Raw genomic sequence first — 1,144,939 nt, forward strand, 5'->3', positions numbered from 1 at the left:
AGAAAGGCCTCTTGAAAGTACTTTCCTTTGGTCAGCTTCTAAGTTGTCACCTGGATAACTAGGAATAACTGAAATTTTACTTTAGAGACTCATGCTGGTTAAATATGATAACTTTTAGGAGTCCTTACTAAAGGGGTAATATATTAGCAGTTATTCATATCTTAAGTTACAACTTCAGTTACAGTGAAAATGTTGACTGAGATTAAAGCTGCTCAGATAATGAATCCCTTTAAAGAGCTTCTTGTTTTGGCTGAATTAACAAAGCAGTTTCTAAACAACTCATGTCAGTCATGTAACTGATGTGATAATAATTTCCATGTAATTGATTGATAATTTGACTAGCTTAATCACCCTTCCCCCACCCCCTTTTGTTACAGTTACTCTTCACCTGAATGACTTAAGAAGAAAAAGTGGGCAAAATAACTGGCACACATTAATGTAACTACATATTCACAAAATATAATGTGGGAAGAAGCAAGAAGGAATAAGAATAGTAAGTGATAGAAGAATAAGAAGATCATATACTGTGGATTTCCTCAGTCACCTGACTGCTAAAAAAATATCTAGTGATTGGCTAGGCGCAGTGACTCATACCTGTAATCCCGGCACTTTGGGAGGCCAAGGCGGGCGGATCATGAGGTCAGGAGATGGAGACCATCCTGGCCAACACGGTGAAACCCCGTCTCTACTAAAAATACAAAAAATTAGCTGGGCGTGGTGGCGGGCGCCTGTAGTCCCAGCTACTCGGGAGGCTGAGGCAGGAGAATGGCATGAACCCGGGAGGCGGAGCTTGCAGTGAGCCAAGATCACACCATTGTACTCCAGCCTGGGCGACAGAGTGAGAGTGCATGCCAAAAAAAAAAAAAAAAAAAGAAAATCTAGTGATTTTCAGGAAACTATAGAATAAGACATTCATTGCTTAGTTTCCACCATAATTACCAATAGTCATTCATTTGTATGTTCAACAAGTACTTACTATGTGCAATTACTGTCTTAGGAGGTGGGAATATATTTATTCATTCAATAAATATTTGTTGAGTACCTATCATGTGTTAGCTACTGTTCTAGGAGAGGGGATATAGTAGTAAACAAATAGCCCATAAAATAAATATAGACTATGTCAGGTGAGGGAAGGAGAAAGAAGAGACATAAAAGACCACAAAAGAACAGACAGTGATGAGGAAGTTGGATAGGTTTAAAGAAGACTTGTCTAGTAAGGTGATATTTGAGCAGACTGCTGAAAGAAAGGAAGCAGGAAGCCATGCAGGAATCTGGGGATAGAATGATCTAAACATAAGAAACAGCAAGTATAAAAGTCCAGAGGCAAAATACCGTTGCTGAGAAAAAGCAAAGAGGTATATATCCTTGCATTACAGTGAAGGGGAGAGAGTGCTAGAAAATCTAATAGGTACGAGGAGGTGGAGGTGGACTAGATTACATATGCCCTTGAAGGTAATACTAAGACCTCTGAATTCTCTTCCTCTTGAAACTGGGTTGAGCTTAGTAACTTGTTTGACTAATCAACTGCATTAGTCAGATGGCATGCTGGGACTCCTGATGCTAGATCAAAAGAAACTTTGCAGATTATGCTTGCTCTGGAGAAGGTGAGCTGCCAAGTAAGACATCTGGATACTGTGAGACTACCATGTTGGATAGGCCACAAGTGGGTACTCTGGTCAAAAGTCCCAGCTGAGTAAGATATGGAGAGCTAGGCCTATAAGTGTACAAACTGTGTGATTGCATAGGGCTGTGCTAGTGCCTTCCTGAAAATCTTTAAAGAATTATCACAGGAGCAGGCTAGTTGTTGCAAGAGTGGATTGTTATAAGGCAAGCCCAGCTCCTGGAGCTCCTCTCTTAGGCACACCCTCACTTGCCCTTTTGCTCTCCCACCATGGAATAGCACAGCATGATGGTCCTCACAAGATGCTGGTGCCATGCTCTTGGACTTCCTAGTCTCCAGAACTGTAAGAAATACATTTCTTTTGTTTATAAGTTATTCACTCTATGGTATTCTGTGATGGCAACAGAAGATGGACAAAGATAGTCCCATAGACCTGTCTATTCACTAAAGTACCCTTAAATGTTCTTGTGGGGAACAGAAGAATCACCCAGCTGAACCAAATTTGTGACTTATAATAAAATAGTTGTTGTTTTAAGTCACTACTCTTTGAACAATTTTTTGTGCAGCAGAAGGTAAAAAGATCAGACATCTTATCAGTTGTTTCTGTGATATCCAAGTGGAAATATCCAGTAGATACTTTTCTGGGTTAAAAATAAATACTTGAGAACCATCAGCATATACATGATATGGAGGCCATGGGACTGAATAATGTGACCTGGGGAGTGAGTGTAAATTGAGGAGAGGCCAGAAGATTGAGTCTTACTTTTTGCCCTCCCAGGTTGTAAGGACCTAACAAAGGAAATTGAGAGTAGCTTTGAGGTTATAGGAAAACCAAGAGATAATAAAATCTAAGCGGCCAAGGAAAGTAACGTTTTATGGAGGATGCAGTGATTAATGCTGTCAAATGCTACTGATCAAAAGAAGATGAGGACTGAGAATTGTCTACTGGATTTGGCAATATGGGGTCATTACTGAAAGTGATAAGGGACATTTCATAGAATAATGGCCATGGGAGAAAAGGAGAGCAGGAAATAGATCTAGGAAGCACAGAAAACCTTTCAATGAATTTTGCAGTAAAGGGAAGCAACAACCAAAGAGAAATATAGATAAGGTCAGGAGTTCTTGTTTTGTTGCTCAATGGGAATAAGAATGATGCAGTAGAGTAGAAAAATGGATTATTCAGGAGCCAATTGGCAACAGAGACACAAAGAACTAAGCAAAGTAATTTTGGATTGTGATAAATGCCGTGAAGAAACTACATAGGATGCAGGACCTAGAGAAATGTTGGGATTGTATTTTGGATAAAGTGGTGAAAGAAGACCTTTCTGGGATGTTTGAGTTAAGACCTAAAGATTTTCTTCAATCACCCAGGGAGAAGGATGAAGGGAGAAGAGAGAGAGAGAAGGAATAGAAAGATAGAAAGTTCAGGTGACCCAGCTGAGCTTGGCTGGGCATTTGAGGTATGGGGAAGGGGGGCCAGTGCTGTTAAAGAAAAGTGAGCATGGCTGGGCGTGGTGGTCTATGCCTGTAATCCCAGCATTTTGGGAGGCCAAGGCAGGTGGATCACGAGGTCAAGAGATCGAGACCATCCTGGTCAACATGGTGAAACCCCGTCTCTACTAAAAATACAAAAAATTAGCTAGGCATGGTGGCACACACCTGTAGTCCCAGCTACTTGGGAGGCTGAGGCAGAAGGATCGCTTGAACCCAGGAGGCAGGGGTTGCAGTGAGCCAAGATCACACCACTGCACTCCAGCCTGGAGACAGAGCAAGACTCTGTCTAAAAAAAAAAAAAAAGAAGAAGAAGAAGAAAAAGAAAAGTGAGCAGAGATAACTGAGCTGAAGAGTAGACAGGTTCCAGATCTTGTCATTGTTTGTCAATCACAATAAGTTTAGATTTTATTGTAAGTGCAAAAGGAAGTCTCTGGAGGATTGTAAATAGGAGAATAGTTTAATATGATCGTTAATAATATGATTAACAGCAATTTTATCATCTTGCGTTTTGAAGTGCTTTATGATTTATAAGCGCTGAATCTCATAAACAGAGACTCAGAGTTTGAATAATTTGCCTAAGGTGTGAGCACAGATCTGGACACCCAGCTCAGTGGTAAGTGCAGAGAATGGACTCAAACCCAGTTCCGTCACTTGGCAATGCCAGTGATTTTTTTCCACCACTCCAGTCTGCTATTCTCATTGCTTGTTTACACTCTCCGCACACTGGAGTTCATAGTGATCACTCTGTGCCTCAACAGAAACTCTCTACTGCTGTCCCTTATGTCTTGTCTTTGATTCTTAAACACATCAGAATCAGTCCACACCTTCCACATTTTATGCCTCCTGCCACCCACCAAAAAGGTCAAGTGACCTTCTTCCTGCTCTCCTGCTTCTCCATCCCTTCTCACACTGAGCTCTATAGTTATTGTTGTCTGTTGCTCTTCATTTTATGAAATTATAATGACTTCTTAGAGGTCAAAGACTTTATCTTAATACTTCCTTCAATTAATCTTACTATGCACAGAATAGGCAATAATATATGCCTCAGATAAATGAAGCAGTGTGTTTCAAGGGCCAAAGCTTGTTTTCATTTAGAACTATAGAATTTCTCACCTACGTATTCTGAGCAAGGTCAATGAAACAATCACAGAGGATGTTATTTCAAAATGTCTGATGCAAGTAGCCCTGGAACTATTGGATGGCATTGTGTGTCATAGGATCAATGTTCTATAAGACACAGGACATTTATGTTTACTGAAAAGATAAGCTTTTCAAATTTGATAGATTGAGAAAGCAGAAATGTTTCTACTATCTACAATTGAAAATACTGATTTTTTTTTGGTATTTTAAAAATTGATATATCACCATACTTATTTGGTGGTACATGTGATACTGTGATGCAAGTATACAATGTGTAATGATCAAATCAGGGTAACTGGGATGTCCATCATCTTGAAAATACTAATTTACAATAAGAAACTTGCTTTTATTAGCAAATGAAAATGATCTGGTATTTCAAGCAGAAGAGATTAAGAATTATGCCAGCTATGTAAGAGTAGGTTACTAGAGAGCAATATATTTTATTAAAATCAATGAGATTTGTGACTGGAACATATCGATTGTATTATAAAAGCCTGTAATATAGCTCTTCGCTTGCGACTATTTAATCTTCATGTTACACTTTTCAGGCATTTTGATCTTTAGTTTTTGGCATAAGTCAATGAGCAAAAGGATCCTCTTAAATCTTTGCAACACAGGAAGGATTCCCAAACTAGAGACTGTATTTTAGTCGACACAGAATTTACCTTACAACTGGAGTCAGGGAGATAGTGACTGAAAATGTTCCATTGGCTCCAGTTGTCCCAACTCATGAAAAAACCCCAAAGAGGAGAACTGCTAAGTCCAGGTCTCTACCATCTTCACCATCTCCACATGGTGAAGGACATGGACGTGGATCAAGCTAAATAAAATTTCTATAATATTTCATTTATTTCCAATCAGCTGCTGCCACATAGAAACAACAGTATGGTGGCCAAATTTATTGCGGAAAAGTTTAAATTATTGAAGTTTCGGTATAAGATAGGAACATCTATATTAAATCATTATTTATATGCAAAGATTATTAAAAATTTATTTTAACGTGGAACATAAAATTAGTGCAGCACAAGATTCATCTGCAGTGTAATTATTTCACTTTGTGTGGGAATGAAGTTATTCCTTTTGAGTTTAAGTCATCAAGAGGCAAAAGGAAAAAAACCTCACCCTAAAACTGAACTTGCTTTACTTGTTAAGATAGAAGCATAATAGAGCTACAACCTTAGCTACATACAGATTACAAAACTAAGGAACTACTTTTACAGTAAGTCAAATTATGAGATAATATTTTATACCATGAAATCCTAGTAATATAAAAAAATCTGTCAAGAAATCTACAAATGATTCAACAGCAAGTTGAGACTTGGAAACGAAAAGAATTGCATAGTATTCACCTGTATCAGCTTAGCTATAATTATGTAGATAAAACTATAGGTAATTTTTTTTCATTCAGTATTCATTTATTCAATTCAATTCAATAGATAATAATGGAGAACCTGCCACATATGAAGCACTGTGTTAGGCACCACTGGAGAAGCACAGATAAGTAAGATATGGTCTCTGTTCTGAAGTTTATTGTCTGGTGGGGGAGGTGGACAAAAACTAGATGTAATACAGGTCTGGCTGTGACCAGAGCTACATGATATAATAGCACAAAAGAAAGTGTCATTGATTCTACCCAGAGGAGTCAGGAAGGCTGACTTCTATAGTAGAACTTCTATAGGCAGAGAGGAAATAAAGGCTTTCCAAGTAGAGGGGTAATATAATGGAACGTGTTTAATTGTGGCTGGAACATAGAGCCCTGATAGGGAGTGACTAGAGACAAATCTACATGGGGGAAGGGGTTGGAGGTGGAAGATACTGGACCTGGTGGAAGATAGGGATATATATTCAAACTAGGGTATTGACAGTCGGAATGGGAATGAAACAGGGGCTTTGGGCCATTTGTGATTCTGCCTTGATTGGGCTCTCTGTGCCTGAAATGATCTCTGGGAGATTTTCTGCTTATTTTTTAAAAATCAGCTCCAATAGGCTCTTACAGAGGAAGCCTTCCTCCATCTTGTCAGGCAGCAAATGTCCCTCTACCCTTGGGGGTCCCATAGCATTTGGATCACATCATTCATAGAATTCTTATAGGCTACAGCCCATATGAGCAGCGGGCTTGGAGGAAGGCTTCATTTTGGATCCATTGTTTGCAAGGTGGTTTTTGGTGGAGGTGGCCAGCAGGCAGCTATAATCTCATCTGTAGCTCAGAAAAAAATAAAGTTTAAGGTACAGATTTGGGAAGAATTTGCATAGAAATGGTCATAGAATTGAATAAAATTTAGGAAAGAAACTCTATTTAGTATATATTGAGTTTCAGATGTCTGTAAGGTATGCATACTTGGCCGAGCACGGTGGCTCACACCTGTAATCCCAGCACTTTGGGAGGCCAAGGTGGGTGGCTCACCTGAGGTCAGGAGTTTGAGACCAGCCTGACTAACATGGAGAAACCCCATCTCTACTAAAAGTACAAAATTAGCCAGGCATGGTGGCACATGACTGTAATCCCAGCTACTCAGGAGGCTGAGGCAGAAGAATTGCTTGAACCTGGGAGGCAGAGGTTGCGGTGAGCCAAGATTGTGCCATTGCACTCCAGCCTGGGCAACAAGAGCGAAACTCTGTCTCAAAAAAAAAAAAAAAAAAAAAAAAGATGTGCATACTTTATTTTTTTAAATTCAGAACTGGCTGTGGACTTATGTCTTTGGTGAATTTATGATCTAGAAATGTGTGACCAAAAATAAAGTATGCTGTTTCGTGGTAAGCTCAACATTTTTATTGGAGAAATTTAAAACATGATAATATAAATTATTATTAATATAAAGCAAAGAAAACATTCTCTAAAAAATTGTAGTTGTCAGTATTTTAATACAAAAATGGAATGCCTAACTGGGCATATACTACTTAAGAGACTATCGGTTATAATTATCAGCAGAAGGATGCTGCTTATGTGAAAATCAACAGTTAGCTTCCAAATGTAAGTCAGTTCTTGACTGAATAGTGTTATAAAAATAAATCCAAATGTGTATTGAAAACAGTCATTGGTCCTCCACCCAATGCCAAATCATTAAGTCATCCCAGAAAAAAAGGGCAGATCTGTAAAATGATGATCTGGAAGATGTAGTTGGTGAGCCTATAGGAAAAAGTTGTGAAGTTGCAGACCTTACATGAAGTTGCAATCACAAGAGAAAATACACAATTATTTTGTCGCCAACAATATTGGGGATGTTATTAGGAAATGATTTTTTTCTAAAGGAAAAAGAAGGTAGTTATAGCTTTGCTTTTTTGTCATCTGTTATTCCAAGTGTTGATAGAGTTGGAGTTAGGATGACTTTTTCCATGTTGCATTCCATATATTAGGAGAGAAGAGGAATGTGTTGGGGTAAAGGAATATGTAAGGTAGATCCTACAGGTGGGGAAGGGAGGATGAGAAGGAGTGAAAAAAGGGACTTGGGAATGAAGAACTCTTGGGAATAGGATTAGGACGTAGGAGGGAAGTGCTCATGGAGGGAAGATACTGAAGGAATAATCAGAAGGCTATCTAGGAAAGAAACTGAGCAAGAGTCATTGACAGGGAACCAAAAGCAGGGGCAAGGTAGGGAACAACGTCGAAAGTTCCTGGTAGACAGGGTCAATATGTATTTATGGAATGCATTAATTGCTTGGAATGATGATAAAGATTGCCAAAAAAGGCACAGAGACAGAAACTTTGAATATGACATGGTTAGAGATCTCTAGGTTGTTTTTAAAAGCAATGGCACAGGATGAAGATGGGAGGGAGTCAAAGAACAAAGAGAGAACCTGGGGTGAGCAAGAGAAGAAAGCGATTCATTGGAAATAGAGTGACGAAGTTGACTAGTGGGTGTGTCTGGCTTTCTTTTGTTTCAGAATGGAGAAGATCAGGGAAAGTCTGAATGAAGGCCAGCAGGCAGTATCAGCCGAACCAAGAAGGGCCATAAAGCTGCAGACCAGGAAATCTGCCCTCTGAGAGCACAGAATTTAGAATGGACAGCAAATGTAGTAAAAGTAGGTGAGCATAGTATGGCTCAGCAATGACTCTCAAATTTTTCCACTGTGCACACATGATCGAGAATGTTCAAATGTTCTATGTTATCACGGGAGTATATATTTTCTGGCAAATTAACTGTAATTACATCTCATTCTCACCCACTCACAAAAAGCCTATAAAGGTGCAAATGAGAAAGAGTGGCATTGAATCCTCTCTCATTTATACAAATCACTGGCATGCATGCGCCCCCAAACAAGAGAAAGGGAAGCTCCAAAGCTATGGATTAAGAGGATAATAAATCAGGAAAGCAGACAGAGAGGATTTTGTGTCTGAGCCATTTCAGGTTAAAAGGAAAGGGCGCTGTGGAACCTGTGGCCCATAAGACTGTACGATGAAGAAGCTGTCAAATAAATGTGTCTTGAGAAGTAGAAAAATATGTGAAAGAGAAAAACCTGAAGTGAGGGGCAAAAACTAAAGAGGACTAAGAAGATGGAGAGGATACGAACAAAAAACCAGTCAGTGTCACAGGGAAGAAATGGTGGGGAGACTGAGAGTTTGGGAAGGAGTTCTGGGAGCAGAGATGGGGCAGTTTGGGTCTGCAGTGTTTCGCTGCTGGCCAGAGAGCAGGCATTGCCCCAAGATCGAGAGGCCAGGCAGGGTGGTGAGGCCAATGAGCAGGGCGGCTCATAAAAGCAGACTTCTTGTTGTGGAGACAAGAGACTGGTGGGTCAGATAGACCAGTTTTTTCCCCTTTGTCCCCTTTCTTTGACTTTTGAAAGCTTCATGGGCAATGCGTATTTTGAAGTCTTTAAGTACCACTCAATCATAGGGGATTTTCCACAAGGACTTACCAAAGTGCAGATTACACTGTAAAAATGCTTTTCAGTCAATAAAAGTCCGTTTTTACTAGGCAAATTTCTTTATGATGTTTAACTTTGGTTCAGGTCCTGATTCCGAGAAGTGAAATTTGGTGCAGTGAGGGGGAAAAACAACGTGGAAAGAAGAAAACCCTGCAATAGCCATTCAAAACCCCACAATCAGACCTTGTTTATGTGATATGGACTCTGAGCTTTCTCTTAGAAAATGCATGTGATTAAGAAAATACTTTGAGAACTTAATAATGGTTCCCTGAAACCTGTGATCCACCTCTTATCTTTCTAACTCTTGGAAATGCAGCTAATAAGAATGTATGTTTTTACGTTCATTCTGATTCATAAGAATCAGTAATACACTGATTCTTAGCAACAAAGTAGTTCTTTAATTAGTACAAAACTCAATAATTCATTGCCTATTGTTGTGCATGGCACATAACATTCGGTGACTTGTATTGGCATATTCGTTTACATGTGTCACTGCTGTACCTGTAATTTAGTTTAATGCCAGATCAATGTGCCAAGTGTGTGTGTGTGTGTGTGTGCACGCGTGTGTGTGTGTGTATGTGTGTGTAAAACTCTTCCCAACAGTAGTTTCATGGGAATTCTCAGTAGTAACTAAAACAGTGTCCATTTTAAGAAATCACAATCAAAGTGCCTGTTTTTTGCAGGTATCCATAATATTCTTTACCCACACTAGAGCACTGAGTGGCTCATCAACGGTTTTCCTCGTAGGAAATTATTTAATATTATCTTTTAAGAAGCGAAACGCTTGGCTGAAGGAGCAATTCATTGTCCATAATTCATTGTCCATAATTTTGCCAAGAAAGGTGTTGAATTTTGAGTTAGTTAAATCAAAATAAAAGCACAGGGCATGAAATCAGCTTGTGAGACCCAGTCAGATGGTTAATTCAGAGGAAAGACCAGATGCAGATGATCTGATTGAACTTTTCCAGTTTGAATTTTTCTCATTTCTCAGGTTGAGACATATAGTTTCCTGATCCAGGGTATCATTTCTTGGCAGAGAAACTTGAGTTTTTCCCACGTGACCTACTTGCCCAAAAGGAAGATGTCCAAAAAACAGTGCATGCCAGGTCCTTTCTGTATCAATATCAGTCTCCATCAAAATCATCTTGTCTCTACAGGTGTTCCAGCTAGAAGATTTGGATGAAAAGCGATTCCAAAAAAATGAGGCAATCTCATCCCGAAACTATTTAAAACTACTCTCCTCTCTCTTGATAAACCATCAGTAGGAAGTGTGTCGTTTATTCCCTCACTCCACACTGGATTCATATGGGCTGATAGCAGCAGGATTAAAAAATTTTTTCATCATGAGTTAAATCCCTAAGATTTAGAGTATTTTGTTTGTCTGAATGTCTAAGCGGTACAAACCTTAGCAATCCATATTAAAATGGAGAATTCCTTCTTTTGGTATTCACAAGCATAACATACATAATCCTTTATCTCTGGCAAAGCTATTCACTTTTCGGCCTTTGGCTGTTCGATGTATACAGTATCTATAGTTATTGCATGCAAGAGTTCTCAACTGACTTGCAAACTCTTTGATCAAACCAGCTAAACTTGATTTTCCAGATTATTCAAGAGACAAGGCACACAACTATCAGCTTTACAAGTCCTGGCAAGCAATCAAGACCCCATGCTCCCCACTCCCTTTATCAGAATCAAAGGTAAACAGCGAGCGAGTTCTCATTTAAATATTTAGCATCAGGATCTTGCCTAGACTTTCAGGGTTGTAGGAGCAGAAGAAAAACAACAGTTGCAGTGAGAAAAAGGTTTCTTTGGCATGGATGCCAAACTAAATAATGACACCCAAAGCAAAAACATGCTTCATTGAAACTTGACTTTAGTCGATTCAGCCTACTTAAAACAAAGCTTGTTTTGTCATTTCAAAAGTGAACATTGTACTTTGCTCTGGCAGCCATTTATACGTTTTTGAATGATTCGCTTATACATAAATCCCTGGACTCCAGGCCTTTCAGCACCTCAAACCCATGAGTGATTTGAAAACACAACTGAAAATTTCTGTATACAGCGCCTGCCCTTTTCTTCCTCTTAACCTTTTAAACCATCCATTCTGAGTGACAATGTTTTGACATACATTGTCATGGCGCATTTCTCCCCGCTCCCGCTTTTATTCCTTTGGAAGTATTTACAAGAGATCAAGGACTGTATTTCCTTTTCCTGAGGAGCATGGTTCTTCATCACCCCCTCATGTATTTCTTTCTCCGTGGATGCCACCGTTCTATCGACTTCACTAAGGCAGAATTATTGGAAGATGTCATTTGTGACCACCTTTGTAATTTGTGCAATCTGTAGTAGGAAGGCAACCAACGAAAATCAGATTCCATTTTTTTTTTAAACTAAAGTAGCAATGTCAAAGCCTTTATTCAAACACTGATAAGTCTGCTTGGTTAGTGAGCAGCTGATGGGACTAGCAGAGTATAAATGGTACTAGTTTGAGAATGTGTGGTGGTTTGGAAGGAGTTGAGGAAGCAGAGGAACATTTTCTTAGCCCCTCTTTTCTTTGGAGGAGTTCAAAACTAGCACTGCTGGCATACTCTTTGGTGAAAGTGCCCTTCCATAGGCAGGAGTTCTTGGTACATCCTGAATTAGGTCTCAGCACATTTTCCAGTTGACTTCTTTTTTTTCTTCTTCTTCTAAAATTGGAGGTGGATGACCCTATCATTTTGGCTAAATTTCTAAATGTGCCATTGCCTTCTGCATCTCAGAAGTTTTCACAGATGTTAACAGAATACTCTCCTTACCTCGCTATGGCATCATCTGTTAGCTCTTGTTTGGCACTGCAGTGCAAATTAATTGGGGGTTGCCTCTTGCATTACAACCATACAGGTGTGACTGACAAGCATGGTGAAGTCAGAAGTGACACTTTCTACTAGGGTAGATCCCCCTAGGGGACTGTAGAAATGGAGTCAAATTCTCTACAAGCTGCTCCAATGCCCCAGTGTAGATATAAATTGATCTCTTAAAGTCAATTCTGGGATAGGGTAAGTCCACCAACCATTATGGGACTTCCTTGAAAAGTCATTATTGCTAAGACCTACCTTTTAGAATAGATAAATATATTTAAAGATAGAAAATTCTTGTGGCTCTCAGCAGCTGTTGACCCTGTTGCTTACTTTATCTATATATATGTGTGTGTGTAAAACTGCACTCTTCTTTTTTTTTATCCCACCCCTCTGACAACTTCTTCCTAGTCTCCTTTGCTCTTTCCACTTGTTCTAGAAGTGCCAGCCAGATAACATTATTTACTAGTAGAGTTTCAATTGCCGGCTCTATGGTAATGATTCTTTAATCTTGAGGCAACATTGTTCTTTAGGATTTTAGAGTCCTTTATTCAACTAATAACTAGGTATCTGCACTCAGATGTCCCCCAGATACCTCAAACTCAACCTGTCTAACACTGTCATTGGGTACACAACTGCTTCTGTTCTGTGGCCTGTGACCTGCATCTCCACGAATAGCACCATATTTACCACGTTTGTTTAAGCCATAAACCCAAGAGCCCTTCTGATTATTTCTCTTTACTGACCTCATACATCTAATCAAACCAGGTCCTACTGACTCTGTGTGTCTAAAATTTCTTAGATCTGCCCATTTCACTCCATCCCCTTTGGCACTTGCAGTGCATAGCTCTGTACCACCTCCTGCCTGGGTTACTATTTGGGCTTCTTGTTCTTGGCCTTGGAGATAGACCTTTCTGGACTATAAGCCAAACCTGCCCTTTTCTTTAAAGCCATCAATAGCTCCCCCTTTCTCTTCAGATAAAATCTAAGCCTCTTTACATAGCCTGTATAATCTTATACTTTTTATACCTCTCCCACCCTATCTCTTTACTCTTCACTTCTTGAATGCTAGCCTTCAGATACTGACTTTCAGTTCTTTCAAATGCTCTTTAACTTCTGTATCTTCCCTCATGCTGTTTGTAGCCTTTTGCCTGGTTCTATTTGCTCTTCCTTATACCGGGATGATGCCACTCAACTTTTAAGTCTCCTTTAGACATGGCTATTTTTAGGAATCCTTCTTCAACGTCCCAACTCTGGGTTATAGTGCCTCCTATTGCCCCTCTACACTCCTGCACATAACACTTACCTGTGGATTTGATTGTCTCTTTTAAGAGTTTCTATTTTTCACTCTCCCATAAGTTCTGTAAGGCCAGTGACTTGGCAAATGTCCAGTATGTAATAGGCAGTTAATAAATAGTGGCCAGGTGCAGTGGCTTATGCCTGTAATCCCAGCACTTTGGGAGGACGAGGCGGGTGGATCACAAAGTCAAGAGATTGAGACCATCCTGGCCAACATGGTGAAAACCCGTCTCTACTAAAAATGCAAAAATTAGCTGGGCGTGGTGGCACGCACCTGTAGTCCCAGCTACTCAGGAGACTGAGGCAGGAGAATCGCTTGAACCCGGGAGGCAGAGGTTGCAGCGAGCTGAGATCATGCCACTGCACTCCAGCCTGGCAACAGCCTGGCAACAGAGCAAGACTCAGTCTCAATAAATACATACATAAATAAATAAAATAAAAATAAATACAAAATAAATAGTTTGTGGAAAAAAAGAACAAATGAATGCATCAAAACAGAGTTTGTCAATACTAGCAGGCCCTCCTTGCTTGATGAGGCAGATAATGTGCCTCCTTCATTTTATATTCCCAAATCTGTTGCTGTTAGAATCATATTTAATTGAGTAGGGAGAGAAGGTCAAGGCAACATGAGGGTTTGCAGGGTCCTTAGGTATTATATTCATTTTATAGATGAAATAGGTAAGGCCCGGGGAGATTAAATCACTCATTATCATCCCATAGGATTACTCCTGTGACTCCCAGCCCAGCATCCTCTTTCCTCAGCCTTTTAAATTTCTGCCACCTTGATATGTATGAAATAGCAGCTCGCCTTGGGGTTTCTTTGTTTTAATTTGAATTACCCTGATTACTTCTGAGTTGAATATATTTCATACACACACACACACACACACACACACACACACACACATATATATATTTAGATGGAGTCTTGCTCTGTCACCCAGGCTAGAGTGCAGTGGTGCGATCTCAGCTCACTGCAACTTCCGCCTCCCAGGTTCAAGCAATTCTCCCGCCTCAGCCTCCGCAGTAGCTGGGATTACAGGTGCATGCTACCACACCAGCTAATTTTTGTATTTTTAATAGAGATGGGGTTTCACCATCTTGGCCAGGCTGGTCCCAAACTCCTGACCTCAGGTGATCCGCCTTGGCCTTGGCCTCCCAAAGTGCTGGGATTACAGGCGTAAGCCACTGTGGCTGGCCCCATATTCCTAATATTTAACAGCAAACTGGGGTTTCTCTTTTTTTTGGTTGCCTGTTTATATCCTTTGTCCATTTTTTATTGGATCATTTATTTTTCTTACACATTTTAAGGCATTGTTTATATATATTCTGTATACTAATTCTTTGTTGTTTACATGACTTGCAAATATCTAGCAAATGTGCAGATTTTATAACCTGTGATCCAGCATTCTATGCTTAGGCATATACCCTGGAGAAAAACTCTCTCACACATGCCCAAGGAGCTATTTAGGAGGGTGTTTCCTGTGGTGCTATTTGTAAAAGCACAAAAAGTGAACTAGCCTAAATGTACATTCAGTGAGTCAATGACTCATCAAATTATGGTATATTCACATAATGGAAATAAGAGGTTAAATGAATAAACTGGCTCTACGTGTTATTAACAGAGATGATGCCAGAAAATATTATATTGGCCAAAAATGCAAATAAAAAATCAATACATACGGTATTGGATATATACAAGTTTTAAACGTCCCACAAAATAATTCTAAATAATATTTATGGGTAAATACATATAAGGCAAAAGCAAAAACCACACAGTGCAGAATAGTGTTTGCTTCTAGGGAAGAAGATGGAGTAAAGGTAGAATATTCAACTGGATCTGCAGCACTTCTTTAAAAGAGATTAGTGAAAAACACCAAAATATTCAAAATATTAGCATGTGTTAAAAGAGTTGTGGGTAAATGCATGCCTGTTATATTAGTCTCTGTAGTGTCTGTGTGTGTTTGAAATATTTTCTAATTAAAGGGAAAAAAGGCAAAGAAGGTATGCCAGAACTTTCTTCCAGGCAGACATGGCAGAATATGCACATCTTTGAGGCCTGGGAGAACATGATCCATCTGAGAAATTATAGAAGGAGTGAAGGGTTCCAGTGATGGAGGAAGGTTCTGGTGAAGTAGGTGGTCGGAGAAAGGCAGATCATGAAATACCCTGCTAGCTGACCCAGGGTTGGGAACAGTTGTCAGACTATGAACATTATAATTCCTGGAAGGAGAAATACATCAGTGGAAATAACAAGCTTCCATTAAACCTTTAAATTTATTCATGTTAACCAATTACAGGAGCTTTAAATAACTCAAAATGTTTGTAGTCTGATGCCTTCTCTTAGTCATAAGGAAAATGAGGCCCAGAAAAATGAAAACATAAGGAAAAGGGAGAGCATTTTGCATAAGAACATTGAGATACAACTAACCCAGTGATTCTGTATATTTACATTGGCTGACCTGTTCACTGATATGACAGCTAACAATACTGTAGATATAGTAGGTTTTTGAGACAATGGTACAGAGGATAGATACATTTTGATTAGGAGGTACGGACATTGTTTTGACTAATAGGACATAACAATGCAGACTTCTGGGCATCAAACAGGTAACACAAAGTGGGCTATTCCTGTTATATGGAGATAATGCAGAGGCTCCTAGGGAGAGATTGGAGTTAAACTGCTGCCACCTCACAGTTGTGCCAGGATGGGCTGATCAATATCTTGCTGGGATCTCCCAGGCTTTTATGGCTCCTATAAAGACTGTCTTATTAGGTAGCCCAAGGCCAAGAGATAACTGTAAGGATCTTCTATGAAGGTTTACAACAGTGATCTAAGGTCACCACCACTAAGGTAGGTCCCTGTGAGTTTTTTCAAGGACTTTCTTCTGGTTGTGGGCAAGATGTGAGGCCTAGAAAGCCCCAGGGCATCTGCCTGAGGATCACTGTCAGGTCTCACTTTGGTAAAGATAAAGGAGGCGGCAGAATGCAGTGTGAACCACCCTGTCCAAATTAGCCATCTATCAGCTCTCCCATCATAGCTGATCTCACATTTCCCCAGTTAGAAATACTGATTTATGAGGCTGGGCATGGTGGCTCACACCTATAATCCCAATGCTTTGGGAGGCTGGGATGGAAGGATCCATTGAGCCCAGGAGTTCAAGATCACCCTGAGCAACATAGGGAAACCTTGTTTCTACAAAAAATAAGTTAGCTGGGCATTGTCGCATGCACCTGTAGTCTCAGCTATGCAAGAGGCTGAGGTGGGAGGTTAGCTTGAACACAGGAGGTCAAGGTTCCAGTGAACCTTGATCATGCCACTGCACTCCAGCCTGGGCAATAGAGTGAGACTCTGTCTCAAAAAAAAAAAAAAAAACCAAAATACTGATTTATGGACACCAGAGGGGCTTGATGCCTCCTTTGACATGAACAAATGGGGTTGTTCAGAGAAGAGGTTCTTCTGAAGATATCACTAGAAGCTTTTATTCCACAGGCATATCAATACTACAATGAATTTATTAGATTAGCTAATTGCATCTTTAAAAAGAATAGGGAGCTTTTTCCTCAAGAGGTGAGATGGAAGACTGGCAGGTTTCAGCATGTTGATGATAGGCTAGACTAAATAAAAACATCAGAGCCTTAAACATCTCTTGGCTAACTCCCACTCAGACATTTTCAGGTTAGTTTCCTCTATCTTACAGGTCCTCATAAGTGTGACACTTATGAACATTTTAATAAAAACTCATTTGTGTGATTTGTGTTTAATGTTTGTCTTTCTAGATAGCCTGCAAACTTCACGAGTAGAGGGACCGCATCTTTTATTGTTTACGACAGAGTGTCCAATCTTTTGTCTTCCTGGGCCACACTGGAAGAAGAATTGTCTTGGGCCACACATAAAATACACCAACACTAACCATAGCTGATGAGTTAAAAAAATTGCAAAAAAAAATCTCATAATGTTTTAAGAAAGTTTAGGAATTTGTGTTGGGCCACATTCAAAGCTGTCCTGGGCCACATGTGGCACACGGTCTGTGGGTCGGACAAGTTTGGACAATATCCCAGAGCCTAGCCTGGTGTCTAGTTTATAGTAGGGGCTCAGCATATACATGTTGAATATATATGTGAGTAAATGAGTGAATAAACATAAGAAAATAAGTGAATTAAAAATGAGCAAATCAATGGATGGTACTGGTAGAGCAGCAAGAATACTAATGAGAAGGGTAGCCCACATAGGCCACCATGAGTGAGGTCCTGCCCTTCAAGCAATCAACATGAGATAGGGCCAGGAGTAGCAAATGTTTTAGGGTCAGTAAGGAAAAGTTCCCAAGCAATGGGGGAATCCAGAAGCTGTTTCTGGGAATAAAGAACATAAGTTATCCCTGGAGGTGTTCCAAAGTTAAATTTGACCTGTTTGTTAATTTTCCCTGGGTTGACCACATCAGAATACACTGAACGATTACTGCAATGTCATCCCACAACCTCAAAAGACAGTATGTAGAGAAGGGCCATGACAGCATCTCTTTAAATATGTATTTAGTCATTATAGAGTTTGTAAGTTCTGGACTCTGATAATCCTCAAACTCTTCACACAATTGTTTGTTGTAACTGACGTCATCTTTTATGCTTAATTGAACTACTTGTTCTTAAGATGACTCAGGACACAAAGACATCGGATACATATGAAATATTGCCATACCATAACCATTTGATTCTTGATGACTTACCTTAAAGAATAGTGTATTACTTCCACTTTCCCATGACATTTAAATCTTGGCTTATGAGATTCCTAGGAAAGGAAGTACAAAAAGATCCAGAACAAATCAGAAATCAGTTGTCTGTGTGATCTAGCGGCCCCTCCCATTACCTTTAAGCTATACGTAGATGGGCCAAAAATGTAGAAGTCTTACAGGATATAAAATATTTTATCTTTTGTTCTGGGCTAATAAATAGAGATATCAATTTCATGGTGATCGTCACTGATCTTTACTTTAAAAACTGATAATTCATTTTTTGGTTCAAGGTAGACTAATAACTCTGCGATATCATTGCTCTTTTTGAGCATGTCGCTCATACACATAGGCTCAAGGAAGATTCATAATTAGGCTGGAATTTTATATACTGCTTCTGCAATAAGGGGATATCATTAGTATTTTCAAAAATATAATCTCTTTAGCTTTTGTTCAAATATGATTCAAATTTTAAAAAGTAAGACTTTATTTTTAAGAGCAGTTTTAGGTTTCTGGGAAAATTAAGCAGAAAGAGAGTTTCCAGTACTTCCTCTATCCCCAACACCACACTTTCCCCATTATTAAAATTTTGTTTTAGGGTGGTACATTTTTACAGCTGATGAACCAATATTGATATCTTATTAAAGTTCATAGTTGACACTAGTTTTCTCTCTGTGTTGTCTAATTTTATGGGTTTTGACAGTTATATAATGCCATATATCCACCATTATACATAATAAAAACTGTCCTAAAATTTATTATGCTCCACCTATTTATCTCTCCCTCCTCTCAACCTCTCAATGATTTAATTTATAAAAAATTATAGACATGTGCAAACTACCATGGAGGTCTCTACGTGGGATTCAAGTCATGTTCCTTTAGTTATTATCATGTTTCTGGCATTATTCTATTTTGCTGTAAAATTAGCCAGGGCTTCCACTGGACCACCAGGAGATTTGTCAACTTTATGTTAAAAACATTTTGCTTCTTGCCAACCTAAAAGACCTGCCTTAGAGAGAGAAATAAGGTGTTAGGGACTTGGTACCCATGGCCCAGGAAGAGTTCTGGGGCAACATAAGAGCAAGTCCCATAAAAGGCTCCCAGCATTTCTCCTTCTGCAAATGTGGTGCTGAAACCAAAGTTGACTATATTTAAGTTATGTTCTTCATGCAGTAGGATGTTCTGCGGCTTCAGGTCCCAGTTCACGATTTTCTTTCTGTAGCTGTACTGGAGGGTGGACGGTGTCTGCTTAAACATGGCCCGGGCCTTCTTGTCATCTTTGATGTGGCTGTGATGGTGTATTTGGTGGAAAAGCACTCCTTCGAGGGCATATTCCATCACTAAATAGGGTGTCCACCTGCCAATCACCTGGTTGAGTTTAATGATGTTCAGGTGATTCGGGACCTTCGTGATTTCTACCTCTTTCTGTAGAGAGAGGCTAGGGAAGCCACTCATTTTATAGATGATTTTTGTAACCACCTGTGTCCCCGTCAGTATGTGCCCTGTTAGCTTCACCCTGACGAACACGCCCCTGCCAATGGTCTTGAGGAGCATGTACTTTTTGATCTCCTCCCTAGGTGAGTTGGAGGCCAAGCTCTGCTACATGGTGCCTCCTAACTACAAATCCTACCTATGCAAGCTATGCTAACTAATGAACAATGCCAACTGTACTAACTAGGCTAACACTACTAATAGACTCCACCAATTGTATTAACTTTGCTAATACTACTAAGTATTATTAGTATGCTAATAATAACTATGCTAACAATACAAACCAACAATACTAACTATACTAACTGCACTAGAAATCCTAACTAAAAAAGTTAAAAGGGAAAAAAGAAAAAAGTGAGAAAAATTGCAAAGAAAATAGAGGAAATGGGAAAAAGAAAAAATAATAAAGTGAGAAAATAAAAATAAACATGAGAAAAACAAAAATAAAGAAAAGAAAATGAAAGAAGAGAAAGGAAACAGAAAAGAAAAAATAAATTGAAAAATGAAGAAAAAAGGAGGAAAAAAAGAAAAAATGTAGAGAAAAGAGGAAAAGATAAGAAAAAAAAAAAAAACAGCAACAACAAGGAGAAAACAAGCTAGATACAATCAGAGTCCACAGGTCACCAAAAACAGCTTCCTGGTCTACGCGAACCAAAAACCTAGGCCCAGTTGGGGCCTTATATAGATGTGTGTAATTCCATCACAGTGACTGTTTTTTTAAAATTTAATTTGATTTAATTTTTTTGAGATGGAGTCTCATTCTGTCACCAGGCTGGAGTGCAGTGGTGCGATCTTGGCTCACAACAACCTCCGCCTCCCGGGTTCAAGCGATTCTCCAGCCTCAGCCTCCCAAGTAGCTGGGACTACAGGCGCCCGCCGCCAAACTGGGATAATTTTTTGCATTTTTAGTAGAGACGGGGTTTCACCGTGTTAGCCAGGATGGTCTTGATCTCCTGACCTCGTGATCCACCTGCCTTGGGCTTCCAAAGTGCTGGGATTACAGGCGTGAGCCACCTTGCGTGGCCCACAGTGGCTCTTTGTGATGTCAGGGTAAAACATGGACTAATCATGACTGGATATATTTCACTATGGTTTTTTCACTTTTGGCCCCAAGAACATTTTCTTTTTTTAATAAAAAGTGCTTTTTGTCTAGGTGGGTCATAGAGGTTGATGGTTTCTTAGCTACTTAAACCTGTACAATGCCTCAATGGCATTTTCGTTTGTAGTTTGAAAATCTGCAATGAATTTTGGCTTTCAAAGACCTCCTAAAGTCTACATTGAAAATATTCCATTCCTTTTTTAAAAAAACTCTGAATGATTCGTCTCAGTTATGGTGGGGATGGGGGGATATTTTTCTTCTCTTGTAGGGTTTTTCCTTTCTCATATGGTTGAGATCATGTCACAGATGCAGAAGGAAACAGACAGACCCTACCCTTATGGAGCTTATCCTCATACGGTGATGAGCATCAGGTGAAGTGGGGACCAGAGAATAGTCTTCTGGGCCACAGGTTGGTGCTGGGTGAGGTGGAAGGAGGTGCTTCCTGGAAGCCAGAGTGCTGAGCCCCGCAGTACGAATAGGAGTCACCTAAGTGAGCACAGGACCACTTAGGAGAGTAGCCTCTGTGAAGGCCTGGAGATGACAGAGTGTGGCACGCTGGAGGGATGATGCTAGTCTAAAGGTGGGACTGGGGCTGGGTTGGGAGAGCTCAAGTCCCAGGACAGAATCAGAGCCTGTGTTCTGAGAGCAGAGGGCTCTATGGAATAGTTTAATGTAAAGGGGACACAGTCAGGTCTGTGTCTCAGGAAGGGACATCTGGTAGCTCGTGGAGGGTAAGGTGGATGGGGCTGGCAGCGAACAGGCTGACAAGTGAGTACTTGGCAACCACCACAGTGGGATCCTCTGCAGTGGGAGAGGAGCCCAGCCTGGGCAGGGAGTCAAGGGGCAGAGCTGTAGGACCCCTCAGAGTGAACTCCTGCTCTCTGCACCCCAGCTGTGTCACCAGAGGGAGGGGACCTCCTATGGAGCCCCACATTTCCTGAAGGTTGGGTGGGAATGATGCCTTGTTCAACAGACCTAAGCACCGCCATTTTACATGCAGAGAGACTGTAGGGCCCTTGACACCATGGTTATCCTAGGCCATGAGAGGAAGTGAGAGCTTTGTGTGAAATATTTTAATTCTTCCTTTGTTTACTGGAATTCTTACTTTGTTTAAAGACTCCATAGTTTTACTCATTGACTCACTTTCATTAAACAAATAATTTTTTTGAATCTTTTGAAAATTTCAATAACTTTTGGGGTACAAGTGGTTTTTGGGTACATGGCTGAATTGTATTGTTGTGAAGTCTGAGATTTTTAGTGCATTCATTCCTCAAGTAATGTGCACTGAACTCAATATGTAGATTTTTACTCCTCACCTGCCTCCCACCCTCCTCTCTTCTGACTGAGTCTCTAAAGCTCATTATACCACTCTGTATGTGTTTGCATACCAATAGCTTAGCTCTCACTTATAAGTGAGAACACGCAGTGGTTTTCCATTCCTGAGTTACCTCACTTGGAATGATGGCCTCCATCCTTCCTCTTTTTTTATTGGAGACAACAGTCAACTGTGGCTCATTTGAGAGTAAAATTATCTCTTGTTCCCAAGTCATCAAAATAATCACATGCTCCCATAACTAACACCATCTTAGGCATCATCAACATCATCAACAATCTTTACTAAACACCTAGATGTGCATGATACTGTTAGGTTTGACCTATCAGAAGGAACAATTTCCGGATCCCTGAAACTTGCCCAGAGCTTTCTTTAACACTCAGAGAGTAAGCTTGAAATAGAAAAATCGTTCACTTGGCTTTGTCAAGCAATCAGGCTTAGATCCCTGGAGTAGATACTCTTTTCCATGACGTTGCTGCCATGTGTTGTAGGAGTAAAGCAAATACAAAAGATGGTAGAGGAGGCATCTCTCTACTGTTGACCAAAGGACCAGGAATTTCCCAGCTCTGCAGTAACTGAACTCTCTAAAGAAGAGCATGACTAATTCGTATGAATACTACCTTCTTTAGCTTTCATAGAAGCCTCTAAAGCATGACACTTAATTGTTTTTCTTATTAGTTCAAAAATAAAACATGTTGAAGATATTACCATGGCTACTCCTTTAATTAATAAAAAGGCTGTGTTGAGTTTAAAAACAACTAACTCTTTTCATATCCAAGTTACTTTTAGTAGCTATTATAAATTATTACCTTCCTTTACATCAGAAGTTTCTTATGACTAAAGGCCGAGCCAGCCCCCATGATGCTCTTTAACAATGACTCTTATGTTTCTTTTGGTAAACTCATAATGTTAATTACACTGTGCAACAGATGGAGCGCCTTCCATCAAGGACCTCAATGCACCTTAGAAACATCATGAGTCATCAAAGCCCTTCTGTAATGGAGGTAAATATCCATGGCCACAATTTTATAGTTAAAGAAGCACGAAGAAGGTAAGTGTCTTTGTTTTTTAAAGCCTAATACATTTCGGTAAAACAATTTATCATTTAAGAAGGCAGAGAAACTCGAAGAATATTTACTGAACAAAGAAATGAATGAAATGGTTCATCAGCAAGATTTGGTTCCCTCGCAATAAATACCTGAACGATATTAATTATTTTGATGAGTGATGGGTAAATAGATCAGAAGCTATCTACTGCCAGCTAATCAGTCTTTATAATGATTGGTGTAGAAAATGGCTACTTGACTACCATAGTGATAGAGCAAATCTAGATAATAAAAATGGCCACTTTTGTAACATGATACAGAAACACTGAAATTTTGAGCTAAAAGATTCTAAAGGTTGTCCAGTTAAGCACTTTAACATTTTAGATGAGAAAATTGAGATCCAGAAATGTTAATAGGTGGCCTGCATGAAATCATTTAGCTTTTGAAACCTTAATTTAATTTAATACTTCTTCCTGTTTCAGAAAGTATTTACTTGGCTCGGTCTCTCAGCTGGTTAGTGGCATTGATAACTAGAATCCAGGCTCCTGACCTTAAGTAATCCATCTTCCCGCCAAATTTCATTTAAAAAAAAACTTTTACAAATGATTGTCTTCCTACACCCTAAGTATCATAAAAAAACATATAAAGTGAAATTTGTTAGGAGGTTACTTTTGTTACACTTTTCTTTAATTGATGGGGAATCTGATATTCAGGAAATTGAAGGGAATCACTCAGGGTCCCATGGCTGGTTACCAGCATAAAGAGGCCTAGAATCCCTACTTCCCCTCTTTTCCACTACAGAATCTGGAACTTTCATCTGTTAATCAAGATACCAATAACCAAAACCACCTATATAATTTCATTCTGATTTTTCTGCAATCTTTGTTTACTAAAAACAAATGAGAAATAAACAAGGTAATATTAGGGATTTTGAAAATGAAAAAAAAAAAAGAAAATAGAGTCCAGGACATATCATTAGATCAGTAATAATTGAAATTCCCGTCATTTATTTGATATATTTCAAACACGTGAATCCAGATAATGATTATAATTTATTCTAGGAACATTGAAGCATTATAAGATACCAAAGTGCTTACTGACTTTTCAGAGATTAAACTATTTCCATGAAGGTTTCAAGGCTGTACATTTTTTTTATTTATGATGAAAACTGGCAACCACAGGCAAAATGTATAGTAATCCTCACTGAGCAAGAACATCTAAATAAAATAGCACATTGATTCTTTTTTTTTTTTTTTTTTTTTTTTTTTTAGCGAGGGACAGGATCTCACTATGTTGCCCAGGCTGGTCTTGAACTCTTATGCTTATGCAATCCTCCCACCTTGCTCTCCCAAATTGTTGGGATTACAGGTGTGAGCCACTGCGCCCAGCCTACACATTGATTCTGAATCATCATTGATGACTAAGCGTTTCTAGCATTTTTATATATTTTGAGTTTGCATCATCCCATTCTGCAATCACAATTCTTTAATTAAATGGAGATCACCCAATGACACAGAAGAATGCTTGAATTAGTTTTCAAGATAGTTTTTCTTCTAATTTTTACATAGCCTTTCCTCCTGTGGAAGTTAGCATGCAAATATACACTTTGGACCATCTAGTCTCTTTTTTTTTTTTAATTCTAAAGTGAAAGAGCCATGTCATACAAATGTTACAATAGGATAACACTTTGCACTTATATGGCATTTTTATATGGCATTTTTAATTGAAGTTGGTAAGGACTATGGGCAATTCTTTGGAGAGCCCTGTGAACGAGTGAAACAGACTCCTCCTATTTCCGAGATGGAGAAGGTGAGGAGGACTAGGGGTGGAGGTGAGGAGGAGAATTGTTAAAGACTTTCCTTGAACGCAGTTCTCAAGTTGTCAGGTGCTCCTTGTATGTCTTCAGCTTCAATGGCAGACACAGTAGACCTAGGGAGGAAGTATTGGACTGTGATTCTGAAAATATCAACTCTAGACATATTTCCTATTGCTAATATTTATTCTGCTGCCTTTACATCTCGTTTCCTTGACACACGTAATCTTACCGTATGAAAATGGTTCCCTGTTACTATATGTATTGGAAATCATTCGTAGAGCTTTGCATTACTCTGTTTATCTCTCTGTGTGTACTAGGGTCTTTGAAAGGTTGTACTGTGGAATTTGTACTGTGAGTTGAATATTAATAAGATAAGGAGAAGAAATAAGTTTTCCCCTTCCTTTATAACCCCACACTGGCCCTGTGAGCAGGAAAACCAGCTCACATGGGTAGGCCTAGACATCCCAGCTCTGCCCTCCGTATCCCGTTAATACCTCATGACAAATGGAGGGGCTGCTTTATGATAGTTTTGGATTTTCTAAGTAAAACATTCAAGAAGTCAGCATCCTCTGCTTTAGTTGAGTGCTTTATTTATTAGGGGAACTATGAAATTTTAGCCTGTTGCTCTCCTTTTTACATTTTTTGTTTTTTAAGTATAGTTAAGGATTAGCAAAGACTTTTACCACAAGGAACAAAGCATTTCAAACTCCTTAAAGAGATAACACTAATATTCTACTTTATTTCTGTATTTGTACATACAAAAACTAATTTTTGTAGATATTTTTCCTCTTGCAGGCTCTTATCTTCCTCTCCTTGTCTAGGCCCTTAACCTCAGTGTAAAAGAGGCAAATGATCTATAGAAAAATATTTCAGGTGTATATATAAATGAAGCTTAGAATGAGAAAGTTAAGATGGGAAAGTTGAGACTAAAGTTTCTTTTTATTTTTTCCTATAGCTGATTGATAGGTAAACTCAGAGGCCGTTTTTTAATCAGTGGTTATTGTACTTTACATTCTTACATCTATTACACCATCTGAGAATACCAAGTGTTTAATGGCAATTGGAATGGAATCTTCATAACATCTTTTCAAATTAAATAGATGGCTTGCATTGTTAGTCTCATTCGTTAGAGAAAGAAAGGATATTAATTGTGAATTACGTGAACCAAAGAACATTGGTAGCCTAACTAGTAACTGAAAGTCTAAGTTCAAGTTCTTGCTCTAAAAATTTGAATTCAGGTCAGTTCAACAAACTGGAAGGAGTCTCTACCATGCCATGCACAAGGCTGTAGTATAAGTCGGAAGGGAGAGTAAGGGTTAAATTAAGGTTAGTTTTCAGGCCACTGACTCCAGATTTTAAAATTATGACTGAAATTATATACTTTTCTGTATATTGTGTTCTGTAGTTGGAAAAAAAGTATAGAGAGTGATGAGGTGCCCAATAAATGCTCAGATATGAGAATGGAGTCAATAATCGGTAACTAAGTTATTTCAAAGTAAGATGAGAGTCAAATTTATTTCTAAGCAATGGGAATTTTGATATTTATTTACCAAAGCTTCTGAAAATTATTACAACTTCTAAAAGCCATTCTATCAATGATATTAACTGAATCTTTATCATATGCAAAGCATTGTCCCAGGTGCTATGGGGATCCAGAAATAAGAATCCAAAGGGCAGCATTGAGCACTAGAAGCTAACATGGAATAAGTGCTTGCACAGAGTCATGACCTCTGGTTTACTAATTACGAAGCCTTAGCTCATTTTTCTGCATTACTCCCTCAATTGCTTTGGTTTATATAGCTTCCCACTTTCAGTAGACTTTATATTATAGAATGTTCCCATTTACTATTTTATTGTATCTCTTTAGCATTCTTGAGATTGAAGCAATGCATTTTTTATGATCTCCATTACATAGACCCAACTGAAGTTAGTAAGAAGTTAAATGAATTTTTCAAGGTCAAGCAAAGAGCAAGGGTGAGACCTCTGTCTCCTGTCTACCCCGCTCATTTTCTTTTCACTAAACTGCCTTGCCTGAAGGACTATTTGAGCTTCCTAGTAAAAAGTTGAAAGGCACTTCATAATTTTTTCTTCAGTAAGCTTTCTCTTATTAAGATATTTTATTACACTATCATTACAATGAAAATAAGGAAATAAAAATACATCTCATCCCACTCACCCAATTTATTTTCCTCAATGATCTATGCTGATATAAAGTTTTAGAAATGAGATCATATCACATTAATTGCTGCATCCAATAAATGTTGAGTGATTATTGTACTAACTGTAGGAATGACTATAAAAGAATCTCACCCCTTTCTTAAGGTATATATCGTCTGCCTTCGCTCATTTATTTATCACATTTCTTGTCTTCTGAATTAGATTTTAGTTGTTGGGGGATAGAATCCATATCTGACCTACTTTTGTTTTAAATCTCCTCAGCACTTTGCACCACAAACTGAATGGAGAACAGAGAACCGTGCTCAATAAACGTTTGCTTAATGAATAAGTGATTACTTCTGCTGAGGAAAACAAAACATGAACACGTTGGTGACAGTGGATTAATTCTCTGCTTGCCTTCTCTCCCTCTTCCTTTTGTTTGAGATCCCTGAAGGCTCTTGCTGGGTGTTTTCTCTCTCCAGTAGCATAGCTGGTCCTTGAAAGCCTAACTTTAAGTCCTGGTCTCACATTCCTAGTGTCTCTCTTGTGGCTTCCTGGTTCCACACAAGTACTCCAAAAATGTTTGTAGAATGGAGGCAGCAAGGAAGGAGGGCGGGGAGAAAGAGTAGCTAATGATATGCTTAACAATTCTTGCATGCTCTCTAAGGGCTGGGAACTGCTTTAAATGCCTTATTGGATCAAGTCTTTCACTCCCTTCAACAATCCTACTAAGTAGATCCAATCAGTAGCCCCAATTAAAACCAAACCACAGAGAGAGTAAGTAATTTGTCCAAGCTCACATAGCTAAGTGGTAAAGGCAGAATTCAGACCCAGTGTTTTGGTTTTTTGTTTGTTTGTTTTTGTTGTTGGTTTGTTTTGTCACTGAGTTAATTTGTGTCTTGATATAGCCACCTGGATTTTCAGTACAGCACAGGATAAAAAAGGGAAGGAAGGAAACAACAGTCACTAACAAAGCATCGGTAACAACCAACATATTATAGTGGAAGAAGCCTAGAAAGGGCCGAAAATCCTATGTCCCAATAAGAATGTTTTCGTATTCAGTTAACTTCATCTAATGTCTCTGGACTTACTATTCTAATCTGCTAAATGGGTATAGTTATCCTAGACCTGCCTTGCTCAGAGTTTTAAATTTATGCAAACACAATTTGAAATTAAGTGTATAATGTGCTATGACTATGTAAGCTAAGCATTTTAACAGCTGTTATATACATGTCACAGCATATTTTACCTGTTACTCTCAACAAATCTTCATATAACAAATATTAACTTTATTCAACTGAATAGAGGCACAAAATGAGCATTATTAGACTTCATAGATTCTGCGCAAATGCAGCTTGATAAAAATAGTTTTAATATTATCAAAGGCTTTTTATATAAAGTTTTATGATGGCGCTGAATGGAGTCTCAGTTGAATATTAGACATAGCGAGCATTACCCGATGAACTCACGATACAAGGGTGGAGGAAATGGTTGTCGTTGGTGGTATTGGGGTAAATATATAATGAGAGAAAAGAGCTCCACCTGCTGATCAGCAGTGCCACTTCCTACTACACCCTTGGAAGTCAGCCTCATACACAGTGGATCATAGCCTGTTCACTTTGGAAAATAACGTTAGGAACATAATTACCATCACCACATACACGCAAATGCACAAAGCCTACCACTTACTGAGTACTTATTTTTTCCCAGGCGATGGAAAGTGATTTCTATTAATCCTGATACCCCGCCTTCCCCGCCCCCGCCCAGGGGTAGTGATAGAGCAGAGCCTGAATCCAGGCCACTCGGCTCAAAGCCTGAATCTTCCATTTTCTAGGTGTGGCCTTGGGCAATAAATTTCCCTGGGCCTTCATTTCTCCATCTGTAAACAGAGTTTATAATAACTTCTACCTCATCGGGTTGTTACAACGATTCAATGAATCAATGTTTGTGAAGAATTTACAAAAATTGGCCGGGGGCGGTGGCTCACGCCTGTTATCCCAGCACTTTGGGAGGCCGAGGTGGGAGGATCACGAGGTCAGGAGATCGAGACCATCCTGGCTAACATGGTGAAACCTCGTCTCTACTAAAAATACGAAAAATTTGCCGGGCGTTGTGGCGGGCGCCTGTAGTCCCAGCTACTCGGGAGGCTGAGGCAGGAGAATGGCGTGAACCCGGGAGGTGGAGCTTGCAGTGAGCCGAGATCGCAACACTGCACTCCAGCCTGGGCGACAGAGCGAGACTCCGTCTCGAAAAAACAACAACAACAAAGAATTTACAAAAATTCTTAGTGTATGATAACCATTTGTGAGATAGATTTTTAAAAAGGAAAACAAGCTGTAATTTACACAACTTTATTAGAGAACTCTTAAAGAGATAAACTCAGGAGTTGAACACAGACTGTCTTACCGCAGTGCCTATGCTCTTAAGCACCAGGCTATGTAGCTTCTCAATATGTGACTATGATGAAATAAAACCTAAAGGAACTAAGGACATGTCGTTGAGTTAGTTACAGGAATGATGATTTGCTATTTGAATTACATCAAGTTTAGCTCTTTCCGTTATTTTATTTCTTATGTTGGATTCCTAATCATTGCCTTCCCAACCCGTTAGCTTCAGCCAATTGTTGCTACAGGAATTTTCACAAAACATAGCCATAATGATCCCACATGATGGCAATCATGAAACACTTCTCTTTTTATTTTTCTTGTCATTTTGATGGCCTTTCCTAAGCACCTCCTTGCCACTGCTTGCAAATTTCTCATTTTAAGGTTCTGTCTCAACTGGATTGTTAAAATCACAATCCAAATCCTGATATAAAGGCATGTAGTAGTAGTGATAATCGGTTCACTACGTTGAGGCTGCTTATGGGAATGTTCGTGGTCCAGAAAAATCATAAAGAAACGACTTCATGTTTAACACAGTGTCGAATTGGCTCCAACTGCTGAGGCAATGACTTTAGACTCGTTGGAGAAATTTTGAATTTGGGTTGAAGGGTGGGACATCCTGCTTTGAGTTGACTGATGATTCCTATTTGAGAAAAGCAGAGAGTCTAAAGGTAAGAGGAAATATTGGAGGAAAGTTCTGAGCATCAGTAACCCCAAACTGAAGTTGAAGAAGGGACAAAGCCATAGAGGGCCATCCACATACAGCTTCTTTTCCCACCTAATGCCAACATATTACAAGATGTAGTCACAATTTAATGATATGGGAAGTGGAATAAAATATTTATTTGGAGAAACGATTGGAAACTTATTACACCATTTTAAGTATAATTGGATCTGTCTGAATTTTACATGGCCTTTAAAAAATTTGTTAAGCACCCAAAAAGAAACAAAGATAATTAAAATGTTGGGAAATAGAATAGATGAAGAAAAGTTAAAGGGCTGTGGGAAATGTAATTTGAAAAGAAAGCAATTAGGGAAAACTTCAGTGTTTTCAAGTCTATGGAATGTTATTTATTAAAGAACCAAGTATTCTTGGTTCTCTATTTCCATAGAGATCAGAAATAGAAATGGGCTTAAGTTGCCGCAAGAAAGCTTATGTTTACACACAAGAAAAAACTTCTTGATTAAACTCTAGAACTTACTAGGGAGGGAAATTGTGGGTCTTTGCTCCAGGAAATCTTTAAGAATTGAAGAGGTAAGCCCTGGGTAATCTCATGTGGTGTTGGGTTAAAGCAGAAGGCTTAACTGGAATTTCTTTAGGTCTCATCCAGTACTTAAATGCCATGATTGCATAAATAAGAATTTGTCCACAAAGCAGGAAGGAAGCAGACAGAACAACCAGGCATGGCTCATTTAGCAATGCAGTTGCTATTTCTGAGGGACGATTTCTGGAAATCTCTGTTCTGAAGTAGAGTTATAATGTCATAGCCAAAACCTTGTGAACAACTTAGAAGGTCCTGGTCAGACATTCACTTTTTTTTTTAGCCTTACTGATAGAGTCAACTTAAGTAACAAAGGACGTAGTTATAATTTTCCTTTTGTGTAGGAATTTATGACCATTTTGAGAGTGCCTGTGTATCTACAAAATAATTCATGTTAGAATAAATAGAATATTTTAGATGAATTTGTCTGACATGGCTACAATCTAGGCAGTTGCTTTTTGGTAGTTTTCTGATGGTTGTTCTCAAATGGGAATTAAAAGCTGATGTCAGTGTATGAGGGTGATAGCAAGGTATCCCCCAGAATTTTGAAAATAAGCTGCTCTTTTTTAAAACATTAACTTTCCATGAAGTTAGAATTGCAAAATTCTTACACAATGGATATGATTAGCCATCTATATATGGTGAATGGAGAATTTGGGAAATACTATCATTTCAACTTAGGTAAATGGAGGAATATGAGAAAGAAAGACTGGAATATGAGAAAGAAAGACAATATGATTGTAACTTTGTACTCAGTTTGTGGAAACTCAAACATTTGTTTCCTTTCCTGACTTGGAGGAAACATCTCTGATAACAAGGCTCATCAACTACGGAGGCCTAGAAAATGTTGAGAGTCACAGAAGCCAAATCTCAGGGGAGACTTGGCAAGACCCTCCTCTACTGGCTGAGGATCTCATGCTGTTTAAGGTCAGCTCAGTCCTCCATTCTGATTCCCTCCATGCTCCTCACCATGCAACCTTCAGATGATTTGCCTTTCCACCTGGCTGGATGGTGGGATAAAGTGTACTGATCTTCCAACCTTCCTGACAGTTGAATTTCTTTATATTTTTTATTTCAACCACTTGTACCCCAAATTTTTTATTTGGGGTACAAGTGGTTTTTGGTTATATGGACGAAATATATGGATGAATTCTGAGATTTTAGTGCACCCATCACCTGAGTAGTGTACATTGTATCTAATGTGTAGTTTTTCATGCCTGGCCCCTTCCCCACTCTCCCACTTCTGAGTCTCTAAAGTCCATTATATCGCTCTGTATGCCTTTGCGTACTCATAGCTTAGCTCCCATTTATAAGTGAGAACATACGGTTTTTGGTTTTCCACTCTTGTGTTACTTCACTTAGAATAATGGCCTCTAGCTCCATCCAAGATGCTGCAAAAGACATTATTGCATTCCTTTTAATGAACGAGTAGTATTCCACAGTGTGTGTGTATATATATATTTCTTATATATACATACAAGAAATAATATATACAAGAAATAAATACATACATATACATATATATTTCTTGTGTGTGTGTGTGTGTATATATATATATATATATATACAAGAAAATGTGAGATATATATATATCATTGACTCATTAGTCAATGGGCACGTAAGTTGGTTCCACATCTTTGCAATTGTGAATTACGCTGTTATAAGCATATGTGTGCAAGTGTCTTTTTCATATGATGACATCTTTTTCATATAATGACATATAATGACATCTTTTCCTTTGGGTAGATACCCAGTAGTGGGATTGCTGGATCGAATTGTAGATTTACCTTTAGCTCTTCAAGGAATCTTCATAACTGACAGTTGAATTTCTCATAGCAAATGATTATAGATCAGTTGCTATGAGCTGAGTTCACGTAAATCTACTCATAAGAGATGACTTGCCCATTGGCAGGCTTGTAAGAGGGGTCTGAATCTATAGGTTTCATATCATAGTATTTTTTTTTACAATGAACGCAAACAAGGATTGTCTAAGCAGTCTCTCTCTCTTTCTCTCTGTCTCATTGCTTGCCCTCCTCAAGCTGAAACAAAAATATTATTTTAAAATATTTTCCATTCAAGTAATGATTCTTCTCCAGCTCACACAGATGAGATCTCCCTCCTTACCCCTAGAAGGTGGAGATGATGAGTTTGGGTTACGCCTTCATAGAAGGAGGCACTGAGAGGCTCTCAAGCTGTGCAGCAAGAATAGTTCTCATGTGAGAACAGTGGTGGGGTTGATGACTCACAGGAGCACCGGCCACATTTAATAGACACTTTGTACCTCAATCATTTTGAAATGTTAAGAACTCCAATATTCATTTTGACACGTATCAGTAGTTTCCTGCATTGCTTTCCAGTGCGTCAATAGTAAGGCTTTGTCTAGATGACTGGTAACAATACGGTTCCATATATCATAAAACTGTGTAGATAAATGTGTATTGGTTTTAGATAGTCATGGATTTCCCAACTCTTACACCAGCACTGTAGTGAATCTCACTACCACACTACCTCTGGTTGTGACCTTATCAGGTTTCATAAGCTGAACAGGCTTTGGCTGGGACAATTTGCGAGTGGCAACAACCCAAAGAAAACCAGGTGCTACAGGAAGTGGAATGGGTGATTCAGTCAGGTTCATTCTTTCTTATGATTCAGGCTGACCCACTAACTAATCATTGTGAGTGGGCACTCTGCTTTCAGGGATGCTTGTGAATAAGACGTATAGTAAAGGTCTTAATCACTTTTGCTGACTGAAAAGCTTTCACAGAGATTGTTTTTCAGAATTTCAAAATGGAGAAATCAATTCTATTGTGGTAATAAAAGTTATTGGTAATCCCATTGTGGATATGGTATATGCTCTATTTCCTATCTTTACTCAATATTGCAATGTGCAATATGTTATTAAGTACCCAAGGCATTTTGATTCATAACTATGTTTGCATTTGGCAATGAATGTATTTATTCTTTTTTTGAGTTTATTAAGTCTTTGAACTTTAAAGTAATATATAAGTAAAGTTACTTGTTCACTTCATTTATTTATGTTCTCTCTCCAGGATTTAATAAGAACTAACAAATAGAAGCAATAAGTTAATAAATGAGAATACTGCGGCAAGAAGAAAATACAACTAAGAAATTAAGGCAAACATAAATGTTAAGGTTAGCATATATTATAGCTCAAATATAAAAGACTGTTATAACAAAACCATCTTGCCTAATTCAGAGGAGAAAGTGTCATAATTAAGCTCTCACTGTTTGCCATGAGACAGATCTGATTGGCCTCTCAACTCTGCCATTTACTAACCGTGTCACCTTAGGGACATGTGAAATGACGATAGGAGTTATATCTACTCTCAAGAGTTATTAGTGAGTATTAAAGGAGATTGCTCTGTGAAATGTATAGTGTGATGCCTGGTACCTAGTAAGGTTTATCAAATGGCAATTATTTATATTATGATAATGATTATTGCATTAATTTCCATAAATTTGTGATTGAAGAGTTCCCAGTTGCCTTTGGGGAAAAAAAAAAGCTTTAATGCGACCTAGTTGCCTTTTAAAATATATATGTGTCCTTCTGAAGATCAGAGGGGGCATAACTTCAGCAGGTCTTGGAGCATATGACATTTTTCATGTCCATTGTCTTCCTAAGCCACAGAGCAAAATCCCTCAGTGATGGCTCGATCTGCTTCAGGGTCCTGCTATAGTTCAAACCTCCCTTGACTTCATCACTTCCAGCTTTTCAAGGGTGATATGTATGCCTCCTAAAGGTTTGGATGGCCAATGCAGGAATCAGTTAACAATGTATTTGTTCATTTTATGAGCCATGTGAGTATGTAGGGAAATTTTCTTGTTCAGCTTCACTCAGAGGTGAGTAGGAGATACACTTGTCTTGGCTGCTCCTCACTGCTGATGGCCTGGAGAAAATGGAATGTTCCCAGGGCTTTGACAAAGACCTTGTACAACCTGCAGCGTTCTTCACCTAATCCCTCAGTATAGTCTTCCTTAGGAGGAGCTACTCCTGATTCACTGCCACAGGCACAGCCACCTACAATGCTTACTTAGAGTGAAACTTTGATCCTACGATGCAAGAATCATCTTAATGACGCTGCAGCTGCCCTAGGCAGGATGGCTGCTCACTATATATCTATATATTTGGGAAAATAAAGATCTGCCAAGGAAGGTACATCCAAGGAGGCCAGGGGCTGGCTGTAGGGAAGGAAGAAGGGGCTTCACTGTCCTTTGTTTTTTGTTTTGTTTTCTTTTTTGAGATGGAGTCTTGCTGTATCACCCAGGCTGGAGTGCAGTGCCATGTTCTCAGCTCACTGCAACCTCTGCCTCCCAGGTTCAAGCAATTCTCCTGCCTCAGCCTCTCAAGTAGCTGGAACTACAGATACGCACGACCATGCTGGGCTAATTTATGTATTTTTAGTAGAGACGGGGTTTCACCATGTTGGCCAGGATGGTCTAGAAATACTGGATTAAAGTGATCCACCCACTTCGGCCTCTCAAAGTGCTGGGATTACAGGCATGAGCCACCGCACCTGGCTTTCACTGTCCTTTCTAAAAATGTTTCATTACATTAAGAAAAAAATGAATTATAAGTAGTATTTATTTATTGAGAACATCTACTATAAGAAAGCAATTATTCTTCAAAAGGATCTTTTTAAGGTACCCCATATTTTTCCTTCTAACATTTCTTCTTAAAATAATTTAAGTAAATTCAAAACTAGTAGAACTTTCCATCTGAAAATAGGTCAGATGTATTTGGGGTAAGAAACTTAGTTCACATTTCTGAAATGTGCTCATCAAGTGGTCCTTTACATTTCCCCAGCATCTTTTATGAACCTTTGCCCCGGATAGATATTCAATTAGGTAGAGTAGCTGAATTGCTCAAATAACATTTCTGAACTGGATTTGTTTGTCCTAGTAAAGTCTTACCTGAGTAAATTCGGATCTTACATTTCAAACTTTTCTATAGTTTCTGAACTTGTTCTCTTCTCAAATTACTGACTATGATTACTTTTGGTGGGCTCTGGAGTCAGGCTAAGTTCAAATCCTGGCTCAAACACTGACTAGTTGTATAACATTACGCAGGTCATCCCATCTTTTTAATCCAAAATTTTCTCACCTGTAAACTGAGTATTAATATTAAATAATAAGGTTGTGAAGAGTAACACATGTCAATTGCTTAATGCACTGCTTAGCATATAATTCATGTTAGCTACTACTGTTATTACAGTCATTATTTCAACACTAAATGAAAACTTCAGAAGTGATCAATTCAAAGGAGAGCAAGGTATAATTTACAAAAGAAAAAAAGTCAAGAGGCACATACATTTATGAAGAAATGCTTAAATTAACTAAAAGTGAGATAATGCAAATTAACCATTAATAGGTATTTTACTTATAGAACTGGAAAAACTTTTGAAAATGATCATCTTCTATTTTGGCAAAAGTATATGTAGTTAAACAGGTGGGTACTCTGAGACCTAGGAGTGAACTCTAGATTGGTATAGGCTTTTGGTAATGCAATTCAATATGTATCGTGTTTTAAAAGACTTCACACTCTTCGACCTTGTAACTGGATGAGTCCTTTAAGGAGACAGTGAGACTGTCAAAGATTTTTATTAAACCATAATATATTAATAATAATAAACAGAAACTAATGTATAAAAGTAGATGAATGTTAAGATATAGCAAGGGATATTATAAAGTTTTAAAATAATGTTCTCAAAGAACATTTAAGATTAGGAAAAAATACTTCTAACATATTACAAAACTGAATAAAGTATAGTGTATGATCCTCCTTTGTTATTTACATACGTATATAACAAATGCCTATCACTGATATCTTTTAGACATCTCCACATGGATAGCCAATAATCATCTCAAACTTTACGTGTCTACTTTCAGATTTTTAAATTTCTAGCCATAAATTGTTAAATCTGTTTCTCCTCTAGTCTTCCCCATCTTGATAAAGGGAAACTTCATCCTTCCAATTGCTCAAGTCAAACATCTGGGGGTCTGTTTTGATTTCTTTCTTTCCCTCACACCCACATTCAATCCATTCACCTCTCCTTTCAAAGTGTCCAGAATCTGATCCCTTTCCACGGTCTCCAACTTCTTCTCTGGCTCCCGCCTCTATCACCTCCTGCCTAGGTGACTGCAGGGATCTCTTAACTGGGGTCTTTGCACCAGCCCTTCCTCCCTCCATTCCCTTTTCTCAGCACAACAGCCAGAGACAGATTGAGCCTTTAACATGCATCAAGTCATGTCACTTCTCTGTTCGGAAGCCTCCAAAGGCAAAGCCAGTTCTGTGTATTGGCCTGCAAAAGCCTTCCTGATTGACATTCTGCTCTCTCTCTGAACTCATTGCCCACCACTTTTCTCAAACTTTCGGTTTCGCCAGGCCCAGTGGCTCACACCTATAATCCCAGCACTTTGGGAGGCTAGTCGGACAGAACACCTGAGGCCAGGAGTTTGAGGCCAGCCTGGCCAACATGGTGAAACCCCATCTCTACTAAAAGTAACAAATTAGCCAGGTGTGGTGGTGCACGCCTGTAATCCCAGCTACTTGGGAGGTTGAGGCAGGAGAATCACTTGAACCCAGGAGGCAGAGGTTGCAGTGAGCCCAGATGACGACACTGCACTCCAGCCTGGGCGACAGAGCAAGATTCTGTCTCAAAAATAAATAAATAAATACAAATAAAATAAAATAAAAAAACAACAACCAAGAAAACTCGGGTTCAGCCCCACTAGCCCCTTGTGTCGCTAATTCTCACCGAACACCTTCTTGTTCTTTTCATCTACACTTACCTCCGCCTGGAATGCTCCACATGGCTGGTGCTGTCACCTCCTGGAAGTCTTTGCATAAGAGCCATCTCCTTGCGTGCATACCCATTTTTAAAGACATTCCAGTCTCACCCCAGTATTTCCTCTCTCCCTTAGAAATCTCCCCCCAACCTTCTTTTTAAATAGCCCTTAGGAGCAAATGACTTGTTTTCCTTTTTCATCCTTTCTCTCTCCAGTAGAATGTAAGCCCTTTGAGCTGGGGACTTTTTCTTGTTGCTCACTGTTGGATCTCCATTACTTAGAACAGTGCCTGGCTTATGTGTTGAATGAAAAAATACATATTTGTTGAATAAATAAACAAATGGGTAAGCACATGATATATGTCTAGATAAATTTAATGCTTTTTATTTTCTTGTTTAAACTCTTCTGTACTTAAATTTTCTAAATTGACATTATTTTTCCATCTTTATTATCAGAAAAAAACCCACAATCAATGTTATTCTTTTTTATTCTTAACTTGGTAATTACTGGTATTTATGGGCTAACTGAATGTATGAATCTTCCAGCCTTTTTGTATTTTGGATAGTTCACTATGAGGGACAAATCGTCTTGATAAAGGATGAAGTTCTTTGCTTTTCTGTAACTCTCATTTCCTCTTTTTCATAACATTATTGAAAATATCATATTTTCTGCATTTTCTCACTCTGAATCAGTATTAGGCTGGTGGGCTAGCTCCTTGCCCATTCTTTCAACATATTATTACTACTACTATTGCCACTACTTCAATTATTTGCTATTAGTGGCCTTTTTCTATCTTCTCTCTCCATTTCTTCCCAGTACATCAAATCCTGTTCTGAGGTCAGTGCATCTATGTACATTGGAAGAGCATTAATATCTATAGGGCAGCCCAGGTTCTGGGAACCTGGCCACATCATCTTACGTATACTGTATCTATTCATCCTCAGAATAGACCTCCTTAGCAGCTATTATTACTCCATATGACAATGGGGAAACTGACGCTGGGAGCTTGAGGAACTTGTCAGAAGGCACACAGCTAGGAAGTGGCAGAGAGCAAGTGTCTGACTCCCAAGTCCACGCTCTTTCTACTTTTCATAATGGTTGCATCCCAGCTCTAAAATTTGTTTATTTCTTCTTTTATATACTCCGTCTTTTCAGAAAGGATTTGAGAGAGATGACACATTTGTTATTGTTCCTAAGCTCTGGCTTCTGCCTCCATACTGCTTAAGCCCAGGAGATTGAGGAGGATGGCGTGGGCTGGAGGTGGACTGTGGGAGAAAGCTCTTCCTGTCACCAGAACCCTTGCTTGTCACCAAGTGGCCCACTTGCAACAGACTCCAGGATGTCCCAGCCAGGGGATTGTTGGAGTTGTTTGTGATCGGGTGATCCCAGGCTTAGCTTGGTGAGTGTAGTTTGTTTGGTAACTACTATAATAGTAGGCGGTCTTTGATCTAGAGCTTTCATTAGTCCTTTCGTGATTCTTTTCTTTGGCAAATTATTTTTTCTTTTGAACTCTTTTGAAAAATGTCATATATATCCTTATTCAATCTATTTTTGTGGTGAAAAACTCCATGACTTTTTAAGAAGAGAAGAGGATGTTAACTAACATCTGCAGAATGGCACTTTAAATGCTATTTTTTAATATTCACAAATGCTAGTGAGATAGATCTCATTATCCTTTTTTGATAAAATAGATGAAGGAATCTTGGCAGAAGAAAATTATGTAATTTACCTAACAGGGGCTTTAAGATTTATTTTTTTTCTACCTATGAACTCATTCTACTATTACATATGCAAATATTGAGATAGATTGGACTGCAATTCTGACACTCATGGCCTTTAAGCAAAAATAACTCATAGTATAGTTTTAGAATTTGAGGCTGCGGAGGAAAATGGCAATATTTCAGCCAAGTAGAGAAAGGCAGCCCAGCTTCCTGGGCTTTAGGGGGGTGCTCTGAGCATTGGTATGTTATTGATACATCTATCTGTGACTTATTTTTTGTAATTTGAAACCTGTTTGTAGAGGAATATCAAGACATTGGTATTCCTCACCAATATTAACATTACCAAGTCACCTTACTGTATAAACATCTGTCTAAAATGTTTAAATATTGATTTGTCGAGGGGCAACATGGGGGTTAACAAAGGGCTTTGTTAGTTCCTTTTCTGATTTTGACTGATAAAATTGTATTGCTAAATTTCCACTGAGATTGTCCGTTATCCACGCTATCTCACTTACCTAGAAGGTGATTTTCCAAAAGTTGCTTGTACTTAGGAAGAATCAAGTCAGTCTCTGATGGTATTTAAGGGGCTGCAGAAGTAAACTAGTTCCTCCAGTGTCGGGAAACTGTGAGTCATCTCAACTCTCACGCTTTCTGACTCTGAATGAAGAAGGGCAATGTTCACATAGAAACCGTATAATTTGTCACGTTAAGAACAGACTGATCTTGTTCTAATGCTCTTGCAGAGCTCCAGATCTCCTTACATAAGGAGAAATTTTCAGAAATTAATAAAATGAAGTTCAGCCTTAAGGAATGTGACTAATACATCTGAGATAAATGACTCAAACACTAGAAGAGGGAGATACTCGCAGTTTTAGCACTAAACAATTTTAAGTTACTTGAGATTTTTTTAAATCATCAGAACTCATTCTTTTCATATTTGAAACATGAGAAAATGTCTTCACTTTGTAGATTTAAAAGAAATTCATTGGATAGAAATAGACCAAAAATTTAATCCTTAGAAGATAATATTTTAGTAGTATTATCTCATAAAGAGTAAATACTTGATGCAATTATTTGCATATTGACCTCAATGCATGATTTTAAACCCATGATAATTTCCCAAGATAATTTTCTAATGTCCACATTTCCCTGAGTGCTTAGTGCCACTCCCAGACATATCTGTGTGTCATTAGGTCTGCAGGCCTGTAGGGACAAGTGTGTGCACAAGTGCATGCATAGGTAATAGGAGCCCTTCAGGGTTGTCAGATGTGCTGAACATTGGAAACGGGAAATGTTCTGTTTGATGACCTTTGCCAAATTGCAAAGTGCAAACTGGCAAAGTGAGTTTCATCACTCAGAATTTCAGTTTTGGAGATGGCAGAGATACATAATTATCTAGTTAAATCCTTCATCAAACCAAGAAATAAAATAAGGTGTCCGGGCTGTGACTCATGCCTGTAATCCCACCAGTTTGGGAGACCAAGGCAGGCAGATCACCTGAGGTCAGGAGTTTGAGACCAGCCTGACCAACATGGTGAAACCCTGTCTCTACTAAAAATACAAAAATTAGCTGGGTGTGGTGGCCTGTGCCTGTAGTTGGGAGCTACTTGGGAGGCTGAGACAGGAGAATTGCTTGAACCCGGGAGGTGGAGGTTGCAGTGAGCCGAGATCGCGCCACTGCACTCCGGCCTGGGTGAAATGACAGAGCAAGACTCTGTCTCAAAAAAAAAAAAAAAAAAAAGAAGTGAAATTGAAATGAGGGTTTTCTTATGGAATACATCTATCTTTTCATAATTACACACTCAAGACATTTCTATCCCTCCATAGTGTGTTCATTACTCATTGCTCAGTACATGATTTCTAACTAAATATTTGTAAATGACTGAATAGATGAATGAATGAATGAATGGGTGAGTAAATGATAGAATGAGTCTCAGAGAGATCGTGCAAGCACGTGCCAGGAAAAGAAACCCAGGTGTTTCTTATTTTTCTGTTTTCTAGTCCCTGTGAGTTCTCTTTAGGTGAGCTAATAAACTCATTATCTTTTAATCCTTAAACCCTGTTTCTGGACACACCACCTATTCTTAGCTGAACTAGGCCCCTTTCTTCCCCTATTTTCACCTCTTCCCCAAAGCTTTGCTGGGTAACTGGAAAAAAGGTGATTTCTTCCTCAACCACTCTTTGTCTGAACATGCAGCAATGCATGAGTCACTCTTCATTCCTAAGACACAATAGAGCTTTCCATGGCTTGTATTTGCTATAAATATTTACTGCCCTGATCTCTGATTTACTTAATATCAACACAATTGTCTGGGTAGCCTTAGACCTTTGGCATATATACTGGTCTTACTATTTGTCTGAGATCCCAAACTACATTACGGTTCTAAATTTGGTAAATATGGAATCCATTCCAATTGAAGTTACTGGCAAAATTGAAAACACTATGTCATTTTTTTTCTGGAATAATAGGTATTGTTCTAGAGAATGTCTCTCTGTCTGTCTACTTAAACTCAAATCCATCTAAAAATCTTATGGGATAGTAGATGTTATTCACATTTTTTGTACCAGATGAGGAAGCTGAGACTTCAAGAAATGAAATGACTTTTAGAAAGTACTAAAGCCAGTATTTAAATTGAGATTGGTCTGTCTCTTCAGGCCAGTTTGTGCCCACCACATTACACACTCCCCTCTTCCCATCCCATAATCATGGAGGGCATTTAAAGGCATCAGAACCATTAGGTACAGACTACCGTGTCTAACAGGGCAGAAAATTTCTGGTCCATTACGCCTTCCAGCCTTTAGGTTCTGAGAAGGCATAGTGAACATGAGAAGACAATGATAGAGAAAGCTGTTCTTTGGCTATGTCTATCAGACCAGTTTATGGTGTCACCAAACGAAGAATAAAGGGAAATGACTTCTTCATATTTCTCAGAATCAAGGTTTATTAATTTCCCCTTCACAGCTATGAAGATGCTTTTTTTTTTTTTCTTAATTCAGCCCAGAATATCAGGTTGAGGTGGAAAGTTCAGGGCCATTGGTCAGTTGTATCTTAAAGGCATCCACCTATTTTTTTGACACCTCCATTCTTTTTCCAGTGGAAGCAAAAGACATGTAACTCCTGCAGGTAAAACTGTGACCAACACCATAAATTGGTTTATTTATTCATCAACAAGCATTTATTAAACTATACTATGAGGAAAACATGAAATATTAGAATAAAAGGTAGACAGTGATAATTAGTTTAAAGGACATGCAGAGATGGAGGTTTAGAAGAGACAGGAATTACAGTTGGGGAAGAGAACATGAAAGGCTTCCTGGAGAGCATGGTGTTTGCACTGGATCTTGGTAGTTTGGGAAAGGAAAGCAATGTAAGAGGAAGTTAGTATGAATGGAAGGAGTGGGGACCAGGTTACAGAAAGGAAATAGCAAGTGAGCTAGTTTGAATGGAAAACTTTTGAAGAAAAGAAGTGGAGAATAAGGCAAGAGAGGGTTAAGCTCCTCTGGAAGATAGGGACCACATGTCTGACAAGATTGCTTTATGAGGGCTCAGTATATTCTTGGGGGTAAGCTCAATCTCACAAACCACAAGAGTAGATCAATATGCCAGAAAAATACATGCAGGACTTGGTGGTAATGGTAGTGGTAGTGGTGACAGTGGTGAAGGTGGTGGTGATATGACAGAAGTGATGCAGTGTGATGATCTGGTGACAGGGATGACATAAGGGGAAGAGGATACTCAGCAGGAAAAGCAGGTTATTTGAAAGGAAATGGAAAACTCGCTTTTTTTTTTTTTTGAGACAGAGTTTTGCTCTTGTTGCCCATGCTGGAGTGCAATGGTGCAATCTCAGCTCACTGCAATCTCTGCCTCCCAGGTTCGAGTAATTCTCCTGCCTCAGCCTCCCAAGTAGCTGGGATTACAGGCATGTGCCACCACGCCTGGCTAATTTTGTATTTTTAGTAGAGAGGGGTTTCTCCATGTTGGTCAGGCTGGTCTCAAACTCTGACCTCAGGTGATCTGCCCACCTCAGCCTCCCAAAGTGCTGTGATTACAGGTGTGAGCCACCACACCTGGTCAGAAAACTCACTTTTTAAAAAATAACATTACATCATTGCTGAAAATCTATCCTAAGTCTACATAAGGAAGGCAGCATCAACTATGGTATTAGGTATAAGGAGGGAAACCATGAAATTGCTAATTCAGTAGATTTCATAGTTAGCTAAGCTAATTAAAAAAGGCATTCTATTTAATTATTTAAATGATTAAATTAAATCACTCAATTTAATGAGGGTGATTAGGTCTTTTTCAAACAAAAGAAAACCCAGTTAAAAATAACTGAAATTGGTAACAAGAAAATAACCTAACATATATAATTAACCTGTAGAACTTAGCATCATAGGATTGAATTTATTAATTCATTAATAATTAATAATAATTAATAATTATTTATTAATTTATTAATGATAGTATTTATTAAAGTAGAACTGTAGTATTATAAAAATACTTGACACTTACATGAATAATCAATGTTATTAGTATCTAATATCCCCAGAGATAAATATCATTATCATTTGTTAATTTCACTTAAGTGCTGAAATATACATTCTATGGCTTGCCCAATGAATATGAGACTTTTATATTTTACAGTCTTGAGTTAATTAGGAGTCACATAAATTCTGTAGTACAACATCATTGAAATAAATGGAATCAACATGACAACTAATCAGTGTTTTTGCTGCCAAGATGAGTGTTCTTTTTTCAAAAATCCTCATTAATATTATATTAAGCAGGATTTCAGTGATCTTATGATAGCTTCCATTACTTCCCTAGGGAAACTGTTCTGTAAAATAATACTTGTTACTGTCTAACAACTTTTTTCTTTCTTTCTTTTTTTTTTTTTGAGATGGAGTCTTGCTCTGTCACCCAAGCTGGAGTGCAGTGGCGGGATCTCAGCTCACAGCAACCTCTGCCTCCTGGGCTTAAGCAATTCTCCGGCCTCAGCCTCCCAAGTACTGGGATTACAGGCACGTGACACCGTGCCCAGCTAATTTTTGTATTTTTAGTAGAGACAGGGTTTCACCATGTTGCCCAGGCTGGACTTGAACTCCTGACCTCAGGTGATCCACTTGCCTCGGCCTCTCAAAGTGCTGGGATTACAGGCGTGAGTCACCGTGCCCTGCCCCAACTTTTCGTTGCTTGTAGTCTTCTTCTTTCTCTCTCTATGCATCAACCATATCTCACTACCAGATACACATTTTCAGAAAATGCAAAATTCTCATCCAAGTCTTAGATACATTTCCTCCTCCTAATAGTTGTGTCCCATGTTTTGGAGTCCATTTCTCCTGCACCTTCTTATGTTTATGTATTAGTTTGACAAGTATTTTTGGAACAGCTACTTACCACACTGGCAGGTAGTTTGAAATGGCAGAGAGGACAATGGCTTTGGAATCTGATAAATTAAGGTTTGAACCCTGGCTATGGTATGTAACAGCTAGTGACCTTGAGCAAGTTGTTTCACCACCTTGAGCCTCAGCCATTATCTGTAAAAGGGATAGAAGGATGAAAATGCTTCCCTAGCAGGATCTTTATGAGGATGTGAGAGAATGTCTGTCTAGTATCTGGAACATGGCGGGCACTCACTCTGTGGCAAGTGCACTGGGCTACTTTAGTTTTGCACTACTGTGTCGTAGGAAAGAACACAGAGCAAAATGTCTTTTAGCTCTTCCCCATTTTTGATGATTCTTCTTGTTTTCTATCTGTTTTACTTCTGGAATCTCATTTCATGCCTAACTAAACTCCAACTTTCCTTGGTTCCTCCCACCACTCCTGCCTATTTTCCAGAATGTTGTGTACTTGCATTGACCAACTAGGCTACATGGAGGACCATCAGTGAGTCTTCGGTGAGTTCAACATGATGCAGACTGTATTTTCTTGTCTTTTTCCCTCCAGGCTTAAAGGATATCATGACAGGAAAACAAAAACCTTATTTTATGCAATACTTTTGCTTATCTGATTTATAGTAAAGGAACTGTTTCATAAGAAGGGGCTTGCTTATAAGGGTACTAAAAGGCGTGAATAGTATTTCTGGAATAGTAGAGACAATTTTTATCTGTTTGCTTTGTTGCTGACCACAAAATAGATAAAATATTATGAAACTACAACATTACATAAAATTTACCTGCTTGTTTTTCTCATTGCTAGCTTATATTTTTAGTACTTGGCTGTTGCTTTAGCCTTGGAAATATGTCAAATAGGTACTGTACCCAGATTTGAAAATGGAAGAAAAGGAGAGAATCTCCTTCTCCAGAACAGAGGAGGAGAGGGAGGAGAAGAGGGAGGGAGAGAGAGAAAGTGAAAGAAAGAGAGAGAGGACTCAGGTCATCAGGGAGCTAAGAATCAGCGAATCCACACATTTTACTGAGAAGTCAGAGTTTGCAAAGCACAGGGCGTGGCACAGGAACTGAAATGAGCTTGATATCCAATGCCTGGTGTAGGACATTTACTCAATACGTATCTGGTGACTGGCTAACAGCAGCTACTTGTTCTCTTCCGGGCCTCTGTATAGAAGAGACCCTTTCCTCCTGTTCCCTTTATTCTAAACTTATAGGGCAAGAACATCTACCTTGTTGGAACTATTGGGAAGAAAGCTTCTCATTCTTTCACACATCCCTTTCTCCTGACTCCACCCATTTGCCCTTAAAGTAACAGGAACAATTTGCTGAGATAAGGCAGAGATAATGCACATCTTAGCATGTCCAGTTTATATATTCTGGGCTCTCTCTTTTTCAGCCAAGCCTACCTGGAGGGTTGGGCATATACTTGTCCCCTCTTGTTCCTCCCATGTAAGGCACATCTTGGTCAGGGCCCAGCACCTACTACCTAAAGACAGGTTGGGGCCCATCTGAGCCTTGGGCCTTGATGGGCTCACTCCTGGCTGCAAACTTGGCCATGCTGCTTACAGATTCTCCATACAAGGCATTCTAGGTCTAGACTGGAAAAAAACTTGAAGGAAGCCCCTTTTTGATGAAGAGCCAAATCTTATTTTTCAGTCCAGGTTTACAACTAAAGTATAAGATATTTGGGTTTCTATTCGGCTTTTGAAGTTTTTGTTCAATAGGTGTTACTCTTAGAGGGGGTTGGGGAATGAAGTGTAGGTAATGCCCTCTTTGCAAAATATATACCTTCAGAACTCTCGATCCCATAGTGAATTCACTAGGAAAGCTTGAAATCCAGGCACAAGAGCTAGCTTGCATAAAAACAACAACAACAGCAACAACAAAAGCACTTGGAGAGATCAAGGTTCAGCAGAGGTAGGTGGTCTGGGTGCTTATTAAAACACACTGTTGGACTCTTAAATGTAAAATTTCAATTTTATGAGGTTGTTTATTGAACACGATTATATACATGCATGACATTCAAAGTACGCTGTAGTTATACGAGGCTTGTTGAGATATATGGCAGCTCAGTGCTCCTCTACTCTGCTCTTTCTCTCCAATGGAAGCCACTTTTCAACTCATATAACTGGTTCTTTTGTTTTTTTGCCTCCAAATGACCAAAGAACATACTTACTTCGCTACTTCCTGGCTTTGAAGTTGTAGATATCGCTTATTTCTTTAGCCCTTATTTATTGACTTCCCATTTCTGAGAATGAGGATTTAGGTCTCTTTCACACCCCATCTTCCAGCATACAACCTCCCCACACCCCACTCTCCAAATATAATGTTGGTAAATTCAATCTTCAGGATTTTATCACTGTGATAGTGAAAACATGATTGGTAGCTGAGTTCTACAGTATAATGTAATTGATGTAATTGTTTCTTTTCTGTATTACTTTTTTGTATGTGTGGAGTCAATAATTGTCATTAGCTCAACGCCAAACTTATGCCTTCAGGACATCAATTATCCTATCAGTTTCTCTTTTTGAGGATGTCTTTCCTGGAGGTGGTTGACCTCTCCAGTATGAAGGAAGCCCCCTCATTTCTGGTGTTCCACTGTCATTATAATCCTCATCCCTCTTCACTATAAGCCCAGTGATTCTTTTTGCTGCTCTCATGTCGGATCTCCTCCTTCCTGGACATGGCGCCGTCCTTGTTCTTCACATGAGGCACATCCTCCGTGAGATTCCCGCTTAGAACACTCAGTCTGGAGGAAGCTCAATTGCTCAGAATCTCAAGAAGGAAAAAGACTGATTTTTAAAATATGCTTTGGTTTTGATGTCTGAACAGGAGTAGAAAGAGACCAAAAGCTAACGGCACTCCAACCAGGCTGGAGTAAGAAAAGGATTTCTTTAGAAAAAAAGCTGTTGTCTTGGAGATTAGGCCAGGCTAAACCTACCACCCATGTAAGCCTAAAGGAGGTACACTGCTTTTAAAGAAGCTTCATTGTCTGTCACTACATCAGAGAGTTTGACTGGTATCCAAGGAAATCTCATACAGGAGGGGAGGTAAGTTCTCAGATGATAAACGGAAATGATTTCCCCTGAGAGGATCTTATCCAGAGAACTATTCAGAGCCACTCTTTTGTTATTATTTTTTATTTGCATAAAAATAGGTGTAGTTTTGATACATGAATATAGTGCATAGTGATGAAGTCTGGGCTTTTAGTACAACCATTACCTGAATAGTGTACATTGTACCTGTTAAGTAATTTCCCATCCCTCACCCCCTCCCTCTCTCCCACCTTTCCAAATCTTCAGTGTCTATTATTCCACACTCTATGTCCATGTGTACACTTTATTTAGCTCCCACTCATAAGTGAGAACATTCAGTATTTGACATTTTGTTTCTGAGTTGTTTCACTTAGGATAATGGGCCTCCAGTTCCATCCATGTTGCCGCAACAGACATAATTTCATTCCTTTTATGGCTGAGTCATAGTCCATCATATACGTATACCACATTTTCTTATCAAATCACCTGTTAATAGACACTTAGGTTGATTCCACATCTTTGCTATTGTGAAGAGTACAGAGCCACTTTTTCAAAGCTTTGTTTGGAGTAATCACCCCTTCAACACTGGGATGCTTATACCAAGTGGTTACATTTGAGGGAAGACTGGGATGATCAGGGGAGAACACACTAAGTATTATTAACACAGGAAAGCTTATAGGTGACAATTATTTTAGCTGACTAAACGAGTATGTCATATATGCAGAGAAAGCAAGTATGTTGTATACCCATGCCCAGGAAATTCATTGAGTTACAGAACTCTCAGAAAGAACATAGGGCAGATGAGACACAGCTATGGGGAAGCAGGGAGGACAGCAATATTTTGTTGAAACTATCTCCTGGAATTTCTCACTTTTCCCATAAAGGTGGAACCATTAAACAAACACTAAGAGCACTGGAGAGAACCCTGCACTTTTCCTTCCATGGTCACTCATGACTCCTTCCTAAGGGAGGGATGACTTGTCCTTGTAAGAATGCATAGGCAGCATGTCTCCAAACCCTTCGAGTTGTCTTACTAAATAAGTGCAGCTTTTTATATGTTAGTCGTACCTTAATAAATTGTTTTTTTAAACAAAAGAGTTTGCATATACAGCTCAGCTACTTCTGGAAGACCTGTTTTCTAGACAAGCCTCCCCAGAAGGCAAATGTGTCCTCCCCTAACACTTGCCCCTGACTTGATAAGGCTTCCTGGGGCAGGGTCTTGGGTCTGGAGACCTGTCTCCCTCTTTCCTTTTTTTTTTTTTTTTTGTAAGAGACAGGGTCTCACTGTTGTGCAGGCTGGCCTTAAACTCCTGGGCTCAAGCAATCCTCCTGTCCCAGCCTCCTGAGTAGGTGGGATTACAGGTACATATCACTGCACCTGGCTGTCCTCTTTCTTGAGTCTTGACATAAGAGAGGCTCACCAGGATTTGCTGGGCTGCAGACTGAGCAACTGTCTGATTTACAGACTCTCTCCTTAGCCAAGTCCCAAGGTCTAGATTGGGAGAAAGTTGAAGCTTTGTTTTTATTGCAGACCTAAATCATATTCTTCAACCCTACTTTGGAGAGAAGAAAGCTTACATTTTAATCACTATCTGACTTTTTTGTCCATTACTCAAAGGGTTCAAAATCTGTGGGCACAAGAGGTGAGTAAGACTCCCACATCATGGAACATAGTCTAGCAGAGTTTAAGGCATTAATGTTGTGGTGGAAGAAATGGAAAATAGAAACAAAAATCACTTTTATAATATGGGTAGGAAATTCTTAAGTAAGAATGAAGAAAAATGGCTCAATTTCTTTCTATTCAACTTTGTTGAATTTATTGGGGTTGCGGTAGATTTAAATCCAGTTTTTCTTTTCCTTTATAATTTTTGGAAACCTGGAGACATTCCTACCCAGTAGTAATGTCATGAGTTACATTTTTTACTAAGAATTTTAGAATTTTTAGATAAAACAAGCTGGAAGCTATTTGTTGAGCAACAATATTTTCAAGACAGTGTTAGACCCTGTAAGGAAATAAATATGTATGTAATAAAGACATTACAATTTTTTCCATTTTGGAGTAGGGAACAGTGTCTCACTGTGGTTGCCCAGGCTGACCTTGAACTCCTGGGGTCAAACTATCTTCTTGCCTCCGCATCCAAAAGTGCTGGGATTACAGAGATGAGCTTCTGTATCCCACAAGACATTGCATTTTTATCTACATGGTGAGCCTATTATTTGTTGAAAATTAGACATATTCCTATAATACAAGGAAGATATTATTTCAAAAGAGGTACATGGAGAATTGAACAGACCTAACTAAAATAATAATAGATACCATTTATCGAATACTTACTGTGTGCTAGGCATTGTGTTATGCAGTGAATGAATTCACTCACTTAGTCCTCATAATCATCTGATGAGCTAGGTACTAGGGCTGTTAGTATTTTAAAGATGAGCAAAATAAGGCCAAGAGAGTTCAAATAAGTCAACCATGTTCATATAGCTGCTAAGTGGCAGAATCAAGAGGGAACCAGGCAGCTTAGCCCCAGAGCTACCACAGTTATGAAGGAGCTGACAACCAAAAGCCTTTATTTTCCCCAGAGATGAGTCTCTAGTTATAGAGCTCCCCTCCAAGTTAATATAAGAGTTACCTTTTTTTGAGATGAAGCCTTGCTCTGTCACCAGCTGGAGTGTAGTGACATGATCTCAACTCACTGCAACTTCTGCCTCCCAGGTCCAAGCAATTCTCCTGCCTCAGCCTCCCAAGTAGCTAGGACTACAGGTGCATGCCAACATGCCCAGATAATTTTTGTATTTTTAGTAGAGACAGGGTTTCACCATGTTGGCCAGGATGGTCTTGATCGCTTGACTTCATGATCCACCTGCCTCAGCCTTCCAAAGTGCTGGGATTACAGGTGTGAGCCACTGCACCTGGCCAAGAATTACCTTTTATGAGTTGAGATTTTCCAAGCAATTTTACACTACTATATCTGGGTTATTCTTACTAAAAATAGCTATTTATGGCCGGGCACAGTGGCTCATGCCTGTAATCCCAGCTACTCTGGAGGCTATGGCAGGAGAATCACTTGAGCCTGGGAGATGGAGGTTGTAGTGAGCTGAGATCGTGCCACTGCACTCCAGCCTGGCAGACAGAGCAAGACTCTGTCAAAAAAAAAAAAAGGTATTTATGAAATCTTTATCTGAATTTAGAGAGTTTAGCCTGCCATCATGATTAAAAACTCAGAATAGCATTGCAAATAAACACACATGAAATATATGCATGTGTGTATATATGTATTATATTATATGTTATATGTATAGTTATACATATAATATATTACATAATACATATAATGTGTATGCACATCTTCACCTTTGAAAATCCCAAATAACTGAATTAATTATACCATATATTTTCTTCTTATTGCTGCTGTAACAAATTACCACAAACATAGTGGCTTAAAAAAACATCAATTTCTCTTACAGTTCTGAAGGTCACATTTTGAAATGGCTTTCATTGGGCTGAAATGAAGGTGTAGGCATGGCTGCATGACTTTCTGAAGGCCCTGTGGGAGAATCCATTTTCACGCCTTTCCCAGCTTCTAGAAGCTGCTTGCATTCTTTGGCTTTGGGCCCCTTCCATCTTCGAAGCCAGCAATTGCTGTCAAATCTTTTTCCTCATGCTGTCTCCCTGGATCTGACTCTTTTGCTTCTCTGTCTCCCATTTAAAGCCCACTCAAATAATCCAGGATAATCTCAATATTTTAAAGTCAGCTGATAAGCAACCTGAACTCCACCTGAACTAACCATGTACTATTGCATATTTCTGGGGATTAGAACATGAACATTATTCTACCACCACAAACAGGAACTTTTCCTGCCCCTGAAATGTACTCATTTTTGGAAAAAGCATGATGGTCTTTAACTTTACACAATGAAATGACCAATTTTACCATTTAGGACAGAAAGTCAAGGATAACTATATTGGTCCATTCTTGCAATGCTATAAAGAAATACCTGAGACTGGGTAATAAAGAAAAGAGGTTTAATTGGTTCACAAAAGAGGTTTAAGAGTTCTGCAAGCTGTATAGGAAGCATTGAGACAACCAGTTGGGGGGCGACTCTGGAGAAACTCCAACCAGCCTGCCCGCTGAGGTAGAGCCTCAGGAAGTTCACTCTCTGCACGGAGGAGGAGCCTGGCCTCTCCTCTTCCTATGGAGAACCTGGGATTCAAATGGCAGGCGGGAAGCACTCTAACAGGGGACCCTGGCCTTGCAGAAGAAACCTGTTTCCCCCTTTGTTTCCTTTTACCCAATAAAACCCTGCTTTACTCACCCTTTAAACTGTCTGTGAGCCTAAATTTCTGTGGCATGGGATGGACAAGAACCCTGTCCTTGACTGAACTAAGGAAAAGTCCTGCAACATTTTTGGCGCCCAACGTGGGGCTCAAGAAGCTGTGAGTGAAATGGGCATTCAAAACCTCTCACTGTTGCTCCTAAGCATTTTCATCCTTGGACTTCTGAGGGTGGGGGATACATGCCCCCAAACCCCATCACTCCTGGGAGTTAGGGGAAACGTCCTTTCCTTCCTTTTTTTGATAAGGACAGGCAAGTAGGGGCTCCTTGCCACCCCTCCCCTCCAAGCGAGGGGTGGAACACATGGCCCAAGGGTCCTGTACAGTCAGCTGGCTGGTTCCCAGCCACAAGCTGCCGCAGCCTTCTCCTTCCTTGGCCAAGGGGTTCAGCTTTATTGGACAGTAACTAAACTTTTCTCCTGATGGAGGAACCACTTGCCTAAGAATAAGAGGTTCTTCCCCAGGCATTTTTAAACTGTTCTTTTTTCTTTTCCCTTCTCTACCCCATCAGCAGTTAATCTTTAAAGTTTTTTTCCCCTTTAAAAGATGTTCGATATCTGCCTGTTCTCCTAGCCCTGTCTCTTAAAGAACCCCACCTGGGGACTGGGTTTTCTTTTGCCTGTGTGTGTTTGTACTGTATGTGATGTCTGTAAAAAGAGTTCTAATTAATTTGGACTAAAGAAAGACAAGCACTTGGATCTAATGTTTTTTAAAGGGAAGTTAAAAGTGGTGGAACCTTTCAGTTCACATGACTTTAATCTTTAAGAAATAAAAATAGCCTTAAAGACTATTGGTAAAATCCAGGTCAGATGCAAGGTTTGCTAACTGTCTTGAGGTTACAAACTGTCCTTTGGGTTTTGAGAACTATTTAACTTGCCAGCTTCACAGTTGGTAAGGCCTGGGGACATATGAAATTGGAACCATGACCTTAACTAAGAACGCAAAGCTTGGCTGCAGTTAGCACAAAATTAAAGCAACTTACCAAGTTTTACTTAAAGTTAAAAATTGCTAGGAGTTAATTGAAACTACTAGAAATAGATTTACACAGAAGATGTGTAACAACAGTAAAATGTGATGTTTTTAGTAAAAGGTTATAAGAAGGCATGGAAATGTAAACTTTTGTTTAGGGTCAAAGGATTGTTTTAAATTAGATAGGAAAAAGCTGAAGGTTCAAAGAAGTAATAGAAGCATTGTTGAAATAATCTTGCAGAAGAGGTTCTCTGTGTGAACATATTGACTAAATTAAAAAAGGATATTATATGGTTTTTCTGTAAATTGAGCATTGAAATAAAAGCATAACAAAGTTTTCCTAGGGTGCTAATATGATCTTTGGCAAAATTTGTAAAGGGTTATAAAAGCTTTATGCTTCTTTAAGATTTTTGAGTCATCATTTTGGCAAAATAAATAATTTATGGCAACCTGGAATTCTACTTCATAACTTTAAGTGTTTTAAACCTTGAACATTTAATGGCCTTCCCCAAATCAAATTTCAGTTTCAAAATTGTCTTTCCTGACACCTGGCTCTTCGGATAGTCCAGAGGGCCCCTGGAATGTCCAGAAAAGAGAGGTAAACAGGATTATTTGACTTGTTTAGGTACATGGAATTGCCCAAATGATGTTCAATCTTCTTTAGGTTATATCTTGGTAAACAATGCTAATATATGTTCCAAAGTTGTATGAGATTTCTAAAATTCAAATGTCTGAGTATATACTACCTATTATAATTAAGGTTGTTATGTTATTGTGAACTACAGAGATAACCCAACTTCTTTGTCAGTCATGTTTCTTAATTGTAACTACCCTGGACATTTTGCTATTCACACACAATTATTTTGTTTTAATCTTTTTCAAAGGTGGTTTATAATGAGCTATGGAAGTTTAACAGGTGCTTTCAAATACAGGCTTCTGATAACTTTAGAGATTGTACATCGGAATAAAGGAAAATGTACAGGACTCATGAAGAGCTGAAATGCTCTTGAATATCAAGCAAAACCAGAGTTTACTAAATGGACTGAATTCAGAAAGTTGAAGGAACTTTTTGACTTTCGCTTGGAATATTGATGATTCTTGTTTTGTTTTTCAGAGTCAAGGAAACTTATTTCAACTATTTATGGTCTTTAATAATTAACTAAGATATGGCCGGGCACGGTGGCTCATGCCTGTAATCCCAGCACTTTGGGAGGCTGAGGCGGGAGGATCATGAGGTCAGGAGATTGATACCATCCTGGCTAACATAGTGAAACCCCGTCTCTACTAAAAAATACAAAAAATTAGCCGGGCGTGGTGGCAGGTGCCTGTAGTTCCAGCTACTCAGGAGGCTGAGGCAGGAGAATGGTGTGAACCTGGGAGGTGGAGCTTGCAGTGAGCCAAGATTGAGCCACTGCATTCCAGCCTGGGCAACAGAGCAAGACTCCATCTCAAAAAAAAAAAAAAAATTAAGATTTGGAGCATGTTTGTTTCCCTCTGCCTGATTCCTCTAGAATTTGGAAACTATCTGTGAGTATTCTAACCTGTGGCAATATAGTTGTCTGCATCAGTGCAATAAGATTCCATTTTTCTTTGCAACAGGACACAATTAGATAAAATGGTTATTTTACCAAGGCTTTGACTGGAAGAGTATGCTTCCCTTTAAGGAGTCAAGCTAAACTTACAGAGCTGATAAAAGCCCCATGGGAGACTGGCCTCATACCTTTGTCTATACAGTCCCTGTACAGGGTTCCTGACCTGTGGTCAGCAAAGAATGTCACTTTTGGCAGGGCGTGGTGGCTCACACCTGTAATCCCAGCACTTTGGGAGGCTGAGGTGGGTGGATCAGGAGGTCAGGAAATCAAGACCATCCTGGCCAACATGGTGAAACCCCATCTCCACTAGAAAAACAAAAATTAGCTGGGCATGGTGGTGCGTGCCTGTAGTCCCAGCTACTTGGGAGGCTGAGGCAGGAGAATCACTTGAACCCAGGAGGTGGAGGTTGCAGCCACTGAACTCCAGCTTGGAGATGGAGTGAGACTCCATCTCAAAAAAAAAAAAAAAATGTCATCACTTTCTAACAGGTTAGGAGCTCCAGGTTTATCTTGGGACCTTAAGAGGAGAGGATCACCCAACTCATAGGTTTTTAAGGATGCAAACCCATGTCTGGGTTTGGCTTTAAAGGGTCTTATCTGAGATTCCTTGTGGAACAAACTTCCATCAAAGCCAGTCCAAAAGGCCTTCGTAGAAATAACCATTCTTGCTGCACTTTATGCAAATAATCAGGCCAAATATAAAACTACAGTCTATTTTGCAAACAACTCAGTGCTATCATAATTTGTTGTTGTTGTTGTTGTTGTTGTTAACAAAAATGAGGACTGGAAAGAGAAAAAGTATGTTCCAAAACTTATCATACATTGGTCATTAAATTCTAAACTCATTAGTTTTTAAGTTTTTGCCTGCATTTTAGACTAATCCTACTTGTTCCTGTGAACCCACTAGAAATTTCTGGCTACAGCTCAGAAAGAACAAAAGGGATGGGTAATGTAGACATCTGAATCGCTATTCTAGTTCTGACCAATTATCCTGCAAATCCTGCCAAGTGATGGGGAAAAAATAGGATGCCCACCACTTGGAGGTTTCCTTTTGGGAAAGTAAAACCAAGAGAATTAACCAAAGCCAAGCACCATGCACCCAAATCTTAGCAAGCATAACTACAGACACCAGTTATCTGGTTGTGTCACAAGACATCCTTTTGTCTTTCTTGTTGAAGGAGGACCCAGTTCCATAGTTTCACCATAGCATTTGGCTTATAATAAGGAGTCCATGCAACACCCCCCAAACACATTTTTGCCCCAGACTCAATTCCAAGCTTTGGGTCAAAGCCCTAGGAAGGAAAACTGGATCTGAGGGATCCAGAAGCAGGTAATAATGAAAGTTAAAAGGTACAGCGCAGGTGAGCATGGCTGATTCCTGCTAAATTAGCCAAGCCCAAGCTTCCTATTTCATGGATAAAGGCCTTGTTAGTACCCATGGCATAAATGAGGTCCAGGGAACTCCAAGGCTACTGACAGTAGGTGGGAAAGAGACATAGGGGAGAGTGGATAATTCCTACTCTCTAGCCCCCGCTGCTTCATGGGTGCGAGCCGCTTTGATGTCCATGGTGGCACCTGCCAAGGTCACCGGAACTCAGAAATACGAGGATGGAAGAGGGAAAGAGGACACTCTTCCCTCTCTCCCTCAAGTACCCTGGGTATCTGCTAGGAAGAGAAGAGAAGCAGGGATGCCTGCTCCCCTCTTTCTAGATGGCTAGCCATTCACCTTCAGTCTGTACCCTTTTCAAATGCATCCTAAACCCCTGGGACTCCTTTGAAAAAAACACCTTCTTTTTTTCCGTTCTTCTTCTCTATCCTGTCTTCACTCATAGTAATTGTGTCTCTCTAGTATGGAACACTCCCCACAAATGCATCCTCCAAACTGGAAAGAGTTAATTTCTCAAATCTTAAACTGGTTGGCTTAGGACTGGGCTCAGGGGAAGGGAACCCAGAAGCCTGACATGCCGGCAAAAGAGTGAAGTTTTTTTTTAACCAGTTGGGCTCCTGGCCTCCCTCTCCCTGGGCAAACTGGTAAAAGGCCTCAGAATTTTTGAGCTGTCCTTATTCCTCTCCTTGTTTCGTTTTGATACATGTTTTCTAACAACTTAGTTTGTTCTTGCCTTTAGGCCATCACACTCGTCATGCAACCGGAGCCTTTGACGATGGCCCCTTTTGCTGGGAACCCTTAGATAGGACTGTGAGGGAGCTCTGACTGCTGTTTCCCCCAAATGGCGCCCCCTGTCAGCAGGAAGCTGTTAAGATGGGTCTTTGTCCTTATCTTCAATCTAACAACGGTTAGAAGTACTTCTTTATAGCTGGGAATGAGACAACCAGGTGGGATTTGGACCCTGGAGAAACTCCAACCAGCCTGCCCACTGAAGTGGAGCCTCAGGTAGTCGGTACCCTTTGCAGCGGGGAGAAGCTTGGCCCCTCCTCTTCCTGTGTGGAAGCTGGGATTCAAATGGCAGGAGGTAAGTGCTCTAACAGGGGACTCTGGCCTTGCAGAGGATCCCTATTTCCCCTTTTTTCTCCCTCTTTCACCCAATACAGCCATGCTTTACCCACCCTTTAAACCATCTGCAAGCCTAAATTTTTGTGGCTGTGGGACAGACAGGAACTCTGTCTTTAGCTGAACTAAGGAAAAGTCCTGCAACAGCATGATGCTGGTGTGTCCAGAATTGGTTCCTGCCGGTGGGATCGTGGTCTCACTGACTTCAAGAACGAAGCCGCAGACCTTGGCGGTGAGTGTTATAGCTCTTAAAGATGGCACGGACCCAAAGAGTGAGTGGTAGCAAGGTTTATTGTGAAGTGCGAAAGGACAAAACTTCCACGGCATGGAAGGGGACCCGAGCAGGTTGCTGCTGCTGGCTGGGGTGGCCAATTTTTATTCCCTTATTGTCCCCTTCCATGTTCCATTTCTGTCCTATCACAGTGCCCTTTTTTCAATCCTCCCCGCAATTGGCTACTTTCATAATCCTGCTTATTGGTGCATTTTACAGAGTCCTGATTGGTGTGTTTTACAATCCTCGTGTAAGACAGGAAAGTTCCCCAAATCCCCACGCAACCCAAGAAGTCCAGCTGGCCTCACCTCTCACTGACATCTTCTCGGGAGCCCTCAAGAAACTTTCAATCATGGTGGAAGGCAAAGGGGAAGCCAGCACGTCTTCCACGGCCAGAGCCGGAGCAAGAGAGAGACAGAGGAGATGCCCCACACTATTTAAATGAACAGATCTCATGAGAACCCACTCACTATCACAAGAACATCAGCAAGGGGGAAATCTGCCCCATGAGCCAATCACCTCCCACCAGGCCCCACTTCCAATATTGAGGATTACAATTCAACATGTGATTTGGGCAGGGACACACATTCAAGCCATATCAACTAATCCAAACTGGAGGGGCAAACAAGCAGCTGGGGCCCTGCACTGATCCTCAGTTGCCCAACTTCTTTGGGCTTTGATAAAAACAGATGCATTTCTGACATCATATTTTTTTTTTAATTAAGATTTTCTACAGAGACAGGGTCTCATGATATTGTTTAGGCTGGTCTCTAGCTCCTGGCCTCAAGCAATTCTTCCGCGTTGGCCTCCCAAAGTGCTGGGATTACAAACGTGAGCCACTGTGCCTGGCCTGTCATCATAATTTAAATGGAGAAAACATTATTTTAAATCACTTGGTCCTGAAAAATCTTAATGGTTTGGTTGATTATATACAAATATATGCTTGTGCATTCTTTGTGCTATTTCTAGTAGTTTTGCTTTCAGGTTTATTTCATACAGCTGTTAGTGTCATTTTTCCAGTACTAAAAAATATCCTAACAGCAGTAATACACCACACAATTAAAATGACCACACACACACACACAGACATGCACAGGCACATATCTCTCTATTGTTAATGGTCTAGCAGTCAGATTCAAAATGGAGAAATTTGTTGTAAAGATATTAACACACAATGGTCTTTATAGATCATTGCTTCCAAAGATGCACTAAAAGTTGAAATTGCGTTCATTTTCTGGGAAAATTAATATGTAACATTCTGAAAGTCTGCATCTTTCATTGGTCCTTCTAATAGGCTCACGGTTTCATTTCCTTTGTTTTGCTCAAGTCAGTAATGCAAATGTTAAGCTCCCTCTATTAGTGCCCCTTAAAAGTAAGTTGATACTTTGGAGCTCTTAAGTGGACCTAAATGGTTTTTCAGGCATTATCATTTCTGTTTTCCACTAGCCAGGAAGACCCTAAGGGTGGGGAGACATGGCTTCTTTGTAACCCTCACAATGCCCGTACAGTCCATTATGGGCTTAGTAGGATTTTTGTTATTAACTTGGGAATGCAGTAGTTGTCTGTAGAAGTGAACAGGAAATAAACATTGTCTACATGCGGAAATGATGCAAATTTTAAACTCTTATAGTACACTTTTCAAGCCAATTTTAAGTTGAGACTCAGAGCATAGAAAAGTAAGCATTCTATAATATATCTCTGAGCAGGGCCATTTTACTTAAAATTAGTGAAGTTGTCTCCTTGACCTGTTGAAGACTCAATGAAAATAAATTAGAGCTGAGCTTTAAACCATTCATTCCTTCCCACTCCCCATGTTTCTAATTGTTTTGGGTCCTGATTTAGAGAAAGCCAATAAAATATTATGGCTTTCTAAGCTATCAATTAATGGACAATTTAGAAAATGCTTATGGGTTGTCTTCCATCTCCAAACTTGGTGGAGCAAATTGAAATGGATGACTTATTTCTAGGGGATCAAGCATGTTAAATCAATGAGCATGTTTGCTTGAATCTCATCTCCTAATGAGCTGAAACAGATAGAACATTTCTCATGCATCCAGATGGAATTATTTTGGAAAGTAAACTAATGCACATGCCCACACAAAATTCCTCTGCTATCTCTAGCCAGATTCTGTTAGCTGTTCACCAAGATGATTTACCAACAATATGAGGTTGGGCTGCTTCTTTATATTATTGGCTCCATAGGAATTCTTCCAGAAGACAATATTTTTTCTATTTTGTTTTGTTCAATTTAATAATATCATGTACAATATTTTCTAGATGCTGTGAGTTTGTATGTGTATCTTGAATGTGGGGGAGGTTTAGGTTTTATGACAGTAGGTGGAATTCACTTATTAAGGTTATTTGACTTAGAATTGATTATTTATGCCAATACTTGCTAATATTTAAAGTTATTTCACTGTTCATTGCCCTTGCTATGTAAAACTCTCTTGAAAGTCACTAAGAAAAAGCATAAACAACTCAAAATAAAAAAGTAAATTGGAATAACTTTTGGAGGTCAGTTTTCCAATGTGTATCAAAAGCCCTAAAAAATATACTTCCCGTGCAGCCAGCAGCAATTATACGTCTAAGATTACATACTAAAAAATTAATTAATAATGGCCATGTATCATATCTTACAAGAAATTTCATTGCAATCCAATTTAATAAAAACAAACAAACAAAATGCATGATAGCCTGTGTCCAACAATAGGGAACTGGTTCGTGTTAGCCTGGGTCTTCCAAAAAACAAAAACTGAGATAAGATTAATAATGCAACAGGGCAAACACCCAAGAGGGGAGACGGAGAGAGATAGCCGTCAAACTACCATGCAGTTCTCACCGTGGTGAAAGAGAGAGGGGAGGAAGGAAGTTTGGGTGGAAGAGTCTTAGACAGCAGCGCAGTTTTAACAAAGTTTTGGCAATGTCGATGAAGAGTCCTCCAGCCAAAGGCACCTATCAAAGGGGTCCTGTGTCTCGGGAATACCCACTAGAAATGTGGCTTTTGCACAGGTTCAGAGGTGGATTCCAAGAGTAGCAGCTGAAGCCATCAGTCAATAATGTTTCATGCAGTAGGAGATTTGAGAGGAGCATTTTTATGGCCACCACACATTAAATAAGTTATAACATGACCACACAAGGATGTAACCACTAAAGTCAAGTAGATGAATAATTGTTGACAAGGAAAAATGTTTTTATCTTTATTAATAATGAAAATGTTAATGTACTTAAAATTTAATTAACTTTATACTTTTTACCATATCCACAGAGTAATCACAAATCATTTTTATACCTTTTATAATTTGGGAGAAGAAGGCAATACAGATTAAAAAAAAAAACACTAACAGAATTGTCGCTGGAAATACAATTCATTTACTTCACATTCACTCTCGTTTTTGCTTTTTTATCCTGGGATGCCTAAGTTATAATTACAAGAAAGAGAAAGAAACTTATAAAATTCAATATTGAACATGAGTCAGTCATCCATGAATATGAGATTAGGGAAACTATTCTAGTTATAGCACAGGGCTCTAACTGGGGCTATTGCTTTAAAATGTTCTAAAAATAAATTTGATTTTATTTCCTGGAAAATAATGGTAGAGATGTGATGAATAAATGCTGAGTAGAAAAACAGACCTTTTGATTATTTAGACTTTCTATTGCTCCATACGGAAGATGAGGAGAATAATAGGGTGCAATGAGTAATACCAGTAATGAGTAATACCAGTTTACACTATGGTGAGTCTGGGGCCTTATCTCTCCAAACAAGGCCACATAAGATAGGAGATCAGCCCCTCAAGGGTTAAGAGAATAAGAGGAGAATAGAAAAACCCTCCCACTGAAGTAGGATTTTATATATTCTTGCTCTGTTCCATGTTGCCACACATTCACCTGTGAAGCACATCATTCAATGATGATTAATAATTGCTGTGATGATGACCTTTGTGTACATGCCAATTTGCAATTAGCTCCTTCAGACTGAAAAATGGAATTTCAGAGCTGGAAGAAACCTTGGAGTGTACTATTCCCATGATGCTCCTGTGGTCAAATAAATTTAGATATTGCTTCATAGTATAACCCCTCTCCCCAATTTATAATGATAATTAGTATATTAAAAGACATGAGCAATCCACTGGCGAAACTCCATTTAAGTTTGTTTCATACAGCATTTCTGAAACAAAAAAAAGTGAAACTCTTTTTGCACATAATACCTGTTAACCCAGTGTACTCATGAAATGCACTGTGGGAAACGAGAATGTTATCCTATCTTTTTGTTTTCATCTAAAAACTCTGAGGGGTTAAGTTACTTAAGGTCACACAGATGGGTACTGGAAAACTGAATAATAAGACTAAGGTACCTAGCTCACTAATGATATTGACTATACCTCTATCTTGCTATTATTAAAGTTGGTATGGCTATTTCACCATCTTCTTTAGATAAAGGTACCTGAACTTAGTAGACCTTTGGAAATTTAACTAAAACTATTCAAAACAGCTACTTCAGAAAGTATCCAAATTATTTGGAAGTATACCAAAAGGACAAGTGGAAAATAAGATTTGTTATCTCTTTCATCCTCCTCGGCTACTGTTTTCTGGATGTGTTTTAGATTATTGGGCTGAAGAACAAGCTTCCTTGAGGAACTGCTTCTGAGTAGCGATTTATTAATTGCTTCTGAAATGATTTTGAGTTATGTTTCTTTTATTGGATTCCATAGTGGAATGCGACAGAGTATGTTGCTTTTTCTTTGATGCCTTCAGAGTTGTTATGGAGGCATTCCTTCGGCCAAGTGGAAAGCAGATTTAAAAGCAAGCATGGAAATGTGTGCTTTGGGGTGATTGTGGATTCTTCATCTCCTGAGGGGGATGAGCAGCTGTACCCTCAGGTTGCCCCTTCTCCTGCCTTGAAGGCTGAACTAATTTCCCAGAAGACTAGAAATAGATTGATGTAAGGGTGTGCAGCCTGGGGGTCAAACCATAGGCTAACTGGCTCTTCCAGTTGTTGATGTTTTTGTTAAAGTTTCCAGTGATCTTGATGCCTCATGTTGAGTAAGAGATCCAAGAATGTAGCCAGGTCGCTGGACTGAAACCAACTATACAAATTCTGAAGCTCTGTTGGGCTCAAACCAAGAAACACAGGTGGTCTTACCGAGCCACTTCAATCTTAGCCCAGCCTTAGAATAGCAGCAAGTACCTGGGTGTGTTTATTATTCTCCAACAAATATTTTTCCATTTATTTCATTTTTAAAACAACCAAAGACAAAGCTTATTCAGCTGTAAAAATGAATTTATGTCTTGATTCAGTTGACTTTTCTTTTGTATTTTTCTCAGTTAAAGGGAAAAGGGAAAGTGGTAGGGAGCAGCAATAATTTATGCAAGGGCATCAGTTAGAGAGTCCTTCAGTGTAACCTGACATTTTTTAGGGGTAAGGATCTCCTGACTTGCTCAATTATTTCTGGACTTTTCTACAAAGACCCTCTGAATGTTTGTTTCCACAGAGATCTTGACAAACACTAGAGACCCATCAGCCAGAGTGAATTCCCTCAGTGAAATCACTATTCTCTGCCAAGAATCAAAGGTCATCCCAGTGGAGTGCCGTCTTCGTGTTCAGCCGCTACGGAGTGTCTGGAACAGAGTGAGAACAAAAATTATCCTCATTTGGTGCCCCCTGACTCTTTTGGGAAGAATCCCAACAAAACTGCCACTGGGAATTCAGAAAGCACATTTGGAGACTGGGAAAGGGCCAGGCTAAACAGAAGAGAATGGCAATTTAGAGTCAATAAGATAAAGGAAATAAATGACTCAAAGAAGAGTTTTAAGCCAATATTTACACCCATATTGCCATATTTACAGCTTAAACACTATGCACTGAACATGCAGGAAGTAAGTTTTTATGGGTCTCTTAATGAATGTTAAGTCAATAGTATCCCAAACAATGGGCCCCAGTGAACTTTCTTATGAAGGCCATACAGTGACTTATTCAAATGGAGTCAGAGTCAGGTTCAGCTCGGCAATGTACAGTTTTAGAAAAAAAGCAGTTTTCCATCAGGTGCAGTGGCTCACGCCTGTAATCCCAGCACTTTGGGAGGCTGAGGCGGGTGGATCACTTGAAGTCGGGAGTTCGAGACCAGCCTGGCCAACATGATAAAATCCTGTCTCTACTAAAATACAAAAAAAAAAAAAAAAAAGAGAGAAAAAAAAAATTAGCCAGGCGTGGTGGCAGGTGCCTGTAATCCCAGCTACTTGGGAGGCTGAGGCAGGGGAATTGCTTGAACCTGGGAGGCAGAGGTTGCAGTGAGCCAAGATCACGCCACTGCACTCCAGCCTGGGTGACAGAGCAAGACTCCCTCTCAGGAAAAAAAAAAAAAAAAAAAAAAAGCAGTTTTCAAAGTAGGCATTTCTAATATGATAGATGGCCTCTTAAATGTGTCTATTATTTAAAGGAAGCATGACATAGAATTAGAAGTCTGCTATATTATCTGACTCTTAACTATCTGTACAGCAGATTTTATTGTAACAGACCCAATGGTTAAAGATGCTACCATCACGACTATCATAAGGGAACAATTATGCAGACAAAGCTAATTAAAGGGCTAACTAGCAAATTAATATGTGCAATTGTGAGTCCATGACAGCCAGGCAACTGAACAGTAAAATGGATTTTATCAATTGGTTGGTGCCATGGAGTCAGCAACTGCCTTTTTAAAACCAGTTTTTTCTTTTCCTTCTTTTTATGGGGGAGGTAAGAGGATCTTAAAGACATCAGACCCATATAGGCTGATTGGCAGGTCCAGATGAATGATCAATAAGGCAGAAACACTCTGATATGTAAAACACAAGCCCAGGGGAAATACCACAGAGCTCTTTGATCTTAACGAGATGCTCAGACAACTTTTTGGAAACTTTTATTAATTTTTTGGGGGTGCCCCATTGTTCAGAGTCCTCTGGTTGCATTTACAAGTGTAATAGAAAATGACAGCCCTGTTATCCTTTCTTAAAATGTCAAAGACCACATAAAACAAACCTCATTCACAGACATCCTCCACTTTTAAACATCATGCCAGGTAACCAGCATGACAGAGCAGACCTCATATTTTGAGAGTATTCATTTTTTGGAAATTCTGACTTTGTAAAAAAAAAAAAACAATCATTCTGATTAAAAAAAAAGACAGATAGTATTCTAATTGATGGCTCATTTACAAATTAATAGACAATTATTGCATCAACTGACAGTCCAATAGAGCAGACATCCAGTTTTCTTTTTTTTTATTATAATACTTTAAGTTTTAGGGTACATGTGCACAATGTGCAGGTTGGTTACATATATATACATGTGCCATGTTGGTGTGCTGCACCCATTAACTCGTCATTTAACATTAGGTATATCTCCTAATGCTATCCCTCCCTCCTCCCTCCACCCCACAACAGGCCCCAGTGTGTGATGTTCCCCTTCCTGTGTCCATGTGTTCTCATTGTTCAATTCCCACCTATGAGTGAGAATATGTGGTGTTTGGTTTTTTGTCCTTGCGATAGTTTGCTGAGAATGGTGGTTTCCAGCTTCATCCATGTCCCCACAAAGGACATGAACTCATCATTTTTTATGGCTGCATAGTATTCCACGGTGTACATGTGCCACATTTTCTTAATCCAGTCTATCATTGTTGGACATTTGGGTTGGTTCCAAGTCTTTGCTATTGTGAATAGTGCCACAATAAACATATGTGTGCATGTGTCCTTATAGCAGCATGATTTATAATCCTTTGGGTATATACCCAGTAATGGGATGGCTGGGTCAAATGGTATTTCTAGTTCTAGATCCCTGAGGAATCGCCACACTGACTTCCACAGTGGTTGAACTAGTTTACAGTCCCACCAACAGTGTAAAAGTGTTCCTATTTCTCCACATCCTCTCCAGCACCTGTTGTTTCCTGACTTTTTAATGATTGCCATTCTAACTGGTGTGAGATGGTATCTCGTTGTGGTTTTGATTTGCATTTCTCTGATGGCCAGTGATGATGAGCATTTTTTCATGTGTTTTTTGGTGGCATAAATGTCTTCTTTTGAGAAGTATCTGTTCATATCATTTGCCCACTTTTTGATGGGGTTGTTTGTTTTTTCTTGTAAATTTGTTTGAGTTCATTGTAGATTCTGGATATTAGCCCTTTGTCAGATGAGTAGATTGCAAAAATTTTCTCCCATTCTGTAGGTTGCCTGTTCACTCTGATGGTAGTTTCTTTTGCTGTGCAGAAGTTCTTTAGTTTAATTAGATCCCATTTGTCAATTTTGGCTTTTGTTGCCATTGCTTTTGGTGTTTTAGACATGAAGTCCTTGCCCATGCCTATGTCCTGAATGGTATTGCTTAGGTTTTCTTCTAGGGTTTTTATGGTTTTAGGTCTAACATTTAAATCTTTAATCCATCTTGGATTAATTTTAGTATAAGGTGTGAGGAAGGGATCCAGTTTCAGCTTTCTACATATGGCTAGCCAGTTTTCCCAGCACCATTTATTAAAAGGGAATCCTTTCCCCATTTCTTGTTTTTGTTAGGTTCGTCAAAGATCAGATAGTTGTAGATCTGTGGTATTATTTCTGAGGGCTCTGTTCTGTTCCATTGGTCTCTATCTCTGTTTTGGTAGCAGTACCATGCTGTTTTGGTAGCAGTACCATGCTGTTTTGGTTACTGTAGCCTTGTAGTATAGTTTGAAGTCAGGTAGTGTGATGTCTCCAGCTTTGTTCTTTTGGCTTAGGATTGACTTGGCAATGCGGGCTCTTTTTTGGTTCCATATGAACTTTAAAGTAGTTTTTTCCAATTCTGTGAAGAAAGTCATTGGTAGCTTGATGGGGATGGCATTGAATCTATAAATTACCTTGGGCAGTATGGCCATTTTCGCGATATTGATTCTTCCTACCCATGAGCATGGAATGTTCTTCCATTTGTTTGTATCCTCTTTTATTTCCTTGAGCAGTGGTTTGTAGTTCTCCTTGAAGAGGTCCTTCACATCCCTTGTAAGTTGGATTCCTAGGTATTTTATTCTCTTTGAAGCAATTGTGAATGGGAGTTCACTCATGATTTGGTTCTCTGTTTGTCTGTTATTGGTGTATAAGAATGCTTGTGATTTTTGCACATTGATTTTGTATCCTGAGACTTTGCTGAAGTTGCTTATCAGCTTAAGATTTTGAGCTGAGACAATGGGGTTTTCTAGATATACAATCATGTCATCTGCAAACAGGGACAATTTGACTTCCTCTTTTCCTAATTGAATACCCTTTCTTTCTTTCTCCTGCCTGCTTGCCCTGGCCAGAACTTCCAACACTATGTTGAATAGGAGTGGTGAGAGAGGGCATCCCTGTCTTGTGCCAGTTTTCAAAGGGAATGCTTCCAGTTTTTGCCCATTCAGTATGATATTGGCTGTGGGTTTGTCATAAATAGCTGTTATTATTTTGAGATACCTCCCATCAATACCTAATTTATTGAGAGTTTTTAGCATGAAGGGTTGTTGAATTTTGTCAAAGGGATTTTCTGCATCTATTGAGATAATCATGTGGTTTTTGTCATTGGTTCTGTTTATATGCTGGATTACATTTATTGATTTGTGTATGTTGAACCAGCCTTGCATCCCAGGGATGAAGCCCACTTGATCATGGTGGATAAGCTTTTTGACGTGCTGCTGGATTCGGTTTGCCAGTATTTTATTGAGGATTTTTGCACTGATGTTCATGAGGGATATTGGTCTAAAATTCTCTTTTTTTGTTGTGTTTCTGCCTGGCTTTGGTATCAGGATGATGCTGGCCTCATAAAATGAGTTAGGGAGGATTCCCTCTTTTTCTATTGATTGGAATAGTTTCAGAAGGAATGGTACAGCAACTCCTTGTACCTCTGGTAGAATTCGGCTGTGAATCCATCTGGTCCTAGGCTTTTTTTGGTTGGTAAGCTATTGATTATTGCCTGAATTTCAGAGCTTGTTTTTGGTCTATTCAGAGATTCAACTTCTTCCTGGTTTAGTCTTGGGAGAGTGTATGTGTCGAGGAATTTATGCATTTCTTGTAGATTTTCTAGTTTATTTGCATAGAGGTGTTTATAGTATTCTCTGATGGTAGTTTGTATTTCTGTGGGATCGATGGTGATATCCCCTTTATCATTTTTTATTGTGTCTATTTGATTCTTCTCTCTTTTCTTTATTAGTCTTGGTAGCAGTCTATCAATTTTGTTGATCTTTTCAGAAAACCAGCTCCTGGATTCATTAATTTTTTGAAGGGTTTTTTGTGTCTCTATTTCCTTCAGTTCTGCTCTGATTTTAGTTATTTCTTGCCTTCTGCTAGCTTTTGAATGTGTTTGCTCTTGCTTCTCTAGTTCTTTAATTGTGATGTTAGGGTGTCAATTTTAGATGTTTCCTGCTTTCTTTTGTGGGCATTTTGTGCTATAAATTTCCCTCTATACACAGCTTTGAATGTGTCCCAGAGATTCTGTTATGTTGTGTCTTTGTTCTCGTTGGTTTCAAAGAACATCTTTATTTCTGTCTTTATTTTGTTATGTACCCAGTGGTCATTCAGGAGCAGGTTGTTCAGTTTCCATGTAGTTGAGCGGTTTTGAGTGAGTTTCTTAATCCTGAGTTCTAGTTTGATTGCACTGTAGTCTAAGAGACAGTTTGTTATCATTTCTGTTCTTTTACATTTGCTGAGGAGAGCTTTACTTCCAACTATGTGGTCAATTGTGGAATAGGTGTGGTGTGGTGCTAAAAAGAATGTATATTCAGTTGATTTGGGGTGGAGAGTTCTGTAGATGTCTACTAGGTCTGCTTGGTGCAGAGCTGAGTTCAATTCCTGGATATCCTTGTTAACTTTCTGTCTCGTTTATCTGTTTAATGTTGACAGTGGGGTGTTAAAATCTGCCATTATTATTGTGTGGGAGTCTAAGTCTCTTTGTAGGTCTCTAAGGACTTGCTTTATGAATCTGGGTGCTCCTGTATTGGGTGCATATATATTTAGGATAGTTAGCTCTTCTTGTTGCATTGATCCCTTTACCATTATGTAATGGCCTTCTTTGTCTCTTTTGATCTTTGTTGGTTTAAAGTCTGTTTTATCAGAGACTAGGATTGCAACCCCTGCCTTTTTTTGTTTTCCATTTGCTTGGTAGATCTTCCTCCATCCCTTTATTTTGAGCCTATGTGTGTCTTTGCATGTGAGATGGGTTTCCTGAATACAGCACACTGATGGGTCTTGACCCTTTATCCAATTTGCCAGGCAGACATCCAATTTTCTATCTGTAAAGACACAAAACTCATTATCACACAATTTAGATAGAAATATAAGTAAAGAGAAAACTTTTTTTTTTATAGCCACTAGCACTTTCTTAAAAGGAAAATCACATAATTATTCAGACAGATGTTACTGTAAAGTTGTAGAGGTCAAACCATTGGAGATAAACTTGGGTTCCAATTCTGGCTATTGGGGCTATGCAGGCCACAGATGTAGAAATTAACTTCTTTGAACCTCAATGTACTCTAGCAAAATGGGATAGTACTGGTCTCCCAAGGTTGTGGTAACAATGAAATACTTGTACATGCAAACTTAGATAGCACCTTGCCTGGCCACTTACATGAACTATATCTGAATAACTGATCTCAGCTCACTGCAATCTCCACCTCCGGGGTTCAAGTGATTCTCCTGCCTCGGCCTCCTGAGTAGCTGCATCTTAGAGATTTCTATTGCTAGAAACCTGTGGTGGATTTCCAAACATGCCCACTCATCAGAGGACACAAGTGAAAAAAAGTGATTAATAATAAATATCATAATACAATTATGAAACTAGTTTTGACCTCACAGGCTCCCTGAAAGAGTCTCAGCATCCCTGTCTCAGGGTTCCCCAGACCACCTTTTGAAAATTACTGGACTAGGGAAAGCATTTGAATCTGTTGTCCAAGGAGAAGCCCTGACAGAAGTAATATGATGAAAAAAGGAAGAGGAAGTTGAGTCCTCCTTCATTGAGTATTTTCCCCAAAATCTTCAGACAAAATGTGTCATGGTATGCAGATGCCAAATAAGACATGGTTGCTCAGGAAAGACAAAATAAAATGCATGTTGATGATTCCCAGGAAAATCAGACAAGTTGGCAGGCAAGAATAGGTATTTTTCGCCTTTAGGCTCTAGCTCCTTATTATTATTATTATCTTACTTTATATTCCAGGATACATGTGCAGAACATGCAGGTTTGTTACATAGGTATACAAGTGGCATGGTGGTTCGCTGCACCTATTGACCCATCCTCTAAGTTTCCTTTCCTTGCCCCCCACTCCCCAACAGGCCCAGGTGTGTGTTTTTCCCCTCCCTGTGTCCATGTGTTCTTATTGTTCAACTCCCACTTATGAGTGAGTATATGCAGTGTTTGGTTTTCTGTTCCTGTGTTAGTTTGCTGAGGATGATGGTGTCCAGCTTCATCCATGTCCCTGCAAAGGACATGATCTCATTCCTTTTTATGGCTGCATAGTATTCCATGGTGTATATGTGCCACATTTTCTTTATCCAGTATATAATTGATGGGCATTTGGGTTGGTTCCACGACATTGCAATTGTAAATAGTGCTGCAATAAACATACGTGTGCATGTGTCTTCATAGTAGAATAATTTATATCCCATTGGGTATATACTCAGTTATGGGATTGCTGGGTCAAATGGTATTTCTGGTTCCAGATCCTTGAGGAATTACCATACTGTCTTCCACAATGGTTGAGCTAATTTATATCCCCACCAACAGTGTAAAAGCATTCCTATTTCTCCACAGCCTTGCCAGCATCTATTGCTTCTTGACTTTTTAATAATTGCCATTCTGACTGTCATGAGATGGTATCTCATTATGGCTTTGATTTGCATTTCTCTAATGATCAGTGATGTTGAGCTTCTTTTTCACATTTTTTGGCCACATAAATGTCTTCTTTTGAGAAGTGTCTGTTCATATCTTTTGCCCACTTTTTGATGGAGTTGTTTTTTTTCTTGTAAATTTGTTTAAGTTCCTTGTAAATTCTGGATATTAGACCTTTGTCAAATGGGTAGATTGCAAAAATTTTCTCCCATTCTATAGGTTGCCTGTTCACTCTGATGATAGTTTCTTTTGCTGTGCAGAAGCTCTTTAGTTTAATGAGATCCCGTTTGTCAATTTTGGCTTTTGTTGCAATTGCTTTTGGTGTTTTCCTCATGAAGTCTTTGTAGCTCCTTTTTTTTTTTTTTTTTTTTTCTTCTCTTTTTTGAGATGGAGTCTCACTCACTCTGTTGCCCAGGCTGGAGTGCAGTGGTGCGATCTCGGCTCACTGCAAGCTCCACTTCCTGGGTTCATGCCATTCTCCTGCCTCAGCCTCCTGAGTAGCTGGGACTACAGGTGCCTGCCACCAAGCCCAGCTAATTTTTTGTATTTTTTGTAGAGACGGGGTTTCACCATGTTATCCAGGATGGTCTCAATCTCCTGACCTTGTGATCTGCCTGCCTTAGCCTCCCATAGTGCTGGGATTACAGGCGTGAGCCACCACCCCTGGTCTGAGCCCCTTATTTTTTTATTTAAATTTTTATTTTTAGCTTTTTATAACACCTTTCAAAAATCAATGCTCTTTGCAAATTCACTCCTGTTAAAATGACTAATTGAATGATATACTTGTGATCCTAGCTGACCTGATTTAGGGAAAGCTATTTACTCCCCACACTGTAGGTGAAAGAAGTTGAATGAGAGGTGAGCTCTGACATGGAGATGATGAGCTGACCAGGGTGATCTGTAAAGGGCTTGTGTGAGCTGTGCTGAGAATGGAGGCTGGAGCCAGGGGTGGGGGCCTCTGAGGGACAAAGGGGATGCAAGAAGAGTGCACGCCAGGGAAAGAAGCCCGGATTAGCACAGCAGCATGTAAAAGAAGCAGGAGTCTCTTCTATATGTGTAATAGACCAGAAATGATTAGAGGGGCTTATCCTGGGAAAGCAGAAGTGTCCATCACAAGGATAAAGTTAAACATGGATCCAACATTGTGTTGTAGGTGCACAGATCCTCTGTTCTCCGTTAAGGGCTGCAAATTATTTATTCAAATGTGTTTATTCCAAATTAAGCAAACATGTTGCTATGGTGGAGATACTATGACAATTTGAAACTCCAAAAATGTAAGGAAAAGTCTTAATTCTTTATTTGAATCCTTATTTCAATCATCCTTATTTCACTCCTGAGAACGTCTTTATTTCAATTATGAGAATTTAGGAAAAAATGACTTTTAGAAATCTCAACTATTTTAACAGGTCACAGAATGAAAATCAATGGAAAAATTCTGGCTTGGCATATGCAGAAGATTGAAACTGGACCCCTTTCTTACATCATATACAAAAATTAACTGAAGATAGCCAGGTGTGGTGGCTCACACTTGTTAATCCCAGCACTCTGGGAGGCCAAGGCAGGTGGATTGCTTGAGTCCAGGAGTTTGAGACCAGTCTGGGCAACATAGTGAAACCTTGTCTCTACTAAAAATACAAAAATTAGCCAGGCATGGTGGTGTGCACCTATAGTCCCATCTCTTTGGGAGACTGAGGTAGGAGAATCACCTGATCCTGGGAGGTTGAGCCTGCAATGAGCTGAGATTGTGCCACTGCACTCCAGCCTGTGAAACCAGAGTAAGACTGTCTCAAAATAAAAAAAATTAACTGAAGATGGATTGAAGACTCAAATGTAAAATTCAAAACTATAAAAACTCTGGAAGACAACCTAGGCAACACCATTCTGGACATATGTATTAGTCCGTTTTTGTGCTGCTGATAAAGACATACACAAGACTGGGAAGAAGAAGAGGTTTAATTGGACTTACAGTTCCACATGGCTGGGGAGGCGAATCATGGCGGGAGATGAAAGGCACTTCTTACATAGCGGCAGCAAGAGAAAATGATGAAGAAGCAAAAGCGAAAACCCCTGATAAACTCATCAGATTTTGTGAGACTTATTCACTGTCACGAGAGTAGCATAGGAAAGACCAACCCGCATGTTTCCATTATCTCCCCCTGGGTCCCTCCTACAACACGTGGGAATTCTGGGAGATATAATTCAAGTTGAGATTTGAGTGGGGACACAGCCAAACCACATCAACATAGGCACAGGCACAGATTTCATGAGGAAAATGTCAAAAGCAATTGCAGCAAAAGCAAAAATTGACACATGAGATCTAATTAAACTAAAGAGCTTCTGCCTAGCAAAGGAAACTATCAACAGGGTGAATAGACGGCCTACAGCATGAAAGAAATTTTTTGCAAACTATACATCTGACAAAGATCTAATATCCAAAACCTATACGAATTCAAACAAATGCATAAGCAAAAAACAAACAACCCCATTAAAAAGTGGGCAAAGGACATGAAAACTTTTCAAAAGAAGACATACACTTGGTCAATAAGCATATGAAAAAATATTCAACATCACTCATCATTAGAGGAATGCAAATCAAAACTACAATGAGATACCATCTCACACCAGTCAGAATTGCTATGATTAAAACGTCAAAAAATAATAGATGCTGAAGAGATTGTGAAGAAAAGGAACACATACTCTGCTGGTGGGAATGTAACTTAGTTCAGCCATAGTGGAAAGAAGTTTGGCAATTTCTCAAAGAACTTAAAACAGAATTACCATTTAACCCAGCAACACCATTATTGGCTATATACCCAAAGGATATAAATCAATCTACCCTAAAGACACATGCATGTGGATGTTCATCACAACACTATTCACAATAGCAAAGACATGGAATCAACCTGAATGCCCATCAATGTAGACTGGATAAAGAAAATGTGGTACATATATACCATGGAATACTATGCAGCTATAAAAGGAATGAGATCATGTCTTTTGAGGACCATGAATGGAGCTGAAGGCCATTCTCCTTAGCCAACTAACACAGGAACAGAAAGCCAAATACAGCATATTCTTACTCATATGTAGTAACTAAATGATCAGAACACATGGACACATAGAGGGGAACAACACATACTGGGGCCTATTGGAGGGTGGAGGATGGGAGCAGGGAGAGGATCAGGAAAAATAACTAATGGGTACTAAGCTAAATACCTGTGTGATGAAATAATTTGTACAACAAACCCCCATGACACAAGCTTACCCATGCAACAAACCTGCACATATACCTTTGAACTTAAAATGAAAGTTAAAACAAATCTGGCTTGGTATATAATTCACAGCCTCATAAATTACATTCAACATTATAGTTTCTTAATTTTTAAGCACAATTTATACTCAATATGTTAAATCCAAATAGTGTTTCTTAAAAAAGGAAAACTATTACTATCATATTATCATTCTAAGAAGAATGTAAATGAGTAACCAATAAAAATAAAGTATATGAAGATATATAATGAATTTTCATGTAAGACTATAGCCATAATATTGCTTGATCTTCTACTCTTCTACTAAATTGCAAAGTTAGTTTTCAATACAAAGTATTGAAGTGTTATTAAAATCTTGTACTTTTTGTTTGGATTTTTTTCCTCTTACATACAGATAATAGTTTTCCCACTCTTATTTTTATTTAAACAACAGAAGATTCCAAAAATATGTTTTGTCAATATAAGTTCTACAAGATGCTTGTAGATATTCCTCAAAAAGATTTCATTGTTAAAGAATTTTGGAAAACCATGAGCACAACAAAGAAGTTTCTTTATGATGATACTTTCACAAGCCTTTCATATGACACTGTTCATCAAGAAATTCCGAGAAGGTGATACAGAAGGAATTCCTTCCGAGATGACTTAGCTTGAAAAACTTAATGTCATAGGGGCTCGACCAACAGCTCTTAGAACTAATATTCTGGACGAAAGCACTGGAAAGAAATGCTTCTTTGAACTAATGAGCAAAATGTCTGGATTTGTACATAATATTTTTGCAAAGCTATTAGGTTCAAATTTCTGGAGGAGGCTCCTTTAGGATTAAGGAAAATCAAGATGAACATAGATAAGGCAGATTTGTCACCTTCATATTTTATTGCTTATCAAAATGAAACTCAACAAGGCTTAAGTTAGAATAACTGAAGTAGGAGTATGTCATAGGAGAAATTACATTCCTTCTGCTCTTCCATGCCCAGGGTGAAAAAGAATTGCTAAGAGGGAGCTTCTGCTTCTGTAAAAGAGAACGCTCTTGTTATGGTGTGTATGTGTAACTCTTATCCTATATATATGGATAAGTAATGTTTTGTTCGTGATTGCCTACACCATTTTCTCGTTTGGTTTTGCTCAGGCTAATGCATGTGCAGTAGGGTTTTTTTAATTTTTAAAATTATAAAAATATTTATTTAAGATTGACCTATAATAATTGTACGTATTTATGGGGAATAGCATGATGTTCTGATATATGTATATGTTGTGTAATAAGCAAATCAGGATAATTGCCATATCCATCACTTTAAATATTTATCATTTCTTCGTGATGAGAACATTTTAAAACCTCTCTTCTAGCTATTTTAAAATACATAACAACATTACTGTTAATTCTAGTCATCATCCTACTATGCAATAGAACAGCAAAACTTATATCTGACCTGAGTTTTGCACCCAGTCTTTCTCTATCTGGCTTTTCCACTTCCCTCCCCATCCTTTAGTAACCATTACTTTACTCTTACTTCTATAAGAACACTTTTTTAGATTCCACATATGAGTGAGATCATGTGGTATTTGTCTTTCTCTGCCTGGCTTATTTCACTTGGCATAATATGGCTCCAGATTCATCTATGTTGCCATAGAAGACAGGATTCCATTCTTTTTATGGCTAAATAGTATTCCATTGTGTATATGTGCCATGTTTTCATTATCCATGCTGTGCAGTGTTGACTGTCAACACTGTCAGTTTTTTGCACAAAGTGAGGGGTGGGGAGGAGTTGTGCAGTTAATGGAATGGGGGAGATGGCTTGTCCTCCACCTTCTCCAGAATTAGGGCTTCATTAATTTGTTTAAAAGATTTCAAATCTCCAGGATTGAGGCATATCTACAGTAAAATGTAAATACAGAAACACTTTTCAAGGAGAAATATTCAGGATTCATTGATTGTTTTTCTTTTCCATCAGTATGCTACCATTTTCCTTTATTGACACAGATACTCAAGAATTGGCTATACTGTCATCCCTTAGTGCCTGTAGGGAATTTGTTCCCGGGCACTCCCCACCCCACCATAGATACCAAAATCTTTGGATGCTCAAGTCACATATATAAAATGGAGTGCAGTATTTGCATATAAGCTATGCACATCCTCCCATATACTTTAAATCATCTCTAGATTACTTATGATACTTGATTACTTACGATTACTTATAATACAATGTAGATGCTAAGTAAATAGTTGTTATACTGTATGTTTTCATTTGCATTGTTTTTATTATTGTTATTTTTCTTTTTTTTTTTTTCTGAATATTCTTAATCCACAGCAAACTGAATCCATAGATGTGGAACGCATGGATACAGAGGGCCAAGTGCACTTTGTTTATTCAAATATTAAATGGGAAATCTATTAAAAATCAATCTTTCCTAAATTAAACAGTTCTTAATTTTTTTTTTTTTTTTTGAGACGGAGTTTCGCTCTTGTTGCCCAGGCTGGAGTGCAGTGGCGTGCAACTTTGTCTCACTGCAACCTCCGCCTCCCAGGTTCAAGCGATTCTCCTGCCTCAGCCTTCCTGAGTAGCTGGGATTACAGGCACGTGCCACCACTCCTGGCTATTTTCATGTTTTTAGTAGAGACGGGGTTTCTCCATGTTGGTCAGGCTGGTCTTGAACTCCCAACCTCAGAAGATCCACCTGCCTTGGACTCCCAAAGTGCTGGGATTACAGGTGTGAGCCACCGCGCCTGGCCCCTAATTTTTTTTAAGTGCCTCCCAATGCAAAAACACATTGCCACCCATAAACTTATTTCGGAAAAAAAAAGATTAAACCTAAATAAAATCAAGCCTCAGAAAATTAGAGACCAGGAAAAAAGAAAGCTGGAATTACCTTAGAGGGATTACATCACCAAAATCCAGTCTACAGGAAACTTCATAGGCCAAATCACTGGATTTCTTCAAATTGCAAAAAGCAAAAAAGGGGGAGGGGGGAAGCTGTAATTTGAGAGCCCTCAAAGACATTTATTTTTAAATATTTTAAATAAATACTGAACTATTGTGTATAAAGATGTACATTTAGGGCATAAACCATGAAGAAAAGGGAGGAAGTGATGACTGTCAACGTCTGGACTGTTTTTGCTTTTAGGGAGGAGGTAAGGGCTGTCATTGGCACAGCACACAGAGGCAGTACTACCAAAGCGTTTGGCAAATAGGCTTAGCTAGAAAGGAACATGTATTAAACATAAAAAGCACTACAGGGAGTTTATAATTTCATTGTCATTGTATCTCCTGGTAGTTTCTGAACTATCACACAACCCCAGGTTCTCTGGGGTCTTTTATGCCTACTCTAGAAGGGCATAAATCCCTTATCACACTTCAACAGCTGTCTGTACACATTTGGCCAAAAGTATCAGAGAACACCAACTCCTCAAAAAGTAGGAGTGTGGGAGAGAGAGGAAGGTTTAAGTCTAAACCTAATTTCCCGATTCAGACAGTTGCCCGCGCTAAAGGCCTCCTATTTTCTTTCAACAGAGATAGCATTTGGTTTTCCATATTTATATCCTATATACTTGTGTGTACAATGCAAGCTTTGTTATGCTGTATCTGGCCAGTGTTTTCATCCCTTTACAACAGGCAGTAACTATAGCTGTGCATAATGTACCTGACAGTGAAGGTGGCTGGCTATTGAAGTCTCTTGTTGGGCAAAGTTTGTGCTGGCACAGCCATGGTATTTTTCTTTCTTCCTGTCCCTCCAAACTTTCTTGGTTTAATGACAGTCTTATGTTTCATTTGTTTTCTCTGATCCAACGTGTTTATGTGAGGGCAGTTCTAGGGTACATAAAAGTCAGTTTCAGGGTGGTAATTATTGACCATGGTTTTACACAGCACCTCATGTGGTAAGAAGATAAATGCATAATCACCCAGTAATAAGAAAAACTCTGACTGAAGGACCAAAGGACGTTGTCATTTTACTCCACCCTCTGTGAGTCAGCGAAATGGATTGAATTATAAACCAGAAACCAGCTCTTCAATTTGATGAGACTCATCCTATAGAGGAAAGTGTCACTACATGTTGGCAGTTTGTAAAATGTGATGATCTGCCCTAATCCATTGGAACTGACATGTCCTTAATAATAGCAACATTCTTTGTAAATTAAATAGCTATTATTTTTTCAAACCTGTCAGGATGTGCTTATGCAGTTGACGCACACGTGATCATAGGCATGTTCGCTGTGTCTAAAAGTCAGAAAAATAGAATCCATTTTGGAATGTGTAAAATTAAGCCAGTATCTTGGTCTCTCAAGGCATGAACCAAAACTGAGCTAAAAACCCTGGATTGATTTTCTACGTATAAATAAACTGAGTCTGGATGGTGGCATATGTCCCAAGGTCATTGTGCAACGGTAATTGATGATTAATTAATCATGTGGTAAACATTCGTTGAGCACCTATTCTGTCCTAGGCACAGTGCTAGGCAAGGAAGCAGCAAAGAAATGACAAGAATCATTCTTATCTGTTTCCATTTCTCCACTGCTTGTTTAACCCTTTCTAGTCAGCAACCTGGTACTCTTTTCTCTCCTGTGAGGAGAGAGACCTTCTGTGTTCCCTGTGCCTTCAAGGCTGCCCTTGCAAAGGACACTTCTTCCACAGAGAAACGAGTGACATATGGTTTATGTTGGTGGCTTAGCTAAAAGGGAACATATTTTCAGCATAGTGCTGCCACCCTTTTTAAAAAATTTCTTGTAACCTCGACGAACCTCAGGAGAAATTCTCTAGAATTTTGTTACAGTACATGAAAAATTCTTTTGCAAAGTTATTTCATGACTTGAAGATTATAACAGGTAAGGATTGCAACATGAAGTCATGCAAGACAGGCTTAAAATAATTTGAAATTTTCTGATGTGTCTTACAAATAAACCACTGTGAGAGTCATCTTAAAGTCAGGCTTTATCTTGGACACATCAGCTTATAACCTGGGTAATGATGTGTCTGAAGCAGACAGGATATGGCAAACTGGGAAGCCAAAGGTTTAATCAGGGGGCTTACTATCAGCAGATCTCACTTAATGGACTGTTATCAAGGTGTTGCTGAAGATTGCAAATATTAAGCCCGAAACACCCGATGGTTGCTGTTTTGTTTATAATATTTGAATGAGAACAGCAAATGAAGAGTATAAGTCAGAACTATTGTACATGTAGGCTGTGCCTCGCACAAGGGCACCCAGTGGAGAAGGTAGCAGGCTGGGGCTAAAATCCCGTGTGCACCATGCTCACTGGGCCATACACCCTGAGGTGAGGCTACACTGGCCCAGAGGGGTGCCTTTTGTGTGTTTGTATAAAGGTGCTATATGGGTAGCTGTGGCACTAGCACTATTGTCTTCCCAAGACAGATTTTTGGAAACTGCTGACGTGGCTAAGATAGGGGAAGGGCTGTCTTACTGCTAGTGGAAGAACTAACTCCAGCTAGGATATATGTTCTTTCCCAGAACAAGCTGGGCACTCTCCAATTATTCCAAGTTACCAGGCATTTCTGGGGGCGGAAGAGCATTGTTGCTCCACCCACCTCCTTTTCCTGGAGAATTGTCAAGATCTAGGATTTCCCCAGAGCTAGAATAATTACTGAGCAGAGTCCAGCCCTGCTGAGAAATTGCAGAGTAAATTTCCCCTGAAGGCCATGTCTCCTGCATCCTGCCACCTGCATCTGGGTTGTAGTTTAAAAGTCTTGTCCAAGAGGATTTCTAAAATATAAATGCCCAGACTGACAGCTGCTCTCTGCACAGTGTGAACACATTAGCTTATAAGAAATCCTAGGTTTCCAGTGTTTACCATCACACACCACTTCCATGGAATTAAGTTGGGTCTCATTAATGTGTGGAATGCTCCATATCTTAATGAAATCCTCTTTTGCATGTGTGCGTGATATAAGAGTGTAACAGCTCAGAAATTACCACAATGCTCCACTCTACATTTCGTAGCCCAAACACACACACACACACACACACACACACACACCCCAACCACTATTAGGAACAGTAACATTAAGTGGAGGAAGCTATCAAGATATAAATAAGGAGGGCCAGGCACGGTGGCTCACGCCTGTAATCCCAGCACTTTGGGAGGTCAAGGTGGGTGGATCATGAGGTCAAGAGATCGAGACCATTCTGGCCAACATGGTGGAACCCTGTCTCTACTAAAAATACAAAAATTAGCTGTGTGTGGTGGTGCACGCCTGTAGTCCCAGCTACTCAGGAGGCTTAGGCAGGACAATCACTTGAACCTGGGAGGTGGAGTTCCCAGTGGTTGCAGTGAGCTGAAATCACGCCACTGCACTCCAGCCTGGCAGCAGAGCAAGACTCCATCTAAAAAAAAAAAAAAAAAAAAAAAAAGATATAGATAAAGAAACATACAGTGCAGACTTCTTTTTTTTTTTTGGAGAGAAAAAGCCCAAGCAAATGGGTTTTAAAATTCTACTTCTATCACAGCACTCCATTTAAAAGCTGAAGGCATCAAGAGTTGACATTGCTCATGGCACATCAAGGGAAAATTCAGAAAAGGAAGTATCTATTCGCTCATTACCCAAATGTAAATTATATGTGCTCTTGAAGTATGCCCTTTATTTAATTTTAATGCATTTTAAATTTTAATATGAATTACTCTACATGAATCACCCTTTTTGTTTTCAATGCCATTAGCACACAAAAATTGAGGAAGGGATTCTATTTTCTGGTAATTCAAACTATTTTATGAGGTGTAGCACATGATGTTGTGTCTTCCATAGAGAAGGAACTCAGTGTTTGTTGAAAGCAATTTCAATGTGATATGTTAGCTATGATCTAATGTGAGTAGGTAATGACTTCCCATATTCTTTTTTTTTTTTTGCAGCTAAAAAGGATTCTTCTATTCCCATTCATATTTTAAAAAGTCTTTGGTTTGTAATAAAACCAAGACATAGTTTTTTAAAGAGTATCTTGGCATCACTCTCAGACCTATGCAATCAAAGAGATTCAAAGGCAATATTGTGAAAATGACCATATTGCCAAAAGCAATCTACAGATTCAACGCAATTCCCATCAAAATATCATCACAATTCTTCACAGAACTAGAAAAAACAATCCTAAAATTCATATGTAATCAAAAAAGAGCCCTCATAGCCAAAGCAAAACTAAGCAAAAAGAACAAATCTGGAGGCATCACATTACCCGACCTCAAACTATACGACAAGGCTGTAGTTACCAAACAGTGTGGTACTGGTATAAAAAATATGCACATAGACCAATGGAATAGAACAGAGAACCCCTAAATAAAGCCAAATACTTACAGTCAACTGACCTTCGGCAAAGCAAGCAAAAACATAAAGTGGAGAAAAGACATTTATTCAACAAATGCTGCTGAGATAATTGGCAAGCCACATGTCAAAGAATGAAACTGGTTCCTCATCTCTCACCTTATACAAAAATCAACTCAAGATGGATCAAACACTTAAATTTAAGGCCTGAAACCGTAGCAATTCTAGAAGATAACATCAGAAAAATTCTTCTAGATATTGGCTTAGGCAAAAAGTCTATGACCAAGAACCCAAAAGCAAATACAACAAAACAGATACATAGATGGTACCTAGTTAAACTTAAAAGCTTTTGCACAGCAAAAGGAATAATCAGCAGAGTTCACAGATAACCCACAGAGTGGGAGAAAATATTTGCAAACTCTGCACCTGACAAAAGATTAATATCCAGAATCTACAAGGAGCTCAAACAAATTAGCAAGAAAAAAACAAATACTCCCATCAAAAGTGGGCTAAGGACATGAATAGACAGTTCTCAAAAGAAGATATACAAATGGCCAGCAAACATGTGAAAAAAATGCTAAAAATCACTAGGTATCAGGGAAATACAAATTAAAACCACAATGAGCTACCACCTCCAAGAATGACCATAATTTAAACATTAAAAAATAATAGATGTTGGCATGGTTGTGGTGAAAAGGGGACACTTTTACACTGCTGGTGGGAATGTAAACTAGTACAACCACTATGGAAAACAGTATAAAGATTCCTTAAAGAACTGAAAGTAGAACTACCATTTGATCCAGCAATCCCACTACTGGGTATCTACCCAGAGGAAAATAAGTCATTATATGAAAAAGACACTTGCACACACATGTTTATAGCAGCACAATTAGCAATTGCAAAAATCTGGTACCAGCCTAAATGCCTATCAACCAACAAGTGGATAAAGAGAACATGGTATATATAGACCATGGAATGCACTCAGACATAAAAAAAGAATGAAATAATGGCATTCACAGCGACATGGATGGAGTTGAAGACCATTATTCTAAGTGAAGTAACTCAGGAATGGGAAACCAAACATTATATGTCCTCACTTGTAAGTGAGAGCTAAGCTATGAGGATGCAAAGGCATAAGAATGATATAATGAACTGTGGAGACTCAGTGGGAAGGGTGGGAGGGGGCAAGGGATAAAACACTACATATTGAGTACAGTGTACACTGCTTGGGTAATAAGTGCACCAAAATCTCAGAAATCACCACTAAAACACTTATCCATGTAACCAAAAACCACCTGTTCCCAAAAAACTATTGAATTAAAAATAAAAAATTTTAAAAAAGTTAATTATTTTCCTTTTTTTTTTTTTTTTTAGACAGAGTCTTGCTCTGTCCCCCAGGCTAGAGTGCAATGGTGCCATAGCTCACTGTAACGTCTGCCTCCCAGGTTCAAGTGATTCTCCTGCCTCAGCCTCCTGAGTAGCTGGGATTACAGGCACATGCCACCACACCTGGCTAATTTTTTGTATTTTTAGTAGAGACAGGGTTTCACCATGTTGATCAGGCTGGTCTCGAACTCCTGACCTCATGATTTGCCCACTTCGGCCTCCCAAAGTGCTGAGATTACAGGCATGAGCCAATGTACCGGCTCTAAATCATTTTCTTATCCTGTAAAGGCACTCTATAAGGTCGGACTTTTTTTCATTTGAATAAATTCAGTGATTTGAAAAACCTGTCTTTTGAAAAACCTGATGTGTGAACGCGTTAAGTTAGTGGCCTAGAGATAGTAGGAAACAAACATTATATTTTTTAAAAACTAGCCAGGCACTGGCGGCTCATGCTTATAATCCCAGGACATCGGGAGGCTGAGGTGGTAGGATGCCTTGAGGCCAGGAGTTTGAGACCAGCCCTGAAAACATAGCAAGATTCCATCTCTACAAAAAAATTAAAAAATTAGCTAGGCATTGGTGGCATGTGCCTGTAGTCCCAGCTGTTTGGGAGACTGAGATGGGAAGATTGCTTGAGCTCAGGAATTTGAGGTTGCAGTGAGCTATGAATGTACTGCTACACTTAAGCCTAGGTGATGGAGTGAGACTCTATATCAATGAATAAATAAATACATATTTTTTAAAAACCAGACAGACACAAATATTTGGGTCATGATTTGATGTACTTTTGACTTTGAGAAGGAGAAACAACAAACATACACCTAACTCTGATGCAAGTTGGAATGTAATAAACATCAGACAAGAAGTTCCAAAATTGAAACAGAAAGTCAGAAAGCAAGGCTGGGGCTAGAGGGAAGATATTATGGAGAAGACTGAAGAAGATGGCATGAACAAAGGCAGAGTGGTGGGATGGCTTATAGTCATTGAAATAGATACAGCATGCTTGATGGTTTATAGATATTGGGAGAGGTACAGTGTGGCTGATGGCTTATAGTCATTGGGATAGGTACAGTGTGGTCTCCTTTGATTAGAGGAGAAGACACATGAAGGGAGAAGTTTGATGATCAAGCTTCAGGATCGGCCGGAACTAGGATGTAAAAGGCCTTGAATACCAGTATGGGCAGTGGCATCATATAAAATGTTAAATTACCAGTTATTGGGGTGAGGGAGAAGGGGAGCTGGATTTGCAGAGTTCACTGATTTTCTTTCCTTTCTTTTTTTTATTTTTTTATTTTTTTGAGATGGAGTTTCACTCTTGTTGCCCAGGCTAGAGTGCAGTGGTGTGATCTCAGCTCACTGCAACCTCTGCCTCCTGGGTTCAAGCGATTCTCCTGCCTCAGCCTCCCAAGTAGCTGGGATTACAGGCACCCACCACCACGCCAGACTAATTTTTTGTATTTTTAGTAGAGACAGGGTTTCACCATGTTGGGCAGGCTGGTCTTGAACTCCTGACCTCTGGTGATCCACCCGCCTCAGCCTCCCAATGTGTTGGGATTACAGGTGTGAACCACCACACCCAGCTGAGTTCACCGATTTTCTACTCCCACGTGAGCCCACTGAACGTGAAATTGGGAAGAGATGCTAACAAGCTGCACTTGGGGGCTGATACGAGTCAGCTCCAGCACACCAGCACACAGGTGTGGAAGCTATGAGAAGGATGAGATTACAGAGGGAGAGGACAGTACAAATAAAACAAACAAACAACAGACAATAAGACCAAGTCAAAGCCTGTGGATTGCCAGTATTTAAGGATAGTGAAGGCAACGTGGAGTCAGACAAGGGTAGAGGAGCTAGAAATTAGGAAAGCAGATCAGTATAAGCAAGTGTCATGGAAGCTAAAGGAGAGATAACACCAAGATTGAAAACATATTGCTCGATTTGGAAGATAAAAGAAAGTTGGGGATTTTAGAAGAACAGCTTTGGGAAAATGGTAGGGATAGATGTTAGGACATAAAGGATTAAGAATTGGGTCAGTGGTCTATGAGTTTACATTTATTAACAACCACCATTGGGCCATATTCAAACAATTTCACTATCTAAAGGAAAAACTGTACAGGGAATTTAAATAAATATACAAATTAGTCCAGAAGAAAGTGAAATTAAAAATTCCACAGCAAAGATTTTTGGCACACACTCTCTACGACTTAGCTGGTTTGGGATGCTGCAGTGTCTTTCACATTCTCTTCCATTTCTTGACTTTGTCCATTCAACGAAAGCTTCCTCAAAACTTATCTGTGAGCCATTAGGTGGGACATGTGATGCCCATTTTTGGTGTAATCTCACATTGAAAATAATTTTAAAATTATAAAATCCAGGAAGTTCATCTAACTCTCATAAGACCCTCATATTTAACCACCCACCCCTCTCTTGCTACCATTCTGAGACTTTCGCAGCTGCTCTTCTCTCTAAAAGCAAGAGTGCAAGAAGTTCGCTTTCAAGAGTTCTCCAAGTACTTTGGGCCACAGATAATCCATATACATCCAGCTTCTTTTTAAGCCCTTTGTCTAGAAACCATGAAGTTGATTGACAAACTAAGATACTTTGGAAAGCAGAATAGTGTGTATTAGTCATTACCCTGGGACCAGATTCTCTCCCTTTGAGAAGGCTGACCAGATCACATACAGAACAGCCAGTTACACTTGAATTTCAGATAAAGAATGGATGACATTTTGGCATAGATATGGCCCATGCAGTATTGGGATATGATTATAAATATTCCCATGGAGTATTTGATACCTATCCTGAAACTGGGTGTCCTGTATGTTTGTTTGCTCAATCTGTCAACCCTGCCCATTTACATGAGCAACACGCTGTCTATACACAGGGCAAAACACTGTTCTGACTCAAAACTTGCTACATAATTTGCGGGGTCCAGTGCAAAATTAAAATGTGGGATTTTCTTGTTCAAAAATTATTACAAATTTGAAGATGATGACAGCAGAGCGATAAATCAAGAATGGGGCCTTTCTAGGTTGGGGGCACAGGTCACAAGCCCATAAGGCTGGCCCTTTTCTTACCATTGATATGCTATATTTTACTGAAGTAAAAATTTAAAATATCTCATTTTCCATGTATTAAATAAATAGGTAGAAACCAGCATGCTTTAGACTTAAGATTTCACTGAAACATTTTGAGTGCTAACCTCATTTGGAGTGGAGTTTTTTTTGTTTTTTTGAGACAGAGTCTCACTCTGTTGCCAAGCTGGAGTGCAGTGGCATGATCTCCGCTCACTGCAACCTCTGCCTCCCGGGTTCAAGCGATTCTCCTGCCTCAGCCTCCCAAGTAGCTGGGATTATAGGTGCCCACCACCAGGCCCAGCTAATTTTTGTATTTTCAGTAGAGACGGGGTTTCACCATGTTGGCCAGGAAGGTCTTGATCTCTTGACCTTGTGTTCCACCTGCCTTGGCCTCCGAAAGTGCTGGGATTACAGGTGTGAGCCACCGTGTCCGGCCTTAGAGTGGATCTTGGTTATAGGATACACAAGGTTAGGGATCACATCTGACTTACCCACTGCCTTGTATAGTGCCCGACACATTAAATCATTTAATAAATATGTTAAATGACTGTATTTCTGATATGAATATAGTATAACACATATAGTATCTATTTACCCTAAAGTGGCATTTAAAATTAAATGAAGGACATGCTTTAAGGGCAATTATAACTTTCATTTGAGTACTAAGAGATCAGATGGCAAAATTGCACCTTAATATTCTGTATACTACATGATATGCAAGTCTATATGCTATGTAACATGTGTAAATATATTGTGTAATGTTATGTGTGCTCCTGGCTTCTCCAGTTGATGAATGTATTCTTTTTTTTTTTTTTAGATGAAATCTCACTCTGTCACTCAGGCTGGAGTGTAATGGCATGATCTCAGCTCACTGCAACCTCTGCCTCCCGGGTTCCAGCAATACTCCTGCCTCGGCCTCCTGAGTAGCTGGGATTATAGGCGCGCACCACCATGCCCAGCTAATTTTTGTATTTTTAGTAGAGACGGGGTTTCACCATGTTGGCCAGGCTGGTCTTGAACTCCTGACTTCATGATCTGCCCACCTCAGCCTCCCAAAGTGCTGGGATTACAGGCGTAAGCCACTGTGCCAGGCCAATATATTCTCTTTCTACTACATCTTGATGCTCTGAGCCTGCCTACTAGTCATAGATAGGTCCTGACTTCCTGCAGCTTCTCCTCACTCAATATCTCTGAGAAGCCTTAGAAGTGCTTATTCAGGAATCGAGTTTCCCCTAGGCCACCCTGTTGGTGTAAGTCAAGTCTACTTGCCCTAGGAGTCCCAGAAGGGAAGCTTATGATGGAAGCTCCGGTGCCAGAGTCCATGTGTGGCCATCACTCCACCACCATCCTGTGGTCACACTGCTGTTTCTGACTATGGTGTCACTGCTGCCATTCTCCTCTGGCCCAAAGATTCTCACATTGTCTGTGACCAGGTCTTTCACAGCAGGCTCCCACACCACAGTTGTTTGGGTCCGAGTGGCACAAACTCATTGACATCTAGCAGAGCACTCAGGGGCTCCAGGGATGAGGGGTATTGGGTCAAAGATGACCACACACAGGGCTGGGACCCTCTGACATTAAGTATGAGAGTCAGGCAATGCTCTCTGTTTACTCCCAGTGTTCCATGTTTCCCTCCCTGGAAGGCAAGGGGCATTGTTTCACACACATCAGTCTAAACCTGAACCCTATGGCAGTTCAAGACCTTTCCCAGGGGATCTTGGGCCCCAGGCAAATCAAAGATACATTGGGCTTCTGCTTCTGTGGCCCTGAGTAACCTGTGGTGGTTAGTTACTGAGGCTTAGTTGCCCAGTTCACATGAGGGACATCTAGATGTGGCGGTGTCCTTTTTTCTAATGCTGCAGGGACAGTGAAAGGAGTTCTCAGCTGGTGTTGTAGCTAAGATGAGCTAATATCTGCATTAAATATGTAACTTCCAGAAGCTTCTTTTTTTGGTACCATGCTAACTTGCCCTTGTTTATATTACATAAATTTCCTTAATTTTTTTTTTTTACTAAATAACTTTTTCATTTTCAAATATTTTCACATGAAAATAATGACCTCAGGTGAAACTAGGTGGGCATGATCTCTTGTTCTGCAATCCAGCCAAATCAGGGAGTTACTCAGGCATGAACTCAAGTACTGGCATTTTGTCTTCTGAAATATGATTTATAAACCCTTCAAACACTATAAACCCATTGTAATGAATTGTTTCTTATATATACAATGCATTGAAAAATTTATCATTAACATTCCATGGAGTCAACACCATCTCAAGATGGCACCCAAATCACCCTTTTCTGGTATAAATACACCGTATGTTAAGTTTTATATTGCACAGTTTTAGGTTTTCTTGAGTCTATATATTAATACTATATACAGTTTTCTTTTTTCTAAATATGGACTAAATGGAATGACAGCAATAATAAGTAACTGACTGCTCACCCACAATGTCAATGGTAAAGAGTGATTTTCATGGTGCACTAGGGTGTATATTTTCTGGTGAGAAAGTTGTATCTAAGAAATGACCTAGAGCTTAGTTGCTTATTTCCAAACTGGATATACCTCAGCAGATGATACACAAGATGACATAGTGGGTCACTTTTCAAGACTGCATCATGAATTTCAAATCTACCACATGAGTTTAAGACCATACATTTATCTTAGTGAGATGCTTCATGTCATTTTGTAAAAGAAAAAAAGGGCTTTGGCATTCTCAAGCTTAAGGCAGCAGAAGATGGTGGAAATAATACTGGTTTGGAAGTTGAGTATTCTTGAGAACTAATCCCCAGCAACTACTAACTGTGTGAACTCACTGATCTCCCTGAATCTCTGTTTACTGTTGTGTAAAGTCAAATGTTATTAGGATCAAAGGAGCTAATGCAGAACCCATGGCTCTGGGAACAAGAACATGTGCTAATGTCTGAATAATCAACTTTTCTTCAAACGTACTTAAAAGTGTTTTCTTCCTATAAGTGTTACTCCACCCTTCCTTATTGGCTGCTAATTATTTCTTCCTAGCCAAGCCGTAAACTTTTGGGGCCAGCTCAAGAATACACGTGGAGGCCCATATACCATATGTCTAGATGTTTACAAGCTATAAATCAGACTAATACGCTGCTAAATTAAATATATACTGTCTTCTAATTTGACAAATCTACATTTGCAATGGCCTGGAAGGCCTGTACGAATTTGGCATTCTCAGACACTTTGCATGATGTGGTGGGTGGGGAGAGCTGGCTGCAGCCTCTGGCCCTTGGTCTGTCAGTTTTCTTCTCCAATTCCCAGCTCCCACCCACGCCATGAAGATCCGCAGGCATTTCTGTGAGGATACCCCGGTTCACTCTTCCTTGCTTCTTCCACATGTCCCATAAACAGCTACCTCTTGACCATGGATTGAGCCTACCAAGATGAAAACCAGAGAATGGGCACAGCCTCCCCTCAGGAGAACAGAGTAGGGAAAAGGCCACACACGCGCTGGGTGCAGATAGGGCCACGGAGACAGAAAATTACAGGATCCCAGATACCCAGAGTATGGTCTGGATGTGAGGCTGGGGTGGGCCAGGCTCCTAGTGGATGTGTTCTTCTGGTTCTATGGACTTTTCATTCTATGGGAAAAGGAAAAGTTAGAGAAAGGCCAAGGTCAGTTCCTTCAAAGCACAGAGCTCAGGGCTGGGATTGTCTTTTCCAGATTGAAAGGCAGTGCTTTCCAGATCTTATCTAAACACATACACATCATATTTCTCAAAAATCAACTCCAAAGATGTTACTAGCCTTTAATATGGTAATACATATTGGGAATGTCCAAGACTTTTGACTGTGGGCCTGAACGTTTGTGTGTGTGTGTGCATGTATGCTTGTGTGTTGAACACCTCCAAAGGACAAGGTATAACAAAAGCTATTCTAATCCCTAACATCAAGTAATATTTATTCTTCTTCCTCCAGCTGCCTCTTAAATGCAGGGGAATTCTATCATCACCTGCTTTTATTATCTTGTTCTATATTCTCGCTGGATGATTTCATCTATATCCAGGCTTTAATCATTATCCATACTCCAGTGATTCCAAACTCTCCACCTCTCACCTCTTTCCTGAGCTTTATACTTACTACTGGACACCTTCACCTGGATACACAAACGGCCCAGGAAACTACATGTTGAAAACTCAACTCGTGCTCTCCCTCCAGTCTGTCCTATCCCAATCTGCTCCTCCAATGCTTCCTTTCTCTCAGCCAGTGCTCCATCACCTAACCCTCCTTCACAAATTGCCCTGGCCATAACCCTAGAGTCATTTTTGATTATTTTCTTGACCGCATCTCCTCTCCGATTTATGCCCCAATTTTGTGGATTCTAGCTTCTTAGTATTCCTCCAGGCTCTCAGCTCTATTGTTTTTTTCAGGGGTCTTATCATTTTTTGCCTAGATTCCCACAGCTTTCCCTTTCCCCAATCTTTCTTTTACATTCCAATGAGAGTATTCATTTATAAATGCTAGGTAGTTATAAAAGATTGAGGAAGCTTTCTATGTACTGACAGGGAAAAATCTCCAAGATCTATTATTAAGTAGAGAAAAAAGCAAGGTGTAGAACTTGTAATAGAGTATGTTATGTTTTATGTAAGAAAAAAGGGAAATGAGAAATATATTTATATTTTTGCATTTTTAAGCAACTAATGAAAGTGACTATCTGTTCATTAGGGGCATTTGAGATGGATGTTTTGGGGCAGGAATGAATATGAGATAATTTATCATATGCCTTTTTGATTGTTTTGATTTTTGAAAATGTGAGTACTAAATTCAAAAACTGAAATTTCAAAAATTATTCAAAAATTTAAAACATATATAAAAACTACTATATATTAATCATTATTACAAAATTATTACACATTATAGTATATAATATATAACCATAAAACACTTAAGAGTGAAGATACATATCTAGTCATGCCATCGCTTTGCTTAAAATGTTTCTGGAGTCCACTATTACCTTCAGTACCAAGTGAACACTATTTAGAATGACAGAAATCTTTCCAGGATATGGCCTTTCTCCACTTCTGCAGCCACATCTCCCCACATGCTAATATATTTCATGTTATTAGAATCAAAGGAGCCTATAGCCATATTGAATGATATGATTATTCACATCAGATATTACGGTCTGAAACGCCCAAGTGTTTCCACTATTTGGAATTCTCATTTTGCCCAACTCAGTCTGCCTGTTCACACCAACTCAGTCTTTAAGACTTGGTTCGAATCTTCTTTCCTCTAAGTTGAATTAAGCAATTCTCTTCTTTACTACTTTATCACTCTGTAGCTTTCTTTCTAATTGCACTCACCTCTCTGTACCGTAATTATTGACTTACATAACTTGATCTAGGCTGTGCATTCATTAAAGATGAAAACTGTCATATATTTCTCTCTGTGTCTGCAGTATACAACGTATAGTCTGCATACGACTGGATAAATGAATCTATAGACAGAAAAATATATGAAAGAATAAATGAGTGAGTGAGTGAGTGAATGAATGGGGAAGAATATTTACAATGCATTCATCTCCCTTACAGGTGCCTGCCATGGCCCAGATCAAGCACATGAGAGAGTGTTATTGTTTTGCACCTGGTTGTTCAGTGCACCTGACTCACAGAGTCTTGATTTTGCTGCAGCTTCTCCACCTAATCTATGTTGTTGCCAATTCCTCATATCTAAATCAGAATTATCCTTTGAAAGTGAGTTCCAAATGTTTTCTTCCCTGACCTGAATAGTTTAGCTTTATATTTTCATTCCACTTCAGCTTTCTGAGAAAGGGTCAATTTCTCAAATGATCTTTCCAAATATTATCTGGAGCAATTTCTGTTGAGAGAGATTACAAAACTCCAACCTTTGTGTTAAGGTTCAGCCTTGGAATGAGAAGACAGAAGAAAGAAAAAAAATACAGTGCGGGTTTTCTTCATAAATAAAGCTCATGTGTAATGATCAAACACAGTACCTCATTCTCTACCTAAAGCTGCCAAAAAGAAGAGGAGGGCAAATCATCATTTTGGGAATTGAGAGTTAAATTACTCCATGGTTCACAGAACAAGTATCCATCTAAAATTGAGAATTATTTTTTAAGTTTTAAGAATGTATGTTTAAAACTTACTTTTGGAACAAACTTTTTTGGAAAGACATGATCTCTCCAAATAATACCAAAAGACTAATTTTGATTCACAAAATCTAAAGTAAAAGAGATCAATAACTAATCGTTTAGGCCAGGTTATAAGTATCCTAGATTCACAAGGAATAGGCAGGTTAATTTGGAACTTCAAGCAGAATCCAGCCCTCTCATTTGCTTCACAGACAGCAGATCCCTGATGTGGGGCTGCCCAGAGGACCCTGTGAAGATGGTTGCTGCTCTGGTCTTGGGGTGGAAAGAGCCCAAAACGCTGGGCCACTGGCTTCTTTCTCCAAGGATCTGGTTTTATTGGATGAAATTTTCTATGTTGATGCTTTTTCCCTTAAGTGGCCTCTGGGCCCTTCGATATCACAAGTTCATAAAGATTTTAATATTAAAAGGAATTCTGCTCATGGACTGCACTGAGAAAAATTATCCTCTTGGACCCAACTATTTGAACTCAACTGCTGATTTTTAGCATTTTAGGTGAAGTCTCATGCTTTGTCGATTATTGTTCTGTTGAGAAGTAAAGACATTTGAATAGACCATATTTCCAGTACTGTTTAAAACTGAATTAGAGAAGGCGCACTCTGAAAGATGTGCTAGTTTTAGGATTTCCAACTTGTGGCTAAAGCACCCGAAAATTAAATAACTTGCCCAAGGCCAGTAAGTGTTATAACCTTAGAGTTTTGGACTGAGATTTCTGCACTTATTAATGTTGCATCACACACACACACACACACACAAACACACACACACGCACACACTCTATTGTACACAGTAGGGATGTAGTTTGTTACCTATTATAAGTTGAGCAAAAAATGCTAACTATGTTTTTAAATATCATAGTCCTCAGGAATGTGAAACCCATAGAGCGTTTAAGCTTCTATTTTTCTAAAGACTAAAGGATGATTTTAATAAAGATGTCGGTACCCATGAAAGGTATCAGATAAACAGATAAATAGATGCTCCATTTATTCCATTTATGCACAGAATAGCTACTCAGTTCCTGTTAGCACATGCCTTTCTGGTAAAGTCAGGGCACTTGAAGCATTTCAGTACTCTGTTGGGAGGATAATTTGTGTTTCAATAAAGGATCTTCCTTTGGGGGGATTTGAACTAAGAAATTAATTCATTTTCAGTAGGATTACTAAGTAGATCTTCCTGGAGCACAGAAGTTGTAAAGACAGTTATGACAATACCTTACGTATGATAACCCTGCTTGTTGCATAACCTTCATGCTTTGCCAACATGGCCTCACCCCTCTCATCTTACATCCTTGGACAGGCACTGGGGTATATCTGTCTGTGTGATTTTTTTTGTGTATACCTTCTTCTGTACTTCAATAAAGTTGGTCTAAGTATTAAACATGGATTTCAATCAGTGATTTATTGATAATTCATCCAGTAGTCCATTGTAAACCTCATCTGTAATACTATTTTGGGCCTTCTCTTGAGTGGATCCCATAAGAAAACATTTGTTAGCTTTTAACTCTCCAGCAACTTCTGTCAGGTTTGGGCTCCCTGTCCTTGGCTGTGAGGTTGCTGCTGCAGGCCAGGATAGCATGGATCAGAAGAGGTGTAAATCTGACAGCCAGAAGTCAAGAGAAAAGGGAAATATACAACCATAATAGGTTTGTTTTGAGGAAAAACAGGAATAGTCATAATGAGTCCCCAAAAGGACATTTACTTAGAAGCAGATTTGAAACCTGGCATGTAGGGCGAGTTCTAGAGTTAAATATAACTCCATCGCATGATCCAAATATGGATTTGTGAGTCAGTTTTGAGAATTACATGAAAAGCTTTTCATAAAACACGTATTAAAATATAGAATTATTAGTGTTCTCTATGCATTCCATTGAATTATTTAGTTCACATACTGTGGTTCTGCAGCATTCTCGTACATAAATACAAAACAAACATCCATCTACGCACATTAAAAAGGCATTATTGGTGCTTTATCATAGAAATTTTCTAGTCCTGTTAATATCCAAAACCTTTCTTTTCAACCTTGTGATTATGGGATGATCTTCCATTTAAACTAAAATTGCATCTATGAGGTTCAAGCTATTCTTAAAAATATAATACTGTTTGCATAATGTGAGAAGCCTTGATTTAGGGCTGAGGACGAAAAACAAGCGGATAATTTCTTGTAGCAAAAAAATCAAGCAATGTAGCAATCGAAGGTAACCTTTTCTCAGTGGTTATCACCACGAGCATTGGTCAGCCCAAGTCCCCAACATTCTAAAATGAGGAGAAAGGTTGCCAGTTCTCCTAAATGGGAACCTTGCAGAGAAGAGAGTTGGACTAGGAGTTGTGAAAACCAACCAGCTTTTTGGTGAGCAGCCAATAGCCTTCTTGTTGGAAATGCCCAAGTCTTTCCCAAACCATTTGGCTCACCTCCTGACGTAATTGCTTCTGTAAAAGAAATATTTAAATGGGCTGGAGTGATGGTAATGGATGGATTTCAATTACCAGGGCACATACTGGATTACTTTAAGTGGCACAAATTGGCCGTGAGGCAAACTCACGAATCAGGCTCAGCATAGCTTTCCAGTGCAGTATGTCTTTCTGAAGGTAACACTATGTGCTCTTAGGTAATGTAAAACAAAGGTTAGGAGTCAGGATGTAATTGGAGCAGTTATTCTATTGGGAAACATACATTATAATTTCAAATGTGGAGTAACGCCAAAATGGTTGAGCATGCTGAAATAATGATCAAGGGGCTCTAGGTAAGTTTGAAATGATGTAAATAATTTTAAAAATTCATGGAAATATATATTGAGAAATAGTCGGAGAAACCAATTAAAAGCGGTTGGAAAGTTTTAGAGCAAAATATAATATCTTGCATATCCAGCCAATAAAAAGAATTAGAAAGTTTGCATTTAAATACTTAAGCAAAATAGAATAGAGCTTAGCACTAAATGTAGTGATACATGTTTTACCGAATAGCTCTCACATCATTGGCTGTGTGTAAGCAAAGCCTCCTTATTTGAGTGCTAAGGGATTTAGCTGGATCTGTTTCCAGTCACAAGGCTAGCTGGCGCTGTGTAGGTTATACGACACACTTCTCTTTCCTGGGTCTTTGCACACTGTCCTCTCCTTTGCATCTTGCCTCTTTGCTTTCTTCTTGCACAGATACTCTCCTATTGCATCTCCTAAACTCACCAGTCCTCCTCCTTCTCCTCCTCCTCCTTTCTAAAACCCTACCTCTGTCCCAAGACTGGCTTCCTCTATGAAAACACTGCTTTCATTTGGCTTACCAGCCAAGGCCTCCCCGACCGGACTGGCATCTTCCAGACTTCCTTATTTCCTTTTTCAAGTTGCCTTATATTCTACCTACTAAGCTCTTTTGCCACTTGGTCAAGTCAGCCAGGTAACACATACATATTTTATATATGATTTTTTTTTAAAGTGTGAGTCAAGATGACTGTAACCACCTATACCAGGAAAATAACAATAATTAAAATAAAATATGATAATGGTACAAAAGTAGGCATATGTGTTGATAGTAAAAGAGTCCAGAAAGGGAACCTAATGAATTTTGAACTATAGTATAGCTAAAATTTACAGATCACTTACTGTGTGCCTAACACTAAACTTGTTCCTTCCATCCTCTCTGTGACCTGAAGGGAGCATCATTAGAGATGAAGGTGCTGAAAGTTGAAGTAATTTTCCCAAGCTAGCTTCATCATCTAGAGTTGGAACTAATATTAGATCCAAGCCACTGGGCTCTAGAGCTACATCTTAACCTTTGCACTCTACTGCATCTGAAAAATGAAGCTTAATAAAACAGTTGGGAAAGTCATTATTGACTAATAAGCATTTTAGGTATAATTAGCTTTTTGGTGTTTTATACCCTAAACCTAAATGAACTAGGAAAAGTGTTACATACTTTTTAAGCCATGGAAAACCCCTGGAAACTACAATATAGAATTCATTTCAACTCTGTTAGGAATGATAATTTTCTAACTATTGAACAATAGAAAATGCCATTATCCTCAGCAAACTAACCCGGGAACAGAAAACCAAATACAGCCTGTTCTCACTTATATGTAGTAGCTAAATGATAAGAACACATGGACACATAGAGAGGAACAACACACACTGGGGCCTATGGGAGGGTGGAGGATGGGAGGAGGGAGAGGATCAGGAAAAATAACTAATGGGTACTGGGCTTAATACCTGGGTGATGAAATAATCTGTACAACAAACCCCCATGACACAAGCTTACCCATGCAACAAACCTGCACGTGTATCCCTGAACTCTAAATAAAAGTGAAAACAAAGAAAAAAATGTTACAAAGTCACACATTTGTCTATAATTTATCCTTTATACTATTGACTTTTAAACTTTATTACTATTAAATACAATAAAACACAACTTTAAAAAGCCAACAGAACAGGAAAATATTTGTGATAAATGTGATTAATGAATTTATACTTCTACTATATAAAATGCTGGAATATTTATAAAAATACAAAGGTCTCGATCAGCCAAACTGTCAAAGAAGATTCACACAAGGGAAAAAACAAATAACAATAAATAAATTTGTATTGGTCAAGCCACATTCAGAGTATTAAAATTATTTGAACTAATTTTATTATAAAAGCAATATAGAACAGTTAAATATGCTACAAAAAACCAATTACAATGAAGAGACTTGAAAATTTTTCAGAGGAGGAATGAGTGGTGAGGTTACTGAGCAAAGTGGAGCTGGGCCTGGGGGTCTTGGAGAGAAGCAAGCAATGATGCTGAATGATGTGTCCAGGTGACCATGTCTGGCTCATGGGGCTGCCTGACCTGGAGCTTGGAAGAAGGCTCGGAAACTAGAATGAGGCTTATGGCAATGGACCTCAAACTTTGAGGTGTATCAAAATCGTCTGGGAGGTGCATCAAAATGACCTGAGAGCTTGTTAACACCTGGATTGCTAGGCCCCACTCCCACAGTTTCTTATTCAGTCAGTTCGCAGCAGGGGCGATTGCCCATATTTCTAAGAGGTTCTCCAATGATGCCAATGTCGCCAGTCTGGGGCTCGCACTTTGAAAACGGCTGGCTTATAGAATCACCTGCAGACATAACAACCAAAGAGTAATGAAATCAACAGTGGAGCAAAGGAAGGGTGGAGGGAGAGATGAGGCAGGGATAAGGAAAGAGGAAAGGATTGAGAGACAGACAGGCAGAGAGAAATAGTAGGTACATAAGGAGCCTGCAAAAAAAAAAAAAAAAGGTGGTGGGGGGTATTTCTTCACAGCAGAGAATATCTAGCTAGGGAAGCTGAGAGGTGCTAGAGACAATTCCAAGATAGGGCCGAGTGCTATTCCTCAAAATTTGTCATCGCCATTACCACACCCTGGCCCTGTCTTGTTCTCTTCCCTCCACTGGCAATCATTCTGAATGACTAGAAATCTGCTACAGCTTCTCCCTCCTCCACCTTCTCCTCTAACTAGTCCACATTCCTTATTTCCTGCCTTCACCTCTTCATTGCAATTACTCTTTGAAGTCACGAAATCTGCAGATCTGCTGTCAGCTCTGTATCCTTGACACAACAGCAGTGTTTGATAGTTCTGTCCACTTTCTTCTTCCTTAATTTTCATGACACACACTAACCTGGTTATGTTTCTGAATAGTGAGCACTGAACTGCATCTTTAGTTTTCTCTTTGTTTGCAAAAGGCAAAGTAGACTTTACTGTATCAAGTAGAGTGAATGATCCTCATTACCAACGGGAGAAAAGGTCCATTTCTGTATCATAGGTGCAAAAAGGAATATGTTTGGAATTCAGGGTATTCTCCGAGGCAATAATTAGCACTTTTTATCACTCAGGGGTAAAAGTTAATAGAAGAGAACAGCCACCCAGCAGAGGCAGGAGCACCAATAGCTCAGACTCTTCAGGAAAGAAGGGAAAGATCATCCTACCAAGTAAAGAACCAAAGAACCAAGAGGCACTGAAGTGCTGGCCGATGACAATGGGAGCCTGAACTGGGTCACAAAAGAGGCAACTGAATGGCTTCATGACCGGTTGCACAAACAAGGACTAGAGTTGCTATGCACAGGTTCTTCTGTGCTTTATGTACATATTTGCATATATTAGTTTATTTCCACCACTATGCCACACCCACTGTATTATATAAGATATGTTTTGTGGAACTATTAAGTTTTGTCTTTGAGTTACAAGAAGTCAAAGGCAAGTGTGACTAGACCCAAGACAAGTGAATATCTCCCAGAAGTGGAGAATGTGACTGGTGAGATTCTTTTTTTTCAGACAGAGTTTCGCTCTTGTTGCCCAGGCTGGAGTGCAATGGCATGATCTCGGCTCACTGCAAACTCCATCTCCTTGGTTCAAGCAATTCTCCTGCCTCAGCCTCCCAAGTACTTGGGATTACAGGTGCCCACCACCACGCCCAGCTAATTTTTTGTATTTTTAGTAGAGATGGGGTTTCACCATATTGGCCAGGCTGGGCTCGAACTCCTGACCTCATATGATCCACCCACCTTGGCCTCACAAAGTACTGGGATTACAGGCATGAGCCACCAGGCTCAGCCCTCTTTTTCTTCCTTTATTGGAACAAATTTTAGTTTCTTCTCAAAGAGAAGTAGATCCCTATGTATAATACCTATCTGAATTGCCCATTTGTTTTTGTCCATTCTAAGCCTCATCAAAACTTGTAATGATTTTCCTTCTTTAGCTGTTTATTATTCTTTATTTGCCTATCCCACCAATAGGGAAGCTTCAGAAATAGTGCCTGTGTCCAATGTACATATTCACATTTAGCACAGTGCCTGACACACAGTAGGTAATTAATACGGTGGATTGAATGAATAAATTGACACTAGTAGGAATGGTGGGCAAGAAGCTAGTTCAGAAGGGTTTCGGATCCCTCAGTTCTCTACACAGCAGCCTCTTAAATATGATTGGAAAATCAAATGCTTCCAAGTCACAATATGTTGCAGTTTGGAGTAAAGCTTTTAGAATAAATTCTTCTAAGATTCTCCAGAATCTATTTGTGTTGTACCAGAGGACATAGTATATTCTGCCCCATTTGATCAATGAAGATAGTAACATTCTGTATTTGTCATTTAATACATATTTATTGGGTATCTGTGGTTTGCTATGCACTGGGCACACTGCAGTGAGCAGGCTTGACAAAGCCTTTGTGCTTATGAAGCCAACATTCTAGTGGGGAGGACGCAGGCAAAATATTGATCAACAAAGAAATAAATGGGATAATTACAGCTAGTGAAATGTGCTCTTAAAAAATTAAAACAAACTGCTATAGTGGACAGTGCCCAAAGGGGACACTTCTTTGTGTTAGGGAAATCAGGAAGGTTTCTCTGAGGAGGTGATTTTTGAGCTGAGATCTGAATAATACAAAGAAACAAATCAGGTGAAAACAAGCCTTCCAGCAACAAGGAGGTCACTGTGGCCAGTGAAGGGGACATGGAAAGTGATGGGGACAGAAAGATATACAGAACCATGTCACATGGGGCCTTGGAGGCTGATATAGTCTGGATGTTTTGCCTTCTCCAAATCTCACGTTGAAATTTGATCTCCAGTATTGTAGTTGGCGCCTAATGGGAGGTGTTCGGGTCATGGTGGCGGATCCCTCATGAATGGCTTGGTGCTGTTCTTTCAGTAATGAGTTCTAACTCTATGTGTTCATGTAAGAGCTGGTTGTTTAAAAGAGCCTCATACCCCTTCCCTTTCTCTCTTGCTCCCTCTCTTGCCATGTGCCATACTGGCTCCCCTTCACCGTCCACCATGACTGGAAGCTCCCTGAGACCTCAGCAGATGCAGATTCCAGCACCACACTTCCTGTACAACCTGCAGAACTGTGAGCCAAAATAAAACTCTTTTTTTTATAAATTACCCAATCTCAGGTATTCCTTTTTAGCAATGCAAATGAACTAACACAGAGGCCATGGTAACATGTTTGGAATTTAGTCTTAATATGATTTTTAAAAATCTACTGGAGAATTTTAAACAGTAAGTGATATGGTCTATTTTACATTTTAGAATAATTGTTCCAAAAAGATGTTAAAGATGGTTGATTGCTCACATGTTTTTTTTTCCTCTTGTTCCAAAGACTTTGCTGAAATAATAGCAAAGGAATAAAAAAAGGCATAAACCTTTAAAAACAATGAGGAGAGGTGAGGAGACAGTAGGAGCTAAAACAGTAACATATATTTTTTGGAAAACGGAAATAGATGGACAGAGGAATGAAGAGTGAGCCAATTCTTACTGTCCAAGACTTGAAGGCACAAGGTATCATGCAGAGCAGGGTGGGTAAGCTTCTGAAAACAGGGATTGGATGAAAATTTGTACATGAAACTGTTAGTCTCCAGATGCCTGTGCCCATCAGGCATTGAGAAGATGTCCTCTATGTCAAGAAAAGGAGCATGTACTCTATGGAGCATTTGGCTTTAAGTGGCTAAGGAACCAGGGCACATGGCTGAATGAAGGGTGGGTGTGTGCAGCTTGGGGATGAAAACAGAAGATTAATCAAGAGCCTTCACATGGATTAGGGGAATTCTGAGACCCCCTTTACCTGCCTGTTGTGTGAATGTTGGCCCATACTCCACAGGAAAGAGACTTGGGGAAATTCTGCTTAGATGAAACTGAAAAGTCCCAGAGAGCACATTTTAACATAATTCCCAGACTGCATGGCCTACAGTGAAGCCACCACTTGGCCAGTCTTGACTGTGGACTAGATCTGGTTTCCAAGCACCATTCAATGTAAACAAGGAGATAAGAATCATCAGACATTTGAGAGAAACATCCAATATAAGAAAGAGAGCTCAAAGCAAATAGAAAAAATAATTCTAAGGGAAACAGAAATAAATCAAAGAACAGCATAACAATTTTTAAAAATTGTTAATATCATTAGAAAGATAGGATATTGCATACCTAATACAAGATCAGGGAACTGTAAGAAAGGAACCAACATAGAAAGAAAGTATTGATGAAATAAGAAATACAAGAAAGGTGATAGAAAATAATGTTGAAGAAATCTTTCAAAAAGTTGAACAAAAACAAAATGATCAAAAAAAAGAAGAAAAGACAAGACTTGGTGGACCAGAGTGTTTAACATTTAACTCAGAGTATTACAGAGAACTAAGAAAAGAGAGAAAAAGATAGTATGAAAAAAATTATACAAGACCATTTCCCCCTGTTACAGGATGTGAATCTTTAGATTGAATAGTTTTACAGCATTTCCAGGAGAATGAATACAAAAGACCCACTGCAAGACACATCATAATGAAATATAAGAGCATCACGAGAGGCTTTTAGAAACTTTCAGATAGGAAAAGACAGGTTACAAAGGAATAAGATTTAACATACCATTCAACTTGCCAATGCTAATGTCACTGAGAGAAGGAAATGAGGAATGCTTACAAAGTACCAAGGAAAATATTTTCAGCCTAGGATTTTATGCCCAGCCAAATTATCATCAAGTTTGAGGGTAAATTAAAATTATTTTCAGACATTTGAGTCATCACATGAGGTCCCAAAAACTTACGTCCACAAACGAAACACAAAAATATGTACAAAAAGGAAACTACTTAGCTCTAGAGTGAAAAACTAAGAATTTAAATGAACAAAATAAGTCACTGATAAATTATTTAGTAATAAAATAGTAACATTATTCTGAAATACATAGAGAAGGGGGGAAGGGTGGTATAAGAGAGCTAAGTCTTCACCAACCATAAAAGGCAGCCAGTGAATAATACTGAAAATTCGTAAATCAAGAAATAGTAGATTATTCATATTATTTAGCAAGGTGTAAATAAACACCAGAAGAAACATGAAAATAAAGGGTAGGGAGTTGTTTCTCAATACTTCACATAATGTACATTCATGTATCATAGTTTTTCAATACATTATATATTTTCAAATTTTGCATACATATTACTTTCACCAAAAAGAAACAAAATTTAAGACAAAAGTTTCTTGTGGCAGGGTGGACACTAGATTGCAGGGATACAAGAATAGAAATAGGTGGTGATTTTTGCGGTTCAGCTGAGAGATGGCAGTGGCTTGGATCAAGTGGTAGTGGTAGAGAGAGAAAGAAGTGGACAGATTCACAGCATGGTATGGAGTTGACATAATTTACTGAAGTATTGGCTGTGAGTATGAGGGAAAGAGAATCTTCAAGAGTGACATATAGGAAATTAGATATGAACATAAATATGCCCAAATAAAATCTTAGTTGGGAAATTATCAATCAAGATTTCTATTTTGTATATGTTAAGTTTGACATTCCTGTCAAAGAGGGGTGTCAGGGAAGCAGTTTGATGGTGTTGTGGGTTGAACTGTACCCCTCTTGCCTGTCCCAAAAGATGTTGCAGACCTAATCTCCTGAAATAGGGTCTTTGCAGTTGATGAAGTTAAGACACGGTTTTTAGGGTGGTCCCTAATATATGAATGTGTCCTCGTACAAAGGTAACATTTGGGCAGAGATAGACACACAAAGAAGGAATTGGAAGTGAAGACACAGGGAAAACGCCATCTACAAGCCACGGAACGCCCGAAGCTATGAGAAGACAGCAGAGAGGAATGGGCTAGATTCTGCCTCACAGCCCTCAGAAGGAACCAACCTTGCCAACACCTTAATTTCAGACTCCTGGCCTCCAGAATTGTGAAACAATAAATTTTACGTCGTTTAAGCTACTTGGTTTGTGGTACTTTGCCATGGCAGCCCCATGAAACCAGTACAGGATAGAGATACAGGTGGAGATGTCAGAAGAGGAAACAGTGGAGATACACGTTTTGGAATCCCGTGAATGTAAGTTGCATTTAGAGCCATGTGACTGGAGGAAATCACCTCGGTAGTGAGAAAAGAGGAAGAAGGGGATAAGGTTCAGGAATCAGAACGGAGACTAGAAAAATCCATATTTAGAGACTAAGTAGAGGGTGCAAACTCATCAAAGGAGAATGGGAGAATGATGGCCAGAGGGGTGGAAAGAAACCAGGAGAGTATAGCATCGTGGTGATCAACAAAGTAAAGCTTTTTTTTTTTTTCTTTTTAAAAGAAGGAGTGGATAGCTGCCAAGATGATAAGCAAGATGAAGTCAAGAGAGATGGCTGCTTTTGGAAACGTGAGACTCCTTATTAACTTGAGAACCCCATATTCTTCTGTTCCAAGGGGGCTCAAGATAGAATCGCAGGGGAAGGAAGTGAGGACCATCATATATGGAAAGCTCGTAAGATTATTTATTCTGAAGGAGATAAGAAAACCAAGTGAGAGCTAGAAGAAGATATGAGTCCAAGAGGCAGTTTTAAAAGATGGAGGACACTGATGTTGGATGTGTTACCAAAACACCAGGAGTTTGGTCTAGGTCTTGCTGCTCACTGCACGGAAAACCAGTCACTGAGACGACCAAGGAAGAAGGTTTTAATCGGGTGCTGCCGCCAAAGAAATGGGAATTCAGTCTCAAGTCCATCTCCCTGACTGACTAAAACTATAGCAGGCAAGAAATATAGCAATGTGTAAGAAAACAGGAGCTAGGAAGGGGCAAGGAGGCATCTGGTGCCCTGACCTGGTGAGTTTCAGTTCTTTAATACTTTTTTTGAGAGGCCTGAAGGTCCTTTCCTGAGAAAGAAGTCAGATAAAACAAATGCAGTCCTAAGTGAGCTAAAATCCTCAGTAAAAGAAGGTAAGTGATCAGGGGAGGTTAGTAATAACATCAAAAAGAAAAGGTGGGTGTGTGGTCTGGTGTCATGAAAGTCAGAAGGGTGAGGGCTTTTGAAGGAAGAAGGAAAATAAATGACTTAAAACCAGCACTCTGGTCCAATTTCAGGCTGTTGGGTACCGAGATGAATGAGGACAAACAGCCTCCTGCTTAGAAGGCTGCAGAGATCACTGTGACCTGTGCACAGAACCCCTCAGTTGTACTGGCCCCTCCCAGGGTGGCTGTGGGCCTTCTACATTTCTCATTTTTACTGCCATTGCCCCAGGTATTTTGTAGTTTATTTATTTTCTTTTCATTAAGGGTGCTCTCCAAATTGTATGTTTCAGGACTCCAAAAACCCTGGATTCACCCTTGCTTGAAGGGATGGGTGGGGTGGGAGTGCTGATAGTTTCAGTAACTTACACTTACAGTCACAAGAGCTTTCAGAGAAAAGGTTGACAAGTAGGGAATTTGCCAATTGTGCATAGTGAGATTTAGAGTCTACTAAAAAGACAGAATCAACTTCCCAGGGGACATATATTCTGCAGAAAAAAAATTGGAACCCAGATCTTTGAGACTCCCCTTTGGAAGTTCCATTTTGAAGCAAGGCATGCCACCCAGTCTGTCACTTGCTCTTGAGAATGGCACTTCCCTGGCCCACTGGTTGAATGGCTTGATTCAAAAAGATAAAAATAAAAATAAACCATTGATAGTTTCATGTCTCGGTGTATGCAAAGATTTTTTTTTACATAGGGCAAAGTGCTAATTTAAAGGGGAACAATAATAAATTGATCTACATTAAAATTAATAACTGCTCATCAAAAGGCACCATTTAGGAGAGTAAAAAAGCATGCTACAGACTGGGAGAAGATACTTCTTGCAATATTATGCTGACAAAGGACTTGTATGAAGAACAGAAAAAACTGCAATCAAAATATGATTTTTGTTGAGTTTCATTCCAGTCCTTGCCTGATACATATGTTTTCATTTTATTACTGTGTTTCTGCTTTGTTTCACAGAAATAGGATCACTCTGTACATGTTGGTTTGTACCCTTTCTCTCCTCCACCTCTGTTTAGTTGTGTATTACAAATAATTGAATCTTAGCACTGTAAGACACAGATGATATCCTTTAGTCTAAACATTTCTTGCAGGGTCCTGGAGCAGCAAAGTGACTTGTCCAGGCTTGTGTAATTGAATGATAACGGGGGAGCACTGTGTCCTGGCCCTCATCCACTCTCTTCATCCAGGGAGAGAAAGTCTTATAGAGGGCCCCGAGTTCATCCTTTGCTCTCCCTCTGGGCTGTACCCAGTTGGGTGCCTACCTTTAGAAAAAAATATTTGTGAAGGTAGGTTTCATGATTTCCTTTACTAGCTCATTTTTTGGGGGTGTCCAGATTCCTGCAGGGATGAAATTTTGATGAATTATTGTATTCCTGTGTCCCCAGGATAAAAAGGAAAAACTCTTCAGGAGCAAGAAGGAAAAGAAACATTCACTGGGAAGAAAGGCTCAGGTTGCAAACTTCTCTTGCTTATTTATTGAGGTTAAAAGTTAAACTGGATTAGGACAATCATATTTTTCTGACACATTGAATTGCTTCTTAAGAAAACATATTTAGCTTTTTTTTTTTCATGAATCATTTCAGTCGAAGAGCCAGGAGTTATGTTCTTATGCTGGGTAGAAACACTGAAGGCCCCTTTGTGAAGGACTTAGCTAGCTACATGTATTTATTTGGCTCATTTTGTTTTTCTCCCTGGGTTAAATTTTGACTTAAATATTTGTATGTGGAGCAGGAGGTAAGGCAGTCAGGCTCATTTTTGTGATTTTCCACAGATAAAATTAGCACTAAATTTATGGGCATAGTGGCATTGTTCTGCAAGCTGTGGCCTGGAAGGTTTTCTTGTGGTTGTCACCATTTCCTTCTCTCCCAGTTTCCTCCAACTATGCTTTCTCTGGGTTCCCAAGAACTGGCTCACTTTGTGCTGGTGAGTGAGATGAAAGAGGGCTGAAAAGCAAACTAAGAGGTGCCCGCCTTGGTGCCCGCCTTCAGAATAGCAACATCATGATACTAAGAAATCTCCCCCTCAACTAGACTGCCATTCTGCAAAGCCTCTTTATGCCATGACATATGTGAACCTTCATTCCAAGTGATCTTTCTGTCTGCAGAGGTCCACACAGCCACTGGATGTAGGGATTTCCCACTGACTTTGTCAATGTCTTGAAGTTTCAAGTACAGAGCATTTTCCATTTAGATTTTCATTAGAATGTAAACAAGGCTGGTTTTTGAACCGTGGATTAAATTTCACATCCACCTATCGAAAATGGCCAGACATTACTTACCATGACATCTTCTCCTTTGTAACGGGAAAATGAAGGGGGGCAGGAAAATTCCTTTATTGTTTTCATCCTGATTATAATAATTTAGAAAATTAGACAAATATAAAGGAGAAAGTAAAAATTTTTGTAATCTCACCACTGAAAAATAATGTTGACATAATTTTGGTTTGTATTCTTTTAAAAAATGGGATCCTACTATAAATATTCTTTCTGTGACTAGCTTTTTCAGTTACATATATAGGCCTTTTTGTATGTCAATAAAAATAAATTTGCATTCTTACCAAATGAAGAACATTCCATATATAAATGTACCATTTGTATTTAATTAACTCAGTGTTGATTGACAGTTGGACTCTTCCCAATTTTCACCAAGTGGTCAATCCCTGTGGTGAAAATCTTTATCATATCCTGTGCTCTTTTCCAATCCATTGCTAAGAAGTAATTCTTAGAAGGGGAATTTCCATGTCAAATGATTTGTACACCACTAAGGCTTTTAATACATGTTACTGTATTTCTTTATAGGAAATTTTTACTGACTTAGACTGTCACCAACAAATGCACAAAAGTGACTTGTTGCCATCACCTTCATCAGTTGTAGGCATGACCACTCTAAAAACCCTTTCTTAGTCTACTGGGTGAAAGTGCTGTATCCCATTATTATATGTTAATTTGAATTTATTTGTCAGTGAGATAGAATATCTTATTTTCTATTTGACTGTGTTGTGATGTAAATTCTCTTTTCAAGTCTTTGCCATTTTTTCTATGGGAGACGATTTTAAAAATTGATTTGTGAGAACTCATGTATTAATTGTAGTAATCTTTTGTCTATCAAGTATTTTACATATTCTGTTTCTAATTTTGTGTGTAGTATAGTGGGTTTTGCTCTACAGAAAATTTCATTCTCATGTAGTTAAATCTAAAATGTTTTTCATAATGATTTCTGTCTTTGGGTGCCATGCTCACAAATTCTTCTAAACTAGTTTTTTAAAGTAAATACACAAATAGGCACAAGCCTTCTTGTGCATATGAGTAGATTAGTAATAGAAGGGTCTTCAGATTACTAGAAGGCCTCAGGCTGAATATTTTTTAAATATAGAATTTACAGAAGTTTTTACTCATGGAAATTTACTGATGGTAAGTCTATGAAAGACAAAAAAATCTGTGATTCACAATTATGGATTTGTAACTGTGATTATAATTATAATTTTTAATTTGTGACTATAATTTCTTAGGAATTATCAGATTTAAAATAATCTTTGCTCTGGCATTTGGCATTGAAAGCCATCTATTCTATCAGTCTTTATTCCATGCCAAGATATCCATTTTGTTTTTCCTGTGAGTAATAAGTTCAATAGGAGTAAGGCCGAGTAAATAAATAATACTGAGAAGCACAATGCTTACAGTTCTATTTAAAGTGGTATAGTGTCATCATAACAAAAATCAGTACATTTATACTTCATAAACTAATGATGTTTAAATTATCTTAAGTATTATTTTCATAACTTACTTGGGTTACAAAAAGTAATAGATTTGAATTTCCTCACAAGCTTCAATTAATCCAGAAATCTCAGTTTTTAACCAACAGAAGGCATAATCACAGTTTCTCTGTTTCTTGAAAATATTATAAATGTTGTAGCTAATTGAGGAAAAGAAGGGAGAATAGAGGAGAGGAGAGACATAATAAAACAGACAGGAAGAACAGTATAGACATTGGTATTTTCCGTATGGCCTCATTCTTTAATTCTGTGCAATGAACTCATCTCCAGGGTACAGGACATCAGAATTCAAAATGTTCAAAAGGAGCTAGGTGTTAAAATCTGACAGCAATTCTGAAAAAAATTGCATAATATTTAGATTTAAAAAAATCATTTTCGGCTGGGCGCGGTGACTCAAGCCTGTAATCTCAGCACTTTGCGAGGCCGAGGCGGGCGGATCACCTGAGGTCAGGAGTTCGAGACCAGCCTGGCAAACATGGTGAAACCCCGTCTCTACTAAAAATACAAAAATTAGCCGGGTGCAGTGGCAGGTGCCTGTAATCCCAGCTACTCAGAAGGCTGAGGTAGGAGAATCATTTGAACCCGGCAGGCGGAGGTTGCAGTGAGCCGAGATTGCACCATTGCAGTCCAGCCTGGGCAACAGAGTGAGAGTCCATCTCAAAAAAAAAAAAAAAAAAAAATCATTTTCTAGTCAATCAAAATAAGATCTTTTATCTTCCTTATCAGATTTGGAAGGAGCTTCCAAACCATTGAGGGCACAGCATAAGCACACTTGATGTCAGAGTTATCCATCCTGCCCTGGCCATCCATGACTGCCCACCAGTGACCCTGCCCATCACTGACTGCCTGCCAGTGACCCTGCCCAGCAGTGACTGCCCAGCAGATACTGCCCACCAGTGACCCTGCCCACCAGTGGCCCAGCACAGGTTTCCATTTGCTTTGGTCATCTTTCGGTCTTGCAAATCTTTCTTCCTTTCTCTCTTTTGCTATATTATGATCCATTAATAAAATGCCACTAGAAAATTTCCTGTGAAAACATTTCATAGTTTAGGTGCCAATCTGTGTAATTTATTCAGATTGCAGATAAAATATTCAGTATCTTCTGTTGCATTGCATATAACCTGGGTTCCAAGTCAAAGACATATTAAAATTGTGATTATAATTTGTAATTTGTGATTATAATTTCTTAGGAATTATTAGATTTAAAATAATCTTTGCTCTAGGAAAAATTAAGTGTAAAATGCTATATGTAGGATGAATGTATTTATTATCCAAACCAGGAGATCTTTGAAAGTGAAGGGATGGAAAGGACTATCAATAAGTAAGCCAGAATAACAGAAATAAACTGGAAGTGTCCCAGGCAAGCTAGGGCGTAGGATCCCCTTGTTTGGAAAGAGATTTTAAAATACCATGTGTGGATATTGTCATCATTGAATACAAACTGCTTTTGAGATTTTCTGTTTAAATGGATCCCTTTTAAAGGCTCTGATATCTTAAGGAAGGAGGAGATAATAGATGCTATATGCAACTCTATTATCTGGACATCTTTCTTTGAATTGTAGGCTTCCTAAGATGTAATTTGTTTTACTTTTTTTTCAAAAAGGTAAGGAATAAACAGCTTAAAAAACGGCAGATTTATAGAAAGATACCACCACTGTAAAGGCTTTTAAAGCCTGTGTTTATGCTTTCTTTAATTGTGTGTTTGCTTATTTTTGATGATTGTGAAATATTTGTAAGTATTTGGTTATTGACTCACTGGATTAGAATGTAGTTTGTATATGGTAAATACAAAAAGCAGTTATAACTATGGGGCACTATTAATAAGCAGAAATAATAATAGTTATTCCACATATATTATCTTTAATCTTTATAAAAACCTTGTAATGGACCATTAGCCCCATTGTATAGAGAAGAAAATGAGGTCCCCTAGCTTGATGAAGGCCACAAAGTTAAGACTAAACAGGCCGACTGTCTGAATCTAAAACCCACGATCTTCACTACACGTTGTCTTTTTCTTAAGAAATATCTTGAGATTGTCCTTGTCTAATGTCCATCTTCATCTCCAATTTTTTCTGGGATGATTAAAGACCCATAATTACAGTATAATATTATTCCTAGCTTTAGCTTCTACAACTGATGGTTGTATGCCAGAGACAGGAGTGACGTTATTTACTCAATCGCAGTAGTTTTGGAGGTTATAATGGACTAAAATGAATAATTTTTTCATAAACACACTGCATCTCTGCTCATTCCATTTCCCATAATGGCAACTGACTTGGTAGCCAGTGTCAACCACTTCTTACATATTCTGGTCTACTGTATCCCACAGCCACAGCATCTTCCCGAGCCCTATTTAGATAACAAGTAGTAACAGGCCCCTGATTACTGTGGAAATTGTTCATAGGAACACAGGTCTAACGAGTGGTAATGACACATGGGTGAACATAAACATCATGCCATTGATTTTACGTAACAACCATAACCTCACTCACGAAACCTGCTTCGGTGTGTTTGTATCCAGGAGGCAAGCCAAATCAGTCTCCTAGAGGACCTGAGATCCAGGAATATTGGGAACAGTGGTGCTGAAAAATCCTAGCAACTGTTATCTGTATTCCCATAAAGACGGATCTATAATCCACCTGCTACTACATTCTAGAGCCACTCTGAAGTAAAAGGGTATGTTCTTGGCTTTAAGGCATTTGCAATCTACCTGAACGCAAAATTGACCTTTTTCAAGTTGCTTTCTTTCCACATCCCATGAAATTTAGCATGCTGGATTGAAGCATTTCTTAGAATGGGTTCCAGTTGTATTTCTCTTTCTAACTTGATCTTGTCGTCTGCCTATCACATCAAACATATCAACATTCTCCTGATCCTAAAAAACAAAACAACAAAAATTATAATAAAAATTTCATATTCCTTTAACAATGCCTCCACTCAAATTCTTGCCTTGTATCCAGCTTTCTATTTTTATTTTTACAGACAGAGTCGTGCTCTAACCTTGAATGCCTGGGCTCAAGTGATCCTCCCACCTTAGCCTCCGGAGTAGTTGGAACTATAGGCATGAGCCACCACACATGGCCTTTAGCTTTTTATTGATGTTGTCATACATTTTTTATACTTCTTCTTTTATTTAAAAATAGTTTTAAGGAATTTTTATTTTATTTTTGAACAACCCCAGCCTTTTAGAAATTGTGCAAGTATGGTATAGAGTACTTTTTCTTCCAGAACTACTTGAGAGTAAATTACCAACATTACCCTTAAATATTTATTATTTGGGAAAGAGCCCTCAATGATGTTTCATCTTCATCTTTCCCAGAGCAAGAAACCACACTGCTGTATTCATAGCTCTGCATTTGGAACTGCCGAGCCCTAGGTGTGTATATCTTAACTTTACTAGGCAATGCCCAAGTGTTCTCCAAAGTGACTCTCAGACTTTCTGAAATAGTCTTGTGACCTCCACTTTTCTCATCAACAAATCTCTCTTAAACTCCAAATAGTGGGCTCTGTTCCTGCCCCTCTACAGGAAGGGTCCCTGTGAAAATCATATCAGACCCCTTACTGTCCACAATAAAATATTCTTATTGTCTATCATCATCCTCTTTTTTTTTGAAACTCTGTTCTTATAATTAGTTTCATTCACTTGTGTTCAATTAATGAACACAAATGTTATTGGTTGAACACCTGTTATGATTCGAGCATTGTATATTCAGTGGTGAATAAAACAGAGAAACTCTTGGCTTTTTGGAACTAACATCAAACTGAATTAATTTACCTAAACCACAGATCAGATCATGTTATCAAATACTTTTAATACCTTCTCCTAACTTCATGTTATCAAATACTTTTAATACCTTCTTCTAACTTAAGAAAAAACCTTTATAATCCTTCATTCTGCATCCTCCTAAAATGATAATATCCTACCAGCCTTGCCCTCTGTTACCATCATACCTGACATCAATGAATTCCAAACAGTGGGCCAAGACCTCTGCCTGGGAGAACCAAGTTAGTATGCCAATGGAGCCATGAATCAATGTATATTTCAGTAGTAGACTGAATAAGTAATATGCCTTGTACATCTAATCTTGATATTGTTCAAATTTATATAGATGTTGTTGTAAATTTATTCCAAAGTGAATTCAGAGTAACTTGGAAGTCATACATTGATTTCTATGAAATGCTGCTAAAAGTACGATATCATTTCGGGGGTGGGGTGGAATGCAAACCCTTTTGATATTTACAAGTGGACGTAAGTTATAAAGTCTTAATTCTAACAAATCTGGACTTCCTCCTTCTTTCTTTCTTTCTTTCTCTTTTTTTTTTTTTAACAGTGTTGCTCTGTCACCCAAGCTGGAGTGCAGTGGTGCCATCTCGGCTCACCGCAAACTCTGCCTCACGGGTTCAAGCAATTCTCCTGCCTCAGCCTCCCGGGTGGCTGGGATTACAAGCGCCTGCCACCACACCCAGCTAATTTTTGTATTTTTAGTAGAGACGGGGTTTCACCATGTTGGCCAAGCTGGTCTCTAATTCCTGACCTGAAGTGATCCCCCTGCCTTGGCCTCCCAAAGTGCTGGGATTACAGGCGTGAGCCACTGCACCTGGCCCAAATATGGACATTTTTTCCCCCTCACTACTCTGCCTCTAAGACTCTGTTAAAGCTGATTGTCCTGTGGTGTTAGCTTCACCTGCAAGAATCCTGTCCAAGGTTCAGTTTTGATTTCAGAAAGCTCCTCCTCCAAAGTGTCCGTTCATGTTGTAATCTATTCCTGTGCTATCCTTTCCCATGGTTGTCCCAGTCCTATGTATAAAAGACTGTGTTTTCCTTGTCTTTCTATCCCCTGAAACTCCTAGCACAGTGCTGCCACATATGAGCAGAAAAATTATTGTAAAATTGACATAAAGAGTGTCCATGAATAATAATCATCAAGTATATAACATAATTACAGTCACCTACATTAGAGCCAATCGAAGTTAAGTAATGTATTTCAAGTAATGTTTATTTTATTGGAAAAAATAATGCATAAGTTCATTATTAGGCTACTTTAGGTCTTTTAGAACTCTAGAATTCCCTCTGCTTTTAAATTATTTTTAGCCCTTACACCTAATGCAAAAGAAGGTAAATTATGTCATGCTTATTTCAGAGGCAAAATAAATTTCCCCTTCCAGATGATTAATATAATAATACTCTTCCCTCAAACAATGTTGCCTGATTAATGTATTTCTATGAAGGATTAATCTGTGAAAGTTGAGGCAGGAGCTCAGACTTGACACTGTTCCGTAACAGAAATCTTATTGTTACTTACCGTACAACTTTGATGGATCTTTAAGTTATTATCAGGGACAAAGACCCTATCGTGTTCATCTCTGTATTCTCTACTCCTAGAGAAGCCATACAGCTTTGCAGAGAATCTGTGTTTAAAGCATCTATTAGGTGAATACACATATGATTCGGCTAGAGGAAAAGCTCTTCCTGACCTGGATGTTGGGCCTAGTTAAGTAAAACAGACCCCTGTGAGATAATGACTTAGAATCTAGGCCTAATAGGTAAGACAGGACTTCATTTCTATTTATCTAAGAGAGAAGCATTTGGCTTTTTTCTATCTTGTTAAAAGTATCTGATAAATCTTTTCTCTATTCACAGAGAATTGTAACAAATTTCTATCAAACAAAGATATATGCCTTCTTTGTGTAACCAGCATTCATTCAAATTATCCAGCACTTTCAGATCTGTTACATTTAGGAAGGTGTTCATCTGAGAATGGGAAACTGCAAAGCGATCCTTGGAAAGTGCTATGGTCTGAATGCCTACCACCCAAAATTCATATGTTGAAACCTATTCACCAATGTGATGGCATTAGGAGGTGGGTAGAGCCTCATGAATGGGATGAGTACCCTGCTAAGGGGCGGAAAGCACTGGAGTTCTCCCTTTTCCACCTTGTGAGAACACAGTGAGAGGGCACCATCTATGAACTGGGAAACGGTGGCTCTCCAGACCCAAATCTGCTAGAGATTTGTCTTGGACTTCTCAGTTTTTAGAACTGTGAGACATACATTTCTGTTGTTTATAAACTACTCAGTCCATGGTATTTTGTTATAGCAACCCAAACGGACTAAGACAGAGACCTTCCAGAATTTCTGAATATTATTTTGGTCCATATATATCGATCAAGGCAAACCAGTAAAGGGAAGTTCAGAAATTGATTTTTTTCTTGCTCTTTATGATTCATATGTTAGAAGACAGTTTCTTATCAGTTAACATTCAGCAGATCACTTCTCTGTCAATTTAGAGAATAGTAATTGTGACTTTAACTGGCAAATCATCTCAAAATTGTAAGTCATACTTCTTCAGAAAGAACAAGTTCTTCTTGTCGCAGTGCTAATAGCGTACTGAAGCAACATCATGAGGCCCAAATAAAAGACACTTTTTATGGCAGGGTGTAGAAAGGCAAGGGCTGATGTTCCTGACGCAACTGTGATCCTGATTCAAAGCAGCTTGGTGGACACATGGAAACTAGCCCCCCTCCCACAGCAGAGCTAGGAGCAGGATTTAGGAAACCTAGAAGAGAGAAATGGGACTACTGTCAGAATGATGGCCGTACAAATTTGGAAACGAACACCTCATGGCAGTAGGATTAGGAAATATTCCTTAAGGTCAATTGATTCTATCATCAGACAAGCTATTTTTAAAAGTGTTTTTTAAAACTTCCATATAGTCTTACTGGGGCGCGGTGCTTTTCTTCCTTCCTTTATCTTGGCAGAACATCCCTATAATAGATTTCCCACAAGGAAATGCCAAATTCTAACATCAAACAGTTATACTCGGAGCAAATAAAATTATTCCACATTCTCCTTTGCAGACCAATCATTGTTACTATTACCCGTTATATTTGTAAGAATGTACCCAATTTCTTGATATACTCCTAGGCATTTGAACACACACACACACATATATTTTGAGACATGGTCTCATTTTGTTGCCCAGGCTGAGTGCAGTGGCATGATCATGGCTCATTGTAGCCTCTGCCTCCCAGGCTCAGGTGATCCTCCCACCTCAACCCCCCAAGTAGCTGAAACTACAGGCATATGCCACCACACCTAACCATGTTTCTTATATTTTGTAGAGACAGGGTCACTCTGTGTTGCCCAGGCTTGTCTTGAACTCTTTGAGCTGAAACAGTCCTCCCTCCTCAGTCTCCCAAAGTGCTGAAATTACAGGCATGAGCCATCGCACCCGGCCTAAACATATATTTTGAAAGATCTTCACTTAGTAAAAATCCAACCAAAGCAGTGAGTAAAGCTTGACAGTAAATGAGACAACAAATTACACACACTTCGAAGGTCACTAGGCCTTAACAGAAATGAGAACTTTTCAAGACAGAGCTCTCTTCCTGCAGCTCCTAAATCTAAGTGTGGGCTGGGAGGGGCAGGAGAGGCAGGAGGCCGCAAGGTGTCCCTGTCCTGGAGTAGAGAGGGTCCATTTTAGGGTTAATTACAATGGCTGAGAAGATGCCCTGAGAGGAAGGTGATCTTTTGAGTCATCAGAATTTAAAGTCCAGCTTAACACTTGCTCTTATACTGAGAAACAAACATGGAGCATGGGCCGTCCTCAGCCACAGGTGTGAGCTGTCAGCATCCTGAACTGGTCATTATCCATCTACCAGATCTTCAGATCTCTCTGAAATTGTTACCTATTACTGAACTCTAATTCTAGGAGGTTGCTTGATTTTTCTTTATTAGTTGGGGGGTGGGGGGGAAAGCAAGGATGACCTATTCTTTAGTTTCACCCTAAAATGCACCTCACACTGAATAATCCAGAGAGTTAAATGGCATTTGCTGTCTTCAGTTTTCTAGTTTTTGTTCACAGCACGATTAACAAAGTAGAACATTCAGACTTGCATGTGATATCAATTCAGCAATATCAATGCTTTCCAGCACCTTTGGAAGGACAAAAATACTGACTACAAAGATGCTGCTTTCTCTCTTCTCATCCTTTTTTAAAAAAAATACACTCAGAATGTCCATGGCATTTATTACTATTACTGCTATTTTGTGAGAAATGAACCATACTCACTAAAGATTCAATGATGTGCTGAAGTGGTAAGATAATTCTCTAGATTTTATCCTACGTCACCAAAGCCCCAAAACTCCAAAGCATGATAGTGACAATATTAGTGGTTTCAAAGAATTGGCAAGTTTTAACAGATTGGTGTAAGAATCATGGGTATTTTAATGACAAATCATCATTCATTTAAAAGTAAATATCATCTACTAAGCTGTATCAGAACAAGACATTAGCTCTTTATTTGATTGTTTAGGCAAAATCACATTAAACTTAAGTAATCCCTCCCAGGGGTTGTGCTGAAACACCTGTTTTCTTAAGCAGCATGTCCTCCGTGAGAAATAAATTCAAAGTAAATAAATAGGACGCGAGGTCATTTTATAATTTCTGCCAAGGTAAAACCAAAAAATACCTCCAAAGTTAAGCCAAATGAAAACAGAAATATGTGACAGGTTTGTCAACTGATAACCCTATGTTGTTAATTCAGGTTATCTCTATTTATCTAAAGTTGTTTGATTTAGTCTCATCTTATAAAATGTATGTAACTGAGTTGATGCCAAAACTACTTCATAATGTACTCGACTTTCTTTTAATCTTGCTAGGAATTCAGACAGAAAATATACTTTAAACATATCAATATTATGTTTATTTTTAGCTTATTCATTTATAGAATGTCAGAGCAAATTAATATGGACCCAGAAAAGGCTAAATTTTAAGATGAGCATTTTTTATGACCTAATATAACATTTTACTTCCAAAACAGTACCCCATGCATGTGCCTTGAGTATCTTAATGTGTTTAGACTGTATTTCTTAACTATGTTTGAACAAAGATTTGATGAACTCCCCTACATATGTCGATACTCAATTCACAGCAAAGCCATTTTAGAATTCTTCTCTATCCTCCTATTTCCTTTTGCCCTAATCTTTAAGCCACAGCAGTTGTCATACCAAATACATATTATTACTTGCAGATTCTCTAACTCCTCTCCAGAATGTCATATCTGGATGTCTATACCTTTGTGTATGTCCCTGTATTAGTCTGTTCTCACCCTGCTAATAAAGACATACCCAAGACTGGGTAATTTATAAAGGAAAGAGGTTTAATTGACTCACAGCTCATCATGGCTAGGGAGGCCTCAGGAAACTTATAGTCATGGAGGAAGGGTATGCAAACACATCCTTCTTCACATGATGGCAGGAAGGAAAAGTGGCAAGCAAAAGGGGAAAAGCCCCTTATAAAACCATCAGATCTCATGAGAACTCACTTACTATCATGAGAACAGCATGGAGGTAACCGCCCCCGTGATTCATTCACCGGTCTCTCCCATGACACATGGGGATTATGGCAACTACAATTCAAGATGAGATTTGGGTGGGGACACAGCAAAATATCAGTCAGTCCCCTAATGCCTTTCAGTGGACACATGAATAAACAAATTAATACCTTCATTAATATAGGGGCCTCATTATATAAGGGCCTAGAATTGAATCATTTAAAAATCACATGAATAGCAATCATTTTAAAATCACATGAATTTTAAATCATTTGATTTTAAATTGAATCATTTTAAAATCACATGAATAGCAAAACAAATATAAAATTTTTGTAACATCTACTAAAATTTGGTGACTATTAAATAGAGATATGCATTTTCATAGACAAGAAGCTTCCTTGCTGCTTACAACCCTTTCAAAAAGCCAAAAAAAGAAAGCAAAATAATAACAGAAATTTTATGGGGTCATCAGATTGATTGATTTGGCTTAAAATGTAAAAAACACACACACACAACAAAACTAGCCAGAACAAGAAAAATACTTTTGTCCTAACAATTTCAAATGCTTGATATCGTTCACGTTCTGAAATGCACATCTTTGGTGATGGCTCGTTTTTGGTTTTTTTTTTTTTTTCGGTAGAGAAAATGTGTTGCTGTAACAAAACCATAAAAAGCTGTGTGAGATGGAATCTGGAGTATCTAAAGGTATTTAAAATAAATATTTCCGTCCTTATTTCCACCCCTGAGTTTAGGAATTTTGAAAACAGATATCTTCTATCAAAGAGAGTAGCAGATTTTTTTTTCTTCTTTAACTTGGCAGGGACATTTGCGTTTTCTATACTCTCAATTCCCTAATAGGGAAGGAGTTTGTTTTGTTTTTTTCTCTTTTTCCTGATTTAGAGCTGTACCCTGAGGGATAGAGATAGTATGGTGCACTGGTTAAGTTTGGTCATGGGTTTTATAGTCCGGCAGTTCTAAGTTCAAATCCCACATCACATAATAATAAAAGCTAATTTCTGTGGAGAGCTTATGAGGTGTCCAGCTTTGGTATAATGTTTTTTGCATGAATTATTTCAATATCATTTGATTTTTCACAACTTAATAGATATTATTATGTGTATTTTTAGACAAGAAAACTGATATTTAAAGTATTAAGAAAATTTATCGAAGACATTCAGCTAGTAAGTGGAAAGATGAGATTTGAATGCAGGTCTGTTTAATTCCAGAACCATGTTTTACCCACTAAACTCTAACCACCTACTAATTGTGACCTTGGACATGCTCCTGCATGTCTCTACATCTTGTTATATTATTGTAGGGATGAATTAATATTTGTAAAACATTTAGGACACAGTGCCTGATATAAAGTAAGCTTCAATAAATCATAACCTCAAAATGGTTGTGTTTGCCTTGTCTGTTAGACAATTAGAAAAAATTGTATTTTATATGTATCCACATATTTATATTTCATATATCCTTCATTCCATCCTGTAATTCTAAATTTCCATTTGGTGTTATTTCTCTTTAGCCTGAAATGCTCATTCCTTTACCCTTTCTTATAGGATGGATTTGCTCACAACAGATTATGTCCACTTTTGCTTATCTGAGATTTCTTTATTTTCTCTTCACTTTTGAAGGTTATCTTTACTGAATATAGAATCTAAGTTCACAGGTTTCTTTTTTTTTTAATTTTAGCAGTTTGCTGATGCCATTCCATTACTTTCCATCCTCCTTTTTTCTGATAACAGGTCAAATGTATTATTGTTCCTCTACATGTAATGTTGTCTCTGGCTGTTTTTAAAACTATATTATTTGGCTGGATACAGTGGCTCATACCTGTAATCCCAGCACTTTGGGAGGCCAAGGAAGGAGGATCACTACAGCCCAAGAGTTTGAAGATTATCTTGGGAAGCACAGGGAGACGCCATGTCTACAAAAAATAAAAAATTAGCTGGGTGTGATCGCATATGCCTATAGTCCCGGCTGCTTGAAAGGGGGAGGTAGGAAGCTCACTTGAGCTCAGGAGGTGGAGGCTGCAGTGAGCTATGATCGTGCCACCGCACTCCAGCCTGGGTGACTGAGTGAGACCCTATCTCAAAAAAAAAAAAAAGACTATCTTTGGTTTTCAGTAAATGTGTCTAGTTGTGTAATTTATCCTATTTAGGATTTGCTATGCTTTTTGGATCTATGTGTTGATATTATTCCTCAAATTTGGCAAAATTTTGTCCAATATTCCCTCATATTTTTTTCTCTTATCTCTCTTTTCTCTCCTGAGACTTTAAGTATATGTGTGTTTGACCACTTGATACTTTCGCTTAATTTATTAAAGTTCTGTTCAATTTTTCTCAATCGTTTTGCTTTCTGTGCTTCAGTTTTAATAATTCCTACTGACCTGTCTTCACCTTTACTGATCCTCTACTTTGCACTGTCCAACCTGCTACTGATCTTAACAATGCTTTTGAAACTTCAAATACTGTATTTTTAAATTCTAGGTTTATCATCTGTTTCTCTTTTGGAGTTTCCATCTGTCTCCTGAAATTGCCTGTCTCTTCATTCATTTTTCCTGAAGATCCTTAACGTATTTATTACAGTCATTTTAAAGCCTGTGGCTACCAATTTCACCTGAGAGATCTGTATGTCTGTTTCTATGGTTGACCTTTTTCTTGGCTATAGGTCACATTTTTATATTTTGTTTTGTTTTGTTTTTTGGGGTTTTTGCATGATTAATGATTTTTTTGTTTGTTTTGGAGACAGAGTCTCACTTTGTCATCCAGGCTAGAGTGCAGTGGCATGATCTCAGCTCACTGCAACCTCCGCCTTTCCGGTTCAAGCGATTCTTCTGCCTCAGTCTCCCTAGTAGCTGGGATTACAGGTGTGCATCACCACGCCCAGCTAATTTTTTGTATTTTTAGTAGAGACAGGGTTTCACCATATTGACCAGGCTGGTCTCGAACTCCTGACCTCAAGTGCTCTGCCCGCATCAGCCTCCCAAAGTGCTGGGATTACAGGCGTGAGCCATTGTGCCCAGCCCATGTTTAATGAATTTTTTTAAAGAAATTTACACTGGGCATTGTGCATGATGATAAATTACACGGATTCTGTGTTCCACAGTTTCCTCAGAAGGGTAAGGAGGCTTTATTTTTAGCAGGCAGTTAAATCACTAGTGGATTACCTTGATCCTTTCACTGTTTGGTTTTAGTTTGGGGCTTTGTTCAGGTGAGTCTATTTCAGTTTCAATCTTTGTTTTGGGATGTGATTCTTATTCCTAAGGTGTTGCCATTCTGAGTTTCAATGGAAAGTCCAAGATGTTCACCAAGCCCTGTTAACTTAGTAAGACTTCAATGCCAAATTCTGTTAACCCAGACTAGGCAGATGTTGAAAGCTCTGCCCAGCTCCTTCAGCCTTTGAGCATTTGATTCCCACTTAAGACATTCTTTTCAATTGTGCATTTCAGAATATAGCTAAAAATATGAAGGGTCATTATGTGCAGATTTGAGGATCTGCTCCCTTTGGTGACTGCTTCATTTATAGAATTTCTTCCCTCAATTTTCAGGTACTCTGGCAGCCATGAACTCTGACTTCTGAGCTCCTCAGCGCAGAAGGATTTCTATTCTCTGACAGAGCTCTAGACCCCATATGCTGCATGGACTGGAGATTCCCCTAAAAAGAAATGCCAGGACAAATATATATGTATTACTCACCTTGATTCAGTTATTTCAAGGATCATATCACCTTCATTTTCTGCCTGCTTGTGGTTGCTCTTTGGTAACTCAAGCAGTTGCGTTTTATATTTTGTACAGAGTTGACCATTGTTAATGGCAGGAAATTTTTCTAGCATATGCTATTTGCTATAACCCAAAGCCAGGAACATGAGTTTTTAATAAGTTATGTTATAAATGTTAACTATCTTTTTATCAATGAGACACTACGAATGTTAAATTTTTGGCATAGGACCACATCTGGCATAGAAAGTGCTTTCAAATTATAAGCCCATCATCAGAGGAATGAGTTAGAGTTTATCAGAAGGACAACTAAAGAAGAGACAACCACAGAAGAGAACATTGCAGTCCACACAAAGCCCTACAGCAGACTGAACTCATGATAACCTGCTGTCACTGGCACAGCATCCACGGCAGCTATCTGTGAAGTCCTTATAGCCAGCTGTTGCCTCTGAAAAAGTCATTGTAAAGTTCATGAACTCAGAGCAAAGACTTCTAGTCTCTATTTGGGGTAGCTAACAGACTAAGGCTCAGACAGATACAGAAATCAAAGAAATAGATAATGTTAGATAGATAATGTGAGTCTCGACCTGCTGTGGCTAACAGACTAATACCTCAGCAGATAGAGAAATCAAAGAAAAATATGAGACTTATGACATGTCAAAATGATTTTCTACATTGGAATAAACAAGTCTCATTGGCTACAGATCATGTTCATAAGCTTCTACTTCAGAAGTATGTAGAAAATTGTGTTGCATAATGTGCCCATGTAAAATGTGTGGTACAGAACCTACTCATGGCATCCTGTCTAGTGTTTTAGACACTGGATGCTTTTATTTTTATTTCATTTTATTTTATTTTATTTCATTTTATTTTATTGAGAAGGAATCTCACTCTGTTGCCCAGGCTGGAGTGCAATGGCTCGATCTCAGCTCACTACAACCTCTGCCTCCTGGGTTCAAGCAATTATCCTGTTTCAGCCTCCTGGTATCTAGGATTGCAGGAGCACACGACCATGCCCAGCTAATTTTTCTGTTTTTAGTAGAGACGGGGTTTCACCATATTGGTCAGGCTGGTCTGAAACTCCTGACCTCAGGTGATCCACCCACCTCGGCCTCCCAAAGTGCTGGGATTACAGGCCTGAACCACTGCGCCTGGCCTCTGGTAGCTTTTAAATACAATTATGGGCCGGGTGCAGTGGCTCACATCTGTAATCCCAGCACTTTGGGAGACCAAGGTGAGCAGATCACTTGAGCCCAGGAGCTCGAAACCAGCCTGGGCAACATGGTGAAACCCCATTTCCACAAAAAATTAAAAAATTAGCCAGGTGTGGTGGCATGTGTCTGAGGTCCCAGCTACTTGGGGGGCTGAGGTGGGAGGAATGTTTGAGCCTGGGAGCTGAAGGCTGCAGTGAGCCTAGATCACACTACTGCTCTCCAGCCTGGGTGACAAAGTGAGACTGTGTCTCAAAAAAATAAACAAATTATAAATAAATAAATAAATAAATAAAACTATGAAAATACATACAAAAGCACAGCTGGAAAAAAGTCAACAAATATTTATTGTTTAAATATTTGAAAGAAATATGAAATACTCAAGAAATATTTGAAATATCATGAAAGAACCTCTGTAGAGTACCTAAATATTGGCTTTGTTTCAAAAATGATAAATGCAATGGAAACTCTGTGAAGAATCCTGGACAGATAAACATTCTAAACATTCACAGCAAATTAAACTAGAACTTGAAAAGTGAAGGTAGAAACTATAGAAAAGGTGGATAGCATCCAAATACGGGACAAACATAACCAAAAAAATCTAGGAAATAAAACATATGATGGAGATGAGAGCAGGTCAGTTTAATTACAGTGGTGAATACATGGTAGAATATGAGATTGAGTTAATAGGATTGGGTAAGGTAAGCATAGAGCAAGTCAAATGCTATGGGGGAGGAGTTTGATGCTGCCAACATGACATTTTCCAAGTCTAGAAAATAGTAAATGGAAAATGGTACACTTTAAGAAATATCTTTAGGCCGGGTGCGGTGGCTCACGCCTGTAATCCCAGCACTTTGGGAGGCCGAGGCAGGCGGATCACGAGGTCAGGAGATCGAGACCATCCTGGCTAACACGGTGAAACCCCGTCTCTACTAAAAATACAAAAAATTAGCCGGGCGTGGTAGTGGGCGCCTGTAGTCCCAGCTACTCGGGAGGCTGAGGCAGGAGAATGGCGTGAACACGGGAGGTGGAGCTTGCAGTGAGCCGAGATTGCGCCACTGCACTCCAGCCTGGGCGACAAAGCAAGACTCCGTCTCAAAAAAAAAAAAAAAAAAAAAAGAAATATCTTTAATGGGAAGGCATATTTGCTATTATGATATCACACGTTGAATTTTACTTGGTATTGCTTCTGAAATTTTTTTAATAAAAAAGAGAAAACACAAGACACACTCAAGCAGCAGAGGAAAATGTCCGAGACAGATTTTGCACTCAATGGAAGTTCAGTTACTGTGATAATTATGGAGATAATTATTATAATGAAATATGAAGGGAAAGCCCTTTTGCACAGCCCGGCTTCATGCATTCACCCCTTTAGAAGCATATTTCTACTCTAGTATAGTCAGATAGTTTTAAAAGCAATTTTATGCCATACATGCTGAAGTTGACATAAAAGAGACATTTATTTTGTGCTCTGAATCATACAAATTCTCCTTTCATTCATTCAGGTATTCAGTCAACCATTTATTATTAATTGACCATCTACAATGTGCCAGACATCATTTTAGACACTGGGGCTACCATGGCAAACAATTTGATGATTTTCTTCCTCCACGGAGCCTACTTTTTGGGCTTGATCCTCACCTACTCTCTCTGCTTCTTTGGGGTCACAGCCTTCCTGCCCGCTCTCCTTCCTTCAGATTGATGTACAGTCTACCCTATTTTAGTTTGAAATCTCAGTTTCCCTGTCTTCTCTCTCCTTTCCTTCTTAGTTTCATGTGATCTTGGAGAACTTGTAGTGTAAAATCTAACTCTGAGAATTGCTTCTTTTATATCCTAGCCTGCATACAGAACAATCCCAAGTCAGCCTCAGCCTCCTAAATGGGACCCAAGCCCAAGACCTTGGTAGGTGTTTGGGAGCATAGCTGGAAATTAACCTATTTCACTTTGAACAAACTAGTGAAGATGTTGCTGAATAGACTCAGTTTCAAGATGTAGTAAGGGTTTTTTATTGGCATGCGTGATATAAAGCCTCACATACTTTTCCTCAGTCTATTAATCAAGTGTCTCCTCTTTTGTGTTCTCTCTTTTGTTGAAATAAAGCAACAACCATAGCTCCATCATGTAATTTTTTTATTTTGTTACCCTTTCACAGGAGGACACATAATGTTAAATCCTAATGTTCTCTGTCACAAGAAGAATTAAATTATATCTTGAGGCTGAGTTATTTTTTATGTGGTATGAATGACACTAACTCAATATAGATCCGAAAGCAGTAGAACCCGTCATAAGTGCTTTGGTCTCCTAGTATTGGGGTACATCAGTGACCTATATGCATGGAGTGGAGAGAAGCTATGAGTCAGTTGAGGCCAGTGCTGAAAGCAAAGCCAGTGACCCAGAGCTTATAAACCCTGTGCATTGATATTAATAGCTTGATTTCTAGAAATCAGTTTTATCTGAGGCTGGCTGTACTAATAGCCATAGCTCTAAACATCTTAGTACCTGTCCTATGGCCTTCCAGGCATATTTATAAAATGAATTCATGTGGTGTTCATTGACAGGTATTTAGCCTATTTAGCAGATTTTATATTACTAGTAGCGAAGAAGTTCTCATGGCAAAAAGACACCTGCATATAACTATGCCAATTTGGTCCAGAAAATCTTAATAAGGTCTATAAAAATATTCTCAGTAATAGTGGACATGCCAACAAAAAGATTTATGAGAATGAGCAATTACACTTTACTTTCATTCTCTCTTTTTTTTTTTTTTCCAAAAAATGGATGGCTTCTACTATAAATCAAGAACAAATTCCAGAATAAGATGTCTATGAGTGGAACAATTAACACAATGGCTCTTTAATTTCTTTATTCTTTTTTTTTTTTTTCTTGAGACAGGGTCTTGCTCTGTCACCCAGGCTGGAGTGCAGTGGCACGATCTTGGCTCACTGCAATCTCAACCTCCCAGGCTCCAGCAATCCTTCCCACCTCAGCCTCCAAGGAGTTGGGACTACAGGCATATACACCATGCCAGGCTAATTTTTGTATTTTTTTTTTAGAGATGGGGTTTTTCCATGTTGCCCAGTGATATGGTTTGGCTGTGTTCGCACCCAAATCTCACCTTGCATTGTAATAATCTCCACGTTTCAAGGTCAGGACCAAGCGGAGATGATTGAATCATGGAGGCGGTGTCTTCCATGCTGTTCTTGTGATAGTGAGTGAGTTCTCACGAGATCTGATGGTTTTATAAGGGGCTTCCCCCTTCATTTGGCACCCATTCTCTCTCCTGCTGCCCCGTGAAGAGGTGCCTTCTGCCATGACTGTAAGTTTCCTGAGTCCTCCCCAGTCATGTGGAACTGTGACTCAATTAAACCTCTTTTCTTTATAAATTACTCAGTCTCAGGTGTTTCTTCATGGCAGCGTGAGAACAGAATAATACAACCAGGATGGTTGATTTAAGTCCAATTGGTGAAGTGGTAAATTTATTATTCAGAAAAGACAGTAGAAGATGACTGAAGAGCCCCCACTATGAAAAGTTACCACAACTTTCAACCCCTTATTTTCCAATTCCAGAGCCCAAGCTACCTCAACTGTGCCTTACTGCCATGACTGAGGCCACAAGACGTGGCATCCTCAAACTGGGGACTATATTTCCAGGCTTCTGAAGAACTCACTAGAACAATCTAATTCATAAAATATTCCATAGCTGTGATAAGTGTGAATCCGGTGGAATTACAATGAGAATTTAGATATATAAGTATAGTAGACATACTGGGTTATCTGAGGTGTCCTTCTTTGGGATTCCCTTATCCCCACCACTAGTCACAGAAGCAGGTTCCTAACAGTCATCTTTAGACATTGTGACAATGCCCAATAGGCTCCAGTCTTATCTGTCCAGGGTTAATCAGCTAAGCTGAGCAGCGTCCCTTTCTTGGCAATTTTGAGGGTGGCCCAAGAAAGTTCAACTTCGGTCTGTGCTGGTGAAAGAAAATATAAACACTGAGGCCATATTTTCTGCCACATAGATCAGGGGGCTGAGGAAATAGCCTGGAAAGATGGAGAGGAGAAAGAAAGAGAAATACATGGAAAAGGAGAAGCAGAGGAATGGTAGAGAGTAGGGGGGGTTGGAGGAGGTTTCCCCTGATGCCTGTTTCTGGTGAATGACTACTCTGTTAGACTGATGCTCGTATGTGTTTTTCTAATTCCCTCAGTCCCCTTAGGGTGTCACGGGTTTCCTAGTATCCATATAATAAATCCTCTTTTTTAAACTTCAACTCTCTCAAGTTGACTTACATTATTTGAGCCCCAAATTCTACCTAATACAAAAACAAAAATTAATCCTAAAACATAATTTCTAAGACATTTAAAGCAGACGTTCATTAGCTGTGTCCATTTTTCCTATTCATATCCTGCCCATGCATGGGGATTTCATGTCCTGGACTTGTTAATGCAAGGATTTCATGTCCTGGACTTGCATTAACAAGTCCTGGCTTCTGCCCTTTGTGTCTAACCATCAAAATCCAGGTCAAAACGCAGGTATTCCAGGAAACCATCACATCTTCACCCAGCCCATTATGGTTTCTTTTTAATTCTCTTCCTAGCATTTTTCCACAGCCCTGAGAACACACTACATTATTCTTCACGTGTTTAAACATTGCCTTGCAATCATTCTTAAAATGCTTTGTTTGCTTATGTTTTTTTCTCCAAAGAGATGATGAATTATTTGACAAAAGGGATAAAATATTTTATTTAAAAAAAGAGTCAGGAAATATTTTACTGATTTACTTTAAATAGCCCCTGTACTAAGAATTGCATACCACAGGTGCCCCATAAATATGTTAATGGCCTCTAGCACATTGTGAATTTGTCATCAAAATCCCAATTTTCTGATACTCGAAGTGAACATTTGAAAAATGCTGACTTAAAGAAAATAAGATAGTGATGACATCTGGAAAGGGCAAAATGTTTACCATCCAAAGTTTACCTATGATGCATTACTTCGCTCATAGTTTTCCATTTTTCAAAGAGAAGCAGTGTCAGAGTTCTAATGCAAATTCTTTTATGTATAATGTATCTGGGTGACTAACCCCAGAGGTCCTTCCTTCTAAATGAGGCCAAGCAAAGGGCAGTTCTCCTGTAAGTCCAATGCCTTGGGTTAGATTTCCCAGGTCTAACTCGTCAATAGATGCAGGAGATGATAAACATTTTAGAAAGAGCACATGCTTGCAGGGAAAACACCAAACTATCAAGAAAATGACACATTAAAACCTTTGAAAAAGTGTTTGTAAAAAGTGCAGGGGGAAAATTTTTAGATTCTAATTTAAAATCTATAATGTGTCATTTTAAAAAATTCATCCTCTTCTAATGAGACTGTTTTTTAATGGTAGAGGTACCCCAAAACATTTTTAAATTCATTGGCAATTGGAGAATAATGCAAACTATATGTACAAGAAATTTTAATATTTTCAGAGGGCCAGAAGGAAGCTATTGTACAAAGCTGAAATACATAGAAATTTTCTTTAATGAGTCTCAAATTTTATACTGTCACATGCCCTGAAGCTGCTGGGATGGGAACATTTTTGTAAATCTAAAATAAATAACCGGAGTAGATTTGTTACTCACAGAAAAACACAGCATGTTTACATGAATACCTCTTCTACTTGATTCCTTTGACCTGAGAACTTGAGTAAAACTCTGAAAAAGCTGCCAAGTTCCAAAACTGGGAACAGGCCCAGCCAGGCATGATTTTTATTCTCTTCCTCTAGCTGGACACAGTATCTCAAGTAGACAGGGTTAAAAAATACACAATTCAATCTGTTTATTATTTTACTTTAAGTTCTGGGATACATGTGCAGAACGTGGAGGTTCATGACATAGGTATACATGTGCCATGGTGGTTTGCTGCACTTACCAACCTATCATCCAGGTTTGAAGCCCCGCTTGCCTTAGGTATTTGTCCTAATGCTCTCTCTCCCCTTGCCTCCCACCCCCCGACAGGCCCCGGTGTGTGATGCACCCCTCCCTGTGTCCATGTGTTCTCATGTTCAACTCCCACTTATGAGTAAGAACATGTGTACACAATTCAATTTTTACCAATCAATGTTTGTGCTACTTTTGAGACTGCATATATACAAAGGATAACAAATAATTTTGTTTTAGTCATTGGCTAGATGTGAAAAGATTTTCACAACAGTTTTCTTGTTTTGTTTTCCTATTTCCCTATCTCTGCCCTCTCAAATCTAGTACTCCTTGGATTTTTATCCTGTGGTGCTCTTTGCCCCAACGTATTTTGTTCTCAGATCAGCTTCTGCTTAAACCTGCAGACCAGCAGTCTTCCCCCAGCCATGGCCCTGATAGATGACATCTCTGGTTATCTCCCAGGTCAAAGGACCTTTGGGTGATTTGTCAAGTTGGGAAAAGCCAGTAGGAAGCAGGAAAGAGTATCACCAGAGAAAGGGCAGAAGGAAAACCAGCAGAGAAGCCGTGCTCTTGGGGCGTTTATCTCTCAGGGTAATAGCCATACCTACCCATTTACTGTGGCCGCCGTGAGACCCTCCAGGCTTTTCTTCTCTTTTTTGGAGTCTGACCCAAGTACTGGTCATTTTATCCACTGATGTTTCATTGGCTCCTTCTTCCAGTCTTATCTCAAGGCATTTGGTTTCGGGACCACAGAAATTAGACATGGTTGCTGTCTGGCTCAGAGGGTATGTGACCATTTTTTTAAAATCTCAATTCATTACTCTTCTCAAATTCTAGACCTCTTGGCTAACTGGATATTCATCAGAAAGCTTGCTTGGTTCTTGCTAGACTGACCATAAACTGGGATTTCTCCAGTCAGAGTTTCATATAAGTAGCCATCAAACTTTAGGCAAAACCACTCTACTAGAGTCTACCCACTCTTAGCCAACTTGTGGAAAAATCTCTCAGAGACATTGATGGCCTTTCAAGAATAAAGCCCTAAAATAGTCATTACTCAACTCTCCTCTCCCTTTCTTTCTGACTTTCCTTATTTTAACCTGTCTTATCAGAAAGTTGTGAGAAATTACACATTTCTTGTAACATTCCTTTGGCTTAGGGTCACAGAAAGATACAGCAGTGAGCATATAAACATTAGAACTTAAAATAACCAAAAAAAGCAATTATAATTTTAGCTAAACATCTATTTTCCTTTTTTATTTCTCCTTAGAGTGACCCACATCACAGCATTATCTTATTTGAAGTATTTTTTTCCTCATTGGTTTTATGGTTTCTACATTAGGTGAATGACCTGCTATTTTTTTGTGTGTGTTAAAAAATGAAAATTTTATCTAAAAATTTACTCTTTTAATACATTTTTGACCTTATCATGCCTTTAAGTATTTTTTTCCCACATGGCTCATTATACTTTTTGTAACAGGAAGAAATAACTTTCAGATGTAGGGAGCTCTTGGAATGAAAGTTTGAGTCTCTTAGAAATTCAAATAATCTTGACTTTTGGATGCATACAAAACATAGGGACTTGCAAATGTTTGTGACTGCTAATAGACATGCGCCCTTTCATCTAAAGGATTTTACAGTATTTAAAAAAAGCTGGTGAGAATGCAAAATGGTACAGCCACTTTGGAAGAAAGTTTGGCAGTTTTTCAGAAAAACTAAGCACACTCAAATCATCTGGCAATTTTGCTTTTTAATATTTACCCAAATGAATTGAAAACTTATGTCCCCACAAAAACCTGCACACAAATATTGATAGCAAGTTTATTCATTATTGCCAAAATGTGGAAGCAGCTAAGATGTCCTTCAATAGGTGAATGAATAAAAAAATCTGTGGTACCTCCAGACAATGAAATATTATTCCTGAAACGAGAAATAAGAATCAAAATAAATGATCTATCAAGCCACAAAAAGACATGGAGGAAAAAAATACATAGTGCTAAGTGAAAGAAGGCCAGTCTAAAAGCCTACATACTATGTGATTCCACCTATAGGATATTGTGGAAAAGGCAAAATTATAGAGACGTAGATAAGCAGCTGCCAAGAATTCTGGGAGAAGAAAGGCAGGATAAATAGGTGGAGCACAGGGGAGTTTCAGCGCAGTGAAACCATTCTGATTGACACTGTAATGGTGGATGTATGTCATATGTTAGTTGAAACACATAGAATTTACACTCAAAAGAGTGAACCTTAATGTAAACTACAGATTTAGTAAGAATGACATATCAACATTGGCTCATCAATGCAACAAATGTACCACACTTATGCGAAAATATTAATACTAGTGTTGCAGGGCAAACCACCAAATTGGGGCTCAGCCCAGGAGACCAAGTGCATTTTTGGCTTCATGTAGGAAAAAATTCAAGAGCGAGCAGATGGAGTGCAGTGAAAGCAAGCTTATTAGGAAAGTAAAGGAATTAAAGGGTGGCTACCCATAGGCAGAGTAGCCCTAAGAGCTGCTGGTTTGGTATTTTTATGGTTATTCTTTGATCATATGCTAAACAAGGAGTAGATTATTCACAAGTTTTCTGGGAAAGGAGTGGGGTATTTCCATTGCCGAGGATTCCTTTCCTTTTTAGACCACAGAGGGTAACTTCTGGGAGTTGCTGTGGCATTTGTAAACTGTCATGGTTCTGGTGGGAGTTTCTTTTAGCATTTTTATATATTATAATTAGCATATGACAGCAGCAAGGGTAACCAGAGGTTGCTTCTGTCGCCATCTTGGTTTTGGCAGGTTTTGTTTGGCTTCTGTGTAGCGTTCTGGTTTATCAGTGAGATCTTGTGACATGTGTCTTGGGAAACTGGTCTTGCAATCTCCTATCTCATCAGGAGAAACTGTTGGGGGTGATGATGGGTGGAAGGCAGGGGGTATGTGGGATCTCTTCATACTTTCTGCTCTATTTTTCTGTAAACCCTAAACTGCTCTTTAAAAAAGTCTATTAATTTAAAGCAAAAATGAACTTGCTTCTTCTTAATTATTACAGAGTAAGAAAGTCTCAAGGGCTTTCAAAGCCACTTTTGGTAACTTCATGGCCCTTTAGTAGGCTGGCGGGCAGAATGAACATGTAGCACTAGGTGCATTTCCTGTGCCAGCCTCTATGCCAGGTACTTTCCATGCATGATCTCAGTGGAGCCCTGGAAGGTGGGCATTATACGAAGTATTGAGGCTTAGAAAGATTAAATCATTTGTCCAAGGCCACAGTGCCTGGAAATGGTGAACCAAGTCTCAAATCAGGTCTTTCTGGTTGAAGGAAGAAAGGAGGCAGGCCCCCTTTCACTCTTGAGACTGGGGCAGGGTGCAATGAAGTGGTAAAGAGAGGCTTTTCACTACCCTTCAAGGAGCCCACTCTAGTTGTTACAGGAAAGGGGTCCTAATCCAGACCCTAAGAGAGGGTTCTTGGATACCATGCAAAAAAGAATTCAGGGTGAGTCCATAATTGAAAGCAAGTTTATCAGGAGAGTAAAAGAATACAAGAATGCCTACTCCATAGACAGAGCAGCCTTGAGGGCTGCTGGTTGCCCATCTTTATGGTTATTTCTTGATGATATGCTAAACAAGGGGTGGATTATTCATGCCTCCCCTTTTTAGACTATGTAGGGTAACTTCCTGACGTTGCCATAGCATTTGTAAACTGTCATGGCACTGGTGCGAGCGTAGCAGTGAGGACGACCAGAGGTCACTCCCGTGGCCATCTTGGTTTTGGTGGGTTTTGGCTGGCTTCTTTATTGCAACCTGTTTTATCAGCAAGGCCTTTATGACCTGTATCCTGTGCCAACCTCCTATGATGTCCTGTGACTTAGAATGCCTTAACCGTCTGGGAATACAGCCCAGTAGGTTTCAGCCTCATTTTACCCAGCCCCATTCAAGATGGAGTTGCTCTGGTTCACATGCCTCTGACATAGTTAGAACTCTGTGGGCTCCACAAACCATGCCAAAGCAAAGCCCATGACTACCCTGTGTCCATCCCAAGATTTTCCTGCTGTGGGGGGCACAGCAGGGAGTCTCTCCCTGAGGCGGCCAGGAGTTCCTCAGTCAGAGGGAAAATACAACAGGAGAAGAATGGCTGTGCAGACGGCCTGCATAGATGATCTGGTACTAATATATCATTCAGAAAACACTTGCAATGTCCTTTATGATCCTCTCAGGATATTTTTATTACAATTATGGGCAACAGCCCATGAAAGATACGCCATAGTTCTCAATTTACCCAAGCAACTACCATACTCTTTTCTTTACTTCTGCTCTTACATTTAAAAAAAAAGTTTCAGGGCTTACATATTACCTTTGCTAATTTTGAAAGAGAAGGAAAACCTGCAGAATCAAAAGCTCAAATAGCTCACTTTAAAAGCACTTGAGAACAAGAGAAAGTTTTATGTGATTACATTAATAGCAGTGACAAATGCATGTAAAACACTTAACTGTGGTCTGTGATGCAAAGAAAACCCATTTAGGTGTCATTCATCTTTTTCACATTAGTACAATGAGTACTCTCTGCTTTCTCTTCTCAGACAACACTTGAATTAGAATGCTGCATTTTCCAGAAGCAAGCCTTCTAACTTTTCTTTCTAGCACACCCTTCTATAGAAATGATTTAACCTCTAAAGCCCAAAAATATAAAACAAGATTTTTTTTTTTTCATCTAATTCCATCTTCCTAAAATTTTTTTTTTGGAAACACTTTGTCTTTGAAGGGACATAATTTCTATTTACTGATTGGCTAGCTCTCATATTTTTCTCCTAAAGAAAATAAAGTATGCAAAAGACCAGGCATGGTGACTTACACTTGTAATCCCAGCACTTTGGGAGGCTGAGGTGGGAGGATTGCTTAAGCCCAGGAGTTTGAGACCAGCCTGGGCAACATAGTGAGACCCCCTCTCTACAAAAAAGTTGGGAGATGTGTGATGTGTGATGGCATGTGCCTGTAGTCCCAGCTACTTGGAAGGCTAAGATGAGAAGATCATTTGAGTCCAGGAGCTCAAGGCTGCAGAGATCCGTGATTGCAGCCACACATTCCACCACATTCCAGCCTGGGCAATAGAGTGAGACCTTCTCTTAAAAGAAAAGAAAAGAAAAGAAAGCAAAAAGCACAATAAACTATACCTGCTGGTAAGGTATTTCCTAACTCAGAATCATGAAGAATAGAAAAGAAACAGGGAGATGATAAAGAAGAAAACAGTGATGAGGTGTGGAGAGAAGGTGGAAGGGAGGGGGAAAGAGATGGGGAGGAGACAAGTGAGGAGGAAATGGAGGCATTAGAAGTGGCTGCTCTGAACATGCATCCACCTAGCTTCCCACAGCCGTGGATGCTGCACAGCATGAAAACTTCAAGAAACTTTCACAACTGTTCCCCTCCTCTCCTCCTAACTGCCATCTTCTCCCCACTCCCCAGTCAAGTTTTACACGTGAGAGAAACTGTATGATGTGGTGGAAAGAAAAGTTTTATGGAGAGTCAGATGACCCGCCTCTAACTAACCGTGACCTTGCCAGGTCATTTGGCTCCTCCAATCTTCTATTTCCACACTAGAAATAGCGGGGAGTTGGGCCTGAAGATCCCATAGTCCCTTTCATCTCTGACTTACCTGAAAACTCAGACCTGGAGAAGTTACTTGTGCAAAGCCACATAGCTAGTTAGGGGCAGGGCCAGGCTAGATCTAGGGCCTCCTGGGGAATCATAAGGTTTTTATAGCTTCCTTTAGGTGGAGTGGATTGTGCAGAAATTTATTCCATGGACTAATACAGGCAACCGTCTTATTGAACCACCCTGTGTTCCCCCAAACCTCTTTACAATTTTGGTTTTTGTTTTTACATTTTTCCTGGAAGGTGAAGTCAGCCTGTACAAGAAACCCAGCAGTAGTGGCTGTCTCCTGTTCACTGTGAAAGTGAAAGCTTGGAGAAGAGCAGCCTGTTTACTAATGAGAGCAGTGAGGTCGTACCTCACTAGAGAGGAAAGAGGATGTCAGGCAGGTAAGGGCTTCAGAGGGTCTGGGTGGAGAATCAGTGCCAGTCTCCTCACTCCAACCTCATCCCTTCTCCCGCAGATGCACACAGGGACTGGGTGGACAGGAGGTCCAGTGTTGGCAGTCCCTCCTGTCTGCCCTTCAAATAAACATTTAAAGACTCCCAAAGGGATTTCTTGCAAACTTGAGTTTCTGATGTGGAAGGAAATGTTTCCAGATATTTTTTAAAAATCACAACAAGCTCCAGCATCACACAAAGGAAAAGAAAATACTTAGGTTTAAAGCTTTGAAGTAATATTAAATAAGAGACAGAATTTTGGTTATGCCAGATATGAATGCCAGCACTATAGGAAAGAACCTCATAAAACATATCAAGCCCAGGAAAAAATAAAACAAGCAAAAATAGACTATCATTTGAACTATAGCAGGCCCATAAATTCAGCTCCAAAATTACAGCCAACACACATACCATATTGTACAACTGAGCCCGCAAAAGGGGAAATTAACAATAAACCAAAAAGTTTTTTAAAATAACATGTTGAAGTAAAGAAAAAATGCAAAGCTACAAAAGTCATAATAAGTAACTTTCTGGGGGAAAAAAAACACCAATGAAGTATCTGATTTTCCTTTTTAAAGATTCTGGATTTCAGAGAGCATCTGAGATAGTGGATGAGTCAATATGGGTGGGTAGGTTCAGCGTGTTTGACAAATAAGTTTTGCTCCTCACCAGGACATTTGGATGATACATAAATAGAAACCTTCTTTTCATCTTGAGAAGCATAAGGAAGTGCTTTCTCAGAGTGAATATTTTCCTCAAATCACTTGGAAAATAGAAAGAACATTTATTTCCATGTTTCTCGTATCTAGCAAACTCTATTGACCTGAGGTTGAACTTGAAAACATTGTTCTAGTACAGCCTCTCTGTCAATTCCCAACTTGTCTTTCTTACCATCTCTCCATGCTCTTAGAAACACCATCTCCTGCAGTACCTCTCACTTTATTTATTTATTTGAGGCAGAGTTTCACAATTGTTGCCCAGGCTGGAGTGCAATGGTGCGATCTCAGCTCACTGCAACCTCCGCCTCCCGGGTTCAAATGATTCTCTTGCCTCAGCCTCCCAAGTAGCTGAGATTACGGGCATGCGCCACCACCCCTGGCTGATTTTATATTTTTAGTAGAGATGTAGTTTCACCATGTTGGTCAGGCTGGTCTCGAACTCCTGACTTCAGGTGATCCACCCGCCTTGGCCTCCCAAAGTGCTGGGATTACAGGTGTGAGCCACCGCGCCCGGGCCCTCCCATAAAGAATGCTTTTTTTTGTTTGCTGGAAGGTTGAGTAGAATCCCCTCCAGTGCTAATGCCAGTGTGTGAAGTTGAGCACAGGCCACCAGCATCTGCCCCAGCCTTCCAGCAAACCTCCCTGTCTGCAGGGGCTTTCGTGCAGGCCGATAGGCTATGGTGCCGCATGCTGGGACAACAAACTGAAGGTCATCGTTGGCATACCCTTGTGAAATCAAGGTGTTCTTTTTACTTGCTTGCACCTCTATCTCACACCTGCCAGGACCTGGGGAAAACAGAGAATCTTTCCTGCAACTTGCGCGAGAACCAGGCCCCACTCCAGCATTCACTGTGCCAGGCTGCTGTGTTTCTGGAAGGCTGAGCTACATTCACATCCATTTCCATCCTCTCTAGAAAGCAGCAGCAGGGCAGCTCCCAGGCTGGGCTGCTATGCTGCCGCCTCCTGTTGCCAAGGCCCGAAGTTTGTGGCGTAAGAGGTGGGTTATGTTTTCGGAAGGTGATACTCTGCTCCCCTTTTGCTGCCTGCTTCTTACCTGTAGTGTTCGAAATTTAAAATTCAAATTTGCCGTTCACATCCGGTGTTATTAGACTTGTTTATTTCAATAGGGAGTGGGAGAGATGACTATACATAGGCCCTACAGAGTGAAAGGAATCGTCTGAAGGAAACAGATCAGGTGCTTGTGTTTTCGGTTTATTCGTTCCTTGGCTGCAGTTCTCTTTGAGTTTCTCTTATTTAGTCTCTGACCCACAGTCGGAGCTAGAATACAGATCGCTATCCTTAGAAGGAAACTGAATAATTAAAGGTCATCCAATATACCGTCATTCTTTTATATAACCTCCAAGGGAAAGCCACTTAGGGCTAACAATGCCGTATGGTTCAGTTTTGTAAAAGTAGAATTATCATCGTAATCCTAGAATGTCATGCTTTCTACTCAGCATAGGCCTGATGCTCATTCTTAAATAGTTGCCGTTAAGTTCATTTGCCAGGGTATGTACTAGGGTGAACATTCTGAGGCATTCTCTTCCTTCAAAGAGCTGATGTTTAAAAATCCCAACTGTTTGTACTTATCTTAATTGCCAGATATTTAATTGCCAAATATGTATTTAATTGCTATATATGTATTTCCCCTTATAAAACATTCTGCCTTCAAAAAACTCAGATTTCTCTCTGTGTTTTCTTTTAGATCAAATCTCAAATATAAGAAGCAATAGCATTTCATTGTTACTCACTTATCAAATGTAATTCCATGAATATGGTATGGAACATAGGAATTCACAGGATTCTGTGTGGCAGTCCTTTCTTGCCTGCCTGTGGAAATACTGGGAAAAGGCAGAGATATGCAAATGCATATTTCTCCTATTGGGGAATGTCTGGTTGAATCGAGTGGTAGCATTTCTCCACTTTTGGGCAGGGAGCATGGGCTAAACAAGGGGAAAGCTGGGAATTTAAGCTGCCCTAACAAATATAGATACATTCACTCTGGCTTGGGCTATCCGAAGTAGAAATGCTTGATTTTAGATTATCTAATGCTTTGTGTCTAAAGAGTTTCCCAACATTTTTCACATGATGTCACTCAGAAAATAAAAATATTTATACCACAAACTGGGGTCAACTTAATAGCATTTGGAAGATAGTTGAGGATCTTCTGTGCTGCAAGTGGACTTGCTGAAGAGCTTGGCCCATCTCTGGTCTCACCTGGCTGCCCAAGGATGGGAAACATCCTTATCTTGTGGTGCACCAGTTGGAATCCAAACCCCAGTTTAGTAGCCCTGGAAAGTGGGATTGCAAAGCAGACAGGATTTGTCTTTTCTCCCCCATCTTGATCAATTTCATTCAATGCATAAGTATTTAATAAAACTCTAAAGCATGCTGTCACTGGGCTCTTAATTGTCCTACATGAAATCATCAGAGCTCTTCAAGATATGAAACACAAATCTGCCAGTTTCATATCTGAGACTGTTATTATTATTTTAAAAAACCTGAAAGAAAAAATGGATGATTCTTTACGTTTACCTTCAATTACTTTACCTGTATTCTGGCTATCTGCATATCTTGTCCAATCTTGCCACCCTCTAGAAATCACTCCTTTCTTGGCCCCAGTTGAAACTTTTATTCTCTATCAATTAAAAATAGTTCAGGTTAGGAGGTGTTTAACTCCATCGATTTAAAAGAGTTTGTGATCATAAGTCAATCTTTAATTATTTGAACACACAGTAACATAGCAGGCATTTTTGATTTCCTCACAAAATCTCTGGGACTTTCTCTCCTTAATTATGTCATTTTTCAAGGAGGAGATATAGGGAAGCCATTTTTTTCTACGCCAAAGAATCCCATGAGCTACCCTCATCTTCCTTCTTGGAATCCTTCCCTTTCTTCCCAAGTTCAGAGAGAAAAGAGCCACCAATTTGGAAGAGTGCATACTAGCAAAGGTAGCTGAATTTTGTAAACTTAAATCTGAATTCGATGAGAAGTGCTTCTTTTATCTTGTACTCAATTGTCTTGAGAGATTTACTTTTGGTCTGTAAACATCAAGCTCAGGCATGGTGGCTCATGCCTGTAATCCCAGAACTTTGGGAAGCTGGGGCAGGAGGAAGTCCTGAAGCCAGGAGTTCAAGACCAGCCTGGGCAACATAGTGAGATCCCGTCTCTACAATTAAAAAAAAAAAAAAAAGTAATAAAAACATTAAATTGCCTGAAACTTCAGCTCCATGTTCCAGAAGAGAAACAATGATCATAATATTCATGAAGACAAAACCAGTTTACCTCCTGCTTCAGCTTGATTGATTTCAGCTTGATGCTTCATTGCCCACTGATATCATAGTAGCCTAGAAGCAGTGTGGTGAGGGGAGCTGTACCACCTAACAGAAAAACCAGACTTAGAATCTGGAAGAAGAGTTTGAATCCCGATTTGGCCGCTTCCTAGATGGGTGATTTTGTTTTGATTACTGAAGCTCTTGACTTATCTCTGCTTCTTCATTTGTAAAATAGGCACTTTTTTGGTGTGAATGTTTATAGCAACTTCATTCTTAAAACCAGCAACAACCCAAATGTCCTTCCATTGATAAAAAGAGAAGCTTGAGTACATCCATACAAAGGACTACTACTCAGCAACAAACATGAAAGAACTACTGATATAATAACATAGATGGATCTCAGTTGCATTATATGAAAGAAGCCAGACTCAAAACCTACATAATCTGCTGATTCCACTCAAACGATATCCTGGGATAAGCAAAAGCGTAGGGTATCGAGAACATACCAGTGAGTCCCATGGATTGGAAGCATGGGGAGGGTTTGATACCAAAGGGACAATATGATGGAATGTTTTGGGGTGATGGAATATTTATACATTCTGATTGTGATGGTTACACAACTGTGTGCAATTATAAAAGACCATAAAGCTACATGACAAAAGAAGTGAATTTTACTGTACGAAAATTTAAAAATATATTTGAAAGCAATAAATCAAGTGGATTTTAAAATCATCTGTGTGTTGCTTCTTTTAAGGAAACTTTGTGTCAATTAGAATGTACAGTCATCCCTTGGTATCCATGGGGAGTTGGTTTCAGGACCCTCCATGAATACTAAAATCCACAAATGCTCAAGTTTCTTAAATAGTATTTGGTATATATGATAGTATATATGCTAAAATACTATACTATTTAGTGTACTATATATATTTCATGTATATATATATATATATAAAATGTTATAGTATTTGCACATAACCTAAACATATCACCCTATATATTTTACATCATCTCTAGATTACTTGTAACACCTAATATAATGCTTACACATCATTTCATTCATGTAACTTCACACAGTACTTGGCATGTGACAAATTCAAGTTTTGCTTCTTGGAACTTTGTGGGACTTTTTAAAAATCCCACTGCTTGATATGTATTCAAAGGAATGGAAATTGGTATGCTGAAGAGATAGTTGCACTCCCATGTTTATTGCAGTACTATTCACAATAGAATAGTTTATATGGAATCAATTTACATGTCCTACAGCAGGTGAATGGATAAATAAAATGTGTCACATATATGCAATGGAATACTATTCAGCCATAAAAAATAAAAAAATGTCTATTGAGGCAATGTAGGTGAGCTTGGAGGGCACACGTTAAGTGGAATAAGTGAGGCACAGAAAGATAAGTACCACATGGTCTCACTTATATGTGGGGGCTAAAAAATTTGAGCTCATAGAAGGAGAGAGTAAAATTAAGGTTATTAGAAGCTGGGAAGAATAGGGGCATGGAGAGAATGGGGAAAAGTTGGTTAGCTGATACAAAATTACAGCTAGATAGGAGGAATAAGCCTTAGTGTTCTATAGCACTATAGGGTGACTATAGTTAATAATATATTGAATATTTTCAAATAGCTAGAAGAGACAATTTCAAATATTTTTAACACAAAGAAATGATAAACTTATGAGGCAATAGATATGCTAATTACTCTGATTTGATCATCACACATTGTATACGTGTTTTGAAATATTATTCTGTACCTCTAAATTAAATGAGCTAAATTAACCCTAGCTCAAAGAGGTTGACATGCAAATGAAATGAGATATGAAAGAGTCTGAGCACACAGAATTCCATCTATAAGTGGTAGTCTGAAATTAAATGGATGATGCTATACTGTAGTTTATCTAAAGTATCTCTTAAGCCACCACTCTGCTATAGGGTTTTCGATTTTAATTAAGTGAATCAAGGGTAACTATTACTTTCCACCTCAGCCTTAGGGGTAGAAAAAGGATAAAGTAGGACTCACTTCTACATTTAGTCTTGCCCCAAATTTGTAATATCAAGCCAAGCTTCACTGGGGAGCCAGGAACTCAACCCCTACAGGGCTAATTCCACCACGCTGGAGACCTGCTGTCTCAGAAGCAAAGCCTGGGTCAAGATGGATCTTGAGGATGTCTTTGTTCCTCTGTATCAGGACCCAATCTCCATACCTGCTGCACATTAGAATTTCATATGAAACTTGAAAAATACTGATAGCAAGGCTGTAGCCCCAGAGATTTTGATTTAATGGTCTAGGTAAGGGCCTTGACAATAGCAATTTTTTTAACTGCCTCCAGTGATCTCAGTGTACAGCCAGAGCTGAAAACTACTGCTCTAGACATTGCAGATCTAGGTGACCTGGAGATGTTACAGGTCAAGGTTGTAGTTGGAGGCATCTGATGGCCTGATACTGAAGAACCCTCCCTTTCTCAGATGCTTCAAGCATTGAGTCAACAGCAAGAGAAAAGGGATTGGAATGATAATCTCACTTCCAAAAAGAAGAAAATAAGCAAAGTAAGCTTCACCCAGAGCAAATCCTGGGCAATGCTAAAGAGCCCTTTTCTTGCCTGCCTGTGGGTTCCAATTTTCCAAGTAGCACTTGAATAACAGAACACTGCAGATTTTTTACAACGTAATTCCAGAAGCCTCATTTAAGCTGATATTATTATGGACTTTTAAATCTCCTGCCTGCATTTAGTTCCTCGGTTTCTAAATTAAGAAGTACTTAGAATGTAATGAGTTACTTAGATTGCTTGTTCTCTAATGGTGGTTACGGAGCTGTGCTCTTAAACCACTGCACGCAGAGGATATTTTGATCAAGTCACAGCCAAGTGTCTTAAAAAGCCAGAGTCAGAAACAGCAATGTGAAAGCATTCAAATGATGGGAATAGAACAAAGATTTCTTAATTTCCAGTTCTCTTTATCAATTGAATCACATAATACAACTCAGACAGGGCTACTTCTCTCTTTGAAATAGTGATATGTACATCTTTTTCCCCTTTCTCTTACAGATGAAGATCTCTGACCAGTTGTAAAGACCATATTCCTTTTCTGCCTCACCCAATTGCTTAACAAAATCCAATTTCTTTTTTTTTTTTTTTTTGAGATGGAGTCCCGCTCTGTCACCAGGCTGGAGTGCAGTGGCGCAATCTCAGCTCACTGCAAACTCCGACTCCCTGATTAAAGCGATTCTCCTGCCTCAGCCTCCTGAGTAGCTGGGATTACAGGCACGCTCCACTATGCCCAGCTTGTTTTTGTATTTTTAGTAGAGTCGGGGTTTCACCATGTTGTCCAGGATGGTCTCTATCTCCTGACCTCATGATCCCCCTGCCTTGGCCTCCCAAAGTGCTGGGATTACAGGCGTGAGCCACTGTGCCCAGCCAAATCCAATTTCTACTTTCTTGTCTGTTCGCACCTCCAAATAAACTGAGGATCCTTTTGCTAGATGTCATGAGAATGGTCCCCACATTCCTTTCTAATGAGCAGAGCCTCAAACTGAGTAAATGGTAATGTTAAGCATCTTAACAGAGCAGAAGCAATATCTACCCTGCCATTGTTAAATAATTAGTAGCTACATTAAGAATTATATAAAAACTAAAATTTTATGGAAAAATAATTATTTCTGACTTAGACATCTGCACAAGCAGGGGATTCGTTTAATCACCTGATCCCAAATCAAAGTCAAAGGACTTCACTGTCCTCATACTACTTCCCCACCAAAAGATGTTAATATTTGTCATCAGGGAGAAAACTGATAACTCATTGATATGGTTTGGCTCTGTGTTCCCACCCAAATCTCATCTGAAATTGTAATCCCCACATGTCAAGGCAGGGAGGTGATTGGATCATGGGGGAAGCTTCCCCCATGCTGTTCTTATGACAATGAGTGGGTTCTCACAAAGTCTGATGGTTTTATAAGTGTTTGACAGTTCCTCCTTCACACACTCTCTTTCCTGCCACCTTGCGAAGAAGGTGCCTGCTTCCCCTTCCGCCATGACTGTAAGTCTCCTGAGGCCTCCCCAGCCATGCAGAACTGTGAGTCAATTAAACCTCTTTCCTTTATAAATTACCCAGTCTTGGGTATTTCTTTATAGCAGTGTGAAAACAGACTAATACACCCATGGTGGTCCGATATAAGCAGGATGAATTTGATTACCTTCAATTAATTTGGACAGGAAAGCATAAGGATAGTCGTGAAAATAACCTCCTACTAAATCAGAATCTGTTTCTAATCCTACTGACAGGAGGGCTAAAGAAAAAATAAATTTTTAGCATCTAGCTTGCAGATGAAGCCTGTCGTAGGAGCCGCAGGTGATAGTCCCATAGAGGAGACTGCTTCAGAAAGTGAGCTCCCAAGATTAACGACTGGTTCACTTTGCATAGTGGATTCCTTCATTCCACGAATATTTATTGAGTGCTAGGCACTTCTTAGACACAGAACAATGAGTTTATTGGAGGTGTAATATCTCGTTAGGCAAGTATGGTGACTCTGGTAAGCAGATCAGCCAGATCTGCTTGGCCTTAGTGTATCCTGAATTTAAAATGACCTCTGTCTGCATCCTTGGTCCTATGGCAATCTTAAAATTTATTTGAAAATTTATTGGAAAAATGATCCATTTATTACAAGTCTTTTAATTTTCTATCTGTAGTTACCAGTTACTTCAGGAATATTGTTTCTTCCTTTGATAGTAACTCTCTTCTTAATTATATTTGCTACAGGCTTGTCAATATGTGTAGTGCCTATCAGTATAAAAACTAGCTGTTTATACAGATTATTGTTATGTATCGTAAAGCATCTATTATTCAGCGAAAAAGCAAGGTGTACAACAATATGTATATTGTATTATTATTTGGGTAAACAGTATATTTATGGGAACGTGGGTGAATTGAGGGACTAAAGAAGGAAGTTCACTTTTATTCCCACTTTCTTTGCCATTAACATTCTTTGTCACGATTAACTTTAGTAATAATTTTAAAATACCTGTTTTTTAATTAATTAGAGTGACTCAAGACCAATATCCACACAGGACTCAGCACACTGAGGGCCTGTTTTTACTTTTATTTACTTACTTACTTATTTTATTTTATTATTATTTTTTGGAGACAGTCTCACTCTGTCGCCCAGTTTGGAGTGCAGTGGTGTGATCTCGGCTGACTGCAACCTCCGCCTCGTGGGTTCAAGCGATTCTCCTGCCTCAGCCTCCCGAGTAGCTGGGATTACAGGCATGCGTCACCACATCCGGCTAATTTTTGTATTTTTTAGTAGAGACGGGGTTTCACCATATTGGCCAGGCTGGTCTCAAACTCCTGACCTCGCGATCTACCTGCCTTGGCCTCCCACAGTGCTGGGATTATAGGGGTGAGCCACCACGCCTGGCCTTATTTTATTTATTTATTATTATTTTTTTTTCTGAGATGGACTCTTGCTCTGTCACCCAGGCTGGAGTGCAGTGGTGCGATCTCGTCTCACAACAACCTCTGCCTCCTGGGTTCAAGCGATTCCCCTGCCTCAGCCTCCCAAGTAGCTGGGACTACAGGCATGCGCCGCCACTCCCGGCTAATTTTTTGTATTTTAGTAAAGACGAGGCTTCACCATGTTGGAGGGCCTGTTTTTAAAGCGCAGCGGTCTCAACCCTGCAGGCTTAGGCTTCAGTTCTACTGAACTTGATTGTGCTTTTGATAACTGGCAGTGTGTCATCAGGGTGGATTGCCAGAACACTTAGGGGAAGTCACTTGATCAACTTGTCCTTGGCACAATGGCCATTCTGAAAATAGACATACTGAAGTGAAATGAGTTATACTAAAAACTTTTTCCAAACGTTCGGTTAACTGGAGTGTTGTATGTTGTGTTTGAAAAACATTTTTTTAAATGTGGAATTGTTTTACCTTAAAGTGATAACTCCTGCCTGAATGAAAGTATTTAGTGTTGAGTCATGTATATGATCAGTGAAAAAGCAAGGAGTGCCCTTCTGGACTGAAATCCCTTTTCCCCTTCCATTTGGGGATTTCTATGTGCTCAGGGCGTAGGCCAAAGCAAGATAGATTCCTGTGTCTGGAAGAGAAAAGATGACCAGGGAACATGGAGACAAATTTGCTCACAAAAATATACCCCCCACGCAAAACTAGAAAAAACATTTTGTGGCAAATGTGACACAGATAGCATTATCCTTGTTCATTATACGATAAGCTTTTGCAGACTCACTCAGCACACACAAAGATAAATAGGCAAGGTCTATAAACCAACAATTCTCAAATGAGGAAATATGGTTCATTCATTCACTAATTTAATGCAATTTTTATTAAGTCCTTGATACAGGAGTATAGCACATTTGTCACGAGTTTCCTAACTGAGACTAATCAATGTTGGAAACCAGGAGGAGAGAGAGAAACCTACCTACCACACATTAGGAGCCTCCACCATGACTCCTAGTCTTGTGACTCCAAAGAGCATTATTTGATAGAAGACAAATGGATTTACTAGGAGCACTGGCAATACTTTCCCACCACACAGGAATAGCATGTGTTATGCTTGCTTGGTGTGTAGCCTTCAGACACAGCTAGACTCACTGTAACTACCAACAATATGCAACACCAAGTTATGCCTGGTACTATAGTTGAACCTCTGGGCCTCACTTCTGGTGTGCACCATTTCCATGAGCCTCACATTCCTGTTTATCCCCTTCTTACCTTCTGCCAGCTGGATACTATTCAGTAATTTAGGACCCAGAGTTTTATAATTTAGGACATAATTCAGGACTGGACCTGGCAAGTTATTGGATAGGGGCTAGGGGTGGGAAAAGGGGAATAGTGAATGACTCCTAGGTTTTCGGTGTGAGCACCTGGGGGATTGTAGTGCCCATAACAAAAACAGGAAAACTAGAGGAGAAACAGTATGAGAAGGAGGGTTCAGTTCTGAACATGTTGAGTTTGAGTTATCTGTGAGATACCAAAGAAGGGATGTCCAGAGGGTTTGGTTTCTACTCATCTGGTGTTTTTAGATGCAATCGACATAAAGATGGGAATCAAGCCATTCATGGGTGTGGATGAGACTGTTTAAGACTTGTTTGTAGTATGAGATGATTTAGTGGGCCCAGGCGAGAGTCCCGCGTAACCCCAATTTTTTAGGAATGGGTCAAGGAGGAAGAGCTAATAAAATGGCTACAAAGGCAGAAGGAAAACTGGGACAGTGCCTTTGTATGAAGCTGATCCCTCTCCCTGGAGTAACCTCCCTCTCTCCTTTGCACGGTGAAATACAGCTAATCCTTCAGCGTATCTCAAATGTCTCTTTGGTGCAGCAAACATTTTTGATTCACTCTCTACTTCCCCAAGAGCCATAAAAACCCCATTGCTCTCTTTTCTCTGCTTCTATAGGACTTCAAAAAAGGCAAAAATGAAATTGTGAATGTGACTGCTGAAGACATCTCCCACCCCCACCCCTATAATTTTCTGAGCTGATATATAGCAAGGACATGGCAGGTGATTCTAATTTATTTCCGTTTCCTAGCACCAAGAAGCACATACAAAACGGCCAGTAAGTGTTGAGTTAATATTGCTTGCCTAACTTTGAAAACTTTGTTCCTCATTCTGACAAAGATTTAGGCCTAGTAGGACACATTATTCAGAAAAGGCTTTAAAATGGAATCATTTCTTGTACAACATTGCAAGTTAATTAGTTTATTATTCATGCCACACCTACTTCCAAAAAGAATTTGAGATAGCTTGCAATGAGTCACAAGAATAATTACATCTTTAAAAACATAATGAAAGCATCATGCCATGGAAAAAGGTGATAACATTATCTGATAAGGGAAGCCAAAGAAAGTTGCTGCAATTGAGATTACAATACAGTCTTATACTTCTCTGCTAAGAAGTTGATATGTTCTTTTTGAATAGCTCATGTACTTTTGAGGGACTTTGTGTAGGTGGAGAACAATGCATAGGCATATTACCTAGACTAGCTAAAATTCTGCTGGGCTTAATTACAATCCTCAAACTCTTTATTTGCCATGTTGTGTATAATTTACTTAAAAGTGGCCTGTGAATTAAAACAACAAAAAACCAATTCTCTCACTTGCAAGACAAACTAAACAGATCTTCTTCTCTGCAGAATGAGGATTCTTTTTTAAGGTAAAAATATTTCAAGCTATCTTATAATTGTACTTTTAGAATATGTTGCTTGAGAACATATGACCAAAAAAAACCTACTATAAATTTAGTAACCCTTAAATGTTTTCTATTTATTAAAACGTAAAACTAACTGAATATGTTTTTAGGAGATGGCACAGGTATTTGCATAAGATTACTAGTTTAGTACAGAGACATTGCTTGGTAAACACATGGATTTGAAATGTTTTTTGTATTGGCTCCAAGAATCTTCTGACCAGAGAATGAGAGCACCCGGTCTGGGGTAGTGCTTTTCAAAGTTATTATTGTAATTAGTTGGTTTGTTTAGTTGTAATTGGCTGTGTACCTTTTTGTTCAAAGAACTCATGCTCTGACGATCGACAAATCACAGCTCTGATAAGGTTGGAACTGGAGTCTACATGAATGGGTGTCCAGAAAAGACCTTATTTAAAAACTTATTATCATCCAACCAAAATTATACTAAAGAGAAAATATCATTAAAAATCATCAGTTTTCCTGCACGATGATGAGTAGCTTGGCAATTAATGTTAGCTTCAGCATACTCATTTGAAGATCCATGACTTTAAAATATGCACTGTCTTTATTTTTATGTCTCCAAAATTGCAAATTTCCTCTAAGAAGTTTCCCAAAGTCCTAGAAGATTCTTTAGATTATAGCTTAGTCAAATATGCAGACTTTGAGGGGAAAATGATAGTCTGTAATTGCTTTATCAAATCAGATGGAGTTCAGATTTTTCAGACTCCTACCAAAAGAAAGAGAACTTTGAGGTGAATTCGTTCTTTAAGTGTTTGAATTCCACCGGTTACTACTGCATCACAAAGCTTACACTGTAATTTTACTCTACGATAGAATTTCCATCTTCTTAATGTTTCTGGAATTCAAAAAGATAATTTTGATTAATAATTTATTTAAATAACCTTCATTTCATAATATTCATAAAATGAATATAAAATATCTCTCTTTTCTTAATTTTTATTTTTAGTTCTGGGGTACATGTGCAGGATGTGCAGGTTTGTTACATAGGTAGATAGGTGTGCCATGGTGGTTTGCTGCACCTACCAACCCATCACCTACATATTAAGCCCAGCATGCATTAGCTATTTTTCTTAATGCTCTCCTTCCCACAACCCCACTGCCCTGACAGGCCCCATTGTGTGTTGTTCTCCTCCCTGTGTCTATGTGTTCTCTTTGCTCAGCTCCTGCTTATATGTGAGAAGATGCAGTGTTTGGTTTTCTGTTAGTTTGCTGAGGATAATGGCTTCCAGCGTCATCCATGTCCCTTCAAAGGATGTGATCTCATTCCTTTTTATGGCTGCATAGTACTCCATGGTGTATATGTACCACATTTTCTTTATCCAGTCTATCGTCAATGGGCATTTGGGTTGATTCCATGTCTTTGCTATTGTGAATAATGCTGCAATGAACATATGTGTGCATGTGTCTTTGTAATAGAATGATTTGAATTCCTTTGGGTATATATCCCAGTGAATTCTGTCTCATTATAGTGATAAATAATATTCACCTGTAGACTGATAAACTGATTGGGAAAAAAGCCATCTTTATCCATTTCAATAGATGTATTTTCAACAAAATTTATGCTTCATATTAAAAAAAGAATATCTCTCAGTGTGTCTTAAACGTATACATGTACATACCCCCATATCACAGTTAAAATCACCTACGTGAAAGAACGAGATTACCCTCCCTTCGCAAGCCAGCATTTCTGAATCAGCACTCGGTATCATTGTGGGATATCTCCCATCTCATGGATTATCTGTTCTGTGATTTGACATAGATCCTGGGCCCTGGGAATTTGCTACTGACTCAAACTCCTTGAGGGCAAAGACAGCTTCCTGCTAATCCTGTTATGTCTGGCAGCATATAGCACAGTCCAAGTTTGCAGAATTTAATTCAATTAACTGTAGATCCCTATGTACGTATGAAAGAGGGTGGGTGACTTCTTGTTGTCCCCTCCACCCTTCTAAACCTATCCCGCCCATCTCCCCTCCACCCACCCAACTCTACTCTCAGTCACCATGAACTCAGATTAGTTCCCAGCATGCTTCTCCCTGAACTTGCCTTTAGCATTTTACAAATGCTTTTCCCTTTGATTGGAATGTCCTTCCTTACCTTTCACCTAGCTAGGTCATACTCATTTTTCAGGTCTATGCTTTTTTGCCTTTTCTTTGGGGATGCTTCATAACTCCCTACATTTGGATTAAATACCCTTCAAAATGTGCTCCCGTAGCAATGGTGGCATAGCTTTCATCAAACACTATTGCAACTGAATTATCCCCACTAAATTGTAAATTTGAGGTGGCAGGCAGTGTGTTGTTTTATTCACCTGTATATCCTCAGGATCTTGGTACACTGAGTGAGACTTAGTAAATGCTTAATAAATACTTGCATAGGTAAAGAAATGAATAAATACATGCAATAGCCAGGAACCCTATCTCAGGAATCCTTTCTCCCAGCAACTCCTCAGCAATTACGACTTCATTGACACAGAGGCACTGTTTCAGGTAAAGCCCTGTTACTATGTTTATAAGACAAACAGCTGAAGTTGCTCATGAAGCTGGAAGTGCCACAGAATCAAGTTTTGCATCTGTGTTCACATTACACTAGCCTGTGTAGACAAGGATGGCACTTAAGCTTCTTGCCTTCAGCTGAAGTAAGCCAACCTGGCTTTTCTCCTTTAGTTTCTACTTTGTCAACTGCTATCACTTTGGATAAGGGAATGTGATCTCTTTATTTTCATTCATCCAGCAAGTATTGATTAAGGGTCTCCTGTAAAAAAAAAAAAAAATCTGTGGACTTGCCACTTAGCCACTCAGCCACTCAAGAACCAGGATTCTGCTGAAGCATGCCAACATCTCAGCAATTATGAACCAACAAATGCCAGGCAGAGAATGGGTAAAGGGAAAACCCTTACAAACCATTCTGAGAGTGCTCTTCAAGTTATAAATATGTATTGGCAAAACCCTTTGATCGAATCTCAACATGTGCCTTTCCTCATGGTAAGAAATCATCTTCGCCGTCTCTTAAAAAACAGATGAAGGCACACTTAGAGCCATCTGGAAGAAGATGCTGGTTGATTAGGGTTCAATCTCTCTCCTTAGAGAATAGCTTACACAAAATTACACTGAATAGAGTTTCAGAATCAAGCTGCTTTTCCCTTTTCCTTTTACAACATGTACTTTACCAAATGCATAGTGATCTCTCTGAAGACATTTTTCTCTTTTATTTCCTAGTCCCTTTCTGACAGAAATTCTTTTCTTTGCAGAGAAATAAGGCTTTTCTTTCATTGCCTCTATTCCCTTGATGACATGAAATATTCAATCACAACCAATTTACAGATAATGTGCTAGTTTCTTGTGTGTGTTTGTCAGTTTCATCACCTGTGCCAGATTGTCAAATGCATGCCCTAGATAACGTCGCTACCTTAGTCAACAAGTCTGATCGTGCTTCTAAATGGAAATGTTCTGGAAATTTTCCTCTCGGCTCCTTTTTTTTTCATTCCCCTGCCTGTAACCTACTGGATGACTCTGAAGTGGATTTTCTTTGCCTGGCCAGTGCCTCCTGCTCTGTAGTCACTTTAGTTACAGAGTTAACTCTGTTGTTAGCTATTCATTCAATAAGTTTGTGAACAAGTTGTCAAATTAACTTCCCAAGTCACTATAGGTCATCAGCCAGGAAATGCAGAAGGGATGAAACAAATCTTCCATCTGCAGGGCAGAAAAGAATGTGGAGGGTCTTCAACTCAGTGGCTTGCTTCTGATTTTCACAGTGGCAGGCCAATGAGCCAAAGCTCTTAAGATGGCCCCTGCCTTCCCCTATAAAGGCAAGAAAAAGTCCAAATCATATGAAATGCTGCAAAGAGTCTAGCCATCCAGTTTTGCAGTGCTGTTTGGGTAAAACAGCTTAATAAAATTTTACTTGGTTGGAATAATTTTGGTTTTGGTGAGAGGAGAGATTGGTAAAGAGAAAGAATTTAATCCTGGTTTTGTTGATCTCATCAATATTAGTGACCTAAATTACCTTGCTAATAATAAAGTGAAAGATAAGAGGCACGGTAGCTGCAGATGAAAGATTTCTAATCTCCAGATCTCTACCCATACATGTACACAGCCAGACTCTCATTTTTTCTCTTAGTCAACAGCAGGAGCTATGTGGGTGTGCTTGTTGCCTCTCCCCTGATAGATTGACAACCACAACAAAACAGTTGGTATGTCCCTAGATTGTGGCATGAAGGTGGCTTGTAATTTCTATGATCAACTAATGATCAGTCAATGAGAAACAGATGCAGCTGTGACCAGAGTTAGAGGCAAAAGTTCTGGGTTCTGGGATCTCCATGAAGGGCTGACTTCATAAGCATGCAACCATGGGCAGTTGCACAGGGCATGCGATTAAAAGGCCCCTGTGCTTGGTTTGATCCTCTGCTACTGCCCTCTTGATATTTTTAATAATTTTTGAACAAGTGGCCTCACATTTTCATTTTGTGCTGGGTCTAGAAAATTATGTATTCAATCCTGTCTCCAAGATGTATTGTTGAGCATTAAAAAACAGTGCAGAAAAATGTGTATAGGATGTGTAAAAAAATAGAGTTCTATGCTTGAGTTACCACCCCCCCGGCACACACACACTCCACACACACACCTATGGATGCATGGAAAGGCAATTTTGTGTAGTAGTTAAGAATAGACTCTGGGCTGGGCACCATGGCTCATGCCATCCCAACACTTTGGGAGGACGAGGTGGGAGGATCGCTTGAGCCCAGAAGTTCAGGACTAGCTTGGGCAATATAGCAAGACCCCATCTATTAAAAAATTAAAAATTAGCTGGGCATGGTGGTGTGTGCCTGTAGTCCTAGGTGCTCGGGGATTGCTTGAGCTCAGGAGCTTCAGGCTGCAGTGAGCTGTGATTGAGCAACTTGTACTCCAGTCTGGGCAACAGAGTAAGACCCTATGTCTAAAAAAAAAATTAGAGTCTGCAGCTGGATTGCCTGGGTTTGAAACTTACCTTAGGAAAATTACTATACCTTTTGATGCCTCGGTGTCCTCATCTGAAAAATGGGATGAAAATAATACCTATAAAAAACTTAAACAATAAAAAAAAAGTACCTCTTTCATAGGGTTGCTGTGAATTACCTACCATGTTATTATTAATTTTGGTTTTGTTAGTGTTATTTAATTAGATTATCTCTGGAAGGCTATATGACAAACTAGTAAAAGTGGTTCTCTGGAGAAAGGGGCTAGGCTAGAGAACAGGAGTATAATAAACAAAAGTTGATTTTTATAAGATGCAAATTCACACGATTTTAAGGACCCCCTTTTAAAAAATACAAATTATATATAAAAATAAGGCAAACATTTATTTAGAAAGAAAACATTTTAGTGCTGACAAATACTACCAAATAGCCCAGAAAAAATGAAATATTATTATTTATTAATGCACTAACTAACCTCTAGAACTCCTTCCCCTCACATTTTTGCGGCATAATCTTTGATTGCCCATCATGTGACATTAATTTTATAATATCCTTTTCTATTGTGAGAATAGAAAGTTAATGCAGTTTTTTGGCCAAGTGCAGTGGCTCACGCCTGTAATCCCAGCATTTTGGGGAGCTGAGGCTGGCAGATCACTTAGTCAGGAGTTCGAGACCAGCCTGGCCAACATGGTGAAACTGTGTCTCTACTAAAAATACAAAAATTAGCTGGGTATGGTGGTGGGCACCTGTAATCCCCAGCTACTCAGGAGGCAGAGACAGGAGAATTGCTTGAACCTGGGAGGCAGAGGTTGCAGTGAGCCGAGATTGTGCCATTGCACTCCAGCCTCAGCAACAGAGTGAGACTCCACCTTAAAAATAAAAGAGAGAAAGAAAGAAAGACAACTGAGTTTTTCTCTGTCCATATACAGAGCTCTGTATATTTGGGTATTCAGTATTCAGTATTATTGAGGTATAATCAACATATTATAAAATTATCAAAGGGCATAGTTTGGTGATTGTCAGTAAGTTTACGTAGTTGTGCAACAAGCTTCAAAGCATTTCTATCAACCCAGAAAATTTGCTCACGACCATTGGTACCTGTTTTGTTAAATTTATTCTTAAGTGTCTTACTATTTTTTATGTTATTTGGAATGAAATCATTTTCTTAAGTTGTTTTCTATTGTTTGCTAATATTTAGACATATGACTCATTTTTTGTTTATCAATCTTGTATTCTGTAACCTCGCTGAACTTGCTTATTAGTTCTATCAGCTTTTTGCTCTGTTTTTTGTGTATTTCTTATGATTTTCTACATTTGGGATCATGTTGCCTGCTAATAAAGACAGCTTTACTTTCTCCTTTCCAATTTGCATGCCTTTAATTTTTTATTTCTGCCTTGTTACCTTGGCTAGAGGCTCCTATACTGTGTTATGTAGAAGTTGTGCGAGTGGACATCCTTACTTGTTCTTTATCTTAAGAGGAAAGCAGTCAGTATTTCAGCATTGGGTATGATGTTAGCGCTGGTATTTGTTTGTTTGTTTGTTTATAAAATATTCAGAACAGGTGGAGGAAGTTCCCTTCTATTCCTTGTTTGTTCAGCGTTTGTATTGTGAATGGGTATTTGTCTTGTCAAATGCTTTGGCTGAATCTACTGAGACGATCATGTAGATTTTTCCTCTGTTCTACTAACATGATGTATTACATGGATTCATTTTCAGGTGGTATACCAACTTTGTCTTCTTTGGTAAAGCTGGATTTCTGCTAGCTGGATTTTAAGCTGGTAGAATTACTGCCATGGTTTATGGCATTTTTATATGTATTACTTTTTTATATGTTGCTGGATTTGGTTTGCTAATATTTTGTTAAAGATTTTTCTATCTATATTCACGAGGAACACCATTCTGTAGTTTTTGTTTCATGACGTCTTTGGATAACGCTAACCTCATAGAATGAGTTGGGAAGTGTTCCCACGTCCTCTATTTTCTGAGTAAATTTGAATAGGAACGTTATTATTTCTTCCTTAAATATTTGAGAAAATTCACCATTCTGGGTGATTTTGTTGTAGGGGTTCTTAGGTTAAGCACAGAGGATTAAGCACAGAGGGGCTGGCTCTTGGGGGCTGGAAGCTACAAGCCTACCTGGTATTTTTTTTTTCTGTGTGTTTGTACCCCACCTCAAAAAGAGAGAGAATGAAAGAAAAATTTGTTTACTGCGCCTCCACCCCACACTTGCTGATGTCTCTAGAACTTTGACATATATTATTTGTATTTTACTGTGAGCGAATTTTAGATGTTGTCTTATAGGGGCAGGTGTTGATAGGAAGAAAGTATGAGCACACTAGGCCACTGCAACTGAGATGTTACCAGGAAAGAAGGGGCATAGGACTGCGAGGACAAATTACAATTTCTTCATTTTACTCATAAACAGTCACGTCAGGCGGAGTCAGAAAGCAACCTGCTACCTTTTGTGAAACTATGGGCAACTCGTGGCAGTAGTTTAGCCAGCTTAAAATCCAGCTAGTGGATCAGCAAGATCTGAAGTTTGGGACCAATTATTAAGACTGAACCTAAAAAACAGGTTGAAAGCCACCATTGGATAAGGACTCTTTTCAGATTTCACCAGGTCAGGAATATTAATATTTTCTGTCAAATCTGTCCACAGATATTACTATGAACAGAAATCGCTGAGGTCTACTGACCTTTGAGATGTAAATAAAATGCAACTTGACCATAATCCAGGTGAATTTAGTACGTGTGGAGCCTCCGAACTTTCCTGTCTTTCTTTCTAGAGCAAGGGTAAACAAAGATTTTCTGTAAAGGGCCAGATAGCAAATATTTTCAGCTTTGCAGGCCATACAGTCTCTGTCACAACCACTCCATTCTGCCATTGCAATGCAAAGCAGCTAGAGGAAACATATAACGAGATGAGTGTGTTTGTATTCTAGTAACGCTTTCTTTCTAGAAGTAGATGGTGGGCCAGATTTGGCCCCTGGGTATAGTTTTCAGACACCTGTTTCAGAAGATGAAGATGGTTCACTACTACCTGCTGTCTTAGTCCGTTCGGGCTGCTATAACAAAATACCACATACTGGGTATTTCTTTCAACAATAAATTTCTATAGGCAATATAAATTTATTTCTCACAGTTCTGGAGGCTGGGAAGCCCAATATCAAGGCACCTTTAGAATCAATGTCTGGTGAGGGCCTGTTTCTTGGTTCATAGATGGTATCTTCTTGCTGCATTCTTACCTAGAGGAAGGGATGAGGCAACCCTCTGGGACCTTTTTTTTTTTGTGACAGAGTCTTGCTCTGTTGCCCAGGCTAGAGTACAGTGGTGCGATCTCGGCTCACTGCAAACTCTGCCTCCTGGGTTCAAGTGATTCTTCTGCCTCGGCCTCCCGGGTGTCTGGGATTACAGGTGTGCACCACCACGCCTGGCTAATTTTTGTATTTTTAATAGAGATGGGGTTTCACAATATTGGCCAGGCTGGTCTCGAACTCCTGACCTCATGATCCACCTGCCTTGGCCTCCCAAAGTGCTGGGATTACAGACATGAGACACCCCACCTGGCCAGGACCTCTTTTGTAAGAGCACTAATCCCACTCAGTGAGAGCTCTGCTCTCATGATCTAATCACCTCCCAATGGCCCCATCACCTAATATCATCACACTGGTGATTAGATTTCAACATATGAAATTTGGGGGAATTCAAGCATTCAGACCATAGCACCTGCATGTCTCTGGTTCTTAGCCCTTTCTTCTGCTGAATTATTTCAGTTTATTGGACATTTTATCATCCCATGAATCTCTCTCTGTTCCATGGGTTTTAAGGCTAAAAATGGAGCCCAGGCAGCCTGCTTGGAAGTTTATTTACACTGAGATCCACTCAGGCACCTATGCCTAACCATGAGATGTATCCCTTTTTGGTAACTTGCTTGGCATACTCCAAACTGTTATATAATTCTCAGCTGACTCACCCTTTGCAGTGTGGAAAACAGGTTGTACCACCTTGTGCTAAAGAAGCAGGAATGAAACTGATGTCTTCTCAGCAAATTCTTGGAGTAAGGGGTAGACAGATTGGGTTCCATATATTACTCTATAAACTAACAGTTGTCAAGCTAGTACTTCAGATTAGGCCGGTCTGCTATCAAGTTGTCTTCTTTAACTGAAAAAGTATGGGTTACTCTAACACTTGGAATGCAAAAAATGTCACATTTCCCCATTTTGCTAAATTATATTAAATATAGATTGAGCTTTTTATTTTTCAAGATTGATGAGAACTTCAAACTTAGTGATTTTCAGAACCCTCATTATCTACCTTGGGCTAAGGACCTCAAGATTTGGGGGTACAGGATGATGGAGGACAACAGCATCATTCCTCAATCTCTGTTTACTTGTGGCTGCCACAGCCCATGTTTCAATGGCTTGTTCACAGATGGACCACTCTCTGGCAGTTCCAATTTTTCCAGCCACACGTGACTTGGAGACCCTCATCAGAGCTTCCTAGGTCACAGGACACAGTTCTTAGTCCTCTCAGCAATAAGGGGCTGCATTTTAATGGCGCTGACCTATGTCACTTGTGCACCCTAAGCCTCTTTTTCTCCTCAGTTGAAGAGTCAAACCAATTTACCAGTAACGTAGTTGTTCTCTTACCAAATATTAAATCAGCAAGCCTCCAAAGCCTTTCTTTTTCAGGTGATCCAGTTTATTTTTATTTCTTTATTTTTAATTTATTTTTAGAGACGGGGTCTTTCTCTGTCACCCAGGCTGGAGTGCAGTGGCAAGATCATAACTCGCTGTAACCTCCAACTCCTGGGCTCAAGCAATCCTCCCACCTTAGCCTCCTGAGTAGCTAGGACTATAGGTGTTCACCACCATGCCCAGCTGAGTTTTAAATATTTTGTAGAGGCAGGGTCTTACTATGTTGCCCAGAATGGTCTCAAACTCCTGGCCTCAAACCATGCTCCTGCCTCAGCCTCCCAAAGTGTTCACAGCACTGCACCTGGCCTCAGGCAATCCAGTCTAATATTCTTGTTGGGCCCAGAATTTTAAAGGCAGAAATTGTTTGTCTCACATAGTGATTTGTTTTGTTTTAATTAAACTTCAATACCTTTAGACTGGACACGTAATCTCCAGCTGACAATCTCCACCACTCTCTATTATCTTACTCCAACTAGTTTTCTTTCTTTATTGCCCTTACTCTCTGGTCTTGGAAGGGAGGTGGAAGAATTACTTGAGTTTCTTCCTTAAGAGTTTATAGTAAGAAATGATACAATTTGATTTCTCTATGGAGTATTTTACTACATAAATTTTTGAACAAGCCACTGTGTTATAGAGTCTATTTATTCTAGCCCACTTGTTCTCAAGGTGTGGCCCATGAATAAGAAGTCTCAGTATCTCTTGGGAACTTGTTAGACATGCCAGCCCCCACCTCAAATCTACTGAAATAAAACCCTGGGTGTGGGCTCCGCAATCTGCACTTCAAGGAGCCCTCTAGGAGATTCAGATGCATGTGCAAGTTGAAGATCTCCTGTTCTAGAATGTCATATGCTTTGGGTACAATAATCCATAGAGAAAGATCTGTCATTTAGAACTATTGGTAACTCCTCAGGTAAGTCCTTAGTTCTCTGTTTTTTTCCTTCCATACTCTCTTGGAGTGCATATTCTCTCAAAATTTTAATTGATGCCCTCTTGTGGCTATGAGAATTCCCACGTATATCACTATATCCCAGATCTATTATTTTCTTTCTGTCTTTTTTTTTTTTTAAATCATTGTTTCATTCCAGGAAAACTCAAATTTAATATTCTGACATTATTGGAAACTACATTTGTCATTTGTCCCCCATAGCAGTTTATCTTCCCTCTTTTCCTCTTTATCATCAGTGGGGAAAGGTAAGCTGAATGAGTCACTTATCTCAGGTGAAAAACTTAAGTGGGCAATAAAAAATGTCAATAATCAAGACAAATAATATTTTAACAAAACTTTTTTAAAGTTAAGATTAATGCAAGAAAATCCGCGATGAGCAAAACTAATTTTTTTTTTTAAATAGAACTAGTAACCTTGCTATGCTAGGTCATATTGGAGCTTAAGGCAAAAGGAAAAAAATCAGTAGTATTGATCCTGTCTTTATTTAAAACTTTGATATTTTTTATCATGAATATTTTTGCATATATTTTATCTTAAAAATATTGCATTAAAATACTATCTATCCTGATTATTGTGTTATTTGGTGCTGACTTAAGTTTTATGCCCAAGACAAGTCCTCACCAAATCACTGAAGGTTAGATCACCAGTTTTTCCTGTGCCTTGCATGCAAACACAGCTCTTTCAGGAAGGTGCCCCTTACTCTTCTCTGTACAAGAAATCTCTGCTGATTACAGATGGAGCCAGCAGGCAGGAAAGAAAGTTGATTGCATTCAATGATTTGAGAGACACTCAAAGATCACCTGACCCATTAAACTAATTTCCCTCTCCATTAGGTTATAATGGCAAAGTTGATAGTTTGGTTCAAGAAGAAACAAAACACATATTGGTTTCAAAGGGAATACAAGGGAAAATCTTGGGTGTCATAGGTCTCTCTTATATTTGTTCATAAAGTGATTGAGCTCCTGGAGAATAAGTTCCCAAGGAAGAGGAATGTTGAAATATTAATAGAAGGTAGGAGTTCAGGAGAAGACAGGGACCACCGCTTGCCCAGAGCTGATGCTTATCTGCACATCGTCTGTTTAGCAACTGCACACTTAGTGTATACTAAACAATCTTAGACTTGCTCACAGGCTGCTTTGTAATTAGTCTCTGGATGAATCACGTGGGTACATTTATCTTCTCCAATTAGACAGTGATTTTAATTTCAGAAATCATGTGTCCTCTCTTTTTTTGGATCCTATTCTTTGAAGAGGATTTTATTAAGGAGCCATTCCAGAAACTTTGTCTAAGTTACATCTGACTTCATTCATTCAGTCTTTTGTTTATTCTGTTCACACACAATGCACTTGAGACCAAATAGAATGGAGTAGATATTGAATTAAGTAACTAAGCATTAAAAAGAATTAAAAGCCCAGTTGCCTTCAGTGTTTATTAATTGCTGAGAGCTACATGGAGACAATTTCTACTCTCCAGGAGCTTCTAAAGCAGCAAGTGGATGCCTCCAATACAGATATACATGAATAGCATATATAAAATAACTCAAAACTTTAAACCTACGTGTCAAAGCAAATTGACAGTTAAATCACATTCTTAAGGCATAGCAATATTTATTTCATATATTTCCAAACCTAATGTTGCATGCCCCTACAGCCAAGCTCATGGGTCTTTGAAGATGCAAACAGTCTGAGTACAAATTCACTTTTCATGCAAAAATTCCAAAACACAGCCCGCAAATGTGCCCTTCATAAATCACCAAATAGTTTCTTCAGTTGTAATACTATATGAATTAAAATTGTCAAGACTGTTTTCCTTTTATAGCAGTTGATTCAGTATCTTTTAAAGTCCTCAAAGCTGTCAGATTTCTACAGCTTGAACTTCAATAAATAAACTTAGGCTTTTCTTTGTATTTAGAGGTTTACAAGAGACTTTCAAGCTCTGACATGTTTAGAAAGTTACCTTAGTAGGTTGAGATTTTATTACTATGATAACTTAACAAGACGGAGGTCTTAAGAGTAATTTCCTCTGTGACTTTCAGAAGAATTTACCATTTATGACTTGAGAGCACTGTCTTACATAAAAACTTATATTTTGGGAGATTATCTTTCAACAGAACATTTATCTCTCTCTATTTTTTATATTCTAGAATGCACTTACAAGTGTATTGGACAGAGAGAGTATCTTTTGGAACATTTTTGCACTGGTGAAAAGTTGTTCCACTTTTGTAGGCCTTCGTGCCATGAAGTCAGTGAATATGCCAATCCATGCTGCCTGGTTTAGCAACAGGTGAGGAGGAAACTCCAACTCCGTGAAGACTTGTTTGTATTGAGCTGATGAATGGCCGTGTGAGACGCCAACAATTGAGGGAAGAAAGTAATTCCCATGTCAACAGGAGTCCCAGGGACTTACCAAAAAAGTCACCTCTATAAACATCTTCCAGAGGATAATGCCCATTTCCTAAGTTCACCGGGGCTTGGGGACTCACCACTCTGTGGTATAGAGACCTCACTGCAGTTGACCTCCAAACCTGTGGGGCACAGAAGAAGAGACAGGTGTAGGAAGAACAGGATATCTGTTTTTATGTCTCTCCTGGCTACAGAAGACTCAGCAAAAGTGTACCTGGATGTCCAACACAAGGGAGGGCTCATAATGGTATTATGCCTCCACCTTTTGTTACTGTGAAGGCCATGACCAGATGGGAGGAAGGTACCTTCTGATGACATTACTGTCCTAGAGAAGATTTGAGTAGGTAACAGGAAGATGCCATGGTCTTCAGAATCGTTTTGTACCATAGTATATATAACAAATCATGAAGCAAGTTAGAGTGGTATGAAGTTAACAGGAACTTTTTATTTTGAAAGTTTTAAAATGATCACCAAGAAGTATCACAGTAGAAATGGGAGAGAAAAATTAATATATGTATATTAATTTTATAATCTACTATTTAATGTAATAATCTGTATGTTTGTGGGTGTTTTGCTTTGTTCTCAGCTATTTCTCTGACTGTTGTCCTTTTGGGGTTTATCTGCTCCCACAATACCTGCTGAGGATGAGTCAATCCTCTTTCAGTTGGATATAATTTGTAGCCACATTATCCTGTCTAATAGGAGCAAAAAGCAACCAGAAAGATTTCCTGAGGAATTGCTGGCACATGCAAATGGGAAACTGCTCATTTTAATTTTGGTTGTCATGACGTTTCTTCAATTACCTCATTGACCTGAATCATCACACTTCTTTACACTGTTTTCAGCCTTATTGTCTGGAAAATACAGACTTGTTTTCTTATTTGGATAGCCTAAGGAAAAACCATGAGCAAGTCTGGGTGTTATGGTTCTCCCAAGTGTTACATACATGCAGAAAATGTCACTTGAAGTTTTAACCTAAAAGAGTATAACTGAATGCTAGTCAAACATTCACTGGGTTTATTTCTTTGCCAAAGAGTCAATCCTGGCTGATATCTTCATTTTGTAAATTGAGAAAGATATACCTATAAATGACAAATGTGGAGGGTACCAAGCACATAAGGCTAAGAGAAATAAAATATAAATATATTCATGTGAAACCTTCTGGAAGGCATGGAGACAAACACAGGTATGTTCTATAAAGTAATCTGTCCTCATTTCTTCAGGTAGAGGCTTAAAAATGCTATTCATCATCTTCACTATAGCTGAGATAATTTGATTAATAATAGCTATAATTATGTATCAAAACATAAAGAAGAAAAAGAATAGTCAAATATTTGCCATCACTATACAGTAATTTGTCCTTAGGAAGACATTCAGTATATATTCTAGCTCTTTTTTTGATAAATAGAAAAGATTTTGGTAGACATTAGACTAATACATGAACCAATTACTGACACATAAATATATGATAAACAAATTAAAAATATAAAACTTGTTCTCGCAGGAAGAGACGAGGCATGGTTTTTAGTAATGAAGAAAGAAATAATTAGTCCTGATTGATATCTACAAGCTCAATTCATTTCATAAAAATTAGCCTGTGGGGTGGTACTAATAGGAAAATAAATGAAATCAATAATTACAGTAATAATTATTTGCTTACATTAAAATGCATATGAAAAAATATTTAAATTTCTTTTCTCATCAGCTGGTCTCCAGCATGCATGGGTAATGAATGGCGTTTACCAAACTTGTTGCTGGTGAAAATGTGGACAAATACAAGCAGAACCTTGATTCCTTTTCACTATGTCCAACCTATAAAAAAATTCAAGGCTGGTCTTTCCCAGAAGTGATGAGGGTACATTGTGTGTTTGAGATCAGATGGTCAGGTGTGCAGACTTTGTGAATAGGCCTATTCTGCTAACATTTACCAAGGATCACAAGTTCCTGTAGCTAGCTAGAAGATCTAGGAGCTAGTCTATTGTTTGAACAAACTGAAGCTTTCTTTGGAAAATCTTGGCAATGGAAAGTGCATTTGCGTATTTATGCATGACAACTGTCACACATTTTTCTCTCTGAAGGAAATAAGTCTTTAATTTCCTATTGAACTTGTTCAATTGACAGATTTTTTTTTTTTTTTTTTTTTTTTTTTTTGGCAGCAGCTTCATGTATAAAACATGAGGCAGAAACAGACTACCAGTACTATGTGGAAATCTTCTGAAAGGAAGATCTTTTTGGTTAGAGTCATTTACACTGGAAACAAAAAAATGATCTTACTGAAAGCGGTGCTATATGAAGTGGATGGCTAAAATAATTTTCAAGTTTCCTCTCTTTATAGAGTCCAGATAATGTGGTAGTAAGTTGAAACTGGCACGTGCTGATAATTTTAGAAATAGGTTTGCAACCCAATTTTGACAACAGTTTTTTCATAGCATTTCCTTGAGTGATGTTTTCCAAATATTGGAGGATACCAGATAACTCGTCATAGAGATATACAACCTACTTTATCTTGTTTGCATGACTTTTAGTAGCTTATATGTAGCTCCCAGGATATATAATTCCCTACCCTGTGTTGTTACTTCAACAATACCTTAAAGCATATCCTTGTTCATATGGCAATGCCATCTGAGGAAGGCACCTAGCTTATCAGAGCATTCTATCCTCAGTATGGAATCTGGAGAGCTATGAACCCCTTTTATTTTTACAAATTTCTCTCCATTTGAAATTACTGGCCACAGCCTGGTTTCTAGATTCCAAAATTACTCTCTTAAAGCTTTGAGACTGAGTCAAATCAGAAAGCCCACAGTAACATAGCAGGTGCTCTTAGCCTAATACATTTGCCAGAAATTCTGAATGCCACTTACTTCCCTTGCTCCTCATTCCCATAGTTGTTTTGAGCCTAGCCTGAAATCACATTTTGAGAGTGATCTGAAGATCTTCAAATAAACCTATATCTTCCAAACAGACCTAAGTTTTCTGAACAGGTCTTGGCTAACAACAGTACAAGAACTCTCTGGAAGCAAAACAAAACAAACAAAATAAACGCAATACTTTGCCAGCTAATTAGCTTTCTGATTGCCAATAGGGAATTATTCATTTCCATGCATTCGTTTTCTCTAACACACTACGCTAGTCTGGTGTTAGTTCAGTCATAGCATAGCAAAAGATATATGTGTGTTCTTAGCTTATCTGTGTATATATTTTCTTTCTGCCTGAGTCAATCAAGCATTTATTTTTAGTACCTTCTATTGCTAAGAACTCTGTAAGGTGCTATGGGTTACATAAAGAAGCAGAAGAGTCCATTCTTAGTTTCAGGTTTACAGTTCAGTTGGAAAGAACAAATTAATGGAAGCCAAAAAAGCAATGTATTGTTAAATTATCAAGTACGGAGCTTAGCATGATAGAAGTTCACAGAATAATCAAAAGATAAGATAGAGTTGAGTTGGGGAACATTCAATGAATAAAGTAATGCCAGAGCTGTTTATTGAAGGATGGTTTTTTTGTTTTGTTTTGTTTTTTTGTGTTTTTTGTTTTTTGTTTTTTTTAGATGGAGTCTTACTCTGTTGCCCAGGCTGGAGTGCAGCAGCGCAATCTCGGCTCACTGCAAACTCTGCCTCCCGCGTTCAAGCGATTCTTCTGCCTCAGCCTCCTGAGTAGCTGGGACTACAGGTGCATGCCACTATGCCTGGCTAATTTTTCTATTTTTAGTAGAGATGGGGTTTCACTATATTGGCCAGGCTGGTCTCGATCTCCTGACCTCAGGATCAGCCTGCCTTGGCCTCCCAAAGTGCTGGCAGTGCTGGGATTACAGGCATGAGCCACCATGCCCAGCCAAAGGATGGTCTTGATAGAGAGGCATATTTATAAATATGAAAGACAAGTCATATTTTCCCCCAGACATAATTGTCTGTCTTAACCATGTAATTTCCTTCCAATGCAACACATTATTCCAGATATAAAATGGTCACTTGAAAGAGAATCAGTCTTTTCCTCAGTTTTTCTGGAATATAAGTGCAGTTCTTTTTCTTTAAGGCTAGAGACTTGGTATATTAAATGTACTAAACTTTCTTTTTAATGTTAAGTAGAGTGAGATTTTGAGGATGTAATCTTAACTAAACAGTAACCAATACCAAGTAACTTATTGCACCAAGCTTTAAATACTGTGATGAAAAAACTATATTTCTTATTAATTATGCCAAAATAAACTGCCTTTAAAAGTATATTAAGCTTCCCAGGAATCTAAAGATGCAGGAAGATAGTTACAATATGGTTCAAATTTAGTTTGCCCCACAGGGTCCATCATGTAGGCACACTATGCCTCCGTGTTAATGTATTCTAAGTTTGGTAAAGCCATGGCCACCTTCCTATGGCCAGAAACCAATCTTTTGCAGAGGAATGGTCCCCAGACAAGCCCAAATACCTGGCTTCCCAAAGCTTTTTCATGACTATACAGTCCCATAAAATGTTGCTAAGGATATTATAGTGTCACAGAGTTTTAGAGTTTGGAGGAGCCATAGAGATCATTGTTCAACTCTCAAAATTACAGTGAAGAAAGCACAGCTGCGTAGAAGTGCCATCTGTTTTCACTTTGCTGTAGACTGATTATACTGGACTCTCTTCTGGACCTCCTTCTCAACTGTAGACATCCTAACACGTGGACTGCTTCTGAATCCTTCCACGGTATGGCAGGACTCCTGGAATCTTGGGAGCCTTTTTTGTGCCATGAAGACACTGAATAGAATGTACACCACAGGGTTTCCAGATGGTCAACGAGCAAGGGAGCTGTTTAAGCAAATGCATGAATGAAGGTGGCCATGGTTGGTGTGAGGCCAGGGGAAGACCCTGCTTTAGTCTCATTCTATGTGAAATTCAGTCCTTTGATGAAAATTTTAAAATCTTACTGAATATAGATGTGTGGAAAACTATTATTTAAGAGTTGCAAGCCGGGTTCTACCTCTAGCTCAAATTTATGTAGCAAACTGAGAGAAATCCCGTAATATGCATTTTTTTGTTATGTAAAAGGTAAGGCAGAAGTTTAACCATAGTTCTTAAGTGGAAACTTAAATATAGTGAGATAAATTAGATTCAAATGTTTTAAACTAAGAAGTAAAATTCTCTGTTTGTTCATGTAAATGTAGGTATGTTTAGCAGTTGCTACCTAGGGGCCAATGTTTCCTTTCTCTGCATGGAATTAGACTCTTCTGGCATGTTTATTATTCAGCAGCCTTGAAGAGTGATTTTTTGTTTGAGGTTCTCTTCCCCATCCCCGGGAAAGTTGGAGCCATTTCAGTGAGAACTTGATGTTTACCTTATCCTGGAAAAGAAAAAAAAATATTGTGGTATGCAACCTATACAGAAAGATTGCTGTCTATTTAAGGCTAAATAAGGCAGATTTGGGAAAGTATATTAAAGTTTTTAGTGCCATCTATGGGTGAGGCCATAGGACCAGACCACATCTCTGAAGATGGAAGTTGTGGTTTCCTCTGAAAGTAGAGTAATCCACTGCCCATCACCCTGGGAAGAGGTGAATCTTGGGACTGCAAGTAAAAATTTGGGATTGTGGGGTTTTGATGGTTAGGTTTGGGGGAGAGTGTGGGGAGTCTTTTCTCCTCTCTCTGAAGCCTCATGGAAACCAAATAAAGCAGATGTGCTAGAGGGCACACCTGTTGAAGAGCGGTTGCCATCCTCTTCCAGATACCAGGCTGGGAGAAAGACAGAGAAGTATCATTTAGGGACTCTGAAGAATGTTGTCCTGAACCTGGGGCTGGGAGGACTCTCCAGAGTAACTTGAGAGGACATCCACTGTAGCTTCTAATGTATTCTGCATGTGGATAGTCCCTTTTGTTTTCTACTAACTTTCAGCAAAGCCTGAATGGAACTTACCACTTGGTCTCTTCTTTGCTTGAGGGAAAGAACAGTGTTCCCTCTTAGAGCCCACGGGGCTGGTGGCATTGGTGTTCATCAGGAGAGGATAGCTGTGTCTGGTCCAGAAGACACGTGACAGGGGTTCTCAGTATAAAGGCAGCGAAGTGCAGTGTGATGAGCAAATGCATGAGCAAGACTGAACAAATGTGTGAGCACCATTATTTCCTCCCAGAAAATAGCTCAAAGATGCTTGGAAGTTCCCTAATTCATGGAAAACCAGTAGATGGGACTTGAGCTATTATTGTGGGAGCTTTACAAGGAAATATAACCTTATTTTATATTCATATATAGCTGATGCTTGAACATTTAATTATATGCATTTGTGTAATAGGTACCAGAGACTGTTCCCTTCTGTTTTACTGAACATAGTAAATCATCATATAACAGATCATTTTCCAGAATCTCTTGAAGTTTTTTTACATTAAATAAGGATAGGGTGACTACTGGGCAGTCTTTACCAAGGGCAAGAGTATAATGGGAATCTTTTGTGACCTGACCAAAGCTAGCTCCTCACCATACCTCTTAATCAGCATAGCTGGTCACCAGAGAGGAGTCTGATAAACTCTGGACTTTCTGACTAAAGTCTGAAATTATGGACTTTTGTTCACCTCTTCAGATGGCCTGGCACAGGTAGACCAAAGTGGGCAAAAAGGATATCAATAGCTTCAAAAAGAAACATAGAAAAAAGAATGGGCTATGTGGGGGTGGTGGCCCTTGGTCTATGACAGAGGAAGGCTGTTTTGGAAAACAAAAATGTGGCTGAGATTGAAAATTGCCTTAGGATCCAGCTATCCTGGTATATTGTTGTGGTTCGGGAACAAAGCTGAGCATTTGAACATGGGACACTCTTTGGTTTAGGTATGAGGGTGTCCTTGCAGGATGCACATGCTTTCGTGGCATGGTGCAAAGCTAGTTTTAACAATGATTTCCAGTGAGTGCAAAAAACAGAGCTATAATAAAGGATTAAACTCATTTCCCTAGGGGATTGAGTAAGCCTTGAGATTCTTAAACTGAAATTAAACTGTAACAAGGGTCTGTATGTGTGTGGGAGAGGAATGCTTTCCAGGGCAGGTTTCAAAAGTGAGATACTAGACTTCCCACTAATATGTCATGTGGGTGCTCACTGGAAATATAAAGGAATATGACTGCTCTGTACTCTTGCATTAATGAATCAGTATGTGCCTATTGCGTTTGTAAAATTATAGAGAAATTACAACGTTACATTGTTTAGGGTAATCCCAAATCATAATACATACTGTGATTTTTTTTCTTTATGTTTATTAATTTAAATGAGAGGTCCAGGGAACATATCCTAAAAACCACAAAGAAGATTTGGTCTCTTCTGGGAGGTCTATGACAGTAAGTCACAGCACACAAATTTTCTTGCATAGCTGACTGCAGGCTAATTCTGAAATATCCCTTTTAAGTGATGTCAGTGGAAGTCTGAAAGCATATAATATAAACGCTGGGTTGTCTATCAACCTGTGGCTTCTCATTATATATGTGATTCACTATGTTAACTTGGTGCATTATATAACTTCGCAGTTTACAAAGCACTTTCACATATGTTATTTGTGCCTCACAATAACACCGATCAGTATGTAGAGCTATGATTATTAACCACATTTAATACTTGAGGACACTGGGCCCAAAGGTAATAAATTATATAACTATAAATAAGTACAAGAGGGTTTAAATTTAAAGAATAGATACTAATTGAAAAAAGGAAAGGAGTAACTTTGCAGTGATCAAAGTTAACAGCACCAATAAGGACACATATCAAAATCATGTACCTCCTGATCTTATGCTCTAAGAAGACTACAACATCACTTCTATATGATTCTTGCCAGAAATACATAACCTGAATCATAAGAAAACATTAAACAAACCCAAATTGTGAGGCATTCTATCAAATAATTGGCCAGTACTGTCTAGGTCCATTTTGTGCTGCTATAACAGAATACTTGAGATTGGGTAATTTATAATGAACAGAAATTTATTTCTCATGATTCTGGAGGCTGCGAAGTCCAAGATTGAAGGGACAGCATCTGGTGAGGGCCTTCTTGCTACATTACCCTGTGGCAGAAGGCAGAAGGGAAAGAGAGCTCCTCAGTGAGAGAGCAAGAGGGGGCCAAATTTGCTTTTATAATTGATCCACTCCCAGAATAAAAACACTAATCCATTCATGAGGGCAGAGTCCTTGTGATCTAATCACCTCTTATTAGTCTCCCACCTCCCAACACTGTTGCATTAGGGATTAAGTTTCCACACAGGAACTTTGGAGGACACATTCAAATCATAGCAAGTACTATTAAAAAATGTCAAAGCCATAAGAAACAAAGAAAGAATGAAGAACAGTTGCCGATTGTAGAAGACAAGGAACCATGATCACTAAATGCAGTTTGGGAATTTGGATCCTGGACCTGAAAAAGAACATTAGTGGCACAACTGGTTAAATTTGAATAAGAATTATAAATTAGTTACTAATATTATTCTCAAGGTTAATTTCATGATTTTGTTAATTGTGCTATGGCTATGTAAGATGTTAAAACTTGAGAAAGTTATGAGAAGGGTATACAGGAATTCTCTGTACTGTTTATACAACTTTTTTGTAAGTCTGAAATTATTTCAAAACAAAAGTTAAAATAAATAATAAATAAACAGGCTTTCTAGTATAGCCAGGCCAATTTTTATCTCCAATGACAATGTACATAAGCTTCAAAACTCAATGTTAATCAAAATAAATAGTCCATTAATCTAAAAACTGGACTCATGAATGTCCCTATGGGGCTCTTCTATGTTTTACCATGGAATACTATGGAATTCTGGGGAGGAATAGAACACAGTGGTAAAAACTTTAGGCCTGGGATTTGGATAGATCAGTTTTAAATACCAGTCCTGCCGTTTTGTACCTATGTGAACCTCAATTTCTCTATGTGAAAAATTGGAATGCATAGCAATATCATAAGATTGTTGAGAGATTAAAGGTGTCAATGTATGCCAAGGCCTGAACACAATGCTAGGTACAGGTCCCAGCTTTTGAACTATAATTGAATTTAAATAAAAGGGTGAGAAGAGAGCACCATGGGCCAGTTACCACTTTTTGTCAGAATGGCTACTTGGTTTGATATTTCACCAGCTTAAATGGGCACGTTTACTAAAAAGCTGCTTATGCATGCTTACTACTGATAATACAGAAGGGAAACAATGTCATTTACACACATTTTCCAGGGATATTTTGAAAATAACTGAATTGCAGCTAAAAACTTGCCATGGAAAAGATCTCAGCTGTCACCACTGCTGCATCTGGAGTCACTTGGGTGCTGTCACCAGGAGAAAGTGGAAAAAAGGATCTCTGCTCAAAGCTTCAGTGCCCATGACAGAGAGCTAGGAAGAAACCATGATTGCTCCCAGAGTACAGCAAAGCCTGCTTTGAGTGGGTGGACAAGGCTTTATAAAACTTGGAAAGGCTCTTCAAAGAACAATTAAAAACAATCTCCTGTAGTGGGAGGTGAATCTGGCTGGGAAGCTCCTGCTTTCTTTCCCCAGGGTAGAATTCCCAGGCTTCTGGATCCTGGTGGAGTGCCCTTGGCAGTGGACAGCAAAGCATGTTCTCTTTTCACTTTCCTGGGGTTCAGAGTGGTGGTTTTGAGTACACGGAGTGAAGAACATCTGGCTCTCCTGAAGCTGAAAGAGATCTGAAGTCAGCAGGTGGGGGTTGGAGGTTTATGAAAATAGTAGGGTGAAGTTCATTTTGTGGACAACTCTTGGCCCCGGGTGTTATTTATTTCAAATTTTATACTGCTGAGCTCCTGTGGGCTTATTACAGATCAATTCATAAACAAGCACACACTAAGTTGTGTCCTGGGGATAAATGATGAGTTTATGTGACTTTGGGGTTGCGTGTTAGAGGTAAGAGGGGAGCCACAGCTGAGGACTCAGTGTAATAAACTGGAATTCCAGGCTACACCCCTATGTGGGCAAAAGACTTGAAGAAGAAATGTCCATGAACTATGCACAAGTTTTAAGGCACTGAACTCATATCTTTCACATTTCTAAAAGGAATTACTGTGAATTAAAGGCAAAAACGCATCCCATGGAGCAGCCAGTTCTCTTTATGAGTACATGAATAGGTGTGATAAATATTTTTGGAGAACTGATCTGATCTATAAAATCACTTTAATATGTATTTAATATTTCTAGTAATAACAATCCAAAATCATTTATGCAATCATCTCACAAATACCTATGTGTCAGAATGACATATAAGCCAAGATTTTAAATAATTTATGCTAAATATATTTTGATGATTTTATAGTTTTTCCTTCATAAGAAAGATTCTTATGATGTAATGAGCATCAAGAGACATCTCCCTTTCCCAACTCAAAACAGATCCCTTTATGGTAGTACTCTGTGCACATAGACTGTTAATCTTTGTGCATTTGAAGTGGTGGAAACTCAGTAAATGAAAGGATGAGTAATCATGACGGTTATGTGTGGCAGCCCTGTCTGAGCAGAGCAGTAACAAGGGAGGCTTCACAGTTCCAAATTACACATGAAACAAAAGGATGTTCATTTCTCACGATGAAGTCAATTTCCATGAGATCCTGGGAAGAAAAGTCCTCATCCAAGAGAAAGAATCTTAGCAATTCCAAGAGATCATTTAGCCTAGAAGTCCAGAGTCTTTTTGCAACACAAAATGTCACAGGTAGGCAAAGATATAATTGAAAGAGAAGAATGAGGGGTAAATGAAGGAACAATTTTATCAGAGAGGGAGAGACTCATACAGAAGAAAACAGAGATTAAAATTGAGAGAATTCCCACAGAAGGACACAGAGATCCCCCCACCTCAGCCTTTCTCTGAATGTGACTCAGTAGTGTTCATGGCATAAGCCGTCCTCCTTGCTTCATGCCACCCTCATCCTCAACACAGGTTCCTGCACAGGCAGAATGGCTGGAAGCTCTGGATAGAGCACAATTCCAAGATGTCCCTATCCTAAAGTCAGGGGAAGACCACTCTGTGAAACAGACTCTAGAAGAACAGCAATTGGATGCCTTTGTTGTTTGTAAAGTAACCCATGGGCAATGGATTATAACTGAGTTGCTGATGGGATCATCCTGTTTCTCAGTCCAGCCAATAGAACTCTTCATTGTATTGTGATCTACTCACTATAGGATAGTTGTGATTTTGGTAACTAATAAAAACAGTAATTGGATAGTTCAGAATGTGTTTGTGTAATTGGCTAGCATTTATTAAGCCTAGTCCATGTGAAAAGGGGCACTGTATCTGAAAAAAACACAGTATTTCAATCATTACAAGGGCGAATTTGGTACTTAGGACAAAGACTCTCTCACTCTCTCTCTCTCTCTCTGTCTATCTCTCCATCCATCCATCCATCCATCCATCCATCCATCCATCCATGCATGCATCATCTTCACATCCTATATATTAATTGTGTTCAATTTCCTCTTGCCACTACAAATTTTGGGCTCCAACATAAACTCAGTGATGCCTGGTAATCTTTTTCTTCCCCTTTCTTGTTCATCACAAATTATTATTCTCACCACCTGTGCTCTTATGCCAATCATCCTTTCTGTTTAAGAACACTTCTGGGTAGACATAGTGGCTCATGCCTGTAATCCCAGCACTTCGGAAGGCTGAGATGGGAGGGTAGCTTAAGACTAGGAATTTAAGACCAGCCCATGCAACATAGTGAGACCTCATCTCTCAAAAAAAAAAAAAAAAAAAATTAGCAGGACATGGTTGGTTCCATGCACCTCTGGTCCCAGCTACTTGGGAGGCTGAGGGAGGGAGGACCCTAAGCCCAGGAGCCCAGGAGTTCAAGGCGGCAGTGAGCCGTGATGGTGCCACTGCACTCCAGCCTGGATAACAGAGCAAGACTCTGTCTCAGAAAAAAAAAAAACAAAAAACAAAAAAACAAGGCAAAACAAAAAACACTAACACTCCCTCTAATTCCTTAGCTCAGAATATGAGGCCTCAGTCTTTAGTATCCATTTTGCTTGACTTCTCTGGGGTGTTTAATACTACTGTTTTTGAAACTCTCTCATTATTTGGTTTCTAGAATACCACTCTCTTTTGCTCCCTTTACCTCTCTGACTTTCCAGCTTCCTGTAGTGGGCTTCATTTCCCTACCTTCCTCTTCGGTGCTATTGTGCTAGAGTTCTGTCCTGGTCCTTTTTCCTCAGCACACACCAAGAAATCTCATTCCTTCCCCCATTTCACCCACTTGCATGCTCAGCCTTCTCAAATGCATATCACCAGATCAGTTTCTTCTCCAACACTGCAGACCAAAGTAAGTGAAATTCAACATGCCTGAAAACAAATCCTTAGTTTTCCTCCCAGACATGCTTCTACCACGTTTCTTAGCTTGGTTAATAACATGTCAATCCACCAAGTAACCCAGTGCCAAATTCATCTTTCTTACTCATCCCTCTCTTTCATCTTCCATGTTCAAAGCTTTACCTCCTTAACATTTCCCAAACCTATCTTCTCAATTCTGTCCTCATTTCTGTGTCTTAGTTCAGACCTTATTCATCTTTTTATTTTGGAGAATCTTAATAGTTTTCTCAATGGTTTTCCTGCCTCTATTCTTGCATACCGCTAACTGATTATCCACACTTCAGCCAGAGTGATTGTTTTAAAATTCAAATCTAACTAAACTACTTCTCTTCTTAAAACTCATTAGTGACTTCTCATTGCTTCATGGCCCTTGGATGCTCTTGGTGTCTAAGGCCTGATGGAACCGGCCTCTGCCTGCCATGTTCTTCTCCCTACCACCGCAATCTATGGTCAGCCATAGCTCAGCATAAGAGTAGTGAATGAAGAGCTTGAATAAAGATCCCCACAGGCTTTTCTCATGTCTAAAAAGATAGTCTCAAATGGTTTTAGCCTTGATATTTCCCTTGCTTCATCAGCATACACTCTGATTGTGTCGAATTTTGTGATTATTGGATGTTCCCTTGATAGCCTTCTATCTTATGTCTACCGGCTGTTGAGGGCTCATGTGTTGATCTCACATCATATCTGATGTTTGCTCCCATTGAGTAAAGAAGCCTGCTTCATGTTCTAACAAAAAATGGAAAGATTTAACATCACATTGCCAGAATCTGAGGATCTCTAGCAATAGCATATGTCATTAATTTCAGCGTTTGATAATTTAAAAAATATGGAAAATTCCCACTCCCTACTTTTTTGCAGGATTCACAACTCTGCCAAGTTTGTAGCTCATCAGGATATTGACAAGCTAAATTTTGAGCTGTGAGGGAAAAAAAATCTTCACATCTTTAGTTAGAAGCTTTATAAAGAGCAGAGCATTCAAATAAGCCAGTGTGGCGAGACGGGCAAAACACCAGATTCCATTTCCAGCTTTTCCAGGAACAAGCGGTATGATCAGGGGCAAATTCCTCAGCCTTTTTGGGACTCAGTTTCCTCATTTGTTAATCAAAAGCCTTGGCTGATGACTAAAATTATTCCCAGCACTAAAACGAAACACAACAAACAAAAACTTTCACAATTTTATTTCAAATTCCTACCCAAATTGGTGACTATAGAATATTTCCTTCATGGGGAGGGGAAACAAAAATAGGCATTTACATTTTTCAAAACTAAGTGATTTTTCTTTAGAGCCATTAGCCCTTCATTTCCTACAAATCAAGTTATGACCATTTTAAAGTAGTTACTGAAAAATTACAGGAAATTTTTTTCTTCTTACCAACTGACGCTACAGGTAACACAATTTCACTAATGCTGACCGTATGAAGTACAGCCTGGGAGAAAGTCTTCAGCTTGCTTAAAAAGGAAAAACATCTTTCCATTGGAGTAAGAAATATTCTAGAGCATTTACTACTCTGAAGTTAGTGTACAGAGATGAATGTTTTAAAAAGTGTAACCAGCTAGTGGCTGACTCTGATGAACAAGGAGTGAAGACCAGCATGAGAGAGGAAGGAGAGAGAGTTTGTGTCGAAGGTGATCTAAAGCAGTGATTTCTCTATGGAGGGCCTTATCATGTCGCTTCCACATTCTAGATCCTCAACACCTCCCCAGAAAAATGCAGGATTCTTCTGTTTCCTTCAGATATATAACAGATGTATAACGTTTAGACTATAACCAAACAGAAACCATAGTCAGCATGTCAGCCTCAACCAAATGGGAAATTATGACATGATCTGGGTGACTGTATTTTCTGATTAAAACACAAATAATAAATTGATAATGGAAATATATCTGGGAAAAAAACCCGTATTTGGAAATTGGCACATAAAACGTATATATATATATATATATATATATATATATATATATACACATATATATGTATATATATATACACATATATATATGTATGTATACACACATACACACACACACATATGTGTGTGTCTATTATACAAACATATAATTATAAATTAGAAAATACTCAGAACTGAAATATTTGAAAATATGATATCAAGTATGTGATATAAAAATATATAAAAACATAATACCACATATGAACATTTGTGGGTAGCAAAGCAGTAATGTAAGTTTTCACTTTAAATGTTATTTTAGAATAGAAATTAATGAATTACATGGGCAGCATAAGAAAGCAGAAAACATACAGCTGAAAAAAAAGAAAAAAAGAGAAGAGACAAAAGGCCTAAAATTACAGAGAAAATATTTAATGCCTTAGAGAGAAACACAAAATCAATAGCTTATTCTTTGAAAAGCTAATAAAATAGACAAATCTTTGGTAAGATTTCTCAAGGGAAAGAAACAACAGTATTAGAAATAAAATGGGAGGGCATATCTGCAGATGCAGCCTAAATAGAAAGCAATAAGAAAATACTATCAATAATTTTGTGCTAATAAATCTGCATACTTGAGGGAATGTATAATTTTCTAGAAAAAAATAACTTATCAAAACTGACTCTTGAATATAATACACCTGAATAGTAACCTCTTAACACACATTTATATACACATAAATCCCAAGCACTGCTCAGACTATTTCACAAATTCTACCAAACATGCATGAATCAGATCATTCCTATCATCTCCAACTGCTCTGGGAACACAAAAAGAGAGAAAGCTCCCTAATCCTTTGTTATATATTCATGTAAAGCTTGATCCCTAAATCAGAAAAGTATAATATGAGACAGGAAAATTATACATCCATCTCCTTTGTCCTCATAAATGTTAACTTCCTTTTAGACAGAGTAAGCAAAACCTAACAATGCATTTATTTAAATACATTTACCACATTACGGATTAAAAGAAGAAAAATCATATGATTACTCGAATGGATTCAGAAAAAAACGGGTAAAATTCAGCAACTTCTGATTTGATAAATACTCTTAGCAAACTAGGAATAAGAGTGATTTCCTTATCTTCATAATGAGTGTCTTTCAAAAAACCTGTAACGAGCTACACATTACAAGAGAAATTTAAAGCAATCCCTTAAAATATGAAAATACAAGGGAAGAAGAAGATGTCCACTACCCTGACTTAAACTGGAGTCTCACTCAGTACAAGACAAAAATAAAAAGAGGAAAATCTGTCATTATTATTGATGATGATTATAAACATAGAGAATGCAAGAGAATCTGCAGAAAACTAGAACAAATAAGGGCCCTCAGAGAGGTTGTGTGATAACTGATAATTATTCAAAAAGCAATAATTTGCCTCTACACTATCCAAAAAGAGAAAATGTAATTTTAAAAATGTAATATTAACTACAGCGAAAAATATAACATACTTGAGAATAAATCTAACAGTGCACAAGAACTTTTTAGAAAGAAATATTAAAATATTGAAAGATATTAAAGAGGCTCTGACTACATGGAAAGACATTACTGTATCCAGAGGTAAGAAGAATCAATAATAAAAAGATGTCAATTCTCTCATAATGCAGGCACAACATTATGCAAAGCCTGACCCGTGATATGATTCATTACATTACAGTGCACCAAACACTTACATTGTTCTATTTTATATTTAAAATAATATAAATAATAGCCAAGTTAAGTTGTGTTTGTTTTTAGTTACCAAAAAATTGAGGGCCTTTTTTTTCTCACTAATTGATGCTGCTAGTGACATCATTTCACAAACATTGACAATATGATGTATAGCCTGAAGATAATATGCAATATTTTTAGGAAGTTTTCACTGGGGGACTTTTTTTGAGGCAGGGAAGAGTATTATTGTTCAAATAGCATTATAAAGCATTCTTTCCTTTCACTCATTCTCCTACTCTAATCTGTTTGTTGAGTGCTCACTGTGCCTCTGCTCTCAGTGAGGCAGAAAAAACACGTTTTATTTTGCTATGTTGCATAGTCACTAAAGTTTATTCACTAAAATGAATAAAATGAATAAAGCTTATTCACTAAAGTCACTAAAGATTATTCACTCCTCTACATGAGGCTGGATTTCTACCTGGTAAAGAGCAGAAGAGGTGCTAGCCAAGCATGGTCCATCTTAGCCTCAACTCCATTAGTCTAGAGAACCCTGTCCCATTCCCGAAGCTTCACAAAGAAAGCCATGGATCAAGGCTAAGATGACAACAAGGCATAGGCAGGTTTCCTTGACTGCTGGAATCGAGCTTTTCTGCTTGGCACATAGATGTAGCTGAGAAGCAGTACTCTTGCACAGAATTGGAACTTGTTTCCTTGTTAGATAGGCCCATAACTAGTGCTGTTAATTGGCTGTGGCAACAACAGACTTGGGATCTTAGAATCCAACACTAGAGAGTGTTGTGAGCATTTTACTCTGTCTGTCCCATTGAAGCCTCTGTCTGTCTCATTGAAGCCTCTGTCTTCCACTTCTAAACATTTTTTGTCCTTTTTTCCCTCTGTTAACTTCCCTTTACCCCTCATTCTCATCTGTGTAGTATCTTTCCTGTCATTTTCACTCTATTTCATTATTTTCTTTTTTTCTCACTTCTCTCTCCTTCTTATCCTTATGTACTCTTTTTCTCTACTTCCTCGCCCACCCCATATACCCCAGTTTCTGGGTATATTCCCCTGCCTCCACCAGTTTCCCTAGGTTCTCCCTCTCTCTGACTCTATTCCATAGTCTTCTAATATTCATTCTTCTAAAACTTTTCTATTGATCATCTCATGGCAACATGTAGGCCATCACTCTAACAAAAAGAAATAGCAACATTCCCAGTGTGGCAGATGCATGTTAATAGAACAGAAACATTATCCAGATGAAGAGTCTGTGCTCCATTTACCCCCAAGCCTCCTCTTCTCTTGGCAAATGTGTTTCCTTATTTTCTCTTTTTGTGTAGGCAGAAAACATTTCAGATAATACCCCAGAGATTATTTATCATGAATTAGCCCAATTCAGTTTTTACTGCTGTGTTTTTTATTGTCTTATAGTTAAATATTGGCTTAGCCATGAATCCAGAAACTCTCACTGGAGCTCTATATCCAAGTTACTTTATCAATAAGACTATTACACAAATAACTGAATATTCATATGTGCTTATGAAAATCAGAATTACTTATGTGAGCCTCAAGAAATTTAAAAAATGATTAATCTATTGATTTCAGAGGGAAACAATGTCCAGGCTGATCAATTTGGAGAATCATTTTCATCTTTGTGTCCTTAGTACCTACCACGGTTCTTCGCGCCTAATGGAATTTCAGTAAGTGCTCGTTGGAGTGAATATTGGTTTTCATCCAATGTATCCTCCTGGGATCCCTAAATACATAACCAAAGGGGTTTCATATGACTACATATTTTACACTCCTATAACAAGAAACAAAATTTGCATGTAAAAGATTAACATGACTGAATTATTTCTTGGTATTTGCAAGCCACTTGACAGTTTTTATGAACTGGCTGTTCATCTTGAAAGCTCTACGGAAAAGGGATCTTTAGAAATTTACCGATGCAAAACCCAAGGAAGAAAAATGTGCATCGATCCTAATAAGGCACAGTTTTCCCTGGAGTTTAAAACAGATATGGGAGTTTAAAACGTAGGGAAAATCATCCATTGCGACATAGAATACAAACCTAGCTTTTCTAAGAAAGAATATGAACAAATGGTATGAGGAGGAAAAAAAAAAGTACTGAAGTAAACTCAAGTGACCTCAAGAGGTCTTTGGGTTTCACAGTTCACTTGGCCACCCAGCTTTCTCCCAGTTTTCCTCTAGAAACCCAAAGACTTAGCAACTTAATAGCGAAGCCCAGTGCCAGATTACCCGGTGGACACTGTTAACCTATGTTGGCAGCACCGGCAAATCAGAAACACAAAAATTATTTGTTAAAAAGTGATATTTCAAAAAGAATTTTAAAATAGGCACCCCAGAAATCAAAATCCTCTTGGTCACCTTTTTCTCTTATAGTTTAGAAATTTTTTTAAATTCTGAATTATAGATAGCAGGGTTTGAGGAAGCCTCAGTAGGTGATGATATAGGGTCTCTAAAAGACCAACCCAGGCAGGATTTAGTTATAAAGTTTGGCAATTTGCTTGATTCTTGGCTAAAGTTTTTACACCTTTTGAGTAATCATACACGTAGGCAAAAATAATAACTCTATAAAGAGAGCAATCAAAACAGCCATAAGTATTCATCTAACCCATATTGAATACCACACACAATCATTACAGCACAGTTAAAAGTATTTCTTGCTCATAATGATGCTCAGGACTATTTCTGACCCTTAGCTCTCTCCTCGCCACCCTGCCACTATCAAGCTAAGACTGGAGGTTTGTTAGCTAATGCCTATCTGAGTTTCTCACTGGACCAAGATGGTAAGGAGGAAGGGAGCAGCACAGAGTCAGGAAGAACAATGGACTTAGGTGTGAGACAGATCTCACTTTAAGTCCTGGCTCTCTTATTAGCTGTGTAATCCTAGGGAAGTTTCTTAAAGTCCCTGATCTTAAAATAGAGACAATAATACCAACCTCATAGAATTGGTGGGAAGATGAAAGAGATAAAATATGTGAAGACCTAGAAAATATGGGAAAGCTGCCTCAGTACAATAAGTAGGTATTCAATCAATGGTAGCTGCTGCCACACCGTCATTACAGCTCAGTTTCCTAGATCAGAAATTATTCATTGGTTCATTTAATATCTATTGTGCACATATCATTAGCCAAGTACTCTGTTAGGTGCTGAAATGGGTTATAGATTTTTCCTGATGTGGGGGAAAAGGTGATATGGAAACTGGAATTGAGAAAGAGATATGTAATGTAATAGGAAGTTGCTCTGAGTTCCTTGACAGAGAAGGCTAGATATTCCTGCTTCTCCAGTCTTAGCTTGATAGTGGCAGGGTGAGGAGGAGAGAGCTAAGGGTCAGAAATGGTCATGAGCATATGAAAAAGATCAAAGGGTCTGTAAAGTTGATGAACCTATGACAAGGCAGAGTTAAAAGAGGTATTTCTATTTCATGCACAGTTTCTCTATTTTGAACTTCTCTCACAAGGAGTTTGCTCTATTCATTTACATGCTAAAACCTGGCCTTTACTAAGGTTGTTTGGACCTCACCTCCAAACAAAATGTGTTGGGGAGAGAAATCAAAGCAGTTCTCACCTCTCCCTACAGCAGAAGAGAGTCTGCAAGTTTTATTTTTTCCCTCCTCTGTCCCCATTATGAGATAATTCTACTCAAAAGAGAACAGTCCAGTTGAAATCAAGAAGTATATGCCTACCTGTAATATAGCCAGAAATATGACCCATTGAAGTTTTTTTTTAACATTTGTAATCAAATGCCACAAGAAACTATAGACTGTGCCAGCCGTTACAACCTTACTGTGAATGTGTTTATTTCTCTACTTTCTCCATAATTCTTAGCCAATAGTTGAGGGAATGAAAGTTTTTCCAGAGATGATAGGCTTTAATTCTCCCATGAGAAACCTGAAAGCTCTAGTTATCTCAGTGTGGAAGGTGGAATAATGGCCCTCAAATATATCCACATCCTTATCCTTGGAAACTGTGAATATGTTAGCTTACATGATAAGAGTGATTTTGCAATGTGATTAAATTAAAGATCTTGAAATGATGAGATGATCCTGGATTATGCAGGAGGGCTCAGTCTAATCACTTGAGTCTTAAAAACTGAAGAACTTTTCTCAGCTGTGATAAAAGGAAGAGATTCGACTATGGAAGGAGGGTCAAGGAGATACTAGACTGCTGGCCTTGAACATGGAGGAAGGGAGCCATGAGCCAAGGAATAGGTGGAGCCTCTAAAAGCTGGAAAAGGTGAAGAAACAGATTCTCCCCTAGAGCCTCCAGAATGGCTGCAGCTATGTCAACACCTTGATTCTACCCCAGTAAGACCTGCATTGGAATTCCGGAACTGTGAAGTAATACATTTGTGTTATTTTAAGCCAATAAATTTATGGTAAATTGTTAGAGTAGCAATAGAAAACTAAGGCACAGCAGGGCAAGAAAGTGAGAACTTTAGGTAAGGAGGGAGGAAGGAAATTCAAGGCACACCAGTGGGAAGGTGAGAGGAGACAACCTCCGTCCCTCGTCCAGAGACTGTACAGTAAAACACCATGCTGCTGCTATGGACAGAATTAGAAGTCGGGTATTAAAATATAATAAGTCGTGTTCACATGCTTGCTTACTTTGGAAAAACTTGATATTGCATTCCAGGGCATTTCTTCGCTAAAGATCTCTCTTCTTAATGTATATCACTATTTCTGTTTTATTTCTTTCCTAGAATTTCTCATGAGGTATCACCATTTTAATTCTCTTCTGGATTATTTTTGATACTTTCTTTTATATTAGAATACAAGCTCCCTTATTCTGCATTAGACTGTAAGGTCCAAGACTCAAAGGACTATGTGTGTCCCTTCATCACTGTATTTCTAATACGGCAGAAGGAATGGGGCAGAAGACAGACTTCACATCTGTCTTCTGAGCCTGCTGTCTGGACACTCCAGGCGGCTACTGTCCTCTTAGCCCACGCAGACTACCATGGTAGTCTAAGGAAGATGGGTGTGGACAAAAAAGGAAGTTTGTCCTTAAGTATTTCATGATCAAGAAATTGATTTAGTTACGGCAGCTAAATCATTTATTAAAGTTCATTTTGTTTTATTCTTTGGGCTAACCTTAGTTTTCAGATATGTGTACCACCAAGTGTTAACTTTTAATATGACTGTGGAACAATTTTGAGAATCAAAAAACCAAGATAGTCACCATACAAGGGTAAGACTATATCTGGTTTTATTCAATGAATCAACTTGATATACAAAGTTCTTGAAAATTTTAAGGAAATTGATCCTAAGGGGAACACAAAGGCCAGTAGATTGGACTAGCCAAAGGTCATATATAAAAAGACTGGGTGGAGTTGGAAAACAATCTAGGACTCATGATTTTTAGTTTAGAAGTTTTTTTTTTGTTTTTTTTTTTTTTTTTTGCCTTGTTTTCCTTAAGCATCTTCTTTCCCAGCAGGCCCATTTGAAAGTGGGCGTGACCCAGATAAATCCTATTTTTTCCAAGCCTCTCCATCGACTCCTCCAAAAAATATGTCTATATTCATGAAATCAGGTGAAAATATTTGTGAGCCTCAGTTCTTATAATCACCACTTAGTCAAGTGGAGAGGTGGGAAGAGGTCCTTCCTCATTTGCTGCCCATCCCAGCAACCTGGAGCACGTGCCAGAAGGCGCTGCCCGGTGTTGCACAAGAGGCCCATATTTAGTCCTTTAAAAGATGCCCAAGAGTCAGACCCACCCACAGGAATTAGGTTTATTGCCCTTTCCTTCTTCATCTCTTCTCTCCATTTCCTCCCTGTCTTCTTACTGAAATCTCATGATAGCCCTTAGACTGTGGTTGTGGTCTCACCCCTAATTCAGCTCTTGGCCTTGCTCTGTTCTAATATCCAGAAAGTGATTCTGGCCTTCCTGCATTACTTCCCCTCTTGCATCCTAGACAGGGCTTGATATTCATCTCTGGCTTCCCAGCCAAGGACGAGTTTGCTCCAAGTTTTAGTCTTATTAACTCAGCATGTGACAGGCTCTGTGTGCTAGGGACATCTCTCTGTTTTCTTATTTTTCTTTGTTTTTTCACCTCCAGTGATAATTAATGGATGGGGTACTCATAATAGAATTCTCCTCTTTTTTTTTTTTCCTTTTAAAGATGTTTTCTTCTTAGAAACCGGAAATAGAATGGAGGTGACTGAGGGCTGCAGGGAGGGTGAAAAAGGGAGTTGTTGTTTAATGAGTATGGAGTCCAGATTTGTAAGATCTGGAGAACTACAGAACTATAGTTGACCCTTGAACAACATGGAGGTTAGGGATGCCAATTTCCCCTCCCCACTCCGTGCAGTCAAACATCCACATATGACTCTCCCAAAACTTAACTACTCTCCAAAAACTCAACTACTAATAGCCTACTGTTGACTGGAAGCCTTACTGATAAACTTTCGGTTAACACATATTTTGCATGCTATATGTATTAGATACTGTATTCTTACAATAGAAAGTAGAGACAGAAAATATTATTAAGAAAATCATAAGAAAGAGAAAATATTTTTACTATTCATTAATTGGAAGTGGATCATCCTAAAGGTGTCATCCTCATCATCTTCATGTTGAGTAGGCGAAGTAGGAGGAGGAAGAGGAAGAGGAAGGGTTGGTCTTGTTGTCTCAAGAATGGCAGAGGCGGAAGAGGTGGAGGAGGTGAAAGGAGAGACAGGAGAGGTGAAAGGAGAGACAGGAGAGGTAAGCACACTTGGTGTAAACTTTTTTTTTTTTTTTTTTTGAGACAGAGTCTCACTCTGTCACCTGGGCTGGAGTGCAGTGGCACGATCTCGACTCACTGCAACCTCCGCCTCCTGGGTTCAAGTGATTCTCCTGCCTCAGCCTCCCAAGTAGCTGGGACTACAGGCACGTATCACCATGCCCAGCTAAGTTTTCTTGTATTTTCAGTAGAGACAGGTTTTCCCCGTGTTAGCCAGGATGGTCTCAATCTCCTGACCTTGTGATCCGCCTGCCTCAGCCTCCCAAAGTACTGGGATTACAGGGGTGAGCCACCGTGCTCAGCCCACTTGGTATAACTTTTATTGAAAAAAACTCATGTATAAGTGGACCCACACAGTTCAAATCTGTGTTGTTCAAGGGTAAATTATATATTCACAACAATGTGAATATACTTAACACTACTGAACTGTACAGTTAGAAATAGTTGAATTTTATGTTGTGTGTATTTTTATCACAATTTTCTTTAAAAAGACATTTTTAAAGATGTTTTCTTCTGGAGCTCTGCCCTTTATGCTTTTGAGTGTTGAATTGGGCACCAAATTTAATTAAATGCACCTGGATTATTTCAGAAATAAAACCTACCAAATAGACCTATCTTTGGTATTTCTGAAATCATTATTTCTCACTTTACAAACTTGATCCCCAAAATATGGAAGTATACATTCCATGAATAATAGTTAAGCATCAACTAAACACTGCTAAACCCTGGCAGAAATTCAAAGATAAATTGCACACAAGCCTTACTTACAGAAGTTTATACTCTTAAAAAATAATAGCAACAATAGAGCTGCCATTTATTATGATTACTCTGTGCCAGGAACTAAACTATATGCTTTGTATACATTATTTTAAAAACTCTTTTAACAGCCAAATTAAGTAGGTAATTTTTCTCCAATTCTACAGTCTTTTAGTAGAGATGATATATACCTACTTGGAAAGCAAACACAGGACTAAGCTCTATTGAAAATGAGACTAATGTATATTAATGTCTGTGTGCCAAGTAGAATGCTGAAAAATCTTACAGATGACATTTTATCTCCATTTTACAGATAAGAAAATTGAGGCTCAGCCAGGTTAAGAGAATTGCCAAAGGCCACTTAGCTAATAAGACACAGAGATGGAATATGAAACTGGCGTCTGGCTGATCCTCAAGGCTGCATGAATCTTTCTGCCACACCATGCAGCCTTCCTGAACAGCGATAATACAAGTTAGAAAATGGTTAAGTGTGTTAGGAATTCTATATGAAATAAGGAGGAGATAAGAGAAGAAGCGATTTACCTCTAGCTGGAGTTGGTGAAGAAAGAAAAGTAATCTAAAAAAAGAAAAAATATAAGCAAAGAAGCAGAATGAGGAATGTAGAGTTTGTGTATGGTAAACAAGCAGTCGAGCTGGTTGGAATCTTCCAGGCAAGAAGCAGAGCAATAGGAGATCAGACTGAAAAGCCACACAGGCTGGGCACGGTGGCTCACGCCTATAATCCCAGCACATTGGGAGGCCGAGGAGGGCGGATCATGAGGTCAAGAGATCGAGACCATCCTGGCCAACATGATGAAACCCATTCTCTACTAAAAATACAAAAATCAGCTGGGCGTGGTGGTGGGTGCCTGCAATCTCAGTTACTCGGGAGGCTGAGGCAGGAGAATCGCTTGAACCTGGGAGGCGGAGGTTGCAGTGAGCTGAGATCACGCCACTGCACTCCAGCCTGGGTGACAAAGGGAGACTCCATCTCAAAAAAAAAAAAAAAAAGCCACACAAAAGCCTGGGCCTGTGGGACCCTGATGTTAGTCTAAGGGGTCTGGACTTCAGTATCTACATGGTGGAGAACCATTAAGATTTTGCATGCTGAGAAATTACAAGACTGACTAAACCCTGTGCTTTAGGTATATTCATCTACCAAAAGTGTCTAAAATGAACTGGGGAGGGTTTAAGAGAATGTGGAAAAAAAATAATGAACTGGAGAGGGGTTAAGAGAATGTGGAAAAAAGAATAGCTAAACTCATTCTCTCTCCTTAATTTTATCTTGTTTTAGGTTAACATTGGCCTTACATTGAAAACATGTCCTCAACAAAATCGAGGATTGAATAGCTCATCTGCCTGAAGCCATTTGTTTTTACATAAATAAATATAATTTTTTTAAACCTTTCCTCCCAAAAGTCTGTAGGTTTAAAACACAATTTGAAATTCCTTTTCCAGAGAGCAATCCAATTTGGCTTTTGTTGTTTCTAGTCAGATATTATATGATTTTATTTTTTTATTGAAAGCCTTTAGAATGGCTCACAGATGTTGCAGCTAAAATAGATCCTCCTGGAACTATTTGGTTTGAGAAAATCTCTGTTGCCAGGGATTAAATTAACAGGAGATCTCTTGTTTAAAATTTAAGGATACTTTCATATATAGGAAATAATATTCCCTTAAATTTATATAAGGCAGTCATGGGGGCAAGTTACATTTGGAAGGCTAATCAGGAGTCTACATCATTGCACTTAAAGTTGAGCTATGTCTGTGTTCATATTAGAGACCATTTCCCCCAAGAGAAAAGAGATCAACCAGGCTAATTTTTTTTTTTTTTAATAGAGTCTTGCTCTGTCGCCCAGGCTGGAGTGCAGTGGCATGATCTCGGCTCACTGCACCCTCCACCTCCTGGGTTCAAGCAATTCTCCTGCCTCAGCCTCCCAAGTAGCTGGGATTACAGGCACCTGCCACCACGCCCAGCTAATTTTTGTATTTTTAGTAGAGACGGGGTTTCATCGTGTTGGTCAGGCTGGTCTCGAACTCCTGACCTCAGGTTATCCACATGCCTCGGCCTCCCAAAGTGCTGGGATTACAGGTGTAAGCCACTGCGCCCGGCCTAATATTTTAATAAATTAAGAAATTTGTGTTCCTACTTGGTCAATTATACTGGAGAAATACAGTTATTAAAAACATCTACGGCTTAAATTATACATGTGGATATGCTGAAACTTAACAGACAATTCACCATTAGAAATAACTGAACAAAATGTTATCAATTTTAAATATCAGTTAAACATCAGCCAAGCCCTGCCCAAACTGACTTTGGAAGTAGGCAACACCCAAAATGAACTCTTTGGTCTTCCCTTTCTCTCTTCCCCTTAGTGAGCTTGCAACTAAGCTCGAGTCTTCATTGTCACCCACCTATGAGGGATTTACACATCTACCTCTCCAATTCTGTTGCATTCTCAAGACCCAAATCGACAATATTCTATTATGAATCTTCCCATGAGGCACTTGACACTCAAGATATCCAAACCAAATTTACTATTTTATCCACAACACTGTTGCTCCATATCTTGTGCCCAAAGCAGGATCTCCACATCAACAGTTTCTGGATTGTATTCCAGAACGCTATACCCCAAAAGATTAAATTATAAAAGAGATTTATGGTCGAATAAGTCTGGGAAATTCTACATATTATACAACACTTGTTTGGAGGTTTTCAATGAAAATTAAACTTCTAAAAGCTCTTAGATCTCCAGCAGTAGAAAGCATGTTTATTTTGTTTATCCCAGTATTTTATTTGATGTTTATCCCCTTTCTTGCATCACATCCATTAACATTTTGAAAAACTAGTGTTTGCAAAAGATACTTTTAGACAGACACTGTAGATCATTTTCACTCCTTCTATCCCCTAGCCACTAATAAAATTCATCTCCTTGTGTAATTGGACATAAGAGCATGTCTCGAGTCAGGCTGCCCGAATTCATTTCCCAACTTCACCACTTACTATTCATGAGACGTGAGCAAGTTACACAATCTCTCCACTCAGTTTTTAGATCTTTGAAATGGTTCCTTCTTCTTAAAGGATAGTAAGGATTACATGAAATAATCCATGGAATGCACTTAAAACAGTGCCTGAAACATAGCACCCACTTAATAAATGTCCACTGTTATTACTATTATTGTTACCTCGAAAATGTCTCTCAAACATTTGCTATTTCCTAATGCCTTTGACACTTCCATAGTTTAGGTGCTTATCACTTCTTTCCTGGACCATAAATAATAGAAATTTACACTTAGCTTTGTTCTTTATAAATTTATCAAATGTTTTCTTGTATATTATCCAATTAACCTGATAAGTATTTAATTTATTCTAATCACAGACTCTATACTTTGCAATTCATTCACCACACTGCCATTTAATGCTTTTAAAACACAAATCTAATGATGCCATTCCTATGCTCAAAAACCCTTAATGATCCTCCATTATGTATGCAATAAAGGAAAGTAACAACTCCACCTCATGGTAGATACACCCCTGACTTCACACTTCACCACATAGTTTTATAATCTGGCCACACTGCACCAGTCTTCAAGTTTAGAATAAACAACGAACTTTCAGATCACCTGCCTTGACTGTTTTGTTTTGCCTTGAATACACTTCTTTCCTTCTTCTACTTGTTAGAAATCCTATTTGTTCTTTAAGTTTTGCTTAAAATCTCATCTACTCTATGATATGTTTCTCTATTCTATGTTGCTCATTCTTTTCTTGATTCTACTGTATATGTATATATACTGCATATATATATACTCATATATTTATGCTACATCTCACAGAACTAATTATCCAGAGACTCTTATCTATGTTAAAATGTGAGCTCAATGAGAGGAAATGTCTTATTTGTTCTTTTATACTTTACAAACCAAACATAATATCCTTACAAATATTAGGTGCCCATATAAACATTTATCGACTAAATTTTCCTATGTAGAAGGCTTCTTACCATTCATTAGTGTATATCACATCTTAAGCAAATATTACACCTGAAGGAGTCATATGGTTGATAATTCTCCTGCCAAAAGTTTCCACTCTTTACAAAAGAAATAAAAATGGGATGCCTTTAACAGGGATGTGAGCCAGTATCTTTAAGTAAAAACAGTCACATGGAACTTTTGCAAAACACGCCTACAACACACACCTGTGTCCACCAACCTACCCAGGATTCTGACTTCTTGAGATACTACCATGTTTTCCTTGGGATTATCTTGGAATAAATATAAAGGCCAATTAATATACCGGCGCTATAAGCATATTATATCTTCATTTTTCCGATGAAGACTACCTGGTTGGCTCTTGGAGAGGTGATCTAATCTATAGTCTCACTCCCTAATCTAAGTTCACTTTCAGGTCAGATGTCCCCAGTTTGTTTCTGATTCAATGATCTCATCTCCTTCAAGGGAGCTACTCATCCTTCAAAGGACTGCTATTAAAAAATCATGCTGGCGACTTACCTTACCTACTCCAGAGGAAATTTTCCAGCTCTGAAGTACAGTATTCCCTCTGTGTATTATTCTCCACAATTTCTTCCCTGGCTCTTGATTGGCCTTGGAAATACTGGCTAGGAGTAGCAGGAATAACTCTTTCTTAAACCTTCCATTTTCCTACAAGTGCATTTAATTAATCTGTTTCCCAAAGAAGTTTAAATGCTTATGCTTGAAAGCATATTTTCAATGTTTTTCTTACTTTATGACTGTCACGGGACTTATGTATCAGATTTAATTAGGAGACATCTATGGGGCATAAAAAGCTCAGGGCCAGTGTTGTCCATCACACTGTCTTTGTTTATCCTAACCTTTACCAAGTCACATTTATTATGCACAATCTAATGCACTGGACTTCTTAGCCATTACTGCTTCCCATGACTTGGATAGTTGGATTCCATCTTGTCGGTTAATAATAAACTATTATCTATCCCTATTATACCTCTGCCAAGAGCTTTTCTCCAGAAATTACTTTATAGTTATTATCTAATCTTTATAAAACCATGGAGGAAGTTTTCCCATCTAACAGACGGTAAATGATTAAGGAGCAGACAGTTACAGAGCAAGGTGACATGGCAATTAAGTGATGGAATAATACTGAGTGTTCCCAATGCTAATTTTCCATGGTTTAATCTGCAAACCTCATAATATTATCTGAGTTTAAGTTTGTGTAGAATGGCCTCACTTTCCATACAAATCATTAACTGGGATTAAAAAAAATGAAAAGATGCATAGGAATGTATGGAAGAGAGTTAAAAAGTAGTCTTTAGAGGGCTATGTGCTGATTTCATTATTGTTCACCAAGTCTGGCTGGGATTCACATATTTATTGAAACAATCACTTGATTACAAAAGCAGTTACAACCACAGGAATAATTACGTACATAAAGTTATTATGACATTATTTAGAAATTTTGAATATTACCAAAATAATTTTGAAGGACCTATTTTACCTTTTCTAAGTTAAGAAATGTTTTAGCAATATTTTCCTACAATGTTTGTATTCATTTCAGTAGTATACCCTATCTTTTATTAATAAGAATAATTTGTTATTGAGTAGCAATTAGATGGAAGAAGTGAGAAAAATGTTTGATCTCAGGATATTTTCACATTTCTGATGGCTAGTAATCATATTAATACTTTTTGCATAAGTAATAAGTGCATAGATAGTAAGCACTCAAATTTTTTACGTTTTAAATAATTTTTTCAGATTCAATGTGTAGTTTTTTTCTAAAAGCTTAAAGAGCCTAAAATTACGTTGTATTTTAGAGTTTATAATAATTTATCCCTTCACATTCTACAAGTATTTTTAAACTTTGAATACTTCACTAGGTATTGGAGCATATGCCCACCAGAATGTAAGTCCCACAGTAGAATGTAGCCCCTATGAACAAAGGGATTCGGTCATTGGTGATGGATACCCAGTATCTAAAAATGTGCCTAGACGATAGTAGGTGCTCAACAAATATTTGCTCTCTGGAGGGAGACAGGGTTATAAAGGTGAATATAATTATTTCTCTAGCTTCTAGGGTGCCTGAGGACTTTGGAGATGGATCTACTGTTGCTGTTCAAGAGCAAACCAATTTTCAAAATAAATATTTCAGTTCTTTCAAACCAACAAAATTTTGGTGTATGCAGTCATCTGATAATCATGCATATGATTTTATTATGTAAACATACATGATGAAGATAGGAAAAGGTTCTGTCTTCTCAGATGCATTTTCACCCCCTGTCAGTCTTGCGGCTCTGGAGCTTTCCACTCAGCGTGGCAAACAGCCACAGTACAATAAGGTCATTCATTGCTCATTTCTGACTGTCCAAATAGATTTTTTTTTTTAAGAAAACTCACTGTGAGGAAAATAGATTTGAAAGTCAGTCATTGCCAAGAAAGATAAACTTTTCTAAACTTTCTTAGTTCCTGCATATCATAACAACGGCTAGCCTGGCTGACCTGACTACAGAGTGTGCTGTGACCTCTGCTTACCAAGAACCCTGTTGTCTTCTTTTTTCTGGATCCACAGAGAAGCTCCATTCTCAGCCTCCCTTGAGGTCAGGTGTGACCCTGTAGCCGAGTTCTAGTCAATGGACTGTAAGTTGAAGTGCTATGTGCCCCTTTCAGGCCATGTTCAAAAATATGCTGCATATGTTCCCTCCTTCTTCCACATGTCTGGATGTCTGGGATGAAGGAAACACCTGGGATGACCTTAGAAGTTACAGGTTGACTCCCTGAATGACTACCTGGAGCTTAATAAAAAATATGGCAGCTTATTTTCCAAGACGGCTGCCATCAGTTCCTTTCTTACCTGTGGGAACATGCCATTCCCCATCAGAATATGGAGTCTACTCCTCCCCTTCCTTTAAATTTAAGCTGACCTCATTGACCTGACTGTTCAATAAATAAAGTACCATTGTGATGCTACCTTAAAACTCCCATCTAGGCTTCCTGGAACCTAGGCACTCTACTGTTCTGAAGTCTAAGGAGCCCTGTTAAGAGGCTCCCGAAAACCAGTATCAACTTGCTCACCCCCATGGGTAAATTGTCCTGGAAGGACATCCTCCAGTCCCAGTTGAGCGTCCTCATCTGAGATCATGCAGAGCAGAGAAAAACTGTGCAATAGAGCCTTTTCTGAATACTAAATCCACAAAATTCTGAAATATCATAAAATTAAGTATTATTTTGAGCTGCTAAGTTTGGGGTAACTTATTATGTATTGCTAGAAAACTGAAACACTACCTTACCTCCATCCTAAGACCACTCTGGAATGTATATGTGTTTAAGAAATAATCTATTATTTTGAGCCTAGATATTTAGGTGTAATTGCCATTACAGAAAGAGGGAGAGGTATGCATTTCTTTTCTAGTACAAGTATTGTGAGAAGAGAAAAATGGACAGAGTGAGAAGAACCAGTGAGATGCAAACTATTCCAGCCTTTCCTCTCTGGATTGAAAGTTCAAGAAGTGATGAAAAGCATTTGAAATACACTGAGGAAAACAAGAGGGCAGGAGAGCTTCTGCCAAACTTCCCATTAGGATCTGAGAGGAAATCCCCTTGTAGACTATCTATTGCAATCTTGGAGTGCAGCGTAGTATTGCCTGTAAGAAGAGGGTTTGCACACACACACCACATCATTGAGTCATAAGTGGAATTTATAGAGCCCTGGAGTTCTCCTCTGTCCTTGGAGTAGGGTGGCACACAGTTGGCTGAGAGTTGGGATGAAGAACTTTGGCTGGAGTGGCCCTGGTGGGGCAAAGAGTTGCTAATGTCATGAGCTGGAGAGTTGACAAGGACAAATTTGGAGTGATAACCATATCCATAAAGCAAGTAAGAGGAGCCACATCTTGATAGAGTGTGGCTAGGCCCTGTCAAGCTGAGGAACCAGCCCACAAGTTACACAAGCATCAGACCCCAACAGCGACACCAAGACTATGCAGGGACATGAGGCCAGGACTAGTTAGGCAAGATTTGTCTCCACTCCAGACACAGCCCAAAGCAATCGGGGACCCAGGCTCCCCTCCACCACCATGAGGTTGCTGGAGCCACACTTCCCTCTGTGTCCCAACACTGTCCTTAAGAGGAGCAGAAGAGAGGTCAGAAAAAAAAAGTCAATGCTCTCATCCAAATGAGATTGAGAATTTGTCTAAAGAGACTTTAAGTTATTTGATCTGAAAACACTGAATTGGGCTGTGCATTGTGGGGACTTAGGAAGGAAATCAGATCCGTTAAAGGTAAAAATAAAGACAGCCCATTTTTCTTCCTACACATTGGAGTGTAGTTCGAGTGTATTTGTGACCCCACTGAAACTATTAGGTTGGTGCAAAAGGAATTGTGATTTTTGCCATTAAGAAATCGCAATTACTTTTGCACCAACCTAATATATAGTCATTTTTACTTTCTAAATAAGTAAATCAAACCATGAACATCAGAATTATATCCATGACACAGCAGACATTAAACCTTTATTCAAGCTCAGGTCAGTGAGTTTTCTGTAGACTCTGCTGCCTCCTATCCCATATTCTATATTTATTATCATGCTTGTGACTTAGACCTCAGATGTAAACCTTGAACTTAGTTTTGAGATCTAGCTATAACTGTAATAGGGGAGGGAGATAAAGAGTAAATGGTGCTTTCAAAGGATTTGCCACACACACACACACACGCACACACAGAGTCACATAAATCTGAACAGCAAATATTTTCTATGTATTTACACACACAGAGGCAAACCCTGCAGAGTACACGTGTGCGGGTGCATTAGATGTATCATTAGATGTAAAGAATTTATTTTGCATACCTGTCCTGTGGAATGATGGGTACCTGGAGATTTTTGTTAGGCCTAGGGTACTTGTTGTCCCTGTGCTTTATGGAGGAATGTCTGAAGAGGATTGTGATTTGTTTGCCAAATACTCATCTGGCGTCCACCATTTCTAGGAGGAAGTGAAGGGCTCTACACTGCTTTGCCCTTGCTGGGACACCTTTGAGGAATCTGAAAGCTCACGCTGAGCTAAAAGAGCATTTACAGGATCTATGATTTGCCTATGAGACTAACGAATGAGTGTTAAATAGCTGTTAAAAGTGTGATATCTTGCAGTATCATGTAGATTAGTTTCCCCGTCTAACTTTGTAGGACGTGTTGACATTCTGTCTAAAAATTATATGGTGCTGGTGGGCTCAACAGAGTAAGAGTGATTCTGTTTATGTGGGGCTGAAACAAAGAGGGTTCCAGCAGTTCTTGGCTGTATATGAGAAAGTGATAACAGTAGCAACCCTCAGAAGATTTGGCTATAGGGAAGCACTATTGCCAACCATTAATTGAAGGAGCCCACACGGAGGGGAGCAGTGATCACAGGTGCTGTAAGGGGGCACCAGTGAAGTGACTAAAGAGAATCACAGAAAGGCAACCCCTACAGAGGATTCTTCCCTACAGTTCTCTTTCAGAGTGAGTTACTCTTAATAAAAAGAAAGTCGGGCCAGGCATGTTGGCTCACACCTGTAATCCCAACGCTTTGGGAGGCCGAGGCGGGTGGATCACCTGAAGTCCAGAGTTCGAGACAAGCCTGGCCAACATGGTGAAACCCTGTCTCTACTAAAAATATACAAACATTACCCGGGCGTGGTGGTGGATGCCTGTAATCCCAGCTACTCAGGAGGCTGAGGCAGGAGAATCACTTGAACCTGGGAGGTGGAGGTTGCAGTGAGTGAAGATAGTGCCACTGCACTCCAGCCTGGGCGACAGAGCAAGACTCCATTAAAAAAAAAAAAAGAAAATCAATCCACTTTTTCTACTTAACATAAGTATGGGGGAAAAGGGGAAATTTCTTATCAAAAAAAATAGTGGACATAGATGCTTAGAAACTCCAAACTGAAGTTTCTGTCAACACAGAGACTCTGCCCACAGCTTCACAGACTTAGGAGTGATCTTAAGGAAAGAGTGTTACAGAAATATAAGGGGATGAGCAGTAAATGACTGCTCTCACAATCTTATATTAAAATCAGCAGAACTTCAGTTGATAGTCCTTTTCTTCTCCATTTGAGGTACAGACTGGAAAACTGTTGAGTTTGAAGGCCTTATTTTGAATAAATTGCTTGCATCTGTGAAAAGATTTTGTAACATTATCACTCCTGGGAGAAGCAGACACCCAATCTTTTAAGAAGCCCCAACAATCATGAAAAAAGAGACCAGGATATAAGGGAGGCCTGTTTAGGTGATCGGTTGGGTCTTGCTGTATTTCTTAGGTTTAAAAAGGTATGAAATTCATCTGCTAGAAGGACTCTCTGTGTCTCTGATCTTTGTTCTTAGATATAACCATAACTCTTCAGTTACACTGAATTTCTGCTCTCTCATTTATTCATTTTGTTATTCTTTCCCATAAACATTTTAAATGTTAAGTCAGTCAGGCCCCCAAATTCGTCTTGTAAGATACATGTTTTTCCAATGCTAATTCACTTATAACTCTCTAAGAAGATGGCATCTCCATACTAAGCACAAATGTACTTTTGTTACTTGATATAGGCAGACAAACCACTTGGCAAATCTGTCTCAATTTTTCTTCGTATTTAATATTTTTTGATCTAGTAGATCAGTTTTAGAATGACAACTTGACTTAAGAAGGGATCTAGGAACAAAAGCAAAGTTACTTTTGGAGTGTTTTAATCTCACAGTAAGCAAAGAATCAAAATCAGATCTGAAACATTTCTTTCTATTTCAGCAGCTCTTTTATCAAACAAATCCCTATCCATATTTTTTACAAAGAATAAAGAAATTGGAAACAGCAGCTCTTTTGGAGTATGATGCTGGGATTTATTGAGTGGCTGGATTCTATGATTATATTGGTTCTTAAGCTCCAGAGGACAGTGACCTTCAGAGTCCGTTGCCGAAGGCAAATGTTCTCTAGAAGGGTCCTTTAAAAAAAGAGCAAGTAAGCAGATTCAATCATTTTTTATGCAACTTCCTTTTGACCTTTCCCTTGGCAAACACATCAGCAAATTACATGTAGAATGGAAATGTGCTTGATCTGGTCAAATGACTTCTATTGATATTTTACTCCTCAATGTTTAAGGGAGAAATTGAGAGCATTGCTTATTTATTCTGATTACATATGGTAACAAGACTGTATAATATGTACTATAGAGAAGGACAGGTTTGATAACTAACTAGAAAGGCAATTTTAGGATCCATTGAAAACAAAAAGGGGCTTTCTGGCCCAGACAGGGAAGTAGATGGAAAAATAGAGAGCAAAAATATGGAGAGTGATTGCAAAAAGACTTGTTTTCTTGCACTCTGGGAACTTTACAGACTTTGATCTTTCATGGGACATAGACTATGTAGGCAAGAGCAATCTATCCCTTCCTAAAAGATAAAAAATGAAGCTACCACTGGATTAAACTGACAAGACAGGAGAAAGGACCAGACCAGTGAAGAAAAGAAAGCTGACAAAACGGGAGCTTAAAGGAGATACCCAGCCACTTCTAAGACTTAACGAATGCAGTTTGATCTTAGGAAACTAAGGTCATGTGCTTGTTTGAAAAAACAAAGTAAATATCTTCAAGAAGAGTGAATACATTTTACAGACAGATTTCTCAGGAATTCCCAGTGTCTGTATGTAAACCTGTCCGTGAGTGTGGATATATCAAAAAGAGATGGATGACTAATGAGAGTACGTACATCAAAAAAGAGAATAATGACAGAAATAGTCAACAAAGCAAAATTTTAAATAAATTTATTTGCTACAAAATTTATTGATTCCCTATTATTTGCTCATTAAAAACACTTGGGACTCAAAACAAATTTGCTCTTTCAGGCAGTTTACATTCTTATGGGGAAAGACAGACAACTGACCACAGTAAATAAAATATATAATATGTAAGTTGATGAGAAGTGCTATGGAGAAAAGCAAAGTAGTTAGAAAAGTTCTCACTGATAAAATTATATTTGAGCTCAGACTGGAAGGAGGTAAGAGAACAAAGCCTGGGGATAAAAGGAGGTAAAATATTCGAGGCAGACAAAAGAAGCAGCATAAAGGCCCTGAGGTAGGGAAAGGATTGGCACATTCAAACATGTTCAGAGTCAAATAGATGAGATAAGATGTAGAAGAAGTGAGATTTTCAAAAGGTATCTAGGAATCATATTATGCAGGATCTTGTAGGTTATGTATGTCAGTTACCTATTTCTTCATCACAAACTACCCCCAAGCCTAGTGGCAATAACACCGATTTATTTTGCTTACAAAATCTGCAATTGAAGCAGAGATTGGTGGAAAGAGCTTATCTTTGCTCCACATGGCATCACATGGAGCAGCTTGACTAGGGGCTGGAGCATCTGCTTAAATGATAGCTTAGTCACATCCTGGCAAGGTAGTGCTGGCTGTAATCTGTGATCTCGGCCAAAACTATGGGTTATAGACCTCATTCCTACTCTTTATTATCTCTTTCTGGGTATCTTGGGCTTCCTCACAGATTGGTGGCTAGTTTCCAAGTGTGAGCTTCCCAAGAGAGCAAGGAAGAAATGCATGGCACCTGTAACCTAGCCTTGGAAGTCACAGAGCATCACTTTCGATATACTCTACTGATCAAGTCTGCCTAAAGGTCTGTGCAGGTTCAATGGGAAGAGACATAGACCCCATTTCTTGATGAGGAAATGACAAAGCTCTAGAAAATTTATGAGGCAAAAGATGTTATGTGGCTATCTTTGGAAAATACAATCTGTAACACCACAATAACAGCTTTGAAATTTACTGAGTGAAATGGGTGCCCACTGTAGTGCTGTCAGCAGAGGAGTGACTTACATTTTCAACAGGTTGTTCAATCTTTTTGTTGAAAATAGATTGTAGAGAGCAAGGGTTGAAACAGTTTCAACAGTAAAGAGGCTATTGTTATAATGAGGTGAGATGTGAAAGTGACTTGGACCAGAGTTGTAACAGTGGGGATGGTGAGAAGTGGGGAGACTTTGAATATATTTTGAAGGTAGAGTCAACAGGATTTGCTGAGAGATTAGGAGTGGGGTGTGTGAGAAAGTGAGGAGTCACGTATAACTCCTTGACTCCCTTTCAGAGAGGATATCCCCTCCCTGCTATAAATGACTAGTTTTTATTAGATGCTGTCACCATTAAAACAATTCAAAAATGAATAAAATACCAAAATAAAACCTGTTTGAATGCAGCAGAAAGTTCCCAATGCAGCCAGGATCTGGGGATCCAACACGTCAAAGGGAAGGGAAACATGTGAAAGCAAGCCCAACATCTCATGCTACTTTTTCCTTTGAGTCATTTGCCAGTTTATGAATAGGGCATGTCTGAGAGCTCAGAAGCTGAGCAGAAACATGAGCCTAACTGTCAGAGAAGCTGGTCAAAGTTGTCAGGAATCTCAAGGGGCTAAAGAGACAAAAACTGGAGTTCAAGGCTGTCAATGTAGTCACGAGAAGAGGGAACAAGATCCCAGACAGCAGAAAAGTGCAAAAAAAGGTACACCAAAAAAGTGAGCTAAACATTTGGAGATGCTTTTCCTTTTAGGAAGATAGTTTCCAAAAGGCCTAGAGGCTGAGAAGAAAAAAACAAAAGTGACTGAGAGGCTAAGAAGTTAAGGAGAGCTCTTAAAAGTCTCATAATATTCATGAAGTCCAGAGCTTGCTAAGGATGATAGACCTTGATAAACATCCTAGACTTGCAGTAAATACCTGGTAGGGCTACACCTAGGAGTAAGAGAAACAGACTAGGATTCCCAAAAATTACAACTCAGCATAGAATCACCTTGATACCAGACTAAATTAGGATGATCTGCTTCTATTCTAACTGCCTGCCAGAAGCAGAAATACATTCTCCACATACCATGCAGAGCCTCTACAATTTTTCATAAACAATATTTATAATGTAATCAATAGTTGTCAGGTCCAGGTATACTAAAGGACAGGAGTAAGAAAAAAACAGACAATATAAATAGACCTATAGGTGATGAAGATTAAATTGATCAAAATAGACTTAAAAACACCTGGGTTTAGTGCATTCAAGATAATTGATGATAAAGTAAAAATTTCAGCAGAGGACTGAAAGCCATTGAAAAAAAGTAGAAAATCTGGAATTAAAATACAACAGATTTAACAAAGAACTTCAAAGATACATTTAATCAAATACTAAAAAGAGATAAACAAGAATTAGTGAACTAAAAGACAAATCAGAGAAAAATGACCAGAGAGAGAGAGAGAGAAAGAGAGAGAGAGAAAATATAGTAAAGAATGTAAGAGACATAGTATACATGGTCAAAGGGTTTAACTGTATGTCATTAGATTCCTAATGAGAAGAATGAGAAAAAGAGAGATTATAGCAAAAATAATGGTGTTAAGTTTTCTAAAACTGATGAAAACCCTCAAGCCACTGATTCAAGAAATACTATGAATTCAAAAGGAATATAAAGAAAACTACAGAGTCACAACATAGTAAAACTACTGAAATAAAACAAAACAACAGTAAGAAAATGTTGAAAAAATAGCCAGAGATGGCCAGGAGTGGTGGCTCACGCCTGTAATCCTAGCACTTTGGGAGGCCAAGGCAGGCAGATCACCTGAGGCCAGGAGTTCCAGACCAGCCTGACCAACATGGTGAAACCCCATCACTACTAAAAATACAAAAAAAAAAAATTAGCTGGGCGTGGTGGTGTGCACCTGTACTCCCAGCTACTCAGGAGGCTGAGGCAGAAGAATCGCTTGAACCTGGGAGAGAGAGGTTGCAGTGAGCCAAGATTGTGCCACTGCACTCCAGTCTGGGTGACAGAGCGAGTCTCCATCTCAAAAAAAAGAAAAAAGCCAGAGATAAAGAAAACAATAGCTATAAATAAGTTTCCTTAGACAATAAAACTATATCTGATTTTTCAATAGAAACAATGTAAGCCAGAAGACAACAGAATCACATCTTTGCTAAAACAAAATAACTGCCTACCTAGAATTCTATACTTAGGGAAACTATTCTTTACAAATAACAAAGGTGAAATAAAGATAGTTTCAGACAAACTAAAGTGATGTCATATTAGCTATTAAACCCATATTTCCCCAAATCAAAATTCCTCAGTGTTATAATAGTAATTGTAACCACTGTACAATATTTATGGGAGATTGAGAAGTAGATTATTTGTGTTGAGAATATGTCTATTTTCATTCTTTTGTTTCATAAGGTCCTGTGCCATGGAAGCCTTGAATTCCAGTGCCCGTTACTTCTTCTGCTGCCAGTGGCTCCCATTTGTGTTCTCTCCCGTGGCATCAGATTCGATGCAGAAATGGGGTAAATGGCCATGTCCAAATACTTGTTCTTTACTTTGTCACCTGAGCCTTTAAGTAGCAATGCTAGTGTCCAGATTTGGAAGAGGTTTTACAAAAATAGCTCCCTCAAAATCTAACTCTATTCTTCCTTCCAGTGGAGCTTAGGGATAGTCTAAAAGAGCCAGGATAGGGTCAGATGCCACTACTTCTACTCATTTTACTCTCTTGCTTACAGATTTTACTCTCTTGCCTACAGATACCTGTGTACTCATCAGCTCCTATTCCTCCAGCTCAACCAAAGTTCTTTTAACTGTAAAAACCAATATGCAAAGAAAAGGAGGGGGAGATGGAGCCATCAAGCCCTCCTGGGCTCAGAATATGTGTGTGTGTGTGCACATACACAGGTGCATGCAGCTTTGCAATATAAGATTAAACTGTACAATGTTCTATAATCTCCATTTTTCCATTCACTATATTATGAACATCTTCCAAATCACCATATAGTTTTGTACAACACACATTTTGATGACTGAATAGTAATGTATTCTCCACAATTTGTATTACCAAATCTTTACTGATGGACACAAGTTATTTAGAGTTTTGATCATTAAAAACATAGCTTTAATAAACATTCATATATCTTTGCACCCTTTTCTAGTTATTCCTTAGGACAGGTTTCTAGAAGGCTATTTCTGTCACAAATATGTTCATTTTATAGATTTTAAAATAAATTTTAGAAATACAAGGACATGAACAGACATTTCTCAAAAGAATAAAAACAAATGGCCAAGAAATACATGAAAAAATGCTCAACATTACTAATCATCAGATAAGTGCAAATTTAAACCATAGTGAGACACCATGTTACACCAGTCAGAATAACTATTATTAAAAAGTGAAAAGACAACAGGTGTTGGTGAGGATGCAGAGAAAAGGGAACACTTATACACTGTTAGTGGGAATATAAATTAGTTCAACCTCTATGGAAAACAGCATGGAGATTTCTCAAAGAAATAAAAATAGAACTGCCATTCAACCCAGCAATCCCATTACTGGTTATCTACCCAAAGAAAAAGAAATCAAATTTAAAAAGACACCTGCACTTGTATGCTCATTGCAGCACCATTCACAACAGCGGTTATGGAACCAACCTAAATATCCATCATCAGTTGACTGGATAAAGATAATGTGGTGTATATACACCATAGAATACTACAAAGCTATAAAAAGAATGAAATCATGTCTTTTGCAGCAAGATGGATGTAGCTTGAGGCCATTAACCTAAGTGAATCAACACAGAAACAGAAAACCAAATACTGTACATTCTCACTTATAAGTGGGAGCTAAACAATGAGTACACAAAGCCATAAAGATGAAAATAATAAACACTAGGGACTCCAAAAGGGGGAAGGGTGGGAGGAGGGTGGGGATTGAAAATTTACGTATTGCTACAATGTTCACCATTTGGGTGATGGGTACACTAGAAACCCAGTCCCCAGCAGTATGCAGTATACTCATGTAGCAAACATGCACATATACCCCCTGAATCTAAAATAAAATAAAACTTAAATATATATAGATGAAAAAAGAAATATCCACAAGTAAAATTATATTTATTTACATTTCTTTAAATGATATATGAGAGTGCTTTGTTTTGTTCTATTCACCAGCACAGGTTATTATGATATTCTGATCTTTGCTAATTTAGATACGAAATACTATTTAATTGCCATCTCAATTTATATCTCTTGGATTACTAATATAGCCATTCTTTTCATACTATATTTGGCTACCTTACTCAAGTTTCCCTATAACTAGAAAATCTTAGATGATCCCAAAGTTTTGTGGATTACCCACTGATTATTACTGGCGCAAAAGGAAGCTCTTCGCCGGGCGCGGTGGCTCACGCCTGTAATCCCAGCACTTTGGAAGTCCGAGGCGGGCGGATCACGAGGTCAGGAGATCCAGACCATCCTGACTAATATGGTGAAACCCCATCTCTACTAAAAATACAAAAAATTAGCCGGGCATGGTGGCGGGCGCCTGTAGTCCCAGCTACTTGGGCGGCTGAGGCAGGGGAATCGCTTGAACCCGGGAGGCGGAGGTTGCAGTGAGCCGAGACCGCACCACTGCACTCCAGCCTGGGCGACAGAGTGAGACTCGTCTTAAAAAAAAAAAAAAAGAAGCTCTTCATTGTGTCATTGTCTTTATTTTGTATCTGACCTCTTTTCTGAGCTCAGTTATTAGATCTAGTTATTGTCGGTTGACTCTCTTGGGTTTTCCAGGTAGTGAATTTTACCCTCTGCAAGTAATGATAGTTTAGTATCACTAAGAGATATACCTTTTATTTCTTTTGCTTACTTTTTTTCATTGGGTTTTCCTCCAGAAAAATATTGAAAAATGATAAGCAGGATTATATTGCAAGTTTCTTTATTTTTTAACATTCAAATAATAATGTTGGCTTTGATTTGTGATAAAAATGCTTTGTCAGATAATATAAACATCTTTCTATCTCTAGTTGACTGAAAGATTTATAATAAAGTGTTTAATTTTTATCAAAGGCACTTTTAACACTTATTATAATAAAATATGTTTTATTATTTTGTTTCTTTTGTTCTATCAATGTGGTAAATTACATACTAGATTTCCTAGTGTTAAGCTATCACTGCAATTCTAAACTAAATGATGTTTTTCCAAAACCTAATGTTCTTTTCAATGCTTTGGTGGAATTGCTAATTTTTCTTATGATTTTGTATCCTAGAATCTTATTTCTTCTTGTTACCTTTGTCAAGTTTTGGTAACATGTTATGCTAGCCACAGGTAATAAATATACTTTAATGTCCAGAGTTTTATATGCTATATAATAGCTTCATTAGCATAAACATAATTTATTATAAAAAGATTTTCTAAAAAATTATAATAAGACCTATGAGGGGATGCACGAAAAGGGAGTAATACTTTGACAACTTCGTTTATTTCTTTTGTGACTATTTGTTCCTTCATTGTTGTTTTAACTTCTTCCTTTTTCTCTATTTTTAAAATGTATATATTTCCTAGAAAAATTATATCTTTCATCAAGTTTTTCCAAGTAGATTGGCAAAGAATTATGAATAATATTCTCTGATAATTTTTAATTTCTTATTGGCCTATAGTTACAACATTTAAATTTTTACTATGTTTTTCTCGACTAAAACAGCCAGATTTTGTCTGTACTTTTCACTGAAACTGATCTTAGATTATTTATAAATCCTATTTATTTCTATTTTTTCATTCATTATTTTCTACTTTGACATTTATGAATTCTCCCTGCTTTCTTTGCTTTATTTTGTTGCTACTTTTCTAGCTTCTTGAGTTAAAATTTTAATTTACTTGATTTTATTCTTTCTTGTTTATCAAATAAGGTCTTTAAATTTCTGAATGTGTATGTCTTGGCTGTGCCCTCTAAGCATCCATCTTTTATACAGGAATTTATAGACACACAAGCACAAGTTCTAGCTTCAGTTTTTGGGAAATGTATCTAAAAGCCCATATTCAAAAGAGATAAATGTGCAAGTGTGAGAAATTTGAGAAGTATGGTGAAATGTCCATTAGCTATAACTAACTGGAATCATTTGGTTGGATTTGTGTGCAATTTTTTCCATTTTAAAAGCAAATTGTATGGGAAAGAAATCCTCACATAGCTTATGCATTACAATTTTGGAATCTTCAAGGGGATTACTTGGGTCAATGCATATTTATTCTAAACTTCCATGCCTTTTTCAATTTTTTATAATGATCAATCATGTTCAGAAGGATATTCTGAGGCCCTGCAAGATTATCTTCAGAAGTTACATTACTATACTAGTGTTAGAAAATATTACACTATTTACCATACTAGTGTTAGGAAATATTATAAATATATTCATATAAGGATTGGATGAATATCTACAAGGATTTTGACAACGAGAAGTTTCTATTCAATTCTTGACAAAATACTTCATTCTCTGACATTTAAATTAAACCCAGTTATATAGTGGTTATTATATATCACTAATAATAATGCTTACATTTACTGCATACTTACAATGAGTCAGTTAGTATTCTACCACTTTTTGTGTATTTTCTTATTCTTTAAGGCAACCTCATGAAAAAGGCAGTGATGAAGAGAAGAGGCACAGTGGTTAGGTCACATGGCCACTCGGGGACTCAGACCCAAACTGCCCCAAGAGCCCATGTTCTTAATTGTTTTCCTTTTTTTTTTTTTTTTTTTAGGTTGGAGTCTCACCCTGTTGCCCAAGCTGGTGCAGTGGCATGATCTCGGCTCACTGCAACCTCTGCCTCCTGGTTCAAGCAATTCTCCTGCCTCAGCCTCCTGAGTAGCTGGGACTACAGGCATGCGCCACCAGGCCCAGCTAATTTTTCTTTTTTTTGTATTTTTAGTAGAGATGGGGTTTCACCATGTTGGTCAGGCTGGTCTCGAACTCCTGACCTCAAATGATCCGCCCGCCTTGGCCTCCCAAAGTACTGATATTATAGGCATGAGCCACCGTGCCCGGCCTCTTAATTCTTTATGACACTACCTAGTAATGGGTTGAAAAATGTGAGGCCACAAAACCACAAGAGAAATGCCCTGTGTGAATTTACCTTTGGCAGGGATGAGGCAGGATAATGTGACCCAGCAATGTGGCAACATAACTCTTTGTAAAGCTAACCCACCAATGTGGGTGACACAATGACTCCCCAGCTCAGAGACACAATCCCTTAAAGAAGATCTGTGACAGCCCCTGCCATCGCAGGAAGGGATGATGTCCGTTCTAGCATTCACATGAACACCTGGACTGTTTCTAGATTATCTTCCAAATCATGTATAAATTTTCCATCAATGGAATCTAATTTAAAGGAGGTACAATGCCCCAGTATGATGCCACACCCAAAAGGAGTATGTGGTTTTGTCTGTGACATCAGTGTTGGGAACCAGGTGCAACGTCCCTCGCAGATCACAAGACGTGCCCTCAAAATAGGCCACCCTGAAAGTATGTTTTCTTTTACTTCCATACATTCTTTCCGATTTGGCATGGGATGGGAACTTTGGGTTTGCTTCGGGGGCGTCCTTTGTTTTTAAAAAAGCTAATATTCATTTCCTCATTTTCCTTGGCAAAAAATAAAACAACAATAATAGTAATAACACTTGGCACTAACAATGAGAACCCCAGGAAAGATTAAAAGTGGCAACTACAGTAACGAAGCTACTCCACTGGGTAGCTTCATTCAAGGGAACACTCAGAAGATTCACTTAAAAACACCAATATGTATATGTATCACATTTTCTTTATTCATTCATCTTGTGGGGGAGGTGGGCAGGTGGGAATGGCTAATAGTTAAAAAAATAGAAAGAATGAACAAGACCTCATATTTGATAGCATAACAGGGTAACTATAGTCAATATCTTAATTGTACATTTTAAAACAACTAGCAAAGGATAAATTCTTGAGGAGGTGGACACCCCATTCTCCATGATGTGATTATTAATACCTAGTATTTGATAACATAACAGGGTGACTACAGTCAAAATAATTTAATTATACATTTAAAAATAACTAAAAGAGTGTAATCGGATTGTAACACAAAGGATAAATACTTGAGGGGTTGGATACCCCCCATTTCCCATGCCGTGATTATTACGCATTGCATGCCTGCTTCAAAACATGCCATGTACCCCATAAATATACACACCTACTATATGCCCACAAAAATGTTTAAAAATTTAACCAAAACCAAAACCAAACACCAATATGTATATAACCTTAAATTTTCTATTGTCATACATTTATTAAGAGTTTGCCATACCTTGGTAAAAATTAGACAAAAGATGGTAACCTTATTTTGACTCTTATTCTGGATGAGCGGTTAGGTATTTCACAGCACAGGCCCTTCTTTGCAGGAACCAGTGTCTGTCACTTTTAACGCACTTTGAACCTTCTCTGCCAAGTGCTTATGAGTTTCTCTTAGTTCTTGTACTTGCACAGTCACGCAATGTCTTCTTTAAAAAGGAAAAATAAAAGACCTTGAATAAAACAAACAGTTGATATTGATCTAAGCTAACTACAAAGGAAAGTAATTAAAGGAAGGATCATTATTCCTCTGATGCAATTTTTAATCGCCCCCGCAATATATTCTCCACCCTGATTAAACCGCTACATTCAGAGATTTCAACTATTGTGTTCGAGGTTTCATGCAGTATAGTCCACTTGAATCACCTCATGAAAGTGAGCAAGGCAGGCTCATTGGGTTGTCATGAGCCTTTTTGTTTTTTTTAAGTCCCTGGCAAATAACTTCAATAACAAGAAAGAGTTTACAGACGTGTAGTTGTATCAACAAGAAATGAGTTTCCATTGACTGTTGGTCCAATTGTGTCTTATATTTACTTCATTGAATTCAAATGAGAGGAAACAAAGCCTTCAAATTTAAACTGTATCTTTATAGAAGCTTTCCTACATTCTCTTTTCTTTTTCTTTTTCTTTCTTTTTTTTTTCTTGAGACGGAGTCTTGCTCTGTCACCCAGGCTGGAGTGCAGTGGTGCGATCTAGGCTCACTGCAAGCTCTGCTTCCCAGGTTCACACCATTCTCCTGCCTCAGCCTCCCGAGTAGCTGGGACTACAGGCGCCCACCACCACGCCTGGCTAATTTTTTTGTATTTTTTAGTAGAGACGGGGTTTCACCGTGTTAGCCAGAATGGTCTCGATCTCCTGACCTCGTGATCCACCCGCCTTGGCTTCCCAAAGTGCTGGGATTACAGGCGTGAGCCACCGTGCCCAGCCACATTCTCTCTCTCTCTATAAAACACCTGGTATATCGAACATGCTATATATGAATAAAACAGAATAGTTTGAGTTCTTGTGGAAAGGAAGTTAATTTTGTTCCAGCATGGTCAGTCTTCAGAACATATTCCTCATTTAAGAAAAGCAGAATAAAATATATATAACTCACTGTTTTTGTTACATTAATTTGCTATTTATTGCTTTTTCCTCTAAATATTGAGCTACTCATAATTTCATAACAACACTAGATGTTGTAATAGAGCATCTTGTCTTTAGCATGATTTCACCTCTCCTTCATGTGAAAGTCTTTTCTATTTTTATTACTAAATTATTTCATTCCGATTCTATTCTCTGTACTATTTATTGTTTTTTTGTATATATTATGCCTCCCACTTAGATTGCAATCTCCTTGCAAAAAACGGAATATATCTTTCCTTCTTTGTATTTTTACCATCTGACTCAGTCCTGTAAATGCAGTAGATAAAGAAGAAATGTTTCTCGATTATGATTTGGAGTTTGTTTAATGAAAGTTATTTTTTTAAGTGAGAAAATATTAATGTGATACATGTAAAATAGTAGTAAAACCAAGAGGATCAATAATATTTATGAAGCATGTATGACATACCACCCACTATATATACTTTACATAATATAACCCTTGAGGTAGTTATTTATTATTTCCACTTTTCAAATATGGAAATGAAGACTCAGTGAGGTGAGGTTCAGGAACTTGGCCAGTGCCAAACAGTTTAAGAGCTGCAGAGCCAGGTGTTAGGTCTGGCTGACTCTAAAGCATGACCTCCCTCCATTATGCTGTAATGCCTTTCATGAAAACATTAAAACAGCACCTTTAATTAAAAACAGATCTTGGCTGGGCACAGTGGCTCACACCACTGTGGGAGGCCAAGGCACTCTGGGAGGCCAAGGCAGGAGGACAGTTTAAGCCCAGGAGTTTGAGGACAGCCCTGGCAACATAGTGAGACCCTGTCTCTACAAAAAATAAAAAAAAAGTAGCCAAGTGTGGCGGTGTGCGCCTGTAGTCCCAACTACTTGGGAGGCTAAGGTGGAAGGGTCGCTTGAGCCTGGGAGGTCGAGGCTGCAGTGAGCCATGATTACACCACTGCATTCCAGCCTGGATGACTGAGCAAGACCCTGTCTCAAAAACAAACAACAACAACAAACAGATCTTACATTCGGTCCGTAAAATGTTGCTTGCTGCCAAAGGTGGTGATTTCTTCTCTTCTTCCATTGATGATCACAGGGGAAAGGAACCCATCACCATATTGTGCAAAGTTAAGTGTACAAAATGGACTGTTAAAGAATAGATTTTAAAACCTGAGAGAAAATAAATGTCTGAACCCAAATCAGAGAATGTAAATGAGTGACAACTCAATGAGGAGAGGAAATTCCCAGCAAAGAGATTGTGACAGCATGAGAAAAAAAAGATGAGGGTAAGTAAAGGAACTGATAGGATGTCACTATGTGGGTAAAAAGGTAGGGAGAGGAGAAAAGATATATATGGATATGCATAAAATATTTCTGGAAGCATCCATAAGAAATATTGTTTGCTCCCAAATAGTGACATTGAGTTGAGGGAGATTGAGAAATAGAAAGGAGATTTTTCACTACATACTCTTTTTTGTGTGTTGAATTTTATAAAATCTAAGTTAAAAATAAAAATAAAATGCTGGGCCAGCTATGGTTGCTCACACCTATAATCCCAGCACTTTGGAAGGCTGAGATGGGAGGATTGCATAAGGCCAGGAATTCAAGACCAGTCTGGTCAACCAAGTGAGACCCCATCTCAAAAAAAAAATAAAAAGCAAATGAAGAGACTAACGTGGCTCTATAAGTATCCCTTGAACACAGAACTAAAAGATATAACAGTAATAGTAATAACAAAGTTTTGTATATGTCTGAAATACATAATTTATAAGGTGTTCTTGCATGTATTATGTAATTTAATCATAATTTCATAATGGTGTTCCTTATAAGATGGGATATGATTTAGCTTTATTTGACAAAGAAGCTTAGATTAAGCAACTTGACCCAGGTCGTGTGGGTAATAGATGGGACTCGAATGCTTTGACTCCAGCCAAGTTCAATACTTCCATCATACAAAAGAGGGCAGGAGAGAAAAATCATCCAGAAACACATGAAGAGCACCCTCAACCTGTTAGAATAGGGTAGACAGAGTAAAGCCCAGATTAAGATAAAGCTAACAAAAATGCAAAACACTGCAAATTTAAATATAGTCAGAACAAGAACAAGAATTTCCTAAATCCCACTTCCTGTGAAAGATGACAGAGAGAAGATGAACTTGGCCACATTCTAATTTGCTTTTATCATCTCTGTCGACATGATTGGCTGGAAAGAAGGAAGACACTTGAGAAAAACAACTGAAGTCTGAGATTAGTTAAGGGATAAAAAGAGAGTACATAATTACTCTAATGAGCTTGAATCTCATTACCCATTGAGATTACACTCTGGATACAAAATGAGCTTATGTTAGTGATCTGTGGAGGACAAGAGAGGTGCTGAAAGGCTGAATATATGTACATCTCCATTTTTTAAAGGGATGAAGAAAACAGATCTTGCAAACCACATGCCATAAACTGGGTTTACTATTGACTCTAGAGATAATTCTAGATAGGATTAACAATGAAATCACTTAGAAACCCTTTAAAATGCCCTAGTCACAGAATGGAATCAATGTTTTAATTAGATTATATATTAGTTTGCTTGGGCTGCCAAAATAAAATACCACACATTTGGTGATTTAAGCCACAAAAACTTATTTTGTTGTAATTCCGGAGTCTAGAAGTTTGAAACCAAGGTGTTAGCAGGGTTGGCTTTTTCTGAGGCCTCTCTCTTGGCCTACAGATGGCTGTCTTTTCCCCATGTCTTCACATGGCCTTCCCTTTGTACCTGTGTTTAAATTTCCTCTTCTTGTTAGGACACCCATTATATTGGATTAACCTACCTTGATGACCTCATTTTAACTTAATTACCTCTTTAAACACTATCTCCAAGGTCAGTTACATTCTGAGCCACTGGGGAGCTAGGACTCTAATATAGAAATTTTGGAAGGCTACAATTCAGCCCATAACAGATTTCTTTTTATTTTTAATGATGATATAGCTGAAAACAGAAAAACAATATACCTTTTCTTTTTTTAACTAAGATGGATGGTTGGTGTGTTAGAATCAAATGGAGTATTCTTCCAAATTATATTCCCTGCTCCTACCCCACACATAGAGATTCTGGTTATTCAGTATTCTCCTCCAAAATTCTTGATACAAACATATATGATCACCTTTGATCACATAGTAAAGGAGAGGTGAGGATATGATTTCTTGATCCTCAAACTTCAGGGCAGGGATAGTGGTGGCAGAGACCAAATGTCTGAGATGTACCTGCAGGCAAGAAAGGAAGGTCCCTGAACCATCTAGGGCTGGGAAGAGGCCACAGGACATAATAACAGAAAGTCCTGAAAGGGCCTCTAATGACTGGAGCTGTACAGTAAATGGACAGGAGTCTTCTTAAGGTAATGAGTTCACTACACAGGATGGATAGAGTTGTAGGTGGGATTTGTATTGAGGATAAAGTGTTGATTTAGATTCTACTACCAATCTATTGATTCTATCATTTATGATTCTCTTATCATTGAGATAAGAAAATTAAATATAGAGAGATTAGTTATCTTAAAGGATAGGTCCAAGTTCAGAGGCTACACCTGAGATTGTACATTGATAGAAGCCTATTTTATACAGTCACATACTGAAGAAGGATGTTTTAGTTAACAATGGACTGCACATATTAATACAATGGTGATCCCATAAGATTATAATAGAGCTGAAAAATTCCTATTGACTAGTGGCATCATAGCAGTTAAATCATTGCACAATTATTTTTTGTAAATTTAGTGTAGCCTAAGTGTACAGTGTTTATAAAGTCTGCAGTAGTGGATGGTAATGTCCTAAGCCTTCACATTCACTCACCACTTACTCACTGACTCACCCAGAGCAACTCCCAGTCTCACAAGCTCCATTCATGGTAAGGGCCCTATATGGGTGTACCACTTTTTATCTTTAATACTATTTTTTTGCTATACCTTTTCTATGTTTAGATACAAAAACACTCAACACTGCACCACAGTTTTCTACAGTATTCAGTATAGTTATATACTATGCAAGTTTGTAGCCTAGGGGCCATAGGCTATGTCACATAACCTAGGTATGTAGTCTGCTATATCATCTAGGTTTTTGTAAGAACACTCTCCAATGTTTGCACAATGACAAAATCTCCTGACGACACATTTCTCAGAAGGTATCTCCATCGTTGAGTGACTCATGGCTGTATTTGCATAACTCTTTACTGTATCCAAAGTGCTTCACAAACCGTATATCCACTATTAACATTATCTCCTTTAGTTATTCACTGGTCAGATCATTCCAATCTAGTTTCCCTTTCCACTACTCTACTGAACTGTTTTTAATAAGTAACCCTCTATTTTTTACATAAAATAATGGTTTTCATTTTTATCTCACCAGACTCAAACTCTTTCCATTCCTGTCTTCCACAACAGCACACATTTCTAGTGATATTCCCATTTCTCTGACCATTCCTTTTGATTTCCTGTTGCCATTGCAGGATTTTGAGCCTTAAAAAGTTGGGGCTTCTTGGGGTTTTGTCCTTTCTCCTGTTCAATTCTTAAGCTCCATATTCTCTTTGAACAATCACATCTAAATCCACAGCCTCAACCAACAACTGCTTACCAACATTTCCCAAATATCTCTAGCCAAGTCATTGCTTTTGACCTCCAAACCAGTTTTTCCAACTGTATATGGAATGTCTTTCACTTGGACATCCCAGAGGATTTTTGCATCTGCATGGACAAAATGGAGTAAATCTAGCCTCCTAGTTTCCCTTTTGCTCCTCTTGGTGTTCATAGTGTTGTTGGATTACAACGTTGTTTTCAAACTTCCAAGCCATTCACATGGAGATTATTCCGGATTTTCTCTATTTCACACTCATAGTCATTCATCAAGTCCTGTCATTTCCTAATCATCTCTTGAACCTGTTCCCTTTTGCTACTTCCTCTGTTATTTCCCTATCTCCAGTATTTATCATCTTTTGCTGGACTAGCACAATAACCCAATGCAGTCATAGATTTCATCAGTCCAACCTCCGCATCACAGCCCAAGGTGTCTTTCAGAAACACAAACCTTATGGCGCCACTACCCTGGAACTATTGCTCATCATTTTCTTTGGGATTAACAAAGAAGCTTTACACCGGCATGGAGTATATTCTGGCACATTTCTACCTTGCTAGCCTTATCACTCACCCCTCCTACCTCGACACCACATTTTATCTAGCAAGTCAGCCTATGCTCTGGATAGCTCTGGTCTTACATCATACTCTACCACATCTCTGGGCACTTACTGCACCTTCTCTTGACCATTTTTCTCATTTTCTCTTCTACTTAGCTCAGACAACACTTCTTTTCTGACATCTTTACTAGCTGTTTTTCCCACCTGAAAAATTAGGAATCTCTTCCATACTTCATGAAGCTCCCACAGATTTCTGTATTTGTCCTTTCATTCTGTATTTTAATAGTCCCTGTATTTATCCCTTTCAAAGATATAGGCTCCTTAGGGAGGTACCACATACCAATCCTCTTTATAACTCAGAAACTTAAACAATGCCTGAGTTATGGTGGATTGCAAATATTTGTTGAATGATTAAAATATGTTCTGCATAGAAAAACATACTATCCACATTTTTTTTTTTTCGAGATGGAGTCTCGCTCTTGTTGCCCAGGCTGGAGTGCAATGGCGTAGTCTCGACTCACCACAACCTTGGCCTCCTGGGTTCAAGCAATTCTTCTGCCTCAGCCTCTCGAGTAGCTGGGATTACAGGCATGCGCCACCACGACTGGCTAATTTTTTGTATTTTTAGTAGAGATGGGGTTTCTCCATGTTGGTCAGGCTGGTCTTGAACTCCCGACCTCAGGTGATCTGCCCTCCTCGGCCTCCCAAAACTGGCCCACAGTTTTTGTTTTTTTTTTAAACTGTACTCTCACTCTGTCGCACAGACTGGAGTGCAGTGGCTCAATTTCTGCTCACCGCAACCTTCGCCTTCCAAGTTAAAGCAATTTTCCTGCCTCAGCCTCCCGATTAGCTGGGATCATAGGCACATGCCACCACACCGACCTAATTTTTGTATTGTTAGTAGAGATGGGGTTTCACCACGTCAGCCAGGCTGGTCTCGAACTCCTGACCTCAAGTGATTCACCCATCTCAGCCTCCCAAAGTGCTGGGATGTATAAAAACTGATTGATTCCCATTGCAGAGTGTGAATGCAGCTCATATATCTTTGACAGGCATGCCTGGATTTCCTGAGATGAGTGGCCTCTTAACATTCTGGTATTGCTCTTGCCTGCTACTACCATGGCTTTAGTAGCAAAAAAAAAAAAAAAAAAACAGGCAAGGCTTGGGGAGGCACCCTGATGTTTAATCATCACCTGGGTTATACTCAATGCCTGACTACATAGATACCCCAAACTCCACTCTCACTGACTTTCACAAGAGATAATGAAGAGGAATTTTTTTAAAGGGGGTATGGTGGGTGGGGAACAAATTTACAAAAGGAGGTGGAGAGAGCTCTGCGGAGAGGTTCAAGATCAGCAAACAGGCAGCAGAAGTTCAGCTCTCTAGAGGAGAAAGGAAGCATCACACACCACGCCTCCCAGCTGCAAGGGGAGCTCAAAAAACATCTCACAAAACCCCTGTCACAAATCCAGAAATGTACCAGAAGGGAGACACTGCACCTCAACCTAGCTGGGCAAGAAATTCAGAGACAGAATGTGGCATATCTCACCCAAAAGTGGGTTATTTGTGACATTAAAGGAAATTGCCAAACAGGTAACCCAAGGCAGGCTGAATGCCTGCAGGAAAGCAGCAGGAACAAGTTCATGATGCAGCAGAGTCAGGTGCATGGGCACTCTGAACACCACGATGGTTGGCAGTCCAAAATCATGGCTGGCAAACTAAGGCCTGTGGGACAAATATAGCCCAAGGCCTATTGCTGAATAGCCTGGGAGTGAAAATGATTTTTGTTTTAAAAATATTATATGTATTTAAACGATGAGCATGGAATAGAGACCATATGACTGCAAAGCCACATTTGCTATCTGGCCTTTTACAGAAAATCTTTGCCAACCCCTGTACAGACTCTCTTTGTACAGTTAAGTCTTATATCATACCCAGATCCAGAATAGTTTACAGAAATGCACTCACTGGGATGAGATAGTTTTTTAAAATGTTGAAATTATTATGGCCAACTTGGAGTTCTCCATGTGAAAGATTAAAGAGTAGACTTTATTACCTTGCTTCTAAGGATACTCTTGCTCTGAAGCGAGTTTCTAGTGTGGAGAAAGCATAGGACAAGAAATCAGGAGATCTGGCTTCCAGTGACAACATCAAGATTGGTTGAGGATCTTAGGCAGCTCACTTAACATCACTGTATTCTAATTTCCTAATCTACCAAACAGGGATAATGTCTACCTTACTCTCCTCACATGGTGGTTGTGAGGATACCATGAGATGACAGATACAGTATGCTTTGCAAAGTTGAAAGGGAAATACAAATAGATGTATTATGAATAATGACATCATCAACCCTTAATTATGGCTACTTTGGGGGAAGATGAAAGACATGGATAAATTAAGTCATTAGTTATTAGTAGAACTTTCTACTTATTTTTTATCTCTTTCCTCATTAAATCTTTAATAACACAAGTGTCAGGATGGATTGAGTTTAAAGTTTTCATCCTTTAATTTGATAAGTGTATGTTTTGTTGATTGTGTATTTTGTGCTCAGTACCTATGGGAGGAGTGAAAATTAACAATGAATGGCTCCAATACAGTAATTAAACTTAGAGGAGGGAGGAAGTGAGAAGCCTAGAAAATTTAAAAGAAAAAACTAAACAAAACCCAAAAAAGCCCACTTTATTATCAGTCTCACTATCGAAACCTATTTCTTTAAAGCTGGTTAAAATAGTTTCTATTTAGAATCGAAATCAAAGTTAACCTCCTTGGCAGCACCACAAACTCAGATATACTTACTCTTTTCTATATCAGAGGCAACACTGTTTTTTTCTGTTTCTTTCCCTTTCCTTTTTCTGAGCATACAGAAAGACTGCATTTCCCAATGTTCCTCACAGTTAGGTAGGGACACGTGACTAAGCCTGGATAATGAGCTTAAACCTGAGGGACCTGAGTCACTTCTGGGCCAGAGGATAAAAGAAAGATGTTAAGTTTTTTTCTCTCACCCTGCTCTGCTTATCGTAGAAGCTCCATATCAAGATGACAGAGCTCAGCCTGGTACTGGTACAAAAACAGACTCATAGACCAATGGAACAGAATAGAGAACCCAGAAATAAGGTTACACACCTACAAGTGTCTGATCTTCAATGAGTCTGACAAAAACAGGTGATGGGGAAAATACTCCCCTTTCAATAAATAGTGCTGGGAGAACGGGCTAGCCACATGCAGAAGATTGAAACTGGATCCCTTCCTTATGCCATATATAAAAATTAACTCAAGATGGATTAAAGACAGTAAAATTCAAAATTATTAAAACCCTGGAAGACAATCTAGGCAATACTATTCAAGACATAGGCACTGGCAAAGATTTCATGACGAAGACACCAAAAGCAACCGCAACAAAAGTAAAAATTGACAAATGGGATCTAATTAAACTACAGAACTTCTGCACAGCAAAAGAAACTATCAACAGAGTAAAAAGACAACTTACAGAATGGGAGAAAATATTTACAAACTACACATCCAGCAAGGGTCTAATATCTAGAATCTATAACGAACTTAAACTTACAAGAATGAAGCAAAAAAAACCTCATAAAAAAGTGGGCAAAGGACATGAACAGACACTTTTCAAAAGAAGACATATATGCAGCCAAAAATCATATGAAAAAAAAGCTCTACATCACTGATCATTAGAGAAATGCAAATCAAAACCACAGTGAGATACCATCTAACACCAGTCAGAATGACTATTACTAAAAAGTCAAAAAACAAACAAACAAAAACACATGCTGGCGAGGTTATGGAGAAAAAGGAACGCTTATACAGTGTTGTTGGGGGTGTATATTAGTTCAGCCATTGTGGAAGACAAGTGTGGTGATTTCTCAAAAACCTCAAGACAGAAATACCATTTGACCTAGCAATCCCATTACTAGGCATATACCCAAAGGAATATACACCACTCTGTTATAAAGACACATGAACACAAATATTCATTGCAGCACTATTCACATTAGCAAATATAGAACCAACCTAAATGGCCATCAGTAATAGACTGGAACAGAAAATGTGTTACATAAAGACCATGGAATGCTATGCAGCCATTAAAAAGAATGAGATCATGTCCTTTCCAGGGACATGGATGGAGCTGGAGGCCACTATTCTTAGCAAACTAACACAGGAATAGAAAACCACACACATACTGCATGTTCTCACTTATAAGTGAGAGCTAAATGATGAGAGCACATGGACACATAGGAACAACACACACTGGGGCCTATCGGAGGCTGGAGAGTGGGAGGAAGGAGAAGATCAGGAAAAATAACTAGTGGATACTAGGATTAATATCTTGGTGATGACATAAGCTACACAACAAACCCCCATGACACAAGTTCACCAATGTAACAAATCTGCATTTGTACCCCTGAACTTAAGATAAATTTTTTTTTTTAAAAATGTGGCAGAGCTATGAGATGGAAGCAGCCTGGATCCCTGAGCCATTATTTGAAGGGAGCCATCTTGAAGAGATGGAAGCATCTCCTTTGTATGAAGAACTTTTTTTTTTTTTCTTTGCAATAAGCCACTGAGATTTCAATGTTTCTTTGTTGTGCAGCCTTATCTATCCTATTCTGACTAGGACATTTTCCCTCCAAGCTGGATATCATCATCAATAGTATTCTTCATTGAAATACCCAACTCTACATTTTAAACAAATCTTACTGTTATTACTGAGATATAGGAAGTTCGATTATTCCACATTTGTATTTCTGTATACTTTGGATTTCTGTCTACACTGTTATCCTTAACACTAGACCCAATAAATCAAAATTATTTATAGGTTATGACATATTCATTGACTATATAGAGTCCTCAGTCTCTTCTGATGTGTGTGTGTATATAGTCATCAAATATGCTGTAACCCACAAATAATTTACACACACACACACAATACAGACACATGTATCATATCTTAGAGCCTTAATTATTCACTTTGCCTGAAATGTTTTCTTCCTAGATTCCTGCTTGGCCAGCTCCCTTACCTTCTTTAACTCTTTGCTTAAGTCTCACCTTCTTAGTGAGGCCTATCCTGATAATCCTAGCACAACTTACACACACACACACACATACACACACACACACACTACGTATTCCTTGTAACTCTTTTACCTTCTAAAAATTTTACTTTTCCTGTAGCAAATCTTACCTTTTTTTCTAAATTTTACATGCTATATAATTTAAAAAATTTGTTTCCATTCAATATATTGTTCAGCAAGAAATAGTTACTAAATATATGATATTATTAATACTAATTTTATAAATGATTCCAGCATGGAAAAGTCCCAGTTCCTATTACAGCAAGAGTTATAAAGATAGACACCACAGTTCAAAGGCACCAAGAATATGTAACTTCTTTATGCCCTATAGTTAAGAGTATAATTTTCCACAGGCTGCTGTACAGCAAGGGGAAGCTTAAATTTGAGGAGTGCCTCAGTCTCTTCTGATATAGACAGCCTGTTATGGGTAACTCAGCTTAACCTTCCAGAGGCCTACTGACTCCTTGGCTCCTTCTCAAGCCAATGCTGGCTGAACAGGGAGACATGCCTGGCAGCAGAGGATGAATGCCTGGGATCTCTACATGTAAGTGTTGGGTCATCCTCTGGGTTCTCTGGCCTGGGTGGCATGTGTTGTATTTACCTGCCTGCTGGGTGCCCTGCTGGCATCCACTGTTGAAGTCTTCAGAAAAGAAACTTGGAGTCTGTTCACTTGTCTTGATCAGGGCCTGGTCCCTTAGTCATATGGCCCCCACTTTGGCCCTACATGAGTGGACACATCTCTATGAATCACACTCATACTCTCTGTAGATCGTCTAGATTCTCTGTCAGTACCATGGCCTCAGAGAAACAGGGGTCACTTTTATCCATGTCGTGGAGGTCTTTTGGCAGAGTTGCTAGCAAGGGAGGAATTCCAGGTCTGTGCCACCCCATCCAGCAGCAGAGGGAGGCTCTGAAGTACTGGTCCCAGTCCTCTCTCTGTCAACTATGCCATATTAGGTTTTTTGCTCTCACATGGCCACTCCACATAGATGGATGCATTGGAGCTCCCCTCTGAAATTAGTTCCTTCAAGAATTCCAACTGGGAAGCAAGGTGAAAACCTCATTGCTTTTGGCATTCTCATTCTAACACAAACCCCTAGGTGTCAAGCAGCCTATGAGATGGCACCCAGTGATCTCTACCTCCCGATAAGCATACTCTTGTGTAATTCTCTCCCCTTGAATATAGGCTGGACCTAGTGACTTGCTTCTAATGAATAGAATATACCAAAAGTGATAAAATGTCACTTCTGAGATTAGGTTTACAAAAAGATTGTAGCTTCTATCTTGCTTGCTTTCTCTGGTTCTCTCACTAGCTTGATCCAATGGAAGCCAGTTTCCATATTGTGAACTGCTGTATAGAAAGGCCTAGATGCTAAGAAACAGGGCGGCTTCTGGCCAACCACCTGCAAGGAGCAGAGGCCCTCAGCCTAACTGCCCATGAGGGCTCGAATCCTGCTGATCACTGTGTAAGTCAACTTGGAAGTGGATCCCCCTCCATCAAACCTTCGGATGAAACTTCAGCCTTGACCAACACCTTGATGGCAGCCGGTGAGAGACCCTGAGCAGAGGGCTTAGCTAGGGAATGCTCAGATTCCTAACCTGTAGAAGTAAAATTCACTAAGTTTAGATAACTAATTCACGTACAAGATTTTGTCCCTGAGTGGGAGGCATTGGCATCTGACTACTTATTTCTCTATCTCATCCTACTTTTTCTCACTCACTCATGGGAGAGAGAGCGTGGAGTTTCCACTTCCTCTTCCTGAGTGCTCAGAACTCCTTTCATTTTAAAACCTCCACAGGTAGGAAGAAAAGCCTCTCCACATCATGGCAGAGACTGTATGGTTCTTGATAATATGGGAAAAACACTAGGAACTGGGGAATGCTGGTGGGCGGGGACAGGAGAAGAGTATTGTTTGAGAGCCCTAAGATGTTATCTGTATTATACCACAAAAGACAAAAAGATGCCTTAGAGTAAATACAAATTTGCTCATGACTATATTCTAGAGTGGTAATGCAGTTCTGCTCATAGAGGAACTATGAGCCAAATTTTCTGACACAGAAAAGTATTTATTAATTCTTTATGTAATTATTTGTTGATACTTTCAATGTGTCAAGCAGTAAGGTACTGTGGATCAAATAACAAGACCCCATTCATTCCATCAAAGAGTTTATAATCTAGTGGTAGAAAAGGACAAACAGCTAGGCAGTTACATTGTAGTGTGATGTATAAAAGCTCTAATATGACCAGGGATGAGTAGTACACAGAGGCATAGCTAATTCAATCCTGGAGCCCAGAAGGACTTCCTGGAGGAAGTGGTGTCTGAGACCAGCCCTGAAGGACTAGTGGGAATTGGCTCCATAGGCTATAGGGAGAGTGTGCCAGGCCACAGAGGAACCCATGCAAAGTCCAGAGGGTTATAGAATGTGTGACAAGTGAAAAGCAAGAGATTCAGCAAATGAAGATGTGCAGAGATAGAAAGTGTTGAGAGATAAGCTAGAAAATTCAGCCAGAAAATTCTTAGGAAAAGCTCTATACACTATGATAAGGAGTTGAAGCTCTATTTTGAACAATGTAAAAGTCTATGAAGAATTTTCAGTAATTTACATCAAATGTAAATATAAATATGTAAATGTAAATGTAAAATTCAAGTCTAAAAAACTTAATGTATAAACATATTATCCTGGTCTAGGGGGAGGTGGTATGGAAGATAGGGGATGGAGAGGATGTTCTGAAAGAAAATCTCCAAAAATCAAACCAAAAGGAGAATTGGTGGGTTTGATTACATCAAAATTAAAGATTTGTGATTAATAAAGAATCCTACAGGCAAAGTTAATAAGGAGCAAGAGATATCTTTAAAAAATAAAGAAAGATTATATCTAGAACATATAAAGAACTCCTGAAAATTAGCAGGAAATACACAGGGAATCCAATTCTTAAAAGGGAATAAAACATAAAAATGGGCGATTCAGAGAAAAGAACACTGAATGGCTTAACCTCACTAGTGACTGGAGAATTCTGCTTTAAAACAACTCTGAGATACTCCTCTTCACAGTCAGATGGGCATAATTTGGAAGATTGAATAATATCAGGTTGTAAGTATGTAGAGAAATGGAAATTTTCAGCCACTGCTGGTGAGACTGTGGGTTGGTGCTGCTATACTGCAGAGCAGAATGCCAGAATTCAGTGAGATTACACACGCTAACACCCTGTGATACAGCTGGGGGATTCGACTTCTGGTATATGTCCCAGAGAATCCTGCATAAGTTCATGAAAGATGCAGGTAAGAATGTTGATTGCAGTATATGGTGTTTGTGGTAGCAAAAAGTTGGAAGTAACCTCGATGTCTGTCACTAGGACACACATGCATATAATGTCATATTTGCTGCTGGTGGAATATGTAGTGGTGAGAAGAAACTAAATGGACAACTATCAACATGAAAGACCACAAAAATAAAACACTGATTGAAATAATTGTGAAACAGAATAAAATTTACAGCACAGCTCCATTTATTTTCATTTTAAATCATCATTTATACAAACACACCACCACAGCATTTTCAAGGAGGCACATTTATCTAAACAAAAGATAAGAAAAGTGGAATGAAAGGACATATGTTTAAATATAAACAAAAGTTGCTATCAATAGAGAGGGAAAATAATGGGAAGGGGATGAAGGGAGAAAATAATAATAAATAATAAAATGATAAAATAAAATAAAACTGCTGAGTTTTTATGCCCTTACAAAATGCACGTCCTTCCTGGAACCTCAGAATGTGACATCATCACCATACCTCAGTATCCAAGGGGGATTGGTTCCAGGACTCCCTTGGATACCAAAATCCATGGATGCTCAAGTCCCTTATCTAAAATAATGCATCATTTGCATATAACCTGCACACATCCTCCCATATACTTTAAATCAACTCTTGATTACTTATAATACAAAATACAATGTAAATGCTATGTAAGTAGTTGTTATACTACATTTTTACTTGTAGTATTTTTTATTATATTGTTATTTTTTGCTGATTTTGTTTTTTTCAAATACAGTATTTCAGTCTGCAGTTGGTTGAACTTGCAGATGCAGAACCCCCAGATATGGAGCCTGACTGTATTTGGACATAGTGTTATTGCAGATGTAGTTAGTTAAGATGAGGCCATCCTGGAGTAGGGAGGGCCCTTAACCCAGTATGCCCAGTGTTCTTATAAGAAAAAGAGAGGGGATGTAGAGACAGCCACACACAGGGAGGATGATAAAGATGCAGGGAGAACAACACGTGACAACATGGAATGGTCTTGTAGAGTGACCACTCCATTTGTGTCAAGCAATGAGTTAGGTACTATGGATCAAATAACAACACCCTATTCATTCCCTCAAAGAGTTCATAATATAGTGGTGGAAAAGGACAAACAGCTAGGCAGTTACATTGTAGTGTGATATATAAAAGCTCTAGTATAATAATCCTGGACAAGACAAGGAATGCCCAGGATTGCTAGCAACTGCCAGAAACTAGGAGAAGGCAGAGAAAAACTTCACCTAGAGTCTTCAGAGACAGTTTTGCCCTGCTGACACCTTGCTATCCAGTTTCCAGCCTCTAGAATATATTCATTATATATATTTTCATTATTTAAGCCACTCAGTTTGTGGTATTTGTTATGGTAGCCCTGGAAGACTCATCCTAAACCAAAAAGATCTTGTTTAAATTCATGGTCATGAGCTGATGAATATGTGCCTTAGTTCCTAGAATAAATGAAGAAAGCGTAATGGAATTCTTTTTTATTTTGAAAACGGGAGATGTCTTAGTTCAGGCTGCTCTAACAAAGTACCATTGACTGGGTGGCTTAAACCACAACCATTTATTTCTCACAGTTCTGGAGGCTGGGAGTTGAAGATCAGGATACCAGATGGGTATGATTCATGCCCAGTTTTCCATGCAGACTACTGACTTTCTTATGTATCCTCGCACTGTGAAAAGAAGGTGAGCTAGCTCATTGGCCTTTTCTTATGAGGGCACTAATCCCATTCGGGAGGGCTCCATCCTCATGACCTAATTACCCTCCAAAAACCCCTCCTTCAAAAACCATCACACTGGGCATTAGATTTCAATATATGAATTCAGGGGGACTAACACAGTCAGTCCATAACAAGGGATGATCTTCACACCCATAGGAGAAGCCTTGTAAGACTTGCACTGTATAGCATTGTTCTTTGAAAATTATATTATGAAGGCTATGGCTTGATTTATGCTACCTCTGTGGTTGTGTTGGGGCAGCTGTCATAGAAGAGGACTCCTCCTGTATTTATGCTGAACTTGCTCAGAGTATGAGTAGAAAAAATATTTAGACAAGCTTGTGTCAATCATTTCTACAAGAGGTTCTTAGGTCTTATCAATAACATATAGCAAGAATGGATAGTTTAAATTAGGATGTGGAACGAAAACACTGCAACTGGTCCCAAAACATCAGTTAACTCTTAGCACCTAAGGAAAGGTAAGTGAGCATCTCAGATTATTCCCTTACATCTGATTTATTCCTAAAAAGAATGGGAACAAATGGCCCCAGGGCGGATGGTCTGAGCATCTTCTTTAAAGTGAGTATTAATTTGAATCAGGAAGCAGAGGGTGCCACTCCATGGCTGAGTTGCCTGTACCTGTTAATACCTGCAGCAGCCCTCTCTGACCTGCTTACAACCCCTCGCACAGCCTTTCAGATCCAAGGCCTTAGCCACATTAGAAAGAACCTTAAGACACTCTCTAGAATAGGTGTTCTCAACTTAGATGCTCCTAAGACTCACCTGGGTGATGGCTAAACTGCTAATTCCCCAGGCTCATTTCCTACCCTCACCCCCAGAGATTCTCATTCAGGAGCTAAGTTGGGGCCCAAAATATTTGTAATTTTTTAATTAAAATCAGGTGATTCTCATGTAGGTTCTCTAACAATACTTCAAGAAAGAGTTATCCAGACTCTGCAACTCTATAGTACCTACAATTCATGCCCAGTGTCTTGTTAAAATGCAGGTTTTGATTCTCTGTAGGTCTAGGGTGGGACTTGAGTTCCAGCATGTCTAAGGGGTTCCCAGGTGATGCGGACGCCCGTGGTCCACTCACAACACTTTAGGTGGGAAGCTTTTAAAATCCAGGTGCCCCCATGGCACTGCAGACCAGTTGATTCAGAAACCATGGGAGTGGCACCCAGCATCAGTATTAGTGTAAATTTCCACAAGTGACTCTAATCCATAGCTCGGCATGAGGCCTCCAGCGCCAGTGGCCACTTTCAGGTGGCGATGGTAACTTCTAACTCACAGACTCCCTCTCGGCACAGATAAGCAGTAACTACTATCTCAAAAGAAGAGATGACTGACTTCAAAGAAGTGAAATTTAAGGAAAATAAAGCCTCGGTATGACTATGATATTTTCAGTTTAACAAAATCATTGTTGAAATTGTTTACTTTTATCTGCCTCCAAGGACACTTAAATTACCCTTAAATGTATTATTTCCCACTAATTAAAAACTATTGTGGGTAGGCCTTATTATGTTTTTGTCATTGTGAATCAGAATTTATTCTGATATATTTTTCCTTTGAGTCTGGATTTACTCTTGGTTTCTACACTGCTGGGTAGTGGTTCAGTGACATAGCTGGACAGTCCTCTGTGTCCTGTAGGTTAATGATGATTGGAGTGTGAAGAACATCCACTTGGACACTCACATACGCAGCACAATTACCCTCCAATTTCCTTCAAATTTCTCCAACCCAGTGCTGCTGATGGTCAGGAACGACCTCACATATTCTGAGTATTTGTTCTGCCCCAACCTGAAATCCAGGTTCCAAATCTTTTTATTCCTTTTACCAAATGCTTGATTAACAAGTAAATAATTACATAAATTATTTCTGTAGCCCTCACCTGCTTTTGTGGCAGCTTCAAAGAAAGATTCTTCTGAGACATTTGCTTACAGGAACCAAATTTCTTTTCTTCTATTCCTGATTATTAAAGGGGATAAAATATATGAACAGTACTTTGGAAACTGTATTGTGCTTGGTTCTCTTACTGTTGACAGTAGTAGTATTTAGGAGAAGTCTTTTGAGATAATCAGGAGTAGCATTTGGTCAGATAAACAAAACACTTAACTGAAACAAGGAATCATTTAAAAATGATGAAAACTATCAAAATTTTATACTTTAATGTAAAATAGTTGTAGGCAGAGCTGACATTTGGCCAGCATGCACTGACATGGCTATATAATTACTTAAATTTGAGCATCTTTTCTGATGGGGCAGACATTTGTTCTGCTTGGTCAATGTCAAAACCTTACCAGTTAATAGAGTATTTGGATATAATCCCACTATATTCATCAATCTCTTGACATAGGATCAAGGTCCTTTTTTTCAGAATGGATCTTCTGGTAGCAATTCTGAATCTTTCTTCCATAAACCACAGCCGTAATATATTATCCTTAATTTCCAGTGTCAGTTTTTTTATTGCTCAGTGAGAATTAAAAATAACTTACTATACATAATGAAGACTTCCACATGTTTACGATTCCCCCATTATATATATATCTAAATTTTTTTTTTCTTTTGAGACAAAGTCTCGCTCTGTCACCCAGGCTGGAGTACACTGGAGCCATCTCAGCTCACTGCAACCTCTGCCTCCTTGGTTCAAGTAATTCTTGGGCCTCAGCCTCCTGAGCAGCTGAGATTACAGGCGCCCGCCACCACATCCGGCTAATTTTTTGTGTTTTTAGCAGAGACGGGGTTTCACCATGTTGGCCAGGCTGGTCTCAAACCCTGACCTCAGGTGATCCACCCACCTCAGCCTCCCAAAGTGCTAAGATTACAGGCGTGAGCCACCGTGCCCATCCCCACTTAATCTTTTAGAGTATTTCACCTACACCTCATTTAATGGCAATTTTTAAATCTCACCGAAATGAGTCTTGATAAGCATTCAATCTAATTGTGATAGAATCAACAACAGCATACTCATATTTACATTCTATGGGCTTACGTAATATCTAATTGAATTATGTAATTATAAGAACTAGCACAACTGTCATGAAATATATGGTAACAAACACAACTGATCCTGATAAGCATAATTCCAGTGGTGGGAGTGGAAGTTTGCTGGCATTTATACTAGAATTTAACCTGCTAGCCCTAAGGGCTTAATCTACCTGGGGCACTTTTTTATCAAGTAGAAATACATGAAAATGCCGGTTATTCTAGCATTTCTTGACCCACAAAACCAGCAATCTAATATGATTCAACCAGTATGTTTTACAGGGTGATGACAAGCTGGTCTGGTGAGTTAGTTCAGTGCAGGTCAGCTAAGGCTGCTCCTATTATAATATTCAAAGAACAGAGCTGTTTTTCAACATTGGGCTTCCTCTTTAAATGTTTTGAACTGCACTTATTAATGGTGCTTATTCTTCTGCCAAGCATTTCACAAAAAATTTTCCTGTAACCTCAAAAAAAAAGTCCCCTCAACCCCACCAAAAATGCTATGGTTGAATAAGTTTGGGAAACACTAGATACCATAGCCATCTAGGAGATTCATAACGATCATTAGCATATTAAAGGCTCTGAGAAGTCCTGTAGCAAAGGCCTTTGTTTAACTTTGTTTACCTTAGGGTTTCATAATTTATTTCACAAAAGTAGGCCGTTTCATGTAACATCTAATCCTGAAGAGCTAATGTTTAATGAAACAACCACACTTTGGTAAACACTACTCAACCAGCATTAAGGAAAGTATTATTCAGACTTTGTAGTAGATTGAACAAATATCATCTTAATATCTGTTAGAAACAGCACAATTTGTGCAGGTGTCCCAAAGTACTATACAAATTTCATTTAGTGGTAATGTTCCCCCCTTGTTCAAATAGAAAAACAAAGGTATAAAGAGGCATTAGGTTGCTTGCCAGAATACACACAAGACTGAGACAAACTGGAACCAAGGCCCACATGTCCTAACAACGATTTCTAATCTGTGTTTACAAACAGAACCAAATTGCAAATTGTAGCCACTGGCCACTTCTAACTATTGAAGAGCTAAGGTAAAAAGTATACTCCTTGAGCCAGAAATAGCGAATAAGATTGGGGAACTCTAGGAGAAGGTAACATTGACCTATCTATTTGATTGCTGGTGACTTTCATCAATTATTGAGAGCAGGGACTCTGTAAAATTTCCAACAGCTACAGGGATTCAAGAATCAACTGTCTTAGCTCAAAAGCTTCTTGCAAAAAAAAGACGACATGAATATATGGCTCTCTGTTGGAGAGATTCCAACCTTGAGAGAATGAATCTCAGTCATTTATAAGGTTAAATAGATTTATGTGTTCTGAAGCTTGTTAGAGTAATGGGTGTTTCCCAGCATTTTAGAATTGCATGCTACGTGACATGCTAATAACTTTTAGAGCATGCCTGCCCATTCTCTCTGCCGGGGTGGGGGGTGTGGAGCGGTGATGTGAGACTTAAGAATCAGATTTATAGACATCTTTGCTCCATAAGTGTTATCTTTGAATACACTCCCACACCACAGGGCCTCATTGCCTGTGTCACAAACAGTATCTGTTATTTCAGAACACTGCAATGCTTACCTCAAGGCCAAGCGAGAGTTGTCAAATAAAGATGAAGAGCCTTTTGGCAAAAAAAAAAAAAAAAAGTGCTCTTAAAATGTTTACCTTCTCATACCTAATGGTTTTAGATCATATCTTATTAGCCTAGGAGACCATTACATAAAGTACAATTAAGATCTCCTTGACATTTTCTAGGAGTTTCAATTCAGCTTTGCTAATAGCTATAACTTCATTACTTTCTTTTTTTAAAAATTTAATGCCACACATTGTTGGAAATACAGTTTACAATAATGTGGACTACCCAGGGTGCACTTGCAATAATTACACAGAATGTCAACAGCCTCTCAAGCTGGGTCCTGCGTTGATTGCTTTTGTGACATTCTCATTTGGGCAACTTGCTGGAATTACTTTTTTACCTGCAGATTCCTTCTTCTCCAAGGCTGTGCAGAAAGTGTTCTCGAAACTTTTGGTTTGATCCCTTCTATTGAGTTTTATAGTACCCAGATTATAGGAAGAAATTTGAGCTAGGCATAAGAATAGAATAATTGTTCCCATAGCTAGTATCCCACCCAGTCAGCAACTTTTGCTTTTTGTTTTGGTTTGTTTTTTTTGAGACAGAGGCTCACTCCATCACCCAGGCTGGAGTGCAGCTTCGTGATCCTGGTTTACCGCAACCTCCGCCTTCCCAGTTCAAACTATTCTCATGCCTCAGTCTCCCAAGTAGCTGTAATTACAGGTACACGCCACCATGACTGGCTAATTTTTTGTATTTTTAGTAGAGATGGGGTTTCACCATGTTGACCAGGCTGGTCTCGAACTCCTGACCTCAAGTGATCCACCTGCCTTGGCCTCCCAAAGTGCTGGGATTACAGGCGGCAACTTTTGTTCAAGAAACATCCATTGAGCGTCTGTTATATTCAGACCTGTTCCAGGCACTAAAGACACCAAGCCGAATAAGGCTCTCTCTTGCTGTCGTTTGCATGTGTTGAAGTAGGAGGGTTCAGAAACATCTTTCCACACGTGGAAGGATTTCTGCATAGAAAAGACGTCCCATAAGAGTTAAAACTTGAACCATAAAGTTCTATGCCACACCCTTTTTCCTTCACATCTTTTCCTCTGTGGCCTCATGCTATCCAGACCTCCCATTGCCAATAGGCTCAATGTGGTTCACTATTTGGCAAATAAACAATAGCTAATATTTATGGAGTTTCCTCTTTCTACCAGGTCTGTTATAGCATTTTATATGCCAATTCATTTGATCCTCATGATAAATCTATATGGCAGATATTATTATTATCTCCATTTTTAGATGTGAGGAAACTGAGGCACAGAGGGATTAAATGTCACGCACCTAATGAGTAGAGAATCTGAAGTCTGAACCTTGATTATTTGCAGTCAAAGACCCTGCCACTGCTCTGCCATTAGGAGGGAAGTCCCGATAAGGAATCGTGATGGTAAATTAAACAACATAGTCCCCAGAATGCGATTAATGCATGTCATAAAACCAGGATAGCTGAAAATAAACAGGGTCTGGACAGAAATAGAACAAAGACTTTTCTCTAAGCTATGCCTGCTTGAGTACTTACGGCACCAGTTCCTCTGAATTGAGGAATAGGGGCTAAAACAAGAACAGCCCTGTTTGTGATCTGCAAATTGTTTTAAACGTACTAACGCTTAGGTTAGCTGCTTAGTGTAGCTATGTTGATACCATAGGAATGGGGCATTCAGTTGAACTAATTGATTTTGATCTATTTATAAAGTCCTGAAATAAAGGGATGTTTCTCCACTATTATGAAAGTAGAAGCCTGAGCAGGTAAGGTGTGCCCCACCTAACATCTGCTGCCAGGGCTCTGCTGTGTGAAGTGGGCAGATGAGGAAAGTCACACCTCTTACAGAATCCAATTAAATGAGACTCCTCCATTTTATGTGTATGACATATTATTTTGATAATAAATTAAAAGCAGGGAGCCAAAAGAGGGTTCAAATTACATTATGCTCCCAGCATACTAAGGGAGGATCCACCTTTGGGAATGCCTCAAGCAGTTATTTCTGAGACACTCATTATATTTCCGGCAATTTGGAATCTGGAAAGAAGGAGTCAATAAGCAGACAGGTTAACTGCTAGATCTAGGTTAGCACTAGAACTCAAAAAGTGCTAAACCAGACATGGGGAAGTGTTATACCATTGATCACAGAGATGCCCTTCCTGTTACTCAAGAAGCACAGTCATTCTCAAAGCCAGGATTGCTGGGGTGAGGTTTTTCTCTTTACAGTATCGATCATATTTTTCACTTGCTTGACTGGTTAAAGAACAGGCTTGGTCCTGTCACTAGATGTCTTCAGGGTTAAATGGGAAAGAATTGTAAAACGGTTGTGCTTATCTGAACAGGTTTCTATTTCATTTGCATTGTCTGTGAATAAAATTTATTGTATGACATTTATGTTCCTTTCAAGCTACTTAATTATCTTTTTTTTTTTTTTTCTGACTGCAAGTCCATTTGAGACTGGCTGAAATAAGCTCTGACTTTTATTTCTGATTTTCTTGACCACTGAATTAGTTTTGGTCCTGCTTTCAATATTGTCATGCTGCAAGTTGTTGGTTATAAAACTTTTGCATATTGCTATAATTGTGTTGACTAAAAAGCTTAGGAATGCTCTATTAATATATTTGAAAGAGTATAGTATACAGAGAGCAGATGAAATACACTTGAGATGTTTATTTTTTGCCATATATTTATATAGGAGGCTTTTTTCTATGTTTCATTATACTACCTATAGCTGGCTGTACAATCTTAAAGCTATGCTGAACACCGAGCTTATAAAGTTTTAGTGCAACCTCCTAAACTTTCTGTAGATTAATAGTATGTGGATATATTTGTGGTATCAAAAAGAATGAAAATGTGAGGTCTTATGGATGAAAAAAAATACTGTCCTCAAGTATTCATTCAGATGAGAGGGATTAACTTAGACTAAGTTGTTACCTTTTACTCCTGAGTAAACTATAGAGTATGAAGGACAAATAAACAGACAAAATAATGATAAGAAAATATGTCACAGCATAAATAAGATGTGCTATAATAGTGTTCATGGTGAGAGTATGACAATAAATAGGTACAAGTTTCTCAAAAGAAACAGATTGTATGTCAAAAGTTAGACATTTGTTGTTTGTCAAAACTTGTTGACCTGTACAATTAAGAGCTGTGCATTTTACTATATGCCAAGTATATTTCAAAAAATGTATGCATGATTTAGAAACTTGTGAAATGGTAGCTAGAAGCACATTGGTGAGCATTTTAGTGACACTTTAAAATTTTTATTTATTTAAAGTAATATCTAGTAAAATGGACTATTGGATGCACAGTTGTTTGACTCTTAACACATGGTCAGATGTATCACTCCCCTAAAACTTCCTCATGCTATCCATCCCTTGTCACAGTTCCCCCATACCTTTAATCCTTGTAAATCATAAATCTCTTCTCTGTTTACATAGTTTTGTCTTTTGGAAAATATTATATAAATGAAATCACACCATATGTAACCTTTTGAGACTCATTTCTTTCACTCAGCATGAGATTAATGCATGCTTCTCTGTGTTTCTATAATTTATTCCTTTTCTAAACTTTTAAGTTCAGGGGTCCAAGTGTACTTTTGTTGCATGGGTAAACTTGTGTCATGGGGGTTTGTTGTATAGATTATTTCATCACCCAGATATTGAGTCTAGTACCTATTAGTAGTTTTTCTTCCTCTCCCTTTTCCCACCCTCTACCCATCAAAAGGCCCCCCCGGTGTGTTTTATTCCCCTCTATGTGCCCATGTGTTCTCATTGTTTAGCTCCCACTTATAAATAAGAACATGCAATATTTGGTGTTCTCTTCCTGCGTTAGTTTGCTAAGAATAATGGCCTCCAGCTCCATCTATGTCCCTGCAAAGGACATGATCTCATTCTTTTTTATGGCTGCATAGTGTTCCATGGTGTATATGTACCACATTTTCTGTATCCAGTCTATCAGTGATGGGCATTTAGGTTGATTCCATGTCTCTGCTGTTGTGAATAGTGCATATTCCTTTATATTGCCATGTAGTAGACCATTGTATAGATGTACAATTCATGTATCTATTCAGTCATTTAAGGACATTTCAATTTTTTATAGTTTGGGGCAAGTGTGAATAGAGAAACTACTCTCATTAGTTTACAGATATTTGTGTGACCATGAGATCTTTATTTCTTTAGGTTAAATACCTGGGAGTGAGATTGCTGCGTCATATGTAAGTGCATGTTTAACTTTATAAGAAGCTTCAAACTGTTTTCCAGAGTGGCTGTGCCATTTTGCATTCCCACTAGTTCAGTTGCTCTTTATCCTTGCCAGCATTTGATATTATCAGGGTTTTTTAAAAAGTTATTTTAGTCATTCTAATAGATATGTAGAGGTAGCTCATGATGCTTCAATTAGCGTTTCTCTAATGATAATGATGTTGAACATTATAAAGGATTCTGAGGGTTAGCATTCTCACATGGTAACAAGTTAGCCTAGCACAGTTTCATAAATGCTGACAAAAGATATGAGACTCCTGGGTCAGAGATGAAGGAGGGTGATTATGCACAATAGTACCAGTAGCTAGAATCACTGCATTTGTCTCGGTTCTCTAAGCCTCATTTCTACAGGGTGCCATGAAGAGGGCCAGGTGACACCTGTGTATGCAGTTGATTGAATTATAAAAGAGGAACACTGAACTTAGAGAACTCAAATATTTATAATGAGCAATAAGCCTGCTTACCGCTATTCTGAAGGGGGACACCATATCTGTCTTCCAAGGCTGTTTGCTACACAAACATCCTGAGAAAATTGAAACAAAGGCTACCAGTGCCTCTGGTTCAATGCTGGGGGATAGCAGAGAACAAGATTTTTTTTTTTTTTTTTTTTTTTTGAGACAGTCTCGCTCTGTCACCCAGGCTGGAGTTCATGGTGCCATCTCAGCTCACTGCAAGCTCCGCCTCCCGGGTTCACACCATTCTCCTGCCTCAGCCTCCCGAGTAGCTGGGGCTACAGGCACCCGCCACCACACCTGGCTAATTTTTTTGTATTTTTAGTAGGGACAGGGTTTCACTGCATTAGCCAGGATGGTCTCGATCTCCTGATCTCGTGATCCGCCTGCCTTGGCCTCCCAAAGTGCTGGGATTACAGGCATGAGCCACTGCGCCCGGCCAAGATTCTTGTTCTCATGGGAAAAGATTATAATATAAAAGAAGAACTGGGGAGGAGAGGTCCTGGAGACAGTTTGCCAATAGGATGTTGTTAAAACAACCAAGTGTGAAGTGATGCAGAGTGGCCAGGGTTAGGGCAGTCAAGACGGCAAAGACCAGATGTGTGTGACATGGAGGCACTGAAACAGAGAAAGAGGATTCACGACATTAACTAAAGAGGAGAGAAAAGAAAGCACCATTCCCAAGCTGCAAGTTTGTTTTAAATACAGTTTTATTTATAAAGTTATTTTAAATTTTATTTTTTAATTAAGTTTTTTTATTTGATTTTTTTTTTTTTTTTTTTTTGAGACTGAGTTTCACTTTTGTTGCCCAGGCTGGAGTGGAGTGGCGTGATCTCTGCTCACTGCAAACTCTGCCTCCCAAGTTCAAGTGATTCTCGTGCCTCAGCCTCCCTAGCAGCTGGGATTACAGGCATGAGCCACTATATCCAACTAATTTTTGTATTTTAGTAGAGATGGGGTTTCACCATGTTAGCCAGGCTTGTCTCGAACTCCTGACTTCAGGTGATCCACTTGCCTCGGTCTTCCAAATTGCTGGGATTATAGGTGTGAGCCACCACACCTGGCCTAAGTTTTTATTTTTAAATAAAATAATTTTTACAAAATAAAGGTTTTTCAGTCATGCTATGCATTCCAAATTGGTACTAAATAAAGTCATAAAAATTTGATATTAGCTGTGTATTCAAACCAAAGGTATTTTGCAGTTCTATCTCAAATGTTAAACTGTTCAATCTGTGACTTTGAAGAAATCACTTCTTTTTTTCAGTTGTATTTCCACATGCAAAATTGCGGCAAAAAATGTGTGTTTCTGTTCCTTTCACAGGACGACTGTAGTTCATTCAGGTAAGGGCAGCAAACTTTTAGTGCTAAGTGAAAGTTTCTCTTTTGGCATTATGAGAATCTTTAAAATGAGAAGTATTTTCTTTTTGTAAAAATGTAAATGTTTCCAGCTGGAATTAATTCTCAAAAGTACAGCACATGGTGCTGGGGCATTGGCTCCAAAAATCTGGTGGAAAAAGGAGTGAGTTTATGAAGGATGGGAAGAAACCTTCTTCTCTTTAAAAACAGTGGTAATGACAATGCTTTTTCCCCTTGAAAAATAAACATTGTTTTACATGATTCTCAAAGCAATATTCTGCTTAGCTACGGGTTTTTGTTCATCTCATTTTAGGAAATTGAGTCTCAAAAGGCTAAGGGCTGCCCAAGGTTACACAGACTGGCAACCTACGGAGCTAGATTTTTATCTAAGTTTTCCTTTCAAAAGGCTTTCTTTCTTTATTTTTATTTTTATTTATTTATTATTTTTTTGAGACGGAGTCTCATTCTATCACCCAGGCTGGAGTGCAATGGCGCGATCTCGGCTCACTGCAGCCTCTGCAGCCCCTGCAGCCCGAGTTCAAGCAATTCTCCTTCCTCAGCCTCCCGAGTAGCTGGGACTATAGGCACACGCCGCCACGCCTGGCTAATTTTTTTGTATTTTAGTAGAGACGGGGTTTCACTGTGTTGCCCAGACCAGTCGTGAACTCCTGAACTCAGGCAATCCGCCCTCCTTGGCCTCCCAAAGTGCTGGGATTACAGGCATGAGCCACTGCGCCTGGTCCAAAAGCCTTTCTAGGCCACCATAAATGCCTCCCTTCACGCAAAAGGGTCCACGTTGTCCCTTGTAGAGCTTAAAGGAGAGCCGAGGTGTCTGCCTCCTGAAGTGTACACGTTACTGTTCCGTCGTATTTTGTAGTCTCTGTTCTGCTCTTTGGAACATCTCTTCGGTGTTCCTGTGGGATCTCTCCACTGCATTCTACATTATGTAATAATCTGTTCAATAAAGTAATTTTTAAAAGGAGACAACAACGCCGCAGGTGATCTGGAGGCTCCTGGAGGACCTCAGCGACTCAGGTCCAGTCCAAGGAGGGCCGCAGATCAGGCTGAAGACGGATGGATCCACATGCTTAGAGGAGATCGAGAAATGCAGGTTCGTTTGGGCCCATCTTACCCTTCTGTTCCAATGAGTTTAAAGAACCAGGATCCCCGAAAAATCCTGTCAGCTTGGCTAACCTCTATTTGAGAATAATTTTCCAGGGAAGGGATCATCACTCTGCTTCTTTGCATAGAATGTCACTCTAGAAAACAATTCTTCTCATGACTGCAAGTCTGTTTAAATTCTTACTTTGGGCCAGGTACTTTGCATTGTTTGTTACCTTATTTCACCCTCCCAAACACTCAGCAAGACAGATATTATTTTTCTCCTTCTGTAGAGGAGAAAATGGAGACTCAGAGAGGTAAAGCATTCTTGCCAAGCTGCTAAGTGTTCTTGCCAAAATGTGAGCATGGATCCACCTGGTTCCAGAGCCTACATTCTTTCCGCCATACCATATTGTCTCACTTCAGCTGTTACAGGATGGGCCTTCCAGGTTAGCAGTGTCAAGATAAAGGATAATTCTCTCTTTTGCTCATGACATTTCCAGCATGAGCTTCCTGGCTTCCCTGTTCTTAAGTACCCAACTTATTCTCCTGGGCTCTAGAAGAACCTGATCCTGAAAGGCATGAACATCTTAGACAAGTCTCAGCAAGCCGGCACCCCAGGATGCTCTGCGTGTGAACAACCCTGCTCACTGGACAGGAATAGGACCCTGGGACTGTGCTAAAATGGAATCCGATTTTCACTGGCGGATGCTCGGGGTTTCAAAGGCTTGTCCAACCTCTGGTGAAATGCCTTTTCTAGAGTTCATTGTAGCAATAAGTACAGAAAATTCTGAATCCCCACAGTGGTTTCCCCTGTGCTCAGTCAGTTGTTCCTCTATTTTGCTACCTGATAACCATTATTTCCTTCTTTCATGCTTTGGGTCCCTGCAGAAACAGCCATTGACCACATCAGTTACGTTGCCAATGCCTCCAGAAGACTCCCTCACCGCTGCCTGCTGATTATGCCCACACCGCAGCTGCTGCTGCCCAAAATGACTGTCCCAAAGCTACTAATGTATAGGGCACTAATTTGTCTGGAAGGCTGGCTCCATGTTGCAGAGCTCCCAGCAAAGTCTTTCGCCCTTGCCAATGCTGCTAGAACAGAGCTGCCACTTTGCACTCTTAATATCCAGGCAAATTTTAGTGAATTTCCCCCACTTTCTTTCTTTTTTTTCTTCTGTTATTTATATTCCCACACCATGCCTTTTGGGCAAGGACTTCTTAGGAGCTAAGTCAAATATCCAAGTGGCAGACATGGTGTGGTTCTCACAATCCCTTCTCCCTCTCCAACCTTGGACCTGTGTCCTCAAGTCATACTCTGGCACTTAGGATGAGTCTTTTCATAGGATTCCCCTTGATCCTTCACTCAACCTTAAAGGACTCACCTCTGTTATCCTGCAGATATGTCCAGATCAGCTGGTTCCTAAGTGCACACAACATCTTTGGATATATACATATATATGTATATCCTCACAAAGTTAATTACATTTCATATTTCTGTTAGACAGTCAATAACATTCTCAATAGGCTTGTTTCCAATATCTTTGAATAATAATAGTTAATATGTATTTATCTCCTCCTATATACCAGGCACTGTATTGTTTTACGACATCATCTCATTCAATACTGCCAATATTCCCAGGTGGGAGGTGCTTCTGTTGTCTTCATTTTACAGATGAAGAAACAGATGCCTCAAGACACTAAACACCTACCCGAGATCACACACCGAGCATTATAGAGCTGTTTCTAACTCCAGCTGTCTGTCTCCAAAGCCTATAGGGTGCAGCATGGTCCTCTTTCATGACACTAGAAAGATGCCTATTATTATGGCTATGCATCAAGTCTGCAAGAGGATCTTCTAGATTGTTTAATTTTTTTAATATTGCTTTTAAATGGGCATCATTGTGTCTAATTATGTTTTTTCTAGGTTCAGCTTAGTCTGTCTTGACTTATGTTCTTTTTCTGAACAACATTTTGTTAAAGAAAATATTTCATAAGGAAACTCACACAGTAACATTCTAAAAGATGTGGTCTTTTCAGGCTTTTTCTATCCAACTTGCCCCCATTTTGATTAAATATGCTGGAAAAACTTCTTTGGACTAAAATTGCCCTTTTAAAAATCACAGACAAATCTGGGCAAATAGTAAAGCATTATTTCTCTTTCGATTACAGTAGAAACCCCGAGACAACTAGAACTGATTTGCTCAGGAGCCCTGTGGGGGACATTCATTGTGGGATTCAAAGGGAACTGCTGCCCCTCTTTAACCTGAGCAGGGAACAGGAAGTGCCGCCGCAGCTCCACTGCCCAGTTCTGCAAATCTTCTGGCTTGTTGTTTGGCGCTGGGTGTGTGTTAATCATTCACCTCAAGGATTTCTTAAGGAGTATTTATTCCCAAAATAGAGATGTGGAAGTCAGCCTATACCACTGGGCAATAATTCCATCTCCTGTAACTTTCCCATAGGAGTAAATCTAATCAATGTCACTGTTGTTGAAATTATAAAAGTGAACCAACTACAGAGTGGAATTTCCCCCCCAACCACTCCCTCCCTCTTGTTTTCGTGTACTTTGTAACCTGAGGAGAAGTTTCCATGAGGAAGCAGAGTTTATGTTGAAGTTACTGAGTGATGTATGGGAGATCTCAAACACAGAAACTGCCTTTAGACGTTAAAAAAGAATAAAACTCTGTTGTGCCCACGATGGACTTGTGCAAGTAGAATGCTCAATGTTTTCCTTTGCAGAAACATTGATCCCCTTACAGGAGGATCTTACAAGATACCCACTGTGCTCCATTCTCATGTCCCCATGGTCGTAGAGCTGCCTAAATAACATTGCCCAGGAGAGATTTGTATCCCTTGGCAATGATGCTCATTCATGATTGTGTGGGCAGCACACTTAGCTTTACTTGGGAAAAGATTTCCTAATGTAGTGATGCCTGGCTAAATATAAGCTGTCTTTGCACACATGAAACCAAGTGGAGAATTGACTTAATGATCTAGTAACTCTGGTTAGTGCTTCAATTTAGAAAGAAAAGTGAGTGGGCTTTTCTTTAGTTTTTCAACGGTAATTTCTTAAAAGCCAAGAAACTTCACATTTGTAGTTATGCCTAGGATGAAAGTTGTTGAAGCTTCTATTCTTGATTCCACCTTTGTTCATGATTGCTTATTTTTTATCTTTTCCATCTAAACTGTATTCTGAAAATTAGTATAATCGTGTGAACATTTCTGAACCACAACATTTAATAGAATTGAATCAAGAACAAAAAAGTTTCACCTAGCAGTTTTTTGACACTTGACAGATGATGTTTACATTTATTTACTGTCTGACAAAATTATCTGAAACCTAACTCAAGGTTTAATTTTCATTGAGGGCTTCACAATGAAGGGGTTGACAGCAGTGTCCTCATTCACTCCTCAGGCTTAGCCCTTTCCTCTCAGTGGACCTCAGTGGCACTGAATCAGGTTAATCAGAATCCTTGAGGCAGAACATAGCACCTCTTTGGTCATTCACTCATTTATGTAGGTATCTTTTTTTATTTTTATTTTTTTTGAGACAGAGTTTCGCTCTTGTTGCCCAGGCTGAAGTTCAGTGGCGGATCTTGGCTCACTGCAACCTCCGCCTCCCAGGATCAAGCGATTCTCCTGCCTCAGCCTCCCAAGTAACTGGGATTACAGGCATGCGCCGCCACCCCAGGCTAATTTTGTATTTTTAGTAGAGACAGAGTTTCTCCATGTGGTTCAGGCTGGTCTTGAACTCCTGACCTCAGGTGATCCACCCACCTCAGCCTTCCAAAGTGCTGGGATTACAGACATGAGCTACTGCACCTGGCCATAGGTATCTACTTTCCAAAATTCAGTAAGCACCTGTAAATTCACCATCCAACCTGAAGGCTAGGACCTTGACAATTTCCATCTAGCTACATGGCTGTTCCCCTTCTAATCTTCCTGTTTCCCCATCCAAAGTAGCCACTATCCTGATTCACAGGTCTCTGGTTCCCTTACTTCCTTCGAATATAGTTAGCTCATCTATATGTATTCCTCAAGGTAAATATTTTTAGTTTAGATGCTTTTACTTAGGAACACCTATTATTTTACCAAAAGAGTACCCATAATAAAAAGGGCCTGTGCTATATGTAATATTCTGAGTCTTTTCTTCCTCCATTTAATAAAACTTTTAAAGATTAATCTTTTTTTAAAAAAGATTTAATTTTGAGGGTCTTGCTTTGGGTACTGGCTCTCAAACTTGCAGGGTGCATTGAATTCCACTTAATCCTTATCTCTGGAGCCAAATTGGTTACAAATTGAGAAGAAATTTTGATCATAAACACAGTCTACTTCTCTAGAGATCCCCGCATCCATTACACCTGGGACATTTTCTTTCTCTTATGTACAAGGTAGATTTGCGTAAAGGGGATTGGGGGCCTGCTAAGGTGGGATATTGAGTCTCTTGTTTGTCTTGAGTAGGCATCATATGCTGGGTTCAGTCTCTGACACAGGAAAATAAAGATTGCCTGAACGAATAGGTAAAGGCTAAAATCATCTAGAGCAATAATGACTAATTTGTTTAATTTGTTAGATTTTGCCTACTGGCATTTTTATTCTCAGGTGAATGGTTGTGTTATTAAGCGGTGGCTGTTGTTCCCTTTGGGAGCTATTAATTTTGTGGCAATGCTAGAAATACTGCTAGCTAACAGTTACGGGTGCTCCAATGTTTCTGGCCTGGTGCTATGTGCTGTATGTGTAATCGCTCATTGCATCCTTCCCACAACCATACAAAGCTGAAGTAAGTGCTATGGTTACCCTCATTTACAGATGAGGAGTTTGAGTCACAGAGAAGCACTGAAAGTTTTGAACGCATGCTGAATTTGGTCAATGGAGAGGGTGGAACAGAAGAAAACGGAAACTAACATGTATTCAGGTCCTAGAACATGCTTGGCACATTATACAGTGTTTAAACCAAAAGAATACCTAGAGGAAGGAACTCTAACTCTAGACAGGACCAATAGGGTCCTGAGAAATCAAATTATGTGCTAAATATACTGAGCTAAAAAATGAAAGTAACAGAGAGAAATCCAGGATTCCTCAGAATCCGTCCATCTGAGATCAATGAGGGACCCAATTAACAGCCCCCCAGTACCCTGTGTGTACTTTCACCTTAACCATAAAGAGAAGAATGAAGTATCTGGTGTAATGGATTTCATCTTTATTCAAAATTGCTTATTTTTTATCTTTTCCATTTCCATTGTATTACGAAAATTAGTATAATCATGTGAACATTTCTGAACCACATCATTCAATAGAATTGAATCAAGAAAAATATTTCACCTAGCAGTTTTTGACATTTGACAGACGATGTTTACATTTATTAACTTTCTGAGAGAATTAACTGAAATAAATAAATCTAACTTAAGATGTAATTTTGAGGGTCTTGCTTTGGGTTTGCGGGGGTGGGCGTCCAGGAGTTGTTCTTGATTTTTACAGCAGATAATGCCTACAATTGTAAATTTCTCTTCTGTTTGAACCAAATTGTCTATAAAGTTTAACTAAGATGCGTATTAGTTTCCTAGGCTGCTGTAATAAAGTACCACAAGCTAGATGGCTTGAATGACAGAAGTTTACAATCTCACAATTCTGGAGTCTGGAAGTCCAAAATCAAGGTGTCAAGAGTTAGTTTCCCTGTGAGGGAAAGATCTCTTAAAGGCCTTTCCCCTTGGCTTGTAGATGGCCATCTTCTCTTTATTGTTTCTCCCGATGCATGTCTATTTCTGTGTCCAAATTTCCCCTTTTTATAAGAACACCAGTTATGTTGGAGCAGAGCTCATCCTAATGGCCTCATTTTAACTTGATTCCCTCTATAAAAACCCTATCTGTAAATAAAGTCACATTTCCAGGTACTGGGTGTTAAGACTCCAACCTATCTTTTTGGGGGCAGGGTCACAATTCAACCCATAACAGAATTTAATCTCAGACTCTTCAGAAATGAGATGTCGTGGGGCCCGTCGTGGGGCCCGTCGTGGGGCCATAAAGTATTTTGCTTGGCATTTAGTCTTGATCATCATGCTTGGTTGAGAACCAACCTTGGGTTGATAAATGAAAACAAGAAAAATCAGCACAGAATGAGGCTGACTCTAGATAGTGTAGCTTGTAATACTGACTGTTTCTTCTAGCTGAGAGGTACACTGTATCTCTCCTACACGTGAGACCCCAGGAAGGAAAAGGACAGCTTGCCAGGTGTCCCCCTCCCAAGTTTCTAGCCCCATTGACTGTGGGCGACATCCCTGCACACTCTGGAGCAGTGCTGAAGTGAGTTTGTATTGTAATCGAAGGAGTTCTGCTGGTCTGCTGCTTAAGTAGGAAGGTCTGAATTGGTTTCTCTCCTTCTGTTCCTCAGATCCCACACTGTAACTACTAGTTTCCAAACTGCTTATGTTTATCTTTTGAACAGGATATGCTGCACTTCCTCTTTTCTTAGAATGTTTTGCCTTCACATTTTACCTAGTTGGCATGTAAGACAAAGGTAATTTTTAAATATTGTTTCTAATTTCTAAACAACTGCAAAAAAATTACAATGAATATTTTTACATATGTCTAATGCATACATGTGAAACTTTAGAAGTGTGAGGTGTGTGCACGTGTGGGATCATTGGGTGGGAGATTATGTGCATATTCAGTAATACATGTGTCAAAAAGCTCTTCAAAGTGCTTGTGCCAATTTAAACTTCTCAAAGAACTATCTGAGAGTACCACTGTTCTACATCTTCAATACTACTTAATAATTTTTAAATGTTACCAAATGTTAAATTTTTAAATTCACATGAGTATTAATTATGTATCTTAATATGTATTTCCTTAAGTATTCATAAAGTTGAGAACGTTTTCATGCTATTAGCCAGTGGTTTTCGTCTTTTGTAAAGTGTTTATTCATACCCTTCACTCATATACACATGGTATTGTTTGCTTTTTGGTATTATTCTATAGATGTTATTTGTAAGTTCTGAATACTAATTCTATAGCTATTAAATATCTAACATATATATTTTTACAGTGTAGTTTGTACACTCTGTTGTGATTTCTATTATATTGTGTTAATCAAACAAAATAGAGAAAAATAATTTTGATATTCATCTGATCTGCTGATGTGGGACATGAGGACGGAGGCAGACTCTAAGAGACACCTTTAGTACAGAGATATTCAGGTACAGATTTATCTGAAATTATTTTCAGTGTTCAAGGACATGTGTTTTGTGTAATGAGATTCTGAAGGCTCACAAGGAAAAAGATAAGCAAGAAAGATCTTTGACGCCAAGGTGGTGGTAAATGTTGCATTGTTATCTCAGCTGATAACACTCTTGATGCTTATTATGGGATGTAGGCTATAATGGCAACGGAGTGAGTGAGCAACTGAGTAAATCAGAAAATGCTAAAATGATTTGGAGATTATTTTTTGCACACATACGTATGCCCACTTGTGCTTTTAGCAAGGAGAGAGGAGGAGACCAGGACAGTGACAGTGATAACAGAAACCCTTTAGACGTATTTCCAGGATATTCATGGCCTGCTGTTAGAATGCACAAAGGTATAATTAAGTCAAAAAAATCTGCTGAGAATCTGCAACCCGGGAGGATCTCTGTTTATTTTTCCTCCAGGACCCAAGGAGCCATAGTTTTTGTTTGTAAAACCACAGGATTCAATTGATCAGGTGTTAGTGTCCCTATTACTCTCATTCTTCCATCTTCCAACCATCCATGGCTGTCAGTCGTTACCCAAAGATACAACCCAGTAAATCCCGATTGGCCAAGAACCAGCCCATGCTTCTTTTTTCTCTCCAGACCTTTCCACTTTTATTAAGGCGGCTCATTTTAGAGTCTAGCTTTTCAGAATTGTCTTAGAGAAGGCAATGTGCAGGTTTTAGTCTTCCAGTTGTTTGTTTTAATGCAATTAGCTAAAATAAGTACTTCTTTTTCATATAAAATACATATCAACACATAGTTTCCTATTCAAAAAATGGTTTCTGTATCTATATAGGTATAGTTATAATTATTATTGCTTTCTAATAATAATGTAACCATCTTATAAAATATTTGAAAACACTCTGTAGAGTGTGAACTGATTCAGAAAGAGGCATATTGTTCTACTTTCTTTATCAACAAGGTAAAAATGTTTTGCTATTTACCCAATTTTCCAGCTTTTGATAGCTTTTTCTATCTTCCTATCTATCGAATTTCCCCAGAATCTCTGATAAGGCATAAGAGTATATAAAAGAGCCATGAGGTATAGAAAAAAATGCAGCAATGAGAAATAGTGATGTGTAACTAGCAGTATGCTAAATCGTGAGGATTTTTGTGATGTATTTCTGTAACTGTAATATGTTTATCCATCTTGTTTCCTTACACACATTCTAAGGAAGTTAAGAACTGTAATTTATTATGCATTAAGAAAATTGCCCATTGTGGGTACAAAAAGAATGTACATGCATTTTCTTGTGTACATTTTTATCTAACCAATAGAAAAGAATCTAGTTTTGAAGGGGATTATATAATTTACAAATAAACTGTATATTAGATTTCCCTAAGGGGTACTTTTGAAAACAAACTCTGCTCCACTACAGATCCAGGCACATAGCCCTGAAGATGCATTAAAAAAAAATTCAGTCTTAGCATAAGTTGTGATGAGCTGTAAATATTGAACAAAAGTAAAATTTCCAAATACACCAAATGTAGGAAAAGCATCACTAAATTCATAGAAGGAAAATATGTAAGGAGTTAGGAAAAGAATTAATATGCTCTTTTGAATGTCTTTGAATCAGGGATTGAAGTGGATTATGAATAATCCAGAATATTTACTTAGTAAAGGCAAAAAAAAAGTTTTAAACCCACAGATTTCCTTGTATTTGGGATCAAATAATGCCCTGCTGATTATACAATGATACCCAGTGCACCTCGTTGCTCAAAGGATCAACACAAGGTTCAAAGAAGTCATATCAAGTGTATGTTTTTAGAAATTGTGAAATCTAATAAAGCCTGAATTCATTACATAACAGCCTGAATTAGTTACATAATAAAAGTGAGAACAAATTTATAAAACAATTTATGTTTGTTTATATTCTGGATGTAATTCACACTTATATATTCACAACCAATACAGTGATAGGATCTTAAGGTTGTAGATGCATACTGTGAAGCCCGTCTCCCCTGACCCCTGCACATGATTCCTAAATCAGGTTACAATAAAATTGATTTGTAAACTATTTCCATAGTCCACTAATGGCAAATCTGGCATCGTTTGCTTTTTAGTGCTGTCTTTAAAGATACATAGGAGCAAGACACCTCTATGAAATGAGGTGCTACAAGAAGGAAATTTGGAGTTTGAAGAAAAGAAAGGTCTCCAGAAACTATAGCACGGACAAGACTGAAATTGTTTTAAAAATAGCTAATTCTTAAAAACTGAATCTAAACTCTGCTTGTGAAATGCTCCTTGGAGCAGTATAACAAGTAAAAGTCCAGTAAGACCACAAAGGTTCCAACGAACACCACCAGGAAACTCCAGTGATAACCCCAAGCTTGTTGAACCTTGGCAGCTCCTGTGAAGGAGATCCCAGTCTACAGGAAGCTCTGCACATAGAATGAGACGGGCTTCACTGCATCTCTTACTCTTCTTGGGGTCCACTGTGGCTTCTAAACTAAAGGTGCACCTGAAGTAAGTTCTATGTGTATTTTGATAGGGATTAATTTAAAATAAACTCCAGAAGCATTAAAACAACCAGCACAGACAGTTTGTCAATATCCCCATTAATATCTGATTTTAAAGATTCAATTTCTTTTCTATGTTTACAGGCCAATTTTTAAATCTCAATTTTTTTTTTTTTTTTTTTTGAAAAGCAGGTTTCCTACCTTTGGTATGCAGCGTGTTTCTGATTGCCTTTTAGTGGGCATGTGCTTAGACCTCAAAACTCATTCTATGTGCAGAGCTTCCTGCAGATTGGGATCTCCTTCACAGAAATGCTGTGTCTCTCCAGGGATGCAGCACACAGGAAGAAGTCACCCACTTGCTACATACATCGCTAATCAGGACTTCAATAAAATACTGAGTTCACCTTGAGGTCCTAAATAAGATGTAGCTTCAAAGAATGTATAGTCAGCCATTTAAGAAAAAGAATCCCAGCGAATAAAACCTAACTTTGTAGCTATTATCTACTGTGGAAGCCTGAAGAAAAATTAAGGATATAAATTATTTTTTATGTTATTCTCTGTTCACTGAGATAAATATGAGAGGATAATTAAGTCAGTGAAATTTAAATAGTAACAGGAGGAAGAACAAGTAAGACTTGGAAAGAATATATTTGGCTTAATAGTCATGAAACTCAGGGCTTTCAGTCAAAAAGCCATATTTTTGGAGACTATTTAAGAAATAGCTGCGCCAGGCGCGGTGGCTCACGCCTGTAATCCCAGCACTTTGGGGGGCTGAGACGGGCGGATCACAAGGTCAGGAGATCGAGACCATACTGGCTAACACAGTGAAACCCGTCTTTACTAAAAATACAAAAAAAAAAAATTAGCCGGGCGTGGTGGCGGGCACCTGTAGTCCCAGCTACTTGAGAGGCTGAGGCAGGAGAATGGCGTGAAGCCGGGAGGCGGAGCTTGCAGTGAGACGAGATCGCGCCGCTGTACTCCAGCCTGGGTGACAGAGCGAGACTCCATCTCAAAAAATAAAAATAAAAAAGAAATAGCGGCTCAGCTGACTTTATGGATGTTTTTCATACACTTATGATCTAAGGAAGAGGATGGACGAGATGACAGGAAGTTATTTCCAACCCTGTATGACAAGTAAGGTTTAGGTAGAGGTAAAATTTATAAGAAAACATTGTGGAAAATATAAACATATGCAAATGTCCAGCTGGCCCTGGTAACACTCATTAGTATGTTAAATATAAAACAAAATCATGCCTTACTATTGCTGATTTATTTTAATGGGACCACTCATGGATGATACATTACCGTAGAAGGTTACAATGGCTTGCTTTGCATGCAAAATTTAATACACTGTACATTGCCTAGGGAAAATCCAACCACAGTCAATCCCAACTGATTTTGATGTTGACATTATCATGTGAGTGGGTACACTGCACCTGCATATTTGAAATGAAGAGGGTTTGCCAAAAGAACCAGTGGATAACTGAACATGCTTTGAACTTTGAGATTGAAAAAGTTTTGAATTGTAGTGTTGCTTCTTTTTTTGAAGACTCACATATTCAAGCCAAATGTTAACATCATTATTCATTCAACAAGTATTTATTGATATATACTGTGTAGCAAACACATTTGTAGTGCTGGAGATTCAATGGTGAACAAACCAGGGAAAAAAAATCCTTATTTTAGACTTACAGCTTAATTGGGAACTTGAATAACTGTGTGAGAAAATACATCCAATAAATAAGTAAACTAATAACATTTAATAACATTTTAGAATGAAGGAAATGAACAAGGAGATTTGATAGAGAGCAGTTGGGTGGGATTGAGGTAGGTGAAGTCAGAGGTTACCAGATACTATGGTTATGTCTGGCCTAGACCAGAAATCAGAAGGGCTAGATTTTCACCCAACTTCTGCCACCAATCCAGCTGACTGGCCTTCGAAAACGGACATCTGTAGACGGAGCTGGTCATTTAGACTACATAATTCCAGGAGCTTTTTACAGCCCATGGTAGGCAGAATGGACCCTCTAAAGCAGCGGTCCCCAACCTTTTTGGCATCAAGGACTGTGGAAGACAGTTTTTCCACAGACCAGGAGAGCAGGATGGTTTCAAGATGATTGAAGCACATCCCATTTATTGTGCACTTTATTTCTATTATTATTACACTGTAACACATAATGAAATAATTATACAACTTGTCACAATGTAGAATCAGTAGTAGCCCTGAGCTTATTTTCTTTTCTTTCTTTTTTCTTTATTATACTTTAAGTTCTAGGGTATATGTGCACAACATGCAAGTTTGTTACATATGTATACGTCTGCCATGTTGGTGTGCTGCACCCATTAACTCATCATTTACATTAGGTATATCTCCTAATGCTATCCCTCCCGCCTCCCCCCACCCCAAAACAGGCCCCAATGTGTGATGTTCCCCTTCCTGTGTCCAAGTGTTTTCATTGTTCAATTCCCACCTATGAGTGAGAACATGCAGTGTTTGGTTTTCTGTCCTTGCGATAGTTTGCTGAGAATGATGGTTTCCAGCTTCATCCATGTCCCTACAAAGGACATGAACTCATCATTTTTTATGGCTGCATAGTGTTCCATGGTGTATATGTGACACATTTTCTTAATCCAGTCTATCATTGATGGACATTTGGGTTGGTTCCAAGTCTTTGCTATTGTGAATAGTGCCACAATAAACATATGTGTGCATGTGTCTTTATAGCAGCATGATTTATAATCCTTTGGGTATATACCCAGTAATGGGGTGGCTGGGTCAAATGGTATTTCTAGTTCTAGATCCTTGAGGAATCACCACACTGTCTTCCACAATGGTTGAACTAGTTTACAGTCCCACCAGCAGTATAAAAGTGTTCCTATTTCTCCACATCCTCTCCAGCACCTGTTGTTTCCTGACTTTTTAATGATCACCACTCTAACTGGTGTGAGATGGTATCTCATTGCGGTTTTGATTTGCATTTCTCTGATGGCCAGATGGTGAGCATTTTTTCATGTGTCTGTTGGTTGCATAGATGTCTTCTTTTAAGAAGTATCTGTTCATATCCTTTGCCCACTTTTTGATGGGGTTGTTTTTTTCTTGTAAATTTGCTTGAGTTCTTCGTAGATTTTGGATATTAGCCCTTAGTCAGATGAGTAGATTGCAAAAATTTTCTCCCATTCTGTAGGTTGCCTGTTCACTCTGATGGTAGTTTCTTTTGCTGTGCAGAAGCTCTTTAGTTTAATTAGATCCCATTTGTCAGTTTTGGCTTTTGCTGCCATTGCTTTTGGTGTTTTAGACATGAAGTCCTTGCCCATGCCTATGTCCTGAATGGTATTGCCTAGGTTTTCTTCTAGGGTTTTTATGGTTTTAGGTCTAACATTTAAGTCTCTAATCCATCTTGAATTAATTTTTGTATAAGGTGTAAGGAAGGGATCCAGTTTCAGCTTTCTACATATGGCTAGTCAGTTTTCCCAGCACCATTTATTAAATAGGGAATCCTTTCCCCATTGCTTGTTTTTGTCAGGTTTGTCAAAGATCAGATGGTTGTAGATGTGTGGTATTATTTCTGAGGGCTCTGTTCTGTTCCATTGATCTATATCTCTGTTGTGGCAGCAGTACCATGCTGTTTTGGTTACTGCAGCCTTGTAGTATAGTTTGAAGTCAGGTAGCGTGATGCCTCCAGCTTTGTTCTTTTGGCTTGGGATTGACTTGGCAATGTGGGCTCTTTTTTGGTTCCATATGAACTTTAAAGTAGTTTTTTCCAATTCTGTGAAGAAAGGCATTGGTAGCTTGATGGGGATGGCGTTGAATCTATAAATTACCTTGGGCAGTATGGACATTTTCACGATATTGATTCTTCCTGTCCATGAGCATGGAATGTTCTTCCATTTGTTTGTGTCCTGTTTTATTTCGTTGAGCAGTGGTTTGTAGTTCTCCTTGAAGAGGTCCTTCACTTCCCTTGTAAGTTGGATTCCTAGGTATTTTATTCTCTTTGAAGCAATTGTGAATGGGAGTTCACTCATGATTTGGTTCTCTGTTTGTCTGTTATTGGTGTATAAGAATGCTTGTGATGTTTGCACATTGATTTTGTATCCTGAGACTTTGCTGAAGTTGCTTATCAGCTTAAGATTTTGGGCTGAGACAATGGGGTTTTCTAGATATACAATCATGTCATCTGCAAACAGGGACAATTTGACTTCCTCTTTTCCTAATTGAATACCCTTTATTTCTTTCTCCTGCCTGCTTGTCCTGGCCAGAACTTCCAACACTATGTTGAATAGGAGTGGTGAGAGAGGGCATCCCTGTCTTGTGCCAGTTTTCAAAGGGAATGCTTCCAGTTTTTGCCCATTCAGTATGATATTAATTGTGGGTTTGTCATAAATCGCTCTTATTATTTTGAGATACATCCCATCAATACCTAATTTACTGAGAGTTTTTAGCATGAAGGGCTGTTGAATTTTGTCAAAGGCCTTTTCTGCATCTATTGAGATAATCATATGGTTTTTGTCTTTGGTTCTGTTTATATGCTGGATTACGTTTATTGATTTGTGTATGTTGAACCAGGCTTGCATCCCAGGGATGAAGCCCACTTGATCATGGTGGATAAGCTTTTTGATGTGTTGCTGGATTCGGTTTGCCAGTATTTTATTGAGGATTTTTGCATCAATGTTCATCAGGGATATTGGTGTAAAGTTCTCTTTTTTTGTTGTGTCTCTGCCAGGCTTTGGTATCAGGATGATGCTGGCCTCATAAAATGAGTTAGGGAGGACTCCTTCTTTTTCTATCAATTGGAATAGTTTCAGAAGCAATGGTACCAGCTCCTCCTTGTACCTTTGATAGAATTCGGCTGTGAATCCGTCTGGTCCTGGACTTTTTTTGGTTGGTAGGCTATTAATTATTGCTGAGCTTATTTTCCTGCAACTAGATGGTCGCCTCTGTGGGTGATGGGAGACAGTGACAGATCATCAGGCATTAGATTCTCATAAGGAGCCTGCAACTTAGATGCCTCGCATGCACAGTTCACAATAGGGTTCATGCTCCTATGAGAATCTAATGCCAGGGCAGATCTGACAGGAGCTGGAGCTCAGCCCGTAACACTCATTTACCTGCCACCTACTGTGTGTGTGGCTAAGTTCCTCTTTTTTTTTTTTTTTTTTTTTTTGGAGGCAGGGTCTTGCTCTGTCAACCAGGCTGGAGTGCAGTGGCACAATCTCAGCTGGCTGCAACCTCTGATCCTCTGGGCTCAAGCGGTCCTCCCACCTCAGCCTCCTGAGTAGCTGGGACCACAGGGACGTGCCACCACCCAGCTGTAAATAAAGTGCACAATAAATGCAATGTGCTTTTTTGTATTTTTAGTAGAGACAAGGTTTGGCCATGTTGCCCAAGCTGATCTCAAACTGCTGAGCTTAAGCGATCCACCTGCCTTGGTCTCCCAACGTGCCGGGATTACAGGCATGAGCCACTGTGCCTGGCTGCTGCCTGATTTCTAGCTGCCTGGTACCAGTCTTTGGCCCAAGGGTTGGAGACCCTTCCTCTAAAGACTTCACATTCTAATCCTCAAAACCTGTGAATGTATTGCTAAATGGCAGAAAGAACTTTGCAGATCTGAGAATGGAGCGATTGTTCTGGATTAGCTAATTTAATCATGTGTCCTTAAAAGCAGAAAATGTTCTCTTCTTATTGCAGAAGAGAGATGCAGCAGAGAAATGCCACAGAAAGGGGAGCTGGAGAGAATCAAAGCATGAGAGGAATTCAACCTGCTGTCACTGGAAGGGGTCCAGATGGAACGCTTGAGAAGAAACGTGTGTAGCATCTAGGAGAAAAGACTCGCTCCTGGCTGACAGCTAGTAAGGAAATGGGAACCTCAGTGCTGCAGCCTCAAAGAATTGACTTTAACCCACAGCCTGAGTGCACTTAGAAGCAGATGCATTCACAAATCTTCCAGAAGGGAATGGAGCCCCATTGACACCTTGATTTTAACCTTCTGAGATTCTAAGCAGGGAATCTAGATGAGACACGCTGTGAGATAATACATGAGTATTGTTTTAAGCTGCTAAATTTGTGGTAATTTCTTATGACAGCAATTTAAAAAACTGATACAAAGCCAGTAACCCAAATCCTGTAGTCTTCCATCCTTCACAATTTCCTACTGGCACCTCCACTCGGCAATTCCAATCCATTTTACCTCCAAAGCATGGATTGACCCCATCTTCTTATCTCCCCAGAATTCTACTTCATCTATCATCTGGACCATCCCAAACTGTACCCCTGTTTCGTTTTGACTTTTGTGACTTTTGACTCTCAATCTGTTCTCCAAACCGTAGCCAATTATTTACTTTAAAAAGTATGTAATCATGACATTTCTTTGCACACAGTCTTTCAGTGTTTCCACATAAGCAACAGATTCCAGTTCAGCCCCACTTTAATGCAAAGACATCCATGACAGATCCTATCTCCCCCTCCAGCCTTTTATAGCACTCTCTCTGCCTTCCTCTTTATGTGCCTATATGGAGAATTGTAACTTCCCTTCAGTACCACTCCTAGACCCAGGCGGGCAGGGTATCTGTGCTGACCTTAGATCTTCAGAGGCCTCAGCTCTGGTGCTGCCTGGTCTTCCCACAGGTGAGGAATCTATGTAGCTGAGCAGAAATCACCTGTAGCCCAAGTTTCCTTGTTGAGGACCATGCCTCAGATGTCTGGTATCCTGACTTCCCTGGACAAAGGACCCAAAACCCTTTCCAAAGCTGGCATGGGTTAATTTTCTGAATTTATGCTCTGAAGGATAGCACATGCCTCTGGGCAAGTGTGAGGTAGGCTGGCCAAGAGGCAAATGTTAGCAGTGTTGCCAAAAAGAAGTGGGTGGGCTGTGGAACCAGGGGTAAGAAAACAGGAAGATGGATGTCAGTCTGTTTAGGGGGTCCTATCACCAAATACCACAGACCGGGTGACTTAAATCACAGAAATTTATTTCTAACAGTTCTGGATGCTGCTAAGACAAAGATCAAGGTGCCAGCAGATCTGGTGTCTGGTGAGAACTTTCTTCCTGGTTTCCTCACATGGTGTTGTGGTCGGGGAGGTGGGCAGAAAACTAAAATAAGGGTGTTAATCCCATCATGAGGGTTCCACCCTCATGACCCACTTACCTCCCAGAGACCCCATCCCAGATATCATTATACTGAGGATTAGAGTTTCTGCATGTGAATTTTGGAGGGACTCAAACTTTCAGCCCATAGCAGTGGACCATCGGTTAAGGGCTGTCTTTCCTTACCGTCATATTTCTAGCCTGGAATTCCAATAAATTCTAAAATTCCAAATTAGAACCCAGCCTTCCAAGATGTTATGAAGATATATTTGTCAAGGTAGGAGCATAAAATTTGTTTTACATAGCAGGTGGTTAGCTTGATTTATAGCGTCTAACTATTTAGATGTAAGATATGCTACCTCCATTTGCACTTTTACCCCAGTCTCCACAGATGGTGGTGGTATGTTTCCCCCACATACCATGTCTTCATGTTGTTTCTTCCTGTGTTCCATGTTCTTCTCAATGCCTGGAAAGATCTGCCCACCATTCTTCACCTGGCTAACTCTCACACATGGCTCAGGACTCAAGTGAGTGGTGGCCTCCCCCAGGAAGCCTTCAATGATTCTCCAGTGCCCCCTCCACTCAACATGCATGTATGTGAAATTATTAAAACACTCCCACACTGTGAGACAAAGAACAGAGACTACATTTTATCCATTTTGTTTCACTACCATGGTGTCTGGTGCATGGTGTGGGTTTAATTAAAGTTTACTGAACTGAATACTGAAAGCAAATGGTAAATGCTTCATTCAGAATATATTCAACAAGCATTTAAGGAATAATAGTACAAAGTGAAGAAGAAAATTACTGGGGGTGGGAGAGGACAGATGTGGCAGATTCCTTGTTCCAGGTCACACAATAGTAATAATCATTGCCATTTCTTGAACACTAACCATTTGCCAGAAACACCACGAAGTATTTCACACGGGTTACATTTAATCCTCCCAACCCCAAGAGGTAGAAACTATTATATCTTCATTTTACAAATGAGAAAACTGAGGCTTACATAGGTTAAGTGATTTGCCTAAAGACTCAAAGACAGAAAGGGCTCCAAAGCCTCTGCTTTAACTATGGGAGCATGCTGCTTCCTGACACCTCCCATGCACAGAAAAGGGAGCTAGACCCTTGTCCTTTTATTTATTTATTTTTTTTAAAGAGAAGATACAAATGGTAATTCCCAAGGGCATGAGTAAATGTTAGTTGAAAGTTAATTGCATGTGCTTCAGAAATAAATGTGGGAACATCTGAAATGTGTAAATAACAATAAGATTGCAAAGTAAGAAGGACCATTTGGATTACAATAAGGAAATGATCATGTTCTCTGCTGACAGTGAGCTGGGGGTGTGTCCCAAAGGAAGTTGGGAGGTCTTGTCTGGAGGCCCTCGCTGCAGTCGACTGGAAAGTTCTTAACACAGGATGTGAGAAGGGAATGTATGGGGGCTGAATTGGTCTTCAAATCCAAAATGTAATACCAACACAAGTTTTACATTAAAATATTTAAAGATAGAAATTGTTCCTCCCAACAGTTTTTCATTTAAAAGAGGAGTTGCAGCATTTCCTCAAATGTTATTTAAGGCCATTTAAATGCCAACTAATTGGACTAAATTATTGTTTCTTAAGTTGAATTCAGGAAAGCAACTCTTTGCCATTTGTAAAAACTACATTCAAGCCAAATAAGCAGTAAGATTGTAGCAGGAAAAAAAGAAACAAACCTCACCCACAAACTCTTGTACCAGAAATTTCTCTATTTTCTTATGACTGAACTTAATATTTATTTTCATTTCCTATTTGGCCAAATGGTTGGAAATTTGATCTCAGTCAAGACAATGTGGTCTCCTACCCCCACTTTCAGCTACTCCTTCCTTTCCTTGGGATTAGGTCTAAATATAGGGTGGCTTACATAGTGTAGAGGCACGGGCAGGGGCTGAAAGGAGGGCTGGCATCCACGCCTGCAGGACCTACAGTGATTGTTGTAGGTCTCAGCTGCCTCCCTCCTCAGCCACAGCCTCAGCCTCCTTCTGGCTCCTCCGCTTTTGTGCCATGTCCATCCTTCTTGGGTGCATGTCATCATTCCATTGCTTCTGTGCCAAGGAGTAGGACTGAGAACCTGACGAAACTGTCTGGGGCTCATTCACCCAGCCCTGCTTCTGCTCCCTGCCATGAAGGCTGGGGATGCTGAAGGCTCCCTCTGTCTCCAAGGGATGGGGACTCAGATCCTCTTTGCTCCTGGACCTTCCAACTGCATCCAGAGTTCTATGGCACCCTCTCCCCCTGGGTGTTTGGCTAAGAAGAAGCAGGTCACTGGCTCCCTTCTCAGAAACCAACAGTGTCTTAATTCTGCGTCTGCCTTTTGAACTTCTCCTTCCTCATCCCAGATAATCTTTCTCCAGCTTGAGGCAGGAATGCTTGCTCTTATATCATCATTCATCGTTTCAAATCTCTTGTTTCATTCCAAGATCTAGGCTTATGCAACACCAAAGCCAGGAATAGACTCCTTTGACTTTGCAATTTTTTCTCTCCCTTGACAGCATGTATAAGAAATTCCTTACCTTGGCTAAAGGGGCACCCATGGGGTGGAAGAAAGGGGATACAATAAAACTTATAAAACACTGCCACTACCATAGCTCAGAGAAAAGCACCAGATGAGGAATCAGGAGATTGGGAGTTCGCCATGTGATCATGTTACAGTAGGCAACTAGTCAGACATGAGCAGGGCAGAAGAGCCTCCCCCAACCCCACCAGGAATGTCAGGCAACCATCAGGTGATGGCCAGGAGGTTTTTAAACTATCTCTCTAAAGTAATAATGGGTTGCACCCAGCGCCATGAAAAGACAGTCTCCCAACAGATAGAAAACACCTGAAGCTGGTGATCAGCGGCTTCCCGATAAGATCTCAGGAGTTGGGAAAGTGGGCTCAAGCATGCACACTAAGAGGTGTCCACTCACCCAACTGAGGCAAAATGGCCTCAGAGTTTAACTGGTATATGACCTTCCTTTAGGAACACTGGACTGGTAAGGGAAAACGCCTCAAGTGAGCATGCACACAACTTCAGTAAACACACTGCACACGCAGGCCCTCCCAAGCACTAGCAGGCCACTGCACATGCAGACAGCCAAAGGGAAGAATCAGGAGAGAAAGGCTGCAACCTCCCAAGAAGCATGCCAATGTGTAAAACCCCAGGTCAAAGGTCAAACTGTGCCCTTCATCTCTCAAGTCTCCCACTTGGCCCTCTTCCAAGTATATTTTGTATTTTTTTCTCTGTTGTTCTAAAGCTTTTTAATAAACTTCTACTCCTGCCCTAAAACTTGCCTCCGTCTCTCACTCTGCTTTATGCACTTTGGTCAAATTATTTCTTCTGAGGAGGCAAGAACTGAGGTTGGTCTAGACCCATACGGATTTGCCACCGATAGCAATCATGGCCAAGTCATTTCCTCTCAGGAACTTGGTTTCTTCATCCATATGATCGGAGGTAAGAGTAGGCATTTTCCATCTTTTTTTTTTTTTTTGACTCTAGAAATACTACTTTATCTGATTTTTAAAGAAGATTTCCGTCTAGCTCTGGTGACTTTGAAACTCTGTGATCATATACGCGTGAGAAATAATGTGGGGCGCCATGATTTACTCTCCACTCCACACATTTACAGATCACAAAAATGAGATCCCTTGTAACCAGGTTCAGAATTATTTAATTGAGGTTAAGATCTAATTTTCATAGCTCAAAAATCATGTATGTAATGGATATGTCTCATGTCATTTAAAAGTTTTTCTCTAAAATTTGTGACTTGAAATATACAGGATTCTCATCACTCTCTTTTAATGTGTTCTAATTAGTAATAATATTTCTTATTTACTTTATGGATGTTTTAGTTTTGTTGTTATTAGAACTGAGAAAAAAATTGACAAGGTTAATGAGTACCTGATAAAGAGGTGTTTTACAAAATAATTAAAATTATATTTTTACAAAAATTTGTAAAGCAGCTTATTTTCACAAATTGTGGACTGTTTTAAATAAGGTTTTCAATTTTAAAAATAAATGACTTGTAGTAAAACTTCATCAGATAAGGTCAAGTGTTCTTTTGACAATTTATTCCAAAATTCAGAGAGAAAAACACTCACTAAATAACATAATAAAAGAATAATGTCTGACTTCCAGGCCAGCAAGAGAAGTAGAAATGAAGTTATAAATATCACACAATGCTCTAAATCAGTGTGGCAGAAAGTCTATTTTTGTCACCTGCTGGCTCCCTTGTTATTATTTTTTTCTTGCTAACATAGTTGATATGTTATATATAGCATACATGCTATAAAACACCAAGCCCATGTTTTCAGTTTTCAGACAGTATGAAGAGAAAATTCAAATGAGAATCTAATTTCAGCTTTGATGCCAGTTACTCTTGTGACTTTGAGGAAGTTCTTTAACTCTGTTTGTATTGAGTTTAAGAGAGGTGACTTCTAAGAGTTCTGCCAGCCTTAAAATTATTTGATTCTGTACATTTTTCCTTAGCTCTAAAATAGGGACAATAATATTTGTACTATCTCACAGTGTTGATAGGAGAATTAAGTTCTTTTACTCAATAGAATCTGTAATTTTGCATTTGTTTAATTATTTGCTTAATGCCTATCACCCCAGCAGGCTGTCAGCTCCGTGGGGATAGGGAGAGTGTCTGTCTGATGCACTGCTCTATTTCTAGTACCTAGCACAGTGCCAGGCACATCACAGAGGCTCAGTTTATATGTCTGGTGAATGAGAAGAATCAACCTAAGTATTCATTTATAGGGCATTGAAAACCGGCGAGCCTCGACCCTGCTTCCTCAGAAAAAAGTTATAGAAACGTGACCATGTTTTGTATCAACCATTGATAAAAACTCAAACTCTTTTTCTCAAAGAGAAATAGCATAACTTAGTACTGCTCCAAGCATGGCCCACAGACAAGCCCCAACGGCGTCAACTGAGTTCTGCCTAGAAATGCAGGTTGGGCGCCCTGGTTCATACCTGTCATCCCAGCACATTGGGAGGCTGAGGCAGGAGGATCTCTTGAGCTGAGGAGTTTAAGACCAGCCTAGGCAACATAGTGAGACCTCATCTCTACTAAAAATTAAAAAAAATTAGCTGGATGCGGTGGCGCATGCCTGTATTCCCAGCTACTCAGAAGGCTGAGGAGGAAGGATCACTTGAGGCTGGGAGGTCAAGGCTGCAGTGAGCCATGATCACTCCAGTCTGGGCAACAGAGTAAGACCCTGTCTCAAAAAACAAAAACAAAAATAAATGCAAATTCTCTTTTCCTGTCTCAGAAGTACTAAAAGAAACTCTGGGGGTGGGGTTAGCACTCTGTGTAAATGTTTACAAGCCCTCTCTGTGATTATGATGTACCCTCAAGTTTTTGAACCACTGTCTCGAACAATCTACTTATCTTCTTTACATACATATTATTTTACTTCTCTCAGTCCTAAATTAAGTTCTCTAGCTTCAGCTTGGAAAATAATAACAATTACATCATCAACAACAATAATAATAGCTAATACTTTTTGAGTACCTTCCTAGGCTCCAGGCCTTGATTGTAACGCATAAGTCCCACACAAACTTACTGGGGTAACAAACATTACTCTATCTATTTTATATACTACAAAACCAAGATTTTATTAAATTTTCCCATGGTCAATAAACTAGTGCTTCACATCTCAGTAGCCTGGTACTAGAGCTGGGCTTTTAACTACTATATGATACAGATTCTATGCTCAGCTCCTGGCTGAAGTTCTACCCGCTCCCTTATATTTTGGATCCCAGCTATATAATGAGGGGCACATATGAGTAAGTCTGTAAAGCTGACCTGACTTCGCATTCATGTGAAGAGTGAAACACCTTCCCAGGAGATGAGCCATGGGATACCTGACATCAAAGTCAGATTTTTCCTTAAGAATTATCTTTGGATCTTTTCTCATGAAAAGATGAAATTGTTTAGTGTTGTCTGCATAAACTCCAGTGAGTGCCAAAAACTGATTATTTTCAATTTGGCAGACTTAATACTAATCAGTCATTTCTGGAAACACTCAGACAATGGTATCCATTGTTTCTCGAGGTTTATTTTCTCCTTCATCAACCTCAAAAGAGAACTTAGAAAATGGAAGAAAGGAGTAAGTTGAGATGGGATGCAGGAGGAGAGGGGGAAGAGAAGAATGTGTGAGAGGAGAAGAAAAAAAGTCAGAGATTGATTTTTTATCCTGCCTTCCATCATTGGTGTAGGAAGTGTCACTGTGAGGAATCAGGAGTGGGGAGGTAGGCTGAGACCTACCTGGTCAGGGTGTCATGGCAATGAGTGAAGCAGAGATGTGAAGGTTGCCTGAAACTGTATGTGTGGACCTAGGGACAACTTAGGACTTACCTACTATACCTGGTGTAGGAAATCAGAGGCTAAATGTTGCATGTGCCTAGCATGACTGATATTGAAAAAGAATCAATGAAGGCAGCGATAGATTGTGGTCAGAGGCAACTGCTAACAGAGCTCCCAAAGAGAAACTGTGCTAATGGAGTTGGCTCCCATGGGCTTTCAAGGAAGACTGTCCTGGGGACTTACCTTTTCAGCACCAGTCGAGGTGGTTTCTTTTAGGGGCCCAGTCAACAGCAGTGAGAAAGCAACTACTATTGACTGAGTGCCTACCATGCCAGGCAGTTTGCTACTCATTTTATGGACACTAATCTAGTTGAACTTCCCAAAACATCTGGAAAGTGGCATTATAGTCCCCATTTTACACCAGAGGACACCAACGTTCCACAATATTAATTAACTTGTCTAAGAGCATCAATTGGTAAGTAGTAGAGCCATTCAACTTTTTTCTGGTTGTTGTTTTATTTTTCCTATTGGACTCTACCTCTTAGAATGGTGGGAGGGAGAGGGGAGGAGAGGGACTTTTAGGAAACAGTGCCAGCTACTAAGGCTAAACGGGAAACGCTCGAGTGAGACTGGACTCCTCCTCAGTTATTTGAGTTATTGCTCTTTCAAGTTATATTTTTGGGAGCTTGATTAGGTCCCTGGTTGAAGTTATCAAAAAAGTAGCCCATGAATTCAAAACATTAGGCTTCATCAGCATATATGAGGGAATCCTCTTTTGTTTATAAAACTGATCAGTGTTTCCCAAGATCGTCAGTCTTGGGGTAAAAATGAGACTATACTGTTAGTATAAATAACTCTTGGCTGGGTGCAGTGGCTCACACCTGTAATCCCAGCACTTTGGGAGGCTGAGGCAGGCAGATCACTTGAGGTCAGGAATTCAAGACCAGCCTGGCCAAATTAGCAAAATCCCATCTCTACTAAAAATACAAAAATTAGCTGGGCATGGTGGCACATACCTGTAATCCCAGCTACTCGGGAGGCTGAGGTAGGAGAATCACTTGAACCTGGGGGGCGGAGGTTGCAGTAGCACCACTGCACTCTAGCCTGGGTGACAGAGCAAGACTCTGTCTCAAAAAAATAAAAACAAAAAAAACTTTTGACTGTCATACTATTCATGTACTGTTATAAGCCTTACTATAGTTTGAATGTTTGTCCTCCAAATCTCAGGTTGAAATTTGATCCCCAAGAAAGGGGAGCCAAGATGGCCGAATAGGAACAGCTCCGGTCTACAGCTCCCAGCGTGAGTGACGCAGAAGACGGTGATTTCTGCATTTCCATCTGAGGTACCGGGTTCATCTCACTAGGGAGTGCCAGACAGTGGGCACAGGTCAGTGGGTGTGCGCACCGTGCGCGAGCCGAAGCAGGGCGAGGCATTGCCTCACTCGGGAAGCGCAAGGGGTCAGGGAGTTCCCTTTCTGAGTCAAAGAAAGGGGTGACAGACGGCACCTGCAAAATCGGGTCACTCCCACCCGAATACTGCGCTTTTCCGACGGGCTTAAAAAAAGGCGCACCACGAGATTATATCCCGCACCTGGCTTGGAGGGTCCTACGCCCACGGAGTCTTGCTGATTGCTAGCACAGCAGTCTGAGATCAAACTGCAAGGTGGCAGCGAGGCTGGGGGAGGGGCGCCCGCCATTGCCCAGGCTTGATTAGGTAAACAAAGCAGCTGGGAAGCTCAAACTAGGTGCAGCCCACCACAGCTCAAGAAGGCCTGCCTGCCTCTGTAGGCTCCACCTCTGGGGGCAGGGCACAGATAAACAAAAAGACAGCAGTAACCTCTGCAGACTTAAATGTCCCTGTCTGACAGCTTTGAAGAGAGCAGTGGTTCTCCCAGCACGCAGCTGGAGATCTGAGAACGGGCAGACTGCCTCCTCAAGTGGGTCCCTGACCCCTGACCCCTGAGCAGCCTAACTGGGAGGCACCCCCCAGCAGGGATACACTGACACCTCACACAGCAGGGTATTCCAACAGACCTGCAGCTGAGGGTCCTGTCTGTTAGAAGGAAAACTAACAAACAGAAAGGACATCCACACCAAAAACCCATCTGTACATCACCATCATCAAAGACCAAAAGTAGATAAAACCACAAAGATGGGGAAAAAACAGAACAGAAAAACTGGAAACTCTAAAAAGCAGAGTACCTCTCCTCCTCCAAAGGAGCGCAGTTCCTCACCAGCAACGGAACAAAGCTGGATGGAGAATGACTTTGACGAGCTGAGAGAAGAAGGCTTCAGACGATCAAATTACTCTGAGCTATGGGAGGACATTCAAACCAAAGGCAAAGAAGTTGAAAACTTTGAAAAAAATTTAGAAAAATGTATAACGAGAATAACCAATACAGAGAAGTGCTTAAAGGAGCTGATGGAGCTGAAAACCAAGGCTCGAGAACTACGTGAAGAATGCAGAAGCCTCAGGAGCCGATGCGATCAACTGGAAGAAAGGGTATCAGCGATGGAAGATGAAATGAATGAAATGAAGCGAGAAGGGAAGTTTAGAGAAAAAAGAATAAAAAGAAACGAGCAAAGCCTCCAAGAAATATGAGACTATGTGAAAAGACCAAATCTACGTCTGATTGGTGTACCTGAAAGTGATAGGGAGAGTGGAACCAAGTTGGAAAACACTCTGCAGGATATTATCCAGGAGAACTTCCCCAATCTAGCAAGGCAGGCCAACGTTCAGATTCAGGAAATACAGAGAACGCCACAAAGATACTCCTCGAGAAGAGCAACTCCAAGACACATAATTGTCAGATTCACCAAAGTTGAAATGAAGGAAAAAATTTCAAGGGCAGCCAGAGAGAAAGGTCGGGTTACCCTCAAAGGGAAGACCATCAGACTAACAGTGGATCTCTCGGCAGAAACCCTACAAGCCAGAAGAGAGTGGGGGCCAATATTCAACATTCTTAAAGACAAGAATTTTCAACCCAGAATTTCATATCCAGCCAAACTAAGCTTCATAAGTGAACGAGAAATAAAATACTTTACAGACAAGCAAATGCTGAGAGATTTTGTCACCACCAGGCCTGCCCTAAAAGAGCTCCTGAAGGAAGCGCTAAACATGGAAAGGAACAACCAGTACCAGCCGCTGCAAAATCATACCAAAATGTAAAGACCATCAAGACTAGGAAGAAACTGCATCAACTAACGAGCAAAATAACCAGCTAACATCATAATGACAGGATCAAATTCACACATAACAATATTAACTTTAAATGTAAATGGACTAAATGCTCCAATTAAAAGACACAGACTGGCAAATTGGATAAAGAGTCAAGACACATCAGTGTGCTGTATTCAGGAAACCCATCTCACATGCAGAGACACACATAGGCTCAAAATAAAAGGATGGAGGAAGATCTACCAAGCAAATGGAAAACCAAAAAAGGCCGGGGTTGCAATACTAGTCTCTGATAAAACAGACTTTAAACCAACAAAGATCAAAAGAGACAAAGAAGGCCATTACATAATGGTAAAGGGATCAATGCAACAAGAAGAGCTAACTATCCTAAATATATATGCACCCAATACAGGAGCACCAAGATTCATAAAGCAAGTCCTGAGTGACCTACAAAGAGACTTAGACTCCCACACATTAATAATGGGACACTTTAACACCCCACTGTCAACATTAGACAGATCAACAAGACAGAAAGTCAACAAGGATACCCAGGAATTGAACTCAGCTCTGCACCAAGCAGACCTAATAGACATCTACAGAACTCTCCACCCCAAATCAACAGAATATACATTTTTTTCAGCACCACACCACACCTAGTCCAAAATTGACCACATACTGGGAAGTAAAGCTCTCCTCAGCAAATGTAAAAGAACAGAAATTATAACAAACTATCTCTCAGACACCAGTGCAATCAAACTAGAACTCAGAATTAAGAATCTCACTCAAAACCGCTCAACTACATGGAAACTGAACAACCTGCTCCTGAATGACTACTGGGTACATACGAAATGAAGGCAGAAATAAAGATGTTCTTTGAAACCAATGAGAACAAAGACACAACATATCAGAATCTCTGGGACGCATTCAAAGCAGTGTGTAGAGGGAAATTTATAGCACTAAATGCCCACAAGAGAAAGCAGGAAAGATCCAAAATTGACACCCTAACATCACAATTAAAAGAACTAGAAAAGCGAGAGCAAACACATTCAAAAGCTAGCAGAAGGCAAGAAATAACTAAAATCAGAGCAGAACTGCAGGAAATAGAGACACAAAAACCCTTCAAAAAATTAATAAATCCAGGAGCTGGTTTTTTGAAAGGATCAACAAAATTGATAGACCGCTAGCAAGACTAATAAAGAAGAAAAGAGAGAAGAATCAAATAGATGCAATAAAAAATGATAAAGGGGATATCACCATCGATCCCACAGAAATACAAACTGCCATCAGAGAATACTACAAACACCTCTATGCAAATAAACTAGAAAATCTAGAAGAAATGGATAAATTCCTCGACACATACACTCTCCCAAGACTAAACAAGGAAGAAGTTGAATCTCTGAATAGACCAATAACAGGAGCTGAAATTGTGGCAATAATCAATAGCTTACCAACCAAAAAGAGTCCAGGACCAGATGGATTCATAGCCGAATTCTACCAGAGGTACAAGGAGGAACTGGTACCATTCCTTCTGAAACTATTCCAGTCAATAGAAAAAGAGGGAATCCTCCCTAACTCTTTTTCTGAAGCCAGCATCATTCTGATACCAAAGCCAGGCAGAGACACAACCAAAAAAGAGAATTTTAGACCAATATCCTTGATGAACATTGATGCAAAAATCCTCAATAAAATACTGGCAAAACGAATCCAGCAGCACATCAAAAAGCTTATCCACCATGTTCAAGTGGGCTTCATCCCTGGGATGCAAGGCTGGTTCAATATACGCAAATCAATAAATGTAATCCAGCATATAAACAGAGCCAAAGACAAAAACCACATGATTATCTCAATAGATGCAGAAAAAGCCTTTGACAAAATTCAACAACACTTCATGCTAAAAACTCTCAATAAATTAGGTATTGATGGGACATATTTCAAAATAATAAGAGCTATCTATGACAAACCCACAGCCAATATCATACTGAATGGGCAAAAACTGGAAGCATTCCCTTTGAAAACTGGCACAAGACAGGGATGTCCTCTCTCACCACTCGTATTCAACATAGTGTTGGAAGTTCTGGCCAGGGCAATTAGGCAGGAGAAGGAAATAAAGGGTATTCAATTAGGAAAAGAGGAAGTCAAATTGTCCCTGTTTGCAGATGACATGATTGTATATCTAGAAAACCCCATTGTCTCAGCCCAAAATCTCCTTAAGCTGATAAGCAACTTCAGCAAAGTCTCAGGATACAAAATCAATGTGCAAAAATCACAAGCATTCTTATACACCAGCAACAGACAAACAGAGAACCAAATCATGAGTGAACTCCCATTCACAATGGCTTCAAGGAGAATAAAATACCTAGGAATCCAACTTACAAGGGATGTGAAGGACCTCTTCAAGGAGAACTACAAACCACTGCTCAAGGAAATAAAAGAGGATACAAACAAATGGAAGAATATTCCATGCTCATGGGTAGGAAGAATCAATATCGTGAAAATGGCCATACTGCCCAAGGTAATTTACAGATTCAGTGCCATCCCCATCAAGCTACCAATGCCTTTCTTCACAGAATTGGAAAAAACTACTTTAAAGTTCATATGGAACCAAAAAAGAGCCCGCATCGCCAAATCAATCCTAAGCCAAAAGAACGAAGCTGGAGGCATCACACTACCTGACTTCAAACTATACTACAAGGCTGCAGTAACCAAAACAGCATGGTACCGGTACCAAAACAGAGATATAGATCAATGGAACAGAACAGAGCCCTCAGAAATAACGCCACATATCTACAACTATCTGATCTTTGACAAACCTGAGAAAAACAAGCAATGGGGAAAGGATTCTCTATTTAATAAATGGTGCTGGGAAAACTGGCTAGCCATATGTAGAAAGCTGAAACTGGATCCCTTCCTTACACCTTATACAAAAATCAATTCAAGATGGATTAAAGACTTAAACGTTAGACCTAAAACCATAAAAACCCTAGAAGAAAACCTAGGCATTACCATTCAGGACACAGGAATGGGCAAGGACTTCATGTCTAAAACACCAAAAGCAATGGCAACAAAAGCCAAAATTGACAAATGGGATCTAATTAAACTAAAGAGCTTCTGCACAGCAAAAGAAACTACCATCAGAGTGAACAGGCAACCTAAAAAATGGGAGAAAATTTTCACAACCTACTCATCTGACAAAGGGCTAATATCCAGAATCTACAATGAACTCAAACAAATTTACAAGAAAAAAACAAACAACCCCATCAAAAAGTGGGTGAAGGACATGAACAGACTCTTCTCAAAAGAAGACATTTATGCAGCCAAAAAACACATGAAAAAATGCTCATCATCACTGGCCATCAGTGAAATGCAAATCAAAACCACAATGAGATACCATCTCACACCAGTTAGAATGGCAATCATTAAAAAGTCAGGAAACAACAGGTGCTGGAGAGGATGTGGAGAAACAGGAACACTTTTACACTGTTGGTGGGACTGTAAACTAGTTCAACCATTGTGGAAGTCTGTGTGGCGATTCCTCAGGGATCTAGAACTGGAAATACCATTTGACCCAGCCATCCCATTACTGGGTATATACCCAAAGGACTATAAATCATGCTGCTATAAAGACACATGCACACGTATGTTTATTGCAGCATTATTCACAATAGCAAAGACTTGGAACCAACCCAAATGTCCAACAATGATAGACTGGATTAAGAAAATGTGTCACATATACACCATGGAATACTATGCAGCCATAAAAAATGATAAGTTCATGTCCTTTGTAGGGACATGGATGAAATTGGAAAACATCATTCTCAGTAAACTATCGCAATAACAAAAAACCAAACACTGCATGTTCTCACTCATAGGTGGGAATTGAACAATGAGATCACATGGACACAGGAAGGGGAATATCACACTTTGGGGACTGTTGTGGGGTGGGGGGAGGGGGGAGGGATAGCATTGGGAGATATACCTAATGCTAGATGACGAGTTAGTGGGTGCAGTGCACCAGCATGGCACATGTATACATATGTCACTAACCTGCACAATGTGCACATGTACCCTAAAACTTAAAGTATAATAAAAAAAAAAAGAAGAAAAAAAAAAAAGAAATTTTATCCCCAATATTGGAGGTGGGGCCTGGTGGGAGGTGTTTGGGTCATGAGGGTGGATCCCTCATGAATGTCTTGGTGACGTTCTCATGGCAATGAGTTCTCTATTGGTTCTCATGAGCTGGTTGTTTAAAAGGGTCTGGCAACTTCCTCCTCTCTCTCTTCCTCTCTCATCATGTGACCTCTGTACACACTAGTTTCCCTTTGCCTTCTACCATGAATGGAAGCAGCCTGAGGGCCTCACAAGAAGCCAAGCAGATGCCAGCACCATGTTTCTTATACAGCCTGTGGAACTGTGAGCCAAATAAACTTCTTTTTAAATAAATTGCCCAGCCACAGGTATTCCTTTATAGCAACACAAACACACTAAGACAAGCTCCCTCAAAGCCACCTCCAATAATTTTAAGGAGCCTACAAGGGTGTCTCATAGGGATTAGCAAGTCTTCTCAACTAGGATATGGCATCTCCCATTTTCTCCCTTTCGTGCTTCTGACAATGTCAGCTGCTGGGTCCTCTCAGCACTACTACTAGCAGAGTTGTTTCAATTTGATTCAAGACTGTCACTGGTATTTAGACCCACATGGAAACCACAGCTTACCAAATGGTCCTCTCACTGTTCCTGACTGTGGAGTGGGTTGACCCACTGCCAGGAAGCATGACCGTGCCTGAAGCTGGCCACTAGAAGTGTTCTTATTAGACCAAGTTTGCAATGGCCAATGAGTAAATGAAAGGTACAGTACTGCATGTTGATATGCTGAGTCTTGGGCTCTGAACTCTAATGCTGACCTCTAATGAACTGGACAGGACAATGCAGAAGATTCCTTTTCCTTAAACTAGGAAGACATAAACATTATGCTAAGTGAAAGAAGCCAGACATAAAAGGCCATATATTATAGGATTCCATTTATATGAAATGTCCAGAATAGGCAAATCCATAGAGGCATAAAGTAGATTAGTTTTTGCCAGGACCTGGGGATAGGGAGAATTGAGAAGTGACTGCTTGTGGGTAAGGGGCTTCTTTTTGGAGCGATGGAAATGTTCTAGAATTACATAGTGACAATGATTGCACAATACAGTGAATATACTAAAAACCACAACATTGTATACTTTTAAATGGTAAATTTTGTTACGTGAATTATAAGTCAATAAAAAGAGTTTAAAATTAAATAAATAAAAAGCTTTGGTTTGGCGAGGCATAATAGCTCACACCTGTAATCTCAGCACTTTGGGAGGCCAGGGTGGGCAGATCACTTGAGGTCAGGAGTTTGAGACCAGCCTGGCCAACATGGCGAAACTCCGTCTCTACTAAAAATACAAAAATTAGCCAGGCATGATGGCATGCACCTGTAGTCTTAGCTACTCAGGAGGCTGAGGTATGAGAATCGCTTGAACCCAGGAGGCAGAGGCTGCAGTGAGCCAAGATTGCGCCACTGCACTTCCACCTGGGTGACAGAGCGAGACCCTGTCTCAAAAAAAAAAAAAAAAAACTTTGGTTCAGAGCAAGCCATCAAAGGTATTTTGTTCTTCACTTTGCCCGCTACCCCTAAACTCAGCAAAGACTCAGCTTTACCCCAATAATAGAAGGAAAGGCTAGAATCACGTCCTTCTGTCAGAATCAGGGAACAATGAAATCAAAGAAAATAAACAGTAACAACTAACAGGAAGCAGAATTAAAAAGCACAGGTTTGCTTCCAGTGTCCAAGACCAAGCTGGTCTGGGCTGGGCAGGAGCAGAAGTCTTGACTTAACTTCCAAATGGGAGGAAGAGAAGACCCCAACAGAGAGGAAGCCAGAATGAAAGCCAGATCATAAGAGCCTGCACCCTCACACAAGTGAGCAGGCCTGGCCCTCACCTGGAAGGAATAGAGACAAGAAGGATGTCTGGATGTGTTTGGCAATGCTTGTCCCTTAGAAGATATATTCTACTCAATGCCTTGTGATTAGGCAGATCCAAACCAAAATTTCTCCTCATGGAGGCAGAATATAGGAAGGAAGAAGGCAGAGATGACTTACATTTCTCAGAGTCAAAATACATGTTCTCAACTTCGAGTAAGATCAATGAAGAATACCTATGGAAAAACAAAAGGTAAAGAAATTGGGACAAACATAAAACTTACCTCCGGTATTTTCTGTTATCCTCTAACCGTTCTCTGTATTCAGAAAACTACTATGCCTGACTCCTGTATCAGGAAAAGTTGTTAGCTAAGAAAGCTCTGGTTCTGAGTAAAAATCTATGCCCTGAGGGAAACTGATGGGATTCAGGATATATACAATGTACAAGAAAAAATATATAACAAGTCTCCAGCTCACTCCACCCCATTACTCTTCCACTAAATACTGAATTGGAGGGAAGGAGTACAAATGGAAAGGAAAGGAGAAAAATGTAGATGCTGGCTGGTCCCTGAAAAGGACCCTAAGTTCTATCCCATTCCACTTATGAGGCACACGAGGAATGACAGAGATTTCAGAAGGATTTTGGAAAACCTAGAAAAGAGAACTGAGCTCCATTTTATAGGTTTTCTCCAGAAGATGTCTCCGAACTCTAGAAATGGCTTCCTCCTGTGTCTGGGAAGTTAGGGTCTTAGCTTCACTGCACCCCACACCCCACCATGTCTTGGAAGAAGTTGCTTGGTTCCAGGAAGAGCACACGTGTGCCTCTCAGGGCCGGTAGAAGAGAGGACCCTGTGGAAAGGGGCGTGTGTAGGCCAATGATAAGACAACCAGAGGGGACAACTGATATCTAAGGGAATATAACCTTCGATAGACGATCAATACTCAGTCCTCATTTTACTCAAATTGCCAACATCATTGATTACAGCTTGGCATTCCTTTCTCTTCTTCTTCTTCTTTTTTTTTTTTTAGATGGAGTCTTGCTCTGTTGCCCAGGCTGGAGTGCAGTGGTGTGGTCTCGGCTCACTGCAACTTCCGCCTCCTGGGTTCAAGCAATTCTCCCACCTCAGCCTGCTGAACAGTTGGGAGTACAGGTGTGAGCCACCATACCTGGCTAATTTTTTGTATTTTTGGTAGAGATGGGGTTTCACTATGTTGGCCAAGCTGGTCTCGAACTCCTGACCTCAGGTGATCTGCCCTCCTCGGCCTCCCAAAGTGCTGGGATTATAGGCGTGAGACACCACGCCTGGCCCCTTTCTTCTTTGAGGTACTTTCTTCACCGGGTTTCTAGTTCTCCACATGTTCTGGTTCTCCTCATACTTCCCTAATCTCATCTTCTCAGTCTGAAAAGGTTCTCAGTCATGAAAACTTCCTCTTCTATTCTATCTAGAAAGCCCCAGGACTCAGTCTTCCCCTTCCTTCTCTTGTCTAGCTGGATATCTACACTTATTCCTATGTACTAAGCTATACGTATGGCTCAAATGTCACCATATCAGAGAGGCTTCTATAAACTGACCTATCTGAAGTAGTAGCCCCCACCTGAATTCCCCTGTCCCCATACACTCTGAGCTATTTTTCTTTTCATTCACACATACATATTTAATTTTGTGGGCACATGGTAGGTATATATATTTATGGGTTACATGAGATATTTTGATACATGCATGCAATGCATAATCATCACATTAGGGTAAACAGGGTATCCATCCTCTCAAGCGTTTATCCTTCGTTACATATAATCCAGTTATACTATTTTAGTTGTTTTAAAATGTACAATTATTTTTGACTGCAGTCACCCTGTTGTGCTAGCAAACACTAGGTCTTATTCTTTCTAACTACTTTTAGTACCCACTAACCATCGCCACATCCCCCACACTCCTACTATTTTTCCCAGCCTCTGATAATCATCCTTCTACTCTGTATCTCCATGAGTTCAATGTTTTGATTCTTAGATTCCACAAATAAGTAAGAATATGCAACGTTTGTCTTTCTGTGCCTGGCTTATTTCACTTAACGTAATGACCTCCAGCTCCATCCATGTTGTTGCAGATGGCAGGATCTTATTCTTTTTTATGGCTGAATAGTACTCCATTGTGTATATAGTGAGTTATTTTTCTTCATAGCATTTATTACCACCTAATAGCATGTAGATATATATTTACACATGTAAATATATATATGTGTGTGTGTGTGTGTGTATATATATATATTTGTTTCTGTGAAAGCACAAATTTTGTGTTTATTGCTGTAGATCAGGACCTAAAATGGTGCCTGTCACATTATAAGTGCTTAATGAATATTTCTTGAGTGAGTAAATGAAGGAATCATGTCAGAGGACCCAAACCCTTCTCCTCTGAATTCTGGAAAAAAAAAAAAAGATGGAATACAACTGATTTCCTGCTATTCCTGGTAAAAAGGAATGTACATTAGAATTAAAACCAAGAAAGATCTCTGGCAAATGTGAGGTTGTGGCTTTCTAATCACAAAGAAAATTAAAGCTTAGTTGAAAGACATTTCTATAATACCAAATACTTCCCAACTTTTTACTTTTTAAGTTCTAATATACCTATTCCCAAAAGCTTCCATCTGAATAGTGGCTAATTCTAAAATAAAATTGGGTAGTGGGAGGAGGGAGGAATCCCGTACAGACTTGGCAATTTTCTGATGAAGATGTGTAGTTTGAAAAACGCTTAATGATTTTTGAGACATCTTGCTACACTGCCTGAGGACAGTGGTTTCAGTGTTGTAAGATATCAAGTAAAAATAAAGGCACAATTAAAATATTTCAAAGTGTACAAGAAAAAAGAGAAAAAGAAATAGATGCTGGCTTAAAAAAAATAAAATTAGCCTGTAATCTCAGCACTTTGGGAGGCTGAGGCAGAAGGACTGCTTGAGCCCAGGAGTTCAAGACCAGCCTGAGCAACATAGAGGGATACCATCTCTCCAAAAATAAAAAAAAAAAAGCTGGACATAGCAGCACACACTTGTAATCTAGGTACTTGGGAAGACAAGGCTGAGGCAGGAGAACCACTTGAGCCTGGGATTGCAATGAGCTGTGATGGCACCACTGCACTCCAGACTGGGCAATAGAGTGAGACCCTATTTCAGAAAAAAAAGAAAATTATTATGGCACTGAACAAGAAATTTCTTATAATGGAGAATTAATTCCTTTATGAAATGATTTTAAGAGGAAAAAAGGAAAACAGCATTGGTATTAGTCTGTTATTGCACTACTATAAAGAAATACCTGAGACTGGGTAATTTATAAAGAGGTTTAATTGGCCTATGGTTCTGTAGGCTGTACAGGAAGCACAAATACTGGCATCTGCTTGGCTTCTGGGGAAGCCTCAGGAAACTTACAATCATGGTGGAGGGCGAAGTGGGAGTTACCACTTCACATGGCCATAGCAGGAAGAAGAGAGGGAGGGGACAAGTGCTACACACTTTTAAACAAACCAGATATCATGAGAATTCACTCACCATCATGAGAACAGCACCAAGGGGATGGTGCTAAACCACTCATGAAGGATCCACCCCCTATGATTCAATCACCTCCCACTAAGACCCAACTCCAACATACAGAATTGCAATTGAACATGAGATTTGGGTGAGGACACAGATCCAAACCATATCAGCATCAAAAGAAGGTGGAAGTAAGAATAAATAAAGTCCACATATGGGTAAAGTTTTAATTTTAGCATGATGATGAAAGAATAAAGAAGAAATGTACATATTCATTTAATAAGTGTTTATACATCGTCTACTCAGGCTCAACAGTGGGGCCAGTGCTGAGGAAACTGAGGTGCCCTCAGAGGGGTAACAATCTCACTGTGAAGGCAGACAGGTCCACAGATAATGACATTATAATATTGGGTATATATATATATATGTGTGTGTATATATATGTGTGTATATATATATACATATATGTGTGTGTATATATATATACATATATGTGTGTGTATATATATACATATATATGTGTATATATACACACACACACACACACACACACATATATATATATATACACTGTCAGTAGTATCCATCCCAGCCTTGGGAAGAAATGGATCTTGAACTTACCAGCAGAAGCTTCCCTGAAGTTAGAATACCTAGGGACAAGGAGAAGTAGCCCAACAAAAAATGGGGTGGTTAACATAGGCTGTGGATGGAGAAAAGTGGTTCACAGTACTCAACTTGGCACAAAGATCCTTTGACAAGAGAAAGTAAATTATTTGGTAGCAGAAATTTCAGTAGAGGAGCAGGCTCCTGGCCAGTCTGACACCACGGCTGAATTTCTCCTGCTGGCTGCCTGACTGCCTCCCACACCCTTAGCTGCTCTGTTTGATGGCAAATGGGAAAAAGATGAATATGCCCAGTCTTCTGACTTGAGGAGTGTTGTTGGGGTTGGCGGGGTGAAGGGTTACAAAAAGACAGAAGGAAGTAGTAGGAACAGATAGATATTGGCTGTACAATCTATTTGGGATTCCTGGGGACTGGATGTGACACGTGACTTCAAGGGTTGGAGGTTTAGGGGAAATCACGGGGCCCACCTAAATAAGAAAGGTAGTGTGGATACTTACCATGGTTCAAGCCAGGAAATGCTTTTGTTAGGCAAACTGAGGTTTTCCATGTAGAGGGCCTAAAGCTACAGTAGTGTGGGGAATATTCGATACTCTCAGTGGGTGCGGCATCCCCCCGCTCAGAGTGGGAAATGTAGGAGTGGACACAGTTGCCCACTCAGCTCCCGACTCTGGGTTTCCTGGATCCTCCTCCAAGCCATTCTGAGAATAATGCCTGGGAAAGGTACAGAAAGGGACCCTTTCATGGACATCCCCCTCTTTGTTTCTTGGGCAGGTGATGTCACTATGCAATAATGTTTAAATACACATGGATGTGTATTTGAATGGCTGCGACTTACAAGATTAAGAATCAATTAAATCTAAGCAAGTTCATCAAAATGAGGGACAATAATATTGCATCTGGAATAATGGAGGAAGTGTATAGTTCCTGGGAGTCCACTTTAAAGGGGAGGAAGGCACAAAGAGAATCGGGAAAATAGAAATAAACCAATGGAAACCTAATGGCGGGGACTTGGAAGTTACTATAGAAAACAGGGCATGTGTCTGGGCCCTATTACACATGTGTAATCACACTTGTAATGCCAGCACTTTAGGAGGCTGAAGGAGAGGGAATGCTTGAGTCCAGAAGTTCGAGACCATCCTAGGCAACATAGCAAGACCCCATCTCTACAAAAATTAGCCAGGCATGGTGGTGCACTCCTGTAGTCCTAACTACTCAGGAGGATTGCTTGAGCCCAGGAATTTGAGACTGCAGTGAGCTATGATCATACCACTGCAATCCAGACTGGGTAACAGAGTGAGATCTTATCTATAAAAAAAGAAAGAAAAGAAAAGAAAAGTAGGGCAAGTCCATCAAGCCTTTTCTGCCACCAGATGTCCACCAGGACATGTTTTATGGCCCTATAGAGTGAGAGGCAAACAGAAGCAGGTTTTTGTGCTTACAATAGAAGAACGAGGATTTGGAATGATGTATATAGGATTGTTTTATAGTTTAATGAGCCTCTCTTTCAGCTTTGAGGAAATAATGACAATTGTGTAGCGATAGTGGAGAAAATATTTTTTCATGCATAAGAGCAAGATGTGAAAAAAGATACTAACTACGCTACTTCTCTGCCTTTGCTCTCTGAAACCCATATCTCCAGGCAAAACCCCTCTCCTGAATCCATACCCACAGAACCAGCCATGACCAGAGACTTCCACCTGGATGTCACACAGTGTGATAGAATCCATAATCATCTCACTATTTTCTTGCTCACCCTTATGGCTCTTTTCCTGTGTTTCCTCCCAGAAAATACCACGATTACCTAGTTGTGTAGGCTGGAAACATAAAAACCATTGCTGTCCGACCTGTTCAATCACCACAGCCAGTCAACACCCAAGTGCTTTTCAACAGTCACTTAATGCTTATATCAGACTTAGAGAGTTTATCATTTTATAACTATTTTAAACATGAAAAAATTGAGGTTGGGAAAGTTTCAAGGTTCAAGTTACATATGTAAGGATGGCCAAGCTAGTTATGATAAATGAATCACGGCACATGCAAAAAAGCTTCCATCACACTAAGAGTAAAAGCCAAAAAAAAAAAAAAAAAAAAAAAAGTCCTGTAAATGACTTGCAAAGCCCTCTAAGAACCAGCCGTGGTTCTTAGAGGGCTTGTCTCCTCTTCTCATATGAGCTTCTCATAGCTCCTCTTCTCAAGCTATGAGGAGTCTTCTCATAGCTTGTCTCCTACGTCTTTCACCCTCCTCCTCCCTGTTCTAGAGTCTAACCATTTTGCTGGTCCAGTGAATTACACTGAAGCTCATGGCTTGGCACCTGCCAGCTCCTCTTCCCAGAAATGTCTCCTTGCTATGTCCCCGAGGCTGCTCACTCACCATTTCTTGTTTGTGTCACCACATTAGAAATACACACTCTAAATGTCCTCCTAAGAGAGAGACTCCTACCCGGTGCTCCTAAATGTATTACTCTCCAGAGCACTCATTACCACCTAACGTCGATGCTGAGCACAGAATCATGTCTACTTTGTATCTCTAGCACCTAGAACATTCATTGCTATGGAGTTGACATTTTATACATATTTGACAAATATGTATTCATGCTAGCAAATGCCTCCTAGCTCCATCCCGTCTTCTCCATTCCCACTGTTCTGCCTTGGCTCAGGTCATCTCAGCTTACCAGTCTCTGGTTACTCAAATTCAATATTCATTGTTATCTAATCTTTACACTATGCCAAAGTTACCTTCCTATTATACACGTCATGCATTTGCCTCTTCAGAGACCTTCAAAAGCCTCCACTGCCTATGGTAAAATCTGCATTTCATACTGTAGAATTCTTAGTCCTTTATCACTTTACCCTTCATTGCCTTTACAAAAAATTCCCACCAGCATTATCTTGTGTTCTAGACACATCAAGCAGCTCACCAGTCTCTGCAAATATCACCGATGTTCAGATTTTTCACATTCTCTACCTACTGAAATTCTTCAAAAACCAGGACAAATGTTACCACCAGAAGAAGGACTTACGGGATAGTACTTGAAGAAAAGGAAGGAAAGAAAAAGAGTAAGCGTCCTGATCTCAGGGCAACTAAAAACTAGCCTGATGACGTGAGGACTGGAAAAAAAAATATGGAAGAGGAAATAGGAAGCAGCCTAGGAACACAGTGACCATGAGAGTAGTGATGTTGAAAGAAAGCAGTGTTCAGCCAGGCGCGGTGGCTCATGCCTGTAATCTCAGCACTTTGGGAGGCTGAGGAGGGCAGATCACCTGAGGTTGGGAGTTTGAGCCCATCCTGACCAACATGGAGAGAACCCATCTACTAAAAATACAAAATTAGCCAGGCGTGGTGGTGCATGCCTATAATCCCAGCTACTCGGGAGGCTGAGGCAGGAGAATTGCTTGAACCCGGGAGGCGGAGGTTGCGGTAAGCCAAGATTGCGCCATTGCATTCCAGCCTGCGATGAAGAGAGACTCTGTCTAAAAATAAAAATAAAAAAGAAAGAAAGCAGTGTTCATTGGCTGGAAACTTTGTAGTTGCATTTGGTATTAGAATAATTGCTTATTTTTTCCACCTTGTTTCAAAAGGTTTAACGTTTATAATAATAGCTGTAGTTTCTCGAGTGGAACATATTCTGGTTCAGGTACTAAGCTAAAATGCTTTGCATGCATTAACTTATTTAATATTCACAACTCAATGGGGAAGTTCATACCATCTTTCAGTAGAGAAGAGTGAAGTTTCAATGACTCACTCAACAGTACAACATGTAATGAAAAAATTAGTTTTTGGACCCAAGAAAATCTGAATTCATGTCTCATGCTCTTTTCTTTCGTACCACCTGACACTCTTGAAATTTGGAGGAGTGTCCTGAATAGTTCCTTTTCCTTCCCTTTCTTTTCTAGCAAGGCCATCACATCTACGGCTACACATGTTTAAATTATTATACTATACTACTAGTGTACTAGTACTATAGTAACATAAACATACTAGTAGCATGTTTTAAATTACTATACTATACTATATTACAAAGTATAGAGCCTTAAAGCCAGGCAGGTACCAGTTTTTACAATGACTGCCTATGATTTTCTCCTTTTAAACACTCCTTTCTTCACTCAGAGTTGGTTTTAGTTCTCCTCTGTTAGCAAAAAAAAGAAATATCTGCTCTTCAGCACTGTATTCATAATACCTAACCTTTAAAGCAAAAACTCTGAAATATATACCTAGTAAAATGATTTACACGTAGGGGACGGAATATAATGAGGCCATTAGGTGAATGAACTTTGGTGTCAGTATGCCTGTGTTCAAATCCCAGCTGTGCTATGTACTTGCTTTGAGATACAGACCAATTTTCTTCACCTTTCTAAGCCTCAGTTTCCCCATCTACAAATTAGGGACCATAATAGCACTTGTCTTACAGGGCTGTATGGATAAGTGGCAGCTGTTGGTACAGGTAGTAATAATAGTAATACTAGCAATACTACTTGTAAAATAATGAAGTAGGGAGTTCATCTGGAAACCCCTTTCCTTCACTAAGATTCAGTCATTTCTGACTATGCTTGGTGAACTGATGATGTTATCTTAAGGAATTTATAGAGAGAAAAAGCTCACAATAAAGGAATGAGTCAGGTGGATGAGTGTATTCGTCCATTAATGTTGCTGTAAAGAAATATCCGAGGCTGGGTAATTTATAAAGAAAAGAGGTTTCTTTTGGCTCACATTTCTGCAGGCTGTATGAGAAGCATGGTGCCAGCATCTGCTTGTGTTGAGGGCCTCAGGAAGCTTACAATCATGATGGAAGGCAAAGGGGGAGCCGATGTGTCACATGGTGAGAGGGAACAAGGGAGAGAGGGAGGAGGTGGCAGGCTCTTTTAAACAACTAGACCATGTGTGAACTGGTAGAGTGAGAGCTCACTCATTATCATGAAGAGGGCACCACACCATTCAGAAGGGATCCACCCCCCATGACCCAAACACCTCCCAATAGGTCCCATCTCCAACTTTGGGGATCACATTTTGACAAACTATAAACCTCCAAACTATATCAACAGGCCTTAATCATTGGATGGGGCAACCTGAAGATGAGTTTCTTATAAACTTAGATTTATCTTGAGTCAGTATTCCTCACAACTTTCAATCTATAGCCAGTGACCTTGTGATTGGTGGGAGTGGTGGGCTATATGAAAAATCTAAAAAGAGAGTGTGTTTTCAAAATACTATGAGACACTGAGGCATGAGCAGTACTAGTAGCCAAGAGTAATGGGAAAAGGGAAGAATGGTTTTCTCCCAGCAGTGCTATAACACACTATGTAACTTCAGTGCCTCAAAGACTCCACTGCATCAGTGGTAAAGGAGCTAGTGTTAGCAAAAAAATCAAATACTCATGAGGAGAGCAGCATCTGGCAGATCTAGGGCACCCACTGAGCAGAGAGGAGGCTGGTGCAAAAAGAAAATATCTTTAAGTAGGAGGCAACTGAGAACAATGAGGTACTCTTTGGAGACTCTTAGAGATGGACTCTGAGGACTTTGCAGGAAGCTGGAGATCCTCAAATAGTGGGAGTATGAGTGGTGAAATGTTATTGGATAATAGCCAGGGAAACCTAGTCTAGCAAACTCCATGTGAAAGAACCTAAGCTAGCCCAGATGGTGGCGATTGTGGGGAAAAAAAAAAAAAAGGCCACAAATTCCTTCTCATCCGTTTGTAATACGACTTGCAGCTCCTCCCATCTGAGATGGAGTTTATTTTTTTCACTGCTTAAGCCTGGACTTGGCCATGTTACCCGCTTTGGCCAGTGGCACATTAGCAAACGTAATGAAGGGACTTGAAAAGTGCTTACAATGGAAATAGCCCTCTTCTGTTAATCTTGGAAACCCTGCAACAACCACCATGTGAAACAGCCTAGACTAGCTCAGTTGCTAGCCCCTGCCAATAACCAACAGGGAACCAAATTGTGAGTGAGGATGCTGGCTGCCAGCTGGCTACAAAAGCATTACTGAGCCCAGCCGCCACTAACTGCAACAGAGATGAGCTGTCGTAGCTGAACTCAGCCCAGCACAAATTGCAGACCCACCGAATCGTGAGCTAAATAAGGGTTGTTGTTTTAAATCACTAACTTCGGGGTAATATTGACATCTATCTACCCATCCATTTCTTCTTTACCTTTTTCTCCAAAAGAATATGAGGTGGTTTACAGCAAAGGACTGAACACTCAGTAAAGTTAATATCATAGAAATAGTAAAAGATAGAGAAAGCATATATGTCAGTCCCAAGGTCTATGTGATTTTGGTTGATTGGTATTATATTCAACTCTGAACTTCCTGGAACCTAAAAAAAAAAGTGAACCATTTATATATGAGTTACATAAAGATAAGTCAACCATAAAGTTCTAGTTACTATGCTGTGTTAGCTTAGTAGGCTGCTATAACCATGTACTATAGGCTGGTGCTTAAATAATTTATTTCTCACAGTCCTGGGGGCTGGAAGTCTGAGAAGGGGTGCCAGCATGGTCAATTTCTGGTGAGGGCCCTCTTCCTGGTTGTAGAGCACCAAGTTCTCACATTCTCACATGGTGGAAAGCGAGATTAGCTTCCAAACGCTCCACACCTCTTACTACCATCATATGGGGTGGTCTCACTCTGTCACCCAGGCTGAAGTGCAGTGGTGCCATCATGGCTCACTGCAGCCTGGACAACCTGGGCTCAAGTGATCCTCACACCTCAGCCTCCCAAGTAGTAGGGACTATAGATGTGCACACCACACCCCGCTAATTTTTGAAATATTTTGTAGAGATGAGGTCTCACTAAGTTGCCCAGGCTGTTCTTAAACTCCTAGCCTCAAGTAATTCTCTCACCTCAGCCTCCCAAAGTGCTGGGATTAAAGGGGTGAGCCACCATGCCCAGCCAACATATGATTTCTAAGAGACACAAATATTCAGTCCATAACATAGTGGTAAGCACTTTATACACATTGCTCATTATTAACAGCTCTGTGAGTTAGACATTATTATTCCTATTTTGTGGATAAGGAAACTGAAGACAAGATATTTCTCTACTCAGCTAATACTTGGGGAACTAAAATTTGATTTGAGGACTGTTTAAATTTCTGATTCTAAAATTCATGCCCTTTCCAACTCACGACAACGATTCTCTAAAATTTTATATAGGGGACAACAAGAATACCCTGAATATCTGAAATGTCTCTTCTCTTCATACAATTCACTACTGCACTGTATGAAGTTCAGGATTTCAACATTTCCTACATAAACTGTTGGGCTCACCCTATAACCAGTTTATCTCAGTCCAGTGTTATCCCTTCCTACGTATCTTCTAAACTTCTTCAGAAATGACCTTTGTATAATTAAAATACATATAATTGTGCCTAGCTCCTGAATAAAATTTTTCAATGACTCCCTATTATCTCGAAGATCACATACCTCTATCCATGTTTGGAATCTCATTTCCCACTACTCACCACTCGGCTTTCTCTATTCTCCAGCCACACTGATCTACTTAACCATCCTTGAGTAGTCAACATTAGTGTGCCTTCATGCTCTGCATTCCAAATTCCTTTTATCATTCCTCATTGTCTGCGCCCTCTCAAGTCTTCCCACTTAATACTGCTTCTTCAAGACAGTTCAAACATGCCTGAACTTCCCAGGCTGATTTAGGCCACCCATGGCACCCTTAATGTGCTTCTATTAAAACTCTTACTATATATCACAGCATACTTTCTTGCATAAGAGTGTGTTTTATTCATCAGTTTGTCCCTAGCACTTAACTCAGTGCCTGGCATAGAGTACTCAATAGATATTTGTTAAGAGAAAAAGTAACTGTCTTCAACAACAGTATTCCCACAAATGTGCAGTCTCCATACAGCTGATTCCAAGAACCTCAATCCCTCTGAAAAGTCTGGGCCTAATTACATTAAATATAGAAGTGATCCTATGATCTCAAATGTATAGCCTTTCAAGATCGAATACAAAAAGAATAGACTTTAGAACACCTGGGTGGATAGAAGGAAGGATTGATTTATTCCTCAAAAGCTTTCAAAAGAAGGAAAAGAGGGTAGGAGGGAGAAAGGGAGGGAAGATGGATTCCTTTCAGCTTTGAGCACTTCCTCTGAACTGGTAAAGCCACCTTCGCCCCTTCAAGATCATCACGCTCCTCCACCCTACCCCGCAACGCTACAAACCTGCCTCTTCTGCTAGGGCCACTCTCCCAGGCAATTCTAATGCCACACTTTCCATTTAGAGTCACAACCCCTAGTGAGGTGCCACAGAGAATTGTGGAAGACATACAATTAAAGGGGAGAATAAAGAATTCAGGGAGAGATAGGGAATTGTGGGAAAGAATGGAGCCTTGTTGGAGAAAGCAGAGAATTCTGGGAAGAGCAAAGAGAACTGTGGGAGACCATAGAGGTTCACTGGATTATGGAGGATTGTGGGAGGGCACAGAGAATTGTGGGAGGACATGGAGGACTGCAAGAGCAGGGAGGGTTGTGGAAAGGCAGAGAAGGCTGTGGGAGAGCACTGAGGATGGTGGGAGAAAACTGGATTATGGAAGAGAACGAGATTGTGGGAGAGCACAAGATTGTGGGAGAAAACAATTGTGGGTGAGAACAGAACACTGTGAGATAGTGAATTGTAGGAAAGAAGTTACGATGAGATAGAGAATTCACCCTGTGCTCTTCCACCCGCTTTTCTATTGGGTCCGCCCCTGTCAGGTCTGGTGGCGCCCTCACGGTCTGGCAGAGCCCTGCCCCTCTCTCCGAGGCCACACCATGTTTGCTCCTTCGTGACCACGTCCCCTCCTGCCCCACAACGCCTCTCCTGCTGGAGCCACATTTGCAGTTATTGATGGACCTGCTGCTGTACTCCATCACAGTCACTAAGAATTGTGGGAGAGTCATGCAATTATGAGAGGGAACAGGGACTTCTGGGAGACTGTAGAAGAAGCAGGGACTTTTTGGAGAGACAAAGAAATGTGGTAGACACATAAGTCAGTGGCCTTCTGTGCTTCGTGTGGTTCCTCCTGCGGAAGCCATATCTGGTCCGTTATGACTACGCCCCTGTGCTCCGTCTGGGTCACCATCCCTCAAAGCCACCCACCCCTCTACAATCTGGCTTGGGCCATGACTTCACTAAGCCCCTGCGCTTCTTCATGGCAACGCCCTGAAACCAGGCCCTTTGGCTCCACAGAGCCACGCTTTTCCTGGCAGGGCCACAACTACCCACACCACCATGACCCTCTTTTCCAGGCCAAACCTCTGCGCTCTGCCTTGGCCCTACCATCACCACCAGGACAAAGCTGCTTTTGTTCTCCTTGTCACTCCTTACCTCCCATTGCATTCTCCTGGCCAGACTGGAGCCTCTGAGCTCAGCTGTGTGCAGGGTCCTGCTCCTAGGGCCGTACGTACTCTCTGTGCTGTCATAACAACGCCTTCTCTGACAGGCCACACTTCTGTGCTCCGCCTCCACCACTCCCCTACCCGCTGGGAGGGGGCAAATGTGCTTTGGCTTTAGCACATCCCCCTCAGGCACCCTCCATTTCTCTCCCTCCAAGGTCTCCTCCCTGACTGGCCCCTATGCTCTTCCATGTCACGCCTGTCCCCACAGCTACGCCCTATTCACTCTGATTGCTTCTGTAAATCGGCCACGCCCCCTCCCTAATTTCTGCCTCGCTTCTCTTCACCTGGGCCATCCACTTCCCTTTGCCCAGACCTCGCCCAGGCACTTCACCTGCCACTTGCAATGGGCCATGACCACGCCCATCCTGTCCCAGCCAAGCTGGGGGCTGTATTTCTCTGCACCTCTGCTACATGTGGGCCACGCCCCATTTTCGGAAACCCAGGATGTGGGATTTGGGAGATTGGGGTTAAACCCGCCCTGCCCCTAGAGTTTGGCTCCAGTGGCATTTGTAAAAAATGAGGCTTATGGATCCATGATCCTCATCGAAAAAAAACTTTCTTTAGGGTTTCTCCCAGCTCCAAACGCCCCTACTTGAAGGATGACCCAGTGATTCAGTGAGGAAACAACTGGTGGATGAGTCGTTGAAACATATTCCTTCCAGCCAATTTTCATGTCTGGTTTTCTTCCAGCCAGGTTTCCTGTCCTCGAACCCAACCTTTGGGCTGTGTTTCTTCTCAGCCGACCTTAAATCTATGCACCTGAATGGAGAAAGAACACTCCTCCACTTCCTAATGTCTCCTCCCAGTGACCTTTCCTAGGCACCCAGTTCCCTCTTGCTATCTAGGGACTGGCAAGACACCACCACACTTAGAGCAATTCTCTGGTTGGCAGCCATCTGCTCTGAAAGTACTCTGCTATTCTTATTCCTTCCATTGACAACTCTTGAGTTCACAAGAAAAAGGTGAAGAGGTTATAACTAGCTCTCTTCCTTGTTCAGAAATCTCTGAACAGACCTTCCTGGAGAGAGGACACTTTCCATTAGCCAGTCAGTTATTCATTCAAAAACATATTTATTAAGTACTGTGCATGTTCTGGGGACTAATAAGAGAAGCTTCAAGAAGCTTATAGCCTAAAGTTGCTGACTTGTGTTTTTGGTTTTGTTTTGTTTTCTTTTGGTTTTCTTTCTTTTTTTTTTTTTTTTTTTTGACAGAGTCTTGCTCTGTCACCCAGGCTGGAGTGCATGGCGCAATCTCAGCTCACTGCACCTCCACCTCCCGGGTTCAAGCGATTCTCGTGCCTCAGCCTCCCGAGTAGCTGGGATTACAGGTGCCAGCCACCACGCCCCGCTAATTTTTGTATTTTTAGTAGAGAGGGGGTTTTCACCATGTTGGTCAGGATGGTCTCAATCTCCTGAGCTCAAGTGATCAGCCCGCCTTGGCCTCCCAAACTGCTAGGATTATAGGCATGAGCCACCGTTCCTGGCTGCCCACTTGCATTTTGATAGAACAAGAAATGCCTAGAAAGTTAAGAAAGGTGTGGTAAGGGGTTTATAGGTGGGAAAGGACTTGGTAATCACAGGTTTTCTTGATCCAATTAGTAGGGCTTTTTGGATAACAAACAGGAAGTCACTTTTGTAGTACTTACTACAGTCCTTTACACAAAAACTTCTCAATCTTCATTGAACGTAAAAAAGAAAAAGAGGCAGAAGCAGCTTTCAGCTTTGATGAAGAAACCATTAGTTGTGAAGTCTGTCACAAGCGTATTGGCAACAAAAGTTCCAAAAATTGAAAACAAATTACTTTAAAAATAAATCAAAGTGGATTCAAGATTATTACCACTATTATAATGATGCTTTCAATCATTTGATTTGTTAATCAGAGACAGGAAGGGGTATAATTTCAGGCTGTGGGTGGAAATTGAACTGTATACCGTCATGGGAGAATATCATGAAGGCGAATGACTCTCATCCATCACGTGCATTCAGGTCGGAAAAAACTTGAGAATTCTGTCTTAGACGATCTTCTCTATCATTTCTCTCATTCAGGTATTTAACAGGACTATATGGATGACCACTGGAAGCTACTGTCTCTGAAAAGAGTGTTTCATACTGAGGCTGGCTCCACATGCTCTGGGAACTGGAAGACCATGTAAAAAGTTAATATTCTACCTTCAAGCTAAGAAGGTAGATTTGCACTCACTTTGCATATTAGTTTTCTAGGGCTACATAACAAAATCTTGCAAACTTCGTGGCTTAGAATGACACAAATTTATTATGTCACAGTGTCTGTGGGTCTGCAGTCTGGATATGGTTTACCTGAGTCCTCTGCTCAGGGGCTCCCCAGGCTGAAATGAAGGTGTCAGCCAGGGCTGTAATATTATTAGAGGCTCAGGGTCCTCTTCCAAACTCACTGGCAGAATTCAGGACCTTATGGTTTTAGTACTGAGGCATTTAGCAACCAGAACCCCCTTCCCACACTGTTCCCTGCCACGTGTCCTTCTCCACAACATGACAGTTTGCTTCGTTAAGGCCAGTAGAAAAATCGCTCTGGCTTATTTTAAGAGCTCACCTAGTAAGATCATGCCCTGCCAGGCTAATCTCTGTAATTTACAGTCAACTGATTGAATTATATCTGAAAAATTCCTTCACGGTAGTGCCTAGATTATTGTTTGACTGTATAACTGGGATAATGTGTATATACCAGTGGTAAGAAGTCCTTAGGGCCATTTTGAGAATTCTGCCTTCCACATTTGAGATGGAAAACGTTTTCCTGTTTTAATATTTGTCACTACTGTGTTGCTACTGAAATTCTTGAGAATCTAAGAACTGCCTTTCGCAATCTTTATTTTGGGGTAAAAATTATCTTTACAAAACTAGTACAGAGAATAGCTACCTCTTCTTGGCCACTTGGATATATTTAACATCAAAGGAACTTTTCTTTCTTTAATAGATGTTCTATCATAGTAAGACTGTGGAGAGTCGTGTGGGAAAATAAGACTAGTTAGATGCAAGAAATGTAGATCATGAAAGAGACTCCACAAGTAGAGGTCAAGGTACCATTAATTAAGAAAAGATTTTGTTGAATAGCCAGTCACCTGGATTAAATTAAGTCCATTTCCTTGGATACAGGCGCCTGGACTCTGACAACCAATTTGTTGTAGAATCCCTCTGTGCCTTTTCAGTAACCCACAGAAAATTTGGTATTCAATACTTTGAGTCCATAAATCCATTAAAAAAATAAGAACGCACATTACTCTCTGGGAGGTCTGTTTGTTCTAATGTGCAAAGAATAAAATAATTATCTCACACAATGCTGCAGGTGTAGCATGTAAGAGCAACTTCAATAACTGTGTGTGCAACTGATAATAGGTCTCCAGTGAAAGAACAGTTTTAGATCTCCCTTTTCTCACAGTTTCTTTTCTTATAAAGTAGCTGATGCCAAAATGAGCTCAATTGCTCATTTTGGGGGCCTTCAAACGCTGCAGTCATATTATTGGGCCTTTTGTTTAATATATTCTATCCATAAGCTGCTGGCTCGTCTATTCAGAGAGCTCAAACCTTTGTGTCTGCCCTTGGGAATAGATGCATGGCCTCAGTTTTGAGTCAGGAAGTGCAGTTTCTCATCTTGACTCTGTCTCTGACTTACACTCAATTGCTTTGGTTCCATTTTTAAATGCCAATAAAGCTGAAAATGTCAGTACTATTCCAAAAGTAAGTTTGTTTTTGTCCACGAGTAATTGTGAAGTCATTGTATAAGGAACTATGAAGTCTAGTTCAGTAGTGTTATTCAAAGATGCATCTGTGTGTCTGATGTTGTGAGACATACAGAAATGGATTCCTTTGCAAACGATTATCTTGTCAATAGTTCACAAAATGCCAGCTGTTCAAGTAAAAAACAAAACAAAACAAACTTGGCTCTGGACTTGAAAAAAATTAAAAACAGAAGGTTAATTTTAAAAATGAAAACACTTTTATTGGGTTAACCAACACGTAAATTGAAAAACAACAAAATTAATTAAAAACACTTGAGTTCTAGAAACACTGTTGCTGTCTTACTGCTTCTCCCCACCCCTCAGCAGATGACTTGCTGAAAAAATGGACCACCCCAGGCAGAATCTCTTCATTCTCACTTCCCAAACCTTTACTGCACACTTACCTCCAGGTGCCCCATGAATGGCTATTTGAATGAATGAATGCAGTTCCCTATGTTTTTGACTCTTTGACCCTTGTCAAGTAGAAGAAATGCTCTCCTCTTGCTGAACTAAATCTTCTGGAGACTAAATCTTCCACCTGTGCTTTGGCTGCGTTCTCCAAAGCAGTTCTTGTGTCCTCCCACATTAGGAACCTGGCTTCATCAGTCAGTCCTTCTCTTGTATAACTTCTATCTCTCTTGGATCTCTCCATTTTTCTATTAACATGTAACATGTTTCAGCTCTCTTTTCTCTGATTTATGTGTGTGTGTCTGTGTACACACATACACATACTTAGTACACATCCACACACGTCACAATTTATTTAGACATTTCCTTGTTATAAGCATTTTGTTTGCTTGCTCTTACAAACATGTCCTTGTCTTCTTGCACACATGTGTGACAGTTTCTTAGGACATCAGTCCTCAAGGATTCTAGCCCAGACCTATTAAAATAGAATTTCCAGAGCTGTTTCTTAAAGCCTCACAGGTAATTCTAATGAGCAGCTTCAGCTGAGAGCTACAGCTCTAGGGTAAATGAGAAGTAGAATATATGGGTAAGAGGCTGTGTATATTTTGAACTTTGTTAGATGTCGCACAATTACTCCCCAATAGTTATACCTATTTTCTTTTCCATAGTAAGAAGGATTTTTGTTTTCGGCTTACTTGATACCATGTGGTATTGTCAGACTTTTTTTTTTTTTATTCTTCCCAATCCGGGTGTAAACTTGTGTTTTATATTTTTATTCTGATTTACCCCCAATTACTGGTGAAGAACAATGTCTTTTAATATATGTTTTTTCATTCTGTTTTTTCCTCTGTAAATTGCCTGTTCACACATCTTGTCTATTTTTCTGTTGGTGTGTTTGTCTTTTTCTTATTGATTTATAGGTGATGTTTAAAATATGTCTGTATAATAATTTCTGTCTATATGTAGAAAATATATTTTCCCAGTCTATTGTTAGTCTTTTAAATTTGTGGATTCTTCAGTGAAATTATTTGTATTCAGTTTCCATGTCTACTATTTGTGATAAATTTTTCATTTTTTTAGAACTGGAATTGACTATTATTAGGCTTTTTTTTCCTTCATGTGGATTTCAGTACCAATTTATGAAGTCTAGTGAGAATATTATGTTGGGACTCTGTAACTGCATTGAGTTGGTAGACTAATTGGCATCTTTAAGCTATTGAGTCTTCCCTTTTTTGAAAATGGGGGTATCTTTCCATTTATGTAAGTCTTCTTTCATATCTTTCAGTAACGTTCTTAAACATCTTCATAATGATCCTTCACATCATTTTAATATCCTTTTAAAATTTATTCCTTGATATCTATTTAGAGCTTTTATTGCTATTGTAAATTGGATCTTTCCATTATGATTTTTACTTGGTTATTACTGATGTCAAACAAGAATATTGATTTCTACATGTTGGTACTTATCAAGTAATCTTATAAAGTTGTAGTGACTCTAGAATGTCTTGGCTTTTTATGTATACAATTTTATTGACTGCAAATGAGAATTTTGTTTCTTTACTTTTCTAATCCTTATATCTCGTGTCTTTTTCTTGTTTGTTTGTTAACTGTTTAACTGTTTGGAATGTTGACTAGAACAGTGTGTAAGGACACTGTGATGTGTCACCCAGATCCCCCTTTAAGGACAGGCTTGTTTCCCCAGCTGCTGGGAGCACTGTCAGCAGACAGTCTTCAGCTTGTATCCCCCTTCAGGGATTGCCTTTGCTGCAGAGAGCCACTTTGTGCACAGTCACACCTTTCCTGGGCTGGCCCATATCAATGATGAAAGATCTTGGCCCAGCTCTGGGACAACTCCAAAGAGCCATTCTAGCTCCATATCTCCCCTGGGTTGGCTGAAGCTATTGTTGGACCTACTTTACAGTTCAACTTTTCCCTTGCCCAATCCTGCTTCCTTCTTTATCTTCTGATTGGTGTTGATCCAAGGACACTTCTTAATAAATCCTCTGCAAGCTAAACTCCATTTCAGAGCCTGCTTCCTAAAGCACCAACTATGATGTAACAGCTCCGGGCATCTTTGAGCTTTGTAGAGAATGCCTTGCTAGCAATCAGAGTTTGAGATCCAAGCAAGAGAGAATTTCTCTGGGTTGTTTGAGCGGAATGTAACCCCCATGGATGTGACGATGTTCATCTGTTTTATTTACTAATGTACTACATGTACGTCTAAAGGAAAAAAAATACATTGAAGGGATATAGGATCACTTAGAAATGACAGGGAACGTCAGAGACATAGGCTTGGAAGAGGAGAAAAAAATCAAGGGAGACTTGAAAGTCATGACCATAGCCAAACTCAAATATCTGACACGGACTCTGCTGCTGCAATGAGTATCTCCTTGTACCACTGCCACTGAACACCACGTGGTGCTACCTCCCCTGCTGAAAGGAATCCTCTACTGTCCTTTTTGATTCATCTCATTTTCTTCAGAATCAAAATCCAGAAGGGAATGTCATGGTGGTCCTAATCCTGGCAGCCAGGGCATGGATCGCTTCAACTTTGGAAGTGGAAGAGGGGCTCCGTCCCTCCCCAGGATTTTTGAAATCAAGAGCTTCTCAAATAGCAAGAAAAGTTGAAATGCTGGGCAGCAAAAAACATGAAAAATATCCATTGCAGCTTCTAAAATTATACTTTTAGGCAGCTTTGTGCTGGTAAACACTTAACAATTGGCACTCCAGAAGAAAGAAGCGTTGATGTGTAGCATTTGCCAATTTCTGGGGTGAAAATACTCCTACCGTGGCTAATTTCAAGCTACCAATGTGATGTTTCTTCACACAGAATTGGTAAGATATGGAATCTGTCCTCTCATAAGCCATCATGAACTGGCTCCTGAACACCACTGCAATAGTATAATGATTGTAAGAAATTCTAGTTCTTTTTTTTCTAAAAAAAATGAAAAAAATAAAAAAGAAATCCCACATTCCCCTTAAGTCACTGCCTGTCACAGCTGATGGACATGGAAAGATTCTCTATACCTGCAAGCTGCACGACCTCAAATCACTCATCTCTCACCTCTACTTTAAATCTATCCACTTCAATATGTATTATCCAATTAGGATATGGTGGCCAAATTTCCTGCACTTAAATTGTGTTCTGCAACATTCTCTACCATGAACTTCTGTTGTCCTTCATGAAACTCCTCCGTTAGCACCTGCAACACCACATTCTCCTGTGTTCTGATTCTCTACCTGGTCCTTCTTGGTCTCTTTTATGAATATCCCATTTTCTGGACCTCCCCATGAATGCTGGGATTCTCCACAGATCTTTCTTGGCCTCTTTTCACACTCAACATCACTATCTATAAAATAGACTCTTCATTCTAAATTTCCAGCCCTGTTCTTTACACTGAGGTTAGATTTATATAAGTAGTTCAAACTGCTTTTGGAAAATTTTGCCTGAAAGTCTCCTAGACATTTCAAACTTGACATGCTTAAAATGGAACCCACTGTCTTCCACCCAGCTTACTCCCTTGCTCCATCCCCACCTTTTCCTCTCACCCCAGCCAAAACCTTTCACTCCTTCTGTGTTTCTTATAAAAGCTAGAAACATATGAGCAATCTTCAAGTCCTATCTTTCTTTAACTCACATAAAATTATTACCTAGTCTTATAGATTCTTCCATTTGTAATGCCATGGCTTAAGATGAAACCACCATTCACTTAAAAAATATAGTATCTTCCTCATTGGCTTTCTTGCCCCACTACAAGTTATTGGCTCCAAGACCCAAGTGTTCTTTTCAAAGTCACTTCTGATATTAGCACCTTTCGACTAAAAATCTTTCAATGATACCCAACAGTTCTTAGGAAGAAAAAATACTTTACCAAGACATTCATGGTCTACGTTGCTCTTTATGATTTACTCCTGAGCATTCATTGCCAATCCTAGCTTCCTACTGTATAGCAGTAAAGTGGTTTTAGGAATTGGCCCTTGCTTCAGAGGCAGCTTCTGCTTAGTCCCGAAAATCATGTTATGCCCCTTGTCAATGATTGATTTGGGAAACCTGGGCTGAGACAATTAATGCTGAGCATTTGCCTGGTGACATTTACTGGTGGAGCTGTGGATGTGGTATCTAAGTTGAGCCAATCTAAGACCAAAGTGAGGAAGTTTATTCCATGAATAAGAGCGTTCTCTCTTTTCATGTTGAGGTAAACAACAGCAACAAAAATGCGGCCTTGAGTATTCCTGGCCACCACCTTAATAAGCTAAAATTGATGCTGTGGAAGGCAAAGCCGAATGACAAACCAACCAAGACTGAACATGTCATGACTTACATTATTTTTTAAAACTGATTTGAAATTATTCTGAACATTATCAGGCTCTTCATGATACAGTTTCATCTTCCTCTCTCCTTATTTGGCCTCTTGCTCTCAAAGTGTGGTCTGCGGAGCAGCAGCATGGATCATCAAAGAATTGGTTAGAAACACAAACCTCAGGCCCACCCTAGACCTACTGAATCAGAATCTGCATATTAATAAGATCCCTAGGTGATCAAATGCACATTAGAATTTGAGAAGCATTTGACTGGGGGGTTCTTAAAATTGTGGTTCCCAGACCAGCAGCATCAGCATCACCTGGAAATTTATTAGGAATACAAATGCTTAGGCCCCACCCCAGACCTGCTAAATCAGAACCTCTGGGAGTAGGGTCCAGCAATCTATGTTTTGATGGCTCTGTGATTTGTCCTCCAATACTGTGGATAGGATTTGCATTTTTAGTTGATGCTGATATTATCTGTTCCTAGGCTATTCTTTGGTATCTACTGCCCTACACTACTGGTTCCTAAAGTTGGCTGCATATTAAAGTCAGCCAGAGAGCTTTAGAAATGACTGATATCTGCATCACACCTCTAGATAATTCTGACTTGATATGGAGTACGACCCGGGCATTGGAGAGTTTTCAGAGCGCCTCAGATTATTCTAATTTTCTCCAATTTAAGGCCATTGATCTATACTCTAATCATTACTAAATTACTTTTGCTGATTCTCTATAGCCATAGAGCTTTCAGTCTTTTTCTAGACCAATCCATTTGTTTTTCCCCTCTCACCTTTCCCATCCCTCGACTGATCCGTATTTGCCTTTGATGAGTCAGTGCAGGAGTCACCTATTGCCAGTAATTTCCCCTGTTGGCCAAATTTAGATTAAGTACCCATCACCTCCATCATCTACTTATGTGATATACAAGGCTGTTCTCATGTTGTATTCTGCTTTATTTCTTAGGAACTACCTTCCTCATAGGATTACAGTTTTTTTTTTTTCTTTTTAGTGTGGTAAGTCAGTCATATACACTATTTCATTTCTTGTGTCTAAACAAGGCCTGCTTTAAAAAATGGGTGCTCAATAAGTATTTGTTGAATAAATGCATTATGACAGAAATTATGTTTTTTACTTCTTGATTGTCCTTCTGTCTGATAAATATATTAGCTTCTAAAAAATATACTTGCCTGGTGCCATGAAGTACATCTATAGTTCCAAGTAATCAGGAGGCTGAGGCAGGAGGATCCTTGAACCCAGGAGTTCAAGGCCCACTTGGGCAACATTGTGAGACCTATCTCTATTTTTAAAAAAATAAACATCTAACCTTTCATAATTGTTCTTAAAGGAATTCCTTTAATTTTAAACCCCCCGATAAAACTGGAAAATGCCATATATGTAGGAAATTAAAGCTAGGTAAACTTAGTTAATGCCACTGATTTACTACTGAGTAAGAACAGCACATTGTATAAATTGAGCTATTTTTCACTGGGGCCAGAATGTGGATTTGACTAAGATTGGATTGCTAGGATGACTATATATAGCATCAATGTGATTAAGAGCCTGGTCTTCGGAGTAGACAATTCAGCTTTGCCACTTACTCATCGTGCGTCTCTAGGTAGCTGCTCGACTTCTTTGAATCTCAATATTGTTACCTCTAAGATCCACATTGTAATGTCTTCCTCACAGAGATATGTAAGGCTTAGATGAGACAATGCTTATCAGGCAAGTAGCACCATATGTGGGATGTGTAAGTGCCCCATGTCTGGGAACCAGGAGCTATTAGGGTATTTCCAAATTCCACTTAGACTTTACCTCCATCTTTGGTAAAGTTTAAGTAGGTACAGTTTACCGCCATCTTTGCTGATCTAATTCTTTTAAAAAATATAAGCATGGGAGCCTTTGCATTTTATATTTAACTCCTGATTATCCAGGGGCAAAAACAGAAAGAAACTGTCTCCAGACCTACTCCCTCCCTGCCACCCACACAAACCTCTGCTTTTACAGCTATTAGTTTCATTTCTTTCTCCAGAACAATAGCTACTTTCCAAAGTAATGAAAGCCCCACAAAGATGGCCGAAAGGAACAGAAGGTTCAGAGGGCTAATCTGTGGATAACTGGCTCATAGGCAGCAAATTATTCATTCTAATCGAGAGTTTCGGGAATGCAGGCCTCCATAGCAGATGCCAAGCTGAGCAAGAGGAAAGAAATCACACAATTTCCCTGGAGGTTGAGTTGAGGCCCACAGCTATAAAATATAGCCCTTTGTGTGCTGAACGCTGAACCGGGACACATTAAGACAAGAGATGTTTATTTATAGGCATCAATAAAGTGAAAGCATAAGCCATATGAACAGAATTGGGCTGGTCAAGGACAGTTAATTCCTGCAAATACCTTGTTACTCATTGAATGTAAATGATCTACTTCTGCATTTTATCATGTTTACACAGTGATATTCTGTGGTGGCTGCTTCCAGGTTTATGTGTGTTTTTAATCTGGGAAAGTCCAGGGTTTATTCAACTCTTATGATGAATGAAAGGTCATTGGTAAAAATCAGGAACCAATCTAAACCGAAAAGATAGCAAGTTTGGCCAAAAGTGTATTAACTTATTTCAATAGTTTCTTTAGAAATCTATCATCTTGACATAAGAAATGGCTTCTCACATTGCAAATAAAAGATCAGAATTGTTTTGGCTATTCAAGGTCTCTCATGGTTTTATATGAATTTAGGATTGTTTTTTCCATTTATGTGAAAAATTTGATTGGAATTTTGATAGGGATTGCACTGAATCTGTAGATCACTTTGGGTAGTATGGACATTTTCACAATATTAATTCTTCCAATCCATGAACACAAAACATCTTTCCATTTGTGTTTTATTCAGTTTCTTTCGTCAGTGTTTTAGAGTTTTCAGTATATCACTTCCTTTGTTAAATTTGTCGATTAAAAATAGCAGATATTTTGATTAAATAAGCATCAACAACACCCCCAAATGGTGCCTTCTGCTTTCATTCGAGTCACAAAGGGTACTTTTGCATAGATGTGCCAGGTGATAGGGAGTAAAGTGAGAGAGAAATAAGCAGAACTCCAAACTGTAGGTACCATATTTTATTTAAATGATCTATTGACCAATGAAGTAGTTACTGTGCATTAGCCACATTTTACAGATAAAGAACCAGAGAATCAACAAGCTTGACTTATTTACCTAAGACCAACAAAGTTAGTAAGCCACAGGGTGGGGCACCAAACCTTGGTGCATTAGCCTAGTTGAATCCTGAGCCTCCCTCTACAATAATATTTTTATGTTTCATAGAAGAAAAAATGTTGTGTGTGTGAGAGTGTGTGTTTTCTTTCTTAATTATTATTATTTTTTGAGACAGACTTTTGCTCTTCTTGCCCAGGCTGGAGTGCAGTGGCAAGATCTCAGCTCACTGCAAACTCCGCCTCCCGGTTTTAAGCGATTCTCCTGCCTCAGCCTCCGGAGTAGCTGGGTTTACAGGCATGTGCCACCACACTCGGCTGATTTTGTATTTTTAATAGAGACAGGGTTTCTCCATGTTGGTCAGGCTGGTCTCGAACTCCCGACCTCAGGTGATCTGCCCGCCTCGGCCTCCCAAAATGCTGGGATTACAGGCTTGAGCCACCATGCCCAGCCGTGTTTTCTTTATTTATTGTACAACTCAACAACTGTAACAGATGAGTTCTTTAGCATATAGTGGTTAAAACATGGGCGAAGTGCTGGGCCCACCTGCTCGTCATGTGACCTTTGACATGTTTGTTTAACTTTGTGGACACCGGCTTCCTTATCTGTAAGCGGGAATAATATTGGTAGCAGGATTGTTGAGCAGATAAAAATAATTATAATAAGGTAAAGCTCAAAGCATAGTGCTTGGTATATGATAAATGCCTCCAAAATGTTGGCTCTTGTTTGTAAGTGCATTTGTCACTTAAGGCTTGGGGTAAGGTGCATATAAAGGATACAAAGATGAAAAAGACAACATTATTATTCTTGAGGAAACTGGCAAGAAAAGAGAGGGGCATAGAGATTTCAGATATGGCATAGGGGTTTTATTTAATATAGGAAGAGATATTTGGGGGGGACTGAATTTTTGTATACCAAATAAATTTGTGATTTACATACCTGAAAAGTAATCATTTGCTATGAATTTCTACACTGAAAATTCACCCTACTGAATTCCAGCTCAATAATATTATTACACCTAATATTATGTTCAACGACAGGGAGAAAAACGTCTCTTCCAAAATGATAGAGTGGTTTAGGAAGTTGCAAAGGATACAGAGTGAATTTATTCAGATATATAATCTGTTTTTACATGCAACATATCTAATGTAAATATTCCTGGCAAGGCATTAGCAATTTTTAAAAGGTTTTATTTATTCTTCTGCTGCCTTGATCTGTTCTCAACCACACCCCAGAGGGACAATGAATCCTTCTAGAGGAAAGAACAGTTTGCAGAAAAAAACTAAAAACATAACAAAAAAAAACCCCAAGTATTTTACAATTCTCGTAATTTGTGCTTTTGCATTTCTAGTCTTTTCCCCATTGATTCTTTTTTTTTTTCAATTGGCATTTGATAGTGGTTTCCTGATAGCAAACTGAGTAGTGAAAACTAAATAGGTTGATTTGCCCAGAACCCTGAAACAAGATACATACTTTTATTAATGCAATTTATAGGAAATTTCTTTAATAAACATTTTTTATCCAGCTATTCCATCTGGGTATTAGATGGAATAGTCCATCTGAGCATTAGATTGTGTAGACTCTTGTGAAAACGTGTGTTTTGAAAATTCTTCCTACTCTACTGGGAATTGCTTGTTGAACAACAAGCCCTTTACTTCTCAGGCAGAATATTCCAGGGCAAAACCATATATTAGGTAAAGATTAGTTTCCAAGACTCTTATCCCTCTTTTATATACCTTCACCAACTTCTCCCTCTACCTCTTGCCACTTCTATAATGCCCAATTTCCACAACTAACCACAAACAGGAGGTCAGTGTTTTTCACTGTCTTCGTTCTCTTAATCCAAACTTGCTCTTCCAAATACATCTACAGATACATTCATACTAAGGTGTGATGTTTGCCCTTTGAGGCTTATTAATACATGATAAGAAGGCTTAGGCAAATGCATGAAGTCTAACTTGTAATTTCAAACACCAACTGAACAAATAGGAATATATATTTACTGAGGAGATGGGCTACAGGGGCATTTTTAGCTGCCTCCCAAATAAACTAGCTATTAATCTGTGTTGCTGAAGCCAGGTACTGCCTCATACTTAAGTAGGTCTGATCTTTGTCCCAGCATCGTAGAGACCATGCTAACAAGCACAAATATCACGTTCACTTTCCAGGAGATGGAAGAGGAGATGGCCCGAAATGCCTTGTATAGCAATGATATTTATACAAGGGTCTTTGCTTTAGGTCTGATGGAGAACTTAGGAGTCAAGGTCAGTTGTTCTGAGAGAGGTAGAGGGACTGAGTCACCATACACTTGCACCTTCACTCCAGTGCATGAAACAAAGTTACTCCTGCAGTCTTGGGGAGGAAGCACAGAGGGGCAGAGAGTGGCAGGAATGAATCCTCCTGAATTTATTCTCCTGCGGAGTAAAGTTCTTTGTCTCTATGACCAAGAGGAGGCAGGAATGATAACAAGCCCTTCCTGAAGGCTGCCTTTGTGCCAGGCTCCACACTGAGCCACTCTGTGAGCTTCATGCATGTTACCCTGTGCACGTCTCACAACACCTGGGAAGGCAGTGTTTTTACCCCATGTGTTAAGATACATCTTCTCTAGCAAGGCATTTACAGGAATCACTCTGCTAGCCAACTGAATAACCAATACCTAAAACCACTTCCACCTGATCTTAGAGTGAATGATCTTTCCACCGCACTAACACTTTAAATATCAGACTTCAACCTTCTGTAAATAAAGACGAAGGCTGTAGCTCTACCAACACATTTCAGCAAAAGTTTCTCTCTTAAACTCTCCATCCTAAAAATGCTCACAGTTACAACATTCTGCCTAGTTCATTTGGTATACCTGGAGAAGAATCCATTTTCAATTTTGGTGGAAAGTCTTATTTTTTTTTTCTCCCTTATGGAGTCAAAAATGCCATGATCACGTTCTTTATCATTAACTGACTGAGGCCACTCTCAATCTTCTATACATTTGCCTCAAACATGCCTATCTGTGAACTGATGCCAATAGGCCAGTGACATTTTCTAAAATCTAAGGCAGAGAAAGCTTACATCCGTTGCATTCTAGAGAAGGGGAACTATAAGAAATCTAATGGGGGAGCCCGTCTTTAGTTGATAAGGTAGTGAAGAGATGCCAAACACTAGGGCCTGCGTGGAGCTTTATGGAGCAGTTAACCTTGAGACTTACCTGTATGTAAAGATAAAACTGCAACTTCTAGTTAACAGATTTATTGAGCTTTACAAATACTTTGGTTTCATTCTTTGTGCTTTTATCTACTTCTGGACTTTATTACTGTTTTCTGTCCAGCTATAGTCTTTATATACACAGACTGCCAGAGATTAAACAGTGAAAAGAAGTCAAAAGATTTCCTTTGTCATCTTGCACGTCCTTAAGGTTTTAATAGACAGGCATACCTTCCACTGATTAGAAATTCACAGAAGATACCACCCCCTGCCCCACATGGATGACAAGCATTTTATGAATCACAATCCTCAGATAAGGGACAAGAAAACGTCACCACAGTGGCTCCCCAAGGTTTTGGTGAAAAATAACTTGCCCACATTTAGCAGTTCATTACGCATACACAACATCTAAGTAAATACTTCGTGTGACACAGCCAGTATATTTGTGGATAAATACGTCACAGTTAAACATCATATAAAAGAGACTATTGTTTTGGATGTATGTGAATAAAGACACAGCCACATCCGTGTAGAAGATGAAGCAAAAATAAAAATAAAAAAGGAAATGCCAACATCTTTTCAGGCCCCATCTGTGCTGAGTGATTCTAATATTACAGAAACCTTCACAAAAGACAGGAAATGACAATCTTAAAGTAAAAATACATGAATATTGGAAGCAGAAAGAAAACACCAATGAATGGTGTGAGGAGGTGGCCTGCTCACACTTGCCCTAGCTATGAGGAAGTACTGCATAAAGTCATTCCTTCTTGCTCCTCTAGTGCTGACTGTCACAGGGGCAAGTTACCAATCCATGTGAATGCTATGACTTCAGAAAAAACATTTCTGACTAGAAAATTAAGTTTCTCGTTTACAGTTCTACCTACTCAGCAAGAGCGATAGGCAACTTTTTTTTTTTTTTTAACTGGAAGAAAACAATTTATTTCCTGATTGCGGTGAATTCTGTATACCAGAAGCCATTCTGAGTTTCAAAATTCTTTATCATGTTTCAAAAATCCAATCCATAATCAAATAATCAAATGAAAGCCATTTAAAATAGAGACTTATATGGGAGGTATGGTATCAATTCAGCACTTTCGTAATGTAAATTTGTCCTAAGGATTTTCTTCTGAAAGATGTAAAAGCGTTAAAGTCAAATAAATGAAATGTGTTTTTTTCTTTAATTAGGGTAAGACTTTGTGGATTGAAATAATGAGATAGTAACCTGGTGTTAATCAGTGTGGTCACTGGCAGAGAGTTAGATCAGAAACTTTCGGATAAAATACAGGACTTTCACATGTAGTCATAAAGTGTATAGACAGAGAAATTCCAGTGAAAGGTTACAATTTGATAAGCCTCCCACTGATAATTTTGACATGTGAATTATTTTAAATTATCAATTATTTTATTATGCTTATTTAAGGAAACAATATGTTTGTGTGGGTGCCTCTAAAATATAACTTAGTTTTCAAAAAATTTACTAGAACATTCATTTTTAGAAATAAAAATACCACTAACTCTGTATTGCCTAAATAATAAAGTCCAAATTCCATAATTTAGGTTTATGTTATTTTATTTTGAGACAGGGTCTTGCTTTGTGGTCCAGGCTGGAAGGTAGTGGTGTGATCATAACTCACTGCAGCCTTGAACTCCTGGGCTCAAATGATCTTTCCACCTTAGCCTCTCGAACAGCTGGGATTATGGGCCTGCACCTCCATGTCCAGCTAATTTTCTTTTTAGTTTTTGTAGAGATGGGGGTCCCAACATGTTGCCCAGACTGGTCTTGAACTCCTGGGCTCAAGCAATCCTCCTGCCTTGGCCTCCCAAAGTGCTGGGATTATAGGCATGAGCCAGCACACCTGGCCAGAATTTAGCCTTTAGATCTCTCTAATCTAATTAGAAAGTACACTTCCAACTTTATTGTTTCTATTCTCCTTATTAAATCTTATCTATTATTTGAATCATTTATGTAGCTACCAAATATTTTTTGAGTGCTTAATACATGCCAGGATCTGTGGATTCGAAGATGAACAAGGCACAATTTCTACTTTCAAACAGCTCACAATCTAGCAAAGAAGATAACTACTTAGCGTCTTACAAGGGCAATATTTGTAGTGTGTTTAAGGTCCAAGAGGAAATGCTGATCACTTCTTGGCTAGATGGATGATGGATTCAGGCAGGATTTCACAGGGAAGGTAAAGATTAATTTAGAATTCACCAGGTAGACACATAGAAAAGGGTGTTCAAGGCAGGGGAACAGTATGGGCTGAGGCATAAGAGTTTGAGACAGGAATGTGGGTTTGTCCAAATACGGATGTTTGACTATTGCTGGAACACAGAGGACAGGGATTTGCCATCTTCCAAATGCTGTTCATCCATTCATTCCTTTTTCATGGCTTATTCTGCTGTTTCTCCAGATCAAAGTGGACAATGTTGGTTGCTTATGGGAACCTAATGTCTTTGACAGGACCTGGGACCAGATTTCTCAACCTTGGCACTACTGACACCCTGGGCAGAGGAATTCTTTGTTGTGGGGGACCGTCTTGAGCATTGCAGGGTGTTTAGAAGCAGTATGGGATTCTGCTCACTTCATTATATTAGTATCTCAATTGAGAACTCTGATATTATACAACTTCAATCACCTGAGAAAGTAATCCCTATATGAAATTTCATAATTGTTTCCTTTAATCACAAGACTACTTCTAATTAAGTACAGAAATATTTGTGAATAAAAATCATAGGGTTAACATCTGTGTGTAAGGAATTTATGCAGATACTTTATACACTTGAAATAACTAAGAGAACTTAGCCTGTTAGAAGCCAATCTTGTGAATTTAATTTAAGATACGTAATTAAGCAATGATTTACGTTTTTAAAATTTTAGGTTGAAATCTTACAAAATGTACATGGAAAATTGGAACACTTAGGAGAATTTAAGAATCACCATATTTAAAATTTAATAGATTTATACAATGATTTAATTACTGGGGCTGCTTGTTTTTAATTTGTTAAAGTTCTTAAAAGAGAAAGCAAATAGTTAATATTTACAAATTCAGTTTTTAATGTTGATGGGAATCTAATTGTTATGAGCCTTCATAAACAAATATTAGATTTGCTAGATTTATAAATATAATAATATTTGTAAGTTGAAGTAAAAGGTTAAGGAAGAACTAGACTTTGGATGTTTTACTTCAATAATTATATATTTATCTTTTTTTCTTGAGACAGTCTTGCTCTGTCGCCCAGGCTGGAGTGCTGAGATTACAGGCATGAGCTTCCCAAAGTGCTGGGATTACAGGCATGAGCCACCACACCCGGCCTTTTTTTTTTTTTTTTCCACTTTTTAAACAGACAGAGTCTTGCTTTATCAACCACGCTAGAGTGCAGTGGCACCATCATAGCTCATTGAAGCTTCAAACCCTTGGGCTCAAGCGATCCTCCCACCTCAGTCTTCTGAGTAGCTGGGACTACAGTCACATGCCACCACGCCCAGCTAATTTTAAAATTTGTACAGACAGGGTCTTGCTATATTCCCCAGGCTGGTCTTGAACTCTTGGCCTTAAGCAGTTCTCTTGCCTCAGCCTCCCAAAGTGCTGGGGTTACAGGCGTGAGCCACCAAGCCTGGCCTTATATTTATCTTAAAAAGAAAACAAAAAAACAAACAAAAAACACAACTTCCACAAAGTCTTCTTGGATGAAGGATGTAATAAAACCTTAAGGACAAAACAAAACCCACATAGAAGGACAAGGTACTTTTAATAGGAATCAAACTTGACATTACCAGTAATAGGACAAACTTGTATCATGTCTCTCCTGATGCAATCCACTAAGGAAAGCCCATCTTCTATGTCACGTTCCTGTTAAAAAATAAATGCTTAATCTGTATCTAAGCATGAGGATACAAACAAATCTAAATTGAAAAATACCTTCAAAGCAACTGGCCTGGATTATTTAAAATTGCCATTATTACGAAAGGCCACCATTGCACAAAAACTAAAAAACTAAAAGATAAACAGAATAGGAAAAAAGCGAGGGAGGCTAATGACTGTGATTCTTGTTTGGATCTAGATCCAAAAACAAAAAGTCTATAAAGGACATTATTGAGACATTTTCACAACGTTGATGAGAAAAATGTCATTGTTTTTAGATGACAGATATCAAACTATTCAGGGGAGAAGTCTAAAGATGTCCACAATTTGCACATGAACAAAAATGTGTATATACAGTGCACTGTGAATCTAGCTGGTGGCTATAGGGACGTTCACTGTCCTATATTTGAACTTCTCTGTAGGTGTTTCATTTTTCAAAAGAAAAAATAGAAAACAAAAACCCCAACTCACATTGGACCCCACTTTTCTCCCTTAGGAAGCTCATGAGTCTCAGAAGTTGACCCCGATTTTCAGCACAAGGGAACTGGCCTGGTCTAAGGGTTTTCTAGCCAAGGACTGGCTAAGGAATGTGCTTATTTCTGAATTTGGATCAACAAAATTAGAAGAGAGGTTAGCTACGGGTTTTCTTCCTGTCTCCACTCCTGGGAGAGTCTTTGGGAGCAAGTCTCTCTCTTCCTTTTTCATGCTTGTACCCAAGTGTGAGACCTGATAATTTAGGAAGCTGCCAGAAGAAAATGGTTGACAAAATTCAGGGATGCAGAGTGGGAACCACTGAACCCATCAGTCCTGAAGAGACTGTGCTACTGTTGGCCTTCCAGTTATGGGAATCAATCAATTCCCTTATTGTTTAAGCCAGTTGAGGTACTTGCAGCCAAACACATAATCTAATCTGAGCCCCAAACTGAAGCTGCCTTCACACTCAAGTGTTATATCCCTCATGAAGCCGACCTTAATATCTCCATTCCAAACTGTAGTTTTTATGAGGAGCTGCTTTTGTCTGGCAAAATATTTTGGTGGGACATGTAGAGAAGAAGACAAGACTATGAGGTCAGGAAGATGGACAGTAGCCTCAGTAACCATGGACAGATGGATATATTAGCCAGGGTTCTCCAGAGAAATTAAACCAACAGGGTATATGTTTACACTTACATACCGAGAGATTATTGGCTCATGTGGCTGTGGAAGCTTGTCAAGTCCAAAATCGGATGGGGTAGGCTGACAGGCTGGAGACTCAGGGAAGAGTTGCAAGTTCAAGTCCAAGGGCAGTCTGCTGACAGAATTCCTTGTTGCCCAAGGGAGGTCAGTCTTTGTTCTGATAAGGCCTTCACCTGATTGGATGAGGCCCACCCACATTATGGGGGGTCATCTGCTTTATTCAAAGTTCACCTATTTAAATGTTAATCTCATTCAAAAAACACCGTCACAGAAACGTCCAGAATAATGTCCAACCAAATATCTTGGCACTGTGGCCCAGTCAATATGACACATAAAATTAACCATTTCAATAGAGGTTCTGCTCAATGTGAGATGGAGCACACCTGGACTTGCCTTGGGAGCAGGTGGGCAGGAGGAGAGGAGAGAGACCACCCCACCGGAGGCTTTCAAAGTTTATTTTCTACATTGCGCCCTGTCACATGCATGCTAACGGACAATGAACTGAAACAAAAGCTCTTCTTCATCTTCGCTTCCTTCCTGCTTCATTCCATTCCATTTCATCCCATCTTATACCACCTCATTCCATTCTTTAATTTTTGAAAATGCTCACTTTCATCCACCACATGGATTTCATTGCCATGAATGGGTCACAAAACTGCAGTTTGCAAACTGAATATACAATTTACATGTGTGTTGGCACATGTGCAAATCAAAGAAGAGGCTGACAGGATGGACAACAGAGATAGCACACGTCACATCTTGAAATGATCCATAAACCAAGAGAATGAGGTGATTGTGATCAGGCAAACACCTCTGCCTCTTTCTCCAGTGTTGCACACACACTCAAAATTCACAGAAATCTTCCAGAGGGCATGTTATTAGGGATCTGAATATCTACATACCATGTGTATTTCAGGGGACACAGGGGCTGACTGATTACCTGTGTTACGGAGCTATTCTCTCTACCCTTAAAATTCCATCACGCTTTAGCCAGTTCTGGTGGTGCTTATCCATTTATAGTTCATACTAGAGAAATTGTGTATGTATCTATCTATGCTAATCGGATACAATAACTTACTTTAGGTGAGGGACTATGTCTTAAGTACAAAGCTTTATGCCACACATCAATTAGCATAATCTTTTTACAGAGTAATAACTCAAACGTGCTTTTCCTTATTTTATGCACATAAAAATTGCTATCAGTAACCATAAGAACATAGATTTATGAGTGGTTGAATAGAATATAGACTTTATGTAATTTCTTAAGCATTTCCTCCATGTTTTAGATATATCAAATATAATTTGAATGCTCACTTGGATAATGCGTAATATTGATAACATATAATACAAAAGGGTCAATATCAGTGCTCAAATGACTGGATTCATTTATGCTGAACAAATTACAAAGAAATGGCTCCAAATCAGCCAGGAAAGGTGAAGTAGTGTACACAGGCCCTAATTCAGCAACAGAATGCATTGGCCACACTGACATAAGCTTTCAGGACCCTGGGGATGATCAAGAACGTTGAACCCTCCAGGGCCACATCTACCTCATGACCTGGCCATGGCCAAGTTTAAGAGGGCACAGCAGCCAGAGGCAGTGGCAAGGCCACCGTTGAGATGTTGGAACCAACTTGGGTCTTTGGTATAGACTGAAAGCTCTGAGGGACCAGGGTATAACAGTAGCTCATGGCACAGACCTTCTGTGCTTTGCAATCCTCTTCAAGATAATGGATTACAATCTGTGCAATACAATACTTACTGCAACTACAATAAGAGAAAAGGGGGCTATTCTGATGACTATATGCCTATTTAAACAATTCTGGGGCTCTCCTGAGTAAATGTTTTTTAGCACATATTGCTGATGTCATCACGGCCTCATAAAACTGGGTTTCTCTCTCTCATACACATACACACACACAAGCACACTCTTGACATGGTGAAACTATCAAAGAAAAAAGATCATGTAAAAGTTGTTCCTGTACAAGGAAAATGTAATTTATTTCAGAAATAGACAATCACTCAAGTGTATGAGCTGTGTAGGCGTTCATTGGTGAATTTAGACTAAACAGGAAGTGATGTAAATTATAGTTATTACACTGCTGGGAGAGAAATATATTAAATCCAGACAGCACACGAACAAAGCACAAGGAGCTCATTGTGTTGAAGGAAACCACGCACTTTGGTGGGAAGACAATGCACTATATAGTATGAAAACCCTCCATGGCCATTGGGACTAAAATAATTTTTTAGGGAGCATGATTTTGTTCTAGCACTGAAATATTTTTTTCTTTTCTGATAAAGCCCCAAGGCATTCTAAGCTGAAGTACATTGCTGCTCCTGTACTTTTAACTATTTCATGTGGTTTTTTTGTAGACTTTAAATTGGGGAGAATAAGAAACAATGAAACCATTAGATTAGAAATCATGGCTATGGCAAAACAGCTAGAGTAAAGGTAAAACATGAGATAATGAATTATCTATCACCTGTGTAATTCCAGCTATCATTGAGGTATCCAAGAATCACCCTGGTAGAGGAAATATCAACAAATAAATTACCCTGAGGGAAAAATAACATCATGTGATCTAGTCCATGAAATCTGTCTCATTGGTCTATTTGTACGACAAAGCCTCCCGGGGTGAGCTGAAAAATAAATAAAAAACAAAGCTGGAGAGCTGGTTTGGCTGCTTGTATGGCCTACAAAGAACAGTCAGAAAATCAGGCCAAAGACATAAACCTAAGTCCAATTCATTTGCTTACAAAGTCATATCCAAAATGAAGTAAATGAATGGATTCATTTTAGCCTTGCAAGTATTATTACATTTCAAAAGAGAGTAGAACAAGATAGACTTTTTATTGGCCCTTGCCTTAACTGAATATTTCTAAAATGGCACAACTAAAATCTTTACAAGAAAATTAGTAAACATGTACTTAATGATTTATGACCTCGATTTTCAAAGAATCTTATAATCTTCTAGAGAGTGATTTCTTCCGTAAGGCTGGTGTTGAGCTCACCCAGGAGGTGAAGCTCTCACCGAGAGAGGAAATGACTCCCGCAAGATCCTTTCCTAGTGCTCAAAGCAGGGCCGGGTTGGGGAGCGTCAACACAGTGGTACGCCTAGCCTCCCAACTGATGGCAAAAGAGGAGGCTTCAGTGGGAATGGAGTGGGCCTGGCGGCCCCCATGGCTCCCTCCAGTTCCCCTGAATACAGCAGAACAATTTCACAGAACTCAGCGTTCATTTGGAAATGGGTTCGAGTCAGTGATAAAGCGAACCAAAATCGATTTTCATCTCCGATTTGTATGAGTTATTAAACTACAGAGTTATTAAACTACACTCTGGTTTGCTGAGTATTAAATGAAGGATAGTATACTGTTGGGTTTATTTATATTGGTACATATATAATCAAAGGTATTTGTTGAATGTTTTATGATAGTCACTGCTATGCTATTCTCTCTTCCACCTTAATCTCTGCACCCCACCTCCCATCCTTTCTCCATCTCTATAATACACTCATATCCTTTTAGTGACTAAGGACACTGATCCTGGAACCAGACTGACTGGGAAAGTCACCAACACTCAGTGCCTCACCTTTTCATTGGTAATAGAACTCAGGATTTTTGCAATGAATAAAAGGGAACAAATAGAATGCTTAGAACATTGCCTTGCATCTGGGAAGTACTTAAATATTATTTTAAAATTACTATCTATCATCTATCACCATTCTATATAATTATTAGTACTATTTAATACCATTCCCTTTGTAGAATGGAGTTTTCTAGTTCTCTGATTAAAAGCCACCAGAAAGATACTTAAAACAGATTTTCAAGTGATTATTTGAGCAATTACTTAAAGATAATCTATTCATTAATGGTCTTATTTTCAAAAGCCTTTATAACTCAGTTTTCTTAAAAATCTACAGAAATCAGCTAACTGTAGCAGGTGTTAGATGAATCATTCCATACTTAAAGGATACGTAAAGTGGGAAGAAATTATAATCCCCAAGGATTCAATTCTGGACTCTGAAAGATGCATTTTTCATATTACGTGACATCTCTGGACTACTTTTTAATTTTATATTCATTAAAATATTAAGCTAGCAATCCCTCCTTAGGTGCTGGCTGTTATGAAATAAAAACGTTGCTTTTTTTAGAACAGACTCTATTTTGTTCCGTGTTTTAAATTACTATACACAAATGGTAAAACTTTTCATAACAAAGGTTTAATTAGAATGGTTAATAACTATGATTTCCAAAGTGTCTGAGTCAGTTAGGGAGTTTTGTTCCATACAAAATGCTTTATTTAACCTTCATGCCTTCATTCAGATAATTATACAAATGCATACAGTTAAAGGTTTAAACTCTATTTCAGTTCACAGCTCAATTCATAGGAAAGTTGAATACAGAAAAGCAATGCACCAACAGAATATGTCTGAGACACCATTAAAAACAATAACACTTGTTCATTTAAATCTCTGAGAATAGACTGGAATAATCATCCTCTGAGAGAATCTCATTAGGAGGGTCTCCCTTTACATTATCATAGGGCAAAAAAATCACCATTTTACAGTAAAAGGAAAAAAGCTCTGAGTATATTTACAATACATACACTATACATAAATACAAGAACAACACTTACATAATATTAATAAACTTATAACAGGGTTGCCTAAACACTACAGAGTATATAAATGCAGAGGAAACTATTGGGAAATTAGGTCTTTAGATAAACTGGAGAAATAAATTCATTTGCAATTAAAATCCTGAACAGAAAACCAAATGAAGATTTAAGAACTCAACACATTTGCTTGCCAGCATCATTGGGGGGCTTTATCCTTTAATGTGTAGGACCTCCTCTGGGCACTCTTAACTCCCTGGGGTCAGAGACCCAAGAGTCTTTTGTAAAATTACATCCATAAAGCAAATCAGATGCAGCCCATCTATTCAATTTGCTGTTCAGAGGCTTCAAGCCTAGAATAACTGTTTTGTAAACTAAAGGATGTTTTTGTATTTTTACACGGACAGATCTTGTGATCCAATCACCACGTATAATGAGCTAAACGTCAAGGAAAAGAAAAAAGATGCCTGCTTGATTTGGCCAAAGATGATATTTTTCTTTATTCCCATGTATTTTTTTCAAATATGACTGAGAGATTTATTCAAAAGAATATGACGTTAGAATTGACCCCCACACACCAAGAACAACGTCTAGACTACTACTAATTATAACAAAGTCATTTTAAGTGGCAGGTGGGTATCTTAAAGGTGGTCTGTTCTCATCGTTTCACAACACAAAGTTCTGAGTACATTCTTCTATGGACAAACATGAATTTGCTGGTTTCTCTTTTTTTAAATGAGCATGTTATGATACACATAATTGCATTATGATGCAGGATGACATAATACATAAGACGATGTTTTCAAGCTGGTTTTATAAGTACTTATCTCACATCCACAGAGAGTTGGTTTGCCATGTGATGCAATGTGTCCCACATAGACATGAACAAAACAATACAGTCACTACCCCACAGGGGGACAGTGATTTTTCAAAATGAAGCTTCAAACACAACAAATCGTGGACAGACACGTTGATAGGAAAGAGCCTTGAATATAGGCACCAGTGCCCCAGTTCAACAATATCCATCCAATGTAATAAAGTTTGAGGAACAAAATATACACTATATTCTGGATGTAATTACAAAATTCTGCCATGGGAAAACTAGAACACAAGTAGGGCAAAAGCATTTTCTATGATTTTTTTTTGCCATATCTTTAGAGCATGAAATTAGCAGAAAGGGAAGATGTTGGTATGTCCCTAAAATATCTTACTTTTTGATTGCTTGGACACTTTTATCACTAGATTTGGATACAAATTCTATCCTCTTATTAACCCTTACTTCTCAACAAAAATGAATCTCTGTGAAAGTCTTGATGAACCTGCTTTGGAAGAAGATGCAATAATTCACACAAGGAGTCCATTTATTGGTTCTCGCCTTGCACAAAGGTGGACTCTGTCTCAAACACTTCAAATTTCTAGAGATGAAATCCAGAAAGAAAAAGTACTGAGGCGACTGTTTCCACTATTCATCTCTTTTCAACTCACTTCAAGTTGTGGTTTTTGTTGTGGAGAAATTATTGCTTGTGAAACCCAATTAACTGAGAAGGGCCCCAGTCTGCAGCAGGTTGTGCACATGGAACACTTGCTTTGAGCATGGAAGAGAATTTGTTTATACAGCTTTTATCTCTTTCCCCAGCCAAGTAACAGGGAGAAAGATCATAATTCAGGAGATTCATTTTCAGAAACAGAAACACTATGAGAAATGACATTCTCTTAATGTTTTCTAAGTCCATTAGTACTTCCATGAATCAATACTGTCAGAGACCTTGTTCTACACAGAAAAGTGGGAGGAATTTCATTTCTCTGATGTTGGACAGCTTCTTACATAAAATTCAATTAAACTAACAACAATACTATAAACAAATTATTTATAAGACTATTTAAAACATTCCAACACAGAGCTGTTAAGTGAGAACTCTGAAAAAGAATTATCCATTATCTCTCATTTATTATCATCTGAATGTTTGATTGCCACCCCATTACCAACTGCAAGAGTGGGCTCTGATATTAATCACTAGGTCCATGGGGGTGAAAATTTCAAATGCATCTGAAGCAGATTCTAGAATGTCTATATTGGTGGAAAGGCATACAAAGAGTTGAGGAACTGAGAAAGTGTACTCAGGCTAAAATGCTACTAAGTATTTGGATGATTTTGGAGCTCCAGGCCAGACATTTATGAGAAAAGTGACAAGTTTGGGGAGACAACTGGTTGCTATTGTTTGTTTATAATGATCCTTCATGCATGATTTTCCAGGAAAGGCCTGATTTCAAATATTCAGTACCACTGTTAAGTCATGTGTTATATCATGTCCCGATATTTCACTTGAAAAATATGATGACTACTCATGCATGTTGTCCATAATAAAATTACTGAGAGTCAGGAATCTGGGAAGGTGGTTTCGGGACACCCACGTGCAGTGTGGTGGAGTGGGAAAGATACAGGCAGACCTCCAGGTCAGAGATAGGCGGTTTCACTTTCCTACTCTGCCGTTTACTATTTCTACATCCATGAACAACTCAGCCACACTTCCCATGCCTCCGTTTCCCATCCATAAAGTGTAGAAATGTTGTACAGGTTGCAGGTAACGTATCTAAAAATTGCCTAGTCTATTGCTTGGCACACAGTGTTTAATAAAGAATAGCTATTATCTTCATGGTTTGCTGAATGTGTAACCTTTCAAGGTACTTTAGTTTTTTCAGACAACACATGGAAAGAAGCCCAGTCAGAAGACTTGACTTCAGTGAGATTAAGGAACCCAGCAGCTTTCCTTTGACACTTAATTGGTTATTTTACTCCCTTATCCTGGTACATTTCCTCCTCCCTTTTCTTCTTTCTAACATTGGGAGGAGAAAACAGTGGATGTTTTTTTTGAGGCCTGTGGTCTGAGTCCATGATGGAAGTCTAAAGCCTGAATGTTTAATCACAGTCCTACTTTTAAAATTGCCCTTACCCGATGTGTGACTCTCCATGAGTATAATTTTACTGATAGCCTCAGTAGCTTGTTTGGGTGAATTTGTGCTCTGAGATGGCAGGGTTGGAGAATTTCCAGGGTTCATGTCTATTCATATAGTCTCATTGTATATTTCTATCCATGACTCCACTTTTAGCAGTACAGTAATTACAGGAAAAAACCTGTGAGCTTCTGAATGTGTATCTGGTAATTTTTAGGACTAACTGCAAAAATGGTTAAAGGCTAGGCTTACTAAGTGTCAGTGGTACTTCAACAGACTTTTTGGGGAGAAATGATTCTGTCAATATTCATTCCAAAATGATTCTTAGATGATAATAGGAAATATTAGGGGAAAGGGGAATGAAGAAATGTAAAGATGAATTTGTGCGTTTGATACGAGTGGATAAAATGAACAAGCAAACAAATATCCTTCAGTCTTTTGCACTAAATAAATTGGTGTTTTTAACTGAGCAAAACTTTTTGAATCATACATACTGTTTCATAAGTTTGGGGCAAATGACAGTCAACTTTTTATCCGGAAATTACCATATGCAATAGTGTTCACTGAAGATAAACAATGTTCAGATTTGTGTTCTTACGTTCTGCAAGTTAGAAAGATCAAATTAAGAAATGTTAATGTAAACAAGATTAGGTATATTTGAAAGCTATACAAGCTTTTTTTGTGGGCATGTGAACAGATTTGATTTACTATGTGCATGTATTTACTCTTTGTGTGTGTGTGTATGTGTGTGTGTGTTCACATGTGCAGGAAAAAACCCAGTCTTATTAAGAATTATTGCTGTGTAAAAGTATAGGAATATCTCATTGGTCATAATGTTTACTGACAGGCACTTTCAGCATTTAATTTATTTCTGAAAATGGGCATTAGCTTATTCCTATTGCAAGTATAGATTCCTTTAACATGTGGCCATATCCACAGCACTTAATCTTGTCAACATGTAGTTATACCTAAAAGCAGTCTCCCTGGAATAAAACAAGAATAAACACCTGTATGGTTGTTCACACTCTGTTGAGGAGGGAGATAACTGAGAAAAGAGAACAATTGTAAGATGCTCCTCTTTAGTACAAGCAAAATCCTGTGCAGCTGTTTTGCCCTTTTCAGGAAAAGACATTACTAGTTTGGAATCAGTTGTTTGCAACTTAAAATGACTTCATTATATTTTAAACCATCCTGGCTAAACCATGACAAGTGGCCACTCTATTTTGAACAGAACACGAAGAACATGCTCTGACAAAGTTGGACAGAGTTCCCATGGCAATTTCACTCATTGTGTGTAAGATATACAAGGCATATCTGAACAAGTTTTTTCTTTTTATTGTGATGAAAACTAGAAGCTCTCTTTCCCAACATACTTCATCAAACTATTTACAACCTCTGTAAAATTTGTGAGTTTGAAAATACTTTTTCCACTATCACATATGTTACGAATACAGTAAAATATCTTCACTCTATTTTTTTAAAGATGCAGTATCCTTCTATTTCATTTTCTTATGAAAATCTGGATTTCTATTGCAATTGCTCAGTAATTAGCATATTTAAAGTATCAATGGACATGGGTTACTAAACAGACATTACTCTATAATGAAACTGTGAAAATATAGCAATTTTTATGTACATTTCTTAACTATAAAATGCAGGCAGAGTCATATATAGTATTATAAGCCGGTTTCCTAATAAGGTAAGTAACTCACATTTCTAGACAGCATGGATTATTACAAATTCTTTTTAAAAAAGTTCTTTGCTGATATTTATTAGCCCACTGGCTGCTGCATATACAGTTGTGTACACACATGTGCATGTGTTGGGGCTGTCTGTACAGGTTAAGTGGAAGGCAGTGTGGGGATGAGTAGAAATGTCATATGGAAGACATGACTTACCAAACCCCTTTCTAAACTAAAGCCAAATCTAATTGAAGAGACTTTTCTAATGGGATGCACTACCTCAGAAAAACTAAAGGAAGAGATTTGGTCAATGATGTTTTATACTAGAATACATTTACCTGCTAAGTTTACAGGCAACACTGAAGAGCAAAATCTGAGACTGGATTATGAACTATGAATATTAAGGCTTTCTGGGCCTATTATGATTCATAAGAGTTACCTCACATTCAGTCCCTTATACGCAGACTGTAATATGGATGCTGGTATTCTTAACACTGCTTAATTTCTGTCAATCCTCACTATAAATGTTAAGACATCTTTAGAACAACATCATGGCTACATTTCTAAGCAGTCATAACAACATAACAAAGGCGTATTAATACATTTGAAGGCCTCACCTCACCAGATTTATTCAGTTGCAGCTTTGGTAAGTATAATAAATCAAGTACAGAATAAGGAATACTGCATCTTTATCCATATAAATGTTATCATTCTAATGAACTGATTCCAAAGTGCAGAATTATGTTTAAAACACAAATGGCAATTTAAAGTTAAAAAGAATTGTATAAAAATGAACACAATCTTTGTATAAGCTATTCCAAATTTGAACCATAATGAAAACAGCCTTTCTAATCACCTGGAACTGGCATTCGTAAACACTGTAGCATTTTGTAAGTTTTTCCCCTGACAATCATCTTCCTTTTTCCCACTTAAGCTTTCAAGTGAATGAAAAGTGCTCATTTTTTAAAAAAATGTGGTTTATGTTGCTGTTACTCAACTGCTTTTGAAAACAAATGTCCTATAGTGTTTTATAGAAACGATGCCAGGCAGAAGTATAATCTTTATGGTAAAGTCATTAGAAATCTCAGTCTAACTGCCTTAATAGAACTTAAGACAAGTTATCAAGCAGGCTTCTCAGAGTCCACACACAATTGACAGAACGAGGGCAGAGGTGGATGCAGAAGCGTGAATCTTTTTTCAAACAACTTAAGATCAGACCATGAAAAGGGATTCTTAAAACCTCAAAGGCTGAAAGTCATAACTTTTCAAATAATGTAACTCCCTTGAAATCAATCTCTGTACTGCAAACAGAAAATCAGGTCTACTGCAGCTGCTTAAGTAGTTAATGGCTCTATGTGTATAAGTTCCCAACCATGCACATATCCCCAGCTGCAAACTGAACAGCTTCAAATTTAAAATCAAAGAATGCTTCTAGTTACAGAACAACTGTTACGTCCTTTAGGATTCTACTGCTTTTCTGTTGCTCATGATGCACTGTGCTTTTTGAAAGAGGCTAGAAATGGACATGAGATGAAATGGAGGCTCTTCCATGACTGAAGACATTCCATTTCTTTCTGTCCCAAACCACTTTTTCCTTTCCATGGGGAAATACTTTTAGAAAACTCACCAAGGAGAATCTGCCACGTCTCAAGACAAGCCCCAAAGAAGTTTCAGTTCCTGAGGCTAGACCAGGGACTCAATTCACTTAATTGTGCTTAGATCCCTTCTTAGAAGTACTGATACGTCAAAAGGGGAAAATGATGGAATGCTGACAGGTTTTATCAGTTAACTTACCATCTCAGTCTGGTTTCCACTTTCAGAGGATGAGGGAAAATGTTCCCTTCCCCAAATCCATCCTATGTTATTAGAAAAGTGCAACTCATTTAGTTCTGTGCTAAATTTAAACCAAGCTGTCACTCAGGAAGCTTCCCCTGCCTGTCAGTTTTATGAATTCTAAAAACCAAGTCTACCTGTAATACTCTCAAGACATCTTTCAGCAGAGAAAAGAACTGGCTCTTTTTATGAGAGCAAGCAGGACTAAATACAAATCTACACTTCACTTGAGGGATGCACCCACTACTTGCCAACTAGGTGCTGGTACTAGTGCCAGGGGGTTCATGGCTGTGTTTGTCCCTCTCTGTGTTCTCTGTCACTGACTAGTAACCAACACTGGCATGCATCAAGAGACCTTTTTCTATTCTGAATGGTCACAGGCAATGTGAAGTAGGAGTTGCATATAGTACAAAAAAACTTTCCAGGTGGTAAAAAAACCCACTGGTTGATGAGTAGTAGACTGTGTAGCTAAAGATGCTATTTATCACTAGAACTGCAGCCCTTGTTGGAGGGAAATTGCTTGATGAATTTTTGAGACCTGGCAGACAATATAGAGCACATATTTGTGAAGCCATAATTTGACCTGAAAATCATTACACTGTTGCTTAATGTTTTAAAAAATTCCTTTTGAATACCATCCAACACAAATTGTCCTTGTTTCAACGTTCATAGTTCTCGCTTCGTCAGAATAAGATTATCTGAATTAGAAGATGATCCTAAAAAGGATAATTCAGTAACCGGAAATTATTTCAGAATGTCCAGACATTTAAAAATGAGCTAGTAATATTGTGAGGTTAATATGTGCAATTCCCAAAATCAAGTGTTTGTAATTAAAATATATTGCAAAGGTCTTTGTTGGAGACCTTTTATATCTAAGCTATAAAAAATTCTAGCAACAACAACAATAACAACAACAAAAAATCTCACCAAGCCCCTCAGCCACAGAAAGCTGGAAAAAAAACCCAGCTTGTAGTGGGGACAAAAATATGGTAATTTTTCTGAAAGAATGCTCGTTGGTGATGTATTGCTTGTTTACTGTATATTTTCCTAGTTGCAAAAAGGTTCATAATTTTAGGGGGCTGATGGAGCTAACACCTTCCTCTCATCCTCTGCACAGGATGAGTGGGTTCAATATCCCTGCAGATGCCAATGCAGGACACCTGGGTCCTGATACAGTTTAGAAAATGAAATCGGTATAGAAGAACCTATTGGAGAGTCACCTATCCTTGGCTCTCCAAGAGAGGAAACTAGCACCATGTCGGGCTTTCTATGGGAAGCATTCTCTTTCCACTGATTCAGTTCCAAGGAGAACTGACCCATTAACCGAAGAGTTAATTCCCGGCTATGCCTCCCTTGCCTTTCTAGTCACCAAATAACTGTTTTCAAACAAGAAAAGGGGAGCATAATCTTTAATTGTGGTACTCAACCAAGCAGGACAACAAACAGCAGAAAGATTACCTCAGTGCTGTAAATGGAACCAAGACATCTAAAATGCTGGGGTGTTTTTTACAATCCCTTTAGTAAGTATGAAAATTGGTAACGTGAGTCCTCAGTGAAGTTATTGTAGGAAAGTCCTTTTATTCATTATTGCTTTTCTCCTCAAGAGGCGCATTATTTCCATCTCTGCTTTGTCTGATTTTTCATGTTCACTGACTTTGCCTGGGCAGCCCCACCTCTTACCTTGGTGCCAGTGTGTCTAAGAAAGTTTTTTTCCCCTGGTTCCTTGTAATCAAATACTAGGGGCAGGAAGAGATGATGCCTAGGTGACAGAACACTGCAATTTGAAGTGGGGCAGTAGTTTTTTAGACAGGCTCTTCCTATTCAACTACAGAACACCTCTGTGCCAGTCCATGCCAGGGCAGAGACCAGGACGAGACTTCAACTGCCCCTCTGCTCGAACAGATGAACAAAACAGAATCGAAACAAAACAAAAACAATCAACGACAAACAAATGAAAGATTCAATGTTGGTTTTCTTCAGGGCATGGCAGAATGACAAGTTGCGAGTGATATCTAGTGGCTGCCATCGCGATTGCAAAGGGCTGCCTGAGTGCCCTTTCTTTGCAGGTAATGGGACCTCTCCATCTGCTTCTTCGTTTCTACTTTCATGCTGCTTGCTGGTAACAGATTGGATGTGTGTTCTAGCTTACTCAGATTGTAACTAAAATTTCTGTAAAAAGGGGTTAAGGGATGGGATGATGGGAGATTCATCCAAATTTAAAAGGTCTTGCTCTAGCCATCAATTTGTGGTAGGTGACCTTTAAGGTATCAATAACAAAATGTCTGACAGCTCAGAAAATGTACAAGCTACAAACATCTTTAAATGGCAGAGGACACAGCACGGAAAACAATGCCTGTCTCTTCAGCATTTATGTCACTGAGCTCCCAGGCCCGCGTAAAGACGGTTCTCGTCTAGTCATGATGGGGGTTACCTTCAGACCAAAAGAAGTGTGCCTTCTTTTTCCTGCTCTGGTTTCAGACATCGTGGGATGGTGATGCCCTTTTGTGTTAACACTGTGAAGGGGATTCAGCCCTGCTGAATTGGGTGCCGCTAAGAGATCCAGCTCTTACGCTCAGCTGGACAGGTAGCATTCCTCACACCAACATATGCCTCCGGCGGTGCAGGGCCAAATGATCTGACCGGGAAAAGCTGCGATCACAGTCCGCGCACTTGAATGGCTTCACTCCCGTATGTTTGCGGTAATGCCTCGTCAGTTCATCTGAACGAGCGAACTTCCAGGTGCAGCCTTCCCAGGTACACTTGTAAGGTTTCTCTCCTGGAAGAAACAAAGGAACACAAGCTTTGGTGCTCCATCCATCACTTTGCCATAACCAGGCCAGTACTCTATTTTGTGAAACTGGTGTTCTCAACGAATTTTCCCGTTGGTAAATCTTTGTCGGGAAACCTTACCATCCCACCAGCGGTCTGGGTCAGACAGGTGACGGTTTCAATCTCGTCTTGCCTGCTGTGACATCTGGCAAGCTAGTTAACACTGGTGTCCTCCATTATGACTTTGCCATCAACATATAAAGGCATGGATTGACTGCCACTGGATATATCACCACTAGTAGACTAAAAAGAAATTATTAAAGCTTTACCCAGTTTGATCTGATTTTAAGGCTGAAAGTCACAAAGAATTCTTATGGTCAAGCAGTTATGCTTTGTTTCAACACCCCCCCACCCTTCCCCCTACCAACTGTGCATCACTTAGATGGCTTAAGGCTATTTTAAAACACAATGTCCAAGAATATACACAAAATTTTACTGAACGATAATGTACTCTACTACCTCCAGATATCAGGTATTAAGTACATATTGTTCATAGATACCTACTTTTTGCTTGTTCTTTGGGGGAAAATCCTAGATGCCTTAATGGTGTAAAGTTTAAGTACATTTTTCAGGACTTAAGAATCAGGGTAAGCCCTGAGAAATTATCACGTTGGTCCTAGAGCTAAAATTCACAGAGAAAAGCTGTCTGAAGAAGTATGTAATTTGACCGGGTCTCTCAGTCAACTTGTAAGGACAGTAAAATATGCAAAGGCTGTGCTGGGAAAAGATACACTAGCCATTGTCCAAATGAGCTCCCAGGGGGAGTGGGACAATAGTTGACCCAGGTGTGCCGTTTTCCTGGATCTCATTCAGAATGGGAGGCTTGTCCCCATGCAACCCCACAAAAACTGATCTCTCTTCTGCCCCTTACACCCAACAATCTACAATGTGCTCCTTGGCCACATATGGCCTCTGGTGAAAAGAGCCTAAGATAGGGAAGGGAGCTATCTGCTGTTCCTCATGCACGAAGCTACAAAGTGGGTATTGTTGACACCACTTCACAGATGAGAAAACTGAGGCTTCAGGTAGTAACATTACTCAAAGCCAGTAAAAAGATCTGCATGGCTCTCAATCCAGTGCTTTTCACTATTTTACAGTGGAATGGATAATTCTTACCCCATCTAAATTTTGTCACAACTTCAGACAGAGTTAGTGTCACTTTCTTAGGTACGCCCAAATTATTCACTTCCTATTTCTATGACATCACCTATCACGATATACCATAAAGATTTCGTTTGGACGCCCTTCTGTACCAGTTTCTGAATACTTGGAGATCTGGGACTATTCTGCCTCTACTATTTCAGTGTCACTGGAGCCTAGAAGAGCTGCCAAGCAAGTACTTGAATGTATTAATAAAACTGCAACACACACACACACAAATACACACACATAGGAACACATATGGCAAACTACAGGACCCTATAAATGAGATGTGCAGGTAATGCCTACGTGGGAAAACTAGTCCAAACTGGACCCAACATTTTTCATTCAACTGTTAAATCAATGCTGTCTATGTGGATTCTTCCAAGATCAAGCAGCCCTTTCAGAAGAGAGTGAATAGTTCAGGCCTGTTAAATCTAGAAGTCTGATGGACTAATTGTGGCCCCAGGTTGCTCTAGGTTTTTCTGAAAGGGCTCCTTTTAAGAAAAAGCCTACTGCCTGGATTGACACCAAACCTCAACTTCTGATTCACTGTGGTTGTCCCATGGAGACAAAACTGTATTTGCATGTGTCTACTGACCAAAGTTTGACAGAAATGAAACAAAAATCAGCAAAACCCCTAAGTTAGAAAGATTGGAGGTGTACTATACAGTATTATCTACATGCTTTTACGTGTTACATGTCATCTCTACATGTTTTTGAAATTTATACTATGAGCATGGGTTCTAATAAGTTGAGCTTGATATAATTCACCTTTTCAAAAATACATCCATCTTTGGTACATTGAGCTGAGCTAGTTGGATGTTGGTCACCGAGAGCCATTTCTTAGCTATTTCCTGTGTTGCTATGGAACCAGCTAGAGAGAGTGTAAGGCCTAAAAAGAAAACAATAAAATCTCATCTTCACTGGAGATGAGCATTGCTCAGTTGTGTAGTAGAAGGACGTGTCTTGGTGAGGGAGTAAACATGAGATTAGATAAACTGGCTGGGTGTGGTTGCTTACGGCAGTAATCCCAGCACTTTGGGAGGCCGAGGTGGGAGAATCACTTCAGGCCAGGAGTTCAAGATCAGCCTGGACAACAAAGTGACATCCTGTCTCTCCAGAAAAATTTTTTTTTAATTAGCCAGGTGCAGTGGCATGCACCTGTAGTTCCAGCTACTGGGGAGGCTGAGGCAGAAGAATTGCTTGAGTCCAGGAGTTTAAGGCCACAGTGAGCTATGATTGTGTTACTGCACTCCAGCCTGGGTGGCAGAGTACGACCCCGAAAGAAAGAAAGAAAAGAGAGAAAAGAGAGAGGAAAGGGGGAGGGGAAAGGGAAGGAGGAGGGGAGAGGGAAAGAAAAGAAAAGATAAGCTGCTGGATCCTGCCCTTTACATTCCAGATAGTGAAGGAAGGGGTTCCACAACAGGAGTGCACCTGGGGAGGACAGGTAGACAAGAACTTCCAGGCTCATCTTAACAAGGATGTGAGAGGCTGGTAGCAAGGTAGAGACGATTTATACCTCAGGTGCTGTCTAGCTTTTTTTGTACTTCCAATTGAGTCACTTAAAATTCTCTAATTTCTTCCTTAAAATGATACCTGTCATACTTTCATTTTTATGTTGGCTATTTAATAATGGTAGTTATGTCCTTTCCACTTGAAAATCTGGAGCAGGGGGTAGTAAACTGCAGTCCCCACTTTTACAATTTTAAAGGTTGAAAAAACAAAAGGAATATTTTATGCATAAACATTACATACGATTTAAATTTTAGTGTCCATAAATAAGTTTTTATTGGAGCACAGCCACATTTATTTATTTACACATCATTCTGGCTGTTTTCCAGAGATGGAAGAGTTGAATAGTTGCAACATATAATGTATGGCCTTCAATGCCTAAGACCCTTACTATCTAGTCTTCTATGGAAGGGGTTTGCCAACCCCTGATTTTTATGAGATGGCCATCTCTGCTTTTTGTAAGCTTCGTGAATATGTTAGCTTATTGAATTGGGATTATATATTACACATTGGGTGTTTGAAATGGGTGGGTGAGGGAATGTTTTAGTTACAGTTCAATCAATCTCAAATTAGGATCCTCGATTCAAATTCTAACAGTCCTCTCAGTAATAAACACACATGATATTTCAAATACTTCAAATTGATTTCTGGGCAACAGGAAATGAGTCACTCTCTTAAAAGACTCACCCACTGAGGACAGTGGCTCAGGCTTATAATCCCAGCTACTTGGGAAGCTGAGGCAGGAAGATCCCACTTGAGGCCAGGAGTTCGAGATCATCCTGGGCAATACAGTGAGCCCCCCCCGCCCCCCCACTGCAATCTCTAAAAAGAAATAAAAATAAAAAAACGTAACCAGGTGCAGTGGCTCACATCTGCAGCCCCAGCGATTCGGGAAGCTGAGGTGAAAGGATTGCTTGAGACCAAGACTTCCGGTCTACAGATGTGCTATGATCATGCAGCTGCATTCCAGCCTGTGTGACCGGGCAAGACCCCGCCTCCAAAATATAAAAATAAATACTTTTTAAAAATGAAAATTAAAAAAAATTGAAAAAGGCTCACCCAACTCAATCAGACCTAAAAATATCCTCAGAATCTTCTGCTCATTAAAAAAGTACAATAACCTCACCTATGAGGGTGAAGGTCACATGGTACGAAGTGCAGGAGCGCCTCTCCATACTTCACCTGGTAACCAAAAGTAAGGATTCTACATTATCATGGTGCCTCGCCTCGCCTCCAGCTCCTTTAAATGCCGTTGTATTAAAATAGCCACTGCGAACACTGATGAGTTACCTTCCTATTGAGTCTGGGAAGTGGGGTTACAACATGAGAAGGATCAGAAAGTAGAAGCTGAGATGTTTGGAACTGTTTCTAAGATGGCTATTTTAAAGGCAGAAGCAGCAGGGAAAACAGCACCTGGTAGAGCAAGGGTTTGTCTGAGCCCACAAATGTAGAGTGGGGAAACAGTGCAAGTGAAGTGTGATCAAGTGTACTAAACAATCATGAAAAACAAGGGAAGAGGCCTCAGAAATACAAGAGGCAGATACTTCCCTACTCCATGAATAAAATCAATAAAAATGATATATAAATTATAAGCTAGGCCAGATGCAGTGGTTCATGGCAGTAATCCCAGCACTTAGGGAGGCTGAGGTGAGAGGATCAATCACTTGAGGCCAGGAGTTCAAGACCAGCTTGGGCAATATAGCAAAACCTTATCTCTATCAAATAAATAAATCAGCTGGTGTGGTGGCGCGCATCTGTAGTCCCAGCTACTTGGGAGGCTGAGGCACGAGAATTACTTGAACCCAGGAGGTGGAGGTTGCAGTGAGCTGAGATGGTGCTACCGCACTCCAGCCTGGGTGACAGAGCAAGACTCTGTCTCAAAAAAAAAAAAATAAATTAATAAATTAATAAATTAAAAAGAAAAAATAATAAAAAAATTTATAAGCTATTTGGGGCTAAGTAACTAATGAAGGCACATAATAAGGATGAAAACCTTTCCTATATGGGGGAGGGGGAAGAAAGTATATCAGAAAACGTAATTTAATTATCTAAGTGATAAAATGAATTTTCCTTGAAATTTTCCTTATAAAAACATGATCCCCCCAAAAATCCTATGCATAATATTCTTCGCTCCCATTGCCCCATTAATAAAACTAGAATTTAAGCATTCTCTCACCATGCTTAAAAAAAAAGAAAACAATATCTTCAATTCTCTCCTCAAAATTAGAGGCTGAGCTATGGGGGTAGGGGAAGAGAAGATGGCTACTGTGTCCAGCCAGAGAGCTCAAGAGAGACCTGTTTTCATTATACACGCCCAGTGCCTAGTATTGCATTAAAAAAAAAACAAAACAAAACAGGAAAGAAAGTCTGTAAGTGCTCTCTTTAGTCAAATTTTAGAAATGGATACCAAAAATTTGAGCAGCATTGTGTTTTAACAGGACACTGTATCTTATATTTGTGCTTTGAAGTAATTTAAAGCACACAATCTTATAAACACATTAAGATAGCAGAAACTAACTTCATGATGAGAGTAAAAAAACTAATTAGAAAGATAATTAAGTTTGTAAGATATCCAGTAGTATGTGTAAATGAGCCCTGAAAGGCTATAATAAAGAACAGAATTGTCCTTTTTGTCTTCTTTCCTTTAAAAACTTGCTAGAAAATAGAAAGCTAAATATAATTTTTAAAAAGTCAGCAGCAGGGACAGAATGGTGAATTTTCCATGAAAATGTTCCTATGAAAAGAGTTGGCTGGGACAATAAATGGAGTCAGACCCCTCCCAGGGCCTGAGCTGCTGCTGCACCTGGGTGACTCTGCATCAGGTTGAACAATGGTGATCAGAAACTTGATTTCTATTAATTTCTTTAGAAATAATGCATTTCCCTTAAATTCATTTGAATTAGAATTCTTCAAATTACTTGAATTCTGTAACACACATAAGAGGAATGTGCAAATGTGTTATTCAAAACTATTTTCTCTGGAAATAAGCTAAAAATAAAGACAGCCTACCTACCTTCTTTGCTTCTTTTGTCTAACTCACAAGTACACAGTCAACCCCTTTTGACAATAGTCTTTAAAAATGTGTTTTATATTTTTCTGAATAATCTAAAGTTTTGACTTTGATTTGATAATCTTTGATTTTTGTTTCTTATATTAAATCTGTGAAAGAGCAAACTTACAGAAAAAGGTATTGTGCATTTCTTTGCCAATAAATCTTAATAAGTTTTTTTGGTTTAAGTTGAGACATTACATTTTTGATGTAAAGAGAAAAATCAAAGGACACTAGTTGGGTAACGGGTGGCTAGCTGGGTGATACTATGCCAGTGCTTGGTGTATAGTTTATTAACTTCTAGGTCTTCAATTCTGAAGGGATGGTCTCTATGTCCCATGATAAATCCTTAGGCCACTTCCAGGTTTTGTATTTAAAAAAAAAGAATATGACCATTTTCACCACAACCTGTGCTTCTCCAGTTCTGTGAAACACCTGGACTAAACTAGGAAAACTTCTGAAAAAGAAACGTGTTAACCAACGCTAATAAGAAGAGCATCTGTTTTTTAAAGTGAAATAGTCCCCTAAATGTTAAAAAAGACAACATACCACACACACACACACAAAGGGTGGGGGAGGTGTGGTTGTTATTGTTCATCCTGAAAAAACTCTGTAACTCCATTTCGGAGTTCATGTTAAATACAACTTTGTATGTACATGCAGCATATAAAAATGTAGGTAATATTTAAATAGACTAAGTGTTCTGGGAAAACAAAAACTCACATCAGGGTTTTGTTTTGTTTTTTCTTGAAATAACCAACTGATTGATTATGGAAACGGCTGTCTCTTTCAATTTTGGTTAAAGAAAAGGATTAAGAGTCACTAAGTGCATTTCCATGACATTTACCCAGCAGAAGGCAGAATAAAGTCTAAAGAAAACACCAGGTATTGAATGGATTCCCAAAACCCACCAAACAAAAATAACTTTTTCAGGTACCTCCCATTTCGCCATCTGAAATGCTGAAAGGTAAATGTGTACTGAGACAAAAGACAGGTGCCCTTTCATATTAAAATGACGTGTGAGCAACGCACATAAGAGGAATGTGCAGTTTGAAAAAGCCTGTGTTAAACAAAACACCCATGTTCTCATCAGCTTCTCTATTATTTTCTCAAGCAACTGAAAAGAACACCTTTTGCAACAGGAAGCACAGGCATTTTCTTAGGTTCAGAAGTGCATTTCTGAAACGTGTCCCTGTTTAACTTTTATAAAGTTACGGGGCCCCAGACACTGACAAATGAGCTTCATTACATTCAAGGCTCAACGTATTTGCTGTGACAATCTGTTTCACTTGAGGAATGGTATTTGCATATGAGGAAAAAAACGAGAATCAAGATTCCTATCTTGTCTTCTGGTTTCTGTTACATTAGTTCATGAAAGTTCACAGAATCTAGATCTGGAAGGAAATTAGGTATCTTCAAGATGAGGAAACTGAAACCTAGAGGCCAGGAAAGAGCTGAGATTACAAGGCCCCTGACTTGTCTACAGATAGACCAGGCGGCTATACCTCTTCATAGGTTACGGCAGCATACAATACCACAGGTTTTGAAATCTGAAAGAGCACACAGCCATATACAGGCTTAGTCATCTATATGAGATCGATCCAAGGCCAAAAAGTTAAGCTTTCTGAAAGCTTCCCAGTTTGAAAGCTTCCCAGTTTCCTCATCTGTAAAACAGGAATGCCATTTACTCCTGCAGCACTGTTGGGAAACTCAAAAATACACACACTACATACCTGGCAAATAATACCCACTCAATAAAGGATATTTTATATTTACAAAATTCAGGGTATTTCTGTTTGTATAAAGAAATAAAAATAATATAAAGTTAAAAATGGATCCTGTTTGCTATTTTTTCAGCAATTAATTATAGTTTTGGGGTAAGTGGATGCCAATCCTGATGCTGATTTTCTTAACATTTTAAAGTATAAAGCTACTTTATAGGCCAAGCAGACCAATCTATTCCATAATGTCCATTTGGTCCTGTCAATTCAATCAAATAAGTAATCAATATGCCAGTCTCCATCCTACTGAATTGCCTGGACTGAATTGACTATCTTTTTCATTAGGTATTATGAAGACCAAGTGGGTTCCTTCTTTCCTCCTCTAAATAATACTGCATACTCTCTAATAAGTATTGTTGATAAAAATTATATTTGCTAAAGCATATAGTACTTTCCATGTACCATACTTTGCTCTAAGAGCTTTATGGATATTACCTCATTTAATTTTGACAACTTCCTAAAGAAGTCGTTGCAATAACTAACCCCACCTTCACCCAGTGTCGTCACCTGGTTAGCATGTGTCTCAATTACCACTCACCCTGCCTCTCAACATTTTAAATTAGTGCTGTCATAAACCAGGATATCTGGTCAGAACTGGGCACGGAGATTGCAAATGTGAGCTACTACTCACAGGACAGACAATAGTGTTAACAAACACAGGCTAGCCCTTCTCACCCAGAAATCCAATATAAGTGAACTAAAATATCCCATAATAAAAGTGAACTTTAGTGTAAGTAAAAAGTTCAAGGTCAAAAGACAATATTTTATTTGGCTGTTCTGAGTTTTCATTTCTACATAGTGACCTTTCTTTTCCTATGTGACTGGTTACTTTTTCCTTGGTTTCTTTTGCAGAGACCTCTTCCTTTACCTGTTGCATAAATGTTTCCAAAGATTTTGACTTAACTTCTCACGTGGCAGGTGTTCCTCTTGGCTCATATGTCTTCCACTACAACCTATAAGGGAAAAGACTCCTAAGCAGCTATACCTCAGTCTCTCTCCTAAGCGCCAGAGAGGGAGACAGGACATTTCCAACTGGTGGTCTGAAAGCATCTTCAATACGACCAAAACTTGCTCAGCATTTACCACCTAAACATGTTCCTCTTCCGGTTTTTCTGGAAAAACAGTAATTCCATCTACTCAGGTACCAAATCATCAATGTCTCCAGCTGGAGAGATTTCTTGGACTCTTCCCTCTGTGTGACTCCCTGCCTGCCCCACTCTGATAATTACATCTGCCAGTTCTGCCTTCTAAAATCTATCCAGCAATCCTCCCAGTTTATCCCCACAGTGGTGGTCTACCTTGCTTTAGGTCCTTTCCACCTTTTACCAGGACCAGTTTCTAATGATTCTGTTTCTCCGTCTTGCCTCCTATGCACACCAATTTATTGTCCATGCTGTAGAGAAAGAAAACTTTTTGAAAGATAATATGATCATGCCACTTGTTGGCCCCATAGTACCCTGAGACACTCTCTTCACACCACGCTGTGATTGAAGGTCTTCCTCTCTGTCCGACTCAGCAGTGCCATACTGTGGATGACTTTGAGCCTTCTTACCACTGTATCCCCAGGGCCTAACACATTAGTGCTGTGTGCTAATAAAGACTGGTTGATCAAAGGAGTGAAACTACTTTAATTTAAATACTTTGTTCTTTTAAAAATAGAACATAGGAAGGTCAACATAAGAGTAATCTATTTTGTGAGACAAAGAGAGTACACTGTTTACCTTCTATCTATTCTATAATGTTTTCTTGTCTAATGAATTAGAATACATACTTTTGAAAATAAAAATATATTTGTGAGGTATCATTTAATACTAGTGCCACTTACAGTTCTAGTCTGCAAACAAATATTTTGCTTTAAACCTCTGAAATTAGTAACGTGTGACTGAGCCTTGTATTTTGTTGCTCAAATGAGCATTATTTTAACATTTAAAATATATCTCTTACAATTCTATTATTCTTAGTTATGGAGATTTTTAATTGAATTATCATAAGCATTATGAATCAACATTTTATTTATTTATTTATTTTGAGATGGAATCTTGCTCTGTCACCCAGGCTGGAGTGCAGTGGCACGGTCTCAGCTCACTGCAACCTCTGCCTCCCAGGTTCAAGCGATGCTCTTGCCTCAGACTCCTGAGTAGCTGGTACTACAGGTGTACACCACCATGCCCAGCTAATTTTTGTAATTTTAGTAGAGATGGCTTTTGCCACGTTGGCCAGGCTGTTCTAGAAGTCCTGACCTCAGATGATCCTCCCACGTCAGCCTCCCAAAGAGCTAGGATTACAGGTGTAAGCCAATGCGCCCAATCCTATTTTTATATATTCTTTAATGATGAATCTATGTTCTATCAAAATACAATTCCTTATTGTCTTTAATAATTCCATTAAAACCACAAATTTTATATTAGTAGTTAATTTTACCATTTAGGATATGACCAACACTCAAATCTAGTTATTCTTAGGCAGAATGAGAGAAAGTAGAAAGACTGAAGATATTATTATTCCATACCTTTTATATAACCCAGCTTTGATGGATGTATGGATAAAATGAAGCCAGAAGCAAAGGAAGGAGAATGATGTCGCAAAGACACTATAAAGATCCCATGGCGGCCGGGTGCAGTGGCTCACGCCTGTAATCCCAGCACTTTGGGAAGTAGAGGCGGGTGGATCACGAGGTCATGAGATCGAGACCATCCTGTCCAACATGGTGAAACCCCGTCTCTATTAAAAATACAAAAATTAGCTGGGCGTGGTGGCACACACTTGCAGTCCCAGCCACTTGGGAGGCTGAGGCAGGAGAATCACTTGAACCTGGGAGGCAGAGGTTGCAGTGAGCCGAGATCGTGCCACTGTACTCCTCTAGCCTGGCGACAGAGTGAGACTCCATCTCAAAACAAACAAACAAACAAACAAAAAAACCAATGGCATCTTTAACTTTGCACTGTCATTGATAATTTATGTGCTAACACAAACAGAATTATGAAACACAACTCATTTAGTTATTTATTTAAATGAGGTAATATGGATAGGTTTAGAAGTCTTTTCTAAATATAGGACAAAAGATCAACTTATTTTTAATTGATAGGTTTAGAAGTCTTTTCTAAATACAGGAAAAAAGCTCAACTGTTTTTTAAATAAAAAATAAGGTAAAACTTTTAAAACAAAATTTGATCAACTATGTACAGAATGGTTGCCTACATTCCATTCATTGTAAATCTTAAGCATGTGTGTCTAAACAGTAACCCTCCATGACAGGTTAAAATGACTCTCTTCCCCATTGATGAAAATAAGTGCTACACCTGCAAAACATTTTGTTACCAATCCAAATGTTTTGTTTTCCTTGTTGGAGGTGGCACTGAAACATGCTTGTCTGCAAAGGCAGGTGATGCTCGCTGTAGCCCCCCAGTCAGGACCAACGACCCCTTCAGTGCTGCTGTAGCAACCTGCATAGAGCTCGCTCAGGGCTTTCCTATTACGTATTATTTTATATGCTGGATATGTGTGAATGAGGCCGTCTCTCCCACCAGATTTAGGACTCCTTGCTGTCTTCATTTGTACACGGCACCCATTACATTCAAAGAGCTGTGTGCCAAACAAGCACTCAAGAGCAGCCTATTTAATTTTATTTAATGATTAATGCTTTTGGTCCACATCTTCTCACTGGCTTCTAACTAAATTTTAGTAGACTACGGAGAAAGACCACTCTATGTTAATTAAAGCCTTAAAAACAGATTAAAGTCTCTTGCTCTCTCATTACTTTACCGTCCCTGAAGGGCTGATGCTGAACAGGTAGGTACTGCTGGGTAGACATGCATAGGAGCATGGTTCCAGTGAAGAGAGAAGACTCGTAGGTTATCAGCAAACTAGTCTGAAACCAGATATAAGGACAAGCATAGGCTCGAGAGAAACCAGAATTTCAATCCCGGCTCTACTGCTTTCCTAATACCTGCCCATGTCCACGTGCCCTACCCTTGCCCCTTTCCAGGGATTTACATGTGTGATGAGAATATGTAAAGCACTCGAAGAGGTATGTTTGTGTTCAAAGGTAAAAAAGAAAACCTGAGATTCACACAAGTAGTTTGTCTAAGTTCACCAACAAGTTAGGGGCCAAAGAGATTGAAAGTTCTGTCTCTGGACTTCAAGTTTGGTGATATTTCTATTATATTTTCTAATGTCTCAGCAGTTACCAATATAGCTCATATTCATGAGCTATTCGATCAGGACTTACAAACAACTTACGGGGAGAGGATTTTTCCTTGAAAAATGTCAGTGTGCTCTTAAATGATTTATTATCTTGGCATCACTAAGCACTATGCTTTATCTAACAAGGAACCTAGATGGGGGGGTCTGAAATGGAGCTTTATGTGGAATGAGCTATTTAATTAATGAATACAGATGTGAAGTCATGAACAGCAGCACTCACTCATCTGAAGTTAAGATCTAGCAACCACAAGCACCTGCGAACAAAAGGCCACCAGGATGCACAGCTGTCACAAAGCCCCTGATTTTCTTTGTAGGAATATCCTCAAACCACTTCAGAATCTCATCCAGTAAATGAAGATGAAGATTCAAATTAGAAGCAAGAAATACAGGAATAGCAGCAAGAAATGATGAGGCAAGTAAGAAAGTGAGAAAAGACAGAATCTGCAATCATTTAGGATCGCTATGTGTGGAGGGGCGTGTGTACATATGTGTGTGTGCATTCCAAATATGTAATCAAATATAATTAATGGAATAAACATGTAATAGTATTTGATATTAACTACAGAGACTTCACTCATCAAGAGAAAAATTATTAAATAATGTGTGGTTTCATAAAGGTAGGGAAGATCATACTCTGGAAACCATTAAATCAGAATTGCTTAATATTTTTAAGTGTCTATATGAATAAACTTCCTTTATGTACAAAATTCAGATATGAATAATTCCTAAGAAATGTGACTACCTTAAGTTTACTAATTTTTAAGGTTAGAGGTGTATGGCTTTCATATGAATTAAAATGAATATTATACAGGATTACCTACTGGGCCTCACAAATTTATCAGAGAACAGTATGTCAATTGGGGATAGAAAATATTTCCAGATTCATTTGAACAGACTATTTTTACATATTGCAATTCCTTTGCAAAAAAAATTTGATTTTATCTTTATTTTGCCTTTTTAAAAATTCATCATTAAATTGTAATATTCTGCAGAACACTGATAATGTCAGTGTCATTGTTCCATTTTAATGTCATGTCATACATACTGTTAGAGTACTAGTTTCTTTTCAGACCCTCTTCTAGACTAGACCCAACATCTGGTTCTGGTGCACCATCTAGTGGCTGTAGGAATCACTGATGCCTGAATGTTACTTGCTTTTACTGCATTGTAGAAATTACTAGAGCATTTATTTTTTAGAAAATAGTGAGAATTCTAAGGAGCAAAACCAAATTCACAAAATTATTTTCTTCTAAAATTCAAATGCAAATCAGTTAATAAGCAATAGAATTCTTAACGTGAGGGAATCCATAGTGCATAATTGTTTTGTATAGCACATATTTAAATGACCATATTAATTTAAATGGCAATGCATACTCATTTAAGTACTAATATTTATTTGTGAATATGCATATTTATTTAAATACTCTGTAAACTGCTTCATGTACAGAGACCCACAATTTAGACAGTGGATATAAATAATTAACCTGCTGATAATAATGTGTATGTGATGGCTGAGATATATTTTTTCCTTTTTTTGACATGCCTTAAATGATTAAGCACAAGCGGCCATTAATAAACTCATTCAAAAATACTTGGTCACATCTTCGTGTTATTATCTAAACTGCACACTCATGAAAATATACTTATTTTTAATTTAGAAAGGCACTCCTCATCATTTTTTTCTATTCTAAATTCTTTGCTAATATCTAGAAAATGTACCTCTTTCAAATACCCACTAAGTTGTAAATAAAAAGATGACTGATCAGGTACTTATATGGTACAAAAAGATCAAGCATTAAAGGCAACATTAACTTTCTCAAAGCAAGTTTCTCAATGATACTTACTCCCCTCCCATAGCGTGCATGGCTCTCGTAAGTCAATTGGTATAATCCCAAACTCCAAATTAATTGTTGGTCACACACAAGTAACCTACTCAGTATGCCTGAAGCAAAGGTAAGGCTAAGAAGATGTTTACTAAGAGCATGCAAACCAACCTGATTCCCTATAGAACTAGTTTTGATTTCATTTTGAACACTGTTACAAAATCTTATACATAATTATAAATCAGAAGTCAGGATGGGCTCATTTTGAACTAGTTACAGAAAATCAACCAAATTTCACTTTTTTTCTTTCTAAAAATAATGTTATTTGACTGATAATAGTTCAAGGAAGCCATGACTGCACATAGTAACTATCTCTCTGGTAAGTGGATGAATGGATTTGACGTATCTTGGTTTTGGGCAGGTATTTCACAAGGACATTTAGATTTAATTGTGAGGCAGAGAAATGTGAGCTGGAAACAGGAGAGCTAGGTGGATTCTGGCTACTGTTTAAAGAATTAAGACCTATCTGAATGGAGGCCTCTCGGATCATGTCTTAGGGTTTTTTCCTTGAACGCATCCCATTCAATACATTCATCAATTACCTGGCACAGATGAAGAAGCTGAAACAGACAGCAAAAATAATAAAAGCAAAGTGGGTAGGGAGAACTTTCAAGTCATTTCAATTTATTAGAATAATGGGCCCAAATCAAGAAAATGAATATAGAATAATTATTTCTTAGACTTGAAAAAGTATGTGCAACCCTCAGAATAATGATTCTGTCCTGTATTTCCAGCCTGTGCCTCAACACTTTCAGTGATAGGGAACACACTACTTCCAAGCAAAGCCATCATTAAGGGACAGCTCCAACCACACATACAACATGGCATGTTTAGGTTTAAAATAAATCTATTATAGGTACAACGGATAGACAAGATACAGTTGTTAGCAGTTTTTGATTTAGATAACCTAATAGAGTAAACTGCTAAAAAACTTAACACCATTTTTGCATATACAGGCATATCTTATTTTCCTGCACTTCACTTCATTGCATTTCGAAGATATTGTCTGTGTGTGTGTGTGTGTTTACAAGTTCAAGTTTTGTGGCAATCCTATGTCAAACAAGTTTACTGGCGCCATTTTCCCAAGAGCATGTGCTCATTTTGCATCTTTGTGTGATACTTGGGTAACTGTCACAATATTTCAAACTTTTAAATTATTATTATATTTTGTATGGTGATCTGTGATCAGTGACCTTTGATGTTTCTACTGTAATTGTTTTGGGTTCGATGAACTGTACGCAAGACGGCAAACTTAATGGATAAATGTTGTGTGTGTTGTGACTGCATCACTGACCAGCTGCTAGCCCATCTTACTCCCTCTTCTTGAGCCCCCCTATTCCTTGAGACACAACAATATTGAAATTAGGCCAGTTAGTAACCCTAAGTGTTCAAGTGAAAGGAAAAGTCATACATCTTTCACTTTAAATCAAAAGCTATAAATGATTATGCTTAGCGAGTCAGGCACTTCGAAAGCTGAGACGGGCTGGAAGCTAGGCCTCTTGAGCCAGTTAGCCAAGTTATGAAAGCAAAGGAAAAGTTCCAGAAGGAAATTAAAATGTTATTCCAGTTAACACACAAATGATAAGAAAGCAAAACAGCCTTATCGCTGATTTGGAGAAAGTTTGAGTGGTCTGGATAGAAGATCAAACCAGTTACAATATCCCCCAAAGCTAAAGCCTAATCCAGAGCAAGGGCCACTCTTCAATTCTTCAAGGCTGAGAGAGGTAAGAAAGCTGCAGAAGGCAAGTTGGAAGCTAGCGGAGGTTGGTTCATGAGGTTTAAGGACAGAAGCTGTCTCCACAACATATAAGTGCAAGTTGTAGCAGCAAGTGCTGATGTAGAAGCTGCAGCAAGTTATCCAGAAGATCTAGCTAAGATCACTGATGAAGGTAGCCATACTAAACTACAGATTTTCAATGTAGATGATATACCCTCCTATTGAAAGATGTCATGTAGGACTTTCTGAGCTAGAGAGGAGAAGTCAATGCCTAGCTTTAAAGCTTCAAAGGACAGATGGACTCTTGTAGGGACTAATGGAGACAGTAACCTTCAGCTGAAGCCAAGGCTCATATACTATTCTGAAAATCCTAGGGCCCTTAAAGAATTATGCTAAATCTAATGCTAAATCTGCTTGTGCTGTATAAATGTAACAACAAAGCTTGGATTTTACAGCATGGTTTACTGAATGTTTTAAGCCCACTGTTGAGGCCTACTGCTCAGAAAAAAAGATTCCTTGAGAAATATTACTGCTCACTGACAATGCACCTGGTCACCCTAGAGCTCTGATGAGATGTACAAGAAGATGGATGTTGTTTTTCTGCCTGCTAGCACAACATGCATTCTTCAGTCCACGGATCAAGGAGTCATTTTGACTTTTAAGTCTTATCATTTAAGAAATACATTTCGTAAGACTATAGCTCCATAGCTAGTGATTCCTCTTGTGAATCCAGGCAAATTAAATTTAAAAACCCCTGGAGAGGATTCACCATTCTAGATGCCATTAGGAACATTTGTCATTCATGATAAGTCAAAAATCAACATGAACAGGAATGTGGAAGTAGTTCATTCAATCCTCATCGATGACTTTGAGGGATTCAGGGCTTCCATGGAGAAAGGAATTGCAGATGTGGTGGAAATAGCAGGAGAATTACAATTAGAAGTGGAGACTGGCGCGGTGGCTCACGCCTGTAATCCCAGCACTTTGGGAGGCTGAGGTGGGCAGATCACCTGAGGTCGGGAGTTCGAGACCAGCCTGACCAACATGAAGAAACCCTGTCTCTACTAAAAATACAAAACTAGCCAGGCGTGGTGGCACATGCCTGTAATCCCAGCTACTTGGGAGGCTGAGGCAGGAGACTCACTTGAAACTGGGAGGCGGAGGCTGAGGTAAGCCGAGATTGCGCCATTGCACTCCAGCCTGGGTAACAAGAGCGAAACTCCATGCCAAAAAAAAAAAAAAAAAAAAAAGAATTAGAAGTGGAGCCTGAAGATGTGACTGAATTCCTGCAATCTCATGATAAAACTTGAATGAATGAGGAACTGCTTCTTACGGATGAGCAAAAAAAGTGATTCTTGAAATGGAATGTATTCCCAGTGAAGATGCTGTCAACACTGTCAAAATTACAATGAAGGATTTAGAAGATTTTATAAACTTAGTTGATAAAGCAGCATCAGAAGATTGACTGCAATTTAGAAAGAAGTTCTATGGTGGGTAAAATGTTATGAAACAGCACAATATGCTACAGGGAAATCTTCTATGAAACAAGAGTCCACTGATGTGGCAAACTTTATTGCTGTCTTAAGAAATTTCCACAGCCACTCCAACCTTTAGCAACTATCACCCTGATCAGTCAGCAGCCATCAACACAGAGGCAAGACCCTCCACTAGTCAAAAGATTACGACTCTAAAGGCTCAGATGACTGTTAGTACTTGTGAGCAATGAAGTGCTTTTTAATTATGTACTTTTTTTAGACAATGCTATTGCACACTTGAGTATAGTATAAACACAACTTTTAAATGTAATAGGGAAACAAAAAAATTGTGTGACGTGCTTTCTTGTGATATTTACTTTATTGGGATGGTCGGGAACTGAACCCACAGTATCTTTGAGGTATGCCTGTATTAAGAGAAGTCCGTTCACGGATGTGTTCCCTCAATTTGTGGTATGAAAACTTAAAAAGACACAGTGATCAGTTGGAGTGTATCTACAAAGACACGGCTGAGAAAACTGGAGGTGTTTGATTTGGAGAATTAAGATGTTAGTTGGTTCATGACAGTGTTGAGAGGGACACCGGGGCCAGTGAGTGAAAATTATAGCATTATCATTAGAGCCATTCTGTTCAACCAGAAGGTTCCAAGACCTAAACAGCACCGTAAGAGGTTACTGGACATTGTAAGAGAGGAGAACTCTGTCTTCAGATTGTGTTGCAGAAGAATATGCGGCCACTCAGAGCATTTAAGGAGAGTTGGTTAAACTACTAATGTGGGAACAATAGTCAGCCAGAAGTGCCAAAGAGATAATAACAGCTACAACCATCTGGTTGTTAATAACAAATTTTTAAAAATACACATAAGTATGCAGAAAACTGCACAGCAGTGACTTGCTCTCTGTGAAATATGACATGCAAGGGGTTCCCCGAATTAGGAAACACTAGACTGTCACATATAAAGTCCATTCTGACCCTTAGAGTCTGTGATTTCATTGTATTAATAGCCAAGCTAATCAATTCTGCTTCAGCATAGCATTCAAGGTTCAGATTGTTTTGAATTACAATGCATAAATGATGTCTCCTCTGCTCTCATGGTGTATGTTAGAATCTGTAAGATGCAATCCTATACTGCCATGGAGTTAAATCCTTTAATAGTACCTGATTAAAAATTTTCCTCTCTTTCACTGTTCATCACTTGGGTAAGAGGAGTAGAGGTGTCTGTGTGAAAACGAGGCTAATATGTATTCCAGAAAACTCAAAGAGAATAGGAATAACTCAAAATATGTGATGATTCATTGTAGAAAGTCATTTTTTTAAAAACAGAAATGCTCCTATAAAGTCAGTAATATGGTCTAATCATACTGACTGCCATGATCTGTGTTCACTATCTACTGGTAGGATGGAATATACTTACTCAATTTCCATGTCTTCACACTCATTCTTTGCCTTAATGATAAAGAAACTGACTTAAAAATAGAGCCTAAGAAACAGATAAAAACCTTTCATTGGGAAGCTCAGAATCGTAGAAAAGGAAGAATCTAGAATAAGTAGAAGAGAGGCTGGGTGCAGTGGCTCACACCTGTAATCCCAGAACTCTGAAAGGCCAAGGTGGAAGGACCACTTGAGCCCAGGAGTTCAAGACCAGCCTGGCCAACATAGTGAGACCCTGTCTCTAATTAAGTAGGAAAGGGAAAAGAACAGGGAGCAGAGATGGAACATGGGCTAAATGGAAAAGGATGCTAATTTCAATTATTTTGATACCTAAGCTGGGAGGCAGTTTACAGAGTACAGTTCTTTTCACATGTCTGAGATGGGAATCTGTTACATCTGAAGCTTCCAGTCAGTGGCAGATGCTGTCAAGGAAAGACGCTGGACTGGACTTGCTTGCTGTGAGCCATGTTTTACCGGGAATGTGTGAATGAATTTCCCTGCTCTATCGGCTTCTTTGGGCTTCACGCAGTCCAGTCACCACTCTTCTTAGAAGAGGTGGTGGAACTGTGGGGCCCTCTTCCTATCTTCAGTCTCTTGCCAGGGCCTTGCACTGGAGGCATCCTGGAGGAACTGGAAGCTCAGGAAGCCAGAGGATGCCAGCTGAGGGACACAGAAGGCAGAGGATGGGATGGGCAGGGGCTAAGTGCAGAGTCACCAGTTCATTTCCTAGATGGATGGGGGAACAGTGGCAAAGGCAGTGAGTCAATTGTGGTATCAATTTCCTTTTCTGTAAACTGTCAATACTAAAACTCCTCTCCCTATATAAAAAAAATACCAGTGTGAATCAAATGGAGTTATGCCTGAATGTTTGTAAAAACTTCCCACAATGCTACGTATCTGTCATTTTTTATTTTTCAGTTGTTTACCTATTTGCTATTTGGGAGAGAGTTTTGAGGAGAGCAAAAAGCATCATCTAAAGGAATGGATAAAATACTAACTTTAAGAGAATAATTTTGTTCAGCTTCTTCTTTGATGTGCCATGTGGACATTTTTTAAAACTGATAGACTATATAATGATTAAGTGGTGATGCTGACTGTGAGAAAGACTACTAGATCACTGTGTTCCCAACATTTTAAAAGCTCAAATACTTCACAGGTTTCTCAAGTTTCTCTCTTTCTCGAGAGAGAGAATACATTCCGCCTAGAAGGAGGGAACTGGACTTGAGAGGTACACAGGATGAATGAGTACGAAAGGCTCCCGAGGTAAGTGGCCGGCGCTTTATGGACTCTCACTGGCTCACAGGTGAGAAGCCCTGCAGAGCGGTACCTGTATGTGTCCTCCGGTGAGCCTTCAGGTGAGAACTTTTTGTGTACACTTTGTTGCATCCCTCAAAATCACATCTGTGGATACGCCGTTTTCTGGAGTCTGGGGATTCAGACCGTCTCTGGCGTCTTGTGCTCTCAATACTAAATGGTGAAATTGAACTGGAAAAAGAAAGAGTGGAGTTACATGGTGAGATGCACACCACCCCATTTTGGTTCTGGTGGCATGGGAACATTGTCTCAGACACTACAGCTTCACAGACTCAAGGCCACCATGACCACAGTTCTTGCTACCACTTTCTTGGGCAGATCTCACTTTTCGAATCCTGAAAGGCAGGCAGCATGAGTTATTTCTGGCAAAACACTCCAAGGGAGAGAAAGACATGCTTCAAACAACAATAACAAAAACTGAAAGTAAATGAAAGCAGTGATAGGTGAGTATTTCCTCATTATCAGAAGAAACAATCTGGTAGGGGTAAATTACCATCTCACAGTTTTGAATTTCTGAATATCCTGATAGAGAAGATTTTAAGAAGGCTTGCTATAGACAAATGACAAAATGATACATTTAATAAGTAACAAGAGGGTCTGCACTGCATGTGACAACATAGAAACTCCTGTAAAATCACAAGGTACATTTCTAAACAAGTGAGGTCAGGCTGAAAGAAATGACATCAGAAACATGAATCATGACAAGCTATTTCTGTTTGGTGAAACACACCTGACATTTAACTTTTCTAGTTGGAGTTTCTTTGTGGTGAGGAATAACGTGCATTGTCTTTAAAGATTAGCTGTACCACCATTATAAAAAAAAGTTTTAACTAAGAAATTTGGCCCTAACTTGCATATTGTTTAATCTGAATGCCCCAGTAGAAAAACAGGATTAGTTTATAATGTCAGGTAATTGACTAACATGTACTTAAAAAAATCTTAATCTCTTTTGATTGAGACAGAAATAATATGACTCATCTTTTTTAGTACCATGACATTCTTTAAAATTACAGTGAGATATGATAAAAAAGCAGTCACTCATATTTCTACTCTACAAAATGTACTACAGTTAATATTTTGACATATTTTCTTCCAGCTTGTTCACATTTTGATGCTTTTAAAAATTAGTTTTTATTGGTAAATCACCTCTTTTAAAAGTTGAACATTACTGATAAAGATCAATTGCCCCCTTGTTTTCCACCATTATCCTGGTCCTTTCTCCTCCTTCCAGGGAAGAGCCTCTATCCTGAGTTTTCTTTACCTCTTTCCAATTCTTTTAAATTATGTTTACCTATACATATCTGCATTTACAGACATTCATTTTTTTATGTGTTTTTTAAGTCATATGAATAATATCATGCTGTTTATATCATTCTGCAAATTGTTTTATTCCTTTTTTTAATTCAACATTTAACATTTGAGATTCATCCATGTCGATATAAATGCCATAATTCATTTATTTGAAGTGCTATATACTTATAACTTACCAATTTTAAGATCTATTTTTTAAATATTTTAACCGTCTCCAAAATCAGAATGCTTCTTAAAATTGATGGCTTATTACAGTTTTACTGGCATAACTTTTTTTATTAGTGGTACATAAAGTAATGGTGCATTTTACAATTGATGACATTTTAACTTAGATCAGGGGTCAGTGAACTTTTGCTGTAAAGGGCTAGATAGTAAATATTTTACTTCAACACTGAGGGCCACACAGTCTTATGTTGTAGCTAATCAATTCAGCAACTGTATCATGAAAGCAGCTATAGATTATATATAAACAAATGAATGTGGTTATGTTCCAATGAAACTTTGTTTACAGAAACAGTGAGCTGGCCAGGCACAGTGGCTCAAGCCTGTAATCCCAGCACTTTGGGAAGCTGAGGCAGGAGAACTGCTTGAGCCCAAGAATCTGAGACCAACCTAGGCAAGAAGGAGAGACCCTATCTCTACAAAACAAATAAACAAACCAAAAAACAGTGGGCTGTATTCTGTCCTTGAGCTGTAGCTTGCCGACTACGGAATTAGATGAAACATGGCAGGAGTCCAGTGAATATTCGTTGCCATTTCCCAAGTGATGGACATATAGACTACTTGTAATTTGCACTTTCATATTGCTCCAGTGAATTTTTTCTGAAAGTCTCTTTCTGCACACGTGTCTTCAGATTTCAGTGTACCTTCTCCCTTTTACTAATAAATTAGGCAAACAAAGCTTTATGTTAGGTAAGGTCAAATATAAACAACATTTATCTACCTGTGTCTCAAACAGTTTTATGCAAGATCTACAACAGTAGAATGAAAGAACATATGTTATGTATGGCCAAGCCACTTTTTTCAGCTTTCTTATCAATGTGGATTTGTGGTTTTCCACATAATTGACTCACAGTTGCAGGGATCGGAGTCTATCGTGAAAGGAGTCAAAATAGTGTGACTGGCCTGCCTCATGTAAGAACAGCTGTAGTTACTCCTGACAAGGTATATTTTTATCACTGGGTTTGATTCCCATGAACAAGTAAGACTGTGTGGTGATAACAGAGCAACAGTAATTCATTTCTGGAATATGTAGTTATGAAAATAAATATTGATCTTGGCACTTCCTTTTTTTTCTGAAAAAAAGGAAGTCATTCATACTGTTGTACAATGTTTAACATCTTTTAAAAGTGAGAAAACGATAGAGTATTTGTTTTCTGCAAGTTATAACTTAAAGTCTATAAGAACACTTTGTTTTGTGTAATATTTTCCACACATGAATATAAAGAAGTCTAAATGTAACTATGCATAAACACACACATACAGGTTTTTGCTGAGTTCCATTGATTTTAGCTATTTATCTTGCTATCTGTATATAAGGAGAAAAGTAAAAAAAAGAAAAGCCAACCAAAAAAACCCTGAAATCAGAATTCAGTCAATAATTAATGTTTCTTTAGGGACCAATGAAGTAATCCTGCAACACAGCCCATCAACCACTTAAATATAGGGCAGGCAGAGAAACAAAAACAAAGGCTACAGAAGGCCATGAAATTGCTTCACGGTGAGTTCTGAATTTACATCAAAATGAAGACAAGTGGATTGTCTATAGGACCTCAGCCCTGGTTTTCCTCATTCTACAGTGAAACGTGGGCCAGGTGTGGTGGCTCATGCCTGTAATCCCAGCACGTAGGGAAGCCGACACAGGTGGATCGCTTAGCTCAGGAGCTCAAGGCCAGCCTGGGCAACATGGTGAAACTCTGTCTCTACCAAAATATACAAAAATTAGCTGGACGTGGTGTCTCACGCCAGTAATCCCAGCACTTTGTGAAGCTGACGTAGGTAGATCCCTTGAGCTCAGGAGTTCAAGACCAGCCAGGGCAATATGGTGAAACCCTGTCTCTACAAAAACATACAAAAATTAGCTGGGCGTGGTGGCATGTGCCTGTAGTCCCAGCTACTTGGGAGGCTGAGGTGAGAGGATTGCTTAGGCCAGGGAGGTGGAGATTGCAGTGAGCCAAGATCACGCCACTGCACTCCAATCTGGGTGAAAGAGCGAGACCTGTCTCAAAAAAAGAGTTAACTGAAATGTTTTAGAACATTATAAAGAACAAATACCTAAAGGTATCTGTACAATAAAAATAATTTTTTAAAAGGATATACGCAATGAATAGTTGTACCCAGTAAAGCTGGCTTTGAAATGACATTCAATGGGTAGATTTTCTCCTTGGTTCCCCTTTCTAAATGGCACAGATATCTTCAGATGTCAAAGAATCCTTGGCTAAGCTATGCCTTTCAGAACTGCTGATTTGATCTTTTTGTGGAAAGGTAGGAAGGTAAGTGAAGCTGAGGTAACAGGGAACCAGAAGTGCAGAAGAACCTGAAGAACACAGGAAGGTGATAGGACAGTCCAAGCTCCAAGAGCACTGCGTTGTGTTGGGATCCCCAGCATATATCCACAGTTGGCGGGCACTGCAAGTGGACGACAACCGTGGACTGGGGGTTTGTCTGAACCAAGTCCATGGCTGGAAAGGTGACAGTCGAGTTACTGGTACCAAGTAATTTTGTATTTCCAGAACCTAGGACATTGTGGGCATTCAAAAAAAAAAAAAAAGTTTGCTAAATAGAATAAATGAATGCATTAAGCCCGGTATTCCTAATTTTTAATTTTATAAGTAATTTATTAATTCTTAATTGGTTAATTAATTCTTACTAGGATACTTTGATTCCAAGTCTTCAGACAATGGGCACTCAATTCCACACTCCTACGCCCATTTCCCCGAGTTTCTTTTTTTTTGAGATAGGGTCTTGCTCTGTCATCTAGACTGGTGGCCTAGGTGGCACGATCATAGCTCACTGTAATCTTGAACTCCTGGACTCTAGTGATCCTCCCCCTCAGCCTCCTGAGTAGCTAGGATTACAGGTACATGCCACCATGCCTGGCTAACGTTTTAATTTTTTGTGGAGACGGGGTTTTGTTATGTTGCCCAGGCTTATCTTGAACTCCTGGCTTCAAGTGATCCTGCCTCAGTCTCCCAAAGTGCTGGGATTACAGACATAAACCACCATGCCCGGCCAAGTTTCATATTTTCAATGCTACACAAAGTGGCTAGTGAATATCTGGGAATCTGGGTAACCATTAAAAACACATAGATATAAATGTCTCAATTATTTCCTCTAAGTTCAAGAGCAGTGTGTTCTAAAGTACTGCTTACAATTAAATTTCTCAGTGGGTGGCCACTGATAAATGTGTAGGATGCTGGTGAATGAAATAACAAAAGTCTTTCTTTTGACCCTAATAGGCATTTAGATAAGTTGGAAAAAGTGAGAGAAAGACCCTTACTCCTGGCAATATTATCTTGCCCCATCTCACTCGAGGGCTGTCCATAAGAAGGGGTGTTAGGTAACAGAACAGCTGGGTGTTTTCACTCTGCCTTACCTATGCTTTCTGAGCAACATGCCCTTTGTTCAGAAGGCACTTGAAGAATCCTCACAGGCATATGCAAACTGACTTCTGTGCTTCAAAAACTGGCCTTTTTATAAAGAATGGGAATGTGCAAGTAACTACTGCATACACCAGTAGAGCATTCTTTGCATAATCATTAGTAATAAGCTTGGCATGATGAAAATGGTTGAGGTAAAACACTTGTAACTGTGTTCCCAAATTCCATACTAAATACATCTGTACAGCCCCAAAGAATAATAACTAAAGGCCCACTTCTTTCCCCAGAAGGTTAGACCATTTAGAGTAGTGAATGAACGCCTGAGGGGACCTCACAGGTACCACGTTGTAATAATTAGATCTAGAGAGAACAAATGAGTGAATCATGACTTTGGTTGCACAATAGTCCCACTTGGAATGGCAAGTTAAATTAGAATTAAACCCAGAGAGGCTCAAAAAGTCACATCCAAGAACAGCTCTATTTAAATGGAAGGTGCCGCATGGCTGCCATGAAAGAAATTAGGGATAACTGTAATCAGCCGGTAATAAAAGACCATTCGTCATGTGTGACCTTAGCATGATGAGATGTCCTTCACTGAAATTGGAGTTTTTACAGGAGTTAAAAAAAAATTTAAAAGGCCAGGACAATCTTTCAAGCCTGGAAAGAAGACATACACATCCCAGATTTAAAAACCAGAGCAGAAAACACTGGAATTGAAGGAGCTTTAGTAAATTCACACACGCAATCACAACAGAATTCCAAGGGCCACAGCTGAGGATAACAATGATATTTACAGAATGCTTACTGGGTGTCAGGCACTGACCTAAATGCCTTAAGCTTCAGAGCAACCCTCTGAGATTGACACTACTGTCCCTGTACACTGTATCCCTCTTTTACAGATGAGGAAACTGAGGCACAGAGAGGTTAAGGCCAAGGTCAAGACAAAGTCTGCGGCTACACCAAAACTCAGACCTGAGTGGTTGATTCCAGAACTCAATTTTGATTACAATGTTATGCTTATTCAGATGAAGATACAGGTATTACAAACCAACATATGATAAAAGGGGAAAAAGCAACAAAATATCTGTAGCATTTAAATTTCCCCTTTAACCCAATTATATAAAACAACAGCACATATAAGTGTTATTGAATATAGCCTGCAATGATAAGACATATACTTTTCTCTGGAGAATTTTAAAAAGGTAAACCGTTCTGTAAGTACTGTCAGATGGGCATTCAGTACACTTACTATTAATCTACCAAAGAAAGTATTTTCTTTTCTCTCTTTTCATCTTTTTTTTAAAAAGAGACAACTCATTCTGTTGCCCAAGCTGCAGTGCAGTGGTAGAATCATAGCTCACCGGAGCCTCAAACTCCTGGACTCAAACAATCCTTCTGCCTCAGCCTCCTGGGAACTAGGACTACAGGTGCATGCCACCATGCCTAGTTAAGTTTTTTTTTTTTTTTGGTAGAGAAAGGGTCTTGCTGTGTTGTCCTGGCCTGTCTTGAACTCCTGGCCTCAAGTGATCCTCCCACTTCGACGTCCCAGAGTGTTGGGATTACAGGTATGAGCCACTATGCCTACCCAGTACATATTTTCTTAAAGTTGTTATAAACTATGTATTTCCAAGGGAAATGTTTTTTAAAGGCTGAGTTTGGCAGTGGTATATGCTAATGTCTTCCTTGACCATTAATGCCACAAAATTAGTCCCTTCCCTGTCATTCCACTTTATTTACAATTGTACCAAAAAGAATTGAGTTGGTTGCACGATAGAATTACCTTAAGGGAAGTGGGAGCATTCAGTTTACAAAGTATATTTTGTACTGTTTCTAAGGTTTCATATTATTTAAAATAAGACATGAACATCACCTACAGAATTCTGAATTAACTTCTGCCACAGAATACCTGTAGGTAGAATGACTTCTTTGTTAGTGAATCAAACACCACCCTGGGAATGAATCATCAAGACCACAAGCAGAGCAAGAGTGGATGAGACTTTCAGTTAACCAGGATTTACATAAATCTCAGTAAGACAGATTCTATTCACATGAACAAGCCAGATATCTGCATTTCTTTGTAGGCTTTCCCTTAACCAGCAGATGGCTCTCAGAGGCAGGAATCTTCATATTTATCTTCCATACTACAACAGACTCTCGTGCCTGTCAAACCATGTCAATGTCTCTCCTATGATATTAATTAGGGAAAAAGCGCTGTTTAGATACATTTACTACCAAATCCCCAGCAGCTACATTCGGAGGTGGAGCAGATTCACAGGCATCAAGTTCCTCTCTCACTCCTGTCTGTAGCATTTCACAGAAAACTACTTTTGAACAGATTGAAATTGTAAGATTAGTAGTTGCCACCCTTTTCAGAAGCTGTGACTGAGACATTATATCGTGTTCTAATTTGGATTCAATAAAAACATTTTCACAAAATGTATAAATCAAGAGAAATACGTTTGCTAAAATGTGTCAAAAAGCTCAATCTTAACATCTATTCAAACTAGCATTTGGCAAGTTTTCCACATGAACAGAATGCGTCTAAAATGCATATTTAATTATTGTTTTACTTTAATAAACAAAGTTTCCTACTAAACTAATTAAAAGATAATGGTTTACAAATGATCCTTTTGGGCGCCCAAGGGGTGCCCTGGGGATGGATTCACAGTATTTCATGATTTTACTTAAATATAGCAGCAGCCACTAAGTATTTTTCCACATCACTTTCTAGACCATTAAAAAACTTAAAAGTATGACAAGCTTTCTGTTCTTTTTGTTTCAACATATTTCAGCAAGCAAGATCATAAGCTGTATTAGGCAAAATGTTTAAAGAGAATCAAAATAGAAAAAAACGAATCATTAACAGTTTGTTCTGGTTGGCTATATTATCAAACTTTTATGATGAAATTAGACTACAAGTTGAAAGAGGATTGTTGGCTAACAAAAAAATGCCTATTTCAGATATAGAGTATCTATTCAAAATAGCTACTCTGTGGGGAATGTCTTATGCATTTCGAAGACTTTATCCCATGAGATCAATTAATAATGTAGGATGAAACGAGGGTTCTGAAACAGGTATGAATTTCTGGATTATACTAGACATACCCACTGAATGGAAGACACACAACATACTTAAATATTTAGAGGGATTTTCCCACAGAATTTCTTCAGAAAATACCGGGGTTTAAATTATGTTTTATGCCAGAAGTGATAGCTTGGTGGATTACATAAACCTTAAAAAAAAAACTTTCTAGGTCAGAATAGGATTAATTATTTTAATCGGAATGCCTTAAGGGTAAGCCCTGCCCTCCTCATTCTGGCATGGGCCCAACCCATGCCCTATTATTTTATGAGAACAGCACTTTATCTTATCCATGTGGCTCTTGAACACATCTGATTTTGGGACTCTCTAGAATCATGCTAAATTTTAAAAATAAGTTATCCTTGTTTGACTACAGTTAAACTTTAAGCTACTCAAGAGTGAAGAGTCTTATACATGTCTATTTATGTGACCAACAAACATGAAAAAAAGCTCATCATCACTGGTCATTAGAGAAATGCAAATCAAAACCACAATGAGATACCATCTCATGCCAGTTAGAATGGCGATCATTAAAAAGTCAGGAAACAGACGCTGGAGAGGATGCGGAGAAATAGGAACACTTTACACTGTTGGTGGGAGTGCAAATTAGTTCAACCATCGTGGAAGACAGTGTGGTGATTACTCAAGGATCTAGAACCAGAATTACCAAAGGATTATAGATCATTCTACTATAAAGACACATGCACACGTATGTTTACTGCAGCACTATTTACAATAGCAGAGACTTGGAACCAACCCAAATGCCCACCAATGATAGACTGGAAAAAGAAAATGTGGCACATATACACCATGGAATACTATGCAGCCATAAAAAATGAGTTAATGTCCTTTGCAGGGACATGGGTGAAGCTATAAACCATCATTCTCAGCAAACTAACACAGGAAGAGAAAACTGAACACTGCATGTTCTCAGTCATAAGTGGGAGTTGAACAATGAGAACACATGGACACAGGGAGGGGAACATCACACCTGGGGCCTGATGTAGTACTTAAGCTAACATGAATTATTGAAAGTTTTTATTGCTTGGGTAGGATTATATAAATCAGACCAAGTAGAACTCGTTGGTAGTTTTCCACTTGAGTCTGTGTTACCAAAATGACTGTCTGAGGCCACATGTAGGGATTCTTCTCATCATAAGATGTCCAGGTATTTGAATTCTGGAGGAAAAGAAAAATCTTCCCACCTGAGACAGATAATATTTTACCCGCTTTTGATTTTGTTCCTGAAAATTTTCCTTACTCTTTGAATACTCTGTGAAATTAACACTGGAAAAGTAGAGAGGTATACCAATATGACTCAAATTCATATCTTAAAGACATTTAGAAGATGAGAAAACTAAGGCTCAGAAAGATTAGACTAATTACTGCTCGAAGCTCACTCAGCTAAACAGGGGCAGTTAGAGCTAAACAGTGGGTTTCTTGACCCCTAGAGCTAAGACTTTTCCGCTTTCCAATGATGTTGTAGAAAGATCTGTGTGGTACTTTCACTTAGTAGGAAGGAAAATCTGCTTGGCAACACTGATATTCTTTCTTTTTACATCAGATAGTTAGAACTACACACTTACCCTATTTCCTTTTTTTTGCTTTGGCTGCTAGAAAACTCAGATACAATAGCCTAGGATTTGTTGTGCTTATTTGCCACTCTAATTATAAGATTTGAAACACAAAACTACAAGGTTTTAATTTTATATAGTATTTTATTTTTTATTTTTTTGAGACGGAGTCTTGCTCTGTTGCCAAGCTGGAGTGCAGTGGTGCAATCTCAGCTCACTGCAACCTCCACCTCCTCGGTTCAAGCTATTCTCCTGACTCAGTCTCCTGAGTAGCTGGAACTACAGGCGCCCGCCACCATGCCCAGCTAATTTTTGTATGTTTAGTAGAGACAGGGTTTCACCATGTTCGCCAGGATGGTCTTGATCTCTTGACCTCGTGATCCGCCTGCCTTGGCCTCCCAAAGTGCTGGGATTACAGGCGTGAGCCATCACGCCGGGCCAGTAATTTTTTAAATGTAGGTATTATGAAATATTTTCTGAACTAAGGAAACTTTTAATGATAAACAAGAAAACAAAAACAAAAAAATAGAATATGCTTCTCTTTAAAATGGAGAAAACTATGTGATAGTCAAACCTGGGTTTTAATTTGAAGACTTCTGAAGTTCTGTGATCAATAAGCTCATAATATCTTTAAGGAAAAAAAAAAGACAAAATAAGGATTTTGATTTTTGTGGTGGAAGCTCCTTGTACTAATAGCCTCATTCTCTTGGTCAAATATCACTATTCCATTTATAGGACTTAACATGCTAATTAAAATAACTTAGGACTTGTAGTCTGAAAATACAAACATGAATTACAGCTATTATAACTTGTTAGCTATGGTATCTTGGGTATTTAAACTCTTGGATTTTCAGATTCCCATATTTCAAAATTTATTTATTTATTTATTTATTTATTTATTTATTTATTTATTTATTTTTTGAGATGGAGTTTCACTCTTGTTACCCAGGCTGGAGTGCAATGGTGCTATCTCAGCTCACTGCAACCTCCACCTCCCAGGTCCAAGCGATTCTCCTGCCTCAGCCTCCCAAGTAGCTGGGGTTACAGGCATGTGCCACCATGCCCAGCTAATTTTGTATTGTTTTTAGTAAAGACGGGGTTTCTCCATGACCTCCCAACCTCAGGTGATCCGCCCGCCTCGGCCTCCCAAAGTTTTCTTGTGAGGTCTTTGTCTGGTTTTGGTATTAGGATAATGCTGGTATCAAAGAATAAGTTAGCAAGAGTTCTGGGCTTCTCATTAACCTTGGGCTTCATGGCACCATGTTTACACTAAGATCCATTCCTTACTATGTCAACTGTTCCCATTTTCTGATACTTGTAACCTCAGTTTTGCTTTTAGTCCACTTCGGCAGAGCTGCTCTTTATTATATTTTTATGCTATTAGCCCTGCTCTTACCTAGAACTTTTCATATCACTAAAGTTTCATGGCCATGATGTCCACTGAATACACAGACCTGGCCCATTCCTATTTACCTATGAAGAAAGATCAAACAAGAACTTTGCAAGTTTTAAAGTATCATGTGCTATTTACTTTCCCAGATTCACTCTTCTGCATTATTGGCAACACACTGTCTAAAGTTCTCAGGATCTGAGCATATTGCTAGGTATTTCTGTTCAAATCTCAAAGTGAACTGTACTGTTTACAATACTCTCAGTGTATACTGTAAAATACTGCATGGTATAATAATGGCTTCTATAGCACCAAACATAAGCTTAGAAGATTCTCAGAAAAAGTACTTGACAGCAGGCAGGGTAGATACTGTCACTGGCAATCTTACAGCTGAGAAATAGGTGAGGAAAGCATAGCCTAGAGTGGTTAATTGCTAAGGAATGATAAACCTGAGAGCTCTTGTCTCTACTCCTCTTCCTACATTTCATCTTTCCAAAATCTTAAAAATGTCAAGATGATAATGTTAAATCTCCTGTACCATATTTATTGATGATTAAATATTATATGCACTGTTGGTTTTTTTTTTTAACTTGGCTTTTTCCTGCTGAGAAAATCGGTAAGATGAGAGTAGTAGATTAATAGCAGTCAGCTGTGTAGGTATTTTTCATCTTAACAGTAGTGACTCAATAAAATAAAATAACAATTATTTTCTGTCAGTTCACCATAGGGAAGCAAGTGAACACGCAAAGGCATCCTTAGCAACTTGATAATCTAGTAAAGTGTAGAACGTGGACGGCTCTCTACCTCAAATGCATGAAAAATGACTCAAATTTTTGCTCAAATCTATGACATGTGGAAGTGTAAAGCCTCCTTCCCAGCCCCCCTCCAGGATGTATGTACATTTCTGGGACTTTAGTTCTCAGAACGACCTTGGCCTCTAGCATCAAGTTAGCACCTTCTTCAAGAGCACCTTCTTCAAAAACTACATAAACCCATCTGAGGGTCTAGTAAGCCCTCTCTCTAAAGACAGATGCCGAGGGACTCCTGGAGCTTCACTATCTTTGCCCGGTGCTCCTTCTATCCGTAAAATGCTCTTGACTGCCTCTGTGCCGCTCACTGGTCTCACCCAGCCTCAGGCTCTTTGCATCTTGCTGGGGAGCTCTCAGCTCTCTTCTCTGATTTCTTACTCTACCCCCATCTCAACTGTACGCAAAAGAAAAACAACAGCTTCATTCCCTTGGCAAAAGTATAACAGCTTTGCCCTCCAAAAACCTTGGTGGCTGCTTATATCCAAGTCCCTGGCTAGGAAGTACGGGCAGGGCTCAGCTCATAGTTTACCTCCAAGCCTTTCAGAGGGCACGTTTTCCACAACAAGAATTTTGTTCTGGAGGAATCTGGTGCCAGCTACTAAGATGACAAAAACTCCCCCCAACTTATTATATATGTAAATCATAATTATACCAGGCAAAAAATGATATGTGATAAAGAGAGGTGTAATGAAGTGTTATGGGAGTCAAGGGAGGGGGTGTCTGATTCTGTTTGGAAAGTCACGGCAAGCTTAATAGAGGACACCAACAAATAAGTCTTGAAGAATACTGGTATGTGGATGTGTCGGTGGTAAAGAGAAGGAGGAAGAGAGAATTTATAATTATGGAGATAAAATAGCTCACAGTTAATCTTAATACCAAATTGTCTAACAAACAGGGTTCCTAATGGGTGGGTGGGCAGAAGAGGATGATATAGGGCAGACAGGATGACCAGGGCCACGTACAACAGACTGAATGTTTCCTTATAAGAACTTCAATGTGTAGGTCCTGGAAGTGCCATGATTTTGTTTTGTTCTGTTTCGTTTTTTTAGTTTTAGAAGGAAAATTCTGGCTTATGACAGTAAGCTTCCACGGTGAGAAGGTGATTAAAGTCAAGGCCTTTATCAATCACGGAGCTATCTATTGCCATCACTCAAGTAAGTGGAGTCTACCTGAACCAAAGTAGTGTCTTTAAATATGAATCAGAGGGGACCAATTCCAAGGAATTTCCGAAGTAGAACAGTCAGTTCTTGGTAACTGATTGGATAACCGGGGATAAGGGAGAGAGAGGTGTGAATGGTGTCCCCAGCAGCTGAGCATGGATAGCCAGGATAACATCATTAGCCAACTTGGAGTCCACAGGAAAAGTGCCAAGATAAAAGCTAATAATTAAAATTAATCTATATGTAAACAATACATTTATGTTTAAATGACAACAGAGTAGCACTTTCATTTGCTAGACAAGTAATAATTAAAAAAATAGTAGAAACTAGGTAATAAGGAAGTATTTCCAGAAATAACTTAAATGGATTTTATAAAAGAAAACTCATAAAATAAACTTAATGGTAATGGAATTTCATTAAATGTTGTCCAATGTGTAATTCTAAAGGCCGGGTGGGTCCATGGTAGAGGAAATTAGACCAAAAAAAAAAAAAAAAAAAGCATAGTTTTTGTTTATTCAGTCAATTAACATTCATTAAATTCTTTTAGGGATATTACTAAGTTTATAGTTGGCAGTTTACATACTTGATGACCTAGGTGATTGCTTTTTTGATTGTTTTTAATTATAGGAGTTTGTTTTTCAGGACCTCAAAGAGATGCACTTAAGTGGAGGGAAGGACAAATGGATGAAAGAAACAAGTTCTAAAGCACAAACTGTGGCCTTAGGCAGCCTGCTGAGTGTTTTACATACTAGAATAGCTTGAAAGAGTGAAGGGACTGAAAGATGTGAGTTCAGGACTATCACAGGAAGAATCTTACCAGTGCATTTTTAGCTATGTCTTAGAGAAATTTAACACCTTTCCTAAGCTTTGGTTTCTTTTCCTATAAAACAATAGCATCTATACTTTGTGGGGTTATAAAAGGAATTAGGGTTATGAAAATAAAATACTTTGCGTAAGGAGGTAAATATTTGGGAAATGACTGCAGTAACTGCTGTTTCACTTTGTGTTAACTGTAATTATTAACCCTATTTTTTTTTTTTTTTTTTTTGAGAGGGAGTTTTGCTCTTGTTGCCCAGGTTGGAGTGCAGTGGCGTGATCTCGACTCACTGCAACCTCCACCTCCCAGGTTCAAGTGATTCTCCTGTCTTAGCCTCCTGAGTAGCAAGGATTACAGGCACCCACCACCACACCTGGCTAATTTTTTTTTTTTTTTTTTTGTATTTTTAGTAGAGACGGGGTTTCACCACGTTGGCCATGCTGGTCGCAAACTCCTGACCTCAGGTGATCCATCCGCCTCGGCCCCCCAAAGTGCTGGGATTACAGGCATGAGCCACGGTGCCTGGCTGTTTAACCCCATTTTACAGATGAGAAATCTGGGGTTCAGTCAAGTTAAGTAACTCACCCAAGAACACACATAATAAGCAGTAAGAGCTGCCTTTTTGGTACTTGTTATTCCAAGCACCTGAAACAGTGGCTGGCAGAGGAGTTGCTCAACAGATAGTTGCCTAATATTAAGGAAAAACATCTCACATCACACATCTACATACCCACTTCCCTCTTGACCTCTCAATGTTGGAGGTTCCCTGAGCTCAGTCCTCCAGCCGTTTCTCCTTTCTGTTTCAACTCTTCCTTGAGTGATCTTGCTCATTCCCATGTTTCGCATGGTGTGTTTCATATACCTTTTTGTATGTCACTCAAATCTATTTCAAACTCCCCCTTCCCTGAGCTCCAGACTCGTATATCTTTTAGGCCTTCCACTTGTGTGTCAAGGAGATAACTCTAACTTAACATGCCCAAAGCTGAACTAGTGATGCTTTTCCCCAAACCCACTCCTTTCCCAGTTTTCCCTGTCTCAGGAAATAACCACTTCTCTCCTGGCAGTCCAGAACAAAAACAGGGGTCCCTCGTGATTATTCTCTTCTATAGCTTATACAGGACCTACAGGCTCAACTTCTAAAACGTATGTCAAATTTGAGTACTTCCATCTTCACAGCCATACTCATCTCTTATCTGGCTACCTGCTATAGGATCTAACTGGAATCCCTGCTCCCACACCCTTACTCCTTCCCCCCAGTCTTTTATTTGTTAATTGTAATGAAATATACATAGCATGAAATTTACCCCTTTAACTGTTTTTAAGTGTACAATTCAGTGGCACCAAGTACAGTCACACTGTTGTGTAACCATCACCAATATTTATATGTAGAACTTCTTCATCATCCTAACAGAAACTCTGTTTCCACTATATATTAACTCCCTGTCCCCTCCCTTCCTTTAGCCCTGGTAACCTCTACTATATTTTTTGTCTCTATGAATTTGCCTACTTTAGGTGCCTCATATAAGTAGAATCATACAATATTCGTCTTTTTATGTCTGTCTGTCTTATTTCACTTAGCATAAAGTTTTCAATATTCATCCACATTGTAGCATGTATCAGAATTTCATTGCTTTCTAATGCTGACACACACACACGCACAATCATATACACACATGCACACTCACACACACACTTTATCCTTATTCATGGATGACAGATGGGCATCTAGGTTGTCTCTACCTTTTGGCTATTGTGAATAATGCTGTTATGACCAGTATCTGTTTGAGTCCCTGCTTCCAATTTTTTTATACCCAGAAATGGAATTTCTGGATTACTTGCAATTGTATGTTTAACTTTTTAAGAAATCACCAAACTGCTGTGCATGGCTGCTGCACCCTTTTACATTCCCACAAGCAAAGCACAAGGGTTCCAATTTTTCTATACCCTCACTAATACTTGTTAGTTTCCTCTTTATTAATAGCCATCCTAACAGCTGTGAAGTGGTCTCTCATAGTCTTCTCAATAAAACAAATAATGTCCTTTCAAAACCCCAGTGGTCTCCTATTTCACTTAGAACAAAGCTTAAAGTCTTTATCATCACCTATAAGGCGCTCTAGGAACCCTGAGACCTCTTCATTCTGTTGAGCGTCCTCTGCTCCAGCCACAGTGGCCTCCTAACTGTTCTGGAACATGTCAAATCCATTTCAACTCAGTGCCTTCACTCTTGCTATTCTTCTGCTTAGAATAGTTTCTCACCATTATCACATGGCTTTGGCCTAATTCATGTCTCTGATCAAATGTCACTTCTTCAGACATGTTCACATCTTTAGATGTCACATCTGAAGATGTTCTTCAGAGAGGACATTCCTAGCACCCAATCTAGATAGCCTCTCCTGACCCCTGCACCACAGCTTCTGTCTATTGCTTGCTTTGCTTCATATACCTTATCATTCTTAACATTATATGGTATATTTATTTGTTCATAATCCATCTCCCTCAGCAGAATGTAAGTTTTATGTGGCTGGGGGACTTTTTATTCATTTTTGTGTCCCAAATACCTAAAACAGTGCCAAGCAAATTTAAGTACTAATTATTAAAAGCAGGCAAGGTTATCTGTTTATAGAGGCTTAATAGTTTGAGATTTTTATGGTAAAGAATCTTAATCTACTTATTTTTATAACTTTCATAATAGATGGCAAAAGATTCTTTGATATCTGAAAATATTTTTAAAATGTCTTTTCTTCCTTTTTTTGGGGGGGGTGGGGGAAACATGATTTTGCTATTATCTATTGGTCAGTTAAGGAAAGAAACATCCACTGATATTCTGAATAATAGCAATAATATCATTAAGCATTTACTTGTGCCCTGCACTGTGCTATGAAGTTAATATACATTATGTCTGATTTTCACAAAATTATATCGAGTGTTTTCATTTTGCAGATAAGAAAACTAAGGCTCACGAAAGGTACACTGCCCAAGATGACACAGCAAGTAAGTGGCAGGTCAGGAATTCCAATCAGGCACTGTCTGACTCCAAAGGTTATTGCTTATTCCACACACCATTCTGCAAGAGGTAATACTCAACAGTTTGGAGGCCACAGAGAATTATATCCCACAATCTCTCCCTTAAGGACCATGCTGGCTGGGCATAGTGACTTACACCTGTAATCTCAGCATTTTGGGAGGCCAAGGCGGGAGGATCACTTGAGCCTAGTAGTTCAAGACCAGCCTGGGCAACATAGCAAGTTCTCACCTCTACTATTAAAAAAAAAAAAAAAAAAAAAAAAAAAAAAAAGCCAGGTATTGTGACACATGCCTGTGGTCCCAGTAACTTGGGAGGCTGAGGCAGGAAGGTCGTTTGAGCCCAGGGAGTTCGAGGCTGCAGTGAGCTATGATTGTGCCACTGCACTCCAGTCTGGGTGACAGGGCAAGACCCTGTCTCAAAAGAAAGGGAACATGCTGTTTAGTTAGTAGTATGACAAAGCACTTATCTACATGTAATTTAAAAGATATCAATCAATACAATGGACAACAAAAGTTGGTGCCTCCATTATGTTCATGGTAATTAGAGGGATTTTGAGGAAGATGTCACCCCTAGGGGCTCTGGTGGTCAGGAAGTCATCCTGGAGGGAGTGGGACTTGAGCCAGGTCGTGTCAAGTGGGAATGGGCTGAGTGAGGCACACAGGAAGTGAAGAGGGTCACTCCAGCTGTGGGAACCACCTGAGCATTGGCCTAAAAACAAAAAGGAGTGAGCAGCATTTGGTCAAAAAAGGGTAAAAGTGATCTACTTGGAATTCACAGCTTACTTCTGGAGGAGTTGAGGAAAAGGAAGAATGGTAGCTCATCTTTATCAAGCACTTAGTAAATGATATCAAGCACTGTCTATTTGCTATATAAGTATTATGTATTTAATCTGCAGAACAACTCTATGAGATTGATACTACTGAGTTACCCATGTCACATAAAAACTGAGTCTAAGGGAGAGTCAAGGGTGCACAGTGAGAGATAAGGATGCATAGGCCAACTGGGTCAAGATTTTGAATGCTGCGACCAAGTACTTGTCTTTGCCCTGTATGCACTGATTTTCTTTCTTTCTTTCTTTCTTTTTTTTTTTTTTTTACCTGCTTGAAGTTTTACCATGTTTTAATAATAACCAGTTGTACTACCCAGGTATGACATTAAAATTCTACCAGCTCCTCTCTCACCTATGCTATCCTGAGTAACATGGATCTAAGTATGCTTGCATCAAGATGAATCTCCTAGTCTCCACTCATTCTAGACTGTCACTCCTAAACCCTACTAACTGAAATTCCTTAGTTTATGCCTCTAACTCACCTCTTGGTTCCTCCATTCAAGGACTTATCTCCCAGCCATCAAAATCCACATAATGTAATTCATTTGTAGAGAAAATGACTGTGGATTTTGAGAACTGTTTCATAGATCAATGACATTAATTAAGGATATCATCTCTAGAAAGCCTGGAGTTTCTGTAAATTATAAACTATTCATCTCAATTCAGAGAGTTAATTATCAACATAATAAATATTTGATTCTTCCAGCTACCTATATAAACTATAGTATTTTAAAACTGTCTGACTCCAAGAGTCAGTAAAATAATTCCTATACTAGAAAAGTCACCATTTTATACTTTCTCCCCCATTACTTCTCATAATTTCCACATGATTACCTAGTATCAGGTGATATGTGTCTGCATATTAAAGATCATATTGTCAAGCAGGAACTTTATGTATCACCAAGCATTTGCTGTGCTTATGTAACAGGTAATGCGCAAATGCACTCATGATGCATATTTCAGCTTCCAAATAACAACCCAGAGTTTGGTTGTCAGATGGGTTGCTTCCATGCAGGGTTAATGGGGTATGTTGTGGTCAAGTGTTCAAACATGTTTAACATCATCAGTGCAAGTTCAGGTTTATTCAAAGGGCAGGTAAGGTAGAAAAATGGAGTATTGATGCTCACTCTGAAAGAGAATGACCAAAACAAAACCCAGGGGAAAATTACATACTAATAAATACACTCCAACATATATTATGGTTTCTAGCTTTTATTCAAAAAATTTAGAGCCATAAATGAAACATTTTCTTAATTTGCAGCTCTCTTCATTATATACCAACTTCAAAAATACATTGTGGTTCTGATGAAAAAGAGTACGTACCAGTGGATTTCTGAGATTTCTCTCCCTACTTTCCAATCTATGCAATTTATTTTTTTCTTCTTTCTTCTTACTAGATTACCTGAGGGCAACTTTTGAGGCCTTGATTCAAAAAGCTAATGTGCTCAGAAGCCTAACAAGTCACTATGGAGCTTAATGTATTAAATGTGTTATTGGCAATGCAGGGGAATTCTATTCATTTTATACTTTATATCCTGCCCTTTCTTCAGCTACAACTGTAGCCTTTCTTTGAGTCACAAATTAAAAAGAATTTTATCTGGAATCAGATTTATTTATTCTTCAAATTTACTTCACTAGTTACTAAGAGGCCTTTTCTCAACATTCTTCAAGGGTTCTTACAAATGAGTGTCAACAATGGGAAAGTGTTATTTTCCTGTAACCCTGGATAAGTCATTTAGCAGCCCCGGATTCCAGTCTCTTCATCTGTAAAATAAGACAGTGGAACTAAATACTCTTTCCTGCCCTTTCAGATCCTATGATGCTGTGATCCTAGTATACTAAAATGTTTTAGACAAACACTGAAGTTAGATTTATCATAAAATACCTGTGAATCAGATATGAGGTTCATACTAATTAGAATTTAATTTTCCTTGATTACTGGGCAATTAAAATATACTTTAATATAGAACAGCAAGGCTCTGACATTTTCTAATCCCATGCATGAATATTATGGATATGTGGAAATATACGAAACTGTCTCATTTAGGTATATCTAAAAGCTGATTTTCACAGCAAGAAGATTAGCTAAAGAGTATGTACACTATCAATAAGAACTAATTAAGCATTTTCTTTAGAAAAAAATTCTCTCAGAGCCTTTCTGAAGAAGACAAGATTGGCCAATTGCACTTTGGCACTAATACGTGACTGTAAACCAACAACATCAAAATATGTGAAGAGTACATTCTGGCAGATGTGAGAAACAGCTTAATAATTAAAATCAACATTGTTTAACTTCCTTAAATACACTTCATTCAACACACACACACACACACACGTACGTGTGTGTATATATATATATACACACACACATATGTATGTGTACATATATATATACACACACACACACATATGTATGTGTACATATACACACACACACACACATATGTATGTGTATATATATATATATATATATATATATACACACATTTTTTTGAGACAGAGTCTTGCTCTGTCACCCAGGCTGGAGTGCAGTGGCCTGATCTCAGCTCACTGCAACCTCCACCTCCAGGGTTCAAGCGATTCTCCTGCCTCAGCCTCCCAAGTAGCTGGAATTACAGGTGCCCACCACCACGCCTGGCTAATTTTTTTTTTTTTTGTATTTTTAGTAGAGAGGGTTTCATAAAGTTGGTCAGGCTGGTCTCGAACTCCTGACCTCAGGTGATCCACCCGCCTCAGCCTCCCAAACTGTTTGGATTAGAGGCATGTGCCACCACACCTGGCCCATCACATATTTTTAAGTTCTTATTCTACTGTTTTTCCATGTATTTTGTGAAAAATCGACAAGTAGTAAAAGACACTGTCTCTGATCTTTCGAATCTCAAATCTGGGTAAGTAAATATGTATTATATTTGGCGAAAAACAACAATAACAAAAGTCAGGCAAAACCCAAATATGAGTGACTATGGAGAAATTCAGATAGAATCTATGCATGCTGAGGGATGTAACATGAATGGTAAGATTACCCTAAAAAGGCTGTGTAGGTGAAATGTTATAAAGAACAAAGACCATGATAAACATAGCCACAGTGATTTTCATACAACTTCCACTGATGACTGTTATTTCTGAAGTGTGGACTGCCGGCCATCTGTTGAGGTTTACAGTTAAATGCCTGGTACTGCAGTCAGATTACCAGGCCCCACCCATCTAACTGTGCTGCTATGGACAAGTAACTTAGGGCCTCAATGCCTCAGTTTCCTTTCTATAAAACGGAATAAATAACGTACTTGGCTGGGCGTAGTGGCTCATGCCTGTATTTCCAGCACTTTGGAAGGCCGAGGTGGGTGGATCACTTGAAGTCAACAGTTTAAGACCAGCCTGGACAACATGATGAAACCCTGTCTCTACTAAAAATACAAAAATTAGCCAGATGTGTTGGTGCATGCCTGTAATCCCACTACTTGGGAGGCTGAGGCAGGAGAATTGCTTGAACCCATGAGGTGGAGGCTGCAGTGAGCCGAGACTGTGCCACTACACTCCAGACTGGGTGACAGAGTGAGACTCTGTCTCAAATTAATAATAATAATAATAATAATAATAATAATAATAAATGTACTTGTCTTAAAGGGTGTGGAAAGGATTAGATGAGTTAACATGCAAAGCATCTGAAGCAGTGCCTGGTAAATACCTTAGCAAATGTTTTCTTAATAAATGATTTCTCACCGTTCCCCAATTCTGGGCTGGGAATATATTAAGGTATTGTTGTTTACCTCAAGGGAAATTGCAAAAGGGCTCAATTCAGTTTTTAAAAAATATATGTCATATAGCTCATGTAAGATGTAGAAGTGAAGGCATAAAATCAATAAAAAAATTAATGAGTATTATATCGCCATAAAGGTTGGGAGTCATTGCTCTGGGGCAGAGGCTGGAGAAATGAGCATGCCCATGTATGTCCTTTATTCCACTGCTGTTATCTGACATTCTCTAGAGACTCTATGAAGCACTAGAGTCTCCTTTTTTTTCCTTCTAATTCTAGGGTAAGTTCACAACTGTTGGCCATTAATAGCTTCTGAATCGTTCTTGCATTTACATAGACATGATGATAAATAATCAGAGAAAACATTAAGCTAGCTTTGCCAATGATAAAAACATTTGTAAATTTATCTGGGTTTAGCACATTCTTGGATAATTTTATCTTTTAAACAAATTGTGTAATTTCCAATTCCAAATCACAATTTTTCCTTTTAGCACAAACATATTACCTTCTGAGGTGTGTTAATTAAAAGAAAAAATGAAAAACTAGTAACATGCACAGGAATACACAGTCAACTATTTTGTCCAGAGCTGATATGCTGGGCTATAAGGGCAGAGCTCTTGTAGAATTATTCAATTTTGTAGACTGTGTGACCAAAAACCTGTGACCTATTCACATGTTCTCAAAGTGTAAGAAGAAGCCTTCCTAGAAAGCCATGAGAAGGAACTGGACCACTGTAGACAGTTGTGGGGTGCTATGGTCTGATGTTTATGTCCTCCCAAAATTTCATACATTGAAACTCTCTCATTTAGGTATGTCTGAAAGCTGGTTTTTTAAATTTTCACAGCAAGAACATAAGTTAAAAAATAAAGTGAAGGTATTAGGAGGTGAAGCCTCTGGGAGATGATTAGGTCATAGGGGTGGAGCCCTCATGAGTATTAGTGCCCTTATAAAAGAGGCTCCAGAGAGCTGCCTTGCTCCTTCTACCATGTGAAGACACAGTAGGAGGGTGAGGTCCATGAACCAGAAAAGCAGGCCCTTACCAGACACTGAATCTTTAGGTACCCTGATCTTGGACTTTGCAGCCTCCAGAACCACAACAAATAAATTTCTGTTATATGTAAGCCACTCAGTCTATGGCATTTTGTTATAGTAGTTGAAAAGGACTAAGACACACGGTAAACCTGCTTAAGCATTATCACAGAAGATGATTTAGGAATAGGCATGTCATGTATCCTTTAGTTTATTTTTATTTTTATTTTTAAATAGAGATGGGGTCTCACTATGTTGACCAGGCTGGTCTTGAACCCCTAGCCTCAAATGATCCTTCCATCTTGGCCTCTCGAGGTGCTGGGGTTACAGTTGTGAGCCACTGCACCTGGCCTAGTTTTTAAAAGAGTTCAATTCTTGATTTATTTTTTCAAAGCAACTATTTAGACTTTCTTTGCCAAATGTTCTTTTATCTCAAGAAGCAGGAATCAGGGAAAGCATTCTTCCGACACCCTCTAGAAGTCCTGGGGGGAAAGCATTTTGTGCTCTAACATATGTCTCAGTTTTGGAGCCTCTGTAGCATGTCAGTGTGTGGGCAGACTTGGGAAAGTGCAGCAAGAACAGCAGAGCAGTCTGCTCTGGCAGACAGTATCACTTACAGATGCAAAGCCCGCCCAGTGCTAATGCAGTTTACACACCCTGAAGACAGTCCTAAAAATTCCAGGAGCAAAAGCAAAACATAAGACACAAAATGGGACACAGTCTAAAAGTGCTAATGGCATTTTCACATAATACTTTTTTTTAAGTTTATAATAATGACTTTCATTTCTATAACATCGTTCTGCTGAAGAGTTAAATATCCTCTAAAGACGTTTTATTCATTTTTAAAGTTCCAATTCATCCTGACAATGTTCCCATGGAACAGAAGGAAATTTGACTGCATCTTATAGGAGAGAAAACCCAAAACCCAATTAGATGAAACATGTCGATGTGATGAGGAAGCACGACTGGAAAGCTCACATAAGCTCTGCCGTGGCAACCCACGATGCCGCCCCCATACAAGGGAGACTGCCAGGGTTGTTCCCTGACCCTGGGAGAGCTACACCAACAATGCTGTGAAGACCTACAAAAGCTTTAGGTTGGTAAGGTACTGCTGTGGTTTCAAAGGCTTAGATACTGGTTTCCTTGCTAGGTAAGAAACCTTGCTTTCAGATTTACAAAGAATTATGGCAAAGATTTCTACTGCAATCTGCCAGATCCCAACTATTTTTACAGTTCTTAGGCCAATAACACATTCTCTCTGAATTCTGTAACAGTGTTTTTGAAACCACATACCATGGAACCTTCAGAGCTTCAGGGTCACTCATTTGAATTATTTCAATTTCAAGTATGTTAAGGCTAATCTAAGAGGATTACAACCCTCATCTCTGACTTCCCATCATGTTTATCGATAGCTCCTTTTGGAGCTATTGTTTTTGGAGGTTGACTTTACACTAACAAGTTACTGCTCTTATCTTTTTAAATATTCTATCTACAGTTAAGTTTAAAAAAATGTTGTTTTCAAAAAATCTCCAGAAAATTGTGAGACTGGTTGCTCATTTATCATTTCACAAATATTTATTGAGCACTTATGTGCAGAGTGTAGCACTAGGCTCGGGGGATGCAGTCATGAGTGAGGTGGGGACTATCTCTACTGTCATCTGCTATGCATATAACAAAGATCACCAACTGACAAGAGACTTCACATTCCTGCGGTCACTCACGTTGACCTTTTACAAGAGGCTGGAAAGCCTATGGATATGGTGAGTTTTAAGCCCAACCTGCTGAGGAGTCTCTTGTTTTATGGTTGTTGAGCAGAGTCAACAAAGTCAATTTAATAAAATGCAGAGTATTTAGAGATATAAGCAAAGGGGAAAAAATAAAAGCAAAGGGCAGTGCTTATTTACATTTTAGATTCTTGTATTAGATTTGGAGAAGATTCTTGAATATTTAAGGTGTCCTGTAGAACATACACATTTTTTTACTTAGGAAAGCAGAAAATTGTAAGAACTGAACCAAGTCTCTGAAATTACTTCCTAGTTTTACTTCAGTCAAACCTGAGCTCAAAATATACAGTGTATGTAAATTTCAGTCTATAGCTAGAAGATTACAAATAGTAATTTTCCTTTCATTGAACTTTTTGGTATTCAAATCTTAATAGTTAACAATAGTTAACAGTTATAGAGCAATTTAATGTTGGCTAGATACTATGCTAAATACTTTACATGCGTCATTTTATTTAATTCTTCCAACATCTAAGATGTTGGCATTATCATTCCCATTTTACATTCCCCTTCCGCCCTGGCCCCTCCCAAATCTCATGTCCTTCTCACATTTCAAATGTATCATTTTATTTAATTCTTCTAACATCTAAGGTGGTGGCATTATCATCCCCATTTTACAGATGAGTAAAATAGAGTTTAGGCAGATTAAGTAGATTAAGTTTGACCTTCTCTTTAAGATACAGGTCACACAGTAGAAATGTTACTACATCAACTGCACAGTGCTGAGAAGATGAAACGGTGGGACATATACTTTTCAAATGAGAGCTCAGGATTACAACTTGCTCCTTCTTTTAAGAAAATATTACAGCCACAAGAGAAAATAATAAACTATCCCATGAAGGACTTGATATGGCTCAGCCTCCCACTGCTCAAAGGAAAGGTTGTTCTTCAGTTCTTTAATGTCACCCTCTCATTAAGTCAGGAAGAGCCATAGGTTTGTGTTCTCTTCGGGATTAAAAGAAAAAAAAGTGAGCCTTTAGTCTCATCCCTTTCGTAGTCTTTTCTCTTACATAAGAAAATCCTGTTTCTGTTAGTTCCTCCACTTAAAGCAAGAGTTGCCGCAAAGGCAGCTGAAAGCAGCATGTAACATATCAGATGGACTGAGGACATCATGTTTATTTAACGGTAGATCCTCTTTCCTCAGCTCTGGGCTGCACTCTATTTCCAAACTTAGGCTTGGCATCTAAGAAAATTGGGAGTGAGGAGTTAGGCATATTCATCTATGAATAACATAACCATTACATGTGCTAGGTGGTGGTGTTATTACTCACTTTTACAGAATATTGACAGAGGGGTTTAACATTACTTCTCTCAGGATCAACTCTTCTTGTATAGAGAGTCTAAAATTCTGCTGTCTGATCAGTGCTATCTTATATAAAATAACTACTGATCTGAGATCCTGAAAGCACCGTAGAATATGGCTTTGCCTTAAGACTTACTATACAATTACATAACAAGTTGAATGTACTAGAAATTAAGGCAGGGTTGGGGGAGTACTAGAAAAAAATATTCTCCCATTCATTAAAGTTACAAGGAAACTTCTTTCAAAATGGCTCCTAGAAAACCTCTGAAAAGATATAGCATGCATATTACATTATATGTGTGGGTTTATGTGTATTTATGTAGAGTTGGAAAAAGCTGATCCAAGAAATAGATTTTAACTCCGCTTTGGTATCAGCATGCTTCAGAACTATTTCAGAATAATCACCTTATTTTTAAAAGTTCTGCTCATCAGTGAGAAGAACCAAAGTTGTGGTTTCTAAGAAAGTTATGCTTCCAGGAAAGAGAGAAAAATAAAATGACTAGGAAGTACATGGAGCACTCTTATCATTTACTAATCCCTTGAGGCAGGATTCTATTTCAAGCAGTCCAGGTAGAAGAAACTAATGTATACCTTTAAAAAAGTTTTGAAAAGTACTTGCAAGAACTTTAGTGACCTCTCCTATTTATTTGGAAACTCTTCTTATATAAGAAAAGTTCTACATCTACAAATATTTTTCCATACCTCAAACAGACCCAAATGCCAAGACCTATGGCATCTTTGAACTAAAGTTAAATACCGCTGTTAAGTCTGCTTTCAAATTCTCCATCTACAAATAAGAATTCAAGTCTGACTTTGGGTAGCATGGATTGGATTAGGAGATTCACTGCTAAATTTGGAATGTGAAGATCTAGATGTGCCAGGGCTGTTGCAAAGTGGCTTTGTTCCATAGGACAAATAACTGAATTTCTATTTTGGAACTTCAATTTCATCACTGACAAAATGGGGTCAATACTACCTATTGTGAATGTCCCAAGGGTTGGTTGTGAATTTCTCATGAGGGCATGGATGAAAGGGCGTTTTGAAAGGGTGAGTGTAGGTCTCCTGCAGGAGGGGTCTTTTCAAGATAGGCCTTTATAAACCCTTTTGGCACGTTGGTGGTAGGAGCAAAAAGCAGGTGACTGGGGCCTGTGTGATGGACATCCTGGAGCCTGGGTCAGCTACCCAGGGGGTGGTCTAGTAATGGGGGGTTGTGGGGGGTGGCAGCAACAGCAAATGAAGCCAGAAAAAGCAACACAGGAAGAACTGCTATGGAGCCCCAGGGCTTCAGGAGCAGGTAGGTAGACACTGAAGAACAACGCAGGGAAGGAAAGCCTGCTGCCTAGGACGAGCATGACAAAACGATGCTCAGCACTTGCCGAACCTGCATCAGGACATGAAAAAAGAAAACTGCAAGGTGACGTATGCATGTCTACGCATAGGTGAGCATACGCGTGTCTCTACATTATTAGGGTTCATTAATTTCTGAGGGTGGCTAGTTCAGTTTACCTTTGATGAAGGCTAGTGTGTCAGAAAAGAACTCAACATTCATGCATCCTGGTGTTAAATTCTGAGGCCATGGTTGCACTTTCTAGTTCTACAGAGCCTTCTAGTTTTAGCCAGCTGCACTCTTTAGACCAAGGCCTGCTAATGTAATCAGTCACTTTTATGAGTACCTAAAATTATAGCTGCTAGGTACCCATTAAAGTAACTTATTTATTCATTTATTGTTTATAAGAATTTGTGGTTAATGCATCCATATTCATTGTTTAAGCCATGGTTCATTACCACACATAACTGCAGGATGGGGTTCTGTTTTGCACATGTGCTCTTTGACCACCTGGGGACATAAGAGAACACATATTACAAATGCACATACATTTAAAGCATATGTTTTAGGTAGGAAAGAGGGGACGCTGCTCTTATCCAATTGTAACTAAAATCATGACGTTGTGAAAGAGCTCACTATGAATGGAGTTGTGTCAGTAGCTTAGAAGTAGGCTCTGGTTTTCCTCCTCCAGTGTATTTAATCATTTGACATTTAGGTCACCTAGGATGAGGACTGAAGGGCATGCTCTAACCAGTACAATTGTAACCATACATATTTATAAATATTAAAGGTAATTATTATCCTTAAAATATATCTAACAAATGTCAACCCAGATTGTGACAATGACTGAATTTATATTTTGTAAAAGTATCACATGTGATAATTACTGTTTTTCACATACTAGGTCAAAATACTAAGTGTAAAAAGAAAAAGAAAATGCTCCTTTGTTAACACTTGTCATTGTTCTGCACGTATGTAATTTCTAGAATCAAAGGCCTCCAAATCTATTAATAATCACAAATTTGCAAAAGCTATGCATTATTTCAGATAACACCAAGCAAAAATAGCACCAAGATTCTAATTTCACTTAATGATATTTTCAAGATACCCACCAGTTTGAAAGCATGCAAGTCAAGGGTATGCCACTAAATAACTGAATCAATAACTGTGGAAAAAGTTAAATGATGTATCATTTTTACATTTCAAGGATAGTAATGTCCTGCAAAATACGTAGTACACACCATCTGCATCAGGCAAAACGCTGTCAGATGCTTTCAAAATAGGTCTCTGGACCCAGAGAGAAATCAGCATTCTAATGACATTTCACAACGGTGTGGCACCTGGCTGGTAAAGATCTACAAATGAAACCACCAAAAAAAAAAAAATTGTGCATTGCCACAATTAGAAGTGTGTATATATACATGTGGGCAAACAATGCAGGGACTATATTAATTCAATTATATTTTGGTTTCTTCATGTGATAAAACACACTAAGAGAAGTATTAAAGAGGTAAAGCAATAGATATCGATGTATTTAAAACTTACAAATGAAATGAAACAAATATGAATTTTATTATCTCAAACAAGGCTAACTCCCAGGGCCAACATATGATGTAATATCTAAATATGTTAAATTGGTGAGGAATAGAAAGACCAACCTGTGAACAAAGAGGCAATGCTGTCTTTATGAAAGTCTGTTAACACACAGCCGCAACATAACTTTACTAACTCATTCACCATAGCTTGAATTCTCTTCCAAAGACAGAGCTCCTTTAGATACCTTTATATTCTTTATATATTTATATTTATATATGCCGTTATATTCTCCTTTAGATACCTTTATATTCTTTATATTCTTCCAAAGACAGAGCTCCTTTTAGATACCTTTATATTAATTCTGAGCATTACTATACTGCCTGGCACCTAGTAGGTGCTCAAAATATGTCAGACTTTCAATTAGCTCATTATTTTAATTAAGTGAAGTTTGATAAGAGTCTTAAAACATTCTATTTTATTTAAATTTTGTGTATCTTTCTAAAAAAATTAAGAGTGATTTAATTATGGAGTTGAAACTAGAAGAATTAGCATATTTCAGTTTAAAGCCATGCCCCTCCCTCCCTCCTTTTTTTTTTTTTTTTGAGATGGAGTCTCTTGCTCTGTCGCCCAGGCTGGAGTGCAATGGCACAATCTTGGCTCACTGCAACCTCTGCCTCCCTGGTTCAGGTGATTCTTCTGCCTCAGCCTCCCAAGTAGCTGAGATTACAGGTGTGTACCACCACACCTGGCTAATTTTTTTGTATTTTTAGTAGAGATGGGGTTTCACCATGTTGGTCAGGCTGGTCTCGAACTCCTGACCTCAAGTGATCCACCCCCCTCAGCCTCCTAAAGTATTGGGATTACAGGTATGAGCCACTATTCCTGGCCTTTTCTTTCTTTCTTCAAATATTTACTGAGTGTCTACTATGGGCCAGACCTTATGGTAGGTGCTGGAGACTTACAGTCTAAGAGAGGCACACATACTTCCTTACATGCACACAATTGAGGGCCATGACAAAAAGACATGGCGGGGATCCAGAGGAGGAATGAAGAACCCAGGCTGCCATCAGCAAAGAGGTGAGTGTTTTAGCTATGGAGAAGGCTGTTATCAAGGGAGAGTATGCAAAAGGAAATGAAACTTTGAAGAACATGAACATTTAAAAGGTAGGTAAAGGAAAAGGACTGAATGAGAAGGATGCAGTAGATATGTCAAGGTTAGCTTAGTTATATCATATTGGGGAATTGAGTTAACCTAGCTCTCAAATTGTATTATCTATTAAAGGGTCAAAATACATTTTAGCTAGTAGATTACATAATTAATGTTAGCTATGTATTAGTCATGGCCCTACATAAATGAGTCTTGCATCTCCTTGTAATAATAGTCAACACTTATTTATTGAGTTTGGTAAATACTGTCCTTTGAGCTTTATATGTAATATAGTGCATTTAATCCTCATGATAACCATAAAACAGGTATTACTAGCAAGCCCCATTTTACAGATGAGGAACCAGAGACTCAGAGATATAAAATAACTTGCTCGAAGTTACAGAGTTAATATATAGTAACTGAAATATGAAAATAGGCAGTCTGATTTATTGATCCCTACTCTATTCTTTCTCTTTTTATTTTAAAGTTTAAAATAAAACTGTTTTTCAAGACATGTCACAGAATGAGTCTGAGAAATAAATAAAATGGTATCTATGAACTGTGTGAAAACTGTGAAAAGCTTAAGAATGTAAAATATCATTGAAAGGTGGTTCTAACAAAGTACAATGTCCATTTCTGGCAAAAACTGACTTCATTGTTTCCCCTGGAGGGAAGTGTTGAAAACGATGAATTTGTGGAGAATCACTTTGGAGACTCGCCTCTATCACCAGAGGATGAATTATTTACCACCAATATAACCAGGCACGCCTGGGAGCAAATTACTGATTCCAGGGCCCATTTGTAATCCCATATCAGATTCCTTTGTCACACAGAAGACAAAGTCGGACTGAAGTGATGTTTAAGTTTTAAGGGAGCTGGTATCAGAAGTTGGTATTTTAATAAAAATAATATTATATATGATCCTTGTCTGTCCAGACCTTTAATCTGAATTAACAGTTATGGACTGAATGTCTGTGTCCCCCAAAATTCACACATTGAAGCCATAATCCTCAATGCATTGGTATCTGGAGATGGGGCCTTTGGGGATTATTTGGATCAGGTCATGAGGGTGGTGGGGCCCTTAGGATGGGATTAGTGTACTTTTATAAGAAGACGAAGAAAGATCAAAGTTCTCTTCTCTCTCCACTTTTTGAGGACATAGAGAAAAGGTGCACTCTGCTAGCCAGCAAGAAAGCCTTCCTTGGGAACTGAATCACCAGATGACTTGCTGTTGGACTTCCCAGCCTCCAGAACTGTGAGAAATAGTCCTGTGGTTTTAGCCACACAATCTATGGTATTTTTTTAATGGCAGGCCAAGTTATGCCAAATACATTTAAATTTTAATATGTGGAGCTCTGGGAGATATATTTTTGTTGTATATTACCCCAGAGGAAATGATAGTGAAGAGTTTGATGATTTGCTTAATGCCAAAAGCCAACAGCAGGTAGAATTTGAATCTGCATCCTTTGATTCCAAAGCTGTGCTCTTTCCATTGAGTTGTTTGGACTCCTGTTCTTTATATTTATTCACCCCATGTCAGTTTTAAAGGCCTTAGAAAAGTTACTAGAGAATAAAAGCCTATACATTCAGTACTTCAGAGGCCACATCTCCCTCTGTGGCCAATTAACACTAGATTTACTTTGATGGTCATTTCCTATAGAGTACCTATGTTCAGTTTTTTATCATTAGAAGGCACTTTTCAGTGTGTGTTCTAAGACCACGGGCCCTCAGCTTGCTACAATCCTAGGGGAGGCCCAGCTTCTCAGCCCTCAGAAATATAAATGGTTTACCTCTTTATACCAACATGGATTGACACTTTGCACAGTGCCACTTAAAATTCAGTACCTGCTGATTCAGCTAAGAGATTAAAAAGAAAAAAAGATATTTATTCTTTGTTCACATGAAAATGCCGTATGCATTAATCCCATTAAACAACAGAGCCTGCATTTAAATCTCATTCTAAATCCTATTTCCAGAGTTTTAATGTTTGAAGGTGTTTGTGTCTTCAAAGGTGTGACAATAAAAACTAAAAGATTGATCTTCAAATTCATTAATATACCCAAGATACAAAAAGCCAACAAATTAGCACAGCCAAAGGAAAAAGATTTTTAAAAAAATAGCCACACAAAGCCCATCCAGGGGGTGATGCTTTTTTATTGGACTAATTGCAAGGAAATATAAAAGGGTAAGCTTTTACTAATCAAGCTCTTTTCACTCAGCCATGAAGAACTGCTAGGCAGAGCAAGCAAAGAGACAGGGTGTTATGATAATTAAATTCAGGATCAAGTGGATCAGAGGGAAGGCCAAAAACGTAAAAGTCAGGTGGAGGTAAGAATTAGAATCCCAGTCTTTTATAATACTATATGGATTGTCGAAAGAAGAAGAGAAAGGAAACGAAAGTTTGTTTTTTCTTTCTAAAGCATGAATAAAAGTGGTTATATTTAAAAGAAAAGTGAACAGTGACAATACTGCAGAGGTATTTTGTAGCATCCTGCCTTCTGTGACATAAAGCACTTTCCTACATACTCATCTCCATTTATTTTCACATAATCCCTGTGGAAAGAAATAGGCAAGATCAGGCATAAGGGACTCAATCTTGCCCCAGATCACATAATTAGAGAGTGACAGAACAGGTCTAAAATCTTAGCTTCTGAAATTCAGGTCAGTAGTCACCATTATTCTTCAAACATTTTGTCAGGCATAACAACGATAAACAGAGAAAGGGCAGAAATGATGTAACCAGTGTTTAAAGATGTCTCTAATGTGAAAATATGTCTTGCTATCCTCTGAATTTGAGTATTTCTACTTTTCTGAAAATATTGACTAAGGAATGGGAAACAGCCATTAAAATGTGGAAAGGGAACCACCAAAGTCAGGCGGCAGAAGTTGTAAGTTCTAATCCTAGCTCCTGTGCAAATTTGGACAAAATCATTCAAACTCTGGGCTTCAGTTTTCCTACCAATAGATGAGGATAGTGGAAGAGATGTCTTCATTTCACTGATCAATATGCCTTGAGCCTGCTGCCACATGTGCTGTGCTTGGAGCCGGGCAAGGACAGCCTTCATGCTGGAGGGCCTCAGGCTTGAGGAGAAGGTGGAAAGCACATTACACATGGGCCAACAAATACAGTAAATCATGATAAAAGTGATGCTATGCTCCATATGGTGGCATCGGATCAGAGGGGAAGAAGAGGCTGATGGGTCGGGGACTGCAGGGAAGTCTTCACAGAAAAGCATTTTTCAATTTAATTTTAAGTTCTGGGGTACATGTGCAGGACATGCAGGTTTGTCACATAGGTCAATGTGTACCATGGTGATTTGCTGCACCTATCAACCCATCACCTAGGTATTACGCCCAGAATGTATTAGCTATTTTTTTCCTGATGCAGAAGAACATTTTTAAACTGAGTTTTTGAGAATTAGTTTCCTTGGTGATCAAGGTGTTTTGGGAAATGTAACAAGTTCAGTGTGGCTGAAATTTAGGGTCCACGGGAAGATGGAAACAATTTATGAGAAGTGAGATGGAAAGAGTTATGTGATGCAAAGGGCCTCATACGTAGTGTTAAGGGCTTTGGACTTCTAAATCATGGCACACTACCACAGAGCTGTAAAGACAGGAGCAATCCCATTTGCATTTTATAATAATCACTGTAGGCATGGCGATGATTGGATTCAGAGGAGGAGTAGAAAGAAGTGAATCTAGAATTCCATGGTGTATACGTGATACATTTTCTTTATCCAGTCATCCGCTGATAGACACTTAGGTTGATTCCATGACTTTACTATTGTGAATAGTGCTGTGATAAACAAATGAGTGCAGGTATCTTTTTGATATAATGATTTCTTTTCCTTTGGGTAGATACCCATTAATGAGACCACCGGATCAAATGGTAGTTATATTTTTAGCTCTTTGAGAAATGTTTGTACTGTTTTCCATAGAAGCTGTATTAATTTACATTCCCACCAACAGTGTATAGGTGTTCCTTTTTCTCTGCATCCTTGCCAACATCTGTTGACTTTTTAATAATAGCCATTCTGACTGGTGTAAGAGGGAATCTAAACAGACCTGTTCGGAGCTTAGGGTAATGTTTCAGGCAAGAGATGATGAGGGCATGTGGGGTGAGGAAGAGCCAACACTGCCAAGAAATATTTAAGAGGAGGAATGCTGGACTCATTTGATCAAATAAATGTGGGTTATGACAGAGTTGGAGTTACCATGAGGTTTCTAGCTTGGGTGATTTTGTAGACGAGGAATGAGAAGACTGAGGTTAGGGAATATGAACAGATAGAATAAATGGCTCTTCCAATGCTAAAGTCTTCTTGTGGAAGAAAGACATCAGGGTACTTGGTGTTTTGGGAAAATGGGCCCTCATATATTAAGATCTATTTATTCAGTTGAAGTCAGATATCTCACAGAGCATGCCGGGGCTGGACATCTACTGGGGGTAAGTGGCATCATTTTACAATGGGCTGCTGACAGCATGTGCACGTGGGGTGAAGAAACTGGCTGAAACTTACAGGGTCCTTTGTACCCTGAGGACACACACAGGCAGCCTTAGATACATTCATACAGCTTCTGTCTAGTTTACCTATGGATTTATTTTATTTTTTATTTTTTACTTTTTGAGACAGAGTGTCACTCTGTTGCCCAGGCTGGAGTGCTCACTGCAAACTCTGCCTCCTGGGTTCAAGTGATTCTCCTGCCTCGGCCTCCTAAGTAGCTGGGAGCGCAGGCAAACGCCACTGCACTCAGCTAATTTTTGTATTTTTTGTAGAGATGGGGTTTTGTCATGCTGGCCAGGCTGGTCTTGAACTCCTGAGCTCAAGAGATCCATCTGCATTGGCCTCCCAAAGTGCTGGGATTACAGGCATGAGCCATCATGCCCAGCCACCTATTAATATTTGTGGCTCATCCACTGTACATTTCTACAGCCTCTAGTTAATGGTTTGCAGGCATTTTTACCTTCAGATTTTCTTCATCTCAAGAACTGTTCTGTCCGTTAACATCAAATAGACACACCCACACCACACACATGCACCCTGTGGTAACTATCATCTATATGCCAATGGCACCTACATTTACATCTACAGACTTGCCTTCTGCTCTAAATTCCCAACCACAACCACCAGTTGCTCACACTAAAACTACATGTCATCCTTGATTCTTCTCTTCATTTCCTTCCATAAGCAACTGCTGTTTACAGTTTTCAGAACGCATCCTAGTTGCATCCACTTCTCTCCTTCCGTGGACACCATTCTAGTCGCGGCTAGCATGTCTTTCTCCTCAGCCACAGCCTTGGCCTCCTCACTTATTCCCCTGCTCCCTTCCACATATTTTTTTTTTGTTTTTGAGACAGAGTCTTGCTCTGTCACCCAGGTGTGGCACGATCTCAGCTCACTGTAACCTCTGCCTCCCGGGTTCAAGCAATTCTCCTGCCTCAGCCTCCTAAGTAGCTGGGATTACAGGTGCCCGCCACCATCATTATGTATTTTTTTGTAAAAAATACAAAAATTAGTACTGGCTAATTTTTGTATTTTTTAGTAGAGATGGGGTTTCACTGTATTGACCAGGCTGGTCTCTTACTCCTGACCTTGTGATCGACCCGCCTTGGCCTCCCAAAGTGCTGGGATTAGAGGTGTGAGCCACCATGCCCAGCCTCCTTCCACACTCTTACAGCCCTTTCTCCAACAAGCTGCCAGACTAAGCCTGAAACATACAACTCCACCACTTCACTCTCCTGCTCAAAGTCATCCGTGGTCCCTGTCCCACCCAGACTGCGGACTACATGTTTCCGCTCCCACCGACCTCTCTGAGCTGAGGTTGTTTCACGCTTCCCCTCATTCACTTTTCGTTCCTTGAATGTCCATGTTTGTTCCCATCTGAAGGCCTTTGTGTGAGCTGTTTCTAGCACCTGGAATAATGTGCCCAGACCCTCACCCAGATGGTTCCTTCCTGTCATTCAGCTCCCAGATGCCAAGTCACCTCCTTTCAAGAGGCATTTTCTGGCCAAACCCCTTGGATTGCTTTCTAGTCATCTCCAATCATATCCTCATTACATTTTCATCAAGGCACTTATCACTACCAGATGCTAGCCAGTTGTCACTCTTGCTCCTCTACATGGTACAAAGTGGGGGCCGCGTTTGTCTTATTAAATACTGTGCCCCTAGAGCACAGAAAGTGGCTGGATCATTGCAGGCACAATAATTTTACTGAAGAGGGAACAGATGAATGAACACAAATATTCTGGAAAAGTGATAATGCTACCAAGTGTAAAAAAAAAAAAAGTCAATCTCTGGCAATTTCAAAAGATGATCAGGTTTGTGACATAGAACTTAAATACTTAAATTGAGGATTAAAATTAAATACAGGCTAGGAGAAAATAAAAATGACAAGCAAGTAAAGCCCCACATGGAAGCTAGGCAGAGAAGAGGTTCGACTAATGCATTCTAAGGAAGCAGAAGGGTGTAAGATAGACAAGGAACACTCTGATTGCGATCCTCCCTTTCTAAAAGGTGTTGCTTGGATCTTCTTGTATTTTTTTGGAGCCCTTTTCTCCTTGAAAGCCATCATCAATAGCATTCAATCAAGCCTCCCACTCAGGAGAGGAGAGAGAGGCAGACATGGAAACTCACACACATATTCTCTTCATATTTTCTCACCTTTCTATGCCAATATGTTTTCCTTTAATGCTCCTGGAGGTACTCTTCACATAGAATACGATGTGAATAGTGCCCCCTGGGGTTGTGCAATATGGGTGTCCTGAAAAGAGAGAATAGCAAGCCAAATGTGGCAGCACCAAATTTCTGGCTACCCAGGCTTCTTTATTTGGGAGAATTTTCCATTTAAAAAAATGTTCTGACAATTTTTTAAAATGTTAGGGCTACGTCTAATCAATTCCTAACACTCAAAATGAAAACAGGCTCAATTGTATATTGTTCTGGAGACTGGTGCTGCTACGTTTGGTTTTAGGTCTTGGCATAACTTAGGAGAGTCCCAGGGTCCTCTCCTCTGACTGGTGTGCCCGGGACCCTTGCCTCTCATCACGCAGGCCTCTCCTGCTGCTGGCCCTCTCCTGGGAGAAAGGAAAAGAGCATCAGCCACACAATTTGATGAGATCTGTAGTTTAGTGGTGCTTCTGAGAGTATATTTGAAAAAAGATAGCCAAGACTGTGGAAAACACATTCTCTATTAGCCATGGTAATCATGACTTCCAAATAACTGAGATTATATTGTACAGGATGAAGACTTTCAATAACTTAAGTTATTATGACCAGTAACAAGGCTACTGCTGGCAAAAAATGCAAAAACCCACCCAGGTCACCAAAATCTCATGAGGAATATGGAGACCCTACTAATGGGGAGTGAAGGGAGATGGAATAAATCTCGTCTCACCTAGAGGCAGAAACTAAGTCACTTGGCTGCATTTCAGTTTAGGATTACATTACATCAATGTCTACTCAAGAATTTTTGAGTATTCACAGCACATTCTCAAAATTTACCAACTTTTACCTCTAGGTGGCAGCAACTTTCCTCTGTTCTTCTCATGGTTGCCTTTAGCCTTTGTCTCCTACCTTTAATACAATTCCATACTTCCTTGTCTTTCACAAACAAATGCCTTATGGACTGTGCAGTTTGGGGAAGATTACTGTAAGTCACTTTCACTGTAAGAAATCAGTCCATTCTTCAGTTAAGCTACAAGGTTCTTCAAAGAGTACAATATAATTCAGATCTAAAGCGAAAAATAATAGAAAGGTATACCCTTTTCTTTCTCCATACCTATAAACTGCAAACTCTCAGAAAAGCAGCGTTTCTTTTTCTTTTCAGACCTCCGAGGAAAAAAGGCAATGAGTACAGGAATGGAAAAAGAGATGGAATTGGAGAGATTTCTATTTTACAAAAATATCAATTTAATCCTATGATATATCCATTTATGAGGGTGTTCCAAATACATTATAGGATGGAAGAGAAGATTTAAAGAATCACAAAAACATGGTAACATACAAGTACATATTTATGCAATGTATTGAACTGTAGTCCTACCTAAATATACCCTCTAGCTCAGAATTCTCAACTGTTAGGTTTAGGAAAGGCTCGAGAGACCTGAAGGAAATTATAGCCTTGTTTACCCAATGCTGGGCATGTCAATGAATGTCCTAGGTGGTAGTAAGAGATTCCTTTTACATAAAGTTGAAATTTGATTGTGGGCTAATACTTAGGGTTGATAAAGCACTTTCTCTTTTTTTTTTTTATTTCAATGAGTTTTTGGAGAACAGGTAGTGTTTGGCTACATAAATAAGTTATTTGGTGGTGATTTCTGAGATTTTGGTGCACCCATCACCTGAGCAGCGTACACTGTAACCTCACCCCCCCACCCTTTCCCCCAAGTCCCCAAAGTCCATTCTATGATTCTTATGCTTTTGCGTCCTCATAGCTTAGCTGCCACTTATGAGTGAGAACATACGATGTTTGGTTTTCCATTCCTGAGTTACTTCACTTAGAATAATGGTCTCCTTTTACATTCAGATTGCTGCAAATGCTATTGTTTCATTCCTTTTTATGGCTGAGTAGCCTTCCATACTGTATATATACACCACATTTTCTTTATCCACTTGTTGACTGATGGGCATTTGGGCTGGTTGCATATTTTTGCAATTGCAAACTGTGAAGCACTTTCTTTCAAGGTGATGCTATGAAGAGTCTTACCTCTTGGGGATTCTTTCAAGACCTAATTTGAATAGTTTGGGTCAGATATCATTTACTTATTGATTTAAGATAAATATAAATATTATTTATCTTAAAGAGCCATAAAGACTAATTTAGCATAAGTGAGAAATTTATACCAGAACCCAGCTTGTAGATCAAAGCTTTACGCATTTCATAAGCAGTTCCTCTGTTTTCTGCCTATCGTATATGTGATATCACAATAACTATGTATGTTTGGTTTTAAAGGCTGCATTTTTAAATATGTGATGCCAAGTAGGGTTTTAGAGAAATGAAGGTTCAAAGTGATTAAGATCAACACTCTTAGGTTTCAAGGAGAATGGTGTCTATTTTGACTGAACATCCTTCATACATTTTGGCTACTCGATAACTAAGAGTAAGACCAAAGAGAAAGGACCCAGTAACTAATGATAGAGTGCTTTCACTTTCTAAAACATAAGGCATTATGGCCTTATGGAAAGCGTTAAAGCTTGTCATGGAAAAGCTACTACCCTTATGAGAGCTTTCAGGTAATTTAAAGGTAGGGCAAATTGATGGTTCTAATTTATAAAAAGTAGTCTTTCCCATCATTTTTTGGTACTAACACTTTTCCTTTGGGAAACTACTCCCACCTCATCTCATCTTTGTAGGATTGTAACCAAGGGCTGGGCACCTAACCCGGGACCAATCATACTCTAGCTTCCTCTATTGTGATTATTGAGGAGGTCACATAGAGGAGCTAGAGCTGACCCCTCCCAGGCCTGTACCTGCTGATTAAATCTTGCTCCCTGGACCCTGGGTGCTGTCCTGGCTCCTGTGTTTCCTGAGGCCCAGATCCTCTGCTTTACTTTTGTCTCCATATAACCTACCTTATGTCCTGAAAAATCACCTTTTGCTTAAGGCAGCCATATTCAGTTAGTTTCCATTACTTCAACAAAAGAACCCCATCTATACAGCATACATTATTTGGGTGATGGATACTCTAAAAGCCCTGACTTCACCTACACAATCCTATGCATGTAACAAAATTACACTTGTATCTCATAAATTTACACAAAAAAAGAACTTCATCTGATAAAAGGGACTAAACTAAATGAATATTTAGACAGAGATAACGGCCACAAGTAGACAGCGGATTTCAGCAGGGTCCTCAGCCCCCTAGCTATTAGTTAGCTGAGGGCTTATGTAAAATAGCTGTGACAAAACCTGTGTGATACTGAGTTGGTTTAAATCTTTTTTATAAATACGTTGCACGCTATCTACTGCTCTCTTAAAACTAATTTAAAGAAATATATTATTAGGATACTGGTCTTACCTTAGGCAAATCTTGTACTATGCCAAGAAATGTAATAAATAGCTAGTTTCAGGGAAATTACTAAGAAACTTTATGAAGATCTGGTGGTCAACTGAGAAAAATTATATTGAGGTAAGAATATGTTTGATTTTAAAATTGCTAGTTCACTGTCCATGTGTATATGGAGAAATCTCTGTAGCTAGAAAGATGACATTGCAAATGTGACCAGCAGATGAAAACCAGAACAAAACTGCTGGCACATGGAGCATTCCTGCAGGGAACCCCTTAAGATTTATTATCCTGAGCAGTATTTCCAGCATATGCATGAACACATTCAGATTTTTGATTGGGTTCCAATTTTAGTCATTATTCTTTCAAATGCATATTTAGAAGACAGCCATGGATTATAATTGATAGCCAATTTTTTCAGCCCAAATATATCCACTGAAAAATACTATGAAAGATACAGAAAGGATGTGGCTTCTTTCTATATATATGAAATAAAAATCCTTCTTCATTTTAAGTTGATATGTTAATTAAACATGATTGGTACTGGTTCTATCACAGATACATATATTTTTTCATATTGAGACACAGTCTTTTTTTCTGTATCAGTCCTTTATGACTCCCCATATTCCCTTCTTCATGTTTCATTATGACATGACCATTGTTTTGAGTTTTAATTTTTCTTTTTTTTTAGAGACAGGGGTTGATCTTGTTATGTTGCCTGGGCTGGTCTTGAACTCCTGGGCTCAAGGGATCCTCCTGCCTCAGTCTCTCAAGTCTCTGGGATTACAGGAACCGGTCTACTGCACCCAGCTATTTTAAAGTTCTACATCTGAACAACTTTAAAAGGAAGAGGTTTGGGATGGAGAATAACCCACATCATACAATTTAAACCCCTATAAGAAGCGGTAGTTTAAGCAGCTTTGCTAGAGTAAATCATGATTTCAGACTGTGTGAATTTTAAATTTCCTCTGCTGTATAAAACCACCGTAAGACCAAAATAGACAACAATAGACTACAAACCCCAGAATTACAAAGTTGTTTGGAATTGTTAACAATATTGCCTGTTCATGCTGTAATTAGTTAGTATGATGGAGATGTTTTATTACATGATAGCACCACACCTGAGTACAGTGTTGGGAAGATACCAGGAATCAACAAAGAGTACAATGACATGTCTTATGGGTTCACATGTTAGGTTTCCAGTACAATATTAATATGGTTCTGAGCCGCAGGTTGATAAACTATTCCCGGGTTTTTAATATGAAAATGTCTCAGAAGTGGTTACCTTTATGGCCTCAGCATGATCTTACAGCCTTAATTCTCCTATAATTAGGGAAATAATTACAGAAAATTATCTACTTTAATTTTTTTCCCTTATATCATCTTTACTGTTACTAAAGAAATACTAGAGACAAAATCAGCTGATACCAGCAGGAATATAGAAACTACTTTTATCATGAATCTCTCTTGCTGAAATTCTGGGTGATAGAGAAGTTAAGAAAATTAGGCCAAAGTTCTTTCATATGGTCACTTTGGAAGACAGAACATAAGTCTGAAGTGTAAGTAACTGTCCCCAAGCTAAATTTGAGGAGGTAAAGTCATTAAAGAAATTAATAGGTGATACTGCATTATAGCAAAGAAAAGATGTGAATTTGGAGGGATTTAAAATGTAACATCACCCTGCAGGCACTTCTTTTTATTGTAATTCAGCACATATACAGAGAACTTGCAAGCAGGTTAACGATGACATCAACTATGGCCCATATTCCAAATCTCCTATCAAACTTTGGAGACAGCATGCTTCCAAACCAAACCTAAAGGTAACCTTCTGTGACTTATTTGCCAACATGCATGGCTTAAAAAGACCATGAAGGCTTTGCATTCTTCGAACTGGAATTTCCACATATTAAAGTCCATGCATAATATAATTTTTGCTCTGTAAGTCAAGAAGCAAGGCAGTGAAATACTCTAGTAATTAAAATAAAAAAATCAATATTATCTATAAATAATGAGCACGCAAGGATCTGTAAGATGATGAGTAAACATTTTGGCAGGGAGTAAGTGCCACATACTGGTGTGAGGAGCAACGTCTTCATTAAGCTTCTCCTATTTCTCCTTGCTCTCCCATCCCATCAATCTAATGGGAATTTCCCAGGCAAAAGTCTTCTGCTTAGCTTGTAATGAATTAAACATTCACATTTCTCTTGCTCTCTGCACAGGTGGACAACTGCCACGTCATGGAAATACTACTGGATACGCATGCAGAGGCCTGGATGAACAGGCACAGAGAGGCTTGGATTTATGCCTAGGTTTGGCATGTAACGTTTTTGTCTGGGGGCCTCCATTTGTAAAGTAAGGAGGTTGAACTGCGCTTGATGATGCTTGCATTTCCTTTATAGCCTTGAAGTTGGTAATTTGGAAATACTCTGTCCCTCCTCAAAAGACTGTTCTACATTAGATTTCTGAGAGATTTCCAATATCTACAACTTCAGTGCCTTCCTCTGTTAAGGAAAAAGGTTTAAGCAAGAAAGAATGTTCTCATTTTTATGACAAAACTCTCCAAGTTATATCCCTCAAAAAGATTCCATGAAGTCATGTCTAACATTTGCAACTGCATGAATATAAATATTTAAGTTCACTGTAGCACCATACATCCACACTAAAACATTAAAGTGTGAAAAGGCTCTTCCTGCCCTCCACAAAAATTTGTGACACAGAACTTTTTCACACCCAAATGTGAAAAATGATTCACACCCAGAATGCATCATAATTTGCATAGAGACCTCATTAACACTGGAGACTTTTTGTGTATATAGCTACATAAAATCTTAGGCACATTAGTAATAAATAAATAATAATAGAGACTGGTAGTGGCAGCATCCAATTGGTTAGAGAAAACTACAAAATTACTTCTATTTTACTAATGACAATTCCTACATATATAGTTTTTTCAGAGAGTCTTGCTCTGTTGCCCAGGCTGGAATGAGGTGGCACAATCATACCTCACTGTAGCCTTGAATTCCTGGGCTCAAGGCTCCTGCTTCAGCCTCCTGAGTAGCTAGGACTACAGGTGCATACCATCACGCCTGGCTAATTTTAAAAGGAAATAAAAAATAGTGAGCTGGAGTCTCACTATGTTGCCCAGCTGGTCTTAAACTCCTGGGCTCAGGCAATTCTTTAGCTTCAGCCTCCCAAAGTGCTGGGATCACAGGTGTGAGCCACCACATTTGGCCAATGATTACTATTAATAACGCTGTATTTCCTATGTTATCATATAAATAGCCCATAAAGTTTGTATTATGTGACTCCCACTACCACTGTTACACAACAGCCCTTGATACTGGTTTTAGGTACACAGCACAATCACTACCGCCACCATTGTCAAGCAACGACACATGCCCAAGTCCTTTAAAACCTTAAAAATGAAGCAGGATAGAGCAAGAAGTGGAGAGGAAAAAAGAAAGTGAAAATCTAAAGATGGAGCATATATAAATGTGCATGTCTTTAGAATACGAACATGGATTCTGGAAATTTCTGGAGCCTTAAGTCAACTGCAATAATGGGTTCACAGATATTTCCCACTAAACACCACCCTGTCCTATGCCAGCCTACACCGACACACCAAAATGTAGCTTAAAGATTTCTGTTATATCTTTAGGAATAAAACAGCTGAATATGACCTGGAAACAGCTGCTCTCCTGTGGGTCTGATATTAGGATATAATCACTTCAATTAAAAACATCTGCCAAGAATAAAAGTCTATCTTCACATTCAACTCTCTAATTAGAATTTTCCACATTTGGCTCAAATGCAGAAAAATAGATTTTTTCTGGCATTACTGTATGCAAGAAAGAGTGGCAAATATTCTAAAAATGGTTTATAACGTGAAGGGTAGTAGAATATGCCACTTCAAAATTTGCCACTTTGGCTAAGAATTATTATGAGCTACAGGCAATGAAAAAGGAGGAGACACAAGAAAAAGTCTCTGCTCTCCTTCTTTCTACCAGGAAGGGCAAGGCAATTCTTCATCACTGGAGACAACTCTCCTATATCAACCCAGAGATGGCATCAGAGGAATCTGCACAACGCATCTCATTATCCCTTATTTCCCATTAGTTTCTCCCATTTATTTACCTTCCCAAAATTGCACGCCCTCGAAGCTCAAAATCCTTTTCCTTTGTCTTTTTCACTTCTCTAAAAAACTGTGTTTTTGTTGTTGTTGTTGCTAAGATGCTCTAAAGGTCCAAGCTCTAACCACCCCTCTGGGTTACTCATGCCCATGTGTGTCTGTAAATACACATGTTAATAAACTTCTGTTCATTTTTCTTTGTTAATCTGTCTTTTGTCAGTTTAATTTACAGGGCCCCAGCCAATAAACCTAAGATGGGTAGAAGGAAAAGAGGTTTTTACTTCCCTACCACAGTCACTGGAGAAAGGAAGGCATGCTCACTTCCATTTAGGGACAAGGGTGAAGGTAAAGAGGAGCAGTCTGATGAAACAGAGAATGAAATTCACATGACCAAACCCCAAAGGCTTCATCAATCTTCAAATCAGTAAATGTTCCTAGTGCATGGTGGTACTGAGGGGACAAACTTTCTGATGAACAGAGTTTATGTCTGGCCTGGCTTGCTACCTTTAATTAATTCAATACTAAATGAGTTGTACAATGATCTGGTATTTGTTACTGGGGTGCTAATATACCCGCAAGAAGTTCTTATTGCCATTCTTTAATCCCTTGGAGTTAGCAGACAGTTATAGCAAGCCTGAATCCACCCCAACATATGTCATTGGGCCTCTTAGGCCCTGGCACTCTCGTTTCCTCCCTGGGTATTACAATATTACCACACTTTCAATTCCAGTGGATTTTGTTTGCCTTATACAGATATTCTTTTTCTTCAGCTCCAGAGGAAATGTTCCCAGATGAATAAGGCCAGCAGATGCTGCCTCTCGTAACAATATTATGCAAAAAAAAAAAAAAATGCTAGTTAAAAGTTTAAACCATCTTAACTCAATAATAAACACTGGTTTGGGAACTCAACAACAGCCATAGGCTTTCCCAACCTACTGATTTTCATACCTTACCTATACATACCTTAATAGTGTTAAGTTGGAGGCTTTTCTTCTTTTCCTGAACTTTAATTACTTATTTGATGAACACAATTTTTTAATTGATTGGGGTATTTTCTAAGCTACCTTCACAAAAATCACTGTTCCTAATTCTCAAATACAGTGTTTGCGGGTTGAACCCAAGCCAGAGCCAAGCTAGTGTTGAACTTGACATGTAATCCTACAAATTACCCAGTTGATAGATGGGGGACAGCAACTATCACTTTCCCTTCCTCTTCATTGCCAGCGTGAGTCTTTAAACTTTCTGAATTTTCAGGGCCAATATTTCACAAAGAAATAATAAGTGTTTATCACTTTACTAGAAGTACAGGCTGGGTGATTCATGGGGCTTCTTCCTAGCCAGGTGATTTATTTCCATATACTAGACTCACGGTATTTACCTAAGGAAGATTCAATGTAGTATATATCATAGAAATCTTAGCTAGCTTATGACCTAATAACATACACGTATTAAATCCATGTATGCTCCTACTAGAGTCAATTTGGAAATATCTCCAGGTCTTTCTACGCGTGCATCAATCTATAAAGGAAACACTAGCTCAACTCGGCTTTTCTTACTAATTCTAGGTTTTTGCTCAAAAGCTTTCTTCTTTGGGATGGATTTTCTGACAGCCTTGTTCCTTCCTTTATATTTCACCCCCTCCCAAGTATGAACTCTCAAATTAGTCTTAAATAAAGCTGCTAACTTCTCCTTCTAAACATTATATTATAAATATATCTCCTTAGAGCTTTATCCACATTGTATATTATGTGCTTGTGTGATATCATATATGTGGCTGTGTATGTGACATTACACACACATACACACACACATCTGCCCTGCAAGACAGGTAGGCCCTTGAGGATAGAAACCATGTTTTATTTATCTTTCTAATCTAGTGCTTCTTACAATGCCTGGGACTGTAAATAAATGTTGCTGAATAAATAAAAGTTGAATTTTCTCAAGGCTAGTAGTAAACATCACTTTTGTTTTCCATGGATTACTTCTCTGGAGATACAAGTGGTTTACACTTACTAAACAAATAACATGCTATGAATTATGCAGGAACATCATTACTTCAATACTTCAGAGAGGAAAAGTCAAGAAAAGAAACTCTGTTATTTACTCCATGTTTTACATTTAGCCATTGAGAACCAAGTTATGGAAACTGGATCTCATACCTGACAACTCTGTACTCTACCATTAGCTTGTGGCGTGTGATAAGCCAAGAACAGACCCGATTTGTCCCTTTCCTTTCACATAATGATCATCGCATTACTACTCCCTTAGCTTTTCAGGCCGGACAGGGGATAACATGCTTTAGCAATGGTAAGAGACGAGGAAGGATGCCCCGGCTCTGAGGCAAGGTGTAAGCAAATGCCTCTGTGCCCCATTTCCCCCTCTGTGAAAAAGAAAAGCACAATATTTAACAACATCGCCAAGCTATTGTGAGAATTAATTAGATTTGGTGGGGGAAGGGAGGTGAGATGATTAGGCATGATTCAAATTCAAAGTGTCATTATTTTGTGTCTAAAAATAATCTTGATTTAGGAATAAAATTAACTTGGAAGCTCAATCTTTGGTAATCATCTTCCCATACTTAAAAAAGGCATAGTTTTAATCAAAATCTCATTCTAACTATAATTCAATGAAGTAAAAATGGAATTTCCATTCATCTTTGAAGTAATACAGCCACAGTTCATTTTTTTCTTTTTAGTTTTTCTTTTTTTTTCTTAACAACACATTATGTGTTAAAAGGTTAACTTTGTGGAATGGAGTAATATAAACAGATACAGATATTGAGCCTACTTTTTTTGTTGTTTCGCATGAAATATTTGTGAAACACTTTAAATCGCTTCTCTAAAGAATCGATAAGCTATGTTTTCTGGTTGAAATAACTTTTCAGGTTGTTTCTGCAAAATTCCATCTATATTTTTGTTCAAGAACTCATCAGTTAAAGAAGATCTTAGTACTCCCCAAATTAAAAAAAAAAAAATCCTGGATATTTAAGGCTATGGCAACGAAAAAAAAATCACTGAGTTCGTTGTAATCCCCAAAACTAACGTAACAGATTCATTAACTGTGGAAATCTTCATGAGAAGTTGAAGTTGGTATCTGAGAAATATCTGGGTCTATGTACCTTCGAAAAATTAAAATAGGTAGGAGTTTATAATCTTGGGAACTTAGATCATATCTGTTAAAAAAAAAAAGTTACACTCAGGGTTTTTGGTGAATGAAGAGTTTGGGCTGGAAAGGAACTCTATCAATATTTATTTCGAACTGTCCAGAGGAAAGGAAGACCGCATAGTCCAGTTAGCAGGAATGTACTCTGTATAGAGAAGTAGGACTAATTCTCTTAATTTTAACATAAGCCCTATTAAAGTTTCCCGTAAGACCTACAAATACTCATATTAGACTGTATACTCACCAAGGAAACTTCTGATTATTCATTCGATTTCCCCGGACCCTTGATACTGGGGACGGATGTACCCTGTAGACAGATAAGAATAATCCAGTCATTGAAAAAGCATATTCCCAATTGCAAATTTTAAAAAATGGCATGTTTTATAAATAATTTCTTTTAGAATTGCTTAATACAAAATCCCCAGAACTTGAACCCCTCTTAGTAAATGATGCAATTAAATTCCTATGCCTGCAAATCTGTGGTCCTTTTTTCCTTCTTAACCACTCTCAAGACAACAGGTCTGTCATAATGTTCACTCTGAAGACTCCCAGAGGCAGGACTGATGCATTCATTCAGTCCAACAAAAGTGACTGAATACCTAACCCTTGCCAGGTACAAGGGTGGGTAAAAGTTATCTAAGGTATGGTGCCTGAGTTCAGTGAGCCCTCTTTGTACCTGTTCCCATGAGGGTGGGCACAAAGAGGTGTCTAAGTGCCCTCTCCTTCATTCTACCACATTTAAAACTCTAGGAAGCAAACAAACAACGTTATTCAAATGTGCTGTGACAGAATCTGCGGGCACAGGGAAGGAAGGAAGGGTGAACAGGTACTCCTAGGAGGAGTACATTCTGGAAGTGATGTGCTACACTGGACTTTGAAGAAAGTAAAGTCAGTTCAAAATTTTAGCCAGATAAAGGAGAAGTGAAGAATGTATTGCTTTCCAAGCTTCCAGGATTGGACTTATCCACTGGAAACAGCTTAAAGCTTCCGGGACCTGCTGTTATCTTCGAATCAAAGCCTAGCTAGTAAACCTCCGCCTCTTTGTGGGTCACTAACCGGCAAAACACTACGCCCTACTTCCGGCTGCCAGCTTCCTGTTATGGTCTGTCTTTAGCCAGGATTTGTGAGATCCAAGCAGTCTTAGCTTGTATTACCTTCACCCTTTATGCTTCATACATTGCTCTTATTTACAAGAAAAAAAATGGGGATATAAAACTGGTCTTGACCAGTTAGAACCAAGGTTTGTAAGAAACCCAGTTCTCTGTAGTTGTTTAATAAGTGAAAATCATTCCAAAACAGATAATGCAGTTCCAGCCCCGCCTAAGGGCCAACTGCAGTCTTTCCCTAAACCCAGAGCCAGACTGCACTTTGCACTCGGAAGGCTTATTTCTTCCAACATCCCTTATTAACATTCTTTTCCTCACAGCGCTTCTCAATGGCTGCTGCAGCTGAGCTGCTCAGCACAGATTTTCTGCTCGGCATGGGGGAGGGGGTGTTAATTATGCAGAAAGATGGAGAGAGGCCAGACAGCCCCTCTGGTGAACTGTCTCATTCAAGCACGGCCCACTTCCTGCTGTTTTGCAGCTACAAGGATCACCTGTTGGTCTCGGCGTCCAGCCAAACTGGGGCCTAGTGGAAATGACAGACTCAGCTAGAAATGAAAGCCAGTTCATAATCCAGTATCCTAAATTGGACAAAGAGGGGGAAAATGCAATAAAAGTAGTACATAAAAATTATACGAAAGGTAGCAAGCGTAATTTTTTCCTCTTTTATTCTTTTACTTTTTTACTTTCTGTCTGCTTGAAATACAATCCTTAAAATGGATATTTGAGCCAAAAAAGTTCTGCCCAGTTAAAGCCCCCTGACCTAAGAGGAAGTGCAGGAAATTCTCCTGAACTTTCCCTATACCCTCACTGGGGTATCAGAATCCTAACTATTTAAATAAAGTTTAATCAGCCCCAAATACTCACAGTTCTTTAATTTGTCCTCTATCCTTTACACGTTTACTTTTTATATTGTCCCCTCCTTAACCCTAGGAGTACAAAGAAACTATTTCATCATGAAAATTCCACTGGGTGAAGTTTAATGACAGAAGTATTCTCTTATTGATGCTGTTTATTGCATATATTAGTGAAGAAAAAGAGGGTCTGTTTAATCCATAATTACAACATTCTCTAGGTATTTGTATCTTTTAGGAAAATTTCACTGATCCATAGATCAAATACTGCAAATGGAGAATTTCTATAATGGTTTAGCAGTCTCAGGAAAAGAATTCCTTAGGAAAGTCTTTGGAAAAGAAGTCCTGATTGTGTATATGAACAAATAATTATAAGGTTTCCTAAATTAAAAAGGTAAATCAACAAAGCTTTATTTCTGTCCTCAAAGGGAATAAGTACACTGATAACTCGGCACATACTTCATCTGATCAAGTAGACCATAAGCCTTGCACTTCACCAACCCCCTGTATTTTATTTCTTCAAAAGGATATGGCATGTTTTTTTGAGCTCAGTCTTTAACCTGTGACACTTTTTGCCATCTTCTGCCTTCTTTCCACATATAGAAGCCAGGCAGGTAGCAACGTCAAAACCTCTGTAGGAGAAACCACCACCTAATCTGCATGTCATGCATTATTCATGACCTCCTGATTCTTGCACCTGCATCTAGGCAGGAAGCTTGCAGGGAATGTTCATTATTCTTCCCTTAGCCTCACACAGGCTCGATTACTGCTAAGCCACTTTGTTCTGTAACTAAGGGGTTCAGGCCTTAGTACTAACTGCTGGATGTGGAAAGAAAAAACACCACGCTGAACAAAAGGGCAATCTTGGTTGTTGTGTAACATGTATTGAATGTGCTCTTCTGAGACTGACAGTTTGTCAGGTAGAAATGCTCACATTTGGTGATTTACATTACATAGAAAACAGGGAAGCTATACCATTAGGGCCATGTGTACCAATTGTTCTATTTATGTACACTTACTCATCTGGAGCAGAGAGCATGTTTATAATTTTACCCAGTTCAGAGCTTAATTTAGCTTTCTTGCTAAGCATATGAGAACTTTTTAGATGACTTAATGCAAAAATGGCTCTTTCTTCTTTGGGTATAAGCACCAAAGAACCTGACTCTCAAAACCTTGCATCTTAATGACTGCCATTTATAGTTAATCAAGAGAATACCATCACTCTGGTTTTCAATGTTTTCATAAACCTACCTGAATGGCACCCCCTGGTGACTGGAGGTGGGATGCAACACCTTGATCCCCAACACAAATCATCAGCACTCATGAATTGCTGGGGGAAGGATACTGGTCCCACTTTACTATCTGCACCACAGAAAAGCTGTGATAACTTAATGCAATCTTATCATCCCAAATGGAAGTAGGATGAAGTGGTTAAGAGTGAAAATTGTGTGACCAGCCTGCCTGCCTGAATCCCAGCTTCACCGTTTACCAACGGTGTCATCTTTGGGCAAGTTATTTAACCTCTCTGTGCCTCAGTTTCCTCATCAGGGCAAATGGAGGTAATAATGGTGCCTATTACCTAGGGCTGTGAGGTTTAAATCAGTTAACAGCTATAAAATCTTTAGAATGGTGCTCAGTACTTAGGAAGCAGTCAGTACATGTTAGCTATTATCACTAGCAGTGCTGATTAGACATGAAAGGATGGGAAGTCAGAGGATAGAGCTGGACTATCCAGGTAATTCCAGGGGATTAAGATTACAAATCTGCTCTACAGAGCCTGCAGTCTTACCTACTGTGCTTATACAACTTTACTAAAGGCGAGAAAACAAACCAAGAAATAAACATGGGCAGAATAATACAAACCAAAAACTATGGCTTATAAGGTATGGCTTACTCTCAGGCAGCTCATTTTTCTGCTCTTTATTAGAAGACCTATCTTCTGTGTACTAAACTGCACAGTATTTATGTTATGACCCATTCAAGAACAAGACAGTAATCACGGCAATGCAAATTTGCACCCATTTACAGAGCCCTTACTATTTGCTTGGTATCACGCTAAATAGTTAAGACATATTATCTTAATTTCTCCTCATGTCATTACTGTCCACATTTTATCTTCGAGAAAATAGGCTTAGAAGATTAGGTAACTTGCTGGGGTCACGTAGGTAGTAAAGCGAAAAGTCAGGATTTAAACAGGTATGTCTGACCTGTCTTACATCATGGATGATATAAGATTATCATCTGATACTTATATATATTCCCTCCACCCAGCCCAGAGGATGTAATAAGATGAATTAGCACCAGGGTCTTAAATAGGAAATTTTCCATGTATTTAAGCCCAATTCAACATTTTGTAATATAAGTAGATACAAAGTGGAAGTAATGGTTTTCTTGGACTAAATATGAAGCATGTGGGTACTTATAAGAAGTACAGTCATAATAATACACTTTATCTCTTTAATTGTTTGTGAATGTTCCTTGTTATATTAGCATTGCTATTGAAATACATAATGTACAACACATGTAAATTTTAGAGGGCAGAAATTAATTCTAGCTATAGCCATGCTTCCTCACATTCCATTTTCTCTAGAATCCAATGTAGTTGGTATCCGCACCGCTCTGATGAAACCGCCCTCATCACAGCCATCAATAGTCTCCATGTTTGCAAATCTAATGGTGAATTCTCAGTCCTCAACTTCTCAGCAGCAACTGACATAAATTATCACTCCATCCTTGAACAGCTTCTTTACTAAGCAGCCAAGACATTCTTCTGGCTTTCCTCCTTTCTTTCTCCTTTGCTTGAACCTCCTCCTCTCATTCTTTCAAACTCTAAATGTTGGCATGGGCTAGTTGTCACTTTCCTATAACCTTTCCTCTCCACTATTTAAACTCACTCTGTAGCTAAAAGAGGCTCCAACTGAGCTACCATCATGACCTTCCCATCCACATCATCACGACTCCCAAATGTCTACCTCCAGCCTTAGATCTTCTCTGAAAACCAGACCCAGGTTTCTTAATATCAACCTTTCTCTGAAAGAAACAAACAAAAAAAAAGATGTTCCTTCCGGTATCTTCTCAATTTCAAAAATGGCAGAATTATTCACTCAGTTGCTCAGGCCAAAAACCCTTAGAATAACATGTGAGTCCACTTGTGCTCACACCCCATAAGTTAGACAGGCTATTTCATACTGAGAAGAATGAGAATAAATGATTATTCCACAGACCAATGAAATCTTTCTTGCAGGACATTACTCATATAGCAAGCCTAGATATTTTATACCAAGATTATAAGAAATTATTATGTACAAATACGTTCTTTTTCTAAAACCATTTAGGTTATATAATCATTAACCTATATTTTAATTAGGTTAATGATTAAATGATTATCTATACATTGTGCAAAGCATTAAACATAATACATACTTTAACAACTCAGTTTACTACATTTGCTGAAGAAAAGATTAACCTAAAAATAATTCCACAATTACTAAATATCAGAATTTTCCTATGCAGAATTATATAAAAGATAATTTAAAAATAATTCTTGGTATTGCTTTCTTCTTACACTTGGTTGTACTGAATACAAGTTCTCCTGATTATTTAGGTTACTCTAGATGTTATTTTAATATAAACACACTACCCATGACCAAATAAAAATATGAGTGTGACCAGTGTTTAAATTCAGTGGGCCTGGCCTATTTTATTCTCAGGGTTTCCTCAGGCCAGTGATTAAATGACTATTAGAAATGCCATATATTTTTAAAAGGTTCTCCATCTGCCTTTATACTAAAATTTCTCTCATGAAAAGCCATTTATGTTAGTTTTAGAAAAGTGGGCTGAACTTAAATATTATATACAATTAATATGTGAACTTTTTTTTTTTTGAGATGGAGTCTTCCTCTGTCACCCAGGCTGGAGTGCAGTGGTGCCATCTTGGCTCACTGAAACCTCTGCCTCCCTGGCTCAAGCAATTCTCCTGCCTCAGCCTCCTGAGTAGCTGGGATTACAGGCATGCGCCACCTGTAATGGCTAATTTTTGTATTTTTAGTAGAGATGGCGTTTCACCATGTTGGCCAGGATGGTCTCCAACTCCTGAACTCAAATGATCCTCCTGCCTCAGCCTCCCAAAGTGCTGGGATTACAGGTGTGAACCACCATGCCCAGCCAATATGTGAGATTTTTTTAAACTGCTTACTATAACTCTTATTCTAATGTCATAGACACTGAAAGAGAGAAGTTAAACTGTGCTAAAAATATTACATTTTGAAGGAAACATTTATTTCTGATATACACCAACAGAATGAGGAATTCTAAAAAGAGCATTTGGTGTGCAATTATAATGTATTAATTAATCCTGGCCCTATCTCCCACCATCCCCACTTGCTCTCTCTGGGGCAGTGACACTAGATGTTCTCCTCTCTCCCTGCTAAGCTGATTAGCTGATGCTCAACTGTAAGATGCCCTCCCTAACCTCCAGGTCTTGGTGAACTTGCTCTTAGTTCTCATGGCACGGGGTACTTAGCATGGGTTAACTCAAGATTATATTTGTTAGTATGTTTAGTTTATTTAACCTGTCTCTCCAACTAGACAGCATATTCCAGGGGACAAGGGAACTTTTCTCTTTTTGCTTACTGTCATATCTCCAGTACCTGGTACTGAAGTAGGCACTCAATAAATAGCTGTTGTATTATTGGCCTGATTTTCCTACTAAACTACAACTTCCAGGATGGATGCAATGACCATGTCTATCTAATAAACTATTGCATCCTCAGAGCTTATCATAACACATTGTTCACATATAATAAACATGTAGCATAGATGCATAAACATTTGCTCAACAATGAGTATAGAAAAATATAAAAATGTTTTATGTTTAGAAATCTGAGCAATCTCCGTGAATTACTTACTGAAAACCTCCAGAGCACCTAAAGCATCAGTAATTGAACATTATTAATTCAATCCAACAAACTTCACTCAACGGTTACTATATGCGACGTCTTGCATTGTAAGCAAAATAGGATCCCTGCCCTCAGGCAGCTTACAGTCCAGTTGAGATAAACAGGTAGTAACTATTACAAAATAAGATAGGAGAATTAGAAGAGATTTCAAATTTCATAAAAGTAAAAACAGGGTTAGAATGAATTCAAACTGTGAAATACCAGAGAAGGTTTCCAGGAGGAAGAGACTTTTAGGCTAGGACAAAAAGAATAGGTACAATTTTCATAGGCAAAATTGAACAATGGTAGGAAAGCACTCCAAGAAGAGGAGCTAAGTTACTCACCTAAGTATGAAAGTGAATTCAAGGTATGAAGTGAATAATATGGCATGGCCAGAGGGGAGAGATTCTTGCAAGTATTTGCGGGAGACAAGCTTGATGTTAAGATGGGATTAAGATGCACATATCAATACATAAATGTCTAAGGAGTCGGGAACTGGGTCACAGAGCTGTGCAGCCATATCAGCCTTTCTTCTATTGCTCAGAGCCATATATACAACCTGTCTATCTTTTACTTAACCAACATTTATTGTGCACCCATTACTTACTCATTAATTCAAATATTAGTTGAATCTCTACTGTGCCAGGCACTGTTCTAAGTTCTTAAGTGTGTTCCAGGCTCCTATGTGCTATGAAGCGTGTGAAGGGAGGGGATGCTACAAGGATTCAAACACAGTTCCTTACTTGAAGAAGCCAGCACTGCAAGGTGAGCTTAGACAAATAATTGACCATGATGGTGCCATGTGATAAACAGCTGCGGGGGCAGATAAATGGCCACGGGGCATCTGAATTAAGCTTTGGAGTGAACATGGGAGTTTCCGTAGGACAATGAATGAGGTACACTTTAAAGGATACATTTCTCAGATGTGGAAAAGGAAAGGGGAATTCTGGAGATATGAAAAAGCACCAAAGGGTGGGAATGTGTCCAACAGCAAAACCACAAATTGGTGTAGACAACCAGAGGGAAAGGTTTAGCGAGCCTGGAGGGGCAGGAGATTACAGGTGTTGTGTGTTGTGGTAAATGGTTAACTCAAACAGAATTAAAGGACAGCCACCAAAGGATTTTAAGATTGGAACTGGCACAATCAGATTTGTATACCAGAAAAATCACCTTGGCAGCAGTACAGAGGGTGGTCTGAGGGGAGTGCAAGGCACAGGAGGCCATGGGAGGACACCTGCAATAATGTCACAAAGCGGGATTCAGGTGGACACAGCAGGAATGACGGTGGGTCAAGGGAGGAGTGAGAAGAGGATGGACACAGATTAGGCGTATCTGCAGGATCTGGTCTAAGTACATGTGAGGTGTGGGTAAGTGAGGCAGAAGTAAGGTAACAATTTTTGGATGACATCCAGGGTTCTGATGTGGGTAATCAAAGAAGCCAGTATAGGGAATAAAGGAGGAGGATCATGTTTCTGGATTAAAAAAGAATACAAGTTTTTAACTGTCAGATGCACATACACATCTGGGGTTCAGCAGGCAATTCTGAGAAGAGCTAGAGACCTGAGTATCCTTAGCATATAAATCATAGGTGAGCCCTGAGCTTCATGGAGGCAGAATTTAAGTGAGAAGACCACCAGACCAGGGCCAGGACCCCAGAGAACAGGACATCTTCTCGATTGACTTTAAACCTCTCTTCCCATTCATTCAGAGAATACCAGGGATCTCACTGGATGGAAGGTTGGAGTTTCATTTGACTCATTTCAGGCTCATATGATGTCAGGACAGAAAAGAGAGTGTCTCCACCCTTTCTTCGATGTCAGAAAGGCAAAAAACAATCTGCTTTTCCTTCAGTGTTGCTTTGAGCAGTCATTAACACCAATATCAATTCTGTTAAACAACCCAGAAACCCAGGAGTTACCCTGGTCTGAACTCTTTCCATATCCACAAAAGGGATGGCTATGACACTATGTCCATTCTATCTGTGTTCCATTTCCACAGTTACCCACCTATTTTAACACATTCCTCTTTTTTACCACCTCCCCTAATCCCTTGGCTGCACTATAGCATAGTGATATTTTTCAGCTCCACTGTCCCTTTAATGGCTTTCCATTGCTTTTGAAGTTGACCCAAATCTCAACACGGCCTGAATGCCTATCAGCCAGCCACCCACCTCTCCAAGCTTCATGATGCTACAACATCCCCTTCTGTTTTCTGTTTCTTGCTCTCAGCTCAGTGTCTGTGCACATGCTGGTCCTTTTATTCACAGCCCCCCTTACCAGCCCCACCTAGTTTACTCCTACCCCTTCCTCAGCTCCGCAGTTCAAATGTCACTTCTCTCCCTCCAACTCACCAAACTGGATCATGTCTCCACCTTACAGATTCTCATCATTCCCTGCATTGCCCTTCATAGCACTTAGAAGGCTTGTAATTATATGGAGAGTGATTATTTGATAAAAAGTAAGAACTATTTCTCCCTAGCTCACCACTTTATGCCTAGTACCAGGCCGTATGTCCAATACAAAGTAGGCACACATTACATACTGCTCTATAAATAAAAAGAGATGATGAGAACTTACAATAGTAGTCTTATTTTTCCTAAAGATGTGTTGCTGCAATAATCTGGAAAAATAAGTAAGTCAATATATGTGTGTGTATACATATACAAACTATATACACACACACACACACACACACACACACACACATATATAAATATATAGAGAGAGATTATACATTAAAAAGATAAAGTACAAAATGTAAGAGAAGGTGACTGAAAAATGATGTACCTTAAAGAAAAGCTTTGGCCCTACAGGAGATGTGGGTTCTTTGGACCTGCATCGGCCCACACCTGGAACCATCCCAAGCCAGAATGTCAGGGCAGATCCATCCGTCACTTCCTCACCACCACAGAAATTAGTGGACACAGTGGGAAAACTGGTGAAATCCAAATGAGGTCAGCAGTTTTGTTAATTGTTCGAGCAATGATAATTTATTGGTTTGAATAATTATACTATGAGGATGTAAGATATTAACATGAGAAAAATTGGGTGAAAGGTATATGTGAACTCTCTATAATAATTTTGCAACTTTTACATTCTCAAGTTATTTCAAAATAAAATAATTTTCAAGTGCCAGGGCTTTGCTGGGACAATAATATAAGCAATACAGATCTATTAGAAATTATTTTTTCTGTATTTTATTTTGTGATACAGTTTTTCATTCAACAGTTATTATCAATAACAATCTATACGTGTTTACAAATATAAAGTATATGTGTGTGTGTCTGTGTGTGCATATATATGTACCTTCTCTCGCATTCTTTTTTTTTTTTTTAAGATGGAGTCTTGCTCTGTAGCCCAGGCTGGATTACAATGGCACGATCTCAGCTCACTGCAACCTCTGCCTCCTGGGTTCAGGTGATTCTCCTGCCTCAGCCTCCTGAGTAGCTGGGATTACAGGTATGTGCCACCATGCCCGGCTAATTTTTGTATTTTTAGTAGAGACAGGCTTTTGCCATATTGGCCAGGCTGGGCTTGAACTCCTGACCTCAGGTGATCCACCCACCTCGGCCTCCCAAAGTGTTAGGATTACAGGCATGAGCCACTGTGCCCGGCCTATCACTCTTTTTTCAAAGTAAAAACTGATTAATTCCACCTTTATTTTCATGGTTTTTTGCATGAACTGAGTACAGAATTACTAATAAATGGAATGCTGAAGAGTGGTAGAAAGAAAAGAGTAAAAAAAAGAGATGAAGGCATTTTCAAAGGTTGATAAAATAATGCTCTGGTAAGTTTTGGGGAAATTTAGATTATGTGTACAGAGAAATACAACCTATATCATGGAACTGACATTTATCTAGGTTATACAGATCCCAAATTTTGCTTTGACCTGAGATATCCTGATAATTGCTTCAATTTTCCACTTTCCTTTTCATGTATATAAATATATTATTTTTCAGTGTTCAGTAAACTAGAACATTAAGGTTCTAGTTCTTTATTACATGAACTGAACTACTTTATTTAGTTGTTAGTGTGGATTGAGTTGGAGACATTTCATGAAATGGCAGACATTCTGATTGGTAGTTATGCTATTAGTCCCACTGGTAACACCATTTATTTGGTGAGCTCTGTTGAGAAAAAGTAATAAGTAGTCGAGGAATTACTTCAAATGCCTTTGCTATCTCTGGCTGCATTAATTTTGAGATGCCTCATTTAGGCTATAAAAAGAGGCAAAGTTAAAGTATATAATACAGACATTCTGTCACCTCAAATTGGACCTATTACAATTTAGCATTCTCTCAAGAAGGTGTTATAGCTCACTAAGCTGTACCATTTTTCCTTTGAATAGGACAAAATTTTACGTCGTTTGGTTCACAGGCATAATGAAAATGGCATAAACTAGATTCTAAAGATGATAAGCCATCTCTAAGGAAAAAATGTAGCTTACATTTCACTTCCAATAAAATTTCAAATGCTAGAAAACTTTCAATCTATGAATTAAATGTGACTTATTATTATTTAAAATAATGTGTTAAAAAGAAATGGATTTATGTAGGTGTGTGTGTATTTAAGTCTCAATTTGTTTTTGTTTAAGTGGACACCAAATAAATCAAAAGGAATGGTATCCAAGAGATGGATTCAGTACTGAATCACGGAGCGGTCTGATCCGTAAACAGCTGTAGTAGCAGTTTCCTCACTGCCAATACTGACAGCCAAGAAGCTTGGAGAACTTCAAGGCAAAGAAGCCAGGAGCTGACCTACCAGCTTATACAGAGACACTTTATTTCAGGACTTGGCATCTGAGTGTAAGAGCTGCCAAACACATAAATCAGTACCCACAAGGCTAAAGGTACTTGTGGAGATTGGCAAGAAGCTTATGAAGTATCACATGCCAGCCCACCAATAGGATTGGACAAATAGCAATTGCACCCACCATACAAGCACTTTCAAAATGCACCGGGACTCTCACATTTGACCAACATCATTTACAGTAGTCACATTCAAATTCACTGTTCTCCCCTCTGCCCCACTTCCAGCCACTGGTGTTTGGTTTCCACTGCTTCATGTAGGACAAGCCAAAGAGGGTACAGAGTTTACCCTGCAGAAACACATATTGGTTATTACTATATTAACAAAATAGCCAAATTAAAGCACATCTGGTTGTTATTTTGGTTATTTTTGGTATGAATCACTACATCATTGTTCTGGTTGCTTATGAAGCAGTCTACCATTGTGATTAAAAAAAAATACATGAACAGGAAGGAACTGATTAAAATGCACCTGCCAATCAATTTAGGTAATACTAAAGAAAAACTAAGACATAGCCTCTGATCTTAAAAAAAGACAACAGTCCAATTGGGGAAGTATACAATAGTCTCAGAAAGGTCAAACAACAACAACATAAGATTAAGAACACCCAATTCTGCAAATAGAAGAAGAGTTGGAAGGCAGCAGACAACTAAATAGTAAAGAAATCATGGAAATATGATTACTTCGAGACGTCAGAAGAGAGAAAAATTCCTTCCAGTGAATGGTGTGAGATTTGGGCTGGGTCTCCCAAGATACATCTTTTGTGCAGGCGTGGAGAGGCAGCCAGGTATATGACTGAAGAAAGATGTATGTGCAAAAAGGAAGAGGGGATGATTGGTTGAGTGCATGACTACCTTAATGGGAAGAAGGAGTTCATGCTAAGGGGGTACATCCCAGAAGGTACAATGTCCTTGATGATGCAATCGATGTTTTGAGATTTTTCTCTCTTGAAAGTGGAAGATTTCGCTTCAGATGAATAACGTACAAGATAGTGTCATATAAGAATTCAGTGGCGGCTGGGCATGGTGGCTCACACTTGTAATCCCAGGACTTTGGGAGGCCGAAGCGGGCGGATCACCTGAGGTTGGGAGTTCAAGACCAGCCTGACCAACATGGAGAAACCCTGTCTCTACTAAAAATACAAAATTAGCCGGGGGCGGTGGCACATGCCAGTAATCCCAGCTACACAGGAGGATGAGGCAGGAGAATCGCTTGAACCCGGTAGGCAGAGGTTGCGGTGAGCCAAGATTGCGCCATCGCACTCCAGCCTGGGCAACCAGAATGAAACTCCATTTCAAAAAAAAAAAAAGAAAAAGAAAAAAAAAAAGAATTCAATGGCAACGGGTGTGCAAATGGACTGGAAATGAAAAAGACTAATATCTAGGTAATCTTTCCCTTCCTCCTCTTTCCCTCCCTTACTCTGTCTTTTTTTTAAAGAAAACAGAAGCCTGGGCATGGTGGCTCACGCATGTAATCCCAGCACCTTGGGAGGCCGAGGCGGGCAGATCACCTGAGATGAGGAGTTCGAGACCAGCCTGGCCAACATGGTGAAATGCCATCTCTACCAAAAATACAAAACAATCAGCTGGGCATGGCGGCACACGCCTGTAATCCCAGCTACTTGGGAGGCTAAGGCAGGAGAATCGCTTGAACTCGGGAGGCAGAGGTTTCAGTGAGCTGAGATCATGCCACTGCACTCCAGCCTGGGTGACAAGAGGGAAACTCCGTTTCAAAAAAAAAAAAAAAAAAGAAAACAAAACAAAAGCCATAATTTTGTATGTTAAGTCAAAGGAGCCAATGGAAAAGGAGCTCCTGAAAATGCTTGAGGGAAAAACTGAGTGACATAGAATAGGCATGACAGTGTTCCATGACACTTGGCAGTTACACAAATACAAGTGTTTTCCTAAAGCAAGAGCTTCCATGAACTTTGTACTGTGCTAAGAGTTTCTTTTTTGTTTTTCTTGAGACAGGGTCTCCCTCTGTATGACTCCAGTCATAGAGGCTGGAGTGCAGTGGTGCAATCACGGCTCTGCAGCCTTGACCTCTTAGGCTCAAGCGATCCCTCTGCCTCAGCCTCCCGAGTAGCTGGGACTACGAGCACCTGCCACCACGCCCTGCTAGTTATTTTATTTTTTGTAGAGATGAGGTGAGGCCTCCCTGTGTTGCCTAGGCTAGTCTCGAACACCTGGGCTCAAGTGGTCTGCCTGTCTTGGCCTCCCAAAGTGCTGGGATTACAAGCATGAGCCACTGCGCCTGGCCTGTGCTAAGAGTTTCACTAGAGAGCCTCACCAAACAACAGCCTGTCATGCAGGTATTATTCTCACTTTGCAAACGAGAAACGCAACCTTAGAGAGGTTATGTACCTAACCCAAGGTCACATACCATGGTTGAAACTCAAGTCCAGGCTTGAGGGACTCCCATGCCACACTCTTAAACAACACCTTACTTTGTTTATTTTAAGAGCAAAGAAGCAGCTCTTTTAAAAAATGTTAAGTAGACATAAGCTAGAATGATAGAATGTGTGGCAAATATTATAGTTTCATATTTACCAAACAGTGATGCTATTTGCAGTTAAGGATTATGTTTAGAAGTCATAAACTAGTCTGGGCTATTTAAATGACCATCTAATTTATCAATACACAGCATATAATATACATATTAGTCTGCCTATGTGTTGTATAATAAAAAATTAATTATCTGGTCTTTGCCCTGCTTCCTGACACAGAGCTCCTAAAACCTTTGGTATTTTTTAAGTGACTGGAGTATCTTTTTTTATTCATAATAAACCTCCTTTGACCATGCCTTGGTTTATGTTAATGAGATGACATATGGCAGAACCCCCTAGAGAGTTTTAGGTTTTTAGCTCCTCACCAGAAACAGGGTTAGAAATTTCAGCCCCAACCTCCAACTTCTAGAAAGGGGAGAGAGGCCTGGAGAGTGAGCACAATCACCAGTGGCCAATGATTTGATCCCTCATGCCATGGAATGAAACCTCAATAAAACTCCCTACAGGGCAGGGTTTGGAGAGCTGTCAGGTTGGTGAACACATCCATGTGCTGGGAGGATGGAGCACTTGGAGAGGACATGGAAACTCAGGGTTCCCCCCGATACCTTACCCTATGCATTTCTTCCATCTGGCTGCCCGAGTTGCATCCTTTATCAAAAACTGGTAATCATAAGTGAAATGCCTTCCTAAGTTCTGCAAGGCATTCTCACCAATTACTGAACTAGAGACAGGATTATGGGAATTTCCCAAGTTCTAGTTAGACAGACAAAAGTGTGGGTAGCTTGGGGATCCCATTTGGAGCTGGCATCTGAAGTGCTAGCAGTCTTGAGGGACAGAGCCCTTGAGCTGTGGCATCTGTGCTAACTGCATAGCTAGCATTAGAATTTAATTGAATTGTTGGACACCTTCTTGGCATCAGGGAATTGGAGAATACATTTCATAAGGCTATGGCTGCCATAGATAACTTCTGATGGATCTGAGCAAAATTAATTGAAAACCTTCTGAGAAGGATTCACCATTCTAGATGCCATTAAGAACATACATAATTCATGAGAAAAGATCAAAATATCAACATTAACTGGAGTTTGGAAGTTGGTTCCAACCCTCATGGATGACTCAAGAGTTCAGTGCAGGAAGTAACTGTAGATGTGGTAGAAATAGCAAGAGAACTAGAGTTAAAAGTGGGGCCTGAAGATGTGACCGAATGGCTACAATTTCAGACTCCCACACCACACTCTTAAACAATATCCTACTTTGTTTATTTTATGAGCAAAGAAGCAACTCTTTTAAAAAATGTTAACTTGGACAGATGAAGTCATTTCTTTTTTCTTTTTTTAAAATTTCAGCAGTTTTTGGGAAACAGGTGGTGTTTGGTTGCACGGAAAAGTTCCTTAATGGCGATTTCTGAGATTTTGGTGCACCTGTCACCTGAGCAGTGTACACTGTACCCAGTGTGTAGTCTTTTATCCCTTGTCCCCCATCAACCTTCCCCCAAGTCCCCAAGTCTGTTATATCATTCTTATGCCTTTGCATCCTCATAGCTTAGCACCCAAGGAATGTTTTTTTTTTTTTTTTTTTTCTTTGAGACGGAGTTTCGCTCTTGTTGCCCAGGCTGGAGTGCAATGGTGCGATCTTGGCTCACCGCAACCTCCGCCTCCCAAGTTCAAGCGATTCTCCTGCCTCAGCCTCTGGCATGTGCCACCACGCCTGGCTAATTTTTGTATTTTCAGTAGAGACAGGGTTTCTCCATGTTGGTCAGGCTGGTCTCGACCTCCCGACCTCTGGTGATCTGCCTGCCTCGGCCTCCCAAAGTGCTGGGATTACAGGCGTGAGCCACCGCGCCCGGCCAGAATGGCTTCTTATGGATGAATAAAAGAAGCAGTTTGAGATGGAATGCACTCCTAGTGAAGCTGCTGTTTACATTGCTGAAATGACAACAAAGGATTTAGAAGATTACATAAACTTAGTGGATAAAGCTGTATCAGAGGATTGACTCCAATTTCAAAAGAAGTTCTATAGTGGGTAAAATGCTATCAAACAGCACTGCATGCTACAGAGAAATCTTTCATGAAAGGCGGTCTCCATGGACGCAGCAGCCCTCACTGTTGTCTTATTTCAAGAAATTGCCACAGCCACTCCAACCTTCAGCAACCACCACACTGATCAGTCAGTCTTCAGAGGGTCATAATGTTTTTGCCAGTGGAGGGTCTTGCCTCCAGCAAAAAGAAATACGACTCGCTGAAACCTCAGATGATCATTAGCATTTTTTGACAATAATGTATTTTTATTAAAGTACATACACTGTTTAAGATACAATGTTATTGCACACTTCCTGTAGTATAGTGTAAACAACTTTTATATGCACTGGGAAACCAAAAATTTGTGTGGCTTGCCTTGTGATATTCACTTTATTGCAACGTTTACTTCATTGCAGTGGTCTAGAACTGAACCCACAATATCTCTGAGGTACACCACTATTTATTTTTTTGTAACTTTTCTGTTAGAGCTAATCTTTCTCCATCATTGTTATTACAAAATGTAGATGGATGAATGGCTATAAAATAGATTTAACCTATATTTAAATCTACCAATCTTGATACCCTCTTTTAAATAATCAAGACAAACTGAATTTACAAAATATGATTAGAGCAGTTTGCTTAAATTTGTAGTCCCTGATTGAATACAGATGTTATGCAAAATAGGCTGGGTCTGGAAATTACCCACAATTGCATCCTTATTATTTAGCTTTATTTTTGCTTTGACAAAAAAGAAAGCAAGTGTCTTGACAGAGTTCCTGAGATAGTTGCAGAAATAAGAATAAACCTAGAGCCAAATAAAATAATTTCATACATGTAATCAACAACACACAAAGCACAGGCCTAAAAAACTGCCTATTACCAAGCAGTAAAATAGAAATGCCACAATTAAAAAAAAGAAATGATAAAATTAATATATTAATAGAATCAATTGATGTTTTCACTCTTTCATTCTTGCCCTGGAAATTTAAGAAACAAGGCAATACAATTTAATCATACAAAGGATTAACATTTCAATGTTTAAAAATAATAATTAACGAATCAGAACATGTTCTTAGTTTCTACTGTTTTCTAAGCCAGGTAACAGACAGTAGTGTGGTATAAATGTATTAATCAGCATAGAAACTTCATGGAAGGGCTATGTAGTAACATGGTTAAGAGTCTAGACTCTAGACCAGACTGCTGGGGTTCAAATCCAGGTTCTGCAGTTATTGATTGTGTGGTTTACAGATGAGAAATCTAATCTTCTATGCCTCAGGTTTCCTATCTTCATAATGGGGATAGTTCAAAACAATGCCTGGAGTGCAGTGTGTTCTATCCAAGTCTCAGCTTGATGATCTTGTCCTTACTTACTGGAGTCTCATGCTGCAGTGTTGACATGTGTCCCTGGCTGTTCCATGTCTTGTGCCTAACTTTCTCCTAAAGTAAGAACAATAGCTACTAGACTGTTTCTCTGGGTGCTGGCATTGACAGGCTAAATGCTAAGTGACTACGATGAAGACTTCAAATATTCTTCATTTGAAATAAACAGCTAACTCCCAAATTGTACATAACTAGGGGAGTTTATCATGAAGAAATGTTTAAATGCTTAATTTTAAAATAAGAAGTAACCAGAGTGTTGCAACATGCTGTTAAATAACCCGACAAACTTCAATCACTATAGCTGTAGTAGAGTGCATTCTGCAAGGATCCCAGAGTAACCAGTATTTTGGAAATGCAATGTTGAACCGACCATACTAATTATCTGCTGATTAGGAAGTATGACCCAGTGGTTGCCAAGTGACTTTAGTTTCTTTTTAGTTTTGAGTCTGTGCATTTCAAAATTTGGTGTTGATTGTGTATCAGATGAGTGGCTGCTTTAGAAGTCAAAAGAGTTCTCTACTGTGTCTGGGGCTCTAATTTGTCAAGCTGTGTCCTAATTGTGGCTTGTGTTTACAAAGTGTCATCAATCTGAATGGGGCAAAACAGGACAGGCAGTTGGATTGATTTAGCGTATTCTGTACGCAGAGCAGTGTTAAAGAGCAGAGACCTTGAAATTCCCATCCTCTTACATACGTATCATCAGGCTACACACAGGCCTGCTCCCCTGCTGGAATCATTCCACACCACACAAAACAAATCATGGATGGATTACATTATGGCTTTTTCAGGTAATGACCAATATAAGGGTTGAAGGGCTTAAATAAATACAGGCTTAAAAAAAGTATAAAATCCTGTCATTTGCAGCAACATGCATGGAACTGAGGTCATTATGTTAAGTGAAATAAGCTAAGCAGAGAAAGACAAATATCACATGTTCTCACTCATATGTGGGAGTTAAAAAGGTTGATCTCATGGAGGTCCACAGTAGAATGATGGTTACCAGAGGCTGGGAAGGGTGTGGGTAGAGGGGAGGATGAAGAGATGTTCATTAATGGATACAAACAAACATAAATTAAATAGAATAAGTTCTAGTGTTTGATACAGCACAGTAGGGTGACTAGAATAAAGAATAATTCTATATTTCAGAATAACTAAAAGAAAAGATTTAGAATGTTCCTGACACCAAGAAACGATAATTGTTTGAGATGATGGATATCCTAAATGCCCTGATTTGATCATTATGCCCTGTATGAATATATCAAAATATCCCATGTACCCTATAAATATGTACAAGTATTATGCATGAATTAAAAAATTTTAAAAGCAATTTTCTGTTTTATTAATGTGAATTGCTGTGAAATGCCAGTATAGTCTCATGATGGTCTGTATAACCCCTTTCTACCTTGACCATGAATGACCCCAAGAGTATGCAATTTGGAAATATCTTTGCACAATATTAAATTCAAATTATGCCTTCCTGTTCTTCCTAGTACCTTTTATAAATCGTACCATCTTTGTGAACTTTAACATGACTGTAATGACTGGCAAACCGGACACAGTTCTAACACAAATGCATCCTTAGAATGGGCTATCATGTTATATTTCCACAGGTACACATATGCTCATGTCAAAACACCTCCAATGTCACAAGTCCACAGAACGCTGCTGAATGTACTTAAGACTCCCAAGAGCATTTTATAAACACAAATTGTGTTTATTTCTGATAAGAAATGCCTGACTTCTATCACCTCTGTTTATTAAGTCTCTTTCCCTGGCCCTCAGCTATGTACAGAACAGACTCCCTTTAAATTAAAAGAAGGAAAAGAAGTCACAATCTCTGTTGCTTCTTTCAGAGCTTACCATCTGCAGTGGGTGGCCTATATCTTACTGTAATTCTTATGCATCGCTTCTTTTCATTCTATCAACCATTATATCAACTATTTCTCTCATTATATCAACCCTAGTTCAAAAACCATCAAAGGGGTTCTCAGTATCTATAAAATTAACCCTTAACTCCTTAACATGACATTAAAGACTCTCATGTTCTGTCCCTAACCCACTATTTCACATCACATCACTTCTCTATAAACCTCTCTCCAGACTTGTACTTTTGTCGTCGTTTTCTCTCTGTGATCTGGCTTCTACTTCCATAACTCTAATACTGATTTTAATTCAGTGCGAACTTACTTCAGCAACGAGCCTTGCTGACCCCCCACTCCGCACACACCAGACCTGAAACCTGCACTTCTCTTGGCCTCCATGTCACTGTACTATCCCATCTCCTCCTCCACTCCAGCATCTCTGACATACTTCCTCATCTCTTTTTTTTTTTTTTCGAGAAGGAGTCTCCCTCTGTTGCCCAGGCTGGAGTGCAGTGGCACGATCTAGGCTCACTGCAAGCTCCGCCTCCTGAGTTCACGCCATTCTCCTGCCTCATCCTCCCGAGTAGCTGGAACTACAGACACCCCCCACCATGCCCGGCTAATTTTTTGTTTTTGCATTTTTTGTAGAGATGGGGTTTCACCGTGTTAGCCAGGATGGTCTCAATCTCCTGACCTCGTGATCCGCCCGCCTTGGCCTCCCAAAGTGCTGAGATTACAGGTGTGAGCCACTGCGCCCGGCCTCATCTCCTTCTTTAGCTCTTTCTTTACCTCCTCTACCCTGTCTGCACAGACATTCATGAAGGTACATCATGCTGGTGTCTCCCAAAGTTACATTTTCATAGTAGGGCTACTCCAGAGAAATCAGTCTTTTTTCCTCCCTTGGTTATCTTTATTTTCATTCAATAAATGATGTAATTATCTAATTTTTTTTTTTTAAGACAGGATCTTGCTTTGTCACCCAGGCTGGAGTACAGTGGCACAATCACAGCTCACTGAAGCCTCAGCCTCCCAGGCTCAAGTGATCCTCCCGCCTCAGACACCAAGTAGCAGGAACTACAGGTGGTGCCACCACACCATGCTAATTTTTGTATTTTTTGTAGAGACAGGGTCTCCCTATGTTATCCAGGCTGGTCTTGAACTTCTGGACTCAAGTGATCCGCTCACCTCAGTCTCCCGAAGTGCTGGGATTACAGGAATGGGCCACAAAGCCTGGCCCATTTTATTTTGTAATGAAATGTCTTTTTACCTCACTGCAGGTAGCCTTCTACCCAAAGTTACATCTTCAGCTTTAATCTTGCCCAATTTTAATTGTGCATTTCCAACTCCTTATTGGCTATGTTCACTTGGATATCCACTATTAATACAAACTTAACATATCTAAAACCAAACTTATATACCAATTCTCTGCCCATGTTTTTTTTTTTTTAGTAAAGTAAGTATTTTGCAAGATAGTAGATTTCAGAGCCATGTAATCATTGTTGACTTCTCTCTCATTCTTTACAGTCAATAACACTTAGAGAGTCATGCTCTGAGGTCTCTTCACTATCCCTTATTTTTGACTGCTATTGCAATCCCTCTAAAGGAGGTGGTTGGCATCTCGTGTATAGCACACTATTATCTGCTGGATGCCATGCATCCATCTCTGTTCCTGCCTATCCATTTGACATACTACTAACATATGAGCCTTCTGGGCAGATAGTGGAAGCCAGCTCAGCATTCCTTCCAGCCCCTTGTCTTTTGACATCTTAAAGAAAAGAGCCTAGGAAGCTAAAACCTACATTTCCCAGAGGCCTTTGCAACTAAGCTTCTGTGTGCAAGCTAGCTTCCACCAAGCCAAAGCAAGACAGAGGTGAGCAGTGTTAGGGAGCTGCCCTGTGCAAAGAGGCTGGGTCTTCTGGCAAGCGTGACAGCTGAGACGTAGGTCACTCTGGGGCAGCTGGGGAGAGATTCTGGCATCCAGCTCCAATTAGAGGTGCAACTGGTGAGCAGTGAGTGGCAGAGGTGTTTTGCTAGAAGCGTCCTCTGGCTGCTCTGCTGGCATAATGACATTTAACTCCCTTTCATCATAAATTGTTAACGTGGTGGATTCTATTATCAGCAACCAAGAACCCTAAAAACACTTCTCTAAACTCCTGCTTTATCTCAACCCTAGTTTCAATAACCATCAAGGGGGTTCTCAGTGTCTGCAGAATTAACCCTTAACTCCTTAACATGACATTAAAAACTCTCATGTGCTACCCCTAACCCACTGGTACTATTTCACATCACTTCTCTATAAACCTTTTCCCCTTGGCTTGTATTTGTTGTTGTTATAGGGCTTCAGCTTACACTACCCCACTCATCAGAAATGCCTTTCTCTGCCACTGACATACAAATCCTGCCTATCTTTCAAAGCACAGAACAAGGCCAGGTGTGGTAGCTCATGCCTGTAATTCCAACACTTTGGGAGGCCGAGGTGGGAGGATTGCTTGAGCCCAGGAGTTCAAGACCAGCCCGGGCAACATGGAAAAACCCCACCTCTACTATGCAAAAAATACGAAAAAAATAAAAATTACAAATACCAAAAAAAAAAAAAAAATTAGCTGGGCATGGTGGCGTGCACCTGTAGTCCCAGTGACTTGGGAGGCTGAGGTGCAAGGAATGCTTGAGCCCAGGAGGTCAAGGCTGCAGTGAGCTCTGATCACACCGCTGCACTCTAGCTTGGGCAACGGAGTGAGGCCCTGTCTCAAAACAAACACAAACAAAAAAAACAAAACAAAGCAAGAACAAGCCCCATCTCTGCCATGAAGCCCTCCTGGACCACCTCAGGCAGAAGTGATTTTTCTCTCTCACCTCCTCTAAACAGACTGGATACATGGTATTGTTAGAGTACATGTTTTTCACTTATAGCTTTGTTTTCTTGATCATTTCTTCTTTATATGATGGTAAGTTTTCTCTACTTTTCATTTTTGAAGAACCTAAATTGTAACATCTGTAACAACTATATATAGTTAATTTATGGAGCACCTGCTTTTTTGACAGGGACTGTTCCAGATACTCTGCAAGTCTCTCCCTGAAACAACCATGTGACAACATTAAAAACAACCCATCTTATGAATGATGGAACAAGTTCTAAGATGTTATATAGCTTGTCCCAGGTCATGTAGTTAGTCAGAGAGGCAAATTTGTACTCAAACCTAGCCAAGCTGTATTCTCTCCAGGGTAAAATATAGTCCCTTTCACAAAACAGGTCCTCAATAGATACTTTATCCAATTATTGATTGAATAATCAGTAAATTAATTTTTCAAATGACAATTTCTTGAGTTCCTGCTCTGTGCCATGTTCTCTGCTAAGCACATTACAAACGCTTCATTTAATCTTTACATGATGTAGATAGGTACGTTGCTTGTGGAAACCAAGCAAATAAACTGCAATTTAGAGAAACTAAGTAACTTGAAAGATCACAAAGCTGGTACATGGAAGTTTGGGGATTGGAACTCAAGCATTTGGCTCCACAGTATATGTAGTGGGCAGTGGAGCATCCACTTCTGTTCTCGAAGATACAATGATTTGACTTGGAGACTATTTAACAAAATGATTCATAGAAAATATTTTATTTTTAAACAAAAAAAAATACATAGTACTTTTTTTGTATTACAAGAGCCATCATGACTACTGTGACAACTTTAAAATTTCTAGTTTGCAGGAGGTAGAAATAACCAAATCTAAAAGGAAGTCAGGGAAAAGAGAGGGACAGGAAGGGTAAGAGGAACCTTGGGGACAATAATCTTAATAGACTGTATTTAATAAAAGTATTTTAGGTAATAAAAACACACTTTATTTAATAAAAATAACTACTGATGAAACCTCTCAGGGTTCTCTTATAATATAAAGTCTCATTGCTCAATAAGACACTTTTCTTTGATGACTTCTTTCCCTATTTGACTTACTTTTCATATGCAAAATTGTAGTTTGTTCATTATGTATTGGGTTTTGTTATATATTTTCCCTGGTAAAATTATCATTATGGAAAATTTGGCAAATGCAGACAATTATATTTCTTTTTGGAATTCACATAAGTTTATTTTAAATCCGTTTCAAAGCAACTGATCTGGAAGTTACAGTAGGGAATCTGAGGAGTTTGCTCTAGCTCAAGCCAAATGCATCATTCCTTCATAAGGATCTTTTTGTTCCTTTCTTGATAATATTTTTGTCATTCAGAAAATCAATGAAGATACAAAATGATGGCCTATAGAAAACAATAAATATACCTACATCTCAAATGCATGTAGGCAGCTATATTTTAAGACCAAACATTCAGTTCAACAATACAGGGTGGTTCATGGTGACTGCCAAGGGCTGTTCTGTAAAGGATGGGTCAGCCCTGGGCATGTGGAACACCTTTGTGCTCGTATATCAAGCACACATCATGTTCCCTTTATCTAAATGCCTGCTAATTTTTTTTTATTTTTAAAGATTTTTGTTCCCTCCATTAAACTGCTTTTATCTCAGTTCTCATTTTTGTTTCAGAACATTTCAATTTTATACATTAAATTTCAAATTAAGTAAGTAGCTAGACAAATGGGACTCCTCTGCAATTAATTTTCTTATAAAGTATGAAACTTGCACCTACCCATTCTGCTAATTATGATACAAATAAAAATCATACTCTAGTGAAAAGTGATGAGTTTTAATGCCTTTCTGGTCCACAGTATGGTAAGTCTCAGCAAATTCTGCTGAGTTCATTCTAAAGAAAATTTCACACTTTGTGTACATTTCAAAATAGTTTGTTGCTATTTCTGAAAGCTATTCAGACTGCATTTTCTGCAAGTTGTAACAGTTTGAGTCATTAATAAAACTACTGAGAATGATTTTTTTTTTCATTTTCCTTTGATGAGTTAAGGGCACAAATGCTCTTGATAACACAGAACAGTTTCATAAATCATATTGCATAAATGGAAGGTTGGCAGACCTTTGTTTTTCTACAAATACTTTCGATTGTTGGTCCTGAAGTGAAGGTATGACTGCTGGACCATGGTGATACTCTACATCTCTGAAGTACTTTAGAGTCACAAAATACCTTCTCCATGTTATCTGGACTTCACAAAAGTCCTGCAGCAGGAACAGAGGCATTAATTACTACATCTTCTTTCTGTAAATGAGCACCCTAAGGATTTTTGGGACTTGTTGGGTGTCACAGTAGTGCTAGTCAGAGAGAAATAAGCACCAATTCTACACATACTTCTTTTTTCACCACCCTGAGAGAACTGGGAGCCAGAAAACATTTTGGACATCATCTAGTCTGTTCCCACCTAAGCCCTAACCTGACCCAGGGTAAGACTACGCAAAATTTACTCCAGCTCACAGAGTGAGATTCTTGCCACGCAGGGACTAATATCTTCTGTGTTCTTCCCAAGTGTAATGGAAATAAAAGTTTCCCAGTTAGGGCTAGGTTTGGACTCTAGTCCCAAATACACTATCTCTAATCTTTTTTTTTTTTTTTTTCTTATTTGAGACAGAGTCTCGCTCTGTCGCCCAGGCTGGAGTGCAGTCGTGCGATCTCCGCTCACTGCAAGCTCCACCTCCTGGGTTCACGCCATTCTCCTGCCTCAGCCTCCCGAGTAGCTGGGACTACAGGCACCTGCCACCACGCCCGGCTTATTTTTTGTATTTTTAGTAGAGACGGGGTTTCACCGTGTTAGCCAGGATGGTCTCGATCTCCTGACCTTGTGATCCGCCCACCTCGGCCTCCCAAAGTGCTGGGATTACAGGTGTGAGCCACCGCGCCTGGCCTCTAATTTTGTACAATTCTAGGTTCCTCATCTCTGAGGTGGAACTATTAATACCTACTTTGTGCAGTTGTAGGGATGAAAAACAGGTAAGGAATGTGGTGTGCCTGGTGCATAATCACCACTGAGTACACAATATTTTATTCCCTTTTCCAATTCGCTGTTCACATAACATTACTTAGCTTTCAAATTTCAGGCCATAAATGAAAAACAATTCAGCAATTCATAGTAGCTTCCAAAAACAGCTTGCAAATGTCTGTGTCTGACTTTTATAGCTAATCCTTAACTTACAAATGATGTTTGAATGGTCAAACTTTTCATTTTTTATTTTTATTAAAATATTAAACCAAATAGTAAAACTTATTATTCTTATAATAATTTAAGGTTTTAAAATATAAGTCCAAATCTACATCAGTCTGCTTTGGCCAATATATTTGTTATAATTTTATTTTTGTGCTTCCTTTAAAAAAATTGTACTGTTTGGTGATTAGAATGCAAGTGATCCTTCTATTATCAAGTATTTTGTGAAGTGACTCCTGGTAACATGATTTTACAGCAATGAAAACCCAATACTTTCTAGGGTGATATTCAAAATAAAGTTATGCATATAATTTTATGTTGCATTCTATCTGCTGCATGCAGTGTTGCGCATGGTCCTGGGGGCTGACACTGCATAGAAAGCATTATCTTAGAAAGCCACAGTGCATCATTTAGTACCAATTTCGCTAAGAAACCAAAGAAGTCTCCAGCTAATACTAATGTTCCCCTCCTTACAGTCTAATGGGCAAGGAAGGAGCAGATACCCTTAGCTCCATTTTGCAGATGTAGGTACTAAGCCTGGTTGACTTGCACACAGGGCCAGCCCAGCAGAAAGGTGGGATTCAAATTCAGGAGTAAGGGCTCTCAGCCTGGGCTTTCACTAAACCATGCTCTCTCTTCCATGAAAGTCTCCCCTGTTCCTTCAGACAATAAAAATAACACACTGCCTTGGATGAAAATTTTTCTAGTCTGATCTTGACATTTTTGAGAAAAAGGGGGAGTTGTCTCTTGAAAGACATGTTCTGCATTTCAAATTCACCAGAAATAAATTTTAAAAGAATTCATTTTTATTATTTCCCAGATCCTAAACAGCTCTCTTCACTTCATGTTTAAGCTATGTGAAAATTAAATGGATACAAACAAAATATGATAGAAATTAAAGTATATGTAATCCATAATTTGTATAGGCAGAGTAAAAATCTTTACTAGAGTTTACTAATACAAGTGTATATTCATGTGCCTATTCATATGTACTGAAAGCTACAATTTATTGCTACATTATTATCTAATGATGTATTTGAAATTAGAGCATTTTTATAAAAGTAAGTGATTCTGCAGCAGAATTTCAATGCAATTTGTCACATTTCCTCTTTAAACTGTCATTCTTTTTTTTTTCCTGCCACATGAGCTGTTTGTCATTTGAAATAAGCTGTCAGGTTAAAAAATATATATTGTCTTCTTTAGGGGGACATTTTGTGGCTGTTCTCCTAGGGTAAAACCTTAGAAATGTGACTTTTAGGCATGTGTGAATGGCAGTAAGATCCGGTCTCTATTTATTATACAGAACCTTATGGTCTGCATATCTAGGTAGTAACATTTCCTTAGCTTTATCCAACTGTTCTTGCATTATTTTTTCCTGTAGTATGATTTGTTTGATTTGTTTGCTTGGTTGTTACTTTTTCAATTACATTACAGCAAATACCATTTATATAAATTACCCCCAAATTTCTTCTGAAATGGAAAAGGAATAAGGAAAGAAATACAATATTCAGTCCTATTGTCAGATCAAATGTCATGGCTATTGGTCTGGAATTATGAGCCTTGTGGACCAGAGAATACAATCATCAAAACAGGAATCTAGTTCATCGGCATCATGCTGTAGTACTCTCAAAAATGATTCCTCACAACATGCTATTTGGTTGGCAGAATGTACTAAACATGGCAAAACCACTGACCTAAATCAGCTATTTTCAACTGCTTTTACCTCCATGTTTATAGACATGTAGTTCCTATGTTTATATACATAGTCATATAAACACAGGCCAAGAGACACAAACCCAGATTAATGAAGGTCACTCACCATGGCTATGGCACAGACAGTAGGTTGACATCTTCAGTAAATTAACTGCAACTCTACTCTCCTCTCATCCAACCCAACATACCAGTGAGTCCTAACCCACCAATGTATACTCACGTCTTAGAGGAAAGCTGCTAGTTCTAGAAGGAGATTTTTTACAATGAAATTGTGCACAGAATCTCAAAGTATAAAAAGGTTAATATTGATCTCTAGTTATAATAAATGTATTTTATAAATTAAAATCTTTTTTATGAAGCCAACATAAAAAAGTTTGATAAATCCTAAAATCTTATTTTTTGTGGTATTGATGGCAGCATCCAATTTATCTTGCATTTTGTTTCAATTAGAGAGTGTAAAAGAATCAAGATTTACTGAAATTCACAGTTAAAAAGTAACAGTCTTTAGCAGGCCATTTTGCAATCTCAGAATCCTCTTCACTAGAATAATCTAGATTATCACAGGGTGGAAAAGTACTAAAATAATATAAATTATTACTAGTTAGAAGGGAATAAGGGGAGCTTCTGACTGCTCAAAACAGTCTATATCATGATCTGTATGAAGGTCGCATGGGTGTATACAAATGTAAAAATTCACTGAGCTGTACACTTAAGATCTGTAAACTGAACAATGTACGTGTCATGCCTTAATAATAACACAATTACCTAGAAGCATGAACAAAGTAATAAAAAGTTTTTGCTTCAAAGTTAATAAAAATTTCTAATGAAAGTTTATATTTTTTATCATTATAAACACTAAAAATTAGAACCAAAATGATTTGCTCTACATTACTGTGGCTGTACATGCAAAACATTCACTTATTATACAAGTGATTGCCAGGCTGTGGAGAGGGCACATGCTGAACACGTGTCTCACTCCGCCTGACGTTTAATTGAGTCTGGCACATGTGTGCTCTAGTAACGTACTCAACTGTGCAATTTTATGTGAGTGGACATCTGCAGACATGAATTTGAAAACAACTAGTACAAAGTGACAACCTTTCTACCCAATGGTATATAATAAAAAGAGTGATAACAGGAAGCTGCAGCAACTACCATCTCTTGAGGTTTTATTACATTACAGGCATTGTGCTAAGTTCTTGCATTCACCATCTCAAGGATCTCATTTATAGGAATTTTAAACACATCAGCAGAGATGGTAAGATGTGTGTGCGGTCTGCCCCCAAATAAGATAATCTGATAGAACAAGTTAACACAGTTATAGGCTCCAAGTTTGTAAAAATATTAGTAGGAAACTCTTTTATATGTGAGTTTGATATAACTGCAATTTTAAAAAAAATTAAAATTCATTAAAATGATCCCCAAACATTTCTATAAGACCTAGACATCTATAGGTACCATTTTAAAAAGCACATTGAGGCTAATTTTCTGACACCAACTCTAATTCTCATTCTGAGAGTTTATAGTTGACAAATTCCTTTGTTAGGCCACAGTAAGAGTTAATAAGCTTGGAGCTATGAATGAATTTCCTGGATTAAGACTCCTTTGCAGTACAACTATTGTCTTCATGACTAGTATTTCTCACATGTAAATTTCTTGATACTTTTTATTGTGCCTCTTATAAATCCTATTATATTAAATCTTCTTTAATAGTTTGATTACTGAAACTCTAAATTCCAAACTCTTATTTAAATTGAAATAACTGATTATTAAAGAACCAACAGATACATGTGAATCTAACTGTGCTAAATCACAACATCCATACTCTCCTACTTAAGGTGAATCTGTCATTTCAGACACAGTCACGGTGCGTCATGATAGTGAAAACATAAACCACATGACCAAATGACAAAGGACAACTGGTGGTCCCAAGAAGTTATATTTACACAGGAGGGCTCAGGTTTTTCAAGTATGTTGATAAATCACTAACTCATTCCATCACAGATTGAATAGGACCTAAGACATAATTTAGTCCAAACTCCTTGTTTTCTGGTTGCAGGAAAAAAAAATCCACAAAGGTGAGGCAACACTTCCAGGTCCACTACTTGGCAGTGAGGGGGTTATCAGCTCCTCAAGCCACCTTTGAAAATCTGCTTCTTCAACACATATTGGGATAGCCTTTTTAAAAAGGTGACAGGCCGGGTGTGATGGCTCACGCCTGTAATCCCGGCACTTTGGGAGGCCGAGGCAGGCGGATCATCTGAGGTCGGGAGTTCGAGACCAGCCTGGCCAACATGGCGAAACCCTGTCTCTATTAAAAATACAAAAATTAGCCAGGCGTGGTGGTATGCGCTTGTAGTCTTAGCTACTCAGGAGGCTGAGGTATGAGAATCGCTTGAACCCAGGAGGCAGAGGTTGCAGTGAGCAAGACTGCGCCACTACACTCCAGCCTGGGCGACAGAGCAAGACCCTGTCTCAAAAGACACAAATAAAATAATAAGGTTACAAATACATAATTATACATACCTGTGGGTATAGTTTAGTACAGAAAACATTTAACTTTTCTATTTGGAATCCTGACTTTATATATATTACAGTTGAAACACAGTTCAACCCTGCCTGTTATCTGACAATATTCAATATATTTAAACGATGACTTTGAAAGTAGCCTTAAGTTCCCCTTCTCCTGATGAAGTAATTTCAAAAACTTAATGCTTCCCAGCTGTCAGTGTGTCATTCTGATCTTTTCACCATCTTCAGTTCCCCCATATTCTTTCTTTAAAGAATATTTTCCAGAGTGCAAAGATCATGAAGGGATGTTTAAATTAACCTGTCCCTATGCAAGGTTCAACTTCTTTGTAAATAGCCCACAAAATAAAGAAGCCATTACATTAACAAATGGATCAGATTGCTTATGTTCTCTGTGCTCTGCACCACATGGGATATCTGACCCTAGTCTTAAAATGAAACAAGGAGTACAGACGCGTCTTTGTGCTCCTGTCTCCTAGATAGAGCCGGGTTATTACTGTTCCACTCTATCTCTTTATGACTGGTTTCAAAATCAACAAAGTCTGGATTTTACAAGCATGAGATTTGCTAAAAAGAAAGTTTTCATGATTTTTTCTGCACAGAATTGGGACGACATATGAGACAATCTTGAATCTTATTTTTCCCCATGATAAAGATGGCTCTGCCTGATCCAGGCAGACCTTCCACACTGAGTGCTGATTTTTGGCATGTATTGAATGCTCAATAAATGTAAGCTTCTCCCGTGAAAGAGAGCAGAAATTACTGTAATGCACAAAAAAAATTTAAATTCACTGGAAATTCTCTTTGAATACAAACACCCTAGGTATAATGGACACCAAAGGAAATGCCTCTTGTCATGTTAAGGATGATATTCTCTACCTGTCTCCTCCACAAACCTAGCTTGGTATCTTACATATGGCAAATGTTCAATACACACTGAATAAATGAAACATGAGAATGAAGTATGAGAATTTCCTTCTGGTGTCAGTGATGCCATTTTATAGAACAATGCAAATGCATTCACTGGAAGTTATATGGTAGTAATCTGGATAAATCAGTAATGTTTATCTGCAATTTTGATTTTACGATCCTAGTTTTATGCAATATAAACAATTAACTAAATAATACCTGGGCACTTTACAAGTACAGAAATCTGAAAAGCACTTAAGAAACTCTTGTTTTTCCAAATGATAAGAGACGGAAGGTTAGAGAGCTATAAAATATGGAGACAGGACTGTTACAAAAGAAAAGCTCCTTGTTTTCTACTCGGGACAAACCAAGACTCAGCATAAACTTTGGGTTTACAATTTACAAGTATTTATTCATAAATATTTTTAGAAGCTAACAGATCAGATGAAGGAAGGAGAATTTTTAAAGTTCATATGGATAAGAAGATAAAGATGATGTACCTAGAATAAATAGTAAACAGAGAGGAGATAAAAATAACTCTGGCATATACTGGGCTTTTAATAAGTATATTTTGAATGGGTCAAACTTCATAAATTGATGCCTACATCAATCTATCCAGATAATTAGCAGATAAGCAAGCTTATTTTACAGACATACACAAAAACATGTTGTAATTAGGGAGTCTTCTCAAACGCAATTATTGGAGGAACTGTCTAAAATTTTCTCTTCATTCCAATCGATCTCTAGTGTACAGAAATGACCTTCACTCCTCTGACTGTCATTCTTATTTTTCTCATCTCCCTTACACATTTCTACATTTGCGTCCCCACGAATCTTAGGTTCCTACTCCGTTAGCACTGACAATTCCTTCCTATTAACCTGCTATATATCCTGGCTTGTATGTCCTTTTCATAACTAAACTAGATCTGTACTATCTCTAGTTCACTTTTTTTCCCTCAACTAAACAGGCTTCTCACATTTTATTCTTCTGGAACCTCAGAAGGATGGAACCCATTTTCTTGGTGCTTCTCTAAGCTTTCTCCCTCTCTCCCTGTCTGTCTCTCTCTCCCTGCCCCTGTGCTCTGTGTGTGTGTATGTGTGTGTGTGTGTGTGTGTGTGCGCGTTATTAAATCTTCTTCCTTCATCTGTCTCCTTACTGCAGACCTTCCTCCCAAACTGGGTCCTTGATATCTGTTCCTGCGAACTGAACAAATCTTATAGAAAACTCTTTGGTAGTTTATTCTAAAGATAAACATGCATCTACCTTTGAGCTAGCAATCCCCCTCTTCAGTATTTACCTATGAGAAATAAAAACATATGTCCACAGAAAAGTTGCACACACAGACCTTCATCTAGCCTTATAATAGTCTCAAACTAAAAACAATCCAAATGTCCATCAAGAAGTGAATAGGTAAATTATGTTATATCCACACAATGGAATACTATTTAGCAATGCAACAACATGCACGAATCTCAAAAACATTATGCAATGAAAGAAGGCTGAAACAAAAGAACACAATTCCATACACGAAGATCTAGAACTAACTGGTGGTAACAGGCATCAGAAAGTGGCTGTCTAGGGGTTTGGAGGAAGCAGTGCATTTATTGGACAGGGACACAAGGCCTTTCTGGGTGATGGAAATGTTCAGATCTTACATGAGAGTATACAATTGTTAAATTCTTTGAACTGCACCTTTAAAATAAGTGTTTTATTGTATGTAAAAAAATACCTCTAAAAATAAAATAACCTCAGGGATCGTCCTTCTGCCACTGACTTCCTGTCTATATTTCCCATCCTTCCTGATCAGTTCCAGTTCTAGATCTCCAAATACCAACAGAAGAGCTCCACTTGGATGTTTCATTATTGTATCAAACTCCTTCACTCACCTCTCTTAGCTACGTTATTCAGTTCAAAGGCATAGCCATTCCTTCTTTCTTCATCTTATTCTTTAGAGTTTAGTTATCACCAAAACTATCAATTCTTCCTTTAAATACAAATCATAAATCTTTTCCCTTCAAGACAGAATGCAGTAAAGAGCAATCTTAACATGTAGGGGAGGCCGGGTGCAGTAGCTCACGCCTATAATCCCAGCATTTTGGGAGGCTGAGACAGGAGAATCACTTGAGGCCACGATTTCGAGACCAGCCTGGACAACACAGCAAAACCCCATTTCTACAAAAATTTAAAAAATTGCCTGGGCATGGTGACATGCACCTGTAATTCTAGCTACTAGTGAGGCTCAGGCAGGATGATCCCTTGAGCCCAGGAGTTTGAGGCTTTAATGAGCTATGATCATGCCACTGCACTCCAGCCTGGGCAAGAGAGCAAGATCCTGTCTCCAAAAAAAAAAAAAAAAAAAGCATTACATTTTTTAATCCTAACCTTAGAGTTATTGTTATCGTTACTTGCTCAAAACCCGCCACTAGAGGCCTGGTCCAGGCCCAGAGTCAATCACATCTGAACTACTTCAATAACTTCTGATACATTCTTCTTCCTGATTGTTTTTTGGCGTTTAACCAATTTATTACTCATTTTCATGACTAATAATTTACCATATAATCCCTTTAAACCATTAATATTGATTTCTAATATGCAGCAAGATTTATGAAACCCCAAATTTGTTTCAAAGCAGAAGCCAACCAGAAAGCTTGGGTAAAAATGTGGGGCTAAAACAACCAATGCTACATCTCTTACCAAAGAAATTATTTTTGAGCTGACAGAAACAAGCAATGGGGAAAAGACACCCTATTCAATGAATGGTGCTGGGAAAACTGGCTAGCCATATGTAGAAGAGTGAAGCTTGACCCCTTCCTTACACCATATACAAAAATTAACTGAAGATGGATTAAAGACTTAAATGTAAAGCCCCAAACTATAAAAACCTTGAAAGACAACCTAGGCAATACCATCCTGGACATAAAATAAGCAAAGATTTAATGACAAAGACACCAAAAGCAATTGCAACAAAAGCAAAAATTGACAAGTGGGATTTAATTAAACCTAAGAGCTTCTGCACAGCAAAAGACTATCGATGGAGTAAAAAACAACCTACAGAATGGGAGAAAATATTTGCAAACTATGCATCTGACGCAAGTCTAATATCCAACATCCATAAGGAACTTAAATTTACAAGAGAAAACCAAACAATCCCATTAAAATGTGGGCAAAGGACATGAACAGACACTTCTCAAAAGAATAGATAATGTCCCAGCAAACATATTGAAAAAAAGTTCAATATCACTGATCATTAGAGAAATGGAAATCAAAACCACAATGAGGAGCATCTCCCACCAGTCAGAATGGCAATCATTAAAAAGTCAAAAAACAGATGCTGGTGAGTTTGCAGAGAAAAGGAACGTTTTTTACACTGTTGGTAGGAGTGTAAAATGGCTCAACCATTGTGGAAAGCAGTGTGGCCATTCCTCAAAGAGTTAAAAGCAGAACTACCATTGGATCCAGTAATCCCATTACTGGGTGTATACCGAGAGGAATATAAATCATTCTACCATAAAGACACCTGCATGTGAATGTTCACTGTAGCACTATTCACAATAGCAAAGACATGGACTCAACCTAAATGTCCATCAGTGACAGACTGGATAAAGAAAACGTGGCACATATACCCCATGGAATACTATGCAGCCATAAAAAGAGCAAGATCCCGTCTTTTGCAGCACATGGATGGAGCTGGAGGTCATTATTCCCAGCAAACTAATATGGGAACAGAATACCAAATAATGCATGTTCTCACTTATATGTGGGAGCAAAATGAAGAGAACTTATGAACACAAAGAAGGAAACAATAGACACTGGGGTCTACCTGAAGGTGATGAAAGGGAGGAGGGAGAAGAGCAAAAAAGATAACTATTGGGTACTGGGCTTAATTCCTGGGTGATGAAATAATCTGCACAACGAACCACCATGGCATGAGTTTACCTATGTAACAAACCTTCACATGTACCCTGGAACCTAAAATAAAAAGAAATGAAAAAATATATATATTTTTAAAAATCAGACTAATTTTTGTATGTAAAAGGATTACATATAATATTTTAATCCAATAACTATGTGGGCTTTCACAAACAATTTCCAATTTTACTGGCTACTCTCTCATTATAAAATCTTCACTGGTTTGCTGACTTAACTTGGATAATAAGTCTCAGAAAACATTTAGTGAAAAATTAATATTTTCACCCTACAATGTAATGTATCCAATAAAAGATGACAGAAGGATATTTTAACCTTTTGATTAAAGAAGAAGTCATTTGTTTTTCCCAATCGATTTTCTGATTTGCATTTTCCTATTATATATTAGAAAAAGTGTCTCTTACTGTGCAATTTAAAATTAGTTTTATATTTGCCTCAGAAAATGGGTACTTCAACTACAAGATCAATTTCATCTTCTGTGTTACTTGTAATAGTGCTTACATATACAAAACACAATAGAGAATGGATGCAGAATTGAAGACCGAAACACTTTCTGCTGAAAGGTCATGAAATTTTAGCTCAAAGATTTTATTTTCAATTATTTAGATAATAGTTTCAATTTTATATTTTATTTGTGTTTTGTCACTATCGTAGCCCATAGCTATGTAATTCCAGAAATCAGGGGGAAAGACACAATAGCTGATTATATTTTTTGTCATTTTCTACAACATGAGAGGTTAATCAATGTTAATTTGAGTTTATAGACTGAACATAACTATGTTTCACAGATTTTGTTTATTCTCCTAGAATAAGCCTTTTGTCAAGCTCTGTATTTCAGAAACACTACTCTATTATACTTGGCAAAACAAAATAGCATTCCTGAGAGTGAAACCCTAGTAATAAGGATTTACATTATGAAATTAAGACAAAACAAATGTAGCTGTTACGGATTTTAAAAGTTAGGTCACTACATGAGTCTAGTGGGAAGAAGTTATGAGAACCACCAGAATCATCTAGAAATTTTTATAAGAGAACATGACTAAAATTAGCTAAAACTTAGGAATTAGATTAGAAAAACAGATACATCCATTCATTTGAATTGCTTCTATAAGCAACAGTGTTTCTTTTCTAAAATATTAATACAGTAATCATCACTCTCCTAAAGTTCTCCTTCTGCTAGGAGGAAAATATTTCCTCACCCTACTGATGTTGGGCTTAGTCATGTGATTTCATTCACATTAATGAAGATGCAGAATTTTATCTAGAAATATTACATGATTTAGTCTAACATTAAAAATTAGGTTGACAAAATAATCATTTTAGCTAAGAATATCTAGTTACTTTTAAATTAGAGTTAAAGCATTAAAATAATGCATCCAGTTTTCTGTATTAGATTTGTTTTTCCATAAGTAAAGATAAAATAATATTAATGATATATCAGATAGTTTTAAAACTAAACACTGGAAGGATTCTACTTTATTATATAAGTAAAAGTTTAGAATTCCTTTCTCCACACCAGTAATTTTGCAGAAAACTAATCAGGAATATTCTGAAAATATGTTGGCACTCTTATTTCTATTAACTGCATATGGTTTGGGATTCAACTTTTAGAATAAGCCACGATGCATGATGCATTAGATTTTAACTAGCTGACGACCCTTGGCTATGTGATTGTAAAGGAGATGGCAAAATATCATTGAAGATGGCCAGGTAAAACATCAATGAGATAAGATTCACTCTTACCCAGGCTTTTTCTATGTATATCAGATTTTTCTATACAGCAGCAGGCTATTCCTGAGAATGTGTCCTTCACTTTTTTACTTTCATTTGATGCAGGTAAGTAAATGTATTCAATGAGTTTCAAGTGTGTTAAGAAAGTGATACAAAGTAAGGGAAAATTATGGCACAATGGCTTTAACTCCTGGAAAGTAATGAAAAGACAGAATGTCTCGAGCATTTGACTGGAAATAGAAGAGACTGTATCCTGGTGAATTAATTTCAAATATATTACTCTATGGTTTTCTATCATGTGTACTCTCACTGGCTATATTAACAAATGAAATAGTGATGAATGGTTCTGGGAACTTGTAGTGAAACTTATTAATATTTCAACATTATCACCGAGTATCTATGTCAACACACATCAAAAATGCATGAGAAATGACTACCTACACTCACTAGTTACACCCATTAGAAAAACATCTATGAGAAGTATAAATGACACACACAAATTTGCAATGTGATTATAGGTAGAACATACAGCAAGAAAAAAGCTACAGGAAGATATCACGTGGTGAAGTATGTGAAACAAATGAAAGCAAATTAATTCTTGCAATCGGTTTGGAATACACCGTATGACCACATTAAATACCATTAGATTTTAAATTATGAGTTCTTAGAAATTACTAACACTAAAAAAATTTCAACATAATTTAAAAGTAGGAAAAATAAATAGCCACTATCAAACTGTAAGTGGCTCATTAGTTCTATCCATGGTGTAATTTTGGAATCCCCTACTTAAAAAACAAAAGTAAAAACAAAACCTTTAGTTTTCAAAAGTTTGTTCTATTTTTTAAATTGATGACCAAGAGGTAATAAATTCACATTAGAATGAGGCATGGCCGTTTAAACAATAAATCAACACTTAACCCAATACTTTCCAAGTTGTTAGGTAGGCTTAAAAAAAAGTCTGTTTATACCTATATCAGAAGACATTCGATTTAGTTGGGGAGTATCTGTCAAATTGATTGTTTAGCATTATGCGTAGAGTATAAAATGTCAACCATAGAAATGGAGACATAAATCACTTTCAAAATACCAACATCTGTGTAGTAGCTTTCATACACATCTTTTAATGATCAAGAAGATTCATGCACAAAAAATTATCAGGATAAATTGTCACTTGGAACTAAAGTTGCATCAATTTTTAGGGAAAAAAGTACTTAATGGTTGCTAGAAGATATTAGTCATATATTAAAACTTTCCAGTGTAATAGTTATTTTTGACTCATCAGGAGATATTTAATACATTACTGAAGAGAAAAATAAGATGTTCTTCAAAAAAAATCACCTTTTAATTTTAATTTTTATTATCTTATTTTTATAATTTCAATCTTTATTTCAGATTTAGGGGCAACAATGCGCAGATTTGTTACCTGGGTATACTGTGTGATGCTGAGGTTTGGGGTACAATTGATCCCATCGTCACCCAAGTACTAAGCATAGTACCCAAGAGTTAATTTTCCAACCCTTGCCCTCCCTCCCCCTCTAGTAGTTCCCAGTGTCTATTGTTGCCATCTTTATGTCCATGAGTACCCACTATGTAGCGCCCACTTATAAGTGAGAACATGTGGTATTTGGTTTTCTGTTCCTGGGTTAATTGGCTTAGGATAATGGCCTCCAGCTGCATCCATGTTGCTGCAGCAGACACAATTTCATTCTTTTTTATGGCTCCATAATATTCCATGGGATACACAGGTATGTACCAGGATAAAAATCACTTTGAAAGAATAAACTGATTCAAACACAAATTGGTATGATAACCAATAGTAACATGTACACTAATATGGGCATTTTATCATTTTTGGTAAACAATTAAACAGAACAAATACCTATATATGTATATAACTAGATTTCAAGAACCTATGCCTAAAAGAAGTACAAAGCAGACAAAGGTTTTGAAGAAAAATTTGCTCTGCATGGTTTTTTGTTTGTTTGTTTTTGGTTAGACAAGTATTTACAGATTCCCTTAGAAAAACAGAATTTTTATAACAGCAAGAGGAAAAAGCATGAGTAGATAGAGAGTCAGTTCTGACTTCTCCCTAGGGATTTGATGCTAGACTATTCAGTTGGCCTCTATGAAGTTCAGTTTCTTCTGTAAGTTTAAGGAATTATAATGAACCTTCTTCAGTTGGTCAGTGAAATTGTTCATTTACTCTTTGCGAGAAGCCCCTGCCTCAGGGCCTCTGCACTTGTTACTCCTTCTGCCTGGAATGCTCTTCCTTTAGCTGTCCATGTGGTTTGACCTCCTACCCTTTCAAGTCTCCTAAAATGTAATCTTATCAGAGTTCTTCCCCAAACACCTCACATGAAATAGTAAACCCTGTCTGCCACCTTCCACACTGCCCAGTCCCCACATCCTTCTTGCTTCACCACCACAGCACTTACCTTCTCCAGGGACAGAAGAATCATATGCTTATTGTCTCTCTCCTCCCACCCCCTCCACTAGAATATTAAGCACCACGAGATCAGCGATTTTTGTCTATTTTATCCAATGCTTTTCTAGTGTTTAAAAACAGTGTCTGATGGATACAGTGCTAGCTCTGGAGACACAAAGCAGGCTAGGACATGTTATCTGCCCTCTGAGCAGCACAACATACTGCAGAGTCACACACACACACACACACACACACCCACACACACACACACACACTTTGTACCATAAATTCCTGTGCCCAATTGTGGAGGTTGTGGACACCTAAGTAACACTAGTCATATCCATGATGATGTAAATGGCACACTTTGGGGTGTACAGTCCTCAATCTGTATAACCATACCCAGTTTCCTTAAGACGAATATCTGTAGGACACGAAGTTGATCATGCCATTTCCACTTAAAACCCACCGGTGGGTTGGGTTCATATTGTCTGAAGAATAAACTCATCCTTCCTGATCCAATCCTGACCTACCTCTCCAAGCAGCTGCATCTCCCATCTCACCTCCTCACTCACTTGTGCACCAGTCATTATGACCTTATACACTCCTCCACATGCCAATGCTCTTACCTGTTCCACTCGGAGTTACATGTCATCCTCTCTGTTCTCATGGTAGCACTTAATGTTTTTATCCCATTAGACTTTAGTTCATCCCATAAAGTTTGACTCTGAGCTCCTCAGGGTCAGAACTATGAGTCATTCATTCTGTATCTCCAGCATGTAACAAGGAGTTGAATAAATGAATTAATCACTCTTTGAAAGAATATATGACTTAATGTTGGCAATTCAGGAAACAATTCAAGTATTAAATAATCAGCCAAACTTCATTATACTTTTTTTTTTTAATTGAAGAGGGACCATCACTGTCCCACCACAGCAGATAAAAAGGAATATGTATGGGCATATGGTCTCCATCTGGCTCCTAAATACCCACGGACTGAGTTACTAAGGGATCACTATTTTTAATTTTTTGAAGCTTAGAAGGCTGGTGGGTTGATAATGGCAAAGCATATACTTTAGGTTTTATCTACAGTCATTCACAGTCAATCAAAGCTTTTTCTGACCTCCTTCAAAAAAGAGCAATCTTACTGCACTTATCTCCCCTGGCAAGAACGAATGGCTCCCTGATTTGCCCATCGGCAGCACCACAACAGGCATGATATTTAGTCACTAACAGAGAGCTGACTTCCACCTAAATATCTGAGTCAAAGAATATTTCTTTGGTAGTCTCTGAAGTGAGGATTTAAAGGTGTCCCAAACCTACTACTAGTCTTGTTAAATAAAAACGAAGCATCTTTTAATGTGTCAGGATCATGGGAAGCATCTAAGAGCAAAATTGAAATAATTTAACACTGAAATTAGAAACCAAATACATGAGCTTTCTTGGGCTTTTTCTCAGAACACAATCAATGCAGCTGACTTAATTCTTGTCAGCAGAGAAGAGACATGGCCCAAACATTCTCAAGTTTTTCCATCAAAGGGTGCAAAATAAGTTGACTCAGTGCCCTTTTAACTCTCAGACAACTTTTTCCCAAGATTTTCTTTGAATATTAGTAATAGTAAAGTTTATCCAAAAACACTCTACTATTTTACATCTTATTTATTTACATTTCAATGTAATGTTGAGATTAATAGCTGAATTTTTTTTATGTATCAGAGAATGTATTTAATATAATTATTTCTCCCTAAACCAAATTATATTAAAATAACAATGGATTTGAAGATTAGAAGTTTTAAAATTAATGCTGGATGTGGTGGCTCATGCCTACAATCCCAACATTTTGGGACACCGAGGCAGGGGTGTCACTTGAGCCCAGGAGTTCAACATCAGCCTGAGCAATATGGCAAAATTCTGTCTCTACTAAATATACAAAAATTAGCTGGCCTCATGGCACACACTTGTAGTCTCAGCTACTTGAAGTCTAAGGTGGGAGAAATGCTTGAGCCCAAGAGGTTGCAGTGATCTGAGATCACGCCACTGCACTCTAACCTGGGCAACAGAGGCACTGTCGGAAGGAAGGGAGGGAGGGAGGGAGGGAGGGAGGGAGGAAGGAAGGAAGGAAGGAAGGAAGGAAGGAAGGAAGGAAGGAAGGAAGGAAGGAAGGAAGGGGAAAAGATTGCAATTGTTTCACACAAGTTTTATGCATATTGGAGTCCAAAGTTAAAAAATTCTGCTAATTTAATATAGCTGAGGCATAAAGTTTTTTTTCTTCTTTTTGAGATGGAGTTTTGCTCTGTCGCTCAGGCTGGAGTGCAGGGGCACGATCTTGGCTCACTGCAACCTCCACCTCCTGGGTTCAAGTGATTCTTGTGCCTTAGCCTCCCAGGCAGCTGGGATTACAGGTGCCCACCACCAAGCCCAACTAATTTTCATATTTTTGTAGAGATGAGGTTTCACCAGAGGAAGGTTGGTCTTCAACTACTGATATCAAGTGATACACGGCCTCGGCCTCTCAAAATGTTGGGATTACAGGTGTCACCCACTGTGCCCTGCCAGTTTTTTTTTTTCTTTCTTTTTTTTTTGAGATAGAGTCTCGCTCTTGTTGCCCAGGCTGGAGTTCATGATCTTGGCTCACTGAAACCTCCGCCTCCCGGGTCCAAGCAATTCTCCTGCCTCAGCCCCCTGAGTTGCTGGGATTACAGGCACCCGCCACCACGCTCGGCTAATTTTTCTATACTTAGTAGAGATGGGATTTCACCATGTTGGCCAGGCTGGTTTCAAACCCCAGCCGCCTCGGCCTCCCAAAGTGCTGGGATTACAGGCGTGAGCCACCGTGCCCAACCTTTCTTCTTTTTTTGAGGAGAGGTCCCACTATGTTGCATAGGCTGGTCTTGAACTCCTGGGCTCATTTGATTCTCCTGTCTCAGCCTCGAGTAGCTGGAAATACAGGTGTGCACCACAGCACCCAGCTGCTTTAGAGATTTTAAAGCCACAACATGAAAACATTCCTTCATAAAGGAATGTAGGTTTGCAGTCAGACAACCTTGGGATTGAATATGAACTTGCAAAAAAACAAACCAAAAAAAAAAAAAAAAGAAAAAAAAGACAACCTCTGAGACCTCTGGGGAGAGAATAAACCTCTCCAGGCCTCTGTTTCTTTATCTGTAGGATACAGACAGTATCATGGGGCAAATTAAATTAAAATTACATGAGTTTTCATAGAATCTGCCAAAAAGTTGCCTCTTAGTAACAGTTCTTGTTTTCCCTTTATTACTCATCTACTATTCTCTAGTGTGATTTAAAAGACCTTAACACCATCATACATGAGGAGATTAACAAAAACAGGAGGGGTGCAAGGAGTTTAAAACAAGAAAAATAAATAATAAAAAAACCCTTAGATTCTAACTTTCTTTGATAGTTAAATACAGTTTTCTAAATTAAGAATTATGGCCGGGCACGGTGGCTCACACCTGTAAATCCCAACGCTTTGGAAGGCCGAGATGGGTGGATCACCTGAGGCCAGGAGTTCGAGACTAGCCTGGCCAACATGGTAAAACCCCGTCTCTACTAAAAATACAAAAATTAGCTAGGCATGGTGGCTCATGCTTGTTAATCCCAGCTACTCAGGATGCTGAGGCAGGAGAATCGCTTGAACCCAGGAGGCGGAGGTTGCAGTGAGCCGAGATCGTGCCATTGCACTACAGCCTGGGTGACAAGAGTGAAATTCCATCTCAAAAAAAAAAAAAAAAATCGTAACATTCAAACTAGCAATAAGAGAAGTCTGAGGAAGCAATAGGGTATCTAACTTGCTACCATATCTGTTCTTTCAAAGAGCATTTATGTAAAAAAGTACCAAAGATAAGACTATACATTTCCAGAAATTCACTAGTTGTTTTTCTTTAAGACGATGAGCACTTCATATAAGCCATATAATAATAAAAACAGGGAGAGAACGACAGTGAAGTGCTTTAATTAGCTTAAATGTAATTGACAATGAACCATTTAAAAAGAATATCCTTTTCATAGGTGCAGTTATCAGGGATGCTAACATCCCTGATTACTAACACTATCAATTGAGCATCATAATCAAAATCAGAGAGAGTAGACTACTACTAAGCTATGGAGTAAGTTAAACAGTAACATGTAATTCATTAGTTCTGAAAGGACTAATTCTGGAAAACAAGCATATCTCCTTAGCATCTTGTACCTTTTCCTCCACCTTTCACCCCACTCTTCCCCTCTTCAGTCTTACTGAATTATATCCACATCCTTTAGCTTGTTCCTAGTAAAACAGAAATTCCTCCAGGGAGTGCTCTCTTTCAGATGTTATTAGGTCGAGTTTGGTGGAACTTGATTCTTCTACTTGCATTAATAAATGAGCATTATGAATGTTTGGAATGAGAAAGAAGAAAAAGGGGTGCAAAAATTAGAGGCTTTAGATAACAAAGCTAAACTTCACCTATTGAAAAGACATCATTATTTTGTCTAGGATTAGAGTTAATTATAATCATTTGCTCTTATCATATGCCTTTACCTCTCTTTCTCTAAACACTTATTTCATAACTATGTTTGTCAAGTTGTTAAGGGTAATGACCCTATTTTATCATCAAGGGGGTGGGGGATCAAGACCAAAACAAAACAGATGTTCTAAAAACTGCAGGAAATTGTCTTTGTCAGAATCACTGAATACATGATTTTTGACTTGGACAGTACCTATTACAATTGAAACAGAAAAAACGCAGAGCCCGACTGTGGGTCTCTTGGTGGCTGCTTCTTCCAATTTATCTAAATTTACTGATCCTGAGTGGATAAATGAGAGTCAAGTTAATTAATGAAAATGGTTGAAACGATCAGTTCAAGCACACAGTTTAGTAGACTCATTACATAAATCTATGTAAACAGAGGTCGATTCAGATTGCTGTTGTAGCCACTAAGCAGCGGTCCTTTTAATTTGAATGCAGGCATATTTGTATATTTGCAGTGGTGGGTGGAGTGGGTAGATGTATCTTGGTTAACAATTTCTGCATATGAAATCAAAAGGAACATTTTTTAAAGTTCATTTTAAAAACCAGCAAAATACCTAGCACCAGACATTTAGGAAAAATAATTTACTAGCTCAGGAATGTTCACGCTATATAAATATACTAATGTCAACAAAGTAAGGCACCAAATTAAAAATCCAAACTTGAACAGTTATTGCATGAGGCAAGACTACAAGCAAGAATGGGGAAGGAGACAAGAAGAGCTTCAGTTAGAGATATTTACCTGTGGTTTAGCATCTTGTCAGAGGCCTACAGCAGAAAGGCTGGCCCAGGGCAAGGCAATTTCACCCTCTCTGGTGTCGGTCTTCCTTCACATCCCTTTCCTTTCTCATTTTCCCCCTTCCCTTCCCTGACACTCTACTGGTGGCCAAGGAAATAAGACGCAAATGTCTGAATCCTTTTTAGACCATGGCTCCTTTGATCTTTAATTGTAAAGACAAATGTGAATTAGTTGCCCAGGGTTTCTAAAATGTGTTGCCTGTAATATATAGAAAACTCCTGATTTTATCACCTCCCTACCTGCAGCCATCCTTCTCAAGCTAACTCTCTTAGAAAAGTTCTTCAAGCACAGGAAACAGAGAGACCCACAGAGGTCCTTTGAAATGTTTTCATTTTTTTACATGCTAATCTGATACTTTATCCTTTTGTTATTTTATACATTAAGTTTATTGATCATATTACAATGAAATGTTTGGGGTTTTTTTTGTTGTTGACAGCCTTTAAGTTTACAGAAGTCATCAAGATACGAAAGACAAACAGAAAAAGAAGAAAGAGAAATTAATGGTGAAATAGTCATATCCATTAATTAATAAAGGATAAACTAACAGAAAAGCAGAAAGAGAAGTTCGCAATTGTGCACACTGAAAGTTAACTTTGAGTAAACCTATGTACAGAATTTTTAAAATTTTTATATTTAATAAAATTTTAAGATTTATTGACTTCTCTCACCACTTCTGTCATTTGATCTATGTATAGAATTTTTAAAAATTCTATAACAATTATATACTTATTTCAGAATAAAATTTTAATATATTACTATTAGTTTTCAAAGATCTATATATCTACATTTAAGAGGTCTCTGCAGAACATTCTTTTTGTTTCATCGCACACTTCCCAGTGTTTACACATGCACATTCAGTCTTGAATGATGACTCATTAACTATTGATGGGTCCTGGCATTCTAGGGCTTCCCAGTTGTTAGCTCAGTGTATTCTTAACTAAATCGTTTAATGAAAACACTGACATGTAATGAATCTGGCATCTCCCATGATACACATGCAACTTTTGTAATAATAATAAAGACAGGCATTTGCACTATTACATAAAATCCTGTGACTTGAAAAGGTGTAGGCTGGGCGCGGTGGCTCACACCTGTACTCTCAGCACTTTGGGAGGCCAAGGCAGGCGGATCACTTAAGGTGAGGAGTTCGAGACCAACTGGCCAACATGGTGAAACTCTCTCTCTACAAAAAATACAAAAATTAGCTGGGCATGGTGGCAGGCACCTTTAATCCTAGCTACTAGGGAGGCTGAGGCAGGAGAATCACTTGAACCTGGGAAGCAGAGGTGTGATCTGAGATGGTGCCGCTGCACTCCAGCATGGGTGACAGAGCGAGATGCCATCTCAAAAAAAAAAAAAAAAAAAAAAGCAAATCAGAAAGGTTAGTTGAAAATTAAGCTCCAGTTACTGAGGTTTCTATTAAACAGTTACATATTAAAATGTACTAATACATAATACGCACATATTAAAAGCACAAAAATAGTTATGTTTAAGAAGTCAATATAATTATGTTATATAAGCCCTAAATGGAGTAAGCATACTTTTTTTATTTTACTTTATTTTATTTTATTTTATTTATGTGTTTATTTAGGCCAGGATGCTCTTGATCTCCTGACCTTTTGATCCACCCACCTCAGCCTCCCAAAGTTCTGGGATTACAGGTGTGAGCCACCACGCCCGGCTGTAAGCATACTTTAGATTTTAGTCACTACAGTTCCAAACTTTAAAGTTTAATTTAAAAGAAATGCATATATTTATAAAGACACACACACACACACAAATTAAATACACATTAGAATGATGCAGGAAAACAATGTGATTAAAATGTCTATGAAATGTATTCATCTCAGAATTGAAACTTATCATCATTTAGTCTAAATATACAGATGAGAACACAGACTCCTCAATTTTAGGATTTAGCTCACACAAAATCAGAATCACTGTGCTGACCGTGGTGAGTCAGGGATTAGGAAGATCTCAGCAATCTCTTGGATTCAGTGTCTATGCTGGCTCAAGTTAACATTTGCTTTGGAGAAACTAAGTTATTTGAACAAAACAAGTAAGAGATAAACAATGTTTTTCTTTTTTTAAATTTTTCTTTCTTTCCTTTTTTTTTTAGGAGTCTCACTCTGTTGCCCACGCTGGAGTGCAGTGATGTGATCTCAGCTCACTGCAACCTCTACCTCCTGGGTTCAAGCGATTTTCCTGCCTCAGCCTCCCGAGTAACTGGGATTACAGGCGCCCACCACCACGCCCAGCTAATTTTTGTATTTTTAGTAGAGATGGGGTTTCACTATGTTGGCCAGGCTGGCCTTGAACTCCTGACATCATGATCTGCCCACCTTGGTCTCCCAAAGTGCTAGGATTACAGGCATGCAAACAATGTTTTTATAAGTGCTCAAGCAGAATACTACTACTGATAACAGATTTATAGGCTAGAAAAAGATGTTTTTGGAGCTCAAAGTTCTAAACTTTGTCTTGTAACCATTTATTATGTGACTGGAAAAGTCATCAACCTCTGATCCTCAGTATCTTCATTTATAAAATCAGAATAATGACACTTGCTGTATTTATATTTCCTCGTGGTTATAAACTTAAACTACTGCACTAGTACTATTACTATTAGTACTATTATTACTAATTACTACTATAATACTAATTCCACTAATAATTGAAGCTTTCTATATGCCAAAACTTTGTGACTTACTTTTCACACCTCGTAGCTATATCAAAACCTTCTCAATAGTCCTGTCAGATAACTATTCTGATTTTCGTCTTATCTCAAGTGATTAAATAACTTGCCAGAAGTCACACAGCTATTAAGAGCTTGCATGGAAATTTGTATCCAGATCTGACTCCACACTTCATTTTAGATCAATTATATCTTGTTTTCTCTGATGTATTATATGTATATTCATATACAATATTAACATATAATACATATTATCTCTATAACATAGATATATTATTCATTTTATATACACACAGACATACACTTATGCTGTGAATTCTGAAATGCAATATCAAGGCTCTCTTTTCTTTGTTTTTTAATTTCAAAGCCTAATGAATAAAACAAAGTAGGTATTTAATCAACATTTGGGGAAAATAAATTGATATAACAGAGGTAAAGGTAACTAAGATATTTTTGAGTGAACTGTTCACTAACAAGTATGTCAGCAATAACAGTGGCTATTTAAACCCTCCTCATCTTCAAGATTATGTTACTAAAAATTACTCTAGAAGATGCATATTGTATGACACTACTTATATGTGGAAGATTTTTTAAAAAGTTGAATTCATAGGAACAGAGAGGAATGGTGGCTGCCAGAGGCTGGGGTGTCAGAGAAAAGAGGAGATACTGGTCAAAGGGTACAAATTTGCAGATAGAAGAAGAAGAAATTCTTAGGACCTAATATACAGCATGGTGACTACAGTTAATAATACTGTACTGTATACTTGAAATTTTCTAAGAGTGTAGAACTTATGCATTCTCACAAAAAAAAGACAACTATGTAAGGTGATGAATGTATTAATTAATTTAATTGTGGTAAACATTTCACTATGTACATGTATGTTAAATCAGCACATATACTTTAAGTATATAAAGTTTAATGTGTCAATTAGACCTCAATAAAGCTGAAAAAATTATTCTACAAAAAAAAATATGGATTTTTTTTTTTCAATCATTTAGGTTCAATTCTAGGTACAAGGTTGACTGATAGAAAAGCAGCTATTTTCAATAAACGAGGGCTGAAATCTAACCCTGTGGTCCAGGTAAAAGGAGAGAGAAAAGATTCATTTAAAAATCACATATGAGTCCTACTTTTCAAAGGATGAACATATTATTTTCCAAATTTAAATCTTCCAAAAAGCTATTCTGTAATTTCCTATCAAAACAAGATAACAATACTTTGCCATATTTCCCTTCACTTTGTGTAATAATAATGATGATGATAATCAAATAGTGACATTCAAAAATAACAATTTTTTTTTTTTTGCAGAGTTCAGGAGAAGGGTGCAGGAGGTATTAGAAAAGATGCACAGAGGTCTTATATCTCATCAAAGCATGAATTTCCAACTCATTAAAACACTCCATTCTCTGCCCTAGTCTCCCAAAGAGCATTCAGCTGAATGAAAAGCTGCTGACATTCGTGCCAGTTCACAGCTAGAATGACATGGCTGGGGGACAGGAGATGCTGCAGTTTCCATTATCCATTGAACACCTTGGCAATTCTTATTTCATCCTGTGAATGTGATACTTACTCTTGTACTGCTCTGGCTATGGAAAGGGCCGTAGATCCAGTTTCATTAACGCTATCTAAGGTCACATTTGGCAGGTCATCATCATCACTGTCACTTTTACTTTGTCTGGGAGATAGGCCTCGGGGGTCCATTTGTGCTGGGGAGAAAAGGCATATATAATGAATTAAAATCAGTGCGCAGAAAGTTAACCTTGTCCTGGACCAACATCAAGTATGGAACTTCTGTGCATTATCATGCAAATGGAATTCTCTAGACATCACAGGAATCAGTGAAAGCTCCAGGTTTTATGTTCTGAGTACTTACTGATTCTTTTTCCCTTCATTGGAGTTACAAAACCTAAACCAGCTCTCAAGAATTTCAGGGTATGATTATAGAATAGAAACTACGAAATCCACAATATTACCAACTCCTGAGTGGTCAAAAGCTGATAACATAGCTCCTGAGCTACTGTTCAACCCTCTGGTTTCTCCTCCTCCTTGCTTCTGCTGCCAGAGCTCTGGCCATTTCACTGCTCATTAGCACTCTCCCTGGAAGGTAGAGAGCATGCGGAAAGGAGATATTAGTTGCTTATAGCTCTCATAATAAGTTAAAAGAAGAACAGGGTTTGGGTGACTAAAAGAAAGTATATGTATTTTTCTTACTGTTTCCAAGTTCATTACTACCATAAGGTGGGATTTGAAGGCATAAAAATGGCAGAAGTGGTAGCATTTTAGAAATCTTGTTTATATGTGCTAACAGTGCTCTTGAACTCTATCCTGATTCTATTTTTCCAGATATGATTCTTCTCCAATCGTGAATTTGCCAAAGCAGGAAACGGCACAATGTTCTGACCCCTGTTGACCAAGACTATCAGATCCTTTCAAATGAGAGGGTTACTGTCAACATATGTTAACACATATTTTTAAAAATTACATTTCATTTCCATCTCCTTCTCCCTGTGAAGAGATTTAGCAACCACTGCCCAGAATTTCTATCAGCCCTCGCTTCACGCACAAACTAGGCATATCTTTTCAATGAAAAGTACCACGTGAGCTACACACCCACACTGTTAAATTGTATGGCTGCCTAAGATTTCTAAAACCACCACTGCTTGCGGGGGAAGGCAAAATGCAGGTGAAATCATGGTCATAATGACATTTGGTTACATTTCATAATTTCATTTTTTTTGTCTCAAATCACTTTTTTTGGTTACTGTGTATCATACATTACATTGAACCACATGGAATTGCTGAGAATGCACCATTTTTACCCACGAAATGGCAACTTCGGATGATTGTGTCTAATATTTACAGTCTGGCTAGAAAAACTATACCTAGACGGTTTCAACATATTTCATCACATTTCTAACTACACTTGGTTAGGAATTTACATCTAGTGAACCTCGTGTGCACCCGTGTATTTGATACACATCCTGACTTTAAATATAAATATACCAAAACGTGCTTTGCACAATGGAAGTGTTTGGTAAATACTACATTTAAAAGAAGATAATTCAAATAATATAAAGTAATGGTCCTCAACCAAGGGCAAATTTGCCTCCCAAGAGACACCTGGCAACATCCAGAGACATTACTGATTGTCACAACTTGGGGTGGGGGATAGGGAGAGTGCTACTGGCATCTAGTGGGCAGACGCTAAGGATATTGTAGACATTCCACCATGCACAGGACAGTCAGCCTCTCACAGCAAAGACTGAACCAGTCCAAAATGGCAGAAGTACCCAGGTTGAGGAACTGATCTAGGGATTTAAGAGTCTGGACATAAAAAGGTGTCACAGTTTATGACTTTCAGTTCCTATGCAACTATGCTCTCATTTCAACATGGCTAACAAAGAAATTGTCACACACCAGATTATCCACATTTTCTGGCCTTGTCTTAAAAAAAAAAAATTCACTGTCACGTGACTCTGTACCTCCTCAAATGTTAGGAATTAGGCAATAATATTCATTAAGAGCTTTTGAATATTTTCTTTGTACCACCAGCTATGAGACAAAAAGACTGTTTGTTTTCCATCTGATCTCTGGAGGAGATCCACTAGAAGAGAGATGTTGGAGAAACTGTAGGGCAAAGCAACCAGTTCCATCACTATCTGGTAACAGAGAGCTTAACTACTCAGTCACTCGAAGGGCACTTGAAGAAACCATTATCATTTAAGATTTATTTTTGCTGTAGGCAACAGAAATTGGCTCAGGCTAACTTATATTAAAAGGAATGTACTGGAAAGATAATGAGCAGCTCACAGAATGGAAGGTCAAGATGGACAACCAACACTAAAGGAATGTAGGATCCAGGAATGACTTTGTGTAATAATATGAATTCAGCTAGGAACTCATAGATAGCTTCTTTTGGGGCAATCCTGTTCTAGAATGATTCATTTAACAGCCATTCACAACTATTCAAAGCCAGCCAAGAATCACAAATCACATATTGTGTGGTGTTGCATACACCTGTAAATGTCAAAAATTTAACATTTAAAGTTGTTGAAACATCATGCACTACGATGCCTTTGCCAAGATACCAAATTTGCAAACAGCCAAGAAAAAAGAAAATATTCTGATAGTACCATTTTGTCCAAGACAACTAGAGCTCTTATAGTAAGTAATACAACTCAAGGAAGATAGAGGCAGTTAACCATGAGCAATCTGGCTCTGAAAGTTAAAGTCTAATTGTATGAAAGATTCCAAAACCTTGCGTGAGAGTTGTTACATGATCATCTAATTATGTTATGTTTGTATCTTAATGAAAGTTTAAAATATGTTAAATATGATATCTTTTTGATGTACTTTTCAGGAGCATAATTGAGGATTTCTTTCCAATATTTTCAATAAATATTATGAAATACATCTGCTACCATCATGCTGGGAAAATCTTTTTACCCATACCTTCAGCCAAGCTGAGGAAGTAATTAGAAAGGCTTTTCAAAATCTGCATTGCTGATTAGGTCAGATGATTAGCTTATCTACATACTTGCATAATTCCACTCTATTTTTATTAAATGTAGAATAGGGACATCAACCCTAGTTAACCTCCATCAGTCTTTGAGCATCTCAGCCCATTTAGGAAGGACTGATTCTCTGGCATGCCCATTTAAAGACCAAAGAAAGTTATCTGGACACCAGAAACAAAAAAATATCATCCTCTGTAAGTAAGAGAACAGGAGATGATCTATAAACACCTGAAAAAAATTTACACTTAAGATTTTATTGCTCTTTAATGAAAAAGGGATCAGACAGTTTTGGGTAACCCAGCTCACTGCTGGTAGAGGTGTCATTCCTCGGAGTTGGAGGTGTTCTGGAACCCTACGTGAGTTTCATTCCATGTGTCAAAATCCTGGGGAGAAAATTTCAGAACCCAACACCTGAAGTTGAACTGATTTACTCTGATTTTCAAATACTCTCCTATGGTAGATTGTTACTATAACGATCCCTCCAATAAATCATGTCTGTCTGTACCCATGCCCTGATGTGGCCACTTCTCAACAATGACTCTGGGCTTGGCTCTAAGACTTGGCAAATGTGACACAAGTAGAGGCTTGAAAAGCACTTGCACCTTGGGTTTCCCCTTTTCCCTTGCTCTTTTTAGAACCTAGTCAACTTGTGAAGAAGCCCGGGAGAGCCTATAGGAGACATGCTGCTCAGCAGGCGGCCAATCCCACTGTGAGCCATGTCAGTGAGCCATTTTAGACTCACCAGCTATATTACAGTCACCAGATGACTACACCATGCGTGACCCCAGGTGAGACCTGCTTGAAAACCTCTTGGCTAAACCCATGCCACATTTCTGACTCACAGAATTTGAGCAAATAAAATACCTGCTGTTTTAGGCTGGGTGCAGTGGCTCACACCACTGTAATCCCAGCACCTTAGGAAGCTGAGGCAGGAGGACTGCTTGAGCCCAGGAGTTTGAGACCAGCCCAGACAATGTAGTGAGACCCAACCTCTACAAGAAATTTTAAAAATCAGCAGAGTGTGGTGGCATATGCCTGTAGTCCCAGCTACCTGGGAGGCTGAGGTGGGAGGACCACTTGAGCCCAGGAGGTTGAGGCTGCAGTGAGCTACGATCGCACCACTGCACTCCAGGCCTGAGCAGAGTGAGATCCTGTTTCCAAAAAAAAAAAAGAAAAGAAAAAAAAGCAAAACAAAAAACAAAAAAGAAAGAAAGAAAGAAAGAAAAAGACAAGACTTGCTATTTTATTCCACTAAATTTTAGGGTTAGTTGTAGGGCAGCAATAAAAAGTTAGTGCACCAGGTTATTCTCCCAGCTCCTTCTAGAGATTTCCTAGCAATGATGGAGATGAACTACAACTACAATTACAGTCAGCCTACAACAATATTAAATTGAATTAAGTTTGGCCTAAAGTTGCCTCTATACATGTTTTAAGTTTGGCCTAAAGTTTCTTCTGTACATAGTGAACTGTAACCTAACTTGATGTGGAAACAGACCATAACCTCCTCTTCAACAAGTAGCTGAGTTTCAGTCAATCAAAGACGGCCAACTGTTGAAACCAGATTCAATTAAGGCATATGCTGCATTTTAACCAATTGAGCTGTCTCTGTACCTCACTTCCATTTTCTGCATGTCACCTCGTTTTCTTTGGCTATAAATATAATCTGCATATGCTGTAGGGTGAAGCATTCTGAAACATTTTTGGTCTAGACTGTTGTCTGATTCTGGAATCAAATTAAAGCCAATTAAGATGTGCAAAATTAGATTTGTTTACTTTTAACAACATTCTTCTTTATTCTCCTCCCAAGAACCAACCTTGTTTTAGTGACATAAAAGCTACCTACTGCATTCTACATCATTTACTTTTCAATTCAAAATATTCAAATGTATTTACAGGTGTTTTGGCTTTTGAAGTATCTTCTTTGATCCTTCAGTATTGTGCAGCTAAGGTTCTTCTTGGGCCCTAAGGGGCCATTTAGTTATGATGAACAACACTTATTTATTTATTTATTTATTTATTTATTTTCAGATGGAGTCTTACTCTGTCACCTAGGCTGGAGTGCAATGGTGCGATCTCGGCTCACTGCAACCTCCGCCTCCCAGATTTAAGTAATTCTCCTGCCTTGGCCTCCCAAGTAGCTGGGATTACGGGCGACAGCCACTGCGCTGGCCGAACACTTTTTCAGCTCTTCTCCTTAGCTGAGACTTGATAGGATTCTCATATGGGTGGGTTCTCACTGGTGTATGGTCACCCAAAGGTATATTTCATGTTTTTTCTCTTCAGCTCACATGAGACATTTAAACTTTGCTTGTTTCCTCCCCTCATTTTACAGTAGACTGACACAGATGCAGGGGACACTAATTCATTCTCACCTCCCTTCACCCCAGCCTGCCTGCTGTCTAAAGACCAAACACTCTTCTAACTTCTGTTGAAGTAAACTTGCCTATGCACCCACTCTTAAGGAAAAGGACACTCTTCTATTTCTATAGGTTGCAATATTAAATGTGTACAACACAACAATCTAAGAACATATACGAAAACTTACAGACTAACATTTCCTAACAGGAATGAATCCCAGAAGCAGATACTGAATCCCTTCACCTCCACACGCCAGGGCTGGAGAGGAGAGGGCCATACACAGATGGAAGGTGTGAGGTGGCTGCCCAGGCAGGGGCCACAGGGCTGATGGACCTCTTTTCTCCCTCTTTTAGCTATGGACAGGCTCCCTGCTACCTGCAGGTGCCCTAATTGTTCGCCCTGCCAGGGCTGAAACATGTCCCAGTTAGAGAAACCCCGGCTTCCAGGAGAGCTGCTGCTTTATTCTAGAAAGGAGGGCAGAGGGGGAGTGCAGGAACGAAGGGAAAAATGAATGTTTGGGGAGGAATGTTTGGGAAAATTCATAGTATCAGTGGGTAGAAGAATCCTCCTCCAACACATTCTATGCAGAAATTGTTCCAAAAAAGGAAGCTTCTTTAGGATAAAAACATGGCTCTGGCTTCAGGGAACATGGGATGACTTCTGGCCCTGTCATTTGCAACATCTGACCTTGGGCAATGATTTTGCACCGGGAATCTTCAGTTTCTTCTCCTGCTACTGCTGCTCTAAGGAGTAAAGAAGATAATACATGCAAAGCACTTAGTCCCTGCCTGGCTCTTAGTAGTCAATCATCATTCCATTTTACCCTGACAGTAAATTTACTGCTTCTACACTCATTCCCTTCTATAACACTCCTTCTAAATCTCCCACCATCTCCTGGACTATTCAAATTAGGCAGTTTTCTTTTCACATGTACCTAAGCTGAAAATACCATTACAGACGCAGAACACATATTGGATAATATATAAAACTACTACTTATTTACATCATTTATGTATTTAGTCAACAGAACACCTACAAGGTAGCAAGCAGTCTTCTGGCTGCTGGAGAAAGAAGAGTGAACAAGAGTGAACAGATTAAAATTCCTGCTCTCATGCTGCAGAGATACAGATCATTAACAAAAAAGAAAAATATATACTATGTCAGATAGTAAGTGCCATATAGAAAAATGAAGCACGGAAAGCAGATGGGGTTGCATAGTGGCAGTGGACAATTTTTGAGATGGTGGCCAGGAAAGGCCACATGGAGAAGAAGATACTTGAGCAAGGACTTGAAGGAATTGAGTAAGAGAAGCTTGCAGGTGAGGGTTTTTGGGTTTTGTTTGTGGGGTGAGGGGCATTCCAGGCAGAGAAGATAACAGGTGCACAGGTGATAAAGTAGGAATGTGTTTCATGTGCCTGAGGACCTGCAAGGAAGCTGTGGCTGGAACCAATACAGGGAACTGGATGAGGACAGAGAGAGGAGGCAGAGGAGGGCATGCAGATTACAGAGGGCCTTGGAGGGTGACATAGGCTTCTGAATTTTGCTCTGGGTGAGAAGGGAAGCCATTGGAGGGTACTGAGCAGAAGGATGACATGATACAAAATTTTATCATTTGATAAGGATCCCTCTGGCTATCTCTGCCTGGAGCATAGTGGGGGATTCAGCTGGAGCCACACACATAGGAATCATCTATGACATTAACATTCTCTAAAAACAACACTAGCTTTTTTTCTCCTTGGTCACCTCCTGCTGGCTGCACACATAGTCAGTTAAAACTCAGGACTTGGTTACATCAAGGTCTATGTGGCACATCCTTCCTAATATATTTGTACAAGTGATATTCTGACTTCATTTGGTTTCAGAATATCAGTTGTTCAAACAGACTATTTTCCTAGCACATCAAGACAGATAGTGAGAGAAACATTCACGAGTAAATAAAGCTCGACTCAAAGGACGGTGAACTCCAAGATTAGAAATAGCTCTCCAGGGTCCTGTTTTGTTTACTAATGTTTCGACAATGCCTCGTTTCTTGTTTCCTTTACTTTTGCTAATGCTAATACCTCTACAGAGCAGCAACTGTGATGGCCATAACCCCAGATGACTATTTAAAAGTTCAATCAGTTATGTAAATCTTGGGATGTTGGTACTGTGTAGATATAATATGCAATTTACTCATTTTTCCCCCAATTTTTGTCTGTGCACTTGACAGTGTAATGGCTTCTGCTACCATTATATTAAAAAATAACCTCATAATGTTCTTATAATTCCCTAGTGCAAGGTCCACTTCTCAGTTTTAACGCTGTTGGACCTCTCCACAGTTTTCAAGACTGTTGGTTATTCCTTTTCACTTTCATTTCTGGCTTCTTCTTAAAACTTCTTCTCCCTTGGCCTTGGGGATGGGCAAACTAAGCCCTGTGGGCCCTGCCACCTGTCTCTGTAATTAGAGTTTTATTCAGCCATGGTCATTTACTTCATATCTGGCATCTTTAGTGCTACAAAACAGGATTGAGTCATTGTCACAGAAACTGTAGGTCTGGTTATAAAATACTATCCGGCTTTAGAAAAAGTATTTGCTGACTGAAATACATTATTCTCTTGGGTCTTTGTCTCTCTCTGGCTATCCATCCTTCTAACTTCTTCATCTCCTTTCTGTATACCCCTAAGTGTTAGTTGCTGCCCTAGGTTTCGCTACCTATTCTTTTCTGTCTGCCTCTTTATTGGTGAGCTTCTCAGCAATTCCAAAGAATTCCATAATTTCCCCAATTTCAATTGCTATCTCAGAAGGGATAAATACCAAATCAACATTCTCAGCTCTGACCTCTCCCCTAAACACCAGTCTCATTTCCAGCATCCTACTGACTAGTATTCCTCAAAAATCATTTCAAACACAAGTCCTATTCTTTCTTCTGGTTTCTGAGTTTCAGCTGAGAGATCCTTTTCCCAGTGACCCACGTTCCAAACTTTGATTCATTTCATTTGTGCCCCTCATTAAATCGGATGCTAAGCGCTCTTGCTTTTTACCCAATGATTATTTTCTTTTCCCACTGCTTTTCATCGACTTCCTTGAAGTCCTGTTGTACAAATTGTCCCATGTAGCATTTCTCTGGTAACTGAATGTATGCAGGGCTTTCCTTAAGACATTCCTTACTTAGAAATCCTTGACTTTTTCCCACCATCTACCAAATATGGTTCAGCAGCCCTCCGCATCCTACAACTCATTTTCCATTGGGAACAATGATGAGTCTTATCCCCGAAGCCCCTGAATCCAGCTTTATCTGGCCATTTCCTTCCATTTCACAATTCTGCCACCACAATCTATCCTTCCTACAGAATAATACCTTCATGACCCTTCTTTTCATTCTCTAACTACATGCATCTCTCCTTTTTAAAGAATACCTATACTTTGTATTTATATATTTTCATGGCATTTTTGCACTTTCCATTTTGAATTATAGTTAGGCATATACTTATTTTGTTTCTCCAATTATCCTGTTTACTCCTTGAGAGGGGAGACCACGTCAATTATACTCCCTTGTACACAGTAAAATGTAAAGTTTACTGATGAAGATGATGCTAATAAATGCAGATCTCTACTGAAAATGATCACAGTAATTCCCAGCTGGTGAGAGATTCTGCAATATAACGATGCAAGTGTCTAGCTCACATTTCATTTAAAAAGTTACATTCTGACTTACATTCTAATATTAACATTTGTGAGAGAAAAGTCACAATCATTAAATTTCTATTATTCTCTGAAGTCTTAGATTATATTTTTGGTTTGGGATGACATGGGAATGAAAACGTTCATAATTTTTATTCACTTTTCAGCTAAATTCCATTTAATGGACTTTCCTTTCCTTTCAGGAAATCATTTTAAACACTACCAAATACCTCTCATTTCTATCACATGAATTACCGCTTGGAAACCAAAATGAAGGAATTTCATCCTTCATCCTAGTTTAGGCTGGGTGTGGTGGCTCATGCCTGTAATTCCACCACTTTGGGAGGCCCAGGCTAGAGGATCATTTGAGCCTAGGAATTCAAGACCAGACTGGATCAGAAAGTGAGACTCCATCTCTATTAAAAAATAATAATAAAATATAACTTAAAAATTCATGTTTTTTTGAAATCACAACAGCTACTAGAGTTTCATTTTTCTAAAGAATCATGACTAAGACTACTTTTCTTGTTTATAAAAAGAAAACGAATAGAGATTTACAATTGTCTTGTTTCCTGAAAGTACATCTTAGAGCATAAAAGGCTTTTGTGATTTCTAAAAGTTCATAAAATTTTCCATTAATAAGTAGGTTTTTCCACTGTGTGTGCTTCCACTAACTCTAGAGCTGGCCAAGAGCCCTGAACTCTAGGAGCCCTTTGAGATATCACCACACCACTATTCCCCATAACCTTTGCCTTTTGTTCATTCATTATAACTGCTCCAAACCAAGCCAATCAGCTCAAACCGATTTATTCAAAACTGAAACTACTATAGGCAGAGATGTAAAATAATAATAAAGTGATTTTGTGGTACACACATATGGAGAACAATGAGATCACCAAACTCGTTTTCATCTGCAATGTACAGAGAAGGTTTTAGGCATTAATCCATGGCCATTTTATTCACTTTTCTTATTTCCCTTAGTTGGTCTGTTGCCCCTATCTGTGTTTTCTAGTTTGTGTACTGAGTAAAATGGAATCTTTTAAGGCAGATTAAAATCTGTTATAATAATTTTAAGTATCACCAAATCACAGCCCTAGTCTTAGGTACTTTAAATGTAAGAAATACTTAAAAAAAAAAGAGCAACAAATCCACCTCGAACTTAAGTCTGCTTTTATATCAACTGCGCTATATACAGCTAGATGGTATGTAAATGATTTACCACAGAAGGGTTCTCTGCTAGTTTCAAAGTTGAAAAGTTAAAAAAGCAAGGGGTGGGCGGAGGCATGCAGAACTATTGTGCCACATAGAGAATCAGTGTTGCTGTCTCCCTCCAATTAGTATGCTCTCCGTGCCTCATTTTAGAATATAATAAACCTGCAAGGTTAAAGATAAGTCTTGATACATAATCATGATTGAATTCCTTTTAGAAGCAGAGTAGACGTTCTTGAAGATATGGTCTAAGACTATCAAAAATCCTCAAAATTGAGAATTATTTATATACATGCTGTTGGACCTTTCTACAGTTTTCTAGATTTCGTTATCTCTCTTCGTCTGTAGTTCTGGCCTCTTCTTCTTTTTTTTGAGACAGAGTTTCGCTCTTGTTGCCCAGGCTGGAGTGCAATGCTGTGATCTTGGCTCACTGCAACCTCTGCCTCCTGGGTTCAAGCTATTCTCCTGTCTCAGCCTCCCGAGTAGCTGGGATTACAGATGCATGCCACCATGCCCGGATTTTTTAGTATTTTTAGTAGAGACAGGGTTTCATCTTACTGGAAAGGCTGATCTCAAACTCCTGACCTCAAGTGATCCACCTGCCTTGGACTCCCAAAGTGCTGGGGTTACAGGCATGAGCCACCGCACTTGGCCTGGCCTCTTCTTAAAAACTCTCCTCCTCTGGCTTCAGGGATGGACACATTTGTCCCTACACCCTGAACACGTTTCCATCAAGAATTACATATTTCTTGTGTACATCTTCACATCACATTAAAAAAAAAAACCCTATGAAAGTTTTCTTTCTCATTTGATCGGTTGATAAACACGTATACACAGAGGAACATTTCCACCCACACTTCACAAGAGTTACTGTGCGGGCCACAGGCAGAGAACACAAAGTGCCATTGAGATGAGCCCCGTAGTTGTGCAGTCTCACTCGTAAACTGACCCCCGGTGCATAGGATTCTAACTTGGAACTTAAATATAAGCGCTATGTAACAGACTTCTGGGACACTGGAAAGCAGGTATCTTAGATGTTATATGTGTGAATGTCAGGGTCTCCTCTGCTAAAATCATGAAATATAATTTTTCTTTTTGAGAACAAAATTAAGTGCTGACTCTTCACTTCCCCACTGCATTCCTCAGGATTGTCCCATCCTATGGTGAATGCTGTCACTGTTCAAAAATGACTGGGAATATCTTCGAGCCAAAAGAACAGTATTACTGTATTTTTTTCCCTGTGTTTCAATCTTGGTTGAAGGACGTATTTGTTCATGTCCTCATCTTATACAAACTCCAAAGAGAAAAATTTACTCTGTAAAATTGGATGAAAGGTGTTTTCCACATTAATTCTGTTTGGTATGCTTTTATAAGAAAGAACAATTCCATTAGTTCGCATCAATCTATTAGAAATATAGATTTCTAATTTCAGGCTGGGTGCGGTGGCTCACACCTGTAATCCCAGCACTTTGAGAGGCTGAGGCAGGTGGATCATCTGAGGTCAGGAGCTCGAGACCAGCCTGGCCAACATGGTGAAAACCCATCTCTACTAAAAATTCAAAAAATTAGCCAGGCGTGGTGGCGTGCACTTGTAATCCCTGCTATTTGGGAGGCTGAAGTAGGAGAATCGCTTGAACCCAGGAGGCGGAGGTTGCAGTGCGCTGAGATTGCACCATTGCATTCCAGTCTGGGCAATAAGAGCAAAACTCCGCCTCAAAAAAAAAAATAGAAATGTGCATTCTCTGTGTTTTGGAGTTTGTTAAAGAGATGTTATTTCCATATTTTGTAACAGTGCCCCCCTTCTCCTGCCCCTGTTATGATAAATTGGCTAGTCTCTGTGAAGGCTGGTGAGATTTCCACGAACTAGAATGGTATGACTTCCTTGGGCTTCAGGTATGGCCACTGCATTGGAGTCTGTTTGGTCAGACCACTTCCTGAGCCCAGGAACTCAAGGCTCTGGCTTGTTTAGGGAGGTGGCAGTGGCAGTATCTCCGGAAATGACTCTTGAAGAACAAGATCAAAGTTAAAATTCTGTCTCGAGACAGTCCAGGTGCAGCAAGTGAGAACACTGCTATAGTATATACTATAACACCAAGAGAGCATAGGAGGTACACACTAGTCTTCTCTGCTTTCCCAACTTTAAACTGGGCTTACACTAACTTCTTTAGAAAGCCCATTTCGGTTTTGTGAAAAGAGACATTTTCTAAAGAAGATAAGAGCTATGACAGAGGATGAGGTCTTGGCCTTTGCCAGGCAAATTTCTGATAAATTGCATGGTGCTTGAGGTTGCTGTGTGTAGTTGTTTAATAAATAGAAAGGTTGGATACTGTCTTTTGTAATATAAGGAAAACAGATTTTCTACTGAAAAAAACAGAGAAATTCATACCGCTCTAATAATATGTATTCTAAACATCATCTGGCCTTGATTTCCTTGACCAAAGATGCCAGGTTACCTCCACTCTAAGCACCTGCTGTCCCTGAGGCTAGCTGAGATCTGAGAGCCAGGGTGTCTCATTACACCCCAACCAAACCCATCTGCTAATAAGAGAGTAGCTAAGCTTTCTACATGCCTGCCACATTTAAGCTATCAAATAAGATGTCAGGGGCAAATCAATCATTCAACATTTTTTTTTTTTTTGAGATGGAGTCTCACTCTGTTGCCCAGGCTGGAGTGCACTGGGACGATCTCGGCTCATTGCAAGCTCCGCCTCCTGGGTTCACGCTATTCTCCTGCCTCATCCTCCCGAGTAGCTGGGACTACAGGCGCCCGCCACCACGCCTGGCTAATTTTTTTGTATCTTTAGTAGAGACGGGGTTTCACCGTGTTAGTCAGGATTGTCTCTATCTCCTGACCTCGTGATCTGCCCGCCACGGCCTCCCAAAGTGCTGGGATTACAGGCATGAGCCACCACGCCTGGCCCTTCAGCATTTTTATTTATCTCATTTCTGAAAGGAGAACTCCCTAAATCTTGAAAATCATTTCTTCCCACTGTTTCTCACATCCAACTATTCTTCATATAAAAGAAAATATAAACAACCATTTAACATAGGGTCTAGTACTTGCTCCCTCATTAACTCGCTTGTTACTTACAGATTTTCTTTCATGTCAAGTCATTTCTTAGTTAAGAAATTCCAGGCTTACATAAAATGGCTATTTATTTTCCCAAAAGATTCAAAATATCTAAACATTTCGTGCTATTTCTTTTAGATCATTAAGTTAAATATCACAGAAAGAGCTGAAAGCTCCTTTGTATTTTTCTAATTCCTATTTTGTTTCCTTCTTCCACAGTATTCTGGTGTATATCCTTCCCATTCATATTTTTGGCCCTTAACTACATATACGTCCATGAACAATACCTACAGTTTTGCTCTTTTTAAAATGGCATATAACAATATCATATCTACACACACACACACACACACACACACACACACACACACACATATTTTTTTGAGACAGGGTCTCACTCTGTCACCCAAGCTGCAGTGCAGTGGCACGATCTCGGCTCACTGTAGACTTGATCTCCCAGGCTCAAGTGATCCTCCCATCTCAGCCTCCAGAATAGCTGGGACTACAGGTGTGGGCCATAATGCCTGGTTAACTTTTGTATTTTTTGTACAGATGGGTTTCACCACATTGCCCAGACTGATCTTGAACTCCTGGGCTTAAGTGATCTGCCCACCTTGGCCTCCCAAAGCACAAGGATTATAGGCATGAGCCTCCGCAACTGGCCAACAATATGATATTTCTATTTGATTTTTTCATTTAACATTGTATTTTTGAGATTTATTCATACTCTTTCATTTAACAGTAAAAGATACCATTTTCTAAATGGAGCAGTATTAGTTATCTATCTTTTTCGTGATAAAAAATTAATTTGTTAAAAATATTCACTATTACAAATGCTGCTGTAACTTTCTTCATAGTATACATCTGAGAATTATGGGATGCCCATATCAATTTTACCAAATATTGCCAAATTGATCTCCAAAGTTGTTGAATCAATTTTCACTCACATTAGTATGTGAATACCCACGTTTCCCCATACTGTTGTAAGACTTAATATTTCCAGATATTAAAATTTTTCTGAAGTCTAAAATTATTCCATGTTGTCAATTCTCCTCCCAAATACAAGATTGAGCATGCTGTAACTATCCAAAGAACACTCCCACCTTCCCCATTTATCATTTGGTCCAGAATTTTTTATTTCTATTTTAATTTATTTTTTATTTTGAGACAGAGTCTCTGTCACCCAGGCTGTATGTAGTGCAATGGCGCAATCTTGGCTCACTGCCACCCCTGCCTCCCAGGTTCAAGTGATTCTCCTGCCTCAGCCTCCCAAGGAGCTGGGATTACAGGTGCCCATCACCATGCTCGGCTAATTTTTGTATTTTCATTAGAGACAGGGTTCCACCATGCTGGCCAGGCTGGTCTCAAATTCCTGACCTAAAGTGATCCGCCTGCCTCAGCATCCCAAAGTGCTGGGATTACAAGTGTAAGCCACTGTGTCCGGCCCATCCAGAATTTTGGTGCATGTTTTACTATCAAGAGTTAATTAAAAGTTATCTTTATGCATATATTTATCTATATTTTTCATACCAGTTCTAAGCTCTTCTTTCCTTTTGGGTTTTTCTGTTTGCAAAGGTATATTCTTTATGAGTCTTATCAGCGTAAGACTCATATGTGTGGGCACTAAGCTCTCAGTCAATGTATGTCTGAATTTTGGTTTTTTTAAATTTCACTCTTAATGGGATTTTATTTCAGCCCAGTACAGAATTTCAGGATCTTTCAGCCCTTTGAGGAGCCTATTGCATTGCTTTTTGGCATCTGTTGTTGCCCAAAGTCTTTTCATTCTTAAATTCCTTTGCAGACAAGCTTTTAAGATTTTGTTTAGGGAACTCATGCTTGACAGTTTCACTGTACTATATCTAGATGTGAGTTGATTTTTACTGCGTTTGTCTAAAATCTAAGATTCATAATCTCCCTTAATTTTTCCAAATTCCAAGACATCTCTCTGAAAGTTGCGTTCTATCTATTCCGATAAATGTCATTTTAGATATACGTCTTTTAGATATAATGTCTCTTAACTTTTCTTTCCTGTTTTTGTCAGCTTTTCTACTTGTGCCAGAACAAGAACCTGGGCATTATCCTAGATTTATCTTTTCCTTTATCCTCGACATCCAACTGGCCAACAAATTCTATCACATTTCCATTCACACCGCCCTGCTCAGGCTCTCAGGAATTCTCACCTGGCTTCCTGAAATAGTCTTCCTCCCTCTATTTTCAATACATTCAACCCTTCATGCCCCAAATTTTAATGTTACTATGTTAAATCCCATCTACTTCCAAGTTTCCTATGCTTCCCTGTAGAGTTCAGTAAATAAATCGTTAGCTTGGCACAGAAGGGCTGTGATAACTACATACATGAATACTGCCCTTAAGCTTCATTTCCACTTCTTTTAAGTACTTTTCATTTGAACAATACCAACTTATCTACTTGTCGAATCTATCTACCAGGATACAGTATGCCCTTTTGTATTTCCAAGACGGTGCATTTTTTAAAAACTGCCCTTCCTTTCCTCCATTGTTACACAGAGAATGTAACTAATACTTTCTTCTGAGAAACAGCCTTCTCCTGAAGTGATAGCCACACCTCACCGCCACCCAACACCACCATGGAGTATACTGCCCCTCTTCCTTTGCAATCCACCTCTGTGAGCCTGGGTTCACTGGATTACAGAGCTTGTCTCACTGTGGCTTTTTTGTCTGCTTTATCCATTTGACTGTGAGTGTATTGTGGGTACTGTACGTTGTGCATGTTGTTAAATCATGAATGTGTATTAATCACATGAATAAGTGAATAGAAAGAAATACACTGCACAATTCCTGGGTAAAGCAAAAGGCTGAAAAATTGGAGATTAAAATTTAAAAAAGAAATCTTAATTTTTGAATCTGGCAGGCCAAATTTCATTTAGTTTTGACAGATGAGTCAGAGAGCAACAAACAAAATAAATCAGTACTGTAATCAACATATCTGTTTAAATAATAAGGATATTTTTCTCAGATGTTACAAGATAGAGGATAAAATTCAAGAGTTTCATAACAAGTCAACTAGTTTCATTTGGTTTATAAAGTTCTAGGTGGTATCATTTTTTAATAAAAATATATACATGTCCACATATATCTGTCTCTGTATATGTGCATTTACATTTATATATAGATGCATAAATAAGGTCTAGTACCAAGTTCTTCTCTGAGCATATTCTAACATGCCTGGGTATCAGATGGACACTGCATTCTGAAACTTACAAATATGTAAGGCCTCTGCAAATTCTGACTGCCTGAACAATAACAACTGGCTGAATTACTGACTGAATAGTAATAATATGGCTGAGCTCCCCAGTATCTTTTCTGGACTAAGGTATGGAATGAATAAATAATGCTAAAAAAGTCTGTGGTGGCTTACTCTTGCTATTAAGGATGATTGCATTCTCAACGTTCATCATAATTATAAATATAGAACACAATACTGAAAAATAGTTATAAACCATTCAGTGGCTTAGTTAGACTTGTAAATGGACAAAACTGTAATCCTCTGTTTATATCAGATCACACAAAATTACATAGTTAAAACTAGTGTAAATTATGATTGAAAGGAGGTTTATTTTAAGTATGAAGGACTTAACATGGTGACTATTAAAGTAATCACAATTGGCCAAGACAGGCGAGAAATGTGCTTGTTAATAGTTGCATTAGTTGCAAGGTGGATAATGAGATAATAAAACACATAATTGGAGGTTATACTATCTTGATTACTGTAGATTATACCAATGGGCACAATAATGCCACTAAGCAGTGCATCGCCAGTGAGCACTCATTTGTTAGATGATAAATGGGTAATGATCTACTATAACCATGACTTCCAGAATGTGATAGAAAATACTTCCTATGACATATCATGATACCAGCACATTTTGGACAGCAGGCAAGATCTTTCACTCTTTGATAAACCTAATAAATAACAGAGAACTACAAAAACAGAAAAGATACTATAAGGCCCTGAAAAGACACTGAAACAAAAACTGGAAAATGCCAGATTTTACTACGAAGCTATTCTCCATAACCAAACACACACTTTATTGAATTTATTTTCCAATTTTGAAGAAGGCATTTCTGAACATCTGCTATATAAGCTTGGATAATTCTAAAACTGTAATGTTATAATGATTATTAGCTATTGGCTAGTGCTCAGAATTTTATTGAACTCATTAATCTAAGAAAGATAAATATAATTATAACAGTAATAATAAATGTTGGCCGTGTCTTTATTTTTGTAGTTTCCCCTTGTGTTTTCCAGAAAATTACTACTACCACAATGAGGCAAGATAGAACAGGCGTGTCTGTGTTGTGTATGTCTTTCTAACCAATTCCCTGCTCAAAAGAGCTCTAGGCAGGGGCCAGATACGTCTAAAAATGACATGGGTGTCTATCTCTGAAACGCAGTGAACCACACTTTGACAAAATTTCCCTGCACCTAGAAATGTTAACCTACAGCTTAAGGCTGTTGTTTTTCAGGCTGCAGGATGCTAAAGAAATGAAAATACATGATATAGTACTATAAGATCAATATTTAGCAACATGGAATTACCTCACGCAATTCATACACACACACACACACACACACGTACTTATTTTACGTACAGAATAGATTTCATATATAATAAATTTTAATCCTTGTCAAAAAACTGAATGATTTAAAAACACAATGCCACCTAATTTGAGGAATTATGGAATTGGATATTTAAAACTGACACATTCTCTAGAAAATTAAGGCATACTTTTTAAAGCATCAAGCCTAAGTACAGCAAAATGGCTATGGAGTATTTAGAAATTCTGATTTAATTCAAGGCTCTACCACTCTTAAGCTGTGCCCTTATAAGTGGTACAGAAAGTGACAAGAGTCTTAGTTTTCTCATTGCAAAACACTGACAATAATATCTACATGTTGGTTATTGTCAGGCTTAAAGATAACATATGTAAAGCAGAAAGAACATATAAGCACTCTATAAAGGTTATTTAATATTATTTAATGATTTTTAATAAATATATTTACAAGATTTATTACATACTTTGCTACCTTTTTCAAATGGACTGATGATAATTTAACCTTTCTTTCATTACTAATGGTCATTATTTCAAAAGCAATTATTACACTGTAATAAAGTATTCTCTCCAAGGACTAAAGCGCCGTGTTAGCCTGTTTGCTCCCATCCAGAAAGACCTTGCTGCAATTATTCAAGTTCTTGTTTTAATAATAATTTTGACGTCTTCTTTGCTGGCTGCCACTTTTTTACCCTCAGTGCCCCTACAGATAAAGGCAGTTTCCTAATTTGGGAAGGGAATTGGCAGATGAGAATCTCAGGAGGTATTCAGCATCTATAAACTGGTAATGCAAAATCAGTAGATCTATTTTCTTTCAGTAACAAAATCTACACAAAGAGAAGTGCTACAAAATTTTGTGACTATTGGGCATCCATAAAAATCTACTGAGAAGACATTTTGGGGAACCCAAGTTATAAAAATAACGATTGAGAAATATTCCTATCACTTATTTTTCTTTGCATTTTTATTTGCTATTCTCTACTTACGTGGTTAGAAAATTATATTCACAAAGAACATAACAAATATATCCAAGCCAAGAGTTAAAATGCTTTGAAAGACGGAGGATCTTGAGTCCTTTCCTATAAGTAACATAGAGTACATATAATGTAGACAACATATTTTGTATCATATGCAGTGTCTGTGTGGGAGGCGACCTCATGGGCTACTTTCCAGTACAAGCACAATATTCTTCATTCTTTGTGTGCCCTCCATTCTCTACTCTCATTATTTACTCTTTTCCTGGTCTGAAACACTCCTACCTACTTTGAGTACCAAAGCTTTACGCTTCTCTAACTTTCGCCTCAAATGCCACCTACTCTCCCCTTCTTATAATGTAAGACTTCCTCCAGAGTCTAGTTCATGTTCTCTGGAGATTTACAACCTAGGCCTCTAGAAGGTTTCCTCTGTTTAAAAGGTCTCGGTGTTTACAGAGGACTGATTTACAGCATTCACGTCTGACAAAGGCCACACCGGAGATGATTAGGGGGAGCCCTTGGATTTAGCACAGAAGAGACAAAAAAGCAATCAAGAAATTGAAAATGCCTTCTAAACACAGAATACTGGAAACAATTCAGACAAAGCTATTTTAGATTCGTGCTGCGGTTTACTTAATACATTTTTAAGATCAGAGAACTGAGGAGGAAAACCAAATCTTTGTTTTATGGATGCAACAAATGGGCCCACCATGCTAAATACATCATTTATTCTTTCTCACAGAGAGATATTTAACTCTGTGGTACAAATAAAAGTAGCAAAGTAGCATTTCCCTTCTACTTAAGGTTTGTTAAAGGAAATTTATGCTTTTAAAATGCTCTACAAACACCAAAAACTGATTGTACCATTATCAGCTTTTAAATCAAAACAGCTTGCTATCTGCTAAGGACAGGAAAAATGGTCGATTTATTTCATAAAACTTTATGTACAAAGAGACACTGTCTATGAACTTAATGGAGAGAATATAGAGTCTGGAGAGGTAATTTTTATTATAATTTATAGTGGGATTACCCATATTCCACAGTTTTCAGATTTTATGGCATCATGATGCTGATGCAGTTAACTGCAGTGGGGTAGGAGGCATAATTTGTTTCGCCCTGAGTGGGAAATGAAATTGGCGTTACTATTATATAAGAAACTTAGCAGATTCTATTAATTGCCTGGATCCAATCAAAGCTATTAGTTATCCTAGTTTCACAGGTAAAATATTTTACCTGAGAGTAAAAGAATAAATAAGAACTGACTACAATTTTCATACAGCAATATCTATGTATTAAGACTGTTTGGAAGCCCAAAGAATATTTCTTACCCACAGGAGTTCATCTCCAGAAACTACTAAAACCTAAATCACATCAAGTATCTATAAGGTACCACCAAACATTATTCTTTAATATTAAGTGCTACAAAATAAAACAACTAGGGAAACAGCAGAAACAATGTATTCAAGAACACCAGGCAACTACAGATTGACATACCACAGCAACAGCTTTGGGGATGGTATTCACTCATTCTGCACTTAAGAGTGTTTATTGTGTGCCAGATGTTAGATAAGGCAGTAAGGCAATGAGAAAAGATGATGTGTGTGTGTTTGTGGGGGTGGTGGTATATGAATTGCCTTACAATTTGGTATGTACTGTTTCAGAAAAGAAGGCATTTGAACCAGATCTTTTGTCAGAGAAAGAAAAGGCTTCCCTTTGCTTTCTACATGGATAAAGGTAGAATGTCACCTGAAGGGCCATGCAACATGGCTGGGACGTGAGATGTATTTGGTGGAATGGCAACAGACTGAGAGGGAGGGGTAGTACGTGAGGTAGATGTGAGGACGTGCGGAGCCTTGCTGGTTACATGTTATGTTTTGGCAGCCTTCTATTTCACCATGGGAAGGTTTATTCTACGGTCAGGGTTCAGACTGCACGTCTACACTGGCCACACAGCGTTCCTAAGCATCTCACACAAAACACTGTTCCTGCAGTGTTTCCCACATTAATGCATTCATTTCTTCATCCATCTCTTCAATAAATACTTATTGAGCATTTACTAGTGTCAAACACGATGTTGGGGAAATATTAGCTAATGAGGCTTAAATGGTACTTTCATGGAGCTTAAACTGTAGTGTAGAATTCGGGGAGAACACCTCCTCCCCCCACCACAACCTCTTTATTTTAGAAATGAGGATTTATAACAGTATAAACCACATTATATAAGCACCACAGTTCTCAGCAGAGGAGCTTATTCTTACTATACGTTACCCAAGTCCTGCTATATCTTTCTCTCCCCAAAGAACTGAGAAACCCATATACCTAGCAAAGAATTACCCTTCTTCTAATTCTACCATGCTCCTACTGAACTCCTAAGACCCTAGTATTTGAAAAGGCAGTTTATCTGATGAATTCTCCAAGGGCTATTCCTAGTTCTCTCAGTTTTACTAAGTTTTCCTACATTCTGTTTTCCTGAACCCTTTCTGTCCCAAGACTTAACTGTCCATTGCATTTATTTTCATTTTATCTTATTTTATTTTACTTTTATGAGACAGAGTCTCATTCTGTTTCCTACGCCAGGGTGCAGTGGTATGATCTCGGCTCACTGCAACCTTTGTCTTTCGGGTTCAAGCAATTCCTGTGCCTCAGCCTCCCAAGTAGCTGGGATTACAAGGTCTATGCCACCATGCCCAGCTAATTTTTGTATTCTTTGTAGAGACAAGGTTTCGCCATGTTGGCTAGGCTGGTCTCGAACTTCTGACCTCAAGTTCAGAAGTGACCCGCCACAGCCTCCCAAAGTGCTGAAATTACAGGCGTGAGCCACTGTGCCTGGTCCATTTTAATTTTATTTTCTCTCTCTGACATTCTAGGGCACTGGTATCCTTGCTCAGTGGGTTCACCTCTCAGCAAAACTTCCTAGTAGCACACAAGTTGCCATATGTACGCTTCCATTTAGCCAACAAACCTAATCCATAGTTTTAAAAAACACTAAGCACAGATACACAGAATGCAGCATTTTTATTTCCACTGAATAGAGTCACATGCAAATGTATAGGATGGGAAGTGGGATAAGCGGGTAGAAGTTAAACCTTTTTTTTTTTTTTGGCCCAAATCAAATATAGTCCTAAAAAATTTTCATATGCTCGAAGTCTAAAAACAAAGTAGATAACTTAGGTCTCGAATTCAGGTTTGAGTTTTACTTAAAAGGGTCATATTCACCACACTGTCTTGCAACACTAAACTAGCTGGGAAAATCCAGGGGCACGGAAGAAAAAATAATTAGGGGCATGGTAGAAAAAATAATTAGATTACCTAGAGTTCTCGTGTCTTTCAGTTCATGTCATTCTAAAATTCTGCCACTAGATGGCAATAAAAAGACTGTCCTTTTCATTACAGGTCTCATGGTTCCATATTACATGACTTCTGGAAAAGGTGATTTGGTTGATATGAAAGAGAAAAATCAAGACTCAGAAAAAGGTAGAATGGTGAGGAGTGGAGGGAGACAGAGAAAAACAACTGAGAAACGGAAGAAGACAGAAAAATGGAGGGAAGGTGATAGAAAAAAGGTGTTAGAACTGAGGGGGTTACTTTGAAAGGGAGGTGCAGAAAGGGCAAGGAAAAGGGAAGGGGCTGAGTGAAAGCAAGGAGAGAGGCAGTGGGGTCTCTCTGAAACTTTTTGGACAGGAACCACAGTAAGAAATACGTATTTCAGCATGACCAGTATATATACACACCCCCTGCCTGCAGTACCACATTTGCGTATATGTAAACAAGTTAATGAACAAAAGTTTCATGGAATAATATTTATTTGGGTGACACTCTCAGATACTTTTCAACCTACTCCATTCTATTTCATTTCTTTAAAATCACTCATTGTGAGGTACTAAACTGATATCCAACCAGAAATGACCCCCAGTGTGATAATCATTTTAGCCTACTGTAAACTAGAGCTGGCTTTTAAAAAGAATTTCTCTTTTAAGTGCCACAGCTAGGACTGGGAGATATTCCTGGCTTTGTAAATTGCCCATAAAACATTTGTTGAATAAATGAACTAATTATTAAAAGAAAAAAAAAGGTGAAGCTGCTTGGTCTTGAAAAACACATACAATTGGCCAATGATCAAAGTAGCATTTCCCCTACATAAAGGTGGCTGGAGAAAGAACTGAGTATGTGATTATCACCCAGTAAATTGGTAGCTCTTTTTTATTTATTGGATAGAAAGAAAAATATCAATTAGTTGTTTTCTAAAGAATACAAAGCAGAATACCCAGTTAATCAAATTCCCCATTAACAAAGGAAAATAGGCAGAGTGAAAGAGCTGAGAAAATAGTAACATAGTCTGGAACAGAAAAAGAATTATTAAGGGAGTAAGAAAAAAACAGGAAACAGAAACCACAGCCACAGAGTTGTAAATTATTAAAAAGCCAATTTAAAACAGTGCTGGTAATGATTCTAAGACTAAGTTTCCCTCTTGAATCTTATATTCTTCCTTCTTTCATTTGTTCCTACTAATGAAAAGGTGTCTATTTACTAAACATGTTTTCACAAATGTATGTATTTCTTACAGTGAGTATAGATGCCAAAATAATTCTACAAATACTTGCAATCTACTATGTAGAATAAGAATTCCCTTGTAACATAACAGCACTTGTACTATATGATATCAAAGCATATTTAATAAGAACATAATTCCAGGATAGAAAAAATTAGTTTCTTTTAAATAGAACTATTCACAAGGGAAATAAAAGATATTACACATCAAAATCCAATATGTAACATTCAGTGTACTAAATATTATCAGAGAAAACTTTTCAGGTTTGGTGAAAAAGTAAATATGTAGATTACATTAGAATACTTTACCGGTAAAATGTAATTTAATCATAGAAGTATTTCTTTAAACATAAACTAGGTCTTTTTATTATAGGAGAAACTTGACCTAATAAATAAAATAGTGTGCCAGGTTACCTTATTCAGTAGTACCTAATATCACTTTACAATGAAATGAAAACAAAGCCCATTTTTTAAACATCTTCTTGCTTTAGCTGCTTTACCTAACAAATGGATTTGACTGTCCTCTTTACCTTCACTTCCTTAAGTAACATCTACCTTTTAAAATGATCCGTCCTGGGTATCCATACCTTCTCCTCTTCCTCCTCTTTTCTCCTTTAAACTTTTATTTACTATTTAATGCAGGGAGGTGGGAGGAGCTAATTAAACTCATTTCTGGGCATTTTACAGTCTATGAGGAGCTTAGAGTTTTCTCTTTTCTGCTAGCTCTCTTAGAACAATACAGACAGTTTCTGTCTCCTCCCTGCGCCAGTTATTATCATCGAATCTTAGAACTATCCCAGTCTATGCCAGATGAAGCAGCGAAATCGACAGATTGTAGGCATTTCAGATAAACAAGAGCGTAAGAAGCCAATTTTTTTGATGGAATCTATTCAACCTCTTGTGCATGCCCAGAAGTGGAAAAATGCAGATAAGTTTCTACCATGTTGAAAATCAGGTAAAAATAAACCACAAATCACCAATGTATCTGTAGGAAAAAAAAGGGTTCTGAACTCACAGTGAAAATTCAATATTTCATAAACATGGGCTGCCTGCCTTTCTCTCACTATTTAACAAGCTCCTATCTTTGTTTTGCCATAAGAGTGAAACACTCAAGTCTTATCAAAGCCTATATGTAATAACCATAAACCAAATAACAGCAATATTCCAGTCCCATTTCCCAATAAACAACATTAAAAAAGTAAAGACCATAAGTAACTTGCTAGTTTGTTGATAAAAATCAAATTCTAAATTGAAGAATTAACCTATGGCTAGTAGTCACCATACTTAAGAGTAAACAGAATCAATTCATCAAGGGAAGCAAAGATAACTTCACACATAATCACAGGTCAGCTATCTAGGACTATTCTGTCATATGGATGGGTGACGCCAGGATTCCACCAAATGGTGAACAAAAGAGGACAGTCACATGTAAGGTAGACAGAAGTGAGTCTGTAACATGAACGAAATCTCTAGCAACTGAGTACAGGAAGGATTCATGACCTGAAACAAAGATACCAACAAGTGAGAAAGCTGGCGACAGAAGAAAATTAGTGAAACAAAGAGATCTGAAAGGGAAGTTCCATGGGAATAAACTCCAGTTGCATCAACGGGACAAAACCTAAGGTCACAATGCGCAATGAGTTTTGCAGCAATCTCTGTGATGACTGTATTTTCTTTCACAAATATAACCAGCATGAGACTAAAAATACACTTGTGGCTTCTTTCTATAGGCTGCTGAGAAAAGCAACAGCCTGTAGGAAGAAAATGGGGTGTATTTCAAATTAGTCTACAGCCACATCCCTTTGAAACTCCTGAATGGATGCTATGAAAATAACATATTTTTGGAGGATTCTTCACCGTGTGTCTGTGTCTAAATATAGTAAGAAAGCAACATTCTTTAAAAGGAGAAGACCAAAGAAATTGCATACCCAAATTGGATTAGTTTCTTAACAGCAGTATCAACATGTTCTACTCAGGTATTTTGGGAAAAGTACTTCATACTCAAGGATCTAAACACATGATTATTTTAATAAGAAATAATGCATTTGGACCTATAATAAGTTATTTTTTCAAGTATGACACTATTTCAATAAAAGTCTTAATGTAATAAATATGTTTTGCTAAATGCTGGTAGACTCTGCTGCTGCTGGTGTTAAATTTGCATGAAAGAAAATGTGGGATGGTAGGAAACCAGAGCTGGGCTCTTTTTCTTCAAGCAATCTATTTTATTACCGTCATCTGGACATTTGATTGCTTTTGCGTGGCTAAGGAAAAGACAGAAATGTAGCAAAAGGGGAGAAATAGCAGAGCATCTACATAAGTTAATAAAGAACAAAAGGATAGTGGTTAGGAAAGAAAATTGGGCAAAGTAAAATACCCACCTGGCTGCACCAGGCTTCTGCAGGCCCTGATGGTTTGAAAGCCACTGATCAATCACATCCTTGCTCAAGTCTCACTCCCAGGCATCAAGGTTACCATCAAGGCTACTGGCTCAGGTATAGAAGAGAGGAGATGCGTCCTTTTGTTTTTTACTCCCCAGATCTTTATTTGGCTATGACATTAACTTTTTTTTTTTTTTTTTTTTTTTTTTTTTAAGATGGGATTTGGCTCTGTCACCCAGGCTGGAGTGCAGTGGTGTGATCTCAGCTCACTGCAACCTCTATCTCCTGGGCTCAAGTGATCCTCCCATCTCAGGCTCCTAAGTACCTGGGACCACAGGTGCTTACCACCATACCTGGTTATTATTATTTTTTTTTGTATTTTTGGTAGAGACAAGGTTTCACCATGTTTCCCAGGCTCATCTCGAGCTCCTGAGCTCAAGCAATCTGCCTTCATTGGCCTCCCAAAGTGCTGGGAATACGGGCATGAGCCACCACACCTGTCTGACATTACCTTCTCTGTATCTTGAATTTCTAAAATGTAATACCTATTAATGTTTAAATGTAAAAAAATGCCTTTAAAGGGCAAAGTAATAATTTTGGACTCATGGTTTATTTTCAGTTATCCTGCACATTCCACTAAACAATGAAGAAAAAATGTTGATCTTATATTTATATAATTTCTGGTATCATTTTTATAATTATCAATGGAATTTAAATTTTACTTTTATTTTTATTTGTTTGCTAATAATCCAGTAAAGAGTTGAAAATGGACAATCCTAAACAGGAAGAATTATAGAAGCAAAGTCCTTAATTGCACGTTATTGCTTATATTGTACTGTGAACACACCTGCCATCTTGCAGTAATTAATCTGAATTCTAAAGTCTATTTATTATGTTGACAAAATTGTTAGGAAAAAGATACATAATGGAAAATGAAAGGAAATACAAAATACAGAAGATAATGATGTAGGATTATTCCTGATGCCATATAAACTTGCTATACTATCTCCTTCTTTTAAAACCCCTCCCTTGAGAACCTAATGCCTCTCCAGCTCTCATTCCATTTCTCTACAACTCTTTAAAGCAAAACTACTCCAAAGAACTATCTAGACTTTCAGTCTTCTCTTCCTCACCTCTCATCTGAACACCAACTTACTTCAGGCAGTCTTTTGTCCCCACCATTCCACTGACACACTGCAGGTCAGTGTCAACGATGAACACTCCCTCGCCAAATGCACAATTCTCGGTCCTCATTTTATTTGGTCCCTGAGCAGCATTTGATACCATTGACAAGCTGCTCTTGAAAACACGCTCCACCTGCATTCTCTTTAACATTACTCCACTTTCCTCATGAACAGATGGGTTTCCATGCTGACTCTTGCATCCCTCTTCACTTTCTAACCTCACAATGCTCAGGTGTCCAGTCTTCCATGCTTCTCCTTCTCCATTTGGCTCTCCCGAGATGATCCCTAGTGGTTCCCAAATTTTATTTCTCCAAATCTGTCTCCTCTTTCCTCTGAGTTCCAGGCTCGCCCACCCAACTCCCATCTCAAGCTCTATTAAAATGTGGAACAGGCATATCAAATTTAACACATCCCAAAGGGAATTCCTCTCTCAACCCCACTGTGCTCATCTTAGTAGAGAAAAATAGGTCAGCCAAAAACCTAGAAGTCACCCTTACTTCCTCTCCTTCCCTCATATCCCACCATCCGACCCATACTGCAATAGTCCCCCTTACTAGTTCTTCCTAGTTCTGCTCCTTCCCCATATTCTTTACAGCATGCAGTGGTTCAACGATTTTTGTAAAAGGTAAAACAGATCATGTCACCCTCCTGTTCGTTCTGAACCCAGTGGCTTCCCAACATATATAAAACAAAACCAAAGACTGTACAGCATTGCCTTGAGAACCTACCAGATCCTTCATTTACCCTCCCCTTCCCTCCCCCTACTTAAGCCTCTCTAGTTCCACCAGCCTCCTAGCAGCTCCTCCTCACAAACGCCATACTCACTCATGCCTCAGAGTCTTTGAACCTGCAGTTCTCTCTTTTTGCAAAGGTCTTCCACAGCTATTACTGACACAGCTTACTTCTCAGAGAGGCCTTCCTTGATTATACCTAAAGCTGTGCCCCTCTCCCATTAACTTTCCAACTCCCTTATCATGCCTTATTTGTCTTCATAGCACTTGTAGCATCTGATACACATGAACTGTCACTACTACTAGAATGTAAGGTCCCTGACAGTAGGGACTTGCTCATTTTGGGACACCAATTCCTAGAAATGTGGTTGGTATAAGGTAAATGCACACTGCATATCGGAAGGAAGGAGAATCCTAAACGCGCCTGCTCTTTCATCACGGCAATAATGAATCAAGAATAACTTTGCCTGAGATCTGTCTTGACCCTCTATGCCAGGGGTGTCCAGTCTTTTGGCTTCCCTGGGCCACAACGGAAGAAGAAAAATTAACTTGAGCCACACATAAAATACACTAACACTAATGATAGCTGATGAGTTTTAAAAAATTGCAAAAAAGTCTCATAATGTTTTAAGAAAGTTTACAAATTTGTGTTGGGCCTTATTCAAAGCAGTCCTGGGTTGCATACAGCCCACAGCTGCGGGTTGGGCAAGCTTGCTCAATGCTTTTCTTCTATTAAATATTGGTGAAAGCTAATGAGTGTCTCCCAGGAAATGTGCCACAAACTTACCCAAAAAGGACTTAAATTCCTTTGTGAGGTCAAATAATTCCTTTAGGGTTCGGTTTATAAATATCATGTCTTAGATTCCACAGTATAGGCTGGTGCAAGAGTAAAATGCAGTTTATGCCATTCCGTTGACAAAAACCGCAATTACTTTTGCACCAACGTAATAACAAAACTCTCCTCTCTATGTGGGAACCCCGCACCTCCCAGTACCACCACTGTGGGGGGCTAACTGCTACTTGTCCTTATGTATCAAGTGGAAAAATGTCTTCCTTGGGAGACATTTCCTGACATCCTCCCTCTCATAGCTCAATTCTAAATTATGTTCGTTTACTGTACCTTCTAGGACATCATTCCGTTTTTCTTCATATCACATATTATATCCAAGGCCCAATAGAGATGTCGGGGTGTTCTGTGCTAGCTGACAACCTGCCACTGCTTTAGATCACTATTCTTTACACACTTGGAAAGGCTGAGGTTCTAGCCTCACTAGAAGGCATTTTCACACTTCTCAGGAAGGAGTTTTAAAAAAATCTTTTCATGCCATTCTGTCCTTAGTCAAGCATCCCTTGCAGAAGTTTCACCCCACCCCTTCCCAAATCCTCACCACTCCCTGAGCATCACAGTAAATACATGTCTTCCTAGAACATGACATCCTACATGAAAATACTTCGGTCAAATACAGCTTTCTCTATTTGTGATTATAATTAAGCTCATTCCACTGGGCAACTTCCTGGCTGGTCTATTTTAGTCCAACTCTGTCCACAATTATCAGTTATTTGTTTCTATGATTATTTCGTGGAAAGTCAGTAGCTCTCATTAGACTGTAAGCACTATGAGACAGAAACAACATCTGCTTTGCCCAACACTGTATCTTTGGTGTCAATAAAATGCCTGATAATGATAGATGCACAATAGACAGCTGAAAGGACAAATGGTTCAACTGACAGCACACGTGAGCTTAGACGGATGTGCGCATTCACAGTCCTTCACGTAATGTGACATGTAGGGTAACCTATTTCTCTATCAGAGACCAGATACGTTATACCAACTTTAAAAGTAGCCAGTACAATCATCTACATTTATGCATTACACTTTGTATTTTTATTATTAGCATTTTGAAAATCCAACTTCCCTATCGTATTTTCCTTTGCTCATGCATACCAGAAATACACATCCGAAGTAGGAAGGGAAATGGGGGCTCCCTTTATTCTCTCAGCCTTCACTGCTGGCTCACCGCCCAGCTGCATATATGCTAAACAAAGAACTGAAGAATTACTGAAATGCCCTTTCCTTTATTCATTCTGTGAGGTAGGCAGGCTTCTTCCACTAGACAGTTTTACTATTACCTAATTAATCAGTTAAGCAATAAAAAAGTATAAAATGCTATAGCAACATTTGTAGAATATGGTGATTATAAAAACTTAGTATAAACTAATAAAAATAGAAAATATGGGATGTCCTCAAATAATTTCTCATACTAAACTCTCATCCCTTATAATTTGTTATTGTAAAAACTTTGAGAAGCAGTTCCATACCAATGTCTTGAGGTAGTTTTTCTGTTTAAAGTTCAACAAGTTTTTGTTCCTCCATACTTGTTTTTATAAAAAAGAGAAAAGGTTTTTGAATATTACTGATTTTGGTATTTTTTGGGAGAGATAATAAGTAATTTCAATCATTTATTGATAATTGATGGATGCTAGACATTTATACATTATGTTCTTTTTTTTTTTTTTTTAGATAAGAGTCTCACCCTGTTGCCCAGGCTGAAGTGCAATGGCTCAATCTTGGCTCACTGCAACCTCCACCTCCCGGGTTTAAGCGATGATTCTCCTGCCTCAGCCTCCTCAGTAGCTGGGATTACAGGCGTGCGCCACCACCCCTGGCTAATTTTTTGTATCTTTAGTAGAGATCGGGTTTCAAAATGTTGGCCAGGCTGGTCTCGAACTCCTGACCTCGTGATCTGCCCACCTCGGCCTCCCAAAGGGCTGGGATTACAGGCGTGAGTCATCACACCTGGCCTATACATTATGTTCCTAATCTTCCCAATAATCTTCTAGGCTAGATCATGTTATTATCCCTATTTTATCACTAATAAAAATGAAGATTAGTGAGATTAAATAACTTTCCCATTTACATAGGTATAAGTGACAGAGCTAGGGTTCTAATTCATATATCCTTGATCCCAAATCTCATATTCCTAATGATCATAGCACAATCTGCAGGGTTTATACTTAAATTTTTATTCTTGATATGAGAAAACTACTGAGTAAAAAATAATGCATGAAACAAATATATTCATGTAGAGAGCAAATTATAGCATGAGTCTTAAAAGTTCTACTACAATAATTCATTTTCCAGAAAATTAAATTTTAGCAATATTACTTTATATATTATACTTTTAAAATAAAAATCTCTCACAAAATGATGATGGCAAACAAAAAAAATCACTTTTGTTTCTTTCATTAGTGAATCAAAATGGTATGAAAGGTCATGAGCAACATTAATATCTTTATTAATTAACTTTATAATAAAATAATTTTTATCTTATTTTACAAAGATTAGGTTCTATCATGTACACATGTATATATATATAAGATAATATGCAACTTTGCATGTTTTGCTACTTGTTAATTTCGAATTCTTAAAACATCTGCAATATCATTTCTAAATTGTAAAAGAAAATAAATATCCGATTTGGCCTGCAGTTATGTTGTTATTATTCAAATCTGATTTGTTCAGTTCAATCAGAAGTGTCAGCAATATCTCGAAGAGGGTTTGGCTCAGGTAAAATCCATGAAAAGTTTCCCTAATTCCTCTTTTTTCTCTACGTTTTCACTAGAGAATAGTGGGACTAGCTCCTGGCCCATTAGAGAACAAAAGAAAGAGATTATCAAGTAAGCAACGAGTGTCTGCATCTCAAGTTTGCAGTCTAAAAAGCCTGTATGCTCTGAATCATCAGATTTTAGTTTGGTTAAACTAGGAAGGTGAAACTTATTTCACGTGTGATAAAGAAACTCACTGCAGATAAAACAATACCTTGCTAATGGTGAATGCACAATTTTGTAATTCATATCTGCAAAAATTTCTGTAAGTTCACAATCAATCAAATGTATTTATTCCCACCTCATACAAGAACCAAAACAACCATATTTACTAGCATTTTATGAGAAGGCAGTGTTTTATGTACTCATCGATCATATTTTAATTACAGGCCTCAGTAGTAATATAGTGTCAAAGCAAAAAATAATACAACATAAATCTTAATCCATCATTATTTCTAGGCTCTGAAGACAAAGTACATACATATGTATTTACTTTAAAAGGGAATAAGTCAATGATTATGGGCATTCTGCATTTCTGTTGAAGGGTGGCTTGGTTTTTAGATTCGTGGGTAGTGAAGAAAGAGAAAAGACAGCATGATGCCATCACAGTTTCTTCTAGTAAAATTCAGGGAAAAAAAATAACTTAAAAGTACAAAATAACTTCATGACCAGCTGCATAACTATCAAATTTAATTAAATAACTAGTGATGATTACACATAGTCATGTAGCAAAGTTATCTTCCTGCCTTCTACCCTAAAAGGGAATATTAATATTGCATCTTGAAATATTTCCAGTATATTGAGTCATCCTGTTCCTTAAAATAATAACTTAGCCTTATAAGAAGTTAGTAACACAAGCTACATGATACTACTATAGTCAAACACCTAATTCTAGAATTATTTTAATGGCAACTTAATTTATAGGTTACTCAAAAGTGAATGATTAGATTCCAGGCATTGCAACTTCACAACATTTTATATTATTATCACCTAAATAAATTCCAACTGAACAACTCAACAAAGAAACATCCGGATTTACTTAAAAAATTTACAATTCATAATCAGTAATTTATACTTCATAAGCAATTATGTTCACCATAGATTGCCCTTTCCAACTGAGGACTTAAGAGCATTTCAAAGCAAGTATTATTTTGCAAACTTAGATATCTGAATTCTAACATTACGTGACCTATGGTAAGTAAAAATACACTAAGCAAAACTGGAGCATATACCTCCATAAACATAGGGTGAGTTCCCTCTAAATTGTGTTCTACTTAAGGCTGAACAGCTGGCGTCTCCATGTTGCTCTACACAGAACTTCTTTAGATGTAGTGTTTGTATACAATTTAGGTTTTGTTCACTGCAAAAATGAAGTCACCTCTAGTGCTGAAATAAATCAAGGCTTGTTTATGTCTCTTACCTTTGCCATGGCCTCTCCCATCCTCCAAAAGCGGCACGACAATAGTGTTGTTCACATTTCCAGGTGACCTTACAGCTGTGTAGACAACAGGCACCGACTGTACCACCACGGGGATGCGGTGAACATGACTCAGTTTGTTAGACTGTAAATTCATGGGACTTGAAGGCGGTACGGGATGGATAATGTGCAAAAACTGCTGGCCTCCAACACCAGATGCAGAGGCAACAAGGGGCCCCGGAGTTAATACTGTTGACGAAGATGACGCTGAAGATACTGATGTGATAACAGTTGGGGATGAGGCTAGACGACTAGAAGACGATGAAGAGGTTGAAGTTGAGGAAGGTGAGGAGGCAGACGCTGTCATGGAAACTGGGGAGGATGAAACGGCAGTAGGGGACGTCCTGGCTTTGTTTATTGACAAGTCCACTGGCTCAGTTTGTGTTTGGAAGTGATCTACAGATAACGAGTCCTCCGGGGGCTCCCCTTTCACATTATTTAGCAACAGGGGAACGGCTTCCATATCGGGATAGTTGTGGACGTTTGGAGACTGTGGGGAGAAAAATGGAACATATATTTATCTTTGTTTATCACACATTTTATCGATGCATGGCTTACCACTTGAATGTTTATTAATTTTTCTCTTATTGCTATGGGACATTTATTCATTCTCCACATATCTGAAGGATTGCTCAGAGACAGTCACTGTGATTAAAACTGAGGGCATAAGAGTACAAAACAGAATAAGGCCTCTACCATAAAGACATTTTCATTCCATTGGGACAGATAGACAATTATTAAAATACTATGAAATCAGTGCTCTATGAAGGAGAAAAGAGGCCATATGAATCTCTAGGATTCTAACCCTTACTCAACACTATCACAATACGGAAACATACTACCTGGCAACAATAGTGGGAAAACTCACTACGACATTTCTACTTTCATACTTGTTGCAAGAGTTACCATACCATACTCAGTATATTCTGAGCATTAAAAAAGGGCATAAAGTTCTTCAACCTCCCACACCTGATCACTAATTTATTAAATGGAAGTCATTTCTAATAATTAGCTAACTTCTCAAAATAATGTGCACAACTACAAGTGACATTTTAGGAAATAATAATTTAAGAAAAACTTATTCTGAAAATTATAATTTGTCTATGAATTTTCATTTAATCTGAAATAATGATGATAATGTTGTTCAAGTTCACCTGCACTCTTTTAAGTTTTAATGAGCAAAATTTGATAATAATAGACTCCAAGATTTTACTCAGACTAATGTGATCAGCACGCTATTATTTGCATGAATATAATTTTACTCATATATCTATTCATTCATAAATTCAACAAACATTTATGAAATGTCTGCTTGCAAGTCCCCAAATGGCATAAGAGTACTATTAGTGGTGTCAGTCTAGACTAAAAAGAGAGAATTAGACTATACTGATTATTTTGGTTACATCTGTTTGGCCAGGTTAACATAGACATTATTTTTCCATTATATGAGGAACAAAAACTTTTTTTCACTTTTTATGGATCAGAACAATACCTAAAATTATATTAAATTGGTTCATTTTGTTCCTCATTTAATAAAAGATTTTGGTGTGCTATTCCCCCTAAAACTTCAGCATACATTTAAAGGAATGAAACATGTTTCCTAAAGCCTTTTTAAAATAGAATATAAATTACAGCTCCATTCAAAACATACAATAGGCAGTAGCACAAGGGCATTTTACTCAGCAACTGAGAAAAGAAAGAAAATAAATCAGTAATGGTACCAGATCAACTAAAATAGGAAATGGGTTGATGTTTTAATGCTGTTTTTCCTTTTTCTTAGCTAACATGGTTACTTACTTATAAAAACAAATGACTTAGAAACAATTAAAATGAGTCATCTAAAATATCTACTGTATGAAATTTTAAATGACAAGATTTTCAGTTTATGTGCTGAAATTGAGAAATTTTTAATCTTTTCAAAGACATTTAAAAAACAAAGAAAAAACAAACATCATAAATTGAACTGCTTTGATAAAAGCTATTAGCATAATCTACTCTTGTAACTAGAACAGTATTTCAATTTCAGCATTATCATTTTATTTCTTTGTAGAATAATGCAAAATGTTTCTTATTACTATATTATACCCACATAGAAATTCTTTGCTTAGGCTGCTTTCATAAAAGACATCAACTAGTTTGTCATTAAAAGATAAAACATATCAGTAAGCACATATTATTAAACACCACTAGTTTGACTTTAAATATAGTCTAGGTAAGTTTTTCTCCTTTTACCGTATCAACATATCAAAAATTCTTATTTTAGAAAGAGTGATTACTTCCACCACAAATTTTTGTCCTCCTGTCTACTTAGACACAAGATTCCTACATACATTTACAAATCAAGGAGTAAAGAGTACATCACTGCAGAAATGTTCTATAATGTAAATGAAAGGTGACTGGGTAGACAGACAATACAGGAGGGGGGGCTGATAAATGCGGACCTTATCTGTAAGGAGATCGCTTGTGAGGCACCAAGTTTTACTGAGCTTTGCAGACTGCTTAGACTTCTCTAAATTATATTTGTTTATCACACAAGTCTACCTCTTGTGGGTATCTTCTTAATCTCTTACTGAGGAAAATATTTACCTCTTAAGAAGTTTCATAACAACATCTTGTTGCTATGAACGACAGGGTTATACCTAATAAATAATATTAGCTATATATTATATATAATATATAACATATATATAGCATATTATATATAATACATATAGCATATATAATATATAGCTATATATTTTAGCTAATGCATATTAGCTTTCATTAGAAACTTGTGAAGCCAAATATTAAGAGCCCCTAGGTACTTTGAGACACTTAAGAATTACATGGCTTTTGCATGAGCTCAAACCAGAATATAGAAAAGGCTCACAAAAATAAGGAAGAATAAACCAAACTTTGGGACCAAAGAAATCTTATTCAGATTTCTACAAATTCAGATCTTCTACAAATTACACATGAATTTGTAAAATCACAGAGACAGACGCTGGTCCTTTTTCATATGTGGCAGCTGAAATGCAGCTAGTACACTCAAAAATAATGCTTCATCAGTATTAACAGGACAAAATCCTTCTTGTACCATTCATCTGTTTACAGCGTTGACACAGCAGCATATCCTGACAGCCGACACTAATCTCTTATGCAATGATTATGGTGCAGGTAAAGTCATCCATAATTGCAGCTTCAGATTACACAGACATATCTGTAAATCCAGAAGTACTGCAAAAATATGGTCTCAAAACAGCTATGGCACATACTTGTGTTCCTCCTTTTAGGGAAGAAAAATGACCCAAAAGTCTTAGTCCTGAAATCATCATTAGAAATGCATTTCTTTACTTTTAGGAAATGGAAAATCAAAAGCATTGGTTTTGTGGTGCACACCTGTAATCCGAGCTACTCAGGAAGGTGAGGCAGAAGAATCGCTTGAACCCAGGAGGCGGAGGTTGCAGTGAGCCAAGATCGCGCCACTGCTCTCCAGCTTGGGCAACAGAGGGAGACTCCATCAAAAAAAAAAAAAAAAAAAAAAAAAAAAGAGGCATTGGTTCTGAGATTTGCATCTGTAAATGTGTGGTTGTGCTGACAGGAAGGGAGCACTACAAATGGCCACAAGGGGGAACGAAGGCTGAGGAGATACAAAGGAAAAAATCCCAAGTGAGAAATACTTAGAATAGTGAAAATTAAATGAAAGGATTACAAGTATTAGAGAAAGTGAGAAGAGATACGGGGTATGCCACTTAGGAACCAGCCTCAAAGGGGATAAGAACACTGAAAAGAGGAGAAACAACAAAGAAAGGTCATAAGTTTTAAGCACAAGGAAGAGACACTTCTGCAAAAAGGACAAAGAATTCCATACTAACATTTTGCCCTTGTTTAGTAACTCCTCAATTCTTGATTCATTAATGAATTCTCATGGCAGTGTCAACTAAGTGGGGTTTTTTTGTTTGTTTTTAAATAAAAGCCCATCATGATCTTTGCCTGGGAGTGGTGACTATAGCTGAATTTTTGCTGTTGATGTCCCTGGTATGAAAGATAGAAGACTTACTGTATTCATATTCATGCTAAAACCCTCCTTCTAACAACACGAAGATTGTATAAGAACACTGGATTTTTGTCAAAGAGGAGAGTAATTTCATTTTCCAAAAGATTATATAATATTCCTTGAAAAGGTCCACTGTAAAACTTAAATTTTTATAATACATATTAAATAATTGCACAAATACACACAAAAGGCCAGAAAAGTAAATGGAACAATATACTTCATTAAAAACAATGTGTGTGAAAACCTAAAGATAAACGTAAGAAGGATTATACTGTCACATTGTCTTTTCTCCAAAACTCTCAAAGCCAGTTTTACTCACATTAACCCACTTGATAAAATATTACATATAACATTCCAGTGAACATGTTTTTTTTGAGTGATCTGGAAATTACATTTGAGGTTTTCTAATCAGATAATTTTTTTTTCCTGAATAAACATCTTAAAATGTAATTTCAGCTTTAGGCATTTTGTTGAATGAATGTCAAATGAATCTAAAACCTCCTACTTGTTAGTTCCCAGAGTACTAGATGTGTTTCCTACAGTTATCTATTGCTATCAACTGAATTTTATTACAGTCTGTCTGTGAACAAGAAACATTTTAAATGACGGTCGTATATTTTAATCACCTGGAATTTAAAAAGAAAGAAAAATATGTCTGGATACTACTCTATCTTTGGAAACCCCTCCAGGGATTTTTCTGTGTAGTCAGAGCTGAAGAGCAATGCATAATATTCTACTAAATGTCGTTCAAGATTCACACGCTCTTTCCTCTTTAGTAACACCAGCGATGTTTAGAGATGGGGCTGACATACATGGGCATTCACACGTACACACAAGATGGTCCCAGCTATCTATCTATCCTTTCAGTCATCTGTCATTTAAATAAATTATGTTCCATTTTACTTTTACAAATGTGTTGAGAAATAATTTCATGGCAATTTTTAGAAAAGATTATAAAGTAACTTGCCTAACATTACATAGCTCATGGCTTAACTGTCACAAGAATCTTTGTTTTGTAGCCTGTTGTGTGATATTACACAAAGAAAATTTGATTTGGACACAAAAGACTTAGATTCATCACCAATCCTTGTAGCTTATTAGCTGTGCGATCTTGGTATCATCACGAAAATTCTCTAGGTCTTAGCTTATCCATCTATAAAAGTGTGACGTTAATTCCAAACTCATACATCTGTTGTGAAGATTGGGTTAATGGCATTAAGTGCTTTTTAAGTAATACTGAGAAAAGAAAGAGACAAGCAAATGAGCAGAGCTTCCTCCGGTTAGAACTAAAAATTCCAAACAGAACTTACTCTATTACTAAAACTATCTCAGGAGGAACTTGACTCACTGAATGTAGCATAAGATATATTCTGACACAGAATCTCATAAATACAGTCATTGTGGAGGCATAGTGTTTACTGAACCAAATAAATACATGTTACAAAAAGCTGAACAAGTCATCTTTAGGGATCTCTTATGATTATTTAGAAACAATTTTCTCTTAAAATATAGACAACTGTCATTTGATACTTTTTTTTCTCTACTTTCTAGCTGAGTTAGATTGGCCCACAGGAAGATCATGTAACAGTTGATGGAATACATTTTAACTGACTGGCCTGATTTCTTAATTCCACAGTATAAATAACTTAAATCAATCCACACTTCAGTGTGCATCCATTATGACAATAATATATAACAAATAGATTCAAATAATTGCTTTGGGATGTTGGTCATTTTTAGCAGTCTTATTATGAGACAATACAGGAGCATATTTGTTTCTTGTGTCTTGGTAGAAAATTAGTTTACATAAATTTCACTGTGTGACTTAGTGATTAATTGAACATGTACCTTTTATAGGAGGTGCTTAAAGAAATTTACTCCGTACTTCACATTAAAAAGGAATTAAACTAAATCTATGACTCCACATCCTTAGAGCTTTTAGGTTACACTGCATTATTTTAAAGACTAGTATATTTTAGGTGAAGAGCCAAATTCCTTTTGAACATGAAGTGCACAGTAGGTACATGGCTTAGTTTTGGTGCCTGGGTTTCCCTTAGTAAATACAATTTTTTATTAGTAGTAAATGAAATGGTTTTAAGAGATGAGCACCGTTCTTTAAACAAGCATCCCGCAACTCTGGCTATTTCTGCTACAAGTATAAAAGTCACCACACATCCATTTGTGAATGGAGTATGCATTTCACTTTCCTCCATTCTTTTGTATTACTAAAAAGGGAAGCCTATTTTTCAATATTTGTCTTGCATGAGCCCCCATGGTCATAATTTACCTTGCTTTCAGCTCAGTGATTCTTCTTTACATGTTCAAGGGCAAACTCTTAAACATAAATGCCGAAAAAGTGTGAATTTATAAAACTGACAAAAACGTAAAGCAAAGTATACTAAAGAAAGATAAATTGTACTTCCTCTAAAAGTACAGATGACAGAGTAAAAGGAAACAAGTAGAAATATCCTACACTGATAACCTGGAATTTGGTTTGAATGAGTTATCTACTACATGTAAGGGGAAGATATTTGAATAAATATTTAATTCAACTGCCTTATATCAATATGTCAATTGTCAGTTTAAGAAATGATTGATTCCGGCCAGGCACGGTGACTCACGCCTGTAATCCCAACATTTTGGGAGGCTGAGGTGGCGGATCACTTGAGGTTAGGAGTTCAAGACCAGCCCAACATAGTGAAACCCAGTCTCTACTAAAAATACAAAAATTAGCTAGGCGTGGTGGCTCATGCCTGTAATCTCAGCTACTGGGGAGGCTGAGGCAGGAGAATCACTTGAACCCAGGAGGCAGAGGTTGTGGTGAGCCGAGATCGCGCCACTGCACTCCAGCCTGGGTGACAGAGCGAGACTCCATCTCAAAGCAAAACAAAACAAAACAGAAATGATTGATTCCTTAAGAAAATTTGAAGTCCATACATAAAATAATGTACTCTCTGTGCTTTTACATTTATGTTTTGTTTTTTTTTTGAGACAGAGTCTTGGTCTGTCGCCCAGGCTGGAGTGCAGTGGCGTGATCTCGGCTCATTGCAAGCTCCGCCTGACGGGTTCACGCCATTCTCCTGCCTCAGCCTCCCAAGTAGCTGGGACTACAGGCACCCGCCACCTTGCGGCTAATTTTTTGTATTATTAGTAGAGATGGGGTTTCACCGTGTTAGCCAGGATGGTCTCGATCTCCTGACCTCGTGATCCGCCTGCCTCGGCCTCCCAAAGTGCTGGGATTACAGGCGTGAGCCTACATTTTTAATGCTTTTTTACATATGAATTGAATTGAAAATGCTAACCTTTAAAATGTGTTCAATACACACATTTAAATTTATCCTAAAGTTCTCTTACTTCCTAATAGTTACATTTTTTCATGACCTATTTACCAGGAATTTCATAAATCATATTACTTACCTGAAGCAAATCAGAATCTATGTTTACAGCTGACTGCTATTCTGAAACTCTGGTTTGGCCCGTGTGTGATGACTTTAGGTTGGTGTGAGTGAGTGAGGAGGAGAAAGGGAATTTTGTTCACGCATTCTAAAATTGGTAAGCAGGCCAGGCGTGGTGGTTTACACCTGTAATCCTAGCCAAGGCTGAGGCCAGCAGATCATCTCAGGCCAGGAGTTCAAGACCAGCCTGACCAACATGGTGAAACCCTGTCTCTACTAAAAAAATACAAAAATTAGCAGGGTGTGGTGGTGGGTGCCTGTAATCCCAGCTACTAGGGAAGCTGAGGCAGGAGAATCGCTTGAACCTGGGAGGTGGAAGGTTGCAGTGAGCTGAGATTGCGCCACTGCACTCCAGCCTGGTCAACAGAGTGAGACCCTGTCTAAAAAAAAAAAAAAAAAGGTAAGCAGACATTCCCAAGGATTGAAAAGATGGACAAACATTTTTAAACAGGAACATAAATGTGTTCCAGATAAATACACAAACCTTTAGCAAATAGAAGATATTTTCTTTTACCATATAACTAGGGAATATACATCACACTTGTTAGCTTGGAATATGGTGCTCAAGATGTTTTGAATTTTAAATCCTACTTATATGGCCAGAAGAAGTAGTAGTATCACTATAACAGGTCAAAAACGGAAGCTGGATTAAGTCCTATTATCTTGCAATTGTTTTTAAACAACATTTCACAAAGCACACAAAAATGTCTTAAAAATAAAGAGGTAACTATTATAGGGTTATCTTTTCCTCATGATTAGAATTTTGTTCTTTTGGTTTTAAATTAATGTTATTATTCATTGCATGACTTAAAATATTAATTAAAATTTCACTATACTGCCAGAAAAACCTGTTGTATAGACTTTTAAGGGATAAATCTTTATCCTAAACCACAATTTCACTCCAGTGCCTGAGGCAAATGTTCTGTGCTAGATACATATTTTAAAATATGCAATAATGTTTACCATCCTCGAACAGATTAATCTCTGCTACCAGATGGGCCCTGCTTTTGATTCTATAAAATGTTCACCATAAACAGTTATTTCTTACAACAGTATCTCTTAGTACTGAAGTATATCAAATTTCAGAGAAAGAAAACTTGACCTCAGAGTGGCTGTAACAGTCAAATGATACATTTAAAAACTCCTACACGGGATAAACATGTAAAGCAAAACTGTAACCTTGTTATGTAAACAAAGGTATATTAGCAAAACGATGGCTTTGCTTTTTGGATAACCCAGTGGTTCCTTTGGTAGTATCCATGGGGGATTGGTTCCAGGACCCCCCTCCACCAAGGATACCTAAACTACAGATGCTCAAATCCGTGATATAAAATGGCACAGTATTTGCATACGGCCTACACAAATCTCCCCATATACTTTAAATTATCTCCACATTACTTATAACATCTAACACAATGTAAATACAATGTGAACAGTTGTCATTTCCTATGTTTTTATTATCTCTCCAATCCTAAAACTTTCAATCTGCAGTTGGTTGAATCCGCAGATGTGGAATCCAGGGATATCGAGGGACAACTGTATATACTTGTCTTCTAATAGAAAACACTTTTAAAGAGAGATACACCACCAGGCTAAGGCAAGACTAATGGTGAAGTTGAGAGAAATCTCTCTTTTCCTACCTCTCCTGGAAACAGAGGCAGCTGCAATGGGAAAGTGTCACAAATAGAAAAGCCAGAGTTTTAAAAGGCCCCAGAACTTTTCCATGAGCAGTGGGTTTATTTATTTTTCAAATTTTATTTTAGAATCACAGAGTATATGTGCTGGTTTGTTATATGGGTATATTATGTGACACTGAGATTTGCGTTACGATTCATCCCATCATCAGGTAGTGAGCACAGTACCCAACAGATAGTTTTCCAATCCTTGCCTCCCACCCCCAATAGTACCCAGAGTCTGTAGTTGCCATCTTTGTGTCCATGTGTACTCACTGTTTAGCTCCCATGTATAAGTGAGAACACGTGGTATTTGGTTTTCTGTTTCCGTGTTAGTTCGCTTAGGATAATGACCTCCAACTTCATCCATGTTGCTACAAAGGCCATGATTTTGTTTTTGTGTGTGTGTGTGGCTGCATAGTATTCCACGGTGTATATGTACCACATTTCCTTTATCCAGTCCACTGCTGGTGGGCATCTTGGTTGATTCCATGTCTTTGTTATTGTGACTAGTGCTGCAATGAATATATGGATGCATGTGTCTTTTTGATGGAATGACTTATATTCCTTTGGGTATATACCAGTAATGGGATTGCTGGGCCGAATGGTAGTCCAGCTCTTACTTGAGAAATCTCCAAACTGCTCTCCCCTGTGCTTGGACTAATTTACATTTCCAACCAAGAGCGTATAAGCATCTCATTTTCTCTGGGGGTCCCTCCAAAATATGTTACCTTTGTTTACTTAACAAAAGCCATTCTGACTGGTATGACATGGCATCTCATTGTGATATGGCATCTCATTGTGATTTGATTGAGCAGTGAATTTAATTGCATCTCAACTCGCTATGAAATTAATAAAATACATTCACATAAACCAACACTTTAGCCTTGGCTTTTGTCTTCCAGGTAAAGGAGTATACAGTCATACAGGTGTTTCTGAGGATCCCAGAGGGTGACACTATCTAAGGCTGTTGTAATGGGCCCTTTTTGGACTACAACTGCCACCAGGCACACACAGGTATATGTAATTAATGCACTTAAGTAGGAGAATAAATTGTACAAATCAAGCCCCCATTGCCTATACTGGTCAAGACAGCAGCATAAGCAAAATGGGAAAAGAGCCAGGCTGGGGACTTAGAGATGAAGGCAGGCACAGGGAGGCAGAAAGGAGGACAACTGATGTTCCCAAAAAGGGGGCCATGCCCGCCAGCCACAGCTTCTGCTAATCAGGTGTGAGTTACAGTGACACGAAGACCCTCAGCTCAATGTTCCTCTTGGCTGGGATGCTTATCCATCAGAAACAAGAATTTTAAAATATGATCACAGTAAGGCTGACAAGGAAAACTGACACCAATATTATGCTACAAGATAGGAAGGTACGCGTTTTAAGGAATCCTGTTGAACTGCCTCAAAAGTCTTAAAATACCTTAGAACTAATAACTACACATTTAAGAATCTAGGAACTGCCATCCTCCTCTCTTCCTCCCACCCTCCCTCCTCCATACACCCACCCAGCCACCCACCTACTTGCACAGTCACCTCTTAAGCAGAGGAGTGACCCTATATTCACAATCCATTCAACATCTACCCCTAACTACTCAACTTTAAAAAATAAGGTAATGTTTGGAAGTGGCACCCTCAAGCAAATACTATTTAAACCAAACAAAAAAAGGGCCTGGAGCAGTGGCTCATGCCTGTAATCCCAACAATTTGGGAGGCGGAGGTGGGAAGATTGCTTGAGCTCAGGAGTTCGAGACCAGCCTGGTCAACATGGTGAAACCGTCTCTACTAAAAATACAACAATTAGCTGGGTGTGGTGGCATTTGCCTGTAGTCCCAGCTACTCCAGAGGCTAAGGCATGAGAATCACTTGAACCCAGGAGGAGGAGGTTGCAGTGAGCCGAGATCACGCCATCACACTCCCAACATGGGTGAGAGAGTGAAACCCTGTCTCAAAAAATAAAATAAGATAAAATATAATAAACTAAAATTAAAATTAAATAAATTTTAAAACAAAACAAAATAAAAAAGGAGTCAAGGAAAGTTAAGGCAGATTTAGTCATGATTCTCATGGAATGATCTCACAATTTCAAGTGTTGGAACACCAGAAGCAGCTTTCTAAAGACAGTCTTTATGTTTGAAAGATTACATATATAGCAACCATTTCAATTTCATGCAAATAAGCACTTCAGATTGTTTTGAGAGAACATCCCAGGGGCAACATCACTGATTTAAATAGCACTGTATCTAAAGCATACTGGACAAGAATCAAGATGACGTGTTCTAGAAAACTTTGTTAGATGACTTAAAAAGGGGCCTGGTGAGGACACAGAAAATGATGTTGAAATTGCTTGTAAAGATACTGAATGAAATAATGACATAAAATTTGAGAGTCTAGGGAAACTTCATATGTTAAAATTTATATATTTTTGTATAAAATGTGACGGAATTTGTTTTTTAACTAATTTAATACATTCAAATATTAACACTCTTAAGGTGAAATTATCTACACATTTATACATTCTAGTTGGTTACAAAATTTCCTTCCTGGGGAAATAGGGCTAACTTACTGCAGGGACTTACATTTAGACACAAATGGCAATTTTGAATTTTGAGAAAGATGTCTATATGGATGCGTAACTTTGTCTTATTTTGGGGAGTAAAAATTAGAAACCAAAACATGGACATAAAAGCAATCAAGTTTGAAACCAAGATTTTAACCTTAACTATTCACTGCAACCATTTATGAAACATTTTAAAGGTGCAAAGAACAGAGACCTATGGCAGTAGGTATGGTGTAGACATCAACAGTTTACAAAGCATTATATGTAATTCTAATAATCAGACAAGTTTGAGAAACATTCAATGGCAGGGAAACTTTTTGTATAACGTTAAGTGAAAAAATGTTAGTATACAAAACTGTACAAAAAGTATGAGCTTAATTTTGACCCCCCAAAGCATTCTCATTTATACATGAAAATAATACATGGAAAAAAATGTTCTGGAATGTTAACAATAGTTTTTCCATTAAGTGAATTTGTGGGTGAACTACATTTTCTATCTTTTTTCCTATATTTGCTACAGCAAATCTTTGCTACTTTTAAAATTTTAAAAGTCATATTTTTAGAAAGAAAAGTATTTTGAGAAAGAAATCTAAAAGGGGAGCAGAGGCTTTTAAAATCTGGTTTTCATATTTCTAGATCAAAATATTCTATACTGTTAAAAGCTCAATTTGCTAAGTGTGTCACTAGTATAAGTTTTAGACTGGTGGCATGATTTTTCTGTAAAAATTAACACATCCACTTATAATTTGAAATTAACTAAGGAAAACAGCTAAATATAACTGATAACTGAAGGTATGTGATTCTAGTTTCCCCAGTGGATTAAAACAATGGTGTTCCCTGGGAATCCCAAACTGCTGCATTACCGGGTGATTTACTGGGCGAAGAATTTCATGTTCTAGAAACTACCATAAACAATTACCTATCAGCATCTGGGTACTACAAGGCCTTTTCTGTTTTTGATGAGAAGCTTTCCATCAGTAACTATTTAGTGATCATTACTATATAATCAACACAACATTGTGATAAATCTGAGGATGCTACAAAAAGATTTTTAACCCTTGCTCTGGTAATAGCATTTTCCCCCCTAGAGATTTAATGAGATTTCCATCACTTTTTAAAAGTGAACTACATTTGGAAAACATGAAAAGGAAAAGTAATGGGGAAAGTTTCAACCCTATATTCTATAAAAATGGAGAGCATTAAGAACTAATTTGAGGAAAACAGAATTGTGCTCTTTAAATCAGTGTCTTCAGAATGCATAAACTGAAAAAGTAAATGTTCAAATAAGTGTTATAAAGACTGTGAAATCAATTTTAACTGATGATTTTAAAATGCAGGAAAAAAAGCAACATTTACCATTAATATTTACTACTACATTATCTGGAAGATGGTGTAAGGGACAAATATTTTTGCTCTCATTAGGTGGTGGGGTAAAACCCAGAAAACTGGATTCACTTTGCTGGAGTATGGGAGGAGCCTCTCTGTCATTAGGTCTTTTTTGTCATTAGGTCATTAGGCAAGTGACAGCAACTCCCTCATCTACAGAAACTGGTGCCAATGCACTTCAGTATTCAGCAGCTTTCCAGGTTCACAAAAGTCTGTGGGGTAGGGAGGCCTTCTAAGGACCACATGCAAAGCAGGGAGCAGGGGCAGGAAAGAGCTTTCTCTTCTGGTAAAGTTTTCCTCTCTAGTTTTACAAGTGAAGAAATTCGGTCTCACGGAGGTTGAAGACATTGCCCATGGCCCCAGTGGAACACAGACCTGTAATCTAAACCTACGGGTAATTCCTAAGACTGAATCCACCTCCCCATGCTGCCTGCATCAGCCCTGGAGAGGAAGAGAAAGACCTCCTGTCCTTATTGGTGAAATTTCCTCATGGAGTTCATGTGCAATTAGTACGTGGAAATACCAACTGAAGAGAATATAAAATAATGGGCACTGCTAGGATAGTTGTAAGCTGCAACCCACTTCCCCAATATACCTTGCATATAATAAATTTAATAGCATGATGCAGACGTCAGTTACCAACATCATAATGTCTATTTCTTATTTAGTTCCCGTTTGTTCTCAAGTCAGCCTTTAGAAAAATAAGGACAACAAAAATCTTTCCTAATTTAGGAATAGAATCCTGCATTTTGTGCAGTGGTCATGCTGTATGGGATATGTGTTTGAAAGAAATGAGAAAAGACGGTAGGATAAAATGGAAAAAAAAAATCCAAAACCAAAAACCTCATTAGATTTGAAAGCAAGTACAATTAGCATTGTAAGTAGAAAAATCAGCTCACCATAAATGTAATTTCTTTTCTTCCTTTTCTTTCAAGCTAAAGACTCATAACTTTTTTTAAAAAAAGTTTTATTTTTGACCAATGATGAGTGCTCTTTGATAAAACCAATGTAATAAAGCGGAACTTTTGCAAATAGGACAATAAGTGAGAAGAAATGCAGTGTGGTTTTGTGAAAAGGATACAAGCCTGAGTTCCGGTCTGGGTTGTGTTTTTATGATCGGTTCACTCATTGTCTCTCTTCAATTTCTAATTGAAGATGATGTTGATCATGCTTTTGCACAGTTCAGGTGTCTGTTATCTCCTCCAGCTGTACCAGATTCCACCTGTTCTAAATTAGATGCCACTCTTCTGTGCTTCCAAAGCACTCTGAACTTTGTGCTTCTTTCTCTTACGAGGCCATGGGCCCACCAAAGATATCATTTTTATCTTGTTCTTTTGTAGACAAGCACCTATCACAGTCCCCAGTACAAAGTAAGCACTTAATTAAAGCTCATTAGTAAAGCTCCAGTTGCTCCCCAAAGGCCTTACTGGGTCTCAGATTGAATATATCTACGGGCCACATGCAGTGGCTCACGCTTGTAATCACAGCACTTTAGGAGGCCAAGACCGAAGGGTTGCTCGAGCTCAGGAGTTTGAGACCAGCCTGGGCAACACAGAGAGACCTTGTCTCTACTAAAAATAAAAAATAAAAATAAATAAGCTGGGTGTGGTGGTGCACACCTGTAGTCTTAGCCATGCCAAAGACTGAGGAAGAAGGATCACTTGAGCCCAGAAAATCGAGGCTGCACTGAGATATGATTGCATCACTGCATTCCAGCCTGGGCGACAGAGTGAAAAAAAATCTATGAATTAATTACCCTGTGTCTAAAACTTAAACGGTAAATATATTAACTTATTATAACATATAAAAATGAAAGTTGAAAGTTTCCAGTGCCTCATTCTTTTGTTAAAGAATTTAAATTTATCAACTGATATTTAATTCCTCCCACTACAGAACTTTAAGTGACTAGTTTCCATGTATTACAAGATGATTTTTACAAGAAGAGATGAAAGACACACTTCCAAGGGGCTAAAAATCAAATGTATGAGTCATATTTTGTATTTTTGCTAATTTGAAATACATTTTTTATAACTAGAAAATTTATAATTAGCATCTCTCAATATGTCACAGTAATAGGAAGTTAAAAAATAACACTCTTTCTGGTTCCAAAACTTAGTCTTCATGTCTATCAAATTTTTCAGTTAGTTAGGATTCTGCATTTTTTCTGTCAATCGGGGTGTAATACATGGCATGAAGGTTATAAATCCTATAACTAGATACAATGGTAAATGCATGTACCCCATTCTTGTTAATTTTCCATTCCACAATAAAAAACCCCTGCTAACTCTGATCCTTTCAGTGTGGGGATTACCTGTACCAGCAACCCACAAACTCTGCTGCTGCTTCCTGCGCAGTGAACTCTACAATTGCCTTTCTCCTCCCTTTGGCTTATCTTGCTCTGCTCCTTCATGTTAATTCCATTCTTCTACAACTTCTGCATTGGCATTCTTATTTGGCATTCTTATTTACACTAAAGGAGTAGTTATTAATGGCAGGTAATGTGTCTCCCAGGGGACACTGAGCAACATCTGAAGACATTTTTGATTGAAGCAGTGACAAGACCGTTCCCACGACAAAGACAAAAGACCAAGAGTGTCGAAGTTTAAAGAAATCCTGGATTAAGCTATCATCTTTTTCCTAATTTTTCCCCTAACATCTTATATATTACTTTTTTTTAATTTGTGGAATTATTCCATTTTCCTCATTTTTCCTTCTCTAACTCTTCCATATGTGTTAATCATGTAAATATATCTACAGAGTCCAAACATATATACATGCACCTCCGTGGGTATGTGAATACGGCTTAGGTACTGGTATGAATGCTGATGGGCATGTGTGTATTCTTGCGACATCTTAGCATGTAGTGCATTTAAAAGTCATGGAAGGAGTGTCTGTGACAGAATATGTAGAAAAATTAACTTGAAGTGTTTATTACCTATATATACAAATGTGTGTGTCTACGTGTTCCTAGCCCTTCATATTGTAAGTATTAATTGAATAGTTTTCATAGATTTGCTTAAGTGTACAAACAGAAGAGTGCAGATATAGTTGGGTTTTTTTTTTTTTTTTTTTGAAAAATCAAAGGGCATTGAGGTTAAGTTAAAAACCTTAACACACAAATGCAGTTGTGATCCCTAAATTCACTAAGCATCTGTCTTTCCAGTAAGGATTCCAGACATCAGCCCATGTGATGCTACTGTTAGCTAAATCTAGGCCCCAAACTTGAATTAGTTTTACAACATATAAAGGGGAAAAGACATGTCTAAAAATTATAAACCTGCTGCACATACATTACAGTGTACTGTTTATTCCTCACAACATCTCAATATAAAAAACTATTATGAATCACATTTTACAGATAGGAAACAGACGTGGAGAGGTTAAGAAATGTGCCAATGGTTCTAAGGCATTAAGTGACAATGTCAAGATACAATCTTTAGTGATCTCTGGCAATAAAATCCATGGCCTCAACTATTAATGCAATACTAACTCCCACATCTGAATCTTTAATGTATGCCCACAGCAGATCAGGAAAGACTGAAATCACTGTAATCAATTCTATAAAACATTTGTCTCTTGTTTTGTGCAATTTTAAGACGACTATGTTTCGTAAAGAAAAAAGAGTCAAAAGATTAAGTAAAAACTTTCACAGATTTCAACAACGTATCTTAGCAGAATTATTTTTTCCTTTATTGGTTTTCCTTATAAAATCTCTAAGAAAACAACAACTGTACGTTATTCAATTATTTATTACTCAATAAATAAGAAAAAGAACAGAGTCAGGCACATTAATCACTTCTTTGATCCAAATAGAATTCTGGTTCCCATGAGATAAAGTTACTCTGTGTTTTTGGTTTTAAATAATTCCTGTGATAAAATCCCAAATTAATTATTAAGTAAATTACCAAACTCACATTATATGATTCATTTTCTTCTTAGCATCAGAACTTTCAGTCACAGTTAAGATAGCCAACATTCAATTATCTACTCATAGACAGGATCACAGTACAAGTAATCCCAAGTGACAGACAATCCAAAAAGGCATTTATGTTGGGTTTAAAATTCATTATATGATTCCAGCAGATTTACCACCATAATTATATTTATTAGACTCATATTAAAATTCATTTGTATTTCTTAAACACATGCCAACTGAGGGAGGATCTCAGAAACATGCTGGATCAAGAAAGGAAGCTGATTTGCTATTAGCAATTTTCCTGTGAATAATTGACAAGAAGTCATGGGGATAGTAAAACTAAATTTCATATTTATTAAGAGTCTTATGTGATAAATTAGAGATTATATTATAGCAGTATTGTAGAGGTGTTACGGCATGGGCTGTGGATTCCAACAGACAGGTTTGTGTACTGGTTCTGCTCTTGTTCCGTGACCATAAGCAAATTTCTTATCCTCCTAAACTTCAGTTATTTACTTACAACAGTGCTAATATTAGCACTCCCTACATATTAAGGGAGTTCTAAAAATCCAATTATTAAATGCACACTGCTTGACACAAAATAGTTAAAATTAGTTGTGGTTATTTTTTGTTTCAGTTATTATTTTATCTATTTTACTGTAGTGCTAAAACTAGAATATCCGATAGTTTGTATTATTCCTGCCTCCCATAAAATGATGTCATCTTTGATTATTCAATAAATTACATAGTATACTGTAGGGTCAAATATTAGAATATGTTCATCTGGTGCAGACAGGCAAATACTAGAGATGCACAGTTTTCTAGTTTTAAACTTCTGGGGCCATACATATTCAGGAATTCAAACTTTGGTAGGTTTTTTAGAAGGTAATAGCACCCCGCCAGGAGGGCTTGGGGTGGAACTGGATACTCCGACACATTAATATTTCTGCAGTAAAACACATGAACATTTACACTGAGTGTTATAAAGACTATAAATACTTGTATGTCAGTTTAGTACAGTTTTTAATTCTAAATAAGTATTTTTTCAGAATTTTTAAGGATTTTAGATTATAGATAAGAAGTTGTGGAAATGGATTAAATAGAATGATACAACTAACCTTGATTCTACAGTTTTCCATTAATAATATACTACATATCATAGCATTATAGGGTAAGATAACTGGGGAATTAAAAATTCCTCTTGGTTTACATAAAATATCCCTGAATAATTTCTAGTAAATGGAATTCTAAATAGCAATTCAAGTTTAAGTAATTACTCCCTAATTTTTAAAAGGGTATGGCAGATATCCTGATTTGTATAAAGTGACATACAGATAGCATTACCCATTTTATACTTGGTTTCAATTAGGAATTAATTTCTCTCATAGTTGTACTTTACCAGTGAGTGGGATTAAATTATTAGATTTAAGGATTTAACAAACTATTAAATTCCTCAGTGCTGATCAGTAGATGAAGCAGAACATAAGCAATATGATTGGAAATGGAGCTGCGTTCTCTAGGGAAAAAACACTGGTCTGTATCTATTATCTTCCCACAGATACACAACAATTATATCGGATTGTAAATAGTCCCCAGTATGAGGTAGAAAAAAATCTGATGCATATTTATAAAAGACTGAAGGAAATCGTTTATATCATTCACTGATCAGAGTAAGGAAAATATTATTGACTATAAATCCAAAATATTCAATCCAAAAGATTTTAAATTACAAAAGAGTTCAAAAGTTAGTCTAACTGACTGGGTAAAATGTGCTGAAAGTTCTGTTCAACAGAAACATCAATCAACACAAAATTCATCATTCAGGAAGTGCTAAATTTTCAGTAATCACTGACATGAGAAGATCACAGTAGAATGAAGGAATATATATGCGATAAAAGTGGTACATAAAAGACCATAAAAATAAGAATTTTGAAGAGGACTTAATGTTGTCAAGTCTGAATAAGGTTAGAGTAATAGTTTTCAATCCAATATAAAATTAAGGAGTAAATAACAAGTAAATAGGTTTAAAAGCTTCAATTGTCCAAGTACAGGTATAAGGAAGTCTGACAGAAAATATATGATGAAAGACATATACAGTTATATAATAAAAACAACAAATAAAAAATTAAGGCCCCTTCCACTAAACAAAAAAGGAGTCTATAATAAGTCAAATGTTAAGGTCAACTTGATTGCCTAAATTCCAAACATAACTTTGTGCTTTGTTAGGATAAAAAGAAATAACATGAGTAGTTCTATAATCACATTATCTCAGTAGTGAGATGTATACATTTCTTACCATTGTTTCAAAAACCACATTAAACTGCAAATCTTTTTCATGAGGAGCTTTATGAAAGGGACCCAAAGTGATGACATGCAAAACAATCTGGACAATTTATAGCACGTAAAATGTGGAAAAAGAAAAGCCCAAATTTCATTTCAGCCAAGGCAGAGTAGTTTGTATTAAATCAACTCTCGTATTAGAAACAGTAACAAAACTAGATTAAATTTGTAAAAGTGCATTTTAAGACACTGGAGAGCAACTAAAACAATCAGAACTTTAAGGTCCAAGATCCAAGAAAGAAAGAAACACAAGAAAAGGAACTATCAATGTATATCATTTTTTCCTTGAGGCATAATCACAACATCTGCTATTCACTTAAATTACAAAATATTTCAGAATACTATCCCAAATTACTTAAAACTAAAAGTAGAGGAATAGATAAGAACAAACTAAAAGGAGAGAAATAGATAAGAAAAATAAGAACAAATTAAAAATTTTTAGTTATCTAACATGTATTTTAAAATAACAATCATAAAATGCTTAATAGATAAAATTGTACTCCAAAACTGCAGTCTACAAAACCAAACAAAAACCTAGTCAAATATAGATTCCAAAAGTGAAAAATACAGTATTTGAATTGAAAACCTGACACTTGTGTTTGACAGCAGAAGGACATAGAAATGATTAATGAACTGAAAAATGAACGAGCAAAACTGAGAATGTAGTTCGAGTGGGAGTAGTAAGATACTTTAAAAAGCATAAAACAGGCCTGACACAGTGGCTCACGCCTATAATCCCAAAACTTTGGGAGGCGGAGGTGGGTGGATCCCTTGAGGCCAGGAGTTTGAGACCAGCCTGGCCAACAGGGCGAAACTCCATCACTACTAAAAATACAAAAATCAGCCGGGAGTGGTGGTGGGCGCCTGTAATCCAGCTACTCGGGAGGCTGAGGTGCGAGAATCTCTTGAACCCGTAAGGCAGAGGTTGCAGTGAGCTGAGATCACGCCACTGCACTCCAGCCTGGGCGACAGAGCAAGACTGCCTCAAAAAACAAAAGAAAACAAAACAAAAACACACAAGACACACAGGAAAGGTATTACATGTGTGTAATTGGAGGCCCAGAGGAGTGGAGAGAAAGAATAGGGAAACAGGGCACAGCAACTTTGAAAATACTGGCCAGATATTTTCTGAAAGACGCTTTGCTGTACGATTCAAGAATCTGTAAATCTCAAGCAATATAAATTCAAAAGAAACTACTCAAAAGTAGTCAGTGAAAAGATGACCTCCCAAAGAGTAACTATTTGAAGAGTTACTTCTCAACAAAATGACAGAACCAGAAGACAACAGGATAGGTTTACATTCTGAAATAAAAAAATAAAACGATTGACAACTTTGATACTTTTCTATCAAAAATGAAGACAAAATACAAACATTTTAAATAAAAACAGAGCATTCATGGCTAACAGACCATGTAAAAAGAAGTACTAAAAAATTTCTTCAGGCCCAAGGAAAATCATCCCTAATATAGAAATATGGAAATACAAGAAAGAAAAAAGAGCAAAGGAAAAGGTAAATATGTACATAAATCTAACTGAGTAATGAAGACATCTTGCTAGGCTAATAATATACTGTCTTAACAATAATTATATTTTGGGGTTTAAAATGTGGGGCAAAAAGGGGGGGAATTTATAGAGTTAAAATGTCCCAAGATCTCTGCATTGTCTAGAAATTAAGTAAAAGGATTAAACTATGGTGAGCATGAAAAAGCCACAGGGGCAATGCAATTTATAGGATAAACCACTGAAAATAATATTTACACTAAAGAGAAGGTAGGGAAAGGAAATTTTAAAATATCAGGAAAAAGGGAATAAAAAGCATACAGTGTGATGGTATAATGTACAGTACTACATTCTGCAATTAAGTAGTCTAGTTTTTATGGTTTTAAAATTATAGCTTCGATTTTTAAGAAAAACTTAAATGTAGTAACTCTTAAATATAAGAAAATAAAAGTTGAAAGTAAATGAATAAAAAAAACACTAGGCAAATACAAAGCAAAAGAAGGTTGGTACAGTTATAGTCATACTAGGGAAAAAAGATGGTAAGCTAGAATAATTACTAGAAACTAAAAAGGACAGTTTACTGACAAAAGAACCACTCCAACAGGAATATATACATACATACATACATATATATATGTGTGTGTGTATATATATACACATACATATGACATATATATATGTCAATTTATAAAAATAGTCTTAAAAAGCAAAGGCATAAAGAACTAAAATGAGTAATAGACAAGTCTACAAATATAGTGTGAGATTTTAGCATAACTCACTCAGTAACAGATAGACAAAGAGAAAAAGTTAGCAGGGCTATAGAAGACAGGGGAAAAAAAAAACAAATTAACAAACTTATCTTACTTATTTAGAACAATGTACCTGATATCTATCCAATACACAGTGTTTTTCAAGTACTTGTGAACTATTTACCACAATGCGACCCCACAGTGGGCTACAAAGCAAGTCTTAACAAATCTAAAGGGATACAATCATTCAGCTCGCCCTCTAGTAACATGGAATTTCACCATGTTGGTCAGGCTGGTCTTAAATTCCTGACTTCAGGCGATCCAACCCTGTCTCTACTAAAAATACAAAAATTAGTCGGGCATGGTGGCGGGTACCTGTAATCCCAGCTACTTGAGAGGTTGAGGCAGGAGAATCGCTTGAACCTGGGAGGCAGAGGTTGCAGTGAACCAAGATTGCGCCATTGCACTCCAGCCTGGGCAACAAACAAGAGCGAAACTCCTTCTCAAAAAAAAAAAAAGAAAAAAAAAATGCTGGGTGTAGTGGCTCATGCCTGTAATCCCAGCACTTTGGGAGGCCTGAGGTCGGGAGTTCAAGACCAGCCTGACCAACATGGATAAACCCCATCTCTACTAAAAATATAAAATTAGCCGGGCATGGTGGCATGTGCCTGTAATCCTAGCTACTCGGGAGGCTGAGGCAGGAGAATCACTTGAACCCAGGAGGTGCAGGTTGCGGTGAGCCGAGATGGTACTCCAGCCTGGGCAACAAGAGCAAAACTCCATCTCAAAAGAAAAAAGGCGGGGGCGGGTGATTTCAGTACAAAGCCTACAGACATTATAAAAATATTAAGATTTTTGTTCATTTGTTTTTCTTTTTTGAGACAGAGTCTCACTGTGTCACCCAGGCTGGAGTCCCGTGGCACAATCTCAGCTCACCACAACCTCCGCCTCCCGGGTTCAAGTGATTCTTCTGCCTCAGCCTCCCGAGTAGCTGGGACTACAGGTGCGCACCAACATGCCCAGCTAATTTTTGTATTTTTAGTAGAGATGGGGTTTCACCATATTGGCCAGGCTGGTCTCTCGAACTCCTGACCTCATGATTTGCCCACCTTGGCCTCCCAAAGTGCTGGGATTACAGGCGTGAGCCACTACGCCTGGCCTAAAAACAATAAGATTGTTATAAAAAGGTTTATTCCGATAAATTTTTAAATTCTAAAAAACAGAACTGTTTAATAACTTTGCTTCAAGAATTGTTTCAAACACTTATCAAATAAATCACCCAAATCTGACACAAACTCTTCCACGGAACAAAAAAAGAAGAAACACATAGTGAATGGTTTTATGAAGCTGGCATACTTGTTATCAAAACCTGCCTAAATTTACAAACTGGCAAAACAAATCCATATTTTTTAAAGTCATATTTTTTAAAGGATAATCATTACTCTTGAAAATGGGTAGTGACTAGGATGAGACATCAATGGGCATATAAATTATTATTTCTTTATCTGATTGTTAGTTACATATATCTGTGTTTACTTCGTGAAAAATTTGCAAACTGTACTTATAATTTGTACATCTCTCCATGTGTTATACAATTTTAAAAAAACTAAAGTCCTTAATTTAGACCTTTCTGCAGGTAAACTTTAATTCATTAAACATTATGTATGTATTTTGTGAAGAATAAAGCTATTATATAGATGCACCATTATTCAGAGTAAGTTTTCTCTTTTGTTCATCAAAAACACTATAAGAAAAAGAGAAATATCTTGCTAAAATCATGCCAAATTATACTGATAGTACTTTTTCAATGTCCACAAACTAAAAAATACATTTGTTGTGATTTCTTCTCAGGAAACACATGTAAGTTTATATGATTGTTAGTATTATTTTCCTACCTACCTACCTAGACTATTGCATTTAATAATACATTGTAAATTCCAACAAGTATAGCAATATATATTTTTCAGGGTTTAATTTTACATTTTCAAAATTGTAGACATATCTGGCCCAGTCCCCTTATCTTTGATTTCTCTTAGATTTTCTATAATTATTCTGCAAGTACATAGATAAATTATATCTATATCTATATCCATATCTAGATATATCCATATATATATATATGTATCCATATATAGATATATCCATATCTATAACAGTTATATGCTGAGTATATTACATATATTACATATACTCAGCATACAACATAGTTCCTGGTAACTTGTAATTACTCTTTAATAGTTGTTAAATGAAGAAATGGACTCAATGACAAAGTGATAAATCAGATGGTCTCTGATCAATTTCTCTTCTATTGAAGGCTTTAATTTCCTCTTAAGTAAATTTGTCTCCCTTTCTAAATGTTAGGAGGTTGCTTTCTCCTTTGACAAAACAAGTACTGAACAGTTCTGTGGCCCTGGCTAACTTGTCCTTGTAGTTCAAAATCAGAAGGCTCCGAGTAGAGCCACACTGATTCCTTCTCGACATGGTTTTCATGTCTAGCTTGTTTATACGATGTACGATTACCCACTTAGAACATTCTTTGAATCTCTCATTTATGTTGAACTAAAAGAACTTTTCTGCCATTTAAGGCATTGTAAGTCAGCTTTCCTAAGGTTCACCTCTCCATTCTATATCTAACATTGCTTTTCTTACTTTTACAAACTCCAATATAAATTCTCATTTTCCCCAGGTTGCCATCACTGTGACGTCATCAAGCAGTTCTTCCTTCTTATTCAGAACATAATCAGAGCACAGCGTCAGTTTTCCCCGATTGCTTCATTTCTCATTTGGCAAACGCAACAAAACCAAACCTGTCAGCAAGTTGAAGATTTACCAGATGCCCAAATACTATGCTGCAATAACATTTTACTTATATGATTTGGGCAATGTACACAGTATCTAACTGATTTTAACAGTAACATTTAAAAATACATGCCAACACAACTTTGGTTGGTTTCTCCGGTTAGCACTTTTCAAACATTTCCTTCTTTGAAGTCCATGCCTTGGTTATTTATTCTGACATAGAGATAAGAAAATCTTAAAAGTACTTAAAGGTAACTGCCAGACGGATGTGCATGTGTGTGTGTTTACATGGCTGTTTTAAATACATTCTTAAAGCAATACTTGTGTCCTCACGCCTAGACAGTCATTCAGCTTTATGATATCCATAATGCTAGAACATGTGCCTTCAGAGACCTGATGAGGCTGAAGTCAAGAAAAATGGAAGGTTAAAGTGGAAATTGGGGTGGAGGGATAATCACTGAGAACAAACTCAAATTAGCTACAATAAAGGTTTCCCTCTAAGCCTTGTCATCATCTCTTTTGCCTTTCAAACATATTTCTTTCTTCTCTGGACCAGCCAGGGGCCTTCTACTTTCCAGATTTCTTTTTAATCCCTTGTTGACTTCCTTGGACTTTTTTCCTGGTCACCAGATAGTTTCTTTGGGGAAACTGGGATCAGTGGGGGGAAGGAATCAAATTTAACATTTTTACTTATGCAACATATAAATTAAGTCCAAAGTATGAGATATGACTGATTAGTTGTTGCTTGTCATCCATTGCCACTGCTTTCTAATCATCTCCCTGAAGCATCGAGCTCCTCAACATTAAGGTTCTGTATTCTGCCAGTGAGATGTCCTCATTTAAGAGTCAGAAAGAGGGAATGAGAGGGAGGTCATCTTGCTGGTCTGGTTGCCGGCAACAACATTCAACGTTGCAGAGTCGAGTTACTAGTCTGTGGGGGAGGCAGTTGTGTCAGCTGTAGTACTCGCAACAGCAGCAGCAGCTTCTCTGTCTCTGCTTCACAGCTATGGTGGCGTGTCCTGAAATCAATGGTGGGGAGGCAGACCTGACTTCCATCCCTCCTTCTCTTCAACGAATAAGTGAGCATTCGCTATACTAAATTCCTGTTCTCCTGAAATACCTAGAGTGGTTCGTGTTTCCTGTACCATACACTAACTGACAATTGTTAAGAGACTGGAAAAGAGAATATGAAAGAGAAAAAGAAATGTAAACTGAGCGGGGAGAAAATGCAGGATAAGTCATCACCAGGAATGCACATTCTAAGTTCCTGAACACAGTACAGAGTCCAGTCCCACTCCACTTGCCTCCAAAGTGTACATAGTTTCCCCAGGTTCCTGACACCTCTGGGCCCTTCACACATTCGCTATCTCTGAACACAATTTTCTCCCAACCACTTTTCCTTCACACCCAACTATTTCCTAATTCCTAACACATCTTTAGGATACAGTTCAGACATTCCCTGTCTTCCATGACGCATCGTGATGCTCACTCTAGGCTGGTTAGCTTTCCTCCAGAATCCCATAATACATTTTATCCATCCAAATTTTTCCACTTCCCATGCTGTATTAAAGTTATCTGCCTGTCTCTTATAAGACGGCGAGCTCCTTGTAGTTTCGAATGACATTCAATAAATTTTGCCAAATGAATAAGAAAGTAATTCTATATTTTTTATTGGTCCACTTGCCTGAAAAGACTAGAATGTTGTTTTTGTGGAGTTCGTGGAAGTGATCATATTAAGGCTTGATCAAAGCGGGATTTCTTAGAGAAACTTCTAATTCTCCTTGTAAGCTATTTCCTGGAGGATGGAAGACGGCCACGTGCTTGGGTCCTGTGCCTCATGTAAAAGGGAAGGGATTCTGACACATCCTGTTCATGGTCAATGATTTGATTTTTAGTTTGGATTTTTCTGTGTGTCTGGCCATTTGCACTGCAAATATATTTCAGAATTTAATCTACACACCTACATGTCAGCACCACCCACTTTCACCCTGGGTAAGCTGATTTAGGGGCCAAAATTCTTCCTTTAGTTTTTCAAATCCCTTTCAATATGAATACATATTTTTGAAAGGAATGAAAAAAAATCAAAACTATTAGTTTCATTCAGTATTTTGAATGCTCAGGATTTTAAAGATGGTTAGACAGTATATGGATTACTAAAACTCCTCAGTGCCGTATCTGAGGGCAGAATGTAAGGTGGGTGACCCCTCACATGAGAACTGGCAATGGGAAGACAGTGAGATAGAAACCCAGCAGGAAACTGTGACCACTGCCCAACACAGAACAGGGAACTTGGGTAAGACGCCACTAATGAGAAGGAAGGAGAGTAAATCTGGGAGCACCTAGGAAGCCACCGGTCATCACGAATCACAAGCTCTTGATGAGTGCAGAATCCAGTTCTTTGGTGCCAGAATCTATTCTAACTGATCGGTCCTTGCTCCATCTGCTCTTAAAATTTTTTAATACCTCACTTAGCTAAGACAGGCTCATACGTGTTGTATGTTAGTGGTAAGCAATGGAAGGCTAAAGTACTGTCTGACATATTTTAAGAATATTCTCAAAAAGAGCCAAGCTTTTAGGAGTGGAAGTCTTTAGGCTCAGCTGTGCAAACCAGAAGTATCAGACACAGAAGACATGAGTGAACCTTTGTGAGAGCAGAGACCTTATTTTGACCACTGCTACCTTCCAAACACCTGGAATGTTTGTGGTATAAATGAATGAAATGAGGCTGGTGCTGTTAGGCGCCTCTCTTTCTCCTATTTGCTCATCTTTCTCGGTTACATCATTTGGTTAGTGCATTGACCATTTCACCTTCCACATTTTTATGGGTTTAAAGCCTAAAGAAAGAATCTTTATTTTATATATATATTAAAACAACATAATCGATGATCTATTTGACCAGTTTTGCTCTCACCTCTGCTCCCATTAAATGAGGACTTCAATAAGAATTCAGAGAAATCACTTATAGTAAACTCAACCTTTATTTTTAATAAACAAAAGGGTGAATAACCATAAACATGAAATGAACCATGAATATCATCTGCCAGACAACTGAAAAGAGACAAAGCTTTCTTAAATATGGCTTAAGATTTCAATCATTTCATCACTAGACTGATTTTAAAGAGATGGTAATTCTCAAAATCTGGTTCATCAATTTTTTGTTTAGTTTTGGTACGGTTGTTGTGTCTTTACTGTTTAGAAACCACAGCTTAAAAGCAACTTAGATAGTAATGCTCTAAATGACCAAAACTACATTTTATAATCAAAGCACTCAGAAATGAGTTATTAAAACCCTATTTTATTATTCTTTCTCTGTGTTTATATTGGTTTTTGTGGATTTTTTCTGAAAACTGTATAAACCTTTGTTCAGCCTTAACTCTTTAGTGAACTATTTTATTTAAAAAATAACAACACATGAACTTGACTGTGTTTAACTTCTGTTCCAGGTAAAAAAGACATACTATAAAAAGATTTAATACTGTTCTCAGGGAAAAGAAAATGTCAAGCTACAAATACCTATCTGTAATATGTGTTAATATGTTTTAAAATATCTAAAAATAATTAATGCTGATAATGTATTCAAAAGCCCTACAATAGTGTTTAAATTAAGAAGGCACTCAGAATTTACAATTTAAATAGTAAACATATGGCACTACTCAAAAAAAAGCATTGAAGCAAATAACTCATTAAAAATGCAAATGAATACAAGTGAACTTGCTTAAAAAAAGCAAGTAAGGGAACCAAAGGCTATAATGGCAATGGAAAAGGCAAGGTCGAGGACTGTTCATGGGGGAGAATTCTGATGAGGTCAACCGCAGCCTTCGGAGCTGTGGACTACTTATTAAGGAAGTAGCAGTTCTGAATTTTTATTACAGAGCTTTGCTCATACTGTGATGATTTTAGATAAGGTATTTATAGATTGTCTGAATATTTGACCTTGGAACTATTTTATGGACACTAGATATATTGCTTTTTATGGAGAAAATAGTTCTACATAGGTAAATCATTTGCATTATCAGAAGAGAAAGCTGGGCTGAGGTGGGGAAGGTGGTGGAGACACTTCCCCTGTGAAACATTTCATGCCTGTTCAATACGTTTAAGCAATTACACACTACCATAAATTAGAAAAGATTATAAATCAATTAGTGAATCTTACTAGCAGCCATAGACCCATGTAAAATAAATCACATGATGCCCTTTTTACAATAAATTCAGTCTTGATAAACTCAGTTATTCAGGAAAATGTCACTGCAGTGATGTCTGTCTATTCTAAATTGGAATCAATCCAATAATCGACTTCTGTTTTCTTCAGCAAAGAGCACTTAACACTAACGTGTGGTACATAGTCATACAGGCCTGAAGATCACACAAGCACGCCCTATTATACCACCCTCCACCTTGGCAGATGGCTTACCTTGAGTGAAACCATTAACTACTCCCAATTCAAGTGACTGAAACTAAGAAACATGGGCCAACTGATCATCACCTTGAAAATAATATTTTCTTCAGAATTGACACTTTCCTTGACACTGAAATTTTCACTTACAGGTTTTAAGTAAATCTCACTAATATGTTTTTCGGATTAGATATTAACCAAAGAGAAATTTTAAGAATTATAGCTCTTTGCCCTTACAAAGTTGCAAAGATCTAGAGTCATTACTAAATACCATATTTTAAATAGGTATTTTAATTATGAGATATAAAAATATAATCAAGAATAATTTGAGTATGGTTTACAATTATGTTTCAACACTGGTCAGCTTAGGTTTTCATATATCATGTGCAAAAGAATACTTAAGTGAAAAGAACGTAGTAGTTATTGCCAAATTAGGAAGATCACTCACCAATCAATACTAAAAAAAAAAAAGAACTTGAACAGATCTACTTTTGTAATATTTGAAATATACAAAAGAATACAATTAATATAAGTTAGGAAGCTTAATAACATGAACTCCCATGGTGAGCTTTTTGTCTTTTCTAATATATACATTTATTCTCTTTTAAGGTTACAAAGACCAGTTTGACAGCTTCCTGCAAATTTATTTTCATTACGATATAGTTCTAATATTTTTGAAAATTTCCACCATGATTTTTTGACTGACTCATGGGTAACTTAGAAAAATGTCAAATCTCAAAATGTATTTTTAAATTTTACTGTCTTCTAATTAAGTGTAGTGGTTAGAAAACATGGTTTTTGTGACAGAAATTTGATGAAGCTTGCTTTGTTGTACATTGTGTGATACATTTTTGCAATTACTACATGTCCTTGAAAGAATGCCTATTTTCTAAACTGTTAGATACAGGAATCTATATATGTTTATTCCATTTACCCTATTAAATGTATTGTATAAATCATTAATCTTTACCAGCTTTTCCTGCTTGACAAAAATAATTGATAAAGGTGTATTAAAATCTACCTCTGTAGTAGATGACTTTTTAACATTTTACATTTGATCAATTGTGCTTTATATATTTTCATGCTATTTTTAAAAAATGCTTACAGGTTTAGTATTTTTATACTGTTCTGATAAACTAGTAAAACTATCTTCACCCAATTGTTTTCTATGCTAAAATCTGAATGATGTGAAATAAAATGGCTGTATTTCCAGGGCAAATTTGTCATTATTCCTTTATTTTCAACCTTTGTTTTCATGTTTAGGTGTGTAAACCACATATGACTATACTTTTAAATCCAAACTCAGAGTCTCTGTCTTTTGGCTTTTGGAATTAGATTGTTGTATTAGTTTTCTATTGCTACATGATAAATTACTGCAAACATACTGACTTAAAACAAGACAATGTATTATTCTCAGTTTTTGTGAGTCAGGAATCCAGCACATTTTAGCTGGGTGCTATACTCAGCTAAAATTAAAAAAAAAAAAAAAAAAAAAGGTTTTAGCTTGCTGAGTCCTAATCTGGAGGTTCAACTAGCAAAGACTCACCTTCACACTACCACAGATTATTGGCTGAATTCAGTTCCTTGTGGCTGTAGGACAGATGCCTTTCGGCTTTTAGCTGGGACTGTTTTCAGCTTTTAGCGGCTACTCTCAGGTCCTTGCAATGTGGCAATCTCTCAGACCTCCCTTTCTAGGACCAGCTTGAGAAAACTCTCTTCCCTTAAAAGACTCCTGTGATAAGATCAGGTCCACTGGGACAATCTCCCTTTCTTAAAGACAATTGTGCCACAGGATACAACCTAATCACAGAAGTAAAATCCATCAAATTCACAATTCCAGGGATTATGCAAAACATGTACTCTAGGCTGAAGCAGACAGGAACTCTTGGGGGCCAGCCAGAATTGTGCATTCCACATTCATTTACGCGGCTTATAATTAGTGATACTTGGCTTTATTTTTACCTTATTCCTTTTCTTATTTTTTATGTTTCTATTTGTCCTTTTTGTTAATTTTTTCAATTCTGATTTCTAAAAAATGACACAGAAATACTTTTCTGTGGCTGGGCGTGGTGGCTTATGCCTGTAATCCCAGCACTTTGGGAGGCAGAGGTGGGCAGATCATCTGGGATCAGGAGTTTGAGACCAGCCTGGCCAACATGGGGAAACCCTGTCTCCGCTAAAAATACAAAAATTAGCCAGGCATGGTAGCACACGCCTGTAATCCCAGCTACTCGGGAGGCCGAGGCAGGAGAATCACTTGAATCCGGCAGGCAAATGTTGCAGTGAGCAGAGATCATGCCACTGCACTCTAGCCTGGAGGAGAGTGAGACTCCGTCTCAAAAAAAAAAAAAAAAAGAAAAGAAAAGAAATACTTTTTTGTTTGCTTGCTGTCTTACACAGTCTATTCCCATTCAACTTCTTTGGGAAATTATACATTGAACCTCTGTTCTTTCAGCAGTTATTCTCAATATTTTTAAAACAAGTATAATTAACAAACTATATAAGGACATTAGAAACTAACTCCCAATGTCCTCTCCAAATTTAAATGTTATTACAGTCTAATACTTCAGCTCTATCATTGTATAAAAATCCTATCAATCAAACTGTATTAATAGCATTTTAAGAAAATGTGTGCACACTTTTATAAAACGCCTTTTTTTAGTCATTATTCCATATTACAGCTCAGATCATCATTTTGGGTTCTATTTTTAACTCAGCAATAATAAGTTGGAATCTTTTAGCTGAATGCTTTAGAATTTCCTTTTAGTCTCTCAGTTTTTGTTCAAAACTGTCCTTATTTTTGTCAATATTTTGAAGGTATTTCACAGAATTATAGTGAGTGACCACACAGCTTTATGTGGACATTGTCGGTCAGCATTTTGAAAATATTATCCCATTGTCTTCTAGCTGCCACTGTTGATATTGACAGGTTGGCTGTCAGTCTATTGGTGTTTTCTTTGTAAACTGATGTCACCTTCTTGCTAGTACCTACTCCTCCATACTGCTGGAAGTAGCATTTCTATGAAAAATAAGTGATCAAATGATTGTCATTAACTATTGGCTTTGTGAAAGTTGTTTTCTTCATTTCTATGAAGATCTTATTATTATTGATATGGACAGGAGGCAAGGAAATAATGGGTAGAACAGGGTGGTTCCCCAGCAAAGGCCTCAGCCTCAAGCCTGGAAACTGGCAGCTCTAAAGAGAACAGGTATTCCCTGTTTTCACACCCAAATGTTGCCTTTTCGAAGACTACTCTGGCCTGCCACGACTCTATCCTGTGCTCATATAAACCCCTGACCCCCACAGCCACCCCCTCACCAAACAGATGTTTATATAGTTAATACATCCTTATCATATATAATCTAGTTGCTACTTTTCTTAGTATTTTAGCTGTCATAAAGGACTTCATGATAAAATAGCAGTAACTCCATTGGCATCTTCCCTTGACCTTCAAATCTGAAATGGCATTAATGGATGTCTCTCATGAATCTTAGACTCTTAATGGGTCATAAGAGTTACACAGACTTTATACCTGGTTTTGGAAAAGCATGAACTCAAAGTAAATTCAATTAAATTATCTATTCCACAACCTCTCTTCACAACAGAAAACTATATTCTCTATGGATAATCACATAAAATTATACAAAGGCTAATAAAAAGGGAAAAACCTTTTTCCCCTTCTTACATGGGCCAAAAAGACATAAAATCCAACCTTAAAAATTCAATGTTTCTTACATAAAACTAGACTTTCTCATTTGAATGTGGCATGGAGTGGTTCCAGGTAGGCAAAACTAAAAGGAAATAAGATAAAAATGCAAAGGAAGTACAAACTTTCTATTACTTATTTTAAACTATTTTTGACGTGGGAATTTGTTCTGCGTTGTGCACTGCTCAGCATGCCTCTGCCTTGGCTCCAGTTATCTTCTCATGGTCCTCATCTATTTTGCAGTCTAACTTCTCTAGTGACATAAGATATAATTTCCTAAAAAAGAGATTTTTCTAACAAGAAAAGGCAGGGTAAAGGGCAAGAGAGTGCCATGGGAGGAGGTGCTACTGAGATTGGGTGTTCATAGAAGGCCTGCCTGATAAAGTGAGACGTGATCTGAAACCTGAATAAAGTAAGGATGGTGTCCTTGTGGACAGTGCTCCAGAGACAGGAGCTGGGAGAGCTGTGAGTAGGCAGGGGCACCCAAGGAATCCCTGGGAGGCCAGGGGAGGTGTGGCAGGAAACATGGGAGGAGCTAAGATCAGAAATGGGGGTGAGGAGCAAGGCTATGGAGGCCCTGTGAGGAGATGACAGGATTTTGAATTTTATTTTGAGAAGGAAAGTTTTTGAATAGAGGGCTGATATGATCTGATTTATGTTTTAAAAGGATCATTTTGGCTGTGATGGGGATAACAGACTGGAGAAAAACAAGAACTTTCCACAGCCCACAAGAAAAATTCAAACTACTGAGACTATCAATGAAGACACTTTAAAATAAAGGACAGACCTAGAGACTCTTCAAGTTTACTGATGTTCAGAATAACCTGCTGTTCAGTGAGTATTACACTGTCTTTCACATGGTTTTATTTCTGCTTATGCTATTTCTGAGGCCCAAAGTGCCGGTTCTTGTTTTCACAGACTGGCAAAATCCTACTCATTCCAAATGGGCCAGCTCAAATGTCACTGTTTGGTGAAGCCTTCCTTTATGACCCTGGGATAGTTGAATTTTTTTCTGCTTCTCTTCCACCCCAACATTATGAATGTGACATAAAATTTGAGTCACAAAAAGAAAACATAACAAAAGGTAAGTAGGTAATTATACACTGTAGACAACTGCTTTATATAACTCTTAAGAAAAGTTAGACTCTCCATAATAGGAAACATAGATAAGATATCAAAACACACAGTAAAACCACAATAATTAAAACACAGAACAAAAATGTCCTGAAGACAAGGGGAGGTATATAAACACACATAATTCTATCTTCATCATGCCTTGCAGATCAATCCTATGAAGATATCAACAAAAACAATGACTTAATTACTCAAAGCAGTAGAGGGCCTTGGTGCCAACACAATCTCTACAACAGAAGTTCACAAACTGGGGCTTGCAGGCCAAATCCCACCAGATGGTGTTTATAAATAGTGGACATGGAACACCACGCCCACTCATTTGCATATCCCCCTCCAGCTGCTTTTGCACTACCTACTCAGCAGAGCAAGAGTCTTTGTGATGAGCCATATGGTTCACACAGCCTAAATAAAACACTTACTCTTTATAAAACAAGTTTGCTGACCCTTGCTCTGCCCCACTCCTCCACAAGCTCTTTAACTACTTGAGGTTCTCAAATAAGTTCTGATCCTTCAGTTGTCTCAGTGACTGCTCACGCTAGCCGTTCTGCCTGGAGCATGGTTCTCTACCTCCTCTGCCTGGCTAATCCCACTGCTCCTTTGAGACTCAGCTCAAGCCACCTCTAATAAGATGCTCCTCACTCTCCACTGTGCACAAAGACCCCTCCTCTCTGGTCCACACCTGCTCATGAATACTTGGAAACTGACACTCAGCCCACCTGATTTTAACTATTTATATACTTGCCACCCCACTTAAATATCCCTGAAACAGGAAATGTTTTCTGGACTTCACTTTTCCTCTCCAAATGAACAAACACCAGACTGTTCAGCTTCTTTGTTTAGCATCAGACCCAGACTAACAAAGAGTTAAATGAGTTAGAAGGGAGTTCAATTAGTTTACTGCCTCATACTACACATCAGCATGGTAAAGTGATCACAGGCCATTAAGCGTAGGGGTGAAAATTGTATAAGGAATTATTCCTCTTAAACATCTATGTAGAGTCTTGGGTCCTGATGAGGAATTGCCTCCAACCTGTGAGGGAGGTTCCTCTGCTACTTCCTGCTGCTTCCAGATGCCTCTAGCCATGACTCAACCATTCGCTTCCTAATTTGTTGCTTCCAAACCACTTTAGGAGCTGGAAAGCAAAACAAACATGTGGTAAAACTGGTACCTAAAATTAGAATAAATAGGCTTTTAAGGACCTATGGGATTTTTCTTTCACAGGTGCATGAACGGGGCTGGTCTCCCAAAGATAATTTTTCTAAATCCCAGATTCTTGGCTATGTTCTAAATAGATTTGTTTTTTAAATAAATAACCTAGCAGTATGACTAACCAAACTGTTATTAAATGGAAAGTTATACTTTGACCTGCTTAAAGAAAAAAACTATCAAAACTTTTGCTTTTAAAAAGACTAGACAATGTTATTAGCAAACAGAAGTTATTATTGCATTAGAAAATAAAACATACACCTACTTTTAAGTAAGTCTGATATCTGAAAGTGTTAACGTCTAAACAAATTAGAATTTTTAAATGCACCTATTCACAATCATTAATGCCCAAACATGCTCTCTAGAGATAACAAAAGTCAAATTTCAGGAGTCTTTGCCAAGTGAAAATTAAAAAGAAATTAAGCTTGTTTTGGAAATGAAAGGTAAATTAGGGGAAACTTACTCCATTTTTATAAGTCATATATATATAAACCATTATTTATAAGAACATAGATTTCACTTTTATTTCTGTATTTTTGCATTCTGCTAGAATCATTAAAGCCTATTTTCTGTAAAAGATAAAAATATTTGAAGTAACATTTTTTCTTTTAAATTTCTGAGAAGCTTAAAGCAATAAAATAATTGCTTTCATTTCTTTAGCAAGGTATGTTTTTTCTTGTAATTAATATAAAGGAGCTAAAAATTTTCAACTTATTTGCTCAAAAGCAATTAAAACCTAGTCAAAGATCTCCTAACTTATAAATATTAAGAAAACCATTCATTTTTTTTTCAAATGGCATGATTTAGTTATAGATTTGCCAGAGTCAGGAGAATTTCATTTTCTAATCTTTTATGTCCCATATGAAAAGTTTCTCAAATAATATTTCTTCTGCCTGTGTTTTTTCAAAATGCTTTCACTCTCATTTTGCATCTCCTCTGTACAGACAGGCAATTTTTGCACAACATGATTTTTTTTTTTTCCTAAATAAACTCAGTTTTTTATCAGATAGAGCTAAAAAGTACCCGCTGTATGCAAAGCCTAATTTACACTGACAAACTTAAAACAATTCTCCACTTTGGCTTTCCCATTCCAATTTACTGATAACTTCACACATCTAATCCTGGTCCTACCACAAGATCATGAATGCTCTTCCTCAATTTTTTACTTAGAGTGTTAATGGAGGAAGAAAGTGGCATTATGTTCTCTATATAACGTTAACAAAACTTACTATAAAATAAAATAAACAGGTAACTGGGTCTTTTTCATCCATACAACCCAAAATAAACAGCCTGATTTGTGGCTTTGTCTACGAAATGAACAGAAATTAAAAACTAAGGGCTTGTAAAAGGGAATGTTCTATTAGCTCGCTTAATATTGCCTTCCCCACATTTGAAAATACAAAGTGAGCAGGGGTGGCTATGCTTGATTAGAACAGCTTAGCTACTCTTATCTTTTACCTGGTGGGCTTCTCTGATTTAAGCTGGTTTACATCCACGGCTGGCACTTGAAATACTAACCTCTGCATACAAACAAATCCTGAAGTTTAAAAACTCCTCTTCTGTAACATTTGAAGAAGATACTCTTTTTGGAATTTTCAGAACTGCATCTTCCTAAATCATTCTCATTCTGATCATTTTTGACTTTCATACAAATGATAATCACAGCATATACTGAAAGAGACAGACGTGGAATATACAAAAACAGAGGAACATATTTGTGCTTAGATTTTAATTTATTACACAAAGTGTATATAGATTTAAGGAAGTAAATAATTCTGAATTTAAAAGCAAGTCAATGTATTTAGTGAATAAACATGTAAAGAGTTTTAAAATCACTGATATGTAACACTTCCGTTTCAAAAACAGGCTGCATGAGAAATGTCAACTACAGAATTTGATTTTTATAGACTTTGGATTTTTGTTTTACCAACAAAAGAACACGTAAGTAATCATATGCCACGATTAAATGGTGATTTAAATAAAAATTATAATATTTGATCCATAAGAGCCAATGATAAAATCCAAAATGAATGCTTCTAATGTTTTGATATCATCTTAAAAACATTACAAAAGAATTACGAATATTTCAAACCAGAAGCAATACAATGTATTGTACACTAACAGAATTTATCATTAACATATTGTAAAGCAAATTATGGAAGGAGATAAACAGCAGCCTCATGTATAGGGCGATTTAGGGAACCATCTCATGTTCAGGCAAAAGGGTCTTACTCAGGAGTCATACTCTTTCTTCATTTTCCTGTTCATTGTGTTGTTATAGTACTGTCTTTGTAAATTGTCTTCTGTTAAATTTAAATAATCATCCCCAAATGCAAAATGTACTAATCTAATCATTGTGAGGAGGATTGCTAAATTCAGAATTTCTTCTCCAAATAATTACTATCATTAAAATCAATATTATATTGTCCCCCTCTTTTTAAAATACATTCTGAAGTTTGTTGGTGGCTATTAAATAAAAGATCATGCATTACTGTACATCCTTTTATTAAAAAGCAACTTCAATGAGAATAGCAATAAACTCTTTAAAAACAAAAACAGTTATTTGCATGAGAAAAAAATGAGTGATTGAATCAGCCTCACAAGTTTCTCTTTGTTGAAGTACCAGTTATCATACAAGCCTTAGGAATGCGTGGCACAGTACTGCAGAAGTCAGACGATAAATTTAAATGTCCTTGCCAAATTGGTAACCTGCCTTACATAAACGACACGACATCCAATCAAGGTAGCACGTGGTTAGGGATTTTTCTTTTTCTCTTTGGTAAACTGAAGAGATGTGACAGGGAAGAACACCCTAAGATCAAGCACAAAAGGAAAATAGATGGGGGATACTGCTGACCTGAAACTGATTTCACCAGCAGTTAACATGGTAGTTAATTCAATCCAAGCTATTTCTATTACATGTCTGATTATTTGCAAAGCTTTGGGCAGAGCACTCCACGGTAAAGCAAAGATACATCCATCTTTGCTTCAAGGAGCTTATAACCCAGTGTGACAAACAGGCATGTACATAGTTTAACTGTAAAGAACAACATGACAAAAGGTAGGGCATTTGCCTCTAGTAGATAGTTGATAAAATAATTAACTCATATTTTAAAAAGGCATTAACTTTTGTTGGAAGTTAAGTTTAGGGTGATATGACATTGTGTGAGATAAACCATATTTCTGTTCCACACTGAGTAGCTATTCTGCCATGAACTCTGATAAAATGGAGTGGCAGTCAACTTAATTATAGATAGAAGTTATCTGGAGAAAGCATCAGCCTGCCTTTCTGAGGTACCTTCTCCGAATTTAACGCAGTTGGGAAAAACAGAAACATTTTTTTTGACCACTATGTTAAAACTTTAACTCCCCTACTTAGTTTCCAAAAAGCTAACAGAATAAAACCTCAGTTTACCTATCAATATTATGTCTCGAAATAAGATGGAACTCTTTCTCATCTGGAAGAGGAAGATATTAACAGTACCTGCCCTCCTAAAGTTGTTCTGAGGATTGAATGTGTTGTTTGTCTAAAATGCAACTGTACCTATATTCTTCTCTTTTCTCAGCTGAAGGACATATCAATACCCTGTTGTGGATCTGAATCTTATTCATCTTTAGGCTAGAGCAAATACAGCCCACAAAATACCATTTTCCCAGACAACCCAAGCCCTCACAATCACATTCTCCAGTGTCCTCAATCTCCCATAGGTGTCATTACAGAAAAAAACACTTACATTCAATAAAAGAAAAGACTTTTGATAATCATCCTCTTTAAATCAGGAACACTGGACCCAATGCCATCGAGGGCCCTGCTCTGGTCTGCCTCTGGCCATACCCCTCTCCACAGAATGAGGAGTCTGTCAGGACAGAGGAGGATGTGCCCATTCAGGGCCTGTACTTCCCATCCACAGTACTCCCCAACAGAACTTTCTGCATGATGGAAATGCCCTCTTTCTGTGCTGTCCCATATGGCAGCCACTACGCCCATGTGGCTACTGAGCATTTGAAATATGCCTAATATGACTGAAGAGTTTTTAATTTTATTTAATCTGAATTAATGTAAATTTAAACTTAAAGAGCCACAGGAGATTACTGTTCACAATACTGGCCACAGAGAATTATATGGCCGAGGCCATCTTGATTGCCAATCCATTATTCACTTCTTTGTTTTCATCTTCCCTGATGTTCATCACAGCTGGGCAACCACTTCTTCATGAAGTACCTGCTTCTTCTGACCTCTGGGGCACCATACTTCCCTGTTTTTCTGCCTGTATCTCTCCGGCAGTCTTCATAATCTTCTTTGTTGGCTCTACCCGTTGTGCTCAAACTCTCAGTACTGAGATGCTTTAGGACTCAGTCCTGTACTCTCTACTCTAATTACTTTCCTAGGTAATCTCACATGTCAATATGTCATTCACTATGAAATCTCTATGTCCAAAGACAGATTCCCATAGCCAACAGTGTATTTGAAATCTTCACTTAGCATTTAAATGTAACAAATCCAGAGCAGCAGTCTTAATTTCTCACCTCTGCAAAAAGTCATCTCCTCTTACAATCTTCCCCCTGTCATTTTTGCATCAACACCTACCTAGTAATTCAAGACAAAACTAAGGGGCTAATCTTTGATTCATTTCTCTTTCCTCACTCCAAATCCAATTCATAAGTGAGAACTTTTAATTAAACTTCCAAATACACCCCATATTGGTTTACATTACTTCATCCCTAATATCACAAACCTAGTCCCAGTCACCATGATCTCTAGTCTTGATTTTTGCAGTGGCCTCCAGACCCATCTTCTGCATTCACACTTGCCCTCATCACCACCCAGTCTCTGCAACTGCTGATCAATGATGCAGATGTACTTTAAAACAGGTGGTCACACAAAAGTTTAGTGACAAGTGGTCATCTGAATCAAGATTTGAAATAAGAGAGGAAGGATCAAGCTTTGCTGATATCTAGGAAAAGAGAATTCTAAGAACAGAGAAAAGCAAGGACCACAAGCTATAAATGAAGAATAGCGCTAATTCAAAGGGAAATGGAAAGGTGCTGAAAGGTTTTTAAGCTTGGGAGAAAAACCTGGTACACAGAGAATACGTTGAAGGGAGTGACAGCAGAAGTTAGAGAAACCATTTAGGAGACAATTTGTGAAGTCTGAGCGAACAGTTAGGGAGATGGAGACTAATCCAGATAAAAGGCATTTTTAGAAGTTATGAACTGGATGTGGAATGTGAAGGAATGAGGAAGATCAAGGATAACTCCTATGGTTTTGGCTTACAAAACTCGAGGAAGGTTGGTGTTACTTATTGAGTTATTTCAGGTACATTAAGGGATAGTTCTGATGGATGGTGGTGTTGGTGGTGGTGGTAGAGGTCAGAATCAAGGGACATGACAAGGGCAGGTACATCACAAAGGCAGTTTCCAAGAAGGGACAAAGGTCACCAGGTACCAGTCTATGGAAGTGTCACAAAGATGAAGGTCTGAAATTCTAGCCTTCACATGCCATGTATCCTCAATGGGAAATGGGAGGTTTGCCATTCTGACTATATAGTTAAATAGAAGAGCCAAATGGTTTCATACATGAGCATGGAGTACAGATAATTTCTCTTAATTCTCTCCACTTACCTTTCAGGATATCCATTAATTCTGCATGAATCTGTGCTCAGTGATAGAAAATCTGTGCTCAGTAGAAACCAAATGACAAAATTAACTAGCAGCAATATGGCACACAGCTACAGCAGCTATTTTTGTGTAAGGTGAACAGCCATATCAGAAGATGGATAAACAGGGGCGTAGGGTGAGGGAGAGCATCAGGAAGAATAGCTAGTGGATGCTGGGCCTAATACCTAGGTGATGGGCTGATCTGTGCAGCAAACCACCATGGTACACGTTAACCTATGTCACAAACCTGCACATCCTGCACATGCACCCCAGAACTTAAAAGTTGATGAAAAGAAAAAAGACAGGAAAACAAATCCATTGGATACTTCAAAATGCCAAAATGTAAAGAAAATAGGCTGGGCGCGGTGGCTCACGCCTGTAATCCCAGCACTTTGGGAGGCCGAGGCGGGCGGATCACGAGGTCAGGAGATCGAGACCATCCTGGCTAACATGGTGAAACCCCGTCTCTACTAAAAATACAAAAAATTAGCCGGGCGTGGTGGCGGGCGCCTGTAGTCCCAGCTACTCGGGAGGCTGAGGCAGGAGAATGGCGTGAACCTGGGAGGCGGAGCTTGCAGTGAGCTGAGATTGCGCCACTGCACTTCAGCCTGGGCGACAGAGCCAGACTCCGTCTCAAAAAAAAAAAAAAAAAAAAAAAAAAAAAAAAAAAAGAAAATAAAAGTATAGGCCAGGCACGGTGGCTCATGCCTGTAATCCCAGCACTTTCGGAGGCCGAGGCGAGCGGATCACCTGAGGTCCGGAGTTCAAGACCAGCCTGACCAACGTGGAGAAACCCAGTCTCTACTAAAAATACAAACATTAGCTGGGCGTGGTGGCGCATGCCTGTAATCCCAGCTACTCCAGAGGCTGAGGCAGGAGAATGGCTTGGACCCGGGAGGCGGAGGTTGCTGTGAGCTGAGATCCCGCCATTGTACTCCAGCCTGGGCAACAAGAGCGAAAATCTGTCTCAAAAAAAAAAAAAAAAAAAGAAAAGAAAAGTATAACTTTTTTAGCATATCCAGCCAGAGCAAAACCACTCACTCACTAATTCAGATCTTGCACACTCATATTGTTCATCATCATCAGGGACACCAAAAATCTTCAAAAATAGAAATTGGTGATACATGTGCTACTGAACAAACATAACTGCCTAATTTTAATCTAGATAGTCTAATCTAAATAAATTGTCTAAAGTCATTCATAATAATAAAATTAATGTAGTAAAGATGGCAAAGAGAATTAAAAGATGATATGGTTTAGATATTTGTCCTGCCCAAATCTCATACTGAAATGCGATCCTCAATGTTAGAGATAGGGCCTGGTGGGAGCTAACTGGATCATGGGGACAGATCCCTCGTGGATGGCTTACTACCATGGTAACGAGTGTGTTCTTGCCATGAGTTCACAGGAGATCTGGTTACATAAAAGAGCTTGGCCCTTCCTCCTCTCTCTTGCTCCTGCTCACCCCATGTTAAACGGCTACTTCCCTTTGCCTTCCACCATTACTGTAAGGTTCCCGAGGCCCTCACCAGAAGCTGAGCAGATGTTGGTGCCATGCTTCTACCATGAGCCAATTAAACCTCTTTTCTTTATATTAATAGATTGCCCAGTCTCAGGTATTTCTTAATAGCAATGCAAAAGAAGCCTGATATAAAAGGTATCTTCATTTTTAAAAAGGTTCATTTTGTTCACATGGTTTTACAAAAAAACACACAAATTATTCCTGTTCATCTGAAAGTACTTTAAAATCTTTGTAAATTCCAGAATAAGCATTTGTCTGATATTGGTCAAGTATTACCTCCATGAATTTAAAAAATGATTTCTGAAAACAGCTCTCTTAGGAAAACCAGTATAAAGGATTACATGACAGGAAGTGATTGAATACATAATAATATGATGCTCTTTTGTAAATCTGTTTTATTTATACAAAAGAAACACTGAATATTGATCATTGTATTTATGCGTCTGATTAAAAATTTCAGAATTTTTTTTTTTTTTGAGATGGAGTCTCACTCTGTTGCCCAGGCTGGAATGCAGTGGTACGATCTTGGCTTACTGCAACCTTTGCACCCTAGACTCAAGCGATCCTCCCACCTCAGCCTCCCAAGTAGCTGGGACCACAGATGTGAGTCACCAAGCCTAGCTAATCTTCTGTATTTTTTGCAGAGACAGGGTTTCGCCATGTTGTCCAGGCTGGTCGTGAACTCCTGAGCTCAAGTGATCTGCCTGCCCTAGCCTCCCAAATTGTTGCAATTACAGTCCTGAGCCACTGCACCCGGCCACAAAAACTTCCTAATTTCTAAACAAAAATACTTCAGACTGAAATAACTTTAGGTTACTTCTAATATTTTTATTACAATAGTCCAGCTAAGTCATTAAGACTGTGTTTTGATTATGAATGCTTTTGGTGAAGAAATTAGATATTGCTGCTATTTAGAGCACTAAAGACAACTTGTAGCATGTATAATTCTGCCATTCATTGTTTCATAAAAACTTTTATCAGCAAAACAATATATTTTCTTCATCTTTCATCTGTGTTAGTTAAAAAGAGAATGTTATTGTGCTTCAGTTTCTTAAAAACAATATGGTAAGTAATCATCCAAAAAAATAAGAAAAAGGTATATGCACATATCTTATTGGGACTGTCACAAAAGAAACAACAATTTTACAGAAAATAAATGTTTTTATGCTTTATAAACCTTTCTTACAAGAATGTCATTTGAAAAGGAAGAAATCTCATCAGATTTTAAGGGAGCTGTGAAGACTCAAAACTTGATTCTTTGCTCTATCTGCCATGCTTCATGCTCTTCCTTTATTGTCAAAAAGCTTACCTATGGAGGCTCCACTGCATTTGGGAAAGTCACTTAAGTCACTCCACTGCATTTGGGAACGTATGGTCAACAACTGAAATAGCAATAAAAACGCTAGAACTGTGTTCCTATAAATCTCCTACAGGATAGTAACCACACTGATTTTGTAAGCTAATGGGATTTTACAGATTATTTTAGATCCAGACTGATTTATGTAGACTTGCCAACATCTCTTGACATCTTTAGTCTTCTTCTGTTATAATTTCTAGTAGAATCCACGGGAGTGTGTGTGCCTCTCTCCTTTTAGAAGGGGATTGGAGAGTTGGGTAGAGACACAGAAAGCCAGAAAACATAGGCAGAAGATATATGTACATATAAGATATTTAACATTTATATACAAAATGTCTATATAAAATATGCATGCATGTATGTATATGTGTATGTGCATACATAGCGCCAATCTCCATTTTATCTATGTATATATTCCCTTTGCAGTGACTTATAGCACTAGGGTCTAAGTTCAAATTACACTAAGTAGTATTCATCATACTGTCTTTGAACACCTGGAGTAGGCACTTGCAGTAGTGTGTAATGTCTACAATGTGGGAATTATTACGCTCACTTTGCACATCAAGAAATGGGAAATCTAAGAGGTTAACTTTCTTTTAAAATATCTCACATAAATTTAGAATCTAGCCAATTATTCTTTTTCTCAGTTACCAAGTACTGTGATTTTAATACCTGACTGCTAAGAAAACTCAATGATAAATGTGTGATGTAAACTAAAAAACTCATATTTTGAAGGACTACTTTTTACCCAAAAGGACCCAAGAGTATCATTACATTCTTGGCACATTTTATATATTTTAAAAGTATAAGCAAAGATAATGCAAAATAAAGGGCTAACAGAGTAGAAAATTTAGAAAAGTTGAACAAGCACAAAATAAAATTTTAAAATATTTAAGCAAAATGCCATTTGTTTAGAATATTACAAAATAAAAGGAACTAAATATAACCATGCTTTTCCAAACAGTAGGTGGTGAAGGTGTCTTTCTAATACAAAGTAGTTCTGCATTTTTAAATTAAAAAAGAACCTTAAAGCTGAATTTTGAGGCCTACTCTTCACAAAATGTCCTCTAAGTAATTATATGACTAAATTACAAATATTATAAAGCTACGATAATTTGATTTATGAGGCATATATTGACCTTAATCATATGTGAAAGTAGAGAACACACAAGAACACCGTCTTTAAACATGCCCATAGTAGGAGCATATCTGGTCTTATTTGTAGTTTATTATTATCAGAGCAATAATTATTGATTTCCTCTGATTTTCTCCCACCCAACACTGTATTCCTTATTTTCTGCCTGACATAAATATCAAGGGGCATGGACTTTACAAGCTTTATTTTGGGCCATATTTCAAAAAATTATTACCAAAAATACCTCTTTCTTTCAAGTAATGAAAGTCAGCCTTACAAAGTTTCTGTGTGTTTGTTTAAATTTTCTGACTAGAAACCCCACTCTTCTCATAAAAAGAGCCAAAAAAACAGACATTGATATCAGGATTATACCACAAAAGAAATAATCCTTTTTATCTCACTGTTATTTTAAAAAATCACCTTACATACTTGTAAGTGGAGTTATTTTCATATAATTTTAAACGATAATGATTGGGGGAAATCATTTTAATTTTCTAGTGAAAGCTTTAAAAAATTAACAGACACTTAATTTAATTGATTTTACTATGTCGTTAAAGTTTATGCAAGGCCATTGGTTTAGACCAGTCTCCTGCACTAGGCCCCAGCAGACTAGACCAAATCAGAAAGGAGTCACCTACGCTAAGTAACATAATCAAACCAATCTTGAAAGAGATCGGTTTAAAAAAATAAAAATAAAAGATTCCAGTCAATCTGAGTCTGGGTAATAAGTCTCCTCTCTTTTAACCCTATAAGGAAAGTAAATTTGAAACGACCAACCCACTCTTGGTTCTGTTTCTGCTTTCCTTAGTCCTTTTCTGCCTAGAAAGCCAACTACCTCTCTTCGTTCACTGGAGCCCTTGTGGTATTTTAAAGAATAAGGTATTGGCATTCTAAAATTGCAAATAAAAGGCAGATTGATCTTCAAATTTTGCCTTTTGAAAATGGTTTCTCCTTAAAGAACAAATGTAGAAGAAACCAGTCATTTTACACCTTTAAATACTATGTAATGTTGAAGATTAAAAAAATACAACTTCTTTTCACCTTAATAAGACTAAAGACACAAAGGATAAAAACAAATATTTTCAAAAGGAAGCAGAAAGCAGAAAATAGTGTTCTGGAACACTCTAACATTAGAAGTAATGCACATATACATATTTTTTCATGAGTATGGGTAAGTCAGCAAAGATTTTAAAAATAAACTTCAGCCAGAAAACATTTTTATATTAAAGGTCTAATGTTATTTAAAATATATTTTCACATATTTTAGAAAATGTAGATTTCTACTCATACCATTGCTATGCAGATAAAAATTCCACTTGTTTAGAATGACCCAGATTAAGAACCATCTCCTCTCCTCTCAACAAGTTGAATACATTAACATTGGGACAAATGAAGGTCACTATTCAGTGTTTTAATATTAATATATTTAGTAACTCAAACACCTCTGCCTTAAAAAGAATGTTAAAAATGAAATGAAGGTCCAGAAATACAGTTTTCAAGAATCATGGAAAACAACAAGTTCTGGACAAGCACACTTTCAAAATAATTGTAATCAAAACTGGTTTGGGAAGAAAACATTGCTAAGCTAATTGTGCATTTTCTTGCCTTCTTAACAAAAATGGAGATACTATCATCTCTTTCTGGGTAGGTATACTGTTTATATACCTCAATTTTTGTCTTCTTCTAAAGATATAGTTGGTGCTACAAATGCAGATGACAAGAACAGAAATCGGTAAAGTACAGTTTTCCTATAACTTTTATTTCTAAAGAAGTTTCTGTTGACAGTTTGCATCTTTGGATGACTTATCTTTATGAGCAAAGCAGAAAAATGTACAAACTTGTAAATAATATAATTATCTCCGAACAAAAAGTAACATTGTATCAAAAGCCAAAGTAATAATTTCCCAAGAGGTCACCAACCTTCCAGAAAACTGCTTCATCACTACTGCTGTAAATGATTGACTTGTCTATAGCATTCATTGACAATATTTTTTTTTCTGTGTTACTACAAGTAGCTCCTTCACAGCAAGTATTTATCCTGGGGCCCAGTTTGTTGTTTTAATGGTATTAACTTACGAATTTCAAGACTCTAGATTTGGGCATTTTAAGAAGGCCTTTTTAAAAATCTACAAATTCTTCTTCATCATCAGAAATCTCTCCTGAACTATTATATAATCTCAATGGTACTCTGGAATAACAAATGAAAATAATGGGACAACAGTGGAAGGCAAAGAGAGTAAAACTAATAAGAAGTAGTGATCTCACTTTTTTAGGATGAATTCTAAACTCCTACAGCAGTAGAACAGCATTCCTGTTCTCAAGAAATAAAACTGATGTTGAAAAGAACTTACAGTAAAGATTTTTAAAAACGCTAGAATCAAATGTCCACATATATATTCATTTGTATTTGAAAGGTATAGACATTTTACCACCACTAAGATTTTATCTACTCTAGCAGGTATTTAAGTAAAATAGGAACATATAAAAACTATGGCCAAAACAAACAAACAAAAAACAGTTAAACTCTTATTTTGCTTAAGGTTGACATCTGCTAGTATAGAAATCTAATGGCCATCAATAAGGAATCTGACAAACTAGTATCCATACAACAGAGTACTATACAGCTATTAAAAAGAATGGCATAGAGTTATGGATTGCTAGAGAAAGACATCTAAGTTATTCTTTTTAGTAAATAAAGAAACTGAAAGACAGTTTTTGCACAGCAACATGCAATTTGTGTATTCGTAGTATATGCACAGACCACTGTCTCAGTTACAATAAACCATTTACTTTGCTTATATTTGTGGGAATAGAGGTGGGTAGGGTGAAGCTACTACTCTTTAACCATAACTTACTTAAAATTTTCTTACCACAATAATACATTGCTTTTGTTATAATAAAAAGAAATAACATAAATCAGCACTCTTTTTTTTTTTTTTTTTTTTTTGAGACGGAGTCTGGCTCTGTCGCCCAGGCTGAAGTGCAGTGGCGCAATCTCAGCTCACTGCAAGCTCCGCCTCCCGGATTCACGCCATTCTCCTGCCTCAGCCTCCCGAGTAGCTGGGACTACAGGCGCCCGCCACCACGCCCGGCTAATTTTTTGTATTTTTAGTAGAGACGGGGTTTCACCATGTTAGCCAGGATGGTCTCGATCTCCTGACCTCGTGATCCGCCCGCCTCGGCCTCCCAAAGTGCTGGGATTACAGGCGTGAGCCACCGCGCCCGGCCAAATCAGCACTCTTATGGAAATGGAAAGGTGTTCAGATAATACACTATGTTCAGAGGCAAGAGCTTTGAAAGAAAAAAAAAAAAACCCTTCTCTTATTTCCTATTCTGATTGCTTATCAGCCCCCAAAGCAGGCTTTCCAACATCTTATTTTGAAAAGGCACTCTTTCAAAAAAATCCTTGCCCCACACCTCCGCAATGCTTTTCCAATTAGCACTGGGTCAGAGAGAGGGGCACCTTCAAATCTCTTTTCTAATGACTAAATAAACACAATCCATGTGATCTAATTTAATTATGTGTATGGTGTGGCTCTTCTCATTAGGTTTAGTTGACTCAATTTCTGCCAGTAATTTGATCAGTTCATTTTTTTTCAGTCTCATTGTTTTAGAATGCACTCAATCAACAATACTGACTTTTTTTTTTTTTTTTTTTTGAGACAGAGCCTCAGCCTCACTCTTTCGCCCAGGCTAGAGTGCAGTGGCGCGATCTCCACTCACCACAACCTCCGCCTCCCAGGTTCAAGTGATTCTCCTGCCTCAGCCTCCCAAGTAGCTAGGACTATAGAAGCACGCTGCTACACCTGGCTAATTTTTGTATTTTTGGTAGAGAAGGGGTTTCACCATGTTGGCCAGGCTGGTCTTAAACTCCTGACCTCAGGTGATCTGCCCGAGTTGGCCTCCCAAAGTGCTGGGATTACAGGTGTGAGCCACCATGCCCAGCCCAATATTGATTGTTTACTGTGTGCCAGATATTGTTCTATATAGATTTTTTTAAATAAATAAAAACATAAATGTGTTTGTATAATTCACCATCCAGTCAAGAAACAGGTGCTGTGCTGGGTATGTAAGTAGAGGAAATTTAATGCAGACAGCAATAGAGCACAGCAGTCAAAACGGAAACAGGGAAGAAGCCAAGATTAGCAAGAGCAAATCCAAAAAGCCACTTTCATCCCTAGAACTAGAAAGACCAAAGGAAGAGACAATGTTATCAGAATTCAGGGCTGGCTCCATCAGAAGGGAACTAGAACAACAAGGGCTCTTAGGAGCTGGCTAACAAGCAAGTAACTACTGCCAAAAAAGGCTGCCCAAGTTAGTGAGAGCCAGGGGAAGATGGGTCCTGGATGCCCCACTCCTTTAGCCTTTGTAGTTGTCTGTCAATGCCTCCCATTGGCTGAACCTACTTGGAGGCAAGTGAGCAAGCAGACGGGACATAGTTTGCAGAGGGGCAGGAAACAGATAAAGCAAGGAGACGTTTAGACTTCAGTAATGATTAGCATTTAAGCTACTCAAAATCTATAAAACTTTTCGCTCTCAAGATGTCTACAAACCATGCACACCAATGTATATGGGTACATACACTTGGGACACCACATTCACAATGAAATGATGCCCTGTAAGTAAGATACAGAGTGTCATATTTTGAGCCTGCAGGGATCTAAGAGAGTCTCCTAATCTCCCACCAGTATCATCTACTTTTTTATTCTTTTAAAAATTTCTCTCCAGGTAATTCATAATAGGTTGTCACCATGAATGCCATTATATTTTTAATTTAGTTACTGATGGAGCATAGATAATATTATTTACTTCAGCATGCCCACTCTACTAAACTCATCATCTAACTTAATCACTTTTTTCTCTCATTTGAGGTATTCAATCAATTTCTCTTAAGCTAATAAAATGTTCATCTCATTTTATTTAGTACTTTTTGTATCACATGTACACACTGAATAGGCTTTTCTAAAACAAAACAATAATAATGATTGTGCTAGGAGGTTGTTGGCTTATCTTCTGATTTTAATGAAAATTCTTTTGACTTTTTCCATTAAATATACTGTTGACTATGGGAAAAAATACCCAATCTGCTATTAAATACGTTCTATTTTTTAGTATTTTTATAAGGAATAGCTGTTGAATTTTATCAAATGTCAAAATTTAGTGAGAGGATTATAGAGTAATAGTTCTTATTTATCAACGGATTTCCTTTTGATTCCTTCTTCTATCTCTGTTTTCTCTTAATCCTCCTATATTTCTTGGCTTATGTGGAAAATGTCTTGGCATTATATAATAAAGCCAGCCAACAAACGTATTTCTTTCTTTCTTGCTGGGTATCTCCATTTATGAACCACATAATTACAATCTGACTTGAATCTGTGGTTTCCCCAACACACCCCCTGTAGATTCATCATTGCTGGATAAATAAGTTGCTTTTTTGCTGCCAAATCTATGTTTTTAATTCAGTTTCTAGATTCAGAGCTGTTCTAGGTGGCTGAGGTTATTGTCTAACTTCTGAGTGACAGAAGATTTGTATAGATACATGAGATCCTAGAACGGCTCCCTTGGAACACTTTTGCTCTCACATGGTGAAACCACAGTTAAGTAGTTTTTCCAATGGTGTGCTTTAGTCTCTAGTCGTCTTAAGGATAAGATCTCACCCTGACAACCAGGCAACACTGTTCACAATACATAATTCTCTTGTGCACTTGGTTTGGGTGATGGAATTTTTCATATATGAAATTATATTTAAGACCTGAAACATTAGAAAAGTAAAATAGGTGCTCTGATCTATGCCAGTCCTCATATCTTTATAGTGGGTGGTTAGTAATGTTGACATTGAAGACAAGGGTTACAGAGTAAATTATGAACCATATGTAAAATAAAGAGTGGGCGGCACTACACAGGGCACAGGAGGAAGGTCAAGGATACATCAGGGAGAAATGAGTGACAGGGAGCAATAAAAGGCTGACCTGACTGAGATGGAGGGAATGGACAATAGGTAGTTTGATATTAGATTAACAAGTTTTGCAGACCTAAATCAGAATTTTGATTATAACCAATATTGCAATGAGAAATCACCATGGAATTTTTTTTTTTTTTTTTTTTTTTGAGACAGAATCTCGCTCTGTCACACAGGCTGGAGTCCAGTGGAGTGATCTGGGCTCATCGCAACCTTCGCCTTCTGGATTCAAGTGATTCTCCTACCTCAGCCTCTCTTGTAGCTGAGACTACAGCCGCGTGCCACCACGCCCGACTAATTTTTGTATTTTTTAGTAGAGAGAGGGTTTCACCATGTTGGCCAGGCTGGTCTTGAACTCTGACCTCAGGAGATCCACCCACCTTGGCCTCCTAAAGTTCTGGGATAGAAATCACCACAGAATTCTATAAATGGGAAGAATACATAGTGATGCAACAGAAGATGGGGTTTTGAGAAATCAGGTCCCACGTATACTTCACATTCGAAAGAAGATACTAAAATCAAAAATAGTTGCTATAAGGCAAAACATGCTGGCTCTTTCATGTTCATGATGACTCAGATAGTAGATTATATTGAACAAATAGTTGCCAATTAACTAGCTTTAAAATTTTGGATGAGAAACAGTTTCTAATGAAATTAAACTGTCACACTGAGAACGAGATTTTTTCCAAAAACAATGGAAATGTAGGGGACTTTCTGAATGTCTATGTGCCAAGCAATACACATTCTGAGGATGACGGATGAACCCTGCTACAGTGTCAGGGAGCCTCCAAGTCTCTGACTGAGACATTACAAAAAGCTGATAGTAAAAATGTGGTATATTCAGCTTTATCTATGAAGGAATTGTTAATAGAGAAATCATTAGAGCGGCATAGTGAGGTGTGGTAAGAGTTTACATCCCCATCTAATTCATTTCTTCTTTGAAGCATTTTTAATATGTAATAAAATTTCTCTGAATCTAGGCTCTCTTCAGAATTAGCAATTCTCTTCACATTTTGTTATTTAACCTAAAACCTAAAAACTCTTTTTGCTCATGGAGATTCATTAAATCCATACATTTGGGCCCTAAATAATAGACTCACTTTTTTCTTTTCTATACTACAAAGCCATATAATACAATGGCTTTCTTGGTTCTCTCCAAGAAAATGATAGAGATGAGTATTTGGAACGTTGAAGACTTTCCTTTTATTAGTTCTGTGTTTTATTATCCTAAAATTCTAAACTCATAAGAAGTTCCTTTCCTGGGCAAAGTCTTTGTCGTATTTTATATCTGGTTTCAAGAGGCAACAGGCCTGCAAAACTAATGGTGACTTTCAGATCTAGCAAGTCTATCTTTGGTTTGGTGGTCACATTTACATACACCCATACTTAAGCTCTAAATTTGTTTCCCATGGCAAAAATGACCTTATCATTTCTGAGTTATAGTGCAAGGAGGGAATATCAAATTTACAGCATATTGAAAAGTTAATAAATCCCTCTGATGAAAAATTAAAAAAAAAACCTGCCTCAAATGAAAACAGTTCACTTTGCTAACCAAAACACACTACAGCTCAGTATGAGTGGTGTCTCCTTATTTTTATTTTGAATGAACTAACAGCTTTGGTAATAAATTCAGCTTCCCAAGCGCAACATGCATCTACAGGCCAGACATCTTCTGATTTGTCAAATCTCTATTTGACATATCCATGTTTATGACCCTTGGGCCCTTTGGATCCCACTCAGGTGGAACTAAATCCATCAGCTCCCCCATCCAAATCAGGTATTCCTCCAGGGCTCTCTATTCCAGTATAGACCAATACCAAACGACCTGGCATTCCAGAACAGAAACTCCTGCCTCATTCATGTCTCCTCCTTTTCAACCCCCAAATTCTGTCAGTCTTTAAATGTTGGCTATTTCATACCCCAAATTGCTCTCTAATTTATCTATTTCTCTTCACACCTGTTACACATCCCTATTCTAAGCCACCATCATATATCACACCTGGATTAATGCAATAGCTTCTTAACTGATCTTCCAGGATTCCTTCTGCTTCTTCAATCTATTATCTCTCAATAACTATCTACTTACCAGCAATCTTTCTAAAATACAAATCTCATGATGCAATGCCTCTATTAAAAAATGTTTTGGTTGTTCTCCAATTATTTTAGCATCACTTTCAAACTTGTCTCATAATCTGGTTTCTGTTTATTCCTCTAAAATCAATAAGCCCACTCCTATGAGCCCCTACTTGCCCTATTAGTTTCAGATATTCTGAACTTTAAGTTCTTCAAGATTCTACATTTTCTGTTCATGCGGGGGTCCTTGTAAAGATAGTTCCTGCCAGGGTACGCTCTTCTCCCTCACTCCACTCACCTGCCTAACTCCTGCTTCTCCTTCAGGCATCTACATAGATTTCACTTCCTCTAGGAGAGATTACTTACCTCCAAAACCTGAAGTATTCAGCCCTTCTTAACATATATTTCCTATGACAGCATTTCTTTTCATCTTACCAAAAATCTTTCTCCCTTTTGTATGATCTGTGCCTGTGACACAATAAACTCCTAACAAAAAATTCAAGGGTACTTAACCGATGTTAAACAATGATTATCAGGTCAATAATCTTCAGATACAAAGGACAACATTCTCTCTCTCATTTTCTTAAAGAAAACCTTATTACAGGATACTTGTAGAATGTTTCCTATTAAATTTGCCCACTAATCCAAAGCTGAAGACAGAGATAAACCACTTCCTATTTAATGACAGTCATAAATATCTAGGGCCAGGCAATTCCCTCAGGGCTTTTTAAGATGTGGCTGAAAAAGCTCTCCTACTTACAACCTTCATCCAAGCCTGGCCCACTTATTAAGTCCATAATGAAAAAACTGGAGAGAAAAAAGAGTGAATCATGGAGTCATGTGTCCTCTGTCTGGGCTGACAGGGTGGGGAAAGGAGGTGGACAAGGAGGGGCTTACCCTAACCAAAGGTAAATGGATAGGTCCCGATAGAATCTCTCATAAAAATGACAGTACGCCCAAGAAAGGGTAACTTACTATCTCAGTCCTTGACTGGACACACATTTACACAATACTCCTTATTGATTATCCTTCCATCTATCCAAAAATGAGAAAAAAGAAATTACAGACCAACAGGTAATGAAGGATGGACGGGTGAGGACACAGCCCACACTCCCTCCTTACGGCATTACAATGGTGTGAGAGTCCCATGGATTAAGGGACACTGCAGAGGAAGCTGGCTTGTACCCTACAAAAGTTATCCAGCCATGCCAGGCAACTGCAGCAGAAAGAGGCAATGAAGTGTGATTCTGGTGGCAACAGTGGAGGAAGATGGGGTGAAAAAAAGTCATGCCATCACCAGATGTCTGACATTAGGGAATGGATGCTGCCCAGGAGGCCCCCCAGTTGGGGCCACCCCCCAGGAAGGGGGCTGGAGTCATGGCCACTGGGAGACTGAACACAAACACAGCTGCCCTACTTTAAGAGGTCCTCTAAGAAGGTGGAATAAAAGCAAGCATGATCTATATGGGAAACACCACATCACTAAGGCCACCAGCAGCAAGAACAAGACCAAGCCGGACCAGACTATGAAGTGTATCTCATTGCTGCCTTCTCTCCCCATATCCCTCTGTTTCCACCTAATGGAAGGAGGGGAAGGAAGTGACCTGGAGGACAATAATCTCTCAACCCCAAAAAGCACACCCCAAGATGAGAAACAGAAAGCTGAATCTGAAAAAACAGAATATACATTCCCTCCCCTGAGCTATGTGGAAAAGCTTAAAGTTGGATATGAGGCTTGTGATGGTTAAATTTAGGTGTCAACTTGACTGGCTTAAGGAATATGCAGACAGCTGGTAAAAACATTTTTCTGGGTATAGCTATAGGGGTGTTTCCATGAAAGACTGACATTTGAATCAGTGGACTGAGAAGGAAGATCCGCACTTATCCAATGTAGGCAGGCACCATCCAATCAGCTGAGGGCCCAGACAGAACCAAAAGGGAGAGGAAAGGTAAATTTGCTCTGTCTTCTTCAACTGAGGCACCCTTCTTCTCCTGCTCCCAGATATCAGCACTCCAGGTTCTCTGGCCTTTGGAACTTGTACCCCAAATCCCCAAATTCCCTGGTTCTTGGGCTTTGGGACTTGGACTGACAGTTATACCATTAACTTACCTGGTTCTCCAGCTTGCAGACAGCCTACTATGAGACTTCACAGCCTCCATCATCACATGAGCCAATTCCCCTAATAAAGTCTCCTCTCATATATGTTGTATCCTATCGGTTTTGATTCTTTAGAGAGCCCTAATACAAACCTGAAGAGTGAAACTAAACTGAAAGTTTTTCATTAAATAGACAAAAGTCACTAGTAAGTTATAGGAAATACTTGAGATGTCAACAAAGAAAAGGAAGATAGCCCTATCAGACTCATGAAAAGTATAAAATCACTTCACGTTTATATTAATACTTTAGCAAGTTCAGGTTATTCAATAAACTGACTGGAGATCCAGTCATCATAAGGGATTTAGCATACATGAAAATTAAATTATCCAAGGAAGACAATGATTTGCTAGAGTAGATGAGAGTTGGTATCTAATTAGACCTCCACATGTTAAAGAGAAAATTCATTTAAGCCATTTCATAATACTCAATATACAAAATCATTTTGTTGCAAACTACTTCCTTTAAAATAAATTTATTAATTGCCAGTCACGATAACTAGCAGTCACAAAACAGGTGTCCATAAAACATGAGAATACATCCTGAATCTTTTAATACATTTTTTCAGTACATTATAGCATAATTTTAAACATCAGTGAAATTAATTTATTCAGGACTCTACATATTATGGAATGATTACATGGTTTCCAAATATGCAATTTCATTATTTCTCATGAAAAATCCCATTAAGTACACAGAATAACTGTGAAACTCCTGTATTTTCTCATTTAAAAAAAAAACTAATCATGCATAGTAAAAAAATTGTTTCTCCAACACCACAATTGAAATTGCATTCTTGAAAGAAAGTGAACTCATTCTGCTCCCAAAATTAGTCAAATGTCTACGTGTTTTTCCTTTAACAATAACACTGTATTGGCTCACGAGATGTATTCCTCATGACTATAAATGGAGGAAAACAAAATACTCCTCCACACACATTCTAATCAGGGTTACATTTTTGTGGGCCCATCTGCTTTAAATTTTAGACCAAGAAAAATCTTGAAAGTTCTGAGTTCTAGTTTTAAAACCAGAAGATAAATTCTGAATCATAGACTGTTAGCCTTTGGAAACCACTTCCAGGGTAACTTAATTTCAAGACGATTTGATAGGAGTGTCTTTTTCTTTAAGAGAAATAGACCTCTGTAAACAGTCAGTGCATATACACTAAACTCATTTAACATACGTGGGTCACTCTTAATTGTGTTTTTGTGTTGCTGTTTATGTTGTTTGTTCAAAAACTTCATCCACATTCAGCAAACATCCTACAATTAGCTACGACTTCACCTACAGAGACAAGTAGCACAATGTCAGGTTCCTAATATTCCTTTGAAATTTACTTCAAAGCTGGGCTAAACAAATCAGTCAGAAAGCTTCAGCCAAGCAGTCCACCCACATTCAACAACCTTTTTCTACCTAATGATAATTACAGTCTGTAGAACAGGCAGTCTCTAATAAACAGCATCAACTTTAGAACACAGATGTCTGGAGGGGCCTTTTTGTTGCCATAGAAATATCTTCAGTCCACCTTGTCCTCAGCACTAAACATTATCTTTACATTAGCCTCCTATTAAGGGTGTGTGTGTATGTGTGTTGGGCTAGACTGGAGGTATATATTAGCCCAAATTATAGGATTGCTCACTCTGTCCTGATGGTTATAAATTATTGTGGTCCTTCCTTCTAAAAAAAAATCCCCAAAATGGAGCACACAAATCTTCCTGGTGACAGCAGCCCCTGACTAATAGGATCTTGCTCCCTTGGCTCAACTGAAAACTTCCCTAATGCAGCAAAGCAGTAAAGACCAGCAAAGAATTCTCTATGTTCCTTCTCTCCATTCTAAGCTCCGGGGGTCAGTGGCTTTCTAAAGTAAAGGTATCATCCACAGTTGTAAAACAGGAAAATAAATCTCATTATATCAACCCAAACATGAATGTAATTTGAGAGTCATTAATTGAGGGTAGGGATCTAAGGGACTGTAATCCTGTTTTATGATTATCTTAAAGGTTGTTTTTAAAAGAATCAGATGAACTTGCCTGAAGCATACTAATGGCTTAAAACTACAAATTCATTTTACATAGCCATAAATACTTTTAGTGGAAATATTATACAGTTTGAGACTATAGGTACAAAATAGAACTGATTCACCTATAATGCTTATAGTTTAATGTGCTGATTTTAAAGGCCATTTAAACAGAAAATCTTAACATGCATAAAGATAATTTAAAAAGGAAAAGAACAAAAGTGTAATTACTTGGACTTTTATTATCCCAAAATGCATACGGTGTGTCAGAGATTAAGTAAGGACAGAAAGACCGAAGAACAGTTTTAGAAGGGTAAGAGATTCAGAAACTGTACAGGAGAGTATAAAAAATGTTTTAATGCTCAACTATTTTGAGGCAGGCATTATATTTCTCAGTCATTTTACACACCTAATTTGTTTAATTCAAAAATGCCAGACATTGCAATTGGCCTTTTGACATAGGTTATCTCAACTATTTTTTAAAAACCATCATTTCCATTTTTACAGAAGCGGATACCAAGCTTAGGAAGATTAAGTGACTTACCCAAGTTCACAGACGTGCTTACTGGGCTGCCAGAAAGTGAAAATGATTCTAATTCAATAGCTCTTTCCAGAACTGCATTACGGCATGACTTTAGGTGTTACTTTATTTAGGAGAATTGTCGCACTTACACAAAACATTCTAAAGTGTTCTTTAGACAAACTTTCTCAGCACACAGTAATAATTCACTGTTAAATCACAAATCTTTAATGTTCCTTCTATTCTTTTAATTTTCAAAGATAATTCCTAATTGTATAAGTACTAAATATCCCACTTCACTTTCAATGAGGTAACTCACTGAGGTGACTTTCAATGCAATAATTTAAAGTTCCGTGTTACTTTCAATAAGATGATTGTAACTAGGATTGCTGAAAGTTTAACACAAGGAGAAACCTAAAAAAAATTCTGTCCAGCAACACGACCCTGAGTTATTTGGTTAATGCCATTTCTTTTGGAGAACTGCTGAGACATCTATCTGTATATTCTCCATTAGTTTATCTAATAGGACACAGCCGGTTTATTCAGATCAGTTCTCCTGTATGTGGCACTGATAAATTATATTTATAATTATTTTGACAAAAATGTTGGCCCACAAATCAAGACATTATATTTTTTCATCTGGGTTACCGGAAGTTTTCATGTAATACGATCTAACAAAAGATATCTTCTCACTTGGCTGATGTCTAATTGATACATTAATTTTTTAAGCAATGCTGGTTTTTTTTAAAGGTCTGTTGTCTGTGTGGCATTTGTGTGTGCCAGAACATGCTGTGATAGTGATGAAGTGATCTTCCTATCAAGAGATGGGCAATAAACACTAAAATTAACCACCGAGTCTAAAGTCTTATTAATTATGGCATTCCACAAACACATAAGGCTGTAAGTAAAACAGTACAAGGGAAATAAAAGGGAATGACAAATTTGATATAATATTTGGAAATATATTAAAAAGACAAAAACCTGGCTATCTTTTCAGGATATTCATTTTACTATGAAATTTAGTAGGATTTGTACCTAAAGCCAAATTCAAGAATAGAATTGTATAATTACTGGTAAATGTTTATTCACAAATCAAGTCATACCATTCTCAAAAGGTAGATCGCCTAAATTTTAACAATTGGGTGTGTGGGAAGGTTCATGGCCTAGAAGTATCACAATCTTCGACTGCTCTTGAACTCAATCTACAACAGAATCAAGCTAAAGATACACTAGTGCAGGGGTCCCCAATGGCCCATGGCCTGTTAGGAACCTCGTCGCACAGCAGGAGGCGAGTAGTGGGCCAGTGAGCCTTTCTGCCTGAGCTCCACCACCTGCCAGCTCAGCTGCGGCATTGGATTCTCGCAGGAGTGGGAGCCCTACTGTAACTGTGCATGTGAGGGATCTAGGTGGCATGGTCCTTCCGATGATGTGAGGTGGAATAGTTTCATCCTGAAACCATCTTCCACTCCCACACCTTTGGTTCCATTCACGGAAAAATTTCTTCCATAAAACTGGGCCCTGGTGCCAAAAAAGGTGGTGACTGCTGCACTAGTGAACATAAGGCAGCAGTTGGCATCAAGGATGACCATAATCAGACATTTTTAAAGACAAATACAACATGGGCAATCAACAACCTTTGGGCAAAGCTCTGGAAGGCAAGGCTAGCAATGGAGATATAACAGCTCAGAAACAGGCAATCGAAATTATCTCAACCATAACTTTCAGATTTTAAAAAGTCACATTTAAAGGATTTACCTGTTAATTATAGCTATTAAGGATCCCCTAATAAAATCCACTACCCGACACCTCCTAGCACAAGTGCAACAAATTTGTTTTCTGGGATGTATAGGTTGATTTATGTAACAAACATTGCCCAAAAATCGTTTAAGTTCTGTTCCTTGGATGGTTTAATCTATCGTAAATGCAATTTTCACTGGAGAAGAGAGAATAATGTGCTATTTCTTATTTACCTACTTCACTAAGAGATGGAAAGACAGTTTCTCATGTTTTCTTTCTTTCCTTTTTTTTTTTTTTTTTTACTAATTCGGTTCATTTAACTTTGCCTCCAGCACCTCACCATAAAATTTGGGTCCAAAAAGGCCAAGGAATGTATTATCAGAAATGTTAGCTATCTCTAGGAAAATCTGTCATTCATTTAAGTGATAATCTTTAAAATTATCATAACTATATTCTGTATCATTTTATTACGAGACTATCACGTGATTTCAATGTCTGAGTTTATTACCGCTGTACGAGCAACATGTTAAGTTACAACTGTAACTCCCAGGGTTGGTTTAGCAGGAAAGTGATGGAGGCAGACTTAACAGTGATGCGTGTAGTTCAGCAAAGGCCAAATGACAGCACTGGGAGCCATAATGGTGGTTTCCTAGTAATTCAAACAGAGGAAAGTAGCAAGAATACACTGATCTCAGAATACCAGGCTTGTCAGACTAAAAAATCCTGTGCTTTAACAATCAGTGGTTGACAGCAACTTATACTAAGCAAAAAAAAAAAAAAAAAATCATCTAAAACAGATGTCATGGTAATTTCAATTTTATAGCTTTCTGAAGTGTTGATTCTATTTAATTTGCATGTTTGTTTTGTTTTGATGGCTGTATAAAGACCTATTACACAAGGGTTCAAAGCCTGTTTTTAACATATACTTAATCTCATGCAATATTATAAGCCGAAAAATTAAATATAATTTTAGAGGTATTCTATTCAAGACGATTTTTCCCCTTTAGAAGGACCTATTCATTACTCAAATTTAACCTGCAGTTTACCATTGCTTCTCTGTTATTCAGTTACCTCTGACTTTCAAATTATTGTTTTACTTGTAAAAGGCTTTTAATCTTTCCTGCCGTGCTAAAATCTGAGACAGCACTAACCTTTTTTATGTTCATGGGGCTCTGTTGAAATATGATATCATCATGGATAATCACTGCTAAATTAATAACCTAGGCAAGTAATAGTACAATAACTTTACAAATACACAATTCAGAGTGAAACCAACATATCTTAACCTAAGTCCAAGAATCTCCATGAACTTTATTTCTTGTTCTCTTGCCATTGTTAATTTACGTTTTTAAAAAAATCAATTCCAGAATTTAATTCCCAATTACTTTAGTAACTTGAATTAATTTAGTACCTTCAGTAATCTGGATTTGTACTGTATTGTTCCCCTTATATCACTGCAGTACACACATAAAAGCAGATAACAGGGTGAAATACTGCACTGAAAATAATCTTTTAACTCTGGATATATAATAAAATAAAATTTTGTTAATGTGCAATACATTTTTTTTCACATGAAACATCCATCAGAAGTTTTTAAATGTTCATGAGGATGGCTTCTCTACTTGAAAGTTTCATTTCAAAATGCTATTATTCCTCCAAACTTAATTAACCTATCTAAAACCAAACAGATATCTTTTCCTCAAATTACTTCATTTCACCTTCCCAACTCTTCTCCATGCCTGTGTTGTAATCATAAAAACCTAGAATGCAAATGGCTGTTTGATTTCTTTTCCTTAATATCAGATCATTCATTTGATTACACTGGAGTTTGGTTTAATATGTGTATTGATTGCCTTTTCATCATTACTCCTGTATCATTCATCCAAGTCATCAACTCTCACCACAACGATTGTGACCAACTCTTAGCTGATGTCACCAACTCCAATTTTTTTAGGCCCCCAAATGCTCTAAAAGGAAAAAAATACTAAAATAAATTTTTTTGACAGATACTCTAATATTCATATTTTTGTTTATCCTACTTGGGATAGTTTGTACAACCTGAATCTTGGAATTTGCATGTTTTATTAGTTCATAAAATTCTTAGACAATATGTTTTCAAATACTGACTCTCCTTTTTCTCCTGTGGGAAGTCTATTAATACAATCTATCTTTTTACATTTCCATTTTCCTTTGTGTGCTGCCTTCTGGGTAATTCTTACATATATTTTCCAGTTTACTAATTCTCTTTAGCTGTGACTCACCTGCCTCTGAATCCATTCCATTTTTTTATTTCTACAATATTTTCCATTTTTAGAGGTTCCATGTGGTTCTTGTTCAGATCTTCCTGATTACTGTCAACAGTTTTTCATTACTTGCTCACTTTTGTGGTTCATCTTTTATTTCTTTAAATAAGTACATACAGCCACTCTATCTTCTATGTTTAATAACTCCAATATCTGTAACTCCTTAAGTGTTTAAATTCTCAGTTTCATTGCTTTGCCTAATTCTCACATATAATGTCCTACCTCCTCATCAAGTTGGTGAAAAATGATTGTGACCTGCCTGATCTTAGTCTGTTAAAATCCTGGAAACCTACAATGTGGATTCTAGCAAGGGGATTTCTGTCTGCTTCTTCTGAAAGTCAGGGTGCTACTCACTTGAAAACTGTTTAGCCCATCTCAAAAGGTCCTACTTTAATCTGGGTATCTCAGGTTCAAAACTTTCCTCCTTACTACTTGCCCAAATCTAGGTATTCAAATGTGATATTTATATACATTGGTCCTCAGAGCAATCACCATTACAGTTACCAGCTCTGATTAGGGCTCATCTGTTCTATTTTGGTAAGGGGGACAGTAGAAGCACATTTCTTCTAAGAGATTTTCCACTACTTAATCCCTGCCAGTATAACCCAAATTGTGTTTATCAAAGATATGGTTGTGAAAAGATACATCATTGAATGCAAAGTCCATATTATTTTCTCAGCAACATCAACCTGTTAGTCTCCATTATAAAATATATGATGGCTCTTTATTCATTGGAGCATATTAACCTCCCCTGCCTGTTGGTCAATAATCTGTTAATGTCTTATGTCTACCTATGGTGCCTCCAGAAGCCCCCTTCTACCCTCACTGAGCCGGCCTCTTGATGGTTCCTCATGTTCAATACATATTCTGCCTCCATTCATACAGCATTCTCCACATTTAGACTATCCTATCCTCTTTGCTCTACTGATCTAAATTCTGCCTACTTTCAAAACCCAGCTCAGACCCACTTTCCTTCATGTAACTTTCCTAATTCCAACATTTATTTGTCCACTCTCCTCAGCTCTGTCTTCTAAGCTTAACACAAAATGATACTTAATTAAGAAATTCAAAAAACATGAAAGATCCTTATAGGCTACCTATTAATATTTCAGTCCCCAAATTCAAAATTAATCAAGATCCAGAGTAGTTAAGTAACTTGAAGAAGGTCATCCAGGTGTTAGATGGCACAGTTCATCCTGGCATCTGGTTCCACAATGTCAGTGCAGGGCTCATTTTAATTGATACTTCACTGGTCTTTCGGCACTTCTGTTATCCCCTCTGAACACGATCTCTGCATTCAAGGCTTCCCCTCACAGTGAAAGCCTAAGTCATTACAACGACCCACATGATCGACCCTCTCCCTTCCTTCTAGCAAACACCAACCTCTCTGGCCACATCATCTCCCACATCTCTTCCCCTGGCTTTTCTGCCTCAGACACAATGCCTCTTTATTATTCCTCAAACACAGAAACACACTCCTCCTTCAGGTCTTTGTACTGGCTGCCCACTTGCCTGGAATGAGAATAGTCTAGATTAACTGCCTGACTTAGTCTACTGCATCTTTCAAGTCTTGGTTCAATGTCTACCTATTAGAAATAGGCCTGAGCATCTAATTAAAATATTAATGCTTCCAGCCAGGCGCAGTGACTCAGGCCTGTAATCCCAGCACTTTGGGAAGCCAAGATGGGCGGATCACGAGTTCAGGAGATCGAGACCATCCTGGCTAACACGGTGAAACCCCGTTTCTACTAAAAATACAAAAATTAGCTGGGCATGGTGGTGCGTGCCTGTAGTCCAAGCTACTCGGGAGGCTGAGGCAGGAGAATCGCTTGAACCCAGGAGGTGGAGGTTGCAGTGAGCCGAGACTGAACCACTGCACTCCAGTCTGGGTGACAGAGCGAGACTCTATCTCAAAAAAACAAACAAACAAACAAACAAAAAAATTAACCTTTCTGATTAATCTTTAACCCTCCTAAAGATTTTCATTTTCTTTTTCTTTTTTTTTTTGAGATGGAGTTTCGTTCTGTTGCCCAGGCTGGAGTGTGATGGCATGATCTCGGCTCACTGCAACCTCCACCTCCTGGGTTCAAGCGATTCTCCCACCTCAGCCTTCAGAGTAGCTGGGATTACAGGCACCCACCATCATGCCTGGTTAATATTTGTATTTTCGTAGAGACAGGGCTTCACCATATTGGCCAGGCTTGTATTGAACTCCTGACCTCAGGTGATCTGCCCACCTGGCCTCCCAAAGTGCTGGGATTACAGGCGTGAGCTACCACGCCTGGCCGGTTTTCATTTTTCTTTACAGCACTCACCACTGATATTTAGTTGTTGATCTCTATGCTATCTGCCCCACTCCTCAAAGAAATAAGTTCATGATTGTCTATTTTATCCCTACTCCCTAAAACAGTGCCCAGTACATGGTAGAAGCACAATAAAATATTTGATGAATGAACAAATCAATGAATGACAACACCAGGTACAGTTACGTAATGTACAGCTGGCATTGTGGCAATGGCCAGAGTATAAAGACCATACAGAGATCGCCCTTCTCCAGTAGTGCTCACGGTACAGGAGAAAATGGACAACAATACGTACTTGCTGATCAACAGATGCAAGATTTATACATAGGATCTTTCAGATAATTACAAAATCTTTCGAAGGTGCACCTAAAAGATCACCTTCTAACCCTCCCAGCCCAAGGTATCCAAAGTAAAATTTGCAAAGTCTTCAACTAGGTTCCGTTTCCATACTACCAGTGGCTGAGTATAAAGCACTTGTCAGAAAGAGGACCTCATTTTTCAAACAATTTGACTAGTTAATAAGTTTTTGCTTCCTCATATATTCCAGTTTTGCCTCCGTATAACTTCCAAAGTTTGTACTAACTCTGCCTCCTGAAGTACACATGATGAAGCATACAACATCAACAATAATCTTTCAAAAATCTGAAAATCTGTTGTCTTTTCACATATATGCCTGTTCCTCTGTGGACTAAATGCTTTTTGTTACTTCAATGATGCTTAATATGGGATGATTTTCAAATCCCTCACCATCCTGGCCACATATACCTAAACAGATTGCTCATTTTCAGAGTAAAGTATGTTGCCCTCACAGGACAGATGTAGCATTTCCAGCACAAAGTCAAGGGAATTTTAATAACTGTGATATCCAGCCAGCCATTCATCAATCTACATATACCAGGCATCCACTAGGTCCCAACAAACTTATGTTTGTTTAAAAACAAAATTTTTATAGGCGCATTTAAATATCTATTAATCTTCTTGGTGTTAACTTCATTCAGTCCACACTTTTCCATTTTGTCCAAATAGCTTAAGGGAAACTTCTTTAAATTCTTTGGTTTTTCTTGATCTACTATTCCAAGAATCCTCTCAATTTGGTTATTTTGTATATAATCACCCTATACTTATACATTTCTATATAATTTTCAAATTTTCTAATTTTATACTTTCAAACGTTATTTTCTTTGGAAACATTTAATGGCTCAGCAATGTGAACAGAACAGAATTATTAGCCTCACTGATAAATTGATAAGCAGGAGCTCATAGAGGTTACAGCAAGTTAAATGTATAGCTGGAAATAAATTCCAAGCCTTTTGATTCTTCATTTGTACTAAGTCTCTTCCCCTGGCCCACCTTCTGAGCAGGCTTTATTTTTTCAGAAATATTCATATTTCCTCCAAATTAACACAATCTATTTAATATGATTTTCCCCAGAAAAAGTTTGGAAATTTTAAAATTTTGTAGTGTTTGAAAGTCACATCTTTGCCCTATTTTGAAGGTATAATATTTGATAGAACTAAAAGCAGGCTTAATCCTGCTTTTAGAACTCACGTGTTCTAGTACTCAAATGCCTAAATATATTTGGCAAAATTTTGTAATCAAGTCATAAATGTAACACTATATAATAATCTTAAACTACAGATTGTTCTGCAATTTGTCTTTATTAAAGCAACTTGAATCTTAGCCACAACAGTTTTAGGTAGTGGAAATTGTGAACTATATAGCAATGAATTCAACCTCTTGACCCTTAAATAAAAAACTTTATAAGATAAATAGTTAAGAGGGGTAGGAGAGAGAATGGTTGTTATCATAGGATACAAAGTTTTAGATAACAGGAATAGGTTTTGAGATCTATGGCACAACAGGCTGACAATCATTAATAATAATGCACTGTATATTACCAAATAACCAGGGGTGCTATGGTTTGAATATTTGTCCCCTCCAAAACTCATGTTGAAATTTAATGCCCAATGTGGCTGTATTGAGAGGTAAGGGCTTTAAGAAGTGGAATGGGTTAATCCATTCATAGATTAATTGAATAATTAATGAGTTATTAATGGGTTATCATGGAAGTGAAACCGGTAGCTTCATTAGAAGAGGAAGAGACACATGAGCTAGCAAACTCAGCCCCTTCACCATGTAACGCTCTATGTCACCTGGGAACTCTGCAGAAAGTCCCCACCAGCAAGAAAGCCCTCAACAGATGTGGCCCCTTGACCTTGGACTTCTCAGCCTCCAAAACTGTAATAAATAAATTCCTTTTCTTTATAAATTAAGCAACAAAAAACAGACTAAGAGATCTATTATCAAATTTTTACCATGAAAAAAGATAAGCTAGGTGACTGATATATTAGTTTGACTTAGTCATTCTATACTGTGTGCACATCAGGACATCTCACTGTGCCCCATAAATGTATACAATTATTTGTCAAAAATATTAATAAAATTTTTAAAATAAATAAATAAAAATAAATAGTTAATAAGAGGCAAGAGCATAAGGTATGGTGTTAGATGAATGAAAATATTTATTCAAATTTCATGGCTATTAAAATTAAAAAGTTTCATTAGGAAGCTATTTCAACTTTGGTTCAGAAAATCAATATAAAATGACAAAGAAAGACCCAAGTCTAACAATATAAATTTAGTGGATATGCAGGATAATCTTTGAAGATGCTATTTAGCAAAATTCATGGCTTCAATACTGCCCATGTACTCTGCAGAGTAACAGATTAACAGCCAGATACATTCCTACAGTCAGGGACAGAGAAACAGAACAGTGGTTTAGAAGTTCACAGAAATGTTCTTGAATAAATGCATATGCAGTGAATTTCTATGAACTTGAGAGTATTTATTTCCCTATTCTAATTGAAGAATTACAGATTTTTGAAGAGTACCTAGAATGTAATAAACACTATGTCAGAAGTTATAGAAATAAGAAAACTGTTCAGATAATAAGACAGTACAAACTAAAAGTTGCATTCTTTATGTTCTGAAATACGGAAGTGGATTTTGTCTTTGTGCCTTCATTCTACATCTTTATTCCAAAGCAAATACCATATAACCTTTTCAATAAAACTCTGTCATGTAGGCCAGAGACTCTGCCATTAGCTCATATTTCTGTTCCTTTTATGTTTCTGTAAGATACGATGATTTAGAATAGGATGTGTCCAGGGCTTGCTTTTTTTGTTTTGTTGCAATAAGGACATTGCTGATGGTTTAACTACTGACTTCTCCTTCACAATGACTCCCAAAAGGTAGTTTCTAAAATAGTTTCCACACAGCTTCTCAGAAAAATGCTGCCCATTGTTTATTTAATGAGGGCTACTAGAGCTATAAATATTTAGTGTTCTTTTTCTCAGTTCATTATGTTCAAGTTTGCCTTTTCTTCTTCAATAGGCCATTAAAAAAATCACCACAGTTTATCAGCCCACAAGTGTGGGTTCCCACTGTGTGGCCTTCCTTTAAGCAACTCCCAGGGAAAAATATAAACTTAAACACTCTTTTGTGGATACTGTTTTGGGTTGAATTGTGTTCTCCAAAATGATATGTTGAAGTCCTAACCCTCAGTACCTCTGAATGTGATCTTATTTGGAATAAGGTCATTGCAAAGGTAATTAGTTAAGAAGAGGTCATACTGGAAGACGGTGGGCCCTGAATCCAATAAGACAGGTGTCCTTATAAGAACAGGAGAAGAAACACACAGAGATACACAAGGAGAAGCAGAGACAGAGATTGGAGTGACACATCTACAAACTAAGGGACACCAAAAATTGCTGGCGAACACCAGAAGCTAGAAGAGGCATGGAAGCTTCTCTCCTACAGGTTTCAGAGAGCCCACGGCCCTGTTGACATGATAACTGTGGACTTCCAGCCTTCAGAACTGTGAAAGAATAAATTTCTGTTCCTTTAAGACACCACGTTTGTGGTCATTTTTTAAGGCAGCTCTTAGGAAGCTTATACATAGGCTAACTCACACACCACAGTTCTTTGTTAACTCTTTAAGCAACAACTTGGCTATTTATCTCTCTTCAGGTTTTGCATTCCTTCTACAATGTTAAGCTCCTTCTTCTCCCCTCACTCACAGCATGAAGCTTTAGGCTTCATCCTCTGGCTTCTCCCTCTCTCTCTCTTTCTCATATCCTTCCCCTACTTCTCCATGTTACTATCTTTCATAACTTATCTCATGCGTTACCTTCTCCAAGAAACCTTCCCTTATTTCTGGCCAAGCTGAGCGCTGTGCTGAGCTGTTTTCCCCAAGCAGGGCACACATTTCTCCGACACGTATCTGTCTTCCCCACTAGAACACTAGCTCCTGAGGCACAGTGTTTCTGTTTCTCATCACTGTACCCTCAGGACTGAGCTCAGTTATCAGGCACACAGTGTTTGTTGCACAGACTACTTTTGTTTTGCATTTTCACACACTTTCTTCTTCCCATAGTCTAGTCTCGCCTCTCCTTACACGTCACTTAGTCATCAGTTTGGTAGTCAGCAAGTCATTTTAGGGTTTCCTTCCTTGGAGAAAATCCTTCCACATGTAAATCTAGCAAAAACCAGCTGATGCAGCACTTGGGAGCCACAGTCCAGCTACAGGAACGAGGGCTAGGCCTCGGGTTTGCCATAATTTTAACCATCAACTGTAAATCACAGTGCACATTTCATTCAGCTTGATGGTGTGTGACAAGGCCAGAAGGAGAAGCATTTAGTGGATCTAAGCATGAATAAGAAAACTCTTTCCTTCCTACCAATACAATGACCAAGAGACTCCTTAGTCCTCTGTTACTCACAGAGTATACTGCTCCTCTCACATAGTGAGAAAGGGAGAACTGGACTGGATGGGCTAATAAATAGAATAAAGCTTTCATGTTGGCAATGACCAAAATAACAAATTTAAACTTGGCAAAAAGACAGAAACCTTTTAATACCTTTAAAATAAAAAGATTTTTATTTTTAGAAAGCACTTTTTAATATAAATTAATATCACCTTCATTATAGTTTTATTTCAGCTTTTATTATTTGAAGTATAACACTTTTAAAACTGTACAAGTAGCATGTGCCAAATTTCTAAACATGGTGATACAAACATATTATAATTGCATCTGGAACAGCTTTATAAACATTTTTCTATTAAAAGAAAAGTTTTTTTAAAAAAGGAGGAGCAGAGTCAACTGTTTTATAAGAAATCATTTATACTGCATATCCATGAATTAAACAAATTTATTTTTAATCTTTGCTGGTCGCTGGCCAGCCCAGCTCTGAGTCTTTAAGCTGACTGGCTTATTCCTGCCAACATCAATAAATGTTCCCTGGCACCTTTGCCTTTCCATCCTATACCCCAAACCACTTCGCTCTGACCTACCTTAAACCCTATTTTCTGACTTATTTCTGATATCTGCTCCTGATCCCTTGAATTTCCTTTTCCAGGTCCTTCTTTGGCACCCGGGTTTACCACCTCTGAGAGACCCACTCTCCCTGCATGGCTCACTCTGCTGTGAGACTGGACAGACATGAGAAGAACCAACCCACTCGTGCCCTGGGACCCGAGGCTTGCTGCAGGCGTTCATCAGCAGGGGGTGGTTGTGCTTATTAAAGCCCCAAGAATTTCACCAAAGTGAGGCATTTTCACTAACTCCTACCTTGACTGTTCTGAGAATAGTACACATAGCAGGCACTCAAATAGATGTGGAGAGAGCCAAATAACTTTTTTTTCATTAAGAAACAAACATCTATAAAGTTACAGAAAAAAACAAATTCTCTGGCTGGCTTTTGATAATCAGTATGAGTTGCACGGGTGAAGCAAATTTAAACAAGGTTGGAGAACGCCTCTGTGAAGGACCTTCTTCCCCACAATCATTCTTCAACAGGAAAAAATGCAAGAGACAGCACACAGGGCTATTCTAGCACAGTCTCTTCCTTCAAGAGAGCTCTCATCTGTTACGTTAGCAAAAATATAGTTTCTTTAGTAAATGGTCTGGGTGGGGGTTGATGGGCAGGGGAACTATGTGTTTTCCATTTATGTTTTCATCTTTTTTTTTCCTTTCGGGATCCTACATTTCCCCTCTTGCTTGTTTTTGCTTTCATTGAAGAATTCCCAAAAGTAAGTTTTCCATTTTACATTCTGTATTAGTTTCCTAATGCTTATATAACAAATTACCACAAATGGAATGGCTTAAAACAACAGAAACGTATCCTATTTTAATTCTGGAAGCCTGAAGTCCAAAATAAGTCTTCTGGGCCTAGCAGGGAGGCATCTGCAGGGCTGGCTCCCTCTGTAGGCTCCAGGTGAAAATCCATTCTTAGCCTCTCCCAGCTTCCAGTGGCTGCTGGTATTCCTTGGCTCCTGTCTGCGTCACTCCAATTTCTGTTCCATCCTCACACTGTCTTCTCTTCTGTAGTCAAATCTTTTCCTGCTTCCCTCTTACAAAGGCCCTTGGGATTTCACTTTGGGCCCGCCCAGATAATTCAGGATAATTTCTCTCTCTCAAAATCCTCAACATAACTGCATCTGAAAAATTTCTTTTGCGGATGATAAGGTGACATGCACAGGTTCCAGAGATTAGGACATGGATATCTTTAGAGGTCACTATTCAGCCTCCCACAGCCTCATTTCCGTAGAAGTGTTGCCTTTCCAAGATTGCCTGCCTGCCTGCCTGAGCCCCACACACAAGACGTTACACCCTTTCCCTGCAGCCGCTGCTCTGATATACCCAGGCCTCTTTTTCAGTTTTGTTTCCTTTTTTTTTTTTGAGATGGAGTCTCGCTCTGTCACCCAGGCTAGAGTGCAGTGGCACGATCTTGGCTCACTGCAAGCTCCACCTCCCAGGTTCACGCCATTCTCCTGCCTCAGCCTCCCAAGTAGCTGGGACTACAGGCACCCGCCACCACGCCCAGCTAATTTTTTTGTATTTTTTTTTTTTTTAGTAGAGATGAGGTTTCACCGTGTTAGCCAGGATGGTCTTGATCTCCTGACCTCGTGATCCACGAGGGAAGTGCTGGGATTACAGGCATGAGGCACGGCGCCTGGCCTTTTTCAGTATTGTTGAATTTAGGATTGACTTTCTCTCTTGATGGCGGATTTCAGCTCAATTACATCTTCTCTTTTCCATGCAATTTTTCTAAAAACTCAGCTCTCCACAAAGACTTGAGAAGGAAACTTGAGAAATCTCTTTTCCAGAAGTTAGTGTTTACCTTTCTACTTATGGATAATTTAAAATCTGTAGTGTTCTCTGTCTTCCTCTTATGCCAAAAACATGGAGTTTTATGATTTTATCTGTTCTGTTCTTATTGATCTTGCATAGATTTTTGGAGGATTGGAATAATTTGGCTTTCATAATTAAAAAGCATAAATCCTGTATGAAACAGGCAACTAAACAGTACTCCAACTTGGGGAAGAGCTAATACTTCACAAACACACACACACACACACACACACACACACACAGCTTTAAAGTGTTAATAATTTTACATAATCGCTGACACTTTGAATAGTTATTCATAGAAATAACAATTAATTAAAAGATACAGCTTTATTGAATTCCAGAACTGGGACAGACCACAAGAACCAGAGCTATCAAACACCTAGTAAATATCTCCGCCTCACTATAGCAGAGGAGCCACGAGGTTATTTCTTCTGCAAGTATCTACCCCACAACACCCCAGAATCCTCAAAAGTAAAAAACTGAATGAAATTGATGTCATTATGTTGAATGTAGCACTTTTGGTACAATGCTTTATATAGCCAATATAAATAAACACTGTCAATGTCTTTGCCTCCTATTCTCTGCCTGTAAAACAGCAATCATAATATTTAAGTAAGAACCATCTGAGAAATGTTATGATGAATTAGCCAGAGTCTGTAAGTTACTTTGCAGTGAGGGCTTAAGTATGATCATTTAGCTTTGATGTATGGAGTGAGAAGGTAGAAGCTTTAGTGACAGACTGTAGTCACATAAATTAATATATTAATATTTAACAAAGAAATAGGAGATGAGGAATTGGGATGTCTGCATCTTCTACACTGTAAGTGCAATGACTGACTTTGAGCTCCTGCAGTTATATAATTGTCCTTATTTGTTAACTTCATCTGTCCCCAATTAACAGGTAAAAAACATATTCAAAGCAGTAAATGGTGTCAGCGGTTATTTTGAAGGTAGGGACATGCACACTAATATTCCGTAGGCCACTCTTGTGCTCAACTAGGTCACAGAATGGCCATCTCTTTAAATCAAACTTTGCAGCTACTGTCCAAATTTGGACGAGCATCACCAAAAATTCACTATCCAAGGTTCAGCATGGATTATATACCAAGTGTTTGATTGGCCCTGCCTTAAAAGGAAACATTCCATTTTCTTAGTGTCCATTTTATCTGCTACAAAAATGATTACTTTATAAATGCTATAAAAAACTCAATACATAGCATTTGTACTAGGAGACAGGCACTTATTATACTAATAAATCTCAACACCTTTCCTGGTACTACCCCCTCTGCCTAGAATGATTCCTCTCATATTTACACTAACCTTTCCAATGCCTAGATCAGTGGTCACCACCTTGGAGCCCTTCTACACCTTGTAAATCAGATCTAATCACCCTATGCTTAGAAATCTATTATTTTTAACTACCTATGTTTTTGTACCTGCCCATACTGCTTATGACATACATATATGATGGCAACATAAAAGTATATTTAAGAGCCCAGCTTTTAGTTTATACTATGTACCAAGTTGGACTCTACCATTTATTTGTAGTTATCACCCTGACTGACAGACCATTCTTAAGACTCAGTTTCTTCAAGGAAGAGAAAAATAGTAATAGTTAACCTCATAAGTTTGTCAGAAGAATTAAATACATGAAGTACTAAATCTGGCAAACAGGCAATAAACAAACACTAGCTAATATTTTTATTCCTGCTACAAGTATCCTGCTTTGAGTGTAAACTTTTTGTATTGGAGATTACAGATTATGTATTTGGTGACCCCACAGCATCTAGGCCAATGTCTTGTACATAATAGGTACTCAGAAGGCATTTTAAAAATCAAACTAAGTAAAAAATACTAAACAAACAATATTTGTTGTGCTTTTCTACTGTGAAGACACAGTGAGAAATGAAAAAAAAAATAATTCCTGACCTTTAGGTCATTAAATGCTTAATCTAGTTAAAAAGCTTAGCCTAGCTAAGGGTTAGTCTTTAAATGCTTAGTCTGGTTATATACACACGTACACATATATACAAACAAATATATACACCAACATCTACACACACACACACCATATATACACACACATATCTATGTATACAGAGAAAGAGAGAGAGAGATGTATTTTCCTGCCCACACTCACAAAACTAAGTGAAAAGAACCAAGGAACCAGCTCAAAAGGGAATGCAGACTTGGCAAACACAATTATAAGTAAAACTTAAAACACACTTTTTCTTTTTTTCCCCAAATATTCCTCCTTTTGTAACTCCTCTTCTTACTCCTACTCAAATCTTTGTTTCCATGGCAATATTTCTACCTTGAAGTTCCACCACTGAAATGTCTACAACTATGTCTACTGCTCTCTCTTTTAAATTGCTACTAGAAAATTCAATCCTCCAGTCCATGATGTAGATGGACTACATAAATGCCTACTAACTTAAGGCACATTTCTCACCTCATCCCCCAGTACTATACAAGATGTTTTTTTACACAGAACTATTTTAGGCCCATTTTTATACTTGATAAAAAATAAACTCCAAGAATTTCAGACTCTGTGATGTGAGCCAGATATAACCCAAACTCATTGAGACTCAAGCTCTTTACCCAATACAAAGACAACATTTAGAGAGCTACTTAACAATCAAAACTAGAAAATAAGAAAGGATACCAGTAAAAGAATTATCCAACAAGGACTTATTTCTTACCACCTGATCTTGAGTTTGGCTAGACACTGGATTTCTCCCGCCAGAACCCCAGAAGTGTTAAGAGAACCCTAACTGCTATTGTGAGGTTTGAACTGATGAACTCTAAACCATGCTGCTATTAGACTCTTTAATGTTGCTCGGTTTACTCTTAATTCCTGTTTTGAGTTGTGCTGCCAAAGTTCTGAAGACCTGAAACATGTCATTACCTCTGAATTGAGTCAGTTTGACTACTCTGAAAACCAGTCTGATTCTGGAGAATCCCTGCCAAATGCCACAAGCTAAACGGGTACCCTGGAATCAAACTGTTGGTACTAACTGAAAGAGCACATCTGCTCCTGAGGTTCTGTGAACAAATGGGAGAACTTGTAACTACCCAGGAGCACTGTCCACATCCACAGAGGCCCCCAGATACTTAAAGATTATTTTTAGGAAATCTTGAAGTTCACAGAAAATTCACTGATTTAGTTCAGCTGTTCCTTCAAGAATTCTAACAAGGCAGCTCCTAAAGTGTCACCCAGGATTTACCATGAAAATTCCTAGAATGGTTATCCATAAGTTGAATCAATGCCCTAGAAAATTTGCTAACCCCATGACAGAGGAGTTCTGACTCCTATAACAAAACCTAACAGTAACTAATCCAAAACAACTGCCTTTTATGATGCTGCTAGACTGCACAGAGACAACCTGGATTTTCTCCATTAATCCTGCTGCTGATCTTGATACAGGAAAGAACACTGTCTTTCTCTAAATCCTAAATCTATAATAGATAGAAAACAAAATGAATCCACAGTAATTTTTTTAAAAAAGGTCTAAATTCCCTCAACAATTAAGTCCAAATTAAAATTGGCTACATCACTGTACAGTTTGCCCTAACGGGTAAATAATGCTGTTTATTATTGCATTTCACTCGTCTCCAATTCCCAACTATATCATTAACATTGCACGCCATACTGTTGTGAATCAATCCTCTAATTTCATTTGAATGCATCCAGAAATCTGGATATTGTAATCAATATATTACAAAAAGCAACATAACTTCATAAGGATTTGCAACATGTTCATTCCTCATGTGAGGTGTTCTAGTACATCAGGGTTGCCCTGCAACCCACTTGGAGATTATATCCTTAGATTCTGAACGCTTAACTGAGAAATATCGAAGCTTATTGATACTATTATTTCTTTATTATAAATTTTTCTCCCCTGAATTTTCTCAACTTATAGAAAGGAAGTCCGGCCAGCAGCATTAGTTACCCCGCATTCCACTGAGAGAATTTGCTGTCGGGACATCCACTCCCTCTCCTTTCGGGTGCTCTACTGTTAGCATCTTTTCTCCTTCAAATTCAGAAAGATGCAAAGTAGCTTGAAAAGCCTGTTCTAAACAATACTGCACAGCAGTGCCAATACTATGAGACGTAACTGGTGCTTGTGCATACAAATTAATTTAAGTATAAACATACTTCATGTATAAATTACATGAATATGCACAAATATTACACATAAATATTTGTATTGTTGTGTGTATTTAAGTTTATATCTGCATAAACATACACATATGTATAGCTATGTACATATATGCCTATGTGTGTGAAGCTTGGGTGTGTCTTCTTACATTTTTTTTTAATGTATGTAAGCTAAGTGGAGATAAGTCATCTTATGGGCCAGGTACAAGGTCTTGTTCAAGAAAATACCAGCCCAGTATTTAAAAAATGATTTAACTGCTTAGTCAAGTCCTTCTCCAAAATTTAAAAACTAAAATGTGATTGTAACATACAAACTTTCAAAATCCCCTTTCTCTATTTTCCAAATCTGAAACACTTAGCAAATCCATCCCTCCTGTCCACAGAATTCTCTATCCAAACTTGCCAAACTTTTGGAGGCTCTTAATTCCCCCATTCCCATCCCTAGGCACCCTTTCAAAGTTAATTTTTCTCCCATTTGGCAACAGTTCTCTGTCCTTTCCTAAAAGTTAGGTCAAACACAATGGATTTCCTGCTTTTCACTTCTACCCCCTCCCTCAAGAGTCATCTCTCTCTCCTGTTGGGGTTCAGAAAATAATACCCCAAAGTATGGCTCTTTGACTTGCTGAGTATTTTGAACTAAAGCAGCAAGCCTCAGAACCAAGAGGTCTTTCTGCCCTGCTCCCACTACCAGGCTCTTACCCCTCTGCCTTCTCCAGAAGCACAGCGAGGGGCTTTCTTTGAGGTTCCCTTATCTGAGGAAAAGCAGTTCCTCCAGAATTAATGCAACATCTTGGGTCTCCTTCTAAAATCTCATCAAACAGAGATTAACTGATAGGAAAGGAGAGAGAGCAGACACCACACCCATAACTCAGACTTTGTCCCAAGCTACTGTCTGTTTTTCAGGCCCACTCGTCTCCCCTAAAAATCATTCACTCTTCCTCTAAAATTGCCTACATCCCCCCGCTTCCCTCCCTTCTATGAAGAGGGTATTTAAACTTCAACCATCTGGCCCCTCTTGATGTTTCATACTTGGTGTGATTCCTGTGTACTGACCCATAATCAACTTGTACGCTTTTTCTCCTGTTAATCTGTTTACTGTCAGATTCTTTCATGTAGTCAAGTTGCTGAACTTTCAGAAGGTGGAAGTAGAGTTCCTTTCACCCTTACACTCCCATTCTCCAGATTCTATATAACAAGGGCCTACAACACAAAAGCTGGCAGAAAGAAGAGGCTATAAATACTTATGTATTAATATTTTTTCTTGTCTTGTGCCTAACTCAATATTTTTTCATTATCTGTGTATACTGGAAAGTATACTCCTAAGCTTTGAGTTCAGATAGGCACTTACATATTCCACAACTTAATCTTCCCAGCTGAAAATTCAGTTCTAAGAATCAAATGTAATGGTAAAATATGCAATAATACATATTAATGCAAAAATATAATAATACATGTGTATATATGAGATATATACAAGATATATAATACATGTTAAATCTAATAATACATGTTGATAGTAATTCAAGTATGTTAAGAAGTGCCTCCCCTGGGGAATAAATAACACACATATTAAAACCCATGCTTAACCCATATCTTTCTGGATACGTGTCTTTTGCAGTTATTTGCAGCTAACCCCTATACAGTGCCCTGAGGATGGAGGAAGTGTCCTCTTGATTTGTTAAAGTTTAAAAGAAATACTAAACCACTATTATCACACCTAGAGATTACAAAGGAAAGAGGAGCTTTAGAATCTGTGGGCTTTCTATTATGTGGTTGCAGAATCAATAATTAGCATTATGTTTTTTAATTGTACACAATCTTCTAATTTAAAAAAGTCATGCTTTTCACAGTATGAAGAATCAGGATTTTCTACTATTGCATACAATTGTTTTGGTATCTAGTTTGCATTTAACTGAATTAATTTATTGTCTAGTTTCAATGAAACTATTTTCTATTTACACTGATATTACCTTCAAGGAGTAAAACCTTCATATTTTCTTTACACTGAAAATTACTTTATTCTTGCCCTTTGCCTTAAACATTTTACATATGAATTGCAGACCAAAGTTGCGTTTGCTTTTTCCCCCTTCAGTTGTCTATGTTAGACATTCTACAGATACTCCTGGTCATAAACAGATCATTCCTGTATTTCAGGTACAGCACAGGACTGAAGATGAGCTTAACATCTCAGCACCCATGGAAAAGACTGGCAAAATCAAGAAGCTGCACTGCCAAAGAGAAATTAGGAATTTGATTTTGGACTGGAGGAACAGCTGAGGGAGAACAGTGTGACATGAATCTTATGTGTAAGATTTTATACAATTTGTTTATTAATTTTGTTTTGTTGGGGGTGGGGAGGTATAATCTGTCTCTTCTTACAACCAGGAGAGAGGCAGATTCCTCTGATCATCCATGTCAGAGATAATGGAATGAGAATTCTCTGTACACTGTATCCCAGAAACACAGCATCTCTGACTTCTTGTAAGGCTCAATAAATTAAAAGACAGTCAACACTGACTGGGAGCACACTTTCTGCACTGTCCTAGGTATTGTGCAAGGCTTCAGCTAATCCAAAACCCTACATTCAAACTTGTAAAAACCAGACATTTCTTTTCAGATAATCAGAAAAATATGTGCCAGAAAAACCATGCACTAGGGCTCCTGATTGGCCAGGTTAGCACAGACTGAATATTAACCCCCAGGCCTCCTCTGTAGGGTGGCTTTATGTGGTACTCAGCCAGGCACAGCAGCCCTGCCATCAGGCCTTCCGACACAAATTCGAAATCCAACATCTCAGGTTCACTCCAATAGTGACTCTTATTCTGTACAAAAGATGTGGAATCTTTGGAGATGTCATTTAAATGCCAATTTTCATGCTTCCTCTTCAAAGTTATGGCACTTATAACATCAATATTTTAAACAGTTCAAGTATTTTTTTTATCTTCTAAATGAGTCATTCACTCTCTTAGCAGAGAAGAGGTAAAATAAAATGTCAATGACTAAAATGTGAACTACTGCTTCAAAGATAGAGTGAGTACATTTCTCATGATTCAATGGTAATTGGCTTGGAACTTGGAAATACAATGCCACCTATGACAATGGAAATTCACTGGACTCTGCAGGAATTCAAAGGCTGCTGGACAAAGTGTCCCAGTATTACCCATATCTCACTTACTATACTTCTTATAACTCAATTTCCTCCCAACTCTCACGGAGTTTTAAAGGAATCATTTGTGCCACTCAGAATGTATATGTATGTACTAAGCAATTTCAGCTACTAAAAATTTCTCAGATGTCTCCAGGCTGCAGCACCCACTGGCTCCTCTAACAGGCCGCGCCCATCAGACAGGGCAGACATTCTGAGGGTCAGGACAGTCACTTTTTAATTGTTCCATTACAGAAGGGTGGGTCCCGTGATTTAGAAAGCAGCACCTTAGAAATCACAGTCCCCAGAAGCCCAGTGAACCAGGGACCTTATTACCCTCATCTGTGTCAGCTGTTCTCAGATTGCTGTTAAGAATGAGAACCCCCTGGAGAATCTGGTGAACACCCAGGGTGTTTTTCTTCTTCCCACAGATCCTGATTTGGTAGGTCTGGCGTGGGAACCCAGGATACTTTACAGTCATAGTCTGCAGACTACACTTTGAAGATAGTTGTATTCCATACACCAGGCTTCCGAGATGTGAGGCAGACATATCTCAGACACCGATCATCAATACCATGCAGGCACACCTGCATTTTCTGGCTACCCACTGGAAATAATTATCAAATGATACTACATGTGGGTAAAACATGAATTTTTCACTTTTCTCTTGGGAAAAATGATGATCACAACACTTTTATTCCATCTTCTCAATGAACTGACAAAAACATCATATGAAAAGGCAAAAGAAAGCACTCTGAAGCATGCAAAGCATATACACAGGTGTAAAGTAGGACTCAGGTAGAGCATGGCCAACTCTTTAAATTACAAAGTACATAACAAAGTGTATTATCCTAAAATATGAATTATACAAGGCATTTTAAGCACAGGTAGATTTCATTTTATTGTGCTTTGCTTTATTGTGCTTCACATATACTGCCTTTTTAAAAAATTTAAGGTTTAGGGCAACCCTGCATTTAGAAATCTATTGGTGCCACTTTTCCAACAGCATGTGCTCACTTTGTGTCTCTGTGTTACATTTTGGTTTAGTAATTCTCCCAATATTTCAAATGTTTTCATTATTATATTTGTTATGGCGAGTTGTGATCAGTGATCTTTGATGTAACTACAGTGATTTTTTGGGGTGCCATGAACCCTGCCCATAGAAGACTATGAACTTAATAAATGTGTGTGTTTTGACTGCCCCACCCACCAGCCATTCCCCTATCTCTTTCCATCTCCTCCAGCCCCCTATTCCCTGAGATATTAAGTATTGAAATTAGGCCAAGTAACAACCCTACAATGGCTAAGTGTTCAACTGAGAGGAAGGGTTCCATGTCTCTCACTTTAAATAGAAAGCTAGAAATGACTAAGTTTGGTGAGAAAGGCATGTTGAAAGCCAAAACAGGCTGAAACCTAGGCCTCTTAAACCAAATAGCCACACTGTGAATGAAAAGGTAAAGTTCCTGAAAGAAATTAAAAGTGCTACTCCAGTGAATATACAAATAAGAAAGTGAAACAACTTTATTGCTGATATGGAGTAAGTTTGAGTGGTCTCGACAGGTGATCAAACCAGCCACAACATTCCCTTAAGCCAAGGCCTAATCCAGAGCAAGTCTCCAACTTTCTTCCATTCTATGAGGCTGAGAGAGATGATAAGGCTACTGAAGAAAAGTCTGAAGCTAGCTCTAGAGTTTGGTTCATGAGGTTTAAGGACAGAAACTGTCTCTGTAACATAATAATACAAGATAAAGCAACCGTTGATGTAAAAGCTGTGGCAAGTTATCTGGAAGATTTAGTTAAGATCATTGATGAAGTTGAGAATATACATTAAACAACAGACTTTCAGTGTATACAGAACAACCTTGTATTGGAAAAAGATGGCATCTAGGACTTGCATAGCAAGAGAGGAGTCAATGCCTGGCTTTAAAGCACAGGCTGACTCTCTTGTTACAGGCTAATGTAGCTGGTGACTCTAAATTGAAGCCAGTGCACATTTACAACTCTGAAAATCCTAGGGTCCTTAAGAATGATGCTAAATCTACTGTTTGCTCTAGAAATGGAACAACAAAGCCTGGATGACAGTGTATCTGTTAACAGCATGGTTTACGGAGTATTTTAAGCTCACTATTAAGACCTACTATTCAGAACACAAGATTCCTTACAAAATATTACTTTGACAATGTACCTGGTCATCCAAAAGCACTAACAGAGGTGTACAAGTAGATTAATATTATTTTCATATTTGCTAACACATCCATTCTGCAGCCCTTGGATAAGTAGTCATTTTGACTTTCGATTATTATTATTAAAGAAATATATTTCATAAAGTTATAGCTGCCATAGATAATGATTACTTTGATGGACCTACACAAAGTAAATTGATAACTTTCTGGCAAGGATTCACTATTCTAGATACCCTAAGAACATCGTGTGATTCATGGGAGTAGGTCAAAGTATCAACATTAACACGAGTTTGGAATAAGTTGATTTCACCCACATGGATGACTTGGAGGTGTTTAAGACTTCAGTGGAGGAAGGAACTGCAGATGTGGTGGAAATAGCAAGAGAACTAGAACTAGAAGTAAAGCTTGAAGACATGATGGAATTGCTTCAATCTCAGATAAAATTTTCACGGATAAGGAGTCGCTTTTTCCAGATAAGCAAATGGTTTCTTTAGATGGAATCTACTCCAGGTTAAGATGCTGTCGACATTGTTGAAACAACAACAAAAGATTTAGAATACTTTATGAACGTAGTTGAGCATGCAGAAGCAGGGTTTGAGAGGATTGACTTCAATCATGAAAGCAGTTCCACCGTGGGTAAAACACTATCAAATAGCATCGCATGCTACAGAGAAATCTTTTATGAAAGAAGAGTCAACTGATGCAGTAAACTTCATTGTTTTATTTTAGGAAATTGCCACAGCCACCCCAACCTCAGCAACCACCACCTTGATCAGTCAGTGGCCATCAACACACAAGGCAGACCCTCCAGCAGCAAAAAGATGAAGATTTGCTGAAAGTCCAGATGATCGTTAGCATTTTTTAGCAATAAAGTCCTGTAAAACTAAGGTATATACATTGTTTTTAGATGTAATGGTCTTGCACACTTAATAGAATACAGTAGAGCATAAACATAACTTTAATATGTACTAGGAAACAAAAAAAAATTGTGTGACTTGCTTAATTGCAATATTTGCTTTATTGTGGTGCTCTGGAACCAACTCTGCAATATCTCTGAGGTGTGTCTGTATCTTCAGGATATTTCTTCAATGCTCCTTTTCTCTCTCTCTCTTTTTTTTTAACATAAATAAAGGAGAACCAAAGGTAGAACTTACTTTTCAGAACTAATCAAACTCTATCACTCTAACACATGGTTTTTAGACACAGAATAAATGGTTCGGTTTTAAGCACACGTAGTTTCTCTGCGTGAATTACTCAAGTAATTGTGTCTCTGCAGATCAGGGTACATTCAGTGCATATCTGTAGAACTGTATCATTTCAGTAAAATGGAGAGTCTGCATAATCACATTCACCCCATTTTAGAAGACAACTGAGAACATGACAGAACAGCACTCAACTCCGTGTCTCCTTTGAAAAAAAAAAAAATGCCAAGTTATCCCATGAATTCTTCCCAAAGTGTTAACATGGAATTGAAATAAAGTCATACGAAATAGCATAAAAAATGTGAAAGGGTGTAATGTATGAAACTCAAATGTCTAACCACTTAAAATATAACACAGCTTTTATGTGAACAAATACCAATAATTCCCATTTTATCTAAATGAACTCTAGAACAGTTGAACAGGCTTGAAAATCCAGTACCACAGAAAGAAGTGAGGAGTTGCACCAGTGAGAAGGTGAGAAAGGGAAGAAGACTAAGCAGCCAGTTAAAAGTGGGAGAGCCCAGAGGCTTCTCCCCTTGATCCCTCCTCTCCTCCCCAAATCAATACTAACTCAGGATTCTTATTTTATATTACAAGTAACAGTTTTCTTGTACAAAGCAATGAGGAACGTACCCTCTCTTACTGGAAAATATCAGCTGTGGGACAGTACCTTGGTACAGGATAAGCCCCATTCCCATCCGTGTTTTCCACACTATCTCCATCCAGCCCATAACACCCTTTCATCTTTTACCTCTTCTCCAAACCTTTACTAACAAGAGTCAGCTCTGTTTCCATCTCTAACATTAGGCCAGAACTTCCTTATACTAATATTAACATCTACTTCTTTATTTTATTTTTTATTTTTTGAGATCGAGTCTTGCTCTGTTGCCCAGGCTGGAGTGCAGTGGCGCGATCTCGGCTCACTGCAACCTCCACCTCCTGGGGTTCAAGCAATTCTCCTGCCTCAGCTTCCTGAGTAGCTGGGACTACAGGTGCGTGCTACCACACCTGGCTAAATTTTTTTTTTTTTTTTTTGTATTTTTAGTAAAGACAGGGTTTCACCGTTTTAGCCAGGATGGTCTTGATCTCCTGACCTCGTGATCCGCCTGCCTTGGCCTCCCAAAGTCCTGGGATCTCTTTTTTTTTTCAGACAGAGTCTCACTCTGTCACCAGGCTGGAGTGCAGTGGCATCATCTCGGCTCACTGCAACCTCCGCCTCCCGGGTTCAAGTAATTCTCCTGCCTCAGCTTCTTGAGTAGCTGAGATTACAGGCACACATCACCACACCCAACTAATTTTTGTATTTTTAGTAGAGACGGGGTTCCCCCATGTTGGCCAGGATGGTCTTGATCTCTTGACCTCATGATCTGCCCGCCTCAGCGTCCCAAAATGCTGGGATTACAGGCGTGAGCCACCGCACCTGGCCAACATCTACCTCTTAAGTCCACGATGATTTCTGGGGATCTTGTCCATCCACAGTTTTTACTGAAAACTGTAAACTATATACAGGCACTTGAAATATGCAGGCAGTTAAACCCTTTAGCTAAAGGTTAAGTGTTAGAAGTTCTGGGCGATAATCTCACAATGGTTACAATTATCTCTGAGATTTAAGCAAGTGATCATTATGTTTTCATGTGATATATGGTGACCACAATACTCTATTCCATCTTCTCAATGAATTGAGAAAATACCAAATGATAACACACAAGTAAGTGCTCTCAAGTATGCAAATGGAAAGCAGTACATGTTGCTATTTTTCTTTATACCACAAACACTGAATAAGTCAGAGGAAGTACATTTCCAACACTAAGGAAATGCAAGCCTAAATTAACCAAATCAGTTTCTATCTACTAATCAATAGATGGCATTATTTCAATATGCATTTTTCATGAAACATGATAAAATAATGAGAATAATTCTTCAAGACCTGCAAAAATCAATGATTTCCCATGACTGTCTTACCTAACATGCTTTTGGCATTTAAGTTGCCACTTTGTATTACAAAAAAAGCAACGTTAAACGTAGCTGATTCTGACACTGAGAAGCTGGTGACCCTCAAGTTCCTTAACCATTATTAATTACAGCTGTCCTCATTGGTAAAGTGGCAATGATCACTACAAGATTACTAGGGTGTCAGATCATATAAGCGCCCAAGCACATAAAAGCATTCATAAATAGTACCCCCCATAGACATTCTTATTGAAAATTCAATATTAGGATCACTCTCCAAGTAAACTGTGGGGCTCCTTCAAGTCAGATTCTTGCCTACCTTCATCCCTCATAACTCACACCATTTTGTGACTAAAAATGAATGTGTTTGAAATCAAACTGAGAAGAGAATTAATCCACATGATAAAATTTAAGCTCAATTAAGTGCTAAATTGGGTGGGTAGTGATTGTAAGTAGATTCAATAAAAGTGCAAATACAAGAGTGATCAATGGAAATGCTTTCTGGAAGAGGGATTTTGTGCTAGGACTTGCAAGACAACTATGACTGAAATAAACTAAAGGAACAGAGGAGGGTGCTTCAGGTTGAAGTCACTGCTATTAGCTAAGAAATATTACATATATTAACTTCTTTACTTTCCCAGAAACTCCATGAGGCAGATATTATAATCCCCATTTTACAGATAAAGAAACTGAGACAGATTAAGTAGCTTGCCCAGGTTACACAAAGTGTCAGAGTAGGACATAAATATAGAAAATTTGGCTTCAAAATCCACACATCGTATCGCATAGTCATCAAAATAAGATCTACTGATCAGAAAAGAGAGTACATCTCACCGTATCAGCTGCAAACAACAGAATCCCCTCTGTATAGTTTAAGTGGATAGAGACACTTTCAAATATCAGCTCAGAAATCTCAGTACATCAGAGAATCAGCCAGGAACAACACGGGCGGGGCAAAGCGCAAGCACACTAGGTCTGCTCCAGTAAAAATACCACTGCTGCCACCTCCAAGTGTGTGGTGCCAGAAATGTCACAGCCTCTGCCACAACGCCGTTAAGTCCTAACCATTGCACTTGCCCAAACAGCTGTTCTGTGTGCAGGCAGCCTTACATTGCTCCCTTCTGCATCCCTTTTATGCATGGTACAGCAGATGGGCAACATGTCCATATCCTAGCAGCAAGAGAGTCTAGGAGATGCAGATGAAAAAATAAAGATTCTATCTTGGGAGGACTGGAATCACAACACAAGAAAGTAATGAAATGTCAAGATGATAAATAAAAGATGTCAGGCAATCACAAAAGGCCACTACACACCCTGATCACAAGCAGGCTGAAAGGTTCTGAGAAATAAAGTCAGCTATATAAAGTAGGGTCAGATTATATAGGTGCAACTGCATTTGAAAACAATTTACTCTGTCCAATAAAGGCCATAGGTCTCTTACAATAGCAAGACATTGTTTAGGGAATAATGTAAAGATGATTGGTTCAAAAATTGCAAGTGCCAGAAACTTGAATTTTTTCCCCACTATTTAGAAATGTTATATCATAAAAGCATAGTCATATGCATCATTTTTTTAAAAAATGCAAATATCTATTAAATAAACTCTATTAAATAAACTGGCCACATCATATGTCATACATTATTTTTGCCTCTTACAGTTTTCTTATATTTCTTCAAGGATCATTTTCTAAGACAATGGAGACACTGAATGCTAATAGTGTTTTATGTTTTTGGAAACAATTTGAATTAAAATACTACATATTAACTAGAAAAGTTTTTTATTCAATTTGGGAAATAGAAAGTTTTTTAAAAACCATCATCCATTTAACTGTCACAACCATATATGTTTCTGAATAACGTTTGAAATGCTTTCTACAGTAACAATTGTTTTTAGTAGTTCATGTTTAAGGAAAGACACATATGATAAGACATAGTATTTCTGAGTAAAATCCAGAATACAGAACTAAACACATCTATTTTAAAATGGCAGTTATTGGTAAAAGGCAAGTATATAACGGCACAATATCAATGTTTTGATTTTACAGTATAAACAAACAGACTGATAGTACCAATTTTTTCCTGATAATAACGTAATAAAGCACAGCATTACTTTGGAGCATCATTAATGTTAAATCTTTTTTCAACATCTATGTGAATAACTGGAAACATTTTTTTTTTTTTTTTTTTGAGACGGAGTTTCGCTCGTTGCCCAGGCTGGAGTGCAATGGTGCGATATCGGCTCACAACATCCTTCGGGTTCAAGCAATTCTCCTACCTCAGACTCCTGAGCAGCTAGGATTACAGGCATGTGCCACCATGTCTCGCTAATTTTTTGTATTTTTAGTAGAGATGGTGTTTCTCCATGTTGGTCAGGCTGGTCTCAAACTCCCAACCTCAGGTGATCCACCTGCCTCGGCCTCCCAAAGTGCTGGCATTACAGGCATGAGCCACTGCCCTAGCCACATATTTTAATTTTCAAATCTGAAATATTTTACATCACAAAACTCAGGAGAAATGCAGATTAACAACAAATGCAATGGCAGTTACTTTTTGATTACTTGACATATTGTGCACTATGCTAAGTATTATGTATACAATTTCACTTATTCTTGCTGAATTCATACATTTTATTATACCTGAATTTAAACAGAAAAATGTTTTACATAGCTCTCAGACACATTTCTACAGCTCAAAAACACTGCATAGAAATCTGAACATACCCAAGGGCAATAATCCAAAGAAGATTAAGGCAAAATCTCTATTTATATATATTTATGTCAGTATAGAAGTCAGAAGCTACTATGGCAAATAAAATTTGAGGGGAGAAGAGCAAATTAAGCATAGACATGCAATGTCAATGGAAAGACATAACTGTCTCTATATCTATCTTCTAACTTGATAAAACGACATCCATTAAGGGTTTTGATGATGACGTCTATGAAAATAATGTTACTTTGCAAAATTGCTGATGGTGAAAGAATGTTAAATTTTCAACACTAAGTAAGTTTTCATGAGTATAATGCTGATTGGGGAAAAATATAATCTTGAAAATATATCTATGATCAGAACCAGCAGCCCCTGCACTGTTTATAGAAAATGCTCCACCTCAAATACTTTGCCTTTTTTTTTTTTACCATTTACAATACATTGACTATTTTTAAGTAGTCTGAATACTCATCTTTTATATGAAATTTATAACAAAACTTCAAGCAACCCAGAAGTCTCATTCTACTACCTTGTTAGAGCTGACTTAGCTAAGGGAGGCTCAAGGTTTTAAATGCACAGTTGCATTAATTTATTTCAAGTTAAAAATAAAGTGTATAACCACAGTTTAAAAAAAAAAGAAAAGAAATTCCTTCTTTATCTGAATTTTAAGGAAACAAGACTGCCTTATTTAGCAGATAAAGGCTTTAAAGAGTGAATAATCTCAATTATTATCCTCATGAATTTACTGAAAAAGATATAATTAGTTATGACAAGAATATGGCAATGAAATTGGAGTTTGAGAGTTAAAATCAGTCATAGAGACTATGAGTCACCTTGAACATTATAGTTCATTTAAGATAGATGAGAAGAAGTTCATATTTCCTTATGACACTTTCTTCGCATTTTCCTAAGACAACAGAAAGGACTGACCAATGACACTGAACACAGTTTCCTTCTTCTGTAGCCACAGATATGATCAGCTAGTAAGACATGAAACAGATCAAAATTGTCACCAGGTCGAATGCCTTCAGAGCACAGCATTTTTCTCAGTGATGATTCTCTGACATAATTTGTGAAGAAAACAAAACAAAAAAAAACCTGTTGACATCTTTATTGTTACATTGGTTTCTCAAAACACTAGGGGAGTTTTCTAGAAGGTGAATCTAATATGTGGTGTCAGTTCTGCTCAATCTATTGATTTCAAAAACTGATAGACACACAGTGAAATAGAATTTTGCCCATGTGGTGACCAGGGATTATGTTTGCCCATTAAGTAAATACAAACATTATTTTATATAAAACAAACATATCTTATGTAGTAAAATATTTTTTAATCCTATGAAATTAAGGTGAAAAAGTGATTCAAAAGAGTTCACATTTACTGTAGGATACTGCATAAAAGGCTCTGTGACTCTAGGCAAATTTGCATTTACTGGGGTACTGAACAAAAACTTTTCACAAGATCTATATTAGATTCTTCTTACACATCAATATATTAGTAGGAATTATGTCTGATATCAGATCATGTCCAATGTGATAACTAGTTACAATGACCAAAACCAAGTTACAAAGACAAATACCCTGCAATAATGAAAAGACTGCTTCACAAGACATGGACTACAGTTCAGTGCCTGTTACTTACTTGTTGTGTGATCTTACATGCATATCATCTCTGCAACTTTATTTACTAATAAAAACAATATTACATCTACTCAAAGGATTACTAAGGCAGACAAGCACATGAAACTATTATGTTCTCTTAATGAATTGACATCCTTATTATGAGATGCTCAATTTTATCTCTGGTTATATTATTGTTCTGAGGCCTACTTTGATATGAATACAGGGCACCAACATTTTGGTTTTGCTGTTATTTAGTGTTTGCATAACGTATCTTTTTCTATCCTTTCACTTTTTATCTTAAAACAATGTTCACCACAGAATAATTATGTTCCAGGAAGAAAGTTTTCTAAACTATTAATAGCTTTTATTTCAAGATGTGATCATGTCTTCTAATTTCTCTTGATAGGTTTTTTTATAGATATTTAAACTTTTCTAAAATAAAATGTTACCAGACATAAGAATTCCAGTTTCTGATCTGAGGACAGGCCTCGTACACAGGCAATCAACAGGACTGGCAAGGCTAAACACGAATAGTCTTACCTTTCATATGAAACTTCTTCCTCTAGAGTTACAAGAAGAATGCTGTCAAAGCCAAAATTCATCTAAGTTTTCATTGTAAGTATAAGGAAGGCCATATACTCACACATGGTTGCTGCTATAACAAACAGATTTCTTAAAAATCACTGCCCCTTTGAACTATACAAAGCAATCTGCTCGTCTCCCCTTAGCCAGTTTAGTAATCCATATTTGCTCTCCTATACAGTTATAAATCCTAAGCCCTCTGGTTCAAAAAATGTTTTTTTTTTAAATTCTTAATTGTGGTAAAGAACATATAACATAAAATTTACCCTCTTAACCATTTTTAAGTGTACAACTCAGTAGTGTTAACTATATTCACAACGCTGTATAACAGATGTCTAGAGCTTTCTTCGTCTTACAAAACTGAAACTCTGTACTCACAGGACAACTCCCTATTTCCCTCTCCCCCAACACCTGGCAACTTCATTCTACTGTGGAAGATTTTGACTACTATAGATTCTATCCTTTGATTACTCTAGAATGTACCATCTTGCTATCTGTACTCTGTTCCTTTTGCCTTTTCTTCTTTTAGATAAATTGAGGGGTTTTTTTGCAGTGTTTCTGGTTCATCTCCACTATTGGTCCTGACAACTGTATCTGGTTGTTTTGTATGGGTGGTTGCTCTAGAATTTACAACATAAGGCTTTATCACAAGTTATCACTTACGACTTACTGACCTACCTTCAAATAATACCATACCACTTCACAAGTGGTGGGAGAACTCTACCTATACTTCCTTCCATAACCCTGCCCTGTGCTGTCGTTACTACTCATTTTCATTCAGTATGTCACGAACTCCACCATGCATTGTTATATTTGCTTTCAGCAGTCAACCGTCTTTTAAAAAGATTTTTAAATTCTTTTATATTGACTTATATGTTTACCATTACTCATTTCCTGTATAAATCTAAATTCCTACCTAGTATCCGTTTCTTTCTGCCTGCAATTTCTTTCTTCTTTCCTGACTGATTTCAGATAAGAAGACTGATTTATCTTCCTTCATGTGTAAGGTGTATTTTTTGCCCCCTGGCTGCTTTTAAGACTATGTCCTTCATTACTTGTTTCCAGCAATTTGATTATTATGTGTTTTAGTGCCATTTATTCTGCTTCGGGCTCATTAAACTTCCTGGGATTTGTGAGTTTATAGTTTCCATCCCATCTGAACAATGTTCAGCTTTTTTTCTTCAAATATTTTTTTCTGATCTCCCTCTTCTTAAAAGTCCAATTGTATGTATGATAAGCAACTTGCTATTGTTCCACAGCTGCTTACTGAAGCTCTGTTTTTATCTTAAGCCTCTATTTCTTTTCTCTCTGTGCTTTGTGCTTTATTTTGGATAGGTTTTTATTATTTATTTATTTATTTATTTATTTATTTTGAGACAGATGCAGCCTTGCTTTGTCGTCCAGGCTGTAGAGCAGTGGCACTATCTCAGCTTATTGCACCCTCCACCTCCCGGGCTCAAGTGAGTCTCCTCCCTCAGCCTCTTGAGTAGCTGGGATTATAGGCATGAGCCACAACGCCTGGCTAATTTTTGTACTTTTTTATTTTTTAGTAGAGACAGGGTTTTGCCATGTTGGCCAAGCTGGTCTTGAACTCCTGACTTCAGGTGACCCACATACCTCGGTCTCCCAAAGTGCTGGGATTACAGGCATGAGCCATCGTGCCCGGCCTACTTTGGATAGTTTTTATCGCTACATATTCAGACATTTTTTCTTCTGCAGTATCTATTAATGTCATCCACTGTACTTTTAAAATTTTAAATACAGTATGATATGGTTTGGAAGTTTTTTTCCCCTTCAAATCTCATGTTGAAATGCGACCTCCAATGTCAGAGGTGGGCCTAGGGAGAGGTGTTTGGGTCATGGGGGCGGATCCCTCATTAATGGTTTGGTGTTGTCTTCATGGTAATAAATGCGTTCTCACTCTGAGTTCACAAGGTGTTATCCTGGCACCAGCTCCCTCTCACCACATGATGCACGAGCTCCCACTTTGCTTTCTGCCATGATTTATTTATTTATTTATTTTTGAGACAGAGTCTCGTGTTGCTCAGGCTGGCGTGCAGTGATGGGATCTTGGCTTACTGCAACCTCCACCTCCCGAGCTCAAGCAATCCTCCCACCTCAACCTCCGGAGTAGCTGGGACTACAGGCATGTGTCACCACGCCTGGCTAATTTTTGTATTTTTTGTAGAAATGGGGTTTCACCACATTGTCCAGGTTAGTCTTGAACTCCTGTGCTCAAGTGATCCACCTCTCTTGGGATCACAGGCGTGAGCACTTGGCCTCAGGTATTTCTTTACAGCAATGCAAAAACAGACATACATGGTGTATGTTTCATCTGTTTAATTTTTTATCTTTTTGTACCTTCCATTTCTCTTCTCATCATTTTCATGTTTTCCTTCACATTTGTGAGCACATAAGATACAAAATAGATGTTTTAAGATCTTTGCCAATTATTTGTCATTTCTGGATGTGTTTCTATTGATTCATTTTTAAAACTTGGTTATAAGTTCTATTTTCCTGCTTCTTTGTACATCTGGTAATTTTGATCGGATGCCAGACATTGTGATTTTTACATCATTCAGCACTAGATCGTGTATTCTTTGGAGTGCATTTTTGTTCTGGTATACAGTTGAGTGACTTGCAGATCAGTTAGGTCCTTTCAATGCTTGTTTCTAAGGCTTGTCAGGGTAGGTCCAGAGCAGTCTATTCCAGGACTAAGGGCCACTAAGCTGTGACCCTTCCAAGCCCTCTTCCCAATGCCTCACATATGAAGAGGTCTCTCCACCCTGATTTCTGTCAGCTTTATGTGAGCTCCAAGAATTGTTCAACCTACTGCTGTATGGCCGGCCTTTCCTTGTCTTCCTCAATACACAGGAAGATAAGTACTCAACAAACCCTTTAGTGGGCCCCTCTGGAGATCTCCAGAGCTCTCTCTTTGTGCAATTCCCTCCTCTACAGTATTCTTCTCACAAACTAGTTGTCCTAACTTCTCCAAATACCAAGCCCTGTCTGCTTAGCTCAGTGAGACGGTGAGGCCCTGTTTGGGTTCTTCCTCCCCGCTTTGCCGCCCGGAAGTTACCTCCAAGCAGTAAGCTGAGGCCACTGTAGAGTTCATCACGTTTTCTGCTCTCCTCTCAAGGACCATCGCTTGTTGTCCAATATGTGAAAAAACATCTCTTATTTCGTCTGAGTTTCTAGTTGTTCATGGTGGGAGTCAATTCCCACAAGAGTTAATCCTTCGTGGTCAGAAGCAAAACTCCTCTAAAGGTTAAACAGGATATTTTGGCCGGGCGCAGTGGCTCAGGCCTATAATCCCAACCCCTTGGGAGGCAAAGGCAGGCGGATCACAAGGTCAGAAGATCGAGACCATCCTGGTCAACATGGTGAAACCCCGTCTCTACTGAAAATACAAAAATTAGCCAGGCATGGTGGCGTGTACTTATAATCCCAGTTACTTGGGAGGCTGAGGCAGGAGAATCGCTTGAACCTGGGAGGTGGAGATTGCAGTGAGCTGAGATCGTGCCACTGTACTCCAGCCTGGCGACAGAGCGAGACTCCGTCTCAAAAAAAAATAAAAAATAAAAAAGGATATTTTTTGTGATGCACTTTATAAACTCTGAACCGGTATGCAAACATTAGCTCAAGAAAACACATCTACAGAGAAAACACGCTTGATGGTCCAGATTTTTTTTAAAAAATTCTTCCACAAAGACAAGGAGACAATGCAGACCATGATCTTGTAGAAGCTGAAATATTCTGGAAAGGTTAATTTGCCTGAAATCAAAATGCTCAAATTACTCAGAGCATTTAATTTCCTTAAGAAATATTCCTTTTTACAAAGCACTGACCCTATAAAAATGCAAATAACTCTAGGAAAGGACACTTTACATTCTCTTCAACTAATGAGACTGTGGTTAGAACTGGTCATCTGTTGGTACCTTGAACCATTACAGCACCATCAGAGCGCAGGGACATCTGGATTGTGGGTGGCAGGAGAATGAAGCTGAAAGAGAAAGTAGATTGCTAAAGGGAAGAAGGACAGAATTCTCAACTTCATAGCTTTGCCCAGGGCAGGCCCTGAGGGAAAGGATTTGTCTGCCTGCTATATTTCCCTTGGGTACTATCTGTAATTACTATCACAGCTCATTGATTTTCAATTCCTTGTATTAATATATTTATTGGCCATTCTGACATTATTAAAATCAGTCTAACTCTGCATCTTTAGTGGAGGATACCTCTTCTTAAAATAGGAGTTTTGCAACAGTAGATATTTCTTTCTGCTTAAAAAAAAAAAATGGTCTTCTCACATTAGCCATAACACAGCAACTGCAAATGTTTTTCTTTGAAGCCAGGTAGTGACATGCAAAGATTTCACTACAGATCAAAAGATCTCAAGCAGCAGGTCATCAGAGAATATTAAATGATAAGCAAACTCGTATTTCCAAGATAATTCTACCAATTTAGTCAAACGCTGGCCCCTGTTCCACAGCAGGAGAGGGAATAATGAGCCCCTGGTTAAAGGGTAATGCAAGTGGCATTTTTAATAATGCCCTTTTTTCACTTCTGATAAAGTCATTAAAGTAACACTGTCTTACTACGCCTTTACACACAGATGTACACTAGATCGTTAGTGTAAAATTAAATAGGTTTACTGAGGAAAAAAGTTAGGCTAATTGTTGGGTTTTTTCCCCCCTAATGCTACTGAATTTTAATGTGATTTATTTCCTGCATTAAGTAAACATTCCATAGCACATTTCCAGGTTCAGCTACAATACCTGCACCCGTCTATATTTCTTTATTAAGCCTAACGACTGGAGTCTTTTTCAAAAAAGCACCCATCTCCAAATCCTCTCAATTCCAGTGTGGCAAACAGCCTCTCACTTACAACAAATAGCACATGAATGAATCACCATTTATTGAGCCCTGCCGATTCATAAGCTCTTGTGCTGAGATGATGAGGAATAACAAGAAACATAAAGCATAAGCTCTGCTCTTAAGGAAGTTACATTACAGCTGACTTCATGATGCTAGTCAGCTCTTTGTGATATAGGAATAGCTTCAACACCTTGTTATTAATGTCCTGCAGAATGGTTTCTAAGAGTTACTGCAAGCTGCCTCTAGGGAAAAGACCGAGTCTCCCTTATCCTCTTTTGTTCTGCCTCTAAAATGAGGGAGTGCATAGGAATCTCTGGTCTGGCCAAGGTGGATATTTCCTGGTAGTTAAGGCATGGAGTATTGACGTGATTCTATACTTGTCTGCGGCAATGCCTGCACCCTTTCTAGCTACATGGCTATGGCAAAGAGGCATTAGGCTCGCTTCCCCAAGGGTAACAGAAAGGAATCTGTCTTCCACTCAATTACTGACTGCTTAGAGGACTTAAAATGAGCAAAACACCCAATCTCTTTCCCTGTTTCTGCCACACTATTGCCGCTCTTCTCTGCCGGCCCACGGATCAGAACTGTACCTGGTTCTACAGGAGAGAAGAGAGGCAGGATAACCAATGGCTTCAACACCCTTGCAGTTAGTGTAGACACTCAGGTCAGCTCCTTCCCCGCGGCAGATTCCTCAGACTTAGGAAATAAACAGTGAGGGTGACTAAGAAATGTTTCTTTCAGGTCTCCCTCTGAGTCCTCTGCACCTATGTAGTTTTCAAGAATATTTTTATTTAGAGAGCTCATCTTTTCTTTTTAAAACATTTTAATTTAAAGAATTTCAAATACACAAAATTAGGCAGAATAAACTATTTTCATTTTTTTGGTTCCATGATTCTGTTTTTATTCTGTTATTGACATTATTTTTTGTGTTCCATTATTTCACATAATAAACTCTAATCAGAATTTGAAACATTCTTCCAGATATGCTTAAATAAAAATTCAAATTAAAAAAAGCGTTCTAATTTCAGATCTACCTACCCTATGCCTACTTGGAGAATTATGAATTAACATAGATGTTGAAATCTCTACTAGATACTTCATGAGGATTGCAGCAACATAAACAAAAGTAATATGGCCTTTTTCTCCTGTTTCTCTTCAAAAGGAGAACACTGACTCAGCACCCACCAAAGGCAGGCAGGCTCCTGTGAAGATGGGTGGTTAATTCCATCTTCCAGGTGAGTAGGATTAGAGGAGAGAGACTAAGCATGACCCACACAGCTGGTACCAGGCTGAATACCAACCATCTGAACTCAGGTCTTTCTCACTTTGAAGTCTGTGAATTTGCACTTCCATACACAGGAAGCTTCACTGCAGTAAGACTCTTAAATGCATAAATAGAAAGGCTCTATCTCACCCCTTGCTCCTCATCAGGATCATAGAATGGCAGACTTCACCTGGGAGAGAAGCCCTCATCTCCAGCACCCCCACTGTATGGATGAGGGCATAGAGGCCTGGAGATAGAAAATAACTTCCTAATGTCATTCCAGCTGGTGAACTGCAGGGCCAGGAATAAAATCACATAGTATATCTTTGGGGCAGTATCCTCTATATACTACCTTATCTCTGGGTGTGATAGTTCTAATACTCTTCTCGTTTCAGTCCTTTGGTTAGTAACATGTTAGAACATCCAAAGGCTAACAGCATTTGGGAAGCTCTTGTAATAGCAGGACGCACGCACCAAAGTCACAGACAAAGTCATTCAAGCACTCCTTGCTGTGCCCCTGAAGCGTATCACAAGAGCACATGCCCTTCCTAGAGGCTGCCAGCAGCATGTGCTGTGTTACCGACGAGCAAGAAAACCGAAGTCACATTTCAGGTGACTGCAATAATTATCTACCTAGCTTTCACTTAACTAAAAATGCAAGAGTCAGAGAACTCCAAACAGAAGGCACACAGAGGTGGTGCCCATATGCTACCACACCTATCCGGTTCACATGGCTACGAGATGAGGACTCCTGTCACCAATGAGAATGCGTATTTCCAATATTTACAATTTTGATTTTTATGTTCACAATAACCCTATGACATAGAGCAGGTTGACAATTATCTATTGACTGATTTTATATTTTTCACCATGCTAAATATAATGCCCAGACAAGCTGAATAAATAATGTATTCACCATGTGCCAGAAACTATAAGAGATACAAACCAGAAATATAAGAAATAGTCCTTGTCCTCTAGGAGTTTACACTCTGATTGAAGACACATGACCACATACACACACCATAAATCTCATTAAGAGAATGAGGCAAGGCAGCCAGAACTTTTCACAGAAGAGATGCAGGCCTGTTCCCAGTCTGTCTTTAATCTCTGAAATGTGCTCCTCAGGTCCTGAATTCCTTGGAGGGGTGGGGAGACATGCAGAGCCCACCTGACAGCAGAAGACCTAAAGGATTCTTTATAACATGCAGCAGAGAACAACTACATGCCTTTCTGGTGCACTGAAACACAAGGGCATGTAGAGTAGCATATCTTTAAAATGCTGTGTGCAGCCTGAGATAAATACCAACTTTTCTTCACCAAAAGATTGAGATTAGTATCTATTTCTTAAAGACAGAGTACCAAAACTAGGTTTTTCAGAGTGATTATACATTCCAACCAATGTACCACCTTCAGGCTTTCTTCAAGCTTTCTTTCATTGTTGTGACACAGACAAGTTTCTATCACTTTTTGTTCATTGTTAACTAACATGTCTCATCTTTTTCAAAAGTCCATAATCAGCTGGGCATGGTGGCACATGTCTATAACCCCAGCTACTTGAGAGGCTTATGCAGGAGGATCACTTGAACCCAAGACTTTGAGTCCAGCCCAGGCAACATAGCAAGCAAAACTCTATGTTGTAAAAAATAGATAAATAAATGCCCATAATTATACATGTGACTGTAATTATTTATTGAAATTTCACTAATGTGTTTTTCTTACAAAGAATTAAACTTCAACCAGCCTTTAAGTCATAAATGAGGAAGTCATGAAATATTCAAAATTCTGGCTCTCCTTATCTAAAAATAGTTCTAAGATTCTGAACATTATATGGTATATAACACCCAACACATCTTCTCAATGAGAAACCCAGCAAAGTGGCCAAAAATGAAAGTCACCAAAATTCTAGACTTTGTTTCAAACAAGAGTTGATTTAAAGCATTATAAAATTGTTAAAATTATTGTATTCTAATAGAGTTAAATCATTATACATTTCATTAAACACTACAGGCTGATTCTCTTGAAGCTTTGCTACAAAAGAGAATGAAATTGTATCTGTCATATATTTAAGAGGTACACATAAACCCAAAGGAAAAAAAAAAGTTCTATTTCCCTCCAATATGCACAATCTAAATAAGAGTTAAAATACCAACATCAGCTCCATTCACAAGGAGGAAAATCGATTTTCATGAACAGGCATTAGGCAATACCTATGAACCCACAACTTTTCATGTCCCCATCTAAGGACAAAAAAAATGCTTTCTATAAATAATGTGACATGGGGTTCTTATTCACACTGCAAAACTGCTGGGAATAGTGGCTTTTGTTTTTTGTGCACCTAAATATTTCAGGTAGACCTTACCTTGAAACCAAAAAATAAAGGGGAAAGAACTATATGGATATTGTTAAAGATTACCAAGACTGGTGACAGCAACCCACTATCCTGGCTTTGACCATTGGTCTGGGGCTAAGTTTCTGACTGGTTTGCTGTAGTTTTTGCCTTCCTCCAACATGCACAGTTTGAACAGATTGTTATTTCAAGTTGAAGAAATTATTGTGAAATACAGACTGCTTTTTCACTTTTTTTTCCCATGAGCAGTGGGAAAAGGCTATCCTTTCTGAATGAGACGCCAGGCTCTATATGAGTTGAGCAGAAGTTTATTTTACTAAACTCATGATAATGCAACTAGATTAAGGAATGAATTAAGAAAACAGAACTCTAAAAAACTAAGACAAATCCTCCCCATGGTTAGGTTAATCAATAAAGGTTAAAACTATCTATAAGGTTTGGAAGATATATACAATTTAACTTAGTGAATCCAGCTAGAAAATCCAGTTGAACACATGACTTTTTCTGAAAGGTTGTCTATACTGAACCAATGTTAGTAATTGCCACGGTCTTCTCCTTCATGATCCTCTACTGCCTGTGTCTTGGGCTGAATCTATTATGAATTGGTCATTATATCACGTATAGGACTGTGGAGTCATGTTATTGGTTGACATACTCCACAAAGTTCATTTCAGAGCTACAAAACTCAACCCAGAACATAGAGGTGAAATGACATCCTCTACCACGATGAGGCTCTGTTCAAACACAGGCTTACACTGAAAAACAGAAATTATATTGAGATGCCACACAGCCCGCTATGTGATGCTCAGGTATGCAGAAGTTATTGAAGAGACCCTCTAAATACTACCATCTGGATCCATAATCTTGAATGTTCTCATTATGAAATCCTTTTGGGACATCAATATCCTAATCCTTTGAGTGGGATCCCAGATGTACTCATCCACATTGATTTTTATATTCTAACAGTGAGATTTTATTCACATTTAAAATTTCTTTTGAATGTTCAAGTACAAAACATTGCTAACTTTTAGTTATGATTTTTTAATAAGAGAGACACTGATAAGGTAAAGATTATATATGTATTTATGTCCTTCTATCAGTCACCTGTGCTGCCTCAGTGGTGGTGGTTTAATAAAATAAGTAGCCAATGGGCACTCAGCCACATAAGCAGCACTTTATCTCTTAAAGTTGCCAATGCTGCAACCAATTATCCTGCACTTATGCTCTTAACTAAACCAGTGAAGCCATAAATGTTCATTATAAAATCTATGTCATTAAAAAAATATGCACTCGTAGTACTTGTATTTTCAGTACCCATAAATGAATTCATTGGTTTGGCTATGTACTGTTAAATAATCTTTCTTTTGCTTTTAGAAATTTTTCAAATTCAGTGACCTCATCAACTATACCCTAGTACTCCTACAGTAAGAAAGGGCAAGTACAAATGTCAAAAGAGAAACCCATCCAACAAACAGTAACATTCTCATAGCTGTACTTTGTCATTTCCTGATTAGAATAACCAAACTATGATGACACTGAGGTTATATTCCCACCTTATTTTTTAATACTTCCTCTTTGCTTTGGATTTTTATTAGCTTTTCAAATCATTTACCAATTTAGATATAGCCATATGGTTCTTATAATGTCATTATGCCTTCCAAATTTTAGGACACTATCCCTTCCAAGGAAATAATAGTTGAAGTTGCAAATGGGTACAGATCAATCACAATCTCAGATTTTTGTTTGTTTTAACCTGAGAGAGAAAAGCTTAAGCAAGGGAAACCGTAGAAGTGCTCTGCAAACCTCAGGATGCTCTGCAGAAGAATGCCACTCTCATCAAAAGGAGTGGGGCATTGCTGGAAACTTGTGCTTACCCCTTGTTCAGATTCCAAAAGCTCTGTTTTGACTCTGACTGCCGGCATCCCATCAAGCATTAACATTCTGTTCTCAAAGGTGTTGATATTCTGAGAATAGAAGGGAGAGAGAAAGATTCAGCTCTAAAGCATTCAGAAGAGGACCTGTGGGAGAGTCTTCCCTCATTGTAGTACATTTAGTACTGCTAACCTAATTTTTTAAACAATAAAGAATAATTAAATGAGAATATCAGCATAACCAATTATCCCCCTACTCTGAACTTTCATTTGAAATAATGACCAAGCAGTTGAATTAAGCAGTCTGATTCTCTGACCTCTGGGTTGGAGGTCAGACTGTAATAAACTGGAGTGTGGAAACCTTACGTTAATTTATATGGGGCTGCAACAATTCATCACACTTTCACAATAGTGGAAGGAAACAGAAGGCAAGTTTTTCTCTTCCCTTAGTTCTGGAAATTGCATTGTGCAAAGATATCCATAAAGGAGAAAATCACATAAAAATTTATAAACTCTCATATTAGTCAAAGCCTAAATCATTTAAAATCAATATAATTCCATACATTTAATTTTTATGTCATGGCAATTCTGGTCAAATGAAAATTTCTACCTATCAACCTCCAAATATCTACTTTAAAAACAACCAACATAAATCTTAGATTAAGAGTGAATTTTTAGGCTGAACTAAATAACAAACAATTATTTGGTCTTTATTCTGGTATATGTTTTGCTCAATTTACCACCTCTTGAAAAGAAAATCTTATTTATATTGTAGCTCAATAACATTTCAAAACACCATTTATAAAAGATTAAATCAAGGTTATTTTCTACGTAATTGTCACCGCCTTGGGGATTTTCTACAGTCAGCAACCTAGGAAGGGAGTCAGAATCACACTTCAGTGCTCGCGTAAGGCCCAAATCAGGCTCATATTTTTAAACATGTTTAGAATGCTAATTTCTCTGTTACATATTGACTCAACTACAAATCTGATAGAACTAAATTTGATTGAGATTTTAGAATGGTTATTTTTACTTAATTACAGAATGTAACCACAGGACACTAAAGTAGTCTTATTAAGAGAAAAAAAATCAGTTTCTAAATATTTTGCCTACCTGGTGAAAAAGATAAGTATAATTTCTAAATCTTCAGGTGTTCACCTTTAATATGGTTGCTTTCCTACAAAATAGCAGGTTAAATAAAAACAACTGGGCCAGGCACAGTGGCTCACGCCTGTAACCCCAGCACTTTGGGAGGCTGAGGTGGGTGGATCACCTGAGGTCAGGAGTTCGAGACCAGCCTGGCCAACATGGTGAAACCCCGTCTCTACTAAAAACACAAAAATTAGCTGGGCGTGGTGGCAGGCACCTGTAATCCAAGCTACTTGGGAGGCTGAGGCAAGAGAATCACTTGAACCTGGGAGGTGCAGGTTGCAGTGAGCCGAGATCACGCCATTGCACTCCAGCCTGGGGAACAAGAGTGAAACTCCATCTCAAAAATAAATAAATAAAAACGACTCTCCTTTCAACAAATCATAAATTACATGTTCTTATTACCAAATAATACCAACAGAGTGCAGTATAGTGAAACTCTATTTCTCATATTTCTTGACTCTTCTTTTTGTTAAGAAAAATGTTCCAAGAAATAAAACATACAGAGCCTCTTATAAATATTTGCTCCAAGGAATCAACAAAAAAAAGCAAATTTACTCTGGAGTTAATGAGCATTTAAAAAGTCTACACCACCTAGTCTATTAGGTGATAAAAAGAAGAAAACAAATTACTATCAATATTATTTCCCTATAAATGTTCAATATTTTCAAAATTGGCAGGATACTTTTTAAAAATGTTTGCTTTTGATTTGTCCCTTTTTTTCAGAATTTTATATCTTAATAGATAATTTAGAGCAGAAGGAACTGTGGTATATTACTGGTGAGCTTGGGTGAATTGTTCTAAACTTGAAACCCTTTCATGGAGGCCTGTGGGTTGTTTTCACATGGGGCAGGGATCTCAAATCCTAATGTGTCACTGGCTTCCGAGGTTGGCAGCAGCCAGCTTGGCTTACCACCATCCAGTCTCAGGAAAGCCTTCCTGCAGCCGGCCAGCCCTGGACTCTCCGGAGTCTGGCAGCAGCTCTAGGAATCCACCTTAACAAAGCACCCTGTAGGCTGTTTGGCTGGTAGACAATGAAGGATGAGCTGATATTGCTTCCTACCCTGGAGGAGTTCTTGCCCAGATGAGAAGGCAAGAAGATGCCTTATAAGGAAGGCCCAAGCAAAAGAGGAGAAAAGACAAAGAGCGATTCTGGAAAAGCAGATTTAATGAACTGTTAGAATCTGATTAGAGGCTAATGTCCCTTTTAGTGCTTTGTACCAATTTACAGCTGATATACTTTAACCATTTTCCCCACTGGCTGTGATAAACTCATTAGTTTAAAAAATGCAAGCTAACCAGAGTCTTCGAAGTTAAAAACTGATAAATCATAAAAACCTGACTGGGTCTGTGTTCCACTTAACACATTTAAGTATCACTATATATTCATGATGGTTTTTCTTTAAATTTATATTGTTCTTGAATAATTCTACATGCAATAAAGTCAAGATGTACAGTTTAGTTTCACATACAAGTGAAAAAAATAAAACATTCTCGATTTTTTTAAGAAATCAAGTTTTCCTGGAAATCTTTCTATGATTTTCTAGAATCATTCACAGCCACAACTATAATAAACACCATAAATAACAATGTTCACAGCTGGGGAACTAAGCTTCAACTGTTAAACTCTTTCATCTAGTGCAGATTCAATCTGTATATATGCCTGTTGCAAACACATGTGAAGCATATTCAACTCTGCATTCATGGATCTAACCCCAATCCTCATAAACAAAAGCGTTCAGTATCACAGCATGCTCCAAACTATCTAGGAAGGTGTGTGATTTTTATACAACACATGGTAATTACACAGCATTGACAATACAGTCCTTGAAACAAAATATTGATAGATGTATCTCACTGAGCTAAGATCAGATACATATAATCTCAGATGAATGTAGACTTTAAATATGTACTAGATTCTAATAATCTGGAACTGCTGTCAAACATATCTTGCCACGATCTTAATCAAAACACATTTGCTGTGGAATCAATAGCTCAACTGATTCCTAAGAGATGAATAAAATTACAGTAATCAATTTTAGTAACGTAGTATTCTTTGTATATTTATAACAAACATTTTGGTGTTACACAACCCTCAAGAAATACTTTATGTATGCTTATACACTTGTTTCATGAGTGAATTGTACCAATTAATGAAAAATCATCCATAGAATTTGTTAGTTGGCTGTTGACCAATTCCATGTGCACAGGATGAGAAGGATAATCTTGATATCCCATTTACCAAATATGAATTGGCAACGGTCGGGCGTGGTGGCTCACTCTTTTAATCACAGCACTTTGGGAGGCTGAGGTGGGCAGGTAACTTGAGCTCAGGAGTTTGAGACCAGCCTGGCCAACACAGTCAAACTCTGTCTCTACAAAAAATACAAAAATTAGCCAGGCATTGTGGTGGGCGCCTGTAGTATCAGCTACTCAGGAGGCTGAGGCAGAAGAATCGCTTGAACCCGGGAGGCAGAGGTTGCTGTGAGCCAAGATGGTGCCACTGCACTCCAGCCTGAGCGACAGAGGGAGACTGTCTCAAAAAAAAAAAAAGAGTTGGCAACACAGTAGTCGAGCTGACATTCACTCTCCCTGTCAAAAACCATATAACCACAAAAGTCGTTGATCCCAACATCTCAAAATATTCTGAATGTAATGTGCAGCAAGGAAACGGACTGATCTTCAATGACCAGAACTCATAAAAACATACAATGGGGTGACTTTCCAGGTCAGCTCCTACAATGTGCCCTCCTAACCTCCCAAGGCAGGTCTTTTCCTTTCTCTCCTCCTGACCTTGACTCATTTTGCACAAATGGAGTAATAAGGAGCTAGCTAGTCAATACTCAACAGTTCTAAGCTTTTAAACAAGGGTTCCTGTCATAAGTCAAAAATAACTGCTGGTATTTGTTTTGCTCTTTGTAAATACAGGAAATATGATATTTTATTGAAATACACATCCGCTTTAAATCTTCATGTTCAGCTACAGGTGATGAGAAATAAGAATATGTCGCCCCTGCCCACATCTACATTATGCTAGACAGTGATGTAAGGGACATATGAACAGTCAAGATTCACTGCACCAAGTTAGTTGGGACACTTTCATAGCAGATTCTTTTTTTTTTGAGACAGAGTCTCACTCTATCACCCAGGCTGGAGTGCAGTGACACGATCTCAGCTTACTGCAATCTCTGCCTACCAGGTTCAAGCAATTCTTGTGCCTCAGCATCCCAAGCAGTTGGGATTACAGGCATGCGCCACCACGCCTAATTTTTTCTATTTTTTGTAGAGACGGGGGTTTCACCTTGTTGGCTAGGCTGGTCTCAAACTCCCGGCCTCAAGTGATCCATCTGCCTTGGCCTCCCAAAGTGCTGGGAATACAGGCATGAGCCACCAGGATGGCATAGCAGATTCTTAAAGGTTTGCAATGCAAGAGTGCCAACTGCTTAAAAGTAACATCCTGTGGGTACCTCTTCCTATAGAAAAAGTATCAGAATCAGATTACAGGGCAATTAGGGGTTTGCATAAAAAAGATTTCTTAGAGAATTCAACTTCTCTCACTTCTACCCTAACAACAACAAACACCAATAACAGCAATTTTTTTCAAGTCCTATTGCAGATGTGCCAGTTCCACTAACAGGTTAACAACTAATTGCAAAACCTTTGCTTATATACAAGCACATCAGTGAATTCCTCCCTCTCTCTGGGTAAGGGTTAACAAACCTAATAGATTGAAATCATGTTTAGGTAATTATTTCAGTTGTCTATTGCCATGCAACAAATCACACAGTGGCATGAAGCAACAGTCATTTTGTCATTATCTTGGTAACAAAAATAATACAGGTATTTGCATATTTACTGTGAGCCAGACCATGTGCTAAGAGTTGTGCATATAGCTGCTCATCTAATCCTCACTGCAACCCAAGAGGTTGATGCTGTATAATCTGATGTTGAGGCATCTGAGACATAAGGAGGTTAAATTGCCCAAGCCCACACAATTAGTAAGCAATACAGCTGTACTGAAAACCAATGAGTGTGACCCCAAGCCAGCACTCTTAATCACCATACTCTATGTACCTACCTGTCCGTTCACTTACCTTTCTCTATATCAATATGCACTCCTAATACAATAGAAAAAAAAATATGAACACCTTATTGAAGGTCCCAACAGAGACACTGTGGAATCTCAGTAACAGCTCCTCCCTGAGCTGGGCTAATTTAGCTATGGAACTAAATGTGAAACTTGTGGTCACTGGTGAGTAGCAACGATTGGGAGAATCAGTCTCTGGTTTCAAAGCTATTTCAAAGCTATTAATATTTTTTTCCCCTTTAAGTCAAGTTTTCCACATATTTTCTTAACTTGATGAGATTATATGTTTCTATCCTAGGAATATCTCATAATTAATTTAGCAAGTAACTTCATTTGCTACCCAGCTTTTAAAAAATATCTTGTCTTTGGTGGCTCACTCAGTATTTTCAAAATGGTTTCATGGCCTTCAATGAAACGCTAACTTCACCTTCTACATTTTATACTCAGGACAGATGCCTCTCAGCATTACATTTAATTTATAATGGCTAAGTGTAAAAACATCCTTTTCTCTACTCACATATCCTCATGCTGATAACTCAGTTTCATAGAGGGCATATAACTAATCAAAGTACCAGAAGTGGGACAAAATAAACATCCCTTCAAACACAGACTTTGCCATTCTAGCCCAGCCTTTCATCTTACATTCTTTTGCATCTTAGGAGAATGGATATCAATGTCAACAACTGTATTTTATTAACAGAAATAAGAGCCAAAACCATTGGCCTATTGGGACTCTCAACTAAAATCCCCCATATGTTTCAATGATCCAAATTACATTATTCTGAAATATTTGTCTTCAGTTTCAAAAACAGAATCCTTCCATTAAAATCCTCACATTGAAGCACATGGAACAGTACTCTCCTAAAGACTAGTAAAACTGTCTATGTAATGCAGCAATTTTTAATTTCCTGATAGCAATTATCAGTCTGTTTCCTATGTTGGTAAGGTGCCAAGCTATCACAACAATGTGCAGTTTATACTAATATTTTAAAAAATATTTCCTATTAGTGATAGTTGCTGAACTAGCCATGAAAAGCAGATGTTCTTATTCAAGTTGCAAATGGATACTTTTCAAAAGGGCAACCAATCCAATCCAAACTGGGAGCCAAAATTTACTACTGGCATTTCCAAAGGCCTCAATACATTTTTAAGGATTACAACAGATGCATGCCTACTTTCCTTTGTTCATTGGGCAGAGGATGGTTAAAATGACACCTGAGCTTCCGAATAACACTTTTCACCCCAGCATTTACACAAATTGTACTAGAAAAGTATTTCTGTCATTCATACTCTGAAAAACTGCACACACTTGGGGGTTGTGAGTTGGCTAAATCTTTCCTTAAATATGCAGTGAGGGCCTCTACTTGCCTGTCATTCCATTCCATCTGCACCACAGTCATGAACCACGGATAAGAGGAGTGTTCAGAAAGCAAGAAAACATCATGGCAAGAGAAGTATTAACCTACCACCAACCAATCCCTAGAGAAGGAGGACAAAACTTCAGTTCAGCTGAACAGGTATTAACATTATGAGGAGAGATCTGACATGCGGAGGCAGGTATTAGGGTAGAGATGGACTTACAAGTGGGTTTGATGTCAGGTAAAGATAAGAATTGACTTCAGTCCTGGAAAAGGAAGCCAGAAACAAGATCCTTTCTGGGAGATGAGGCTAGCAGAAACTAATTCTCAGGACCTACCCACAACAGTCCAGAGCTAGGAAACAGGAGTAGAGAGAAACCAGAAAGCTGGCTGGGTGCTCCAGTCCATGATGCCAGGCCTCCTTCCCTGGGCACATGCTTGGACACAGAAGCCAGGCACCATGAGCCTGGGCAGAAGTGCCAATGCAGCAGACAGGCCTCATAGACGATCAAGAAGTACATTTGCAATACAACCACAATATCCTCACAAGTTTCCCTAATTTTACAAATTATGATAACAGTTGTAATAACAATAACATTTATTCAACACATGTACCAGGGGTTGTTTCATGTGCTTTACATTCATTGCATCATTCATTCATATATTGATTCATTCCCAATATACTTATTAAGGGCCAGTCACTGTTCCAGTTATTTAGGATATATCAGTGGGCAAAAAAGAGAAAGTTCTGTGGAGTTTCATTCCAGTCATTTAATCGCACATCAACTTTTTTTAACTACGGCTACTTTAGATGAGAAAATTATTAAAGTTTGGAGAGATTATATAATCTGTCCAAGATTATGAAAATGATAATGAGTCTAAATTCAGGATGATAATCTATTGTTCATTGCTTCCAGAGATAGAGATCCTCAAAGCACAGGGTACTTTGGCACTGCTACAAAGCTGTGTAAGCCTAGAACTGTGCAAGCAACTCTGGCTAGTGGGTTTCAGGCTCCTGATATATCAAGAGACCAAGTACCACGGCTGAGGTGGAAGCAGCAAGGCAAAGGCAAACTGATCCCGTATACAATGGAGAGGAGAGCTCTAAGCTCATTCTAAAGTTCTTGCCCTGACCTACAGCAGGTGCCTCTAACCACTTCCCCAACCCCATTGTCCACCATTCTGCTCAGGCTACATCTTGACCATATCAAAAATGCTCCTCCCTCCAGGACTATGTGCATTCTATTCCATCACAGTATTCACCACTACCTGACAGACTCTTCATATGCCATTACACTAGAACATAAGTTCCAGGAGGACAGAGAGTTCTCTTTTTGTTCGTAACAGTACTCCTATCCTAGCCTTGAAACTTACACCATTAAGTAAATAAATATCTGTTGGACTAATAAAAAAATATAAGATCCAATCATTCTCCAGGATCTAGGAGATAAGCTTGTTGTTGACAGATGGGATGAGCATAGGAAAATCTTAAAGAGATATGAAATTCCCCATATTGGTGAACAATAAAACAGAATTTGGCATGGCTAAAACATAATGTTCATTGGAGAAGTAACTAGAGAAAAGACCAGAAAAGTAACTTGGAGTCAGGTCATGAAGGGTTGTATCAGTCCCTTCTTGCATTGCTCTAAAGAACTACCGGATACCAGGTAATTTGTAAAGAAATGAGGTTTAACTGACTCACAGTTCCACAGGCTTGTACACAAAGCATGGCTGAGGAGGCCTCAGGAAACTTAATCATGGCAGAAGGCGAAGAGGAAGGAGGCACATCTTACATGGCTGGCGCAGAGGAAGAGAGCGAAGGGGGAGTTGCTACACACTTTCAAACAACCAGATCTCCTGAGAACTCACTCACAAGACAGCAGTAGGGCAGTGGTGCTAAATCATTAGAAACTGCCCCCATGATCCAATCACCTCCCATCAGGCCCCACCTTCAACAATAAGGTTAAAATTTGACATGAGATTTGAGTGGAGACACAGAGCCGAGCCATATCAAGCTTCTTATATGTTATGGTAATTCATTTCTTCAAAAATGTTTCTGTAATGCCTGTTGGGTGCTACTTGCTAGGGGTGCAAGTGAACAAGACGGAAAGGCTCCCTGCCTTAAGACAGCTTGACGTAAAAAGGGAAGAAAAGTGTATGGGCATCACATAACAGGTGGTGACGAGTCATGAAGGCTTATTAAGCAAAAGCTAAGTTTAAGCGTTGTTTACAGAAAGACAGGACTAGAAGCAATTTGGAAGCTGACTTACAAAGATGTCTGATGTGACACAAGAGAAACTGCAGCCAGCTCACAGCCCACCACAACAGGACATGGGAAGAGGTGGTGAGGTCGCAGTGGCAGTGGGAAGAAAGAGGAGGAAAAATATTTCAGAGACAGTTCATAGCTGTACAGCCTTTGATGACGGAGATGAAGGAAGTGCTGGTGGTAAGAAAGAGCTGGGAGAAGAGTGTCAAGAACGACAAAGATTTTTCTAGATTTTCCACTAAGGTTAAGACAGGAAACCAAATAGGAAAAGAAAACCATGTCACAATCCTCCTATATCCCTCAAAGGACCTACTACATTCTGGGATACATGAATATCTGGGTATAGTATTTAATTTCAATATATTTTGCTTACCTAAAATCTGTTACACAGAGGGAAAGATTTCTCTTAAGCTGTGCAGGTTCAAATCATGTAAAAGAGACGAATAAAGTCAAATTTATCCAAACATGGAAATACAAGTTTGGTTAAAATTAAAAAAAAAAAAATGCTATCAACCAATCCTCTGATTAGCCACATTTTCAAAAAAAATTTACTACCATTTTATTCTACAAATTCATGGTTATCAAAACCAAAAAATGAAATACAAATTGCTATTTGCCAAAGTAGAAGTTTGAGTACTGTACATTAACATATTCATTGGTCATTTCCCTTTATGAAAAGTTGTTTGAATAGTAATGAAAAAAACATTCACAACACTGAAGGGAGTATGTAATGAAATAACATCACTGGTCTTTTGTGTCAAGAGAAAATGAAGATTACTATTAAGTATTAAGTCATATGTTTTCTGTGGGAAACAAAGGAAATAATTATTGACCTAAATTTCCACCTTTTCTTGTGTACAATGATTTCAAGTTGCTCCTTATCAAATCCAAAATGGATTAACTTTCTACAACATGGATCAGTGAGTGTTTCGCTCCTGCATAGCCTGGAAAAAATAGTGCTGAAGAGTTGGGAAAAATAAAAGAATGTATAGGAAAAATAAAAATCCAAGTTAAGTTTTTAAAATGTGACCATTCTAATGAAAACAAGAAAGAGCATGCAACCTTAATTTTTTCTTTGGCAGCCAGAAAAATGTGCACACTGCTAAACAAGTAAACTAAGTAACTAGGTTTTGTTTTTTCTTTCTTTCTTTCTTTCTTTTTTTTTTTTTTTGAGACAGAGTCTCACTCTGTTGCCCAGGCTAGAGTGCAGTGGCGTGATCTCGGCTCACTGCAAGCTCCACCTCCCGGGTTCACACCATTCTCCTGCCTCAGCCTCTGGAGCAGCTGGGACTACAGGCACCAGCCACCACGCCTGGCTAATTTTTTGTATTTTTAGTAGAGGTGGGGTTTCACCATGTTAGCCAGGATGGTCTCAATCTCCTGACTTTGTGATCCGCCCGCCTGGGCCTCCCAAAGTGCTGGGATTACAGACGAAACCCACCGCGCCCAGCCCGGTTTTGTCTTTTTCTAAGAATCTACATTCATTCTCTTCATATATTTCTAATTTAAATATTTAGTTAAAACTTTGTGCTTATATGTAATTTTATCTTCCTCTGAAAACCTTGAGCATGGTATTGGTTTCTAGTGGAATGTATGTTTCCAAAAAAGAGTGAGGCAGAAAAAATGATCTTTAGATTTTTACTTCATCCAAGAAAGGTTATCAAAGCACATAAAAGCATGACGTAGTGTTTGCCTTGTTATTAAAAGGTATAACAAAAGTAGTTAGGACTAAAAGATTATTTCAATACTAAGTTGTAGCAGTTTGCATTGTCTGGACAGTCATGTCAGACACCTAACAAGAATGGCCATGCCTTTCCTCTTTTTCCCACCAACACTCTGGATGCTCACAATGCAGAGAAGAAAGATATCCTGCATTTGTATGGCCAAATGCATACACTTGACCCAATATATAATCTATCAATTTTTCAAGAATATCCACTTCCAAGTTAAGATTTTTCCAGATTTCCCAAATGATGTCTTTAGTTATATTAAATTTTACGTATAATCCAATTACCGTACTAATTTGACATTTTTATTGGCAATGCTGTTAAATATCTAATTCATTTCACCCAAATATCCCCAAGAATTCTGTACACTTTCATTATTGCATAGAGTACAAGTTAGAATAGGACATTGCCTTGGAGCATGGGCCTGACGATCAGACTTCCTGGTTTAGTCTCTACCATGTATATAAGTCCAGGTGTATGAGACTTTCTTCTGGTTTCAGTTTTCTTATCTGTAAAGTGCTGATAAATTTCTGCTTCATATAATTTTTTTAAGACTTCAAAGAGGTAATGTATATAAACTGCTTAGCACATAATAAGTCTTTTACAAATGTTAATAGGTAATATTTAAATAATTATAATTAGTAATAGCAGTAATAGTGGTATTTCACTTATTCTTCTGCTGATAAATTTCTGCTTCATATAATTTTTTTAAGACTTCAAAGAGACAATGTATATAAACTGCTTAGCACATAATAAGTCTTTTACAAATGTTAATAGGTAATATTTAAATAATTATAATTAGTAACAGCAGTAATAGTGGTATTTCACTGATTCTTCTGCTGATAAATTTCTGCTTCATATAATTTTTTTAAGACTTCAAAGAGGCAATGTATATAAACTGCTTAGCACATAATAAGTCTTTTACAAATGTTAATAGGTAATATTTAAATAATTATAATTAGTAATAGCAGTAATAGTGGTATTTCACTTATTCTTCCCAAACTGATTTTTAGAATGGGTGTACTAACCTGATTTTTTTTGACTCTTTGCAGAAACCACCAAGTTTTGTGTGTTATATTCTTTATAAAACTATTACATAACTAAAACAGAAATGTTAAGAGTTGTTTTTTATAAATGATGACACGAATTGACAGAAAACTAACCCACACAATTAATACATAATTGTGGAATACATTAATATATAATTATGGTAAGTGGCAGCAATGAATTATTTTATCTGTTTAAAACTGTGACGATGTACACACCGATTACACAGAAATACAAGTCACTTCATCCTAATGAGGACATCTAATGTTTTCTGACTACTAAAGACAACCATGAAGTGTCCGATAGTGCTTCCAAGCAAGCAAATTCTATATTTGACACAGTGCTAAATAAAAAGCTTTACTGGTTCTCCTTTATGTGATTATCCAGAAATATACTGTTTAAGAGAAAGACATTTATTACTGAACATATTTAACAAACAGATTACTGGAGAAGTTATCCACAAAGTGGCCTGTAATTTGAGCCCCGGAAAACTTTCAAAATTACTTGAGGAAATCAAAAGAACTACACAGGAAATAAGTTGCTAAATTTCAAAATTAGCCTGCATTTAGGGCAATATGAAGTCAGCAATACCAACACCTCTGTGCCATTACACATGTTTCTGTCATCACCCTGACAATGTTCTTTCCCCACCTCCGCTTTTCCACATTTTACCAACCATGCTTGTCTCTTCTTGGAATTTCTGTAGGATGTACATGCATGTACATAAATAAATTAAATCCAGCATTCTTTTTTCCTTTCTGGAGTATTTCTCTAATTCTAAAATGTACCACAATAAAGTCATAAAGGAAACAAAATTCATTCAACAGAAATTTGGAATACATTTTTAAATTAAGGAATTATATAACTGCACAGCATTTACTCAGGCCTTGTTACTTCCTGCCAGCCTCTTAATAAGCATGACCCATAAAAATAGAAACAGTATAATTTTGAATAACTGAATAACTTATCATACCCAGGAAGTTTATATTACCCTCTTTTGCTATTTGATGCTGAATATGGCTAAAATAAATGTTGCCAATAGAGAGCGTATATTTGAGGAAGTCCATTGTTGTAACTCACATATTCTTTGAGACCAGGGCTTCTTGACATCTGCACTACAGACATTTACACCAGATAAGTCTTTGTTGTCCGGGCTGTCCTGTACATTGTAGGATGCTTAGCAGCATCCTTGTCTTCTGCCACTATATCCCAGTAACATCCCCTCAGTTGTAACCATCAAAAATGCCTTCAGAAATAGCCAAATGTTGCAGAGGAGAGGTAGTAAAGCAGCCCATTTCAGAACCACTGTTTTATAATTGCTGATTCTATGAACTCATTAGAAAAGAACCTTAATTTTGGCCAGGCATGCTGGGTCACACCTGTAATCCCAGCACCTTGGGAGGCCAAGGCAGGAGGACTACTTGAGTCCAGGAGTTTCAGACCAGCCCTGGCAACATAGCAAGACCCCATCTCTACAAAAAATAACAATTAAAAAGACTAGACGGTCATGGTGGTGTGCACCTATAGTCCCAGCTAATCAGGCTTAAGTGAAATGATCACTTGAGTCTGGGAGGTTGAGGCTATGACCCGTAATTGTTCCACTGCACTCCAGTCTGGGCAACAGAGTAACGCCCTGTGAAAGAAAGGAAGGAAAGAAGGGGAGGGGAGGGGAGGGGAGGGCAGGGGAGGGGAGGGGAGGGGAGGGGACGAGAGGAGAGGAGAGGAGAGGAGAGGAGAGGAAAGGAAAGGAGGAAGGAAGGAACCTTAATTTTATGTTGAATTATACTTCCCAATAAAATAATACCTCAATATTGAAAGAAAATAACACCTGATATAAAATCATATTTATAATCTGCTTCAGAATATATCTGCTGGGAAATTAGCAATACTTTAAAAGATAATTTTATTATTTTCCTTAAATTCCTTCTATCCTTTCTGCACATCCAAGTTTCTCCAACAAACAAGTGCAAAGATCCCAGAAAAGGGCTGCAAATTTGCTTATTAGTTCAAGCAATGGAAACTGAAAGAAACCTGAAGATTTCAATATTAATATAGCAACTAAGGAAATCTCTCTGGCCCCATTGTTAGACATGGCCAATGAGGATCTACTAAATTAGCCTCAGAAGTCTCCAAAGTAAGAAACTACAATTACCCAAATTAATATGGTGACTTAACTTTCAACAGGCAACTAGAAGACAGAGTTTTATCCTTGGCTCTACATCAGATTGGCTGGATAAGATCTTTAGATTTTGCATTCCTTCACAAAAACAAAGAGTGACCCCTGTATCAAGAACAAAATATTTCACAATGAACTGAAATATAAACCTGTTTATATTTTATTAATTTTGTTAGAAAAAAGTAACATAAAATGTAATATATCCTTGTGGTTGTTCCATCTAGTTTCTGTGAAGAACAATAAAAATGATCACAAGTTACGTAAATAAATTGCTAAAGAAACGAAGGAAGGGTGCTCTTTATAAAAAATTAAAAGATATGCTGGGCAGTAGGGCAAGAAACACAGGTTTAAACGTCGGATCCTTTCTAGAAGATCGTACTGTTGATTCATAGGAATAAAAGAGGGAATTGGTTTTAGAAGACAGGAGATATGCAGAAAAGCAAACCACAAATTCACTTCTTTTCGCACATGCAGTTTTGTTGCACCGTCTATATCTGTGCTGTCTGGGTAGCCACTTGTTGCAACTACTGAGCAGCTGAGACATGACTAGTCCAAATTTAGATGTATGCAAAAAGCATATTGGATTTTGAAGACTTAGTATAAAAAATAGAATTTAGCATGTCTCATAATTTTTGAATTAATTACATGTTGAATGGTATTTTGATTACACTGGGTTAATTTTTTTTAACTTTTTTTTTTTCTTTTGAGACACAGTCTCACTCTGTCGCCCAGGCTGGAGTGCAGTGGTGCGATCTCGGCTCACTGCAGCCTCCGCCTCCTGGGTTCAAGTGATTCTACTGCCTCAACCTCCCAAGTAGCTGGGATACAGGCACACACCACCATGCCTGGCTAATTTTTGTACATTTAGTAGAGACAGGGTTTCACCATGTTGACCAGGCTGGTCTTGAACTCCTGACCTAAGGTGATCTGCCCGCCTCAGCCTCCCAAAGTGCTGGAATTACAGGCGTGAGCCACTGTGCCCAGCCAATTTTTTTTTTAAACTTGTAAAATGTCTACTAGAAAACAAAAATCATAACTTCTTTTAGTGTCTACTAGAATACTGAAGATTACATATGTGGATTGTATTCTATATCTCTTGGACAAAGCTGTTCTACACTATCGTGTCAGTGGCTCTCACACTGAATTGGTACCACGATCTTCCCTGTAGTTTCCACCCAATCTTTCTGGAAATTGAAAGGTGGCGGGGAGTGGGAAGTTTTGAATGTCATAAAATTGGAAGAATGCCACTTTCCTTTATCACCCAGAAGCTAGAGATGTTAAAAGTCCTTAGCGTATGAGTCAGTTCCAAACAACGAACTGCTCTATCCACAATCTCAGGTGTGCCCCCACCGGAAAACACAAAGGTGATCTCATCTGCTAGGCAGACTTCAGCAACCAATTGCTGAAACCTAACTTTGTATCTTTAGCACTGGCCTCTTTATCCCCGAAGATCCAGAACTATATTCCAACTGACCCCTTAACATCTCCAACTGGACATTCCATGGGGATGGCACAACTAACAAATCCAAACCAAGTTCAGTATCTCTGACCTCCACACCCCCCTTCCAAAAAAAAAAAAAAAAAAAAAAAAGCAGGCAACAAAGACACATCTTGCTCTGCATCATGAATTTTCCATCAAGGAATGATGTCATCATTGACACAACCCTATTTCTCAGGCTAGCAACTGTTCCCTTGCTACCCCACATAAAACTTGTTACCACAATTCTTGGCCAGTCACAGCCGGCCTTTTCTCTCTATTCCAATTGTCATTGTCCCATATATGATGGTATTTTCTTCCATCCCACCACCAAAGACATTTTGGGACAGAGGGAAATTGTTCCTCTATGTCTACAGCTTAACTAATTTAAGCAGCATCAGAGGAAAATCTTGGCAATTGTTGATGCTAGATAAAATGTAAGGTCATAAGGAAGCCTTAGAAAATATGTCTGCATTTTATATAAAATATATATTATTTATATTACATATATTAAAGGAAAAATCATGAAGTCTACTAGTAGATAAGGATAAGTGACTTACATAGCAGTTAAAAGTATTATATATGATTAGATGTGTTTAAATATAGTACATGTATATGGTAATGTACTACATATGTATAATTATATATCTCATGTAATATATTTACATATGAAGTGATTCCCATTATGGGTATTTCAGGCAAATATAAAGAGACATTTTAGGAACCTTATTTTTCAACACATTATCAGGTAAATGCTGTCTAAAAACAAAGATATTGCTTCTAGATTTTAAAAGGGCAATGCATAATAAAACTTTATTTTGCTCCTAATAGTTTAGTCTGAAAGATCAGACGATGGCAAACCACCACCACCACCTTTTGAAAGTTAAAATTGCAGGATCAACAGCCTCAAATACTAGAAAATGCAAGCTTTTTTTGTTTTACCATTAACTTGAAACCCTATTAAACTCCCTGAAAAAAACTGGAGATACATAAATGGATGAGAAACATCAGGCCTACTGGCATCCTGGAAAAATAACAATATTCACAGCCAATGTGAGTCTCAAAAAGTGACTGAACAATCGACCTGCTTCCAGTATTAAAAATAATAATTGAAATTAATCTAATGTCAAACAATTGAGAACTAGATGAATAGATTATGAGACATGCAAACCACTGAATATTTATATATTAAATATGTAGCTCTTTGTCTTGATATAAATGACGAATCACAAAGTAGTGAAAAAAACAGTATGTTCCTATAACTTTAAAAATAATGCATATGAGACAGAAAAAGCATGCTAAAATGATAAACACTCAAAATTGGAGCTGATAGAACATAGAGTGAGATTTTTCACTTTCTTTGACATGTTTTCTCACTTTTTAAAATAATTTTAAATGTTATCTATACAATTAAAATAAATGCTTGACAGTTCAAAATGTGAGGCAAAAAAAGAGTCAAGTGGGCTAAAAAAAAAGAAGAGCCAATGGTTGGGATAAAAAAAACGAAGTTCCTATACAGGTTAGCAATCATAAAGTGTAAAAGAGTCATTTTGGTTCTCTAACCAGCAATGTGCACATACATACAAACACACACACACTGTCCCATATATACTCATGTTACAGTTACAATTTAACTAATACAAAACTTAAAAATATGCAGCCGAAACTGAAACAATGTATTGTCTAAGTTATATTTGTAATTGATATGCTGAATCTGTTATACAGCTTGAACTGCACTATCAAAACGTTTGCAAATATTTTCATTATGCAGAGATCTATATTATACTGTTAACTCATCTGAGAATGATATGTTTTTTATGTTCTAGGGAGTTCCTTGACAATAGACAAATGGACACATTATACTATTATCTTGTGCTAAGTATTTAGCATCCTTAAAAAAGAAATTATGCGCCAAATACTTTCATTTTATTTATTTATTTATTTATTTATTTATTTATTTATTTATTTTTTAACTACAGGGAGTAGCCAGTGAGTGTACTTCTAAAGATCTTACTCATAGGGGAAATAAATCTTTCCTGGTTCTGTCTGGGAAAAGTACACAAGAACAAAAAGATTTACATTTGTCAGATTTTTGAATAAAACATACTATCTTATAATTACAACAATTAGATTCTGCCCTCCTTTGAGCCTTTAATCATGATAGCCACATTCTCAGATTATATAACAATATTGGAAATGTTTTTTGAGAAAATTCCTAGAGAGTTATTATGAAGAGGACTGTGTTCTCACTAACAATGCATTTTTGGAAGAACTAAAAATATCCTCTGGGTATTTTCTTAAAAAAATATTTCTGGTTTCCTGCCTAGCATGTAAGAAGCTTAGAAGTAGCCACTCCATCCTAACAAGTGAGAAGCTGAACAAACTGAAAAAATCAACAACTCTTCTCAGATCTGTTAGAGAAGTCACAGGCAAATACAGTCCCAAAATTGGAGACAAAGATGGAAGACACAGAGAAACAGAACTTACCAGGGAAGAAAACTCTGTGAGAACCAGTATTCAGGCAGGAAACCCCAAATTGTAATTGATGGATTGCTAGGGACTCAGAGTGGACAACTCTAGGAGTTAAAAACTCCAGGGGGACCAAGTCACAGGGGGCTCCTGACATGTGTACAGTAAAATCTGCAATCTTACCTAAATTTAATAAAACTTAAGGAGTGTGTGTTATAATGAGACTTTAGGGCAACAGACACCTTACCAAACAAGACAAAGATGGCAAGTTAGCATATGAAAAGATGTTCAACACCATATATCATTAGGGAATTGCAAATTAAAACAACGAGATGCCATTACACAACTATTAGAATGGCCAAAATCCAAAACACTAACATCAGCAAATGTTGGGGAGGATGTGGAGCAACAGGAACTCTCATTTCTGGTAGAAATGCAAAATGGGCAGCCACTTTGGATGACAGTTTATTAGCTTCTTACAAAACTAAATATATTCTTACCATAAGATCACACTGTCACTGTTTTTGGAATTTACTCAAATGAACTGAAATTATGTCCATGCAACCTTTATAGCAGCATTATTCATAATCCCCAACGCTTGGAAGCAATCAAAATGTCCTTCATTAGGTGAATGGATAAACTGTGGTACATCCAGACAATGGAATATTAATCAGCACTAGAAAGAAATTAGTTATCAAGCCATGAAAAGACATGCAGGAACCTTACATGCATATTACTGAGTGAAAAATAAATTTAAAAAGCCAGTCTGAAAAGGTAATATCCTATATGATTTCAACTCTATGACATTTTGGAAAAGGCAAAACTACTGACACAGTAAAATGATCAAGAGATGCCAGGTCTTAAGGGGAAGGAAAAGATAAACAGGAAGGGCATAGAGGATTTCTAGAACAATAAAACTATTTTTATGAGACTATGATAGTGAATACACATCATCATGCACTTGTCAAAACCCAAAGAATGTACACAAAGAGTAAGCCCTATTGCAGACTATGGACTTTGAATCACAATGATGTGTCAACGTAGGTTCATCCATTGTAACAAATGTACCACTGTGGTGCAGGATGCTGAAATTTTTAAGGAGGTTGCGTATGTGTAGGGATGAGGGGTAGATGGGAACTCTCTGTACTTTCTGCTCAATTTTGCTGTGCATTCAAAATTCTAAAAATGAAGTGTATTTTAAAAATCTCTTCGCAAGTTTAATCACAAATTCTACTTTTTAAAATTCAAAAACAAAAAGAATATACTCTGTACCATGGTCTCCAAAAAAAGCAGTTAAAAATAAATGGACAATTTGATAATGCATTTCCTAATTCACTTCAGGGGTACTATAATTAATATTTAGACATATGTAAAAACACTAGTGCCTAAAAGTAACCACGATTGCCAAGTTTATAAAATTATAAAAAGTAGCAAGGTGCTATCTCAAGAGTTTTGAAGAAACAGACCATTCTCTCACACAATTTTATATTACTTAAGCATACTTGTAACAGAGATTCAAACATAATTCTATCACCCCACATTACTTTTTAGCATTTTGTCAACATCAATAGAAGGGATTGGTTAATAATTTGAAATACCAGGCAACATGGGCAAATATATCATTCTGCATTTAATCATTTTTCCCCTAGCAGTAAAGAAAATTGCTATCTGGTGTACTTCTTAAATAAAAGATTAAAATACAATTAAATAAAGCATAGTCATTTTGTGCCAGAAGATGTAAGAATATGTGTGTTCTATTGGGATAGAAAAATCAAAGTTTCTATACAGGTTAACAATCATAAAGTATAAGAGAGTCATTTATACACACACACACACACACACACGTATATATACTGAAGTACTTCAGTATACACACACACACACACACACACACACACACACACACACACTCGGAATTATTTGTATGTCCCTGAAAAACATACAATGGCTGCGATGGGAAAAACCATCGCAGGCATTGAGACACAGCACTCTGCCTCAACTAACCTTAACTTTTCTATTTATTTTCAATTTTAGAATGGATTATATAAACGTTAAAAAATGGTTTTAGGTTTTACTACTTCCAACAATTAGGACAAGTCATTCAACAATGTTTTTGGAACATCTGTTTATATCAACTACCTTTTAAGTTAAAAAGTTTTCAGAAAAATAATTCCAATTTTCTATATGGAAAAGTTTCATATATAATTTAGTACTCGTATGACGCTAATAATGCCAATGGATAAATCTTTCATTTTCAATACTAACTTCAGAAAATTTTAATATTTTGACATAGAAAATAAGTTGTCAAGGAGAAGCAGAAATATTTATCTAAATGTAATTACTTGAAAAAGCATTGTTTATATTTATGCAAGCTACTAATTTTAAATAAGAAATCGTACAGCTTGGATGCTAAAGTCTGATTGATTGGTTCAGAAATGCAAACACCCAAAAGAACTGGCAAAAAGATTGTGCCCCTCAATAATAGATGGGAAGAAAACCTAGCACTATGGGATTATGAAGTGGAACTTAAGCAAGAACAGTCTCTGAGGTTCAACTCATGCGTTTGTTTCTACAATTTATTACCAGTGAAATCAACAAATGGGGAAGCTAGCTTGAAAGTACTGACAGATCCCTTCTGAAGTATTGTGACAAATGTCTAATTTTATACCATTCATGATCTTCCATCCAAATAGTGGGCAATGGAAAAGTAATATGTGTGACAGTATAACTAGTAAGAGAAAACCCAGGTACCCTGTACTTTCACACACCCACACCAACTACAGCCATGGATGCAGAGACATAAAGAGTCCACAAGAAAACACGAATATTAATAAGTAGGTCCATGCAACAGTGAGCATCTTACTGGCTCCTACCCACAATTCATTGATCTTTGCATCTCCCATTGTTTACAGAATAGCTCACAGAACACAGAAGCTCAAAACAGCCTGCCCAGGTCTTTTTTCCAGGTTATTGGACATTGACAATAGCAAAACCACCGCTCAATTTCAGAAACACTCTATAAGAATCTTAGGTCAGCCAAGCACAGTGGCTCATGCCTGTAATCCCAGCACCTTGGGAGGCCAAGGCGGGTGGATCACGAGGTCAGGAGATCGAGACCATCCTGGCTAACATGGTGAAACCCCGTCTCTACTTAAAAAAAAAAAAAAATATCTAAGGTCACTCTAGTTTTAGTGTATACCCGAAAGCTTTTTGGACCCCCCAATTCTCTCAAAAAGGTATCAGAGGCTGGACATGGTGGCTCATGCCTATAAATCCCAGCACTTTGGGAGGTTGAGGTGGGAGGATCACTTGAGCCCAAGTGTTCGAGACTGGCGTGGGTAACATAGTGAGACCTCGTCTTTACTTCAAAAACAAAAAACATGATCAGAATAAACGGCAGGAGGCACATTAAAGAGAATCTGACACATTAAGGTTGATATGAACCTAGCCTATGACATTCCAAGGAAGCCAAAGACGAAACAGGACTGTAAGCAGTGCTTCCCAATTATTTTCACACGATGGAACATGCAAAAAAGGTAGCAGCTCTATTGCATACCGGGGTAAGCAGTTTAGCTTGGCCTTGGCAGGCAGTCCCAAGGGGTAGGGATGCACATCTCAGGTACACTTGTAACCCATCTGTGAGGGATCAGTGTGACTCCAGATACCATAACAGTCAAAAGCCTTTACCTTAGGATCCAATGCCCTCAACATGGCTACTTCACAAACAAAGCTACCATCAACAGCAAAAAAACAATAGTGCTGAGAACTTTATACTTTAATAGGTCAATGCTGCCACCATTAAAAATACATTAGCCCATGACAATAATACATATTTCAGACGAATAATATATATTTCAGACGAAAGACTTTGGGGCAAAATATTTTAATGTCAAGTCTCCATAAGAAATATTTTATTCTAAAAGCACTTTATTTTGATGGCTCATTTCTTCCTTCTTCCATCGGACCTAACTAATATATACAAGGATTCCAGCCTCTAATTACCTCTGTACAGTCCTCTACAGTGATAGGATGTGTAGTCCAAGCAGATATGATGGGTGGGGAATCTGGCTGTCACCAAGCCAAAGATCTTGCGCTTGTATCTACATGGCTGTTTACGATCCATCCCCTTCTGCGTGGTCCATGCAGTGATAACGTGGAGGCTGACTTAGCATCCCAAGGGCAGATGCAGACAACATTCACGCACGTAACTGCACACTGCTCCAAAACTTCTGTTCCCCTTTCCACCTTTCATCTTTCCCTTTCCAGAAGCAAATAAATATATTAAAATTTCCCACTCTCACCAAAAGGCATAAGATGACTGGAACCTCTGTAGAGGTTATTAAGCCCCTATTATAACATGCTCTTCAAGCTACGAAATGACAATTTTATACCAATGAGCTTTCTTTTCCAAGTTCTTCTGATGTAGCTGCTATGTAAATTAAATTAAGAGCAGGCCACTCTAATACTCTAGTAGGCGGGGCTGTAAACTGCAGGGCAATTTGGCAGAAAATATCAAAAGCCATAAAAATGCATGTACCTTTCAATCTAGCAATTGTTAACTCTTGGAATTTATCCTAAGGTAATAATTAAGGATGTGCAAAAGAGTATTAATTTCCCTGCTGTTTGTAATTACTAAATCTTGGAAGCAAGATAACTGCCCCCAAATTGGACAGTGGTTAAATAAGTTATCACAGAAACATAAAAATCACAAATGATAATTCTGAAAGATGTAGAAATGTACCCAATATATAATACAAGCTTGTGCACGTCATTCTTCAGTATCAGAATCAAAATACAGATAAATTATATGAAGCTACCTCATTATTCCAAGAGCAGTTAAAATTATGGTAGCTTTACTTTTCTCTCCTCTGTTTTCTGATGATTCTCTAATGAGTCTATAATGAACATGTATAGTTTTGATAAAGAGAAACTAAAAGAAAAAAAAGTAAAAGTTTAGAGAAAAAAATGCCAAATAAAAAGTATCTGAAAGAGGAAGGATTAGGAACAAGTGTGATTGTGAGGCCCTGAAATGTGCAGCCAACATTGGTCATGAAATCTCTGTTCCTTGGGGATTTGTAAGAAAAGGGTAGCCAAGTCTCATTTGAGGACAGCTTGAATGCAGTCCTGATCTCTGTGGCCTCTTGTAGCTCCATGTGCAAAAAGACTCAGCCAAAATTCAATTTTCACTCACTGACACACAAAGTAGTCAATTCCTTATATTTGCCCTCAATCTTCCACAATCCTTTCTCCTGTTCAAGAGACAGCAACCTTAAAGTCTTCTACCCAGCAACGAAACCCAATGACACTGAATTTATATGCCCAGTAATGTGCCGGCACTTTACTCAGGAAACACTGTCAAATGTTAGTTAATATTCCGAAACATGCAGCTTACTTCTAGCTAACTGACTTGTCCATGTTAAAGAAAAATTATAACTAATTTCAGCCACTTAAATATCCCAGACTGAGAAAAAGAAAATGTAAAATGACATGCATTGCATATTGACCTGTAAGTTTTATAACTAAAAATCTTATAAATAGTACCAAAATAACTTCCAGGATATGCGTAAGGACAATTAAAAATACTCACTTCTGACAAGTTCCTTTGCTTTAAAAAGGCCTCTAACTTTGTTTTCTAATACCCTCCTATGAATGCAAATGTAACACTTCCCAAATCCATAATTAAATGCATCTTTGACTTGGGAATCTGTTTTCCTGGCCCATGAGAAAGAGTTCACAGAAGATGGAGAGTCTGAGCATCAGAGGGGTTTAACCAAGAATGATCAGTTAAAATAGGTTTGCACCAGTTACCAAAACTGAGAAAAATGAGTTTGAATCTGTGCAGAGAGGCACAGAAATGCCAAGGTGAAGGAGTCTGCCATGGCTGGAATACATGGTCACAAAACAAATAACGCATGGTGTATTCAACGCCAGAAGAATACAGTGGATGATGTGTAAATGAGAGTCTAAGGGATCCAGCTCCAAGACAAAGTCAAGATTTTAAAAAAGAAATACCACTCCTGCTGAGACTCTCATCATTCCACCAAGGAGGAGTCCATGCCATCACCTTTGTAAGCAAGGCATCTGATATAGATAACCCCATACAACCCTTAAGGTGTATTATTCTTGGTACCAAACATCTGTCATTTTCACAAAACAGTCATCCAGTCATAAGGCAGGTCTGTCTCTTCATCAATAAGCCTCACTTATACAGCATTCTTAGGAATACTGTGTTCTGACGAGTTTCGTTTTCTGGATGGGTGAGGGGTTCCCTCTTTTAATTGCAAATTTAAAAGAGAAAATACTAAGTACTTGGGATGGAAATAATCCTAATATCTTCTACATAGAAGGCAAGGGACATAAGTTAACTTTTTCCTGATGACTCAGACTAATAATTATGAGCATCAGTGATGATGAAATGCTGCATACTGAGATAACTTCAGGGCCCACTGAAGTGTATCGAGGCTCAGTGACCTGAAACTGCTGTGCTTCTTGAGTTCTTGTATCTGCATATTAGAGTCTGTCAGGCTACTACTTCTCAATATGGTCATGTTCTTTTTATAGATGCTCCTTCTGCCCTATGGTGAAACAGAAAGAACACTGAACTTAGAGTGAAGTCAATTTAGGTTATTATTTCTAGCTGAATGATCCTGGATAAGTCACTTAACATCTTTGGGCCCAAGTCAAATGAGGAACTTCAACTATCTCTCAAGGTCCTTTTCTTTGCTCAGATGCTTAATTTACATTTGCTGCTTCTCATCTGTTGTAGACTTTGAAATGAGAAAAATAAGTCAGCTAAATTTGCATAGGAAGTAACATAAAATAGAAATATAAGCACACAACATGCTCTCTTGTAAGTGAAGCAGAAATACCTTATGACATCTATTTGTCTTCTCAGAGGCCTTACTTGTGTAATTTGTAGTCACTGGTGGGGTCTCAGACAGCTATGATTTCTGGATAATTATGATTCTATGCATGATATTTCACTATATTTCCATATGCTTCTATTTTACCTAATATTCTCAAGGCAAATCATTATTTGATAATAGCTTTATTTCAAGCCACCGAAGAAGAGAATCTGTGTATCTTTCGTCATCATCTATGCTTGTCAGCAAACTGCAAAATGAATACTCTCATCTTGGGACTTTGACTTATTCAAGGGTTTCAATGACACTGACCACTTAAGAAAGTTTTCTAAAAGATGATGCTTTTGAAAACATAAGACACAGTAGAAATGTAAAGAATATTTTTGCAAACTCCACAAGGAAAGATAATTTATTCGTCTTTTATTTTCTAGAGTCCCTAACACATGATTTGTCTATTACTATCATCATCATCAGGAACTTTAAAAACCACACCCAAGTCCACATCTCTTCTCCCTCGACACGTTGATCCCTGAAGTCCAAGTCATGCTCACAGCTGTACTTCCAGCTCTGCACAGATCATCCGTCTCCAGCTCCCACCTCTCCCCTGAGTTCTGGATCTCTATTCACTATCATAACCTCTGTTTGGATTTCCCATAAAGTGTCTAAGAAAGTTTATATTGCCTCCTCATCTCACATCTCTCTCCCTTACCCCATAGTTTAAAAAAAAAAAAAAAAACCTATAGCAATTATTCAAAAATTCTTCTACTATATTGGAGTGGGAGGAATACTAATCCAAGAGCATGCTGGGTGGGTGCTGCATCAGGAGGGAAGAATATCCAAGAAATATGAATCCATAATTACTGAGGGGCCAGAATACAAAAGCTACCTTTTTGGAGGTTCTAAAGCAGCCAATCCTAGGCAATGACTGGATAATCAAAGTTTATATTGCCTGAAGTGAAGTGAACATGTGACTATATAAAAGTAGAGAAAGGGGTTATAAAGCCCATGGGGCTGGGTGTTATCTACAATCCCCTACCATTTATCCCACATCCAAAAGGATGTGGCAAACAGGCCCCAGGTAAGCTTCTAAGTTATCCTCTACTGCCTTCAACAGTGTATACCACTGGGATTTTTTACACTTCTTTCCTTCTTCACTGTAGGACATGCCTACAATGAGCTTACCTTGGAAAGGATAAACTCCTTCTTTAGTGACAGAACTCCTTAACATCCTTCAAGCCCTCATTCAAGTGTGGGTCTGCAAAGATTCCTCTACTTCTGCCATGGTAAAAGAGTCATTTCCTCTTACCATGTTCAGATTTTCCACTAGATTAAGAACTCCTCAGGGATGAGCCCTATATAACACTTACCTCTGTCTCCCCAGTCCCTGGGATACTGCTTGGCACCATGCACAACTACAATAAGTATTCAGGACATACATGGAAGAAGTAGTACTTTCACAGCTCTCACTTAACAATAGGCCAAGGCCATTCTCAAAATCTTCTTCATACGGCTACCATCAAACATTCCTCTTAATGCAGTACAGAGAGAGAGAAAATGTTTTATCTTTACCTGTTAGATATATACAAACAAGCCTCTTGACCTACCCATCTTTTGTTCTTAACATAGAGACCTCCTTATAATTTTAGACTTCATCTAACCAAAACCTGACAAATCCCACAGTGCTTAGTTAGGTTCAACAAATGCTTGTTGTTTGACCTCCTCATGCCAGTGGTACAAGCAGAGTTATAGGTCCTTAATTTGATATATAGCTGGTGCAATTTTGTATCAAACTAGGTCAATCCATCTTACACAGTTCATGCTTTATTTCCAGTGTGGCAGAGTGAGAAAACACAGAGGGTAGAATCTGATAAGATGGAGGATTTAAACCATAGCACCAACACTTCCTCCTTGTGTGACCAATTTCTTATCTCTAAAAATGGAGATACTATAATCTACTTAAGTTTTTTATTTATTATTAACCTAATGACAAGACACATAGCAATGCACTTTATAAATCATAAAGCATTGTACAAGAACTGGTGCTGGTTTTTTTTTTTAATCACAATATGTCTTAGTGCAATGATGGCATACTCAAGTTCAGATGTACTGTCTTGATTACCTCAGATCCGACATAGCTGAGAAAACTGCTCTAAGAGTTCTGACTTCCTGGGATCAGTGTCACAGAGGATCTGAGTGAGCTTCCTCGAGCCATTTTGGGCAGGCTGAAGAAGCTTGTTAGTATCTGTATGCTTCCAGGTTGGCGGGGCCAGCTTCTGCCAGTTCTACCATATGCCAACTGGCGACATACAGGAGCATGCTAGTGCTACCAGCTCCACATATACACACCCACTTCCACCCCCAAGAGGTACCAGACTGTCGGACAACTTGGCCGCTAGCCTATGAAAATGTGGAAATGCTGAAGAAACATTAGCCAGCAAAGCACATACTGGCAGCTGAATCAAATGTTTAGGTTCTTCAATGTACCCAAATAAATCGTTTGTGTGTTCTAACAAATGTTTTCTTTGGAAAGCATTTTTTAGTGCAGATGCTTCAAAAGTACCCATTTTTAATGGGTTAAATCAAGGGCTCAAAGCAGCAGAAGGGTGGGGAATGTCTTTAAACAAAATTGCATCAGCTGCAAAGAAAAAAAAATGTTAACACTGACTGAGAGAAGGCATCTTTGAAAAACAGAAAAGTTGTCAGTAGTTTTCAAAGTTAAATTTTTATGGATTTTTAAGTGTTAGAATATTGTAAGCACCCAAAAATGAGAAAGTTACTCGAACCTGGCAAGGGACAAAAAACTGTGCTAATTTTAAAAATATATATTGATAAACATGGTTCCGCCAAAAAAATGCAATCAAACAAGGAGTCAAGAAGTTAGGAATTATAAATTAAACTCTTCTTGCCAGAGACTTTTAATAAGCAATTGCAAACACATTTAAGGATTTTTATAATGAGGATAATGGTTTGGGCGACAATCATTATGCAATCCAAAAACATTAACTTCCTTCACAAAATAGACTACATAACCAAACCCCAGACAGAGCTCCTGACATACTGCCAGCCTCTAATGCAGGCACAGTAATACACTGTAAGAGACAGAACAAATGATCCCTGTTCTTAGGCAACAATGAAATGTATATATAATTTATTTCGGCTATATCACTCTTTTCCAGTTTAAGTCCACCTCCATGACAGTATCTTTTAAGACAGGAAAAGGTACTAAACCATAAACTATAAAGTTGATACTATGGAGGCCCCTGATTTTAAAAAAGTATGGTGGGTATTTCTCCTGAGGCTCCAAACAAGGAAACTCCATCTTAATAGTGACTAGTTTCATCACCATCAAGAGACCTTATGTAAAACTACTGACGTCAATGAAAATACTATATTCACAATGGTGATATGAACTATGAATAAACAGAGCTAACAGGCCCGGCACAATGGCTCCTGACTATAATACCACCACTTTGGGAGGCTAAGGCAGAAGGATCATTTGTGACCAGAAGTTCAAGACCACCCTGGGCAACACAGCAAGACCCCATTTCATTTATCAAGAAAGCTAATAGATTTTTTAAGTGAATTGATCAGATGACTCATAAGGTAAGGGCTTTAAATAGTATTGTTTTCTACTCACAAATTAACCAGTTGTACAATTACACTGATCAAATCAGACTTTGGGTGCTACCAAATCATTAAGTGTTCATTAAATCAAACCAAATGATATGAAATGATGCTCAGGAAAAGAAATGCCAACCTGTAACAAATGCCAAAGAAAACCTTAAAATTCTGAAATGCTTTGAGTAAAGGGAGGAAAAAACATAATATACATGAGTATGTAAAATCACAGCAACCTGTTAAAAGATTTAAACCACAGACGAAGAATTTAAAGACTAACATTATGAGTTTTGATTCATCAGAATAAAGAAACACTGACAATAACAAACATCAACAACAACTGAAACTTTCCCCATTATCCTAATACATTTTCACTGTAAGTGTTCCATTAAAGAATGTCTTTAAAACAATCTTCAAAGTTCGACTCCCTATAATTAATTCAATTAATAAAATTATCAATACAATTGAATAATAGTTTATAACATCGTGGTGGTTCCTCAGGCACATATAGCCCATCTTTAATACATATTATGAATAATTTCCTTATGAGACATCTCAGTAATATTGAGTATAACACCAATTGCATTTAAAGATAAATGTCATAAGCTGGATGTGAAGGTTGATTCTGGGTTTCTTATAAACCAAAAATTTCAGTTTATTTTTATCATCTAGTATGCCTCAGATGGAATTCGCAGTAATCACAGCTACAGTGGAGCAACTTCAAACATAAATGAAACAAATAACCGGCAGATCGATACGAGGTGACAGACTCCTGGCTGAAATCTTGCCCCAGCGTGACCCACTACTGCCCTTCTGCACTCTAAAGACTTAATGAATCACCAGAAGCACACTCAAGATTGTGTGTGTTTTGCCCGTGTGAGAGCTGGATTTATATCAGTACCAAAAAAGGATCATCCCCTGCCATGAGACAAATACAATAAAGAACACGTTTCTACAAGGTACTGGGCATGATGGTTTCATGCAGCATATGTATCTATCGTATAAACACTTCGTCATTTTAAACTGAAACACCAAGAATGACAGAAAATCAGAAAGCCTAATGAGGGGATAATTTTAAATGATATGCAATTTGTAGTAAGTTGTTTCTATATTGGCAAAAGGAAATGGTGCAACAGCAATATACAAAAAGCAGAAATGTAAAACCCATTTAGCTTTCTGAATATGTTTTGCCCCAGGAAATGCATAAAATAACTTTGTTATTTAACACTGCAGATGCACCTGTGGGCACCAAAGTACTCTTAGTTACTTAAAATAATTACCCTGTGGAGAAATCTTAAGTTCTTTAATAAATAAAAATCTGTGCAATAGGGCTCTTACCAATAAAAAGGAAAGCCACAGTGTGAAACAAAATGCCACCAATCTCCCTTAGTGGTAGCTTCCTGCCATGTAGCTCAAAGGTACAGAAATAGTCTGCATGCCTTTATACTAAGTTCAGTATCTGAGTGGCTCTTTGAAAAGGCATCATTGTCCATACATCACCAAAACAGACAGAGAGGGCAAGGACATTTTGACATACTTGCACAGAATCCAGCCCAGCCCTTTTCCAGAATAAGGCCCATTCCACTCTTCACCTTGAATTACAGCAAAACAGAAGACATAATAACCAATTCTCAAAGTGTAGCTCCCTAGAGAAAATGGATAGGTCTCAACTATAGTACGAAAAGGCAGAAAGAAAGATTAACCAACACAACATCACAGGACTAGAACATCTTGCCCAGCAAGACAAGGTAAAACAAAGTAATAGGGAAAATAGGTAAACATAGCACAGGACAAAAAGGAAGTAAAGAAAGAAGAAATGAAAGAAAGAGAAGGAAGAAAACAAGCATGCAAAGGAGGAAAAAGCACTCACTCCTAACATTTACACAGCTTAAAAGCAGAAGGCTTCATGTTACAGGACTTCCAAAAAGTGATTATCAACGAATGGGAGCTCAAAGATGAAATGATAAGACAACAGAAAGATGTCACCAAGCCAATAAAACATACCGGAGACCAAAAATTTATCAACTCAGTACTCATAAACACAATAAAAACAGCATGGAAAGGAAGAGACATGACTAAAAATAAAGGAATATGACTAAAAATTGAATTAATAATGTAGAAGAAAGGCTTAATTCCAAAGAATACAGAGGAGGAAGACAAATATTCTTTTTTAATGGAGAAAAGATAAGAGGCACAAAGAACAAAGAGAGCCTGAAAATTGCTGATCCTGAAGAACCCAAAAATTGGATAGAAAAATATTTCAAGTAAAAATAGTATAAACTTTCCCTAACACGAAGAACAGATTGAAATAACAGACAGTGTTCCAGGAAAAATTGTTACAGAATGATCCAAAAAAAGTTATATCCTTAAGTCACTGAACTTCAAGACAAAAAAAAAAAAAAGAATTCTGCAGGTGTTCAGGCAGAAAAGAGCAATTCACTTATGTGGGGGAACAAAAAAGTCAAACTGGTCTCACCCTTCCATTAGGAACACTCAATGCCAGAAGACAAAGGAGCATCATCTACAGATTTCTAAGTGCAACCCAAGAATTTCACAAGGCCAAATACCTTTTGACTATAAAAGAAAATATATTTAAAGATGCAAGAAGTCAGGAAATGCAGCATCCACAAGACCTTCATAAAATAAACTCTTTAATAATAAAATCCAGTCAAATGAGTCATTAACAGAGACGCTATGGCAAAAGGATTACTTTGACACTAAAATTCTGAGAAGAAGTGTGATCCGATTACTTTATTAAGTCAATTGGAACTTAGAGTAGAAAAGTAGCTGTTTAATATACTCAAATATAAAATTTCTCAGGGAAAGAAGAATTTGTGATATTTTCTTAAAATTATTTGACAATGAAACCTAGTTGACAAATAACTGAAAATGAAAAGTGATGATAAAGAACCAGGGATTAACATCAAACAGATTTAAATGCAACACTATTATTTGCTGTTTGTCTAGTAGATAAACTCTTTTTAAGAGCACAGTACAGGTTTCTTAATTTTCCAGAGGATCAGGTAGAAAGTTCTACATGAGCAGTTAGCTCATAAATTTATTAATTCTCAATAAATCAGTAAAAGGAAATCTTGAAACTCAAGAGCAACTTTTATTGTAGCTTTATCACTGTACGTTCCTATTTTTAAAAACTATTATTCCATTAGTAAAAGATGTATGTTCATCTAAAAATCTAACTAAATATTGAGTATGTAATTCAAAAGTAACTTTTTTTGTTGTGCTTCTGCTTTTTTCAGCTCTTTTCTGCCTATAAGGCCAATCCCTGCTCAGCTCGAGAACACTCGTTCTACTGTATAGAATGAGGTATTGTCCAATTCTATAATTACAAATAAAATCCAGTTAGATCTTTAAACTATATTTGTTGTAATTTTGTTTTGTTACAGGCTTAAAAGATCTCATTTTCCAAACCCGATTTTCTTGGTATAATTTCTAACTTCCTTCTTATGTTCAACCCCGCATACACTCAATAATGAAATCTTCATTTTATCTGCCTCCTAAACATGCTCCAAATCTACTCATTTTTTTCCATGTCTACAGCCAAGCTCAGGCACAGCTAAAGACACCATCACCATCAGCCCCTTAATTCTCTTGTCCTACTTTATTTCTCGATCCGGTGCTTTTTATATGCACTCAGAGTTCCTTAAAATGCAAATCTCATCATCTCCATTTCTTTCCGAAAGCTCCTCACAAACACACCTTCTTAAGTTATAAGTCTCATTATACTTTGGGCTCCTCCTCCCTTCAACAGGTATATTTCTCTGAGCACTTTACTCTCAAATCCAATCAGTCTTTCCTCAGTTCTTCAACTGTGCCGTACCTCCTCCTGGCCTATGTTCTTTCTCCACCACTCCTAACCCTCCTTTGGTTTACCTCTAATCATCTGTAGGTCTGTCTCTTTTAAAAAATCTTCACAATAGAACCCCAACCCCAACCAAATTTAGGTTGGGCGATCCCGCTATGTGCAGTCACAGAACCACATACTTCCAATCAAAGCTTTCCCACACTGTATGGAGAAGTGCCTTTATGCCGGTCTGCATTTACTAGTAAACCCCATGCAAGCACACATTACACCCACCATATTCATGGTTGGAAGCTCAGAAACTGGCATGTGCCTGGCACATAATAAGTCATTAAAAAAAAATGTTGAGGAATTAATGAATGGGCCATGACAGAAAGTGTTTTTGGGTTTGTTTTTTTTCCCCCCCACAGCTGGCCCATACATTATAAACCTTATTTTAATCCTCTCTAAAGCAACAAGTATGAAAGTTGTTCTTCACAGCAACTCTCAATACACTCTTGAAAAATAAATAAGTGAAACAGGTACAAAAATGGATTTAGAAGCATGCCCCTCTGGAGCACCTCGAAGTTGACAAATGATCATTCCAAGGAACCAGTTGCTCAAGATAGAAATTGAAGCTTCATCATCCTCACACTCTCTCTTTCAGATCACCCTCAACAACAATCATCAGTATCTCTCAGTTCTACCTCAGAAACATGATGAACTTCCCTTTATCTCTATGTCAGGTGTTAACACTCCAAGCCAAGCCAACACCATCTCATGCTGCCCCACAACAGCCTCCCTACTCCAGTTGTTTGCAATTTTCTAATCCATTGTCTATATAGAAGCCCATGTCATCTTTGCAGAACTCTTGATCATGTAACTCTCCTGCTTATAATTTTTTAACGACTACATTTAGAGTGAAGTGAAATAATATCCTCATCATGCTGAAAGAAACTAAGTAGCTGGAGTATGTATGTTAAAGGCAGACTAACAGGCATTTAGGTAAGATGCATTACAAGGAGGATCACTAAGCAATGAGACAGAGTCAATTTTCTAGGAGTAATTTTAAAAATTCTAAGTGAGTACACCTACTTAGCATAGTTCAAAACGTTATGAAGTCAAAATTTTTAGAAACACAAGGAGAAAGTGACAGAACCATCATTAGAATCAGAGATTTCAAACAAATCTCTGATGGGAGACTGGCCAAGCAAAAATCAGTAAGGTCGTAGAAATTTCAAGAAAAGTAAGTGAAAGCTTTATCTATTAGGCAAATATACAAGGATGTATACAATAAGAAGACAACATACTTTTTTTTTTTTTTTGAGACAGGATCTTACTCTGTCACCCAGATTGGAGCCCGGTGGCATGATCTCGACTCACTGCAATCTCCGCTTCCCAGGCTGAAGCACCTCAGCCTCCTGAATAGCTGGGACTACACGCATGAGCCACCAACACCCGGCTAGCTTTTGTATTTTTTTTGTAGAGATGGGGTTTCACCATGTTGACCAAGCTGGTCTCGAACTCCTGAGCTCAAAGTGATCTGCTCATCTCAGCCTCCCAGAGCTGGGATTACAGGGATGAGCCACCGTGCCCAGCTAGATAACATACATTCTTTTCAAACACATACAAAGTATTTACAAAAATTACCCTTGAACTACCCCATATAGCAAAGCCACAAAAAATTAGTATCAAACAGACTACACGCTATAAATATAACACAATGAAATTAGAACTGGTAATTTAGTATAGTGGTTTAACACAGAACTCTCAGAAAAAGTTATAATGAAATATATAAAAATGAATAGGATTGAATGAAAATACTTCACAACTCATGGGATTCTAGCAATTTATTTTGTAATATTGACAAATTAATTCTAATGTTTATGTGGAGAGAGGCTAAAGACCTAGAATAGTTAATATAATATTGAAGAAGAACAATGTTGAAGAAATGACATTACCTGACTCCAGGAATTACTATAAAGCTACAATAATAATCAGGACAGTCTGGTCTTGGCAAAAGAACAAACAAATAGATTAGTGGAACAGAACGGAGTTCAGAAATAGACCCACATAAATATAGTCAACTAATCTTTAACAAAGGTGCGAAGGCAATAAAATGGAGCAAAGATAGTCTTTCCAACAAGTGGTGCTGGAACAACTTGACATCCGTGTGCAAAAAACTAAATCTAGCCACAGAGCTTATACCCTTTTATACAAATTAACTCCAAACAGATCACAGACCTAAAAGTAAAATGTAAAACTCTAAAACCCTAGAAAACAACTTAAGAGAAAATCTAGATGATCCTCAGTTCAAAGATGATTTTTTTAGACACAAAACCAAAAACACAATCCATGAAAGACATAACTGATAAGCTGAACTTCATTAAAATGAAAAATTTTTGCTATGTGAAAGACACTGTCAAGAGAATGAAAAGATAAGTAACAGACTGGGGAAAAATATTTGCAAAAGACATATCTGTAAAGACCGTTATCCAAAATATGCAAAGAACTCAAAGTTCAGAAAAAAAAGAGTGTAAAAAAATGTCCCAAAGACCTTAACAGAGACCTCACTGAAAAAGATATAAAGATGGCAAATAAGCATAAGAAAAAAATATTCCACATTATATGATATCAGGGAAATGCAAATTAAAGCAACAACGATACAACACGACGCTCAGAATAACCAAAATCCAGAACACTGACAACTCCAAATGTTGGCAAGCATGTGGAGCAACAAGGACTCTCACCGGCTGGTGGGAAAGCAAAATGAAACAGCCACTTTGGAAGACAGTTTGTTAGACTCCTAGTTAGTAAACTAACTCTTACCATAGGATCCACCAATCATTTCTTTTTTTATTTTTTAACCTCCCAAAGTCCAGGTTCCAGGCTTAAGGATCTAGTAATCTTACTCTTTGGTATTTAGCCAAATGAGTTGAAAACTTGTATCTACACAAAAATATGCATACCGATGTTAATAGCAGTGTTATTTACAGTTGCCAAAAGTAGGGACCAACCAAGGTATCCTTCAGTAGGTGAACAGATAAACTGAGACATCCAGACCATGAAATATTCAGTACTAAAAGGAAATGTGTGCTATCAGTCATGAAAAGACATGAAGGAAACTTACATACATATTGCTAAGTGAAAGAAGCAAATCTGAAAAGGCTACACACTATTATAATTCCAACTATGCAATATCCTTGAAAAGTAAAACTATGAAAACAATAAAACAATCAGTGGTTGCCAAGGGTTGGGGAGACAGAGGGATGAACAGGAAGAGCACTGAGGATTTTCATGGCAGTGAAACTGCTTTGTATGAAACTATAGCAGAGGATATGTACCATTGTACATTTGTTAAAACCCATAGAATATACAACACTCAGAGGAAACACTAATATAAATTAGGAACTTTGGGTGGTAATGATACCTCAAGGTAGGTTACTCAACTGTAACAAACGTATCATCCTGGTGGGGTATGTTGATAATGGGAGAGGCTACATGTGTGTCGGAGCAGAGGCAATTATGGGAAATTTCTACTTATTCTGCTCAACTTTGCTATGAACCTAAAATTTCTTTTAAAAACAGTCTGCTTTTAAACACACACACACACACACACACACACACACACAAATCATGGAATACAGCTAATGCTGTCTGGAGAGAAATTTTTATAATTAAAGATTAATTTTCTCAGCAACTAAATTTAGAAGACAAAGAATATGAGAATAAACTCAGAAATTTTAAGAAAAAGACAAAGCTAACAAAATAGAGAAGAAAGATACAATGGAAATAAACAAAAGGAAATGCTTTGGAAAGACTATGAAATTGTCAAATCCTTGGTAAGATTTACCAAATGAAAGAATAATGTAAAAGCAATCAATCATTATGAAATAAACTAAATAAAGCACAAGGGGAGACATAAGCACAGATACAGCGAGGTTAAACATATAATAGACTACTGTGAACATTTTTGTTATGGACTGAATTTTGTCCCTCCAGAAATTCATATGTTGAAGTCCCAACCTGTAGAGCCTCAGAATATTGAGACTCTATTTAGAGATAGGGACTTCAAAAGAGGTAATTATGATAAAATAAGGTCATATGGGTAGATCCTACTTCAATGGCTGGTGTTCTTATAAGACGAGGAGATTAGGACACAAAGACACACAGAAAAAAAAGACCACGTGAAGGCACAGGGTGAAGACAGCCATTTCCAAGCCAGAGAGGGGGCCTCAGAAAAAAATCCACCCTGCTGAGACCTTATCTTGGACTTCTAGCCCTCAGAAATGTGAGAAAATAAATTTCGGTTGTTTAAGTCATGAAATCTGTGGTACTGTGTTATGCAGCCCTAGCAAACTAGTACAGTCTTACCCTAATGCATTTGAAAGCTTACAATAAACCAAATACAATTTACCAAATCTGACTCAAGAAGAAACTGAAAACCTGGTCTTATTACCATTAAAAATTGAATTTTAAGTTCAAATTTTACCCACAAAAAGCCACTCATCCCAGATAAATGGGTTCTACCAAATCCTTAAAGAGTAGATAATTCTGTTTATGCACATTCTTCCAAAAGATAGAAAAAGATTCTAACATAGCTACCAAAACCCAGTCAGAATATTTTTTTAAAAGTTACAGCCAATCTCACTTATGAAAATAGATGCAAATATCCTACATAAAATATTACTAAACATATCCCAGTGGGATATAAAATTATCATGATCAAGTTGAATAGAAAAAGCATTAAACATATTTATAAATTCAACAAAACTAAATATTAAATCAAAATAAAAAGTAAAAAGAAAGTCTACCATCTCAGAGAAAATAATTTCTATACATTTAATCAATCCTGAATATCTACCCCATCATCCCTACCAAAAAAGACGACCATTCAATAGAAAAATGGGCAAAAGACAAAAATAATTCCATAGAAGCTGAAGTCCAAATAATCAATAAACATATGAACCATTAATAACAAAATGCAATTAAAACTACAGTGAGACACTATTTAATGCACACCAGATTGACAAATCTTCAAATGTCAGCAGACACCCACAGTTAGTATGGACGTGGTAAAATGGGACTATTAAACAGTACTATTTAGGAACTGTTGCAGGCTGGGCACAGTGGCTCACACTGTAATTCCAGCACTCTGAGAGGCCAAGACAGGAGGATCACTTGAGGCCAGAAGTTCGAAACCAGCCTGGGCAACGTGGCAAAACCTTGTCTCTATAAAAAATACAAAAATTAGCCGGGCGTGGTGATGCCTGCCTGAAGTCCCAGCTACTTGGGATATGGAGGCAGGAGGATTGCTTGAGCCAGGGCAGTCGAGGCTACAGTGAGCTGTGTTTGTGTCACTGCACTCCAGCCTGGGAGACAAAGACCTTGTCTCAGAAACAAACAAACAAACAAACAAAAAACTGTTGCAACTACATGGGAAAACAATTGGACATTATCCAGGAGAGTTGAAAATTTCTCTACAATCCAGCAATTCTACTTCTGGGTATATATTCCAGAGAAAATCTTCTATATTTGTACCAGGACACATTTAAACGACTCTTCATAGCAGGTTTAAGATAGCAAAAAGCTTAAAAGAATAGGAATGTCCATTGCTGAAAAATGGATGAATTATGGTGTAGTCATAAAATAGAATTCTATTCATTTGTGGAAATAAATAATCTTACCTATACGCATCAATGTGAATGAATACCAAAAACAACAATGTCAAGTAAAAAAAGCAGATCATACTATTCATATGTCTCAAAACAAACAAAAGTAAATGATACATAGTTTGAACATGTACTTATATATGATGAAAAGAAAGGAAATTATAATACAAAATTCAGGATAAATGGTTATGTGTGAGACTGCTACTGTCTGAATGTGTCCCTCCAAAATTCGTGTTGAATCCTAATCTCCACTGCAGTGGTAATAAGAGGCGGTGCCTTTTAGGAGGTGATTTACGAAGCTGCCTTGTCCCTTCTGCCAAGAGAAAATGCAGCTAAGAGTAACCCCTGGCCAGACACTGAATCTGCTGGAGAGTTCATCTCGGACTTCCCAGCTTCCGAACTCTGAGCAATACATTTCTAGTATTTATAAATTACTCAGTCTAAGGTATTTTGTTACAGCAGCCCAGACAGGCTAAGAAAGGGACTAAAAGGGGACTTGAAAAAAAATACTGGAAACAATCTATTTTTTTAAGTTAGGTTTCTCTGTTATCACGGCTTACAACTTACACAGTCAATACATATATATTCTTTTTTATCTTTCAAATACTTAATAACTTAAATTATCTCCCCTGTGCTTTGTCAACTAGAGTGATTAATTCTTTTAATTGGTTAAACAAGAACTTTCAAAGTCTGATTTTGAAAAACATTAACTTCATTGACTAGGATTTGCTTTATTAAGGTGATATGCTCATCACACAACAGAAGCAGTTATTTTATTTTTAAGGCATGAACAGAAACTTAATTTGCAATACAAAAAGCACAAGGAAAAGCGGTTAAGAAAATCCTCAGAACACTCAACAAACTAAAAGAAATGGAGGAGGAGGAGGAGGTTCCATTTTGGGGGTTTTCTTGGTCCCACATGCATTGAAAGGTAAATGTACACTTAGGCAAAGACAATTGTCAGAAAGGATATCTTCCATTATTGAAAGGTAAATGTACACTTAGGCAAAGACAACTGTCAGAAAGGATATCGTCCATCATTGAAAGGTAAATGTACACTTAGACAAAGGCAACTGTCAGAAAGGATATCTTCCATTAAAAAATAAAAAAGAAATCTTGTTGCTAGATGCCTCATTATAAAATTGTTGGGTTATCACAAATGTGTAGATTTATAATCATAAATACACTTGGCATAGGAAAAAAACACTCTTCATATTTGTTACTATATTTAACAATAGCCTAAGCAGTACATTCAGAGCATTTTTACCAAGATATCAGCCTAGCCATGGAGAGTAACTGCTTAGGAAAATCCCTCTCTTGCCATTTTTCTCATAGTTAACTCCTGTAAACCAGACCCTTTCCCTCATCTACCACATACTGGAAAACTCTATCTTAATAAAAGAAATGTTCAGTATTTCAGGTTTTCTGTCACCCACTTTTCATTTATTTCAGGATTTCATGTTTCTTTCTTCTGTCACATATAATCATACTCTTTAACACTTTTTTTCCAAAAAAAAAAGAAAAAAAAGTAAAATTCATTCTCATTTTTCTCTCATTCTCCTTCTTTTGCTCTTACATTTCATTCATCCTCTTGTTCAAATATTCATTGAAAAGATCTCTATAAGGCAGCTTAATACTTATCCAGTATGAGGCTCGCACCCTGTCCCTGTCTACCATCACTCCTCTCACCAAGGAATCCCTTCATCTTTGTTCCTGGAAGTTCAAGTGTACAGGGTTTCCTAGTCCTGTACTATGGCTCAACCAGAATGCCAGGCAACCAACCCTGGCACAGTCTAAGACTTAACATGCAATTAAAAAGCCACTTGCTTTCCAGCCCTGCTGTACAGAAGCTGCCCTATGCCACCACCTTTCTTGGTGCCAGCATGATTCAACTTAGTGATGTCAGCATGGACCTTTCACTACCCATCCCATTCTTCTCTCCAGTATCAGTGCCTTCTGGTTCATGAACCTCTGTCTGAATTAACTACATTCCTGCTTATCAGTCGTTCTCCAGCACCGTGTCCTCCCAGTTACTGCCTGCCAATCTTGCCTCTAACTTACTCCCAGCCTTTATATTATTCATTCATATTCTGAATATAAACTATTGCTATCATTCTTGCTCATAACTTTGCTCTAAACTTTACTATCTGGACAAGTCCCTGGTGTCCCAATTATTCACATATTTCCATCATGTACAAAATCAGAATCCTCCTTTTCCTCATATTATGTTTTCTCTTTCCTAAACTTTCAATCACAAATCCCTGAGGCCACAAAGCCCTGGCCCCAGCCTGACTGGTCTATGGCATTATAGACAGGCAGTCAAGATCCAAAATCCAGGGAGCAGAGTGGCCTCAACCACAACAGACAGCAGTAACTGAGTCAAGTACCATATGAAAAAGCAAGAAGAGGCCACAAATAATCTTGCAGGTTCTCAGAGTCGTGCAGAATTCATAAGCAGTGAATCCAGGCAGGTGGTATTCTAGGGCAGATGAGCCTTCCTCACGTGGAGACGTCCATTCATGTGACAGCACTGTCCTCTCCACTACCACTACAAGGGTGGGTCCCAGGAGCAGTGCTTCAGACAGAAATGGGAAAATCAAGGAAAGAACAGGAACCAACAGAGGTCTATAATCTAAGATCCTCGGGTGGGGAGGACAGCAAGCAGGTAGAGCTGCAAGTGAAACGGCAGAGAAGAGGCAAGGAAAGACTTGGTGGTGGATTTGAACTATCTCAACTACATGTCTACATTTTCAGAACTGTCTTCCCTGCAGCGTGCCATCATTTTTGGGTTATAAGAGCCATCCTGGCGGGACTCGGGGCAGAAGTGAAGCACCTGCCGCATGCATCTCACACTGGGAAGGTGCAGCTCACACACACTGTCGCCTATGTGCCTGCTCTCCTCGCTGGCACAGGGAAGCGGCTGGTCCACGGGATTGCCTTCATCCGCTTATTTTATTCATAGGCCATGACGCGTCTTGCTCAGGGAAGGGTGCCAGCTTCTCCCACAGTTCCCTGGCCTCTCTGAAATTAGAGGCTTATGATCAGTGAGGGTCTATGTGGACTGGCATGTGCCCTTGTACATCCAGTGTGGCCTTCCTCTCCTGCGCTCCACTCTCATCCTTCCTTCCCGACTGCTAGCCCTGGTGATTTCAGCTCTGGCACCAAATATATAGAAGCAACAGCCATACATAATGTGCTTAACTAGTTCCTACCATCATAGCAGGTCAAGTCCTTTTAAGTCCCATATTCGGCACCTTTCCCCTCATTCTGTTTCCCTTTTCACACCCCAACTGATACAGAATTTGGCACCAGAACTAGTTCCAGAAAAACAAAACGTTACGGATTCCTCCAGTTCGAAGATGAACTGTAGCTGATGCTGTTTTCCAGAAATGTTCACTACAGTATCTCCAGTCACATGTGCTCTTCCAGAATGTTTCCACTCTCCCATCAAGGGGTGGGGGATATGTCCCCTCCTTTTGAATTAATGAGCCTGTCTTTATAATCACCTGGATGAACAGAATATGGGGTAAATCACATGGCATCACTTCCAAGGGTGACACAGCTTCTGCCTGGTGTTCTCCCCACCCACCTTCCCCAGTGCGCAGCTTTACTGTTAAGGAAGCCTTGGCCACATGAAGGCGTTGCAGCCAACAGACTGGCTGAGAGCCAGCACTAACTGGAAAACATGTCGACGAGAGTCTTCGTGATTGCAGTCATCAGCCTTTGAACCTCAGCAGCCACTGAGTAGAGCAAGGAGAAGCCGACTCCACCAAGTCCTACCCAAGTAGCCACTTCAAGAGCAAAATACATACTGCTTTTGCTTTAAGCCACTAACCTGGGATGCTCTGTTTTGCAGCAATGGATGATGAAATCGTGGTTGTCACAAGGTGCCTAGATTCCAACTCTCAGTTAAAAAGGAACACCTACCCTTCAATTTGAGTGCACATGATTGAAAACAGGGAAAGGGATTACTCACGGCAGAAGGGTGCAAGGCCGACAACCAGTGATTATCACAGTGTGCAACATTAGAAGGAGGCTTTAAACCAGGCTCAGGGTCCCAAACCCCAGACTCTGTGTAACTACCATCCCCTTTTTACTTACAGTCCTGGCTCTAACGACTCTCCATGTGTTTGCTCTCAATCTTCCAGCTTCTCATTGTCAAGTAGCCTTTCATTTTCCTCTAGATGCCAGCTATTAGCACTCTAAATTAAAGGAATCATCCCTGAGATGTGAAGCTATTAAAACTGCAAAAGGCCCCTCTCACAGATTTTGCTCCCCTTAGACTCTCTGCTGTATGAAGACGGATGAAAAGAAAAAGCTATACAGAACTTTTCCTCACTTTGATAACAAAAACAATCAAAAAAATTCCCCCAGAAAAAGTTCTTTGAAATCTAAAGGATCTCACTACCCTGAAAGAGGCAACAGCCGTAGCCTATCTGTTAATTTCAATAGATAGCTGCTGGCTAGGTATTAACTAAACTTTAAATACAGCTCCGGAGCCACAGCTGCAAGAGATACAGGATGTCTTAGTAAGTGTATGGGTTGTAAGTAAGTGCATGCTATCACCTCAAGAGCTTTTAACGAGATAACCAAACATGTTTCCTGAAACTAGATTTCAGTTTTATCAGATATGCTACAAATAACAACATACAAAAATAAAGGAAAATTTGTTAGGCCAAAAGGTCTGATGAATTCTAAAAGTAGTTCATCTAGCTTTGAAGGCACATAAAACCATAGTATCACCATGTGAAACTGTGGTAAACAATCTACTGTTTGCAAAAAATTAGATATTTATTAGATCTTTTATAATGGGAAATTTTAATATTATCACTTGCTTCATTTAGCTGCAAAAGTGATTTGAATGGACTTTTTTCTTCCAATCACAAGAAGGAAGAAAATTATATTTTGATTGACATAAATCATAATTTGCTTGACTATTAATGGAATTAGCAAAATGAGAATTCTTTCAAAATTCCTAACCACGTGTTTATGACAAAGGTAACATGTACCTGCAATCACAGTCACTTACGTTTTTGAAAACCTGTGGCTGGCAGAGTAATGGCCCCCTAAAGATGTCCATGTCCTAATCCCTGAAATCTGTTAGGTTACATGGCAAAGGGGAATGAAAGTCACAGATGGAATTAAAGTTGCTAATCACCTGACCTTAAAATAAGGAGATCATCCTGGATTATCCAGGATAGGCCAAAGTAATCACAATAGTCCTTAAATGTGAAGGAGGGAGGTAGAAGGGGAGAACCAGAGAGATGGCAGTACCAGAAGGACTTGGCCCAAAGCTGCTGGAGTTGAATGGACCAAGGAACCTGAGTAGGCTCTAGAGGCCGGTAAGGAAATGGAATCAGTCCTAGGACCTCCAGAAGGGAATATAATCCTCCCAATACTTTGAGTTTAGCCCAGTGAGACCACTGGACTTCTGACCACCAGAACTGTAAGATAAATTTGTGTTTTTTTTCAAAACCACTAAGTTTGTGGTAATTTGTTACAGTGGCCATAGAAAACAAATTAAAAGCCTTTAATAAAAATAAATTCACTTTCATATTAAGTGTCTTGCTCTAAAAGCACAAATAGTTGAAGCAGCATGTTAAATATGAATAATCAATTGATTCTTAAATTGGAATTTTGAGAAACTTACACTCCATTAGACTATAAGACACACTGAAAAACTGATTATGTGTAAGACACAAAAAATCACACTTCTTGAATCAATAATTATTAATATTATTAAATAAAATTCTTTAGAAAAAGTAAGAAATTCTCACAACATCAGCTTGAGAGAAGGGAAGAAGCTGCCTTGTTAAAATAATATACAACTGTTGATACATAAAACTATATAGATATTATACTTCAATAAATGATTTTAATAATCAATTACTATGCTGCTTTAACACTATAATGTTCTCAGTAAGTAAAAAAATGTTAACTAAAATGATATTTGAAAGACACTTGTATCATTTTTATGATCACTCTTGAAAATTTCTGGTAAAATATAATAATTACTTTGGTAAGGTACTCTAAATAGCTTAGCTGAAGAACCACTATAATCAAGTGGCCAGAGAATGAAAATGTGTAAACAGGGAAGAGAAAAAGAAGAAGGGAGGGAGGGAGCAGACGTGGCAGAGGGGAGAGGGGAGAGGGAGAGGCAGAGAGAAAGAGGGGGGAGAGGAAGTGAGGGGAAGAGAGGAAATTGGAGAGAGGAGAGAAGAAGTGGGAGAGGAGAGAAGAAGTGGGAGAGGAGAGAGAAAGTGGGGGGGTAGAGGAAGTGGGAGGAAAGAGGAAGTGAGGGGAAGAGAGGAAATTGGAGAGAGGAGAGAAGAAGTGGGAGAGGAGAGAGAAAGTGGGGGGGTAGAGGAAGTGGGAGGAAAGAGGAAGTGGGGGAAGAGGAAAGAGGAACTGCAGGGAGAGGGAGGGCAGAGAGGGAAAGAGTGAGAGTGAGACAAGGAAGGAGAGGAAGGGAGAAAAAGAAATAAGCCTCAACAGATTCTGGCTGAAATGTAAATCTTTGACTTGTGTTTGTCATTTCAAATACTGTCTAAATAAAGATGTCATTTCCAGGGTCTCCCCTCTGCTTCCATGGCACATCAGTGCCCCTTAGGAGGAGAAGGGCTCCTGTCTTCCTTCATTCTGCCACTTCCAGTAGATCCCCTGGAATCATTGATTGTCACACATTTATCCTTAAGAAGAAATTTTTCAGGGTACTTTTGTGCCCAAAGAAAAAATATACCCTTTTGCATTTGCTAAGAATTTTTTCTAAACTAACTTTTCTTGGTTGCTCCCATTTCTTCCAGTCAGTGTCATACTGGCAACTCAAGGTCTAGCTCAAATGTCACTTTAAATGTGAAGCCTTCCAGAACCCACATCCCAATTCCCTGGCTCTAATAAATATATTATGGCACCAATCACATACAACTGTAGAAACTTATCTGCCCATCTCTGAGATAATGAAGTCTTCAAGGCAGAGTCTAAATACAATTTGTCTTTCTAGCCCAGTGTCTAACAAATAATAAATGCTAAATATATGTTTGAATTGTAGTATTTGCAACACTACAGGACAGAATTTGCCAACATTCTGTAAGTGAACCAATAACATATGCCTCAACTACCACAGCATATCCAATGTTATTTCCTCCAAGAGAACTGGTGATGATTCTATTCTTTATCAACACAGAGTAGAACAATTTGGAAGTCCCCAGTCAGACCCCAACACCAGAAGCTGCCATATAAGAAGAACACCTGGTACCCATCCCAGCATGCTCTTCAGTCAAAGGAAATAAAATATACAAATGCTGGTCTAAGTAGCCAATTTTCCTAAAGCTAAACTGACTATACTGTAAACATGACTAACACAGCTTAAAATGAAAAACACAGCTATTTTAATGAGCACTAGTAACTACCAGGCAATATGCAAATGCTTTAGAATTTTTTTCTCATTTAACCTTCACAATAATTTTATGGAGTAGGAACTATTACTGTTATTGCCATATCACAGACATGGCAACTGAAATATACAAGCAAAGTTGAACACTGGCAGAACCAGGATGGAAACCAGACAATCTGAGTACAAAGTCATTTTTTTAAACACCACAGCAAGTTCAATATTCTCCATGTGCCCCTTAAATCCATTTAAAAGGTTACTTATTCAAAATGGCAATGTAAAGGCATTTTTACAGCCTTCTTTTAAAACCCACTGAAAAAGGGCAAACCAAATAAAAAAGTAAAAAATAAACCCTCCACCTTTAGTGAAAGCTAAAAGTCACAAACTCAAATTCCCAATCAAAGCACATCTGTCAAATACTGTGAAATGTGAGAGGCAACTGGGAGCTGACAAACAGCTCCTCAAACCTCAAACAAAACACAGAATTTCCTAAAAGTAAAAATCACAGTTACACAAGACCTATTCAATGACCCTTTGATTAGAATAGACATCAGACTAAGTGAATACAGATCAATTTCTCAGAAAGCAGAGAAAGTGTTGTTGAAAGAACAAACACACAGGCACTGCCTTTTGTGGAGCCTAGCTCCCTCATGAAGGGGTTCATGTGCTCCCTCATGACGTGGCAGAAGGAAGGAAGACAGGAGCCCTTCACTTAAGGGGCACTGCTGTCCAATGGAAGCAGAGCAGACTCTGGACATGACACCCTTATTTACACAGTATTTGAAATAACAAAATCAAGTCAAAGATTTGCACTCACTAGCTCATACCCAAATCACCAGTGCTCCTGCTGATACTGTGCTCTGGCAAACACTAGCCCCATATAAAGATAGGCGATACTCAGGGAGAGTCCATGAGAACTGCAGGTAAAAGCAGCAAATACCAAAAGCCAGAGAGAAATGTAAGCAAGAGGCCAATGAAGAACAATCACAGGAGAAATAACCCAAGCAAACAGATGAGGAATTTAGACAAATATCTCTTCATAGACTCCAAAAAATTAAAATAATTACACATAAAAGTTTCTTTAAAAAAAAAGTTCAAGGCAGAGGTACAAGTGTAAGTTCAGGAAGTACAAGGGTTCACGTGATACAATAACAGAAAACTAAAAGAAACGAAAATAAGTCGACATAGCTATGAAATACAGCCACCTTGGGAACAAAAAAGTAAATAATTTAACTGAAAATATAGTTTTTTAAAAAGTTCAACTTGAAAGCACACTGAGTGAAATTAAAAAGTTAAAGATGAAGGCCACAGATATGGAAAATCAAGAAGAAACATCACACATATTATCAGGGTTACTAAAGAGAAGAACAAAATAGTGTACTTTAAATAAAATTTTAAAACCTCCTGTCATAAAAACAGACTCTACTTCTCAGAGATTAAGAGCAAGATCCAAGAAAAAATGGAACAGAATGACAAAAAGTAAAACAATTGATGAAATTCCTGAACTTTCAGGTTTAAAATAAATTGTTCATTAGCATCCTGGACAAAAAAAACAAAACAAGAACAAGTGAAAAGATCAGTTTGCTTCAAACTTCACAGTGACAACAAACGCCAGATGACAGGGAAGCCATGTCTCCATATTTCTGAGGGAAGTAATAATACTACATAGCTTTGATAATTACAATTAAGAATCATAAAATAAATGTGAATAACCTTAATTTTAAAAGAACAGTAAAACAAAAAGAGGAAAAAGGGAGTCAGGAAGAAACTTTGTTAATTTTCCCATCTTTCTAACAAAAAGTCAAAAGATTCTGTTTCAAGTTAAATTCAGTCATTTCAAAAAACAGAATTCAAAGTTTGGGTTTTTTTAAATTAACTGTTAAGTAATAATATCATTTTGGTAAAAGGATATTAATATGAAATTAATCTATTAGGCTTAAATTCAACTCTTATTTTTTTCATTCCATTGGAAGCAAACTAAAAAAATATTCTTTGTAAGAGATGCAAGGTATAAATATGATCTTATTTTTAAAAAAACCGTTTCTAATTATTTGTATGTATGTACACAGAGAAGCTATAAATAATGTTCACCGAATATGAACAGAAGATATGAGGCACGGAGATGATGGGGCTTTGCATGCTTTAATGGTTTTAAAATGAGCAACGCATCATCTTTTCAAATAATGAAGCTATTTCTCTCCTTCAATAATTCCATAATCTTTCCCAAATCTCTGCATATCATTTTGTTCCCATTTCCCAGATAAATAAGATACCCCAAACTGAAGTGACTTGACAGTAAAAGGAGTGACCCAATTCAAGACGGTATTTTAATAAATACTATGATACACATACTAGTTGGTATCATTATCAAGTCTATTGATGTGGCTCAATAAAAAAAAACTTTCAGTACGATTATATATGCCTGGAAATAGAATGAATGTAACACGAACTAAGAAATTCCAAGGCGTGCTCAACATAACACTAATGCTGCCAACCAAGTCTTACGGATAGTAGCCATGCACCAAGTGCATGTTAGAATTAATGACCTTTGAGGGCACTTCGATTTCTGAAAATGTCTGACTTTGTGATGTGAAATCATACAATGTCATGAAGCTCTCTTACACTAAAAAACAAATAATACCAATACCATGCACACTTTTAGAACTTGACAGTTTTAAATCTTTTTCACAAGTATGTCCTTTTTTCACACCCATAGCAACTCTTGAAATAGGCAGGACAGGTGTTATTAGTTCCTCTTTGCAGATGAGAAGGTTAAAATTCACAAAGGAGAGGGCATTGGGGTTCCAGATCAAACAGACAGATAATTGCAGAGCTAAGGCCTGCCTCTTTTTGATTCCACTTTTATTGTCCAGGCAACTACCCTACATACACTTACAGCAGCCAATGCTAACAACCCATTTCATTTACATTAATTGCAGCTTTTGGAGCAGCTATTGCTACTTAGTTCAAAATGGAAGAAAAGCTGGATTGCTGCTATTACAATCCCTCTATCCTGTGCGAAGAAAGAGCCTTGGAACTTGGAAAAGAAATTTAAAGCAACCACAAGCTACACAACCACCACTATCAAATAAACCCTTTTTGTGTGGCATGAAATCGCTCACAGAAAGGCTTGCTCTTGTTCTCTTGATTTCCAAATGCATAAAGTAAAAGTCATCCCACTGCTAATGCTAGGTGGTTAGGCAGCTGTTCATCAGAGGTAGTCGCAAAGCAAAGTTTTAATGTGAACTCTGATAAGCTGGACTAATGTATATGTGGGATGGGTATGTTCTGAACACCTGCTCTAAGCCAGCTGCTGAGAAGCACTGGGTAAACATATTGAAATGGCTGGGGGAAAGAAAAATGAAGCAAAACAAGGAGCCAGGTCCACAACAAGCCACCATATTCACAGAGAGGACAACTGCTGAAATACGCTGAAGTGTGTATCCACCAGATTTTATGCTGGTATTTGTGAGCAGGAAATAATGGACAACAGGAATCTTCTTAGAATTTATTTGTCGTTTTCTAAAGGCAGATGGTAAAGGGACAAATCCAAGTGCAATGAAGCTGAGTAAAGGAAGTAACTTAATGAAGTAAAGAAAAACTTAATGCAAAAGTTGTGTTTGTTTTTTGTTTGTTTTTGTTTTTGTTTTTAAGGAAAGGGTGGATGAAGACTGCTCCTGAAAGTAAAACTCTCAGTATGGACACAACAGAAATTTTATAAATCCCAAGTAGGCTATTTAAATTTTAGAACCTAAGCAGAAAGGCATAGCGTGATATTCTGTGGCTCTTGGCAGGATTTTGTCACCACTGGCAAACTGGAAACGTACAAAACAGTTGTAAAAGCCATATTCAAATCCCTTTTCAACTATGGCAATGCAGCTTCCACTTCTGACATTTTAAAAACTTCATCTTAATACTGACTTTGTCAATGTATTTGAAATGTAAAAAAAGATAAATTTTCAAACTCTGCAATCTTCTCCCTGAATCAGACTTTGTTAAAACTAACAGCATCTGATTCAAGCAGACTTAAAAACAAGCATCAATGTATTCTCTGTTCAAAGGCATCTACAATGGATAAAATGTATGAAAAATCATTTTTTAAACACACAGCAGTGAGGCTGGGCACAGTCACTCACGCCTGTAATCCCAACACATTGGGAGGCCAAGGTGGGAGGATCACTTGAGGTCAGATGTTCAAGACCAGCCTGGCCAACGTGGTGAAACCCTGTCTCTACTAAAAATACAAAAAATTAGCTAGGCAACATGTCACGCACCTGTAATCCCAGCTACTTGGGAAGCTGAGGCAGGAGAATGTTTGAACCCAGAAGGCAGAGGTTGCAGTAAGCCGAGATCGCGCCACTGCATTCCAACCTGGGTGACAGAGCGAGACTCCATCTCAATGGGACAAACACATTAAATTAAATACTCACTGCTCCTGTCTCCTTAAAGACTTCTGAATTCATGAATTATGAGCTATAAGGCACAATTGTTCAGAATGAATCACATAAATTATAGTCAATCATAATATTTTCAGGGTTTATCCTCAGGGTAACTAGTAACACAATGATTCTTTTTGCCATCATCTTCATTTGTCATAATAAAAATTAGTTACAGAACAATGACACTGCCAAAATTTATAAACTTACAAAGCTAACATTGATCTTTTCAAATATAAAAATTTAATGACAACTGAACAAAAACATAAAGAAATACTATCTCAACATCATTTCTAAAGGAAAGGGATAATAAATACATTTTGCATGATAGGTAAAGAACATTTCCATGTTTACATAGAGAAAAGTAAATTTATTACCTTTGCCACTCTAGTCTTAAGGAATACATAAAATTTTTAACTTTACTGTATAAATGGAATTATCACTGGTATGCTGGAGCTAACTCATCCCCTGCTCATGAGAGCCAATTGTTGAATTTTAAGGAATCTTGCAAGCCAGGTGGTAAAGCCTTGAAACCATCCATAATGGGAATAATTACACCACAGGAATTGACAAACACTACAATCAGGCCTCTCTTCTCCCCTCCTTCTCCCAGAGAACCACTTTACTAACACACCACTGATCCACATGCAAATAAGTCCACAGTACAGTTAATCCTCACAAAGTGAATGCACCCACACAGGCAACACTGAGGTCATGAAAAAGAACATTACTGATACCTGCAGAAGTCTCCCTTGAACAATATCTGAATCAATATCCCTCCACAGGTCTAAACACTTTACAAATACTAGAAAGGAGCAATTTTAGCAATGAGGATGGAAGAAGGCAATTTAAGTGAAAGATACAACCTTGAAAATCACTTGTAAGTAGCTGCGAAGGTAGGCTGGCAGAAAAAGACATAGCAAGTTGTGCATTGATTTGGAAGCAGCAAGAGTAATATGGGAAGGAAAATATGAAATTGTATTGCTGAGCAGCTACATGAGGAATTATGAGGCACATGCTTCTGTATGAGACCTGTTCAGTGTAAAACCCTACTTACGAAATAGAGATGGTTTAACATATTGTAATTCTCTTAGTGTCACCTATGATTTTTACATTGTAACCAGTAGAAACTACAAGAAAATCTCAATTACCACAAATAAGGTAATACCCATCATTTGAGGACTGTTGAAATTCACAGCGCTCCCCCGCCACACTTTAATTCATACTGTATTTGTAAGAAACCAAATATTAAAGTTTTCCATGATGATCCTACTTCTAGGAGAAAAGCAGAGACTTCAGGGGCATAGGACTGCATTTGACAGCAATCATGCACCATATGGCACTGGTATTAGAATTATGTTTGTAGAAAACTGATGTATATTAAACAAAATCTGGCTTCTTTTTTTGTACCAGTGATCAGTTGCATCAAGCAGTTTTCCATTTTTTAATATTCATCTGAAAGTTGATTCTTAAAATACCAGCTTAAGTTCTGGAAAAGAATTACAGCTAGACTTGCAGGAAAAAAATGAGGAGTTGCGTCCATATAATTTTTTAAGGGGCTAAAAGGAAAAATTACATTTTACAGATAGATATGCACATGTAAGTACTGACCTCTGTCTCGTATTCACACAAGAAAGTACTCTAATGAGAATAAACTGCCCAAAAGTAATGCTCAGGTAGCAATATTTTCAATGCAATTTTAACATCTGACTAACCAACCTTTATTGTTTTTCTCTTCATATGGATATTCATTCATCCATTTGTTCTTAGAGTCACATTGATCCTGCAAGAAAAACACAAAGACAAATGATGAGAGAAAGTTCTACAACTTGATGTTATTGCTCCTTTGGGGAAAAAAATACATCTTAATTCTACAGTTCCTTAAGCTCGTGATCATAGAGCTGAGGAATATCTTTTCTTCAGCTATGTGTTGTTGGCTTGCTCTTCAGCAGCCATCAAAGGGCAAAATGCAGTAGAGGGAAAAACACCAGCTATGACACTAGGACAAGATCCTGGGCACTAAATAATTAAGACCTAGACAAAAATGAGGGAGGAAGGGAGGAGGAGAATAAAAAGAAAGGGATGCAACAGAGAGAGACAGCTGAGGAGAAAATGGCCAAGAAAAAAAAGGTTTATAAGTAAATTTCCTGTATAAAAGAGAAGTCCCAAATACTCAAACTGGAACCCTTGGCTTCATTATTCTTAGCAACTGAGAGAATTTAAAGTAATGTCGTTTCATTGGGGAAATGATTATTTCTGTACAGTTGATACAAATATGCAAAATAATGAATACAAATAAATTCGGTGGTTCCATGTCAGCCAATACCCAAGTAACTTTAAAAAAATGATCTAAATTAATATGTCCCTTCTTTTAAAAATTAAATATAAATTAAATATTTATGTGGTTTCTAAAAGGTCCAAAATCTCCAGGACCATTAGGATCTCACCAAATCATTAAATATTATTGGGCTGGGGAGTTCTGATTATAATAGACCATTTGCCCTATTTGGATATATCTTACAAGTCTTCCTATGTATTCTCTCTCAGCATTATGTTACTTGCTTCAGAATTTCCATTTCATGAGGCAAATTTTCTTTGGCATTCAGTTGAGCCAGCTTATTAGGCACAGTTGACTTTATTTTTCGTTTGGAATTACACTCAAGACGGGACACACCCTGGAGTTCTCAGCAGCGCCCATTCTGTGCCAATGTCTATGGGCCGTAGCACTGGGCCTGGTTTCCTGTGTATGTTTCCATACATTTGAAAAGAACTCACTCACTCATAAAGGCCTTAAATGAAATGCAGCAGAGTTCACAAGCTACATAGGCTTGACCAGTGAAGGAAACTGGCCTTTAATTTTATTCCAGTTTTAAATATATATGTCTCTCTTGCTATAACAATGTCTCAAAACATGTCCCCTAATATGCACTACAGCTTTTACCAGGCAGGCTACTAAAAAGGCAATCCAACATTTTAATATTATAGTGGCAGACTAAAAACATTCTCTTGAAATTCAGAGTATAATTCCTCTATTTAACATGATTAAACCATAACATGGTATCCTTTGAAATACTTAAAAAGTCACCTAACACACAGTGTTCTCAAAGATGTTTTGTCCTTTCTAGTCTTCAAAATATATCTAATCCAATCGGTTCCAACTTCTTAGCCGAATGTTCAATCAAGGTACATCAAAACCTGGCTCATTATTTTTCACAGGGTAGTTCTATAATTTTTTTAATTTAATGTGCCATAGGCATGTTCTCATATAAACTTAATAATGCTTAATCCAAAAATTCATAATACTCCACTGAGGGAATATATCATTATTTACTTCTTAACTTTTGCCTTATAATTTGTGACTTTTATTACGAATCACACATAAACACCCTTCCGTGTAAATCTGGTGTGCACCAGAGTCTCTGCTGGTCTGAATGATGACTTTAGGCAAATGGAAAGGATGCCTCCTCTGGACAGACACAAAGAGCCTCCAATCAGGAAGAAGGCAAGGCCTGCAAGCAGAGCCCACCGCAAACTACAACCACCACTCCCCCAGGTAACCTCATCCTACACTACCACACTTAGCTGTACCAATTTATATTCCCACTAGGAGAAGACTTAAGGATGAAACTGATCAGAGGTAAATTTTATAACCAAGGTAAAAGTTAGATAATGTCAAGGTTCTTACGAACCCCTGTCTTAGTCCCAAATCTTACAGCATGGCTCTTTGTGGTTTGTCATACCATCTATATTTGCAAACTTCTACAATTTAAATTTATATTTCTGTAGTTTTTAAAGCACGGGACGGCCTGATACAAAACTAGTTTTTGCTTTCCATCCAATTCAGGCTCCCAAGAGAGTGTTCAAGATTCATCTCTTGCCTTTCAGCCCCTCATACTTTAAGTAGCACAAATGAAGGTAACAGATGAGGACACAGATTAGAGTTGAGAAGACCTGTCTGTCCCTAGTCTCACCTCTATTATCTTCCAGCTGTGTGAACTTAAGCAACTCATTCAACCTCTTTGATGCCCAGTTTTCTTCTCCAAGAAGCAAGGATAATAATAATAATAATACCTGCTTTATATACTTGCCTACTCTAATTGCAGTAATGTTTATACAGCAATCTGTAAAATGTTAAATGTCATACGTGTAAGAATTACCACTTTTTAATCAACAGCCTAGATATCGAATAGGAAATAAAGATTTCTCTAAATGGAGGCCACATGATAGAACAGATGCATCTCTAATTTTATTCATGCTAAGGGGCCTTTAGTTTTTCCCCCCAATCCCTATCAAAAGCAAGGCATGATATAAAATAGGAAAATGGCACATTTCCAATAACAGTTAATAGCTCATCAATTTCCAAATTAAATTTACTTAGCTCTGCCAAATAGGTTTCTGAAATTATCCAGTAAATCTTCCCAAAGCACAGAAGTTTTAAAGGCCAGTGGCCTCATCAAAATGCTCATGACGCATGGTTTTGGTCCTCATTTTCCTGGCTTCAAAAATGTTTCTCAATTGTCATTAGGTGAAGAAAAGCAAAGGATTGGTCGCTTATTTCAATATGAAAAACATGAAAAATGGCAAGGCATAAAATATTACACTTTTGAAAGTATTTTAAGATTACTTTTAAACCAAAATATTGCTGCCAGGAACCATGGATAAATACTCATGGTTTTAGAGGAGAGACTGGAGAAATTCCAGTTACACCTGTTTCTCTTCAGTAGCTGCAAGCAATAGAGAATGATTTTTAAATTCTTTCCTTTCTCTTTTTCTGTCTTGAAATTTCCACATATGATCACTCAAGTTCCTTTATAACTCAAAGACAGTACACCCTGGACAACAGAAGTGACCTTGGCCATAGTGAAAGTGAATGCTATCCACTTTAACAAATAAGCAGCTACTCTGTCACAATTACCTCAGAGTACAGGCATTATATTATACTACAGTACCAGATTGCTTGCTCTTCATCACATCTTAAATGATCTATTATGTTCTCAGTCTTTAAAGGTTAGTGTTTAATACATTTTAAATGTATTAAAATGGACCCATAAGTATACTTGTTGCTAGATCCTGAGAATCCCTTTATGTATCTTTAAATAGAGACAGAGAAACACACTAGACATCTAACTAGCCAGGGATTCCACTCTCTGCTCAAAGGTAATTTAGTTGCTCTGTTTCGAGTGAATTGAATGGTGGTGCTGATATAGTAATCTTATTTGGAATTCTGTCTTCTAGATTCAAGTTTACAAATCACTGCTTCATTAGTTATGATCTTGTGTTTTCCAGCACCGATTTTAAAAATCAACTAATAAAGGTTTACATACATATTCAATTCAGTTACTGTAATTTTTAAAGCCAACCAGGGAAGTTGACAGGCAGGCTTTGTGCATGTCAGTCTGTGATGTTATGTAACAGGTCCAAGTTTGCCTTGCTCTGCGCATCAAGGTTTCTACCACATAAGTTGCTTTTTTTCTACTTAAAGCTATTTCTGTTTCATCTGTCGCAGTGAGTTATCTTGGGAACTAAAAATATTTGAAGGTTAATCTAAATATTTCTGGAGATAAATGCAAATCTAAGTGCTACGTTTTCATAGCTATTTTGACTAAAAATGAAAAGTAGCTAAAGACACAAAGAAGAATGCTTGTTGCTAGGTGACAGGTGACACCTACTGTATCTCTTCTGAACTTGTACAGCATGACACATCTTACTACCAAGAAGAGGCACTTGGATTTCCACTGGACACACATAATTCTCTACAGAGAAGCAAACTAGAGTTTTTCAACACAGGACACAGTTAGCAAATCATGGCTATAGGAAAAGAGATGCCTCTCACAATAGGAGCGAATAGTACTTTCCATTTCAGGTACACATTTTCAAGTAAAGTCCACACATGAAACACATTTAACTTTCACAATTCATGATTAAGCATTAAAAAGTGATAACAGACATCACTTCAATTAGGGTAGGCGGAGTCCATAAAGAAAGCATTATTCTCCTATAAGTATCCAATGCTCACTAAATTTAGTAATACAAGGCCATCATAGTAAAGATCTCATAAGTTAAAAAAAGAAAGCACAAAAAGCTTCTAAGATTTCCTGGACATATTTTACAATTACACACCTACTTTCTAGCATATATCCCTTCCTTCAGACAAAAACCCAGGCATAGGCCGGGCACAGTGGCTCACGCCTGTAATCCTAGTACTTTGGGAGGCCCAGGTGGGCAGATCACGAGGTCAGGAGATCAAGACCATCCTGGCTAACATGGTGAAACCCCATCTCTACTAAAAATACAAAAAAAAATTAGCCAGGCGTGGTGGTGGGCGCCTGTAGTCCCAGCTACTCTGGAGGCTGAGGCAGGAGAATGGTGTGAACCCGTGAGGCGGCGCTTGCAGTGAGCCGAGATCGCTCCGCTGCACTCCAGCCTGGGCAACAGAGGGAGACTCCACCTCAAAAAGACAAAACCAAAAACCCCAGGCACAAAGTTCCACCCTCTCTCCTTTGACTCATCAGGCAATCCAGGTGACAATACGGAAGTTGCAGGAACTCCATCATATCCAGCATGTCAGGATCTCACATGAACGAATGGCATATTCCACTCCATGTGAGAAAGGCTGTGATGCCATCATGGAAAAGATCTAGCTTTGAAAGCCAGAAAGAAGGAACATCAGCCTTAACACTTGGGAGTAATGTGACCTGGGGTAAGTTGTTTCCACTTTACGTGCTCCTTTTGCCCCCTTGTTAAACTGGTATCATAAGCCCTCCTCCCCACTTTTTTTAAAGCTAAGAATATTAAAAAAGAGAATGTGTATACCAGAATGTCTGGTATATAATGGGTATTCAAGAAATGTCACTCCTATTTCTACCCCCCTACATTTATAATCAAGTGCCCAAACTCCTTTTCCACTTCAGCTTTCCTGAACACTAGGAAAAGCTATGTCCGAAACCTGATATAAAGTTATACTTCCTCAATATCACCTTCAACCATACTTGCTTATACGAAGGTCCTGGGATCCACAGAAAATGGAATCTCCACTCTAGGATCTCAGAGTATAGTGTTCATAATTCCTCCATTAAGAAAATTCAAAGATGCAACAGCCAATGGAAATAGGAGAAAGAGATTTCAGAGGTCAGCAATAACCCACATTCAATAAAGATCCCCTTGTAATTCTGTTCGTTGCATAAGTCGACTTAAAATACTTCATTTATAAAACTGTCCCCATTTCCAGTTTTATGTTTCCTTGAAATTACACTTCCACCCAAGGATTCTTCACTACTTAAAATAGCAGATACTACTACAGAAAGTAAAATTTAATAATTAAAGTCCCACTTGGAGTAAGGTATGCCCCAAAGCTTGAGCAGTCACTTAAGAACAGAGCTCACTGAATAAACAGCCCATTTTCAGAAGGAGAAGGTAAAGCAAAAGCACACTGACATGGAAATTACTCTTTTAATCTGTTTTCAGCTTCCGTTTCATTATACCCCATCATTCTGTGCACCCAGAGAACAAATAAGTCTTTAAAAGAAAGTAACCATAGCAAATGAATTAAGCATTTCTTTTACATATATTGTACTCAATATAATGGTTTGAAAAGTAATTTATGCTATGCTCAGATTCAAATGTAATTGCCATTTTATCAGGACTGCGTAGTCAAAAATCTGATTTGTACTGCAAAGGATTGACAAGATGATTAAATTTTGTCTTTGTATGTTTAATTTATGTGATTTAAATTGTAACAAAATATAAACATGCGCCATTTGGACGTGCACGTAAGTACCATAAGTACTACCACATGTAGTACTGCATTCTGCCAAAAGTAACTTGGCCACACACACATTTGCACTGCCAGATGAAGAACACTCACATCTTTCTCTTAATCCCATCTATCAGGAGGCATTTTTAACTATCATGCTGAAGATGTTAAAATCTTTGGGGTTTTGAGAGGCTGGTGGAAGGAAGGGAAGAATAGGGTGCCCATTTACCCAGTAATCTCCAGCACTACTTGTAAAATGTAGCTGTGTGATGTATACATAGAATGCCAAATTAAAAATATTGAAAGCAACTGAAAATAAAATCAAACACATATTTGGTACCAATTACAAATGCATAGTTCACACAGCCTAAGAATTCCTCTACTACTTCACTTCAACGGGTGTTGTTGGAACACAGCTAGGTACAGGACATTATGGGGTAAACAGTTAAAAGTTTTAGATACTAGAGATCTATGACACAATCAAGAAAAAATAAGTTGCTTTGCTCAGTATGCAATATACATATTTGGCTTTCCTATTAATTGTTGCCTGTATGCTTAGGCTGCCAATGCTAAGCAAGATAAATCCTATTCAAATGCATAGTAAACAGTTTGCTTAGTGAATAAATTTATTTTCTAGCCCATCACAACAATAGTTGATTAAAATATGTTGCTCTTATCCACACTTTTGAATTAATTCATGTGAAATAAAACAAATATTTATTAAATTGTGGGGAAAACATTCCATCAAACTGTGAAACTTGAGTAGAAAAACAAATGGTACATGCTTAATTATGGTTGACATTTAAATGAAATTTGCATTCTCAAAATATTTTGCGATAATTAGAAAATATTAGAAGACAAAGTATTTTAGGAAACTTTATGTTCAATCTCTTTGCACATCTGAGCCAAAGGAACTTTTAACAAAGGTAGATTTTATAATATAATTTGAAAGATCAAAGGACTTAATAGATTTGTTTTACTGACATGTTGACATAGTGGTCCAGAAATGAGACACTTTATTTGATATTTTTAATGATTATCTTACAGGTTGCCGAGTGCCTTACTGAACAATAGCTCTGACTGGCTGAATTCATCAATCCAAGTTTGTGTATTTAGATATCATCTATGTATCTCAGAATCTGCTCCTCATCACACAGCTAGCTGTCATAATACATAATCAATTAGTATTTCTCAACAAGCAAATCAGTAGACTGTCAAAGGGATTGCTTAACCATATGCTTCTCTCATTACTACATAATCCCAGAAAATAAAAGTAACATTTGTTTAGAATGACAAATTATTTTCTTATTTATTTACTTTTTTATTTTTATTTGTTTTCGAGACAGGGTCTCACTCTGTCATCCAGACTGCAGTGCAGTAGCACCATCATGGCTCACTGCAGCCTCAACCACCCCAGACTCAGGTGATCCTCCTGCCTCAGCCTCTTGAGTAGCTGGGACTACAGGCTAGCGCCACCACATTCGGCTAATGTTTTGTAGAGACGGAGTTCTGCCATGTTGCTTAGGCTGGTCTCAAATTCCCAGGCTCAAGCAACATTCTTGTCTCAGGCTCCCAAAGTGCTGGGATTACAGGCATGAGCCACTGTACCTGGTCTGATTCTTACTATAAGAATCAAAAACGACTCCTTTAAAAATGGAAAAATACTAAAATTGAAGAAGGTCAACTCAACCATATTCTAGCAACTGCTGGCAGGTAATAAAAGTCACTGATTTATAATAGTGATGCACATTACATGGCAAACACATTCTGTTATCAATTCACACATGAACTGCCTATATGCAAAGAACTGAGAACATCAACAATAATAATACTCCATGGAACCTGACACACAGAAGCTCACAGTCAACAAAGGTGGGCTGAATATGGATAAGTGACATAATTATAACACTAATATCTACCATCTCTTGAATGTTTTACCATATGGTTAACAATGACTAGGTACTTTTACATATATTATTTAATTGAATTCATGGAAGAACCATAGTTATTCCAGGGAAGTTGAACTGATGTCATTTTATAACAAAAGTAAGTGATTAAAGTTAACATTCTGTAATTCAGATCAAGATGCCATCCTTAGTAACATCATAGGAGCTCTGGTGAAAGAACAGAGTATAGTGGGAAGTGGAAGGAAATCAGTTTAGTTTCACAGAAGTGCTTACACAAAGCTGAGTCTTGAAAAATGGGGAAGACAAGACATTTCAGGGAAAAGAGATGGATTGGGTAGTAGATTTAAGTCTGAATTTGAGAATAATCATACATGTATGTGAAAATATGCATACCTTACAAAGAATATATGTGTCTATTAGAGTGAGTACCCCATGAGTTAACATATTAGTCAGCCTATCCAACTGAATCCAACTGAAAGAGGGACTCTAATGTGGAAAAGAAGCCTGTGATATGAAAGGGGGATTCATTTCAGGGAAATAATAAAAGCAATTCTGAAAGTCTAACTTCTGTGTCTCAGGTGTGTATCTGTCTTACAATGCAAAGGGATTTATTAGGCATGCTAAATCAGGACCACTAAAATATAATTTCAATTTTATGAAAAAATGACTAAGAATTATGGCATGTTCCACATGATTCTTGATATTTCTGACACTGCTGGCCAAAGATCAAATATTGCACAGTATTTATTTAAATATGAATCAATGAAAATATGCTTACAGATGGTGTTACTGCACATGTACACATACACGGCTAAGCTTTACTGAAAATACAGACAGAAGATAAAATCCTGCAGAATAAGTTATGTAAGTTTCACAAATACTCCAAAAAATTAAATAATTTTGAAAAATATTGTAGCAGCCAAGGAATGTCAATGGCATTTTCAAAAGTAATCCCAAAACAAAAACTGCCCCACTGCAGGCTTAAAAACCTATTTGGAGACACACACAAAACTAATACGTTCACAAGTGAAATGACATGATCAAATAATTATTGAGAGTAAGCATGTTAAGGGCTCACACGTATCCCCCAATAAGAATAGGGAATGTATTTTTATATTTTAATTTAAATACAGTATCATTCAAAAAACACCAGGTTTTTTAAAGAATCCTTTCAGTTCTCTAACTTTATTCCCAAAGGTGGCTAAACACATCTTGGGAGATACAGGAAAGGAAAGCCACTAGCCAACAAACTGAATTAAAATTGTTCAGGGTGGAATGGTATCAAATTCCAGTAGTAAAAGTAGTAGTGGTGACAACAGTCCTGGCATCAGCAAATATTTAATATGAATTTACTATGTGCTAGCAACTGTTCTAACTACTCTATTGTCTATTAACTTGCATTAATCCTCACAACCTTGTGAAGCGGGTGGAATTATTAGTCTCATTTTACAGATGTGGAAACACAGAGAAGTAACTTGCCTAACAAGCGGCAAAGGCAGAATTTTGAAACTTGTAGTTTGGCTCCAGTCTTCATGATTTTAAGTACTGTAACTTAAATGATGATTCTTATAAATAATCTTGGTATAACTTCATCATGCAATGCACAGCAGTGTGGTATCTTTATTTGTAGAAAATATGCAGAAAGCCAACAGCAACAAGAGAGTTTTGGTGTTTTCCCCTCAAGCAGTTTAAAATAAGATATTTCTAAACTAATGACATAAACTCAGATGCTTTTCCAATGAAGGAAAAGAAAAACATATTCCAAATCTGAGATTATTTGAAATCGTGCCCAATATTACAATAAAGCCAGTATTTTAAGTTTCTCCACTAATTAGAAATTAATCCTTTCCTTAAATCATTTAAGGTTTGGGGGATTTTTCAAAGATTTTAAAATTTGTGTGTAAAGTTTCCTACATGAAACTTAGGATTAATGAATGAAAATTCTCTTTCTCCTTTCCTCACCAATGATATCCAAACCTGTGCACAGACCAAAAAAAAAAAAAGGGAATTTAACTTTCACTTCACAAATAAACTGCATTGATAATGTCTTTAAAATAAAAGTCAATTTTGAAAATACATTTCAAAAAAGTATTTCTAACCTGTGCTTGAGGCTGTTACCCTAAACAACTATAAATTACATAATTTGAAAAAGTAATTTATGCATAGTTTTGGCAAAATATTTCCCTCAACTCTTAGATTCTTTGCTGATTCTGAAGGTACTGCTATGAACATAATATTAAACAATCTCAGTAAGGTAACCAAATAATAAAGAGCCTACATCTCATTTTAAAAGCTAAGCAAATAAACTTCAATGCTGTCAAATAGTTAACTTCCTAAAATGATTGAAATATAGAAAAATAAAGAAATATAAAGGAACTATAAAATCTCTATAATCATATGTACTAATTCTCCTTTACATAACTATACATAAATAAATATCCCTGCCTATCAGTGAGGATTCAAAGGTGAAAAAAGACATCGTATAACATATATTTCAAAATTTAAAAAGGCTGGCAGCGGTATGCTGCACTTTGGGGAAGCACCAATAAATCAAATCTGCGAACAGTAGGCACCAGGTGTGTGGTTTGACACAGTTCATCTCTCCATGAAGCCAGGATGGAGGATTAAAATAACTGCATTTCAGTTCAGGAAAACCAAGTAGATGACAACTTACTAGAAATCGGGAATACAGCTATGAAGTATATACATGACTCTGTTCAACTTTAACATGAAAAGCGCAGCCATACAGCATCTAAATGAATACAAGAGCCACACAAAGGGCATGGCACATACTATTTGGAGATCTTTGTAAATGGCAATCTTTGTCCAAAACATACAAATTTCCTTCATCACGTAAGGTTGCTGGTTGCTAACCTCTATAATGGTGTTTTTGTATTTACCCATAAGCTTCAAATTACAACATGCTTCAGTCTTCAGCTTCATAAGATGCTTTATACTACATACTACTACTTCAAGTATTCTTTTTAAAGGCTTTTGATCTGGCTCAGGGTGCTTCCCTTCCTGTCACCACATCTGGGTTCTCATTCTATACTCTCCTCCAGCATAGAAGTCATCTCTCCTGCCGTAAAAATATTCAGATGTTTACTACACAACACTTTAGTTTTGGCTAGTTCTACTGCTTCATGTAGTTGCAGAACAATTTCTGTCATTGCTCAGACATGTAATCACAACCTATTAACTATTTTATCCACTCCCTCTCCGCCATGGTCTCTTTGATCACTGATGTCTATTTGGCATTATAGATAACCTGCACCTGGAAAATTCTCCTCCATATTTCAGTGACTTCTCTGATTCTTACCTCTGTTCTCTCTAACCATTACCATCAGATGTCTTTTGAAGATTCTCTCTCCCTACAGAGGTATCTTCCAAGAGCCTCCCTAACTTTAAGACATGCTTTCTTTCTGTGTTTGATCTCCTAAAAGTTCAACTCTTAAGAGTGTCAATTACCACCACCCCAGGTAACTCCCAAAGGAACATCTTTGGGCAAAATTTCCCACTTAAATCTCTACTTTTTGTCCACATATATATATCAGTGAACAAATCAAAATACATTTATCATCTTATTGTATGTCTGGAATTACGACAGCCATGGAGATTTACAGCCAAGACTGTTCCCCTATACATGATGGCTTACCATCTAGGGAAGGAGACAGCAGCACTTCCAAGAACTCAAAACTGAAGTCACTATTTTTCCCTCAATGAACTGCTTTCCCCTTTCAGTCAGAAGTCATCAGCAACCAGTTGCTTCAACCTTATCTTTGAGTCAATGTTAACACCCTTTTCTACCATTGTATAACAAAAATCCATCCTTCTCTCCAAAGACTCTTTAGATTGACTTTTGCAATTTTCCTTTGCCACCTCATCTCCTTTAGGCCCTCATTTAACAAGTCTGAACGACTGCTCATCTCTAGTCTCTGCTCTTTCCAATGCACATGACAAACATACCTGGCTAATGTTTAAGATATTTCATCATGATAATCCCAGTCTCAAGAATTTACATTATTTTTTTCCAGTACGTCTCAATTTACATTTACTTTCACAGCCCTTCTGAGGAGGAAGGGGTTTCCTCCTCTTCCTCTGGGAGGGGTTCCATCTCTGCCTGCAGCCAAATCTCTCCTGCATTATCATCTCCTCACGCAGACACAAACAAGTACTGAATAAAATCAACACAGCCAACTTTTTTTTAATTAACCTTAGAATTTGTAAATAGAACTGCCTTTAAAAATCTACTGTAGGCATCACATTTTGTGGTGAAATACTGAAAGCTTTACCCACTGAAATCAGAAAAAGACAGAAATCAGAAAAAGACAAGGATATTTTTCTTTATTTTATTTTTTTTTGAGACGGAGTCTCGCTGCCTCCCAGGTTGGAGTGCAGTGGCGCCATCTCGGCTCACTGCAAGCTCCGCCCCCCCGGGTTCACGTCATTCTCCTGCCTCAGTCTCAGCTGGGACCACAGGCCCCCGCCACCACGCCCAGCTAATTTTTTTTTGTATTTTTAGTAGAGACGGGGTTTCACCGTGTTCGCCAGGATGGTCCCGATCTCCTGACCCCGTGATCCGCCCGCCTCGGCTTCCCAGTGTGCTGGGATTACAGGCGTGAGCCACCGCGGCCGGCCAAGACAAGGGTATTTTTCATCACCCCAATACAGCTAATGTTGGAGGTTCTAGCAAGTACCAAAGCCTAGATATAAAGATATAAAATACACATTAGTTTAAAACAAAATTGTTATTATTCATGGAAAACATAATTCTGCAGCAGAAAATATGAATAGTCACAATATTAGAATTAACATGAATTTAGTATCATCACTGATTTTCGTATGCAGACATACACAAATCAATATACCAAAACAAAAAACATACCTGGAAATTTACAAAACAATGAAATACTATACAACAATGAGAACAAACAGCTGGTACATGGAAAAAAAAAACGCAATGTGAAATAAAATTAAACCAGTTACAAAAGTGCACACAATTTGAGTCCATTCAAAAGACTCAAAAACAGTTAACATCAATTGATACGAAATCAAAGTAACAGTTACATTGAGAGAGTGACAATGACCAGCTGGAAAGGGATACAAGGGGACGACTTTGGGGATGGTAATGTTTTAATCTTTTATCTGGGTGGTAGTTACACGGATGTGTTCAATTCTGAACATTTACTGAGGCATATACTTATGATTTATATAATTTTTGCACTTTTTATTTCACTAAAACAAAAACTTTCCTGTAAGATAAATTTTGATCAGACCAATTCCTAATTTTGAGTCATACTGCCCAAATTATAGAGCGATGTCCAGTATATGCATGAGTCACTCCAAAATCAGCTACCACCAAGGACCAATCAATTAATAAGAGGGGGTACATGAGCCACTCTTGTTTGGAGGAGGCCAAGCAACTGGAAACACATCTGGTATTCCATCCATCTCATAAAGTCCTTTACATCAGCAACAGCTTTTAATGCAAACAAGTTATACAATGCATTTTGTTTGGGGTTTCTGTTGTTCTTTGCAATATGATGAATTCTTATGGCTGACCACTAAATATTATTTGATTCGCTAATGAAGATTCACACCAAATTAGATGGAGAAAACAATTTGGTCATTTTTCCTTAATTAAACTGTAATACTACCAGTAACTACTGTATGTGCCAATTGGCAAGTTAGTTAAACTTTCCGGTCTCAGCATCCTCATTTATGAAATTAAGGGGTTGAAGATCTTTGAGTCTCCTTTCATTAATAAAGTTGTGGATCCTATAAATCCTATATTTTGTACATGCACAAGTCTGCAAGACATCTGTAATGAGCTGGAATAAATTAATATTGTTAACAGAATTTGAGTTCTGACTCTGCATTGATGAATTCATAAAATTTAACCAATCTTCGCATTCCCAGTAGCTCCCAACCTGCTTCAGGCAGGAATAAAATCGATAACTTATGTCCATTGTAACCAGCACTCCTCTTCTATTTACTAGATACTACTCTGAAAGGAGATTCTTAGGAGATACAAATGAGGACCATGGAGTGAAATATTTTGACTATTTCCCAGCTGAGCCTGCGAATGCAACAGTAGCTGAAGGATTCTCCAAAGCTGGCCGAGGATGGATTTGTGGCCTTGAGGAACTCTGAAGGTGAGTAGAAAGGATTTCTTTTCTAAGCACAGTTCAATAAAGCACTGCATTGTAACAGTTTATCTGCGACTGTAAATAATCTGTTTCCCTACTGTTTTACCACAGCCACTTGGAATGCTCAGGAATCTATCTGTCACTATCTTGAAAATTTTAAAGGAGTATATTACTTACAATAGTATTTCAGCAGTACAAATGCAATTCATAAATCAGGTTATGTGTCAGGCAGTGTGGTAAGTACTTTACACACATTATGTTAAGTAATCTTCACGGTAACCTTGTGAAGAAAGGATAGTAACCTCCACTTACAAGTGAAGACAGTTCAACAGCTATTCAACCAAACAGCTGGAATTTGAACCCATTTTGTCAGATCCCAAAGTCCACACTCTTTTCCTCATGCCATTTTGCCTCTCCCTGAAGCTTCTGGTCTGTGAGCTAGACAGAAGTGCTATGCCGGATTGTTCTGTAGGCAGCAGTCGGAATGGGTTTTAGGGGAACAAGAGAGAAGGAGAGAAACATGGTAATTTTTGAAGAACTCCAGAAACAGCATACTTTTAAATGACTTGATTTGCTGGCATGTATGGTCCTATAAGTACAGTCAATAAATGTATATAGTTAAATATGGCCAGATCTCAGAAGTGCTACATGAATTGTCACTGCAGCATTTACTTTGTGGATCCAAGCAAACACAGAAGAGTCTCGAGCTCTCATTCTCAAGTTTTAACCAGGAGCCACTGGCAGACTGAGTCTAGCTACCATTTGGGAAGCATTTCTCCACAAGTAGTCTGTGACTGAAGGAGTTTAAATTAAACAAACTATAACGAAGATCTTGTTTGCGGTGTATTTTACTTTTATTTGCTTTTACTTTTATTTTGAGACAGGGTCTCACTCTATCACCCAGGCTGGAGTACACTGGTGAGATCTCGGCTCACTGCAACCTCCACCTCCTGGGCTCAAGCAAGCCTCCCACTTGAGCCTCCCGAGTAGCTAAGACTACAGGCATGCACCACCACACCTGGCTGATTTTTTGGTAGAGACTGGGTTTTGTCACATGGCCCAGGCTGGTCTCAAACTCCTGACCTCAGGTGATCCACCCTCTTCAACCACCCAAAGCACCAGGATTACAGGCAAGCACCACCACGCCCAGATGTTTTAATGTAGGTTTTCTCAAAGACATTATGCAAGAACACCACCCTACACACATACCCCAAAAGTCCCAGGGGCCTCAGAAGTTACTGGAAAGCAACTCCCCCACCTATTTTGGTAAGACCACAAACAATAATTGCAGAGTTCAGAGGCAATAATGTTTCCTTAAATGACTATTCCCCTCCTGATGCTGGATGAGATGTGGCATGCTACGCCCTACATTCAACACCCAGCTTTTCTGTTTCCAAGTTATGGCCTAGCCATAATTTCTCTAAAATCCAGTTTTTTCACATCCACAAATGGCTTAATGCCTACTTTGCATCATTTTGTCATATTTGGAGAATCTAAAACATGTAATTTGTAGAAGGCGTTTGTAGTTATTATTTTTTCTTATTTATAAGTACTATTTTGGTTTTTAAAACACAGACCTAATCAATACTACTAGATCTTAGAAGCTGCTCGTGTCTAACAAAATCAAAAAAAGCTGCATGAACCTCTCTGGGTATTCTATAATCTTAAATTATGCTAATTTAAGAAAGCAGAAATTTAGTTAATAAATACAACCAGATTTCTAGAAACATGCATTAATGTCACAGTCTCCTTTTACAGAGAGGCAATAGAAGACTGGTTCATGGTTTTTCGAAGTAATATCATCCAAGTGAACTAAAACATACAAAGGAACAGATCATTCTGAAAATCCATCATCCAGCATTCCTACTTATGTAGATTTTTTTGGCTTTAGGTTTAAAAATTTAATCTATTCCAGAATTAGACTTTGATTTTCAGTAACTTCTACTCTCTCCTTTTTATTGCCTCTTTAATATCAGTGATCTTATTCCCTTAATTATTGGGAAATCTATACCTTGATCCTTCACTATGAACTTTAATCATTCACTCACTGAATCAACAAATACTTAAACTCCTTCCTCCCCTTTCCAACTAAATCCCTAGTGTAGTTAAAAATAAAGGAGGACTCTAGATTTCAGAAAGCACAAGTCAGAGCAAAAAAAAAAAAAAAAAAGCCATGGAATTATGAATTGGAACAGTATAAAATTTCTGTTCACAGTACTGCAGAGGCAAAACGCTAGAACTGCTAGTGGTGACTTCACTGACCACCAGGCCCATGTGTTCACAGAGCATCTACATGTAGCTAGTGCAATTTAAGTTGTTCTACAAGTGTGCAATACAAAAATAACTTTAAAAAGTTCACTAATCATTTACTAATCATTTTCTATTGATACACATTGAAATGATAATATTTTGGATATACAGTTGGCCCTCTTTCTCTGTGGGTTCTGCATCCATGGATTCAATTAACTGCAGATCAAAACTATTCAAGAAAAAAAAAATTCCACAAAGATCCAAAAAGCAAAACTCGAATTTGCCGCAGACTAAGTACTACATTAAATCCATGTGAATGAAACGATGTGTGGGCATTGTGTTGTGAATTTTAAGTAATCCAGAGAATATAAAGTGTATGGGAGGATACACATGGGTTATATACAAACAGTATGCCATTTTGTATCAGGGATTTGAGCATCTGTGGATTTTGGCATCAGAAGAGTGTCTTGTCTCCCATGAATACCAAGGGACAAACAGTACTGGGTTAAATAAGTATTAATATATTATTCTAAATTTCAACTATGTCTTTTCACTATGGTGATTAGGAACTCTAAAATTCCTGAAGCTGATTCAGTTATGTTTCTATTGAACAGTACTGGTCAAAGTTCCACATTTCAAACCCTTGTACGACACACTGGGAATTTTCCTGGCCTTTAACTGTATTTTATATAGACCTTAAAACATCCACTAAACTCCCCAAAGACATGTTTTCTTGTTTAATCTAGCATTTAATGCATCTGGATGTAAATGTATCACATGTACTGTTAATTTAGCACAATCTTCAGCCCCTTGGAGAGCTATAATTGTGCAGAATGTATTTGATGCTTCTTGGTACCTAATTTTTATCTCACCAGATTATCAACCTTTAGTTCTTAGAAAATTCTACAAAGTGATCCCAAAAGTGTTGGATGTGTCTTCCAAAGCACAGTCATTCATGCACAGCTATGTCTGAATGGAAGTGTCAAGAGCTTTCCATAATCCTCATAGACTATGAAAACGAAAAGAGTCCCAGAGGACCAGAAATATAACCCAATATCTATTCCTGAGTACACTGTTTCATGTCCTGAAGCAGGGCTGCTTTTTTAAATTGATAAAATAAAATGTCACCTATTTTATATCACATACCTGCTACACTGCTGATGGGAAATGCATCTGAAAATATACATGATTAAAATGAGCACAACTAAGTGTATTATGTTACAGTATCATCTGGAAACTCAGGCCAAGCCATCCTCCAAAATTCTTAAATGTCAAACCTCTGACAACATTTTCATTCATTCTGTTGTTATCTTACTGTTTATGTTATGTTTATGTACTGTTTATGTTACTGTTTATATTCTAGTTATGTTTTTCCTTAAGCAATTCTTCTGAGTAAACAAACTTGCTTAGCAGTTCATAATTTTCATAACAGGTAAAAGTGTTGAAAGAAATCACTGTACACTTAAGCTATTTTGCAGTACTTCAGTTCCTTTACAACTAGCAGTACTTAAAAAACAATCACATATTATATCTAACCACTCATCATTTTTTTCATGGAGTTATACATAAAGACAGTGTTTTCAAATATATGATCTCTACTAACTATCCCTGCCTTACTTCGATAGAGCCCGTTATGGGTGAGCAAATTGCCAAACTGGACCATTTTTATGAGGAAACATAAGCAGCTAATTCAAATCTGTGACATAGAAAGAATACCCGCCTGGTAAAGAACATGTAGATTTCTTTCTTCTATGTCTGTGGAAGGCCTTTAAGAGTTGGCAGTCTTCAACAGCTGGGTACGAACACAAGAAAGGCCCCTCATGGGAACGGATTCCCTGAACCCCTAACCTTGGGACATCCTGGGGAATGCCAGGCTGTGCCTGAAGTTACCAAAAGGCTAACTGGGCATCTCCCAACTTTATTCCCATCTTTCTCCAAGTCTCAGAGAAAATCACTATCTCAGCATACCTATAACAACCCACCGCACTTGAATTTACTTAGGCAGCTACAAGTCTAAATGCTAAAAAGAGCCAGGGTTGAGACCGAGGTGGCTAGCCAGACAGAGTAAGGCTGAAAGTGGCAGGGACAAGAAATGCACTCTCTGGAGAGAACCACTGCTACTCCACTCCTGACAAGTTTGCCCTACAGTTATATTCAAGTGACATGCATAATCTCTGTTTCTAAAATTTGCTAATTTTAAAGTATTTCTGTATTAAACTCCTATAGTAACAACAACAACACAAAAACACCATCTACATATCAGCCAGTTCATGATATGTGTTGTACCATTCTTACCTTCAGATTCAAAATATCTAGGGGGGCAAAGAAATTCTAAACTATAAAGATCCTAGATTTATCTGGGCCCTTGCCAGGAGGAATATGAACTCACATAAAAAACATGCAGCTTCTACTGAAGCATCTATTTTACTTGTAGGGTTTTCTGATAATTTATATTAAAATGAACAGTATATTATGACTATAGTTCAAAAGTCACATAAAATAAAGCAAAAAGACTCAAATTCACTGCTTGCATTAGGCTACTTTCTTCTTCTTTTCTTTTTCTTTTTTTTTTAAGAGATGAGGTCTCACTATGTTGCCCAGGCTAGTCTTGAACTCCTGGGCTCAAGGTATCCTCCCATCTCAGCCTTCGGAGTAGTTGGGACTACAAGCATGTGTCCCCACAGCTGGCCAACAGCAGGCTACTTTCAAACACTCACCTGGAATTATTTTCTATTTCTGAGGAAGAGTTTGAGAAATAGGCTATTGAGCATACCTTGCAGGGGGCAGGAACCTTTTAAACTAACTCTGAAAAAATAATATTTTAAAAGATTCTTCCACAATTTGGAGTTCTTGTCAGCACAAGGCCATTTGGATTGATGATTCAAATATAACTTGAACTGTGAAAACGTTCTAGAAGGGCCCTGGAACACTGTATTTCAGCAGTTCAGGCACACCAGCCCAGTGGATAGAGGACACCCCACTACCAGAATGATAGATTTGCTTATTCCATGCTAATGAAGTTTTCTTCTTCCTATGTCCTGCGTTTGTTTACTGGTAATGAATAAAACATTAAAACTGCCATTTAGAATATAAAGCACAGTAGTTCCTGCAAATGGTAAAGTTATGCTGGCTGTAGTTTAGGGTACTAAGGCTGTTATTTATAGAATAAAACCCATTATCACTACTCAAATATTGAACATGCGTAGTTTGTATTCAAAGATAAAGTTGCCACAGGGGACTATTGATATAGGAAATATGGCTGGAGAGATATGGAATGCATATTAAAATTTATATACTGAAAAGAAAGAATGTATTTAACAGGTATATTTAATATTCCAGTAGCATCGACCGCAACTGTTAAAGTTATATATGCTGACATTTCAATTATAACTTTCTATTTTCAGTGCCTTCGCAGTTCAATCCAAAAACTTTCTGCAGGCCCAAAAGTATGTACTTTCCAAGGTCTCCGTCTGTAAATGGCTTTTTTTGTTAATGTTCAGCAGATTGAAACTTTGAAAACCAAAGGCAAATTTGAATGTGTTTTTCCTCACAGGACCACCAAATTTTGAAATTAATAAGTAAGGATTTAACACAATGTTTTTCTAAGTAAAGCTGTGAGGTTAAGAGTTTGCCATGGTTAATTCAATAGCAAATGGTGAAGTCAGGAATCAAATCCAAGGATTGTGAATCCAAAGTCTGTGCTCATAACTACTACAGTTTATTACCTTTTCATGATCATAGCTGGATAGAGGCACATTTATATATAATAAATTATATACTATTAGTATACAGTAGTATATAATATAAACAGTAGATTATATACATCTAATTGTAAAACAATGCTAGAAAATGTTTACTCTTCTAATCTTTCTAGTATCCTGCAACTCTTACTATTACCATAGACTGACCCATGTCTAATTTATTGCTATCGTAATCCCTAGTAAACTTAAAAGGTGTATGTGTAATTCTTTGTGCAATTTCTGGTCTCCACTAGGTTATAAATTTGGTGAGCATAGGGCACCATGAGGCTCACTGAACTTTCTAAGACCTATTTTCTTCTAATATAAATGATGAGTAATAACAGTGCCTGTATCATAAACTGGCTAAAGGAATTAAACGAAATAATGTGAGTGCTTATCACAGTGCCCAGCACATAGGAAACACTCAGTAAATGATGATTGTTATCATTGTTACTATTACTTTTATCCACCCTAGTGTGCCGATGAGTTTCACAGGGTTGGGTGCATTAGAGAATCTCAGTAAATAATAAAAAGTCTTAAAATATTCATTAATTTAAGCAACACCCCCTAGATATACTTACATACACCCTCTCTTTCCACAGGCATAGCAATCTCTCCAACATGAGTATTTGTATACTGTTCCCTCTATCTTTATAAAACACTATTACCCAACCTAATTTTAATCTGGCTAACTCCTACTTTGCCTCTAGGTTCTGACTCCCTTTCTTCCCAAGGTAGGTCTTAAACTCTGAGACTATTACGGGACTCACTTATGCTTTCATTGGACTCTCTTCTTGCCCCTAATCATCAAAGCATTTAACAACAAGCATTCTTAATATCATTGTATTTGCCTTAATACACCACCAGACTGCAAAATCCCTTAGCCAGATACTATCCTTTTATCATGGTAAAGACATTAGAGATATGGACATAAAAGATGGACATAACAGATGTTTAATAAACATTGGTTTAAAAAAAAAGAGCAAATAAATATGTCTATTGGAATAACTTTTCCATTATTCTCATCCTCCCTAGCAAATGTCTCACTGGATTTAGGCTTTGGTTCAATTTCTAAAATGAACCAAAAGGAAAATGACAGATAAGCCCATTAAAAAAGAAAAATGGACCAAAAACAAACAAAAAATTTGGATAAGTTCCTCCCAAGAGATAGCCAAATGGCCATTTACATGCAAAAGATATTCATTAATATGAATCATTAGGAAAATGCACATTAAAACCACCAAGAGACACCAATACACAGCCATTAGAATGGCAAAAAGACAATGTGAAGAATAAAAAGAATATGGAGTATCTGGAATTCCAGATTTGGTTTGTTTGTTTTTTAAGAGACAAGGTCTTGCTCTGTCACCCAGGCTGGAGTGCAATGGCATGTGATCATAGCTCAGTGAAGCCTCAAACTCCTGGGCTCAAGCCATCCTCCCACTTCAGCCTCCTAAATAGCTAGGACTACAGGCATTTGCCACCATGCCCAGCTAATTTTTTAAATTTTTGGTAGAGACGAGGTCTTACTCTGTTGCCCAGACTTGTCTTGACCTCCTGACCTCAAGTGTTCCTCCTGCCCTAGCCTCCCACAGTGCTGGGATTACAGGTGTAAGCCACCATGCCCTGCCTCTCTCGTAGCATTGACAAATGTCTAAATGACACAGTTACTTAGGCAAACTGTTTGGCAGTGTCTACTAAGATGAAAATATACTCCTTAAGACTCAGCAATTCTACTTTTAGAAACATGCCCTACACTTTTTTGTGTACATGGTGCACCAAAAGGCACTTCTAGAAAATTCACAGTGCAGATTCCCAACTGCTGTAAACTGGCAACAATCCAAATGTCTATCATCAGTAAAATGGATGAATAAATCTGTGGAAGCTTTTTGATAAACTCATAATGGAATATTATACATCAATTTTAAAATTCATATGGACCCCCAAAATAATGTTGAGCAGAAAAGGCCGGACTCAAAACAGCACATGTACTCGTGGCATTCAGGGACAGTCGTCTATGGTGATAGGAGACAGCACAGTAGTTGACACTTGTGCAAGAGGCTGCTAGTAATGGTTTATGACTATCTGGATAAATACTGTGTGTATATCTTCATTTTGTGGGAACTCATCCATTTGTACATTTGTAATATATGCACTTCCTTGAGTGAACTACACTTTGGTCAAAAAGTGAACTAAAAATGAGTGAATAAATAAGTGCCCCTCAACTTAAAAAAAAAAAAAAGTCAACACATAAGGTAGTTATGTGAATAAGTTATGTGAACTTATAAGTTATGTGAATTATCTCACAAAAACTTTATGAAGTCTGAAATCCTCAGAACCAGACAAGTCATTTGATTCTATTTGAGATCTTATCTTAATCATATCTCTAACTCTTCTCTTCATTGGGAAATTCTATTTTCATCTAGTTGCTGAATACAGACTACATATACACAGGATTAACATTGCCATAAAAAGCTATAGTATGTTGGTACCAACTTTATCAAAAGAGGCCCTCCTTCCCGCCCCCCCCACCCTCCAAAAAAAAAACCTTTTTAAGTGATGGTACACAGCAATAACAGGATCATTATCTTTTTCGTTACAAATAGAATAATACGAAGGAAAGATTTTCCTGAGATAAGTTGGCGACTGTCAAAAAAGACAGAAATGATACACACACATCTATACATGTACATGTATAATAATATTTATACATATATCTAAAGCAAACGGTCTGAGTTGAAAGAAATTGGCCAAGCTGCAGCGAAAGGCACAGAGAAGCAGGGGCCCTGGCATATCAATGATTGTCTACCCTCCAGGGATGAACTAAAGAAAGGGGAAGAAAGCATTAGAGCAGACAGTTCCAGAGCTGTCACCAAGGAGCACTGTCATCTCTGCTAGGCTGGGAGGGTACACAGGGCATGAGATTATTCAGTGGTGCAAGCCAGCTCCACTCTACCTTCCTCAATAATATCACGGAAGAATGTGATAAATTAGGATTGGAACAACCAAAGCCAGGAGAAAACTTTTGAAAATTCTTATAATTACTGCTTTTTTTTTTTACTTAAAAAAATATACACGATTCAGCCATAATAAAGAGGGAAATCCTGCCATTTGTGACAACACAGATGAATCTGTGTGACATTATTCTAGGTGAAATAAGCCAGGCACAGAAAGGCAAATACTGCATGATCTCACTCATATGTGGAATCTTAAAAAGTCGATTTCATTAGAAGTAGGGAGGAGAATGGTGGTTACCAGAAGCTGGAGTAGTTGGGGAGATGTTGGTCAAAGAATACATATTTGCAGTTAGACAGGAGAAATACATTCAAGACACCTATTGTACAGCATACTGACTTTATTGATATACTGTATTCTTGAAAAATACTAAGTGACATTAAAGTGTTCTCTCCAAAAAACAGTAACTATGTGAGGTAACGCATTTGTTAATTAGCTAGATTTAACCATTCTATGGTGTATATGTACTTCAAAACATCATGTTGTAAATAATACATACAATTTTATATCAGTTAAAAAAAAACTTGAAAAATATATACATATATAGGTAACATCTTTAATAAATGAAACTTCAATGGCATTTTGCCAATTTAAATTAGTAATAATGTTTCTGCACAATGAATTATTCACTAAGGGGGTGCTCACTACTGTTGAAAAAGTATACAAAATAAATCTATATATATAATTTCCACAAGGCAAATTAACCTTTGGAAATGGGCCACTGTTCAGATCATTCGCAAATGTAGTTTTTACCGAACACTTCTGTCTCGATGGAAATGGTGTTTCACTCCATAACGTTCAAATATTTAGGTATCATCCCAGCCTTATCATAGATGATTCAGCAAGGCCTATTACACTGAAAAGAACCCATGTTTTATCTTTTACTGATGAAAACAATCGATATCAGGCATGCTTTATTCAGCTAACGGGAATTACAAAAACTGTGTTTTTTTTAAAGCTTGGAGGGGAGAAAATTTGTTTTAATTTATAATAACATATTAGAGGTCTACATTTCTGGATCAAGGGTCTTCAAATGGGGACTCACAATTGAGGCAAACTAAGTCTTATTTTAGGAACAGTTACTTACATATACATATGTAAATAAATCAAGATGTTAACTTATTATGTTTTAAATACAAATATGCAGAAATTAGGATTGGTCTTGTCTACTGAAGTTCAAGTTTTTAAGTGGTTTTACCAAAGAGGATTAACACTCAAACTTTCATTACAAAACTATATCTCTACTCCCATACTATCAACTATCCATATGAAAACTTCAAACTGAAAAGAGTTTAATTGAATGTAATTCCATTTCACTGTAACTCTCTTTGGATAAGCATATTCATTATAAATCAATACAAAATTATAGAATTATCACAGAGAAAGCAGTTTCCATTTATGCTGTTCATGCTGAAAATCAGATTTCTCTGTCAAGAAGCTTACTCATAATAGGTCTTTTTAACTTACAAGTCCCTTGCAACAAAAACTCTAACATCCTATGTTTAAATAAAAGTAGGTAGCAGATCAATATAATGTTACATCTCTTGTAATTAGATTAAAATACAATTTCTCCTTTTCCTGGAAACATCTTTTTCTTGTGGAAAATGCTCCCAATTTTAACGTTTTTAAGAGAATAAAAATGTACTCCTTTATTTCCTCAGCAAAAGCAAAATAAATTGTGCAGACTCCAAACTGCATTGAAGCCCCCTGGTCTTTTCTTTCAGGAACCTCTGTAACAGTAACATAAACTCAAGTCCATGGTTCCCGTGACCACATGCTCTCATCGCTCAGGGTCATGGCCTGGACATTAAATATAAGTGTCAGGCAGTCATAAAATCTTAACAATTTCAAAATCTTTAGGGATCAAATATAAAATGACATTATGTTGTGAGGGGACTGAAATCCCATGGCCTGTGGCCATGTCTTAAAGGTGCTTGACAAGCTGGGAAAGAAAAGAAGAAAAACCCAGTTTGCCTTAAAACGAGATCATTCCTACATGAAATTTGGTTATAAAAAAGACTTTACATGTCTCATATTTATATTCACTAACGTATCTTTTCATGCAATATATACTTCAAAAAGCAATTTCAGAAATTGTTTAATAACATTTGGGTTTTTTTCCAATTACACGGTGCTCGTAAATGAAAGCAACTCCCATATAACCAAAGCATCTTAGAAAAAGCACGCAGTCCATGCCAAGGATAGAATCAAGCTCTCTCAACTCTACTCAGCCTATCACAGCTGTGCTGAAGAAAGAAAACGGGTACCCTAATCACTACAGGGCAAACCCTAAAAAGATGGCAGCAACACATTAATGATGCCTAACACATCTCACTCAAGGTCTTAGCACGAATAGGAAGCTTGACAAAAGGCAATGATTTAGAATGCACTCTAATTTTTAAGGAAGTCAGTGTTATAGCCAGGATCAGGAAAAATGAACCCAAGACACATGTTTTCTGAGATTTACAATCAGGTAGAAATAGAGAAGGGCAAGGAAATAATTGTTTAGACTTTTCCATAAAAATATGGAATGGAAGGCTGGGCGCAGTGGCTCACGTCTGTAATCCCAGCATTTTGGGAGGCCGAGGCGGGCGGATCACGAGGTCAGGAGATCGAGACCATTCTGGCCAACACAGTGAAACCCGTCTCTACTAAAAATACAAAAAAATTAGCCGGGCATGATGGCGGGCCCCTGTAGTCCCAGCTACTCGGGAGGCTGAGGCAGGAGAATGGCATGAACCCGGGAGGCAGAGCTTGCAGTGAGCGATGATCGCGCCACTGCACTTCAGCCTGGGCGACAGAGCCAGACTCCGTCTCAAAAAAAAAAAAAAGATGGAATGGGAAGGAGACACTACTGCTGACCACTTCATTCACAATTCTGAAAAAAGGACTGACAAGTCTCATGGTTTTCCATTACCATCAAGATCCAGACCCCTCGACGTCTGCTACTACACAGCTGTGCCAAAAGCAAATTCTATCTTGGAGAAAAGGTGATTTCATGTAAAGACGGTGAAAAGGTGGTTTCACCTAAAGACCATGCCAAGAAAAAGGAGATGTCGAAAGAAAAGAAAAAAGCATTTTGAATTAAACCAAAAAAGAATTAAACCAAAAAGAATGATTGGTGTCATGAGAAAAATCAGTTTGATGTGTTATTAATAAGTTCATAAAACTGCTACTCACATCAGGAATGATCAGGCATTTGACTCAATAGCATTACTCACACTTTTCTCATCAAGAGAAAAAAAAGATGCCTTACTATAATAAATCCTATTTCATTAATTCTATGTTAGTCTAGGGCAGTAAGGGTCCTGGAAGTTGACAGTTGATTGTAATTCCATGTTTTTGAGAAACTTTCAGTAGAAGAGGCTACAAATAGGACATGATGTTCGTTTGTGACGCAGGGGATTCTGTAAAATGACTGCTGTGGAAGTGGGGACAGGGAAAAGTTTGGCAGCATAGCATAATAGATCCAGAGGAGGGTTGCATCTGGCTAGTACAGGCATGGGAGAGCTGACTGCACACATCTCTTTACAACCCCATGACTACACTTCAGTAGCTTGAAATCCATCATAGTCTGTGTATTTACATCAAGGAAGTCAGCAAATGCTACAAATAAGGGCCTTTTATTCAGAAAGTCGCTTGCCAGTATGCCACTGGTTAGTTCCAAAGGACAAATCTCACTGATAGTCTCCTATCAAGAAAATAGAAGTGCTATAATCTACCTCAAAGGATTGATATGCAAATTAAATAAAGCAAGAGTGCTTATCAGTAGATACACAAGAACTTCGGATAGCAATGACTATGAGCACTTTTAAGAACTGCCATCAAGCATAGATCTCAGAACCAATCTTAAAGAATTTCACCAATGATGAGGTCTCCCTCATGTGGTCTCAAAACATAGTGATGGTCATCAGGAGGGTAGTAAAGCATGTGGACAAAGCAAGGAAATGAGTGCAGGATGAAGGCGGCTTTCATTCCAAGTCATCTACATGCAAAAGACCTGCTTTAAATCTGATGTTTTTGTGTCTTAGATATTCTAAATATACTGTCATTATGAAAGAAATGGCAACAATACTAGATATTAGTCACTAGTACAGCATCAGAGGTATTAACAACATATCTCTCAGTCAATAACACCATAGGCACGACCCAAATGACAAGTCTACAAAGTACAAGGCAGACTGCAAGATGGAGAAATAGGAGCTTCTTGGAAATAATCACATAATACGGGGGCAACATTCACTGCAAACAGAGTTTCATAAAAAAACATAATTATACAGACATTTTTATGTCCTGCACAAAAATTATCTGTACTTATGTCTATACACACACATTAAGTCCCCTCTGTACAGGCACAATGGATTATACACAACTGAAACAGCCATCAGTGGCCACAGTCTCCCACTTCTGCCACATGGCATTTTTCAAATTTTGTCTCCCACTTCTGCCACATGGCATTTTTCAAATTTTTTCCTCTCACTGGGTATCTCCTCACATCTATACTTTTGCAGCCCTACACTTTCATTCTCATTTCCTTCATGTGGGCCCAAGACAGGTTTTCCCACAGAACATGCAATGGTGCAGAAAATAGGAGGGAAAAGGGTAAATCCAAAAAAAAAATTGACCCCCTCTTACCCCACCTGCAGCCACCTGCACCCACCTGCAGTGACCACTCCAATCCCCCCAACATATAACTCATTGGCCGCCTCCTTTGAAGATGTCTGGGAAGGCCTTGAATTATGAAACAGAAAGAACACAGTACAGAAGAAGGTATTTTGTCATGCTGAGATCTCATCCATCCATCCACTGTGGAAAAAAAAAAAAAAATCACCAGGAGCTTCAAAACTCTTTTCGACCTAACTCTCTGCATCCCTAACCAAATGGCAGGCTGCATCCCTAACCTCTGGTGTTGGGGCTCACGCATCAGTAAGTTTCAGAAGCCAACAAGCTGATTCTAATGTGCACCTGGCTAGTTCTTACTCTTCCCTCTGCCCTAGTGATTCTCTGCTCTAGCTGCATATTCCAAGATTCCCTTGGGAAGGTTTAAAACATACAGATGCCCAGGCCCTACCCTTAACCCACCAGATTAGAACCTCTGGGGATGGGATCCTAGTATGGAATAGCTTTCCCATAAAATGCCAAACTGAAGTGATGGTTGAAAATGAATGTTCTTCACCTACAGATGTCTGGTTTTGTTTTTGAGAATTTTAGAGAACGTTAAAAATTACTTACATGTTTGCTAAAAAACAGACTTACAGGGGAGAAACTCAGAGACTGTGTTCTTCTCTACTTATTGGCAGGTGTATTAGTTTCCTAGGGCTGCAGTAAGGAAGTAGCACATGCCAGGCGGCTTTTAAGAACAGAAATCTACTCTCTCACAGTTATGAAGGCTGAAATTCCAAAATCAAGTTGTTGGTAGGGCCACATTCTCTCTGAAGCCTGTAGAGCAGAATCTGTTCCATGCCTTTCTCTGAGTTTCTGGTGTTTCCAATAATCGCTGGTATTCCTTGGCCTGTAAATATATCACTCCAATCTCTGCCTCTGTGACATGGTGCTCTCCCTATGTGTGTGTCTTCTTAGAAGGACACAGCCATATTGGATTAAAAGCCACTCTACTCTAGGATGACCTCATCTTAATTCATTACATTGGCAACAACTCTAATTCCAAATAAGGTCACATTCTGAGGTCCCAAAAAGGACATGAATTTTGTGGGGACACTAACCCAGGAACTAACTAGCAGGAAAGGGGGCTGATAGCTACTATGGCCAGAGCATCAGCTGTTCATTGTGGAGAGGTAGCAGATTAAGCAAGTTTCTGGTGATCTTGAAGAAAAGGGGCATGTGAAATACAGCTAGGGTTAAGACAGTTTCTAAGAGATCAAAGTGCAAAGAGATTCTAACCCCTAACAGTTTTATCACCACCAGTGCACTGGAGCCCCACTGCAACTCTTAGCCTCTGAAATATCAAGTTGTGTATGGCTTATAACTTTCAAATCCATATTTATACTGTCAGAGCTACAGCAATGCCCCTAAAAATTCACAGGAAAACTCAAAACATTTTCCAATAGATACACTGTCATATACAGGGTTCTCACATAATGGCAGTACCATATTCTAATTTGGGGGATACTGTAGAAGAAATAAGCTTTGTGGAATTAACCACACCTCACAGACAGATACATAATCGTCAACTATATTTCAGGAGAAAATACATTCTCAATTCCAACTTCATGCTCTAACAAATATTCAACAAAATAGTAAATTCTCCATGGCTTACCAGCTTAGTTGCCCATCTAATGGTTTATGTATTTGATTGTACTCACTATATAGTTAGTACAGAACATTTGTTTCCAATTTAAAAAATGAGTATATGCATCATTCTGTCATGCTCAAGAACTTATTTTTCATACACTAAGAGCCCTTAACAGTAACAGCAGCAATCAGCTGGACCACTGCCGAAAGAGGACAGGCATGCACACACAATGAACACATGGAGTGAAAATATTTTTCACCAAAACAGTAATTCCATAGGTACAAATTAGTTAGGCTCCTGATATTTGTGTCTTCTTCAGCTTCAAGTATCCTATAAAGTAATTGACAATATTAATGAGTCTGTATTATTCATTTAAATATTACTTTAAGAGAGATAGGCAACATCATTTGTGGAAGCCACATTTTGTTTCTATATATGCAAATGCACTTGAGGGGGAAAAAGTCTCTCTAAAACATAGGAAATTAGGAGAAACTCCAAGTAATCTAACAGATTTTCACTTATTTCAGCTTTAATATACTTCAAATATTTGATACTCTACAGAAACCACCCACCTCTTCCCTGACACTTTTCAAACTTTAACAACCCACTGTTTTCCTAACTATGTTAAGTTCTCAACATAAATAAGCCAATGGAATCTCCCTTTATAACCAGCTCAGAGAGAAAAAAAATCTCTTCTATTTACTAAGCTGACAGGCACTTTGATCTCTTACAGACTCATTCAGGTAACAATGTACATATGACAGAGTTTAATGCAAGCAAACTCCTTTGGAAATTTAAAGTGTCTTAGAAGTCATGAACAAATGCAAATAAACTGAAAATGCAAAGGGGCTGTATCTCTATCACTTGCCTTTGCTTACTTTGTTTGACAGCTATGTTTCAAAGTGCAAGCAAGGAAATAAATCCTTCAATTTGGCTGTGATACTTGGAACGAAGCTTAAAGCAGTTTAATAACAGCAGTAAGATGAAACCATAATTCTACAAAAAAAAAAAAATCCAAAAGGTGGCAAAAGGAAGTGCCTTTATGCAAATGTCATTGCTTCCCAACTACTTCTATTTTCTAAGGGAAGAAGTCTCTGTTGCTAATTGACTCATGAAGTGTCTGAATATATCTGATGCTCACTACTGCTATAGCTTCAAGGTCATTTTAAGGTTCTTAGTTTCGCTACAAGTGGGTTGTGAACATTAGTGAGTTACACATGTTGGACACTTTGGTTTGTTCAGAGTTAAAAAAAAAAAAAAAGAAAATCAGTGAGTAGTCTAAACAGATGCAAGAGTTCTGGCACTCCACTGCATAGGACATAATCATCATTTACTAACATATACTGAGGTAAGAAAGGTACCCAAGGGAATTTAGAACTGTCCAGGTTTATATACTGCCTTTTTATAAACAGTCACTGTCGTAAATATAATGTAGCTTATATTGATGAATAAAGTAAATGAAACACATTTGACTGACTGGATGACATTACCAAATGACTGCAGATATAGCTAAATGATGAGCCCACGTAGATACAAAGGCATCTTAACTTCCTCCGACTTGACAGCTGTCAGATAACCACCTCTCTAGAGTCCCCATAACAGGCTGAAAACATTATTTGGTAAAATGCAAACAATTAAATAATTTGGATTTGCTAAGATTTCTCTAGTGAAACAGTTGAGTTTTGGGTACCCTAACTCACAAACTTGACATTATTAATCATCATAATTTATGCCAATTATGGATACAATGTGAAATGTCAATTTCATATTTTTATTATAAAGATCGATTGCACATGGATTGCAAATTCATTACATGAAAAAATTAACTCAAGATTTTGAAAAAAAAAAAAAAAAACCTTTATCTTGGAGGAAAACTGGGTTCAAAAACTTAGCAATACTTCAAGTACCAAAATACATGTGTAGAAAAATAAAGAGGGATGGAAGAGGAAAAAAATCAGTTATTTCATTTCCAAAAAAGTGAAATATCTGCAAATCAACCTTTTAGTTGCATGCTTCTCTAATAAAACTGTATGTAATTCCTTTATGTAAAGCCTAACTTATATAGTGAAAAAACATCACCTTGTATTATACGTTTAAAAATGGTTAAAATAAAATTTTAAGTTGTATTTCACAATTTAAAAAGAAAATTAAAATAGTGATATTTAAGGTTCTTCTATTACAAAATAAGGAAGGAACAGTTTTCATCTTTGTAAGTTACATATGCATGCACATATTTTCATGTTAGATACAGTTACATGACAATATATAATGTTTTAAAAAGGGTTAAAATAGTACATTTCTGTTACATGTATTTTACCACAATTAAAAAAAACAAATACCTGATTTGGATTCAAATATCAGTATCATTCACCTTGATTTCTATCCAGGGTAATCTGAAAAACATCGATTCTAACCTTCTGTAATTTGTGTTCTAGAATCTACTTACATCAATCTTTAAATTTTTTGACCACTCTACCTCAGACTCACAGGAGACCAAAAGGTAGGAAAAAGATTCCAGGGCCCCATTTGTGCTTCAAGTCGATCAGCTAGTCCCACGGTGAAGTCAGGTGCCCCGATACAGCTTTTCAGGTCTTTTCCTGTGTGAATCACCACCTAGAAAAGTCAGGGGCCTGCCTTTGGTTTCTAACAGGAAATGGTGCCACTGAAGTGCAAATTCACACGGTGGGGAAGCTGCAGGGCTGGAGCAACAGCAGAGCAGAAAGAGCCAGCAAGTTAGACAGTGTTTCTCTTAAAAATAGAGTAGAATAAAGAAGCAGAACAGAAAAGAACAATGGGAAAGAGATGCAGAATTAGTTTGACCTAAAATACGAATGAACTGCTTATCAATAAGCCTTTAAAAACAACCTACCTTACAGCTTGCCTGAGAATTTCTGAAGAAATACGAAGGCAATGAGAACTCAAAAGTGTAAAGCTACTTCTTTCATATCTCCATGTCTTCTTCTCTAATTGTCTTCTTTTCTCTGTAGTTCTCACACTTCCCCCTCTCTCCCTTTTTTCATCATCTAATTCTACAGCTCAAAGAAATCTCCCCACTTCGCGATGTCTGTTCATTCAACATGCCTACATTTTGTCTTGGGAGCGGGAGGAGAGGGGTAGGTATGAGTGGCATATATAATTGTTTTTAAAATACTAGGGTCTGTTCTATAAATGAGGCAAAAGCAAGCTAAGGAGGAAGACAGAGTATAGTCGGCTTTAATAGTAAAACTCAATTAGGCTTTAACAGTAAAACTGAAGATAAAGATTCCACTAAGGCTATTTATAAATACCCTTAAAACCAAAAACAGTGGTTTCTAATTCTACATGTAGTGACTTGGGCTTCAGATACTTAAGAGTTTAAAGTAGATGGCACATTAAGAAATCAGCAATTGAATCTACAAGATGGAAATACATTTTAAAGTTTTTTGGCCTCTTTTTTCTTTTTTACTTCAAAAACTTTAAAATTTTCCCATAAGAGTTTCAATTGTGACCATACACATTCTTCACATAAAAAGTCAACAGGGTGCATTAAAGAGTCTTTTTAATTTAGTTTCAACAACGTGTGCTTTATTATAACTGTACTACCAATTCCAAATTATTTCATCACATGATTACCCACTTTAATCCAAAACAGTATGTCAACAATTATTTCTGTCCCTTGTAAAGAAAGAAGAAGAAAAAAATGAGATATCACTTAACATTGATTGAACTGGCCAATTTAATAGCCATTATATCCATTGCTAGAAAGTGGCAGGAAGGACCTTATTTATAGGTTGCCTCTGGCACTACCAACTATCAGAACTCCTTTGAAAGGCACTTTCCTTTCAAGAGTCAAAAGCACGTTGATAGTCTTTGACCCAGTGATAACATTCCTAGATTAATCCTACAACAACAAAGAAAGGAAAAACTGTAAGTATAAAAAGTGCATGGAAAACACCATTTATAATCTAAAAACTGGAAATAATTTATTATCAGGAAATAGCTGATTTAATTATGGTTGAAAACTGTAATGGACTAGCATGCTGCTATTATAAACTACATTTAAGAAAAATGAAAAAAAGAGCTTATTTTGCAATATTAAGTTAAAATGACCTGCGTATGCAGAAGAATTAGTATACAAAAACTTCTATCAAGTAAATGTGGTGGTTTCACTAGAAATATTTATCTTAATTTGTATTACTGTCATAATTTCATAACGTTTTTCTAAGTACTTATAGCTACAATATATATACATATTTTATAATCCCTAATATTTTTAAACATTAAAATAGATTCCAAATGGCAATATTTATTGAAAGACTATAAGGATTAGTAAGGTCGTATCTAGAAGTTCTCTTACTATGATAAATACAAGAAACATGGCTCTTATGTGGAAAATGCTTCAAGTTTTAAAATGTTTACATTAGTAAGATTTTACAATGCATCTAGGTACAGCAGAGAGTTACAATGTGTAAGAGAAGGAAGACAAGGGAATCACATCATTTTATAAGTTTAAATTAATATAAGAAAAAGAGAAAGAATTTTCAATTTTTTTAAAGGGGCATACCTTATATGATCAATTAAAAAGATCTAGAGAAATAGCAGTAAAAACATATGATATTAAAAAAGGTTTGCAGTTATCACCATTAATAGTTAATATTTACCATTGAGTACTAACTTCCAGATGCCCTGCCAGATAGTTTACATAGTTCCCTTTTACATAATTCTTAGTACCACATTACCAAGTAGGTAATTTTGGTAACCGTATTTTATAAATGAGGAAAGTGAATCTCAAGTCAAAAACATAACTTGCCCAAAAGATTACATGGAGGATATCTAATCAATAATAAACAGTGGGACTAAGACCAACCAAGTACTGATCCTCTATTGCCTACCATTCCCAAATACCAGTCTTTAAAAAGAAAGAGATTTATAAATCATAAAAACCAGCACTTTTATTTCTATTTCTTCATATAAATGTTCTAGATCTGCTTTTCCTCAGTTTTTTTATCTGTTGTTGAAATGCAGGATTTGTTAAAGTATATGTCAAGAAAATTTCACCATGATTGGTCAACTACTTAGTTTTCAACATTTCCCATTAAATGTTTCCAAGTAAATTAAAATTTTAACTTTAAGATCATAAAATTGGTACAGGCATGTTATCTGGTCATATTTCTATTTAAGTCAGACTTAACTACACCAGGAATAATTTGGTAGAATATACTGGATCACATAAATCTTTATGGTTCTCTGCAGTGTTTAAGTCACCAGTGATTTCTAATGTAAGTATTTAGGAACCCTATTAACGGGTTTAGGCATCCAGGGTACCTAGTATCACTCTTACAGTTTGTTCCCAGGCATTTCTCAACAAGTCTCATTCTATACATCAGGATAAGTCTGGCCCGTAGAAAGGACCTTGCTTTCTAGCATAAATAACACCTAAGGACCTCCTAGGCAGTTAGCTCCCTTCCTAAATCAAATGTTTGGTTCCCTATGAGTTAAGTTTCATAACTTAATCTCCTAAGAACACTGCTTATCAAATCTTACCTCTGACCTATAGTTAAGTGCATATCCAGAGCCAGGCACAAGGAAGCTGAAGTGAAAAAGTATGAAAAGGAAGGAGAGTTGAGGCCACAGGCAGAGCCTGATTCACTCCACAGATGCCTCTAAATTACTTAAAGTTCTGTATTTTCTTATAAGTATATGTGAATTTCCTCCATAAAACTCCACAGTAGATCATTTTATAGCACATTAAAAAATTTTTAAGTGACTATTTGTTTTGATTTATCTGAGAACACTGATAGCCAAATATAAAAGTCAAAATGTCCTTAGAGATTTGAACCTCCGGGCTAAAATAAAAGTCATGGATAGGAATGGAGTGGGAGCATATTTTGTTTTAGCCAGTATGGTAGCCAGGACTCACTAGAAGAAAACAAATGAGAAGATTACCAGAAATAGAGTCCATTGACAATAGAGAGACTACCTCTTTCGGACAAAGCAAAGAACAGTCAGGAAAGAAGCTGTTAGAGAAGAGCAGAGCAGGAGCAGACACTCTGCCCAATGTTGCACGTCATTGCCTCTCTTTTCCTATTCCTGATTCAGACTCTGTGTCTATTACTGCCAATATATGGTCATTAGACATCAACTTCTTTCATTAGAAAAGAGGATATTTCACCCTACCTTAAGATGGGCCTTAATTAAATTTCTAAATACCTAGATGAAGATGTCTGAACACCTCTACTGTTTCAGAAAAAAACCTTCCTGTCCTTTCCTCCCAAGCTGTCTCTCATTTTGGCCCCCATCCAAGAGAAAATAATTATATGGCACAGATAATATTTAAGCCAATTAGTATCACTTCTTAGAAGCCTATAGCAAACAATAAAGGATGCATTTATATGTTAATACAAGCCACAAAAGTAGCATTCTGCTATGTTCCTATTTCATTTCAGGATGACATTTAAGATAGCATCTTACTTCACAAGATTTAGCTCATTACAATCACAAATTTTGACTCTTGATGTACCACCTTGACATGAGGAAACTGTAACTTAGAAGATAAAGATCTTGACTAATATCAGAGGTAGAAACAAGTGGTTAAACTAAGACTCAAGCTATAATTTCTCTAATCCTAAACTTAATTTTGAACGGCTGCACTATACTGAAGATTATTAAAGTCTACTTCCTACTCTTTATAATATCTGCAAGGCACTATATATTTTTAAAATACAAATATGCACAAGGCACTGTGCTATATCTCGAACTACAAAGATTATATAAACAGTCCAAGACTCAGTGGATTCAGACTCAGCCATTTGCTATTTCTTCTAGATGGAAACCTTCCTTGGACCATCAAAGCCCATCTTTTTGCTCTTTGGAAATTTGGAAATTCTCCATAATGTCTTCCTTGACTAAGTCTCCTCTAGCAATACTATTAACTTTATATGTGATTTAAAATTCATTCATGCAATTTCTTGTGATTGGATGGCTTTGTAAATTAGATTTACACTCAACAAACAGACTGTGTCTTCTGCTTTGTTCTGAATTACCAGTTCTACCAACAATATGCTACATGTTGAGTGAAGTAGATAAAATCAGTTTGACAAGGGGGCAATCTCAGGTACATAGAACTAGATAAATCTTAACTCTAGGTTTATGAGAAATTATCATCATGTCTCCTTTATTTCATTTAGAGGAGGTGTATGTTACTGATAATAACTTAACTCTTTGGTAGGGCACTACTTCAAATTTTAAAAAGATGTGATTTAAATCATTACTATTAAAGAGATGTAATCTTGTACCAAACCAGACTTTTTTTATATGTACCGTTAACATACCGCCTTCTTCCATCTACAAGGAGTACATTATAAAACAACTCAAATAACTAAAATAGTTAATATCATGATAGATATTCCATGTTGCATAGATTAAAAGATAAAGTTACTTGAAAGATTAAATTAACTTATGATTTAGTGTTCCACGTGATTCTTTTCCAACAAACACAAATCTGAAAAAAAAGTGTGCTTCTCAATTTTCATTCAGTTATAAATATGTATTTCAAAGATGCAATAGGCTACTCTAAATGTCAGGCTAAGCAACTAATTAGGTCTTCATCTTCCTCTCTCTATTAATTATTTTAGGTAAATAGGAATAATCTCATTTGGGAATTATTATAAGAGAAATTCCTTCACTGAGGTGGGAAGCTAGGCTACACCATGTCCAAAGCCCCATCCAAGGCAGAGTTTCTTAATTAAGAACTCTGTTCACAAGCATACAGAGGCCTCCTCACACTAATCAAGTTCATCATTTTTCACGTAAAAATCCATGGAATGTTGTTGGTGCACTATAAAAATACAGTTTGGAAAGTGAAAATAAAACCTACGATGTGTAGTAGGAGCTTCCAAATCTGTTAGGCACAGACTTGATCATAGGACTCTCCTTAACATTTCTAACAGAAACTGAAGAAGAACTTGTAGTAAACCAATATAACAACTAAGCCTTGTAGAAGGCCTTCAAATACTTTCTTATATGTATCTAGATAAGTGCATCTAGACACGTTTATGCACCTGCATAAATGCTTCACAGTGGAAGCTCTCCATAGTCTGGTCTCACTTTACTTTAATTCCTATGTCTTCAGGAAAACCAGCCAAAACCTTACTGAACTGTACATTTCCAAGCTGCTCATTCTTGTATCTGCTACTTGCTCAGGCTATTTTGCCTACAGAACGTGTTCTACTTTCAGTCACTACCTACCCAGCATTCAGTGTCAACTCAACACTTGCTTTCTCCATGTATCTTCTCTATGACACATGAGTATTACTCAACCTTACCCATCTTATATACAACCCCATTCTCATGACCCAGGCCTCTCTCTATATTTTCATCTGAACTTTGTAATTTACCACCTGATCATATAACTATCTTAAATACAGATTACCTCTTCCTGAAGTTTTGTATCTACAACTACAGCATTAATTCTACATCTTATACTTCTTCTTTGCTGCTGGCAATGCTTGGTATTCAGTAAATACTTGATGGCTGATCAATAAAAAGAAAATCACCTTTATACTAATATTTTAATTTTCCAAAAAGTATTTAAATTTTTAAACAGAAATATGTGTTTAATGTTCAATTGCTTTTATTCTTTAAAACTCCATTTCTCTGTATCTACCCTAACAGCTACCTCCACAAACGTCACTTACTAATTTCCTAATAATGCCCCATGGGTGTTATAAAAAATGCCAATTAAATATGCTAACTATTTATTTTTCTCCATCTTTTCCTCTTGAAATAAAACGTGACATGTACTGTATACAAATTAAAACCAGTGCTGCCTGCCCTTCTTATGTAATAAAAACATTAAGAAATAAAAACACCATTGCTTTTATTTCCTCTTAAGAAAAGTACAGGCTAAAACTCTCAGACTCTGCAAAAAGTATAAATAAGAAAGTTGAGATCCCTTGAAGTTCTACAACTAACAGGATACATTGTTACTCTATTTGGTGTATGCCCTTTTATTATACATGCACATACACAAATGTACAAACTCTGAAGCTGGTCCTTAAAACCTGGCTCCACACCTCCAACTGGTGTGACCTGGAGTTATTTAGCCCCCTGTTATTTCTGTTAACTAATCTATGAGATAGGGCTAATAATATTTACTCAAAGGAATGTTATAATTAAATGAGATAATCAACATAAAGCACTTAGCCTAGTATCTAACACACAAGTGTTCAACATGTTACTATATATCCTTGACACAAATGCTATTTTGTAATCTACTTCCTAGATTACTTAATATTTCATGGATAAACTTCCATAGCAAAGAATTCAAAAAGACTTTTGTTTTGAATGGCAGCTTAGTGTTCCTTCTATCAATGTGCCACATTTATGTAACTATCTCCCTATTACACATTTTGATTGCTTCGCAACTTTTAATTATAATAATCTGATGAGCATAATTGTAGCTAAATCTTTACACATACTCATAATTATATTTTTGGAATATATCCCTAGAAGTAAATTTTCTGGGTCATAGGGTAATCAGATTATAAATGGTTAGGCATACAGAAAGTATACATTCACACGTTTCATCAGTGCATATATATGTGTAGTTATTACAGTTTCTTCCACATGGCCATCTTTTTAATCTTACCCAAGCTGAAAGCCAAAAAAAAAAAAAAAATAGGCACTGTTTTAATTTATATTTCTTGGACGACCAGTGACATTAAACATCAACTCATCTGTTTACTGGTCATTTATTTATGCATTCTCTTTTTTTTGTTTTGTTTTGTTTTTGTTTTTTGAGACAGAGTCTCGCTCTGTCACCCAGGCTTTAGTGCAGTGATGGGATCTCAGCTCACTGCAACCTCTGCCTCCCAGGTTCAAGCAATTCTCCTGCCTCAGCCTCCCAAGTAGCTGGGATTAGAGGCACCCACCACCATGCCTGGCGAATTTTTTGTATTTTTTTTTTAGTAGAGATGGGTTTTCGCCATGTTGGCCAGGCTGGTCTTGAACTCCTTACCTCAGGTGATTCACCTGCCTTGGCCTCCCAAAGTGCTGGGATTACAGGCATGAGCCACCACGCCCGGCCCATTTATGCATTCTCTTGTGAAATCCCAGTTCAAATATTTTCCCATCTTTATACTGGGCAGCTGCTGCCTTACTTTATTTAAGAGGTTTCTTCATGAAAAATGTTTTCACTGTCATATATATTGTAAATGGTTTTTACCACTTTATAGTTTGCCATTTAAAGTGACAAAACTTTTATTATAAAAGTGTTTGAAGTAGTCAAATTCCAACTTACAATTTCTAGATTTGGAGTCACCATTCAGAAATTTCTTCTCTATTCCAGATTTACAAAGATATTCACTTAAATCTTATTTTAGTACCTTTTGTCTATTACTCTGATTCGGGTTTTATGAAGCAAAGTATTAGGGAGATACATCTGAAATCTTAGAGCATTATTTCTGAAAATATCTCAGGTTGGACAAAGCATAATGCCTAGGCAAACTGCTGCATTAAGATGCTATAGAAGAGGATTTGTCTAAGCTTCCAAGGTAGAATACTATAAAAAGGCCCATCATATACACTGGCTTAATAGCTGTCACTATTTTTAGCAATTAATTTTTATCCCAACCCATATACCTCTGTTCTGATTTCCAGGCCTTTTTATCCCATAGCTTACCTCACATCTGTAGTCAAATATTACTTCCTCAAGGGAACACAGCCTCACCAGTTTCCTGTTATATGCTAGTCTAGAATTTTTCCCTTTATTCAACAGCAACTCTCGGGTGGAAGTGATACATATATACAGTCATCCCTCAGTATTTGCGGTTATTGGTTCTAGGACTCCCACCACAAACCAAAATCCAAAGATGCTTGAGTCCATTATGTAAAACAGTAGCATGTAGTATTTGCATATAACCTATGCATATCCTCCCATATACTTTAAATCATCTCTAGATTACATATAATGCCTAATACAATGCAGATGCTACATACATAGTTGTGCTGTATTTTTAAATTTATGTTGTCTTTCTTTTAATATTTTCAATTTCGGTTGGTGGAATTTGTGGATGAGAAACCCTTGGAAACAGAGGGTTGACTCGATTTATATCAATGTGGTTATCTGCACCACTGCAAGAATGATGATTATTTTTGATCCCCATTGCAGGAGCTGGCATCCAAATAGGTGCTCGATAAATATGTCTCAAAAGAAAGGAGGAAGAAAAATTCATAGTACATTTTTTTGTTTTGTTCTCATTTGTTTGTTTTTAAATGTGATGTCTGAATGAAGCCAAACAAAAAGCTGGTACTACCCAGTTCTTTAGAAGTAATCTTTCTCTCACAAATTTTTAGAAAAGCTGAAGAGGATCATAATCATTCTAAAAATTCATTTCTGAGGGGTTGAAAGGGGAATGAATTTTTCATCCTAAAATGATCTGCTGTCATTTCATTCATATCCTTAAAAATGGGTAAGTATCAGCATCTTTTCAGACGCTCTTCAGTTTTAAATTGTACACAAATTTTTAAAATTTTGATTTCTAAGACTGGTAATTTGAGAGTAACAAGTCAAATCTCTATACGATTTTGCAATTTAGAAAGCTTTTTTACTTTTTTATAAATATTTTATTTACTATTCATAACTTTAATGTGACATGGGAGTTGATAGGGAAGAACCTCACCTTAAATTAACAGGTCTAGTGGTAGAAGGACTTGAACCCAGGATGTCTGACCGGTCCAGTGCACTCATTAACCAGCCAGCCACAGCCACATCCCCAGCTCCTGCCTCAGAATGCTCCTATACACTCCTATCCGCAAGGCCCAGCATTCATCAGCTCCTTGTGAACCATCTGACACCATCCACTCTCTGTCTTCACAGATTTTCCTCAGACCATTTCCATACTTTTAACAATGTATCCTCTCCATACTTAAATATTCCATGGCCTATTTTGCATTGCTGGTAAATCTCCTTTTCTCCCACTTGCAGATAAATCCTCTGAAGAGACTCTTAGTTCTTCAAAGAAAGAACTTAACTTCCCACGGTACCTAATACAAGAGTTAAAAATTGATTGTTAATAAACTGGAACAGGGAGGCTATGTACCAAAAAAATGAAAAACAAGCTATTTTTAAAGGCCTTGCCTGACACTCACCCAGACTCATTGTCCCCACGCCCACCCACAGGCTCCCAGATCCCCACACAGTGCACCCACAAACACATGAACGCCACCAGCAGGAACACAGTGTTCCCAAGAAGGTTTTTCAACCTGAGGATGTGGCAAGATTTTTCTATCCAGATGACAGAGGAGTGTGGCCTGGAGGCTTTTCTTTGCAAAACAGGTTTTTCTTGCTGGCTTCTGCCCTAACAGACATTCACTTTGCATATCCCTGTGGTGGGACAGGAGGCAGGGTAGAAAAAGAAGTCAGCAGAAGATGGTGATGAAATTCCCAAGGAAGTTCCATTAACCTGATCTTCCAGCACAATGAAGTGTGAAAGAATAAGACAGGGAAGAGGATGTAGAAAAAGTGCCTTCTGTTTTATGCCAACAAGACAGCTCTCATTTTGATAAATTTATAAACCAAGTGTAAACTTGACCATGCTGTCTGTTTTTATCTGGATGACCTAAGCATAAAAGATTTTCTTTCGGGCCGGGAGCCGTGGCTCACGCCTGTAATCCCAGCACTTTGGGAGGCCGAGGCAGGTAGATCACGAGGTCAGGAGTTCAAGACCAGCCTGGCCAAGACGGTGAAACCCTGTCTCTACTAAAAATAAAAAAAATTAGCCAGGCATGGTGGTGGGCGCCTGTAATCTCAGCTACTCGGGAGGCTGAGGCGGAGAACTGCTTGAACCTGGGAGGCGGAGGTTGCAGTGAGCCAAGATCACACCATTGCACTCCAGCCTAGGCAACAGAGCTTGCTCCGTCTCCAAAAAAAAAAAAAAAACAAACTTTTCTTTCCGGAAAATGTGAACTATTTCCTGGAAGAAAAACATACAAAAGCACCTGTTTTTTCCCTTCTATATCAGAAGTGCCACCTTGCTTACATAAACATGGATCACTGTATCTGCAACCCAGCCTGCAGTATGTTGGAAGGGACGGATTCCCTTACAATACACACTCACCCATTTAGACCCCCCATGCCTACCACATGCATCCATCTTTACAACCTCAATTATGCACAAGACATCCACAGCCGCCAATTAAACCGTGTTGAACACTCCAATTCATTGCATATGAGCCTGCAAATTTTTTTTGCTCACAGAAGCATTTTCTAAGATGCACTTGTCAATTTTTAGCTCATTAATACTGTGGGTCCCAATTTTTAGCATTCTACTTAAGTTTTGCAACTTGATACATTTTCTGGATAATGAACACAACATGTGATCTCTAAGTTCTGATTAATAGGAGTGGACTCCCATTATGATAATGTTGACAATTCATTACTCTAGGAAAGCCAACTTTAAGATAATTTTTTTAAACAGAAAATGTGTAAACTGATCATGGATGAGGGATGATCTGTGGACTGGGGAATGAATACAGATAAAATCACTGCTGCTGTCTCTTAATAAACAGAAACATCTTATAGTTCTTCATGCCATAGTTAATGCAGAAGCTAATGTAAAGCACAAGGTCAGGATGATTAAAACCCTGTTATGAGGGGTCAGGGTTAGCTACAAAACAGTAGCACAGGAAGCCTTGTGGGCATGGAACCCCACATACACAAGATCTGTTATCTTGATTCTGGTGGTAGCCATGCAAATCAATACATGTGATAAAACTGCCTAGAACTGATACAAAGGACACACAAATGAGTGCATGTAAAGTCAGTGATCCTGAAGAAGATCTGTGGATTATACCAATGTCAATTTCTTAGTTTTGGCACTGTATTACATCATGTAAGATGCTACCAGTGGCGAAAACTGGTAGGGAGGAGACAAGGAATCTCCTGTGTCTGAGGGATGGGAGGGGGAATTCCTGTGAACTTATAACTATTCAAAATAATTTTTTCAAAAAGTCTGTCAGTTGCAAACACTGTTAGACATACATGCATTCAGTCAATCATGTATCCATTCAACCAACATTTATTAACCACATACTGCTGCCTGGCATTGCTCTACATGCTGGGGCTACAGACACAACATGATATGATCTTTGATCTGGAAGAACTCACAGCCTGGTCATCCACAACAAAAAGCAGTGCAGGAGGGAAGAGAAGGTACAATCGTACTCCACATGGAGAAAAGACAGACATGAACACCTGAAGTTGATCCATATATATTATAGTCCAGCTCCACATTAAAGCAAATGTATTTGTCAATCACCATTCCATTCACAAATGACTATAAATGACTAGTATAAAATGAACATATTAACCTAAGGTTCCCATAATTCAAATATCAACCCTGTGGAGAAATTTTTGCTGAAGTTATTTCTAACTTCAGGACAAAGAAATGTTCAGTTAAAGTAAGTTGACTGCTTTTGTAAGAAAGGGGGTTGTGTTTGACTTCAAAAGCTCAGTATTTCTTTTAAATTCCTTTTTAAGATACATCTTTGGAAATGTTATTAAAATTGTTCAAGCTAAATTTACAGCTTAGTTTAAAACATGTAAAACTTAGGGACGATAACATCACAGGAGAAAAAAAAATGCTTTATGCTATTAGAATTTGAATATCTATAACTAGCAAAAAAAAAAAATTAACCTGGAATAGCCATTACTATTTTTTTAATACAGCTATGGATTCACTTTGCACAATATGTGTGTTCCTGGAAAGGTTTTGTAAAAGCAGACGATTTCATTTTAAGTTCATTTTAAATTAATATTTTATTTACGCATTTTTTTCCTTTGCTTCTAATTAATTTCAATTAACAGTATCCTGGTATTTTAATTTATTAGTCTCTCAGCCAAGTTGGTCTAATCATATCTTTGGGTTCCCTATCCTAACATTATATCTGAAAAATGCTACATTAAGACAACATAATTCTCAGCTGGGCACAGTGGCTCTTACCTGTAATCTTAGTACTTTGAGAGGCTGAAGCAGGAGGAGTGCTTGAGTTCAATTTGAGACCAGCCTGGGCAACACAGCAAGACCTCATCTCTACCAAAAGAAAAAACAGCCAGGCATGTTGGCATATGCCTGTAGTCCCAGCTACTTGGGAAGCTGAGATGGAAGGACTGCTTGAGCCAGGTGAAGCCAGTGAGCTTTTCAGTCTCACACCACCATACTTCATCCTAGGCAACACAACAAGACCCCATCTCAAAAGAAATAAAAAATAAAAATACATAAAAAGTTTAAAAACTAAAAAGAAAAACATAATTCTGTAAAAAATTATAAAATAATTTTTATTTAATTATATTATTGTGCTTTGGCCTTAAAGATTTATTACAAAATGGACAGTACGGGGGAAATAAAAAATGAAATATCAATGCTAGATTTCAAAAGCGTAATACAATTAGGATAAAGATAGAAATTCTTCACACATCTTTAGCCTCAGCTTGGATGAGTGCTGCATTCAAGATGACAGACGCAAAGATGGTAACACTGACTCCACTAAACTGTTGTCTGACACATAACACTGTCCTGTCATGCCTCAATTTTCACACATGAGCTGTTGCTCAAAATTCAGTATAAAATAGTGACTTACGGCTGTCAATGTAAAAAGTATGGCTTGCTCGAACACCAACTCATGGATGTCAAAGACCAAGTGTGGTGTTAGTAGACAATCTAGATGAAAGTATTCAACTGTGGGTTTAACGCATTAAAATACATAAATGGTAAATCACATATATAGGACCCTTTCTTCAAATTTTCCCTAATAAATGGCCACCACATTATCTTTCAAAACTTATCTGTTAATTCAAAATCTGTATATCACAGGGTTATTAATAAACAGGACAGATGTGATAGCCACAGACTAAGGGAAGAACACATTATCACTTCATTTATATTTTTTTAGTCTAACATGTATCAGGCATAATGCCAGGTGCTAGGGATTCAACAGTCACAGACAGACAGGATTCATGCCATCAAGGAGGGCATCTATGAGGAAGAGAAAAAGTGTGCTTGTGCTGCTGGTCTATGGAATACGGTACTGTGCTATGCAGACCAGGCACCACTCCTGAAGACTGACACCCCTAGTGGATGCACTGGCCATCTGCAGCCCTGGCCTGGGACATTGGGATTCCAGAAGACCTGGGGAGCCTCCATTGTATCAAGAACAGTTTCAGGAATGAAAAACACTTCCAGTATAAAAAACTCAGTGCCAACATCAGAATGCCTACAAATTCTCACCTTTTCCATTTTCAAACAACTTGAGACTGACTAAAAGGTTCTTGGAAAAACTCACTTAGACACAATGAATGCATTACACAGGAAAGCTGTTAACAGGCATTTTCTCCATGATTCCTTTAGGGAGTCATCCCCTCTGCTTAAATACACACCCTACATATAATATAGTCATACAAAACAGTATTCCCGAAGCTGAGGAAGTCAAAAATGTTCATAACAACTCTCACAATAATCCTTGCCTCTGTAAAGCAGGCCAGAATGAAAACCAGCTTTTCTGATTTCCATCTGCCCTCTCCAAAGCTCAACTTAAAAGCTTGACATCATCTTTGACCCCTCCTTCACCCAGACCTTTCCCATTCTATTAGTTGCCAAGTCCTACAAGTTCTATCTGAGAAAACCTCTCAGACTGATCCCTTCTTGTCCATTTGCATTGCCACAACAGTTGTCTAGGGTGACAATAAATAAACCCACAATACAACCCCAAATAACATCTCCAAAATTCTTTCTCCCCACAAAGATATCTTAGCTGACAACCACACTAGACTACTTATACACACCTTTCCTCCTTAGCACTCCGCTCACATAACTCCTTCCACCTCAAATACCTCACAGAAATCCCACCTCCTTCACATCCTAGCTTTAAAGCAACTTCTTCAGAAAAAGCATGCCCATATTATCTACCATCTCCGAATCCCCACAATATTTTGCACCATTCATGTGCCCTGTAGTATAGTTTCTCATGTAGGTATTTATTATGGAAGTATTTATATATCAAAAGACTGGCCTTGTCCCACACAGTTCAGGGATGAGTTTTATTTCTCTTTTTGTGATTACTGTCCTTCAGATAAGACACGGCTCACAGGATGTGATTAATAAACATTTATCAAATGAAACTGGCTTCCAACATTCATGTTAAGATGCTGACTTACTCTCAAATTCAAGCATTGTGTAAGTAGAGCTAAAATTTTGATGAGTGGGAGGATGGGGGCTTTTAACAGTTCAATTTGCTGCAGCAACTCTTCCTTCTTAAAACTCATCAAAATCACCAGCATCCACGGCTCAACATAATGAAAGAGAAATTAAAAATCAAAGATATAGCTATGCAATTCCCCAGATCGCTGATTTACACACATACACACACACACACACATACACACACACACACACACCTTCAAAACAGAAAAGAAAACACTCAGGGCAGAATAGCAAAGTTTTCAGAGCAATCTCCTGAGTCAGAATGCTTTGGTCTAGTATTTCCTCTACTACATTATTGTGTGAAGGTATTCAAGCTATATAAATACCCTGCTCCTTAATTTCATCTACAAAATGAAGATCATAATTCATATAAACATCTAAAAAATATAAGTGCTAAATAAGTGCTATACAAGTGTTTGCTATTAACATTTTCTGTAATGTATAGTTTAGTCATAACTTCAGTACGAAGAAGGGGTTATCGGCTGGGTGTAGTGGCTCACGCCTGTAATCCCAGCACTTTGGGAGGCTGAGGTGGGTGGATCACTTTAGGTGAGGAGTTCAACACCAGCCTGCCCAACATGGTAAAACCCCATCTCTACTAAAAATACAAAAGTTAGCTGGGCGTAGTGGCAGGCACCTGTAATCCCAGCTATTCAGGAGGCTGAGGCAGGAGAATCACTTGGACCCAGGAGGTGGATGTTGCAGTGAGCTAAGACAGCACCACTGCACTCCAGCCTGGGTGACAAAGCGAGACTCCACCTCAAAAAAAAAAAAAAAAAAAATGAGGTTATCTACTGGCCACTGGCTACTGGCCAATTCTGAAGAGATAAGGTCACACGTGCATTCAGCGTTAAGGACCCAATCTTGAAAATGTATCTGACCTAGTAGCATTTCACCCTGCCAGGTAACACTCCATGTTTTTACCGTAACAAAGACATTAAAAGGTCAGAGTGTCCCAAAGATTGCTTTTTAGCTTCTTTTTAGAAGCAAAACCAGAAGAGTATCTGCCTTGATTGAGCTGTGTTGAAAATCACTGTTGTTAGGACTATAAGAATCCTAGGTACAGTCTGAGTGTGAATTGACTCAACGACTTAATGGATTGCCGAGTCTTAACATCAATTAAGACAGATCCGATAAGTATGTCCAAAAGGGTAATAAAATAATTCAGCAGGTCTTCATAAATATGAAATATTAAATATTTGCAATGTGTCATTCAATCAGACAGATAAGATCTATGCTTCAGAGAACAGGAACTCATAAAGCTTTTAAATGAATATGAAAAAAGCATTAACTGAGGCACAAATTAAAACTGAGACAGCACAGTGAATCTCTATGGGCAAGAAGCCTTTCTAGTACCTCAATATCCCAGGAGACACAGCAAAGTAGGAAGAAACCTAGGAAAATAGGAATAAGGATTGAAGGAAGTAGCGAAGTTTAGTGGGGATCTTTCACAAGATTATTCCAATATTAATACAAAAAAGAAAGGGTAAAAAGATTCCACACATGATAAATAAGATCGGACAGACTGAAAAACCTCTCCATGAGGTTAAACAGAGATTCCCTTCATGAGATACTATGTTTTCATTAATTCTGTAAATTTGAAAGGCTGAATGAAATAAGGGTCTAGCACCGCTGAAGCTTGCGTTAAGTATCCCACTCATGGTCAGAGGAAAATAAAGACAATAATCCTTTGACAGATTAAATGTTTCAAACCTCAAAAATTAATGCATTCAAATGCTTCAAAGGAATATGTTTATTGATGATTAAATATGGGTATGGGGATAGAGGACAAAGATAATTCATAATAGCTTGATCTAAGGCCATTCTGTGCTAAAACAAGAGTAACGAAACTAAGACAAGTATAAAACTCATTCCAACTTCCCTACAAACATGTAACAGGCCCCAGTGGGAAAATGGAATTTAACATGTGTGCGTGCATGTTTCTGTGTGTGTGTGTACACTCTGCTTTTGTAATGGTTTGACTGATTTTTGATATTTCGCTAAAATGTAGTGAATCAGGATTATACAAATATCTTGGTCCTTGACTACGACAACACATAAAAGCTACCAAGCTCCCATTTCTTAAAAGCACAAATTGATTAATTAATACAAAGGGATAACAGCAGTATGTGACTGAATTTAAGTTTTTCCATTAGAAAGAATTCCTTGAGGAAAGCATACATTTCTCTACTCAACATAATATTTATGTGTTCAATCAAGACTAAAATTGTAAAAATTGGGCAACGGATCTAGTTTTGGCAAATTAGGCAGGTCCTCACAGCAATTGCTCTGTGGGTTGAAAGAAGAGTGGGAGAGCATTCAATTCATCAAACACTCCTACAGCGTTCTATCTTTACTAACAATCTTGCAGAGAATTCTGCACCTATTCTTATTGCTACCAACAATATACAATATTCTTTAACACATAATGTTTCATTTCTATGCCTGCTGGCAAAGCTGCAAAAAACAAAAAGAATGATATGGTCAATCAATAAATAATTTCTCCAGTCAGAATATTAATAAAAACTTTCTTATACCTTGCCCTTAGATGAATGACTCAATGCCCAGGAACATAAACTACCTTGTAAAAGTATCAGTGAGAGAGAAAAACTCTGCACACTGAAGAGGAATGAAAAGGAAGCTACCCAGAAACAAGACCCCTACTCCACACACTGACCACAACCGCCCCACCCTCTTCCTTCACTAGCACTGTCATTTGAGATGTCCCATTCCTCATCTGTAAAATGGGATAATAAAAATGCCTGCCTTGCAACACCCCAGTGGCAACAAACACACCCTGCACCCAGATCTTGGTTTCTAATACCATTTGTCAATAAGAGGAACGAGGGCTCTGTGATGAAATGAATGATTCCAGGACTGAGGCAGGAGATATATAAGATGGTGTATGGGTATGAGTATGGCAATCTTGAAAGTACCAGAAAGTAGAGAAGTACAATTAAAAAAAAATGTTTGACATACAATAAGGGAGATATGTCAGAGAAATACAAAAGCCAACTAAAAGAGTTACCAATGGCAAGCTGGGCATGGTGGCTCACGTCTGTAATCCCAGCACTTTGGGAGGCCGAGGCAGGTAATCACGAGGTCAGGAGATCGAGAACATCCTGACCAACATGGTGAAACCCCGTCTCTACTAAAATACAAAAACTTTGCCAGATGTAGTGGCGGGCGCCTGTAGTCCCAGCTATTCGGGAGGCTGAGGCAAGGGATTCACTTGAACCCGGGAGGTAGAGGTTGCAGTAAGCCAAGATCACGCCACTGCACTCCAGCCTGGGTGACAAAGTGAGACTCCATCTCAAAAACAGAAAGTCTCAAAAAAACAAAAAAGTTACCAATGGCCAAAGCTAAAACAAATTGGGCAACAAAATAAAGTTGTACTGGATTATAATCCACAATATAAAATAAATATCCATGAATCTACACTGATATAAAAATGATGTGATAGGTAGGTAGATAGATAAGGGGGATGAGACAAATCTCATAAGCAGAATAATTCCAAATAATTTATGTGTATACTTCACACCCAAGGAGGTGGAGTATAATTCCTCACTTCTGAAGTGTGGGATCCACACAGTGGCTTCCTTCCAAGAGAACAGTAATAAAGACCATAATCCTTTATTACGGAAAAGAACAACTTTACAGTGGAGAAAGCTGACAACCCCTATTTCAGCCAGGTAATCAATGTCAGTATGGAGATGATAAGTCATTTTGACAGTATGTACCCTTGATGTGATGTAATGAGAATGGCACTTTACCTATGTGGTCCTCCTCCCAAAACTCATCACCCTAGACTTAACATGAGAGGGCATCAGACGAATCTCGACTGAGAGACACTCTACAAAATACCCGACGAGCACACCTCAAACTGCCAAGGTCATCGAACACAAGGAAAGTCTGAACAATTGTCACAGCCAAGAGGAGTCAGATGTGATCACAAAACCTAATGTGGTATGCTAGACAGGATCCTGGAACTCAAAAGGGACTGCAGATGAAAACTGAGGAGATCTGAATAAAGTACAGTAGGTTCTCAGATAACATCATTTTGTTCAGCATCATTTGATTACAGCGTTGACGAGAAGGAAAAAAAAAAAAAACAGATCCCCAGCCCAAGCCACTGTCTGTGTGGAGTTTGCATGTTCTCCCACGTATTGCATGGGTTTCTCCAGGTAGTCCAGCAAGCTCCCACACTCCAAAGCTGTGCCCATTAGGGAAGCTGGCATGTCTGCATGGTCCCAGGTTGAGTGTGTGTGTGTGTCACCTGCAATGGGAGGGCATCCTGTCCAGGGCTGTTCCTGCCCTGCGCTCCAAGCTGCCAGGATGGGCTCTGGCCACAGCCCTGAACTGGAATAACTGAGTAATTATCTTATTGATTTTTATTAATCTTTCTGAAATGTATGTATAGCTCCTATTTATTTCAGTGGTTAATATGAGAAGTGTTATGTTCTTTATTTAGAAGCTGGGTGATATTTCTGTAACCAGAAATTTGCCATAGGAGCTTAACTCTTGTTCCTATCAATCAGTCTATAGTAAATTTGGCATGTTTAGACGTTGTTTCACTTAAACTCTGGGTTTCTAAGAACTATCTGTGACTTAAATGAGGACTTACTATATGAACTTTTGTTTCATGTATCAATATTGGTTCACTAATCGAAACAAAGATCCCATACCAACCTACGATATTAGCAACACGGGAAACTGGGCATCAGGTATACAGGAACTTTCTTTGCCATCTTCTCAATTTTCCTGCAAATCCACAACTCCAGAAAATAAAGTTTATTTTTAAAAATTCCTGCCTTGCCTTCCACACAAGGTTAAATTTTTCAGAAGTTTATGGAAACACATAGTTTGTTAAAAGGCTACACCACTTAAAAATTTAAAATAAATTTAAAAATAAATATTATAGGCTTTCATTTTTTTCATTTTTTTGAAAAAGGAAAGCATTCCATTTCACTTCAGAGGGCTCTTTCCAAAGAACTTTTCCATCCAGGAAAAAAGAAGAAAAGGAAAGAAAAAAGACTGAACAACTATGTCACTGGGTGGGACCCTTGGAGAGGATACTAGAAAAAAGAGAGTTACTGTAAGAGATTACAATCAGAAGTGAATCATATAAGATTATTAGTTTCTTAACTGTAGTTGTGACAGTTTGCATAAATACACTGCAACCACTCTAAGAAGGAATGTTTCATTATAACTAACATAAATGATCATTACTTAGACAAATGTTATGATTTTTTTAACCACAGATACTTTCATTTGATATTACTACTGTGTCCTATAAAGGCAAAGAATATTTTGCATTTTCCTTACTATACCATATAAGACTTAAAATACCAAATTATATGTCTTAAATTTTATTTTTTATCTCTTCACTATCATTGATTCTCCTATAAATTATTGACTTTAATATTCATTGTTTTCTTAGGAAAGAACTACTGAAAAACAGGAAAAAAAATCAAGAAATTAACATATATATTGGTTTTTAAACCACAGCATTATGAAATCTAAATGGTATATAATGCAACTGGATGTATATTTATCTTCCGAGAATCCTCTCCAACCAGTCCTCCTCTATGCCAGAGAAATGCCACTTAGTCTACATGCTTGGGTAAGGATGTCCCCTCCCCTCCACATCAGCAGTGGCCATATGACCCAAGCCTAACAGCTGTGAAGATTTGCCCCTTAGTCACCTTGATTGATTTAGGAAATAGGTGACCAGGCCAAGTGTTAAATTATCAGAAAAGTGCTTGCTTTAAAAAGCCAGGCCAGGCGCGGTGGCTCACCCCTATACTCCCAGCACTTTGGGAGGCCGAGGCAGGCGGATCACGAGGTCAGGAGATGGAGAGCATCCTGGCTAACACGGTGAAACCCCGTCTCTACTAAAAATACAAAAAAAAAAAATTAGCCAGGCGTGGTGGCGGGGGCTTGTAGTCCCAGCTACTCGGGAGGCTGAGGTGGGAGAATGGAGTGAACCCGGGAGGCAGAGCTTGCAGTGAGCCGAGATCCAGCCACTGCATTCCAGCCTGGGCGACATAATGAGACTTCATCTCAAATAAAAAAAAAAAAAACTTTATGATGGAAATTTGAGGCAACCAGCAGCTGTATTGCTGCCACATTTTGATAGCCTAAGATAAAGCAAACAGAGGCAAAAATAAATAAAGTAACCAAGAAGTGAATAGAGAGAGTACTAAGGATACTAGTCGAATTGCTACATGCAGCAGTTCTTAAACACGGCTTCACCTCTTAGGTGTCCCATTCCATAAACGCTTTTTTGATTAAACCAGTTTCAGTTAGTGTATCATTTAAGATTAGGTTTGGCTGCAAGTGTCAGCAAACTTAAAAGGACAGTGGCTTAGACATTACTGAAGTTTCTATTTCTTGCATTCCAAGTGCAAAGTCAGGCAGTCAAGGGTATGGAAGCTGTGCTTCCCCAAGCCTCACAGAACTCATGTACATTCCAGCTCATAGCTCCACCATGCCCAGGGTGGGACACACCCAAATGGTTCAACATAGCACTGAGACGTCCAGCTGTCACACCCACATTCCAGGCAACAGAACTGAAGAAAGAAGGACAATGTGGAGTAAAAGGAATGTACTGGGGGACTTTACAGGTGGAGCAGCTTTACAAGCTGCTCACTAGACATCCGCTTACATCTCACTGGCTAGAACTTGCTGGCCACATGTAGAGGCTGGAATACGTCATCTTTATTCTAAGCAGCCACACACACAATGAAAATTCTATTGTCACAGAAGAAGAAAGGAAGGAATAGACTGGGCGACACTCAGCCTCTGTCACAGCTGGGTTTCTGTAACTCCAAATAAGACAACTATCACAAATCATATGCTACATAATTGCTGTTCTCTCAAGGACTGTTTTTTTTTCCAAAATGAGAACTTTTAGGCATTAAATCACTGTAGTATTTATGTTTTGGGAATCCCATACAGCAATGACACATACTTAGAGAACAGAATATTAATACCTAATTTCACATTTTAGACCATTGAGAATAGAGCTTTATCATGTGGCCCAAAGTTGCTAACATAAGAATGTGAATTTAATAAGGAATTAAATTCTGGAATAGATAAGGAAATTCAGAAACACAATTTTTAAAAGTCAAGAAACCCAACAAAAACCCCGGTAAAACATAAAAACTGACAGAAAGGGAAACTTGAATGGCCAACTAGAATATGACTTCTGAGTAAAGAAAACAGACTGATTATGAACCTTGACTTTCTCTCTCCCCAATTCAAATAAAGTAAGATGGAATAGATTTTTCTTTAGATATAGAATGTGAGATAAGTCAATAAGAACAAGATTTCTGAAAAGGTTAAAAAGTAAGTGGAAGAAAGCTAAATGATTTAGCAGACCCTAGAAAGCTGAACGAGGGAGGCTGGCCAATTGCGAAGAAAAATAAAAAGCAACCTGACACAGCCAACAAAACCTCCCAGAATCTGGGACACTCTCAGCTCCCTATGACCAGAAATGGCGGTAAAAGTTTAGCTAAAATGAGGAAGACTGATTGACAGTCCACTTGAGAATTAGTCAGATTTCCACATATCCTCGTGAACACAGCTAGAGGACTGTCCTTCTCAGCCCCAGAAGTCTAGCAGTTTATTGCTAGTGTAGAGTCAAACAAAGGGCCTCCACTGAGAGACTCCATAGACATTTTGTACAAGAGAAAATCATACCAAGAACAGAGTGAGGGAACAAAGAGTGATGAGACATCCAGTTTCTTCTCATTCAAATTGCAAACTGCTGGCAGCCTGGTCTACAATGGTAGGCAGAAGCTTGAAAAGTTTTTCTATGGAGGACCTAATTAGCCCTAGACTCAAGCCTAAAGACAGTTCCTGCCAACAAGGGTGCAACACACAATAGCCCAGCCAGGTGACTCTGCTGAGAAGAGCACAGACTAGCTCAGAGCTTTCAGGAAGCTGCTTAGTGCCCCACACAGAGATTACAGACATTATTAATGCACTCACCAAATAAGAGGACGTCATTAAAAAAGTGTTATTCTCAGAACAACAAGAAAATGTTCTTAGAAATTAAAAATATGATAGTAAAAATTAAAGAATAAATAAGAAGACGGAAAGACAATAATGATGTGGTCTTTCAGAAAGCAGAACAAGACTGAAAACAGGAGCAAAATAATAATAAAATTGGAATTCCAGCGTGGGATAATCCAACATTTGAGAATGAGAGCTAAAGAGAGAAGACAGAAAATGGACATAAGAACAGCATCAACCAAATAGGGGATCCCTTGCTCTTCAAATTCTCATTCTCTGAACTCAGGAACCAAAATGAAGAGGAAAGTAAGTTCTGCAATAGTATCTTTGGAAGAAACAGTACCCCAATCCTCTGACATGTCCTAACACTGTTGCTTGCCATCTGAACTCAGTAAATGAACCAGTTTGGATACCATGAGATTTCTGGTGATGGTGGTTTTGTTGTTGTTGTTGTTGTTGTTGTTTTTAATTCCCTAAAGGAAGGACTTACGTTTACAGAATGATAGGGCCCACTGAGTATCCTGCAAAACTTGACAAAAACAGCCCACATAAAGGCATGTCATTGAGAAACTCAGAACATCTGGAACAAGACACTTCTACAAGATTTCAGAGAGAAAGAAAAAAAAAGAGTGGGGGAGAGAAGTAACTGACAAATGTATTGGGAATCTTAATGGCATCCCAATGGAATCTAGAGTGGAAGGATGCTTTGAAATCCCAAAGGAAAATTATTTCCAATCTTCAGTTATAGACCATGCTACATTATCAGTCTTGTATAAGTGTTAAGATATTTTACACATGCTGGATTTGAAAAAATTCACCTCTCCTGCAATCTCCCTCCTCAGAAAGGATGATATGCTTAGCAAAGAAGAGAGTACACAAAGAAGGAAAAAATCTTGATATAAGGAGACAAAGGACACACAGGGAGAGGAGGATGGTTACGGGTAAGCCTGAGGATGAGGGCTGTGTACAAGGCAGAGCACACCTGATGGCCCCAAGAAGATGTACTTGACAGACACCTCTGGAATCTGAACGCATTGAGAGGAGAATCAGACAATTCTGGGTTTGAAGCAGGGATAACAACATCAGAAACTGAAAACACAGGAAAAATTACTGTTATTGGTCTGGTCAATGACTTCTTCAATATGACCCGAAAAGCACAGGCAACAAAAGCAAACATCAACAAATGAGATTCCATCAACCTAAAAAGCTACACCACAAAGGAAACTGTCAACAGAGTGAAAAGAAAACCTACAGAATGAAAGACAATATCTGCTAAACATTCATTTGATAAGGAGTTAATATCCAAAATATAAAAGGAACTCAATAGCAAGAAAACAGGCAAAAAAATCTAAACAGATATTTCTCAAAAGACGTAGAAATGGCTCATAGTTACATGAAAAGGTGCTCAACATAACTATCAGGGAAGTGCAAACTAAAACAACAAGACATCATCTCACAGCTGTTAGAATGGCAATTATCAAAAACACAAATAACAAGTGTTGGTGAGACTGCGGAGAAAAGGGAACAGTTTTACACTGCTGGTGGGAACAGAAATTACAACAGCCATTACGGAAAAGTGTGTAAGTTCTTCAAAAGTTAAAAACAGGACTACCATATGATCTACCAATCCCACTACCGAGTATGTAACCAAAGTAAATGAAATCAGATCGGTATGTTAACTAGATTATCTGCACTCCCATGTTTATTGCAGCAGTAATCACAATATTTGTAACCAAGCTAACTGTCCATCAATGGATGACTGGATAAAGAAAATGTGACGTGTGTATACATACACACACACACACACACACACACACACACACACACACACACAGTGGAATTCCGCTACCAACTCTGTAAGACCTCCTGCACATTTAGGGACATATTTCAGGCAAACTGGAAAGTATGCTTGGGTGGTGATGCGAGGAGGGGCATGAAACAGGAAGAAGAGTAGAACTGGGGAATGAAGATAAAGAAAGTAAAATGAGTGAAACAGCAGAGGTGTCTTGTCTTCCTGGTACTAATAAGAGTGGTGGGGCATGAACTGAGGAATAGAACAGACTCAACCATGTACATCAGATGATCAAACATACCATCACCACTCGCCATCACACCCCGCCCCCAAAAAAAGAGAAAGGGGGAGAAAGAATTGGGATCAAGTTAGAAAGAAACAGAAGTAGAATCAAGTAAAAAGGAAAGGGAAATTGGAATCGTAAGATAAAAATCCCATAAAGTTAGAGTTATATAGGAGGAATAAGTTCTAACATTCCTTTGCACAGTAGGGTGACTATAGTTAACAATAATATAGTGTGTATTTCAAAACAGCTAGAGGAATGCATTTTGAATGTTCTCCACAAAGAAATTATACATGTTTGAAGTGATGGATCTGCCAACTACCCTAATTTGATCATTACACATTGTATACAACTATCAAAACATCATACTATACCCCACAAATATGTACAATTATTATGTATCAATAAGCATAAAATGAAACTTAAAGAAAAAAAAAGAAGATAAAGATTCCAAAGTCTGGCTCCAAAACCTTCAAGGTGTATGACTTAAATTTTACCTTTCTATGCCTCAGTTTCCTTATATATAAAAAAGAAAGAACTAACTTCTTAGAGTGATTCTGAGAATTAAACCATAGTCTATAAATATCAGGGTTTTAAAGCTCAGAAAACAGAAAACAGCTCCATGTGCCCATTATTTGGCATCAGAAACATTGTGCACATTGTGTAGGTCTCTCCAAAAAAACTGGGCCACAGACAGGAATTGTCACGCTGTCTGGGTTTACCTGCTACTCATTAGATAATTCTGAGAATTACATTTTAAAATAATTGTTGGAAGCTTCTACTCTTTTTTTTTAAGTTTTCTATTACTCCCATTCTTGAGATGACTATTTTCTACTGAAAATAAGTTTTCGGACACTACAGAAAGGAAATAACAATGAGCCAACTTATTAAAGCTGAGAATCAAGTTACTAGGCAGGGAGGCACATTATTTACCCAGCCCAGTGCCACACTCCACCATCATGTGGTAGTCAGATCACATGACACATGATTCAAAGGGAGAATTCTTAAGCAAGTTTCCACTCTAGCTTCCTAAGTTTTCAAGTCAATGTGCCAGAGTCAACATTTGCACATCACGGCCATAAGTAAAGAATCAAGTGAAATCAAACGTCATTGCCTCTACAAAAGGACATCCTTACTGGTGTCTGTCCTTCCCTCCCATTACTACAGCTGAGATGAAAAGTTGAAGGGCAACTGGCTCTCTCTCCCCTGTGTATCATCTCATCTCTGCCTCATAAACTTCTAAAATACTCCACTCCCTGGCTAGTAGGGTTTTTCCTCATCATCTCTGCCAATGAAATATCTTGTTTTCCCTCTAAAACATCAGTCTTCCCTGGCTACCATATGCTCTATCCACCACCGTCATACAAGAAGTCATTAAGAATGCACATGTGTACTTATTCCGCACCAGGAGGGCCCTTGTGTCAATCAGGAAACTATATTATCTAGATTTTATTTTCAATCTGGTTGTATGTTGATAATGAACATCTTCCAATACTTGCTGTAATAAATGAATATACCTAAAATAATTAAGAATAAATTATGTTCAAAGTATACTTAATACTGCACATAAGCAATTCTACTGAATACAGCATTGATAGTGAAAAAATTCCATTTGCCATTTATGGTGAAAAACTGACTATATCCTACACATACTTTATTTATACTAAATATACATTCCTTGTAAGAGATAGACCTCTCACCTTTCATTAAACTATAAAAATCATGCTAACAAGAAATACCATATATTTTCTTTGTCTTTCCTTCCATTACCGCTAACAACAAGGATGATCATGTGTCAGGCACTGTCCTAAGTCCTTCCCATGTATTAATTAATTTAATGCTCTTAACAACCTAATGAGCTAGGGTTAACATCGCTGTTTCATAGATGAGGAAACTAAAGTATAGAGAAGTTAAAAGCCCGCTCAAAGACACACATTAAGCAAGCACTGGAACAGGATACAAACCCAAGCAGTCAGACCCTGAAACAGTTAACCACTGGCTTCCGTAATAGCCAGAATAATGCTTCGCAAAGGTGGAAGTTACATGCCTGGAAAATTGGCCTCAGCACAAGCAGATGTGTAATAAGTATAGAATGAATGGTTGCAAGCTTGAATTATTGCATGAATATTCTTGGACTAGAAATGTTTTTAAAATATTGCCTAAAATTATATCAGTACATTGTTAAGAGGGAGAATGAGGTGGAGGGAAAGCAGAAAACTTTGTGGCATGTCTGCATTTTAGTCACAATGAATGGTAAAATGGGACCTAGAGACACATACTCATTAAAAGAACTAAGGATAAATTCATTCTGTGGGATTAATGGGTACAGAATATTACTATGAACATTTAGAGGCATATTTCTTAGTCGTAATTAAGAAAGTATTTGTGTCATATCTTAATGAAATCCCACTCTCAAGAAACATTTGCATGTATTTCATCATATAAAAATAATCTTAGGGCACTTTAAATTTTAAATTGCTCCAGAATATCTTCAACAGGTATTTCATACTACTCACAGTATGAAAATTCTTAGACCAAAGAAGAAAACAACAAAACATATAAACTCTGCTCCTGACTCCAACGACTGACAACTGACAGGCTTGTGAAGGCCACTGGAACAATTCATAAAGAGAAATCAAAGAAACTGACTTCAGAATGATCATTTAAATTTTCAGATGCTTTGGCCAAAAATTTGGTATCATTTATACATGATACAGAATATAAAAAAGCCATTAGGGTAGCTGTAGTCAGAAGTTGGAGTTTTTCCATCAGCATAAAAATCCCACGGAGAGTCAGCTCACCATGACCTGTATCAATTCCCTTGTAGAGGACCAAGCCCGAGACCTGATGGGAGAGGCTGGCAAGGAGGAGCAAGGAAGTGAATACTTGGTTTTAGAAAGACAGAACAAAAGAGAACTTCAAGATTATCAAGTTCAAATGATTCATTTTACAAATGAAAAAACAACTCAAGGCTTAATGCAGGAGCACATAAGCTTCTAAGATCAGAATCCAGGGCCATTCTCACAACTGTGCTGCCTCCTTTGTTAATGCAATTTTTTGGTGTTCCTAATATGTCAAGGTTCCTATACATTTTGCTAACTACATTAACACCATTGGCTTTTATTCACTGGACCGTGTACTTTCCATTCTTGATAGAATTGCTTGTACCTCATTTTCCAAAATAAAAACAATGTCTACGATCTTAAGAAAAAATACTCATCAGCTTAAACATCTTCAGTGCACATATACACTAATTTGAAATTAGCAAAGACTTAATACTAAAGAAAATAAAAGTTCATTGTATTATACTTTGTATGGACACATGACATTTATTCCAAAACATGATAATACAGCATCACACACATCAGAACATCGCGATGAAGAAGGTAAGAAATTATAATAACAGGGCAAAGAAATTAAGACAAAGAGACGTCAAATATCTTGCTCAAGAGCACCTAGCAGAATATGCAATTGTACAGCAGCCACTGACATTACCAAATATTTTTAAAGCATCAGAAAAATCATGTTAAGAAAAACTGCCATAAGAAAGCTAACAAAGTTGTAACAAGTGAAATTCTGCCCTTTACTCTCTCACCAAAATATCGTGTAGTGTTGGCATCAAGTAGTTGGAAGTTTAGACTTCTATTTCTCAAATCCATTCCATTTACTTACACGTCTTTAAAAGGCAAAACTCTAGCTGTAAAGCAATTTATTAGAAGAAAAAAAATGTTTGTGCTGATGGAACACAACAACAAATCAATACAAAGCATTTATTTACTTTGCCATCAGATTATCTGAGGATGTCTGGAAACTGTATTTTCTTGGTTCTTTACAAGATGCAACAGAAAGCTGCAAAGCGTGCTCCAGTAGGTCTGATCTCGTATCACACTGTGCACATATGATGTGCATCACCATCCACGCAAGAATATGGAAACAAACTATAGGCACAGTCAGCCTTCCACAGTGTTTTTACAAAGCTCTTCTGTTTTCACCTGGGCTTAGCTTCTCTGCAGCCAGAGCTCACCACAGCTCTTACCACGGACAGTCAAGATACGTCCAAAGGAAATTTTCCCTGTAACACTGGAAGGTAGGATAAGCAACGGTGGCAGAGGGAAAAAAAACAACAACAATTTACCCTAAACACTGAGTTGTTCTAGCAGCAGGTGGTCAATAAGCAGTGTATATAAAACCTCAAGTCTGGGGCCAGGATAAATGTAAGGCCCAGGAAGGACAAAAAACAGGCTTGGATAATGATATCAAAACAACCCCAAGAACAGTGGTGGATGTGCACAGGTGGGTAACAGAGGCAGAAGAAACAGAAAGAAGCATTGAGCATGAGCTGTGCCAACACCTTCTGAGGCTATCCTCAACCCAGTTCAGGAAAACATGGGTGTACCTGAGAACTCAGATGCAGACACCTGCAGATACTTGCCAGAAGAGGAAAGGAGAAGGAGGTAAGAGTCCAGCAGTTCCCAACCACAAATGTTTTTAAAATAGGATACAGGAATGGAGGAGGTCTGAGGGAGGAAGAAACGGAGAGCAAGAGGGAGGGAAAGAGGGAGAGAAACAGGCAAGAATGGAGCCCACATTGTGATTTAAAGAGAAAGAAAACCAAGAACCATATTGGGTGTACACAGCAGCCCATCAGTTATGCAACATACATGTAACCCAAATTTCACTGACTGTCACTTCTTTCTAAAGCATCTGTTAGGGGATTTGTTCCTGTATGTTCGTTGGTAGTTTTTTAAGGCCTGGCTTTTATTGCTCACTTGTCATCCTACTTACAGTAAAGATTAATAACACTTCATATGGTGTGTGATGAATAAGAAATTCAACTTACACGGCACTAGGTGTAAAATTATGCAGTACATCCATCGCTTTGAGTGCATGAGAATTCGATTTAACATGAAGAGCTCCCTGCACAGAGGGGAGAAGTGAAACTTATCTAAGTATTTGCCATGCTTATTCTACAAATAGGCTCAGAAAAGTAATCTGTGAAAATAAAAATTGTGTTACCCATCTATATTGTTGAACTAAAAAATGTTATTTCGAAGTTACAGTAAACCCCAACTCATCTAAAATCTACTAGACCAAAAAAGCCGAGATTACCATAATTATTTTTGGCTTTAATTCTATGTGTAAAAGAGGAATGGAAAAATATTTAAGAGCCATGTCTGCCTTTTTTGGGAGGGGAGAGAACGGTGAAATTCATCTCAGTGGAAAAATAAATCTGCATACCTACACACCTCCCTTGTGGGGCCTGGTAAAGGAGTGAAAAGACCTGGAGAAAGTATTAATGGGTCTCTAGATGAGCAAAAGGAGGCCCAGAAGTGGGTGTGGGCACAGGAGCCAGAGAAAGTTGCAGTGCTCTGTGTAACTCAGACTCAACATTATTTTTGTACTCTGCAGTGAGAGACAGAGAGACCAGCCATGATGAGCTGCCAGATACAAGCTGCTGAATCCTGAGGAAGCACTTTTAAAAAACATGGTCTAATATTCGATTTCAGGCTTTTTTGTTTCTGAACTTCTGAACTTTTGTTGCCCTTATCTTCATTATCTTCATAAAGTTTACCCAACATGATCTTAATTTTAAAAAAACAGAAAGGCAAGTGAAAAGGGCTGTGTTCCTGTGTGGGTGGAGACAAAGTACAACAGGGACAGCCAGTTCATAATGGCGAGACAGACACAAAGCTGGAAATCCAGCTGCCTGAAACCTCCACCCCATCCCCAGGGACCGAGAGGGAACTGTGACCTCCTCCCATCCCTAATCTCACTGGGCTCCCAAAGAACAGGTTACAGCATGTACTACACCCTGAGAAGACAAAAGCAATCGAAACGATGGCTACAATGGTAACTGTTAAGACCAAAGCACTCAGCTAGTATAAGACAAAATATCTATAAATAAAAAAGACAATTTTGACCATATCAGTCAGTCACTTCCAACTCCTAAACTGGAATAACAAGTTGCTTTTCTTATCCCTAGTCATTGATATACAGAAGAGACAAGTCAATTCAATGGCCAGAAATTGCCAATGATGAAATTAGTCAACTATTTTAAAAGAGAATATATTATCAGCTCTTAAAATTGAGCACAAAAATTCAAAAATGAGAGACAGTAACATCCTGAAAGTTATTTTTGTTATACATAAGGGAAATGAGGAAAAATAAGGGAATGGTAACATTCAAAGGGAGAAGAGAAAGATGAAGAGTAAGAAGGAAGGAGGTCAAGCATGTACAGTGAAGGAAGAATCAGATGAAAACAGAGATAGAGACTTGGAAACAGGGAAAAACAAAAACTGAAAGAGTTCATGCAGCCACTTTATAGCTATGTAATTTTTTTTTTTTTTTTTTTTTTGAGATGGAGTCTCACTCTGTCACCCAGGCTCCAGTGCAGTGGCATGATCTCGGCTCACTGCAACCTCCATCACCCAGATTCAAGCAATTCTCCTACCGCAGCCTCCCGGGTAGCTGGGAATACAGGCATGCACCATCACGCCCAGCTAATTTTAGTATTTTTAGTAGAGATGGGTTTTTGCCATGTTGGCCAGGCTGGTCTCAAACTCCTGACCTCAACTGATCCACCCGCCTCGGACTCCCAAAGTGCTGGGATTACAGGCATGAGCCACTGTGCCCGGCCAGCTACATAATCTTTGATAAGTTTCTCAGAACCTTAGTTTCCTCATCTGCAAAATGGGTGTGAAGGAATTTATCTCATAATTTTACCTTTTTTTTTTTTTTTTTTTTTGAGACAGAGTCTCGCTCTGTCACCCAGGCTGGAGTGCAGCGGCATCATCTCGGCTCACTGCAAGCTCTGCCTCCGGGTTCACGCCGTTCTCCTGCCTCAGCCTCCCGAGTAGCTGGGACTACAGGCGCCCACCACCACGCCCGGCTAATTTTTTTGTATTTTTAGTAGAGACAGGGTTTCACTGTGTTAGCCAGGATGGTCTCGATCTCCTGACCTCATGATCTGCCCACCTCGGCCTCCCAAAGTGCTGGGATTACAGGCTCATAATTTTATCATTTAAATAATATATGCAAAAGTAACACACATATAAAAATGCATAGCCATACACAGCAGAGTGTAAAAGAAGGAAAGAGATTTTAAAGTATAAGATGATCATGAATGAGACCTGCTACTATGAACCTGGATTGCTGTTCTTATTTTCTACTTACTTGATTTGATTTTAGATTCAGGGTACACATGCGCAGGACTGTTACACGGATATATTGCATAATGCTGGGGTTTGGGCTTCTAATGAGCCCATCACCCATAAATGATCATTGTACCCAAAAGGTAATTTTTCAGCCCTATTACCCTCCCAATCTCCTGCCTTTTGGAGTCCCCCAGTGTCTATTGTTTATGACTATGTGGACCCACTGTTTAGTTCCCACTTATAAGAACATGCAGTATTTTATTTTCTGTTTCTGACTTATTTCACTTAGGATAGTGGCCTCCAGGTTTCATCCATGTTGCTGCAAAGGACAACAGTTTCATATTTTTATGGCTGCATAGTATTTCAGTGTGTATACACCACACTCTCTTTATCCAGACAACTGCTGACAGACATTTAGGTTGAATCCATGACTTTGCTATTGCAAATAGTGCTGCAATAAACATACAAGAGCAAGCATCTTCACAGAATGATTTATCTTCCTTTGGGTAGACACCCAGTAGTGGGATTGCTGGGTTGAATGGCAATTCTATTTTTAGTTTCTTGAGAAATCTCTAAACTGCTTTCCACAGGGGTTGAACTAGTCGTTCCCATGAGCAGTATACATGCATTCTCTTTTTTCTGCATCCATACCAACAACTGTTGTTTCTTGACTTTTTAATAATTGCTATTCTGACAATTATTATCATGTGTAAGATGACATCTCATTGTGGTTTTGATTTGCATTTCTCTGATTAATGATGTTGAGCATTTTTTCATGTTTGTTGGCCACTTACCTGTCTTCTTTTCAGAAGTGTCTATTCAAGACCTTGGTCCACTTTTTAATGGAGTTGTTTTTTCTTGTTGAGTTCTGCGTGGATTCTGGATATTATTAGTCCTTTATTATCAGAGGCATAATTTGCAAATGTTTTCTCCCATTCTGTAGATTGCCTGTTTATTTTGTTGATTATTTCTTTTGCTGTGCAGAGGCTTTTTAACTTAAGTTCCATTTGTCTATTTTTGATTTTGTTGCATTTGCTTTTGGGGAATTAGCCATAAACTCTTTGTCTAGGCCAATATCCAAAAGAGTTTTACCTTCCAGGGCTTTTATAGTTTCAGGTCTTATATTTAAGTCTTTAATCCATCTTAATTTTTGTATATGGTGAGAGACGGGGTCCAGTGTCATTCTTCTGCACAAAGCCAGCCATTTTCCTAGCACCATTTGTTGAATAGAGTGCCACTTCCCCATTGTTTATTTTTGTCCACTTTGTCAAAGATCAGTTGGTTGCAGTATGTGGCTTGATTTCTGGGTTCTCTATTTTTCTCTATTGATCTATGCAATCTATTTTGTACCAGTACCATGATGTTTTAGTTACTATAGCTTTGTAGTATAATTTGAAGCCAAGTAACATGATGCCTCTAGCTTTGCTCTTTTTGGTTAGGATTGTTTTGGTTGCTCGGGGTCTTTTTTGTTTTCATACAAACTTAAGGATTTTTTTTTAATTCTGTGAAGAATAACTTTGGTATTTTCATAGAAATTGTGTCGAATCTGTAGATTACTTTGGACAGTTTGGTCATACTAACAATATTGATGCTTCCAATCCATTTGTTTGTATCAATTAAAATTTCTTTCATTAGTGTTTTGTAGAACTTGTTCTTAAGAAGAGATCTTTCGCCTCCTTGGTTAAATGTATACCTAGGTTTTGTGTGTGTGTGTGTGTGTGTGTGTGTGTGTGTTGTAAATAGGGTTGAGTTCCTGATTTGGTTCTCAGCTTGAACCTTACTGGTCTACAGAAATGCAACTGAATTTTGTACACTGGTTTTGTATCCTACAACTTTACTGAAGTTGTTTATCAAGTCGAGGAGCCTTTCCAAAAAGTCTTTTGGGTTTTCTAGGTATAAGATCATGTCATCAGTGAACAGAGATAATTTTACTTCCTCTTTTCCAATTTGGATGTCTTTTATTTCTCTCTTACCTGATTGCTCTGGCTAGGCCTTCCAGTACTCTGTTGAACAGGAGTGGTCGTTTTCTATTTTCTAAAATGTTCACTGATCTCTATTCACAGGTTTTAACTTCTTGAACTTTACTCCTGAAAAAGCACTTCACTCTTGATAGAGCACTTATTTCCTACCAGAAGAGAAATTATTTTCTAGTAGACAAGGGTGAGGGGAATAGTACCATCTCATGTGCTAAGTCTAGACCTTGGTCCCTGGGTTACCATGTGTGGTCCAATACTTTCAACACAAACAAAAATGCAGCTATCGAATCAAGGCCTTGAGGCATTGTACAATAAAATAACATTCATCATAGCAAGAGTTCACATTTCCTTTGGTCTTTTTATGTAGGAGGTACCAAATGAGGCATTTCAGATATATTCTCTCAAAACATCACAACAATCCTTTAAGGTTAAGTTCTATCAATAAGGTCATCTTATAAATGAGGAAACTGAGGCCCTGATATGTTAGGTAACTTAGCCTAGGTCATATAACACTGAGGGAGGAACTAGGTTTCAAACACAGATAGGTGGGTTCTGGAGCCTAGCTTTTAATCACTAAGACAAATTTCATGATCCTTAAGAAACTTCTAAGTTCCAAAGACAGATGAAATCAAGGTCCAGAAAAATTTAATATAAGCATACTATAGTTTTTCCTAATTTCCCTCTAAAGTGGCACACCAGTTACTGACCACAGTGACTTTCAATTAGACTCATCCATCTAATTTCCATGATACTTCCTAGACTGTGAGACCACAGATAAAAAAGACACTCTGGGGTCTCAGTTTCTTCACCTGTGATTAAAAACAATCCCAATGATGCCCCAAGTTCTATCAAATAATGAAAAACTACTCTGCAACCTCTGCCATAACTTCCAAGTATCCCGAGGCTAATCTGATCCTTTTCCCACTGAAACATGGTGGCACTCTCTGAGCAAAAGTCTTTAATTTGAAGGAAGCATCCTCCTAAATAAAGGTTCAATTACTTTGAATACATAAAGTATTGTAGAAATCAAGGTCACACATGATTTTTATACCTTGACGTTATATGATAGCTTTCTGAAACTTTTAACTGGAAAAAATATAAAAGTTGTGCCTTTCTAACCATAAATTTTAAGAAGTAAACAAAAGAATATATGAATATGTAAGCCTTAGTCACATATAAACACCTATACTACATACTTTGGTGGGGTTTTTTTTGCACTAGTGCTTGCTTTCAGAAGAAAAGTGCCAGCAGAGTCTTCCTCAGTTGTCTTGAGACTGTGGTTACCCTATTTCTAATAAACAAGGCAGCTTCCTGTCTCTGGCTTCTCATTGCTAAATCAGGGTTGAATTCTGGCAGCTTTCATAGCCCTGACCCCTGAGTGCACCCATGTTAAAGAGTGTCTGCTTTGCTTCATTCCTTATTGTAAAAAACGACTCATCATGGAGCACCTCTTGTTTTAAAATCTTGCTTTTCATCAGTGAAGCTCAAAATGAGTTAATTTCTTACACTCAAAACTTAGTCTCTCATTTTCTCTATATTTGTCTCTATTTGGTTGATGTATCTGGACTTTTTCTAAGTCTCTAAAGGGATGAAGCTGTGTACACTTTTAGATCATTTCGGAAGTGGTTAAAACAGCATCCTGTAGATGATTTTATGATCAATCAAGTATTCATTTATGCTTTTCTCTTAAGCATCTTTAGTGACTGAGCCCATAAGGCAAGAGTTCATAGTCAGACAATTAAAATGCACTTCATGTTACAAAACAATTTTTTTAAACAAGTGATAGAACTTGTTCTTAAGGGCTTAAAAATGCAATTTACAAGTATTTTCTTCCACTTTTGGGTTGTTCTGAAGTAATTTACTGTGCAGCATGATATTCAATTTGTCTTCAATATGCTGATAAATTATCTATAAATCTGTCTTTGTTTTGCTTGTAATCTCTTACAGAGCTGTGTCAGCAAAGGGCATCCTTTGCATTTCTGACCTTTTTGTGTTAAAAAAGAAAAATGAAAAAATCCATCTAGCTCTAGAAACCAAAGATTTCATCTCCAGCTTTTCACCATCACCATTTTCCTAACCCACAGGAACCTATTTTGTTGGATGGTTGGTCCCTTGACAATGAGACCCCACTTGAAATAACCTGAAAAGGCTAGAGATCCTCTTCACCCACTTTCTGTGTGGGCCATTACACAAGCCCTCATGCTTCCCAGAGATGTCAGAGCCCCAGCCGGTGTGAAACGGTGATGCTGTCAGTCAGCAGGAAAATTTTTTGCTTCGGAGACCTCTCTCTCCGAGCTTCCTCTGTGCTGCACCTCCAGCTGCCTCGGTGCACCATGTCAGGGTGCTAAAATAGCTCAGGCTGGATGACTTCACTAGTTCTCACAAACAGGCCAGTTGGCAGAACTCTAATGCAGTGTGCTCCTGAGTGGAAGACATTTTTTTTTCTCCCCACCATCCTCTAATACGAATACTTAGTTTCATTTTGACTCTGGAAGAAGTCTCCTTTCTGGGAGTCAATTCAGCACAAACTTAATGCAAACATTTCAAAATGCTTTAAGGAGGCTTGAACTAAAGAGCTACCCTAAAGCCAATACCACGCATTCAGACTGCACTATTATTTCCTATGCTAACCTTCAAGGACATCAAAACTGCTAGGTAAATTAACCTTATTTAACAACGTTCATATTTCATTTATCTTAGGGCCAAATATCTTCCTCAAGAGTAGTATTAATAACTGATAATCAGCCAAGATTTTAAAGTCTTATTTCTCAGGTTTACTCCTTTCCCACAAGTAAGGAGGTCAACAGAAAATATCAAAGTAAAAATTAACTACCTCTACATGTACTCAGCATAAAATGACAGGGGGCCTTTAAAGGCAATGTCCTGTAATCACAGCAAACTTTAGTGATTAATACTCAAATAGATTTGAAATTTTTTTTACAGTATAAGGTATTCATGCACTAAAAAAGGTGTTCTGTATTAGACTACCAAATTTTATTTTAGTATTTATAATTTTCCCTTATAGTTTTTCACTTCCTTTTGTAATTACCACATACTAGCAAAAAAATACTACAAGAAAACTAGAACCTTCTGATGTTCCAGTATCCTAATTCAGTGCTGTGCCCAAGCTGCCCTTTGATTCCAAAAGACAGCATTTAGATTAACTGCTTCAGTGCCCTGTGGACACAAAATTTATGCCCAAAGAAAAAGCTTCCATATGATTCTATAGACATGAGCTAATAAAATAATTTGGTTCACTGGTTTAAGATGGTTCCTCTAAAAGGAGTGCAATCCCTGTCCCCAAAAGAGGAAAAAAATCACAAACATTCTATTCCCAGCACCCCTCAGTTCCTCTCACTATCTGTCCATTACAAACAGCATCTAAATACCACTGCCATCTTGCAACGGTGATGGTGGAAAACCACCCCTCTCCGTCACCAAGAAAAACATCACAGGGATTCTCAGAGAACACACAGACTCATATATAACTGTATATTTCTAAAATGCATTTTACCATACAATGATTTGTTCATTCCATAAACATTTGCCTAAGTACCTTGCATGTAGCAGGTATTACATATGATTTTCTACAGGCATGAACAGTGCCTTCGTGGATTTCACTCACTCAATATTTAGTTAAGTATTATAAAGTCACATAACTTTCGCAAAATGAGACATGGGTGGCTGCAATTGTTTTGTTTATGTTAATCCAGTGACTTACAAAATTTGGTGTTGATGATACATCCAAAGAAGCATTGGAGTCCAGAATTATAATAACCACGGACATTTTGGACATAGTCCAGAGACATGACCCTGAAATTAAGAGTTATCATGTCTCTCTCCTGTAGAGGCTAATAAACAAAGACACAACGGAGATTCTGAATGCTGAAAGGTCAATTATAAATGTCATTACAGATACAATAATTCACAGAGGAATGAAATAGGCTGAGTAGTTTGTAATGCTGACTGTACTAACCATCAAATTTTAGACCATAAAGGACCTTAGATCTAAAAATCTCACACTGTACTAATGATGTGTAGAAAGTTTGTGTGATTTGTACAAAGTCACAAAGTCACACAGGTACTAAGTTATCTCAGAATCAATGTTAGTTTTATTCATCCTGCATTCTGCCCATCATACTACTCTAAGTCTGATTCACACACACTCATGTATACGTTATTCTACTGTTTTTGACTCATACACAAATATACATGTACACGCATACACATACTTGTCTGCCCAATTCAAACAAAAACACACACTTCAGTACTCTGCTTCTGATTCATATATACATAGACACAAACATTATACTCCCATATCCTGATTCATATACACATACATTCCACTATCCTCCATCTGCTTCATACACATATTTTACTGATTCATACATACAATCTGCATATATGTATCATATTACTCTGTATCTGATTCTTACACACACACACACACACACACACACATGTATATATATATACACACTGTATACTACTCTGTATCTAATTCATATGCACATACATATTGGCATGTATATACACACTGAAATTTAAAACAGCAAATCATGGTCATATTCAAAACACATATATTTTAAAGTGAGAAATTCAGGTGTGAGCCAGACACTTGTGTAACTATGTCAAGTTACTATAACTTACACAATGAAGTAATTTATCTGGATCTTCATTTACCTCTATAAGAGTCCACAAAGAATTGAAAGAAATAAGACCTATCATGATGTAGAAATTCAGTGAACCCACAGGCATCCATCTGCATGAAAATTTTTGTCAGGTCAAGGATGAGAATATGAGTGTTTGTGTGTGGTACTGTTTTCTGTAATATGGGATAGAGAAGTGGATATACACAGAATCCAGGGACAGAGGATCATATTCTGTGTCCTTGTTCCAGGATAAATTCCCAGCTTCTGAGCCCATGAAGCAGTGTAGGAGTGATGTGAGGGAAGTGCATGAGCAACGTGGCTTGGGACCACAACTACAAAGTGTGACCTGAGGAACATCCTCCCCTCTCCTCAAGGGCTGGCAACGTAGAGGGCTCTGAACGATCTCTCTAGACATGTGACATGAGGATTCTTACTGGAGTTAGAATCTCAACGATGAGCCCCTCGCAGAGGTTTTATGAAGAAGGGGAGCAAGCAGTAGACAGAGATGGAGAAGACTCTTCAGGATAACTAGCTGATGCAGTAATTCACATGTACATAGAAGGCATTCCTGGGGACGTGGACATAAAAAGATTAGGGAGACTTTATAGAGGCTAGAGGTCCTGCAGGAGCAGGGAGGTGCATAAACAGAAAATGTGGATTGTTGTGGATTATATACTCCATCCACATCCACAGGTCAGTAAGGCCCATGGACCTGCAGGCAACACTGAGAAGACAAGACTATGCAGAGGAAATATGGAACCCAACATCTGTGGGTTTCAGACTCTACGATGTTATTCTCAAAAAGTCGACTGAAGCAGATGGTGAATATTATGAACACTTGTTTTCTTAAGCTACTTGCTCTAAAAGTCCAGCACACTTTTTTTATCCATAGTTTTTCTTCATTATTAAATATATCCATTACCAACTCGTAAATACATTATATTGAAAGAGCCTCTGTAGGCTGGGCCTGGTGACTCAGGCCTATAATCCCAACACTTTGGGAGGCTGAGGTGGGAGGATCGCTTGAGCTCAGGAGTTCAAGACCAGCCTGGGCAACATAGCGAGACCTTGTTTCTACCAGAAATCAAAAAAATTAGCCAGCATGCACCTGTAGTCCCAGTTACCCAGGAGGCTAAGGTGGGAGAATCACTTGAGCCTGCCTAGAAGGTTGATGCTGCAGCAAGCCATGATCCAAACAATGAGGAACTGCTTTTATGAGCCCTTTCGATAAATTATAATTTTAATTAAAATATAAAAATAAAACACCAAGAATAATCATGGTGATGTTATATGTGAATATATATCTCTTCCTGGATTTTGCTTAACATTTAAATATCAAAGATAGCTGTCTTTGATAGTCCTCCCAAACTGGGCAGCACTATCACTCTGGCCTTCGAAGTGAGCTATAAAGCTCACTAGTAGTCAACTCTTAAAAATGGGGCATTATTCCTAAAAAGGAAATATACAGCTTTAAGCAAATAAACAATAGGTACTTTGAAGACCATTTTAAAGAACTTATCCATAGCCCAAGATAAACATCTGCTAAGGATCAAAAAGATCAGGCCCTGGGCAGGGGCTTGGGGACAGTGTGGACAGGGACACACATAGCTAACTGCTTTTCAAAAATTGGAAAATTAAAGCCCTCCTAGCAAGGATTACAAGAAAACCCTCAAAGTTTAGCAGGTCAAGTACAAACTAATAATCAGGCCTGCCAAGAAAGAATTTGAACAACCTTGCAAAGTATTCCAAAGAAAATAAAAAATGTTGCTTAACAAGATAAAACCCTTGAAAATGAAGTGAGATTTTCTGCAAAGCATGTACATCAGATGAAAAAGAGTCTGTATACAAAATTGGATACCTTTGTCCTTGGTCTCTATGAAGTATTAAAAATACTGTAAATACTAAGTTATCTTTGGAAACAGGTTGCAGGAACTAAATCAAATAATTACTAACTCAAGGAAGAGTCTAAACCTAATTATTACATTAGATATAACAAAAGCAAAGACCTGTTTGGCATTATCACAGTGTTAAAAACTCAAGAGGGAATGTGTAAATTGTTGGCACAGATGTAAAACCTGAATTACAGCTAACCACTATATAGAAGGATGCAGTTGCTAATCGGGTACCTATCCACAAAATGTTCAAAATAAAGGCCTTTCAAGTACTGAAGAAACTACATATTGAAGAAAAAAACCACAGGAATTAATGATGTGATATGATTGAGCACTCACTCTACTTGATAGCAATCAACAGACAGTAACCAACCAAAGAATAGTTTTAAAAATTACATTTTGCCATGGTGAAAGCAGTGGATAAATGACAGAGAAACAGATATATAAGCATGCACACTTCCAGGAGACAGGTGCTCAAAATGGTCTTATTTAACATTTTTATAAATGATGTCAGGGAAAGGGTATACAGGAAAGTAGGCAAGTTTGTATTAAGCTCTTCTAGTTACCAAAATGCCATGTAACAGAGATAGAACATCCTTTTAGCAGCAATCTGATAAATATGGTAGAATCCTTTTAACCAACTTCCACTTAACCAACTGTCCAGATTAACCAATGAGCTCCATTCCCCTTGTAAATCATACTGACTGATGCACCTCGAATGTGACCAGACAGCTGGCTCCTCTCTGAGCAGACCGAGTACCTCAGCTCCCATCAGCCAAGGCACATTTTTAATAAGAGGTTTTTATCCTAAACTTGTTTATGCAGTAATGCCTTATTTTTAAAATGTGATTTAATTAAATGATATATTACTTAAGGAAGTGAAATAAGAGGATGAAATGCACAACAGTGTCTATTTGTACGAAAAATAAGTTGTATGTTTTGAAAAATTTTAAAGATTCAGCTACTATAACAATTTTTTAAAACAATTTTTAATACTGAATAAGGAAGCTATCCTAATTGTACTACAATGGAAAAAATAAGAAATATCTTCAAAAGTGTTTACTTCTCTTTAAAGAAATATCAGAAATAATGGACAATCCATCATGGCTGTAATCCTGGTAAGAAGGATTAACGCTAAACTCCATCTAGGGATTCATGCTGGAAGAAAGTGTGGATCCTACATCCAAAGTTTGATAGAAGATGTATTTTTTACGTGTTATGTTCAAATACAATTTTTTTCTTTTTTTTTTTTTTTGAGACTGAGCTCTGCTCTCTTGCCCAGGCTGGGGTGCAGTGGTGCAATCTCAGCACACTGCAGCCTACACCTCCCAGGTTCAAACGATTCTCCTGCTTCAGCCACGTGAGTGGCTGGGACCACAGGCATGTGCCATAACACTCGGCTAATTTTCATATTTTTAGTAGAGACTGGGTTTCACCACGTTGGCTAGACTGGTCTCGAACTCCTGGCCTCAAGTGATCTGCCCACTTTGACCTCCCAAAGTGCTGGGATTACAGGCATAAGCCACTGCACCCGGCCTATTTGAATAAAATAATGAAGGTATGTATACATCATCTTTATACTCCTCTGTCTTTTAACTAACTTTTTGACAAACTGACCAACTATTGATTCTTACTTCTGTCAAGGCTCCTGTGTATTTATTGTCATGTCTTCTATGTGCCAGGGACTATGACAGCTGCTGTGAATACAAAAGAGACTAAGGTTTTAGCCCTCCAAGTGGTCAAATGTAATGGGATAGACAGACATGCTAACAAACAGTAGCTATTCATCATACTAAGCATTGTAAGCAAACTTGACCCCTGAATAACACAGGTTTGAACTGCCTGAGTCAACTTACATGTGGCTCTTTTTCCCCAACCAAACACAAATGAAAAATATAGTACTAGAGGGAAGTGAAGTTCTATATATGGAGGGCTGACTTTTCCTATAGGTGGTTCCACAGGGCAGGACTTGAGTATGCACGGATCCTGGAACAAATCCCCCACGAATATGAATGGACACTGGAAAAGCATTTGTTAAGCATGGAAAAGAAAATAAGTCTGGAGAGAGTTGAGTTGATGGTGGTGAGGCCTGCAGAGTGAGTTATGGTGACACAGATGAGGTAGGAAGGTACATTCTGACAGATCATACGTGCAAAAGCATGGAGCAACACCACAGGTCCAGGTACTAAACATCCCAAATAGTGGAGAGGTTGGAAAGGCTGGGTAGAAACAAGACCAGGAGGACAAAGTTATTTGAGTTTTAGACCATAAATTATGGGGAATCATATATTTTAAACAAAAGAGTGACACAATCAGACATATTTTAGCATAGTATCTTTTCCAACAGTTTAGAAAATGAACACAGGTAACAGAGGCAGAAAATAGGAGATTACGAAAATAGTCCAATAAAAAAATAGAAGAATAATATTAAGAAAGGTATATCAGCATGACTTGGTGACTGAAGAGACGTGAAAAGAGTGAAGGATAATACGGACTTAAAAATGGTTCCTAGATTTAGGAATGTCGCATCTGGTGGTCAAAGATTCATTAATAAAAATAGGAAATGAAGGCATTTTAAAGCAACAGATAAAGAACAAAGTTGTGAACATGATGAGTTTGAAATGCTATATATCCAAGAAAGAGATGACAAATATGAAGCTGGGCCTCACCAGCTAGTGCTCAAGAGAGGTGAAGAGATCTATTTAAGGACTCATTACTCTATGGGTAGAATTTGAAGCCACAGAAATAAATGGGCACATGATGTAAGGGCAAATAGAGAAACGAGGAAGACAGATGAAACTCTTTCAAATGCCAAATTTAGAGACAAGAAGGAGAGGAGACCCATCCACAAGACTACAAAGTGACAGGAAGCAGCAGCAGCATAGGAATGACATGAGAGCCAAGAGAAGAAAATTAAAGCAGGAAGTAATCAACCACATCAAATGCAAAAGCAAAGTCAAAGAAGATAACTCATGAAACCACTGTGCTTAGCAGGTAAACGACCACTAGCCAAGTCAGAGCTTCGCAGCAGGTGTGTACACTCAGGCACCTTGAGTTGGAGACAGAATGGACTATGAAGTGGGGACAAGCTCTTAAGAAGCTCTCCTTCAGCCAAGGGCCAAAGAGGGCAAGAGTCTTTTCTAGAGGATGAAAACAGAGGAATATGGGGTTTTGTTTGTTTGTTTGTTTTTTCAAGATACAACTTTAGAGACTGGACCCTGCCAGCAACAGCCACCATCCAAAACAACTCGCCTTCCGCAGAGTGAGGGGAAGGATGGAAGAGGATTAGGCAGGGATAGGCCCACTAATTGGTCATGAAGAAGCTGACGGAGTTCTTGACTTACAGGGATCTACTGTCTTGGTGAAGCAGATACTAATCTATGAGAGTGAGAATGGCATTGTTAAGACAGCAGGAGTGAGAAGGGCAATGAAGTTTTAAAGCTCCCTGGGTGGGCAATGCAGCAGACCTTCTGAGACTCTGGGGTTGGGTCTGTAACATTTCCCTTATAGATAAGTAAAAGATATTTCATGAGGAAAAAAAATAATTGATTGAAGTTTGTGGGAACATGGATGGCAGTTGTAAATAAACAGGAAGTGGGTCCAACAGTCACTATGAACAACTTATAGAAGACAGCTCTCTAATACTGTTAACACAACACAAATATCAACAAAATATAAGCATTACCAAATAGAACTCAAAACAAAAATTACCTTTACAGAACTGTGATGCTCTTCATAATGTTAACCACCACACCCTAATAAGTAATGCATGTTAAAGATGACAACTACTTACATTTTATTCATCATGAGAATGGAGAGTACTAGATAAAAATAATATGGAGTTTCAGTCTAGAAACATAAACTAAATAATCTATGGAATCCTAGTTGCCAAGAATTTTATAACACCATTTGTCCATCTCATCCTGGCAACAGTACACCCAGGAGTATTTTATTAAAACCTGAGACAAATACAAATAATATAAAGAAAATGAATCAATTGCTATTTCATATGGCAGGTGTTAAACCTATAATCCGCGAGACTAAAATTTTTTAAAACTTCATGAAGTTTTAAGAAATGACTGGGGCCCGGCGCAGTGGCTTCCACCTGTCATCCCAGCACTTTGGGAGGGTGAGGTGGGCGGATCACGAGGTCAGGAGATCGAGACCATCCTGGCTAACACAGTGAAACCCGGTCTCTACTAAAAAAAAATACAAAAATTTAGCCGGGCGTGGTGGCGGGAGCCTGTAGTCCCAGCTACTCAGGAGGCTGAGGCAGGAGAATGGAGTGAACTCGGGAGGCGGAGCTTGCAGTGAGCCAAGATCGCACCACTGCACTCCAGCCTGGGCGACAGAGCAAGACTCCGTCTCAAAAAAGAAAAAAAAGAAATGATTGAATGGCAAACCAAAACGGATTCAAAGAAACAAGTAGTAGCTTAAAGAAATTAAGATACGAGTGAACTATGTTAAAGGGGCAACCCCATCATGAAGCTACAGGGGAGAAAACTGATTGGTCATGGGTCTGATTGTGTATGGTGATTTCTTATTTTAAATCAATACCAATGGGAAAGAATGAACAATTCTCCATGTATTAACAGAAGAGTGTTAGTGTAATGTAATGAATAGCATCTTCTAAATTTTCCTCCCCGACCCCCTCAACATGAACAACTGGACAATCTACCGCAGAAACTTACATCATACAATATAGAATACTGGGGTAGTATCCAAACCTCCTTATGAACCTCCAAGTTCTCTCTACAAAAGAAATTTTAACTAGAAATGCAAATTTACCTGGAAATAAAACAGATGAAGGCAGATCAATGCCATTTGGCTTCACTTCAAATTATATTCTACCTTTATTATAACTCAAGTGATTATATATTATCATACATTTCTTTTGTACCTATTAGCACTTAATGGAGTGTCTGGAATATGGTACATGCTCATTAAAAAGAAATACAAAAATATGATAATGAAAAATGCATGAATTCTTATCAACTCCTAAATGTCTACTATTTCCAAGATCTTTGTAAGAATTAAGAAATACAAAAAAAAAAAAATATATATATATATATATAAGATTATCTACAAGAAACTAAACAGCGTTAAAAATAGCATACAATCTGCCAGGCGCAGTGGCTCACGCCTATAATCCCAGTACTTTGGGAGACCAAGGCAGGAGGATTGCTTGAGGCCAGGAGTTCAAGACCAGCCAAAGCAACATAGCAAGATCCTCTACAAAAGATTTAAAAAGTTAGCCAGGTGTGGTGGCACATGCCTATGGTCCCAGCTACCTGGGAGGCTGAGGCAGAAGGATCCTGAGCTGCAAGCTGTGACGGCTCCACTGCACGCCACCTGGGTGACAGAGCAAGACCCCATTTCTGTGTGTATAAATACATACATACATACAAAAAATAGCACACAATGACTACAATGTAAGCTACAATTTTTGAAACTCTCCTTTCTTAAATAACCCAGCATCTGTGTTGTCACACTCCTCAGACACTGCTGAAGGTTGTCAAGAAGTAGCTAATATGACCATTGATATGGTTTTGCTGTGTCCCCACCCAAATCTCATCTTGCACTATAGTTCCCATGATCCCCACATGTCATGGGAGGGACCCGGTGGGATGTAATTGAATCATGGGGGTGGGTTCTTCCCATGCTGTTCTCATGATTGTGAGTGTCTCATGAGAGTTAATGGTTTTATAACGGCAGTTCCCCTGCCGATGCACTCCTGCCTACTGCCACGTTAAGACGTGTCTTTGCTCCTCCTTTGCCTTCTGCCATGATCGTGAGGCCACCCGAGCCATGTAGAACTGTGAGTCCACTAAACCTCTTTTTCTTTACAGATTACCAAGTCTTGGGTACTTCTTCATAGCAGTATTAAAATGGACTAATACAGCCATCTATTTGACTGATTTTTTTTTCTTTTTTGCTCAGGAATTCTGATCACATGATTTTAAAATACAAGATTTTTTAAAAAATCAGTTATTTGCCATAGATTGAGGGTAGGACAGTGGAATCACATGCAGTAATGTTGACCTTTGTACTTCCGTAAATCTCTCTAAGACTTTTTTGAGGCATAGGAAGTTCTAAATCCTGCTCAATGCTGCTTAAGGAAATGCTTTGTTCAGGCTGTTTTTAGAGAAAACAGTCAATAACTATGCTTGTTTCTCTGAGTTCAGCTGCACCAGCTGCTGACTTAATGACACTGAAATTAGGAAGTTTTGTTCTAATGGTGGCCACACAGAAGCTCCATTGGTATACCCAAAGGGTTACCAAACAAAATATTTTTTAAACAGGCACACACCAACACACACGTCCACAAAATACACTATTTGCAAAATGGAATAAGGAGTCTAATGGCCCAAATACAAAGTATAAGGATTGAGGGGGGAATGCAGTGTGAGGGAAGAACCCCAAAGACTAAACTCCAATCACTTCATTTACAAAACAAAAGCTGAATTTACTTTTGAAAATATTTTCCTAAGAGCATGGGGCATGCTATGTCTCTAGTTATCATTATGCATGGTCGCATACACAAATTTAATAATGCCAATAGTAACAGCAAAGACTCAAACAGAAGGAATGCCTTGTTAATAAGCTTTGCAATCTTTCTTGCCCCATTTTATATTTTCAATAGAAGCACTGCAGAAATATACATAACCCAGCAATCTATACCTGTTTACTCTTATTTAGAAGACATTTTCTATAGGCTGAGAGGCTGGAAAGCTAGAAATAACCAAGTAAAAGAATCACTGATTAAAAAGCAATGTAAAACACTGTCCCTTCTGCTACTGTTTTCTCACTCGAGAGAGAGAGAGAGAGTGTGTGTGTGTGTACGCATGCACAGATGCATGTGCACATTTTGCTACTCTGAAGCACTCTTTTTTGGTATGTCAAGTCAACTCTAAAACATCCAAGCAACTCTAGGGAAATACAGGAGGGCTGAACAAACCCAGTGAGCTCTGATAAAATGGTACAGGAAGACAGCATGTGTCCTCTTGCTCCCAGAGAAGGAAATCTGCCAAGAGGCCAAACAGGGTTCTAAGACCTGCAGAAGGTCTCCTGGGACAGCCTCCTCTAACTTAAAACCCACCAAAATATCCATTTTCCCTATCATCTAACTGGACTCTGATCTTACCCAAAACTCCATAGTTCAGTGGATCCCAGGTACCAGGTACCATTCCAATGCTTGGAATGTTCCTGGATATCAATGATTAGGCCCTCATGGCCTAATCACCTCTTAAAGGCCCCACCTCTTAATACCATCACATTGGCCATGAATTTCCTTTTTATTTTTTAACTTTTATCTTAGGTTTGGGGGTACATGTGAAAGTTTGTTATATAGGTAAACTCATGTCATGGGGGTTTGTTGTACAGATTATGTACAGATTATGGAGGATTCATGGAGAAGGGATACCAAAGTTACCTGTCTTAACCAACTACATCCTGATGGCTTAAGCCTGGCTAAAGCTGGCATGTTCCTGACTAGAAAGGGGAAAAAGACAGACAAATGAGGAAGTGATAGATAATGCTTGGAATGTTCCTGGATATCAAAAAGGCATAATTTCTACAAAGGAACTGAAGCACACAGCACAGCAGTATGCCAAGAGGGCTCAGCTGTGATTCTATTCAATTCAACAAATATTTATTAGGCATCTTCTGCCAACTCAAATGTAAGAAGGATTCCAAATTGTATTTATATCCTTAGGATATAAAACAGTGCTGGAACAGACAGTAGGCACTTAATAAATGTTGAAGGAAGGAATAAAAGGAAAGGAAGAAAAGCACAAGAAGGAAGGGAAGCAAGGAACGTCTACAGAGCAGGAATTTACTAAGCACTGAGGATGTGAAGATAAAAAATATGGCAAATTAGCTTCAAAGGTTCTGGCCAGTGATTTAGTCAGGGTCCTTTTCTCCATTTTCTAATCTAGCTTTGGTTTAATCAGTCCTTCTTCTTGAAGGATCAGACAGATAAAAGGTAAGCTAGGTTAAAAAAAATAATAAGCTGCAAGTTTCTGTTACTAAAATTTGATAGCAAGAATGTAAAGCAATGGCTCTCAATCCTGCCACACATCAGAATCATACAGGAAACTTAAACTGGCCAACTATTGACATGTAGGTCCCATGCCAGATTAAATTACCAATTAAATTACCATCTCTGGGGAGTAGGTAAAGGTACTAGTATTTTTAAATACTCATGTGATTCTAATCTGCATCAAACATTGAGAACCACTGATCATTAAACAACGCTATGTAAAGTTTTCTGCCTATATTCCACTGTGAACTTAATAAGCAAAAACATAAATCTACATTTAATAACCACATGTATGTTTATAGCTCCTCCCACAATATAGGAAACTCATACGTTTAAACAAACATCAATGTACTTTGTTTCTCTGACTACACACAAAAAAGTGGAAAAACAGTAAGACACTGATATAACAACAACAAAAAGCCATACACACAAGACAGGCATTTTAAACATCTAGTAAAATTTTCCCAGCCCAGCACACCAGCAGAAAGTGTCTCTAAGTGGCTGAGAAATAATTACAGTATAATTAAAGGTTTTCAAACACAATTCTGACATTAACTTGAAGATTAATTATTTTGTTACAATTACCTATACTTTCTTAAAAGCAGCTCTGCTCTTTACAGCCAAAAACTGAAAACAAGCCGGATATCCCTGAATACCACTACTTTAAAAGTAGGTTTTCTTATGTTCTAAAATTAATTGTGGTGATGGTTGCACAACTCTGAATATATTAAGAACTAAAGAACTGTACATTTTAAATAGGGGAATGGTATGGTACATAAATTATATCTTGATAAAGCTATTATATTTTTTAAAAGAAAATTTTAAAAGGTAGATTTACTTTCTTCACTATATTTAAAATATGACTGTTTTCATAATTGCACATCTTAGTGCATTTGTGCTGCTATGATAAAAATAACCTAGATTATAAAAACAAAATAACCTAGGTAATTTATAAAGTAGAGAAACTTTTTTCCTCACAATTCTGGAGGCTGGAAAGTCCAAGATCAAGGGGCTGGAAGGTTTGTCAGACAGGTGAGGGGTGTTCTCTGCTTCCAAGACGGTGCCTTGACCCTGCATTCTTTGGAGGAAAGGAACACTGTGGTGTTCCCCACACAGTGGAAGGTGGAAGGGCAAAGGAGCTGAAGGCTATGTGAAGCCTCTTTTATAAGGGCCTTAATCCCATTCATGAGAGGAGAAACCCTCATGGCCTAATTACCTCTTAGAGATCCCACCTCTTAATACCATCACATTGGCCATGAATTTCCTTTTTATTTTTCAACTTTTATCTTAGGTTAGGGGGTACATGTGAAAGTTTGTTATATACGTAAACTCACGTCATGGGGGTTTGTTGTACAGATTATTTCATCACCCAGGTATTAAGCCCAGTAACCAATAGTTATTCTTTCTGCTCCTCTCCCACCTCCCACCCTCCACCCTCAGGTCGACCCCAGTGTCTGTTGTTCCCTTCTTTGTGTTCATGTGTTTTCATCATTTAGCTCCCACTTATAATTGAGAACCTGTGGTATTTGGTTTTCTGTCCTGTTAGTTTGCTGAGGATCACAGCCTCCAGCTTCATCCATGTTCCCACAAAAGACATGATCTCATTCTTTATTATGGCTGCATGGTATTCTGTGGTGTATATGTACCACATTTTCCTTATCCAGTCTGTCACTGATGGACATTTAGGTTGATTCCATGTCTTTGCTATTGTGAACAGTGCTGCAATGAACATAAGTATGCATGTGTCTTTATGGCAGAATAATTTGTATTCCTCTGGGTATATATAACCAGTAATCAGATTGCTGGATCGAATGGTAGTTCTGCTTTAGCTCTCTGAAAAATTGCCACACTGCTTTCCCCAATGGTTGAACTAATTTACACTCCCACCAACAAGGGGACACATTCAAACTACAGCACTGTATTTGGACTATGAGTACCCCACAAAATATTAAATCATGTTTTAATATCAAATCTCGCTTCTTTTTCATGTTCTTCTATACTCAAGGGTATATTCTATACTAAAAGAATTATGGCTTCAACCTGTAGCAAAATTTTGAAACTATAAAAGTTAACATTAAAAACTTATAATTAACAGTATAATAATTAAGGGATGGGGGATGAAATGTGATTAAGTTAGTGAATCACTCAGCGTGATGCACCGAAAATGAAGCAGGCCTAAGAGCAAGAAGTCCCAAATCCTAGTTCTGACCCCCATCATTTGTGAGATGAGTATCCTTGGACAATTGACTCAAAATGGTGATAAAAATTGTAAATCACAAATTCATTCTGAGAATAAACTGAAGCAGTGTTTAAGAAATCATTTGAAAATTGTTTGGTGGCTTTAAAAAGTGTTGAAATTATTTTGGCTTTGTTGCAAAAAGAGAAAGAACAAGTTCTCAGACATGGTTACTTTGTCCAGGAATCTCCAAAATTTTGTTCTCTGCCCAATTTTCCTTGTAGCATCAGTTAAACTGCCTTAATTTTTCTTGTCTATGTATTTTCTCATCTATAAGAGGGAGATGTGTTTGTATTTTAAGAAGTTATTAAACTTCTAAATTAAGTCCTCCGCTTCACTCTGGAGAATAAATGCAGCTGATGTAACAAACTGGTGGTCTGGCTTCTTTCATCTCCCTTTTAGACCAAGGAAGATACAGTGTGTTTTTGTAATATTGCAGCGACTGCATGTGAAGTTTGTTTGTTCGTTTAGTGGCTTTCTGACAAGAGTCCCAGCCAGCCAAAGTGAAGGAAAGCAGTTACTGAGGGGCATGGGAGTTCTGGAACCTACAAGAGCAGATTTACACAGTGGATCTTAATCAGGAGGAGTGCGCATTTACAGTCAAGGAGAAAAGCCAAAATTCCATGCATAGAAGTATAACTTTTTACAATTAGTCTCCTCTTTCATAAATTGTCACAGTGAAGCTCTGCAAATTACTTGATCCCATTTCAAAAAATTGTACTTTTCTCCAAAGCACATAACTGTTACCCCAAAAGACAAAAACCATATTACTAAAAATGTTTTCATCTAGAAACAGAAGACACGTGCTTGTGGAAATGTTTCACCAACCTTTTTCAAGCATTTGTTAAAACTGTTACAAGGCATAATTATAAATGGCCATACATTTAACACTGTTATTTAATTAAATATTTGACTGTTTTGTAAGGATTACTTGTTATATTAAATTTCAAATTTCCATAATTGTGTGATGATATAGAAATATATGTATATACCCACATATGTGTGAGCTGCTCAACTGTAATTAATGATGCACTTTTATTCTCTATTATTGTGTGGAAAACATTCTGACACAAAATAAATGAAGCATAATCATTCAGAGTAATGATTCGAATATACTGATTAATGATACCAAATAACTTCTCTGTTCCTGAGTTAAATTAAAACATTTATAGCCTGGGAATTATAGGGGTGTCCCTAAATGAGTGTTTTCTAGACAATCATTTTCCCTCACAGGAACCACCTACCTCTGTCACTGGAAATGAGTTCCTAGAGATTATAAAATGTACCATATTATTTTAAATGCAAATAAGAAACAAAAACTCTATCCATTAAACTATTAGACAATGCCAAATCGCCTTCAGAGACGTTTAAAAGCAGGTCAGGAGAGAGTGGGAGAGAATATGCCTGCATCCCAGACTTGATATACGGTATTCTGTTCCCACAGTAGGCACTCAGTAAATGTCTATCAAAGAGACATTTTTCAAATGTTGCACAAGGTATTTTCAAACTTCTTTAAAATTTGAAATAAGCCAGTCACCAGAAGAAATCACTTATATGAGGTACCTAAAGCAGTCAAATTCGTAGAGACACAAAATAGAACGGCGGGTACCAGGGGCTGAAGGGAATGAGAAGTTATTGTCAAATGGGTAAAGAGATTCCATTTTGCAAGCTGAAAAAAGTTCTGGACATGTATGGTGCTGATGGTTGCAAAACAATGTGAATATACTTGATGCTAGTGAATTGTACACTGGAAAATGGTTGTGCTGGTAAATTTATGTTGTGCATATTTTATGACAATTAAAAATAACAAAAAGATTTCCATAGGAAAAGAACAGTATGTAAGATGGACTCGCAAAACTATAAAACTCTCAATCTGGAAAGGACCTAAATTCAACCCAACTTATCGAGATAACCTGATAAGGTAACTTTCCATTGAAAACTACTTTTGCAGAAATACTGAGTCCTTTTTCAACAGACTGGTGAGAAACTTGCAGTTTCCAAACAAAAAGTCTTGCTGAGATAGCGCTTCACACAACTAGCTTACCATCAGACTCACCATGTGCTTTTAAAAGACTTCCAGACAACTCACACCTATTAGGATGGCTACTATCAAAAGAAAGAAAGAAGTGTTAGCAAGAAAGTGAAAAATCGAAACTCTTGTGTACTGTTGGTAGGATTATAAAATGGTACAACTGCTAAGAAAAACATTATGGCGGTTCCTCAAAAAGTTAAAAACAGAATTACCATATGATCCAACAATTCCACTTCTGGATATATATCTGAAAGGATTAAAAGCAGGGTCCCTTGCTACCCACATTCACATCAGCATTATTCCCATTAGCCAAGAGGTGGAAGCAAACCTAAAAGTCCATCAAAAGATGAATGGATACACAAAACGTGGTATACACATACTATGTACTATTATTCAGCCTTATAAAGGTAGGAAATTGTCACATGCTACAACATGGAGGAACCTTGAAGACATTATGCTAAGTGAAATAAGCCACTCACAAAAAGTCAAATACTGACTGATTCCACTTAAAGTTCCAAGCCAGGTGTGGTGCCTCATGCCTGTTATCCCAATTCTTTGGGAGGCCAAGGCTGGAGGATCACTTGGGCCTAGGAGTTCAAGACCAGCCTGGGCAACATAGTGGGACTCCATTTCTACAAAAAAAAAGTTGTTGTTTTTTTTTAAATTAGCTGGACATGGTGGTGCACACCTGTAGTTACAGCTACAATGGAGGCTGAGGTGGGAGGATCTCTTGAGCCTGAAAGTTCGAGGGTGCAGTGAGCTGTGATCACACCACCACACTCAAGTCTGGGTGACAAACTGAGTTCTGGATGCCGATTGCACAACACTGTGAATATACAATACTTAACACAATTTAACTGTACGTTTAAAAATGGTTAAGATGGTCCAAAAGAAAAAAAAAAGCAATGTATATGTTAGATAAGTAAATAAAAGATTTCCTGACTCCCATCCCAAGCCTACTGGCTTAGAATTTCCAGAGATTAGGGTAAAATAACTGGTATTTCTAAAAAGCTTCCCAGGAAATGGCTCCACAATCAACAAAGATCTATCAATTCCATTAGTTTCCAACTTGTAAGTAACTAAAACACAATGGCAGCCATGTTTAACATTTCATTTTGTTTTTAAGACTGTTTATAGGTACACATAAAGTATTTCTATAAGCAATGGAAATTGATCAGTTTGACAACATCACTAAAAAAGGTAAGGTGTGGATTTTAATACTGATACTGATGAGGAAAGAGACAAAGGAAGCCCTTTAAGTCTCCCTCTCTACAACATGCCATCTTCCTATCACTGAACTGATAACAGTGGGAGGAGCCCTAGTCCACTGACAGCAGCTCTACCTGCATCATGCCTGTGGTTTACACAGAGCCCCAAGTCTTCCTCCACTGGGTGTGCAAACATTCAGAAAGCCTGTGGTACGAAATGACCAACCAGTACCAACCCTGGTCCAGAGAGTTCTAGAAAACTAGTCAAACAATTAAACAGCAGTGTAGTAAAAGAGGCAAATAAAATAGGTCTCATAATCTAGCTCTGCCACATAACTGCCAGGTGATCTTAAGCAAGATACTGACTTTGATTACATTACAGAAAAATAACAGGGATGGTACTCGCAGATTTGTCATGAAACTTCCACTGAGATAATACACATGTAAAACAGTTAGCACAATAAATGGTGTAAAATAGGTATTCAGTAATCAAAAGATGACATTTTCACTGCTGATGCTTCTTCATCTCCTGTTTTATAAAAATTACCTTAAGTACTATAGATTTCAGGACTAATCATTCCCTAAATATGTACTGATTTTTGTTTCTACTCCTAATTTACCTCAAGGACCATGCTTAATAGTATTACATTTTTTTCTATGCCCTTTGAAGCTCATCACATGGTACTAAGCAACCAGTAGACATGTTATTTATCAACTTAACCATTCACTCAACAGACAATGGATCTGCCATGAGCAAGGCATCATCCTAGGCACTAGAATACACTGATCCCTACCCCTGAGTTTATGATCCATGCTCAATAAAATCTATTCTGTTTTATTGAATTATTTATTGCAACAGCAGAAACACATATATATCTTTGCATACAGGCATGGAACGCCTCCTTCCATAGATTTACAAAAACGTATTCTCCTATATTACTCGTGCCAGAGAATGTCAGAAAATAAGTCACCTTATTTAATTATTAAAACTATCAATTTCAACTATGTAGACAACTATAGTGTCTCATGTTCCAGCCCCCTCAAACAATGGGTTGGTCTAAAAATGAAAAATGTCTGTACATGCCCATTAGCTTGTAAAAGAGCCAATGTAAAACCAAAGAATTGTTACCTAATTAAAAGTAATTTGCTGAAAAGTTATTGATTCAAGAACAAAAGAAATTCACATAAAGAAAAATATTTTCGGCCAGGCAAGCTGGCTCACACCTGTAATCCCAGCACTTTGGGAGGCCGAGGCAGGAGGACTGCTCGAGCCCAGGAATTCAAGACAAACCTGGGCAACATAGCAAGACCCTGTCTCTTAAAAAAAAACAAAAACAAAAACAAAAACAAAGCCAGGTGTGGTGGTGCGTACCTGTAATCCCAGCTACTTGGGAGGCTGAGGCAAGAGGATCACCTGAGCCCAGGAGTTCCAACTGCCACCCAGCCTTCACAATTTCTCTCCAATCCACACATGTCCTTTTCACATGTAAAATTTCTTCCAGTTAGGAAAAAATATAAGTGAGCTAAAAAACATAGCTTGAGCTTTCATAGCTACTCCACTATACTATACTACTTATACTATAGGTAGCTAAGAGATTATGTGATATTAAACTAAAGATTCTATCAATAGTCTATCAATTTTCTCCATTCATTTAGCACCACACTTCGTTCTCCCCAACCCTTTTTTTTTCCAACCCCTCTGACACCCTCACCTCCACTGTTCCCAAGATTTTACACTGTGTGCTGACTTAAACATCTGCTCTGCTAAGAAAGACCAAATACAAGTTGTTTTTAGTGAAGATGAACATGTACATATTTTTGTATAAGATGAGTATCTAGTTTGCTATTTCTGGCAAAAGGGCAGGGAACATCCAAGGTTGTCAGTATAACTTTTATCTCTTGTGATTTAACTGGACCTTTAGCAAGCACAGAATATAACTTCAAAAGAAAGAAAGGATTTTTTCCATGATTAAACAAACAAAGCCAGGGAGCATTTTCCCGGGGCAGGGAAGGGGAGGCACACTGACAGACCTTCCGGCAAGAGTTAGGTTAGTTAAAAATTCTGAGGGAGGAAAAGAAGAAAATACAAGAATTACTGTTTTTACTTTAAGCAAAGTAAAACAAGTACAGGCAAAATAAAGAAAAATGTTTCAACAAAGGTGACAATATGAAATTTAAAAATAAGGAAGAGTGACTTGACAAAGTTTACCTTGGGTTATCTGACAACATTGAAATGGGTTGGACAAAGCACACAGTAAGCTCAAACATCCTGGCTTTAAAAGCGTGGGGCCTACAGTCAGGCATCATCTCTAGATCATCCATTATTATCTGTCTTATAAGGAGTAATGGTAATTTAGACAAATCCAATCCAATTTATTTCATCAAACATGTATTGAGGCCGGGCGCAGTGGCTCACGCCTGCAATCCCAACACTTTAGGATGCCAAGGCAGGCAGATCACTTGAGCTCAGAGACCAGACTGGGGTAACATGGCAAAACACTGTCTCTAAAAAGTACAGAAAAATTAGCCCAGGTATGGTGACGCGTGCCTGTAGTCCCTGCTACTCAACAGGCTGAGGTGGGAGGATCACCTGAGCCCCGGAAGTCAAGGCTGCATTGAACCGTGATTGTGCCATTGCACTCCAGCCTGGGCGACAGGAGTGAGACACACACACACACACACACACATAAAAAAACAAACATTTAATACATTCTCATGTACAAAAACTCTAAGTACTCTAGGAGAGATACATAAATCCAAGTCTAAGATGTGTTTAAGTAACTCATACCACAGCTAATTTTCAAAAGTTTGTCCAGTTAATATTGAATTGAGACTTTGGCTCAACAATATGAACTTGACATGTTTTATAGCTCAAACATAATTGAGTAATGGCAATTTCATAGGTTCAACGGTTTGTATAATACTGATATTAAAATGTAATGAAGTAACTGTGAAATAGAAGTCTAGGCAAAAAGTCTCTTAGGGTACAGAAATTAAAATGCAAAATAAAAAGTAATTCATTTTGTCTTTGGAAAGCAGGTTGGCTTCTTGGAGCAGGTGGCATATGAACTAGGCAGAAGTTTTTGAGATTTGGAATTATTAGAAGAGAGAATACAGTGAGATAGGGAATGGCAGATGGGGATTTTAGACTGGAAAAGCAAGATTTCTTATAGCATAGAATCATAAAGTGTAACAGAATAATTTAAATAATAAAATCATCTATTTTAATGTTATAGAAGAAGTACGTGAGGTTCACTATTAAAAATAATTTAGACCAAATTCACTTGGAGACTTGGATATTACATCTCATAACCGAATAAATAGGGTGATGCAACAAATATAAAGGTTTTCTGATCAATGATAAAAGAAAAATTAAATAAGAGCATTGAATCAACCATTCCCTATGAAAGGGCTACCAACTTTCTCCATTTCAGAGAAGTGTCAACATAAAACACTAAAAGCTCCTCACTCTATTACAAATGCAGCAGAATCCCACAGATCATCCTATTCTGTTCTGTGATGGGCAACAGACTTCCCCTTGACCATTGTTCTCATGGTTGTCTCTGCCCCAAACACCAGGGTTTTTATAAAGTCCCCATTAGATTTTAAAGGTCAAGTTCTTCCTACCACTCTGCTTACAGATCACTAGAAGTCACCACGAAACATTTACCATGATAGCGGCAAATTTTAATAATCACTAGAATGTATTGAGTACTTTGTGGGAACACTGGCTTCTGCATGATTTTGAGGATGGTAATGAAGTCTAATCTACTGCTCCATTACACATATTATTCTTAGCCACAATAACAGTGTTCCGTTTGAGCTTTAGGGCTGTATTTAAATAGATGGTTTAGGAAACAATAAAGCCTAAAAGAATACTGTAGGTGTATTCCAAATTTAGTGTGAGTAGGAAACATCAGGGGAATTTTATCTACTCCATCAAACAATAAAACACTCTGAGCCAGCAACACAAAGGAGCCAAAAAAAAAAGGGATGGGAACATTTTTTCCGCTTATTTGAAAGCCAGTGTGCTAATAAAAATATCCATTAAAAAGCATATCAAGTCTTTTCATTATAGTTTGCAGGAGGTTTTGTTGGTTTTTTTAAAAGAGAAATGCTATATATTATGCTAGTTATATTACATAAACACTAGAGCTTATTAATACCCTACAGGTCTATATCATGATCCATTAAACAAGCAAGCCAAGGGAAAGAATGGAGTTAGATGACCATGTGAAAGAAGAATGAGACAGTCCTGCAGAGAAAGACACAAACATCCAAGAAGAACACATGAAAGTACCAGCAATCAAACCCACATGACCAAAAAAAAGCACTCTAGTTGCTCAATCTTTCAAAACATCTTTACTGAAGACTTTCAGATATTGGCTGTGTTTTCATGAACATATGCAAAAACGGGGATACCTCATCACCTGCCCCAAGGGTCATATAAAATAATGTTAATGGCTGAATATAAAATCCACAGTTCGGAGGTTCTTTCCCAGGTAAAGTCCATGACAATGTCAAAGCCTAACACAAGAAAGACGTAGCTCATATTACAACAAGCACCACCATAAATGCCCTGCTACCAATCATATGCCTTGAGCACTTGTTATGTATGAGACACTACACTAATGAGCTTACACATAATTCACTGAATTCTCACACTTCCTTGAGGTAGCTGTTGTTATTGTCCTCATTTCCAGATACAAATGTCAAAGTTTAGAGAGACCTAAAAATTTTTCTAAAGTTTAGCAGCCTTAAATAATAGAGCAGGGACTCAACCAGACATTTGTCATACTGGTCCTGAACTGTGATCCACTAGCCAGCGGGTTTCTAACTTTAAAGCTCGCCACAATCAACGGACAACTTGATTGCGCACCAATTCCTGGGCACCACCTTCAAAGGTTCTGATTTAGCCATCTGGGGTTAAGCCCAGGACTCTGCATTTCAACAAATACTTGTGGTAATTCTGGTACAACTGTCTGTGGAGCAAATACCAACTTCTGAGCAGAATGGCTATTATCTGCACTGGAATAGAGATTGCTGGTACCTGCTAAAATGCTAATTAAAGCAAATGATTACCTGCAATGATGAAAAACTGCAGTAAATTTTAAAACAAATTTTACTTTTAACCTGCTTTATATTTTTGATATATATTATATATAAAATTACGAAAGATATACTGAGTTTTTAATATTTCATATATTTTAAAAGTGGTTTAAACTTTAAAAATCAATTTTTGTTTTAACAATTAACTAAAGGAGTCACTAATTGTTTTTATTATTATTATTATACTTTAAGTTTTAGGGTACACGTGCACAATGTGCAGGTTAGTTACATATGTATACAGGTGCCATGCTGGTGTGCTGCACCCATTAACTCGTCATTTAGCATTAGGTATATCTCCTAATGCTATCCCTCCCCCTCCCCCCACCCCACAACAGTCCCCAGAGTGTGATGTTCCCCTTCCTGTGTCCATGTGTTCTCATTGTTCAGTTCCCATCTATGAGTGAGAACATGCGGTGTTTGATTTTTTGTCCTTGTGATAGTTTGCTGAGAATGATGATTTCCAATTTCATCCATGTCCCTACAAAGGACATGAACTCATCATTTTGTATGGCTGCATAGTATTCCATGGTGTATATGTGCCACATTTTCTTAATCCAGTCTATCACTGTTGGACATTTGGGTTGGAGGAATCACTAATATTTTAAGCATGGGTAGGAGTTGATGATCACTTGCTAGCATTTTTGTTTAAAGGCTTAAAACTATTATATTGCTCTCTGTATATTCCAAAATACATACTGTTGACCCTTGAACATCATGGAGGTTAGGGGTACTGACCCCTACCTCGGGCACAGTGAAAAATCTTTGTGTAATGTTTGACTCCCCAAAAACTTAACTACTAATAGCATGCTGTTGGCCAGAAGCCTCACAGATAACACAAACAGTAGATTAAAACATATTTTATATATGTAGTATGTCCTCTGTCTTACATTAAAGTAAGCTAGAGAAAAGAAAATGTTATTAAGAAAATCATAAGGAAAAGAAAATATATGTACTCTTCAAGTGGAAGCACATCATCATAAAGACCTCCATCCTTGTCGTCTTCAAGCTGAGTAGGGTGAGGAAGAGGAGGAGTTGGTCTTGCTGTCTTGGGGTGGCAGAGGTGGAAATATATCCACATATAAGTGGACCCACGCAGTTCACACCTGTGTTGTTCAAGGGTCAACTGTGCTGTCTGGAACATTTTGTTTATGTGCCCTTGAGGATGATGACAAACTGCGACATTATTTAGCAGTAATGTGATTTGGGGTTAATTCTGACAATAATGTGAACAGGAAATAGAAAGCATGGCCCAAGAAGTGAGTCTCAGATAGAAAGCAGCAACTAAATGAATTCTGCCAGCAGAAGCACAAGGGACAAGAAGCTCAGGCACCAGCAAAAGTATGTGACCGAACGTCAACACAGGTCCTCTGTCAGAAGTTATATAGGTCAGAGACAAGACAGGAGAAGGGTTTAAAAAAAAATTTTTTTTTTTTTTTTGAGAGAATTTTCTCACCCATTAAAGTAGCTGATGCCCCTGGGCTCTAAGAGGAGAGGCTCAGTTTCACTGCAAGAGTCCAGAATCTTCTGCCGAAGCAATCTCACAATAGCTCAGAGTCAAGGACAGCTGCACGATATGGAGGAGGGGCTCAACGTCTGCTGAATACCTCTCTGGGCTTCAACTATGTGCCAAGATGTGTGTCAGTCAAGTGCTTGGCTAAATCAGTGATGAAGATGCACTCCCTGCTCTCGAAGAGTTAATAATCTGATTGAGGTCAGGTTTCTAGCCCCAGCTTGTGTCAGCTTCTAGCCATATGATTCCAAGCATGTCACTTAAAAGTTCCTGAGCCCCAGGTTTTGTTATTTGGAAACCAGAGATAACATTTCTTCAATGTGTTGGCATCAAATGGGAATATCTGTTAAGTATAATATACTATTATCTGTAATGTATAATATACTATTAATTGGTGTTTCTCGGTGTATTGTGTAAAAGAAGCCAGAACTGGGCTATCAAAGAAGCCCAACTGATGTACACACAGTTAATAAGCAGAAAAGAAGGAACTGCCCATTTCCTGCACTCAAGTGCATGCTTAACAAAGAGAACACTGATGAGGGGCATGACCCAGGTTAGTTCTACCAATATACTCTTATTCCTAGAAACTTCACAGGGACGAGTGATTGGAGGAGGCAGTGGTATCCTACAGACTGCAAAACAAAAGCATGGTCTAGCTCTCTTTCAGCATCATGGGGCACAAAGAGATACAAACTCCACAAACCATGGTGAGCTTGGCCCAAAGACAAAGCAATTCTTACTATTTAGCAAACTTGCTCAGAAATTCCAGCAAGCATAAATACTCTATTTCAGAGGAATTTAACCCACCATAGAAACTATTACACTGATAAAAAGTGTGGCTATAGCTTTTTTTTTTTTTTTTTTTTTTTGAGACAGTCTTGCGCTGTTGCCCAGGCTGGAATCTCCCAAGTTCACGCAATTCTCCCACCACAGCCTCCCAAGTCTCTGAGATTACAGACATATGCCACTATGCCTGGCTAGTTTTTGTATTTTTAGTAAAGACGGCATTTCACCATGTTGGCCAGGCTAGTCTCAAACTACTGATCTTAAGCGATCCGCCCACCACAGCTTCCCAAAGTGCTGGGATTTCAGGCATAAGCCACCGTGCCGAGCCCTAGATCTTTCAACTCTAGCATAGCAAAGGACAAAAAGAGAAAGATGAGAGCTATTCAGAAATCAATATATGGTCATCACATGGTACTCTGATGTGCATAATCTGACCTACAAGAAAGAGCACAGTGCTGGGGTTCTGAACATCTGGGTTACTATCTGCCCTCTGCCATTATACAGATCTGCAGCCTTAAGGTCATTCAATGCCTAAACTTGTACTTCTGAAAAGTGAGAATGGTCATATTAACTCTACACCTTTTTTTACAGGGCTTTCATGATGACCAGATAGGGTCTCGAATGTGAAAGCACTTTGAACTGTTAAAAATCACTCACAAAGAATCATGACTAAAGATACAAACTTCACTTGTATGCATAACAGGATGTTTCAAGACAATAAGATTTAATTTTCTGGATTGTACTGTAAACCACTTTATATCCAAGCTCTTAAAAAAAAAAAGTCTGTGTAGTAAATTAGTACCTCTAGACAATTCTGCTATCTCTGTGACAACTATTTCTAGAATTCTGATGCGTAATTATCAAAAAAAGTAGTAAAACCCTAAATACAAATCCAAGCTTAACCTCCATAAGTTTATTTTACTTTATTAACACTATATGATATTCATTGCTTTTCAAGTAAATGATGGGGTAAATGAGTCCTATAAACACATGCACACAGAGTCAAGGAAAACTTCCACCCGCCCCCTACAAAAAAAGGTGGAGAATCAAAGACACACAGGCTCAGGTTCATGAATATAGTAGATTCATTCCATTTTTAAAACAGGTATTACTGTGTTCTCTTTTTAACCCTAAAAGGACCAAATATCTTCAAAATAATGATGGTGGTGACTCTTCACTCCTAGGCCATTTTATCAAATATAAGTGTATATTTAGATAGGCCCATGAAAAACTAACAAGTTGAAAATTCCACAGATAGCCTAATTATCTAGGTATTTAAAAATTGTGACAAAGATATTACTATAAAACCACAAACAGATATTTCTTATTATATGGATGCAAAAATCCTCAAAATAGCAAACCAAACCTAGCAACATGAAAAAATAATTATATACTATGGCCAACTGGGATTCATCCCAGGTGTGCAAGGTTGGTTTAACATCTGAAAATCAATTAATGTAATGCACCATAGCAAAACCACAGGATCATAAGAAAAGATGCAATAAAAGCAATTGACAAAACACCATTTATTGAAAAAAAAAACACAAATCAAACTAGGAATAGAAAGGAATTTCCTTGACACGACGTAACATGCGGGGGTGGGGGGGGGGAACAAAAACAAAAAACAACCATGGCTAATATCATAAAGGTGAAAGAGTAGATGCTTTACCCCTAAGATGAGGAAGAAAATACTCATGTCTGCTCTCACCACTCCAATTTAACATTGTGTTAGAAGTTCTAGCCAGGATAGTAAGGCAAGAAAAAGAAATAAAAGGCATCCAGATTGAAAAGGAAGAATAAAACTCTATTTGTAGATATCTTGATCTTGTATATAGAAAATTCTAAGGAATACACTGAAAATACATTACAACTAATAAATGAGTTCAGCAAAGTTGCAGAATACTAACTCAAAATACAAAAATCAATACACCTTTTATATACTCGTATTCAACGATCCAAAAACAAAATTAAAACAATTCTATTTGTAATAGAATTGCTTATAATAGAATAGAATAGAATATAAAAAATAATGAGATACTTAATAATAAATTTAACAAAACAAGTATAAAAGCTATATACTCTGGAAACTACAAAAAAATTATTCAAATAAATTAAAGATCTGAATGAGAGAAAACATTGTATTCCCAGATTGGAAGACTCAAGATTGTTAAAATGTCACACATATCCTCTGCCTCCACACATGCATAACCTCTTTCATTACCAACATCCCATATCAGAATGGTACATATGTTACAATTGAGGAATCTACTCCCAAATTAATCTACAGATTCAATGTAATCCCTACCAGAATCATAACTGACTTCTCTATAAAAATCGACAAGCTGATTCTAAAATGCATGTAGATTCTAATAAATGTATACTGGTAGGTCACTGTGGTTTTAATTTGCATTTCCCTGATGACTAATGATGATGAACAGTTTTCCATGTATCCTCTTTGATAAAGTATCTCTTGAGGTCTGTCGCCTGTTTTTTGATTGGGCTTTTTTGCTACTGTTGAGTTTTGAGAGTTCTTTGTATATTCTGGATAGAGCCCTTTGTTAGATACCTCATTTGCATATTCTTCTCATTCTGCAGGTTCTCCTTTATTCTCTTAACAATGTCATTCACAGAACAAAACTTTTAATTTTGATATAGCCCAATTCATTAAAAAACATAAAAATAAAAACAAAATTTGTATAGAAGTTGCAAGAGATCCAGAATAGCCAAAACTACCTTGAAAAAAAAAAAAAAAGAAAGTAAGAAAGCTCATACTCCTCCATTTCGAAACTTACTACAAAGCATCAAGAAACAAGACCAGTGTGGTTTTAGCATAAGGATGTAGGTCAATGGAACAGAATTCAGAGTTCAAAAATGAGCTCGCGTCTATGGCCAATAGATTTTTGACGGGAGTACCAAGATCACTGTATGAAAAATCAAGAGTCTTAACAAATGGAGCTCAGATAACTGGAAATCCACATGCAAAAGAATGACTTTGGACCCTTGCCTCATACCATATTCAAAAATTAACTAAAAATGGATCAAAGAACAAACATTCGAACTAAAACAATAAATTTCTTAGAAGAAAATACAAGGGTAAATTTTAAAGACCTATGACTTGGCAATGATTTTTAGATATGACACCAAAACCACAAGTAACAAAAAGTTAAACTGATCTTTTTATAATACCTCCGTAGTTTTGCCTCTCCTAGAATGTTATACAGTTGGAATCATAGAGTATGAAGACATTTCAGATGGGCTTCTTTCACTCAGTGGTATGCATGTAAGTTTCCTCTATGTCTTGTCATGGCTTGATATTTCATTTCTTTTTAGTGGTAATAACATTCCATTGTCTCAAGGCACCACAGTTTATTCATCCATTTACCTACTGAAGAACATCTTGGTTGCTTCTAAACTTTTAGCAATTACGACTATAAATGTAAAAGGAGTAGTGGTTGCCAGGATTAGGGAGAGGGAGATATCAATAGGAAGAGCACAGGGGATTTTAAGGCAGTAAAAAAAAAACCTCTGTATGATAGTGTATTAGTGGTTATGTATCATTGTGAATTTGTCAAAAAGCTATGAAAAGCCAACACCAAGAGTGAATCCTAATGTACACTATTTATTTTGGGTGATAATACATCAATGTAGATTCCTTAATTGTAACATATGTACCACTCTGATAGGGGATGTTGATAATGAAAGAGGTTATGCATGTGTGGAGGCAGAGGGTATGTGTGACACTTTTTTGCCTTCCTCTTAATTTTGCTGTGGGCATAAAACTGCTCTAAAACAAAGCAACCTTTAAAAAAAAAAAAAGCCAGACGTGGTGGCTCACACCTGTAATCCCAGCACTTTGGGAGGCTGAGGCAGGCGGATCACGAGGTCAGGAGATCGAGACCATCCTGGCTAACACGGTGAAACCCCGTCTCTACTAAAAATACAAAAAAAAAAAAAATTAGCTGGGTGTGGTAGCGGGTGCCTGTAGTCCCAGCTACCCAGGAGGCTGAGGCAGGAGAATCACTTGAACCCGGGAGGCGGAGCTTGCAGTGAGCTGAGATCACACCACTGCACTCTAGCCTGGGATACAGAGCGAGACTCCGTCTCAAAAAAAAAAAAAAAAAAAAGAAGAAGAGTTGGACTTCATCACAATCAAAAACTTCTGTGCAAAGGATACTATCAAGAAAATGAAAGTCACATTTTGGGAGGCCGAGGCAGGCAGATCACTTGGGGTCAGGAGTTTATAACCAGCCGGGCCAACATGGTGAAACCCCGTCTCTACTAAAAAAAAAAAAAAATTGCCGGGTGGGGTGGCACTTGCCTGCAATCCCAACTACTTGGGAGGCTGAGGCAGGAGAAATGCTTGAATCCTGGAGGCAGAGGTTGCAGTGAGCTGAGATTGCGCCACTGCACCCCAGCCTCGGCAACAGAGACTCCAACTCAAAAAACAAAAAAAAGAAAAAAGAAAAAGAAAAAGACAGCCTATAAAATCGGAAAGAATATTTGCAAATTATACAAGATCCTAGTATTCAGAATACGAAAAGAACTAAAACTCATCGAGAAGACAAACCCAATGAAAAAATGGGCAAATAACTTGGACATTTTTCCTAAGGAGATATGCAAATAGCCAACAAGGACATAAAAGATGCTCAACATCGTTAGTTATCAGGGAAATGCAAATTGTCAAAAGTGGCACCTGAAAAAGAAGCTGCCTCGCTCACTCTTCTGAAAGAGGTTTCAGAAGCCCACTTCCTTTTCACTGTACAAACAAAAAATCCAGACAACTTCCTTCTCACAACTATGCACTTGAGGGGAACCAGGTGGAATTTAAAGTGGATCAGAGAGACAGAAAGAAACTGGATCCATCCTTGATGGCACTGTTGAGAAGTTAAACCAAACTAATCCTGGAGACCTACCTACATCTGAACTTTCTAACATCAGACAACCAAAGTCCCTTTTATTACTTAAGCCTGCTTGAGTTCATTTTCTTTACTCAAAATCAAAAATCTTAACTGACTAAATCACATAGTTAAGAAATGCTACAGCGGGCGGATAACTGGAGCAGAAATATAATCTTGGAGGCAACAGTGTTGAAATGGCTATTTTTGAAGAAAGGCAAATTATGTTTTCCTCTACTGTACTGAATCATGTTTCAAAGCTTCACCCAGAACTTTATGTTAGACAGATCTTTTTCCAGCTCAAATGTCTTACCTGATCTCCGTTCCATATTTCCAACACTGTGAGCACATCCACTCAAAATAATATAGCACAAAGAATAAGAAAATTAAAATACAGAGCTCATAGAATTGGGCAAAGCTGGAATTCCTTTTAATGAAAAAGAACATTGTAAACTATAAATAACCATAAGATGGTCATTATCATTTGCCTGTGAATAACTTGAAGGAATCAGACTAAAAGAATTTTTAAGGAACATTCCAGCTCTAAATGTCTGATTCTGAAGTTTTCCAAAATATATAATCACATTTAAAAAGAAAATAGTTAAGAATTGACTCCAAAAAGAAAAAAAAAAAAAAAATATATATATATATATATATATAGTGAGAGAGCCTGTATTCAACACATTAAACCTCAGACCATTTCTCTAGGTAAGTAAAATAAACAAAAATATAAACTAATGTAAATGGGCATTACTTTGGTTTAAATAGCAATCAACCACTCTGACTTCAACATGTTACTCACCACAAACATTGGAAAGTCATTCCTTCTTAGGAAAGGGCTACCTTTCCCAACTATTTCAGAGTTCATTAGGAGTATCAGTAAAATGCAAAAAAAAAAAAAAAAATACAATAGCTAGTTCATATTTACACGACACAAACATGTATTCAACACTTTAAATTAGTATATTTGATACATGCTAAGTATATCATTTTAAAGCCATTTCAGATGGGCAAAAGTAGCTAGGACTACAGGTGCCCACCTCTACCTTATATATAGACTAAGATCATAAATATCTGTCATATACATGCACAAATATATACAGACACAGTACAAAAGGCTTAAAATCTCATTTATCAATTTAAATTAGCTATACTTTCGTCCCTTGGTGGCTGAGAAAGCAAAGAACGATGGTTTTTATTAATAATAACTATAACATTTACATTCTGCAGGAATTTAGAAAACAGTTCTTGGCTTTAAAAAGTATATGAATATGCGTTTGTGGAGGGGAAGAAACAATCCATGGTATAATGGACTTGCATAGCACTGTGCATTTTCCTTTACATATCATGATTTTCTTGATATGTAACCTGCCAAGGATTACTACTTGGCTTATCAACCCTCACTAGATCATGAGTTTCAAATGCAAAAGGACTGGGCCAGGAATCTCTAGGATCAATCACAATGCCTGGCACATAGGAGGTAGTAAATGCCCTTCCACCCCACAACCAGAAAAGCTTTTATATCTTTTTTTTTTTTTTTTTTTTTTTTGAGATGGAGTATCACTCTGTTGCCCAGACTGGAGTGCAGCGGTGCCACCTTGGCTCACTGCAACCTCCGCCTTCCAGGTCCAAGTGATTCTCCTGCCTCAACCTCCCGGGTAGCTAGGACTACAGGTGCCCACCACCACGCCCAGCTAATTTTTGTATTTTTAGTAGAAACAGGGTTTTGCCATGTTGGCCAGGCTGGTTATGAACTCCTGACCTCAAGTGATCCACCCACCTCAGCCTCCCAAAGTGCTGAGATTACAGGCGTGAGCAACCACACCTGGCCTCTTTTATATCCATCTTTCATTTGTAAAGCATTTTTGAAACTATGTATTTCCAGTATAAAATGCCTCATGTAAGTAATATATTTTACAGTTATCCTACACATTGTATGTAGTATTATTTCCTTTCACTTGTTTTATAGTTAATGTATTTCAATTTTCATGGGAAAACTCAGTTCTAATAAAGATTTCTGAGTTTTGATATAATAAAGTCTGCATTTTATGGACTCTGATCATATATCCTCCAGACTGAAAAGTTCACATTTTTCAAGTCTCCAGACAAAACAAAGATCAGTCATCTTTTTTTTCAGATCATGTCTTTTTCAAGATATGATTAAAACCCCCACATGGGATTTTGGATATAAAATTTCAAAAGTTTATAGCAATATAATTATATTCAGTGAAACCTCATCTTTTTTAGAATCCTCGAGGAATAAAACCTCTGAGACAGGACAGTTTTTGTTACAGTGAATACTTGTAGTGCCTTTTTTATCGTATTTTTTTTTTCCTTTGGAGACAGGATCTCACTCTGTCATCCAGGCTGAAGTGCAGTGGTGTGATAATAGCTCACTGCAGCCTCAAACTCCTGGGCTCAAGCGATCCTCCCACCTCAGCTTCCCGAATAGCTGGGACTACAGGCACGCACCACCACGCCCAGCTTATTTTGTGTGTGTACGTAGAGATAAGGTCTTGCTGCATAGCTGAGGCTGGTCTCAAACTCCTGGACTCAAGTGATCCTCCCACCTCAGCCTCCCAAATTGTTGGAATTATAGGCATGAGCTACTGTGCTCCACCTTTCATTACAACTTTTAAGCGAAATGTTTATGTGTGGCATTACATATTTCAATTCCTTACAAAGACTAGACTGAATTAAAACAATTTAAACTCTTCTTAGTGATTTGGGTTACCATTTTGAATACTGAGGAGCTACCTCTCCCTAGCCCCAAATTTGTTGAGCCCAGAATTGTTGGGGCGCGTAGGGTTGTCTTCACGGAGGTATTTCAATAACATCAAGGACCCAACAGTTCCACATAGAAACACACATCCTATATCTCTCACCCCTTTGTAGAATTGTCTGACAGAAGTAGTGGTCTCTCCACCTAGATCCCCACCATTTTCCATCATTTCATAAGTTAGCTGGTTTGGTCTGAAAAGCCTCAACTTAAGTACACCTAGAACAGTTGTTCTCCATCATATTATTTGCTGGTGAGTGCATATAGGCTCTTTCTGAAGATTCTCCTCTTTCCCTTTTAGTTAGAAAGCTCAGAAAACTTCCATTTGAATTGCTGATACTGTAAAGTACCAAGTTCAAGCAATTCCAAAAGCTTTCCACAAAATGGACTACAAGAGTTCATCATTCTAACTGAACTCTAAGCTTCATCGTAAATTATCTTTACCTTCTTTTGTACCCACTGCCCCTTTCACTGATATTCAGCATGGTGCCCAGAAAATCTAAAAGTGAACTAGACCACATATAACTACAGGAAGAAATCCCCTCTCTCTCCAGTACAGAAAACAAAGACAGGGACCAAAGATTACAATCACAATGAACTTCAATTCAAACCTCACAGAATCATCTACTATGCAAGATGTACACTAAATAAAATGTGGTCGAGATTCAATTACGTAAGTTGATCTCTTCAGAGAAACTATTTTAATGGCAGAAACAATAACCTAGGGTTTCTTTTAAGCTTTTGAAAATCAATATTCATAAATCATGTTTCTGTTTCCTAGGAAACTAGGTAATACCTATGACGAGAAAACTCTACCAGTGTTATTTTCCTTTTATCCTTGGTTCACAACGTGGTTACTGCTTACTAGAAGAAAAAAATTACCTTCTAGTATCATTGAATATCACAATGAAATGAGAAGGGAGATACATAGAATGCCAATTTCTCAGACTGCATCTCCTTCTCAGGTGTGACAGAGAATTAACAGAATAAATGCCTGCACAGAAAGCTCCAAAAAGCTGGAAAACAGTTTATAATCTAGTTTATTATGTGCTCAACACAGAGCATGACATTTTGAAACAAAGGAGTTAAAAGCCTGGATTTGTTAAAAACATCAGGTCAGACACTTCCAAGTTCAAATTCCAAATTTTTTTCCCCTTGGGTAAATTAAAATTTTCACCTCTCTGAACTACAGTTTCCAAGTCTTAATAAGGAGAAAAGACCTAGCTCACGTTGCAGTATATGAATACAATTTAAAAAGAAATATAAAATACCAAATTCAGGATTAATTTTGTCTCTAAAGAATCTCCAATAACTACGTTTAAAAGATAACAAAACAGGTAGTTTCTCAAGGACTTTATGAGCAGTGTATAAGGTTTCTTTTTTGAGTTCCCATCTTAGAGGGGTTACAAAGGGACATGGCATCCTTAGAAAGTTTAATGAGTGTCACTTCTACAAACATCTGTGCATGACCTTTCAACTCTGAAAATGTGATCATTTTATACTGTACATCTGTGCTGGGACCACATTACCTAAGCTTGCTCTGACTTTCATATCAACAATCAAATACAGAAAGAAAACTGATGCACAAATCACAACATGGTTGAATTACACACTTGACTACAGAGTTTATTAAAACAGTCTTGAATTTCTAAAATCCATTATTAAATCACAGTAAATTGTAGGGTATACAACCCTGGCCCAAAGATCCAAAGACTTCATATGCTGCTGAGATTCACTGTTTTACCAAATTCAGACACTGGAGACCATTATCTCAACATTTTAAACACACGTTTAGGTATCCTCCCAAACATTTAACTGCACAGAATACTTGAAAATACAATTTTATATACATATATATATAATATATATATATATGTATTTGTGTGTGTGTGTGTGTGTGTGTATGTTCATGTGCTTTTATTAGTTAAACGTCTGCAACGGCATAGCAACTTTTTCCTAAAGCAGCAACACATAATTTCCCCACACTTCAGACCCCAACTCCACAAACTGCTCCTCCAAATATATACATTTTTCAATATTCCTTTTGACTTACAGGTACATCTGCTGACCCACCATGCAGATATTCAGAATTCAATTTTCTACTCTGTGAAAGAATATTTATGTATCAAACAAGAGAGACTAAGAAATGGCAACAACCAACTGGCTAATCTTATTTTCACAGGCTACTACTAGCCTCCACTATCAAATAGATATTTAGAAACTGCAGCTTTAATTTCCATATGCTGACCCTTCTGTATTATTAACCTCCTCACAAAATCCCAGAAATCCTGACCCCAGGAATGTAACCATTTCGGCCATAATACTAAAGGCAATTCAGATTTTCTGTTTATCATACACAGCTGATGCTGAACTCACTGCTTAGAATCTTGAATTACACATTGAGGTGAGAACATTGCATGCACTTTTATTAAGTGCTAAAAATGGTCCAGGTAATTATTAACTATCAATACTGCTTACCTCCTGACAAAAGCCTGGTACTGCAAAATGTTAGGCTAGGCTAATCAAATACAATAATGAAGATAATTTTAACCACCACCACCACATTCAGAAGCACTAAGACCTTTGGTACAGATTTTGACTTAGAGCCTTGTGGAGAGCTAAATTCTCATTCAGGTTCCTACCTCTACAGAATTCAAGCTCTATGATCTAATGAAGGTCACTTTACCTTTATCTGTAGAAGATGATTTCTAAAGTTCTTTCAAGTCTCTATGACTCTGTAGGCCTAATACCCTAGAGCCCTAGAGATATGTATATTGAATATTGAATGGCTATATCAAACCTCATAGATGGGTTTTGCAACAAAGCAGGAATGCATACTTCCCAAATATTTAGCCAATATGACAAGAAAGAACCATTATACAAATCAGACTTTGGTAAGCTTTGTTTTCAAATTTTTGTACAAAGAGTTCATAATAGGCTTAACATTTTTTAGAAAATATTTTGCTAACTAGTTTATGTAGCATTTAACCATTATTAAGCAATTACATTCAAAATATAAACAGGTTTATATTTTGGCAAACAAATTCACATGGAACACAGTATTTTCAAATGCTTCCCACGCTAGTATGTTACATGTCATGGGTCTTGTTTTATAACACAAACTCCGCTTACTTTTGTAAGGTTAGAAGGAGCTATTTTATGACTCATTTTTGCTACTGGACATATATACATCATTATCATTGTATAAATGGGGTTAGAAAAATCACTTTGGACCAGGTGGGGTGGCTCACATCTGCAACTTCAACACTTTGGGAGGCCAAGGCAGGAGGATCACTTGAGGCCAGTAGTTCAAGACCAGTCTGGGCAACATAGTGAGACCTCAAAGAATAAAAAATTTAAAAATTATCTGGGCATGGTAGTGCACTCCTGTGATCCCATCTACTAGGAAGGCTGAGGTGGGAAGATCACCTGAGCCCAGCAATTGAGGTTGCAGTGAGCTACGATCAAGGCCACTGCACTCTAGCCTGGGCAACAGAGTGAGACCCTGTCTCTAAAAAGAAGAAAAGAAAAATCACTTTGCACTTTGCCCTACATCAACCTTCACAAGCATATGAACCCTTTACAATATAAATCTCATTTTGCTCAGAAACATGAGCTATCACCCTCCAACCACGAGAAGAACGCTATGTAAAATCATCAAATCAAAGTGCTTCTCTTAGATTCTGCAACTCTCAGGGCCATTCCTTTAGCTAGGCTTGTCCCTAGACACATACCTATAATCAAACTGAAATACCAATTAATTCATGCAGTAAATCCTAAGAGCAAAGATGCTCCTAGGCATGGGAAGAAAACCTACATGCAGGGTACCAAGGAAGCACCTCCACAGCACCCTGCTATTTCCATTTCATAAAATTCCTCACACATAATTCAGCTATTTCACCCACTAGTCATGGCTCTGTAGAGGTGAAGACCATGTCTATCTCCACTTCTGTAGTATACCTAGCATGATGCTTCAACACAGGATAAACATTCTTTTTATTTAAAAAAAGTGTTGATTTAAACTGAAAATAGAAATACATACTAAACAGTACTGAAGTATAAAATGGTATAAGTTTTTCAAATTGAACCATAAAACATTCCTGTATTTTGTGCCCAGCAGCACCCAGAGCCATGGAGTGCTGATGGGAAAGAAGGGCACACACACAGGGAAGCAGGTCCACTGACACCAAGTACACAGTGTGTGGAGGGGAGAGAGAGCACGCGGCATGGAGGCACGCTGGCAGCTGGCAGCTGGAGACCATGGACAGAGGGGTTGTGGGGGTGAAGGAAGAGGAGATGATAACAGGCAGATGAGACACAATGGATAGGGAAAATAAGTAAAATGATTAAGCAAATAAATATGTTGAGGATAACAAGAGCCAGGCTTCTTACTACAGTAGCAGGTATTTACCAACAGAATAGGTGGAGGCTACAGAGAACCCTGAACTGCTACACTGGAATTGGAAAAATAAGTATGAACTTGCAGTTTTAAAAAATATAATCACAGAAGCTGGGTGTGGTGTTTCATGCCTGTAATCCCAGCACACTGGGAGGCCAAGGTGGGTGGATCACTTGAGGTCAAGCGTTCAAGGTAAGCCTGGCCAACATGGCAAAACCCCATTTCCACTAAAAATACAAAAATCAGCTAGGTGTGGTGGCAGGCACCTGTAATCCCAGCTACTTGGGAGGCTGAGACAAGAGAATCAGTTGAACCCAGGAGACAGAGTTGCAGTGAGCCGAGATCATGCCACTGCACTCCAGCCAGGGTGACAGAGCAAGAGTCCATCTCAAATATATATATATATATGTATAAACATAGATATAAACATCTCAAATATATGTAAATAAACATAGACATAAACATTGCTATAAGTGTATGTATTTATGGAGTGTGTACATAAAAATGTATGTGTACATGCCATTGAATCATTAAATGATACTCCGAAGTATGGCACTTGCACATGCTAAGCACTGTGAATTAACGGAAATTGGGAGACCTTAGAAACTGCCTCAGAATCAAGGTCCGACCTTCCCTTGTTTTTCAACCTAGCCCATGGAGGGAATCTCTCTGAAGTTTCCTCATCTGAGAAAAGTTCTTTCAAAAGAAAAAAATTGCCTTCAGTTCCCTGTCAGAAATCTCATCAACCAGGGAAAATTAATCACCAAAGAAGAATCTGAAGGCCATCACCACACCCACCCAGAGAGAATTTTCATCTATTCTGAGTGCTATTACTGACAGGCTTCATCTGCATATAAGACAACCTTTGTTCCCAGAATATGTCTTCCCCTTACCTTCCTATAGTCTGTCGCCACCTCCCTGCAAACCACGAGGAGCTCTGTACCAGACTACTGTCCATTTTCTGGACCTATTCACCTCCCCTAAAGATGATTTACTCTTCCTCCAAAACTGCCTACATCCCTCACTTTCTCCTCTCCCCTGTGAAGAGGGTATTCAAGCCCTTCTTTGAGTTTCCTACTTTGTGTAATTCCCATGCTTGCACATGAATAACTTGTATGCCTTTTCTCCTGTTAATCTGTCTTCTGTCATCTTATTCCAGCAGACTCAATGATCAACTCTTCAGAGGGAAAGTTTAAACTTCCCCACATAGACATACACATATTTCCCAGCTGTCTACCAAGAGGACTCAGGATCAATGAGCACTCAGAAAGCTAACATTATAGTTTCTAAATACCACTCTCCACTGAAGGAACCAGGGTTAACTGGAGAAATGGCTTATCATGAGGACGGGGAAGAGAAAATACAAGATGAGCCTGGAACTGCTTATTGTGCCATAAAATAAGGAAGTGCTGAAAGACTAATCAGGATGTGTCTAAGAGACACAAGAGCCACCGTGGCTTGCATTCACCAAATATAGGACAATATGAGCATCAAAATAGAGACAGTAATGGGTTATAACCCACCAAGTAAACTAGGAATCTGTGACATAATATATGAAAAACATCAATAAATGGGGAAAAAGGGAGAACTCTTCCATAAAGCAGATTACCAGTAGAAAGAATAGCAGAAAATGAAAATCACCATTTGGCAACGATCACTGTGGTGGCTGGTTTAGGCAGGGTAACTCAATAAAGAATATGCCTGATGGAGGCCAGGCACAGTGGCTTACACCTGTAATCCCAGCACTCTGGGAGGCCAAGACGGGCGGATCACAAGGTCAGGAGTTTGGGACCAGCCTGGCCAAGATGGTGAAACCCTGTCTCTACTAAAAATACAAAAAGTAGCCAGGCATGGTGGCAGATGCCTGTAATTCCAGCTACTCGGGAAGCTGAGGCAGGAGAATCGCTTGAACCCAGGAGGCAGAGGTAGCAGTGAGCCGAGATTGCACCACTGCACTCTAACCTGGGTGACAGAGCAAGACTCCATCTCAAAAAAAAGAAAAAAAAAAAGAATATGCCTGATGGATGGAGCTTTGATGAGGGAAAGATGGATATTGGTGTAATCTTAACACTAAGTGCTTAACTCCTGATAGCACTAAACAATTACAAAGGGGAAAATGGTGCCTTTGTGGAAGGGAAAGCTATCAGACACTAACAGAAACAGATGATCAAAAATTAACATCATCGGCCGGGCGCAGTGGCTCATACCTGTAATCCCAGCACTTTGAGAGGCTGAGGCGAGCGGATCACCTGAGGGTAGGAGTTTGTGACCAGCCTGGCCAACCTGGAGAAACCCTGTCTCTACTAAAAATACAAAATTAGCCAGGCATTTTGGCAGGTGCCTGTAATCCCAGCTACTCAGGAGGCTGAGGCAGGAGAATCGCTTGCACCTGGGAGGTGGGGGTTGCAGTGACCTGAGATCGCACCACTGCACTCCAGCCTGGGCAACATAGTGAAACTCTGTCTCAAAAAAAAAAAAAAAAAAACTCTAACATCATCACTGGCTGAGGGTCATCCTACAGCAGGATCTCAGACCTGCACGCTTAAAAACTGTGGAGGACATGACAGGGAATGACTGAGGCAATGTTCCAGATTGGTGAGTATGAAACTCAAAGAAGGGCTTGAATAGGGTGGACCTATTCACCTCCCCTAAAGATGATTTACTCTTCCTCCAAAATTGCCTACATCCCTCACTTTCTCCTCTCCCCTGTGAAGAGGGTATATCACTGACTGTGATATAATTATTGCATGAGTTCACCACCATAAGGGCAAAGAGACAGCTTTAGGACAGTTGTTGAAATCTAAGTAAGTTTTATGGATTGGATGGTTGTGTCATATCAACATGGACTTCCTCCCTTGGAACTCTATTCACCTGCTTTTTTTGTGGGGGGGGGGGGCAGTAACACACACTGAAGTATTTATGGATGACAGGCATCATGGCTAAAGCCTGTACTCAAATGTTTCATTAAAAGACCAATGATAATGGGAGACAGGGGTATGTGATGGAGCAAACATAATGAAATGTGAAACGTGTGCTGCTCACACAACTTGCTATACATTTAAAATTATTTATAAGTAATTTTAAACATTATTATTTCTAAAATTTGTATCCTGAAACTAACTGTAGGACACTTTACAATTTCATCCCAGCTGTTGAAAAATTTCCATAATTAAAACATTTCTTAAAATAGGAGTATCCTTGTAGCTGATCATTTGAAGCTTTCTCATGGTGGCAAATTAAAACAACGATTTGATCTTCAAAAATGTGTGTTCAAAGATGTTAGTCCAGCTGCCAAGAAATATCATCAGTAGTGCAGCACGGAAAATGCCCTCGAAGGTACTCTAAATCTAACACAGCAGAGCGGGTCACAGGAGCAGGGATATGTTGCCCACTGGCAGTCACTAATATTCTCCTAAAAGTAGCCTAAGCACACCCCCCAGCGAATTCTGAAGCGCAAACTCCACATCTTCGGTTGGAGCTGTTTGGCTATACAACAATGTGCTATTTGTATTTAACTATATTGATCTTTTTGAGGGAAAAACATAAACAACCAAAATTAAGGAAATGTTTCATTTTCTTTGAGATGATCCCAAACTAAAAAGACAACTTCCAGGTCACTATGAATATGTATTGATGAGACGTAATTCAACTATGCCTAATTTCAAATGGCTTGATCTATTACAATACTATCAAATGAAGTACAAAGATTATATATAAAAACTTGTCATGACAACATGGGACCTACTTTATTATAGCATCAGTTTACAAAGTAATTGAGAAACAAATGATAAGTTTTGTTAGAAGTCTATGGGGTTAAGTAAAGCCTGATATTGTAATAGATCCTGAAAAGCAAATGTAATACTAGAAAGATAAGAATAATTTTTCCCATGGAAATAATTACCCTTAATTTTTCCCCTGGGAATAATGGGTTATAAAATTTTATCCTGTATTAAAATACACACACAAACACACACCCCATGCAACAATAGAGAAGCATGTACAGATTAGGAAGTATCCCAGATAAGGTGTTTTGGGGACTTGTGAGTCATCACATTTGAACATATTTTTAGTATATTGTTTCAATGATTTGTATATTTTATTTCTAGACAGTTTTGAGTAGTGCACCATTATTCCTCTGTGGAAACACAGATATTTAGTGAATGATTAAACTCATGCACTGTGTTATCTGACATTTATTCAACCGTAACTGTACAGCTCGACATTTCTGCACATTCACATAAACTGAGATTCATAAAGATGCATAAGGCAGTAAAACTTAACTTGCATGTTCTATGAATCATTAAAGATTGTTCTTCAAAACACAGAGTTTCAGTCAAAAACCAAAGTTTTGAATAACCTGGACCCACTTTCTTGATCAATTGAGATGTGATTGTTCACTGTATTTTTCTCCTGCTCCCTCACATTTCTCTCAGCTTTCTTATTTTCTGTTAATGGTACTCCCATTGCCCAATGTAACAGACTGAAAATATAATATCGCTTGAGATAGTATACAATTTCCTGAGTCAATAATGTTCTATCAAGAAAACTTTTTCCTAGTTTATGACTTCATAAATATATATATAGTGCTCCAAATTAAATCTGACAACTTCTAAATTCATTAGATTTATTTTAAGAAGCAACAGAACAGCAGGGGAAAAGAGAATCACAATAGCAAACCAATAAAGAGTGGTGACCAGGAGATAAAATATGGAGGGCATAGGCTCTCATACTTGAAACTTACACTAGTAATCATTACCAAAATTGGGTTAGGTTCCCCCCTCCCCCGCAATGTATAAGTGGGCCTGTACACTTTTCCTCTACAGCTTTTTACCCACCTATATTAACTTCAAAAATTATTTGTTGGCATCTCTTTTTTTAAGATCATAAGCTGCAGAGTCCACAGGGAGTTGGGTCACCATTACATTCAGTACATCCCCAGGGCCAAGTACAGCAGAGGTCAATGACTGTTTCACAGCTGGTAAGAAAGATCTGTTCTTTTAGTAAATAAAACAAGGTTTATTGGATGACTATTTATAAACCTCTTAAGTTGGAAACAATTATGCAGACATGACGGTCTATAAGAAAGATCTGGAGACACAGTGTCAAAGGAAATATTGACTTAGCAATTTCAGAATTCTTAAAATAGCAATATTTTCTAGCAATACAAATATATGAGTTTTATATCTTCAAAACAGACTGGGTTTTGTCCCTAAATATCCCTAACTTGATTGTAGACTATTTCTTTAAATAAATTTTTAAAAAATATTAATCTGTATAGTGAAGGAAAATGGAAAATCAAAGAAAAATAACTATTATCATATTTTAAATAGTATAATTAAAAGCATCATACACAGAATAATTTGACACTATTATAGGTTTTTCCAAAAAGCAAACAACAACAATAATAATAATAATCCTGAAAAGGTAAGCAAGGGCATAGACGAGTAGAGAAGAGGGGAAAAGATCTTTGTTAAAAGTGTAAATTCATAGGTAATGGGATGTACAGGCTGAATTCTTGGATTCACTGAACAAGTAGGAGAAATGGCATTATTTGGCTTCCAACCTGGATGTGTTAACCTAAGCAGAACATCTGATGGAGAACCTTTCCCATGAAAGGATAAAGTGCTTGTTCAAATAATTCAACACTCAAGCACTGAAAATAAAAGAAAAAGTTAATATGTACTATGCCTAATTATCTCCAAAGGAGAAGAAGAAAATGGCTTTTGTAGAGTGGAAAAAGATGTCTTTCACAACCATGATACCATTGGGAGGAGACTTCAGCATGGCCACTGATATTCTTAGTGTCACCTCTTATTGTAATGAAATTAAGGTAGCAATGAGATGGCAATTTCTTGTCAGCTTTAAAAAGAAATGGTGTAATTGAATTTCACCAACTTAATTGAGCCCTTCCCAATTATACCACAGTAAGTGGGAATTCAAGGCTATTTATAAAGCACTGTGACTGTCCTCAAGACACTCACAGTCAATTATATTTCATAATCACATTTGATGCCTACTATCTATTAAAGGCTCCATGTATATTTTACCTGTAAATAGGAAATGCTTGGAGAGCCTTAAACAGGTACCCATCCAAATTGGTATTTGAGATCATTTTGATAACACAGGTAATTCAACAGCTGTCTGTACCAATTTTTTAACTGGATATCTTAGACACTAAAAGTGGTGTCAAATATTTAAAATTTAATTATCTAAAAACATCATTTATTACTTTAAATATTGGTGAAATTGTGATTAATATACTTCACTGCAAGAGGAAATTAATAGTTTCTACCATAATAAAATTCAGACCAATCTGGGGAACTTTATAACTGAATTCCCACTTCTTTTACTCAACACTATACTTCAAGGTATAAATTTTCTTAGAATGTTTTCAAAATATTCATCTTATTGCTAAGCAATAATGCTATTTTCTGGAGATAAAAATCAGTGCGTACTTAAAACAACTGTGTTCATAGGAATTCTGCATTTTCACTGGATTATCAAGATCATGAATTAATAATATTCAACAAAACGTAACTGCCTAGAAAACAGATGACTGCACTGGGCTAAACAGATGATCATTAGACACCTGCTCCAACACAACTATTGTTAGGTATTTTACTCTATTTGCAAAGACAGTAAGGTGTGTAGTAACTCAAATCTATCTTCCCACAGCCAAGCCAAACAATTCATTAAAGACTTTCTTATGCTTCCTCTATATTATGATGGTAAAATCTTGGCAAGAAAGTCAGGTCCAATTCAAAAGAGCTCTAAGGAAAAAAAAAAAAAAAAACTAAAGATGCTGTCTTACATTTTTTGGGCTGCTATGACAAAACACCTTAGACTGGGTAATTTATAAACAATAGAAGTTTATTTATCACAGTTCTGGAAGCTCAGAAGTCCAAGATCAAGGCACCAGCAGATCTGGTGTCTGAGGAAGGCCCATTCCCCACAGATGGCGCTTGTCTTCACATGGTGGAAGGGATGTGGGGGGCTAGGGTGCTCCCTTGAATTATTTTATAAGGGCACTAATCCCATTCACAAGGGTGGAGCACCCATAACCCAATAAGCTCCCAAATGCCCCACTTCTTAATACTATTGCATTGGAGATTAAGTTTCAACATAATGAATTTTGGTGGGACATCAATAGACCATAGCAGATGCCTTTAGGAGGCACACATGTATTCCCAGTTCGGTTTCTAACTATTCTAGGGTAGGGTCCCTATGCAATCAATTCTTCTCCAAACTCTCCAACCAAAATTTGAAACAGCAATGTCACTAAGTTAAAATAAAGAAATAGGTTGAATTTCAAGGTAACAATATCTCTACAGAAATAAAAGTAAAAAGGAAAGTTAACTCTTCACTTTCTTAGATCATTGTATGTTGGACTTACTTAAATGTGAGGTCTCTCTCACTGTGTCTGTATTTGTGCGCATGCGCACACATGTGAACCAATATAAAGACTAAAAGGCAGAGAAATAAACTACATATTAGAAACTAGAAATCAGGGAAAGCCAAGACAAACCATTAAGAGTGGCTCTATCCTTGAAATAAAAGGCAGAGAAATAAACCACATAGCAGAAAGTAGAAATCAGGGAAAGCCAAGACAAATCATTAAGGGTTGCCCTATCCTGGAAAAAATGTGCACCTCAACTGGGTCAGAGCAGGAATCGATGAAGAGCAAAGAGAAGAAACACAAAGTGGAAAATGACCTTTAGATTCTAGTGCCAACAACTGATCAAGACAATTGATCTTTACAAAGTTTTAAGCAACTGTGAAAGCAAAAATATTTAGTCTTGAGGTACGACATTAGACAATTTGTCTTGGTAACAAAGATTAGGCTTATATACTGTACATATGGTCCTTTAATTTCCATTCCATGCAAATGCTGGCTAAGTTTTCAATGTACTATTAAGTCACATTATTTTTACTACTTTACTTCTTCACTGTGGCATTATACATCTTCCACACAAGGAAGTGAATGTATTATAACTCACAATAGAGATCATTAAAAGGCTCTTTCAAATTTATTTTAACATATGTCCCTCATCTCTTTGAGTATATGACTATGTTCTCTGCAATAGCACTAATAATAATAATAATTTGTCTAAATAAACCATGTATCATTCTTGTTTACTTAGAGTCTCTTTGGATAAACTTTTTCAATACTATTAGCAATTCAGATGACCACTTCATTCTCACTCCAATTTCTGTATAACTCTTTCAAAAACTCTAAATATGTTCACTTACATATTATTTTTCTTCAAGAATCTAAATGGAACTCTTTAAGAGCAAGAAATAAAAGTTAACATATTTATATCAAATTTTATATGAAGAGCAAATACCCTGTATTTTCAAACATACAGTTGACCTTTGAATGTGGGGGGTGAGGGTCATAGGAGTTGGGGCGCTGACCTCCCATGCAGTCAAAAATCCATGTATAACTTTTGACTCACCAAAACCTTAAATACTAGTAGCTGGCTATTGACCTAAGCCTTACTGATGACATAAACACTTGATTAACACCACTGCTATATGTATGTTACGTGTATTAAACACTATATTCTTATAATAAAGTAAACTAGAGAAAAGTTATTTTAAAAAATCATAAGAAAAAACATATTTACTATTGATTAAGTGGAAGCAAATCATCATAAAGATCTTCATCTTCACTGTCTTCAAACTGAGTAGGCTAAGGAGGAGGGGGAGGAGGAGGAAGAGGAAAAGGAAGAATTTGTCTTGTCTCAAGGTAGCATAGGTGGAAGAAAATCCATGTATAAGTGGACCTCTACAGTTCAAATCCATATTGTTCAAGGGTCAAGTATATGTGGAAATTTATGTAAATTAATCATTCATTTTACGAGAAAGAATTTTCAATAAAATCCAAAACACAGAAATGGCATGTTAGATTTTCTAACTAGAAATTAATGTGTAAAATCCAATCACTTCAAAAAAAGAAACAGAAAATGCAATCGAAAACAAAAAATGTAATAAACACAAATATTTGAAAAAAAGTTGATAAAACAGATAAATCATAAACTAGTTTTTGAAGATATAAAAATACAAATATGAAATTAAGAATCACTTTTAACTACCACAGGGAAATTTTTAACATATATTATCTTTAAATTTCTGCTACTAAATTTAAAAGTAGCTAGAAAATTATTGAAGGTAAATGTTAATGTCAATTTTTTTTTTTTTTAAATAAGAGACCTAACTGGATCAATCACTGCAAAACAGCTTTGCTAAAGTGCAGGGAGCACTGAGGGGAGTAAGTAATTGATTATTTTTAAAAGCTAACAGATATATAAGGTTTCCCAACATTTGAAGAATAGATAATATATTTTGTAATAATTTTTAAAAGAACAGATTATTTCAATGCTGTAAGAAGTACTCTAGAACACAGGAAAAGATGGGAAACTTCCTAATGTATTAGTTAAAAGCAACATACCATGATGTCAAATCATCAATATTTCAAAGAAGAAAATTGTAAGATGTCCAAAAGCATTTGATAAAATTGTAAATCTATACTTGATTGTAATTCTTAGTAAAATAAAAATAAAAAGACAGTTCTTTAACATGATAAAATGTTAGTTCAAGCCAATGGAAATTTCCTACAAGAACACACCAACAATGACCACTTAAGAAATATAAAGAGCAAGCGGAACATTCACAACAGCAACTACTATCAAGTATCTATAGAACTGAAATTATGAAAACTGATCCGTTTTTACTAAAAAGCAACATAGAAGCTTTTAATAAACTGGCAGTATATATCACACTTCTAGAGAAACAAAATAATTAGGAAAGTCAAATGGAAGAATAAAGTGAGAATCATAGCTAAGACTTTTGGGGAAAAAAACAGGAAAAAGTATAATATTGAAATGATGTGGGACTAAGAGAGGATAGTAAACTTTAGCCAATGCTTACAAGATTTTCAAATTTTTCAAGAAAATTTGGAAATCTAGATTTTCTTAAGTGAAATGTCACGTTTTTCTGTAGGCTTAAGTCTTTGAAAGCACTATTTCCAAAGAAAGCATTTCTGTATGCTAAATTGGCCAGACCTCTGCCCTATACACACCCAACACTTCCTGCCTCGCCCAGAGCTCAAGTTGCTTCCTATGTTGGACAGCCCCTTCCTCTTTCTCCACCCAGTCAAATGCAACCCACCCATCAAGGTGTGGCTTATAGGCCAGTCCTCAACAGATCATTCTTAGAACCTCTGGTATGGCTTTATCATTACTCTTCCTCTGCTACAAGAATTACAGTTCTAACAATAGATTGTAATAACAAATAGTAACCCAATGTATTCTCTCTCTTCCTCTAGAATAAGAGTAGGAACAGTGTCTAATAACAATACCATCTACTATCTTACTGGCCTTTCTTTATACCAAACACTGAAACGATGCTTTCTACAGAGTTGTTCTGTAACCCTCCCAACAAATGCAAAACAGGTTTCCTACTTTACAGGTAATACAGTGCTCAGAGGGGTAAGCAACTAAACAGGTCCTGGAAATAAACAGATTCTATATTCTTTTTTGCCAACTTCACCAATCATATCACAGCTGGTTGGTCTCGGTTGAGTTAAATTTACTTGGGACCCTGTTCTCAAATGAGGCCACTGAGGTGAGAGATACAGCAAAGATAAGAACAACGCTAAACATAGGAACTCAAGGGTTTGTAATCTGCAAATAGGATATGAGTACTATATGAAGCCCAAGAAGATGTGATGTATTCTAGTTGTGTATCTGAAATTGACTTCAATAATATAAGTTACATTGGAAGGCTGAGGTGGGCGGATCACCTGAGGTCAGGAGTACAAGACCAGCCTGACCAACATGGTGAAACCCCGTCTCCACTAAAAATATAAAAATTAGCCAGGCATGGTGGTGGGCGCCTGTAATCCTAACTACTCAGGAGGCTGAGTCAGGAGAACTGCTTCAACCCGGGAGGCAGGGGTTGCAGTGAGCCAAGATCCCGCCATTGCACTCCAGCCTGGGCGACAGAGCGAGACTATGTCTCAAAAAAAAAAAAAAGTAAGAAGAATAAGAATAATATAAGTTATATCAAAAATTAACCTTTTGCATTAGCAAATTTTATTGATTCACTTGAACTTGATGTACTCAGTGAAGGAAAAACAGAACAGATGGTACTGTACTGTAGCCTGAAAGAAAATTTGAATCATAAGACAACTTTTGAAATATTCTTAATATTCTTGTCATTTAAGGTACCAATAAAGTTCTTATAATACCTAATTTGTATGTTTTGTTGACATCAAAAATAAATCACCTTATAAGAGGCTTCTTTTAAAAAATTAAATAAATCTTTAAAATATCTATAATCAATTTACCTTAAAAGAATTTAAAGTAATTCTAATGTAACCTGCTGAAAAATTCTAAAGCTACAAGCATTTGGGGATGTTTCATGAGCTGTGACTGAAAAAAGAGAACACAACCTAGTAACAAAACTCTTTCACAAGATAATCTGAAAAGTCCAATTAATCATTCACCCTAAAGAACACATTTTTGTTTAAGTGTCTTTAAAAATTCAATAGAACATCTCACATTGAAAAACATTTGTGCCAATGGGGAAAAAAGGTCTTTTAAAAGTACTATGAGTTACTAAACCAGAAATGTATTATTTTAAAGAAGTTACAGAAATCCTCAAGATGATGTTTTCCTCTTTATTTTTAGACCTGTGAAAGATATGTTTCTAAAATTCCACTTATAAAAAAGGCAAATATATTACAGAAAACTAGATCATTTTTTGGTTATTTCTAAATTTGTTCAGTATTTGTTTAAGGCTAGAAAGTCATAAGCTTCAACCAATCATATTTTGGCTCAGATTTTAAGTTATTCATATTTAATATCTGTTCTTTATAGCAGAAATACATGACTCTCCTGCAAAAAGAAAAAAGGAACACCCAACTTATTACCATAGAACAGGGGTCAGTGGACTACGACCTATGGACCAAACAGAGCCATGGCCTGTTTTTGAAAGGCATGCTCCCGAAGAATAGTTTTTACATTTTTAAAGGGCTGTTAAATAAATGTTTATGTGTGTGTGTGTGCATCTGTGTGTGTGTGTGTATGATATGTATGCATGACAGTGACCTTATGTGGCTAGAAAAGCCTAAAATATTACTGTCTGGCCCTTATGCAAAAGTTTACTGACCCTGTCAGAATATAAAAAGTTCTTTATACAGGCATGCCTTATTTTGTTACACTCCATTTTACTGCACTTTGCAGATGTTGTGTGTGTGTGTGTGTGTGTTTTGTTTTGATTTGTTTTTTTACAAATTAAAAGTTTTTGGCAATGTTGAGTCGAGCATGTCTGTTAGTGCCATTTTTCCAACAGCATGTGTCACATTTTGGTAATTCTTGCAATGTTTCAGACTTTTCTATTATTGTATCTGTATTGGTGACCTGTGATCTTTGATGTTACTATTGGGACCAGCTTCGGGGCAACACAAACCCTGACCTTCTAAGACAGTGAACTTGATAAATAGATGTTGTGTGTGTTCTTACTGCTCCACCAACTGGCAATTCCTTCATCTCTCTCCCGGAGACTTAACAACACTAAAATTGGGCCAATTAATAAACCTCAAAGGCCTCAAAGTGTTCAAGTAAAGGAAAGTATCACCTGTCTCTTACTTTAAATCAACACTAGAAATGAGTAAGTTTAATGAGGGAGGCAGGATGAAAGTAGACAGACCAAAAGCCAGGCCTCTTGTGCCAAAGAGCCAAGTTGTGAATGCCAAGCAAAAGTTCCAGAAGAAAACTGAAAGTGTTACTCCATCAAAAACATGAATAAGAAAACGAAACAGCTTTAATGCTGATGACGGAGAAAGTCTCAGTGGTCTGGATAGAAGCTCAAACCAGCCACAACATTCCCTTAAGCCAAAGCCTAATCCAGGTCAAGCTCCTAACGCTCTTTAATTTTGCAAAGACCAAGGGAGGTGAGAAAGTTGCATTGGAAGCCGGAAGAGTTTGGTTCATGAGGTTTAAGAAAAGAAGCCATCTCCATAACATAAAGGTAGAAGGTGAGGCAGCAAATACTGATGGGGAAGCTGCAACAAGTTATCCGGAAGATCTAGCTAAAATCACTGATGAAGGTGAATATACTAAAAAACAAAAACAAACAAACAGATTTTCAATGTAGACAAAACAGCAACCTATTGCAAGAAGATGCCATGGAGGACTTTCATATAGTTAGAGAGGAGAAGTCAATGACTGGCTTTACAATCTCAAAGCACAGGCTGACTGTTAGGGAATAATATATCTGGTGACTTTAAATTGAAGCCAATGCTCACTCACTATTCTGAAAAATTATGCTAAATCTACCCTGCCTGTGCTTTATAAATGGAACAACAAAGCCTGGATAATGGCACATCTACTTACAGCATGGTTTATTAAATACTTCAAACTTACTATTGAGATGTACTGCTCAGAAAAGATTCCTTTCAAAATACTACTGCTCATTGACAATGCACCTAGTCACCCAAGTGCTCTGACACAGACATATGTAGAACTAGATTAAAGCTGTTTTCATGCCTAACACAACATCCTTTCTGCAGCCCAAGGATCAAAGAGTTACCTCAACTTGCAAGTCTTATTATTTAAGAAACACATTATGTAAAGATATACTTGCCATAGATAGTGGCTCCTCTGATGGATCTGGGCAAAGTAAATTGAAAACCTTCTGGAACTGATTCATCATTCTAGATGTCCTAAGAATATTTGTGATTTATGCAAGGAGGTCAAAATATCAACATTAGAAGGAGTTTAGAAGAAGCTGATTCCAACCCTCACGGATGACTTGGAGAAGTTCAAGAGTTCAGTGGAGTAAGTAACTGAAGATGTGGTGGAAACAGCAAGAGAAATAGAATTAGAAGTAGAGCCTGAAAATGTGACTTAATTGCTGCAATCTCACGATAAAACTTTCATGGATGAGGAGTTGCTTCTTACAAACAAAGTAAGCGGTTTCTTGAGTTGGAATCTACTCCTGGTGAAGATGCTGTGAACATCGATGAACTGCCATGGCCACCCCAACCTTCAGAACCACCACCCCGATCAGTCAGCAGCCATCAACATCCAAGCAAGACCCTCCACCAGCAAAAAGATTATGACTCATTTAAAGTTCAAAAGAATGTTAGCATTTTTTAGCAATGAAGCATTATTAATTTAAGGCATGTAGGTTTTTTTTCATTACAATGCTATTTTGTGCTTAATAGGTCATTATAATGTAAACATAACTATTATGCTTTGGGGAAATAAACAAAATTCTAGTGACTTGCTTTATTGAGATATTTGCTTTATTGTAGTGGTCTAGAACCAAACCTACAGTATCTCTGAGGTATGCCTATAATTAAGGTCTTATATGTGGGTCACTGACATCATACTACACTCTAAGCTGCCAAAGAGATTGAGTCAGAAGATTAAGGGATGAAGTATGAATGAAAGGCAATTTTTAAAATATCTTTAATAATATTTACAGCAGAGACACACTATTAAAATCTGAGATATGGCAGCATCAAGTTGTCAACGTGGGTTCAAGAAATTGCTCTACCCTCAATACTTGAAAATACTGGAGTTTTAGATGGGTGTCCATCTCACAGATGGGGTTTAAAGGAGCATAACGTGCTATTTCATACACATGTCCCCCTCCCTCTAATCCTCCACTCCCTTTTTGCCAGGAATAGTCTTATGCGTCATTCAAACACAGAAGAAATGCTTCTTTCTCAATGAATACTCTAAATCATGGGGCCCCAACCCCCGGGGCCATGGACCAGTACCTGTGAACTGTGCATGAGAAGGATCTAGGTTGCATGTTCCTTATGAGAATCTAATGCCTGACGATCTAAGGTAGAAACCATTCCCACTCTTTCCCAGTCTGTGGGAAAAATGCCTTCCATGAAACCAGCCCTGGTGCCAAAAGGGTTTGGGGACCACTGTTCTAAATCCTCCAAATTAACAAAGTTAGTTATCCCCTTCAAAGCTTTCAGAACTTTCTGTACAATTATTTTTTATAGAACTTGTAATACTGTATTATATTTTTGTTTACTTTTCAAAGATTTTTGAATTCCTGGTAGCAAAGACCTTATAACCACTAACATTTCACATAATACATTGCCCATAGTGAGCTGATTAATTTCCTGTGGCTGCCCTAACAATTTTCCACAAACCTGATGACTAACAACAGAAATTATTCTCACAGTTGTAGAGAAGGGGAAAAGCAAGGCCATAACTCCTTCAAAGGCTCTAGAAAAGAATCTTTTCCACCGGGCATGGTGGTTCACGCCTGTAATCCCAGCACTTTGGGAGGCTGAAGCAGGTGGATCACCTGAAGTCAGGAGTTCGAGACCAGCCTGGTCAACAGGGTGAAACCCTGTCTCTACTAAAAATACAAAAATTAGCCAGGCATGATGGCAGGTACCTATAATCCCAGCTATTCGGGAGGCTGAGGAAGAAGAATCACTTGAACCTGTGGGACAGAGGTTGCAGTGAGTCAAGATCATGCCACTGTACTCCAGCCCAGGCGACAGAGTAAAACTCTGACAAAAAAAAAAAAAAAGAATCTTTTCCTTGCCTCTTGCAACCTCTGGTGGCTGATGGCACTAGTTGGTATTCCTTGGCTTGTAGCCACATCCTTACAACCCCTGCCTCTGTATTCTTATTGCCTTCTCCTCCTCTGACGCTTGTAAGGACACTTGTCATTGAATTTAGAGCTTACCTGAGAAACCCAGGATGTTCTCATCTCACATCTTTCACATAATTACACGTGCAAAAACCACCTTCCAAACAAGGCAATATTCACCTATTCCCAGGATTCACACGTGGGTATATCTTACTGAGATTTACCATTCCACACACTACCGCTGCCATACAGTAAACATGTGCTCAGTTTTCTTACCTTACACCCACATGAAATAAACTTATAGATAAGCCCAAAAATGAGGAAAAGTGGAAACAGGAAAACTTAATTTCTTCCCTTCTCTGCTAATGTCCTCTTTGAAAACGAACCACTGAGGCATAGCCAGAAAGCTTCACCAGCATTTTTTTTACTAAGAAATTACTAAGGATTACTTAACACAATGCCCAATGACAGATCACTGGAGACCATTTCTTTGCTCCTGGGGAGAAAAGGCCAGAGATGTATTTTCTTCCTCACAAAGCAACACTCTTATTCACATCGAGTGGGAACCTGCTTTAAGTGAAGTTTCAATTTCTTTAAATTCTTTATACATGGCCATGAACGTTTTACAGCACGTGTAGTTTTACATGAATGGTAGAAAGCCAAACTACTAAGAATTTATCCTTACAGGAAATTTAAGTGTTTAAAGCCTTACCTCTCAAGATCTTAGGCTTTCATTTGAAACACAATCCCTTGCACATCATGAACATTCACTGAGAATAAGTTGATTCCCATGGCTATGATTGTTTCCTAGACACAGTTTAAGATGTCATAGCAGAACTTTTCAGAAAGTATTTTAATCTTACAAAGATCAAAGACTGCTATGATCTTCAAATTAGGGTTGGAAACTAGGATAGAAATTTCAAAACTTCTATAAACTATAATTAGGCCTGAAATAATTGTTCTATTCAAGGTTTACATTATTAACTGAAGGGACCAATTAACTAACTATTAATATAGTACTATCTGGCAGATTATAAAATAATGCTGGCAATATAATGTATCCATAGACTCAAACTCTTCAAATAAAACATCCCTAACATCCCACCATACCAGGGAACCAAGACAATGAAAAGTTAGCCAAGAGCAAACGTAAGAAAAATGTCAATCAACTTGCTGCAAGATTTGGTAAAAAATCTATTTTCTCTACTCTTATTGCAACATAAGTTATGAAAATTCCAGTCAATTAGCCAAAATAATGTAATCATTTCAAACAGAATTATTGGTATTTCCTCTATTTATCAGTTTATTAAAAAAATAAGGTTTAAAGAAAGACTGATTCTGATCAACTTGATTCACAATTAGAACAGCATCTACCCTGGTAGCAAAAAGAACACTCAGCACCCAGTCCACGGTTTCTAGATATCATCCTACAATGAAATGAGAGATCCTTGGAGGATTGGCTGATTTGGTAGCTGTGGCAGGGAAAATATGAGATGAGCCTGAAGTATCCTGTAATACCAGAAAGTTAACAAAGTACTCAAAAACAAAAGGACAAGGGGATGTCACTGGGCCACAAGGGCAAATCTGAAAGTGGTCTTTGGTCAAAACCAGAAAAATCTAAATAAGGGACTAACACAGTATTAGCTTATGACTCCACATGTAAGATATATATGCATGTACCCATGCCAATTTAAAAATAAATAATATATAGAACAAAATAATCTATAGAATTCTAAATATGATACGTAGTTATTTCTTAAGAGTAGGCAAGACTTAGTGACTCACTTCCACAGAACAGAGTAAGGAAATGGAAAAAAATTACAGTAGAGAAGCTTGGCAAATACCACTTTAACCAAGTAATTAAGGTTAAGATCATCAGTGGTATCTTGTGGATATCATGATATGATACAATGATACCCCAATATGATACACTGAGAAGGGTACGTCACCTATGTGATATTGTTTTCCAATACCCCCTAAGCCAGTCTAACCATGAGAAAAGCATCAGATGAACCAAAACTGAAGGACGTCCTATAAAATACCTGACCAGTACTCCTTAAAACTCTTAAGGTCATGAAATAAAAAGAGAGACTAAGAAACTGCCACAAAACAGAAAACTTAACAGGTGTAACAACTCAAAGCAATATGGTACTTGTTTGTATCCTAAAAGAGAAAGTAGACATTAATGGAAAAGCCAGTGAAATCCAAACAACAATAACCTACCAGTGTTGGTTTCCTGGCCTTGATAAACAACGCCATGGTAATTCTACTAAGTGTCATTACACATTGTTAGTTTTTGTATGTGTGTGTATGTGCTTTTTGAAGTCCTTATCTGCTAGACAAATATATTAAAGTATTTATGGGTAAAACTATATGTCTGAAATTAGTTGTTCAGGGTGAGTGAGGCCAGAGATTTATGAAACAAGATGGCAAAATGTTGAGAATTGTTAAGGTTAAGTCTGGGTGCATGAGGGTTTCTTATACTATTCTCACCACTTTTGTATATGTTTAAAATTTCTCATAATAAAAGAGATATTTCAAAATATTTTAAATGTCTATGATTTAGTCAACCTTCTTTAAATAAAAGTTTTTAAAACAAGCCACACGTCTCACAATGCTTAATGAACTTTGCAAAGTTTGTTACATTGTTAAATAAAATTCTTAAGCATCAAAAAAACAAAAAAACTTTTTAAGCGCTTTATTAGTTATGTTGTAAAGGAAATCTGGTTTCCTCTGAATGGTGGGACTTTCCATACATTATGTTAATCTATTTCCTGGTAGATAAGAGAATGAAGGACAAAGTGGCTGACTCAGTTGCAAAGGCTGGTAGGTGGAGGCAATGAAAGAGAAATGCACTCTCACATTACATTTATTAAATTATGGTCAAAAAGTTTCAAAACTGATATGAAAATGGAATTAAACCAGTCCCTGTGATATATTATCACCCCCCCAAAACCCAATTTACAAATCAACCTTTCCAACATCTTAATTGTAAGAGGGTGCAAGTCTGTTAAGATAGGAAGCTGCACATGCTCATGTGCACACACAAACACACACCTCTTCCCAAGAACAAAGACTACAAAGAGAAAAAATAATGAAAGAAAAGATGTAGTACTTGAAAGATCCAGGAGACCAAACACGTGAAGAGAAAACTAAAGGAGAAAAAGAAGCAAATAAAAGAAAGACAATAATAATACATCAACTTCTTACCATAATAATTACTTATCTCAGTATCTACTGTTCTCTTATATATAATGGCAGGAAGTCAATCAAAAATTACAAGGGCAGGGCACAATGGCTCATGTCTGTAAACCCAGTAACTTGCAAGGCCAAGGCAGGCAGATCACCTGAGGCCAAGTGTTCAAGACCCACCTGGCCAACATGGCAAAACCTCATTTTTACTAAAAATACAAAAATTATCCAGGTGTGGTGGCACATGCCTGTAATCCCAGATACTTGGGAGGCTGAGGCAGAGAATCATTTGAACTTGGGAGGCGGAGGCTGCAGTGAGCCGAGATCGCACCACTGCACTCCACCCTGGGTGACACAGCGAGACTCTATTGCAAAAAAAAAAAAAAGACAAGACAGAAAAACAAAGCAAGAAACTACCCACTGTCAACAGATAAACCTGTCAACACAAGCAGACCCTGAGATAGTAGAGATACTGAAACTAACAAATTGAGAGTTGCAAAATAATTATAATTAAAATGTAAAAGAATCTAGAGGAAAGGGTAGAACATGCATGAACAGAGAAATTAAGCAAAGGGGTCATAAAAAATGCTAGGCAAATAACTTCTATGAAAAATTAAGAATTCTTTCACTGAGCTAACAACAGACCTGACACAGCAGGAAGAATTAGGAAACTTGAGGACAGATCAATACAAATTATTCAGACTAAAACTTGAATAGATGGGGGAGAGGTGCAGAAGATTCAAGACTTGTGGGGCAATACCAAGTAGTCTAATGCACTTGTCAACATAGTCCAAAGGGAAAAGAGAAGAGAAGGGAGGGAGAGCAATAGAAACACTGAAAAGGTAATGGGTAGAAATTTCTGAAAAACTAAGAAAAACAATAAAGCAGCTTAGAGAATCCAACACATGATAATTATAAATGATAACACACCTATATGCATCATAGTAAAACTGCTGAAAACCAAATTTAAAGAAAAAACTCCTGAAGGCAGCCAAAGAAAAGAAAAAAAAGAAACATTACATATAGACAAAAAAAAAAAAAAAGAATTCAAAAGATATCTTTTCAGAAGTATATAAATGAGAGGATACTGGAGCAATATCTTTAACATAATGGCGGAAAACCGTCAACCCAGAATTGAATACCCACCTAAAATACTTCAGAAACCAAAGCATATAGATACCTTTACACAAGCAAGAGCTGAGAAATGTCATTCCCAGCAGATTGCACTGCAAGAAATTATTTAAGTAGGCCAGGCACAGTGGCTCATGCCTGTAATCCCAGGACTTTGGGAGGCCAAGGTGGGCGGATCACCTGAGGTCCGGAGTTCAAGACCAGCCAGGCCAACGTGGCGAAACCCTGTCTCTACTAAAAATACAAAAATTAGCTAGGCGTGGTGGCAGGCGCCTATCAGGAGCTACTCAGGCGCGTGAGCCATGAGAATTGTTTGAACTCAGGAGACAGAGGTTGCAGTGAGCTGAGGCCGTGCCACTGCACTCCAGCCTGGGTGGCAGAGAGAGACTCTGTCTCAAAAAAATAAAAAATAAAAAATAATTATTATTTAGGTAAAGAAAGAATTTATTTAGGTAAAATTAATATGATACTATATAAAAACATATCTACATAAAGAAATAAAAAAAACCCTGGAACTAGCAAAAATATGAGCAAGAATTTTAAAACACATTTTTGTCTGATATTGAATCTTTATTAAAGGTAACTTATTATTTAAAGCAAACACAGTAGCCAGGATGGATAGGCTATAACATGTATAAGCAAAATATATGAAGAAAATAGCACAAACAACGAAAGAGAAAAAAATGGCAATATACTAAGATTCTGCTATCATACAGTAAGGTAAAGTATTACCTGAAGGTAGGCTGTGAGAAGTTAATGATGTAGATTAGAGTCACCACTAAAAATACAAAACAGATTAACTAATAAGCCAATGAAGAAGATTATATAAAATACTAAAAAATAATCAAGCCCAAATAAAGCAAGATACAGGGGACTATGAGGGAACAAAATGAGAAAAATAGAAAACAAATAGCAAGTTCCAGAAACCCAATTATACAAAAAGTATTTTACATTAAATTGCCAAAACACTCCAAATAAAAGTTAGAGATGGTAAGAACAGAGGTCAATTCACTAAGAAAACACAACAATCCTGATGTGCACACACCTAATAACAGAGTTTCAAAATACATAAAGCAAAAACTGACAGCACTGAAAAGAGAATTACAGAAATTCACAACTGTACTTCAATACTTTCCCAATAACTGACAGAATAAGGAGTCAAAAAATCAGTAACAATATAGAACAATATAGAATTCTCCAGTAAATTCTCCCATACTTTTATGGAAGAAATAGTACCAATTCTACACGAAGTATTCCAAAAAAGAGAAGAGAATGAAAAACTTCCCAACTCATTATACGACGTTATGAATACCCTGAAACCAGTATCAGATGAATACATTAAAAGAAAAGAAAAAAGCTAATGACCATTATCCCATTAAACAAAACAAAACAAACAAGCAAAAAAAACACTCTTAAAAATCAAATCCAGCTATGCATAAGATCAAAGCTTATGTAAGCAATGCATATTTTTGAAATATGAAAAATAAAACATGAGCAAATGAAAAACATCCACATTCTTGAATTGAGATAATATAATGCATTGCAAATGACATTAAAATGTTAATTATCCCAAGAATATATATAATTTAATGCAATCCCAATTAAAATCACAACAGGGTTTTTGAATATTTTTTTCCCAGGAGAGGTGTGATGATGGATAAAATATTCCTCACATATGAATGCTAGTTGCAAGTATTAGAATACCTAAGAAAATTTATAAAGAAATTCAGGTACTCCAGGATATACGAAAACATTACATGACAAATGTGAAATTTATATTCTCCGGAAAAAGAAAAAGATTACCTCAAAATTGCTGCTGATACAATGGTATGTCTATGCTCTGAAATTAAAAAGTAGACTCCCTCTCTTATACCATATACAACAATAAATTCCAAATAGATTAAAGACAAAAATGGGGGGAAAAATTAAATCTAGTGAGGAGATTACATGCCTACTTTATCAATGGAGAAAACCTTAAAACAGGACACCAGAGAGAAAGAGAAGGAATTGCTTATATATTTTAAAGGTTGTATTCAAAAGATACTTCTTGAACAGGCAAGAGATAAAAGATCAGCTTATGAAAAAAAATTACCTGCAATGGAGATGTCAGGCATATGGTTAGTGGCTTTAATATAAAATGAATTCCCACAAAAGGACAATAACCGATTTTTTTAAATGGGCAAAGAATATGAAAGGACAATTCTTAGAATAATTCTAATTTTCCTACAAACATCACAAAAGATGTTCAAAGTCACTAACAATCAGAAAATACTAATTCCAGTAACAGTAAGATATTACCACACAATTATCAGACTGGGAAACATGAACTATTACTGATGGTGATTGGGGAGAGCTATTTGCCTGCATTGCTGGTAATAATGTGAATTACTATATCCTTGTCAAAGCAATGTGGCAACATTTATGAAAATTGATACATCTTGAATGGATGGTCCTATCCCTGGGAATCTATTCTTTAGGTCTCTCAGAAGATACCCATAAAGTTATTTATTACATCATTAGTTTAAAAGCGACAAAAACTGGAAACACAGTATTTCCCTCTAATAAATGAGTGAGTAGACTATGAAATAACCACTCCTTGGAATACAATATAACAAATTTTTAATTGATTAGAACAGTAGCAGCTGAGAAGGATTTCTCTTAGGCAGCACTGAATGAAAAAAGATAAAAGAGTTTCAAAAAAACTCCTTCCATTTTTGTAAGCAGTGACTAAAAACTGTGTATGTGTTCCTAACGCTTAAGAACATGGATAAAAATATAAAAGGACACATAATCGTGCTAAAAACATAAGTTATGGACTAATGGAATGCTATTTTTGGCTAGAAGAAAAAAAACTAAGTAAAAGACAAAACAGGTCACTAAAAAAAAAAAAATGAATTTAAAAGTTTCCACACAAGTATACCCACTTTTATCAGAATAATATATTTGTAAACAATGCCCATTAAAGCGAGCTTTTGCAAAACAATGCTTATTTTCTAACAATCTTCAGTTGTGTTTCTTTGAAAACTTAAAGAATCACAGAAATAAAAAAATAAAAATAAATCACATGTTAATATCATAAATACCTATCTGTGTGTTGGTTGGAAACATAAAATGAAATGCGTTTAAAGTGTATTATACACATTTAAGATAAAAAAATGTGCAAAAAGTTTTTGAAAGAAAAAACTTACAAAACTACATACCTAAATAGGAAAAGTTTTTCTAGTAAGATTAAAAGTACTCCAAAGAGACTACGGCATAAATCTAAAAATATCCAGGGTACCTTTTAGGCACATTAAAGATCTAAAAGAAATAAACTAATCCAGAATCTATCAGCTTGGGCTTGCCTTTCGGCTTAGCTATCCTGCTTCTTTCTTGATCTGCCTACATTGTAGGACAAAGCCCATGTTTTATCTACATATGTATTTACAGCACCTAGCACAAGCCTTGGCACATGGTAAATGCCCTAATTTTCTTCGACGAGTATGGATGTCTCTAACTGCACACTCTCTATTCCAGGGTCAATGGGTTGATCTCTCTGGGCTGTTACATATGGATTCTTTCTACCTTTTTAAAGTGCATTTTGGAAGAAGGTAAAAATTCATCTGATATTCACTGGGCATTTCATATGAGCTAGACACTAGTGACACTTCTTTTATGTAATGTGGACTTGCAAAGTTTTTACTTATCGAGACTAAATGAAAGTCAGAAACACAGCAGTAATTATGCAATGGGAAAAAACTATTTTACTGGTGTTGGCAATTAGGGTTCTAGTTCTGCCACTTTCTAGACTTCTACCTTCTCCTGATTTTAGTGTTCTCATCAATTACATGGGTAACATGTGTTCAATCCACCATACAGAACTATCAAGATGAAACTAAATCCACTCTAAACCACCAGGCACAAAGCAATTTTTGTTGTTGTTGTTGTTAGCCCATACTTATCAAGTATTCTAAACTGTCTTAATTACTGTTATTTATAAATAAAACACAAGGTAACTGCCTCAGCCTAAAGCCTTGGTATAATTCCACCACACTCAATATAGTGCTTAAAAAAATTCCATTAATACTTTTAATCGACTCATTGAGTTCATTTCTTTCTTCAATGAAATATTTTGTGTTTGCTAAAGTTACTTGTATTCATATCTAAAGCAGAAGAGCTAATGCATATTCCAAAGTCTGTTAGCCTTGAAATATCCACCTACTTCAATGCTTCTTTCTAAATATCCCTTCAAGCAACACTTCTGATAAACTGCAACTATGATCTTCTGCAAAATTTATGTTTTCAAGTTTTTCCTTCCATTGTTCTCACGTTTTACAAAATTGTATTTCTCTTAATATTTAAATAGTATTTTAATACAAATTAAATATTCCCATTATTTAAAAGATTTTTTGTCAAAGTTAAAATTCCGATCATTTAAAAGTAAAATACTACACATCACATTTTTTCAAAAATGTGGAAGACCTTCATTAGACAGCATCACATAAAGTGCATTTAAAGTTGTATTCATCAGTCAATTTTCTTTGCTTTTGTAGCCCAAATAAACCATCTCTAAACTCATTATAACACCGTATACCCTATTGGCCAAGCATATCCTAGAATCTATTTTTGGAAAAGAAAACTTCCTGGTGATACGGCAAATGATAAAAATTTGCCAAAACACCATAAAACCATCAGCTCTAAAAGATAACAGAAAAAAATAAGTGGGAAATCACCACAGCTGCCAAAATATGTTTTTAATTTGCATTCATCCATTAGCAGGTTTGCTTTTTCTATTAAAAAATATAAACTGGGCCGCATATGTTGGCTCACACCTGTAACCCCAGCAGCAAGGCGGGTGGATCACTTGAGGTCAGGAGTTGGAGACCAGCCTGGCCAACATGGTGAAACCCATCTCTACTAAAAGCACAAAAAATCAGCTGGTCATGGTGGCACACACCTGTAGTCCCACCTACTCGGAAGGCTGAAGCAGGAGAATTGCTTGAACCCAAGAGGCAGAGGTTGCAGTGAGCTGAGATGGTGTCACTGCACTCCGGCCTGAGCAACAGAGCAAGACTCCGTTTCAAAAAAAAAAAAAATATATATATATATACACACACACACACACACACACACACTGTTTATATTAAAAATACACACTGTTTATATAAAAAGATACACATATACACTGTTTATATAATGAATCTTTTCCATATATCTACTAAAACCCTGAAACCTCAATTTCCCACATAGAAACAATTTTTCCCCAGGTACTTTAAACAACTTACAGCACTTGGTCCATTTATCACAAATTACCTTACATTATAAAGTGCCACATAATTCTTACCCCACCCTCCTTGATTTTCAGCTCACTAACGATACTGGATATTGTCCTACCCATTTTCATATAAGGGTCTATAGATGTAGTAGGAGCTAAATACGTGTAAGTCAAACGGATAACTGAGGCATGTTCTAATAAAAATAACATTATTATTACTTGTATTATGTCCCTAACTTTGATAGCTTTATCCAATAGCAGAATGCATATTAGCCAGAATTTATTGGTCTACTATTACCACTGCTGCAGAACATCCTATAGCAGTTTACTTCTAAAATAATTTTTTGGATAAGGTATCATAATTTGTTTTACTACATATATCAGCAAACAATTGACTTCTTTATTGAAGTATATCTTGTAGTAAACGTATTCTAGTAAACACAGTATGTCAATATGATCTACAACAAATATAATAATACAGCCTCTAAACCATATTTATTTGTATAATCCTTCCATTTTTGCTTTATTCTACAGTAAGGCTAACTCTGGAATATTACATTTAATGCTAGAGGGAGGTAAGAGTAACACAAGGGGAAAGTCCAGGGGGCTTTCTAGCGTTCAGCTCTCTAAAGCTAACTGGCTATTCACTATAATTTCATTACTTTACTTTGCTGAAAATCAATTTCCACATCTATGAAATAAAAATCATAATACAGTTCATAAGAGTCCAACAAAACAGAAAGCATAATATAGTGCATATAGCACATGTGCTGTATTACATGTCACATAACATATACTATACATGACATATAAGTTGTACGATTCAAATATATATTAAATGATACAAATACATACGATACATAGGCTATGAGGATTACTATACCTATACTATACAAATATCATTGAATATTTATTTAATAAAGGATGGAATCTAATAATTGTATGAGATTTTGTACGTTTTCTCCTGAAAGCATACAAAACTCAAATATGCAGAAGTGAAGGGACCAGACATGTTTTAAAGGAGACTCATTCTCACAGACAAAAGGAAAATCACAAAATCTGCCATTATATACAATCTATTAGTCATTAAAAGTATTTGTATTTTTTGTGTTCTATTTCATTTTTTTCACAATTTTTTTTACAATTCATCAGCTTAACTCCATGCAGCACTTCCAATAAAGATTCATCACTTTCAGCACATCTAATGATTATTGTCTCAATTTTATATCAAGATAATAAACTTTCTCATAACTAGATGCTTTCATTTCCCCTTTTTCCACTTGTTTTGTTAAAATAAGGTAAAAAGCAATAAAATTTTCCAAATGATTTTTGAAATTTTTGCCAAAAGTGGCAAAGTCACAGTTCTGTAGCAGGTGGGGGTTACTTGGCAAGACAGCAACACAAACAGCCCAAAAAAGGCATTCATCAAATGATGTTCCTAAGTCAAAATCCAGTACATAAATGGCATTTCAGAGGTGACACGTATAGTATTCCATGTGCCAGTTATTTGAAAAGTCAATGATAGAAAAGCCAAGGGCTACCAGTACCTGTTTACTAAAGAGTACATATTAAACACACTAACATATGAAAAGCCAAGTTCTTAACTTCTGTATTATACTAGGTATACAATAAGGAGTATTTTATTTTGTACCTACTATTTACTCTGAATGGCTGTTTGTTGTTACTGTTGTTTTAGAGACAGGGTTTTCAAGGCTGGAGTGCATTGGCTCAACTGATCATAGCTCATTGTAGCCCTGAACTCTGGGATCAAGGGATCCTCCTGCCTCAGCCTCCCAAGTAACTGGGAATACAGGCACACGCCACCACACCTGGCCTGAATGGCAGCTTTTAAGAAAGCCATCAATACACTAGAGCAAATATTTATAAATGCAGCATGGTTTAATTCTACTATACTACAAGATTTCTTTTTGCAAGAAGACATAAAAATTTTTTTCAGGGAAATAAAGCGAATTGAGGAATGGTTGACAGCGTTGAATATATTTAGCTACTTAGGGTGGAAAAGACCATGATAGGGGCATTTAGAACAAGGCAAATCAACCAGCAATTAACACCAGAAGGAATACTGTGAGCTGTGGGGCCCGAGAATACCAACCGGAACACAGTGTATTCTTAAAGCAGGGGATGATAAATAAGAGAGTCCCACAAAAAGTGATGTTGATGTTTGCAGTGATAATTGTAACATGAATTGGAGTCAGGGAAGATACCTGTAACATGGAAAGAGTCTAAATCAGTTATATTGAAGAGCTAGTTTGAGTTTGTTTCTTTGCTCTTGCAAGGGTTTAAAAAAAATTTTTTTGTTTCTTTTCTAACTGGAGAAAATGCAGTTGCGGAGAAATCATGTAAGTGTGTGATTATAAATAGGTATTCAATAAATGTACAAATAACGTGTAAGATCCTCATTATCTACCTTCATTGTGCATTTTGTATAATGTTAGTTAAGAATAACATATAGCATGTTGCAACAATGTTTGAGTCTAACCAAGTGACTTTTAAGCCATAAATCAGACATAGCTTAATCAACACAATCTTGATTTAACTGGGGATTTGCAGTTCAATGTACTGCTCGAAATTATAGTATATCACAAATTTAATAATTCTATTTTAAAAATTAAGGGCATTTTTTTAATGACCAGTTGATAGAAGCTTCAGGTGACTCATTAAAGAAGTAGCCTGCAGATTTTCAATCTGTAATCATTGTTCATCTTTATTTTCAATTTTCTGTAAATGATCATGTGAACTGTAATTTCATGTGTTTTTCTTTTGACAAGGTTGGATACTTCACCTGTATTATATAAATGTTAATAATCAGTAACTTTTATACCAGCTACGTTGAAACTTTTTAAGAGTGACTTTCTCAAGGTCACAGAGCAAATCTCTGGTGAGACAGGAATGGAATTCATGACCTTTGACTGCCAGAGTTTTCTACCCACACTCGGAAATTCCTTCCCCATAAGTGTAATTTATATGCTCACTTTGAGAAACAGGAAAGTTTATCCCTTTCAGGGGAGGGCAGTGTGGGGGCGGTGGAGGTATGGCTGGAGTGCTTTTCTATCAAATCAGTTGCCACACAAGAACTTTGTAGTTTTACAAAGTGACTTTTGGCCACATTACCCCATTTAACCCTTACCACAGCCCTGTAAACTACATATTATTTTTTCCATTTTATAAACTCAGAGAGGTTAAGAAATTTGACCAAGGTCATCCATAGTTAGCAAGCAAGAGAGCAAGAATCGAACTGAGATATTTCTGCCACTGAAATTAGTTGCGATTCAAGGATGTATAATCTTAGAGGTTACCATTCATTGTGAAATGAAGGAAGGTTTTCTTTACATTGTTTTGGAATAATTTAACTTGGTTGCCATTTAGGTTTGTTTTCTTTAAGGCAGGGTTGTTTTTCTTTTGTTACAAGTTAGCTCGATAATTTCAAAGTGAGCACAGTATTACTAAAGATAGAATTTTTTTTAAAGACTGTTTTTCCCCCTTTTTTATACACACCTGTGGCTTTTTACTGTATTTATCAGTCATGAAATTTTACTATAATTCTTGCTCTTGTGTATGGTGTGTGTGGGTAGGTTATGTACTAATATAGACTACAAAAACACATATGAAAACATATAAAGATAAATACTAAATATACACATACACATATAGATATATAAGATGATGAATATATATGTATATACAGTATGTAGTCATTCTTCAGTACCCTTGGAGGATTGACTCCAGGATCCCATCCCACAGCAGATACCAAAATCCATGGATGCTCAAGTCCGTTATAAAAAATAATGCAGTATTTGCATATAACCTGTGCACATCCTCCTACATACTTTAAATCATCTCAAGATTACTTACAATCACTTATACAATGTAAATGCTATATAAAGTTATGATTTTATTTGTATCATTTTTATTGTTGTATTTTTTTTCTTGAATGTTTTCAATCTACAATTGATTGACTCCCTTAATGCAGAACCCATGAATAAAGAGGGCCAACTGCATACATACACATCATGCCAGGAATTACTGTGAAAGGCCATATATACTGAGAAGCATGGCAAATGTCACACTTGGGACACAATTCATGGCTGTCAAAGCCAGCAGGTAGTTATCGTGGTAGCTTCTACAGTCACTGATAGGGGTGGGGAAACTATCCCAAAGGTCTCCTAATTTATTCCGCTCTCACCTTCCATGCAGCAGTACAGCAGTAAAGGCTTCCTGCTACTTCTGCACCAGACAGCAAATGTGTTTGGAGCAGTCTAATTATTACACTAATAAATATTCAAAAATGTAGACCATGAGAGTAGCAACAAAAGAAACACATGACTTTAAGTTGAAAAAAAAAAAAAGACAGGAAGAAAGACCATACTAGAGCAGAATTCTTTGGGTGAATATCCTGTAATCTACTGCCGACCAAAACAAATTTTTATGGAGCAGTAAGACTACTCAAGTAGCCACTTTATGACAATAAACACCCAAAACGGAAAAATCCTTTTGTAACATAATTACTGACAATATAGAGAGAAAGTAACCATTTAATCCACAGCATGTGTTCCCTACCACAAGAACTCAATAGCTGACATCAGATGGGGTGTGGCCGACCTAGGCCCTAAAAATGAATTCTGGCGGGTGGAATTCAGGCAGCTCTCTGGGCTGGGCTTGGGATCCAGAAACTAAGCAGGTCTAATAGAGCCTAAGACTGTTGACCTTCCGGGCATAGGGCAAGGCCCATCTGTTTACTTGCTTGCTTTTGGGAGGAGTGGTTGTGGTAGATGAGTTAAAGCTGTGGTTATAGGGCGTTGCCAGTGATTTAATTTTAATATTTTTACCCTTACATTCTGTACACAGTTAAAAGTTCAAAACTGTGCATAAATTGCAGGCCGAAAAACAAATAAGTGTGAGTTTGAAAGGAAAAATAAACACTGGGCAAAAATATAAGCCATTTCCAGTCTACGATCATACAGTATTTTCAAATAGAAAATGACAGATAAGCAACTACAACCTATTTCAGACTTATTTTAAAAATTAAAGTTGTAGCCAGCGCAGTCGCTGACGCCTATAATCCCAGCACTTTGGCAGGAGGTTTGCTTGAGGCCAGGAATCCAGGATCTAGCCTGGACAACACAGTTAAGACCCCGTGTCTACAAAAAAATTTTTAGCTGGGTGTGGCAGTGTGCACCTGTAGTCCTGCCTACTTGGGAGGCTAAGGTGGGAGGATCCCTTGAGCCCGGGAATTTGAGCTATGATGATGCCACTGCAGTCCCGCCTGCGTGACAGAGTGAGACCTCAACTCAAAAAAAAAAAAAAAAAGCCGTTTTCTAAGCAGAAAAGGTAACAATGGTGTTAATTTTGAATAAAACTGTCTTGGGATTTTAGCTCATGTTCATTAATCAGCATGCAAGTGGCAAGCAGAAAAACTTATAAACAAAAACTTTTCAAATGAGTTTGTGCCATTACTAGTTTTATAGTTTAATACACAATCTACAGCTAGATTTATGAACTTGACTGTTTCTCTCACAATATAAAGAAAACAAACCATTTGACACTCCAATTTAATGTGATCATTGTAATATTATTAATTTGCAAAAACATAAAGTCCCATGCTTTCCATGTTGTATAATGGAAAAAATGTCCAGGACCTTTATATGTTCATCTACTTAACAATATCCCTTCACTGGGTAAGGTTACTCCAAACTCTAGATTAACCAACACTGGCTTGAATTCAAAATGCTCTCAGCATAGGCCTAGAGGCCTAAGCACTTACGTTGTCTCTGCAGAGATAAAACACACCTATATTTAAGGCCAAATTATTTCAGTAAGTTGATAACAGCCTGTTTCATGATATACTGTAACATCTAAAACTCACTGGAGCCTGTTAAAGTGCATAATTTCCCTGAACAGGAGTCATGGAAAATATCCCTGAGCAACATGTATATTTTCACATGACCAGAACACGATGGATATTACAGGCCAGATGCATGTTCTTCAGAATGAACGTCAAGCATCCCGATTTGTTCTCCCTTCGGCCTGGGGAGAGTGAGTACACTAGTGTTTGCAGACCTTCCCTTTCAGCACACACATAGGCTGCAGCTGTAGTAAACAACCACCAGCCAAGAGTTGCTAAGGTCAAGGTCTCAAATGCTATACCAGGACCATTTACTCCCAAATGATAGTCATTGCTGAAAAAAGAACTTCTGGGGAGTGGGGGGTGGAGAATATTAAGGACTCATTAGCACAACAATTTTTTTCAATAAATAGTAATAAAAAGCATTCCACAATAAAGTTCAGCTGACTGCATTGCTAAGTAGTAGATAAATAACTGAAGGTTTTCAAAAATAAACAGAAACCCTCAAGAATGTTTTGTTTAACCTGACATAGCTATGTTGGTTACATGGTCTTAGTTCAAAATTATGAAAATTTTATGTGAAAACATTTCAAATTTCAAATTTTCCCAGTACATTTCATAATAGTTATTAATTGGCAGAATAATAAACCTCTTTCCTAATTTTTATATGCTCAAATTGCTCTTTCCCCAACTCAAAGGAGCTTAATATACTCAATCTAGTATCAAGACCCGTCTGCAACAATAAAGATATAACTTACCCAACTGAAACGTTTGTCCTTCAACATCCTATTTCCACTATGCTTCTACAGTTTAAAATTTTCTAACCTAAAAGTATACTCCTTTATCGGAACCAATTTCTATGTGGTCTTAAAAAATGCACACAACATGTGAATGAGGTCTGAGAATAGCACAAGCAAGCTTTTTTCCTTGAGGGAGGGGGGGTCCACTGTTTTAATTAAATGTCAGTTCTAAAAGCGTTTCTTAGAAGACGGTATACACCCACTCCTCAAAGTGACCACTCCTATTCCCATCACAAGCTGCTTCTTGCTAAAAGCCATCAAATTTATTTCAAAGCATTTACTTATCTAAACAACTCTATCGTCCAGTAAGAAAAGGGCATGGAGGCGTCTAGGTGGTTTTGCAGAATGACGTGTATTTGATTGGCAGATGTCTACCCAAGTCACTAGATGCACACGCACTAAATGTAAATAGAGTTGCTCGTCTCTCCGACGTTACAGGGAAACAGAGAATCTTAACGCTGGTGTAAAATAAAATATCAGAGTGCTCGGCCGAGAATTCCATTAGCCAGTGGAATTATCTAAAACAATCCATACAGGACAACACTTTAGCCATCTATACAGTTAAATTAGAGTGCTGACAATACTAACTACGCAAACCGTTTATCCAGATTACACATTCCGTTGTATTAATACTCTTTAACTCAACACAGTCAGCTTTTATCAGCTGAAATAAGACTATTACTATTAAAGTATGCAAAACTCGAAGCGCAGGGTGAAGGGGGTTGGGAAGCTGCAGGGCATATAACAAAGGAATTGGTACTTTTTCCAAGCATTTGCCTCAAATGCACTGCGAAACAAAACTGTTGAGTGCACCCCACCCTTTTCCCCAAAGATAAAAGTTTTCAAAGTTCTTGCAGACAGCTCGCTACCCAACAAAAGCAGGATTGATTCTCCCCGTAGGGGAGCATCTAACGTGAACACCAACTAATGTCGCGGAGGTCAAGTCTGAACCCTCAGAGTGAGCTTCTGAGGCAAGAAGTGGCTCCCAGGACGGCTCTGCGGGTTCCCGGCCCGGGTGGACGTACAAAGTTGCCCCTTGTCAACTCCGGCCAGGTCCCCCGTAATTGAAAATAACAGCCACCGGCCAGCCCCTGGCTACTTGCATGGACCAGGCACTGTAGCAAGTGACAGTTACACATCATTACGACCAGAGACAATAATGAATGTAGCACCAGGAGCACTATTCATGCCAGCAGTGTCATCTCCGCCTTAACCCCTTCTCCTGCACTCTCTCCAGCGCGCACACACAGCCCACACGGCCCCGGTGCGGAGCTATTCATCCACCCCGCTCGAGGCCGGGGGGCCAACTACTTCCACGAGCCCCCCTCTCCCCCCCAAGTTCAGCCCTGGGGTTTTATTTCTCATTCTTGGCAACTGTCAGGCAAACACTGCAACCAACAATTCCACTAGGGGTAGAAAAACACTTGCTTAATTCACGTTACTTGATAACTTCTTTTGGAAAAAAAAAAAATTAGGGGAGGTGGGGAAGAAACCTCCTTCTTTCTTCTCCACGAATCCGACCGACGCTACTTGCTTTGCAACAGCATCGCCCTTCCCCGGCCCCCTCCCGCTTCCCAGCACTTTCCCCCTTTAAGAACACAGACCAACCAAAATGATTTAACTTGAGCAGATGACAGAAGGAAAATAAAACACGTTAAGAGAATACGGTCTGATTTGGGATGGCAAAAAAAAAAAAAAAGAGGAGGGGGTTGTTTATTTTGATAAGAAACGGAATCGGCACAGACCTGAACAGAAGCCGCAGAGCAGGAGAAATTGTTTTCTTTCCCTCACACAGAGTCCCCCTCTCTCTCCCTTTCTCTCTCTCACACGCGCGCGCGCACACACACACACACTCGCACACACACGGCGTCACCCGCGCACACGCACACGCAGAGCCTCTCAGCGGCTCTCTGCAGTTCTCAGGAAATGAATGGGGGGCAACCCGGGGAACTGTTGTACTTGCAAATGACTTACCCGGATCACATGATGCGCTAAATGTAGGGTGGGCCGGTGGGTGGAGGCTGCCGAGATGCGAGCCCCGGTCTAGTGTGGGGAGCCTCGCCAGGCCCGCATCGAATTACCCCGGGGCCCAGCCGAGGGGGTTGCAGGACGCCGCTTCTCCTCCCTCGCAGCCCGCAGCTCAGGAAACCGGAGAGGCGCTTGGGGTGGGGTTGGGTGGGGTGAGGTGACGGGGGGGCCGAAAACAAGAAACCCCCAAACAAAAGAGCTCCGGGTCCTCCTCCCCAGAAACAAAGCCCCGCCGCTGCCGGCGAGCCCCGGGGTGGGGCCGAGGGCGGGGGCGGCGGCGGGGAGGGGCTCGCTCAGCAGGCGCTAAATCGCTTTATTGCCATAAAATGGGGCCCCCGAGCCGCTCCGCCCGAGGATTAGGAGGCGGGCTCTGAGTGTGATGGTTGAAATCCCCTGTGGGAAACTAACCCCTCCCCGCTCGCAGAGGTAGAAGGCAACACCCACTGCCCGGCCCTCGCCTCCCCGCCCGGACCGCCGGGCTGGGTCCGCGGCGCCTCCACCCCGCCCCACCCCGCCCCACCCCTGCCCCCGCCCTCCGGCCCCGGGCCTCGGCAGCGCTTCCCTTTCACCTGCACCACTTTGCTGCGGCACCCCAAATAACCCACACATGGCCCTGGGAGCTCGGGGAGTCGTCGGCCGAGGGGGCCCGCGGGGGCTCGCGGAGGGAGGGACCCCTGGAGGGCAACTCGCTGGGCAAGGACTCGCGCCGAGCCGCGAGAAAGTCCCCTCTTTTGTGTCAGAGCGCGCCAGGCAGGCTTAGGAGAATTCGGGGACCCAAAAAGCGTGCAGCCCGCTTGGGCCCCCAACCCTCGCCGCACCCGGCCGGGTGGGGGCGCGCAGTGGAGGGAGGGGGCTGTCGTCCGGGTCGAACCCGCGGCTCGCCCGCCAGCGAACTTGGAAAGGTGTGGGCGGAGCCGGCCCCGGCCACCGGCCGGGACTGTGGGGCAGCTCGCGGGTACCGCCCCCGGGCGCCGGGCATCGCCCGCGCCGGGCAACAATGGGGTCAGGCAGGGGCAGCCCCGCGGGCGGTGCCCTCCGCGCGCCGGTGGGGCGGGCGGAGGGCCGGGCGCGGCAGGCAGGGGAGTCATTGTTTGGGTTCCGGAGCGACGCACGTTGCGGGCGAAGCGGGGGAGCCCCTTCTCCCTGCGCTTCACCTTGGCGGGATGAATGGGGGCGAGGCGGAGATGCGCGCCTGGCCTCGCGACCCCAGCGAAGGGGCCCCTGCCTGCGCCAGTTCTGTGGGAAAGCAGGCAAACTTGGAGGACTGGGGCAGAGGAAACGCGATCTGCAGACCCCCGCGGGGCCCGGGGGCGGCGGGGAAGGGAGTCCAGCCCCACTGCCCCGCACCCAGAGCGGAGCCCCAAGAAGCGGACGGCCCGGAGCCGAGTCCTTGACGCTTTCCCCGGCAGCCCCTCCCTCCCCGCCTCCGCGCCCCGGGGAGCGGATCCGCGGGATTGTGGGGCGGGAGAGGGAGGAGGCGGCCGGGCCGCCCTGCAGTTCCCGCGGCGGCTCGGAGGGCGCAGGGTCGGCGCCGAGCCGGAGGGTCGGCGGGGGCGGGGAGCAGACGGGGCGGAAGCGGCCGGGCGGGCGGGGCGCGCGGCGGACGGAGGCGGGAGGCGGGAGGCGGGAGGCTGCGGGCCCGCCTCCTCACCATCCTAGGTGAGCGCGGCGCTCCGGGCACGACAGTATGCCCCTGCCCCGCGCCCCCGGTCCGGCCCGCCCCGCGTGGGAAATCGCCAGGGCTGTGGGAAGGCCGGGAAGGGGAAGTTTGTGTGCAGAGAGAAAGCTTTGCTGTACTGTGGCGTGGAGTGGGGTGGGAAGAGAAACAAGGGAGAGGCCGAGAAACAGGAAATGAGAGCGAAGGCACGAATGTGCGCCAGGGCCAGCCGGGCTCCCCATCGGTGTGGCGGTTTCCAGCCACTTCAGGCGCGATGTGCGTTCCTAATGACAACAAAGGCGGCGTCTGCCTGGTGCGTTCTCTGCCTCTTGCCACTCCTAGGTTCTGGGGAAAATGGGATGGGTGGTCCAACCTAGAGGAGGGGTCCCACACCCTAAGATGCGTCTTAGCAAGACAGCAGGATTCAGAGGAGGGGTCTGTCCTGGTCTTGAGGTTTCGAAGAGAAAGAAATGTCTGAAATTTGTGGAGCACTGCTCGAGTGAAGTAGCCTCAGCGGCGGGAGCGGGAAGGCGCGGGCGCAGCGAGGGCGTCGGGAACCCAGTGGGACTCGGGGGTGAGGGGTTGGTTGCCGGGGTGCGGTCTCTGTTCCGGGGAACGCAGCCGCAACTCCCACTCCCTGATCCGATCCTGGGCCTAGGGTAAACAGCCCCTTACACTCCACTACACCCGGATGGAAACGACGTGAAAACACAAGTTTGAAAAGCAGCAGAATATCAACAACTGCGCAGGATTTCAACGAGAAACTTGCCTCTACTAGAATCACTGTGAAGTTTCCCTCTAGGTGGGGCAGGGAGTGAAGGAAGGGAGTTTCACTGTAAGGGTGGAAGGATGCTGTAAGAAATATGTCATCGTGGCAGTTCTTGTACTAACAGCTCTTTCTCGAGTGAGCTGAGTGGCGGATAGACCATAAATATATTCTATAGCGGGTGCTTCTGCACGTGGAAAAGCAAACTGCACTCCCTTCCTATGGCAACAGCCGCGGGCTTGTTAGGAGAGTGATGAAAGATAGAAAACAAACTACAAGAATCCATTCCAGAGGGATAAGGAAACTAGGGGTAGGTCAAGGTTAGTATCTAGAGTCTGGATACCCTGTGTGGTTAAAAAAAAAAAAAAAAAAAAAGTACATCAAGCATTGGGGGGAAAAGATGCAGATTTTAAAAATTGTTGACAGATATGGAGTAGAAATCTTAAGGCAGCTTCCTAGCTATGAACAGGAAAAGGAGAAAAGAGAAAAACAGGTTTAGAAGAGAGAATCACTTCATTGTGTGGACTTGGGGTGCGTGTAAAAGAGCAAAAACATTTGAAATAATACAAAGCATGGATGATAACGGAGTGAGATCACTAGAGTGTGTGTTTGTGTACACACGCATGCGTTTCCAAACTAGTTCTTGTAATGCTATCTCCATATAGAATTTAGATTTAAAGAAAAGTAAGGTGTGGACGGAAGGGAAGAAGATAGGGAAAAGTACACTACCTTGGCAAAGGTGCGGATTTTTAATGTTTAGACCTTTTTCCTCTCTACCTCTGTGTTTGCAGAGATGTGAAAAGTCAGAAAATGTAAAGATGGCAAATTTATTTCAATCCTTAATTCAAGAGGACCGTGTAAAAGAATGTGTAGCGAGAAACTACGGTCATAGAATTTGGGGGTTGAAAGTATCTGTCGAATCCAATACTATGTGGCTTCAATCCTGTTTAAAACCAAGATGATTTTGATAATGATAACCCATTTCCGTAACTATATATAAAAACTTCATTTACTTAGTCTTAGATAACCAAAAGAAGGATGAATTATGAACAAAGATAAAGTTTGGTATTCTTAATTTCTTACACATAACGCATGCATTGAGTTTCTTTTACCTAACACATTGTCCAGAAAAGAAAACCACACCCAAACACCCGCAAAGCAGATAAAATATCTAATTCAAACAACAGGAAAATTTACAATTAGAAATAATGTTAATGTAAAAGTAAGTGTTACCTGCCCACAAACTTTTTGCCAGCTCTTCTTATACTCAACCAGTGGTGATACTGTCTTTGTAAAACTAGTGGTTAGAAAAATCTTTTTTTATTTTTTATTTTATTTGTTTATTTATTTTGAGACGAAGTTTCGCTCTTGTTGCTCAGGCTGGAGTGCAATGGCGCGATTTCGGCTCACTGCAACCTCCGCCTCCTGCGTTCAAGCAATTCTGCCTCAGACTCACAAGTAGCTAGGATTACGGGCATGTGCCACCACGCCTGGCTAATTTTTGTATTTTTAGTAGAGATGGGGTTTCTCCATGTTGGTCAGGCTGGTCTTGAACTCCCGACCTCAGGTGACCGCCTGGGCCTCCCAAAGTGCCGGGATTACAGGCGTGAGCCACCGCGCCCGGCCAGAAAAATCTTTTACAGTATTAAGAGCATTACCTATACCTCACCCAGATTTATCTAAGGTAAAAACTCTGTTCAATATCTGTGTACATTTAGAGATTGTAAGGCTTTGGATTAGTGAAACCATAGATGATTTAGCACTAATACAATTTCAAGGAATAGGGTAGGAGTGAAGTCCCTTTTAGAGGTAAAAGCTATGTTGAAAGATTAGAATTAACTAGAAATGAAAATAAAGCTGATTTCCAGAACTCTGAACAAATTTTAAAATACAATCTTGATTTTTTTCCTAAGGCCCAAAGTGAACATGTACTGTTAGGTTTTCAAGCCTCTATTTTTCATATGTCATATCTTGGCAATAATGTGCAGCAAAGGGGAATTTTCCTGTTCAAGTATGAGAAAGTGAGAAAGACATGTAAAAGCCTTCCTGTAACTGCAAACAGCTGGTGATATTATGTGATTACTTGGTAAACAACATGTTTTGATTTGGGGGATGAGCTGTCTGCAAATTAGGGGGAAAATGCCATTTCATAACTTTGTTTTATTGCAATCAATACAGTTTTCGGTCCTTCTAGTTTAAATATCTTCATCACATCTTCAGATGTGTCTTCTTTTCCACCTTCCTCCAGTCACTTTCATGCAGGCCTTTTCCAGACTCACCTCCACTATCATGTCTGCTTCCCAGCTCTGAGCTCTGCATCTAGCCCCCTTTCCCTCACATGCACTAATTATAACATATCTGTCTTTACGAAGCCAAGTTGGCACAAATTAGTTACAACAAAATACTGTGACACATAAAGGCCCCACTTCCATATTCATACCTCATACTTTCCCCTCCAGCCCGTGCACACACCTTGCGATGATCTTCCTCTGTCTTCTCTGGAATCCTCTAAAAACGATTCCTGGATACCCCACATACATGTATACATATCCATCCTCTCATCAAAAAGTTATCTTTCCCTTCTTGGAGCTTCTTGTGGTATAATGGAAAGAGTGCTTCAGCTGCTGACTAGCTGGGTTTTCATCTTTTTTCTGATTCTCTATTTTTCCACCTACTTAAATAACATTTTCCCCACATTGAAAGATTAAGATTTATTAGATGCTTACCTGCGCCAATGGGAGATATACTGGCCCAAGTAAGCATCCAATAAATGTTGATTCCCTCATTTATTCTTCAGGTTCTCATGCCTTTCTACTTCCATGAAGTATTGTAGGCTCACCTATTACATGTAACCCCTTTCAGAACAAGAGCTATACTTTAATCACCTATTTAGCCTTTCTTTTACCCTCACGCTGTTTTGCACATAGTAGGTGATTAATGAATGCTTCTTGAATCAATGAAACAACTATAATATATAAACATAGAATGACATACACTAAAACACAATTTAGCAGAAAACTTGAGTTTCCATTTGGGTGCACATATTGAAAATAACAAAATTCTGCAATGTGTCGATAAATACCTTTTGAACATTAATTCTGGCAGTGTTCCTCAAGCAACTTTCTTCTAAGTAGAAGTTTTTATATAAATATAATAGATTTGGAGCATTCCATTTTCTCTTTCATATGGAATTATTTAAAAATTATTCAATTATATTCCTCATTTTTTATTAAAATTAGATAGCATTCTACTGTGTTAGATTAAAAGCATTCAATTTTTTAATACCAGAGGGAAAATTCACAGCAAATTTGTTTTAAAAAAATGACATTTGCAAATTTTGAGGTTATAAACATTAGAGCTGTAAAGTAATAATCTGCATTTTAAAATATAATAAATTGAGGCATATGAGATCTGAACTATAGGTATCCTTGCTTTTTTAACTTTACAAATGAAAATAGTATTCTCCATGGAAATAATTTAATTCCACTAAAGTTTATCTAGTTTGCAAAATACCACTTTAATTTCCTGCTATATACAATACATTAACCTAGGTATTATATTAAGATGAGCTTAGATAAAACTAATAAATAACTATATAGCATGTAACATTAGAATTTTCCCAAATTTTTGCAATTGTATTTACATAATAGTGAATATCTTAGCTTCTTCTTGTGAAAAAAAATACATTTTTATTTTAGATAGTTTCCTCTAAGTTGTGTTACCGAAACAGAGAATATGAGTTTATTTTTACTGTTATAGAAACCTACTGCCAAATTATTTTTCAAAAGTATTTTATCAGTTTATGGCCAGCTGCAATGGCTCACACTGACAGGCTCAATACTTTGGGAAGCGGAAGTGACAGGATTGCTTGAGGCCAGAAGTTCGAAACTAGCCCGAGAAACGTAGAGAGACTCTGTCTCCAACAAAAATAAAAAAAATAAGCTGGAAGTGGTGGCATGTGCCTGTAATCCCAGATGCTCAGGAGGCTGAGGTGGGAGGATTGCCTTGGTGAGCTAAGATCAGCTTAGGCAATTAAGACCCTGTCTGTAAGGAAAAAAAAGCATTTTACCAGTTTACAATTACACTATCATATTTGAGAGTGCCATTTTCCCTGTGTTCTTGCTAGTATTGGGTGGTGCTTTGAAGTAAAACATCTTAAATTGGTAAACAAGAATGGCTTGAGTTTTAATTCCTTGATGAGTAAAGATTGAACTCTAGGAATATAAATGGGACATTGGTGGATGGGATGGGCTGAATACAACTACTGTTGCATAGCCTGGCTAAGAAATCATGAGAAACTGATATCAAATTGCTGTGATAAGAAATGAAGGTTGGAGCAGGGTGTGGTGGCTCACGCCTGTAATCCCAGCACTTTGGGAGGCCAAGGCGGGCGGATCACGAGATCAGGAGATCAAGACCACCCTGGCTAACACGGTGAAACCCCATCTCTACTAAAAATACAAAACAAAATTAGCCAGGCGTGGTGGCAGGCGCCTGTAGTCCCAGCTACTTGGGGGGCTGAGGCAGGAGAATGGCATGAACCTGGGAGGCGGAGCTTGCAGTGAGCCAAGATTGTGCCACCGCACTCCAGCCTGGGCGACAGAGCGAGACTGTCTCAAACAAAAAAAAAAAAAGAAATGAAGATTGGAAGAGGGAGTATAGCTCAGGGGTATAGCATTGGACTGCAGATCAAGAAATGAAGGTTGGAACAGCTATGAAAGACATTACAAATTCAGACCCTTAGAATTCAGCAACTTGCTATTTTGAGGAAAGGGTACAAAGAAAAGAGAATGGGAAACGATCTTATATTTCATTCCTTAATTCAGGAGGATTCATTTATTTTTAGTTTTGATAGATTTGAGAGTCATCAAATAGGTAATTGGTTCTACCATAGTTGAAGCTAAAATGAATTAGATAGCTGATAGAGAAGAATAGGGAGAAAGAAATGAAACCTGGTCAGAAACATGGAAATAAAATAAAATGAAAATAAGAGGAAACAAAGGAGGGAGGGAGATTATGATACTGATTTCCATAGCTTTCATCTACAAACAATGGAAAAACCTAACTAATGCCAGTTAAAGATACATATTTTTGTCCATCCCTTGCAGTGAAACAAGAAGTCGAAAAATAAGCAGCCACAGTTCAAGACTGTGCAGCTCCCTGGCACCCCAAAGCCCCAATCTCATTTTATTTTCCTGCTCCCTTTCTTAAATATAGCTGCCCCTCCCTCTCCGTAGTAGGAAGAAAAAAAAGGCTAAGAGCAAAACCAAGTCCGTTCCATTTAGAAAGCTTTCCAGAAGGCTCAACTGTATCTCTGCTTATATTTCAATGGCTGGAAATGGGTCACATGAGTTCCTGGAGACCAAACACAGGAAAGCAGACAGGAAGAAGGGTCTCTTGAATGGAATTTGGGACAACCAATTGGCAGTTGCCTTTTTACTATGTAATGTTTCATAATGTTTTAGTCCTAATCAGTCCTAAATTGCAAACCACTCTATTAGTGAGGCTCTCTATTGAATTCTTGCTGGCAAACAGGAAAAAAAAGAAAAATATACCATTGGCTTACAAGTTATTGGCCATCATCATTTTAAGGACATTAACTCATAAACTACAAAATAGATTGATGTTTCTTAACTATATTTTCTGCACAATGTGGTCAATATGTTATTAAAGTACACAAACCATAATGTAGTCCATTTTAAATGAATCCATGTGTGATTTACCTAAGGCAAAATGCAAATCACAGTTTAGCTTCACTGAGTTACACAGTCTGCTTATGGCTTATCCTTCCACTCCATGAATTTACGTGTCTTTGAGAAATGAACATTAATTTTTAAAAGTTGGATAAGCAAGTCACAATTAAAAAGGCAAATCTGTGTCTCCCAAAATATAAGCTGCGTTTGCATTTCATATTCAAATGAGAGTGAAGCAGCAGCACATGAGCTGATGCCTGAGAGCCAGAAAGACAAACTGATTGCTGGTTTTGCCACTTGATTCTGTGACCTTTGACAGGTTGCTCAATTTTTGTTGGGGTCAGTTTTCCTCCCAGTACAACTGGGTTGGTACCTTCTTTACAAGGATGTGAACAACTAATGAGGTCTTCCATACCCTCCCTTACAAGACTGTAAGCTCTACAAGGCTTGACAAGAATTGTGTCTGACCACTTCTCAGTTATCACCAGTCCTAACTTGGCACTCAGCACATAGCAAGTCCTCAAAGCTTTTCGATGAAAGAATGAAAGTAACTTCCAAAAGGCCTAGGATCTTCTGGGTACCCTATGATACCTGTAAATATAGTTGCCTACCAGAATAATAGAGTTATTTGTCAAGAAAAATAATCTAAAGGAATATATACAGTTTCTGTACTTTAGTTCAATAAAACGTATGTACTCAGTTAATTTAATTTGTAAAGATTAGTATTTAGCTAGATTTGGTATGCATCTCTCTTAACTGATGCAGCTTCCAAGTTAGAATACATATGAAGTTAAAATGAATCATCTCTGTGTCCTAATACAACTTTAAACTTAAAATCAATTCTTAATAAAGACCTTCCTTCCTTCTTTCCTTCCTTCCTTCCCTCCCTCCCTCCTTCCTTCCCTCCTTCCCTCCTTCTTTCCTTCCTTCCTTCCTTCCTCTTTCCTCCTTCTCCTCCTCTTCCTTCTTGTTCTCCTCCTCCTCATCCTATTCCTTCTTCTTCTTCTTCCTCTTCTTCTTCTTCTTTCTTCTTTCTTCTCTCTTTCTCCCTCTCTCTTACTTTCTCTCTCTCTCCCTCTCTCTTACTTTCTCTCTCTCTCCATCAAGACAGAGACAAACTGGATAATTTATCCATGAAGCATGAAGACTTTGGTTTCCTGGTTTTTACATTTTATCCAGTTCACAAATTAGCTTTTTGATCTTTTTATACAGAATTCAAATACAATTTCATTCTCAATTCCAAATAAAAATGGCCATAGCAAATAAAGAAATGTTACTGTAGAGCAAATGAAAACTTTTCTTAAAATCTCCTTAAATGACACTCCTATTTTTTAGACCAACATCTATTAAGCATTTACTGTGTGCCACACACCATTGGAAGCATTTTTCATATAATAATTAATTTAGTCTTCGTGGAATCCTATGAAGCTATACTATTGCTTTCATATCCTTAAGGTGAGCCTTGCTAATTTATTGCAAGTTGCAAAACTCACAAGCACTCCTGGTCCTCCTTCCCTTTTATCTTTCTCTATGTAGTGCTTATCATCATCTAATACAGATGATGCCCAATTTACAATGTTCCAACCTATAATTTTTTTACTTTAAGAAGCTGTGAAAGGGATATGCATTCAGTAGAAGCCGTACCTTGAGTGCCCATACAACCATTCTGTTTTTCACATTCAATAAACTACGTGAGATATTCAACACTTTATTTTAAAACAGGCTTTGTGTTAGATGATTTTTGCCAACTGTAGGCTAATGTTAAGTGTTCTGAGCAAGTTTAAGGTAGGGTAGGTGCATGTTTTACTTACAGTATTTTCAATTTACAGTTGGTTTACTGAGACGTAATCCCACTGTGAGTTGAGAAGTATCTGTATACTACATTGTTGTTGTTACATACAGTCTGTCTGTGTCTGCAGCCCACTTCCACTAAAGTAGGAGGAGTTCCACAAGGCCAGATAATTTTTCCATCCTGTTGGCTGCTACAGCCCATTGTGTAGAAAATTGCCTAGCATGTAGTAGGCACTCAACAAATATTTGTAAATGAGTGAATTCCCATTGCATACAATGAGGAACGTGAGGCATCTGATGCTTTCAAATCACTTTGTCTTCAAAACTACAATTACAAGGATTTTGCACAGTGCATCAATAATTGTTACTATGGAAACCATTTTCATATTTCACTTGACAGACCCAACAGATGACTGTGGGTCTCAGGACTTCCACTAGTTATCAAAGATTGTGACAAGAACAAGTTTCTTCAAAAATGAGAATGAAACTAAGACACAAAGCATGGCCATTAACTACCACTACTATATAACTGCATATTTGTATTTAAACTACTGAGTCATTTTAAAATTAAAGTGCAGTGTCACATTTTCTTATTTCTTTCACATCAATCACTATGTATTTGTAGTCTAAACGGCATTTTTTAGTCTCAAGAACTAAGCACAGTAACAAGGGAAAATATATGTATGGCTGAACACTGTATTTTAACTCACTGAGAGAAAATAGTTAGGTGGGATCATAATATTTTCACCCTCACATCATGCCTGGTACTTTTATGTCTAAGTATTAAGATGATAGATGCTATAGAAAGGGCAAATAAATGCAACGGAGAATGTCTGTTTAGTTATTTTAGAGCTGTTATATTGAAATATCGTATTGTTTACAATTTTCAACTCAACAAATCCTCATCAATTATTAAATATTTTTCTCACTGAATTAAGCAGGGCGACTGTATTTTCTCAAAAGAAAACATCAGGTGAAATGTAAGGCTTACTTTTAACATATACAAATTTTCCTATATGAATAAAATTCTATAGCTTTATTACACTACCCACCCCACCCCCGAACTAAGCAGAAAGTGTACATCGTATTTATTACATAAAGAGAAACAGAATTTAAGTCCCATTCTTTATTCCTTTGAATCTAGAAGCAGTTTTTTTCACTATTGCAATGAAAAAAATAAAACAGTTCGTGGAATTTAACCGCTGTCTAACAGGCAACATTTTGCTTGGTACTGTCCTGCTGACCACATAAAGATTATAATGAAGGTAACTAGACAAAAGTCAGGGAGCAGATGTGACCATCATATCTTGTGGAACAAAGTGCTGTGCAGTCCGTCACTATCAAACTTGTGATTATTTTTTCAATGGGATTATTATGTTAATATATGATGTATTCATTTATCAAAATTACTCGTTAAAAAAGTTTGGTTGAGTAGGGTTTGTTGTCATGATACAATTTGCTATTAGCATGCCTCTTTGTTTCATTATGAGTTATCCTCATTGTTTATATGGCTTCTTGCCTGCTAGAACTGTTATCCACATGCATGAGTTCACTGGGCAGCCGCTGAGATAAGAAACATATGGCTGTGTCTGCTGTGAAAATCTAGACACACACCATGCGTAACTCTATCTCTTTTTGTGCATGTGTATTGACTTGTGTCTGTTCATGCACATCTACTTTTGGGATCCCTATCTCTTACAATCATGTGCTAATAAAAATATTTATATAATTTAACCCCAGCAGTACTTACAAATATCACTTTTATTTAGTAACATGTAATCAAGCAGCAAATAAATATTTTGCCATTTTATCTAGAAACATCAAAGTTAGAAAAGAGACATGTAATTCTCTGTAGGTTTGGCAATAAAACCTAGGCTTCAGATTTTTAGCTCCTATCTCTGAGCCTGGTCTTGGATCAGGTTCCAAGGTTAATAGCAGACATCCTCAAATACATTTTAAACCTATATGCAAAATGTAGTGTATTTCTTATTCTTAGTATCACAGAGTCTAAGAATTATCTTCTTACAACAAGCAAGGAAATTTAATTCTTTGAAATTTCAAATCTAAAAGAAGGTTTTATTTTTAACTTGAACATGTTTTTAAAAAACAATTGCTATAATTACCTTGGAATTTTGTCAAAGCAGAACTCTTTGAAAATTGGTAGGTCCAGATCTTAATGTGAGCATACAGAAAGTACTTAAAAGGCATTAATAGCCAGCAAAGCACATCTAAGTTAAAAGGCAAAAGGTTTAAATGGTCAGAGACCTTTAAATAAAAAAGAACATTAAGCAAACATCTTAGCCATAGAGTTATAAATATGTCAGGAATACAGACTTTCCTGCCGTTCTATGAGCAGAATGATTGTTCCATGTTGTTGACCTTCACTAAGTCAGTTAACCCTTCAATAACCTTTATTTTTCCATCAGGAGCAATACCTGCTTGTAAGGAACATGCTGGACCACAGATCTAAAACAATATGATTTTATTACTATTATTATCCCCAACAGAAAAGCTGTTTCTTTCTGCAGTAAGACAGTACAAAGCTTGAAAAAACTCTACGTAGACTGTTGCCGAAACACTGGGGAGAAAAACAGATTAGGGATATTGGTTTTTAAAAGGATAAGGAGCAATGGTTTAGAACCAAATCTATCTGTGTAATATGTTTTCTTTTAAAAAACAGTCTTAATTTAGTTTCCTTTGCTACTCTATTAGTAAAAAACTAATGCTGCTTTACAATTTCATGGAGTTTTTAATTTAGAAAACTATTTTCTATCAGTTGTTGCATTTTCTTGTTACAATATATGTATAAAAATTAATGTACTAAGTGTTTGATGTGTATTTTCTCATTTAACCCTCATGATAGCCAGTGGGGTAGGTGAAATCGTTTCCATTTTAGAAAAGAGAAAACTAAGTCCAATGGAAGTTAACTTGTTTCCAAGATAACACAGGTGGTAAGAGATGGAGCTGAGATTTGCACCTACGTTGACTGACTTCACACAAGTCCTCTTAATCACTGTGTATCCTATACCCGATACTGGTGGAGATAACTTATTAGTGAACCTTTAGACACTTAAGTGTTGAAGACTTGCCAAGATTGTGTAGCCCGTGCATGTCAGGTTTGGATTCATGGATCCCAGCACATTGTTCTTCCCATTAGACTGAATTGCCATTGAAGGCTTTTTATACCCTCACTGTGGTTCATGGCTAAGGAGCTTCAGGAAAAGATGAGTGAGCTTTTCCCCAGTTCTTTATCTAGAGACTCTGAAGTTTTGCATTTTTCACATAGTTCAGACATTGTTCCTTGTGGATGGAATAGTACTGACTGCAAGAGCCTCCCTTGGGGAACAAGTGCACCCCTTCCTGGTTGGAGAAGTCATTTCCCAAATTGGAGTTTGGGGAACACTGTTCTGTAGAATGCTAATAGGTGCTGCTACACAAAGAGTTCTGTGCTGTCAAATATTTGGAAAAATTTTGGTTACACGATGTTAAACATCTTTCTTCAACCCTCCAAAGAGGGTGCTGCAGTGGCTGTTAATTTGTTAATTGACATTGTGAATCTGGGAGACTGGGCCACATAGTGTACAGTGGTTCCCCAAAATATGTAGTCACTGAGTTTTTTCAAACTCACTTTCTAACACTCTGGGAATATTTTCCAAGGAACATGAGTTTCGAAATGCTCCTTTGGGACTTACATACCACCCAGAACTCCTGCAACATTCCCTAGTCAATTGACTGTTTTATACCTGCAGTCTGACCTCAAGCTTCCAATGGCTTGTCTCCTATCCTTGCTTCTTTTTTCCCTAAGAAAACAGAAGCCCCTAGGAGTGATTTTGCACACATACTTTCACAGCTCAGCTACCCATCTTCTGATAACTCTGCCTTTCCTCCTCCTACCGTGGGTAAACCATCACTGGTCCTATCTAAAGCCAACTTCTCCATTTTGGGCTTCTTTATCTTCTCACCCATTCATGTATATTGCTCCAATAATTGTTTTCTCACTTCTTTTTTTTCTTTTTTTTTGAGACAGAGTCTCACTCTGTCGCCCAGGCTGGAGTGCAGTGGGATGATCTTGGCTCACTGCAACCTCGGCCTCTCAGATTCAAACGATTCTCATGTCTCAACCTCCCAAGTAGCTGGGATTACAGGCATGTACCACCACACCCAGCTAATTTATTTTTTGGATTTTTAGTAGGGACGGGGTTTCACTGTGTTGGCCAGGCTGGTCTCGAACTCCTAACCTCAGATGATCCACCCGCCTCGGCCTCCCAAGGTGCTGAGATTACAGGCGTGAGCCACCACCCCCTGCCTGTTTTCTCACTTCTGCATCACTAGTTTTTCCTTCTCCACTGAATTCCTCCCTTCAGCATACAACATGCTATAATTTATCCAGTCTTAGAAAATAAATTTAAAAACCATTCTCCTGACCACACAGTTTCCTCCAGCTCCCATCCCATTTCTCTGTTCTTTGTCACAATGAAAGTCTGCCAAAACTGCTCTTTTTTTTTGTTTTTTTTTTTTTCTGTACTCAATTTCTCTCCTCGCATCTTCTCTGGAAACAAATTCATTCCCCCCCCACCCCACCCCGCACTCTGCTTACTAAATCTGCATTGGCTAAGGTCAACAACAATTAACTCTAGTATTTAAACTAGTGGTAAACACTAAACTTCATCTTCTTGACCTATAAGCAGCACCTGGCACTGATTGATAGCTCAAGAAGGTGGAGTTTAACACAACCCTGATAGTTAAAGAGATAGTTTAGCACCTTGTCCTCCTTGAAACATTTTCCTTCTCTTGCCTTCCAGAGAACCCACATTCTCCAGTTTTTTGTTTTGTTTTGTTTTGTTTTGTTGCTCTGATCTTGTCAGTGTTGGAGTGTTCATGTTTATTCTTGGATCTCTTTTGTTTTTGTTTTGAAATGGAGTCTCACTCTGTCACCCAGGCTGGAGTGCAGGGGCATGACCTCGGCTTACTGCAGCCTCCGCCTCCCGCCTTCAGCCAATTCTCCTGCCTCAGCCTCTCTAGTAGCTGGAATTACAGGCGCCTGCCACCAGGCCCAGCTAATTTTTGTATTTTTAGTAGAGACGGGATTTCAGTATGTTGGCCAGGCTTGTCTTGAACTCCTGACCTCAGCTGATCTGCCAGCCTCGGCCTCCCAAAGTAGTGGGATTACAGGCACGAGCCACCTTGCCCGGCTTGTTGTTGGATCTCTTAACAATCTCAGCCCACTCCCTTAATGATCTCAACCAGTCTTGATAGACTTAGAGGTCATCTATATGCTGACAACTCTCAACTGTGTATCTTAAAGGTGCACTTAACTGTAGATTTGTATATTCTACTGCCTATTCTATAGCTCTACTCATATGTATAATGGGCACCTAAAATTACCTTTTCTAAAACTGAACTCCAGATTTTACCTGACTCTATTCTGACCCTAAATCTATTCCTTGTAATCTTCTTCATCTCAATAAATAAAAATTCCTTCTTTTCCTCCACTGTTAGCTTAAAAAGCTTAGTATTATCTTTGATTCATTCTCTCATAGCTCACATATGTCAGCAAGCCCTATTGACTTCTTACCTTCAAATTATATCCAGAATCTGATATTCCATCACCACTTCCATTGTTACTACCCTTCACCTTTCACCTAGATTATTGCAGACACCTCACAAATGGACTCCGTGCTTCCATCTTTCCTCCTTATAGACTCTTCTCAGGGTACTATCCAGAGGGACCTCTTACAACATAGGTTAGATCTTACAACCTCTCTGCTCAACACCCTCACAATGTCCCCTCTCACTTGTTATGGGCAAAGTCCTTGTAAGACTTCTAAGATAGTCATGGCATGGCTACCTGTGACCTCTCCAATCCCATCTCCCAGGTTTCTCTCTCATTATTTTCCACCCCCTCTGGCCTCACTGTTGTTCTGAACACACCAGATCATCCCGTCCAGCTGTGCACTTGCTATTCCATCTGCCTCGGGGACTCTGCCCCTAGATATGTGCTGGTTGCATTTCCTCACCTTCTGGTTTCTGCTCACCCAGTCAGTGAGGGCTTCCCAGACAACCTTTTCAAAAATAGCAATCTCTTTCTTACCTCATCCATGTCCCTTCTCTACTTTCTCTCTGTACATTAACATGAGCAATAAACATAGTTTGCTTGCTTTTTATTTTCTCTCTCCCTCTGCTGGATTGTAATTTCAGTAAGGACTGATTTTTTTTTCTATTTCACTGATGTATTCACGTTGCCTAGAATAATATAGAAATACAGTTGATGCTCAATATATATCTACTGAATTATTGCTGAATGAATTAGTGAATATCTCTCTAATACATGTTGAAGCAATTCTTCCCATCCAACTGTCAGTATTTACTCATCAATGGAGCATTAGTACAGTAGTCTCCCTTATCCGAGGGGAAAATGTTCCAAGACCCCCAGTGGGTCCCTAAATTGTGGACAGTGGCGAACCTAACTGCCGTCAACTGGAACACATTTCGTTCATGCCTTTCATTCACAAATGTGATGTCTTTTCCATCTCAACTATTCATGACCTGTGGCTGTAATTTTGCAGTTTGAGGTTCAACAGGAAAACTAGCATGAATTTATTTTCCTTCTTCACAATTTCATGGATAGAAGCTTCATTCTTACTATAGATCTTAGCAACATCAACAAACTATTTTTCTTTCCTTTTTATTGATAACTTTTACCTTTCACTTAAAGGAAACACTTGATGGCATATGTGAATTGCCAGCATCAGTATTCCTGTGCTTTGGGGCCATTACTAAGTAAAATAAGGGTGACTTGAACACAAGTACTGTGACAGCATGACCATCAACCTGATCACCAAGATGGCTACTTTTAAGGGACACAAGTGGGGGCGAGGAGCACAAACAGTGTGGATACACTAGATAAAGGAAAGACTCATGTCCTGGGGTGGACAGGCCAGAAGGTGCAAGATTTTATCACAGTACTCAGAACTAACTTTGGGTTTATTTCTGGGATTTTCCATTTAAATATTTTCAGACTGCAGTTGAGCTTGGGTATCTGAAACTACTGTATTTTCAATGACTTTGATTCCATGAATTAAAAAGATAAAACTCCTATTAGTAACTACTTATAATGTAATAAAATAGTGGTGCTCTGTCCCTGATTATTAATTTTAGGACTTAACATAGGCAATAAGTTTTTTAGCAGTTGGTTGAATGACTGTTAACTTATTTAGGTAATTGCAAGTGTGGATAGAGAATTTGCCTTAGAGCACTAAACGAGGACTGAAGAGTAATAGTTTTGAATGCTAGGTCTTGAGATAGGATGAAGAAATGTCATTTGGGGAATATTTTTGTATTACCATTTTTATTTAAATCTATAATTACAACTAGATTAAAACAAAATATGATTAAACGTTTTGTCAATGGATAAAAGCTGTACAAGCCTCAAATTAAGAAGAATCTCCAGGCCGGGCACGGTAGCTCACACCTGTGATCCGAGCACTTAGGGAGCCCGAGGTGGGTGGATTGCTTGACCCCAGGAGTTTGAGACCAGCCTGGGCAACAATGCGAAAACCTGTGTCTACAAAAAAAAAAAAAACACAAAAATTAGCTGGGTGTGGTGGTGCACACTTGTAGTTCCAGTAACTCTGGAGGCCGAGGCAGGAGAATTGCTTGAGCCTGGGAGGCAGAGGTTGCAGTGAGCTGAGATCGCACCACTGCACTCCAGCCTGGGTGATGGAGTGAGACCCCATCTCAATAAATAAATAAATAAATAAGAAGATTCTCCAAACCTAGGAAGAAGTCAAAAAGAAACTAAGATATTCTGGCTGGGAAATGATTGAAGCTTATAAATATACAAATCAGGGAACAGACTTGACAGAAGTAACCTATCTGCAATGTGATTTGAAGACATTACAGTAATGACATTAAGAATAAAGATCACTCTTTATGTGCTGGTGAAAGTAACCAACCAAAAATAATAGGAATAAGAAATAATCTAATTATTTGGCAACATGTTAAAAAATACACGTTGAAAAGAAGAGAGATGAGGTGAACAAATGCAAACTAAAGAGTAGCAGCACTCCTGGAGAATAAAAAGGGCAACTAATACTGTGAAGATGGTTCATTTCTGGCAGTATTTTCCAAGCACGAGGGTGGCCTGACTTTGGAATATAAATAGATGCTCTGGATGGTACAGTCCTTTAATGAAGAAAAACAGTCCACTGGGCTCCTACAGTGATGAAAATAGCCTGAGAGACCACCCAACACATTTGCTCTGATTCCAGATTTACTAAGCCATTTTTAAAAATTTGATTTCTCAATACAGGCTGGTTGGCAACAATATTATACTAAGTTTCTCATTATTAATTATTTGTCATTCTGGTACACATAATTCTTATATAACTTAGGGTCCACATGAACTTATTTTCCTTTCCAGGCAAAATATGAACTCAGTAAGTTTTTCTAGAGTACTCCCCTCTCAAACATTAGCTTTTACCTTCAGGTTCGTACCCCACCATATTTGCATAATTGTATTACTTCCCTAAGAACCAATTTTTTTTTTTTTTTTTTTGCTAGTACTTTTGTGCCACCTGACAAACTTACAAGCTATTTTTAAATGCTTGCTTTCAAATAGAGGGCTCTTAGGCTGGGCAACACAGGGTTTCTACATAAACAGTAATTTAAAAAATCAGCTGTGTGCTGTGCCTCACACCTGTAATTGCAGCACTTTAGGAGGCTGAGGTGGGAGGATCACTTGAGCCCAGGAGTTCAAGACCAGCCTGGGCAACATGGTGAAACCCTGTCTCTAAAAAAATACAAAAACTAGCTGAGGACAGTGGTGTGCACATCAGTAGTCCCAGCTACTTAGGAGGCTGAGGTGGGAGGACTGCTTGAGCCCGGGGAGTCGAGGCTGCAGTAAGCCATGACTGCACCACTGCACTCCAGCCTGGGTGACAGAGTGAGACCCCGTTACAGATAATAATAATAATAATAATAATAATAACAATAAAAACAGAGGGCTCTTGAAACCTTAAAGTTGATAAAAACCAAAGCATAAATGTCAGATAAATGTGGAAAGGTATAATAATTTCATACTAATTAAGAGCTATTGTTTATTAAATGTTTGCCATGTGCCTGTTACTGTTAACATATATGTTGGGTTTAATTTTCACATAGTTAGAAAATTTGGGTGTTAAAGACAAAATGCTTTTTTTCTCCTCCATTATAATTCAAATGATATAAATGTAAGAGCTCCCAGTCTCCTTGACAGTGGCAGTTTTTGTATTCCCCATTCAAGTTTACTCAGGAATTTCTTGAATTCAATAAAGTCAATTTAAGGTTTCAAATCCGTCAGCTCATGATTCTTTCTCAATTTTTTCTTTGAAATCACGAGTTGGACTAAGACCTGGGTGAGAAAGGATGTCAAGGAGGGACTGGTGAAAATATTGTCCTGGCCTAGGGATGAGTCATCTGGTCCAGAGGTTACCCTCTGTGCTTGTTCAGTCCATCAAGTTATAGCTGGTCCAGCCTGGACTTGAACATGTGCTATATCTATGCTAAGTTCATACCCTTTCTATATTCTCCAGCTGTCATGCTTTTTTCATCTTCCTTGTTCCAATTACGGGGTTTCTTTTGGTCCAGCTGTTGCCTCATTGCAAACCCTCATTGGCTTTTCCCACACTACACTCATATTAAGAATCTCAAAGATCCAAGAACCAGAGATCTTACTCAGCCACTGTTAGTTAACAGCATTTGGTTTGTTAGAGTCAAAGCTTCTCTAGAACACTTTCAGTGTGGTGGGATTTACCCGTGAAAGTCAAGCTATTGATTGCCCTTCTGGTCTAGGATCTGCTGAATCTATTGCCCACTGTCCTGGGTTTCTAGGCATGATCCCTGTGAATTTATCTTCCTACCTGCCCGCCTGAATTTTTAACCCTTTACTTTCAAGTTTAAGTGAAATGGTGATGTTTTTGTTCTAGATTGGATGTGAACCCCCCACCGAAGCAATAAATACTATTTATTCGGACGAGTGTGGTGGCTTATGCCTGTAATCCCAGCACTTTTGGAGGCCAAGGCGGGCAGATCATGAGGTCAGGAGATCGAGACCATCCTGGACAACATGGTGAAACCCCGTCTCTAGTAAAATACCAAAAAAAAAAAAATTAGCTGGGCGTGGTGGCACGCACCTGTAGTCCCAGCTACCAGGGAGGCTGAGGCAGGGGAATTGCTTGAACCTGGGAGGCGGAGGTTGCAGTGAGCCGAGATCACACCACTATACTCCAGCCTGGCAACAGAGCAAGACTCCATCTCAAAAAAAAATACTATTTATTCAATAAGTATGGCCTTGAAAAAGGTAAAAACTTATAAACATAAATTGATTGAATTTTCAAAAATATTATCCTCCTTTTATCCCATAATAAGTATTTACATCCCTAGACAAAAAAATTATTTTTACAAAATTATAGTAGCTAGATCTTTGTTCGATTTTTGTTTATATACAATTTACCTCCCAGAATCTCTGAGATTGTGGAGTTACACATACACCATGGGTTAAGTTGTTACATGTTCCAATATTAGATCACCAGGGTTTTCCCAGGAATTTCTCTTTCCTCCTTTTCCTCTTCCAGGGAGTTTAGCCTGTCCTAGAGAAGAGGTTTCCCTGAAGTCAGGAAAGCAAAGGGTGGGCAAGTGTCTTTGCTTAGGGTTGTGGAAAATGATGTACAGGACCCCAATCCAAATCCCCTGGATTACCCACTAGCTGCGAGATAATAGTGACGGTCCCATCACTGGGCCATGACAGAGTCTGGGTCAAGAGATGATGGGTACCGGCCAGTCTTTGGCTCTTCCGTCATCATGGGATCTCTGCTCTCCAGGGTCCCAAGGTTCCCCTAGCCTATTTAGCTTCTATATCACTATGGGTTCTCCATATAGCTTGAACAGGACATCTTGTTTCTTCTTCCAAAGTCAAACTCTTCAAATATATTGCCAGCCACCAAATTTATCGCCTAAGCTGGTATCCCCTAGAATTAGCTTTCCCTTTATGAGAAGGGGATTTATTTCTTTGAATATTTCACAGTCAGAGCTAATGGTCTTAAATATACTATTCTTTATCTCCTTCTTTCCCCGCTGACTATCAATATTTGCTCAGTGTACTTCATATCACAGTTGACTTTCTGCATACAGTTCTCTCACGGGATCCTGGTTCTGACTTGCTCCAAGTCTTGTGTAAGGTTTGAATTAGTTCATGGTGCAAGTATTCTTTGCATGAATGTTCCTTAGAATTTCAAGCATGCCCCCACATGCAGCGGGTTTAAAATTTTACAGTCACTAACCTAGGTGTGCAAAATTTTAAAACCGTTTATTTCTCTACAAGTTAAATTAAGTCAGTTATATAGAGCTCCTATTTTTCTTTCTTTTCTTTCCTTTTTTTTTGTTTTTGTTTTTTTTTTAGACAGGGTTTTGTTCTTGTTGCCCAGGCCACTGTGCAATTGCATGTCCTTAGCTTGCTGCATCCTCCACCTCCCGGGTTCAAGCAATTCTCCTGCCTCAGCATCCCAAGTAGCTAGGATTACAAGCACCCGCCACCATGCCCACCTAGTTTTTTGTATTTTTAATAGAGATGGGGTTTCACCATGTTGGCCAGGCTGGTCTGCAACTCCTGACCTAAGGTGATCCACCCATCTCGGCCTCCCAAAGTGCTGGGATTACAGGCGGGAACCACCACGCCCAGCCTGTAGCTCCTATTTTTAAGATGGCAGAAAAACAATCTGAGCAACTGAAGATAACTTAGTTCCTTATAGCTTATACACGGCCAATTCCAATTAAATCTTCAGCTGGTGATATATTCCCTTCCTTTCCTTTCTTTTCTTCAGGATAATCTGTGTTGAGAGGAGTGCTGTTGTTTTTGTCATCCTGGTATTGGGAGGGGTTTCAGCCCAGGTGATTTCTTCTGACCTTGCCAGCCTCCAGTGAGGTACAGCTCACCTGATGGATCCCTGTTGCAGTGTCCTAGAATCTGCTACTGATACCAGTGTTTCCGCATGGCCTGTCGTCTCAGCATGTACACAGTCTTGGTCCACTGTTGGTTGTGCCACTTCTATGTTCATGGAAACCTTTTCATACACAACTTTCTCAGCACTTCTTGTCCATCCTTCAGATGCTGTGTTGGAGACTTCCTCCAGAATGCACCTTCCAAAGTTACATCTTGGGAAGCTAAGCCACAGTCCTTTCTGCTTTGAAAATCTCCCCTGAATATAGGATTTATACTGAGATCTCTCTTCATAATTTTTATTCCAAATTGGTACAGAGTTCTGGGCACTTTTCAGAGGCCTCTGTATGGTCTAGTTATGTTTCTTTCTAACCAATTCATTCCAGCCATTGGATTCCTCTCTTATCTCCTTTGGGATGAAGGAACCTGCTCTGTGATCATCATATATGTTTTTCTATACTACAGTTTATGGTATAAAATGTAGGCTCTGAGTCAACCAATAAGCACATGATGGAGAATGAGGTATCCATCCCCTCAAGCATTTATCCTTTGAGTTAAAAACAATCCAATTACATTATTTAAGTTATTTTAAAATACACACATTATTGACTATAGCCACCTTATTGTGCTATCAAATAGTAGATCTTATTCATTCTTTCTATTTCTTTTTTGGGACCCATTAGCCATCCCCACGCCCACCCCCAAACCCCCCACTTTCCTTCCCAATGTCTGGTAACAATCCTTCTACTCTATGTTCACCAATTCAATTGATTTTTAGATCCCACAAATAAGTGAGAACATGTGATATTTGTCTTTCTGTACCTGGCTTATTTCACTTAGCATAATGATCTCCAGTTCCACCCATGTTGTTGCAAATGATTGTATCTCACTCTTTTTTCAATATGACTGAATAGTATTCCATCATGTATATGTACCACGTTTTCTTCATCTGTTCATCAGTTGATGGACAGGTTGCTTTCAAGTCTTAGCTATTGTAAACAGTGCTGCAACGAACATAGGAGTGCAGGTATCTCTTCACTTTGGAAATTTGACAGAGACACTTTGGTTAACATTTTATTCTGTATGTGTGTGTGAGGGTATGACAGTATAAACTTAACATAAATGAGATCATATATGTTGTTTTACCGCTTTCTTTTTGCATTTAACAATGAATCACAGGGGACTTTCTATATCAATGAATAAAGATATAAACATTTAGTGGCTGCCTAATTTTCTATCATATAGAGGTACAGTAATTTATCCATCAAGAGATATTTGCTTTATTTAGCAAAGTTTACAAATATATAAATTGCTGTAATAATACTCTTGTACATGTATTTTTATTTTTTCCAAGTATCTCTTTATGACAGATTTCTAAACTTATAGGGCTTAAATGGTCAAACACTGGTTTACCTGATCTTATAGCCAAAGGTCCCATAGCAGGGCTACAGTTACCTGTGAAATCAATTTATGTAACTGATCAAGAGCTGATTACATAGGAAAATCATTGCTGTATTTTAAAAAGCATGTTACCCTAGACTTAACGGTTTAACTTTTGTAGGGTAAGGGATGGAGGTTGGCTATGCTCACCCACCCTAAGAGCAGCAGCTCTTAACATAGTAGACACAAATACTAGAGTGAAAGAAGGGGAGCTCAAAGTGATCACTGGAGGTGGTCACCTTATGGCCATATTTTTCCTGATCCCTTAGGCTTCCTGGGGATCCATTACAAAATCCTGGGATGTACCCCAGACCAGTCATTAAGCTTCCTTCTGTCCTCAAATGCTGAAGAGAGAATGTTAACAGCCTAAGATTGGCCAATTCTTTGGGTCAGAGAAAACTGTTAAGCACAAGGAATTTCCTGTTGGGCTTTTGCTTTTCTTGGGTATTGATTAATTGGGACCAGATACCTGCTGAGTCCTTAGACATCCTGCTGCTCCCATGGCATTCATCAGGTGCCCTCACAACCAGCCCTCTTCTCTGCAACTCCCATTTACCTCCCAGAGTATCTCTCCTCCTCAGTCTTGTATTCAATGTGTGTGAGTTGTTGCTGCTTCTGCTGCACTTTATTAGCTTATTCTCACGCAAATTTAAAATATTATGGCTTAAAACCATGTTTCTCTTTAAAGTTTCCTTCATAGTGACATTGGTAGAAATAAGTGGGGTGTAGACTGGGCATGTTTGGGCTTGAGTGAGAGAAGAGAGAGCAAGGGAGGCATGTTCAGGGCTTCAGGGGAAGGCCCTGTGGGTGGTCCGCATAGGTCCGCATGAGGGCAGCGACCTGTGAAGGCTGCGTGGGCTGGACTGGGAGTGAAGACACATGTGCGGCTGCAGGATGTTTGGCTGGATTCCTGCCTGGCCACCCTGTGGGGGATTTAAAGGGGGGTGTAAGATGGAGGAGAGCTGGGAGTTGCTCAGATTCTTGGAGCAATGTGCCGCCAGGATTGGGGAAGCCAGAGTGACCTGCCAGTGTTAGAGAAGTGGGCAATTCACGGCCTGGGATTAGGTGAACAGAAGGCCACGGGGATCCCTCACTCACACTCTTGCTTTCTTGTTAGAATCTGCTTTTTGCTTTTCCTGAACTTCTGAACTTGGATTAGGAAGCAGTTGGCCGGCTTCTTGAGAAAGAAAGGGATCAAAACAAGTGAGTCCCAGAGAGAAAGAAATCTTGGGGTAATCATGGGAAAGGAAAACATGGACAGAGGAAGTTGGTCGTGAAAGAGACTATTAGATTATTAGAATAAAAAGGCCATATGTAGATATAGAGTGTTGGGTGATGTGAGGTGGGGATAAAATATATAAATACATAAGAATATGAAGAAGAAAACGCTTAACATTAATAGGGTGGGGTAAACTTTCAGGTCAGAGACCTTGCCTGACACATAGGTCGTTTGCAGTGAGTGTTCACTGAATGACTAAATGGAAAACTACTGTTAGAGAAAAAATGAGCTAGTAAAAAGTCACCCATCAATCAGGATTTTTATTCACAAAGATTTTGTAAATGTTTTTAAAGTTAAAAGAGCTCCTACATTGATTCATTGGTTCAATGAGCATGTGCGCCTACTATGTGCTAGTCAGAGGGACTGGAAAATCATCTACCCCAGTTCTCTGTATGTAAATATGAGAAGACAGGCATGATCTTCCTACACCTCAGGAACCTTGAGGCAGAGCTAAGATCAGAACCCAGATATCCTGAATCATAGACTTTTGCATGTCCCACTAGGTCATGTTCCTTCTAGGGGTTAAGTTCGCTGGAGATCCCTGTGCCCACATGTGCCCGTATAACCCTGTGTGGCAAACACACAGGGGACACCCTTCAGAAAAGGGTGCACCCTTCAGAAATAACAACTTCACATGAATGAGTGCCACCTTTTGGAAAGGGTGTTTTTTCAAAAAATATAATTTCATACCAAGACAAGTCATACAAGTGTATCACAGGTAAGAGAATCATATCTTCCCAAATTCCTATCAGGATAACCTGATCTAAAAATGTAAGAAAAATAAATAAAGGAAGTGTATAATAATGCTGAAAATTCTAACAGTACAATTTTAGTCACAGAAAATGTTGTCCCATGCTAAAGAAGTTTGAAAATTGACAACTGGATAATGCACATATTTCATTATTACTTTAGTCTGCTCTGGAGTAACTGAGAAATATTTTTGTCTGTTTAGCACATGTAACCCCAAAGGAGACAAGTTGCTGTATACCTTAAGGTCATTCAATTTCTCTCACTCTTATTCAGTAATTGCAAGATAGTCTCTGCTCTAAAATTTTTTTTTCAGGTAGACATTTCTATCAAAAAGTTCTTTTTCAGCCAGGCATGGTTGCTTATGCCTGTAATCCCAGTATTTTGGGAAACTGAGGTGGGCAGATTGCCTGAGCTCAGGAGCTCGAGACCAGCCTGGGCAACATGGCGAAACCCTGTCTCTACCAAAAATACAAAAACTGCACGTCTGTGTCCCAGCTGCTTAGGAGGCTGAGGTGGGAGAATCACTTGGGCCCAAGAGGTCAATGATGCAGTGAGCCAAGATCACATCACTACACTCCAGCCTGTGTGACAGAGGGAGACCTTGTCTCAAAAAAAAAAAAAAAAAAAAAAGGTACTTTTCCAACTAGTCCAAGTGAGTATCATGGTCTACCTGGTGGTTATCTTTTTTCTAGGTAAATTAATAAATTGGCAATTTGGCTTATGAATACTTTGCAGTTTGGTTAGTGTGAATAAGCTCCTCAGAGAGAACTGAACATCCTATATCAGAATTTATAAAAGTAAGTCATATAATTTCTTCTTTGGTGTACGGCTGTGGTGTAATGGTATATGTGTTCCCGTGTTCTGTGTACTGAAATTCTGAACCCGTGGAGACCTCACTGATACACTAACGTTGAATGGCACTCCTTCTAAAATATCCATCTACCAGGTCTGTTTTATTCATCTTATTTGTATCATCTTGTAACTAGATATTAATTGAAAATAAACAAATAGATATATCCTTGTATATTTTTTGTTGCAGAGAGAAGAGAATAAGAAAACTCATCTACAGTGAAGTTTCTGTGTTTTCAGGGAACGTCTCAGCCTAATACAGATCCAGGCACTTCCAGAGGACAGACAGCATAGAACAAATAAAGTGTCTTTATGTAAGTATCAAATGAGCCACAGGGGGAGAAAAGATGGCACCCCTGGGGTTTTGGCTTCTTTCTTGTAGCCTCACCTTCAGAAATCCAGAAAAAGAGTTCAACTCCTTAAGAAACTTAGAAGCACGTAATCCAGAAAGGGAAGAAACCTGTGGAGGTTAAGGGAGACAGAGAATGGGACATACTGCATAAGGTTAGTAGGGAGGAAGAATTCTGGGTAGTTGACCCAGAGCACTTGAATTTGAGTCGGGTTTGGCCTGCTCTAGTTAAGTTCAAGTGCAAGTACACAAGGCTCGTTGTTTTGTGGGAATTAAAAAAGTTCTGATAGGCAAGAGATGGGAATAGCTCCTCTTCACCCTCTTCAGCAAGGGAGCCATCAGAGCAGAGCAGAGGAGTAGCCAAGGTGGGAACACTGGAGACCTCATAACCGGGAGGCCAAGCTGTTCTTGCAGGAGGTGTCCATAGGATGGAGATTGAGAACACGGAGATTGGTTTTGGACATTCAGGAGAGTCTTTTTTTTTTTTTTTTTTTTTTTAATTGACAAGGGAGTGTTTGAATCCGCTCTGGGAAGGCTTCCCACACTGGACTAGGGGGATTTGAGAAAGGTGGTTTAGTTAGAGTTTTAGCAAATTTGTTGATCTGTGCTGAGTCATAGTTTAAAAAACTGTTATCACCTGTAATGGGTTGTATAGTGTCCTCCCAAAATTTACATCCACCTGGAACCCCAGAATGTGACCTTATTTGAAAATAGGGTCTTTGCAGATGTAATTAGTTAAGGTTCTAAGATAAAATAAATTTAGGGTGGGCCCTAAATTTAAAGCCTGGTGCCTTTGCAGGGGAAAAGAGAGGGAGATTTGGACACATACAGAGGCACAGGGGAAGAAGGCCATGTAGAGATGAAGACAGAAGTTAGAGTGATGCAGCTCCAAGCCAAGGTATGCCACGGGGTGCCAGAAGCCACCGGAAACTGGAGGAAGACATGGAACAGATTCTCCCTCAGAACCTCCAGAAAGAATAACCCTGTTAACGCTCTGATTTCAGACTTCTGGCCTCCAGACGCAGAGAATCAACAGTTGTTTTAAGCCACCGAGTTTGTGGTGATTTGTTACAGCAGCCCTAGGAAGCTAATATATAACCCATAGTCCTTAATTTCAGACCCAGCCTCAGGTGGCCTGTGGAAATATGGGCTGCATGTTTAATTATTTAGCAGTTGAGTAGAGATTAGTTTTCATTCCGCCTCAATTCTTTTCTTCTTGAGTGCTCCATATACGTAAGCAAATCCACATGGATAAGTGCTCATGATAGACTCAGGGGTCAGGGGGAATCATATGAAATGCTCAAATCAGTTTTTTCGTTCTCTGATTAATCTAGAGATGAAGTACTTAAATTGCTCCATTTTAAATCAATATATTTTAAAATCTCCATCATTTTTGCAATTTCTCTTATAAGAAAATATTTAGACTATCAGATAGAGTTCATTTTAATAAGTTATATAAGTTCCATGGTGGAATGGAACACTGGAAAAGTGGCAGCCACATATATTACTTTTATTTCCAAAAGAGATAGGTTTTAACTACAGAATCGCAAGTCCACAAAACCTGGAGTTGCAGCAAAGTTAGGACCATGGGATCTTTTTTGTAAAAGACGTGAATGGTGGGTTCAAGGCAGCTATTCAGCTCACAAAACTTGTGTTCTCATTCTCCCTGTTCTTTGCCTACTGTCCTCCTCCTCATCAAACATACGGATGAATGACACTACAAAGGAAGCCTCTTATTGAACAACACAGATTGATCAACACTGAAGAGACTTCGACCAATGTCTCTTTTATCTCAACCTTTAACTCAGTTTCTGCTCTACCACTGACTTCTTTCAATTTGATTCTTAAATTAGGCCAGATGCTTAAAATTTGGGGGTTCCCTGTGCCTTCCTCCAGGAGTAAATCCCAACAACCTGAAAACTTGCCCATTTTCTTTTGTCTGTGTGTGTGTAAAATAATATGGCTCTGAAATAGTAGGATTTAATGCTACTTATTTTCTCTTCTCTTGTATTTCTCTCCTTTGTTGCTCTCTTACCTCTTGGGATTCTGCCTGTTTATTCTCTTCCACCTCCTCAGCATGTACATAGTTTTTATTTTCCACCACTGGCAGAGGTTTGTGGGTCAACTGTGGAATGCAGAGGCATTGGTTAAAGTGCCCAGCCCAGGTTCTTATGATTATTACTGCTCTGCTAACTTTGGAAAACGGCCGGAGATATGGAATAAAACAATAAATAAGAAGGTAGCATGTGCACTTTTAAAAGTGTATGCAAGAAAAGGGATTAAAAATGAAAATAAATTACATCAAAGAAAAAACAAGCAAAAACAACAATAAAAAGAACAAATGATTGGTACTCAAGTCCAGCGAGTTTATGTTAAGAAGAGAAAGTGGATTATTTGGTAGAAGAATGGAGATAAGAGTGAAAGGAATTAGTAAAATAAAAACAGGGAATCTGAAGGAGAGAAAAGGGAAGGTAGAGGCTATAGAAAGAGAGAAAACAAATGAAATAGTGAGAAAAGGTTACCCCTGTACGCTGTTGGTGGGAATGCAAATTAGTACAACTACTATGGAGAACAGTTTGGAGGTTCCTCAAAAACCTAAAAATTGAGCTACCATATGATTCAGAAATCCCACCGCTGGGTATACACCCAAAAGAAAGAAAATCAGTATATCAAAGAGATATCTGCACTCCTGTATTTGTTGCAGTAATGTTTACAATAGCTAAGATATGGAATCATATCTGTTTATCAAGAGATGAATGAATAAAGAAAATGTGGTATATATACACAATGAAGTACTATTCAGCCATAAGAAAAGAATGAAATCCAATCATTTGCAGCAACATGGATGGAACTGGAGATCATTACCTTAAGTGAAATAAGCCAGGCACAGAAAGACAAACATCTCATGTTTTCACTTATTTGTGGGATCTGAAAATCAAATCAATTGAACTAGAGAGTAGAAAGATAGTTACCAGAGACTGGGAAGGGTTGTGGGGGTTGGAGGAAAGGTGGGGATGGTTAATGGGTACAAAAAAATGAAAAGAAGAAGTAAGACCTACTATTTGACAGCACAATAGGGTGACTATAGTCAATAATAACTTAATAGCATATTTTAAAATAACTTAAAGAATGTAATTGGATTGTTTGTAACTCAAAGGATAAATACTTGAGGAGATGTGGATACCTCATTCTCCATGATGTGCTTATTTCACATTGCATGTCTGTATCAAAACATCTTGTGCACCCCGTATATATATACACCTACTATGTACCCACAAAAATTTTTAAAATAATTTAAAAATTAAAAAAAAAGAAATAGTGACAGAATAAGAAAGAAAAAGTAAAGAAAGAAGAAATATCAGTACAATGCATAAGAACAAGGACAGCAAATAATAAGAGAATAATTGAAGATGACACAGGTAATTTCAGGAAAGGTACATCTGGCCATTGCTTTCTAGTGAAAAGATTCTAATAATTATGACAGTTTCTATGTTTCCATTTGGCAGTCAGTATAACAGAGTGGAAAAACCTTTGGTTTGAAAGAACTGTATTCTAGTCATGTTTGTCACTGTCTAGTCAAATGATCATGGACAGATCATTTAACCCTTCTGTTTTCTTCCCAAGATAAAATAAAAACATATTTATGGCTTTTTTTGCTTTTTAAGAAGCTATGACTTTACATATTTCTGAATACATTTTAGTTAAAATGATTAATCAGAAGTCAATATGGAAATTTTATTTTTAAATCCTTCTTTTTATTCTAATATTTGTGTATTTACTGCAAATTAGTCATATTTTAATTTTCTTGTTTATTCTTTTTTATATTACCCCAGTAGAAAGTGTTAACACATGAAAGTAGGTAGAACAACTGGTCATGCTTAATGTAACTGGATTTGTGACAAAAAAAATGCACTAAATTATTTTTAAAATGTTAGTTCAAGATGTTTCATTTAAATTGTTTCTTGAATTCCTGAGATATATGTTCTTTTGAAGTGTAAAACACTCAGAGAAGATCATAGGTTCAAGGCCTGGCCCTGATGTGATTGAAAGACTATATGCCTTTGGGTTCAAATAAGAGAAAATCCAACTAAATAGTGCCTTATACCTGTAATATGCCTGGAAGCTGGCAGTTGCTTATATAGCCTCAGCAATAAAATGGGATCATCCAGTGGAACTGGAGGATATTATGTTAAGGGAAATAAGCCAGGCACCAAAAGACAAACTTCACATGTTCTCATTCATTTGTGGGAGCTAAAAATGAAAACAATTGAACTGATGGAGATAGAGAGTAGAATGATGGTTACCAGAGGCTGGGGAGGGTAGTGGAGAGTAGGGGTGGTTAATGGGTACAGAAATATAGTTAGATAGAATGAATAAAATCTAGTATTTGATAGCACAACAGGGTGACTACAGTCAACAATAATTTACTGTACATTTGAAAATAACTGAGTATAATTAGAATGTTTGTAACACAAAGAAATGATAAATGCCTGAGGTGATGGATACCCCATTTACCCTGATGTGATTCCTACACATTGTATGCATGTATCAAAATATCTCATGTACCCCATAAATATATACACCTTCAGTGTACCCATAAAAATTAAAAATTAAAAAGTTTTAAAAAATGGGATCATCAAGGAACCTGACTCTTTTCATCCTTCAACTTTGTCATCCTCAGTGGGCTTTTCATATTTTCTTTTCTTTTTTTTTTTTTTTTGAGATGGAGTCTTGCTCTGTCACCAAGGCTAGAGTGCAGTGGCGCAATCTTGGCTCACTGCAGCCTCACCTCCTAGTTCAAGTGATCCTCCCACCTCAGCCTCCCGAGTAGCTGGGATTACAGGTGCCTGCCACCATGCCCAGCTAATTTTTGTACTTTTAGTAGAGATGGGGTTTCACCATGTTGGCCAGGCTGGTCTTGAACTCCCACCCTCAACTGATCTACTCACCTCAGCCTCCCAGAGTGCTGGAATTACAGGAGTGAGCCACAACTTCCGGGCTCATATTTTCATAGTTGCACTTGTTCCATGGTTGAAAGATAACTGCCACATCACCAGGTTTAAATCTTCACATCAACATCACAAACAGGAGGGGATAAACTACTACTGTATTCTTTTGGAGCAGGAAGGGAAATGCCAGGTTTCCCTGATGTCTCATTAGCTACAACTCCTTCACATGCCACCTCTGGACCAACCATTCACAGAAGAGAATGAGATTATTATGAATGGCCTAGACCAATCATATCTCATTCCTTGGGGCTATGTTAGGATCTCACATTGCCTGAGATTAGAGGACCTCTGCCCATTGCAAAATCTAGTTTCTGTTTGCAGGGAGGAAAGATATAATGACTACTGAATGGTCAACTCACAGAAAGACTTGTTACATCTATGAGATCTATTGTGTATAAAATCTGGAGAAAGTGTTTAATTGCTGGTTGTTACTTCAGGATGGATCGATTGCACAGGATTTTGAACTAATGCATAAACACCTTTTTTTTTTTTTTGAGATAGGGCCTCACTCCCATGGCCCAAGGTGGAGAGCAGCGGCGCGATCCCAGCTTACTGCAGCCTTGACTTCCCAGGCTCAGGTGATCCTGCCACCTCAGCCCCCGAGTAGCTGGGACTGCAAATGCTTGCCACAATGCTCAGCTAATTTTTGCATTTTTTGCAGAGACAGGGTTTTGCCATGTTGCCTAGGGAGGTCTCAAACTCCTGGGCTCAAGGTGATTTGCTGCCTTGGCATCCCAAAGTGCTGGGATTACAGGCACGATCTACTGAGCCTGGCCAAGACCTGCTTTTTAAGACCTAAAAGACACCCTAAAAGATAACAAATGGAATGCTCTATCTAAGGATGATTCAGAGATTGAAAGCTTCCAGTAAAATCATGTGTAAGACTGCAACTAACAAATGATTGCCAGAAGTAGATACTGAAGAGTGGAATGATTACTCCTACTTAAGTAGCTCACTCCCATTAGAAAACCGACATACAAGTTCTCCCAATGTCATTTTTTATATTTTCCCCTATCTACATGTATTTTTATTACTTATTTTCTCTTTAATCCTATTTCTGCATGGATTTCCCTCCTACTTTTCTTTGTCTACTAGACTATGACTCAACCTCTACTTGTTCTAATATTAAATACACAGCACCACACATTTGATGCTTACAGTAGTTCATTGGTATTCTTCTGCACCTTCTTTAACCTCTTTCAAATATATGCTCAAATAATTAGCTCTTCTCCCACTGAAGCTGGGTTATCTCACTGATTTATATCACCCAGGCTTCTATCATCTTTCTTCACCCAAGACGCACACTTTGATTTTCTCTGTTCTCTTGCTGTCTTCAGAAATATTTGTGACTGATATTGTGCCTTTGTAATCATGCAGAAGCAAGTGTAGACAAACAAAACCACATTTTCTTCCTACACAAAACTAGTGCTATGTATTGATCCTTCTCTCTGCTCACCTTGAACTCTTTCATTCTAATAAATTCTGGTCTCTACTTTTACATTCACACACTTTGACTCTGTATCTTGTTTATTTTTATTTTATTCTTTGCCTCTTTATCTGTCCAGCTAAGGCATATAGAGATGCTCAAGCAAAGAATGCATTAAAGCATAATTTAACTAGCTTCTATGTGTCTAGCAGGTTCTATGGGGAGAGGAAAGCGTTGGAACATCTGGTATAACTCACTTTTTTGCTTTTAGAGGCCAAAGGGGATAGGACAGAAGACTAGCTGTTTAGTATTAGGTGTAAGGGAACCAATATAAGGTCAAGTGGAAATAGCTCCTTTTCCTAGACGCTGTTTCTAACTGGATTTAGGGAGAAAATAAAATAAACTGGAACAGTTTGGTTCTAAAGAGAAATATTTTTAAAAATCTACTTTCCCACCTCTTCTCCACATCATAAAAATTTTGATGAGATTCAAAGTGAAATGAAAAGTTAGCAAAGATCTGGTGAGTCTGAGGTATTTCAAATATTAAGCCAGTCAATTTGGTACTGAAATGAATCTCTCATTTCTCTAAAAGGAGCTAATATCAACCAAGTAGCTAACATATGCCAGGTACTGTGGTTTTATACTTAATCTCGTGTTTAATTTAATCCTCTGCTGAATTTAATCCTCCATTGCATTTCATTGTTCCTGATGTCTACATCATAAAATCATAACAGATCTTTTATTTCTTATTATCAAAACAGCAATGCCTCATTAAATGGGAGCAAACAGGGTACTTGTTAATTTACTTAATACATGCATATAGTTTATAAAAGTATAGATTAAAGAATGCAAGACACTAAAGTTATCATGAGCATGTTTTAAAAATATGAAATTAAAGCGGAAGAATGTTTAGACAAATTGGCTAAAATCCTTATATTGTTCCCAACTGGTACATTTTTACAAGAAATCTATTAGAATTCAAAATTTTCCAAAATTAGTTGGAGGGATTATAACAAAAACAAGGTGCATATTTCATTTCCTATACAAATTGAGGTAACTATCATTACATGAACTGGCTTTAAGCCAATGAATTTTAGCAGTATCTACCTGATCACACATCAAGGCTTTGAAATGGTGGCTGTTCGAATTCTTTGCATCTCTGGCTGTGTTAAATGGTATCTGTGAGCCATTCTTTGCCCGTCTTCTCACAGGTGACCCAATATGCACAGCTTTCGCAAGGGGACACCCCTTTCAGCTGCTCTGCAGCCTGCTCCTGTCCTCTGACCCCTAAATGGACTCTGGCTCCATGTCTTATCTCCCTCTCCATATTACAACTTTCTTTTGGCACAGGAGTGCTTGGCTGTCAATGTTTACTTGCGTGTGCCTAACACTGACTCCGAGTTTTGACTTCTGCCCAGTCCTCATGCCAACCTGGGTGCAACAACTTGTGAAATAGTCCACTGGTGATATTTGACACAGAGACCATGTGCCTCTTGGTGAAAAGATCAAATCGTTCCCCAAGTCTGACCTAGTGCTGGCTGAAAAGGCTGGGTTATATTCAGCAAACACAGTGACTGCAGTGTGTGAGCCTTCTCAAGGCTATCGCTGGCAATTTAAAATGAGGCATGCTGTTAGAAATGGAAATAACGGGTGGCAAAGAGTGAGTGAGTTAGGAGGCTGCTGAAGAATGTTTGTGGCTTTTGTTCAGATAAATCACCTATAAACAGTTTACCAGCTTCAAGAAGGTGGGTTATTTTGGCAATTCTAATCCAGAAGATACTTAGAGGATAATCGGATGCCTTTGGGAAGAATCGAAGAAGAAAACGTTTTGTGCACTAATGTTACAAGTTTCTATAATGTGAAAGTATGAGGGATTGAAATTCATATTTGTGGAGTATTGTTGCTGCCTTGCGTTTCCTGGCTGCGCAGAGAGTACAAACCAGCCGTGGCTGGAGACAGCAATGCTTTTAATGATTTAGTTACCTTTTGGTAGCTTCAAAGCAAGAGTCTTAGATTGTATAGTTTTTTCTCAGGAAATGGGTTAGTGTTTGGGAACTTTAAAAAAAAAATCAATGTTATTGACTAATTATGGACCAAAGTATTATTAAGAAAATAATATTACCGAAGACAGTATTTTAATAGAATATGGCTATGACTTTCAATGATATTATAATATTTAGAATATGCAATTTATGATGTTATTTGTGGCTGCAAGAGTTCTGTTCAGATAATAAAATAATAATCACTATTATTATCTATCTACTTTTCACCATCTAACACTAACACTGTGAAAAGTACGTCACAAATGTGATCTCATTTTTGTAGTTATTTTATTCCTGTTTTATAGATGAAGACATTGATCCATAAAAAATATTAAACAATTGCAGAGCTAGAATTAAAATCCAGGTATATCTTATTCTATTTGTAAAATGGAGAGAAGAATAACTAATACAGAGAGCAATTGTGATGATTAAATAAATCTATGTATAAAGAAGCATTCGGTAAGCTTTTAAAATGATACGCAACTGGTAGATGTTATTAATATTGCTGATAGGCTTAGAAATAAGCTACCACTCTTTGCCCTTGGATAACTTTTTGAAATATTGAAGTATATCCCTTTTACATATCCCATCCTCATACTGTGTAAATTAAGTAAAAGAGGAACTATAAGCTGACAATAAAATGCCCCTGGATCATTGAGTTACGATGCAGAAACAAAAGATAATGCCTTGAATGGTGTTGAGGAGGAAGAGACACCATGAACATGAAGATTGTCTGGAGGGTGAGAAAGCCACTTGGGAGAAGGCTGCTTGCTTCAACTTCAGGCTTGCTAATTAGTTTTACAGAAAAGCAGCTGTGTTACACTGCCCAAGGGGTCAACAGCTGCACATTTTTCACTCCACCTTTATGAGAGTCAAATTGTTTAAAAGCAAACAAATATTGGCACTTTTTTTCTAGAAAGCAAGTGGCAGATCCACTGCTATAGTCCTTTGCATTCATCCTTATACAGCACATAATTTTTTAACACCCACATTTACACCTATAGACACTGCAAACCACAACCATTGATATTTATGATGATGAACTCTCAAATCCCTTCTAAAAGTGTAATTATGCCCTATATGATCTGCGCAAGAAGAAGAAAGTACATTATAGAAAGCATAGAGTATATTATAAAAATGCTTTTCATGGAAAATAATTAAAATGTTAACATTCTGCTCTCTGCTTTCAATGTCAGTGTCCGGAAATATATTTAATTAATATTTACATATCACTATTATTAGCTGTTAAAATAATAGCTTACAATTTATGAAGGCTTTTATATATTTAACACACTTAGCAGTCTTGGGAATTAGGCATTATTATCGTTATAAATTTTCAACTTCTTTAAGAATACAATACCAGAAACATACTATCCTTCCTCAAAGGAACTGATATTCATTCTCCTTAATGTAAACCACATATATGTACCCTTGTTTTCCCCTGCATTCCCTGGCTTCTAGGAACCTCAGATTCTAATACAATGAGTATGTTTGGCCATTATATCAATCTTTGTAGTTAGCATGCTTTCTCTCTTTCTTTGCTCTGGTTTTCTATTTCTGTTTCATCAGCCTCAGATGATTATTGCATATATAAATTTTCCTAATCTGCTTCACATGTTTGAAAAAGGGTGGTATGAGAGAGCCAATAAATAAATGAATGAATAATTTGGTTCCTAGTACCTTATTTTATTTTATTTTTGAGACAGAGTCTCACTCTGTCACTCAGGCTGGAGTGCAGTGGGGGCAATCTCGGCTCACTGCTGCCTCTGCCTCCCGGGTTCAAGTGATTCTCCTGCCTTGGCCTCCCAAATAGCTGGGATTGCAGGCGTGAGCCACCATGCCCGGCTAATTTTTGCATTTTTAGTAGAGATGTGCTTTCACCATGTTGGCCAGGCTGGTCTCGAACTCCTGACCTCAGGTGATCCTCCTGCCTCTGCCTCCCAAAGTTCTGGGATTACAGGTGTGACCCACCATGCCCGGCCAGTACCTTGTTTTAGAGATAGGTGAAGTTACATGAGCAAATTATAAAGCTCGTAATTGATAAAGCTGGGCCTTCAAACCAGGTCTCCTGATGCCAAATCCCATGTTGTTTCCAGAAGGATCCATCCCCTGAGAATAGGGGAGTTAAGATTTTACTGAATTAATGCCTTGCTCAAAGAGTGAAACTATCACATTTTCTGCCCAAGTCTGGTGCACTGTTACCTCCACTATCTTCTTGAGGGTCCTTAAGCTCCTAAAAAGGAAACACAAAGGAAGGCTGCTCTTGGCATTCTCAGATGTTCCACACATCCAGTTAGGAGACTGGGCATGTTTAAAAAAGTAGGGAGTGAGCGGAGGGACTCTGGAACTTCAATTTAGCTGCTAAACACATTCCCTCCCATCTCATTCTAAATAGGAGGGAAAACCGCTTCCTCCCAAACAGTCTATACATCTTTGCCTGTGGAGGCATTGCAGCAGCTGCCACCCGGTTCTCCCTGCAGCTCAGCATGAATTTTTCTCTTTGTTGGAAAGATGATATAAAAAGTCAATGCATTATTTATAGTAGTTATTTTCATCATTACATATTCACAATAATTGAAAGGTGGAAGTAGAGTATAATGAAATGGAATGGAAAGAAAATTGTCTCCAGTAACTTCAGAAACATTTGTAGGAAATGTTCAGCTGCTAAAAAGACTCCCACAAAATACAAAAAAACAAACACTGGATCTTAAAATACCATGTAAGCCACCCACATCTGCAAAGAATTATTTCTGCTGCTATTTATTTGTCCAAAGCAATATAGTTAGTGTATAATAGAACCTGAGGGAGAATTCTCAATTCCCTCCATGTTGAAGGGCTTGTAATGAAGTTGTTTACTCTCAGAGTGAGCATAACTTCTGATAATTGGCCCACCATTCTAATGAGGCTAAGACAGTAAGTTTTATTCTGACATTACTTCAGTCCATAATCAAGCACTATACCATTGACCCCAGCCAACTGGCTATCAAATATATGTTTCAGCTACAAGGAGAACTGGTTAAGACAATGTAGATGGATCAATCCAAATTTATTTTCCTCACGAAACACACACACACACACACACACACACACACACACACTCTACTGACATGTGTTCCCAGTGCTGTCTTCCTCTACAAAAGATAGTGTATATTTATTAGATATGAACAAGGTATTTTCTGTAAAAAGTCACTAAACTGTAGGTTCTCCATGTGTGATATGGAATATACGGATTGGATAGCACAAAAAAAAACCTTTATTGGGAAAGAGGTTTTCAGATAAAAGTAACAGAAAGATCTTAAACACTAATAAAAATATATTATTCTACATAATAAGAAGTTTGGAGACTCTTATCAGAGTGGCTCCAATGCCAATTGATGTCATGGCTTAATGATATAATTGTAGCTGAAGTTTGCCCCATCTTTTGGTTGTTAACGCCCCTGTAGACTTCACCACAGTCCATCTGCCTTCATGGTCATACAGTGTTGGCACAGTTCCAGATATCTTATGCTTTCACAATAAGATCAAATGGAAAAAAGATATCTTTCTCTCCACGAGTCTTTTTTATGAGTAGTGAAACCTTTATCTGAAGCCGTCCCACAGATCTCCCTTTGTATTTCATTGGCCAGAATGCATCATGTGCCTTTCCCCATACCACAGGCAATTGGAATGAGATGGCCCGGGTTGACTAAATAAAGTCAAGAAGAGCATGGGTGACCTGAATAAAATTTTAATTCTGCCCAAATGGAGGAAGCGGAGGAATTGATGTTGGGGTGGCAATAAAAAATACCTGCCTCAGGTCCACCCTTTTTCTGATAAACATCTAAATATATACCCTTCGTCCTATTTGTACTTGGAAAAAGTGCTCACATCTACATGAAATACGCCCATACCTCTCTGAAGGAACCCACAGTCTCATCAGACAATACCCATTCTGAGATTCTGGGGCTTTTAATTTTGACTTCTTCCATCATGGTGTGTGAACACATAGCTTAGAAACAAGTTTTTATTACTAGCATATCCAATAAAAATAGAATAAATGCTTCCCCTAAGCTTCCCTCACTCCCAAATCAACTCCAATTCTGAGAAGGAGACAACTGGAAATGATTGACAATCATCACTAGTCCATAGCACTTAAGTTCTTGAGAGCAGCAAGGACTTCCTACCATGCCAGTGGAGAAAGGAACCTTTTCACTCATTTGTACAGCTCCAGTTCTAGTCTCAGGAATAGTTTTTCTTTTCTTGGTTGTTGTAGAAATGGCTAACTTCTCTCCGAAGCTTCTTTCTTCCTTCTTTTGGGCACACAGCTGGGCCACCTTTTCCAGCCCTTCTCGCATTTAGTTGTAGCCATCTAGACTGAATTCTATCTCATAGAATATTAGTGGAAGTGCCATGCATCACTTGTAGGCTGGGCTCCTAAAACCACCAGCCTGTGTGCTTATGTGCTGTTGTTTTTCCCCTTTCCACCTCAAGGCAGTGGAGATAGCCGATAAACTTAAAATATGTGTGTTGAATGTAGTACAACAACTTCTTTCAGCCTGGATCCCTGCATTACCAGATGGATGAAGACTGTACCACCCACCTTTTCACTTGCTCAGTTCTGTTACATGAATAAGAAATAAATTCCTGTTGGGGTTTGAGACATTTAAAGATTTGGTCTTTTTGTTATGGCAGTTACCTTATCCAGACCAATATAATTCTCCTTTATGGCAATACTGAAGATGAGTATTGGGGAAAATGCCCTTTCTGGGGTTATATAGCTTTAGTATTTTATATCCAGTTGGTGGGAGTTTAGGAGCTCAGGGAATTGCCTTACTGTCTGAGAGATCATAGGCCATTGTTTATTAACCTTGGCCTTTCCTTGGTAATACAATTCCTGTACGAACTCAATAGGCTTCAGGTGCTTCCAGTCAATTCCATGGGCTAATAACACAGCCAACGATCTTTTCTAGAAATAGACTGTGAGTCTGAGAATTCCTGACTCCATTCCAGGGACTTCTACATGATGCCGGTCCTCCTAGACCTCAGATTAATGACCTCTGCCCTGAGTCAATTTAAAGCAATAACCTCGGGTGGGGAGGCAATACCCATAATCCAATCTTTGCCATCTTTGTTAGGCAGAAATGACTTTATAAAAATTATTTAGGACATGTCTGGAAGATTAGGCTTGTCTATTGGCTCAAATTTATCTGCTGCTGCTAAATTTCTTGCTTCCCTCTTTAAGATGGTACAGTCTTAGTCCTTTTTCTTTCTTTCTTTGTTTCTTTTTTTTTTTTTTTTTTGAGATGAAGTCTTGCTCTGTTGCCCAGTCTGGAGTGCAGTGGCGCGAACTCGGGCTAATTTTTGTATTTTTAGTAGAGACGGGGTTTCACCGTGTTAGCCAGGATGGTCTCCATCTCCGACCTCATGATCTGCCCACCTCGGCCTCCCAAAGTGCTGGGATTACAGGTGTGAACCACCGTGCCCGGCTGGTACAGCCTTAGTCTTAACTTACTTTCCCCATGGAACCCACTGAAAGGCATCCACTGTTGTTCCTGCCATTTCCCCTAAGCCCGATGTCTCCCTAGGCCCATGGTCTGTGTTCAAGAGCAACAGATGGTTTAACTGGTTGCTTTATAACCTCAAAAAAGTCACAACTTTCCAGCCACGTCTCTCAGTGCTTTTTACAGCACCTCTTCCATTTACCCATTTGCTCATTTTAGTTTGTTACTTTCAGCATCTCACTTCTGGTTCAAACATCTGCATCAGTAGGGTTTTTAGTTGCTAGAATAAGGAACCAAATCTATTTGATTTAAGGAGAAATTGAATTTACTAAAAGGATATTGGATATAAATCATATGAGATGAAAAACCACGATCAGAGGATGTGTGGTCAGTAACAATGGCACAAATCACTTGCAGAACTGGCTGGGTGAGAACACAGCTTCCATTGCCACTAACCACAGCACCCTACAACTAACACTGCAGATGCCACCAGCATGGAGCCCTGGGTGCTGCTACTGTCACTGCCACCAGTACTGCTTTGGGAAATTAAACTTGCTTCCATAGCCCCTGCCACAAAAATAATTTTTTTTTACCATTCCACATTCAGATCCCAATATAAATTCTGCAAAGTTGCATCCTGTTGGCTGAACCTAGGTCTTGAACATACTGCTGACCCCCAAGGGAGGCTGCAAAAATGAGGATATGGCATTTGTTTCTAACTCTAACTTATAAAATGGGAACTCCCTCAATTGGAAAGTGGCTTAGATGTAGGGAAGCCAGAAAGAATGACATGTATGTCCTACTGTCCTTTTCAGCAATTTGGAAATGTACTATCCAAACTTCTATTTTCTAATAGAGAGGTAAAACTTACAATCCATATCAGTTCATTCAACAATATCTTTGCTTCCTGTGGGTCAGACTCAACAATAAGTTGATATTCTGAGCTTTTCATGCCTTTGAAAAGGAGAGTCTCTTTTTCCTGAATCTCACCGCTGATGCTTCCAGGGGCATCCCTGAGATGAGACCCAATCCAGGGCCCAATATATTTCTTCAAAAGCTTGAGTCATCATTAAGAATTTTCCACTGGGAGGTGCATATCTGGAGACTATGTAATTTTAATTCCAATCTACCTGGGTTGGAATTTTATGAGAGACACCAAGACAACTTCTTAACAAAGTTTACATATGAATGTGGAGCAAAGGCACCAGAGGGCTAACACTAGCTGTCCTGATACTTGTGGCTCAGCCTGAGCCAGGCTTCAAAGCACTTGTCCCAGTGGTTCCTTAAAACCTTGATGCCAGCTAATTCCAGGGTGCCTCATAACACATCATCCTTGCCAAAAAGGAACTCCTTGGGCTATCTATTCTTTCCATATTTTTATGCCAAGGATTTTCTGTGTTTCCTCTCCCCTGGGCAGCCTCCTACTATTCACTTCTCTTGCAATATTTTATATTTCCAAGAAATTCCACTTCATGATGAAGAAAAATTCCATCATCTTAATCATCTTCACAGAGGACTCATTACAACTTCTTGAAATTGATTTTAATCTGGTTTTCTCCCAAGCATACAATTTCCCTTAGCCATTTCAGCTTAACTTATTATTCCTCCTTACCAGCATTGTGTTGGTGCATGTGTGTGAGTGATATGGAGGGGGAGAGAATCCTCAGTGCTAGTTCCAAAACATTGTTCCTCCATCATTGTATAAATACTCCTTGCCCTGTGAGAGTTGAACTCTACAACTCTACTACCCTCTGTGCTTCCCAACAGACAATTTTCTACAAATACATAAAATTTTTCATTTGACTGACATTCTTTCTCTTTACCCCAGGTCTAGACATTATCCCGGAAGACTTCTCTGTCTAACGTTGTCAAATGCGCAACATTCTAGCCTCATGGTGCCCTGTCTTCCTCACCTCCAATAACTTAAAACCCTCACTCCACTCCATACCCATGATCGTTCAGTGGGTGTTTTCTTCCCCAGGGATTGCTTTGGCACTGAAACCTTCAGCTCAGACTTCCCATTTCCTCATCATGAGCTCCTGTTCTAGTATTTTCCCTCATTATACCCACTGCACTGATTTTTTGTCTGCATTGAGACATTCAGGTGCTGAATCTCGATTTTCTCTCAATTTTGTTAGCCTCTTTGGATTTTCATTTCCTTCCTTGTCCAATCTGAACTCAAGGGCCTGCTAACTCATATTCTTATTTATACTGTCAACTTTCTTGCCTCATTTCACTTATGCTTTTTTCTCTCTCCCAACTGCCCCAGAAAACCCCTGCTTTATATCAATCTGTCTGCTTCGTGAGCAACTTTACCTAGGTCCATATGTTAGGTGGTTAATAAATATTGAATTAATTAAATTAATTACACTTGCTGCATTGGGTATTACCCTTGCCTCTCACCATTGTAGAAATGAATATTTTAACTTTCTTTGAGTTACTGGGAATCTGCCACAGTTGTTTCCCACTATGGCCAGTTCTAAAGAATCTTCCTTGATCTTCTCTAACAGTGCATTATTATTAATGGTCAGCTACCAGAAACCTAATTTATCTGAAGTAAATTAAGTGTAATTATGAATAATAATTCTTTTCAACATTTTTAGTAACTTTTCTGTTCTACGATAGGGAAGGAAGGTACAAAACATGAAAATTGACTTTACCTCATCAGAGACACATAGAGCCCAGAGCATTGAAGCTGAGTCTTGAACTCTGAATAGAAGGTCTTCTGAGAGGGAAGGTGAACAAGAAATTTTAGGCAAAATTATATGCAAATTCAGAAGGTGTGCAAGTGTATGGTATGTTTGGAAAAGGGCTGAGGAAGGCAAGCCACATTTTATAAGTGCCTATTTTTGCCAGCGCTGCGTAAAGCACTTTATATATATTACCTAGCAAGCAGTTCAGTGAACTTGAAAATAGGGAGCCTGGAGGACGACGGTGATGGAAGGTGGTAAAATGAGGCCAGAAAGTTACCATATTGCAAGGTTCTGAAAAACCTTACATGAAATTTAAGGCTTTTAGTTTTACTTATAAGTTATGGGAAGTCACTTTATTATTTTAATAAGAAATGACATGATCATATTCATATTTTGGGAAGATCACTGGTGACAGTAAATTAATGAAGAAGCCTGAAAGTAAAAAGAATAATCAGAAGCCTTTGTACGAGTTCAGGTGAGGGAAGGCCACAGTGTTGCAGATGGAGAAGAGAGGCCAGACAGACTTGCAGGAGGGAAGCAGTGGATTTGTGGTTTAAGTGGGAGAGAAAAATTCAAACTATGAAAAACTTTTGATGCTAGGTAATTCATTTTGGTCTTTTAATAAGAATTCCTACTCCAGAGGATTTTACATCATCAAATGTTAAGGAGCTAATATATATAGTACATTACAGTAATAAATGCAATACACTTGAGCATTGTGTTTGACTGTAAGCAACAGAAACCGCTCAAGTCTAGTCTTAAATGCATTAGGGGTTGCATTTTCTCACATACAAAAATCTGGAGTCAGGTGGTCCATGTCTGGTATAGCATTCTACAGTGTCACCAAGGAGTCAGTTCCTTCTAGTTTTCAGTTCTGCCAGTTTTTAAATGTATGGTTTTGCCTTATGGTCATCAGCCAGTGTGGGGTGCATATTCCACAAAGGACAAAGGGGAGGCCTGAAGGGCAAAGGATGTACGCTGACTGATTCCATCCGCCTTGTGTGGTGTTGACAAGCTCCCAAGACCTCCACTCACTAGGCTACTGCTTCATCATGTTGTCCCCTGATGCAAAAATGACTAGAAAACAAGGTTTTTGGTTGTTTGTTTGTTTTGTTTTGTTTTTTTACACGCATTGCCTTAAAAGAAATGGGTTCCTTTAAAAATGGTTCTCTTCAAGGGAAAAAGGTCAGAACAAATATAAGCAGGCAATTAGTAGTGTCTGCCATAGTATTATAGAAAACAGAGGTGACTCTGTAATACTGTATCAATACTGTATCCTAGTGCTTTTGACAATCTCTGTCTTAGAAACACCAGAGGAGTTCCATGTGCTTCTTTGTGGTGCTTTCAAAAATAGAGGGTTTAAGTCGACATTAAATTTCAGGAAATTGAATGAGGATGTCATGAAAGAAAGATAATCTCCCTAAAACATGTTTCTTTTCATTTATGGATAGGGACTAGTTCATCTCCTTAGTTCTTGGAGACACAATTTGCCTGCTTCTCTATGGACCCCAATCTATAGGCTGACACTCAGCATAGGACATCCCTTTGTCACGGGGAGTTTTTCCATTTGACCGTCCCCAGCCTCAGAGTCTTCTTGCAATACCTTCTTTCACTAGTAACCCTCTGGAAATACTGGAATTCCATTTTTGCCTCACCCCCAGTTTTACTAACAATTTATAATCTGTTACAGTTAGTTATCCAGTTTCTTTTTACCTTTTAAAGATATAACCTCTACCTTATCTTAAAAGAAAAGAGTTATAGACACTATATGCAGTCAGCTGGTGGTCAATAAGTATTTATTGTGTCTACTATGTCCATGTGCTGTGAACATCGCTAGGCCTTTGGTCTTTCCTTCCTTTGTGCATGGTCCAAATATAGGCTGCCAGCCTGGACCATCAGACCTACTGCTCAGGCTCCTCCTGCCAAACGGTTTGGACTTCATGACCACAGGCCTTTGGTTATAAAAGAGAGAGAAGCAAGAAAGCTTCCTGTGTGTAGTGAAAGCCCATTTGGACAGGAGCCATTACAGCTGCGGAGGTTGAGAGATATGCCTATTAGCAGGGATGAATAAAACCATGAGGTGACTAATGTGTATGTTCAACATGAATGGTTGTGTCTCTCCTGCAGGAGAGATGATTGCTTCTTGGACAATAGTATTGCATCAAGGAAGATGCTCTTACTTATATATTACTGCCTTTTTGAATGTCAGTGTTACATCTTGCCATCCACCTTTTAGTATTAAGCAAAATGCAGAAATAAAATGATTTAAATGAAGGGAGCTGTATAATTTTGCCTGGAGATGTACTGAAAAATTAGGCTATATGTTAGGGAAAAGATTTTTACCCATTTGCTCAGTAATTTAACTTCTCCCTGACCTCCATTTTAAGACATATTGATGCCACAGTTCTGCAAGCTTGTTAAATTCTAGTTTTTCAGTGGCTTATGAAACTAAGGTTGCTTTATCAAAATCAACACTGCAGAATAGTGTACTCCAGGTGGCTAGAAAACCGACAGCTTTATCCCTCTTGTTTCTATGAATGGATGGAGATTTTAACTCTAAATTGCTTTAATATGTCCTAAGAAAGGAGATTGCAGATGTACAACAACCCGTACTTTCCAAAGAGTCCCCCAGTCGACGTCTGGTAATTTTGAATGATTACATAATTAACTTGTACTTAAAAGGAGGAAAAAGTTTCTTACCCATTTTGGGAAGAAATAGCTTACAGGAGAGCTACTCTATCTAAAGTTCAGAGCATGAAGAAATATCATATTTGTAACAAATCTGGGAGATAATGATAAAGACGTCTTCACTTATCATTTGTGTGCCTATTTAAGGCCTTCTGGCACATTCCTTGGCTGTTTTAAGAGTTTTGATTAATTGGGTTGTGGAGCTATCGTGCAATGCATAGGTTTCTCTATGGAAAATAATTCTAACTTGCAAATGAAACCTGAACTAATAGTAGGTGTTTAGTGTTCTTGATTAGACAAAAAGCCTTAACAAATTGAAAAAAGGATTTCAAAAGACAGATTGAGTTGGTTTGCTGAATTTAGGGAAATGGTTGGTCTGACAGTTAATCAATTGAAATACTTGCCATTGAAAGATTGTGTTACTAATTCTCCTCACAATTTATCTTTCTTTTCTCATTTCTTCTAAATAAAGGCTCAGAAATTACTGTCTTTGCCAATGAAGTGACCTATTTAGCATTTGGCTTTCCTGAAATGGGGTTGGCTAACCGGCAAAACTCTTAAGAAAGCCAAATCCTGCTTCTGAAAATCATCAGATTATGTTTTATAAGGTTCTTCACAATCATGGCATATGTAAGATGAAACACAGATGGGTGATGTCTTCTAAACTCTAATGACTTGACAGCAATTCAGAAATCTTGATGGATAGAGGCAAATCTTTAAGAAGAATGTACCAACTCAGCACACTTAGGTTTTGACTCACTTATTTTATTGAGAATGGGTATTGCTGTGCCTGGGAATCAGTAGATCAGGTTTGGACTCCTGCCTCAGCTATAGGAATAATAAATTATAAATATAAAAATTTTAAATGTAAATATTAATCAGAAATTATGCTTCCTGAGCTAATCATCTGCTTTTTTTCCCCATAAAAAAATAGCTGAGGATAAATGACATTCACAACCTAAAGGATGAAATATTAAGTACATTTAATTTTGTATGTAGTCTGCTCAAATTTTAAAAGGTGATTTACCAATCTGATTGTTTCAGGTCCTTTGATTATATTAGAATTATTCCTGGAAAATATCTTTTTCTTTTTTTTTTTTTGACGGAGTCTTGCTTTGTTGCCCAGGCTGGAGTACAATGGCGCAATCTTGGCTCACTGCAACCTCCCCCTCCCAGGTTCAAGCAATTCTCCTGCCTCAGCCTCCCGAGTAGCTGGGATTACAGGCATGCGCCACCATGCCCAGCTAATTTTTTGTATTTTTAGTAGAGATGGGGTCTCACCATGCTGGCCAGGCTGGACTCGAACTCCTGACCTCGTGATCCACCCGCCTCAGCCTCCCAAAGTGTTGGGATTACAGGCATGAGCCACTGCACCCTGCTGAAAAATACCTTAAAAATACATTTAGCATAAAAGAAAAAAGAATAGAAAACATTGACAAAAGTGAAAAAAAAAAAAAGAAAAATTGCCAGAAAATTGAGAATGAGGCTGGGTGTGGTGGCTCACGCCTGTAATCCCAACATTTTGGGAGGCGGAGGCAGGCGGATCACTTGAGGTCAGGAGGAGACCAGCCTGGCCAATAGGGTGAAACCCTGTCTCTACTAAAACAAACAAACAAACAAACAAATTAGCCAGGCATAGTGGAGCATGCCTGTAGTCTCAGCTACTTGGGAGGCTGAGGCAGGAAAATCGCTTGAACCCAGGAGGCAGAGGTTGCAGTGAGCCAAGATCGCACCACTGCACTCTAGCCTGGGTGACAGCAGAGCGAGATTCTGTCTGAAAACAAAACAAAACAAAACAAAACAAAAACGGAAAATGAGACGTAAGAGATAACAACCCAATGTATGAGGGCCTTGTTTGGATCTTGATTTTATTTGACTGTATACACTGTATATGTATCTTTGAAATAATCTTGGAATTTTGAATATGAATTTGGTATTAGATGATATTAAGGAATTATTCTGTTAGGTTTGATAGTGGCGTAGAATATTTGTGGTATGGTATGTGTGTGAGTTTGTGTATGTGCACATATATATATGCCTAACACACGTATATAGTACACTATAGATACGTCTTTTCAGTTAGAGATACATAGCAAAAAATTCACAGTTGAAATGGCATACTGTTTGGAGTTTGCTTTAAAATAGTTTAGAAAACAAACAAAAAGTGTGGGAGGGTATAAATGAAAATAAATTGATAAGTGTTAAAATTGTTCAAGCTGGGTGATGAGTGCAAATTTTTTAATACTATTCTTCCTGTTTTTATGTATATTTGAAAAGTATAATCTCAATTCACTGCATTAGGAAGGAGCAAATAAACAAATTGGGAACAACTTCATTTTCTTTTATTAGTTTCTACTTTAGGCATCCTTGACAAAGAGCCTGTTTTAGAGATTTACACGTGTAAGGCTAGAGTCACTTTTGTCCAAGGGTGATTTTATTTTCTCTGTCTATGGTTATCAGAGAATTAGAGGACAAACTGATTGCAGCATTGGGAGACTAGGTTTAAATCAGTTTAAACAGCCTACAAACACCACATATATGATGGTCTGCCTCAGGCCATTGTATGCTAGGGGAGGTCCCAGGATTTACTTCCCTTTCTGTTACCTCTGCAGAGGTGGAGGGAGAAATGGCTAGGATTAGTAGCCCCTCTGTCTTCACCAGCTGCAGAGGGAACCCAGGAATCCCCTCCAACTGCTGCACACAGTGTGCAGAAGAAAGAAGAGCAATCCTATTTTTGCTGGTTAAGAAATCCATAGGGAGAGAAATGTTCTTGGCATTCTCATATTGGAATAATTGATATATTTCCTTATAGAAACCAGAGCATTGCTTCCACAAAACATTAACAGACATTACGTGCAGGAGTATGAAGAATGTGAAAATGTCAGACTAGTTTGGGAAATGCTTGGTTAAATACTTTAGCCTTTTTTTTTCTTATGAAGCAATAGGTATATAACACTTTAGTACATGTGACACACTTCCTTAGGGGCGTGTATGGGGGACCCTGAATGCAGTATTTCTCAAACTGCTGTGACCATTAACTCTTTCTCCAGGAACATCATGTGAGACTAGTATTTCTTGGAAATCACTTTGGAAAATGCTGCCCCTGACCAAACCATTTTTAACTCAAGCCTCAAGTGTACAATGGACTTTTGACTTCAATTTCTCTATCCTTTTGTGCCGACCATAGCCATATTTCCTTGACATGAATTTATTGAATAGTAATGATTAATTGAGTGTCTACTATGTACGTACTCTTTGCTTGGTGCTGGGGATACAAAGATGAATATGACATATGGTTCATGTTTTCAGAAAGTTTGTACTCTACAAGAGGAACCAGACACAATGCAAATGACCAGGTCATGTGCTCAAAAGCCACATGAATGCGGGACTCGGCTATGACTTGTCAGGGATTTGCATCTATCTAAGCCCCTCTCTCTGGGCCTCTTAATCTTCAGTGGTGCCCTCATATCACTGACAGAGCTGAGAAAAATATTTCTCCTTTCCAAATGCTACCATCTTCATCAGCCATATGACTCGTCATCAATCTCCTTTGACCAACACTCAGAAAACATTTTAATGTTCTCGCCAAAATCACAAGGAATTTTTTTTTCTGGTTATGAAAACATCATCATGACTACCAAATTATACACCAATTCCCTGCTTCAGGATAATTTTGTAAAAATAAAAAAAAATCCACCAACAGCATATTTAGAAAAACTCTCAAAGATTCTCAGAAGCTGGGTGCAGGTGGCTCACTCCTGTAATCCCAGCACTTTGGGAGGCCAAGGTGGGTGAATCGCTTGAGTCCAGGAGTTAGAGACCAGCCTGGCCAATATAGGGAAACCCCGTCTCTACAGAAAAATGCAAAAATTAGCTGGGCATGGTGGCACATGCCTGTAATCCAAGCTACTCAGGTGGCTGTGGTGGAAGGATTGCTTGAGCCTGGGGGACGGAGGTTACCAGTCAGCCAAGATCACACCACTGCACTTCAACCTGGATGATAGAGAGAGACCCTGTCTCAAAAAATATATACATTTTAAGAGCATTTATATTGTATTCTAATAAAGTTATGGTGGCAGATATAAATACCGTCCTTGCTGTTCAAGGTGTGATCCACTGACCATCAGCCTCAGCATCACCAGGGAACTTGATACAAATACAGAATCTCAGGCCCAGCCTTAGACCTCCTGAATCAAAATCTACAGCCCACATGATCCCTGAGTGACTCAGATGTACAAAGATCTTGGAAAGTCACTAGATTATAAGCATAAAAGGTTTTTACACACCAAAATAGTTGTAGTGGCAATGCTGACAGATTATATTCTTACATCATGCTTTAGGAGCTTTCTGCCAAAACACTTTAATAAATATCATTTCAGAAGATAATTAAAATATAGTTATAATCTCAGTCTGCCTAGAGCTCACAAACTTGTAGGGATGACAAACTTCTGTGAGAGCCAGAAATGTGTGTGACCAACTCAATATAGTAAACCAGGAAAGGCTTTAGTTTTTCCAAACTGAAAAAAAATATTGAATATAATGTTTCCACTTGACCAACTCCCAAGGATGCAGCAATCTTTAACATGTATTTATGGAACACAGTATTATGCATTGAGAAAGAACTGTGTAACCAACATTCTTACAAATCATGTTTTGATGAGAATTTTCTCCAGCAAATATTTTCTCCATTATAAAATCTTCAAAAGTATGCTTGGATAAACCGTAATTATGGAAAACTTTATAATTATGTATGCAAGCTCAGTGCAATCTACAGTAGGCTATATGGGTTGCATTCACAGAAGGTTGCAGCAATTTGCTGGAGCTGAGATACACAACACTCAGTAATACAATAACCAACAGAATTCTGTTAGCCAGTAGGCCAAACTATATATAGAAATATTTTTATTGATTTTATTTAAAAAATATTTAACTGCAATCAGAAAAGTTTTATGTAGAAAAGTTGCAGAATTTGTCTAAAAGTATAATTTGTTACTTCAGTAAATGTTCTGCAGATTGGACATTTTACTATTGAAGTACAAGGTTGGCACTGACTTTTACACAGTGATTTGAGGCAAACACTTTACCTCATAAAAATTATGCATTAAGTGCCTCTTTAAATCAGGTACTGGTGGTATAGACGAATATGGCCCTACTCACTGGGAACTTATCTACTCTGTAATGTTTATCTTTACCTATTCTAGTCTTGGTCCAGCAAGATGGAGTTGAGGTACCCAGTTGTTAATATGTATGCCAATATTTTCTTTAAGCTATGTTGAGAAATAAACTATAACACAATAAATATTTTTTCCTGTTCAATTAATAATATATTTTAAAATTCCTTATTTAGGTCCTTCTCTCCTATCCCCAAATGGTCTTACACAGTCTTGGAATTTTTAGCAATAAACTTTAGAAATCATAGAGGCCTCTGAAACAACAGAGGAGGCTAAGGATGGAGTGAGGCTGCCACATACGGTAACTCGTTCATCAGCAACTATTTCAGTTGGTCATCAATATTTTTTTCCAACACCATCAATAATTTGGAGTGCAGTTTCAACTTCATTGACAGGTTATTACGCATTGTGAGTCTACAGGCTTAGTGTAGTTTAGGGCCAAAGAAATTCAGGCTGTTGCACAGAATAGAATTCTGTTACTTGACCAGGGTCAGGTAACACTCCTGGAACTTTCAGCACAGAATGGTGTCAACATTGGCCAGATTAATGACTTTGGTAAGACTTCTATTTTTTATTTTCTTGAGACGGAGTCTCGCTTCTTCACCCAGGCTGGAATGCAATGGTGTGATCTCGGCTCACTGCAACCTCCACCTCCCAGGTTCAAGTAATTCTCCTGCCTCAGCCTCCCAAGTAGCTGGGACTACAGCCATGTGCCAGCACACCCGGCTGATTTTTGTATTTTTAATAGAGACGGGGTTTCACCATGTTGGCCAGGCTGGTCTTGAACTCCTGACCTCAAGTGATCTGCCTGCCTCGGCCTTGCAAAGTGCGGGGATTACAGGTGTCAGCCACTGCGACCGGCCAAGACTTCTTAACTTTGTGGTAGGTCACTTGGAAGTCTTTAATCAGAACAGTGATGAGCTGGAATTGTTATGTTATTAGCTATGACTAATGATTAATGGAATACTTTAGAGTACTGAGGGTTTTATATACACCAGATGATAACGTATTCTTTAAATGCATGATCATATACCAATTGCCAGGCTCTTCCAGAAAAAAAACACAACAAATAACTCAGAAATACAATCCTAAGGATCATCTTGTCTAAGAGATTTTTTTTTCTTAGGAGATATGTAAGAAACTGTAATACTTTGATATTAGCAACAGCTTCTCTTCCTGGTGTATTCTCATTTTAGCTTACAATTGTAATGTATTTCACTTAAAATTTAGTAGGCTCAATTCTTCTTACTTAACCACCTTGCCCTTCCTGGGTGTTTATATGAGGCCGTGAAGACCTCACCAAAGTCCAGTGTTCAGGTGATAGATTGCATGAGAACGGCCTGAGTCAGAGTCCTCCCCAAAAGACCAAGCAGTAGCCCAGGAACTTTGGACAGGTTGGGTACAAATGGCTGGAAATTCTCAAAGGGGTGATGCTGGAGGGTGTATTTGATAGAGACCAAAAGTATCCTAAGGTTTAGAGACACATCATCTCAGTGATATTGGAAGCTGAGGATAGCAGCTGTGTAACATCCCAAGGTGTTGTGTGAGACTTTAGCTTTCCTCCAACCCTTCCATTTTCCTCCATGATAGAAAAAAAATTCCTTTTGTTGTGTTTTTAAACTACATTTTACCTACATTTAAAAAAAATAGTTAAGCCATGTAGTGCTTGCTATATGCCAGTTATGACTAGGTATTTTGTTTCTACAATTAACTGATTGACTCTACATTGCATATACTTTCCCCTTTTACAGATGAGGAAACTGAGGCATGGGAGGTGAAAAAATATTTTCTCAAGGACATAGACAGTATGTGCAAGAGGTGGGATTTAACTCTGGAGTTTAGCTAACGAGTCTCGTGCTCTTAATTCCCGTTGTCTACCGTTTCATCTTATAATTCTACTAAATGAGCTATCATACAAAAATATAAAACACAGGGTCTGCACATAGAAGGTGCAACAAATTTTAGCTCCGTTTGTGTAAAAAATGCTGATTCATACGCTTCCTTCTAGGAATGACAGGGTCCATTATTGCTCAGTGGTTAAGATTGCAGACAACAGCCTGGGCAACACAGCGAAACCCCATCTCTACAAAAAATACCAGAATTAGCTGGGTATGGTGGCATGTGCTGGTAGTCCCAATTACTTGGGAGGCAGAGGTGAGAAGATCACTCGAACCCAGATGATCGGGGCTGCAGTGAGCAGTGATCATGCCACTGCACTCCAGCCTGGGTGACAGAGGGAGACCCTGTCTCAAAAGAAAAAGAAAAAAGAAAAAACAATTGCAGGCTCAGTGGTTAACTAACCTTGCCATTCCTCACTAGCTGAGTGGCCACGGGCAAGTGTCCTCGTTTGTAACCGGGGATAACCAGAGTAGCTGTCCCAGAAGGTTTCTGTGAGGTCGAATGAGATATCATGTAAAGTTCTTGTACAATTCTCGGTATATAGTAATCACTCACTAAATTTTTTTGTTGTTATTAGGAAGCTTATATGAAGTGATTTAATACCCAGCATTCCATTGGGAACATAGTAGACAGTAAGTAAATATTTGATGAATGACTGAATGAACGTATGACTTAATTAATTTGCCCAAGTTTGATTTGCCCTAGGGATGACTGGGGGCCAGAGAGGTTGTATAACATTTTCCTGCTCCCTGAAGGATACCAGGATGACTCAGCGAGCCTTCATTCTGGCATTTGACAGTGATGTGCTAAGCTGTTTGGGCACGGTCTGACTTTGACATGATCCAAACTCTGACACATTTCATGGTTTTAGACACTGACAAACCCAAGCCAGGCCAGCCCCAAGGTGCTAAGAGTTGCTGCAGATAGGGGCGTAGCCGGAAGAAAATAGAGTTATTTAACATTGTTCACTAAATGTAATGCATATGACTTTCAATGACCAGGCCTTACTCAATTACAATGATTTCTTTTAAAAAATGTCTATATAATAAAGACATTTGTTCTTATTATGTAGAACATGCTTATTATAAAGGACATGCTCTTCCTTTGAGGTATTACAAGGCTGGGGAGTCTATTTAGAGTAATAAAAATAAAAGAAAAAAAGTAGGTTTAGTATAGTTGTGGTGTTTTGTGTACCTGATTCTTAGATAAGTTTTGTACTATTAAGTATCCGAATTACTGTATTCTATCCATGCCATAATCTAGTAAGCTAATAAATATTTATGGACTACCTACTACACCCAGACACTGTTCTAGGTGTTGAGGATGTACCAGTGAATAAAACAGACCCAAATTATGTCAACTAGGCTGTACAATAGAAAATTTAAATTAGAATTATACTCCTTTCATGTCATAATACTTTTCTGAAAATATGCGAATTCGATCATCAAATTTGATGATGGAAAGTTCGACGGTTCTAAGTCCGTTATCTTTACTAAGTTGAAAATATAATTGAAATATGTTATTATTTCTTTTAAGAAATATATTTATTAAATTGTGGCTCAATTATTGTACCTGGCAAAACATGATGGTAAGACCTGGTAAAGTTAACATACCAGGTTTGAATCCTGGCTCTACCATTTATTTATGGTAAAGTTAACAGGGCTACTTCCTCTAAACCAACATTTTAAATATTATTTTTCATGGGTTGTTAATAGGTATTTAGCTTAAAAACAAAGAGTGGTCCAGGCGTGGTGGCTCACACCTGTAATCTCAGCACTTTGGAAGGCCGAGGCAGGTGGATCACTTGAGGCCAGGAGTTCAAGACCAGCCTGGCCAACATGGCGAAACCCCGTCTTTACTAAAAATACAAAAAATTAGCTGGGTGTGGTGGTGTGCGCCTGTAATCCTAGCTACTTGGGAGGCGGAGACAAGAGAATTGCTTGAACCTGGGAGATGAAGGTTGCAGTGAGCTGACATTGAGCCACTGCACTCCTGCCTGGGGGTTCTTGAGACAGCAAGAACCTGTCTCAAAAACAAAAAATGAAAAACAAAAACCCAAAAACTGATTTTCGTGCTTAAATAAGTTTAGAAGTGCTCCTGTGCCTCATGAATATGCAAATATGCAAAATGACACTCAGAGTTTCATAAACCTATTTGATCACAGAATTATCTTTCCAGTGGAACTTTTTGTGGAACAATTGTTTCAGTGAACACATTTTCGAAAAAATGTTTGCTAACCTTCTTCCGTAATCTATTTGCAGTACATAAAGGAATTATAGACAATGGTAGGCTCATAAGAAAAACTGAAAAACCAGTTTTTCTTCGGTTTTGTAAGACAACAGAACAAGAAAAACACATTGTAGATCAATAGCTTTCCTTCCCAAAGAACGTCTACATCTGGCACACGTTCTTCCTCATTTGCAGCGAGGCCACAGGGATGCTTCCCTTTCCGTAGATGGCACCGAGCTTAACTCGTGTATTGGACTTTGTATGAGGGACTGCCCCCATTCAACAGCCCCCATGATCAGTCTTCCATTTCTAGGCCTTGTTCCCTCTGCTAACTGTGGGAAGAGGAAGATTGTTTTGCTTTCGGAATAGGTAATATAGTCACATGGTTCAAAATTCAAGAGGTACGAAAGAGTGAAAGATCTGTCTTTCACCTCACTCTCCAACCCCTCAGTTCAACCAGTGTTGCTAATTTCTGGTGTATCTTTCCAGAGATATTTCACTCATATATAAATAACATATACATACTTATTTTATCCATTCATCCACATATGTTATACACTCTTTTCACATCTTTTTTTCATCTTAACAAGTTATCAGAAATTGTTTTCGACTAGTTGAAACATTAAAAAGTCATTAAAAAATTTTTAATGACTTAAATGTTTAAAATGACTTTAAACATTAAAAAACATTTAATGTTTCGACTAGTTGAAACATTAAAGAATGTCCACTTTTTTTTCTTAACACGTGCAAGGTATTCCATTGAATGCAAAACGTTATTTAACTACTACAATATTGAGTAATATTATTTTTCTAGTATTTTGCTATTGCAAAGATTACTGCAAAGAGTAACCTTGTCACATCAATTCACATGCTTGAGAGTATATTTTTAGTGTGCAATACTGAAGTACACTTACTGAGTCAAAAGTATGTACATTAGTAATTTCACAGATATTATCAAATTACCAAGATGCACTCCCACTGACAATATATTAAAATGTCTCTTTCAGCTTCCCTGACAACAACGCACCAAACTTTTTGACCTTTGCAAATCTAATAGGTGAAAAACACTGTCTTAGTAGAGTTTAAATTTGGAGTTTATATCTTGAAGAAGCAAGCGGTTTTACTTAATTGAAAAATATTTATAAAATTTACTGAAGAAAATACTGCATATTTCCCTTGTCTTCTTCTACAGCTTACACTAAGGCTGATCTTCCTTTGATGTTTAACTGTTATCATTAATTCTGTGCTATAATTTAAGGGGTGGTGATGAACGAAGGCTTTGCCAAGAATGGGACTGGTTTCTGAGCACTATGCCCTGACTGTTCTTCTGGCTACTTAATTTCTTTCAGCTATTAATTTTTATGTAGTGAATATCCTCTTGGTTTCTAATCTGTTTTCTCAATTAATACTTTATCATTTGAAGGAAGGAATGAAAGATGTTCTTACAGTCTTCAAAATAATAATTATAATAGCTACCATTTAAGTGTCTCTTATGTTTCAGGTAGATGTTTATATGCATCATTGATTAAACTTTCATAGAGACTTTATAAAGTAGATATTATTATTTACATTTTCCTGATGGAAGTAACCCTGGCTACTGACAATTTATCACTAAGAGAGCTGGGATTCAATGTTTCAATGGCCATATCAACTCTTTCCTCTTCTTCAGAAGACAGTGTCTGAGCTTTGTGACAACTGTTTTCCACTCTGTTCAAAGACCTTTTTTTCCACTTATGTGTGGATTCCCAGATGTGTTCTTGGGACCTGCAGTTACTCTGCCAGTGACCTCTGGAAGCACAGGGCACTGCTACACATTGCTTTACACTCAATATGCTTTTGAAGCCAGAAGCTAGGAGTATCTTAATGTGAACCAAAATAACTAAAAAGCCAGGTCAGCAATCATTTTAGCAATAAATGTCTGCTTCATTATATAGTGAACTCTCTCTCTAATGAATTCCCCTTTCAAAGGATTTTATGTGAAGCATGTGACAAGCAGTATATCCTGTTTCTGAATTACCAGGAAAATTCAAAGAGCTTGGCATCTGTGGCACGCAGGTGGCTGATTTATCATTTCCTATCTGGGTAAGCCACATCTGAGGTTTCTTTATTGTTGCCTTATCACAAGATAGGATTTTCCTTCTTGACCACTCTTAGCATCATAAGAATATAAATGCCCAAAGCCCTGAAAAATCTTTTTATTTTGTTGAGTTATATTTATTTTCTTTCACTTATATTTAACCAACTAGCATCAATGCATTCTGATGTAATCCTAGAAGGAGCTCATTTTCCCTCTTGCATCTCAGTGTTCAATGTCTGCCTCCTAGGTTAATGAGAGCCGCGTGCTTCTGCACCAGGGTTTCAGGTCTCTTGTGACAAGGAAGTAAATGGTCTCAGATCTTTCCTGACATCTCCCTGAAGAAATCATTGTTGCATGGCTGCACAGCTCTAGCATACGGGCCTACTTAGAAGACAAGTTAGAAAGTATAGAGCCTCGGACTCACACAAATGAGTCATTCCTTAGCACCCTTGAAAACAAAATTTCTTAGAACATCAGAAAGGCCAATTCAGGAGGAGGTATTTGGTATATATAAGCTATAAAATTTACCTTTTATTTCTCTCTCTATATATATGTATAAAATATAAATATATATATATATTTACCTTCGCTAGCTCTGTCTTAAAAACAGAATGATTTAAATTCCCTTTTTAAAAATTCCAATCATTCCCATTTTTGAGAGAAATTGTGAATGACTGAGATTTTCTCCTTTCACTTCAAATTACCTATGTTGACCAGGTATCAGTGGCTTTTAGGTTTATGGCTCATACCTCAACAGTCACATTCAAACTTATTGTAACTAGGCCTTGTAAACAAAAGGCAGCAAAGTGATGAGCTCTTTGAGAAATTTGTGCTTTCCCAGAGAGCAGAAGAACCAATCAAGAGGAGTGCCTTGACTATTAACTTAAAAAAAAATGGAAAATAGTAACAACTTACTAATACTAGATCTATAATATAAGCAACCCAAGCAGTCTGTTAGTTTATGTTAAAAAATACTATCTCTAACTTGTTATTCCAGTTCAATTCCTTTTGCAAACTATATTGAGTACAAAAAGCCACAGTTTGTTAAAGTCTTAAAGTAGAACTAGTAATTTGAACTAGTCTAGGATACCTGATCTTCCCTTTCAGGTACGACTACGGCCCTTGGTTTTACATTTAAAAATTACTTTCCTGAAATTTACAAATACCCATTAGATCTGTTAGAAAGATATCATGAATGTGTAAGGTGTAGAGGCTCTGTAATATGATTTATGCATATTTATTATGCTTTGGTTTCACATAGTGTGAGATGTGATTACAAGGTAATGAAATGGGTTTTTGCAAGTGGCATGAGAAATCAGTTTTGTTACTTAATTCAATAGTTTGACACACATATTTTGTAAAATGAGTAAAGGTTGCCAATTCAATGGCAGAGCTATGATCTACACTTGGATGTCTTACATTAAAGAGGAGGCACAAGTAGAAATTATTTTCATGCTATGGACACTTTGGACAGTCTAGTAAAATCTGTGGACTTCTCCAAATAATTTTTTAAATTCTTAGAATGCACAGATTTTCCAAGAAAATGAATTATGCTGGCATAGTGTTTATTCACCTTTCCCCACTATCACACTATTTGCTGCTACCTCTCAAATTATTACCAGAGACCCAGAAACAGCATACACAGGTATCTCTTAGAATCAGATTGAAAGCTCTTTCTTTTAAGGAACTTTTTCTGTTTTTTTTTTTTTTGAGACAGAGTTTCACTCTGTCACCCAGGCTGGAGTGCAGTGGCGTGATCTCGGCTCACTGCAACCTCCGGTTCCTAGGTTCAAGAAATTCTCCTGCCTCAGCCTCCCGAGTAGTTGGGATTACAGATGCCTGCTACCATGCCCAGCTAATTTTTGTATTTTTAGTAGAGACAGGGTTTTTGCCATATTGGCCAGGCTGGTCTCGAACTCCTGACCTCAAGTGATCTACCTTCCTGGGCCTCCCAAAGTGCTGGGATTACAGGTGTGAGCCACAGTGCCCAGCCAAGGAAATTTTCTTTTTAAAGATGTGGAAGAAAACCACTGGGCTAAGTGGTCTCTATATGTCACCTACTTTAATCAGCAGACATACCTATGAGGTAGAAACTATTATTACCCTTTCTTTACAAATGAGAACCAATGAGTTCCAGGCACTAGCCGACAATCATACCATAAATAAATGGTACAGCCAGGATTCAAACCCAGGTTTATTTGACTCTACAGCTCACACTTCCATTCCTATGCTATGCAAACTGGTTACTGCCAAAGTTACTCATAGCCTGAGATTCTGTGTGTTTAAGTCAACAAGGATCATTTCCCACCTTTTGTTCCAATTTCCTCCAAGCCTTCATCTACTTTCCATATGCAGCAAGAACACTATGCGTGCTTTAAATAATACAATCAAAGACTTCCTGCTTAAACTAAGTAAAATTCAATCTAAAAAGTCAAAAAATATGGAAGAAACCAACATTATAAGCCTGACTCTCAGCAACTTCCTCTCTGCCCCACATACCTTCACGATGTCTAATCTCTTCCTTTCTTCTGGCACTTTCTGTCAGGAAGAAAGTTCTGATGATTGCTAACGTGTCCCTATGCTACTAGTATTTGTAACAGAAATGTATATTTATGTTCTTTAGCTTGGTTCCTCTGCCTTTGTTAAAGCCTTCTGAAGACAATAGTTTTCTAAGTGGATGGTGATCTTTTGTTTTGCTAAACATTTTGATGGGTTTGGATATATATTTGTTGTAAGGGAAAGATTTCATTTTCTTTTTTCCTAAAGGGAACATAATTGGGAGAACTGCAGGCACCCTTGGAAGGAAGAATGGGAGAAGGGAGAACAAGGAAACAAAAGACAAGATGTGAGACAGGTTCATGATATATAACACTTCTCTGTGCCCACAAATCTCCAATCAAGTTGTTTTTTGGGGTGGTGGTTGTGAAAAGGGTGCAGCAGAACATGCATGAGTTCTGGAACCAGAATATAGCACACAGAGCAGAAATGTTATTGAAGAATTTCTCAACTGCTTCTCTAGGAATTAATGGACACTGTCTTAGTCTGTTTGCGCTGCTATAACAAAATACCTGAGACTGGGTAATTTATAAAAAAGAGATATTTATTTTCTCACAGTCATGAAGGCTTGGAAGTCCAAGATCAATGTGCCAGCAGGTTTGGTTATCTGGTAAGGGTTGCATCCTTAGAAGGGGAGGAACACTGAGTCCTCATAGGGCAGGAGGGAGGACAAGCTAGAAGAACTCCCTTCTTCAAACCCTTTCATAAAGACACCTAATCCCACTCACAAGGGGGAAGAGCCCTCATGACCTAATTGCCTCTTAAAGGTTCCATCTCCTAATACTGTCACTTTGGCAAATACCTAAACTACAGAAGAAACCAAATATATGTTGTGTTTTAAGGGCCAAGAGGGGGCCTAGATGACATAGGAATTTCATGTTTAAAGATGCTTAGTGATAGGAAAAAAGCAAAAGAAATGCATTCTGATGTGTTTGGTTTGAGACAGATGTCACTCCCATATTTCAAAGATTGAATCATAGCACTTTTTCTGCTTATGCTGAAAACAAACCAGATTTTAAAAATTCCTTTTATGTAGATGCAGTTGTATCTATAAATCTGTTCAACTCATAATTATCTTTTTGCCTCAGCTTTCTCTAGAGCAGCTCTTTCAGGACTCACTTCCTTTGAAGAGTTTGTTTTGACTTCTTAGGTGAATTAGCTTAGCAGATGGGGTGAAAAGGCATCGCGGAAAGCAGACTGAACATGAGCTTTGGCACCAGAAAGCTCTCTGTGGTTGGTCCTTTGGCCAGCTACAAGGTGTATAATCTTCACTTTTCCAAGCTCCAGTTTTTTTATTGGCAGGAATATCTCATAAGATTAAATTAAAATGTCATTTAAAATGTGTAACACCATTCACTAAAAGAAACTTACAAACAGCAGAATTTAACTTAACTACTTTTAGCGGAAAACAAAGTTATTAAAGATGGTTTATACAATCTTTGAGAGGGCCAAAAAATCAGGCACAGAGGTCTCACAGCCAGGAAAATATTGAAATCACATTCTTGCTGGGCGTGCGAACTGCAAGTCCACACTGAAGGGCTGAGCAAGGGACACCTACTGCTATGAATCCTAGAATGACAGGGTCCTGTGCCATGTTTCACAAGCCTGCCAGGGAAAGGGGTCTTCATGCAGCGAAGTCTCTCTGTTAAGGTTGGGAGGTAGGCTTCATGTCTGAGATCGGGAAGCAGTCTTGGTTCCTACCTTGAGAGGCAAGACTCACAAACAGGGAAATTCCATACATTTAATTAAGGATTTTTGTTTGTTTGTTTGTTTTGAGATGGGTTCTCACTCTGTTGCCCAGGCTGGAGTGCAGTGGTGTGATCTCGGCTCACTGCAACCTCTACCTCCTGGGTTCAAGTGATTCTCCTGCCTCAGCCTCCCGAATAGCTGGGATTACAGGCACACACCATTATGCCTAGCTAATTTTTGTGTTTTTTAGTAGAGATGGCCAGGCTGGTCTCGAACTCCTGACCTCCAATAATCAGCTCGCCTTGGCCTCCCAAACTGCTGGGATTACAGGTGTGAGCTACTGCACCTGGCAGTTGAATTTTTTTATGGCTGATGGCCACACACATGACATTCATTACAATCCAAGAATGCGTGATAATGGCACAAAAGAAAAACTCGAAAAATGTATTTACTGTGGTGACAAGGTACTATGAAAAGAAAATAAGACAAATTATGTTACTCTTGATATGCATGCATATAGCCTTTCATTAGCTCTTTTATGTTTTTAAAGCACTTACCAAGTGCAAAATGTTTCATTTTATTTATTTATTTAGAGAGCACACATACAACAACCATGTGTCCTCTTACAGCATGCGTTGCAAGACAGCATATTTGGTATGTTGGATATCTTGTGTTTTTTCTCTAACTTCACTTACCACTCTCACCACCCTGCTCTGGAAATTAGGACTCTGATCTACCCAAGCAGGCTTCCTCTGACTTCTGGTTGAGTTGGTCAATGGGGAGCACCAGCAGGAGATCAGAAGGAGGAGGGAGAGAGAAGACAGAGTATTTATGGCCCAGGCCCTTTTCTTGAAGGGAGGGGAGAACATTTTGGGTGTGCCGCATCCCTTGACCCAAAGTCACAGATGCTGTCAAGAAAGAGATGAGAGCAAGTAATGGGAAAGAAGATGGATTCAACTCTATGTCATTTAAAATGCTGCATGCATTTTTAATGGAAATGTACATTTGTGTTCTACCATCTTTTGGTAGAGTCATCTGAGGATGGTAGGTTTCATTAAATATTCTCCATCTAAGCTTTCTGCATCGTGAGTTTCTGCTCCACTGGCTTCGTTAGCCTGAGCATGGTCACAATGCCCCCTTTAACCAGCCCAGTGGTACCTTTTGTAGTTTCCCTACATTCTGTTGACACCCTCAGAAGTAATTAATCCCTTTTAAAAATTCTCTTCAAGTTATACAATGCGAATGTGCCCTCTCTTTTCTTTCTGGACTCTGATACCCTGAGAATGGATTTTTAAAAGATACTGTAGGATATATAGTAATATTTGTTTAGAATTAAAAAAAAATTTATGTTTCTACATCTTTTTTATTAAGTTAGTTTAATTTAAAATGCGCATGCATGGAGGGACAGTGAACCCAATAGAAGTTTGGGAAAGGTAAGATTTTACTCCCAATAATTAATTTGGGGAGCATTTATTTGATTTCTTCAATATTACAGGCTCTGAGCAAAAATTTCAGATACTGAGATGAATTTGACCTGTGTTCAGGTATAAGCCTTAAAGAGATAAGGTCTCAGACAACTCAGAATTTATTTTTTACAGCAACTTTCCAGTACATAATATTTATTGAAATAAAACTAATAACTAGAATTATTCATATGGTTATAATAAATAATTGATAAGAAAACATACAAACACTGTCTTGATTTTCTAGTTTCTTTTGATGGTTATTTTGAATTCTGTAAAGTAATTTTGCAGGCAATTTTACAAAATTGCAAGTTTTAAAATTCAAGAATATTTATTAAAAACAAACCAATATTATTTGGGCAACTCAATTTTCATGAGAGTAAAGCTGAGGTTAACTGGTATGTAAAGTTAAAATTTCAAGAGTGTGTAAGGATCATTCTCCCTCCAATTGTTTACAAGCATACACACTCACTCACACACACACCCCACACACTCACACAGACACACTCACACACTTACATACACTCACTCATACTCAGTGAATAACTCTGATAATTCTAACTTTATACTAGTGATACTTTTGGTTCTATATGTATGTAAATATACAAAACATGGGAACTCTTCCTGTCTTCTGGTAAGATGAGGGTAATAGTAAGGGAAATATATAAATGTTTCCATCCAGAGCATCATGTTATGCATGCATCAAGCAAATATAATGTAATAGTGATAGTTTTAAAACCTTTCATAGTCACTGCTATTTTTATCACCCAGATGTGCACGCAATAAGCATTTTATGAAATATTTTCATATTCTGTAAATTTTTCTTGCCTCTGAGGCTCCCCACCCATTTTGTCAATGGCAGTCATCCCTCCAGGAGGAGGGTGGATACCATCTGGAACAAAGAGGGCATTGATCAGGCTTGCGTTTCAAAGCCAACTTAAAAAAAATTTTCTAGCAACAGAGTTGAGCCTTTAAGGGAGTGAAAGAGTTGTTTTCCCTAAAATGCTGAAAAGAAACAAAAGGAGAGAAGAGAAAAAAAGAAAGAAGGAAGGAAGGAAAGAAAGAAAACAAGGAAAGAGACAAAGAAAAAAAAATCTCTCTTGTTCAAATATCAAAAGCAAAGATGGGGAATTTTGTCCATAAACCTCAAGTAGAGAGAAAGCAAGAGGAGAGAGTGGAGAGTCTCCTGGTCAGAGAGGCAGACACTGCTAGAGACCCAGGCGGGGAAAGAAGTGTCTCCTGGCTTTACTCCTGAGGCTAAAACCCTGGGGTATGGTGAAAGCAAGCATAGGTGGGTGTGGCTTTCAAAGGCTGTTAGAAAAAATATAAAAGAGAAACTGCAGAATCCCAGAATGGTAGGATTTTTCTTTCCTTCCTGGGCACTGCCTGGGAAGCTCAGATATCACCCCAGAGAAGTGCTCCGTTCAATGTGGCACCTTGTAGACCGGCGCTGCTCAAAGCGTGGTCCTGAGAAGGTGCTGGCCTGTAATCCTCTGTTAGACCTTCCATCTACACTGAGATAAGTTCTGAAGGGGAAAATAAGAATCTGGAAACTTTTAAAGCAATTTCATAGACTAGTCTTATGCCTGTTGAATCAAATAGTAATTCATAAAAACTGGGGCCTGTATTGTGTACCTCTTTGTTATTTTGTTTCTAGTAATTTTTATTGTATTTTACAAAAATGTTGATCTGTAATGAGTTGAAAAGGAAAAACCCAGTATAGATAGTTTGAGAAGTGTTATCCTAGAAGATGTGTTACAAGTGGCTGAGAGAGGGCTCATCCAGGGGGCTGGAAGTCCTGCTCCCAATTTCTCTTCTAACTCTGCACACACCCGAGTCTCATGCGCCATGGAAGGAAGCCAAGACTGTATGTATTTGACTGTTAGGGGACATAGGCGGTATCTGGATGGAGACTCCATGAGTCAGCTGTGGAACTACAGCAGAGTGATCCCACTGCTAAAGGGCAGGTGGCCTAAACCAGAGCTGGAGGAAGGATTTAGCTGATACTCAGACAAGCTCACAGTGCCAGTGAGAGCCGAGGTGGGATGGAACCAGCATGAGAACAGCCCATGAGTCCACTAGACCCAGACTTCATTCTCACAGGACAGCCAGAGACTGGCAGTTAGGGTATTCCTGCAGAAGTCAGTGAGGATCGAAAGGTCATTCATTCCTGAGATCCCTGGGCATAGCCCTGAGATGCCTTCTAACCCAAAAACTCCATGGTCTTGAAAATACCTGGCACATCCAGAAACCATCTTGGGAATGCAGGTGGAGAAGAGTGAAAGGACTAACGATTTACTTCAAAGTGACTGCCCCAAAGAAATGATATACTTCAATTCAACAGTTACATTGTTCTCATTACCCAGAAGTGTGGTAGCTTGAGAGCAAAATTAGATAAAATGCAGGAAATAAAGAAATTGCATCTTTTTAAACCTGACTGGTAGTGCATGAATTATTAACCCTGCTGTACACTCAATAAGTGGTGACAATAAAAACCATGCCTGGCATGTAGTGCGCTATTAATAAAGGCTTGCTGAAATATTAGGAGGAACTCACAAGAATATTACATCTCAAATATTGGCACACAAACAGAATTAGGATGTACAGGACCTGTAGAGGCTCTCTCTGCTTGCAGGGTGGCAGAATCACAACTTTATTGCCCAATATTTTAAGTGAAACAAAAGAATTGTGTAAGAGTCATAGCCATGTTGATTGTCAATAATGTCCTGAATACATGATCAGATAGAAAGTTCTCCAAGTCATGGGAATGGGCCTTAGGAGAGAGGATTTGAAATTTATTCACTTTTAGATTTGCTGAGCTTTCCAAAAAAATGGGATACAACAGGTCGTGGTGATCTGTCCCTGAACTCTACACAGAGACTTCACCTTAGCAATCCCAAGCCCTCTCTCAGGTATTACCTGTGACTCTTGATGACATCTAGTAGGTAATGATCACTAGTCATTTTTTTTTTCAATAAACACTTATAGCATCCTAGCTAACTTCTGGGTGCTGAGGCCTTAAAGATAATTAAAATTGACTTTTAAATTTAAGAGCATTCTTCCCACTCAAGGAGATCACATGGCAGTGGGAGAAACACAAGGGTAAACTGAGAGACCAAGCTGTGATCACTGGCATAATGGCAGAGAAGGGAGCTGGAGAGGAATGGATGCGGGGACATGGCTAACCTTTTCTAAGCTTGCTCAGGAGGGGTTTCCTGAGAAGGCCTAATTGGATTCTTTTAGCCTGAGTCCTGCATAATTCAGAGTTCACCAAGGGTGGATGGTAGATTCAGGCAGACCAGAGGAAGGAAGCAATGAGGAGAGAAAAAGCTATATGTTTATTGGCAGTAGAACTGACCGGCTGGGGGAACTTGAGATGTTTCTGTGATTGGAGCATGAAGCATGAGTGTGTTAAGCAAGGGAACTGAAAAAGTCTGCAGGATCATATTATGTGTCATGGAAGGGTTTAAAGATGGAATCATCTGCCTGGATTTCATCTTGGAAATTTTGTTCTAGAAATTAGATGGCCGGTAGAGTGGAGGGAAAAGACTGAAGATTGAAGAATGTAAAACCAGCTTGCAAAAGCCCTGGTGAGAGATGATAGTCAAGATCTTCTGATTGCCCAAGTCAGACTCACTCAGATCTTTCTGAGAAAAAGGGGATCTCTTCACGTGCAAACTGGACATAGAGATTATCAGGACTGGTTAATCTCAGGTCTGCCACAGAATTCAATGTCATAGAGAGTTTCTGCTTCTCTCTGTGGTTATACACCTTTCCTCTGGAAAAACTAAAAAACTGAGCGAATGGCCCTTTCTCTCAGTTTTTTAATTGCAAACGTTATAAGATATTTTGCATATTAGTATTGTCCTTACCAAGATGAGCTTTATGGGAATGCCTGTTAATTTGGTTCCCTTTTGGTTCTGGAGCCCAACACACAGATGATTTTAGGTTTTATTCTATGGCACTAGAAATGTCATACTCATTTGGGTGCTACTATTTTATTAAATGCAGGTATACTTGCATAATCTTTTTGTTTTTTAATATCTGATTCTTTTCACTATCTGCACATCCTAATCAAAGATGCAGTTTTCATTCTCAAAATGCCTTCTCTTGTTAAATTATTTTTAAACATTAAAAGAAATGTGTGTGTTCCAGCTCAAATAGAGAGCCTATTAGAAGAGTTGAGTAGGATACAAGGAGAGATGTATGTTCTAACATTTCTATCTTCTGCATCATTTGTAAATCTTTTTTTCCACATTGGCCATGTCCAGTCTAAACCTTTGGCAGCATAGAATGATGTCTACAACACCAGTCTGTGTTGGTCACATCCTCTCGTTGTAACGTAAGATACCGTAAAGCTCAGAATGTGCCTACGTAGGTAAAATCCTTTTCCTTTTCTTCCCCTTCTTTCCCTTCCTTTCTCATCCTGATCTTAGAATAAGTTTGGCTAGATCTTTTCAAATTATGTTTTGTTCTCCTTGGTTAAGCAAATGTAAAATTCATGTCTACTATTCCCAAGAAGCTCTTCCCCAGGACTCCTGAGACACCTCCTGCAAGTTCTTTTTGATATAATACTTCTTTCCCCATGCTCTGATTTTGCATATCACTGGATCTAAAGTTACTTTTGAATCCTCATGACGAACCTGCCTCTCATTCTACTCTTGGGGGAAGCAGATAAATGCAGAGATGTAATTCAGAGGGACCCAGGAGTCGGGAAATCCAGGCTTCTCTGGCTCCTCTCAGATGGTTCCAATTGCTAGTTTGACAGTCTTTGCCAAGCAGGGCATTAATTTTAACCATAGAAACCTGGCAAGTCAGACAATTCAGCTTGACATTGCAATTCAGCAGTGGGAACTATTAGTTTTGGATCTGATTTTAAGTGGTCTCAGAATACTGGTTATAAACAGAAAGGGTTTCCTGAAGCCAAGTCATATGGTGGCCCTGTGTTTCCTTATCTGCCTTCAGCCAGGTTACCTGGGACCAGAGCATGTGCTTCTCTACTGCAAACCATCTAATCCTATGAGAGGCTGTTGTCCAGCTCTGGTGTTAGTGAGTTTTATTTCCCGTTTTGCTTTCTTATTTCTTTATCTCCAAACTAATGCATGTACATTTTTGGAGGAAAGAAAAGAAAATACAAATAATTTGAAAGATCTTAAAGGTCTTTTGTATTTCCACCAAGCAAAAGCAACCCCTTTAATAACTTGGTGCCTATCCTTCCAGAAGAGGCAGTGCGGGGAGAAAGACACAGAGGGAGGGAGAATTTTACTTGCATTTTCTATTTCCTTGGAATTGCTCCAAAGCAAAAGCACCAAAGCCCTGCTTTGGCCAGGACAGTATCCACTTTATCTTGGCTGCACATGGGTAGCTTGTGCTCCACTATGCAAGGGGTTGTTCAACCTTCCATAACCCTGCAAACAAACTCACACCCCCTCTGAGGAACTAGGACTGCAGGGCTGCTCTTGACACTGCCCCCACCCCTACCTGTGTTAGCTACATCTTTCTGGTTGCAAGGCATAGAGACTAATTTTCTTAGTAAAAAATGTGTGTTTATTTAGGTATACTTGTGTGCCAGATTAACAATAAGCAATCTGTCTATGCTTCAGCACCTCCAAGGGCCAACTTCTCCCTCTGTTTTTCTCACACCAAATCCTTGGCTTCACTCAGCATGTCTGCTCCACTCTCCTTTTTCTAAGGATAGATCAGCTCCCTAACCCCCATTCCATATCCAAATTATGGAAGGAACTAATCTGCTAGATGCTGCTGTCTCTGTTTTACAGAATTTTATGAGTTAGGCAACCTCAGTAATCACTGGACAGACCCTTGGGTCAGGCATTTTCTCTGAACCATTTAGTGGTAGCCCTTGTTCAAAAAATGGATTAATGCTTCTTTCCTAAAGGAGCAGGGTAGGAAAGGCTTGGGTGGGTGCAGTAGGCAGCAAGATCAGCATGTTAATAATGAGGCTGACAATAAAATAACTGGTAAAGAACAGGAGGAAGGTATTTGACTTAAAGTTATTTAAACGTTGAAAATGACAAGATAGAACTAGTGATTTATTATTAAACTCTTAGTTTTCTGGCTTGGATGAATGGGTTAGATGGGGTTCCATTAGGAAAGTCAAGAGATATAAAAGAGGCAATTAGTTTTGGAATTTATATCTGGGCATATTTAGTTTGAAGAATGTGTGGGGCATCTAAGAGATGATATCTCTTTGCAAATACTGCTACAAATCTGGAGCTGAGGGTAGTGATCTGGCTGGAGATTAGACTTGGGTGTCATTACACATAGATTGCAGATCTCAATCTGTTGCTTGAAAACCTCTGCTTTCTCTAACCTGGAATAAGGCTAGATGCAAGAAGATGATGGCAAATTGAGCTTTGGAGGGAACACTATTCCTTTGTAGAGATATTTCATCTCATCAGATTTGTAAATTAATTACAAGAAGAGTAAAAAATCAAGCATCAATACCTTCATAAATTTTTTAAATGAGACTATTACGGTCCACTATGATTCTTAATGGAATCTAAGACAATCTGGCTACTAGGATAAGGCAAAAAAAGGTAATGCTTATGAATTACAGCTGCCATTGAGATGTATCATGGTGAAAAAGCAGGACACATTATGATGCTATGCAATGTGAAAATCTGTACTGAACTTGGTGGAGATTGGCATGAAGTGACTCTTCTTGGCAAAGAGGGTTTAAAATGTCCTTCCCCTAGCCACAGGGCACAAGAAATTAATTATGTCAGGGAAATACAGCTGCCAAGGAAAAGGCAGATCCAGTGCTCAGGTTACAGAGACAGAGAGCTACAGTACCACCCAGCCATTCCCATTGACCAACATAGGAGGCAGTTTGCCAATGTGTAAGACAGCTTTGTAAATATGTGGTCCCCCAAGACTCTGTTTTGAACAGTATGTAAGCGGAGACTCAGAAGCAAAGCCTGAATGATTGGATGAAGAAAGACCTTAAAAAAAGATACAAATACTACACAGACATCTGTGTTTTTTGAAAACTTAAGCTAGAAACTCCACAAAAGCACAAAGATGTTGTCAGAAGTAAGTCAAGATTTTGCAGTGCCTTCCTCTCTTCCATCACCACCACCATCATCACCAATGTAGAATGGGCTTTGAAATGATACAACTCTGGTTTTTAAATTCCAGTTTTTTATTTACTATGTGTCTGACTTTGGACAAGTTGTTAAACTTCATCTGTAGGATGAGGATGTTGCTTAGCATTGTTGCACAATGGAAATAATGTGTGCAAAGTACCTGGCCCAGGGAAGGTTTCGAAATGTTTGCAATTTTTTCTTTTTTCAAATTTGTATAAATGTAAGGGTTACAAGTGCAGTTTTGTAATGGGAAAGTTTGGGCTTTTGATGTAACCATCACCCCAATAATATACATTAGACTCATTCTTTACAATTATTAATCCCAAAAACCTTTGTTAGTAAATGCAAAAATACCTGTAAGAAATCCTCTAGGTTCCCTTATAAAATTATTCGTCTCAATTTATTTTTCCTTAAGTTTGGAAATCTGTCAACTCTAAAATCTTTTCTATGAAGATCATTTAGGTTTTTAGGAGTCTTGCCCAATTATTTGAGGAGGATTTACTGCAGTTTTGAGAGATACATAGAATGGCTTGCCTTCTTCTCTAAATTGTAAGCAACTTTCAGATCTAAAAACATGTTGAAGATTCTATTTTATGTATGAATCCGGCTATTACTTGAATGATTCAGAGACCTCAGTTTCTGCATGGCATCTGAAGTGACTTCAGGAATTCGAGGTTGGTGGATGATTGTACCGTCATCACTGCATATTTGGGATTTTTGTGCTATTATACCGAGGGTTGTATAGCATCTTCCTAGCAACTTCTTTCTAGTTTATTGCCACTATTGCAAATGTCAGATCTCAAGACTTTTGAGTGTTGGGCTGTTTATGAAGCCAGTAGCCAGTCTAAAATAAATTACTAGACATATGCTGATAGCAGAAAATGACCATACAGTTATTTTCCCATTTACTCTTTATTGTTATATTTAAAAAGTGAACTTCTGTGAACACTGACATGGTTGCCATGTATTTTTTTTGGTTCTTGCTTGTGGCTTGCTCTGTGAATAGCCTAAAAAATTTTCACTAGTGGTCATCTACATTAGCTAGAGGGTAAATTCCCTAAGGACATAGACTGATAGCAAATTTGCTCAGCGTGGGGAGAAGAGAAATCACTAAATACATTTTGTTGAATTAACCCAACTTAGTGAATTCATAATAAAACAAATGGCAACATTTTATAGCACCAGGAAATATTGTCAGATGAAGTTCTTTCTGACAAAATCTGGGGTGATATGAAAAGTAACTTATTCTCCCAAGACAACTGGCATCTTTTCTCTGAGACTCACTAGGCTTTGAGGATATGCTAAGATGGAGTTTGAGGTTTGGGAGAGGCTCCTCTCGGCACATAGAAACTGAAGTACATGTGTGACTTTCTTCCTACTCAAGTGTATTGAGTAAAGAAAAATATTATCTAAAAATTGATGTTGGCTCACTCTGACTTAGCAAACACAATCTTGGATTTGTACGGACACGTAAAGCTTTGGTAGCCACATATAGTTGATGACTGACTTCCTTTGGCCTGCCACCTGACTTTCTTGACCCTGACGTAGACACAGAGGAAGGACTAGGCTGTCTTTATATTATTTAAAAGAAAACTGAAGAGTCAACCGAAACAAAGCAGCTGGAGCAGAAACTCATTACTGGGTAGAGAGGTTGAGGACACACTTAGCTGAGTTTGAAACCTACAACAAAGTTGAAGGCTCAGGGTGGGCTGCAAAAAGATAACTCTCTCCTCCAGGTTGTAGAGATTTTTATAGTAGGGAGAGAAAATTGCTGAATATAAACCCTGTCACCAGTAATTAACAGCTCCCAAATGTGGTAAACTGGGCTTCCAGTTGCCTTGGAGGGAATGTCTGACACAGAGATGACAAGAGATGCAAGTTTATAAATATCAAATCTAAATTAAGTAGACATACTGAGAAAATAATTTTCCCTCTGTTTTTGCTTTGTGTTTTTGGTTATGATCCATTTCATTAACCTGAACTTCAAGTTTACACCATGGTACCCAACCATGATAAAATCTAGGGATATAATTGTCAAGAAAGAATGTCTCATCTGTTTTCATTACCCATTCATTATAGGGCCCTTCTTATTTTAGAATCCTTTAAAAAATTACAGTAGCTAGTTTATAGAACGTATTTTATAATACTAACTATAATCATTGAATTTCTAGTGTTTTTAGAAGGAGTGATGGCTGTGTACTACTCTGGTTGAATTTGTTATAGAAACATTGACTTTACTTAGAGGTTATGGGACTTTTCAAATATTTTAAAATAGTATTCAACAACAGACTCATTCAGTTCCAAACAATTACCTCAGGCTTCCATTCCCTGCATTCCAGGCAACCACTTTTGAGTAGCCCATTTGTCTCCCGGAGACTCTGGTATTTTCCTTCTTCTCTTTTCTTCCATTCTCTTTGTGTTCCCATCCACCTCCAGGAAATTGGGTAATTATTACAAATTATCCCTTTCCTTCATCCACTGATCCAGGGATTTGCACTGCATTGCAGATTTTATAACAGGGAAAATAAAAAGTGTTGGTTCTAGAATAAGAATGAATGATTCTATAATGAGAAGAGGTGGTTTAGGCTACACTTTGTCTTTCTCGCCGCGACAGCATGCTCACTATGCACAGGATCATGGAAAACAAAATGAAATACAACATGACACTTTGGCAATTTATTTAATTTTGTGTATTAGAACAAAACCGAGAACAATGTGAATTGAAAGCCAGTCTTCAAGAGTTTCTAAACATTTGGCATCTGCCTCCTTGTCAATAATATCCTAATGAGCACTTTTGTTCTGCTTTACAAACCTTGTCTAAGTCATTGTCTAAGTCTGTTTTGTGCTGCTATAAATTACTAAGATGGGGCAACTTATAATGAACAGAAATTTATTGGCTTACAGTTCTAGAGGCCGTGAAGTCCAAGACTGAGGGGCTGGCATTTATTAAGGTCTACTGTTATGTCATCTCATAGTGGAAAGGCAAAGAGAGGTTGAGAGAGTACAAGAAGAGGCTGAACCTGTCCTTTCATGAGGAACCAACTCCTGCAATAACGAGCCCACTCATATGATCAAAGCATTAGTCCATTCATGAGGACAGAGCCCTCATGGCCTAATGTCCTCTTAACAGTTCCACCTCTTAATAATGTTACAGTGGTAAGTTTTCAATACATGCTTTATGCGGGACACATGCAAACCATAACAGTCATACACAATACAAAGTATGGGATGGGAAAGTACAATTGTCCTCATTGCTTAGGACAGGAATAAAAAGTTTCAGGTAAGGTGGGTGAGGTGGCTCACGCCTGTAATCCCAGCACTTTGGGAGGCCAAGGCGGGTGGATCACAAGGTTAGGAGTTCAAGATCAGCCTAGTCAAGATGGTGAAACCCCATCTCTACTAAAAATACAAAAAAAGTAGCTGGGTGTAATGGCAGATGCCTGTAATCCCAGCTACTTGGGAGGCTAAGGCAGAGAATTGCTTGAACTCGGGAGGTGGAGGTTGCAGTGAGCCGAGATCTCCCCTGCACTCCAGCCTGGGTGACAGAGTGAGACTCCATCTCAAAAACAAAAACAAAAACAAAAACAAAAAGTTTCAGGTCATGCAGCAAATGGTAGAAAGAGGATTCCATTCATCCCCAAATCAAGTGACAGCTGTTCAGCTTTCAAACCACTAGGGCATATGCTTATTTGACTGTTGCGTTTTTATCTTATCATGATCTCTTAATTCAGGACAAATTACTTTACCACCTGAGCCTACGGTGAAAAATCGAAAGTATAATTCCTGCTATGCTACTCTGCTGCTCTACAAGTAATTAAGTGAATTTTAAGTATTTTCCAAGATGTATTTTACAGATTTTGACTCATCATTGAATTAGACATTTTTAAAGCTTAAATCCAGTGCACCAAAAACACAGGATAAAGAATTTACAGAATGAAGGAAAAAATGCAGTAATAAGTTTAAGTTCAAAGAAGTTAATTCTATTTTTGACATTAGGAATGCTCACATTCAAGACCCTTTTTGGTTAGGTCAAAAGGTATGAAACATTGAGATCATATCTTTACATTAATAATGTGAACCTGCAAAGTTCAGCTATTAGAATCAAACACATTGAAGAGGTGATCTCTTCTCTGTGAAATCTGTCTAACCTATATCTTTGCAATCTCAATAAGCAACTGACTTTCAAACCTTGTAACATGATCTTATAAACACAGGCATTCAGAATGCTGCAATATGGTACTTCAAGGATTCAAGCTTTTTGTGGCCAATCTATCACTAATTATGTGTAATTAAGGAAAGAAAAACATAGTGCTACAAAATTGAATGCATATTTTAAAAAACAGATGCATATTTTGTCTGGGAATTTTGCTGGCATTAATATTTTTGGAAGTGATATTATAATAGTAAGTAAATTATAGATCATTTTATTGAAAGACAGAGTGAGTGTCCTTAGATTCCAAAGACTCTTTCAAACTTCTATTTTCCTGTCAAAATCAGTCATCAGAAAAATTTTTGGATAAATACTTTCAATGTAATGAGAGCATTAGAATCCAGGAAAAGAATGGTATTTAAAAACATATGAGCCAGGCATGGTGGCTTTTGCCTGTAGTCCCAGATGCTTGGGAGGCTAAGATGGGAGAACTGTTTGAGACCAGGAGTTTGAGGCAGCTTGGGCAGCACAGTGAGACACTGTGTCTAAAAAATTTTTCTTTAAAAAAGAAACACTTCTTTAAGAAAGAGTGAAGGGGCAGAGCTTTATTTTGCATTGGGAATGGGAATTGTGGACAAACTGTTGTTTGGTTATCTTTGCAGCAGCTTAAGTGCTGTGGAAGAAAGATGAGAAATTTCCCAAGTATTTCATATGGGAGCACTAAATACAGATAAAAGATCTTATCTCAATTCAATTAAATCCGATCTTGAGTGACGTAACAGTATACTAGATTTTGTGGCATTACAGAAATATTAAAAAAAAGTCTCAACACTTGAAGAACTTACAATCTTATCACATAGACAAGCATATTAAAAACGTGTTCCATAGCCAAGGATAATGACACAAACTCCATTTGTATTCAATAGATATTGGATTCCATTCTTCACAATGTTCAAGTTACTCTCGGTGAAGTGCAGTGAGAGCCACTTAATTTCCTTCCTGCAACATCTAAGTGTCCTAGGCTAACTTTGAGGGCAAAACACCCAGTTCTCTTCATTTTTTTCCCATTTAAAAAGTTGTCATTTTAATTGGAAAATATTTACCATCTACGATAAGCTTCTGAGCACTGGGATTGATTTTTAGCCATTTCTGATTCCTACTAAATATTCTGTACACTGAGCAATGCACTAAATGTTCAAAAAATTTCCTAAGAAGAAAATAAAATTTTTGTATAAAAGAATGAAGGAGATAACGTCTTAGTCACACACACACACACACACACACACAGACAATTAAATGTATAGTTAAAAAATTTGAGAACTTGGCTAAGAACCCCAGGTCCACCTCTTACTAGCTGTGTGATCTTAGACAATCTTAAGACTATGATTGTAAAAGGATTGTAGGTTGTTCATTTGCAAAATAACAAATGTAAGGATAGATCCTTGAGATAACCTTGTGTGGGTTAGATTACATCATATATGTGAAGTGCCTACAATAAGTTCTTGCACATAAGTGCCCAATAATTATTAACTATATTGTTAGTTGTACTTCTCTATATCTTAAAAGATTTTACACAACTAATACTAAAAACAGATATAATGAAACCAGAAGAAAAGAGATAAGAATCAGGCTATAAAGTTGACACCTAATTTATTCCAATTCTTTGATCAAATATGTGAAACTGGTTTGTAGCTCTTACAAGATGCCCAAAGTCAGGTAGTATTTCATGGAAGAAGATACTGCATATGTATGAATTTTGTTAATATTTATTTTTTATATCATTACTTTGGGGATGTGACAATATTATAAAACAGATACCTGACAAAACTCAAAACACCATTGCAAAGAGATTAGAAAGAGTTGATCCAGGTGCTTCGTTAATAGCAAATGAATCTGAATAGCAGTTGACTTAGATTTTTATCAAGTCATAGTAAATGGCATTCTCTAGGAATCCAGAAATATGGTCCTAAAACACGGTGACTTGGTAACTAACAGATTTTTAAAAATTATTATGGTGAATGAAGAAGCTTCTCTTCTTTTAAATTTTAAAATTTTTTCATCACCTCAAGTCTGAAGAAGCTTCACTTGAGTTGTTTAGCTCAATAAAATTATGCTTTTTGCCCTCCAACTGCTTACCATCAAAATTGTCCAAAGATTCTAAAGCCTGCTGTATTTAAAAATCTACATTAAGTCACTGGTTTATTAATCTCTTAGTTAGCTATGCTATGAAATGTTAGCCCAATTCCTCAGTCAAACTGTTTTTAATCTGTGAGACGATGTCATTTCCCCCATCTATGCCTCTTCTAAGGCCGTAAAATTTGGTTGAATTCATACCCTTTGCTAAAGTTATGATCCAGCCAGTTACTGAGCATTTTCTAAATTAGGAATTATCTATAGCTTTAGTGCTTCCCTTTCATGAAAATCCCCCATTTTTCATGTTTAAAATTAAGTCAGTACTTCAGACATGGTACCTGGTGACCCAGCTGGTTTCTTGGACTCCTGTAATAAATTATTTCTATTGTTCTCCAGGCCTCAGATCCGGTGTTCTCTTGGGATCTTGCTAAGTACCCATGTTATCTCCAAATCCTGGCTGGTTGCCAACTCACAGGCATTCGTAGCCTATTTCAATCTGGCTTTCGCATTTGCTCTTTACACACCCAAGTTGGCCTTGTAACACTGCCCAACCGAGGTAAGGAGGAGAGAATCACACCAGTTGCACAGTCCTGTAGCCCAGAGAGTCTCTGAGATCTTATTGGAGTCTGTAAGTTCACAGCACAACTCAAGGATGATGGCAGTCTTCCACCCAGATTATTATTGCCTTTCCTGTGCTCTGGGCTTGGAAGTCTTGGGCTGACTCTTGTCTGAATCATTACTCAACTTATAACCATGCCCAGTGCTGTGTCTCAGCTGCTCAATGGCATCTCTGAATTTCTACATTTAGCTCTGAGTAACACCAGTTCCCTTGGGTCCTTGCTGGTTTGTTGTTTGGGTTTTCAGCCAGTCCCAGGATTTTCCAGAGTGAGCTGGCTTATCATGACTTGTGCTTCGATACCAGAAAGGAAAATAGCCAACCATCAGGTCGGGGTAAGGAGTTAGGGAAAGCATTTTAGACCTCCCTGAATGGCTGTGTGAATTAGGATTATGGTTGGATAGGATGTTGAAATGAGTGACAGAGCATTCTAAGTGGACGAACCACATGAGGAAAGGCAGATAAATAGTTTTGATCTTTTGCTAAAGGAAATCAAGCAGAACAATTTGCCTGCGGGCTTCAATTTGGATTTATGAAGTTTAATAAAAATTCACAGGAAATTTTGAATGTAAAAATCAAGAATTTGACACTATGTTATTCTTCCATGAGGAGCCATTGAATGTTTTTAGGAGGCAAACATTTATTAAGGGTATTTAGTTGGTTCTAGAGAACAAAGAGTAAGACCTGTATGTAGTGATTGTACTCCTTTTCCAGTAGGAGAGGCAGATATGTAAATGAATAATTTTTATGTTCAGTTGAAGATTTTTTAACTAATGCAGTTTGGTCCAGAAGTTGGTTTATTAACCCAATTATAAAATTTGGTTATAGGAGGGAATTTAAAAATACCTTTTAATACTTACATTTAAAACACAAAATTGTGCACTCATTCACTGATCTTTTGATGTAAGTCAAGGCCTTTTCTTTGGGTAAAGATCTTCTGCTTATAATTATGCATTGCTTTTTTTTACATATACCACATAATGCATGACATATGGTTTAATGTTTTTATTTTTCAAAGTGGAGTGAAAAATCAAAGAAACTTGCAAAGTAATGAGTGAAGACTGTACTGGGTTGGTATTAGTTTTATAAACTAGTGTTTTAGTTATCTTGCCAACATTTAATTTAACAGTGTTATTTTTAGCAACTCACCTTTATTCAGTTTTTAAAAATATTCACCTGCATTTTCATGGAAACAACCCTTGTCACACTTTTCAAAATCACATTTAGAATATAATTTAATTATATAATTAAAACAGTAAGGACAACTGGTTTGGGAAGAAATGTTACCAACTTTTTGGTGCCAACTTTTTGGTGCACATACAAGTCAACTGGCAGAAAGAGAAGCTCTTGATTATGCTGGACAGCTAAAAGGTGAGAGAGTCTAGCATGCTTTGGGCATCAGCCATTGCATTTTACAAAAGGAATGGATGATATAATTGTAGTTTAGGTACATTAATTGGAGTTTCATTAAGAAGAGTTCTTTGTTACCAAAACTGAGGCACGCACAGATGTCATGGGAACACAGTCTAACAGCAATTAAGTATTTATGAAATCAAGTAGGGCCCAGATCAGAACCTTGGGAAGCACCAACTATGGGATGCAAGATCTAAAATTTGACTATCTTGATGAGTGTAAACAACCACAAACTTACACTCAAAAATCAATTCATAATTGATTTCAGGAAAACTGAAATAGAAGTGGAAGAGACAAAAAACGGAGTCAGGGAGCTATTAAAGAAATATCTCTTCAATTTCACCATTTTACTCAGGATCAATTCTTCTCTGAAGCGCAGAAAAATACATGGAGGTAATTTAAACATAAATTATGTGTTTAAATTCATTTTTTTTCAGTTACAGTTTCAAGTTTATTAACAAAGATAGAAGGAATGGAGAAGAAGATGGCTGATAAGGACATGTTTTTCAGAAAGGTAAAAAAATAAGAAAGTTTCTTAGAATGAATGTGGCACTAATAAAAAGTATAATATATAATAATCGTGTAGAACATTGTAGAAATTTTCAAAAATTGTGCAACAGTAGAAAACTGCACACATATATCAGCAAATAAAAGCTAAAAGTCATCCATAATTCTACCCAGAGATGATCTGTGTTAAATTTTATCTTATATTACTTTTTAGTAGTATGTATACACACACACATAAATGGGAACATACTAAAACGTCTTTTTTTTCACTTAACAATATACTGTGGTCATTGTTCATGACATTGACTTCTTTTACTTTTCTAGTCGGTGGTATTGGCTGTGATTGTAAGTAATTACTAAATTTTAGTGTTCAGAGTAACTATTCTTGTTCTCATCTGGTTTGTCATTTTAATAGCACAGTGGTTGCTGTAGACTTCAGGAAGCTCTTTTTTAACAGATAAAGAGAAATTCTTGTTTATTTTTGCTTTGGGCTTTTTTCCTTTATTTCATTTATATCAGCAATGGGTATAGAATTGTATCAATTTTTTTTGGCATCTATAGAATTGACCACACAGATTATTTCCTTTAACTGGTAGTTGGAATGAAATACATGGATGAAAAGTTCCTCTTTCCCTCCTTTCCTCCCTCCCTCCTTCCCTCCCCCTTCCCTCTCTTCCTCCCTCCCTCCCTCCCTTCTTTCCTCCCTTCCTTCCTTCCTTCCTTCCAGTTTAATTAATTTTCATTCTACTTGAAATATTATTTTTCACTTTCCCAAGTAATATATTAACATAGTTTGAACTCTAAAAAAAATCTTTACAAGGTTGGTATTGAAAAATATCTCCTTGAAGTCCAAATATCCTAGTCCTATGTTCCCTTTCACAAGCTCTCTTGGCTATTTCTTTGGGCATTTACTTTCTTGTATTTTCTAATGCTGTTTTTTAACTGTCAATTTTAATTACTATGTATTTCTCTCTTATCAAATGAAGATTTAGCATTTTTACCTCATCTCATACTTCCTCTTTACCTATTGTTTTAATATAATGTTTTTACATTAGTTTTGTTGAATTCATGGTCATTATTTATATTGCTATGACTATGTTATTGTTGCTCAGAGCTGAGTCAAGTAGCATAGTTAAATTTTCTATTTTGTGCAATTTTTGTTTTTCAAAAGTTACTTATGATTTTTATTTTTATTTGCCTAGGTTTACATATCACAAATATTATATCAAACTTTCCAACTGATCAATAAGACACTTTTGAATCTTAGTTTCCCCATGGTCAAACAAAACTGATGTTTTATCAATTCTGCCCCTCCCCAACCCACCCCTAGCCCTTGGAAACATGCGTTCTGGAGCCTTCTATCCTCCTGGCTCCAATGTGTACTAGTTTCACTCTAGAGCTGTTGCACAGTGATCCTGAACTTCTCCTCTCCTCTGTTCTGGCTTCCTTATTTTGAAGATTCAGTGTCTTCCTCTATTTTAGTTAACATCCTCGTTGTTCAGTAACTTCTTGAGATGATGTTAATGGGAGATCTGAGAATGCTTTTAATATGTTGCTGTACTTGATTGATAGTTTGACATTGATTGATTGATCGTTTGGTTGGGAACAGAATTTTAGCGTGAATAAAAATGTCCTTCACAAATGTAAAGGCGTTGCATTATCATCGTCTATCTTCAGATGTGGTATAGAGTGTCTGGTGATATTCTGATTTCAGATTTTTTTTTTTTCTAAAAATCTATTTCTCTCTGACAGCATTTACAATATTCTGTTTATCCCTAGTGCTCTGAAATTTCAGAGATGAGATGTGCATTAAAATAGGCAATGTTTTCTTTTTGCAAATTCATATTCTTCAATTTGAGGAAAATTCCTTTAACCATTTTTTTTTTTTTTGAGATGGAGTCTCACTCTGCCACCCAAGTTGGAGTGCAGTGGCAGGATCTCGTCTCACTGCAACTTCTGCCCCCCGGGTTCAAGCGATTCTCCTGCTTCAACCTCTTGAGTAGCTGGGATTGCAGGCACACACCACCACACCTGGCTAATTTTGTATCTTTAGTAGAGACGGGGTTTCACCATGTTGGCCAGGCTGGTCTCGAACTCCTGACTTCAGGAGATCCACCTGCCTCATCCTCCCTAAGTGCTGGGATTACAGGGTGAGCCATTGCTCCTGGCCTTGCACTAATTTTTGATAATGTCTTCCTATCTTTTTTCTCCACTATATTCTCCTTGAACTTGAATTTGCCACATATTTTATCATTCGAACCCACCTTTTAATTATTTTATTTTTATTTTTATGCTACAAATTTTGTATATTTTTATCTTTTTATGTTTTCTGATAGAATTTCTCCACTTTATCTTCCTACACTTCTATTAGCTTTTTAATTTTAGCAATGTTATTTTTATTTCCCGTTAAAAGTTATTATCTGATTATTCTTCTTCTGTATTCCATATTTAGGATTTTTTTAACCTTTAAAACAACCCTACCATATTCTCATTTCCTCTGGGTTCTTTTTTTTTTTTTTTTTTTTTTCCGGGAACTGAAAGCTGAGCCAAGTAGTTTGTTTGCTTCGGTCTCTGCCTTTTATAAAATTGGATGCTTTCCTCAAATTTCTGATGATGTTTAAAACTGAATGCTTAAGAGAAAGGTCCTGAACATCCTGATTGGAACCTCTGTGTGTGCTGATAGAGCTTGCCACCTGATGGCCTTTCTTTGGGAATCTGGTCATTTTGTTGCAGAACTCGTACCCTCTTCATGTCAGTACCTATCTGTCATTTTGCTGCACCAGAGATTTTCCAGAAAACAAACAAAAGTATTCCTCCTCCAGTCCTCCTCCCAGAAGGCTATATGCCTGGTGGCTAGTGTTCTTGGAATTGAGGAACACAGAAAGGTTGTGGGGAGGTGTCCCACTGTCCTGAGTGTAGACTTTTAATTATCCCTCTATTTTCACTTCAGCATCTCTTTTCTTCTTTCCACGTTTCTGGTGTCCATGAATCTGGAGCATTTTCTGCTTCTGCTAGAACAGGCTAGGGAAGGCACCATGGTGTTCCAGAATGTAGAGAGAATATGGAGTGCAACATACATGCTTTCAGGAATGAACACAAGAGCCCCTTCCACTCTCCTTTGTAGTAAGGGGCACATTCAGGTAATGAGCTCATCTGGGATTGCCAGGCAGGCTCTCTTTTGGCACTTGGCATTCAACTTTATAAACTCCACTAACTCTTTCAAATTCTTTTTATCTCTCCCGTATTTGAAATCACGTTTCCACTTTTAAGTCCTTGCCACTCTCTTTTTGTTAAAAAAAACTTTTAAAAAGTCTTTTTAAAGTTTAAATACACACACACACACAAACAAAAGAGAACCTAATTTCAGTGTGGTTAGATCTAAAATTTTAAACTAATTACAGTGGGGTTAGGTTTAAATATTCAAGTGTTTCATTGGCTACAGGGTAATGTACAAAAAAATTGGCCACAGGTTAATGTACAACAGCGTAAGTACAATAAAAGGAAGGAGAGCACCGCCCATAGAGATTCTGATGAGGACGGCATCCCTGAAAATTGGGCAGCATGGTAGCCCTGAGTGAGCCTTAGCAGGTGTCCTGGGTGAAGGACCAGGGTAGATAAGGATAGTGCTTCTGCGTTCTTCAATTCTTCATTTATTCTCAATTTCTAAGAGAAGTTTACATCAGGAGACATAATGAAGAGAAATATATGAAAAGGAGTGACTGAACTATTAAAATTAGAAGTTTCAAACTGCTAAAAGTAAAAAGGAGTGCAATTAATAGATGCACAGGGCCAAGAGGCTTAAATCAACTAGGACTGTTTCAGAAACTGGAATCTATGTTCACCCTAATTAACATCCTCTGTAGCAAGAAGTCTTAACCTACCTTGACAGGAAGGAGAGTTTCAAAATTAAATGTAATTGATTGACAATGAATTTCTTTTCAGCACTTTTACCTCTGAAGTAGTTTTCTATGGAAATTTATGACTTTATATTAATTCTCCAGTTAAGAGTCGGCCTATATATAAAAAATATTGAGAATTATTTTATTTAACACATATTTCTTCCATATCCCCCAGGAGAAAACATCTAGCAATTTCTTTTTTGTGTTTTTATTTTTAAAAATAGACTGCCTTTTATATACACACATATCTAGGGATTTCTAAAAGAAAAACTCAAATCATAAATTTCTGGGACCTTATCTATTCTTTCCTTGGTTATCACAACATTAAATGTTAGATGATTCTTTTTTCTGAAGTAAAGAAAAGGGTGGACTTTAATGTTTATTTACAGGACACTGTGTGATATGAAATTCCACATAGAAATAAGAAACCCATTCAGAGGACAATTGAAGAGATTGTGTACCTCATTCATTGTGGCATAATAGATGACTTTTTTTTTTATAAAGAAATACTTCTCTACAGACACTACTGGTAGTAGAACTATTTTAAAAGTATAAAATGTCCTCCACAATATAAAGAGAACTAAAACATTATTAATTGCTAACACAAAGGCCCACTACAGGCTGGGCACGGTGGCTCATGCCTGTAATCCTAGCACTTTGGGGGGCGAAGGCAGGCGGATCACAAGGTCAGAAGTTCAAGACCAGCCTGGCCAACATGGTGAAAGCCCGTCTCTACTAAAAATACAAAAATTAGCCAGGCGTGGTGGTGTGCACCTGTTATCCCAGCTACTCAGGAGGCTGAGGCAGGAGAATTGCTTGAACCTGGGAGGCGGAGGTTGCAGTGAGCCGAGATTGCGCCACTGCACTCCAGCCTGGGTGACACAGTGAGACTCTGTCTCAAAAAAACAAAACATACAAACAAACAAAAACAAAGCCCATGAACATGTTGCAAAAGAAACATGGAGAATGCTACAAGATCTGTTTCTCCTTACAATGTATTCATATACTAGATATTCTTTCAAGAATTGTGAGATGACTTGTTTAGAATTTTACATAGTACATCACTTACAATGATGTGCTGGAATGTATAACCCCAACTCTTCCATATATTCAATATAAACAATCCAACAAGCTGCTCAAATTCTTTCCATGGCTCTGGTTGTAAATGGACAGTGATATATTCAGATTGGAATGAAGCTGTGGGCTTATATGGCAGGCTGTATACGAGACAAGCGGCCAAAAAATGTTACCAGGTTTTATTATACTTGCTGCAAAGTTGAGAAGCAAAACTGCAAGCCTTAAAAAAATTGTGAGATTCAAATCTCAAAATTGCTGATGCTCCTCACCAGAACTGAAATTAGAATGCCTTCTTGAGGCAATGGGTAGTGGTTTGGTCAGTCCCCATTTCTTGAGGTTTTATTATTAGAATGAAAATAGGAAAAAGGGGGACATACTCTGAATCAGAGAAGGTGGGGAACAATAAGGCAAATGAAAAGGGAGTGCCGAGAAATGAGAGTTTCTTGATTAGTGCAGTTTTGTTTTGATTTAACTAATGAAATCTGGGAAATGCGGTTGTCTGGGAAAAACAAAGGTAGATTCTTCAAAGAGAGTAAGATACGAGTCATTCTTTGCAGGTGAAAGACATACTAACTGCCCCCCCTCCGCACCCTCCAGCACCTCCCAGGTTCACATGGTTTGAGTTGATTTTTCCATTTTCTATGCTGTGCAACATCCACGCAATGTCTCTTGCCATCGAACTCAGGTAAACTTGAAAGCCTGGCTCCTTGGGGGAATAGATAATGCACAAACGAGTCATTTTGTTTTCTGTGCAGAGCTAATTGACCTACACAGGAAACAAAACTTCAGGGTAGGCTTCATTAACACCATGGCCTAACCAAATGAGATAACGAGTCTAACATAATGCTGTTAGCTGGATAAATATAATTTCATGGTAAAGTCTCAATAAATATGAGATTCTTCTTAAAAGCTTGTTTTTCCAATCAAAAATTATGATAGCAAAAAATACAAATAAAACAGAGAGTATGAAAATATCCCTTTATACCACACCCCAGGAATCATGACCACATGCATATGCTTCTTGACTTTTCTGGATGTAAACTTATAAAAATAAGAGTTGTTTTTTTTTTTTTTTTTTGAGATGGAGCCTCGCTTTGTCACTCAGGCTGGAGAGCAGTGGGGTGACCTCAGCTCACTGCTCCATCTCTGGGTTCAAGTGATTCTCCTGCCTCGGCCTCCCAAGTAGCTGGGACTACAGGTGCACACCACCTTGCCTAGCTAATTTGTGTATTTTTGTAGAGACAAGGTTTCACCACATTGTCCAGGCTGGTCCTGAACTCCCCACCTTAAGTGATCATCCTGCCTCGACCTCCCAAAGTGCTGGGATTACAGGCATGAGCCACCAAGCCCGGCTGAGATTTGTAAATTTTAACCCATATTGGACCACATGAAACATAATGACCCATGAGATGCTTTTTACTTTTTCTTTTTTCTACTTATTGTTAATTCTGAGACTATATTTCCATGTGAGTATAAAAGACCTGTATAATCCTCTTAATACAAACTATGAATACATCATATTTCATTTCAATAATCTCCTATTGATGTACATTTTGCTTGCTTTCAAATTTTTGAAAAAATAAGCAATTCATATACCTTGTATGTACATCTTTTTATGCTTGTCCTATTTGAGATAAATTCCTAGGATTGGAGTTACAGGAACTGTGGGTGAGTATATTCTATTTAAAACACTAAAAAATTTTTTTAGAAAAAAGTTTAAAAAATTGTTTAAGAAATAATTTCTTTAATGTGGGTCGTATTTCTTTCTAAAAATGTCTTTAGCTCAAACTTATTCTTGAATGGTATTTCTGCTGTGCATAGAATTCACATTAGCCCATTGAAGGAAACATTCCATGGTCTTCTAAGATTGCTGGTATTGAGGAGTCAGCTGTCAGTGTAATTGTTGTTGTTCGAAGGTAATCTATTTTTCTTAGCTGCTTTGAAAACTTCTTTGCCTTTGGTTTTCTGCAGTTGTGCTCAAATGTGTGCAGGTGTAAGTTTCTTTTCTTTTAAAACTTCTTTCCTTTTAAAACAATAATTTTAGGATTTTTTTAACCTTTAAAAGTCTAATGTGTTTAATCAGTTTTGGAAATGTCTTAGTCATTGTCTCTTAAAATATTGCATCTGCTTCGACTTTTTCCTCTTCTGGAAACTTCTTGCATAACTTCCATGATTTTTTCTTCTGTATTTTCCTACTTTTTGCCTTTTTGTGCATTGTTCTGGTAATCTCTTTTAGTGAAACTTATATGCTAGCAATGGTTTCTTTAATTATGTCCCAGTTGCTGTTAAATTCATGTTTTAAGTTATTAATTTTGATTGTAGTATAGAATAATGGCTTTAAATGCTTTCATTACTTCATCGGATTTTCACATTGTAGATTTTTGTCTTGAAAATAAGGCACTATCCTATTATCTTCCCAAAGCTGTTAAGAAGATGCTTTAAAATTTTTGAGTCTTTGTCTTAATTAATTAATTTCTAAAATAGTGATTTTATTTATTGTTTTAATTGACAAGTAAAAATTGTATATATTTATGTACATGATGTTTTGATATATGTATACAATGTGGAATGGTGAAATCAAGTTACTTGACATAGGCATTAGCTCACATACCTATCATTTTTTGTGGCAAACACTTGAAATCTACTCTTTTTAGTTATTTTCAAATGTACAGTATAATGTTGTAAACCATCATCAGCATGATGTACAACAGATCTCTTGAACTCATTCCTCCTAAACGAAATTTTGTGTCTTTCGATCAACATCTCCCTGGTCTACCCAACCCTAGCCCTTGGCAACCACCATTCTCCTCTCTGCTTCTATGAAATCGACTTTTTGCACTCCACATATAAGATCATGAGGTATTTGTGTTTCTGTGCCTGGCTTATTTCACTTAACAGATTGTCCTCCAGATTTATTCACATTGACTCAAATGACAGGATTTTCTTCTTTTTAAACGCTGAATAGCATTCCATTGTGTATATATAATGTCTTCATCAGATGATTTAAAATATTTCATCTCGGCCGGGCGCGGTGGCTCACGTCTGTAATCCTAGCACTTTGGGAGGCCGAGGCAGGCGGATCACGAGGTCAGGAGATCGAGACCATCCTGGCTAACATGGTGAAACCCCATCTCTACTAAAAATACAAAAAAAAAATTAGCCGGGCATGGTGGCGGGCGCCTGTAGTCCCAGCTACTCCGGAGGCTGAGGCAGGAGAATGGCGTGAACCCGGGAGGCGGAGCTTGCAGTGAGCTGAGATCGCGCCACTGCACTCCAGCCTGGGCGACAGAGCGAGACTCTGTCTCAAAAACAAAACAAAACAAAACAAAACAAATTTCATCTCAATTTTTCAGTTGTTCTGATTTGTCTAACCTGCCATTTATGAAAACATATATATCACTTAGTCTTTTTTGTTTGCTTGTTTGTTTTTTTTTTGAGACAGAGTCTGGCTCTGTCGCCCCAGGCTGGAGTGCAGTGGTGCGATCTCGGCTCACTGCAAGCTCCGCCTCCAGGGTTCACGCCATTCTCCTGCCTCAGCCTGCGGAGTAGCTGGGACTACAAGCACCGCCGCCACCACGCCCGGCTAATTTTTTGTATTTTTAGTGGAGACGGGGTTTCACCGTGTTAGCCAGGATGGTCTCGATCTCCTGACCTCGTCATCCGCCCGCCTTGGCCTCCCAAAGTGCTGGGATTACAGGCGTGAGCCACCGTGCCCAGCCATCACTTAGTCTTTTTTAAAAATAAGGTTATACTTTATGTTTTTAATGCTTCCTATGTTTTCTATTTTTTGTTATCTGGTCTATGTATTTTTTTTTTCTTTTGAGTCCCTTTCTCACCTCTTTTTGGGTCACTTGGAATTTCTGTAGCCCATATTCTTACCTTTAGTTTTACTTCTATGACACCAAATAATTAGTGTAGATCTAACTTTCTTAATATTAACTTTAGAGGGCATCATTAATTCTCAAACATAAAAATGAAGAAATTAGCACAATTATGCCTCCTTACATATTTCTATTACTCTACTTTTTCTTTGTTATTTTTACATTCTCTTGCTCTGTAACACTGACATGCTATTTTATAATTGGTTATTAGACCCAATTTATATGACTTCCTTTTATATTTAAGTGGAGTTAATATGCAATTTGAAGAGAGGCAGTTTTATCTGCTACCATCACCTGAGGGGTGCATGATCTTGGGAAACTGAAGCTTTAGTTTGGGTTTGTTGTTTCAGGGCAATTTCCTACCAAAGTCTACTCTGTGTGAGGACCTTAGAAGCTCACATTTTGGGATGGGCAGATCATACAGGCAAGAAGACAGCAAAGTCCATGGTGCAGCCCTCTAGTTCACAGGTCATTTATGTGGCAATTTATCTGTGCTCAATGAACTCTGCTGGCTGGTTTCCTTCCCTTTACCCTACCACACCTGAAAGCCATTTCTCCAGTATTGAATAGTTGAGTGAGAGGAGCTAGATGGTAAAGATGAATATCTACGTAGGTATTTCAGTTATCCTCCCACCACTTGTCAGTGTTGAATTTGACCCTCACATTCTCCCTTCCACAGCCATGATCCCAATTCTTGTAGTTTGAGTAAATAAAATAGAAATGTGGTTAGCCTCTTGGGGCACTCTAATTTTCTTTCAGAGGAATCTATACTTCAACAAAGTTCTGGATGGCAGTGAATTAACATTTGGCATTCTCCTCAGGGTGAAAGCAAATGTCTGTATTTTCAGTTTGAAAAATAGTTTATGGTTTTGATTTTCAGATGTTTTGGTAAGTTCCATGGGAAGGAGCAGAGTAAACATGTGAATTCCACAGTCTTTTACAAAAAGCACATGAGTCTGTTTCTGGGATATTTATTTCTATTTATTGATCTAGTCATCAGGGCCTATATCACTACTATACTCCTTTAATTACTAAAAGTTTGTGTTGTCCTTTGTTATCTACAGACCAACTTTATTCCCCTTATTTTACCTTTTTAGAATAGCTTAATTAGGTGACAGCTCTTATTCTTCCAAAAAAGCTTTAGAATCAGTGGACAATGCTGAAACAGTCATAATAGAATTTTAATTATAAGTGCATTACGTTTTCAGATAACCTGGGAGATATTTGGTGTTCACTCAAATAGTTAATTTAATAGCCTAAATAAAATAATAATGTGTAAATTTTTCACTTTTTCCAAAGTGGTCAAATTTATTTATAACTAACTAAAAGGGAACAATAATGTTATTTCATGAGAAGTGATCAAGTTGGTATTGTTCCTTAAAATAGTTTCAGAACCTAGTACAGTGCCTGGCACCAAATACAAACTCAAACAATAGTGGAATGAATCAACAACTGAATTTAATAAAAGCAAATCCACTTTTTAGAAATAACATTCTTAGTAAGACTTAGAAAAGAAATTGCTAACCCTTGTTGATTTAAAAAACAAAGTACTTTGAATCAAATGAGCCAAAAAAAGAAGAAAATAAGCACATAATACCCTCACCCTTTTCCCTTCTGTAAACATCTGGATCCTTTTTGTGGCGCTTTCAAATTTTAAAATGGCTTAATTTAGTTGGCTAGGATGTTCTGGATGGAAAACGGGGAGGAAGGGTAACTTATTTTATGAGTAAACAATAGTATTGTAAATAGCTCAATTTTCTTCCTTTGTGGTTTTAACAATACACAATCGGACTCTTCCATTGCAGAGCGTGACTTTGTATGTAGATGGTGAAACCATACATGCTGCAAATAATATCTGGGAGTTTATGAGTAGAACTTTTGTGAAAATCTACTGAGAACCCCAATCTATTTTTTTTTAGACTTCTAGTACAGTTTATGTGTCCCAGTATAGTTCAAACGCTTTTGTCTTCATTTACTCTGGATTTCCCAGATCTTCTCCATTACCACAAGACAGCTCCCAGATGATGGGACAAGTATGGTAAAGGATACTCTGCTACCTTCAGGGCTAAACAGCTTGCCATTGAACTGTCTCTGGGACCCAGGGGAGTCTTCCCAGGGATATGACCTGAATGGAATAGAGATGGAAAGTGGACTTCCCTGTGGTCCAAAAAGCTCAGGGCAGTCAGTTTCCACCACTTATGTGTTGGGAAATCAAGGCTGAACTGCATCAATATTAACATATTTCTATTGGATCAATATCAGTAATTTTCCCCCTTTTCTTTCAACTTTGAAGTTTTGCCTTTATGCTGCTGGCTCTGCTGTAATGGTCCTAGTTGTGTGTGACTATCTGGGTGGCTTCCATAGCCCCATGGGTTTGATCATCAGTCATCATGTCTGTATTATTCACAAGCACATATTTCACTTGCTTTAACTGTCCTATATTTTGCCATTTGTGAAGTGGAGAAAGTCAGTATTTTGTTTCTTAGGCCAATCCATTCATTTGCTAGAAGGGAGAATATATGTAATGGAGAACTGAAACATTAGCTGGCCCTCCTATCTGCTTCTCCTATTGTGTATTTCCCCTAAAAACAAAATCTTCCCTAGTGACTCTGCCCTTTTGTTCAAGTTAGAGAATCCTTCATAAGGATGATATCATGTTTCCACAGATGCTCTCATCCTACCTCATGTGATTTCCGATATATGCACTAATGTGTTGATGGCTCAATGGGATCAACATTTCTATTGATCATCTGCAGAAATATAAAGAGGTTTGACCATTTATTCATTATTTTATTTGTTCAAAGAGGAAATGACTGCAGGCCCTGGGCTACCTTCTGGGATTAATACAAACATGTTTCCTACATCCTCAGATCCTCGATTCTAAGATTTCTTACACCCAGGCTAGTGAGATCTATGACATCCAGGATCTTCTAACTTTCTATATGGAAAAAATTTAACCATTAAGCCAGCCCATCAAGCAACCAACCCACCAACCAATCTATTATACTCTACAATGTGATTAATTGATGCTAAATAATGGAGATTTTATAAAAGAGGAAATGTTCTTTCTTCCATTTCCCTAGCATTTGAGCTCTTCCTCAGTTTTATTATATACGTTGTAGCATATAATTGCTTGGAATTGAATGTTTTAAATCTCCATTAGGTAATTTGGAACATAACGTATGAAAAAGCTCTCTAACAGTGGAAATGCTTTGTTGTTTTGAGTTTCTAGCATTTTTTTCCTCTCAAACTGTCTTATAACCAGTTCTTAATAAGTAGTATAATGAATAAAAATTATAAAGAACATATTAAATATAAGATGGATATTGTTGTAATTTTACCAAGCATGCCAAAATGTCAATCTAACTTCATCAGGAAAACCATTTCAAGAATTGGCAGGTAATTTAAATCTGCATTATTACTTGCTCAAGTGAAAGGGAGAAGAAGGGAAGTGCATAAAACAGAAAAGGTAGTGCATTTTGATGTTGTCTTCAAATTTGCCCTTTATTTGAACAGGATGCCCAGAAAAATTGGAACTTTTAATCAGCTGAAAGCATTCTTACTACTAAATGGCTTTCTCCTTGATTGCATACAAATTAGAGATTATCAATGACATAACATAACAGAATTAAGCAAAAGCTAAAACATAACACTACCCATACTCAGACACAGGAATGTTTTAACTGCAGCATCTTCAGGAAGAATTTGAGAGTCAACATGGATTATGTATGTAGCCTTCTCTCCCTACACCTGATCCCTTGATATCATCATCCTATTCCAAAGCTTCAATTACCACCTCTACGAAGAAGATACTTAAGACTAGAATGCCAATTTCCCTAATTTCTCTTTTACAAGCAGAGTTTTGATTTCACACTACCTTAAGGACGTTAGCTGTTTGCTATCAAAGCTATGCTGTTAATGAGGACAGAGTTATGTTTTCTTTCAAAATATTCCTTGCAGATAAATCTCTAAATCTCCATGAGATTTATTTCCTACCTCTTCTCCAAGAAGTATTGTGTGAAGTCTTGGCCTACATTGCGATTATTCCTAAAGGGTAATTACTTATTTGTATAGTATCCAATAGTGATAATCAGTCATTCATTTATTGAACACATGCCATTTACCAGGCTAATTAGAGACATGGGAGATAAAAGGGTCAATGAGATCCAGCCTTTACCCTTGGTAATTTTGTTGCCAATTGAAAGAGCTCTGACATACAAACAGATAAAGTTACAATAAAATGGGAGTAAATGCAAAAATAAAGGTAGAAACAATGTGCTCTATGGATATAGGGAGAAAGTAATTTTGTCAGGTCCAGTTAGGGAAAGAAAAAGTGATTTTTTCATATGTGTCTTGAAGGATGAAAAGATGTCCAGTCTAAGAAGAGGAAAGAGGGCATTTGAGACATAGTGAATAGCATATGCAATGGTCAGGGAAGGATACTTTTCTACAGTGACAAACCATAGCAGTGATAAAGTCAATGCGACTGAAGATGGGGAAATGTGGAATTGCTGCTGCAAAGGTGTATTGTGGGCACATTTAAAATGCCCTTTCATGCTCTACCCAGGAGTTTGAGTTTTGTTTTCCAGGTAAGACGTAGATATCTAAAATTTTAATTAGATAAATGGTGGAAATAGCTTTTTTTAAAAGGATTTAATTTGGAAGCTGTGTAGAGGATAGCCTCGAGGAGACAAATACAATAAGATTAGATAGAAAACAAATGTCATAATCCAGGTGAGAGTTGATGGAAATCTGAAATAAGAAAAGAGAGTGACTTGGGAAGGAGAGGAGGGGACAATTCCAAGAGAAATTTCTGAGCAAGAATGGGCAGGACTTGCTAATGGTTTGGCTAGACAGTTCCAGGATGAAAAGGAAATAGAAGGTGTCTTTCGAATTTCTGGCTTGGGAGACTGAATGAATCTTGAAAGACAGTAAGGGAATAGGTTAGCAGAGAGGGGAAGATGTGCTTGATCTTGGATGTGTTCATTTAACAAGTCTGTGGGACATCCATGTGGGCATGCCCATTAGGCAGTACAAAATATGAATCTCTGCTGGGCAGAAAGACAAGGGATGGAGTTTTGGTAATCATTAACAAATAGATCATTATAGAAGCTATGGGCTTCAGTTAAAAAAATCAACCCAACATATCCTAATTTATCTTCTATCTGCCTTCAATATGCTTTAAAGAAAATTGTGAATTTTTTTTCTCATACACTCTTTCCATAGTGTATCAAAATGACTCTGCACATACTTTTGCAATTAAGCCAGAAGACTGCTCTATGATAATTATTAACGCTATGTTTCTCCAGCTAAACTGGGAAAGGTACCCTAACTTTCATTCCTCAACATTCTGCCCTGATACCATATGTTACATATAGCAGACTCCCTCTCCTTCTAGACTAGTAGGGATTGGGAAACCGTAGTAGTCATTTGTTTGTTTCCCAGTGTACCCACAGTCCCAGTGAAAGAGTCTCCTAACAGATTTCTTTGCCTCCAGTCTTCCCTGCTCCAAGGCTTTCTGCATACTGCTCAGACTCTTTGTCTTAATTAAGCACTGGTTTCGTCATGTTTCTTCACTGTTTTGTTAAAAAATCCTTTAAGCCACTTCCCATTAATATTATTTTTCTTTGACTCTTTTTTTCCAATACACCCTACATGGGTAGCATCACTTGCCTTTCCCCAAACATGGCTCTCTTCATCGCCTGTGACAGTGCTTTTGTTCCTTCTACCCAGAATATTCTTCCTATCTGTCTATTCTTGTCACAATCCTCTTAATCTCAAGGATGGCTCAAATATCAGCAATCTGGACTCCTGCAGAGTGTTGTACCCCTGTCACAGGATTAAACCACCTTTTGCCTTCAATGAGTGTGTTTGTGGTTAATATCACATAAACTCCTGGAGAAAAGGCCTATCTTGTTCATTTTTGTATCACCCCAAATTGAATCATGCAGCCTCTTACAGAGTGGTTGTGCAATAATAGTAGATAAATTTTCTATGTCTCTTCATATTTTTTTTTGCCTCTTTAATGTTGCAAAGTCACATATAATAACTTATTTTCAGTGGTGTATTCATTTTGATTCCTTGGCCAAAGTTTTTTTCTATTTTTAGTCAAAATGGCTCTTTGCTTAAAGGTTTAACTCTTTTACCTCCATACATAGGCTTAGCAAACAATACATAAGAATCCCCGTGGTTATAGAATCAGCTCCGCACAAACCTAGCTTTCTCATTCTAAAGTGGAAAATATTAGGAGAAAGTGGGCAATTCATGAAAACATAGAGTTTATTGTGATAACAAAAACCTAGTTTTATATTTAAGAAAATAATTCCTTTAGAAGTTCCCAATTTCTCTGGCAAAAAGAACAAATAAAAACATAGTCCAACCAAATGAGGTTTTGGGTTGATATATCAGGATAACAGATAATATAATTTTTTTAAAAATGTTTTCAATTTTCTAGTTTTTCTCTTTGGTAGAAGAATGTTTAGTCAACTTTCATGGACCTTAGACGAGCCAAAGATCAGTATGTTTAAGTTAATCAGTAACTTGAAATGCCTTTTTCTTGTGTTTGGGAGAAAGAAAAGGAGACAGATTGCTGTGGAAATATAAGATGTTATTTCTGCAAAAATACTTTTATCTTTACCAATTTTAAATGTCGGTTTTCTTCTCCCAAAGTTTATTTTACCTGTCTACTTGGATGAGCTTCAGAACTATCTATGTCTGGGGAATATTATCTTCCTCTTCTACATTTTGCTGTAGAGCAAACTTTCTGCACCGTATGTTAAAAAATCTGAAACTATATTATATAGTAGAAACAATTCAAGACTTAACTTGGAAAAAAGTCATGAATTAAACTGGAATGAAAATAATATATTTTGAAAAAGCAAACCAGTGAGAGCTGGACATGTTATGTTTTAAAATAATAGGTTATACATCTTTAATCATTGAAATAATATTTATACACTATTTTCCTATAAAATATTACATATTCATAAGATTTTAGAGTAGAATGGAATTTTGAGGTCAACTAGACCAGTTGTATCACTTTGTGAGTAAGGAAATATTAAGCTTAGAAATGTTAAGTCCCCTTTTCAAGGTCCCACAGAAATCAGTAGCAGAGCTTAAATGAGAATTTAACTTGTCTGATTCCATATCAGTGGCTCTTTTTACCCATACTGTGATATCTATATTGTCTGAATTCAAAACTAGGATGTATATTATGACAATCTGATGTGACTTAAATGGAAACAATGGGACAGAATACTTGAAATTGAAACTGTACCCCCAAGTCAGGACACTTGATAAAAAGAAGTTTATTTGTGTCATAGTTTATTTATGTCCCCTAATGTATTTTTCTTTAAAACAAATGTAAAGATTAAATGCTAGTGTTTTATCAATTTGCATGGTCTTCATTAAATTGAAAAAAAAGAAACACACCAGAAAAGTGAAGGAAATCAAACACTGCTGCTCCAAGCTTAGGGAATAATGTTAATACCATTTGAATCTACATCACCAAATACTAAGAACCCTCAGTACATGAAGCCAATCAAAGTTAAATACAGTGGATCTTTGTGTTCTATTAATTTATATGCTGAAACTTGTAATAGTGCTGACTACCTTAAACAGTAAGACAAACAAGGAAACATGCCCTTTTAGAGTTGTGAGTTGGGATAGTACTGGATATTGAGCAAATATAATTATGTTGCCATTTCTCTGGCTTTTTAATTCTTGGAGCACATTATCAAAGTTATGTATATGTCACTTTTGTGTGAAATTATAAGGGGGATAGTCGTTAGGAATGAAAACTTTGAACCAAGATAAAAATATATAATAAGCAATGTGTCCCTAAATATTTTGAAGAATACATTCCTAAAGAGTTAAATCTTGGCCAAAAACAAGTCCTTTGACTCCTGTATTTATTATTCGTGGTTTTGAACATGCCAGGTTCACAAGTTCTACCTGCGCTTGGCAACAATTCTGTACTTTCCTCAACCCCATGGTGTGCTCAGCTGCTTGTAAAAAGTAAGGAAGCTCTGGTGACGGTGATGCATGGTAACAACAGTTTTTATTCCTGTCAGACTTGAAAGGGTGAGAATTTGGAAAAGGTAAGAGTTTATGAGATAGTCTTAATTAAAGAAAACTATTCACTTATATCAACACTTGGAAAGTTATCTAAAATACTAACTACTTCTTTTAGGTTGGAAAAATTAGAAGGTAACTGTTCCTTTCCATTTTTTCATAGGTACCGTGGGGCAGCCCAGGAGCCACTAACAACCAAGGCCTGCACCGGAATAAGCTACAAGGATTGGTTTGGAGGGCCAAAAACCTCAGCTGACCCTAAGTCAGTTCTGCTTCTTATACAGACTATTTCAGTCCCGTCTCCCCAGTGTTACCAATGTTGTGTTTCCAACTAATCCCAACTCCTTATCTTCTAAAATGTGACATGTTTCCTTGGCTCTTCAAAGCATAATGGAAAGAGGGAGAGATTCAAATCCTAATGCCGTCACTTAACTGTGTGAAGATGGGTAGATGAGGTACATTACTTAATTTCTCTGAGCTGTACTTTTCTCATTTTTAGAATGAGATGATAACACATGATATGATTTGGCTGTGTCCCCACCCAAATCTCATCTTAAATTGTAGTTCCCATAATCCCCATGTGTGTTGGGAGGGACCTGGTCAGAGGTAATTGAATCATGGGGGCAGTTCCCCTGATGCTATTCTTGTGATAATAAGTTCTCACGAGATCATATGGTTTTATAAGGAGCTTCCTCCTTCACTTGACTTTCATTCTTCTCCTTCCTGCTGCCACATGAAGGAGGACATGATTGTAAGTTTCCTGAGGCCTCCCCAGCCCTGCAGAACTGTGAGTCAGTTAAACCTCTTTCCTTTACAAACTACCCAGTCTTGGGCAGTTCTTTATAGCAGCGTGAGAATGGACTAATACACGTATCTTTAAGTTTTCTGTGGTGAAGATTAAGTATGGCAGACACAGAGTATGTACCCAATAAATAATAGGTATAATTGTGCTCATCCACACTCTCATCAATTACCTGGCAAAAATTCTATTCAAGGGCTAGGACTCTGCTACTCCACTCCAATCCTCTTCAGTTCCACTATGTTTATCTCAGTTCCCCAACCAAATGGGTAACAGCTGGTTTTGCATGAAAGTGAGCAACTATGGAGGCAGAAGATTGTCTCCTCACATACTTGGGATGAATTCTACCCTGAGGCACCACACCCTTGTTGGGCCAACCGCACAGAATTCTGTGCATGCACGACTATCAAGTGTTTATCTATTGCCCCAGAAGCAAGCTTCTCTAAACCTGGTGCTTGTTTCTCTCCTATTCTTCCATCTCCTGTTGACCTCCCTTCCAATTCTTTCCAATGTGCCTCATGGAATTTTCATTCTGTTATGAGTAACCCTCTGTTGATCTCCTAGTTTTCATTAAACGTTGTCTGTGCTTCAAGAACACCGAATATCTTTTTGCTATGTTAAATCCAAAACTTAGTCATCAGTCCTCATCTTAGTTGAATCCTCAGTACTTTCGCTACTACCACCCTTGTACAAGCTGCTATCATTTTTTTTGCCTGAAATGATACAGTAGTGTATAAACCAAGTATCTCTGCTTGCATCTTCATCTGCCTGTCATGTATGCTCAATGTAGTAACCACAGTGATCCTTATAAAAGTAAAGTCAGGTAAATGTCACTCCTTGGCTACTTCAGGTCAGGGACCATGTCATTTTTTTTTCCCCTCTGTATCTCCAGGGCTTATCGCTGAAACTTAGCAGGCACTCAGTAAATATTTTGCCGAGCAGTTAAAACTAAGAGAAGAAAGAGGAGGGAGAAATATGGCAATCACTTACCACATCCTCTTTTAACCTCTTGAATATCTTACCAATGTCTTCTTCTGTTCTTACCTTCACATCATTTGATTTGATAAAACAAAACTATTATCTAGAGAGGTAAGGCAGACTTGTGAACTGGACCCATAGAAGTTAAGTGATGTCCCTGTTTGCAGTGTCAATGAGATTGAGGGCTTGGGCTTGAACCCAACCTTCTCCCTCCTAATAGCCTGCTCTTTCTGTTACGTCATGTTTCATATACAAGTTTGGGAGCCTCCAGCCCTGACTATCCCAACATATACAACAAAATGTATATGTTGTCTTTGGAAATATCTTCTGTGAAGGCCAAGCATTTAATATTACAGGAAACCTTGAAGTGGATATGGAAGCTTGGCAGCCAGCTTGGATCTTCCTAAGAGCCTCTTTCCTTCATACCATCTTCAGAGTACATATCATTCAATAGAGACTCTCTTGCACAGGAATTATTATTATATGCTTGCAAATAGTCTCAACCAAAATCTTTAACCTGGAAATGAAGATGGGCTACTGTCTAGGAAGCCTCTGATTTTGTTATTGGTTTTTATTATCATGTTAGGTTTGTATATTAAGGAGAAAAATTGGCAGAGAGCATCTAACCTATTAAAATTAGATATTCAAAGAAATTTAGTTTTGGGGGGTCTGAATTGATAATATAACATACGGAAGCTAAAATTCTAGAAGCTATGTTTACTATATGAATTCATGGTGTAACAAGATCTGGGAGTAACATAAACTAATCTACCTTCCCTTGTAAACAATCATCTTCCTTCCAAGTCTTGCTGGCAGAGGAAGAGGTTGTGGGACAGTGTGGGAAGAAGGAGGGAGTCAGAGTTAATTTCATTATGTGCTTCCTAAAGAATGGGTTATTCAACAAAAACACTAGTAACAACAGCAACAATGAAACTCCACCTCTCTGAAGTGTATAGAAGATTAATATGATATTTAAGTACATTTTAAATAGATTTTCTATTTCCAAATTGATAACTGTGGTCATGTAAACTTTCGTGATCCTTTGCGGCTGACTCTCTTATATGTCCATTTGGCAGTCTCAGTTTCTGCTACATTAATTTGACCTTGATAATTTATTCATTCATATATGTTTGTACTATTTCTTGAACTAGATTATTATAAGAAACTGTCTTGTTCTTGTCATATCTTTTTTCATGCTCTCACTCCTCTAAATAATTATCTAAATCTAAAAGAGGATAAGTACTTTTTAGAAATTTACTTTACATTCAGAGTGTCTTGTCTAGGTTTGACAGTTTTTACACTCTGAAAATTGAACCTATATCAACAAAAGTAATTTTATACACTGTCCCAAGCTTTTAAGAAAGTGATAAACATACACTGTATATGACATTGAAGTACATTTTGAATAGCTTTTCTATTTCTATCTTGATAATTGTGTGGTCCTACGTAGGTCAACAACAACAAAAAAGTGTTGGGCCATCCCATGTAGGTCGACAACAACAAAAAAGTGATAGGTATACAGTGATCTTTATACCTATCATATTTTGTTGATCTTATTTATTTATTATTATTATTATTATTTTCTGAGACAGTCTTGCTCTGTCGCCCAGGCTGGAGTGCAGTGGCGTGATCTCAGCTCACTGCAACCTCCGCCTCCTGGGTTCAAGCGATTCTCCTGCCTCAGCTTCCCGAGTAGCTGGGACTACAGGCGCGTTCCACCATGGCTGGCTAATTTTTTGTATTTTGTAGAGACAGGATTTCACCATGTTAGCCAGGATGGTCTTGATCTCCTGAACTTGCGATCTGCCTACCTTGGCCTCCCAAAGTGTTGGGATTACAGGCGTGAGCCACCGCGCCTGGCCTGATCTTATTTTATAAAGATACACTGTATACCTATAACTTTTTTGTTGTTGTCGACCTACATGGGATGACACCAGAACTTTTTACTTTTTCGCGACTTGTTCAGGGCCCTTCTGATCATACTGATCCCATGGTCCAGCAGCCCTGACCTGCTCCATCCACTATGTGCCCTGAAATGCATTCCTGTGGTGGGAAACTCCCAACAGGAGCTTATGTCACATATACGTGGCCAGAAAAACACGAGAGTGCCTCGGGACAAGTATTTCACGAGCAATGGAAAAAAGTAATTTTGTTACCAGTTCTTCCAGAAGCATATTCACCCATGCAGATTCATAATCTGTAACACTTAAATACAATTTCTTTGTTTCTAATTACACATTGTAGTTTGGAAAAGCATGATAATATTCAATTAAAAGTAACTCATGAATTGTTTGTAGAAATCCCCAAGATGACTAAATATTCTATATGAAAACAGATGAATGAAATAATTTTAATCTCAAATCTAGAATATACTTTTTAGAATTAAAGAGCAGAGGGTCTTCTATAATAAGGCAACTTGTCACCTTATGGACATCTTCAGATCATCATATGATAAGAATGTTTAATAATATTAAAAAGTGGCATTCCAGTAAATAACATGGTAATATTGCGGGATACAAGCTTAATATACAAAAATCATTTGCTTTCTATATACCAGAAATGAACAATTGGAATTTGAAATAAAAAACACAATGCCATTTACATTAGCAACAACAACAAAATGACATACTTTGATATAAATCTACCAAAATATCTACAAGTTCTATATGAAGAAAACCACAACACTCTGACGGAAGTATCAGTATTGGCTCATTAATTGTAACCAATATACCACAGTATTGCAAGATGTTGATAATAGGAGGATAACAGGTAGGGAGGGGATAGATGGGAACTCTCAGTACTTCCTGTTCAATTTTTTGGTAAACATAAAACAGCTTAAAAAATAAAGTCTATTAAAAATAAGTGCCATCCATGGAATACATATAGAAAAATGCTGCTACATTAAATATTACCTATAGATAAAAATGCATTCCAAGACACAGTACAGCATGTTCAGATGATTCTCTGTGAAGCAGCATAACGCAGTGGGTAGAATTCAAATTTTAGAATCAGAAAGACCTGGATTCAAATCTGAACTCTAACTTGCAAAAACTGTGTGAATCTAAGCAAGTGGCTTAATTTTTTTCTGAACCATATTTTCATCATCTGTAAAGCTTGGATAAGAAGGACTACCTTACTTACATGAGATCATGTTTGCAAATCACATGAAACACTGTACCTGTCCAATAACTGATAATATCCAATCTTTAATGTATAAAGCTACACTTCAAAGCTGTCCATATTTTTAAAATCAACAGAATGAAGTCAGAAATAGAAAGGTATTGGAGCAAAGGAAAAGTCATTATGCAAGGAAGGACAAGTTATTCATTCATTTGGCTATACATACATTTGGAGACCATTCAGTAGATTCACTTACCTACATTTTGTAGGTTTTGCCACTCTTACCTCTTATTTGAAAAAAAAAAAAAGCTTCAGAGATCTCTTTCCAAATCTCTTTTGCCTGCTGAAGACCATTATATGTATCGATACCTCGTATTTTAGAATTTATGGAAAGATCTTTTTCTTTTATTTAAAATTTATAAAAAGGTATACATTTACTGTATGTAATGATAGAATCTTAGAGATAGTTCTGAAGTCCTCTTCTGAGTACTCACTCTCTATCTATCTACCTATCTATCTATCTAACTATCTATCCTCTATGTATATATATTTTTATCTTAAAATGTGACATAACACAGTCTGGATGCAAGAAACCAAAATGGATTCAATGGTCACTTGCTGTCTGGTTTTTGATGAGACAGTTTCTGGGAGTGTTTGTCAACTCATGAAGGCAGATGTATCCAGAGGTTTGAGGGTCATAGGTGACGTTTGTAACCTCGTTGATGTAAGCAAAAATTGGGCTTTGACTGCCCTTGTTTGGATACTTGATATAAATTACCAAGGCATTAAATTCACGTTAACAAGTACATGCAGGTGCTATTTGTAGTAGGTGCCAGTAAGAAAACCAGAAAACATGGTTTATATTAAATGAGATAACATGTGTCAAGAGTTTATCTCAGTTATTCTGTATAGCAAGTATTCAATAAGTGCTATAATTTATTTTCTGCACTTCCCTATGTTTATTTTAAAAGTTTACTTTTTATCACACAGCTTTATGCCATGAAGTGGTTGAATATCTCAATTTCCTCATTATAATAGGCGGGGGAGAAATCAAAGAAGAAGATAGTTACAAAATATCTTTGACTAAAATATGTACATCTGCTGCTGTGGATGGCCTCCCCCTCACTCTAACTATAAAAATAAAATATTACACAAAAATGAGATAAGATATTTATATGTTAATAGCAATTTATTTCTATTTACACTTGCTTTTAATAATTATCAAAAGCTATACTTTCATGAGGAGTATTTCTCTCCTTTGAAGTATGTAAGGCATATCTAGAAAGTAGCTTTAAAAAGCCATGCAAACTTATTTTCATTTCCTTAAATATTATTACCCTGGCATTTTGTTTTAAATTAAAATTCATAATAACATATATGACAGCATCTTAATGGAGGATCAGCAGTGGAATTTGGATATCCACACATTTACTTTCATTCTCAGGTACCGAATTTTTATTTTTTATTTTTTTATTTTTTATTTTATTTTTTTATTTTTATTTTTTTTATTATACTTTAAGTTTTAGGGTACATGTGCACATTGTGCAGGTTAGTTACATATGTATACATGTGCCATGCTGGTGTGCTGCACCCACTAACTCGTCATCTAGCATTAGGTATATCTCCCGATGCTATCCCTCCCCCCTCCCCTCACCCCACAACAGTCCCCAGAGTGTTATATTCCCCTTCCTGTGTCCATGTGATCTCATTGTTCAATTCCCACCTATGAGTGAGAATATGCGGTGTTTGGTTTTTTGTTCTTGCGATAGTTTACTGAGAATGATGATTTCCAATTTCATCCATGTCCCTACAAAGGACATGAACTCATCATTTTTTATGGCTGCATAGTATTCCATGGTGTATATGTGACACATTTTCTTAATCCAGTCTATCATTGTTGGACATTTGGGTTGGTTCCAAGTCTTTGCTATTGTGAATAATGCCACAATAAACATACGTGTGCATGTGTCTTTATAGCAGCATGATTTATAGTCCTTTGGGTATATACCCAGTAATGGGATGGCTGGGTCAAATGGTATTTCTAGTTCTAGATCCCTGAGGAATCGCCACACTGACTTCCACAATGGTTGAACTAGTTTACAGTCCCACCAACAGTGTAAAAGTGTTCCTATTTCTCCATATCCTCTCCAGCACCTGTTGTTTCCTGACTTTTTAATGATCACCATTCTAACTGGTGTGAGATGGCATCTCATTGTGGTTTTGATTTGCATTTCTCTGATGGCCAGTGATGGTGAGCATTTTTTCATGTGTTTTTTGGCTGCATAAATGTCTTCTTTTGAGAAGTGTCTGTTCATGTCCTTCGCCCACTTTTTCATGGGGTTGTTTGTTTTTTTCTTGTAAATTTGTTTGAGTTCATTGTAGATTCTGGATATTAGCCCTTTGTCAGATGAGTAGGTTGCAAAAATTTTCTCCCATTTTGTAGGTTGCCTGTTCACTCTGATGGTAGTTTCTTTTGCTGTGCAGAAGCTCTTTAGTTTAATTAGATCCCATTTGTCAATTTTGTCTTTTGTTGCCATTGCTTTTGGTGTTTTAGACATGAAGTCCTTGCCCATGCCTATGTCCTGAATGGTAATGCCTAGGTTTTCTTCTAGGATTTTTATGGTTTTAGGTCTAACGTTTAAGTCTTTAATCCATCTTGAATTGATTTTTGTATAAGGTGTAAGGAAGGGATCCAGTTTCAGCTTTCTACATATGGCTAGCCAGTTTTCCCAGCACCATTTATTAAGTAGGGCATCCTTTCCCCATTTCTTGTTTTTGTGAGGTTTGTCAAAGGTCAGATGGTTGTAGATTTGTGGTATTATTTCTGAGGGCTCTGTTCTGTTCCATTGATCTATATCCCTGTTTTGTTACAAGTACCATGCTGTTTTGGTTACTGTAGCCTTGTAGTATTGTTTGAAGTCAGGTAGTGTGATGCCTCCAGCTTTGTTCTTTTGGCTTAGGATTGACTTGGTGATGCGGGCTCTTTTTTGGTTCCATATGAACTTTAAAGTAGTTTTTTCCAATTCTGTGAAGAAAGGCATTGGTAGCTTGATGGGGATGGCATTGAATCTGTAAATTACCTTGAGCAGTATGGCCATTTTCACGATATTGATTCTTCCTACCCATGAGCATGGAATGTTCTTCCATTTGTTTGTATCCTCTTTTATTTCCTTGAGCAGTGGTTTGTAGTTCTCCTTGAAGAGGTCCTTCACATCCCTTGTAAGTTGGATTCCTAGGTATTTTATTCTCTTTGTAGCAATTGTGAATGGGAGTTCACTCATGATTTGGCTCTCTGTTTGTCTGTTGTTGGTGTATAAGAATGCTTGTGATTTTTGTACATTGATTTTGTATCCTGAGACTTTGCTGAAGTTGCTTATCAGCTTAAGGAGATTTTGGGCTGAGACAATGGGGTTTTCTAGATAGACAATCATGTCGTCTGCAAACAGGGACAATTTGACTTACTCTTTTCCTAATTGAATACCCTTTATTTCCTTCTCCTGCCTAATTGCCCTGGCCAGAACTTCCAACACTATGTTGAATAGGAGTGGTGAGAGAGGGCATCCCTGTCTTGTGCCAGTTTTCAAAGGGAATGCTTCCAGTTTTTGCCCATTCAGTATGATATTGGCTGTGGGTTTGTCATAGATAGCTCTTATTATTTTGAAATATGTCCCATCAATACCTAATTTATTGAGAGTTTTTAGCATGAAGGGTTGTTGAATTTTGTCAAAGGCTTTTTCTGCATCTATTGAGATAATCATGTGGTTTTTGTCTTTGGCTCTGTTTATATGCTGGATTACATTTATTGATTTGCGTATATTGAACCAGCCTTGCATCCCAGGGATGAAGCCCACTTGATCATGGTGGATAAGCTTTTTGATGTGCTGCTGGATTCGTTTTGCCAGTATTTTACTGAGGATTTTTGCATCAATGTTCATCAAGGATATTGGTCTAAAATTCTCTTTTTTTGTTGTGTCTCTGCCTGGCTTTGGTATCAGAATGATGCTGGCCTCATAAACTGAGTTAGGGAGGATTCCCTCTTTTTCTATTGATTGGAATAGTTTCAGAAGGAATGGTACCAGTTCCTCCTTGTACCTCTGGTAGAATTCGGCTGTGAATCCATCTGGTCCTGGACTCTTTTTGGTTGGTAAGCTATTGATTATTGCCACAATTTCAGATCCTGTTATTGGTCTATTCAGAGATTCAACTTCTTCCTGGTTTAGTCTTGGGAGAGTGTATGTGTCGAGGAATTTATCCATTTCTTCTAGATTTTCTAGTTTATTTGCGTAGAGGTGTTTGTAGTATTCTCTGATGGTAGTTTGTATTTCTGTGGGATCGGTGGTGATATCCCCTTTACCATTTTTTATTGCGTCTACTTGATTCTTCTCTCTTTTTTTCTTTATTAGTCTTGCTAGCGGTCTATCAATTTTGTTGATCCTTTCAAAAAACCAGCTCCTGGATTCATTAATTTTTTGAAGGGTTTTTTGTGTCTCTATTTCCTTCAGTTCTGCTCTGATTTTAGTTATTTCTTGCCTTCTGCTAGCTTTTGAATGTGTTTGCTCTTGCTTTTCTAGTTCTTTTAATTGTGATGTTAGGGTGTCAATTTTGGATCTTTCCTGCTTTCTCTTGTGGGCATTTAGTGCTATAAATTTCCCTCTACACACTGCTTTGAATGCATCCCAGAGATTCTGGTATGTTGTGTCTTTGTTCTCGTTGGTTTCAAAGAACATCTTTATTTCTGCCTTGATTTCGTTATGTACCCAGTAGTCATTCAGGAGCAGGTTGTTCAATTTCCATGTAGTTGAGCGGTTTTGAGTGAGATTCTTAATCCTGAGTTCTAGTTTGATTGCACTGTGGTCTGAGAGATAGTTTGTTATAATTTCTGTTTTTTTACATTTGCTGAGGAGAGCTTTACTTCCCAGTATGTGGTCAATTTTGGAATAGGTGTGGTGTGGTGCTGAAAAAATGGATATTCTGTTGATTTGGGGTGGAGAGTTCTGTAGATGTCTATTAGGTCTGCTTGGTGCAGAGCTGAGTTCAATTCCTGGGTATCCTTGTTGACTTTCTGTCTCGTTGATCTGTCTAATGTTGACAGTGGGGTGTTAAAGTCTCCCATTATTAATGTATGGGAGTCTAACTCTCTTTGTAGGTCACTCAGGACTTGCTTTATGAATCTTGGTGCTCCTGTATTGGGTGCATATATATTTAGGATAGTTAGCTCTTCTTGTTGAATTGATCCCTTTACCATTATGTAATGGCCTTCTTTGTCTCTTTTGATCTTTGTTGGTTTAAAGTCTGTTTTATCAGAGACTAGGATTGCAACCCCTGCCTTTTTTTGTTTTCCATTGGCTTGGTAGATCTTCCTCCATCCTTTTATTTTGAGTCTATGTGTGTCCCTGCACATGAGATGGGTTTCCTGAATACAGTACACTGATGGGTCTTGACTCTTTATCCAATTTGCCAGTCTGTGTCTTTTAATTGGAGCATTTAGTCCATTTACATTTAAAGTTAGTATTGTTATGTGTGAATTTGATCCTGTCATTATGATGTTAGCTGGTTATTTTGCTCGTTAGTTGATGCAGTTTCTTCCTAGTCTCGATAGTCTTTACATTTTGGCATGATTTTGCAGCGGCTGGTACCGGTTGTTCCTTTCCGTGTTTAGTGCTTCCTTCAGGAGCTCTTGTAGGGCAGGCCTGGTGGTGACGAAATCTCTCAGCATTTGCTTGTCTGTAAAGTATTTTATTTCTCCTTCAGTTATGAAGCTTAGTTTGGCTGGATATGAAATTCTGGGTTGAAAATTCTTGTCTTTAAGAATGTTGAATATTGGCCCCCACTCTCTTCTGGCTTGTAGGGTTTCTGCCAAGAGATCCGCTGTTAGTCTGATGGGCTTCCCTTTGAGGGTAACCCGACCTTTCTCTCTGGCTGCCCTTAACATTTTTTCCTTCATTTCAACTTTGGTGAATCTGACAATTATGTGTCTTGGAGTTGCTCTTCTTGAGGAGTATCTTTGTGGCATTCTCTGTATTTCCTGAATCTGAACGTTGGCCTGCCTTGCTAGATTGGGGAAGTTCTCCTGGATAATATCCTGCAGAGTGTTTTCCAACTTGGTTCCATTCTCCCCATCACTTTCAGGTACATCAATCAGACGTAGATTTGGTCTTTTCACATAGTCCCATATTTCTTGGAGGCTTCGCTCATTTCTTTTTATCCTTTTTTCTCTAAACTTTCCTTCTCGCTTCATTTCATTCATTTCATCTTCCATTGCTGATACCCTTTCTTCCAGTTGAACGCATCGGCTCCTGAGGCTTCTACATTCTTCACGTAGTTCTCGAGCCTTGGTTTTCAGCTCCGTCAGCTCCTTTAAGCACTTCTCTGTATTGGTTATTCTAGTTATACATTCTTCTAAATTTTTTTCAAAGTTTTCAACTTCTTTGCCTTTGGTTTGAATGTCCTCCCGTAGCTCAGAGTAATTTGATCGTCTGAAGCCTTCTTCTCTCAGCTCGTCAAAGTCATTCTCCATCCAGCTTTGTTCCGTTGCTGGTGAGGAACTGCGTTCCTTTGGAGGAGGAGAGGCGCTCTGCTTTTTAGAGTTTCCAGTGTTTCTGCTCTGTTTTTTCCCCATCTTTGTGGTTTTATCTACTTTTGGTGTTTGATGATGGTGATGTACAGATGGGTTTTTGGTGTGGATGTCCTTTCTGTTTGTTAGTTTTCCTTCTAACAGAGAGGACCCTCAGCTGCAGGTCTGTTGGAATACCCTGCTGTGTGAGGTGTCAGTGTGCCCCTGCTGGGGGGTGCCTCCCAGTTAGGCTGCCCGGCGGTCAGGGGTCAGGGACCCACTTGAGGAGGCAGTCTGCCCATTCTCAGATCTCCAGCTGCGTGCTGGGAGAACCACTGCTCTCTTCAAAGCTGTCAGACAGGGACATTTAAGCCTGCAGAGGTTACTGCTGTCTTTTTGTTTGTCTGTGCCCTGCCCCCAGAGGTGGAGCCTACAGAGGCAGGCAGGCCTCCTTGAGCTGTGGTGGGCTCCACCCAGTTCGAGCTTCAGGGCTGCTTTGTTTACCTAAGCAAGCCTGGGCAATGGCGGGCGCCCCTCCCCCAGCCTCGCTGCCGCCTTGCAGTTTGATCTCAGACTGCTGTGCTAGCAATCAGCAAGACTCCGTGGGCGTAGGACCCTCCGAGCCAGGTGCCGGATATAATCTCGTGGTGCGCCGTTTTTTAAGCCCGTCGGAAAAGCGCAGTATTCGGGTGGGAGTGACCCGATTTTCCAGGTGCTGTCCGTCACCCCTTTCTTTGGCTCAGAAAGGGAACTCCCTGACCCCTTGTGCTTCCCAAGTGAGGCAATGCCTCGCCCTGCTTCGGCTCACGCACGGTGCATGCACCCACTGACCTGCGCCCACTGTCTGGCACTCCCTAGTGAGATGAACCCGGTACCTCAGATGGAAATGCAGAAATCACCCGTCTTCTGCGTCGCTCACGCTTGGAGCTGTAGACCGGAGCTGTTCCTATTTGGCCATCTTGGCTCCTCCCGCCAGGTACCGAATTTTTAAAGTAGGAATATTAAAAGCTCTTCTGCCCACTCTATGGAGTGTTATTGGAGAGTTAAATTTTAAAAGTTCTGTATTTGCATGATTATTACTTAATTCCCCCTCAAACATAAAATGTTTGTTAATGATGTTACTACTTACAGGAAGTATAGATCAGTTGAATAGTCAAATTTTATAGAAGGTAGATTTAATCTTGTAAGATGGACTTTTATTTTTGAAATGAGTTTACATGTCCCTGAATTTTCTTTGACATGTGTATTAGTCTGTCTTCATGCTGCTGATAAAGACATATCTGTGATCGATTAATTCATAAAGAAAAAGAGGTTTAATGGACTCACAGTTCCATGGGCTGGGGAGGCCTCAGAATCGTGGTGGAAGGCAAAAGCCATGTCTTACATGGCGGCAGGAGAGAGAGAATGAGAACCAAGTGAAAGAGGAAACCTCTTATAAAACCATCGGATCTCATTAGACTTATTCACTACCACAAGAATGGTATGTGGGAAACTGTTCCCATGATTCAATTATCTCCCACTGGGTCCCTCCCACAACACATGGGAATTACGGGAGCTACAATTCAAGATGAGATTTCGGTGAGGACATAGCCAAATAATATCAACACACATGTGTGCATATGAGACGTAACAAAGTCATGAGGCTAGTTTCTTTGTGAGTTTTAATTCTTTAATATGCTCATCCAATAAACTCTCAATTGTTTAGTAGGTGTAGAGCTTGAGCATCCTGCCCAAGGATACTGGGGATACAAGGGGAAAGATGGCGTGGCCCTATTTTTAAGAAGCTCACAGTCTAAAGTGAGCTGAACATGCAGAGACATATTACAGCAAGGTGAGGCTATCAGAGCCACGTGTACATAGAACTTCTGGGCACTCGGGGAAGTTGCCTCTCACTGCCACCCACTGCAGAGCCCTGATGAATCTTCATTTGGTGGCAGTGAGAGCACTTTTCTTTTCTTTTACTTTAAGTTCTAGGATACATATGCAGAACGTGCAGGATTGTTACATAGGTATACATGTGCCATGGTGGGTTGCTGCACTATCAACCTATCATCTAGGTTTTAAGCCCCGCAGGCATTAGATATTTGTCCTAATGCTCTCCCTCCCCTTGTCCCCCACCCCTGACAGGTCCCAGTGTGTGATATTCCCCTGCCTGTGTCCATGTGTTCTCATTGTTCAACTCCCACTTATGAGTGAGAACATGCGGTGTTTGGTTTTCTGTTCCTGTGATAGTTTGCTGAGAGTGATGGTTTCCAGCTTTATCCATGTCCCTGCAAAGGACATGAATTCATTTTTTTTATGGCTGCATAGTATTCCATGGTGTATATGTGCCACATTTTCTTTATTCAGTCTATCATTGATGGGCATTTGGGTTGGTTCTAAGTCTTTGCTATTGTGAATAGTGCTACAATAAACATATGTGTGCATGTGTCTTTATAGTAGAATGATTTATAATCCTTTGGGTATATGCCCAGTAGTGGAATTGCTGGTTCAAATGGTATTCCTGGTTCTAGATCCTTGAGGAATTGCCACACTGTTTTCCACAATGGTTGAGCTAATTTACACTCTCCCCAACAGTGTAAAAGCGTTGCTACTTCTCCACATCCTCTCCAGCATCTGTTGTTTCCTGACTTTTTAATGGTCGCCATTCTAACTGGCGTGAGATGGTATCTCATTGTGGTTTTGATTTGCATTTCTCTAATGACCAATGATGATGAACATTTTTTTCATATGTTTGTTGGCCACGAGAGGACATTCTTTAAGGAGGTATCATTTGTCCTGGGTTTTGAAATGCAGTTAAGGGTTCCACAATTGGAATAGGGTCCATACTAAGAAGGGCATTCTAAGCAATGGGAACAGAGTGTATAGGCAATGTGGAGGAGGCCCGACACTAGCACACAATTTTGAAATTGTGGACTCAATGTGTGCAAAAGACAATTGTGATCTGTCTCACTGGTTTTAATGAACATATGTTGGGGTTAGAAAAACTGAATTTGCTTGCTTTTACTAATATGAGTATCGGAAACATCTACTACAGGATGTTTACCAAATGAATCATTATCACAGTTCCTGCTGTGGTTGAATTTTTTGTTTTTAACCTCAGACCTTTAGAGTGAAAAGTGTCACTTATATTCCCACAGTTGACTCTTCAGTAATTGTTAAGAGTATCATCTTTGGTAATTGTTAAGAATTTCATCTTTCACCTGGACTTCCCTCCAGTCTTTGATCCATATGTCACTTTGTTACTAGAGGTATCATGATGTAGCTTAGTCTTTTATTTATAAAATACAGATGATCCTGATATTCCACTACCTAAAACATTCAGGGGCTCCCCATAGTCTACTGAAGTAAGTCTTATTGTGGCATGAAGAACATGAGCTGGCTCCAATAATTCTTTTGAACTTCCCTCCAAACTTATCACTTTCTACTTTCAAGCAGATCCACCAAGCTTACACCATCACAAGTTGCAGACAGGGGCAGAGGGAAGAGGATGAGACCGTTGAGGTAATTAGGTAGGAATCAGATGATGGAGAACTGCAAGTGTTGTACTAAGAAGTCTTGATTTTATTCTGCATTCATGATACTTCTCAAACATTTCATCTAAAGTGTTCCAAAGGGGTAAGAAGAATATCTGCCCTCCACTGTGGGTTTTGGGGGCATAGCCTGAAGTGGGCCATCACAAATGAAAAATGTATTTATAGTATCCCTTCATATTTTTTGGATTCTAATGTGTATTCTCCTACTCGTTTTAATGCTAGGACAATTTTTCAACTTATTGCTACCAAGTAAAATTGAATTTCAAAAACAAGATGTTATCCTGAGTTTTAAATTCCCCCAGCACATTACCAGGCTTCCTGAGCAATGTGTATTCCAAATTGAGAAGCACTTTTTGGTGATAGGGAACCACTGGTGGATTTTAAGATGGTGACAGCAGCAACAAACATATGACTAAATGATTCAAACTTACAAAAAGATAGATTAACATATTTAGGATTTGGAAAAATCACTCTGATGACTCTGATGGTAGTCCTGGAAGAGGGATTAGAGGCATGAGAATAGAAGAGGAAGAATCAGCAGGTCAGAGTACCAGTTGGATGGCTAGAGAAGCTATCACGGAAAATTTCCAGTTCTTTGTTTTGGTATTTGGGTAGCCAGTATTATTATTTATTGAGACAGATACAAGAAAAGAAGAAGGTTTTCAATTTTGAACATGAACGTTTGTGATGAATTTGGGACATACAGGTGAGACATTTGGTAGGAAGCTGTATATCAGGTTTGGAGAATGGGAGATAAGTTTATCTATCTATCTATCTATCTATCTATCTATCTATCATCTACAACATTTTGGTATTAAAACTCCGAAAGTGGAAATTAAAGCTATGGGAGTAGATGAAATTGCTAGGAAAGTAATATAGGATCAGAGAGAGAAGTTGTTGCATGGAAAAACAAGACAGGTTTTAAAACAAAGCAGATCTAGTAGGAGGAAAATAAAGACCTGTGAAGGAATGTTAACATTGTAAATGAATTTAGAAACCTCCTAACAGATTTTCTCATTTGATAGATTAAAAAGTTGAGGCTTAAAAACAGGAAATGATTGCTCTGAGAACCTTGTTTTATTTTCTCATTTCTGGCTGAGAGTTCTTACCATATTTTATTGATCTTATTTTACACATAAAATTTGTTGTTTTATGAACCTTGTATCCACTGTGGCACATAGCAAAGTGTTTCACTAAGAATAGTCACCTAATACAGTTTTTCAAAGAAAGACCTGAATTACTTAACCACTTACCTCTTGTAAATAAGAGGGGACAACAACTTAGTTTTGAACAGACAAAGTTAACATGGAAGACTAATACTAGAATTTTAAAAAATCATAGTAACTGTATGTTAAAGTATCAATGAAAAACTAAATTGATCGCATGGCAAAGCTGAGTTTCAGTAACTTTTCCCCAGACACTAGTAGAAGGGTTATTGTTGGTAATCAAAACTTCTTTCCTTGCACCTAAAGGTCTTTTTCTCAAGCCCTCTTCAATGTCAGTGTGCCAATTCTCTGGCTTTGACACGACACCCAAGTGTGCCTTCCCCAAATGCCTATGCTTCAACATCATTTCTAGAACTCTAGTTATATATATCAGAATAGACAGTCAACAATTTCAGATCGGCTTCTGTTATAAGTGGATACGTGCTGTTTTAAATGGATGACGCACTTATGACAGGGCTACCTGGTACTAGGGTTTGATCAAATTCTGTTTGGGAATTGCAGGATGAACTAGGAATAGCACATTCTTGTACTCAGAGTGTCAGAAGGTGGGTGGCTCCCATTGAAGACAGCCCATTTTCTACCCTACTTTTCTGTCTTTTAGGAAGGAAAAGCTAAAGTATTTAGAATGTTGCCTCGGCTTATTCCTCAGGCATAAAATGCAGTGGGCTCAGTTATTTGCTCTTGTTTTTTGAGGAATTATTAGGTTGAATAAGGCAGCATTTGCCTTTTTAAAATACAGGGGAACCACTCTGTGCTTCTGAGAAAATAGAAAGTGGCCCCCTGCCAGCTTACTGGCTTGGTGGGTGGAAAAAATAACACAGACCAATGTGAGGAACACATCAACTCTCTCTCCTCCAACATGCACCCGTGATGCCTCTCCAGAAACACTGGACAGATGGCAAAGATCACCTCAGTGGCGTTTCCATCAGAAATCCAAGTCTTTGTGCAGGAAGCCTCCAAGGAGAGAGGATGTCTGCACACTTATGCAAGTGTGCATTTAGAAGTCAGAGGGCTGTGGCTGTGACTTGCCTCTGTGTGCGGCACGGATGAGAAAGCACATCTGACTCGATGCTAATGACAGTGGCTCATGGTGTTAAAAAAGATGAGGGAGGGTCAGAGGAGTTAATTACTTATGGTGAAAAATCTGAATGCTCAGAGGAATTAACTGGTATGCTGTAATTAATTTAAAAAGAGACTTTTAGTTGAAAAATATGATCATAATATAGACATCAGTAGTTTGAATTCCATCCATAGTTACTACATTCTGTGAAAACTATCTTATTGTACTAATAATGAATTTTGAAGCAGTAAGCTTCTCTTTTTTTGACCAGATTTCAAAGAAAATAAATTGAGGGTGCAGAAAAGACAAAGCAGAGAAAACAATATCTTTGATATCTTGTTTCTTACATTGCAGTCAAATGAATACCTGTATCACAAACGCTCTTGATGATGAAGATGGGTTCAGATTGTTTTGAACCGAAAAGACAATACAAGATGAAATAATTTCCTTGTTTTTACAGATCTGATGGTGTGCAGGGGTGACATGAACTAAATAGCAGCATTTTGCTATAATAATAACTCTTTGAAAAAAATACCAGCCACACATGGGCAATTTGGGGGGATCTTTGCTACTGCTAATTGAATTTTCCTCTTGAATCAGTTTTCTGGCACATATCCAGATGTACCAGCCCTGTGCATAGGTGAAGAAGAAAGATGAAGGGCCCTAAGTATCCTACTTGATTTTCTTATCTCCGACAGGATACCTCATAGCATTTTCTCTTGTAATTCAACTCTGATAATTTACCTATGAAACCAAGGTGTAAGAAATTAGAGTTATGGCAAGTTATCTTTTTTTTAGTTATTTATTATTATTATTTTTTTGTAGAGGCTGGGGTCTCACTATTTTGCACGGACTGGTCTTGAACTCCTACCTTCAAGCAATCCTCCCACCTTGACCTCCCAAAGTGCTGGAATTACAGGCATGAGCCACTGCCTCCAGCCAGTCAAATTAGCATAAACAGATAGAATGGTTTTCATGTCCGTGAGATGTAACAGTGACCAAATTGAATGAATTAATGTTAAAGGAAGATATTTTGAATATTATGGTGGGAAGGGGAGAGGATCACAGAAGCTAATAAGTGATCTCCCAAGCACTGTGCAAAGGAATGGGGGCCAAGGGACTACCAGAATTCCAGTCCCATTGTGGCGCTGGATGCCTTAAGCTATCTTAGACTAATGCTATTATGAACTTAATTGAGGTAACTTCTTTTCCTGTCATGCCAGGCTCCTCAATCAAGCTGCTTCTGATGTGGCTTTTTATACTGGGGAGGAGAGCTGGTTATGCTGCTTCAAATATTGGGGACTTTGCGACAGGCCTACATGTAGTTGTATTCTGGTTTTGTACATCCGTTTGTCAGTTTGATTCTTGTGAGTTTACACTGAGAGCTTGTGTTCACTCTCAGTACTCTGGAAGCATTCAGATTTTGAGCCTGAAATGGTGAGGGAGAAGATGCTATTGCTATGAGGAAACATGCAGGCGGCCAGCCAGTCTTTCTCTGCTGATGCTTGGATGCATTGCTGTTGGCCAAGATAAAGACTATTTGCACTTTTATTATAGCCACTTAGATTTCTCACCACCTTTGGCAAAGGTGGAGACGTTGGTTCTAAAAGTAAGCTTCATATGTTTCCAGGAAGAATAAGGAGAGCTTAAAGAAACTAGGAGAAATAGCCTTCATCAACTAATACAATTTCAGCCAATGCTTAATCGTGTGTGTATATACTAGATTTCACCTTGGGACATATTTGGGGAATTATAGAACTTATCTCATCCGGTTTTCTTATAGTCAGCTGTTTAAACATGTGGTACAACAATCATAAAACTGCCCACCATTAAGGGCTAACGTGATGTTTGTGGCTCACCTGAGACCAGTCCTATTGGCTGTGTGTTTCTCTCCAGCTCTGAGCCATGGGGAGGAAGCAGACACAAAGGAAGTGGAGCACTGGGTTTAACTGGGATTGGAGTTTTACCAAATGAGCATGCAAAGAGAGAAAACCACCGCAGAACCAAAGGTGTGAGCCAAGGAGTGCTTCTGATGATCAACCACGGATTTGAAGTGGGGAACAAGGGAAGGAGGGACGTGAGAACGGTGGGGTACAGTGAAAACGTGTGGGAACAATGGACAGTCAGTCTTGGGAGGCTAAAGGATTGATAGAGGTGTGGTTCTAGAGGAGTGAATTGGAAAGATGGGAAGTAAGGGTGGGAAAGTAGGTTGGTTGAAATTGAGAAAATCTGTGGACCCTGGAGCCAGACAAACGTGAGTCCAAAACCAGTCTCTGACACTTGCTGTGTGATGATGCTAGTTGCTTCTTCTTTCTCTGCCTCAAGATTTTTTTTTTTAATTTCTAAAATGGCAATAGTAATATCCACTTTATAAAAAAAAGCTACAAAGATCAAGTGTTGTAATGGATGTAAAGAACCTAGCACAGTGAATGGCAAATATTTGATACTTTTAGTAAATGTCAACTCTTGCATTTCTACTGCACAGTAAAGCCTTGAAAGCAGGAGCATCACACACACACACACACACACACACACACACACACACACACACACAAGCACACCCTCACTCAATGCCATAAATGTCTGCTGAAAAAGAATTCAGAGCTGGGCCCCGGTGCCTTGGGGGGTATGCGAGTCCAGATCATGAGTTTGGATCATAAGCTTCTCAGGGATTCTCACAAACATCTTGGGTTCAGGATGGATTGAGAGGGGTGGGTGGGTAGGAGGAGCATCAACACAGTATGTGAGAGTTGGGGAAAAATGACAAGGTTTCTTACTTTTAAAATTTGGTTTTCATTAATCATAATTCTGTTTGAGGGAAACCTATGGAACCTGAAAGTTCTGATAGTGATGTTTTTTTAAAATATGTAAGAAATGCTTTTGAAACAATGTGTTCTCTGCTGTTGTTTTGAGGAGTCCTTAACTGAGAAATGCTCTGTGGGGTCCTTGGAGAATTTTTTAATATATGAATATCATGAGGAGGCGTTTCTTCAGTTAGTCCCTGATGAGGTAAACAGAGTCAGTGGACACTTTCTGGAAGTTCCTGAGGCTGGGGGACAGGGCAGCAGGTGGGAACTCTGCCCTTGTGCTTTGATTTCAAGTTCTCTCTTTAGTAATCAGGTCACTCAACAGTCTCCAAACTTTGTAACCAAAATAGTCTTGCTGGAGATGCTCAATTTTAGGCTCAGTAATGAGACACATTGAGACATAATTATGACATACATCTGAGGTCCTCATTTTGGGAAGAGGAGTGAGGAGTCATTATGACAAGACACAACAAAAGGGCCAAATGAATAGAAAACCAATCAATAAATGGTTGGATACGTGGAAGGAGTCATACTTTGAGAGGGAAGATTGAGGAATTCAGGGTGGGAGTAGTTGTCAGGTAATGAAGACCATGAGGACAAGAGTTCTACACACAGAGAGCTATGTGCTTGAAGAAAAGGAGTAGATCCATTTCCTTCATGCTTTAGTTGGTAAAAAATGTTGATGGCAGGACTGTGAAATTATTCCACAGATATCTTGAAATCATGCAAAAGGTCTTTGAGGTCATCAGCAGGTAGGATGAGGACAAGAATTAACACCAGGTGAAAGGAGAAATGTGTGTAGAAAGGAACCCTGGAGAACTTAGGAGGAAAGGATGCTGAAGAAGAAGGGTATCAAAAAGAAAAAGGTTAGAACCATGAGACTATTGGAGGGAATGCTGGAGGCAGCCTTAGGGAAGGGTAGGGGCAGAGAAGGCCAGAGCTAGGCTTCTTGGTGAGGAAGCTTAACCCCGTTCCTGGTAAGAGATTCCAGCAATTCTGTGCTACATCTGTCAGGCACTCATTATATCGAACACGCCAATGACTGATGGTCTTATTAAATCAAACTTCAAAAAAAGATCAAGGCCATTTAGGAAGATACCTAAGGAAAAAAAGGATCAAGGCTGCTATAAAAATGAACTCAGCATTGCATAGTTTTATATTTTTTTCTAACCATTACATGCATTAGTCATCACCTCGAAAAAGCAGCAAAAAGATAGATGTGCCAAAAGTGGTAGAGAAAACGTGCCAACATTCTAAGAATAATTAATGAAAAGTGTTGCAGTTTTAACACAACAAATTAAAGTCAGTCCCAGTCTTCCCTAGTTCTTCTCAAGGGAGCCCAGGATCTCCGTCCCCTGGATACAGCCATGCCTGCTGCCTGTCCTGACATTGCCCCAGGCTACAAGTTTAATGAAAGCTTCATTACCATAGTTCTGAGTCTGGTGTCTGTCATATCTGAGTAAATCACCCAGCTATGAATCTCGTGAACTCATTGTACTGAGTAATCTTCTTGGTAATCTCTTTTTTTTTTTTTTTTTTTTTTGAGATGGACTCTAATTCTGTCACCCAGGCTGGAGTGCAGTGGTGCTATCTGAGCTCACTGCAACCTCTGCCTCCTGGGTTCAAGCGATTTTCCTGCCCCAGCCTCTCAAGTAGCTGGGATTACAAGCATGCATCCTGCTAATTTTTTTTTTTTTTTTTTTGGTAGATAAAAGATTTTACCACGTTGGGCAGGCTGGTCTTGAACTCCTGACCTCAAGTGATCCGCCCACCTTGGCCTCCCAAAGTGCTGGGATTACAGGCATGAGCCACCACACCCAGCAAATCTTCTGTGATTTTCTAATTTTCACTTTTATATAGAATGGGTTTTTACTTTTCAAAACTTCATTGTGGCTGGACCCCTGCATTCCACTGAGATCTGATGTGCTAAGTTCCTGATGCACTTCCTGCTCCTTGCCACCTTACTGTCCTCCAGTATTAACATTCTCCCATCCTCCCTCATCTTCCTGCCCTCCCCCACCAGGTGAGGAAGATTTGGCTCCCCAGTTGGCTGACTGGCGTTCAGAGATAGGTTCCTGATTCCCTACCATGGAGAAGTTGCTTGCAAGAGAAACCCAGCATTATAAACGAACTTTCAAAAGGGTCAGTTAGACAAGTTGGCTGTGACATGAGGGTTAATTAGGGAACTTGAAATGTAATATTCTTTCTGGCACAGAGGATTCTGTTGACCTCCAGGTTGTATGACTTAAGACAGTAATGGACAGTTTCCAGACCCCACTTGCAAGTGGGCAGGGTCAGAGCTTCTAATTCTGCTAGGCTGAGTCAGTTATTGGTGCCTAGATGGGTGTGGCCAAGAATGCAGATGGCAGGTAATCATTAGGGGATGTTGGGATGGGTCTGGGACAGGCTGAACTTGACAGCTGTGGTTCTGATTCACAAGGGCAGGCACCACTTCTCCCAAGGACCGTGCAAGCCTCACCATCTTATACCATGTTGTTTTGTCATGTGTGTTTATTTTTCTTTAGTTATCCCTTAGTTGTTAAGAAACTAGACATATAGATTATTGACCTAACGCTTGTTTACCCTAGAAAGGTTCCGGTTGCTGCGCTTCACCTTGCCAAGGACCCTTAGGTGGGGCTGCCAGCCAAGTCAGCTGACTTTACCTGCTCCTCACACGTTATGACTTAGGCTGTTGTGACTGCTGCAGGGCCTGCCACAGAAATGTGGTTAACTCTTGACCCCAGGCTTTGTTACAGGTATACCTCTTTCCTGCTGTTCTCAGATGCAGCCTTATGTACAGCTTTTGGCTAGGACCCGACAGTCATCATAAAAGACTGACCCTATCACTGTCACTAACTGCCTCTACAACCTTCAGCATATCACAGCACCCAGATTCCATGTTTCTCATTTGGAAGAGCGGGTGGAGAGGGGTTGGCCACTAAAGATAACAAAACTAAAGCTGCCATAATTCTAAGGGATTTAACCATTACTTTCTATAGGCATTGAACTCAGTGGCTCTAAATCAAATTATTTATTATCCTTAATCATGATTATATAAGGCAAATTCTGCCCTTTAAACTCTCTTAATGAAATAGAAATATTTAAAGACAACTACCAGCTCTGTTCTCTTCCTCCTTCCCATCCTCCCTTCTCTTCCCCATTCTTCCTTTTCTTCCTTCCCTTCTTCCTTTCTTTATTTCTCAATTTGAAACAAATAAGTTAGAAGTTCAAGTCACCTCTTTGCAGAGACAAATTATTCCAGCAAAAAACTGGAAATATCCAGTCTAGATTATCCCTATGTATAACTTATGTATTTAAAAGCCTTGGAATCCATCTATTATCTATCTGTCATCTATCTATCTATCTATCTATCTATCTATCTATCTATCTATCTATCTATCTATCTATCTACCTACCTATCTATCTATCATCTATCTATCATCTTTAAACCCTTGGAATCCATCTATTAACTCATCTATCCACCCATTCATCATCTGTATTTCTAGAGAAATATCTATGCTTTTAGAGTTTAATAAGATAAAGTTTTGATTAGCTATTATTTTAAAATAACGTTAATCTACAGCAACATTTTTAAAAAGTATAGTCTTAACATTACCTACATAGAGGAACCTGAGATGTTTGCTAAAAGTACAGGAATCTGACTGCAGGCTGAGAATCACTATTACCAACAAGACTGCACACCCCTCCCTCCAACATTCTTAAGCACATCATATTCTGAGAAACCTGCATGTGAAGACTTTGAAACCACAATATATCATGCAATGTAAAGGACTATTTTGAAGTGGTAGCTAAGTGGTTGTGAGGGGTAAATATACCTCTGGGAGCCACCTCAAATCCCTTGTGGATATTAAAAGTATGAGTGAAATAAAAAGGGAATGTTATAAATAAATGTATATGTAAAAATATCTTTAAGTAGCTATGTATCAATTTATTAATTCTGATGTTGAATGCTCTGTCCTACTCATTCTTCAAAGAGATTAAAACCTCTTTCCTATTAAAACTTGCCAGCCTGTTAGAGCACATAGAGCTATCTATCTGCTAGAATAATAATACTTTTTCGAATTTACCAGTATTTTTCAAAATATATTCCAAAGAACTCTAGTTCATGAACTATCTGTACTACCACCAAACAAACAAGCAAAGAGTGAGACACATTTGCAAAAGTCCAGCCTATATAAATTATGAAAACACTACAAATTATGTACCCAGTATGTGAGCTCCATAGTGCACATTAGCTTATTACAGATTATGAGAAGCCTTACAATACGAAACTTTTAATGTTTTTAAACCAGAATTTCTAAAACTTATTTGACCAGGGAGTCTTTCAAAAAATCATGTTTATCAATTTCTCTCTTTTCCTCTCTTTCTCTCCCTCAAAGCTGGTTGTGTATTTGTTTTCTATTTAATTATGTAAAGCCTTGAATTATCTTTTAATTATTGTTTAACCCTTCATGCATAATTATATGCATTCCATATATGTATATGTCATGCAGGATTGTGTGTTTTTATTTATTGAGTGGATTATTCTGTTTTTGCCTTTTAGTAGGGCTGTTGCTAAATGTCCACATAGTCTTTCCTGATTGGAGTGGACTTTCTTGGTACCAATTAACTAGGATAAAACAGGCCCTGAGACAGAAAATGAAAGTATGGATGGTAGGCTCTAGGTAAGCAAGAGATAACTCCATTCACCTTGGGTTTTGATATCTCTTATGCTTTCACATGATCATTGTTATAATGATGATAACATTAATACTACTTATTGTGCAGTTATGGTCTGTGATGTGGCAAGTACTTGTTATTTCTTTTAATTCTGAAAACAACCCAATAAGGCAGGCATTATTAATGCAATTTTCAGAGGATTATAGATACTTACAGCTGAAATCTACACAGAAATATAGCAAAGCTGGGGTTTGAACTCATTTCTAACTGACCTCAAAGCCCATGATCACAACCATTCTGTCTGTTGCCTGCTGAATCTAGAAATTCTCAACTGTGCTTCTAAGGTGGTAAAGTTTATAGGTAGCCTCTTCCATGTGATGTGAGGCTCGGAGCTAGACAGGGAAGTGACTCCCCAAACAGAATAAATACATATATGCTCTAAATCACACCATCACATGCCATGGTTTGCGTGTATGTGTGTGTGTGTTTCTGTGCGTGTGTGTGTGTGTTTATTTCTCTTTTGTTGTTTGTCCCTTAGTTATTAATAAACCTCACTGAAATATGCAGGCTTTACCTCAGCTGTGCTATGAATAAGTAAAGAAAAGGTGAGGTGGCCATAAATGGACCATAGAGCTCAAGAGGGAACAGTTCTTCTCACTTTGAATGGCTGCTGCTGTGATCATCAGCCAAGATTGACAGGAATTAGAAGAATGTTGGAGAAAAGATTGGTGCCTGCAAAGGTTGGCTGCCTAAGCTTTGATCAATACTCCTGTCTAATGTCTAGGATTTAGTTTTAGAAATTTAGCATTAAAAAATAATATATCTTCTGTAACAGATATTTAGTAAACTAATACTTTCAGGAAGGGACCATTTTTATTATTCATTTTAAGACCCCATAATGGTTAGCCTGGTAACTTGTCCCAAGTAAGTGCTCCATAAATACTGGTTAATAAGAGAGACTGAGCCTGTCTTCAAGTTAAAGAAGGAGGGTGTTGGGTACAAAGACAAACTTCACTCAGCACATTGCATGCGCCAGAGTGCATTTTTAGGATTAATGAAGAAATATAACATCATTGTTTTTGATGTATACTCATTTGCTGAGGGTATATAGCCTAGTTAAGTTTTTAGTTGCTTATCAATTAAATGACATTTTGCCTTTTATGTGGTATCATTTAACAGCAGGCTACTAATCAGAATTTCATTGAGCTTTCAATTGCATGATGTAATGAGACCTAAAATGGATATAATTTCAGGAAGTTGTTTTACCAAATTATTTTTGACCTGAGAAGGATATCCACAAAACAGTTATTTGTAGCTTCTATTATATTGAATGGTTTCTACTTAATTGAAATTGTGTCTCTAGCCTAGAAATTATTTTCTAAGAAATGCTTTCTTGCTAAATAAGATTGTTATATATAGGAGAACTAACTCTATCTACTGACTGCTGCTGCTTACTGAGGAGACAAATATATTTCCATAAAATTCAAATAAAATGTTTTTAGATTCCAATCAAATGCCATCATCTACTGAGATGACTGAGATGACATCTACTACCTTAAAGAAGTCAGGAATGAGGCCGGGCATGGTGGCTCACGCCTGTAATCCCAGCACTTGGGAGGCTGAGGTGGGTGGATCACGAGGTCAAGAGATTGAGACCATCCTGGCTAACATGATGAAACCCCGTCTCTGCTAAAAATACAAAAAATTAGCCAGGCGTGGTGGCGGGCGCCTGTAGTCCCAGCTACTTGGGAGGCTGAGGCAGGAGAATGGCGTGAACCCAGGAGGCGGAGCTTGCAGTGAGGGGAGATCGCGCCACTGCACTCCAGCCTGGGCGACAGAGTGAGACTCTGTCTCAAAAAAAAAAAAAAAAAAAAGAAGTCAGGAATGAACTGCTTCGAGGCTAAGACATACTTGGCTCACATCTCTGATATCGGCTAACACTGGAATCAGCATGGCCCAGAGGATAAAAACAATAAACAACACAAACAGAACAAAATAGAACAAAACACATAACTGAAAATAAAGACGACTGAATTCCAGTCCCAGCTCAGCCACTGTTGTGCTTTGTGGATCTTGTTCTTGTACATTTCAAATCAAGAAGATGGAACTTGTTCATCTCATTGTTGTGAAGATGAAAAGTTGAGTAACTTGTGGATCTGGGTGGGACTGTATTAGCGACTAGTACAGTAAAACAATTAAAATGAAATGATCCACAGGAGACACTTCCATCAATAGGTAAGTTACAGTGGGTGGGATAATGAGCCCTTCAACCCACCAGCGAATCAGTAGGGTAAAGCTAGCACTTCAACACATTGGTGGTGGTGGTAGTGAGGGGGTGAGTTTATACAGCATTAAGCTTTTCTTTTATTAGTGGAAAACTCTGAGTAGAGCTTGTGTGTGTGTGTGTGTGTGTGTGTGTGTCTAAGATTTTCCTAACTGTTGCCATGCTGTTTTGGAAACGGCCTACTATTTGCAGACTCACTGTCATTCACTAGTCCCGATTTTAATCACTGTTTGATCTTATATTACACATGAAGTGGTAGAAGAATAATTAAATTTTGTGTCACTGTCCCTGAAGACATATTTTCATATATTAATTGCTGATTAATCTTCTACTTTTTTTGTTGTTGCAGTTGTTATTCCGTGACATCTTCTCTACTTAAGCAGCTAACCCATGAGGCATCCAAAACAGAGAGAAAAAACAGAGTGAACATTTTGCCTTATGGAATTGTCAAAAGTTGCGGTCGAAACACAGGCAAGATTTGGAAGAATCTGTAATGAGCCAGGGCCAGTTTTCCCAGTTATAGAGCCTAGGCTGGAGGAGGTACATGGGCTGGGGAAGGAGAGGGAATTAGAGATTGGCTGTTCCTGGAAACTCTCTGCCTGTACTCCATGGCCTGAGTCCCAGGACCTGGAAGCGGCTGAAAATCTGAGATATAGGAGACTGGTGCTGCCTTTCTGCGGAGGGCTTGGGAAAACAGCAAGTTCCCTGAATTTTTCCATGGCACAGGAGCAGATGAAATGTCATGATTGGTGTCCAGGCTAGTGGACTGAGTTAACTCCCGAGAGTCCCTGTACTCTCCAGCATGGCACGAGGAGAAGCAAACCATTTTCCTATGCAGCCATAGGAAAACGGTACAAACACGACACTGAAATTCAGCTGACCGCAAGAGCTTGATGGTCAGTGTGAGCCAGATGGAGCAGGAACATGTATGGATGGAAAACCCAGATCCAGAGTTCCTCTCCCTCTCCCGCGGATGCTCCAGCACATTGCAAGGTTTCCCAGAAACTTAGAGGCAACCTTGGCACAAGGACATGATTTGTTGGAAATTAAGTTTTGTCACCTGGGGGACTGCGAGCTTGATACGGAAATTAATTCAGTTATATAATTATAAAAATGATGCGCTTTCTACACATCTGATTTTGTGAACCCAAATTAGTTTCCACAACGCAACTGTGTTAACATTTGCCAACCTCTGGGGCAACATTGGTTGTCTTTGTTGCTTTTTTCTAGAAGTTTTCAGCTCTAACTCATCTTTCCCTTTTTTATTTTCATTTCTAAATTCTGGTGAGTGGTGTTTTGATAAGTAGATATCAGCTATTTTCTGTCTTACTTGAAAAGTCTTCTCTGTATTAAATAACAAAGGTCACTTAGATAAATAACTTATCATTACCAGAGGGTAGGGAACTGCTTCTCCTATACATAACTTCTATTATCTTTCAATCCAGAAAAAAAGACATGGCAAGAGGACAAGTTTTTGAATGTTATGAATCGTGATTTCTGTGTCTAAAATCTGCTCTTTTGTTAACACTAAGGGCAACTTCCTTCAAAGTGGTTCATCTTGGTCTATTACTGTGTTTGTGTGTGTGTGTGTGTGTGTGTGTGTGTAGTAAAACCAAAGTTTCCTATTATTTTTGAAGGTATTTGGCCCTGCTGGAAGACAGCTATGTATAAGTTGAACTTGGCAGAGAGAAAGGGAAACTGGATCTTACTCCCAGGCCTCCTGTCACCAGCTGTGTGACTTTGCTGAAGTCATTTCTTTCCCCTAAGTCTCAGTTCCAATGCCTATAAAGTGAGTGTTCTGCCTGTGTGTGTTTTAGGTCTTTATTAATGTTGAAATGTCCTGACTTTATGGGTTCTCATTCACTGTGATGTGGTAACCAAAACAAGCAGAGATTAATAACCAGGACTCAATAATGTAAAACACTAAAAATTATATTTTTGCAAATTTTTGTAAACGCGGGATCATATCTCTCTCAGTGACAGTATTGGTGTGATCCATTACTGTACATTTAGTGGATAAACAGAATGTAACTAAGAAGCGTTATCTTTGTTATCAGGGGAACGTGGAGTTGGATGTGTATGATGGGGACGGGCAGTTAATTCATAGGTTGAACACTCAACGAGGGAATATCTCTTTATCACTATCTCCAAACACTCCCCACTCTTCCTCAATTTTCTTAGTAACTCACTGCTCAGACTGGGTTTCCCCAGAGGCAGACTATGAGACCAGAATTTGATGCAAGCAGTTTTTTTGGAGTTGATCCCAGAAAGGCTAAGAGAGTAGAGAAGTAATACAGAGAAGTGAAGAAAGCTAATAGAAGGTCCCGGTGCTCTCTCCTGAAAGAGAGCGCTGGAAGACTGAGTAGAACATGCCCCAGAGTTGTCCCCCTCTGCTGGGGCAAGAGAACTAGGGTACTGATCAGCTAATTTCCGTGCTTCACTGGTTAAGGGCATTAACCTCCCCAAACTTCTGGCCTGTGCCCCAGATAGACCAGGCATGCTTCTGTGGCCAGAGAAAGCCCGAGGGTGGAGAGTCACAGATGCTTGTGGTAGGTAGCAGGTGGTGTGTATGGAAATGGGAATGGGATGCCAAGGGGATTTGGGCAGGGCACCAAGCATCTGCCGCATTACCCTAATCCAGGCAATAACACTCACAGTATCCCAGGGATTCCCCTTCTAGCCTCAAATTCCTCTTATTCTCATTTATTTTGTATTTACCTTCTAGACCATAGTTTCTCAGATAGTAAAGGTTCTACTGACTTTCCTCATCTCTCTGCAACCTCCTTTCCTGCTTAGCTTCTCTTCCATGGTCAAGCCAATACACACAGAATTTTGCCTTCCATTCTTCGCTCAGGTGTTTCTTCCACTTGGAATCTGTTCCTCAGTCATTTTCACTAATCCATGTCCCTCCCAGTACACAGAATTTTTCACAGAAAACATAGTTAATCCTTTAAAAATATATTTAGATTGAATTGCATGCCCCTCTTAAGGTTTTTTCTTTCCAAATGCCTTTTTTAAAACCCCAATTTAAGAATTTCTTTAGCCAATACTACAACAATGCAGTCCTTGTTCTCCACTTCTTTCCTTTTATCTACTCAATGTTATTAATGTTTTTAGTGTAAACATCAGTAACTCAAGCGAGCCTTTTCTGATCCCCATGATTAGGATGAGTTTTTGTGTTGCCTACTCCAAAAGGTCTGTCCTTTTTAATGCTCACCACACTTGAGGTTTCTGTTCACACTTCAAAGGCTGTGAGGCCCGATACCATGATTTTGCTGCACTCCTAGACCTGGCCTACTGGTACATAGTAGGCATTGATAAAAATTTGCTGGAGCATTGCATAAATAAACTATGCCATTCGGGGCTGATTAATGTTTTAACGAATAATTGATTTTACTTCTTCTAAGCATTTTTCTAGTGAATTTATAAATATATTAAAGGTGGAGGCTGTTTCTTTTGTGTCCCCTCTGGAGTGCTATATACAATGTACCTCATACAGTAGGAGCTTCAAAATGTTAGTAAACTAAATACACGCACACTCACACACACACATGCACACACGGAGGTAACTGCAAAGTCTCAGAGTATGTGCTTTGGTAAGAGGTTACTTGGACCATTGGAGCATGCTGTTCTCTCTCATGTGACACATAGCAACAATTCGAATAGAGTAAATCGGGCAGGATACAATGGCTTATACCTCGAATCCCAGTACTTTGGGAGGCTGAGCCAGAAGAATCGTTTGAGGCCAGGAGTTAGAGACCAGCCTGGACAACCTAGCAAGACACTATTTCTCCTAAAAGCAGAAATATTAGCTGGGTGTGGTGGTGCACCTGTAGTCCTAGCTACTTGGGAGACTGAGGTGGGAGGATCGCCTGAGTCCAGGAGTTCGAGGTTATAGTGAGCTATGATTGCCCCACTGCACTCCAGCCTGGGTGACAGAGTGAAACACTGTTTCTAAAATAAAATAAAATAAAATAAAATAAAATAAAATAAAATAAAATAAAATAAAATAAAATAAAATGAGTGAATTAATTGCTGGAGAGGTACTAAGTAATAAAATTGGGCTTCAAATGGAAAAGCAATAAAAAAAATGGGTCCTGTGATTTGGCTGAGTAATGAAGGTACTGAAAATAGACACTAATTGTAAATATGTAGGAAAGCTAGGAAAAATAAAAATTTGGGGGTGTGTGTGCTAATTGGTGTTGATAACAAACATACAAAGAAAAACAAATTGGGTTAAAGAATAAAAAGAAGCACAAGATTTGCAGTCATTAATTTTGAAGAAAAATGTAGGTGAGAAAAAATGAAAAAAGCAAACTAAATATTTTGAAAACAAAGAAGTTCATCAGCTTAAGGATACACTGGACTTTGGGAACTTGGAGGCAAGAGTGTGAGGGGGGTGAGGTAAGAAAGACTACCCATTGGGTACAGTGCTCAGGTGATGGGTGCACCAAAATCTCAGAAATCACCACTAAAGAACTTATCCGTGTAACCAAACACCAGCTGTTCTCCGAAAACTATTGAAATTTTAAAAAAATTTAAAAAGAGATCAATATGCATTAAAATAGCAGTGACACTTTTGAGAAGACCTAGTGGTTAACAGAATAATATCAATAATCACCCAAAGAAAACTATTCCGAAATGTGTTGTGTTTCCCTGGTATAAATATAATTAGAGAACAAGCGGAATAGAAGAAAATTATCTTCACATCTATATATTTTACCTGTTTATGGATGCAATTTCCATAATATATATGCAGAATTTTTTCTAAACAGAAGCATGAAAATAAAAAAGTATTTCAAAATAAAAGTGCTTCGGTGGAAGCATTAGATAGAGTATGATAGGAAATTTCATTTGCCCATTCTATTCAAACCAAATTGGGTAAAAGCCTGCTAGCTTTTCTTGAATGTTATCTCAAAAAAAAGAAAAGATAAAAAAAGTTTGTGATAAAGTAACAGGCTACATAGGCCATCTTTGAACAACATATAAAGACTGTATATAAACAAACACATACACAACAGATATATATGATTTAGATTTTAGTGTCTTTTAGCATTTTCTACAGACATTTCAAATATTATGTATGTATACACAAATATTAATAAGGATACAGAAATCTAGGTGTGCCTGATTCTGCGTTTCTTTGGGCAGCATGGATTTGCTATGAAGCCATTTTTCTCTAAACTATCTTTCTGAAAAAATATGCACATGCAGACACAAACGTGTGCATGGTAGTACACCGGTAAACTCTGTACTTGCCAAATGTTCTTGTATGCTGTTAGCCAGTCAGAGCTTCATGACCAAATGAACATGCTCATCCATTGAGCAAGAACCCACCATGCTGCAAATTCTCACCTTCAGAGAGCGCTGCGCTGTGCTGTCCCAAGCTGAGTGTGCTCCTCAGTGTGTGTGGCTCACTGCACTGGGGCCTCTCTTTTTGCCATGTGTTTTGTGGTCTGGTCTACAATCTTGAAAGACTGTGGCTTCCAGAAGTCGTGTAAATAATCAACTTGCAATAAAACACAGGTAGAGTATCATGGCTGATGGTAAAATGCGTGTTTAATATTGACTTGAGGTATTTTCAGAGAAATGATCAAGTAGAATTGAACAAATGGGAGGCAATTAGAAGTGTTGTTGATCTTCAACATTGTGAAAGGCACCACTCATAATTGTAGCTGTAGGAGGTTGGATCAATATTTTGTGAATGATGGCTGGAAGAACCTGTAGCCTGAGACATTATAGCTTCATGAGATTTGAAGAAAGCACAAGAGCGATTGTAAATTTTAAATGCTAAGAAAGAATAGCTGTCCCTCAGTATCCATGAGCAATTGGTTCAAGGACCTTCTCTGGCTACCAAAATCTGAGGATGCTCAGGTCCCTGATATAAAATGGAGTGGTACTTGCATATAGTCTATGCCCATCCTCTTGGATACTTTAAATCATCTATAGATTACCTGTAATACCTAATGAAATGTAAATGCTATGTAAACAATAGAGCTGTTATGCTGTATTGTTTAGGGAGTAACGACAAGAAAAAAAGACTGTACATGTCCACTACAAACACAATTTTTTTTGATCCACAGTTGGTTCAGTCCCTGAATGTGGAACCCATAGATGTAGAGGATCAACTGTATTTCCAGAGAAGACTTGCATGATCCCGACTCAGTTAGGACCTCAGGAAGGCAATGTCTCAGAATAATAGTATATATATATATATGTGTGTGTGTGTATATATATATGTACGTATATATATATGTATATACTATTATATATATGTGTGTATATATATGTACGTATATATATACGCACATATATAATAGTATATATGTGTATATATGTACATGTATATATATATGTACACATGTATATATATGTATATATCTCACAGAGTCCCAAATGTTATTGACAAATATGCATTCATAATTTTTTACCTGGTTCTTAGTCAGTGTGCTTAATTCTCAATATTTTTAAAAGGTTGAAAATACAGCGGAAAGTAAAATCAAATTCAGTAAAAATACCAAATGTCTGCCTCAGAGCTAAATACTTTCTAACAGCTCCAAGACATAAAAAGAAAGGAATATTCAAATTGATGAACATTATTAAAGACAAGGACATTTTCATTTATAAAAGAGAGAAAGTATTTAAAGTAAGTACATTCTTTATACTTCTAACTAAAATGCTTCTCATGTCTAACTCTTATAGCTATGTAAAAAATAATGTAATGCTCCTTGTACACATCTTTTTACTTATAGTAGTAGCCTTGAGAAAAATTACACATAGGTAGTTTAACTTGCTCAAACCCATCAGAAATTAAGGGAAATTGAAGAAATCATTATTAAGGATTTTATTCACATTTAAGTTGCTATTGTATGCAGCAAGAGATTAAAGGAACCATAAGATAAAGACTCTGACTCTATGAGTATATGCCCCAGTAGAAGAGCATATAGAATCGGGTTTGAGATCATTGCTTTTTAAAGTATTTGTCAGCTTATGTGTGACACTCAACCTGTTACTCTCATCCAGTAATATGGTACTAATATTTATCTGTTTATAGCCTCCTCCACACTTCTAGTGAGTTACTGAGTTTAATTTTCTCTTCTCATTCAGAGCAAGCTAATGGGAGTAAAGGATGAATAGAAGTTCCCTCTGTCGCTGAGGCAGGAGAATCGCTTGAACCCAGGAGATGGAGGTTGCAGTGAGCTGAAATCACGCCACTGCACTCCAGCCTGGCGACAGAGCGAGACTCCATCTCAAAAAGGAAAAAATAAATTCCCTCTGTCTATCCCATCACCTCAGGTCTGGTCATATGACCCTATACTCAGCTAACACGATACTCCATGGATTCTTGACCATTTAAAAATCTTGTCCTTCAGGGCTTTTACTGATTTTGGAGTATACAATAAATATCCTTCAATTATTTTGGGTGCTTTATAGCCAGGTTTGTTTTTTTTCTAGGCAGCCACAATTTTGACTAATATGAAAGTTGGTTCCAGGAGCAGATTATATACCAGATCTCAGGGAAAAGGAGGAAGTCTGGGATTGTACCTGGCATAATTGGGGTTAAAAGCAGTGAAAATGCAGTTGTGTCAGTGATCGAAGGATGACAGACTGTGGTAAGCAATGACAAAACGGTTAACTTTCCATTACTTGGAATCCAGTGCAAATTGAAGATCAGGCTTTGGGTATCAATTTGCTGATGTTGAATAACAGCTGAAAAAAATTAACTGGGTGTGTGAGGGGCTGCTGTTAGACACACTAAGTGGCTTGGATAAAAAAAGAATGACAAGCTCAAATATTAAATTCTTGGGTCACAAACTTAAGCTTAGGGAACTTTACCTGATAATGCTAGCAGAATATTTGGACTCTTACAGCTGTAGAGATGAGGTATCCAAAAAATAAATAAAAAGGGTAGTCTTGAGTTGCCAAGTTAACACATTACTTATCCCCTCTTCAGCTTCTTTGGTGAGAGTTAAAATATTAAATGGGACAGAGTGACATTCTGAATATTAAAATGGAGATATATGGGAGGATTTGAAGGACTTGAAATAGCCACAGAATCCAAATTCTTTAAGCTTCCTTTGCCAGTTGGTGCATTCAAAATAGCTCAGGTAAAAACCCTTTTCCTTGTTGGAAGAGGCAGTCCTTCCCACTCTTAAGTCAGTTCTCTTCAGATCCTAACCCTCTTTCCCCCATTTTCATTTCAAACTGGTAACTGAAGTTGGATTTCAGCATACTAATTTATGTTGTCAAACTTTGTGTAATAGTTTTATACAACAAAATAAATATACAAAATAAATATACTTAACAATTTGTATAATAAAATACCTAGGGGAGAATATGTCTTATTAAATTCCAAACATGCTCAACCAAAAAGTGAATAAATGTAGTCTTAGGTTAGTCTATTTTTTTTCATATAGTGCAATTATCTGAATTCATTGAGAGGGCAAGCTACTTTTAATACAGGAAGCTGTATAGATTATTGATCATGCTAAAGAAAATTAAGATGCCATAAATTATTTACAATAGTACCTAGAAAGAAATAAAATGACTGAATTTATAACATGAATCTCATCTACTTCCTAACTATGTTGCCTAAGTAGACATAGATGACCATCTTTTTACTAAGGCCTTGAGAAATACTTATGAAGGAACTACTAGTATCTACAAAAATGTGATTGTGGCTTCTCTTGTCAGTTGGGGATATTGATGGGAGGGACTAATATTGAAATAGTCTGCCTGATTACAGTGGAGATTGGAAAGATCCTATGATTGAGAAGGGCAGGTGCAGAAGTCAGGCACTTAACCTCCAGAGGATAGTTATTTGTGCTTTCCCTAATAGAGACACATAGATATTTAACACTGATTTATTGATCATTGAGTCTATAGATCTGAGATATATGGGCAATCACAAAGTTCCTAATAGATTCGCATAAAATCCCCATGTCTCAGGATAAAGCTTACCAAAGGAAAGACAGAGTCATTACTCTATTTCTAGACCTGTGGTCCTTTTCTGGTGTAAATATATTCTGGAGAAAAGAATATAAGTAGACCTTTCAGTTGTTTTAAGATAATGGCTCCCAAATTACACACATCTGTTATAGAAGAATGGCACTGTGGTTCAATGGTCAGAGTAGAAATGTATGACGTTCAGGTGACAGAGTCTTGACCCAAGCCCATCTCACTGTAGGCATAGTGGGACCTACAGACACATCCTCTTCTTTTTCCCTTCATTTCCTGTGTGTTCTTGGAAAAGATACTCTAGGCAACTGGCTAAATACTCACATTTACTTCTTAATTCAGGAATAAGAGTTATTATGAAAGGAAAGAACAAGGATGGAAATCCTGGATCTCACCTTCCTTACTAAAAGAAAAACCAAGAGCAGTAGGATATTCCCATAGAATCTGAGAGATTAGTGCTACCATCAATGACTGAAATGGTAGGTTGTGGTCATTTCTATCGCAGCTCCATTCAACTCTCCCATTAGGTTGATGGGGAAGACAGATGGGTCTTGGAGAATGAGTGTGGATTATCGTAAGCTTAATTAGGCGGTGCCTCCAAGTGCAGCTGCTGTTCCAGATGTTGTCTCCTCACTAACTCATATCAACAGAGCTCCTGGCAATCAGTCCAGGCTGCAGTGCAATCAACTCTACCTGGCAGCCCATATGATCCAGCGGATCCAATGAAGCTTGAAGAGTTTGTAGCAGATTGGGATGCTTTATGGAGCTCCAGTAGTAAATTCACAGTCAAGACCTCTAATATCATTTAAAAAATCAAAGTTATGACCTCTCCAGTAAGTAATTAGTCCTATTTTGAGAAACAACTCTTGAAATGCTACTGGACCTTGGTAGGACTAAATACCTAGCATTACGATCTGAATTTCCCATTATGAACGATTCACAAGCTCATTCACCAAAATATAAAGTGAGGAATCCACAGCAGTACTCCATCAAGTGAAATGCACACATACCCATGCATCCACGTGCACATATACACACACACATATGCACAGGAATGGTTCCAAGCCAATCTTAAATGCACATGTTAAATTGCACAAGGAGGATTCTCATCTTCCTGGTATCATCCTGCTACCCTGCTGTTCTCTCTCAACCCCAATGGCCTCATGGAGGGATTCCTGTGACTAGTTAGTAGCCTGAGATGCCAAATAAATCAATAAATGGATAGATATGTAGATAGATAGATAGCTCTTTGTTTACAGATGCTTCTTCCTGATTTCCTGGGGCCAGCACTGGTGGACTTATGGTAAATGATTGTACTTCTTAATTCAATGCTGGTCCTAAAGAGAAGTAATCCTGTTGTCTAATTTGCCTGGAAGAAGTCATAGATTAAGTAATAACAAAAACCAGTGGACCAGTGGGTAATGATTAATAATTTGAGCAGGTAGTCAGAAGCTTAGAAGTAACAAGAATATTTTGGTAGAGGGTAGTGGATATCTTTTTCCATCTGAATGCTCTCAGAGTGGAAAAATATTAGTGTACCATTTGAATGCTTATCAAGAGTCTCTTAAGGTTCAGGATAGATGATAACTCACTCTCTAGATGTCAGTCAGCCTCCTCGCCCATTCTCCTCATACTTGCATAATGATCTCATGAATTATGTAGCAATGGTGATAGTGAAACCTACTGTGTTGGATTGAATGACGGTCCCCAAAAGATATGCCCACATCCTAATCCCCAGAATCTGTGAATATGACCTTATTTGAGAAAGAGTCTTTACAGGTCTAATAAAGTTAAGGAATTTGAGACAAGATCACCTGGATTTCCTGAGTAGCTTCTAAATCCATCGAAAAGTATCCTTATAAGAGACAGAACAATAGCCAAGATGTGGAAGCAAACTAAGTGTCCATCAACTGATGAATAGTGGTATATATACAGGATGGAATATTATTCAGCCACAAAAAAGAAAACCCTGTCATTCATGGCAACATGGATGAGCCTGGAGCTCATTATGTGAAGTGCAAAAAGCTAGGTACAGAAAGACAAATATTGCATGTTCTCACTCATACGTGGGAGCTTTAAAAGCTGATCTCATGGAGGTAGAGAGTAGAATGATGGCTACCACAGGCTGGAAAGCGTAGGGAGAAGGAGGGATGAAGAGAGGTTGGTTAATGGGTACAAAATTATGGTTATAGAGAAGAAATAGGTTCTAGTGTTAGCACCGTCAGGTGACTATGGTTAGCAATAATTTATTGTATAGTTAAAAATATCTGGAAGAGAAGATTTGGGATGTGCTCAATATGAAGAAATGATAAATGTTTTAGGTGATGGATACCCCAATTGCCCTGATTTGATTGCTACATAGTATACGCATATATCAAAATATCACATGTACGTCCAAATGTGTACAATTATTATGATTAATTTTTTAAAAAAGAGGCAGTGAGGAGAAGAGAGACACAGAGAAGGCCATGTGAAGATGGAGGCAGAGATTGGAGTTATGTAGTCAAAAGCCAAAGGATACCTGGGGTCACTAGAAGCTGAAAGAAGCAAGAAAGGAGATTCCCCTAGAGTCTTCAGGAGGAACAAGGTCCTACTGATGTCTTGATTCTGACTTCTGGACCCCGGAACTGTGAGAGAATGAATTTTTGTTGTTTTAAGCTACTGAGTTTGTGGCAATTTGTTACAACAGCCAAAGGGACAAATATACTAAGGAGAGACTTCTCTGTATTATTTTGCTATCACTATTGCTGAGGGCTCAATTTTTCCAGTAGAATTATTAGTCCATTTTTAGCTAAGGAGCTAGAACCTGGGTGGGACTTTTGGCAGGGTGATTACTTTTTTTAGTGGGACATCAAGTATTTGTGCCAACTGAAAAACACCTTAAGGATATGGATTGGATTTGTTTTTTCTGCCTATTATATTTCTAGAAGCACCATTAATTATGGACTTAACAGATGCCTTTTAGCTCATCAGAATATGTCGTCCAACATTTCTCTGGCCATGAAATTGTTATTTTGTGAGTGAAATCAGGTAATATGCTGCTGGTCATGGGATAATTGGTTTTATCATGTACCCTATCATCCCAAAGCAGCTCACTTACAGTATAATTCGGAGGTTCATTGGAGGATCTCTTACAGTTTCATTTAGGAGATCTCCTTATGAGATTGGAACGCCTGTTCAGGAGAGCAGTATATGGAATGATTTCTCTCAGAGATAGATGATATGTGAGTCTGGAGAAGAAGGGTGATAGAAAATTTTATGCTTTTCAGGTTACAGCTCATAATGTGCCCTAGAAATTGTGCTAACTCCAAACACTTCCGGCTTAGAGGATTTAGTAAGCAAGAGATGAATGCATCCACCAGGCATTGTAACAAGTGTTCTTTTGAGTTGGAAGCTGAGACAGCTATTTGGTCTTTTTAGGTTCTTCACCATGAGTTGAGTATACTAAAAAGAGGGATTATAGTGCTGTCTGGGGTGATTAATCCTGACACTGAAGAAAAATAGAGTTGCTAGTTCACAGTGGAGGCAGAAAGGAGAATGGACAGAATCAACTGAGACAAAAGTGGGGCTGGGGAAGACCTTTGCATTCCCAAGTATAGCAATAAATTAAAAATGGCTTAAAGATGACTTTAGTCATATACAGCAGAATCATCTAAGACTTAGAATTCTCAGAAATAAAGGTTTGGATTATCCCAGAGATAATGTTATTCAACCAGCTTTTGTGCCGGCTGATGGCAAAGGGGACATGAAATGAAGGAGTGGGGAAGGCATATTCGTCTTCATGATTTTTCATAAACAAGAAGTGTAGTCACTTCTATATTATTTTACTTGCTCTGTCTCTCTCTCTCTTTGTATATAGTTACATATTTAACTAATCTACCTTTTATTTCCTGCTCATTTCATATAGAGCATACTGAGTTCACAGTATGCTCATATAAAGCACACCACTATTTCATATAGAGCATACCGAGTTCACAGGCTGAACAATATTTATGTGTGATGGAGGCAAAATTAGAGAAGACTAGATTGTGACTAAAGAGCCAAGACATGTATTTAGATTTGTATATAATGGGACTCTGGATGGTCTCCTTGTTGCAAGAGTAAAAAAAATGTGTTTTAATTATACACGATGATATCATTATATTTGGCAGAAACATATTTTTGAGAGAAGGACATATACAGATTTTAATTAGTGAAGGAGTTATAGTTTAGGGGTATTTGTTATATTTTTGCTGCCCAGGAGCTCAGGTTCCTATGTGATAGGAATTCTATTATTTCAAGCAAGATCCTTACTTTCACCTTAGAAGTCCACGTGGTATAAATACTCGTCTTTCTCATGAGCTAGTGTGTGTGTGTGGTCTAAATTTGGATAATGAGCCGCTCATGCCAGGGATTTTGAATATGGGAGAAGGGACATAAAGAATCTAGACAATGTCTAGTCATTTTGAGGTGACATTAGTGTTGTTGGTATTCAGTGTACACAGTGCTATCTGCTGTTTGTGGTAATCTCAGTGGAGAGTTTCAGGGAAGTCTATGGAGGTGGCAGTTATGTCCTGAGACAACCATTCCAGTGGAGAGGTCTTAACTGTAATCCTGGTTCCTACTAATTTCCTGAGCCTGGTTCTTCAGTGTTGTATAACATAAAACTTGGTTGGCCTTTGTCCTGCTTACTAGGGGAAGCCTCTAAACCCTTGGAATTCTCTGAGTAATAGGAGTGTCTTTTTTTTCATGATGAGCCGTTCAGATCACACCTGATAGTGTATGCTAACAAGGTGATTCATGGCAGACTCCTAGGTCATTTATATTAATGAGATGACTCAGGATTGGGCTGGCCATGTCAAAAAGACCAGTCAGATGAATAGAGGGTTAGGGTTTTGCACGATATGGTATCAGCCCAACCTCCTAACCTCCAGTGAGGTAAAAGGAGCTGGAGATTTAGTTCTGTCATATGGCTGATGATTTAACCAATGATGCTACATAGAGAAACCTCAATAAAAGCTGTGGACATTGAAAGCCTGAGTGAACTTCCCTGATTGGTAATCATACATCAGTGTACTACAGGCATGAAGCATACTGAGGACACGGAAGCTTTGTGTTTGGAAAACTTTGTGTTGGGACCTCGCAAACCTTGCCCATCAATATACATCTCTTCATTTAGCTGTATGGCTTTGTAACCTTTATAATAAAAAATTGATCATAACACTTTGCTGAGTTCTGTGAGTTGTTCTGTGAGCAAATTATTGAGTGTGTAGTGGGAATCTCCAAAATTGTAGCTGGTTGGGTAGATGTGCGGGTAGCCTGCGAACCCTGGAGCTTGGGGCTGGTATCTGAAGTCAGGGGAGTGTCATGGACTATGCACTTAATCTGTGAGATTTGACCTCACTCTGGGTAGTTAGGGTTAGACTTGCATTGAGTCTGGCTTTCCCATCAATTCTGTGAGCCACTTGATATTCCAGTAAATTCCCTTTTTGCTTAGGTTAGTTAGAACAGCAGTCCTCAACCCCCAGGCTGGTACCGGTTCATGGCATGTTAGGAACTGGGCAGCACAGAAGGAGGTGAGCGGTGGGTGAGTGTGCATTACTGCCTGAGCTCCACCTCCTGTCAGATCAGCAGTGGCGTTAGATTCTCATAAGAGCACAAACCCTATTGTGAGCTGCACATGTGAAAAATCTAGGTTGAGCATTCCTTATGAGAATCTAACTAATGCCTGATGGTCTGAGGTGGAACAGTTTCATCACGAAACCATCCCTCCCACCCCATCTGTGGAAAAATTGTCTTCCACAAAACCAGTCCCTGATGCCAGAAAGGTTTGGGACTGCTAAATTAGAGTAACTTTCTGTTGTCTGCAATCAACATAAAGCTTAAGGAGAAAAAGGGCAACTATGCTTAAGCATTAGTAGAAACTAAGAATAAGCCTTGGACATTAATATGAGGTCTCTAATCTCTTAATTTTCTCTCCTTCCTTAAGAAAACTTATGACCAATAGACAGTAAAAAAGTGAAAAATGGTAGGACCATTTTTACATCATAGCAGAAGACATTTGTAAGGCAGAAGAGCCTCTTAAAAAAAGAATGACTGTGTTGCATCTATAATACTTTAGATTTTACTCCAAAGGAAAGTCACTTTCTCAATGATAAACACATCTTCCTAAAATATATTTGTTTATTAAACATTTCATATCCAGCTTTTTGCCAACTATATCTATCAGTTAAAGATATATTGGACTACTAGCCACAGGAAACACTAAATACAGTGGCATAAAAAGGGATCAATTTTTCTCTCACATGACAAAAGTGTGAAGGTAGGCAAGTCAGGTATGGTATACACAATGTCATCAGAGATCCAGGCTTCTCTTTCACTTCAAATGTTTGTCATCTTCCTCATGATTTCAAGATGGCTCTTTGCCCCATGGGTATGGTGACCAGACTCTAGCTAGCAAGAAGGGTGAAGGGCAAGGGGCAAAGAACTCATGCCAGTGGAGTCAGCTCTTTATAAAAAACTTTCTGAAAACTCCTTCAGTGACTTGTATTTGCAATCTTATTGGCAAGAATTGCATTTCTTGAGCAGCCCTAGCTGCAAGGGAGTCTGATAACATAGTTTATTATTTATTTATTTATTTTTTGCTGTACATATTGCCATCATAAATAAAAATCAGGGTTGTAAAGAAAACTGGCACATTGTTTTCTTTAACTTCTAATGTGCTACTTATAATTACTTTTGTCAAATAAATTGCTCTCTAGTCTTGGACTTATACTACCAATTTAACAGCTGATTTCAAGATTAATAGTCAATTTAGTAAGTATTTATATGTATAAAGGCTAAACATACATGTGGAATAAAGTTAAGACTCCCCTGATGTTCCTTTCTTGGAAATTCCTGTGATAGTCACTGTCTTGGATTGTCATTGAAGATCAGCGTTAAAATATCTGAGAGGTTGGTATAGCAAAACTTAAAAATAATTGTATAGATTGAGAACCCGCAGTGCTACTGAGTCAAACTTAAATGTTACAAGTTGTATGATAGTTGTCATATTAAAGTCTTTGAGAAGAGAATATGGCTACACAAGAGGGCCTGAGATAAGACTTCAGACATTATGTTTGAAGTTATGGAAAGTAGGATCAGTGTCAGGTGGTAACCCTTACCTAGGAGGGGACTAGGCCGAATGCCATGGAACATTAATAGAATACGATAATAAAGAGCTGAAAGAAACAAGAATAAATTCTTCATCCACTAGGGAGGCAGGAATAAAGGAAATTTTGAAAAGTAAAATCTTAAATACTTAGAAGAAGGCTATATGTCTAGAAGGGAAAGTGAGTGATCTAAAGAATATTTTCAGGTTGGAGTTTAGGAAACTCAAGAAGTATCATTTTCCTGAAGCCAAGGAGGGGTCTGATTTCTAGACAGGAAAGACCTTGGTATGCTAGGTACCTGGTATTCTGAGTGAGATAAACCAGGTTGTGTCCAAGGAATAAAAGTAAAAGCTTAAAAAGAATAGACCAGCTGTAAAGGCAAGGACTTAAGGAGAAACTACATTGCTTTAAAATAAATTAAGCGAACTGGGTCAAATGGGCTGTGGAAACCACAAATGCCGTCTTCTTTTCCTTTTGGTAGGGGTGTGCTCTATTAGTATCCTTTCAAATAGTGCTCATTTTAGTTTTCCCTTTCCTGCTCAGAAAAATCTAAACATAGAAATAATCGTGAAGAAGTCATTACAGAATTCCTTATTTTGTGGCATATAGTTATGATGCAACTACAGAAACAATGCCAGATTTTGTTTGTTTGAAATATGAGGATATTTGAAGTTTATTGAATATGAAAATGTGATTCTTTAAGCTGTAAATAATACAGTAATATCCCTTCTAATTTCCATATAAGCAATTTATATTCTTTTCTCCTTGGGCTCATTTTTTTCCTTTGGTAAGTGTATCTGTGCTGCCTTGAAAAATGATTAGAATTGACTTAATGTTAATCTATTCCTGTAATAGTTTTTATATCCAGCTTTTTTTTTTTTTCTGGAGCATGTACAAATCTTTTTTCCATATTTGTGAAGTTTTCCCTTTATGAGACTGATTAGAACTTTGCAATGGTTGTGTGCAATTCTGTTATACTCTAATAGAATTGTGCTTAATATTTGCTGTAATCTTAGTCTGCAATACTCAGTAAAAATACCATAATAAAATTAATAATCATAATAAACCTGAATGAGTTATGCAAACTAGAAAGCTTGTTTCTACTGTAACTGAGAAGTGGACTTGGAATATTTTTGGCTTTTTAGAGAGTTGATAAATTGGTTTCAGACTCACAGCTTTCTGGGAAAAGCCAAGATCACCCAAAGGAGTTCAAATAGTACAAGGATTACATAATGCATGGCAGCTGGTGGGTTGAAGACAGTTTTCCACCCTAATTCTTACTGAGAAACCTATTTCATTTGGGTAATAATAATTCGAAGTATTATTTTAATGAGATGAAGTGACAGTTACTCTGCTATGAACCCATGCCACACAGTGCACAAATGCAGTGATCAAACATCATAGTGTAATTAAAAATAGAAGACTGGCACATGAACTTAAGACACCAAACTCTGCCTCTTGAGGCATGCACCGAAAATCATCTTAATTTGATAAAAATCTATTCTGCAGGAAAATCTTCCAGGGAATGTGGTTATACCACCTCCCTCTTCACTCAATACCAATGTTTACAAATCTTCTGGTAAGGAAATACTTTTCTTATATTTAACCTAAATCCCTATGTTGAAGCTTAAGCCCACTACTTCCTCTCCTAGCCTTAGTGAAGATGCAATACAGCTGCCACTTCCAGATGGCACTTAAAAAAAAGACCTAAGGCTTATTTACATATAATCAGCTCATACGTCTCCTTTTCTGTCCTCATCAACAAGAGAAAAATATTGCAGTGCTTCTTCTTATATTACTTATTACCTCTAAGATCGCACATTACCATTTTATTATATTTTGTAGTTAAATCTTTCCACCTGTTCCTAATTATTTCCTTACGACCAATTTTCAGAAGCAAAATTCCTGGGTCAAAAGGTAAGCATATTTTAAATATTTTTACTCATATTGCCAACTTACTCTTGACCAAGATTTTACTTATTTATGTGTCTGGTGGCAGTGTGGGGAAAAAGAAAGAAGTCTCTTTCTTCTCACTCATGCCAATGTTGTATATTACCATTCGTTTTTCTTTGCTAGTTTGGCGGCTCATTCCTTTATTTTTCACTTCTTTTTTTTTTATAATTGAAGTTGAATATTTTTCATGCATGTTGGTGATCTGTCTTTATGTATGTGTAAGCATTTTCTTTTCCATTCCTTTACCCATTGTTACATTGTTATTCCTCTTACATGTCATAGTTTTTCATAGGAAATAAATTATACTTTGGCACATGTTACCAATATATTTCTCCCACTTCATCAGTTTTTTAAATTCCATTTGTCATATTTGGATGTTTTAAATTTTAATGTGGTAAAATTTATTAATCAGCAATTTGTGAGTCTTGGTTAAGGAGCCTGTTTACACCCCAAGATTACAGACTCACTTATATTTTCTTTCTTAGTACTTTCATACTTTTAGTGAAGCAAGGCACTGAGAAGGCGACATTTGAGCAAAGATCTGAAGGAGACATGGAGAGAGCCATGTGAAGATTTTGGGGGAAATTGTTCAAAGCAAAGGGAACCACATATATGAAAGCCTTGTAATTCGAACTTTTATGTGTTGTTTGCAGACCAGTAAGGAGGTCAGTGTGTGTGAGGCGGAGTGATTGGTGGGGCAGAGCAGTACAAAATGAAGTCAGGGAGAAAATATGTGTCACGTTATTTAGGCTTTTCAACGTCACTATGAATCCTTTACTCTGAGAGATATGGGGAACCATTGGAGGGTTTTAAGCAAATAAGTCATGTGACCTGACTTTCATCTTAACAGAACAGTTCTATATTCTGTTATAGTCTAACTAGTTGCTTTCAAATTACATGCTGAATAATCAAATTTTTCCTAGAGATAGAAGCTTGCTTTTAAAAATGCAACTTGCATAAATTATTAAATTCTTATGTAGAGTTAATATATGTGTTGAATTTTGACTTTGCTTGCTTTAGTCTCCAGAATTTTTCTTGCATAAATACAATATGGTTTAATTATTGTATCTTAAAACATATTTAAAATGTAGTTGGACAGATTCCTTGTTACTACTTTTTTATCGAAACTGTCCTGCCTCTTTTTGGGTATTTTTGTTTGTATATAACTTTTTTTTTTTCTAGACACAGGGTCTCACTCTGTTGCCTGCAATCAGACTATAGGTGCACACCATTATGCCTGTCTTTTTCTTTCTTTCTTTCTTTCTTTCTTTCTTTCTTTCTTTCTTTCTTTCTTTCTTTCTTTCTTTCTCTTTCTTTTCTTTCTTTCTTTCTTTCTTCTTTCTTTCTTTTTCATTTGCTCTATTACTTTTATTTATTTCTTATTTTTACTTTACTTTAAGTCCTGGGATATATATATGTGCAGAACGTGCAGGTTTCTTACATAGGCATACATATGCCGTGGTGGTTTGCTGCACCCATCAACCCGTCATCTAGGTTTTAAGCCCTGCATGGATTAAGTATTTGTCCTAATGCTCTCCCTCCCCTTGCTCCCTACTCCCCAACAGACCCCACTGTGTGATGTTCCCCTCCCTGTGTCATGTGTTCTCATTGTTCAGCTCCCACTTATGAGTAAGAACATGTGGTGTTTGGTTTTCTGTTCCTGTGTTAGTTTGCTGAGAATGATATGCCTGGCTAATTTCTAAATTTTTTGTAGAGATGGGTTCTCGCTATGTTGTACAGGCTGATCTTCAACTCCTGGCCTCAAGCAATCCTTCTACCTTGGCCTCCCAAAGTCATATAAATTGTAATATGATCAAATTTTTAAAATTCCATTCACTTTGGGGGTTTGGATAAAGTATGCACATTATTTTGAACAGGAATTGAAATATATACTATACCATCTTCCAGTAATGAAGTCTTATTTATTTAGTAAAGTTTCATAATTTACCACATCTAAATTTTGCACATTTTTTCTTATTTTATAAGTTTATTCTGTGGTTTGAAGATACCTTAATATTTATCTTAACCTGATTTCAGCATTATAAAAAGTAAGTTGTCTTCCTAATAAGCCTTCCTACAAATGACTTGTGTTTTTCTATACAGGATACAGGACAGGCAACTCTTCATCTTATTTAACCCAGTTTGTTTGACTCAGCCAAACCCATCTGTCAGGCTGTCCCGTTTTCATTCTCTTCCAGTTCTCTTCTCCATACTTGAACCTAGTCTTTTGTTCTCATGGTTTTACCTTTAACTCCTGCTTTCAGAGTGAGCTGATTATCTTTTGCTTGCAAAAGATGATTGGAGAAGCAAAGTTCTTTCAGGTCTAGAAAATAAAGTGACTCTATAAACTTCAGGTACCCACTGCTGCCCACTGATTTAGCAGGATCCTCTGGACAATGCCCATGGCAGTGCCCTTGATCTGGTATGTTTCTTGGTCTACTCTCCTCAAATCAGCTTCATCTGTTTCTGTCTTGGGATCTGCCAATAGCCTGATGGCCTTGGCCTTTCAAATCTCATTCAATCTCATTCTGGTTCTCCTCTTGCTCTCTATTCTCTTTTACTATCAAATGATTATATTATACATGTCTTCACATTGCCATCCGCAGTGTAGCTATTGCTTTCGTTTCTGGAGGCTACTGGATCACCTCATCTCTGCACTTTCTCTTCTGCTACTACATCTTTCTTGAATTTGTTGGTCTAAATAGGTACCTGGTGGAATGCACATGGCCCATATCATGTTTGACCATGTTTGTGAAGTCTTCTTGACCTGCCCAACAGGATGTGGTTCCTCCCTCATTCAGACTCTTGTAAATCTCTTTCTGTCTTCCCTGGTAGTCACGGTATTCCCTTCTGTATTATTCAGTAAGTGTTTAATGCCATGTGCCAGTTAATAGACTAGATACTGAGAATACAAAAATGAATAAGACAGAGTATCTGCCATCAGGGATACCAGAGTGGGCAGAGAGGCATGTGAAAATAACAGTTAGTATTATATGGAAATAAACATGGCTCAGGGGCAGTAATCATAAAGCAATTATAGATTATTTCCCAGAGCCTCTTACAATGAATTCTATAGGGCTATTCCTTCCCCTTTCCCTGGATGAAAACTTAGGCAGGAACTGTGACTTTAAAAATTTGTTCTTAGGGCACAAAACTCTCTCTCTCAATTTAGTAATTAGAATGTCCTGTCCCATGGGATGTCACAAGGTCAGTCTTGCTGTCCAGTTGAGGCATCTCCCGTAGGTGCTCAGACACATTTCAGGTTGGAAGCCTGAGCCCAAAGGATTGAGAGTAGTTGGCTTCTTCCTCTCTGCCAAGCACATCTACCCTTCCACATGCTCCTATTAGTGAAATTTTCTTTTCCCTTCAGGGTTAGAGCTGATGGAGACAAGGGTAGGAGGAGAGATAGGTTGGGGCAAGCTGTATCTTACATGCCTGGTAGTATTGTGGGTTGGGTGGTGCTGTTCTCTGGTCCTGATGTGTGTTTAATCTGGACGTGTTCTCTTACAGGTGCTCTCACGAGTTCTTTGAGACCTCCACCACCTCTGGCTTCCCAACTTTCCCAGCATCCCCTCCCTTGCCCCAACCAATTTCTGATGATTTCTATTTCTATTTGGGCTGATTATTTCCTGCTACCTCAGCCCTAGGAATCTGGTGACAGCTGCCAGTTTATCTCTGGTGAGGTCTATTCCTACTTCAGGTAGCTTTCTGGATCAGGATGTAAGATGACCAGAAACAACAGCTTTTTCACTTATTAGGCCATATCTGGCCCAGTGGAAACTGTCATGTGTTCATCACCGACATGGCCCTCTCCTTATCTCCATCTAAATTCTTTGTCTACATACTGATCCCAATTCAGCAACAACTCTCTTTCCTTCTTCCACAAGGGAATCTGTCAGCCTAGGTTTTGCATTTTAGGTTTTCCAAGCTAGAATCAAGGCACCAGTCCACAGTGTCCTCCAAACAGCCAAGGACACATATTAAATCCTTGTGGTTGTTCCTTAAAAACCCCCTCTTTTGACTTGAGGCAGAGAGTGAGGACCACATTGCGCTCCAATAGCTGTCTCCAAAAATCTTCCTCAATCTCCACCCGCTGCCTTTTCTCACCTCTTCCTAAATTTTTAAAGGAGGGCTCTTATCTCAGAAGCTGCAAAATTAATTTTCTGCCATGGGATATTTTTCAAATCTCATTTTGAAATGTAGCATCTATTAGTTTCAGGCCTCAGCCAAAACAGAAAAGATCTCATTTTAATATCCAGTTATAGTGTCACTGTTAAGAACACTAATTAAGGAACTGTTAAGGAATGTTGATTCTCTGGCTCCTCTTATTCAATAAGAAGATACCCCACCGCTTTCCATGGTGGGGAGATGACTTTGGCTACTTTTGCCAGGAAGAGGTAATACATCTTTTCCCATGGTTACCCAAGAAGCTCTGGCAGTATCAACTCTAGTGAAACTGGAGACAGCCCGTATCCTTTGACTACATCCATGTACTAGTGGGTCATATTACTCTGCCCAAACAGGTTCTAGGCTCATTCTTTTCCTCTTGGACATACCTGTCCTTAAAATCCCCTGGGGGAGAGTCTCTTCCATCACAGCACTGAGATATTAAACCATAATGGGAGGTAGGAAGCCCCACTGTGCACTTTAATTTAGTTGATGCTAAACAGCTCTTTCTAAAAGTAATGCATTTGGCTCTGATCTTTGTGCTTAGACTCTTGGCCTTCTATCCTGAAGGTAAAGTATTTTACATTCTGACTTCTATGACTTCCACCCTAAATGGAAGAAATATTATGTAACTCCCCAAAACTAACCATGCATATTGGTAAAGTGTGGTTTAACTTTTGGTGGGTAAGAAAAAAATTTTTTTTTCTGCAGAACAATTTAGTATCTCTCACAATGGTTTGAAATAAACAGAAATTTTGTTGATTTTTTTTTTTAGTCATAAGTGCTCTTTGAGGAATATATTAAGGGCTAAACTTAATTCAGCACAGTAAAGTGTTGAACTGAATCAGCACATTAAGCACGGTAATGGGAACATCAGTTCTGTAACCAATGAACAAATGGTAAAACACATGTCAGTTTTGGAGTTTAGCTTGAACAAAAAACATGTGGTACAGGAAAACACATCAGGTGGTTGTCCCATAGTGGACTCAATAGAAAAAGAGCACGGAGTACATAATGGACATCGTCAAGTGTTGTTAAACTAGTTTGATTTGAGATTTTAAGGACCCTCAAGTTCCATGTTAAAAAGTTTTGACTTACTCTCATGGTTAAAGGGGATCTAAGTCTTGGGCAAATATATGAGAGAAGGTGAAAGTCTCTAGGAGCAGAGGGATGCACAAGAATGTTATCTTAAGCACAGAGGACCAGAAGTGTTGAATAACTTTGGTCTGGACAATGGGACAAGGAAGAGATTTTAGTAATATTTCTTGTTAGCAGCCTCTGTAGCATATCCTTAGGGTTGCAAATGGGCTTACAAACCTTCCTTTTAAAATTTATCCTGAGTGGTTGGTGAGCATATTAATAATTGTTATCATCTATTAAATTCTATTGTCATATAAATAATTACCAATCCTCACAACAATGCTGCAAGCCAGTCTCATATCTCCTTTACACATTAGGACACAGTTGCTCAGAGAAGTTAAGAAACATGTCCAAGTTTCCAAAAGCATGACTGCAACCTGATATGGTCTAATGGTCTTTTTGGGTAGAGTGTAATGACCAGTTTTGTCCCTGCTACACGCAATACAGAAGTCCCTGAAACCACTGGAAACAGGTTAAACAGTCTGTTCCTTAGACTTCTGATTAAAGGTGTGGTCAGGGAAGTGAGCTTGCCTTATTACCTGATTTACCCTTAAGCCATATAAAAATACACACTGGAAATTTACACATCTATACACAGATTGTTTCTCATGGTGGTGAAAACTGTGCAACTTTGTCAGTAGTCAGGGAGGCCAATGAAAGAGACCCAATGGGGAAACACATCTTGGGATCAAAACATGATCTCTGGTCACATTCTCTAGTTTTCTGCAAGTTGGTGGTAGAAAGTACCCTCGTGGTGTACCCTTGTGGATGGAGTCAGAACAGTGAAAGAACCTTTGGTTTTCCACCACCCTGTGAAAATCATAGCAAATACTGTTTTGTGAATTTTCCTATCTACCCTTTTCCCTAACAGATGACGAACTGTATGTAGAAACTACACAATACTCATCTTTTTTTCTTTTCTTTTTTTTTTTGCCAAGGACTGTGCCATAAAAACTGGCACAGAAAAAGGGAGGAAAACACACTCAAGAACATATTAACCTTATCTGGAACCACAATCAGATAGCCACTACTTTTGATATGTCTGATACTCTCTCCCACAACTACTTTACAGTGGGGTAAAAACTATTTGTAATCCATTACTAATGGGTTCTTATGCTTCTCCTAGACTTATAACTCCCATCGTCTTGTATATAATATCTATACTTTGTTGTATTTTATTTTTCTGCACATTTTTCTTTCATCTTCCCCCTTTTAGATCTCATTTTAAAAAGAATGATTTTTAAAACTCTCTTCTCTATTTTTTTTTTAAAGTATTATCTTAAGACACCCACACACTATTTCTTACCACATTTCATGAGTTGTTCTGGTAGAAATTATACTTGCTGGGAATGTATTGGCCTTCCCTGCTGGGATGATGAAGTAGTTTTGCACTGACTGTCATCAGAGACAAAGGTGAAAGGTTATTCCTGTCCCTCTTTCCCGCAAAACCTTGAGGAGATAAGAATTAAGACTTAAAGAATGTTAAAGTGTTTTGGTGTGATAAATGTGGATGCAAGGCATTTAAAAATTAGATATGGCATGGAGTTATTAATCAAAGAAAATCAGTTCTTAGAGAAATAGGGATAAAGTAAGTACTAGGGTATATATTTTATTGTAAGGTACATTAATTGCTTTTAACTATGTCAAAGCTATAAATACATTTTAAAAATCAGTTAGAATCTAAGTTTAGAAACAGATACACATTTTCTTCTGTCAAGGTAATGGAATAAGGCTATAGAATGAATAACATCAAAATATGTACAAATTCATTGGCTCACATAAATCATTTTTTGATCTATGTGCTTGGTTACAAGACATTCTCCATTTTGGAAGATTGTTGCAATCTTCTCTGTGGGTATGGGGTGGATATTTTTCTTGCACAATAATTCAATATCTCTCACAATAGTTTGAAATAAATGGAAACTTTGTTGACATTTTCTTCAGGTAGATGTAAAATTGTTTCTACTCAACATTGCTAGCTTCTGTAAGGGAGATTTCCTTGGAAATTCTTATCGGAGAGGGCTCCCTTCTGCATTCACAAATAATATCCTCTTCCTCAGGAGCACCTTCAGAAGCACAGCTCAGCCCCCAAACACCAGGGATCATCTGAAAGTTCAGCTCAGTCAACCTTAGTAAGGTCAGTCAATTACCGGAGGAGTTTAGGGGAAGGTGGGAGTGGGACTTGCAATTTGACCATAGCCCTAGAAAGTATGACTCAGTTTCTAGTGGCAACAAGCTCCAGGCTTCTCTGTGGGGCAGCTTTGTTATTAAATGTTAGAATAAAAGTGCATTTCTATGAAGGAGGGCATATTTTCCTTCCCAAATTCTAATTTAATATTCATCTTCAGAGCTCACGGCATAGCAGAAAATTCAGTCTGAAGATTCTGCACACTTAAGCAGGTAGTATGTGATTAAGATGATGCCTTGCTTGCAAGACTTTTAAATCCAGTCCTCTTCCTTGCCACATACATGGTTTATGAATCTTGGTGATTGGATCTGTGTATTTTCTCTATGTTAATACCACCCACTATTTTCAGTGTTTTCTGTGGATTCACCCTGCAGGGGTGGGAACTGAGAGGGTGAAGCATGTTAATGGTCTGAAGTGCCCTAGGGCTATAGGGTGATGATGTTAAGATCTTTTCACACCAGCATGGTCTCAGTGTGATGGGGACGCACCTCCTGAGAGGCTGTGTGATGGAAATTCAGATCTGTGGGTGACTGCACAACAGCATGTGCAGAAAAGGAAGTATGGAAATAATAACTTCAGGGAAGAAGAAAGAGCAAACCAAGGAATAGAAATTTGAACCAAAGAACCAAAACTGAATAGAAAGGGTAATGAAATAGGGATGGGTCTCAGAGGTTGGGGACCTCTATTACGGTTTCAATTCTATTAATGAATGCCGTGTGACTTAGGGCAAGGCACTTAACTTCCCTGAGTCTCAGTTTCCCCCCCCTGGTTATATACTGGCTATATGATTCATGAAGTATTTTATGATTCTAACCTCCTAGTGTTCTATTTTCTCTATGCTCATATTTTGATTTTCAATGTGTTGATAGATTTTATTGTAGCAAAACACAAATGTGTCTCAATTCTTTATGACATATTGTAATGATGTAGCAAGAATGTTAAAAAGTGTCCAAAAAAGACATAAAATTCACAATATTTCTCTACCTTAAAAACGAACAATAGGCACATGAGTTTCCAACCTACCAAACTGGAGAAACCAGAGGAAATGTAGACTGCAAACTGCACCGAAGAGTCTTTTCTGAGCAAATCATCTAAGCCAGTTTGAAAATGTCTTCCAAAAATTCAGACTATATTGTTTTAATACTTGCTATATATTTTCAACGTTTACTTCATGAATATTCTAATGCAAGTAAGATGCTTTCCTTTGATTACTAAAAATACTAGGAAGACATTAATAGCATAATCCAAAACTTCTGCAAAAATCCCATTTCTATTACATGCTGAGCCATAATTTGGAAAATAGTAAAACACATAAAAATGTGAATAAGTCCAGTGGAATAACCCAAGAGTTTCATGTTAATAAAACAGAAAAATCAATTCATCTAGACCGGGTATAAACTAAAGATACCTACTACATTCCATGCAGATACTCCTTTACAGGGATTTTGAGCTTTTCCTAATTAATGAAAGAGTATGCACTAGTGGGCAGACCAAGCATTAGATTGGAAGTCAGGGGAATTGGGGCTGTATTTAGAATTTTTCATTCCTTACTCCATAACTTTCAGTACTCTCAGCCCTTGTGTCTCAGTTTCTACCTCTGTTAAAATGAGGATAACGATACTCACCTGACTGATGTGAGATTAAATTATGAACTCTTAAAGAACTAAACCCTATGCATTTCTAGAAAAAAGACACGATTATTACTATTTCACTGAGACTGAGGCTTTGGCAAAAGTATCATCCATAAGTATGTATAAATCTTTTTTTTTTCCCCCAAGATAGAGTCTTGCTCTGTCACCCAGGCTGGAGTGCAGTGGCAGGATCTCGGCTCACTGCAAGCTCCACCTCCTGGGTTCACGCCATTCTCCTACCTCAGCCTCCTGTAGCTGGGATTACAGGCACCCACCTCCACGCCCGGCTAATTTTTTGTATTTTTAGTAGAGATGGGGTTTCACCGTGTTAGCCAGGATGGTCTGGATCTCCTGACCTCATGATCCACCTGCCTCGGCCTCCCAAAGTGCTGGGATTACAGGCGTGAGCCACCATGCCCGGCCTAGTGTGTATAAGTCTTGTAAGTTCCTTGGAGTCCTTGAAAATTTCCAGGTATATCTATGATCTTATAGTGAGTGGACCCACCCTTAATGCCCTCAGCTCATCCAGCTGACCCAGGCCTTTTAATCTTAGAGAGAGGCTGAATGCCAGGTGAAAAACCAGGGATTCTCAATTCCTTAAGACAAACTCAGAAACAAAAAGTCTTGAAGGGGGACGTGAGGGTGTTATTCAGAATGCGATCCTCAGCTACTGTGGTATAAGCCTCCTTCTCAAAGAACAAATGTAAAACAGTGTGATGATTTTTGTGCAACACAGGACTCCTCAGGATGGTGAGTCAATTGGCCCACTCTGCTAAGGTGATCCCTCTGTTACAGTGCAGAACCACATCTTTACCTTGAAGGCAGTCCAGTCTTCCTTTATGGAGTAGTAGAGTCAGAAGCTAAGGCCCAGTTCCTTCTGGCTGTGCTCAACTTGCTTCTAATTCATGGCTCCCTGACAAAATGACAGACAGATCCAATGGCTCTAAGCCTGGTGGGAAATGGTGGCTTTGGAGGTGAGAGGAGGGCCTTTCTATGGGAATGTCAGTGAAGGGAGGACATGCGAGAGGGATTTCTGTGCATGTTCTCAGCTTTCATATATACTATGAAGTCCATGAGAATTATGGGCATTGTAGTATATTTACACTATGGTATAGAATTACGACAACATTCTCACTTATGCAACATCCCATATCCTATTTGAAAGTGTAAATATGTTTTTTTTCCCGCCCATTATAAGTAGGGTCTTTTGGGTAAGTATGAGCTCCTTTAACTGTGAGCTAATAATTTCTGCTGTCATGGCCTTGAGATTGGAGGTTTATGAAAGTTTCTTTTAACTCATCAAATTTCTCTTGCATGGAGGAGGACAAGTAACTGCATGAATTGATCTTCATAGGGCACATGGTTTTTCTTGTGGGCATGTGAAATTCACTTACAACCCCTTAGAACACTTAAATAAGATCAAATGCCTATAGCCAGCCCTACCTGATTTTTTTTTTTTTTTTTACACCATGGAGAATTTGGCTTCTTGTTAATTGCATCTGCAGTCTCAAAGCTCTTTATAGAATCTTTCATAAGTGATATTAATAGTAATGGTGGTCTTTTATTAATAATGCATAATAACAATAGCTGGCGTTAAAACAATATTAGTTAAGCGATTAGAGAAATGGCTAGAGTTGCGGTTAGAAAATAGGCCTGTAGACATCGATACTACTAAAGTCATTTATCATTTCTCTCATAAAACAGAAAGAAGTATAATGGCCGACTAAGCTCTTAATAAAATTCTGCCACAATTGCATAACTGCAGACTGACATTTTTATTTGTGGGAGCATCCTTGGTGGTATTGTGTGATGGGGCATCCCCAGGAGAAAGAATAGAAAACAGAGGATTATTTGCATAATTTCCCTATATTCCCTGTGATTTTCTTTCATTCTTCCCCATCTGTAGTTACCATCCATAGCAGAAATGCAAGCAGAGTGCCCGGTTTCTAGTCCTGGTTCTGTTACACAATGGCAGGTGATTACATGACAACATCCCTGAGGCTCAGTTTCTTTCATCTGTGAAATGGGAAGGATTATATCTATTTGATAAATATTTTATTGAGATTGCAAGGTAAAAGTGCACCTAATCATGCTTTGTAACATGCTCTAAAAGAGCTATAAGCATTTTTCTAATAATTCTCAGCCAAGCCCTGAAGCCAATGCACTTCTTTTCCAGGCTTATACCTCTGTTTCCAGCTTCTACTCTCCTATCTCTTCCTACAGTATTTCACAGGCCCTGAGTGCTTAAGTTGTGTTTTTAGGCACAAGAAATCCTCCCATGCGCACACAAAATTAGGACTACCCTCTCCCCAACCACTACTGTTAGCTCACTCTTTCTATCTTCCAAAGGATAACTGAAGATAAACATGATGAACAAATTCATCATAAAATGCTGAGTGTTGATAGCAGGGTCATTTTACCTCTTCTTTTTTTCTCTCTCTTTCTCTTCTCTCTCTCCTTTCCTTTCTTCTCTTCTTTCTAAGAGGGTGTGCCACACTGAACTGGATGTGAGGTAATGTATACAACGAAAAGTACAGATAAAAGTACAAATGTGTTAAAACTGTAATATGATTAAAACAAGGTAGGATGTCACTATTCAAATAACACAGGATGGATGGAGAAATTATACAAGAAAATCTAAGCTAGGGAAGCAACTGAAATTCATGACATTTCAAAATATTGAGCTTCCAGGAAGACAAGATGAAAAGGGAAACAGTAAAAAGCGTATTCAGGATAGACAAATTTTCTCTAATGTAATTCTTAGAAAAAATTATCATATGCACATTCTTGGTGCATAAATTAGAAGGCAGGTAATACCAGCCATGCAGTCTTTTTTTAAAAGTAGGGATAGCCTTCATATGGGTTTGTTAAAAAATTGTTAGCACTGATAAAATACAAGCTGACCACGTTTACAGGGACTCCTAGGTAATTTGCATTTTTAAAGTGAGCTCTGATCTTAATCCTGAGATGACTTACAAAATCAGCATCTGTGGTGTTAGGACATGGAGGCTGATTTTGTAAGCAGAGATCTTCATCATAATAGTAATTTTATGCACTTGCTTTGGCTTTGCACATGCATTTTCTCATCGTGAATGGATTCAGTGTGCCTTCCATGAGTTTTATGTCTCTGTCTGGTTTTTGGAATGGGGACTCAGTAAATGGAGGTAGAGCCTTGGAAAGAATAGTCCAGAAATCATTTAAACCAAGCTGTAGCTATCATTTTCATGTCCCTTTGAAGGAGAAACCCTCAGAATTATTTCACATATAGCCTCTCAAAAATATTTTAAAGTAAGCTTTATAAATCATTACATGGCTCTTTCCTAGCCCTGGTCCCAAAGGTCTGGTAAGCTTTAAATCCCTAGTGACACCTGCTGGGCAGACCTCGGCTCACTGCTGCAGGCTTTCCATCAGGCTACCTCTTCTTCAGCATGCAAAGCTGCAGGCCACTAGGTAAGGGGCTGGCTGCCGCTTCCACAGCTTGCAGCCCGTCTGCTCATTGCTCATGCAGGTGACCTCTGTCGGCAGAATCGTGTGCCAGAGTCTCCCCAGTGCTCTCTCGGGGAAATGATTTCCAACCTGTCCAGGCCCCAAGAAACAAACAGGGATCTATCAAAGTTGAGAGAGAGAGACAGAGAAAGAAAGAAAGAGAGAGAGAGAGAGAATCCACCTCTATCCACCCCCAACCCCAGCTCCAATTTACTAAGCTGCTTCTTTGTCTGAAAACTCGGAGGTGAAAGATGCTACTTGAGCCGTATGTTTTGTTCAAGCACAAACCAAATTATGCTATACTTGCTTATATCTGAACATATTGGTTTATCTTACATAGAGTTTAATTGATGCAAACTTGAACTTCAGTATGTTAGATTTTCAGGGAAAACACCATCCCTGTGATTTAGATTGCTATGTTTTTCTTTGAACAAAGCAAAGAGAAGCAAGGCAATTACACCCCTGCTTCGGTTTATTTCCTCCATATTCACCAACCATTACAAAAATAGTGTTTAACCTCTTGTAGTATGACCTCTTGTGTCCTCTACTGTCCAATTGCACAATTTCTTTCTGAGCCAACATCTGCATCCTTGGACAGAGCAACTTGTGTGCAAAGTCCATGTTAGCTGATCAAGCATGGCTTTGTTTGCACTTATTCATTGCTCATCCAGCACTGCGTAAGTGGTTTTGCATATTAACTAAGTGCACAGTAACCTTCCTTTACCTCCTTAGAGCTCCACCCCCCTCCCACCCGGCCCAGGGAAATCAACACTGTTACTCGCTGAGGAAGCTGCCAAGGGGTTGCCATGGCAACTGTTCTGCTTTCAGCAGCTACTTTTCTGGTTTGAAGGGGGGAAGGAAAAAAAACTGGGGAGAACTAGGCGGCTTTCTGATCAGAGTTCAGATAAAAAGGGTCACAGTAATTTGTGGGCACTTACTAAAATAACCCAATGGATTTGAGAGTTACCGCAAAAGAAGCAAACAGACAAACTAAAGAGGTAAGTCTAGTGGAAGGCAAATAATTAAATTATTCGGTAGTGGTCTTAAGCTGAAGCGTTTCAGGTTTGTATCAGTCCAGCTCATCTAAGATGCTATTTTATGAGTCTTTTCATTTTTGTCCAGAGCCAAACACAGACGATGAGTTTTATGGGATTATAAACGGCAGACAAGCGAGGTAACGGGGTAAAACAGCAGCAGAGTGGGACTCTCTAACATCTGAAAGTCGTTTTCCAAAACTTCATTCAGCACAGGAACAATGCGGCATTCAGGCAGAATGAGCTGAAAATGTGGGGTGCTCCAGGTCAAATCAGCAACTTCTGCACTCCTCTCAACGGGGTGGGGAGTGGTTTGCCAAGGTAGGGCAGAAAACAGTCTGATTTCAAAGGAAGGGCTAGGATTAGGCAGAAAACCGTGCAGAGTCAAGAAATGGAAGCCTCCGCAGCCTAGACTGGTGGGTTTCAGCGGCATACAGAGAGCTGTGCTAAAAGCCGCTCTAGACACCTTGTTGGTGGGATTTTGGCAGCTACCCAGAAAAGAGCTGAACAGTGATCCTTGGCTGAAAACTGGCAGGGTGGCGGCAGGGCCGGTCATGCAGCACTAGGGGAGTAGAGCCTCACCCTTCCTGCCTCTGTTCTGCCAGTCTCCCCAGTCAGCACCTGCTCCCCACTGGTCAACAAGCTTCCTGGCACTCCTCTGCATTCAAGCTTCTCTTGCATTATTTATTCACCTTAAGGAATAGCAGTGATGAAAACGTAGTACCCGAACCATCCTCATCTAAGCTACTATTTTCTGAATATTTATAGCTTTATTTAGAACCTAACAACAGCTACAACACCCAGATAAACTTAAAGGAATTTTTATGTATTTTTTCTATTTTTTTTTTTAAGACTAGTCAAGTGCAGTAGTGAGGAAGGGGGAAAGGGTAGAACAAAGAGTTCGATCTGTAATTGACTGTAATTGAGATAACTCACTACCTTTGGTCCAGCCAGTTAAAAGGAATTTTAAGTTAGAGAAGCCATACAAGTACAGAGATGGAATGGGATGGTAACTAAATGAGAATGTCATGTCGTTCTGGTGACATCGTCATTAATGTGTGGTGACACGATTATTAATACTCTCAGTGGAGTAGTAAGGGAAGCTCTAAGCTCTCAGAGGTTAACACCTCTTTAAGGACATGCAATAGTGGAACAAGGAATCTTGAGTTTGGAGCAGAGAGAGCTTAGCTACATGCAGGCAGCAACTTGTTTCTTACCTGAAATACAGCCATTTCGGCCCAACTCCATATTATGGCAGAGTTGACAGATTTACAGTGAACATTCTGTATTCTTTTGTCATTTCCATCATTTTATTTGTCTTTGACAAGTAGAGAAATTTTGAGGTAGAAAGTAATAGGTAATAAGGGAAGGGAAAAAATGTAAATAAATTCCCCAAACAGGAAATGACCAAGGCAAATATACTCTACAGCAGGATTCAAAATTTTACATGGCTTCTATATAGAATGATTTTGACAGATGACAATAGACAGTGAAACAGAAGTTTAAAGAGAAAATAAAATAAGGCCAAAGACCCAAAGCATTTTATTTAGGCAAAGTTGTGTGAAGTCCCAGAAACTAAACTGGGAAAGGAAGAGATATATCATTAAAGGACAGCCACCTTATATCGGAGCCCTCATAAGTTAAAACAAAATCCTAAGAGTTAAAAACTTGAGTGGGCTCTCTCGTGTATCTTTGATGTAGCTGGAGGCCCTATATTATATAACAGTAACAGGATACAGGATGACAGTTCCTCACAGACTACAGTAAATGTGATTAAATTATCTCATCAGCTTCATACTCCTGAGTATTTGTACAATGCCAGAAAACCATCCATTAATCTGACCTGTCTGCTAGACAGCATGGGCTAGAGGTATTAATATTCAAAGAAATTTCCCTCTCAAATGGCCGATTGGAGGGATACCAAGTTTAGTCTCTGCAGCCGTTGAGACCACGAATGAGACACGGAGAAATAATAAGGGGGAAAGAATAAAAGCAGGAATAAAATTCAGAAATTTGCTTGAACTCAGCCACAGATTCTTTTTCATTCCTTTCCACTGACCTGATCTAATTCCAGCAGCTATTATCCCTGTGAAACACTGCCACAGCTGAATTTATTTTTATTTTGTCTGCTCAAAGGCAATGCAAAGCGAATTTGAGAGCACATCACCTTCAGGGAAAAGACTGCCGCATATTACTCACTACCTCCCTCCACCCCTCTGCGTGAAAAGGTTAATTTGAATAAGGCTGCTGCTTCCACAAATAGAGCAGTAACCAGCACACAGAGGAACCGCCAATGAGACTGTATTTCAATGATGTCATACTTATACCTGCCTCTTATTATTTGCTGAGTAGTGACAATGTGTTCCGTGAATCTCACGTATTATTGGTTAAGAGCCCTGTCATTCTGGGTACTTCTGGAGAGTTTTAGGCACTGCAGTTTCTTTACAAGCCCAGAATTTTTTCAGCTTCTGCACTTCAACAAACTGTTGGAGAAGGCAGAGTATTTTAAACATTGTTGTCCTGAAGACAAATATAAAAACCTTTATAATTTATACCTGACTTACATGCCATTGGATGCTAGCTCCGTTTGCACAGCAAACGCAACATAGGAAAAGTCTGTTTTTTGTTAAAATAAATGAACAAACAAACACTTGGACAGAACTTTCACTGAAGTGTTTCTAGAAAGAGTATGCTTAGCTGAATATTGTCCCACTGGCCTAACTGAAAACAAACTTATTCCACTTATTCTACAACAACAATTTTTTGCCCCAGTGAGCAGAGCTTTCTTAAAAAGAACTAGATCTAAAATTTACCAGTTTGTAGGATACAGGGCATTGGAGGAAGGAAAACCTACCTGGTTTATTTTTGTCCTAAGTGGGTTTTATTTTTAAATCAGTTAGGTTTTTGTGCCATTAAATGTGTGCTTCAGGTCACTCAGATTCCTGGGCTTTTCTGAGGAAATGCCTATAAATAGGTTTGAAAACTGCACTACCTTATAATGAAGCTGACAGTTAGATAAATCAGTTGTGCATGAGTTAGGAATTATTCAACTAACTGAAACATTCAAATAAATGTTCTGGTCAGCATGAGATGCAAGTGTGATTGGGAGGCCAGGAAGAAGTGTTGGTAGTGATCTTAAGCTGAAGCTCAAAAGTCTCATCATCTGTGGTGGCAAGAGAGGCCCCAAGCATGGCTCTCTGGGCAAAGTCACATCCTCAGAGATATAGACGACAAGGTCAGTCTGTTCATTGTCAGTTGGCGAAGCAGAACATATATGGCGAAGGTTAATCCAGTCCACAGGCAGGGCTGTATATTAAATGCTCCAGTGAGAAGGGCAGGGCATTAAAGGAGCAACTGGATTTTAACTGGCAGAAAAAGACTAGAAAGTGTTCATGTGTAGGAGAATGAGATGAGAAAGGATGACTATATATGGAATAGACCTCCCTGACTGGATATACATATATGTATCTACACCTTAGTGAAAGAAATCTGGAAAAGCAGGCACACAAATCAGCAAAGATGATGTAAATTAGGAAGAGGTAGAAAGCACCAGATATTTTGGGCACACATACCTCAAATTCAGTAGCTAATATCAACTATTTTTGAAATCAAAATGTCTTCTCAGCTGTGTATCAGAACTTATTGTTTGCAGAGTCTGATCACAGATTAGCTAGATGTTGTAAAATTTGATTATTTTATACTTTAAATAAATGCCTTACAATATTATTGTAGACATTGGACATTCAACGAGATGCTCACTGTGTTAAGAGCATGGGAAATGAGACCGAAGTTAAGTTTAATTGCAGTAAAAAGTAGAGAATAGACTACCATTCTATTAAAGTTAGAAGGACCTAGAGCTGTATCCACTGTACTTGAATTTCCTGGTATTTCTACCAACAAAGTGCATGTGAGTTTTGATTCAAGAGCTCTCTCTCTAGTAACAGCATGGTGTTGAGTACAAGGGCCTTTGGTGTCAGACAGACCTGAGTTCAAATCCCAACTCCAACAATTAGTAGCTTTGCAACCTTGATCATTATAATTAATCTATCTAAACTTCAGTTCTCTTGAAGGATAATGATGACACCCAGGTATGGGGTGGGAAGATTGTGAGAATGAGACTGAATAAAGTATATATGTTTCATTAGCATAGTGCCTATCTCAGTAAATGAAAGGATTTCTTTTTCTTTTTCTTTTTTTTTGTATGTTTGTGGTTTTAACTTTGTTATGTCCATAAGGTCCTTCCAGAATCTACATGACCTGTCTCCTTACTGATCATTTCTTGTCACTCCTTTTCTCCTATACTCTATCCAGGCCATACTGACCTTCTTGCAACTTCCCAAATAAGCCTAGTGTGTTTTGGCTGGAGGACTTTACTTTGCAGCTCCCCTTGCCTGGAATGCTTCCCCTCCCAAGTGTACCTTCATCACTTTCTTCAGGTCTCAGTTCAAATATTAACAAGAGAAATCTGACTTAACACCCTGGCTGAAATGGCTTCCCTATGACTCTCTTTCCCATAACACCATGTTATGCTTTTCCATTGCCACTAGACATGATTTTATGTTGTATCTTTAATTTGTTTATTATCTGTTTTGCTCTCTTGAATGTCAGGTCCACGTGAGTAGCATCTTTGTTTGCTTCTGAGCCCAGAGCCTAGAAAAGTGCTTGGAAATAGCAGATTCCTAAAAATCATTGTTAATGAGCATTGATGAAGACAGCAATAGGAACTCTTAAGTTCTTTAGGATAGGGGTACAACAGGCACATAGGTGCAATGGCCAGAAAGGGGCTCTGAACACCCCTGCCTCATACCAAAGCTGAGAATATATATGAGATTTTCTTATTGAGCCAAGCGGAAATATTTCATTTTACCCATCACATTATACGAATGAGATGTTAAGACAATGAGAATACACAGTTTTAGTATTCTTTACCCAAAGGGTGCCAGTGCTCTTTAGGGTAGATGAGATGTGGGAAGCTGGGCCAGAAGAGATTCCAGGGAAAATCCTGGGTGAAGATTTTTAGCTGGTGTACCCTTTCTGAGGTCTACTCATTTTTCCCCCCTTCAAACTCCCTCAAAACCTGTTCATGTTGGCTGTGATTCTCATGAATTTTTGGGTACAATCGAGGGACTGAAAAAGTGAGAATTGGAGATCAGATTAGTAAATGCAGGAAATAATAGTAAATTCAAGAATCCCAGACATTCTCAACATTACACACACCTACACACATATTAATATGCATATGTATGAAATGAACTGACGGAAGTGTCACAGAATATTTTAAGATCTTTCTGTTCTCTTTCTCAGTCCATCGTAATGATAAAATAGATTCTCTTCTGGATTTCTATTTCCCAGTAACTGAAGGACAATATAAGACGGCATCCGGCTTACGTAAGCATTATCCCTGCTGACATTCCAAACGAGCAGTTCAAATGCCACCTAATCATCCAGTTATAGCTTGGATTTTGGCAGTCTTTTATAAAACACTGCATTTGAAGGAGCATCTGCCTTTTATATATTGGCCATGTCAGCACGTGTGGCTGCTTCTTCTTCTAGAAACTTCGGAACATGGTAAACGTAATATGAAATAAAATTAGTGCTAACCACCAGAATGCTCTTAAAAGTGTATAGAGTCATGATTGAAATTCTGAATGTACAGCCCATTTTTAAAGAAAATTGGCTATCTCCTCTCGCCTCTTACTCCTCCACTACCCTCAATGTTAGTTGTCTTAGATTAGTGCTTCTTAAACTTTAAAGTATCTACGATCACTAAACCATCAAAGGGACCTTATTAAAATAATACATATTTTTCCAGAATGCCGGGAGTAGGGCATGAGATTTGGCATTGCCAAAAACTTCTAGGTGAAGCCATGTGCTGGTCTGTGAACCACACTTTGAGTAAGTAGCAGGAGTTTATTTTTATTTTTATTTGTATGACTTTATTGGGTACAAGTGCAATTTTGTTACATGCACCGATTATGTAGTAGGGAAGTCAGGGCTTTTAGGCACCCATCATCCAAATCATGTACATCGGACCCGTTAAGTGAAGCACTGGTTTAGATGACATAATGTCACATGTTTGGTTTTCTAATCCCCCAAATTAATAAGAGAATTTTTAAGGAGGTCGTTTACTATTCTTTTTTTTTTAGACCCGGCTGGAGTGCGGTGGTGCGATCTCGGCTCACTGCAACCTCTGCCCCCCGGGTTCAAGTGATTCTCCTGCCTCAGTCTCCTGAGTAGCTGGGATTACAGGTACGCGCCACCATGCCTGGCTAATTTTTGTATTTTTAGTAGAGACGGGGTTTCACCATGTTGGCCACCATGGTCTCGATCTGCTGACCTTGTGATCCACCCGCCTCGGCCTCCCAAAGTGATGAGATTACAGGCGTGAACCACTGTGCCCGGCCTCTTCCACATGCATTCTCTTGTAACTGTGTTAAGAGATTTTGTTCTGAGGTGTATTCACATCCAGTTGGTAACCAAGCCATTTTGAGTCTAAGAAATGTTTCTCTCTTCTCCATCCCCACAGGCGCTGCCTCAGCTGAGGCCTTCCTCATTTTTCAACTGCAAAGCAGTAATAACCTCCGATTTATCTCCCAAGCCCCAGCTGCACCTCCCTCCAATCCATCATCTCATATTTTATCTCCTTATTTTTCTTTCAGAAATTGTTTTGATGAGCTCCTTTCCTGATTAAAGGCCCCTGCTGGCTCCCCTTGCTTAAAATAGAGGTTGGCATAGGCTCTGTCCCCTGACAAAATTGGGCTGGAATACAGACTCCTTCAATTTCCTTTTATGTAACATTGGGCAAATTGCTTAACTTCAGACAGGCACACTTTCCTCATCTGCAAAATGGAGATACTACTGCTTATCTGGTAGAGTTGTCATGATTTAGATGGAGGACTGTAGGTAAAAGCATCTAGTGTATGATGGCCATAGTAGATGTTTCATAACTTAATTACTCCTCCCTCCTCCTTTCCTTTCCAGCCTGACCAAGTTTTGCTTTTCTAACCTCTTTCTTTTGAACCTCTTTCTTCTTGTCCTGCCTCCACTCCCTATAAACCACACATACGCATTCTCCAGCCCCACTGAACATCTCCTTTCCCAATATATCTGTGGAAATACTCTTCCTTCTCTCCTCCAACCCAGAAAATCCCCTTGGATTTGCTCTCTTCCCTAAGGAGCCTGAGCCTTTGTACTTGGGCAGAATTTGCCACTCCTTTTTGTCCTCCCAAACCACTGTGATTATGCCTCTTTCAAAATATACTTGCTGTAATGTGCTGTTGTGGCGTGCTGTTATGATTTGTGCTCATGGCAGTTGCCCCAACATGATTGTGACCCCTCAGTGGAACGGACTTTCTCTTATTTTTCGATCCTTAATGATTCAAGCATTTGTTTAATAAAATAATAGAATCAATATATGTAATTTAAAGAAATGGATGCTCAAATATTATATTCTAGAAATGATATATAGAGAAAAATAATTCTGAAAGCTTTCCTGGACTAAAAATAGTGGTTTAGAGTACTGATCTCCATTTTCTTTCCTTTTTAAAATTTATTTACTTATTTATTTTGAGACAGGGTCTCACTCTGTCGCCCAGGCTGGAGTACAGTGGCGTGATCTCAGTTCACTGCAACCTCCACCTCCCAGGCTCAAACGATCCTCCCACCTCAGCCTCCTGAGTAGCAGGGACGATAGACATGCGCCTCCCTGACCAACCAAATTTTTTTTAAAATATTTTTTAGCAGAGATGGGGTTTCATCATTTTGTCCAGGTCTGGAACTCCTGAGCTCGGGTGATCCACCCACCTCAGCCTCCCAAAGTGCTGGGATTACAGGCATAAACCACTGTGCCTGACCTAATCCCCATTTTTGTAGCATTTTTTTTTTTTTAATTTTCAGGGCTGGTTTTAAATGCTTTGTGTCCACAATCTTTCCCGATTCCTTGATTATTCTTTGTTGTAGGTGCTATAATACTTATTTCACAGATTCAGAAACTGACATTCATAAAAGTTAAGTAGCCTTGCATAATTACATAATTTTAACTGTTAGAGTGGGGATTTGAACCTATGTTTTCTGACTCCAAAGTTTATCTTCTATATGGTACTATCTCATCCAATCTACTGCCATAGCCTGGTTTCATCTTAAACATAGATGAAAAGTGTGGGTTAGTGTCTTTACTAGAGAAAAATTTGTGGAGCAGGCAAGAGAACTGTCTGCAATAATCACATCTTTGAGTGTTTGGAGATAGTTATTAGGTAGATAAAACATAACTAATGAACTGTAAAATTCTAAAATCTGGACACCTCATAAATCCTTTCATTTTCACTCATTATTTGTTTTGAAAAAGTCACGAAGCAATCTTATTCCTGAAAGAAAACTATTTTAATGATGCCTTTTTGACTTTCAAAGGTACTTTTCATTTTCACCATACAATACTTGCACAGGAGATCCTTACACAGATAATTTTCTTGACCAAATCACATAAGAGAGCTTATTCCTCTAGTCTCAAAGAAATCAAGCTAAACCCCAAGTAAATCATGCAAATTGCTGTGTGTTATCCTGTCCTGGGAACTGCTATTTGTAACAGACTGTCCAGGTATTTTCAGTAGGGAACTCTTGTCTACAAGAGCCTACAGATCTGGAGAGTAATTGCATAGCTAATTGCATCTGCAATTAATGACAAATTTGTAGCTTGATGAGCAGTTGTGATCCCAAATATGTTTGAAACCTCTTGGTAACATAGCAACTATAAACTGCCAGAAAAGTTCTCATGGGGGGACTCTCGGAATACACAGTGAAAGTCATTCATTCATCTTATCAACCTCTTGGAAACCTCTCAAACTTAGACATAGACATTCAGTTGGGCCTATAGGGTTTCTGCATTTATTGAACCTATTGAGATCTGGAATATGCCAGACTATTCAGAAACAGGAAATTGATCCCTGGAATAGCTTAATGCCTAGACAGGATTTCTCAGTGTATTCCCTGGAGCACTAGTTGCAGGGCCTATTAAGAGATGTTAGGTGAGAAAATAGTGTTTTAAGGCCAAATATATAAAGAAACACTGGGTTTAAAAAATTCCAGCAGATTTCTTTTCTACTGGACTTCTCTGAACCTTTAATATGTCACTGTGTATTCTGACTCTCCTGGAATAGTAGTTACTGTTTGTTCAATTTGCTTTGTTCAGGAAGTATCTCAAAAACAGTAATCTGCAAAATAGGAAGCACAAGCTTGAAGTGTCTCTATAGGTACTGTGGAACTGTGGGCAGCTGTATTTTGCCCCCTGGGCTTTTGATAGATTTTGTCTAGCTGGGAGCTAATATCTTACTCAATGATGTAGCACCATTGTAGCAACTTTGTGCAGACACAATGTCAAGAGAGTAACAAACAAAATCCTACCTAAAAATAAAAAGAGGCAAAGATAAATAAAACATTGGTATGGCCCATGTTATACAGAGATTTCTATAATTATAAAGAAAGAAAAATTTAAAATCGAATACATTCTGTATAGCATCTTAAACATATGTTGAGTGAGTTCCTTTGGACAAACTTGAAATCTTGTATTTTCTCCACAGTATTTCTAAGAACACTGTTAATTTTTATGTAATGTCAAATTATCACAGGTAATAAGAATTCATTGAGGAAAATGGGAGAATTTATATTTTATGTAATCAAACATTTGTGATGTTTCAGAAATCAGGTTATGAATGTCTCTATTTCATTGACTCTTTCTCTTCTGAATCGTTCTAACTGGAAATCAAGGTCTACAATCGCCTGTACAGTGTGGTCAAGAGAAATGAAATGAAATATATTCTGCTATTCTCGTAGCAGAGTCAATGTAGGAGATTCTAAACCCAAAGTTAATGTGAAGTTCTGGTTTTATTATATTGTTGATAAACATACATCCTCTGTCACTACAGATGCCTGAGAGTTGGCTGTCAAAGTAGTTTTATGGCATTTAAATACTTTTCAGAGGAATTTGCCTGAAAGACATTGGGTAAGTAATAAATTGTGTGTCAGGGAGAAGAAAGGAACATGGGGTTGCAGATGGATATAGAAGTAGACTGTGAAATTGGGCAGGTGTCATCTGCTGTTCCCATGTTTGGTAGGTGAACTTTAGCTTCATTAAAGATGCCCTTCTAGAAATTAAAAAGTTGTTCTGCGTTTCAAATGCTCCATAGCCACATGTGCCTAGCGATTTCTGTATTGAACAGGGCAGATACAGAATGCCTCCATCGTTGCAGAAAGTTCTATTGAGCAGTAGTGTTTATATTAATATACAGATTTCAGACCCATATGGGAGTTAGGAGTAGGAAAAAAGAAGAGAGGCTAAAATGGCAGGGTTTTATCAGCAAGTGGTAGATTTTGAAGTTATAGAGGCTGGAGAAGTATAATGTCTTAAATTCTTTAGAAATTTAGAGCACTATAAAAAGAGTTTTATGCCTAAGAATAAAGAAGCATTAAAAACACGGAAACATGGGAAAAATAGATTAACATTTAGCTCTGTATTTAGCATATTCCTGCTTCTTAATATATTACTGTTAAGGAAGGGAAGAAGTTGGCTTGTTTTGAAGCACACATTTTACATGACTAATTGAAACCAGGGCCTCCTGTGCTCAAACAGCATTGTGAGAATTCAATTCCATGAGGGCCCTCAGTCTACTATATTTGTCCAAAGATTACGGTTAGAGCAACCTCAAAGAGCAGAATTCTCAGCAAGGAAAGAAAAACCAATGCAAAGGGTAAGTAGGACCATGGCAGACAGAAATTCAAGATCTGAAGGAAATGTGGGTGCCCACATAGGCCCATCTGCAGGAACACTGTTCCAGGTATGGGAATTGGTTTATGCAAAGGCCCTGAGGCTGACACATGTTTTGGGCAGTTCAATAAATAGCAGGATGTTTAGTATGTCTGGAATTGAGTGAATGAGAAAGAGTGGGGAGAAGTGGAGGTCTGACGGGAAGGTGGAGTAGAGTACAGAAAGAAATGCAGACCTCTGCAAGAGCACTGGACATTCTCTGAGAGACAGGAAGCCACTGGGAAATTCTGAGTGGAAGAGCAATGTGACCTGGCTCAAGCTTTGTTGGTGACTTTCTGTCCTTTCACCCTATATACGCTTTCACAATATCTTTTTATTTGCTTACTTCATAAATTGGAGTGGATATACACAATTTTGTCAGTTTTGTGGCAATATTTTCTATCAAATTTGGGGCAGATTTCATTAATTGTAGATTTTCCACTGTTTTTCAAGTAATATCAACCTGACTTAGGTTACACAGCAATGATCAACAGAAGCAAATGGAATTCAGGTTTCTTTACATCTCTTGATACTTTCCCCCCTTTTTATAAACTTTCCTAGCATTAAGGGCTAGTAAGACATATTTTTTGAAGAATTGCCATAGAGAGTTTTGATGAAAAACTTGCAGCATGGGCATGCCAGGGAGTGAATTTAAAGCAGAGGAAGCAGAACTAAAAAATTTTCAAGTAGTGTTCCTATTTTCTATTTCTTCTTCTCCTTTTTTAAGTCTCAAGTATTATTTGGGCCAATGGAGGGCCCAAGCAGCCACTGCATCCCCAAGCCTCTAGCTCTGTTTCTTCAGTGCCAGCAGTTCAGGAAAGGAGAAAGAAAGACAAAATAAGAAAGAGGAAGAGGAGAGCCTTCTAGAAGTTCAGAAAGAAGTAGAGAAATGCTGAAAAGTTTTCACTTCTCTTTTTCCCAGCCTGGGACGTAGAAAGCAGACTCCCTGCATGTAAAAAGTATCCCTAATGGAAAAAAAAAAAACCATTGTAAAAAGGGGAAATCACCTTTTATCCCATGAGACAAGCTAATTGGGCATCTTTAAAAAATTTCAGATAATTGAATAGAGGAACTTACGCAGAAAATATATTTTAAAATTTTCTTTTAGAATGAGAGGGGAATTTCAAGAAGAGGGCAATAAAAAATGCTGTCATCCTTGATAATAAAAAAAGTGTTTATTTAATCAAATAGTCTATTGGCTTCCTGACTCAAACATCTCTCTCTATTTGTTTTAGAGATTGTTCTTGATTGCTGGCATATTTCTTTCTTTGGTTCTACACAGTAGCCATTGTTTAATTCATAATAACATGAACAAGAATGGGGTTGTTAAAGATGACCTCTAAGGTTTGAAGGTCAAAGAGATTATATAGAAGCAAGAATCAAGGACAAAGCTGTAAAATTCATGTTCAAAGAAGGTGTGGTAGGGGTGGGTGGATGGACTTGTTTCTTCATTTCTCTTTACATCTGTCTCCGGGCTGGTTTCATTTCAATGAGAGAGACAACTATCACCTTGCCCCTGCTTCCTAAATAGATCACTGCAAGTTTGGGGAGTAAAAGATGTCATGCCCAGGGCTTAGTCTAGAAGTCATCGCGTATAGCTTTCTATATAAAATTCATCCTTGCAGTTTGAGATTAATTTTCTGTTTGCCATCTGATAGTAATATTGAGGAAATTTGAATTGTAAAGATTTTAATAATCATTTGCAATAAAGATAAGTAGTTTTCAGAATTATCTCTGGAAGCTGATTTAAGGGAAGTCAACAGTTAGGCCTGGGTTCCTGGGATGAGATTGAGAAAACAAGGTAGGCTTTGAGTCTTGGAGGACTCTCACAGTACTTAGTCAAGCAGTTGCTCTTACAGACTGACATTGACAAATAGAGAACTTCCTGGGACATCCTTTGGCTTAGGACAATGATTAAGCAAATATTATCTTCATGAGAAAATTTCCATCAGGTTTTGGTATGCTGAAGATTCACTATTATATTTCTAAGTGCCTTAGCTTCTTAAGCCATGTTCTGAAAATCAGCTAACTCGCTGTTTTAAAAAACTTTCTGACTCACCTACCTTTTATTTTATTTTATTTTTGTAGACATCTGCAATGAGGAACAGTACATCTAGAACAGTATTTCAATATGGCCCTTAGCTGACCGTCTTAAATGTACCAGATCCCTGATTACTTTTGCAGTTAACAATGTGAACCCAGAAAAATCCCTAAATGGAAATCCTAGTTCTCCTAATCACCAGCACTGAACACTGTACAATAAAGTCCACCCAAAATAAGTCAGGGCCATAATTTCCATGATGACAGTCCCCAATACAGTGTTTTGTTATTGTTTCTTTCAAATCACTAGAATTCTTCCCATGTGCTGTCATATCTTCAGATAAGAGCCACATGGAGATTAAATGTGATTTTAAATGAACTTTTACAGGCCTCTATATTTTCTTCGTGAGTTTTATTATTTTTAGAGGCAAGTGATGAAAGGTTATTCCCTGCAAAATCTAGCCAGTTAAACGTGCAGCATAAAATCCTGAAGCCCTGCAGTCAGACACAGAAGAGCAAAGGGGAAAACGAGAAAATGTTCCATTGGGGCTGCAGCTTTTCAGAGTATGCAGGAATGATGTCATTTGTTTTCACAAAACCCAGTTTAAATTTGTTCCTGCCTTTCAAGAACTGCAGCAGGGAGCATCTGTGGAGACTCCTGCATCCCATATTTCAGGGCGTTAGAGTGTACGCTGCATTGGAATCCAACCAATCGCAGTATTCTTGCCCGCCCCAATTTTCATTTGTTCCCCCTACCTGAGCTGCCCGTGTTAAATGACCGCCCAGCACGCTCTCCCGTGTTACAACTGCAGAGGCAGAGCTCCATGCCTTGAAGGGTTTAAAGGAGAATAATACCACAATAAAAACTTACTTCTGATCACCCAAGGACATTCATTTCAATGACAAATAACCTCCAGGAAAAGATCTATCTGTGAAGGATGTTTTTGGTTTGGTTTGGTTTGGTTTAAATGAAATCTTAGCTTTTTGTTTTTGCAGCCCCTGGGTAGCACTGGGGCCATCGTAAGAAGCAAGAAAACAGAAATCCTAGGCTATTGAACTTTCAGGGGCAGAAGCAGGACCTCCAAGTTCTATACCAACAATTATCTTTTCACAAAGCAAACCCCATTTCTATGTATATAGTCATACGTGATGATTGGAAAATAAGTAATGCAGCAGAAACAGCATTTTAAAAACTATATTAAAGTGATAGAGGGAGATGATGGTGTGAACTTCACTTACAAAAATAATGGATAAGATACAGAGTGAAAAAGACAGTGTTGGTTAGCATGTCACCTCACTTGTTCTTAGTTTGTCTCCTCCATATGTAGATACTGCATATTGGCAATTACAGTTATCAGTGTAGGTTCTCTGGTTGTGAGAAGCTGTAACCAAACTAAACTAAAGGAATATTTATTGGAGGGCCATGAGGAAACTTACAGAATAAAAGGAAGACTGAAGAAACTGACTCGGAGATGACAGGGGCCGTGGTGTTATGGCATTTTCCATTGGAGAAACTGCTTGTTGGGATTGTCAGTCCCCACTGCTAGACTGAATCATCGCCAAGTTTCCCTCCCACTTGTCTCATCATTCCGCTCAAGGGACAAAATTCCAGGAGAGAGTGTCCCATTGCTCACATGTCCAATGTGACTGCTTGGCTTGGAGAAAGCAGGGAGCCCTCAGCCTTCTGATTCACAGGGACACCTTCTAAAAGGAGAGGAGAAATTCTGCCAAAGGAGGTGGGGGGTGCTGCTTCCAAAAGAAAAGGGGAAATGAGTGCTGTGTGCTCTTCTCTGTCACCATGATCCATGCCTTGGGTCAGGGCCTCCTAATTTTCTTGCCTGAATTAACAGTCTTCCTCCTTTAACTCATTTTTTTAAACTCATTTTTAAACCTTTCAGTCGTTCCCTATTTGTAAAGGCCAAGCCAGGACACTTTTGAAAATGAACCCAAGTGGTATTGATTGTTATACCAGGACAAGAGGCATAAACTGGGACCATCTTTGGCAAACTAGATGTATGGTCATTCTTCCTTTAACCATACTTTCTTCCTGCACTTGACCAATATCTAGCCTATTCTTCAAGACTTGATTTAAGGAGAACTGAAAGCTCTTTGAGTATAGAAATGGTGCCTTTTTCTTCTTGTGTCGTCTGCATCTTATCTCATGCTTGGCACATGGCAGTTGCCCCAAGAACCTTCACTGTGGAGTTATAATCGAGTGTGACTATTGAATTCCTGTCTTTCCTATTCCCATATGCTTTCACATCCACATTTTCTATGTATCTTGGGAGTACACTATTCCCAGTATTCACCTTGGAGGGCATAGCTAACTTCTGTTTTCTTTGGATACCTGTCATTCTTTCTTTCTAGTAGCGACCCCAGTGGGCCTTCCTCTCCATCATATAAATGGGTAGGGTAAAGAACTAAATGAACTCAGACCATTTCTGTTTATAAAAGATGCTATTGATGAAAATATACTTTTTTTGATGAAATGGAAAGTGAAATATTTAAAAAGAGATTGTCCTTAAAATGGAATGACTTTTACTGAACACCTCTTTTGTGGTATACAGTAGAGTTCTATAATAGATTTTCACCAACCAATAACTTATTCTCTGCGTTACCAGACTTTGTCAACGCACAAATCCTCTAGGTAGTCTTTCAGATATATCCTCCTGGTTTCAGAAATGCTGGAATTGGAGCTCTACCTTGAATTGTCTTTTCCGAGGCCCACTCTGTCATCAGGATTTATCAGAAGGGTGCATTATTTGTCCATGTCAGTGCTCAGATCATGCTCTAAGGACTTTTCTTAAGCAATATGTTCCCTTTAAAACATTGTTTTAAAAAATCCTGACTTGTGCGGCACAGTTGCATCTCAGAGTGAGAATCAAAGAGGTTTCCTAGGTCAAGCAGAACCCCAAGCAGATTCCTCCTAGGCCTTTCCGAGGGCCCACTCTGCAGACTAATGAGGGTGCATAACTCCATGCTGATCCCTTTCCGTCTCTAGCTGGATGCTGTGGTTTTTCGGAACCCAAGCCTAGTGAGTACACTGCCTGCAGCTCTGTGATAAAGGCACAGGCTTTCAGCCTTGACCAAGGGCTCACATCCAAAAATTCTGTATCAGAAACCAGATAATTTCACATCATTTGCACTGTACTCCACCTTATCCATACTGTTTTTCTTTTTGTGGAAATTTTTTTTCTCTTCATCAGTCACTCTGAAGCGTTGCTCACTCATTCACTCAATTCTAGAGCAGTACTTTGCGGCCCTTCTTGTAACCGTGTTACCTCCCTCTTCAGAACTTAAGATGTAGAAAGCAAAGCATAGGATGCTATTGAAATGTGGAGTTTTATCTCTTAAATCTCATGTCAGTATCAATTACAGCACCAAAGCAATGACATGAAAATTTGTGGGTAAAAATGGAAAATGAGTTATGTTTATATTATGCTGACTAATATATTTTTAACTTAAAATTTAAAAAATATAAGCTATTTGTCATTGCAGTTATTAATTTGAGAGAAAAATGAATTAACTGTGGAACAAAGAAAGGACGATAATTTCATGTAAGGGGTGAAGTACGTATTTATTACTTAGATGGTATGGTAGGGAGATGGCCCAGTTCATTGGAGGGTAAAATGAAAGAAGATATAGGAGAAAGTGAAGTGTAATTGATAAACTCAGCTGAGGGTAGAGAAAAGGAGCTTGCAAGTTAGAGAGCTGTGAAGTTTTTGATAAAAGAATACATGCATTAGGACCTATCAGACATCAAGTTCTACAAGACAAGAAAAAATATTTTTCTTATTAGAAACTCTACAAGACATTTTCTGTCATTCTGCATTGCCAAGGATAATTCTTCCACACTCTTATTTAAGATGGCTTTCTCAGAATCTGTGTCTATACAGTCAGAGTTAAGGTGAAAGATGGTAACCATCTGGGTAGTTCAATCAGTGTAGCTGGTAATGCATAATTAACCTCCTCCCTTCTCCCCACTCATTCTCTTTTCCCCAGTAACAATTTTGAGGGTATTTTCCCCCATAAATCTTGAATTATCTGGATAATTGTTTTCTGTACTTCATGTTGCTAGAAATCCACAGCTTGACGGATATCAATAACAGTTCTTTAAAACCTCCACATCTGCAGAGGGTACCATAGAGAAAAAGTAAAGTGCTACATTTCCGTTGCTTTTGCTGGTTACCTAATCCAAAATTTTTAAATGCTCTACATTTTAAAAAGTTGTTTAGGAAAACATCTGTACAGCCAGGTACTGAAACTGGCTTATTTACTGATATCTAACTTTTCTTCATTTAACTTCATATAACTGTCAGGCCACAGAGGGTCACTACATATTTAGTTGTTTTTTCCCTTTTAAAATTGTTTTTAACTTAAATAAAAATTGGAAAAAAAATTAGTGTACTGTCTTATTCTCTCTTTTTTTTTAGGTTTAAAATCTGTGAGGGCAGGAATTACATATTCTCTATTTATAAAAAACATTGAAACTTATTCCACTGCTTACAGTTCAGTGGGGGTCACTTAATGATATCAGTAAAATTCAGTGTCAATCTTTAAAAAGAAATATTTTTCGTCTCCCCGAAAATATCTCTCTAGTAAAACTTGTTTGTCAAATGATTAGAGCTCCCTTAACAAATAAAACATAACACTATTTGCTGCTCTTTTCCTCTGAAGTGATGATAAATTGCTGGGGAGTAAAAGCCTTCACACTAATAACAGAGGAAAATTGACTCTAAGATCCCATCATTTTGTTTACCAGCTGTCTCTACAGTTCTATAATAACCCAGCCCACATTAAAAAATTGTTCAGAGATAGTAAAATAGACTAGAAACAAATGATCTCTCTGCTGAAATTAGTTTAAGCAGGGGAACAGGCTGGAAAGAAAGATTTGATCCAAAAACTTACCTAGCTCTCAGGCATGATACCCGGTGACCACATAGTCGGTGCTGAAACACAACTCAGGAGCATTACATCATCGTGACAAACTTTCATTGGCTGCAGAAACCCCAAGGATAAGACAGGCTTTTAAGGTGCTGTGTGAAAACCCCTGTTGGTTCTTTATCAGGCTATGGCCAAAATATTGAAAGAAAGACTTTTCCTACATTCATGTTGTCATGGCTGAGCTGACAAAACATTGTTAACCATTTCTTATGCATATTTATCTCCACTTTAGTCACTAGTTTTGTATTTAACTCTAACCTGTTGGGAAATTATTGTCTTAAAACTATTGGTTTTAAAAGCCTTGTTTTTCATTTGGCTCATTTTTCTTGAGGGTGCAGAGTATCACTCTGTGAATGGCTATTTCCCTTCTTACTCTTCAGACCATCTTTCTTATTTTTAAAACTATATTTGAATCAATACATCCGTTTTTGTATTATTTATTTTGTCTTTATTCTCTCTAGGCAAAGAGGACTAGCACCCACAGATTTGAGAAAGCACAAGTGTGTTTATTTATTTTGAGCAATTTAATTGGAACTAGTGCACAAAGTCCTTACTTCCTAATTATTCATCGTCATTGTTAGTTTTATTTTCTTTTGAACTCTATGAGTTATTTATGTCGTGCTTATTACCATGGTGATTTACAAACCAAAACCATGTGTGTAATTTGAGAGTGTGAGGAGCTTTAAGTGACTGAGTGAAAGTGATAGGACAATGGCTAGATACTGCACCACTGCTGCACCAGTCTCTCCTGCCTGAGGGGGAAGCATTTGATGTAGGGAAAATGCTCTTGTTATAAAAGTAGAACATTTGGACAATTAGATTCATCATTCAAGAAATGACAACAGTGTCACATTATTATCGAATGTTAATTTCTCTCTCGCTCACTCTCTGTGTGACTTTCTTTATCTCTGGTTCTGTCTCTCTCAAATTTAGGAGTACAGAGGAGCAGAATGATGACAAGAGTGACTGAATTAGTGGCTTTTTAAAGTATCTCATACCCTCTCTCTCCTAAGAAATTGACTGTCTAGTCTCTAAAAGATAAGCAAATACATACACAAATACCCTAAAAAATCCTCAAGGCTAGGAACTGAGAACTATGTTTCTAGTGCATGTCTAGGCTACTCAGCTGTGCTGTAAACACTCTCTTATTCCTCTCAGACCCTTCTCAGCCATGGGTTCTCAGCCACGTGCCTTGGAGGAGGCTAATCTACCTATTGCAAGAGAAGGAGTGGCTGCTGAGCCTGTTACCTTTCTTCTATTGTTAGGAACATCTTTCTACTATTGTTCCTTAGACCTCTGGTGTCCAAGAATAGCTAGTCATCCTTTTTTTTTACTGTGTAGAGTAATACTGAGGATTCAAGGGCCTAGATTACGGTCTTGAGATATTTAGGAACATTTCTAATAGTGACGAGGAGAAAGGGAGAGAAAAAGAAGAGAGAACTCTTTCTTATTTTTTCTCCACTGAGAGGAAGGAAGGGATAAACCAGTCACAATCTCTCTGTTTTGTAGCTAGGATTTACAGAGTAAAAGAAGATCATCCCTTGCCCTCAAGATGTTTCATATGAGGAGGGAGAAAAATAATATTCCACAATGACTATTAAAGTCTGATAAAAATATGATAGGTATATATACATTGATGGGCCTCTAACTGAGACTGGAAGAGCCAAGAAGTGGGGCATTTGAGCTGAATTTTGAAGACATAGGGTTAACTAGCTGAAGAGAGGGAGTAAAGAATTCTGTAAAAGGAAAACAGAATGTAAAGGCAAGGAGGAATGAAGGCATGGTTTGTTTGAGAAAGAGAAAATAGTGTTCTGTTTATGGAAAGAAAGAGTGGTATGGAAGATAAAGCTAGATCAATAGATATGAACACATCATGGAGGCCATTGTGAGCTAAGCTAAAGGATATGGACTTTAACTTGAAACTATTTTAGGTCATTGAGGAACTATAATCAGATTTGTAGCTAAGCTGTATTAGTCTAGCAGTAGCCTGGAATGCATAGGAATGGACTGGAACCAGAGATCCCGGTTAGCTTATATGTATTTCAGTTGAACCTTGGCAGGAAACAGATGGCACTTTCAAAAAGCATAATGGTAGAGAGTTTACCGAAAAAACCATTTTCACAGGTGTGGATGGGGTTAAGGGAATCAACAATGGAAGGTGAGGCACCCAAGGAGCCACATCAGTAGGGAGTTGTTATTGGGCAAGGTCTGTTATCAGACACTGAATCCAATGGGTAGCCACTGAGAAGAAAATCTGGGTGTTGCAGTAAATAGAAGTTAGCCTCTTGGGGCATGGAGAAGAATAGTGATATTTAGAGAAAGTAACTGGAGATGGAATGAAACAGACTATAGACTCAACAGTGTGTGTGTGTGTGTGTGTGTGTGTGTGTGTAAGAGAGAGAAAGAGAAAGAAAACAAGAGAGGGAAATAAACTGGAAGTATCTAGGTAGGATAATTTGTAAGTTGTTTTTTAGTCCTAACAAACAGATGGAGGGGTGTTCATTCATTGAAGAAAAAAGCTTCATGGATGCATGCTAATTGGTAAAGTTCCATTTTTATGCTATTGGAGTATCTAGATAAAAATGTCAATTATATTAGCGTCTAGAGCTCAGAAAAGAAATCAAGGATCAGAGATGGGGCAGTACATTTGGTAGACATTAGCAGATGCATTGTTTTTGGGGCCATGAATGTGGATGAGATCACCCAATGAGAGAGTATATAATGTGAAGAGAATGAGCTTGAGTTGCAAGCCTGGAAACACTAACATTGAAGGAGCAGCTGGAGTAGAGGGCCTCTAAAAGAAAACAGAGAAGATATGTTATTAACGAGTAGGGTGTTGGGAGTTAAAAGTGGTGAGCTGGAAGGACAAGCTGTCAAGGTAAAAGAAGAGTTTGAACTCATGATATTAAAGATCATATCCAGCGTATTAGTCAGCCAGGGCTGTCATAACAAAACACCACAGACTGGTGGCTTCCAGGACAGAAATTTATTTTCTCACAGCTCTGGGGGCTGCAAGTCCAAGATCCAGAGGCTAGCAGAGTTGATTTCTCCCAAAGCCTCCTTTCTTGGCTTGCAAATGGCTGCCCTCTCACTGTGCCCTCACATGGCCTTTCTTCTGTGTGTGCACATCCTTGGCATCTCTTCGTCCTCAAACAAGGACATCAGTCATATTGGATAAGGGCCCCAGTCTTATAATCTCATTTAACTTTAAGTACCTCTTTAAAGTCCCTATCTCCAAATACAGTCACATTGTGTAAACCAGTGGTTACCCATTGACTTCAACATAGATATTTTGAGAAGACACAATTCAGTACATAACACCTAGGCAGAATGTGGATAGGGGAGTGAGTTACTGAAATAAAGAGCAGATGAAGCTCACTGGAGCTGAGGCTAACAACTGCTACTCTCACAATAATTGACCCCACACTTAAAATTGAATTTTTTAAATCATGTTCTGGTGAGGTTTGTACTATTTTTGCCAAATGAGCCCAGTAGAATAATGATGACCACTACTAGTAGTATAGTTATCATATGTACCTATAAAACATGCAAAATATTTGTGTATATAACTTGGAGATCAACTAAAACATTTTACATGGAAAATATTGTCATATTTATAGATCAAGTTGAAGAGTCTTCCTGTATATGTAATGCATGTGTGTATGTATCCATATAATATATAATATATCCATATATATATATAATATATATATATATCATGATCACTTTTTTTTGTCACTGGAGAAGCTTGTTTGAAAGTAAATCTAATTGGCATAGAAATTTATATGAAATAGTCTAAAATAAAAATTGTACAGAAATTCACACAAGATAGTCTATTTTTTCACATAGTATCTTCTAACTTTCTATATGGGATGATCAAATTCTGAAAATGGTTACCAGATACTCAGCTTGTGTTTTTATGTATTTATATTGCCATTACATTCTTAGTGGGTAAATGCCAGAAAAAACTAATCAGGTATTACTTATCAGTCTTGATTTCTCTAAAGAGGAAACTGAGGCTCAAGAATAATGCATAATTAGCAAAAGATTAGCAAAACACTGGCAGGAAAGAGTTTAGCTACCATTTTCCTACTTTTCACACTGGCACATATTGAATTATTTTTATTTTCTAGGTAAGTGAAATTGTTTTAAAGTTGACTCATTATACACATCTTCCCTAAGAGGTACAAAACTGTCATTTTAAAGTAAAAAGGCTGTAGTGCCACCTAATTAACTAACTTGCCAGTCTTCAACTCAGAAACAGAGCAAGGAAGGCTACCCAAATCACTGGGTCCTGGTCTTATGAACCTATACCTCGGCCATGTTTCTTTACTTCTCAGGTGTATTAGTCCATTCTCACATTGCCTGAGACTGGGTAATTTATAAAGGAAAGAGATTTAATTGACTCACAGTTCTGCATGGCTGGGGAGACCTCAGGAAACTTACAATCATGGTGGAAAGCAAAGGGGAAGCACGGACCTCCTTCATGTGGTGTCAGGAGGGAGAAGGAGCAAGCAAACATGCAAGAGAAGAACTACCAAACACTTATAAAACCATCAGATCTCGTGAGAGTGGACTCACTATCATGAGAAAAGCATAAGGGGAACCACCCCTCATGATCTAAACAGCTTCTACCAGGTCTCTCCCTCAGCACCTGGGGATTACAATTGAAGATGAGATTTGGGTGAGGACACAGTCAAACCATATCATCAGGGTTCAGTCTGCTCATTTGAAGATGAGAGATTTGGTATGGATAATATCTTCTCACTTTAAACTTATATATGCCCATAACCTTTGCTTTCTAAGAATTCTAGGGATTTCCAGGGAGCCAACTCTTATACAGTTGTAATTCTTGAATACAGAGGATACTACCAAGGCTACAGTATGGCTAGCACTCAACACAGTAAATTCTGAGGACTGCTTTGGTATATGAGTGTGTCTGGGTATATTCGGTTGGTGTAAAAGTAATTGCAGTTTTTGCCATTAATTTTAATTGCAAAAACCATGATTACTTTTGCACCAACCTAATAAAAGTTATTGTGAAAGCTCTCAAAACAAGATTAATTATACTGGACTTAATTCACACATATCATAGATGAAAAAACAATGGAATGCATTTGTTAATCACATGTAATTATTGTCAAAATTCAAAGATGATTAGAAACCGTTGGAATAAGAGTTATTACAAATACACCAAAATAATCTGTTTTATTAAGTGAGAAAAAATTGAGGTTTTAGAAGCATCACCTGTATAAAAATGAAATAATACAATTTACTTACATAAAAATAAAAAGAAGTTTGAAATTTAGCAAATGCTAAAGGATCCTTAAAGAAATAAACAAAAAACCCGAAGACTGCACACCATTTCAGAGATGCCTCAGAGATAGAGGATGTGATGTAAAAATAAGAGTCTCCAAAAATATTTTTACTAGATTCTAGGCAACTTGGTTAAGAAAATTCTAAAACACTCACAAGACATTAAAAACTAGTGTTTCTTGGTGCCAACTGTAACTGAAATTGCACAGTTCAAAGATGATTTCTGAGGCATGCCATTTATGGCAATTTCTAAGCACAAACTTTTCCTCTAGGCCAATAAGGTTAATGATTTTAAGAGCTTTGAAAGAAAGAGGTTGGAAAGCAGAATAAAATAAAAAGTGTAATATCACTTCCAGTAGGTATCTGGATTACCAAATGTGATGGTCAATTTTATGTATCCATTTCGGTAGTCAACGGCGGTACCCGGACATTTGGTCAAATATTATTCTAGATGTTTCTGTGAATGTATGTTTTAATGAGATTAACATTTAAATTACTAGTCTTTGAGGGAAGCAGATTACCCTCCAGAATATAGAGAGTAGAATCAGTTCCTTTCCTGGAAGAAGGGGGAACTCTTCTAGCAGACGGCCTTTGAACTTGAATGGCTACGTTGCCTCCTACTCAGTCTCCAGCCTGCTGGTCCACCCTGTAGATCTTAGACTTGCCAGCCTCTGTAATTATGTGAGCCAATTTCTTGAAATAAATCATTTTCTATATACTATATACAAATTCTATTCTGTTTCTCTAGAGAACCCTGACTAATACACCAAGGTTCTGTTAAATGGAAAAATGAAACAAGACAGATTTTAAATCAATGACAGAGAATTAGGAGTTCTCTACAATTTCAGTTAACATTCTGAATCTGGAGTATAAGTAAGGAAACAACCCTAGGACTGATGAATTAGTTTTTTAAAAAACCCAGCTTAAATATTTTACCCATTGCTGCAAAATTTATTTTTATTGAAAAGTAAAACCATTTTCTAAACATCATTAATTTCATTCTTCTTTCTAGATATTGATATGCCAACCTCACTTTCCATTTTATTATCTAAATGAGAATCCTAGGTAGCAAAGAATAATGATAACAGTTGATAATCACTTCCATTTCTTTTATACATGTGTCTGCATGTGTGCATGTGTGAATGTTTATCTGCCTCTTCTAGTCCTCTTTATTACTGCCTGTCCTACAGAAAACATGGTTTTTTGAAAGTTTAAAAAATATTATTTTTACTTTTACTAAATTAGCTATAACTTAATTTTTAGAAGGCTTTTGGTATTTGGAATGAATTGGGAAAGTATTTGGGGGCGGGGGGAAAGAAGCTTTCTTATTAAACTTAAGGAAGGTTGGATTTTGAGACCCTTCACAGTTATTTTTTCAAATGGCTTCTCATCTGCAATTTCTCCAGCAACCTCCTCTCACCTTGTAATCAGATTCATAATTGTTGAATCTTTCCAGAATCATGTAATATATAATGTTATTCATTTCACACCAGACATTATGCAAAATGACGCAAGAGGTTTCAGACTCTAAAACATTGCAATTTAAATTTTCTCTTTGAGAATACAAACAAATCAGAAAGAAAAAAATAATCCCATCAAAAAGTGGGCAAATGACATCAATAGACACTTCTCAAAAAAAGCCATACAAATGTGAAGAAACATGAAAAATGCTCAACATCACTAATCATCAGGGAAATGCAAGTTAAAACGATGAGATACTACCTCACCCCAGCTAGAATGGCTACTATTTATTTTTTGTTTTTTAAAACTTTTATTTTAGGTTCAGGGCTACGTGTGAAGGTTTGTTATATAGATAAACTTGTGTCTAGGGGTTTGTTGTACAGATTATTTTGTCACCCCGCTACTAAGTCTAGTACCCAATAATTATTTTTTCTGCTCCTCTCGCTCCTCCTACCCTCCACACTCAGGTAGGCCCACAGTGTCTGTTGTTCCCCTCTTTGTGTCTATGTGTTCTCATCATTTAGTTCCCACTTATAAGTGAGAACATAGGGTATTCAGTTTTCTGTTTCTGTATTAGTTTGCTAAGAATAATGACCCCCAGCTTCATCCATGTTCCTGCAAAAGACATGTTCTAATTCTTTTTAATGGCTGCATAGTATTCCACGGTGTATATGGCCACGTTTTCTTTATCTGGTCTATTGTTTATGGGTACTTAAGTTGATTTCATGTTTTTGCTCTTGTGAACAGTGCTGCAGTGAACATACATGTGCATGTGTCTTTATGATAGAATAATTTATCTTCCTTTGCGTATACCCGGTAATGTCGAATGGTATTTCTATTTTTAGATCTTTGAGAAATCACCACACTGCTTTCCACAATGGCTGAACCAATTTACACTCCTGCCAAAAGTGCATAAGTGTTCCCTTTACTCTGCAACCTCATTGGCATTTGTTATTTTTTGACTTTTTAGTAATAGCCATTCTGACTGGTGTGAAATGGTATCTCATTGTGATTTTGATTTGAATTTCTCAAATGATCAGTGATATTGAGCTTTTTGTTATATGCTTGTTGGCTGCATATGTGTTTTCTTTTGAAAGGTGTCTGTTTATGTCCTTTGCCCACTTTTTAATGGGGTTGTTTTCTTCTTGTAAATTATTTTATAGATGTGGATATTAGACCTTTGTCAGATACATAGTTTGCAAATATTTTCTCCCATTCCGTAGATTGTGTGTGTACTCTATTGAGAGTTTATTTTGCTGTACAGAAGCTCTTTAGTTTAATTAGATCCCATTTGTCAATTTTTGGTTTTGTTCCAGTTGCTTTTGGTATCTTCTTTATGAAATCTTTGCCAGTTCCCACGTCCAGAATGGTATTGTTTAGATTCTCTTCCAGGGTTTTTATAATTTTAGGTTTTACGTTTAAATTTTTAATCTATCTAGAGTTGATTTTTGCATATGGTATAAAGAAGGGGTCCAGTTTTAATCTTCTGCATATGGCTAGCCAGTGGTCCCAGCACCACTTATTGAATAGGGAGTCCTTTCCCTATTGCTTGTTTTTGTGAGCTTTGTCAAAGATCAGATGGTTGTAGGTGTGCAGTCTCATTTCTGGGCTCTCAGTTCTGTTCCATTAGTCTATGTGTCTGTTTTTGTGCCAATATCATGCTGTTTTGGTTACTATAGCCTTGTAGTACAGTTTGAAGTCGGGTAGTGTGATGCTGCCCGCTTTGTTCTTTCTGCTTAGGATTGCCTTAGCTATTTGGGCTCTTTTTTGGTTCCATGTGAATTTTAAGATAGTTTCTTCTGGTTTTGTGAAGAATGTCATTAGTAGTTTGATAGGAATAGCATTTAATCTATAAATTGCTTTAGGCCATTTTAATGATATTGATACATGTATAGCAATCCATATCTGAAAGGCACAACTGAAATATTGTGTGGTACAGTTGGAGAGGCAGGCAAAACTTCTGGGAAAAACAGTCTGGCCATTTTATTGATATTGATTCTTCCTATTCATGTGCATGGAGTGTTTTTCTGTTTGTTTGTGTCATCTCTGATTTCATTGAGCAGAGTTTTGTAATTATCATTGTAGAGATCTTTCACCTTCCTGCTTAGCTGTATTCCTAGGTATTTTATTCTTTTCTGTGGCAATTGTGAATGGAATTGCATTCCTGACTTGGCTCCTGGCTTGGCTGTTGTTGGTGTGTAGGAATGCTAATAATTTTTGTACATTGATTTTGTATCCTGAAACTTTGCTGAAGTCGTTTATCACTTTAAGGGGCTCTTGGGATGAGACTATGAAGGTTTTTAGATGTAGAATCATGTCATCTGCAAACAGGGATACTTTGACTCCCTCTCTTCCTGTTTGGATGCCTTTATTTCTTTCTCTTGCTTGATTGATCGGTCCAGGACTTCCAATACTATGTTGAATAGAAGTGAGAGACGGCATCTTTTCTTGTGCCAGTTTTCAAGGGAAATGCTTCCAGCTTTTGTCCATTTAGTATACTGCTGGCTGTGGAGAATGGCCATTATCAAAAAGTCAAAAAACAATAAATGTTGGTGTGGATGTGGGAAAAAGGGAATGCTTATACTCTGTTGATGGGAATGTAAATTAGTACAACCTCTATGGAAAACCATATGGAGATGTCTCAAAGAACTAAAAGTAAGTCTACCATTCTATCCAGCAATCCCACTACTGGGTATCTACCGAAGGAAAATAAGTGATTATATAAAAAAGACACTTTGCATGCATAAGTTTATCACGGCACAATTCAAAATTGCAAAGAAGTTGAACTAACCTAAGTCCCTATCAACCAATGAGCGGATAAAGAAAATGTGGTATGTACACAACATGGAATACTACCCAGCCATAAAAAAGAACAAAATAATGCCTTTTGCAGCAACTTGGATGGAGCTAGAGGCCATTATTCTAAGTGAGGTAACTCAGGAATGGAAAACCAAATATATGTTCTCACTTGTTAGTGGGAACTAAACTATGGGTAAACAAAGGCATACGGAGGGGTATAATGGACACTGGAGACTCACAGGGGGGGTTGTTGGGAGGAGAGGTGAGTGATAAAAAAACTACATATTGGGTACAATGTACACTTCTCAGGTGACAGATGCATGAAAATCTCGGACCACTATACAATTCATCTAGGTACCAACCAAAATCACTTGTACCCCAAAAGCTATTGAAATAAAAAAATACTAAAAACCACTGACTTGTATACTTTAAATGGGTAAATTGTATAACATGTGAATTATGTCTTAATAAAGCTGTCATTAAAAACTTGCTCTGAGTTTGACTTGGTGTTCATATTTTCTAGAGGCAGACTTATTTTTTTTGTTTGATTTTGTCTTGCTGTGTCACCTAGGCTGGAGTGCAATGGTATGATTGTGGCTCACTGCAGCCTCAAACTCTTGAGCTCAAGGAATCCTCCCACTTCAGCCTCCCAAGTAGCCAGAACTACAGGTACGCACCACCACTCCTGGCTAATTTTTTAAATATTTTGTAGAAGCGGGGGTCTCACTATGCTGCCCAGGATTCTTTAAGTACCAAATCCACAGTTTTCCTTAGGAAGGTTTGCCTGCCTCTCCAACTGTGCCACACAATATTTCAGTTGTGTGTTTCACATATAAGTAGCTATACATGTATTTTATTTTTCACTTGCAGACCCAACATACATGAGCAAAGTGAGCAAAGTGAACATCTTCAGAGGTTTGACTTTCAGTGGCAGCAGGGAAGCACATAAAATTGAGACTGGTTCTTACCTAGGGATTATCTCTCATTGGTGACTAATGGACACTTTTCATCATAGAGAAATCAAGGTACTTTTCACAAGGTTGTGGTCTGTTTATCTACTGCAAGTACATTCGGAGAGTTCATTTCTAATGTTCACTTCTTTTGTCAGGAAGGAATTTCTGTCATTTATTTGAGAAGGCAGTACTTTCTTTACTAACCACACATCAACCAAACAACACATCCTCCCTCAGACAGCATCTATCAAACAACAGCAGTCAAGGAAGGAGAGAGAGGAAGGGAAAAAAGAAACCTCCCACATAACTGACAGTCTGCTTAGACAAAGCTCATGCTGCATTAGGCAGTTGTGTTAGAATGGGCTATTATAAACACAAGCAGGAAGGGGAGTGCTTACACTGTTCCATTAATAACTATGAATAAGCTGTAATTTAAAGTTTGATGTTTTAATAGATTATGGCTCAGCTTGTTTATTGAACATAATAAGTGGAGCTCTTGCTATACATATTATGAGTAATTACATTAAAAATGCTTGACCTGGAAGAAAACACAGCACATAAACGATCTCAGAATTTACCAGGCGGTATGTTAGCTCATTTCCTAATCACTATTTATTTATTTATTTATTTATTTATTTATTTATTTATACTAAAACATCAATGGAAAAAGTAGTCTATAATATAATGGCTAATTAGATGAGATACAAATTAGGCTTATGACATTTAGAAACCTGCACAATTGTGGCTTTGTAATTACTGACTATGGGTAGCACATTGAATCCTATAAAAGCCAAAACACCAAGCTGGAGAGTTTGTTTTCCTGCTAGAAATATATCCCGTAGTTCCCTTTTTGGTAATTGCCATACTCAATTTTATGATATCAAGACTAATTTGATATTTGATTTACCATTCTATCTGTGTATCCATGTGTGGTAATACAGACACTTGACTTTCATCAGAAATTTTTTATTATATCCTACATAACATTAAATATGATGCCAAGCTGTAGTTTCTCCTTCCTAATGTAATTCTATAAAGTGACTAAGGTTCTGTGGTAGTTGCTTCAGTTGCTTTGATATTGGTGATGTGGAATTACGGGTTTGACTCCCCCAAAAGAGTACATCTATTTGGAATACATGCGATTCTAAAAAGTTCAAGATGAGAGAAAGACTGTATGTCAAGTTATGGAAGACAGTTTTCATCATAATAATTTAATTATCAAAGATAATCTTATTATGCACAAGAATATTTGCCTAGAAGGGTCACAGAGTGATGTGAAGGCAAAATATCTATTTAGAAAATACAAATCTTTACATGGTCTGTGATATGTTAACTTATTTTTTACCTGATTTAGTATAAATGGAAAAAAAATGGACATTTACTGAATACCTACTATGAGCTAGATATTATACTGAGTGCTGTATATGCATTAGTGTAGTTAATGCCCTCTTCAACATTGGTAGGCTAAAAGTCAATGCAACTCGATGCTGGTCAAGGAGACAGGATTTACTCAGGTCTGTTTTGTGAAAGCTACATGGTAATGCCACTCAATTTAAATACACCAGAAGCCACTTTAAAGATCATTAAGTTAGTTAAAAGCTATAAGAAAAATGAATGCTTCCTTTTTTATTGCGTATCTTAGAATATTTTCAGTGGTAATGATTAGAGGCTGAATACAGCTAACTGGTTGAACGTATATAATTTGCTGCTTCTTATGGAGCATGTTTCATCTCATGACTTCCCAAACTAATTGCAATACTAGATTTATCTATTAATTTCCAACAAAAGTAATTACAATTATGGTGAGCGTCTGTAAATTTCAACTTCCTTAGCCCTAAAGGAGCTGGTCCCAAATATATAAAGCATTTAATATCCACTACCATCTCAGGCACTGGAAATTCTTCAATCTCTGATTCTCTTGATTTTTGTTAAGCTCTCTATTAGATCACACAGACAACTCAGGGTCTGTTTTTTTCCCCATGGTCACTAGGAACCTGTTTTGCTTTTTAAAAATCTTTCATTTCCAGTTATCTCTTTAGTTTCATAATTTCACAATTAACTTATTACAGCTAATGCAACATATGATTCTAGATATGATTTTCTAAATTATGAATATGAATTCATTGATGTGTAAGCCTCTTTCTGTTGCCTCAAGCCTAAATTTATTGTATTTCATTGTATGTTCATCAATAAGTATCTCTTTTTTAGCTGTCTTTATTGATATTGATTGATTCATTTATTTAGCACACAACTATTGAGTGGTAGTTGTGTGTAAGGCTCTAATCTGGATATTCTAGAAGAAATAAATATGACTGTTAACTGATGCTTTCCTTCAAAAAGACTAGTTACTATGCAATGGGCAACATAAGCATAGGAAGAACAAATCAGAATTAGATTAAGCTATGTGTTATGGGAGAAATGAGTGATTCACTTTTCATCAAATGAAGAAATCATATCATTTCTTGGTTCAAAACATTCAGTGATTCCCATTCTCCTTAGTCTTACACAACCTGTATCCAGCATTCACTTATTCAATTAGAATTTCATTTTAAACATTTCAGTCATACCTAAACATTAGCCTTTGGTGCTTAATGTCTCCCAAATATATTCTTTATAATATTGCTTAAATTACTTCCTTCAGAAAGTGTTCCTTGACCAGATCCCATGTACAATGCTTTCTTCTTCTTTGCAATCTGTAGTATTAGTTTAGTGTCCATTTAATACACTGGATTGATAATATATATTTTTTTGAGTACATGAGTGCAGTTTGTTTTTCCAGTTTTGAATTCAAATTCCCTAGGAGAGATCATGTCTTGTGCTTTTCTGAATTTTGTATAGTACCCCATGTTATATATAAAAAGGGTCCAATAAATGTTTGTTGACTGATTTATATAGTCTTACAGATCAAAGAACATTTTTGTCAACTTAAAAAAAAACACTTGCTTTGAGGCTCCTTGCAGATGTAGTTTCTGAGGATTATTGCATTGCTAAAGTTAAAATGCAGTCATATCTACTATAAAAAGTTAACCTATGCATTTTTTTCTAATTTGGCCATAACACTTTTCTTGTAAGATCAAATATTCATTGTTGAGATGTTGTCACTGAAAATAAGAAATAAAATTAGACTTACATCAATTTACCATTAAATACCTAATCAACATGTGAAAATAACATGGCTAGTAAAAAAAAAAACTAAATAAATATGTATTCATTTAAAAATGGCATACATATTGATACTTGCACAAATCACAAGGGTACAGCTTGATGAGCAACCACCTTACAGATCAAGAAATAGAATATTATGAACACATTAAAAGTTCCCTCCTAGTATTTGCTATTGCTACACAGTTTTCCTAAAGGTTTTTTCCAATTTGCAATCTTATCAGTAGTACGCAAGATTTCCGGTTCTTCCATATCTTCACGATCACTAGTTTTGTCCATCTTCTTAATTTTAGCTATTCTAAATTGGCATAATTTAGAATGTATAGTATTATCTTTTTTATTTTGCATATCCTTCATGACAAATAAGAATAACATGTTTTTCTATATTAATTGGCAATTAGTTTATACTCTTTTATGAAATGGCTTAGACTTTTACCCACTTTTCACTTGAGGATGTCTTTCTATGTTTGGCATAGGTGATACTTATTGTGTAAGCATTTCAGATGCTATCTCCTCCCAGTGTATCTAGCCTCTTAAATCTCTTAAAGATTTCTTTTGATAAACAGAATGTCTTAATTTTAATTTATGATTAGTACTTCTTATGTTTTCTTTGGGAAATCATTGTCAATTGAAAAGTCTTGAAGATAGTCTCTTATGTTACTTTCTTGAAACCTTATTGTTTCACCATTCACATTTAAATCAACACTATATCTGGAATTAACTTTTGTTTATGTTGTTTGCTAGTAAGGAGTCAGCATTCATTTGACTCCATATGATTATCAGATGACTCAGCATTATTATTGAAAAACCTGCCCTTTTCCCACTATTTTGAAGTATCACTTTTTTTGTAAGTCAAATGTCCTTGTATGTGACTTCTCTTTCATTCTGTTTCTGAGTTTTCTCTTCTGGACGTTTTGCATTCTTATACCAATGCTTATACCAAAGCTTAATTACTATAGCTTTGCTAGAAACCTTGTAAGTCTTCCATCTTTGTTCTTCTTTAAGGTTGTCTTAGTTATTCTTTGTCATTTAGAAAAAGTTTGTATATTTTTATAAAATATAATTTGGCACTTTTGGGGAGGAAGGTTTACATTGGCTCTTTAGAGCAATTTGGAGAAATTGATATTGAATCTTCCAGATAATGAACATGATATATCCCTCTATGTGTTTAGATGTTCTTTTTTTCTTCTCAAAAATGTTATGTAGTATTTGTGTAGAGAGTGTATTAATTTTTAAAATTAGATTTATTAGGTGTTTTGTATTTTATACTGCTATTGTAATTGTGTCATTTCTTAAATTTATTTTCTTCATATTTGTTGATGGTATGTTGCTGTTAGGGTTCTTCAGAAAACAGAACCAATTATATATATATATATATATATAGATAGATAGATAGATATAGATATATGCCCACACATATGTATATATACACTCACACATATATACTCAAATATACATATGAATATATATTATATATGTGTACACTTATAATACATATATTCATACTCATATACATAAGAACATATGTATTATAAATGTACACATATATAATAGATATATTCATACTCATATATATATGAATATATATTATATATGTATATTTAAATATATATGCGTGGGTATGTATATGGGCAAGTTAGCTACACTCTCTGTGCCTTAGTTTTTTCCTATATAAAATAAAGACGACTACAGCACCTAACTTTTAAGGTTGCTGTATATGCGTATAAGTAAGCATATGTAAAGTGTTCACACAAGGTATATACATATACACATACATGTACACATATGTATACACACATACACACATGTACATACATACATGTCTACACATATGTATACATACATATACACATGTATACATATATAAACATATATATATACACATGGATATACACACACATATATACCCAGATAGTGTGTATATGAATATATACATAGGTGTATATATATGCATGTATATGTGTGTATACAGATTCTATTGTTTCTGTCCTCTCTATGTATTCATACACACACACATGAGGGAGAGAGAGAGAAATCTGTTATGAGGAATTGGCTTATGTGCTTGTGGAGGCTGAGAAGTCATGATCTGCCACATCATGCATGCTGGTGAAAGCCAAGGGTGTAACTCAGCCTGAGTCTGAAGGCTGGAGAAGCAGCAGAGCTGATGGTGTAAGTCCCAGGCCATGCGCAGGGGAAGATGAGGGGAGATGTCCCACCTCAAGCAGTGAGACAGGGGGAAAAAAAGGAGAGGAGGAGAATTCCTCTGTCCTCTGCCTTTTGTCCTCTTCAGGCTCTCCATGGATTGGGTGATGCCCACTCACACTGGGGAGGGGATTCTACTTTACTGAGTTCTCCGATTCAAAGGCTAATCTCATCCCAAAACACCCCCCGCACACATTCAGAAATAATGTTGAAACAGATATCTGGGCATCCTATGACTTGATCAAGTTGACACATGAAATTAGCCACCTCATATTAAACATAAAATTGATTTGAAACAATTGACCTTGTATCTAGTGACCTTGCTAAATGCCATTATTAATTCCAATAGAGTGCTAGTGGTTAGAAGCCAGGACAATGAGAAAGGCAAAATACATGTGAGGATGGAGTTGCCTGAGGATTCTAGGGGTAGAAAACTTGGCTACCCAATGTAAAACATGAAAGGAGAGATCCGAAGTAAGAAACTAATCAGAAATCTAAAAAAGAAAGTTTAGATGGGTTGGAACAAAGTCTTAAAGTGGGCACGTTTTGGAGTTGGATGAATTTCGTTTCATAAATTAAGACCCAATCAATTTATGTAAAAAATATTGTAGTTGAAAAGCTTTGACAGAGCTAGAACTTAAAAATGTACTTTCTTGGAAGTCAGACAGAATAATAGCCAAGCAGAAAGGGTTATTCCAACCATCTTGAATCACATTACATCTCATATGGTATAACCTGATCTCCATATAACCTATGTCTCTGACAACATGTACGTCAGATTACTTAGATTACAGTAATAGAATTAATGGAGGCCAGTTTTATTATGTTTTCTCTTGTGTCAGATATTTTGAATCAATCTTCATAAATGTGTCTATTCCTTTAACACACTCAAAAAACCTTCAAGATAGATGCAATTATTTAATCTTGTAAATGCAATGTATTTGTAGGAGATTCTTGGTCCTAAGAAAGAGAAATCTTCTTTGAAAGAGTTAAAACAAAAAGCTTATTTTTTTGGAAGCACTTGTTTACTGAGTTATCTCAGAATAACCCAGGTGTGAAACTGCAGTTGACCCTTGCAGACAACTAGTTAGAATTAAGTATCACATGTCTACACAAAAACATGTACAGAAATGATCATAGCAAATGTATTCATGGTATCTACAAACTGGAGTTAATCCAAATGTTTATCAATAAGTATATGGATAAATAAATAATGTTATAGCCACAAAATGAAATCCTACTCAGCAATGAAAAGGAATAAATTACTAAAAAATAAAAAAGAATTAGGTCTCAAAAGTCACCAAGATATTGTCTCTCAGCTCTGCTCTGCTTGTGAGGTTAATTTCTTTGTCTCTCTTTCTCTACCCCCACCCTCTCTCCTTCTTTTTAGTGTTTTCCCACTGGCTCTCTCTACATCAGGGGTCACCAACCCTCAGGCCGTGGACTGGTACTGGTCTCTGGCGGGTTAGAAATTGGGCCGCACAGCAGGAGGTGAGCAGCAGTCCAGCAAGTATCACCACCTGAGCTCCGCCTCCTGTCAGATCAGTGGAGGCATTAGATTCTCATAAGAGTGCAAGCAAACCCTATTGTGAATTGCACATAGTCTAGGTTTCGTGCTCCTTATGAGCATTAGATTATGCCTTGTGATCTGAGGTGGAATAGTTTCATCCTGAAACCATCCCCACCCCCACACTGTCTGTGGGAAAATCACCTTCCACAAAACCAGTCCCTGGTGCCAAAAAGGTTGTGGACTGCTGCTCTACATGATGGGAAATATTGTTGCTAATGACTGGAATTTTACCTCTTTCATGATCAACTACCATTCTTTTGGTCCTAACTTGAAAAATCCCCAGGAAGAGATTCATCAGCTCCAGTTTGGCCAGGTGCCTGCAGACAACCTATGGAATGGTCATATAATATTATGTTGAACTATATGAAATTGCCATTACATATTCTATTGCTAAAAAGTGTCAGTTTCTTAATTTAATCATAATAGCCAAAATTAATAACAATAGTTGAATGTTTACTATGTGCCAAGCATTGTTTTAAGCGCTTTACATATGTTTACTCATACGCATTTACAACAACCTTAAAAGTTAGGTGCTGTAGTCATCTTCATTTTATATTGGGGAAAACTAAGGTGCAGAGCGTGTAGCTAACTTGTCCATCATCACATAGTAGTAAGTGTTAGAGCCAGAATTCTAACCCAGGCAGTCTGGTTTCAGAGTCTACTACATTACAAGATAGTATCTGAAGGAATTGTATAGAATTGGGGGAGAATATTCACTAATAGGCATGACATTTACTTTGGTGGGGACTCTTTGCTGATTTTATTCTGTGGATTGTTGCATTGCCAAGGGCGTATAGGTCCTTAGAGTTGGTCATGGTGTTAATTTAATATACTCTAGGAATTATGACAAGATGGGGCTGCAGAGCTGAAGGCTTCCTTTCAACAACCGTCCAAGGTGCCATGGCCAGAGGACTATGGTGAAAGCTGATCTGGACATTAAAGTTCAGGGTTTATTAGTTAGATAAGGCAAGATTTTTATGGGCCAAGTGCTGTTTAACTTCTCTGTTGATGTAGTGGCTTTCTCAGTGTGGGGTCTGTAATTGAGTCTTTTGTGGTGAAAAATTTGGGGATTCTCAGTCTAAACTTACCACTATAATGATCTTTTCTTGCACTGGATTGTATTAGATGTAGATGCTCTGCAATAAGGTGCTACTTTTTCTAAGAGTAACAATGAAAAACACATAATAGAGGTTCTTATGTTCCAGACTCTGTCCTAAAATCTTTATATCTGTTAAATAATTTTATCTTTACAGGAACACATGAAGATATTAGGAAAGATACTTGGTAAAATGCACAACCATAGCAAGCATAGAGTAGGGGAGAATAAGGGATCCCAGACAATCTTGGTCTATAGTTCAAGCTCCTATCTGTTCTATGATAACAGTACAATAATTATAATAATAAACACTATTCAAACATTTAGAAACATAATCTCATGCATTAGAGAAATGAAGATTATTCCTTTCCACTAAACTAGTGTTAAAGGTAAAAGACGAAAGCAAAGGAAGCAGGAATTTGAAAGAAGAAGAAAAAAAAACAAACATCCTGTAAGTGAGTTGTCAGATAAGCAATGAGATGATTTTTCCAAAGGCATAAAAACGAGTGTCACAGCTGTGTTTTAAGTTGGCATTTTCACTGGAGTTTGGTCATATGTCTATATAAGAACAATGTCGAATAAAAGCTATAGAGTCACTCATTTTTACAAGGTGACTACTATGTGTAAGCACTTCTGCTGAATCTATGATTTACACATTTCTCCATCACAGATAAATACAGAGCAGCTCTCGATGTAGCCAAGAACCGTCTCCTAACATGGCTCCCTGCCAAAACACACTCAGCTTCCATACTCTGTCTGCTGTCCACATTGCTGCCCGCCCAGAGAGAAAAGGAGCTCTTTGTGGTCTTTCGGTTCTTCTAGTGGAAAATTTCTATAGACTAAGCAGAGAGATAGCACAAAGAAGACCATTTGCAAGTGGACACCGTCCCCTGCCAAAGGCCATGGGGACTATAAAAAGAAACAGACTCCTACGGTGTGAATCTGCCAGTTTCATACTATAAATGGAAATTGTTTTTAAAATCTAAAGGGATTGTAATGACTAAACATCAATACTGCTTGTCTTTACCCTTGATGAAAAAAATGGTTAAAGGACATGCTTTCACACCGGCCAAGGAATGATGAAAAAAAGCTCTAGGCAGTATCAAAGGACACAACACAAATGAACACCACAATCTAATTGCTGGGAACGGAAAATCCATCTAATTGTTTGTAAGAATGTGTGTGTGTGTGCATGTGTGTGTGTGTGTGTCTGTTTTAACATAATTAAGGAAGAATTCATTTGTAACATGAAAGACAGAATTTTTCCCTTATTCAATGTGAATGATTGTGGCTGTGTCTATCTGCTTAACAGATCACCTAAAAATGGTCCCTATCATGTTTTTTTAGCTGGGTTCAGGGAAACTTTGTATTGTAGTATTCTGAATCTGTTCCAATTTAGAGTTGAAAGATCCAAAATTACCCCAATGTGATTGATTCAGTGACTGCTTATAAACACGGCATGAAACTCCACTTGTCTTTTTAGGCAGAAGAGGCCTTCAAGTGATCCTGGGGTTTACAAAGGAGCTAGCAATATACCTGTTTTGTGGTGTTTTTACTGCTCTCACTTGAAACTATATAATTTGAGATGAATATTACTTTTTTTGCCTAAAACTTTCAGTTGTATGCAAGTTACAATCAATTTCGTTAATAAAATACAACATACATAAAACATAACATAGCTTAAGGACATAACATTTATATGTAATTTTGTAGCTTATTACAATTGGTAGGATGAATATAGTGTTAATCTTATTTTAGGTAATTGACTAAGATAACTCGAATGCAGATTGGCTCCTCAGATTTTCTTCCATGTCTACATATTATTAAAAACACAAATAAACTCTATGCATTCTTCTGTCGGTCAAGTTGGAATAAGTTATGCTGTGATAACAAGCAATCCTTAAATCTTACTGACTTTCAGCCACAAAAATTTATTTGTTATTCATATGACTTGCCCATCGTGAGTTGACCAGAGACCCTCATTCACGTGCCCTTACTCCAGGATGCAGGCTGATGGAGCAGACCTCATCTTGAAGGTTCTTGTTTGCCCACACAGGTGGAAAGAGACCATAGTGAATTTTGCTCTAGTTCATAAAGCTTCCTACAGGAGGTTACATGGGGAGAAAGCAAGCTCAATCCTACCATGTATTCTGATGGAGAAGCAGAAACATTTGGTGAGCATTACTAATTAATACCCTTCAGTCCCCCTAAGTAGTAAAAACTGGTAAAGCAAATCCAGTATATAAAGCACCATGGCACAGTGTAAAGCTGTCCAGTGGGCAAAGGGAACATCAGAAACATTTTCTCAGTTTGCATCAAACCTTCTTATGAGTTAGTTATACTTCCTTCAATTGGTCCCTGCTCATTCTCTTGGTAACCCACTTTAATCCTGTTATTTTTCTTTCACTCTTCTGGAGCCACAAAGACCCTCTTATTTTCCTCCATGAACATGTCGGGCACAGTTCTGCCTTAGGACTCTTCCCCACCTACCCTATACCTGACATATCCACTGATTTACATGAAGGCTGAGGATCCATCTGGAAACAACCACACTCCACTGTTGAACTCTGATGTTTGGACATATGAAATCTTGGCTGCTAGATGGAGGTGAACCTGGAGGAAGTGCAAGTGTAGGGAGAAAAGAAATGGAGGAAGCCCCAAGAATAAAGTGAAGAAGGCATGAAATGAAGTGAGCTAGACTGAACAACAAAGCTGGAGAGCTGGAGAGGACGGATGGCTTGGTATCGCAATGCAACTGATTGTAGAGTTCATTCCAATCCAGCCACCATGATTTACACGTGCATCGTGAGAGAAAGAGATGTGTGTGTTTGTTTATGTTAATAAAAGCCTTTAACATGTGGTGACAGAAGTGACTGATGTTATGAAAGTTTTGCAATGGCACAGAGGTAATGATGTTCCAGTTCACTAGCATTGAATCTCATTCACACCTAGGTCGACAGTACTGGAAATGAGAGAGGAGTTTGTCCTTGGAGTACCACCTCCATGAGCTCTCAAACCTGAGATTGCAGAGCCTGGCTTATCTGGCAATGGAGGGGAAGGAACAAGGGATATCACTAATCACTGTGACATTTTGGAAAAAGGTGTCATGACTAATGGAGAGTAAATGAGACATAGACCCCTGAGGTGGAGTTGTGGCACTGCCTTTGGGCACAGCAGAGTTGCAGCTCCTCTGGTAGCAGTAGCCGTTAGGATTCAACATGGTTGCTGCTTCCTCAAGCACTTGGGAGTTTTTTTTTTTTGTCATCCTTCCCAAGGCCCCAGCTTCTTGTGATCAGCCCATCAGAACACAGTGGCCATACTCTTGCCTCAGAGACTCTTACCTTTTTGGTGAGTTTTTGCCATTTACGGAACCACAGCTACTCTCTTGCCCTCCCCATGCCCTGGTCATAGGAAAGCGAACTCCCTTTTCCTTTGGAACTGTTCCCTGAGTAACACTTTGTACTTGAAACATAAGCTTTACTTTCATTTAGTATAACCTTTTAGTACCTATCAGGAGAATCCTCAATGACTTAAATAATTCTATTTTGCTCATTTGCCATTGGGCACTTTGGGTGCTAAAGATGGAAAGTGCCCCTCAATGGAGCCAGTATTATTACAGACAATTTGATAAGGGGTGATATTTATAGAGAGTGGCAGCTGCCAAAAGATTACAACAAATGGGAGTCAGACCTTAGGAATAATGTGAATAAAGACCACGGTTGGGAGGGAGGCCCACCTAACATGCAATTCTTGTTTTACTACTTAGTGGAGAGAAATTGGATCTATGTACTCCTGGTGAGCCCCAGTTTCTTTCACTGTAAAATGGGGATAATAATACCCATTGCACAGCACAGGACTGTCATTATGAATTGAATGAAATTGCATGTGCAAAACTCATAGTGCATACGCATAGAGTAAGTGCTCAAGAAATATCATTTCTCTTCACTTAGTGAGGTGTATCTTTTTATGAAATTTGGATGCATAGCTCCAAGGCCAAACCATAGGGGTGTTTCCAGTTGGGATCATTTAGAGGCCTAAGAAATAGTGTCCTGATTCTCACTTACGTTTTATCACATTTCCTGAAACGTCAAAACTAAAAATATATTATTTTGGCTTATGTTACTCACTTTCCAAGTGTCCTCATTAAATATATAGCTGTTATCAAGAAGGATAAAACATGAAGCTGTTATAAGTAATTGCCCCTGTAATGTGGATTTGTTTGTCAGAGGCAGGTTGATTGAGTAAAAGGCAGGGGCCATTGTTTTGTTTGTTTGTTTTGAGTGAAATGGAGAGGAGAAAATAAGTGTCTGTTGTAGTACAACTCCCAAAAAAGGTCAGACCTGAGGGAGGTGCTAAATGTGACAGTGTTTGGACTTTTCTTTTCTGGAGAGGGAACATAACAGAGGAAGAAAGTGATAAAGGGGGAATACCAGAGGGATTTGCACTCCCATTTCCCCACTGCTCGTAGGTATCTAAGGATGGCCCTGCTGGCTTGATTCATTCGAGGTCATCTGTTTGGGGAATGCTGGAGGGTGCTGAAAGATAACTTTAATTGTATTACAGTTGGACACAAACCCTTACTTTCATTCAAGAATAATACTTCTGCTGTAGGAATACCAAATTTGAAGGTGTCGTCCATATTGGATTTGGAGCCAGATTTCTGAAAGCTTATTTATTTCTTGGGGGAGAAAGAAACCATGCCAGACTCAGGGAGGGGTTTTCCTGTCTATGAGCATGGAAGCTGAGTGAATAGAGGATCAGAACCAACTTGGCTGGGTCCTGGGCCCTGCAGCACCAGGAATTAGGTAATACCAAAAGTATATGTGAGGGGAGGTATGCATGGGGGAACAGGCAGGTTGCTTACATCCTGACAAGGAACAAAGTTAAATTCAGACATTAGACTTCCATTTCAGATAGGGAAGAGAAGACGGAGCTAAAGTTCTAGGACAAGCTTGTCATACCCGCAGCCTGTGGGCAGCGTGTAGCTCAGGATGGCTTTGAACGCAGCTCAACACAAATTCGTAAACTTTCTTAAAATACTATAATATTTTTTGCAATTTTTAATTTTTTTTTTAGCTCATCAGCTATCGTTAGTGTTAGTGTATTTTATGTGTGGCCCAGGACAATTCTTCTTCATCCAACGTGGCCCAGAGAAGCCAAAAGATTGGACACTCTTGTTCTAGGACTAAGACCCATGTTTGATAGTAATACCTATATTATCAGAAGATAAAAAATTTCACCTAGAAAGATAATTTGGAAGGGTAACACAGAAGGCTACCATTGCATTAAGATTGTCTGCAAAGGAATGGTCTTACTTTAACTAGTTAGAGGAGCAGTTTTTGGAAACTTGGTCACTGGAGATTGGCATATCGGCCATGACATATGTTGGAGAATAAGTGCTAAGACAAAGTCTTAAGGAGAGAAATTATTTTGTGGAGAGAGGCTTAAAATAACAGAGAGGCAGTGTGAAGGAAAGCTAAGTGTGAAGGCTCTGGGTGAATGCCCCGAGGCTGTCAACTCCTCCCCAGCAATGTGGACATAAAATGATATCCATCTCATAGTTTTGTGATGAAGTGAAAATGAGGTAATTACTATGAAACGCTTAGGGCAGTGATTGGCGTGTAGTAAGCACTCAGTCCACTTTAAGTGTTACTGTTTCTTTTAATGATTCTGAGCCACAGAGCTATTTCTCTACTTCCTCTAGAGGCTGAGATGTGGGTTTGTTCAGTGTCGGTATCCAGGCCCTCTAGAATCTGAGAAGAGTGCAATGGGAGCTTACAATCTCCTCTTTACACTACTTATTTTCTTTTACTGGGTATTAAAATTTAAGTTGGCAGGTGATCAGCTCATTTGAATAGTATTTTCCTCCATGTATTATTATAAAGGGGTATCTTCTTTTCTGCCCCTTCATGAAATTAGCATCAATTAGCATCATAACTCCAATAATTTATCCCATCAAGCACTTAAGAAGCACATACATATTAGGTAGTATTAATATCCAGATATCCCCTTTTATCAGGGGATAAAAGGCTAAACAAAAGTTGAAATGCCCAAAAAGGAATTTGCAGTGTAGAAGTATCTAGTCTAGGAAATGATCATCACTAACTGTTGTCAAAACCTACTCCAGATATTTTAATAAATAGTCAAGATAGAGAGTTTATTTTCTTCCTAATATTATCATGCAGTAAATTTTGATACCAAAATTTCATAGCAGCCTATTGTTTCTGTCAAGAATAATAATGACATATATTTCAAATCACTTTTATTCACGTTTGTCATTATGTATCATCACTATTAAAATCACAGTCTTGAATGGAAAAAGAAAAAATATGAATGGCAAATCATATAGAGAAATCAAATTGGTTCAGCACATAAAAATATTCCATCTTCAAATGCCTTGCAAGATAAATGAAATAGATTGACTAGTGCTATTTTAGGGGCTGTCCCCAGCTCAGCATTTGTGATGAACTCTCTTGAAACAAGAGAGAACATTCAGTTTTCCATTCAAGTGCTCCTGGTACTTCTTAAAAAGATGACTTTCAGAGACTTCACAAAAAATAAATAGCAAAGAAATCTAAGTCAGGAGTATTATCATGATTAGGTAAATCTCACATCTTGAAGAGTTTAGAGTCTTGATTTTTTAAAATGTGTGAGCAAACTCTAGGTTATTAGTAAATTTATCTTTAGGAGAAGTTTAGCAATTAGAACATTTAAATGAATATATTACATGCTAAGACACTCACTCAACCCAACATTTCCAGTCCCAGGTAGATACCTGGATCCACTAAATCCATTAATAAATTAATACATATTTATCGAACACTTGCTACATAACTAGTTCTGTGGCAGATGGTATGATGTTTAAACTATAAATCAGCTATAAATTATAATTCTTGGTATATAGGAGCTCCTTATCAAGTTGGAAAAGCAAACACAGGAGATTATATATAGTAAAGTCTTGAATAGTGAAGTTTAAACTATAACAGCAATAGGATTTAAGAAATGGAGAGGTTGAACTACTCCAGGAAGACTTCTTGAAGGATGTTGTACTTGAGCTGAACCTTAAGAGAGGTGTTGGTTTTGAATGAAGGGCAGTGGTATTCTAGACCTGAGAGACACAAAAAGGAGTTTGAATGTGGTATTAATGAAAGAGAATGAGAAGAGAGAACTGGCCAGAACAGGGGGACACAATAGGAAAGAACTGAATATAGAACCAGAATATGGGGTAGCCTAGAATTAAAAATCAAAATGCAGTTAAAAACATGCATGTTCCAAGATTGAATTTGTTCAGTCATGTGGTCATCTAACATAGATACTATTATTCTTATAGAACTTGAACTTGGGTACTGCAAAATGAAGATGATGAACTTATGTTTTTTACCTTCTTACCGTGTAAGTAAGCCATGTGACTTATGTTTAAATCTCCTCACACCAACACATACACAGATGATGTAATATGATGTCTGTTATTTACTTCAAAATAATCTGACAGTGAGAGAGGGAGGTAGGTGAGGATAGAAACAAAATTAGTCATGAACCAGTAACTGTTGCTGCACATGGAATTTGTTATACAATTCTGTCTACATATTTTTTATGTTTGAAATCTTTTATAATAAAAAGCATTCTTCTACTTTATCTCTGTGATATATATCATCATAAAATTGGATCTCCCTTGCCACATTTTCTAAGTATTACAAGTATGTAAAACCAGGAAAACAATCTAATCTACAGGAAAGTAAATACACACACACACACACACACACACACACACTTGAAGAATGAAAACATAGAAAAGCACCTAAACAACTATCTAATTATAATACTCTAATTTGTAATTCCTCTTAGTTTGAAAGAGAGTAGGTCCTAAGCCTGACTGACTCTTAATCTTATGGGTAGAATCTACTTTAATGTTTTGCATGGACCATGCATGAATATCTTGTAATCTGATTAGTTTGTTGAGCTAGTATTTGTGTAGGACACTTATTCTTTGTTGAATTGTGTGCCTTACCAAGTGTTGGAACCAATGTCCATGTCTTCATGTAGTCATTCATTTAATGGCTGTCTAGTTAACCATAGTTTTTTCTGAAATAATGATCAGTTATGTATCAACCATTAAACAATTGTTTATCATGCAGTGGAGCTGACATTGATTATCACAATTGCCAAGAACAATTTGATAAATTGGAGAGCTTTTGGGAAAATAGATTTGGCTTGAATTAGAATCCTGGCTCTGCCTCTTGCGAATTATTTAACATGTTCAAGCTTCAATTTCATCAATAAATGAACTCCAACTACTTACCTCACAGAGTTGTTGAGAAGATTAAACTAGACTTGCCTTTGCCAAATTCTCTCCTCCCATTCTCTCTTGAATCCACTTCAGATTTTCACTTCTACCTCTCTACTGAAAAATCATGATGACCTCCATGTTGATAAATCTAAAATAACTTTCTCAGTTCTTCCTTTACCTGCCCTATCTTTTGTTTTCCTTCAGATAGATGCACAGCCATCATCTTCACTTAATTTAGGTCTTTACTCAAATTCGTTTTCTCAGTGAGGCGCTTCATGCCCCTGCAATCTAAAATTTCAGCCCTTATGACATTTCATATTCATGTTTCCTGGTATACTTCTTAGCACTATTTCATATATTTTACTTATATTTCTTGTTTACTTTCTGTCTTATTCTCTCCCTGCCTACTTCTTCCTGTCTCCCATATAAGCTCCATGAATGTAGGGTTTATCTTTTTTTTCCACTGTTTACTATGTGTCTCTAAAATAGATACATAGTATCTCTAAAATAGATACCATAGTATCTAGAACATAGTAGGCACTCTGCTAGAACATAGTAGGCACTCTGAATATTTGTTGAATGAATGAATGGATGAGAAAATGTATTTGTGCCAGCAAAGTGCCTGTACATAACAGATGCTTAATCAAATTAACTTACTCTCTAAATTTTTTTTCTTTTTACTGTACTTCAATGGATGCAAACAAATTAATTTACTCTTTCCCCTTTTATGCATATCATTGAAATAATTATTTCAATGAATGTTGAAAATAATTTTGGATAAGTTAGACCGCTAATCCAGCACCCCTACTATTTCATAATGTAGCATTATATTCCGTCATAGATATTATAATATTCTTTAATTCATTGATTTATTTTTCAACACACATTTATTCAATGTGCATTATGTATCAAGCATCTATATACAAAGAAGAACAAAATGCATGGCTGTCTTCAAGGAGTTTCCAGCCTAGTGGGGAGACAGATACAAAAAGGGATCAACACGTCAGAGTAAATGTAATCAGAGACCTATGGGGTAAGGAGACCCAACCCATTCTGTGAGGCCCAGAAAGACCTCCAAAGGAGATAACAGCTGAACTGAGTGTTAAAAATGAGTATGAGCTGGTTTGAAGAAGAGAGGATACAAAAGAAAGCCAGACAGGAAAGCTTGTTTGAGCAAAGAACCAGGTGAGAAACAGCTTGGTACGTTTTTGTGTGTATGATGAGTGGAGAGGCATCAGGATCAGATTAAACATCAATGGATTAAAGTGTCATGTGGCTGGATGTCTATTTTCATCATCTCCCCCCGACCTTTTTTTTTTTTTGACAGAGTTTCACTCTTGTTGCCCAGGCTGGAGTACAATGGCGTGATCTTGTCTCTTCGCAACCTCTGCCTCCCGGGTTCAAGCGATTCTCCTGACTCAGCCTCCCGAGTAGCTGGGATTGCAGGCATGCGCCATCACACCTGGCTTATTTTGTATTTTTAATAGAGAAGGAGCTTCTCCATGTTGGTCAGGCTGGTCTCGAACTCCTGACCTCAGGTGATCCGCCAGCCTTGGCCTCCCAAAGTACTGGGATTACAGGTGTAAGCCACGGTGCCTGGCCTCATCTCCCCCTTCTTACACTTGTGCTTTCTATGTAGCTAATGTATAGGTATAGTAACCCATGTTTCATCTACAATCATAAACTTGTGCCTTTGCTCTTTTACATATCTTAAAATACTCTTTTAATGGGGCCAGGACCCTTTGGAGTATATAATCACTACATGAGAAAACAATATTTTACTATTATAATTATCACTTAAGACATGTAGAGATGATTTGGGGAGGTTAAATATTTAGATTGAAAATAATAATCATAATAATATTTTGCTATGTCTAGGGGGAAGATCTCTTGCTTAGCTCTTCTGGAAACTTGTATTATAAGGGAGACAACTTGTTCAACACAACATTTTGCACATAGAGAAAGAATTTTGCTCATACTGCCTATAACAAGCCAAATAAGACTTGTAAAAACAAGAGCATAATACTTCGGTAAATCACAATTAGGTACAATTTGGGAAATTAAGAATTTGAAAATTAAAAGCCATGAATATTCAAAAAGAGAATTCCTTACAGTTTTATAAAAAAAGAAGAATGTTGACATTTTTATTTCATTTTCTAGAGAAAAAAATCTTGTATTTGTCAAAAGAGAAAATTGTGTTACTCATATAATGGCTTTGTGCAACTATCATACTAGACACAGCCTATTAACCTCAAGAGAGCAATACTGAAGAAATATCATCTTCTGATTATTCGTCACAACAACATTGTAAGGCAAATACAGGAAAACCTATACTAATTTTATTTTGTAAGTGAGCAAATGCATGCCTTTCGAAGGAGGCCTACATTTGTATTCTAGATGTCATACAATGGTTGTACATTCCAGGTGTGATGCAATGATCCAAGTCATCAGGGAACGCCTGTAATTTGTTCATGTTAATCAGGAACTCTGATAAGCTGTTTTACTATTACTGCAGGCTACTAGTTATTTTTTATAATCCATTTCTCCCTTTGTCCTGGGTTCAAAACTATACAACCAGTGATTATTGCTGCTTCCTTGCAGCTACATGCAACCTGCGACTACTTTTGAGTCAATGGGATGTGAACAGATCTTACTGCCCTGGTCTTTGGCTCTTTCCTCCTTCCTGTTTTCTGGAAAATGGACAATGCCTTTGTTTTGGCCAAGCAGGCAAAGAAAATATGACATGGTTAGAAGATAGGAAAAAACCTGGGTCACTGAATGACTTTATACAAGTGAGCTGCCCTGCCAATTCATACTGGCCAGTCTGTTGTGTGAGAAAAAACTTCTGCCTTATTTCAGTCAATGTGTTACTGGCTTCTTTGCTATATCTATTCAGGTTATATCATAATTAATATGATTACTAAATATATTTAGTTGGGAGTGATTATTAGAAAGTCAAGACAACTGACAAAGTCAGACAACTAAGAGTAAGTTATTGAAGTCACTATTAAAAAATACATAAAATTATAAAATTCAAAAATCATGAATGGACTCTTTTGTGTGTAGTTTACGTGTTTGTAGTTAATTCATCTGTAACTTTTAAAACAAATATTTGATTAGTTTCTCTGCTTAGATTTTATTAATAAAAAATAGTTTTTTAAAAAAGAACAATTTTAACAGAATTTTGCTGGTCTCATAAGAAATTTATTACAGGGCACAGAGAAGATAATAACTAGGTAAATTTTTAAATGTTCAGTAAAATTTCTGATTTTGGGAGACACACCTTGAGGTGACCCCTCTTGAGTCATGCTGTTATATAAACTCCTCCCCTTGAGTGGGAACAGATTCATGTTAAGCCATTGAATATGGCAAAGATGATGGAATGCCACTTTCATGATTATGTTACATTATATTAGACTCTGTCTCAGAAGACTGTATAGAGTTTCTCTTGTTGGCTTTGAAGAAGCAAATAATGATGTTGTAAGATGTCCATGGAAAAGAGCATGTGACATGGAGCTTCAGAATGACTTCTAGGATTTAAGTGTGGTCACCAGCCAGCAGCTATTAAGAAGTGAGGAGGAGCCAAGATGGCCGAATAGGAACAGCTCTGGTCTACAGCTCCCAGCCTGAGCGACGCAGAAGACGGGTGATTTCTGCATTTCCATCTGAGGTACCGGGTTCATCTCACTAGGGAGTGCCAGACAGTGGGCGCAGGTCAGTGGGTGCGCGCACCGTGCGCGAGCCAAAGCAGGGCGAGGCATTGCCTCACTCGGGAAGCGCAAGGGGTCAGGGAGTTCCCTTTCTGAGTCAAAGAAAGGGGTGACGGACGGCACCTGGAAAATCGGGTCACTCCCACCCGAATACTGCGCTTTTCCGACGGGCTTAAAAAACGGCGCACCACAAGATTATATCCTGCACCTGGCTTGGAGGGTCCTACCCCACGGAGTCTCGCTGATTGCTAGCACAGCAGTCTGAGATCAAACTGCAAGGCGGCAGCGAGGCTGGGGGAGGGGCGCCTACCATTGCCCAGGCTTGCTTAGGTAAACAAAGCAGCCCGGAAGCTCGAACTGGGTGGAGCCCACCACAGCTCAAGGAGGCCTGCCTGCCTCTGTAGGCTCCACCTCTGGGGGCAGGGCACAGACAAACAAAAAGACAGCAGTAACCTCTGCAGACTTAAATGTCCCTGTCTGTCAGCTTTGAAGAGAGCAGGGGTTCTCCCAGTACGCAGCTGGAGATCTGAGAATGGGCAGACTGCCTCCTCAAGTGGGTTGCTGACCCCTGACCCCCGAGCAGCCTAACTGGGAGGCACCCTCCAGCAGGGGCACACTGACACCTCACACTGCAGGGTACTCCAACAGACCTGCAGCTGAGGGTCCTCTCTGTTAGAAGGAAAACTAACAAACAGAAAAGACATCCACACCAAAAACCCATCTGTACATCACCATCATCAAAGACCAAAAGTAAATAAAACCACAAAGATGGGGAAAAAACAGAACAGAAAAACTGGAAACTCTAAAAATCAGAGCGCCTCTCCTCCTCCAAAGGAACGCAGCTCCTCACCAGCAACAGAACAAAGCTGGATGGAGAATGACTTTGACGAGCTGAGAGAAGAAGGCTTCAGACGATCAAATTACTCTGAGCTACAGGAGGACATTCAAACCAAAGGCAAAGAAGTTGAAAACTTTGAAAAAAATTTAGAAGAATGTATAACTAGAATAACCAATACAGAGAAGTGCTTAAAGGAGCTGATGGAGCTGAAAACCAAGGCTCGAGAACTACGTGAAGAATGCAGAAGCCTCAGGAGCTGATGCGATCAACTGGAAGAAAGGGTATCAGCAATGGAAGATGAAATGAATGAAATGAAGCGAGAGGGAAAGTTTAGAGAAAAAAGGATAAAAAGAAACGAGCAAAGCCTCCAAGAAATATGGGACTATGTGAAAAGACCAAATCTACGTCTGATTGGTGTACCTGAAAGTGATGGGGAGAATGGAACCAAGTTGGAAAACACTCTGCAGGATATTATCCAGGAGAACTTCCCCAATCTAGCAAGGCAGGCCAACGTTCAGATTCAGGAAATACAGAGAATGCCACAAAGATACTCCTCGAGAAGAGCAACTCCAAGACACATAATTGTCAGATTCACCAAAGTTGAAATGAAGGAAAAAATGTTAAGGGCAGCCAGAGAGAAAGGTCGGGTTACCCTCAAAGGGAAGCCCATCAGACTAACAGCGGATCTCTCAGCAGAAACCCTACAAGCCAGAAGAGAGTGGGGGCCAATATTCAACATTCTTAAAGACAAGAATTTTCAACCCAGAATTTCATATCCAGCCAAACTAAGCTTCATAAGTGAAGGAGAAATAAAATACTTTACAGACAAGCAAATGCTGAGAGATTTTGTCACCACCAGGCCTGCCCTAAAAGAGCTCCTGAAGGAAGCGCTAAACATGGAAAGGAACAACCAGTACCAGCCGCTGCAAAATCATGCCAAAATGTAAAGACCATCGAGACTAGGAAGAAACTGCATCAACTAATGAGCAAAATAACCAGCTAACATCATAATGACAGGGTCAAATTCACACATAACACTATTAATTTTAAATGTAAATGGACTAAATGCTCCAATTAAAAGACACACACTGGCAAATTGGATAAAGAGTCAAGACCCATCAGTGTGCTGTATTCAGGAAACCCATCTCACGTGCAGAGACACACATAGGCTCAAAATAAAAGGATGGAGGAAGATCTACCAAGCCAATGGAAAACAAAAAAAGGCAGGGGTTGCAATCCTAGTCTCTGATAAAATAGACTTTAAACCAACAAAGATCAAAAGAGACAAAGAAGGCCATTACATAATGTTAAAGGGATCAATTCAACAAGAAGAGCTAACTATCCTAAATATATATGCACCCAATACAGGAGCACCCAGATTCATAAAGCAAGTCCTGAGTGACCTACAAAGAGACTTAGACCCCCACGCATTGATAATGGGAGACTTTAACACCCCACTGTCAACATTAGGCAGATCAACGAGACAGAAAGTCAACAAGGATACCCAGGAATTGAACTCAGCTCTGCACCAAGCAGACCTAATAGACATCTACAGAACTCTCCACCCCAAATCAACAGAATATACATTTTTTCAGCACCACACCACACCTATTCCAAAATTGACCACATACTGGGAAGTAAAGCTCTCCTCAGCAAATGTAAAAGAACAGAAATTATAACAAACTATCTCTCAGACCACAGTGCAATCAAACTAGAACTCAGGATTAAGAATCTCACTCAAAACCACTCAACTACATGGAAACTGAACAACCTGCTCCTGAATGACTACTGGGTACATAACGAAATCAAGGCAGAAATAAAGATGTTCTTTGAAACCAACGAGAACAAAGACACAACATACCAGAATCTCTGGGACGCATTCAAAGCAGTGTGTAGAGGGAAATTTATAGCACTAAATGCCCACAAGAGAAAGCAGGAAAGATCCAAAATTGACACCCTAACATCACAATTAAAAGATCGAGAAAAGCAAGAGCAAACACATTCAAAAGCTAGCAGAAAGCAAGAAATAACTAAAATCAGAGCAGAACTGAAGGAAATAGAGACACAAAAAACCCTTCAAAAAATTAATGAATCCAGGAGCTGGTTTTTTGAAAGGATCAACAAAATTGATAGACTGCTAGCAAGACTAATAAAGAAAAAAAGAGAGAAGAATCAAATAGATGCAATAAAAAATGATAAAGGGGATATCACCACCGATCCCACAGAAATACAAACTACCATCAGAAAATACTACAAACACCTCTATGCAAATAAACTAGAAAATCTAGAAGAAATGGATAAATTCCTCGACACATACACTCTCCCAAGACTAAACAAGGAAGAAGTTGAATCTCTGAATAGACCAATAACAGGAGCTGAAATTGTGGCAATAATCAATAGCTTACCAACCAAAAAGAGTCCAGGACCAGATGGATTCACAGCCGAATTCTACCAGAGGTACAAAGGAGGAACTGGTACCATTCCTTCTGAAACTATTCCAATCAACAGAAAAAGAGGGAATCCTCCCTAACTCATTTTATGAGGCCAGCATCATTCTGATACCAAAGCCAGGCAGAGACACAACTAAAAAAGAGAATTTTAGACCAATATCCTTGATGAACATTGATGCAAAAATCCTCAATAAAATACTGGCAAACCGAATCCAGCAGCACATCAAAAAGCTTATCCACCATGATCAAGTGGGCTTCATCCCTGGGATGCAAGGCTGGTTCAATATACGCAAATCAATAAATGTAATCCAGCATATAAACAGAGCCAAAGACAAAAACCACATGATTATCTCAATAGATGCAGAAAAAGCCTTTGACAAAATTCAACAACACTTCATGCTAAAAACTCTCAATAAATTAGGTATTGATGGGACATATTTCAAAATAATAAGATCTATCTATGACAAACCCACAGCCAATGTCATACTGAATGGGCAAAAACTGGAAGTGTTCCCTTTGAAAACTGGCACAAGACAGGGATGCCGTCTCTCACCATTCCTATTCAACATAGTGTTGGAAGTTCTGGCCAGGGCAATTAGGCAGGAGAAGGAAATAAAGGGGATTCAATTAGGAAAAGAGGAAGTCAAATTGTCCCTGTTTGCAGATGACATGATTGTATACCTAGAAAACCCCATTTTCTCAGCCCCAAATCTCCTTAAGCTGATAAGCAACTTCAGCAGTGTCTCAGGATACAAAATCAATGTGCAAAAATCACAAGCATTCCTATACACCAACAACAGACAAACAGAGAGCCAAATCATGAGTGAACTCCCATTCATAATTGCTTCAAAGAGAATAAAATACCTAGGAATCCAACTTACAAGGGATGTGAAGGACCTCTTCAAGGAGAACTACAAACCGCTGCTCAAGGAAATAAAAGAGGATACAAACAAATGGAAGAACATTCCATGCTCATGGGTAGGAAGAATCAATATCATGAAAATGGCCATACTGCCCAAGGTAATTTACAGATTCAATGCCATCCCCATCAAGCTACCAATGCCTTTCTTCACAGAATTGGAAAAAACTACTTTAAAGTTCATACGGAACCAAAAAGAGCCCTCATCACCAAGTCAATCCTAAGCCAAAAGAACAAAGCTGGAGGCATCACGCTACCTGACTTCAAACTATACTACAAGGGTACAGTGACCAAAACAGCATGGTACTGGTACCAAAACAGAGATATAGATCAATGGAACAGAACAGAGCCCTCAGAAATAACACCGCATATCTACAACTATCTGATCTTTGACAAACCTGAGAAAAACAAGCAATGGGGAAAGGATTCCCTATTTAATAAATGGTGCTGGGAAAACTGGCTAGCCATATGTAGAAAGCTGAAACTGGATCCCTTCCTTACACCTTATACAAAAATTAATTCAAGATGGATTAGAGACTTAAACGTTAGACCTAAAACCATAAAAACCCTAGAAGAAAACCTAGGCATTACCATTCAGGACATAGGTATGGGCAAGGACTTCATGTCTAAAACACCAAAAGCAATGGCAATAAAAGGCAAAATTAACAAATGGGATCTAATTAAACTAAAGAGCTTCTGCACAGCAAAAGAAACTACCATCAGAGTGAACAGGCAACCTACAGAATGGGAGAAAATTTTGCAACCTACTCATCTGACAAAGGGCTAATATCCAGAATCTACAATGAACTCAAACAAATCTACAAGAAAAAAATCAAACAGCCCCATCAAAAAGTGGGCAAAGGATATGAACAGACACTTCTCAAAAGAAGACATTTATGCAGCCAAAAAACACATGAAAAAATGCTCACCATCACTGGCCATCAGAGAAATTCAAATCAAAACCACAATGAGATACCATCTCACACCAGTTAGAATGGCAATCATTAGAAAGTCAGGAAACAACAGGTGCTGGAGAGGATGTGGAGAAATAGGAACACTTTTACACTGTTGGTGGGACTGTAAACTAGTTCAGCCATTGTGGAAGTCAGTGTGGCGATTCGTCAGGGATCTAGAACTAGAAATACCATTTGACCCAGCCATCCCATTACTGGGTATATACCCAAAGGGCTATAAATCATGCTGCTATAAAGACACATGCACATGTATGTTTATTGCGGCATTATTCACAATAGCAAAGGCTTGGAACCAACCCAAATGTCCAACAGTGATAGACTGGATTAAGAAAATGTGGCACATATATACCATGGAATACTATGCAGCCATAAAAAGTGATGAGTTCATGTCCTTTGTAGGGACATGGATGAAATTGGAAATCATCATTCTTAGTAAACTATCGCAAGAACAAAAAACCAAACACCGCATATTCTCACTCATAGGTGGGAATTGAACAATGAGATCACATGGACACAGGAAGGGGAACATCACACTCTGGGGACTGTTGTGGGGTGGGGGGAGGGGGGAGGGATAGTATTGGGAGATATACCTAATTCTAGATGACAAGTTAGTGGGTGCAGCACACCAGCATGGCACATGTATACATATGTAACTAACCTGCACAATGTGCACATGTACCCTAAAACTTAAAGTATAATAAAAAAAATTAAAAAAAAAAAGAAGTGAGGCTCTCAGGCATACAGCTGAAAGAAAGTATTAATAAATTCTGCCAAGAACAAGGATGAATGTGAAAGTTAATTCTTCCCCAGTCAAGCATCCAAATGAGAACACATCCAGGCCAATGTCTTGACTGCAGTCTTGTTAGAATCTGAACTAAGCTAAGCCTGGGCTCCTGATCCACTGAAACTGTGAGACTGTGTGTTGAAAACAGAAAACTGTGTTGTTTTAAGCCACTAAGATTGTGGTAGAATTTTATGCAGCAGTAGAAAACTCATCCTTTGGCAGCAATGCATTTTTAAACAGATGAAACAAAAACACATTGACACCAATCCAAAATATTGCCTAACTCGATTTGGATCTCTATGGATGAAATTCTTACTCCTCTTAAGTTATTTTCCTAAAGCTTCAGGATATAAGACAATAGAATCACTCACTAAAATAATTGGATTATACAGCAACAGTAATAACAAAACAGCTCATCTCATGTTACATCTCCATCTGGATAGCTACTTCTAATAGATGATTTTTTTTCTAATATGCTCTTTTTCTTTCTTTCTTTTTTTTTTTTAGAAAATAGTCATCTTTACAAGAAATTATTTGACCTTTTTTTTTGCTTGGTTTTAAAAATTAGCTGTTGGCATTTGATGCAGCATATTGTAATAATGGAGACAGAGAGAAAAACATTTGTAGTATAAGAAAATTCTGTTCTAATAATTTTTGGAAATTGCTCATGTTCCTTATGCTTAGAAATCATGCAAAAAAGACATTCTTCTTAAGAAACTGTAGACACAAAATATTTATAATTAGATACAATTAGAGTTACTTTGAAAACATCCCATTAAATTAACAACCTGTGGTTTGGAGGCTTAGAACATTATTAATTTATTAGCATTAAGAAAATTTTTGCATCCCTTGGTAAATATCAAAACTCATTATTCTCTAAGGGCATGTCTGCATAACTTTTTTTCTGCAAGCAAAATTTTGTTTTAGTAATAGTGCAAATGGAAATATACATAGGTATGCATTTCCTAAGAAGAAAGCTATTAATTTACATGGAGGGTTTTATTCTTTAGTTCCTCAAATTCAATTTCTATTAACAGAATTTTGATTTAACAAGTCCCCATGGTTTCAGAAATGGGGACAAAAGGAAGTGAAATGCCTGTGCATCTGAATGTTTATTGTCTCCCCACAGAATCGGATATACTCTCTAGTCTGAGGTCTACTGGTTTATTTAATCTCAGCTTAGCAGGTCTGCTGTGAAAACCTAAGATTTCTGGTAATGCTGTAATCACAAGAACTAGTTACTTGTCATCATCTTTTAAGTAAAATTTGCTGCTTTAAGTTCCAAGAATTCTCAATAATTGATAGAAATTAGTTTCCTGACTAGATCGTTTCCTCCGCCAATAACTTTAAATCTCTGGAAAATAGGAGAAGTATGAGAATGTGAAGGAAGGATTGTGTGTGTGTGTTTGTGTGTATGTATACAAGCATTGATGGTTGGGTGCATGACAGTAAGAGAAATAACAGTTACATGCTGTAACCAAAATATCCTTGTGTAGTTGTGTAATTTGTACTCAATCTTCAAGGCTCAGTTTGGTTGTCACCTCCCCTATGAAGTACCTGTCCTTTCTTAAGCAAAACCAGGCTCCACTTGATTTTCTGCTCTCATAGCACTCTGTGAAACCTCTTCAACATGTATCATGACATTTTAGAGTTGTCTTTCACTACTGGGTAGCCTAAGCCTCTTGAGGGTATGGATTTACCTTGACTGCCTGTGGTATCTTGAGTCCCTAGCACGGTATGTGGTACGGAACTGGTTCTTCAGATATGGAGGAAATTGCAATTGGAAAGTGCAGGAAAAGGACGAAAGTAAAAAAAATGTGAGTAAGAAAGCAGAAAGGGCGTATGGGGTAATATTATAAATCTTGATAATGTCTTTGGACATCTTCTTCATTTAGAATTTGTTTCCATGGCTCTTTTTTATCCCATTCATTTTTTTCCCATTACTCTCATTTACTTCTCATCTTACCATACTGAATTTAAGGTTTTAAAATTGATGACATAGCATTCATGTCTTGCTTCCCTTATGATGATATGGTTATTAATATTCTTCTTAATGTTGATAGAATTGTTTATAAGTACAATAATAATTCTCTGCTTTAGTCCTCTATTCAATAGTAAAAGTAGATGTGCACTATTCTAATATGGACATAGATATAAGAAAGAATAATTCCTCTTAAGAGGGCAGTGAAAACTGACATTTGCTGTGCATCTATTATATCCCAGGCACTGTGTTAGAAACATGTACTTAGATTATTTTGTGTGATCCATTTAGCAACTGCTGAGGTAGTTATATTCCACCGGGAGAAAGCAATATTAGAGAGGTTTTAGAAATGGCCTAATGCCCTGCAGCTGCTGGAAAAAAGGAGTAAAAATTTAAATACAGAACTGTCTTACCAAATTCTTGTGCCTTGCACCCTCAGTAGCCTGAACCTAATTTATTTTAAGTGGTAGAGTGGCCTTTATGGAGACACCCTTATATTTGAACATATCAGAAAGGCTAAACCTGCTGTGGGGAGGATCTTGTCTGACTCATGTATTTTGTTTTGTGATACTTTGAATATTTTAACACCTTATCATTTTCATACCAGCTATCACTCTACACCCAAGGATAATCCTCAAGTCCTTGGCCAATGAATGTCTTCCATATCTAAAGTTAACCCATTTCTACTCTCAGAATATTATTGTCTTAAATTTTGATATGGAAAAATTTATGGGGTCACACGTGGAATTTTGTTACATGCATAGATTGCGTAGTGGTCAAGTCAGGGCTTTTAGGGGCTCCATTACCCAAAAAACTTACATTACATTCATTGATTTCTCATCATACACTCCCGTCCTTCCCCCTCACACTTTCAAGTATCCATGTCTATCATTCCATACTCTATGTCCATGTATACACATTTTTTGGCACCCACTTATGAGTGTGAACATACAATATTTGCCTTTCTCTGCCTGGCTTGTTTCATTTAAGATAATGACCTCCAGTTCCCTTCATGTTGCTGCATAAGATGTGATTTCATTCCTTCTTATGGCAAAATATTTCACTGAGTATATGTACTACATTATCTATATCCAGTCCTCACTGATGGACACTTAGGTTGATTTTGCATCTTTGCTATTGTAAATAGTGTTGTGATAAACATATGAGTGCATGTATCTTTTTGATATATTGATGTTTTTTCCCTTACATAGATAATCAGTAGTGGATATTAAATATACTCACTAATATACTAAATAGTAGCTGGATTAAATGATAGCTCTATTTTTAGCTCTACCAATTTCTATAGAGGTTGTACTAATTTACATTCCCCCCAACAGTGTGTAAGAATTTCCTTTTCTCCGTATCCTTGCCAACATCTGTTGTGTTTTGACTTTTTATTATTAGGCATTCTAACAAAAATGGTGTCTCAATATGATTTTAATTTACATTTCTCTGATGATTCATAATTTTGAGCATCTTTTCATATGTTATTGGCCACTCATATGTCTTCTTTGAAGAAAAATGTATGTTCATATCCTTCGTCCACTTTTTACAGGGGTGTTTTTTTCCTTGTTGACCTGTTTGAGTTCCTTATAGATTCTCGATATTAGTCTTCTGTTGAATGAGTAGTTTGCAGATGTTTTCCCCATTCTACAGGTTGTTTGTTCACTTTGTTGATTATTTCTGTTGCTGTGCATGAGCTTTTAATTTTAATTAATTTAAATCTGTCAATTTTTGTTTTTGTTCTCTATGCTTTTGAGGTCTTAGTCATAAATTCTTTGTCTGAACCAATGTTTAGAAGAATTTTCCCCAGGTTTTCTTCTAGTATTTTTATAGCTTCAGGTATCACATTTAAGTTTTTAATTTATCTTGTGCTGATTTTTGTATATGGTAAGAGATAAAGGTCCAGTTTCATTCTTCTGCACTTGACAATCCAATTTTCCCAGCACCATTTATTAAAAAAGGTTTCCTTTCCCCAAAGTATGTTACCATTGGTTTTGTCAAAGATCAGTTGGTTGTAGGGATGTGGTTTTATTTCTCGGTTCTCCATTCTGTTCATTGATTGATGTGTCTTCTATTATACCAGTACCATGCTGTTTTGGCTTCTACAGTCTTGTAATGTAATTGGAAGTTAGATAATGTGACACCTCCAGCTTTGCTTTCTTTGCTCAGGATTGCTTTGTCTATTTGGTCTCTTTTTTGGTTACATACAAATTTTAGGATTTTTGTTTCTAATTCTGTGAAAAATGATGGCGGTATTTTGATAGGGATTGCATTAAGTCATTGCTTTGGGCAGTATGGTCATTTTAATGATATTCATCCTTTCTATTCACGAGCATAGAATGTTTTTCTATTTGCTTTTTTAATCTACAATTTCTTCCATTGTTGTATTATGGTTTTCCTTGTAGAGATCTTTCACCTGTTTGGTTACATGTATTCCTAAGTGTTTTTTTTAAGCTATTGTAAATGAAATTACCTTCTTGGTGTCATTCTCAGCTAGATCATCATTGGTGTACAGAAACACTATTGATTTTTGTCCATTGATTTTGTATCCTTAAACTTGACTAAAATCATTTATCGAATCTAAAATTTTTTTGGTAAAAGCTTAAAGTTTTTCTATATGTAATAATTATATCATCAGAAAACACGGATTATTTAACTTGCTGTTTTCCTGTTTGAATGCCTTTTATTTTTTTCTCTTATCTGAGGCTCTGGCTAGAACCTCCACTACTATGTTGAATAGGAGGGGTGAAAGTGGGCATCCTTGGCTTGTTCCAGTTCTTGGGGGAAATGCTTTCCAGTCTTCCCCGTTCAATAAGATGTTAGCTGTGGGTTTCATATATGGCTTTTATTATCTTGAGGTGTGTTCCTTCTATGATTAGCTTGTTGAGGGGTTTTATCATGAAGAAATGCTCAATTCTATCCAATGCTTTTTCTGCATCTAGTGAGATAATTATATACTTTTTGTCCTTGATTTTATTTATATGATATATGACATTTATTGATTTGTGTATTTTGAGCCATCCTTGTGTCCCTAGTATAAAACCCATTTGGTTATGGTGTACTGACTTTTCAATGTGCTGTTGGATTCAGTTTGTTAGTATTTTGTTGAGGATTTTTGCATCTATGTTCATAAGGGATATTGGTCTGTATTTTTACTTGTGTGTGTCATCTATCAGGGTGATACTGGCCTTATAGAATGAATTAGGGAGAAATCCCTCCTCCTTGATTTTTTGGAAAGTTTCAGAAGAATTGGTATTAGTTCTTCTTTGTATGTTTGGTAGAATTCAGCTGTGAATCCATCTGGTCCCGGACTTTTCTTCGTTGTAGGATTTTTAAAAATTGTTGATTCAATTTCACTACTTGTTATTGGTCTGGTCAAGTTTTCTATTTCTTCCTGGTTCAATCTTGGGAAGTTGAATGTTTCCAGGAATTTATCCATTTCCTGTAGGTTTTCTAGTTTGTGAGCATATAATTATTCACAGTATTCTTCAGTAATCTTTTATATTTCTGTAGTATAAATTATAATGTTTCCTTTCTCATTGCCAATTTTGTTTATTTGGGTCTTCTCTCTTCTTTTCTTGGTTAGTCTAGCTAGTGGTTCATCAATTTTGTTTATCTCTTAAAAATCAACATTTCATTTCATTATCCTTTGTATTGTTTTGTTAGTTTCTATTTTGTTTGGTTCTGTGCTTATCTTTGTTATTTCTTTTCTTCTGCTAAATTTGGTTTCATTTGTTTTTGCTTTCCTAGTTCCTTGAGGTACATTATTAGCTTGATAATTTGTAATCTTTCTACTATTTTGATGTAGACATTTAATGCTATAAACTTCTCTCTTAGCACTGCTTTTGTCGCATCCCACTGGTTTTTGTATGCTGTGTTTCCATTTTCATTTGTTTAAAAAAGTTAAATTTCTGTGTTAATTTCTTCCTTGACTTGAACACAGTCATTCAGGGATATGTTGTTTAATTTCCATGTATTTGTATACTTTCTGAAGTTCCTCTTGGTATTGATTTTAGGTTTATTCTACTATGGTCTAAGAAGATGCTTGATATAGTTTTAATTTTTAAAAATTTGTTGAGGCTTGTTTTGTGTCCTAATATATGATCTATACTGGAGAATATTCTATGTGTTGGTGAAAAAAAGGTATATTCTACAATTGTTGGGTAGAATGTTCTGTCAATGTCTTTTAGGTCCACCTGGTCTAAAGTCTAATTTAAGGGCTTGGGGAGGTGGCTCACACCTGTAATCCCAGCACTTTGGGAGGCTAAGGCAGGCGGATCACAAGGTCAGGAGATCGAGACCATCCTGGCTAACATGGTGAAACCCCATCTCTACTAAAAATACAAAAAATTAGCCAGGCGTGGTGGTGGGCACCTGTAGTCCCAGCTACTTGGGAGGCTGAGGCAGGAGAATGGTGTGAACCCGGGAGGCAGAGCTTGCAGTGAGCCGAGATCGCGCCACTGCACTCCAGCCTGGGTGACAGAGTGAGACTCCATCTCAAAAAAAAAAAAAAAAAAGTTTAATTCAAGTATTTTTTTTGTTGACTTTTTTTTGTCTGAATGATCTGTCTAATGCTGTGAGTGGAATATTAAAGTCCTCAACTATTATTGTTTTGCTATCTATCTCTCTCCTTAGGTCTAGTAATATTTGTTTTATGAATCTGGGTGCTCCAGTGTTAGGTGGATATATATTTAGAATTGTTATATCCTCTTGCTGAAATAATCTCTCTATCATTATATAATAACCTCTGTGTCTTACTTTATTGTTTTTTATTTAAAGTCTGTTTTATCTGTATAAGTAGACCTATTCTGTCTCACTTTTGGTTTCCATTTGCATGGAGCATCTTTTTCCATCCTTTACCTTCATCTACATGTATCTTTACAGGTAAGGTCAGTTTATAAAAGCAGCATATAGTTGGATCATGTTTTTAAAAATCCATTCAGCCAATCTATATTTCTAAGTGGAATATTTAATTCATTTATGTACAAGGTTAATATTGATTCATGAAGTTTTGTTCCTGTCATGTTGTTAATTGTTTTCTAGTTGTTTATGCATTCTTTGTTTCTTCCTTTTTCTCTGTTTGTCATTGTGGTTTGTTGGAATTCTGTACGTTTGCCACTTGATTTCTTTCTCTTCCTTCTTTGTGTAATTGCGTTACCAGTGAATTTTATACTTTCAAGTGTTTTCATGATGGTGAATGTCATCTTTTTGTTTCTAAGTTTAGGACTCTCTTGAGTACTTTTTGTAATTTCAGTCTAGTGGTAATGAATTCCATCAGCATTTGTTTGTCTGGAAAAGACTTCATTTCTCCTTCATTTATTGAGGTTAATAGTGCTGTACATAGAATTCTTGACTAACAGTTTTATTTCTTTGACATTTTGAATGTCATCCCATTTTCTTCTGACCTGTAAGGTTTCTGCTGAGAAGTCTGCTGCTGGTCTGATGGTGTTTCTTTTATAGATGACTGGAAGTTTTCTCTTGCTGTTTTTAGAATTAGCACTTTCACTTTGACTTTTAGACAGTCTGATTAAAATGTACTGTGATGAAGTCTTTTGCATTGTATTTTCTGTAGGATTGCTGAATCTCTCGTATCTGAGTATCTAATTCTCTTGCTATACTTGGGAAGTTTTCATCTATTACTTCATTAAATAGGTTTTCTAAACCTTCTGATCTCTCTTTACCCTTGGGAATACTGGTAACTCATGAATTTGGTCACTTTATGGTGTCCCAATGTCACCATTTGGCAGCTTTGTACATTCCGTTTAATTAATTTATTTTTTTGTCTGATTGGATTATTTCAAAAGACCTGTCTTCGAGTTCTGAAATCTTTCTTCTGCTTGGACTAGTCTATTGTTGAATTTATGTTTTTTTTTAAGATATCTTTTTTTTTATAAATTTTTTATTCTTATCCTGAATTGGTTTTCTGAGTTGTGTTGACTTTCAGATTTCTCTTGCATCTCATCAAACTTTTAAAAAATCAGTACTTTGAATTCTTCATCAGGGATTTCAAGAATTTCTTTGAGTATTATTGTATTCTTTTGAGGGTGTCATATAACCTCGTTCTTTTCATGTTTCCCATGTCTTTCCATTGACTTCTGTTCATATGATGTAAAAGTCACATCTTATTTTTGAATTTACTTACATTAGAAGAGAAACTTTTTCCTGAAGTTGTGACCTTGATATTGGTTGTCTAGGGCCCTTTGCTTTTGCTTCTGGGTATGTGCTATAGTGAAATCTAAGTATGATTTTCTTGACTAGAGTTGTGTCTGTGGTTTCCTTGGTGTGTTAGACTAGGGTTATTGGTGGAGGCTGTGGTATAGTTGTGCTGGGGATTGGAATGCCAGATGGGCCTATCTTCAGGTTTCAGTGGTAGTGGTGGTGGACTAAGCTCATCTATCCTTCTTCCCTGGGGTGGCATATGCTGACACTTGGCAGTTCCAGTCAAGCTAGTTCTTGGGCCTCTGGGTGGCCTTCTCAGGTGGCAATTATAGCAGTGGTGTACAGGGGAAGTGAGCAGGCTCTCAAGCCTATGGAAAGTCGGTGTGGTATGACTGATGGCAGTAGCAGTCATGGTGAGATTCTCTTCTAGGTCCCAACATTGTGTACCCTTATGTTGGTAGTGGTTGGAATGGGCTGTGTTGGCCAACCTCCAGGCCAGTTGGTGACGCTTGCAGGTAGGAGCCAGCTGAGGTGGTAGTGGTAAGGACTTTTTGTCCAACCTCAGTTACCTAGGTGGAGTGCTCAGATGTCCCAGGTGGTAGATTGGGTTGTGGAACCTCCACGATTCTGGATCCAATACTCTGTTTTGAGGTGGATGAAACTGGGCAGAGTTGGACTGGGCAAGCTTGCATTTAGGCCCCCCAAAAGTGAGTGCATGCACCAGCCATCATAGGTCAGGTTAGGGTGATCTTCAGGCCTCTCTGGCAGAATGCTTGGATGAGAGGCAGCTGCTGCTGCACTGAAACCCTGCCTTGGGGAGGGTAAGTCCAGTCCCAATAGTCACAGGTTTCGCTAGAGGATGGGGAACTTGCATCCCTTTCATGGGGCAAGTGGCAAGTTTGGGGGCTTGTTTCCCTGTCCATATTGTTGCCTTATTTAATAAACTGTATTAATATGCTTATGTTTGAACATTCCATCTTGAAAGTAATTTGTATTAATATGCATGATTTTCCTACATATGAGGATTTAGCTTCTGTATAGTCATCTATTTTCATATGTTATTGATCATTTCAGTCTAACTTTTGAAATTAAACTTAACGCTCTAAACAGGAATACTTTCTGTTTCCTGCAGGAATTAATTTGCATTTTTGTCTCTGTATCTTTGCTTACTCTTTTCTCTCTAATATCTTTAAATCCTAATCTATCTGTCCATTTTCATAATACTCTCCATCTTTCAACGACCCACCTGCATGTACCCATTCCTCTGCATTGAGTAAACATTGGAAAAGAAGATGCTGAGGCTTGGTAGAGTTCTCAATTTTTAGGATTTATAGGAGATTTAGGATTTATAGGAGAGAAAGACATATTTACGTGGCAAACAGCAGTGATGGTTTGAAGCTTGGTGTCCAAAGAACATGTGAAGATCAAGTATGTTTTAGATGGTGTAAGAAGTCCCACTCAGACTTTTGGTTAACTTCCATCCTTGAAGTCTACTGGTATTGAAACAGATTTGAGAAATTTTTGAATAGGGCAAGCCCACTTGCCAAAGGGTTGGAAATAAAAAGATACGCCTTAGCCCTCTGTAAGAATGCTTGCTAAGAATTAGCTGGCTTGGCGGGAGGGGCCAAGATGGCCGAATAGAAACAGCTTTGGTTGGCAGCTCCCAGTGAGACTAACGCAGAAGGCAGGTGATTTCTGCATTTCCAGTTTAGGTAACCAGTTCTTCTCATTGGGACTGGTTAGGCAGTGGGCGCAACCCACAGAGAGTGAACAGAGGCAGGGCAGGGCGTCACTTCACGTGGGAAGTGCATAGACCCAGGGGACCTCCCTCCCCAGCCAAGGGAAGCTGTGAGGGACGGTGCTACCTGCCAGGGGTACTATGCTTTTCCCACGGATTTTTTCAATCCGCAGATCAGGAGATTCCCTCTTGAGCCTACAACACCAGGGCCCCGGGTTTCAAGCATAAAACTGGGCTGTTGTTGGGGCAGGCACTGGGCTGCCCGAGTTTTTTCATACTCCAGTGGTGCCTGGAACTCCAGTGAGACAGGAGAACTGCACACTCCCCTGGAAAGACAGCTGAAGCCAGGGAGCCAAGTGATCTCACTCAGCGATTCCCACTCCCCCGGAGCCCAGTAAGCTAAGAACCACTGGCTTGAAATTCCCACCGCCAGCACAGCAGTCTGGAGTCCACCTGGGACCACCGAGTTTGGTTGGGGGAGGGGCAACCGCCATTACTGAGGCTTGAGTAGGCGTTTTTCTCCTGACAGTGCTAAGGAGACTGGGAGATTTGGACTGGGTGGATTTCACCACAGCACAGCAAAGTGGCTGTGGTCAGACTGCTTCTCTAGATTTCTCCTCACTGGGCAAGGCATCTGCAGGAAATCCAGCAGCTCTAGTCAGGGGCTTACAGACAGAACTGTCACCTCCCTGGGATAGAGCACCTGGGGGGAGGGGCAGCTGTGGTCTCAGGTTCAGGGTACTTAATCTTTCCTGCCTGCGAGCTCTGAAGAGAGTGGCTGATCCTGACAAGGGAGATATTTTCCCAAGGCAGCGCACCAGCTCTCCTAAGGGACAGACTGCCTCCTCAAGTGGGTCCCTGACCCTGTGCCTCCTGACTGCGAGAGGCTTCCCAACAGAGATCGACAGACAGCTCATACAGGAGACCCGCGGGTGGCATCAGGCCAGTGCCCCTCTGGGACGAAGCTTCCAGAGGAAGGAGCAGGCAGCAATCTTTGCTGTTCTGCAGGCTCCACTGGTGATACCCAGGCAAACAGGGTGTGGGGTGAAACTTCAGCAAACTGCAGCAGACTTGGAGAAAAGGGGCCTGACTGTTAGAAGAAAAACTAACAAAGAGAAAGCAAAAACAACAACAACAACAAAGATCCCTTCCCCCCGTAAAAAAAAAAAAAAAAAAACCATCCAAAGCTCATCAGCCCCAAAGATCAAAGGTAGATAAATCCAGGAAGATGAGGAAAAACCAGTGCAAAAATGTTGAAAATTCCAAAAGCCAGAATGCCTCCTCTCCTCCAAATGATCTTAACACCTCTCCAGCAAGGGCGCAGAACTGATTGGAGGATGAGATGGATGAATTGACAGGAGTAGGCTTCAGAAGGTGGGTAATAAAAAACTCCACTAAGCTAAAGAAGCATGTTCTAACCCAATGCAAAGAAGCTAAGAACCTTGATAAAAGGTTACAGGAGTTGCTAACTAGAATCACCAGTTTAGAGACGAACATAAGTGACTTGATGGAGCTGAAAAACATAGCACAAGAACTTCGTGAACCATAAACAAGTATCAACAGCCAAATCGATCAAATAGAAGAAAGGATATCAGAGACTGAAGATCAACTTACTGAAATAAGGCATTAGACAAGATTAGAGAAAAAAGAGTGAAAAGGAATGAACAAAACCTCTGAGAAATATGGGACTATGTACAAAGACTGAACTTGGAGATGGTAGAAGGGAACCAAGGTGGAAAACACACTTCAGGATATTATCCAGGAGAACTTCCCCAATATAGCGAGACAGGCCAACATTCGAATTCAGGAAATACAGAGAACATCACAAAGATACTGCATGAGAAGATCAACCCCAAGACACATAATCATCAGATTCTCCAAGGACGAAATGAAAGAAACAATGTTAAGGGCAGCCAGAGAGAAAGGCCAGGTCACCTATGGGAAACCCATCAGACTAACAGTGGATCTCTCTGCAGAAGTCCTAACAAGCCAGAAGAGAGTGGGGGCCAATATTCAACATTCTTAAAGAGAATAATTTTCAACCCAGAATTTCATATCCGGCCAAATTAAGCTTCATAAGTGAAGGAGAAATAAAATCATTCCCAGACAAGCAAATGCTGAGGGATTTTTGTCACCACCAGCTCTGCCTTGCAAAAGCTCCTGAAGGAAGCAGTAAATATGGAAAGGAAAAACTGGCACCAGCCATTGCAAAAACACAATGACACTATGAAGAAACTGCATCAACTAGTGTGCAAAATAACCAGCTAGCATTACAATGACAGGATCAAATTGATACATAACAATATTAACCTTAAATGTAAATGGGCTAAATGCCCCAATGAAAAGACACAAACTAGCAAATTGGATAAGAATCAAGACCCATTGGTGTGTTGTATTCAGGAGACCCGTCTCGCATGCAAAGGCACACATAGGCTCAAAATAAAGAAATGGCGGAAAATTTACCAAGCAAATTGAGGGGGAATAAAAAAGCAGAGGTTGCAATCCTAGTCTCTGACAAAACAGACTTTAAACCAACAAAGATCAAAAAAGACAAAGAAGGCCATTACATAATGGTGCAGGGATCAATTCAACAAGAAGAGCTAACTATCTTAAATATGTATGCACCCAATACAGGAGCACCCAGATTCATAAAACAAGTTCTTAGAGACGTACAAAGAGACTTAGACTCCCACACAATAGTAATGGGAGACATTAACACCTCACTGTCAATATTAGACCAACGAGACAGAAAATTAACAAGGATATTCAGGACTTGAATTCAGCTCTGGATCAAGTGGACCTAATAGACATCTACAGAACTCTTCACACAAAATCAAGAGAATATACATTCTTTTCAGCTCCACATCACACTTATTCTAAAATCAACCACATAATTGGAAGTAAAACACTCCTCAGTAAATGCAAAAGAACTGAAATCATAACAGTCTCTCAGACCACAGTGCACTCAAATTAGAACTCAGGATTAAGAAACTCACTCAAAACTGCACAACTACATGGAAATTGAACAACCTGCTCCTGAATGACTCCTGAGTAAACAGTGAAATTAAGGCAGAAATCAAGAAGTTCTCTGAAACCAATGAGAACAAAGAGACAACATACTAGAATCTCTGGGACACAGTTAAAGGAGTGTTAAGAGGGAAATTTATAGCACTAAATGCCCACATCAGAAAGCTACAAAGATTTCAATTTGACACCCTAACATCACAATTAAAATAACTAGAGAAGCAAGAGCAAACAAATCCAAAAACTAGCAGAAGACAAGAAATAACTAAGATCAGAGCAGAACTGAAGAAGGCAGAGGCATGAAGAACCGTCCAAAAATGCAATGAATCCAGGAGCTGATTTTTTGAAAAAATTAACAAATAGATAGACCACAAGCTAGACTAATAAAGAAAAAAGACAGAAGAATCAAATAGACACAATAAAAATGATAAAGGGGATATCACCACGGACCCCACAGAAGTACAAACTACCATCAGAAAATACTAAATACTATAAATACCTCTCCACAAATAAACTAGAAAGTCTAGAAGAAATGGATAAATTCCTGGACACATATATACTACCAAGACTAAACCAGGAAGAAGTTGAATCCCTGAATAGATCAATAATTTCTGAAATTGAGGCAGTAATTAATAGTGTACCAACCAAATAAAGTCCAGGACCAGATGGATTCATAGCCAAATTCTATCAGAGGTACAAAGAGGAGCTGGTACCATTCCTTCTGAAACTCTTCCAAACAATTGAAAAGGAGGGACTCCTCCCTTACTCATTTTATGAAGCCAGCAGCATCCTGATACCAAAACCTGGCAGAAACACAACAAAAAAATAGAAAACTTCAGGCCAATATCCTTGATGAACATTGAAGCGAATATCCTCAATAAAATACTGGCAAACTGCATCCAGCAGCACATCAAAAAACTTATCCACTACAATGAAGTCAGCTTCAGCCCTAGCACGCAAGGCTGGTTCAACATATGCAAATCAATTAACATAACCGATCACATAAACAGAACCAAAGACAAAAACCACATGATTATCTCAAAAGATGCAGAAAAGGCCTTTGATAAAATTCAACATCCCTTCATGTTAAAAACTCTCAATAAATTAGGTATTGATGGAACATATCTCAAAATAATAACAGCTATATTATGACAAACCCATAGCCAATATCATATTGAATAGGCAAAAGCTGAACGCATTCCCTTTGAAAACCGGCACAAGACAAAGATGCCTTCTCTCACCACTCCTATTCAACATAGTATTGGAAGTTCTGGCCAGGGCAATCAGGCAAGAGAAAGAAATAGAGCATATTCAAATAGGAAGTGAGGAAGTCAAATTGTCTCTGTTTGCAGACTACATGATTCTATATTTAGAAAATCCCATCCTCTCAGCCCCAAAGCTACTTAAGGTGACAAGCAACTTCAGCAAAGTCTCAGGATACAAAATCAATGTGCAAAAATCACAAGCATTCCTTTACACCAACAATAGACAAACAGAGAGCCAAATTATGAATGAACTCTCATTCACAATCGCTACAAAAAGGATAAAATACCTAGGAATATAGCTAACAAGGGATGTGAAGGACCTCTTCAAGGAGAACTACAAATAACTGCTCAAGGAAATAAGAGAGGATACAAACAAATGGAAAAACATTCCATGTTCATGAATAGGGAGAATCAATATTGTGAAAATGGCCATACTGCCCAAAGTAATTTATAGATTCAATACTATTCCTATCAAACTACCACTGACATTCTTCACAGAATTAGAAAAAACTACTTTAAATCTCATATGGAATCAGGTAAGACCCTGTATAGCCAAGACAATCCTAAGCAAAAAGAACAAAGCTGGAGGCATCACACTACCTGCCTTCAAACTATACTACAAGGCTAGAGTCACCAAACAGCATGGCACTGGTACCAAAACAGACACATAGATCAATGTAACAGAACAGAGGCCTCAGAAATAACACCACATGTCTACAACCATCTGATCCTTGACAAACCTGACAAAAACGAGCAATGGGGAAATGATCTCCTATTGAATAAATGGTGCTGGGAAAACCAGCTAGCCATATACAGAAAACTGAAATTGGACCTCTTCCTTACACCTTATACAAAAATTAACTCAAGATGAATTAAAGCCTTAAATGTAAAAAAGAAAACCTAGGCAATACCATTCAGGACATAGGCATGGGCAAAGACTTCATGACAAAAACACCAAAAGCAATTGCAACGAAAGTCAAAATTGAAAAATGGGATCTAATTAAACTAAAGAGCTTCCATACAGCAAAAGAAAGTATCATCAGAGTGAACAGGCAACCTACGGAATGGGAGAAAATTTCTGCAATCTACCCATCTGGCAAAGGGCTAATATCTAGAATTTACAATGAACTTTAACAAATTTACAAGAAAAAACAAGCAACCCCATCAAAAAGTGGGCAAATAATATGAACAGACACTTCTAAAAAGAAGATTTATGTGGCCAACAAATATATTTACACAGCCAACAAACATATGAAAAAAAGCTCAACATCACTGATTATTAGAAAAATGCAAGTCAAAACCACAATGAGATACCATTTCACACGAGTCAGAATGGCGATTATTAAAAAGTCAAGAAACAACCAATGCTCATGAGGCTGTGGAGAAATTGGAATGCTTTTACACAGTTGCTGGGAATGTAAATTAGTTCAACCATTGTGGATGACAGTATGGCTATTCCTCAGTGATCCAGAACCAGAAATACCATTTGACCCAACAATCCCATTACTGGGTATATACCCAAAGGATTATAAATTATTCTACTATAAAGACACATGCACACATATGTTTATTGCAGGAGTATTTACAATGGCAAAGTCATGGAACCAACCCAAATGCCCATCAGTGACAGACTGGATAAAGAAAATGTGGTACATATACACCATGGACTTCTATCCAGTGATAAAAAGAAATGAGATCATGTCCTTTGCAGGGACATGGATAAACCTGGAAGCCATCATCCTCAGCAAACTAACACAGGAACAGAAAACCAAACACCGCATGTTCTCACTCATAAGTGGGAGTTGAACAGTGAGAACAGATGGACACAGGGAGGGGAACATCACACACGGAGGCCTGTCAAGGGGTGGGGGAAAAAGGGAGGGAGAGCATTAGGACAAACACCTAATGCATGTGTGGCTTAAAACCTAGATGAAGGGTTGATGGGTGCAGCAAACCACCATGGCACCTGTATACCTGTGTAACAAACCTGCATGTTCTGCACATGTATCCCAGAACTTAAAGTAAAATAAGTAAACACATAAGTATAAAAAAAAATTCACTGGCTTTCAGTTCATAATTAACAGCTGGGTTTTAAGGTGCAATTCCAGGCCTGTAAAGGAACTGAACTACAAGCTAAAGTAACTACACAAATGACAGAGGAAGAAACAAGGTAGAAGTCTAGTCCCAGGTACAGGGATGACAAAAATATGAATAGAGAGTGCTGTAATTGTGAGATCACTTCAGCTCTACACCTCACAGCCTACATCTGATTTGTCTCTTAATTGGTTAATTAAGTCAGGAATCCAATAAGCATTCATTGAGTACCTTTCATATATCAGGAACTAACCCAGAGTAAAATGAATAAAACACAGTGGTTTAGGGTAGAGAAGAAAGGTAAATATTAGAGATTTATATTGAATAATATTAGATTATAGTTCAGGAAAAAAGAAATAAAAGATAAGCAGGATATTTGAACCCCATTTAAGCTATGCAGACTTGAAGGATGGATCCCTGATTTTAAATAAACAGTACTGGATTGATTACTTATTTCTTCCTTCCTCCCTTCATTGCTTGCCATTAGAACGTTATCTATCTCGCTTCCATACCCAATTTACTGTTTTGAGATTGGATTCTGAGTCGGGAAATTAAGTGGACCACAGAATTAAAATTAAGGGAAAACTAAACTCTGGGGTGTTATTTGGGAACCTCTCTGCACACTGGCACTTATTATTGGCATATGTCCATGCCCCCTTTGGTTTTAGATGGCCTTTGGAGTCAACATGAGCTGACTATGCACGATCATGCTCCTGCTTAACTCCAGCCTCACTTCCAAACACTTGCCATCCTGCTTTGACTCCAGCTTAAAAACAGGCCAAACATGTTCCCATTAAGGGCTTTGAACTCACTATTTATCTTGTGTGCATATGTGAATATGTCCACACAATTTATTCTCTTATTTTGTTCAAGATGCTGCTTCATGAGGGCAGGGGCTTTGTTTTGTTTACTGCTGTGTTCTCAGGGCCTATAACTGTGCTCATAGTAGGTGCTCAATACATAGTGAATGAATATATTGCATGACTCAACATTTAGATCTAGGATGCAACTATTTACCAAGACCTACCAAGTGGTGAGCCCCGCTGTCTGTCGTTTTATCTGTTTATCTTAGGAAACATAATAGGCTGGAGTGTACTTGGTGGAGCTATTAATGGACACATCTGAGTAGCGGAGGGAGGCAGAGGCATGAGAAACAAGTAGGGAGTGGCATATTGCATCATCTGGGATGGTATACACACATGTTGGATCTTTACATTGCTAGATGATAAGCCCCTTTAGGGTGCTTGGGTCACACTTAAGGAAGCTTAATAGCAACTTGCCTAAAGTTGTCCATATATTGATATTCAATGACTTTTATTAAATTAATGAATAACTTGATATTGACCTTATAAAGCTACATAGTTGAGAATTACTTAAAATAAGAATATCTATAATGACTTCATTAAAATTACTATTTAGGTTCAGATTTATAAGAAAGTGAACTATTATTATACCATTTCAAAAATTAGGAAATCTTAGTGTTAACTTGAAACATAAGCCAACATAATATTCAATCAGATAAATGATTGATTTATCTAACTATCATAAGACTGTGAGAATTAAATGAGTTTACACATGATATGCATTTAAAACATCTGGGCACGGGGCTGGGTGCGGTGGCTCAAGCTTGTAATCCCAGCACTTTGGGAAACTGAGGCAGGCAGATCACGGGGTCAGGAGTTCAAGACCAGCCTGGCCAAGATGGTGAAACACTGTCTCTACTAAAAATACAAAAATTAGCTGGGCATGGTGGTGGGCGCCTGTAATCCCAGCTACTTAGGAGGCTGAGGCAGAGAATTGCTTGAACCTGGGAGGCGGAGGTTTCAGTGAGCTGAGATTGCCTCACTGCAGTCCAGCCTGGGTGACAGAGTGAGACTCCGTCTCAAAAAAAACAAAACAAAACAACAAAACAACAGAAAAACAAACAAAAAACCACAAAAACATAATAAGATTCCACTGTTGAGTAGCAATTATTATTATTAGTGGTACAAATAGTAGTAGTAGTAGTTCTATACTATGATCTCTATCTCCCTCTTTCTCTTTTTTTGTGTCATCCTCTCAAATAGAGAGCAAATCTTTTACAGCAGGAACCATGTAATATATTTCTATGCACAAGGAAGAGACACAATACAAATATATTGAATAAATAAATAAATAATTCAATTTGAAGATTTCTATCTACAGAAAACAAAAAATAATTATGTTGTTTTTGGAATGATACTGTTACTACTATTTGCAGAGAGGGATGGAGAGGGGAGGAAAAGTGTAGTTTTATGGTGAGGACCCTGGACTTTATCATATGATAGTGCTGGACTTCACTGCTAGTTACTAGCTATGTTTGCGTGGAAAAGTTAATTTAATCTAAGATTTAGCTTCTTTTTCTGTAAAGTGGGAATAACAGCAGCTACCTCTCAGAATTGTCTTGAGGACTAAGTGAGAAATGTACAACATGTTACTTGCACATTATTTTGCCAATTCTAGAAATTACTGTAATCACTCAGGAATCCATAGTGGTGTCTTATAAGAGGTACAGAAATTTAACAACCTTAACATATGACATATCTCTTTCTTCCTATTATATTTTATAAAGTTAAGGACATTGACAATAAAATAGGGTAAGTCAGTAAGCATTTCTTCTTCATTCATTTGGAAATGCATTGTGCTCTGTTTTGGGACCACTTCTGAATTCTTGTCTTGTATTATTCTGAAGAATTTCACTTGTTTGGCTTGTAACAAATTAGGTTAGGAGTCTGTAAGAGACTGTTTGTCTGATTGTGTTATAGTCCCAGCTGTGTCAGGGACTATTCCTTATGTTGAGCATCATGGTGTTGTAAAAGTATGTCTGATTCAACTATAGGCTGCAAGTTCTAAATTTGTGTCCCAGTTTCCCCACTGCCATTAGCAATAGACCCACAGACTGGTTTCAAATCCTCTGAAAAACCATTTTCCTAGGTGTAAAATGAACATAATCATCTGAGTGTGCTCAACAGCTTATTGTGAGCTGAAAATGGGTTAATGCATGAATAAGAGCTTTGGAAGCTGTCAAGTGCAGCACAATATACGACTAATAAATCAACAATGATTTATTGATGCGGAATGAGTGGCTAATTTCATCAATGCCTAAGGCATTTAGAAAGTTACATTTGTGTTGTGTATTCACAATTGCAAGTACCTGAATTAGAATAGATTAAAAAACATGATTGATTTGGGAAAACTATCTTGGAGATACCTTATGTTCTCTTATGTTAAATTTCACACTTAGATTTCATTTTGTGGTTATTCATCATTTTTGGAATTGCTGCTTATTTCATGTTAACATTAAGGAAAAATAACTATTTTGTGGTTTAGGTATAACTCCTACTTGAAGAATGTGAGAGAATATTTACTACTTGGGTGTTTGAGACATACCAAAAAATGCTTTTTGATCCTTTATCAAGAAGACGTAATGACCAAGATCGATAAAGAAAAATGCAATGGTTACTTTACCTGCAACCATCTCAAAGATGCGCTAATGTCATTTCAGAGTGAGTACTTTAAGTGGTAGGGGTAGAGGAATAAGAGGTAATTAAATACTTTTTTTTTTACTCAGAGATTTTAAAGATTATTATATGCGCAGTAAAATTGGTAATTTTTCTCTAGCATCTAAATCCATTACTAAAGACCAAATCCTTTGCTTTAACAAAATGAGAATCAAGACATTGTTGATTGAAAAAAATATAGGGGTACTGTTAATGGATTTTTAAGGCCTGCATTCTTTTGTATCCTGTGTGTTACTTTAGTTATTAAATTCCTACTCTAGTTCTCTGTTTTCAGTGAGAGTTCGTATATACTGAATGACTTGTCTAACAGTAAAATACAATTTCTTAAAACATTATTTCAATGGGTTTGCTTTTTGTTTGTTGAATTGTTTAAGTTCCTTATAAATTCTGGATATCAGATCTTTGTTGAATGCAAAGTTTGTGAAAATTTTCTCCCATTCTGTATGTTGTCTGTTTACTCTGTTGATAGTTTCTTTTGCTGTGAAGAAGCGCGTTAGTTTAATTAGGTCCTAATTGTCAAATTTTGTTTTTATTGTAATTGCATTTGGGAACTGAGTCATAAATTCTTCACCAAGGTTGATGTCCAGAATGGTATATCCTAGGTTTTCTTCTAAGGATTTTATTGCTTAAGGGCTTACATTTAAGTCTTTAATCCATCTTGTGTTAATTTTTGTATATACTGAAAGGAAGCGGTCCTGTTTCAATCTTCTGCATATGGCTAGCCAATTATCCCTGAACCATTTCTTGAACAGGGAGTCCTTTTCCCGCTGTTTGTTACTGTTGACTTTGTTGAAGATCAGGTGGTTGTAGGCGAGTGGTTTTATTTCTGGATTCTCTTTTCTGTTCTTTTGGTCTATGTGTCTGTTTTTGTGCCAGTAACATGCTGTTTGCTTACTGTAGCCTTGTAGTATAGTTTGAAGTTGGATAATGTGATGTCTCCAGCTTTGTTCTATAACCCTATTAAAAAATGGGCAAAGGGCATGAATAGACACTTCCAAAAAGAAGACATATATGTGGCCCACAAATATATGAGAAAATGCTCATTATCACTAATCATTAGAGAAATGCAAATCAAAACCACAGTGAGATACCATCTCATGCCAGGCAGCATGGCAATTATTAAAAAGTCAAAAAAGAACAGATGCTGGTGAGGCTGTGGGGAAAAAAGAACAATTATACACTACTGGTAAGAATGTAAATTAGTTCAGCCACTGTGAAAAGCAGCGTGGATATTTCTCAAAGGACTTAAAACAGAACTACTATTTGACCCAGCAATCCTACTACTGGGTATACACCCAAAGGAAAATAAATCGTTCTACCAAAATGTACATGCACTCATATGTTCATTGAAGCCATATTCACAATAGCAAAGCCATGGAATTAGCCAAGATGCCCATCAACAGTGGACTGGATAAAGAAAATGTGGTTCATATACACCATGGAATATGATGCGGCCATAGAAAAGAATGAAATCATGTCCTTTGCAGCAACATGGATACAGCTGGAGGCCATTATCTTAAATGAACTAATGTAGGAACAGAAAACCAAATAATGCATGTTCTCACTTATAAGTGGGAGCTAAACATTGACAGCACATGGACACAAGGATGGGAACAACAGACACTGGGGATTGCTTGAAGAAAGAGATTAGAGGGGGGCATGGACTGGAAGGCTAGTTATTGGGTACTATGTTCACTACCTGAATGACAGGCTCATTCATACGCTAAGCCCCAGTGAAACACAACTTACCCATGTAACAAACCTGGACATGTAACACCTAAATCTAAAACAAAAATGGAGGAAAAAAAATTTATTTCAGTGCAGAGTGTCATATACTACTGAGATAGGGAAAAATCCTGAAAAATATCAGCATCTGCATTTCTGGATATGAGGCTTAAAGCATTAATTTCTATGGCAAAAAATATTTTTAATAGACAATTTCAAGCATACACAAAAGACAAAAGTACAATATGAACTTCATTATAGCCATAACCCAGATTCCCGAATTAGCAAGGTTTTGCCATTTGGGCTTCCTCTGTCATTCTTTTCTTCTCTGCCCTCCTCCTTCCTGACCTTTCTTCCTTCCTTTGCTTTACTGAGGAATTTCAAAGCAAATCTCAGATCTCATTCCATGTCACTCCTACGTACTTCAGTATGCATCTATACAACATGCAAACCTTTTTCTATATAACCTTAATGCCATTATCACATATAATAAATGCAAACATAATATTTTTGTTATGATTTAGTAATAAGTTCATACTAAATTTCCCAGACTTTCTAAAAATATCTTTTTACGTTTGATATGTTTGAATCAGAATTCAATGTTCACAAATCACATTTGATTGTTTTAGTTCTTTACCTACCTTGATCCTTTTCTCTTCTTTTTTTTTTTTCATGCAATCGACTTACCACTGACACTGGATTAGTTGTTTTCTTGTAGAATTTCCCACAGCTTGGATTTGTTTGATTGCTTCCTTGTGTGTCATTTAATTTGCTCTTTTATCTCCCATAATTTCTATAAATAGAAACCAGCTCTAGACTTTTAAGGAGTCTAGGTGTATATATTTTTTTTCAGCTGGAGTACTTAGTAGAAGATTCTGTGGGATTCATATTATACCAGATAAGGAGGAACTAGGTTTTTGATTTTCTGCTTTTAACAGAACAGCCAGAATTGTTTATTGGAATGTTTCAATCTACTTTTATATAGTGATTGTATCCACTGATGATTATTGCTGGAATCCATTATCTCATTGAGGCTTGCATGATGGTGGTTTCTAATTGTATTTTTCGTACTACATGTGTTAGCCACAATTTATCTAAAAATATAACTTCCTTACATCATTTAGGACTATTTGGTTGCCCTGAAATACAATTTATACAGACAAGCAAGATAAATGACTATTTCTTTTTCTACAAATTGTCAGTGTTCATAGTAACTAATGCCCTAGTTATCTCTAATAGTGATGAGTGGGGCTAATATGGTTTGGATCTGTGATCTCCCATCCAAATCTCATGTTCAGTTGTAATCTCCAATGTTGGAGGTGGGGCCCAGTGGTAAGTAATTGGATCATGTGGGCAGATTTTTCATAAATGGTTTAGTATTGTCCTCTTGGTACTGTCCTCATGATAGTGAGTAAGTGAGTGCTTGTGAGATCTGGTCATTTATAAGTGCATAATACCTTCCCCCTTGCTCTCTTGCTCCTCCTGCTCTGGCCATGTGAGGTGCCTGCTCCCCCTTTACCTACCACCGTGATTGTAAGTTTCTGGGGCCTCCTCTGAAGCTAAGCAGATGGCAGCATCATGCTTCCTATAGCCTGCAGAACTGTGAGCTAATTAAACCTCTTTTCCTTATAAATTACCCAGTCTCAGGTATTTTTTCATTCTCTCTTGTCATTATTAAGTCAAAGATTTTGATATATTCACATATGTAAACGAAATGTAGCCATAACTTTAGGTTTACACAAAAAAATTGCAGAGAATTCCCATATACTCCATACACAATTCTCCCTATTATTAACATCTTACATTAATGTGGATCATTTACCACGATTAATGAAACACTATTGATTCATTATTATTAATTAAAATGCATATTTTATTCGTATTTCCTTAGTTTTTACCTGATATCCTTTTTCTGTTCTAGGATCCCATCCAGGATACCACATAACATTTGGCTGTGATGTCTCTCCTTAAGCTCCCCTGGGCTGTAAGAGTTTTTTAGACTTGTTTTTGATAATCTTAACAGAGTGCTGGTCAGATATTTTGTAAATGTTCCCCAGTGGAATTTGTCTAATATCCTTTTCATGATTATACTGAGATTATGGATTTCTGAGAGGAAGACCAAAGTGGAAAATTCCATTTCATCACATCTTATCAAGGATACATGCAATCAACATAACTGATCACTGTTGATGTCCTTGATCACCTGGTGGATGCAGTGTTTTTTAGATTTCTGCAGTGTAAAGTCACTCTTTTTTTCTGCCTTTCCATATTGTATTCTGTGGAAGGAATTCACCATATGCCATCCACATTTAATGGTAGAGTATTACAAAATTATCTAGAATTCTTTCGCATGGGAGATTTGTCTCTATTTTTGATCATTTATTTCAGTAAAGACTAATGTATTTATTTCATATTTTAGATTGTAATCAATCACTACTTTATCTTATTGCTTAAATAGTTCCAACTTTGACTTTTGGGAGCTCTTTCAGTGAGTTCCTGTGTCTATTTGACATACTCCTATTGCTGTGAATTTTTTTGTTGTTGTTTGTTTGTGAACATTGCCTTACCTTCTGGCACTACTAGATGCTCCAGGCTCATCTTATAAAGTTCCTTCCTTAGTTCTGAATAAGCTCTTTCTCTAAGGAGCTCTGGTTCCTCTTTTTTTTAGAAAACGGTATTAGAAACCAAGATCTAGGTGCTAGATATGTTCATTGCTGCTGGAATTATTGCTTTTAAGCTCTTAATTCATTTTGATTCTCCAATTTTTCTATCTCTGTCCAAAGAAAGCCTCTTTAAGTTGGCTTTAGTGTTATTCTTAAATAATTCCACAGGACTTTAATTGCTTCCTTCTTTTCCTGCCCCAAAAAAAGGCTCCCAGGCTCAGTTGGTGTATTTTTTCAGATCTGGAATTAGCTATTGGTCCTATTGTGGGAAATGATATTTAGGCACCAAAATCTAGGGGCCAGTAAAAGAAATTGGGCCAGAATTTATTTTACTGGGTTCTTATTGCTTCTTATAGTGAACATATTTAAGAAATACATATTTTTGAAAAAGAAACACATGTTCATGCTGATTTTTCTAATTTCTTTAATTTTATACTTTTATTTCTTTTCTAACACAATGAAATTCTTAGTTTTCAGTGTAAGAGAAATATATGTGTATTGGGTATAGTTAGTATATATAAAAAATTATATATATATAGTATGTCTATACATATGTGTGTATGTATTTTTATGTATAATCTTAGGGTATTAGTACCAAAATTACTATCGGTACTATTACAAAGAAACTGAAATTACTTTTGCACCAACCTAATGCTAACAATAAAATTACTGAACAAAGTTTCACATATTTTTACAGCTCTGTTTGTCTTCAGAAAATATTCCAATGTGGAGATGTAATCAAATATTGTATTCTAATGTCATGTGATTGTTTTCTTTGTTATATTGTTTTATTAATTTTGTATACAACTACATTTATTTATTTTTACTTATTTTTAGAGAAAGCTCTTTTAAATTTTAAAAATATGTACATTATTTACATGATTCCCAAGCTGAAACTGTGTAGCAAGTTATATCCAAAGAAATCTTTGTATTCCTGTACCCTTCACGTTGTTTCTTCTCTCACGGTATAGGTAACCATTGGTATTTGTTTGTTTTTGGTTTTCCTTCCAACGTTTTCTTTATCAAATTTTCTGCACCTTGCTTTATTTTAACTTAAAAATATATCTCAGCAATTACTCCATGGTAATAAGAAACCTCCTTATTCCTTTTATACATTGTATAATATTTCCTTGTGTGTTGTGTCTATGCCATAATTTATTCAAACAATCCTCTATCGATAGGTGTTTGGATTTTCTCCAATCTTTTACCATCACAAATAATGTCTTGATGAATAATCTTGTGCATTTGTCACTCTATATCATTGCTAGCGTGGTGTGTTTCTCTTTTGTAAAGTAGGGATAACAAAAGTACTTTGTAGATTTGTTTAGAGCATAAAATGTGATGTGGTGTATGGTATGTTTGGTGTAATGTCTGGCACATGGTCATTGCAGCTGCAAATATAATTATTATTAAGTTTAAAGTGCTACAATTCCTGTTTTAGGGTATTGTGGAAACACATTAGAGAGCTGTTTAATCCCAACTCTGTGTGTGTGTGTGTGTGTGTGTGTGTGTGTGTTGGACACAATGAGTGTGAGTAGGAGTGGGGAAGGTTAGATAGAAACAAATGACACCTCAGCTGAGGCTTGAAGGCGAACAGATTTTTTGGATTAGGGGAGGACGTTCCATGCAAAAGAAGCATATTGGAAGGTCAGATCAGGAGAAAGAACAGATATTTTTGAGAACTTCAAGAAAAACTTAGGTTATAAAGGAGAGGAATGGTGACTGATGACGTAAAGGTAAGCAAGTGGTTGGTACTGGAGGGATATTTTTTGCTCCTCAAATACTTAATTCTGAAGGTGATGGAGAATTAGTAAAGGATTTTATGCAAAGAAAGGACATGAGAAAATTTTTATTTTACAAAACTCATGCCAGCATTTCCTCTGTCATGCAGGAAATTCAGGCAAGAAATATGAGGAACTAAACTATGGCAGTGACTGTGGACATGGAAAAATTATCCCCAGTTCACTCTTGGGACTCTTTCATTTCTGACTTTAGGACTGCAGCCTCTCCCAGTTCTCCATTTTTCAAAATTTCTTTGCTTATTCTTCCAGCAACTGTCCTTTAAGGAAGTCACTTCCTAAGACTTGATTTGAAGTCTCTTTCTAGCTCTATACTCTTTTGGGGTGCTCTCATTTACTCTCATGGTTTCAAATGTTACCTCTATGCAGTTCACTTGCATATCCGCATCTCTATTTCTAACCCAACTCTTTCTAGAATTCCAGATTCATATATCCAACTGTTAGCTAAACATTTCCAGTTGTATTTCCTCTAAACATTTTGAACTTAGCATTTTTCAAACCAGCATCATCTCCTGTCCTCCCCTCTCCTCCGGCCACTCCCCCAAACACAAACCTTGTCTTTTTGGTTTCCTTCGTCATTACCTGCTTTACATTGTCATTGAAACAAAAGCATTCCTTATATCTTATCCATACACCTCACAGACATCTGTGCCTCAGGTGCTGTCTCATCTGTGGTCTGAGTCTAACTTTTCTATCTATTTCCTCTAACACAGCCTTGGCTCTGGCCTTCATCACTCCTCAATTGTACTACTAATTTTCATAACTTCAATGGTTTCTCCTCCTTAATCTTTTCCCTCCCTCTACTTATCTTTTACTACCAGAATGGTGCTTCCAAAATCTGCAATGGATTCTGATTGTCTTCAGAATACAGGCCATGGTCCTGTGGTGAGACATTCGGAACTCTGTGGCTGCCCATCAATCTACCTTCTAACTCTGAGCTGCCACCATACTCCATGAACATCAGGAAGCTCAAAAAACATTCCTTGTGTTTTCCTTCAAGCCTCTCCTTGCATGATTCCTTGGGTGACAGTGCCATTCTTCCTATTATTTCCTCTCCAAGTCCTCTTTACCTTTCAAGTCCCAGCTCTTACGTCCCCTCCCCAGTGAAGCCCTCTTTGAACCAGTCTCTTACCAGCTTTTAGCATAAATTGACTCCTTTCTCCTCTGAACTGCAAATCATTTATAAGAACCTTGACTTTGCCATCTATGGCTATAATTGATCTCCCTGTACTTGATTGTATATGTGGGCATCCCTTACAAAACTATACATTCATAAAAACCTATCATCATCCCTTATATACGGTGGTGCTCAGAGTATCATCTGGAATTATTTAAATACAATCTCTTGTAATTCATTATCTTTAGGTCAAGAAGGTACAATCAGCATAATGAAATTGGTTAAATTCTGACAATTATGACCAAACATTTTAACACATTGTACTGAGTACTTAGTAGGAATCAGGCAACATGCCCAATGCTTTATATATCTCATTTTCTTATTCATCCTGACTGCCCTATGAGATAGTTTCTGCTATCATGTCCACTTTATCAAAGGGTAAATTAAGATTTAGGGACACTAATTAAATTGCCAACATCATAAATCAGTAAAAGGAAGAAGTAGCATTCAAACCCAGCTGAAAAAGACCTGTGCCTTAGACATATCAGATGCTTTCCTGCTCCAACACTGTCAAATGGAAGAACTGGTGCATAGTGTGAGTTCAGAAAGTCATTAAATGTCAGTAACCTGGTATGAGTTTGATGGGGTTCAGAACATAGTACACCAAAATATGGCACCTCAGCATTTGAGAAAACAGTAGAAGCAGGAATATTATTCTCATCTTCCCTGTCCCTTCTCCCCTGAAACAGGTCATAAGACCCTCATTCTAGAGTTGCCCTTCCTATACCTGGAAGACACAGGGACACAAATAACACACAAGAACACAGGGACACAGATAATAATGTGAACAAATAGGCCTTGCTAAGTACCCCCAGTTTATTACCGTTGGATCATACCCTCTTTGTTCAATCACACTTCTCCATGACTATCCATTTCTTCATCAAAACTGGCATTAAGCGGCTAGGCACGGTGGCTCATACCTGTAATCCCAGCACTTTGGGATGCTGAGGCAGGCAGATCACTCGAGGCCAAGAGCTTGAGACCAGCCTTGCCAACCTGATCGAACCCCATCTCAACTAAAAATACAAAAATTAGCCGGGATCGGTGGGGCATGCCTGTAGTCCTAGCTACTTGAGAGGCTCACACAGGAGAATCGTTTGGCCCCAGGAGGCAGAGGTTGCAGTGAGCCAAGATCGCACGACTGCACTCCAGCCTGGGTGACAGAGTGAGACTCTGTCTCAAAAAACAAAACAAAACAAAACACCAAAACTGGCATTAAAAAATACAGTTTTTCCCATTTGTGTATTCAATTCTTATGGTTCCCATGTCACATAAAACTTATATTAAATAATTTTGTATAATTTTTCTCTCATTAAGCTGTCTTTCGTTATAGGGATTTCAACCATGAACTTGCTGATGAGCCAGAGAAGGTAACTTTTCATCCCCTACAAGACCTGTAAGTCCAAAACAAAGTTTTGTGCATTTTCTGGCTAAGGACAATAATTCCTGTAGTGGGAATATTAAAGACAAGTCTAGGAATACCATAAAATGATAAAAAAAAAGTCAAACTTGGAAGAAAAGTTAGACAATTTGTTTATAAAGAAATATTCTGAATTTCCGAGGGATTTCCTATTACTTTTAAAATTTACATTTTCTGAGATACTCTTAAGATAATACTTAAAGAAGATGGAGTAGTAGCCCCAAGAGAGAAACTCCACAGACTTTAAATGTTGGTGCATTTATTCAGCAAACATATTAATAAATATCCATTCTGTACTAGGTGCTGTAAGAAGATACAAAGTGGGATCAAATGTCTACATATTGCTTATAATCTAACAGCGGGGATAAGAAATATACTCAGCAGGTTACAAGAGCTAGTGATAACTCATCACTGCCTTAGAAGGGTTTCAGTTCCAGCTGCAACTTCCATAGGAATTCTATGGAGAGAGAGAAAAGTCTCTATGTTACAGGGTATAAATAGATTTTTACTGAAGACAGCAACTGGTGGCAAAGTTATAGAAATACAGTTTTGCCAGGATCAGACTTACATCTCAAATAATTACTTTAAATCTCTTGAAAAAAAATCATTTTGTAAACTTCAGTGTCAGTCAGTCAAATAATCAATATGTCCAGTTTGGTTAGAATTGTATAAGAAAGTCATACATTTTTAAAACATTTCCACTATTCCGATAAATTACAAATGATGAGGTCTGCCAATAACAAGCATCTAATTATGTTCAAAACAAAAACCTTAACTTGATCTGGTTTGCAAGTACTTTCTGAGGTAGTATGGATACTGCCTGGTGTTCAATAAAAGGAACATACTGTCTTGTTGAACTGAGAGCAATTTTGTGTTCCGCCTTCTACCCTGCCAAGAACTAGCTGTTCTTGAGACTTAGCACAAGTCCTTCAATCTCTTTTTTTAAGCCGAGTAGCTAGGTGATCTTTAAAATCTCCTCTGTCAGTCAAATTATTTCATTTAATATCACCTTATTTAAGCCCATGCTAACAAAAAAATAGTGAAGAGTTCTCTAATTTGTGCAAGTCTATATAAAAGCTAATCATTGTGTGACAAAAAGAAATAAAATGCTTCCATTCTTAAAGTCAGACCATACCTTCCTGTGGCTAATTTGGGCTTTGGGCAGTCATGTTAAGAATAGGCCTGCTTATGCCTGCAATCCCAGCACTTTGGGTGGTCAAGGCGGGAGGATTACTTGAGGCCAGGAGTTTGAGACCAGCCTGGGCTACATAGCAAGCATAGTGAGACATTGTCTCTACAAAAAAAATAACAAAAAAAGAGCCCATCATAATGTAGTCCCAGCCACTTGGGAGGCTGAGGTGGGAGGATCACTTGAGCTCAGGAGTTTGAGGCTGCAGTGAGCTATGATCATGCTAATGTGTTCCAACTTGGGCAATAAAGCAAGAATCTGTCTCTAAAAAAAAAAAAGAAAAGAAAAAGAAAAGAGCTTTATTTCAGAAATGAATAAATAGAACAGAATTTATTCATCTAACAAATATTTATTGAGCACTTACTATGTACCAGACACCATGTCAGGTGCTGAGGAACACGGTAGTGCACAAAGTCTCTGCCCTTGGCGAGCTTCTAGTCTAGAGGAGGGAAGTTAAGTAAATGAATGTATTAGGATGCTGCAGTGGGGCTTTTACGTCCTTGTGTCTTGTCTCAAAGGTGATAAGGACATAAGAACTACCAAGTAACTCTATGTCCCTAAGGAAGGACATGTAGCAGATGCCAAGGGTAAACACTTCCAGCCTATAAAACGGTGGAAATTAGAGAGAGGGCAAGAGCAAGAGCCAGAATGAGAGTGTGTACATGAAGAGAAAGGGAGAATGAGAATCCCTAGGAAAAAGTTTTCAGGAGCTTTAAGAAAGCCAACTGGAAGGCTTGACAAATGTGTCCTGGAAGTGGAGGACTACTGTTGCCTCCTGCCAACAGACTAGCGGTAGGGGTGCCCCCGCCTGGTATCAAAGAAAAATGGCGGTCCTGGAAGAAGATTTGCAACCAAGGTGCTGGATAAGAGAGAGAGAGTTTCCTTGTGGGCCCAGTGGCGACAGAGCCCAAGCACACTGCCTGGAAGAACAGAAGGACCTCCAAGAGGCATGAGTGAGGTGGGTTGCTGGATGCCCACAGGCTGAGGGAGGAAAGCCTAAAGACAGCGCGAGGAGTGGCACAATCTACCTTAGAAAGGCACAGAGAGAGTTCCGCTTCTTCCTCCCCGCTAACAAACAAACAAACAAACAAACAAACCCCAAACCCACAAGAAAGCATCCGGAAAGCAAGGGATGATTGTACCGTGCTCTCTGTTTAGAAGGAATCAAAAGCATATCATGACTGCATCTGCACCCTAAGCATGTGCTCTTTGCCCACAAACTATCTTCCGCTTCTTTCATGCTGGCTGGTGAGGGTCCAGGAACTTGAGTTAGAACATGCTGGAGCAAGCTGGACATGCTGAGCTCTGCACTCAAGGCTTCCTTGCCTGCATCAGACCTGAGCTGCAGACAGCTTTAACTTGAAGGATCTTACAAATTGTACTTATTTCATTGGTCTAGCTATTTTCAAATCTGAAATGAGACTTTTCTAGTGAGGGGGCCAGAAAAGCTATGGGACTTGCCCATGATCCAAGAGGAAAAATACACAGAGAGAAGGCTTAGAACGACTGTCTGTGAAACAATACAGTTGCTTCATGAGCATAAATCTTGTTCATTTAACAAAGATTGTCCCACATTAGTCACACAGACACACACTTCTATTATAAAAGATCAAAAGGCATTATAGTGAAAATGTAATAATACATAAAAATGGGGGCTTAGGCCAGACATGCAGACCACTGCTTTAAGAAACTGAATGTAATGAAGAAACTGAACATGGCTTTTCTTTCTCTTTCCCCTACCCCATCATTTCCTGTTCTCTATTGCCTCATTTATTTCTATCATTTCCAGCACTTGGGGACGTTTTTAGTTTAGTTTGATTACATTCAGTCCCACGGTGAGGCTATGTAGAGATAAATATATCTGTAAGTCAGAAATATCGCAAACCCGAAGACGAATAATCGCATTGCCTTGTCATGTTGCTCTTAGTCAGAAAGTAGTGTCTGAAAACTAAAGAATTACTCTTAATATACAGTTCTCTTCTAGGGACGGTATTTGATGTTAGATCTTTGGTAACGTTGTTTTGTGGGAAAGGATCTTTATCTTATGTATCACCTTCAAAGGAGAATAAATAAGAATGAGCAAGTTGAAGAAAACTCAAGGTGAGAGGTTTCTTTTTCAATAACATTAAGTAGAAAATGACAGCATATAGATACCAGTGTGTCTTCTTGTGGGTTTTGAAAAATTTAGAGTATTACAACAGGCATTTAATTGCCAAAATATATACAACTTTGATGCTCAACAATGATTATGGTTATAATATTTATTAGAACCTTCAAGTGCCCTCTCAGATTGATCTTCTGCATTTATTCATCTTTTCTCACTTCCTCGGACCTCTGACAGTCATTGGAAGAGGTGTCTATCCTTGTGATCAAGGTCATTACCTCCCATGGCCTTAGGACTCCTCCATGACCTTTGCTCTATGGATAATTTCCTCTCTGTTCTACAGACTCATTCTCTCTCTCATGGCTTGTGCTCAGCCTGTTAAAAAAAGGATTAAATCTCCGTGGGTCCTAATATTAGAACAAAAAACTTCCTTGACTTTGCATCTCTGTGTAGCTACTATCTAACCATCCCTGTGTTAGCAATCATTTCCTAGCAGTCAAATTCAACAGACAATTTTCAGTTCATATTTTACTTATGACAATAGTAGTTATAATAACAACCCCCCAGAATTTTAGAACCTTGACAGAATAATTTATTTCTTGCTCACATCATAGTCTGACATGGGTGTTTTTTAGGTGAGGATGGCTTTCCTCTGTGTGATGACTCAGGGACCCTCTCTCTTTCCTTATTGTTGCTCTGTCATGAGTTAGGATCTTGTAGTCCTCTGCTTCCAGCTCTTAGAAATGGAATAAGAGGACAGAGGTGGCATACCTCTCTTTCAATTGCCTTGGTACTCACATTCTATTGATTGAAACTAGTAAAATGGCACCACCAAAATACACATGAAGCTGGGGAATGTATTTCTTGCTGGGTCAGTGGCAACTTTTTACTAAAGAAGGAGAAGCATAAATTTTCAATGAAGAAGTGGCTGTTGGCCGCTATCTATTCTTGAAACTGTCTACCCTTTTACATCATTTTACAGAACTCTTTCCTGTCTCTCCTTTTACCTTTCTGACAATGCAGCATCTTCTTTCTATTCCTTCCTCTCACACTTCACTGCGTGTCAGAACTCTCTATGATTTCCACCCTATTCTGCCTTCTCCACACAAGCTTTTACAGATTCAACTAAAATCTGCATACTGATTGCTCACAAATTTCTATCTCCAACCAACTTCTCCCTGGAACTTCAAACTATTAAATATTTTTTTTGGACACATCTGCTGGAAAACCAATAGTCTCCTTGAATTTGCTGTGTCTGAAACTAAACTCTTTATCTTATCTCACTCTCATCTTCAAACGGAATCCTGCTTCTGCATTAACTAGTTAATAACATTACCATATATTTAGTCAACCAATATAGAAACCTGGGAGTCATCCTAAAATACTGTTTGTTTTTCACAATTCTCTCCCTTCCTATGCCCCACTTCCCATTAAAAATCAACCTCTAAATAGCATTCTTTTGAAGTATTTTACAAACTATTTCATCCACTGTTTTAAGAACCTTATTTTATGTTAATAAAATAGTTATTTATTATATTCCTCTTTATGATACAAAAGCAGATGCATATACTGTGATGGTAAATTTTAGGGGTCAACTTGACTGGATCATGGGATTCCCAGATAGCTGGTAAAGCACTATTTCTGGGTGTGTCTGTAAGGGTATTTCTGGAAGAGATCAGCACTGATTCAGTAGACTGAGTAAGGAAGATCTGCCCTCACCCAGTGAGGGTAGGCACCATCCCATTGGCTAAGGCCCAGACAGGACTAAAGGAGGAAAGGCAAATTCTTTCTCTTTGTTCCTCTCTCTCTCAACCTCTCTCTCTCCTGGAGCTGGGACACCCCTCTTCTCCTGCCCTTTGACACCAGAACTCCAGGTTCTTTGGCTTTTGAACTTTACTTGCATCAGCTCGCCACCCAGCCCCTCAGCCCTTCAGCCTCAGACCGAGAATTACACCATTGGCTTCCCTAATTCTGAAACTTTCAGACGTGGACTGAGCCACGCTAATGTCTTCCCTGGTTCTTCAGCTTGCAGATAGCTTGTCATGAGTCTCTCATAATTCTCCTAATAAACCCCTTTCATAGATGTATGTGTACATGTATATCTATATCTCGATTTATATCTGTAATTGTATCTCTATATTGTATCTCTATGTATTTCCTATTGGTTCTATCTTTCTGGAGAACCCTAATACATAGACAATATTGTTTAAGAGCATTTTAAAAGACAACAAATTGGCTAGTGTTTGAAAATTTGAAAAATAAAGATTAGTTAAATGAGAAATTAACTAACTAATTAACTAATGTTAAATAAGAAATTGGCTCATAAGGTTATTGAGGCTGAGAAATCCCATCATCTGCAGCCAGTGAGCTGGAGACCCAGGAGACTCAATGATACAGTTCCAGTCTCACTCTAAAGGCCTGCGAACCAGGGCAGCTGATGGTATAAATTTCAGTCCAACTCTGAGTCTGAAAGGTAGGAGAACAATATGCCAGCTTAAACACAATAATGCAGAGATAAGTGAAATCTCCCTTACCCAAATTTTTGTTTGATTTAGGCCTCCAGTGGATTGGCTGAGGCCTGCCATCCAATTTTCCCCATGGGAAAGGTAATCTGCTTCTTTTAGTCTGCTGGTTCAGATGTTAATCATATCTAGAAACACCCTCATGTACACATCCAGAATAATGTTCAATCAAATATCTAGGCACCCCATGGCCGAGTCAATTTGACACATAAAATTATTACACTAATATATTGTGAACATTTTCCATATTATTAAGTATTTATCAAAGCCATGATTTTGTTCCTTGTATAATCTTAAATTTTATAGATATATTATTAATCATTTAAAAATCCCCCATTGCTTGATATAAAATTGTTATAAATTTTTACCAACAGAAAAATGTAACAAACATCTTTGTATTCATATCTTATATCTTTGCTTCCATATCTATCTATAGTGATATGTTGTGGAATTGTCTGTCTGCTCCTCTTTGCTTCCTTTCAGAAACTCCCCCTCCCCCATTTAGTGTGTCTCTGATGGGGCAATTTAGCCTAATGCACCACCCCCACCCAACCAACACCACCACTGGAGTGGTAACCAGATCAAGTTAGACAATCAGAATAACCCATTCTCATCTCTCAGGGATGGTTCAATGATGGGCATGGGTACCACACCCAGTGATATGGAGTGCTCCCTGAGACTTTGTCGATGGAACCGTCATAGAAGACGGATTTATTACGTTGGGATTGCCGAACTGTGAGGATGTGATGTACATCCTTAGCCTTGAAGATAAAATGTTTCCATGGAATGAGGTGGACGTACAGAGAAAGGAAAAGTTAAGAGATGCAGAGAAATACAGACTTCCCTGTAACGTTATTGATTCCTTATTCATTGTTGCCTATAGAAAATTTATTCTTGGAATTCTCAATTACTTAGACTAATAAGTCCCATTTGTGTGTAGATTATTGTGAGTTGTAGATCTCTCATTTTCAACTGAAGGGGACAGGTTTTTAGAAATTAGATTACTTAGACATAGGTAATGAACACTGATTAAATAATTTTATCAGATTACTTTTTTAAAACATTGTATTAATTTATATTTTTAATCAGCAGTTTATTAAAAGTAATAATAAAACAAAAATAGAAAAATAATAGAAATGATAACATAGCATTAGGAAGAAATATTTAATTAAGTACTATTATATACCAGGCACTAAACCCAGGGTTATCTTTGCCAGGGAGTAAATCATACATATGTTTGCTTTCCATTCATATATATACTCATTGTTTACTAAGGGCACATTGAAATAGACATTAATAAAATGGGCCAAGAGTCTTAAATATAGAGAATAAATCATATACGCTGCAATTTATTGTGTATGCCTTTGTTTTTCTTTTAAACTTTTAAAATAAAAATAGCTGGCTTAGCCATTGTATGCTAAAGAAAATAAATGTACAACAAATAAAACCCAATGTTTTTGGAAAGGTAATGCTATTTGTCATAACATGTAAATCTCTGTGACCTATTACTACAGAGACTACACTTATTATTCAAGCTGGAGCAATTGTAAGAATGAAAGGGAGAGCTCTTAATAAATACACTGGGACAAGCAGTGTAAACTGAAACTGTTCTGTGCATAGTGGGACATATAGTCACTTGATTTCATACAATGTCTATTTTTTACTTAAATAAAGAGATGCTGTTGCCTTGGCAGACATTTTGAACTCTGACCCACACAATTATTTGTGGGTCCAGAGACTTTCATCTCTGACATGTGGCTTCTAAGGGTACACTGGGTTTTGCCTTTGGGGAGGATTTATGGATCATGCCTGGAAATGAGGCAATCATATTCACCCACATTCTGTTGGCAAGAAATCAGTCATTTGGCCACATCTAAATACAATGGTGGCTTCAAATTGTAGTCCATTTAAATAGCCAGGAGGAAAGGGAAAATGGTTCAGTAATAGCCAGCCAGTATTTTTCCATAGCTTAAAAATAGAACATTTTAAATAATCTTTGTATGTTTACAGAAACATGCAAAAAATTGGATCCAGAAGAAATACAACTGTAGGTTGATATTATATTTTATCTCTCGAACATTGCTATTCTGATATTTCTAAACTAGCCCTGAAAGAGATTCAGTTAAAATATGTAAGACAGAATTTATCTCCTATTAGATTACACTGTTCAAAAATTCTGTCACATCTAATTTTTATCAGAACCCATGTGCCTAATCCCATTTTATTTCAACAACTCTATATAATATAAAAAGCACAAGATTCCTCGTCAGAAAGATCTGAGTCACAATCCTGATTGCTGTTTATTTGATGAAGGATCTTGAAGAAGCTACTTAACATTTTTAAGCCTCAGTTTCCTGTCCTATAAAATGGAAGCAAATGCCTATCCTAGAAGGTTGTGAGAATTAATTAAGATGAATACTTAACATGCCAAGTTTAATGCTTCCCCCATAACAGATGGTCAATAAGACTGATCCCTTTCTCCTAGAGTAGTTAACTTCTGTGGGATTAAATAATTGCTACTCCAAACAACCGTCCCCTCTCTCTAATTAATAAAGCATGTCAACTGGAAAGACTTCATTTTAATCTGAAGTGCAGACATTTTGTAGTTGCTAAAGTGTTTACAAAAGTTACTCTTCTTCAAATACAATTTAAAAATAATTTAGTGTAACAAATCCTATTCTCCCCACCTCTCTAATTTTGTATGATGACTTCACACATTGAGTTCATTGTTCAAAAGATTTCTGAGATGTTATGAGTGCAGAAAGGCACAAACTAATTTTCATGCCATAATAAATTTAATTTGTTATCAAAGGAATGGAGAGATTTTTTTTTTTTTCAGAAATAACGGTGCCTTAAAAGATAGTTGAGACTAGGGAAGAATGATGTGGAAATAGAAGGTGAGCTCTCAGAACCTGACAGTACACCAGCGCAAGTTCATGCTCTAACAATTGGTGTGTGTCACAAACTAGGTGATTCTTCAGGAGACTAAAGGTTGAATATAATCCTAGCAATCTTCGTGTCTAAGTAGGCTCTTCAGCGATATCTTTGTTTTGGGGCTCTGGTAACATGTTCAGTCTACTTGAGTTTTAAGGCTGCTTTTTACCAATGTCTCAAAAGAATTTGAAAGCCTAACAGAATTTAATACTAGTTACTAAAATCAGAGCAGGCTGTCACAGAGAGTTTAAAATTTTTTTTCTGAAAAGTAAGAACATTTTGGTTTTCTGAGACCTTGAGTGGAATGACCTGAGTGCATATCTAAGCGACTTTCAAAAATGTAGTTATTACCAAGGCTTGCCTATAAAAATCCACTTAAAAAGAAAGAGAGAGAGAGAGAGACAGGGTGCTCTGTCGTCCAGGCTGGAGTGCAGTGGCACAATCCTAGCTCACTGCAACCTCGACCTCCTAGGTTCAAGCAATCCTTCCACCTCAGCCTCCTAGTAGCTAGGACTACAGGTGGAGCCCACCATGCCCCTCTAATTTTTATTTATTTTTTTAATAGAGATTGGGGTTTTGCTATGTCACCCAGGCTGGTCTCGAACTGCTGACCTCAAAGCAATCCTCCTAAAAACCCTCAGCCTCTTAAAGTTCTGGGATTACAGGGGTAAGCTACCACACCTGGCCAAGAGCCCACTGTTTTAAGTCTACAAGTGGTGTTAAATTATTTCTCTGCATAAAGGATTTATAACAAAATTAAAGGACTAACTTCATTCCAGGTTATGTTTGGTTGCTTAACAACTTTTGGGAAGGGAAGAATCCACTTGTAGCTAAGAAAATACAGGTAAACCCATGAAGAATTCTGCCTCTATTTTCATATTTAACCACCTGCCTTATCATCTCAGATATTCCCTGTTTGGCCACCACCCTCATTGTGTCCCTTTTCTTGATGGCCTTAATTCCCGTGAGTTTCTAACTGCCACACACTAGTCTTTATTGCACCTCATTTATTCAGGGTTCCAGATGCAGACTATATTTTCTGATAAATGAATCTTGGCCAAGTGTTAATGAGCAAGGACTAGAAAGATGATTTTTGGTAATATATTCATTTTAGTTGAGACGTTTAGACAAATTTACTCTGCGCTTGTTTTCTAAAACATAAATGGCTGGCATTTTAGGCTTGCATAGAGCTGATTTTAATGACACTTAAATATAGGGTGGACCATCGTTATCAGCAACCCTGTGTTCCTTTGTGGCAAGAAAAAAGGTTGGACCAAATTGATTAGTCTGGTGGCTCTTTATTAATATTTTGAAGGAATGTCTGGAAAATAAATTGTGGTGCGGTGCCATGTGCCTCCAGGGACCTCTAACACATTTTTAGTGCTTGTTAAATTCAAAGTGATGCTGAAATTATAGCAAAGTAATAACAAACTGACCAAAGTTTAATAGCAAACTTTCATTTTCTGCATCAAGCATTTGCTGAATACAGACCTAGAAATTTAAATCTGGCCTTCTCCGGAGATGAGCAGTTCTCATGAACAGACCAAGAAATTCGCCTGTAGGCCTTCAAAGAGTTCACTTGAAGGTCTCCTTTCACTAGGACAGATGATTTAGCAGGAAGGATGGGATGCAGAAATGTTTTCTTTTCCAATTTCACACTTTTCTTTCCTCAGTCTTAGCTTATAAAGATCTAATTTTCCCTCCTTTTTTGCATCATTTTTCATATCTTGACACAGGGCATCTCTCATATTTCTGCTCAGATCAAGGGCAGAGCTAGGCAGATCAAGGTATAATAAGTTTTAGCTAAATGTTTATGCCAGTTTTGAAAATTTACAGTTTGCATGGAACACTTGCAGAGGTCATAGAAAAAAATTATTTTTTTCTTACTTAAATTACTTTAATTTAGTCTAACAAATCAAAAGTCAAATGCAATGCAACCTATTCTATGGTTCATAGATTTCTAAAATAAAATTGAAATTGATCCCAGAGGACTAGAAGGTATTGCAGTGTTTTGAAAATGAGCGATAAAAATAATTGTTCATTCTTACCAAACAAAATATTATTTATGGGAAGAACAATGAGAATCCGGGAGATTCCACAGCCAGATGGGTGGCCTTGTGTAGACAAAACACATCTGATTAAATTTTGTACTTTGGTGTCAGGTAGACACAGCAAATATTGATAACTCATTCCATAATGGATTCCTTGTCTTTTTAGGATTCATATGGTCAGCCTTCTTATGAAAATTTAAAAACAAAGTTTGTTTTTTTAATAGTTATAGTCTGTTAAATTTTCATAAGAAAAGTTATAATATATCATATGACATATTCAAATGGTAGAATCATAAAAGCTTTAAAGTTCATGTTTTCAGATATCTCCACAGGTTTGTGCCATTAGTATATCAGACTCACAAGTATATCATTACATCAGACTCACAATTATCAAAGCCTCAACAGTATTCAAATGTGATATTTACAAAATTTGATCACTGCAATTATATCGATATAATCTATACAGATGATATACACTAAGTTAACTGTTTAAGAGTGGTTTACTCTAGGTGCCCCAGGTAGTCCAAAATCTAGAAGGTTTTTGACACTATGGATTTGAATGATAATATTATTGTCATCCCCCTAAAATCAACACTAGTTTTTGGTTGATTCTGGTACTCATGTGCGTGCGTGCGTGTGTGTGTGTGTGTGTGTGTGTGTGTGTGTGTTTTAAGCATTGGCCAAAGGTAGCAGGTGGCATAGATGGCTGACAAGATCTTTTGCTTTGCCAAAGTAGACCAGAGATTTTTAAAACAACTGATTTCAGATATTCTATAATTTCTACTGTCTGGGGGAGGCACTGAAGGTTTTTTATCATCTATTGAGATGAGTTGATTATAAAACAGTTTTCCTGGTGTTCCTCTTTAACCAAAATCTTCTCCTTCTCTTTGGCCCTTGTTTTCTGAGATAAATCACTCTCTTTCTTCCCAAAGCAAAATGAAAGGGGCAATTATACCCTTGGTGATTCTTAATTGTCCCAATTAACGAAGTCAGTTTCTGGAGTCTGAGCTGAAAATGAAGCTTACAATTCACCCTCAATACATGAAATTTGGTAAGTCAGTTTGAATCTTTTTTTGTTTGGTCAAGAAAATTCAACTATTTGAATATTGAACTGCAGTCACTATACTGGTACTCTCAATTTAGCTTAGAATAAAAATGCGTTCTCTCCCTATATCCTCAGTTAAATTAAAGGGAAGAAAAACAAAACAAACAAACAAAAAACAGTATTATCACTCAAATAGACTTTATTTATTTTTTACAGCCCAGAAGCCTTTATTCTTCTTACAGCGATTCTGCTGTGAATTCGTACGGAATGGGCTCCAGCAGCTCAGGCTACTTTCCACTGGATCTCACAAAGTGTGCTTCTCGAAGCAGGCTGGGGCTTCCCTTGAACCCAGGTACCTTTCTCTTTGTCTTCCTTCTTTTTTTTTTTTTTTTTTTTTTTGAGACGGAGTCTTGCTTTGTCATCCAGGCTGGAGTGCAGTGGCATGACCTAGGCTCACTGCAACCTCCGCCTCCTGGGTTTAAGTGATTCTCCTGTCTCAGCCTCCCAAGTAGCTGGGAATACAGGTGCCCACCACTGCACCCAACTAATTTTTGTATTTTTAGTAGAGATGGGGTTTCACCAAGTTGGCCAGGCTGGTCTTGAACTCCTGAGCTCAAGTGATTCGTCTGCTCTGGTCTCTCAAAGTGCTGGGATTACAGGCATGAGCCACCATGCCTGGCCTGGCTTCCTTCTTTTTCAGATTATTTTCTTTCACGTGTTTCAGGATGCTATCTTGGCTCTTCAAGTGCTTAAAATGCTGAGCATGTATATTAATTCGCTTGGCAAGAACCTTGCCCTTACCTTGTTTGCTGACATCACTGCCAGCAGCATGCTGGGGAACATTGTAGACTCTTCCAGTTTTGGATGGCAACTCTTGTAGGGCATTCCGTTTTGAACAATATCTATTCCCTTGATGTCTACAATATCACCTTTCTTGCAGATTCCCACTTATGTACCTAAAGGAGCAAGTCCATGTTTTCCAAAAGGCCTGAAGAACATATAGCAGGTACCTTGTGTTTTTCTCTTTATGTTTGTCATTTTGGTGAATTACTGGAAAATGGAGGTTCAGGCCAAAAGGCTTAACCAGATATTGTTTTAAGCAGTAAGTTTTTACTTTTTCCGAATATGTTCCCCTTACATCAAATAAGCATTTTCTCCCTGTGTTAATGCTAATTAATTTGCCAGTGACCATCAATATATCAAATAACTTTACCAAATACTGTTGTAAAAAGCACTGTACTGGCCCAATAGACAAATTAAAACCTAGGTTATGTAATCTAGATGTGCCCCTTGCTTACATGTGGGAGAATTGGAAAGATTCATTTATTAGTGACTGTAACATACAGAGGAATTTAAGTTAAAAGATGTTTTGGAAAAATTCAAATATTGTTACTAAGGGGAAGTAAAAATAAATATATATGTTTCACATCCCTCGGTCAGAAGAAAGCAAATGCAGTATCTATCAATCCAAATCAAAAAAATAAACAGCAAGAAAATACAAATACTTTATACTCTTTATACTCAATTAAAAGGCAAAGACTAGGCCGGATGTGGTGGCTCATGCCTGTAATGCCAGCACTTTGGGAGGCCGAGGTCAGGAGACTGAGACCATCCTGGCTAACACGGTGACACCCTGTCTCTACTAAAAATACAAAAAAGTTAGCCGGGCTTGGTGGCGGGCGCCTGTAGTCCCAGCTACTTGGAAGGCTGAGGCAGGAGAATGGCTTGAACCCGGGCTGCAGAGCTTGCAGTGAGCCGAGATCATGCCACTGCACTCCAGCCTGGGTGACAGAGCGAGACTCCATCTCAAAAAAAAAAAAAAAAAAAAAAAAGGCAAAGACTCTTAGAAAGATTTGAAATCTGACTATATACTGTTTTACAAGAGACACACCTAGAACCAAATGATACAGAAAAGTTTAATATAAAAGGGCAAGCAAGCATTTTTTTAACATAAAGGCAAATAGAAAAGACAAGCATACAATCTTTGTTTCAGACATTAAATAAGACAAAAGGTGCTTTTTTTACATTTTAAAGGGAACAATTCTCATTGCATTTCCAGCAGTCGTGATCCTTTATGAAAAATAATATGGCATTAAAATACTTGAAACAAAAAACTTTAGAAATACAAGGGAAAAGAGAAATTGAGTTGTTGTGGGTAAATTAAGGAAACTTTCCAGGCTTATTTAGAAAGAGGTATATGTACTATTTTCTTAGGCATTTTTGATGGAACATGACCCATCTTGTTCTTGGCTGGGCCTAGAATGAGCAGGCTCAGATATTTTTCTTAGTTTAGGTTATATCCTGCCCTAATAACAATGTTTATTAACAACTGTTGTAGAGATATCAACATCTGTAGAATGAAATTCATTATTTTTCCCTCCGAAATCAGTTCTGTCTTGGATGCTAAAACCCATTAAATTGTAACACAATTCACTCAAGCTGCCAAACTAAACATGTCATCCTTGGCTCTCTTCATCTCTAAAATGTATCTATTGAATCTGGCTTCTCCTCTCCCCCTCACTATCACGGTCTTATTTTAGGCTTTCTTTGATCTAACCAATGTTGTCCCTGGCACTGGACTCATACAAACCTGATCACACCATTTCCTTTAGAAACCTCTGTTAGTTTCCTTTGCTCAGACTATAGGATGAAAATCTAACTCCTTACATGGTTAAAATGCCCTTAACAATCTGCCCTTCTCCCCACATCTTTCCAGATTTATCTTTCTCCATTCTTCCTCTAATCTTCCATTCACTTAAAGTGTATTGCTATGCTAAGTTTTAAATAATTAACCAAAACACCAGACCCATTAATGACTGTTCTTTCACCTACATTCTCTCCTCTTAGAATAACTTTTTCTGATTCCTTCTTTTACTCATTTTTTAAATCTTTAAGTTGCATATAATTTACTCAGCATATATGTGTGTGTGTGTATATATATGATATATAGTCATGTTCACTTAATGATGGGGTGATGTTCTGAGAAATGTGTCATTAAACAATTTTGTCATTGTGCAAACATCATAGTTTACTTACACAAACCTAGATGGTATAGCCTACTACACAACTAGGCTATATGGTATAGCCTATTGCTTCTAGGCTGCAAACTGGTACAGCATGTTACTGTAGTAAATTCTGTAGGTGATTGTAGCACAATAGTAGTTGTATATTTATTTATGTTTTGTTGTTTATAAGATTTTGTTAAAATTAGCTTTAGCATTAATAATACACCATACAAAGGTAAAATATGGTTTTCTCTTCTGAACAAAATGTGTAATATTAAAAGACAAAAGATTTTGTTTACTTGAGTAAACTGCAGGGAGAAAATGGAACAGGAGAGACAGATTTAGTTGGCCTCATGCTGTCTTTATTCGGTCTTACTGTTTGGGAAGCAGAATCTCCTCTCTATTAAATGGTAAATGTTTTTATCACTGTAGCTAAATGAAGGACTATTCTATAGTGACTCATGATCCTGTTTTGTGATATCAAGTGTCTTAAAACTTCGATATCTGCCTGACTTTCCTATATTAAAATTAATAGTTCTAGCTTCAAACTTTTTGACCTTAAACTAACTTTTTTGGAGATTAGGTTCCCTAAAGTCCAAGAGAGATATAGTAGGCTTATTAGACTTATTTGTTATGTTAGTACACAGTAAGCCTTGTCAAATGTAAGGTGGTATTTAGCTTTCTTTGGGTTATATTTATATAGACATGTTGTTCATATATGTTCTAGTATTGTATGACATTCCTGAAAATCTGATATGTCTTGATATATGTTTTCAGTAATAATTATGATTATGTTAAATTGTTGTATGCCACAGAAATAAGCAAATTTCCTTGTCAATGGTGTCTTTGACTATGGCTGTCCTAAAACTTTTGTCATCCACAATTGTTGTTTTGCTTTGATCTTTCTCAAAAGGTGACTTATAATCGGCTACAGTCCAGGGCTTGCTTTGGAGGAATTTATGAAAATAAACTCTCTTCTTTTCTTCTTTTCTGTAAAAACAGTAAAAGAAAGAAAGAAAGGAAAGAAAGAAAGAAAGAAAGAAAAAATATCATTTTCTTTTGTGTGTGTGTTCATTTGTATATCTTTCTTTTTTAATTTATTTTTCATTTCAATAGGTTTTTTGGGAACAGGTGGTGTTTGGCTACATGAATAAGTTCTTTAGTGGTGATTTCTGAGATTTTGGTGCATCATCACTCAAGCAGTGTACACTGTACCCAATGTGTAGTCTTTTATCCCTCATCCCCTCCCACCCTTTTTCCCAAGTCCCCAAAGTCCACTGTATCATTCTTATGCCTTTGAGTCCCCATAGCTTAGCTCTCAATTATGAGAGTATACGATGTTTGGTTTTCCATTCCTGAGTTACTTCACTTAAAATAATAATCTCCAATTCCATGCAGATTGCTGCAAATGCCATTATTTTGTTCCTTTTTATGGCTGAGTAGTGTTCCATGTTGTATATATACCACATTTTCTTTATCCACTCATTGATTGATGGGCATTTGGGCTGATTCTATATTTTTGCAAATTGTGCTGCTATAAACATGTGTGTGCAAGTATCTTTTTCATATAATGACCTCTTTTCCTCTGGGTAGATACCAGGAGTGGGATTGCTGGATCAAATGGCAGTTCTACTTTTAGTTCTTTAAGGAATCTCCACACTGTTTTCCACAGTGGTTTTACTAGTTTACATTCCCACCAACAGTGTAAAAGTGTTCTCCTTCACCATAGCCAGGCCAACATCTATTATTTTATTTTTTATTTTTTTATTTTGGCCATTCTTGCAGGAGTGAGGTGGTATCACATTGTGGTTTTGATTCGCATTTCCCTGATAATTAGTGATGCTGGGCATTTTTTCATATGCTTGTTGACCATTTGTGTATCTTCTTTTGATAATGGCCTATTCATGTCCTTAGTCCACTTTTTGATGGGAGTATTATTATTATTATTATTTTGCAGATTTATTTGAGTTCTTTGTAGATACCGGACATTAGTCCTTTGTCAGATGTGTGGAATGTGAAGATTTTCTCCCACTGTGTGGTTTGTCTGTTAACTCTGCTGATTATTTCTTTTGCTGTGCAGAAACTTTTTAGTTTAATTAAATTCCATCTATTTATCTTTGTTTTTGTTGCATTTGCTTTTGGGTTCTTGGTCATGAAATCTTTGCCAAAGCAGATGTATAGGAGGGTTTTTTTCTGATGTTATCTTCTAGAATTTTTATGGTTTCATGTCTTAGATTTAAGTCTTTGATCCATCTTGGGTTAATTTTTGTATAAGGTGAGAGATGAGGATCCAATTTACTCTTTTACACGTGGTTTGCCAATTATCCCAGCACCATTTGTTGAATAGGGTGTCCTTTCCCCACTTTATGTTTTGTTTGCTTTGTTGAAGATCAGTTGTCTGTATTTGACTTATTTCTGGGTTCTCTATTCTGTTCTATTGGTCTATGTGCCTATTTTTATACCAGTACCATGCTGTTTTGGTGACTATGGCCTTATAATATAGTTTGAAGTTGGGTAATGTGATGCCTCCAGATTTGTTCTTTATGTTTAGTCTTATTTTGGATATGTGGGCTCTTTTTTCATTCCATATGAATTTTAGAATTTTTTTTCCAAGTTCTGTGAAGAATGATGGTGGTATTTTGATGGGAATTGCTTGAATTTGTAGATTGCTTTTGGCAGTATGGTCATTTTCACAATATTCATTCTACCCATCCATAAGAATGAGATGTGTTTCCATTTGTTTGTGTCGTCTATAATTTCTTTCAGTAGTGTTTTGTAGTTTTCCTTGTAGAGGTCTTTAATGTCCTTGGTGAGGTATATTCCTAAGTATTTTGTTTTATTTTTCAGCTGTTGTGAAAGGGGTTGAGTTCTTGATTTGATTCTCAGCTTGGTCACTGTCGGTGTATAGCAGAGCTACTGATTTGTGTACATTAATTTTGTATCCTGAAACTTTGCTGAATTCATTTATCAGTTCTAGGAGATTTTTGTAGGAGTCTCTAGAGTTTTATAAATATATAATTGTATCATCTGCAAACAGTGACAGTTTGGCTTCCTCTTTACCAATTTGGATGCCCTTTATTTCTTTCTCTTGTCTAATTGCTCTGGCTCGGACTTCTGGTGTTAGGTTGAATAAAAGTGGTGAATGTGGCCATCCTTGTCTTGTTCCAGTTCTCAGGGGGAATGCTCTCAACTTTTCTGTGTTCAGTATAATGTTGGCTGTAGGTCTGTCCTAGATGGCTTTTATTACATTGAGGTATATCCCTTGTATGCCCATTTTACTGAAGGTTTTAATCATAAAACAATGCTGAATTTTGTCAAATGCATTTTCTGCATCTTTTGAGATGATTGTGTGATTTTTGTTTTTAATTCTGTTTATGTGGTGTATCACATTTATTGACTTGTGAATATTAAGCCATCTCTGCATCCCTGGTATGAAACACACTTGATCTTGGTGGATTATCTTTTTGATATGCTGTTGGATTCAGTTACCTAGTATTTTGTTGAGGATTTTTGCATCTATGTTTATTAGGGATATTGGTCTATAATTTTCTTCTTTGGTTATGTCCTTCCCTGGTTGTGGTATAAGGGTGATACTGGCTTCATAGAATGATTTAGGGAGCGCTCTCTCTTTCTCTGTCTTGTGAAATAGTGTCAATAGGATTAGTACCAATTTTTCTTTGAATGTCTAATAGAATTCACCTGTGAATCTGTCTGGTCTTGGACTTTTTTTTTGGTTGGCAATTTTTTATTATCACTTCAATCTCACTGCTTGTTATTGGTTGATTCAGAGTTTCAATTTCTTCCTGGTTTAATTTAGAAGGGTTGTATATTTCCAGGAATGTATACATCTCTTCTAGGCTTTCTAGTTTATGTGCGTAAAACTGTTCATAGTAGCCTTGAATGATCTTTTGTATTTCTGTGGTATCAGTTGTAATGTCTCCTGTATTAGTCTGTTTTCATGCTGCTAATAAAGACATACCTGAGACTGGGTAATTTATAAAAGAAAGAGGTTTATTGGACTTACAGTTCCACATGGCCAGGAGGCCTCACAATCATGGCAGAAGGCAAGGAGGATCAAGTCATATCTTACATGGATGGCAGGAGGCCAAAAGAGAGCTTGTGCTGGGCAACTTCCTCTTTAAAACCAACAGATCTTGGGAGATGCATTCACTATCATGAGAATAACATGGGAAAGACCCGACCCCATAATTCACTCATCTCCCACCAGGTCCCTCCCACAACATGTGGGAATTATGGGAGCTACAAGATGAGATTTCAGTGGGGACCAGAGCCAAGCCATATCATTCTGCCCCTGGACGCTTTCAAATCTCATATCTTCACATTTCAAAACCAATCATGCCTTACAACAGTCCGCCGAAGTCTCAACTCATTTCAGCATTAACTCAAAAGTCCACAGTCCAAAGTCTTATCCAAGATAAGGCAAGTTCCTTCTGTCTATGAGCCTGGAAAATCAAAAGCAAGTTAGTTACTTGCTAGATACAATGGGTGTACAGGGATTGGGTAGATACAGCCATTACAAATGGGAGAAATTGGCCAAAACAAAGGGGCTACAGGCTCCATGCAAGTTCGAAATCCAGCAGGGGCAGTCAAATCTTAAAGTTCCAAAATGACCTCCTTTGACTCCGTGTCTCACATCCACGTCACGCTGATACAAGATGTAGCTGGCTTTGCAGGGTACAGCCTCCTTCCTGGCTGCCTTCAAGGGCTGGTGTTGAGTGTCTGCAGCTTTTCCAGGTGCACAGTACAAACTGTCAGAGGATCTACTATTCTGGGATCTGGAGGACAGTGGCCCTCTTCTCACAGTTCCACTAGGCAGTGTCCCAATAGGGAATCTGTGTGGGGGCTCTGACCCCACATTTTCTTTCTGCACTGCCCTAGCAAATGTTCTGCATGGGGACCCTGCCCCTGCAGCAAACATCTGCCTGGGCATCTGGGCATTTCCATACATCCTCTGAAATCTAGGCAGAGGTTTCCAAACCTCAATTCTTGACCTCTGTGCACTCACAGGCTCAACATCACGTGGAAGCTGCCAAGGCTTGAGGCTTGCACCCTCTGAAGCCACAGCCTGAGCTCTACGTTGGTGCCTTTCAGCCATGGCTGGTGCAGTCACTAGGCTGCACACAGCACGGGGACCCTGGGCTCGGCACACAGAACCACTTTTTCCTCCTGGGATTCCAGGCTTGCAATGGGAGGAACTTCCACAAAAGTCTCTGACATGCCCTGGAGACATTTTCTTCATTGTCTTGGTGATTAACATTTGGCTCCTTGTTACTTATGGAAATTTCTGCAGTGGGCTTGAATTTCTCCTCAGAAAATGGGATTTTCTTTTCTATTGCATTGTCAGGCTGCAAATTTTCCAAACTTTTTTGCTGTTTTCCTTTTGAAACTGAATGCCTTTAACAGCACCCAAGTCACCCCTTGAATGTTTTGCTGTTAGAAATTTCTTCCACCAGATACTCTAAATCATCTCTCTTAAGTTCAAAATTCCATAAATCTCTAGGGCAGGGGCAAAATGCCACCAGTCTTTTTGCTAAGACATAACAAAAGTCACCTTTGCTCCAGTTCTCAACAAGTTCCTCATCTCTGTCTGATAACACCTCAGCCTGGACCTTATTGTCCATACTGCTATCAGCATTTTGGGCAAAGCGATTCAACAAGTCTCTAGGAAGTTCCATACATTCCTACATTTTCCTGTCTTCTTCTGAGCCCTCCAAACTGTTCCAACCTCTGCCTGTTACCCAGTTCCAAAGGTACTTCCACATTTTCAGGTAACTTTTCTGCAGCGTCCCACTCTGCTGGTACCAATTTACTGTATTAGTCTGTTTTCACACTGCTGATAAAGACATACCGGAGGCTGGGAAGAAAAAGAGGTTTAATTGGACTTACAGTTCCACATGGCTGGGGAGATCTCACAATCATGACAGAAGGTAAGGAGGAGCAAGTCACATCTTACGTGGATGGCAGGAGGCAAAAAGAGAGCTTCCATTTTTAAAACCATCGGATCTTGTGAGACTCATTCACTGTCATGAGAATAGCACAGGAAAGACCTGCCCCCATAATTCAGTTATCTCCCACTGGGTCCCTCCCACAACACATGGGAATTATGAGAGCTCCGAGATGAGGTTTGGTTGGGGACACAGAGCCAAACCATATCATCTCTTGTTTCATTTCTAATGGAGCTTATTTGGATCTTCTCTTTTCTTGGTTAATCTCACTAATGGTATCAATTTTATTTATCTTTTCAGAGAACCAGCTTTTTGTTTCATTTATCTTGTATATATTTTTGTTTCGATTTCATTTAATTCTGCTCTGATCTTTGTTATTTCTTTTCTTCTGCTGGGTTTGGGTTTGGATTATAGTTTCTCCTGTTCCATGAGGTGTGACCTAAGATTGTCTATTTGTGCTCCTTCAGACTTTCTGATACAGGCATTTAATGTTATGAACTTTCCTCTTAGCACCACTTTTGCTATATCCCACAGGTTTTGATAGGTTGTGTCACTATTTTTGTTCAGTTCAAAGAATTTTTAAGTTTCCATCTTGATTTCATTGTTAACCCAACAATCATTCAGGAGCAAGTTATTTAATTTCCATGTATTTGCATGGTTTGGGAGGTTCCTTTTGGAGTTGATTTCCACTTGTATTCCACTGTGGTCTGAGAGAGTACTTGATATAATTTCGATTTTCTTAAATTTACTAAGAGTTATTTTGTGGTCTATCGTATGGTCTATCTTGGAGAATGTTCCATGTGCTGATGAGTGGAATGTATATTCTGAAGTTGTTGGGTAGAATGTTCTGTAAATATCTGTTGAGTCCATTTGTTGCAGGGTATAGTTTAAGTCCATTGTTTGTTGACTTTCTGTCTTGATGATCTGTCTAGTGCTGTCAGTGGAGTACTAAATCCCCCACTATTATTGTGTTGCCATCTATCTCATTTTTTAGGTCTACTAGTAATTGTTTTATAAATTTGGGAGCTCCAGTGTTAGGTGCATATATATTTAGGACTGTGGTATTTTCCCATTGGACTAATTTTTTTATCATTATATAATGTCCCTCATTGTGTTTTTTAACTGCTGTTGCTTTAAAGTTTGTTTTCCCTGATATAAGAATAGCTACTCCTGCTCACTTTTGATGTCCATTTTCATGGAATATATTTTTCCACTCCTTTATCTTAAGTTTATGTGAGTCCTTATGTGTTAGGTGAGTCTCCTGAAGACAGCAGAAAATTGGTTGGTGAATTCTTATTCATACTGCCTTCCTGTATCTTTTAACTGGAGCATTTAAGCCATGTACATTCAAAGCTAGTATTGAGATGGGAGGTACTATTCTATTCATTGTGCTATTTGTTGCCTGAATACCTTGTGTTTTTTTTTCATTGTGTTATTGTTATATATGTCCTATGAGACTTATGCTTTAAATAAGTTATATTTTGACATATTTCAAGGATTTGTTTTAAGACTTAGAGCTCCTTTTAGGAGTTCTTGTAGTGACAGCTTGGTAGTCGCAAATTCTCTCAGCATTTGTTTGTCTGGAAAAGACTGTATCTTTCCTTCATTTACGAAGCTTAGTTTCACTGGATACAAAATTCTTGGCTGACAGTTGTTTTGTTTAAGTAGGCTAAAAATAAGACCTCAATCCCTTCTAGCTTGTAGGGTTTCTGCTGAGAAATCTGCTGTTATTTTGATAGATTTTACTTTATAGGTTACCTGATGCTTTTGCCTCACAGCTATTAAGATTCTTTCCTTTGTCTTGACTTTAAATAACCTGATGACTATATGCTTAGGTGATGACTTTTTGTGATGAATTTCCCAGGTGTTCTTTGAGCTTCTTGTATTTGGATGACTAGATTTCTAGCAAGCCAGGGAATTTTCCCCTGATTATTCCCTCAAATATCTTTTCCAGACTTTTAGATTTCTCTTCTTCCTTGGGAACACCAATTATTCTTAGGTTTGGATGCTTAACATATTCTCAAACTTCTTTGAGGCTTTGTCCATTTTTTCTTATTCTTTGTTCTTTGTCTTTGACAGATTGGGTTAATTCAAAAGCCTTGTCTTCGAGCTCTGAAATTCTTTCTTCTGCTTGTTTGAGTGCATTGCTGAGACTTTACAATGCATTTTGCATTTCTCTAAGTGTGTCCTTGATTCCAGAAGTTGTAATTGGTTTTTATTTATACTATCTGTTTCACTGAAGATTTTTCCTTTCACATCCTGTATTATGTTTTTGATTTCTTCAAGTTGGAGTTCATCTTTCTCTGGTGCCTCCTTAATTAGCTTAATAATTGACCTTTGGACTCCTTTTTCTGGCAATTCAAAGATTTCATCTTGGTTTGCATCCATTGCTGGTGAGCTGGTGTGACCTTTTGGGGGTGTTAAAGAACCTTGTTTTGACATATTACCAGAATTGTTTTTCTGGCTCCTCATTTTGGTAGACTATGTCAGAGGGAATATCTGGGACTCAAGAGCTGCTGTTCAGATTCTCTTGTCCCATGGTGTGCTCCTTTGATGTGTTGCTCTTCTCCTTCTCCTAGAGATGGGGCTTCACGAGAGCTGAACTGCAGTGATTGTTTTTGCTCTTCTGGGTCTAGGCACCCAGCAGAGCTACTGGGCTCCAGGCTGGTACTGGGAAGTGTCTGCAGAGTCCTGTGATGTGATCTTTCTTCAGGTCTTTCAGCCATGGATACCAGCACCTGCTCCAGGGGAGGTAGCAGAGGCGTGAAGAGGACTCTGAGGTTTCTTGGTTGTATTTTTGTTTAGTGCACTGGTTTTTCATTGGTTGGCCTCCAACCAGGGGGTGGTACTTTCAAGAGTGCATCATCTGTAGTTGCACAGGGAGGATCAGGTGGTAGGTGGGGCTATAGAGCACCCAAGAGATTATGTCCTTTGTTTTTGCAACCAGATGGGTGGAGAAAGACCATCAGATGGGGGTGTGTCTGAGCTCAGACTCTTCTCCGGCAGGGCGTGCTGTGGCTGCTGTGGGGGATGGGGGTGTGGTTCTCAGGCCAATGGAGTTATGTTTCCAGGGGGATTATGGCTGCCTCTGCTGAGTCACACAGGTCGCCAGGGAAAGGGTGGAAATCCGGCAGCCAAGGACTCACCCCACTCCACACGGCCTGCAGTCCTAAAGGCCAGTTCTCACTCTGACCACTGTGCACCCGCAACAGCACTGAGTTTATTTCCATGCAGCCAGTGACCAGGGCTGAGAACTTGCCCCAGACCACCAGCCTCCCGGCTGAGAAAACCAGCTGACTCACAGCTTTTCAGTGTCTCAGGGAGCCTGTAGCAGTGATGCAGTTCCTTCAAAGGGTCTGTGGATTCTCTCAGCATTCCTGGTATGTTGCTGTGGTAGTTGGTAGAGCAGAAGTTCACAATGTGAGTCTCCACATGCTACTGTGTCTGTGCGAGTGGGAGCTGCAAGCTAGTCCTGCCTCCTATCCACCATCTTCTCTTCTAATTGTGTATTTAAACATAGGAAAGGTAATATGCTGCACTATGACATTATGATGACTACAATGTCACTAGGTGGTAGAAAATTTTCAGTTTCACTAATGATCTTAAGGGTATATACTGTCCATTGTTGACCCATTTGTATATCATAGTGGTCCCATGAAATTATAATATTGTATTTTTACTGTACCTTTTTATTTTTTACTTTTCTTTTTTACTATACCTCTTTTTTGGTAAAATGTTCAAATCTTTTGTGTGATTTTTATTAGATTGTTCTGTATATTTGTGGAAAAGATATGTTTTATAGATACAGTTGTTGCTTTAAAAAAATTTTTGCAATGTTTATCTTTGAAATGTTCAGACAACTTTAAAAAATAATTATGGAAATGTTTGCATTTACAGCTAGCATTCTCTATTTGTTTTCTATTTGCCCCATCCATTCTGTGTTACTTTATATCCTGTTTACCCATTTTGTTTCAGTTGCATACTTTTTAGTATCTATTTTATTTCTGCTATTGACTTAATCATAATTATTTGTATTATTATTTGTGTAGTTAAGTATTAACAAAATTTATCCTTAGCTTACCACAGCCTATCTTTAAATAATAATATATTGCTGTACGTGTAATATAAGAACTTCTTAAGAATACCTTTTCATTTCTTCCCTACCATACCCTATGGACTATTATTTTCATACACTTTATTTCTACACATATTACAAACTACACACTAACTTACTATTTTTAAAACAAAACCTCTTGAATTTTTTCTTTCTTTTCTTTTTAAAAAAAAAATTTAACAGTTTCCTCCTGGTGTTCAGCCTCTCAGTTTTTTTTTATTTTTATACATGTGGGATACATGTGCAGGATGTGCAGGTTTGCTACATAGGAAAACGTGTGTCATGGTGGTTTGCTGCACCTATCAACCCGTCACCTAAGTATTAAGCCCTGCATGCATTAGCTATTTTTCCTCTTCTCTCCCTCCCATGCCTCGCCGTCCACCTAGACAGGTTCCAGTGTGTGTTATTCCCTTCCCTGTGTCCATGTGTTCTCATCATTCAACTCCCACTTGTAAGTCAGAACATGTGGTGTTTGGTTTTCTGTTCCTGTGTTAATTTGCTGAGTATAATGGCTTCTAGCTCCATCCACGTCCCTGAAATGGACATGATCTTGTTCCTTCTAATGGCTGCATAGTATTCCATGGTGTATATGTACCACATTTTCTTTATCCAGCCTATCATTGATGGGCATTTGGGTTGATTTCATGTCTTTACTATTGTGAATAATGCTGCAATGAACATATGTGTGCAAGAATTTTTTTCATTTGACATAATTTTATATATAGAAAAGCTGCAAAAATGATACAAAGAATTCATGTATTCTTTCATCCAGCTTCCCTTAATACTAACATCTTATATTAGCAAGGATAATTATCAAAACAAAGAAAGTGACTTTGGCATAATACTTTTAAGCAAACAATAGATGCTCCTTGAATTCCGTCAGTTTTCCAGTAGTTCATTGCTTCTATCTCAGGATCCAATCCAGTATTCCACATTGCAGTTACTTTTTATGTCTCTTTAGTCTCCTCTAATCAATGATAATTCTTGAATTTGACACTTTTAATGAATAATGGTCAGTTATGCTGTAGAGTGTCTCTCAGTTGGGTTTTGACTGTTGTATTCTTGTGATTAAATTGATACATCTTTGGCAAGTACACTGTAGAAGTCATGTTGTGTCCTTCCCAGTGCATCATATCAGGGTGTACATGATGTCAATATGTCTCATTACAGATGATATTAACTTTAATCATTTTCACTAAAATATTGTCTGCCAGGTTGCTCCACCATAAAATTATCACTTTCCTTTTTGCAATTAATAAATATCTTGGGCAAAACACTGTGAAACCACTCAAATATCATTTTTCCTGAAAACCGTGCTCACTGATTTTAGCCATCATCAGTGAGTTTTGCCTGCAGCAATTATTACTATGATACTTGTTTGAGGTTGATTTTGTATTTCCCTAATTTCTTTTATATTTGTTAATTGAAATTTTTCTGTAATGAAGAACTACTTATTCTCTCATGTTTATTTATGTATTCAATTATTTAAAATAAATTGTGAAGTCATAAATGTTTACTCGTTTGAATATCACTTGATATTATCATTTTTAATTTTGTGACTCATGCTATTCTAGCATTTTCTGACACCATGATATATTTCAGGTTCATTTTATTTTATTTTAATTTTTGCATCAGCCTTGGAATCAACCACTTCTCTGACTAGCCATGGTTCTTTTGATTGGCGAACGGTATTTAGAAACAAAGATCCAGGCACAGAGTACTTGTTACAGAAGTGTTATTGTTTTTAGGATCTCTCAAATGACAGGGTTTGGAAATATATGCAAGTATACTACTCACACATACATACAATTCTGCATTTATATTTCTCTATATATCTTAACATATATTAATGCTCATGAATTCATAGTTATGCCTCCAATTATAATCTGACACTATAGGGTTAATTCTGTCCTCCTTTTTCTTATGCGTAACTTCTTCCTTTGACAATGGTAACAGAGTCTCTTTATCTACAATATATTTACTTATTTGTTAGATCTTTGTATACACATGCTCCTATCAGAAACAGATTTACTACGTACATTTGTGAATAGTTACTTACATGTTTAGCTTTATAATGTCCACACTAAATTCTAAGTTACTTAGATTAGTTCTTTTCTACCTCATTCCATTCAGTGTGGTTATCCTATTCACTTGTAACATATTTAGGTTCATCTCTTACTGTCTTGTATTCAATTTTGGGATCCCCCAACAATTTGAGTGATTTTAATAACTATTTAGTTTTATGGGTATTTGAGACTTTATTATGGTTCTAAAAATCAAAACTATGCTGAAAGTATGCCCAGAGAAATATCGTGAAGGAAAGGAAAATATTTTCATGTTTGTGCATAATTGGGGGTTCCTGAGTAATGAAAATTAGGACCTGGATTAAAAGATAAGTCTTGGAAATTAAAGGGTATTAGACCACGAGACATTTGCTCCTACTGTCAGTAGTAAAACTTATCTTTCTAGAGCCAACTGTTTGCATTGCAGGGTAGGAACTTTCTCCTTTATCTTCCTGAGAGACTTTGTTTTATTTCAAATGGGGATGAGACCTAGAGCCCTAAAGCCTGTCATTTACATTACATGTTATTGTAGACAACTAGGGAGTGGATATTGCCTTTCCTCTGGCAGAAAAGAATAGAGGGCAGCTTTTCTTCTCCTATACAAACTGTCAGGCTCATAATTTTGGAGGTATTCTCCTTCAGGACCCACCTATATATATATATATATATATATATATATATATATGGTAACATTTGGTTTTTGTGCTTTGTGCCTAGGATATTAGGGCAAGAGGAACTGATGTGGTTATTACTATAAGTAATAATAATTTGCCTTGATCCAGAAACCTCATGTTTGTATCCTGTATTAGTCTGTTCTCATGCTACTATGAAGAAATACCCAAGACTGGGTAATTTATAAAGGAAAGAGGTTTAATTGACTCACAGCTCAGCGTGGCTGGGGAAGCCTCAGGAAAGTTAAAATCATGGCAGAAGGGGAAGCAAACACGTCCTTCTTCACATGGTGGCAGGAGAAGTGCAGAACAAAGGGAGGAAAAGACCTTTATAAAACCATCAGATCTCATGAGAACTCACTCAGTATGAGAACAGCATGGGGAATCATGATCTCATCACCTCCCACAAGGTCCCTCCCCCAGCACATGGGGATTACAATTGGGATTATGATTCAAGATGAAATTTGGCTGGGGACACAGAGCCAGACCATATCATTATAAATAAGATAAATATATACATTAAAAACTTATTAAGAAATATTGCTTCCTCTTAATCTCTACTACTGTAGTCCATTTTCCCCTTCTTTTTGTCATTTCCTACCCACTCTCTGTTGGAATGAATCTTTTAAGTTTACAACTTATCTCTCTTGTATTTCTTTTGCATAAATGATGTATATCTTCTATCTTCTTTCCTTCTTGTTTTAATATAATGGCTCTACTGAGATATAATTCACATACCGTAACATTAACCCATTTCAAGTGTACATGCTTTTAGGGTATTCACAGGGTTGTGTGATCATCACCATAATCAATTTTGGAATAGTTTCATCATCCCTAAAAGAAACTCTGTAGACATAATTTGTTATTCTCCATAACCCTCCTCCCAGCCCGAGATAACAACTAATTTATATGGTCTTTAGTGGCTGGTTTCCTGCATGCAACATATTTTCAAGATTCATCCATGTTGTAGCATCAATCAGTACTTTATTCCTTTTTATTGCTGAATAATTTTTCACTGTATGTATATACCACGCTATTTATCCATTTATCAGTTGATGGGCATTTTGGTTGTTTCCATTTTGAGGCTACTATAAATAAAGCTGCTATGAACATTTGTGTACAGCTTTTATGCAAACATGTTTTCATTTCTATTCATACATGAGTAGGAATAGAATTGCTGGGTCATTGATAACTCTATGTTTAACTTTTGATGAACTGCCAGACTGTTTTTCCAAAGCAGCTGCACCATTTTACATTCCTACTATTAATAGCAATATGTGGGGGGTTCCAATTTCTCCATATTCTCACCAACTTGTTATTATCTCTTTTTGATTATAGTTATTCTAGTATTCCTTCCTTTCTCACATGACGTATAGAATCTTATGTCGTAAGATTATGACATAATGCTTCGTAATTTGCTTTTTTCCACTTACCAATATAGCCTGTGAAAAACAAGTCATCTTAGAGGAATATTCCTCGTTCTTTTTATAGCTGCATAGTATTCCATTGTGTAAATGTATCATAATTTATTCAATCCCTCTCAAACACATGGATATTTGGTTTATTACCACTACTTTGCAAATATGAACAATGCAGCAATAAATAACCCTATGCATATTATTTAAGCCTATGCATAATATTCATATTATTAGAAGAGTATTTTCAGGATATATATGTGGTTGTGCTAAATATTGTCAAATTTTCATCCAGAAGGCATAGACCAATTTTCATTCACATAAGCAGTGTATGAGAAAATGTGTTTGCTATAGCCTTGTCAACAGAATTTGCTGTCTTGCTTTTAGACGTTTGCCAGTCTGATAGGTGAGAAATGGTGTCTTTGTGTTGTTTAATTTCCCTAATTTTAGTGAGACTAAAGGCTTTTTATGTTTTTTATGTCATTTTTGAATATTTTTAGTGAATTTTCTGTTCTCTGAATTATTTCTTAAAGAGGTTAATAAATAACAAAACAATCTTTTATATTTATTCACATTTATTATTTCTAGCATTCTGTTTTCTGTGGATTCTAATTTCCATTTGGTGTCATTTTCTTTTAGCTTGAAGAACTTCCTTTAACATTTCTCTTAGTGTACGTGTGTTAGGAACACATTTTCTCAGCTTTAGTTTTTCTAAAAATGTGTTTACTTTGCCTTCATTTTTTTGACGATATTTTGCTAGATAGAGAATATAGCCTGCTGGTTATTTTCTTACAGTACTCTATGTTGTTCCATTGTCTTTTGGCTTATGCCTTTTCTGATAAGAAGTTTGCAGTCATTCTTATTTGTTTTCCTGCTGATGTCAGCCTTTGGTATACACCCCTGGGCTCTCAGTAAGGACCTCTGGCTAAGAGTTTTCAGGTTGGCATAGTCCTGTATTCTCTCTGTACCTCCTTCAAGTTTTTAATGTCACAGTTACCCACACTTTGCAATTAAATGCTTATAAATGATTTGGCTGGCACCTCATCATCCTACTATTTTTCTAGAGATAAGAGCAGCCCCGGATCTTTTCTCCCGTATGAAAAGTTTATTACTTTCTGGAATTTTGTTCATTCAGGTTTCTTTGTGTACTCAACTTTGCAATGAATTAAAAGTAAAAGACTATGGTTTTGTAACTGCTCCAGCTTGGTTCAGTTTTTAGGATGATAACAATAGTTTCTTATGATATGGATCTAATGGAACCTAAGTTCATGGCTTTAATGAGAATGTTTGTAGTAACTGTGTTTAGATCATTTGTACACACAGCCAATGTGTGCTTATTCGACAACACTCACTCATTGAGCTCCCCTCTTAAGATATGATCACCCTTTGTTTTGCTGTAGGAAATGTGAGTTTTTGCAAGGAGAGGTAAAGTTTAATTGTCAAATCTGGAAATAATTGAATCTATAGTCCCCTATGATAACAAAAGGGTGATTGACTTGAGCTTTAAAAGCTTAGCATTGTTAAAGAGATTCCAACAATATCATGTTTAAAACAATGACATTAAATAGTAATGAAACACTTTAGCCATAAAATAAAGCAGATTTTAATGCTTTATCACCTCCAATAAATTGCAGTTTTGTTTTTCTTTTGAATCTCTGTTGAGCTGACACTTCATGCAATGACATCTAGCAGTGCTCAAATGCAAGACCATGAAAAAATAAAATTTGGCCGAATGAATGCAGATTTCTAGTTTGTATTACTTTCTCTTCTCTTGTGGTATATGTTAAAGAAGAGATTTAATCAGTTTCACCAGTAAGATCATGTCACTACCGTGAAAGATTTTAATGCTCAAGAAAAGTTTAAGCCATAGTTTTCATTTGTATTAGAAGGTATATTGATTTACATTATTTTATTGTATGGAATTTAAGATGCAATCATTTGCATAAATGAGAAAAATATTTCATTTCAAAGAGTAACATTTCTAACATTTCTTTTGTTTTCTAAAAGAGTAGGAATTCAAGACGGATTATGTTACTTTTCATTTGAATAATGTCAGATATCAGGAAGAGAAATAAATTGCCTTTGCATTTAATTGCATCACAACTGATTTTGGAATAATGAGATATTTTAGTTTTTCAAAAAATATTAGTGTGCTGCAAAATCAGTGTTCTTTCCATTATTTTTTCCAAGGTGAATAATCTAAATGTATTAGTTTTTATTTAGCAATTGATGAGTTAATAATATGAGGTTATTCATAGCTCGTTTAGAAAAGTCTGAATGTTTCATTCTCTTGGTGTTTAAAAACCCTTTCAATTATTTTTATGTTTGGGCAGAATTTGTATAAGCTGAGTGCCCTTTGCCCACGGCATACTTTCTCCATGTTTATTTTTCTGCCCATTGCTTCAAATGAAATGGGATGAAGTATATGCAGAGACAGTTGCTTTTTATTTTCCACATTCTCATCTTGTCCATAGAAAAACTGAGAGTAGCCATCAGCCAAAAATATGTTGGCCTTTAGGGAAAGTCCTATGTGTGTGTAGCAGGGGTAAGAGGAGATATGCAGAGTAAGAAACTGTCTTTTCTCTCTCCCTTTTCACTAAATACCCTCCTCACATGGAGGGTTATATGTGAGTTCTTTATCATCACTTCTGCTACAACATGGCAGGCCAAGAGGATGAGAGCAGCACAGGGAGAAGAGGGACCGAGAAAGACAGGAAAAAAATGCTTCATGCCTTGAGTTTGTTGAAGTTTTATCCTACCCAGGCCAGGTGGGAGGAGAGATGTAGTCTGTGTGATTTCATCTTATATCACCTGCCAGGCACTCTAGGAGTGAACTAAACTTTCCCCACTGACAATGTGGTGGAGTGGAAGATAAAAAGACTCTCAGTTTGTTGAAGCCTTTATAACTTATCTTATTATCTTAATCTCTGCAATTTGCTCTTCATAAAATTCTAGGGTAAGCATAACCCAGACTGTTATTTGACTTTACCTGTGAGGTGACTGAACTGAGAGGATAATTAATCTAGTTTATACAGTCTGCAAATGGCAGAGCCAGACTCAAACCCAGGATGCAGACTTCAATTTCTTCTGTGACTCAATAGTGCTACCCTGTCCCCACTTTTCTACCTGAAATTCACCTACGTGGGTGATTGCAGGTTTGAATTTCTGGGAGCGCTCAGTACTTGAATGTATACAAATACATCTATGTGTGTTGTTCTAATTTTTTTTTTTTTTACTAAATCCATTAGCAAAATTGCTTTAGGTAAAGGAGAAAAGTTGTGCCAGATAGATCAAAAGAAATGCAAAAGAGAATCACAAGAAATACGAATTCTCAAGTACCATGAATTTTCCTACTAGGACTTTGTTCTCTTTTTAGATCTCCATCCTGTTGTGCAGTTTAATAATCAATTCCCTTGTTTCCTATCCTGAAGTCAAATAATGTTTAATAACTACAGGCATTTTAGCTTGTTGTTTGTCCAGTCATTTTTATTTATTTATTTAGACAGGGTATCACTCTGTTACCCAGGCTGCTGCAGCCTCAATCTCTTGGGCAAAAGCGATCCTCCTGCCTCAGCCTCCAGAGTAGCTAGGACTACAAGCATGCACCACCACACCTGACTAATGTTTTTCTTTTAATTTTTTTTTTTTTTAGAAACAGTCTCACTATGTTGCCCAGGCTAGTCTTTAACACCAGGTCTCAAGCAATCCTCCCACCTTGGCCTCCCAAATCCCTGCTGGGATTATAGGTGTGAGCCACTGCACCCAGCCTGTCTATTCATTTGTTCAGCACTTATTGAATCCTGTCCAGATACTAATCATTGTATTTGGCCTAGGGATTAAAAAATAAAAAGCAATTCCTGTTTTCAGGGAGCATGTCACATTGTGAACAACACAGAGAATTTAGCAGAGACCATGGTCTTTCTATTGGTTAAAAGTAAAGATTATATACATTAGTTTGTCTTTCCCTGTGCCACTCTCCTTTCCTATCGCTGCGTGACTCAAGAAAATGGAACTCTACTTTTCCATACGCCTACGGATTCTGAATGGCTCTGCAAAAGCCCAGGGTTCTATCTATCTGTTATGTAAACTCAGGAAGGATGTGTCTTTTCACTCACAGAGCTTCTCAAAACTGTTTCTCTTCTCTAGAAAATATTCCACATCTATCTCTGTGCAACCATTGCCCAGTATTATTTTGTAGAAAAATACATTTTGCTATTGTGATGAGATTTCATTTTCTGTTAGAGTGGAGGCTCTCAAAGTGTGGTTTGTGGAAGCTTGGGGGGTCCCTAGGAGTCTGTGAAGCCAAAACTATTCATAACAGTAAGAATATATTTGCCCTTTGCACTGTTTTCCCATTTGCACCCTGGTGGTGCAAAGCCATAGTGGGTTAAACTGTGGTGCCTTAGCACAGATATAGGCAGTGGGCCCAACTGTTGTCAGAAGTCATTGCGGTCTTCATCACTACAGAACAAAAAAAATGAAGCCAGTTTGCCCGGAGCATGCCCTTGAAAAGGCAGTATAAATAATCACTTTTATTACATTTTGGCTTCAAGTACACATGTTTTCAAATATATTCTGCAGAAACCACTCTACTACACAACGCAGTATGAGAGTTGCCTCAAAGAAAGCACTTGCGCAATTGTTTGGGTTGTGAGCTGAACTAGCTGGGGTTTACACAGAACACTATTTTTACTTGAAAGAATAACTGACTATCTATGGTTTTTCAGTCTTGTTATTTGGTAGGCATTTCCTCAAAAATGAACGAAGTGAGCTTGTTGGGAAGACACTGACAGTGTATGTTGTCCATAATGAAACCCAACCGCTCAAGTGAAAAATTAGAATTTTGTAAGACTTGTATTTGCTACCATAAACTTGAAAGATTATCAACACTTAAAGATGGTTCTGATGAGATTAGTAATGATATTAAGAATTGTGGGCTTTTATCTATATCTTATAATTAGATATTTAACATTTAGAAACTCTGCATAAGAAATATTTTTCAAATGACTGATTCGTGATAGTACAAAATCACATGTGGGTAAAAGCTTAAAGTGCAAAATAGTCCAATAGATTTTAATGTAACAGAGTGAAAAAGAAGTTTTATTATGGTTTCAGATTACATGTTGCAGCTAACCTTAAAGAAATCATCACTTGGTGAGTTTTGGTTTAGTATCAAAGGAGAATATCCACAGTTATCAGAAAAATTCTAAAAGATATCCTTCTTCCCTTTTCAACTATATACCTCTGTGAGGTTATTTTATTTTTTATTTACTTCAATCAAAAAACCCCAACACCACTCTATATTGTATATTAGAATAAACTGAATGTTGAAACAGATACAAGAGACCAAGTGTTTTCTTTTAAGCCAGACATTAAAGAGATTTGCAAAAAGGTAAAATAATGCTACTCTTCTAATTAAATATTTTTATTTTAAAATATATAATTATTTTTCATAAAATTGCTATTTATGTTAACATCTAACTGGATAGTTATTACATTAAAAATGACTTAATAAGTATATACCTTAACATTTCTCAGTTTAAAATTTTGAATATTGATATTGTTGATATTGATACCTCTATAAACAAAAGCTTTTTGCTGTTCTTAATAATTTACAAAATCTTTTTATTATGAGTTTCTTTAGATGTGCAAAAAAGTTGTAAAAATAGTACAGAGAGTTTTCAAATATCCTTCTTGCAGCCTTTCACAATGAGAACATCTTACATAACCATGATATACTTATCCGATCAGTAAATTAACATTAGTACAATGCCATTAACAAATAAAAACCCCATTTAAGCTTTACTAGCTTTTCCATTAATGTCTTTCTTTTTTGGCTCCAGGAACTGATTCAGAATCCCATATCACATTTTGTTATTACTTTTGCCTGGTCTCCTGCTGTCTGGAACAGTTTTTCAGTCTTCCTTCATTTTCAAGAGTGTGAAAGGATCCCAAGACCAAAAGTCTGGGAACTGCTGGTTTACAGTCACAATACTGACTGCTCAAAATGACTTTTGTAAGTAAAAGCACTTTTAGTCTGTAGATATACATGAAATTGTACACATCATTTAAAGTATTTTTATTTAAGCAAATTTAAAAATTCTTCCTGTGCTGATACCTTGGCTAATTATTATTAGATGTAGTTCAAAACAAGCTAACGGTTAACCCGGGTAATTCTTGTCTATTTTAAGAATAGACATGTCTAACAATTGTATTTAAAATAATTCCCACCAAAAGACTCATAGCAACTTGGTGATCTAAAGTATGATCTAGCCAGCTGTAAAAATATGACTGACATATCTCTACACGGAATTAACTTACCAGTGAGATTATCATATTTGTGCTTGATCTATTAAGACTGAAGTTTGGCTTTGTCTAAATAAATCTTATTTTAATAAATAAAAAATAAAAAATTAATAAAAGATTTAATTAATACATCTTATTTTTTATGCTTCAAAATATACTGAATCAACAAGTCAGAGAAAAACTGAATATTGACTGGAAACAATTACACATTCATTTTCCTGGAGACTCTCTCAATGGCTTACACAGGAGTGCATTCTATTTCCAGGTCTGTTTGACACAGCAGCAGAGATGACCTTAGTTTGTACAAACTCATTCCTTATGAAAATGTGACAGCTCAGAATTAAGAGAAGGCATATTATATTTTTAAAATTATTCAATAAATTACTTACTTTCAATTATAATGCAACTTTGGTAATGCTAACATTTGACAACTGGCCTAAGAAACTGCCAGATTTTCTATATAAGTTCTTCCTACCTTCAATTCTATAAAACACTATGTCAGCCCAGGGAACTGGACTTCGGTGACACATCTAAATCCTTATAATGACAAGCCTTTGGTGTATTATTCCTTTCTTATCGATGCACATACTTTGCTTGTCTTAATGGGTTTCAGCAATAGTTTATTTAATCATTAGAGAAACACAAGTAGAAATTAATCTATTTAGTAAAGAAAATATTCTTTTGTAATTATTTTATTGAAGGTTTGATAGTTGGTGTTTAGTAAAGTTTTGTCTCAGAAAAGATTTATGGTCTTTTCTCAAAATTTATGAGAGATTTAAGTTAAATAAGTACTATATTGAATATTCTACAACTTCAAAAAATTATTTATGTAAAAATGAATTTGGGATTGTAACGAGAACAGAAGAAGAAAGCTACTTCAGAGTTGATATTACCTTGACAGCAGCTGAATTCCTTAGCAAAAACCTGCAATCAGCAAAGGGTACCAATCACGTATACCTAAATTGGGTAGAAGAAATTCAACTTCTGAGATTTTCCTTTTTCTTTTGTTTGCCTGATATATTAGTCCATTTTTGTCCTGCTGATAAAGACATACTCGAGATTGGGAAGAAAAAGAGGTTTAGTTGGTCTTACAGTTCCACATGGCTGGGGAGGCCTCAGAATCATGGTGGGAGACTAAAGGCACTTCTTACATAACAGTGGCAAGAGAAAATAAGAAGGATGCAAAAGCGGAAACCCCTGATAAACCCATCAGATCTCGTGAGACTTATTCACTACCACAAGAACAGTATGGGGGAAACTGCCCCCATGATTCAAATTAACTCCCACTAGGTCCCTCCCACAACACATGGGAATTATGGGAGTACAATTCAAGATGAGATTTGGGTAGGGGCACAGAGCCAAACCACATTGTTCTGCCCCTGGCCCCTCCAAATCTCATGTCCTCACATTTCGAAACCAATCGTGCCTTCCCAACAGTCCCCTAAAGTCTTAACTCATTTCAGCATTAACCCAAAAGTCCGCAGTCCAAAGTCTCATCTGAGACAAGGCAAGTCCCTTCAACATATGAGCCTGAAAAATCAAAAGCAAGCTTGTTACTTCCTAGATACAACAGGGGTACAGGTATTGGGTAAACACAGCCATTCCAAAGGGGAGAAACTGGCTAAAACAAATTTCTATATAGGCGGCTTGAATTTCTCCTCAGAAAATGGGATTTTCTTTTCTATCACATTGTCAGGCTGCAAATTTTCCAAACTTTTATGCTCTGCTTCTCTTATAAAACTGAATGCCCTTAACAACACCCAGGTAACCTCTTGAATGCTTTGGGGCTTAGAAATTTCTTCCACCAGGTACCCTAAACCATCTTTCTCAAGTTCAAGATTCCACAAATCTCTAGAGCGGGGGAAAAAGGCTGCCAGTCTCTATGCTAAAACATAACAAGAGTCACCCTTGCTCCAGTTCCCACCAAGTTCCTCATCTCTGTCTGATAACACCTCAGCCTGGACCTTATTGTCCATATTGCTATCAGCATTTTTGTCAAAGCTTTTCAACAAGTCTCTAGGAAGTTCCAAAGATTCCCACATTTTCCTGTCTTCTTCTGAGCCCTCCAAACTGTTCCAACCTCCACCTGTTACCCAGTTCCAAAGGCACTTCCACATTTTCAGGTAACTTTTCTGCAGCGCCCCACTCTGCTGGTACCAGTTTACTGTATTAGTCTGTTTTCACGCTGCTGATAAAGACATACCCGAGACTGGGAAGAAAAAGAGGTTTAATTGGACTTAACAGTTCCACATGGCTGGGGAGGCCTCAGAATCATAGTGGGAGGCTAAAGGCACTTCTTACATGACAGCGGCAGAGAAAATGAGAAAAATGCAAAAGCAGAAACCCCTGATAAACCCGTCAGATCTCGAGAGACTTACTCACTACCATGAGAACAGTATGGGGGGAAACTGTCCCCATGATTCAAATTATCTCCCATTGGGTTCTTCCCACAACACATGAGAATTATGGGAATACAATCCAAGATGAGAACTGGGTGGGGACACAGAGCCAAACCATGTCACCTGATGATTGATAAAGAAGGAAAATAGTAGGGAAAGTTGAGAGAGAATTATTCTTAATATTTATGTATACAAACTTCAGGAAAACCTTTACTAAACTCACATCCAGCTGGTTTGAAACAAAAAAGAATGTGCCTCAGGTGACATCAACTAATCACCTATTCCTTTGACCAAATAGTGCCAAGCACTCTTCTAGTTTCTGAATGATATATATTCTGTCCATTCATACTAGAAAACATTTCTTCAGTGACTGTTACGTGTTAGACAACATACCGGGCAATATGGTTACAAAGATGAAAGAAACTCAGCCTCTGCCCACAAGGAGCTCACAGGTTAATTACAGACACAATCGTACAAACATAACATGGAACTAGCAGTAAAAGACTGAGTTTATACTTAAAGAACTAAGTGCTACAGTCCATTGTAAACTGAGTGATCATGGAAGTCACCAAGGAAGTGCAGCTTCATTTGGACTTTGCAGCAAGGGGTGGTTTTGCATAGTTGGAGGTGGGAAGGCAGAGGTCATTCTAGGTGGGAAGATTAAAGACATGGAAGAAAATATACAAGAAGTGACACAAAGCTAGCTTAGCGAGGGGAGGTTGCTGTACTATATTTTCTCTTCACTGGCTTCCAATTCAAAGAGAGTAGTCTTGGTATTGCTAAGATAATTTTGATGGCACTCTATAAAATTAATGTTTCATGCAACTTACAACTCTTACGTATTTCTCCCTGTTATTTCCCTTCTCTTTGAATCTCACTTTCATCTTTTTTTTTCTCTTGAACTTTTTAGCTTCCATCTATAGTTCCAATAGACATTGTTCAGGTGTATTAATGGCTTTGCTTTTGTAGAAGTTCTTAAGCTCGTTATATCTTCAGGACAGGTGAGGATTGGGAGGGAGGGTGCTGGTAGGTGACTGTGATTAAAAAGTTTCTTCCAAATAAAATTCTTAACCTTTAGCACATGATATATTCCTCAAAAGAAAAATTTAATCTTTTCTTAAGGCTTATATTGTAAAAAATATGGTCTTTGTAGTATATGAAAAAATTGATATCTCTTTTTAAGAGACCACTTAAACAAGCCAAATACCATGGTGAATAGTCAAAGAAAAACAAGATTTGATTGTGATGTCAATTTTAGAAAATGAAACTGTATATTATGCAATGTATTATAATTCCATCTATATATTAACTCTTAATATGACTCAGAATGAATCAAAGATTAATTTTGATTGGTGTAAATTTTCAGACAAATTAATATATTAAGATATTATCATTTTCATTTCATCTTTGACTGTGTAGTGTAATTAAAAAGTCATTTGTCCTGAACATCAATCTCTAATCCCTTGTTAGTCATCATTCTTGTTTCTTTATCATTCTGTCCATTTTCTCTAGACTGTTCACTAGTCTAACTTTCCTAAGCATTGATTTGTGAAAGTTTCTGTGTATGTTTCATGCAATCTTCCAATTTTAATTTCTCTATGCGAGTGATTTGCATGGCATTATCAGATGTCCCAAATCAATAAGAGACAGATGCCCAAAGGTATCACTAAACACTAGAGTCATCTAGGAAGTAGTGTGAATTTATTAGTGAATGTTTTCAGATTAGGATTTCTTTTGCTTATGTGTGCAACACCAGACTAGAAGGCACACACAGAATGAATATTTGGATAACAAGGTGACCTTTCTGCCTATGTATGGAAGCTCCCAAGTAAGTTTACTTAGTTCCACTTTGGGGATTCATTTTAGGCATCTTCAGAGCTCTGTTTGCTTGGGCAGATAGACACACCATTGATGCAGGGAGAGATTTGAACTGATGGATCCTCTTCTAACCTGTCAGAACACCATGCTTCTCTGCTTAGTTGTGGCTGAGGGATGACACTTGAAAAAAAACAACATGCATCTTTTTATTTATTTATTTGACAAATAAAAATTGTGCATGTTTATTGTGTACAACATGATGTTTTGAAATATGCATACATTTAGGAATGACTAAATCAAGTTAATAACATATGTTTACATATGCATTACAAGATATCATTGCATTACAATATGCAATTTGTACATACCCAAAATTGTATATCTATGTTTTTTAAAATCAGAAACTTTTTCATGAAAAGTGAACTGATTTTATGATATTGTTTTAGATTAAGATTTTTAAAAAAGTATTCTTCCTCTTTTTTGTTGTTGTTTGTGTAAGTTCCAATTTGTATTTTAATGGAAATACTGACAAAAGCTGTTTTTCATATAATACGGTCATATTTTGTAGTCATCTGTTTGGTTTTACTATTTAAAAGCATCGCTTGTATCAACTTCCCCCAAATATATAATTTTTAAAAAAATCTTTTATTTTAAGATAAAGATACTATTTTGTTATGAAAATAGGACAGATTCATTAATAGAAAATGTAAAAAATACAGGAAAGTGGGGGAAACATCACCAGAACAACTACTGACATTTCTAATATTTTCTTTCAGTTTCTCCCTATGCTAAATAGATTTTATATATTTCAAATCAAACTGCAGATGATATTATACTTTCCTTTTTTCTCCTTATAGTAAAGAAGAAAGCCTTAAAAACCCTTGAGTGAATGGTTGGTATTTACAGACAGAAACAAGAGACCCAGCCTGAATCTGTTGAATGAACGAAAGGGGAAATGCCCTAAGGAGTCAGATGGAAGAAGTTTTTCTGGGAAGAGCAGAACACAGGAGGTGGGGTGCAGACCTCCTGGATCACCAGCAGAAGGAAAAGAGCAGCGAGACGTTAAAGTGATTGAGACAAAAATGGAAGTAAAACAGCTTAAGGCTTTCTGAGATCGAGTTCCTAGCAGTGTCATCAGCAGATGGTTTCTTCTGAAGTTCAGGGGAAGAGAAGATGCTCGAAGAACTCTCCAGGGACTGAGTGGGTGGTACAGAGCTAGTGCTGTAGATGCCATGTATACAGGCAAATTCCCCAATGAGTGTTTTCCAATATCAAGTTTAACTGGCATTTAAGATATATGCCAAAGGTAGGTAAATTATTTTGGCCTGTGCTTATAGGTTTATTTCCCTGGATGAAGCTTTCTGTCTCTGTCCTAGTGCACTGTAGCGATGCAGGGTCTTTCCATACAATACATTAAAAGCTGCATCCCATTTTAAATATATTATAGAAACCCTGATCGTACAATACATACAAGATTTTTAAGATCAGCCTTCAGTCGATTTTTTTGCTTTATTTTTGTTCTGGAGGTCAAAATGAGTGGTTAACTGTCTAAGTTGATTGTAGAGAAAGTTACTACTCATTCTAAACGTAGGTTTTTAGAAAAATGTACTTGGCAGTTGCTTCCATTGGCTTTTTCCAACTTACATGGGAATCAAGATTCAGAACTGGTACACCAATGGGAAGAGCCTGGAAAATAGACTATTGATCAAGATGAATCTGGTCCAGATACTTTAAGACCTTTTCAGTGTGTTTGAAAGATTATAAGTTTGAACCAGCAGAAACTTCAATGCTGTTTTTTCACAAGTCAATGTGTAGTGTACTGTGTTATTCTTTTTTTTCCTGTAATATCTTAATAATATTCCTGGCTGTAAGAAAAAGTTAACACTATACCTATGTTTTGACTTACTTTATAGAAGACCCAAACAATATTTAACAAAAGGATTTTTCTCAAATACTGTTTTGAAATCACTATATTAGACACTATCTTAAATTTATTTCTCAATATGCTTCTTTTTGAAACTTCCACATTTTGGTGTTCTTTTCAGCATCACTCATTTTCTTTCATAATAAAGATACCCAATAACAATATCATAATAAAGATTTGATAACAAATCTCCAGTTTTTGAGTGTTACATTTCATATCTACATGCTTACAGAGAATTTAGTATGAATATTCCCTGGCCTTAGTTCCTCTAAGCCTAGGATACTTGTAGTCATTTGGCAAATAATTTAATCCATGGCAAACATGAGTCTTAATACAAAAATTATTGAGTAGGCAAAAAATAATTGAACATATTTTGGACTGATTACCAGTGTATTAAAAAAGTAGAGGTTTAAGGATGGGAATAATAAGTTTTTTTGTTTTTACTTAAATGTATATAAAAGGAGTGAAAATACAGTAGCCTATAGTACTTAAGAGTGTGGGTATATTTTCAGCACTTAATAATTACTAGTTGAATTGCATAATATGGGACTATAACTGATATGGTTTGGCTCTGTGTCCCCACCCAAATCTCATGTTGAATTATAATTTCCAATATTGGAGGAGGTACCTAGTGGGAGGTGACTGGATCATTGGGGGAAATTTCCCCCTTGCTGTCCTCATGATAGTGAGTGAGTTCTCACAAGATCTGATGGTTTAAAAGTGTGCGGCATTTCCCCCTTTGCTCTTTCTCTCTCCTGCTGGCCATGAGAATAAGTGCTTGCTTCCCGTTCACCTTCTGCCATGCTTGTGTTTCCTGAGGCTTCCCAGCCATGCTTCTTGTTCAAGCTGCAGAACTGTGAGTCAATTAAACCTCATTTCTTCATAAATTACCCAGTCTCAGCTCTTTATGGGAGTGTGAGAATGGACTAATAAAATATCTCTAGAATTATGTTTTTGGAGATAATTTAAAGATAAACAAATATTGGAAACCTCATTTGATCACATAAAGAACAGTAAATGGAAGTTCTACTTTTTCTCCAGGGCCTTTCTCACGCTTATGCTGGGATTATTCACCCAGATATCCTGAAATAAGACATCCAATTAAGGTACCTGCTATCTCATGTAACACAGAAGAAAGTTGAGCATAGAGGTTAAACATTACCTAATATTGTTGGAAAAGCTTCGAAGCATTCATTTTCAAAGCAGCTAATGTAAACCATGATAATCACTGGTAGCACTATGCCATTTTAAATACTTCAATATTTTGTAGTTATTAGATTCTAAGTAAGTATAAAATGTAGTGAATAAAAATTTTTTTTGCCTGAACAGTGTTAGACAATATAAATGAATGAGTTTTTATTCTGTTTAATATTTTCAAGCCAATAAAAACTTTACTAAAGTATAAAGTAGCTATTCACTATTACTCTGTGTCTTATATTTATGATGTTAGAAATGAGTAGAGATGGTTAGCTGCCTGGGTATCTGTTGAAAATTCTACTTAAACTATGTATTATAAAGTTCTGTACATTTCAATGATTTCTTGGAGATTCACTGTCTAGTTCAGTTATAAGTAATTTATAATTCTAACATTAGTCAAAACATTTGTGGAAAATGCTCCTTGACAGTTATAGCTTGACCATGAAAACTTCTTTTAAGGCCTTAATTAGAAAGGTCAGCCTGCATTATTTAAACCCTTCCTACGTATTCTTTGTATGCAATTCTATTTTCCAGTGACTGCAGGTGATTAAAAGAAAATTCTCACAAAAGCAAACAATAATTTTGGAAAATATTTATAACTGGACACAAATCTGTAGAACTCTTCTTCCTTTGTCTCATTTGTAATAAGTTTCTAGCTCAGCATTTGATGGCTAATTCAGGAGTTGTTGGTGTTGGGCAGGGTGACCTGTTGAGTCTGATGGTTGTGATTTCTATTGTTATGGTTTCCTTTTAATTTAATTTGGCCTTGAAGTCTGTCATGAGACTGGCCATAAGCCAAGATAGCCACTCTCCAGGAGAGCCCTGACCAGTGGAAAGTTAAATTTGGGTGTGTGTGTCAGGTGAGACACAATGAGGAAGTAAAACCAAACTGTATGAAACAGAAGAAATTTATTACTAATAGGACCAGAGAGGCAAGGGATGCTGATGGGAGGACTGCAAGAAGCCCAGAGGCAGCAGGGAGCTCAACACGTGGATGCTGGGGAAGAGAGAGAGAGAAAGAGAGGAACCGGTGGGACTATGAGTTTATTAAGGTCCACGGGCATTATTCCTTAGGCTTTTGTGTGGCGGTTGTGGATTGGCTAGTTTAAAGAAAACACAGCAAAGGGAGAACTTATTTACATAACTCTGGTGTTAATCCTGTGTTTTATTGTAGTTAGCAGATGTGGTGTGTGTTGGATTTTGGGCCAGTGAGAGGAGGAACAAGCAGGCTATGTTGTAAACAACCACTATGGGGAGGGGAAGTTTTAATTTAACCAAAGTGATGGGGTTGGACTAGGTTTCAGACAACTTATGTCAGGTCTAAAACTGAATGCTGAGGCAGCAACTATATTAAACAAATTTATGACAGTGATGCTGGCATCACTTACTGCTTTTAGTTCAACCCTGCAACAGGCTTTCAAACATGACCATTTTGCTATCTTATACTTGCAAATTAGAAACATCATTAAATAGGCTACATAAAAAATAAGATTTTTAAGAAACATTTTCTAAGCAGAATGGCCAATGTCATTGATAGACATAAAATAATGACCATGCTTATTCTCTTTCATTATTTGATCAGCTTATTCAGGTATATTATTCAACACACTTAGTCATAAAGTTCTTGAAGCATCTTTTTGTTCCTCATAGTTCATATTTTCTTGCACTTCTTAATCTATGGTTAATGAACAAAAGCATGCACACACAATTCTTTTAAAATAAATGTAGTCTGTGGGAAGTTTTAGATAATCCAGGGATTTTTAAGTAATTGAGAGCTTTGAAAAGAATACTTTAGAAGTCAAACCTTGGCCTCAGTTTGTAGCAAGGGAACAAACAACAAAATGTAAGCTCTATATGAAAGAGACACAAATAGAAAACAAGGGAATCCTTAATATAAAGAGGACTCAAGTCAGTTAAAAAAAAGTCATATTTCTTTCTTAAGTTCAATAATTCAGTATTCATAAGAAGTATATCTCCCTCCACCCCCATGACCCTCACACATACATGCTGCTTTTTAGCATTAACAATGAACTTTATTATAATTAACTTATTCTATGTATGTGTAAAATTAGTGCCAGGTCTGAAATGAACTCTAAGTCTCTGCATCCTCGCCTCTGTTCTTTGGAATTACTGAGGGACTATGAGCTATTGCACCATGAGGGGAAAATATAAAGGTCAATTTATTAACGTGTGTCTGCATATATCTTATTGTTATTTGCAAGTCTTAATGCTAAGCAGTCACTTCAAGTTTTATAGGATGTAATCTGGTACATGTAAATAAAACTCAGAGTTCTCGAAAGAAAATCATAAAAGTAGCATATTGCAATCAAAGAGCAGATGTCTTGTGATGTCAAGCTGAATATTTATGGTCTTGCTCTAAGCCAATCTCTGAAACTGACAACAAATTACAAATTATTTGAATATCTAAAAGAGAACAATTTCATTAGAAAGGTATTAAAAACTTTGCTTTGCAAACAAACAAACAAACAAAAAAACAAATAGATTTTTAGTTCTAAGAAAAAGGAAAAAAACCCACACAATACTGAAGTAGAAAAATTCAACAATGTATTCAAGAGTTTCTGATTACTAGTAATGAGTGACCCAGAACAACTAGATTAGACTTCTTTTAATTAGATTGTGGTAAGTACTCCAACATACCTGAAAGATGAAAAAATTATTCTTAATTTGATTCTTGCTAATTTAAATTCTCAACTAAATTAACTTTAGTGACTAAATTTCACACATAAAAATGTTTAACATCTTATTTCTTAGTTGGCCTTGGAAGTGTTTCCAGTTTATTCTGGCTCTTCTGCAGAAGGTCTCAAAAAGAAATGTGGTAATTTATCTTCTGTAGTCAAACATGTCACTTTTGCTTTTTATAATGAGGCAGAAGGGATACTGTTGTTCACCATATTTCTGCTATGTTAAGATATGGAAGTTAATTGGGGAGAACCATAAATAAGGTCATCAAAATCCAAATGCTTCAGTGAAACTTGAGCCCCCTCGACAACATTCGTAAAGTGTTGTTATTTTGTCTTTGCTGGATATTCCAGTGACATGTTAATCTGATCCATCTTCAGAGGGTTGTATCATTCAAAGTTTACTCCCTGATATGGTTTGGCTTTGTCCCCACTCAAATCTCATCTTGAATTGTAGCCGCCATAATCCCCATGTGTCATGGAAGGGACTCTGTGGGAGGTAATTGAATCATGGGGCCGGGTTTTTCCCATGCTGTTCTCATGACAGTGAATAAGTCTCATGAGATTTGATGGTTTTATAAAAGACGTTCCCCTACACATGCTCACTTGCCTGCTGCCATGTAAGATATGTCTTTGGTCTTCCTTCACCTTCCACCGTGATTGTGAGGCCTCCCCAGCCATGTGGAACTGAGTCCATTAAAACCTCTTTTTCTTAATAAATTATCCAGTCTTGGGTACATCCTTACAGCAGTGTGAGAACAAACTAATCCACTCACTTAAAAGAACTTTGATTGAGGGCTTACTGTATGACACAGTCCTAAGAAACTGAGATACCACAATGAACCAAATTCCTGGCAATGTGGAATTTGTAGGCTATTTTTTCATATTATGCTGAATTCTAACTCTCCCTAACTTCTATCTTTTGTTATCAGTTGTTCATATATCAGCCTTATACTACTATTATCTGCCAGCCTAATGAGGCCTTATTTTCTTAACTGATCTCTAAACTGATGATGTTTTCATCAAATCTGAAAAGAAATATTTTAAAGGTGAAAAATTTGAACTAGCAGTGGTATAGGTTACGTGTAAAACATTTCAACTAAATATGCATGATTCTGAGGCAGAAACAGATGCACTGAAAGTTTACGATTTTTATTCCTCTGGTCCATGTTCCTGGGCTTGCTTCATTAAAGCTGAGTGAGTAAAACTGATTGACAAGTAAGACAATGTAAATGCAAATGCCTGAATCCACAATAGGACAGCCCCTTTAGAAAGGAATTGATGGCTCTGTAAATACAGTACTAACTAAACACTCATGTATTGAGGACAATCTACAAAAAGTAGTATTTTGTCCTTAGAAATGTTTTGTTGTTACCTTGTAGATAGGCCCCAAATTATTTTTTAATAATATATAATAGACATGAATTATCTGCAGGTTATATATGAAAAAAAGATTCAGCATATAGTCTCATGCACGAGCAGACCAATTATTCTTTGAATCAAACCTCCCAACACCAATAACGGAATGCCAACCATATTTTCTTAATTGGCTCATGAATATGTTAAGGGGACTGGAGTTATTCTTTGCATATTTATTAATTCTATGTTTTCCTATTTATCTTGAAATATTAACTTTGACAAAGAAAGAACTATGTTGATTTGACCTTTTTTTAATTCACAAAAAATATTTTATGTCTCAATTTACTAGCTTCACAGTATATACAGAATAGTAATGATTTTTTCATTCAGTAAAATGGTAGATGGGTTATTTCCAGCCTCATTCTTTATTTTATATTAATTCAAAGCATCCTTTTCAATAGTTTGAAATGTTACATCCACCTTGTCAAGTAGATCCAGTTGTTATAGCTGCCATTATACAGACTCTTCTCTGTAATGATTATTTTCATCATAAATGAAAGCATCCATCTTATTGGCATATTCCTTTATCAATACTGTGGTGTGAAATATGTTCTAGTTGATGAATATTGGCAAAATAGGTCATCTTGTTGGCAGTGGCAACCCGTTGGGAGTGGCTGCTGTGAAGACATGGGCTGAAGTTGGGGAGGTGCAGCTAGGGCTGGGAACAGGGGGAGCCCTGCCCCCTTCTGAATTGGCAGGGTGGGAGCCCTGCCCTCCGAGGCACTGCTGCAGCCACCCAGCCACAGCTGCAGACGTGGGCACCCTGTGCTCCTGGGGACCTCTGAGCCCCCTCAGCCTCGCAGGCTCAGAAGTGCCTGCTCCCGCTGCCTGGCTTCTCCCTGCGCCTGGTGCCCACTCTGATTTCAGAGCAAAGTTGAGGGCAAGCCCGGGTGCTCTTCTGACCTGCCTGTGGGTGTGCATGTTTGGGGTGACGCTGACATGCCAAACCCTGGCCCTGGGACCCCTTGGACTTTAAGCACTGATCAGCATGGGAGGGAGGCTGAGGCAGGGTTGACGGCAGCTTGTCAGGGGCCTGCAGGCACTCCTCAGCATGAGCAGCGTGGGCACTATGGACAATATGATAGCAGCAGGAGGAAGACAGACTTCTGCATAGAAAAGGGTGGGTGCACAGTGAAGCCCCACCTTCAAGCCAGGGATGACCTAAAGTATGGGGTCCGGGCTGTCAGTTCTGGGTGGAGTCCATGGCTTGGAGTAAGAACTTATGGTGCTTTTTCCAGGCCTGCCTATGGCTGCCCATGGACTAATCAGCATGCACAATGCACTTCCTCCCTTCTGAAGCCCATAAAGGACTCTCTTTCCATTCTGCCCCATCCACCACTCAGCCACACTCATAGAGATGTTGGGACAACTTGCCTGCAGATGGCAGCTACCCATGCTTGGTCTCTTCGCTGAGGGCTGCAACCTGCCTGCGGAAAGGAGCTACCCACTTCGGGTCTATTGAGAGCTGTCCTGTCACTCAACGAAGCTCCTCTCCACCTTGTTTACCCTCCAGTTGTCCATGTACCTCATTCTTCCTGGATGTGGGACAAGAACTCAGGACCTGCTGAATGGCAGGACTGAAAGGGCTATAACACAAACAGGGCTGAAACATGCCCCGCCACTCACCATGTTGTCAGTGACGGGAAGGAGAAAAGAGTTGCTGCCCTTAGGGGAGCCCAGACCTAGGGACTCCCCAAGTTAGGGCTATGATGATACTCTCTTTGAGGCTCTGTGGTTCCTGGCATCTCCAAGTTTCCAGGCACCACTGCATTCCCCTTGTCCAGGCATGGGTGCCCACAACAGAAGCTGCATGTAGTACATCTGGTTCACCTGCAGTGCCTGAAGCTGCCCACCCTGCCACAGCAGCCAGTGTGCCTGCCTGTGCACTGCGGCTGAACCCCATGCTCACTTGCCCCACACACCCCTCACTGATCCGAGCCTGGCTTGCCCTTGGCAGGTATGGAATCCAGGCTGATAGCATGAGCCGAGTGCAGCCTTCGAGGATGAGTGGGCAAAGCGAGCCCACCAGGCATGAGCAATACTCAGGCAGAAAGTACCACCAGCCACAGAGATTTCCAGCTGGTGAAGCAACACCCCAAGGATCCCGTGACAATCTGAGTAGCAGGAAGAGAATGTCTGAAAGCTGTGTATTTTTGTTGCAATGACTATCTTCTTGGTTTCTGACCAGGAAGACTCAGAATAAGTATGGTAGCATTTGTTGTCCTGGAATAGAAAAACAGGCACCAATCATGAGGACAATTTGGTTAATAATGGCAGGAAAGCAAAAAGGAGAGGAAAGTTTCAATGCATGTCCAGATCTAAGCATGAAATTGAGTCAACCAAAAAATTCTTTTCTCTGTGATTACTATTCAATCCCAGCACCATTGTCATGTCCAGCTGTCAGAATTAAAAGACAGTTTCCTGAGATACAGCCCTGCCCAGTTTGAATCAATAGGAAACTGGCCTGTTCACGTAGTAGGATCACATTTTCCCTGACTAGTAAGTGAGATTTGGAAATCAACTCTTGCCATTGTGTACCAGGACAATGCTTCTCAATCTTTATTCCAATCATGAGCATTCTTGAAAATTGGATAGAAGACATAAATCTTAGAAAGGTACACATGCACTTACATGTACATACACATTTTTGTAAACTATCGAAAGGGGTTTGCACGTGTCTTCCCACCCAATTGTGATTCTCCCTGGGGCCATGGACTCCAAGATAAGAACTCCTATGCTAGAGGAGAAGAAACTAGCTTTAATCATGTAGTCCATGTGTTAGATATTATACTAAGCACTTTATACATACTCTCTCATTTCCTCCTTACGACAACCCTGTGAGGTCGTTTTATTGACCCCATTTTTCAAATGAACTGGTCAGCATCAGGACTTGAGCATGGTTAAGCAACCCACAGGTGAAGACCTCAGAATACTAAAGAGTCTGTTCATAAGCACTTAGTGCCATATTCTCCCAGTTTCCTTTTCTGGTTTGCCACCCTGTCTTTCTACTAATCCAAACTGTTCAACAGAGCTTATCTAGTTTCCCTTCATCCTCACTTAGACAATTGCTTCTCCTCATCTTCCCATTGGGAGCTCCTGTTCTGCTTCATAGCCACCCTTCTGTGCTATAGTATCACTACTTTCGCCAGCTGCAAGGAGCTGAATCTTCTGATGTACGACCTCCATACCCGCATCTAGCCTCCTGCCACCAATTACCCCTACAGGTTTAGTCTCACATCTGTTCCTAAGCCAATACTAATTGAGGCAGGAAATAGACCTTGGTGTAGTGAGTCTGGGAATTAAATTACTTTAACAAGATCCACTGATCTGGCATCCAACAGCTGGGCTTTCAAATCTCCATTCCATTAACCAGATGAGGAATCCAATGTGTCTATGTGTATGCCTTTGTGTGCTTCTGTATTTTCTATTTTATACATTTCCTATTGGCAGCATGTAAGGACTTTTACTATCTTGGAAATTAAATAGAATATTCCTTGAGAGTTAAACTTTGGGTAAAAAACCAGAGCAGAGATAAGCAAAGTATTGGGAAAGGTAAAGAATGGTTCCCATGTTGAAAGGATTTGATTGCAACTCAATTGTCCATATTAATTCACTTGAATAAAGACTGTTATCTATGTAAATAAGGGTTAGCCAGTAATGGAAATATAGAAAGTGGAGAGTTTCAGGGAAATAAATGTTGGCAATGCCAACTCAGGAATAGCCAAGGGAATGAATACTGCTGAATATTCCTTTGAAACTCAAATGCTTCCCTTACCAAGAAAGGTGTCCCTTTTGTGATGAGAAATGCAATTAATTGTAGGCAATGAAAACAGCATGTTCTGGATCCATTCACAACAATAATATTTCTATGGACAAGTGGGTATGTTTCATGTTATCTTAGCACAATGCCCTTGAACAGTTTATACATCATATCATCTTTCTACTAATTTCACACTTACCTAGTTACCGTCTCTTTATGATTTGATTTTCCATTTAGTTCTCTCTACAGGCAAATATTTACTACTCATGTAGATGATAAATATCATTGGTCATTGGTGCTATGACAGTAATTTTTCAAGATGACTTAATAAAGTGGTATGGAATATTATTTGATTTCTTTTAAAGTCCAACCACATTTTAATATTTGCTGATGCAACTGTTCTGCTCAGCATGGCACTTATACTCATTGAATTTTTCAAGTCAGGAGTTACAAGTATACTCTAGTCTTGGGCACATTTTAGTTTGGGTCATTCAGCCTCTCACCACTTGTTTCTCTCAGCACTATCAAGAAGGGGGCACTGCATATTGATTATAGAGTACGGAGCCTCTGAAATGACTTACCTAATTGAGGCATTTTCTGGGGAGGCTATTCTGAGCAGGAGGAAACCTTCCCTTTATGGCACAATGACCAATTTCATTATCTTGAATAGATTTTTACATTGTCTGCTCCATGATAGAACTGCGATTCTCTTTGCTCCCAGCTCCCCGGTTGGTATAGTTCCTTGGCTTATTATGCACATACCCCGTCCCTTACTCTGCCATCCGTCTAGCTACTTGGATGATATCTGGATGTCCAGAAACAAAGCTTTGGTTTGACCGAATCTGGTATTAGACCTGCCAAGTGCCTGGCTCATGGACTGTGCAATAGCCTGTCCCATCCCCTTATACTCTTGGCTGAGGGCCTTTAACAGAAACAAACTGTGAATAACGTCGCCTGGCCAGCTAGTGTTTCCCAACCCTCTGGATCTGCCCGTCTGGTGTCTGGTATTAGTAGAAATGTGAGTGGGCACTGATACTGCTCCGTTTTATGCCCAAAGTGCCTGTATCTTTTGAAAATGTTCCTCAGACTGTTTGCTTGTCCTCACCAGAGCCAGAATGCATGGTTAGATTAGATTTCTCGACACTTCCTTCTGTTTGGTCCCAGCTTCCTTTCCCTCTCTAATAGTCACATGGTAGAGAATCTTAAATGCCAGATTGAGAAATAGGTTTTTAGTTAATTTGTGTCATGTCAGCAGGGGAGGCTGTGCCCCTTACAGATTATTAAGAAGATAATATGGAATGAATTGAAAAGGGAAGACATATTAAGATGGGGACCAGATAGTCTAAAACAATTCACAGCAAACTGTGAATTGTAAGTCAAATTTGGCCCACATTTTTTTGTAAATAAAGTTTAATCAGGACATAGTCACATTCGTTCATTTATGTATTTTCTATGGCAACTTTTGTGATACCAAGAAGAGCTGACTAGTTGTGACAGAGATTGTATTGTATGCAAAGCCCCCCAAAAATTATTATCTGGCTCTGCACAGAAAAAGTTTGCAGAACCCAGTCAGTCTGCCTGATGATTATCGAGGAAGAGGTTAGCAATAAGATTGAAAAAAGTATTACTGAGGGGCACTGAAGAATTTTATTGTAATTTTTTGACAAATGCCTAAGAGGTTTTATGTCCAAATACGCTTCAGATATTACATTTGACGTTTGGAATAATTTTGTCAGTGTGAGCTACAGGCACTCCCAAACTAGTGGCAAGAACAAAGAACCTATTCTGATGTTCAAATCTGTTAGGAAACAATAAATTTTTGCCTTTGAAACATTGTACACCTTCCATATGATTTGGAAACTCTACGATTTGATTTTGGAAATAAACAAAGTACCCAGTCAACTGGTAAATGGAATAATTCTAATAGTGAGGGTAGAAGACATGTTCCAAATGTTTACTGAAGTAGAGCTTCAAAAAAAGTGGGGAAAAGTATAGAATTCTAAGAAATAAAAGAAATGGATATACTTGAACTTTCTAGAGCAAAAAAAAAAGCTAACTGGAAAGATAGATAAGTAGGTAGGTAGATAGGTAGCTAGCTAGATAGATTAGATAGATACATAGATAAGATAGATGGATAGAGAGATAGGTTACATACATAGAAATCTATAATTTAACTGAAATTCTTCTCTCCACAATCCAATCTATTTCTTTCTTTGCTGTGACCTTTCCCCTATTAATTCATTAATATGTACTGTCTCAGGGGAGAGATTATATCGAATGTAGAGGATAAATACCTTGGCTTCTGAGTTACAAAATAGGCTCTTGAGACTCATAGCAGAGACAGATTCTTGAAATCCAGGGCTTTTGACCTGTAAGGGTTGGAATACTCTATTTTTAAAAGGCTAATCCCAAAAGACATCTAGTTTCTGCTATAATTAATAGTTTGGAAATATGATAGGAGTCTATCCCTGGAGATTAGGTAGGGATTGTTCAAGTTAGGGGAAGAAAACTTGAGAGAATATGACTTTGTTTTAGAAAATTACTGTCTCCTAAGAGAGTAATGTCATATCAACACAATATCACAAGAGAGTAACACTATATCAATGCAATTTTCTAAAACAAAGAAAGTTCAAAGCTCAGTTCTGTAACCTGGAACTGAGATATAAGTGAATAGAGTTCTAGAACCTCCAACTACACTTGAGGGAGGAAAGTGCAGGACACTGAGGGGACCTGTGTCTTGTGTTTCAGATGGTGAGTGGCGATTTGGGAAGCCTTGTAGAGAAGTCCTGTATTCTGTTTCCTTTCCTTCCTTCCTTCCTTCCTTCTTTTTCCCTCCCTCCCTCTCTTCCTTCCTTCCTTCCTTCCTTCCTTCCTTCCTTCCTTCCTTCCTTCCTTCCTTCCTTCCTTCCTTCCCAGGGTTTCCCTCTGTCACCCAGGCTGGAGTACAGTGGCACGATCTCGGCTCACTGAAGCCTCTACCTACTGGGCTCAAGCGATCCTCCCACCTCAGCCTCGCACATAGCTGGGACTACAGGCACGTGCCACCACACCTGGCTGTTTTTGTATTTTTTGTAGAGATGGGGTTTCATCATGTTGCTCAGGCTGGTCTCAAACTCCTGGGCTAGGAATCTGCCTGTCTTGGCCTCCCAAAGTGCTGGGATTACAGGCATGAGTCATGGCACCCAGCCTGTGTTCTGTATAATTTCTACGATATTGAGTAGCAATGACCACACAAGTTACCTGGGCAGGAGGATTTCAAGGCAGCTCTACAATTTCAGGAGAGTAGCCATTTGTCTTTCCTGTTCTTCAGTTACAGGGTATGGATGTAGCTAAAAGAGATCTAGAGAATCAAAAATCTTGTTGTTGGAAAGAGGTGGGTGTAGAAGCCATGATCTAAGGGAGAACAGATGGCATATAGAATGTCTCATTAAAGACTAACAAGAATAAACGCAAACAAAGTGCAGTGTGAACAGATGATCTGGGAGAGGACCCATATCCTCCCCAATGTGGTGCCACTTGAGCTGAACCAAAACCTGGGTACAATTCTAGAGGGGGAGTACCTAATTGACTGCAAAATTTTAATTTATCTGAGAAAATACTGCAGGGACTCTATAAATTGTGATTAGAATGAGTTTACATTGAATTGAATAAGATTAAGTTCTTGTGTATAGACAAAATGATTATTTTGACATAAGAAATAATATTTTAAAAATATATAGCATATATTTTGTACTGTGAATATTTGTACTCACCATTTATAGATCAAGAAAATTTTCAGTTTTTTCCTTTAGGTTGTAAGATCATGCTATTTACTTTTTTGTATATATTGTGTTATACATAACACATTTTAACAATGGATATGTCTTATTTTAATAAATATGAGCACTGATAGGTTCCAGAAGTATTGAATTGGCTTTAAAGCCAAAAAAAGTGTGTGCTGATTGTACTAGGAGAATTTTAGTCATCTTTATACTCAGAACATGACTCTCAATTGTGACTGTATTCTGGAAAAGGGACAGTGTCTCTCTTTCTTTCACTGCACACACACGAAGGTGTCTCTTTCAGTCAAGCAGGATAGTGGGAAAGGGGGAGAAAAGGTGGTATAACAAAGGGGTGTTTGGTATTACTGTTGTTAGGTCATCCAAGCTGATTAATGAGAGAGAGAGAGAGAGAGAGAGAGAGAGAGAGAGTGTGTGTGTGTGAGAGAGAGAGAGAGAGACAATGGTGGCTGGGAACACAATGGTTTCGACAGGTAAACACACAAGTTTCTCCCCTGCCCTGAGCCCCATTGCTGTCATAGAAGACATTCTCATACACGAAGTAAATTGCCCTGATGAATCATCCTACTGCTTGGCTTCTTAGTGTCAGAAACAACTATGAACAAAACTGAAATCTCATTTTAACATTTTGCAGAAGATTTATACCTTTAATACTCTTATTAAAGAATGAACAAAACCTTGAAACTGACCTAGAATTTCATTTTATGGCCCAATGGAGAACTGTTTTCCCAATAAGCATAAAATGCCTTTATCTATATTAATTTTCTAGGTTATTGATGATGATGTGAAAAATTTCTTATTACAATGAGTAAAAATATTGTGAGGACATAGGACATTTTTTGACATAGGTGCTGAAGTGAAATTGCTTTTATAGAATACTTGGCAGCACATTTAGAGTGCTGTTTACTAAAATTTAATCTGGTTATTTGTAAGTTGATTTAATAATCCACTTATGGTAATATAGTGACAAATAATGATATGTAACATGTACTTTATACTAATTTATTAAAAATAAAAATTATGGGTGTGTGGAGTGGGAACTAGATAATTCATAGGCATATATTTGCAAGTATCCTGGGAGGCAGAGAGGTTTATTCCTATTGAATAGAAGACCCAAGAAATACATAAATCAGTTATCATAAAACTAAATGAAAAGAAGCTGGAATTGAGATGTTTGCCTTTCTTTTACTCAGGTACATATTTCAGGTATAACTATTACCCAAAGGGGCTACATTACATGGTTGATTTAGATTAGCTAAGCATAAAGAATGTTGTACTTCAAAGTAAATAGGAATAGGCAATGACAATTTATGTCTTTACTGCCAAAGAAACAAGGAGCTTTAGGAAGAAGATTAAATGTAACGATAGTTTAAAATGTTCCAGTGTTACTTATTGCTTGTCAAAATAAAATTGTCAAAATTGAAAACTAAGGCTACATATAAGGGAACTTGCATAAACTTTAGAAATAATATACATAAAACTGGAGTTGGTAATTTATTTCTACCTTAACAAATTCATTGTTTCTATTTTATTAATCTAACTTAGTTTGTGGGGTTGTTTTGCTCTTTTCTTTCTTCTTTTCTTCCTAGACTTCCTATCATATTGGCCACAGGTTGACACTTACTGACAGGTGTATGTATGCAAATACAAACACTAGTGACACTTAATTACATAAACTCTTGGGAAATACACCATTTGGCTACGCATATTAGCAGTTGTAAATGTTTATTGAACAGTTCTGTACTTAACATTTTGCTGTGTTATGAGATTTTTTTTAACATACTTTCAATAACTGATCACTTGATTCTCAAAACAGCTCTCAGTTAGGGAGTGGGGTATTATCCACATTTGACAGATGAGGAAACTGGAGGCCAGAGTCAAAATACCTAGTTGGCATCAGAGCCAGGCCAAGGGATTATGCTTTCTTTCAGGGAAAAAAGAAATGGAAAAAAGAGAGACTGGTGCTTATTTAAAGCTGAAGAATGAACTATCAAATCATGCCCAAGCAAGGTCTAGAAGTGGAAGAAACAATTATTCTGGACATCTTTCAGTCAAGTGTATCATTATCATAGATACCCAGGCATTCTTATCAAAATCGTGGCTGTGTTAATAAGTTTTACCAGGTTAGCTTCTGAGAAGGTGAAAAAATTTAGGCTGAAAAATCTGCTGTATTCGCCATCTTTAACCAGGTAGACAGATTTTACTCCTGCTGAAAAAAAAAAAAAAAACTTTTGCATTGAAAAAAGAATTATCTTTGAATGTTTTCTTTAAGACACAATTCAAGCACTATTTTAAGGGCATCTACCTTCTCATTCATCAAGTATTGAGCACCTACAAGATACTAGAAATTCTGTTAGATCTGGGGATAGAATACAGCCTAATAGAAAACAATCTAAACTCTATTATTCTTAAAAATGGGGGATCAGCATTATACAAATAAATGATCACATTAATATATAATTAGAAAGTATACATGTAATTGAAGAAATTAAAGAGCGTGATGATTAAGGCAACTGATTTAGATTCAGGATCAGTGAATAAGTGACATTAAATTTCAGACCTGAAAGAAAATTAGGAATTAGGCCAGGTGGGGAAAGAATTCCCCTGATAGAGCGACAGACGAAGCTGAAGATAGAAGCTGCACCAAGTTGTTGAGTCTTACAGGCCAGGCTGACAAATCTGATTCTTTTTCCTGGGGAAAATATTGAAGAATTTTAAGTGAGTGATTATAAGGTTAAATTAGCATTTTCAGTTAATTTACTGCTAGATGGAAAATGGTTTGAAGGAGAATAAAGGAAGATTCAGAGAGTCTATATCAAAGATTAGGGTGACTTTTACTAGAGCTGTGGCTGGGGAGATAGAGACACGAACCTATTCAAGTCATAGCTATTTCACCAGAAAAAATGAGCACTGCCTGGACAAATACTAATTATCATTTTGGCCAACCTTATATTTTTTGTTAATAAGAAACAGTATTTTAGAATAAACCCACAATCCAAAATATTAGAGAAATACTATTGTTTCTGTAACTTTGCAGATCTGATACCAAATCTATGGAAAGAAGTTGAAATGCTGAAACAGTGAGCTTTTCAAAAATCTAGGCATTTGGCACAGTGTTCAAAAGAAGGGAGTCCTAGACTTGCTCAGTTTTGAAGCTGCACATCACATACCTAAAAAACAATGTGTAAGTCCCATCCTGCCAGTGGTCAGAAAGTCCAGCTTTTTTTTTTTTTTTTTTTTTTTTAACAATTTTATTCCCCAGTAGTTTTCTGAGTAACCCCAGAGAAAGCTGATGTGCTTCCCAAATCCGTCCTTGTTGCCACCTGCCACTTTAGTCAACCAAGGGTCTCTAGACCACAGCCTGGCTTTTGTGCATGTCACCCTGTGCTGTCTTGAGACTGGAATCTCTGAACAGTCTGGAACTTCTTTCTCATTTCCCCAGTGCAGATTACATTGTCTGGCCTCAGATTCCCCATGGTGTTAAATGAATCTATAATTCTTAAGAAGATTTTTTCTGAAGACTTGGGGATAACAGAAGAGATTTGAAACTCAGAGAGAATAAAACTGGAAACTATAGTCATTCTCAGTTCATAATGCAAGCCCCAGCAACAAGTATCACCTTTTGTCCCCAGCCTGTGGTCTGCAGCCTGGGTACCTGAAGATACAGACTTCTCGTTCCCAAAGTTTCTCTCCTCTAATTGTTTCTCCCCTATCAGGGGCCCACCCCAGCCACCAAAGAAAAAAAATGCAAGCCTCTTTGTGAAAAAGATCCACAGTGTACAATTTGATCCCTAGTGAAGACCATCTTACTGTTATTTTGCAGAGGGCTTTAGCCTCTTGATCCTGGGTCTCTTCATCATAGAGTGGGATTTGTGCTTTACATTTGTCAAGGCAAAAAGGACTTAAAGTGATTACCCCTGCACAAAACAGTAATTGCCCTCCCATGTGGTTTCAACCTTTAGAGAAAGAGGTTCCTGACGAAAGTGTCAAAAATTCTTGGGTTTGTATTAGTTTCCTAGGACTGCTATAACAAAGTACCACAAAATGGGTAACTTCAACAACGGAAATGTATTGTCTCACAGTTCTGGAGATGATACACACAATTCTAGAAGTCTGAGATCAAGGTGTCAGCAGCGTTGGTTCTTTCTGAAGGCTGTGAGGTTAATTTGACTGCTAGAAGGAAGATGGCTCCATGCCTTTTCCCTGGGTTTTGTTGGCTTGTGGCAATCTTCGGCATTCCTTGACTTCTAGAGGCATCATCTTAATCTCTGCCTTCATCTTCACGTGGTGTTTTCCCTGTAGGGCTTCACATTGTCTTCACCCTGTGCGTGTCTCTGTGTCCAAATTTTCCCTTTTATAAGGACATCGGTCAAAATGGATTATGGGCCTACCCTACCCCAGAATGACCTCATCTTAACTAATTACATCTGGAACTATCCTGTTTCCAAATAAGGTCGCATTCTTAGGTACTGGGGATTAGGACTTCAACACATGAATTTTGCAGGGACACGCTTAACCCGTAACAGGGTCTTATCCCATTGGAGCACCTAGTTGATGAGATAGTGTAAATCATGTCATCTTACATCATGACTTGACTAACAAATCACTAGGAACAAAACCTTGAGTGTACTTGGCCTGGGAGGGAAGGAGACCATAGGGAAAACTGCTCTTGTCCCCTCTGTAAAGATTTCAATAAAGAAGTAGTTGTCCGTAAGAAGGAGGGAGAAGTGGGGGCCATAGGCAGTTTAATTATCCCAAGTTTCATTTTATTTTATTTTTTAAGACAGGGTTTGGCTCTGTTCCTCAGGCTGGAGTGCACTGGCACCCATCATTGCTCACTGCCCCCTCAAACTCCCTGGCTCAAGCAATCCTCTCACCTCAGCCTCCTGAGTAGCTGGGACTATAGGTGTGTGCCATAATGCCTAAACTAATAATTTTTCCTTCTAATTACCTGTTTGTTTTATTTTGGTTTATGAAAATACTACACAATCATTGTAGAGCATGAACAAAATGTAAGTAATTGCAGAGGAGGATAAAAAAAACATAATCCTAATACCTAAAATGACCAGTATTTAAAAAGGAATCATGTAGTTTATTAAAAATTGAAATAATCTTGGATAAAGTTTTGTATCCTGCCTTATCCACTTACTACTATTATAAACATTTTAAAATATAATAATATGCTTCAATACTATGTTTTTTGTTTTTTTTTTCCTAATGACTCTACGGTATTTTATTACCAAATAGAGTGTAATCTAATCATTCTTCTCTGAAGATTTTTTCTTGAGGTTATTATTTCTATGTGTATTTTATTATTATTTCTATATTTACATTAAAAACAACAGAGCAATGAAGATTTTTGTACACAAATCTTGTATACATATCTAATTATTTTGATATGTACATTCCTAGAAGTGAAGTCGCAAGTTTTATATCTAAAGCTTTTAATTTGTACTGCAATTATAACTTCCCAAAAGAGTGATTTACGTGTTGCGCTCTGTCAAATAATACTTATTTTCCCAATCCCTTGTCAACATTAGATAGACAGAACATAAATTCCAAATTGAGGAGTAAAACATTTTGTTGTTGTTCTAATTACTTGTTTTCCTTTTCATAATAATGTTGAATTTTTTTTTGAAAATTTACATTTCTGTTTTTGCGAATCGCCCTTCATGTTCTTTGTTTGTTTTTCATTCAGCATTTTTATTATTATGTTTTTCTTACTGACTTTTGAAAGCTCTTTATCACTCATATATAACCCAATGTATGTTTTTTTCCAGGATGTCATTTACTTTTTAATTCCATTTATGATTTGTTTTAAAGTATAGAAACTTAATCTTAATGCTCTTGGCCTTGTCAGCTCTTTCTTTTATAGTTTCTATCTTTGATTTTATGCCTTGAAATTGTTATCTCAACCTAAAAGCTGATAAAAATTTATTTATATATTTTTCTTATTTTGTGTGTGTGTGTGTGTGTGTGTGTTTTAATTCTTACACACTTAACTTTTTAGGCTGTCTAGAATTTATTTTTGTGTGTGGAATAAAAATGTGATCACATTTATTTCTTTTACATTAAGATTTCAGACAGAATGTATCTAAAGTGTGCATTGTATAACCCTTCTCTCAGTGATCTGAAATGCCATTTTTATCATATACCAAATTCTCAGTCTACTACAGTTGGATTTTGGGTTCTGCATTCTCTTTCATGAAGTGATATTCAAGGACTCTCATCTTTGTGGTCTTCATTTTTACATCTTAATGTAGCTGTAGTATCCTTTTTAAATTTTGTTGAAAGCAAGATCTTTGGGAAAAAATCATTTCCTGTTTCCTACAACAAACTTGATTAAAAATATTTACTTTTTACACTGAGTTCTCCAGTATTTTCCTTCCTTGTCTTGGAGAGCTGGTGTTTGCTTATCCCTAGAGAAGCCCTGCTGCTGGGCTGCCTTTGAGCTTGTGGGAGTAGCTACAAAGGTTGAAACCGTGTGTGACTTCCAGACCACACATGGCGTGGTGGTCATTCTGGTCGGCCTGGGTGCAAGCAGTACGAGTGTGCATTGACTGTAGAAAATTTACAAACAGCAACAGAAAAACCTGGTAAACATTGATTTGCTTTTCATTATCATCATGTACCAAGAAGTTTAAACAATGTTAATGATACAATACTCTCTTAAAAAATCTTTTATTGGTCTAATTCTAAACAATTGCCATAGCTATTGAGTTCTAATAACAGATGCATGGCTTTAAATTCGTACATTTTAAAATTGCTTATCACTGGATAAACGTTATGTTCTCTATGAGAGGTAATTCAAAGAACTCCAAATTATACAGTCAGTTTCTAACCCACGAAGATTAACTATATTTGAGCTTGCTTGGGGAGTGGTTTTCCAGCTCCAGAGGAACTAGGTATTCCTGCATTCAAATGGTATATATAACATGAACAAGAGAGCACAGTGCTTGTAAACTGGAAGAAACAGAATGTGATGAATTTTCTGGTGAAGCTATTTTCAAGGAAATGTTTTGGCTGCAAGAGAGATTTGAGATTTACCAGAATTGATCCTGAGGAAACAAAGACATGGGTGGTATTGCAAGCTCTGGAATGTATTGTAAAATGATATTTTTATAAATATCTGCAACACTTACATGTATGTTTAAGAGTTGTGTGTCTGTTGCTTCATTTGAAATACCTTTTTGAACTTAAAATGAATATAAGTTTTAATATTGGCCAACTATGAACAATGACAGATTAACAAGGCTGCACTGCCTATGAATGTAAATATGTGAAGAAAAACAGTTTTGAAGATGTTATTTACTAATTTGCAGAAGTTAAGGCCTAAAAACAAAAACTTCATTTTCATTCGTTACTGTAATAGACTAATATGTAGGTCTATGTTTTATTTCCATAAAATAAACAAATCAAATAATGTGAATATATCTTTAAGAATTTAGATGACAGATTTAAATCTTGAGTGTGTAATAAACCAAAGCTAAATGGCAGAAGATAAGTGAGATTGCACTTGCTGTAGGACCTCAAATTCTATTGTTTTGAGATCTGTACGCAAAAAAAAAAAACAGAGAGAGAGATAAAATTTAGGAGCATCTTAAAGAGGCCTACTCTTGAAGTAATGTAGTACTTCATTACTTATTTTTTCTTTTGGCATTGCAGTATTTATTTGTTGTTAATTAATACATTTTTTTTTACTGGTATAATTATATGACAAAGTTTAATAAAAGGGAATTTTCAACAGCTGTGATTCTTTTCCAGACATTATTGTAATTTATTTTATTTTATGATTATTACTGCAAATAATTTTGTTGCATAGAAAAGAGGGTGTTAAAAAGTGCTCTGCTCCAAGTTTTAAATACGCTAGATGTGCTTCTATCTCTGGGTAGCACTCCCTTCTGGAGGGAACCTTCCGTACTATCAGCATGTCTGGCCATCATCTCAAAAAGAAGCCTCTACTGCTTCTATATCCTCTGTACCTGCCCATGACCTGACCTCACCCTACTGATTTAGATGATGTGAAGACCAGATGGTCTGCTAACTTCCCAGGCATATTAGACAGCTAACAATGTTTCCTTTAAGTCAGTCCCATACATATCAAAGTTTCTAGTACACAGATGGCATTCTTTCTAGTTTCCAACGATGTTTTATTTTTCTACCACTTTCCTCCCAATTTTACATTTTGTAGGTTTTTCCCATGGTGTTCCCTTTCCAATGTCTTTCTGGAAGTCACACATTGACCACTAACAACAGGAGAGAGGACAAAGAAAGGCAGCAAGAGACTATTTCCAATGCAAAATATGATCAGGTAACTCAACACTCTTTTCTTGGGCATGTGGGGTGGGCAAAGGTGGGATGCCTTTCTGAAGGGTGCAAAGAAGCTATCTCATCCTTTGGAATGACACTTAAGCCTCCCAAGTTATTTCTATCTTGGATAATAAGAATTCTGGTTTTGAAATGAATGGTTGGAATGCATTTTCTTTGATAAATTATGCACAGAATTTTAGAGCTAGAGTTTAACAAACCAAGCCCTTTATTTTATAGATGAAAAAAAAAATAAACCCGAGACGAGTCAAGTCACTTGAGTTAATTCCTCAAGGTAGTTAGTGGCAGAACTGGAACCAGAGCTCGGATCTACCTGTTCCTAATTAAGCATATTTTCTAATAGAGATATTGCTGGGCTTGCTTTGACGTCATGCTTAACCTTTCTCCCCAGTTCCTGCTTCCTGGTTGTTGTGAGGATTCAATCTAATAATATATATTAGAATGTTCCTGAACCTCTAAAAGGCTTAAAAAATCTTGACAGGCTTACTGTTATTCTAATAAATGTTCCAAATAATAGAAGTTTCAAAAGGATGTAAATTGTGGCTTTTTGTGGAGTTCTGTATGAAATGCAGCCTTTTCTCTTTTACAGTGATAGTGACATAATTCTGCTCCAATAAACTAATGTTCCTATCTCAAATGACTTATTTGGCAGGAACAAAAATTAATATGTTAATGCAAAAAAAGACACAAAGATTTCAAAACGGGGAATGGCAGAATGTCTTAAAAGTTACCAAGAGACAAATGCCGATGCTTAATTTTTATTTTAAAATAAAGTATTCAGTATCTATATAATAACCTTAAATGCACAAGCATTGTTTGTAATCATAACCCCTCCCCTTCTTCTATCTAATAGAAAATTTGCTAGTCTTTTATGTTTCGGCTTTATTCATTTATTTCTTTCCTTAAGCAAGTATTTATTGGAACATTATTATGTGCCATTTCTGTGGTTACAACAATGAATACGAGAAGATTCTATAGAGAGAAACAGAGGCAATTATAATAAGTCATGGAAAGAACTAGGGTAGCAGAAGTAGTGTTAGAGAAGCAAGGAAAATAGAGTTTAGTAAAACTTGAAACATTCAGATTTTCCATTAATAAGAAATTCTGTTAAGAGTATTATTGAGGGATTTGAGTGAAATCAAAAGTTTAAAAATCATTTGAATTTTTAAAACTCAAAGGTTTTGGTCTGTCGTGACCAAATATATTGAAAAATGGCTACTATTCAAATTAATTTAAAATTTATCCTCTGTTTAATTTTTACTTTGTGAATGCGATTCTAGTTTATTTAATTTGGGAAATAATGAATAAAGAGCTAGATTCTAAATTTCCTAGGTTTTGAGGACTGATGAAACATTTCCCATTACTAAAATGTTATCTATTAAAACTGAAAAACTTGGGTTGAAATCTTTGGATGCATCAGCAATATGATCAATAGTCATGATTAAAGAAAGGTAAACAGCGACATGATGAGGCAAAAAGTGTTGATAGATATGGTTTGGAAATAAGAAAACTACGAATGCATTGCAGATAGGCAGATTAAATAGAGAACGTAGAAAGCATTTTTATAACAAGTCATTTAATTAAAATCTATGATTCTGACTGAGACACTAAATGGCTCTTTCTTTAAGGGTACACAAAATATATTTCCAGCTTGTTAAGAAATAAGGAAAAGTAAATAATTAGTGCCATGATCCTTAATTGTAAGAATAAGAACCACAGGGGAATTACTGTGCAATACTCAATTATGAACTAATAAAAAAAGAACATCATGAGAAAAGATCATGAGATCATTCTTTTCTGTGGGTAATTCCAGTAATAAATTCTAAGGACATACCATCTCTACATAGATGAATAAAGAATACCAAAAAGTAATCAAGAATCAAAGTTAATGGAAAAGAATTAGAAATGTGACATAATAAACATGGGAGAGGGAGGGATGGTGAGGCTAAGGGAAGAAAAACAAAGCCCTCAAAAGCTGTCATATGTTCCTACTGTGTATGATCTATGTGAATAAGGTCAGCAACCAAGGTAACATGAACACCGAGAGGTACTGGAGAATTTTTTTATTATTCAAAAATATAATGAATACACAAATCATTTTTTGGAGATACAAGTGATAGAACTACAGACTACTGGAAATGAATAAGGCTTTCTCTAAAAGAAAATGAAAATGTTGAAACAAATCGAATAATGTGAATATATCTTTAAGAATTTAGATGACAGATTTAAATCTTGAGTGTGTAATAAACCAAAGCTAAATGGCAGAAGATAAGTGAGATTGCACTTGCTGTAGGACCTCAAATTCTATTGTTTTGAGATCTGTACGCAACAACAAAAAAAAAAAAAAAGAGAGAGAGAGATAAAATTTAGGAGCATCTTAAGGAGGCCTACTTCTTACGATATTTGAACAGCTTTATCATACTTTGTGGCACTGTTGGTGATAGATGAGGGAGATGTTCACAGAGAAAGTGAGAAAAGTGTTTTTCTATGATCTTGACAGTCTGATTACCTCTGAATTTCACACTCCCACTTTCAATGTACAAAACACCCTATTTCTCTCTTTTTGCTAAAGTATAGAGTCACATTGTTAGATACAGAACAAAGATCATCACTCCACTAAATTTTATAGAAACACTTAAAAGTATAGAAGATACATGAACAACAATAATTATAGGTGACAATATATGCCAGTCACTGTCTATGGCCATGTATCTGTATTAAATCATGTAATCTTCACGACAGCCTGTGAAGAAGGCTGTTTTCACAGGAAGAAATGGAAACATCGAGAGGGGAAGAAAATTGTCCCATACCACACAGCTGAGAAAAGGTGGGACAGGCTTCAGTTCAAGTCACTTTAGTGCCTCTTTCATGTGGGTAAAAATGAAAGGAAGCATTGAAAAGACAATTTTTTATACATATTTAGCCATTGCTTCCCAATAGTACAGAACAATGCAGCATCCCTTTTAATTTTGTTGTTTGAAAACAACCTAATCCTGTTTGCTAATTCAGTGCCTAGATTTTTTTTCTTCTATCTCTCACACCATGTCTTTTTCTTTTTTAAAACCTGAAAATTTCCAATTCACTTGATACATTTGTCAAAAAGAGTTTGTGAAAAATATCGAATTGGAGGGCAGCCTGTCTGTATCAGTGAGAATTAGGGTACTCATCTAGGAACTATTGAAGTAACTTGGACACTCATGGTTTATTTCTTCATGTAAACAACAACAGCAAAGTTCAGAGGAGAGAGCCTGGAGAAAAGCATAAAATTATTAGAGACCCAGGGGCTTTCTCTCTCTGCTCGTATTAGTTGTCTTCCATCTGCAAGATAATTGCACTATGTAAGGTCGTGGCAGGAGTTCCATCTGCATCACTGGGGTAAAAGAAAGGAAAGAAAGAGAGAGGAGTGGGGCATGAAGCACTTGCCTTTTAAAGGAATATCCCAGAGAATCCACAGAGCACTTCCTTTTCCCATTGATCAGAAATTAGTCAGATGGCCACATCTAACAGCAAAGAATAACTGGGAAATCTAGTCTTTTAACTGGACACAGTGCTATCCTGAATAAAACTGGAGTTTTGTTACTAAGGTGGATGGTGGAAATGGATGTTGGTGGAAAGAACGAATAGCTTTTGCCACCATGTCATCAAGAAAATTATGGACATCCAGAGTGACATGAGAAAGAAGACTGGGGTGAAAGCCCAGTTTGGAAAGCCAGTATAAAATTACAAGAGTCAATGGGAGGCAACCGTGTGCTATAGAACTGGATTAGGTTTACTCGTGATTAACTACAATGGATTAACTTTTCAAATTGGTTGGTGTTAACTTCTACCTAAAGGGGCTTCTTATAGGCTGGATTTACATAGGAATCATTACCTTAAAATTCTTTTAGAAAGGAAAGAGAGCCCCAGCTTGATTATTCTAAGCCTGAAATCCTTAAAATCAATCAGACATGGTCCCAGCCCTCCCCTTTCTGCTCCTCAGAATATAACACACTGGCTTAGGGGTAAGGGGAGAGCCTCTCTTCCTTTCTTCTTCTTTTTTTTTTGTCTTAAGCCACCATCTCTGAGTACCAAGGTACAGTAGAGATACACACCAAAGAAATCTTTAGAGGATTGCACTCCACTCTTTTTATCTCACTTCAAATTATAGAAATGGAACTGCCACCAGATAAGGACATTTTCATAAACACTTTACTTCTATGTTCCAATGGATGCTGATGAGAGAACATATGTACACACAGCCATATTCACAAACATTTATAACCTCCAGCAACTATAAAGTCTCATCTGTTGTATAAAGAAAGCTTCTATTTCCAGTGCAATTTGCCAGCGGACGCTGATCACTTGACAGTTATATTTAAAGGCAGCAGGCTCCTGACTCGAAATCCTATGCACTAAACACCTGTTCCCTGTCAGAAAATGCAGCTGACATTTTTCTAAAAGACCTAGTTATTTTGTTGGAATAGTTCTTTGCCCCATGGACCTCATAAAGACAAGTCAGTGGATTGTGTGAGATTTTAACAGGCTCTATGTTGAAAGTAGAGCCCTGCAAGGCTCTTGACATGTGAAGCAAACACAGGAAGACCAGTTTGCCAACAGACAAAATGCCATTAGCTGCCTCATTCTCAGCCATTCTGCCAAGAGAAACTAGCATCCTCTGATACTATTGTTGGCATAGTATTGTGACATTGCATCTGAGTTTCAGATTCTTTAAAAAAATCATTAAGCATCTGGTTATAAAGATTATTCATGTTTACTATAGTTAATTATAAATGTATAAAAATCACAAATAAAAGAATACATATTGTCAAGATTTGCAAGCTGAAAAGTTAACCTGCTGCAGTTTTATAGACACTGGTAGAAGACATGAGACTCCTAGAGCAGAGATAAAAGTTTATGACAGCAGTAGAGCATCAGCAGGTTTTGAACCATTTCCTGAGCCCCAGTTCCCAGGGGATGATACAAAAGGGGCATGATGGCCCCTATACACACAGTGGGTTATGTTACAGGAAAGGAATACTAAGCTTAGGGAACCTGAATCTCTTTCTATGGGCAATAGCCTGGCTGAACTTTGTCTTGAAGGGAGACATTCTCTTTATTAAACTGGACAGTGAGCAAACCTACCCATTGTTCTAGAGGGAAACACTATTTTCCAACCCTGTTCACAATACAAATATTCCTGGAAAGATAATCTGTAAAATGAGCAGTCAGTACCTCTACTTGCAAAATAAGCAGAAATTTAAGAGATGTATGGAAAATTGTCTCCCAATATACATAAACCAAATCTCCAGGGTGTGGGGTGGTGGTGATATTGGTATCTTGATGTATATGTTTGGATAAACATATATTTATTTTAAAAAATTAAACCTTTAATAATACTACCTGAAGTATATATAGTGCATTTCACTCCATAATTTTATAGAATATAGTGTTCCAAGCTACAGATTTACTATTTTAAAAAAATCAACAATTTTTTTATTGTTGGACATTGCAAATGTTTCTAAATTGCTACTATTTTAATCAATACTCACTAAAAAATTTTTGTACATGAATTTTTGTGTATAGATGTGATGAATTACTTAGGGTAAATTCTGAAAGTGGTGTTTCTGGGGAAAAAAGTTAATGGTTATTTTTGAAGCTTTTGATAAATCTTGCCAAATTATTCCAAGAAAAGATTGTACCAATTTGCACTCCCATCAACAATTTATAGAGGAATTTCCATGTTTATGACAATAATTTAATTTGAAAATAAGACTAATATTAAAATACTGAAGTAATATCTGTGATTTTAATCATCAAATAATAATGATGTTTATAAACAAGCACAATTGAGTACTGGTTTTCTTCTTTTCCTAAGTGCTATGTCATGATTACCTTTCAATTAGTAGTTAGAGTTCAGAATAATCAGTGTTCTGTGTCTAGCAAGCACTCAACCAAGACAGAGCTAGGATGCTCTTCCACACATCTGTTTGTTTATTTTAGCAAATAAAAGTAAATGCTAAGCCACATCTTAGACACAAGCAAACCAAAAAGAACAGGTTTCTTACTTTATTGGAGTTTGCAATCTAGGATTTGCCGTGCATGAAAGAAACTCCAAATAAACCTTGATGTCCTCTTATACACTGTAATCTGAAAATGTTCTTTGTGTGTGGAATTTACTTAGATAAAATACATTTACACACACACACGTGCCTGCAAAACAATAAAACAGTAAATAGATTGCTTCATTTTCTAAAAAGTTTTTACAAAATTGTACTGTGTATAAGGTGTACAACATCATGTTATGAGATACATGTAGATAGTAAAAAGGTTACAATGGTGACTCAAATTAACAAGTCCATCATCTCACATGGTTATCCTTTTTTTGTTTTTGTGGTAAGAACAGCTAGAATCTACCCCTTGAGCAGAGATTCTATATACAGTACAATTTTATTATATCTATAGTCTTCATGTTGTATATTAGATCTCTAGACCTGTTCATCCTACATATCTGCTACTTTATATCCTCCTACCTACATGTCTTCATTCACTCCCCTTACCCTGCTCCTTGTAATCCCTGTATTATTTTCTATCTCTATATATTTAATTTTTTTTTAGATTTCACGTATAAGTGAGATCATGCAATATTTTCATTTTTTTTGGCTTATTTCACTTGGCACAGTGTCCTCCAGCCTCATCCATATTGTGGCAAATGACAAGATCTCATTCTTCCTTTAGGGTGGAATCATATTCTATTATATATATGTACCACAGTTTTTTTATCCATTTGTCCAATGATGGACACAGGATTTTTCCTTATCTTGGCTATTGTTAATAATGCTACAATGAACATGAGTGCAGGTATCTTTATGATGTAGTGACTTCATTCCCTTTGGGTATAAATGCAGAAGATGGAATTACTGGGTCACATGTTAATTCTGTTTTTATTTTGTTTTATTTTTTTAGAAATCGCCATACTGTTTTCTATAATGGTGGCACCAATATATATTCCCACCAACAGTGCACAAGCATTCCCTTTCTCCACGTCCTTGTCAACATTTATCTTTTAACTTTTTGATAATAGTCATCCTAACAGTTGCGCAGTGGCATCACGAGTGGTTTTGATGTGTATTTCCCTGATGACTAATGATGTTGAGCACCATTTTATATATCTGTCAGCCATTTTTATGTCTTCTTTGGAGGAATGTTTATTCAGGTCTTTTGCCTAAATTTTATTTGAACTATTTGTCCACTATTTTTAATATTTTTCACTATTAAGTTGTATGAGTTTTTTAAATTGGATATTAATCCCTTACCTCCCTTGGTTTCCAAATATTTTTCCCAATTTATAGACTGATGTTTCAATTTGTTAATTATTTCCTTTATTGTGTAGAAGCTTTTGTTGTTTGACATGGGACCATTTATTTACTTTTGTATTTGTGGCCTGAGTGTAATATCAAAAGAAAAATTATTGCCAAGGCCAATGTTCAGAAGCTATTTCTCTATGTTCTCTTCTAAGAGTTATATAGTTTCTGGTCTACCATGCAGGTCTTTAATCCATTTTGAATTGATTTTTGAGTATGGTGTAAGGGTCCAATCTCATTGTTTGTATGTAGAAATCTAGTTTTCCCAGAACCATTTGTTGAAGAAACTCTCCTTTCTATGTTGTGTCCTTTTGGTGACCTTGTTAAAAATCCATTGACTGTATATGCTTGGATTTATTTCTTGGCTTTCTATCTTCTATGCATCTGTTTTCATGCCAGCATCATACTGTTTTGCTTATTATAGCTTTATAATATAATTTTAAATGAAGTGTGATGCCTCCTACTTTGTTTTTCTTAGATTGCTTCATTTAAATCAGTGCTATGTAAAATTGTTCTGCTATGAAATAACACACATAATTTGTTTGTTCATCAGTTTATTCACTGATTCAACAAATATACATAAATTTTTCTCCAATCCATCCATCCTTCCTTCCTTCCTTCCTTCCTTCCTTCCTTCCTTCCTTCCTTTCCCAATTCTAGTTGTTCTCATCAAACCCTTGCTCCTCTAATTAGGATATTTTAGTGGGCCTAATATATAATAGTTATTTCCTATCCCTTCAGGTTTAGAACCAATGGAGAGAGAATCACAGGAGTTGGGCAAATGAGCATCAAATTATCCACTTTATAAAATTCTCTGAAGAATATAACTTGCGATATGCTCATGCCTTACTCCAGAATTAAATTTACTTACCCAGTCATAGTCTGAACTAGAAAACCATCAGTTTTTCCAGCAGAAAACATAAGGCACAGAGGAATAGAGTAAGTGTGCTTCTGGGGATCAAGCTCATGTCCAAACAGGAATGAGCTTGTAGAACAAGCTTATCCAACCCTCGGCTTGTGGGCTGCATGTGGCTCAGGTTTTGAATGCAGCCCAACTCAAATTTGTAAACTTTCTTAAAACATTATGGGATATTTTTCGATTTTTTTTTTTTTTTTTTTTTTTGCTCAAGAGCTATTACTAATGTTAGTGAATTTTATGTGTGGCCTAAGACGATTCTTCTTCCAGTGTGCCCCAAGGAAGCCAAAAGATTGGACACCCCTGGAAACTCGTCAGTCAGAGGAGATGTGAGGGAGAGGCCTGAAGTGACCCTTTCTGGAAATTCTTCCATATGAAAACACGGGAGGAGGGAGGTGAGTGTTCTATCCTGATGCCTATGAGTTATGAAGAAAGAGAAGGATTTTAACAAGCTCTTTAACAAATCTTCTCATTTAATGGAATAGGAAAAGAGGGGGAATAAATTGCTCAAACTCTCACAATGAGATAGGGGTAAAACCAGGACTAGATGCCAATTTTTATGGATGTCAGCCCAACGATATTCCATAAAGTATTTGGCAATCTGGCAAAACTCAATCTGCATTTTAAAAATATAGCCAAAATTTGGGATTAGCAAAAATTTGGTGTTTTTCTTGGTCAGGACACTGTTTTTTAAAATTAACAATGATTATTTTTCATACTCATGGTTTACATTTAAAGTGTTTACATTTAAAGGGTGAATAATTTTTTTGTCCTGTTTTGCAGAGAAGAAATCTATTTTATAAGGAACTTCCATTTGTATTATTTCAGATTACAATGCATTAGGATTAATATAGTTGAAACTTGGCTTGAGAAGAAAGAGGGGAGGCTAAATGCCAAGAGCTAAATTCCACAGCTATGACCATTTTCGTGAGCTGATTCACTCCTGTTTGTACTTTGGAGGAAGAAGCTTGGAATACAGAGAAGCATGCAGGCAGCAACCCAGGTTAACTGCTTTGAAGAACTCACAGTATAGTGAAGAAATTGGCTAAACTACCCTATAATTTTTATGTAATGATTTTGCATTACACTAGGAAGAGAAAGGCAGTTTTGCAAAATCTCTTTGTTAGGAGAGGAGGAGGGTGTGGTGCAGTAAAAAGAAGGACAGAGGCAATGCCTATTGTTTATGGTTGCTTGTCATTTCATAGGTTTCTTATGTAGGAACCACATGTGCAAAAATGGCAAAAGAAAGAGAGGAGCAAGAGATCCGCTTATGATAATCCAACAAAACAATAACTGGAACAGAAAAGAAAACGACTGCCAATGAAACCCCTGAGTGACTCCGCATTGTCTTTAATTCTCCGCTAATCAAAGAGCAGCACACAGTTGTGAGAGGTGGTCGGAGCCGGGGAGATTATGCGGAGAGTGACTCCATTCAGAGAAATTTTGGCACGATTCCTAACCTCTTAGCCTGAGGGAGAATTTCTTAAATTTTATTTGTGGTTCTCACCTGAGAGAATTGATGCCTTCAAGAGAGCACCAGGCAGAGGCTAAACAGACATGGAATAAAATTATCCTCCTTGGATAGGTCAGGAGCTGGCTGATAACTTACTCTATGCCTACATCAATCAGGTAGCAGCAGGGGCGTCCACAGTCAAGGAGAGCTGAAGGTGGCAGGGCTTACAGCCGCAGATCATCCTAAATAAAGATACAGAAGGCAGACTCTCATAAAAGAAACCATAAATGAAACAATGAATAACGACTTCTGTTTATCATTCTCTATTGTTTGCAACTTTCACAATAAGTATGTATTGTTTTCTTAAATAAATAGCAAACAATAAACTCATATTGATATGGCATCAATTTTCACTGAATACCCTAAGAGGAAGCCATGTTTTTCCTGCACTTTTGTAAAGCTTATAGGTGGATTTCTTTTTTCTTTTTTTAAAAAGAGTACATTCGGACTGATCAGTGAGTTCATGCATCTGGGTAAATGGATAAGCAAATATTAAATTTGACATCACTGTTTTCATTATTACTTATTTCAGAAATTCAGGTTTATAAAATGCATTCTAGCTGAGTTTTAAAAAGATCAGACTATCTTGTGGTCATCGAAATTTATGGAACTCTGTCTAATACCCTCAACTGGATTAGATTTTAGCTCTACAAACAGCCTTATCTCTTAAGAGCTAGGACCTGAAATTAAATTATAAATTGATACTATCAATAGCAGAAATGTTATCTTGAGCCTGGAAGGCCAGAAGGCTGATTGAATCTCATTCATCACAGATGCACTTTGCTAGTGATGGCTGTGTTTGGGCACAAGTGTGTGTTTATGTGTTATAACCAGTGGGTTGGTTAGCTGAGCTGGTTAGCACACAGTGCAAATGGGTGCAGCAGGAAATGCTCTATGGCTCCTTAAGCCAGTTTCCTTTGCTTTGCTTAGTGATGATTAATGGTGATCCAGATCCTACATGGTGGTTTCATATCCCACTGATGAGCCCAATAATAGAACCAACTTTACGCACGAAAAACTTAAAGCTATTTTTTAATAGATTCAAGGAGGTACAAAATCTAATAAAAGTCAAATAGATCAACGCTTCAATGTGCTTATAGGCCTTTTTTAATTTCCCACAGAGAACTTTCCATGCTCACTGTCTCATTTTTACAAAACTCCATGCCTTGTTCATTCCATTTGAATCACAAATAGTGACATCCTTGAACTAGACCTAAAATGACTGTCAACTAAAACCCAACCATTTACAGAATAGTCCATGGCCCTAATGAGGGAGCCTACCGTGAGAGCTGGGCTCAAAAATTACGTAGCAAATCTGGTAAGATCTTCTCTTTTAGGGGATTTTAAGTATAAAATACATGGAGAGGGACACAATCACATGGGTGATGCACAAGAGAAGGTAGCAAGAAGAAGGAATAATCCAGTAGAAATTATGAGGTAGCAGATGTTATGAACAAGGAAGAATTGTGTGGCAGATTGCAGAGTAGAGAATATTTCATCAGGAGCAGCCAGAACAACAGCAGGAAGGTGCAACAGAGAGTAGCTGGATAACCATGCTGAGTAATGCATAAAGGAAGTCTTTACAGCCATGTTATAAAGTGAATGGCATTTCTCTTCTCCACTATGCCCAACTTTGTTAATGTGGAAGGATGCTGAAACTTATTCTGTACTCTTGGAAGCCTGGCTATGCAGCTGTTTCCAATCTCTTTTACTTCTTTGTGCATCCCTTATAATAAAACTCTATCAGGTGAGGTTTTCTGAGGGCAAATTTGTACTTGCTACCTGAAGGGTCTTGATATGCAAACATTACTGTATTTGCAGGAAAGAAAGTATTTTATTGCCCTAGAAGTTAGTTTTTTATTTTTATAGATTTAGGGTTACAAATGCTGTTGTGTTACATGGTGTATTGCATAGTGCTGAAATCTGAACTTTTAGTGTACACACCACCTGAATAGTGTGCATTGTATCCATAAGAAGTCTTTCAACCCTTACCCCTGTACCCCTGCAACTCGACTATATTTTGGAGTCTCCAATGTCTCTCTCTCTATCTCTCTCTTTTTTTTGGAGACAGATTCTTGCTCTATTGCCCACGCTGGAGTGCAGCAGTGTGATCTTGGCTCACTGCAACCTCTGCCTCCCAGGTCCAAATGATTCTCCTGCCTCAGTCTCCCAAGTAGCTGGGACTACAGGCATGCACCACCACACCAGGCTAATTTTGTATTTTTAGTAGAGACAGGGTTTTACCATGTTGGCCAGGCTGGTCTCAAATTCCTGACCTCAGGTGATGTGCCTGCCTTGGCCTCCCCAAGTGCTGGGATTACAGGTGTGAGCCACTGTGCCTGGCCCCTCCAATGTCTTTTATTCCCCTCTGTATGTCTATGTGTACACATTGTCTAGCTCCCACTTATAAGTGGGAGCGTGTGCCTTTTGACTTTCTCTTTCTGAGTCACTTCACTTAGGAAAATGGCTGGAATTAATTATCCTAAGTGGATAATTGGAATATTACATAACTGATAATATTTGATAGTGGCTCTATAGGTGGTATTTAGGAGAAATTTAATAAAGAAATAAGTACACATTCAAATAGTGCTGGGACAATCAATGTGTAGAAGTGCTTGAGATACAGATACTACCTAGTTTACTGATTATGCCTCTATATTTTCTTATTGGAAAGATATTAAAAATCAAAGCAAGTTATTATGTCAATCCGAGGTGTGGAGGTTGTTAAAAGCCTTCCACGTGTTTGTCACTTGAAGGCTACATTTAGGTATAATGGAACTCAATTAAAACAAACCTGGCTTTATACTCAAAAATCAATTTTGCATATCATGTTTTATATATTTGATTCTGTATCTATAGGAAGGTTAGAATTTGACATTAATTCATAAACTAGAAGGGCACATAAAAGAATAATGTGGTGAGAAGCCCTTACCACTCATAACTATGAGATGAAGGGAGGATAAAAAATAACATCCTAACTTAAAAAATTAAACAAGTTTCTTTTTACAGGATAAATGAAACACTAATAAATGCTATGATTGTGTTAATTTGAAAATAACATTTTTGTGACAGGGTTTTGTTCTGTTGCCTAGGCTAGAGTGCAGCAATCATAGCTCACTTGAACTCCTGGCCTCAAGCAATCCTTTTGCCTCAGTCTCCCAAAACGCTGGAATCATAGGGGTGAACTACTGTGCCTAGCCTGAAAATAACATTTCTTTGGTTAATTGCTGTTTCAACTAAAAACTGAGACATAGGATGAATGGTTCTTTGTCTTAGCTGGGTTGGCTGTGGATGGAGTTTTGCAGAGTCAGTTAAAATATCCAGACAGGGACAGCAATGGCATTGGCAGAATCAGTTAAAGCAGTAGCAGTGAAGGACAGAGAGGCACATGTGGTGGCCATTGCCATTTGCATTGGGAATAGACCCTGATGTAAGATTAGCAGCAGCATCAATAGCCTCAGAAAAAAAGCTGTCAACTATAGAAGGAGCATCAGGATCTACTCCGAAGGCAGAGAGGGATTACTTCACCTGACAGTACATCTGCACTTAAAAAGTCAAAAACAACCTCTGTTGTTGAGAGTACTAGTGGTTCTAGGGGGAATGAAGTCTCAGTAACACACACTGTGGGGTGTGTGTGGATGGGTGGAGGGGGCCTTAGAGAGGATGAGGAGAGAGGAAGGGAGTAAGGAGGAACAATGCAAATATCTGTGCTGATAACCCAAGACCTTGAATTATCCCCGCTCAGTGTAACTGGAGGATGGGAAGAGATTATAGAAGCAAACATAACATGGAAAGAAAACATAACTAGATTTTCTTTCTCTTCTCCCTTTTCCCTCCTTCCTTCCTTTACTCCATCTCTTTGTCTTTCTATTCTAAACATTTTTAAACTTTTTATTTTGAAGCAATTTTACACTTACAAAAATGTTATAAAAATAATACTTGTAATGTTCCTATACCTCTCCTTTACTGTTAACATCATATAATTAAAGTATAGTTATCCAAACCAGGAAGTTAATGTTGATGCAATATCACTAAGTAGTCTACAGGTTGTATTTGAATTACGCCAATTGCCCCACTAGTGTATTTTTCATGGTTCTAGGTTCAACCTAGGATCTCACATTGCATTTAGGTGGCATGTCTCCTTAGCCCCAAATCTGGTGACTTTTGTGACTCTTCTCATTTGTGTCTCATGAACCTTTCAGTTCTGAAGACTACTGGTTAGTTATTTCATTTGATTTGATTAGAATTGAAGTTATGCATTTTTGACAACAATGTAACAGTAGTGATGTTGGACCCTTCCCAGTGTGTCATATTTAAAGGTACAAGGTTTTGGTGTGTCTTATTACTGGTGATGTTAACTTTAATCATTTGGTTTAGGTGGCATCTGCCAGGTTTCTCCACTGTGAAGTTACAATTTTCTCCTTTAAATTAATAAGCACCTTGTGGGAAGATAATTTGAGACTCTACAAATATCCTGTTCATCATGATACATTTACCATCTAATTTTGGCATCCAAGGATGATTCTTACCTATAACAATGATCACTGTGGTATTTGACAAATGATGATTTTTCTGTTTTCATTGTCCTGTTTTTATTAATTGAAATACTCCTGTAAAGAAGACTTTCTCTCCCATTTATTTATTTATATGGATTTGCTTTTATCTCCAACCAAACTCTCCCCTCAATTCAAATTAATACCTCCCCTAGGCCGTGTCACCTTTTCTTTCCTGGGGGCCTGTATTAGTCGTTTCTCACACTGCTATGAAGAAATACCAAAGACTGGGTAATTTATAAAGAAAAGAGATTTAGTTGACTCACAGTTCTGCATAGCTGGGAAGGCCTCAGGAGACTTACAATCATGGCGGAAGGCACCTCTTCACAGGGCGGCAGGAGAGAGAATGAGTGAGTGCCAGAAGGGGAAATGCCAGATGCTTATAAAACAATCAGATCTCATGAGAACTTACTCACTATCATGAGAACAGAATGGGGGAAACTGCCCCCATGATTAAATTACCTCCCACCAGGGCCCTCCCACAATACATGGGGATTATGGGAATTACAATTCAAGAAGAGATTTGGGTGGGGACACAGCCAAATCATATCAGGGCCCCAGAGTTGATCATGAACATGAAGTTACTGGCCTTCCACGTGTTTGTTTATTCTCCCATCTTCTTTTGTCTTGGGTAGTGTCTTCACTGATTGACCCATTACTTTGGGTTTCCAGGCTAATTCACTTAACCTGATGTTTAATTTTTATCTTTCATTAACTCTACTTATTCTGGTTTTCAGTACTTCATTCATGACTGTCCATAGCCCTTACATAAGCTGACTACCAGTAAATTCCTCCCACTTTTAAGTTCTATGTAAGTCAACAAAGTCAAGAGAGTGGTGCTATTACTCTCAATGGAGAGCATTTTGTCTGCCAGCTTCTATTTCTTCCTCTTTTAGTAATGATTTCTATTAGGGGGTGACCTCTTGGTATTGTGTGTGGTCTTGGTTGGGTTATATGTAAAGGTCACTTGCCTTTCCCAGGCAGGAATGAGCATCACCATTCAACTGAGGCTGCCCACACTCTGTACTGGTATTCTGAACTCTGAGTGGGTTGAGGCAAGGAGAGAGAAACTAAATAGAACAAAAGCAGTGGGGGCATGGGAAGCATATTCATGCCCCTAATAGAGCCCTAAAGATGCTGTTGCCTAATTCATGCTAACAAGCTATCTGAAGTTTTTTTTGGCTTGTTAATTTCAGAGCCTAATTCTCCATCCTTCCTTTTGAACTGTTGAGTTTTCTGAAATTTTCCCAATAAATATATTTTGCATACTTCAGCCAGAGTTATTTTTCTGCAGCTTGGGGAAAAACAACAACAACACACTGATATACTCTTGTAAGAGAAGTATAGGAGATATTACTGTTTTCTTGAAGCGAAAGAATTCAAGAAAGAATTGCCACACCTTCTGTTGATGAGAACTGGATTAGCAGCAAGTCAGAAGGAGGCTGACCTTCCTCACAGGCATTAGCTGATTGCTGGGGGCCATGGGCATTTACACTGTTATATATAGCTGACTTAGAAAGACAATCAGTATATATGCCTCAGTTACACAAAAATCCATGTGTCCCTCTCCTGGATTTGCTTCTATACTTTTGCGTTCTAGTTTCCCTCATTCTGCTGCCTCATGCCTGCTGAGTGTGGCTTGTCTTTGCCCCTCCTATCCTTCAAAGTCTGGGCAAAGGCAGGTTTCAGCTGCCTTTCTCTCCCCAGTTACTCACCTGGGAATGCCACAGCGCTTTCAACTTACCTCTACACCTCAAGTTGTAACCCTAAGCTCTCTACTGAGAGTGGAATAGAAAATACAAGCTGCTGTCCTCATATTCTCTCCTGTCTTTACCTGGGAGAATGAATGACAAAATTCTTAACAAATTTTGCAGTGACAGAAGAAAACTGTGATCCCTTTGCTAAACTTGCCTCTGCCCCCTGAGAAGGAGCCCCTAGGTTGCAAATTAGGCCTCCCTTCTCTCTTTGTATACCATGTCCCTTACTCTCAGGGCAAATGTACAGTTCCTTATAACAAACTACTTCTTATTCACACTTGACAAGGGAGTGGTAGCATCAGCTTGTGATAAAGACAGTGTGTAAAACGTTTTAATATCTCAAGATTATGAGATTTGAGAGTAAAAGACAGACTTTACACAAGCCTATGTGTTTGGAACTATGCAAATCTCTGTAGTTTGCATAAACCACAAGCAAGGATGTTAAAATGCATGAAATAGTTTTATGACTCAATATTGAAAAAACATGTTATGCTCACATCATTTCCAAAATATTGTCTGAAGGCCAAGGGAGCAAATCATGTCAAGACTGGGTCAAAGTAAAGAAATAATTACTGTAATATTCGTGTTCTCAAATGTCATAATGTTTTGTTTTGGAAAACTCTGATAGCTGACCTCGAGGAAGGGACACAAAGGGGCCATGTTCGTTTGTACATTTCCTTTTAGAAGTGAGGTGCTTCCTCTCCCTCTCAAAAGGATGTGTCTGGTCAGTCACCCAGGCATTTCTGGAGTGGACATGGCCAGGATCGTTCAGAAGTGGGGCAGAGAAGATGGTGACTATCCTACTAAATATCTTACTCAACGAATGTCTAACTTTGATTTGAAGAGTTGTATCACCAATTTTCTCCTTAAACAGGAAGTGCTCTGGAGCCCCAAGGAGTCCTCTTAAGGTGATGAGGTCCAAAAAGACTCTCAAAAGTGACTGAAGTCCTGCTGTGTGTGCCATGGCAGATTCATGTGGAGAGAATTGCTCTCCAAATGGGGACAAGAACTTTGTCCCTTGAGATGTTTTCCTCTCTGTGTCCACAGGCTGAGTGCCTCCTCCTCCCATGTGTTGTCCTGGAGGCTTGCTTCTCTGCTATTAGCCCCCTTCATACTGTGTTATAATTGGTTGCTTACGCATTTTTCTTCCCTGCTAGACTTAAACAGAGTCTGTGGCATTTTCAAGGTTCATCCTAAGTACCTAGCAAAGACTGGCCCCATACGAGATGATTAAGCAATATTTTAACAACTCTTTCTGATCTCTGACCTTATGATTTCCTTGCTTTTTTGTACTATCTCTTATTGTTATTTTTCTTTTCCTGTGTACAGATTCTTAGAAAATCTGTGTCCATTGTAAAAATGTAAACTTTAAAGTTTCAGTTAGAATGGATAACTTTAAAAGAAATTTTAAAACAGAACTCTTCCTGTGGTGTTTTTGTTTTAGATTATGTAAAAAAAAATGAAAAATGACTGCTGTTGAGTTAAAGTTCATATCCACTGTGAGAAGAAAAATTCAATGCTTATTTCTAGAAATGTTACAGATTATTCATCTCATATGAATATGAAGGACAAATCAGCGCAGATAAAAACTAACAGCACAGGAAGAAACTTGCCCTGTCTGCGCTCTCTGGGTACTTATAGCACATTTGCCCCTCCTTGCCCCGGAAATTTTCCATAGGGTATTACCACAGCACTTAGTGAATTGCAAGTTGCTAATCACCCAACTGGAATGGAGAAATATCTTTTCTGCATATTCAGGAGAGATAAGACCAACATTCTTCATAATAATAAACTTTCATTAGAAACTAAGAGTAAATGAACAGAAGACAAATGAGCAAATTTACAGAGTAACTCCTAGAAGATGTCCTCTTTATGGTTAAACAATATTGGACCACTAGGTGCCTACACTTCATTCCACAGGCTTCTGGGGTTTCTCTCTCATATTCCCCAGGGACATATTCTATTACTGCATACACTTATGGGACATTAGAAGTGCTGTTATTTGACTATAAGAATCAGTGGTAGCAAAAGGACTTTCAGAATGGTGGAGGAAGGACCTCTGAAAAACTACTCATTCATAAAAACCCTGAAGACACTGGCAAAAATACCAAAATCAACTTTTTCAGAACTCTGGAAATTAACCAAAGGTTTGCAGCAATGTGTGAAGCATTAATTCCATGCAAATGACTGAGTTTCATAAAGCCAGTGAACTTTATGGTATTGTAATGTTCCCCATTCTCATTCCCCTCTCCAGAGATCTGCAGTAATCTTGAAAACTGTATTAGTCCATTTTCATACTGTTGTAAAGATACTACCTGAGACTGTGTAATTTATAAACAAAGGAGGTTTAGTTGACTCACAGTTTCATATGACTGGGGAACTGGAGAATCAGTCATGGCAGAAGGGGAAGCAGGCAACTTCTTCACATCTCAGCAGGAGAAACACAAGCCAAGGGGGAAGAGCCCCTTATAAAACCATCAGATCTCGTGAGAACTCACTATTATGAAAACAGCATGGGGAAAACCGCCCCCATGATCTAACCACCTCCCACTTCCCACCTCAACACCTGGGTACAATTCAAGATGAGATTTTGGTGGGAACACAAAGCCAAACCATATAAAAAATCAATATCCTTGCAATGAATGTATCTGCAAAACACAGCAGAACAGAATCAGAATAAAGGTGGCAGAAAAGTTTGCAGCTTCCCTCTCAAGCCACCCAAACTTCATTTCCAGATAATCTTTATTTGACCTGAGTCAGAATTAACTCATTCTGAACAGCTTTTTCCCTGGGAAAAACTGATTGAAAACAATCAATGGTGATTTTTTAATATCACAGCTATTTGTGGCAGGGACAACATTTGAGGCAAACAAGAGGCAGACTAAAAAACTGTACAAACAAAAGCTGGACATAAGATGCCCATGAGGGCTTTGAAATACTCTGATACAATCCTGGGAAACCACAAGGTGATGCACGTGCCTACCCTAAAAAGTCACTCTCTCTCACCTCTGGCTGACCTTGAAGCAGAAATTAAAGGCTTAGGCAGTGTTGCAAACTGCCCAAGTATTGAATATGTGCTCTAACACACTTACACAAAGCCCACAGCAAGGTTGACAGACTTACTGGATCAAGGCATTTAAGAAAATCTCTATTTCAGCAGCCACACGTATCAAAAAACTGAAATTTTACAGAATTAGTTTGGGAAAGTCACTAAACAAAAAAGCAGCAATAACAATAACAACAAACAACAATAATAACAAACCCTGGGGAAGAGATGAAATCTGATTTCTAGAGTTTCCATATCATATTAATTAAATGTCCAGTTTTCAACAGAAAATTATGAGACTTGCAAAGAAACAGGAAGTATGGCCCATACACAGGTTAAAAAAGCGATCACTAGAAGCAATGACTGAAGAAGTCTAGATGTTTCATCTACTAAACAAATATTTTAAATCAGCTATTATTAATATGTTCAAAGAGTAAAACCAAATGATATATATGGAAATAGGGGAAAATATGAGCATAATGTCTCACCAAATAGAGAATACCAATAGATACAAGCTATAAAAAAGAAACAAAGAATTCTGGTGTTGAAAATTATAAGTTACTGAAGAAGTTTAATAGCAAGATTGAGCTGGTGGTAAAAGGAATCAGTGAATTTGAAGATAGGTCAACTGAAATTATCCAGTGTAAAGAATAGAAATAAGGCCAGGAATGGTGGCTCATGCCTGTAATCTCAGCACTTTGGGAGGCTGAGGCGGACAGATCATGAAGTCAAGAGATCAAGACCGTCCCGGCCGACATGGTGTAGCACCGTCTCTACTAAAAATACAAAAATTAGCTGGGCTTGGTGGTGCACGCCTATAGTCCCAGCTACTCAGGAGACTGAGGCAGGACAATCACTCGAACCCCAGAGGCAGAGGTTGCAGTGAGCAGAGATCGTGCCACTGCACTCCAGCCTGGCAACAGAGTGAGACTCTATCTCAGAAAAAAAAAAAAAAAGAATAGAAATAAAAAAGAATAAAGAATAATAAACAGAGCTTAATAAAGAGCAGCTACAAAAAAAATACTTCTACAGCTAACCCCATACTTAATGATGACAAACCAGATGATTTCTTGCTAAAATTAGGAAAAGGCAAAGATGCTTCTTCCATTACTCATTCAGTATTGTACTGGAAACTCTATCTAGTGCAATAGGACAAGAAAAGGAAATAAAAATATACAGATCAGGAATAGAGAAATAAAAATCTCTTTGTTTGCAGATGAGATAATTGCCTAAGTAGAAAATGCCAAAGAATCCCCTCTCCCCCACAAAAAAACTACCAAAACTAATAAGCAGTTGTAGCAAGGTTGCAAGATACAAGGATAATATACAAAAGTCAATTGTTTTTTCATACATCATAAGTGAATAATTGGAATTTGAAAGCAAAAACCTAATGCTCTTACATTAGCAAGAAAAAGAGAGAAATAAGGTACAAATCTAACAAAAGATGTTAGGTCCCTAAACTATATAAAAAAACTACAAAACTCTGATAAAAGAAATCAAAGAAGATCTAAATAAATGGAAAGATATTCTATGCATATGAAGAGAAAGATTCAATTTTGTTAAGATGTCAGTTCTTCACAAGTTGATCTGAAGATTCAATGTAATCCTGATCAAAACCCCAATAAGTTATTTTGTGGATATTTACAAACTGGCTAAAGTTTATGAGGAGAGGCAAAAGACCCCAAATAACTAACATGATATTGAAGGAGAAGAACAAAATCACGGGACTGACTCTATCCAACTTCAAGGTATACTATCAAGCTATAGTAACCAAGACAGTGTAGTGTTGGCAAAATAATAGACAAATAGATCAAAGAAACAAACTAGATAGCCTAGAAATAGACGCACACATACAAAGTCAACTGCTCTTTAATAAGGAGACAGAGGCAATTCAATGGACAAAGCATGATCTTTTAAACAAATGGAACTGGAATATCCACATGCCAAAAAATCTGCCAAAAGATCCTAGACACAGAACATCCTACATCTTTCACAAGCATTCACTAAAATGAACTCAAAATGAATAATAGACTTCACTATAAAATGTGAAAGTATAAAACTATAAGAAAACATAGGAGAAAATCTAGGTGGCCTTGGGTTTGGTGACGGTGTTTTAGATACAGCACTAATCATGATTCATAAAAAAAAAGATAAGTTGGTCTTCATTAAAATTAAAAACTTCTGCACTGTTAAAGACACTTAAGAAAATGAAAAGATGAACCACAGATTGCAAGATAATCTTTGTGAAGTACATATCTGATAAAGCTTTGGTATCCAAAATATACAAGGATACCCATTAAAAAAATAAGTCAGTTAAGCTGGAAACCATCATTCTCAGCAAACTAACACGGGAACAGAAAACCAAACATCGCATGTTCTCACTCATAAGTGGGAGTTGAACATTGAGAACACATGGACACAGGGAGGGGAACAACATACACCAGGACCTGTTGGGGGGTGGGAGGCGAGGGGAGGGAACGTAGAGGATGGATCAATAGATGCAGCAAACCACCATGGCACCCGTATACCTATGTAACAAACCTGCACATTCTGCACATGTATCCTGGACCTTAAAGTAAAATAAAATAAAATTTTAAAATAAGCAAAATATTTGAACAGATATCTCAGCAACGATGCTATACAGATGACAAGTAAGCAGACGAAAAGATGCTCAACATCATATGTCATTGGAGAATTGAAAATTAACACAACAATGAGATACCATTATACACCAATTAGAATAGCTACAACCTAAAACATTGACATCCCTAAATGCTGGTGAGGATGTAGAGTAACGGGAACTCTCATTTATTGCTTGTGGTGTGCAAAATAGCCACTTTGGAAGACCATTTGCCAGTTTCATAGAAAAATAAACACACTCTCACCATATGATTCAGTGATTGTTCTCTTTGGTGTTTATTCAAATGAGTTGAAAATTTATGTCCACATAAAAATTTGCCCACAAATATTTATAGCATCTTTATTCATAACTGTCAAGACTTGAAAGCAACCAAGCTGTGCTTCCATAGGTTAATAGGTAAACAAGCTGTGGTACATTCATACAATGAAATATTATTTACCAATAAACAAATGAGGTATCAACCCACAAAAAGACATGAAGAACAAGAAATGGAAACTGCTAAGTGAAAGAAGCCAATTTCAAAAGGCTACATACTATATGAATCCAACTATAGTATTCTAGCAAAGCCAAAACTAAAAACAAAACAATCAGTGGTCATGAGGGCTTTGGGAGAGAGAAGGAGGAATGAATAGGTAGATCACAGGGTATTTTTAGAGCCGTGAAGCTATTTTGTATGATACTGTAACGGTGAATACATGTCCTTAAACATTTTTAAAATCCATAGAATGTTGAATACAAGAATAAATCCTAATGCAAACTATGGGCTTTAATTAATAATCCCGTATCAGTATTAGCTTACCAATTTTAACAAATGCACTACACTAACGCAAGATATTCACAGTAGAAGAAACTTCATGTGAAAGGGGGATTAAGGGGAAAATGGAAGCTCTGTATACTTTCCACTCAATTTTTCTGCACATCTAAAACATAAATCTATTAATCTGAAAAAAAGAACAAAACCTCAGAGACCTGTGAAAATCAGCAAACCAAAATGCACATAATGTGAGCCCCAGAAGAGAAGAGAGAGAAAGCAGCAGAAAGAATATTTGGGAAAATAATGTCCAAATATTTACCAAAGTTTATGAAAAACAATCTACACAGGCAAAAAAAGCTAAATTATTCCATTCCTGATTCTTCTGCAAAAGAGACATAGAAGTGGCCAATAAGCACACGCAAAAATGTTCAACATCATTATTCTTTAGGGAAATGCAAATCAAAACCACAATGAGAAACTACTTCATACCCACTGGGATGGCTAAACTAAAAGGCAGTAATACGTTGGGAAAGACATGGAAAAATTGAAGCCCTCATACACTGCTGGTAGGATTGTAAAATGGTACAGGTATTTTGGCAAACATAAACATTTTGGCAGTTTCTAAAAATAGTAAGCATTGAGTTAGCAAACGATTCAGTATTCTTCTCCTAGGTATTTTAAAAGATATATCCACATAAAAACTTGCACAATCACGTTCATAGCAGCATTACTTCTAATAGCCAAAAAGTAGAAACAATCCATTTATCCAACAACTGACATATGGATTAATAAAATGTGACATATTCATATAATCAGATACTATTATATGATAGTATATAAAGAAAATACTAATACCTGATACAACATGTATGAACCTTGAAAGTAGTATGCTAAGTGAAAGAAGCCAGTCATAAAGGACCATATATTGTATGGTTTCATTCATATAAAATGCCTAGTTTAGGCAAACCTATTGACATAGAAAGCAGATTCGTTTTGCTGAGGGATGGGGGTTGAAGCAAAATGGGGAGTGTCTGCTAATTGTTACAGGGATTCTTCTGGGGATAATAAAAATGTTCTAAAATTGATTTTGGTGACAGTTGCACAACTCTGTGAGTGTGCTTAAAACCATTGACATACACTCTAAATGAGTCCATTTTATAGTATATGAATTATATCTCATTAAAGCTGTTTCTAAAAGAAAGGATTGGCTGTGGACTGGGGTTATTATATAGGGGAAAAGAAGAGCAAATAAAGAAACTTCCATTTCAAGGTCTATTTGTGTCTGTCTAGTTCTTTTCTCCTTCCCTTTCTCCTTTTTTGCCTCTTCCCTTTTCCTTTCTCTTCTTCTTCCTCCTCCTCTTCCTGTTCTTTCTTCCTCTCCTCCTCCCTCTCCTCTTCTCTTCCTACATATTTCAAACCCAAAATAATACAGTAAATGAACTTGTATAGAACTCCATCTAAAACTTTCTCTAGTTAACCAAACTAATTCCTAATTCTTCTAATATTAATTTATGAGCTCCCACTTCTTATGTGTTCTATAAGCAGCCGGTAAATAAATCATTCTTAGCACTTATATATAATATTGTCATATATTATTGAAATAATTTATTTAGTATTTTATCATTCTTGATAGAGTTTAACCCCCACCCCTCTCCAAGGGCTGGAATATATGATTATATTCCTGACATTTAGTAGGTATTGAACAAATGTCCATTGATTGGCACCAGAATCTTAGAACCTTAGTTACTCACTTAGTGGATTTCCATTTTACCTCCAGTTATGGTCTAGATTATAAAAGTTTAACATTAAAAATTTACTAGCCAGGCGCAGTGGCTCATGCCTGTAACCTCAGCACTTGGCGGGGGGCTGAGGTGGGGCATATCATGAGGCCAGGAGTTAGAGACCAGCCTGACCAACATGGTGAAACCCCGTCTCTGCTAAAAATACCAAAATCAGCTGGGTGTGGTGGTGCACACCTAAAATCCCAGCTACTCAGGAGCCAAGGCAGGAGAATTTCTTGAACCTGGGAGGCAGAGGTTGCAGTGAGCCAAGATCGCACCACTGCACTCCAACCTGGGCGACAGAGTGAGACTACGTCTCAAAACAAAACAACAACAACAAAAAGTAGCAGAACTAAGGACTTCATAAAATCTCTATTAGACAGACTCTGACTGCTTGGAGAAGGAACTGTGCCCTATTTCCTTGTTTTCTCCACAGGCTCTGTAACATGTGCTCCTTCAACATTCGTTTGTTAATTTTTCCAAAGCTAATAAGAAGCATATCAAAGACTCTGGAATAATGGTAAACCCATTGGCAAGATCTTAGTTTTGTTTGAATGTGGATGATTCACTTATAATAGAATTTCTTTTTATAGGAAGACAAATTTACATCATGTTGATCAAGTTTTTGTAATCATGTCTGTAGAGATCATATCTTTTGAACTTTCTGTGTTCAAATACCTGCTCTAGCAGTGGGACCTTCGGCAAAGCAATCGCTTCATTCCTCAGTTTCTCCATGTGTATAGAGGAGGATGATATTATTATAACCTCATCAGATTATTGAAAGGCCTAATGAACTAATACACATTGATGTGTCTGGCACATAGTAGGTGGCCAATAGTTGTTTGCTATCATCATTGCAGTCAAGCAGTACTCTGTGTAAATACTGAGACTAGAACTTCCTATGGAGAAATGTTAAATAATGTGGATGAGGAGATTGTACCACATTGTGATCACAGAGCTCTACACACTTTATCTCATTTGATTGTTCCAGTAACTCTTAGGAGGTAGAATAGGCAGGAATTATTTATTAGTATACTCACTTTATAGATGTGGAAACCGACCTTAGTTAACTGACCCCATAGCTCTTCAGGAACTAGGCAATTGGTTTATTTGAACTACATCCTGAAGAAAAACGAGTGCTGATAAAAATCACCTGTTTTGTTTTTATTTGGCCGAAGTTCTTACACTGAGTTTGAAACACTCTTGCCATGGCTTCAGGGGTGTGATATTTCAGTTTTCTATATCTTCTTTCAGTTACTTATGCTCTTATATACTCAGTCTTTTCCCCCTTCTTTTGCCAGTTATAGAAAAAGGAATAAATGAATAAAACAAAACTGTATGCTTCTCAGATTCAGGAATCACTGGCTTCCAGGTATCTCTAGCCACGGTACCTTTGTTAATAAGTATCATGTAGCCCCTCTGTGCCTCAGTTTCCCATCTGTAACATGGGAATAACAATACTCACCTCTGCGGGTTTCCTAAATACCGAATTAATACAAAGTACCTAGAAGAGCGCCGAGCAGAGTGAGCGTTCAGACAGCAATGCTGGAATCTTGAGGCCAGCACCCTCCAGAGAGGCACCTGGCTTCAGGGACTCCTTCAGGCCACCCCTCCTTTGCTCTCAGTCTCCTACCGGTGCTCTTCATGTATGTCATTGAAAATTGCAAACGACTCCTGGCTTGAAGCAAAGGGTAAAAGAAGAAAGCGATCAAAGAGAAAACAAAGCGAGGAAAAGAAACGGTGAGGTAGACATGCCTTGGTGAAGGACAGGAAGGTGAGAGGAGGCGTTGAAGGGATATAGGAAAGTCTTAGGAAGAAACCAACTAGAATCACTATTGAATTTAAAACACATTTCCCTCCCTTATCCTTTTTCTTTAACATTTTAACGGGCAACATAAGGACTTTTGGTAACACTTCTCATTTTTGCTATAAAATTATGAGTATGCATTGTGTGTACGTGAGGTCAAAATTATTCCATTTTTTAAAGGTCAATTATCTTTAGGCATAAGGAGACAAACACTAAACACATCCAGGTATATGCACTGCAACGAAGACTTGAATTCACGAGAGTAAGAAAATTAAGCCTCTGGGGAAAATTAGCATACTGAGCCACTGTTGTATCTCACTTTGCTGTATGAAACTATTTCTCATTTCTGTTATGTACCATGCCACTGTGTAGACTCTTAAATATTTTGAATGGTTACTGGTTAATATTTAGACATCAGTGCTTCCAATCCTTTCTCTTTCTTCACAGTATCCTTTCTTTTTCTTCACAGTATCTAAAACAAGCTTCTCTTTCATAGAAATCCTTTCTCTTTCTTCATAGTATCTAAAACAAGTTTCTCTTTCATAGAAATATGTTATGCCTATTAGTTTAGTAAAACTTTTGTGTTTCGAGGGAATGAGTAGAACAAGCTTTTTGAGCCACCACAAGATGATTTATATGTTTTATTCTAAAAAACATTCCTGGCTGGGCGCCGTGGCTCATGCCTGTAATCCCAGCACTTTGAGAGGCTGAGGCAGGTGGATCACCTGAGGTCAGGAGTTCGAGACCAGCCTGGCCAACGTGGTGAAACCCTGTCTCTACTAAATATACTAAAATTAGCTGGGCATGGTGGTGGGCACCTGTAATCCCAGCTACTCAGGAGGCTGAGGCAGGAGAATTGCTTGAACCCAGGAGGAGGAGGTTGCTGAGCCAAGATCACACCACTGCACTCCAGCCTGGGCGACAGAGGGAGACTCCATCTCAAAAAATAAATAAATAAATAAATAAATAAAATACATAAAAAACATTCCTATGTGCTTGAACATTATTTAAATAGCGTAAAATTTCTGAACTCTAAACTAGGCTGCCATCATTGACTCTTCAGGGTCACCATCCTGTCTTTGATGTCTTCCTCAAACTAAGTAGACCTGGTGTGTTCTTACCCCTAATGAGAGGGGTAAGAATTACTGCATGAAGTAATTAGTAGGGAGACAAAGGTAATGTACAGAGATGAAATCATAATACACATTTATCATGTAAAGTCTAGAGCCGGGACTCATTCAACCTGCCCCAGATAAGCAAATGTCTTTAGAGAAGAGAGTGAAGAATTTAAAATTCTTCTTAAAATCCATACCATGGAACCAACGACAGGATCTGGAGTGCTTCCAGATCACTTAATTTAAAAATACGACTGACCCCAAATAACACTGGTTTAAAAGACCTGGGTCCACTTTTAGGCAAATTTTCTTCCACCTCTGCCACTCTTAATATAGCAGGACCAATTCCTGTTCTTCCTCTTCCTCCTTGGCCTACTCAGCATGAAGATGACAAGGATGAGGAGCTTTATGATGGTCCACTTCCACTTAGTGAAGAGTAAATATATTTCCTCTTCCTTACAATTTTCTTAATAACATTTTCTTTTCTCTGGCTTACTTTATTGTAGGAATACAGTATAAAATACATGTAGCATACAAAATATGTGTTAATTGACTATGTTGTTGGTAAGGTTTCAGTCAACAGTAGGCTATTAGTTAAATTTTGGTGGAGTCAAACATTATATGAGGATTTTTGTGCAGGGTTTGGCAATATTAACCCTTGTTTTGTTCAAGTGTCAACTCTACACATAGTCTAAAATTTCTGGCTTTAAACTGGTTGCATCTTAGCCTAATATTTTCCTTTAACTACATTAGATCCATGGCAAGTCACAGAAATAATTCTTTATTCTCTTTGCAATTGTAAAAATGGTGCTGTGTCTTAATGAAAAATTAAATTCATACAACTTGTTACAAGTTTGTTGTATTCATGTGTGTGATGTATTTATAATGAAACATCACAGATAACCGTGAGCTCTGTATTTTGCTTAACAAAATGTTAAAATTCCCAAATTAACCCGAGATTGATAGCAGCCGTAATTCAGTACTTGCTGTTTTCTAGTTGCTTGGACATACCTACACTGTGCACCTGCTCCCAAAAAAGGTGGAAGTTTTTTGGACCTATGGTATGATTCCCAGTGGAAACAATGCAAGAACATGTGATTTGGTAGCACATTGAATGGAAATCTTCAAAGTTTTACAGTAAGGGCCTGATAAGAGAACTCGACGCTGTTTTGTTTATTAATCTGAAGAAGCGAAAGAAGTGCCATCCCAAAATATGCGAGATTGGTATATTGACTATTTCGAGTTGAATACATTGAAGAAATTGTAGTTTCAGTAAGGGCTAGCTGGCCTTCTGTTCCTACATGTAGCAAGCCATAAGGATTCCCCTGGCAGGGGTACCTCCTCCTCTCCATACAAGGGTGAGGAAATAGCCTGATCACAAGAGACAGGGAATTAAGGGCTGCAATGGACCTGAATAAATGCACTTAATGAAGTAATCCTTATTTTCCACTAGTTTTACATACACCCCCACCCCCACTTATATCTTCTATTTCCCTAGAAATTTACTGCCCCAGACTGATTTTCTTTGTCCTGTAATTTTTTTCTCAAATTCATCATTCTTTGTCTAAAAAGTATAAAACAAATTGTTTTGGCCACTTCCTCAGCCTCAATTCTCATGTTAAGATCTCCACATTCATGGAAAACTAATAAAATGTGTTTGCTTTTTTCTTGTTAATCTACCTCATGTCAATTTGGTTTCTAGATCCAGTTGAAGAGCCCACTGAGAGCTAAAGGGGGTTGGAGGTAATCTCTAGTTCCCTTACAGATCAGTTACAAGTTCTAACTCTAACAGGAGAAAGTGTTTTCCCATTAAAAGAACTGGGTATACATTTAGGAATGACTTACATAAGCAAAAACTGGTTAAAGTACCATTTTCACATAAAGCATGCACTTTAATACCAATCCAATGATTATAAATTCTAGGTTTTAGTATCTGCAGTAAAATAGTCAGTGTATCTGAATGGAAGGAGTGGGCAAGAATCAGGGAAGGAATATGTCACAGAATAGAATGCAGGCGGGGCGTGCTTTCTATTTCTTCCTCTCGATTGCATCTCTTCATGCTGGTAGTTAAGGTTTTCCTACTTTGGCTCTAGCATCTGCAGAGGTTCCAGCTGATGGGTTCCTGCTCTGGTAAGTTGTGATCCTCTGTATTCGCCTGACAGTTTCTCCTGTTTTAGGGGTAGCAGTTTTCACTGTGACTTCACTTCTTTTATGGATCTAAGAAGACCTGTTGCTTTTTCAGTTTATTCAGCATTTTCTTTGTTGATAGGACAGTGGTGACTTCCAAGCTTCTTACCTGCTAGATTGAATACCACTCTTCAGGCTTATAGGAAGAGTGATTTTGAGCCTACCTATGAGCTACGAGTTCATTGCTCCATGTTAGCAAGAGAAAGTGTAGTTTGACTGGTAGTCACATTTGTGAAGAATCTGGAAGATCTGTGCCTGGGTGCAAGGTGCCTCACATGGAAGTCTCCTTCCCGCCCTCCAGGGATGAAGAGTGCCCTACACCCTCCCAAGCTGTGGCTAGAATCTCGTTGGTATTGCAGAGAGGTAGAAAAGAGAAGTGGGACTGAGACAGAAAAGATGTTTCTAGATGTTTGGGGCATTTACTCGAAGAGGCCCAGAGCAAAAATTGAGAAAGGTGTGTTTGAAAAGGACTATTAGTAAATGTTTTCTCCCTAGAAACAGATTATACTTCTACATACTTCAAAAAATTACAGGATACAATAGAGGGGTACAAAATAAAGTCTGAAGTGGTTTTCAAATGTGAATATACTTGAGATTTATTTTCTCCTAAAGTTTTCCTTGTAAAATCCAATCTCGAAAGAAGAAAATCCACCTAAAGATCCTGTATCTCACTGAACTAAACTGTAAAAAAAAAAATTATTTTAGGTGCATGTCTCCAATTTAGTCCCAGTTTATAGGAAATCTTGTTAAAATTTCCAGCAGAGGAGAATATTGTGAACTTGGCCCAAATCCTGCTACTTGGGGTGTAGCCCGGAAACAGCTGCTCGGGTAGTTGTTCCCCTCCCTGCTGCTTTTCCCTCATTCACAGTCCTGGGGTTTTGCTAAATGCCGCCCATAGAACAAAATTATCTCAGTGCTGGTTGCCAACCAAAGAAACGCAGTTAGCTGATTAAACAAAGCAGAAGATGCCTGCCTTCCTTCCTAAAGGTGTCAAATCAATAGCTTTTTTTTTTTTTAAAGGAATAACAAATAGTAGAAGGCATACAGCAGTTGGTGAGTAGAAACCACAGATTCCATCTTGAAATCTTTGTTGTTTTTGCAGGGATGCCGAGGACAGTGGGGGCACCTTGGGACCTGGCCTGGGCTCCAGCTGCTCATCGCTTTCCATGTTCTGATTCACATCTAGCTGAACCTACCTGTCCCCCTTGATCACTCTCTGCCACCCCCATTGTAAATATATTTCCCTCTCCCTCTCAGTTAAATATGGTCCAAATTGAACTTGTCATTTTTACCCTTCAAGTCCTACTTTATAACAAACAAAAATTTCTACTGGCAATCCGGCCTTCCCTGGGGCTGCCCAGCTGCCATTGGGGTGATTAGGGTGTTTCCTGCAGCTGAAGTCTCTTCTAATTAGCAAGCCCCTCAGGCAGTCTGGACTCTGAATTTAGCTGCCATCTGGTATCATCTGTAAATGACAATAGCACTGTATCTTCTCCTTTGCCTCAGCCCTTCCTGCACTACACATTCCCACTCCAAGCAACCCTGGAAAAGATTTCACTGCCTAGCTTCCTTGTCAGTTCCTAAGTATCAAGGCACATTGGGCTCTGGTTAATTTGGGAAGTTCTAAACAAGGTCGAGGCAAATGAGAGCCAGGAGTTTCCAGAACCATCAAGAGGATACAGCCAAAGACTACAGTGGGTCAAGTAGCATCTCCCGGCCCTCTGTACCAACGTTTCTCAAAGTACAGCTTCCAGAATAGTGGTATTGGAATTATCTAGAGAACTTGATAGAAACACAAATTCTCAGGCCCCAGCCCAGACCAACAGGCAGAAACTCTGGGGAGGGGCCCAGCAATCTGCATTTTAACAAGCCCTCCAGATCCTTCTGATAGAAGCTACAGTTTACCCGGCCGCTGTCCTTGGCTTCTCACTGGTGCACTGTTGACATTTTGGGAAGGTAATTCTTTGTTGTGTGAGCTGTCCTCTGCATTGCAGGATGTTTAACAGCATCCCTGGACTCTACCCACTAGATTCTAGACGTATCCCCTCAGTTCTGACCATCCAAAATGTCTCCAGACAATGCCAAATGTTCCCTGGCAAAGTCACCCCCACTTGAGAAACAGCCATTGGCTACAGGTTCTATTCTAATTGCTTAGTGCTATTTGACCAATGATTGCTGATGTGAAAAAGTCTGTATACAATGGAATGCTGTGTATGCAGTGCTTTTCAAGCTTTAATGTGCATACAAGTCACCTGGGGATCTTGTTAAAACCTGTTCTGATTCAGGAAATCTGAATTGGATTTTAAGACCGTGCATTTTTAACAAGCTGAAAGTGATGCCCATGTTGCTGCTCTGCAGACTACACTTTGATTAACAAGGTCCTACAGGATCCCGAAAGATTTATTGAATGAAGGATGAATGAATAATTAAAAGCTAAGGATTCCTTTTGTGGAATGGGTAGGAATTTTTCCCTTTGTCACTGAACTCCCCATCTCCAATTTTTTTTTCCTTATTCCTATGTTTTCATATTAAGAAAGATCAACTTTATTATAGTAAAGATAGCTTTATATACAAAAAGTACCAAGGATCTTTGCATATGAATCGTACCATATTTAGAGATACACAGAAATAAACACCCAAAATTCATTGACTAGCCAGTGAAAGATAGGTCATGCGACTGTTAAGTCCTAATTCACTCAACTAATATCTTTTCAATACTTTCTCTGTGCAGAGCGTGCTACTCAATTGCTCATTAAAAAAACATATATATGCAACTTGCATTAAATGAATACCTATAGCTGTATGCTTTCACCATATGTATTTTCAAAATGATGTAAAAATCAAGTTTGCTGGGAGAGGCAAATGCCTTTTGGCCAAAAATACACATAAAAGAGAGAATTAGCCAGCAGGGCTAAGTTGTTTTCATTGTCATCTCAGTTACTGAGAAACTGGTTTCAAATGATCTTCTATCACCATAGGAGAATGATAGCATTTGCAACTGCTGAAGTGGCAGGGTAATTTCCTTCTAGAGCTAATGAATACCTGGTGCTTTCTTTGTTTCTCAGTTAATCCATTGGCAGATGTGGCTCTGAGGTACAAAGATGTCTTAACACCTTGGGGATTGAAAGCTGGCCTTTTTTTTTTAGAAGTTCAAGAGCTATTTTTTTTTCTCTGAAATTGGGAAAACAGACTGGCACACTATGAAATATTTCTGTATACAAAATGACATTGTGTGATAGATAATAGGGAAAATATTAAATTGGACATGCTGTTTTGCTTAAGACAGAACAATGTGGAATGCCTCAATTTCAAAAACACACGAATGAGCTCAATGGGCTCATTTTCATTGCAGTATCCCATCATGCCACTGCCCTTCCATTTTAATTGTGCTTGTGTTGCCAATAAATCACCGGTCATAGGTGAATATATTATAGTTAAAGTGCACTCTTTTTAGAAGCACATGCATTCTCATTTCACAATGTGTGTTGGAGACTTACTAACTGTTCAGCAAGCCTGTTTCCTCTCCCTCCTGGGCACAAAGATGATATTTCCCAGTCTTCTTGCAGTTAGGTATGACCATGTAACTGATTTCTGCTCATCGTTGGTAAAAGACGGGTTCCAGCTTCATAGGTGGCCCATGAATTCTCCCCATGCATAATCCTCCGTGCTGTTATGGCTCCTACTGGCTCAATGCAGATGAGCACAGTGACCTTGGAAGCCACGGTTTGAAGATGGAGAAGCCAACATATGAAAAATTGAATTGAAATTCTTGGTCCCTGTTTGAAGGGAGCTGTCTACTCACTAATCAGGAACATTTGCTTTGGTCTTTACAAAAGTGAGAAACAAAATTTTCTCCTGCATGAAACATGAACCAATATACATTTTTTAAAAAATTCATTTGTTTTAACTGTTAGCATTACCCAAATTAATATACGATGTATTTCTCATGTATAATTGGTTACCCCCAGCCGAGATTCCCTCTTTCTATCCTAGACTCTGCTGCCACATGTTGAATTTGGTTCTTCCTCCTCCTTTGTTGCAGAGCCTAAATCATCATCACCTTCCTGTAGGTCCTTATCACTGTTCTATACTTACCGGCCCTACCTATTTGTAGGCACCTCTTTAATTATCATCTTATTTTAGAGCTCGCTGGTGGTCAGGTGTGTAATGAAGTCAGAAGGAGGGAAAAGGCAATACAAAACACTACTTCACTACTCCTATTCCTAATCTGTTTGTTAATCTTTCCTCCTTCCCTTCCTCTATCTCCCTAACCTTTATCCTCCTTTGATTCTTTTCCTATTTGTCAGTATTTCCTAGAATTTCTATTCTTATTTCTCGCTATGTCAGAGCCTCATTCTCTGCTTTCTATTGTTTAGTCTTAACTCCCTCTGCTCCGCTAGCCTCTGGTTGTAGCATGGCCCCTCCATCATGGGACATCTCCTCATATGGATGTATAATTTTAGATGTAACAGAGGGTACAAATGTGGGAAGATGGCATAGAGCATTGAATGAGGAGAAAAAATCCCAAGGCACTTCACTGAGGGCAATTTGGGGACATGGAAGCCAATAAATTGTTTAAAGAAGAGGGGAACAGTCATGTTGAATGTAGCTGAGATGTCAACCATGATAGGAAAACGTGCTTTATGCTTGGCAATTCTGAGAGGTATTCAGATGAGACAATCAGGAAGGAAGTTAGACTGGCAAAGAGTGAGAGTATTAGTGGGATAACTGGATACAAATATGTGCATATAAACAACTCTAGAAAATTCTGTGAAGTGTAAACACTTAGAAAATGAAGAAAATGGAACAGAGAATAAAGACCCAGGATGGGGTGATGAGTAGCGACAGGGTATGAAGATGATCCTTAGCAAATGGGTAAGGGGAGAAGACACATGGGAAGAGAAAGCTGAGAGGAAAAATACAGAACAATTATGACTATGGATGAGTCTGATGGCATTTTGTTCTCCTCTAAGGAAGTCATATTCTCATAAACAAAAATTATTATGCATAAGAAATAGAGGAAAATAAGAATTGTAACCAACACTTATATTTACATGTACACATTTACATATATTTATTTGTGCAGTAGACAGAAGTACTGATAAAAGCATATCAAAATGGAGCTGAAATACTGAAAACATGGCATGGTCTCCCAACTTTACCAGAATTCATGTTGAGAGGAAAAAATATTATTCATTTGTTCATTGCATAACTTAGCATTCCATTTCTAGTACCACAACCGTATACTGTTTTCTGGTTTTACTTGTTTAAAAATTATTGCACTTCGATAATAATCAGCACTTTAAATCCAGGGATGCTATATAACTTTAGCTCACCTGCACAAAAATGGAGATCAAAAAATGTCCAAGAAGATTATTGACCTTCATTCTAATGAGCAGGCTGTGTAATATGCATCACTTTGATTTCATTTCCTAACATAAAGCATCACCAGAAAGTACAAGTATAAATTTATCTCCATACACTAGGATTCTAATAGAGAACAATGAGAAAGTAACGGGGCAGCAATGAATGATTATTTAATAGTAACAGTGCACATATGATAAAAATAGAATATTTCTTTAAGTTCCACTTTTTATTCTACTTTACAGCAAACTCTCACTAAATAAGTGAAGCATAGTTCCCCAATTCAATTTGCTTTGATTTGATTCAATTCAATCCAATTCAGCTCTATTCAACTCAACTCAAGAAACATATTTATTTAGGAAACCAAAAGACATACCGAATCTTAGGCTTTGAAAAGAACTGTTTCTTTTTCTCCCCAGTATAAAATATATAGATGACTGTGTCAATATAGCATGAAAACATATTAAATTGAAATTGGAAAATTCGGCAAGAGGTTTTACTGCAGGACTGACACCATTAAAAAAAAAAAGAATGAGCCAAATTTATGCTTGGAGATGCTTTAGAGAAATTAAACATTCTCTTAATCACAGCTATCATACAATTGATGCTTTCTATTGTTAAGCAACTTCATAAGAATGAAACTCCAGAATTTTTTTCTTGAAATTATACTAACTGAAATGGCATTCTGGAATCTGTATTTTTTTTTCAGTCGTTATATAAAAACACCGGGGAGTTGAGGACAGAGGATGTTTCTGAGACAGACGTGGTGGTATCTTGGAGAGAGGCTGGGGGATGTTAGGAAGGAACTAGTTGGTCAGTGAGAAACTTCCTGTGGCAGGTGTTCTAGTTTGCAAGGGCTGCCATAGAAAAGGTCTCAAACTGGATGGCTTAAAAAATAGAACTGTATTGTCTCACAGTTCTAGAGGCTCGAGGTCTAAAATTGAAATGTCAGTAGTGCTGTGCACTTTCTCTGAAAACTGTAGGGGAGAATCCTCCCTTGTTTCTTTCTAGCTTCTGGTGGTGGCCATCAATCTTTGGCATTCCTTGGCTTCCAGCAGTGTCTCACCAATCTCTGTCTCTGTTGTCACATGGCATGCTCCCTACATATCTATATCTTCTCATGGTGTTTTCTTCTTCTTATGAGGAAGTGCTAGCCATATTGGAGTAGGGCTCACCCTCATGACCTTACCCTAACTTGATTCCATCTACAAAGACCCTATTTTCAAATAAGGTCACATACAGGTACCAGGGGTTAGGATTTCAACATATATTTTGTGGGGACACAATTTAACCAATCACAGGAGGTACGACTTGAATACTTTTTTTATGGAGAGTGACTTCTAATATTCTGTATTAGGCTCTCTCTGCAGAGCTGTTCTGTGTCTAATGTTACTAGATCTTTAGTGCTATTCCCAAATCTTTAATAAACCTCTACCACTTCCTGATGTGAGCAGCATTTTTACAAAATCAAGGTAAAGAAACTTTGTTCCATGCCTTAACCAGTGTGAGGCAGAGAGAAAAAGAACAGATTTGAGTACTGAATAATATAGAATGATACAGAATATAAGCTAAATTTCTGTAACAAAGAAAACCTAAATACAGTGGGTTTAATAAAAAAAGGTTCAATTTTCTCTGATCTTACATTCTATAGTTTGGTTGCCAGTTCAAGTAAGGCAGGCAATTCTGCACAAGGTCACAGGGGACCCAAGTTAGCAAGCATTTCTGGGTCCAAGTAAACTATTTCCTTGTCACCATTTTTTAGCGAGCAAGAAGTAAGAAAAAGAGCATAAAGGCAAACTGCTTCCTTTTTGAAGGACATGATTTAGAAGTTCCAAGCATCATTCGCTCTCGACTATCACTGGCCAGAAATCGATCAGATTGGTCAGACCCGGCTGCAAAAGAGTCTGGGAAACGTAATCTCAGTCTGACCAATGGTGTATCTTGCTGAAGTGGTAGAAGGGGGATTCTGGTTCAAATAATAAGAGAGGAAATGGATACCAGGGAACAATGAGCAATCTCTGTCATAGGTAACAATAACGTTAGACTGAGAGTTCACTGATAATAAAAAATGGTCATTAGAATTAACTAGGCTAAACCCCCAGGAATTCTCAGGCACCTCAGGACTTCCAAAACACAGCATGGCAGTTGAAAACTGTCTCGGAGTTGGAAGTGTGGTGTTTACCAAAACAAGGGACCTAACTAATAGTATTAATAGTTTTTATTTTCAAAGTACAAGGTGACCACAGTTGATAACTAGACTTTATGTAACAGAAGAGAGAAGCTTATGTTGGAATCTCAGCATTTAAAAAGTTAAAAGGAGGGAACTATAGTAAGCTGTATTAAAGTAGTGTTGCAACTGGGGTTTTAAAGACGGGGAAGAAGAGGATTGAGAGTTGATTTGTAATTAATTGTCACTTATTTATTGTAAGACATGCAACTGAAGAGTTTTAGAGAGAAATTACGGAAAGCACAAGGGGCAAAAAACCAACAATAACAAATGTAGTTACATTCATTTTGAGATTTAAACAAGGCCTTCATATGAAAGTTCTAAAGTTACATATAATAAAGTTAACAAAGTTCTGGTAGCAAGCCCCAATACATTTGGTTGTATACAAATAATCTAATATTTGCTTTAAAATGTTTAAAAACTACTACTAGCATGATAATTAATGGCAAAACATCCAAAGCTTTTCCCTCAACTTGAGAACAGCCAAAGCTAATCACTATTATATTGTATCAAAGGTTCTACCCAGCTCTACCGACTATTATATTGTTTTGAAGGTTCTACCCAGTTCTACCCACTATTATATTGTATTGAAGGTGCTACCCAATAAGGCAAGCAAACAAATGAACCCCTTGCCCCGCCTAAATTATTTCTCAAAATAATTGAGAAATAGGACTGTAAGGCTGTCTTTTTTTTCCTGATAGACAACATAATTGTACATGTAGAAAATCCAAAAGAATTTACAGTAAACTATTAGAACTTAGCAATATTATTGAATTAAAAGTCAATATAAGAAATAAATTTTATTTTTCTATTACAGTAACAAATAATAAATTAAAAATTAAAAAATACCATTCACAGTAGCATCAAAGAAATCAAATATCTAGCAATGAATCTAAGAAAGATATTTAAGACTTCTACACTGAAAATAATGTTATTAGAGTTATTAAGGAGAAATAAAATAAGTAGATATATCTTGTTAATGGATTGGAAGATGTCAATCCTTTACAAATTGTTGTATAGATTCATCACAATCTCTATTAAATCCTCAGCAAGTTGTTTGCGGAAAATGACAATACTTAAACATTTATATGGAAATGCAAAGGCAAAAGTTAGCTAAATCAGTTTGAATTCAAAAAACTAAGAGGACTTACACTCCCAGCTATTGAGACCCATCGAAAGCTCTTCTAGATACTTGTTATTGGCTCAATGATAGGCGACTAAACCTATCCTCTCCCCTCCAAAATATTCCATGCATACACCATCACCAGATTTATATCAAAGATGACACTGTAGTATAGTGGAAAGCCTTTTTAATAAGTGATTCCAGGTCAATTGATATCCACATGGAAAAAATTAATTTTGACCTCACACCATACACAAAAATCAATTCCAAAAATCAGTTAGACATCTAACTTTAAAAGGTAAAAATAATAAGACTTTTAAAAGAAATTGTAGGCACATTTCTTTGTAACCTTGAAGTAGGTAAAAATTTATTAAATAGAATACAAAATGCACTAGTTTTAAAAGCAAAATGGATAAGTTTAATGATATTAACATTATGGAATTCATTTTATTAAAAAACACCCTTAAGAGAATGAGAAGGCAGGCTTACCATGGGATGTGACATTTCTAATTCATATGTCTGAAAAAGACTAAATCTAGACTACACAAATACCTATTAATCAATAAGAGGTAAACATCTGAACAGAAAAATAGGCAAAAGTTTTTAAGGTACATCACAAAAGAAAATATCAAAATGGCCAATAAACATATGATATAATAATAAATATATAAAATACCAATGAATATATGAAAAGGTGCTGAACTTTGGGAAAAACTCATGAGGGAAATGCAAATTAAAAGCACAATGCTACACCACTAGACATACACACATATTCACATTCACATTCACACTCACACTCACAGAGAATGGTTACAAAGCAAATGACAGATAAATCCAAGTTTTTACAAGGATGTGGAGCAACCTGAACTTTCATGTACTGCTGTCAGGATGTAGAGTGATACAACCTACATCCTGATGTAGTGATACAACCTACGTTTGAGATCATTTCTGTTGAACCCATGGCAATTATAATAATCAGTATTTGGGTTACAAAATCCAAATTTTGTAGTGATTCCTGTAGTGATACAGGAAAGCCTTTGGCAGAATCTATTAAGCTGAAAATATGCATGTCCCATGACTCTGAAGTGTCATTACCTAGGTATATATATACCATTAAAATGAGTACCTATTTTCACCAAAATATATGTACAAAGATGTTCATGTTGGCAATATTTAAAATGGCCAAAAATGGAACTTGTCAAATGTCTACCAACAGTGGAAGAGATAAATAAATTGTTTATTATTAATTATTAATTTATTTATTATTAATTAATTCCCTCAACAGGATGCTGTATGGAGATGAGAATTAATAAACAGAAACTGTATGCCACTACATGGATAACTCTCACAAATATGATGAGAGACAAATAAACAAATTAAAAAAGCCAGACACAGAGTCCATAGTGTATACTATTATTTATTTCAGGTTCAAAACCAGGCAAAACTAATCTGTAATGTAGGAAGTCAAGACGGTGTTTACTCCTGGTTGAGGTGGAGAAGTTACTGGAAGGATGAGGAAAAAAACTTCTGGGTGTTCTGTTTCTTGATCTGATCGGTGGTTACCTGGATGTATTTAATTTGTTAGAATTCAGAACACTGTGCAAATACAATTTGTGTACATTTATACATAGAGATTATACTTTAATGCTAAAAACATCAATTCTACTATCTTATGGTTACATGCCAGACAAAATAATTAGAAGGCACAGTTTAAACTCTTAAGGAATTTCATAAATCCAAGTAAGAAAAATGACATTCATGACATGATATTATTTGACTGTCAAAGAAGCAATAATTATAATGAAAATAATACACCAGAACTGAAATGAGGAAGCAAATTTAAGGAAAAGCAAATGAGATTAAAATAATTTCTAGGATAAGCCCTTTCTTTACTTTTGTTTTGGATGCAGTGTTTGGAAAAGACATGCAATGTTATATTTTAAAGTAACATATATCTTTTAATTTCAAAAAAGTGGTAATTTTTGCAAAATAAAATTTGTGTGAGAATTCTAAGGAGGTAAAACAATTTACAGAAAATCTTGAAGCGGACTTAATTAACAAACAATAAAAAAGTGTTAAAAGGATATTTGCCTAGCAAGTGAAGGATTCATGAAGGTGAAAAAAGTCAATGACTCCATGACGTTCTATTAATCTCCTATGAGTGAGTGAAATTTGTCCTTCCTTAATGACTTTTTCCAATCTACTATAGTTGGCCCTCTGTATCTGTGGGTTCTGCATCCATGGATTCAACCAACTGCAGATAAAAATATTTGGAAAAAACTCACAACAATAAATAATACAAATAAAAAGCAATATAGTATAACAACTATTTACATAATATTAGGTATTATAAGTAATCTAGAGATGATTTAAAGAATATGAAAGGAGGTACACAGGTTATATACAAATACGATACCATTTTATATAAGAGACTTGAGCATCCTTGGATTTTGGTATCCTGCAGGGTGGAGGTAAGGGGTCCTGGAATCAATCTGCCGTGGATATCAAGGAAAAACTGCACTTTTCTACCTGCTTTTTTTTTCTTAGTCCAAGTAAACCTATCTAGGTGGAGTTGAAATGAGGATTTTGTAACCCAAATACTGATTATTATAATTGCCATGGGTTCAACAGTAATGATCTCAAAATGCAAAAATCATCATCCCTTTCAGCAACAAATTATAGCACTTCTGAGTGACCTGACGTTTTTAACTACATGGTAAAATTAGGGATACAAAACGTAGACACCAACCATAGCTTGTGTGATATACTCTGATTTCAAGGCAGTTATTTGCAACTCATGGTCTCTTTTATGGAAAATTAAAAGAAAAAACGGTTTTTCTACTCACTGCACTTCTGACACAAGACATGTGGGTTTTTCAAACTAAGCAATTCTCCGGTTCTCTGTGGACACCAAGAAGGTGTCCTATAGTTTAATTCAATTCTGATACCAATTGCCTGAAATTAGTGCAGACCCCTGAGATGAAGGAATCAGGCCCATAAGACTGTGCCCCCAGTTCAGATATCAATCTCAGTTAGTGTATCCCCGTGTTATCCACACTTCTATCTTACTTGTCTACAAATCAGGGGTTCCTACAAGCCCCTCTTCTTATTCAATAATTTGCTATAAAGGGTCACAGAATTCAGAGAAACACTTTACTTATGTTTACTAGTTTATTTTAAAGAATATCATAAAGGATACAAATGAACAGACAAAGAGATAAATAGTGCAAAGTATAGGGAAGGGGTGTGGAACTTCCATATCCAATCTGGGTGGTCCCCCCTCTCAGCGTCCCAATGTGCTCGTCAACCTGGAAGCTTTCTGAGTTCCACTGTCTGAAGTTTTTAATAAGGTTTCATTATGTGGGCATGACTGATTACATCATTGGCCATTGAATCTCTAGCCCCTTTTCATTGGTTGGGTTAAGCTGAAAGTTCTAACCCTGCAATCATGCTTTGTTTTTTCTAGTGACTGGCTGCCATCCTGAAGCTATCTAGGGATGTTATCTAGTCATTTCATTAGCATGCAAAAGACATTCATCACTTTGGAGATTCCTAAGGTTTTAAAAGCTCCTGTGTCTGGAATCAGGGTCAAAGACCAAATATTAGAACAAAAGATGCTCTTAGCACCCCATCACTCAGGAAATTACAAGGATTTTAGGAGCTCTGTATCCGGAACTGAGGGAAGAGACCAAATATATATTTCCTATTATGTCATAAATATCTATTTCTCAAAACAGAAGCTGAGTCTCTTCTGTGGAGCATCTAAATGTTGGAAAATCTCTTCTTATCCTATCCTTGTAAAAAATCACCTTTGTGGGGTCTGAGGCAATAATGATCCTCTTAGCAGGCCTGATTCAGGCCACTCGAGAGATTCTAATGCATTGAGAGGATTCATAAAACAGTTTCTCAGAAGTAAGATTACATGTTTATTTTGTGCATACACCCAGAAGTTTTGCAATAAGTGCATTTTTATAATTCTAATAGATTTCCAGAGTACTGCCTATTCTTTTTTCTATGCTAATAGCAAGAGGCTGTTGAGATGGGAGCAATTTTTTAAAAATTCTGAATATAAGCAATGTAAATATCACTGCCAATTTGTGAATCTGCCAAACCTTCCAATTGCCTTATTTCAAAATTTTATTTATTTATTTATTAAAATCTGTTAAATAAAAACAACAATGACCTCTAGTTTATCTTCCCCTATTTTGTGCAGCCAATTTTTAACTGGCAAAATCAGAGAAATTCAGATGCCACTATTACTTAGATCATAGGGAAAAAAAGATAGTGGCATTAGGGTAATTCATTTTAAAAATGCAGTGGAACATTATTTGGAGGTGTGGTTCTTTTACTTCCTGCTGTCTGAGGCACTCAATCTTATTTTCAAGGACTCTACCTTTCCAGTGAAGAACAGAAGAGCAGTATTTAGATTTAAGCTTAAAAGAAATACCATAAAAGGAAATGAGCAAACTTTGAGTTCTATCTTTAATGGTGTATTAAAGAGAAATTCCTCAAATCAAGTATTGCTCTTGAAGAGAGAAGTCTCTCTAGTTCTATGACTATTATTACCCCACTATGTGGGATTACTAAACCCATCCAACTCAAGTTGCTTGTTTCAAACACCTCTTTCCGTTGTGTTTTCAAGGTGCATTGTATATGTATTCAGATATAGCCAAGGATATTGCCCTGTGTGTTCTGTTTGTAGGGTTCCAATCTTGGTACCTAACATAAAGACCTACAAAGAGTGCAAAGCAGACGGCTAGCTTTTGAGTGCCTATCTCATTCACACATCACTACTTCCGCTTTTAATTTCCCTCTGTCTTGCAAATTCTTCAAGTTAACTTTATTTTTGTTCCGCATTTTTCCCATACTTACTTGAGTTTCTCCTCTCATTTTCTTCTGAAAACTTCAAGCCTTATTTTTTATCTTAAATCATGACTGTTTCTTTTTCTCTGTCCTTTAGCTGAGACTATATATATTTTAGTTCATGAATGTTGTATTTACATCACAGTTAAACCATTTAACACCAAGTGCAATAAAATTTTAGGGGACCAAATACTATGTTCTCTTCTGTGGAAATAACATAATTCCTTTATCTGAATCAGAGTTTGTAGTGGGAAGCTGCTATTGTATCATATTGCTACGGAATTACTAAAGGTTACCACCAATCAAGAACTCATGGATAACTTTACTACTATATATATCACTAGACTTAGCTACTTGGTAGTTGTTGGGAAAAGGAAAACTACTTCAAGATTGTTTTGGAGGAAGAGTCATTATTCCTGAAACTGGATGTCACGTGAGTTTTCTTCAATTCTCATGAGCAGGTATACCATTTGGCATTTTAAACTTTCTTTTTCACCTATGTTGCATCCCTATAAATGAAGCATACTTTTTGATAAAACATATGAAAAACAGAGGGAGTCATTTAGCCTTTAGAGAAGTAAGAGATCTAAGAGATATGAGTTCTTTTTAGCACTGGGACCAAGAGAAGTGAAAGGAGTTTCTCAAGGCAAGTTATTGATAGAATAAGAACTGAAACACAACTTGACTGAATCCACTGGGCTTTTTACTGTTCTACTATATGTCCAGAGTCAGATGTAGATGACCGCATTTACTGCCAGGGTCTGTGATTTTCATTACACTATGTGGGGGAAGAAACAATGAAGTTTCAATAACCAAAGTGTTGGGACAGCTCAGAGTTGGCTCCTGCAGCCATTTCTAGCTGTCTGCAAAGAGGAAGCTGCATGCAAGCTGGCACTGAGGAATGAATGTTAGCCAGCATTCTAGGATTCAACAGGAAGACCAGATTAAAACAATGGAAGATAAAGGGTGACTTATTATATTAGTCAAGGTTCTCTAGAGAGACAGATTCAAATGTGTGTGTATGTGTGTGTGTGTGTGTGTGTGTATTATGTATGAAGAGATTTATCATGAGGTATTGGATTACATGCATATGGAGGCTTAGAAGTTACACAGTCTGCTCTCTGCAAGCTGGTGACCCAGGAAAGCTAGTGATGGAGCTTGAAGCTCTCAAGCCAGAGAACCAATGGTATAGATTCCAGTCTGTGTCTGAAGGCCTGACAACCAGGAGCACCAAGGACAGAAGAAGATTGATGTTCTAGCTTAAGCAGACAGGCAGGGAGTAAATTCAACCTTCTTCCATCTTTTTCTTCTATTCAGATCTTCATCAGATTGGGTGGTGGCTATCTACATTAGAGAGGACAATCTGCTTTAGTCTACCAATGAAAATGTGAATCTCTTCCAGAAACACTCTTACAGACACTTCCAGAAATTATGTTTAAGAAGCTATCTGGGCATCCTATGGCTCAGTCAAGTTGACATGTGAAATTAACCATCATACACAGGGACAGCAGTTTTAATACCTGGGTAACTATTAGTCCATTTTCACGCTGCCGATAAAGACATACCCAAGACTGGGCAATTTACAAAAGAAAGAGGTTTAATGGACTTACAGTTCCACATGGCTGGGGAGGCCTCACAATCATGGCAGAAGGCAAGGAGGGACAAGTCACATCTTATGTGGATGGTGGCAGGAAAAGAGACAGAGGGCTTGTTCAGGGAAACTCCACCTTATAATACTGTCAAAGCTCATGAGACTTATTTTCATGAGAACAGCATAAGAAAGACCTGTCCCTGTGATTCAGTTACCTCCCACTGGGTGCCTGTCACAATGTGTGGGAATTCAAGATAAGATTTGGGTGGGGACACAGCCAAACCATATCAGTAACCTTTGTTGAGAATGGGAAAAGAACTAGATAAGATATGGATAAAGTAAGAGTAATTTCTTTCTAGGCAGGGCAGCAATGGTTACATGGTAATTTTATTCTAAAGAACATTCACAATCTTGTCTGAAACTATTTCTCAAGCCTTATCTCTACATTTTCTGCATGACCCCATTTTCCTCCTGCAGCATTGGTTTCAGCTAGGCTAACTGGCCATCCCTCATTGTGCCATACATCTACTTATTCATTTTTTAATGTTTTCATTTCTTTATATACAGGCAGTCCTTGACTTTCAACATTTCACTATGTGTGAATTCAGTTACTATGGTTTAGTTACATGACACCAGTCATCCAGCAACTCAATTCAAAATTTAGTTACAAGGGTATATTAACTATAATAATCATATAAAGCACAAACTTTGCTGCTAGCTCTTCAGTGCAAAAATCACTACTGAAATAATATATGCACATCATGACTGGTGACCAATCATATTGCTTCCTTCAAAATATGTTGGTAATTGGTCCTTACGCATCTGTTACTCAGTTCATGCACAGACAGCAAGTTGTGTTGCTTCCTTGATCCCAATGATAGCCCCATGTGATATTTTAGAAATAGAGATAATTGAAAGAGAAAATTGGTCAACAATGATGAAAGTGTAGCAAAAAAAGAAAACTCATAATGCTAAAAGTGAAATTTGAATTGGACATAAATGGAGTTATAGGAGAAATAGTTGCCTGTAGGAATGTTGATACTGCCACTGTTTGAAAGACTCCAGATGTGCAGCCAGAGAAACTTAGTGAAGGTGAATTTATTGACATAAGTGAGGAAAGTGGTTGTGATGAAAGGATGAAGATGTCCCAGTAGAAGTGTGACATTGGCAAAAAAACTTCACATTAAAAAATTCTTGGGATATTTCTTGACTCTGAAAGCGTAAAAGGTTAAGTGTTGGAAGCTGATTTCCCTTAGAAGGGAATGTGATGAGAAGAAGGAAATGAGAAGACGGAAAACAGTGTTCAAACTACTCTTAAGTTTTTTTTTTTACAATAATATGAGACACTTTAATTCTCAAAGTTTCCAATATTTAAAATTTTAGTGGACTAAAGAAATATTGATTTTACCATTTTTCATTCTCTTGTTTGTTTAGAACTAACAGTAAGACAGTTTTAATGTTTTGAGAAAAAATGTAAAGCTCATAGAAAAATTGTAGTTTTTGTTTTGTTTTGTTTTGATTATTAAGATTGTTTTTCATAATTTCAGCATTCAGTCATTGTCATGGCCCTACACTATTGTGCAAAGCAAGGACTGCTTATAGATAGCATTTTGTGTGCACCTCCATCATAGTGTCATGTTTGATTGTCATTATTTATATGTGTCTGTCTCCCACATGAGACCATTGAGCTTTTGTGGAATGGGAACAACGTCATTTCTACATTTCCCCCAAATGCCTTCTATAGCAACTGGCATATAGTATGCCTGCAACAGTTTTGATGATTGAAAGAAAATATAACTTCTATTTAATCTCAGGAATTTTACATAGGAAGCATATTGAACAACATATACTTTCTACAGTTGTGTGTATTTGTGTTCAAAATCATTAAAGAACAGGAGGACTAAGTGATAATTTTGAGAATTTTTACCTTTATAGACAAAAGATATTTATGTCAATCTGTTTAGTGTTGCTATAACAAAATACCCATGGCAGGTTAATTCATAAAGAAAAAAGGTATATTTGGCTCATGATTCTGGTGCCTGGAAAGTTCAAGACCAGGAAGCCCATCTGATGAGGGTCTTGTGCTGTTTCAACTCATGATGTGTGCAAAGAGACCAAAGGCAAGAAGAAACAACCTGCTTTTTTGGTAACTAATCCAGTCCACAAGAGTAAGGACTCGCTCCTGAGAGATGGCATTAATCTATTCATGAGGGATTTTTTCCCCCATGACTCAAACACTTCCCACTAGGCCCCATGTCCTAACACTGCCACACAGGGGATCAAAATTTAACATAAGTTTTGATGGGGACAAATCTCATCCAAACCATAGCTATATATAAACCCCATCCCTCAGAAAAAAAGACTGACAAATACCCACTATTAGTAGTTAATTCTTGTGATTATTGAACAAAGAATGCCCTAATAACAATTTATAGATGAAACTTTTGACTTCAAACTATGAGGAGGAGAAAAAATTTCCTTGTTAGGGTTTGTTTGATGAATAAACATCAAAATAAGCACATTCATAGACATAGAGTATATCTAAAACACACTGGATCCAAAGTAGATTTCTATTCTTGGTTATTACTATGTAGTCACTTTTTCTAGTAAGTGGGATTATAGTAGATCTAGAATGCTATGGTATCTCACCTGAAATTAATTGTTGGTAAAATGGCAAAAATGGTTGGTGTCTTGCCTTTTATGTAGTCTGTTCTGTTTCTCTGCATCCCAAACATCAGATCAATTGTTGAAAGTCATTAGGGAACGTGGATTAGTTGAAAGCAAAAGAGATTTTGCAGCCTGAGGGTTGTTTTGTATTGCTTGTAAGCCAGTGATTCTTAAACTTTCTTCTGAAGTATCACTGAAGTATCATTGACGTGCTGTCTTACCATGCGTGACTGGCACATAGCTCATATCACAGGCAGCTAACCATGTGAATTCAACCACACCAAACTGATCCATATCCTATTTAACAAGATGAGTCCATTGGTCACACACACTTGGATATTGGAGCATGTCAAAGTGCTATAAAAGTTTCTAGGAGCTTACTTTCAAATTCTGTATTGATCTTGTATTGCACCAATATGTGGTCCATATTTTGAATGGTGCTGCTTTATTCTTTATTTATTCTATAAATTCAGCATTTTGAGCTTCTTGATTATCAAAGACTTTCACCTTCTCCCTTCATCAGCTATTCATTCTCATGATCATGTCCTGTATCATGCTGAGCACAAAGCAGGTGTTTAAAAAACGTCTATTAGCTGAATAAATAATAAATTTATAAACTTATAAATAAATAACAAATTAATAAATAATGAAGAAATTACAGAATAAAAGAAGAGTAGCTATGAAGAGAATAGGAATTCAAAAAGTGAGAAGTGAGAGGCAATGAGGGGAGCCTATGCTTAGGTCAAGGCTCTACCTAAGTGTTGCTGGAGGCGGCATTTTACATTGGGGGTGGATGCTCAGCTACAACCCTGTTTGAAATACGTCAAGTAACATATGGAATTTTGATTCAGCTAGAATAAAGGTGAGCTCAATATTTCTATAAATCTGTCTTTCAAGATTAATTTCACAGTCTTTAAATATCTGTCAACCAGGACTCTTCTGACTCCATGTCATGGAGACTCTTAGAGACTCTGAGAGTTTTTTATTGTGATTTCTTAGCAGTGTGATAAAATCTTATGCTGTCCCACTTTGTGGGATACACTGAACGGAAGGACGATTTATGTCCTGGGCAGATGTACAGGATGTAAATCATCCCTTTGTCCCAGGTGTCAACACTGTCTGTCCTATCCACTACCCAACACTGTCTGTCCTACCCATCCCTTAGTTATGTAGCAGTCATGTTGGTTATTACATCAACAGATCACAAGAAGAAAGGTAAGTACAGCACAGTAAGATATTTTGGAAGAACCAGAGAGAGAGAGAGAGAGAGAGAAACTACAGTCACATAACCTTTATTACAGTGTACTATGATGATTGTTCTATTTTGTTATTGTTGCTAATCTCTTATTGTACCTAATTTATAAAGTTAATCATAGATACGTATGTATAGATAAAAACAGTATATGTAGGTTTCTAAAAACAGTATATGTAGGTATTAGCTGTGATTTCAAGCATCTACTGGAGATCTTAAAATATATTTCCACAGATAAGGGGAAAATACTATATATAATCTATATATTATGTATATCTGTATCCACATTAAAGTTAGAGGAGAATTAAATTAGCAATGAATAAAGAAGTAAATATTTTAACCAGTATCAGTAATTTGCACATACAACTAGGATAATGAATTATAGGATAATGAGCAAAGGAAACATAAAATGCTTAATGGCCCTGGTACTCACGGCTGTAAAATTCTACTCTGAGTCATGTTTAATTGAAACATATGCTTTCCAACAGTTTTCACGTTGCTTTAAAAAGTTAACCTGACAAATTTTTACCTAAAGAAAAGATGGATCAACACATAACAATACATATGTAGAGAGCCTTTTAAATGTAAAATATTGCAGTAGATGAATGTAAAGTAAATAGTCCAAGTTTGGGTTTTTTGAAGAATTTTTGTAATGATCTTGCATTAAAAGAACACTTTGTTGGTAATATCTCTGTGCAAACTCTATTTTTAGTATTCAAGTCATATTTATTTTACTCCTGTTAGTCTTCCATTCTCTCCAAAAGAAGCTGAAAAGAAGATTAGGCCTCCACTGATAGGCAGCTGGTTTACACAACGGTGACATCCTTCTCAGAGTGTTCAAATGAATATGAATCAAGTTATAACTGGTGATGAAAGAGGTAAGGAAAGATAGCTTTCTCCTTTCACAGGAGTAAATTCTGATAATGTAGGCCATCTAGTTGATTCAGCTTTGGCAGCAAGTTTGAAATTATGATATTGCAATATGGAGTCAATTTTGACAAAATCAAAAGATTCAGTGTAGAAATAGAAATAGGAAAGAAACTCCATTAGATAATTACAACAACTTAAGCACCAAAGCTACTAATATCTTTAGTCTTATATGATAGTCCTGGAAAAGTTGGATATAAATGGAAAGTAGCTGGAATCCTACTATAAGGGAAATAGGATCAAAAATCCTTTGATCTTTAAAGGATTCTTGCTTTAAAGGAATTATTTTGGAAACTGAAAGACCTAATTGTACACTGTAATTTAGGCCACTTTCCAGTAATTCATATAATAGCATTTCTTAGATATAATTGAAATAATTTTGATTATTTGACAGCAAATATATATTAGGTGCTGACAAATCAAAATAACAAAATATAACAAAGATAAAAAAGTCTACAAACAATGTGCCTATATTATATTCATGCTGTAAGTATGAATCTTTCATTAAAAGGGGAGAAATTCTTTTCCTTTTTGTTTCTTCACTCAACTGAAGCAAAAATATTAATTTGATAGGTAGTTGCAGCTCCTTGGTAAGTTTTAAAATCTTCATTCCTTTGAAGTAATTAAGGATTTATAGTACAATTTTGTAATTATAGTTAATACATTTTTAAAACTTAATACAGTTTAAAATACTCCTTTAGAACCTATTAGTTAAATGTTTCTTTTCATGTTTCATCTGATTATATGCAACAATTGTGATTTAAATCTGATTTGCACAACTAAAGTATTTGGTGGCCATATATAATGGGGAGCTATTAATTATTTTAAATCCATAAATACTATTTTAGAATGGTGAAGTAATGTCTCTTTGAAACACAAAGATAATTGAATCCAGTTATAATACATCAGTAAATGGGTAGAGCACAGACAACTTCTGAATAGTATCCCAGTATTTTGAGAATTACAAAAGAGGGGACTTACGTTAAAGATTCCTGTACCTAATTAATCACTCAGTTTAGTAGAGATATTAGTCTCAGACTAGATTAGGACCACTGATTATAATGAGAAAACAGATTGAGAAGATTCTAAAGAGACAAAATATTTTATAAGAAATGTAGAATTATTTCTAAATCCCAAAGTGCAATTAGTTTCAGGGCTATTTTTTCCAACATTTGTGCCATAAGTTTCCTTTACAACATTCCTGTCAACCGATCCAGCACCTGCTCACCTTCCTCCATGAAAGGGAACTCACTATCCCTTAAGGCAGCCCAATTTTGAGGCAGTCAAGTGGTTCATTTTTCTTACTGATTTGACATCTACCCTTCTAAACTTCTCCCCAGTGAGACAGCACATCCAAGTAATTGAATAGGACTCATTTTCCAAACTCCTCCACCCGCCCTAACTTCTATCTATCCTGCCTCTGTTTGCACTAGCCTTGCCTTTCAAATTTTCATTCTCAAGTCTTGAAGTTTGAAAAAGGGAATATAAATTATCCTGGAAGATTTTTTTGGGGTCCAGTGGAACAAATACTAATAAAAGAAAAGATACCTACTTACTTCTCCCTGGAGAAGTGTATCCACTAAATATACTTTTTGTGAATAAAAGAACCCATTGATAAGATTAACTTTCACTAGGCAGCATTGCAAATGCTTGCGTGCAGACATTCTGAGCAGAGGACTTGATTTTAAATTCTGGTTTTGTAATTTGCTAGTTGTGTGACCTTGGGCAAGTGACTTAAGTTCCCTGAACTTAGTGTCCTTATCTGTGAATGGTAATACTTAATGATAGTACTCTTTTTCCTAGGGTTACTGTTATATGAGGTTTAAATTGTTTAATACAAAGCATTTAAAATGGTGTCAGGTGTATAGTAAGCATCCAATAAGTGAATGATTAGTGTTATAGAACACATGGAGATGAGAAGAGAGAAGAATTGGGGGAGGAGAGAAGAGTGAGAAAGGAGAGATGGCATGGCAAGGAAAGCAGTGATAGTCTGCAGACTGTGAAGCTCACACTCTCACCTAGTTTCATTCCTGAAATTGCTCATCCAGAGAAGGTCTCAGCCAGGAGGACTATGGCAAGTGTGAAATGATCTAAAAAGTCCAGAGGCTTATACCTGATGCTGCGCAGTTCTTAATGCCCTGCTGAATAACATCAGATAAGATTTGGTTGGCTTTTATTTTATTTAAAAAATTTTGTATGTTAATTTTTGTTTAGATAATATATTTACATAGTTCAAAACTCTAAAGATACAAGGAGATAGGGAAAAAGTTATCCACCCACTCTGTTCCCTATCCACTTAATTCCCTACTCACGTAGCTACCAATTTTATCAAGTTTTCGAATGAGAAGCAGTTATTAGGTGATAGGTAGAGAGAGAATTCTTTAATCCCAACTCTCTGATTTTGGAACACAAGGACAGCAAAAAGGCAGTTTGGAGGAATGTTTTCCAAATATGTCTTTGTTACTTATTTTTTCCATTTTTAACAGTGGGATAGCTATTCTCTATGAGTGCATTTTGGAAACTGGATAAGTTTTTCAAGGATGCTGCTTTGTTAACTTGTCAAGATTTTATGCATTTCACACTGACTGTATACATTATCTATACCATAACAGAAAATCTTTTATAAAGAAAAACCAGATACATTATATTTCATGTAGGCTTTGATCTATGAATTTGTCTTAGGCTTGTGTTTCAAAAAAGAAAAAAACAGCCAGATGCAGTTTTATCTATCAAACCTAGCTTCCTTAACAAAGTCTGGGGAAATCAAATCATATCATATTGGGTTGATTTCACTTTTTTAGACAGTACATAGAAGGGTAAAAAGTCTCTGATTCTATCAAATATGCCCTGAAAAATAAATCTTGTGATTTGTTCATCTTCTCTCCATCTATCAAAATGAAACTAATAAACAGCCCCAGATGCAGCAGTAGAAAGATGAACAGTTTTTTTTTTTTTTCCACACCAACCCAGTAGAAACTAATACCTTCCAGAAAGGAGGTTGATTGTCAGTTTCCCCTCATGGCCAACTCCCCTGACTTGAGAAAGACACAAGTGAAAGAGTGGAAGTACTAAACTCTTCTATTAGCAGGGCTTCACTGGTAAATATTGGATTTCACCTATAAGTTAAAATGTGGACATATACTGAACTGGTGAATAGTGGCATGCACCATGAATTTTCTCTTCCTGTTATTTTGTGAATAAAAAAAAGTACTTGTAAGCTTTAGCTTTACAAGCAAGTGATGACATAGCAATCACTGCGCTGTACAACTCTGAAATCCTATTGGGCAGGCACTGCAGGGTGGTGGTGAGGAAATGTTGGTTTTTGCTGTAATAATAATGCATCTAAAAGAAATTCTCAAAATCTCTGTTAACCAAAATAACAAACAGTCATTCTCAGTCTAGGGTATATCCAGGAATGGGAATATTTCATGATTTGGCACAGATTCTAATCTCTGGGAAGAGCTCCTTTATTTATCAAACTTTATAGTCCCCAGCTTTGCATTCTTGGTAGTTTATTTGCTCTTATTCTTCCTGGCCACTTCAGAAGTTTTAGAAGTTGGCATTGGGTAATATGCACACTTTGGGGGCTGTAGAACTTTTTGTCTACTTCCTGCTCAAGGAATTTTTGAGAACCTAAGGGTTATTTTAAATATTCAACAGGTCATAGGATCTTTTTGTTGGTAGGGATGTCTAAGCTTTAACTTCTCTGGCACTACAAATCTCACAAGTTTTATTACATAATCTATTTTTATTCTAGTCGTTTCCAAATTCCAGAAATTACAACCACAGTTCTTTTTGAGACTATTTCACAGATTTGTTACATATTTTTGCTTTCTCTCTTTTAATAATAGATAGTGCCCTTCTGGAGGAAAGCTATGCCCTTAATCTTATCTTTTCCAAGAGCCTCTTTACCCACTGTCAGGTTTTACTGGGTGCTATATGCACAGTCTGATTATTTTTTAACTGTGGCTTATTTATGCATCAAGAGGTTTGTTTTAATGGATCTTTCTCAATTTTGTCTCTTTCTGTTTGGGCTTTCAAAGCAATTGGCCTTCCAGTATTGAAAAATCTTGATTGCTGGAATCTTTCTCTTTGGTCATTTTTTTCGTCTTTTAAAAATTATTATTATAATTTAAGTTCTAGGATACACGTGCAGAACATGCAGGTTACAGAGGTATACACGTGCCATGGTGGTTTGGTGTACCCATCAACTTGTCATCTACATTAGGTATTTCTCGTAATGCTATCCCTCCCCTAGCCCCTCACCACCCCCCAACAGGCCCCAGTGTGTGATATTACCCTCCCTGTGTCCATGTGTTCTCATTGTTCAACTCCCACTTATACGTGAGAACATGAAGTGTTTGGTTTTCTGTTCCTGTGTTAGTTTGCTGAGAATGATGGTTTCCAGCTTCATCCATGTCCATGCAAATGACATGAACTCATCCCTTTTTATGGCTGCATAGTATTCCATGGTGTATATGTGCCACATTTTCTTAATCCAGTCTATCACTGATGGTCACTTGGGTTGGTTCCAAGTCTTTGCTATTGTGAACACTGCTGCAATAAACATACGTGGGCATGTGTCTTTATAGTAAAATGATTTATAATCCTTTGGGTATATACCCACTAATGGGATTGCTGGGTCAAGTGGTATTTCTAGTTCTAGCTCCTTGAGGAATCACCACACTGTCTTCCACAATGGTTGAACTAATTTACACTCCCACCAACAGTGTAAAAGTGTTCCTATTTCTCCACATCCTCTCCAGCATCTGTTGTTTCCTGACTTTTTAACAATCACCATTCTAACTGGTGTGAGAAGGTATCTCATTGTGGTTTTCATTTGCATTTCTCTAATGACCAGTGATGATGAGTTTTATTGGCTGCATAAATGTCTTCTTTTGACAAGTGTCTGTTCATATCCTTTACCCACTTTTTGACGGGGTTGTTTGTTTTTTTTTTTTCTTGCAAATTTGTTTAAGTTCCTTGTAGATTCTGGATATTCTCTTGCCTGATTGCCCTTTGTCAGATGGATAGACTTGCAAAAATTTTCTCCCATTCTGTAGGTTGCCTGTTCACTCTGATCGTAGTTTCTTTTGCTGTGCAGAAGCTCTTTAGTTTAATTAGATTGCATCTGTCGATTTTGGCTTTTGTTGCCATTGCTTTTAGTGTTTTAGTCATGCCTATGTCCTGAATGGTGTTGCCTAGGTTTTCTTCTAGGGTTTTTATGGTTTTAGGTCTAACATTTAAGTCTTTAATCCATCTTGAATTAATTTTTGTATAAGGTGTAAGGAAGGGTCCAGTTTCAGTTTTCTGCATATGGCTAGCCAGTTTTCGTAACACCATTTATTCAATAGGGAATCCTTTCCCCATTGCTTGTTTTTGTCAGGTTTGTCAAAGATCAGATGGTTGTAGATGTGTGGCATTATTTCTGAGGCCTCTGTTCTGTTCCATTGGTCTATATATCTGTTTTGGTACCAGAACCATGTTGTTTAGGTTACTGTAGCCTTGTAGTATAGTTTGAAGTAAGGTAGTGTGATGCCTCCAGCTTTGTTCTTTTTGCTTAGGATTGTCTTGGCTATACAGGGTGTTTTTTGGTTCCATATGAAATTTAAAGTAGTTTTTTTCTAATTCGGTGAAGAAAGTCAATGGCAGCTTGATGGGGATAGCACTGAATCTACAAATTATTTTGGGCACTATGGCCATTTTCACAATATTAATTCTTCCTATCCATGAGCATGGATTTTTTTCCCATTTGTTTGTGTCCTCTCTGATTTCCTTGAGCAGTGGTTTGTAGTTCTCCTTGAAGAGGTTCTTCACATCTTGTAAGTTGTATTCCCAGGTATTTTATTCTCTTTGAAGCAATTGTGAATGGGAGTTCACTCATGATTTGGCTCTCTGTTTGTCTATTTTTGGTGTAAAGAATGCTTGTGATTTTTGCATATTGATTTTGTATCCTGAGACTTTGCTGAAGTTGCTTATCAGCTTAAGGAGATTTGGGGCTAAGATGATAGGGTTTTCTAAATATACAATCATGTCATCTGCAAACAGAGACAATTTGCCTCTCTTCCTATTTGAATACTCTTTATTTCTTTCTTTTACCTGATTGCCCTGGCCAGAACTTCCAACGCTATGTTGAACAGGAGTGGTGAGAGAGGGCATCCTTGTCCTGTGCCAGTTTTCAAAGGGAATGCTTCCAGGTTTTGCCCATTCAGTATGATATTGGCTGTGGGTTTGTCATAAATAGCTCTTATTATTTTGAGATATGTTCCATCAATACCTAGTTTATTGAGAGTTTTTAGCATGAAGGGGTGTTGAATTTTACCAAAGGCCTTTTCTGCGTCTATTGAAATAATCATGTAGTTTTTGTCACTGGTTCTGTTTCTGTGATGGATTATGTTTATTGATTTGTGTATCTTGAACCAGCCTTGCATCCCAGGAGTGAAGCCAACTTGATCGTTGTGGATAAGCTTTTTGATGTGCTGCTGGATTCGGTTTGACAGTATTTTATCGAGGATTTTTGCATCCATGTTCATCAGGCATATTGGCCTGAAATTTTCTTTTTTTGTTGTGTCTCTGCCATGTTTTGTTGTTAGGATGACACTGGCCTCATAAAATGAGCTAGGGAGGAGTCCCTCTTTTTCTATTGTTTGGAATAGTTTTGAAAGGAATGGTACCAGTTCCTCTTTGTACCTCTAGTAGAATTCAGCTGTGAATCTCCTTAGTTGAGTTTTTTCTCTTTATTTTGCAATATCTTGACAAATATAGACTGTAGCAATGTCTTTTTCCAATGTCTTCTTTAAGACCAGAGTCTCTCAACCACATTGACATCTGGGCTGGAACATTCTTTATTGTCAGGGGTTATCCCGGGCATTGTAGGAAATTTAGCAGCATCTCAAACCTCTATCCACTAGCACCCTCCCAATTGTGACAATCAAAAATATCTCCAGACATTACCAACGTCCCCTTTGTAGCAAAAATTGCCCATTTGAGAATCACTGTTCTAGAGCCACAAGCACATTGGGTATGTTGTCTGTTTTATGAGTTATATACATTAGGCATCATTTTAATTTAATGTTTTGTCACTGGAGCCTCTGATGTCTTTTTTCTTTTTCCTGCTGACACAGGACTGCCAAGCCAATGTGACATGTTTTAGGTGTTTGTAACAGAAGCAGTCAACTTGCATGAATAATTTCTGTATTAAGCAGGGCAATTCATTGGCTTTACATCTAACAAATGTTCTTTCTACTCTCATTTTAAATGTATAATGGATTGGCAGGGTGGAGGGGAGATGTCTCTGATCTACAGTCACTCAGGTACCCTGGCTGATGGAGGCTCCATGATGTTAAAATGGAATCATCTGGAACATGCAACCTTTCTCAGTGTAAGTAGCAAACATCTGGAGCTCTCTCCCACCTCTTTTATGTTTTTTCTTGTAGATAATACATGTCACTTCCACTCCCAGCCCATTGGCCATGTAGAATGATCTAACAGAAGTCTTATCTTCATGTCCAAAGGAGAAGAGATTAAGATATTACTAAGTACCAGTAATACCTACCACAAATTGTTAGCAATGGAATTATATTTATTTCAATAGTTAACATAGAGTTAAATTGCCTTATTTATTGATGCCTTTGGGGGTGTAGAGTTTTATCACATGTATGGATTACCATACCTACCCCCACAATTAGAACACAGAACAGTTCTGTCACTCCCATATGACCTTTTTGTAGTCTTAGCCTCCCCTAATCCCTGGCAAGTACTGATCTGTTCCCTGTTACTATGCTTTTGACCTTTTCAGCATTTATATGCTTTTTATATGTAAGTGGAATCATATATTAATAGTATGTAACATATGGAAACTGGCTTCTTTTAGAGAGCTTAATGTTTTGATTCATCCGTGATGTTGGGTGTATACATGGCATGTTCCTTTTTATTGCTGAGTAGTATTCCATTGTACAGATGTACCAGTTTGTTCATCCATTCATTGTTTGAAAGATATTTGGGTTATTTCCAACTTTGAACCAGTATGAATAGAGCTGTTATGATCATTCATACACGGGTATTTTATATGGCATAACTTTTCATTTCTCTAGGATGTAAACACCTAAGAGTAGAATCATTGGGTCACATGGTAAGAGTACATTTTACTTTGTAAGATACAGCCAAAACTGTTTCCCAAAGTGGCTGCACCATTTTATATCATGACCATGTATTAGTCAGCTCAGGCTCCCATAACACAGTATACCACAGACTGGTGTCTTAAATAGCAGAAGTTTATTTTTTCACAGTTCTGAAGTCTGGGAGTCCAAGTTCAAGGTTCTGCCCAATTTGGTTTCTGACGAGGGCTCTCTTCCTGGCTTGCAGACAGCTACCTTCTAGGTGTATCCTCACAAGTGGAGAAAGAAAGAGAGAGCTGCCTGGTGTCTCTTCTTAAGAGATAATAGTCCCGTTGGATCAGGCAACACCCTTATGAATTCATTCAACCTTAATTTCTTCCTTGGAGGCCCCAACCATCTCCAAATACAGCCATATTGGCATTAGGGCTTCATCATATGAATTTGGATTGGGTAATACAAACATTCAGTTCATAACCAGCAATGTGAGAAGTTCCAAATGCACTTCATCCTCTCCAGCACATGTTATTGTGAGATTTTTAAAAATTTGGTCATTCTACTCTGATCTCAGTTATTTCTTGCCTTCTGCTAGCTTTTGAATGTGTTTGCTCTTGCTTCTCTACTTCTTTTAATTGTGATGTTAGGGTGTCAATTTTAGATCTTTCCTGCTTTCTCTTGTGGGCATTTAGTGCTATAAATTTCCCTCTACACACTGCTTTAAATCCTGGTTTTTTGAAAAGATCAACAAAATTGATAGACTGCTAGCAAGACTAATAAAGAAGAAAAGAGAGAAGAATAAAATAGATACAATAAAAATGATGAAGGGGATATCACCACTGATCCCACAGAATTACAAACTACTATCAGAGAATACTATAAACACCTCTATGCAAATAAACTAGAAAATCTAGAAGAAATGGATAAATTCCTGGACACATACACCCTCTCAAGACTAAATCAGGAAGAAGTTGAATCTCTGAGTAGACCAATAACAGGTTCTGAAATTGAGGCAATAATTAATAGCCTACCAACCAAAAAAAGCCCAGGACCAGATGGATTCACAGACAAATTCTACCAGAGGTACAAGGAGGAGCTGGTACCATTCCTTCTGAAACTATTCCAATCAATAAAAAAAGAGGGAATCCTCCCTAACTCATTTTATGAGGCCAGCATCATTCTGATACCAAAGTCTGGCAGAGATACAACAAAAAAAGAGAATTTTAGACTAATATCCCTGATGAAGATCGATGCAAAAATCCTCAATAAAATACTGGCAAACCGAATCCAGCAGCACATCAAAAAGCTTATCCACCATGATCAAGTGGGCTTCATCCCTGGGATGCAAGGCTGGTTCAATATACACAAATCAATAAATGTAATGCAGCATATAAAGAGAACCAATGACAAAAACCACATGATTATCTCAATAGATGCAGAAAAGACCTTTGACAAAATTCAGAAGCCCTTCATGCTAAAAACTCTCAATAAATTAGGTATTGATGGGACATATCTAAAAATAATAGGAGCTATTTATGAGAAACCCACAGCCAATATCATACTAAATGGGCAAAAACTGGAAGCATTCCCTTCGAAAACTGGCACAAGACAGGGATGCCCTCTCTCATCACTCCTATTCAACATAGTATTGGAAGTTCTGGCCAGGACACACAGGCAGGAGAAAGAAATAAAGGGTATTCAATTAGGAAAAGAGGAAGTCAAATTGTCCCTGTTTGCAGATGACATGACTGTATATTTAGAAAACCCCATCGTCTCAGCCCCAAATCTCCTTAAGCTGATAGGCAACTTCAGCAAAGTCTCAGGATACAAAATCAATGTGCAAAAATCACAAGCATTCTTATACACCAATAACAGACAAACAGAGAGCCAAATCATGAGTGAACTCCCATTCACAATTGCTCCAAAGAGAATAAAATACCTAGGAATCCAACTTACAAGGGATGTGAAGAACCTCTTCAAGGAGAACTACAAACCACTGCTCAATGAAATAAAAGAGGACACAAACAAATGGAAGAACATTCCATGCTCATGGATAGGAATAATCAATATCGTGAAAATGGCCATACTGCCCAAGGTAATTTATAGATTCAATGCCACCCCCATGGAGCTACCAGTGACTTTCTTCACAGACTTGGAAAAAACTACTTTGAAGTCCATATGGAATGAAAAAAGGGCCCACATTGCCAAGGCAATCCTTAGCCAAAAGAACAAAGCTGGAGGAATCATGCTACCTGACTTCAAACTATACTACAAGGCTATAGTAAACAAAACAGCATGGTACTGGTACCAGAACAGAGATATAGACCAATGGAACAGAACAGAGGCCTCAGAAATAATACCACAGATCTACAACCATCTGATCTTCGACAAACCTCACAAAAAAAAGAAATGGGGAAAGGATTCCCTATTTAATAAATGGTGCTGGGAAAACTGGCTAGCCATATGTAGAAAGCTGAAACTGGACCCCTTCCTTACACCTTATACAAAAATTAATTCAAGATGGATTAAAGACTTAAATGTTAGACCTAAAACCATAAAAGCCCTGGAAGAAAACCTAGGCAATACCATTCAGGACATAGGCATGGGCAAGGACTTCACGTCTAAAACACCAAAAGCAACGGCAACAAAAGCCAAAATTGACAAATGGGATCTAATTAAACTAAAGAGCTTCTGCACAGCAAAAGAAACTACTATCAGAGTGAACAGGCAACCGACAGAACGGGAGAAAATTTTTGCAATCTACTCATCTGACAAAGGGCTGATATCCAGAATCTACAAAGAACTCAAACAAATTTACAAGAAAAAAACAAATAACCCCATCAAAAAGTGGGCGAAAGATATGAACAGGCACTTCTCAAAGGAAGACATTTATGCAGCCAATAGACACATGAAAAAATGCTCATCACTGGCCATCAGAGAAATGCAAATGAAAACCACAATGACATACCATCTCACACCAGTTAGAATGGTGATCATTAAAAAGTCAGGAAACAACAGGTGCTGGAGAGGATGTGGAGAAATAGGAACACTTTTACACTGTTGGTGGGACTGTAAACTAGTTCAACCATTGTGGAAGACAGTGTGGTGATTCCTCAGGGATCTAGAACTAGAAATACCATTTGACCCAGCCATCCCATTACTGAGTATATACACAAAGGATTATAAATCATGCTGCTATAAAGACACATGTACATGTATGTTTATTGTGGCACTATTCACAATAGCAAAGACTTGGAACCAACCCAAATGTTCATCAATGATAGACTGGATTAAGAAAATGTGGCACATATACACCATGGAATACTATGCAGCCATAAAAAGGATGAGTTCATGTCCTTTGTAGGGACATGGATGAAGCTGGAAACCATCATTCTCAGCAAACTATCGCAACGACAAAAAACCAAACACCACATATTCTCACTCATAGGTGGGAATTGAACAATGAAAACACTTGGACACAGGAAGGGGAACATCACACACCAGGGCCTGCTATGGGGTTGGGCGAGGGGGGAGGGATAGCATTAGGAGATATACCTAATATAAATGACGAGTTAATGGTGCAGCACACCAACATGGCACATGTATACATATGTAACAAACCTGCACGTTGTGCACATGTACCCTAGAACTTAAAGTATAATAAAAAAAAAAAAAAAGAAAATATAATTGGATAGGGAAAGAAGAGGGGCTTCTAAGGTTCTGGAACATCCTAATTTTAACCTGGGTCGGGGGGGGGACAGGGTAGTGTATTTTCTTATTTTTCCTTGAACGGTACACAAATGCTTTTTACACTCTTTTGTATGTATAATATATCTCACAAAAAGAAAAAAATTCAATGCAAGACAGAAAAAAATTTGGTCATTCTAATAGATCTGTAGTGGTATTCAAAATAGTTTTAATTTGTATTTTTCTAATGGCTAAGGATGTTCAACACCTTTTCATCTACTTATTGCCATCATAATACCTTCTTTGATAAAGTACTTTTTCAAGTCTTTTACTCTTTTTTTTTTTTTACAACTTTAATTGTTGATTTCTTATTATTGAGCTTTGAGAGTATAAAAAATATATTCTAGATACAAGCCTATTCCCAGGTCATAAAATTTTTTCTCATGTGTTTTATATTAGATTTATGTTTTTAAGTTTTACATTTAAATCTGGACATATTTTATGTTAATCCTTTTATGAGCGTTTAGTTTAGGTATCAAGGTTCTTTTTTTTTGAGGGGGATATAGATTGTTATAGACTGAATATTTGATCCCTCAATGTGATGGTATTTGAAGGTGGGGCCTTTGAGAGGTGATTAGGTTTAGGTGAGATAATGAGTATGGGGCCCCCCCATGATGCAAGTAGTGTTTTGTTTGAGATGGGGTCTCCCTCTGTCACCTAGGCTGGAGTGTGGTGGAGCGATTTCAGCTCACTGCAACGTCCACCTCCTGGATTCAAGTGATTCTCATGTCTCAGCCTTCCTAGTAGCTGGGATTACAGGCATGCACCTCTGGCTAATTTTTGTAGTTTTAGTACAGATTAGGTTTCACCATGTTGTCCAGGCTTGTCTTGAATTCCTGACCTCAGGTGATCTGCCTGCCTTGGCCTCCCAAAGTGCTGGGATTACAGGTGTGAACCACCATGCCTGGCTGAGTGTCCTTACAAAAAGAGGAAGAGAGACCAGAGCTTGCTCCCTCTTCTCACCACGTGAAGACATAGCAAGAAGGCAGCCTTCTGCAAGCCAAGAAGAGGGCTCTCTCTAGGAATCAAATCTTCTAGCACACTTTGATGTTGGACTTCCCAGCCTCCAGAATTGAGAGAAACAAATGTCTTCTGCTGAAAACACCTGGTCTGTAGAATGTTGTCAGCAGACGGAACTGACTAAGACATGAATATACATTTCTTCCATCGCTTTTGAAAAGAGTATTTTTTCTCCATTGAATTGGCTGTGGACCTTTGACAAAAAGTGTGGGTCTATTTCTAGATAATTTGTTCTGCTTGAATGATTTATGTGCTTATACTTTAGCCAGTTCCACACTGCCTTGATTACTGAAGCTTTATAGAAAGTCTTAAAATCAGATGGTGTGAGTACTCCAAATACATTCTTTCAAAACTGTTTGGCTTTCCCTTTGCCTTTCCGTGTAAGATTTAAAATAAGTTTCTGTACGTAAAAAACTAAACTCTTGCTGATATTTTGACTTTTCAAAATTAATGCAAAATTGCATTAAATCTGTAGATCAATTTGGAAAGAATTGACATCTTAACTATATTGAATCTCCCATTGAGTCCTCCTGTTTATGGAGTCTTCCATTCCATAAAGAGGGTGTGTCTCTTCATTTACTTCAGTCTTCTTTGATTTATTTTATCAGTGTTTTGAAGTCATCTGCATATAAATCTTGCCATGTTTTGTTAGATTTATACTTCAGTATTTCCAAAAACACCTTAGAGTATTGTAAATGTTACATATTTTTCAAACTTGATTTGTGTTGACTTTAATTTTTTTTATTTTTGATCCATTCCTAAATAACATGTTATGTTGACTTTATATTTTCAAAACTTATTAAACTCACTTATTGGTTCTGGAAATTTCTTAATAGACCCCCCTTAAGGTTTTCTTAGGATTTTCTCCATAGACTATTATCTCATCTAAAAATAGGGACATTTTAATGTTTTCCATTAAAGTCTATATGTCTTTTTTTCTTACCTTATTGCACTTGCTTGATCTTTAACTGCTATGTTGATAGCAGTTACATTGGTTTCCTACTGCTGTTGTAACAAATTGTCACAATCTTAGTGGCTTAAAACAACATTATTTAGTATCTTACAGTTTTGGAGGTCAGACAACGGAAACCAGTCTAATGTAGCTAAAATCAAGATATTGGCAGGGCTGCCTTCCTTTCTGGAGGCTGTAGGAGTGAGTCACTTTTCTGCCCACAATCCTTGGTTCATAGACCCCTTTCATCTTTGAAGCTAACAGTGTAGCATCTTCAGATTTTTCTCTAACTGACTTATTTGCTTCCCTCTCCCACTTAAAAGGAGCCTCATGATTATATTGAGCCTGCTGGGATAACACAGGATAATCTTCCTATCCCATAATTAGCTGATTAGCAATATTAATTCCATCTGCAACCTTAATTGTCCTTTGTCATATAACCTAACATAAGCATAATTTGGGGGGATTGGGGCCATGAACATCTTGGGGGGACCTTTATTTTGCATATCACAGTAGTATTGAGAACGCACATGCTTTCTTTGTTATTTCTGATTTTAGGGGAAAAACATTCAGCCTTTCACCAAATGTGTGATGTTAGCTGTGGGTTTTTCTGAATGCTCTTTATCAGGTCAAGATTCTCTTGTACTCTTAGTTTACTGAAAGTTTTTAATCAAGAATAGGGGTTAGATTTTGTCAAATGATTTTCCTGCATCAATTGACATATTGTTTTTTTTCTTTTTGTCTGTTAGTTTGTTGTATTATATTAATTGATTTCAGACATTCAATCAGCCTTATATTCCTGGAATAACTCCCCTTCTCATTATGTATTGTTTATATATATTTCTGAATTTAATTCTTTTCTTTCAATTCAAGATTTTCTTTCATCTGCTCACATCAAATATTTTTTGCTTTCTTTTCTGGTTTCTCAAGGAAAAACTTCAATTACTGATTTGTGATATTTCTCCTTTTTATTATAAGCATACAGTCCTATAAGTTTCTCTTGAAGTGCTCATTTAGTTGTGTCTCCCATGTTGTGACATGTTGTGTTTTCAATTTTGTTAATTTTAAAATATTTTCTTATTTTTCTTGAGACTTCCTTTTTGACCCATGGATTATTGATAAATGTGCTGTTTAATTCCCAAGTGTTTGGAGATTTATCAGCTATATTTCTATTAATAATTTTTAGTTTAATCTCATTATGTTCAGACTGTATTTATATGATATAAATTATTTAAAAATTGTTCAGGTTTGTTTCATGACTTTGCTATGGTCTATCTTGGTGAATGTATCATGGGCACTGGAAAATAATATGTATATTTAGTGTTGGATAAAGTGTTCTATAAATGTCAATTAGATACAGTTGGTTGATAGTGTTGTTCCATTTTTGTATGTTCTTGCTGATTTTCTGTTTATTTGCTTTGTCTATTATGGAGAGAGAAATGTCGAATTATAATTGTGAATCAGTCTATTCTGCTTTCTTTTCTAATAGTTTTTTTTCCCATGTGTTTTGAGGCTCTGTTTTAGATGCAGACATGTTTAGGATTTATTTATTTTTGTCTTCCAGTTGAATTAACTCTTTTGTCATTATGCAATATTTCTCTTTATCACTAGAAATTTTCCTTGTTTGCACATCTACTTTGTTTGACATTAATGTAGCTACTCTAGCTTTCTTTTGATTAGTGTTAGCATGGTATATTCTTTTTCATCCTTCTACTTTTAACCTATTTGTATCCTTATATTTCAGGTGAGTTTCTCATAGGCAGTAAATTGTGTCATGCTTTTTAAGCTAATGATCTATTATTTTTATTGGGAGTTTAGTTCATCTACAGTTAATGCGATTACTAATGTAAGATTCAGATTTGTCAGTTTGCTTTATTTATTCATTTATTTATTTGGGACAGAGTCTTGCTCTGTCACCAAGCTGGAGTGCAGTGGCATGATCATGGCTCATTGCAGCCTATGTCCCAGACTCAAGTGATTCTCACACCTCAACCTTCCACGTAGCTGGGACCACAGGCACATATCACCATGCTAGGCTACTTTTATTTTCATTTTTTGTAGAGATGAGGTCTCCTTGTGTTGCCCAGGCTGGTCTTGAATTCCTGGGCTCAAGCAATCCTCCCACCTCTGCCTCCCAACCAGTTTGCTATTTGTTTTCTAATTGCCCCATATATTCTTTGTTTACTTTTTCCCATTTTTCTGCCTTTTTATTACTAATCAGTACTCTTTTATATCTCTATCTCTTTTGTTGGATTACTTGCTATAACTCTGTTTTCTTATTCTAGGGGTTGCTTTCTGTGTTCTGTGGTTTCAATATGAGGTCAGTTTCCAGCCTTTGCACTGCTATTTGACATGTGTGCCTCCATTTCTGGGTCCTTTGATGCATCCTAGCCCATATTTCTACTCTTAAAGCCTTTGCCATTTTATGTAGGGTCTAATCTATGCAGAGATGAGTCCAGAAACGTATACACCACTTTATGGGATACCTCTTTTGAGATCCCTCGTCACCGGGATCTCCTTGACACTTTATGGTTCCCTGGGATCCCCATTTTACCTCTTATGGCCAAAAGTATGAAGCTTTAGTTTCTCCACCCTATCATTTACTTCCTGCAACTATATCTGCAGATCTGGGGTCAGGTGGTGAGAGGACAGAGAGAGAAAAAACCAGCAGACATTCTCCCCCTGATCTGGGAACCACAGGTGCTCTGGTGGGAAAGGATTCTCCTCTCTCAGAGTTTTCCACACATACCTAGCCCCTGTGGCTGCCCTGCTGCAACTTGATTTTCTGGGTACTGAGACACAAGAGAATAAGAGAAAAGAAAACAAGAGATTTTCTTCACGCTCGCTCACTCCTTTCTTGCTCCTCAGATCAGAACATGAGGATACCGCCTAAAGCTTTTTCTGTCCACACCTGGCTGGCTTTGATTTCAACCAAGGTGATAACAGGCGGGGAATGGGGAATGAAAACTCATTGCTGATTTGAAGGTACTTTGAATTCTGAACTCCTTTTCCAATTTGCCTGCTACCGTCTGCTTTTCAGAGTCCTCAGATAGCAGCTCCAAGAATTCTGTCATGTTTATATTTGCATTCAGTGAGAGAAGCAGGATAGAGTTTTACTCAAGCTTGCTTGAAACCAGAATTGCACTAAAGTATTTTGAATAATGGACATTTAAGCATAGCATCTAGAGTGGAGCGTGGGAAAGAAAAGTCAGGGGAAAGGATTTGGACCCTTTTTTGGTTGAATCCCTGATGAGAAAGACTAAGCACATTCCTACACATCAGCAAAGCAAAAAGAATTATTTTTTCAAAAGAATTTGGTATTTAACATTGCCCTTTAAAAAGCATCAAAGTAGTCAGTATAAAGAAAAAATACCATCAGATGTCATACATTTATTTTGCAGGTTACTGCATTTTTATTTTGATTTAAATATGGGGTATTGCTATACCCTGTGTTTAGAGTTTCTAAAGCCAGATGACTAGTGATATTGGCAGACATTCCCAGCTAACCCTGTCTCTAACTGTAGCCTCAAGATCACCACAGAGCTCTTAAAACCTGAATTCTGAAAAATAATTTTTAAGTTTGGATCAAACATAAGTTTATCCTCTCTTCTGTCTCTTTCTTGCCACTTACACTCATAACATATGGCTAAAAAGTTTTCACATAACAACGTACTTGGTACTTTAGGAACTAAAGAATTATTTTAAAAAAGGTCAAAAGCTATCATTAAATAATCAGGTACAATGTGAGAGGCACATTCATCATCTCCTCTACTCTCCACTCCGAGGTAGGTATTTTGCAGCAGGTTCACTGCATACTGGTTAACAACTTCTCTGAGTTTTGTGAGACAGAACACACTCACACACAAGTTATCAGAAGTGAATTTATTATTTACTGATAGGCAGCAGGGACAAAAGAAGCCTAGGATCCATTGTGAGCTAGGCCCCCAAGGCTCAAGGAAGCTGTCTGGGGAAGATGAAGTCTTGGCTGTACTTGCTCCAGTTGCACCACAGCTGAGGGACCCCATAGGACAGCTCACCTTGCGTTCTACTCAGGAGCAATGTGACTCACTGGGGAAAGCTTTGATGGATATCCCACTTCCACAGGAGACAGAAGCAAAGCTTGGGCCATACAGGGCAGTTTCTCCCTAACTCAAGATGATACATTCCCTAGGAGAGACAGGGACAGAAATAAGGCCTGGGCTGTTTCAGGCAGTTCTTCCCTATCTCAGGTTATTGCATTCCCAGAAATCTCTACTGTTACTCTTGAGAAATATAAGGAAGAACAGGGAGAGAACTGGGTCATTCTAAAGCTGCTGGAGAACTGTCCTGTAGGTTTATCGGTTCAGTATTCCTGTCGTTATTGTACAGGTGAGGAAACTGAGACTCACATTCAGTTACTTGTCCAAGGATCGCAGGACTAACTCCATAATTGATGTTCTCTCAGGATGTCACACATTTCTGTCCATCTGTGTCCTCCATCTTTGAGAAGATGAAATCAAACAGACAACTTAGCGATGGAGATAGTTAAAGAGATTAGGAACTCATGGGAGTGGAATGCAGTAGAAAGAACTTTTTCACGTAAGAGACTGCAATTCTTCACATCTCTGTCTGTTCTGGTTTCCCCTTGAATGCTTCAGCTAGAGTGAAAGAAATCTATTTTCTAATTACAAAATATATATTTATTGAGACTACGGTATTGGGGCAGGGATGCTATACCTCCATCTCTCAGACCCATTGACAATTCATTTTTAATTTCTCTCTTCGTGTTCTGGGACTTCTTCAAATCTACACACAAATTTTACTTCTGTTGCTTTTTCTCTACTTTCTAGGCCAAAAATGAAAAATAAAGAATGAAGATTTCAGCTCACGGTTAAAAACATATGTGTGATTTTTCATACCTGGCCATAGGCAATTCCAAAGCTGTACCTGGCAGGCCATTCAGGAGGAAGCTGCCTCCTCACACTATGGCGCAAAGCCAGTGCATTACTTTCTGAGAGGAGTTGCAGTAAGGACTCGCGTCCCTCTGGCAGGTCATGCTGTTTCACATATTTACAGTCCTAGCCCAGGTGCTTTCATTCCTAGGGCTCTTTATTTGAGGCCTACAGTAGAGGTCTTCAGTTGCCTCTACCAAGGGCCCCTTAAAGGAGGCAGAAGCGAAAACCTTGAAGACACTTTCGCCAACTCTGACTCAGGACTCAGTACTTTTCCACTCATAACCCTCAGCCCTTGCCCTCTCTCCCAACTGCAGAGTCTATAAAATTGCCTAAGCCTTTTGTTAGGGGCTCCCTTAACAGTGAGATGACCCCCACGTCTATGCAGATCCACCTGACCCTCAATTTGTGCATTGTCTCATGGGTGAAAACGGAACAGGGAGAGTCGGTACTTCCTGTGGTTTTAGACTATTGCTTATACCATCACAGTAAGTGATCAAAGCTTTGGCTTTTTCACTTTTTTGACTTGTTGCCTTAATTGGCTACTCAGACACCTGACAGCTCAGCTAGCTCACTCTCTCCCAGCTTGGCTGAGCTCCTGACAAAGGAAGCCCACTGGAAGATGAAGTGGATCTGGAAGCTGTGGACCTACTGAATTTTCTTGAAGCAAACTTTGCAGACCAGCTTTCAGAGGAAGAAGAAAAACAACTGATCCCAGCAAGTAATAGCTTCACTTTTTTATTTCTCACACTACACTGAATTTCTCTTAAGTTCCAGCTTTCATTGTTGCCATCTTTGGCAAGCTTCCCATGACAGGAAATGGTTTTATAGTGATGTCTGCTATATGCCCACAACATTGTAAAACAGTTGAGCTTATTTCATAAAATTATACAAATTACACGAATATTAATATAATAAGAACACCGCATACAATACATGTTCATATGTTTGATTAACCACTGATTGACTGAATAAATGAATGAATGGCCAGACAATCATGTAAGGACTGCAGTATTGAATCCCGGAATAAGAAAAGAGAGGAGCAGTAAGCAGATGGCACGTGGGGATTGTGGAATCTATAGGGGAAGGATGGAAGGAACAGAACAGCAGGTAGTAGGTGGTGAGGAAAAAACATAGGAAGTAAAAAAGGCAATACTATACCTTTTGTTCTTACCTCAAAAGCTGAAAAATCAATTTTCTGTCTCCTGATTGATGTTTCCAAAAGCTTAATATGCTGCTGTAGAACAAGACCAGGAAATTGGAGAATGTCCCTGGCACCACCCTGCTGAGTTCTACCAAGTCTGGTTTGAATGAAATGAAAAATTAAAGTACAGATATGTTCCATTTTCATTGGAAGTGAAAAGGTTTTTTTCCTTCAGTTGTTTTTTTTTTCCCTCCAGAAAAATCTTATCCTTTAAAAAAAAAAAAAAGCTAATACTATACCAGGGTCCACATTAGTCCTCTCCTTTCAGTAAATATAATTTTGACCAATATTATCCTGGATATTTCATTGTCTTGTCAACAACAACATGGTAATTGGTATTAATGTCTGAAAATCAAAGCCTTTCGGAAATGATAGGCTTGATTTAGTACCACTGGCATGGCTCTCATTAAATCAGCGAAGACTGTGTAGTACAAATGTGCAGATTCCTTTATTCATCACTGCAAGAACCTCAGGGAGCCTCATTGAAAATGCACATGACAGATCAGGTGGGTACGGCTGCAGCCCAAATAAAGACAAAATAGAAAATGAGAGCAACATCATATAAAATTTACCTTACAGAAGTCAGTAAGTAATCATTACTTAAGTAAATTATGCTTTTCACATAATCGGAAATGTTCTGTATTTAAGAGTCTTGGAGGGACAAATACACATTACACTAAATATTTGAAGATTCTGAGTTATAGCTGAAAGGAATTTCTCTTCATTCTTAGCTGTGAACGTAGGTTCCTTTGATTCTTTTAGGCAAGGATACTCAAATCCTCTCACTTATGAAACTTTGAGGTAGACTTCCGCCTCAATGACTGTATCTGTTTCCATCTCTTCCCACTGTGCTCATTCCTGACACACTCTCACACTTGCATCCACATGCCTGCACACAGACACACATAGACTGACACACAGAAAGAGGATATACTCTACAAAAATCTCTACAGAGAGGAAATCGTAATGAGTAGACGGAGGTGAGGAGTAGGAAACAAGACGGAAAGCAGGAAGAAAAGAAAAACAAGACATGATGGGGGAAGAGGCAAAGATTGCATGGGAAAAAGAGAATGATGCAGGTAGGAGAGAGGGCAGAGCAGAATCTAGAGATGGAGTTCAGGGGAACATGGACATAGGGCCCCAAGGGTGCCTTATATTGCTACAACATAAGGAGTACATTTTAAATCTCATCCAATGTAATGTAATTACTGAAGAAGCAAAGGCATTTTGATCTATAAAACCACCTTACAGATTAATGACTGAGAAAAGTGAGTAAGGCATCAGTTTGGCCCTTAGAGGTACAGCAGGATTCCAGGCAGGAGAAGCAAATCTACACGATAATATTGACAAGTAAGGAAGAGCTATCCTCAGGCATAAGAATCCCATTAGCCTGGAGATCCAGTGGATCTCTTAGAATCAATGATTCTGAGGAGTTTGAAAGATTTGGTGGTATGGTATGCAGGAAGAATTAAGACTGAAGGGGGCTATTTAAACAAATAAACAAACAAAAAACAAACAAACAAAAAAACAGAGCAAAGCTAGCTTGCTTGGGAGTCACCCAAGCAAATTAAAATACTCTTGGGAAGAATGTGTAGCACATCTGCCTTCCCATAGAAATGGCATGGATGGTGAAGGTGAAGACACAGTGAAGGTAAAGTCAAATCTCTTCTGTCCATGGCAGGCCAGGTGCAGGTGCAGCAGTTTAAGACCTCAAGTGCTAAGGTGGAGGGAGTTCAGCTCCTGTGACTAAAGCAAGAACATTTGGCTTGTTTTGATAACTTTCCTGATGGGTATACAAACCTGAGGCAATTTTCCCTTTTATTGTCATTACGGCCAGTCCCTCTTGATTGACCTCTTGTGCCTCGAAGCAGCCCAGGTGTGCCTGGACCAGGCAATAGTTGCAACAGCAAAACAGAAGTCAAATAAATGCATGTAACAGAGGAAGCTTGGGTCATGCTCAGAGTAAAGTGCTTCAAATTTAAAATAAATCAACACAAAAGGGAAAGTCATCACTGTTTTAGAGACTACAAATAATGCAGCAGTCTTCCAGAAAGAAGCAGTTTTTTACTTGAGATCATGTTTGTTAGTTGAGCTTCAGGGAACAACATCACACCCAAAAAGCTGGTAATCTTATTGTTTAAATTTTCCCTGAAGTGTACATGTCACTGCATCCTTGAGGAGACAGAACAGTTGATTTTGGTCCAGAACTTAATGCTTTATAGTTTTTCACCTGTGTGATGTGAATATGTCCACTTTTATTTATGTGACCAGAACATTTATAAATGCCTCATTTAGTTGTTTGGGTAAATTCTTTTCTTGCTTCTCATAAATTGCTCCTCATAACATTTGGTTGGCAAAGCTTTCAGCAAGCAGGTTCTCAAATATTGGAAATTCACCCTTGCTGGGCGCAGACCTGTTAAGATTATGAGTGATAAAGGAATAAAGTACACTGAAAAGTAGCTTAGATGAAGCCACAGGACATTGGTTGAGCATGAGTGCCCCAGGATGTATTTGAAGAAGTCACTGAATCATAACGCGAAGCAATGTAACATCACAGCAGAGAGCTGAGGAACAACTGTAGCCTACAGAATGTGCTAGTGTGTGGTAGTCAAGGACAGGTGACCTAGTTTGAGCAAAATTGCTGTCTATAGCACAAGAGTACCATTCTTCAAATAGCAACAAGACCCATAGCACAGCCACAAGCAGCAGATGTTAGGGAAATGCTTTAAGTCTTATCAATGTGACATAGCTTTGAAGACAGATATTATATATTTACCTATTTCTGTATCCAAGTAGAAAAATCATTCATACATTTTGTCTATTTTTGAAAGAAATGAGTCGTAGGTATATAGAAGGACATACACAAATATTATGAACTCAGAATAACATTATTCGATAGAAAGCAGAATTAGAATTGAGAAAATGAGACGTATCCATGCCAAATGAAATGGATTAAATAAACCAGGTGTTAAATTATGAGTTTGCCTTACAATTTGTGCCATGAGTTCTAAGGAAAGTTGATATTTAGAAATTTTGGTAGATTGTTGGCCTGGCGTGGTGGCTCACGTCTGTAATCCCAGCACTTTGGGAGGCCTAGGCAGTGGATCACCTGAGGTCAGGAGTTTGAGACCACCCTGACCAATATGGTGAAACCCCGCCTCTACTAAACATACAAAAATTAGCTGGGCATGGTGGCGGATGCCTGTAATCCCAGCTACTTGGGAGGCTGAGGCAGGACAATCACTTGAACCTGGGAGGCAGAGGTTGCAGTAAGCTGATTGCACCATTGCACTCCAGCCTGGGGTGACAAGAGTGAGACTCCATCTCAAAAAAAAAAAAAAAAAAAAAAGAAAGAAAGAAAGAAATTTTGGTAGATTGTAAAAATATCTACCAGTTATTTTATACCCTCTATCCATGTCTTTGTTTAGCATCTTCCCACACTGACTCATGACCCTTGTGATCTGCCTCATGATTTGCTCTGGCTAATGAGATATTAGCAAACGGGAAGTGAGCAGAGTCTTGGAAAGTGTTTCTGTATTGAGGCTTTCTCTCTTGCTCCCATTTTGAACCTTAAGACATTCATGTGAAGAAGCTTATACTATCCTGCCACAGCATGAGACATTATATGCAGCAGAAAGAAGCCATCCAAGTTGAGGACCCCCTAGACCAATAAGGTGCCAACTGCCAAACACATGAGTGAGGCTATTTTGAACAAACTAGCTCCAGCTGAGCTGGCCCTGAGCAACTGCCAGGCCAATCCACATAATCATTTAAAAAAAAAAAATTTGGCATGAGGTGATGGATATACTAACTACCCTGTTTTGATTTTTATACAGTATATACCTGTATTGAAACATCAAATTGTACTCCCATAAACAGGTACAATTATAATGTGTCAATTTAAAAAAGTTTAAGAAATGAAGTTTGGAGATGTTTTGTTATGTAACAACTTACCATTACACTCTTAATGTAATAATAACAACAATAACAAAGTCTACTAATGTTTGAGGATCTATCAAGTGATATGTTAGGCACTGTAATAGGTGATTTGTATATATTACTCCTAACCTTTAAATAAAGTATATGTTCTTAACACCGTTGTGATTTGTATATATTACTTCTAGCCTTTAAATAAGGTGGGTGTCCGTAACACCATTTTACAAATGACATATGTTGCAAAGTAAAAATCTGGTCATGCAAATAGTAAATAACAATGCCAAGATTCATCTACAGTTCTGACAGTCTATCAGTTTCACGCTCCTTCCATTGGACGAGGATGTTGATGGAGGCTCTCCCTGGATAGGGAAATGAGGCATGGACATAGACTGGCTTCTCAGATTTGTTCAAATTGGTATAACACAACTGTAAACTTCTCACTAATTTCTTTATTTGCCTAGTGCCTAGTTTAGCAAAATATTTTCAATAAATATTTCTTGAACAAATGTGCCAAGAACTGAAATGCATTTCAGAACAAGCTAGTCTGTTCCACTCATCTGAAAATAAGATAGAAAAGTGGTGAAGGAAGAGAATTTCATGTCAAAAAGTATACATTTAAATCCTAGGTTGAGCTACTTGTTAGAATATGTGACCTTGTGCAAGTTGCTTACAGTCTTAATGATCTCAGTTGAAAATGGAGGTAATAATCCTTTCCTTACAAAATTGTAACATAAGTTAATGGAGTAATTTTTTTAAAAAAAGAATTACTCATATGATCTATAAAAGTATTATATAAATAGTAGATACTGTTAACTTATTGCCTGAAAATAAAAGGTTTTCTGAATGTAAAATATGCAATTCATTATTAACTGTATTAGCACATTTATATTACATATGTCATTATTTGCAATCAGGATATAATTGTCATATAAAACAAAACATGTTCACAAATTTTTTTTTCTGTTAGTGTATCAGATATAACTTTTTCCAATATCTGATCATAATATAAATATTAAAATGTGTATATATGAAGCTTTTATGAATTCCCATTTCTGAATTTATTGGTCATCACAGGAAATACTTTAAAATATCTCATTTTCTAGTTTAGCACTTTGAAATAACTTTTTGAAAAAAATTAAAAAATAGTTTAAAAGGAATTAAAATATCTTACATAGTATTACAAATTTGGGATTTTTCACTCAAATAGAAATTTTGTTTCACCACTCAGCAGTGGCTGGGATCCACTAGGAAAATCCGTATTTGCTCCATCTACTTCCAATTTGGATAGGGGCAAGGGCTTCCCCTCATACCTCCACTCTCCATACCGTGTGTCTTGCTACTCTGTCCCCTATTCAATCAAGCTCACCATATCCAGGGCTACCATTGTCCAAAAGTGATGAGCCAAGCACTTCATGGCCCAGTCACATCTCCCTTGTTGGAAAACTCACAAGGTTTTAACAAAATATTTGAGAGTCTTCTGATATCTGTCATAGACCAGCTATAAATGAACATTTGATGTAATCCAAAGAAGTAAGAACAACCCAAAAGATTGTTTTTCCATTTAACAGCAGAAACCTCTTGCCTTTTCTCCGTAATTTTCCTCACTGCCAACATAGAGGAGGTAGGACCATAAGAGACATCTCTACTCCTCTCTCCAAGGAAGGTTTCTTTTAGCATGGGCAAAGTTTGAGCTGTGGAGATAAAAGGAGATGAGACTGGGATTTTTCACCAAATTAGTTCTTTTTTAGTGATGGAGTCTCGCTTTTGTCTCCTAGGCTGGAGTGCAGTGGTGCAATCTCGGCTCACTGCAACCTCTGCCTCCGGGGTTCAAGCGATTTTCCTGCCCCAGCCTCCTAAGTAGCTGGGATTACTGGCGCCCTCCACCACGCCTGGCTATATTTTTGTACTTTTAGTAAAGATGGAGTTTCGGTATGTTGTCCAGGCTGGTCTCGAACTCCTGACCTCAGGTGATCTGCCTGCCTTGGCCTCTCGAAGTGCTGGGATTACAGGCTTGAGCCATCACGCCTGGCCCAAATTAGTTCTTAATACTAGACCTGATATGAAAGCTATTTTTGCTGCCTGGTGGGGGAAGCAGGGCGGTCTTTACAGAAAAATAAAACTATTTCAGGTCTATCATGAATTCAGACCTATTATTTAACTGGTAATATTTGATTAATTAGAAATTAGAGTCCTATTAAATGATAAGATCATATGTCTCTTCTTTTATAAAATGGGTTCGCACAATCTTCTGGCTTATGAACTTCATACAATAGTGAGGACTAAGTAAGTCTCTACTTGGAGCAAGGTCTTTATAAACTCTAAAATAACTTTTTTTTTTTTAACAAAAGGTCCAGGGCTTTGGATTATGTAGAAAGTGAGATAATATGGAGGAATAAAAATGATTATTTACTGTATTTGAACAAGAAATAATTTTATAGAATTTTGAAAAAGGGAATTATCACTTCAGCAAACAAGTTCATTTCTCTGCTTTCAACATCACACTTTATGACTCTTTCAGAAAGTTGGACTTCCATTTTTCGTCAAAGTTTCTTCAGGCAAGCCTGTAAGAAAGCTCTCTTTACTCTGTTGGTAATGACGAAATGAAAAGTCCATTTTAAGGTGATTATTTGCTCTTATTTTAGGTGTGATTGATTTCCTTTTTCATTTATTATACTGTATCAACAATGTATGTTGAACTGCATTTTCTATACACAGTAGTGATTTGAAATGATGGCTCTGAAAAGAAAATGATTACAATGTTTTATAAAGTCATCCCGATTCACACAAGCACTAAATAAACATAAAATAGTGTCACAGAATTACACAGCATAAGCAACCTAGAATTTGTAAACCTTTTGCCCTAATTTACACATGAACACAGACACACACTCCTCAAATAAAAAAAATTATTAGTTATATTAATTATGATAAGCCTTACTGCTGTTACAGAAAATCCTCACTGGCTTAACAAAATAGAATTGTATTTCTCACTCGCATAAATTCCAGCCTGCTGCTCTAATTTTTCAAGGTCTTAAATTTCTGGGCTCTCATGTTCTCTTTCATTTTTGCTTGCAAATGGGTCAACTTGCTCCTGAGCTTGTACTTTTCTTGCGATACTTTGCTAAAAGATTAAAGCAAGAGTAGGTATAGATTAATCTCATTCATTCCTACCACTTATCCTATGTCTTGGGCTCAGTATGGATGTAGTTTGCCTTCCATTTCATCATAAGTGATGGTTTTGCTAGATGTTTTTTCTTAGTTTACTTTTATATGAAAATGTCCTTATTTTGCCTTCATTATTGAAGGATTAACTGAATTCTAAGTTGACAGCTTCTCCCCTGTGTTCTCCCTGCTCCTATCCTCTCCACTGCCACCTCTCCTCCCCACAGCCCTCACTCCCAGCACTTCTTCAGTATGTTAAAGATGTTGTTTCCCTGTCTTCTGGCTTCCATTGATGGTAACAGCAAGTCAGGTCATTTGAATTACTCTTCCCCGGTAGGTAATTGCGTCATCTATTGCTTTTTTCAAGGTTTTGTCTGTATCTTTGGTCAGCAATTTGATTAGGAGAAGCCTAAATGTCATTATACATGGAATTACCTTTCTTGGGCTTCACCAAGCTTCTTCAATCTGTAAATTTATGTCTTTTACAAAACTTAGGACAATTCTGTCCATTACTTATTCAAATATTTTATTCTGCCCTATTATTCATCTCCTGCTGAGACTGTAATGACATATATGTTCTACCTTTTGATGTTATTCTATAGGTTTCCGAGACTATTTTATTTTCCTTCAATCTTATTCTTTCTGTTTTTTAGATCAGATAATTTTTATTCATCTATTTTCAATGCTGACTACTCTGTAATCTCCCATTTCCTCTAAGACCATCCAGTGAATTTGTAAAATTTCAGATATCCTTTTTTGTTTCAGAATTTCTATAAATTCTTTCTATAGTATCTCTTTCTTCACTGAGCTTTTCTATACTTTCACTCATTCTAAGCATATTATTCTTCCCATCTTTGAGCTTCGCTAATGTAGCTGCTTTAAATTTCTTGTCTGCAGCTGAGTCAACTCATAGTCTCTATTAAGAATGAATTATCATTTGCTTGTTTCTTTATATTTTGGGTACTTTTGAATTGTATCCCAAATATTTTGAATGTTTTGTATGGAGACTCTGCATACTATCATATTGCTTTTCCAAATCTTGATTTTTATTTTTATTTTTTTGGTCTATGTGTTGTAGTCTTAATAGCAGTTTAATTGGACTCAAACTGAAAACTCCATCTCTTGGGAAGGAGTTAAAATAACATTTCAGTTCTGTAATCATTAGTTATGGGGCTCAGAGTCTTCCCTATGTATGTATGGTCCAGGGATTAGCCAGAGATTTGAGCAGAGCTAATATACAGATTTGAGGTTCCATCTCTAGGACCTCTTCTTTCCAGGATTCCTCCTCACTTTGCAGCAACATGGTTTCCTGTTATCCACTGCTCTTTCTGCTGGAAAGACTGAGTTTTCTGTCAGAATTTTAGTCACAGTGCACATTACCCACTGAGGCCTCTTCTTGGGCTAACAACCACAAAAATCTTCCTGGGACCATTCTTTTCTTTGGAGAGTTGATTCCTTTCCAAAATCTACCTGCTTTTGTTACTCTCCAGTGCATTCAGGTAATTGTTTTTTGCTTTTTCATTGTTATCTGATTAAGCAGTTGGTCAGTTTGGCCATTCCAGAAGCAGAAATATCTTTACTAAGTGCTTTGTCCCTGCATAACATGGGTCTCCATTTTCCAAGCTTGGATATTAGTTTCTGTCAACATCCTAGCACCAAGCCGATGTCCCTTAATTAAAATTTTTGCAACGGAAGAAAAATTGCAAGGTGTGTTCAGGGTACAAATTTCTGTATTAATTAAGCTAACATGAGCCTCTGATAGATAACCCCTTTGTTTTGGCAGCTTAACGTAATGCAAAAGCTTTTTTTTTCTTTCCACATGCAACAGTCCATTGTTAGATGGCTATTGGATGGCTTTCCTTGAAGTGATAAATCAGGAGTCTAGGCTCCTTTCTTCATATGGATCTATCATATTTGACATGTGCCCTGGAAGCTCATCTCCATTGCAGCCATCCAATGGGGCAAAGCCATGGGAGAATTGCATTGGAGATACCTGAAAGTGGTAAACACGATTTCTGACCACCTTCCTGTGGTTAACTCTCAATCTTACAGTAAAATTAAGGAAGGGTGGGAAATGCATTCTACATGGGCTATCAAGAAAAGGAATAAATTTGGTAAGCAGATATCCAGTGATATGGTTTGGCTCTGTGTCACCACTCAAATCTCATCTTGAATTGTAATAATCTCCATGTGTCAAGGGCCAAGTGGAGATAACTGAATCATGGGGGCGGTTTCTCCCATACTGTTCTTGTGATAGCAAGTGAGTTCTCACAAGGTCTGATGGTTTTATAGGTGTCTGGCATTTTCCCTGCTGGTACTTCTTTTCTCGCCTGCTGCCATGTAAGCTGTGCCTTTCACCATGTAAGCTGTGCCTTTCACCTTCTGCCACGATTGTAAGGCCTCCCCAGCCATGTGGAATTGTGATTCCATTAAACCTCTTTTTCTTTATAAATTACCCAGTCTTTGGAATGTCTTTATTAGCAGCATGAGAACAGAGAAATACATGCAGTCTTTTCTAAGACAGATTCTTTATTGCTTACTATATCTCAGTTTAATTCACCTTTATTCCAACTACCCTTCACCAGCAGAAGTCATTGTGTCCAGCGGAAGGTGAGCCAGGATAATCATCTGTGAAAAAAAGGCTGGAGTGAGGGGGCTGTTTCTGAGCACACTTCTTTGAGTTCTGTGTAGTTGAACAGACATTTAATGATGCCATAGCTACCCATTGTGGTTTACATTGCTTGAGGAAAGAGAAGATAGAGAGAGGAAAGTGTAGACCAAAATATGTAGTTTTGGTGAAATGACTAGATTTGAGTGGATGAATCAGTGGGTTCTTTTTAAATGACCTGTAGGGAGGAAAATTGGCATTCTGAGAAGGTGTGTCCAGGCTATGCACTTTTTATGAATTTTTTGGTAGCCAGTTTTGTTCTTGACAAATGAACAAATCATCAGTTTAAGTTTAGATGTAGTTCATAATGTTAGCATTTCATATCCTTTCAACAATTTCATGTGATTTTCTTTCAGAACTGGCAAAATATGTCTCAGCTTTTGGCAATTTGACTTTGCCTCGCAGCTAAGTGAAAAAATTACAAAATGAGAAAACAGACTCAGCTCCCCCGAACAAAAGGAAAAAAGATTAACTCCATGTAGTATTTATTATAACATCTGGAAAATCATCTCAAATTTTCTGAGTATCTTTTATGACATCAAAATCATGACAGTAAAAAGGAAAATTCAGATGCTGAGAAATTTATCTTCTTTTGTAATTTATAAAGTGACAAATCTTCTGTTCCACAAGTTAGATATTATGTTCACATAGTAAACATGCTAAATATTTAAAGAAAAATAGATCCTATGATTACATTTATGTTTTCCCTCTTGTTTTTATGAGATTTGGAAAAATCTTGATGTATCTAACGTCTTGTTAATCTGAATGTTACATGCTTTCGAAATAAAACTTATCATCTTACTCTGTGATTTGTTCCACTGGCATTATCGATATTGATTGAGACAGTAAGGGAAAATACATCTTTTAGAAATTATGGGAAGTTGAAGAAACAGTGGCTCTTGCTGTTTGAAAAGTTCACAATTAGAAAGAGAAATGAGAGAGGTAAATATGACATAAAAATATTATGAAATCATTGAATTATCAACTAATGATTGTACTTGAAAAGAATTATAGAAAATTGTGTGACTGAATGCAGAGTGGGTGCTATGGTTTGAATGTTTGTGTTTCTTCACCCCAAAATTCATATAGTAAAAACTTTAACCCCACAGTGATGGTATTAGGGGGTGGGGCCCTTTGGGAGGTAATTAGGTCAGGGCAGAGTCCTTAGGAAAGAGGCCTCTTTCACCACATCAGGATGCAGCAAGAAGGTGCCGCCTATGAGGAATAGGCTCTCACCAGACACTGAATCTGCTGGCACCTTGATCTTGGACAACCCAGCCTCCAGAATAGTGAGAAACCAATGTCTGTTATTTATAAGCTAACCAGTTCTGATATTTCGTTAGAGTAGCCCAAATGAACTAAGACAGAAGGAGTGACAAGATTCAAGAATGAACAATTTACAACGAAGGAGAAATGTCAAAGTCTGTGTAGACCAGGGCAAGCCTAATTAACAGAAAAACAGGAGATTTTATGGAGAGGAATGGGGAATATTGTCATAGGTAGAAAGAGTCCATTAGGGTGAGTGAGCCTCTAATGAAAGCTCTGTACATGATTCCCAGTAGATTTAGGACCGAGAGGCAGGAACAGTGGAGGGATAATATGGGAGGAGTCCTCACACAAAGTGAATTGTGAGGAAATACGGAGTTGAACAGATTATGCTAGGGGGAGTGCTACAGCTAAAATGAAGCCTGAGCGAGGAAAGGGGGAAAACTGGAAACTATTACACACATTCGTAGACTATATAGAGAATTAGACCAAATGGCCCTCTGTTCAGAATTAAGAGGATTATAATATTGCTTTATGCTCATAAGCACATCAGGGTTTAAGTTTAGTGAATAATCCCACAACAAGCTAACAAATTAACAAACTCTCCTACTGTGATGTCATGGTTTTGGTGTCCTCCAGAATTAAATTTAAATCTTGCCCCTGTTTATTACCAGGTGCATGATTTGGTGCAAATCACCTGAGTTTCACTAAGCCTCAGTTCTTCATCTATATAATGGGGATAATAATATTTCCTTTGCAGAATTATTGGACTTTTATCTGAGACAATTATGTAAATAACTTATTACAGTGTTTGACATATAAAAAAAAGCCTCAATCAGTGGTAGCACATTCTTTTTTTCAAATCCATGGTGATTCTTCATCCAAGGCTATAGTAACTGAATTGGTTCGGTGCAGAAGTTGGTCCTTGTGTGGTGGTGATTTTCTGAGCTCTGTCTGATGCATACAATTTGAGTCATGAAAAATGCATGTACAGATAACCTCTTAGGGAACCTAAATTCTTTATGGGAAAAAATTAAATGTAAAAAAATAAACACATAGCCTAACTACTTTAGATTTTGGAGCTGGAGAATATGCTAGAGGTTGAGCCTAATTAAAGTCACTGGAGCCTTAACAATTAATCAGTTACTGACACAGAAGGAAGCAGGGGAAGAAAAAGAGATATGAGAAAAAAGGGAAAGGGAGCATGCAGCTTCCGAGAGTGATGCGCGAACTTCAAGGTCACAGTTCAGTGGGCTGTAGAGCAGCTTGTAATTTCTACCTTTATTTCTTACAAGAGCAATAGTTTCACAGTACCTCACCGCTATCCCTAAAACTGAGAATTAACACTGTAATGGATGATTTCAACCGAGTTATGATAATTAAAATAACTTACCTTTTAATTATGTGCTATAGCTTAAAAAATACCTGCAGAATCATTATCTCATTTGATTCTTATAGCAACCAGATAAAGTATATAGAATTGGTATTCTCATAATTATGAAATTAGCCTTCACAGAGAAAAAGCAAATGAAAATATTTAGAAACAGCAGTGCTGTAATATCCTCACATCCAGTTTACAATTCTTGAAAGAAGTAGTACTGATGTTGAGATTTCTATTTTTAAAAATACTTCAGCGCATATTTCTCCTTTGCCCTCACCTCACTTAGTTAAAAAGGATAAGAGCTAAGTGCAATTTTCTGAAGCCATCAACAGCAGAGCTAAAATTCACTCCAAATTCGTGACTGTCATCTTACAGTCATGTGTTGCTTAATGACATGACTACATTTCGAGAAATGCATCGTTTGGTGATTTTGTCTTTGTGCAAACATCTTAGAGCATACTTACACAAACCTAGATGGTATAGCCTACTACAAACCTAGATGGTATATCCTACTACAAACCTAGATGTTATATCCTACTACAAACCTAGGCTGTATGGTGTAGCCTATTACTCCTAGTCTACAGACCTGTACAGCATGTTACTATACTGAATATTGTGGGCAACTGTAACACAGTGGTAAGTATTTGGGTATCTAAACATATTTAAGCATAGAAATGTACAGTAAAAATATGGTATTGTAATCTCATGGGACCACCATTGTATATGTGTTGTTGACCAAAACATTATTATGCGGCACATGACTGTATTCAGGAAAGCATCCTTCTCCTTATGTTTCTTTAAAAGTAAGATCTGATGTGGGCGACACGGTGAAATTCTATCTCTACGAAAAAAAAAAATACAAAAATGAGTCAGGTGTGGTGGCGTGTGCCTGCAGTCCCAGCCACTCTGGAGGCTGAGGTGGGAGGATCACTTGAGCCCAGGAGGTTGAGGATGCAGTGAGCTGTGATGGCACCACTGCACTCCAGCCTGGGCAACAGAGTGAGACCCTATCCTAAAACAAAACAAAATTAAATTAAAAAAATAAAAGTGAGATATTTAACATGACTTCATTCCAGGACCTGGCAGAGATCTATAAATGATGGCGAAACGATGTAAAGTAAGTGAAAAAGAATGAAGGTATGGTTTACATTTGGGGTGGGGGAAAAAAGAGATACGCTTCCCATTGCTCTGTTGTTTTATCTAAATCCACTTCCTCATATAGCTTTTTCCGAATATGAAGATAGACTACATTGTTAGGATGAGAAATGTAGGAACTATAACAAGAAAACCCTAAAAATTACCATAATTTTGGAAAATTTGCTTAATCTTTTAGGCTTCATTTTCCTAATCTTTAAAATAATGATAAGTATAGTATCTATTAGAATCAATAATTACAGTGTTTATTTCAGAAGGCTATAATGAAGATTAATAAAGATTAGATGACATCAAGAATACTAGCATAAAATAACAGCTCAATAAATGATCACCCCATCCCGCCCTCTTCTTCCTCTCCCCGTCCACTTCCTCCTCCTCCTCCTTCTTTCTTCATCACCATCATCATTCTTTAATTAAAGCTACAATTACACACATGATCAGCATGACGATTTGCTGCCTAATAACCTAACTGTTGGGATGCTCCACTGAATTTGTCATTTCCTGTCAGCCATTCCTTCTCTCAGCATTGGTTTCTTTGAAAAGAACAAAGCATTCAGTAACGATTTCTTAGTCTTCTTTATCAAAAGAAACCAAGATTTCTACATGCTGTTTTGTTATCCTGTGAAATTTCTAGGAATCTCATTTTAAGACTCTTATTGTAAATTGACATGTGCGTAGTCATTTCAATTTAATAATCATTGGAGACAAGATGGTAATTAACTCTACAGCCTACTTATTATTTTAACTAATAGCACAACCATGTTTATGTTCAACTTCTTCAGGTTCATGTAAGAACTAAAGTAACCAGTGCCTTTTTATCTGATGCTACAGGCACAGGTTTATTTTGCAAGCATTTATTTTGTTGGGTTGTCTTCTACCATTGACCTGTTTGTTTGTTTTTTTAAAACAGGTAAAGGAATACTTTTTGAAATTTTAACTGGAGATTCTGAATTCAAATTCATAATGCTAGCATGCAAGTAATTTCCAAACATTATATGAAGACAGCTTTAAGTACTGTGTAAACAGCATAGTGACTGATTACAGTAATTGTAAATTTAGAGGTCATTTGGTGAAATGGACAGAGAAATCCATTTAGTGGTTGCAGGTCACTAATTGATACCTTTGTGGAAAACTTATTGCCAGGGAGGAACTTCCCGCACAGGAAATGTCCCACTGCAAATACTATTCGCTGTCCATTAATGAAGCACTTGCAAAGCTTTGTTAACTAGAACAGGCCTCGGGACCATAATTTTGGTCAGTAGAGCAGCACTTACTTGAAAGTGTTAATTTAATTTCCTAACATGTTCATAAGCAGCTGAATGACTCAACATGCATTATATTTTATCCCTCAGACAGAACCACAGGGCAAAGCTGATTTAGATAAAGAGTTTTTTAAGGTACTGGTATAATATTATCAGTAAAAGAAGGACAACTCAGACAGCATCTGGCAGTGTTGGGTTTAAAGAATATCAAATAATATCACAAGTGACTTAATAGCAGCCATGTGCTGTGACCTTTTCTAGTCCTTCTCTTCTTCATCTTTTCTGCAACATTTGGGCCAGTTGACCACCTCCGCTTACTCAACACTGCTTTTTCCTTTGACATTTTCCATACCTCCCTTTTGCACTCCTGCAGAAGTTCATTGCCCCCTCCCTGACTGATGCTTCTCAGCCCTTCTCAGCTTCTCACCCTCTCTCTCCTCCCAACACCCACATCCTAAAGTTTTGTTTCTATGGAGATTTTCTCATCCTTCCTGTCTCTTCCCCGTGTGCTTTTTTCAGGGAAAGTACATTTTATTCACTTCCAGCTTCAGTTATCGGTCTGATGGGTGGGATGGCTGCCCGGTAGAGACCGCCACCCAGACTCCCAGTTGCAGCTTCCTGCTGGGCCACATGGATGTTAGGTTAGTGTTTTAGAGTCAACAAGCCCTAAACAGATCTATCATTTCCATTTCTCTAATTAGTTCCCTAATTTTATTACTGGTATCATTATACTTCCTCTTACTCTGGTTCAAAAGTCTGGCTGCTGCAGCAACTTTTATCCTTCTGGCTCATAACCTTTCCTCCCACCTCATCCGATCAGTTAGCGTATTAGTCCGTTTTCACACTGCTATGAAGAAACACCTGAGACTCCGTAATTAATAAAGAAAAGAGGTTTAATTGGCTCACGGTTCTGTAGGCTGTATAGGAAGCATGATGCTGGCCATCTGCTCACCTTCCGGGGAGGCCTCAGGAAGCTTACAATCATGGTGGAAGGCAAAGTAGAAGCTGGCTCCTCTTACACGGCCAGAGAAAGAGCAAGAGAGGGAGGAGTGAGGTGCTACACACTTTTCAACAACCAGATCTCCTGAGAACTCACTCAGCATCACAAGAACAGCACCAAGGGGACTGTGCTAAACCATTCATGAAGGATCCACTCCCACAATCCAATCACTTCCCACCAGGCCCTAGCTTCAACACTGAGGATTACAATTGAACATGAGATTTGGGTGGGAACACAGATCCAAATGATAGCAGTTAGCAAATGCTGTTGATGTGGAGGGTATTGAGAATGCATAATGAACATGGCACTTTATTTGCTATATAGTTGTAAGAACACTCTGGAACTCACAGCTTACTGATTCTGGGGATGCTGCTGGGTAAGAGCAAGGTGCTAGTAGTACTTAAATTTGTTGATTCAACATATTTATTCTTTTCCTGATTAAGCAGTTCCTTCAAGTTCACAACAGTCTCTTGCAGAAGTGATCAGCTTTCCCAGGTTTCATTCCCTTTGTCTTTCATAGAAAGTAGTCCTGGTGTCACATGACCAATTTTAAAATTTGAGTAGGGCATGCTGGCTCTTACCTGTAGTCTCAGCTACTCAAGAGGCTGAGACAGGAGGATGGCTTGAGGCCAGGAGTGTAAGGCTGCAGTGTGCTATGATTGCACCTGTGAATAGCCACTGCACTCCCAGGCTGGGCAACAGTGTGAGACCTTGTCTCTTAAATTTTTTTTTCTTTTTTTTTTTTGAAATGGAGTTTTGCTCTTGATGTCCAAACTGGAGTACAATAGTGTGATCTTGGCTCACTGCAACCTCCGCCTCCTGGGTTCAAGCGATTCTCCTGCCTCAGCCTCCTGAGTAGCTGGGATTATAGGCACATGCCACCACGCCCAGCTAATATTGTTTGTATTTTTAGTAGAAACAGGGTTTCACCACGTTAGCCAGGCTGGTCTTGAATCCTGACATCAGGTGATCCACCCACCTTGGCCTCCCAAAGTGCTGGGATTACAGGTGTGAGCCACCATGCCCGGCCAAAAATATTTTTTAATGAAAAAAAATTGTCAAATTAATATTTTAGGTCAGGTGCAGTGGCTCATGCCTATAATCCCAGAGTTTTGGGAGGCCAACATGGGAGGATCACTTGAGGCCAAAGTTTGAGACCAGGCTGGGCAACATAGTGAGGCCCTGAATCTACAGAAAAAATTTTTAAAAAATTAGCTGGGCATAGTGGCACGTGCCTGTAGTCCCAGCTACTTAGGAGACTGAGGTGAGAAGATTACTTGAGTCCAGGAGGTCGAGGCTGCAGTGCACCATGATCATGCCACTGCACTCCAGCCTGGGCGACAGCGAGACCCTCTCTCTAAAAAAAATTATCTCCTATTATTACAAAAACCTAATTACTCTGAAGTCAAATGTCTGCTTCTGGTTGAGTTGGAGAAAAAAATCATGTAGAAGCAAACTTAAGAGAAGAAGGCATATTAATCCGGCTCATAACATATTCCTGTTAAAATGATGTATCTTTGATGGCTCTTGAAGGTGACTCTTCTTTTCCATTTCTCCTACTCTTCTCTTGAACTTCTGTGAAGTTTCTAACTGGGTACCGTAGATCTATTCTCGTCCTCAAAATCCAGACTTCATGCTCTTACCCAAGTAATAGTCACATCTGTCACTGCCTTGCTCAAGTAGGTTAAGAAGCCTGAGCATATTCCACAGAGCAAACCCATGCTTCCTTACATCAAAGCCAAGCTTTCCACAACCCAGCTTCATACTATCATGGCCTGAGATATCCACGTGCTCCATACTTTCAATAGAAGAGCCTTCACTATTTCACAACTGTACAATCTATATCCCTTACCTTGGACATGACTGGTATTTCTGCCCAAAATGGCTTTGCACTTCCATATCAGCCTACTGAAACCCTATATGTCCTTTAGTGCCCTGCTAAGATGTCATTTTCAGATTCCAGGGAGTACTTCCAGATTCACTGTCAGAAACAAATTCCTTCCTCTTCAATTCCACTCATGTTATTCTCTCTAGATTTCTATTGTTATTTTTCACATTATACATTACAATTAGCAGTGTATATACATCTTCTTTAAGTTTTGATATTTAAGTTCCTAGAGGGTAGGAGTCAAGGCATATTTATATTTTGCATCACACAGAGACCCAGAAATTAGGCTCACAATGACTATGAGCTGAATTAAACTATAAAAATGTTGGAGATTTAAAAAGTCAAATAGTTGCATTTTATTATCCCTAGTATATTGAATCTGTGCCCTGGAGACTAGATTGCTGGCATATTTTGTATTCCTTAAGTTTGCTTTCGATTCCCAGGAGGTTCTTAGATAAATAGAAAAATATTCATTATTTTCTAATGGAATGAATATAATGCCTTTATCAGTAAGATTAATAATGTCATTTCAGATTTCCAAAGAAATAACTTTAGAAACCTCACTAAAATCTACTGTGCTTTCTTTTTTCCAATTGAGCTTAAAAATTGGGTTCTTGTTATAGAAGTTAAAAGCAAATAACTTTTTCCCCGGACAGATTTTTAGCAATAAAACAAAAATCAGATAGGCAGCCAAAACAAACTAACCAAAAGCAGTTGAAGAAGTCCCAGACAGAGAGGTTATTTCCTTTTGGTGGTCAAGTGGCAACGTGGTTATTGCATTATGTGAATCCTAAATTGGCATTTTGGGAGGAAACAAGAATCGTTTGCTGGAAATTAAATTCTTCATTTCTCTAAATGCCAGTCACCTCTGGGATTCAGACTAAAGTCCCTACTTTTATCTGTTCATGGACAGGCCCCATCCCCTATCTTTTTCTAGGGCATAATAATAACATTACATTTTATTCATTACGCCTTACAGAAACTCAGACTAGTCACAGGCTATTGTTAACTCTCTCCATTCCAGGAATGTTCCCAATAAAGTCTTTATTCACCTGAGTTGCCATTGAACCAGGTAAGATAGAAAAAAATGGCTATTATAAAGCTGAAAATTATGTTGCTCTTTGAGGAGACACATAAAGAACCCACCTCTTTTATCAACTTATTTTTCAAAGCCTCTCTTTAGATGTTCAGTGACTATCTTAAAAGAGTGATTTGATCTCACCAGAAAAAAAAATAAAGTTTCCAACCCTTCTGGTTGCAAAGATAGGCCATTTTACTGTAAATCAATGTGTTGCTGTCTTGTTTGCTCTGTTGCAAGAAAGATGGACACAGCACAGAACCAATGGTACTGCTTCCTCAACTCATTTATCTTGTAGATCGGTTCATAGTGCAGCCCAGACTTAACCATTTCACCTCCCCTTTCCTGCTGTTGTTACTGGGGCTCTGAATGCCACTGTTGATTGAATGAAATTACTGGGGCTGTTGATTGAATGAAATTACTGGGGCTCTGAATGCCACTGTTGATTGAATGAAATTATCTTTATTTTGCTTATTTTTCTGGACATTAAGTACCAAAAGTGGGATCAGTTATAGTTCTGACTTTATGGCACTCTACTTTATTTGTCCATGCCATGTTCCTCTCTTGTTATTGCAGTCATGCATTGCTTAACGACTAAAATACATTCAGAAACATATATCATTAGACGATTTTGTTGTGTGACCATCATAGAGTGGATTTACACAAACCTAGATGGGATAGCCAACTCCACACCTAGGCTATGTGCTACAGCCTATTGCTCTTAGGCTACAAACTTGTACAGCATATTATTGTGCTGAATACCAGGCAATTGTGACATATTTGTGATATTTGTGCATCTAAACACAGAAAAGGTACAGTAAAACTATCGTATTACAATCTTATTGGATCATCTTTGCATAAGCAGTTTGTGATTGACTAAAGCATCATTATGTGGTGTATGACTATATTTTATTTACATTTTATTTATTTCCTTTGACCCCATTCCTCATATTCACACCTTCTCCACACCTAGGCACATCAATAGATAACCATTCTAGTATGTTGGTTACTTAGCTTTCTGTTTTTATGTTCTTGTAAAACATGTATTGTTGTTTTGTGTGCATGAAATTTAAATTTACACAGTGATATTGTAGTAAAGATCTCACTCTGTTTCTTATTTTCTCACCCAGCATTGTGCTTTTAAGATCTTTCCATATTGCCGTGTGTATATTTACTAGTTGTTTTTGATGGTGCTTTGAATTTTACTGGTGGCATCAAATCCACATCGAGGGGTGCTTTAATTGACTGTAACTTCTAGTCAACATAAGATATGCTACAATAAACATGTGATAAGAGCTTATTATTATTAAGGATGTAGTTAGGATGAATTCCTTAGTGATAGCATTGTTGGATCATACTGTCTACATATATAATTTATCACTAATTGAATTTGTCAAAGATTTTGTGCGTATTTATTGAGTTAATTATTTGATGTTTTATAGTTTCTATTACTATTGTAAATGAGGCATTTTAACATGTATTTTCTAGTTTATTGTTTCTGGTATAGAGAAAGGCTATTATTTTTGTTAGTTGATCTTGTTTTCAGTTACTTTGCTAAGCTCTTCTTCTAAGCTTGTTGATTATGTATATATACATTATCTAAAAATGACATTCTTACCAATTTATGCCATTCTTTGCATATAATTTATTCTCTTTTGATGCTGGTGAGAGCATCCCAGTTCTGTGTTAAACAGCACTGCTGATAGAAATATTCTTGTATTTCTCAAGCCTAATGTTTATTAAACATAATTTATTCAAAATAACATTTGTAATAGGTTTTTGTTATATAACCTTTACTCAGATAGGGAGGTTCCATTTATTTCAAACTTTCTGTGGTTTAAAAAAATTATAAATTGGTGTTAAACTTTCTCATGTCCATTTTCTGTATCCATTGTAAAAATATATATTCTTTTCCTTTGATTGTTATTATGGCAAGTTAAATTAATAAAATTCCTGCTATTGAACTATCTTTGCATTTTTGGAATAATTACTCTGGATCATAGTGTATTTTAAATTTTTCTTGTAAAATTGCTGTTTTATTTAACAAATTTGCATTTATGTTTAAAAGTAAACTGGGGCTATAAGGTTTTTTTTGATGATCCTTATCTGATTTTGGAACTGAGATTTCACTAGACAAGATTAGCGAGGCAACTCTAATTGTTTATTTTATTTTTTTTTTAAGGGAAGATTTTGTACTCTTAAAAAGAGTTAAATATTTCTTAAAATGTTGACAGAAATTACTTTTAATACAGTAAGGATTTGGGACTTTTGATGGGTAGAATATCTTTGACTATTATTTGATTTAATGCTTACTATTTTATTCAATTTTGCTACTTCTTGCTTTAATTTTGACTTTTTTAGTTTTCATAGTATTTTATTCACTTGATCTGTATTTTAAAGTATAATTGTTTATGTTATTCTCTCACAAATTGTCTACCTCTGTTAGTAGTTATTTCACAATTTTCATTCTCTGCTTTTATTTGTATTTTCTTTCATTTTTTTCATCACTTTCCCCAGAAGTTTATGATATTAAACTTTTTAAGGACCAATTACCAATTTTGTTAATTTTATTTTGCTGTTTATTCTCTATGTTGTTAATTTTGCTCTTGTTTTTATTATTTTCTTTCTTCTTGGATTTTTGAATTTGCTTTTCTGTAGAATTTCTATTTTTTTTCTGTTTACTGATACATTTATTTGGAGTTGAAGTTTCTTTCAATTACTCCTTTAGCACAGTTTTTTGTCTTTTAGAGTTTACATTGATATTCAGTTCTAAGCATTTTTAATATTCTTTATAATTTTCTTTTCAACCCAATGATAATTAAGGTGTTACCTAGTTTTAATTATGTGGTTTTTATAATGTCCTTTTGTTATTCATTTTTATATCATGATACTAATCCCTTAGAATAAATTGAAGCTATTTCTGTGGCTTCATATTTGGACTTTTTGTTTTTCTATGTGTGTGCATTAGTTTATTCTCTTTATTGCTTGCACAGTTTTGTGTTATTCAATAGACTGGCTTATTAATTGATTTTTTCAGGTCTTTGATATTGCTGCTTATTTTTTGTGTGCTTGATCTATGGATTTTGAAGCAGGGCATATTAAAATCTAAATCTATAATTAATAAGATTTATCAATTTTTCCCTATAATTCTATCTGTAATTTCTTCAGTTTAAAATTATATTGTTATGAACATGTATGCTCTTAAGGATTATATCCTTCTGCTCTGTTTTTCCTTTTCTATAAAAAGAGAATTTATAATTATCTTTTTGACTTTTGTACTCTTCTTTTTCAACAATTAAGACCTCTTTGGTTCATATGTACTTCCAAATTTGCATTTTCAACCTTTCTTTGCCTTTTGTTTCATTTTAAGTGTGTCTCTTGCAGAAAACATACTATAATGTTTTGCAGAATCTTTTTTAAAAAAAACCGTAGTTTCATCTTTAAATTGATGAGTATTAATCTTTTACTGAAAAATGTCTTGAGACATTTTTGCAATTTTTTCCATATTTTCTACTTTTGTACAATTTTTTTCTTTCTTTTTTCCTGTTTTGCATGGGGCCAGTCAAGTTTTCTTTAATTAGTCTAAAAGTTATTCAACTTTTGTTTTTATGGTGGTTGCTCTTAATTTAAACCTCATCTTCATGTTTATTGATTTATGAAAACTCTTTAAACATATAAATGCTTACTTATCCTGCTTCATAAAACATGCATTTTAGCATATTCTTATATCCATCTGGTTTCTCTCCATCCATTTTGATGTATTCTAGAATTTTAATTCGAGTTTTAAGAATTTCTATTATCTTTTTCTTTTTTTCTTCTCAGTTTTCTTTGACAACAGTAATGTTGACATGTAATTTGATGGTATTTTATTATCCTTATTTCCTATATCTCTTATAACAAAATCCAGCATGTATTACATTTTTTTATTTTATTATTTCCTCTAAGGGTACTTTCAAAGTAGGTCATTGTGTAGCAAATCTTTTGAAGACATTTTCCAGAATAGATTTGTATTATATCCTCTATTTACATGACAATTTGGTTGCATATCAAAGTCTAGTTTCAACATTATTTTACTCCAAAATCATATTCTATTGTCTTTTTAATCTACTATTCGTGTTAAAGTGTGTAATGTCAGTATGATTTTTGTTCTTTTAAGATAATCTATCCTTTGTCTAGCTTCTTAAGTTTTCTCTTTGACGTTCTTCGATATCATTACATTGTATCTGAGGGAGGCGTTTTCCTTTGAGCACTCTATGAGCACCTTCAATCCAAGTGAGGCCTTTCATCTTTCTTGAATCTGGGAGTTTCTTGAAATATTTTATTCACTCTATTCTTTTACTCTCCCCTGGGACTACTATTTTCCAGATTTGGTAATTCTGTTTTTCCTGTTTTTTTTATCTTCCATGTCTCTTTTTTATTTTCTATCTCTCAGTAATTTATTCTACCTGTGGATTAATCCTAGTTTTTATGTTTTTGTTCTTCCCATTGAGGTGTTTTTTTTTTTGTTTGTTTTTTGTTTTTTTCCAGAGGGAATCTTGCTTCGTCTCCCAGGCTGGAGTGCAGTAGTGCAATCTTGGCTCATTGCATCCTCCACCTACCAGGTTCAAGCTACGTTCCTGTCTCAGCCTCCTGAGTAGCTGGAATTATAGGCGCGTACCACCTCACCTGGCTAATTTTTGTATTTTTAGTAGAGACAAGGTTTCTCCATGTTGGTCAGGCTTGTGTTGTACTCCTGACCTCAAGTGATCTTCCTGCATCGTGCTCCCGAAGTGCTGGGATTATAGGCGTGAGCCACCGTGCCTGGCTCCCACTAAGTTTTGTAATTTTCCTACTTTATTTTTTATACTTAATATTATCACTTGGCTTCTTCTAAAAATAACTTATTGTTCCTGCTTTATATCTTATATATAGCATTTCCTTATATTTTAAGTATATTTATTATACTTCAGTGCATTTTTCCTTGTCTGTTTGAGGAGGGAGAGGGTATGAGCTCCAGCACAGAGAGCCCCAAGCACCACAGACTCACTATGGACAAATCTGTTCGTGAATTTTCAGCCAGATAAATTTTCACCTCTTAAAAATAAGCAGCATATAGAAGAGGCAGTGCCCTTAGGTTGTGTTCCACCAAACCTGGATTTTTGGGGGTGAGGAGGGTCAGCTCGGCGGTGGGTAGTGAATGTCTCTGGGCAGCTGGTCAGCCTGCACCAATTTTAATCAACTTCACATCCCAGTGGGGTTTCTCAGCTGCACAGATATTATACCTCCAGTGACAGTCCTCGGGCCAGCAAGATAAACAAGAGCAGAAAAAGAAATAAAAGATGTAATTTCATACAATGACATAAGCTCAGAGAAAGTAAACTATTAAAGCACTTTAGAAATGATGCCCAGAAAAAGGCATTCTGAGAAGTTGACATTTGAACTGAGACCAGAATAGGAAGGAAGAACAAGTGTAAAGTGCACAAGGTAAGAAGAAACTTCTCATATTCAAGGTAGTTGGAGTGAAATTAGTGAATGAAAACTACGTCAATGAGCAGGAGCAAGGCTGGGTAGGGTTGTAAAGTCAGAGCTCAAAGTTTAGGTTTTATTCAAAGTACAAATGGAAACTACTGAAGCATTTTAGGGGGTCCTGATATGCCATGATTACGTCTGAAGCAGTGTGGTTACAGAGAAGATTTAAAAATTAAAAGGTCAGGCATTTAAAATACAATTAACAAATATAGCTCCATCATAAAACATTCATTTGCATCATCTGTCATGATTTCTTTTTTCTTCAACTTCATTTTGTTCTGGAAAATTAAATCAATGTCGTCAGCATTTCAGAATGCTGATGTTTAATCTAGATGCGCTTTCGTTATTGTCTGTCAATCTCTCTCTTTCTAAAATCTTTATATGTCAAATCTGCTTGGTGATAAATTATTTACCTTGAATTCTCAATTTTTCTCAACTTAATGTACATATTCAGGAGTAGAACATAAATGTTTTAAGCAGGCAAAAACTGAATTTCTTCAAGTTTAGGAGGCTTTCCCTTTCCTCATTGTGGAGCTCCGTACAGTTCTCTACATCACATGGTTCTCAGCATTGTTCTTAATTCTATGCCACCTTCCTCCAGTCTACGACCTTTCTTTAAAATATTGACAGCCTCTGTTTAGAGCCCAAGATTTAAGACAGGTTTGATATCATAAAAGAATTATGATGCCAATGAGGATAATTAAATGGGCATCAGACATCACTGCTCCTAAAGTCAGTAACTACTGTCTATAACAGAAAATACCCTAAGGGCAAGATCTGTGGACTAATCAATGATGAGGGTCATCTTCCGTAATGAGTAAAATTAAATGGTCATCCTGGTTTCATTTTCAAAACAGAATCATGTTCCATCGTGGTGGTGTGCTATTTCTTTTATCAAGAACTAGCAACTTTTAAATGCAGTTATTTTGCTAAAATAATTTGAAGTTCTTTGCTGGGCACTATGGTACATAAAATTTTTACAAAAATGAGACCACATTGTACATGCTCTTTTATCTCCTACTTTTTGAAACATAACATATATTGTGATCCTTTTAAAAATTTCAATAAATACATTCTTAAAGCATAATTTTAAGTAATAACAACAATATTAGTTTTGGCCACATTTTTCCTAAGTGCTTTACATTTATTTATTTATTTAAGTCTCACAATTTAAGATGTAGGTATTAGTATTATGTCAACACTACATGGTTCCAAGTTTATAATTTCTAATGATAATAACTAACACTTACCAGTTGCTTACAATGTGCTAGTTATGGTGATGATTGCTTAATATAAATTATTTCATTTATCTTTTTGATGAATGTGTCCATTTGTTAACTCAGAAAACTGTTTACAGAAGTGAAGAAACTTGACCATGATAATAAATCATGGAGTCATAATTGAAACCTCGGCCCCCCCAAAAAATGAGTCTTTAAAAAACATGGCATATGTTACTAGATTCCTTCAGCATTGCAGTGCCCAACCTCCAGGACATCTCATCCGAGCCAGAAGCAAAGATATAATTTATTATCTGGTATTTAGAGATTTCTGGAGTATCAAAAACCCAATGCTTTCAATGTAAAATATATAGAGTGATTGCTTGGTTATTCTGAATTTGCTGGCTTTCCAACAGAGCCATTCTCCCCCATTCTCAGCTCTATGCCTTGAGGTTGCCTGGCTGTTTTTTCCTTGGAGTTGACCAATGGAAAGAACCAATAGAAGAAGGAGGAGGAAAGAGAAGAAAGTGAAGGCACTTCTTCCCCTTCCTCCTTCCATTCTTTGTGCCATGACTTTGTCAATAGCTGTGTCCTTCCACACTTAACAGTTTCTGCCCTGGGAGGGCCTCCAAGTTGCATTTCTCACTGATCATCTCTTCTTTCCCTTGTCCTTTCAGTCTTATGGATAGCAATGTCTTCCCACCTTTGCTACTCTCTAGAAGCCTCATCGTCTCTTATTCTTCCTTTAATCTTGTTCACCCCTTCTGTATGTAGTCCCTTTATTAGTGTCTCTTTATTGGAAACTTCAAAGATGAGTTCCGCTTTTTGGGAAGGCCCTAATATTAAAAAATATAAAAAGGTCAACTAGATTCATTGACCAATAGACTACATTTTCTAGTAACAGAGATCATGAAGGTATTTTGACATAGTAAGTGGAAGTTATAATGGCAGCCAAAATAAGAAATATCTGGTAGTGCAGAAAGAACAAAAGGGATACACTTAGTTAGCTATTTCAAAGATTCACCTACCAGTGATGATATCCATATTGCACAGAAGTTCCCATAAAAATTTTGCTGGGAACTGCCAATCAGGGTCAGACACTGAAACAATCTGGGACCAAGAAAATGGCAATGTTAAGTAATAAAGATGCTGTGAGATACTCCATAGAGACACTCTTGCCCTTTAAGACAGAAGAAGTGATGGATTTAGCAATATAGCTAGGAGAGATGAACTATGGAATTGCAGACTCTACCCCTTAGGCTAGCAGCGTGGAAATCTCCTATTACATGCTAATGCAGTACTATTGCATTGCTGTGGTTGGGGGTATAAGGTTGCCATTTTAATTTAAATGCTCAGACCTCAAAGATTTATTGGGGCTTTCACGGTAAGCAACAAGTTCAGGAATGAATATTCTTTTGTTTTGGAAAAAGTTTCTTTTGATGATTGACTATATTACACAAGTGTTTTCCTTTCCACTTAAGAGTTTCATTTTTTATATTCTCTCATAACTTTGTGCAATGAAAGAAAATTGTTTGGTTGAGTCCTATAGAACTATGAATACACTAGGGTTTTTTTTTATTCCTATGTGATTTTTCCAGAACTAGTGTAAATTTACTCTATATAACCCCAGGCAGTCTATCTAGCAGAGGCACACTTCTTTTCAAGATATTGCTCAATAACTAACTCAGGCATGACGTCATTCCTGACACTCCCCCTTTTTAATCTCCCCAGGTATAATTCATCATTTTTTCTGTTGTTGCTTCTGGCCACTGTACATATAGCCCCTTTCACCTTTTTCTTTTTTCAAAGTGGCTCTCACTTACCAGACTGTGTGCTCCTTAGGGGTGGGTTGGGGTCGCTTTTTGTCCTTAACATCGAATATAGTATCGGGTCAGAATTTGCATATAATAATGCTTCTTGAGTGAATAAATAAATAACTTTTTAGTCCAACATATAATGTGAAGAGCAAGTGGGTTTTAGGTTCAGCTTTTCCAGAATTTATAGTTATGCCCATTTTAATATTACAGAGAATTTAAGGATAATAGAGGCAAATACTCCTAACTGCCTAATCAATATTCACTTTCCCCTCACTTCTTATTAACAGAACTCTAACTTTTGGAGGGAGGCATTGTATTACATTTAAAGTAATTAAAGCTAAAGGAAGTCATGTTTTCTAGATCTGACCAATGCCATATTAATGGAGGTCTTCACGAAAAATGGGGCTTCTGGTAACTTAGTTTATAAGTATGGTTGTGCATGACACACACACAATAAACTGGTATAAATGTTTACCACTCCATCTTCCTCCTTCTTCATTAAACATAGATGTGATACCTAGAAGTCTAACAGACTTTCTATCTTCAATGCAGAAGTAGCCTGGCTCCTTGTGCATCAGCCCTAAATTGCTTTCAATTGTATTCCTTGTTATGTGAGTATTAAAAAAAAAAAAAAATCCTTACTTGTCTAAGCCATTGTTTGTCAGATTTCTATAATATGCAGCTGAATACAATCTTGAACAGTTCAACAATGTGTCTTTTGGTAGCTTTCATTAACTTTTCACTTGTCATTGATTCTGTGGACAGGAAAATGGCTATGGGCCAAGATACATGAGGTTAACACAGAATCTCAGTCATTCTAAAATAATTTGAAGTGTTGATTCAGTTGCTCCCCCTTCTTTTTAAAATTATACCTTAAAGATCAGATTCCTTTTTTAGATAAACTTTATGTATAGGCCTCTCTACTAAGTGATGACAGCTTTAACAGCATGAAACAAGCATGGCCTTAAGAGACAAATGATTCTAGTATCTAACTGCTGTCAGGAAAGTAGTGCTCAGGATAAGAAAACTAAAAGTATATTATGTGGCAAACATTTTCTAATGTTG

At 38.0% G+C, this 1,144,939-nt stretch overlaps 2 protein-coding genes and 3 long non-coding RNA genes across 17 annotated transcripts; 3 read left to right on the plus strand and 2 right to left on the minus strand.

Annotated features, from left to right (window-relative positions):
• Nucleotides 1-175,629: 175,629 nt before the first annotated feature.
• On the plus strand, nt 175,630-197,305 carry LOC129526221 (uncharacterized). The gene is made up of 3 exons (XM_055359796.2): nt 175,630-175,715; nt 196,717-196,823; nt 197,058-197,305. The coding sequence occupies exons 1-3, from the start codon at nt 175,630-175,632 to the stop codon at nt 197,303-197,305; spliced, it is 441 nt and encodes a 146-aa protein (XP_055215771.2).
• Nucleotides 187,701-188,441, minus strand: LOC129526411 (uncharacterized). 2 transcript variants are annotated; one of them, XR_008671083.1, is made up of 3 exons: nt 188,363-188,441; nt 188,044-188,234; nt 187,701-187,907 (listed from the first exon to the last, which is right to left on the minus strand). It is a non-coding gene; the product is annotated as an uncharacterized lncRNA (long non-coding RNA). The 2 variants fall into 2 exon arrangements; XR_008671082.1 differs by having other exon boundaries at nt 188,044-188,403.
• Nucleotides 197,306-300,750: 103,445 nt separating the features above from the next.
• Nucleotides 300,751-919,345, minus strand: KLF12 (KLF transcription factor 12). 9 transcript variants are annotated; one of them, XM_055360484.2, is made up of 8 exons: nt 919,296-919,345; nt 607,746-607,809; nt 556,496-556,585; nt 457,737-458,283; nt 425,055-425,190; nt 376,924-376,986; nt 329,926-330,083; nt 300,751-310,333 (listed from the first exon to the last, which is right to left on the minus strand). In XM_055360484.2, exons 2-8 carry the CDS (start codon nt 607,776-607,778, stop codon nt 310,152-310,154), a joined length of 1,209 nt encoding a protein of 402 aa, XP_055216459.1. In that variant the 5' UTR covers nt 607,779-607,809; nt 919,296-919,345; the 3' UTR covers nt 300,751-310,151. The 9 variants fall into 9 exon arrangements, with proteins under 9 accessions (XP_055216459.1, XP_055216460.1, XP_055216461.1 ...); XM_055360485.2 differs by lacking the exon at nt 919,296-919,345 and adding an exon at nt 746,944-747,441; XM_055360486.2 differs by lacking the exon at nt 919,296-919,345 and adding an exon at nt 746,715-746,941.
• A 59,965-nt stretch (nt 919,346-979,310) lies between these two features.
• LOC129526412 (uncharacterized) lies at nt 979,311-1,027,367 on the plus strand. Of its 3 annotated transcripts, XR_008671084.2 has the most exons (7): nt 979,311-979,364; nt 984,353-984,415; nt 996,172-996,290; nt 996,501-996,636; nt 997,225-997,290; nt 1,019,362-1,019,534; nt 1,024,899-1,027,367. It is a non-coding gene; the product is annotated as an uncharacterized lncRNA (long non-coding RNA). The 3 variants fall into 3 exon arrangements; XR_010130608.1 differs by lacking the exon at nt 1,019,362-1,019,534; XR_010130609.1 differs by lacking the exons at nt 979,311-979,364; nt 984,353-984,415 and adding an exon at nt 986,902-987,728.
• Nucleotides 1,027,368-1,037,745: 10,378 nt separating this feature from the next.
• On the plus strand, nt 1,037,746-1,058,281 carry LOC129526158 (uncharacterized). 2 transcript variants are annotated; one of them, XR_008670771.2, is made up of 4 exons: nt 1,037,746-1,037,791; nt 1,047,011-1,047,130; nt 1,055,674-1,055,798; nt 1,056,609-1,058,281. It is a non-coding gene; the product is annotated as an uncharacterized lncRNA (long non-coding RNA). The 2 variants fall into 2 exon arrangements; XR_008670770.2 differs by having other exon boundaries at nt 1,055,658-1,055,798; nt 1,056,609-1,057,115.
• Nucleotides 1,058,282-1,144,939: the final 86,658 nt, after the last annotated feature.

The sequence above is a fragment of the Gorilla gorilla genome, chromosome 14 (assembly GCF_029281585.2).
Source record: "Gorilla gorilla gorilla isolate KB3781 chromosome 14, NHGRI_mGorGor1-v2.1_pri, whole genome shotgun sequence".
Taxonomy (NCBI): domain Eukaryota; kingdom Metazoa; phylum Chordata; class Mammalia; order Primates; family Hominidae; genus Gorilla; species Gorilla gorilla.

Coding starts and splice junctions, on each gene's coding strand:
- LOC129526221 (XM_055359796.2), top strand. CDS start 175,630: ATGTCCAGGCTGATCAATTTGGAGAATCATTTTCATCTTTGTGTCCTT. Junction 175,716..196,716: donor TCGCGCCTAATGGAATTTCA/GTAAGTGCTCGT, acceptor TTGTTTCATAAG/GTCCTGTGCCATGGAAGCCT. Junction 196,824..197,057: donor AGATTCGATGCAGAAATGGG/GTAAATGGCCAT, acceptor TCTTGCCTACAG/ATACCTGTGTACTCATCAGC.
- KLF12 (XM_055360484.2), bottom strand. CDS start 607,778: ATGAATATCCATATGAAGAGAAAAACAATAAAG. Junction 425,191..457,736: donor TGGGAGAGGCCATGGCAAAG/GTAAGAGACATA, acceptor TTTTCTCCCCAG/CACAAATGGACCCCCGAGGC. Junction 330,084..376,923: donor AATAATCAGAAGTTTCCTTG/GTGAGTATACAG, acceptor TTCTTTTTCCAG/TTCAATTTCACCATTTAGTA.